Raw genomic sequence first — 1,153,433 nt, 5'->3', positions numbered from 1 at the left:
ACGGGGGGATTGACAGAATGAGGTAAGAGAAGTAGAGAGGGAAGCAGAGACAGTAGTGTTGAAAGAAGGAATCCATGTCTCAGTAATACAAAAGAAGAGAAATAAGTCAAGTACTGAGGAATATTTGTTACATAACGATCTTGTGTTCCAGATACCCATATTGAGAGCAGTAGGATTACCAGTGCAAGCAGGATAGATAAGGTTAGCAAAATACTGAGGAGAACAGCCTAGTAAATCAAGCTGAGAGTATGCAGGAGGCATAGTTCTAGAGTAGGAGTAAAAAACAGATATTGTAGGAAGGAGAAATGGTTGACCAAGCTCAAGAATGACAAGCGTGAAATAAGCAGCAAATGCAGATGCTGGGTGTGCTGTTGTTGGAAGAGAATGGGAGGCCACCAGAAGCTGCATTGGTGAGAGCGGAGGATAGGCACGGTGCAAGATGTAAAAGTTAGTCGCAGGCAGCAAAGTCTGACTTTCCCTGACTTTGCTTGGGCTTTAACCAGGCTGGATGTTATCAGGCAGGAAGAGCCAGTGAGTCTGAGGCTGGAGGAGTGGTTACGTACATTGCCTGGCAACAAGGAATGCTAGTATATGCACCAGAGGAGCCGGCGGGCAATGCAGATTGAAGGCTGTACTCCAGTACAGCAAATGGACGCAAAGTGCTGCACACAGCCTCACAGCCGGGCAAGACGAATTCAGGCTCCCTCAGTCACGTTCAATTCAATGGCAGATGTGAAGAGCCACAGACACCGCAGATAGCGAGGTGTCTGTTGGGTTGGCTTCATAGCATGTTTGGCAGTCTGGCACATGAAAGGAATGCCTTGCAAGGACACAGGGTTAGAATGGCAATAAGTTTCAACTGGCGAGGGTAAGAGGGCAAGGGCACTTTTGTGGAGATGGACGAGCTATGTGCTTGGCTCATGTTGGTTCACATGCAGGACAGTGATCTCAGAGGAAAAAGGGATGTGTTACATTTATTATTTGTTGCAAGCAGCTCCGGGTCAGCGTGACAATGGAGCTGCAGAATTTTCCAGCTGGAGTGGGAACGAGGGTGGGGGCCATGTGCTCCCAGCGACTGCGGCGGGCAAAAGGGAGAGAGGCATTTTGTACTATCGCATTGAGGCCTGGTCACCAAGATGGAGTCGAAAGGGGGTACAAAAAATTGATGCCCCGTGTCCTGCTTGGTGGTCCCATCTACACGAATGTAACCCAAAGTTTGCAAACATTGCATAAGGGCAAGGGGCGTACCCACCACTAGAGGCAGTTGGTCTGAGTTTTGTACTGAGAAGTGATGGTAGAGAGGGGCCCATTGGCCCCTCACTCCCACACATTCTCCCCTTTTGTTACATCTAAAGTAACACATATGTCTACTTTTTCTTCTTTTCACTCTCCCTTCGGTAGTACTCAGCTTCCGCCACAGCCTCATCCCACGCGGGGGTGCCTTTTATAGGCATTGATGCTCTGCATACACTTCTTAGGCTATTTCCCCTTCTGGCATATTCATCTGGTGTACACATTAAGTAAATTCCTCCATCCCCATCTAGATCTACCCATACTTCTTGGTACCATTGCAACTCCCTTTGGTTCTTTTATTGTTCTATGATGCAAATTATCAACTATATCCCCATATTTCCTGTAAATTGCTGTCATCCTGTATTGTGGTGTAATGTATTCCCCTGTTTGCATTTGTGCATCTATCATGGTAGCTACCATTGTCGGTTGGCCTATTGTTACCATCATCATAGCTGAGGTTGGCATGCTTTTCTCACAACACCGTAGTCGCAGTTGGCACACACAAAAGAACAGGAGCACAAAGACGATAATGGGGATCAGTATTTTCATTGCCACATTTACCCATGATGGTATCCAGCTGAACAAATTGTCGAGCCATGTGCTTTCTTCTGCTCCTCCTTCCATTCTCATTCTTTCTCATAGGTTGTGTACTGCTGTTATCACATGTGAGAGTGTCCCGTTATCAGCATCTACTGTCCATTGCCATGAGGAGATCTAGGACATATCTGTTTGCATTGTCATTAGGCGCTGTGTGCGGAGCTCTATTTTTATCACGTTGAACCCCTCTTCAGTGTCGTTAGTCAGTTGAATGAGCTCCCAGCGCAGTATCTGCAACCATTTGGCGTTCGCTCGTGCTTGTAGTCCCGGGACAAGAAGTGAGGCGAATAATGTCTCTGCTGATGAAAAGAGCTTGTATTTCTGCGGGATCTCAGCAAGGAGTTTCGATGATTCGGATGAGATGTAATTGGAGGATCTTTTACTTCGTGTCAATCTTTTCTTTAGTTCATACTCTGACAATAGTTCATACGCTGGAGCTCCTGTCATTATTAGTTGGGGCGCTGTCGATGGTTCAGCCGAGTGCCCTGCTGCTGATATGCCAGCCGATTGCTCTGCTGCCGATATGCCAGCCGATTGCCATGCTGACCCTTGGATGTGGCTCTCTGGTATTACCATCAGGGCTGTGTGGAGGGTGGCTAGAGCAGAAGTTCCTTTCCACGATGCGGGGAGGTGCAGGTAAGCTTGTTTGCCGCAAATCCAGTACATGTCCATCAGTGCAGCGGTGCCTTTCTTCATGTCAGGTATTATGACCGTCTTGTTGCATTTCTTTGTCTCTCCCATGTTCACTCTTCCCTCCCCATGGAAGCACAGCTCATGTTGCACCTCTTTCTGTATTTTGATAGGTTTTTCTAATGCTGTGACCCACGTTAGCTTTGTGATATGTCGCGTCCAGATGGGGTCACATACCTCTTTTATCCATTGGAAAGTGTCATTTGATAGGCCTCGAAGGGCTTCTGCTTTGCATTCAATTGTTTCTTCGTGCCACTTGTTTTCTGGATATCGCGTCCCCTTGATGACAAGAAATAGTTCCTTGAGGCACATTACTCCTTGGCATCTGCTTGTGCACATTTTCTCATACTCCAGTTTTTTCAATGTGACGGTGTGCGCTTGGAACATGCTCTTTATTCTGCATAAAAGCAGATGAATTTAACATTGGGCCTCCAACAAGGGCACTTCCTGCGGTACTAACATTTTCAGTGTTCCTGATGCGTGCGGAATGAGTGAACAGACGTAGCAGCTTTCATTTGTTGCTTGCTTCGCCGTGGCACTCATGTCGAAATACCATTTATTTGATTGATCAGGGTGGCAGGGATCTTCTATTTCGTCTAACCCCAGGTCATGATAGATGTCGTATCTTTTCCCTCCCACCCCTTTTTTTCTCCCCTCTCCTCCCTTCCTGGTTATTGTTTTTCACCCTTTTGTAATGTATTGGAAACATTCCAGCCCAGGTTGTATCATTACTATTCAATATGGCACGTGTATCATCATCAGTAGCAGCAATGTTGTGTGAGGTAGGGTATATGGTTGTCTGTGCATTAATACTAGTGTTAATTAACTCATTTGTCCATTAATAATCTCCATCATATTCATTGTATCCATAAGCATTACTCATATTTACATTGAAACGTAACACTGACACACTTTTTGATCCTACAGTGATGTATTCTGAGGGTTGCATCACATCTGTTTTGTTGACATTAATCTCATGTGACTCTTTCCATATAGTCTTTACCCCAGTCCATATCATTTGCGATCCTTCTCGTATCATGTTAGCCCCGCTTCCTCCCCTTTGCAAGTCATTAACAAAAGATAAAAGGGTATAATACCAAGCTGCGAAAAACAACATTACTGACATCAATATTGCAGGACATTTCAAAACACATTCAACGTTACTCAACCTTTTAGCCCTCATGGCGACCCTATCACTATCTAGCATTAATTGGTTCTCCGCGTTTGTATGTCGTTGGGCCATTTTTCACCAGGAGGGGCGATATAAATTCGTTAAGTCACCACAGTATATACATGTATTTACATTCTTTGTTCAACTTCATGTTTAATCATCATTTTTAGTCATGTTTGTTCTTTTACTCAATTGCACATGTACTGTTGCTATGGAGAAGATGGTAATAAAGCAGTGATGGAAAAAAGCGTGGAACAATAATCGAAATGAAGGTGGGAGATAGAGAGGGAGAGAGAGTTGAGGTGTATGGAGAATATTTCGATCAATCGAAGAGGAGAGGAGGAAAACATAGATAAGTTGTGCAGAACAAAATACATATCATAACTTTTATCTCTGCATATTCTCTTTACTGACAATTTAGTTATCCTTTTTCAACCTCATTTGTGGTACCAGTAGCACCATCTTGCTCCTCCTGGGGGATTGTACTATTGTGTGCCCTCCTCACGTCTGATAAGTGCACCCAATACTTCAATCCTTTTACCTTCACCGCGGTGGGTGTACTATAGATGACCTCACAAGGGCCATGAAACCTGGGTGAATTCCACCTCCTCACAAAGCTGTGGACGTACACATGTGCTCCTGGCATCAGTGGCCCGCTTGAACTGTCTGTGGCCGGTGTGGTAGTATCAGTCGCCACATTTTCAGTAAAAGGCGGTGCTATTTGTCGCGCTATGCTGCGTACTGCACGTGTTAACTGGGTCAGGTATTCCTTGAACTCTTCCCCCAGCACTGTGGCAGCCCTGTGCGCATCCAATGCTCTTCTAATTGGGGATACTGGCGTGTGTATTCGCCTCCCAGTCACAATTTCGTGGGGGCTCAGATGGTAGTCTTTACATGGTTGCGTCCTGAGTTGGAACAGTGCTAGGGGCAAGCAATACACCCAGTTTTTCTTCAATGTGTTACACAGCTTAGATAACTTACTCTTTAATAATCCGTTGATCTTTTCTACCACCCCATTCGCCATCAGATGATAAATTGAGCATAGTTTGTGTTTTACCCCCAAGAGTGATGTCACTTCCTTAAAGAGGTCATTCACAGAGTGCGTACCGTTGTCTGATCTAATCACATCGCATATTCCCCATCGTGAAAACACCTCTCGCACAAGGAACTTGGCTGCACACTTTGCGTCTGGGTGGGGACATGGGCTCGCTTCCACCCATCTTGAAAAGGGGCACACCACCACAATCAAATATCTTGCTCCATTACACCGCTCTCCCATATCAGCATAGTCTATGTGGAGCTCTCTAAATGGTCCTGTTGGTCGGGGCAGGGTACCGCGCAGTGTTCTTAATGTCATTCCTGAATTATATGTTTGGCATGTTATGAATTCTACAATGAATTTCGACAGGTGCTCTTGCAAATTGGGGATGAACCAGTGTTCCTGGATGTCTGCGGCAATGTGTTGCTTTGCTACATGGCTGGGGAAATGCAGCTGTTGGAATGCTATTTCTAGTAACTCTATGGTCATTACAACCTTTCCTGTTGTCTCCTGTGTCCAAATGAGATCTGTGGCTGATAGTTTACATCCCCGTTTGCTCCACAGTTCTTGCTCCTCTTGTGGTGTTCTTCTTTATAATTCTATTATCTGCGCTATTGGGGTATTATTGTATGCTTCTTCTTGTGGATCTCCGGTGGTTGCTTTTACAATGCATTTGAGTGTTGGTGTCACATTGAAATTCGAGGCCTCCTTCGCTGCTGAGTCGGCTGCCACGTTTCCCAATGAAATTGCATCTGTGTTGTTGGTATGGGCTTGGCATTTCACCACTGCCACTACCAATGGTACTGCTAATGCATCTATTAGCTCATTCAACAATGTTGCATGCTGTACTGGAGAACCGTCTGGCCTCCTGAATCCACTTCTACGCCACCGTGACAACCCTGAGTGCAATGTGGTAGTTGCATAGGCTGAGTCTGAGTATATTGTCACCGCACAGACCTTGGCTGTGTGCAGTGCTTCGATCAGGACAGTTAGATTGGCTGCCTGTGCTGAGTAATGGGATGGGAGGCGCTTTTGCACAAATGTCTCATAGTCATCTTCCTCCATGCGCACTACTGCCATTCCGATGTGTTTTTCCACTGTTTCGGGGTTTATTGATGCTGACCCATCTGTGAAATATATTTCTCCCTCCTGTAGGGCATTTTCGCTTGCTTTTGGGATGTCATCACCTTCCCCCTCATATGTGGCACAATCGTGATACTATGTCCCCTGTCGTGCATGGCTCTGTAATGAATGTTGCTGGGTTTACTGTTTTTCACCTCACAACATGTACGTTGGGGCTTGAAATTATTACTTCATATGCTGTTGCTCTTTGGCCCTCATTACGGCCCAAGCGGTAAGTTACCGCCTGGGTCGTACCCTTACCACCATGGTGTAAACTATGTTTACACCATGGTGGATGGCGGATTTACCGCCCCATTCCAAGGTGAGTGGGGCGGTAAATCCCCATTTCCCATTTTACCCTTCCCCATTCCCATTTTTGCCCCATAGGGCATAATGGGAATGGGGAAAGGCGCTAATTACACCACCGTAAATTACGGTGGCGTAATTAGCACCAAGGTCCCTTTGCGGCATGGGTTTTAACGCCTGCAAAAAGCAGGCGTTAAAATCACCATCCCGCAAAGGGACCTTGGAATCAGGCGTTAAGGGTCGGCGCCGTTTACGGCGCCGTAAACCCCTTAACGCCTGGGTCCTAATGAGGGCCTTTGTGTCGTTAGTGTTGATTTTGATCGCTCAAGGATGGCAAACAGGGAATGCTCCGCATATAGCGTTACTGAACATCCCATGGCAATGGTGGCGCTCTTTTCAATCGCGAAGGCCGCAGCTGCGAGAGCCTGTTCGCACGCGAAATGGCCTTGCATTACTGGATCTAGTGTCCCACTGTAATAAGCCAATGGTGTGTGACCTAGTGATGTTTTCTGTGTCAGTACTGCTGTCATCAGTGTTCCATTGCAGTGTGAAAACAAGAATAATTCCCTCTCATAATCTGGGTTCGCGAGGACTGGGGCATCAGCAATTAGGTCTTTTAATTTCAAATACTGTGTTATCATTTCTTGCGTCCATTTTATTGCTGCTCTATTTTTCTGTGCCTGTTTTAACACTTGTAGTAAGGGGCGTGTGTATGCCGCGTAATCAAGGATCCATGCTCGGCAATAGTTACAAATGGCAAGAAACTTTTGCATGTCTTTCACAGTTGTTGGGATTATTATTTTGCGTATAGCAGCTGCTCTGTCGGGGAGTATTTGCTTCCCATCTTTTGATATTAGCTGTCCGAGGTATACAACCTCGGTGAGACAGTACTGCAATTTTCCTTTGTCCACCTTGTACCCCTTGGTAGCTAGCACATTCAGTAGTGCTATCGAGTCTTCTCTGCAATTTTCTTCTGTATGGCTACAGACGAGTAAATCGTCTACGTATTGAATGATGGTGCTCTCTACATCTATGTTTCCAATGTCTTCCCGTAACACCCTGTTAAAAATGCTGGGGCTTTCATAATACCCTTGTGGGAGTCTGCGATGTTCATACCTGTTGTTCCCTAATGTGAACGTTGTCAGGTATTGGGATCCTGGGTCGAGTGGTATGGAGAAGAAAGCATTCTTCAAGTCAATTACAGTGAAACATGTTGATTCTTTTGGCACGCTGCACAATATTGATGCCGGGTTAGGCACTAATGGGAACTCTTTTTGAATTACGTCATTGAGTGGGCGGATATCCTGGATCATCCTCCACACCCCTCCTTTTGCTTTCTTGATCGGGAAAATCTCTGTATTACATGGGGAGTTTCATGGTACTATGATGCTTTGTTTCAGGAGTGCGTTTATGGTCTCCCTAATTCCCTCCTCTGCTTCTCTTAATATGGAATATTGTTTTACCCTCGGCAGTATTGCACCTGACTTGAGTTTTATTTTTATTGGTGTCACCTCATGTAGTAGCCCTACATCGTGGGGCCCTGTGGTCCATATTTCAGGTGCTACTTTTGCCATGTCTTCCTCAAATATAGTCAGTGGGGCCTTAATAGCCATCAGTGGGTTGTGTACCTTTCTGTACTGGACCATAATATCACATGGTATGCTTATTTTCATTATTATTTCTCCATCATTCTCACCATCAGTGAATAATTCCTCGTCTGTTATATCTCGTAGCATTATGTTTGGGTCTATGCATAACACAGTTCTCAACTCGCACCCATGCGCATCCAGTCCTATGACCACAATGCGTTTGCTGGATACTTGAACTGCCTCGATGTCTATGGACATTATCGTGCCTAGCACGACGTCTGTGTGTGCAATTGGGCAGAATATGAAATCTGATGGTGTTCTCCATTCTTTTCTCGTTATCTCTGGCACCGCTCGTGCTAATACCTTGATGCCATAAATAAACATACTTATAACAATGGATATTCCACGCACCTCAACTTTGTTCATAACTGTGCTGATCATCAACATGGCTCGTACTGGGCATACTCCTGGGGTTGAACACACTATTCTTCGTTCTGTAAACAAGATGGTCATATTTAATTTGCTTAGCAAATCTCTCCCCAGCAAATTGATTGGCACGTCTTCGTGGTACAGTAAGGGTGCGCGCACGGTTTTTCCCCCCATCGTTATATCAAGATCTTTAGTGTAAGGAACTTTTAAAATAGCCCCAGAGAACCCCTGTGTCACTAAATTCCTGCCTGAGAGCGGAAACCGCCCTTCCATAAGACATGATTTCTCCGCTCCTGAGTCTACCATAAAGATAAACTGCTTATTTCCTATCCCTGTCCCCACTAGTGGTTCCTCATCTGCACATAGGGTGGTGGATAGGACTGGACATGCAAGTGTTCCCTGTGGGCTGTCCTAATCTGAATGTCTTTCTTGCCCTGACATTGTCTCCAATCACGGTCACGCCACGGTTTGGTGCGGGCGCACCGTTTGCGGATGTTGCATAGCAATTATTGTTTGCGCTTCCTACTTCGTTTTGTCTTGCCATAGGTTGTGGTGGTGGTTGCCCTCCTTGCTGCATCTGAGGTTCGTTATAGCATTGGTCTTGCTGTCTCCCACTTCCCATCGGTAGTCCATAGGGGCTACCTGGGTGTGGGCACCCCCAACCTTGTTAGTTTTCCATGGGCTGTTGCCCCTGGAAATACCCTGAAGTCCGCATTCTACAATCTCTGGAGTAGTGTCCCCATCTCCCACAGTTCCAGCATGACCCTTGTGGTCCGCCTCTCATTCCTTGACCGCCAAATCCTCTATTTCCCATACCTCCAAACCCCCCTCTCTGGCCACGGTACCCACCTCTTCCTCTTGTTGGTCTTTCTTGCCACTGTTGTCCACCGTATTGCTCTTCTCTGTTCCACTGTCCTTGTCCTCCTGTGGCCCGCAGTGCCGCTATTGTTGCTGGTCTGTTTCCCGCTCCTTCGTCCCCCTCATTTTCTCTGTCTGCGGATACGCTGGCGTTAACAGCGGAGACCTTCACTAATTTTTTCTGTACCAGCTTTGCTTCGTCTGCCAGCCTTTTTTGTGCTATCTCCTTTTCTCTCTCTCTTTGATCCTCCTGCAGTGGTGCACAATTATACTCTGTATTTCAGGCCAGCCCTTGGCTTCTATCCCAGCTATTTTGTCCAAGGCCTTCTGCACCTCCTTCGGGAGCCCCTTTTTAATCATAAAATAAAACAAGGCGGTGGACTGGTTCCACGCTGTGCCAGTTTCCCTTCTCCATAAATCCTGCACCCGCAGTATGAATTGCGTAGGATCCTCGTTCTCCTCCATTGTGCACTGCATCACTAAATGTAAATCTGGAATATCTGGAAACGTGCGCCTCAATGCATCCCATACTTGTGCTCGAACGTTATTGAATGCCGACCCATCGTGGCGGTCAAGGCTCATCGTTGCTCCGGGGAATCCAGCCTTTTCCCACACTGCGTCTGCTTGGTCACCAATTGCTGACACTAATAAACTCTTCACATCCCCTATCACTAGCGGCACTCCTGCTGTGTTTTTCTCAAAGGCGTGAATCCATTTCCCAGCCCCTCCCGATAGTGGGGGGAGGACCTTTAGTAAGTTGTTTTTATCCATTTGAGCCCATGGAATGTAGTTTGGCCTACCTGCTCCTTTATGTATCAATGGCATTTGTAACTTGTGTTTCTTTCCTACCTTACTTACCGCACCTTTCTTTATTTTACTTACCATCATAGTTCCCCCTCGTTGTCGTAGTCTACCCTGCCATAGTGGTGGCGATGGTGAAACTGGGTAACTGCGGCTTGGCAGTGGGGACCCGCTCTCGGCAGCTGCCTCTTCATATTCGTCTAAGTCACTCCACACCTCTTCTATTTCTGATTCTTGCTCATTATTCCCTTCACATCCTTCTCCTCTCTCACTTTCTGGGGTGGGTGGGCATATAATCCTCACGGGTTTGTCATTTAGATGGAACAGGAACTCCCCTGACCGCCACTCCTTCTCTTGCCCTTGTGGTATGCGTGTTCCTTGTGATGATACTGATCGCGCTGGCTCTGAGATTGCTTGGGCCACTTTCCCTGCTGTGCTCAATGTTGATGTTAGATCCACTATGGATAATGGTGGCACCTCTCCTCCCCCTGGCAGCATTTGGCCTCTATCGCACAATGCTCTTAGCCGTGTTATTTCCATCTGTGCATGTGCTAGCTGGCGGTCTAATTCTCCAGTGAAGTGTGCCAGATTCACGGGGGGTGCACTTGTTGGGCCATACAAACCTCCTTTATCATAGTGTGGTGGTGCTGTGGCAACAGCTCCGGTTGTGGGTGTAGGGGTGGGACATGCTGGTATGTATAGGGGCTCACTGTATCCTACTGCTGGCCTTGACATTAAAGGATATATTTTGGTTGTATCGCCTTCAACTGTAGTGGTTGTACACTCGCCCTTTGGTGTTCCGCCTACCTCTTCCTGTGTTTTCTGTGTTTCGTTCGTTCTTTCTTTATTTACCTCTGCTGTAGGCGTAACTTCTTCAAACATTCTCCACACGTCTAGTACTTCCCTTCTATTTTGTAGTTGTTTCCCCTTATACCTTGCTAACAAGTGTGTGGATACTAAATCTAATACTCTTTAGTCGAATGACCCACATTCTGGCCAAATTGGCGTCACACTGTCCCCTTTTATCTCCGTCAACCATTGATCGTGGTATTTTTGTATTTTCTCACTGTATAACGGAAGGTGTTGACAGATATGTGCTAGTGGTGTTATTCCCCCATAACGCTTATCTTTTCCTTTTCTCCCTTTGTCTGTACTTGCCCTTTGACTTCTCTTTCCCTTTAATCACTTCTTCACTAGTCTTTCTTTCCTTCTAGCTGGACAATACACCACGAATCTTCTCAGTTACTTGTAATTTATATGCACATATATGTAGCAAGATAAATATATCAATCACTTTTCAACTTTAACCTTATAGTTGTTGCATGTTCAAATTCAACAGTTCATTTTTGCACATTTTGCCACTTTAACCACAAATTAATCATAGTACTTGGATATCCTTGACGAAAAATGGACAGAACACAAAAGCAAGTATAACACTTATCATGCACATGCACTACCTGCGCGTGTTTTCTCCCGGTTTTGTTCTTTTTTACCACCCCTTCCCCGTTTTGCCTACTCTTCTCATTCACTCCCCACCTCTTACACCCTCTTACTCTTTTCCAAGAATCCTTTCGTACCCAGAAAAAGAATGTTCTAAATAACTATTCCGAGTCTACTCAATATACGGGACTCCTACTATTTTCTCTGTATCTTCACTTATTTATTCTGCACTGGACGAGACAATGCTACGCGGCGCCGCCCGTTCGGGCTAGGATACCACTTCTCTTTTTTCTCTTCACTTCTTACAAAAACCTAATGGCCATATGAAGGACAGATCAGAAAAGCCTCATCATCACTCACACAGGCCCTACTCTTCCCTATTACCCGTTGCCACCTGTCCCTCCTATTTCCCCCTTACCTTTCCTTCGTAACCTTCGCAACCGGCACTCACATGTTCAGTCAGGTGACCCGAGGGTCGCCGGTCGCAGTCCGACCCCAGTCAGGCTCGCACCCCAACCAAACCGTGGCCCGCCTCGGCGAGCAGCTTTTCAGTCGTGTATTCGTCAACCAGGAACCCTTGACCCTTCTTCGTAGTGTGCACAGGCTGGTCGGACGTGGAGGCGATGGTTTTGCTGGGGGTGTCCCGGATCTCGCCGCACGCCGCCGGCCTTGAGGCACCTCTCCGATCACGTCGGGGGTCACCAAATGTTTGTGCCCTCCCCGACTCTACGTGAAAAAATGAATAATACAGACACTCCCTGGACAGGAAATGAGGCACAAAAGATCAGGCTGCGAGAGTTCAAGGAAAAGTTTATCTAGATCTCTGAGAGCGCTCTGACCACATCAAGGTTACAACACATTTATATAGTACATTGACATCTTTAACATATGATGCAACGTTGGACCTGGATTGGTCAGCCGGGGTGGTGTCTTAGGTGTGGGCATCATCTCTTCCTCCGGGTTGGTTGCTTGGTTGGCGGGAGGATTGACGTCAGACATCTGTGCTCAGGATGGGTAAAGGTCAGGTGGTTGTGAGATACGGTGGTCACTATCTAAGCTAAGCTAAGAAAATACATTCTGAGTAATGCATGCACTAAATAATGGTTGATCAAAAGACCCTCACTAGTGTATCATGTCATTGTACTAATCACTCAAGAGTTTATATCATCTACAACATTTGGGTTATACAGGTCACAGGTTGACGGGCCTTGACCACTATAATACTGTCATTGAACTATATGGTTAGTCTCACAAGAATCTCAGGTATGTGGCATTTGTTAGTATTCGGCATGATATACTGCAGCAGGGATCTAATGGTAGTTGGGGGTCTGTTGGGTGGGCTTCATAGCATGGTTGGCAGTCTGGCACATGAAAGGAATGCCTTGCAAGGACACAGGGCTAGAATGGCAATACGTTTCAACTGGCGAGGGTAAGAGGGCAAGGACACTTTTGTGGAGATAGACAAGCTATGTGCTTGGCTCATGTTGGTTCACATGCAGGACAGTTATCTCAGAGGAAAAAGGGATGTGTTACATTTATTATTTGTTGCAAGCAGCTCCTGCTTCAGCGTGAGAATGGAGCTGCAGAGTTTTCCAGCTGGAGTGGGAACGAGGGTGGGGGCCATGTGCTCCGAGCTACTGCGGCGGGCAAAAGGGAGAGAGGCATTTTGTACTATCGCAGTGAGGCCTGGTCATCAAGATGGAGCCGAAAGGGGGTACAAAAAATGGATGCCCCGTGTACTGCTCGGTGGTCCCATCTACGCGAATGTAACCCAAAGTTAACATCGCATAAGGGCGAGGGGCGTACCCACCACTAGAGGCAGTTGGTCTGAGTTTTGTACTGAGAAGTGATGGTAGCGAGGGGCCCATTGGCCCCTCGCTCCCACACATTCCCCCCTTTCATTACATCTAAAGTAACAAATATGTCTACTTTTTATTCTTTTCATTCTCCCTTCGGTAGTCCTCAGTTTCCGCCACAGCCTCATCCCACAGCCTCATCACAGGAGGGGTGCCTTTTATAGGCATTGAGGCTCTGCATAAACTTCTTAGGCTATTTCCTCTTCTGGCATATTCATCTGGTGTACACATTAAGTAAATTCCTCCATCCCCATCTAGATCGACCCATACTTCTTGGTACCATTGCAACTCCCTTTGGTTCTTTTATCGTTGTATGATGCAAATTATCAACTATATCCCCATATTTCCTGTAAATTGCTGTCATCCTGTATTGTGGTGTAATGTATTCCCCTGTTTGCATTTGTGCATCTATCATGGTAGCTACCATTGTGGGTTGGCCCATTGTTACCATCATCATAGCTGAGGTTGGCATGCTTTTCTCACAACACCGTAGTCCCAGTTGGCACACACAAAAGAACAGGAGCACAAAGACGATAATGGGGATCAGTATTTTCATTGCCACATTTACCCATGATGGTATCCAGCTGAACAAATTGTCGAGCCATGTGCTTTCTTCTGCTCCTCCTTCCATTCTCATTCTTTCTCATAGGTTGTGTACTGCTGTTATCACATGTGAGAGTGTCCCGTTATCAGCATCTTCAGTTGGCACGAATGTGCAACACGCCCCCCCCCAATTTTTCGGCAAACACCACCGTCCATCGCCGTGAGGAGAACTAGGACATATCTGTTTTGCATTGTCATTAGGCGCGATGTGCAGAGCTCTATTTTTATCACGTTGAACCCCTCTTCAGTGTCGTTAGCCAGTTCAATCAAGCATTTGAATTAATTTGAGCAGAACTCTCAATTATCGTGCATAATTTCTACACAATATTGTAATGTGATTTAACAGTGACTTGCATACCAACAGTATTACAAACGTGTTAGGGCAAAAGGATAGTGCAAGTGACATAGTATATGCATTATTTTGATTGAAAAACAACACAAAGGAGTGACAAATATCTAAAAAGTCGCAAAATGAATTTTGCAAGTAGTACAGGACAGGAGAAGGTGGTGAGTTCCAGCGACAGTCTCCACACACAGGCGACAACAGCCATCCTTCCAGTTTCAGTCACAGAAGCTTCTCTAGGACAACATCCCTTGATGCTGGTACACTGAAATTTTGAGGGAGGGTGACTTGGGACACAAGCTGGTGACAACCAAAGATCTCGGTGCACATGCGGAACGACAAAAGTTTTGGTGAGGTAACCCATGAGATGAGATGGTAAATCCACCGATGGTCCAAGGACACTTCTGAAGGCTCATGACAGCCGTATCCTCGAGAAGATGTAGAGACTAGTTGGTTGCACTAGTCCAGGGCTGAAGCACTGCTTAGGGTGTTTGAAGATCAGGTAGTCCAACAGGGTTTCACAGGGCCAGACGCAGGAAGGATGCCAGGCCTCTACAGAAGTCTTCTTCAGATCTTCAGCCAGCTGCTCTTCTATGAGATATTCTTGGCTCCAATGCTGATCCCAAGAAATGGCTGCAGGAGTCCTATTCTTATACAAAATCCAGCTGGAGGAAAGTCCACACCTGCCAATGGTAAGGATCTGTTGTTCAATCAGGGACAACTACTGGTTTCACTCTTGCCCTACACCCAGACTCCCTGGCACCCAGACAGTCCAACTCCCTTGCTGGCCCATGCACACACAAAGGCATCACTAGCCTGTGAAAGCAGCAGCTTTCACGGGCAAGTCCATGACCTTATGAGGGATTTCCTGACGTGGCAAGACAAGAAGAAGGACAACCAATAATATGGCCAAAGAACAGGCAAATATCTTGAGGGCACGGCCACTTTAGAGCACTTGCTATGTTTAGTAGCCATGCACATTAAATGTGAATGTGCACACTAAAGATTCTGAAAAAAATAGTAAAAATGTATCTGCTGCCACCAGCTTGTATTGTGGCACATATAAAAGTAACCACAAATCTCAAGTGTAAAAATCTAGGGGGATAAGAAAGTATCCCCATTGCACTGCATTATAAGATGATGTGTGCAATGTTAAACAGCCACAAAATGGAAAAGGGGAACATAGTTTCCTAGTAGTGATAGTCTGAGGGACTGATTAGCTGAAGGCTTTACTGCCCTTCAAAAAGTCAGAACAGGTTCAAATGCTGAGCAAAAGGAAAGGGGTCCATAGAAACTATGGAGGGAAAGTTGCAAAAAAAGAATCTTTCCTAACACAAAGAGTGAAAATTACAGAGGATAGTATGACACAATGGGTCACTTTGCAGATCACTTGTCATTGCTTGTGGTCATCTGCTCCTCATTTGGAAACGCTTGCTATAGTTAGTGTGGTAGGAGGGGAACTAGTTGAGCCTGCGCTTCCAGAATTCATGTGAGTAGAGTGGCTAGCTGATCAACACTTTCAAGATTTTCTACGTGGTCAGACATGACAACGTGGCATGGATCACTGTTGTCCGGTGCTCAAATGTAAGAATTCTGAAGGTCAACTATCAAGGGAGTTGTAGGGTACTATGGGAGGGTGGTGGTACCTCATCTGATGGTGTTTCTCTGGCGTCTAAAGTTCTCGATTGTTTTTTGAAGAATTAGTTGGTTTTGGATAATTTGATAGGGGAGCAGTGCATTTTCAGGACAGATAGTCTATTAATGCAGTACTTGATGTATTTCTGTTTTTCCTGTTTTCTCTTATTTCATTATTTTTTATTTTTCTTCTCTGTTTTTCCGATTTATTTTTCACTTGTCAATATGTATGTTAATCTTTGTGTTTCGATTGAAAGGTATTGTTTACTTTCTGTCATTCCTTCATCCTTTCTTCTTTCTTGCTTTTCTGATTTTCCTTATTACCTTGCACTTTCCTGCATACCCTTTCTCATGTTTCCTCTATATCTCTTTGTTGATATTAATTTGTCTATGTGTCTCTATGATCTTTCTTTTCTTGTTTTATTATCATTATGTCCTTTCTTACCCTCTCATTCTCTCTTTTTATATTTCTTCCTTCCCCCCTTTCTCTCTGTCTTTCTTTGCTTACTTATTCTAGCCTTTTTTTCCTTCTTCCTCGATTATCATTGTTTGGATTTACTTCTTGGATGCTTTTGAGTTCTTTTTCATATTATTTTGTCTTTTATATATGTCTTTCTTTAGTTTAAACATTTTCATCACTGTTTATCCCTTTTTCACTTATTTGTTGTTCCTTTTTTCTCTTTTAATTTTGAATTTTCTTTCTTTCATAATATCTTTATTTCATTTGTTCTTTTTCTGTAGATTGCAGTGTGTCATCTAAATTATAACCCTCACTCATTCACTCTCTATTTCTCTATCTCCTCCCTTCTTTCTTATTGTGTTTAGTCTTACGTCTCTTTCTTAATTTCTGTTTATTGTGCTCTTTCTTTTACTCTTACGTCTTTCCACCAAATTGTTTATTTTTTTTCATTTTCCTATTCTTTATTTCCCTTTATTCTTTTTCCTTTACCATCTATCACTCTTGTTATCAAATTCATTTTTTCCGTCTCCTTTTTTTTCTCTTTCCTTATTCTTTCACCCTCTTTTTCTTAGTCTCCCTTTTCCATTATTCACACATATCCTTTCTTCCATTCACTTCAGTTTCAGGGTATTTTAATCTTCCATTTTATTCCCATGTAACCTCCACGTGTTTGACACTTTTATTTTGGATCATGCTTTCTGTTTTTATTATTTCTCTCCTTTTTCCTCATCGTTTTTGTTCCTTTTTCTTCTCCAGTAGCTTTTTTATTTCATTTCTATTTATTTTTTATTTTCTTCTCCCTCAAATCGCGTAGCTCATCTCTGCATTGCTCACGCTCAGCCATGTCTCTCTCTTTCTCTCTCTTACTCCTCATCTCGCTTTCTCTCTCCAGTCCTCTTTAGTTTCTTTAATTTTTTCATTTTATGTCTTCATTTCTCTACATCTGTAATTGTTTAACTTTCGGTTTTCTCGTTTCTCTTAGAATTTTCACTCATTAATTCAGCAATACGTTCTCCATCTCTTGATTTAATGTATGTTTAAATATGTTTTTCTCTTTCTCTTTCTTCTTTCTTTCTTTCTTTCTTTCTTTCTTTCTTTCTTTCTTTCTTTCTACCTTTCTTTCTTTCTTTCTTTCTTCCTTGTTTTATGCAGCATTATATAACAATATAATGTTAAGACAAAAATAAGCAAAACAAAAGCAGGAGAACTGCTGCCAGTTCCCAACCAGTTGTTGTGTTCGTTGGCGATGCAGTACACCTTCTTTTGATGCCATCCTTTTGCCTCGGGCTTTTTTCGGAGCAGCCAGTTTGGTGCAGCGGATGATTTGGCATGCCCATTTTGGCGCAGGAGCCTTTCTGGCGAGGGACGTTTGGATGTGGCTGACATGGCAGCCACTTCTAAACTCCCTTACACCAAATTCAAAAGCATAATTCTTTGCAAATGCAGCACATTGACAGGTACTGTCCCTGTTAACATGTTGCATTTGCAAAGAATGATCCGCCCCGGGACACTTGTCCCATGGAGCGGCAATGTCAGCTGCTAAATGCTAACATTTAGCAGCTGGCCCGAAAAGTGTTGTATGAGGGATTGTAAGATGACCCAAAAGATGCCCTGGCTAGTGTACCAATTATAGCTAACACCTTTTTTCCCCACAACTTCTTCACCCTGGACTGTGTGTACGGTGCTACTACCTCTCCCTGAATGTTTAGTTTTAGTTTAGTTTAGTTTATTATTTGATAATGCGCTCCAAACCCAGGGGTAGCCGGGCGCAGTAGTAGCAAGAATACTTAAGCTTAGGTTACATACATAACAAGGATACATACAGAAGATAGATTATATGTGATATTAACATATATACAATACAAATATACAAATATGCAAGATACAAGATGTGTGTACCTCACTTCTAGTGGGCAGTGAGCTAGTTTGTAGTCCGGTATTGGAGGAGTCAAAGTAGTTAGTTGTCATTGATCCAAAGCCAGCTTTTCACATTACGTCTGAATCCAGAGTAAGGTAGATTAGCTCTCAGTGCAGTAGGGAGAGCATTCCAGGCACAGGCAGCTCTAACAGGGAAGCTTGCTCCACCCTCTTTAGTTAATCTAAATCTGGGAGTTTCGAGTAGAGAGTGGTTAGAGGCTCTAGTGTAGTGAGTAGAGGATTTTTCTGGTCAGTCTAGCCGAGATGTATGGGGGCGCAGTGTTGTTCAGTCCTTTGTGCGTGAGCGATAGCGTTTTAAGGAGAACTCTGTCACTGATTTTGAACCAATGATGGTCTTTCCTGATGTTGGATATGTGTGCTCTACGGGGTATGTCCAAGGCTGCTCTAAGAGCATTGTTCTGTAGTATTTGCAATTTGTTTATGACAGTTTTATTTGCGCCCCCGTATAGGGCATTACAGTAGTCCAATTTGGACATTACTAAGGCATTGGCTAGTGTGATACATTTGGTTTTGGACAAGTACGGTCTGCAGGCCCTGATTAATTTGCAGGTATAGGCTGTGGAGGAAGCCAGGGAATTGACTTGTTTTTTGAAGGATAAAGTGGAATCGAGGTAGAAACCTAGAGTTTTTACCTCGGTTGCCACTTTGATTATATTGCCATCTATACTGAAGGCAAGATAATTAAGGCTGAGTTTTTGAGGTTAGAGTCGGAACCCAAGATCAGTATCTCAGTTTTGTCCTCGTTCAAGCAGAGGCCGTGGGAGGCCTCCAAGCCTGAATGATGAGGTAAATCTTGTTAACCAGAGCTGTGTCTTCAACAAAGTTGCCAGATAGGGGTATGAGGATCTGCGTATCGTCCGCATAATTGATATAGGTTACCCCCAATCTGTCAAGTTTGTCGAAGAGTGGCTTAGTAAAGATGTTGTACATAGTGGTGAAGACACTTGATCCTTGTGGGACGCCACAGGTGATATGTATTGGGTCCGCTGAAGTTAATGGGGAGAACACTCTCATCGTACAGTTGGCTAGGAAGGATTGTACCCAGGCTATAGCTTCACTTGAGAAATGGTCGGCAGACGCTAGATGGTTGCATAACACTGCGTGGTCCACTAGGTCGAAGGCCGCCGATAAGTCAAGGAGGAGGAGCATAGCTGTTTTACCTTTATCCTTCAACTCGTCGATTTGTGTCTTAAGGTCGATTAGGGCCGTTTTAGTACCATGTAGTGGTCTGAAGCCAGATTGGTGTGATCCTAGTAGTTGTTTGTATGTACTCACATGATTTATGGATGCAAATATGGGCATAGGGTTTTCGTCCTGCAATTCAGCTTTCAGGGACAACACAGCAGGGACTGCTAGAAGGCTTTCTTTCTTAAAGGGACACTCTTTTTTTGCCTTTCATGTGGCGGTCCCCTGATTACTGGTGGGGGCTAAGTAGGTGTGACCAGAGGATCATCCCGTTCACATCTTCCACTAGCCTGGGAAGGCACCCGGCTACCTGGACAATCCCACTCGATATCCCCAAAATAAGACAGTGGTATGGTGACCAGATTTCTTTTTTTTAAAAGGGGACACACATAGATAAAGAAGTAGGACTGATGCAAATATATTCCTACTTCTATGTCGCTGGCCTGTTGCAAGGGGGAGGGAGGGGTGTGCTCACAGGCACACTCCTCTCATTGGAGGAGAGTGCCAGGAAGGGGAAGTGGGAGGAAATGGGGTCGTGAAAATCATTTCAGGCCACCATTCACGCAGTAAGAGTCGCGCCGGGACCCGATTTCGGGATTTCGAAATCGGGATCCGGCAAAAAACGGGACCATAGCCACCCAACTATGCAAACACGGGACAAGGTTTCTAAAATAAAAAAACTCCCAGGACCCCGGGACGGAGGGTGATTTCCCCGGACTGTCCTGGGAAAACCGGGATGTCTTGTCACCCTATACAGTGGACTTTTTCACAGATTACATAATAAATCCTCGGGATACATCTACATGATTAGCAGGAGTGCATTTTTTATGTCAGACCGAAGTGATCTGCAACAAACCTAGTAATGATAGGGAGTAAGTAACCGTATGCTGTGTTTATGTATCGAATTCAGGTGGCAAGTGACTTTTAAATGGCTAGCTAGTAGCTTGCAACTTGAATTTTTCTCCACTAGACGATGTCACATCTCTGTAAACTCGCCCATTACACCTTGGAGTAAAAGACTGCCAAGGAGGTTGGTTGAAAAAGTGACCTGCTTTTAGTCATTCTTTTATGCAAGCATGCAGCGTGATGTTATGCATGAATTGAGATTTAATCTGGAGGTCAACAGAACAAATACGTCTTTTACTCGTCAAACAAGAAGTCGTATAGAAATGGAATAGATGGCTTAAAATAGCTTTTTTTAATTTTTATTTAGTTCTTGTTTTCTTGGACTTTCTTTGAGATGCCGATGTGCACACAAACTTGTCTGAAAATAAACAGCAACAAGTTGATGCCTAAATGCAGCAAAGCATGCAGCCTGGCTGAACTCACACTTAATGGTAGAATGCCATCTGCTCTATAGGCTGGCCTTGGGAGGGGCTCTAGAAATGTGACTCCGTCCCCTACTATGCACTCTCGACTTGTGCCCTGGGTAACATGACCAAAACGCTCAGTGAGTCCATTAGGCTGGTCAACAGGAGAATACGAAGATGGTAAGAAAGGGAAAGGACTGAACGGTGCAGCCTACAACTACTCACCTTTTCAAGACGTATGTCATGCTGCAGGCATATAGGCCAAGCTCACTTTTCTGCAGCTTGCTCAGATCACAGTCAACTCGTGCATGGCGTTGCAGTGTCTGCACACAAGACTCACACAGTTGAAGAAGATTTTTATGACTACGTTTTAACTGTCAGCGCACCGTGACAGTGAAGGAGAATTACACAGGGCTACTCTCATTGCATTAAACAGTTATATATGTCAGTATATTTTGGCTCAATAATGTCATTAAAAATTACACGGCCCGGGTTAGCGGGTGTGTAGTTATGGTTAAGTTGCTGAACCCATAGGAAGACGACTTTTTTGGTGGCTTATAACTTCGTTCCCCCTGGAGGAATCGTCACCAAACTTTGCAAAAGAAGTATATGGCCAGCTCTGAATTCTTTCGCCAAGTTGGGTGAGGTTTTGTGTGTTGGGGGGCTGTCATGGCTTCAGCTTCAAGGCTCAGGAGTGGCACGAACCAACCTACCCCTCCAGGGTCTTGGCGCCTGCAAGTTTAGACTTACACAAGCTTCCGCGACCCGGGCGGGGAAAGAGGGTTAGGACCTCGATGGTCGGATAGGTTCAGTAGTTAGGGTAACCGGAGAGAGGATTGGGAGAGGGGAGGTGGTCAGGGAAGGGGACATAGGATAACACAAAGCAATAGTTGGTATTTACACACATTCACAACATGCACATTTCCCCCCCCCCAAACCCCACAACAAGGGTTATAACCAGAAAGGGGCTTATCTCAAGGGGTGAGTGCTGGCCTCCTGCCTGCGCACTCTCAGGTCCGGAATCCGGAGCAGTGTTATGCTGAAAAGAGAGTGGGAATTACCATCTGCGTGTTACATCACACACCGAATGTTTACATTCACTCACTCTTGCACTAGAAGTTCATGCACCCTTCAGTGCTCAAGTAGTTCAGTACATGCAGCTGTTAACGTTCCGCCTTTACGAGCGGATTACAGCCGCGCGTGGCTCCGCGTCCGTTATTGCCCAAACTGTATTGCCCCAAAGGCTTCTGCGTAGCAACAACTTGTGACGTGATCAAGAATGGCTTTTAGTGGGTTAAAACATGCTCGACTATGCGCTGCGTGTTTTTCTATAGTTGCGCGTAGACCGAATTCCAGGCACTATGGCGTTAATATTCAATTCAAGGCTTTCACTTAGCTTGCTGGAGCAGGGGGGGGAACTTAGGGATTTGGGCGGAGCCCCCCTGCGCGTGACCCTGACTGCAGTTGCTGGTGGTATCGTCTGAGTCTCTATGATTCAGCACAGGGCTGCGCGCCTTCCCCCAAGACTGCTTATGCTGCCTGTAGTCTGCAGTACTTATTTGAAAGGCTTGAGGGGCCCGGGTGGAGGTTGAATGGGGCGTGGCCCCTCGTGAGCTTCCCCTTGCTCGGAGCTCCGAAGAACATGTCTTCTCTGGTTGCTGTCCTGAGCACAAGCCCCATGCTCTTGTTAAACGCGTGCGCATGCGCGCGCGTGCCCCGCCCGACGTGGGCTTCAACATGTAGTTCTTGGCCGGGGGTGCTTGGGAGATGTGGTTCGTGAGCTGTTTCTCCTGCAGAAAAGACACAACAATGTTTTGTACAATAGTATTTTGTTTTTAGTGGCTTGCGTCTTCCTGATGCTGATTGTCATTAGTTCCTGAGCCCTTCCCAGCACTGGAATACTATGTTTATCATTGTGGCCCATGACAGGGGCAAAGTCATGGGGGGGGTCCCAACATTTTTTTTCCATAGTCTGAATGGGGAAAAACTTTGTGCACGGCTACAGGCCGAACGGCTGGATCGAGTTTCACCAATTTTGTGGCATGAGCGGGGGCTTTGGCCAGAAAGCATGCTTTTGTGTGTTTGGTGGAAATCAGGCCAGTACTTTGGTTGCAAAGAACTGAAATGTGCATTCCAAAAAATGTGTGATATGCTGGGTCGGCGGACCGAAGTCTCAACGGCCTGCGGTACGCCGTGATGTCGGCGAACATTGGACGTGACCGGTGGTTGGCTGGAGGGAAGCGTGCTGTGCGTCAAAGGTTTTGGGAAACTCTGCCATGGTTATCAGAGGATAGTGTTGTGGTGTGTGTGCCAAGGCTCTAAGCCATTGTGTGCAAGGCTGGGCTTCTTTTATGTAGCAGTGTGCACACTAAAATTAGTCATATCTGGCTCCGCTCCGGAGTGCCATTTCCCTGTTCGCCGCATGGTCAAAATGTTGATTGCAATGCAGAGTGCAGTGTGCAGTGACGGGATGTGTGTCAAAAGTGTTCCATGACGGCGGCATGTTGTATCAGAGGACAATGTGGCGGCAAAAGGGGCTGAAAAACATAGTGTACGGCATCTGGTAGTGGGACGAAGGGATGGAAAGGATGCGGGAGTGAGAAATGCTTCAAGTGATATATCTCATTAGAAGAAGACAGTGGTGTGCCAGCGCTATCTGTGCATGTTCCGCCAATGCGCGGATACCTCAACAGGCACCGATCTTGTGTGGTCATTGCAGGCAGCCTTCAAAGTCTTTCTGTGATGAGTGGTGGCAGGCACATTTGCAGAAGGGGAGTGCATTCCATGAGACATGGGATTTAAACATAGCGTGTACTACGGTGTGCTGTGTGAGGTAAGTCCATAGCCCGCTCGATGCATGGCTGCAGCCCTAGCACAAAAAAGTGTGTCCATTGGTTGAAAACATATGTGCACTGGGTGAAGATAGGTGACACATTGTTGCTTTTTGTGTGTGGTACGGCTGCAGTGCACACAATGTTGGTTGCATGAGTGTGGTGATTGGTAGAACAACCTAAAGTTGTCGGTGTATGGGTGGAGATGCTGCAGTGACCAGTCGTGCAGTGTGTCCAGTGGAATAGTGTATATATATGAAGTGTATATGGAAGAGGTCATGGTGCAACTGGTTCTTATATATGTTTGCATAGAGTGCATTGCGCAGATTAGTAAGTGTTGCAGTGCACTATGCACCATTGGTTCTATGCACGTATTAGAGTGTTGGGAGCATGCCCAATGTTGTGAAGATTGTCTTGTTTGGTTGGCATACTTATAATGCTTTGTGATTGGAAATGGGTAGCAGTGCCAAACACAGCAATTTGTTTCTGCATTACTGTAAGTGGAACATGTGCCCTTGCCTCTCTGCTTTATGGTGCAGCAGTTGAGTGGAAGTGCTGGTGCGTAAGTTTTCTTTGTGATTTCTGACGCATGCCTACATGGTCGCCTGCATGGCTCTGATATGTTGTGTTGAGTGTGGCCAAGGCCTAGGCTGTTGGGTGCATAGCCGAAGGCCGTAGGCCATGCACCCAACAGCCTAGGCCTTCATCACAGCCACCACAACATGATGCAGTGATGCAGTTGTCACTCTGCATGAATTTGATGGTTGCGGAGGACATTGAACAGCAGAAGTGATCTGCAATGCGTACATTAGCATACAGTGTTCATCATTGCCCCTGCTTCACAATAGGGAGCCACATGTCACCTTTTGTGTTTGCAATGGTTAGGCTATTTTAAGACCCTTGCTTGAGAACGTGTTTGACCACATTGCCACATGAAAGGAAGTCATCAGCATCAGAAAGTTGCAATATGGACATTGTACACAGCCACTCACATACCGTTCAGCACAGGCAAAAAAACGGCATGGAGCCATGCATGTAAATATGTGCACAGGGTGAAAGTTGGCAGGCGCAATTGCAGATGGGCAGTGCATTACACATGACATGAGAAGTAAAACATGGATTGTACTAGGGTGTGCTGTGTGTGGTGAGGCCGTAGCGGTCAGTGATGGTAGAGCAATGGCAGAAGGGGAGTACAATGAAGACCACATGAAACTTGAAACGTACACTGCAGTACAGTGTGTTGTGTGTACTAAGCCCATAGCCCCTTCGATGAATGGGCGGCCACCTTTCACCGCCAAATGTGTGCCCTGGGTGAAGTAGGTTTCACATTGTTGCCTTCGGTGTGCAGTTTGTGATCATTGCATAAAATGGTGATTTTATGGTTGTGGGGATTGGTTTCAATTCTTACACTGTGTAGTATGTGCCTGGACCTGATGGAGTGACAACTCCTCCAGTGTGTCCTGTGGGTGCAGTGGTGAAGTAGTGGATGCTTAGAAGTGTCTAGGGGTGTTCTGTACGTACCAGACCACTTGTTCACCTGCATGACTCCGTTATGTTGTGCTGGTTGTGGCCAAAGCCTACACTGTTGGGTGCATGGCAAAAGGCTGTTGGCTGTAGGCCTTATACCGAAGAGCATAGGCCTGCACCATAGCACCCCACCATAAGGCAGACATGCAGTTTTAAGCATGCATGTCTCCGATGGTGGTGATGTTAAAAAAATGGTTCTGCAGGACCTTGTAGATGTGGTAGAACAGCACAAGTGATCTGATATGCGTCCAGTAACATGTGGTGTACATTATGCCACCACCTTGGACATTAGGGAGGCAGATGGTATTGTTTGCATTTGGCATGAGTTGCCCTTTGCACCACCCAACCTATGGTACATTTGTGGTTTGGGGTATGTGGCATATGTTCCCCTTCATGAGGCCATTATGTTGTGCTGAGCGTGGGTAAGGCCTGTATTATTGGGTACATGGCCAAAGGCTGTAGGCCATTGGCCGTGCACCCAAGAGCCTATCCCTTGACGACTGCCAGCACACCATACTGCAGCCATGCAGAGTTGGCTCTGCATCTCTCCGAGGATGATGACCTTTAAATAATGGGTGCAGAGAGCACTTTACACTTGGTGGAACAACCAAATTGAGGTGTGATGGGTTGATGAGCACATGATGTAGGTCATTGCACGTGTTGCACATTAGGGAGCCATATGTTAGCATTTCTGTTTGCTATGGGATGGCCTTTACAAGAGCCTTGTGTGAGGAAGTGTTTTAACATATTGCACCATGAAAGGAAGTCATCAGCACCAGAAAGTTGCAATATGGACAATGCACAGAGACATGCACATACCATAGAGCACAGCCAACCCAAAGCCATGGAGCCATGCATGCAAAGATGTGGCCAGGGTGAAAGGTGGCAGGCACAATTTCAGATGGGGAATGCATTACACATGACATGAGGAGTACAACGTGGGGTGCACTAGGGTATGCTGTGTGTGGTGAGGGCCTAGAGTCTTGGATGCATGACTGGAAGCCTTACACAAACAGCTATGTGGGTTGCTTGCAACGACCACTCAGATGTTTGCATTTTGTGTGTGGTTTGTGAGTTGTGCATGCATTGTTGATTGCATGTGTGTGTTCTTTGTTCGAACATGGTACATTTTCCAGCGCATGGCAGGAGTTTATGGAGTGCACAATTCTTCAGTGTGTCCACTGCGTGCTGTGGTCAGAAAGTGTGTGTGTTACAGTGCATAAGGTTCAACTGCATAGTGTATGTGCTTAAGTAGTGTGCATTGCACAGATTACTAACTACTGTACTGCACTTTGAAGTATTTTATCATTGGAGTTGGTGGAGTGCTGGGAGGAAACAAACTATGGCCACCTGCAGTTCGTGATGCTGGGTGCCGCTCTGGGTGAATGTGGATGCTGAAAGCGTGCATCGGTTTGGAGAGCTGTTACCTGGAGGTGCTTTCAGATGACACAAGACTTATACTGTGAGTGTGTAAAGGTACATCTGCACTGCAGTACAGAAATAATAGTGTTTGATGCAGAGGTCTTGGATGTGAATGCTACATGTGTATGTGACTATTGAATGCTACCTAATGCGGGAGTGTTGCATATACAATAGTGGAAATGGAATAAGGAGTTCCTGTGCTTTACTGGGGTGTGGCCCTCGCTGTAGCTGGGAAGGCACACGTGCTACAATCTGCCCTTTGGAGCATTGTGCCTTTGCAAATGGAACAGTGGGGTTTATCCAATCAGTTGTTGAGGGTGTGGTTCACAGGAAGGGGTAGTGATATGTTTCCCCAAACCTCGATGCAGTGAGGTTGACAGACTCCGAGTGCCCATCGTGGGTGATACCTTTGTGCAAGTTCTGCACCAGTATGCCGTGGAAAGAGGTTTTGATGCTAACTTTCAGTTGGAAGGAGTGGAGGCTTTTTGGGGAACATTGTATGAGTGGATTTTCGGTGCCATGGTTCTCCTCTGTACATGTGTGGCCTCTGTCGGCAGTGTGGATGTTGTGGTCGTGCATTATGGAGCAATACATTTGGGGTACATGTCATGGTCACATTTGCTCCATCACCTCAAGAAGTTGATGACAGCAGCCATGATGCAGATCTTTCCCACTGCCATGGTGATTTTCTCCTCTATACCACCCAGAGGTGCATGGGACCATACTGGTGTAATTTGCCGACAGCCAGAGGTTGGGAGCTGTTTTACAAACAGAAGCATGTGTGACTTTATGTGCAGTGCTGGGATGCTCTGCACCGACTATGACAGCATTAACAATCAAGATTTGCAGTGGTTCTGTTAAACTGTAATGTAATTGCACAGCCCAAATGTCATGTTATGTATATTGGCCGTAAGCAAATTGCATCATGCAACGAACACCGCATACCACGAAGCCTAAATGTGGACAGCTGGAATCCATTTTGTAATTGTCCGCCATTTTCTTTTTCATGGAACGCTTTGAAAACTATATTTTGTGCTTTAGACTCACAGACGGTGCAAGGACATAGCTTGAACTCTGAATCCTGTTTAGACTGGAATGTGAAGCCCTGCAGAAATACATTGTTTTGTTATTCGGTAAAGCCTTGAAGCTGTACAAGAGCCATGGCTAATCAGAGGCCCAGGTGCCAGCTTGTCTTGCAAACGCTGTCGTAGAAGGCGGTTAACTGAGAATTATATGCAACTAGTGGTGCTCTTTCACAAAGGATGGCATTTCTTTGCTTTAGAACTGTCTGACCCTTAGCCCATGAGTGCAGCAGACAGATAACATTGTTGGAATGTCTCCCTGCTAGAACATGATATCCTTCCTTGTGCCAATGCCCCGCACTCCCCAAAGCAGTAAGCTGTCTCTGCAAACCTCAACTAAAAATACCGAATGTTTAGACTGAATGAAGTTACGTGCCTAACTGTCAATTACTGAACCCTAGTTTGCACGTCATGTATATGTGTGGTCCGAATAATGATGTACAATGATGATGTATTATGTATATATATTACTGCTTCATCAACAGCTCGCTCTCTCTCCTCTCACAGAGTTTGTGAGCACGCTTCTTGAGGTGTTGAGACCCGATCAGCCGATCAAGATACTCTGAATAAAACCAGACTTGTTTGGAAAACGAACCTCGCGACTGGCATGTCATTTAGCATATGGGTATGGTGCCTTTATTCCATATATGGTCTAACAGTTCCAAGGAAATGGCATTTATTTTACCTCAATTGGGAATGCTGTTTTTTTTGCCACTCTGCACGCAGCGTTGCAGACAATCCTGTAAAACTATAAGAGAAGCATTGATGTTCAGTCCATACAAAAGAGAGGAGGAGAAGCAAACAGAAACTCATTGAAAGAGATATAAAAAAAAATAATGTATGCAAGCACATATATAAAAAACAGAACAAAAAAATAATATAAAAAATCCTTTTGTTTACTGAGACAGTACTACAGACCCACACCCCTAACCTGTTATACATTTACCCCTTAACCACTGTCAGGCTCCTGTTGTCTGGCGCAGAGGCAGCACAAACACCTGCCTCCCCGTTGGGTCTTAGCACCTGGGATATTAAAACCGCAGGCCACCTTGACCCGCCGGGGAAAGAGGGTTAGGGTCCGTTGGTTTGGATGGGTAGAGGGAGTTCAGGATAACCGGAAAGAGGGTTAGGAGGCTGTTGTGGATAGGTGAGGGTTTTTAGGGAAACATACTCCTCGGCTCCTGTGCGCCACTCCGATGGACGTACTCTGCCCATGCACTCATGTACCTCACCCACACTTGTGTGCTCTTCGGAGGGGAGCCTTTGTACTGGAGCTCCTGAACCAGGACACTATAACCTTGAAGTGCTGACCCTTGCAGCTACCCCGCTACTAACTGCAGCGTCTCAACATAAATTATACCGGCATTTAGTCATGCAACACTTTTGCCCAGATCATGCGCGTGATCACCAACCCCTTTGCATTATTCTCATACAGGGTACAAACATATAACTGCACTTAGCTCTGATTGCTGGCCGGTGCCTCCAATTCTCCTGCTTGTTCATGTGCTCAGCCAAAGCACACTCTGCTTTCACTGCAAAATACCAAAACACACTGTCAGTGCGGGCCAAAACAACCCGTAGTTGACTTCACTGCGAGTTGCCTATGTAATGCCTTCCCCGCTTTCCGTGCGTGGGCAATTAGTCACAGCATTGCCCAAATCATGCAGGGTCTATGCATTGCTTCCCAGTTTACAGGGGACTCATGCGCGATGCTTCTCGTGCCTCAGCCCCGTTGCGGTTCGGTATCTAAACCGAAATCCAAGCCAAAAAGTGCAGCCGACGGGGACTCGTGCGCGATGCTTCTCGTGCCTCGCCCCCGTAGCGGTTCGGTATCTAAACCGAGATCCCAGCCGAAAAGTACAGCCGATTACAAGTACTTCTAGAAGAGGAACTTATCTTTTAGTTGTACGCGGGGCCTGGGGTGTTCAGGCGAGAGCTTGTGCCCCGCGTAGGCGTGCCTGCCGGAGCTCGGATGGAACACGTCTTCTCTCCTCTGCATCCGGAATTGCGAGCGTTGTCCCGATGGCGCGGCTCGCGCATGCGCGTTAGCGCGGGCGTGGCATTTCTTGACAGCAGGCTCGTGCAAGGCACGGCCTGCTGGGAAATGTAGTTCCAAGGCGGTTCTCCATCCCAGGGACTTCTTTCTGCAAAAGGGATGGAGAATCCGCCTTGAGTACTGGGTAGGGCTTTTTGGGGGGACTCTAACCCCTTCTGCAGCCCCCACAGTGGCTGCAATCTGCCTTTTGGCCCCAACCCGTGGTCCAGCCCTGACAGTACTCCCCCCTCCCTCTCGCAGGCCCAGGTTTAGCGGGGTATCTAAGATGGAATTGGCGAAGGAGTCGAGGAGCATGAATGTTTTGCGCTGGTTCCCAGGATTGATCTTCAGGGCCATACCCCTCCCAGTCTATGAGGTACCATAGTTTTCCCAATCGAAAATGTGAATCCAAAATAGCCCTTACTTCGTATTCCGGATAACCATCCACCAACATGGGTGGAGGCCGTTTTGTTTTTACAGAAGCCGGGGCTGGTTTTAATAGGGCCACATGGAATACTGGATGTATTTTCATATGTGGCGGCAATGATAGTCGGACCGCCACTGGATTGATGATTGACGTGATCGGGAACGGGCCAATGAAACGAGGTTGGAATTTGCGAGGCCCTTGTAGGTGGAGGTTTCGAGTCGAAAGCCATACCCGATCTCCTGTCTTGTAGAGTGGGCTTACTCTCCTTTTCTTGTCTGCATAATGTTTATATGATGATTTTGCTGAATTCAAGGTATGTTGTATGGACTGCCAAAGGATTTCAAGCTGTCTTTTTCGTTCCTGCGCAGCTGGCACTTCCGGTACATCAACCTGTGGTAATGGCTGGAAACGTGGATGGTATCCATATGAACCATAGAATGGTGTTACCTTGGTTGATGAGTGGACAGCGTTGTTATACGCTAGCTCCGCCAGCCAAATGACCTCCGCCCAGGTATCATCTTTGCCTTGGATGAGACAACGCAGGTATTGCTCCAGTGTCTGGTTTAAGCGTTCCGTTTGTCCATCCGTCTCTGGATGATAAGCAGTGGACAAACGTATACTCATTCCTACTGTACTACAAAATGCTTGCCAAAAACGCGAAGTGAATTGTGGCCCTCTGTCCGAGATTACATTATATGGGATTCCATGCAGTCGGACTATGTTCTGCAGGAATAGATCAGCCAGTTCACTAGCTGTTGGCGTGCCCTTACAGGGTATGAAGTGAGCCATTTTGGTGAGGTAATCTACGACTACAAGAATGGATGTGAATCCGTGGCTAAGGGGCAACTCCACTATCAAGTCCAAAGAAATGGTATGCCAAGGGGTTGGTGGTGTTGGCAATGGTTGCAAATGCCCCGCTGGTTTCTTATGTTCGGATTTGTTTCTCATACAAGTTTCACAGTTAGAGATGTAATGTTGCACACCCCTCTTCATACCCGGCCACCAGAAGTGCCTCCTTAGTAGCTCCATGGTTTTCGCCGAGCCAGGATGACCTACGAATGGCGAGTCATGACACCACCGGATTGCTTGTCGTTGAAGCGGGGTAGTGGGTATGTATAGGGCCGTTTTGAAAAAAGGCAATCCATCCTTGATTGTCCGATCTGAATTCTGTGCCGTCCATTGCGCTAAGTCTTGTGCAGACATCGCTTTCCGGATATCTTCAAACATGTTGTCTACTACGATGCTTCCTACAATGCAACTTGGTTTTATTATTGGTTTGACTTCTTCCTTTGGTTCTGAGTGTTCAGTATTGGGTTCGGGGTATCGTGACAAAATGTCCGCTTTCCTATTGTCTATCCCCGGACGATATGTCACAATAAAATCAAACTCTGAAAAGTACATGGCCCATCGTAGCTGTCTAGGACTAAGGGCCTTAGCCGACTTCAAGAATTGTAAGTTACGATGGTCAGTAAATATAGTGATGGTGTGTCGGGCCCCCATTAGGTAATGGCGCCATTCCCCAAAGGCTGCTTTGATGGCTAACAGCTCCTTGTCAGCTATTACATAGTTCCGTTCTGCGGGTAACAATGTCCTGGAGTAGTAAGCAACGGGGTGCAACTGTCCGTTGTCATCGCGCTGAGACAGGATGGCGCCGATGGCGTAACTTGATGCGTCAGTCTCTACTATATAAGGTTTGGTTGGATCTGGATGCATGAGAACCGGAGCTGTGATGAATGTGTCTTTCAGGGCTTGGAACCCCGCTTCTGCCTCTGCATCCCACTGGAATGGTATTCCCTTTCGTAAGAGACGGGTAATTGGCTGAACCTTTTTAGCAAATCCCTCTATAAAGCGGCGGTAGAAGTTCGCGAAGCCTAGCACCGTCTGGACGTCCTTTACTGAGGTTGGGGATGGCCAGTCGATGATAGCTTGTACCTTCTTTTGGTCCATATTCACTCCTTGGGGTGATAAAACGAATCCCAGAAATTCTACCGTGGATTGATGGAACTCACATTTTTCTAATTTTGCGTAGAGCTGGTGTTCTCTCAATCTCTGCAACACTGCCCTCACATGGCCCTGGTGTTCTTCCATACCTTGTGAATAGATTAGTATATCGTCGATGTATACCACCGCAAATACATCCAGATATCCTCGCAGAACCTCGTCCAAGAAGTGTTGAAATGCGGCAGGGGCGTTGCAAAGTCCAAAGGGCATAACTTGGTACTCGTATAAACCGAATTTTGTGCGGAAAGCTGTTTTCCACTCATCCCCTTGTCTTACTCTCACGAGGTGATATGCCCCTCGCAAATCAAGTTTCGTATACACCGTCGAACCTCGCACCTGGTCCAATAACACCGGAATCAAAGGAAGAGGGTAGCGGTTTTTGGTGGTAATGCGGTTAACCGCTCTGTAGTCAATGCATGTCCTGAGTTCTCCGGATTTTTTGGGCACGAAAAACAAGGGCGACGAGACTGGGGATGTTGAATGCCTAATAAATCCATTTGCCAAGTTGGTGTCTATGTATTCTTTTAGATGTTCATTTTCTGACTCCGTAAGGGCGTAAATTCTACTGCAGGGGAGGATCGCACCATCCTCGAGATCAATCCTGCAGTCAAACGATCGATGTGGGGGCAAAGTCTCAGCCGCCACTTTACTAAAAACATCCCGGTAATCTTCATATACTTCCGGCAACACTGTCTCCAAGCCTCCTATGAAGTGAGACGAATCCCCCGGCGTTCCGCAGGTCCTACGGCAATGTCTTGACTGGAACAGCAACGTTCCCGCACACCAGTTGACGGTGGGGTTGTGGAGCCTTAACCACGGCAACCCCAAAATGAAGCCGAACTGTGGAGCGGCGATAACATCAAATTGTATTGTCTCTTGATGAGACTTCCCGCAATCCAGGCGTAAGAGATGGGTTTGCTGTGTAATGGGTCCTGAGATTAAGGGTGAGCCATCCACCGATTTAACTTCTTCTTTCAGTGCTTTGTTCCTCAATGGAAGACCCAATCTTAGCGCTACCTGCTCATCCACAAAATTGCCCGTGGCTCCAGAATCTACCATTAAAGACACAGGAATGCGTTTACCTTGCCAACTTAGACTGCCTGCAAGCATGACATGTGCTGCCTGGTTGTGATGAGTGTTTGCCAGTAGTCTCGGGGTGTTTTCAGCTTTGCTCGCCCTTGCCACCCTCATGGGCGAGCTGCGGCGTTTCCCGAACCCCCTTCTTTAGATGGTTTGGCAGAACATTCACGTACGAAATGGCCGGCCTTACCACAGTACAAGCATAATTTTTCTCGTCTTCTTTTATCCTTTTCCTCCTTGGACAGCGGGCCGCGAACCGTCCCGATCTGCATGGGTTCATCTGTAGCCCTTTCCACCGCTCTGTAAGCTCTCTGCTGATCCAATCGTGCCAAAGGTTTAGTGTCCCACTTACGTTTATCCTGCCGGCGTTCACTCTGCCGTTGGTCCAGGCGGAGTGCTAAATCTATCATTGTAGAACATGTTTCGGGCTGCGGGTCCACCTGAGCTATGAGGTCTTTTAGATCTTCCCTGAGGCCTTGATAAAACAGAGCCATTCTTTTGTCCTGTGGCCAATCAGTCTCCATAGCCAATCGGTTGAAGGCTGTCATATAAGACACTAGGTCTCTGCTTCCTTGCCTTAAAGTGAGTAATTCCCTGTCCTTAATCAAGGACGCTGAGCGTCGATTAAATATTTTGCCGAACTCCTCCAGGAACATGTCCCAACTGTATAGCAGGGCGTCATCTTTACGAACCAAGGGTGTGGCCCAAGAAGCAGCATCTCCAGTGAGATAGGAGATTACAAACGCTGTGCGCGCTTGGGCTGTCCTGAACACAGCTGGTTTAGTCAGAAAGTGCAATTGGCACTGCATGATAAATTGGTTGAATTGTTGGGGGTCTCCATGGTACCTCTCAGGAGCAGCTAAGGGTAAGGGTGGCTCCGTGGACACCTGCACCTGCACGGGGGTTGGAGGGGTAGCTCTGGATAAGGGGGTTGCTTTGGCCTGAGTTTGAATCGTCAAAGTGTGTACTTGCCCTGCCAGGTCTTGATAATCCTGTCTAGTTGCGGCTAATTCCGCCTTTAGTTCTTGAAGTAGGGTCACTACGTCAGCCATGGTTGTACTGCCCGGGCGCCTAGTATACTTGGGCTCGCAATTCTGTCAGGCTCCTGTTGTCTGGCGCAGAGGCAGCACAAACACCTGCCTCCCCGTTGGGTCTTAGCACCTGGGATATTAAAACCGCAGGCCACCTTGACCCGCCGGGGAAAGAGGGTTAGGGTCCGTTGGTTTGGATGGGTAGAGGGAGTTCAGGATAACCGGAAAGAGGGTTAGGAGGCTGTTGTGGATAGGTGAGGGTTTTTAGGGAAACATACTCCTCGGCTCCTGTGCGCCACTCCGATGGACGTACTCCGCCCATGCACTCATGTACCTCACCCACACTTGTGTGCTCTTCGGAGGGGAGCCTTTGTACTGGAGCTCCTGAACCAGGACACTATAACCTTGAAGTGCTGACCCTTGCAGCTACCCCGCTACTAACTGCAGCGTCTCAACATAAATTATACCGGCATTTAGTCATGCAACACTTTTGCCCAGATCATGCGCGTGATCACCAACCCCTTTGCATTATTCTCATACAGGGTACAAACATATAACTGCACTTAGCTCTGATTGCTGGCCGGTGCCTCCAATTCTCCTGCTTGTTCATGTGCTCAGCCAAAGCACACTCTGCTTTCACTGCAAAATACCAAAACACACTGTCAGTGCGGGCCAAAACAACCCGTAGTTGACTTCACTGCGAGTTGCCTATGTAATGCCTTCCCCGCTTTCCGTGCGTGGGCAATTAGTCACAGCATTGCCCAAATCATGCAGGGTCTATGCATTGCTTCCCAGTTTACAGGGGACTCATGCGCGATGCTTCTCGTGCCTCAGCCCCGTTGCGGTTCGGTATCTAAACCGAAATCCAAGCCAAAAAGTGCAGCCGACGGGGACTCGTGCGCGATGCTTCTCGTGCCTCGCCCCCGTAGCGGTTCGGTATCTAAACCGAGATCCCAGCCGAAAAGTACAGCCGATTACAAGTACTTCTAGAAGAGGAACTTATCTTTTAGTTGTACGCGGGGCCTGGGGTGTTCAGGCGAGAGCTTGTGCCCCGCGTAGGCGTGCCTGCCGGAGCTCGGATGGAACACGTCTTCTCTCCTCTGCATCCGGAATTGCGAGCGTTGTCCCGATGGCGCGGCTCGCGCATGCGCGTTAGCGCGGGCGTGGCATTTCTTGACAGCAGGCTCGTGCAAGGCACGGCCTGCTGGGAAATGTAGTTCCAAGGCGGTTCTCCATCCCAGGGACTTCTTTCTGCAAAAGGGATGGAGAATCCGCCTTGAGTACTGGGTAGGGCTTTTTGGGGGGACTCTAACCCCTTCTGCAGCCCCCACAGTGGCTGCAATCTGCCTTTTGGCCCCAACCCGTGGTCCAGCCCTGACAACCACCCTGCAACTCCCGCTCCCTCCCTAGCACGATAACTCAGCAGATTACGCTGTACTTTTCCGTTCCAGAGGGTGGAGAGTAGAAGGTGGCAGATTTAAAAAGAGCCTGTTGCAATAGTGCAGCGTAGACAGAAGTACAGCTTTGCAGACAGTGATCTTTTGGAAAGTTGCTTTGCTTGGTACCATAAATTCAATGCTGCTATTGGTGTTATTTTTTTTAATGATTTATGTAGCAGGTGGGTTAGTGGACCAAAACATTTCGTAGCTTTGTCAGAAGGAAAGCAGAGAGTTCCTTTTTCAATATTACACTGTATGATATGGCTAAATGAGAACATTGCAAGCACATATCACTGAAGAGCCACTTCATGGTAGGGGATGGGAAAAAACCCAGTATGCTTTTAAAGAACGTAATGACCGCTCAGTGGCAGATTCTGTGTGCAGAGCAACTTATAACACAGTCATACACATAGTGCAGAAAAAGTTGCCGTACCTCCATTTTGTGGTGATGGGTGTGCAAGTGGATGAATGTGGATGCACAAATTTGCAATCTTTCACTGAACTTTCTACTGGACGTGCTGACCAGTGACAGCACATTAGCAGGATGAATTTGTAACGGTACCTATGAAGTATTGTGCATAACTGACAGTGTTAGATGGTAACGTCTTGGATGGCATTGATGGAACCAGGTGTGCCCTTTTAACTGTACACAATGAGGTCATGCTGGACTAAAGGTAGAGGAAAGGGAAGAAGGACTGCTCCTGCTTTACTGAGGTGCAGCCCTCGTGGTACTTTGGGCACCCAATGTGCCACAATCTGTGCTTACTACCTTGCTGGCCAATGGACATGGGACTTTTGGGATTATCCAAACAGATACTGTGGGTGTGGTTCACAGGAAGGGGCGGTTAAACTGCTGTACATTACACTCTACGTAGTGAGGCTGGCTGACATGGCGAAATGCATTGTGTTGCCTATAGGTGATGCCTTTCTACTATATCAGCAAAAGTATGCCCTGGAAAGAAACTTTGATGACAATTTCGGGTTGGACGGAGTGGTTGCATTGTGGAACGGTGTCTATGAGCGCAGATTCGCCGACAAGCATGTACTTTGCAAAGACCTGGCTGCTTTTGCTAGAGCCGATGTTATCGTCATCCACTACGGCGGCATGCATATGGGTTACGTGTCTTGTTTAGGCTTGTTCCGTCTTCTGAAGAGGTTGCTAAATCTCCTGAAGAGGCTTTTTCCCACTGCCAAGGTTCTTTTCTCATCCATAACACCATGAAGAGTATGGGACATTGGTCCTGGAAGTTGTTCCGAGCCAGAGGCAGGAAGGTGTCTCATCAACAGAAGCATGTATACGTTTTTGTCCGCTGCTGGGATGTTCTTCTGCAACAATTGCCTCATTAGTTGTGGAAATACCGAATTTTTCCAAGCAAATGGCATTTCTTTGTCGCCCATTGGTAATGCTGTTTTGTTTGCCCGTCTACAAGATGCGGTGATGAGTTTACCGTAACAATGTCCACACAAGAAAACACAAAATCAAATAAAAAGTGAAAAAATGTGTTTCTCTAGAAGCATCTAAAAAAAATCTCTTTTCAGAGCCACCTCTTACAACGATCTCCCCCTACCCTGGCTGCAAGTTATTCCCCCATGCTCGCACGCAGCACAAAAGCCACATCTGGGGATTTTCAGGATGGTGGCCATTGAAGTGGGACTGTGGAGCCACAGGGATTGTGCAACAACGTTTCTGAGCGTGGTGTGCGCAGAGGACTGTTGTACAGAATTGATACTATTACATCGAGAGCTCTTCAATGTCATTGGTGGAAGCATATGGAGCTTTTTAACAGTACGCAATGACAGTGTGCTGCAAAGAAGAAACCGGAAAGGGAAGAAGGAATGTTTCTGCTTCCTTGGCACACGGCCCTAGCCATCCTTGGGGAAATGCACGTGTGCATACTCCCCTTTGCCGCTAGCTACCATGAGATTGGGACAATGGGGAATATCACAGCTGCGGATGTGGGTCACAGCAAGTCCTGTTCATAATTTCCTCCATTACTGTACATACATAGCGGACTGACATGGTTGCTATTAGTTGCAGGCGCACTGTAGCACAGCAGATTTGGTGCACCATTACTTACAGGGCAAACCTATGTGGCCTGCTACTCTGTTTTGAAAAGCTGAAGATTGCTCTGGGGTGTGCGCTTTTGTAGGGTTGCTGTGGACAACTTTCACCCGGAAAGCAGGCCTACATTGTCCCAAAACATACATACATGTGCAATGGCACATTGTGGTGTGTTTGTAAGCATGTACTGTCCGAAAAACACTCAGTACATTGTTCAAACCTGCTCTTTGCTGGTGTTCGAGGGTCTGGCTCCTGTCCCCGAAAATAAGGGCCCATGCGCAGCATAGGTGCAGTCGCATGGTGCTGACACCACTGTACGGCTTTGGGCAGAATGTGTTGTGCGTATGTGCATGGGTGTCCTATGCACACCGTTGCTTCTTCTCTACTGATTAAAAGTGTGCCACACATGCAGTGACCATTTTGGGAGAAACTGCCTATTTATAGGGTACAGAAGGTGGGATGTTTATGTGTATAAGCTACCTGTAGGACGTGGGTGGATGCCCCAACTTAATTAACCTTCCTTTGCATATGCTGCACAGTGGCGATGTTACCAGGACACAGAGGAACAGATACACATGCGTGTACTTGCACTATGCACAAACGTCCACCCCCACACGCCTTTATAGGTGTGGACAACATGCAGACATGCAGAGCCTGCTGGCAGCATACAGATGCCTCCATTGTCATTGTGGATAGGCCAGACAGCTGCAGTATCCGTAGGACTGTGTGTCGCTGAGTCAGGACCCCATGTAATGTAAAAAAAATACCACACAAACACTCAGCAATATTTTCATTATTACTGTTTACTTGTACACATGTATGCACCCCATTTTGAAAGGGAAGGGGTAGCAGAAGTAAGTGGATATTTATTGTGGGGAAATGGGGATTTGCACAACTTGGTTGTGAGGGGAGGAAGAGATTGATGTATTGCTGTAACGTCTCCCATGAAACGGGTTTTGAGGGAATGGCGGGCTCCGACATGGGGAAGGAGTACACGTGCAGGTGTGCCAGTGCTGTTTCATTTTGTCCAAAATATATCCTTCTATGCAACCTTTAAAGTGGCACAATTGTTCACCAATTTCTCCACTTTGACTTCCACGCAGTCCATTTCCCTGTGCACAGAGTTTCTTTCCTTTCCTATGCCCGTATGCTGCTGTGGAAGGGTTGCCGCTTGTACTGCCTTTCTTTCCAATATGTTCTCTTACCGAAAAGAGAATGTGTTTGTTGTACATGCAGCAATATATATTACATAATTTACGGTTCGCAGCACTGCGCGTACCAATGGGGTTACTATAGAAAGTAGTTGCCTCATGAGGGTAATCCTGCAACACTTTACATGCTTGCCATTGCTGCGTTACAAAAAGACATGTTCTGCTTCTGTACTATTGCATACTGCAGCACCTGTGCAATTATCAGACAAAGTTTGGGTACTTACTACATTGTACTGACGTTTAGCTCTTAGTATTTTCCAGTCGTTACTCTGGCCATTCGTTCTTTGTTCCCCTTTACAGTAGCAGTGTGGTAAGATTGGTGAAGGCAGACGTCACTTCTGTTGTTGATGCATTCTGTTATGGTGCACTGCCTATGCCTTTGTCCTGTTTGCTTCACACAATTTGCAAACCTACTCTATTTTCCCTGGCAATTCTTGCACATGGTGCTGTTTGTCTATGTTCTTTGCTTTTGGTGATTGGTACCACTATGTAAGAGAGCACCTGCGTTCCTCAGCAGGTTGGTTGCCAAACGAACTCCACAAACAGATGCATAGTCCGCGACTGCTGTCCACATTAACATGGTGCCAGCAGTTGCACCATGTTCACTGATAAAAAACATTGTTAAAGGGACGTTATGTTTAAGTAGCACTTGTAAAAACCTATCCAATTCAATGGACAAATGTTGTTACAGGGATGTTATGGTTACAGGTAAATCCGAAAAATCCCCAAAAAGTTAAGCCACCATAACTCGCACAACCCCTGTGCACTTCAAAGACTAACACCCATGAAAACACAAATGTCATTCATGGCATGACTGATGACATCACATGTGTATATAGTTTTCATAAACACCCTCCACAAGGGATTGTCATTGTAATGTTGGTAGAAAACTTTCAGAAATCATTGGAAGAACTATCCTGAGATACATAGTTCTTCAAGGAATGCATTGCTAAACACACCATTGTATTACAGAGTTCCTTCCAGTACATGCGCCCAGTCATGTACAAATGTTGCAATTGTCTACATCATGCATCATACAGGTGCAATAATTAAAATCTTTGGATGTTGGATCGTACAATGATGAATGCTTTCGTTTGATACCTTTCTGCCATGTGACACATGCAATAAGTAGCGACGAATGCCTCTCTTACTACCTTACTTTTCTACTATACACAACATATAAATAGACCACCACGTATACAAATATGAGCATACAAAAAGTAAGCAAAAAAGTACGAGTAACCCCAGGACGTGTTCATACCCTCACCGCTTATGTTCATGCACAGAACTGATTGCTGTGTTTCAGGCTTGCTTCTTCCCCTATGTATATGTATCTTATGATGTGCCTAAGGAAAGTAGTGTCCGAACATATGAGAAGGGTAAGGTCAACAAATATAGCACCTTTCCCACTTTTAGTTCCCGACTCCCAGTGAAGACAAGCACCCGGTGTCCATAAGTCACTGAACAATAAAAGAGGGAGCCACACATGTGATGTCATCAGTCATGTCATGAATGACATTTGTGAGGTCATCTTTGATGTCATGGGTGTTAGCCCTTGCAGTGCACAGGGGTAGCACGTGTTATGGTTGCTTAGCTTACCAGAAATGGCAAATTTCTGAGGGTTTTCGGTTTTACCTGTAACCATAACGTCCCTTTGAATTGCATAGGTTTTTACTAGTGCAACTTAACCATAATGTCCCTTTAATATATATATAATGACAGTCTTCTCAAAATGCCAGCGCCAATACATCCTGCTGCGACTGACTGCGATGATGGAATGCCTGCAACATTCACTCCACAGCGCCACCCTCTGGCTGCTCAGTGAATGTCCTTGAAAATATTAATGAGCGAACAAGAAGCACAAATGTTCTTCTGCAGAATGCATTACGCTTTTATGAGCAGCCCTAAGTGAGACGCTAAATCTTTCATATTAATGGAGGCAGAATGGTTAAAAGTGCATTAAGAATTCATTGTGTTCGTGCGATAAGGGATACACTGCATCGCTTCAGCATGAAATCCTTGCCATCATGTGAAGATTGAATCTAGCCATCAGCAGTTCACAAGTGATAAAATTAGCTCCTGCATCACAATAAAGGGTGCTGGTGTTACAATAATGTGTGCGTGTGCCTCTCCAATCTGCCGAAGAACAGACTGCAAAAGCTGAGGTGTGAGGAACTCATGAGAAGGCGATGAAGGCTCGACGGGAACAGCTCTGTGCTTTTAACAAAACACCTCGACGTTGCCAAGGTGGGCATTTTCAATCACTCTGAAAGCAAAGACATTGCCCACATCAATGAATCTATTTCCAAAAGGGTAGACAAGTATACCGAAGGTAACGCATTGAGGTTCCCAGTGGCAGGTCTAGAATTAAAAAAAAAAAAAACGTATTCTTTTGATGCAATTTTACATATGGGCAACTTTTGCTCTGATTACAATCTCACGCGACAACTCAGTCAGGGCTTTCTCTTTTTCAAAAGATGGCGACTAGGACGGCAGACATGCGCCCGAGAAATCAAAAGATGCCACATATCCGCAGATTTAAGGGCGCTGGCACTGCCAGGAGGAATTGGCTACTAAGTGCTAGCAAAGCGCGAGAAGAGGGGCAGCAGCAGGCCACTTTGGGCAAGCCCCCACTGTGCTTCCCACGTATGCCCTGTACCTCAGGGCAGGTTATTGGCGCAATAGCAATAAGATCAGGAAAAAGGCACCATACAAGTACCAGACAAGTCTTACTTCCCAGTAGAGAATTCAAGCAGGAGGGCGACACAGTGAAAGGGGTGCCTATGAACTTTAGAAGATGATGCTTGTCTTCAGTCCTGGAAGCTAATTCCAGCATAAATGCACTCATGTTCCTCACAGCCAAGAGGATCGTCCTGTTGTATGTGAGGTGGACGTCGCCTGTCCTCACTAACTTGTGGTTCATCCCTTCGTGTGTGGGGTGGACATCCCCTATCCTCGCCAACTTGGGGATCATTCCTTTGTCAGATGGATTTTCCCTGTTCATGCCTAATTGAGTACTGTCCCTTTGTATGTGGGGTGGATGTCTTCTGTTTTTGCCAACTTGGGGATCGTCCCTTTGCATGTGTGGTGCACATTCCCTGTCCTCGCCAACTAGAGGGTCATCCCTTCGCTTGTGGAGTGGATGTCTTGACGATTGTGGCTTAAAGAGTTGGGTCAGTGGACAATAGGATGGATGAACCTCTGTCCCTCAGAGGTGTTTTCCCTGCAGTATAGTGGGCAATTCCCTCATTCTCGTTGCTTGCTGGTCAGAAACTGCAATATATTTGGTGTACTCGCTCCTATCCTCTCAGGGTGTCAGCTCTGTAGCACAGATGAGTTGGTGCAAGATTAATATTTCATGCTGTGGGCCTAGGCTGTCCCACAGAGCTTGATGGCTCCTCTTTACCGGGGGAGGCGGTGTGATTTTCCTGAGGTGCATGTGTCCCCCTGACTGCCCCGTCACAAGGCGCTGGTCAGTTTTAGTGACCATGTTGTACAAGTGACCGACGTATGATATTATGATATGATATTTTATTTGTATCGCGTCCATACACAAGTGTTTCAGAGCTCGACAAGGCAAGGGAGGGGAAACAAAGGAGGACAAAACAACAATCTTACGAGGCCCAGTGACATTGAAAATGTGCAAGTGCAGGGGAGAGGGAAGGGGGAAAGTGCGAGTGGCAAGGGGGGGGAGTTGAACGTGCTGAACACATGATAGAACAATGACCGGAAGTGCGGCCAGCAGGTGGTAAGTGCGAGAATAAGGTGTAGACAACAGGTTTCTGATAAGTGCTGGAAGAGAACTGTAGGGTTTCAGATACAGACCCAAGTGCAGGGGTTGCCAGGAGGCAGTGTGGATGTGTAGCAGGGAGGGCAGGGATCAGGGCCCTAAATCAGAGGGTAAACAGGGGCCCGGTGCCAAAGCAGAACAGATTAGCAGGGAAGAGTAAGAGCGAAGGCAGAAGCAAAGAGGAAGGTCTTGCGGTGCTCACGGAACTGAAGAAGGTCTGAAGTTTCAGAGAGGCAGGGAGGCTGTCCAAGAGGGAGGCCCCAGCCGAGGAAAGGGATCTACCCCCAACTTGTTGCTTACACAAACAACTCACCCTGAGGGGGTTGGAGGTGAAGGAGTGAAGAGCTCGAGTAGGAATGTATTTACGGAGGGAGAGTTGAAGGTATTTTGGATCCAGGCCCCAGAAATCCTTGTGGACAATGCAAAGGGTCTTGAATTTAATCATTGCAGCCACTGGTAACCAATGAAGAGATTTCAGTGCTGGAGAGATACAATCCCAGGGCTTGAGGCCAAGGACAAGTCTTGCAGTCCTGTTCTGGATGAGCTGCAGAGGACGGAGAGTGGATACAGGCAGATTTAGAAAGAGGCTGTTGCAATAGTCCAGCCTAGAGAGAACCAGGGCTCCGGGAACAGTGAGCCTCTGGGGGAAAGAGAGAAAAGAAGAAATACATCTGAGGAGGTGCAGTTGGTAGTTAGACTTTTTTGAGACATCAGAGAGTGAGGAGAGAAGGAAAGCGTGGAGTCAAAGATGACCCAGAGATTCTTAGCCTCGCAGGTGGGAGCAGGGAGAGGTCCAAGGGAGGCCGGCCAGAGAGTGACAGGAAAGGAAGGTGCAGGTGTGCCGATGAGGAGGATCTCTGTCTTACTGGCATTAAGGCAGAGGTCATTGGTGCCGCACCACTCCTGGATTGCACACAGACAGTCAGAGATGAGAGAGGGAGAAGAGGTGGCAGAGGCATGGGCGTAATTTTAGGAGGGAACGGGGGTGTTTGTCCCCCCCAACTTTCATGGCACACCATTTTGTCCCCATTCATTTGGCTGGGGCACCTTTTCTTCAGATGTCATGTCCCCCCAACATTTTCAGCAAAGTTATTCCACTGGGCAGAGGGGAGCCTGAAAACAAGTTGGGTGTCATTCGCATAGCATTGAAAGTTTGAGCAGAGAGCAGCAGTGCAGTGGGAGAGTGGGGCCAGGTATTGGATGAAGAGCCCAGGAGAGAGGTTAGACCCCTGGGGCACACCGCAGGTAGAAAGTGAGATAGAGGAAAGGAAGAACCTAAGTTGGACCTGGGAGGGTCGGCTGGAGAGGAAGGAGGTCAGCTGGGCCAGAGCCTGATCGGTGTTACCCTGGTTATCACAGAGGTGGTTGAGCAGGTTGACATGGACACGTAGGCATATTGCCTTCTTTAAATTACAGGTACACTGTGTAGTGATCAGGATCAGAAGGCAGGGAAGGCAACCAAACATTGTGAACACCATCTAACCCAGCAGCGATGCACCAATGGACTCATATGGAACATTCACCCAGGCAACACCCACAACATTCCACTCAACTCCATGCAGACTTGCCATGCATTCCAGTTGCACTCATTCACATGATTCAGCACCACCCTCCTTCACACACAAACACACGCACACACATGCGCATACCGCCAGATGCAACACCTCCCTCCTTCGCTCAGCAAAAGGGACAAACATAATGAGAAAAGGCATTTGAATAGAAATTGTAGGAGGGAAAAAGAAGAGTCTACACATACCCTCCATGTCTTTTCTAACATTATTTTAATATTTATTTGAGGTGGCAATAGTGCTTCTAACAGAAACTCTGTGTATACATGGCAAGCAAAGCATTCCTATTTCTGTTTTCTTTTACAATGGCAAAGCAGCAATAGAGTGTGCAATGAGCCAGAAGGTGAAGGAGGTATTTGAGGACAGGACAGACATTGATCTTTATGACAGTGGAGGGACGATGGTCTGATATAGTTTTTGTATTTGTCTTCATTTTGATTTATTATGCCCTTTCACCAAAGCGCTGAACAGGTTAATTAAACGGTCCAATAATAATTAAGGCAGTGAAAACAACACATTCAGACAGCAAGAAAAGATAAGATTATATAGCAATCAGTTATTGGGGAGGGATGAAAGAAGGTAAGCTTGAAGGCCGGTTTGGAAAATGTGTACGGAAGAAGATGATCAGATGGAGAAAGGAAGAGAGTTGCAGTGCTTGGGGGTGAGAAGAAAAAAAGGAATGTACATGTGAGGAAGCACAGGGAGGTTTAGGGACAGAGAGTAGGAGCTGGTTTTGTTAAATGAAAGGCCGAGGAGTGGAGAAAAGGGAGATCCTAAGGGGTGGGGTAGGAATCCAGGAAGAAAGATAAAGAATATACTGATCAGAAATGAGGGGTGGGAAAGGGAAGAATTTGGTGACATAAACAAATAGGTGAAGGATAAGCCAAAGGAATAAATTAGTTTACAGAAAGGGGAGGAATAGAGTATAAAGAGAATTGAGCAAGAACATGCCTTTCGGGAGCTCGCACTGGGGCAGGGGTGGGACTAAGGAGAAGTAATGCCAGGAATCCATTAGATAGAGGCGGAATGATGTGAGAAGTAGGAGGCAAACCAGTAAAGGGCTGTGTAGTGGATGACCCCCTGCTGCAACATTGGGATCATAAACATGATCAAAAGTAACAGGGTTTATTCACTAGTAGAATTACACATCATCTCTCCTGACTGGCATCTCGCCACCTGACTCAGAGAGAACTTTGAGGAGCCAGCCTTCCACCAAAGAACATGCAGGGGAATTAACAGGCTTCTTACCTGGTCAAATTGGGGTAGCAGAGGACATCGCTCCTTCCCCTCTTCTCACATGCACTCCTGGTCACTTCTTGCAGACTGGTGATCGGATCTAGGTGATTATTACGACGGCCGAAAATGCTGACTTTTATTTAAAACTCCTTTACACCACATATATATATATGCGGGGGGAGACCCCAAAAAGCCCCCCCATTTTAATATTATATGCTTTATGTAAGGGGGGTAAAAAAAAATATATTTTTAGCTGGCGTAATTGTGAGGGCATCATTTTGGTACGATTCCACGTCATCCTAGTAGGAGAATTTGTGGGGTACATTTACCCACCCAGCAGAATTCCCCGCCATCACCAATCTGCAGTTACCAGTAGAATGGCTGTGCTGGCTCTGCAGATTGCCATTTCCTTGCATCAAAACTGTGTTTTGCAGCTACAATAATGATGGCTGTGTTGTCTTTGCCAAGCACCTATTGGGCAAGATGGAACATGGAACTCACTGAGATAGGCTGCCAGTGTGTTCCTTATGTGCACCAAAGAAGAGAATTGAAAAGCAGTGCTGGTTTTCTGCTAGCCCAATATTTCCCATTGGAAAAGGAAATATTTTACATTTAAAATGATGGTACCCTGATGCTCTTTTTCATCTGTTCAACAATACACAGTTCTGTTCCAGTGAGACCCGGCTATGCCTAGCCATATTCAGGTTGTGCACCAACAAAACGGGGCGTTTCACATTGAATGACAGGCAAGATCTGTGAAATCACCAAGAACCTTAATCCCAGCCATACAGAAAAATACTTTAATTTGCAACAGAATATCACAGCTGAACTCTTCAACAAGAAGCCCTATTTCTATGTGCTTATGTTAGTGTCAGTGGACCTTTGCCTTGAACAGATTGCTGTGTATGACAAATTGACTAGGGCTGCAAATAATGTTTAGAATCTAGATGGAAGAAAAAACTGCATTGGAAGTGACAGCAAAAGAAAAAATCACCACGTGTAAAAAGGGCTGCTTTTTGCAAATAAGAAAATGTTGGTTTAAAAGCAAATTGTTGAATTATGTCCTGCACTTGCCTGGAAATGTAAGGTTTTTTTTTTGTAAACATATATGGGATATTGTTATTTAAACAGACTTGCTTCTGTTTCAGAAAAAAGAAATAAGTAAATAAATAAGGGCATTTACTGTGCTGAAGCCACAGAACAGGTTTTCTGCCCTGTCTTCAAAGGACATTTTCTTTCTGAGAACAGGATTCACCTTCCCAAAAAGGGCCAGCCCCTTGGAAACTATGAATGGACCAAGAGCAATCATCGCACACACTCGGCAGACTTTGTGGCTGGGCTTTAACCTGGTACAATAGATTTCTGGGACACTTAGGTGTGAAATTACAAGAAAGTACCTCCCCTCAAATTAAACTGGAGAGCTTCAAAGACAAACTCCAAAGCAGCACTGGGCTAAACTGACATGTAGTTGTGGCCTGAATAAAATGACCATATTTGGAAGGCAAAGGCAGGCCCATCTGGCTCAAAAGACTATTTTAATAAACTTTAAGACAGTTATTTCTGCAACCAGAAAACGCAGTAATGTGAAAGTTTTACAGTTTAAATGCAATTTCTGTGGCATTAGATTAAGATGTGGTAGCTGTCACTAGCATGTGGGGGACAGAAATGGCAGAAAATTGTATATTCTGAGGAAAGTGTATACAGTGCCACTTTGAAATTCAATACTAACATGCTTTGTGATAATAGGTATACATGTGTAAAATTATAGAATTTTAGGTATAATATTTCCAACTGAAAATCACGAAAGATTATTAGAAGGGTGAAACAAAGTCATACAAACTTGGGAGTGGGAGTATTATGCTCTGTGTGGAATATATAATTTGTCTATATGATTTGCGAAAGCACCACAACTCTAAAATGTGCAATTTATGTCAAAAATGATTTTAGGGAAAATTAACTGTGGGAGGGCCTGGGCATGGTAAACCCACACCATAAAACTGATGTCATGTCTCTAAAGTGCAACCGGCTGACAGGAAGGCAGTAACAATAAACCCTGACCAATCCAGTTGTTTAGAGACATGTCCAACCAGAGCCAGCCCCCATGGTATATCTTGTGATGTCACCCGCCTTATAAAAGGAGGAAGATCACAGAGACAAAACACACATTCTTTGGAATTTTCCAGGACCTGCGCATCCAGACATTTCATATTCATCCTGCAAGATTCCAGATTACCCTGCCAGGCCAAAGCATAGCTGATCCTATCCAGTCAGAACCACCCTTCAGAACTAGACCCCATAACAAAATCCCACTAACTCAGGGAGAAATGGGGAGAAGCTGTGGTACCCTTTTGTGAGAAGATCCTGTGACCAGACCAGCTTTTTGCTCCACTAACTGCATGCCGCTGTGCCGTGACCAGATCCTTTGAGTCCAGAAACCCGGTTGTCTGTCCCAAATCCCAAACTCAGGTGCTGATTGTGAGCATCTCCCCATCCCATAGCAAACCATAGCCTACCCCAATTTGATACCTTGTTTTGTTCCCACCCTCTAAGTAATCCCATTCATACCCTGTTAACTTGTTTAAGATAGTCTGAATCCTATGTGTAGCCTGCCCTTGATTTTCTAGTGTTAGCGCAATTCTTCAACTCATTTCTATCTTGTGTAAGTCCTTAGTCCTAATTTTGATTAAACTAATTAATTCCCACATAAAGAGCCACCCGGCACGAAGGGGTTACACTTGCAAAGTAACCTGTGTCGCAGGCGGCGTCTCTCCTTTCTAGCCATTAAAATATAGTTTCTGTAAAATTTGTCCTTTCTTTTTTAAACCGATTTTCTCTAACTGCTTTTATTTTTAAAACCAAATTTCCTTTCACTTTCAAAATCTCATCCATCTATTCAGCTAGAGTCACTCTTTCACTATCATATTATCCCTGTGATGTGTATCTATCACCCAGCCTAAAAAACGCTTTCCGATTGTGTCTATTTCACCCGTTTTTCAAACCGGTTTGAGATTTAAACCTGTAAAAAGAAGAAAATGCAATTTTCCAACATGTGATTTGGCTGCACTGTGTTTTCATTTCAAAGTTGATTTTTGAACTGTATGCCCGTACTTAATATCTTGCCTTGTAGTTTGCTAGTGTTCTTACATCTCTGATAATGTTAGAACTCATATATTACTTCATTCATTTAACCGCACATTAAATGATATATTTAGTAATTCCGAGCACTATTTATACAATTGGAAAGGTTCTGAAATTGCCTCTCATTTCGTGGGTGAATGTCAGATTTTAATTACGTTTGCTGCCTAGTATTCCTGACTCCTTGTTGCTCCTTCCTATCACTATTTCTATTTGAGGGAGTATTGCAGGGGGAAATGTTAACTTGTGTGCTATCTACCCGAACAGTAAAATTGCTCCCATTTATCTGTGTTTTGGATATGTTATAGTAGAAGGTCAACCAAGTGTATTTCATAATTTTACCTTACAATTATCACCCCATTGGTGATTGCTGCCCAATATTACATTTGTGTGATTCTTTTGAATTTAAACTAAACAAATATTCTATTAACACCCACCGACCTGGTTCATGGTCCTTTGTGACCCGGGGTATTTGTAAAAGGGTGTGTGAGACGGGTTGGGCGCCAGCTCAATCCTAATTCTAGGATGTAAAGAAAAAGTATTTTAATTGTGCGCTACCTCCTAGGCTAAGGGCAAGAGTCCTGGTCTGGTGTGTGATGCCCGATTAGAATCCTTAACAGGTTCTTTTATCACAACATGGACCTTTCCCAGGGAGCACCAGTCTGTGTAGCACAGCTCAGCAGTAATGTTTCCTATATAACCAATCTGATGACCCAACTAGCATCCGCGGTTGATGTCATGGTAACTTAGATTTCCATCTAGCAAGTGCAGATTTCCCTTGTATATGTCCTTCTCCACTGTTGTGTGCAGGGAGTCAGAGTGCAGAAGAAGGTCAATCTTCTCCCAAGAGAAGTAAACCCAGTCCGTGTGGGCTATATAATCCCCTTCATTCATGAGATTGATTTTCATTGTCATTCCCCAATCTGCGGGAGGGTCTGTCTCCTCAATGAGTGGCCGCCTCAGCTTTTGCTTGGCTCGAGGTACTCTTTTGTTCTATTTCTCTGTCTTAGAGTGGCACACCTTGGCGAAGTGCCCATGGTTGCCACATTTGGCACACGATTTCCTGATTGACGGGCAAATACCATTTGCATTGTGTGTCAATCAAGGATTGACACACTCCCACTTCTCGCCTGAGTGCACTTTCTGAGTGTTGTCATTCATGCAGACTTAGCTATCAGTCACACACCAGATTTTGCAACATCTTTTATAACTTGCACTCTCATCCACTTCCACAGCCCAAACCTTGTTCTCCTCCAAGGTCTTCAACAATGAGACCTGTTCGAGGGAGGGATCGTCAATGTGGGTCATCCACTGTTTCTCTCTTATCTGCTTTTCCTTGGACCTCACCATGAGGTGATCCCTCTTGACTTCATTTACAAATGGAGAAAGCTCACAAGTCATGGATGTTGCCCACAGGACAATGAAACACAGTGGTATCTGATGTAGAACGGGGACATTTCTCACACCACATATATTTTAGGGTCATAATGCATTTCCATTTGGGGCATGGATTTTTCAAATGCACCAATCTGATCTCCGGGTGCCATGTGGACAAGCAGAAAAGTGTGGAATATGTGCTGTCCCTCAGAACACAGTGAATGCAGGAAAGTGTACCTCTTCCAGGAGTCTTTAAAGTCCTTTGCTCCCACCACACACAGATACATCAAAAAGTCTTGTTTCCAAGCAGGCAGGAGTTCCCCTGTTCCCCTGAATTTTGAAAGGGAGAGGGTTCCAGTGTATACACATTTCTTTGTATTCATTTTATTTTATTGTTTTTTTTATACAACGCTTAATACCTCAGTTGGGTTTCTAAGCGCGGATCCGGGATTCGAATCACTGTTGCTCTGTGTAGTCTTGCTTCCAAGACCAGCACGTTGCCCTTATGTGCGCAGTGAGTTTTGAGGAATTGAAACTCAGGCATTGAATGAAGAAAACATACTTGTCACTTCCAGTATTGTAGATTTTAAGTTTTGGTGCTGAGGATGCTGCATTTTGGAAATTTTTGGATGGTGTTTTGGTAATTTTCTAAATCCTTTCTAATTGTTACACAGTGGAGCAGTGTTTGCTGGAGGCACTCGCTGTGTTGGGCTCTGGGATGAGCCCGGATCAGACCCAATGTGTAAAGGACCCATATAGAGTGGTGCTCCATGTCATGTTGTCTGGGGACACCTGTCAAGTGTTAGGCAGCTGCAAGGGCGACACATCAGGAAGCTGACATGTGATGATGTCAGGCGTTGGTTACGGTTTGAGCGGCTGGTGGAGCAAGCCCAGTGGTGACATTGTGAGCTGGAGCCATACATTGGCATTGATGCCCTCATTCCCGGGCACGCAGCATTGCTTCGGCTTCCCCCTTTTAGCCTAATATAAACCATGTTTGCTGAATAGACAAAGCCGTGAGGGAAAGGGGTCCAATTCTTAATAAATAAATAGGGCGACTAGGGGTTTTCCTTTTACCGGATGGATTAAGAACTTCCCACATAAGGTTCTGTCATGAAAACTCCATCTGACACTATGCCACTTGCTCCCTTCGTTTTTTTCTCTTTCTGGCAGAACTTTTATTAAGCCCTCATTTTTCCTCTTGGCTGAAGGAAATGATGGACCGTAAACTGAGCGCGTGTGCAGCAACAAGGGACGACTGCACTCCATCCCCTTTGGTGTTATTGTAGCAAGGATGGGGGTTCATATCTAAGAGACCCGGCCAGCTTCAACTGGTATAAACAGTGGACATCTGCATGATGCCAGAAGCTGTCTAGGGAGTGGTGGTCAGACTCCCATTGGCTGATTTGGTAGCGCCAGAAGGACTTTGCCAGTTGTAATCTCCACCCGCTCATAGACTACTTCTAATCAGAACTGTATCATTTTTACATCTAGTTTAGTCATGGACAGAGACAACCGACACAAAGGTTTATGAATTGCTCTACTATTCTTGGGGCAGTGGGATGAATATACTGGAAAGCCTAGGAGGAAGCTTTCTCGAATCTTCTGGAATCAGGTGACCATGAGGCTGAAAAGATACCAGGCCTGGAAGGTGGATTAGGTTATTTATGTTGGTTTAATTGTGTTGCTACACTGTGTCTTTGACTAGCAAGCCAACAAATAGATCACCTCTGTCTGCCAGCTCCAAAGTAAACAAATTAGACTATTTTCAACCACAAATTGGCACAGCATCTTGGACCAGTAACACATTGGAGACACTCCACTTAGCTTGCAGATGGCCTACTCTCGCTTGACCCATGTGCATGATCAAAAAGAGACAAGCAGTTCAAGTTAAAGCTTAAAGGGGGGGCAGGAAGAGGCAAGTCATAAGTAGATGTTCTTGTGACGGCTGCAGAGGTGAGCTGAGATGTTGCACAATAGCTGAACAAAGATATTGATTTGTTTCAGGGGTATTTGAACATGAGTTGGGAATTTAGGTGGATTCATTGATTCTGCTGTTTGCCCTTGACTTGCTTACTAGCATGATGCTAGGAGTTATATATTTGTTGTGTCCTGACGTAAACCGCCAAAATACCTGTACTTCAAGGATAGTTAGGTTGGTTTGAAAACAGTCATGGCTCTCTACTATATCCTGTTTCTGGTCTGGTAAAGGTTTGCACATCCCAAAGTGTTTCTGGAATTCTGTTTAAGCAATTAGATAGTGAAAGGGTAAATTAAATTAGGGATAGAAGACCTATTAGAATTGCCCCCACTGAGCTCTAAGATCCATCAAGATAGGTTGTTACTAGCCCGGGGCATTGATACTGGACCTGACAGTTTGATATTAGCCCACTTACAATACCTGTAAGGACAGCCATGGGGGTTGTACCTAGATTTACAGGTAGCTTAACGTTGCAAATAGGAGAAAGCACACGCAGGTTAACACATGTGATACAATTAGAGCATTTAAACCTATCATGTTTAGTCTGCTCAGGATGCTCTGAGAAATATGCTGGTAACCCTCCATTGCACTTATAACTGCTTTGGTTAGCGTTTGTAGAACTTGGGTGATATGCAGTAAGACTATAAAATTAACCTGTCTATTGCCCTCAGAGAATCCCATTAGCCTAGTTTCTATGGTAGCCTGCATGTCCCACCTAGAAGATTTTGCTATATCAACTAGTCTTTTGTACTTGGTAGACTTGAGGGTAGTATTTGTGCCCTCCCCGTCTTTATCATGCAGAAGAATAAAACTGACACACCCCAGAAGGGGAATGAGGCAAAGAGAGCAGGCTGCGAGAGTTCAAGGCAAGGTTTATATAAGTAAATGGCATTCAAAGATCTCTGTTGCCTCTGAGAGCGCTCTGACCAAAATTAATGTTACAATACATTTTATAGGGCAAATGACGCAACTAACATAGGATACTACGTTGGTCCCGGATTGGACAGTCCATATGGTGCCCATGGTGTGGGTGGCATCTCTTCCTCCAGGTTGGCTGCTGGTTGGCGGGAGGATGGACGTCAGCCATCTGTGCTCCGAATGGGTGAAGGTCAGGTCGCTGTGAAGCAGGGTGGTCACTAGCTAAGCTAACATAATATATTCTCAAAATGCATGCAATAATTAATACTTGTTCAACGTCTTTGAATAACTAATCATGTCTCTATAAACGTCACACGTGCATCTATACTATCAGTTACATCGGATTATAGAGGCCTTAGGTTAAGGGCCTTGACCACTATAATCCACTGGTTGAAGTGAGGGTCTGTGTTCATAAGAATCTCTGGTATGTGACATTTGTTAGTGGTAGACAACGATATACTGCAGCAGGGGTCTAATGTTAGTTGGGGATCTGTTGGGTGGGCATCATGGCGTGGTCAACGGTCTGGTACATGAAAGGAATACCTTGCAGGGGCACAGGGTCACAATGGCAGTAAGTTTCAACTGGCGAGGGTGCTGGGGCAAGGACACGCTTGTGGAGATGAACGAGCTATGTGCTTGGCTCATGCTGCTTCACATGTAGGACAGTGATCTCAGAGGAAGAGTGATGTGCTACATTTATTATTTGTTACAAGTACCTCCGGCTTCGGCGTGAGAATGGAGCCGCAGAGTTTTCCAGTCAGAGTGGGAAAGATGGTGGGGGCCATGTGCCCTGCACGTCTGGCCGCTGCGAGAAAGGGAAGCGAAGCGTTTTGTACTATCGCAGTGAGGCCTAGTCACCAAGATGGAGTCGAAAGGGGGTACAAAAATGGATGCCCTGTGTCCTGCTCAGTGGTCCCATCTACGCAAATGTTAAGTCGACATCGCATAAGGGCAAGGGGTGAACACACTACTGGAGGCACTTGGTCTGAGTTTTGTACTGAGAAGTAAAGGATGCGAGGGGCCTGCTGGCCCCTCGCTCCCACACAGTAGCATGTCCATAGTGCCTAGAAAAGTCTAAGAAAATAGGTTTTTTTTCTTCCCCACATACTATCGGATCACACACCGATATCAAAGATAAGCTCCATCTGAGCTTAAGGTATGTATAAATGCACCACTTCGGTGGACATCTGCCACAGGCACGGCTATCCACCCACGCACTCTAGAATGCAGCTATGATTATGACAAATTCGGTCTAGCTGGTCACATAACCGTTTCGCACTGAAACTCTAAACTTACCTCAACACCTCTGCTATTAGAATACAGTGACAATCTATGACAAATTCAGTCTAGCTGGGTACATATCAAGTCTAATGCACTAGTGCTGTGTCATTACCTCCCTCAGCGCATGCCCACGTGCCTGACCTCTTGGGTTGCTTACTGGAGCCTAGCCAGCCCTCCTAAATCCTTGATCTTGGCCAAATGCACACACACATCTTAAGCCCCCTCTTAGGACTTTCTCATATCTGAACTTGGGTCCCAGAGGGCGTTCCTACCACAAAGTGTATTGAAGCCATACACATGGGAAAAAGGCGGTATCCAAATGACTACTACAATGCAATACAATACAATAGAAAAGGGTCTACACAGTATGGGAGACTAAGTAATGTCCAAACTAAATAGATAGACCCTTTCAGGACCACTCAGATGAGTCTCTGTAAATCTGGCTCTGTCCTCAGGACCGCACACAAATGGAGTCAAAGTATGAGTGTTACAGGGGCAACTGTTACATGGTGAGTGGAACTAAAGCAAGTGACAGAAAAAGGGCAAGGAACACAGTGAACAGGTGGAAGCCCCACACACGGGCACATCTGCACATTTCATGCATGCCAACTGCGGTAGTGCCACATGTGTTCCTCAAAGCTTGGCACCTGCTAACACAAAGAAACAGGCATATCCAGTTACCAGTAGAGGGTAGCTTTAATTTAGATAAACTGGTAGATTTAAGACACAACCTTGAAACAAAGCAAAGAAAAGCAACTCCAAGGCAGTGAGGCTGTAATCAATGTGGCTTTAGAAAGCAACGGTGAGATGCAAGGCAACAATGTTAGATTTTTAGGGTAAAAAGAGCAGGGAATCATCCTCCCTATTATGCTCCCAGATCTTAGTTGAGATAGTGGATAAGAAAAAAGGTGAAGAATCCGTAGAGGCTATAATTGATGTTTTCACTTGTGTCCACAGAGCAATGCCAGAGAGGCAGGTAGCATCTCAAAATGTCTCACTGCCAGGTGTTGCACAGGCACTGGGGTTGCAGCAAATGTTGGCATCTGTTGCACAACTTCAGCCTGGATGAATCACCTCAAGTGCCCCATAATGTCATTCATACCAACCGCAACTTCCTCGTATATCCTGCCTGGAACGAGGGATAGCACTTCTTTGTTACAAGCACCATTGAGGCAAGTGCCAGGAGGGCTGGCAGCATAAGTGAAACTTATAACAATAGAATTACGCAATCTAACTCCAGTATGAAGGAGCTCTTTATGATCTTAAAAGAATTAGAAAACCCTATAATTTCTCAAGACAATTGTGTCAAAGACAAAACTTGGTGCTCGGACATTCAGAACGCGCTATCCAACAAAGTTTTGAACCTTCAAAATAAAATAGTTTTAAAGAAATCATCACTAAATTCTACCACCACCTCCATCATAAGAGCAACACTAACAACACCCAAAATTGAACCTATCACCCAATTCTGCTTCTCAAAGTCTCTATTATAGAGGTTGAGAAAGTTATACTAGGCTTAAAAACCTCCAATTGTAAGGGAGACCAATGTCCAGCACAATTGATTAAGGACGCCGCTAGGGAACTAGCACTGTTCATCACCAAACTCATCAATGCCTCCTTCACATCTGGCACGATACCGAGTAACCTAAAGGAATCGTGAGTACACCCACTCCTCAAGAAGCAGAAACTAGACTCTTCCATAACGACCAACTACAGGCCCATCACCACGATACCATACCTGCTGAAAATCTTAGATAAGGTTGCATATATTCAAATTCAGAACTTCCTAGAACTCAATCAACTATTCAGCTCCCATCAATCGGGTTTCCGACCATTACATGGCACTGAAACAGCACTCATTGACCTTGAGGCCCAAATAGATAATGGAAAACCTGCATTACTCCTATTACTTGATTTGTTGGCAGCTTTTGACTTAGTGGATCACAATGTCCTATGCAGCCACCTGGATACAGCTGCTCACTTCTCTAGCAAGGCAATAGCGTGGATACAATCATTCCTTAGCGACTGAACCATACGAGTTTTCTCGCCATCTGCTGCCGAGGACCCCATCCCTATCATCTGCGGGGTGCCCCAGGGTTCATGTGTTTCCCCAACACTGTATAATATCTTCACCAAGCCCCCGTTTGATGACTTGGACCGTCTGGGTATCACCCACACTAATTATGCAGACGATACCGAGATCCTCCTACCACTCACAGGGGACTATAGCAAGGACTTAGCATTGGTGAACAGAATTTATAGCATCATTCAGTCATGGATGGCCACTCACGGCCTCTGCCTGACCGATGACAAAACAGAGTTGCTTATCCTGGGAACTACATCTCTCCTCACCAAACTTGGAAAGGAATACTCCTCCTTCATTATTGATGGGAACCTCATTAAGGTTGCCAAAGAAGTTAAAACTTTAGGTTTCTACCTTCACACTACCTTAACATACACCGAACAGGTAAACACTCTAGCCTCCTCTACAGCTTACACATGTAAACTAATCAGAGCTGGCCAACAATTCCTCTCATCCAACAGTTGCATGATCTTAGCCAGAGCCCTCATACTATCCAAATTAGATTACTGTAATTCCCTTTATATCGGAACGACTAAACATATTCTTAACAAAATACAGACACTCCAAAATAATGCCCTTAGAGCGACACTCAGTGGGCCTCATTACGAGCCAGGCGGTAAGGGGTTAATGGCGCCGTAAAAGGTAGCGGCGCCGTTAACCCCTTACCGCCTAATTACGAGGTCCCTTTGCGGGTCCCCACCTTAACGGCTGGTTTTACCAGCCGTTAAGGAAGGAACCCGCAAAGGGACTTTCGAGGTAATTACGGTACCGCAATTTGCAAATTTAGGCAAAATCTGATCTCATGGCTCCTAGAGAATGATGATAAGTGAACTTGTAAAATTGTAAATTACTTATCCTGTAAATAACTACACATTTTCCTGTATATTGATGATCTATATACTCCCTACTACTGTATAGTCGCTACCTTTTGCTCCTGTAGGTATTCTTTGTGAAGTTCCCTAGACCAACTTGTTTTCTATACCCTGTATCCAATGTAACCAATGTATCCTGTGTACTAAGCTGTATGACTTCTCACTTTGCCTGCACCCTGATACCTTTGGGTCTGGTGCGCATAATACATATCAAACAAACAAACAAGTGGGGACCACCAATTACTCACTGGCCATGTTCTATGTGCAATGGTGCAGACGGGCAAAAAAACAGTGGTGCGGAAGGTTGCCCAGAGCAATGCCAGTGGTTCAGATTAATTTGAAACCCTCCACCCATCACTTGTTTGGTTTTCGTGTTCTATGTGCACTGGGAAATGTGCATAATATAGCTAAGGAGTTTCCCAACATTAAAGAGGAGCCATAGTGGTTCATAGAAGAAAGCTTTACTGTGTGGAGCACAAGTGGTGCCAAGTGGTTTTATGGTCTTCCACACTGTGCTTCAGTGTAAACATTGCATTCAACGTGGAACTCGTTCTTTGCAAGTTAACTGTAGTCTGTTCACGATCTCTACCCAAATTGGCAGAGCCACTGGCACCCGGGCTGCTCTGAGTGCTCAAAACCATCAGTGTAGCATGGAGCGTGCGCAGAGCACAAGTGGAGCAAAGTGGTCTATGGTCTTGTGGGCAAGTGCAGCGTGCTGTACTTATTTCATTTCAACTTCACTGACACGGTAAGTAGCACGTGGTGTGCCCTTTGTGTGTAACTACTGCGAAGACAGAGCAGGCACCACTAGGTCCATTCCAAAGTTGCAGAGTGGACGGCTTCTAATAACTGAGAAGGGCTTAGCGGCATCTAAAGAGAGAGAGGTGGGGAAGGCTCTTTCCAAGGCAGAGGTTAGTCTCTTGTCTAGAGGAGTGCAAAACAATCCACATTCAGAGGGAAATGGTCAGGAGGCACATCCGCAAATCTCACAAAATGTCCCCCCCTCTTCTCCCAAGTACTGGCAAGATCGGCTAGAGATACCGGGCCCTTAAGTTTGCCCTTAAGTTTGCCTGATACTCAACTCCCAGAAGAGACAATGACTGTGGCTCTTGGAAATTCTGTGTCCAACTGGCTAAACCACTGTACCACTATATTGGTAGTACTCCACTCTCCTGAGCGTGTACCAAGGATTACTACACAAGGAGGTAGGGGAGCCCATGTCTCACTCGGGCCTGCAGGTCCCTACATCTCCAACTATGAACCGCTCCATGACACTGGACGATTCTTTTGAACAACTTTGTGAGAATCTAGAGAGGATTACCAACAGAGACTATAGATCCCACTCTTTGGGGTCTCAACAAACTGCTCAACTGAAGGATCTTCTCTCAAATCCACCTTCTTCAACTAACATTGCCAATTCCATCCTGAAGTTAATTCTAAAGCAGGCACCAACAGACGACTTCTTCACACCCAGAAATATTGAAATGAGGAGGGATTCAGCGGTGCTGCCAGAGATGGACCATTGGTGCCAGCATCAATTTCAGCAATTCATCTGGTGCTAGAATCCATGCTCAGGCTATATGATAATGTGAAGAACATCAACAAGGGCAATGCAAAGAGGCTGGGCAAATTGAATTCTAAAATAGCAGTGATACTGGAAGAGTTGGAATTGCCACAGTGTGCTTCAATTACTCCAAAATGTGTCTGTATTGACGAGGATGTTTGGGAAGTTCCTGTACCAAGTGCACCGAGACAACTATCATCTTCTCATTTAGATCATAGCCCTCCTCCTCATACTCCAATGGTGCTGGTAGATCTTCACAAACAGGATGTGGCTTTATCACAGGTTTTAGGTGATACTCCAGAGACACTTACTGAGATGGAGCATCAGGATGCTGTGGAGCTGTCTTCATCCAACATCTGTGAGGGCCTTCAACAACAACAGTCAAGGAAGCACCTCGGAAAAAGAATTAAAAATAAACGAGCAACAGAAAAAGAAAAAGAAAAATCGTTCGACTGCAAATTTGAACAAGCGGAAAAAGACTTCCAAGTTCTTACGTTTGCTATCAGGAGAGGATACAGTTAAGGACTTGGCGCTCAAACTGGTGCCACTTTCTCTCACGCCCGGAATACATTGGTGGATGATATTCCTCAATTGCAGAGTCCTAAGAGGACGAAATCTCTAAACAAAGCAAGATGACATTGTTTTTGGGCAATCGTATTTCATACAACCCACCCCAAAACCAGCCAACTAGTACGATTCTAAGTGCCCTGGAACTTATGGTCCCCACATCTCAGGCGAGTGACAACAGCGAGGACTCTACTATGACATCAAATATACTGGCACATCAGATCCAACCAGGGCTGATGACTTCCAGGGGATTATCATGGGGTGGGACTTTGTCTTATAGTCTTATGGCAAACAATCCATTAATAGATCACAAATGCTTAGGGGTTTTGAAGAAATCCTGCCTCTGTGTGTTTTGTGCTTAGATGACATTACGCGCGTGATTTTTCCTAAATCAGGTACCAACAGATCTGTTTGCCATTTTAAATCAAACCAGATTGCACACATAGTGTGGAAGGAATGAGTATCGCTGAAGAATGTAGGCTACGATTCATTCGACCTTCATGATCCAACATCATTGATTGACATCCTGATTCCCCAATCTACTCCCTGTGATCTGAGCAATAAAAAGCAAAAACACAAGCTTACTGTCAAGCGCAACTGTGGCTTTGAAGGACTGCTCTTGGCTGAAGGCCATGGTACAGATGTTTTCAAAGATCAAACAGACTAAAAATATGCTCTAGCATGTGGAATGTAAATTTCTATCATGGAATATTTGTGACCTTGCCAGCTTAACTAAGGGGACCCACACTTGGGTGAAGGAGACAAACCATGGCTATGAGCGTTTCATTCTACAGGGTTTCCATAGTTATTGCAAAAATGCAACCAAGGGTTTTAGGGGCTGCCCGTCTGAGGGGCTTGTTATTGCTATTGATTTGGGGATAAAATGTTGCCACTACGAGGTACCTACTGCTATGGAAGGTCTCTTGGCAGTATACATTACATTCAGGGACTGTCGAATGACTTCCTATTGGTGAATGTATACTGGAATCCCACAAAGTATGCACTCAAGCTCTTCCTACAGGGCCTAGAAAGGCTTCTCGAAAAGGTGGTTGACGAAGGCCAAAGGCACGATAATTTTTCTGGGAGGAGACTTCAATGCACACTGTGTGGAGGGGCGCAGACCCCAGGATCAAGACAGGTGGTCTTTTAATCCCACATTGGAGTTTTCAGATCATTCCCCCATTTGGCTAAATCACCTGTTTAATTGTGGTTTGGACATTTGTTTACCCTCCCTAGCACAGTTGGGTTCTTTTTTCACCTGATCTAGTGGTACCAAAAAATCAAGGATAGACCACTTTTTGTCTCTTCTCCTTTGTTACCCTGCTGTGAATCACTCATTGGGGGCTCACCACTAAGAAGTGAGCATGTTCGCCATCTCTTGTCCTACATTTAAGGCTTAAATCTTTTCCAATTGAGTTGGCCACATCATTCATGTCCCCAGCGTGGCGTGACAGTTAGCCCAAATGTGGCCAACTGCAGGACATTTCACAACATCTTCAATCAAATGTTGACTCTAGAAGGACAGTTGAGGAGCAATCCAGGGGTAGATTTTTTTTAACTCCATAGTACAAATTTGTCTGATCACTTTGGCAGCCAAGGGTACATTTAAGTCTGGGAAAAAGCATGTTCATCAATATGATGCTTGTATTGCTTCTGCAAAGAACCTCAAGAGGAAGGCTTTGCGATCCCTTCGATCGACTTCCACAATGTGTGACTGCCAAGAAGCAAATACAGTCGCTATGACTCTGTGATTATTCACAGCAGAAGACAAGCCCACATTGTAGTCAACCAGGCAATGATTAAACATCTGGCAGGTAACAACCATGCTACCATTTGGTAAACTATAAGGCAATTCTCAAAAGGTGCCATTATTTATAAATGCTGTGATATACCAGAGCATGTATGGGTAGGCCACTTGCATAATACATTCTCTCAACCTAGCAAGGAGCATGAGTGTTTATCCCTTAACTCGGATTGGGGGGTTTGCCCTTGGGATGAGGGAGACGTCTGATGGGCAATTGAGAAGGCTAGGCCATATGCGGCCCTGGGTCCCGATGGCATCCCTCCAATGCACGTCAAACAGGAGATGGAGCTGTGAGCGGGACATCTGTTGATTCTCTTTAAGTGCATATACAGGGGAAGTACTATTCCTAACACCTGGAAGCAGTGCATTATAATTCCTATTCATAAACAGGGCAATATATCTGAGCCAAAGAACTTCAGACCTATCGCCCTATTGGACGCTTCCAGTACATTTTTCGCCTCACTACTCCTTCAAGATTTCTCCCAACATGTTAAAGAACTCAAACGTCTGTCCAACTACCAGGTGGGATTCCGCTTGGACATGGGGACCTCTCTAGTGGTACTATAATCTCTCATCTCTCTGCAGCTGTTATGAAGGGGGTGGTGGGCGCTGTCTGAATGGCTTCTATAGACATGTCCAGCGCCTTCGATACGGTTAGCAGAAAGACCCTCTGGAGTAAGCCCCTGGAGTGGTAGGTCCCACCCAAAATTGTTCAGATTTTGGCAGTGCTGCATAGGGAATCCTCTGTAAGGGTCAGGTTTACGAGGGACGGGGGAACTTCCGCCTCTGTCCTTACCTTTGTGGGGCTTAGGCAGGGTTGTGTGGTTGCTCCAACCCCCTTCAACCTCTATGTTTCAGACATAGCAGCCCTGTGGGAGGCCAGAATTACAAATACAGTAAAGATGGGCAACCTAGTTCTAGACTGGTTGGCCTTTGCCAATGAGATCATTCTTTTTGACAAGACCCTAGTTGGCCTCCACAGGAAATTAACACTATGTTTTCACTATGCTGTGCAAAACAACCTAAAAATCAATGGGCAAAAATCCAAGGTTTTCATCTTCTCCTCTAAGAAACGTTTGAAAACCTATTCCTGGAGGGTGGAAGAACAGCCCTTGAGAAGGGTGTCATCAATGAAGCATCTGGGATTCAATCTTACAAATAACCTCTCTAAAGGGGGCCTGGATTACCCTTTATGGCGAAGGATTTGCTACCTTGTTTGCTAAAATGAAGTAAATATATTCTAAACTATGTTGCTACTCCCTGGTACTCTTTATTAGGTTCTACCTCCGAAATATCGAGGCTGTAGTCCTATATGGCTTGGGTATAGTCCCTTACAATCTGGGGCCATCATTAAACACCCTCCAGGGTCTTCCCTGGAAGAGAAACTTGGCCCTGAACAACTCTGTGCCCAATGTTGTTGTTAGACATGAGTTGGGACTTATTTCTTTAGCGACTAGAGCATTATAGAGAAAGCTAGCAGAGTATGCTAAAATGTTAAATTCCCCAAATAACTCTCTGTACCAACCTTTGGGTGAACTGTCCCAAACACAATCAGCTTCTACTTTGACTCAGTTCAAGTCTAATATGTGCAAGATAATCAGTCAAATTGGTTCCTCTGTGGAGGAGCTGAGGGCAGTGCCTGGGGAAGTGAAGCACAAACTATTCACAGCTGACTGTGCTGAAACCGCTCATTTACTGGGAAACCTCTTGCTCTATAGGGAATATGCCAGATTCAGAAAGAGGCGAGGGGTCAACTTGATGTATGTGGGCCTCATTACACGGTAGGCGGTAAGGGTTTACCGGTACCAGTATTTTACTTTTTGCAGGCGTTAAAAACCAACCCCCAAAGGGACCAGGGAGCTAATTACGGTACCGCAATTTGCAGTGCCGTGATTAGCGCCTTCCCCATTCCCATAGAGCCCTATGGGGCAAAAATGGGAATGGGGAAGGGCAATGGGGGAAGGGGGGATTACCGCCCCACCAACCTTGGAATAGGGCGGTAATTTCCCTTTCCACCAAGGCGGTGCCGGTATTTTACCGGCATGGACCAAGGTGCTAAGAGCACCTTGGTCCACTGCCATCCGTGTAATGAGGCCCTGTGTCTTTATTTCCCTGCCCCAAAATTTGGGGTATATACTTGCAATTCCCCCTGAATCAATTTGCAACTTTGGAAAGAAGGATAAAGTAGGACAACTCATTAACAGATAACAACTGTATATTTTGTAAAACCACCACAGTACAAACCCTTAATCATATTATTCTGACGTGCCCTGGGTTTGATAAACCAGGGTTGCATTACTACGGTGAAGCATCCCTGACTGATATGTTTTGGCCCAGACTCATGTGGGGAAACTCAGTGAAATTGATCCTGGAGTTGTATGCTTTTTCATGTGTTTTTGTGGGGAAAATAGAGTGATAAATAAGTGTACATTTATAGGTTTAGGAATGAACCAGGGTATACCTGTTGTATTACTGATGAAATGTCATATTATGGTTTTAAGCATGATGTTTATCATTTTTTTTATCATTGCAAGTTTGATTTTTTTGTATTTTGTGTCTTTTTCTTTGTGAAAAGCTTACTTTTGTAGGCTAAACACAATAAAAAAGACATCTTTACTGTTATTTCAATGCTGCAACCTGGCATGGACAGATATGAATCCACTTATGAGGATGGTAAGGCCTCTGGAAGCAAAGCAGCCATACCTGAGATATGCCAGACAAAAACAGATTTGATAAAATAGAAAACTGCAAGCAGAATAAAGGGAAATCACCAGCAGATTACTTAGATCGGTTGAAGATGTTGTTCACACAGTATTCAGGTATTACTAAGCCTGATGAAACAGCACAAGAGGTAATAGCTAATTACTTTGTTTCTGGTTTGCAGACTAAAATACAGACACAATTCAAAATGCTCTGTATTGGATAGCAGAATAAGCCACTCTCCGATCTAATTGGAGTTGTGATTCATTGTGTGCCATGCAAGGAACAAAAGAAACAAATATTTTAAATAAATGAATGACATTGCAACTACAGAACCTGCAGGTGTGGGCACAACCAGCTCCCATGGCAAAGGGGAGGGCTTTGGGGACAATTTGTGGTAAAAGGGCCTGGGGGAGAGGAGCCCTGAAACAAGGGGCAACAAGGGCAGCAGGAAATACCAGGGCAACTGTTGCTGCCAGGACAGCTGGTGTATGCAGGACTTCCGGGACACTATATTGACCCTTCAGTATGCAACTATTGCAGGCACACAGGGCACTGGAAAAATGAGTGCTGTTATAGAACCCACTGTAATATGTATCATAATATTCAAGTTTTGGGTTTTAACCAGACCCCCATGCCAAGTGCCCTAGGATGTACCCAACCATTCTGCTACAACACATAACACCTTCCCATATCCTAATACCCAGAACTTTTCCACTTCCAGTCAGTTACAAGTAGCATGGGTGGACTTTGATCCCGTATGACTGGAGATAGCGTATGATCTCATTATTTAATCCTTGATTCCCATAGACCAAGACGCCTTTTATGTACAGTGTGAGTTTGAAGAGAAGATAATATCCTGTTTAGTTGACACCAGTGTTATTACATCTACCCCACACTTTAAATGTTTTTATGAGGTCCTGTTATTTTCTGAAACAGTGAAAGCATTAGGAGGTTTTAACATTGCTGTGATCCATCAAATAACAGAACCTCTCACCTAAACATTGGGTCCTAGAACTGAAATCCGTGCACTTCTCTTTAGTCCCACTGCTTTTTCAGCCTGCTTGGTTGGGATCTGCACGCTCAGATGTACTATTTATTGCATACCCAAAGGTGCATTCTGAAGTGTCCTGGTCCAAAATGCTGAAGCAGTTTTAGCGGTGAACCAAAACAGATGCAGTCCAGACTGCCCAGTTTGGGGAAGAGGGGTAGTCAACAGATTTGAACAATCTTTTGAATACAGCACCGCTGTCTCTATGGTCTGTGCATGATAATGAGGTCAGATACATTCATAATGCTGAACTAGAAAAGATGAGGGTAGATCCTTCAAATATACTGCCTTGCATTTGAGGAAGGCCTTTCCCCAGTCATTGAATCCCTTCTGTCAAAGGAATTATTGTCCCCATTATTTGACCATGCAATACCTTGCATGCTCCTAAAAAGTGTGGGGTGTCCCACTTGCTAACACAGTTCTTTATAAGCACACTGTTACCAGGGGATAGTTGGAGGGGCTGTGGAATATGTGCTATTGCATCTGTATCTTCTCCCCCACCTCTGGTTCCTGTGGTTGGCCCCCTCGATGCAGCTTCACCTGGCAGGATAAAAACTTCAGAGCATTAGTCATGGCAGTCAAATATACATAAAACTCATTGCCCAAAACAGTGTCAGTACTATGGCATCAAATTTACTTTGTGCAAAACAAGGACAACATTAATTTGTCTGCCAGTAACCAGTTTGTGCAGGGTGAGGTGATCAGAACCTGGCTGATTGCATAGGGCAAAAGGCGCCAGAGGCAAACAGTAGAGCAATTTTTTCTGAGAGTGGTGAGCCACTGAGCCACTTAGCAATGTGCTCTTTTAGCAGGCCATTGAGGCATTCAACTATGCCATTCACCTGAGGGTGGTAGACACAACACAATGTATGCCTTATGCCCAATAAAGTGACAATGTCTTTGAACAACTCATGTGCAAAGTGTGTGCAAAGTGCTGGCCATTATCGAATTGTAACAGCTCACATACTCACCAGCAGGGGAACACCTGACATACAATGCATTTGGCTGCTGATTTGACCTGAATGAGCACCCAGACCTGCCTCTATACAGCATGAAAAGGGACAAACCACGAAAATAATTTATCAATACCCATTACATCGGTGTGGCATATCAATGTAATCAATGTGGAGGTGCTGAAATGGCCCAGAAGGGTGAGGTAATGTTGCCTTCACCATTCTCAATATATGCCCCACAGAACAATGCTGACAAACTGCAAAGTTAACAATAACATTTTGAACATGCTCATGCAAATTGGGGATGAACCACTGTTCATACAGTTCCACAGCAACATATTCACTGGATGCATGCGCCGGGGAGTGTAACTGCTCCAATGCCACAGTTAACAATTTTAGTGGCATTACAGGCTTTCACGTAATGTTCTGCTGTCACATCAGGTCAGTAGGGGACAATGAACAGCCCCTTTTAGTCCATAATTCCTGCTCTTCCTGTGTAACGTGTCCTTGTAATTCTGTAAACTGTGTCAGGGGTCATGCATTATATGGTTCCACTATTTTCCTCTGATATGTTTTCTCATTACTTGTTACTAACATTAACTCCAACACATCATCTAGATATGCTGCTTCTTTGGCTGCCAAATCTGGCTCATCATTTCCACGTGTGCCATTAGTGTGGGCACAACACTACACGACCACCACTGACATAGGCAGTGAGAGTGAATCAATCAACTTGGACAATAATGCAGCATGCTGCACTGGCGTGCTGTCTGAACACTGGAACCCTCTTCATTTCCAGTGGGACAATCCTAAAAGTATGGTGGATGTGACATATGCTGAGTCAGAGTAGATCAGCACCTCTATGCCAGTGTACCTTTGTAAGGCTTTTATTAATGCCACTAATTCTACTGTTCATTCTGAGTAGTGTAGAGGCAATCTCCTTCTCACTACTACCTCAAAGGCTCCATCATCACTATGTACAACTGCTGCAGCTGCGTGCCTCAATCCTGTGCTCTGACCGATCATCAATGAACCATCAACAAAGGCAATCTCGGGGATGCCTGCAAAAAGCAAGCAAAATATGGCAGAGATGGGAAGATGCCAGCTAAGTTCCCGACGAGGCAGCACAAGCAATATAGATGGGTTGAGCGAAGCGGGGCTAGTGGGCCCAACACGAACAAACTGTTTCATGAGATCCCTCACCAAAGGCTTGATGGTCCGAGGGGCAAAGGCCCCATTTCCTTTTTTCCCCTTTGATGTTTTTATCCCCTATGCTTCTTTTTCCCTTTCCTGCAATGCAAAGTGTTATTTGTAATGTTTATTCGTGTTTGAAAATCAAATAAAATTTTTGATTAAAAAAAAACAAAGGCAATCTCCCACCTCAAGTTTATTTTCATAAACCTGGGGCATGTAATCAAATATTTCAATATATGTGGAGAAGTCATGGGCATACTCTCCTTTCTCTACAGGTTTGGCGATAAAGGTTCCCCAATTGACAGTGCTGCACTGTACAATTTTAATTGGATTGGATAAAGTCACTTTATAGTCAGATGCTCAATGTGTAGTTAGTGTGCTTTTAGGCTTCTGCAATATTGCAAACTAGGCATGCTCTACATACAGTGTCACTGCACAGCCCATCGTTATTGTCACTGATTTCTCAATAGCGAAGGTTGCTGCAGCCAACGCTGGCTTACATGGGAAATATCCCTTCATCACTGAATCCAATAGTCCACTGTAATTTGCCAGGGGTTTGGACCCGATCAAAGTCTTCTGTGTCAGGACAGTGATTATCACATACCCATTTGAATGAGAAAACAAGAACAATTCCTCTGTATAATTTGGTATTGCGAAAACTGGGACATGGTTAATAGCATTTTTCAATTCACTAAATGTTTTGACCATCGTTCTTTCCAGAAAAGTGCTTTTTGCTCTTTCTGTGCCTCTTTTAATGCTTGCAACAAGAGTCTGATCTAGGTGGTATAATCAAAAACCCAGGATAGGCACTAGTTCCACAAACCTAACAACTGTTGCATTTCTCTCATTGTGGTTGGGCTGGTATTATGGATAGCTTATGCTCTTTCTGGTGTCGCATTCATTCCCTCTGCTGATATTGTTTGTCCTAAATAAATCACCTGTTTCTGACAGTATTGAACCTTTTCTTTGTCAACTTGATATCCCTTGTCTGCCAATAACGTTAGGGGCATCAGTGAATCCTTCCTACATTGCCCTTCCGTGGTGCTACACATCAACATATTGTATCACTCAGTCTATATATTCATCAAATCCATCTGTAACACACTGTTAAACACACTAGAGGATTCACAGTGCCCCTTTGGTAACCTTGTGTGCTGAGTTTATTTCCCTCTATACCTAAATAATGTAAGGTATTGTGAGTCTGAATGCAATAGAATGGAAAAGAAAATATTTTTCAAATCGATCGCTAGAAAAATTGTAGCTCTAGTGGGTATATTACACAAAATTGTGGCCGGATTGCAAACAATTGGAAACTCTGCCTCCACAATGTTATTCAAGGGGCATACATTTTGTAGGAATCGCTATGACTCTCCCTTTGCTTCTTTCACTGGGTACAAAGCAGTGTTACACATGCATTCTGATGGTACTGTTATGCCTGGCTGTAGCAGCGCATCTATTGTCTAATATATGCCTTTGTCTGCTATGTGGTGATACTTTTTTGGGCAACAATATTTTCTGGGGAATATCTATACTCTTCTCTCAAGTAGCATGGAATGCTTATGTGAAAAATAAACACATTGTCATCCTCCTCATCTTGGAACAATTGTTAGTCAGTAATGCCAGTCCATCTCAGCGCTGGATGAATCGCTAAAACTGCATGCAAATCAATATCTTCTTTATTGCATGCAGAATCACTCTGTCCTCCCTCGCCACTGCTGCTTCTATATGCACCATAATATATGCCCCACATTAAGTCTGCATTAAGTGGCAGTCCTCTCATAGGTCTCTGTCCACAAAATGCATGAATTAATGTTTTGGCATGCATGTAATGGATACCTGGTGTAGAAAACACTATGCCCTTCTCGGTAAATGAAATGGTCATACATAATTTGCACATCCAATCTCTACCTAAAATGTTCACTGGTGTGCTCCGTGAATATAGCAAAGATATTGACAATGAATGTCACCCAATTGTAACTGGTAAATCTTCTGTAGAATAAGCCATCATCATAGCCCCAGAAAATCCCTGTGCATCCATAATCATGTCTAACAATGGAAACGTCCCCTCTGTGACGCAGGACCTTGTCTCTACTGTGTCTACTAAGAAAGAGAATGTCCTATTTCCTATCCTCACTCTCACCCTGGGTTCCTCTTCTGGGTCTGGAGTTATCAATAGTACTGTACACATCAGAGCACCCTGTGAGCTGTCCTATCGTGAATACATTCTCATGCTCATGCCTGTATGTAAAAAAGGGATTCCCTCCTGTTACTGAGCCCCCCCCCCCCAAAATGTTGTACAACACTTGCTGGTATCAACCTTTTGTCCCATTGGTGTGTTGTTTGCTATGCTTGTGCTTGCAAAGCATTAGGATACTGTGTGCCCTTCCACTGTGGCCCTAAGGTGCCAATCCATGGGGTGGCATCCTTCATGTCCAACATTGTTCTCCAAAATTCCCATAGCCACCAAACCTAGATCTACCACTGTCAAATCCCCCACCAAGTGCTTGACCAAATCCTACTCTTTTACTCTTTGTGAGGCCCATCTTCCTCTAGATAATACATTTGTTCTCCTCTTCCTCTATTAAGTCCCATTGGTGCTGCCTGAGGTAACCCTGTGGATATTGTTCCACTCCCGTATTTGTGATCATTGTTCCTGCTACTGGTATTCTCAACAATATCTTTGGCACTCATTTTGCTTCCTCATTCACTCTGTCTTGAACTTTCTATAATAATTGCCAATATGCAGTTGTATTTTGGGCCATATTTTCATCTCTATGCCTACTATCTTCCGCAATTGAGTTTGCACGCTGTCAGGAAGGCCTTGGCATACGATGTAATAAAGCGCAGGAATATTTTTGTCCCATCCATCTCTTGTTTCATAACCCAATTTTCCTTCATCTCCTCTATATATGGCACAGTGTCCTCAACTACTTTCATTTTCCACATCATTATGCCCATCATGTCGGATGTGACCAGGTACATCACCTTAATGACTTCTACATGTTTTCTCTACAACTGTTAAATTGTGATCCGTAATGCTAATTATTGTTTGCTGTTACCCCTGCGTATCCTGCCTTTTTCCGCAGCAAGTCTGCCTGATCTCCTACCATTGAAGCAAATAAACCCTTCATATCTCCCATGGCCAAAGTTATTCCTGCCAAACTTTTTTCTAGTTTATGAATTCATACCCCTACCCCTGCTGTAAGGGACAGAAACTTAGCGATTAAGTAATACTTATCTGACTGTGGTCACAGGATGTACTGGGCTAATCCTGTCCAATTCTGTAACAAGGGAAACTGTGTACTCCACTTCATGCACGTGTGTACTTTCTTTGTGATTTTCCCTGTTGCCACTCCTATTCAGCTAGTAGGCATTGAAGCCTATCTCTATATAAAGATTCTCTTCTGACATTTAGTGGGCACGTAGGAAATGGGGGCCCTGGTATCCTTTCTTCCATTTCCTGATTGTCACTTTAGACATTGTCTACCTCATCTTCATCATCCTTCCATTCCTCTACAGTATCCATTTGCGCTAAATCATAATCCATACTGTAGGGGTGTCCCACACTCGCAGGGATCTCTCTAATCCTTTTTTGTTCATTTGCTCTCTCCAACAACTGCAGCCGGGTCCCCCCTCGGCCTCTGTGCATTTACTTCCACTGGCAGTCTCACTTGTGGGTCTGCGACAGCTCTGCTGTCAATCTTCAATATAATTTGTCCTTCTCTCCATTTATTTTGCATTGTCCCTATGCCTTGTCCCTCTCTTCTTGCTTGTCTCTCTCTTTCTGATTCCTCCCTTGATTCTTACACCTGCTCTTCCAAATGTCACAGCGCATCATGTTGTACCTATAACGCAAGAGAGTTTAGTGTGTCCTGTTTTATCTGACCTGTCCTTTTGTTATTGTCTTCGTTGGGGGTATAAACCGGGGATTGTTCTATCCCCTGCCGGCTGTAACAGGAAATGACCAGGCACAGTTGATGCTGGAAAGCATTGCAGAGAAGAAGGAGCAGTTGGCGATATGCAAATTTCATTGTGCTTCATATTACTACAATTGGACTTGCTTTCCTCTCCATCCTCAAACATCTTCCTCACTTCGATAATGCTTAGTCTATTTCTTAACTTCTTTCCCTTATATATGGTGGTCAAATGTATGTACATGTGCTGTAATACTTCCTTCGTGTGTGTTCCCTCCCCGGGCATGGCCTAAACATTTTACCCACGGTTTACTGTACCCATTTTGTATAATACTTCACAATTTTCTCCCGATATTGGGGGAGTGCCTTGCACATGTGTGCCAGGTGGGTGCCCATCATGCACAATAATACACTCTACTTGTCCATTTTATTTGTCAATGATGTTCCAGCAGTGTTCATCACCTAATTCCCTTTTTCCCTTAATCAAATCACCCTTCCACCTTTTATTATATGCCCTGAAAGTTACTAAGACACAATTTGAGTTCACTCACACACTTTCATACACCTCAATACATCATCACAACCCCAATTTTCCACAATAAAAAAATCCTACCCTACGAAAATACAACAATCTATAACTATTGTGACAAATCCTGAGGTATCGTTACTGCTTTAGATGGGGAAGCCCCTTCCCCTGAGGCAAGGGAGGTGAGGCCGCTACCCAACAGTACCCCTGGGGGTGGTACTAAGTTGGAGGATCTCATTGAGAGGCAGTACCGAACAGTGACCACTTGGTATCCCCCTGACCCTCCCACCTTCCGTGAAGACACTTCCCATTTCCCATTACCTATTACTTCCATGTGCTGTAGTAGCATATGCCCAATGAGAAACCCCTGAGATGAGGAATAGGGCACAAGGAATGATGATCACCAGCCAGAACAACTATACACCTTCTAGTTTCCCAGACATTCCTATTGGTATGCTGTCAATTGAAGTAGGAGAGGGAAGAGAACAATGGCGTGTTCAACTTTGGTCCACCACGGGCCAAGAACAAAGCAAGGCCTGCGCAGATCCAGAGAGCAGAGTGGCAAACGGTGTCAGCATGCTTGCAGAAGCGCTTGCAGAAGGCATGCCACGCAAGAGGCAGACCGTAGGGAAAGCAGGACACTCACCGGTACCCGGGGCTGCTGGCGTGCACCAAAGCTGCCAGAGAACTGCAGGGAAGGGATGCAGAAGATCGAGGGAAGTCCTGAGAGGTCAGGAAAGATGCTAAAGCTCCTAGAAGCCCCGTACAAAACCAAAGATTAACACACTGTTAATCGGGACTTCAGATTTTGCCCCCTTTTATCGGCATCCCTTGGTTGGCTTCACTCTTGCTAACTTTACGATGTGGGATTCGCTTCCCTTAGCTTCACAATCAGCTCTCAGTCAAAGACTTTCAAATGTACGGAGGATTTCACTAGCCCCCCGTATGATCACTTTGACCCCCTTCTCGCGCCATACCAAATGCCTTTTGGGAATGGTAGTTTCAACCATAGGGTAATCGGCCAGAGTTTCTCAAGTGAACACCCACGTGGTGTCTACCTCCTCTGTAGCTGGTTTTCCCCTCTCGTATCAAACAAACAGTTTGTGGTAATTACTGTCTTCAATTAGCCGCTTTGCTACTTTTGTTCAAACACAGTTTGGTTTCTTATCGGCTCTCCCCTTGAGTCACCGGCTGTGAAGAACCGCTTGGCTTTTCTTCTCTCTGGAGTCAAGGCCGGTACCATGGAGGCAAGTATCTCCCATCCACTTGGTTATCAGCGGAGGAGGGCCTCATATACCATTGACATCTGCTGGAACACACGCTGGCTATTGTTTGAGATATTCCAATTCCTTCTGTAGAGGCTTAACGGCCCGGCTCAGAAAGGGCAAGGTTGCTTCTCTCCTAGTCACCCTCTCGGTTTGTGCCGGCTTTCTCCTCCTCTTGAACTGCTGTGCTGAGTTAGCTCTCTCGTTGTGCGGTTTGCCTTGCTCGTATTGTGCTCTCGTGCTCCACCTTTATCCCTGTGGGGAAGGGAAAGGGCTGTCACATGTGTGCGATTCTGGTTAATTGCCTGACTTTGCATGACCCTGACATTGGGACATGTTAGGTAGACACTTTGGTGTTTGTCATCTTTTGTGGTGTGCGAAAGTGTTCGTATCAGAAAAGGGGGGGAGGTAAAGTGTCAGAGTATTCTACGGGGTTAGATGGGGAAAAGGTGTTATTAGGGGGGGGGATACCGTGTCTCACCCATCAGTGTCCCACTTCCTCTCCCCGAGAACCTCTCATTGAGGTGATCCTCCATCACTGGTCCATCCCCAGGAACTGGATCCAATAGCTATGGTCATGGTCTGGTCACCTGGATGACAGATCCCCGGGGACTAGTAAGTGAGACACCTTCAAGTTTCTCACAATACTCTCTCGTACAAAGGTGGCGTGAAAAACTCCATGGGCCTCAACTGCGATCCCTGCTGCTGCAGCCCTCTCAGTCAGCCTGGTAGTGACTAGTTTAGCAAATAATTTGCTAACTATGCCCAGAAGAAACATTGGAGGAAAGTATTGCAGAACCGACCCGGTCCAACCAATGAGACTTCCTCCAGCTCTCTGGAATTTTCCCAGTGGCCCATATAGGCTTAAACATGTTGGTTAAAAAGGGGGCCCAAAGACCCAGATTATAAGTAAAGAGAACCACAGGGATCCCATTAGGCCGGGGCTCTTAAGAGCTTCTTTTTACTAATGGCTTCCCTGATTTCTTTCAGTGAAAACTCTGCTGGTGAAACACTCAAGAATTTACCTGCATCACTTAAGTGGTTAACAGTAGATTGCCTACCTAAAACTTCTGCCGACTGTTAATCACTTTTATGATAAGAATTGGCTTTTAACAGTGGCAGCAACACTTATTCACATATTGGGGGTTGTGCACCTTTGTTGTACACACACCTTGACTAAGCAGATCTCTGTGTGTGCAGTGTGTTCTGTCTCTAATCCCCGAGTGACATATGGGACTGTGCCTTTACTTGCTCCCCAATATTTAGCATAGAAAATGGAGCTTTACAACCCTACAGACCCCTTCACCAAAATGGTCTTCAGCAGTATATTCCAAAGTCCAAACTCAAGCCAGCCAAGTGTAGACCTCAGAGTTCCTGTGTAAGTCCCTCGTCTTTAGCAAATTTTGCACTTGGCCGTTAATAGTCTCAGCTCACTGCTCTAATTTTGTAGAGAGTTTTGTTCTTTCAATCCTAATGCTTGATTGTATTTGTCATTGTTAGCACCTGAATGTAATTCATTCTTCCTTTTTTACGTGATACGGATATATCAAATCAAAACCAACTACACCTTTCCCACATACTGGCACATGGTTCTTTAAATGGCACAAAGACCCATCTGCTCTCCTACCAGCCAGTTTCATCATGAAATGGCAGCTGGCAATTACAAAAGTGGTACTTCGCCTTCAGTGGTTGGCATCTTAACCCAAAAATCACCATGGCATTCCAGGGCAGACCGCGTCCATAAATAATAAATTGTGGCTGTATTTTCACAAGTGGTGTTTGCATATAGACTTGTATGAGATACAATCAGCCCCGTCATCACCTGAGCTTTTCCAGTATATTACCCCTTTCAGCTGGTGCACCGTCTCTGCTGCCTTATCTTTGGAATTGGGGGAAGAAGCTTCCATCCCACGTAGGTAAAACCACTCAATTTGAAAGCAGCAGCAAGTCTGCTGGTTAACTCTTGGCTGCTTTGCAGTGACTCAATGTCATGAAAAAGCATGATCTCCCACCAATTATACCTGTGGTGAACAACATGTCTCAGCGGTGATCACGAGCAAAGGTGTGCATCATCACACCAGTCCCCACCTTTGGGTGTCTTGTGCACACTTCCATTAATTTTAGGCAATTCTAGGCATGATTAATGACCTCTGTTTGGGCGAATACATACTTTGCAGCACTCTTGTATGGTGCCCATGCCATGACCACCAGTATTATGGTAGTTTTAGTTAACTTTTCAGGATTGTGTGTGTTCAAATTTTCATTATCTAACTAAGATAACTGATATCTATGCAACTTATTGACTTTGCTTAGTGCTAAAATCGCCCATAATTCTAGAAAAGCATCTGAAAAATACATGGATAGTTCAGACTAAATAAATTTAGTATCCGGCGAGGGACAATGAGATTGTAACACGTGCTCTCATTGGCCCGCGTTGAGTCGTTACCAGCGCGACAAAGCCTTTTGATGCTCAACACATTCTTGAATGGCCGCCATGGAAAGGGAGAAGGGGCTACATGTGGTTCCTTCTCTCATTTCGTGGTGGCCATCTCCTTTGTTTACTTTCTTTTCTCCACATTTGAATGGCCACAATGGAAAGGGAGAACGGACTACGTATCCCATTCCATGGTGGCCATGTTTTTTTTTCTTCAGTTGCTAAACGCCATAGTGTAGTATAGCTCAGTGACAGCGCGCTTATCTTGGAAGCAAGACGATGCAGATAAACACAGGTTTGAATGCTGGGTCTGCGCTTGATATTAAGCATGTTATAAAAAAACTATTATCATTTTATAATTGAAAAAAGACACTATTAGCACCCTGGCCTAATGGGCTGGAGTACTAATAGCAATACGCCCCTCACTGGGTGGGTATTACTGCTTCAGATAATGCTCCTGGGCCTGTGTCAAGGCGCTTGCTTCACTCGGGCCTGTAACTATGGGCCCTGGGGGATTACCTGAAGTGGTAATACCCCCCACCCCAGCTCAGGGCTTATTGGCTAAGATGAATTATATCAGGGAGACGTCAAAGTTAGAACTAGGCCAACATTGAAATTCTAAGAGCAGATAAGGCTATCTAATGTTGGCTCAGAACAAAGTAAAATACTAGAGGTGAGATTAGCAGTAAGAATGAAGAAGGGGAAAGAAAGCTGCAAGGGCAGATGCAATCCTAGCCTGGTATTGCAAACCGCTTAAGGCCTCAATGGACTAAATCTCAGGTTGCATTTTTGATTACATATTGAATATATAAAGACCCCTAAGTCTTGGGAAGAGGTTGGACTAATGCCGATATTGAAACAGGAAACGCACCTTCAGAAGTGTGGATCATATAGACGTATCACAGTGTTAAATGTCGACTTCAAAATCCTTACAATGATCCTTCCTGACAGACTTATAGTGGTCACCCCAGGATTGTTTGGGGGAGACATAATGCAGCAAGCTGACTCAATAACTTGTATAATCAATTTAAGTATCAGTCTTGTCCTTTGTCTAATATGTGTGGATAATGAGAAGTCATCTAATAATGTTGCCTATACTTAGGCACATCTATTACGCAGAAACAATTTATGGAGATCCTCAGGTAACTCTACCAAAATCGTGTAACTAGGGTAATGGTTAATGGTGAACAGATAAAAAGAGTGAACAGGAATAAAGAGTGGAACATGGGATCAGATTCACAATTGTACGCTTAACATTTCCTTATTAGGTAGGCTTAAATAGTGCCTCACCCTACAGAACAATCAAAAGTACTGTTACGAAGACGCTCTGGACACAGGTAAGTCTTCACGGTAAGTATTTATTTAGATAACAGGATATAAAGACCCCCCACAACACTGAGGACCCGTCTTCTCCAACAAGAGCCTTCAATTGACAAACTCAGAACCTTGAGAATAACATAAACACACACACAGGGTCTGTGACATCATCAGAACCTGAACTAGTAAACATTCCACTGCATGGCTTTCCATGCAGCAGTGATCAACATCATAACAAGTACTAAGTGCATGGTTCACATTTAATATCCTACCTTCTTACAGGCATTTCAAATGGCTGGTTCCTGCTTCCTTGTCACATATGGAGATGGCATTACCTACTATTCTACCAATACATAGCATATTCATGTGCTGGGAGTATGCTGGCACCTATTGAGAAGAAGGTGGTCCAATCCCACCCCCATCACCATTCCCACTGTGTCCAAACCACATGTAAGCCAAAGGGGGGAGAGGCCCCCACCACCACGGTACCTGACCAGGTGATGTAACATAGAAATATACTTGTAACACTTAACCTACAATTTACTAACGAAGGCCATTTTGTATTAGAGCAGGCGCTATCTTTTTACTAGGCCCATAAATCATCCCTCTGCAAAATCCAGCTCTCATGGAAGCCCAAACATTTATTGTTGCAATTGTCCTGCATCACTTCCCCAGATTATGCTCTCTGCAGAGCGTGAGATCGTAGCCAGCTTCTACCACAAGTGCCCATCCATCTCCACTGAACAGTCCATGCCCTTTTTAACCCCCACCACACAAGGCCAAGTCCCACCAGTCCCCAGCACCTTACCCCCTTTCATGCTGAGACCCAAAGGACCACCTCACGTTGGCTATTCCAGAGCACCCATCACAGGCCTAATCCTTAAACCACAGTATATTCTCCCAACAGCAACACATGTCTACCTATATCAGAAGAATTTAAGCGAAGCAGGTGGCAGATCAATCCCCCGGGGTGGGCATCAGGGTGCTGGGATAAAAGTATCAAAGAGAACCTATAGTGAAAATGTTGGAAAGCCAATATTTTACCCCATTCGACCTAACCAACTCTATTCATGCAAAGTTTTAAGTGGGTCATTATTTTCTTATCAGTTCCTGTTGTTTAGTTTAGTTAGTATTGAACACCTGACCTAACCGTCACAACATGGAGATGAGCCCAGCAGACCCACATGTGCCAGGAGTGACGGGGAGCAACGACCAATTAGCATCCTGCCTCCCTTATAGGATCAACTTTGCCATAGGCCTCCCTCCAATTTCACGCCAAAATGTATAACTTATATGTAACGTCATAAATGATGCTGTATGTCCTTTTATGTGCTGTCCGTGTATTGTTTGGCAGAGCGCTCTCGGGCAGCAGAGTTCTTTGCTTGCAATTTTTACTTTATATAAAGTTTTGTTTCTCCTTGCAATTCATCTCATAGTCTCATTCCCTAATGGTGAGCGCCCATTATTTTGGTCTATTGGCAATCACGTGTATCTTGAGTGCCTGCCTTCATTTTGTGACCATTTTGCATGATATTCCTCGAGACCCCTGTACTTGCGCGAAATCCAGGGCTTCTCTGGCAAAAAATGTGGATGCAGAAGAAAGAGGTTCTTGTGGGACCTGGCTTTGCCAATACCCCGCTGCTCGCCTGAGCTCGGTGTGGCCCCAAAAGAGAGGCCCAGGAGTTGTGTAAAGACCGCTAACAGAGGCTCTTGGAAGAACACGGGCATGTGAGTATAAATTGCAAGGAATGACTAACGTAGGGGAGCCTGGGGAATTTAGAGCAGAATGATTGAAGGGAACACGCAAGGAAGATGCATGAATGAGAATGTGGATTGGTTGTGGACAAAGTACTTTTCCTTTTTCATGGCCATTAGTTTTTTATACATAGAGAAATAAGGTGAAAATACAGAGGTGATACAGGAACCTAGCCAGTGCAGAGGATAAATAAGGAAGATAAAAAAGTAGGAGCCCCATATAATTAGGGGCCTCGGGAATAAGTAGTAGTTATTGTATCAGTGTGTTCTTTTCAAGTGTTTTTATAATATGTGGAAGTAGGCCCAGAAGGGGCAAAAGTGATGTGAGTGTTTTAGTGAGTGAGATAGTGAATATGCTCTAAAGGAGAAGGGCGGGTCAAAGGATTTGTGGGTATATGTATTTCCATGTATTCGTTTCGTGTGTCCAATATATGTGTTTTTGCCAGTGTTTTTTGTTCGTCTCTGTGGGTTTTAAAAAATGTTCAATGTTTTCTATGTGTAAAGAATATTGCGCATTGTGATTAAGAAGACAGAGGTTTTAGGATATCACTGAATACGTTAGAGAAGAAAAGCATAAGGTAACACAGGGAAGGTGAAGAAAGCCCTTTAAGGGACTAAGGAAGTGTTACCAAAAGACAAGGCAATGGATACCCCACTGTCACATATTTGTAAGCACCTCCGCCTCTATAGTGAATGGATCAAAAATATCACGATCAATTGGTAAAGGAAACAAAGGGGGAGGACTAACTCATGCCTGGCCAGAAGAGGGATCCTTTGATAAGGGGACCCTTATCCACATATTTAACAGTGAAATACAAAGGAAAGAACTCCTAAACAGATGTGAAGTGTTAGATATGTGGAGGATGTTTAGGAAGTGCCAGCCACGGGTAATAGGGAGATGGGACCAGGGTCCCCCAAGGTAATGAAAGGTGAGGAAGGGGAGAAAGCAAAGGGGGAGGAAGAACCCAAAAAGATATATCCTTTGCTCACGAGGCTGGCAGAGGGTTACACAGACCCAGTCTATGTACCTGGAGGTAGTACACCAACAACACCTAGCACTACCCCACCACTGCCTTACGATCCCTTAGCCACCACCCCAGCCTCCACAGGGCCAAGTGCTCAAGGGGCCTCATTGCGATTTTGGCGGTAGCCATGCCACTATTGGCGGCATAGATGCCGCCAAAATTGGGTCTGGATCTGGGTTCCCAGAATGTGGAATTACCGGGCCATTCTGAGTTCGGAGGGCCCGGTAATTCCTTGCTCCAGGAACCCGGGCCCGGACCTTCCCCATTCCCATTTCAGCCCCCATAGAGCTGAATGGGAATGGGGGAGGGAGCAAACAACGGGACGATTATGAGCGGCCCATTGTTTGCTCCCTCTTCCCCTCGCGGGACCCAGTAAGAATGCCTGGTTTGACCAGGCGTTACTTACAGGGTCCCGCGTGGGGAGCTTGTAATGAGGCGGAACGGGTTTAACGGGTCCGCCTCCTTTAGCGGGTCCCGTTAACCCATTCCGCCTCACTTGTAATGAGGCCCAAGATCTTGAAATAGCATTGACGTCCACCCAAACAGAATTAACTCATCTGAGACCAATATGTGAAGCAGCACACACATCAGCCATAGGACAGCCACCTCTAAACAGTTCCTCTCTTCTACCAGAGGATGAATGGAAATCAGAAGACTTCCTTTTCAGAGTACACAGCGCCCCCATAAAAGCAGCCTGAGTGGAGAGGGAGGGAGAAATAGATAGTGTGGGGTATGACACAGTAGCATCATTACAGGATGAAGAATACTGGAGTGATTTCGACAAAGGAGAGGAGAGGGCTGTGGGCGGAATACAGCAAGTGCAATGGACATCTCCAAGAGTGAGCGAGAGGTGAGAAGGAAGGCTGCGTTATAGGATGGGAAGAATAGCCTTAGCAAAAAAGAAAGGAACAAAGGTGAGCAATGGAAAAGTTAAATCAAAACTCCAAATGCCCCTCATTCATAAAGGAGCAGGACAACCCCACTATGTACCTTGGGCACAGATGGATAAATCCTTAAATCCCTTCCCTGCTTACGGTGGGTGTGGGAAAATGGATTTACGCATTTAAAAAGAACACAGCGGCCGTGCCTTTGGCCATTGGTGATATCAAAAGTCCCCTAGTATTTGCAGTGGGTGATGAGGCAGACTCAGTGTGGGGGAAAGCAGAGTTTCCGGGGATGACCACAAGTAATGACACTCATGATGGGGCGTCGTTCAACAATGCAAGAGCACAGGTATTGGATGCCCTGCAGAGAACCTTCCCAGATACCCCTGATTTACATTCTATAAGGCAGTACACTATGGTGGATGAGGAAGATGCTGCGCAGTTCATTCTTCAGCTGCTGGAGATGTCGAAGGCAGAAATGGGCACCACGTGGGACCAGTCTACCTTCCTATTTTACTTTATAATTAAAAGAGTACTTCTAAAGGAAGTACAGAAAGCCCTTGATAAAATATCTGGCATAGAAGCCAAAGGTTGGCCTGAGATTCAAAGCACCATAGTGCACCATTGTAGGAGGATCAAAGAAAGAGAGAAAGAAACAATGCAGAGAAGATTAGATGAAAAAGCGAAACTAGTGCAGACAAAACTGGCAAAGGTTGCTGCGGTAACAACAAAACTGCCCACAGAGCCAACAGGGGAGGAGTGAGGCATATTTGTGGCTACACAAGCTAGAATGCCTGAAATGTGGACAGACAATGGGCAGGAGTAGTGGGGAGGAGAGCAGCAATATATGGGACTTCAATGGCAAGGAAGACCAACAAGAGGACAAGGTAGGTTTCAGGGACAGAGAGCAGCGGGATATGGGGCGCAAGGACCTAGGGGGGGAGGGCCCAGACAGTGTTGGTCATGCGGGAAGTGGGCCACTTCTCAAGGGAATGCCGCAGAAGACAAGGGGGCAATTATCAGTACAATCAGGAATACCATAATCAACTGCAATATGGGGACCCCGACCCGGGTAGCCCATACAGCCTACCCCAAGGACGTTACAAACAAGATGACTAGCCAAACAGTCGACCAATACCAGGTTATAACACCCTCTGACACCCCCCACATCACATGCAGTCACAACCAAATTGCCCTAACCAAATGAACCACCGGCATAACAACCCTTTCGCCACCACCCCAAACAGTGCACCTGCACCATACCAGGGAGCGTGTGTGCTCAGTGAAAAGGTTTCTCCTGCCCTGGCACAGACACCCACCTAGATTTGGACAGCCCACAGAGAGCTCTTGCATGTCCAGTCCTATCCACTACCTTAAGTCCGGAAGAGGAACCTGGTATGTGCCCCCTTAGAGCAATGCTGTTGATACATTCTGTGGCTAATGAACGTAAGCTATGAGGGGTACCAGTAGATCCTGACATGGTTGTATATGGGATCAGGGTTTTGGCCAGGCCCGTACCTGAATGGACTAGACAAGAATGGAGAGTACGCTCAGACTTTGTGTTCTGACCAGTAGCAACACCTGATATCGTTGCCGGTACAATATTATCATTGGACTTAGGCAAGGAGAACACTGGTAATAGGATTGGACATGCATGGATGCGAGGGGTGCACAGTACTATGCATTGATCCAAACATACCATCACGTGAGTTATCTGATGAGGAGCTGTTCACTGACGACGACAATGATGGGGAGATTATTTTGGAAATAAGTATCCCTTGTGAAGTAATGGTACAATACCAGAAGGTGCAGAACCCGCTCATGGCCGTCGTCAGTGCACTACATCCCTACTATGACAAAGACATGCAACAAGTGCCCCCTCACCTCACCTGTGGGCAACAAACTCTCATGATGTGGAATTACTAAGGGAGTTAAAATCTGTGAAGATTACTCTAAAACCAAGAGCCCTTTTACCCAGGGTGAAGCAATACCCATTGATATGATAGCTTATTTATATAGCGCCTATTCAAAATGTGTTTCAAAGAGCTTCATGGCAAGGGAGGAAACAAGGGAAAATACAATCACATTCTTACAGGCCATGAACAACAACAATATGAAATTAACTGTCGTACTCGGCCTGATGACATTTCAGATAGTGCAAGAGCTAAAACACAGATAGGAAGGAAATGAGAAACAGACAGGTGACTACCGTACTAGACCTGACAACATTTCTGGTAGAGCCAAAGATTAACAAGAGGTGAGGGCGGGGTGGGGAAAGGAGGGAGAGGAACAAAACAAGCGAATATCATACTAGGCCTGACGACATTTCAGATAGTTCTGGAGGGAGGAAGGAACAAGTAAAGTGAGGGGGGAAGGAGGCAAACATTTGTTGCTATCATACTAGGTCCAGGGACATTTCTGCCATGGTCTCGAAGGGCAGAGGAAGGGATACAAGAAACAATAAGTGCATTGCTCCAGCAGGGAATAATTGTTCCTTCGACATCTCCATGCAATACAGCAGTGTATCCAATTAAGAAAGCAACAGGGGGTGCGTGGCGTATGGTCCAAGATCTCCGCCCCCTCAATGGCATAGTACAAAACGAGTTCCCTCTTGTCCCTAACCCTGCTTCTATTTTGTGCAGCATTCCAAAACAGCCACCCATTTTACTGTGGTGGACCTCAAGAATGCATTCTTTTTGGTACCACTTGACTCTGACTCACAATATCTCATGGCCTTCACACTGGGTTGGAGGAGATACGAACATCAGCAGTTGCTTCAAGGCTACTGCGAGAGTCCAAGTATATTCAATAGAAAATTGCTTGAAGACTTAGGCAATATTCAAGTCCCAAGCACAATCATACACTACATAGACAACCTCCTCGTCTGCAGTGAGAATGAAGGAAATTGGCAAAGAGACTCTATTGCATTGCTCCGGTTATTTGCTCACAAGGTGTATAAAGTGGACAAAAGGAAGTTACAGTCTGAATTAGGACTTGTACTTGGGCCACTTGATTTCGAAAGATGGTAAACGAATAATACCCGACAGGACGGTAACAGTGCGTGCCTCAGTCAGACTCCTCACAGTTAAGGATATGCAGATGTTCCTTGGAATATGTAATTACAGCACGGCCTGGATATATGACTATGCAGCTTACACAGGGCTCCTTTTGCATGGTCTAAAAGAAGTTCAGAAAGATAAAATATACATCGCATGGACAGCAGAGATGCAACAAGCATTTGAAAGCCTGAAAGAATTGATCAGCACAACCCCCTGTCTTGGCCACACCTGACTATGATTGGGAATTTTACCTGTTCTCACACTCCAACGGCATACTCAAGACAGCAGTGTGAACACAAAAAAACATCTCTGGGACACAAGCCATTGGCATACTACAGTGACATGCTCGATTCAGTAATGCAACGCCATTTTGCATGCAAACAAGCCCTTTCAGCAGCCACCTTTGCTGTTGAAAAAAGCTCAACAATTGTGATGGGATGTTCTGTCACCTTGTTTGTTGAACACTCCCTGTTTGTGATATTAAAAAGGTCAAATTCTACCCTAACGACCCAAAGTGCTTCAGCATATGAAATTATTCTTTCAAGTGCCAATGTCCATGTAGTATGCTGCAAAACAGTGAACTCTGCCACATTCTTAATGGAGCGATGTACTGTTAAAGATATGCAAGAACATGATTGTGCCATGAGGGTGAAGGGGATGACATCCCAAAAGCACGAGAAAATGCATTGGAGGAATTGGAAGTGTACTTTGTAGATGGATCAGCATCCAGATGCCCAGAAACAGGGGAAAGGCATGTGGGGGCAGCATTAGTGAGAGTGGAAGAAGGGGAATATGAGGTATTAGTAAAGAAACGGTTGCCCATACATTATTCTGGCCAACCCACAGAGGTAGTGGCACTGATTGAAGCACTCATGCTGCAAAGGGGTGCGCTGTAACAATATACTCCAATTCTGCATATATAACCACCACAGTACATTCCGGTCTGTCCAGATGGAGACGAAGGGAGTTCAGAAGAGCAGATGGGTCCCCAGTACAACATGCAGAGCTATTGAACAAAGAAATAGAGGCACTGGCAGAACACTCTGTAGTAGCACAAGTGAAGTGCCAAGCACATACCTATAACAATGATAAAATGTCTTTAGGAAACGCAGCAGCAGATGCAGCAGCCAAAGAGGCTGCGTATCTGCCCATCTCAATGGCCACAGAGTGCATAGTGACATTCAAGCAGGAAGAAGATAAACAGGAAGGTTGCAACTCATTACCTTTCACCCAAATAATCGAGCTTCAAAAAAGAGACCCACTGCCAGAGCAAGAGTTGTGGTTTAAATGAGGGTGCACCCAATATCCCACTGATTTGCTGTGCTGACAAAACAACACAGGGAAGGTAGCGATGCCCGTAGAATTATTGGGCGTGGCATTTTATTGTGGTGGTCTGTCCCTTTTCGCAATGGGTGGAAGCAGGGCCCTGTGCCCACCCTGACACTAAGTGCACAGCTAAATTTCTAGTACGAGAGGTGTTCCCACATTGGGGAATATGTGACGTCATAAGATTTGACAACTGAACACACTTTGTAAATTACCTCTTCAAAGAAATAACAGCATTATTAGGCATAAAACATAAAATGTGCTCAATTTACCACCCACAAGCGAACGGATTGGTCGAGAAAATCAACGTCCTTCTGAAGAGTAGATTAACAAAACTGTGCCACTCCCTCAAAAAGAACTTGGTATATTATTTGCTCTTAGCCCTCCTTCAGCTGTGCACCCAACCTAGCAAAGACCACCACCTGTCGCCTCACGAGATAGTGACGTGTCGGTGAATGCAAACACCCATATCACCATTAAGGACAATGTCTGACGCATACAGAACCGCTACAGTACTAGGAGAGGAGTTCAAAGAGTAACTTACCCAGCTCACTAGAGCGGTGCAATGCATTGCCAAACAAATTGCACCTCCATTTACAAGCGAAAACAAAAATGACACAATAACTGCGGTAGCAGACAGCCCTTTTATTTGTAATAGTAAAGGGATTGAGATACTGGGTCCACCTCTCTGACGTTAGAAAGGCCCACAACAGTGTAGCACCAGAAACATCAGAGAGCGGTGACAAAGAGGTGGCAGTTCCGTAAAAAGATCTCTGAGTATGACGGAATAAGAGAGAAAACTGATGCAAATATAGATATGATATCAACATAGATCTATTATAACAAAGTACTGTGTATTTTGAAATGTGAAGTGTTTCCTTCTTTCTTGTTGCCCCCTTCCATGCTTTCCTGCTCTCCTCTTCTCTCATTGCTTATTCCATTTCAAAACTGTATTAATCCGTTATATATCCCTCTCTGTAGGTGCTACAATGGTAGCGACAATGCCACTTGCAACTGAAAATACAGAGTTAGATAGCAGTAGGAATAGAATAAGTACTACTAGAGCATATAGCTATGACTATGGAATTAACTTTGAAGCAATTGTATTTACTATACTAATGTTGGGTCTTGGGATTTACTGGAGTGCATATTTTATCTGGGGTGCCCATCTAAAAGAAGGGGGGTAAAACTGACATGGAATGATAAAATGTTCCCAAACCTCACTAACCTGCACAAGAACGTAACAAGAGCGATCCCAGATTCTGGAGTATTTGCAACTAATAACACTGAGAGTGTATCCAATGTAGAAAATATTGTATGACCATCCCCCATTATGTTTACAGAGACACAAGTTAACTCACACCCTACTATAATACCTACCTCATCATTCAGGAGAATAAACAGTGTGCTCCATGCCCCAGCCTCTAGTATGAATCATGTGCCCCCTTCTACAACCATGTACAGACAAACCGTTGCTGCTAGTACTAATGAAAATGTAAATGATGATATTTTTCCAACTTATACCCAACAGACTATAACAGCTCAAGGACTACTATATACTAATGATGAAATGTATAGAAAATGTACAGAAACACCACAATCTCTTTCGCCTAATAGAAGACAAAAAAGACAGACACGTCAACACCATTATGATGATACCATGGGTTGGGGTTAGAAACGGTTGAAGACCCACATCACCCTGGGCAATCTAACAACTGGTATTCTGACATGAGTGCAACTGGATAAAGAATGAGCAACAGCAGTTACTATGTGTGTCCATTAATACCCCATGCCTCTGGAACAGCAAAAATGTTAGTTCCACAAGAAGCTCCCCTGGTAGAAGCCCAATGTGTCCGTCATCTCGCACTTTGAAGAATAAAAAACTCCTTCCAGGCACGCACAGTGAAATTGAAACTCCTCCCGCCAAATAAAAAACTCTGCAAAGAAGGGTCACAAGGTCTGAACTGTTTTAAGGAACCTTTTCTGGAAATTGAAGGCACACATTTTTCAGAAAATAAACAATTAGAGTCAACCTACATGTGCAAAGCAGAGGCATTACATGGCTTGTCAGATGAAAGACTAGGATGGATGGACAGAACATGTGCTCAAATATGGATGGATCACATCACAAAGCTAGCATGGGTCACAGCCCTCGAGAAACCAATTAAGGCCCGTCAATAATAGAGTTATGAACTGTGTTTTTATGGCAAAAGAAAGGTGCCTATGGGTTCTAACACACACTGCAACAGAATCCTCATCATTCCTGATGTCCGTAAAGGCATGGCTGCCCTCATGCACTATTACTGGGTGTGCGGAAAACAGGTGTACTTACAGCTTCCACCATCATGGAGGAGTTATTGTTCGCTTGCAACACTCCATTCCGCACTGTTGGTGATACCTGAAGAACACATCAAGGGCGGAGAGATTCCCCAAGAACGATCAAAGATACCCCCATCATCAGATATCCCGAAAGAAGCGTGCCTCCAACTATATTTATGAAGACTCGGCTGATCTCCTGGCGCACATACCGGATGAATACAAACTCTTTAGCTCAGGAGAAACATTCTTTGCACCACTTATCCCCAGCATCCAGACAAGAACAAATGCCAAATGGCTTCAAATTGTGCTTTGGGAGCTCATCCAATTGGTGAATGATACTGAAGAGGGGTTCAACATCATCAAAGTGGAACACTGAGCACTCCGACTAATGACGATGAAGAATAGATATGTGCTCGACCTTCTAACTGCTATGGAAGGTGAAGTTTGCAAGATAATAGGGAGTTAATGTTGCATCACCAAGCTGCACTTCAGCTGAACCAGCAAAATGGCTGCGCTGGCTCCTGTGAGCACCATTGCATCAAAACTGGATTTTTCAGTGACAAAAAGATGGCTGTACTGTTTGGCCAAGCACCTTTGGGCGAGATGAAACAGGGAGCACCCAGAGAAAGGCTACTAGGCTGTGTTCTTGTTTGTAGTAAAAAAGTGGAGTGAAAAAGCAGCGCTGTTTTGCTGCCCGCCCAAAGTTCCAATTGAAAAAGGGAATACTTCACCTTTAGAATGATGCCGCTGTGATGCTCTTTTCCTCTGTTCTTCATCACGCTACTTCATCATTAAGGCCCTGTAATGCCCATCCGTATTCACATTGTACTCCATCAGAAAAGAGCATTATTCCTGAATGGCACGCTGTGTCAGTCTAATCTGGGAAAATCAACAAAAGCTTTACTTCAGCTGCACAAAAAAACGCTTGACTTTTGCTACAGAATGTCAAAAATCACTGCTTGAAAAGAAATTCTAGCTCTCTTTGCACATGTCAATTTCAGAAGACCTTTGCCTTGTACAGACTGTTGTGTAAAATCAGTTGGCTACAACTACAGAACAATATTGGGAAGTAGATGGAAGAGAAATCCCAGCCACATATATCATGTGTCAAAATGGGCTTTTGCAAACCAGGAAGAAAATGCCTATTTTAAAAGTACGATGTTGAATAAAAACTGGTCCGTACCTAGCAATGTAAAGAAGTTTGTTGCTGGGAAACATATATGGGATGTTTCATTCAACAGGCTTGTTTTTGATTCCGAACAAAATAAAATAAATTTAAGGAATTAAACTGCATTGGCTGGATTTTGAAAGCTCCAAAACAGCTTCTCAAAAGGGAACCACTATAAACTTCCATGACACTTGGGTGATAATTAATAGGGTGGAAAACTTTGACTGACCAAGACAAAGAAAGTTCACATGCTCATCAGACTTTTGTCTGGGCTGAGGCCTCTTGCAATAGAAATTCTGGGACACGAGTATGTGAAAAAGAAAATCACACCTCCCTGTGACTTCTATAAGAAGCTTCAAAGAAGAACTCCATGACAACCCTGGGCTAAGGGGGGGGTGGCCTGGAAGGGCATGACCATGTTTGGATTATGATGCTGACCATTTGATTTAAACAGCTATTTTATTAAGAAACTATTCAGACTTTTATCTTTGCAACCAGACTTTGCAGGAATGTAAAATGTTAACTGTTTTAATGTCATTTTGTGGGTTATAATTTAAGACGTCATAGCTTCCACTGCCACATGGGGAACAGAAATGGCAGAGAAGTGGATATTCTGAGGAAGTGTACATGATGCCAATGTAAAATTCAATACTGACATGCCTGCTGATAATCCATACACACGTGTAAAGTTATAGAACTTTAGGCCGAATATTTCATACTAAAAATGACTCAAAATTGTTAGAAGGGTGAAACAATGTCTCACAAACTGGAGAGTTGGGAGTGCATGTTCTTCATAAAATATGTAACCTGCTCATGTAATTTGTTAAGATGCTTCAACTGTACCAATGTGCCATTTATGGCAAAAATGGATTTTAGCTAAAGTATCTGTGAGAGGTTCTGGACATTGTAAAACTCACATCGTAAATCTAACATCATGCCCTTGAATCCCAACCAGATGAGAGGAAGGTGGTAACTATCACCCCTGATCAAGCCAATTTTTTAGAGGCGTTCTTAGCTAAGCCTGCCCTACCATATAGTTCTATGATGTCACCATACTCTATAAAAAGGTGGCTTAGGAAGTGCCAGAAACGAGTAATAGGGAGATGGGACCAGGGTCCCCCAAGGTAATGAAAAGGTGAGGAAGGGAAGAAAGCAAAGGGGGAGGAAGAACCCAAAAAGATATATCCTTTTATCACGAGGCTGGCAGAGGGTTACACAGACCCAGTCTATGTACCTGAAGGTAGTACACCAACAACACCTAGCACTGCCCCACTGCTGCCTTACGATCCCTTAGCCACCACCCCAGCCTCCACAGGGTCAAGTACTCAACGGGCCTCATTGCGATTTTGGCAGAAGCCATGCCACTATTGGCGGCATGGCTGCTGCCAAAATTGGGTCCGAATATGGGTTCCCAGAATGGGGAATTACCGGGCCATTCTGAGTTCGGAGGGCCAGGTAATTCCTCCCTCCAGGAACTCGGGCCCGGACCTTCCCCCTTCCCATTTCAGCCCCCAAAGTGCTGATTGGGAATGGGGGAGGGAGCAAACAACGGGACGATTACGAGCGGCCCATTGTTTGCTCCCTCTTCCCCTCGTGGGACCCAGTAAGCACGCCTGGTTTGACCAGGCGTTACTTACTGGGTCCTGCGTGGGGAGCTTGTAATGAGGCGGAATGGGTTTAACGGGTCCGCCTCCTTTAGCCGGTCCCGGTAACCCATTCCGCCTCACTTGTAATGAGGCCCAAGATCTTGAAATAGCATTGACGTCCACCCAAACAGAATTAACTCATCTGAGACCAATATGTGAAGCAACACAAACATCAGCCATAGGGCAGCCACCTCTAAACAGTTCCTCTCTTCTACCAGAGGATGAATGGAAATCAGAGGACTTCCTTTTCAGAGTACACAGCGCCCCCATAAAAGCAGCCTGAGTGGAGAGGGAGGGGGAAATAGATAGTGTGGGGTATGACACAGTAGCATCATTACAGGATGAAGAATACTGGAGTGATTTCGACAAAGGAGAGGAGAGGGCTGTGGGGGGTATACAGCAAGTGCAATGGACATCTCCAAGAGTGATCGAGAGGTGAGAAGGAAGGCTCCGTTATAGGATGGGAAGAATAGCCTTAGCAAAAAAGAAAGGAACAAAGGTGAGCAATGGAAAAGTTAAATCAAAACTCCAAATGCCCCTCATTCATAAAGGAGCAGGACAACCCTACTATGTACCTTGGGCAGAGATGGATAAAAACAATCTCCTTAAATCCCTCCCCTGCTTACGGTGGGTGCGGGAAAATGGATTTACGCATTTGAAAAGAACACAGCGGCCGTGCCTTTGGCCATTGGTGATATCAAAAGTCTCCTAGTATTTGCAGTGGGTGATGAGGCAGACTCAGTGTGGGAGAAAGCAGGGTTTCCGGGGATGACCACAAGTAATGACACTCATGATGGGGCGTCGTTCAACAATGCAAGAGCACAGGTATTGGATGCCCTGCAGAGAACCTTCCCAGATACCCCTGATTTACATTCTATAAGGCAGTACACTATGGTGGATGAGGAAGATGCTGCGCAGTTCATTCTTCAGCTGCAGGAGATGTCGAAGGCAGAAATGGGCACCGCGTGGGACCAGTCTACCTTCCTATTTTACTTTATAATTAAAAGAGTACTTCTAAAGGAAGTACAGAAAGCCCTTGATAAAATATCTGGCATAGAAGCCAAAGGTTGGCCTGAGATTCAAAGCATCATAGTGCACCATTGTAGGAGGATCAAAGAAAGAGAGAAAGAAACAATGCAGAGAAGATTAGATGAAAAAGCGAAACTAATGCAGACAAAACTGGCAAAGGTTGCTGCGGTAACAACAACACTGCCCACAGAGCCAACAGGGGAGGAGTGAGGCATATTTGTGGCTACACAAGCTAGAATGCCTGAAATGTGGACAGACAATGGGCAGGATCAGTGGGGAGGAGAGCAGCAATATATGGGACTTCAATGGCAAGGAAGACCAACAAGAGGACAAGGTAGCTTTCAGGGACAGAGAGCAGCGGGATATGGGGCGCAAGGACCTAGGGGGGAGGGCCCAGACAGTGTTGGTCATGCGGGAAGTGGGCCACTTCTCAAGGGAATGCCGCAGAAGACAAGGGGGCAATTATCAGTACAATTAGGAATACTATAATCAACTGCAATATGGGGACCCCGACCCGGGTAGCCCATACAGCCTACCCCAAGAACATTACAAACAAGATGACTAGCCAAACAGTCGACCAATACCAGGTTATAACACCCTCTGACACCCCCCACATCACATGCAGTCACAACCAAATTGCCCTAACCAAAAGACCCACCGGCATAACAACCCTTTCACCACCACCCCAAACAGTGCACCTGCACCATACCAGGGAGCGCGTGTGCTCAGCGAAAAGGTTTCTCCTGCCCTGGCACAGACACCCACCTAGATTTGGACAGCCCACAGAGAACACTTGCATGTCCAGTCCTATCCACTACCTTAAGTCCAGAAAAGGAACCACTGGTGGGGGCAGAATTAGGAAATAAAAAGTTTATCTTTATGGTGGACTCGGGAGCAGAGAAATCATGTATACCTGAAGGTGATTTTCCGTTATCTGATAAAAATCTTGAAATACAAGGCTTCTCTGTGGCTGTAGTAACAGTTCCTTTTACAGAATATTTGGATGTTAAGATAGGGGAAAAACAGTACGTGCCCCCTTCTTATTTTATGAATGTTCACCTGTCAACCTGCTAGGCCGAGATCTGCTTAGGAAACAAAATATGACAATATCATTTTCTGATACAGGAATTGTTTGTTCAACCCCTGGTATGTGCCCCCTTAGAGCAATGCTGTTGATACATTCTGTGGCTAATGAACGTAAGCTATGAGGGGTACCAGTAGATCCTGACATGTTTATATACGGGATCAGGGTTTTGGCCAGGCCCGTACCTGAATGGACTAGACAAGAATGGAGAGTACGCTCAGACTTTGTGTTCTGACCAGTAGCAACACCTGATATCGTTGCCGGTACAATATTATCATTGGGTTTATAGAGAGTGCAGGTATCTGCAAGGAGAACACTGTGTAACACTCACCTGATTCCCACGGAGGCATCGACCTGTTCTGGACTGCTATGACCTCTTCTAAGGTGATGCGCAGGACTCGGAAGACGGACTGGACCGGACCCCCAAACCTCGCCTGTCTGGCCCGTAGAAGAATCCTTCTGTAGATGGAAAAGGGGATTAACTGTCTGCTGGATAATGTGTCGGATTCCCCCCCTTTCCCCTCTCACACTCCTCGAACCCCCTCCGCAATTCCCCGTAGAATCTCACCTTAGAGTCTGAATGGACGAGCTCTCCATCCTGCTTCCGATGCAGGGGCGCATTGATTTCCAGTTACTTCACTGGATCTCGGGTTTGGTGAGTATTCAACTCCGCTTGACTTTTCCGATATGAGGCCGTAAGTATTCAGTTGCAAAAGTTCAAGCCTTAATTGTCCGTTGTCCTTTTCTCTATTTCAGATGCAGGATGAAGAATCCGCGTTGAGGAATGGATTCGCCGAAGGTAAACTCTGGTGAGTCTTTTTGATGGATGGTTCCCTTAGTGATCTTGCTTTCACCCACTAATGCGTGTGTCTTTTTCCCCTTAGGGGCCGGGGTACGGAAGTGCCAAAGAAGCAGCGCCGACCCGAGGTGAGGAAAGATTGTCCCAACAATAATCAGGTAAGTCTTAAGGTGGAAGAATCAGGCCTTCCTCAATCTGTTCCTTCGCTAACCTTTGTATTGTCTCTTTTTCTCCTTAGGCGCTGAAAGGCGACGGATGGTGCCAATGGTCGCTGAAGAGCCCGAGGGCGCCTCGTGAAGGTGAGTGGAACGAGGCGCTGCAGCGAGCGATGCGATGCGCTTCTAAAAATAATGTCTTTTCTCAGGATCCTCGGAGTGATGGTTCCGGACTCCGGATGGAGGTAGGTAAAGTTCAATTATTCACCTTTCTCTCCTTTCCTTCCTTTTCAGGTGTTCCAGGTTGCAGGCGGGCGTGGCTGGAGCCAGGATGCAGGAGCAGACACGGTGAGCGTCCAGCTACTAGATGCAGAACAACGCGAAGCGTGAGCTGCTGTCTGGGCGGGGTTTAAATAGCCCCCAAAGTAGTTCCAGGTAAGTATTCTTCCTCAGCCACGCCCGAGTGGTAAAATAGTCCCATAGGTAAAATAGTCCCTTTCATACCTCAAGGAGGTCTGGATCCGGCAGCATGGTCTGCATCAGGTAAGTCCATCCAAGCACTCCCATAATGAGCCTGGCGCCTATGGTGCCAGGACTGATGCCTTCTATGAGCCTGGCGCCAAAGGCGCCAGGAAAATGTCCAAAGAGCCCCTATAAGGGGTTGCTGGGTCCCTCCTCCCTGGGGACATAATGTCTGCTTTCGGGACGCTGGTCCTGAACTGGCTTCCCGGTAGTAGGCATCATGACACACTGGTAATAGGATTGGACATGCATGGATGCGAGGAGTGCACAGTACTATGCATTGATCTAAACATACCATCACGTGAGTTATCTGATGAGGAGCTGTTCACTGACGACGACAATGATGGGGAGATTATTTTGGAAATAAGTATCCCTTGTGAAGTAATGGTACAATACCAGAAGGTGCAGAACCCGCTCATGGCCGTCGTCAGTGCACTACATCCCTACTATGACAAAGACATGCAACAAGTGCCCCCTCACCTCACCTGTGGGCAACAAACTCTCATGATGTGGAATTGCTAAGGGAGTTAAAATCTGTGAAGATTACTCTAAAACCAAGAGCACTTTTACCCAGGGTGAAGCAATACCCATTGATATGATAGCTTATTTATATAGCGCCTATTCACAATGTGTTTCAAAGAGCTTCCTGGCAAGGGAGGAAACAAGGGAAAATACAATCACATTCTTACAGGCCATGAACAACAACAATATGAAATTAACTGTCATACTCGGCCTGACGACATTTCAGATAGTGCAAGAGCTAAAACACAGATAGGAAGGAAATGAGAAACAGACAGGTGACTACCGTACTAGACCTGATGACATTTCTGGTAGAGCCAGAGATTAACAAGAGGTGAGGGTGGGGTGGGGAAAGGAGGGAGAGGAACAAAACAAGCGAATATCGTACTAAGCCTGACGACATTTCAGATAGTTCTGGAGGGAGGAAGGAACAAGTAAAGGGAGGGGGGAAGGAGGCAAACATTTGTTGCTATCATACTAGGTCCAGGGACATTTCTGCCATTGTCTCGAAGGGCAGAGGAAGGGATACAAGAAACAATAAATGCATTGCTCCAGCAGGGAATAATTGTTCCTTCGACATCTCCATGCAATACAGCAGTGTATCCAATTAAGAAAGCAACAGGGGGTGCATGGCGTATGGTCCAAGATCTCCGCCCCCTCAATGACATAGTACAAAACGAGTTCCCTCTTGTCCCTAACCCTGCTTCTATTTTGTGCAGCATTCCAAAACAGCCACCCATTTTACTGTGGTGGACCTCAAGAATGCATTCATTTTGGTACCACTTGACTCTGTCTCACAATATCTCACGGCCTTCACACTGGGTTGGAGGAGTTACGAACATCAGCAGTTGCCTCAAGGCTACTGCGAGAGTCCAAGTATATTCAATAGAAAATTGCATGAAGACTTAGGCAATATTCAAGTCCCAAGCACAATCATACACTACATAGACAACCTCCTTGTCTGCAGTGAGAATGAAGGAAATTGGCAAAGAGACTCTATTGCATTGCTCCGGTTATTTGCTCACAAGGTGTATAAAGTGGACAAAAGGAAGTTACAGTCTGAGTTAGGACTTGTACTTGGGCCACTTGATTTCGAAAGATGGTAAACGAATAATACCCGACAAGACGGCAACAGTGCGTGCCTCAGTCAGACTCCTCACAGTTAAGGATATGCAGATGTTCCTCGGAATATGTAATTACAGCACGGCCTGGATATATGACTATGCAGCTTACACTGGGCTCCTTTTGCAAGGTCTAAAAGAAGTTCAGAAAGATAAAATATACATTGCATGGACAGCAGAGATGCAACAAGCATTTGAAAGCCTGAAATAATTGATCAGCACAACCCCCTGTCTTGGCCACACCTGACTATGATTGGGAATTTTACCTGTTCTCACACTCCAACGGCATACTCAAGACAGCAGTTTGAACACAAAAAAACATCTCTGGGACACAAGCCATTGGCATACTACAGTGACATGCTCGATTCAGTAATGCAACGCCATTTTGCATGCAAACAAGCCCTTTCAGCAGCCACCTTTGCTGTTGAAAAAAGCTCAACAATTGTGATGGGATGTTCTGTCACCTTGTTTGTTGAACACTCCCTGTTTGTGATATTAAAAAGGTCAAATTCTACCCTAACGACCCAAAGTGCTTCAGCATATGAAATTATTCTTTCAAGTGCCAATATCCATGTAGTATGCTGCAAAACAGTAAACTCTGCCACATTCTTAATGGAGCGATGTACTGTTAAAGATATGCAAGAACATGATTGTGCCACATATGAGGGTGAAGGGGATGACATCCCAAAAGCACGAGAAAATGCATTGGAGGAATCGGAAGTGTACTTTGTAGATGGATCAGCATCCATATGCCCAGAAACAGGGGAAAGGCATGTGGGGGCAGCATTAGTGAGAGTGGAATAAGGGGAATATGAGGTATTAGTAAAGAAACGGTGCCCATACACAGAGGTAGTGGCACTGATTGAAGCACTCATGCTGCAAAGGGGTGCGCTGTAACAATATACTCCAATTCTGCATATGTAACCACCACAGTACATTCCGGTCTGTCCAGATGGAGATGAAGGGAGTTTAGAAGAGCAGATGGGTCCCCAGTACAACATGCAGAGCTATTGAACAAAGAAATAGAGGCACTGGCAGAACACTCTGTAGTAGCACAAGTGAAGTGCCAAGCACATACCCATAACAATGATAAAATGTCTTTAGGAAACGCAGCAGCAGATGCAGCAGCCAAAGAGGCTGCGTATCTGCCCATCTCAATGGCCACAGAGTGCATAGTGACATTCAAGCAGGAAGAAGATAAACAGGAAGGATGCAACTCATTACCTTTCACCCAAATATTCAAGCTTCAAAAAAGAGCCCCACTGCCAGAGCAAGAGTTGTGGTTTAAATGAGGGTGCACCCAATCTCCCACTGATTTGCTGTGCTGACAAAACAACACAGGGAAGGTAGCGATGCCCGTAGAATTATTGGGCGTGGCATTTTATTGTGGTGGTCTGTCCTTTTTCGCAATGGGTGGAAGCAGGGCCCTGTGCCCACCCTGACATGAAGTGCACAGCTAAATTTCTAGTACGAGAGGTGTTCCCACATTGGGGAATATGGGAAGTCATAAAATTTGACAACTGAACACACTTTGTAAATTACCTCTTCAAAGAAATAACAGCATTATTAGGCATAAAACATAAAATGTGCTCAATTTACCACCCACAAGCGAACGGGTTGGTCGAGAAAATCAACGTCCTTCTGAAGAGTAGATTATCAAAACTGTGCCACTCCCTCAAAAGAACTTTGTATATTATTTGCTCTTAGCCCTCTTTCAGCTGTGCACCCAACCTAGCAAAGACCACCACCTGTCGCCTCACGAGATAGGTGACTTGTCGGTGAATGCAAACACCCATATCACCATTAAGGACAATGTCTGACGCATACAGAACGGCTACAGTACTAGGAGAGGAGTTCAAAGAGTACATTACCCAGCTCACTAGAGCGGTGCAACGCATTGCCAAACAAATTGCACCTCCATTTACAAGCGAAAACAAAAATGACACAATAACTGCGGTAGCAGACAGCCCTTTTATTTGTAAAAGTAAAGGGATTGAGATGCTGGGTCCACCTCTCTGACGTTAGAAAGGCCCACAACAGTGTAGCACCAGAAACATCAGAGAGCGGTGACAAAGAGGTGGCAGTTCCGTAAAAAGATCTCTGAGTATGACGGAATAAGAGAGAAAACTGATGTAAATATAGATATGATATCAACATAGATCTATTATAACAAAGTACTGTGTATTTTGAAATGTGAAGTGTTTCCTTCTTTCTTGTTGCCCCCTTCCATGCTTTCCTGCTCTCCTCTTCTCTCATTGCTTATTCCATTTCAAAACTGTATTAATCCGTTATATCCCTCTCTGTAGGTGCTACAATGGTAGCGACAATGCCACTTGCAACTGAAAATACAGAGTTAGATAGCAGTAGGAATAGAATAAGTACTACTAGAGCATATAGCCATGACTATGGAATTAACTTTGTAGCAATTGTATTTACTATACTAATGTTGGGTCTTGGGATTTACTGGAGTGCATATTTTATCTGGAGTGTCCATATAAAAGAAGGGGGGGTAAAACTGACATGGAATGATAAAATGTTCCCAAACCTCACTAACCTGCACAAGAACTTAACAAGAGCGATCCCAGATTCTGGAGTATTTGCAACTAATAACACTGAGTGTATCCAATGTAGAAAATATTGTATGACCACCCCCCATTATGTTTACAGAGAAACAAGTTACCTCACAACCTACTATAATACCTACCTCATCATTCAGGAGAATAAACAGTGTGCTCCATGCCCCAGCCTCTAGTATGAATCATATGCCCCCTTCTACAACCATGTACAGACAAACCGTTGCTGCTAGTACTAATGAAAATGTAAATGATGATATTTTTCCAACTTATACCCAACAGACTATAACAGCTCAAGGACTACTATATACTAATGATGAAATGTGTAGAAAATTTACAGAAACACCACAATCTCTTTCGCCTAATAGAAGACGAAAGAGACAGACACGTCAACACCGTTATGATGCATACCATGGGTTGGGGTTAGAAACGGTTGAAGACCCACATCACCCTGGGCAATCTAACAACTGGTATTCTGACATGAGTGCAACTGGATAAAGAATGAGCAACAGCAGTTACTATGTATGTCCATTAATACCCCATGCCTCTGGAACAGCAAAAATGTTAGTTCCACAAGAAGCTCCCCTGGTAGAAGCCCAATGTGTCCGTCATCTCGCACTTTGAAGAATAAAAAACTCCTTCCAGGCACGCACAGTGAAATTGAAACTCCTCCCGCCAAATAAAAAACTCTGCAAAGAAGGGTCACAAGGTCCGAACTGTTTTAAGGAACCTTTTCTGGAAATTGAAGGCACATATTTTTCAGAAAATAAACAATTAGAGTCGACCTACATGTGCAAAGCAGAGGCATTACATGGCTTGTCAGATGAAAGACTAGGATGGATGGAAAGAACCTGTGCTCAAATATGGATGGATCACATCACAAAGCTAGCATGGGTCACAGCCCTCGAGAAACCAATTAAGGCCCGTCAATAATAGAGTTATGAACTGTGTTTTTATGGCAAAAGAAAGGTGTCTATGGGTTCTAACACACACTGCAACAGAATCCTCATCATTCCTGATGTCCGTAAAGGTATGGCTGCCCTCATGCACTATTACTGGGTGTGCGGAAAACAGGTGTACTTCCACCTTCCACCATCATGGAGGAGTTATTGTTCACTTGCAACACTCCATTCCACATTGTTGGTGATACCTGAAGAACACATCGAGGGCAGAGAGATTCCCCAAGAACGATCAAAGATACCCCCATCATCAGATAACCCGAAAGAAGCGTGCCTCCAACGATATTTCTGAAGACTCGTCTGATCTCCTGGTGCACATACCGGATGAATACAAATTCTTTAGCTCAGGAGAAACATTCTTTGCATCACTTATCCCCAGCATCCAGACAAGAACAAATGCCAAATGGCTTCAAATTGTGCTCTGGGAGCTCATCCAATTGGTGAATGATACTGAAGAGGGGTTCAACGTCATCAAAGTGGAACACTGAGCACTCCGACTAATGACGATGCAGAATAGATATGTGCTCGACCTTCTAACTGCTATGGAAGGTGGAGTTTGCAAGAAAATAGGGAGTTCATGTTGCATCACCAAGCTGCACTTCAGCTGAACCAGCAAAATGGCTGCGCTGGCTCCTGTGAGCACCATTGCATCAAAACTGGATTTTTCAGTGACAAAAAGATGGCTGTACTGTTTGGCCAAGCTCCTTTGGGCAAGATGAAACAGGGAGCACCCAGAGAAAGGCTACTAGGCTGTGTTCTTGTTTGTAGTAAAAAAGTGGAGTGAAAAAGCAGCGCTGTTTTGCTGCCCGACCAAAGTTCCCATTGAAAAAGGGAATACTTCACCTTTAGAATGATGCCACTCTGATGCTCTTTTCCTCTGTTCTTCATCACGCTACTTCGTCAGTAAGGCCCTGCCATGCCCATCCGTATTCACATTGTGTTCCATCAGAAAATAGCATTATTCCTGAATGGCACGCTGTGTCAGTCTAATCTGGGAAAATCAACAAAAGCTTTACTTCAGCTGCACAAAAAAACACTTGACTTTTGCTACAGAATGTCAAAAATTACTGCTTGAAAAGAAATTCTAGCTCTCTTTGCACATGTCAATTTCAGAAGACCTTTGCCTTGTACAGACTGTTGTGTAAAATCAGTTGGCTACAGCTACAGAACAATATTGGGAAGTAGATGGAAGAGAAATCTCAGCCACATTTACAATGTGTCAAAATGGGCTTTTGCAAACCAGGAAACAAAATGCCTGTTTTAACAGTACAATGTTGAATAAAAACTGGTCCGTACCTAGCAATGTGAAGTGGTTTGTTGCTGGGAAACATATATGGGATGTTTCATTCAACAGGCTTGTTTTTGATTCAGAACAAAATAAAATAAATTTAAGGAATTAAACTGCATTGGCTGGATTTTGAAAGCTCCAAAACAGCTTCTCAAAAGGGAACCACTATAAACTTCCAGGACACTTGGCTGATAATTACTAGGGAGGAAAACATTGACTGACCAAGACAAAGAAAGTTCACATGCTCATCAGACTTTTGTCTGGGCTGAGGCCTCTTGCAATAGAAATTCTGGGACATGAGTATGTGAAAAAGAAAATCACACCTCTCTGTGACTTCTACAAGAAGCTTCAAAGAAGAACTCCATGACAACCCTGGGCTAAGGGGGGGTGGCCTAGAAGGCCATGACCAAGTTTGGATTATGATGCTGACCATTTGGTTTAAACGGCTATTTTATTAAGAAACTATTCAGACTTTTATCTTTGCAACCAGACTTTGCAGGAATGTAAAAAGTTAACTGTTTTAATGTAATTTTGTGGGTTATAATTTAAGACATCATAGATCCCACTGCCACATGGGGAACAGAAATGGCAGAGAAGTGGATATTCTGAGGAAAGTGTACATGATGCCAATGTAAAATTCAATACTGACATGCCCGCTGATAATCCAAACACACGTGTAATGTTATAGAAATTTAGGCCGAATATTTCATACTAAAAATGACAACATTTTTAGAAGGGTGAAACAATGTCTCACAAACTGGAGAGTTGGACGCGCATGTTCTTCATAAAATATGTAACCTGCTCATGTAATTTGTTAAAATGCTTTAACTGTACAAATGTTCCATTTATGGCAAAATGGATTTTAGCTAAAGTATCTGTGAGAGGTTCTGGACATTGTAAAACTCACATCATGAATCTGACATCATGCCCTTGAATCCCAACCAGATGAGAGGAAGGTGATAACTATCACCCCTGATCAAACCAGTTTTTTAGAGGCGTTCCTAGCTAAGCCTGCCCTACCATATAGTCCTATGATGTCACTATGCTCTATAAAAAGGTGGCTTACAGCACTCTAGACAGACTCTTTCCTGAATTTCCTGCACCTGCATTCCTGATTTTCTACATTCATCTTGCCCGATTCCAGATCCCACTGCAAAGCCAAAGCATAGCTAATTCCAGATTCCACTGCAAGGCCAAAGCATAGCTGATCCTATCCCAGCAAGGCCAAAGCATTGCAGACCATCCCAGCAAGGCCTCAATACAGAAAAAAAACAACTAAAATCCCATTCACCAAAGGGAAAAGCTGTGATGTTCTTTTGGGGAGCATCCTAAAACCACACCGGCTTTTTGCCCACTAACTGCATGCCCGCTGCAACTGTGCCATCCAGCTGTGCTGATTATCTGGTGAACAGACGGGCCCAGCTGTTGTTCTGCTAGGAGAGTCCGCCGCTACCTGGTGACCCGAGCCCTGGAGTCTATAACCCGGTTGACTGTGCCTAATCCCAAATTTAAGGGCGGACTTTGAGTATCCCCCACCCCATAACACATAGTCTACCCCCTCTTGACTGTTGTATTTGTTCCACTCTCTACCCAACCCTATCAATACCCTGATAACTTGTATAGACTGTTCTAATTTTCTGTGCACCCTGTTCTTGTTTCCTAGTGTTAGCGCAATTTTTTCCTTCATCTCATCTTGTAACTCATTAGTAATATCTGGAGTAATTCAAATGAATTTCCACATAGATCAGAACCCGGTGGGAAAAGGTTGACATCACAAATCAATCTTTGAACGTACCCTGGCTTTCTTTAACAATGTAGCCTACATAATTTAGTTTAAGTAAAATTTGCCTTTCATTTTTAAAACCAATTTTCTCTTTTGAACTGCTCTATTTTCCTAAAAACGAACCTCAGTCTACCTTCCAAATCTCTCTCAATTTACCAGCTATAGCCCTCCTTTAACTTCTGTATTGTCCCTGTGCAGTGCATCTATCACCCTGTCCAAAAACCGGATTCTGATTCAGTGTTTTTCACCCGTTTGTTTTTTAAAAAAACATGTTTACATTTAAAATTGCAAACTAGAAAAAATGCAACTTTTCCATGTGTGAATTTGGCTGCACTGGTTTTCAATTTCGATCTGTTTTGTGAACCTTTATGCTTTTGTGATACCTTACCTTATGGTTGATAGTTAAATAACATTCCTAATACTGTGATAAAACATATGTATATCATTATTTAAACACACATAATTAATTATTTGTCAAAATGTGAGTGTCATTTTAAGCCTTTGGAAAGGGTTTTTGCCTCTTATTTTATGAATTCTCAGAATTCGATTATTTGTGGTTGAGGGAACATTGATATGATATGATATGGCATTTGTAACGTACCTATACACAAGTGTTTCAAGGCGCGACGAGGCAGGGAGGGGGGAACAAAGGGAAGACAGACAATGATCCTACTAGGCCAGGTGTCATTCAGATCGCGCAAGGGTAGAGGGGAAGGGAAAAGTGCAAGGAGAAAGGGAGAGGGGAAAGTGCAGTACAGGTGTAGAAGAAAAACAAGATAAATAATACGGGCCAGCTGGTGGCAAGTGCAAGGTAAGTGCAGACAAGTGCTGGGAAGGGGGGCTGTAGTGATACAGACACAGTCCCTCAGTCAGTGCAAGGGGAGAGTGGCTGGGCCAAGGACAGAGATCGGTGAGAGTGGCCCAGTTGCAGAATCAGTGCAGTTTCAGTAAGGAATTTAGCAGGGGAGAGGGGGAGAGAAAGCAGAAGCAAAGAGGAAGGTTTTGAGGTGCTTCCGGAACTGGAGATGGTTCTCCTCAAGTTTCAGGGATGCAGGAAGGCTGTTCCAGAGGGAGGCCCCTGCCGCGGAGAGAGATCTACCCCCAAGTTGTTGCTTGGAGAAGCGGCTGACCCTGAGAGATTTGGAGGCGGATGAGCGCAGAGCTCAAGAAGGAAGATATTTAGGAAGAGAGAGTTGAAGGTATTTTGGCCCCAGGCCCCAGAAGGCCTTGTGGACAATGCAGAGAGTTTTGAACTTAATCCTCGCAGCCACTGGGAGCCAGGGTAGAGATTTCAGCCCTGGAGAGATACGGTCCCTAGGCATGAGGCCAAGGACAAGTCTCGCAGTCCTGTTCTGGATGAGTTGCAGAGGACGGAGAGTAGAGGCAGGCAGATTTAGATAGAGGCTGTTACAGTAGTCCAGCTTGGAGAGAACCAGGGCTCTGGAGACAGTGAGCTTCTGGGGGAAGGAGAGGAAAGGAAGAATACCTCTGAGGAGGTGCAGCTGGTAGTTTGACTTCTTAGAGACGTCAGATATGTGAGGAGAGAAGGAGAGTGTGGAGTCTAAGATGACCCTGAGGTTTTTTGCCTTGCAGGTAGGAGCAGGAAGAGGGCCAAGAGAGGCCGGCCAGAGAGCTGTAGGGAAGGAGGGAGTGGGTGTGCCGATGAGTAGAATCTCAGTCTTACTGGCATTAAGGCAGAGGTCTTTGGTGGCACACCATTCCTGGATAGCAGACAGTCCGAGATAAGGGAAGGAGAGGAGGAGGCCGAGGGTAGCCTGAAAATGAGCTGGGTATCATCCACATAGCACTGAAAGTTGGGGCATAGAGTGGCGATGCGATGGACAAGGAGTGCCAGATACTGGTTGAACAGCCAGGGAGAGAGGTTAGATCCCTGGGGGACACCACAGGTGGAGAAAAAGATGTCAGAGAGGAAGGGGGATTCCTTAACTTGGGTGCTATCCATCCTAATTCAAAAAAGTGCTCATATTCAATTGTGCTTTAGAAATTTTCCACCAGAAGGTTAACCAAGTACATGGCTTCCATTTCCATTGTCATTATCACCCCATTGGTGATTGCTGCCCAATATTAAAATTTGCGTGATTTTTGTAAATTTAAAAAATAAATAAATATTGTATTTTCAACAACCGGCCTGGTTCATGGTCTATTGTGACCCGGGGTGTTTGTAAAAGGGGTGTGTGAGATGGGTCGGGCACCGGCTCAATTTGAATTAGTTGAAATTAAAGAAAAAGCATTCCTATTGAGCACCAAATCCCAGGCTAAGACCAAGTGTCCTGGTCCAATGTGTGACGCCCGACTGGAATCCTTAACAAATTGGGGGCTCACGTACGTGATTGAGTTTGTTTATTCACCCATGACAGCCTAACACAGCAGACTAACCTTCAAGGTAGGAATACTTTGTGTGGCTGGAACACTTGTACTTCTTACGTTGTAGAAGTGCCTCCCCAAAACAAAAATCCTAAGTACCAGACCTGTGTATAAAATTAAAGGTAAATCAACCCTAAAAATAGACAAAAAGCAATAGAATATAGATTACCCTTCTATAAATAAATTAATAAAGAAAGAAGACTTTCCAAAATGGTAACTGTAGAGATCAATATAGCTAGGGAGCACCTTCTGCACAAATTATTTGTCAGTGGGGAATGGCCAGAAGAAGATCAAAAAGTCTGGCTAGAAGAAATGATGCAACACGTCACTGCCATAGACATGGATACATAGCAGGACAGTGGCCTATTACACCAAGCTTTGAGCGAGTTATACATGACTCCGAAAATTAAAGAGGAGCAGATCAAAATTGTCAGAATCACGGGCTATGTGTATCTTCATAAGGGAGTGATGCAGAAAAACTATGAGGAAAAAAGAACTCAAATCAATCCAAATGTTTAGCTCAAATTCAGACTGAGCTAAAATTAGCCTAACAAAAATTACAAAAGAGCCAAGATTTGGAGGTAGAATCTGGAAATTACATAAAAAAAATTAAAAGAGGACTTGGCTCTCCAACAGCAGAATAATGTCGACCAAGAGGCCCAATTAGAAGCATTAAAAGTAGACTATCAGGAAAAGGTTGACGGAAGCTGACTCAACAATTAACATATAAGGGGCCTGCTCAGGACAAATAACCATGCTGCAAGATCAGGTCAAAAGGTTGAAAGAGAAAAATAATAAATTAATTATGAGAGACCTCCACTCCCAAGCAGAATTTGATGAAGAGCGCCAGAATTTAGGCACTGCAACACAACAAAGGGATGACCTGGCCGAACAAAGGGACGGCTCTGTATCAGGACAAAGAGCTCCTCCACCAGGAAATGTGTAATTTAAAAACGAATCTGGAGAGAAGGGAGTCAGACCTTCAGGGACTGACTCGTCTAAAAGAAGAATAGGGTAAATTAGTGGGACATAGGAGACAAACGAACTTGAGCTAGAGCAGGCCATATAGGCTCTAAATGTGCAGAAAAGGGAGGCTCACTTCCTACAACAAAAATTGGCTCCGGTGCCCAAACTATACAGGCAACACAAAGAGATAATGCGGCCCTCTGTGAGGAGAATGATGGACTCCACAAACAAGTGGCAGCTCAAGAGTAGGTCATAGAGGCCAGTAAAACCCTGATAGCCGAGCAAAAGGCACAGATGTTTGCCTACTGTCAAGAAATAGAGGCTGAGAAGGAAAAATTAGCAAGGTTGGAGAAAGAGTATTTTAGATCTAATACCAACTAGAGGGACCCCGAGCAGGTGGAGAGGGACAGGGCAACCCCTGATCATAGTATGATGACCTCTGCGCTAAGGGACCCCAACCCATTTAATACAATGAACACTGTTGACTTCCTGTCTACTGGTTCACATGGACCAGAAACCTTGAGGCCGGCGGAATTAAATTGGTTTAGTATGATGGATATTACAGGTCAGTGCCCCCAGAAAATGATGGACAGCGTCCTAGCATAGATAACAAAACATTAAAGTTGATGTTTATGAGCAGGAAGTCTCCTATGAGGGGAAAGTCAGGGAACTAGATCTACAGAAATATTACCTTCCAAGGGACCAATTGGTTCAATTTGTAGAAAAACTGAATGAAATGAGGCCCAAAAAGAGCATTTTGAAGACCTCACCCAATCAGGGCAGTGGGGGGGGGGGATCCTCTGCTAACCCTGGAAGCAGGGAGGAGTCAGAAGACTACTCTCCTGTGCATCACAGGCAAGTAGAAACTAAGCCCCACCATTCTGTGAGCCCCACCCAAGCTCAAAGAATCAGGGAGCGCATAGGGGTCCTCCAACAGTAACACCGCTGAGTCTGAGGGCGAGTGGACTCGGGTGACTAAGCCAAAGAAGGCAAATTAACTAAAGAGAGTTATGGCAAAAGACCCCATTAGGCAGATTAAGGCCATTAGGAGTTTCATAACTCCATACCACAAAAACACAAAATATTCTGTCTGGGAATATTTGGAACTCTAGGAGCAAATGATGGACACTTTTCACCTTAAAGACAACCCGAACTGCATAGAGTATGCTAAGTGGACGTTTTCTCCAGAATACTGCAGCTTCTTTGCTGAACTGGAGGACCAGAACCATTCAAGATGGTCCACCTACAGGGCGGCCATCTTGAAACACTTTTCCGCCCACAGAAACCCCCAGGAGGCACGCAAAGCAGCCTACAATTTGCAGTGCAGGGAAAATCAGGCCCCACGAGAATTTGTGCAGGAGCTCAAATGCGCCTATGCACAAACCACTAGGAAAGTGCGCACAGATATCAGGGAGTTTATAACTACCTTCTTTCATGCGCTCAAAAATTATATTGTGACCCAGCTGGTGAGGGATTTCCACAATAAAAGATCTCTGGACTTGGTAATAGAGCAGGTGACCCGCATTTATGAAGTCCAAAAACCTGCAGAAAATAAAAATCAGACCAAAAACCTCAAACCAGCCAACACCCCTGCTGCTGCTAAGGTAGCGGAGGTGAAGTTGCCCCATTTTAGACCTAGAAATGGTGGAGCCTAGAAATGCACCAATCCCAAACCAGCAAAACCAGAGGCCAGGAAGGCCCTCAGGCCAATCACAAACAGGTGACAATCAGGGAGGTAATCCCACTAATGTGACCCCTAATTCTCCTGAGTATATAAGTCCCAGGTCCATGGGCAACCGGCCTATCTTGGGGTATGTATGGAATCCTCCAGCTCAAGGGTCGGCGTCCTGCCAGGTAAGTACTCCCCCAGGAAACTTCCCACCTAACTTCCCTCAGGAAAGCAGTAATCACCCAAATCCTGGGTTATTTTTATTTCCCCAGTACCCTCAAAACCCCAACCTGCAGGGCAACCCTGATTTCTTTCCCCAGTTTCAGGAGCCCAGACAACACAATCTGGGAGAGGGGAGGCCAAGGGGAGAGGGCTACCAAAATCCACAATATCCAGGGTACGACGGGAGAAGGGATATTTACCCTTTCCGTGAACCCCCACGATATGAACAGAGGCCCCCATACCAGCCGGAACGGGTGTCCCAACTGGAGCGTCAGGTCCAGAACCTTACTCAGGATCTGGGTCGTATGTTGAGGGCTCAACAAAACCCTCAGATGAACATAGCGGCTCAGAACCCCACAAACCAAGGGTTTGGCACCCCAGAACAATGACGGGGAGAGAACCAAGACAATTCACTGGTTCCAGAGGAGGAGGCACGGGGGAGGAGGGTGTAAAGCCCTAGAGGAAGCTTGCTACCTCACCCGTGAAAAGCCACTGGACACCTCGGAACCAGAACAAAAACCTCCTGCCCCTGAAATTCTGCAACCCATGGAACAGAGAGTGGGTAGGAGAAATGAAGACCTCAAAAAGGCCCATTTTGGTGAGGAAGTGAGTGTCCTCCAATTTGAAGGGGTAGAATCCTTAGAGGATTCTGGGAAAACAATCTTTTCCTTCAGGGACGGGGCAATTACTCTCAAAGAAAAATGGGTCGCAAGAGATCTAAATGAAGACTGGGTGGGTGTGGGACTGAGGCAGAGTCACCCCTCCCTGAACCCCAGAATTGTCAGCCTGAGAAGAAAACAGTAATGGAGGGATCCTACCCACAAATTGGTTGTAGTGACTGCCACCCGGTAAGCGGGGGCAGCACAGATAGAAGGGAAACTGGGGATTCCAAAATCTCCACTATTTCAGGATGTCAAATGTTTATTACAGATCCCCAGACTCTGTGTGAAGGAAAAGGGGAGGGATCCTGTTTCGGGGAACAACACCTTCGGGATCGAGCTAAAGTAACAACAAAAGAACAATGAAGGTGATGACCCTGTCTCTTGCAGAAACCACCTGGCGGTGATGTACCTATTACCGGCAGAGGTCAATTAATTGTAGAACAAGATCAACATGTTAATCAATGTTCATAGAAATGCCAAAAAAACTAGAGCAGGTGTAGTTGTTATACCAAAAACAATTTTAAAGCCAGCCTGAAAATGACAGTACAAATGTATTTTATTTAATTCTCAATAAAGCATAAAAACCAAACAATTTTTTTTTTTAAAAAAGATCTTTGACTGAAAAACATTAGACAAAACTGAGAAACAGACTTAAAATCTGATGAAACACGATTAAAAAAGTGGGATTAGTACGTGGGTATTGTGTCTTGTTTGTAATTAATATTCAAAATACAGGCACAAGAGTAGAGCACTGTTGTTAAAAATAAACAGCTCTATCATTGAGAAAGCCTATTAGAACCCTTAGGCTTTTGTTGTGATGGTCGACATATGTTTCGACTAAAGTCGACAGAAGAAATCAGACAATTCTACAATATGTCTGTTGTCGCAAGTGTAGCCGTCTTCAGGACGGGGGAAGGTGTTGTTTCAAGAGATGTTTCTTGTGTTGAGTATTTTTCAATTAACCGTACGTGTTGTAAGTGTGACCCACTGTTTAGATTCTCATGGGCGCAGCGGCTCCTAGGTGGATGATGAGCAGCAGGGTGCTATTCTGTGTCTATAGGTGACGCAGTGTCATTTGTAAAGCAGAGAATGCTTGTTTTGCAATTCTAGAGATCGCATGACTAGCCTTTAAGGGTCTTTTCCGTTCACGCTTTGATCTGTGTGCTGTTAAAGGTGCTGGTGCAGAGTAGGCAAAAACCCTGCATATGAGCTATCAAGATGCCTAGGTTTTCCGAATGAATGCAGAAACATCAGCAAGTGCGCTAGAGAAACTGATTCAAAAGCAGACTCTGACACAGAAAATTGTCTAAAATGCCACCTTGTCAGAATCCAAAATAAAGAAAATTACCACCCAGCATGCCATTAAATGCACATTACCTTTGCCCACTTGAGGAGAAGGGGGGTAGGTTTTATGCCCTGGTACAAGTGCAAGGGCAGTGTAGATTTCCAGCACTGGTGGACACTGGATCCCAAGCCACTCTTCTGTCAAAAAGGGCCTTTGATCAGCTAAAGTCAGGAAGGGGGGAGAGATACCAGATCCCTCTCACCCCTCTTCCTGGACAACTCCAAAACTTCGACGGGAATGAAATGAGGGCAGAGCGGATTTGGAAATAAAAATTGGGTGACACAAAGAGAAACATCCGGTCATAGTCGTGACTCCACAGGGCACACCCTGTCAACTAGGGAATAGCATCCTGTGCAGGATGGTCCTCTGGACTCAGACTAACATGCAAATAAAATTAAAACAGAGTGTCAACCATGTTAGCTTAAATGGCACATGCTACATGGTTGAGCAAAAACCTGATCATATTGAGTTTCATTTCCAGAACAATCAAATACCTGACGTGACAGTAATTGCTGTAGGATAACAAACTGGTAATGGGAACTCCTATCCATTCCTGAAAATCCACCTTCCTTCCAGTTTTAAGTGGTATTCCATACTGATTCCATTCTTGAGACATGAAATAACTCCTGAGAGTCTCTGTCCCCAGGAGAAGAAAGTGGAAGTACTCCTAAAACTTAAAGACCCCACAACTCTGCGTGAGCTAAGAAGTCTCCTTGGACTAACCAAGTACAGTAGGAAGTTCATTGAGGATTACGCAAAGATCACAAGACCCCTGATCCATCTGTTGAAGGGGGGGTCAAGTGGGAGTTGGGTCCAGAACAAGCTGAGCTAGTAAAGCAACTCAAAAGAAGCCTATCTCAAGTGCCTTGACTATCTTACCCTGTCAAAAAACAAGGAGTTCTTATTGGAGACAGGATTCTCGAATACATGCTTGACAGCAGTATTATATCAAAAGCAGGACAAGGTCAATAAAGTAATCTCCCATCCAAGCAAGACTTTATCCTCCGTGGAGGAAAAATTCAACGATTGTGAGAAGGCACTCCTGGCAACGGTTTGGGATTTGAAAAATGACCGCTTGTTCATCCAGGGGGAACACATGATAGTGGAGACTCCACACCAACCGTCTGTCAATGCAAGGCTTTCCTGTGGAGGTCAGATATGGCCAAAACAAGAAGAGTCCCCTCACGCAAGGTCTGGCTGACTTGCATGATTGTGCCAGAGAAAACTGTCTCGAGGACGAAAGTCTTAAAACCCATGACAACTTGGAGGCGTACCTGAATTCCCTGCACAAAGTCTATGAAGAAGACAAGTGCAATTGAATGCCCATAGTTAATGTGGACGGGTGCTCCTACCATGTTGACAACAATGAGGAAAAGGAACTGGTGGCCTGCATTGGGAATACCTGGGTCAATGATGGCCGCAACCCTACGCTGGGTACAAAATCGGTCCCCGCAATAGTTAGGTGGCGGAGTTGATGGCAGTTCACCAGGCCATCCTCACTGCCGTCCAACATCAACTCCACGAACTGGTCCTAATCACCAATTCTGATTATGTCCGGAACGGTTTTGTGGAGCACCTGGTTAATTGGAACACCAGAAGCATGCTATGTGCTAATAACAAACCGCTTAAACATGCCAGCTAATCCAAAATATTGATGATCTGGTCACCTCTAGTGGGATGACCATCTATTGGAAGAAGATCAAGGGTCTTTCCAGAATAGAGGGGCCAGACAAAACTGGAAATGACCTAGCTGATCAGCCGGCCAAAACAAGAACCATCCAGGGGATATCCTTGAGATCGAGTCCCTGTTGGGGGAAATCTAGGTCATTGCTATAACTAGGTCCCAGACAAATGCTCACAATGAACTCTCAACTGCCCAGTGGAGTAAGGAGACCACATATGCTGATTTAATCACGGTGCAAAAAAGGGGTTCTGATTATTGGAAAATGTTATGAACACATTGAGGACCCTGAGAACTTTACCCTGACGGATAACGATTACATTGGGAAAGAAGACCTCAGGGTGTTGATGAAATGTCCAAAAATGTTCCGAATCCAAGGCGGTTTGTTGGTAAGGAGATCCATCTCTGGCTTTGACCAGTGGGTGGTACCTACCTCATTCTGAAGCCTGATGCTTAGTCATGCCCATGATGTAGCCACAGCTGGTCATCAGAGTTTTCACACTACTTTAGAAATCTTGCAGGAGGTTGCATACTGACCACACATGGGGCAGGACCTCGACCAATATTTGAAGCAGTGTCTTGTGTGTGCACAATTTCAGCCAACTTCATTCACACACTAAGCTCCCTCCAGAAGATGGGATGACACTGCCTTGGTCAGATTTAAAAGTAGATTTAATTGGGCCCGTGATTCGCTCCTCCAGGGGGAACAAGTACATATTAACCTTAACCTGCTTGTTTACCAAATGGGTGGAATGTCTCCCAACCCCTAATGGCAGGCCAGAAACAACAGCTCCCCTGATGATCAACCACATCTTCTCGTGTTTTGGCCTACCCCAAAGGATTGAGTCATACCGAGGTAGTCACTTCACCAGCTAAGTGATGACAAAGATGTGGGAGATACTTGGGGTAAAAAGGAAACTTCACATTGCATACTGTCAGTCCTCTAGTGGGTGAGTTGAGAGATACAATAAGATAATTAAGAGAATTCTAACAAAGTTTGTGGCAGATTCTGGGACAAGTTGAGACATCCGATTACAACTTGTCCTGATGGCCATCAGATCTACACCTTATTCTGCGACCAAGATGTCTCTATTTGAGCTGATGACTGGACGAAGGATGGTGCTACCTTAGCATCTGCTCTATAGAACATAAGAGCAGACACTGATAAACGCCTCCACAACTCATGAGTATGTTGAGAATCTAAGAAAACACCTTTAACATGCTTTTGCATATGCTCAGAGGAATCTGGAAAAATCTGCAGAGGGTATGAAGACCCAATATGATTTAAAAACAACCAAAAAGGAATACCAAGTAGGAGACAGGGTCTACTTGTACAATTTCCCAAAAAACAGACCAAAGAGTGGACATTTTTGCCAAGCAGGTGCAGTCCTTTTGAAATTGTAGATATAATTTCACCTGTCGCCTATATTATCCACATCCCGAAAGGAGAACTGACAGCAGAGAAATGGGTCCATATTAATCAGTTAAAGAGTTGTCGCCCTATGCACACTTTGCAGCAAATTGAGGAGCCCAGAGAAAACCAAATAGAGGAGACATCTGAAGCATAAGGACAAGCAACAGAAAAACTAGAAGGGAACAGATGGGTTTATAGGTATAATTATTTAACAGGGAGTATTTTTCTTCATTGTCAGGATGAAAGGGATTCCCAAAACTTCTACCCAAATCCATAGTTATCTGTGTCTTGTTAGTGAGCATTTGTCTTGTTGTCCGAAAACTGTCATTATTGCAATGCATGTGTGTCCCACTGCTGTCAACCTTCCCGGAGGGCAGTCAGTGGGAAAATGGAGGGCAGTCAGTGGGAAAATGTAGTAACCGGTTCTTATCTATTTCAATAGATTCATACTGGTTGCGCCCTTCATAGACCAAGGAGGACCTCCCTCGGGACCTGGAAATGAGAAATCAAAGAAAAAGCTGGGGGTGTCGCTGAACACCATAAAGGAAGACCTTAGGGAAAGCTGTGGTTGTCGCCCCATGCTCCAACGAGAGACAATGGGAGGATCATGTCATACAGTTCCGTGATGGAATAAGGACTCCTACTTGATGAACCCCGCTTTGCCCTATCAATGAATCCCACTTTGCCCTACTCTCTCTCGACATGGAATCTCAGAAAAGTCGGGGGGGGGGAATTTGAGGGATAGGATAAAAGTATCAAAGAGAACCTCGAGTGAAAAGGTTGGAATGCCAATATATTAGTCCATTCAACCTAACCACCTCTATTCATGCAAGATTTTATGTGGGTCATTGTTTTCATATTATCAGTTCCTGTCGCTCAGTTTTGTTAGATAGCTGTACTGCACAACTGACCTGACCATCACACCAGCAGACCCACGTGTGCCAGGATCGACAGGGAGCAACAACCAATTAGCATCCTGCCTCCCTTATAGTATCAACTGTGCCCTGGGCCTCCCCCAAATCCGATGCCAGAGTTTGTATCTTATATGTAACATCATCAATGACGCTGTTCATCCTTTTAATGTGCTGCGCTTGTATTGTTTGGCAGAGCGCTCTGGGGCAGTAGAGTTCTCTGCTTGAAATTTTTACTTTATATAAAGTTTTGTTTCTCCTTGCAATTCATCTCATAGTCTCATTCCCTAATGGGGTGCATCAATTATTTTGATCTATTGGAAATCACGTATGTCTAGGGTGCCCGCCTTCACACCCCAGGGATGCAGTAGTGGCCAGGGAGAATATTAGGATATTACTGCTTCCTCTGCATGCCCATCAGCAAATGGTCTCTGCATGAAACTCTGGGATGGAGGACGCTTCAACGGAGAAGGGTGTTCATTCACTGGGTGGTGTTCCTTCCAATTGACTGACCATTCCAACAGACTGTTGTGGGTGGCATTGTGTTGTTGAAAGCACAGGGTCTGCTTTGCCTGACAAGGGATACAAGAGCAGATCATTGATGTTAGCAGACGACTGGAGAGTAAAGCATTTGTGAAGCAGACTAAACTGGGAGAGTGCTAAAGGAACAGTGGTTTCTTTACCAAACACTTAAAAATCCTATTGAACCAGTGACTGGCTCTTTGGTGTCCTTTGCAATGAGAAAACTGGCTCAATTGTGCATTTTATATTGTTTGTGTTTCTGTCCAATGCCTCAAAATCTAAATCATTGGCAATCATGTCTCCTTATATTTGTGTTTTAACTAGTGTTTTATGAAGTGTGTGTTATTTGTGTAGCAGGCTTGTGTTAGCTGAAAAGTTGTTAAGATTACTATACTTTTCAGCCCTATATTGACAGTCTTTCTCATCATTCAGTCCATGCATAGTAGGATGAATGTCAAATATTCCATGGCCATAATTACCAACCTTATCCATTCATGGTGCCTTCAATGGCAGCACCCTTATTCTGGTTTCAATATATGGTTAACTGGGAATACATGCATGCATGGATGTGATAGTCCAGTTTTATGCATTCCATTGTTCTATACATTGCACAATTTACTTGCATGCCTCGAATGTTGGGTAGATACACCTATCTGTCCTTTTATCTATGACAACGTGATTGTGACAATACGATTTAGAAATCTTGATGATGTCATAATCTCCTAAAAGAAATTAAATGTTGGGAAAGTTACACGCGTGATGAGACATCAAAACCCAGGATTATGAAAGCTCCAATTTCTTAATATTTAGAATGCCCGCTGTATTTGATTTCACAGATTTCGCAGGTGGTCACTTTCTCCAGGGAAGTTATTTTGTAACATCTCACTGCTGCTGCCCTAGATTCTATTTCAGGGACTATTGAGACACACAATGCTTTCACAGTGTGATGCCAGCAGTCTTTAGATACTGATGGATTCTGTGAGTTTTCTAAGGCAGAACAGGTGCTCACAGTTGATTTTTTTAATGTGATGCTCTATTTCGGGTGGCGTGATATCTCGCCTTTTATTTACTATGGGAGGGCTGAGTGGCCTGTAACCCCATTTCTAACTCCCTGCTCAAGAACCAGGCAGCGACTAGTCAGTGAAAGGGTGTTTAGAAGTTGTTCTTTCTGGAGGTCATTATTTGTGATATACGCTGCCTGCTTTACCAAGCTTGGACCATGAACCACACACAAGGTGCAATTTATCAGATTACCTTGAACATGGTTGTTGTGGTCTGGCTATGATGAACCTCACACACTATTGTAGTAAGAAGGTTTCAATCTGCAGATAGCACTATGCACAAATACGGACATTGCGAGGATTCACAAGGTGTCATTGCGTCTCCCCAAGGGGGAGACCTTTTTTCCATGAGGCTGGGGAGGTGCGGCAGCTACCCAATAGTCCACCTTGGGGTGGTTTAATGTGGGAGGAACTCATGGGGATGGACTCCCTCTCTGGGACAAGGATGAACACCTGGGGTAAAGTCCATTGAGTATTGGTACTCCCCAACATTCACTAGCCCTTCCCACTGTTCAGAACCATTTTATTGAAAGTAAACCTATTTATTGTTGTAAAACAGGGGATAAAGTTAAAGCCAAAGGTATTAAGACAAAGAACAGCTCATGAGACGTGGAGGTCATTGACAGTGCTAGAACTGGTACGAGGTGGCCCAAGCAGGCATGAGGATTAAGTTATCAACAGAAACAATGGACTTTTACAATCTGCCAAGGCGGGACTGGCAATAAGCCCACTGACCACTAGAGACAGGTCAGAGACACCAGGACCGGCCTTAGGCTGGTCTGCACCCCAACAGTAAGCATCCATAGCGCCACCCCAATTGACCATTCTCCAAAATGACCTTAAAAAATGTATCATACAATTATTGTAAATATACCTCAGCACACAGTGGGCCTCATTCTGAGTTTGATGGGATTTTGGTGGTATATTCAATGAAATACCACAAAAATAAGTTACCGTTACCATGACTTGGACTCGTGGGTTTACCACAGGATTACAAGTGGTGGTAGGGCAGTGTTAGTCCCCATTTATGGAGCTGGGGAGTTTTGGTGGATTTACCACTGGCGGAATTACCGAGTGGTAATTCCCCCAATGTTTGGAGGAAAAGAGGAGGATTTACATCCTGCACCATGCAAGTAGAAGCTCACTCTAATTCACCTTTACAGTTTGAAATCTGGAAAAGTCCTTCTAGAATTGTAAATATAAGCTGAATATTTTAGCCAACTAGTTGGTATACTGTTTACAATTCCCAAAATATGGAAGACAAACCTATTTCTCTAAGGATCTGCATCTGTGACCAGCTGGCCACACACATGAATGTAGGCTGCAACATATGCCTTAACCCACTGGGATGCCACACCTCTAGCATAGCCACAGTTTGGCTGTATGGATCAGCAACCAGCTTACAAAGACACTAATGAAGATCTGTATTGTTCAACAAGCTTTGACTCCATAGACGCACACTAAACCTTTGTTAAATGTGCACATGATACAGAAATAAACCCTTCCCTGTGTTTTCTGCGGAAGAAATCATAAGGAAGAGGGGGGAGCAGCGGTGGTAGAGTGCACCCACAGTTAACTGAAAGGTCAGGTGGGGCGGTGTGTGTGCTCATGAAACATTAAAATCCGTGATATGGCTGTATATTGTATTACAGTGTGCTTTGATCACACAGGCCAGAGCAGGTCCCCTTCTGTGACGCTCACCTCATTAGGTTATCATGCTCATTTCACTGATCCTTACAATAATGAAATGAATACTTTACAGGAAATATTTTGACTTTGGTGTCTCACCATTTGTCATTCCAAAGCAGCACACGTTGCTTTTCTATTGCTGTCTTTTAATAGCAGGACACAAAGACGTACAAGCTCTATTTTCTTTAAATATATAATGCACCCCCAAAAGGTAAGAACTGCGGGTGGATGTTACAAGTGCATTGGCTTGCTTTTCATACAATGGAATGATATACAGGTCCGAAAGGGCGATGTCGCAAATACAATTTTTTCTGAAATGCAATTTAAAATGCCCTTTCTGGCTCTAGCTGGGTTAGTCTTTCGCTGCAAAGGTGACGGCAGTGCAGAACCATTGACCGTCCATTAATTGCAAATGCTTTAATGATTACTATCTATCAAAACAACGGCAAGTGTAAAGGGATGCTCATGACTGTTCAAACAATGACTGTTCTGTAAAACAGGTGGCTGTTAACAGGGAGCAGATGACTGAGTACTGCCAAGTCAAGATGAGATGGAATCTGGTCTGACCTAGTGCTGTCTGCAGTACAAAGAAGGTAGTCGCCTTGCATGAAAACTATTTTGTGTATCAGGTCCATTTAAATTGACAAACTATGCTTCTTTTTTTAAATGTATTTATAATATTCATGTACAGCAAGTGCTATAACCAATATAATAACGGTGTACACAACTCATAGGGATCATTACGAGTCCGGCGGTAAAACCACTATTATTCCGTAATTAAGTGGCATGCAGCAGAATGACTGCTGTATCACAACCTGTCGGGAACACGCACACACTTTCGATGGTAACGGTAATTAGCACCGAAACAGAGCAACCAAGCTGTCAATTTGCCGATACACAGTGGAATTACTGTTAACACTGGCACCAGCGGAAATAGCATCATCGCTGGAACGGTAAGCATTGCAGCAACCATTTTGAAAAACGCAATCCACCCTGAATCCCCCACTCCCTGTAGCCATCCGGACCCACAAGTCACAGTCAATATGTCCCAAGAGAGGTCCGGAGGGAAAGTGGCCAAACATCGGTTGCACAATCCAAAATTCAGTGAGGAGGAGCTCCAGGTCCTCTCAGATGGGATGGTTGCCCATTGTGAGGAACTTTATGCCACTCACCAGCGGAAAACATCTGGTCAGCGGAAGGCAGCAATCTGGGCATCAATCAGCCAGAAAGTGACTCCAGTAGGCTTGGTGCTCCAGGATGCAGTCGTCTTCCGTAAAAGCACAATGACTCCCATTGAGAGTGCGCAGCCTCCTCTCCTAACACAGACAGGAGGCAATGGCCACAGGAGAAGGCACCACAGAGCTCCTTGCTCTCACCCCGTGGGAGGAGAAGATGAGTACCATCTTCGACATGGAGGAGATAGAGGGAGTCAGTGGAGTGGAGGCTGGTGCCGGCAGCCAAGAGACAGGAAGTGAGTCAGCCCCCTCAATTCACAGTGCAAATGACCAATCAAAGAATGTGTCCCAGACCTCAGATTGGCCCAATGGACAGGCATAGATGCCAGCAGGGCCAGCCTCAGGCCCGGCAGTCTGTGCGACCAGCTGGGATGCCACAGTAGCCCCCCACCGCACCATACCGGGGAGGGAGACCTCCAAGGGCACCCCTGAGCTGGTATGGAGTGTGAAGATGCGGCATGTGCTCTATTGAAATGACATGTGTCACGCTCACCTTTTGGTTCTGGGCATGCCCGCAAGAGTGCAGGATGAAAGTAATAACAATACAGCTTGACTGGCAAACCAGCATGGGGTGGCCTTTGAAATATTGAATTGCCTCAGATGCTGCCAAAGCTAAGTTTGGCTCTGGATGCCTGAACAAGTCCATTAGAATACACCACACAATGCATGTCAATGCCGAGCCAGTTGCAGGCATGGGTGACTCTGCCAGGTGACATCTCTGTGAGAACCTGGGCATCACGGATCAGGCCCTGGCGTGGTTGATCTCCTTCTTCCTGGACAGACTCTCCCAGGTCCAACATGGGTCCTTTCTCTCCACTACCTCTCTCTCCACATGCGGTGTTCCCCAGGGATCTATCCTCTCACCCTGGCTTTTAAATGTCTACTTTGGCCTACCTTATCTCTACCTTTTCCTCTAACTTTTAGTGTTATGCGGCTGACAGTCAGCTCTCCTTCAGGCTCCCCTCAGCCTTCTCTCCTATCTCGCTCATTCCTGGCTGTCTATCCGTGATTCAGGAGTGGTGCGCTTCCAACGATCTGTGCCTTAATGCCAGTAAGACTGAGATCCTTCGCATTGGAACCCCGGTCACGCTTTCCCTCACTCCAGGGACCTAATTTCACCAAAAAGTCAGTAGTTTTGGAAGTGACACCACACAACCCTTGACTTCTGATGGCATCACAGGAAGTGATGTCATTTGATGCCACCCTGAAGTGACATCACGGAAAGCAATGGAACACAACCTTTCACCTCTTAACAAAATAAGAAGTGGTGTCACATAGCATTGTTCCTAAGCACACTACAAAAAAATATGGTTAAGATACCACTATAATGTGATATACATTTCATACAAGAATGGATCACCATTTAAATCGGTTATATCAGTGTGTATACGCCCATATTATCAAATTACTGTGAATGCAAACAGATGTCCAAAGGCAAATGGTGATGTGTTATTATATATGTAACCAAAGGGTTGCCCTATAGTGTTAAGACTGTAGGCAAAACACACTGTTTATAACAAAAAAAGTCTCGTAACACTTAGAATTCCATTAAGCATCAATTTAGCGTATAACTTCATTCATCTGGGTTCTGACTCCCTCAATACCTTCATAAAACAACTTGCTATACATACTTGTTGGTGAAAAACAATTAAATGTTATTGAATGTCCATGTGGGCTCCACTTGTCGGACAAACTACACACCCAGTCAACAAAAGAACTGGTGAACATAGATCTAGAATCAGATGTAAAACACACTCAACTCCCTTTTATCACACTTCCAGGAATTCCAACATGGCCCAGATGAAATACTTTGGTGGGAATTGGACACAGTGAACAGCTATACAAACATAAATAATGCACTACTCTACAATGAAGGTTGGTGGATCCATCGACCTAAGACCTTTACGCATGGATTGCATGAAGCCTTGCCATCACACTTTAAAAGATAAAGAGTAAGCACCATGTTTCCACCATCCACCGCCTGAGCAGGGCCAAGGAAACAACATGGCCACCTACACATGGCCATATATTGTGGCAACCACACCACCACCCAAACATGTCAGCCTAACATGACACACCCTTAGAATAACAGATGTGCCTCCTGCACTCCAAACCATCTCTTGACTGTTGACACTTCCCGGCCCCCAGTAACATGCTACATTCTGCCCCATATGTGATCCATCCCTGTGGCGGAATTAGGGTCCCAACAAAGGTAACCAGACTTGCACCACACATCTGGACTGCAGTTTCCCTCAACTGTCCAGGACCAGCTGTGACTATAGGTGCGCTCGTACACACGAGCACTTCAAGCGACTCACACAGGCCTAACCATATCCCTTTCAATATACTTCAGGTCCTGTTCATCTAGGACCGCACTAGGGAGCGTAGATGTCCACATTAGGAAACAATCTTCTGTCTATTTTAGAACATTGGACATGTGTATGTGGCCCACTATATTGATGACATCATGCTAACCAGTGTTGAGAAAGAACATGTGGAAAAAGCTGCTGAAAAGTTGATCACACACATGCAAAATCGGAGGTGGGCCATAAACCCCAAGAAAGTACAGGGGCCCGCTCAAGAGGTGATATTTTTAGGTGCAATCTGGTTTGGTTCAGTTAAGAAAATTCCTGAACCTGTAATTGATATGGTTCAACAGATGAGTCCACCAGCAAATAAAAAAGAGGCACACAGATTCATTGGGTTAATGGGTTTTTGGAGAAATCACCTCATTTAAGCATGATACTGAAACCCATCTACGAAGTCACCAGAAAGAAATATGATTTTACGTGGGGCCTAGATCAACAGTCTGCTTTCCAGCAGGCTAAGGACGCTTTGCAGAATTACATTACGCTGGGCCCCATGACGAAAACGGATCCTTTTGAACTGGAAATTCTTCTCTACAATGATGTTGCTGTGTGGAGCTTGTGGCAAAAGCAAGGACAGAAATGAGTGCTGCAAGGCTTTTGGTCAAGAAAACCCACAGATCCTATGACAAGATATACTCTGCTTGAAAAACAAGTTGCTGCAGTGTACTGGGCTCTAGTTGAGACTGTAAGAATCATAGGCGAGCAACCAGTGACAATTTGCACACAAATTCTGATCATGGGCTGGGTGCGCGACACTGCTGCGAGTGGAAAGAGTGGCAGGGCGCAAGACGCCATTCATATCAAATGGAAATGGTATTTACAGCAACGTGCGAAAGCTGGCCACACAGGGGTTTCCAGACTGCAAGAACAAATGCTGGAGGCAGTGGATCTGGAAGTGATGCCTGAACCGAGCACCCCAGATGCGTTGCCAGAATCTCCCTTCAAAGTTGCGCCCACGTATGATACCTTGACGGAGGAAGAACAGAAATGTTCATGGTTCACGGTCAGCGCAGCAAAGTATGATTAAGGGCAAAGGCACTGGCAAGCTGTTGCATTCCAGCCCCACTTAGAAACACTGCTGATGAGAGAAGGTGTGGGAGGATCCAGTCAATATGCTGAACTGCAGGCGGTGGCCTCCGTGATTTAGCAGGTGAAAGCGACAGAGACTGCATACATATACACGGACAGTTGGGCCATATATGAAGGCCTGACGCATTGGGCACTGGCATGGAGAAGAGATGGCTGGCAGATCAAAAACACTCCGATCTGGGGAGGGCCGGACATCTGGGAAGAGATGTGGCACAAAGGTGAGAGGTGCAAAATCTGCATTGGGCATGTCGATGCACACATGCCCCCTGACACCTCACTGGCTTCCCTGTTCAACAACGAAGTGGAACAAATGGCAAAGATTCACCCAGTGACAACACCTGAAGAAGCTGAGGTATTGCAAGGAATGGCGGACTGGGCACACCAAAACCTCAGGGCATCTAGGGCAAACATGAACCTATGAATGGGCTAAGAGGAGACAATTGCCCATTACCATGGATCATGCCAAGCAAGCTGCCTCTCAATGTTCAGTGTGCTGCGAAGTGAAGCACTATCCACTGGAGGGCAAGCCTTAAGGCCCTTTGAGAAGAGGTGAAAGAGCTGCTAGCGTATGGCAAGTCGACTACATTGGCCCTTTGCCGCCTGAAAATGGGAAGCATTATGTGTTGACCATGGTAGACACATATTCTGGACTGCTGTTAGCCTATCCAGTCCATGCAGATCAACGGGCTACCTTGCAAGGAATGGAATACCTCATCAGGCACTATGGCATTCCGGATGAAATTCCATCAGATCAAGGCAGCCATTTTGCCGGACATAATGTGCAGAACTGGGCGCTAGAGCAAGGCATCAAATGGACACTGCACATCAGTCGGTATCCTGAAGCTTCTGCTCTGGTAGAGCGCAGCAATGGGCTGCCTAAGCAACAAATTAAGAAACTGACCAAGACTCACACTCTCAAGGAGTGGTAAAAACACCTGGCACAAGCACTGTTTGAACTGAACAATCGTCCGTTGGGAAACCGGCATACACCCTTTGTGGGGCTGACAAGTGAGAAGGTGGAATCCACAAAGACTCTTATTGTGTGAAAAACAGACAAAGAAGCAAAGCTGCCTGTACGAGCCACTGCAGGCAGCATTGGATTTGATTTATCTACCTATGAAGATGATGTTATACCAGCGGGGCAGACCAAATCCATATCGCTGGGTATTGGCATCAAATTGCTGGCTGGCACTTATGGACGCATTGCTGCACGGGCCAGCCTGGCGAAAAAAGGCATGGACATTTTGGGAGGTGTGATTGATCCTGATTATAGAGGGACTGTTTCGGTACTTTTACATAATGCTGGTGCATCTGCAATACCATTAACCAAATATGACCAAATTGCACAATTGATTTGTGAGCAAGCAGTTGTTCCCCAAGTGATTGAAAGTAATCAAGCCCCAGACACCACACTGAGGGGAGAGGGAGGCTTTGGTAGCACATGGAAAAAGGTGTGGGTTCACCATCCAAACAAAAAGCCTGAGTCTGGGGAAGTGTTGAGTCAAGGTGTTGGAAGTATGTATGTTGTACTATTGCAGAAATCTGACATTCCTGTTTATATCCCCGCTACTAGGCTCACACCATGAACGTAGTGCTACATGACAGGGATGGGACTTGCCTTGCTGTGGGTGCTCCTGGCCTGCCAAGCAAACGCTTTCTCTGTAAAGAATGGGTTGATGCAAGACGCTACATGGACTCTGAGAATTGCACGCACTACACCTGATACTCCAGTCCTGCGTGATGATAACAATCGCACCACAACCTGTAGAAAAGAGCTACAAATGAGTATTCCACATGGAACTGCAAAAGAACTGGCTTAGCACATTGTCGGACACCTTTTGTCACTGACTCATATGACTGGTGCTTATGAAATCTTAGGCCCAAATGTTTCAGTGAATGGATCCAACAATTTGTTTCATGTTTCATGTTTTTTCTGTCCAAGAACTGCAGCGAGTGTACTCGCCAAGATTTCGTGGACTATAACTTGACTAAATGCATTTCATACAATTGTGCAACAAAACAGCCACTGCCGGATGGTAGTATGGTGCTTGTGTCTAAAACTAATATTGTATATGGCAGGCATGCCACCTGGAGAATGGTGTTCTTTAAATCACAAAAGTAGAAACTGTGCACATATTAGATTTTTCAGTAGTAAGACAACATTTAAATTGCAGGCCCGTAATGCACGACTCTATTATTATAGAAGTACACTTGGACATAGATTTGTCACGAGGCAATGTTTCATTATTACAACCCAGCTGCTACAAATGGAGTAATTTTTTGTGGTCCATCAACAAATTGCACGTAGCTAGATTCATTGATTGTGGGAGTAGCGGGGGTGGGAAAGGGAGCTTAAATACCCTTTAAGTGCCATGGGTATTTCTCCCCAGTGCCAGAGCCTTTTTTGGTGATTTTGGTATGTGGCCATTCAATGGCTTGTAACTTTTTTTTTACATGAGATATCTCGGCCAAATTTGGCTCCTTTTCTTCCCACATGTAGACGGTCGTAACGCCACCCAGGAATCCCAGGTTTCTGTAGGGGGGTGAGAGAAAATAAGGAAAATGTGCGAAAATGTTGGGTTTTTTCAAAAAATGGCAATAAAATGATGCACAAAGAAGCCTTTGGTTTTTTCCTTGTAAGAGCTAGGAACAAATGGTTTGCTGTGCTGAGTTCCCCAATGTGTTGGCTTTCAGGAACAGGTTGAGTGGAAATGGAAAAAAATTATTTTGATGGGGATATCAACCGTTTTGTGAGAGGTAGGCGATTTTTGCCATTTTTGCCAATTGGACATGCATGGACGGAATGGAAGAAAAGGGCAGGAAAGCCAAATTGGAGGACAGAAAGGCATATATTTCTGAAAAGTAGACAAAATTCCAAGTTTAGGAAGGGGTGATTTGTATAGGTCAGGCAACAACTAGGTAGGGGAAACTGCCATCGAATGGGGGAAAAGCGGGAAAATGACTGAAAAAAAGGTATGTGTTGGACATGGTTGGCTTGGTACGGCAATGGCTTCTATGAATTTTGAGAAAAGCAATGCTCCGCTACATTCCCCCGACTCTTGCAGTTAGGAGAGCATACCATTTTTGTAGTGTTTGTACAAAACAAGCAATACCACAAGCCAAACGCTGAGCCATGGTACACAGGAGTTTTACGCTCACGGCCTGACCAGACGCACTTAGCATGTGTAAATTGGGAAAACCAATCGGGTGAGGAACGGCAGCCATACATTTTTTGAAAGAGCACAGGCAGACCTTTTCAAGGGTAGGTGACTTGTGCAGGTTACAAAAGTGTATGGTGGCTAAAGCAGCGACTAAATGTAGGTCACATTTGGGAAAAGAAAGGGTTGTGAGACAAAGGGCTCCAGCAAATGGGTCGAAATGTTATGAAAACCACACAAACACAACACATGGCCTACCGTCCCGCGTTCCCACAGGTGTCCCGATGAAAAGGGTACCTCACATGTGTGGGTGCACCTACCTGGCCGCCAAGGGGAGAGCCCAAAACACAAGTAACCCCAAGTCTGTTTTCACACCGGAAATGTCACACTCTCCCATCATACAGATATGGGCCTCGGGTGTCCAAGCCACCGAGGAAAACAGGGAACCCCATGCATTTCCGAAAAGAGGACACCCGTGGGAATCCGCAGAGGTATGATATGCCCAAATTTCCCCAGAATTTATTACCCAGACACCCCTGCAAAGTCCGAAATGTGGGGAAAAAAACGCTTTTTCCGCACATTTCGCTCGACGCACCCATCGAAACACGCCCCCAACAACACATGGCCTACCGTCACGCGTTACCACAGGTGTCCCGATGAAAACGGTACCTCACATGTGTGGGTGCACCTACCTGGCCGCCAAGGGGAAAGCCTAAAACACAAGTAACCCCAAGTCTGTTTTCACACCGGAAATGTCACACTCTCACATCATACAGATATGGGCCTCGGGTGTCCAAGCCACCAAGGAAAACAGGGAACCCCATGCATTTCCGGAAAGAGGACACCCGTGGGAATCCGCAGAGGTATCATATGCCCAAATCGCCCCAGAATTTATTACCCAGACAACCCCGCAAAGTCCGAAATGTGGGAAAAAATATGCATTTTCCTCACATTTCGCTCGACTCACCCATCGAAACACGCCCCCAACAACACATGGCCTACCGTCCCGCGTTCCCACAGGTGTCCCGATGAAAACAGTACCTCACATGTGTGGGTGCACCTACCTGGCCGCCAAGGGGAAAGCCTAAAACACAAGTAACCCCAAGTCTGTTTTCAGAGGGAAAACTCAGACATTCTGCCGACCGGCACAATGTACAGATATGGGCCTCGGGTGTCCAAGCCACCGAGGAAAACAGGGAACCCCATGCATTTCCGAAAAGAGGACACCCGTGGGAATCCGCAGAGGTATGATATGCCCAAATTGCCCCAGAATTTATTACCCAGACACCCCTGCAAAGTCCGAAATGTGGGGAAAAAAACGCTTTTTCCGCACATTTTGCTCGACGCACCCATCGAAACACGCCCCCAACAACACATGGCCTATTGTCACGCGTTCCCACAGGTGTCCCGATGAAAACGGTACCTCACATGTGTGGGTGCACCTACCTGGCCGCCAAGGGGAAAGCCTAAAACACAAGTAACCCCAAGTCTGTTTTCACACCGGAAATGTCACACTCTCACATCATACAGATATGGGCCTCGGGTGTCCAAGCCACCAAGGAAAACAGGGAACCCCATGCATTTCCGGAAAGAGGACACCCGTGGGAATCCGCAGAGGTATGATATGCCCAAATCGCCCCAGAATTTATTACCCAGACACCCCCGCAAAGTCCGAAATGTGGGAAAAAATACGCATTTTCCTCACATTTCGCTCGACTCACCCATCGAAACACGCCCCCAACAACACATGGCCTACCGTCCCGCGTTCCCACAGGTGTCCCGATGAAAACGGTACCTCACATGTGTGGGTGCACCTACCTGGCCGCCAAGGGGAAAGCCTAAAACACAAGTAACCCCAAGTCTGTTTTCAGAGGGAAAACTCAGACATTCTGCCGACCGGCACAATGTACAGATATGGGCCTCGGGTGTCCAAGCCACCGAGGAAAACAGGGAACCCCATGCATTTCCGAAAAGAGGACACCCGTGGGAATCCGCAGAGGTATGATATGCCCAAATTGCCTCAGAATTTATTACCCAGACACCCCTGCAAAGTCCGAAATGTGGGGAAAAAAACGCTTTTTCCGCACATTTCGCTCGACACACCCATCGAAACACGCCCCCAACAACACATGGCCTACCGTCACGCGTTCCCACAGGTGTCCCGATGAAAATGGTACCTCACATGTGTGGGTGCACCTACCTGGCCGCCAAGGGGAAAGCCTAAAACACAAGTAACCCCAAGTCTGTTTTCACACCGGAAATGCCACACTCTCACATCATACAGATATGGGCCTCGGGTGTCCAAGCCACCAAGGAAAACAGGGAACCCCATGCATTTCCGGAAAGAGGACACCCGTGGGAATCCGCAGAGGTATGATATGCCCAAATCGCCCCAGAATTTATTACCCAGACACCCCCGCAAAGTCCGAAATGTGGGAAAAAATACGCATTTTCCTCACATTTCGCTCGACTCACCCATCGAAACACGCCCCCAACAACACATGGCCTACCGTCCCGCGTTCCCACAGGTGTCCCGATGAAAACGGTACCTCACATGTGTGGGTGCACCTACCTGGCCGCCAAGGGGAAAGCCTAAAACACAAGTAACTCCAAGTCTGTTTTCAGAGGGAAAACTCAGACATTCTGCCGACCGGCACAATGTACAGATATGGGCCTCGGGTGTCCAAGCCACCGAGGAAAACAGGGAACCCCATGCATTTCCGAAAAGAGGACACCCGTGGGAATCCGCAGAGGTATGATATGCCCAAATTGCCCCAGAATTTATTACCCAGACACCCCTGCAAAGTCCGAAATGTGGGGAAAAAAACGCTTTTTCCGCACATTTCGCTCGACGCACCCATCGAAACACGCCCCCAACAACACATGGCCTACCGTCACGCGTTCCCACAGGTGTCCCGATGAAAACGGTACCTCACATGTGTGGGTGCACCTACCTGGCCGCCAAGGGGAAAGCCTAAAACACAAGTAACCCCAAGTCTGTTTTCACACCGGAAATGTCACACTCTCACATCATACAGATATGGGCCTCGGGTGTCCAAGCCACCAAGGAAAACAGGGAACCCCATGCATTTTCGGAAAGAGGACACCCGTGGGAATCCGCAGAGGTATGATATGCCCAAATCGCCCCAGAATTTATTACCCAGACACCCCCGCAAAGTCCGAAATGTGGGAAAAAATACGCATTTTCCTCACATTTCGCTCGACTCACCCATCGAAACACGCGCCCAACAACACATGGCCTACCGTCCCGCGTTCCCACAGGTGTCCCGATGAAAACGGTACCTCACATGTGTGGGTGCACCTACCTGGCCGCCAAGGGGAAAGCCTAAAACACAAGTAACCCCAAGTCTGTTTTCAGAGGGAAAACTCAGACATTCTGCCGACCGGCACAATGTACAGATATGGGCCTCGGGTGTCCAAGCCACCGAGGAAAACAGGGAACCCCATACATTTCCGAAAAGAGGACACCCGTGGGAATCCGCAGAGGTATGATATGCCCAAATTGCCCCAGAATTTATTACCCAGACACCCCTGCAAAGTCCGAAATGTGGGGAAAAAAAACGCTTTTTCCGCACATTTCGCTCGACGCACCCATCGAAACACGCCCCCAACAACACATGGCCTACCGTCACGCGTTCCCACAGGTGTCCCGATGAAAACGGTACCTCACATGTGTGGGTGCACCTACCTGGCCGCCAAGGGGAAAGCCTAAAACACAAGTAACCCCAAGTCTGTTTTCACACCGGAAATGTCACACTCTCACATCATACAGATATGGGCCTCGGGTGTCCAAGCCACCAAGGAAAACAGGGAACCCCATGCATTTCCGGAAAGAGGACACCCGTGGGAATCCGCAGAGGTATGATATGCCCAAATCGCCCCAGAATTTATTACCCAGACACCCCCGCAAAGTCCGAAATGTGGGAAAAAATACGCATTTTCCTCACATTTCGCTCGACTCACCCATCGAAACACGCCCCCAACAACACATGGCCTACCGTCCCGCGTTCCCACAGGTGTCCCGATGAAAACGGTACCTCACATGTGTGGGTGCACCTACCTGGCCGCCAAGGGGAAAGCCTAAAACACAAGTAACCCCAAGTCTGTTTTCACACCGGAAATGTCACACTCTCACATCATACAGATATGGGCCTCGGGTGTCCAAGCCACCGAGGAAAACAGGGAACCCCATGCATTTTCGAAAAGAGGACACCCGTGGGAATCCGCAGAGGTGTGATTTGCGCCCATCGCCCCAGATTTTTTTACCCAGACAGCCCTGCAAAGTCGGAAATGTGGGGAAAAAAACACTTTTTCCGCACCTTTCGCTCGCCCCACCCATCGAAACACGCCCCCCACAACACATGGCCTACCGTCCCACGTTCCCACAGGTGTCCCGATGAAAACGGTACCTCACATGTGTGGGTGCACCTACCTGGCCGCCAAGGGGAAAGCCTAAAACACAAGTAACCCCAAGTCTGTTGTCAGAGGGAAATCTCAGACATTCTGCCGACCGGCGCAACTTACAGATATGGGCCTCGGGTGTCCAAGCCACCGAGGAAAACAGGGAACCCCATGCATTTTCGAAAAGAGGACACCCGTGGGAATCCGCAGAGGTGTGATTTGCGCCCATCGCCCCAGATTTTTTTACCCAGACAGCCCTGCAAAGTCGGAAATGTGGGGAAAAAACCGCTTTTTCCGCACATTTCGCTCGCCGCATCCATCGAAACACGCCCCCCACAACACATGGCCTACCGTCCCGCGTTCCCACAGGTGTCCCGATGAAAACGGTACCTCACATGTGTGGGTGCACCTACCTGGCCGCCAAGGGGAAAGCCTAAAACACAAGTAACCCCAAGTCTGTTGTCAGAGGGAAATCTCAGACATTCTGCCGACCGGCGCAACTTACAGATATGGGCCTCGGGTGTCCAAGCCACCGAGGAAAACAGGGAACCCCATGCATTTTCGAAAAGAGGACACCCCTGGGAATCCGCAGAGGTGTGATTTGCGCCCATCGCCCCAGATTTTTTTACCCAGACAGCCCTGCAAAGTCGGAAATGTGGGGAAAAAAACGCTTTTTCCGCACATTTCGCTCGCCGCACCCATCGAAACACGCCCCCCACAACACATGGCCTACCGTCCCACGTTCCCACAGGTGTCCCGATGAAAACGGTACCTCACATGTGTGGGTGCACCTACCTGGCCGCCAAGGGGAAAGCCTAAAACACAAGTAACCCCAAGTCTGTTGTCAGAGGGAAATCACAGACATTCTGCCGACCGGCGCAACTTACAGATATGGGCCTCGGGTGTCCAAGCCACCGAGGAAAACAGGGAACCCCATGCATTTTCGAAAAGAGGACACCCGTGGGAATCCGCAGAGGTGTGATTTGCGCCCATCGCCCCAGATTTTTTTACCCAGACAGCCCTGCAAAGTCGGAAATGTGGGGAAAAAACCGCTTTTTCCGCACATTTCGCTCGCCGCATCCATCGAAACACGCCCCCCACAACACATGGCCTACCGTCCCGCATTCCCACAGGTGTCCCGATGAAAACGGTACCTCACATGTGTGGGTGCACCTACCTGGCCGCCAAGGGGAAAGCCTAAAACACAAGTAACCCCAAGTCTGTTGTCAGAGGGAAATCTCAGACATTCTGCCGACCGGCGCAACTTACAGATATGGGCCTCGGGTGTCCAAGCCACCGAGGAAAACAGGGAACCCCATGCATTTTCGAAAAGAGGACACCCCTGGGAATCCGCAGAGGTGTGATTTGCGCCCATCGCCCCAGATTTTTTTACCCAGACAGCCCTGCAAAGTCGGAAATGTGGGGAAAAAAACGCTTTTTCCGCACATTTCACTCGCCGCACCCATCGAAACACGCCCCCCACAACACATGGCCTACCGTCCCACGTTCCCACAGGTGTCCCGATGAAAACGGTACCTCACATGTGTGGGTGCACCTACCTGGCCGCCAAGGGGAAAGCCTAAAACACAAGTAACCCCAAGTCTGTTGTCAGAGGGAAATCACAGACATTCTGCCGACCGGCGCAACTTACAGATATGGGCCTCGGGTGTCCAAGCCACCGAGGAAAACAGGGAACCCCATGCATTTTCGAAAAGAGGACACCCGTGGGAATCCGCAGAGGTGTGATTTGCGCCCATCGCCCCAGATTTTTTTACCCAGACAGCCCTGCAAAGTCGGAAATGTGGGGAAAAAAAACGCTTTTTCCGCACATTTCGCTCGCCGCACCCATCGAAACACACCCCCCACAACACATGGCCTACTGTCCCGCGTTCCCACAGGTGTCCCGATGAAAACGGTACCTCACATGTGTGGGTGCACCTACCTGGCCGCCAAGGGGAAAGCCTAAAACACAAGTAACCCCAAGTCTGTTGTCAGAGGGAAATCTCAGACATTCTGCCGACCGGCGCAACTTACAGATATGGGCCTCGGGTGTCCAAGCCACCGAGGAAAACAGGGAACCCCATGCATTTTCGAAAAGAGGACACCCGTGGGAATCCGCAGAGGTGTGATTTGCGCCCATCGCCCCAGATTTTTTTACCCAGACAGCCCTGCAAAGTCGGAAATGTGGGGAAAAAACCGCTTTTTCCGCACATTTCGCTCGCCGCACCCATCGAAACACGCCCCCCACAACACATGGCCTACCGTCCCGCGTTCCCACAGGTGTCCCGATGAAAACGGTACCTCACATGTGTGGGTGCACCTACCTGGCCGCCAAGGGGAAAGCCTAAAACACAAGTAACCCCAAGTCTGTTGTCAGAGGGAAATCTCAGACATTCTGCCGACCGGCGCAACTTACAGATATGGGCCTCGGGTGTCCAAGCCACCGAGGAAAACAGGGAACCCCATGCATTTTCGAAAAGAGGACACCCGTTGGAATCCGCAGAGGTGTGATTTGCGCCCATCGCCCCAGATTTTTTTACCCAGACAGCCCTGCAACGTCGGAAATGTGGGGAAAAAAACGCTTTTTCCGCACATTTCGCTCGCCGCACCCATCGAAACGCGCCCCCCCACAACACATGGCCTACCGTCCCGCGTTCCCACAGGTGTCCCGATGAAAACGGTACCTCACATGTGTGGGTGCACCTACCTGGCCGCCAAGGGGAAAGCCTAATACACAAGTAACTCCAAGTCTGTTGTCAGAGGGAAATCTCAGACATTCTGCCGACCGGCGCAACTTACAGATATGGGCCTCGGGTGTCAAAGCCACCGAGGAAAACAGGGAACCCCATGCATTTTCGAAAAGAGGACACCTGTGGGAATCCGCAGAGGTGTGATTTGCGCCCATCGCCCCAGATTTTTTTACCCAGACAGCCCTGCAAAGTCGGAAATGTGGGGAAAAAAACGCTTTTTCAGCACATTTCGCTCGCCGCACCCATCGAAACGCGCCCCCCACAACACATGGCCTACTGTCCCGCGTTCCCACAGGTGTCCCGATGAAAACGGTACCTCACATGTGTGGGTGCACCTACCTGGCCGCCAAGGGGAAAGCCTAAAACACAAGTAACCCCAAGTCTGTTGTCAGAGGGAAATCTCAGACATTCTGCCGACCGGCGCAACTTACAGATATGGGCCTCGGGTGTCCAAGCCACCGAGGAAAACAGGGAACCCCATGCATTTTCTAAAAGAGGACACCCGTGGGAATCCGCAGAGGTGTGATTTGCGCCCATCGCCCCAGATTTTTTTACCCAGACAGCCCTGCAAAGTCGGAAATGTGGGGGAAAAAACGCTTTTTCCGCACATTTTGCTCGCCGCACCCATCGAAACACGCCCCCCACAACACATGGCCTACCGTCCCGCGTTCCCACAGGTGTCCCGATGAAAATGGTACCTCACATGTGTGGGTGCACCTACCTGGCCGCCAAGGGGAAAGCCTAAAACACAAGTAACCCCAAGTCTGTTGTCAGAGGGAAATCTCAGACATTCTGCCGACCGGCGCAACTTACAGATATGGGCCTCGGGTGTCCAAGCCACCGAGGAAAACAGGGAACCCCATGCATTTTCGAAAAGAGGACACCCGTGGGAATCCGCAGAGGTGTGATTTGCGCCCATCGCCCCAGATTTTTTTAGCCAGACAGCCCTGCAAAGTCGGAAATGTGGGGAAAAAAACGCTTTTTCCGCACATTTTGCTCGCCGCACCCATCGAAACACGCCCCCCACAACACATGGCCTACTGTCCCGCGTTCCCACCGGTGTCCCGATGAAAACGGTACCTCACATGTGTGGGTGCACCTACCTGGCCGCCAAGGGGAAAGCCTAAAACACAAGTAACCCCAAGTCTGTTGTCAGAGGGAAATCTCCGACATTCTGCCGACCGGCGCAACTTACAGATATGGGCCTCGGGTGTCCAAGCCACCGAGGAAAACAGGGAACCCCATGCATTTTCGAAAAGAGGACACCCGTGGGAATCCGCAGAGGTGTGATTTGCGCCCATCGCCCCAGAGTTTTTTACCCAGACAGCCCTGCAAAGTCGGAAATGTGGGGAAAAAAACGCTTTTTCCGCACATTTCGCTCGCCGCACCCATCGAAACACGCCCCCCACAACACATGGCCTACCGTCCCGCGTTCCCACAGGTGTCCCGATGAAAACGGTACCTCACATGTGTGGGTGCACCTACCTGGCCGCCAAGGGGAAAGCCTAAAACACAAGTAACCCCAAGTCTGTTTTCACACCGGAAATGTCACACTCTCACATCATACAGATATGGGCCTCGGGTGTCCAAGCCACCAAGGAAAACAGGGAACCCCATGCATTTCCGGAAAGAGGACACCCGTGGGAATCCGCAGAGGTATGATATGCCCAAATCGCCCCAGAATTTATTACCCAGACACCCCCCCAAAGTCCGAAATCTGGGAAAAAATACGCATTTTCCTCACATTTCGCTCGACTCACCCATCGAAACACGCCCCCAACAACACATGGCCTACCGTCCCGCGTTCCCACAGGTGTCCCGATGAAAACGGTACCTCACATGTGTGGGTGCACCTACCTGGCCGCCAAGGGGAAAGCCTAAAACACAAGTAACCCCAAGTCTGTTTTCACACCGGAAATGTCACACTCTCACATCATACAGATATGGGCCTCGGGTGTCCAAGCCACCGAGGAAAACGGGGAACCCCATGCATTTTCGAAAAGAGGACACCCGTGGGAATCCGCAGAGGTGTGATTTGCGCCCATCGCCCCAGATTTTTTTACCCAGACAGCCCTGCAAAGTCGGAAATGTGGGGAAAAAAACGCTTTTTCCGCACATTTCGCTCGCCGCACCCATCCAAACACGCCCCCCACAACATATGGCCTACCGTCCCGCGTTCCCACAGGTGTCCCGATGAAAACGGTACCTCACATGTGTGGGTGCACCTACCTGGCCGCCAAGGGGAAAGCCTAAAACACAAGTAACCCCAAGTCTGTTGTCCATTCTGCCGACCGGCGCAACTTACAGATATGGGCCTTGGGTGTCGAAGCCACCGAGGAAAACAGGGAACCCCATGCATTTTCGAAAAGAGGACACCCGTGGGAATCCGCAGAGGTGTGATTTGCGCCCATCGCCCCAGATTTTTTTACCCAGACAGCCCTGCAAAGTCGGAAATGTGGGGAAAAAAACGCTTTTTCCGCACATTTCGCTCACCGCACCCATCGAAACACACCCACCACAACACATAGCCTACCGTCCCGCGTTCCCACAGGTGTCCCGATGAAAACGGTACCTCACATGTGTGGGTGCACCTACCTGGCCGCCAAGGGGAAAGCCTAAAACACAAGTAACCCCAAGTCTGTTGTCAGAGGGAAATCTCAGACATTCTGCCGACCGGCGCAACTTACAGATATGGGCCTCGGGTGTCCAAGCCACCGAGGAAAACAGGGAACCCCATGCATTTTCGAAAAGAGGACACCCGTGGGAATCCGCAGAGGTGTGATTTGCGCCCATCGCCCCAGATTTTTTTACCCAGACAGCCCTGCAAAGTCGGAAATGTGGGGAAAAAAACCGCTTTTTCCGCACATTTCGCTCGCCGCACCCATCGAAACACGCCCCCCACAACACATGGCCTACCGTCCCGCGTTCCCACAGGTGTCCCGATGAAAACGGTACCTCACATGTGTGGGTGCACCTACCTGGCCGCCAAGGGGAAAGCCTAAAACACAAGTAACCCCAAGTCTGTTGTCAGAGGGAAATCTCAGACATTCTGCCGACCGGCGCAACTTACAGATATGGGCCTCGGGTGTCCAAGCCACCGAGGAAAACAGGGAACCCCATGCATTTTCGAAAAGAGGACACCCGTGGGAATCCGCAGAGGTGTGATTTGCGCCCATCGCCCCAGATTTTTTTACCCAGACAGCCCTGCAAAGTCGGAAATGTGGGGAAAAAAACGCTTTTTCCGCACATTTCGCTCGCCGCACCCATCGAAACGCGCCCCCCACAAAACATGGCCTACCGTCCCGCGTTCCCACAGGTGTCCCGATGAAAACGGTACCTCACATGTGTGGGTGCACCTACCTGGCCGCCAAGGGGAAAGCCTAAAACACAAGTTACCCCAAGTCTGTTGTCAGAGGGAAATCTCAGACATTCTGCCGACCGGCGCAACTTACAGATATGGGCCTCGGGTGTCCAAGCCACCGAGGAAAACAGGGAACCCCATGCATTTTCGAAAAGAGGACACCCGTGGGAATCCGCAGAGGTGTGATTTGCGCCCATCGCCCCAGATTTTTTTACCCAGACAGCCCTGCAAAGTCGGAAATGTGGGGAAAAAACCGCTTTTTCCGCACATTTCGCTCGCCGCACCCATCGAAACACGCCCCCCACAACACATGGCCTACCGTCCCGCGTTCCCACAGGTGTCCCGATGAAAACGGTACCTCACATGTGTGGGTGCACCTACCTGGCCGCCAAGGGGAAAGACTAGAACACAAGTAACCCCAAGTCTGTTGTCAGAGGGAAATCTCAGACATTCTGCCGACCGGCGCAACTTACAGATATGGGCCTCGGGTGTCCAAGCCACCGAGGAAAACAGGGAACCCCATGCATTTTCGAAAAGAGGACACCCGTGGGAATCCGCAGAGGTGTGATTTGCGCCCATCGCCCCAGATTTTTTTACCCAGACAGCCCTGCAAAGTCGGAAATGTGGGGAAAAAAACGCTTTTTCCGCACATTTCGCTCGCCGCACCCATCGAAACGCGCCCCCCACAACACATGGCCTACTGTCCCGCGTTCCCACAGGTGTCCCGATGAAAACGGTACCTCACATGTGTGGGTGCACCTACCTGGCCGCCAAGGGGAAAGCCTAAAACACAAGTAACCCCAAGTCTGTTGTCAGAGGGAAATCTCAGACATTCTGCCGACCGGCGCAACTTACAGATATGGGCCTCGGGTGTCCAAGCCACCGAGGAAAACAGGGAACCCCATGCATTTTCGAAAAGAGGACACCCGTGGGAATCCGCAGAGGTGTGATTTGCGCCCATCGCCCCAGATTTTTTTACCCAGACAGCCCTGCAAAGTCGGAAATGTGGGGGAAAAAACGCTTTTTCCCCACATTTCGCTCGCCGCACCCATCGAAACACGCCCCCCACAACACATGGCCTACCGTCCCGCGTTCCCACAGGTGTCCCGATGAAAACGGTACCTCACATGTGTGGGTGCACCTACCTGGCCGCCAAGGGGAAAGCCTAAAACACAAGTAACCCCAAGTCTGTTGTCAGAGGGAAATCTCAGACATTCTGCCGACCGGCGCAACTTACAGATATGGGCCTCGGGTGTCCAAGCCACCGAGGAAAACAGGGAACCCCATGCATTTTCGAAAAGAGGACACCCGTGGGAATCCGCAGAGGTGTGATTTGCGCCCATCGCCCCAGATTTTTTTACCCAGACAGCCCTGCAAAGTCGGAAATGTGGGGAAAAAAACGCTTTTTCCGCACATTTCGCTCGCCGCACCCATCGAAACGCGCCCCCCACAACACATGGCCTACCGTCCCGCGTTCCCACAGGTGTCCCGATGAAAACGGTACCTCACATGTGTGGGTGCACCTACCTGGCCGCCAAGGGGAAAGCCTAAAACACAAGTAACCCCAAGTCTGTTGTCAGAGGGAAATCTCAGACATTCTGCCGACCGGCGCAACTTACAGATATGGGCCTCGGGTGTCCAAGCCACCGAGGAAAACAGGGAACCCCATGCATTTTCGAAAAGAGGACACCCGTGGGAATCCGCAGAGGTGTGATTTGCGCCCATCGCCCCAGATTTTTTTACCCAGACAGCCCTGCAAAGTCGGAAATGTGGGGAAAAAAAACGCTTTTTCCGCACATTTCGCTCGCCGCACCCATCGAAACACACCCCCCACAACACATGGCCTACTGTCCCGCGTTCCCACAGGTGTCCCGATGAAAACGGTACCTCACATGTGTGGGTGCACCTACCTGGCCGCCAAGGGGAAAGCCTAAAACACAAGTAACCCCAAGTCTGTTGTCAGAGGGAAATCTCAGACATTCTGCCGACCGGCGCAACTTACAGATATGGGCCTCGGGTGTCCAAGCCACCGAGGAAAACAGGGAACCCCATGCATTTTCGAAAAGAGGACACCCGTGGGAATCCGCAGAGGTGTGATTTGCGCCCATCGCCCCAGATTCTTTTACCCAGACAGCCCTGCAAAGTCGGAAATGTGGGGAAAAAACCGCTTTTTCCGCACATTTCGCTCGCCGCACCCATCGAAACACGCCCCCCACAACACATGGCCTACCGTCCCGCGTTCCCACAGGTGTCCCGATGAAAACGGTACCTCACATGTGTGGGTGCACCTACCTGGCCGCCAAGGGGAAAGCCTAAAACACAAGTAACCCCAAGTCTGTTGTCAGAGGGAAATCTCAGACATTCTGCCGACCGGCGCAACTTACAGATATGGGCCTCGGGTGTCCAAGCCACCGAGGAAAACAGGGAACCCCATGCATTTTCGAAAAGAGGACACCCGTGGGAATCCGCAGAGGTGTGATTTGCGCCCATCGCCCCAGATTTTTTTACCCAGACAGCCCTGCAAAGTCGGAAATGTGGGGGAAAAAACGCTTTTTCCGCACATTTTGCTCGCCGCACCCATCGAAACACGCCCCCCACAACACATGGCCTACCGTCCCGCGTTCCCACAGGTGTCCCGATGAAAATGGTACCTCACATGTGTGGGTGCACCTACCTGGCCGCCAAGGGGAAAGCCTAAAACACAAGTAACCCCAAGTCTGTTGTCAGAGGGAAATCTCAGACATTCTGCCGACCGGCGCAACTTACAGATATGGGCCTCGGGTGTCCAAGCCACCGAGGAAAACAGGGAACCCCATGCATTTTCGAAAAGAGGACACCCGTGGGAATCCGCAGAGGTGTGATTTGCGCCCATCGCCCCAGATTTTTTTAGCCAGACAGCCCTGCAAAGTCGGAAATGTGGGGAAAAAAACGCTTTTTCCGCACATTTTGCTCGCCGCACCCATCGAAACACGCCCCCCACAACACATGGCCTACTGTCCCGCGTTCCCACAGGTGTCCCGATGAAAACGGTACCTCACATGTGTGGGTGCACCTACCTGGCCGCCAAGGGGAAAGCCTAAAACACAAGTAACCCCAAGTCTGTTGTCAGAGGGAAATCTCCGACATTCTGCCGACCGGCGCAACTTACAGATATGGGCCTCGGGTGTCCAAGCCACCGAGGAAAACAGGGAACCCCATGCATTTTCGAAAAGAGGACACCCGTGGGAATCCGCAGAGGTGTGATTTGCGCCCATCGCCCCAGAGTTTTTTACCCAGACAGCCCTGCAAAGTCGGAAATGTGGGGAAAAAAACGCTTTTTCCGCACATTTCGCTCGCCGCACCCATCGAAACACGCCCCCCACAACACATGGCCTACCGTCCCGCGTTCCCACAGGTGTCCCGATGAAAACGGTACCTCACATGTGTGGGTGCACCTACCTGGCCGCCAAGGGGAAAGCCTAAAACACAAGTAACCCCAAGTCTGTTTTCACACCGGAAATGTCACACTCTCACATCATACAGATATGGGCCTCGGGTGTCCAAGCCACCAAGGAAAACAGGGAACCCCATGCATTTCCGGAAAGAGGACACCCGTGGGAATCCGCAGAGGTATGATATGCCCAAATCGCCCCAGAATTTATTACCCAGACACCCCCCCAAAGTCCGAAATCTGGGAAAAAATACGCATTTTCCTCACATTTCGCTCGACTCACCCATCGAAACACGCCCCCAACAACACATGGCCTACCGTCCCGCGTTCCCACAGGTGTCCCGATGAAAACGGTACCTCACATGTGTGGGTGCACCTACCTGGCCGCCAAGGGGAAAGCCTAAAACACAAGTAACCCCAAGTCTGTTTTCACACCGGAAATGTCACACTCTCACATCATACAGATATGGGCCTCGGGTGTCCAAGCCACCGAGGAAAACGGGGAACCCCATGCATTTTCGAAAAGAGGACACCCGTGGGAATCCGCAGAGGTGTGATTTGCGCCCATCGCCCCAGATTTTTTTACCCAGACAGCCCTGCAAAGTCGGAAATGTGGGGAAAAAAACGCTTTTTCCGCACATTTCGCTCGCCGCACCCATCCAAACACGCCCCCCACAACATATGGCCTACCGTCCCGCGTTCCCACAGGTGTCCCGATGAAAACGGTACCTCACATGTGTGGGTGCACCTACCTGGCCGCCAAGGGGAAAGCCTAAAACACAAGTAACCCCAAGTCTGTTGTCCATTCTGCCGACCGGCGCAACTTACAGATATGGGCCTTGGGTGTCGAAGCCACCGAGGAAAACAGGGAACCCCATGCATTTTCGAAAAGAGGACACCCGTGGGAATCCGCAGAGGTGTGATTTGCACCCATCGCCCCAGATTTTTTTACCCAGACAGCCCTGCAAAGTCGGAAATGTGGGGAAAAAAACGCTTTTTCCGCACATTTCGCTCACCGCACCCATCGAAACACACCCACCACAACACATAGCCTACCGTCCCGCGTTCCCACAAGTGTCCCGATGAAAACGGTACCTCACATGTGTGGGTGCACCTACCTGGCCGCCAAGGGGAAAGCCTAAAACACAAGTAACCCCAAGTCTGTTGTCAGAGGGAAATCTCAGACATTCTGCCGACCGGCGCAACTTACAGATATGGGCCTCGGGTGTCCAAGCCACCGAGGAAAACAGGGAACCCCATGCATTTTCGAAAAGAGGACACCCGTGGGAATCCGCAGAGGTGTGATTTGCGCCCATCGCCCCAGATTTTTTTACCCAGACAGCCCTGCAAAGTCGGAAATGTGGGGAAAAAAACCGCTTTTTCCGCACATTTCGCTCGCCGCACCCATCGAAACACGCCCCCCACAACACATGGCCTACCGTCCCGCGTTCCCACAGGTGTCCCGATGAAAACGGTACCTCACATGTGTGGGTGCACCTACCTGGCCGCCAAGGGGAAAGCCTAAAACACAAGTAACCCCAAGTCTGTTGTCAGAGGGAAATCTCAGACATTCTGCCGACCGGCGCAACTTACAGATATGGGCCTCGGGTGTCCAAGCCACCGAGGAAAACAGGGAACCCCATGCATTTTCGAAAAGAGGACACCCGTGGGAATCCGCAGAGGTGTGATTTGCGCCCATCGCCCCAGATTTTTTTACCCAGACAGCCCTGCAAAGTCGGAAATGTGGGGAAAAAAACGCTTTTTCCGCACATTTCGCTCGCCGCACCCATCGAAACGCGCCCCCCACAACACATGGCCTACCGTCCCGCGTTCCCACAGGTGTCCCGATGAAAACGGTACCTCACATGTGTGGGTGCACCTACCTGGCCGCCAAGGGGAAAGCCTAAAACACAAGTTACCCCAAGTCTGTTGTCAGAGGGAAATCTCAGACATTCTGCCGACCGGCGCAACTTACAGATATGGGCCTCGGGTGTCCAAGCCACCGAGGAAAACAGGGAACCCCATGCATTTTCGAAAAGAGGACACCCGTGGGAATCCGCAGAGGTGTGATTTGCGCCCATCGCCCCAGATTTTTTTACCCAGACAGCCCTGCAAAGTCGGAAATGTGGGGAAAAAACCGCTTTTTCCGCACATTTCGCTCGCCGCACCCATCGAAACACGCCCCCCACAACACATGGCCTACCGTCCCGCGTTCCCACAGGTGTCCCGATGAAAACGGTACCTCACATGTGTGGGTGCACCTACCTGGCCGCCAAGGGGAAAGACTAGAACACAAGTAACCCCAAGTCTGTTGTCAGAGGGAAATCTCAGACATTCTGCCGACCGGCGCAACTTACAGATATGGGCCTCGGGTGTCCAAGCCACCGAGGAAAACAGGGAACCCCATGCATTTTCGAAAAGAGGACACCCGTGGGAATCCGCAGAGGTGTGATTTGCGCCCATCGCCCCAGATTTTTTTACCCAGACAGCCCTGCAAAGTCGGAAATGTGGGGAAAAAAACGCTTTTTCCGCACATTTCGCTCGCCGCACCCATCGAAACGCGCCCCCCACAACACATGGCCTACTGTCCCGCGTTCCCACAGGTGTCCCGATGAAAACGGTACCTCACATGTGTGGGTGCACCTACCTGGCCGCCAAGGGGAAAGCCTAAAACACAAGTAACCCCAAGTCTGTTGTCAGAGGGAAATCTCAGACATTCTGCCGACCGGCGCAACTTACAGATATGGGCCTCGGGTGTCCAAGCCACCGAGGAAAACAGGGAACCCCATGCATTTTCGAAAAGAGGACACCCGTGGGAATCCGCAGAGGTGTGATTTGCGCCCATCGCCCCAGATTTTTTTACCCAGACAGCCCTGCAAAGTCGGAAATGTGGGGGAAAAAACGCTTTTTCCCCACATTTCGCTCGCCGCACCCATCGAAACACGCCCCCCACAACACATGGCCTACCGTCCCGCGTTCCCACAGGTGTCCCGATGAAAACGGTACCTCACATGTGTGGGTGCACCTACCTGGCCGCCAAGGGGAAAGCCTAAAACACAAGTAACCCCAAGTCTGTTGTCAGAGGGAAATCTCAGACATTCTGCCGACCGGCGCAACTTACAGATATGGGCCTCGGGTGTCCAAGCCACCGAGGAAAACAGGGAACCCCATGCATTTTCGAAAAGAGGACACCCGTGGGAATCCGCAGAGGTGTGATTTGCGCCCATCGCCCCAGATTTTTTTACCCAGACAGCCCTGCAAAGTCGGAAATGTGGGGAAAAAAACGCTTTTTCCGCACATTTCGCTCGCCGCACCCATCGAAACGCGCCCCCCACAACACATGGCCTACCGTCCCGCGTTCCCACAGGTGTCCCGATGAAAACGGTACCTCACATGTGTGGGTGCACCTACCTGGCCGCCAAGGGGAAAGCCTAAAACACAAGTTACCCCAAGTCTGTTGTCAGAGGGAAATCTCAGACATTCTGCCGACCGGCGCAACTTACAGATATGGGCCTCGGGTGTCCAAGCCACCGAGGAAAACAGGGAACCCCATGCATTTTCGAAAAGAGGACACCCGTGGGAATCCGCAGAGGTGTGATTTGCGCCCATCGCCCCAGATTTTTTTACCCTTACAGCCCTGCAAAGTCGGAAATGTGGGGAAAAAACCGCTTTTTCCGCACATTTCGCTCGCCGCACCCATCGAAACACGCCCCCCACAACACATGGCCTACCGTCCCGCGTTCCCACAGGTGTCCCGATGAAAACGGTACCTCACATGTGTGGGTGCACCTACCTGGCCGCCAAGGGGAAAGACTAGAACACAAGTAACCCCAAGTCTGTTGTCAGAGGGAAATCTCAGACATTCTGCCGACCGGCACAACTTACAGATATGGGCCTCGGGTGTCCAAGCCACCGAGGAAAACAGGGAACCCCATGCATTTTCGAAAAGAGGACACCCGTGGGAATCCGCAGAGGTGTGATTTGCGCCCATCGCCCCAGATTTTTTTACCCAGACAGCCCTGCAACGTCGGAAATGTGGGGAAAAAAACTCTTTTTCCGCACATTTCGCTCGCCGCACCCATCGAAACGCGCCCCCCCACAACACATGGCCTACCGTCCCGCGTTCCCACAGGTGTCCCGATGAAAACGGTACCTCACATGTGTGGGTGCACCTACCTGGCCGCCAAGGGGAAAGCCTAAAACACAAGTAACTCCAAGTCTGTTGTCAGAGGGAAATCTCAGACATTCTGCCGACCGGCGCAACTTACAGATATGGGCCTCGGGTGTCAAAGCCACCGAGGAAAACAGGGAACCCCATGCATTTTCGAAAAGAGGACACCCGTGGGAATCCGCAGAGGTGTGATTTGCGCCCATCGCCCCAGATTTTTTTACCCAGACAGCCCTGCAAAGTCGGAAATGTGGGGAAAAAAACGCTTTTTCCGCACATTTCGCTCGCCGCACCCATCGAAACGCGCCCCCCACAACACTTGGCCTACTGTCCCGCGTTCCCACAGGTGTCCCGATGAAAACGGTACCTCACATGTGTGGGTGCACCTACCTGGCCGCCAAGGGGAAAGCCTAAAACACAAGTAACCCCAAGTCTGTTGTCAGAGGGAAATCTCAGACATTCTGCCGACCGGCGCAACTTACAGATATGGGCCTCGGGTGTCCAAGCCACCGAGGAAAACAGGGAACCCCATGCATTTTCGAAAAGAGGACACCCGTGGGAATCCGCAGAGGTGTGATTTGCGCCCATCGCCCCAGATTTTTTTACCCAGACAGCCCTGCAAAGTCGGAAATGTGGGGGAAAAACGCTTTTTCCCCACATTTCGCTCGCCGCACCCATCGAAACACGCCCCCCACAACACATGGCCTACCGTCCCGCGTTCCCACAGGTGTCCCGATGAAAACGGTACCTCACATGTGTGGGTGCACCTACCTGGCCGCCAAGGGGAAAGCCTAAAACACAAGTAACCCCAAGTCTGTTGTCAGAGGGAAATCTCAGACATTCTGCCGACCGGCGCAACTTACAGATATGGGCCTCGGGTGTCCAAGCCACCGAGGAAAACAGGGAACCCCATGCATTTTCGAAAAGAGGACACCCGTGGGAATCCGCAGAGGTGTGATTTGCGCCCATCGCCGCAGATTTTTTTACCCAGACAGCCCTGCAAAGTCGGAAATGTGGGGAAAAAAACGCTTTTTCCGCACATTTTGCTCGCCGCACCCATCGAAACACGCCCCCCACAACACATGGCCTACTGTCCCGCGTTCCCACAGGAGTTCCGATGAAAACGGTACCTCACATGTGTGGGTGCACCTACCTGGCCGCCAAGGGGAAAGCCTAAAACACAAGTAACCCCAAGTCTGTTTTCACACCGGAAATGTCACACTCTCACATCATACAGATATGGGCCTCGGGTGTCCAAGCCACCAAGGAAAACAGGGAACCCCATGCATTTCCGGAAAGAGGACACCCGTGGGAATCCGCAGAGGTATGATATGCCCAAATCGCCCCAGAATTTATTACCCAGACACCCCCGCAAAGTCCGAAATCTGGGAAAAAATACGCATTTTCCTCACATTTCGCTCGACTCACCCATCGAAACACGCCCCCAACAACACATGGCCTACCGTCCCGCGTTCCCACAGGTGTCCCGATGAAAACGGTACCTCACATGTGTGGGTGCACCTACCTGGCCGCCAAGGGGAAAGCCTAAAACACAAGTAACCCCAAGTCTGTTTTCACACCGGAAATGTCACACTCTCACATCATACAGATATGGGCCTCGGGTGTCCAAGCCACCGAGGAAAACGGGGAACCCCATGCATTTTCGAAAAGAGGACACCCGTGGGAATCCGCAGAGGTGTGATTTGCGCCCATCGCCCCAGATTTTTTTACCCAGACAGCCCTGCAAAGTCGGAAATGTGGGGAAAAAAACGCTTTTTCCGCACATTTCGCTCGCCGCACCCATCCAAACACACCCCCCACAACATATGGCCTACCGTCCCGCGTTCCCACAGGTGTCCCGATGAAAACGGTACCTCACATGTGTGGGTGCACCTACCTGGCCGCCAAGGGGAAAGCCTAAAACACAAGTAACCCCAAGTCTGTTGTCCATTCTGCCGACCGGCGCAACTTACAGATATGGGCCTTGGGTGTTGAAGCCACCGAGGAAAACAGGGAACCCCATGCATTTTCGAAAAGAGGACACCCGTGGGAATCCGCAGAGGTGTGATTTGCGCCCATCGCCCCAGATTTTTTTACCCAGACAGCCCTGCAAAGTCGGAAATGTGGGGAAAAAAACGCTTTTTCCGCACATTTCGCTCACCGCACCCATCGAAACACACCCACCACAACACATGGCCTACCGTCCCGCGTTCCCACAGGTGTCCCGATGAAAATGGTACCTCACATGTGTGGGTGCACCTACCTGGCCGCCAAGGGGAAAGCCTAAAACACAAGTAACCCCAAGTCTGTTGTCAGAGGGAAATCTCAGACATTCTGCCGACCGGCGCAACTTACAGATATGGGCCTCGGGTGTCCAAGCCACCGAGGGAAACAGGGAACCCCATGCATTTTCGAAAAGAGGACACCCGTGGGAATCCGCAGAGGTGTGATTTGCGCCCATCGCCCCAGATTTTTTTACCCAGACAGCCCTGCAAAGTCGGAAATGTGGGGAAAAAACCGCTTTTTCCGCACATTTCACTCGCCGCACCCATCGAAACACGCCCCCCACAACACATGGCCTACCGTCCCGCGTTCCCACAGGTGTCCCGATGAAAATGGTACCTCACATGTGTGGGTGCACCTACCTGGCCGCCAAGGGGAAAGCCTAAAACACAAGTAACCCCAAGTCTGTTGTCAGAGGGAAATCTCAGACATTCTGCCGACCGGCGCAACATACAGATATGGGCCTCGGGTGTCCAAGCCACCGAGGAAAACAGGGAACCCCATGCATTTTCGAAAAGAGGACACCCGTGGGAATCCGCAGAGGTGTGATTTGCGCCCATCGCCCCAGATTTTTTTACCCAGACAGCCCTGCAAAGTCGGAAATGTGGGGAAAAAAACGCTTTTTCCGCACATTTCGGTCGCCGCACCCATCGAAACACGCCCCCCACAACACATGGCCTACCGTCCCGCGTTCCCACAGGTGTCCCGATGAAAACGGTACCTCACATGTGTGGGTGCACCTACCTGGCCGCCAAGGGGAAAGCCTAAAACACAAGTAACCCCAAGTCTGTTGTCAGAGGGAAATCTCCGACATTCTGCCGACCGGCGCAACTTACAGATATGGGCCTCGGGTGTCCAAGCCACCGAGGAAAACAGGGAACCCCATGCATTTTCGAAAAGAGGACACCCGTGGGAATCCGCAGAGGTGTGATTTGCGCCCATCGCCCCAGATTTTTTTACCCAGACAGCCCTGCAAAGACGGAAATGTGGGGAAAAAAACGCTTTTTCCACACATTTCGCTCGCCGCACCCATCGAAACACGCCCCCCACAACACATGGCCTACCGTCCCGCGTTCCCACAGGTGTCCCGATGAAAACAGTACCTCACATGTGTGGGTGCACCTACCTGGCCGCCAAGGGGAAAGCCTAAAACACAAGTAACCCCAAGTCTGTTGTCCATTCTGCCGACCGGCGCAACTTACAGATATGGGCCTCGGGTGTCCAAGCCACCAAGGAAAACAGGGAACCCCATGCATTTTCGAAAAGAGGACACCCGTGGGAATCCGCAGAGGTGTGATTTGCGCCCATCGCCCCAGATTTTTTTACCCAGATAGCCCTGCAAAGTCGGAAATGTGGGGAAAAAAACGCTTTTTCCGCACATTTCGCTCGCCGCACCCATCGAAACACGCCCCCCACAACACATGGCCTACCGTCCCGCGTTCCCACAGGTGTCCCGATGAAAACGGTACCTCACATGTGTGGGTGCACCTACCTGGCCGCCAAGGGGAAAGCCTAAAACACAAGTAACCCCAAGTCTGTTGTCAGAGGGAAATCTCAGACATTCTGCCGACCGGCGCAACTTACAGATATGGCCTCGGGTGTCCAAGCCACCGAGGAAAACAGGGAACCCCATGCATTTTCGAAAAGAGGACACCCGTGGGAATCCGCAGAGGTGTGATTTGCGCCCATCGCCCCAGATTTTTTTACCCAGACAGCCCTGCAAAGTCGGAAATGTGGGGAAAAAAACGCTTTTTCCGCACATTTCGCTCGCCGCACCCATCGAAACGCGCCCCCCACAACACATGGCCTACCGTCCCGCGTTCCCACAGGTGTCCCGATGAAAACGGTACCTCACATGTGTGGGTGCACCTACCTGGCCGCCAAGGGGAAAGCCTAAAACACAAGTAACCCCAAGTCTGTTGTCAGAGGGAAATCTCAGACATTCTGCCGACCGGCGCAACTTACAGATATGGGCCTCGGGTGTCCAAGCCACCGAGGAAAACAGGGAACCCCATGCATTTTCGAAAAGAGGACACCCGTGGGAATCCGCAGAGGTGTGATTTGCGCCCATCGCCCCAGATTTTTTTACCCAGACAGCCCTGCAAAGTCGGAAATGTGGGGAAAAAAACGCTTTTTCCGCACATTTCGCTCGCCGCACCCATCGAAACACGCCCCCCACAACACATGGCCTACCGTCCCGCGTTCCCACAGGTGTCCCGATGAAAACGGTACCTCACATGTGTGGGTGCACCTACCTGGCCGCCAAGGGGAAAGCCTAAAACACAAGTAACCCCAAGTCTGTTGTCCATTCTGCCGACCGGCGCAACTTACAGATATGGGCCTCGGGTGTCCAAGCCACCGAGGAAAACAGGGAACCCCATGCATTTTCGAAAAGAGGACACCCGTGGGAATCCGCAGAGGTGTGATTTGCGCCCATCGCCCAAGATTTTTTTACCCAGACAGCCCTGCAAAGTCGGAAATGTGGGGAAAAAAACGCTTTTTCCGCACATTTTGCTCGCCGCACCCATCGAAACACGCCCCCCACAACACATGGCCTACCGTCCCACATTCCCACAGGTGTCCCGATGAAAACGGTACCTCACATGTGTGGGTGCACCTACCTGGCCGCCAAGGGGAAAGCCTAAAACACAAGTAACCCCAAGTCTGTTGTCAGAGGGAAATCTCAGACATTCTGCCGACCGGCGCAACTTACAGATATGGGCCTCGGGTGTCCAAGCCACCGAGGAAAACAGGGAACCCCATGCATTTTCGAAAAGAGGACACCCGTGGGAATCCGCAGAGGTGTGATTTGCGCCCATCGCCCCAGATTTTTTTACCCAGACAGCCCTGCAAAGTCGGAAATGTGGGGAAAAAAACGCTTTTTCCGCACATTTCGCTCGCCGCACCCATCGAAACGCGCCCCCCACAACACATGGCCTACCGTCCCGCGTTCCCACAGGTGTCCCGATGAAAACGGTACCTCACATGTGTGGGTGCACCTACCTGGCCGCCAAGGGGAAAGCCTAAAACACAAGTAACCCCAAGTCTGTTGTCAGAGGGAAATCTCAGACATTCTGCCGACCGGCGCAACTTACAGATATGGGCCTCGGGTGTCCAAGCCACCGAGGAAAACAGGGAACCCCATGCATTTTCGAAAAGAGGACACCCGTGGGAATCCGCAGAGGTGTGATTTGCGCCCATCGCCCCAGATTTTTTTACCCAGACAGCCCTGCAAAGTCGGAAATGTGGGGAAAAAAACGCTTTTTCCGCACATTTCGCTCGCCGCACCCATCGAAACACGCCCCCCACAACACATGGCCTACCGTCCCGCGTTCCCACAGGTGTCCCGATGAAAACGGTACCTCACATGTGTGGGTGCACCTACCTGGCCGCCAAGGGGAAAGCCTAAAACACAAGTAACCCCAAGTCTGTTGTCAGAGGGAAATCTCAGACATTCTGCCGACCGGCGCAACTTACAGATATGGGCCTCGGGTGTCCAAGCCACCGAGGAAAACAGGGAACCCCATGCATTTTCGAAAAGAGGACACCCGTGGGAATCCGCAGAGGTGTGATTTGCGCCCATCGCCCCAGATTTTTTTACCCAGACAGCCCTGCAAAGTCGGAAATGTGGGGAAAAAAACGCTTTTTCCGCACATTTCGCTCGCCGCACCCATCGAAACACGCCCCCCACAACACATGGCCTACCGTCCCGCGTTCCCACAGGTGTCCCGATGAAAACGGTACCTCACATGTGTGGGTGCACCTACCTGGCCGCCAAGGGGAAAGCCTAAAACACAAGTAACCCCAAGTCTGTTGTCAGAGGGAAATCTCAGACATTCTGCCGACCGGCGCAACTTACAGATATGGGCCTCGGGTGTCCAAGCCACCGAGGAAGACAGGGAACCCCATGCATTTTCGAAAAGAGGACACCCGTGGGAATCCACAGAGGTGTGATTTGCGCCCATCGCCCCAGATTTTTTTACCCAGACAGCCCTGCAAAGTCAGAAATGTGGGGGAAAAAACGCTTTTTCCGCACATTTCGCTCGCCGCACCCATCGAAACACGCCCCCCACAACACATGGCCTACCGTCCCGCGTTCCCACAGGTGTCCCGATGAAAACGGTACCTCACATGTGTGGGTGCACCTACCTGGCCGCCAAGGGGAAAGCCTAAAACACAAGTAACCCCAAGTCTGTTGTCAGAGGGAAATCTCCGACATTCTGCCGACCGGCGCAACTTACAGATATGGGCCTCGGGTGTCCAAGCCACCGAGGAAAACAGGGAACCCCATGCATTTTCGAAAAGAGGACACCCGTGGGAATCCGCAGAGGTGTGATTTGCGCCCATCGCCCCAGATTTTTTTACCCAGACAGCCCTGCAAAGTCGGAAATGTGGGGAAAAAAACGCTTTTTCCGCACATTTCGCTCGCCGCACCCATCGAAACACGCCCCCCACAACACATGGCCTACCGTCCCGCGTTCCCACAGGTGTCCCGATGAAAACGGTACCTCACATGTGTGGGTGCACCTACCTGGCCGCCAAGGGGAAAGCCTAAAACACAAGTAACCCCAAGTCTGTTGTCAGAGGGAAATCTCAGACATTCTGCCGACCGGCGCAACTTACAGATATGGGCCTCGGGTGTCCAAGCCACCGAGGAAAACAGGGAACCCCATGCATTTTCGAAAAGAGGACACCCGTGGGAATCCGCAGAGGTGTGATTTGCGCCCATCGCCCCAGATTTTTTTACCCAGACAGCCCTGCAAAGTCGGAAATGTGGGGAAAAAAACGCTTTTTCCGCACATTTCGCTCGCCGCACCCATCGAAACACGCCCCCCACAACACATGGCCTACCGTCCCGCGTTCCCACAGGTGTCCCGATGAAAACGGTACCTCACATGTGTGGGTGCACCTACCTGGCCGCCAAGGGGAAAGCCTAAAACACAAGTAACCCCAAGTCTGTTGTCCATTCTGCCGACCGGCGCAACTTACAGATATGGGCCTCGGGTGTCCAAGCCACCGAGGAAAACAGGGAACCCCATGCATTTTCGAAAAGAGGACACCCGTGGGAATCCGCAGAGGTGTGATTTGCGCCCATCGCCCAAGATTTTTTTACCCAGACAGCCCTGCAAAGTCGGAAATGTGGGGAAAAAAACGCTTTTTCCGCACATTTTGCTCGCCGCACCCATCGAAACACGCCCCCCACAACACATGGCCTACCGTCCCACATTCCCACAGGTGTCCCGATGAAAACGGTACCTCACATGTGTGGGTGCACCTACCTGGCCGCCAAGGGGAAAGCCTAAAACACAAGTAACCCCAAGTCTGTTGTCAGAGGGAAATCTCAGACATTCTGCCGACCGGCGCAACTTACAGATATGGGCCTCGGGTGTCCAAGCCACCGAGGAAAACAGGGAACCCCATGCATTTTCGAAAAGAGGACACCCGTGGGAATCCGCAGAGGTGTGATTTGCGCCCATCGCCCCAGATTTTTTTACCCAGACAGCCCTGCAAAGTCGGAAATGTGGGGAAAAAAACGCTTTTTCCGCACATTTCGCTCGCCGCACCCATCGAAACGCGCCCCCCACAACACATGGCCTACCGTCCCGCGTTCCCACAGGTGTCCCGATGAAAACGGTACCTCACATGTGTGGGTGCACCTACCTGGCCGCCAAGGGGAAAGCCTAAAACACAAGTAACCCCAAGTCTGTTGTCAGAGGGAAATCTCAGACATTCTGCCGACCGGCGCAACTTACAGATATGGGCCTCGGGTGTCCAAGCCACCGAGGAAAACAGGGAACCCCATGCATTTTCGAAAAGAGGACACCCGTGGGAATCCGCAGAGGTGTGATTTGCGCCCATCGCCCCAGATTTTTTTACCCAGACAGCCCTGCAAAGTCGGAAATGTGGGGAAAAAAACGCTTTTTCCGCACATTTCGCTCGCCGCACCCATCGAAACACGCCCCCCACAACACATGGCCTACCGTCCCGCGTTCCCACAGGTGTCCCGATGAAAACGGTACCTCACATGTGTGGGTGCACCTACCTGGCCGCCAAGGGGAAAGCCTAAAACACAAGTAACCCCAAGTCTGTTGTCAGAGGGAAATCTCAGACATTCTGCCGACCGGCGCAACTTACAGATATGGGCCTCGGGTGTCCAAGCCACCGAGGAAAACAGGGAACCCCATGCATTTTCGAAAAGAGGACACCCGTGGGAATCCGCAGAGGTGTGATTTGCGCCCATCGCCCCAGATTTTTTTACCCAGACAGCCCTGCAAAGTCGGAAATGTGGGGAAAAAAACGCTTTTTCCGCACATTTCGCTCGCCGCACCCATCGAAACACGCCCCCCACAACACATGGCCTACCGTCCCGCGTTCCCACAGGTGTCCCGATGAAAACGGTACCTCACATGTGTGGGTGCACCTACCTGGCCGCCAAGGGGAAAGCCTAAAACACAAGTAACCCCAAGTCTGTTGTCAGAGGGAAATCTCAGACATTCTGCCGACCGGCGCAACTTACAGATATGGGCCTCGGGTGTCCAAGCCACCGAGGAAGACAGGGAACCCCATGCATTTTCGAAAAGAGGACACCCGTGGGAATCCACAGAGGTGTGATTTGCGCCCATCGCCCCAGATTTTTTTACCCAGACAGCCCTGCAAAGTCAGAAATGTGGGGGAAAAAACGCTTTTTCCGCACATTTCGCTCGCCGCACCCATCGAAACACGCCCCCCACAACACATGGCCTACCGTCCCGCGTTCCCACAGGTGTCCCGATGAAAACGGTACCTCACATGTGTGGGTGCACCTACCTGGCCGCCAAGGGGAAAGCCTAAAACACAAGTAACCCCAAGTCTGTTGTCAGAGGGAAATCTCCGACATTCTGCCGACCGGCGCAACTTACAGATATGGGCCTCGGGTGTCCAAGCCACCGAGGAAAACAGGGAACCCCATGCATTTTCGAAAAGAGGACACCCGTGGGAATCCGCAGAGGTGTGATTTGCGCCCATCGCCCCAGATTTTTTTACCCAGACAGCCCTGCAAAGTCGGAAATGTGGGGAAAAAAACGCTTTTTCCGCACATTTCGCTCGCCGCACCCATCGAAACACGCCCCCCACAACACATGGCCTACCGTCCCGCGTTCCCACAGGTGTCCCGATGAAAACGGTACCTCACATGTGTGGGTGCACCTACCTGGCCGCCAAGGGGAAAGCCTAAAACACAAGTAACCCCAAGTCTGTTGTCAGAGGGAAATCTCAGACATTCTGCCGACCGGCGCAACTTACAGATATGGGCCTCGGGTGTCCAAGCCACCGAGGAAAACAGGGAACCCCATGCATTTTCGAAAAGAGGACACCCGTGGGAATCCGCAGAGGTGTGATTTGCGCCCATCGCCCCAGATTTTTTTACCCAGACAGCCCTGCAAAGTCGGAAATGTGGGGAAAAAAACGCTTTTTCCGCACATTTCGCTCTCCGCACCCATCGAAACACGCCCCCCACAACACATGGCCTACCGTCCCGCGTTCCCACAGGTGTCCCGATGAAAACGGTACCTCACATGTGTGGGTGCCCCTACCTGGCCGCCAAGGGGAAAGCCTAAAACACAAGTAACCCCAAGTCTGTTGTCAGAGGGAAATCTCAGACATTCTGCCGACCGGCGCAACTTACAGATATGGGCCTCGGGTGTCCAAGCCACCGAGGAAAACAGGGAACCCCATGCATTTTCGAAAAGAGGACACCCGTGGGAATCCGCAGAGGTGTGATTTGCGCCCATCGCCCCAGATTTTTTTACCCAGACAGCCCTGCAAAGTCGGAAATGTGGGTAAAAAAACGCTTTTTCCGCACATTTCGCTCGCCGCACCCATCGAAACGCGCCCCCCACAACACATGGCCTACCGTCCCGCGTTCCCACAGGTGTCCCGATGAAAACGGTACCTCACATGTGTGGGTGCACCTACCTGGCCGCCAAGGGGAAAGCCTAAAACACAAGTAACCCCAAGTCTGTTGTCAGAGGGAAATCTCAGACATTCTGCCGACCGGCGCAACTTACAGATATGGGCCTCGGGTGTCCAAGCCACCGAGGAAAACAGGGAACCCCATGCATTTTCGAAAAGAGGACATCCGTGGGAATCCGCAGAGGTGTGATTTGTGCCCATCGCCCCAGATTTTTTTACCCAGACAGCCCTGCAAAGTCGGAAATGTGGGGAAAAAAACGCTTTTTCCGCACATTTCGCTCGCCGCACCCATCGAAACACGCCCCCCACAACACATGGCCTACCGTCCCGCGTTCCCACAGGTGTCCCGATGAAAACGGTACCTCACATGTGTGGGTGCACCTACCTGGCCGCCAAGGGGAAAGCCTAAAACACAAGTAACCCCAAGTCTGTTGTCCATTCTTCCGACCGGCGCAACTTACAGATATGGGCCTCGGGTGTCCAAGCCACCGAGGAAAACAGGGAACCCCATGCATTTTCGAAAAGAGGACACCCGTGGGAATCCGCAGAGGTGTGATTTGCGCCCATCGCCCCAGATTTTTTTACCCAGACAGCCCTGCAAAGTCGGAAATGTGGGGAAAAAAACGCTTTTTCCGCACATTTCGCTCGCCGCACCCATCGAAACACGCCCCCCACAACACATGGCCTACCGTCCCGCGTTCCCACAGGTGTCCCGATGAAAACGGTACCTCACATGTGTGGGTGCACCTACCTGGCCGCCAAGGGGAAAGCCTAAAACACAAGTAACCCCAAGTCTGTTGTCAGAGGGAAATCTCAGACATTCTGCCGACCGGCGCAACTTACAGATATGGGCCTCGGGTGTCCAAGCCACCGATGAAAACAGGGAACCCCATGCATTTTCGAAAAGAGGACACCCGTGGGAATCCGCAGAGGTGTGATTTGCGCCCATCGCCCCAGATTTTTTTACCCAGACAGCCCTGCAAAGTCGGAAATGTGGGGAAAAAAACGCTTTTCCCGCACATTTCGCTCGCCGCACCCATCGAAACACGCCCCCCACAACACATGGCCTACCGTCCCGCGTTCCCACAGGTGTCCCGATGAAAATGGTACCTCACATGTGTGGGTGCACCTACCTGGCCGCCAAGGGGAAAGCCTAAAACACAAGTAACCCCAAGTCTGTTGTCAGAGGGAAATCTCAGACATTCTGCCGACCGGCGCAACTTACAGATATGGGCCTCGGGTGTCCAAGCCACCGAGGAAAACAGGGAACCCCATGCATTTTCGAAAAGAGGACACCCGTGGGAATCCGCAGAGGTGTGATTTGCGCCCATCGCCCCAGATTTTTTTACCCAGACAGCCCTGCAAAGTCAGAAATGTGGGGGAAAAAACGCTTTTTCCGCACATTTCGCTCGCCGCACCCATCGAAACACGCCCCCCACAACACATGGCCTACCGTCCCGCGTTCCCACAGGTGTCCCGATGAAAACGGTACCTCACATGTGTGGGTGCACCTACCTGGCCGCCAAGGGGAAAGCCTAAAACACAAGTAACCCCAAGTCTGTTGTCAGAGGGAAATCTCCGACATTCTGCCGACCGGCGCAACTTACAGATATGGGCCTCGGGTGTCCAAGCCACCGAGGAAAACAGGGAACCCCATGCATTTTCGAAAAGAGGACACCCGTGGGAATCCGCAGAGGTGTGATTTGCGCCCATCGTCCCAGATTTTTTTACCCAGACAGCCCTGCAAAGTCGGAAATGTGGGGAAAAAAACGCTTTTTCCGCACATTTCGCTCCCCGCAACCATCGAAACACGCCCCCCACAACACATGGCCTACCGTCCCACGTTCCCACAGGTGTCCCGATGAAAACGGTACCTCACATGTGTGGGTGCACCTACCTGGCCGCCAAGGGGAAAGCCTAAAACACAAGTAACCCCAAGTCTGTTGTCAGAGGGAAATCTCAGACATTCTGCCGACCGGCGCAACTTACAGATATGGGCCTCGGGTGTCCAAGCCACCGAGGAAAACAGGGAACCCCATGCATTTTCGAAAAGAGGACACCCGTGGGAATCCGCAGAGGTGTGATTTGCTCCCATCGCCCCAGATTTTTTTACCCAGACAGCCCTGAAAAGTCGGAAATGTGGGGAAAAAAACGCTTTTTCCGCACATTTCGCTCGCCGCACCCATCCAAACACACCCCCCACAACACATGGCCTACCGTCCCGTGTTCCCACAGGTGTCCCGATGAAAACGGTACCTCACATGTGTGGGTGCACCTACCTGGCCGCCAAGGGGAAAGCCTAAAATACAAGTAACCCCAAGTCTGTTGTCCATTCTGCCGACCGGCGCAACTTACAGATATGGGCCTCGGGTGTCGAAGCCACCGAGGAAAACAGGGAACCCCATGCATTTTCGAAAAGAGGACACCCGTGGGAATCCGCAGAGGTGTGATTTGCGCCCATCGCCCCAGATTTTTTTACCCAGACAGCCCTGCAAAGTCGGAAATGTGGGGAAAAAAACGCTTTTTCAGCACATTTCGCTCGCCGCACCCATCGAAACACGCCCCCCACAACACATGGCCTACCGTCCCGCGTTCCCACAGGTGTCCTGATGAAAACGGTACCTCACATGTGTGGGTGCACCTACCTGGCCGCCAAGGGGAAAGCCTAAAACACAAGTAACCCCAAGTCTGTTGTCAGAGGGAAATCTCCGACATTCTGCCGACCGGCGCAACTTACAGATATGGGCCTCGGGTGTCCAAGCCACCGAGGAAAACAGGGAACCCCATGCATTTTCGAAAAGAGGACACCCGTGGGAATCCGCAGAGGTGTGATTTGCGCCCATCGCCCCAGATTTTTTTACCCAGACAGCCCTGCAAAGTCGGAAATGTGGGGAAAAAAACGCTTTTTCCGCACATTTCGCTCGCCGCACCCATCGAAACACGCCCCCAGAACATATGGCCTACCGTCCCGCGTTCCCACAGGTGTCCCGATGAAAACGGTACCTCACATGTGTGGGTGCACCTACCTGGCCGCCAAGGGGAAAGCCTAAAACACAAGTAACCCCAAGTCTGTTGTCAGAGGGAAATCTCAGACATTCTGCCGACCGGCGCAACTTACAGATATGGGCCTCGGGTGTCCAAGCCACCGAGGAAAACAGGGAACCCCATGCATTTTCGAAAAGAGGACACCCGTGGGAATCCGCAGAGGTGTGATTTGCGCCCATCGTCCCAGATTTTTTTACCCAGACAGCCCTGCAAAGTCGGAAATGTGGGGAAAAAAACGCTTTTTCCGCACATTTCGCTCGCCGCACCCATCGAAACACGCCCCCCACAACACATGGCCTACCGTCCCGCGTTCCCACAGGTGTCCCGATGAAAACGGTACCTCACATGTGTGGGTGCACCTACCTGGCCGCCAAGGGGAAAGCCTAAAACACAAGTAACCCCAAGTCTGTTGTCAGAGGGAAATCTCAGACATACTGCCGACCGGCGCAACTTACAGATATGGGCCTCGGGTGTCCAAGCCACCGAGGAAAACAGGGAACCCCATGCATTTTCGAAAAGAGGACACCCGTGGGAATCCGCAGAGGTGTGATTTGCGCCCATCGCCCCAGATTTTTTTACCCAGACAGCCCTGCAAAGTCGGAAATGTGGGGAAAAAAACGCTTTTTCCGCACATTTCGCTCGCCGCACCCATCGAAACGCGCCCCCCACAACACATGGCCTACCGTCCCGCGTTCCCACAGGTGTCCCGATGAAAACGGTACCTCACATGTGTGGGTGCACCTACCTGGCCGCCAAGGGGAAAGCCTAAAACACAAGTAACCCCAAGTCTGTTGTCAGAGGGAAATCTCAGACATTCTGCCGACCGGCGCAACTTACAGATATGGGCCTCGGGTGTCCAAGCCACCGAGGAAAACAGGGAACCCCATGCATTTTCGAAAAGAGGACACCCGTGGGAATCCGCAGAGGTGTGATTTGCGCCCATCGCCCCAGATTTTTTTACCCAGACAGCCCTGCAAAGTCGGAAATGTGGGGGAAAAAACGCTTTTTCCGCACATTACGCTCGCCGCACCCATCGAAACACGCCCCCCACAACACATGGCCTACCGTCCCGCGTTCCCACAGGTGTCCCGATGAAAACGGTACCTCACATGTGTGGGTGCACCTACCTGGCCGCCAAGGGGAAAGCCTAAAACACAAGTAACCCCAAGTCTGTTGTCAGAGGGAAATCTCCGACATTCTGCCGACCTGCGCAACTTACAGATATGGGCCTCGGGTGTCCAAGCCACCGAGGAAAACAGGGAACCCCATGCATTTTCGAAAAGAGGACACCCGTGGGAATCCGCAGAGGTGTGATTTGCGCCCATCGTCCCAGATTTTTTTACCCAGACAGCCCTGCAAAGTCGGAAATGTGGGGAAAAAAACGCTTTTTCCGCACATTTCGCTCCCCGCACCCATCGAAACACGCCCCCCACAACACATGGCCTACCGTCCCGCGTTCCCACAGGTGTCCCGATGAAAACCATACCTCACATGTGTGGGTGCACCTACCTGGCCGCCAAGGGGAAAGCCTAAAACACAAGTAACCCCAAGTCTGTTGTCAGAGGGAAATCTCAGACATTCTGCCGACCGGCGCAACTTACAGATATGGGCCTCGGGTGTCCAAGCCACCGAGGAAAACAGGGAACCCCATGCATTTTTGAAAAGAGGACACCCGTGGGAATCCGCAGAGGTGTGATTTGCGCCCATCGCCCCAGATTTTTTTACCCAGACAGCCCTGCAAAGTCGGAAATGTGGGGAAAAAAACGCTTTTTCCGCACATTTCGCTCGCCGCACCCATCCAAACACGCCCCCCACAACACATGGCCTACCGTCCCGCGTTCCCACAGGTGTCCCGATGAAAATGGTACCTCACATGTGTGGGTGCACCTACCTGGCCGCCAAGGGGAAAGCCTAAAACACAAGTAACCCCAAGTCTGTTGTCCATTCTGCCGACCGGCGCAACTTACAGATATGGGCCTCGGGTGTCGAAGCCAACGAGGAAAACAGGGAACCCCATGCATTTTCGAAAAGAGGACACCCGTGGGAATCCGCAGAGGTGTGATTTGCGCCCATCGCCCCAGATTTTTTTACCCAGACAGCCCTGCAAAGTCGGAAATGTGGGGAAAAAAACGCTTTTTCCGCACATTTCGCTCGCCGCACCCATCGAAACACGCCCCCCACAACACATGGCCTACCGTCCCGCGTTCCCACAGGTGTCCCGATGAAAACGGTACCTCACATGTGTGGGTGCACCTACCTGGCCGCCAAGGGGAAAGCCTAAAACACAAGTAACCCCAAGTCTGTTGTCAGAGGGAAATCTCCGACATTCTGCCGACCGGCGCAACTTACAGATATGGGCCTCGGGTGTCCAAGCCACCGAGGAAAACAGGGAACCCCATGCATTTTCGAAAAGAGGACACCCGTGGGAATCCGCAGAGGTGTGATTTGCGCCCATCGCCCCAGATTTTTTTACCCAGACAGCCCTGCAAAGTCGGAAATGTGGGGAAAAAAACGCTTTTTCCGCACATTTCGCTCGCCGCACCCATCGAAACACGCCCCCCAGAACATATGGCCTACCGTCCCGCGTTCCCACAGGTGTCCCGATGAAAACGGTACCTCACAGGTGTGGGTGCACCTACCTGGCCGCCAAGGGGAAAGCCTAAAACACAAGTAACCCCAAGTCTGTTGTCAGAGGGAAATCTCAGACATTCTGCCGACCGGCGCAACTTACAGATATGGGCCTCGGGTGTCCAAGCCACCGAGGAAAACAGGGAACCCCATGCATTTTCGAAAAGAGGACACCCGTGGGAATCCGCAGAGGTGTGATTTGCGCCCATCGTCCCAGATTTTTTTACCCAGACAGCCCTGCAAAGTCGGAAATGTGGGGAAAAAAACGCTTTTTCCGCACATTTCGCTCGCCGCACCCATCGAAACACGCCCCCCACAACACATGGCCTACCGTCCCGCGTTCCCACAGGTGTCCCGATGAAAACGGTACCTCACATGTGTGGGTGCACCTACCTGGCCGCCAAGGGGAAAGCCTAAAACACAAGTAACCCCAAGTCTGTTGTCAGAGGGAAATCTCAGACATTCTGCCGACCGGCGCAACTTACAGATATGGGCCTCGGGTGTCCAAGCCACCGAGGAAAACAGGGAACCCCAGGCATTTTCGAAAAGAGGACACCCGTGGGAATCCGCAGAGGTGTGATTTGCGCCCATCGCCCCAGATTTTTTTACCCAGACAGCCCTGCAAAGTCGGAAATGTGGGGAAAAAAACGCTTTTTCCGCACATTTCGCTCGCCGCACCCATCGAAACGCGCCCCCCACAACACATGGCCTACCGTCCCGCGTTCCCACAGGTGTCCCGATGAAAACGGTACCTCACATGTGTGGGTGCACCTACCTGGCCGCCAAGGGGAAAGCCTAAAACACAAGTAACCCCAAGTCTGTTGTCAGAGGGAAATCTCAGACATTCTGCCGACCGGCGCAACTTACAGATATGGGCCTCGGGTGTCCAAGCCACCGAGGAAAACAGGGAACCCCATGCATTTTCGAAAAGAGGACACCCGTGGGAATCCGCAGAGGTGTGATTTGCGCCCATCGCCCCAGATTTTTTTACCCAGACAGCCCTGCAAAGTCGGAAATGTGGGGAAAAAAACGCTTTTTCCGCACATTTCGCTCGCCGCACCCATCGAAACACGCCCCCCACAACACATGGCCTACCGTCCCGCGTTCCCACAGGTGTCCCGATGAAAACGGTACCTCACATGTGTGGGTGCACCTACCTGGCCGCCAAGGGGAAAGCCTAAAACACAAGTAACCCCAAGTCTGTTGTCAGAGGGAAATCTCAGACATTCTGCCGACCGGCGCAACTTACAGATATGGGCCTCGGGTGTCCAAGCCACCGAGGAAAACAGGGAACCCCATGCATTTTCGAAAAGAGGACACCCGTGGGAATCCGCAGAGGTGTGATTTGCGCCCATCGCCCCAGATTTTTTTACCCAGACAGCCCTGCAAAGTCGGAAATGTGGGGAAAAAAACGCTTTTTCCGCACATTTCGCTCGCCGCACCCATCGAAACACGCCCCCCACAACACATGGCCTACCGTCCCGCGTTCCCACAGGTGTCCCGATGAAAACGGTACCTCACATGTGTGGGTGCACCTACCTGGCCGCCAAGGGGAAAGCCTAAAACACAAGTAACCCCAAGTCTGTTGTCAGAGGGAAATCTCCGACATTCTGCCGACCGGCGCAACTTACAGATATGGGCCTCGGGTGTCCAAGCCACCGAGGAAAACAGGGAACCCCATGCATTTTCGAAAAGAGGACACCCGTGGGAATCCGCAGAGGTGTGATTTGCGCCCATCGCCCCAGATTTTTTTACCCAGACAGCCCTGCAAAGTCGGAAATGTGGGGAAAAAAACGCTTTTTCCGCACATTTCGCTCGCCGCACCCATCGAAACACGCCCCCCACAACACATGGCCTACCGTCCCGCGTTCCCACAGGTGTCCCGATGAAAACGGTACCTCACATGTGTGGGTGCACCTACCTGGCCGCCAAGGGGAAAGCCTAAAACACAAGTAACCCCAAGTCTGTTGTCAGAGGGAAATCTCAGACATTCTGCCGACCGGCGCAACTTACAGATATGGGCCTCGGGTGTCCAAGCCACCGAGGAAAACAGGGAACCCCATGCATTTTCGAAAAGAGGACACCCGTGGGAATCCGCAGAGGTGTGATTTGCGCCCATCGCCCCAGATTTTTTTACCCAGACAGCCCTGCAAAGTCGGAAATGTGGGGAAAAAAACGCTTTTTCCGCACATTTCGCTCTCCGCACCCATCGAAACACGCCCCCCACAACACATGGCCTACCGTCCCGCGTTCCCACAGGTGTCCCGATGAAAACGGTACCTCACATGTGTGGGTGCCCCTACCTGGCCGCCAAGGGGAAAGCCTAAAACACAAGTAACCCCAAGTCTGTTGTCAGAGGGAAATCTCAGACATTCTGCCGACCGGCGCAACTTACAGATATGGGCCTCGGGTGTCCAAGCCACCGAGGAAAACAGGGAACCCCATGCATTTTCGAAAAGAGGACACCCGTGGGAATCCGCAGAGGTGTGATTTGCGCCCATCGCCCCAGATTTTTTTACCCAGACAGCCCTGCAAAGTCGGAAATGTGGGTAAAAAAACGCTTTTTCCGCACATTTCGCTAGCCGCACCCATCGAAACGCGCCCCCCACAACACATGGCCTACCGTCCCGCGTTCCCACAGGTGTCCCGATGAAAACGGTACCTCACATGTGTGGGTGCACCTACCTGGCCGCCAAGGGGAAAGCCTAAAACACAAGTAACCCCAAGTCTGTTGTCAGAGGGAAATCTCAGACATTCTGCCGACCGGCGCAACTTACAGATATGGGCCTCGGGTGTCCAAGCCACCGAGGAAAACAGGGAACCCCATGCATTTTCGAAAAGAGGACATCCTTGGGAATCCGCAGAGGTGTGATTTGTGCCCATCGCCCCAGATTTTTTTACCCAGACAGCCCTGCAAAGTCGGAAATGTGGGGAAAAAAACGCTTTTTCCGCACATTTCGCTCGCCGCACCCATCGAAACACGCCCCCCACAACACATGGCCTACCGTCCCGCGTTCCCACAGGTGTCCCAATGAAAACGGTACCTCACATGTGTGGGTGCACCTACCTGGCCGCCAAGGGGAAAGCCTAAAACACAAGTAATCCCAAGTCTGTTGTCCATTCTTCCGACCGGCGCAACTTACAGATATGGGCCTCGGGTGTCCAAGCCACCGAGGAAAACAGGGAACCCCATGCATTTTCGAAAAGAGGACACCCGTGGGAATCCGCAGAGGTGTGATTTGCGCCCATCGCCCCAGATTTTTTTACCCAGACAGCCCTGCAAAGTCGGAAATGTGGGGAAAAAAACGCTTTTTCCGCACATTTCGCTCGCCGCACCCATCGAAACACGCCCCCCACAACACATGGCCTACCGTCCCGCGTTCCCACAGGTGTCCCGATGAAAACGGTACCTCACATGTGTGGGTGCACCTACCTGGCCGCGAAGGGGAAAGCCTAAAACACAAGTAACCCCAAGTCTGTTGTCAGAGGGAAATCTCAGACATTCTGCCGACCGGCGCAACTTACAGATATGGGCCTCGGGTGTCCAAGCCACCGAGGAAAACAGGGAACCCCATGCATTTTCGAAAAGAGGACACCCGTGGGAATCCGCAGAGGTGTGATTTGCGCCCATCGCCCCAGATTTTTTTACCCAGACAGCCCTGCAAAGTCGGAAATGTGGGGAAAAAAACGCTTTTTCCGCACATTTCGCTCGCCGCACCCATCGAAACACGCCCCCCACAACACATGGCCTACCGTCCCGCGTTCCCACAGGTGTCCCGATGAAAACGGTACCTCACATGTGTGGGTGCACCTACCTGGCCGCCAAGGGGAAAGCCTAAAACACAAGTAACCCCAAGTCTGTTGTCAGAGGGAAATCTCAGACATTCTGCCGACCGGCGCAACTTACAGATATGGGCCTCGGGTGTCCAAGCCACCGAGGAAAACAGGGAACCCCATGCATTTTCGAAAAGAGGACACCCGTGGGAATCCGCAGAGGTGTGATTTGCGCCTATCGCCCCAGATTTTTTTACCCAGACAGCCCTGCAAAGTCGGAAATGTGGGGAAAAAAACGCTTTTTCCGCACATTTCGCTCGCCGCACCCATCGAAACGCGCCCCCCACAACACATGGCCTACCGTCCCGCGTTCCCACAGGTGTCCCGATGAAAACGGTACCTCACATGTGTGGGTGCACCTACCTGGCCGCCAAGGGGAAAGCCTAAAACACAAGTAACCCCAAGTCTGTTGTCAGAGGGAAATCTCAGACATTCTGCCGACCGGCGCAACTTACAGATATGGGCCTCGGGTGTCCAAGCCACCGAGGAAAACAGGGAACCCCATGCATTTTCGAAAAGAGGACACCCGTGGGAATCCGCAGAGGTGTGATTTGCGCCCATCGCCCCAGATTTTTTTACCCAGACAGCCCTGCAAAGTCGGAAATGTGGGGAAAAAAACGCTTTTTCCGCACATTTCGCTCGCCGCACCCATCGAAACACGCCCCCCACAACACATGGCCTACCGTCCCGCGTTCCCACAGGTGTCCCGATGAAAATGGTACCTCACATGTGTGGGTGCACCTACCTGGCCGCCAAGGGGAAAGCCTAAAACACAAGTAACCCCAAGTCTGTTGTCAGAGGGAAATCTCAGACATTCTGCCGACCGGCGCAACTTACAGATATGGGCCTCGGGTGTCCAAGCCACCGAGGAAAACAGGGAACCCCATGCATTTTCGAAAAGAGGACACCCGTGGGAATCCGCAGAGGTGTGATTTGCGCCCATCGCCCCAGATTTTTTTACCCAGACAGCCCTGCAAAGTCAGAAATGTGGGGGAAAAAACGCTTTTTCCGCACATTTCGCTCGCCGCACCCATCGAAACACGCCCCCCACAACACATGGCCTACCGTCCCGCGTTCCCACAGGTTTCCCGATGAAAACGGTACCTCACATGTGTGGGTGCACCTACCTGGCCGCCAAGGGGAAAGCCTAAAACACAAGTAACCCCAAGTCTGTTGTCAGAGGGAAATCTCCGACATTCTGCCGACCGGCGCAACTTACAGATATGGGCCTCGGGTGTCCAAGCCACCGAGGAAAACAGGGAACCCCATGCATTTTCGAAAAGAGGACACCCGTGGGAATCCGCAGAGGTGTGATTTGCACCCATCGTCCCAGATTTTTTTACCCAGACAGCCCTGCAAAGTCGGAAATGTGGGGAAAAAAACGCTTTTTCCGCACATTTCGCTCCCCGCACCCATCGAAACACGCCCCCCACAACACATGGCCTACCGTCCCACGTTCCCACAGGTGTCCCGATGAAAACGGTACCTCACATGTGTGGGTGCACCTACCTGGCCGCCAAGGGGAAAGCCTAAAACACAAGTAACCCCAAGTCTGTTGTCAGAGGGAAATCTCAGACATTCTGCCGACCTGCGCAACTTACAGATATGGGCCTCGGGTGTCCAAGCCACCGAGGAAAACAGGGAACCCCATGCATTTTCGAAAAGAGGACACCCGTGGGAATCCGCAGAGGTGTGATTTGCTCCCATCGCCCCAGATTTTTTTACCCAGACAGCCCTGAAAAGTCGGAAATGTGGGGAAAAAAACGCTTTTTCCGCACATTTCGCTCGCCGCACCCATCCAAACACACCCCCCACAACACATGGCCTACCGTCCCGCGTTCCCACAGGTGTCCCGATGAAAACGGTACCTCACATGTGTGGGTGCACCTACCTGGCCGCCAAGGGGAAAGCCTAAAATACAAGTAACCCCAAGTCTGTTGTCCATTCTGCCGACCGGCGCAACTTACAGATATGGGCCTCGGGTGTCGAAGCCACCGAGGAAAACAGGGAACCCCATGCATTTTCGAAAAGAGGACACCCGTGGGAATCCGCAGAGGTGTGATTTGCGCCCATCGCCCCAGATTTTTTTACCCAGACAGCCCTGCAAAGTCGGAAATGTGGGGAAAAAAACGCTTTTTCCGCACATTTCGCTCGCCGCACCCATCGAAACACGCCCCCCACAACACATGGCCTACCGTCCCGCGTTCCCACAGGTGTCCCGATGAAAACGGTACCTCACATGTGTGGGTGCACCTACCTGGCCGCCAAGGGGAAAGCCTAAAACACAAGTAACCCCAAGTCTGTTGTCAGAGGGAAATCTCAGACATTCTGCCGACCGGCGCAACTTACAGATATGGGCCTCGGGTGTCCAAGCCACCGAGGAAAACAGGGAACCCCAGGCATTTTCGAAAAGAGGACACCCGTGGGAATCCGCAGAGGTGTGATTTGCGCCCATCGCCCCAGATTTTTTTACCCAGACAGCCCTGCAAAGTCGGAAATGTGGGTAAAAAAACGCTTTTTCCGCACATTTCGCTCGCCGCACCCATCGAAACACGCCCCCCACAACACATGGCCTACCGTCCCGCGTTCCCACAGGTGTCCCGATGAAAACGGTACCTCACATGTGTGGGTGCACCTACCTGGCCGCCAAGGGGAAAGCCTAAAACACAAGTAACCCCAAGTCTGTTGTCCATTCTGCCGACCGGCGCAACTTACAGATATGGGCCTCGGGTGTCGAAGCCACCGAGGAAAACAGGGAACCCCATGCATTTTCGAAAAGAGGACACCCGTGGTAATCCGCAGAGGTGTGAATTGCGCCCATCGCCCCAGATTTTTTTACCCAGACAGCCCTGCAAAGTCGGAAATGTGGGGAAAAAAACGCTTTTTCCGCACATTTCGCTCGCCGCACCCATCGAAACACGCCCCCCACAACATATGGCCTACCGTCCCGCGTTCCCACAGGTGTCCCGATGAAAACGGTACCTCACATGTGTGGGTGCACCTACCTGGCCGCCAAGGGGAAAGCTTAAAACACAAGTAACCCCAAGTCTGTTGTCAGAGGGAAATCTCAGACATTCTGCCGACCGGCGTAACTTACAGATATGGGCCTCGGGTGTCCAAGCCACCGAGGAAAACAGGGAACCCCATGCATTTTCGAAAAGAGGACACCCGTGGGAATCCGCAGAGGTGTGATTTGCGCCCATCGCCCCAGATTTTTTTACCCAGACAGCCCTGCAAAGTCGGAAATGTGGGGGAAAAAACGCTTTTTCCGCACATTACGCTCGCCGCACCCATCGAAACACGCCCCCCACAACACATGGCCTACCGTCCCGCGTTCCCACAGGTGTCCCGATGAAAACGGTACCTCACATGTGTGGGTGCACCTACCTGGCCGCCAAGGGGAAAGCCTAAAACACAAGTAACCCCAAGTCTGTTGTCAGAGGGAAATCTCCGACATTCTGCCGACCTGCGCAACTTACAGATATGGGCCTCGGGTGTCCAAGCCACCGAGGAAAACAGGGAACCCCATGCATTTTCGAAAAGAGGACACCCGTGGGAATCCGCAGAGGTGTGATTTGCGCCCATCGTCCCAGATTTTTTTACCCAGACAGCCCTGCAAAGTCGGAAATGTGGGGAAAAAAACGCTTTTTCCGCACATTTCGCTCCCCGCACCCATCGAAACACGCCCCCCACAACACATGGCCTACCGTCCCGCGTTCCCACAGGTGTCCCGATGAAAACCGTACCTCACATGTGTGGGTGCACCTACCTGGCCGCCAAGGGGAAAGCCTAAAACACAAGTAACCCCAAGTCTGTTGTCAGAGGGAAATCTCAGACATTCTGCCGACCGGCGCAACTTACAGATATGGGCCTCGGGTGTCCAAGCCACCGAGGAAAACAGGGAACCCCATGCATTTTTGAAAAGAGGACACCCGTGGGAATCCGCAGAGGTGTGATTTGCGCCCATCGCCCCAGATTTTTTTACCCAGACAGCCCTGCAAAGTCGGAAATGTGGGGAAAAAAACGCTTTTTCCGCACATTTCGCTCGCCGCACCCATCCAAACACGCCCCCCACAACACATGGCCTACCGTCCCGCGTTCCCACAGGTGTCCCGATGAAAATGGTACCTCACATGTGTGGGTGCACCTACCTGGCCGCCAAGGGGAAAGCCTAAAACACAAGTAACCCCAAGTCTGTTGTCCATTCTGCCGACCGGCGCAACTTACAGATATGGGCCTCGGGTGTCGAAGCCAACGAGGAAAACAGGGAACCCCATGCATTTTCGAAAAGAGGACACCCGTGGGAATCCGCAGAGGTGTGATTTGCGCCCATCGCCCCAGATTTTTTTACCCAGACAGCCCTGCAAAGTCGGAAATGTGGGGAAAAAAACGCTTTTTCCGCACATTTCGCTCGCCGCACCCATCGAAACACGCCCCCCACAACACATGGCCTACCGTCCCGCGTTCCCACAGGTGTCCCGATGAAAACGGTACCTCACATGTGTGGGTGCACCTACCTGGCCGCCAAGGGGAAAGCCTAAAACACAAGTAACCCCAAGTCTGTTGTCAGAGGGAAATCTCCGACATTCTGCCGACCGGCGCAACTTACAGATATGGGCCTCGGGTGTCCAAGCCACCGAGGAAAACAGGGAACCCCATGCATTTTCGAAAAGAGGACACCCGTGGGAATCCGCAGAGGTGTGATTTGCGCCCATCGCCCCAGATTTTTTTACCCAGACAGCCCTGCAAAGTCGGAAATGTGGGGAAAAAAACGCTTTTTCCGCACATTTCGCTCGCCGCACCCATCGAAACACGCCCCCCAGAACATATGGCCTACCGTCCCGCGTTCCCACAGGTGTCCCGATGAAAACGGTACCTCACAGGTGTGGGTGCACCTACCTGGCCGCCAAGGGGAAAGCCTAAAACACAAGTAACCCCAAGTCTGTTGTCAGAGGGAAATCTCAGACATTCTGCCGACCGGCGCAACTTACAGATATGGGCCTCGGGTGTCCAAGCCACCGAGGAAAACAGGGAACCCCATGCATTTTCGAAAAGAGGACACCCGTGGGAATCCGCAGAGGTGTGATTTGCGCCCATCGTCCCAGATTTTTTTACCCAGACAGCCCTGCAAAGTCGGAAATGTGGGGAAAAAAACGCTTTTTCCGCACATTTCGCTCGCCGCACCCATCGAAACACGCCCCCCACAACACATGGCCTACCGTCCCGCGTTCCCACAGGTGTCCCGATGAAAACGGTACCTCACATGTGTGGGTGCACCTACCTGGCCGCCAAGGGGAAAGCCTAAAACACAAGTAACCCCAAGTCTGTTGTCAGAGGGAAATCTCAGACATTCTGCCGACCGGCGCAACTTACAGATATGGGCCTCGGGTGTCCAAGCCACCGAGGAAAACAGGGAACCCCAGGCATTTTCGAAAAGAGGACACCCGTGGGAATCCACAGAGGTGTGATTTGCGCCCATCGCCCCAGATTTTTTTACCCAGACAGCCCTGCAAAGTCGGAAATGTGGGGAAAAAAACGCTTTTTCCGCACATTTCGCTCGCCGCACCCATCGAAACGCGCCCCCCACAACACATGGCCTACCGTCCCGCGTTCCCACAGGTGTCCCGATGAAAACGGTACCTCACATGTGTGGGTGCACCTACCTGGCCGCCAAGGGGAAAGCCTAAAACACAAGTAACCCCAAGTCTGTTGTCAGAGGGAAATCTCAGACATTCTGCCGACCGGCGCAACTTACAGATATGGGCCTCGGGTGTCCAAGCCACCGAGGAAAACAGGGAACCCCATGCATTTTCGAAAAGAGGACACCCGTGGGAATCCGCAGAGGTGTGATTTGCGCCCATCGCCCCAGATTTTTTTACCCAGACAGCCCTGCAAAGTCGGAAATGTGGGGAAAAAAACGCTTTTTCCGCACATTTCGCTCGCCGCACCCATCGAAACACGCCCCCCACAACACATGGCCTACCGTCCCGCGTTCCCACAGGTGTCCCGATGAAAACGGTACCTCACATGTGTGGGTGCACCTACCTGGCCGCCAAGGGGAAAGCCTAAAACACAAGTAACCCCAAGTCTGTTGTCAGAGGGAAATCTCAGACATTCTGCCGACCGGCGCAACTTACAGATATGGGCCTCGGGTGTCCAAGCCACCGAGGAAAACAGGGAACCCCATGCATTTTCGAAAAGAGGACACCCGTGGGAATCCGCAGAGGTGTGATTTGCGCCCATCGCCCCAGATTTTTTTACCCAGACAGCCCTGCAAAGTCGGAAATGTGGGGAAAAAAACGCTTTTTCCGCACATTTCGCTCGCCGCACCCATCGAAACACGCCCCCCACAACACATGGCCTACCGTCCCGCGTTCCCACAGGTGTCCCGATGAAAACGGTACCTCACATGTGTGGGTGCACCTACCTGGCCGCCAAGGGGAAAGCCTAAAACACAAGTAACCCCAAGTCTGTTGTCAGAGGGAAATCTCCGACATTCTGCCGACCGGCGCAACTTACAGATATGGGCCTCGGGTGTCCAAGCCACCGAGGAAAACAGGGAACCCCATGCATTTTCGAAAAGAGGACACCCGTGGGAATCCGCAGAGGTGTGATTTGCGCCCATCGCCCCAGATTTTTTTACCCAGACAGCCCTGCAAAGTCGGAAATGTGGGGAAAAAAACGCTTTTTCCGCACATTTCGCTCGCCGCACCCATCGAAACACGCCCCCCACAACACATGGCCTACCGTCCCGCGTTCCCACAGGTGTCCCGATGAAAACGGTACCTCACATGTGTGGGTGCACCTACCTGGCCGCCAAGGGGAAAGCCTAAAACACAAGTAACCCCAAGTCTGTTGTCAGAGGGAAATCTCAGACATTCTGCCGACCGGCGCAACTTACAGATATGGGCCTCGGGTGTCCAAGCCACCGAGGAAAACAGGGAACCCCATGCATTTTCGAAAAGAGGACACCCGTGGGAATCCGCAGAGGTGTGATTTGCGCCCATCACCCCAGATTTTTTTACCCAGACAGCCCTGCAAAGTCGGAAATGTGGGGAAAAAAACGCTTTTTCCGCACATTTCGCTCTCCGCACCCATCGAAACACGCCCCCCACAACACATGGCCTACCGTCCCGCGTTCCCACAGGTGTCCCGATGAAAACGGTACCTCACATGTGTGGGTGCCCCTACCTGGCCGCCAAGGGGAAAGCCTAAAACACAAGTAACCCCAAGTCTGTTGTCAGAGGGAAATCTCAGACATTCTGCCGACCGGCGCAACTTACAGATATGGGCCTCGGGTGTCCAAGCCACCGAGGAAAACAGGGAACCCCATGCATTTTCGAAAAGAGGACACCCGTGGGAATCCGCAGAGGTGTGATTTGCGCCCATCGCCCCAGATTTTTTTACCCAGACAGCCCTGCAAAGTCGGAAATGTGGGTAAAAAAACGCTTTTTCCGCACATTTCGCTAGCCGCACCCATCGAAACGCGCCCCCCACAACACATGGCCTACCGTCCCGCGTTCCCACAGGTGTCCCGATGAAAACGGTACCTCACATGTGTGGGTGCACCTACCTGGCCGCCAAGGGGAAAGCCTAAAACACAAGTAACCCCAAGTCTGTTGTCAGAGGGAAATCTCAGACATTCTGCCGACCGGCGCAACTTACAGATATGGGCCTCGGGTGTCCAAGCCACCGAGGAAAACAGGGAACCCCATGCATTTTCGAAAAGAGGACATCCTTGGGAATCCGCAGAGGTGTGATTTGTGCCCATCGCCCCAGATTTTTTTACCCAGACAGCCCTGCAAAGTCGGAAATGTGGGGAAAAAAACGCTTTTTCCGCACATTTCGCTCGCCGCACCCATCGAAACACGCCCCCCACAACACATGGCCTACCGTCCCGCGTTCCCACAGGTGTCCCAATGAAAACGGTACCTCACATGTGTGGGTGCACCTACCTGGCCGCCAAGGGGAAAGCCTAAAACACAAGTAATCCCAAGTCTGTTGTCCATTCTTCCGACCGGCGCAACTTACAGATATGGGCCTCGGGTGTCCAAGCCACCGAGGAAAACAGGGAACCCCATGCATTTTCGAAAAGAGGACACCCGTGGGAATCCGCAGAGGTGTGATTTGCGCCCATCGCCCCAGATTTTTTTACCCAGACAGCCCTGCAAAGTCGGAAATGTGGGGAAAAAAACGCTTTTTCCGCACATTTCGCTCGCCGCACCCATCGAAACACGCCCCCCACAACACATGGCCTACCGTCCCGCGTTCCCACAGGTGTCCCGATGAAAACGGTACCTCACATGTGTGGGTGCACCTACCTGGCCGCGAAGGGGAAAGCCTAAAACACAAGTAACCCCAAGTCTGTTGTCAGAGGGAAATCTCAGACATTCTGCCGACCGGCGCAACTTACAGATATGGGCCTCGGGTGTCCAAGCCACCGAGGAAAACAGGGAACCCCATGCATTTTCGAAAAGAGGACACCCGTGGGAATCCGCAGAGGTGTGATTTGCGCCCATCGCCCCAGATTTTTTTACCCAGACAGCCCTGCAAAGTCGGAAATGTGGGGAAAAAAACGCTTTTTCCGCACATTTCGCTCGCCGCACCCATCGAAACACGCCCCCCACAACACATGGCCTACCGTCCCGCGTTCCCACAGGTGTCCCGATGAAAACGGTACCTCACATGTGTGGGTGCACCTACCTGGCCGCCAAGGGGAAAGCCTAAAACACAAGTAACCCCAAGTCTGTTGTCAGAGGGAAATCTCAGACATTCTGCCGACCGGCGCAACTTACAGATATGGGCCTCGGGTGTCCAAGCCACCGAGGAAAACAGGGAACCCCATGCATTTTCGAAAAGAGGACACCCGTGGGAATCCGCAGAGGTGTGATTTGCGCCCATCGCCCCAGATTTTTTTACCCAGACAGCCCTGCAAAGTCGGAAATGTGGGGAAAAAAACGCTTTTTCCGCACATTTCGCTCGCCGCACCCATCGAAACGCGCCCCCCACAACACATGGCCTACCGTCCCGCGTTCCCACAGGTGTCCCGATGAAAACGGTACCTCACATGTGTGGGTGCACCTACCTGGCCGCCAAGGGGAAAGCCTAAAACACAAGTAACCCCAAGTCTGTTGTCAGAGGGAAATCTCAGACATTCTGCCGACCGGCGCAACTTACAGATATGGGCCTCGGGTGTCCAAGCCACCGAGGAAAACAGGGAACCCCATGCATTTTCGAAAAGAGGACACCCGTGGGAATCCGCAGAGGTGTGATTTGCGCCCATCGCCCCAGATTTTTTTACCCAGACAGCCCTGCAAAGTCGGAAATGTGGGGAAAAAAACGCTTTTTCCGCACATTTCGCTCGCCGCACCCATCGAAACACGCCCCCCACAACACATGGCCTACCGTCCCGCGTTCCCACAGGTGTCCCGATGAAAATGGTACCTCACATGTGTGGGTGCACCTACCTGGCCGCCAAGGGGAAAGCCTAAAACACAAGTAACCCCAAGTCTGTTGTCAGAGGGAAATCTCAGACATTCTGCCGACCGGCGCAACTTACAGATATGGGCCTCGGGTGTCCAAGCCACCGAGGAAAACAGGGAACCCCATGCATTTTCGAAAAGAGGACACCCGTGGGAATCCGCAGAGGTGTGATTTGCGCCCATCGCCCCAGATTTTTTTACCCAGACAGCCCTGCAAAGTCAGAAATGTGGGGGAAAAAACGCTTTTTCCGCACATTTCGCTCGCCGCACCCATCGAAACACGCCCCCCACAACACATGGCCTACCGTCCCGCGTTCCCACAGGTTTCCCGATGAAAACGGTACCTCACATGTGTGGGTGCACCTACCTGGCCGCCAAGGGGAAAGCCTAAAACACAAGTAACCCCAAGTCTGTTGTCAGAGGGAAATCTCCGACATTCTGCCGACCGGCGCAACTTACAGATATGGGCCTCGGGTGTCCAAGCCACCGAGGAAAACAGGGAACCCCATGCATTTTCGAAAAGAGGACACCCGTGGGAATCCGCAGAGGTGTGATTTGCGCCCATCGTCCCAGATTTTTTTACCCAGACAGCCCTGCAAAGTCGGAAATGTGGGGAAAAAAACGCTTTTTCCGCACATTTCGCTCCCCGCACCCATCGAAACACGCCCCCCACAACACATGGCCTACCGTCCCACGTTCCCACAGGTGTCCCGATGAAAACGGTACCTCACATGTGTGGGTGCACCTACCTGGCCGCCAAGGGGAAAGCCTAAAACACAAGTAACCCCAAGTCTGTTGTCAGAGGGAAATCTCAGACATTCTGCCGACCTGCGCAACTTACAGATATGGGCCTCGGGTGTCCAAGCCACCGAGGAAAACAGGGAACCCCATGCATTTTCGAAAAGAGGACACCCGTGGGAATCCGCAGAGGTGTGATTTGCTCCCATCGCCCCAGATTTTTTTACCCAGACAGCCCTGAAAAGTCGGAAATGTGGGGAAAAAAACGCTTTTTCCGCACATTTCGCTCGCCGCACCCATCCAAACACACCCCCCACAACACATGGCCTACCGTCCCGCGTTCCCACAGGTGTCCCGATGAAAACGGTACCTCACATGTGTGGGTGCACCTACCTGGCCGCCAAGGGGAAAGCCTAAAATACAAGTAACCCCAAGTCTGTTGTCCATTCTGCCGACCGGCGCAACTTACAGATATGGGCCTCGGGTGTCGAAGCCACCGAGGAAAACAGGGAACCCCATGCATTTTCGAAAAGAGGACACCCGTGGGAATCCGCAGAGGTGTGATTTGCGCCCATCGCCCCAGATTTTTTTACCCAGACAGCCCTGCAAAGTCGGAAATGTGGGGAAAAAAACGCTTTTTCCGCACATTTCGCTCGCCGCACCCATCGAAACACGCCCCCCACAACACATGGCCTACCGTCCCGCGTTCCCACAGGTGTCCCGATGAAAACGGTACCTCACATGTGTGGGTGCACCTACCTGGCCGCCAAGGGGAAAGCCTAAAACACAAGTAACCCCAAGTCTGTTGTCAGAGGGAAATCTCAGACATTCTGCCGACCGGCGCAACTTACAGATATGGGCCTCGGGTGTCCAAGCCACCGAGGAAAACAGGGAACCCCAGGCATTTTCGAAAAGAGGACACCCGTGGGAATCCGCAGAGGTGTGATTTGCGCCCATCGCCCCAGATTTTTTTACCCAGACAGCCCTGCAAAGTCGGAAATGTGGGTAAAAAAACGCTTTTTCCGCACATTTCGCTCGCCGCACCCATCGAAACACGCCCCCCACAACACATGGCCTACCGTCCCGCGTTCCCACAGGTGTCCCGATGAAAACGGTACCTCACATGTGTGGGTGCACCTACCTGGCCGCCAAGGGGAAAGCCTAAAACACAAGTAACCCCAAGTCTGTTGTCCATTCTGCCGACCGGCGCAACTTACAGATATGGGCCTCGGGTGTCGAAGCCACCGAGGAAAACAGGGAACCCCATGCATTTTCGAAAAGAGGACACCCGTGGTAATCCGCAGAGGTGTGAATTGCGCCCATCGCCCCAGATTTTTTTACCCAGACAGCCCTGCAAAGTCGGAAATGTGGGGAAAAAAACGCTTTTTCCGCACATTTCGCTCGCCGCACCCATCGAAACACGCCCCCCACAACATATGGCCTACCGTCCCGCGTTCCCACAGGTGTCCCGATGAAAACGGTACCTCACATGTGTGGGTGCACCTACCTGGCCGCCAACGGGAAAGCTTAAAACACAAGTAACCCCAAGTCTGTTGTCAGAGGGAAATCTCAGACATTCTGCCGACCGGCGTAACTTACAGATATGGGCCTCGGGTGTCCAAGCCACCGAGGAAAACAGGGAACCCCATGCATTTTCGAAAAGAGGACACCCGTGGGAATCCCCAGAGGTGTGATTTGCGCCCATCGCCCCAGATTTTTTTACCCAGACAGCCCTGCAAAGTCGGAAATGTGGGGAAAAAAACGCTTTTTCCGCACATTTCGCTCACCGCACCCATTGAAACACGCCCACCACAACACATGGCCTACCGTCCCGCGTTCCCACAGGTGTCCCGATGAAAACGGTACCTCACATGTGTGGGTGCACCTACCTGGCCGCCAAGGGGAAAGCCTAAAACACAAGTAACCCCAAGTCTGTTGTCAGAGGGAAATCTCAGACATTCTGCCGACCGGCGCAACTTACAGATATGGGCCTCGGGTGTCCAAGCCACCGAGGAAAACAGGGAACCCCATGCATTTTCGAAAAGAGGACACCCGTGGGAATCCGCAGAGGTGTGATTTGCGCCCATCGCCCCAGATTTTTTTACCCAGACAGCCCTGCAAAGTCGGAAATGTGGGGAAAAAAACGCTTTTTCCGCACATTTCGCTCGCCGCACCCATCGAAACACGCCCCCCACAACACATGGCCTACCGTCTCGCGTTCCCACAGGTGTCCCGATGAAAACGGTACCTCACATGTGTGGGTGCACCTACCTGACCGCCAAGGGGAAAGCCTAAAACACAAGTAACCCCAAGTCTGTTGTCAGAGGGAAATCTCCGACACTCTGCCGACCGGCGCAACTTACAGATATGGGCCTCGGGTGTCCAAGCCACCGAAGAAAACAGGGAACCCCATGCATTTTCGAAAAGAGGACACCCGTGGGAATCCGCAGAGGTGTGATTTGCACCCATCGCCCCAGATTTTTTTACCCAGACAGCCCTGCAAAGACGGAAATGTGGGGGAAAAAACGCTTTTTCCGCACATTTCGCTCGCCGCACCCATCGAAACACGCCCCCCACAACACATGGCCTACCGTCCCGCGTTCCCACAGGTGTCCCGATGAAAACGGTACCTCACATGTGTGGGTGCACCTACCTGGCCGCCAAGGGGAAAGCCTAAAACACAAGTAACCCCAAGTCTGTTGTCCATTCTGCCGACCGGCGCAACTTACAGATATGGGCCTCGGGTGTCCAAGCCACCGAGGAAAACAGGGAACCCCATGCATTTTCGAAAAGAGGACACCCGTGGGAATCCGCAGAGGTGTGATTTGCGCCCATCGCCCCAGATTTTTTTACCCAGACAGCCCTGCAAAGTCGGAAATGTGGGGGAAAAAAAGCTTTTTCCGCACATTTCGCTCACCGCACCCATTGAAACACGCCCACCACAACACATGACCTACCGTCCCGCGTTCCCACAGGTGTCCCGATGAAAACGGTACCTCACATGTGTGGGTGCACCTACCTGGCCGCCAAGGGGAAAGCCTAAAACACAAGTAACCCCAAGTCTGTTGTCAGAGGGAAATCTCAGACATTCTGCCGACCGGCGCAACTTACAGATATGGGCCTCGGGTGTCCAAGCCACCGAGGAAAACAGGGAACCCCATGCATTTTCGAAAAGAGGACACCCGTGGGAATCCGCAGAGGTGTGATTTGCGCCCATCGTCCCAGATTTTTTTACCCAGACAGCCCTGCAAAGTCGGAAATGTGGGGAAAAAAACGCTTTTTCCGCACATTTCGCTCGCCGCACCCATCGAAACACGCCCCCCACAACACATGGCCTACCGTCCCGCGTTCCCACAGGTGTCCCGATGAAAACGGTACCTCACATGTGTGGGTGCACCTACCTGGCCGCCAAGGGGAAAGCCTAAAACACAAGTAACCCCAAGTCTGTTGTCAGAGGGAAATCTCAGACATACTGCCGACCGGCGCAACTTACAGATATGGGCCTCGGGTGTCCAAGCCACCGAGGAAAACAGGGAACCCCATGCATTTTCGAAAAGAGGACACCCGTGGGAATCCGCAGAGGTGTGATTTGCGCCCATCGCCCCAGATTTTTTTACCCAGACAGCCCTGCAAAGTCGGAAATGTGGGGAAAAAAACGCTTTTTCCGCACATTTCGCTCGCCGCACCCATCGAAACGCGCCCCCCACAACACATGGCCTACCGTCCCGCGTTCCCACAGGTGTCCCGATGAAAACGGTACCTCACATGTGTGGGTGCACCTACCTGGCCGCCAAGGGGAAAGCCTAAAACACAAGTAACCCCAAGTCTGTTGTCAGAGGGAAATCTCAGACATTCTGCCGACCGGCGCAACTTACAGATATGGGCCTCGGGTGTCCAAGCCACCGAGGAAAACAGGGAACCCCATGCATTTTCGAAAAGAGGACACCCGTAGGAATCCGCAGAGGTGTGATTTGCGCCCATCGCCCCAGATTTTTTTACCCAGACAGCCCTGCAAAGTCGGAAATGTGGGGGAAAAAACGCTTTTTCCGCACATTACGCTCGCCGCACCCATCGAAACACGCCCCCCACAACACATGGCCTACCGTCCCGCGTTCCCACAGGTGTCCCGATGAAAACGGTACCTCACATGTGTGGGTGCACCTACCTGGCCGCCAAGGGGAAAGCCTAAAACACAAGTAACCCCAAGTCTGTTGTCAGAGGGAAATCTCAGACATTCTGCCGACCGGCGCAACTTACAGATATGGGCCTCGGGTGTCCAAGCCACCGAGGAAAACAGGGAACCCCATGCATTTTTGAAAAGAGGACACCCGTGGGAATCCGCAGAGGTGTGATTTGCGCCCATCGCCCCAGATTTTTTTACCCAGACAGCCCTGCAAAGTCGGAAATGTGGGGAAAAAAACGCTTTTTCCGCACATTTCGCTCGCCGCACCCATCCAAACACGCCCCCCACAACACATGGCCTACCGTCCCGCGTTCCCACAGGTGTCCCGATGAAAATGGTACCTCACATGTGTGGGTGCACCTACCTGGCCGCCAAGGGGAAAGCCTAAAACACAAGTAACCCCAAGTCTGTTGTCCATTCTGCCGACCGGCGCAACTTACAGATATGGGCCTCGGGTGTCGAAGCCAACGAGGAAAACAGGGAACCCCATGCATTTTCGAAAAGAGGACACCCGTGGGAATCCGCAGAGGTGTGATTTGCGCCCATCGCCCCAGATTTTTTTACCCAGACAGCCCTGCAAAGTCGGAAATGTGGGGAAAAAAACGCTTTTTCCGCACATTTCGCTCGCCGCACCCATCGAAACACGCCCCCCACAACACATGGCCTACCGTCCCGCGTTCCCACAGGTGTCCCGATGAAAACGGTACCTCACATGTGTGGGTGCACCTACCTGGCCGCCAAGGGGAAAGCCTAAAACACAAGTAACCCCAAGTCTGTTGTCAGAGGGAAATCTCCGACATTCTGCCGACCGGCGCAACTTACAGATATGGGCCTCGGGTGTCCAAGCCACCGAGGAAAACAGGGAACCCCATGCATTTTCGAAAAGAGGACACCCGTGGGAATCCGCAGAGGTGTGATTTGCGCCCATCGCCCCAGATTTTTTTACCCAGACAGCCCTGCAAAGTCGGAAATGTGGGGAAAAAAACGCTTTTTCCGCACATTTCGCTCGCCGCACCCATCGAAACACGCCCCCCAGAACATATGGCCTACCGTCCCCCGTTCCCACAGGTGTCCCGATGAAAACGGTACCTCACATGTGTGGGTGCACCTACCTGGCCGCCAAGGGGAAAGCCTAAAACACAAGTAACCCCAAGTCTGTTGTCAGAGGGAAATCTCAGACATTCTGCCGACCGGCGCAACTTACAGATATGGGCCTCGGGTGTCCAAGCCACCGAGGAAAACAGGGAACCCCATGCATTTTCGAAAAGAGGACACCCGTGGGAATCCGCAGAGGTGTGATTTGCGCCCATCGTCCCAGATTTTTTTACCCAGACAGCCCTGCAAAGTCGGAAATGTGGGGAAAAAAACGCTTTTTCCGCACATTTCGCTCGCCGCACCCATCGAAACACACCCCCCACAACACATGGCCTACCGTGCCGCGTTCCCACAGGTGTCCCGATGAAAACGGTACCTCACATGTGTGGGTGCACCTACCTGGCCGCCAAGGGGAAAGCCTAAAACACAAGTAACCCCAAGTCTGTTGTCAGAGGGAAATCTCAGACATTCTGCCGACCGGCGCAACTTACAGATATGGGCCTCGGGTGTCCAAGCCACCGAGGAAAACAGGGAACCCCAGGCATTTTCGAAAAGAGGACACCCGTGGGAATCCGCAGAGGTGTGATTTGCGCCCATCGCCCCAGATTTTTTTACCCAGACAGCCCTGCAAAGTCGGAAATGTGGGGAAAAAAACGCTTTTTCCACACATTTCGCTCGCCGCACCCATCGAAACACGCCCCCCACAACACATGGCCTACCGTCCCGCGTTCCCACAGGTGTCCCGATGAAAACGGTACCTCACATGTGTGGGTGCACCTACCTGGCCGCCAAGGGGAAAGCCTAAAACACAAGTAACCCCAAGTCTGTTGTCCATTCTGCCGACCGGCGCAACTTACAGATATGGGCCTCGGGTGTCGAAGCCACCGAGGAAAACAGGGAACCCCATGCATTTTCGAAAAGAGGACACCCGTGGTAATCCGCAGAGGTGTGATTTGCGCCCATCGCCCCAGATCTTTTTACCCAGACAGCCCTGCAAAGTCGGAAATGTGGGGAAAAAAACGCTTTTTCCGCACATTTCGCTCGCCGCACCCATCGAAACACGCCCCCCACAACATATGGCCTACCGTCCCGCGTTCCCACAGGTGTCCCGATGAAAACGGTACCTCACATGTGTGGGTGCACCTACCTGGCCGCCAAGGGGAAAGCTTAAAACACAAGTAACCCCAAGTCTGTTGTCAGAGGGAAATCTCAGACATTCTGCCGACCGGCGTAACTTACAGATATGGGCCTCGGGTGTCCAAGCCACCGAGGAAAACAGGGAACCCCATGCATTTTCGAAAAGAGGACACCCGTGGGAATCCGCAGAGGTGTGATTTGCGCCCATCGCCCCAGATTTTTTTACCCAGACAGCCCTGCAAAGTCGGAAATGTGGGGAAAAAAACGCTTTTTCCGCACATTTCGCTCACCGCACCCATTGAAACACGCCCACCACAACACATGGCCTACCGTCCCGCGTTCCCACAGGTGTCCCGATGAAAACGGTACCTCACATGTGTGGGTGCACCTACCTGGCCGCCAAGGGGAAAGCCTAAAACACAAGTAACCCCAAGTCTGTTGTCAGAGGGAAATCTCAGACATTCTGCCGACCGGCGCAACTTACAGATATGGGCCTCGGGTGTCCAAGCCACCGAGGAAAACAGGGAACCCCATGCATTTTCGAAAAGAGGACACCCGTGGGAATCCGCAGAGGTGTGATTTGCGCCCATCGCCCCAGATTTTTTTACCCAGACAGCCCTGCAAAGTCGGAAATGTGGGGAAAAAAACGCTTTTTCCGCACATTTCGCTCGCCGCACCCATCGAAACACGCCCCCCACAACACATGGCCTACCGTCTCGCGTTCCCACAGGTGTCCCGATGAAAACGGTACCTCACATGTGTGGGTGCACCTACCTGACCGCCAAGGGGAAAGCCTAAAACACAAGTAACCCCAAGTCTGTTGTCAGAGGGAAATCTCCGACATTCTGCCGACCGGCGCAACTTACAGATATGGGCCTCGGGTGTCCAAGCCACCGAAGAAAACAGGGAACCCCATGCATTTTCGAAAAGAGGACACCCGTGGGAATCCGCAGAGGTGTGATTTGCACCCATCGCCCCAGATTTTTTTACCCAGACAGCCCTGCAAAGACGGAAATGTGGGGAAAAAAACGCTTTTTCCGCACATTTCGCTCGCCGCACCCATCGAAACACGCCCCCCACAACACATGGCCTACCGTCCCGCGTTCCCACAGGTGTCCCGATGAAAACGGTACCTCACATGTGTGGGTGCACCTACCTGGCCGCCAAGGGGAAAGCCTAAAACACAAGTAACCCCAAGTCTGTTGTCCATTCTGCCGACCGGCGCAACTTACAGATATGGGCCTCGGGTGTCCAAGCCACCGAGGAAAACAGGGAACCCCATGCATTTTCGAAAAGAGGACACCCGTGGGAATCCGCAGAGGTGTGATTTGCGCCCATCGCCCCAGATTTTTTTACCCAGACAGCCCTGCAAAGTCGGAAATGTGGGGAAAAAAAAGCTTTTTCCGCACATTTCGCTCACCGCACCCATTGAAACACGCCCACCACAACACATGACCTACCGTCCCGCGTTCCCACAGGTGTCCCGATGAAAACGGTACCTCACATGTGTGGGTGCACCTACCTGGCCGCCAAGGGGAAAGCCTAAAACACAAGTAACCCCAAGTCTGTTGTCAGAGGGAAATCTCAGACATTCTGCCGACCGGCGCAACTTACAGATATGGGCCTCGGGTGTCCAAGCCACCGAGGAAAACAGGGAACCCCATGCATTTTCGAAAAGAGGACACCCGTGGGAATCCGCAGAGGTGTGATTTGCGCCCATCGCCCCAGATTTTTTTACCCAGACAGCCCTGCAAAGACGGAAATGTGGGGAAAAAAACGCTTTTTCCGCACATTTCGCTCGCCGCACCCATCGAAACACGCCCCCCACAACACATGGCCTACCGTCCCGCGTTCCCACAGGTGTCCCGATGAAAACGGTACCTCACATGTGTGGGTGCACCTACCTGGCCGCCAAGGGGAAAGCCTAAAACACAAGTAACCCCAAGTCTGTTGTCAGAGGGAAATCTCAGACATTCTGCCGACCGGCGCAACTTACAGATATGGGCCTCGGGTGTCCAAGCCACCGAGGAAAACAGGGAACCCCATGCATTTTCGAAAAGAGGACACCCGTGGGAATCCGCAGAGGTGTGATTTGCGCCCATCGTCCCAGATTTTTTTACCCAGACAGCCCTGCAAAGTCGGAAATGTGGGGAAAAAAACGCTTTTTCCGCACATTTCGCTCGCCGCACCCATCGAAACACGCCCCCCACAACACATGGCCTACCGTCCCGCGTTCCCACAGGTGTCCCGATGAAAACGGTACCTCACATGTGTGGGTGCACCTACCTGGCCGCCAAGGGGAAAGCCTAAAACACAAGTAACCCCAAGTCTGTTGTCAGAGGGAAATCTCAGACATACTGCCGACCGGCGCAACTTACAGATATGGGCCTCGGGTGTCCAAGCCACCGAGGAAAACAGGGAACCCCATGCATTTTCGAAAAGAGGACACCCGTGGGAATCCGCAGAGGTGTGATTTGCGCCCATCGCCCCAGATTTTTTTACCCAGACAGCCCTGCAAAGTCGGAAATGTGGGGAAAAAAACGCTTTTTCCGCACATTTCGCTCGCCGCACCCATCGAAACGCGCCCCCCACAACACATGGCCTACCGTCCCGCGTTCCCACAGGTGTCCCGATGAAAACGGTACCTCACATGTGTGGGTGCACCTACCTGGCCGCCAAGGGGAAAGCCTAAAACACAAGTAACCCCAAGTCTGTTGTCAGAGGGAAATCTCAGACATTCTGCCGACCGGCGCAACTTACAGATATGGGCCTCGGGTGTCCAAGCCACCGAGGAAAACAGGGAACCCCATGCATTTTCGAAAAGAGGACACCCGTGGGAATCCGCAGAGGTGTGATTTGCGCCCATCGCCCCAGATTTTTTTACCCAGACAGCCCTGCAAAGTCGGAAATGTGGGGGAAAAAACGCTTTTTCCGCACATTACGCTCGTCGCACCCATCGAAACACGCCCCCCACAACACATGGCCTACCGTCCCGCGTTCCCACAGGTGTCCCGATGAAAACGGTACCTCACATGTGTGGGTGCACCTACCTGGCCGCCAAGGGGAAAGCCTAAAACACAAGTAACCCCAAGTCTGTTGTCAGAGGGAAATCTCAGACATTCTGCCGACCGGCGCAACTTACAGATATGGGCCTCGGGTGTCCAAGCCACCGAGGAAAACAGGGAACCCCATGCATTTTTGAAAAGAGGACACCCGTGGGAATCCGCAGAGGTGTGATTTGCGCCCATCGCCCCAGATTTTTTTACCCAGACAGCCCTGCAAAGTCGGAAATGTGGGGAAAAAAACGCTTTTTCCGCACATTTCGCTCGCCGCACCCATCCAAACACGCCCCCCACAACACATGGCCTACCGTCCCGCGTTCCCACAGGTGTCCCGATGAAAATGGTACCTCACATGTGTGGGTGCACCTACCTGGCCGCCAAGGGGAAAGCCTAAAACACAAGTAACCCCAAGTCTGTTGTCCATTCTGCCGACCGGCGCAACTTACAGATATGGGCCTCGGGTGTCGAAGCCAACGAGGAAAACAGGGAACCCCATGCATTTTCGAAAAGAGGACACCCGTGGGAATCCGCAGAGGTGTGATTTGCGCCCATCGCCCCAGATTTTTTTACCCAGACAGCCCTGCAAAGTCGGAAATGTGGGGAAAAAAACGCTTTTTCCGCACATTTCGCTCGCCGCACCCATCGAAACACGCCCCCCACAACACATGGCCTACCGTCCCGCGTTCCCACAGGTGTCCCGATGAAAACGGTACCTCACATGTGTGGGTGCACCTACCTGGCCGCCAAGGGGAAAGCCTAAAACACAAGTAACCCCAAGTCTGTTGTCAGAGGGAAATCTCCGACATTCTGCCGACCGGCGCAACTTACAGATATGGGCCTCGGGTGTCCAAGCCACCGAGGAAAACAGGGAACCCCATGCATTTTCGAAAAGAGGACACCCGTGGGAATCCGCAGAGGTGTGATTTGCGCCCATCGCCCCAGATTTTTTTACCCAGACAGCCCTGCAAAGTCGGAAATGTGGGGAAAAAAACGCTTTTTCCGCACATTTCGCTCGCCGCACCCATCGAAACACGCCCCCCAGAACATATGGCCTACCGTCCCGCGTTCCCACAGGTGTCCCGATGAAAACGGTACCTCACATGTGTGGGTGCACCTACCTGGCCGCCAAGGGGAAAGCCTAAAACACAAGTAACCCCAAGTCTGTTGTCAGAGGGAAATCTCAGACATTCTGCCGACCGGCGCAACTTACAGATATGGGCCTCGGGTGTCCAAGCCACCGAGGAAAACAGGGAACCCCATGCATTTTCGAAAAGAGGACACCCGTGGGAATCCGCAGAGATGTGATTTGCGCCCATCGTCCCAGATTTTTTTACCCAGACAGCCCTGCAAAGTCGGAAATGTGGGGAAAAAAACGCTTTTTCCGCACATTTCGCTCGCCGCACCCATCGAAACACGCCCCCCACAACACATGGCCTACTGTGCCGCGTTCCCACAGGTGTCCCGATGAAAACGGTACCTCACATGTGTGGGTGCACCTACCTGGCCGCCAAGGGGAAAGCCTAAAACACAAGTAACCCCAAGTCTGTTGTCAGAGGGAAATCTCAGACATTCTGCCGACCGGCGCAACTTACAGATATGGGCCTCGGGTGTCCAAGCCACCGAGGAAAACAGGGAACCCCAGGCATTTTCGAAAAGAGGACACCCGTGGGAATCCGCAGAGGTGTGATTTGCGCCCATCGCCCCAGATTTTTTTACCCAGACAGCCCTGCAAAGTCGGAAATGTGGGGAAAAAAACGCTTTTTCCACACATTTCGCTCGCCGCACCCATCGAAACACGCCCCCCACAACACATGGCCTACCGTCCCGCGTTCCCACAGGTGTCCCGATGAAAACGGTACCTCACATGTGTGGGTGCACCTACCTGGCCGCCAAGGGGAAAGCCTAAAACACAAGTAACCCCAAGTCTGTTGTCCATTCTGCCGACCGGCGCAACTTACAGATATGGGCCTCGGGTGTCGAAGCCACCGAGGAAAACAGGGAACCCCATGCATTTTCGAAAAGAGGACACCCGTGGTAATCCGCAGAGGTGTGATTTGCGCCCATCGCCCCAGATTTTTTTACCCAGACAGCCCTGCAAAGTCGGAAATGTGGGGAAAAAAACGCTTTTTCCGCACATTTCGCTCGCCGCACCCATCGAAACACGCCCCCCACAACATATGGCCTACCGTCCCGCGTTCCCACAGGTGTCCCGATGAAAACGGTACCTCACATGTGTGGGTGCACCTACCTGGCCGCCAAGGGGAAAGCTTAAAACACAAGTAACCCCAAGTCTGTTGTCAGAGGGAAATCTCAGACATTCTGCCGACCGGCGTAACTTACAGATATGGGCCTCGGGTGTCCAAGCCACCGAGGAAAACAGGGAACCCCATGCATTTTCGAAAAGAGGACACCCGTGGGAATCCGCAGAGGTGTGATTTGCGCCCATCGCCCCAGATTTTTTTACCCAGACAGCCCTGCAAAGTCGGAAATGTGGGGAAAAAAACGCTTTTTCCGCACATTTCGCTCGCCGCACCCATCGAAACACGCCCCCCACAACACATGGCCTACCGTCCCGCGTTCCCACAGGTGTCCCGATGAAAACGGTACCTCACATGTGTGGGTGCACCTACCTGACCGCCAAGGGGAAAGCCTAAAACACAAGTAACCCCAAGTCTGTTGTCAGAGGGAAATCTCCGACATTCTGCCGACCGGCGCAACTTACAGATATGGGCCTCGGGTGTCCAAGCCACCGAAGAAAACAGGGAACCCCATGCATTTTCGAAAAGAGGACACCCGTGGGAATCCGCAGAGGTGTGATTTGCACCCATCGCCCCAGATTTTTTTACCCAGACAGCCCTGCAAAGACGGAAATGTGGGGAAAAAAACGCTTTTTCCGCACATTTCGCTCGCCGCACCCATCGAAAAAACGCCCCCCACAACACATGGCCTACCGTCCCGCGTTCCCACAGGTGTCCCGATGAAAACGGTACCTCACATGTGTGGGTGCACCTACCTGGCCGCCAAGGGGAAAGCCTAAAACACAAGTAACCCCAAGTCTGTTGTCCATTCTGCCGACCGGCGCAACTTACAGATATGGGCCTCGGGTGTCCAAGCCACCGAGGAAAACAGGGAACCCCATGCATTTTCGAAAAGAGGACACCCGTGGGAATCCGCAGAGGTGTGATTTGCACCCATCGCCCCAGATTTTTTTACCCAGACAGCCCTGCAAAGTCGGAAATGTGGGGAAAAAAAAGCTTTTTCCGCACATTTCGCTCACCGCACCCATTGAAACACGCCCACCACAACACATGACCTACCGTCCCGCGTTCCCACAGGTGTCCCGATGAAAACGGTACCTCACATGTGTGGGTGCACCTACCTGGCCGCCAAGGGGAAAGCCTAAAACACAAGTAACCCCAAGTCTGTTGTCAGAGGGAAATCTCAGACATTCTGCCGACCGGCGCAACTTACAGATATGGGCCTCGGGTGTCCAAGCCACCGAGGAAAACAGGGAACCCCATGCATTTTCGAAAAGAGGACACCCGTGGGAATCCGCAGAGGTGTGATTTGCGCCCATCGCCCCAGATTTTTTTACCCAGACAGCCCTGCAAAGACGGAAATGTGGGGAAAAAAACGCTTTTTCCGCACATTTCGCTCGCCGCACCCATCGAAACACGCCCCCCACAACACATGGCCTACCGTCCCGCGTTCCCACAGGTGTCCCAATGAAAACGGTACCTCACATGTGTGGGTGCACCTACCTGGCCGCCAAGGGGAAAGCCTAAAACACAAGTAACCCCAAGTCTGTTGTCCATTCTGCCGACCGGCGCAACTTACAGATATGGGCCTCGGGTGTCCAAGCCACCGAGGAAAACAGGGAACCCCATGCATTTTCGAAAAGAGGACACCCGTGGGAATCCGCAGAGGTGTGATTTGCGCCCATCGCCCCAGATTTTTTTACCCAGACAGCCCTGCAAAGTCGGAAATGTGGGGAAAAAAACGCTTTTTCCGCACATTTCGCTCGCCGCACCCATCGAAACGCGCCCCCCACAACACATGGCCTACTGTCCCGCGTTCCCACAGGTGTCCCGATGAAAACGGTACCTCACATGTGTGGGTGCACCTACCTGGCCGCCAAGGGGAAAGCCTAAAACACAAGTAACCCCAAGTCTGTTGTCAGAGGGAAATCTCAGACATTCTGCCGACCGGCGCAATTTACAGATATGGGCCTCGGGTGTCCAAGCCACCAAGGAAAACAGGGAACCCCATGCATTTTCGAAAAGAGGACACCCGTGGGAATCCGCAGAGGTGTGATTTGCGGCCATCGCCCCAGATTTTTTTACCCAGACAGCCCTGCAAAGTCGGAAATGTGGGGAAAAAAACGCTTTTTCCGCACATTTCGCTCGCCGCACCCATCGAAACACGCCCCCCACAACACATGGCCTACCGTCCCGCGTTCCCACAGGTGTCCCGATGAAAACGGTACCTCACATGTGTGGGTGCACCTACCTGGCCGCCAAGGGGAAAGCCTAAAACACAAGTAACCCCAAGTCTGTTGTCAGAGGGAAATCTCAGACATTCTGCCGACCGGCGCAACTTACAGATATGGGCCTCGGGTGTCCAAGCCACCGAGGAAAACAGGGAACCCCATGCATTTTCGAAAAGAGGACACCCGTGGGAATCCGCAGAGGTGTGATTTGCGCCCATCGCCCCAGATTTTTTTACCCAGACAGCCCTGCAAAGTCGGAAATGTGGGGAAAAAAACGCTTTTTCCGCACATTTCGCTCGCCGCACCCATCGAAACACGCCCCCCACAACACAAGGCCTACCGTCCCGCGTTCCCACAGGTGTCCCGATGAAAACGTTACCTCACATGTGTGGGTGCACCTACCTGGCCGCCAAGGGGAAAGCCTAAAACACAAGTAACCCCAAGTCTGTTGTCAGAGGGAAATCTCAGACATTCTGCCGACCGGCGCAACTTACAGATATGGGCCTCGGGTGTCCAAGCCACCGAGGAAAACAGGAAACCCCATGCATTTTCGAAAAGAGGACACCCGTGGGAATCCGCAGAGGTGTGATTTGCGCCCATCGCCCCAGATTTTTTTACCCAGACAGCCCTGCAAAGTCGGAAATGTGGGGAAAAAAAGGCTTTTTCCGCACATTTCGCTCACCGCACCCATCGAAACACGCCCCCCACAACACATGGCCTACCGTCCCGCGTTCCCACAGGTGTCCCGATGAAAACGGTACCTCACATGTGTGGGTGCACCTACCTGGCCGCCAAGGTGAAAGCCTAAAACACAAGTAACCCCAAGTCTGTTGTCAGAGGGAAATCTCAGACATTCTGCCGACCGGCGCAACTTACAGATATGGGCCTCGGGTGTCCAAGCCACCGAGGAAAACAGGGAACCCCATGCATTTTCGAAAAGAGGACACCCGTGGGAATCCGCAGAGGTGTGATTTGCGCCCATCGCCCCAGATTTTTTTACCCAGACAGCCCTGCAAAGTCGGAAATGTGGGGAAAAAAACGCTTTTTCCGCACATTTCACTCGCCGCACCCATCGAAACGCGCCCCCCCACAACACATGGCCTACCGTCCCGCGTTCCCACAGGTGTCCCGATGAAAACGGTACCTCACATGTGTGGGTGCACTTACCTGGCCGCCAAGGGGAAAGCCTAAAACACAAGTAACCCCAAGTCTGTTGTCCATTTTGCCGACCGGCGCAACTTACAGATATGGGCCTCGGGTGTCCAAGCCACCGAGGAAAACAGGGAACCCCATGCATTTTCGAAAAGAGGACACCCGTGGGAATCCGCAGAGGTGTGATTTGCGCCCATCGCCCCAGATTTTTTTACCCAGACAGCCCTGCAAAGTCGGAAATGTGGGGAAAAAAACGCTTTTTCCGCACATTTCGCTCGCCGCACCCATCGAAACGCGCCCCCCACAACACATGGCCTACTGTCCCGCGTTCCCACAGGTGTCCCGATGAAAACGGTACCTCACATGTGTGGGTGCACCTACCTGGCCGCCAAGGGGAAAGCCTAAAACACAAGTAACCCCAAGTCTGTTGTCAGAGGGAAATCTCAGACATTCTGCCGACCGGCGCAACTTACAGATATGGGCCTCGGGTGTCCAAGCCACCGAGGAAAACAGGGAACCCCATGCATTTTCGAAAAGAGGACACCCGTGGGAATCCGCAGAGGTGTGATTTGCGCCCATCGCCCCAGATTTTTTTACCCAGACAGCCCTGCAAAGTCGGAAATGTGGGGAAAAAAACGCTTTTTCCGCACATTTCGCTCGCCGCACCCATCGAAACACGCCCCCCACAACACATGGCCTACCGTCCCGCGTTCCCACAGGTGTCCCGATGAAAACGGTACCTCACATGTGTGGGTGCACCTACCTGGCCGCCAAGGGGAAAGCCTAAAACACAAGTAACCCCAAGTATGTTGTCAGAGGGAAATCTCAGACATTCTGCCGACCGGCGCAACTTAAAGATATGGGCCTCGGGTGTCCAAGCCACCGAGGAAAACAGGGAACCCCATGCATTTTCGAAAAGAGGACACCCGTGGGAATCCGCAGAGGTGTGATTTGCGCCCATCGCCCCAGATTTTTTTACCCAGACAGCCCTGCAAAGTCGGAAATGTGGGGAAAAAAACACTTTTTCCGCACCTTTCGCTCGCCCCACCCATCGAAACACGCCCCCCACAACACATGGCCTACCGTCCCGCGTTCCCACAGGTGTCCCGATGAAAACGGTACCTCACATGTGTGGGTGCACCTACCTGGCCGCCAAGGGGAAAGCCTAAAACACAAGTAACCCCAAGTATGTTGTCAGAGGGAAATCTCAGACATTCTGCCGACCGGCGCAACTTAAAGATATGGGCCTCGGGTGTCCAAGCCACCGAGGAAAACAGGGAACCCCATGCATTTTCGAAAAGAGGACACCCGTGGGAATCCGCAGAGGTGTGATTTGCGCCCATCGCCCCAGATTTTTTTACCCAGACAGCCCTGCAAAGTCGGAAATGTGGGTGAAAAAACGCTTTTTCCGCACATTTCGCTCGCCGCACCCATCGAAACACGCCCCCCACAACACATGGCCTACCGTCCCGCGTTCCCACAGGTGTCCCGATGAAAACGGTACCTCACATGTGTGGGTGCACCTACCTGGCCGCCAAGGGGAAAGCCTAAAACACAAGTAACCCCAAGTCTGTTGTCAGAGGGAAATCCCAGACATTCTGCCGACCGGCGCAACTTACAGATATGGGCCTCGGGTGTCCAAGCCACCGAGGAAAACAGGGAACCCCATGCATTTTCGAAAAGAGGACACCCGTGGGAATCCGCAGAGGTGTGATTTGCGCCCATCGCCCCAGATTTTTTTACCCAGACAGCCCTGCAAAGTCGGAAATGTGGGGAAAAAAACGCTTTTTCCGCACATTTCGCTCGCCGCACCCATCGAAACGCGCCCCCCACAACACATGGCCTACCGTCCCGCGTTCCCACAGGTGACCCGATGAAAACGGTACCTCACATGTGTGGGTACACCTACCTGGCCGCCAAGGGGAAAACCTAAAACACAAGTAACCCCAAGTCTGTTGTCAGAGGGAAATCTCAGACATTCTGCCGACCGGCGCAACTTACAGATATGGGCCTCGGGTGTCCAAGCCACCGAGGAAAACAGGGAACCCCATGCATTTTCGAAAAGAGGACACCCGTGGGAATCCGCAGAGGTGTGATTTGCGCCCATCGCCCCAGATTTTTTTACCCAGACAGCCCTGCAAAGTCGGAAATGTGGGGAAAAAAACGCTTTTTCCGCACATTTCGCTCGCCGCACCCATCGAAACACGCCCCCTACAACACATGGCCTACCGTCCCGCGTTCCCACAGGTGTCCCGATGAAAACGGTACTGCACCTACCTGGCCGCCAAGGGGAAAGCCTAAAACACAAGTAACCCCAAGTCTGTTGTCAGAGGGAAATCTCAGACATTCTGCCGACCGGCGCAACTTACAGATATGGGCCTCGGGTGTCCAAGCCACCGAGGAAAACAGGGAACCCCATGCATTTTCGAAAAGAGGACACCCGTGGGAATCCGCAGAGGTGTGATTTGCGCCCATCGCCCCAGATTTTTTTACCCAGACAGCCCTGCAAAGTCGGAAATGTGGGGGAAAAAACGCTTTTTCCGCACATTTCGCTCGCCGCACCCATCCAAACACGCCCCCCACAACACATGGCCTACCGTCCCGCGTTCCCACAGGTGTCCCAATGAAAACGGTACCTCACATGTGTGGGTGCACCTACCTGGCCGCCAAGGGGAAAGCCTAAAATACAAGTAACCCCAAGTCTGTTGTCCATTCTGCCGACCGGCGCAACTTACAGATATGGGCCTCGGGTGTCGAAGCCACCGAGGAAAACAGGGAACCCCATGCATTTTCGAAAAGAGGACACCCGTGGGAATCCGCAGAGGTGTGATTTGCGCCCATCGCCCCAGATTTTTTTACCCAGACAGCCCTGCAAAGTCGGAAATGTGGGGAAAAAAACGCTTTTTCCGCACATTTCGCTCGCCGCACCCATCGAAACACGCCCCCTACAACACATGGCCTACCGTCCCGCGTTCCCACAGGTGTCCCGATGAAAACGGTACTGCACCTACCTGGCCGCCAAGGGGAAAGCCTAAAACACAAGTAACCCCAAGTCTGTTGTCAGAGGGAAATCTCAGACATTCTGCCGACCGGCGCAACTTACAGATATGGGCCTCGGGTGTCCAAGCCACCGAGGGAAACAGGGAACCCCATGCATTTTCGAAAAGAGGACACCCGTGGGAATCCGCAGAGGTGTGATTTGCGCCCATCGCCCCAGATTTTTTTACCCAGACAGCCCTGCAAAGTCGGAAATGTGGGGGAAAAAACGCTTTTTCCGCACATTTCGCTCGCCGCACCCATCGAAACACGCCCCCCACAACACATGGCCTACCGTCCCGCGTTCCCACAGGTGTCCCGATGAAAACGGTACCTCACATGTGTGGGTGCACCTACCTGGCCGCCAAGGGGAAAGCCTAAAACACAAGTAACCCCAAGTCTGTTGTCAGAGGGAAATCTCAGACATTCTGCCGACCGGCGCAACTTACAGATATGGGCCTCGGGTGTCCAAGCCACCGAGGAAAACAGGGAACCCCATGCATTTTCGAAAAGAGGACACCCGTGGGAATCCGCAGAGCTGTGATTTGCGCCCATCGCCCCAGATTTTTTTACCCAGACAGCCCTGCAAAGTCGGAAATGTGGGGAAAAAAACGCTTTTTCCGCACATTTCGCTCGCCGCACCCATCGAAACACGCCCCCCACAACACATGGCCTACCGTCCCGCGTTCCCACAGGTGTCCCGATGAAAACGGTACCTCACATGTGTGGGTGCACCTACCGGGGGCGCAAAAGGAAAAGGGTAACCGACTGGGAACCCCAAGCCATTCGCCACTGCCCATTTTGTTCATGTGGGCAACCTACAGATTTGGGCCTAGGGTGTCGCAGCCAGCAAGGGAAACAGGGAACCCCATGCATTTCCCAAAAGAGGACACCCGTGGGAATCCACAGAGGTCTGCCTTGCGCAAATTGCCCCAGTTTTTATTAGCCACAATCCCCGACAAAGTGTGATATTTGGTGGGGAAAAAACACAATGTTCACTTTGTCTGGGGTTCTGGGTAATAAATTCTGGCCCGCTTCGCGCAAATCAGACCTCTGTGCTTTCCCACGGGTGTCCTCTTTTGGGAAATGCATGGGGTTCCCTGTTTTCCTTGCCGGCTTGGACACCCTAGGCCCAAATCTGTAGGTTGCCCACATGAACAAATTGTGCTGTGGCGAAAGGCTTGGGGTTACCAGCGGGTTACCCTTTTCCTTTTGCGCCCCCGGTAGGTGCACCCACACATGCGAGGTACCTTTTTCGTCGGGACACCTGTGGGAACACAAGAAGGTATGACATCTGCTGTTGGCGACGTGTTTCGGTGAGTGGACACAGGGAAATGTCTCTGAAATTGGCCGGAAATGAAGACAATTCTCAGACATTTCGCTCTGGCCACCCACCGAAACACACCGCCAACAACACGTGGCCTACCTTCCCGTGTCCCCACACGTGTCCCGATGAAAACGGTACCTCACATGTGTGGGTGCACCTACCGGGGGCGCAAAAGGAAAAGGGTAACCGACTGGGAACCCCAAGCCATTCGCCACTGCCCATTTTGTTCATGTGGGCAACCTACAGATTTGGGCCTAGGGTGTCGCAGCCAGCAAGGGAAACAGGGAACCCCATGCATTTCCCAAAAGAGGACACCCGTGGGAATCCACAGAGGTCTGACTTACGCAAATCGGCCCAGAATGTAATTCCCAGAACCACCAGCAAAGACCCACATGGGAGAAGGGTGCCCAAGGCCAGGGATATTACCGCCGACTTTGCTGGAGCCCTGGCTGCCCTGCGTTACAGCTTCTCCCCACCAAGGAGTCTCGGCAGTGTGCCAATACCTCCCCGAAGGGAAAAGCTGTAATGCAGCCCAGCCGCAACTCCAGGACAGTTGGAGGTGATCTGCACAGACGGGCCATTCCCACCCACACCACCAACAATCCAGCCCCAGTCTCACCCACCCCACTGACAGTGGGCCCTAAACATAGAATAATAAAAACAGTACTCACATAACGTTGCAGCTGCTCGGGTAGAAAAAGCTGTAAACAAAACAAAGAACATGTGTTACCTACGGTCACACCAGCAAAATGTAGCCCTCCCCGGGGGCAGATAGGGGGGGGGGGGTTGTCCTGCACTCCTCCCTGGGCTCAGGCATCCGTTCCTAGGAGCAGATATCTGGTCCCAGGAAGGGCTGCATGACTTGGCACCCACTCCATTGCGGGTGGGGGGGGAGAGGGTCAACGCCCCATCCCATTAGAAAATTCCCTGACCCTTTGGGGTGCCCCACCGCCCCCCCTAAAAAGCGTTCCACCATTTTCATTTTTTTCCTTTGGTAACCCAACTCCCCTTGGTCCAGAGGGTCACATTGGTGTGCCAATCTGGCGCCGGGGTGCCCAAACCTTACTGCCCCACCCACTGGGGGGGGCCTGTCCCACCATTTTTGGGGGCCCTCTCCCCCCTCACCCCAAATGGCTGGGGGACACACCTCATGCAGGCCTCCCTGGGCCTCCTCCAAACGGCTGCGTGATGTACACCCCACCTCCATTTGGGGTGAGGGGGGAGAGGGCCACCCCAAAAGGTGGGGCAGGACCCCCAATAGATGGGGCAGTAGGGTTTGGGCACCCTGGGGGCAGATAGCCACACTAATGTGGCCATCTGCACCAAGCAAAGTTGGGTAAACAAAAAAAAATATACAAAACCACAGGCTGCTTTTTAGGGGGGGCTGAGGGCCACCCTAAATTGGCAGCGCATGACGTACCGCAACGGGGGGTGGCCCTCAACCCCCCCCACCCCAAATGGAGGGCCCCACCTCATGCAACCCTCCCTGGGGGCAGATATCTGCTCCTAGGAAGGGGCATCTGACCCCAGGGAGGGATGCATGAGGTGAGGCCCCCCCTATCTGCGCCCAGGGAGGGTTGCATGAGGTGGGGCCCTCCATTTGGGGTGGGGGGGTTGAGGGCCACCCCCCGTTGCGGTACATCATGCGCTGCCAATTCAGGGTGGCCCTCAGCCCCCCCTAAAAAGCAGCCTGTGATTTTGCATATTTTTTTTTGTTTACCCAACTTGGTTGGTGCAGATGGGCCCATTAGTGTGGCTATCTGCCCCCAGGGTGCCCAAACCCTACTGCCCCATCTATTGGGGGTCCTGCCCCACCTTTTGGGGTGCCCCCCCCACCCCACCCCCAATGGCTGGGGGACACACCTCATGCAGGCCTCCCTGGGCCTCCTCCAAACGGCTGCGTGAGGTACACCCCACCTCCATTTGGGGTGAGGGGGGAGAGGGCCACCCCAAAAGGTGGGGCAGGACCCCCAATAGATGGGGCAGTAGGGTTTGGGCACCCTGGGGGCAGATAGCCACACTAATGTGGCCATCTGCACCAAGCAAAGTTGGGTAAACAAAAAAAAATATACAAAACCACAGGCTGCTTTTTAGGGGGGGCTGAGGGCCACCCTAAATTGGCAGCGCATGACGTACCGCAACGGGGGGTGGCCCTCAACCCCCCCCACCCCAAATGGAGGGCCCCACCTCATGCAACCCTCCCTGGGGGCAGATATCTGCTCCTAGGAAGGGGCATCTGACCCCAGGGAGGGATGCATGAGGTGAGGCCCCCCCTATCTGCGCCCAGGGAGGGTTGCATGAGGTGGGGCCCTCCATTTGGGGTGGGGGGGGTTGAGGGCCACCCCCCGTTGCGGTACATCATGCGCTGCCAATTCAGGGTGGCCCTCAGCCCCCCCTAAAAAGCAGCCTGTGATTTTGTATATTTTTTTTTGTTTACCCAACTTGGCTTGGTGCAGATGGGCCCATTAGTGTGGCTATCTGCCCCCAGGGTGCCCAAACCCTACTGCCCCATCTATTGGGGGTCCTGCCCCACCTTTTGGGGTGCCCCCCCCCCACCCCACCCCCAATGGCTGGGGGACACACCTCATGCAGGCCTCCCTGGGCCTCCTCCAAACGGCTGCGTGAGGTACACCCCACCTCCATTTGGGGTGAGGGGGGAGAGGGCCACCCCAAAAGGTAGGGCAGGACCCCCAATAGATGGGGCAGTAGGGTTTGGGCACCCTGGGGGCATATAGCCACACTAATGTGGCCATCTGCACCAAGCAAAGTTGGGTAAACAAAAAAAAATATACAAAACCACAGGCTGCTTTTTAGGGGGGGCTGAGGGCCACCCTAAATTGGCAGCGCATGATGTACCGCAACGGGGGGTGGCCCTCAACCCCCCCACCCCAAATGGAGGGCCCCACCTCATGCAAACCTCCCTGGGGGCAGATATCTGCTCCTAGGAAGGGGCATCTGACCCCAGGGAGGGATGCATGAGGTGAGGCCCCCCCTATCTGCGCCCAGGGAGGGTTGCATGAGGTGGGGCCCTCCATTTGGGGTGGGGGGGGTTGAGGGCCACCCCCCGTTGCGGTACATCATGCGCTGCCAATTTAGGGTGGCCCTCAGCCCCCCCTAAAAAGCAGCCTGTGGTTTTGTATATTTTTTTTTGTTTACCCAACTTTGCTTGGTGCAGATGGCCACATTAGTGTGGCTATCTGCCCCCAGGGTGCCCAAACCTTACTGCCCCATCTATTGGGGGTCCTGCCCCACCTTTTGGGGTGCCCCCTCCCGCCCCACCCCCAATGGCTGGGGGACACACCTCATGCAGGCCTCCCTGGGCCTCCTCCAAACGGCTGCGTGAGGTACACCCCACCTCCATTTTGGGTGAGGGGGAGAGGGCCACTCCAAAAGGTGGGGCAGGACCCCCAATAGATGGGGCAGTAGGGTTTGGGCACCCTGGGGGCAGATAGCCACACTAATGGGCCCATCTGCACCAAGCCAAGTTGGGTAAACAAAAAAAAATATACAAAATCACAGGCTGCTTTTTAGGGGGGGCTGAGGGCCACCCTAAATTGACAGCGCCTGATGTACCGCAACGGGGGGTGGCCCTCAACCCCCCCCCACCCCAAATGGAGGGCCCCACCTCATGCAACCCTCCCTGGGGGCAGATATCTGCTCCTAGGAAGGGGCATCTGACCCCAGGGAGGGATGCATGAGGTGGGGCCCCCCCTATCTGCCCCCAGGGAGGGTTGCATGAGGTGGGGCCCTCCATTTGGGGTGGGGGGGGTTGAGGGTCACCCCCCGTTGCGGTACATCAGGCGCTGCCAATTTAGGGTGGCCCTCAGCCCCCCCTAAAAAGCAGCCTGTGATTTTGTATATTTTTTTTTGTTTACCCAACTTGGCTTGGTGCAGATGGGCCCATTAGTGTGGCTATCTGCCCCCAGGGTGCCCAAACCTTACTGTCCCATCTATTGGGGGTCCTCCCCCACCTTTTGGGGTGCCCCCTCCACCCCACCCCCAATGGCTGGGGGACACACCTCATGCAGGCCTCCCTGGGCCTCCTCCAAACGGCTGCGTGAGATACACCCCACCTCCATTTGGGGTGAGGGGGGAGAGGGCCACCCCAAAAGGTGGGGCAGGACCCCCAATAGATGGGCCAGTAGGGTTTGGGCACCCTGGGGGCAGATAGCCACACTAATGTGGCCATCTGGACCAAGCCAAGTTGGGTAAACAAAAAACAAAATGCAAAATCACAGACTGCTTTTTAGGGGGGGCTGAGGGCCACCCTAAATTGGCAGCGCCTGATGTACCGCAATGGGGGGTGACCCTCAACCCCCCCCCACCCCAAATGGAGGGCCCCACCTCATGCAACCCTCCCTGGGGGCAGATAGGGGGGCCCCACCTCATGCATCCCTCCCTGGGGTCAGATGCCCCTTCCTAGGAGCAGATATCTGCCCCCAGGGAGGGTTACAAGGGGTGCCCCCTTTCTACTTCGGTTGGGGGGGCACCCTCCCATGGGGGGACACCCCCCTTTCATTCAGTAAAAATATCCATGGTGGCTAGTGGCCCCCACCCCTTCCCCCACCCCTGTTTCCCATCATTTCATTTTTTTTTTTTCATTTTACATTCCCTTGGGGCAGATGGTCAGCCATCTGCCCCAGGGTTCACATGCACGTGCCCCCATGCTTTGGGGTCGGGAGGGGGGAGAGGGCTGCTTACTTGAAGCAGCCCCCTTCCCCCCCCCACCTCACAAAGAGATCCATGGTAGTCTAGTGGGTTGCTGGTCACGGATAGAGCGCTCTGCGCCGATCCGTGACCAGCAATGCCTCATATGTGGTGTCCTTGGAAAGGGGAGAAAGTAACCTTTCCAGGGACACCACTTTTTGTTCAATCCCTGGTGGCCCAGTGGGCCCCAGGGCCCAAAACCCGCTCCCACCTCCCCCCATCCCTCAGATTATTATTTTTTTTTTTATATATATTTCCCTGGGGGCAGATGGCCAGCCATCTGCCCCCAGGGTTCATTTTCATGTGTCCCCATGCTTTGGGGGCCGGGGGGGGAGAGGGCTGCTTACCTGAAGCAGCCCTCCTCCCCCCCAACTCACAAACAGATCCATGGTGGTTCAGTGGGTTGCTGGTCACGGATCAGCGCTCTGCGCTGATCCGTGACCAGCAATGCGGCATATGAGTGGTGTCCCTGGAAAGGGGAGAAAGTCCCCTTTCCAGGGACACCACTTTTAGCTCAATCCCTGGTGGCCCAGTGGGCCCCAGGGCCCAAAACCCCCTCCCACCTCCCTCCTTCCCTCGATTTTTTTTTTTTTTTTTTTTTTCCCCCCACCCCTGGGGGCAGTGATCATCTGCCCCCAGGGGTCCCTGGCGCTGTGGCCCCATGCTTTGGGGCCACGGGGGAAGGGGGCCGCTTACCTAGTAAGCAGCCCCCCCTCCCCCACGCGTCACAAAAGGATCGTCTTTGATCCGTGACGTTGCTGCCCGCGGATCGAGGCGCCCTGCGCCCGATCCGCGGGCAGCAAAGCCACACAATGGGTACCGTTGGAAAGGGGAAGATCTCCCCTTTCCAACGATACCCGCCTCGATCTCCGGCTTGAAATACAGCCGGAGATCGAGGCGGAACAAGAAGGGCACTCACCTTCTCTCTCCAACGCAGCAGCCGAAAATGGCTGCTGCGGTGGAATTGCTTTCAGTTTCACGCCGACGTGCGTCACGCACGTCGGCGTGTAACTGAAGGAAATCCAACCCCCGGGCAGTGAGGGGGGACCTCCCCCTCACATAGCCCGGGGGTTGGATTACAGTTTTGAGCGATCCCTGCTTTGCAGGGATCGCTCAAAACAAGGTGCCAAAAAGGACGAGCTATCTCGTCCTTGGCACTGCGTGTGCACTTCCAAGGACGAGATACCTCGTCCTTGGCACTTAAAGGGCTAACGTCAGAGACATAGAAACTGTGCGCAATAAGTTAGCCACCATGGGTTCTGATGCCAGTGCTGCCATAAAACGTCTGGCCCAGTGGGGCCCATTGATAAGCCCTACCCTGCGAAACACTGCTACAAGTATTGGCAACCATTGGAGATGGCAGAATTTTAGTTATGAAGACATCTTTTCTGCCATAGGGCAGGTCAATAAGACTGCAAAAGACACCCGATGCATTTTATGGCAAACCTTGTTAAATCAGCGGGTGTTGGCTTTTCGCTCCGAGTGGGGGCGACGATCCTCAACCCACTGGCACAGAGCTACAGTTACCAGCAAACATATGGATTAAACCGCTTGCTTTTGATTTCATAAATAACACATGCCACACTTTAATGCATGTTAGTAGAACTGCATATGCTTTAGAAATATGGTGCCCTTTCATAGTCTTGCCTATGAAAATAAATGGCTCCTGGTGGGTTCCTCAAATATGAGGGTAATGGTTAGACAGCCAAAACAACACCATCCACAGTCAAACCTGCATGCCCTGGGAACAGGGGTGGGTATGTCCCCAAAATGGGAGGATTCCGGACCCATGCATGCATCCCATAGCAGGGGAGTGCACCTGGATGCAGTACCACATTAATGGGACTGACATTTTTCAGATAGACCAGCACAAGGCCTTTATAGTTACTAATCATTCCTTGCCTATTAATAGTTATAGGTTGCTAGGAAACCCTCAAGTAATCTGCGTAGATCATGTCGTGACTATCTTAGACATTGGTACTCACACCTTATATTCATTGACCCGGTGGTCTCACACCACTCTACATGCCGAGCTCACACATCTGCTTAACTGGACTCTACCGTATGGGGTGATTACTGCCCGGCTTCAAGCTATAAAACAATATGCTCAAACCGCTTGGAAAGATTTCCAAACATTAGCTACCTCGGTTATCTCTGCAGAGTGCAAGATGATGATAGACAGGAATCAATTAATCAAAACTGCTGATCATCTGCAATCAGTTACTACTCACCACTGGTAGGATGTACTCACTGGATGATCACCCTCCTCCAGAAATCTGCTTAATATAATGTTGCATCCCTTGCTGTGGCTGCTGATTTCCCTAATACTAATTGCTATAGTTTTCATCGGGCTCTTGCGCAGAATGACTTTTCTCTATAACAGAATGACTGCGCTAGAAAAACGTTTGATCGGCCTACAGCACACCGTACATGCTTCTAAATCATGGAACTGAATCAGCATTTTCAGGCCTCACTTCGAAAGGGGTGGAATGTTGTGAAAAGCATATAGGCACTTGCAGTAACCTGCACTTGCGTTAACCTACTGAGCTATCTTGCGTGCATTTAGAGCTTATTCGAAGTGTGGAGGAAAATGCTGAACCAGCCAGGCCTCTCGAACTAAGTGAGCCAGCATGCTTGCGAGGGGTTAACTGCGAAGGCCCTTCTTGAGACATAAACATCTAGTTTTGCAAGAAGCCCTGCGCAGCTTCTAGGAGCCAGGCACGCACATTCTGATCTCCGCTCTGCAAGTCAGGTGCACTGATAGCACAGGAATGTAAAAGGCGCGTCCCACAACAATGTACACTGAGCCTGAGAGCCAAGACTGGCAGTAACTTTCCAGTAAAAAATATGTTTTGCTGCATGGAAGGTTTGGCCTAGAAGATTCTCGAATAGCTGGTACGTCATAGTGATTGACGTGCAGCCCCTAATAAGAGATCTCTACCTGGGCCAGTTAGGGAAGGACTCTTCCTGGGCTGTTTAAGAGACACGCGCACGAAGAGAAACAGCGCCTGGACAACCAGCCAGCACTAGAGGGCAGAGGCTCCTGGCATCACATTCCCGCTCGGGTGCAGGCTTTCAGGGGCTAGGCCAGTCCCTGAGCGGTGCTGGGCACTGAGTGGCGTGGGTCCTGGGTGTGATTCTATCGTATCAGCATCAAGATTCCTAGGAGCATAAGAATAATTGCATATTCATCTGTGACTGATAATTTGTATTACTCAGCTTGCACTTTAATTCACATACTATTGGAAACTGCTGCTTGATTCTAATTAGTTTATGTAGTAAATAAATGCAAGCATAAAATCTTCTGAGTGAGTGGCTTTCTTCCAGACTGAGTTCATTGTGTCTCGCATAGTTTCGTATTTGTGAGGGAAGGTGATTAGGAGTTATATTGCACTAAGGGCTGGCCCCAGGGGGGTGTGGTTTCCCCTTTTCACTACATTGAGCCATCTCTAACTCGCGTGAAGAAAACCACATCTAGAATTATTCGACAATGCCCTAGTTTATCTAACCGCGGCATATCCACAACTGCGCATGCGCAAAGAATGAGCGCCCGCTTGTGCCTTCTGACTATGGGCAGCCATTAAAGTAACTATGACAACAATACTAACTTTCCCACATGCAACACTGAGCGATTGAGAAGCCACGTCCTGTCAGGTAAGTACCTAACAGGCAAGGCCGGCATCTGATTCACAGCATACTCGCGCTCCCATTGTCCCTCACCCTTCATTTGTTATCCCCTGCCATGCCCAACACAGTGATCACACACAACTAGCAGACCTTGAAAGGTGACCTGGTCACGAGTCGCAGTCAATGCACCGTGGCAGAGAACCACAGCCTACAAGAGGCGGTGTAAATACCAGGTAATTGACACGAGGCCTTACTACCTCTTTGCAAGTCAATACTTTGACAGTCTCTTTGGTACAAGATCTAATATAATGAACATCATGTGTATATCCGTCCCTTCCTCCTCGCTCTCGATATAGAGCCACATCACCCATCAGATTGGCAGCATAGAAGTCCCCCACCATCGGTCCAGATCACCGCTCAGACATGTCTCATCGCTTGGGTAGGTTGTTCAGGTCAGTGAGTAAGAGGATCATTACGAAGTTCCCCCCTTCTTTAAAGTTTTAACCTTGTAGCACCCTGCCCAAATGGGCCCCCTTTTTAATTCCATTTTTGACTTTGACTTTAAAATACTGTGCCCCAGTGCTACACATCCAGTAATGCTATTCCTGGCTTCTTTCCCTATAACAGGGACTTCCTAACTCATGGTCCTGACGAAGACAGCAAAATACCAGACTGCTGAAACGCCACAGAAGGACAGGACACCAGAACCCCAACTCCTGCCCTTCATTTCTAATTATTGGAGATGTCCACCCAGGATGGGCATACTGACCAGCATAGGAAATAAAAAACTCTGCATGAGATACCCTTGAAATACTAAATACCTATGAACGTAATTGTTATAGTAACTAAGTTTTACCAATGTTGGGAGCATAAGATTCCAATGTATAGACTCTGTTATAATAGGAACACCACTGTATGCCCAACAGTTTGGTTCTGAACATTTAAGTGATGCACAAAACAGAAGAAGGCTTTGTTTGCAAACTGGGAATATGTGCAATGCAATGTTTTGTCTTACTCAACTGCACAAAAATGTCTAAATAGACTAAAACTAGGAGCATGTTACAAGAAGAAATTATAATTATAGTTTCAAGTTCAATTTCATGTTTGTTTATTAACCACATCCACTTTTGAAATTCTGTTCCCCGACCCACACTTTTTTAACTTGTTTGTGTGTAAATTAATTATAGCCCACCACACAAAGGTAAAAGCGACAATACTCATTGATATGGTTAAAAAGAATAGGGCAATCTAAAAAATAAAAGTCACAAAAAATAAGTGTTTGTTTTTCACCAACATGTATGTATAGTAAGTTGTTTTATGAAGGTATTGTAGAATTCAGAACCCAGATGAATGAAGTAATAAGCTAAATTGATGTTTGATGGAATTATAAGTGTTTGGAGACTTTTTTGTTATAAAAAGATGTGTTATTATATAGCACTTACACTTAAGTGCTTTATATGGAACAAATAAACATATAATAATCACCCAACCTGTGTTGGTACTCATTTATCAATCTCAGAAGGATGAAAGACTGAGTTAAGGTGTTTAAGAACAGAAAACATCAGTGACTCACCCCCTGAAGTCGGCCTGAAATCAACCTTTAATGAGTCTCACAATTATTGTATAGAATTCCAGAAAGACAAATTATTTGTTATTCTTATTCTTTCTTATTTAGGGACACTGCTCAAAGTGTTACACTTGTGGAACTCCCTGTTTTTTTAAGAGACCGGAAAACGAAAGCCAGTCACTCCAGAAACAAAACTCCACATGGCACTGGCCACAGCCCAGGAGCTTACATTAAAGCATGCATTATTTTTGTTTTGTTTTGGGGGGGTAGCAAAGGAGACCACAGGGGTAGCAAAGGAGACCACCAAATGACATCCCTGTCTCACTTTGGCCATCCTCCTTGGGCCCTCTTCCTTCGCCTTCCTGTGAGGCTAAAAACCTTGGTGTAATCTTCAACTCTACTCTCTCCTCTCCTTCTCTCCTCATGTCACAGACCTTGCCAAGAAGGCCACTACCAGCTGCACCTCCTTAGAGGTATTTTTCCTTTTCTCACTTTCCCTCAGAAGCTCACTGTCTTCAGATCCCTTGTTCTCTCTAGGCTAGACTACTGCAACAGCCTCTTTCTCAATCTGCCTTCCTATACTCTTCGCTCCCTGCAACTAATCCAGAAAAGGACTGTGAGACTTGTCCTTGGCCTCAAGCCCAGGGACCGTATCTCTCCAGCTCTGAAATCTCTCCACTGGCTCCCAGTGGCTGCAAGTAACAAGTTCAACACCCTCTGTATCAAGGCTTTGTGGGGCAGAGGCCTGCCCTACATCGAACTCTCTCTTCCTAAACACCTTCCTTCTCGAGCATTTCTCTCAGCCACCTCCAACTCTCTGAGGGTCAGATGGTTCTCCAGGCAGAGAGTGGGGGGTAGATCTCTCTCCTCTGCAGGTGACTCCCTCAGGAATTGCCTCCCTGTCCCTCTCAAACTTGATCCGGACCACACCAAGTTCTGGAAGCAGGTCAGGACCTTTCCTTTTGCTTCTGCTTTCTCTCTCTCTCTCTTTCTCTCTCTCTCCCCTGCTTACCAAACTGTCTGCTGAGCTGACTGGTTGCCTGGCTACCCTTAGAGTCTCACTGGTACAAGGCTCCCTCACAACCAGTATCCCCTGCACTGCCTCCAGGCTTACCACATACTTAGGAGCTGTATCTTGAACCCAACAGTTGCCTGCCTCCTTGCACTTCCCGAGAGCTGTACTGCCCTGACTGCGCTTACGCAGAGCAATGCTGCCGTGATTGCACTTCCCCTTCCCTCACCCTGGCACTCCCCCTCTTCCTCTCTCCCTACACCTTTGTGTATTGCATGTGCACGATCTGAATGAACAAGGCCTAGTAAGATGTTTTGTTTTGTCCTCCCTCTGTCTTTCCTCTCTTGTCTTGTTGCACCTAGAAACACTTGTGTACAGGCACGTTATAAATGACTTATCAATTCATATCTCATCATATCACAGCATCTTCCTTGTTTAATCAGTGTGACCCCTTTACAACACATCTTTGTGGAGAAAACGACCTCCTGTGAGTCAGCTATGCTGTGGAAGGTGATGTGTATACTGGTCAGCCGGGTGTAATCTGCCAAATGGCAGGAAAGGATCCTGGATGGGCAGGCCCCCTCTTTGATCTCTTTGTGAGGGCAGGTCACACCCTCTGCCCGAGACAGCCACACAGCAGACAGGTGTTGTGGGCCCTGCCGGAGCACTCCCATTCAAAAGGGGTATCATTACACCAGGTTAGTACAGCTCTAAAGGTATTTGTTCTCATTGGGAAGGGGGTGGGATTATGATAGACAGGAGGGCTCTGGCCATTTGAAGAAGACTTCCACTGTCTTGATTCTCACTGTCCCTCTCTCTCTTTCCTGTCACCTCTACTTACCCTCCAGCAAAGCACTTTGGGTATGTCATTAGGTGGGAAAGGTCTGCTCTGCTTAAGAGCAGAGATTGGAGCACTAAGGTAAGCTAGCTTTATTCCAATAATCTGAGGACGTTGGGGTCTAAAAGAAGAGGTCTTCAGATTCACTCAGATCTTCTTGGACCCTTTAAGTCTGCAGATTCATTCTGAAGATCTCACTGGACTTCCTTTGGGAAAGTTGCACTTTCCAAAGTCTTCAGCATGAGGTGGAGAAGCAATCATCCAAGACAGAAGAAGGATCTGTTCCCTTCCCACTCCCAGGGCATATTGGGACTGACCTCTTCTGTCGATCAGGACCTACCACTGAGCACCAGAATCATCTGAGCTGGGAGAGCTGACCCTGAATGGAACCGTCCTATCCTCGAGTACCCCTTTGTGGATCTCACATCAACCGGAGGACCAGACCAGCCGAATGTCCCTGTTATACTGCACCAAACCGGTCGCTCCATGTTCACCGCACCTGGAACAAGAGAGAAGTTACTGTCGCTGGCTGCTTTGCTTTTCCACCACTTCAACCTTGCTTGCACTTTGAACCAGCTCACCAGAGCATCATGTTCTAGCTAAAGCTTGTCAGCTGCTAGACCTGAAGCGACTGCTCAGTGCAGGCACCCAAACTGAATCACTGGCGTGTCACCCATTGACTCTAACCGGGTGTTACAACCAAGGCACAACACTGCTAGCTCTTGTAATGTTGCCTCGTTGATCAAACACCAACAGACCCAAGATCACCACTTTTACGTCAGTCACCCGCCAACCCGAACCGCTGAAGCGTCACTCATCGATCCCTCCCGGTGGCTAAAGCCTGACTCAGCCTGGCCTTCTGATAACTGTTCTTGGGACTGCCCGGAATTGCATACTTGAGAGCTGCCCCTCTACCGCACAGAGGACCTGCCTTCTCCCCTACTCTGCGTATGCTTGCTGCTTGGCTTGGGCCCACACGATCAAACGTGCCGAATTGGGCTTGATCCGCACAGAAATACGTTCGACCCTGGGTCTGACTGCGTCACCCCACCAAGAACTGAATCCAGCTACTGGGACACTAGGGACTAGTTAGGTCATGATCACTTTTGTTTTCAGCCAAGATATCCTTTTTGTGGCTATCGAATAACCTACCACCCCTGGAACTATGTTCAGAGTGCTACTTTCTCCAGGCTGTCACAGCTTCTCTGTTCTTCTTTTGGGGTGCATTTTTGTATAGTATTTTCTATTCCTTTCGATGTGCAGATGGTGTGTTTGATTAAAGTGTATCTATTTTTATAGAACCTTGATTGAGCATTCCCTTTATTTTGCACTCTGATACTGTTTTATTTGGGTCACTACTGGTTCACCCTCACATCCCCGTGACGAGCATAGCCTTCCATTGGCCCACGTTACCACAAAAGGCAAAGAAGGTATGTGTCTTAACAGTCAATGTTTAACCTTTACGATTGCATTGTGTTTTGGTTTGTAGAAGTGTGAGGGCTGTAAGGAACTCATGGTGGCAAAAGTAAAGACAGACGGAAGTGATCACAGTTCAAGGGTGTTTATTGAACTTTATAATGGGTGAGATTAACACCTAATATAAACCTAAATCTAAGATGAGAGCAAGCTACGACCATCAAATAATAATAACACAGTCCTAGTGGCATCTTGTCAAATAAACGGGCCTATACTAAGAAAAATCTATTGCCAATCCTTACGCTAAATACAAACAATGAGTGTGGGATAATGTTCAAAGGAAAGAAAGAAGTGTTCACAAATAATAAGTCAGGATGCAGTAGTCGGAGTCTCCCTTTTGCACGTTTTGAGCACGGGACGAGGTAGGACTCCAAAGCACAGCACACTCTCGAGCTCTCCCAGCACAAGCTAACAGTTCCACTTTCTACTATCAGGGCCTTCAGTGGTAAAGTTTCTTTTCTACAAAAAAGTCTCTTGCCTCTGAGGATCTAATGTGTTCCAAAAATAATAAACAAAAGTTTATTTTTGCTTGCCTGTAGGGTGATGCCTTTTCACCCCTCTTCCGGGCTCAGATCCCCAGAAAGTTCTTTTCGATATTGGGAACTTCAGTTTTCAATCTCTTGCTTCTGAGGGCCTGATATATATTCGAAGAAGCATAAACAAAAGTTATTTTCCTTGTCTTTAGAGTGTTGGTTCTTCACCCTGGGTCCCCCTCTTCCGGGCTCAGACCCTTCCCGAATGTTAGCCTTCGACACAATCTCATCTGTGTCATTCACAAATCTTAATGTCTTTCAAACAGTTCACTGTGGACATCCCTCTTTTGGGGTCACTCTTGTCAACACACTGTATATTGGGACTTCAGACTTTTCCCCCTGTTCATTGGCATCCTTCGGTCGGGTTCACTCTTGCCAACTTTTGGAGTTCATAAAATGCAGGTTTCACTTCCCTTAGCTTCAACTTCACTTGACGGCCAAAGACTTTCGACTGTACAGAGGATTTTGTAAGACACCCGTATGACCACTTCGACCCAAGTCTCTTGTGCCGTTCCCAAGGCCTTCTTGTAATGGTAGTTTCAACCATAGGGTATTGGCACAGAGTTTCTCAAGTAAGCACCTGAGTGGTGCCTGACTCCCCTGTAGCTGGCTTTCCCCTCTCAAATCAAAATAACAGTTCTTTGTACTTTCTTCAATTAACCATTTTGCTACTTTTGTTCAAACACAGCTTGGTTTCTTATTGGTTCTCCCCTCGACTCTCCGGCTGTGATGAACCCCTCGGCTTTTCTATTCTCTGGTTAAGGTTGGTACCATGATGGAAAGAGTCTCCCCTCGACTTGGTTATCATCGGAGGAGGCCCTGTGTGCCATTGACATCTGCTGCAACATACGCTGACTTTTGTTCACGGTCTTACGTTTCCTTCTGTGGAGATTTCACAGGTCTGGCTTGGAAAGGGTAAGGTTGCTTCTCTCCTTGTCACGCTCTTGGTTCATGCCGTTTTTCCCCTCCTCTTGAACCGCCATGCTGAGTTAGCTCTCTCATTGTGGGGTCCACCATTTTTCCCTGTGGTGAAGGGAAAGGGCCGTCAGGTGTGTGTGATTCTTGTCACTTTTGTCACTCCTGTCTTTCCCTGACCCTTGTGTTGGGACATGTCAGGTCAATGGCTTTGGTGTCTGTCCATCATCTGTTGCGATGGGTGAAAGTGTTTGTGTTGGAAGGGGGGGGGGTAGAGTGTTTGAGTGTCCTACGGGGTAGAATGGGGAAAATGTATAAGAATGGGCATACCAGATCTTACCCGTCAAAGTCACACTTCCACTCCATGAGGACCCTCATCCAGGTGATCCTCCCTCGCTAGTCCACTCCCAGGAACTGGATCCAATACCGATGGACGTGTCCTGGCCACCTGGATGACAGATCCCCAGGAACTAATAAGTGAGACAACTTCAGGTTTCTCACAGGGCTGAGTGGGCCATTTTAACCTTGCTCATCCTTATACTCCTGTGAAGCAGAATACAATTTGTCACATATTGAGATTGTAAACGTTCCACCCCCCCCCAATATGTGGGTCCTGAGGGACATGCTTTGTGGTGTGCATCCCTGATCACTCACTAACCAACACAGGGCAGAGATGACACCATCTGGTCCGCTGTTGAAGATAGACCCATTTGACCTAGAATGTAAGCTGTCATTAAAGGATGTGTTGCAGGACTCTGAGCTATACTTAAGGAGTTTTAGAGAACTCACTTGGAGGCGTAATCAGAACTTGAAACGTGTATGCAGTTGAATCAAAGTACCTGAGTGGTTAGGTAACTGGAAAGAATGTTGGCACATTCATTAATGTATAATCTGCTAGCTACAGAGCAAATATGTAAAACGTTTAAATCAGAGCTGCATCAAAACTCAGTAGACAAGAAACGCATAGACCCCATGGGAGCTTGCAAAATTTTCCAACATGTATGTCAGTACTTAAATAAAATAAAATAAGGTCAAGTGAATACAACAAAATCAAAAGGTAGGATGTCTGACAAGACCAAAGTGAGTAAGGATAAAGGTCTGCATGCTGCTTTCAAGAAATGCCACCAAATACTTGCCAGGAAATCTCAAGCACAGAAATTTCAATTGAAGTAACCCCTAAACATTTGGAGACCACACTTAAAACACCATTCATACGTTCTTTTTGCAGAGTGAGTGGCCTCCCAAAGACAGGGAGATTCGGCTTCTAAGGCAAACCCAATACCAGCTTCAGTCAATGTGGGCTTCCAAGAGGAAAAATTTCCAATAAGGCAAGGAGTGACTGAATGTTTGCTGGTTTCTCTTAGTGGGAACAGGCACAGCTTCTTTAGAGAAGTCGGTAATCCTGGAGAATACAGAAGCATTTATGGAGTATAAATGAGTACAAAGCTCCTCTGTATCATGAAAGCTAAGATCACCACTTTTCTGTGAGATAGTGTACAACCTGTGCAGTACACGAAATGCACTGAATGTGCAGTTGGAAATGTGGACTTACCTAGCACATTCCCAATGGATATGGAGGTGCTTGCTTGGAAAGGATAAAAAAAAACTTCCAAGCACTGCTCAGCTTTTAAAGATTCAATCTTGGTAGGATGCCAACAGAGTAAAGACTTTCCTGATGCAGAAATTGTAGCTGCTCTTTCTAGGGCAAGACCTCTGAGAAATCCAAGCATTATGTTCTTGAGGCAGTTGTCCAAGATGTTCTTCCCGCTGGATGGCTCAAGATAAACAGTCAGACTCGTAGCTCCATGGTGCCAAAGTACAACAAGCTGCTATAGAAGAGGGGTAAGTAATCTCAATGGTGTCTGTTTATGAGGGCGAAGGACCTGAGATGGGATTGGAGATGGTAGCATCACATCTGAATGCACAGCCAGGACTGACTGAGTTGTTCTCAGCTCAAGACCCAAGCCAGCAAGGTGATTTGACTCAAAATATACAAATAAGTATTAGCAATCAAGGAGTAGGAGCCAACCAACCAGGTTGCTTGGATTGTGGGCTGAATCCCATGATCCAAGCAATCTGATAGCTTCTCCCCTACCCTGCTGCGCTCAAGCCTGTAATTTGAGCCCCAGGTCATTACCACCCCATTCGGGTGTTATTTCTTAAATAAGGCGTTGGAGTTTGTGATTATTTATGTAAGCAGTGACAAAGAACAGAATTTATTAAAGCAGTCAAGGGAGTTTAACATTACAATTTGATTTAGTCAATGGAGAGATACAGCATGGAAATAGTATTTTTTGAGGGAGAGGTAGAACATTAAAATAGGATTTCAATGAGTAAGAGGTAGAAAGCTGAAATAGGATAGGCCATATTTGTGTGACTACACGGTGAGGAGAGAATCCCACTGACCACCTTGCATGAGATGTTTCAGGATAGAAAACAGTAAATGCACATAGTGTTCATGACAACTATGTATTCCTATTTACTTACTAAATTGTGTTTTTATCAATTGTCTGAAATGTTGGGCTGCTCGAATATAACATAACATGTTTTCTTAAAATATCTTCCCAGGATACATGTGGACAGAGAAGCCTACTCTCACTTTCTTCTTAGTGACTGAGGCTCCTTTTAACATGAGCACCACCAGTTTGATTGATTTGTCAGGGAAATAGGATCCCGTTACCCTACTGGATATGGCAATCACACTACATCAGATTTCCAAAGTGCCACTCTCAATCTCGTTGACCCATAGATCATGTGACCCATAGCCATTGGATATCACACAGTACAGACAGAGGTGCACTGCAATGTTCACACCCAAAGGGCTACATTTTATGTATTCAAATTCACTAAAGCACATAAACTAGTGTAGAGGAGAAGGTGGACATGTTATCCCTAGTTAACGCCCCCTTGCTCCATCATACTGGAACAGCAGAAGACGTGCCCTATTTGGAACACCAGGTATTATCCCAATACTGCATCAACTATATGAGAGACGATACGCACACAGGCAATGGTATCAAATGTACCCTTGCACCAAGGGGGTGGAAGGATGTCGGCACACACCATTGGACATAATAGAGCTATAAGTGAAATCTGACAAGATCAGAGTGACGTAATAGAGGAGAGATAATGAGACTCACTGAAATGATATTCAAATACTCAAAGTGTAAAGATGCAACTGAAGTAACAAGAGAAACATGTAATCGAATATGAAGAAAAAAATAAGATAAAGTAACCTGCTGATTAATAAATGTATATACACAGAACTCATGGTAGATGAGACATGTAGAATCTTGCTGCAAAGGAAAGCATAACATGTAGGTATGGAGGTAGCCATGCCGTTCTTACCGGCATGGCTACTGCCATACCGGGTACTGGGCACCGGGTTCGGGTTCCTGGAATAGGAATTACTGGGCCATTCCAACCTTGGAGGGCCCACTAATTCCCTTTCCCGGGACCGGGACCCGGTACATCCCCATTCCCATTCGAGCCCCCATAAGGCTCAAAGGGAATGGGGAGGATGCTAACAACGGGCCCATTAATGACCAGTTGTTAGCATCCTGGTCTGCAAGCGAGTCCCGCTAAGGATGCATGGTTTGATCGGACGTCCTTTGCGGGACCCGCTGCAGACCTCGCAATGAGGCGGCCCGTAATGAATGGTGCAGTTCCCTTACCGGCACTGTTCATTACGTGTCCGCACTCATTGTAATGAGGCCCATTCTCTCGGGAGGACAGCTCAAGGGCATTGTGCTTGCCTCAGAAGCAAGTCGCCACGGAGCAACACAGGTTTGATCCCAGGTCTGCATGTAGACACCTCTGGGTATTAAGCGCATTATTAATAACCAATTACAATGGCTAGAGCGGCCATGATGGAAAGTTGGATGTCAGTATTAAAATCATTCAAGAAACCTCAGAGACAGACCGGGGCTGCAGAGTCAGGAAACACTGGAAAAACAGCTTGATGTGTGGAACAAAGAGGAGTATATTGGCTTGGGATCAAGGATGCTCTTTCAAGGAATAATTGCAAGGCACAAGGGGAGTCAAAAGGATAAGCCATGCACGTAAGACATATTTCCCTTAGGTTAATCAAAGGAGAGCCAAATATTAGAGAATTAAAGCTGCAGAAAGAAGCCTATGTAAGATGGAATGAGCAAGTCTTCACAGGCCATGAAGTATAATGACAACCAGCACAATTGAATCAAATAGCAGTAAATAGTAGGTCGAGATGGACAAATTTGTGGTCTCCTCACACATGATTCAGAAGTTGAAAACAAGGGCTATTCATTAAGCTCAAATGTAATAGTGTGCCTACACTCACTTGAATGTCCCAAAATAGAGAGGCGGCTTTGAGGTCGAATACAAAGGAGAAGTCTTGGCTTGGAGCCCGACCGATGAAAATCGATGGACTAATTGAGAAAGTGGGGAATAGTCTAAAGTTGCTTACTGCATCTGAGTTTCATTTTGCTTACGTGCTGCTGACGAGCCGAAAGTCCAAGGTTAGGAAATCATGACAACCAATCAGAGAGTCTATGTATCAACATGCTATACAATGTTGCAGAGACCAACCCGCTTTCATTTAGTCCGCTATAATCAGCATTACACATATTTAGAGGTAGTTTGAGGATTGCCCACCAGATAAGGGGCAGCCCATAAAGTTAGTAACACTTACGTATACTATAGGTACATATGTTCCCCTGACCAACCCCTTCATTCAATAGGTTTATAGTTTGCCACGTAGGATGACATCATAAATGATGCACATATAGGTATAAAACCTTTGTATAATCACATTTGGTTGTGAGTGTGTGGATTACTGCCTGTTCGCCAGTTTGCCCTACTTTATGATATGCTAATAATAAAGTAGCACTATACCAAATTCTTTGAGTCTGTCTGGTTATTTGGGTCCAAGATCATTATTGGTAATTCCATCTAGCACATGAGATGGTTCTTGGTGTTAGAGCACATTTTGGTAGCTGGTGGTTCTGGTCTAATTGACCTAGGCCTAGATCTAGACTCCCTGACCCTTTATTGTTTCAGCCATTAGCCAAAACACCATGGAGCTTGCTGTGGAGATCGGCACACAAATACACACGTGTGAGAAGAATCAGTTGACAGGTGCCCCTTTGACAAAATTCCTGTCTGGTCCCTGCAGGCGCCCCGCGGACTGAAGGCAAACTGGTCGATTGGGTAAGAGTCAATTCCACGGGACTTGAACTGAGCCACGGAAGTAAGTAGAACATCGAAGGTGGCAAAAATAGGGGGACGGACTACATTACAAATTTATGTATACAAGTAACAGGATTTTAGGGCATAAGAAAGAATAGAAATAGATCCCTCTTTTCCCGGTTCCAAGAGGAACGCACTAATACTCCAAATAGGGGTATTAGTTAAGGATTACTGAAGCACGGCAAGGAGAAGAGTGCATAGAAAACTCCAAAATAGAGTAAAAAGTGAGATGAGATACATTTACTAAAGATAGTAAAGAAAGCTGTACGCAGAACATTTTAAAGTGCACATGTGTATGGGGTAATACATATCTCAGTATAAAATGTTTACTGTGTCTAGATTAGGAGATATAAAATGATAGTAAAAAATGAAGGAGAATATCAGATTTTTAAATCAAGATATTGACGTCAATCAGGTGGGTAAAACATCAAAGGAGAATAATAAATAAATGAAGAAGTGACTCTTAAAACATCAATAATAAAAAACTGAAGCAATTAAAATTGAATGAAAGTGTAAATGAAGGAACAAAAAGAATATTATTGCATAGATTTTTTAAGTGGTTAAAAATTGTTTCTTTGGTAATCAGCAGCAATTGATGATGCCTGCTCAAATTTATCAGTGTGCTATACTTGATAAAATAAATAAGAGAATACAAAATATGGTAAGTATTGACAGTCGAGATTGACTTGTCATCATGGGGCACACTCCTATGCAGGACACTGCCAAGATGCATACCCAAGATAAGACAATATCACGTGGAGTGGGTTAGAGGCACGACTAATAAAACACTCATGCTGTGGCCTCACAAAGGTTTGTTGTCAAAAACAGTGCTGCGACATATGACAATATATTTACATGCTACATACAAGGGGAAGAAGTTACAGAAAAGTGTGGCCATTTTTGAATGGAGGAAAATGTACCACAGCGAGAAAGAAGATCGGCCTGAGAAGTAGTGGATGCTTAATCAGCATAAGGAGGAGGATATAATGTCTTGGCCTCCTCTGTCCACTCCTGATAAAACTCCTCTTTCCCCTTTTTAAGACAAGAGCCCAAATACTGAGTAACAAGGATTTGATCCTTTAAAGGGATTGAAATCAGCCCCAGTGTATGTTAATCCGACATACAAGCCTCCCCCCCCCACTTATAACTGTGAGGATAATGCAGAAGAGAGCAAAAGTAGAGAACACAAATCTATATCAACATGCAACAAAAGTAAACAGCGTGATATGAGACAGGCAGGACAGACATGGATATAGAGGAAGAAGCAAGGAGACAAAGGGAAGTGAAAGATAAGGCTAAGGGAGTAAGGATAGTACAGAATGAATGGATGGGAGGACAGATATTACTTAAGTTAGATGATAAAGGCATTGATGGGGTTTGAGAATGGGATGAAATAGAAGAGCGAGAAAAGAAACAAAGAGAACACAAGAGAGCATGCAAAGAAGAGAAGGAAAAGAGAGGAAGCGAAATGAAGAACAAAGAAGGTACAAGGCAAGGAAAGAAAAGGAGAGACTAGAAGAGAGCAAGCGAGAAGAGATAAAAATACGGAGAATGTAAGTACGTAGGTTGGAAAAAGGCAAGAGAAAGAAGAGAAAAGAGAGATGCGAAGAAGGGAATTTGAAATTATCAGAAGTAGGGGACTAAAGGGTGATGAGATTAGAAGCATGATGCCGATCGAAGCACAAGACACAAGAAGACAGACATGAGCTGACGAGCATGACGCAGAAAACATAGGGAAGAGGATTGGGGATTTATATAGGCAAATGAGATATAAAGATGGGATTAAAACCAAAGAGGATGTTGAGGGAAACAGGAGGAGGGTCAGGTGATGCATTAACAGATAAGCATAGAGCACTGTCTTTAAATAGACTAGATCATGATGATGTGGAAAGAGATGAAAGTCAAATAAGCTGGGGCATAATGATGTCAGACGAAGAAAGGGAAGAAAACGAGAAAGCGCAATGAGAGGGCGCATGTAGTTTCTCAAAAGATTTGAGTGTAGAGAAAGGGGTAAAATGGTCAGACTTAGAAGACCCCAAAGAAAAAAGCACTGGAACCGACACCATACATTGAGAATGGTCACACAGTGCAGGGCATGGAACGCTGTATTATTTAAGCAGATTAAGGTTCACTACCAGGATGGAGAGAAATGGGCGAGGCTAGCCCCACATGGAAGACACAAAGTGTAGGCGGGTGGGATTATAGATCAGGGTTTTCACAATTCCATTTATTAGAGAAAGGGGGAGGACGACCACAATATATTCAGTGGCCACAAATGGACAAGTATATTTTGAAATTTAAATATTTTGACTTCAGGTGCGGGAACATGGATTTATAAGTTAGAAAGAATGACATCAGAAATGACGTTAGTTATAGGTGACATAAAAGGCTTGCCTGCAGCCATCATATGGGAGAGGGCTGACATGGAAGCGAGCAGGATATGCAGAAGAAACTGCAAAAAATATGACACATGATTTAGTGTCATTTAATAATTGCAGAGCAGATGTATGGCAAGCGCTGAGAGAACAATATCCTGATACATAAGTTATGGGTGCCATCATGACTCGGAAGATATGTGAGAATGAAGACCCTGTTGCTTTTATTCAAGATATTTTCTTTTTAAATGTTTATTGGTTTCACAAAATTAAAACCTTTTTCATCAACATCAAATCGTCCCAATTTTTTCCCATCGTTCATCCTTTAGCATCCCTAACAATTCATCACATATCTTTAACAATTCCTGTTTCGTATTTATTACTTCATGTTACCTCACAGCATTGATCTTTGCTTCTTAGCACATATTCCACAAGCTTCATCACTGCTATTACCATACTCGCTTGATCCCCAAGTAGGACCCATTCCAACAATTATTCCTCTGACAGTGTTGAAATGTGTCTATTGTGCCCCTCCAGGTATCTTGATCGACTTCTACTAGGGATTTGCATGAGGTTATTAAGTTAAAGAGTGTTTGCACCCTCCCCACAACCCCATAGTATCTACAGTTTGAGTTCACCAGCTCAATTTTGTTCCTCGCCAGTTCAACTTCTCTGGTGGTCAAAATGTTAAGTCTACATCTGAGCAGGAGGTCTCTATACTAGGGTGATGGAAACTTCTCGAGATAAGATGGAAGTTGGTTCAGGCCCTTCCGCACCATGTTCAAAATTGGTCTTAATTTATCGATTCCTCTTGCCTCTAGGATTTTATCCAATCTTATTCCTGAAGATTTTGTTTTCACTTTCATGGGGTTTGAAATTAATTCCTCTGGCTCTATGTTCGAGCCTCTCAGAAGGGCCTCCACATTTAGTCTCCACTGAGTCAGACCTTTTTCTTGCTCACTCTCTTGCATTTGGAGAACTGCAAAGGGGTCTACAGTATCTGCCAACATGCTTTATCTGTATAGTGGGCTAGCAGAGCTTCCTTGGTTAATGAATCCAGGTGGAGTATCATCCAATCCATTTTTTTTCTTCCACACACTCTACCACCTTGATGTCCTCAGTAGTTATCTTAGCACAGGAATAATTATTTATTTATTTACATTTGTAAAGTGCACAGCATCCCTTAGGCATTGTGGCGCTGTTTCAGACAGTTGAGCTTAGTTACATAGTACAGGCATAGGGATATGCAGCAATACATCCTTAGTTACAGAACAGACTTAGTGCAGGAGAGGAGGCAAGAGGTGTGGGGAGCTAGTTGAATAGGGTAGTTTTTAGGGCTTTCCTGAATGCTGAGAGAGAAGGTTTTGCTCTGAGTGCGTTGGGTAATGCGTTCCATAATGTGGGTGCTAGATGGGGGAAGCCAATACCCCTGACTTTGACCCTTTTAATGGAAGGGATATGAAGTTTGTTAGCATGACAGGTTCTTTTTGGGTGTGTGGAGATATTTCTAGTAATAGTGTCGGAGAGGTAGGGTGGAGCATCGAGTGTAAGACACTTGTGTGTGAGTGTGAGGGTCTTAAACGTGATCTGGTCTTTCACCGGGAGCCAATGCACATCACACCTTGCTTGAGTGATATGTTCCCTTTTGGGTATATTGAGGGCAGCTCTAAGGGCATTGTTCTGGATGACCTGGTGGTGGTTTACATTTTTTGCGGAGGTCCCTGCTAGGACGACATTACAGTAGTCTAATTTCGCTCCAGTGATAGCTCTGGCGATAGAGAGGCAGTTTTGTTTGGAGAGATAAGGTTTAACCTTATTGATGAGCTTGGTAGTGTGGGCGGAATCTGAGGCAATGGTGCTAACCTGACGTGGCATGGACCGAGTTGAATCTAGGTGGACACCTAATATCTTGACTGACTTAGAGACAGGGATGATGGAATTGTCTATAGTGAAGTTGCAGTATTATTGGTCTAATTTAGCTAGTGTATCTTTGGTGCCGATAATGATGATCTTGGTTGTGTCACCATTTAGACATAGCCCATTTGTTGCCATCCAGGCTTGGATGATGCTGAAAATTGAATGGAGTGCATCAGCGTCTTTGTCGTAGGAACCAGTGAGAGGCAGGAGTACTTATGTATCATTGACATAGTTCATGTAGGCTATGTTGAATGAGTCCAGTTTGTCAAAAAGTGGTTTGGTGAGCAGGTTATAGAGAGTGGGAGCTGTGCAGGAGTTTGGTGGAGCCCTGCAGTGTATGGTAGTCGGAGCTGCATTTGCCTGGCTCGAGAGTACTTTCATAGCTCTTCCATTTAAGAAGGAGGTGATCCATGTGGATGCCTCATTGGAGAATGAGGATGCGTTGTCAGGATGTTATTGTCTACAAGATCAAAGGCAGCCGAAAGTTCGAGAATTAGGAGAAGACCAGGCTTGCCTTTGTCCATAATGGATGTGATTTGATTTTTAAGATCAAGGAGGGCAGTTTTGGTGCCATGTCCTTAACAGAACCCTGATTGCCTCTTACCAAGGATGACATTGGACTCAAGAAATAGTTGGATTTGGTTATGCGCCGCTTTGTCCAAGATTTTTAAGAGGAATGTGACTGTGGTAATTGGTTGGTAGTTATTAGGCGAGGATGGGTCTAGTGAGATTTTTTTAGAAGAGGCGTACCCATGCTTCTTTGAGGCTGGCTGGGACAGACATAGAGGTGACCGAGGCATTGATGAATGCCTTGAGGAGAGGTGCAAGTTGGTTGGCGCATTCTTTGGGGGCCGATGTCTCCTTTGCACATGGATGGTTTGAGTTGTTTGAGGAGGTCGAGGATATCTTGTTCAGTAACATCATGGAAGGAGAAGAGCTATTTGGGGGGTTGTGGTGCATTTGGTGGGGTAGGGAGGGTTGGTCAAGATTAGGCAAGTCTTTGGATTGTGCTTGGATTTTGTTCTGAAGCAGTTACATTTTATTAGCAGGGCTACTTGAATACTGAAGCACCAGGCTTCATCTTTAACATTCTCATCAGGGCTGGTGGCAGGAGTAATGAGTTCTCTAAAGATGGAGAATAGTTCTTTAAGTTGAGAGTTGGCCTTGGTGATGCTTGAGTTGAAGGAGATAGATTTAGCATGAGTAACTGCTTTTTTTTATATTGTGAGGATATCTGTTTGAAGCTAGCTTTGGTGATGTCATTAGGTTTGGTTTGCCACATGGCAAGGGCTTTGCGCTTGGTGGAGCGTAAGGCTGCAAGTTAATTTGTGAACCAAGCGTTAATGTGTAGTGATTTTTTCTCTTTTTTATTTTGTAACAGGGCAACAGCCTCAATGGTATTGGTCATAGTGTGGGCGGAGATGTTTGCCAGAATGACTGGGTCATTAGAAAAAGGAGGCTTGAGTTCAGGGGTATTCAAGAAAGGAAGGAGGTTTTCCTTGGTCAATTTTTTCGAACTTCTTGCTTGGGCTGGCGGTGCATAAGTAGGAGCTTTGGTCGGTTGGACTGATGGGATGAAGAATTGTATGAAATTGTCATCCGTCCATGGGAGGGCAGAGAAGGCAGTTATATAAGTGTGGCAGTTGTGGTCCATCACCCAGTCAAGGATGCAACCTTTACAGTGAATTGGGCTCGTGACATTCTGTAGGAAACCCATGTTGGTTAGTTCTTTATCTAATAATGCTGCAGTTTTATCTTTGTGAACATTGAAGCCTAGATTGACGTCTCCTAGTAGAATTGTTTTGGTGGATGTTTTCAGATTATTTCCTAATAGATGGAGGAGATGTCCTTGGAACTCTGGGGTAGTAGCAGGCGGCCGATATATAGAATGTATATTTATGGGACAGCTGGGCGATAGTGACAATTTAGTAGAGATTAAGTCTGCATTGCATTCCCATGGGGGATTGCATTGTCTAATGGAAAGCAATATATATTGCAGGAGCTTAATAACATTTCTGAGATGCAGAATTGAAGCATTCAGGCTTGATATAATTCTTTCCAGGTACACTTTTAGATCTTTCTGCAGAGCTTCCTGATCAGAACATTTATGTTTTTTCTCCATTTTTCTTTCATTTTTCCTATTTCCACTGATCCCCTCCGATACATCCTGGTTGTTGCCTGGCTTGAATATCGAAACAATATTTGCCTCCTTCGCTGACCCTTCAGTTGGAGATTCTCTGGTGACCAATACTTCACTAGTTCTAAGTCATCACTGGAAGTGGGTGGGACGTTTGATATCAATTTGGGAGACTTTGATCTAGGTTTTTCAAAGTTCCTTGGCTGCTCCTGTTTCCATTGCATCCTCATCCATTTTCATTCTTCCATGATTGCATTCAGCAGCAGCGCCTTATCAGTGGATTCTCCACTCGCCATATCACAAAGGAGATTCTGCCATCATAGGGAGGTTTCAGCTTCTTTATTCACTCTTTCTTCAACCTCGGCAGCAAAACCTTTCAGGCCGGTCAATTTTGTCTGCAACTTTGCAATTTGGGTGGCCTGGTCTTGTAGTGAGCTATAGATAGATTCATATTGTTTGTTAAAGGGGGTTAGTGAGATGGAGAAGGCCGCCATCAGAGTTTGCTGGATGTAGCTTAGCTCTTCACTTGAGGGCTTCCACTCCCGTTTCCTTTATTCTCGATTGAGATAAGATGAAGTGTGTGAGCTCATCACTGAGGAGGACAAGGGGCTGCAAGCCGAAATACTCTTTTCAAATAGCAAGTCTTCTATCTCTGATAATGACCTAGCAGCATCATTGCTCTTACTTGGCTTGTGGAGTTCCGTCAAGCTTCTCTGCCCACCTATGTTCTCGCTTCTTTTTAGCACCTTTGTTCTAAAGTTGCAGGCATAGGTAGGGCACTAATGTGTTTAGAAGTGGATTTCGATCTGCTAAGGGTTTTTTGATCTTGTACCCACACCATTTGCTGCACACCCCACACTCATGTCTGCATATGTCATCTTCTGATCCAAGGTGGTCAGCCTATCCTTGATAGTGGCTAAACGTTTCCTTTGTTGACATTATTTTTTCCGTCAAATCAGTAAGATCTCTGGCCAGCTGAGCCACTAATACTGAGTGTTTTAGATCTTATCTTTGAGCCGAGTCAGCTTGGATAGGCACTAGCTTTAAGGACTCCAGCTCCCCCTATGCTCACCAGGGCTGCTTAGCTTCATCCACTCAGTGCTTCGGAGACCACATGTCCTATCAAGAATCTTCTTATTCCCCCTCTTCCAAATCAATTGTTTTCTCTTGTTCTTTATTACATCTTGCTGTCATCACAATCTGTCTAGATATTAGGGACGTTTTCTGAAGACTTGCTAGCATGGAGGTATTCATCCCCCGTACCCTCTCAACGAGGTAATGCTCTGCATTAATTAGTTGCTGCGAGGTCAGAGGACCCCCTCCTGGATTGTTCTAGTAGTCATATCACATTCACCGCTCCTATGCGGACTTCTATTTCAGGCTGACACAGAGCAGTCTTTTTTCCAATATAGCCTTTGAGACCCCCTCTGACTCACTACAGCTACTACGGCCCTCCCCATTAGTTTTCCTTGCCATTGTCATCAGGCAATCATGCTCTTGTTCGGAAAGACAATCTGATGGACAGTCAGAGGGACAGCCAGCAGTGGCATTCCGTCTTACATGAAGTCGAGTTTGCGCTCCTGGCTGGCTTTTCATCAGCAACGCCATTCTCCACACATAGGAGTCCTTTTTTTAAAAAAACACGGCTTGGTAACTGCAAATGTTCACTGTCGGGCAAAGGCAAGAGCTCTTCCAGTGATCACTGGTTGCCTCTACTATGCTTCACCACAGAACTTGGAGCTAAGCTTTCCAGGACTCAGTTCCAGTTCCAAAACACCAGAACACCAAAACACCCTGGAACTCTCCGTGCTCTGTGTTAGAGTAAGAGTATTAATAGTCTCATCCTCTCCTCCTTGATGGTAGACAGTAAGGAAAGACTGGATACTAAAATGCAGTTCACTCCTTTGCTATGACGTAAGCCTGCTGCCAAACACCAAAACCCTCTGGCACTCAAGATATTCAAGAGAGATGGTGTCTGTACTGTAGTATTATTTGGCCACATGTTGTGTCAGGGACTGCCTGAGCCAGTGCAAAGGCAGATGAAGAAACAGGTAGGGATGGAAGTGAAGCCATGACCAGATATATAATTTACTGTCGTGCACCATTGCCGATTGTTTCAAGAAAAGAATAAGAAGAAAGCCAAGAGCAGGAATAAGTGAAGTTAATTCAGAAACAAATGCCAAAATAAGCCATAGAAGGAGCGATATTTACAAGTAATGAGGGTATGGTGACACAAGAGATGCGACCAGTGCAGCAAAGTAATGTACTATACCCCATGGATCAGAGTGGGTAAAATTGTGGCCAAGAGTAAGAGGGAATGGACCCAAGGGAGGAGGACAAGGTGGATTTCAGAACCCTCAGTGAAGAGGAGGATTTAGTGGCTGAAAGCCACAACAATGATGTAATTGCCGCATGATGGGACATAGAGAAAGAACCTGTATCAGTAGAGGGGACATTCAGCAAAATTGGCAACCTCCTAGAGGGGTGATGTGCTATGTTCCACAATATAATACAGAACCACAGGAATATTATGCCCAAGATCACACGCAGAATCAGATATGTGTGTCACAACCACATCAAACACAGCAAGATCCACTACAAATGCAATCGCCACAAGGGCCACCACAGCAAGTGCCTATGCAAGCACAACAGATACAGACCCAGCGCACAGACACAAGAGGCGATAGTACCCCAATGGAACACAAATGTAGGAATACTGCAAACACCTGCACCTAAACTAGGGAGTGTGACCGTGGTAGAAGGAAATCCTTTCACAGGTAAAGGGATGAATGTATATCCACTATAGGACAGCCCACAGAGTTTCCTGATGTGTTCAGTACTATCAGTGATACCAGACCCCTAAGAGGAACCAAGGGTCAAGGTAACAATAGGAGGCAAGACATGAATGAACAGGGATTCTCTAGGGCAAAAAGTTTAGTTCCTTTTACAGACAAATTATCAATCTGTGTAGTACATGGCATGTCTATGCCCTTATTATAGTCTTGGCAGACATCAGTTAACATATTAGGATGTGACTTGATGACAAAACGTAACATGACAATGGGCTTCATTACAATAGTGGCGGTCCAGAAACAAGGGTGCTGGTAGGCTTACCGGCACCCTTGTTTACGGACCGCCACATTCCAAATCTGACCCTGCCGGGTGCAGCGGTCACGGTATGCAGACTGATCACAGAAGCACCGGCACCATTAGAAGCGGAGCTGGTGCTTCCGTGTACCCACTTCCATAGAGTCCTCTGGGTATAAACAAAATTATATTATTGGCACCTAAATTTCCAGACGCCGAACATGCAATAGCCCAGTAGCACCGGGAAGTCAGGCGCTGATAATCTTTTACGGGTCCGGCGGCAACCTGCCGGTAGTATCGACAGGGTTACCACCGGACCCATAATGTGGCCCAATATCATATACTGATAAGGGAATAGTTTATTCCATCGCAGGGATACATTTAATGAATGTGAACTAATTTATATTAGCCTTCACAGGCCAGAAAGTCCCTTCAGATCCAGAAGTAATTTTGTATGGAGTGACTGTTTTATTATCAGGGTTACCTAAGTTGGTAGGTAAAATATTGAGATTAACAGAAAAGCTTTTGTGCAGAGTGCAGACCAGAAATATCCATGGATGATGAAGAAGGACAGGTTATCCCTTTAGAGTTAGAAGCAGCAGTGGTCAGAGAGGAACAATGCCTTAATGCACCAATGCCAAAGAACAAGGAACACACTGCATCTTCTGTGCAACCAATCATATTAACATTACACTCTTGTATGTTGATCTTATCTTACCCAGCTCTAATAAGATGACATGTGGACATTTTAACATTTTGTGGCAATCCTAAAAACAACTGCATTATTTTCAGAATTATAGAGGCAATCATTTTGCAGTTCTTGATATAAAAGTTTGAGTCACAAAACACAACACAATTACATTTTTAATTAAATAAAATGGGAAAGTTCCAGAATATCAGAGACTCACAAGAAAGGTGATACATTTTTCGGGAATGGTAATTGTGATTTCATTTTGTCTTATGATTTTTCTTTTCTTCCTTATAATTATGGCATACGGGCACATAATGATTACAAATGCATATACTGCGGGGGGCAATGAAACATCATTTGTAATACCTTACAAAAGCACAAGTAGCATGTCTCCCTAATTTTACTAAACAAATTGCTCGACTTAAAAGAGATGTTGGAGAAAATCATGAAGGAATAAATACATATCTTGACAATTCAGCTCACTTAAAGAATAACCTATGGTACCACCACATGAAGGAAGTGAGAGTGAGAATGTCAGAGGAAAGCTGCTAAGTATGTTCTCCCATTCCCTCCACCATGACGGCAGACAGAACATTTATTGCAAAAGAGATGTCTGCATATGATGCAAAGTGCCTCAGTCATCTGGCATCATGCACAACCAGAGGACAATTCGAAGGAAAAAGGGCAACTCTATGATGGTGATCAAGGATAACATTTCCAAATGAAGATACTTATTTGAAAACACAAAGGATGGAGAAAAGGATGGGTTGGACAAGCAAAAAACATATGTATCAATCTCAGATCGGAGAACAAATAAAGGTTGTCAACATCAAGTGGATGGACTGTTCAGGCATAGTGGAAAGATCAGGAGTACCAAGATGCTGGGAGAGACCTCAGCTATTGGTGTATGGACGAGTGGCTGCCAGCACAGGATGGGAAGAAGGAATGTTATCTTGCCTCACACTCTTATTGAAGAAGGAACCAGTAAGCATAGGGCAGATAGTCAATTATATGTGTTTATAGTCCTGAGCCAAGTACTCTAAGCTACTAAAATGGCTTGACAATTGAACAGGACCTGCATCTGTAATACCACCAACAAATACGACAACATGCTTCAAGAATGAATCCCTGGTCCTGGCTAAAGAAAATAAAGGATGCAATGAGGTGCTCGAAGTGCCAGGAATGAATGGAGGAACTGCCATGTTGATTGATCAATTTTGGGCCTATGGATCCAGAGCTTATATGCATCTGCTGGAAAACTGTGGAGGAGTATGCTCCCTTGTGGTCATACACGTTCCCGCATTAGTGATCCTTCAAAGTGATATCCATATTGGCAAATTTCAGAAAATGAATGAACACCAGAGAAGGAAGAGGTCGCTCAGCGTTCGTTGATTGAAGAGGGAGAACTATTTTTCATCAAAGTCAATAGAAGCTTATAAAGATATTCTAGATGAGCATAAATTATTCAGCAAGACAGTGATGATAATAACATCTATATTAATGCCAGGATTTCAAAGTGCAGTGAATTCCAAGTGGCTGCTGATTACCAGATTGTAGCTGCTGCAAATAAACAATGCCACAATACAAGGATTTAATGTAATCAGAGAAGAACTGAGGACGATCAGGATTATGACCCTCCAGAACAGGTATGTCCTGGACTTAAAAGCAGCAATGGAAGGAGGCTTGTGCGCCAAGGTCGTGTCTTCTTGCTGTACATTCACACCTTCACATGATGGAGAAAGTGGAACCCTCACAGAAGCAATAATTGTGCTGAGAACCCTGCATACAAAGATGGAGGATGAAGCTGATGAGGCAGCAGGAGATGATTGGTTTTCATCTCTTTTTTGTGGATTCTAACCTGGCTTGCAAATTCCTTCAAGCTACTTGGAGCAATACTTGTGTTGGTATTGCTAGGATTCGGACTCAAAAGGATTATTTTGGGACAGTGCAAGAAAACTGTCAAGAAAGCTGTTGGGATGAAGATAATGATTGATGTGAGAGAAGATCATATACCACAGACTGAAGACACCACCCGTGAGAACATCAAGAAGAGTTTGCTGGCACACCCGGGATGAAGTTCTACTACCCAAGGGATCACAAGGAATATGTTGGATGTTCATTTGTTTGTCGATCAACTGGAGAATGCTGTCACATGACCTGCAGTGTGTATAAGCATATAAAGAATGCAGGTGACCTGAGGGGGTGACAAAAATATGGATTCTGAAGAAACGTAGATGGGAAGAGAGGATGAAAAAGATTGAAGAAGAGAAGGTGGTTTAGGACTTGACCAAATGGGGGGATTGTAGAGGAGCAGGATGAAATGTTATCCTCAGCTCCTGCCCCTTCACCCCAGGCATACTGGAACAGTAGAAGTAGATCTATATGTGGAAAACCAGGTATCATCATAATACTACATTGAGTGTTTGAGAGAAAATATGCACTCTGACAACCGTAACAAATGTACCCTCGCACTGACAGGGTTGAAGGATGTCTGAACACACCATTGGACATCATAGAGCTATTACTGAAATCTGACAAGTACATAGTGACATCATAGAGGAGAGATACTGCGACTCACTGAAACGATATGCACATACTGAAAGAGTAAAGATGTAACTGAAGTAACAAGAGAAACATGTACTCAAATATGAAGAAATCGTATATGCAAAGAAGATAAAGTAATCTGCTGATTAATAAATGTATATATGCAGCAGCAACGGAAGGTAGTTGAGGCATATAGAAGCTTTCTGCAGAGGAACGCATAACATGGCTAGAGTGGCCATGATGGAAAGATGGACGTCATACTCGTATTAAAACCATTTAAGCTACCTCAGAGACAGACCAGGGCTGCAGAGTAAGAAGACGCTGGGAAAACAGCTTTGTGTGAGGAACAAAGAGGAGCCTGTTGGCTTGGGATCAAGGATGCTATTTCATGGAATAATTGGAAGGCACAATGGGAGTCAAAAGGATAAACCATGTACATAAGACATATTTATCTTAGATTAAGCAAAGCAGAACACATCTGCAAGAGCCAAATATTAGACAATTAAATATGCTGAAAGCCTATGTAAGATGGAGGGAGCAAGTCTTCAGAGGCCAAGAAGTGTAATGACACCCAGCACAATTGAATCAAATAGAAGTAAATGGAAGGTCGAGACAAATGTGTGGTCTCCTCACACATGATTCAGAAGTTGAAAACGAGGGCTATTCATTAACCTCAAATAAAGATAATAGTGTGCCTACACTCCCTGAATGTCCCAGAACAGAGAGCAGGCTTTGAGGTCAAATACAAAGTAGAAGCCGTGGCTTGGAGCCTTACCGATGAAAGATGATGGACTAATTGGGAAAGTGGGGTGTAGTCTGAAGTCTGAGATCATTATTGGTAATTCCATCTAGCACATGAGACGATTCAAGGTGCTAGAGAACACTGGATACTATATACTTGTTCCCATTAATACATATTAAATGCAGAGCTCCCCAAAGCTACCTTTAAATAAAATAGGGGTATGGGATTTATTTCAAATTCATAGAAACTACTTACTCAAACACTTTATATGAACTTTGGTCTCTCTCTCTCTCTCTCTCTCTCTCTCTCTCTCTCTCTCTCTCTCTTTCTCTCTCTCTTCCTCTCAAATTCAGGCAGTCAGGGATCACCAGCTGGCACGAGGTAATTGTCTCCCTCTTTGAGATATGCTGTTCTGCTATGGGATGATATCTGCAATTAGTCCCTGTGGATAAGGCCTTGGATTCAATCCAGTCAGCTCTCTCCCCAGCAATGTTGTTTGTAATCAATACAGTTTCCTCACTGTTTTTAGTTGATTCCCCTCTTCCCAAAAGGTTTGAGCTTAAATAGCCTGGGAACGCAACCTCAAAGAGACTTTTGGCCTCATTACGACCCTGGCGCTAAGGGATTATCGGTACCGGTAAGGGTACCGGTACCGGTAATCCCTTAGCGCCTGATTATGAGGTCCCTTTGCGCGTTCCCACCTTAACGGCTGGATTTACCAGTCGTTAAGGAATGGACCTGCAAAGGGGCCTTGGTGCTAATTTCGGTACCGCAATTTGCGGTACCGTAATTACCGCCTTCCCCATTCCCATTATGCCCTATGGGGCAAGAATGGGAATGGGGAAGGGCCATGGTGAAATGGGGAAGTACCGCCCCGACAACCTTGGAATGGGGTGGTACTTCCCCATTTCACCATGGCGGACTCGTTACAATACCGGCAGCAACCGTGGTGCTAATAGCGCCATGGTTTAGCGCCGGTGTTGTAATGAGGGTCTTTGACTCACATCTAATTTCTATTGTGTAAGCTATGTGATTCATTGCTCTCCTAGTGATGAAAAGGATAATGAAACATACCCCTTTTGTCATTGGCTGTGGTGGGCAGCTCTCACATTTGAGTTTCAATAACATGTCTGCATATGAATACTCCACTAATTCTTGTAGTATTATCAAGACTTAAAAGGTTATTAAATAATTGTTTTCCCTAGAAATGTGGGTTGTCATTGTCCTAAAAATGTACACATAATATATTCACACGTTGTTTAGTCTGTGTAATTCAATGTAATTTATCTGGGCTTATTAGCACGATAAATGACAGAGATTTGGCTTTTGACAATTTCATAACCTAAGATCAAGTCAAATTTACATTAAATATGTTTAAATCAGGCTACTTTTTTGAACAAGCTGATATCTTTGGTTTTCCTATGTGAGTTTCAGACCAGGAGTGCATTCTGCAGGCAGAATTTGACTTTTTAACAAAGCGGAGAGAAGAATCTAAGAGTGAAGGTGATTTTGCCTTGATTTACTCTTCACACATACACTCAGCTTTGTGATTTTTGACCAGCAACATGTAAGTTGAAGCGTTGGGAGTCCACTCAATGCAATGTCCATGCACTTTAAAATGACTGCCACAGTATACAGGAGCATGATATGGAAAGTCCCTGTCTCCAAAATAACACATATTCAGTGATCATGACAATAATGAAGAGGATCTCGATAGAAATGATGACCCACCTGAGTCCACGCTGAAATGCATGATGCTAGAACAATGTATACTGAGGAGGAGGAAGAGGATGGCAATTCAACAGTTACATAGACAGGAGGGAAATACAAGCTTATTCCATTACCTGCATGTAGTGTCTTTCAAGCTTGGAACATTGGAAAGGGCAAAAGATTGTCTTTCGGTCACACCACCAATGTCGCCAATGCCACTTTTACTGCTAGAAGAGCTTAGTAGTATATGTCTTAGGTCAATGGAAACATATAACTTTTTTTATACCGGCACAAAGAACAAGACCATCAACAACATCTCAGCCCCTGCACCCTCCAAAAATGTGTGTGCTATTGGAAGCCTGGAACCAATGTGGGTACCACATTTTTTGCAGTCCCATGTAATGAGGCACCGTGCACAGGACTAGGATGAACCCATAAGTCCTCAACTGCAGTTCTCCCACCAGCAACCAATCACCACACTATCCCAGCTCACACTGTAACCCCCAGAAGACATTACTTCTGCACCAACATTTTTCCAGACCAATATTCTCAGATATGCTTCCTACATTCATACCACTTTGTGGTAACTCGGTGTGATGGAGGAATTTGAGCGGGTACAAATATATTATAGTTTACCTGAAAAAGTGTGTTTTCTCAATGTTAACCTGGCAGTTATATTGCCTGTAGACCTCTTGATATATTCTTTTGTTGAAGACTGCAGTTTCTCTTTGTTCCTGCATAATCTTAATCACAGCTGGGCAGTCCTGTTTGATAATACGTTAAATATAAGGCTTTCTCGTGTTTGTGATAAAAAGTATGCTTAGAAGTAGGACATGCACTAGAACAGTCTGAGGGCCACTTCACCATGCTCATGTAGACCAATGTTCAGAGCATTGACTACATGGTTGTTTCCTTCCTCTGCCTTCGGAGTGGGTAGTGTGACGAATCCTTGGATGTTGTCACTTCTTCCCGAGGGCTGCCTCTTCTGATGAGGCTAGGGAGGTGAGACAGCTACCCGATTGTTTCCCTGGGGGTCTTACTCAGCTGGTAGATCTGGTGGGGAGGGACTCCCCATGGGACTGGGGATGACTATCCAAGGAGACCGCAGTATACTTCCCATCAATCCCCTTACCTAACCCTCCTTTACCTTGCCATCCCATGCACGTGTCATGTACACAGTAGTAGCAGTACTGAGAAGTGGTAGCGGCAGGTCCACCTTAGAGAGAATTCTTAGAGAAATACTGGGACGACGAGGAGGTGTGGAGGTATGAAGCGCGATCCTTAAAACACTATGGAATAGTCTAGTGTTTCAAAAGTTCTGATTGGCCAAAGACAATACAAAATAGAAAAGGGAAAACCAGGCAGGGAATTAGACCCTCCCAGGAGGATTCATGAGCCTGGAGGAAGTCCAGCATGGAGCAGAGTGGATGCCACTGAAAAGGACACAGGAACGGGAGAGGAGGTGTTCCTACACGGTCTACAGCACCCTGGCTGACCGGAGAGCTGGAAGAGCGGAAGTCTGACGGAGCAGAGCTGTCGTATCGCGTGGTCATGGAGAGACTTGTCACCCACCCAGCACCAAACACTGCAGATCCACTGCAGTAGTCGCGCTAGAAAAGAAAGAGTGTGAGAAGCCGAGCAGAGCAACAGAAGTGATTGCAACCAGAGAACAAGACACAACAGAAACCCAAAAGGTACAAGGGCTGTTGGGGTAACAAAGGAGGACAAGAGATGCATGGAAACCAAGATAAGTACCCATAAATAACTTTAGAGACTGCCTTAAGTAAACTGAGACACAATAGTACCTGTCCGGGTAATGAACCAGTCAATGAGCCGGTCTATCACCAACAAGATATAAAGAGGGGAGAAGGGTCTGGGACCCGCAACAGATGAGAAAGGTCTTCACAATCCCTCTTCCTCATCACAGTACCTGGAAAGGAAGTAAACCAGGTCTGGCAAGATGGGTCTGGGACCTGCACCCAAAATAAGAGAATGAGAAGAGCCTGGGAAGGGAGTCATTCCCCCTGCCTTTGGTGAACTGTGACAAGGAGCCTAAGAAGGGCCTGGGGAAGGGAGTCATTCCCCCAGCCTTTGTTACCTGTGACAAAGAGCCTGAGAATGGCCTGTGGTAGGGAATCATTCCCCCAGCCTTTGTGAACTGTGACAAAGAGTCTGAATAGGGCCTAGGGAAGAGAGGCATTCCACTAGCCTTTGTGAACTGTGGTAAAGAGCCTCAGAAGTTCCTGTAGAATGCCACCCTTCTCCACCTGGCACTGTGAAAGTATTGTGACCAAGATACCTGGAGATGGGAGGCATTCTCCAGGAACCCAATAGAGAAGTAAAATATGGGCACTTTTTGAGTTGAAACTGAGACACAAGCGAGACATTTGTTTTGTATTTTGGAAAGGAACTGAGACCTTGGGAAGGGAGTCATTCTCTCAGGTGAAGATCCCACATGCAATTGGAACTATAGTCCAATGTCCAGAGGAAGGAAGCCACTCTTCTTTACCAATAAGATCCATTACCTCTTTGATAATAGTTACAAGTGTGAGGGACAGAATAAGCATTTTGACACACAATGGTAGACTCTTTTTAATTTATTTGGCTATTCTGGCTAAATACTTACTTCCTTAGTTGAGGCAGTAAAACCCCTCTTAGAGTTAGAGAGATATAGGTTTCCTCTTTATTTTGATGAAATAAAAACGTATGCCATCAATCATGACACCTGTGTGTCAGTCTCCCCATTCAGCACCCTTACATATGGTGACAGCAAAGGGATGCTGATCTAGCTGAAAAGTAGTGGAGGACCCCAAGATACCCTTGATCAAGACACATATAGCCCTCTCTTTCGAGGGAGCCCTATGCTTATAATGATTAATGAGTACAAGGGGAAGAATCCATTTGCAGATTTCTCCACTGGACCAAGTCGCTACCATAAAAAACGTAATTCTAGAAATATTAAAGGTGCCCATTAAACAGCAAGGACTTCTCTACAAGGGAAGGGCCCTAGTCAATGAACTAAGATATTATGATTGTTCCATCAGCTCAAACTCTAGTTTAAACTCAGTAGTGAAACCCAGCGGGAATTACCACCAATAGGCTCCCTCGGCATAAAACATAGGCTAAAAGAAAATTCTGTTACCGTCCTATTGGGAACTACTTGAAACTCTTCTCTTCCTGAGATATCAGTAATATCAAAAAAAGGGAGTTTAGAAGAGTGAAAGATAAAGAGTGAAGAAAAGTAGATGAATCTGAGGTTCTTGTTACCTCTGTAAAAGCTAAACAAACAAACACCAAAGAGACCCTACTAGAACGCTGGGTGGCATTTCAAATACAAGCCGACACTAGGTTCCAAGAGGGAATAGATAGAATAATGGCTAGTCAACTAAGGCCGATCCTCGGGCATGGTATTCTACAACATTATAGGGAGGGAGAAAACTTCGTAAATTGTTTCCTAAATGTTTGAGAGGCTTGCCCAGCAATTTCATTGGAGTGAAGAAATTAAATTGTGTTATCTTGCTCATTTGTGGCTAGGTGAACTTCAGGCCTCATATTAAACTCTAAACTCCCTTGGGACCACTCCCTTTAATGAAATTAAACAGGGTTGCTACATCGAGTGGGACAGATGGAAAGCTTTCACCGGCATAAATTCAGAGAGATCAAGAGGAACGCTAATGAAACACTTTAAGAATTAGGCACTTGGATCCAGAATTCATTGGTTGGGGAAAAAGACCTTGGAGGAGGTAATGGTGGCGTTATCCCTCAAGAAAATGATTAATAGCTTGCCATCCTCCTTATAAAGGGCAGTGTTACAACTAATTAAACCCATTATGAACACCGCCATTGAGACTGCCCAGGCTCATACGAAAGCCTCCAAACAGCTAAGGGCTTTACATAAAAATGAAGAAGGGCATAAAGACTCATAAATAGGCTCCCAAAATACACCTCCGAATGAATCCCAGGGTTATTTTATAGAAGACCTCCCCGAAAATCCCATAAAATAAGTGAGAGCAGAGATGAAAAAAGATAACCTCCCATGAAAGAACAGTGGATAGGGAACCCAAAAGAGGGGAAGTGATGAGAACACCAATATTAACTTGTTTTTCTTGTAGTGAGAAAGGACATCTGCAAAGAACTTCCCACAAAATAAAAAAGAGGAGCCTATGGCGATCGGTTGGCTGGTGGGAGAAGAGTTGGAAAATACAGACCTCCAGGAGGTTCCAGACATTGAAGCAATGGGTAATTGTTTCTGTCTGTCCAGTCCCTTTAGGACACATGTACCTGTCACTGTAAATGTAGTCCAAGCATCAGCTTTAGAAGACTCAGGGAGCAATCAAATGGTGGTGAGGGCAGATCTGATCTATGCTGAAGAAATACCAAGTGGGGAGGCCCGTTAAAATCGCCTTTGTGCATGCGGTCCAGGAGGTTTGTCACGGGACTCCAGAAACCATCAAGATCAGGGGCCAAGAAACCCTCATTATCCCAGCCGTCATCCCCGATGAGATGATTATTGGTACAGATGTCCCTAGATTTGGAGAAGTCATGGAAGAAAAAAATCAAACAGTACAGATATACTCCCCCCTTGACACCAGGGAAGAAGAAGAATTGACTCCTGACCCCCTGGGGTGAAAACATTAAGAATCCCTATGTAATATCAGATGGAGAAGGCAGCAGAATTAGGGGAAGGGTAAGTAACAGATCCTTGGATGTCATCATTTTGACCAGAGGGGGAGAAACTTCCTATGAGGCCAGGGAGGTGAGGCTGATACGTGATAGTCCCCCTGGGGGTGCTACTTAGTGGTTGGATCTCATGAGGAGGGACCCCCATGTGGGACTAGGGAGGAATATCCAGGGAGTAAGCTGTATAATTCACATGAATCCCTCTCACCTAATCCTCCTTTATCTTACCATCACATGTACATGTGTCATGTCGTTGAGAGACAGATGAATGCATCATTCATAGCATCAGCCCCTCCCCTGCCTCTATATCATAGGAATGAAAGTAGTGTATCCCTTAAGACGTTCGGCCCTTCTCTGCTGCCATATCGCAAATATGAAAGGCACTATTCACTAAGGCAACCTTACCAAGCTTATCCTGGATCAATTGAAGAAGAGATGAAAGAGCAGGCTCAAGAAGAAGTGAACATGATGTAACGGAAAGATGGTGAAAACAAAGTAACAGCACCACTAAACTGACACACGTAGACGCATCAGACATGAAGCAGATATGCACTCACCACAAAGATACAGAAATGCTAAGTCAAACTGCATTTAGACATGAAGAATGTTACCTGCATTCAATAGATACTAGAATACATATAATCAATGTATACGCTAAAACTCAAGACACATAAGAATACACATAAAGCTTGCTCAACGCAGAAACTCAACAGTAATGAGTGGCCATTTTGAATAAAATATGCGGCACATCCACGTTCCAATGAATGGGTAGGATCAAATAAACCTCAAGGCTGCAGGGAGGTTTGACTCACCAAATCAGCTGAAAATACAGAACCGAGCATACCAGACAGTAGCTGCACAACTCGTACCAAGGTTACGGTAGAAAAGGGAGGTTTGGACTAGCACCGAAGAGAACAGAAGATAATAATTGCCAAGCATAATGCACATTTCTCTTAGATTAAGAAACAAACAGCCCTTGAAAACCAGGTGCCCATTAATTAAGGCTTAAAGTTGGAACAAAAGTACCTCGAATAAGTCTATAGTGGACAGGAAGGGTAAAGGCACCTGCATTAATAAAGGCACTAGCCGGTCAAGTGGCACAGCAAGTAGAGCGCTCACTCTGACATCCGTGCAGACCCTGCTAACACAGGTTCAAATCCCAGCAGGGCCAAACTCAGCCTTTCATCCTTCCAAGGTCAATAAATGAGCACCACACACCGTGGGTAATAATAAGCAGCGCTCAGATACCTGAGGGTTCGTAGTGCTATATAAGTGCCAAATTATTATTATTAATATAGGCTAAAATCCTAGTAATAGTCGAGCAAATAAATCCAAAATTGGTCTGCTCACAGGTGACTTATAGTTGGAGAACAGTCACTATTCATTAGCTCTAGACACATATAAACTGAGGCCTTCCCTCCCCTCAAATTCTCAGAGCCAGGATACAACACAGAACCAAGATCAAAGCCAAAGGTCCTGGCTTGTGGTCTAGGAAATCAGAAATGGTGTCTTATGATTGGGAAAAGCAGCACCTCGGTGCCGCTCGCCCTACCACTATTGTTGCTCATGTGCTGATGACCTACCATGTAGGCAATGGTTGTGAAACCAACCAATCCCAGTTCTCAAATAATGCTAATTTACAACTGTTGCACTAACCAATCAAGTAGTGTAGAGATGACATGTATTCACCATTATCAATTGATATGATATGGCATTTATAACGCGCCTCTACACAAGTGTTTCAAGGCGCGACGAGGCAAGGGAGGGGCAACAGAGGGAAGACAGAGACAACGATCTTACTAGGCCAGGTGACTTTGAGATTGTGCAAGTGCAGGGGTGGGGGGGTAAGTGCAGGGGGAGGGGGCAGTGCAGTACATAGGATAAACAGTAAAATAAATAAAACAATAAATAAAAAGTGCGGCCAGCTGGTGGCAAGTGCAAGTGTATGTGCAGACATCAGATGTCAAGTGCTGGTAGGGGTCTGTAGGGATACAGAAACAGCCCCCGAGTGCAAGGGTTGCCATGGGGGCAGTGAAGGTGTGCATCTGGTGGGGAGGGGGCTTGGGCCGAGATCAGAGGGTAGCCAGGAAACCAGTGCAGTTTCATTTTCAGCCAGGAGCTCAGCAGGGGAGAGGAGGAGAGAAAGCAGAAACAAAGAGGAAGGTCTTGAGGTGCTTCCCAAACCAGAGATGGTTCTCCTCAAGTTTCAGAGAGTTGGGGAGGCTGTTCCAGATGGAGGCCCCAGCCAAAGAAAAAGATATATCACCAACTTGTTGCTTGGAGAAGCGACTGACCCTGAGAGAGTTGGCGGCGGATGAGTGAAGAGCTCGAGAAGGAAGATATTTAGGAAGAGAGAGTTGAAGGTATTGAGGTGCCAGGCCCCAGAAGGCCTTGTGGACAATGCAGAGGATTTTGAACTTAATACTCGCCGGCACTGGGAGCCAGTGCAGAGATTTCAGTCCTGGAGAGATACAATATCTGGACTTGAGGCCAAGGACAAGTCTTGCAGTCCTGTTTTGGATGAGATGCAGAGGAAAGAGAGTAGAGACAGGCAGATTTAGAAAGAAGCTATTGCAGTAGTCCAACCTAGAGAGAACCAGAGCTCTGGAGACAGTGAGCTTCTGGGAGAAGGAGAGGAAAGGAAGAATACCTCTGATGAGGTGTAGCTGGTAGTGTGACTTTGTAGAGAGGTCAGAGATGTGACGATAGAAGGAGAGTGTGGATTTGAAGATGACCCCAAGGTTTTTAACCTCACAGGTGGGAGCAGGAAGAGGGCCAAGAGAGGCCTACCAGAGAGTGACAGGAAAGGAGGGAGCAGGTGTGTTGATGAGGAGAATCTCAGTCTTACTGGCATTAAGGCAGAGATCATTGGCAGTACACCACTCCTGGATAGCAGACAGACAGTCAGAGATGAGAGAAAGAGAAGATGTGGCAAAAGGGAGCCTAAAAATGAGCTGAGTGTCATCCGCATAGCACTAAAGGTTGGGGCAGGGAGCGGCAATGAGGTGGGCAAAATGTGGCAGGTATTGGTTGAACAGACAGGGAGAGAGATTAGACCCCTGGGGAACACCACAGTTAGAGATAGAGACAGAGGAGAGGAAGGACCCAAGTTGGACCTGAGAGGGTCGATCGGAGAAGAAAGAAGTCAGCCATGCCAGGGCCTGATCGATGATACCCAGGTTATCATCAAGATGGTTGAGCAGGATGGCATGGTTATACATGTCAAAGGCAGAAGAGAGATCAAGTAAGATGAAGACACAGGGGGTGGTGGAATCAAGGTTGGAGAGCAGGTCTGAACGGGTGTTCAGTACAGCAGTTTCCATGCTTTTGGCAGCTCTGAATGCAGACTGATGGTGAGGGAGACAACCAACAGATTCAGTGTGAAGATTAAGCTGGGAGATGGCCAGCTTTTCCAGGTGTTTGCCCAAGAAACGAGTGATGGAGATTGGGTGATAGATAGCGGGGGAGGACGGATCGGCAGAGGATTTCTTAAGAAGAGGGTGCACAAGGGAGTGCTTCAGGGGGGAAAACAAGACTCCAGTGGTGAAGGAGTGGTTGCAGAAGTCCGCCACAGCAGGAGCGAGGGTGTCAATGTGGTCCTTGATGGCTTTGGAGGAACAGGGGTGAACCTGTTTTGACAAGACTTTCATAGATCAGACTTGTCTGGAAACCTTGTCTGGGGAGAACAGGGGAAAGGCATAGAAGGAGAGATGAGAGGTGACCGAATAAGGGCCAGAGGAAGAGCAGGGAGGTAGAGGGAGGAGGGGGAGATGAAGAAAGAGAGGACATGATGTCCTGAGTTTTAGAGATGAAATGTGAAACCAGGGCTGTGCAAAGGGCCTGACAGGGGACAGGAGAGGTAGAGACTGCAACAGGATTGGCCAGCTACTTACAGATTTAAAGAGTTTGGCCGAGTTGTTTAGACAAGGTCTCAGGTGGAGCCACCAGATAAAGCTTAACCAATGAGAGAACAAACCCTTATAGACTCTATATGTAAGCAAATCCATTAACAAATCCCACCTTCCCATAGGTTTTTGTTATCAAGAGTATAATGAGACATCAGCTGTGATGTGTTTCTTGCTTTTAAGCTGTTGTCAAGCTCGAAAATGAAAAGACCGTGGAGACATTTTATCTTTATTGCTGTCCCTATTTTATCTGGATTGTTAATAAAACAGGTCTTTGTCAATTATTTCAACTCTTCTGTTATTAGGCATGGGATTTTCCAGCCTGTCAGTTTCGCTTGTCACTGGGGATTTCCACCCCACCACTGCATATGGTAGTGGCTTGGTTGGTTCAAGTTACAGTCCCTCATATTTTAGATGCCCCCCACTGCAAACCTGAGGACTGCCGAGGTGACTTGTGGAGAACAGTGAATCATGCGTGTATTGAAAATGGTTGACAGGAGCCCCCTTAGATAAAATCCTGCCGGACCCCATGGGTGCTCTGCAGGGCAGGGGCCAGTGGCCAATTGAGAGAGGATCGATACTGAAGGTCTAGGCTGATCCAGGGATGTAAGGATTAGAGCATCAAATTGTCAAACAAAGGTGGGAGTGATTTGTTTGTATAATATTGTGGATGTGTTTTAACCAGGGTTATGGACGATGGTGCCCTAAATCTCGAGACAGGTTATTAAGTTATTAAGAAGTAAAAGAGATTACCTGCGACATGGTCAAATAAGAGGGCACCACACCCCATTGGGGTAGTTTTAAGAGATAAGAGGACACTCTTGTCAGAGTGGAACCGGGAGACTGACGTAGGTATTTTTTTTTGCTGTGTTATTCTGAGGGTACACCGATATGTGTAGTAATTGATTGCACCAGCGGGTGGGTGAGAAGTGGTTTAAATTATAAAAATGAGGCTTTGTGGATAGTGGTTTACATCATAGAGCTTGTGGAGATTTGGTTTGGACTCAAAGGGCGGAGTCCTGAGCATGGGCAGCGTTTGTAGAGTATGCCCAAATAGTTGTTCTTGTAGCTGAGAAGCTGGGAAAGAGACATTGAAAATGTTGGAAATAGAGGAAAGTATTGTTGTCAGGAGATTGTGAAGGATAAGTGAAGAGATAGCAAAGGTTAAAAGGTTTATTGGCAGTCAAGAGCGTGGCTTGCCATTATGGGAGACACTCCTCTTATGCATTTGTTCAAATCCCTTCCGAGGTACAAAACAAACATTTCTAAATATAATGCAGACTGGGTGTGGGGCACAGCAGTCTAAATGTTTATGGCCTGGCCAAAGGAGGGTGCTCTTTCGAAATCAGCACTGCAACACATGATTGCATTTTTACATGCTGCGTATATAGGTAAGAAATTACAAAGAGGTTGGCCATTCTAGAGTTATGGGAGATGTTTGGGGATGAGATGGAGGATATACTGCAGAATGAATGGATGCTTAACCAGCACGAAAGAGAGGACACAGCACCCTTGGCTCCTCCTCCTCCTACTCCCCAGAGAATCGATCCGAAGGACAGGGATTCTACCTATTCTAGTAATGTAGATGCTATAAATGAAGCCAAGTTAAATGATCAAAATATAGTGTTTATGCGCAATGAGTATAATGAGCGCTGCAAACTAGAGTTGAAGTTAACAGAAATTGAAAAAAGGGATGCAAAGACAGAAAAACAGGCAAAATGAACAAGAAAGAGACAGTGATCAATCCGAATGAGTAGGTGGTAGGACAGATATTACTTAAATTGGATGGAAGGAATATGGACAACCCAAAAGAAAGAGAAGGGGAAGTTAAAAAGAGACAGGGAAAAGAGGAAGAAAAGGCATGACATAGATGGAAGTTAGTAGAGGACGAAAGAGAACGGGTTGAAATAATGGAGGAAGTTGTAGACAGGGAAAGAAAACAGAGCAAACAAAGAAAAGGAGAAGAAACGACAGGAAGAAATGAGAAAGGGAACTAGAAGAAAGAGAAATGGAGAAACAGAAAGAAGACATGGAATGAGCGAGAAAACAAAAGGAGGAAAGGGAAAGACCAAAGGAAGCAGAGGAGAATATAGCAGAAGAAAGAAAGAGACAGATAGAGCAAAGATGAGAGAGATGTTGAAAAGAAGTTCTAAGGATCTTTAAGAAACATAAACTTCGGGTGAAACAGAAAACTCAGAAACAGTAATGGGAGGGAGAAAGGAGTTTAGAAAGATGCTTTAGCGAAATGGAGGAGATAATGGAAAATCACACTCTTCCAGATGAAGAGGAACAAGGAGAAATATGGAGAAGGGTTGCAAATCTGTATAGAAGCCGTAGGGACGGCAGTGTTATCCACAAGGAGAAAAGGAGTGTAGTAGGATCTCGGCAGAGAGGAGAACCACATTTATTGGAAAAAGCGGAGTGTACAGGACAAGCACACTAAAACGATTAGATTTTGAGGACAGAGAAGATGAAGGAAGTGACTAAAACTGTGGGACAATGTGTTCATATGAGAAAAGGTATGAAAGTGAAAATGAGAAAGAGGAGGGAGCCACACATGGCCCATTGATGGGCGTGGGCCCTTGGAAAGAGACAGAGGGGTCCAATTTAGGAGAACCACAAGGGCAAAGGCCTAAACCTATATCATACCTCAAATGTCCAAATGGGCGATCCCAGAGTTTAGAAGAGATAACTCCATATGCAAATAGGTTGAGGACGCTACCAGGATGAAAGAAAGCAAGCATGACAGGTGCCTTCACAAGAAGGAAAGGCACAACTGAACTTGAATATAATGCAGAGTTCCCATTATTAGAGAAGGGGCGAGGATGAGCGCAATATATATCATGGCCACAAATGGACAAAGATTATTTGAGATGTAAGTTGCCAACTTTAACATCAGGGGCAGGAAGATGGATTAATGAGCTAGAGAGAATGACATTGGGGATGAAATTAGAAGTAGGTGACATACAAAAGCTTGCTTGCTGCCACCATTGGGGAGAGAGCTGATGACATTTGGAAATGAGCAGGATACCCCGAGGTGACCGCGCAGAACACGTCTCATGACACAGCACATTTTAATGATTGTGGGGCAGATTTATGGAGTGCACTCAGAGTACAATATCCCGATACGTGAGACATGAGTGCAATCATGAAGCGCAAGATGCGTGATGATGAAGACCCTGTTGTTTACATTCAGGAGATTCAATATCATTGGCATCTTGAGACTTAAGAGCTGTTGAATAAAACATTAGCTATTCTTTACCACATATTGTGTCAAGGGTTACTGAAGCCAGTGCAGAGCCAATTAAAGAAACTAGTGGGAATGGAAGTGAAGCCATTACCAGAGATTCAGTTGACTATATTTCACCATTGTCGATTATTGGAAGAGAAGGTCAAAAAGAAGCTTGAGGAAAGAAAGCTAGCAGAAGCAAAGTTAGTTCAGAAAAAGCTGTTGAAATTCACGGTAGAAGGAGCCGTGTTGACAAGTGGAGAGTGAGTGGTTAAACAAGATACACAGCAGCTACAGCCAATGGCTGGAAGCTTTTTTGCAGGAAGGGGAGCATATAATTATTGGCCATGAGTGAGAGGAGGTGCATCGAGAGGAAGAGGTGTTGGATTTCAAGCTCCACAAGGAGGAAGATTTAATGGGAGACAGCCTAGATTTTTAGGACCACCCCTGCATCATTGGACCTGTGGAAAAATGGGTCACACCACTTGAGTATACAGCAGCAGGGGAGGGATTCAAAAGAACTGGCAAGAACCAAAAGGGGATGGCATATCCTCCACCATACAGTTCAGAGTCACCCTAGTACTATACCCAAAATCTCACACAGTATCAGACATATGTGCCGCAAATATAACCTGCACAACAGACGCTGATGCAAGCACAACCACAACTAGTTCAAACACAGAAAGCAGCCATACAGAAACAGCAAACACAGATGAAAATGCAAGCACCAGTACAACAGAATAACATGTCCACTTGGAACACAAGTGCAGGTTCACAGAAACCTACACCTAGAATAGGGAGTGTGACCGTAGTGGGAGGGAACCCTTTCACCAGGACAGGAATCAACCTATACCACAGGCTGAGTGGAGGTGTTCAATACTATCTGTTACACCAGACCCACAAGAGGGACACGGGTCCACGTGACCATAGATGACAAAACATTTACCTTCTTGTAGATACAGGAATGACCAGGTCCTGTGTTAGGAAGGGACAATACCCAATGTCAGGCATTGCCTTTAACACACATGGCTTTTTTGGGGCTACAAATCTGGTTCCTTTTACTGACGACTTGCCCATCACTATAGGAGAACATGACCTTTCCATGCCACTTTTATACTCCCGCCAGACGCCAGTCAAAATAATGGGGAGCGATATGATGAGCAAGCTTATCATGACCATATCATTTACTGAACAGGGGATAGTGTGCTCCACTCCATGATTCATTATATGAATTCACAAGAATTTTTATCATCATTTTGTGGGCAGAAAGTACAGTGGGTGTGCCCATAGATCGCTAATTATTTCAGTATGCGGTACACCTCTTACTAGCATGGCTTCCTGGGATAAGATGCTAAATATTTTTTCTAACTGTAGAATTTATATTCAGGCCACAAGTTCTGATAGATGAGGAGAAAGGACATGTGTTCCTACTAGAATTAGAAGAGGTTATAGTGAGAGAGGAGAGGGTGATTATTCATGGAACCGATGACGATGTGAATGCATGGCGAGCAATTATCGCCCTAGATGTATACAGATAGACTGACTTGACAGATGAAGAGCTGTTCAGAGAAGATGAGTCAGATAATGAGGTGGTATTTTTCATAAGCCTCACGCATTGTGTGACACTGAGAGCAGGAAAGTGCCACAAAAATGGCAATGATAAAAAGACACTGTAATTTTTTCAAATAAAGGTACCAAGTACACTGTGGCAGAAAAAGTAGGTGCAGTTAAAATCAAATTAAAGCCAGGAGCAATTTTGGCACGAGTCAAGCAATATTCTATGTCAAAAGAAGCCCATGAGGGTATTTATGAGACAATTTCTGTGTTAGTGCAACAGGGAATATTAGTGCCATCAGAATCCCCATGTAATACAGAGGTGTACCCAGTGAAAAAATCAACTGGGGGGTCGTGGAGATGTATTGAAGACTTACGCCCCTAAATAATATTGTCAAAGGAGAATTTCCATTGGTTCCAAATCCAGCTTCAATATTGTGTAATATTTAATCCAAAGCTGAATATTTTACAGTGATCGATTTAAAGAATGTGTTCTTTTCAATCCCCCTTCATGAAGATTCGCAAGACCTCACATTATTTTTGGATAGCGATAAAGAGTGGAAATGCACTTGCTTTCCCCAGGGATATTGTGAGTCCCCCTCAATATTCGACAGGGTCCTCCAGATGGACCTGAGGTATTTGCACCTTGACAGCACATTAATTCAGTACATAGTTGACATTCTGGTGTGCAGTGAAACAGAAGAACAGTGCAGAAAAGACTTAATACAGTAGATGACAGTTTTGACAGAAGAAGGATATAAAGTAGACAAGAAAAAATTACAATATTGTCAAGAGGAGGTCTTGTACCTTGGACAGTTGATATCTCAAAAAGTCAGGAAAGTGACCACTGAAAGAGCAGAAGCGATCATGAAAACACCTCAGCCAAAGACAGTGAGGGAGATGTAACAATTTCTGGGCCTTTGCAACTACTGCAGGGCATGGGTCTTCAACTACAGCACATACAGCAGACCCCTTTTAAAAGGACTCAAAGAAGCTCAGAAAGATAACACTGCCATAACCTTGACAGGTGAAATGACAGAAACATTAAATGAATTGAAAGCGGCAATATGCACAGCACCCGTTCTAAGGATCCCTGATTGCAGTGCAGAATGTTTGCTATTCTCTCATTCAAATGGGGTAGTAATGACAGCAGTGTTCACACAGAAGACTACCTTAGGACACAAACCACTAGCATATGACAGCGGAATCCTAGATCCAGTTATGAGAGGTCATTATCCCTGAGAACAATCATTGGCCAAATAGGCCTTTGCAATTGAAAGTCAGCCAATATCATGGAGTACACACTGAATACTATGACGATATACCCCATGTCAGAGAAAATGCTCTTGATGGGGGGGTCCTCTTCATTTATTGTTCCTCATCAATTGATCAGAATTCAGGGGAGAGACTCACTGGGACCGCAGTGGGAACAAATTAAAACAGAACTGCAACTTTGATGTACTGGCGGGTGCAAGATTGCCTTTACATTTTTTAGCACAAGCAGCAGATTAAGTAGCACTAATTGTAGCCCTTGAAATACATGAAGATGAGGAAATCACAGTGTATTCCGATTCCGCCTATGTCATGTCAACCATACACGATGGACTGTCATGTTGGAAAATACAGAGCTTCCTAAGCGCAGACAGTGCGCCAGTGCAGCATGCGCCATTATTGGACAGGCTCATAGACACAGTACAGCTCCCATCAGCCATCACTGTGGTGAGGTGCATAGCCCACACTAGAGGAGGTGATTTTATTTTCTGCTGCAATGAAGTTGCCTACACAGAGGCCAAAAAAGCTGTGTATTTTCCAGAAATATCTGAATTTGGCACAGCACCTAATAAGCACACGTTAGCGCATAGCATGGTAATGAAAGAAGGCTTTAATACCTTGCCCATAGCACAAATATCAGAATTGCAGGGATGTGCACCAACGGACGAGCAAGAGCTTTGGAAACATAGTGGGTGTTCATTGTCCCCCACTGATGCAATGCGGCGACAGGTCAGTACCAGCAAACTGGTTATGCCTCTCGCAATACTTAAGTAGCATTAAACCAACTCCACAATCCCGCACAGACAACACAAGAGAGTCTTGCAGCTTTGATATCGGAAGACTGGTTTGTGCCCAACCTTGCTGAGTATGTTGCTGTTTTCATTGTAAATTGCATGGTTTGCCACATGTTCACAGCAGAGAACACGGTGTGAACAGTGAGAGGATCAATACCCCGTCCTATTGGACCTTTCCAGCACAATCATATCAATCATGTAGACATGCTCCAAAGTTGTAGCGGTTACATATACATGCTGTTATTCGTATGCCCTTTCTCCCGATGAAGCAAAGCAGGTCCATCCACACACCATGGAGCCACATGTGCTGCAAAATTCCTCATACATGAGGTTTTCCCAAGATGGGAAGTGTGCAAAGTCCTACGGTCTGAAAATGGACCACATTTTGTAAATGAATTATTTGAGCACATCACAATCCTAATGGATACTAAGCATACATTTTCCTCTGCTTATCATCCACAGGCAAACCAATTTGTGAGTGTCTTAATGGCCTTCTCAAAGAGAGAATAGCCAAATTAAAAATTACCCTGGAAAAAGGACGGCACATTATGCAATCAGCCTGGCTCAGGCCATCACCTGACTTCTCATGAGCTGGTGAGGGGATGCTGCATGCATATACATTTTGCTCCTCCCAACTAGAGCGCAAACTGATGTCCATAGTGCCACTGTTGTTCTTGGATCTGAAATGCATATGGGTACCTGGCTGCTCTGATGGCAAGTATTGCTTTTATGTCTCAACAGCTTCGAGACCGGCAGGAGGGGCCAAAGAAAAATGATGAAGATGGCTAACAGCTTGATGTTCCAACTCTGCTCAAGTCCACTGCTCTATATGTTGGTGATCACATATTTTGAACATTTGTTACCAGGAAATGGTACAAGCCTAGATTTTAGGGGTCCTACGTTGTGGAGGAAGTTGCCACCACAGCTGTCAAAGTCCAAGGTTGATAGGCCTGTCTCCACATCAGCGACATCAAAACCCCTGCCGTGAGTCCCCAAAGTTGAAGGTGAAGAACAGGTGACATAGATGCAGATATGATTGGTCACAAGAAGCAGACAGCAACCAACAAATGGAAAAAATGAATGAGCTATCCTTTTTACATTAATAAATAATCAGATCGAGTGAACTTTCTCCTTTGCCTGCATAATAAAAATAAAGACATGCACTTTTGAGGGAAGTATACAAATGCTCAATGTTGCCACTTGGAGTAATACTGTATACAATTCTATCTTTCATTGTAGATAGCTACTGTGCTTTTAAGACAAGTAGAGTACCACGTATTTATCTATTGATAAATCCTAAAAAAAAGTTTCTTTTTTAAAGTATTCTTGAAGCTACATTGTTGCAGTTTTTTCTTGTAGGAATTAACGTGAAAGTAGCAAGCAAAAAATTAAATGGATCTTTTTAATTTTGTCAAGTACAAGCTTTTGGCACACAGACTGCTTAACGCATGTGCCCTCTTACAGCATGCGGACACACTAGCAGAATGGATTGTAGTTGCATTTTTCACGTCTGCTGTCTCTATCTCTTTATTCTTCACGCATTATGAGAACTGGCCCTTTACAATGTACCCAAGTCAGTATATACTAATGTGACTGTGAATCCTATGTTAGATGAAGCACTAATCCATCCTTTCTCTATTGCTACTAAACAGACGCAAAGAGTAAGAATAAATGCTGACTATAATTTCCAACACATAAATGCCTACATAGCTGACTCTGCCCAAATAACCAATAATATATGGAATCAGCACATGACCCGGGTGGGGAGAGGGACTTCCGATGAGAGCTGATATGTGTGCTCTCTCATTCCCTATGCTATGAACACTTTTAGGACATTTGTAGCTACAAAGGTACCTGCACATAGTACACACTGCCTAACCCACTTAGCACTCTGCATGATTAAGGGATACTTTGATGGAAGATGGGCGACTTCATGATGGAGGACAGTTACATAAAAACAAAAGCTAGACTTGACATCACTGATTGGATTATTTCCCATAACGTTGCTGCTGGATGATTACATTTCCCTGCATCGACATTGACTTTGGTGGAAAAACTACCATAAAAGTTCACTTTGTTTGTTCTGTGTGCTCTGATCTGACTCTGATCTGACTCTGCCCCTTTCCATTCCAACTCCCCATAAAATCAATGAGCTCCGCGCATCCGCTCGCGAGAACTGCAGAGTGCTTGTTAGGTAGAAGAACGAGAATCAAGAGCATTGTGAGTAATGCAGCACGCCGGGATAATTTAGTATAACTGTTCACTTGCTGATTCTGTTTTAACCTACTTGTACCTTTTGGGTATACTTCAAAAACATCTATCCCGGTTTTAAAAGACGCAGGCAAATCGACAGCGAGAGGGAGATCTCCAATATTAAAACTAAAAACAAATGAGTCTCCACAAGTAAAAAAAGTCATACGAACGCAAAAGCGCACCCATTCATTAACATCAGGCATTAGAGTTTTTTGTAGTGCGAAGAGCTCTCTAAAAAAAAAGTCTCGAAATGTCCTGTAGAAAATGGGGTTCCCCAACCGAGTCTAGCGACCGCCAATGTGCCTAAAGATAATGATTTGAATTCTATCCCTCTAGAAATTTCTGATTGTACTATTGCGGCAGAGGTATTATTCCTTGGAAGAAAAAAATCATGTGGGAGAACAGCAAAAGCACAATCCGCAACTAACATGTGACAAAATTTCAGAAAAAACTGTGTTATCCGAGGCGCCTCAAATACAAGAAAGCTTGCACACAAATCCACACTGCTGCCCAATGCTCATCAGCAACTCTAAAAATTCCACAAAGTGTACATATGGCTGATAATAATAGTGTAGAAACCGAAACTGAAAAACTGACAGAATGTATCTCTAACATGTCTACTGCTGTGTCTATGCCAGTCAGTCTTCCAGGACAACCAAAGATTGACACAATGATTATGCCAGACACACAACTTCATACGCCTCCCCCACCTAATTCATCACACTCACCAATTATGTTTGAAGACTCCTTAAATTCGACATCTTCATCGTCCATTGCCTATGCCAATCCTTTTCCATGCCGGTCTACCTTTCTTAAGCAAGAGTCATTAAGTATAGTTGAAACCACATTAACCACATTAAGCGCAATGAATACCGCACTTATGTCCTTGGCTAAATTTTTCGAAGAACTTGATTTCAAAATGAACACACAAACTGATACATTACAAAGAATAAATAACCAGAGCTAAAAACCCTCAGGCAGGTTCAAGAAAATTCATAAATGCTTTAACAAGACCGTTAAATCAAAGCGTTTGTTCTAGAAATGAAATAACAAAAATAATCTAAGAATAGCAAAGTCAATAAAAGTAAGAACACCATACCAGCCTCTCATATCATCCCTAATGATATCTCCATTGAGGAATATGAGCCCTGAATGATATAATAAAAGAGTCAGAGCATATGAATACTTTACCATCATGCAGTGCCATATGGAATGCAGCTACAACCATGAGTACGGCACCAGAACAAGACACAAACACAGACGTTGAAACACTGTAACTTAAAAGTCATTTAGAATCAACTGAGTTTTTAACACTAGTTGAATTTATTAGTGATCAGGATTTAAGGTCTGTTTGTGGATTCAGTATGTCATTATTATAAATACCATCTGAAAAGCAAGATTAGACATATATCATTTAGATTTTATAATAGAGCAAGTCTCTGTGTCTCAGCATATAAACATTGATAAAGAGACAATTCATAACCACAGGTCCTGTGAGGAGACACCCTCGGATTCTATTGTGAGAGTAACCTGCCTATGAGGCCCATTTGATACAATTCATAGGTTTGAATCTGCGCAGATACCAAGTACACCCTACACAAAAGTATCTAGAACCCAAAACTCATATTAAGGTACATCCTTTAAAAAACAATCCAATTGTGCTGATCAAACAACATAAAAGCTTACCAGTTGGAACACCAGAGGGCTTAAGTGTTTTTTTTACAAAAGGACAACCCTCTGATTGAGTTTGATACCATACTGTTACAAGAGACCTGGTTTGTTGAATCCCCTGTATGGGATGGATATGAGGTCTCATTGTTAGCTGCAAAATGTTCTGAACGGGGCAGACCCTTTGCAGGCTTTTTGGTAGCAGTAAAACAAAATGTAGGCTTCATGTTGAAGCCCTGGGCCATCCCAAACCGATTCACCCAATTTGTTAGAGTAAAAACGTCACAAGGAGATTTAGCCATTCTTAATCTCTACTGGAATGATGCTGGAATTATCGCACATGCCGTCTTGGAAGGCATTCAACAAATGTTGGACTTCATTATTAATGATTCCTATGTCACCTTTGTTATGTTAGCAGGCAACCTTAATATACATTGCCTATCTTCCAAGTCGACACTTACATCGGTTGTAGTTCACAAATGGCATACTATGATGCATGAAAGACAATTTATTTTGCTAAATGGTGCACTTAAGAGAGACATTTCTCCAAAGGCCACATGGAAAAGAGGCCAACAGGCAGCTATCATAGATTACATTTTTGTGCAAAGGAATACTTTTGTCTTTATTGATGACTTTCAGGTGATAGAACAATCACACAGTGATCATGAATTGTTATGTTAAATATGGAACTCAACCTCTCTCCCCATACGAAATATGTATTATGATGGCACACTCATGTTAAATGGAGGGAGGAATACGTTCAGGTGGTCAGAAAAATCTGTAATGGAACTAGAAAGGCACTTCCATTCTAGACCTCCATTCCATAGTACAATACAACTCTTGCGGTGTCTGATAGGCAATACATAGGTGTTATTAGTATCTTCAAGACCCAACCCTCCCTCACTCAAAAATGGTGTTTTAAACACAAACACGCTTATGATTATGAGATAGGGGTAAGAAAGACTTAGTTACAAAGAGACACAAGATCATTAGTCCAGATGCCCCCATTTCAGAAACTATGCCTTACAAGGAAATCAAAATTGCATTATACGAATTGGCTGAAATCTAATCAAGCGATCATGATACAACGAGATGGTGAATTGATGTTGGCCGATATAGCATCAAAGCATAGTGTCCAAATTTGAGCCTCATTAAACGGAGCGAATCATGAAATGCAGATGCTTTTCAGAACAAGAACAAATGTGAGTTCAGTATTTTCGTGAATTGTAGAGTCACCAGAGATCAATCAATACTAGAGTGACAAAAACTCGGAACACAGATGAAACATTGATGTTTGATAGGGATGACTTTCTACATCAAATTACCAAACTTAGTACCTCTAGAGCGCCTGGCCCTGATGGCCTTCCCAACGTCATGCTCAAAGCACATCCAGAAGCCAGGGCCTCAGTGCTATTTACTATTTTCTCCGAAGTTTTGGTCGACAGGCAAATCCCTTCTGCATGGCAGAAATCAATTATAAATCCTATCTTCAAAAAGGAAGATCGGGAAAGAACAGAAAATTACAGGCCAATTGCACTATTAGATATCCCAGGAAAGATTTTTGCACGATTTATACTGAGAGATTATTTATCTTGGGTGAAATCGGAAGAATTGATGAATGGTTAGCAAACAGATTTTGTTCATGGTTTGGGCACATCCATGAATTTGTTAGCATTGTCCATGATAAAAATCCATGCCCAACAAGTAACATGGCATTTGTAGACTTCAAAACTGGGTTAAACTCTGTATCGAGAGATCTATTATTTGATAAAAATGGAAGAGGCAGCCTGTCCTTCTTACTTACAGACCGTCGCTAGACAGCTTTATAAAAACACCTCAATTCAGATTCGCTTATCGTTAGATGAGAGATTATCTCAACCTGTCTCCATCTACAGAGGCCTCAAAGAGGGATGCATTTTATCATCTGCACTCTTTCATTTCTACATAGTGGACATTTGCTAAAATATTTGTAATACAATTTCTGATTCACCAAAGGTTGAAACTTTGTGACTACAATGTGGGAAACCGGGAATGATGGTTCAGTTGTGACTTTTCTTTTTGAGTTGAAACTGTGAGCTTTGCAGCATCACAAGCTGGAACAGTGTTTTGTATTTTGGAAAGGAATTGAGACCTGGGGAAGAGAGTCATTCTCTCAGGCAATGTTTCCACCTGGAATTGGAACTGTAGGCCATTATCCAGAAGAATGAAGCCAATCCGCTGGGCGGAGAGATCCACTAACTTTTTAATATTAGTTACAAGTGTGAAGGACAGAAGTAGGCATTTTGACACACAATGGTGGACTCGTTTTCATTTATTTGGACATTCTGACAGTATCCTTAGTTCCTTAGTTGAGGCAGGGTAAGCCCTCTTAAAGTTAGGGAGATATAGGTTTCCTCTTTATTTTGATTAAATAAAGGTTTATGCCAACAATCATGCAACCTGTGTTTCCGTTTTTTCCTTCTGCACCCTTACAGTACCTAAAACCCAAGTATTTCATGAGGACAGCAGGTGAATGCAGTTCAGGACTACGCCATGTTGTGTATGCAAAGATTTGGTGGAAGAGGCCACAGGAAGGTTAACATCTGGGAGAAAGTGGAGGAGGCAGTGAAAGAGTGGGTACGCCCCTAACACGAACAAATGGACAGAGGCAATGCTGACAATGGGTCTAATTTCCTTGGTGAAATTAAAAGACCATTTGTGTTTCTTACTTTATTCCTTTCTTTCACCTTATGTTGGCACATTTCATTAGCAATTGTCAGCCCGTGAAGGACATGATTTTTGTGGTCCTGAAGATCAGCTCATACTTCAGTCAGGCCCACAGTGCAGAACATATGCTCCACTAGTTACAGGCGCGACATAATGTGCCACAATACGATTTGAAGTTCGTAATTGCCACCACCTGGAATTTTACATTGCCCACATCGAACAAGTTATTTGGACAATGCCATGCTTTCACCAATTAGTGCAACAGCCACAGCCAAGCAGCCTTAAATGGAGCATTCTTTATGCCACAACAGTGGCAGCTATTGGCTGATTTTTATTGTTTGCTGTAGCCTTTTGAGGATGATACCAAGCATGATGCCTGGCACAGTGCATCACTCAATGAGTTGCTGCTACTGGTGTGCTTGCTAGAACTGAACCTGTCCTCTTGAGGCTATTATATGGTTTGGATTTTTTTTATTTTGTTTTTATGGAATATTTGATGGTGCTGGAGGGCAGTATATGGAGGGGTATTTTGTTTTTCCTTCCCAAATGCATCCCAATGGAACTTGTACGATACGGATTTGGCCTTCAATCACTCAAATCCCTTGTAATTTGGAAAATACTTCCATTATGAAGGAAATGTACAATTAATAGGGATAGGGATCTCTCTGTTTGTGCTGGAACTGAAACATCTTGCGCTTTTATGAGTAAACTGAAAACTGAGACTACAATATCTTACGAAATCTAGGGATGTCTGTTTCTATACTGTTAAACAAACCTGAGAAAATAAAAACAATTCTTCAGGGTAATGATTGGCAAAATACACTAAATACAATATCTGATTCGAAATTGTATAATCAGGCTTATTCGTTTTGGAAATTCTTTCCTGTTATGGAGGGTTACTTGATGAAGTATCCAAGTAGGAGGATACGTAATGATTATATGTGTTTTAGGATGAATGTTATGCAGACTAACCAGATCATCAATATTAGATGTAAGTTTCAGGAAGGATGGAAATGGTGTGTATAATGTAAAGTGGAGGGTGTTGAAGAAACACTTCAACACATTTTGCTTATCTGTCCTGCCCTTCTAAGTCAAAGGATTAATTATTTTGTACAATTTGTAAGATAAAGTTGCTCTGTTAGTAGATAATTTATATGGTATAGAATGATGCATGAGAATTCGACATCCTTGATTATACGTGTAACTGTTTTTTTGAAAAATATATGTGATTTGTGTTGAAACATAATTATCTCTTTTAAATTTGGTATGAACTTTTTTATGTTGTTGCAAAACCTCTTTATTCTTATGAGATATATGTGTGAATTGGAAGGTTTGATATACTTGCTATGTAAACTTTTTGTGTTATGAAATCTCAAATTATTTTGTTGTTTTTAAAGTTATGTACATGTGATTTGTTATTGATGAATTTCTTGTTAGAATTTTGTGAGGGTTTGTAATAAACCAAAACAAATAAACAAACAAAAAAAGAACTGAACCTGTCCAATAAGGTAAGGTCTATGACTTGGTTGGTTGGGTGTAATGAGCATGACTGGTGATGGATGCGCTCTCCATTTTATGTGGGTTCAATGAAAGGCCTCAATGATAGATAACATTGAATACTTCAGGGTGTCATTTCTCTAATCATGTTTGAAGATTAAAGATGCTGCTTTGTAGCTGCATGTTGCAGTTGACAACTCTGAGAACCAACATAAATGACACAAAGTCAAAATGTACAAAGATGTGGCAGTTGAAATAAAAGTATGTAAATAACAGGTGGATACCGAAAATGCAACAGCCCCTGTGCTCCCTATACCATCATAGCGGCACGACAATTTTCTTCATCATCAGGAAGGACATTCCTCATGTCATCTACTCCACCTGAGCCATACTAGTACTGGTGCTGATAGGATGAAAATGGACAGTATCACTCAATCAGGAATCCTCCAATTAGATGGATCTGTAACACTATATAACAGACTGTAAATTTAATGAGTCTGGAGAAGGAAATGCAGAAAAACAAATCTATTTTATTCAGGTGTTGCAGAAGCAGTATTCTCCCTGCTGTACTATCATTGATACGGGTGGTTTCTCCTGTGGTGGCTTCCAATATATCTAGTAATCCTAGTGGTAAGTGTCCGTGTTGGGTCCTTCGGTGTCTCACTCCATTGAAGAGTAATACCAAAAAGACACAATGTTTCAGGTGGGTCACTTTTTATCTTGCTGCATATCCCTGGAGAGCAATGACAGACTGTGTAAACCCCTAGAGTGCATGCGTTCCAATATGTTACTCCACCAAATCCCCTCAGGTTCCCACTGAATGAACGCCATTATACCTTGCTATCACCCTGCTTCGGTCCTGTCACTTGTTGAGAACGCTGTGGAAAAAGTAACTAGGTAGAAGCTAGCGGTAAGTGCGAGGTTACGTTCTCCTTAGAAACCGTCTTTTCATTATGGTTGATGGGTCGAATTGCTTGGGAGATAACTGCCATGTCAGTCCCGTTCCACTGTGTCTCGCAAATCCTTCACCGTCCCACAACACACACCTTCTGTTGTATCCGGTGCTCCAGGGCATTCCTGACTTGTGAGGTCAGGCGACACTCTGTCACACAGACATACACTAGCTCTGTTGCATTTCACATGAGTATGTTCATCTATTATAGTACTGGTACTGTGTGTGGTCTGCCTGGCAGCAACATTAGCACCTAGATATCTGTGGGCTTTGTGTGCTGCTATAAATACAAAAATAAATAAAAAATAAAATGGATTCCCTAAGCAGCCACAGCCAGTGAACAGTCTGAGCGAATCTTTAGTGTTGCCAGTGCTATTCTATCTGAATACAGGAGAAGCTTCAGTGAGCAATTCTGAACAATTAACTAACATTTATTAGGATGAACAAGTACTATATTCCGGAAGTCTATGCAGACACCAAGCCATAGCCAACACACCACATCCATTGAAGATGACTTGTTATCAAAACAAGTCACACACATGTAAAAGGACCAGTGTTATTTAGCTTGGTTTATGACTAAAGCACCCTGTTTTCCATTTTTACAGATGTTTTTACCCATAAATACAGATGGAAATGACTCTAACTCTTTTCAGTATTTATTTATAAAACTGGAAAAAATTGAAAAGTAGGCCTCTTGTTTGTCGATGTTTGGTGTTAATCATGTATTGCAAGCCAATGGCTGTGCAACTGAGAGCATGAAAAGTATACCTGAATTAGGTGATTTTATTTTAAATCAGTTTAAATGGCTGCAGAAATTTGTCACAGGTCTGCAATAATGAGAGGATGATCACTTTAAGCAATAGGCCCCGAGCAGAGGGGAATTACCACTTCAGGTAATGCCCGGGGCCCATAGTTACAGCCTATTGCTATTAGTGCCCCGGTTTTAAAAAGAGCAGTTTTTTTTCTGTTCCGAAATGTTCAAAAAAGCCACAAAAATGGCAGCTGATGAAGGAAAAACAGAGTCTGTTTTCCCTTTCCATGGCGGCCATTCAAAATGAATGGAAAAAGGTAAACAAAGGGAATATAAGTAGTCTCTTCTCCCTTTCCATGGTGGCCATTCAAAAAATAGGGAAAATGTAAACAAAGAAAATGGCCACCATCGAAAGAAGAGAAGGGACTATGTGTAGTTCCTTCTTCCTTTCCATGACGGTCTGTCGTGGATGGGAGTGGACGACGCACTGGGGACAGAAGTGTATCCAGTGCGTCCGCTCCCGAAATGGACCAATTTATTGTTTGGATTGTGGGAGGTAAGGGGGAGGGAAACACCTCGATCCCCGGCGGGGGAAGATGGCAGGCTCCAGCTGTGTGGTGACTAGGAGCAGGGATTACACCGTTCTGAGCCTCCTCATTGGTTGAGTGGCTACCACACCCCCCGTCGGGGACAGGAAGGAACGTAATGGGGAGAGGGATTTCCGGTCGGGTAACGCCCCGGCAAGCCAATGAGATTACATGTTACAATTTAATTGTCCCTCTCCAGGTACTAATTTAAAGAAGATTCACAGTTTTTCGAGGTGAAAATGGAGTTTGGTTTGATGCACAGGTTCAATTTGTCTGCCAGTCACTAAATGTGTGGTTTATTTTTAGTAAATAGGTGTGTTGGTGTGTTTGTGTTCGTGTATATGTGTGTGTGTGCTATAGGAGAAGCAAATGGAGATTCATTTGATCTGTTCCAGTCAAGCACTATGAGGGTACTATTTTGCCAGGAAATATGAAACGCTGTCTGTTTGAAAGTGTTGTCATTTGTAGTTAAAGTGTGAATGAAACTTTTGTTTTGATTTTGAGGTGTCTAACTCTATGTATGTATTATTCTATTTAAGCAAATAATTGCATTAAAGAGGAACACAGAACTTGCCTTGATCTGCTTCGGTACCGCTGCTCTATATGTGTCACATAACAGGCATTTTAGCGCTTTGTTAATTTTTAATTTGAACAAATGTGGAAATATACTGGTTGCAACACATTTCTTTACAGTGCTACACATAAATGCAACTAAATACAGCTAAAATGACAAGATAAGAAATATTGATAAACACAGACAGAAATGTAGAAATAGCATAAAACCGGGAGCCCTAGTTATGAAAACATATCTGGTAGTTCCTTTTAATTATGTATTAAAGACTAACATACCTGCAGCATTTTATCTCTGCCTGTGTCTGCAGCCTCCGTCCCCACTTTCCGTCCATCTTGCTGTTCCTCTCTGTCATAAGGCAGGCCATTATTGAAGCAGAAATGTAACCTTGGGTACAAAGGATCTGTCTCTATTATTGTAGCTACATGTTTCAGAGTTAGAACAGGCCTCAGCAGGTAAACAGAAGCACAGGACATAATGAACATTCACCAGCACACCTTCTCTCTCAGCCAGCCTCTCACCAGCCAGCCTCTCACCAAATGTCATACTTGGAACATCCACCAGCACATCGTCTCTCTCAACCAGCGTATCACTGACTGTCATACATGGAACACCCACCAGCACACCTTCTCTCTCAACCAGCCTCTCACCGACTGTCATACATGGAACACCCACCAGCACACCTTCTCTCTTTGCCAGCCTCTCACCGACTGTCATACATGGAACACCCATCAGCACACCGTCTCTCTCAACCAGCGTATCACTGACTGTCATACATGGAACATTCACCAGCACACCTTCTCTCTCAGCCAGCCTCTCACCAGCCAGGCTCTCACCAAATGTCATACATGGAACACCCACCAGCACACCTTCTCTCTTTGCCAGCCTCTTACCGACTGTATACATATAACACCCATCAGCACACCGTCTCTCTCAGCCAGCCTCTCACCAACTGGCATACATGGAACACACAGCAGCACCCTGTCTCTCTCAGCCAGCCTCTCACCAACTGGAATAAATGGAACACACAGCAGCACATCGTCTCTCTCAGCCAGCCTCTCACCGACTGGCATACATGGAACACCCACCAGCACACCTTCTCTCTTTGCCAGCCTCTCACCGACTGTCATACATGGAACACCCATCAGCACACCGTCTCTCTCAACCAGCGTATCACTGACTGTCATACATGGAACATTCACCAGGACACCTTCTCTCTCAGCCAGCCTCTCACCAGCCAGGCTCTCACCAAATGTCATACGTGGAACACCCACCAGCACACCTTCTCTCTTTGCCAGCCTCTCACCGACTGTTATACATGGAACACCCATCAGCACAATGTCTCTCTCAGCCAGCCTCTCACCAACTGGCATACATGGAACAAACAGCAGCTCCCTGTCTCTCTCAGCCAGCCTCTCACCAACTGTCATACATGGAACACACAGCAGCACACCCTCTCTCTCAGACAGCCTCTCACCGACTGTCGTACATGCAACACAAAGCAGCTCACCCTCCTCTCAGCCAGCCTCTCACCGACTGTCATACATGCAACACACAGCAGCTCCCTCACACGGCCTACCACACTCAGAACTATTATTACTTCCTGAATGCAGGCAGGGAAGACAGAGCAGATAGAAAGCACATCCCATTATAACTGTCAAGAAACATATTCTGAAATATTGCAAGAATGATAGCAAACCTGCGGTTGAGGGTTGGTTACATATGCAAGACAGAGTATCGTTTCCAGCTAAAGGAAATATCAGTGAATATGAAAAAATATGGAAAACCTTTAATTAATGATACGGTCACGAGGGTTACCTTCCTTTCCTTCACGCCACCCTTTTTTTGTTATTCTTCTCTCTTAGTGTCGATAAATATAACATAGCACAAGAAGAGATATATATGTTACGATGTCTCGTGTTGCAAATGCGTGTTCTATTATTGTCTTTATTTCATATGTCATGGAAAAGGTAATACATTCGTTTTAAGAAAAAGAAGGTCTATCACAAACCGCTACTTCGCAGCAGACTCAGGTCTGGCGTCCACAATATGCTTCAGGCAAGGATTCGCGAATGTAAACTACTGTAGTGGTGATTCAGTGCAGCACAAAAGTAAAATAGCAACATAACATAGTAGGTCGTGGGGGTGCTGAGGGAAGGTGCTTGACAGAGCGTTTCCTTTACTCTTTTTGCTGATGTGGAGAAAGGTTAAAGGAAAAGGGCATTCAAGCAAACACACAAAGTGGGAGTCACAAAAAAATATATGCAGGAATTTCAAAGAAACGCTTTGTTTTTTTCCATTATTTTTTAAATCTGTTTTCATTCGCAGGCGGAAGGATAATGCATAGGGTTAAACAGGAAATCACAAAGAGTGGCACACAGGTTTTTACCAACAGATTTTCTTTGCTTTTTGGGTGGCAGGACGAAAGGTAATGGAAAGGGATGGAGCAATCACAAAGTGTTTGACAAAGCTCAAAGGGGAGTGTGACAAGACAGCCACAATGAGAAATAACATGCCTCAAACAGGAAATGAAAGGTGACACATACACTGAAAGAAACCTCTGAATTGCTACAGCACAAGACCGTCTGCTCCCTCTTAGTATGGAGCAACTCTGCAGCTCCCTCAAACAGCCCAGTAAACCAGGAAGGGAGTTCGGCCATGTATACGGCCAGAAACCTTTCTACACATTCCAGGGCTCCAGTTCACTCGCCACATCTCTGAGAGAGTGCCGGAGGTTCTGACCAGCCTGCAGAAATTCTCAACTCCCACATGAGTTTGGCGCTTGCTGCCGCATCTTCCGAAATCTCATAAGTCTCACATATAGGATTTGGTTTGATTAGAGAGTTCAGTGGGAGGGAAGTTTGCCCAGGCTTAAAAGGAACTAAGGGAGACAGCACAGTTGAGACCGCCTTCAAACCGGAAGACAATTATTGCAGTTGAGTTAGCTCTAGGAAAGTTCATTACATTATTTGAGGTCAAACCATCTCGTTATGAAATGGCACAAAACCATAAGGAGTGCATGGGCAGTCAAGGGGAACAAGGTCCAGTTCACTGGTAATTGTGGCTTTTCGATTGGTGTTTGGGCAGAACCGGATCTATTATGGCTTCCACACCCCAGCTGGGGGCAGACATGGAGTTTAATGGCTCGCCAGCCTGAGCCTGGGTAGACTTGAGCAAAGCGAGATCCTCAGCTCGGGTTGCGGGCTGTTAAACCCCATGCCAGCCCCTCTGCCGGGGTTTAAAAGCTTTTCGCACCCTGGGATTTACCGGGATGCAGATCGTTTTTTATTTCTTTCATCCGATGGGAGATGAGCTCTGCGCAAGCCAATCTTCTGTCAGAGAAAATAAAAATGCAAAAAAAGGCCGCCATTGAAATGGAAAAGGGACTAGGTCCGATGATGGAGTCCATGGAAAACATGATCCAAAATGTCCACTGTCATCCGAAAAGGTACATAGCCCCTTTACTATTTTGATGGCTATGGCCAGACAAGAGGAGCATTGTAGACGGGAGCGTAAGGGGTGAGGAGAAGGGGAATTGGGATTTGTTAAACATGGGGAGGCAACCCCTATTGCCTCCCCATGTTAGAAAAAAGGAGAAAAAAAGAGCTGTGCAGGGAAGGGCCTCAGGGCCCTTCCCTGCACAGTCACGGTCCCTGCACAATCCCTGCCTGCTGGAACAGCAGGCAGGGATTGTGCATTCTCGCCCAATGTTCCAGCCACCTGATTGGCTGAGCGCCCTTCCGAAGGCTGTGAAATTCCTTTATCCATATCAGAGGAGTGGTGAGCATGAGGGGTGACAAACTAGGTCTTCCTCCTTTGCCTGCTGATAGTGTGTGGACTTTCCGAATGGAAGTCAGTCCGTTGCATTTCGCTTGCTCTCAATCCATCAGGGTCTCAGCTGAAGATGTTGGACTAGCAGTTGAGAGGGCAGTTCTTCAGAAAATAGACGTGTTTTATTCAATAGTGTTCTCCAATCAGTGTTAGCCATCCATAGGCCATTGTTTCATTAACCATTGGATTTGTGACATATTGTCTTCTGCCAGGGGAAAACGCCTGCTTTTAAAAAACATTTTAGCCCTAGCTACCTTGATTTGGCTTGAAAGATCTACAAAACAGTCTCACTTTCATGGTGCACTCTATGACTACAAGCTGGTGTTAGTGGTTCCTGTCTGTGTAGGCCTTCTTTTCTGGGGGTCACTGACATCCATTTAATAGACTCACATGCAAACGTTCTGCTATGCACTTTTAAGTGACAAACCAGCACTTGTAAGATGAGATGCCCAGCTTTCAGAAATAAAGTGACATGCTACAGGAAACATGTGCTCATAAAACAAAGGATTGTAGCTTCCATGTCCTTTCCTTTAAATGTCCGATGGCATTAGGAAATTTAATTCCTTTTACGGAGTTCTCAGTTGTCTCCCATGACCTTACAAAACCTATTAGCTACAAAAAGTATAATATTAATACAGATGATTTCTATACACAAAACCATGCCTATGCCATTGTCATTTTTCTATATCCTGTCATATATGGTGTATATACCACAGGAATATGCTCTGTATATGTGAACATTTTGAAAATTCTGTGTTAGGGATAGAGTTCAAACTTGCCTGTTTTTCATTGGATCAGAGGTAGTGTGTGGTTTGGGAACTCTACCTAATACTTGAAATAATGTATTCCACAGCCCGTTGTCTCAGAACTGAAATGAGCTAGTGTGATAAATTGAAATGTGAAGTTGTTGTTGCTTCTCCACAAGGCAAAGCACTTTCTTGTGAGGCTGGGGAGGTGTGGCCGCAACCCAGTGGTCCTTCTAGTGGTGGTTTCATGTGGGAGGTCCTCTTGGAGAGGGACTCCCCCTCTGGGGACAAAGACGACCATTTAGGGTACAGCCCGTTGAGCATTGTCACTCCCCAAAATTCCCTAGCCCCCTCCACTCAGAGCCATTTCATTGAGAGTAAACCCATGTATTTTTATAGTACGTGGGCTATAGCCAGGATAGAACATTCTGAGACGAGGAAGAACACAAAAAGAATGAAGAATAACCAACTTCTAAGTACTGCAAAAGGCTCGCTACTTGGAGGCATAAGGAATGCCAAAAGTATATTGAGTACAAGGGTGGCTGCTGCTCTGGGGAGGAGTCCTGGGGATAAAAAGGAAAGAGAAGATCGACTAGTGTGTGTCTGATTTCAGGGAAGCCAGTAGCCTGCTGGAGCCGGGGGGAGTTGCAAACTCAGAGTGAGGGCCGGAAGAAAAACTATGCGAAAGACACCGGCGGCAGGCTGTGAGAGTTCATCAAGGTTCTATAGGGGGCAGATCCACCTGCGAGGCCAAGTAGAAGAAGTGGTGGCGCGATTGCAACAAGGTGGACCATCGGTTCCAAGAGACGAAGCAAAGACTGTGAGGAGAAGAGGACTGCAGAGGTTCAACGGGACCGTCAAAGCGGATGAGACGAGCAGAGGAAGCCACTGACAAGAAACCCCATCCCAAGAAGGACTAGTGGCATGCTGCATCCCACAAGAAGGTAAAGGGAGGCACAGGTGACCCAGTAGAGATGCAGGAATGGCAGAGAGTGTGACACAACGTAATGTTTATCACCTCAGTAGCAGCTATAAGTCTATTGGGAAATAGAACTGTATAGTGTGCATCAGGGAGTATCTCCCTCATCCCAGTAGTACCAAAAGACTACTGAATAGCATAAGACCACTGACCATCAGAGACGGGTCGTGACCCTAACAATTGTGAACCAAGCATCCAAGCGGAGATTCCTCATTGCAGTGGCAGCATAAAACCCACTGACCACAGAGAAGGTTCAGGGACTCCAACAAAAGGGAACTGAGCATCCGAGGAGAACGTTTTTGTCGCAAATTGATCTACGTGAAAATATTCATCACTGCGAAATCCCATTTTCATTGTTTTCTTTCTATAATTTTACCATCAAATTAAACTGTGGAAGGAGACCCCCAGAATTCCCCTCAACATCGCCCCACTTTGACTAATACCCCAACCCCACCAACCCCACCACCCATCTATTTTTCGAAGACATGTTCTAAATTTCTATGCAAAATTCCCATTTTATGGGATTTACAGTGATTGCATTTGATGTGTTTGACCTATACCATCGCAATGGCAGCAATAAAGCCACTGACCGCCAGAGAAGGATATGGGAGTAAGTAAATTGGACATCTGAGGAGGACGTCCTCATCAGAGTAGCAAAGGTAAGTCCATTGATCTCTAGAGATGGGCTTGGGACTTTGCTAATTCAGAGAGAGAGTGTCAAAATATACATCAAGTGGGAAGACATGAAAAACAGATTTCTGAACACCGGAAGAAGAGAGTAATTCTCTTGGAGAAGAAACTAAAGCTCTTGGAATATACTCGAGAGATTCCAAGGGAAGGGAGTCATTCCAACGGGCCTTACTGCAAACTGTACCGTTCAATCCCAGGAGAAGTGAGCCATTCTCCTGGCCCAGAACATCGAGTTGTGCAGATTGTGTGGAACCTGCAAGTCAGGGGAAGGGAGTCATTCCCCCTGGCACCCTTTGTGCAAGAGAACATTTCTTTGAACACTACCGGAATATCAGGAGACGGGAGTCAGAGGAATTTCAGTTGGAATATTCTTTATTTGTAGTGTAAGGAATAGAAGTAGGTTGTGACACAGGATGGTGGAGTTTGATTTTGACTGACATTCTGATGGATCCTTTAGATCCTTAGAAGATAGGGATAGTGAGGGTCTTTTTTTCAATAATAAAAGTTTATAACCACCACAATGCCACCTTACCTTTGTGTCAGCTTTCTTCTTCGACATCCTACACTAGCTTGGGTAAAAGATGAGAAGACCTTTATGTCAAACAAAGTGACACATTCACACCACGTAGAGGTGTGATGGGGGACCTCCAATGGTTGAAGTAAACCCATAGGAGACCATCTGAGCCTTATCAGCTGTGAGCGATTTCAAGAAGGAAACTTAAATAGACTGGGAGCTCAGGGACAGGACAACTCTACCATTGAATCAACCAGCATGCCCGGCATCTGCCACACAGCAACTCCATCAGAATTAAGGCTCCCTGTGAATAACTGCAATCATTGGTGGACATTCCATGAGGTGGTTGACCCTTTTTGACCTTAGAGGGGGTTTTGAACTACCCATGGCCTAGTAAGCTTTGCAAATAAATAGGGTCATACAGATCCAGTCAGCTGAAATTTTAAAGATCCAGATACTCCTTACACAGGGGGGAAGACAAGAGAATAAAAAGGGGAGAAAGGACCATTCCTTAACATCCTTGAGGAGCAGAATGATCACTTGCTGGGAGGACCAGGGGACCTGCCTGCTGATTCAGACTAAAGACACCCACCCAGAGAGGGACAGTGTGGATGTGTCTGAGAGCAGAGGAGAGCTTGAGTTCAAGAAGTTCTTGAGAAAGGAACCTCAGCACCCAAAAGGCAAGAAGGACCACATTTGGAGGCTGCTGTTGTCTGGCAGAACCAAAACCCAATATTTGAGCCAGCATTGAGCAGTGGAGCTACTATCAAACCACCATTCCAACCAAAGTGTCCCCTTGCAAAGGACTGCTATTTTGGTCACTGATGTTCAGTTTGCCTCGTAGAACCACCAACTGAGTCAGTTGACTCAATCAATTTGGAGACATTACTGCAGAGACATAGCACATTTGTGCTCACTAACAGACCTTGAGTGCCTGATAAAATGTCCACTGTGACTGAGCGCCATCGAGCCCATCAAACCACTTGTCATGAAGACACTGCTTTGGTGACCAAGTACTGTTAAACTAGTTCTAACCTGCAAACTGCGCCGGAAAGACTGGCTTGATGCTGTTAAATCTACAAAGTCTAAGGTAGAGAACTAAAGTTTGAGTCCCAGGCACACTACGTTCCTTGACCACCAGATCTTACCCTGGGTCTCGGGGAATGGCTATGTCCTCTGTCATGATTACTTCAGTTTCCAATTAAGTGACTTTAATTGATGTCACCTTGAATTGCCATGGTTAGCTATTCAGTTTTCCTGTTGTTAATCATTCTGCCTATACTGCGTCATTCCTTTGCATGAGGGATGCAAGTGTGAATTGTATTCAAGCGTACTATTTTGATATTCACTTGCTAGTCCTTTCATTTAGTATGTACTCTACTGTGATTGTTGGGACACATCCTTTGCTGACTAAACTCTCTGGAGAAGACAGTCGTCCCCTGCTATTGCTAACTAAAGCAGAGGAGGTAAACTACCTAATTGTTTAATGTTTAACATGTATAATGGAAACACCTCTGAGGCAAGTTAAGGTACAACTTTGGACATAGCTCATAGAAGCTTTTTCTCTCCTGCACATTTTCTCGGAAGAAGAGGATTTTGTAACAGACCTTGTTCCAGAGGTGGTTTGGAGGTCATGGGATTAATTGTGGGATTGTTATGCTTCATGAAGGGTTCGGCATGGGCCTAGTTCTCCCCACCTGCAGTGTACCAAGGCCAGCAATCAGGGGAGGACTGGCAACTTTTGGCCTCGGGGACAAGTACAATTTAGTGGCCCATGGTGTAGTGGCTCAAGCTGAAAATGCAGTGGCCCCAACTTCACAAGCAAGTCAACTCAAGACCAACCTCTCCCCCACTCACCCACTCTCAAATAAATAAAGATATATCATAATATTTTATATTTATATGCATATTCAAATCCATAGTCAATACTTTTCATTTATGCAATATATCTTTCAGTTATTTTTGTCATTTTTTAGATACTCTGGCCCCAGGGAACATCCTTCATATGCCAACCTTGACTAGGGAAAGATTAGTTGGTAAAATGGGAACACTGGAATTTGATCCCAGGTTTCCTGGTATCCAATTTGCAGTTTGACAGCATGCTGCACATCTCATGCCTTCCCATCAAATATTTAGGTTTAAACTAATGAAAAAAGGTGAGGAAGCTTGTGACTTCTGTGGTAAAATGGAGCCAGAGGTGAGTCAGAGGTGTAGCTTAGCTCTAAGAACCAAACACAGGCTGATAAAAGACTTATACCTGGGTTCCTGCCTTTACACCCACAACACAAAACCCATCATTTGCACCCTGTATGCTGTGATGCTGGAAATGCATTGGAGGGACAGCGCCTCCCTGTCCTTGTCCTGTAGTCTTTTTTCATTTGTGTTCTGTATTGTTTTCTGCCAGGAGTCAATATGCAGTGCAGCTCTTCCTGTTTTTGGTTTGGTGTACAGACCCATGGGATACCCTTATGGCACCCATGGGTGGGGTGCAACCCTGTGCCCCTAGCGTATGTTTCTGGGCATGTGTGTGTGGCCCATAGAGCAGGGTATGGGCTGGTGGCAGCTCCATGCCGAATTTGACAGGTGCTCTGAGTATCCTCCATTTTGGGATATCCAGGCCCTGCCATTGGAATCAGTTGAGAGGCCTGTGGCCTCTTGCTTTCTATTGCCTGTTACCTTGTTTTCCCAAAGTCCTGGGAAGCCCTGACTCTGTCCCTTTCCCTTTCCCCCTGACTGTCTGTTGGGTGGAAGTTCCATATATAGTGTTGTTGTGAAGTCTGTTGTGAGGCCAGACTGGCTGGAGCCTTCCCAGTGACTGTATGTTGTGGGTACACCCTGTGGGTGGGACCTGGGTGAATGGAGTGTGTGACCAATATGCACTTCTTGTTGTGGATGTCTGGTTTCTGGTGTATGACACAATGACTGAGACAGCCCTGCCCGCAAATGGTATGAATGCAGTGTGTATTGTTGAATGGCTGGGTACTTGTCCCAATACACATTTCTTGTTGTGAGTGTCTGAGAGGGAGGAGTATGGCCTGAATGCACTGTATGCCTGATTGGCTGACTGACTGCATGAATGCCCTTCTGTATGATTGGCTGCTGAGTGTGACCCAGCAGTGTGGATGAGAGACAGAATAGAATATCTGGGGAACTCTCACCACTGGAAATTGGAACTGGTTATCCTTGACGCCCAGCTGGAAGAAGAAGAACTGCTGCTGCATTTGTTTCAACCCATCCGAAAGTTGTTGAGTTCATCAAGGACTAATCCGAGAGAGGACCTGGTTAGGTGCCCTCTTCCTGTGCTCTGAGGGACTATCGAGCACTGCTATCCTTCGCCGAAGCTCCCTTGAAGTCAGACCCTCGAAAGGCTGCCGACCTGAGATGGGGACCGCTGAGGCGAATGAAGTAAAGCACCCGGACATCAACGCCATCGAAGTCCAATGGCGTCAACCAGGGTTTGGAGTATCGCCGTAACCGCTGGAGGCCTGTCAAAGCCGGGTTGCCCAGAAGAGGATACCGCTTTATGCTGTGCCACCGACGACCAGTGCTGCATGCTCCTTTGCTTAAGACTTTTGATTCACGGATGCGCTCGTCCGCACCGCCACCCTCCTTGTCCCGCCAGAGAAGGCCAGGCCATCGACACGCTGAGGAGCATCCGCCGGTGGAATTCCCGCCAACCCGAAGACCACAAAGACTTCGACGACTCGATGCCGTTGTCGGCCCAAAGTTCTTCAGAAACTCTTTGCGGTCCTGAACTATCAAACACCGAGGTGCCCCGCACACCTCATCCTCGCAGGACGTCGCTGATGAGCACCGCCTGAATCGACGCCGTGGTCTCGGCTCCCTCGAACTTTTAATCGAGGCCGTCGACGCCGAGTTCATCTTCTTCGACGCCTCTTGACCACCCGTGGTTCCTGCTATAAAGGGAGTCACTCAAGAAGGATCCATCAACGCCTCATCGAAGAACCCTGCTCTACCAGGTACATTGAGGGGTAGAAACCTTATAGAAGGAAATAAGACTTATAGAACAATATATGGACTGGGCTTGTGATCTATCTTTAATTTACAGGTTGCTCAGGTGGGGGGATCTCCACACAGAACTGTGCTTAATTGTAGAGGCAAGTATTCTGCCCATTGTTCTAACCAACTGCTTTCCTCATATGTCTATTGTTGGTTACCTTTATTCATTTGATTTTTGTGCCATTTAACCAGATTACAGTTCTTGCACTTTAATGAGATCTAGAAATGATTTTGGTACCATGTAGAACTGTGTATATTTGCCATTATAGATTTGCTGAGCACAAAGTGAGTTACTGTGATAGTGTACATAACCTTGAATTTTAATTATATAAAGACTGTGTTTTAACTAATACAGTGTTTAGACATTCCTTTGTGGGGGCTTGCAGACTACACTGTACTTAAGAACCAGCCTGCATCACTTCCTGAGAAGCTAGGCCTTGATTTCTCGACTACGTTACCAATATTAGAGAATCTTGGCTGGGGTCCTCTGTGCCTCTCCTCTACTATATAGAGAGCAGAGGTACAGATACCCCCCTCCAGTCTTTACTCTGGTGGCAGCGGTGGGGTGCTTATGGTTTTAAGAATCAGTGTATAAGCGTGCCACTTGCAAAATATCTGCACTTTGTTAAATTGAGGTTTAGTTTTGTACAAGGTAACTGCATTACAAGCAATGGCGTCTATTGCAAATGGTAAATTGACTAGGATGAGCTTAGATGCTCTCCAAAGTGCTTGTGAAGCCAGGGAGTTAGACTTTTTGGATATGTCTAGGGCTGAGCTGATAGCTGCCCTGGTGGACTACCAGACTGATGGTGAAACTCTTGATGGGGGGGGGGAATGCAACCAATGAGGTCTCCGCCCCTGGGGTTGTCACTGAATCTGATTCTGGGAATGTCACCTTTCCTGCTTCCTCTGTTCCAAACCCCAGCACTGCTCTTCAGAGGGAAGCCCTGAAGATTGAACTTTTAAAATTGGAGCTACAATGGGAACAGTTAGCCTTTCAATACAAAAAAGTTGGCAACAGAAGCTGAGTTGAAGAAAGAGGAGTTGGCACAGCAAGTTTTACTCAAAGATAGGGACACTGAGCACCAAAGAATCCAGCTAGAGAAAGGTAGAGTGGAGACTTCAGCTAAACCAGTTGAGAGTGGCAGGTCCCCAGCCACCAAGTTTATGAAAGATTTGGTTGGTGTGTTTGTGGAGGGTTCTGTATCCTCCAGTGGATTGAAGAATTTGAGATGGCTTGTGCAATTCATGATTTTGGTAAGCGATGTTGGGCTAAGTGTTTGTTAAGCAGAGTGCTTCAGACTGGATATGACTGTATTCTGAAACTGAGTGTGGAAGAAAGGGGTCAGTATGAGCACATGAAGTCTGCTTTGATTGCCAAGTTTGGCAAGACACCTACCCAATACCTTAAAAGGTTCAGCGTTTTTATGAAATGAGAGAATGTGTCTTGGGTTGACTGGGTGAGTGCTGCACACATGAACATGATGGAGTGGATTGATGGTTACAAAGTGAAAATGTTTGTTGAATTGTCCCACCTTTAGTTTGTTTGAGCATTTTTGAGAAGCCTGTTCACCAGATCTGCGTCAGTATGTTGCTGACCAGAACATTTTGGATCCCTTTAAGCTAGCTAGGTTGGCTGACAAGTGGGTCTCCCACCGGGTGTCCCCTAAAGACTCTAGTGGGAAGGACAAGGACAAAGAAAAGGGGACCTCTCAGAAAGCTGAGGAGTCCCAAAAGCAATCACAGTCGAGTAAACCAAAACCTTCCTCTCCTAAGACCCAAAAATCTAGTGGGGATAAGTCATCTATGGGTGGGAATAAGAGTAGTGTTCCACCTGCTGCAAAGCAGGCTCCCAGTGGTTCCACTACCGTACCCTGCATTCCTGGCACTTATTGGGACTGTGGGGCTCTGAATCACAAGAGGGGTGACCCCAAGTGTAAAGGTAAGGCACTTGGATCCAGGCTGTCAGCCTCACCTAACCTTACCCCATGTCTGAGGTGGAGGCCACTGTCCTCCCCTCCTCTACAGGGATCATATTTGGTGCTCCTGTAGAGATTCCCTTAGTGTCCCTTGGGGCCTGGGACCAGTACACAGATGTACAGGCGACTATCCCACAGTACACCCGTAGGTTTTTGAGAAGTTTCCTCTTGAATGGCCAGCCTTCTACTTGTTTGGGAGACACTGGGGTAAGCATGACAGTGGTGGACAGGACCCTGCTCAAGCCAGAGGACTATGTATGTGCTCCTCTGAGAACCACCAGGCTAGCTGGTGGGCCTCCCAAATTATCGCCTGTAGCCTTAGGTACACTCATGATTGGAGACAAGACAGCAAAGCTTCCTGTCCTGGTTCTGTACAATGTCCCTGCTAACATTCTGTTAGGTAATGATCCAGTGGATTTGGGGTTGATCTCGGATGGTGTCCCCCTGACTGCTGCTGCAGTCATTAGGTCACAAGTGACAGAGGGTCTGACTGTGAGACCGGTACCTGAGCCAAAGGCGAGGCCTAAGGCAAGAAGACAGAAGAACAAGAAGTCCACCTCTGTGAAGGGGGCTCCTTCTATTCCTGCTGTTCCTACAGCACCCATTGCGATCCATGCTCCGGATGGGCTGGGTCCAGTGGAAAACCCAAAATCAACTCCTGAGGGAGAAGAGACAGAAGACTCTGCTGTGGGAGAGGTTCTCAACCTGGAGGATCACCCCGACCTTCAATGCCTGTTGGATGAAGGGGGATGCACCCGGGCGGACTTCTGTAAGGGACTGAGAGAGTGCCACTCTCTCGAGGGTCTGAGGAAACAGGCCCTGTCCCAGACACAAGGAGAAGTGCCTATTACATTCTGGATCCATTGGAAGGGTGAGCTCCTTGTTAGTGAACCCACTAAGCCTGAACCTAGTGCCCTCCAGAGGTTGGTGGTACCCCAGGTTTACAGGCCCTTCCTGCTACAGTTGGCACATGAGGTGCCCTTAGATGGTCATCTTGGAACCAAGAATACTAAGCAGAGGCTTTCTGCTCATTTCTACTGTCCTCATATGCTAGTGGAAGTGGAGTCCCACCGCAGGACCTGCCCAACTTGTCAGTTGTCTGGCAAGACTGGAGGCAGTGTCATTGCCCCACTGCAGTCATTGCCAGTGGTTGGCACACCGTTTGAGAGGGTGGTCATCAACATTGTCGGTCCCCTTGACCCTCCCACTTCAGGTGGACATTGCTTCATCCTGGTCTTGGTTGATCATGCCGCCAGGTACCCTGAGGCTATACCCCTTCGGAATGTTACTGCCAAGGTGGTTGCCAGGGCTCTCCTGGTGTCATGATGCCTGCCCCCGGAAGACCAGACCAGGCCCAGCAGCCCCGGAAGCAGGCATCATGCCACTTGGAGCATGCCCAAAAGCCCCAGTTAGGGGCTGTTTGGGTACAGTCCTGGCGCCTATGGCGCCAGGCTCATAAAGATAAAGTCAGTCCTGGCGCCATGGGCGCCAGGCTCATTATTGATAACTTAACTGAAGCAGACCATGCTGCATACTCACCTGAGGCAGACTATGCTGCATGAAGACTCAAGCCAAATGAGGCTTAAGAGGGACTATTTTACTGAAGGGACTATTTTGTTACTTGGGTGGGGCTGTGGAAGAATACTTACCTGGATCTTCTTCCAAGGCTATTTAAACCACGCCCGGACAGCCACACGTGCTTCGCGTTATTCTGCTTGCTGCAGCGTAGACTCACCGTGTTTTCAGCAGCTCCAGTCTTCAGCCACGCCCGCTTCAGTCCTGGGACTCCTGAAACAAGAAGACAAAAAGGATAAAGGTTAGAACAGGAGTTTTAACTTTAATCCTTACCTGAATCCTGATCCATTTCGCCACGGAACTGAAAGACAGAAGTCTTTGAAGCATCGCTTCGCATTCCTACGGCACCGCTCTGAACTCACCTGCTTGGCGGTACTTCAGCATTCCATCACGCTCTCTCCATCTCGTGGCCGCCCTCCGACACCTAAGGAGACAAAGACAGCAAGATGAGCAAGGGGACTCTCTAAGGCCATACAAGCTACCCCCAAGGACTTACCTGATTTACCACGGGAGGTACTCACCTCATTTCGGGTCGGCGCAGTCAACTCTGCTTCATCGCCGTACCCCGGCCCCTAAGGGGAGAAAGCAAGGACAATACCAGTTACCGCCCACAAAACTTACCTGATTTACCACGGGGGTCTCACCTCATCTCGGGTCGGCACAGTCAACTCTGCTTCATCGCCGTACCCCGGCCCCTAAGGGGAAAACCACAATAGACTTACCTGAATCTTACCGAGTGCCATTTGGAGTGGATTAATCGGCAACCTGCAAGGAGTCGGACAGAGTGAAGAGCAGACATTTGAACTCTTATGAACAATTGGACTTTAGAGTCAATACTGGAACTCACCAATTCCTCTACGCCAGTGAAGTAACTGGTCATCAACGCGCCCCTGTGGTTGACGCAGGATGGAGAGCTCATCCTTCCAAACCATCAGGTGAGACTAAGGAGGGGACATCAAGAGTGATCAGTGGGAAGACAACGGGAGTGGGGAAGGTGGGTTGACACTCAATACCACGGGTGGTTAATTCCTCTTCTCCTTTGCAGAAGAATATTCTTGCGAGCCAGACAAACTAGGCTGAGCGGGCCAGTCCAGTCAGTCATCTCGGCGCTACACGTCACGCTGGTGGAAATAACAGCGGCCCAGTTCCGGTCGATGCCCCCGTGGGAACCAGGTGAGCGTAACACCTGGGCATTTTCATCCATGTTGGATTCCCTAAGGAGGTTGTCTCTGACAGAGGATTCAACTTCATGTCTAGTTACATGAAAACCATGTGGAAAGAGTGCGGGGTAACCTACAAGTTCTACACCTCTTACTACCCCCAGACCAATGGTCTGGCTGAGAGATTTAATAAAACTCTCAAGGGCATGCTAGGCGCTTTGGATGAGCCCCTAAGGAGGAAATGGGATCTCCTCCTGCAATCCTTGCTGTTCGCTTACAGAGAGGTACCTCAGAGGGTGTTGGTTTCAGCCCCTTTGAGTTACTCTTTGGACATCCCGTGAGTGGGCCCCTTGCCTTGATCAGAAAAGGTTGGGAGGCCACTCCTCCAGGTCCTGTCAGGCAAGTGGGGGACTATGTGTTAGGCCTCAGACGGAGGATGACACAGATGATGAATCAGGCGACAGTGAATCTCAAGTCCAGGCAGGAATTGAATAAGTACTGGCATGACCTTAAAGCCTTGCAAGTGGATTGGACTCCGGGACAGGAAATCCTTGTGAGGGAGCCTACCAAGCCTAGAGCTTTGGCAGACAAGTAGACTGGACCCTTCAGGATCATCTCCAAGATGGGCAAAGTCAATTATCTGGTTGACATGGGAGCCCCTGGGGTAGTTCCTCAGGTATTCCATGTTAACAGGCTAAAGCCTTTCCACAGGCAAGCTGAAGTCTCATGTCTCTTGCTAGCTTCAGAGCAAGAAAAGGATGAGAGTGAGCCCCTTACTGATTTGCTGCATAGCAACCCTCAGGATGGCTCAGTGGAGGGAGTACATCCCTCTCCCGATCTGATGACAGAGCAGCAGAGGGGCTGCAGGTCTTTGCTCCGGCAGTGTGCCTCTCTTTTTTCACTGACTCCAGGCCTTACACTGTGGTGTAGGCACAAAATTGACACTGGTGACAGTGTGCCTGTCAAAAGCAGGTATTACCGTATGTCAGATACAGTTAAGAACCACATCAAGGCTGAGGTCGCCAAGATGGTGGATCTGGTTGTTATTGAACCATCAACCAGTCCCTGGTCCAGTCCAGTAGTCCTTGTCCCCAAGGCAAGTTCCCAGGCAGGTACCAAGGATTGGAGGTTCTGTGTGGACTACAGAGGAGTCAATGCCGTCACCAAAACTAACGCGCACCCATTGCCCAGGGCTGATGAGCTTGTGGACACCATAGGTGCTGCCAAATTTTTGAGCACCTTTGACCTTACCTCAGGCTATTGGCAAATAGCTCTGACGGACCATGCCAAGGAAAAGACAGCGTTCTCAACACCAGAGGGACTCTACCAGTTTAGGGTCATGCCTTTTGGGATGAAGAATGCCCCTGCCACCTTCCATAGATTGGTCAATCATGCACTCAGTGGGCTGGAGGCCTTTTGTGTGGCCTACTTAGATGACATTGCCGTCTACAGTTCGACCTGGGAAGAGCATTTGACACATCTGGATAAGGTGTTGCAGGCCTTGAAAAGGGCTAACCCCACTATCAAGACCACCAAGTGCCAGATAGCTCAGGGGAAAGTCACGTATCTTGGTCATGAGGTAGGAGGGGTCAAATCCAACCTTTCCCCAGTAAAGTACAGGATGTACATGATTGGGAGACTCCTACTACTCAAACCCAGGTGAGAGCTTTTTTGGGCCTCGCTGGGTATTATCACAATTTCATGGCAGACTATGGGACCATAGCTGCACCACTGACAGCTCTGAGTTCACCCAAACAGCCTAGGAAGGTTAATTGGACTGAAGGCTGTCAGAGGGGCTTCAATGGCTTGAAAGAAAGTTTGTGTAGGGCACCTTTGTTGTGTGCGCCTGACTGCAGCAAACCCTTTATCGTCCAGACGGATGCCTGCAACATCGGAATTGGAGCTGTCTTGTCCCAGTTTCATGACAAAGGGAGGGAACACCAAATCATATTAATCAGTAGACAACTCAAGGGTAGAGAACTTAGGTGGGCTACTGTTGAAAAGGAGTGTTTCAGTATAGATTGGAGCCTTAGGCGTTTTAGGCTCTACCTTACGGGGTCTACCTTCAAGGTCCAAACAGATCATAAGCCCCTAAAGTGGCATATGCAGATGAAGGGTGCGAACCGGAAACTGCTCAGGTGGTCCATTAGCCTGCAAGGGCTAGACTTGTCCATAGAGCATAGACCAGGGAAGTGTCACGATAATGCAGATGGCCTTTCCAGAAGGTATGTTGACCGTCTGGATGAGGGTCTCTATCTCGTGGGAGATTAGGCACCCTAACCTCAGTCTGGGGGGGTGACTGTGATGCTAGAAATGAATTGGAGGGACAGGGCCTCCCTGTCTTTGTACTGTAGTCCTTTTTCATTTGTGTTCTGTATTGTTTTCTGCCCAGGAGTCCATATGGGACTACTGGCAGTGCAGCACTTCCTGTTTTTGGTTTGGCGTACAGATCCATGGATACCCTTATGGCACCCATGGGTGGGGCGCAAGCCTGTGCCCCTACTGTTGTTTTTGGGCACCTGTGTGTGGCCCACAGAGCGGAGTATGGGCTGGTGGCAACTCCATGCTGAATTTGACAGGTGCTCTGAGTATCCTTCATTTTGGTACACCCAGGCCCTGCCATTGGAATCGGTTGATTCCTGATAGGAAACAAGATGGCCCCTGTGGCCTCTTGCTTTCTATTGCCTGTTACCTTGTTTTCCCAAAGTCCTGGGAAGCCCTGACTCTGTCCCTTCCCCCTGACTGGCTGTTGGGTGGAAGTTCCATACATGGTGTTGTTGTGAAGTCCAGGCCAGACTGGCTGGAGCCTTTCCAGTGACTATATGTTGTGGGTACACCCTGTGGGTGGGACCTGGGTGAATGGAGTGTGTGACCAATATGCATTCCTTGTTGTGGATGCTGGTTTCTAGTGTATGACACAATGACTGAGACAGCCCTGCCCGAAACTGGTATGAATGCAGTGTGTCGTGTTGAATGGCTGGGTACTTGTCCCAATACACATTCCTTGTTGTGAGTGTCTGAGAAGGAGGAGTATGGCCTGAATGCACTGTATGCCTGATTGCCTGACTAACAGCATGAATGCCCTTCTGTATGATTGGCTGCTGAGTGTGACCCAGCAATGTGGATGAGAGACAGAATAGTATATCTGGGGACCTCTCACCACTGGAAATTTTTCAGAAGCTGAGTTGACACTTGAAGAGTTACTGGAACTGCTTATCCTTGATGCCCAGCTGGAAGAAGAGGAACTGCTGCTGCATTTGTTTTGACCCAATCCGAAAGCTGTCGAGTTCATCAAGGACTGATCCGAGAGAGGACCTGGTTAGGCGCCCACGTCCCGTGCTCTGAGGGACCATCGAGCACCGCTAACCTTCGCCGAAGCTCCCTGGAAGTCAGACCCTCGAAAGGCTGACGACTGGAGACGGGGAACGCCGTGGCAAACTAAGTAAAGCACCCGGATATCAACGCTGTCGAATTCCATTGCCATCAACCAGGGTTCGGAGTATCGCCGTAACCACTGGAGACCTGTCGAAGCTGGGTTGCGCAGAAGAGGGGACCGCTTGATACCTTGCCACAGACGACCGCTGCCGCACGCTCCTTTGCCTAAGACTTTTAATTCACGGATGCGCTTGTTTGCACCGCCGTCCTCCTTATCCCGCCGGAGGAGGCAAGGCCGTTGACGCACCAAGGAGAATCTGCCGGTGGGTTTCCCGCTACCCGAAGACCACAAAGACTTTGACGACTCGACGCCCTTGTCGGGCCACAGTTCTTCAGAAACTCTTTGCAGTCCTGAACTATCAAACACTGAGGTGCCCCGCACACCTCATCCTCACAGGACATCACCGACGAGCACCGCCTGGATCGATGCTGTGGTCTCGGCACCATCGAACTTTTCATCGACGCTGTCGACGCCAAGTTCACCTTCTTTGACGCCTCTTGACGGTCCGTGGCTCCTGCTTTAAAGGGAGTCACTCAAGAAAGATCCATCGATGCCTCATCGAAGAACGCTGCTCTACCAGGTAAATTGGGGGGGTTGAAACCTTATAGAAGGAAATAAGACTTATAGCACAATATATGAACTGGGCTTGTGATATATTTTTAATTTACAGGTTGCCCAGGTGGGGGGATCTCCACACAGAACTGTGCTTAACGGTAGAGGCCAGTATTCTGCCCATTGTTATAACCAACTGCTTTCCTCCTATGTCTATTGTTGGTTACCTTTCTTAATTTGATTTGTGTGCCATTTAACCAGAGTACAGTTGATGCACTTTAATGAGATCTAGTAATAATTGTGGTACCACGTAGAACTGTGCATATTTGCCATTATAGATTTGCTGAGCACAAAGTGAGTTATTGTGATAGTGTACATAACCTTGAATATTAATTATATAAAGACTGCATTTTAACTAATTCAGTGTATGGATATTCCTTTGTGGGGGCTTGGGGACTACACTGTAAGAACCAGCCTGCATCACCTCCTGAGAAGCTAGGCCTTGATTGCTCGACTACGTTACCAATAATAGAGAATCTTGGCTTGGGTCCTCTGTGCCTCTCCTCTACCATATAGAGAGCAGAAGTACAGACACCCCCCTCCAGTCTTTACATATGCCCACCCCCCACAATGCAATACTCACACTTGATATCCTGCGTCCCTACCAGTGCACATTGTATAAATGGGTTATCAGCTACCCACACTTGAAGAGACAAGGTCTTGGATTGGGCGGCCCTTTGATGAGCGGTAGAATCAAGTAGCCATATTCTTACTTCCTATTCAGGATTGTTTGAAGCTAATATAATGAGCTATGGGTCACTTGTTAGCCATGGCACTAGCATTGTCACATACCAATTTCAGAGTATGCTTCCCTCAGGGGATCATATTATAGTAATGGCATCTGCTTTTTACATATGGAAATTGTTTTTAAAATTGCTTCAGCACAAAAGAATGGAATCTATGGGTTTATTGTTCATGTATTTGCACTGATTTTGTATTGTATTTTGTATTGTATTTTATGAGTTTTAAGGAAGTTTAATTGCATGGTATTTGTAATAAACCAAGATACACAATAGAAAATTAATAAATACATGGATTATAACTATTTATGAAGTAACACTGTACATTGCAACCCTTTGACGATAGCAAGGCAGAGTGAGGTAAAGTGATTTGCTTAGGATCACATAATGTGTGAGGTGTGGAAGGCAAGATAAGAGTCAGGTTCCCTAGTTTTCAATTTAGACAGCACAAGAGACTTCATCTTCTCCTGTTCCATGTTCAGCTTTAGAACAAACAAAACATTTTTGCAGAGTTCTATTCAAAGGCTAAACAAATACATTGTTAATTCAATCTGATTCTCACCAGTTAAAAAATAAATCGGTCTTTCAAGGCACCAATTCATATGATAAAGCAACTTGGTAAAATATAAGATAGATCTTAATAGAAAAATCTGTCCAAAAAGCAAGTATGCATCACTTCACCGGAAAAACAAAGTGGGAGAGACAGCCACACAATCAGATGCTGTGGCATGCATGTGGCATACATGTCAGGCACACATCTCAGGACAAGCTACCTTTGCATGTCTGTCTCTTTTATCCTATTTTCCTTGCCCTTCAGCCTCTGGTGTCCCTTCTTTGCACCTCATATTTAATGCCCCCCTTCCATTGAAATTACATTTTAGAGTTCTGTTCTCCTATTTCTTGCCACTCACCCCCTTCAATCGCCCATCAAACCAAGCCCATTCCTTGCACCTAAATATCTTCTGGGGCCCTGGCTCACATGCTGACAGTACACAATCTTGATTTCCCAGTCAGCCTCAGCAGACATGACAAGGAGCTGTGATCGGGTCTTGCTGGTAATTGTGACACTGGGGTCTGCACAATCTGCACAACACAGAGCAAACGAGACCAAGGGTACTTGGCTTTCATTGGCCGCCCAAGTGGCACTTTCTTGGAAAGTCAGTTGCATACTTCATTTCCTGGAGGCAGCGAGACTGCAAGGGGAGTACCCCTGATAGTTGCTGATAGAGATCGATTAAGGATTGCCTGTATATGTATGGTGTTAAAGTGGTGTGTGTGTGTGTTTGTTTCAGTCTGTGTAACTGTGGTTATGTGTTCAGTGTATTTGTTACTGTTTAAAGTATTTGCAGAATGATGTATCTTTGTGATCATGCAGCTGTGTCTCTATATAGGTGTATGTGCTATTGCTTTGTAATTGTGTCTCTTGTTATTCAACTAATTTTTCTGGACAAGACAATGAAGAATTATCACAGACTCACTTTGTCCTCTTCTCGTAAGTATCACCTGAAATTTACATCATTCTGCACATGTTTGCTAACCATGCCTGAAAGTAACCACCACACACAATCCAACAAACATTACTATAGCCACCACATAGGACATCCATGAGGGTATTCAGGGTGCTATTAAACTCTATTAGTAAAGAACCCACCAGCGATCAAGAAATTCATCACAACATAGGAGAAGCATTCTTACAAATTGAAACTAAGGACAAACTCTGGTAAGATATGGACACGCTATTGATGATTGTAACAGAGCATTGATGTGTGGGCCACAGCAGGACCAACATTACCATTAAGAGTTTGTCAAACAAATGTGTACATGACCTGTGGGTAATATGAACCTGTGGGGGCCCACATGTGAAGGGCAGCCAGGAAAAATTTCCATTGTTGAAATCAACACAAGGGTCTCAGTCCATCTGTACAGCAGACCTCACCACACATTGTTCCTTCCAGGCAGTCAAGAGATGAAAGGAGTTTGTCCTTTAAATGTTCTTTGTTCTTATTGGGAGAAGCAACACTGCCAGCATGAGGGGCGATTGCCCCTTTGTCTCACTTACCAGCACGCCGTTGCCAGTAATCAAAGTATTTACCTTGGGTTTTCCCTCTCCTGAGAGCAAAGGATACACTTGTGGTGCCTGTGTGGGATCTTCAAGGAATCCTGTTTCTTTACAGGAGCCTCAACTTGTGGTTTCTCAGTACTCTCTTTCTCTCGTAGTTTTTTTCAGGTAGTCTTGACTTCAGTTAGGAGAGTAGATGGGTGCTGTTCACATATGACTAGGTTCATGCTTTTCAAGGTTTACCCAGGGTGGGTAATCTTTAGACATATCACAGGGTACATCCCTATGGTTGAGTTAGGTGAAGTGGGTTTTATAGCTTTCAACGTATTAAGCCCGGTGACTGGTTTCCATATAATTCCTGATTGAAGAGTGTCACATATGTAAGGATAACAGATGTCACAGAACCCCACCTCCGAATAATATAGTATTTTTGAATCCTTACCAAAAGTTGCACCACAAAACTAAATATGGTGGAAAGCCTTTTTATTTTAACCAAAACAATAAATACTCCCTTGAGAGAGGTCCTTTGACGACACGCGTTTCGGCAATTAGTGCATTTTTCAAATCTAGGGCATTTGTTGCATGATACTAGTGTTTCCAGTGTTGAATCTCATTTTAGAATGATGTGCATTTTACAGGTTAATCCCATCACTCAAATTATTGAGTCAATCCTAACGTGTCGGCTCTCCAGATTATATAATCTGGAGAGCCGACACGTTAGGATTGACTCAATAACTGCCCTATGAAGTTCACTTGGGTCTTACACCACTGTACCTTCTGAAAGGACAGTTTTGCTCTGGATTTCTGCAACTAGGTTAGAACATAGCGTATTTCGGCTTTATGTTCCTCCATATATGTGACAGAAAACTGTGCAAATTTATTGGGATGTCGCTAACCAGAAAGAATTGCGAGTTAGACTTGATCTAAACATGTGGGAACAAGTATTGCAGGTTGGTGATGCTGAGTGTGTGACAAGTGTTAAATTTTTTTTAGAAAGGATGTAGGAAAAATTAAAGGAATGAGACATCAAATAATACTGAAGAAGGGAAGTATGCCTGTGTCTGCAAAATTACGATTGGTATATTGGTTCTGAGAGAAGGAGTAAACATAGAATTGGAGAAACTGGAAAGAAAGGTATCATTGAAAGGGCAGGAGGAGTGCAGTGGATTTTACCACTAGTAGTGGTAAAAAGGCCCACAGGGGAACTGAGACTGTGTGTGGACTTAATTGAGTTAAACAAATGTGTTGTGGTGGATAGACACTCTTTACCGAATATGAACGAAATGCTAGCAAAGATTGTCAAGGGTAAGGTTTTTTCCAAATTAAACATGGCATCTGTATATCACTGAATTGAGTTAGAAGAAGAAAGCAGACAATTAACGACGTTCATAACTCACGAGGGAGTCTTTCAATTTAGGAGGATGCCATTTGGTCTGGTATCGGCATCATCCGTGTTTCAAAAGGTAATGGATAGATTGTTCAGAGGAATGCAAGACGTTTTTTGTTTTCAACAACATTTTGGTGTGTGGTGAGAATGAAAAGGAGCATGACTCACTGCTAGATCAACTACTGATGATCCTCGAACAAAAAGGGGTATTATTAAGAAAAGAGAAATGTGTGTTTAAGGAAAAGAAGGTGGAATACCTAAGTCATGAAATATGGTGGAAGCTATAAAAAACTGGAAGGCCTAAAAATAAAAGTGAATTTAGACCATTCTTAGGAATGATACAGTTTTACCAAAGGTTTGTGCAAGCTGTTGAAGATGAGAGAGAAATATATATGGATTGAGGTGTGTTAGAAACAATGTCATAATATTAAGGATGAGGTTCACCTTGCAAATGCATTAATGTGTTTTGATACAAGGAGAAAAAGTGTAATAACAGTAGATTCCAGTGACAATGTTGTAGGGGCTGTATTGTCTCAAATCAGGGACAATGGTGCATGCTTCTAGAGTACTAATGGGTTATCAGAAAGAGGCTTTGGCATGTCATTGGGCCGTTGATAAGTTCCACATGTTTGTGTGAGGCATGGAATTTATGATATGAACTGACCGCTAGCCACAAAAATGTATTAGGACTAAGAAGTATCTAGAAGCTGGGTGACGCGATTGAAATGCCATAAATTCAGTTTGGAAGTGATACTTGGACGTGAAAACATTTTGGCTGACTACTTGTCATGTTTGGGAGGCTAAAAAGAGGAGGGAGGTAGAGAAGAGGAAATATCAGAGATGATATATGTGAATTATGATTGCATCATATCTAAAAGAGAGTGGTTGGAGGATGTAGAAAATGATGATCGTTTAAGAAAGGTGAAGAGTTATGTTGAGTTGGGATGGCCACCCAAAGGACAGTTGAACCAGAGTGAAAAATCATTCTGGGAGCTGTGTAATGAGTCGAGTGTAGTGAATGGATTGTCATGCCGTTGGGAGCGAACTGTGGTCCCACTTATGATTCATAAAATACTTAAAGATCTGGCACATGAAGGACATGTGGGTGTGACACGTACCAAGGATGTCTTAAGAGGAGATTGGTGGGCTGGTTTTGATCGGAAGGTAGAGATCAGATAGTTGTGTGGAGTGCAGTAAGGCTGGTAAAGGGGAAGTAGCAAAGCCTCAACTACTAATGGAAACTGATGTGTCAAGCAAAGTGTGGAAAGACTTGGCCATGAATATTTTAGGTCTGGTTGCGATGGGTAGTGGTTGAGGAAAATGTATTATTGTTCTCATTGATTTGCTAACGCGATGGACTGAATACAAGATAGTGAGGAAACCACTGGTGAGAGAATTATTGAGTTCATACAGGAAGTATTTGTGAGAGAGGGGGTGCCGAGTAGCAGACACACTGACAATGGTAAACAATGTGTGGGTGGTTGCTTCCAGGAGTACTTAAAGAGATGTGGAGTATAAATCTGCCTTATATCACCCAAAGGAAATGGGATGGTGGAGAGGACTAATAGATGTATGATGGATGCCATTAGAATGTCTGGTGCTTGTGGTAAGGATAGAAGAGTTGCAGTGCAGGAGAGATTATATGCCCTGTGCATGTCACTGCATGCTGTGACGGAAATGTGTCAGTTTGAACTGATGAGGGGTCAGAGCGCAAACACAAAAGTTCTCCCCCCATGGTTGGGAGGAGCAATAGAATCTGACTGTGTAGTGGACGAGTTGAGAGGAAAAATAAGAGAAAAGAAAGCGAAGTGGGGGAGGAAAGAAAGAACTGGATGTGCAATATGGAGACTGGGTGAGGGGAAGGAAAGGTGTTGTGAAAAAGAAGGGTGACTTATTGTATTCAGAACCCGTGTTAGTAGAAAGTGTGATGAGAGGTGCAGTGAGAGTAAGAGGGGGCTAGGTGTGGAAGAAAAACAGGATTTCAATGGTAAAAAGAACAATATATTGAAGTAGGGAGAGGAGATGTGTTATGATATAATCATCGGCACAGGTGGAACCTGGCATGACGGGGTGGAATGTGTACAGAGGATTGTTGCTCAGAGTTTTGCTAGATTAGTTGAAGGGCCTGAGGTGAAAGAAGAAGGCTGTGTTGGGGGTTGCTGCATGAGGTCTTCAATAAATAAGCACTTTACCTGGTGTGTTGTGTGCTTTATATAACTTTGGTTTAGGGTGCCTAACTTGGCCTTTCCTTTTGTGTGCTGGGGCTATCATTAAACCCCACAGCAGTATGGGTTATTATTGATTGCCGGGTTAAAGAAGGTCTACGATGCATGAGTGTATCCTGCTTTCGAATAGATTGACACAAGATATAGGGGTGAAGATATTATATGCTGGCTGCTCACCAGTAGTCACCCATGCTCCATTTCTTTCATTCTTGCACCAGTTGTATGTTCCTTCTTCCTGCAGAGTCGGTTTCTTAGAATGATCTGTGACTGAGTAGTAAGTAACAGGAGGTGTGCTGGGGTGCCATGGTATTGTAGGTATTTCTGGAAAAAGGCAAGTTTTAAGGCTCAGTTAAGAGTCTTGATTAATTGAGGGATTGAAGACTTTCGGTAGGTAATCAGGACATTAGCAAGTCATTTTCTGTCTCAAATATATCTATTGCCCACCTTGAAAAAGCCACCAACACTTAGAAACGTGTTTAACCCGGTAAGAAGCACTGCACAAAAAAGAGAACAAGTATAGTTAACAATATACTTTGTGGGCAGGAAAGTGCCGAGGCCACACTGCCTTGAGGTACTGACTAATCCTGCTGCAATATGTTGTTTGCAGTTCCATTTTATGGACACACAAGGAGTGTGGGCTCTAGGGGAGTGCAGTACTGTTTTGTCAGTCAGTGGGAAATAATAGGTAACAGGCCATAATTGGCAGAGGCCAATGCAGCATTTAAAGAGAACAAGATATAAGACTATCAAAAAGTGCAAACAAACTTTAGGGCAATTGTTTTAAAATCGGTAATAGGTGGTTGGATATTAGTATTCTAAGGCACTTACATTCTCATTATGGGTATCGGAAGTGGCAGACATCGGTATTCATTAATAGATGGTGTACATATTTGCAGACATTAATCTTCATTAATAAACAACCAGTGAAAGAATCCAGAAAGACTCGAGTAATTCATGAATATAGTCTCTTTATTATGTATATTCGTTTCAAAAACAACCCCTTTGTTGTTGGGGGTTATTCACATACAAACTCACTGTTCACTCTAGTACATAAGTTTACAGAACTTAAACAGAGGATTAAAATGCTGCACAATAGCCCGAGTAGTCTTTGCATCCGGATATGGGATTTTCTGCATACAAGTATGGAAGGGGGGTCCCGCATGACCGGCAGAATTTAGAAGGAAAACATTTACACCACGCTGAGTGTAGTAGTACAGAAATGAAGTAGTCCCATTAAAGCAACCTTACATGATAGTCAGAAGCAAGTATTGCCTCTACAAAGTTTTCGTACCACGACAAAGTAGCCATGACAGGTTTTTCAAAGAAATTATACATTCTATGGTTTGCTGATGCTTTTTAGAACACATGAGAACAGTAAAACTTGACTCACTATAACAATGGCAATAGGAAAGGCATCCATTTTGTCAGTCTGTAACAACAAATATATAATAGTCATTTAGCCTATGGTCCTAATGGATATGTAAGTTTGTTGGCTCTAGGATTGGTCCACAGGTACAGTGGTACAGAATGTATGCTTCTTTTATCCCAAATGAAGACAAGTGTTTTTGCCAGGCATCATGGACTTCCACACAAACAATACAAATGTTAACTCCTACAAAATGGCCTCCTTCATGCACAATCCCTCTGAGAAAATCCAATGTAATTAGCATATCAGTTGGTTGTAGAACACAGAGGTGAGCACACACATTATGTGTACAGGATCATTGATACCACAAGCCTGCTTTGTAATGCTATGGGAGGCACAAAACATCATCACTGCAGTGTTTAATTCAAAATATCAATGTAAGCCACACAGTTCTAGATCTGCACATCTAAACTCGTTAGCTCCAATTTAACGGCACTATCTTCATATGGAATCTGTCAGAGTTACGGTACCATTGCCACATCAGAAAAAGTAAAGGCAGAGAGGATGTATTGGTATTTTCCATGTAGTCAGGCAGAACGCACAAAGGTTCCCTCCATCCCATCCATCATATCAAATATTTAAAGATCAACCCCAGGATCACTTTTGCTAGCCACTTCAACTTTACTTTTTGTGGGTCTTCTTTTTCACTATTACCTTTAAATTCAGGTACAATGGCTTCTGTAGTACATTTTGATCTGTAAAATACTTTGGAAAATCAGACTGACAGGTACGTGTTGTTGTTTTTAACCATTAGCACTAATTGTACTGATGTAAATCTTATCAGTCAGCATGAATGAGAAGGCATGTCATGATTGCTTGGCTGCTGACTTGATTTTCTAAAGGTAATACGTGGAGGTCAATCAACGTCATCAAAGTATTTATCTCTATGGTAAATATTGACTAATTCCATCGTATCAGAAAATAATGATTTTGATGAAAGTGAGTTTGCAACAATCCATCTCACCTGTGGGGATCAGAATCCCGATCCCCCTGGATAGACCTTGCATTTCCTGCATTGAGCCAGAACCCCTGTAATGGAGTTTCATTGTGGGGTGCCTTATATGTGTAGGAAATCTCTTGAGTGATGGGGAGACGCACAGAGTACTGTTTATTTGGGGTTTATCCACATCTCTCTCAATGGGAATGAGCCCCTTAATAGGAAAAAGAAAACCTCTTTGCGGAGGCCCGAGGAAGTACAGGTATAGGGGGCGAAACATGGGCTGGCTCACCTCATGTCGATAAACAGCAGCTCTCTTTTCTTAACTAATGTACCTTTAGATTATCTCATTTAGGGGACACTTGTCACAGTTTACCATTTGAGCAACTGCTGCGCCACTGTTCCATGATCATTACTTTCAAGAGCTAAGAACTGTTTCGCAAGAATGGTTGCATAGCTATTGGTTGGGGGGCGAATGCAGCACCTACTTCTCCTTTCCAAAGCTTACTGCCAGCGGAATCAAGTGGCCGGAGACTATCGGTATCACCAGAAGTACAGTGGTAAAGTGTACTACACGCCAGGGTAATGCTAAAGACATTGCAGAGAAAGCCACAACTGTGAGTCTCTCGACATCTTACAAAAGCAGTGAACAAAATAGGTAGATGGGATACAGGTTAAGGGGATAGTAAGAAAAAAAAGAAAAGGCATGTAGGAGGCTCCTCCCACCATAAAACGCAGGAAAGGCCAAAAGGAAAGCAGGAAAACATTACTAATGCACCGATGCAAACAGCACAAGTTTAAACATTGTAAAATGCCTCTCTTTTTTCAGTACCGAATTTTGCTTGTTTGGATTTTTGAAGTCCGATTGGCTACTTAATAGCTTTTTTTCTGCACCCCCTCCCAGTGACTACTGTATGGGGTGATTATGTCTTTGCATCAGTTTAACTACCACAGCAGCAGAGCGCCTGGCAAAAAGGGATGGGTCACAACTCTTCATATTCAAAGGCGGGTGAAATGTCATGTGCACTAGTGCCACTCTAAATCTAAGACGTCCATATCATCTGGCACTATACCCAGAGGGACATGTTTAAACCCTGCAGCTCGACTTCCCAGGGCTTGCACGCTTCTCAGGCCATCTTTAGCCTTCCCAAAGATATTCCGCGTTGCCACACCAGTCATTTATGATCATGGACCCAGGTTGGAAGGGCATTTTGGCTAGATGCCCTCGAATACTGGAGAATGTGTCTGACCACCAGCCAACCTATTTGTGTTTAATGTTTGGATTCGCTGCTCCCTGTTTATTCTGCATTTTACCATTCATTTTCCCGCCATCATATGTTCCTAATTGTCCGGCTGAATACATTTTAACATCGTGGAGGCTCCCACCCAGCCTTTCACCCATTGATGACATGAGTAGAAGTGATTGGGGGGTTGACTGCCACTGTGTGCTCTGCATAAAGACAGGTGGCAGTGGCAAGTGCACGTCTAGTGAGTGGCAGAGAAGGGGAACTGGAAGAAGGCTTCCAGACTGGTAACAGTAACTGCTGCCAGGCTTCAGGTTAAAACGGGGATAGTTTAAAGATGGGCAGAGGGGCCATTGAGGCCTGCAACAGTGTAAAAAGTAGGCCTAACTACAGAGAGTGAAAGTTGTGGATGCGCAGAGTGGCACAGCACACCCATATCATTGGCATCCCACAATCGCACACTGATACGAAGAGATGAGCGTGTGATGGGAGTAACCATGAAAAGGCCATGCAATTGTGCCATCGCACAAGCCCACGGATTGCAATTATTCCTGCATAGTGCTGACACAGCAGCCACACAATGTGCAATCTGTGGCACAGCTCGGTGGCATCGGCTACAGTGGCGGGAGAGGGCCTTGCTGGGGATTGCAGGATCATTTCAGGTGCTAGAGTTCCCAGGCTGATAGTATCACCAGGTAGGCTTGGTTCTCCGTTTCTGGGACCACATTATGGTCCTCCTTGACAGACTCGTTATAGAAATATAGGCTAGTAATCTGCATGCAAGGCGAGTTGCGGTACAAAACTCTGCCTTCATTCCACATCACGACATGTACAGCGTGGGTATCTGATTCCTATAAACATTTATTCCCTGATGCCCATGTGGGGAAGGTTAATCTTCCTTTCCGTATTGAGAGTGTGCATGGTGCCACCCGCTGACTTGTGCATGCACTGACACAACAGATTGTGTCCTTGATGCAGCCCTGTGCTCTGTAGATGGTTTCAAACCTCAGATTCTGCCCTGATGCAGCCCTGTGATGTTTGCATCCACTGAGACCTCAGACTGAGCCTGGATACAACCCTGTGCTGTGTAAATGCTTTTGACACCTCAGATTGTGCCCTGGATGCATCCCAGTGCTGTGTAGAGGGTTTCAAACCTCATATTGTGTCCTTGATTCAGCCCTGTGCTATGTAGAGGGTTTCAAACCTCAGAGTGTGTCCTTGATGCAGCCCTGCGCTGTGTAGATGGTTTCAAACCTCAAAGTGTGTCCTTGTTGCAGCCCTGTGCTGTGTAGATGGTTTCAAACCTCAGATTGTGTCCTTGATGCAGCCCTGTGCTGTGTAGAGGGTTTCAAATCTCAGATTGTGTCCTTGATGCAGCCCTGTGCTGTGTAGATGGTTTCAAACCTCAGATTGTGCCCCCTATGCAGCCCTGGGATGTTTGCATTCACTGAAACCTCAGGCCGAACTCATGATGCAACCCTGTTGTGTGTACATGCTTTGTAACCACCGATTGTGTCCTTGATGCAGCCCTGTGAAGTGTGCATTCACTGAAACCTCAGACAGATCCAGTATACAACCCTGTGGTGTGTACATGCTTTGTAACCACAGATTGTGCCCCTGGTGCATCCCTGTGACGTTTGCATTCACTGAAACCTCAGGCTGAGCTCATGATGTAGCCCTCTGGTGTGTACATGCTTTGAAACCTCAGATTGTGCTTGATGCAGCCCTGTGATGTGTGCGTACAATGAAATACCAGACGCATGCTGTCCCTAGAGTAGTTATCTCTCTGTCAATGCAGTGGTTTGCCACTGTCTTTCAGAAGCCAGCCAGCGAGAGTTCCATGCATCCTTTTTGCACTGTGGCAATATTTTGCCCTTGTGCTTTTAATATGCCAAACTGTACTTGTCAAGGTGCAATGGTTTTTTAATGTGTCCCAGTGTTTTAAAAAAATGGAACAAACTTTGCCCTAGTGCAAATACTGTGCACACTTTGCACTTGCACCGGTGCAAAGTTTCTGTGATCGGGCCCAAGGTGTTACTGTGTGGAGGTAGCTGGGAACAGATAGAAATATATGGCTATAGGCACGTGTGTGTGCACGCACGTGCGCAGTAGCTCCATTACTGACAGTTGTTATAATATGGGTCGAGAGTAAAACACTAGAATATCTTTTTAACAAATGAGAGAGGAGCGAAGCTGCGGCCGCCGGACGGGTCCCCTGCTTCTAGGCCACCGTTAGTACATATACCGGAAGTCATGACCTTGCACAGACAGGGCGCCTTTCAGCGTGATACTTGCGCAGACATATTTTAGTTATGCTTTTCTGCTGTGATTACACAATAATGACAGGCAACGAAAAACAAATGTACACATACAGGTCAATTTGAGTATGTTGGTGTAGGTTTGTGGACTCTCAGACACGATGATTGCAGATTTTAATAAAAGTGTTCCTATTTCAATGAATTCTTTGAACTTGCGTTTGCTGAGGCATAGGCTATGTGCAACCATGCATGGCAACTTACACTAATAAAGGTTTGCTGTTTGCTGTTATGATCTTGTGTGGGGCGGGGGTCTTTCAAAACAACTCGGCATGTAATGTTCGTTTGTGGTTCAGAGGACTCTTCAGTTCTGTGTTTTCGTTTCTAGGTGTTCTATGAAACATTAAGTGTGATTGGTGGTCTGGTATGTTTCATGATGTTTAATAATTGAACTTTTTAAAAAGAACGTGCATAATTTCTCACTACCCGTTGGAATGCTTTTTCGCCACTGGGTGGCAGTACATGCAGTTGAACGAGGCGTTTAAGCCAGGAAGTCGCACAGAATGTGAGAACAGCGACTCCATTACCGTTAACCCATAAAAAGTAGTAAACATGCCCATTTGAGTGCTGTCAAGGGAATCCTCAACAATGCTTCTTGCGAGAATTTCAATAAACGATACATGACATTAGTCACAGGCTAACCGGTGAGTGGGAACGAATTTAACGGAGAACGCACGATTCTAGTAAGATAGACATTGTAAACAACAAGGGCACCACCAGCTACGTATTTCCATGATGTGAAGCCACAGGCATTGAAGTTGATTCGTGCGTGGCTGATGCGGGGCGGGTTCTGCTCAGGGCCAGCTGAGAGCTCAAGCTGTGTCAGTGCTGGCGGCGACCCATTTCAACATGGTGTTTAGGGGTCCCCTTGCTTTACAACTGGGAAAAACTGACCGAGGCACTCATAGGGAGCTTGAATTAATTTGAATAACTGAAGATTATCTCGGGAGATCCAGCCAACTGGTAGCTGAACACTATGGAAAGCTATGAATGGCTCTTTTCCAGCAGGTTGCTAATGTCGGGATACCAGAGTAAAACGACCAACAGGTGATAAGAGGGAGGTGACTGTCTGAGGGGGCCAGCAAAAGTTAGGCTTTAACGTGCACAGCGCGCACGTTCAATGGGCCTCATTACACGGACGGCGGTAAGGGTTAACGGTCACCGTTAATGGCAACGGTGACCGTTAACCCTTACCGCCGTACTACGAGGTCCCTTTGCGGGTTGGAGGAATTAACGCCTGCTTCTTGCAGGCGTTAAGTACCAACCCGCTAAGGGACCTCGGAGCTAATTACGGCACCGCAAAATTGCGGTGCCGTAATTAGCGCCTTCCCCATTCCCATAGAGCCCTATGGGGCAGAAATGGGAATGGGGAAGGGCAATGGCGGAAGGGGGATTTACCGCCCCTCCAACCTTGGAATGGGGCGGTAAATCCCCTTTCCGCCAAGGCGGTGCCGGTAATTTACCGGCATGGTCCAGGGTGCTAATAGCACCCTGGATTACCGCCTTCCGTGTAATGAGGCCCAATGTCCCGAATTAAAGGACTATGGGGCTCATTACGAGTATGGCGGTGTGGGAAAAAAATTGGCAGTAACGGAATTACTGCCACATTTCCCGCTCCTCCATACTCAAATCCTCCCACTTTCTGCTGAACATCAGCAGAATTGGTGGAATTACCGTGACGGTAATTCCACAATGCTAATTCTACCAAAAACGCCCCAGAGTGGACTCTCAAAAAATGGGGATTAACTCTGCCACCGTCATTTTTAATCCAGCAATAATTCTGCCAGACCAAGTGGTGGTAACACTAATTCCTTTGGGCAGTATTCCGGCAGACTTACCACTAGAATACCAGCCAACTCGTAATGAGGCTCTATGTTTCTGTGTCATAAGGCTGCCAACAAGGGGCAGCCGTTAGGGTGGTTGCAAGGCCCTGACAGCACCCCTGGGTGTGCTAATCCGGTGAGAATGCAAGTGTCCAACCGCAGCAGATCTTTTATTCACTGGCCATCTTTGGGGGTGTACAGAGGACCAGGAGTTGTTGCCCATGACCAACGGTGACTGCCTCCTGATGGCCATTGTAAGGCAATAATGAGCTGCCATTTTCTAATTCTCCCGTTAATGCCCTAAACATGCAACTAGCGCTTGGTTGTAAGAAAAATAGGCGACCTATTAGGCATTCAAACGGTGGAGACATCGATCAGTGCATGTACCATCAGTGCTTGTGTTATCACGAGCGACCAAGCCCCAATGTTTACTTCAAGCTCCATCACCTTGCCCATCAACTGAGAATGGGTTTGTGTCCCTTGATTTCAATGCCCACATTAAAATGGAACAAAATAACTGGTTAATCTCATGAATGAAAGGAGTAGAGGCAGGCCTACATTCACCAAAACCACCCCCGTCCTAGGCAAACTACAATGGCTTCCTCTGCAGGAGAGGATGCTGTTCAAGACTTCATGTACCATCTACAAAGCAGTCACCAGTAGCGCAACAGTTTACCTGGCAATTAAGCTCCACATATCTGGTGGCACACGCCCCACGCTCAGCAAATCCACTATCCAGCTCCCTTCACAACTAGTCTGCAAAGAGAGGCCCCACCAACAATTCTTCTCATTTCACGAAACAACCCTCTGTAATTTAATCCTGTAATCGGCTCTGAATGCCCTCACAATCCTCCAATTTTGCTAATGCTTCGAAACATGGCTTTTTTCAACAGCACCTGACTATTGACTAGTCCCAATGGATGCACAGGCCACCATTCACAGTACTGCGCTACTGTTGAAAGATGCCAGCCCAAACGCTGGCTACCCACACCCTGTACAGCGCTCTGCTGCTCTTGGGCTAGGTCTGTGCTTTAAACAATACAATAAAAGAAACCAGGTCACAGTGAAGTCAATGAAGTAGTGAAAATACTTATGAACAGCTCCTTCCCTGGGCTCTGTAGCCCAACCCTGAGGCACAAGGCACTTGGTCACTCAGAGTTCAGACTGGAGACACTATCCAGAGATTGAGTCATACAATTGGAGGCCTCCACATGTGGAAGCCATCCCATTATTTTGGAAGTCAAAATATTTCCATGCTTAACATTTTCAGGGAAAATGACGTCAGTGAGAAATTAAATGAAAGTCAATAAAGTCAATAGACGAGAGTTTGAATTCTCCTGTACTCGTTTCTAATCAAAACAAAAGACAAAGCAGCAATTGTATATGTGTGCAGAATTCCAGATGTGGCCACAGTAGGTGGTGGGGGGAGTGTTTAGCAATACTTCACAGACTGCCCAAATACAAGTCATATTTTAAACACAATCTATGGAAATCTTTGATTTATTAGCGCCTATATTTGGACTTTTCCTGTCCTTTTCCTGTACTTAAAACCATTCAAAGGAGCAGCGCTCTGAGACCAAAGTGCGTGTAGCGCTATATAAGAAATAGATATTTTTATTATAACTGGAGCACTGCCACCATCACTGTCATTGTCCAGCTCCAGAGGAACTTGAATCTGTCTCCCCAACCTACCCCCCACCCCTTGTTCTGCCACACAGGAACTGTTAAGCCATGTCCAGCTGAGAAAGGGACCTGGCTCTCCCTCCTAGTAGTCCCTCTCAATCCTTCCTCTCCTCTTGTAACCGCGCCATTTCGAAGTGACTTGCAAGCAAGCGTGCTCTGCATTAATTCCAAACAAAGAAATGTGTAAATCTCGTGATGTGCAACTATTGGGTAGACTCTCCATTGGGATGCCGAGGTCAGGCCCAAACACTAGTGATCCTTTCAATAAGATGCAACTCTAATGACAAGTGCAGTGAAGGGTGTTCCTCTCGAATGGATGTAAAGGTAGGCAGGGAAGAGTAGATACTGATCATCAAAGTGATCATAATGTGTGTTGTCATGTATCTAGTTAGAGACGTGATGGGAATACTGCAGCTTCGGGGCGTATGCAGAGCAGGGGTTTCTGCTTTGTTGATGTCAGGTTTAGAAGTAGTTCATAAGAGCTTCTCTTCATAGAATCACCGTCTAGCCCCTACCCTCTGAGGATTTGGCGAAAGTTGACGGATCAGAAGCAAGTAAAAAAAGACTGACGAACAGAGACTGGGCTTCAGATTGAAGGCCACGTGCTGTGTGGGTCTGGAAACGGTGGATGCGTATTTGCTGCCCGCATCCAAGGGTGCATGGCCATTGAACGCGTATACGAATTAGCAAAGGAACAGAATATGATATCGTCAGAAATTCATCGATTGCTACTACAACGATTACGACATCCTAATAAACAGCGTAAACACACGTGTGCACAGTAGAACGGTAAACATGCACATATAGCAAGCACACTGATGTACATTAAAAATAGTTTGTTTCAGAAAAATAAGCATCACTCACAGAACACATTCACACTGAACATCTTACAAGAAAACAGTCACACGATTTCAACACGGATTAGTGTGCACCACTCAGTATGCACCACTCACTATGCACCACTCAAACAAGCATTCTCAGCCGCACATCACCCACTCATGCGAACAGGGGGGTCCCCCCCCCCTTCTTGCCATCTTACTTACACTGACTGGGTCAATACATATTGCACTTAGTGGCCCAAGGTCCCCCAAATTTGAGGTGTTTCAAATAGAAAAATATCGATTTCAGAGTATATTTTCATGCAACATTTAGGACATTTCAGCTCCACGTGCAACACCGGACAGCTACACAGAGTTTAACACACCATCCGAGGCACAACACCACAGCTGATAACATTGACATCATCACAAAGTATAGTCACGTGTTACAGACAATCAATACACACTAGCCTCCTAACTCAAAAATATAGATGTTTCCTTTACATGATGCGTTATGAAGATTTGTAAGGAAAAACTAAACTACAATTCATGCTTTCTGTCTTAAGCAAACCAGGAGCTTTGCCAGTCAGATAGCACAGTGAGCTAAGCACTCACCCCTCATATATGTGTGAAGCATGCTGTGGCAGGTTCGAATCCTGGCAGGGTCAATTTAGTCTTTCATCCTTCTGAGATCGATCAAATGAGTACCACTCTGTGGGATAATAATGTCTTCTGTTATTTGAGTGTTCTGAGACTGATGGGTGTGTAGCGCTATATAAGAAATACATTATTTTTGTTCTTTTTCACAAGCGGCCCAATTTCATTGGCTAGTCACACAAAGTCCCAGAGGGAACCTGGGCTTTGTGGTCCTTTCCACTAGATGAGGCGATGAATTGTGACCCGGAAGCAGTAGGAAAGAGTGGCAGGATGTATGCCAGGATCTTGTTGGAAGGACCACCATATCTGATCAGCCTCTATCTAATATTACTAGGACAGAAAACCTCTTTTCTGAAGAACACAAGCCTTTTGGGGTTTTATCTGGAACTAAGTTCTGAGCATGAACACTGAGATTTGTAGCACAGAAAGCATTTTTTATTCAATGCCAATTGTGACACAACACAAGGCATGGTGTGTGTTCTCTGTTCAGTTCTAAGGTGGATTAAACCAAGGCACCTGTAAGGGCTACTTCAAGTGCCAGCACGAAGATAGCGCGTGGAGACAGCCCAATCCATCAGCCGATTCAATCCTTTGCTGTGGCCATTCAGAAAAACAGAGAAGACTTAGCTGATGGGAGAACTGAGAACAGAAACACCTGTCAGGTGAACAAGAGGCAGGCAGAGTAAAAAAAAGGAAAAACTTTCCTTACAGACTCAGGATGTTTCAATATAAAGGAAAACATTCTGAAATGTAGGAATTATTGTTAGCTACAGAAAAATAACTCACCTGTGAGTATGAACCCATCAGGAGTGACACACTTAAACTCTAATGATGCTTGAATATTGTAAACACTTGACAGGAATCCCACTGGGAATCCAGCTGCGATTGCAAAAAGCGCCCCACAGTTTACCCAGGCTCTGTAAGAAATCTAGCCCCCATGGAAGAGGAATGGGTGGATATAAGCAGTGCGTGCATGCGGTTGGTGAACTCACCAGGTAGGGATGATGAACATTTTTTAACCACGAACAAGTGCTAAACGTGATTTTGCTCACTTAGTCACTACTATACAAGAACCATGCTCAGGAAACAGTGTTTGCAGAGACGTACTTGGCTGAGAGTTCAGGAGCTAACACGAGGCACATGCGGTGCTTGAAAAGACTCAATGCAAACCCTATGAGAGCTGTAATCAACCAATCACATCTTACTCCTGAGTTATCTCTCATTTATGTTTGATTAATCCGATTTCTCTTTCAGGGCGTGTTAACCATCATGCAACAGGGTTCCAGGTAGGACCATTCTAAGAAAGAAGACGCTTAATACCTGACAATCTCAACACTTGTCTCAACATCTGCATGAAGAAGACAGGCAACAGGAAAGCTTTAGTTTAATTAAACATACTAGTTCAAACAGTGCAGCGTTATGGAAAGTTCCCCAAAGTGCTAAAACATCTCTGCCATGAATAGAGACTGATTCGTTACTCCAATTCACCATAACCTGCCAGTTTGAGGTGTCGAAGATATGCCCGGAAGATATAACATGAGTTGCATTCTGGGGGATGTTGCAGACACCCAGAAGAATGAACATGAGCTGCATTCTGGTGGATGTGCAGGCACGCCCTCAAGATGGAACATGAGCTGCATTCTGGGGGATGTTGCAGACACGCCCAGAAGATGGAACATGAGCTGAATTTTGGGGGATTTTGCAGACATCCAACCCCAGATGATGTAAATATGAGCGGCATTCTGGGGGATATTGCAGACACACCCTCAAGATGGAACATGAGCTGCATTCTGGAGGATGTTGCAGACACGCCCGGAAGATGGCACATTAGCTGCATTCTGGGGGATGTAGTAGGCACGCCCTCAAGGTGTAACATGAGCTGCGTTCTGGGGGATGTTGCAGACACGCCCAGAAGATGGAACATGAGCTGAATTTTGGGGGATTTTGCAGACATCCAACCCCAGATGATGGAATATGAGCGGTATTCTGGGAGATATTGCAGACACGCCCTCAAGATGGAACATGAGCTGCATTCTGGGGGATGTTGCAAGCACGCCCTCAAGATGGAACATGAGTTGCATTCTGGGGGATGTTGCAGACTCGCCCAGAAGATGGAACATGAGTTGCATTCTGGGGGCAGTCGCTCAGAAGATGGAACATGAGCTGCATTCTGGAGGAGGTTGCAGACACGCCCAGAAGATGGAGCATGTGCTGCATTCTTGGGGATGCTGCAGACACCCAGCCCTGGAAGATGGAACATGAGCTGCAGTCTGGGGGATGTTGCAGACACCCACCCCTGAAAGATGGAACATGAGCTGCATTCTGGGGGATGTTGCAGACATGCTCAGAAGATGGAACATGAGCTGCATTTTGGGGGAATCTGCAGACACCCAACACCGGAAGATGGAGCATGAGCTGCATTCTGGGGGATGTTGCAGACTCGCACCCACGGAAGATGGAGCATGATCTGCATTCTGGGGGATGTTGCAGACTCGCACCCCCAGAAGATGGAACATGCACAGCATTGTGGGGGATGTTGCAGAAATGCCTGGAAGCTAGAACATGAGCTCCATTCTGGGGGGTTGTTGCAGACACACCCTCAAGATGGAACATGAGCTGAATTCTGAGGGATGTTGCAGACAGGCCCAGAAGATGGGACATTAGATACATTCTGGGGGATGTTGTAGACACGCCCAGAAGATGGAACAGGAGCTGCATTCTGGGGGATGTTGCAGGCACGCCCTCAAGATAGAACATGAGCTGCATTTGGGGGGATTTTGCAGACACCCAACCCTGGAAGATGGAACATGAGCTGCATTCTGGAGGATGTTGTAGACACGCCTGGAAGATGGAGCATGAGCTGTATTCTTGGGGATGTTGCAGACACCCAACCCCGAAAGATGGAACATGAGCTGCATTCGGGGGGATGTTGCAGACACTTACAACTGGAAGATGGAACATGAGCTGCATTCTGGAGGATGTTGCACACATGCCCAGAAGATGAAACATGAGATGCATTCTGGGGGATGTTGCAGACACACCCAGAAGATGAAATATGAGCTGCATTCTGGGGGATTTTGCAGACACTCAACACCGGAAGATGGAACATGGGCTGCATTCTGGGGGATGTTGGACCCCTTCTGGATGTGGTACAGTGATTGGCGGATAAACCTCATCACCAGCAAGACAACTGTCACACTGTATACCAGACTGATCAAGGAGCACCCACACATCAGCCTCAACATGGAGACCATTAAGTGGGAGAGCAGCAGCCGCTGCCTTGTGTGACCCTGGACAACAAATTCAACTTGTCAGTTCAGGGGTACTGGTGATCGTGCTTTATTCGATATCTTTTAAGTAACTTTGCAGAAAAAGTTGGGGGGGACATGACATCTGAAGAAAAGGTGCCCCAGCCAAATGAATGGGGCAAACTGGTGTGCCATGAAAGTTGGGGGGGACAAACACCCTTGTCCCCCCCTAAAATTACGCCCATGGCCTCGGCTAAACATTCATGTCAATGCTCATCATGAATCATTATAAAGCTAGTCTTTATGCACACACATGACGAAATATGTATTCGGAGGAAAAGGTCATCAAAAGACCCAGATGTGCGGTTTTTATTTGTACATCAGAATTTGATGAGAAGGCCGGCTTTAGCCTTGTCGGGAGTGGGCCTCAGTGACAGGGGAGGTCTACGACATGCAGACACCAGTGAACCGGGTGTGCCCACAACTAGCTAAAGGAAATACCTTTCGGAGTACCCTTCTGTTCTGATCACAATGGGTGCCAAACATTGCACTGCCCTTACAATCGACATAAAGAAGGAACTCAATTCTAAGGGCTTCAAGTAGAAATTCAAAACCTGCCTTTCCAAGCTTAACATAGGAAGGGAATATGAAAAGTCAATAGATTCATAAACGGGTAATCTTTAGGTTCCAAAAGAGATTCGATTGCTCTGGCGGCTTGACTGGGAGCCATGCGTCAAATTGGGGTATCCGATGTAAAGGTGGATACAGCAAATGCCATCATTTGGTGGTGCCGAAAAGTGGCAGTAATGTAATCACGGACACTTCACCGCCACTTTGTACTTCATCACCAGACTCGTAGTAAGTCCCAGTGTCTTCAATAGAACTCACCTCTCCAATGGGAGCCAGCGCAGTTCAGATAATCCCCCCATAACATGATATCGCTTGGCAAGCCCTAGAATCAGTTGAAGAGCAGCATTCCTTATCAACGCATTCAGCTTTGTCTTAGTGAACCAAGGGTAGGTGAAGGTTATGTGGCCTATGTGTGAATTAATGAAGGACTCTTAGACTTCAGATGCTTAGATGTGGCCCTAGGACCTAGTTAGGTGTGTTCCCTCAGCTTTGCCATTAATCCGAAGGACATTTGAGGGCCCCTCAAGCTGGCAAACCTTAACATCCAGCTTCTGTAGTAATAGTGATTGCAACATGTTTTAGGATAGCCCTTGTCCCCCGTGTGTTCCAGCACCCTTCCCTGTGCTCTGAGACTGCTGCCAGGTGATGTGCTGTTCACGCTACGATGTAGATATAACACGATATCTGGAAAGAGCATTAATCTGAGGGGTTAAAGGTACAAGACTCTCTGAGATCCTCCCTAGATTTCAGTCTTCGGGGCTAGCGGCAGTGTGATAGAATGGGACCAAGGCGGTATGAAGTGCACATCATTTGGGAGGTCAGAACAAGATAACATGTGTTTTCTTGGCATTGAACGGAGCACCATTGAGTTTGGGTAACAGCCTCTGTTATCTCTCAACAGTGCCTGGATAATCCTCTGGGGCTGAGTGTGCGCCCTACATATATACCTGGGAAGGAATTTGCCTGCAGGAATACCTGAGCGTAGGATTCAATTTGTAAAACAACATCTGAGATCAGACTTAAAGGATAGACATATGTGTATATTATGTGACACAACAGAATACCCATAGCATCCCAGAGATGAAATTGTAGGGCAGAGATGCTAAATTTCCCTTTCTTACTTACTGCCCTTCACCCATTAAAAAAGAGGAGCATTAGAGGGCTTCTCCTGATGTACTGGCTACTTTACAGAGATTCTGGCAGAAGAAAAGGGTGATCCACCATGGCATTGATTATGGCTGGAAGGCTCCCCCACACCGGCGGTGACAGTACTGCAGTCTCTGTCCTATGCCCAGGCCCACACCCAGAATGGTGGTCAGAAGGTTATGAAGTGGTGCCACCATCTTCTTCTCCAGCAACTTACTCAAGATCAACAGATGGTTTTAGAGGAAGGGGCCTGCCATGTGGAAATCCTGTGGGAACTTACCTATCCTCCACAAATGTTGCATTGACAGGGGCAAAAAAACACAAAGAACAACGAGGAAACAGGTTGTAGAAGCCGGGTCCTGATACGCTCAGCGATTATATCTGTAGGTAGAGATGTTATTTACTAAATAGGGCAGAACATATAATAGCTTTTGGCATTTCTACGGGTATCACAGTGGCCTGAGAGAAAACCCTTATATTGTGGATTTTGTTACTGAAGATGGCATTAATGGGATGGTCAGCTTTCTGGCGTCAAAGCAAGGGGGTTGGCAGCCTATTACTGTTCTGTATAACCCATTCAACTAGTTCTGCATGCTTTGAATGTTCTCTGCTAAAATGAGATCTTTAGCAAAGGGGGATTGACAAAATATATGACAAGGGAACTTAAAACACTTTGTAGAGTAACAAAGAAAGTATGCTGTGCTAGTAAACGTGTTAAAATAATTGGGGTAATAGAAAGGTGGTTCCACCGTGATTAAACATTCCTTAGCAAAGTCAGAGCCATTGTAATTCGAATGCAAATTTAAATCTCCTACATCTGACTCCACCATCTGTGCTGCCAAGAGATTTAAAAAAACAGCAGAGGGGCGGAGAGTAGCGAAACAAATCTTCCATTCAGCCACACATCCACAGGATTCTCCATACACCCACACATTCCCAGGATCCCCCATGCACCCACACATCTCAAGAATCCTCTATACACCCACAAATACCCAGGATCCTCCATACACCCACACATCCCAGGAGTCTCTACAAATCAGCAGGATCGCCATACACCCGCCCATCCCAAGAATTCTCTATACATCCACACATTCCGAAAATCCTCTATACACCCCACACATCCCCAGAATCCTCCATACACCCACAATCCCAAGAATCCTCTATACACCCACACATCCCCAGAATCCTCTATACACCCCACACATCCCCAGAATCCTCCATACACCCATAAATCCCAAGAATCCTCTATACACCCACACATCCCCAGAATCCTCTATACACCCCACACATCCCCAGAATCCTCCATACACCCATAAATCCCAAGAATCCTCTATACACCCACACATTCCGAAAATCCTCTATACACCCCACACATCCCCAGAATCCTCCATACACCCGCCCATCCCAAGAATTCTCTATACATCCACACATTCCGAAAATCCTCTATACACCCCACACATCCCCAGAATCCTCCATACACCCACACATCCCAAGAATCCTCTATACACCCACACATCCCCACGGTCCTCTGTACATCACCAGGATCCCCATACACCCACAGATACTCAGGATCTTCCATACACCCACACATCCACAGGATCCTCCAGACACCCACACATCCCTTGGTTCCTGTGGATATCCCCATGATTTTCACTACACCCAGATACCCCCAGGCACTGAATCCCCTATGAAGGGTTTTCCAATCTGCCAAAATCAGCAGGAGTGTACTCTGGTGGCACAGATAACTAGATGCCCATGGCTCTAACTGTGTGCAGCCTCATTCTGCTTTAAGCCTTTGGGAGCAAGGATATTTTATCTGACTTCACTGCCCCACGTCCTCAGCAGGTATGTCGGACTCCACTCCACCCCTGTGCAGGGAACATGGTAAAATTTCACCATCGCCAGTACACCCCAGACTGATATGCCAACCTTGTGTCCTAACTTGCTATTTTTGAATAAGTCACAAAGTTGGCAATCGCCTAAAATCACCTATTCTGATAGCACAGGGCCAGACCCGGCCCTGTGCAGGGCGATTGGGTGAGGTTGGTCAGATTTCACTATCGCCAGTACACCCCAGACTGGTATACCGACCTCTGACCAAAACTTCAGCCCACCAACTATTGTAGGGCTCGAGCCAACAATCGCAAAATCGGCAATCTCCCGAGATCTCCTATACTGATAGCACAGGGCCAGACCCCGCCCTGTGCAGGGCGAATGAGTGGGGTGGGTCAAATTCACTATCGCCAGTACACCCCCAGACTGGTATGTCGACCTTGGGCCAAAATGTCAGCCTACCAACTGTTATGGGGCTGGAGCCAACCCCGAATATACAAACAAACTTTCACAAATATATATAGATATATGTATACAGAGAAAGAATAAAGTATAAGTCTTGTTCAATTACGTGTACAGATCTTTTAGATTTTTCCAAAGTGTTTTCCAGATGGTTTTTCTTTATATTTTCATTACCAATTGCAACCCATGTATGTACATTGGAAGGATGATGAAAGGGTTAAATAAGTCTTGCAAGGACAATAAAACAAAACGAGCCATCTCACGTGCATAGGTGTGTTAAGGTCTACCACATCTCATAAATTAATTCCTTTCTTACATATTAACCACCATGAAACAGCAGCCTTAAGAACCCTGCTTGGATTAAGTGGCCGAGTTGATGGCCTCGTGGCCCAGGGCATGCAGTAAGAGCGACTTTAAGATGTACTACAATAAAGAACTCCCTTTGTAAATCCATGTTTATGTGGACGTTCGACACTTAGCAATTTGCAAAGAAAGGAGCTCCTTCATTTCAGTGTTTTAACTTAAGACTGGGAGAGAAAAAGCCCTTGAATATATCCGTCAGATGGGAGAGCTGCATAACATGCCAAACACGCCAACAGCTTTCAAGTAATATGTTGAGTCCATGTCCAGTCTGGAGGGGAAGATGGCATCCAGAAGATTAAGCTATTGTACATGAAGTAAGTTCACAATGCGTCGCCATTTATCAAAACTAATTAAGCAAAGTTGAGTCGCGTTCTAGCAGTAGAGGGCACACAACCAGGGGCAGAATGCGATGAAAAATCCCAAGAAATAAAGGGTTTACAACACACAACATACATATACATAACATATGCCAACAGATGAAGAGGCCTTAACAAATGTATGAGCACTTTTTTTGCCTAACATTACCACATTGGACCCCCTGAACAATTTAAGGTAATCTATCCGATGATATAAAATAACTGTATTTTCTCCCAATAAATTATTAAACGATATAAATAACAGTGTGTAGACCATTCATAAATACTCATTGGCAATTGCACGCAGCGGAACAGCTCCACTGAGCGATTAACAGCCACAGTTGGGTTGCTGAGGTGGCGGGTTGTCTGTTAGTCTAGTGTTCTGCTTCCCTGTGACCACGGCGGGATCTGTTTCCAAACTTTCCGACATTTTGTCACAGATGATGTCGACAAGCCGCTCGAAGGTCTGCTTGACGTTGATGTTGTCCTTTGCGCTTGTCTCAAAAAATTCAAAACCTAGGAGAAAAAGCAAAACACATTGGTTCTGTGTCCTACCTATGAAACTTCCATGTTATACTAAAGCAGATGCATGAGTAACAGTTAAAGGTTAATCTGGAGGCTGAGGTTAAAGATACTCTGCACTGTGTCGCTTCTTGGTTTCTGACCCCTGCTGTAGAGAGTGGAGTCTCCTGATGCTGTGGAGAGGGAAGCGTCATCTGAGGCAGATGTCAACACCATTATATAAAGCAATGTTGACACAGTTATGGGGAAAGGGAGAACTGATTTGATGTGCTGTGTTTATTTCCTCGTTGTTGGAGACTGGTAGTGAGGTTGTGAAACTGATATGCATTGACTGAAACAAAGGGAGATGCCGTCCCTAACCTCATACTACTTGGAACGTTCCTGCAGGGGGTCTAAGCGTTCTAGGTCGGTGGACCTCTGTAGATCGGCATCAGAATGAAACATTCATTTGCCTGCTTGACAAACCAAATAACAGGAGCTAGGAGCTCATTTCCTTGGCTTATCCTGCATTTTGGGGGCAGGTGTTGCTTGGGCGAAGAGTCCATCCCTTGAGGTCTCTGCCATGAGGTCCCCGCCAGCCTGCGGCTAGGTCTTAGCTACTAGAAATGTTGTGTAAAGAGCATCTCAAAGGAGCCAGGTGGGTACTACCAGCGAGGCAGTCAGTGCAGAGAGAGAAGAGTCTGTGAGGAGACCATCAAATACACACAGGTTGTGAGGAGTACAGGGAAGAGACAGCTGTAATGCACTGGCATGTGAATATGCAGGAATTATTTGAGGGACTGAAGCTTATGAAGTCTGGTTAACGATTCCACAGAGCTATCACTTCATACACAAGAAGTTGTAAAGATAGTTTTAAGTTATTTTATGTTATGTTATTTGATATTTGTGTGTCAAAATAAGAATGACTCTGTAATTATTGCGCCAAAATTTTCACAGTTGATTTGGTTTTATTATGGAACAAATATAAATGTTTTTCAGTTTGCTCCAACTTGGTTCGTTGTAATTATATTGCAAGCCCCAGTGAGACACGTGTTTCGGCCTAAAAAAGCCATTTTCAAATCTGGGCTAATTCCCGGTTGTTTACGAAGTATATATATTCGCTCAATGCGGTTGTTATGAATTCTCTATTGGGTTATATCCCAAACTTTCTTCCTTGAACAGATCCTAGTTTCCCGCATTGCCTCCGAAATCGTTGTGTAGGTCCTAGATTAGCCCTGATTTGAAAAAGGCTTTTTTAAGGCGAAACACGTGTCTCACTGGGGCTTGCAATACAATTACAACGAACCAAGTTGGATCAAACTGAAAAACATTTATATTTGTTCCATAGCAAAACCAAATCAACTGTGAAAATGTTGGCGCAATAATAGGAGGTAGCCATGGCGCTAGTAGCGCCATGGCTGCCTCCAAAACCCTTCCGACTCTGGCCTGGTGAATGGAGTAATTACCGGTCCATTCCGAGGTCGGAGGGACCGGTAATTCCCCATTCACCAGGGCCATTCCCCATTCCCATTTGAGCCCCCATAGGGCTCAATGGGAAGGGGGAAGACGGCAATAACAGTACCACAAATTGAGGTACCGTTATAGACACTGGTGTCCCTTTGCGGGTCCCGTCCTTAACGCCTGCAAAAACCAGGCGTTAAGGAAGGACCCGCAAAGGGAACTCGTAGTAGGGCGGTAAGGGATTACTGACACCGGTGCCCTTACCGGTGCCAGTAATCCCTTACCGCCCACCTCGTAATGAGGCCCAATGTCTTGCTGTTACCACATCGTATATGATGAGAAATTAACAAAGATGATGTTGTGGAAAGTGAACAGAAATGGTCTAAGAGACAGAAAGAACCTTTGATGTAACTCATAACATGATCAGATTGACTCATTCTTCTCATTTGTATTAGTAGTTATGGTTACATGTAATTATAACTAATGAAATAATAACTAATGAAAAAAGAACAAATACAAAATAACTAATTCCAAAATAAAAATAAAAAATGTTTGTTGTTTTTGGGGGGATATACCCAATGCCCCCCTTTTTTAAAAATAATAATACTTTCCCCATGACAAAAACCATTATTCCCTCTCACAACCCCATTTTTTGTTTTTTTTAAAATATGTTATTTTTTCATTTGTTATTTTTTCATTAGTTGTTTTGGATTCGATATAATCACTGCATACCGTATTTATGAGAAGGCCAAGATATCATTTGAAACTGAAATGATAGAGGTTTACCTTTAACAGAGGGAGGAGACAGTCTCAGGGTAGAGTGCATTTACAAGATGCATTGGTAGACTGGATAATGAAGGTTGATATGGGAACATAGACCATGGACAGGGGCAAGGGAAGAACACCTAAATAGTCTGACAATTAGAGCCTCATGTCAGTATTACAATGATTGCAATTCACATTGCATATTCCTATGAGCCAAAAGTGAGAGAGGTGAGTTGGCAGTCAGTGGGATAGGAAGGTGGAGCTGTGTAGGGCCCTCCTTTGATTGCTAGAAGCATGTGGAGTTGGAGCCTTATTGTGAAGAGTTCCACAGATGGAATAGCATTGATGGCTGGTTGGAGAACGCATTCCAGTGGAGTGGGCATGGAGAGAGAAGGAGCACAGGCAGGCGTGGGGCTGAGAGGTTTCAGGGAGACAAGAAGCAGTGTCTGAGTGGAAGAGTACAGGGAGATGCAGTCAGCAAGGTAGTGATGACAAAACCAGAGATGGATTTAATGAGAAGGAACATAAAGAGAGAGTGATTTTGCATAGCGAGTCATTTTTCATAGTGTCTGTAGTTTGAGATGTTTGAGGGCAGCGAAAATATAGAGGGAAAGACAAAGGAGCAGGCTTGCGCAATAGTCCGTCGGTTTGCTGGGCATTAGAGCAAAGTTTTCTTATGTTCGTAAGGTTGCGTGTGGCTGTAAGAACAGTGGCGATGATGAATTGGCAGCGTTTCAGGTCACTAACAAAGAGAACCCCTACGTTGATGGTATAAAGAAATCCAGGTTTGAGGATATGGGACAAGGGAGAGTGTAGTCAGCATTGGCGGCTGGGAGAAAGTTGATGAGTTATGCATGAGGCAGCAAAGAGCCAGCAAATGACGGATAGTGATAAAGCATTTTGTTACACATTCAGCGATAGGACGGGTGAAGGAGGGGAAGTAGAAGATATCCTGGGCATTGTCAACTTAGAGTGCAATAGCACGGGTGAAGGAGGGGAAGTAGAAGATGTTTTAGGTATTGCCAGCTCAGTGTGCTATAGCACCGGTGTTGGAGGGGAAGTAGAAGATGTTCTGGGCATTGTCAGCTCAGAGTGCGATAGCACGGGTGAATGAGGGGAAGTAGAAGATGTTCTGGGGCTTGCCAGCTCAGAGTGCGATAGCATAGGTGAAGGAGGGGAAGTAGATGTTTTAGGCATTGCCAGTTCAGTGTGTTATAGCACAGGTGAAGGAGGGAAAGTAGAAGATGTTCTGGGCATTGTCAGCTCAGAGTGCAATAGCAAGGGTGAAGGAGGGGAAGTAGAAGATGTTTTAGGCATGGCCAGCTCAGTGTGTGATAGCACAGGTGTAGGAGGGGAAGTAGAAGATGTTCTGGGCATTGTCAGCTCAGAGTGCGGAGCACGGGAGAAGGAGGGGAAGTAGAAGATGTTCTGGGCATTGCCAGGTCAGAGTGCAATAGCACGGGTGAAGGAGGGGAAGTAGAAGATGTTCTGGGCATTGTCAGCTCAGAGTGCAATAGCAAGGGTGAAGGAGGGGAAGTAGAAGATGTTCTGGGCATTGTCAGCTCAGTGTGTGATAGCACGGGTGAATGAGGGAAAGTAGAAGATGTTCTGGGCATTGTCAGCTCAGAGTGCGATAGCACGGGTGAATGAGGGAAAGTAGAAGATGTTCTGGGCATTGTCAGCTCAGAGTGCGTAGCACGGGAGAAGGAGGGGAAGTAGAAGATGATCTGGGCATTGTCAGCTCAGAGTGCGATAGCACGGGTGAATGAGGGAAAGTAGAAGATGTTCTGGGCATTGTCAGCTCAGAGTGCGTAGCACGGGAGAAGGAGGGGAAGTAGAAGATGTTCTGGGCATTGTCAGCTCAGAGTGCGATAGCACAGGTGAAGGAGGGAAAGTAGAAGATGTTCTGGGCATTGTCAGCTCAGTTTATTCTAGGGAGGAGGTCCTTGTTAAAGTTCCATGAGATGGCGAAGTCAAAAGAATAGGAGGACACGCAATCAAGTACATAGTCTTTGAAGCTGAGGAAGGAAAGAGTTAAAGGACGGATGACAGTGTCCAGAGGGTTCTAATAGAATGATAATGGAGTAGAAGTGAGTGAGCTGGGCAGTGGTTAGGAATTTGGAGATGTCGGTGAGAGCAGTCTCAGGGTTATGATTATGCAGTTGAAGACAAATATTATAAGGATTATAGAGTAGTGGGGTAGGAGAGAGATAGGTATGTAGAATGAGGGAGTGTTGACATCCGCAGTGTTATGCGTTACCAGTGGTATGGCAGTGGCTGTTTTATAACAGGCTGGGGGTGATGCAGAAGAAAGTCTGAGGTCGATTATGGTGCAGAGGTGAGAGGAGTTGACAGTTGAAGGTTTCCTGACAGTTTGCAAAGGATGAAAAGGAGCACAGGATGGGAAGGCAGATGAAAGGATGGGTAGAAGTTCAGTAAGGGAGGGGGAAGAACTGGCATATTGAATAGAGCATGGGGGAGATGGAAGGAGGCTACAACAAGGGAGGCAGAAGTGTGGAGAAGGTGTCATTTATTTTGTTGATTTTAGTGAGAAGTAAGGATGTCTTGGGAGGGTAGGTCAGGGGCAATGTGCTCGCCTTGGAAGCAAGACGACACGGAGCAACACAGGTTCTATCCCCGGGTCCGCGCTTAGAAACCTCTGGGTATTAAGCGTGTTAGAAATAACCTATCATATCATATCAGAGGTAGGAGGCAAGGTAATCAGCAGAGACAAAGGGGGTTATATAATGCTATTTAGAGTGGGGTTGGAGTTTATCCTGGAGGGCTATACAAGTATGCAAGAGTGCACGCTCAGAGAGGAAATAAAATTTGAGGAATACGATCATTTGGCATAGTCAAATGTGCTGGCCAGGCCCAGCAGAGAGTTTTGTAGGCTGTGATTAGAGTGGGCGATTCATGATTTTCTTCAGCAGGTGGGTGGTGGGGGAAAGCGATGGTTCAGGTTGTAGTGGGAGGAACAGAAGGAGTGGGCAGGACAGTGATCATGAAAGGGAGCTACCAGTTCTGTGTTGAATTTGATTAGAGTTCAAAGAAGGGAGGAAGCGGAAGAGAGAGGGATTGGAGGGAGACTTTGAGCCTCATTACGAGTTTGGGGGTAGCCATGGTGCTATTAGCGCCATGGCTGCCTCCAAACTCGGGCCCGGGTCCCGGTTCCTTGAATGAGGAATTACCGGTTCATTCCAACCTTAGAGGACCCAGTAATTCCTCATTCAAAAAACCCATCCCCATTCCCATTTGAGCCCCAATAGGGCTCAATGGGAATGGGGAGGGAGCTAATAATGGGCCCTGTTAATAACAGGCCCGTTATTAGCTCTGTGGTCCCCTTGCGGGACCTGCAAAGGACGTCTGGTCTGACCAGATGTTCTGAGCGGGTCCCGCAAGGGAACCACATAATAGGGCGGAATGGGTTTACCGGCACCGGCACCATTACCGGCGCGTTTAAACCCATTCCGTCCACCTCGTAATGAGGCCCTTTGACTTGGTCAAGAGAGGGGAACCTTCTAGTTGGCTTACAGTTTGATTTAGTAATAGATGAGGGAGAGAGGATCGAGAGTTGAATGGGAGTAGAGATGCTGAAGCGCATGAGTGAGTGGTTGGAAGGAGGTCAGTAGTGAGAGCAGAGTATGGGTTTGGATAGGAAGGTTATGTAGATTTTCTAATGAGTGGTCAGAGATACTGGAGTTTTAGTTGATGTGCCTAAGTCATATTGAAGATTAAGGTCCCCCATTATAGCGGCAGCCCGGAGCATTTCAAGCAGCTGATTAATATCAGGAACAAATGGTTAAGGGTACGAGGTGGGCAGTAGGGCAGGCAAATAGTATTATTGGGGAATGGAGCAGTCAGATGGGTTCAGGGGACTCAGCACTGTGTCCTTGCTGATCATCAAGATCAACACAACCACTTTTGTTTAAGAGATGAGGGGAGTGAGAGTGTGTGGAGGGAAGCCCCGGTGGCAGTGTTGTGAGGGGATTCAAGCTTGGGAACCACAACAGAGTGGGTGTTGGTAGTCAAAGTGATTAGTGAGAGAGCATTTCTTTTCTTTCTGAGGGGGTGGGCATGTCAGAAGTCCATGGTGAGTACAGAAGGAGACCAGAGGGTGAAGACTTATATACATTGCTATTTGAACGGAGACAATGAAGACTTGCTTGTAGTGTGTGGAGGGGGGAAAGAGGAGCGCCCAGAGTGGCATTTGGGAGGTGAATGATGTATGCGGATGGAATGCCAGATGGAGACAGGGAGGCGGTGGAATGGGAGATGGAAGGCAGAGGCCATGGACTGAGAGAGTGGGAAAGAACAGTGAGCAGGAGTGTGATAGGTAAGAGCATGATGAGCAGAGTGAAGCAGAAAGTAGGTGTGGGCATTTGGTGCCTAAACAAGCACAGCGTGTGGTGTGATTGCCTTGACAGGTAGTTGGAAAGTGCAGTGGGAGTGCAATTTGGATCTTTTGATCCCTAAAAGTCTGAGTGGTATCAGTCTTCTTACATCTGGCCATGCTGTACTATGGATGCGGTATCCAGTAGCACCAAGATAAATATTAATATCCATAACACACGTATCAACCAACAATACAAAATGTAGGCAGCAGGGAGTTAGTGACCAACAAAAGAATGTAGCCAAATGGAAGATAGCAACAATCAATAAGATTTGTAGGCAATATGCCAGCAGTTACCAAGAATTAAAAGACTTTAGGTAGTAACATGGTAGTGACCACCAATATAAAATTAAGGTAATATGCCACTAGTGGCCAACAACTTTGACGTGTAAGCAATAGGTCAGAAGCAACCATTTACAATCAGAATGAGATTTGAGTCCAAATACTGAGGTGCATTTGTGGTGGTGGAGCATGTGGGTTGCACTAGAGGTGAGGGTAGGGCAGGCAAGGAGAGGGACCCCTATGACATTACAGGCTTTAGCATGGCAAAAGAGAACTTGTCCTTAAATATTACACTCATTCCGAGTAGGGCGGTAAGGGATACCGGGCACCGGTAAGGAGACCAGTGCCGGTAATCCCTTACTGCCCTACTACGAGGTCCCTTAGCGGGTCCCTTCCTTAATGCTTGGTCTGACCTGGTGTCATGGACGGGACCCGTTAAGGGACCTGCGCCCAAGGTCTGACTAGACCGGTAAGTCCCCATTGCACCAAACTGGACACGGTACCATTATTGGTGGCAGTCATGGCACAAATAGTGCCATGACTGCCACCAAACTTGGAATGAGGGCCTGTGTGTAGGATGGCAGACGTTAGAATGCCTGGTCGAGAGTCAAGTGGGGGCATTTGACTGCTTCCAGTTTATAGGGAGTGTGCCTGATCACAAGATGGCCACTATAGTGAACGGGAGCCTAGAACATTCCCTTAGATCCTTTATCTATTGCATACTGATATGCACTGCTCTTATACAAAAAGCTCCTGTAGTCGACCCCCAAATAGATGGATGAAATGACAGGGGAGGCCATCTACTTACTGATCAATGTTTTAATTTTAGTCTTGGGTTTTTGTTTAGTTCATGCTTAGAAGGGAGCCACATATTCTTGAACTCAAAGTAATATTCGGAAATGCTGTGCTTGGTGCAGGACTAAAAATGATAATATTAATGGCCTTGCTCCTATCTTATTTTGAATTGAATTACACAAAAATGACAGAAAGGAATGGATCACTGTACATTTCCAAAAGCAGTAGCTTCTGTGTTATTCTTTGTTCCCCAAACTTGCCCGAGTAATCCACACATTTGGACATAGATATATGGGTTTTACAACCTTAATATGTGCTTATGGATACCAAGAGTTGGCATTGCCTGTTAAAGGAATTGCCAGTCAACCCTATCAAAAGCATTCTCCAGTCAATAAAAGCAAGTACCAACTGAGTGGTCAGACCTCTTGCTAAATCCTGCTATGAGCCAATTTTACTTCTGGTACCACACATGCCATTCTTAACTGTTTACATGTACTACAGAAGCCAATCTTCACTGAATTATGAGGATTAAAAACATTCATAGTTTTAGGAATCTTAGCAGATTCTAACTATACACTCCTTCAAATACAAATGTGTCTTTAACTCTAAATCTCAATCATTTTTAATTTTGGCTATTAGGTGGCGCTGAAAGTGCTACCTATAAAGCCAAAAATATTGTCATGAAATTAAGATCTTTAACATGAGAGCTTGAAATAGGGGCTTTGGTTTCTAATTCTTTTCAGTGCAGTTTTACATATGAGGATGGGTATTATGTAGTTCGGGCTATGTATCCCACCCGTTTAATGCCCATCGCTAAGTGCAATCAATAGACGTCTCCACCCCATTTCCACCCATCTACACCCACATCACACCTCTGTTTGCACTCTTTGGCTGAATTTCTACAGTGTGGTGAATTTGTCAGCCATTTTTTACTTCCAAAAGGGTGGCCGGCATGTTTTAATGTTATCAAAAAGTAATTTGACTTGATTGATGCTTTTAAAAATATTTACAGCATTTTTTAAGTTATTTTACATATTTTGATGTATTTGGTTTTCAAATTAAAGACGCTTTGTTAAAGATACATGTTTTGTAAAATGGCTTTCAAATTCTCCATATACTGATTTGTGGGTTGTGTTTCCAGTGTCTCGTGATTGGCTGTGCAGATAATGCTGTCAGGAGGATGCCATTGGTTCTGTGCAGAGGGCAGGCATTCTATTTCAGCATGGAATTCTGAAGAAATGTTCTTTGGAACAGTGGTGTCAGGTCTGCTTATTGTAAGCGACTTTGGGCTTGTTTTAGCCCAGAGTCGCGTATAAACTTTCCAGGTCGCTTGGCGCGGTTTTTATCCGCTTATCTTCTTCTCTGTGTGCTTATAGTTGCGCTTAATTAATGACCGTCAGCGCCGCCAGCCCTACATGGCCATTAAGGGTAATTACACATGAATGGAGAAACCGGAGAAGTCTCATACACCCGCCCTGCAGGTCCGGCGGCAAGTCCGCATTGGAGGAACGGACTTTGCAACGTATTCCATCTCTTCACACATGTTACGCCTGTTGCCCTTATCAGGCAGCTGTGTACTGAGAACTGAAGGGGATTCACGCGCCATTGTCCGTGGCAGGCTTGGCAGTAGTGAGCGGCTTAACAGGGCAAAATAAAGGGGTGTGTGTATGTTTAAATCCTGCTCCATCCCTCGGATGTGTGTCATTGTTGCTGACACCCACCCCCCAACGTGTATGGCAGAGTATTACATCTTTCCCCCCTCCCTGCTTACTAAGCATTTCATGTCTATGCAGCTGGTTTGAAGATCAGCGAGAGAGGCACTGGTAGAAGGTAGGGTCACCTTCCTACACCCTGCCCCCGAGCCCTCACCCACAGTTGTGCTTTTTTTCTTGTGTGTTAGTGAGAGGAGCCATCTGCGGTGGACGTTAGAAAGGTTTTATGTGACTAGACCCCATTTCAAAGGTCTCAAGAGAAAAAGACCGATTAACATTGACCGATTTTCTTTTGTTCAGAAAACTGGCAATGTAAAGCTCTTTTCTCTTGAGACCTTTAAAACGCGGTTTCCCTTTTTCTTTTCATATTCAGGGGTTTTCATCCCCTGAGCCCCCCCCCATTGTTCCTCCGTGCCGACCACCACCTCCAAACCCCCAGTACCCCAAACCAAAGCACATATATATACACACAATAAACGCACCAACCCACACACACCCACAAGCCTCCGTCTCTCAGCCCCAGTCCCCTCCACCAACACCCATCGCCCTTCATTCCCCCAAACCAAAACACATGTATACATACATACACACAACACACACACTCACCCACACACTTACCCGTTCTCCTGGTCCTCTGCTTCTGGGTCCCGCCCTAACTGTCAGCCCCTGCACGCACTTGTGTGCGGCAGGGGCGTGGCAGTTGGATTTAGAAAGACTGATCCATGCGGTCACGGCGCAGTCTTTCTAAATTGGTCTTTAAGTGAAAAGATCTTTTTAAAAAGATCTTTTCACTTAGGACTTCTAGAAAATGCTACTGATTTCTGAATAAGCTTTAAAACGCTTACGATCGCAATGGCCCTCATTAGGACTCCGGCGTTAAACCATGGTGCTATTAGCACCATGGTCCATGCCGGAGTCCGCCATGGAGAAAGGGGGAATTACCACCCCATTCCAAGGTTGGCAGGGCGGTAATTCCCCCTTTCTCCATGGCCCTTCCCCATTCCCATTTTTGCCCCATAGGGCTCAATGGGGATGGGGAAGGCAGCAATTACGGTACCGCAAATTGCGGTACCGTAATTGCCATCAAGGTCCCTTTGCAGGTCCCTACTTTAACGGCTGGTCCAGACCAGCCTTTAAGGTCGGGAGGCGCAAAGGGACCGCGTAGTAAGGCGTTAAGGGGTTAACGGCGCTGCAGCCTTTTACGGCGCCGTTAACCCCTTAATGCCGGGGTCGTAATGACCCCCAATGTGTTATATTCGAATATGGAGTTCCCAACATTTGAAAACTCCTTTCTTTCTCCAACCAACACCTCCGTGAATCACACCACCTGTTACAACAACGACGAAACATGGGCAACAAATGGGGCTGAGGAAGATGTTCCCAACAACCACATTCCCTACCTCAGGTGATACACAGGGACCGGTCCTCTCTTTGTGTAGCTGTTAAGCTTGTCTGCAATGAGGTCGCCCCCGGTGGAAGTTCATTTAGTAATATTATGGATTGAACTCAAGGAAGATGTTCACATTCTCCCCTTAATGCCGCGACTTACCTGCAGAGGTCGACACCTTACTTGCCCACGGCAGGCTTCTTACCTATCCATGTCTTTGGGGACATACTATCCCAGCAGCCTCTGGGTTTACTCAAGCACACTTTTCACACACTATTTTCAATGTATAAACTTGTCTATAGCCGAGGCTTTGACTCCCACACTTGCACCATGAGGTGAAACGGCACGACTTGCACAGTAATGTCGTGACATGTTTATACCTGAACTTGAGGTGCTTAGCATATTGGCCTCATTATAAGTTTGCTGGTCCGGTAACAATGGTACCGGTAAGCTACCAGTACCGTAGTTACCGGTCCGGCAAACTACGAGTTCTGCTTGCGGGTGCCTTCCCGATCTGGCGGGCGTACCGCACCCATGAGCAGAGCATGTCGGATGCACCGGCACCATTTAAAATGGTGCCGGTGCATCCGACCTCCCCATTCCCATTGAGCCCTATGTGGCAATTACCGGGTCAGGCTGGGCCATAATGACCCGGCAATTGCCCATTCCTGGGCACCTGAAAAAAAATGATACCGGAGGCAGCCGTGCCTGTTTTACCGGCACAGCTACTGCCAGTATCGTAATGAGAACCAATGTCTTTCATAATGTTCATGTCATGGGCAAAATAACACTGTTTTGAATGTTTAAATGAACGCTGTTCCTAATGGCATGGTGCCCATACGCACATGCGATAATGCCCAAGCTGCGTGTCTCACGGGGAGCCACCTGCCTGCTGGGTTATCTTGCCATAGGTCTGACTAATGACGTTTAATGCATTTCATATCTGTTTACATTTTGGTAATGCCCGTTTTACCAACACACCACCGCACCCATTGAACATATGTGTTCACCCCGTTTAATCTCTGTGTGTCTGAATAACTAAAGAATGCTGTGTGTTTACTCTTTGCGCGCTTGTAAGCCTCTTTTCCCTGTGGCATCTGGAGCTGGCAGCGGCTTGAGTAGGCAATGAGGAATGCATTCCAAGTGGATTAATGGGGTCACTGAAAGTGTGTTTGAGATTGGTCAGGTGAACAAACACGAGAGACTTGCTGATTGTGTTGTGAGTCAGTGCTCGGATGAGAATGGCCTAAGGTTTTAGTTTTCGCAAGGCAGTTGTGTGACACTGTCTCACTATTTTTGTGAGTCGTTGTGTGAGTCAGGCCTGGTGTTTCATAGAGCAGTTGTGAGAATGGTGGTACCTTAATGAAGCACTGAGGGGTTATCTTGAGGATTGAGCCAGTTTTAGCTTTGGCTGTTGAGTTGCACTAAAGCTCCACTTATAACCTGAAACGATTGCATTGGAGTAAAGCTAGGAGTGAGACGGGATGTGTGGAGGGACACACAGCTTGTGGGGGATTATTTTGTTATTTACCTACCCTATGAATGGCTATGACCAGGCTAATCCCTATGCAGCCATTCAATCCATTCCCTGCCCCCTCGTCGCACAAAACACATCCTCCTAGGATCTCTTTGAACAAGCTTTATCAAGCAGTAACAGCAAACATAGTGCTGCAAGTGCATGACTTTGTTATTCCAAAGCAGTGTTTAGAGTTAATTGCTTAACTGTAGATATAAATGTGCTGCTGGTGTAATAAAATTGACTTAAACAAGTGTGCCTCCAGCCACTTTTATAACTGGTATGCGTGCCCTTTTGACAAAGTCCTATTTAAAACAAACACACACTGTAAAAGACAACAGTTTTAGCTTGTGTTTAGGTATATTAGATAGGCATCTGCCAGGCACTGCAATCCTATGTCCAGGTGCTCCCATCAATTTGCTGTTGTTAATGTAGTACCATTAGGGGAGTGCTCTTCAAATGGCTTTCTCATGCCTACAAACAAAAGCCAAAACTGCTGGCTTTGCCAATGCTTGTTTCATAAAGTGCGTGAGCAAAATTGCGGAGCCAGTCATCATTTTGTTTGACTAAATTACATTTTTAACGGTCTTCATAAATGTGCAATTCTTAATATTGCCTGCTAATGGATTTTCATATGACATACGATCTTCTCTGCTATCCTTTTTACACAGCATGTTTCTGTTTGACTAAATACCTTCATCAGGCTCATGTGGCGCACACTTTGAAGCGATCAATGTGAAAGGTAGAACACATTGATTCTTTCTTCCACATACGGAAAGCACCCCCTTTGCATCTTTTTTTTTAATTAACCACACAGATTTTTTTTTTGTTGTACTGCACTGCGGCGGCCAAACACAATATTCAATTTGTTTTGATTCCACAGGCTGATGCAGTGCCAAACACAATTCTCTTGCGTGCTCTTCTTGTTCCTTCCATGGTTTATGCTGTCGCGAAAGATGAACCACTGAAGGAATCACACTTTAAAATGTTATGATAAGGGCTCAAAACCTTAGCAAAAATGATGGCACGCATGATTAAGAATACGAGGTCTTATTCATATTCAGTTGATCGATCATAAAATGCGATTAGCCTGTTTTTTATTTTCATGCAACCCCCGCCACACCCCGCAACTACTAACCAACAGCTATCCAACTTTGAGATTTGCTCCATTTAGTAATTGGTGTGTAGCTATACAGCTGAGGAAATAAATGAAATGTGCACGCCAAGATGGCATCCTTCATAAAAAAAAAAAAAACTGGCTACATCTCGAGCGAGTTAATGAAAAACATGCACTGTTGCGGAATGTGAAACGCGCAAAAACAAGACATGACGCAGTCGCTTGCTATATCAGCAACAGCACCTAATACAGTTGCACTGAATGCTTAACTACACATTCTTAATTCTTAATTCTTCAGCACCTGTGATCCAGCAACAGTATAAGAACAATGTTTATTTAAGAAAAAACATACCCGAGTTTGCTCAATTAAAAAGATTAGGGCCTGAATTGAAAATGCCCGAGTATGTTTTCAATAAGAAGGCTTTAAACCAAACAAAGGAACTTTCCTATTCTGGCCGTATCTCAGCAGCAGACTCAAATAGTGCCAAGAATTGACTACATCGACAGAGGGAAGCACACGCATTGTGCATACTTTTTGATTACAATTCCACATCTGCATGAAGGAGTTATGGCTGATCTTGGAACAGATGTGATTCCCCTGGATATCCCTTTACGAAGATCCTCAGACTTTAAGGGTTTTGATCTCTGTTTCTAGCACTGACATATAAAGAGAGAGCAGGGATGCAGCGTTTCTGGTTCATCACTAGACCCTCTTTCACCTCGATTTGAAAAAGAGCATATTCTGTTGTTGGCTGGGGATTTAGCTAATAGTATACACGTCTTCTTCAGAGAGGCATTTTTCTGCCACATTTGAAAGAGGCTCAATTTAAAAAGGCACGTTTAGATCCAGACAATCCTACAAATTGCAGGACTATAACCTTCCCCTTTCAGGGTAAAATCAGGGAAGGAGAGGCAACCTTTCAATGATTAAAATGAATCGAAAACAAGGTAATTTGCTGGCTAGCTCTCGGTGTGGCCTTTGCCCTATGCATAGTACAGAAGCGACAGTGCTATTTATTTGGGAAAAGCTTTTAGAGTTCAGAGGTAACCCTGCACCCTTTATCCTTTGTGATTTGTCGGCAGTGTTCGATATGGTGAATCACAGCATCCAATTACAATGTCTAGAATTATGGATAAATATGGCTGGGTCTGCCTTAGCTTGGCTGGGAAGCAGAGTGTCCAGGTAGGAGTCTTCTTCCATTCAGCAGCCATTTTCTATGTGGTGTCCTTCAGGGCCCAGTCCTGTCCTCTCTCGTTTAAATGGTTACTAGGTCTGGAAAAGATCCGGGGCTATGCTAATGTGGGAACTGTCGGGGCTGGGGGATAGCTGGCCTTTTGGTTGTATCCCCTGAGCTTCTATCTGGGGCTTCAACCAAAAGACCCAGGGCTATAGCCCTCTAAACCCCACTCCCAGCAATGCCTCTGCCTTTTGGTACAAGTCCTAGAAAAGGGGCTCTTGAAAGTCAGCTATCTGCTGGTGACTCACACATTTGTGTGGATCCCGTGGGAAATCTAAAGTAAGTAGAGTGGTGGAAGAGTGCCTGGGCATGGTACAGCACTGTGTGCGGGACAACTGCATATGACTTAACAGTGATAAAACAGAAGTATTACTGCTTGGTTCTTCAGTAGAGTCCCCCCTTCCCTTCTCTTGGCATGTTAGTCTTGGAGCAACCCCTCCCCCTGAGGAGGTAGCTAGGAGCGTGGGTGTTTTATTTGATTGTCGACTGTCTTTTACCCCACAGATAGATGTGGTGATAAAACATGCATATTATCATCTGCACAACGTCACACCTACTGGGTACAGAGCATCTTGAAACTTTAGTTCAGGCAGTGGTTATTTCAAGAGTGCAACACTGTCTAGCTTTGTCTCTCCATCAGGGGTGTTGCTAGGTATGGAAAAGATCAGGGGCTAAGCTAATGGCGGGACTTCGGGCTAGGTAGCATTTTGGTTGCAGCACCTGAGCTTCTTTCCAGGGCTGCAACCAAAAGACCCGGGGCTGTAGCCTCCTCAGCCCCCCCTAGCAACGCCTCTGCTCTCCATGAAACTATTATTTACGCTCCATGATGTCCAAAATCGCGTGGTTTGTGTGATTTCTGGACTGCAAACATGTTTTCATATTTGTCAAGCCTGTTCATTGTTAGCCTGGCTGCCAAAAGAATTCAAGCTCAAGGGCCCACACACATCTGGAACAGAGTGAATGGATTTGCGCTCAAATATTGAATATTGTGTGGCAGTGCATTCCAACCAGCTCCAACCAGTATGAAAGATATGTTGGTGGTAGACACATTTAACACACCTCGATACCACGGCGGACCACTGGGCACCTTGGAGAGCAGCCTTTGGGAAAAATTACCAATGTCCATTAGAAGCGCTACACTCCAGGCCTTCAATAAAAGACTTCATCATTATGTATTGTCTTGCAATGTTCCTTGAATCCCAGAGGTGAAAGTGTGTGCATGGGCTTGCCACTGCTCTGTCTATTGCATGTTTAGGTTTTTGGTCTTATTTATTTGAATTGTTATTACTATAATGCTATTTGTATGTATTGTTTTATGTGCAAGGTTAAGCTTCAACGCTTTGAAACTGGTACATGTGTGCTTACGACTTTTTTTACCACTACTAATACTACTACTATTACTGCAACAACTACTAGTTCTATGAAGAGAAAGCTGCACTGATGCCCTCATTACAGGTGGCACAGGTGTTTTCCTCGGATTGCGGCCAATTACCGTTGTTGCCAGTAAGAGGCTCTGCCTGATTACAGGAATAATGCCTGTTCAGCTGTAAATTAAGCGGATGTACTGCAAAACCGCCATTGGTGTTTCAGAAAATCCCCATGCATTAGTTGAAACATTCATTTTTTTAACCCTTTCAAGCCGCATGGGGGTTCTAATACATATGTTTCCCTCCCACAGTGAAGGTAAACCATGCCTGAGTGTTTTGGTGTTTGGCATAGCAGGTAACAGAGTGATTTGCACCTGACTAAAGTCTTTCGGCGCTGTCTATTGGAAAGGAGGAGCCCAGAAGGAGGAGCCTACAAGTACTCTCACTCAAGCAGAGCGTGTGGGGTGCCAGAGTGTTTTGGTGTTTGGGAGAGCATTTAACGAATCATTTGCATCTGACTAAAGTCTTTTGGCTATGTCTATTGGAAAGGAGGAGCCCAAAAGGAGGAGCCTACAAATACTCTCATTCTCGCAGAACATGCACAATGCCAGAGTGCTTTGGTGTTTTGGAGTTCTGGAACAGGAACGGGGTCGTGTTCTGTCCCTCCCTCCTTTTAGAACAGCAGTGAAGTGATTCAAGCTCAGCGGGTCGGAAAATGACATCGCAGATGAGAAGCACGGACAGAGCTCGGACTCGCCTTCAGATAAGACGTTCGCCCTTGAAGACTGTCCCTCAGACTGCCTAACTGTGCAAGATCGAGACTGCCCTGGATCTATGTTGGGGAAGGTCCTCATGAGTAGGAGTGAAAATGAAAGTCAACAAATTATCCACTTGAGGCCCTGACTGAATCCCTGTCTGAATTTGAAGTACTGGCACTGAGGGTTGAAGAAATCAACCCTCGGCAAATCCAAGAGGGGCTGCCTTCTGTGACCCAGCCTCCTCCTAATGCTGAGCCCGCCCCCTTGAGATGGGAGGGGGAAAGTTCGCTGTCATACAAGTATGTCCTTTGGAAATATCCACATGATTGGGACACAGGGTGGACGCTATTAATTGTTTTCATGAGCAGGTTCCTGCATGCTCATGGAGGGGCAGGGGCTCTAATGGATCCTGAAGTTCGGGGCAGGACTAAACTATGATATATAGAATTGAATGAACTTGAGAGGGGAATGAAGGAGCGAGAATCCATCAAGCCAATATCAAGCCAGGCGAACTGCCCGCCAGAAAAAAAATCTTAAAAATTCAGAATTGGCGGCTCAGCTAGCTAAAGGATTGATAGACCTGATGGAGAAAATCTCCTGTCAAAAAAGGAAAAGCCTGGCAACTATCCAGTATTGGCTGACCGCCCTAGAACAGGATATGTCATATGCTGATTTGAGCACCGAGTGTACCTCTTGCTCTACCCTCTCACCCTCCTGCCTTGGTCCTAGGACCTCTTGCTCCTTCTATACTGAAACTAATTAACACACAAACTGGAATTCCTCCTCCTGCTGAGCAGAGGGGTGATAGGAGAAGTGGGAGTGTGGATGGACAGAGATGTGTGTTGGAAGCACATTTTCCAAATAAAATCAATGCAAGATCCACCATTGGAAGGAGACCCTCAGCTAGTAGTTCCTCCTGCTCATCAAAGTCAAGCTCACATTCCTCTTCTTGGCTTATTTATGAAGACAGGAAAGGTGAGTCTAGACCTTCAAAGGAAGACCTAAGCTACATTCAACAGACGATGAAGGCAGCTCTCACAGTCTCTCTTTCCCCCTTCACCAAATTATATGAATCGATCCACAGTACCCTACAAGACCAATCCACCCTAATTGCAATGTTTCAGACCAAAATGAATAGCTTAGAAGGTGGAAGAAAGACTATATAAAGAAGCTGGAGCCTCTTCAGTCAGTGGCAGAGCTGCCTTTGTGACATGGCTAGGAGAGAGTCCACTGACAAAATGCTCCTGATGGATGCAATCTTGGAGGACTCTAAGTGGATGCGGATGCAATGGAAAGGAGAGCTGGCGAGGAATGTTAACAAACAAAAGCTGAAGTCCCCCAATCTCAATCCCTCTGTGCAAGCTAGCCGCACTGAAGAATTGGAGGTGGTGGAAGTGTCAGCTGTCTTAAAGTCCCCAAGCCAAGGCTTAGTAAAAGAGACAAACATGTTCTCCATATTTCAATCAGGCCCCACACAGGAGGTGCGGGTGGTGCTTAGTAGTGCTCAGAAAGCTGCAGGGATACCGAAGAAAAGAACCAAAAATATGTCAACACTATGGAAAAGGATATCAAATGGCTCGAGAGCCTTTCTAAGAAATCTAAAGACTCCTCCGTTCCTTGACATGAGACAATCATCAAAGCGTCAGAGAAAGGAGTTGATACTTCCACTAGAAGCACCACAATGGATAAAGTCTGTCCCAGCTACCATTGACTTGAGAAATAATGGAGTGGATGAGAATAATGAATCCACTACGGAAACATGTCTAAGCGATCTACTAGAAAAAATGGATTGGATCGATAGGAAGAAGAGGATGGAAAGAACAATGTAAGCAGATCTGACTGGGCAGAAATTGAAAGACAGGGCAGCCAAATCTGCCCTAAACAGCAAGGGCAATAGATTAGTAAACCCATTGCTAATGTAAAGCAACCTATTGCCACACAAAATAAGCAGCTGTTTAAAACAATGGAGGAACAAAGACTAGCATTGGAGGAACTGCTAGGGAAGGTAGATCAAACTAATGTATAAAAAGCTGATAACAAGCCCAGTCTGAAATGGTACCAGAAAACACAACAGGGAGTTAGAAAACAGACTACCCTTGAACAGGCTGCGCCAAAAAAAATCTAAAAGTCTACCTGGAGAGAATTATATCGGGCCCTAATGCCCCAATTCTGAATCGCTGGAATGTTATGAAGTTCCTCCAATGCATTCCTGCTCTTAGACACATAACCACCGAAGATATTAGGGTGGTAGAATTCGTGGTACAAAGAAAAATTGATTGGGTGATCCTCCACCTGGATCCGAAAACAACCAAGGAAAACTTGTTAGCCCAGAGTGATAAATTATTACCCCTGGGCTACAAACTTAGTGTTCACCAAAAGAGGATCAAAGTAGGTAATACAAAACCAGCTGAGTAGTGTATTTAGAAAACCAAAAGAAACCCGGCTGATGAGCTAACTCAAAGGAAAAAGCAAGCACTTTTCTCTCCAAAAGATCTGCCTCCCTTGAAATGTACTGTGGAAAATTAAAATGTCAAGCTGAACAGCAATGGCAATCTCAAAAATGCCAAACAGCAAGGCCTTGAGTCATCCAATTGGGACTTGCTAGCCGGGGCACTGGCAATAATAATCAGAAACAGACTGGTTGATATCGAGAAGAACTTGTATTTCTCATAGGATCTTGGAATACGAGAGGGTGTAAGGCATTATTTAGTGAACACACATACTCACTGAGGCAATTTGACATCTTATGCTTCCAAGAGACCTGGCTTAGTTCTAATCCCTCATGTGAAGGCTATGAATCCCATCTAAATCCAGCATGCAAAGGTATTTCTGGAAGACCCTTCTCTGGACTATTAACATTGTTAAAGGTGGATCTGGGGCTTAGAATGATTAGTCAGGACAATCTGAGCCCTTATGTGCAAGTCATGAAGTTCAGTAGGGGCACCCTTTCGGTGGCAACGTAATACCTTCTAGTGAATGCATATTAGAGGGTTAATATGTGCCAGAATGTGAAGTTTATTAAATTGATAATGAATGCCATAGACAAAGTCCTGATTGAATGGGAAGATCCCTGCATTATCATATGCAGGGACCTAAACACTCGTCTGCTGACTGGTGGTGGTTGGCCCCTGAGAAATTGGCAATTGCATGAAAGAGCTCGAGATTGGGTCTCAAAAACATCTGCTAAAGAACTATTCATGCTAATTGCACAAACAGAAGGCGATAGGCCGAGTGCCTGCACATGGGGAAGAGGTTTGCTGAGATCCTGCCTGGATTACTGTTTTGTATCTGGTAATTTGATAGAAAGGATTGGCAGATTTAACATAGTAAAACAACCCTTCAGTGACCAGTGTCTTCTGGCCATCTCTTTGCATGATATCAATCGGGTTCCTCCATGGGCGCAAATGGGTCCGGTCACAGTAACCTGAGTGAAAAATCGGTTAAAGATCAGACAACATAAGGTTACAAATATTTCCCAAAAATGTGAGTTACATATTGGAAAGGATCAGACCAACACAGAATATTTATGGATCCTTAAAGATTATAGTAAGCAATAACAGAGAGAATCCTAACAGAGCCCTGAAACATGCCCATGATCTCATGCTTGTGAAGGCCAGAAAAGAACTGAGAGACGACATCAGGAAACAAAGGAGAGAATTAGATACAGGAAGAAATGACATGATTCCGTACCCGTAAACAGAAATACTGTAATTGGCTACTGGCCACTACATCCCTGAGAATGAAAAGGGATGCTGAGAAAATGTTGCAAACCATCTGTCAAAAAAACACAAGAAATATCTGGGACGTCCTTAATAACGTAGGCCACTTTTGATTGTCCAGCATGATAGCATAAGTACCCGAAGAACAACAGGTAGCCCACTACTTTGTCCTTTTTGCCAACTCTTGATTCTTAAATCAAAGGGAAGACAGGAAAGATTGTAGGAGTTGGTACTTTGCACTGTAGGAGACAGATTTAAGTCTCATGATAGGGAGACTGTTTGTTGGGAGCGGCATTCCTGATGGGCTGTCTAACAAGGTTTAAAAGGGAATCCTGAAGCATGGGGAGGGTTGGCCACATCTATGTTTAATTAGATAATGCAGACTAAGCAAATTCCATCTACATGGCGGGAAGCCATCATAGGCCTCATATTCAAGAAGGGCGATCGAGGTGATCCAAAAAACTATCGCCCGATCGCTCTTGTGGACTCGCTGGGAAAATAGTTTGCATCGGTTTTGCTGTGACACTTAAATGCATGGGCAACAATAACAGATAGATTGAACCCTAGACAAACAGGGTTTGTGAAGGGAGTGGGGACTTCGCTAAATGTATTCCTTATCAATCTCTTGAAGCAGAGAGCTCTAGAGTCGGTAACCTGTGTTTACGTGGGCGTTATGGACCTTGCACAGGCCTTTGACTGTGTAAACAGAGAGTTCCTCTGGAATAAATTAAGGAAATGGAACTGTCCAGTCAGCCTGTTTGAGACCATGCGGGCCCTATACGCAAATCCTCCAATACAGGTTTGAATATCTGCTAATGGCCAGCTCTCAAGGACAATTGACCCCTTTTGCAGGCTGAACCAGGGATGTGTCTTGGCGCCCTAACTATTCAGCCTGTATGTGTCTGATCTTGGGGAATCCCAGAAAACAGTTGAGCCTTTCCACCAAGGATAAACTCGATCAAAGTCCCCTGGATACTATATTCTGATAAAGTGGTCTTTATAGATCACATCCCCATTGGCCTTCAGAGGTGGATAGAGACTTTTAACAAATATCTGAAGGTCATCAATATGAAAATCAATGTGGGAAAATCTAAGATCTTGGCGTTGGCGCATAGAAAATGAAAGGCCGGATTTGTTTGGAGAGTAGAGAGTAATATACTGGAGGTCATTGACACTATAGTATACCTTGGTGTGGTAATTAATAAGAAAATTGATGACAAGAGCCACTACATGTATCTTAGGAGGAAAGCAGAAAATCTATAAGTGCAGGGGGCTGCCCTACACAGAAAGTACGGCAGCTACTCCCTCTTGCCCCTTATTACCTTCTACCGACAAAAAGTCACTCAGATTTTGACATTTGGCTCTGAAGCAATGTTAAGGCAAATTTGGAGAATATTGGATGGAGTCTTCTGGCGAAAGATTTTGAAATTGACTAATTCCCTTCCAATAGCCTCCATTAGATATGAAATGAGACTCCAGTCCTTAGCCTCAACGGCATTGTGGAAATCCATAGCCCTAGTCAGAAAATGTATGCAGGCCGAACTGGTGGCCCTGTTTGCCATTTTACAAAAGCTGGACTGCGAATATGAAATTGGCTTGCTTAGCTGGAGATTAAAAGTGAAGACGATTTTAAGGGACTCAAATATTGAGCTAGAAGAACTAATTGTAAACCCCATGAAAGTAAAAGAAATAGCTCCAGAATCTGGATTGGATAGAAACTATTGAAAGGAAAGGATCGGATAAGTAAAGACCTATCCTGAACTCAGAGAGAAAGGGCCTGAAACAACTGCCAAATTACCTCCAGAAGTTTCCATCGCCATGTTATGGAGACCTTCTGCTTAGATGCAGGTTAAATATTCTGCGCACTAGAGAAGTTGAACTGGCAACAAAGCAAATTGACCAGACAATTCACAAGGTAATGTGGGGTGAAGGGGAGGGTGGAAACTCTCTTTCACTTAATAGCCTCATGGAAAGCCCTAACAGAGGTGCAAGCAAGGTTCTTGGAAGTTTCCTCTAGACTCACGCTATCACTGTCAGCAGAAAAAGTGTGGGAATGGGTCCTACTTGGTGAAAGAACTAGTTTTGTTTTGGCGGTTATCAAACTTGTGGAATATGTGCTAAAAACTGCAACTGAGACAGTTAATAAACACGAGGTATTGAATGGGTACCAACACACTATTCAGCTAATCCTAATGCTCAAGGGGACGCTGCCCGCCTAGACAAAAGTTAATAATTTGAATGGATATTTCGGCCTGATTACCAGTGTGGAATGCTAATTGTGTGAAAATTGTCAACTTTTCTTGTCTTTATATTTTATATTTGACGGAATTGATGATGTTCTTTCTTTCGTGTAATTGTGTGAAACCAATAGAAAAATGTAAAAAATAATCAAATTAAGGAGAGCATCCTTTGCAAACTTCAGTGAACCTTCTGCATTTGTACCTTTAGCTCTAGGATGGGGTTAAACATTGGTGTACCTTATGGGGGTATTCCACCTCTTCATCACTCAGTATTTACTGCTGGGATCACCACTGACGATAAACACCTCCGACCTTGTAATGTGGTAATTGGTTAAACATGCAAGTATCGTGAACACTCTCTGTTTTTACCATTACCCCATACCTGTAGTGAGGGACAAACCGTATATGGGACTTGATTGTCTCTGCATTGATATAAGAAAATATAAGGACAGATATCTATTAAATTACTTGCAGGAATGTGTATGTAAATCAATATAAATCTAGGTCAAAATCTACATACATGTTGTATGTACTTTAATCCATTCCGCCTATAGTGGAGCTGATGGTAGTGGTCATTATCACAGTGGCTCCACTTGGCCTTGGAAAATGATACAACTCCTGGGAATCTGGATTCTGGCTCTTGATGCATTGAACACCTACTTGTTCTTTATTTGACTTCCGCGATCACCTGTCAATCTGATCACACAATGAGATCAAAGATATGGTCCATCTGAGCTTAAGGTATGTATAATGCACCACCTCAGTGGACATCTGCCGCAGGCACGGATATCCATCCACACAAATTTGAATGCAGCTACGACTATGACAAATATGGTCTAGCTGGACACTTACGCCTTCGCCTCCTTACACCAGACTTGCCTCACCACCTCTGCCATTAGAATAATGCAACAACCTGTGACAAATTGGGTCTAGCTGCACATAACAAGTCTCTTGCACTAGCACACTCTTGTGACCTCCTTCAGCACCGATGCATGTGCCAGACCTCTTGGGTTTTCTACTGGAAACCCAAGAGGCCAGCCCACCTAAGTCCTACTCTTAGCCAAATGCACACATGCATTCTAAGCCTTTTCTGAGAATGCTCCGATACCTGGACTTCGGTCCCCAATGGCGTTCACACCACAAGCGCATTGAGGCCATACAAATCGAAAAAGGCGCTATGTAAATGACTACTACTACGGCTAATACTATATGTTAACATATGCTGCACATTTGAAGAATGTATGTAGCTGCCAGACAGCTGGCAGACAGCAACAGGATCTGTTTTAAAAAGCCAGTGTCTTAGGTAAAGCCGGATTGCATTAACACCTTGGTAAATGGAGAAAGCCAAGGATGTGAATTAGGAAAAGCAGTACATTCTATAATATATCGTGAGAAATCGGTTGGTGTCATTGCAAACTAAAACACATTAAAACTGCCAAGTACGTGAATAACAAAGATTGTCTCCTGTGTGCAATTTTACTGACTTAAAAAGTAAAAAAAGCCCAGCAAAATAATGGTTACAATTTTTGAAAAGCATATTTGGTTTATCAAACAGCAAATACATTTTGGCCCCTTTATTTACTATAAAGCTCCATCATAAGCACAGCCACATTAAGATAATGATTGCCCTCCCACCTTAGGTGGGATCACATGCATGACTTGTCCAGGGAGGATAGCTCAGGGGCAAGGCGCTCGCCTTGGAAACAAGACGACAGGGAGCAACACAGGTTCGATCCCTACGTCCACCCCGGGTCCTATCAAAAGTAATTCAGGGCAAATACAGAGTGCAACAAAGAAAGGGACAGGGTTTAGCCGAGGAGTAAACATATCCCTGTTGTGCTCAGGTAGCCAAAAGAGAAGACTACAATAGGGGGTCGGGGCAGCTAGAGAAACCTGACAATATTTGGCCAGGATCTGCTTTGTCCCCTTCCAGTAGCAGAGATGGAGCATTCAATGGAGTTCGCACAAACAGTTTTTGGACTTCCCCCAAAACCCCAGCCTTACATTGACATTGAGGAAGGACCAACAAAGGATGGATGCTTCACAGAAAAAGAGTTGGCAGAGAGCCAACGTCGCAGCATTTGGCAGGTTGTTGATCAACGTGGAGAAAAATCTAATTCATGATACCTGAAAGCTCACTGGGGTATACTCATTTACCTACTCGTCCCAGTGCTCAGATTTAAACAGTGGGCCTGAAATGCCCATTGCAATTAGAGACACATGTGAAACTGATCTGATACATCATTACACATACCCCAGTCAGTAATTGTTGACAAGAGACGTGCATGAGTTGGCCTCTGTAGATCACAAAAGACTTTTAAGGTCTAGTTATAATTATAATTATAGTTCACAAAACAAATTCCATCGTAGCATTGCAAGAGAATTAGTGGTGTTCGGTGTGGAAGTGTGCAGAGAAAGTGTTACATGTTTAAGCCAGTTGCGTGCACTTGATTCTGATGTCCATAACCGCACCGATATAAATAATAAAGTAATATGCCTTTTATTGTTAAGGAATGCATCGTTAGGGGGAAAAACATCCCATATATATGTCCATACAAGTTGGATATGATTTTTACAGATCTGAAACGGCCTCATTTCTTAGCTTCTGCGAGTATCACAAACTTCTAACTCATTGCATTTGAAGCGGGCACAATAAGAACAGTGGTGCTGGGATTTAGGTAAGTGTAAGATGGGTACACATGACTTTATTTGCAAAATGTAAGTTTTAGCGAACATTTAAGGCTTTAATTTCAATGGCATATGTAGGGGTGTTTTCTGGAGGACAAGACTGGAACTATGGAAATTGCGAAAAATATGAATTTTAAAATGCATTTAAGTGAAGTCTCATTCTCGCAGATAATAAAGGCTCTGGGAACATGCACAGTAAATATTCCCTAATGTCTTCAAGCCCAGTCCTTGAGAGCCACATCCACTAAATAATGTGCGTTTATTCAAATAATGATAATGATTGTTTATGTATATAGTGCTTACATCTAAGCATTGCACATAAACACATTTACATACATCATCGTCATCACAACCAAAGTTAGTACTCATTTATCAACCTCGGAAGGATGAAAGGCTTGAGTTGGCCTTGCCGGGATTTGAACCTGCCACCCGCAGATCACACATAGATCGCAGCAGTGAACGCTCAATCTGCTGAGCTATCTTACCAACAAAATAACATACATTTAAATGCAGTGAATGTAAATGTTACTTATTTACATAGTCTGTGATTATATTAAAAACTTAGTGTGGATTGGGCTCTTGAGGAGCAGACTCAAAGATCCCATACCATCTAAATTACAGTGGCCAATAAAAGGATTATTAATTTAAGATACAATGGATTCATTCCAAGTAAGGAAACAACTTGCTTCTTTTGGGTTAATGCCCTAGTTAAGCTTTAATATAATGGGATCAGTACACAACGCTCTAGCGGAAGAAACACCCAATCATTACCCACAAGTATCATTTAAACAATACAGATGGATATATTGTGCCCAGTGGAGAATCCAGCTCCCACCAGTGAAATAACCTTGGTTAGAGAGAGTTAAGGTGATAAGATGAAACTCATCAAAAACCTTGCAATTCAGCCTAGCATTTCAAGCAAGTCCACCTAAACTTTGCACCCCCTGTTGTACAGCTAATGACCACAATGATGACACCACAGATGACATCACTGATCACATCACTACTAACATCACCAATTACATCATACCTGACATCACTGATATTACTGATGGCGTCACTAATGACATCATTGATATCACCGGTTTGATTTATTACATTGTAAAATATGACAACTTTGCATTATTACATACCATATATGTACATATTTTATACTTAAACAGTACAATGATATTATATGGCATTCATAACGCGCCTGTACGCAAGTGATTCAATGTATTCCTAGCTTCCAACAACATGGCTGAATTTGTTAAATTCTGCAGGGAACTAGTCAACCCTTCCGCAGCGTCCTCCTCCCCTCTTCCTTCCCAGGCCCTCTGCAAAGCATTGGCCATGCACTTCAACACATAAACTCTGGACATCCTAAGCACCCTTGCTTCTCCCTCCCCTAACCCCTCTCCCACCCCCTGCCTCCTATGGCCTCTCATCCTCCTTCCATCTCTCTCTCCTCCCTCTCCTATCACACCTGAAGAGGTTACCAGAGCTGTCTGCTCTATGAAAGTCTCCTCCAAACAGGTCTCCCCTTGCTCCTCCAGAACCATCAAGGACAACAGTGGCTCTCTTGCACCCGCTCTTGCTGATTTCTGCAAACATTCTTTTTCTACTGGATCCTTCCTCTTCTCCCTCAAGCACTCCTGTGTGAACCCCTTCCTGAAAAAACCTTCAGCGGATCTTACATATCCAGCTAATTATAACTCCCTTCCTTGGGAAACTCCTGTAGAAGCTGGCCTTCCCCAAATTTACCTCACACACTGAACTTGTTGTCAGTCTCCACGACCATCAATCTGGATTCCGAGCATCCAGAAACATGAAGACTGCTCTTCTGAACACCCTTGAAAAACTGCTCACATCCCTTGACTCCAACTCTCCAGCTCTCCTAATTCTACTTGATCTCTCCTCTGCCTTTGACACCATCAACCACTCCATCCTCATAAAATGACTCCATGATACCCTGGGTATCTCAGAGGGGGCACTAGACTGGCTGACCTCTTTCCTATCTGATCGACTGTCCCAGGTTCTTCTGGGCACCTTTTCTTCACCTACCTCCTTCTCGACTTGCGGTGTCCCCCAGGGCTCCAACATCTCCCCCTGGCTCTTTAAGACTTACCTTGCTCTGCTGGCATGCCTGATTTCCTCCTTCTCCCCCAATTTCCAGCGCTCGGCAGACAACACTCAACTCTTCTTCGAACTTGCTGCTGACTCTCTTGCCCCTTCCATCATCCCGGACTGCCTATCTACCACCCAGTCCTGGTGCACCAGCCTTCTCTTGAATCTACCCTATTCCTTTCTTTGACCACGCCAGCTAAACCAGAATAGGGCAGCAAGAATTATCATTGGACTCAAGGCCAGGGACCGCATCTCTCTTGCCCTAAAAACTCTCCACTGGCTCCCGGTTGCCACACAGATTATATTCAAATCCCTCTACATCATCCACAAGGCTGTCTGTGGTCGGGGACCATGCTATCTGTAACTTGCTATTACTAAATAATCTCCCTCCAGACCTCTAGGCTCCTCTGGAACCAATTCTCTTTGTGTGAAGCGTTTCGCTAAACAGAGGGCTGGAGGCTGATCTCTTGCTTCTGCTGCTTCCCTCTTGTGGACAATAACATTTGTGATGTCATCTTTGATGTCCTGGGTGTTAGTTTTCGCAGTGCACGGTGGTGCCACGAATTATGGTTGCTTAGCTCACCATAACTGGAGAATTTCTGGGGTTTTCCTTTTTTTCTTGTAACCATAATCCCTTTAACAATGTTTTTTCAATTCATTTCATAGGTTTTAATTATTGCAACTTAACCATAACGTCCCTTTACCAAAGTTGTTTCACTATATATATCCAAAAAAGAAAAAGCTTCTCAGTAGCGGGAGGCCGTTGCATTAGATATTCTGAAAACACAGATGCGCTTTCAGTGGCTGGCGATCAGCCTCTTAGTGGGTGGATCTTGGGTGGTGCACAACTAGGTTTGTAGTTTATGGCATCAGATGTCCTTGTGACATGTTATATTTAGGCTCTACAATATGTCTACTCAAATTAGGAATCTTGCAACATTTTCAAGCGATTAAAAATAAAGATGCAAACTACCATCTTGCTGTGCATTTTGAAGATAAGCACAATAGTAATCCTAACCTTCTGAAATTCATTGGTCTTGCCCACATTCCTGGACATAGAAGAAAGGGAAATGGAGAAATTACTCTCAGGCAACTAGAATCTAAACTAATCATCAGATTCGGAACTTTGAAACCAGCAGGTCATAATCCAGATGAACAACTGAGAGCCGAACTGGCAGTCCTTAATATCTCTGTATCAATACACAGTTTAGAATTTGGCCACTGGGGCACAATTCCATACATTCTGAACTATATTTTTACATCTATCGGAAAGAGTAACAACATGAGTTACATAACGCGTGATTGGGGAACATGATTGCCGTTTATTCTCAACATCTTTTTCTCTTTCCTTTCCGTCCTACTCACCCTCCCCTTTCTCTCCCCCCTCATTCATCTTGAGGCAGCAACATCATTGTAGTAGTCTCCACTAGTCCATGAGGTTCACTACCTATTAAATATGTGAATTAACACATCATTTATAACCATATTAAATTTTGTATTTCACTCATCTATGGGCAATATTAGTATGAAATTTACAATGGGATTGAATATTCTTGACCCATGTGTTATTAAAAACGTAGGCACATAGGTTTAAATATATATTTAGAAGGTTTCTTTATGGAACATAGCTGTTCCAAAATGGCCACCACTTGAACAGTGTGGAAGACCACATTTCATTGATCACATGATCTTGATAAAACAATAGAGACTAACAAGATATAGACAATCCCATGTGGCTATGCAAAAGCAAGGCCAACTTTTTGAAACTGATTGCATCTGACAAAGTCCTGGTTTCGGGACAGAATGCTTGGTGAACATGGAGTGCATACTCATGGGGCCTCATTACGACCCAGGCGGAAACCATGGTGCTAATAGCACCATGGTCCATGCCGGTAATTTACCGACTCCGCCATGGAGAAAGGGGGAATTACCACCCCATTACAAGGTTGGCGGGGCAGTAATTCCCACTTCCTCCATGCCCCTTCCCCATTCCCATTTTTGCCCCATAGAGCTCAATGGGAATGGGGAAGGCGCTAAGTACGGTACCGCAAATTGCGGTACCGTACTTAGCACCAAGGTCCCTTTGCGGGTCCCTACTTTAACGGCTGGTGTAGACCAGCCGTTAAGGTCGGGTCCTGCAAAGGGACCTCGTAATCAGGCACTAATGGCTTAACGGCGCCGCAGCCTTTTACGGCGCCGTTAACCCATTAGCGCCAGGGTTGTAATGATGCCCATGGACTGTCTACATCCTCACTAAGACCATGGCCCTCATTACAAATTTGCCGGTCCGGAAACAATGGTGGTGGTAAGCTTACCGCCACCATTGTTTCCGGACTGGCAAAATACAAGTCTGTGGCCTGGTCCCATGCCGCCTCCCATGTCTGCCCTGGCAGGTGGAATGTCACACGGCCGCAGGTGATCATGGTGCCAGTGCGTCCATGGTTTCCTTTCCCACTGTGTCCTTTGGGACTCAAATGTGAATGGGGATTAACATTTGCTGCTGCCTGATTTACCGGACCACTTACGTGATACAAGGCATACCATCACTATTCTGGAGGGGAAGGCTTTTAACTCACAAACACAGATCCTAGTGACTATGGACATTAAATCGCTTTACTCTAGCATTTCGCAAGACACGGCTATAGAATGTGTACGCGAATGGCTTACGAAGAACCCTTTACAACAAAGGGTACCTACCAACTTTATTCTAGAATTAATGTCCATAGCCCTAAGAAAAAACCTCTTTACATTTGATGGCCAAATTTACCTGCAAACTAAGGGGACTGCGATGGGGGCTGCCTTTGCCCCCACATCGCGATATTATATATGGCCAACTTTGAAGAAAAATATGTGTTCTCTTGCCTAAATCAGTGGCACGACCAGGTCAGTTCCTGGTACAGGTATATTGACGATGTCATTTTCATATGGATGGGAAAACTAACTCACCTGCTACAATTTTGGGAGTGGTTGAATACATGCAATCCGGACATTCAGTTCACTAAAGAACACAGCATCAATAAAGTTCCATTCTTGGATCTGATTATTAGACACAAAGATGGAGTCCTGGAATGTGATCGCAAACCCACAGATCGCAATACTTTACAATACCATACTAGCAATCATCCAAATCACACAAAGGCGAATTTACTATATGATAAATTCCTACGGGTGGGGAGGAATTATACTTCCAAAGAAGATTTCAAAAAACATTCTATGGACCTTTCCACCAGAGTAAAGACTAGGGGATACCACAAATCACTACTAGACCGAGAGGCAAAAAGAGACCCCAATACAAACAGGGATATTCTGCTACAACCCCTAGACATAATGAACAATGAAAGTGAAGACCATTTGACATGTGTAATTACCCATGGGACACATACATCGCAGATGAAGAAAGCTATCCTGCACCATTGGCACATAGCCAGGCTCAATTTACCGGATGATCCAGCACCCCGCTTTACGTACAAATGAGGCAAAACATTAAAGAATATCTGGTGCATTCTCTCTTTCAACCAGACTTGAGACATAAGGTACAAAGAACTCTGTGACTGATACAAGGACACTTTCCATGTGGCAACTGTGTGGCATGCAAGTTTACAATAAAACTCAAATCCTTCAAAATAGGCCAACGTGAATGGTTTTCGAAGGACCTCACTAAGTGCCCGTGTGGCCTGAGATATGTCGGCCAGACCTCATGTGCTGTATACCTGAGGATATCAGAACACCGATCTCGGATAAGGTGCAAAACCTTGACAGCACCTTTGGTGGCACACTATTTGGAAGCTAGACATACCCCAAATGATGTGGTATGGTGGGTCTTGGAGAGAGTGAAAGGAGGACCGGATATATCCAAGAGTCTAATACATAGGGAATCCAGATGGATACACCGCTTGGACGCGTACCAACACGGACTCAATGAATTCTTTCAACCCACTATTCATTGACTCGGATGACTATTCAGTGTCTTTATACAGAATGGTTTGAAATTGGTTAAGCTGATTATATGTGCATTTAACAGACCAAGGGGCACTGTCATCTGGTATACTCCTAGTTATGGAGAAAACGGCATATACCAATAAAGCTCTAACCCTGGTTACACACCTGAAGTTAACACTCCATTAACCTATGAGTCCAAACCAAGTCTAAATAAAAAATGTACTTAATCAGCACCGATACCATAGTCTTACCTGGGCGCCGATGTTCCTTCAAGGGCATAGTTAGTGTCTGTATGAAAACATGAAAATGTACAGATCCAGTGATTGAATTACGGATTATGTCAATCAACAATGTGTCTCTACTTCATAGTTAGGTAACACAAAATACAAGCTCGTAATGATTCAGCTTGCACTACCTGTAAAAAGAACAAAAGTACGCCCCTCCGGTTTCGCAGGACCCCCAACATGGAAAAAGTACGGCGAGTGTTGTCGGATCCATAACAACATAAATAGCCAGTAACCGTATAACGGACTGACTACGCCAATCCGCAATGCACCCCTACCCATTTTACAGTGAAATTACATGGTATATTAGTTTGCAATGATTCAGCTTTCATTGTATGTTAATAGAACGGAACTATGCTCTTCTGGGTTTGCAGGACCCGCACCATGGAAAAGGGACAGCTGGTATTTGTCAGGCTCCATGACAACGCACACAGCCAGTAACTGCACTACAGACCGACTATGTCAATCCGCAGCGTTCCTCGGACCCAATAGGCATGAGATATGGGACACGTGTTCTCCATAACTACGCTCTGGCTTCCCGGAAGGAGAACGAATGTAAGCAAGATCGGCCATGGATGGAGGACACGGAACATGCAAGACAACACGCAGCTGTAACTAAGGTGAGTCGATGACGGAGAAATGATGGGAACCAACTAGCCCACACACAGGGACTGTACTAACTCTATATATTAGGGTACGGGTGCAAACCACACACGGCTGAGGGCTCCTAAAGAATTGCTACGTACTCAATCACACTATGGAGAGACGTAGGGCAATAGAGAGTGTGGGATAGAGCCAGCATGTATAAATGTATACACAACACGCAGTATCTGGTGAGAAGCATGGTCCTGCACTTCCCTGGCCCCACGGATTCCCTGCATGCAGTCACACACTAACTTGGTCCTGGCTAGATAAATCCTACACTTTAGACAACTTGAGAAATATAACTCTACTGAGAGTTGGCTTTTTATATATGCTGATATGGACACACGCTAAGGAGACCGAGGAACAGAGGAGGGCTTTCACTTTGGGTACACCCAGTGCAACATCAAAAGGCTATCTGCCAGCCTGGGATATTTGAAGCTAAGGTGAATATAAATCTTTTATAAAATGTGAAATAATTTAAATTGCTCCACATGGAGCATTATTTCTAGAAGTCATTCACACACATGCCAGGAACCTAGAAAATGAATGACATTCTACTTCTTTTTTCTCTGTCCACCCTTATACAGAACCATACAAACAGAACTGCCAGCACCCCACCTGCAGATCTGGTCAGCACACTACGCTGCTCGAATCCTGGCCGTATCTTGCAAAGACCACCGAGCACTTAACTTTTTGTCTTCCCATTCCGGAATGGCCCACGGACCTTGGGATCCAGTTTCCGACTCATGTGAAATATAGCCGGTAACTTGAATCCTAATAATTAGTTACGTATATGCTGAGTTCTTACCAGCATTCTAGTTTGAGAACTACTCACACTACTTTTTCTCTACATTCATAACAGGGTCTATCAACAGGACACCCTGAAGAAGGTGTTTGTAAATTCTTACATAACCCGCCGAAACGTGAGCACACTAAGGGAACTGCTGAGGACAAATCTGAATCAGATGCCAGTTCCCCCACAGTGTGTGACTTTGTCTTTTACATGTAGGCAATACAAAGCTATCTTGTAAATCCAAGACCCAGACTCCATAGATCATATGGGGCCTCATTACGACCCGGGCGGTAAGGGATTACTGGTACCGGTAAGGGCACTGGTGCCGGTAATCCCTTACCACCCAATTCCGAAGTCCCTTTGCGGGTCCTCCCTCAACGGCTGGTTTTATCAGCCGTTAAGGATGGGACCCGCAAAGGGACCTTGGAGGCAATTACGGTACCGCAATTTGCGGTACCGTAATTATCACCTTCCCCATTTCCATTGAGCCCTATGGGGGCAAAAATGGGAATGGGGAAGGGCCAATGGTGAATGGGGAATTACCGCCCCGCCAACCTTGGAATGGGACGGTAATTCTGCCATTCACCATGGCGGAATCGGTAAGGTACTGGCGTCAACCATGGCACTAATAGCGCCATGGTTAATGCCTGGATCGTAATGAGGCCCATGGACTAGGAGGATAGTGTAGACACCCCTGGTAAAAACACAAAGGACTTGTGACTTTGGGCATGTGCGCATTTTAGAAGCATATGTTAGTATGCCAAATGGTTTCTTCCCTTGCTTTCTGAAATAATAAGTCGCACAATGAGTTACAGCTGATATGATTTAGGAGATTTTTTGATCTGAATATCATAAAATGAATGTGATTTTTCGTTTGCATCTCATGTATATGTTATTGTGAATAATTGTTGTACTGTATGTTTTTCTTGATTGATTCTCAATTTTTTTTCTATTTTTCTATTGTCTCATACACGCAAAATATTATAAAAATATATTTGTATGTCTGGTTTAAGCTTGTTTTTTCCGTTTAATGATTTAGGCAATATATTCATAAGAAGCGTGGGAAGTTCTCTTATAGTTCCCTTGTCCTTATATGCCTGACGTCAGAAGCAAGGACAAGGAAGGAACAAGACTGTGCACTCATTGAGTAGTGGAGTGGCACAACTGAGTGATTTACTTTTAAATTGCACAAACACGGATAGGGGACACTTTTTGGTTTTATATATTACAGGACCACCGGGGCTGTAATGCCCCGGCTATTCCAGCAAGTCAGATGATGGTAATTAATTACGGGTCCAGCGGCTACCTGCCGGTTTTGAATAATAATAATAATAATACCAGTTTCCACCTGACTCATAATGAGGGCCCATGTCTATCTGTATGTAGTAACACTATGGGGGTCATTACGAGTTTGGTGGTAGCCATGGTGCTTTTAGCGCCATGGCTGCCTCCATACTCGTGTCCGGGTCCAGGTTGCTTGAATGGGGATTTACCGGGTCATTCCATCCTTGGAGGACCTGGTAAGTCACCATTCAAAATACCCATCCCCATTCCCATTCGAGCCCCCATAGGGTTTAATGGGAATGGGGATGGAGCTAATAACAGGCCCGTTAATAACAGGCCTGTTATTAGCTCCCTGGTCCCTTAGCGGCTCCCGCTAAGGACGGCTGGTTTTACCAGATGCCTTAGTGGGACCCGCTAACGGACCTCGTAATGCGGCAGTAAGGGGTTAACGGCACCGGCATCCTTACCGGCGCTGTTAACCCCTTATGGCCGCACTCGTAATGACCCCTAATGTATGTAACAATGCACTAGTGATTGAATTAAATACACTAGTGTTTTAGTGTAACCGAGTGCCCTGGTTTTTGTTTGTTGTTAAATTCTGCTGGTGTCCTTGTGATAAAGGAAGGCTGATAAGAGTTAAGCAACACGTTTTTATTTAATATCATTGTGGTCAGCTTTCAGGACCACCCAGGATTCACCCACTAAGAGGCTTAGCGCCAGCCACTGAAAGCGTGTGTGTTTTCATATATATATATATATATATATATGTATATATATATATATATATTCAATGAAAAATCTTTGTTAAGGGGACGTTATGGTTAAGTTGCACTAATAAAAACCTTGAAATTCACTGATAAAACGTTGTTAAAGGGACGTTATGCTTAAGTTGCACTAATAAAGACCTATGAAATTCAATGAAAAAACTTTGTTAAAGGGATGTAGGAAAAAAAAGTTGTAAAAAGGACGTTATGGTTATAAGTAAAATCAAAAAACCCCCGCAATTCGCCAGTTATGGTAAGCTAAGCAACCATAACTCGTGCCACCACAATGCACTGCCAAGACTAACTGGTTGTTTAGCTTACCATAACTGGCGAATTTCAGGGGTTTTTCGATTTTACTTGTAACCATAACATCCTTTTAACAACGTTTTTTTTTACTGAATTTCATAGGTTTTTAGTAGCGCAACTTAACCATAACATCCCTTTAACAAAGTTTTTTTCATTGAATTTCATAGGTTTTTATGAGTGCAACTTAACTAGAACGTCCCTTTAACAAAGATTTTACATTGAATTTCATGGGTTTTTACCAGCGCATGCTATTTTCCTACAATTTACTAATAGCATACTTACCCAATATAGCAATATTTGCGTCCAATTTACAAAGTGCCACCTTAAAACTCTGCCATTTCCCACCTTCTAGAATCATGTTTAACCCTTCTATACACTTTTTGCAACTATTTCAACTAGTTTTGCATCCGTGGACGTCTACGAACATCTTCATTGCGGACATTCCCGACAGTGCCACATGACCATATGCTGGCGCCCGGCATGGTGACGTGTCCGAGAACCCGTCCGCACTTCACAATAAGATCCGTGCTTTGAGGACAGTTCGGAACTGCATTTTCTACTAATCTAGAAACTTTCAACTTCAAAATTTCCCTTGCACAGCTCCAAAACCTATTCCTACTCATTATCCATTAAAAATTTAGTAGACAGTACATCATTTTAGCAAAACTGCTATTTATCTTAAAAGGGCATCAGCTGTTGCCATCCCTCCTCCCCAAGAGCCACCACCACTGCTTTAATCATGGAGCATGAGAAACACTGCCCCCTAACTTACGAATAACACACGCTCAACATTTCCCCCTGTCCACCTAGCCCTCCATATTTATTTATTTATTTTTTTTAATTTTTTTTTTATTTGAAATAACTACAGTTTATACACAAGGCACAAACTTTTGTTTAAAAAAAGGTTCATCAAAATCAGCAAAAAAGAGAAAAAAAGAAAAAAAAACAGTGAAGAGTACAGCGAAATGTCCACGCTGAATTTCATGACGTTCAATCATTTTCTCCCTCATTTCTTAGACCAGGAGCATCAATATTCCATCATTTGACCGTTCCATCCAACCGATTTGACAGTGATGTACTGCATTAGACATCTGCTGCCAAAATCATGTCCAGATAATTCACAATTGCACAGACGAGTTTTATGTTGTTCCCAGTGATGCTTCTGGACCACCACTCATCCATGTTGTTGTTGAGGGGGGCAAACTTTCCAAGATGTAAAGAACGTTGTTTTATTGTCTGGGTGCATTCAATCAGCAGATGTTTCGAAGATTCAACACATAATCCACAAAAACGACAAAGATTATCTTTAATAGATTTATCTTTTCTCAACTTTTTTTCTGTTTTTAGAATGTTTATCCAAAACCTCAGGAATTGTTTGCGATGATGGCGAGATGGACAGTGCAGTAGATACCGTGCTTGATTGTTTAATTCTTTTGGATCGCTTCCCAGGAATGTTATTGGGTGCATTATTTGACGCTTTTGTTGATTTGCGATCCAAGCCCAATTGTCACATTTCTTTTTTGCGCATTGCGGCCAATTTAAGATCTCTTGATTATTTATATCAGCTGCAGCCAAAAATGTCAGTAGTTTACAAAACCACAGGTTAAGTAAATTTTGATTGTTAGGTGCATACTCATTGGCAAAGATTTGATAGGCCGGTTCCAGAGACTTTAAGGCCATCTTGCACATTGTCATAATAGAGTTCCAAACAACTCTACTATGTAGCGAATTTAATGATAATTCATTTCGCACTATCATCATTGATGTTGAATGAGGTAGCCTTAACACATGTTGCCAAAAGAGCCCTTCCAGCATTTGCCACATTTGTTCGGATATATTCCATCCTGCCTCGGCCTCGAAAGTTATGACTGGAATAGCTTTTTGGAGGTAGAATCTTAAAACAGGTTCCAGTGAGAACTTTCCATAATTTGGATTGATTTTAGCAGCTTGCCGTGCAAGCATAAGCATTTTTGATTTTAGTTCCTTGTCCCAGTGATGCTCGCAAATAGAGTTGCTGAATTCAATTCCTAAGTATTTTATAGAGTCCACAGAGGCGATGTTAACCTCAGCGATTTTCCATCTGAACGCCTTGTCTCTCTTAGTTTTTAAATTTCAAATTGATACGATTTTTGTTTTTGATGTATTTATTACCAGTTTGTTCGTAGTCATATACTCCTGCAGCCTTACAAGCAGGTGTTGCAGACCTATTTGTGTTCTATCTATGAGTACCAGGTCATCAGCATATATGATGCATTTAATCGGTATCCGGTTGATTGTAGGCAAGAAACAAGGAACCTGCTCAAGATGGAGTGGTAGATCAGCCAAGAAAAGTTTAAATAGCTCTGCGGCAAGAGGACAGCCTTGCTTAACACCTTTGTGAGTTCAGATGGTATTGGTTAACAGGCCGCTGTTGTTTAATCGCACTCTAATAGAGGTTTGATCCTGCAGGGCAATTATTGGTTCAAGAATAGATTTCGGACATCGCCATTTTGCCAGTTTTGCCCACAGCAGGCCACGGTTCACACTGTCGAAAGCCTGTTTCATGTCGATGAAGGCAAAATGAACTTTTCTATTTCCCCTTAAAGATTCCAATTTCAGAATGGTCGAAATTAGCAGATTTACATCCACTCCGACACCTTTCGTGAAGTCGGTTTGGCGTATGTCCGCGATCAGTCCGACTCTGGCCCAATTTGCAAGTTTATGCTTTAGGTTTGACCCAAATATTTTGCCGATCGTATCCAACAGGGCAATTGGGCGATAGATGTTTGGATCATCCCAATTGCCCCTCTTATGGATTGGGACGACTATTGTGGTAGTCCATGAATCAGGCAATTTTTTCAGCACAGCAATTTTAGTGAATAGGTTCTCAATAAAGTGTGCCACTCACTCGGATATTTTTTAAGAGCTACGTTTGAAATTAGATCAGGTCCAGGTGCGCGCAAGTTTTTTAGTGCTTTTATGGATCTTACAATCTCATCGTGCGACATCTCTACGTCCCACTGCGTTTCATCGGCAGTAGTTAGTTGACATATCGCAATATCAGACTTTTGGAATACTTTGGAAAAATGCGTGCCCCATGCATCACCAGAGATTGTGTTAATTAACATTTGGCGTACATCTTGAAAGGTCTGTATTCAGGATCGGCCAAATTTCGCGAGTATGTCTTGTTAGTAGCAGATGTAACAATAATTTGGCATGATCCTGCTCAATGACGATTGCATGTGATTTTGCCCAATTTCTATAGATTGCACGTCTTGATTTTGTCGCGACTTTAGCTTCTGAACTTGGAAGGCTTTTTCTTATTGCTCTTAGGTCTTTGCGCAGTTCTTTTTTTGCTTCATGTAACACTTTACTGTAGCAGTGTTGATGCGACTGCCCATAATGCGTTGACAATTTTACAACAGAGGTAAAGTCAGTTAACAGTGGAATGTAGTTATTTCCTTGAATAGCTACGGTCTCCTTTAGCCTCATTCCAAGCCCTTGGATCTGTTTTCCATTCAGTCGAAGGCGATTGCCTTTGGAATTTGTTTCCATAGCAATCTGGTGTGAAACACTAACTAGGGTTGTTGCCATCATGCAGCTGAGTATCAAAAGGCAGTGGTCGCTGTGGTTCATTTTCATGACTTGGAGGTTTGAGATCTTGGATTCAACATTTCTAGATACCCAGATATAATCTAGTATGCTGTGCATTTGTTCACGATGCCACGTTGATGTTGCAGGGACTTCACCCTTTGTATTGCCATTAAGCATGAACAAATCACGCAACAACATTTCCTTCTGCCATCTCTGCCCTCTGGCTGCAATGTCGACATCAGGTAGTCGCTTATAAATCTGCAAAGCTTGATCGAACTGGAGCCAAGAGCAATTTAAGTCTCCACAGCAGATTATTGACAAGTTATTATGTGCTAACATAGCATCATCTATTAAATCTAAGATAGCACTGATGAAGTTTTTAGTACTGATTTTTGCTGGATTCCAGTAAATGCTTTCTTCCTTGAGAGCTTTTTGCCATTGTATGCATGATTGTTCCTTGCACGTATGGATTTGGGTTTGTCATTACAGGAGTTGACCAAGTTTGTGTTATTCGTACCATTGTAATCAAGCCAGAACTTGGACGTCCTTTGGCATTTTTTATCCACCGGATTTAGCAGGGTGGTAAAACCATCAAACATTGGGGCTTTGCAGAGCTAAGTTTCCTGTAGACATATAACGAACACATGTTTCAGTGGGATGTTAAAGTTATTGAATAAATGTTTAAACCCACGTGTGTTCCAAGATAGGAACTCTTACAGGACCTCGTGTTCTATCAATCATGGCTATTGGGAAGGCCAGTTTCTGCTCAAGTTTGCTTTTTTTGTTGAGGAATTTTTTGCCGGATTTCGTTCAAGTTTTTGGTTTTGACTGGTACTCATAGACTGCCGTAACAATGCTGAGTCAGCCGGTTTTGAGTTGTTTTGGTTTGACTCTGATTCTTTTTTCTGTCGTGAAAAATCTTCATGATCAGGTTCAACCGAAATTTTGAAACCAAAGAACAAGAGATCATCGCTGGCACTTAACAGAGTAGTTCGAACACCTGCTGAAATGATGTGTAGAAGGACCTGGTCCAAAGATTTTTCTGTAGCATATTCAACAATCTTTATGTCGTCTGATTCGATTGTATGCAGAAGTGGAATGCACTTGAACAATTTCAAGATGTTTGTTCGATTTAAATTTACTTCTGTGTCATCACTTTGAATATTTTGTAATCGAAGTTTCCTGCACGTGAATGCCCCTTTATTGTGTTTATTTTCATGAACCCGTGTTTTAAAATGTACACACTGATTGCGTTGATTTGGCATGAATTTTGGGTTCAACAAGTGATCAATGCCCAACGCTTGGTTTGCATTTGCTGCAAAAACTGATTTTGTTGTATGTTGCATTTGTATGGATTTCCTTGCAATAGAAGTTACTTTATGTGCTTTCATCAGGTTGACCTGATTTGTCACTGGTCGATGGCAACTAGAGGATGAAGACACATCATGCTCCTCAGGATTCGAACAGGTAGATAAGTCACATAGATTTATTGAGTCAGATGCACTTGAAGGGCCACTAGACTCAGAGATTATTCTTCGTCTTTTTGATGCTGGTTTTTGTTTGATTTGCATGCAGGAAGCATGAACCCCTTTTTTTGAGGCATTCTCTGATGGTTTGTTTGTTATTCCTTCATCACGTGTAAATAAACTCTGCTTTAACGGAGAAGATAAGTTCCTTATGAATTTCTTGGTTTTTGTGTTGCTGGCCGATTTGCCTTTCTTTGCCAGACTCCGAGCAGCGGCTTTATCGGCTATTTTGTTTTCAGCCACCATAGATGCGGTAGAGGTGGCTTTTGCCGCACCAGTGAAGATTCCAAACAATGAGAAAGGATTTTTGGTCATGTTCTTTTTTGCTTGAGTATCGTTCTGGTAAATTATGTCATGTACGGCATTGTTTCCCTTACCACTGCATGTACTTTTCGAGCCACTAAACGATTTACCCTTGCTGGTTTGAGGTTCCTGCGCAGGCAAGTGAGGAGGCATATCATCCACCAAGATTGTAATGGAGTTTTTCAATATCGGCCGTAGGTCGTTTGTGCATGATTTGCTTAAAGCGACATTGCCGGTCTCGGCCACGAGCACATTCGAATCAACAGTTTCTTGTGGCGTGTTCGAAGCATTCGTATCGTCTCTAAGCAGGTGATCTCCATTTCAAGGCTGGAATTTCTGTATAGGTGTTCATGCATCCACTGAATGGTGTCCATCATACTTTCAAGCAGGAACTCACTTTGGCTGCGCTGTTGAGTGGTGATCTCGTTTTGCCTTTGTTGCCACTCAGCTGTTTGGGTGGCCTCTGCGAGTATTTTTTCTTTCAGGTAAACATTGAACTTTTCAGTTTGTTTCATTTTTTGGTTTAAATTTAGCAACATTGCACTTTGATCGTGAATCCTTTCATTTAATGCTTCGTAGAGTTTCACAAATGGTAAGGGATGGGGCGGCCATAACGTTATTATGAATCTGGATTGCAGCAGCCGATGATAGACTGGCCTTTGCAGGTGTGTGGCCATAATTTTCTGCCCCAGTACTCGTGTTTCTCGATATGTCATCAGTTGACATATGGGCATCCACTGCTTGTACATTATTTTGAATTGACACTGGTCTTTTAGTGTTGTTGCTTTTCCTTGATGATGCCATTGGCGTACTTGTCTTGGACTGTGGATGCTCTAGCACTTGGGAGGGCATTACAGTTCCTAAGGAATTCATTATTTGCACAGCTTTGTTGTTTGGGCTCGCTTTTTCCTGGCCAACTGCGGGAGATTGAAAAGCCACATCCATTCCAGTTGAAGCGGTAAAAGAGGTCCGTGTGCCGGTGCCAAGTGGCAATTTCAGTAATAGATTAGAGGAATCCCGTTTTGAGGGGATAGCATCCGATTGTGGATCAAGAGTTGCAGTACCCACGGAAGTCTGCGTGTGGCGAAGATTCTGCTTTCTAAGCCAGGCATCATCATATGCATTGTTCACACCGCTTTCATCCGGCAGTAATTCCGAGAGGTCTAAGATTTTTCTTATGGACTTATGATGGGTATCACAGGGCATCTCATGGAATCGTAGTGCCTTAGACCCATCAGGCACGAAACCCTCTTCAGTAGCATGTAATTGAATAACATGAGAGTTTTTTACGGAAGCGATTGACACGCCATGTTTGTTCCCACTGCATTCAGGCATAACATCAGGTTTATTTGCTGGATCGCTAGAACCAACATCTTGTAACAGTTCTGATGGGGCTGCATAGGGACTTTCAACTGCCCTGAACCCAGCCAATAAACTTAACTTTTGGCTCGTACATGTATGTGGTGCACAATCTTTTGGACTTTTCATGATGGTTTTTTCCGTATCATTCAGAATAAGTTCATTGTTTTGAACTGCCATCAACTCGGCATCAGTGATGTCAAAAGGCGAATAGAAAAGCTTGGGGTTCCCTGGACTAGGGATGGACTCCCGTAAATCACATATCAATTTGGAAACTGGTTCCAAATTATTTAACGGTAGCATTGAAAATTGTGGGAGCTCTGGTGCGAGCAGCGTTTCTAGCCTAGCTTATTCGCTATGATTTCCGCTGACTCTGTGGGGGCTGCTGTTTAGTGCAGGCGTCGTATCAGGGAGAAATACAGCTTTCGACAGGACAGCCTGTGGGCTAATTTCTACTAAAACAGCCACAACAGGCTCTGTGCTGTCAACAGTGGTTGCAATCATTGTCTCAGGTGAAATGTCAAGCGGTAAGGCAACAATCTGTTTGCTTACCTTGCACTTTCCGGCTGCTGCCTTATTTGCGACGGTCCAGGGATTCAGCATCCGTCGCTGTTGCAAAGTTTTATGTCTGGTCTGTGGGACGGATTTCTTTAGCGGACAGTCAGCCATGGAAGCGTTCTATTGCGGACTACGGCAATGCAGCAAACAGCGAAACAGCAGGGTGCAACAGAATTCGCCCTTTACGAGGCCGGGCTTCACGCCGCAAGGATTTTTGGGTCCTTGTTTTATGCCTGCACTTCCTGGATGGGGCTTCACTCCACGGTGCAGGGGCGGTTCTCTGACTCGCTCAAGCTCTCACACGCTGAGCATGGGAAGCGAGGGGAACACGCCGATAGCCTCTGGAGAAGGAGTTTTTATGAGCTGATCGGCCAAGGAAACTTCTTGAAAACTCCCACAGCACACCAAATCTCTTTTTTGTGTAAGTGTGTAATGTCAATAGGCGTTTCCTCATATCCGGATGTGCTGCTTCTCCATATTAGTGTTTTGTGCCTCTTCCCTCATTTCCTCCCCACATTTCGTTCTTAGCTCTCCTGCCAAAAAAATACATCCAAAAACAACAAAAGAAACACATTTCACAATTAAAAAATAGAACTAAAAAAAAAGTATAGACTCCATCTACTTTATATTTCTCAGTAAAGTACATAGACTCAGTAGGATTTTCCAACATTTCCATTTGCATTTTGTGTTATGCTAATGGAAATATTGTGGCGTTCAACCTCCGGACCAGGGCTGGAATGGTGGATACCGGCCCGGCAGCCCAAGCGAAGCAAGGGTGGATAATGAGGTCTCTGGACCATTATCCCCCCATTCCAGCCCCTGTAATGGGGGATGAAGGCCATTAGCACCCTAGGTTCTCAAAGGGTGCTTTGAAAAGGATTTTTCTTCCTTTCTTCCGGTGTAGGAAGGAAAATCCTTTTCCAAGATATCCACCATCGAAAGGGAAGGCGGGTTCCATACAAGGCCCCTCTTTGCTTTCCATGGAAGTCTGTAGAAGGCGAAAATAGAACCCTATGACCTTATTACCACAAGCACATTTTTTCTTCCCTTTCAAATCTATCCCAATTTCGAATAACTTCACCACAAAGCCAGTCCCAGGTGGACATGGCCACTTTAACCCCATATGTTGTCTCTCGTGGTCATGGCCAGTAGCCAGATTGTCCAGATCATGACCTTATTCCATGACCTGGACAATCTGGCCACTGCCCATGGCCACAGGCTACACCTCAGTCACCAAAGATATATCACTATTTTTTGTACCTACATTATGACACTTGTCAACAAATAAAACACGGGCACATTTGCAAAACCATGCTTTCAGGTCCTTGTCAATGCTCCTTACACAAGTTTGATGGAAATCCAGCCATGTTTTATTTTTTCAAAAGTGTCAAATCTATGCACATACAATCATCATGTAACCTAGCCCCCACTTGACAAAATCCATTCAGACTTTATGAAAACATTTATATCTAGATCTATAATCTTTTTGCAAACCTTAGTATAGATTTGTCAAACGGCATCACATTTATAATCCTTTACAATATTTTGGGACCCCGCCTCTAATTCTGCTCCCTCTTGACATAATCCCACCAAAGTTCACACAAATATTTATATCTATATGTATTATCAGTTTGCTAAATTATCAGGCCGATTCATGGAATAAATGTGCGCCGAAAATCCCGGCGCAGAGGGGCCAATACGTGCGCTGCGCCGAAAATCAGCGCAAAGCGCAGGGAAACCAGCGCACGTCGATTCATGGAAGTCCCTGCGCAAGAAAAGCAGAGGACGTGCGCGGAAAAAACGCGCGGCGCAGGCCAGCGCACAGGTCAACCAACGTCGTGCGCCACGGCCACTGCGCCATCACTCCGAGCGCAGCGCACAGCTCTAAAGTAGGCGGGACACAGGGCGGGACACTCGGAATGGGGAATAAAATGGGGCACAACACTCGGAATGGGGAAGAATGTGGGCGGCACGGGGAAAGTTTAGGAGGCAAGTGCGCGGAACGCCCACACGCTCGCATACAACACGTATTCATGGAATAGAATAGGGCAAAAAAGCGCACGCTCAAAGCAGCGCACAGGCACAAACAGGCACAAACACGACCGCCACAAGAAAGCAGGCGGTAGCGTCTCTGCGCCTGCAAGAAATTTGCGCTAAAAGGTGCGCCAACAAATAGCACCTATATACAGACATGATCAATGTCCAATACTGTGGCCCTCCAGGACAAAAGACGTACAAAGGGGTACCCACAAACACACACACGCGCAGAGAGAAAAAATAAACGTGTGCGTGCATACCGGGGTGCGCGGTAAGTTGCACACGCGATATGGCCGGGTACGTGGATTTCAGGGGTGCGCGGGAAGTTCCACACGCGATATGGCCGGCTACGTGGATTACAGGGGTGCGCGGGAAGTTCCACACGCGATATGGCAGGGTACGTGGATTACAGGGGTGCGAGGGAAGTAGCACACGCGAAAAGGCCGGCTACGTGGATTTCAGGGGTGCGCGGGAAGTTGCACACGCGATATGGCCGGCTACGTGGATTACAGGGGTGCGCGGGAAGTTCCACACGCGATATGGCCGGCTACGTGGATTACAGGGGTGCGCGGGAAGTTCCACACGCGATATGGCAGGGTACGTGGATTACAGGGGTGCGAGGGAAGTAGCACACGCGAAAAGGCCGGCTACGTGGATTTCAGGGGTGCGCGGGAAGTTGCACACGCGATATGGCCGGCTACGTGGATTACAGGGGTGCGCGGGAAGTTCCACACGCGATATGGCAGGGTACGTGGATTACAGGGGTGCGAGGGAAGTAGCACACGCGAAAAGGCCGGCTACGTGGATTTCAGGGGTGCGCGGGAAGTTGCACACGCGATATGGCCGGCTACGTGGATTCCAGGGGTGCGCGGGAAGTTCCACACGCGATATGGCAGGGTACGTGGATTGCAGGGGTGCGCGGGAAGTTGCACACGCGAAAAGGCCGGCTACGTGGATTACAGGGGTGCGCGGGAAGTTCCACACGCGAAATGGCCGGCTACGTGGATTTCAGGGGTGCGCGGGAAGTTGCACACGCGATATGTCCGGCTACGTGGATTCCAGGGGTGCGCGTGAAGTTCCACACGCGATATGGCAGGGTACGTGGATTGCAGGGGTGCGCGGGAAGTTCCACATGCGATATGGCCGGCTACGTGGATTCCAGGGGTGCGCGGGAAGTTCCACACGCGATATGGCCGGCTACGTGGATTCCAGGGGTGCGCGTGAAGTTCCACACGCGATATGGCCGGGTACGTGGATTGCAGGGGTGCGCGTGAAGTTGCACACGCGAAATGGCTGTGTGCTCCCAGGCATTACCTGTACACCCTCCACGGCCCCTGCAGGCAGCACACACCACAGGGAACTACCCTGCACACCTGCTCATGTCTCCCACCACCCCCACCCCCCATCCACCAGGGACACCCTCCACCAGGCCCCCACCCATGTCTCCCACCACCCCCACCCCCAGCACTGTGGGGAACCTGCCAGCAGGCCCCCACCCATGTCCAACCCATGTCTCCCACCACCCCCAACCCCCATCCACCAGGGACACCCTCCACCAGGCCCCCACCCATGTCTCCCACCACCCCCCGCCCCCCATCCACCAGGGACACCCTCCACCAGGCCCCCACCCATGTCTCCCACCACCCCCACCCCCAGCACTGTGGGGAACCTGCCAGCAGGCCCCCACCCATGTCCAACCCATGTCTCCCACCACCCCCAACCCCCATCCACCAGGGACACCCTCCACCAGGCCCCCACCCATGTCTCCCACCACCCCCACCCCCAGCACTGTGGGGAACCTGCCAGCAGGCCCCCACCCATGTCCAACCCATGTCTCCCACCACCCCCAACCCCCATCCACCAGGGACACCCTCCACCAGGCCCCCACCCATGTCTCCCACCACCCCCCACCCCCCATCCACCAGGGACACCCTCCACCAGGCCCCCACCCATGTCTCCCACCACCCCCACCCCCAGCACTGTGGGGAACCTGCCAGCAGGCCCCCACCCATGTCCAACCCATGTCTCCCACCACCCCCAACCCCCCATCCACCAGGGGCACCCTCCACCAGGCCCCCACCCATGTCTCCCACCACCCCCACCCCCAGCACTGTGGGGAACCTGCCAGCAGGCCCCCACCCATGTCTCCCACCACCCCCAACCCCCCATCCACCAGGGACACCCTCCACCAGGCCCCCACCCATGTCTCCCACCACCCCCACCCCCAGCACTGTGGGGAACCTGCCAGCAGGCCCCCACCCATGTCCAACCCATGTCTCCCACCACCCCCACCCCCATCCACCAGGGACACCCTCCACCAGGCCCCCACCCATGTCTCCCACCACCCCCCACCCCCCATCCACCAGGGACACCCTCCACCAGGCCCCCACCCATGTCTCCCACCACCCCCACCCCCAGCACTGTGGGGAACCTGCCAGCAGGCCCCCACCCATGTCCAACCCATGTCTCCCACCACCCCCACCCCCCATCCACCAGGGACACCCTCCACCAGGCCCCCACCCATGTCTCCCACCACCCCCCACCCCCCATCCACCAGGGGCACCCTCCACCAGGCCCCCACCCATGTCCCCCTGGCCCCTGGTCCTGACGATACACAATAATGGCAGTAATGGCCAGCATACCCAGCACAAACACCCAGGCAAGGATTGCATGCACCCACATAGTGAATGCAATCACATGACACAACCCCAAAGGCAAATATGCAAAAGAACACATGTCCGCCACACACACATACACAACGGGTGCAAGTGAATGTCAAAACCCATATCATGACATGTAAGAAACCAAAGAAAAAATGACACAAGTGTAAGATAATATAAAAATGTATTACAAAAAATATCAAGTAAACTAATACAACTATCTGGCAAAGCAAATAAAAGGTCCATGTCCGGGAACAAAAATGAGAAACCAAAAAACAAAGGATAGAAAAATCAATAGATTTTGTCCAAAGTAAACACATGTAGTATGAAATGAAAGAAAAACCATTACGACATGGTGTAAACAATATGAAAGTAAAAAAATGTACCTCCCAAAAAATAACAATATATACAGGATTGTTCAAGGGTCCATGAGCCCAACACCACTAATGAAACCTAATACTAACTAATTAAAAAAATATGTACAAAGAAGTGGCCATTGTCCAAGCGGTCCAAAATAATAAAAAGAAATAAAGGAAACCTAGCACTAACTAACTAAAAAACTATATACAAAGGCAGCGGGCTAGTCCTGCGGCTCACTTGGTGATGCTGGCCAGGGCATCCTCGAACTCCATGTCAATGTCCTGGAGGCGGGACTCAGTCCTGGCCCCGAGGTCTCGCAGGGACAACCCCATGTGCTCACCAAATTCCCTGCGAGCCTCCTCGAGGCACTCAGCCCGCCTCAATGCCTGATGCATGGAGATCTCCGCCCTGGCCATGGCGAGCCGCTCCTCTTCCGCCCGCTGCCGCTCCGCACCTATCCGCTGGCCAAACTCCTCCCACACGGAACACACTGCCATGCCAGGGTTGCCCTGCCCTCCGGCCGATGCCTGCCCCTCCGATCTTGATGGCCCTGAGCCATGATGCCTCCCACGTCGAGCCCGCTGCTGCCTCCGACGCCACTGCCTCTGCCAGCACGACGGCATCCAGGCTGATGGTAACCACCGACGCCGTCGTGCACGTGCCCTGCCCGATGATGCCGGCACATCTTCCATCTGCTGGGGTCCACTTGCTGTGTCGTCCACCCCTGCTGGACCTCCGACTCCCAACTGCGGCAGGGATGGGATCCCCACCGAGCTCGCTGCATTGGTCGGGGCAGGTCCACAGGGGGCCATGGTGGCATCTGGGCCGGAAGACGGCAAGGAGAACGACCGGTGGATAGCCTGCACAGAGGAGGAGAGGGCCGTCAGATTGGCCAACACATGCAGGAACCCCCCGAACATGGCCGATCCCAATTGGGCCACGTCGGCACGGTGCACTTCGTGATGACGTGCGTGCTCCTCCCGGGAAGCACGCACGGCATCACGAATCACAGCCGTGCGCATCGCGACCCCAATCAGGACCTGCTCCACGCGGCCAGGGGTTCCCACGGCCGCAGGTGGAGGGGAGTCAGTTGACATGGACATCCCCTCTACCTGCGGACGGGCCTGGGACGGGGCATCCCTGCTGGTGCATGGTGGTGCACTCACAGGGTCAGGGACAGCGACATGCACAGGCACCTCCACGGTGACCTGTGCTGCCTCCTGCCCCTGGCCCTGGACTGCACCACTTGCACCAGCAGGGATGCTCCCACCAGGCCCCATGTGTGCACCAGTGTCGGCCTCCTCCTCCTCTGTGCAAACCACCAACCTGGATGGCTCCTCACCGTCTCCCGCCGTAGCAGGCCCCTGTGGGGGCTCACCCACCCCTTCCGCTGCAGCCGTGGGGGCATCCCCGCTGCCTTGCTCCACAGCGCCGTCTCCGCCCTCTTCTTCACTAGCCGCTGCGTAGAGGGAGACAAAGGACACAAGCATCAGGCTACTGTACAATGGTCCCCTAGACAGGAAGCAATAGCAGATGAGCACCCCTGTCAAAGTACACTTCCATCATGTCCCTCCACAACACATGGGTCAGTCCAGGCAAAACACACACAGTAACAGGCATGGTGCATGCCATGCACATTTCCATGCATGTCCAATTGACTCTTGAAACATTCAATGATATGTAACTCACATGCATCATGGCTCATGCATATCACATGCACACACTTCACCTCAGTCACATCCATCTGGCCCCAATCACACCGAACACAGGCAAAACAAGGGTAAGTTGGGTGCGTCACTGAATCTGTGCATTGTCACACACATGAGTCATGCATCCATGGCATGCACAAGTCACAGACATGCAGGTCAGGCACACAGACATGGCTACCATATATGTACCTGGCATCAGCACCCATCCTTCACCCCCATCCATGTCCAGGTACAGAGACTGGCATGCTCTCATGTCCCAAATCTGCATAGTGCTCCCCATGCCGCATTTCAACACATGCAACAACCATGTGGGTCACACATCACTGGTCGCACATGCATTACCATGATGTCCCAGCACACATACATGCATACATGGCCCATGGCACACATACAGGCAAGTATCATAGAACCAGCACACCGCAACATGCCCTGTCTCACACAGTGATGCTTGGACACTTACCGCTCAACTCCAGACGGGTCTCCCTCTCAAGGATCTGGGCGTGGAGCGCTGGGCGTACGCGTTCCAGGACCCTCTTCTGGATGGAACTCATGTGGCCCCGGCCCCCCTCCACGAGGCGCCGGGCCTTCACAAGGGTCCTGGACCTCAAGTCCTCCCAGCGCTTCTTGATCTTCAAGACGTTGCGGGTTGCCACCCCCTCCGCGTTGATGGCAACCACACAGTCGGCCCAGATCCTCTCCCGTCCTTCCTTGCTGGCGCGGGACGATCCAAAGAGGGCATCATACTGCCCCAGGACATGCTCCACCAGGACACCAACTTCGGTGGCAGTGAAGCTGGTGCCCCTCTGCCCCTCTGGCCTGGGGTTGCCACTGGTGCCAGATGTAGAGGTGCCCGACATGGCAACCCCAGAGGCAGGTGTGGGTGGGCAACTGGGTCCTGGGGCTGGGCTGTGGAGCGATGTAATCCCAGTTGGGAGTCTTCAGTTCCAGCAGGGGTGGACACAGCAAGTGGACCCCTGCAGATGGCTGATGTGCAGGCACCAAATGGCAGGGCACGGTGGCAGCAGGCAGGCAGGCAGGCAGGCAGCAGCAGATAGCACGTGGGAGGCTGCTCAGGGCACTGGGGGGGCAGTAACTCGGCCTTCGGGGCAGGAGCGTGGTGTTCCGTGTGTTTTCGGGTGGCCAGCTTGATACGGAGTGATTTGGCACGTGAAATTCCTGCACGTCAGCGTGAAATCCGAGGAAAGGCCCTTAGCGCGTAAGTGCGTCAGCACGCATACGCGATTCTATTGGACCAGAGTCCCTCATCGCGTAAGCGCGTCTGACGTGATCCGCACGGGCGTTCCCCACTCAGCACGTGAAGACGGAGCACACGTGGAAATACTGCACGTCAGAGTGTCATCGCGTGTAATTGGCCAAAAGTGCGCGTACACGCCATTGGCCTATGTACGTGTATTTCATCGCGTGTAATTGGCCAAAAGTGCGCGTACACGCCATTGGCCTATGTACGTGTATTTCATCGCGTGTAATTGGCCAAAAGTGCGCGTACACGCCATTGGCCTATGTACGTGTATTTCATCGCGTGTAATTGGCCAAAAGTGCGCGTACGCGCCATTGGCCTAAGTATGTGTATTTCAGGGGCGCGCGGCCACTTACACAAGCAAGTACGTCAGCGCACCTGTATGCCTGCTGCGTGGGAATTTCCACACGCGATTGGAGTGGGAACTCGATTCCAGGGGTGCGAGGCTCACACGCTCGCCTACAACACGCGCAAGGCATTAATTTGCGCACTTTTCAATAAACAAGCCAGATGCCAGGATGAACATACCGTTCCTAGCAGCAGTGGCAGTGGGCTACCAAAGGAGGAGGAGGAGGAGAGTCAGGGCCAGAATATTCACACCCAGAACCAGCCTATTCGGGATGCCTGATGACCAGGTGTATGGGAGGTACAGGTTTCCAGCACACATCATACTGGACCTGGTCAGTGAGTGGGAGGATGACCTCACATCACCCACCCTGTGCTCCCAAGCACTCAGCCCCCTGCAGAAGGTCCTGAATGTACTGCACTTCTTGGCCACTGGATCCTTTCAGCGGACAAGTGCCATAGTGGGTGGTGTGTCACAGGCCACGCAGTCACGCTGCCTACACCAGGTCTTGAACATCATCACTGCACGGCCATCAGTCCGCAGGCACATATATCTCCCCAGGACTCATGCAGAAAGGCGGACGTGCATCCAGGAATTCTATGGTGTGGCTCAATTCCCCAAAGTGCTTGGTGCAATTGACTGCACACATGTGGCTCTACGTCCACCCAGGGCAACAGAGCACATCTATAGAAACCGCAAGCACTGGCATTCCATCAACGTGCAAGTTGTATGCAATGCCAAGGGAATAATCACATCAGTATATGCCAACTATCCAGGGTGCACCCACGACAGCTTCATCTACAGAATGTCTACCCTATGCCGGGACCTAGAGGCTGGCCAGCATGGAGATACATGGCTGCTTGGTGAGCATGAATGCCACTGCACATGCATGCATGTCAGATACTGGGTCATGACACAACACCACTAATGATACCCATCACCACCTCCGCAGGGGACAGTGCCTACCCTATCAGCCCCCACATGATGACCCCAATCCGGAACCCCACCACGCCACCCCAGGTAAGGTACAACACAGCCCACATTGCAACACGGGGCATAGTGGAGCGCACATTCGGAGTGCTGAAGTCACGCTTTCGCTCCCTTGACCGTTCTGGCGGGCAGCTGTTATATGCTCCCCGAATAGTGTGCAGGATCATAGTGGCAGCATGTGTCCTGCACAACGTTGCAACACGCCGGGGCCTGCCCGTGGACATGGTGGTGCCCCCACATCCACAACCACATGCACGCCCGCTGCGCATGGGAGGGGAAAGGGCACGGGGGAGGCAGCCCGTACGCAACTGGTGGCCAACTTCTTCACCTAGGAATCACAGTGCTGGCTAGTGCACACTGCTCTGGCACATACCATCTGACAATCAATGATGACACTACCTGACAATGTCTGAAAATTACTTGACAATAAACAGTCAGATACACATCAGCCTGAGATTGTTAACATGGAAGTGTCAATATGTGTGCACCCCTAGCTACACATACACCAGCAATGCATCACAACGCAAAGACACAACTCCATCAATCTAATATGCATTGCCACAGGCGATTCACTACATGGCAACATTGCCATGTCAACCATTCCCTTCACAGTCCCGCCACTGAGGACACCATGTCATGGTATGTGACAGCAAACAAACTGGCCATCACAACATGACACCAGTGTCACAAATAGCAGTGCCCCAAATGGAACATAGCCGCACTTGAGCAGCTAACCGCCCTGGAGCCACTACTACACACCTGTGTAAGAGTATTTTCAATCAAATTACACACCAACCCACCCTGAAGCCCACCCAAACAAGACACATTGCATGTAATCAATGGTAGTCTCATTACCTGATTCTGCTGGTATGTCCTCACCGTCCAGATGTACAGTGATGGCGCCATGCAAAAGTGTCAGTGCACATCTACCGACATGTAGTCTGACTCCAGAGAGTATGCCCTTGTGAAGATCTGTGTGAAATACCTGCAAAACATGAGCAACATATGTAAGTAGAGGCACATATCAAACCATCATGCATAGTTAGGTGCAACAACAATGAACACTATGAATGTCTACACAGTATTGACTATGGACTGGCCAACAGCTCATGGGAGTCCAATGTCACCGTGTAATTTGCTGTCACTTGGGCACACCCTTTGCAAGCCCATGGAAACGGAAGCAGGAGGGGTGTGGATGTCTGCTACCCAAGCATCGAAACCAAACTCAGGACAAGCCTGCATGTGCCCAGCCACAATACAGTGTATGCCCAGGTACCCACACAAGGTAACACTCTTGCAAAATAAAAATAAAAATGAGAAAAAATGGCCATGAAAGGGCCGGCGGGGGGGGGGGGGCACCTATGAGGTCCGAGGACAGGATGCACGCCACAATCCACCTGTGTGGATCATGGGAAAGGAAAACACCCCATAGGCTCGTGGCCCACACGGCTACTCTGTTGTGGGAGATGAGTCGCTATGGCTCTGGCCAGACCCTGCAGCTGACTCTGGAGGTGGGGGAGCTGCCTCAGAAGATGGTGTGACAATGGGAGGCAGCCCACGCAAAGCACGAGTTTGCTCCTCCATGGCTGCAAGCAGGCGGGTCTGGTAGTTCTGGTTCTGGGTTATAATCATGCGGAGGTCCCCATGCAGTAACTCCCGGGATTACCTGACCTCCGCACGAGTTGCCTGCATCTCGGCCGAGAGCGTCCGTGTCAGACGCTCCAGCTGCTCCTCTGTCCTTCTATGGGATGAAGCCTCAAGCTCTAACAGGGTCGACCTGAGGTGACGGAGTTCTTCCCTCAGGCCTTCCCTGTGGCGCTGGGACTCCATGGAAAGTGATTCCCGCAGAGTCGCCAGTGCCGCCCGCCTGTCCATGTTGGACGCCAACATATCCTCCCTGTGTGCCTGGCAGATGGACTCTGTAGCCTGCTCCAGTCGCTCCATCAGCCTTTCTGGGGGGACAATGGAAGTGGCCACCCTATCCATGGCCTGTGCAATCATCTCGGATGATGCTGCCTGTTGGGTGGCCATACCGTAGATGGATTGCTCCCAAACGGTATTGCCAGGTGGCATACGGCCACCACGTTGACGGGCACCACACCTGCCTGGGGCAAGGCGGACTGCGCCTTGCTGTGCCGGCAAGGCCTCAGGCTGCAGGACTGCATTCCCTCTCTGATCTGCAGCCCCAGGAACAGGATCAGAGATTGGGTGGTGTGGCCCTGCATCCGTAACCACCGGAGGCTGATCTGCCGACACTGACATCCCCATTGAGGGCAATGGCCCGGCTGCAGGTGGGTCGGACAGAGGAGATTCTCTCCCAAGAACACTCACCTGCGACTGCACATAGGTGTCATCCTCCGAGTCTACACCTGAATACTGCTCGGGGGAGGAACCCCCAGAGACACCCCTCGACAGCACGGCCTGCAGCACTTGTGGGTTTTCACCCACAAACACACCACGTCCCTCACTTGTGGTAGGTCGGCCCGGGTTGCCCTCCTGGGACGGCTCCACCACCACATCCCCAGCATCAACAAGTGCTTCGTCCCCTGCAAAGACATGAAAGAGAAAAATGGAAACAGGCATTAGCACCATGGCATGCAACAAGGGCTGATGAACAACAGAGGCAGTAGTTCTACGACACATGTCCAACATGACTGGGAGACCTCCTATGCATTCACCATCACTGGGTCTGTAGGGGAGGCTCAGGGCATACAATGTACAGATTGGAGAGCAACGCCTGCTCACCTTGCTGCCTAGCACTGCCATCACACATTGGCCGGTGATTGCCATGTCAAAGGCACATGCCATCACACACATGGCATGTGACATAGCCACCAAGTGAAGAGGGAGAGGAGGGCTACTTTTTTGGATTTCAACCACTCTGGTCCTGACATTGCATCGTCACATCCATAAGTATACATGTTGTACATGGATCTGCTAGTCCAAATTGGCAACGATGCACAGTGCCTTGTCTACATCAACAAAATGCAGTAAACAATGTGATTCCACCTCCCCATCACCTGTAAAGGATTCATATTGCATTTGTGAAGCACCGGTCAAGTAATGTATGAAGGTACAGCGGAGCACTGAGGGGTGGTGGGGCAGAAGGGGATGCCAGTCAACAATCCTACTGGTGCTGGTGTCATTCATGTCACGCAAGTGCAGGGGTGGGTGGCACAATGAAGTGCAAGGGGAAGTGGCGGCTGGAAGTGCTGTACAAGGTAAGTAGGACTTGACGTCAAGGGCAGATGGTGTTAGGCGCAGACAAGTGCTGGGGGGGGTGGCCTATAGGGGTACAGAGACAATCATGCAGTGCTGTGGGCTCGGAGGGGACAGGGGAGGTACACACTGCTTCTGGCTCGGCAAGGTCCTTTCAGATTTCTATGTGTCCTGCAGAGTTGTCACATGCCGCAGATATGTGCCCTTGGATTGGGGATCTCATCTTGGTGAAAAGGGTGAGGCGCTATTGCCTTTGGAGCATGTGGCAGGCCAGTTTGCCAGAGGATGGCCATGATGCAGGACATTCCCTCTCTGCCACCCGGCACCTGTGGTTTGGGTTCACAAGATCCGAGTCATGCCAGGACTCTGCATTGGCATGGGGCTTCAGACAGGTGGTCATGACCGTGGCAAAGACATCCAGTGTACCTGACATGGAGTGGAGCATGGAGTGGGCCCTGTCAGGATGGGAGTGAGCCTAAGGGGGAGCTGGATGGGGGGGAGATTTTGGCTGCATGAGCCTCGACTGACACACACTTCATGGGTCGGAATACCAAGAAGGTGTGTGACAGTGGTGAGGGTGGCTTTGCCTGTGGGGTGGTGAGGGTGAGCTGGGAGGAGAGGAGAATGTGATCACTCCAGGAGAGAGGAGTGCAGAGATGGACGGAGAGGGGAAAGTCAGATGAGATCAGAGCATCAAGAGTGTGCCCTGCAGAATGAGTAGGGACAGACGGGAGTCTAGAGGGTGAGAGGGAGTTGCTGAGGTCACAGAAAGGTCACGTGGGGGCGTCAACAAGCATGCAGGTGGATGCGTACAGCACCAAGGATGAGGATTTCTGTGTCTGGGGACATGAGTGAGGAGGAGAGGTGAGGACACTCAGAAAGGAAGTAGTACATTTGACCAGTTTTCCCAGACACAGTACGCACTGTTTGAGAATGTCAAGGTGTGGTGGAGAGAGACCTCACACAAGCCATTCCAGAGTGGAGTAGGTCTAAGTAGGAGTGACAGTGGCAGGAATACCCTCAGGGAAGCCAAGGGCACACCCCCCCTGCACAGTAGTGGCGGGCCAAGGAGAGGGTCAAGGATGCAGACAGAGCTGGCCGTCAGACATGTTTCCATGAGACCAAGGATGTCAAGGTGCATAACCTCATGTAAGTGACAGATATCGGAGGAATGCCTGATGCAGCCGCAGTGAAAGGAGTGTAATTGTGGAGGAGGTTGACAGCCTTGTAGGACTTACGGGGAGTGCTAGAGATCAGAGGTGCAGCATGTGTAGGAGTTGGAGTGGGAGGCGGAGAAGGTTCATGGGAGGGTGCAGGGAGGCAGTGCAGGATTGATGAGGAGAGAGGAGGGGGGACAGCAGGAGAGGTAAGGAAGTTGATGAGATGTGGGTAGCATTTCTCAAGGAGATTGAGGATGGCCTAAGGGCCTTGGACTGAGACGCTCCCATTACCATGCACATCAATAGTGGCCTCTGAGGATTGGAAGGAGGCCAGGAGTACACCCCAACGGGTCCCACCAATGATGGTGGAAGAGGAGCAAGGAGAGAGGACAGGGACCATGTGAAGGGTCTATGGGACAGGCAAAGGCATGTATGAGCAGATGTCAGTGAGAGTTAGCTTAGAGTAGGCTCAGATGCACTGGTCAGCAATAGGGTGGGTCGCATTGGAGGGCAGGGTGCCCTCATTTGACTTTTGGCAAGCAGGTGTCGTGAGTAGGGCACGATGGTCTGAACTGTAGGAGTCATGGAAGATAGACCATGAAGAGCAGCATGGAGTGTGAGGGAATGGGGCTCGAAACCAGACGGTACCAAAGCCCACAGGTAGGAGGTGGATGTCAAGGCAACATCCACAGTATGACAGCATGTTGGTTGGCATTTATATACAGAGGACGCATTAGCATGTGGTATCATTGCATGTCAGGCATGTGAAGATGAAACTTTAATGGCTGGGGGAAAGGATAGGAATGGTATGTAAGACATCAGATGAATAGACAGGGGAGTATGAGCAACAATGTAGTGACAAAATGACAATTCAAGGGCAACTTCCATGGTGTCGGCCCATATGTGCACTGTTGCCAGTAGGGATAGTGCTGTGGCCAGATGGTGTTGCACTGAACATACTGGATGAGGCACATGGGTGCCACTATCAACTCTGCCACACACCCCCTTGACAGGCACCCAACATGAATGCTTCACACACACACCATGCACATGGATAATACACACATGCATGTGCACTCACCGGATGATGCCTCGTAATCAGGGAGGTCTCCCACACCTTGGAGTTGTCCCTCGGTGACGTAGGATCCAGCTACAGACTCGTGTGGTGTGAGTTCTATATCCTGTGCTGGGGACCCACCTCCAGTCACCAAGGTTGCGGCATGACTTGAGGCCAGCTTATCCTTTGCCCTGCGCTTAAGGTCATTCCAGCGCTTCTGGCAATCACTAGCTGTGCGCCTCACTACTCCAAGGGCACTTATTCTGTCAGCAATGGTCTGCCAGTGTGCCTGGCGTCTGGCATGTGTGGTCTTGGACCCTGCAACGATGACCATTTCCCCTATCATGATCTGACACATACTGAACAAGTGCATTCAGTTCGGCGTCTGTGAAGCTTGGCTTCCTTGATGGGCCGGACTGTGCAGCCGTGCCTGGGGCATCAGCCTGTGCCGGACGTGCACTCTTCCTCTTGCGCTTGGAAGGGGGTGGGGATCCAGAGTGTCCTACGCCGCTGTGGACACTAGGGGCAGGAGTCGTGGTGGACTCAGTACTGGGTGTGTGGGATTGCCCACTCAGCATGGGAGTAGGTGCAGGCATTGGGGGTAGTGGGATGGGGTCAGGCCTGATCTGAGGTGCATGAACTAGGACCGACACAGTCTTGGCAGGGTGTATGAGAGGTGGGGTGGATGGAGCCACACCCTGGCTACGGGGGCCAGCAGATGACCTATCTGGCATAGATGCGCGTGCCCTGATGACACCAATGTGCACCGGTGCACGTGCAGTGGACCTGCTGACCTGGATGTCAGCGATGGGATCACCCTCGGACAGGTCTGGTGCCACAATGGCCTGGTCCGACAAGGGCTGATCAGGGTTGGTATCAGCCACATGACTCTCAACTGGGGGGGGGGGGGACAGGGGCACCCTGCAAGTCACAACCACGTCCCCTAGTGGATCCTCCACGGCCACCACGTGTGGCTCGGCCACCTTTGCCACCCTTACGGCTTGCACGCCTCCCAACCATGGCACTGATGGTATTGTGCGTATGGGAGTCGGTGTGCACAATTGTCCTGGGCAATTGGGTGTCAAAGGGGTTGGGTACCAGATGGTATTCGTACCCTAGTGCAGTGGCAAGGCTATATGACACCCCTGGGGAAAGATGACGGGTCACGCAACGCACAGGCACCCCAAAAAAGTTAAGGAACGTGCACAATACCCCTCCTAGACCACGTGTGCTGATGGAAAACCCTGCACTACGCTGTGGCATCCAGTAACACAATGAACGTATGCGTGTCACACGCAGCCTAGATTGACCTCTGAAGGGGTAGGCTACACACGGGGCAAGCACAGATGTTAGATACGTGCGTGACTCACCGTCTGCCAGGTAAAAGAGCGTGAAAAATGAGCGCTTTTGGTTGGCAACACCCCCGCCAAAAGAAGATGTGTACGCTGTCTGAGGAGACAGGACAACAGTAGAAGGGGACACTGTTTGAGGGAACAGGCCCAGGTAAACCAGTACAAGAGGAAAAAGAGAAAAAGCTGTCAGAGGTAACAGGGAGTACGAACTGGAAACGCCGTGAAGTAAATCGCGTGTGAAACGACAAGAAGTACAGAATTCACCCACTCGCTCTCCACGAAAAGCACGTACAAGGAAATGGTGTTCAACACTACCTTTTATACAGGCCCACACGTACAGCGTCACTTACGGCGTGTACGTGCTTGGCCCATGTTCACCAATCACACGCTTTGTCACTCCTGCGTGTGGATCCTTTTTCACCAATCACACGCTTTGACACTCCTGCGTGTAGCTCACTTTTCACCAATCACACGCTTTGTCACTCCTGCGTGTAGATCCATTTTCACCAATCACACGCTTTGACACTGCACGTGCAGGTAACTATTGACGCACATATGCTGGTGACGGGTTTTCGCGCGATTCGCTGAGTGTGGGGTTTTCACGTGCAAAATCACTCCCTATCAGGCTGTCCACGCGTTCAAACACGAAAGACCAGGCTCCTGGCCAGGAGGCCAAATTTAAGTCCCCCAGAGCCCTGAGCACGCTCCCACCTGCCATCGGCTGCTGCCTGACTGCCTGCTGGCCACGTGCCCCACAGTGCTGGTGGGTGGGGGTGGTGGGAGACATGGGTGGGGGCCTGGTGGAGGGTGCCCCTGGTGGATGGGGGGTGGGGGTGGGGGGAGACATGGATGGGGGCCTGATGGCAGGTGCCCCTGCACTGCTGGGGGGTGGGGGTGGTGGGAGACATGGGTGGGGGCCTGGTGGAGGGTGCCCCTGGTGGATGGGGGTGCAGGGGGACATGAGCAGGTGTGCAGGGTAGTCCACTGTTTTGTGGGCTGCCTGCAGGGGCTGTGGAGGGTGTACAGGGTACACCTGTGAGGGCCCACCCAGCCTATTCGCATGTGATAATTCCCACGCACCCCTGTGATACACGTACCCTGGCCAATCGCGTGTTGAACTTCCCGCTACCCCTGTAATACACGCACCCTGGCTGTTCGCGTGTGATAATTCCCGCGTACCCCTGTGATACACGTTCCCTGGCCTATCGCGTGTTCTACTTCACGCGTCCCCCTGTAATACACGTTCCCTGGCCAATCGCGTGTTGAACTTCCCGCTACCCCTGTAATACACGCACCCTGGCTGTTCGCGTGTGATAATTCCCGCGTACCCCTGTGATACACGTTCCCTGGCCTATCGCGTGTTCTACTTCACGCGTCCCCCTGTAATACACGTTCCCTGGCCAATCGCGTGTTGAACTTCCCGCTACCCCTGTAATACACGCACCCTGGCTGTTCGCGTGTGATAATTCCCGCGTACCCCTGTGATACACGTTCCCTGGCCTATCGCGTGTTCTACTTCACGCGTCCCCCTGTAATACACGTTCCCTGGCCAATCGCGTGTTGAACTTCCCGCTACCCCTGTAATACACGCACCCTGGCTGTTCGCGTGTGATAATTCCCGCGTACCCCTGTGATACACGTTCCCTGGCCTATCGCGTGTTCTACTTCACGCGTCCCCCTGAAATACACGTTCCCTGGCCAATCGCGTGTTGAACTTCCCGCTACCCCTGTAATACACGCACCCTGGCTGTTTGCGTGTGATAATTCCCGCGTACCCCTGTGATACACGTTCCCTGGCCTATCGCGTGTTCTACTTCACGCGTCCCCCTGTAATACACGTTCCCTGGCCAATCGCGTGTTGAACTTCCCGCTACCCCTGTAATACACGCACCCTGGCTGTTCGCGTGTGATAATTCCCGCGTACCCCTGTAATACACGTTCCCTGGCCTATCGCGTGTTCTACTTCACGCGTACCCCTGTAATACACGTACCCTGGCCAATCGCGTGTTGAACTTCCCGCTACCCCTGTAATACACGCACCCTGGCTGTTCGCGTGTGATGATTCCCGCGTACCCCTGTAATTCACGTTCCCTGCCTAGTCGCGTGTAGTACTTCCCGCGTACTCCTGATTTGAAGATTGCCCGCTTTTCTTTCCTTGTTTGCCTGCCCTGTGAAGTGGTCCAGGGTTAGCGCAGCCCTTAGCGATGATTTAGCGATTTTGATGGCTTTTCCTTGCGCGAGGGCGTTCTTGGGGGCGTTACTGGCGCTGCTGCAGGCTCGCTGCGATTCTCTGCGCCACGGCTGGTTTGGGAGCTTGAAATCCATGAATACGCTGTGCGCGGAAATCTGTTTTAGCGCACGTGCCTGGCGCAGACTATCGCAGGCGCACGCTGTGCGCCAGCCGCGTGCGCTACTTGTGCGCTGGATTCTATGAATTAGCCTCTAAGTGTAGATTCGTCAAATGGCACCTCATTTATAAGCCTTTACATCATTTTGGGATCCCCCTCTAGTTTTGCTCCCTCTTGACAGAATACCACCAAACTTTGGAAACTCATTCGGGATCTGGTCAGGAATATAATTGTAAAATTCCATACATTTTCATTAGGTAGCGCCAAAGTTATAAGCCATCCAAATACTGGCCCCAAACATCTGAAGTGTCCCCTAACTTCTCAGAACTGTTCTCGAACATCCAAACTGTTCGCTGACTTTCGCGGCACAAAACACCTGTTTTTTTGCTTCTGCAGCCATATTCCATCCCATCCTCATCACCCCTTACCTCCCCAGAGATTTTTTGATAAATTTGACAAGTGCAATGTTGTGTTTTTTAATCTGTTTTTACCGCGATGTCCGCGAACACCGGCCGATGTCCGCGAATCCAAGATGGCGGCTGTTTCCAAAAATCTGACGCACCTCACGCTTCACACCAACCAATCAGCAGACACGTTATGTGTCCGCGGACATGACGCAAGTCTATTAGCCAATTGGCGTCCTGTCTGCGGAGCGAACAGGGAAGTGTGTCCACGGAGCGGACATAGATATCACTATTTTTATTGCCTTACGTTTTGGTCATTTAAAAAAAACTACTGGACAGATTTACACCAAATTAACACAGGTCCAAGCCGCCGCTGCCGCCCCAAATTTGGTGAAAATCCGTCCAGCGGTTTGGGCTGTAGGCGTGGGCAAAGTTTTTTCCCATTATGTCAATGGGAAAAAAAGAAATTTTGGGACACTCCCTATAACTTTGCCCCCCTGGACTAAACCTCACAAAACTTTGCAAAGAAATTCAGAGTGGGCCTATACTGTTTTTTGCAAAGTTTGGCGAGGATTCGTCCAGGGGGAGCGAAGCTATAAGCCGCACAAAAAGTGCTCTTTCTATGGGATTAGCAACTTAACCATAACTACATGGCCACTACCACAGGCCATGTAATTTATATACATAATATATATATGCACAGGAAGGAGGAGCTGCCAAAGCGGCAGAAGTGTGCTCTGAGTCAGTGAAAAATGTCAGAACCGCTCCTAAAAGAAAAACTATACTTGAGGTCCAATGACTTACAAGTTTATTAAAATTTAAAACCAAACAGCAACACAAAATGCACGCAGAGGCAGGCCACCATGGGATATGTCCTGTGATGCATGTCGCGCTCTACAAAGGGGACAAGGAAACAATTATGAGCTTAAATACATAATAATAGTCCTTTCATTGTGTCTATTTATCTGCAGGCCTATCCCTATAAACTGATGGCATTTGTGGCAGACATCTTGTAGTGTAGTAACACGAAGAAATAAAGCAAGCAAAACCATGCATGTCATGTCACACAAAATCAGTTAGCAAAATAGACCAGCACTGTCCATAAATAATGTTCAAATAAACAAAGTATATATAAATATATATATATATATATATATATAGGGCTGATTTACTGAGCTAAAAGAAAGCGTAAGTATAACTAAACTTACTAAGCTCAAAAAATAGTGTAAGTAAAAGGTAGGCAATTTTTTGGGCTAAATTTTACTTACGCTATTTTTGAGCTTAGTAAATCATCCCATATGAAATGAATGAGCTAATTAGGTCACACTCCCTAGACATACTCTTTCTAATAGTATCATGGCTCAAACCCCAACACACACATATTGTGGCTAACACATTCCTATACAGTTCATTTAAGGCTCTCTCTCTCATTTGATCCCTTTCTTCACATCTACACATTTCTCCACTTCTTTTACCATCCCATACACAAAATCCCAACTTCCACACAGACTGGACTGACTTTACTACTAACAACCACAGCTCACCCTGCAACAAAATCTACTTTGGCGATTTCTACCCTGTTAGTTCCCATCCAGACAGCAACCCCAACTAAACAGTTACCTCAATCCACTAACCCCATAGGTCCTAACACAACTCATAAACTACCCTAAACACATATCTGGCAACACTCTCGACCTTTTTAATTTCAAGAATAATCACGTCTCTCTGGAAAATAGAATCTGGGCCTCACCACTTTGCCATCCCCTTTACGGTTATTCTACTGCAAGTAACGCCTCACTTGCCCCACATCCCCTCCACCCTCTATCCAGACAAACCAAACACATTACAGACACAGTCTTAGCACCACTCATACCACCCCCTCCTCTCCATGTACATATTCTACATTTCCCTCAACAATTAAACGGCCAGCATAACACAGGCACTTGATAAACCAGACCCCCGAAAATCACAAAAAGCTTGCAACCATCACCGTAAAAGCAAGGTTCAACAGTTACTTCCTCTCTATCAAGCAGGAAGCCAGCTGCCTAAAAAGAGCCTGAATAAAGAAAATAGCCATATGCAATGCCAAAGACACCCAATGCCTCCAAGAACGCCAATCCACAACCTTTCCTACACAAAAATGTTTCAACTTCATCAAGCCCTTCTTCAAACCTGCATCCACACCTTCCACACCCCCTTTCACTTCAGTATTCAACTCCCTAATGGACTACTTCAATTCTAAAATATACAGCATCAGACAATCCCTCCCCGTTGCTATCCCACACACATCCCACACTCCCAAATATTCCAACATACGGGATACTTTCCACCCCATCAACAAAGGCACTGTCACCCTCACTGCCAAAAGAAAACCTGCACACTTCCTGGGTGATGCATGCCTACTTCATGCTGCATCCAATTGCATCCCCACCATCCCTCCACAATGGCGTCACATCAACTCCTGTTTCTCAATGATACGATCCCTCCACATTCCAACCTAGAAAATCTCCCACTTTCTCAGAAAACCATGGCTTGATATAATCTGAAATGCACCAACCCATCACTATCCTGCCATACGCCTCCAGAATCATGACACACTTGCTCAAAACTCAACTCAGACAACACATTCCCACTAACAACCTCTTTGAATGTGGCTTCCCATTTGGACACAGAACCAAGACCACTAAACTTCACATCCTCGAAGACTTTTACAACATCGCTGACAAAGGACACACAGCCCTACTTATGCTCCTCGACCTCTCTGCAGCCTTTGACACAATTGACCACACAGTTCTCCTCAACATCCTATCCCACAGAATGAAACTCACAGGCACCATCCTTGACTGGTTCACCTCCTTTCTCACTGAGAGTACACACTTTGTCTCCATGCCCCTTTATTGATCTGACCCCACCGCATTCACGTAGAGTACCACACAAGATTCCTGCCTGTCTTCACTCCTATTCATCCTATATGTACAATCTCTCAGACAGTCCCTTAGCAAACACAAGGGGCCTCATTACGAGTATGGCCGTAAGTGTTAAAATTGGCAGTAACTGAGTTACCTCCAATTTTACCACTATGCCAAATTATGATTTTTGGCTTCGAGTGCAATATTTACCTCCAGAAAAAGCCTGGAGGTAAATCTTGCCACTGAACGCCCAAAAATTGTGAGAATTGTGGAATTACCACAGTGGTAATTCCACTGCAGTAGTTCCACACAAAAAGCCCCATTGGGTCCAATGGACCCAAAATAAATGAGTATTTACACCACTAACACCACTTGTAATCCCATGGTAAATCCACAGGACCAAGTGGTGGTATTTTGGAGGATTCACCTCTGAAATAATGCCAGACTCGTAATGAGGCAAAATGTCCATTCCCACCAATATGCAGATGACACACCAATATATATTTCAAAATCCTATGCCTTCCACAACTCAACTCCCTCTACAGTTGTATGTCCACCATCACCACTTGGATTGCCACCCACTTCCACAAACATAACCCTTTAAAAATGGAATACTTTCCCATCTGCCCACGTGAAGGTGAGGAACCCAGCCTCAACCCTTGGATCAAAGAACTTTCCACAGACAAGTACGATGAATCAGAGGTGATTATCCCAAAGACCCAGGCCTAGGAAGGATGCCGCTACATGATACTGACCTTAGGGTTGGTGTGCTGCTGGAGGGTCACATAGGGGGACTCGGACCGGGAAGAGAACCCCCTAACTAATTTCCCTAAAGATCCAATAGCCTTATATAGCAGAACATTAGGGACGTCAAGTCCCATAATGCTTTAGATACTGGGATGCGGAAGAGGAACTGTAAACTGCAGCATTGGAAGCAGTAGAAGCAAGCGGGAGAAGACCCTGGTGCCACGGCTGTGTGTTCAGCGTGTCATGGAGCCGAGACGGTCATTAATGCTGGGATGCAGCAGAGATCGTGCAGCAGAAAGCGGTAGCGAGACCAGCTGCCCCATGGGAGAGGAAGACTGTCCTGATTCTGTGGCTCACTCAGGTGACTGGAAGTCACTGGAGCACTTCAGAAGTGAAGCAGGCTTCTCTGGCAGAGAGCGTGAACAACGAGGATACATCCAGAGTTGTTGGATGCCCATACCATGAAGAGATAGAAGTGGAAGTGTCAGCGGGTCAATCGGAGACGCAGAGTTAAACTGGTGAGTTGGCCTCCGTGAGGTAGCCCCAGTGTGCTCCGTATTACACAGTTGATACTAAATAGCGGTTTTGATTACCGAAAGAATTAAGTGAAGCATAATGCTTACTTTGAGAGTGAACACGCAGAGATGCATTGTAACCCCTCTGCTAAAGTTGAGAGGGGATGCAATCATTTTGAATACCAAAACAATGAATTTAAGCAAAATACTTACATTGAGATATATCATGCAGAAACTCATTGTAACCCTAATATTAAAGTGAAGGGGGGATGTCATTATTTTGAATATTGACCTAATGCAGTAGAACAATGTTGGCACAACGATTGTATTGAGAGAGATCGAACGAACAAACGAACGAACGAACGAACGAACGAACGAACGAACGAACGAACGAACGAACGAACGAACGAACGAACAAACATAATAAAACCCAGCATTTCCTAAGCCAGGAAGAGGCAATTATAAATGAGAAGAGATATAACTATCTTAAAGAGGGGAAATTGGGAAAGAAACAATACAAGCAGTTAACTGATGTTGTAGAAGGAATCCAAAGATGGCAGAATAAAGGCCCTCCTTGTAGAGATTTTCAAGGGGAAGCGGAAAATGACATGCAATGCAAATGGAAATGAAATCAGTGCAACATACATCATCAATGTGTATCGTATCATTACGGAGGAAGTTGTGAATCCCAATGTGGTTGTTGAAAGTGTATATTTTTCTTAAGCTTGAAGTGAATCTTATCACAAAGTACGGGTAGTAGTAGTAGAAGTGGGAGATTTATCCTGGAAGGCGAGTACACCAGGAAGGGGATTGATAGCGGTAGTCCTGGCAGTTTAGTGAACCAGGAAGAAGACATTGAAGTATTGCATTGTGGTATAAAGTTGTGTTGAGAGAAAAGTTTCAAAATTGATGCGACATTATGACGAACTGTGGAAAAATCATCCTGACAAACCTTTTATGTTTATGAAGAAGTGTGAAAATAGTTGTTATTTAACAAAGATAAATTACTTTGAATACTGACTGAAAGTATAAAGATAACATTGTTATCAAACAAGAGATGTGGAACTTTGACTATCATTGTGAAAAATACCAGATTCAAGTGCCAAGTGGAAAGCTTGTGGCGCAAGAAGAACATTTGTGTTGTATTGAAAGTAGAACTTATATCCTTGAAATAACTTTCTTGATACAAACCTTTGTGTTGAAAATCCTGACTTATTCCCGGAAAAAGGGATCTGACCCTGGTTGCAAGGATACATGTTTGCAAAGTTTACGTTTGAATGCAACTATTGTTTATTAACTGAAATAAACATACGTCATTTGGGTATAATATGGCTAAGTGTGAGGGAGATAAACTGTTTAGAGTGTTTTCCTTTAGTTTTAGTTAAACAGGCAGGGAAACGCCCATTAGGTTAGGGAAAATGAATCATTTAATAAATGGGTACTTGTGATAAAAACCTTTCTACTTGTCCATCTCACATTTCTAAACACACACATATCTCTCTCCACACTTGTCAAATACCTTGGCTTCCCCATAGAGGCTCATGTATGCTTCACACACCAGATAGCTGCTGTCACCTAAGCATCCAATTCAAAACTACACCTCCTGTGCAAGATAAAACATATCTTTCCCCCTGATGACCTCAACAACACAGTACAAGTAGTGGTTCTGTCCAAGTTGGAATATGATACTGCTCTCCTCACTGGACTCAACACAGCACCGTTGTCCCTCTTCAAGCCATACAAAATGCAACAGCGAGACCCATCTTCCACCTACCCAATCACCCCAGCTCTTGCCCAGCTCCACTGACTCCCCATACCACAATGAAGTGTCTTCAAAGCACTATGCATCGCAATTAAACCAATCCACCTCAAAAACTCATTTTACCTTCATGCCAAATGGAAACCCATCACCCACACTAACACCAGACAAGAAAGCCACCATCTTCTGCACATCCCGCCCTGCAAACTGACAAGCACACAAAAACAAACATTTACCCAGTGGGCACCCAGAGCATGGGACACCCCACTACATCACATTTGTCTCCATCAGCACTTTCCAAAAGAGCCTCACAATATACCTATTTCTCCAAACATAATCCAGCCCCTCCACCTCCCCTGCTACCACCTGTCTATCTTAGTCCTTTTATTCTATAATGAAAACATTTTGTAACTTCTGTTTCACCTCCCACCTTTGGCACTTATGAACCTTGTAAGGCACTCCAAGACCTTCTGGGTAGGGCCAGAGCTGAAATAAAATGCATCTTAAGTAAATAAATAAAACAAGATTTCAATCTGAGTGTCATGTTTTAGGGTGGGTTGATAAAGTGCCCTGAACGGGTTTTGCCCGATTCAAGAAACAATAACACTCTCTGAAGCAGAAAATTGTCAATACCTGCCTGACTTGTAAATCAAACTATTCTGAGTGGGAATGTTAATCTGCAGTTCCACTGAAATATTTCCTAATCATAGATGCTGCACAGGCATTTATGAAATATCTCACCTTAGTGAGAAAGTTATCTGTTGACTCAGGCTAATTAAAGGTGTTTAATTAGCAAATGTTCAAAATTATTTGCACATATAATTACAAGGCAGCATAACAAAGAAAATGAAGCTGTTATCAAATAATGTTGTGTGTAACTATAGATAAATGGAATTGAGGACAACCTACAGTTTGTTTTTTCTTTTGCAAGCCAATGTTCTACTGGTAACCTCAATACCTGGGCACTGAGGAGAACCAAGGTAAGTATCATAGACACTTGTTTACTGGTTACTGGCATCATTGACTCTTTTAAAAACATTATTTTTAGCTTTTTATATGGGCCATTGTGTGTTCGCCTTCCCTATTTGGTATTGAGCATAGTTTGATCGTGGTTGCACATGCCTTTTATGGATCCATACACAATATTATGTAAGTCTACATATTTATGACATAAGGAGGGCATGCATTGAACTGTATTCGTCTCAAGGGAAGAGTAAGGCATTTGCTGTGCCAGTGGTATCTTTGCTCTTACTGTGATCTTCTTCTGTAACATTGAATTATGCTATTCGTTCCCATCATTCTTCCAGTTGCTCATGTTGATGGGGGATGGAGGTGGCAGTGATAGGGCATGTGTAAGCTGTCTGGAGTCCCTGGGTTTTATAAGACTTTGTTCCCTCCTACTTTGCTCGACTGTGAGAGTCTGTGCAAGTATTCTCAAATCGGTGGGGGCTGGATGTGTCTGCTTACACTAGGTTAGTCGTACGTTTCTTTAGGCTATGGGGGTTTGCCCAAGCCTTTACCTGGCCTGGCCACCATCTTGAACTCCACTTCCCTTCCCCCTCCTATTGATATATAGCATTGTTTGGGAATGCGAAAACTACCCTGCTTTCCCAGGTTGTCAACATGCTGCTGGTAATGTCCTTGACTGTTTCTCTGATCATCCTGGATGTGAAAAGAATGTTGGATCTCAGTACTGTGTATTCTCTGTAAACATAAAGACAAAATTGTATCATGCGTGGGCAGTCATAGCACGTGGAGCATCTCTCTAATACTTTCATATAACTTCTTTTTTTACTGAAGGATGTTTTGCAACAGCAGCATTATGAGCATTAAAAGTATTTTGTGGAAAGGCTCCTGTCAATGGATCAACGTTATTGTTTTTGTTCTGACTGTGAAATTTGGATCTGGCTAGAGGGGCCTTGAGGCTGCTCCCTCTGGGCAAGGGCTCTGCGTAAATCTCGCCTGTGCATATCTATTACAACATTGTTTTGATACACCAGGTGTTAGAAAGGATTTCTCTAGAAGCAACATTTCCTCCATAGTCCATGGACCCCCAAACCTTTTGAATTTGTTTTTGTATCCTGACCTGACTTTTTACTGTGTAGTACAGCCTTCAGCTGCACTCCACTGGGCTTTTGCACATTGTTATGGGGAAACTGACACTTCCTTCAGGTTTTCAGTACTGATAAACCTTGTTTCTGTTCGTTTTTGATTTTGTTGCCACTTTTCGGTAACCTTTTTATCATTGTGAAAAGTACCTCTCAGTAGCGAGCAATGGTGTATTTGTATTTTATGGCCCTAGACACCTCTTAGGAAATCCAGACCAACTGGTGGCAGCAGTAGCTTTTTCTTTTATTTGGATAACCATTTATCAAGCCTTACCGTGTTTACCGCATGTGGATCTACACTGTGGCTAGTGTCTATCATGGCCATGACTTGAGGTCTACTATTTGCTCCTTTGGCCATTTTGTCCCTTTACCTTCCCTCTGCCCTTGCAGGGCTGGGATTACTTTTTATTGGACATGCATTTGCCACAAACACCACTTCTTTCCTCGGCCTCTGCAAGTCATGTGTGTAGGCACCAAGGAAGTGGTCTGGGACTGTCTGGTCCCAATCTACACTACTGGTGCCAGGGTGACTGGTGTGCAAAAGAGCATGAGAGCATGAGGACCCCTGTGGTCCCTGATTGGACCACTGCTGGTGTGCATGCATGGTGCAGAACTGCCTTTGTTAGGATGTGTGTGAGCACTCACCTGACTGTGGATAAGAAAAGGGGTCCTGCATTCATTCCAGCAGATCTGAAGAAGGAACCAAGTATCCTGAGGAGCCTAGCAGAACAAAGGACGATCCTGAGACACACTTGAGGAGGCTTGGCCCCTGAAACCCGCTGCTGTTCCGGTGAAGCCCTGCTTTGTGCTTGATCTCAGAAGACCTGTGAAGGTGGTTCAAAGGCTTGGAGTGGTGGGACCAATTACTCTCAATGCCTCCTGGTAATCCCGCAAGTGTGCCTGTTCGGAAGTGTCACCTGGTTCATCCAGTGGGGTGTCCAGCTCAAACCTAAGTTGCCAAGCAGGAGCGTCGCCATTTCAAGTTTCAACCCGAAACTTTGGGGATTCCTAGCTTGTCCAACAAGGCAATCTTTCAACAAATTCCATGATACCAGCACCTTTGGGCTGCAAGATAGAAGCCTGAATCACACCGCAAGAGCTCTAGCCCCCGGTTTCATTGTGCGACAGTGACAGTCACTGAATGTGGCTTTCCTGTGTTGCTTCCAGTCCCCTGAGACCGGTTGCATCCATATTTTCTTTGTTTCTCATCAGAATCAAGAGCAGATGTTCCTGTGCCACCGGACCTGTATACGCACCAGCAGCACCTCTGCATCTGGAAGCCGAATGGAAGGGGGGAAATCGTACCTCTGGTGATCTCCTCTGGATCTGCCAGGTTTGGACCAAAACCTTAATAGGGGTGGTGAGTAGTTAAGTCACTTACTGCTGGCCCTTTGTTCAGCCAAATGCATTAATCCACTGAAAGCCCCTTTTTAGGCCTTCCTGTTGGCTTAGGTTCTACTTGCTACCTAGAGCCCCCCCGAAAGTCAGCAACAGCTTTGTTCATTGTAGCAGTTCCTCACCTGACTCTTTGAGCCAGAATTCTTCTCCTAACCTTTTTCCGCTCCCTAAAAGGTACTTGTGATCTTTACGCACAACCGTGCACTTTACACGCACATTGAACATTGAGCACAAGGCTCCACTCATCTTAGGGCTGGACTCATAAAGTTAGAATCGTCATATCTGAAGTCTGTCCATGCTATAAAAGCTACTCACCTTGTTCCTTTGCAGGTATTGGTGGAGTTATTAACTTTCTGACTCCAGTGGTTGTATTTATATTACACAGTGGGCCTCATCCCGAGGTCGGAGCTAACCTGCCATTGCAAACGGTGGGTTGCCGCAGACCCGGAAACACTGAATTCTCTGCCTGACTTCCAGGTGCCACCGGGATATTACGGTGCGGGAAGTCAGGTGGCAGATTTGGTAACTCACCATTCCAGTGGAGTCCCATAAGACTCCATGGGAGTGGGGAGACAGAAGCACCGACACTGTTGCTAACAGTGTAGTGGTTCCGTGATGACTCTGCCTACCGGTGACAAAGTGCCTGGCAGGGTCAGACCGGCAGGGATCTACAGTCCTTGTAGGCAGACGCGTAGTGTGGCGGTCTGGAAATAAGGGTGCCTGTAACGTTACAGGCACCCTTGTTTCCAGACCGTCACACTCGGAATGAGGCCCAGTGTGTTTTGTGTGGTATTTTACTAAAGCATTTCATTATTCATTGTGTTGTTGTTGGGCCTATAATAAATGGTATATTTGTGTATACTACTGTCTAATTGTAATTCTTGGTGTTTCACTGTGTGTGCTCTTTGGAGACCCCTGATCACTGACACACCTCCTGAGATTTAGCATTGACTGCTCTAAAAGCTACCGTGAATTAGTTTGGCTATTTCCCAGAAGTGTGCTCCGTTCATCTAACAAGGGTGGCTACATAAACAACAGCCAGAGTTTAGAAATCCATTCTAACATCAGGGTAGTAGACAACTCGCCACTGCAAAATAGGCAAACCAATTTGCAGCACGCAGCCATACAGCATCAACATCGGGCAGCATGACACCCATGCAACATGCTAAATTCCCACCAGAATAACCATAAGGACACTCAGCAAGGAACAAACCTACAAGCAATAACTCTAATTGCTTTGGTTTAGCATGCCATTCAAGTGCAGCCCATCTATCATCACTATCGAACGACCTCCACCTACACAACAAGCCAAAATCTCATCAGGAAGAACATGAGTAACAAATAGACAGCAAGAAACAAGCTTGCAGAAAATCTTAGATGAAATTAAATGAAATTATGGCAATTACTCAAATCACGTTGGACTGGCATGCAATACAGGAGCAGCTCATTGAGCTCATCAACGAATACAGCTTCAACGCCACTTAAAAACATAATAAAGTTAAGGAACTTTCATCTGACAACTCCTCTGTTTTCCAAACCATTAAGGATAATCCTAACACATCAAAGTAAACATTGAAACTTTCAGAAACAATTTGACCCACCAACAACCTCACGCTCAACAACCCTCACCCACAAGCTCACCAACTATGCAAACACAAATGGCTAGACAAAATCCTCTACCTCTAACAAAACAATCAAAACACTACGTCTCTCGAATCAACTTGCCAACCTCACCTACCATCCTAAGAATTTTGAACAATCGTAAACATTTGCAGGTTCGTATCTGGAAATAAAAGCCTCAAATATTTTTAATTTCCTCTTTGTCTCCTAACCAATCCCCACACCCACTTTAACATTCAGATTTACGTGCATGCCTGAGATGATGCAAATGGCAGTGGTGCACAGTATTAATCCCAATACCATAACATAGCATAACATGACATGACTGTAAACCAGGGAGGGTAACCAGGGAATCCTCCACATAGCCCATCAACCCCTATCTCAGAGCAGCATCTGAACTCCTGAGTGAACCCCTAGGTTGTTGCCAGAATCAGGCAAAAGACTTTGTTACAGAAAGTAGGAGAAGCTGGAAGGTATTATGGAAGAGGACAGAGGGGAGAGCCAGAGTGTTCTATGGTATTGTTGGGGTGGCCAGGAAAGGTCCCCATAATTACGAGGGTTCATGTTGCATGCGCTGTATTTATAACTGGGGACTACCGGCAAACTGGGCGCGATGTTCCAATTTTTCTATAAAAAAAAAGTGTAGTTAATTATGGATGGGATATGTTCTAGAATTGATACATATTAGTTTGCACATGTGTAGAAAGATAAAATGTTAAATGTGAAAACATACATCAACATTAATAAAAATACATGACAAATTCATGAATCTCTATATAGTGGGCTTTTACAAATTAATCAAACCCATGGTAGTCAGGATTGTTTGCACAGTGAACTTTGACTATTAAGTAACTGATTCTGTGAGGTTTTAGAAGCCAGGGGAGGGGTAATAAGTAACTGGACAACCTTCTCGGTCGGCGCAGCTGCAGACACTGGCCATGAGTTTTATGGTTTGATCAATATCACAGAAGGCAGAAGGCAATCTCCTGATGAAGGGGACCGTGTTAGAAGGGGTTTTCATTATTTGTTTTAGCTACCAGTCAAATGGTTAGGGCCGCAAAGAGGTTGAAAACAGAAAGTGAGAAGGGGATCATTTCCCCAACTGCTATGTTAGCAGATAGATTAAGGGTGGCGGAGCAAGAAAGAGTGAGGCCGGCAGTCACAAGAGTGGATGAAGGGTTGAAAAAGAGAGAGGAAGAAGAGGTTAGGCCTTTTCCTGCGAGGATAGAGGATAGGCTACAAAGAGTGATAGAGACAAAAGAGCGGGACAAATTAAGTATGCGCTAAGGCTAGCATAGGAAGAGGTAGTGCTGCTACAGCAGCAAAGAGATGAAGAGTGGCAGGAAGTGAGAAGGCAGGTAAGGGATGTAGAAGAAAGGTGGAGACATGGACAGGTTTTTGTTACGTTGGACAAATCAGTTATCAGAATGGTTGAGATGGATATGGAGAACAGAGATGCTGCCATAGGTGTAGGGTTTGCTCAGGGAGGACGGGAGACAGCACCCTATGGTAATGCTGATTATGTAGAAGATGAAGAGGGATGGGAATCAGATATCGAGCAGGGTGTAGTCACGTTACCTACCACTCCAGTAGCAGTTATAGAAAGCACACCATGTAGCCATAGGACGTGCCACAGTACTTGGATGGCTGTAGCAAGTAGTAGGGGACAAATGGGGGAAGCCGCAGAAAGGAACAGGTGTAACTCTGTTGCTCCAGAAGGGACTGGGAAGGTCGTATTATGTCCCATGGTCACACATGGACCGGAGTAACTTTATGAATACTCTCCCCTTGCTCACTGTGGGGTTGGGGACGTGGATTAATGCATACAGGACAAGAAGATCTTATTCGCAGCCCTAATGGGGGAGCGGTCAGACACGCTTTGGAAGAGATCGGGTATCTAGGAGTTCAGTTGAAAATAAATACCCATGATGGAGAAGATTTAATGATCTTAGGGCACAAGTATGGGGTGGTCATGTGGATTATGTATTGTGATACTTCTGGTTTAAATTATTTCATAAAATGATGACATTGTATGATGATCCTTACGAGCATGTCCAGTTAATTCAGGAGATGTGAAGGGCAGAAACGGGAGAAGCATGGGACAAGAATGTGGTGATTATTTCCACATACTGAAGCAGGGACATCCCAAAGAAGTCCAGCATGATTTAGATAAAGTGGTAGGGATGGAGGCAAAGGTTTGGCCAGAGATTCAAGCACATATTGGGCATTTTTGCAAAAGAAGATGAGAAAAAGAGAGGGAGATTGTACAGCAGGTATGAAGAGCAGAGGCTAAGCTTGTTCAAAAGAAATTGGCGAAGATTTGTCTAGAAGGGGCAATAATTACAAATTCTATGGAGGGTGTGAGAAACCTGAGGATGTTCCCACAAGTAGTTCCTGGGGATCCGTTGTCTCAGGTGGCCAGGGGAGGGCCATCACTCTTGGATCCCAATCCTGGGGGTCGACAAGCGAGGGAGGATAACCTCGGCAGGGGGTCCTTGGGGACTGCGGGGTGAGAGTCCGAAGGTTAGACATGGTTTTCCCCTGTTCCTTGCCCCAATCCATCCTGTCCACCCTCTTTGTTCATGGAATATTCTAACCCAAGTCCCATCCTGCTCCCAAACCTTCCCTCACCAAAAGGGAAGATAACATTTCCTGGACAGCTAGAGAGAGCAAGCCCTTTTTCAAACTATGGTCGCAGGCTGGCTGAGAGAGACAAATTGCCTGACAGAAGAATAGCTCTCACCTGCCACTCCCAGCAGCTGCTGAGATTCGTGACCAGGGCCTTTATGTGTCCTTCTGGGTCCTGGCCTCCCCCCCGATCACCTTCAGCCTCTGCCACTCCCAGCACATGCATTTGGGCACCCACTGGCCTGTGCTGTCTCATAGGGCTGCATTTATTTTACTGGAAGTTAACCACGCTTACCAAGTGATCTCTGCCAGGCACTTAACAGCTGCTTGTAAACATACTCCCTAGCACTTACCTCAGTAGAACCCCTAGCACTTATCCCCCTCATTCCTTCTCTCTCTCTGCACTTGCACATTCTGAATGCTCACAAGTCCTAGTAGGACCGCATCTTTCTCTCTCTTCATTGTTATTATATTTGCCTTTCATTCCCATGCTCCCTCCCTGTTGCCCTGTGGGCGCTTTGAAATACACTTTACTTGATGTATAAGCACCTTACAAAGGCACAATAAACAAAATACATTAAATACTTTTGCACAACATGAAGATTTACCATTAATTTAAAAATGACAATTATAGTTTAGACATTTTTCCCAGCAACCATAAAGAATACTGCCTTGATATATGTGCCATTGTTTAGATATTTTCCAGGCGTTCTTTTGAAATAAAAATCATCCACATGTGATTTGACATACAAATAGATTTTTCCCAAAATTGACATGAAAACAAAAGGTGATTGCAAAAGGGTATCGCCATATGTCTGCTCAAGACTCCTTAACCAATCCTTAGAGAAAGGCTGGACTTGGGCGTTGAGAGAAGGGTAACTGGCCGATCCTTGTTGCAAGAACTCTTGTAGGGAACTGCCCATTGTTGTAAAATTGATGGTGTCACTGCTGGTATCTAAAGTATATGCACTATGAGTAAAGGGAAGAGCTGCTGAAAATTACCATCTGACAGCTACCATGAAACAAAAGAAGATTGTAGCTTGCTAGGAAGGCATACAGCTGACTGGGTCTTATGGTGGAGAAATTGGGACCATCCTTGAGAGCGGAGTGATCAGACCCCTGCCCTGTCCTTCCAGAGGGTTCTGACATGGAGTCGGCTTTCCCGAACTTTAAACAGAGGTTTTCTGTGTACGTAGAATTGAACCATTTGCAACCAAAAGGTGGGGGAAATCTGCTGGACCTAAATTCTTTACCTTCATAGAGGGTGGGGGAAGGAGCAAAACTGTGTAGATCCTTACCCTTCTTAACTAGCAATATTAATTTAATTAATTCCCATTTAGAAAAACCCCAAGTGGTGAATTTTGTTAACATTCAAAATTAACAACGCTCATTTTCAATGCGCTCTGACAACTGTAGACTGCAATTTTATTGGGTAATCCTATATATCCTATTGACCATGACTTCTTTAGGAAGAGGGTTGTCTTTGCCCCTAAACTAAAAAAATCCCTAAACTGCCAACTTTACCAACACAGGCCTTTAAGTGGCGGGAGGCCTGAAATCTCAAATTCTTAAATCATCCCAATTTAAATGTCCAACGTCCCCAACACAGACCAAAGTAGGGTGACTCTGAAAAACCTGTTGCTAAACCACTTTGTGTTTATTTTGAGCAAAGGTGTGGCTGAAATAGTAATTACCATATGCATTTGTCCACATCTGTAAACCAAACTGCTAGCCTTTTAAGCATGCAGGAAAATCGAAATTGCACAACACTACATTTGTAATTGTTTTTTTTCACTGACCAGTGATATTTACTTCTTGAATTGAAATTGAGATAAAGTATTGTGATTTGTGTTTTTCCCAATTCATTTCTGTGATTTATTTGTGTAACAAGAAGTTAATTATGAGCCACAAAGAAGGTGGTGTGTGTAGTTTAGTGCAATTTATATTACCTATAATTCTAATAAATATATTTCCTGTACACCGGCCTGGTTCTGGGCTCATTAGTAGCTCAGGGGGAGGGATTCAAGTGGCATGATATGGGGCTAAGTTATGGCTGACTAACATCAAACTGTTTATTGTGTGACACCTAGATTGGGGAGGGAAGAAACTCCCTGTGTAGAGGGTGGCCTCTCAGTAAACCGTTACACAGGTCTGCTCTTACTAAAGACAGTGGACGATTTAGGTGACATTCAGTCAGTGTACACACAAAAAGGGTCATTTTATACAAAGTGATCATTGTTTGAGGGGGGCTGCCAAAGTTATTACTTACAAGTTGTTGGGTCCCCACCAAGCTATTTTCATAATGTGAAGTGCAACACCAAAGTGTAAAAACATGCACCCTGTTTGGCTTGTACATATGGAAAACGGCATTTACAATGGTTTCCTATAAAAATCAACCTTTTTTAGAATGTACGAAAAACATCCGGCTTCCATGAGAATACATTGGTTTTATGCCTGCATGGAAATGTCATGCTATAAAACCTGAGGCATTTGAAGGCAGGTGGGGAATGCACAGAGAAAACGTTTCTATTTCCTTCTGCATTACTACTTCACCTCAAAATTATTTCAAAATCCCCTGTGCTATAAAATTATTGTGTCAAGTGATTTGTCTTGGTTTTACACCACACATTAGCATTCTGGGAACTAGATAATGACCCATGCAGTGATTATATATGGATGTGAAATAATGGTCCATAATCACACTTTCCCTAATTCCTACTCAAATTTAGGTGGGCCCTAACTTCCCTCACTGCCCAGGTCTACTCACACAAAGGGAAGTATCTCCGGATTCATTTTTGCATTCTAATGAACCAAGGACGAAGGGGTGAGAAAGATATCCTGTAAACTAAAGGTCATAAAACATAGAGAGTACTTCAATATAAAGCAAAAGAGGTGCTGCTAAAAAGATGTTATGCAAGATTTCTGCCTCTACTTGCTACCACGATGAAAAAGGTGCACCTGCAAGATAAGAATAATGATGTATGCACCCGAGGGACATTTTTCAACAAGTTCAAGAAAGAATCACATACTGTCAGTATGTCTATTCCTTTTAAACACATTGGGCCTCATTACAAGCATTTCCGTCCGGGAACTACCATACCGGTAAGCATGCCGGTACCGTAGTTCCCAGGCCGCCATACTACGAGCTCTGCTCGCGGGTGCCGTCTCACCCGCCAGGTTTTTCCTGGCTGGTGTAACGGCACCCAAGAGCACAGCACGTCGGGTGCACCGGCACAACTCTGAATGTGCTGGTGCATCCAACGTCCCCATCCCCATTCAGCCCTATGGGGTAGAATGGGGATCGGGAGGCCCTTCATTTCGGCACCCGCAAATGGGCAATTACTGGGTCCGCCGAGCTCGGCATGACCCGGTTCTTGTCCATTCGTGGGTGCCGGAAAAAATGCAACTCTGGCGGCAGCCGTGCCGTTTTTAATGGCATGGCTACCACCAGAGTTGTAATGAGGCCCATTGTGTCCATATCATGATTGTCGATGCTCAGAAAAAACAGCAGATGCAGAACTAACTGTACTGAAATAGCAACATGGTTAAATCAAAAAGGTTAAGGCCCACACATTTGGGCAGCAACTATGAGCAAAAGAGCTCAGCCGAAATTCCAGATTCTTTATTTTTAAACTCTGAAGTTTAAAAGAAAATTTCGATTTACCAGCATGCTTTCATAATGCTGATCGTAAAGTGCAGAGAAAATAGATCTGTGATTTTAAAATTATGTTGCCATCTTAACTGGAAATAGTATATGCCTGTACATGCAAACTTGGATTAAGCTTGTAGCAGTGCAGCACCAACCAATCATAAATCATATCATGAGTTTCTTCTCCCAGCAGGATGCACTTGCTTGAAGCCGGTTTAAAACTGTTTACAAAGGAGTGATCACAAGACAGTGTTTACCTCGAATGTAAATCAAAGGTTTAAGCTTGTATTAATCAGTATTATGGAAAAGATCTTATTTTGTGATGTACCAGTGGGGCCTTGTGTGGCCATAAACCATATTATATTCAGGAACTAATTAACAGAAAAATGTATGCTTTGTCAAACAACCAACTCGTTTAATCATTTGCAAATCTATAACTTCATACTGGATGAGTCTAGGAATCCTGAGACAACTTATGATTTGTAGATAACAATTGTGTCTTCAGCAGATACAAAATTCAACTAGTTTATAATGATAACAGTTTTGAAATTAAGAAAAATCAATATTTGCCAAAGTAAATAAAGACTTGACAAGTGTGTCTCTGTGTGCAGGGTAACACATAGAATTCAATGGATTTTGTTGAATTCAAATATATTTTTATAAAGATTTATCAGAAAAAATTCAATTCCCATTTTGCATGAGGAGTGCGTTTTTCCTTGCACCTTTCCAGACATATCACTAGTGATGGACCTTGCCATTCAGAGGACTAGGAGTGAATGGCCCCTATCAATTAGTCACACGATTAGGGGAGGGGTTTGGATTATAAAACACCTTGCTCACAGATAGATGAAAGAAAGAGTATTAACCAAAGGAGATTGTTGGCTGCAGAGGAATGTGGAATGCTGGCAGAGACCATATCAGAGATCTGGTATTTCTATAAAATGCTGCAGAAAGAAGATCCCCATTCTGGAGAAGATGAGCAGTATATATGAGAAACTATCGAGCAGCTAAAAGGGACTTTTGAGACTGAGAAATTCCAAACGGAGACTGTACAGACTGATTCCCAAAAATAAAAAGCAACATTTAAAAGTAAGTAGTTCATCCTCAATGCAAATGTAAATTGCACCATAGTCCTGTCAGGCTAACCCCCTGGAAACTGGGAGGCCTGTAAGCAAAAAGGGATGCTAGTTTTGAAGAGGTACTGGTGCAGTGCATGGATCAAAATTGAGATTTGATGAGTAGGAGCTAAAACAGCTCTTTGGTATTGATCATCACCCCATAGGCACTAGGTACCTCCAGAGAACCTCTGGAGAAACATGAGCGAGTAAACAGTATGCTGCAAATGCAATATTCACATGAGATGCAAACACTAAATTGTCCATGATGTATGTTCCATTATGTTTTCAATGTCCCTTATATGTGTCCTCTAATCGATTTTATTCATATTACCATACATACAGAGTTAATATCACATATGAATATTTGCATGGTGCCAGTTGGCTAGGGGCATCAAAAGTATCTACTGGTAACGTTGGGTTGCAAGCTCACCAGGCTCTCCTAAGGTGGAGGTAGGAGCTTAATATCTCCCAGATCCTCAAGTCCTGTTTTGAGAAGTGTGGTTTAAAACTGACAGCATTTTTTCTGGAACTTAAATGCAGTTTATTTCTCTAGAATGATACCAAATTAAAACCAAATCTATATGTCCTACCTGCATAGTTGTTAATGCAGGCCATGGCACAGTCATGAAACTCCATTGCCTATCAGAATATTATTATTTGTCACCAGTGGGAGACTTAGGGCCTCATTACACGGTAGGCGGTGAACCATGGCGCTATTAGCGCCATGGTTCATGCCGGTAAAATACCGGCACCGCCTTGGTGGAAAGGGGAATTACCGCCCCATTCCAAGGTTGGCGGGGCGGTAATTCCCCCTTCCACCATTGCCCTTCCCCATTCCCATTTTTGCCCCATAGGGCTCTATGGGAATGGGGAAGGCGCTAATTACGTTACCGCAAATTGCGGTACCGTAATTAGCTCCACTGGTCCCTTTGCAGGTTGGTTTTTAACGCCTGCAAAAAGCAGGCGTTAAATTCCCCAACCCGCAAAGGGACCTCGTAGTAAGGCGGTAAGGATTTACCGGTACCGGTAAAATACCGGTACCGGTAAACCCTTACCGCCTACCGTGTCATGCAAAGTGTGGAGGGCAAAAGTTAGCATAGAGGACTTATTTCTCGTCACTGAAAATCGTGCAAAGGTAAAACCCATTCAACCCATTATTCTGAAACACAGAGATGAACTTTTGTAATACGAAAGGGTAGGGACACCTGCATCTATTCAATAACATCAGGAAACATTGCTACATTGGATAGGTAACCAACGTGGTAAATCTCCTAAGAGTCTTGTCTTCTTAATCCAAACATGTAGGATTCATATGCAATTTGTTCTTGCCTACATTTAAATCACCTGCACATAGCGGATGCATTCACAACCCCACACTCATATAGGAGAGTCAAAGTCGAGTGAATATGTATATATAACTGTAATTCGTGTAGGTAATATTGCCATGATACCATACTTGTTTTGATACTGTTGAAAATCAAGTCTTTCTCAAGGATTGTGCAAACGTTGATGAAAATGCTATATAAATACATGTGAACACACTGGCCGATAAGTGGCAGAGTTATCATTGAAGTACATTTTGTTGGTTGGATAGAAACAATTATAGAAGGAGTGACAGTTTGTGTGTTTGCCTGTGTGTGTATTGAAATAAAGAGATTTTGTTTTTCTAGATAAGCTGCCTACGGTTGAGATGTATGCAGGCATGGTAATTTCTTTTTGTTCATAAGTTGTCTGTGTTTGAGTAACATTGTGGCGACTTTCCTGGCATAAAGCTGGAGACGAATTTATTTGTATTGGACTTAAGTTCTTTTAAATGCGTTTGAGGTTTCATTCAACTGTATGTGTATTGTCCCGAATTTTGGGGTGGGACTGTTTTGGCAGTGAACTTGAGATTGGTTATGTTAAACTACTGAGAGCTTATAATTTAAATCAAAACAGTATCTTTAGCTATGTTATATTATTGTGTTTTAAATGATTCAACTGCTTCCATTTACAAGGTCTCTTGGAGCTTTGGAATCTGAAGGTGAATGGGTTGGTTGTGTTTAGTAGGATCAGTGAGAGCAGTGAAAGAGTGTTTTGTTGTGTAGTGATGGAGTAATCGAAGAGCAAATATTTAAGTGAATAAAAATAAAGCAAATCAATTTGCAGGTGGACAGTACCCATGAACCGAATAAAGTTTGCCATGCCCCTATTACATCGCTATCCATTTCTTTTTCTTTAGGAAACCTTTTAAATCTTTGCTGAATCATTTTATCTTTGTCACTGCATGCTTCCCTATGGACTTGCTCGAGCATGCGTTCTGTGAACTGAACTAGAAGATGCAGATCAGCAAGGTGAGTGTGCCAAACATGAAGGCACACTGGAATGGACAATGGGACCACATCATCAGGGTGGCGGTCCAATGCTGCTCAGCGGGAATCAGCAGACCGAAACTCAGCATCTGATTTCATAACCTGAAATGAAGAGTAGTGTAGTATGTTATGGGGATGAATGAGTTCATTGTTATGGCGGGAGATGGGCTAGTGTGCTGGAAGGCCTAGTGATCTTTTTTCAGAGGTTCTTAAGTTTGGATTCATCCAGGTGACCAGTGACCGAGAAAGGTAAGGTGTCTGGAGGATGGGTACAGATAATGCAGTAATTTCCCATTAGGTGTAGGTTGCTGTTTACCTTTGGCTTGCAAGACAATGAACACATATGTCTCAGTTTCTCATCACTCTAAATTGATGCATGAGCCTGGTCTCTGTGACAAAAGATGTATGCAGATATTGGGCATATGGGCGCTGTGTGCTGGGTAAGGCTCTCAGAGTTTTTTGACATGTAGCCTATTGGCTCATTGGCTGGTTGTTCCCTGACATGGATACGCATGTTGTGTAATGTTGTGTATGATGTCTGTTATTATTCGTCTCATTCATTATGGTTGTGTGGGAGGGAATGTGTGCTAGCTTTATTTCTTAAGCAAGGTTTTTTGAAGTGACCCGCATCAGTTCATGCATGTTGGGTATGTCCTTTGAGATCATATAGTTGTTGCATTTGGTGCAGGGTGTTAAGTTGTGCAGTGAGATGTCAGGTTGGTAGAGTAAAAAGGGTTAGCAGGCAGAAGTTTAGGCACCGAACATCAAACAGGAGCAAAGCAAACAGTGCTGTTAGGGGTACAGACATTAACGGGAAGCTGAGTAGCATGGGACAATCATTCCTTCAATCAATGAAAAAAAAACATAATTGGCAGCAATCAAACCAGTAGAATCAGATCTCACTGTGGATATCAGCAGAATTAGACTTTTGGGTGCAGTCTAGCAGATATGTAGACGTCAGAGTGCAGACGAGTAGAAATAGAATTCACAGTGAAAATCAGCAGGAGCAGACCAGCACAATTAAACGAGGGGGTAAGCTTAGGGGGACAGACGTGGGTCCCATGTATGCTGGGCCTAGTGAGTCAAGCTACTCCTCACTGATGAAGCCAAATGAGGCCAACACACGTCTGAGGATGCTTGCTGTCTCGGGCAGAAGGGATGTGACCTTGCAGTTTGAGCTGGACTGCCCCTTTGGAAGTGGGACCAGGCCTGATTTACATATGGTCTTTCCCCTTCTGTATTGGCTGGCATGCGAAGAAGGATGGTTTGGAGGGTTGCCCAGAGTGATGTCGGAGATTAAGATTAATTGTAAACCTTCCAGCCATCACCTCTTTTGTTTTGCCATCGGCATGTGAAATCAGCATAGACTGTTACTGATAAATATCTGGTATTTAGAAATTGCCTCAGAGAACCTTGTATTATCCCATTTGCATCTGGTGCCAGATTACATACATTGCACTTGTTCCAGACAATTTAACAATGTAGCCAGTCAATTTTGCAAACGTATCTGACAAGTTCATAAACGCCATTTTGCACAGATGGGTCAGTTCAAACCTGCCGGTGTCAAAATGCTTTTCTTGAAATTGGTGCAATTTATGCAAACTGACCTCTGATCTGCTCTCCGGATCCATGAAAATGTGGTGTCACTGCAATGAAATCACTGCAATGTAGGAAAGACTGGGTGAAAGAGATCATGCGTCCACAGCCAGGAAAGCACTGCATTGGCTAATGGTGGAGGATTGTATAAAATTTAAGGTGGCATGGTTGGTGTACAAGTGTTATCATGAACTTGCACCACGATACTTAAATACTAGAATCCTTCGCTATCACCCATCCAGAGACCTCCGATAAGGAGATAATCTCCTGTTACGTGTCCCTAGGACAAAATGCATCTTTAAAGGTGACAGGAGGTTCTCTGTGTTTGGGCCCAAGCTATAGAACCAGTTGCCCTTTGGCATCCGCTCATGCACTACTTTGGCAAGGTTTAGAAAAGAACTCAAAACCTTCCTATTTAAATGAATATATCCTTTTAGGGCTACTTCAGGCTCCCACAGAGGTACATCCAATCTCTAGTTAACATCTGCGCCCGAATGCAGCTGTCTGGTGCGCGTAAGAAATTACTCAAGCTCAAACTTCTTTGCCCAATAACCAGGGATTTGTCATTTAAAGAGAGTATTCATGTTTGTATGCTGTTTCATTCAAGGACTCTGGAGGAAGCATGCCCAATGGAGCCTGAATGCTGCATCAACTGTGGCATGCAGCTAAGGGAATAACTGGCTGGGATGCTTGATGTCTATTTCTTTGTGAGTGGCACTCCTTAACCTCTTCATAATTGAGGGCGGCCTGGGACTGACACCTCACATTGATTCTTATTTCTTGTCTGCCGACATTATCCTGTGGGAGCTATCATCAGCAACGTGTCAGGATTCAAAGATGAGCAGGAGGCAGTAAGAACAATTTAAAACATATATGTGCTTGCATATGTAAGTGTTGGTATGGATATGTGTGTATGCGTTAACGTGACGTGCATGTTTTCCTGTGTGTGTGTGTGTGTGTGTGTGGACGCGCTTGCATGAGAGAGAGAATGTGCACACCCTTGAGTATGTCATTGTTCTGTGTGTGTTTGGGGATGGTACTAGTGGAGTGAGGGGAGGTGGGTGGGAATACTAGAATTATTAGGTATAACATGCAAGAGTGTGTTCTTAAAGTGGCAATGTGGCCATTATTAGGCGGTGGGACCCCGAATATGTTTTTCAAATGGCACTTCTGGCATTATCAGGAGCAACCCACACACTTCACTTGTGTTCTTACACTGGGAATATTGCCATGGTTAGCATTAATGGCAACATCCAAGACATGAGTGTTATTAGAGTGGAAATACTGGTATTATTGGACACACAACCTATATGAGTGATCATACAGGGGCCATAATGGCATTTAGTTGTACATATTTCAAAAAATGTAGCAGGCGCTCCTCTCCAGAAAGAACATGGCATGATAACCTGTTCTGAGATGAGAGTTTGCATCACACGCTTTTCGCTCACTGTACTTTCACAGATGGGAAATACCCATTTGCATATCAGTCTTTGTCCCGCCCACATGGGCAGTCCAGCACCGAAATGCTATGGCAATTCCTCTCTGAACAAGAGTACCAACAGCAACCTCATACACGTGTTTCAGCCTTATTGGGCCTCATCAGTGAGGTGAAGCTGCGCCTTTCTGAGCACAGTGAGCAGGGAGTCCACGTTTGGTTGAGAATGGTTGTATAGTTGGATAGAGGAGGATCGATAGAGTGGTGACTTACCGTGGATAGATTTGTGAACCAGGAGAAGAAATTTAAATCTGGCCCTGTTTTACATCGTCAGTTATCCAGTCTGGTGATGGTACGAGGAAGTAGGTGTGAAGTGAGGGAGTACAAAGAGAGTCCTGGTAGCGACGTTAATGATCTTGTTGAGAGGACAGAAAGTGTAGTTGGGGAGACCAAAGAGGATGCTGGCAGAGTAGTCCAGTTTAGAGAAGACAAGAGTGGTTAAGAGATGCTTGGCGGTGTTGAAAGGAAGGAGGTGCCTGATTTCCCCAATATTTAGGAGTTTTATGCAGGCTGCTGTTCTGGTTTTGGAGATGGAAGTAGAGAAGGTGTGATAAGGGTCATAGATGACACAGAGGTTTCTAGCTAAGGAAGAGAAATGGAGAGTGTCAGGTGGGAACTGGATAGGCAGAGGAAGAGATGACAGATAGGATTTGATAGGGAACAAGTGCACCTCTATTCGGGTAAAGTTTAATATCAGAGAGTGTGAAGCCATCCAATATTTAATGGCTGAGAGACAAGTGGAAATTGTGAGAGTTCAGGAAATGAGAAGAAGTTAGGGTGTTGTCCGCAAAGAGTTGGTATCAGAACCCAAAGGATGAGATTAGTGCCCTCAGAGCAGAGATGTAGAGTGTGAAGAGGAGTGGACCCAAGACAGAGCCTTCTGGAACATAAACAGTTAGAGGAGTGAGTTGAAAGGTGTTGTTGCTGCAGGAGACAGCGAACTGGTGAAGGTGTAAGGCAGGATTCAATCCAGGAAAGGACTAGATCGCGAATCCCAAAAAGAAAGAGAGTATTAAGGAGATCTGAATGATTGACAGTGTTGAAGGCAGAAGACAGGTCCAGGAGAATCAGGATAGAGGATAGTTAGGGGTGCTTAGCAGAGGGGATGAAGATGGACGCATTAATTAGAGCAGTTTCTGTGGATGACAGGAGCGGGAACCTGCTTGTAGGGGTCTCTCGAAGGTTGCGGATGTCTAAGAAATTGGTAAGATGGTAGAACACAACCCTTTTGAGAACTTTTGAGTAGTATGGAAGGAGAGACATAGTGCAAAAGGTGTCCGGTAGTTTCAGGTCTTCCTGATGCTTTATTAGGAGAGGGATTACTGTGGCTGTTTTGGAAACAGAGGGAAAGCAAGTAGAGTCGAAGGACAGGTTGAAGAGTGCAGCTAGGTGAGAGGCAACTAAAGGGGCAATAAGCTTCACTACCTGAGGTGAAAGAGGGTCTGATGGGGCGCAAGAGGTGTTAGCCTTCAACAGTAGAGATAGCCCTTCTTCAGTATTAGTGTGACTAAAGTGGGAGATAGAGGCAGAGTATGATGGTAGAGTAGGGAGAATGTGCAATGGAGGATGGAGTGTGAGGAAAGTCAGGAAAGAGTCTCTAATTTTGGAAATATTTGCAGTGAAGTATTCAGCGAGGTCATTAGCTGTGAGAGAGGAATTCATATTCATAGACTTGGGAGGAGTTAGGAGTGAGTTTAGGGTGCCCTGTAGCCAGCGAAGATGGATGGAGTGAGAGTAGAATTCCTTTTTCATTCTATCAATAGTGGACTTGAGAGAGTTTAGGGCTGAGAGGTAGAGTTGCAGGCCACATGTGAGTGGGTACGCCCCCATTTGTGCAGCAGCCGATGCATGTCTGTGCGGCGAGACGTATGAATGGGGTGACCCATGGCTGAGGATGCTTAGCCTTAGGGGTGAAAGTAAGCTGTGGGAAATGAGAGGAGAATGAGTCATATAGTAGGGATTGCAAAACAGAAAAGGCAGTGTTGGTGGAAGAGGTATCAGGTGTGAAGGTGGAGAGTGGGGAGTGTAGGTTGGAGAGAAAGGGGGAATGGCAGAAGGTTTACGTTTCCTTTTAGTAATAGATGAAGCAAGTGGTGAGGAAAGGTCAGAGGGTGGAAAGGAGATGGTGTTGGAAACAATTGAGTCGTCAGATTTGGATGGTGTGACTGTAGTATTAGTGGTTGAGAGAGAGTGTTACCCCCTTTCTGGGCAGGTAAGTCCTGGACAAAGCAGAGAGCGTGGGAACCAAGAAAAGACTGAAGTTCAGATTTCTGAGCAGTGGTTGTAGAGGGAAGGTTAAAGTCACCTAAGAGAATGAGGTTATGTTTAGTGGAAAGAGAATCAAGAAGTTGCCCAAGATCATCAAAGAATGGGCCAGTGGGACCAGTAGGATGATAGATGGAGATGATATGAACCGAGTAAGGCAGAGCAATATAGAGATTGTGAATTTAAAAGAAAGAGTTAGGAGAAGACGTGGCATTGCAGATTTGTAAGGCATTGATGCGAGAAGAATGTATGTGTTCAACTCCTCCACCTCTGCCAGTCAGTCGAGAGGAGTGAATGAAGGATAGCATGTAGTCGTGCAGGGCCACCAAAGTGGCAATGTCTGATGGAGAAATCCAGGTTTCGTAATAGCAAGAAAGTCTAAAGGAGGAAACCTGGAGTGAAAGTAGTCAGTGATGAAGGATGTTTTGTTGCATACAGACTGAGCATTCCAGAGTGCAATGTTCACTTATGAGGTAAGTAAGAGTATAGAGGTTTAGTCTCAGAGGATGAGAGGTAAGGTGGATATGTGTTAGAGGAGGTATGGTTAGATTGTCGCAAATGTGTTGGAAAATGCTCTTTTGTACTTTTGTTAATCTGGCATCTATTGCATTTTCTGCATTTTACTCATCAGATCAAATTTTACGTTGCAAGGCTTCTTACCCAATTTTGTGAAAAATGTCTGTTGGTGCCAGAACCCCCCAAACCACCGTGGCTTGTTGCGTTTCCTCGCTATGCTTGAATAATTGTAATTTTAGTGGGAACTATTTATGAACCTCCATTAACAAACTGCCACTGGTTATTTGCACCATTATGCACCATTTTTAAGAGAGTGGAAATGATGACATTCCACTAGCAGCAACGCAAAAGGTCTTCAGGAAAGAGGCAATTAAGGCTAAACACAATCAGCTTGTTTTTTATTTATTTATTTTATGTATTGCATATTTATAAGGCGCCTATACACAATGTGTTTCCAGGCACCACAAGACAAAAAAAGGAGTTTGGGGGACAAGGAGATAAATACAATAACGATCCTACTATGCCTTGTGACTTTCGGATTGTGCAAGTACAACAGCAAGAAGTGCAGGGGGAGGGTGGTGGAGGATTGGGGTGAAGGAGTGCCCAGGGTTAGGCTGCCAATCACAGCAGACAGACGGGGGCATTAGCAGGGGAGGGTGAGAGGGAATGAAGTAGAGAAAAGCAGGGTATTGAGTAGCTTCCAGAACTGGTGGAGAAAAGGAGATCAGCCTCAAGTCTGAGAGAGGCTGGGAGGCCATTCCAGAGGGAGGCACCTGCCAAAGATAGAGATCTACCCCCCACTCTCTGTTCGGAAAATGTTGGATCTGCAGAGAGTTTGAGCTAGAGGATCAAAGAGCTCTAGCCGGGAGGTATTTAGGGAGATAAAGTTGGATGTAATGAGATCCCAGGTCCCAGAAAGCCTTGTGGATGATGCAGATGGTCTTGAATTTGATCCTTGCAGCAACTGGGAGCCAATGGAGAGATATTAGGGCTGGAGGGATGCAGTCCCTGGATTAGTTGGAGGGGACAAAGAGAGGAAAGAGGCAGATTGAGGAAGAGGCTGTTGCATTAGTCCAGCTTAGAGAGGACCATCTCTGTAGACATTGAGCTTCTGGGGGAAGGTGAGAAAGAGGAGAATGTCTCTGGGTAGGTGAGGCTGAAAGTTGGAATTCTTGGCATGGTCTGTGATGTGGGGAGGAAGAGAGAGAGAAGTGGAATATTACACCAAGGTGTTTTGCCTCACAAGAAGGTGAGGGGAGAGGACTCAAGGGGAGTGGCCAGAGTGGGAGGGAAGCAGGGAGCAGACACTCCAATGAGAAGGATCTCGGTCTCACTGGAAACAAGGCAGAGATCATTAGCTGTGCACCATGCCTGAATAGCAGTTAGGCAGTCAGGTATGAAAGAGGAAGAAGAGGAGGTAGTGCAGGTAATCTTGAAGGAGAGCTATGTGTCATCAGCATAACACTGGAAGTGAGGGGAGAATGTGGTGATCAAGTGGGCCAGAGTGACAAGGTAGAAATTGAAGAACCACAGCGATAGGATAGAGCCCTGAGGGACGCCGCAGGTAGAGTGTGAGGTGGAGAAGAGGAGGGGCCCAGTTGCACCTGGGAAGGTTGGTTAGATCGGAAGGAGGTCAGCCAAGCCAGTGCCAGGTCTGTGATGCCAAGGGTATCACAGAGACAGTTTATGAAGGAGACATGATTGACCTGACCTTGTCAAAGATCGAGGAGGATGATAATGGAGGGAGAGTTGGAATCAAGATTTCAGAGCAGGTTTTAATGGGTGTTCAGGAGATCAGTTTCTATGTCTCTGGATACTCTGAAGCCAGACTAGTAGTCATGGAGAAAGCCAATAGATTCAGTGTGGTGGATCTGTTGGGTTATGAGCAACTTCTCCAGGATTTTTCCCAGGAAAGATGTGATGGAGATAGGGCAGGAAGGATCAGCAGATGGCTCTTTAGGAGAGGTTGCACAAGTGTGTGCTTGAGGTGTAGTGGGAAAGAGCCCGTAACAAAGGAGTGGTTGCAGATGTCGGCCAAGGCAGGGGCGAGAGAGCAGATGTTGTCCTTGATAGTTCTGGAAGAGCAGGTGCGCACCTGTTTAGAGGAGACTTTCGTAGAGCGGACTACTTTAGAGACCTCATCGGTGCAATGGGAGAGAAGGAGGAGCGTAAGGAGGAGGGATAGTGGGGGCCAAGTGCGGCAAGTCAATAATTGTGCTAGAAATGTTGCCGTCAATAATACATGACTTCTTGTCTCAGAGCTGTATTTGTGACATTTAGTGTTCAAAGATATCTACTACGTTTGTGTGATTGATCGACAAACTGTGTAGTCTGCTGTGCCAATGGACAGTGGGCAACACAAACACCAAGCAGACCCACATCCTGCTCTTTTCCTAACCCTCTCATGTCTACACGGAAGCAGACACCCAGCAGCACTGTAAACAAACAACTACTTGCCAAGTTTTTTTTTAAAGCATTCAAATGCAATTGCTTAGTCTTAAATCACACCATTTATGTTAACAAGTGAACGTGCAGTCCATTGAATGTGCAGCAGCATGCTAAGAAGTACTGCTACTTTGCCATTAAATATATAGATGCCCTTTTTAGAATGGCTGGTACAGTGCCAACAAAGGTACAGCATCACTGCCGAGAAGTGCTGGTCTCGCCCATTAATATCATAGCAGACAACTGAGAAATGAATGCACTCTACAGCAGGCCTGTTGGCAAGTGCAAGTTCTGACCATTAAAATATGGCGGGAATGCTAAAGAGATCCCGTGTTCTTGCATTAAAGGTGAAATTGTGATACTGGCCATCAAAAGTAGAGCAGGCCTATTGAGGAGGTCCAGCTTCGAAGTATTAGTAGTTCTTAGGTGCGGACCTGTTGGCTTCCTAAGGTACACTTGCCCATGGAAGCCTATTATCGGTCTGCCCCCGGAGCACCTCCCCATAACCATGGTGATGAATGTGGAGAGGGATTATTTTTCCATTTCTACTCCTGACCCCCTACCTTTTCTAATATTCATACCAAGCAATACACCCTGAGGTGGGTGAGCATTACAGGTCAGGTAATGGCCAGGGGCCTGAGTTGCAGGCTTGAGCAAAGTGAACACCTTAACGGGTGTCATTACCTGACTGGTAACGGCCACATCAAGGGCTGCATGGCTATAAGCACCTCAGAATGGGGTGCTAATAGCTTTTTTATACAGTTGACAAACAGCAAAGTGGCTATTTCTCAGCTTAGGAAAAAACTCCAAAAAAGAATTACTGCTATGACTGGGAGGCATCATGACGTCCCCTCACGGGCATAACATGCAACATAACAGTTCAACTTCAGGCATGCCTTAACCAAAGCAGAATTCTCAAGTCATTATTATGCAGGACACGGATGAGGTATCCTTATTTGGGAGGCACTGGCAGTAGAACAGCAAAGACATTTTGTTATTTGCGAAAAAGCACCTTTGAATCTGCCTGAGAGGTTGGGCAAGTTAGCCAAATTTGCATGACTTCCGTTTCCAATAGATAACCATCGAGGACCATCCGAAGATGAACACTTGTATAGCCTAGTGGGCATGGTCAGGTGCTGGTGTATTTCAATGCAAGGTTATGTAAAGTTGTGACACACACACTGCAACGTCTGCCATTTTGGTGGTTTGTTGACATGTGGATATTAGAGAAAGAGGCAAGAGAGGGCAAGGTTAGTTGGAAGAGGGTAAGGGGCAGGATATATTACTGACGTGTTGAAGTGCACGGATTGCAAAAACATGTTTTCTATGGGCTGGCGTGTTTCTAAGTGGCTCCTGGTTGGTGGGGAGGTGTGTATCTGGAGATCAGCCTGAGGCTTGAGGCCTGTTAATATCCTGCTGCACTCACTATCAGTGAGATCTACAGGAGAGGGTGTCGGTGTGGGGTGTTTGTGTGGTGTAGTGCCCGTGAGGTAGTGGTGGGCACTAGCAGGGTCACAACTGTACTGTGTGTGCCAAGCAATGAGTAGTGTAAGATGGGGAAAATAAGTGTTAGGTGTATTAGTGAGGAAGTGATACCGGAACGGTACTGGTTCATTCATGTGCTGAGGGTGTGGGCATGTTCTGGTTGTCCTTAGCCCAGCCTGGGCCTATGCTCAGTTAAAGGTCCTGAAGTCCCATGTCTGTTCTGAATGGCATGTTAGAGAGAGGGCACGATTTGCAGTGTATGACAAAGTCTTGTAGAGCTACACTGCCTTTGCTGAGCCCACGCGCAGGTAATCTACCTTTGCCATATATGAACTGGTTTAGATGATGTACAAAGCACACAGGGATCATTTTGGACTTGTTGTACATAAGCTTTTCCTTTTCACTCATGACGAATTCCAGAAATTGGTGATTTAATTCCTGTCCTCCTGGTTTATGGGCGGATAACCGTGTTGTACGTGCATCCACATGGTGCGGGCAGCAAACTAATATTGATTGCAATCAGTTCTTAATTTGTAAATACATAAGTGCCAGGGTCTAGCAAGCCTCTGCCACGTAGGTGCCAACTCACTGCAACTTCTGACCCCAGAGTGTCAACATTTTTGAGTGTGCAGATGCAACCTCCGAAAGCCCATTGGCTGTGATGAGTGATGGCAAATTCCAATGAAAATAACCTAACGTAACACAGTAGTTGGGTCTTGAAAAGAGGCACCAGGTGTGTATTAGCTTCTTTTAGTAAAGTGACGGACAAATGCAGACAAAATTATAAGTAATCGGATTACCTTGACTGTTAAACTTTGCAACAATCACTTTTTCTATAGGCATTCACTCAGCACAAGTACTCCTTCCTGGCAGTGAGCTTTTGCCTGGCATTGTCCCTGTAGTGTTGGTTGTTGTCCACTCTGTGAAAAGAGCCCTTGTGCCCAACGAGTGGCACTGGCGTTTGTATAGCACTGATAGGTTGTGTGTTTTTGTGTGTTTAAGACACAGTGGGCCTCATTACAAGTATGGAGGTAGCCATGCCGCTATTAGCGGCATGGCTACCCCCATACTGGGTACCGGGGTTCCCGGAATGGGGAAGTACCGGGCCATTCTGACCTTGGAAGGCCCAGTAATTCCCCTACCCAGGAACCTTATACATCCCCATTCGCATTTGAGCCCCCATAGGGCTCAATAGGAATGGGGAGGATGCAAACAACGGGCTCGTTAATGACAGGCCCGTTGTTTGCATCCTGGTCTGCTCGCGGGACCCGCTAAGGACGCCTGGTTTCACCAGGCGACAGGGGGTTTTATCAGGCGTCTTTAGCGGTTCCCACGAGGAGACCTCGTAATGGGGCGGTAGAGGGATAACGGGGCCGGCATCTCTACCGGCCCATTATCCCTCTACCGCATACCTCATAATGAGGCCCAGTGAGTTGGCATCCTTGTACACTACTGAATACTGGTGCACCCACGCTGGCTGCATACCCGGCACAAAAAAGGAAAGTGACCAGCTTAACAGGGCATTGGATGTACCCACTGAGTGCCCTCCTCCCCTGCAGAGGTGCAGCATAAACATATCCACGCTCACTGATCTAGTGACCTGTACCTGGTACCATGGCTGTGTGGCTTCTGCCTGCACCACACACCAAGTCCCCCAACCTGCTGAAGTTATTTTAGTAGTGGACTAGCTAGAGAAATGTGCTTGCATGACCAGCTCGAGTGCCATGTGCTATCACGTTCGGGCCCATTGTGAAACACTAAACTGGATAACTCACACAATAGTGACCGCAAGGCTCAACCCCTTGTTGCTTGTTCTGTGACTAAGGGCTTAATTCACAGAAGCATGTTAAGTAGTAGAAGGGGGTACCTTTCTGTCCCATGTTAAATGTTGGCAGGTGGCCCACCCCCATTTGCGGTCTTAGCCCCACCCATGTTCCTTATTCCAGCCCCATTAATATAAAGTTGATATATATTTTACATAAATGTGATGACCCCAATATTTTTTTATATCAATTTGATTGAGCCCTGATCATTTTGATGTACATTTGATATCATTTTGGAATGCATTTTGATATAAAGTTTAATATGAATTTTAATATACATTTTTTATGTCAATGTTATATACATGTTAATATAATTTTTAATATCAATTTTTATATAAATGTTATAGCCATTTTATATAAATTCTATGTATCGTATAAATAGATGACATGAGACACCGACCATATATTTAATTGCATCCTGAAGTAACCCTATTTGAGTTCGCTTTATATGCAAAGTGTGTTTCCCATGCCTATACAAAAGCCCAAGCTGTTGACTTTGGCAATGCCTGTTTCTTTTAAATAATTAAAACACCCCATGCCTCGAAGCTTTGCCATGCACATGCCTACACAAAGACCCAAACCGTCACCTTTGGCAACGGGTGTTCCTTAAGGATTGGACCACACCGACTCCTCCTGGGGTGCGGCAGTCCACATCCCCACCCTCACCTCAATAATCCCTTTACTTTAAAATGGAATAGTGCTCTCATGTCTTACCCACAAAACCTCCTGAGTCAGGACCAGACAATCATCACAGCGGTAAATGATTCCAAGCTTCCCAGCTTTTGCACTTAAACATACAGTGTGATCTTGTGCACAAGATCTGTATCTACAGGGGATTGTCATTCTGCCCTCTTTCAATAAACAGCGATTCAAGAAGCAGGCTGTTAATGATCCCTAGGCACTACATTAAGCCGGGGTGGACTCATATACATATGTTTATACACTTCCATGTTGTTTTCTTGGGACCAGCACAGCTCAAGCTCTACTGGCCTTTCCGCAGACAAATACAAAAAAAAAAAGTGAACACCCCTGATAACAGTGTAGAGGAGGTCCAAAATTTGGTCTGCACTCCAGCCACCCATTTTGAGATGCCAGAAACATATGCACCAATATATGTGACGTATAAGGAGCAAATAAACCAACAGAGAGCCACAGTGGGGCCCTGTCCAGTGCCCACCAGAAAGACTTGTATACCTATTGAAGCGCCAATAACCAGACAACCATGGGCTGCAAGGTACCCATTAAGACAACCATACCAGCAGCTGACGCGAAATGAAGACTATTTACAAACTGTCCCGGAAGAGACCCGAAGGGCTCTTATTGGAAGCGAATGCTGACGTCACAATGGTTCGTACAAACTCACAGATGAAAGAAACGACAACTAAAAAGGTGATAAACAAAGACAAAATGTTGCGAATAAGGATGTAATGAACTTTAAAGAAACGTAACCATTAAAGCAGAATGGAAATATGTAAGTGGCTGAATACCTGTAAATAGGGTTGGAACGCAAGAAGCTAAGAAAACGGTACTGCTTGCAATGCTTAGTAGGAAGATAGAGCGGCAAGCGCCAACTATATATCTACCTCAAGCAGCACATTATACAAGTGCAACTCCATTTTACAAAAGCAGAATTAAACCTAGGATGATAGAAAGGCCAGGATTCATAAACCAGCTCAAAGTCAGACAAAAGAGCGGAATCGAAACTCAGCAAGAAGCAGCTCATGGCTAGGAATTCGAGGTCAACCCAAGGAAGGGAGGAGAGCAGCAGCTCCGAAGAATCGAAACTTAAGAGCATAGAAGCCTTCCCTGTGAAGGTCGAGATAAGGAGGCCCAGGCAGGTGGCGAGGCCGAACAAGGGATCTAACACACAAATAGAGGGAAATTGAAGCCGATTCACAGTGAACTGACACGTGACCAGCCTGTCCGGAGAGGTGCCCACATCTGATGTCATCCAAACCCAGAGGATGCCATAACGTTTCCGGATAAGAAACTACAGTTCGAGGCCACTCAGCCAACTAATTGACACATAGGCCTGAAGGCAGTGATTGATGGAAGGGAGGCAGGGTGAATCTTGGCCCATCCCGCACCTGGGCGACCATTCTGCATGCTGCTAATTAAAGTGGAGATTTATGTCTAGGGGTGCAACCAACCCAATCACAATGGACCAAATAATCTAGGGTCCAATAGCGAGTAGAACCAATAAGACGTCGTACTTTAGTGACACCTATCGCGAGTGATGTAGAGGGATGGGCTTAGACGCCCACCTGATAAGAGTTATCCAATCCCCAAACCTTGTTGCCATATACAGATATAGCACCTATGCTTAAGTTACCTTTTCCAACCAATAGGATTGAATGTCAAACTTATGAGTTCTACACGTCAATGATGATGAGAATTTGCTATAAAAGTTACTGTGTGCATGAAGAAGGTGGAAGTTGAAGTGAGACGGGCAATCGTAGCTCTGATGATTTCCATTTGTTTCCCCGTTTTTTGGACTTGTCATTAAACAGACTTCCGTTTGCCAAACCATTGACTTGTCCTTATTGATTGGTGTTGGAGTAAGAGCATTTTGCACCCCATCCTCCTCAAGGTGCAGCTATCTCGACTTAAGGTGCCGGAGGGCGAGCTCTGAATCTCATGGGCCCGTTCAGAGGTTGCTCCGCCCTCCAGTACACTTGGTATCGACAAGGATGTTTTTGACCATCAACTATTGAATTTTGATTATTGATAAGACACCTTTTGACCGTTGACACAAAGTAACTCTAGGTCTTCGGCACTATCACGAGTCCTTTGCCATTTTAGCCGAGTAGACTGTGAAGCTTCCCGTGGACAATGATAGCGTAATACTGTCCAAAAAACTGCAGCGGGTTGAAGGCACCCGTTTAAAAAAAATAAACCCTTCCATTCCTACGGGCAGTGAATCAGACGAAAGACCAAAGAAAAAGGCGGTAACGGAGGTGGTGATCCCGAAGATTCAGAGAAGAACGATGCGAGCGATGAGTGAAATGAAAATTGATGCTATGGCAAATGTCATTAGGCAATAGAACAAGTAAGGAGAAAGATAACGGAGGGAGGTGGAGAAAACAAAATAGTCAGAAGTAGAGAAGACTGTATATATATAAGGGATAATGACTCGAGAATAACTGCATAAAAAGAAAGTATACCGGGAGGACACCTGAGATCAAGAGAGAGGATACCGGGGAGGACACCTGAGATAAAGAGAGAGGATCCCGGGGAGGACACCCGAGGTAAAGGATACGCCTTGTTCCTGCGCTTTAATATAGCAGTCAGAAGAAACGTGAACTCAGAGTCCACATAATAGGGAAAGATTAGGCTACTACGACGATTAAAGATGTCGTAAAAGGAGTTCATTTAAACTCCAAGTCAGGGTATATATTAGAAGGCAGAGATATCTGTGTCCAGCTGGTGTCTGTCTAGTCTGTTTAACGTATGTCATACATGTTCTGTTGATGTGTCACATGTAAGGAAATTTGTCTCCTTGTTGTTTGAAATTGATTAGGGGTTTTACGCGATTCTATAGTTGAGAGGGAATCGCATATAAATTGATGTCCTTAAGTCAATTTGTGATATAAAATTTTGCGGGAAAAGATTAGATTGGAGCTTGCAATATTTGGTGCTCGCTCATATTGTTGGGTGTGGTGAAGTTGCATGAAAGTATTGCTAGAACAGATTTGAGCATGGAAGATATTACTCCGCTAGCACACTTATGTAAACAATTGCCTAAACATGCACCCAATCTTAAGAAATACAGTACAGAGTGGGTTAAGGGTACCGCCCACAAGATGTTTATGCCGTGGCCACAGAACGGGTCCTTATCTAAAGCCGTTTTACAACGTATGATGACTTATTTTGCATGCCACATATACAGGCAAAACACTAGAGAAATGCCTCGCTGTTCTAGAACTTTGGTAAATGTTCGAACAGTCGATAGAGGAAGAGCCACCTGCAGACTGGATATTAAATGTATGCACGGAAGGGGGTGAGACGCCCACCACGCCACCTGCCCTGCCTGAAACAGAAACCAAGGGAAGTAAGTCAGAAAGACTCTACCCATTAAGAGAGCTCAAGGCAGCTACGGGGTACAGCAACCCCGCATATGAGTCACCTACGTACAGTAGTGACGAAATTAAGGGGAAGGATCAGGATAAAAATATTACCTCCGTAGTCCTGAGGGACAAGGAGAGACACGACGATGAGGGGAAGGACCAGGCACAGATTAGTGCATCTCTCGATAAATAGAGTGAGGGAACGAAATGGAAAGGAAGTGAAGACAGAACTGATGAGATAGCATTCGCGAAAGACAAATGGATAGGAGGACAGATATTGTTGAAACTAGATGGAAAAGGAAGTGATGAGGTGAGACCGAGAGAGAAGTCTGATGAGGCACAAAAAAGGGAGAAGGAGAAGGAAAGGGAAATAAGGGATGAAAGGATAAGGACGAAAGATAGGCTAAGGAGAGAACAGCTATATCGCGAAGAGCAAGGAAAGTCGCTCAGTCGCAAGCAGACTGTACCCTATAACCAGTACAGGCAGAACCTGGCAAACTGGATGAAGAGCAGAGAACACATGAAAAAAGGATAAAGAGACGAGAAGATGAGGAAGTTCGAAGGGCAAATTAACGTAGAAACGAAAGGAGAAGGGAATTAGATAAGGTCAGAGAAGAAGTGAGGAAGCGCAAAGAATTTGATGATGTTGAACATAAGCATAGACAGAGGGCACGCGATCTCGAATATCTGGAGAGGGGAGTTAAAAAAACCAATCATGCTGTAGAATGGGAAGACATTGAAGAATTTTCCCCTGCGTACGATTCAGTACCAGACACTAGTGGGGCAAATATTGAAGATGACTTCAACACCAGAAGCATCGGGGAAACGATCAATAAGATATATAATGAAATGGGGTTAGAACCAGTATCCCAAGGGGAAGACGAGCGCTTGGAAAACACTCATCTGTATGGCACTGAGGACGTCACCCGAAGTAGTGGGAGCAGGAGACTGTCCCTGGATAGGCTAGAAATCAGTAAGAACGAAGATGACGCAAGGAGTTCTGTGAATTTGGAACAATCGATGTCCGACTCCAGTGAGGATACGGAGTGGGAGACAATGAAGAAAGGAGACAGCACGAAAAGCGGCTCCCAAGGGACAACTGGGTAAGATGGTCAGACGCTAGCGAGTCCGCACCAAAGGACTCAGAATCTACATCATAGTCTGACCGATACGAAGGAACACCCCATGGTCAGAGGGGGGTGCCGGCCCCGCCTATGCAGGCAGGCTGAGGACATTGCCTGGTAGACGGCAATGCGGGAATATTACCCCAGCGGAAGACAGAAGAGCTATGGGGAAAGAGAAGGGAGTCTGCGCGTTCCAATTTCTGCTTCTAGAAAAGGGGGGAGCAAGACCGCAATATATTCCATGGCCACACATGGATCGAGAGAACTTAAAAAACAAGCTTCCAATGCTGACATCGGGAGCTGGGAAGTGGATACACGAGTTAGGAAAGATGACAGGGGGTGTCACATTAGCTACAGGGGACATTAAAGGTCTCCTGATTGCCATACTCGGTGAGAGAGCAGACAATGAATGGGCATGGGCTGGGTACCCTGGTGTTACCATAATTAACACTGCCCACGGCAGAGCAACATTCAACAATTGAAGAGCAGCAGTATGGAAAGCGCTACGAGTGCTTTACCCAGACACTTCCAATATGGGAGCTATAATGACTCGCAAAATGAAGGAGTCAGAAGATCCATTAATTTATATCCAGAATTTCCAAGATGCATGGGTGCTCAAAACGCATGAATCTTGGATGAAATCTATACCTGTATTTTACCACATTTTATGCCTGGAGTTACCAGAGCTGTACAAAAACAGCTTAAGAAATTGGTAGGAGTTGAGGCTAAACCTTGGGCCGAAATACAGTGACTATTGCACATTACTGTAGATTGCTGCAAGAAATGAATCAAAAAAAGGAGGCAACTCGAAAAGGAGAGGAAGCAAAGCTAGTGCAAAAGAAATTATCCAAGTACGCTGTCGAAGGGACATGCTAACTAGCCCAGCTGAACAGAACGCACAATAGGTGAATATCCCACAACAGAATAACCAAGGTTTCGTAGGATAATATCCAAGGGGAAGAGGATTTAGAGGAAGAGGATGGCAGAGTAATCAGGGTGGGTTTCAAGGGAATCAAGGAGGTTTTCAAAACGTGCAAGTGGGAAACACAGCTATGGCGAATGGACAAACAGCCCGACCCCCGCCGGTGTGTTGGCTGTGTGGAATGCCAGGGCATCTGGCGCGCTCATGCAGAAGCCAAGGGGCGTGCCAAAATAGCCAAGGAATGGGAGCAGGCACAGTGAATACACCTGCAATCTCCCAACAGGGTGGTGCACAGAACCACACAGTAGAGCAGCAAGCACCAGGCATGCAGCAGGGCACCAGGCATGCAGCAGGGTGCACGGCAGGGGGTTCAACCCCTGAGCATGGGGAACTTGCCGCAAGGGCAATTCCAACAGGCACCAACACAATTATCTGAGGGCACAAACTCCGGAAGGAGAGGCAACCCAGGGAATGGAGAAAATCCACAAGTGTACAGTGGTCCAAACTTATACATGAACTAGGACAGCTCACTGGGAACCCTGATGTGCTCTATCCTATCAGTGACACCAGACCCTAATAGGGAACCTAGGGTGAATGTCACCATAGGGGGTAAAGAATATTCCTTCTTAGTTGACACGGGGGCAAAACACTTGTGCATATGAGAAGGTACGTTTTCCTTGTCCGGCGAGGCTATAGCTACTCAGAGTTTCACAGGAGCTCATAGTCGAGTTCCCTTTACAGACGCACTCCCAGTCTCTGTAGGGGAATGCGAAATGAATGTACCTTTGTTGTATTCACGTCAGACCCCAGTAAACATTTTGGGTCGAGATCTAATGACAAAATTGAATATTACCATCTCGTTTACAGAGGAGGGCATACTTTGCTCTACCCCGGGAATACATTATTTGAACGTGTGCGATATGATCAGAGCCTATTCAGGACACTGAGCCATGAGAGCATAGCGCTGGAGCCTGAGGTTTTCGCATATGGCATACGAGTACTTATGGCAGGATTACCAGGCCTTGCAGACAAGGTCAGGAGAACCCGTGACAAATTTCTATTCAGGCCAAGAATACCAATGCATGAAGAGGAGGGACAAATATCTCCCTTGATGATACATGCTGCAGCAGTGCGAGGTTCCTCCAGCATTAATTGAAGGCTACGATGATGAAGGCAGACAATGGTGTGCAATTATCGCCATTGAAGAAGGGTATCCAGTGACTGACGTCACCGATGGTGATCTGTTTGAAGAACAGCTGGATTCAGAAGAGACAAGGGTACAAGTGAGTCTCATATTTTGGGTAAAAATGATCAGAAGAGAAGTGCCCCAGAGAATGATGTTGGCGCTGATATGTCCAGAATATGTTGATGACGACATGGCCCAGGTGCCTGTCTCGGTATGGACCACACGACCTTATGACGTAGGCCTCCTGAAGGGGGTGGGAGAAGTGAAAATTAAGCTGAAACCAGGAGCAATTTTACCAAGAGCATGACAATATCCCATGTCAAGGGAGGTGGATGAAGGAATCGCGAAGACCATTTCCGCCATGATGGACCAGGGCATCTTAGTGACATCAGAGTCACCATGTAATAGAGTGATTTATCCTGTCAAGAAATCAAAGGGAGGGTCTTGGCGTTTAATCCAAGATTCAAGAGCATTAAATGATATTGTTGAAGACGAGTTCCCTCTAGTCCCTAATCCTTTGACAATTTTATGTAATATACCCGTTGAGGCAAAATATTTCATGGTGATTGACTTGAAAAATGTCTTTTTCTCAATCCTGTTGCATCGTGATTCACAAGATCTGACATTGTTCACATTCAGACAAATGCTTCTGAAAAGCACAAGGTTACTACAGGGGTACTGTGAGTCCCCGTCCATCGTTAACAGAGTCCTGCAGATGGACCTGAGCAATATTGCAGTAGAAAGTGTCGTATTGCAGTATGTGGATGACATTCTAATCTGCAGCACAACAGAAGAACAATGCAAGCGCGATTCAGTTCAGCTACTGACTATTCTGGCTGAGATAGGTTATAAGGTTGACAAGGAAAAACTACAATATTGTCAACAGGAGGTGCTCTACATAGGACAGTTAATTTTGCATGAGGAGAAAAAGGTAACTCCAGAAAGGGCTGAAGCTATCATGAACACGGCAAAGCCTCTCTCAGTAAAGCAAATGCAGAGCTTTTTAGGTCTGTGCAATTATGTTAGAGAATGGGTCTTCGTTTACAGCTCATATACCAAGCCCTTGCTCCAGGCCGTGAAAAAGGCAGGATGACAAAGTAAAAGATTGAATGGACTGAGGCAATGGAAAAGGGGTTTACGGAACTCAAGAGAGCAATTTGCACGGCTCCAGTTATCAGGATTCCTAACTATGCAGAGGAATTCTACCTATTCTCGCACATGAATGGCATTGTTATGACAGCAGTGCTCGCTCAAAGAACCTCGTTGGGGTACAAGCCCCTGGTGTATTACAGTGGGAATCTGGGCCCAGTATTGAGAGGCCAATTCCCATGAGAACAAAGCTTAGCTGCCGCATCGTTCGCCATAGAGAAGGCGACAACCATTGCAATGGGATGTTCCATGACGTTATATGTCGAGCACTTATTATTTGCCATTTTAGAGAAACCAAAGGATATGCTGACAGCTCAAAGAGCTTCTGCCTATGAGGTGATTATATCCAACTCATCGATCAAAATAGTTCAATGTAAAACAGTAAACAAAGCAACATTCATAACCGAGCCAGTCACTGAAGGAGAACCGATACATGACTGTGCAAACTATGAAGAATTCGATGATGAAATCCCCAGGGTAAAAGAAAACGCCCTAGCAGGAGGAGAGATCGTTTTCATTGACGGTTCTTCGAGAATCGACCAAGAAGACGGACACAGATACACAGGCGTTGCTGTGATGAAACACATAGTAAACAGAGAATTTCGAGTACTTGTCAGTGCACGAATATCATCTCATTGCTCATAGGCTGCAGAGTTATTGGTGCTGATACTCGCCATTGAGAATCACGCAGACCAGGAAGTAATGGTGTACAGTGACTCTGCCTATGTGACATCCACAGTGCATACAGGCATAGCGCGCAGGAAAAGGAGGGGCTACCTCCGAGCGGATGGCACGCCAGTGCAGCACGCAACCTTATTGGAGGCTGATTAAGGCACTACAGCTCCCAGTGGGCATAGCGGTCGTGAAATGCGCTGCCCATACTCACAGGACAGATTTTGTGTCACACAGAAATCACGCAGCAGACACGAAAGCCAAGCGTATGACATCCAAGAGTGAGACGATCATGGAAGTGGAAGTGGCGTACACTCAGGAACAAATGATGGTAGCACGAACCACGCAAGAAGCCTATATTAATATGGGGCATACACAACTAATGGAGCTCCAAGGGGAGGCACCGCAAGATGAAAAGAACCTTTGGAAATGTCGAGGGTGTTCTTTAAACCTCTCTGATGGATTGTGGTGGCAAGACAGCACTGATAAACCAGTCATGCCTATAGCCCTACTAAAAATAGCATTGGAGCAATTACATTACGCATTACATATGTCAAAAGAGAATCTAGCAGCAACGCTCGCAGAAGACTGGTTTATACCGAATTTAGCTGAGCATGCTGCATTCTTTATGGTGAACTGCATAATCTGCCAGCAATTCACCGCTGGGCACACATTAAAAGTAGTGAGAGTAGTCCTCCCCCGGCCAAATTGGCCTTTTCAGCACTTACATATTGACTACGTCGGCATGATCCAAGTGTGTAAGGGTACAGGTACTTAATTGTAGTGGTGTGTCCATTCTCTAGATGGAAAGAAGCAGGCCCTTGTACACACCCAGACTCAACCTGTGCGGCCAAATTCTTTGTGAGGGAAGTGTTCCCTAGATGGGGGTGTGCGAGGTGATGAGGTCAGACAACGGGGCTCATTTCATTAACTCAGTCTTTGAGCAGATCAGCTTGTTGCTTGGTATAAAGCACAAGTTCCCGTTGGCATATCATCCGGAAGGTAATGGTATTTGTGAGAGGCTCAATGGCTTGTTAAAGGAAAGGATAGCCAAGTTGAAGCTTACTCTAAAGAGGGGATGGTTGCACTGCCTTCCACTGGCATTGTATGCTCTATGGAACCAACCAGGCTCCGACCATCATCTTACGCCACACAAGATAGTCACAGGAAGGAGAATGAATACCCCTCTCACCGCACGAGATAGAGCTAGATGTGATGCCCAGCCAACCCGAGAGGTCCTGGGATCCGAATTGTCAAATTACCTGAACTGTATGACATGCAGCCCTACTGCAATTTCAGACCAGCTGCAGCGGCGATGAAAAGGGTGCAGCACAGCACAAAGCACTGCAGAAGACTCTGCAACAGACCCAGCTCAAGGTCTTTGTGTACCACTCGTTTTCCCTGGAGACGCAGTCCTAGTCAAGAACCACTCAAGGAAAAGGTGGGACGAGCCGAGATTCAATGGTTCCTTCACCGTAGATGACTGCACTCCATCGGCAGTCAAACTGCAGGGCAGGAGAGCATGGATTTTTCTCAATGACATTAAACCCTATATCGGAGAAAGCCCTCAAGCTTCACCCCACCGCGAAGAAACTACAGACAATGGGGAGGAACCTCAGCACGTGCAGACGAGATCCATATCGAGGAAGAAGGACGCATGAGCAGCAAAGCCAAGACAAAGAACCCGGTTGCAAGTTGTGGCTTACTGGACAGTTCCTCTAAGCAAAAAAGGGATGTTCTGTCCTGTTTCCAATTAGTACTGGAGACATATCCGTCACTTGTAGGGAGAGTCACCAGTGTCACAGACTTTGTCCAAGATCCTGCCAACAAGAAAGTAATTTGGCAACTGCTTACTGTCATCGCGGAAGCCTTTGTTCAGTTACCTGAATACAGTGATAAGGAAACAAATGCTTCCACCGCAGACAATTATAGATTAACTCGTCAATACACTCTTCTTTAGCATCATAGAGGAGTACCCAGCTATTGTCGGAAGAACCACAGACACCCTTACATTTATTCGGGATCCTGCAAACTCTGAACATTTGGGTCAACTGTGGACTAAACTAAATTACCTAGTAGCAATCCACGCAGCAGGAAAGTGCAGGGACTGTTCACGTCAAGGGAATGGCCTGTAATCCAGAACCCAGCAAGGTGGACAAATGTCCCTGTCACCCGAGGACAGCCGATTGGCGCACAACGTCCTGTTTTGGCTAGTCACTGACTTTCCAGAAATGGTGGGTAGACCTGCCGAGGTTGATGTCATCACCTTCATCAGAGATCCAGATAATGTTGCGCAGATGGGAACGCTCCTTCATGGCATCATGCTCCAAGTGGAGCTGTCCAACTTTCAAAGAGAGTATTTGAGGAGATTCCAGTGAACTTTCCACCGAGGGACAGATCGAAGGAGCAGAACCAACCTAGTCATCTGTCCGCCGAGGGACAGATCGAAGGAGCAGAACCAACCTAGTTATCTTTCCGCTGAGGGACAGATCGAGAGGACAGAGACAAGAACTCCACCGTTTATTTTTCGATTAACTGTATTTTTCCATTTATTGCATCACATTCAAAAGGTTCCAGCATGTCCTCAGGATTGAAGCAGATTCGGGGGGTGTACTGGGATCTCACCTATATTGAATATGCACAATGAATGTGACTCACCAAAAAGTATTAGTCTAACATATTTTCCATAGTCTAGCAAGGGAACTGTATCCCATATCCAGAGACAATCATCACCCACAAGAGGGGGGACACTTGCAAAGCACCCGACACTTTATGATAAAAACCTTCGAGAGACAATAACGGAGTGAGCGAAAAGAATAAAACAGTGACATTTTGGTATGATTGAAATGGGGGACCAGAACAGTAACCTGGTCATCCCACCAGCAGAGGGGCGCCCCCTTCCCTGGAAGGCAATGCTGCCACCTGTCTTACCGCACAATCATATGTATATGCATGGTGATTATTATTGTCTTCTGTCATTAACAATCAAAACTACTGGAGGCTGGATACAGACAGAATCGCCGTGTGTACATCAGAGAGAGAACATTTAAAATATGAGTACACTAGGCGTACATCTGCTGACACGATTTGCTTCGTTGCATCACCCTCCATTTAGCCACCGTACCATAATCCTTGAAGGGGGCTACTGAGAGCAGTGTCATGTTAACTACAGTCACAACTCCATTGGCGATACGATTCCAGCATACGATCCATCCTTGGCATTTTGCATATTAATGGCTACTTATATAAGCTTCTCGCTTTGTATCTCCTGATGAAGACGTTGTTTACTACACACTCTACGTCGAAACCGGTTGAGTTTATTCTTTTAGGGATGTGATCTACACAACACTTCTCCTCACAGATCCGCCCTTGTGATAGATTGTTTTTAATGAATTCTATTGCTGTTTGTCTAATATATTTGTAAACATTAAAATACTCAAATGGGATGTGATGAATGTTTGTCCCACTCCCAATTGGCAAATAATGTTAATTAATTTAGTTATCTTTTTAGCCATTGTTGGTTGGTTGAATGTCACTATGTATGATGTATGGTTTGGATGCTGCACTATGAATGTTTGTTGAGATGGATGTATTTTAGTCACAGTTATTTGTTCATCTATGTTGTTGTGTTACGTGATTTATTGATGCTCTACAAAGTAGAATGCCATTAATTGACTTGTTTAAATTTTTGTATCATGATAAATAAAATAATTTGATACTTTTGTAAATAATAGTGTTTTGCTCTCTGGATATCTCTTCAGTTTCTCATTAACAATCAGAACTGCATTCTCTATTGGTGCACAAAATGGTCCAATTGCAGTGCATCCACCTGATGATGTACGCATGATTTCTACTAAGGCAACCAGACCCTATATAGTCATTCCAGTCCCAAGAAAATGTGATGGTAAGGTAAATGAACTAAAATTGAATGTATTAGTAGTAATACTCACACACTTGAGGTAACGAGTAAAGAGAAGAGCTGGAGACAGGGTCAGCTCGGAACAAATAAAAACTTTGCACTGACCACTACACGCACCCACACACCAAAAGCACACAAACTAGGGCAAGTGTCAATGGTAGCAGAACCTCAAGAAAAGGCAGCAGAGAGCACAAGACTGCCTATCGAACAATCAGCCCCAAAAAACAATGAGAGAGACCAAAAGAAATCAAGTGAAAGGCCGACTAAATCAGACATAGCAAAAGCCCTGGAGAAGAAAGAAGCGGTTACGAGAGAATTCACTGCAAGGACACAAATGTTGATAAATATTTTATTCCCGTTCATAGCTAGAGCAAAGAAACTTCATGAGGAACTGAAAAATAAACCTACCGAGACTGTATCGAGAAACACACAAGTTACAACCCAAGGGACAAGCATCAGACCTACTATACAGCCATATGCAGGACCAGTGTCAGGCTGGATAACATGGGCACTTGCACGCAGAAAAGAAAAGATGCATGAGGACCAGGAAAGAGCAGACAGAATCATGTCCACTCGAATGCCACAGACGGAAAGGCCTGCACCATGGGTTGAAATGCCTGAGTCCCCCAGCAAGAAAAAGCCATACAAATGCTTTTAGAGACGTAGCCATAGCGAACTACAGGAAGACACTAAGAATCAAGAGACACCTACACGAAGATAACAATGAACTGAACGATTATCTGGACAGCACAGCGCATCTGGGGAATAACATTTGGTACCAGCACATTAACAAAGTTGGAAGACGAAATTCAGAAGGAGAATGCTTTGTGTGTGCACTTCTACCATACAGCATGGGAAAATCCATCCAAGATCTTTGTGGCTGTAGAAATTGATGTCCTGACAGCACACTGTTTGTCACACGTAGCAATGTGCAACACCAGAGGACAGTTTATGGGAAAAGAGGCCTCACTGATATGGGCAACTGAAACAGCATATCCCGATAAAGATGATTATGTCCAGGACATTAAGACAAGAAACAGAGCTCATACCCGGAATCACGTGATCAGGTATGAAAAGCCAAAGTGAAAGGAGCAGGAACAAGATGGGAAATTAACCCGAGACTAAACGTCTGAAGTAGGCCATAATAAGGGTAATAAGTACAAAGGGGACGGCAGTGTAATATAAATAAATATTTTATTTATAATTAATCATTAAGTTATAAGTAGAGATAAGGAGGGAGACAACTTGCAGCATCAAGAGCCGGACGGTTGAGATTCAATTCCGTGCTTCATTCTGGAACTCCGGTGACTTCATTTCTTAATGTTCTGATCTCTCCATGCCATGATGTGGTCAGGCATGTCTCATAGAGATCAGGCAGCCACCATTCGTATGATAGATACTACACATCTCCTTTCCTTTATATTGTTCACAAACTATATACAAGAAACTCATGGAACTAAGTTCACATCTGATTCATGTAAACTCCACATAGTCCTCCATCTTTTTCGGCAAACGATACGATCTGCCAGATCTGGACATGCCTCCACCATGTCTGGAGGTGGTTGGCAAGGAAAATTGAAGTTGCTCAAAATTGTTATCACACTTCTTCTCAACAGCACTATTCTTCACATTACTGTTTAAATTTTTATAAACTTTATCATTTCTGACTATATCCTGATCTACATTTTTCTTATTCTTCTTGTTACACTCATTACTTTCAAACATCCAAATTCTTTCTACATTCCATATCCTTTTGTCCTCTGTCCTGACAGCATGACGAAAAGCCTCTACAACTCTAATAGGATTGGACCATTTGCATGGTCCATTTCTTAGAGCGGGAGGAAGTAACACCTTGACCAACTTACCAACAGCTGTAGACATATCATATTTGTTGCTACGTACTTTCTTATCATAGTTTATTTTGTTTCTCTTTTGTGTTTCCCTAATTTTGTCTTTTACATGGACTAAATTCCTTTCTATTTCCTTATTCTCCTTTGTGAGCCAAATGGGGGCTAACTTGGTGTTTGCTTTTCTTCCCCTACTATACTCAAAGGGAGAAAGACCTGTACTGGTGTGTGGGGTAAAGCGATGGGCAATTACTTTCTCCCTGACCGCATCCTCCCAATCCATCCCATTGGCCCAAGCCATTCTGATGGTTTCTTTCAATATTTTATTAAATCGTTCTACTAATCCATTAGTTTGAGGATGGTAAATAGAACTAGTCTTGTGCTCAATAGCATATTTTTTACAGAATTCTGCCACTTCTTTAGACTTAAATTGAGTACCATTATCGGAAAGAATACTTCCCGGGTATCCTTCCCTCTCACATACCTTTGATAAAAATTCAACTACAGTTTTACCTGTGATACTAGGGGCAATCAAAATCTCTGCCCACCTGGTGAGTAGATCTATGACTACCAGACAATATTTTTGTACACCTTTGCAACATATGGGACCTAAAATGTCCATGCTTATATCCTTCCACACACTACTGGGAATATCAGTAATAACCATTGGTTGCCTAGAACCCACACATCTTTTTTCATCATCGCAACAAAGGATACATTCCCTAATAAATCGCTCAATCTGCAGGTCGCACCCAGGCCACCAATAGTCGTTCCTAATTCTTTGTTTGGTCTTTATCACTCCTTGATGACCCTCATGACCCAGTTCTATAATCTTCAAACGCAGATCCGTCGGAGGGATGACTTTATCTCCTCTCATTACAAAATCACCTTGAACATGCAGTTCATCTGCAACAGGCCAAAAAACACTCAATCCATCCTCTTCAAATTTTGATTTCTTCATAAAACCTTGGCTTTGAATTAATTTTTTCAATTTCTTGATGTTATCATCGTTAGATTCAGCGTAATCCCAAACATCCTTAGAGATGGAAGAGGTTTCTACACAAAAGACAACTTCATTGTCTTCATCTTCGTCAACAATCTCAGAAATGTTAGTCAATCGAGATAAGCAATCAGCAGACACATTCCTAATTCCTGGAACATATATCACAGTGTAGTTGAACTCTTGCAACATCATTACCCATCTTCTCATCCTGTTGGATACTTTATTGAGACCTTTAGACATGAATACTTGAGTTAAAGGCTTATGATCAGTTCGAAACTCAACTTGGTTTCCCCATATAAAGCTTCTAAACTTGTCAGATGCCCACTTAATAGCTAACGCTTCCTTCTCTATAGTGGCATATGAAGTCTCTGCTCCCTTAAGCAATCTTGATGCAAAAGCGATTATTGCTTCCTGACCATCCTTTTCTTGAGACAACACTGCCCCCAAGCCTATGTTACTGGCATCTGTAGTGATGATAATCTTGTCATTGGTACAAAAATTCTTCAATGCAGGAGCAGAATTTATCGCACTTTTTATAAAATTGAATTCACTTTCACATTCCATGTTCCATTCAAATGATTTCCTCTTAAGTGCTTCTCGTAATGGGACAGTGTGGATGGCAAAATCCTTGACAAATTTTGAGTAATATTCAGCCATACCAATGAATGTACGAATCTCATCTTTGTTATTCGGACTCGGCATCCCCACAATGGTATTGACCAATTGTGGTTTTGGAAAAATCCCTTCTGTTGTAATTTTATGTCCCAAATATTCAATTTCTGTGCAATTTATCTTGCATTTGTCTTTGCTTAATGTCATACCTGCATCGTGTAATTTTTTACATACATGTAATAGCCTCTCGTCATGTAGTTGTTGAGTGACAGCATGAATCAATATATCGTCTTGAAAACAAATCACTCCTTCAGTATTCTTGAACATGCTATACATAACCTTCTGGAAAACTGACGCTGCCGACACCAATCCAAAGGGCATTCTTTTAAACTGATACAGCCCATCAGGAGTTATGAAAGCCGTAAGTTTCCTTGAACTTCTGTGCAGTTTAATCTGATGGTAAGCGGAAGATAGATCTAACGTTGAAAATATTTTAGAGGGTCCAATTGTGGAAACAATTTCCTGTATATTAGGTAAGGGATGGCGATCAGGTATGACACATTTGTTCAATTCGCGCAAGTCAACACAAATCCTGAGTTTTCCTGATTTCTTTTTTATAATAACTAGTGGAGAAACCCATTCACTGGCATCAATACTTTCTATAATTCCATCTTTTTCCATCTTCTTATCTCCTTAGTGACTTCTTCTCTTACAGCTAAAGGAATGCTTCTTAATCTTTGAGCTACGGGTTTCTTGTCTGGTTTGAGTAATATCTGATGGGTATATCCTTGGAGACATCCTATTTTATCACGGAAAACCTGTATCAAACCAGCCTTACGTATAACATCACTGTCATTAGTTAATTCAGAATTATCACTACTTATAGACAAAACTGATTCCTCACTGGTGGAATCCACTTTCACTCGTAATTTGCTCTGGTGAGTCCAGCTGAGTAGAGCTGTTTTCCCTTCACTAGTGATATATATCTTGCCTTTGGCATTTCTGTTCTTGAATTTCAATTTTCCGCAATGCCAACCAATGACATTGATCTTCACACCTCCATAAGCTCTAGGATTGATATCCGTTTCATGTAAATACTCATGTTTATTCTTGTTCCACAATTGCCTCGGTAGAAGTGTATATTTTGCGCCGGTGTCAATCATCATACATACTTCATTGCCATCAATGGACACCATAGCCCTGGGACTTTCCAACACCTCTTCATCATCATCATCAGTAATGGTACACACGCAATCCTCTTGATTTTCCTTCTCACTGCAATCACTATCAGAATTGTCTCCTATCCAATTAATGGCATCATCACGTGATCTGCAACATTTAGAGAAGTGACCCTTCCCTTTGCACTTACTGCAAATGATTTTCAATGCTGGACAATCTGGATCATCGGCCCAATGATTCACGTTGCCGCACCTGTAACACCTTCCCTGGCGTTTTTTTTCCAGTTTCCTTAATCGATTCTCTGGACCGTTTTTCTTAGAGACTTCATATGATAAACTTTTTTGATCATTTTTGCTTAATTTTTTATCTGTTCTCCACATATTGCCCTGTTTGGTGACGGGTCTCTTCTTAAAGGCATTATCCTTGATCATGGAAATTGATTCCTCATCAGGTGTATCCTGCATTTTACTATTGCTGTTTCCTATTTTTACTTGTTTCATCTTGTTCTCCAATTCTTTAACACACTCTTCCGTGTGTTCTACTTCTTTTGCCACTCGGAGAACAGTGTCAAGGGAAGGATCACTTTCTGACCACAATCTTTCCCTCACTTTGCTACTGCGACACTCTAACATAAATTGGTCTCTGAGTCTCTCGTCCAGTTGCTCATTGAAATTGCATGACTTTGATAATTTCCTTAATGCAGTGACAAACTTCTCCACACTTTCTCCCTACTCCTGTGTGCGTTTGCCAAACTTGTAACGTTCTAATATTATGCTCACTTTCTTTTCAAAGTGTTTGTCAATTTTTTTTACAGCTCGCTGATATTCATTTAGGTCCACACTCTCCTCAACTGTTAATTCTGGAAGTGTTTCATATTTTTCTTGTCCAACAGGACCTAAACAGTGCAAGAGTAATGACTTTCTCTTTTCTGCACTACAATTGGGACCGCAAATCACTCCTGCATAATGTTCAAAGGACTTTATCCACCTCTTCAAAGGCAAAGCAGGTTCATCAGTGCTAGGCATAAAGAAAGCAGGTGGAGGCACACTGCTGAATGCCATGATAAATTATACTTAATTAATATTGTATATATGTGATCCAATTAAGACTCCTTAAGATGCAGAAATGTGCAAGTTCAAATTCAGCTTGAGTATTGTGATGTCCACGTAGTGTGCAATGCACAGAAAATTTCTGCAGTGTCCGTACCCTTATTACGGCCTACTTCATTGGCGACGAAGGTGGGATGCTGTTAACGGAGCTGCTCCGCTCATGCCCGAGTGTAGTAGCGGCCCCGTCTTCGAGTTCCTGAAGGTGACGCTGACTTTCATAGCATCTTTTAAAAGCTCCGTGTAGTGCTGCACCCAACCTCTCATTGACAAGTGCGACCATGCAGTCGTTTAAGGTGGTCGGGCCGCGCTACACATTGATGAATCTCAGTGCTTAATCCCATCCTCGTCGCCAATGAAGTAGGCCGTAATAAGGGTAATAAGTACAAAGGGGACGGCAGTGTAATATAAATAAATATTTTATTTATAATTAATCATTAAGTTATAAGTAGAGATAAGGAGGGAGACAACTTGCAGCATCAAGAGCCGGACGGTTGAGATTCAATTCCGTGCTTCATTCTGGAACTCCGGTGACTTCATTTCTTAATGTTCTGATCTCTCCATGCCATGATGTGGTCAGGCATGTCTCATAGAGATCAGGCAGCCACCATTCGTATGATAGATACTACAACGTCCAAGGAAAAACTCCAGAAGAAGCCCATATTTGGAAAAACAGAGGCCAAATGCAGATTTGGGGAACAGTGCTTTCACCAGACGGATGGGAAGAAGGAGGAGTGATATGCTGAGCCTGGATGGTCTTTGGAGCCTGCAAGGAAGCAGTAGAAAACTCACAGAATTGTGCAAACCTCTGTGGCCAAAATTGGTAAAGTTACTAACATGGGTCGAAGACAGAGGAGGACCATTGAACATAGTACAACTGGAAAGCCCAAAATTGTGCTTCAGGAACAATGGCACGAGGAAGATGGGGGAGAATCAGAACTGCGGACACATCTTTGAAGCTCCAGGTATGACTCACGGAACCGCAGTAATTATGGACCATTACTGGGGGTGTGGATCCAAAGCATACATAAGGCTGCCAAGAAATTGGGGAGGAATATGCAAAATAGCGAACATCCACATTCCTGCACTAGTGATCCCGAAGAGTGACCTGAACGTTGACAGCTTTACAAAAAGCAGATGCCCACCTGAGAAAAAGGAGATCTGCAGAACTGGCATCCTGAATGAAGAGAGAAAACTACTTTTCTGCCAAATCAGAAGAGGCATTCTATGCAATCCCATATGAACACAGGCTCTTCAGCCTCACCACATCAGTGTTCACAACGATCCTCATGCCATGGATCCAAGTTGGAGTGAATACTAAATGGTTGCAGATAACCAGATGGCAGTTATTGCAGACCATCAACAATACCATAAAAGGATTCAATGCTATTAAGGAAGAACTAAGAGCAATCCGACTGATGACCCTCCAGAACAGATATGTACTTGACATGATCACAGTGATGGATGGAGGTGTTTGCGCAAAAATCGGAGAATCATGTTGCACATTTATGCCCTCGCATGATGAAGAAAATGTAACCCTAACAGAAGCCATAGGTATGCTGACAAACCTACAGAACCAGATGATCGATGAAACTAACAAAATTGATGATGACAGCTGGTTTGGAACACTATTTTCATGGGTCCCACAATGGATGGCAGACATATTCCAGTTTCTGGGAGCCCTGCTACTGATGATACTATTAGGGTTTTGCGTTATCAATATAATCATCACACAATGCCAGAAAAGTGTGAAGAAAACCATTGGGATGAAGAACATGATTGACGTCAAACCAGGATGGAAACCGAGAGCCCTAACAGATGAAGAAATAAGAGACTTTGTGAAGGCCAGCGAATTTGCACCGGAAGGAACAAAATTTGTGTATCCCAGAAGACGTAGACATTATGAAGGAAAATGGATCTATTACAGCCCAAATGGACAATTCCAGTTTATGACTTGGAACAAAGATGAACATGTAAAAAACAGCAGGAAGTTTGAAGGGAGTGATAAAAATATGGACCCCAAAGAAACACCCATTCACACCATCATGTACAAACCCAGAAGACGAAGAATTGGATGCAGAAGAACCAAGCAAGAGTAATCTGAAGGAGGAAGAAGAAGTGGTCCAGACCTGAGGGGGGTGTGTAGAGGAGGTCCCAAATTTGGCCTGCACTCCAGCCACCCATTTTGAGATGCCAGAAGCATACGCGCCAAGATATGTGATGTATAAGGAGCAAATAAACCAATGGGGAGCCACAGTGGGGCCCTGTCCAGCGCCCATCAGAACGACTTGTATACCTATTGAAGCGCCAATAACCAGACAACCATGGGCTGCAAGGTACCCATTAAGACAACCATACCAGCAGCTGGCGCGAAATGAAGACTACTTACAAACTGTCCCGGAAGAAACCCAAAGGGCTCTTATTGGAGGCGAATGCTCACGTCACAATGGTCCGGACAGACTCACAGATGAAAGAAACGCCAACCCAAAAGGTGATAAACAAAGACGAAATGTTGTGAATAAGGATGTAATGAACTTTAAAGAATCGTAACCATTAAAGCAGAATGGAAATATGTAAGTGGCTGAATACTTGCAAATAGGGTTGGAACGCAAGAAGCTAAGAAAACGGTACTGCTTGCAATGCTTAGTAGGAAGAAAGAGCGGCAAGCGCCAACTATATATCTACCTCAAGCAGCACATTATACAACTGCGACTCCATTTCACAAAAGCAGAATTAAACCTAGGATGACAGAAAGGCCAGGATTCATAAACCAGCTCAAAGTCAGACAAAAGAGCGGAATCGAAACTCAGCAAGAAGCAGCTCATGGCTAGGAATTTGAGGTCAACCCAAGGAAAGGAGGAGAGCAGCAGCGCCGAAGAATCGAAATTTAAGAGCATAGAAGCCTGCCCCGTGAAGGTCGAGATAAGGAAGCCCAGGCAGGTGGCGAGGCCGAACAAGGGATCTAACACACAAATAGAGGGAAATTGAAGCCGATTCATGGTGAACTGACACATGACCAGCCTGGCGCAGAGAGGTGCCCACATCTGATGTCATCCAAACCCAGAGGATGCCATAACTTTTTCGGATAAGAAGCTACAGTTTGAGGCCACTCTCAGCCAACTAATTGACACATAGGCCTGAAGGTAGTGATTGATGGAAGGGAGGCAGGGTGAATCTTGGGCGAGCCCACACCTGGGCAACCATTCTGCATGCTGCTAATTAAAGAGGAGTTTATGTCTAGGGCTGTAACCGACCCAATCACAATGGACCAAATAATCTAGGGTCCTATAACGAGCAGAACCAATAAGACGTCGTACTTTAGTGATGCCTATCACGAGTGCTGTAGAGGGATGGGGTTAGACGCCCACCCGATAAGAGTTATCCAATCCCCACACCCTGTTGCCGTATACAGATATAGCACCTATACTTAAGTTACCTTTTCCAACCAATAGGATTGCATGTCAAACTTATGAGCTCTACACGTCAATAATGAGGAGAATTTGCTATAAAAGTTACTATTTGCATGAAGAAGGTGGAAGTTGAAGCGAGACAGGCGATCGCAGCTCTGATGATATCCATTTTTTTCCCTGTTTTTTGTATTTGTCATTAAACGGACATCCCTTTGCCAAACCATTGACTTGTCCTTTTGATTGGTGTTGGAGTAAGAGAATCCTGCACCCCACCCTCCTCAAGTTGCAGCTATCTCGACTTAAGGTGCCGGAGAGCGAGCTCTAAATCTCATGGGCTCGTTCAGAGGTCGCTCCACCCCCCAGTACAACAAGCATGTCCTAAAATGTGTAGAATCCCACTCTCTTGGAGCCCCTCTGACAACACCGAATACAGGCTCCCAGAGATGAATCTCAGATGCTGAAAAAAAAAACAAGAAGTGTTTGCTTTTTCGGCAAAGATTTCAGAAGCATGGTTCTACAGGGGAGGCAGTGATGGGGTGGGGGGCTTTAGCCAAAGCCTGATTTGCTCTGTGATGGTCAGCACTAGCTGTGCAAACAGAGGTGCAGGCCAGAGGGCCTGGCTATGTGTGGCCTCTGACACAATACAGTGACTCATGAAGCCAGATATTTCATAATCTGGGATATAATGTTCATTTTACTGCATCAGCAGCAGGATGCCTGGGATTTGCTGATAAGAAAGGATTGTATATTTTTTAAAAACAGATCAGTAGATTTCACAGGGGGGTCTCTGGATGTGCAGGGGCATGTGTTTCCTGGGAGTACAGCTGCAAACCCAGACATCTGGCACCAGTAGCTAATATCTGTGGGGGTTGTAGGTATGTCCTGCTATTTTTACCTTCTGATACAGTGACTCAGGAAGCCAGCTATTTTATAATCTATGTTGCCACTTGTGAGTAAGAAGCAGGGTGCCATGGGGTTTGCTGATAATTGTACAGGTCAAGTGCTTTCTGGCAGCCCATCACATCTGGACCCCTTCGATAATATCTGTGGGGGTGCCGGTCTTTACCCCTTAGAAGCAGTGGGGCTGCCTGTTACCCATGTAGATTTTGTACCTGGAGCAGGGGCTGCATTTTGGCAATTACAACCGTGGATGACTTTAACATTTGCAAATCCTGAGCTGGCGTCTCCTGCTGTGGTGCTGACAGAGTTAATTGGATCCGTGGAGGGGCTCAACACTCAGACAAAGTGCAGAGGACTACCCCCTGGGAAACTCTGATTGCAAGCCATCATTGTGTTTTAACAGGATTATCTGATGCAAACCTTGCTGGTTGAGATTAAAGTGAGCTGTTTTTTATTTTCAAACTAAACATGTATATGACTTGCAGGCTATTTTAAGAACTCTGTTCTATATGTTTAAAAATGTATAATTTCAAACCCCCTTTATAGATTTGTTGACGGCCATGCTGGCTGCTAGTCTGACATGCAGAAAAAAGACAGTTGTTTCATGTTACTAATTAAATGTTCTCAACATCATGAATAACAAAGAGCTGGATGGTTGTAAAAGATTCTCCATATCTATTGGGGTTTTGCATAATTTAGTTAATGGCTTTTCTTAAGTATTAAAGGTACAGCCAGGGATAAACAGATTTGTCAAGTTTGCATACCCAGGCATTCAGAGGCTTATAGTCTACCATTCAGGATGTGAAAATTAAAACCTCAGTGATGATCTTCTGGCTTAACATGTTGCTATAAGGCTTTGCAGGCTATGTGGATTAGCTAGACAATTGCTTGTATTTTATCAGAAAACTCTAAAAGACAGTGCTATTGTAGGCCTTGAAATCCAAAACATAGATATTAAAGCTTGGAAAGTATGAGGGCAAATTTGCAGAGATGTTAAAATCCCAGCAGCACAGTGTACCCGATATAAGTGTAAACAAAATTGGGTTCTTATTTCAAATAGTGTAATCCTTTTTGTGTGCAAAATTCATGCCTTCCAAGCCTATAACTTTGCACTCCACTTGGTTATAGGGAGACATATATTAACATTTTTAGACACAAACCCATGTAAGCGATATTCAATCAACAATACAGCTAAGTCAATGCCTAGTCTGGGATGCTGAGGAAAACCCTTATTGATGTATTTTCATATCCAGTTCAGTACTCTGGATGACAACCCTTGTATAACACCCCCCTCTTAGAATCCCCCTGACCCCACTGAGCCAAGAAGTAGGTTTGTTTTGCAAATTAAAAGGTTTATTTGAAAACTTAAACAATATATATATATCACACTTTTATAATAAATTAATATCTGATAGTACTTAGACATATGATGATGATCAACAATGGGTAATCTGGCACTAGCACACTTCTTTACAATCAATGAGGAGTTAGTATAGGATGGATAAAGTAGCAAAAATACTTTTATGATTTCAAGGGAAAAGCAATGAGGAATAAAATGCAGTACAGAAATGCTTGATATGATTTTAGCAAAAGATAAGATAATCACTTTTTCTCTGGCAATTCACCCCCCTCCCCTATGCAATGTAAGAAATGGAAGGAGATGGAAAGAGGAGCACACAATTCTCAGGAATGCAATCAAATACAATACGAAATTCAGTTCCCCCCCAGCAAGCTTAGAGGAAACAGATAGGAGTTTGAAACACAGGCCCAAAATGCTTTTTAAATGTGATGGCAATGGATGGGAAAATGTGCCAACTGATTTTAATTCCCTCTAGAGATTCAGGGTGAGTGGGAGATGCGTGTTGGTATTAGTTCAGGCTCACTTTAGCAATGCTCTATGAGTTATTACCAAGTTGCAAACAGATTTTAACAAAAGAAAGAATGGAGCTGCTATTTTGACAAGTGGAGAAATTGAGCCAAAATCGCAAATCGCGGTAAATTTCGCAAGTGCGTGAATCGCGATTGCGGTAAAAGTATAAGGAGTAGGAAGTCGGTTCTAGGCTTGTTGGAAAGCTTAGATTCTAAACCTTGTTCCTAGCCCAAACGGTTCCAGAGATACAGATGATTAAATAAAGGTAGTTTTTCGGATTTAAAGTAAACTCAAAATGACAGGTGACAGCTTGCAGCTGCAGAATTGACAGATGACAGTTGTGCAGCTTTAAAAATGACAGATGACTCGATTTCTAGGAGGCTGTTCTACTTAGGTTAAAATAGTTTGGATTAGATTATTTTAACTAAGAGATTGGTTCTGCACAGTTTTGCTAGGTACTCACAATATCAATTTGAAATAGGCCTTGTCACGGATCTGGTCAACACGTCCGGCTGCGGTTCTGTCTGCTGGGCGGGTCAATCAGGCACCGGTTCTGCTCACAGCAATCTGGGTCAGCTCTGCTCTGCTGGTCTAGCCTCTCTGGATTCTGGATTTAACACTGCTTTCTGGGTACTGCTACAGGTTCTTGCAAAAATTCTCTGCAAAATTCAAACAGCTCGCCCGGCTGTTGAATAGTTTGGTTGGTTTTGAGGCCTGCTGAAGAGGATTCAGCTGGTGGATTCAGGCCTCTCTGCTACAAATTCGGGAGTCAATTTCTGCTACAGGTTCTGGAGATTGATGAATTTGAAGTCTGGATCTCTGGATGTGAAGTCGTCGGTCAGCATGCTCCGCAGCAAATGGAATTGAATCTCTCTACCTGTCCCAGGAGTCTCTTTTTATGTGTTTTGAAAAGTGGGTGTGTGCGTTGGTCATAACTAAACCTGCCCCTCTCACTTATCATTGGACAATTCCTCCTCTCTCCCTTGATTGGGGGAAGGAAATGTGAGTCATAGTGATGCTGTAGGTTTTATGGTCAGAGGAACCTCCCCTTGTCAGATTGCACACAAATATATTTCTGACCCAAATACATATTTATCTATGTACTATTTTTCTAATATTATACGTCCAGTTAACATATTTTCTGTAGCACCAAACCATCCGATCCCTGTCTTTGTACGATGTCGTGTCCACTGATGACAGAATTCTCCCCTTTTCATCCAGATAACAACCTCTAAACCTTTCCAGATTTTACACACATGCGCACCAGGGATATGGCTTACAGATGATAAAGTGTCAGATTTTTAACATGCATACATTTGGAGTAACAACCTTTTTCCGCTACTATCCCCAGGAACATACCACAGGGTCCTAACACCTCTTAAAATGTGCACAGAAAAATCGCAAGAATAATGATATTACTTATATAATTCTGACAAGCCCGTACTATGAATTATCCATCTTTTTTTAATATATGCCCTGGTCAAAAAGGGGTGTGGCTTCCCACATCACATGGTGGAATAACTGGTTTATCCACTTCCCCCAAGCTCAGCTGCTAGCAGAGGCACTGCCCCTCCCAGTTTTCCCAAGAGGAAGCCACTTTACGGCCCCCCCCAATATAACATTTGCCTGAGTCCAGGACAAGGCTTTGTTCAACCTCCTGCAGTCTGCAGGTCCCCTCCCTTAATTCAATCAGGGAGGTGTGAGCTCCTTTTGGCAGGGGCAGCAGAATGCAGCCAGGCCTGGGAAGAGTGGCTGAGCAGGTTTCTCCTGTCGGGGGTAGTTGTCAGGCAGAATTCAGCTAAATGTCACTTTAGTTCCCAGTTTTCTACATTCAAATCAAACTGACAATTTTTACATATACATTAAATAATTACTTCCTTCAAGTCATTTCAGAATATAGTTTTACATAGTATTCACTTCTTAGCAAGTCTTTCCTTGGTCTGGTTTGGGTTCCTCTGTTCAGTTTTACACAAAAGTCTGGTGGTTTTAAAACGGCGGCTTTCTGATAGTGGTGAGTACCAGTATTGCAACCATTTTTGGGATTAAGAAAATGAATTCCCCACAGTTCTGAGTTGCTTTTTGGCAATCAGCATTGCCATTCCCAATGGTTTCAGGCTACTGTATGTGTAGCCCAATGGTGGTTTTAGGCAGTGCGCTCCTGTGCTCACAACATAGGCAAAAATGGGTGGCAGCCTATTCTTCATGTTTTCCCTGTGCACTCTCTGGGGAGTTCTGGCCATCATGATGTTTTCCATGTCAGTACTGCACAGTTTTATGGTAGGGCTTGGATGCATGGGTAAAAACATCCCACACCCACACAGTGTGAGAAACCTGAGGGCATCGTCACACCTACTCCCCTTGGATCTTCTTCTCAGGTGGCCAGGGAAAGGCCATCGCTTTTGGATCCTGACCTTGTGGATGGATATGTGAGGGAGGATCACCTTGGTGGAGGGTTCTTGGGGATTAGGCAGAGGTTGTTGCAGGGGAGACATGGTATCCCCCTATTCATGGTGCTTACCAACCTTACCCTCCCCCTGCCTTTACAGGCTATTGCCAATCCCAGTCTACCATTTACCCCCATTCACACCACTATAGTACTCGGACGAGGAAGAGGCCACTAAGAGCACTACACACTAACATGCCATTTAACCATTCTGGTACTCAGACGAGGAAGAGTACTATGAAACTGCAGTATACTAAGTCAGGCAATTTCCACTAATTGGGGTCAGGCAAAGGACTTACACCTGCAGCTAGTTGACCAGCTTCAGGTGTATATAAGGAGAAAGAAGTCCGAATGAGGCGCAATTCAGCTGGCAGAGAGAGCCCAGGTTGCCGGAATCCTGCTGGGAGAGAGAGCCCAGGTTACTGGAGTCTCGCTTGGAGAGAGAACCCAGCTTGCAGAAGACGTAGTCCCGTGCGGAGAAAGGAGCCTGCTTGGTGTAAAGGACGCCAAGCATTGCAGGAAAAGCAGAGAGACGCCGCAGCCCGACCAGACTGTGAGAGGGGCAGGAGTCCCACAAAATCCCTGGCCACGTTTCATCTGCTGGAGCTGGGGGACACTGAAGACTCCATGGAGCTGCAGCGCATAGCAGGAAGGTTCAGACAAGGTGAGGTGAAATGGAGCAAATGGAGCAAATGAATGCAGAGGAGAAAACCAAAGGCACCTGGAGGAGTTGCACACTGGGGCAATCCAGGGGCTTGGTTTCTGGCATGTGGAGATGCCAATCAGGGAAACGCTAATGCTTATTGGGTCAGGAAGGCAAGGGAGAGTTTTATTAAACCCGAACCATCTGCTAAATATTGCCTGCAATTTTGAATACCTAACTAAAGAAAGGTTATGTGAAACGCATTAAATGAACCGTACGACAATGGACAATATGAGAGTATGAATCCGAGGAAATCCAGCAAAAAGGGCTTTTCAAAGCAAGTGAAAAGCAAAATGGATAACATGCTATTGTGAAGTGTGAAATTAAGCTGGGGACAAGGAAAACATTCCCTGAAGTGAATGGCGAAAGTCACGTTCTGGCAGAGTCAAGGAAACTGCCAAAGGGGAAAAAGGCTGCAAGTTGACAATTGATGCAGGGTCAAAGATGGGAGCCTATGCCTGCAAGGAAGTATAATGTGAAGAAGTAACTGTATCAAGGTGCGAAGGGTTTTCGGTTAGTGTGACCTATAGTGGGTGGACCGTGTGGTTCGACAACTGTGTGTAGACCGAATAACACTACTTGGAGTGCAAAGATGGTTTGGAGAACCTACTGAAAGCCAAGCGAACTGACTATAAATGTGAAGCCAGAAGAACTACTTACTTGGGGAAGGGAGCACCAAGACCTTTGGTGTAGAACTGCGTTGAACTTGAGGAAGGGAACCCCAAGACCATTTTGTGGAACTGTGTGGAACTTGGGGAAGTCCACCCCAAAGCCATTTGGTTGAACTGTCTTGAACTTGGGGAAGGGAGCAAAGAGCAAGCAAAGAGCTGGAAATAGTTCAGAACTTTTAGTTTGAACACTATTTCTGTGATTACTGACATCCCTACACATGATGTATTTTTAGAAGTGAGGGCAAGCTTAGGTCATGGACACAGACGATCCTTAGTGTCTCGCACTTAGTCAGTGGTCTACACCTGGCATCCCCTGAGCCCCCCCCCAGTACTTGTCTAGTCCATGGGCCCTTTCCTTCTTCCCCTCCCCCTCCATTTAAGCCCCCTCCCCTGACCGTTCACTTAGCTCCTGCCCCCACCACTCCCTCCGACGCCCCTACACTTCTCGTTAATGCACTTGCACAATCCGAATGTCACAAGGCCTAGTAGAACAGTTATATTTGTTTATCACCCTGTTTTGCTCCCCCTTTTGTCTTGTGGTGCCTAGAAACAAATTGTTGCTGTATAGTGCACCTTATAAATGATCAATAAATAAAATGAAAACAAAGAAATCTCGACAAGTGGTGTTTTATACACGTTCCACCACTGTGGCTGTAAAACTCTAGATAATGATGATATCAGAGTGGGGGAGAGCTGCTGTATCCGTATCATCTTTAAATGCTATCGGCCTCCATTAGCGAGATACATTCCTTACACAGGCTGTTACGGTGATCCCCTGGGTTTTCAATTTGCTTTGAACAGCAAACACAATAAATAATGACATGGGACCTCATTATGAGTTCAGCGGTAATCCACCGGTGCTACCGGTGGGTTGCCACCAGACTCGTAACACTTTTCTGGCACCTGATATCCCATTACAAATCTCAGCGACCCGGTATGCCAGGGCCGGAATATTTTGTTCCCTATCCGTATAGGACTCCATGGAAGTGGGGGACGGAAGCACCGGCACCGTTGCTAACTGTGCTGCTGCTTCCGTGAAAACTCTGCGGGCGGGTGCTGTTATGCTGGGCAGGTCTGACCTGCTGGGTGTAACAGTCCCCGCCCGCAGAGCTGGAGTGTGGCGTTCTGGAAAGGGTGCCGGTACGTTGCTACCAGCACCCTTATTTCAGGACAACCACAATCATAATGAGAACCCTTGTCTTTAACACTGTCAGTCCCCATTATCGAAATACAGTCCATAAATAGGGTATTAGCGCAACCCCTGGGGTTTTGAAGTTGGTTTGAACAGCAAACACAGCAAATTGTGATAGTCTGCTACAGCTTGGCTCTCCACATGCCCACACACAGGCCCCTGTTTTTCCCAAAGTCCCAGGGAGGCGGGGTCACTCCACAACATCATAACCACATCCTTCAGCAAAACCAGAGATTCATAGTCATTGTCTCCAGAGTTCACCCAGGCACCACGACCAGCGCTTCTCCAGAACCACATCATCGTCATCCCAGAACTCTCTGGTTTCATAGTCAGCCATCCAATTCTGAGCATCTTCCATCCCTTCATACACCGTAAGACAGTCAGGGGCATAACCATTGTCGTGATCCTGAGGACATCTGGGGGATGTTTTCCCGTCGTAACTGTAGCGGCTCATAATCGTCATTTCCTGGATACCATGCCAGATAGCTCCTGGGAAGCAGGAAGAGCGCACATGTTTTACCGGCCTAGGGCAAAAGCTATATAGCTGCATTATAAGCTCCCTCCCTCAACAGCATAAAAGCCTTAGAACTGGCCAGTCCTATTTATAGTTCGCCCAATTTATATACAATTTATATCAAATTGACATAACATGTATATCAAAATTATATAAAATGTATATGAAAATGTATATAAAATGTGAATGAAATGTATATCAAAAGTATCAAGGGTCAAGTTGGTATAAAAAATATTGGGGTTCTTATTAAATGTACATAACACGTATAGCAACTTTATATTACATTAATATCGAAGGGGCAGGAATAAGGGAAAGGGGCCGTGCTAAGGCCTGAAATGGGGGTGGGGCCACCTGTCAAAATGTAACGTGGGACAGAAAGGTACCCCCTTATACTACTGTTTTATAATGTCAAAACCCCATTGGAAAATGGTCTGTGAGTTGGGCCGTAAGACTGAAGAGTGACTGACATTTAAATAAAATGAAATTACCAGAACACCACATTATAAATCAAATGAGCCTGCGACAACAAGTGTTTGTGGTCGGAAATAAGTTCTTGGGCTCAGCCCTGGCAAACGCCCCCACCAGTTGAGCATGATGGCAGGTTTTCTGGAAGCAAATGCACTACTTTTGCAGCATACACATACAGGCGCATTGTGTGATTTCTGGGCACGTCGTCACTGCTCAAATTGGTCCACACAAATGTGCGCTCAGGCCATTCTGAATCAGCACCAAATTATGTAGACAGTCTTTTATTGCATTTTAAATCATGAACTCAGCTGCTGGCAAATCATAGTTGGAGCCTTCGAGCATATTTGAAGCTGCTGAGGCCCAAAGCAGCGGAATGCTTTCAGCGTGCATGTTTCCATCACCTGTAAGACCTTATCAACGCAATGCACATGTCTAAAGGAGCATGCACTCTCAAGTGCGCACGTTATTAAATGCACTGTCTTTCTAAGAGGCCTGTCAAAGTGGGAGAAATCATGGCCCACGCAAGGTTATTTGCATTAATGTAATTATGCCGAGTTTTACCCAGGCTTGAAATTAATATTGCCTAATGACAGCTTTCAAAGGGTTGGACGCTAAGGTCATGCCATTAATATGGGCTCTGAGGTCTGAGACAGCAGATGGAGCGCTGTTCTGCTGACTGCAGCTTGCCAGTCATCAAGTCCTCAGCCCTGCAATTAAATAGCCTCCTTTCTCTGAGCATTAATGTCTTATTTTTCTGACTTTTAGTGCCACTTCCTTTAATGAGGTATTGAACAACGCGGGTGTGCAAAACATAGGTTCGAGGCAAACACGCATGCGCTGTTTAAGCCAAGTATGTCAGTCAATAGCGATGATGCAGAGAATACCTGACAGGAAAGCGGCAACTTAGTGGATGGGTAGCTACACCATGGGAGCCGACTTATGAATTTCCCAAGTGTGCGGGGGGACCAAATACACGAAGTGACATCACTGGCAGTTTTAGGACCGCAAATTTGCATGTAGTCGCCAACTAGCGCAGTGGAAACATTGGCTAGCATGTACTGCATATACTAAAGTCAAGTAAGAAGGAGCTTTCAGCCTTCCAGTTGCATTCCAGTAGGCCAACACTGCCCCTACTCCACCCCTCTATAATCATCCAGGTTGTAGTAGCCCTCAAAAGGCAGAGCAACACAACTAGGATGGGAGAACGAAATGCTGTCCCATCCTTTGAGTGTGTCAAAAGTCAGAGCCAAGCAGTGCCTTAAGTGGCACTACAAATCGAGCCGGGGCTCATTGAGGGGGCGTGGCCTAACAGCGGGGGTCTTGATGGCCCCGGCTCAATGGGCTACTGGCACCCCTGCTGATCTCTACATTTATTTTGTATAGGCTTGCCTGGCAGGGGTCAGTGCCTCGCCTATTCAGCCTTAATGGTGGCGCTGCCCCTCGCCAGCTGGGGAGGGGCAGCGTCACCGTTAAGGCTGAAAGGGTGAGGCCACTGGAAGCAGAGGCCTTTTTCCTAAATACTGAAACTCCCGCGAATCCGCGGGAGCTCCAGTATTTAGAAAGCAAGGCCTCTGCTTCCAGCGGCCTCACGTTTCTCCATAATGGTGGCGCGGGCCGACAGGAATCTTTTGATTAAAGGGATGCCTCGCAGGTGCGGCGCCACCATTATGGCTGAAAGGCATTTTTTTCTCTAGCCTGAAGCTCTCGCACACGAGCGAGAGCTTCAGGCTGTAGAAAAAAATGCCTTTTCGTGTAGTGGCCGGGGCTGTCAGGGGAGATTACTGGGCCCCGGCAGGGCCCCGCCTCAAAACGAAATTTCGGAGACTGCCGGGGCTCAGCCCCGGCAGGCCCCGGCCCACTTAAAGCCCAGGAGCCAAGACTGCGTGTGCCTCCTACCTTGGAGCACAATCTCACTAATTTGGTGCAAATATCGCAAGTGGGAGCATGTGGGAGCATGGGAATCCCCTGCGTGTGTGTGGGCTGCAGACCCCGGATTACATGCTACACAGAGCAGCAGCACCTAATAAATACAAACAGTGACCGCAGGCTATATCATACAGGGCCGATCTATCAAATGGCTGCCATTCAGGCCCATCGATAAACAGATAGACCACACCGCCAGGCATCCAACAAAAGCACATCCATTGGAATAACCCCGTGGTTAGACACAAGGCAAGACGATCACAGGCCTCTGTGACTAAATGCGATTGGTCAGATATTGGCCAATGGGTGGATAGGTGTACCATCAGCACACTTGGCAGGCTTGCAGGGTGCCTTCTTTTTTTGTAATGAGCACATTTCATGATTACATCCGATTAAACCATGACTCAGAACCGTCCAATAAGATACGATCCCCTCGGGAAAAACCGGAGGGACACAGGCTTAGCCTCTTGGAGCTGGGAGGAAAACCCTCACACCACCAAAGTGCCGAATAAAAGTCCAGAGAAAGCACAATTGAGCTGTTTCTAAAGAAGAAAAAAACGACTAGAAAGGTAAATGGAGAAAGAACTATGATATTGCAAATGGAATGACATATAATGAAATAATAGTAGCAAGTAATACACAAGGCATGTCATGTTGGTCCTTACCAAGCTGCTCTGATAAATGCTTCCCCCTCTCGGCGGCGACCACCCTCTCGTCCTCCATGTCACACTTGTTTGCAGCTAATATGACCTGGGCATTATCCCACGAGTAGGTCTTGATCTGAGTAGACCTGAAAAAGAGAGAGGCAGAGTTAGGAGCCTTCCACCTGCGTCCATCCGACCTTCTTAGGCATTCCTGTGCTGCTTTGCTTTTCAACTCCAGTTTCCTGAGAGCTGTGCATCCAACTTCAGTGGGGGATGGGGGAAAGAGGGGTATCTCGCATGTCACAAAGCATTTATAATCAATATTGGTATGTTTTCACTCGGGGTATTTAATGAGTACAACCCCAGCTTGGTGAAGCACCAGGGCATCATTAGGGGCTGCTGGCATCCATTACATGGTTGCAAGGGTCAGATGTCCTGACAGCATAGCATGTATTTAAAGCATGCCATTTGGGGCAGCAGGGAATGGTTTACATGTGCAAGTAGTGGGGAACATGTCAAAATGATGGGTGGGAGATATAGAAGGTGGTGGGCTGTAGAGGGTGGTCGTCAGGAGGGAAACTGGGCGGGGTGGATTCACGGCGCAGTATCTTGCGGGTTCTGAGTAAAGGGATCTGTGAAGAGTAGCGCCTTGAGTTCTATTCTTTACTGCATCAGGGCGGGGGTGAGTCAGATGTTGATGGGTATGAGGACCTACAGGCTGGGTGTGTACACTCAGAATGCGTCTTTCCTGGCCCGTTCTTTTTTGCATTTCGGCTGCCCTGGTCCAGCCTGATCCTGGCCCCTGGTGACGCGCTGTCCACCAGTGATGATCCCTTTGACTGCCAGGCCACTGTATTGTCTTATTCCTTAATTAGCATGACCTTAGACCTTAATTCAAATGACATTAGGTTTGAGAGCCATTGCAATTAATCATTTATATCTTGTCCGCAAAAGATAGCGTACCCACAGGGGTGGCCTGGCCTATAGAGAACTCTGGAAATATCCCAGTAGGCCTCTGCACCCTGGGCCTCTTTTGTGTGCTATATCCAAATTTTCCCATAGGAAAAGAGTTGGGCTTGCTGAAAGTGTGGAATATTGGGCCGATTTGAAAATAATTTCCAGGGCTTCTTTTGGGTCTTAGTCCACCCCTGCGTACCCTGCACCTTCACCAAAAGCTAGCGGGCTGCAACAAAGCCCCTGACGTTCATAAACCATGATGCTCAGGAAACAGACATAACCAGCTGGCATTCAGAAAATGCCACCAGAATATGCCATGCACCTAAGCATGACACACTGGTTAAGGGAACAAGTGTCAACCTCTATTATTCTAAACATCTCGGAAATGCTCTTTATTTACTCATCTGCCCATATTTAATTTGGAAATATTTAAAATAGGTTGTAAAGGTTTCGGAGCTCCCCTAAAAAAATAAAAGAAAACCATAGAGAATATGTAACACATGTATTGTTAAGTAGATATCAATTTTGGGAATAGCAAACGGAGACCGTAGTTCCCTGCTGCAATCACATAGTAGCATTGGCAATAAGAGACGCATTCAAATAGAAAGCAACGCTATTTACGCAAGCACGTCATTATCATCGCGAGGGGCAACAACATGAGGAACAAGATGTTGCGGCGATGGAGATAGGATGGGATGCAGGAATGGCTTGAGCCTAGCTGGAAACTACATGCTGACTGAAGATTAAGGACTGCAAGAGCATTGCCATTTCCAGATTGCCGCGGGATGATGTTCCACTAGGCAGGGACATAGCAAGAGAAAGCCTGTTTCATGTTTTTTTCCTTGCATGCCAGTTTCATCTCAAGCCCCACAATGCCTGGCTCATGCAGGAGTGTGCCCCACCTAGGCTGCAGATGTTTGCAGCTAGCTAGGCAGGTATGCAAGATGTGGTTGATTTATAGGCTGTGCAGGCAGTCTGAAAATGTTTTCTGGCTGGGAAGGTAGGTCAGGGATGCTAGCTTAGGATTGGAGACAAGTGGTCACATGTCTTGTTTCTCAATATGAGTCATGCTTGGCATGCTGGGTGGCCCTAAGTGGGGCAAGTTGTATCACCAAAATGCCAGCAAGGAGGGTGCTTCCCCATTGTTGATTTAGATTACTAGTGCCTGGACTGTGGTTCTGAAGACCCTGGGTGGGACGAAGTGTTTATGTTTCTGGAGGAGGGTTAGCTGGTACCAGGTGGTTCGGTTGATATGTGTCATGAGTGATTGTGCAGATTGGGCTAGGTGAGGTGTAGAGCCATCAAGGTGCACGTGATCTTACCATACTTGAATGCTATCCCACATAGATCAGTGACTGTGTACAACAAATTCTGTCTTCAATTTCCATGTGGTGGCGGCAGAGTTATATGCATATAGTGTGTTTAAGGGTAGAGGTTCAGAATGTTAGTGTGGAGGAAGGTTGCTGGTGGGTGTTAGTGGTGGTTGGGTATGCAGAGGGGCATAGTGTCAATCAGCTTCACACTATTTTCCACTCTCATGCTGCATTGCAATTCTTTGCTGACACTGTTATTTTGCAGTTTAGTACTACTACTGATTCCTGTTACTTATGTGTGTGTTATTAGAGCTTGCCTTTTACTTGCCTATTGATTCCACTGTAGATAATATAATACTCAGGATTCCAATCCATGGCAATACGGTGCTGCAGGATGCAGAGTGTCTTTCATTAGACATTGCATCTTAACTGAAGCAGTAGCTTTGAAGGTGATACTTTGAAATAGTAGGACATGCATGAACATACTGTGTCTGTATGTCAGCTCTAGGATCATGTATCACTTCAGCGTATACGTGACAACTTTTAGCTGTAGCATCTAATGTAAACATTTAATTTTCACTAACAGATCAGTATTTCAAAAGAGGGTAGAATAGGCCAGTTCAGCTAACAAACCACACATGCCACAGCGCCACCTACTAGCCAGTGAAAATACTCCACCTTTTCAGAGCCACAAAGCAATGCATTGTGGGTATGTTTTTAACATATATGGAGTTAGAAATGCAAGCTTTGCAGCTCATGTACATACCCACCATGCACTGCCTTGTGGCTCTGCACTGGTGGCAAACCTCCAGGGATAGCTACTATGTGCTGCTGTGGCATAGATGATTTGAAATGTGAAGTGGCCTATTTTACTCTCAGGTCACAATTGGAAGGGGTTTTCCTTGCATGTGTTAAGCCCACCAGAGCATTGATGGGGTTTGCTTTACAAGAGTGTGTCTTTGCTTCCATGAAGTTCCACAAAGGTGCTGGCAGTGGAAGAGATGTGTCCACAGCATTTCTTAAAGTAGCGTGTGATATTTCTGGCCAAGAGAAAGCAGTATCTAATCCAAACAACATGGCTTTATGGGTATACCGGAAAAGGCCTAAATAGTATCTGGGGCATGTCTGATAATCCTGGTCTAATCAACCCAGAGAAGCAGGCAGCAGTGCAAAAAGTGAGTTTGGCAATCTCGTGGTCATTACAACGTGGAAGCTTCTGGAATTCTCTTACGTGGCAAGTCTACAGTAACAACTGTGGCAAAGCCAATTGGTCTTGTTTTGGAAATGTAGAGGATGCTTGTTTTGTCCTATGCGATGTTACAAAAATGCCTACTCTCTATATTTGCAAATCCATACTTATAAGCTATGCCTTTGCGTATTGAGGGGTGACAGTGCACCAGGTTAGCTATTTTCTATTTGGAGCACTTGTATTCAATGCGTAAACATGTTTCCTGTGTCTTAACACGATACCCAACAATTTGGCTGGGCGGTATTTGCCTTATTTTCCACAATTGCCGGCAATAGAAGTTCTTAATGGCCATTTATCATTGTTTGCAGCCCTCACTTTGTTGATGCCTATAACCCAGGTTGCAGACAGTTAAGTGCTAGGAATGCCCAGAATGTAGACAATACGGCATATTAATGCTATGAATACTGCAAATTAACGCAAGCTCCACGGTAGGCCGGGTGAGCATGCACAATAAAAGACGTCAGAACCGGAAACTCATACAAGCGCTTTTTGGCTTTTTGTTTCATAGTTAAGTAACAATTTGCTGTATTCGGCATTGTTGTATTCCAGATACCCTTGAACAATTGTATCACAAATAAAAGTATGTTAAGTATTTGAAAAAAAATAGTAATGGATTCTCGCAGCTGTAGGCTATTTAGTTCAGGCTCAGCTGAATGTATGAAACTTTTACCAAAAGAGGAGTTGGGGTGCCCTGTAGGGGCCTGGCAGCTAGGCACCAAAAATACTGAATGACAAAAGGCAAATCGCTACAAGAAACGCGGTACTGTTGACCTTAGAAATGTGCTGAATGAGTCAAGTACCTCGCAACGAGGTTACACTGAATCTAATCCCGGAACTCTCATTAAGTGCCTAATTTATGTAAAGAAACAACACATATGCCATAACATTTTGAATTTATAATTATTGTACACTTCAAATTACATAAACGACAATATTAAACAGTAAATGGCTAAATGACCCTCCAATCTCATTTTGAAAAAAGGGGGGAAAGAAAAGAAATTATAGTTAGGAGTGGACAGAAACCCATTGTTTGGGGAGAAAAAATATGTGTATCTAGGTACTGTAAAGAAAAAAAAAGAGAAAATCAATCTTTTTAGTGGAATTAAAGAGAAATTCTAAACAACATAAGACTAATTTGACATTTGCAAAAGACAATTTAGATCTCACTCAGAATTCGATATATGTACACACAGGCTTTAGTCTTAATTCAGGTCTAGATCTTCTTGTACCAGTGTGATATGAGCTCAAGGCTATTTTTCCAATTAGTCAGACATTAGTTTCTGTGGCTTCTACTAATGTGTTTTGTTGAGAAACTCATAGTTCTTGTGTTAAGAGATTCTAAACAATATAGTTTGTGACAGAATACTATCGTGTCTGCTAATAAGTATTCTAGTAATGTTTATTAGAAAAGCTAGATCCTAATTTTTTGGGGTCCATTTAATGGAATACATGAAAATCCCTCATTGGGTCTGCCTACGCGTGCAGGGGGAAAAATATATATAATAACATATCAGTATGCTCCCCGATGTTCCATTAAGTCCAAGCGGATTGCTGTTCTTGTGTCCAGCCTTGGATCCAGAGGCAAACCCCCCTTACTGCTATCCGCCTTTCGGTGGTCTTATGCTGCCACCTTTGTCAGGGCACAGTCAAAATACCCTATGGGGAAAAGGGAAAAAGGAATGAGCTTGAGTCTCAATGTTAGGCATAGTGCCAAGAAGCACGCTTGCAACCATGATAAAAACATGCTTGCTAAAAGATGTCGGGACAGGTTTTGCATGTAGATCTAAGAAAGCCCCTAACATAGGCAGAGAGATTTCTTAAATAGAGGGGTTTGGCAATCTCTAGAAACGTGAGATTGAGGCTGCATACTACCCCCGTGGCTCTGACGTAGCCCTGTGGAAGAATGGCTGGGACACTCAGAGTGAGTAGATCACAGGTTCAAATGTGGTATCTGTGTGGTGGATCAATGGAAATCCTTGTCCTGTATTGAGGTAAATGAAGTATATTGACTGGTTGTGAAACCTCTCATATTGGTCTCCCATCCCCCATGGTTTCCTGTTGTTAAAACGAAACCTAGTCGGAATGAAATGGCGAACCTACTGTTAGAGCCGGCCTCTGTGGCTCTGCGCATGGGGAGACCGGATTAGTGGAAACGCAAGGCCGTGCGGCATCTGTGTCGCAGATCCAGCAGGAGCATATAAATCATGCAGCACACAGTGTTAGGTTGGCCAGGAACTGCCTCCCGTACTCGGGGGCGGGGCTTTTATTAGAGCGCCCTGCGTCACCGCGTAGCGGGATGCAGGCCGGATGTAACATTCCTCCTTTATTTCAAATGAAGTTAACACTAAACACAAACATGCTATAAACTTCAGTTAAAACAACATTACACTGTTATATGTCCCTGGACCCTCCTTACTCACAGTCCACAGGGAGCCGACTACCATACATAGTCTTTGAGCCTGGCGGGCGGTCTTGTGGCAGTTCTCAAGCTATATCGCCCGTCTCTGGTGGTGACCCCCGCTGTCCCACTGGGTGCCTCACCTTCACTGTCTGGCTCACCCATGTCCGGCTCGCTCCACTGCTCCCACGTCCTGTCACCCGCTGCGGCCTCATCCTGGCAGGAAGCGGGCTCTTCTTTGTTGGCCTGGGATGCCTCCTCTTCCTGGTGGCCTTCGCCATCAGTCCACAGGTTGCGTGGCACCGCCTTGAACCACGACGCATTTCGTGTCACCTGGCGGCGCCCTCTCGTTACCGTCACCATGGTCCCTTGCTTGCCACTGACGGTCCATGGGAGCTCTTCATATCTGGTGTCCAGTTTTGACTTTGTCGGATTTCGCAACATGACCACCTGATCACCCACCCGGTGGTCGGACAGTCTCGCCCTTCTCCTCGCACTCATGTGTGTGTTGGCACTCGTCCTCCTTCTCTCCGTACGCTCCATATCGACTTTGTCCGGGGTCCGGCTAGGGTGATGTGAAATCGAGGATTTTATGACGGTGCCATACATGAGGTCAGCTGGCGGGACGCCCGTCGTGTTGTGAGGGGTGACCCGGTAGCTCTGCAAAAATGGTACAGGTCAATTTTCCACGGGCTGGCGTTCACTTTGGATACTTTTAGTACTTTATTCATGGTCCTCATGAAACGTTCTACATCGCCGTTCGCCTGGGGCCATCTCGGCATGATGTGATGGTATTTGATGTTTAGTTCGTGCAAGTACTTTTTGAATTCCACCCCTAGGAAAGGGGCAACATTTTCGCTCTTGATGGTGGTGGGTAAACCATGTGTCGCAAACATCTTCTCCATGGCAGGGATGACCGCCTCCGCTGCTGTGGATTCCACTATTTCGACCTCGGGGTATCGGGAGTGGTCATCAATTTCTACCAGGAGGTAGAGGCCTTCCCGTAGTGTGCAGAAATCGATGCTGATGGCATCCCAGCGGCTACGACCACGTTCCGCTGACTGAATGGGTTCTGGTTCAGGCCAAGCCCCGGTTATCAGGCAGGGTAGGCATGTGCTTACCAGATTTTCAACCTTCTCGTCGATCTGTGGGAACCACACCCGGTGCCTGATCCGAGCTTTTGTCCGTGCCATCCCTTGATCTCCTTCGTGGGCCAGTGCCACTATTCTGTCTTGTATGCTCGGCGGGATGACAATCCGATTCCCCCTGAGCAGCAGTCCGCTCTCCGTGATCGACAGGTCTTGTTTTACGGTGAACATCCCGGAGAGAAAAACCTTCGCTTCCACTGTCCGGTTATGGGTGTTCTTCATGAAGGTCTTTCAGTCGCCTGAAATGATGGCGTCCTTAACTAGGTCGCAACAGGGGTCTTTGTGGGTCTCAGACTCAATGTCCTCAATGCTGACCGCTTTTGGCCTCATGGCTCGCACCACCTGGCATATGTGCTCCTCAGTCTCTTCGGCCACTTGGACTTCTTGTGAGGTTGCTGCTCGAGGGTGCCTTGAGAGGATGTCCGCCGGGTTTCCACTTCCCGGCTGGTAGGCCAGTTCAAAATGTACTGCTGGAGGTGCAGCAACCATTTCGTTGTCCTTGCCGGGGGGTGTGACGACGTGCCCATTAAGATGGGTAGTAGGGGTTTGTGATCTGTGACCGCCGCAAATCTCCGCCCATAGAGGTATAGGTGAAAGTGACGACACCCCCATAGTACGGCAATGGCCTCCTTCTCGATATGGGAGTACCGTTGTTCTGTCATGGTGAGAGCTCTTGATGCATATGCGATAGGCCTCTTCTCCCCCTCTTTGGTGACCTGCATGAGGATGGCCCCTAACCCTACGGGGCTCGCATCCACAAACAATTTCGTCGGGAGCTTGGTGTTATAGTATGCCATTTTTGTGTCAACAGACAGGGACTCCTTAATGTTTTCGAAAGCTTTCTGGCACTCCTACCCCCATTCCCATTTGGCGTTTAGCTTGGTCAGCTCGCGTAGGAGCTCCGAGAGAGTGGCCAGATTCCGGATGAACCTGGCGCAGTAGGTGGCCATGCCCAGGAAACTGCGCACTTCCGTGGGTGTCATTGGCGGGCTTGCGGCTTGAATGTCTGCAACCTTCTGGGGGTCAGGGCAAATGCCTGTGCTGCTGAATTTGTACCCAAAGAACATAATTTCAGATTTGAAAAACGTGCACTTTTCCTTATGTATGGTTAATCCAGCTCACGTTGAGAACGCCAGGTATGTCTCGGATGACCTCTTGAATTGTCTGTTGGAAGAGTTTGGCTGCCGATGATATCCCGAAGCTCAGGTGTTTGTACCTCCGCAACCCCAGATGTGTCGAGAAGGTCGTTATGTAGCGAGAGTTTCTGTGAAGCTTTAACTGGTGGTATCCTGCTTTCAGATCAACTTTGGAGAACACTCGCGACCCTGTGACGTCAGCCACAATTTCGTCGAGCGTGGGTGTGATGTGGCGCTCCCGCTTGATGGCGGTGTTCGGAAGACGCATGTCTATGCAAATCCGGACTTTGCCGGGCTGTTTGGGCTTTCTTGTTACTACCATCGGGGAGACCCATGGTGTGGGCCCAGTCACCTCCTCTATTATTCCGGCTTCTTCCAGTGCTTTAAGTTCTTTCTCCACTTGTTCTCGCATGTGGAACAGTGTTCTCCTGTGTTTTACTGCCTTCGGCTGTACCGACTCGTCAATGTGGAGTCTGATAGTATTGCCTTTCAGACACCCTATCCCCTTTTGCAGGTTGGGATAGTGCTTCAAAATGTTCTCAACTTCTTGCACTTCATCCACTTGGCCGATGAACTTGACTAACCCCAGATCTTCGGCCGCGTCCCCACTCAAGAGGCATTCAATCCCCGCCTTCACGATGTAGATTTTTGACCGCAGTCTGTTTTCGCCGTGGATGAGAGTGGTGCGGAACCTGCCGACGACCGGTAGGGGCTTCCTGCTGCCATACGCAAACAGCAGTGTTACGTGTCCTTCAGATCTGGTTGGGGTTGTAGCATTTGGAACATGTTCGTGGGCATGACATTTACGGAGGCTCCTGTGTCGATGGTCATCCATACTTGCTGGTTTTGAAGGGTGACCAAACATTTGCGCCTTTGGAGATGCTTTGACTGTGTTGTCTGCCTTTGACCCAACGCAGACACCAGGTAGACCTTCCTCCCTTTTCTCCATTGTTCCTTGCCGGCTTCCTGTTGTATGTATGAGATATCATCCCCTTCTTCCTCGGTCGAAGAATTGGCCGTTTCGACTCGCCTTGCGCTGGCCTGCTTCTTCTTCTTGGTCCGGCTCTTTTCTTGAGTGTTCTGCAGGGGCTGTGCCGGGTGCCCACTGACCGGCATACCTTCCCATAGTGGTCCTTTCTGCCACATGCCCCGCATGTTGTTCCTTGCACGGGGCAGTTACGCCGTCCATGTCATGGTCCACCACACCATCCACACTCTGTGGGACCCGGGACACGTGGCTGCCACCTGTTTTGTGTGTAGTTGCCACCAGCCTCGTCCCTCGTGAATTGTCTATTGTTGACATGGGACACCATGGCTGTAGCGATGGCGGGCTGTAGTTTTTGGAGCGTTGCCCCCATGTTGGCAGCCCTGGTGTGTGCCAGTTCTCTTTGTCGACCCAACTCGAGAATCCGTGTAAGGGGGATGCCTTTCTCACCAAGTACCATCCGTCTCAGCTTTTCCGAATGGATGCCATTGATGAGTTGCCTCCGGATTTCTTTTTCGAGGTTGGTAAATTCACAAGACATAGCTAGCTTCCTCAGCCGTGTGTGGTAGGCGTCCAACGTTTCTTCTTCTGCCTGAATGGTGGTGCAGAATATGAAGGTCTCATAGTCCGGGTTTAATTGTGGAAGGAAGTGCGCCGTCAGGGCATCTTTCGCTTGTTGGTATGCGTCCTGGCCATCATCAATGGTTAAAGAGTTAAATATGCGTAGTACCTCGTCCCCCACGTTTAGCAGCAAGTGCGACCTCATTTTCCTGACAGTCGTTATATCCTTGCATTCCATCGTCATTTTGAATTTCTGGATCCATAGCTGCCACCTGGGGCCAACTGATGATGGGTCGGTGAATGGGTCAAAAGGCTGGATCATACCCGGGGAGCTCCCTTGCGGGCGAGCCTGTGGTGATGACATTGATAGGTTTGCTGCCATTCTCGACGGTATGCCAGGTATGGGGGTGGATGTTCCGGTAGCCATGCTGGGGTTCACTTGCCTCACCCTGGATCAGGTCCCTGGGCGATCCCTTGACTGTCCAGATGGGCAGCAGTTGCCAGGTCGTGCTGAATTAGTACCTGTGTATCAGCATTGGGCCTTCATCGACGTTTTCCTGGCGATTCTGGCTCATAGGAGGCAGATGGAGAGTCCTGGCGCCTCCACGTTCTGATGGTCCGCCCTTTGTAGGATGGGTCAGGTTGATGCAGGTGGGGTTTGTTTCCCCCTGGCGTGTTTTTTTTTTTTTTTTTTTTTTTTTCTGGGTGGGGGTTCACATGTGTATCCCCCCGACCGGGTGTCCAAAAATTGAGATTCGATGGCCATCAGCAGCCTGTCGAGCACTGAGCGTGTGTGTCTCGAGTAGTTCACTTCGTCGCCATTGTTAGATCCGGCCTCCGCAGCTCTGCGCGCAGGGAGACCGGATTAGTGGAAACGCAAGGCCGCGCGGCATCTGTGTCGCAGCTCCAGTGGGAGCATATAAATCACGCAGCACACAGTGTTAGGTTGGCCCGGAACTGCCTCCCGTACTCGGGGGCGGGGCTTTTATTAGAGCGCCCTGCGTCACCGCGTAGCGGGACGCAGGGCGGATGTAACACCTACCATGATTTCCTGATTATAAGTGCCTCGAAGTTGCTGACTGATTCTGTCCGTAAAGTAATGTTCCCTTTCAAAACCAGGGTAGCTTGTTTGTTCCTGCTGAATGCCTAAACTTTTTTGTTAATGATATGCGCCAGCGTCTTTGCATGCTTGCAGAGAGACATAAATGGGCATGGTGTCTTTGTTCATAAAGCAGCTTTGCTAAGAGCAGACACTGCAAATTGTATAGGCCATAGATCACGTTTAACTGAAATGTACCAGTAACAGCGATAAATTGTAAACGGTTTGTGTACCCAGAATCACGGGTGCTCTGAGATACTCGCATCCTGGAATGGCGTCATGGACAAAGCCCGGCGTCTGTTGCTTATTGCTAGGCAACTGGGGGTTTGGTCTCCAGAGTCCACGTGATTCGGAAGGAAAGGGTAGGGTATTGGCTCCGTTACGCACTGCCCATAGGTCAAGAGCCAAGGTGTGTGTGTGTGAGTCAGTACTGGCCCCGCTCCTCCTGCGGAATCGGGGAAAGCTGCACGTATCACAAAATTTAATGATGCGGCTAGCCCGAATGCGTGCTGTTGTGTTACATTCACAAATTTGTCTCAGCAGCGCTCAGCGGGCTCTCTCAAGCCGAGCGGTGTGACACACCATTTTAAAGATGAATGGATTATGCGCCCCTAATTTTAAATGGGCAAAAAGCTCTCCGTGTTGCAGCCCTGATCGTGTTGCAGAGGATGCAATTTAAAGTATGTGGTTTATTCAACTAGTGAGTGCCTCTCTCTCAAAAGAAAAACAAGGGAAGCAGAAACTCCTATGTCAGAAAGGTGTGTATACAGTTGAAGGGCGTTAGCTGAAAGTATTAGACATGTTATGTTGGAGTGTAAGAGCCTAAGGGGCCAATTCATGGAATTAAGTGTGTGTAAAATCAGGGTTTGCATGCTATTCTGCATGGAAAACCCTGTTTGTCGATTCATGGACTCAACTGCATAGTAATTTTAAAGGAAAATTGCGTGGATTTTCGCCAGGTTCGGCACGTCTCTCTGAGTGGTCGAGGGCCTTGCGCGAGACACCAAGCAGAGCATGGGGAGGGCTGTGCATAGGGCAGAGTAGGGGGCGGAACTTGGAAAATGAGGAAGAACAAGGGAAAAAGTGGGCGTTACGAGGGACGAGCTGCAGGCAGTCCATAGCACGCCCACAAATGCGCATGGCAAAACATATTAATGGATGTTACCGTGCAACCTCGCACCTGCAAAATGCAGAAGGCAGGCATAAGTTGACTTTCGCATAGCAATCGCATTGCGGAGGTGGGTTTGTATGTCTGATTTAGGGGTGCATGTATGCAGCTGGGGATCCGATTGAACTTAGAGTGTGTGGGTACGTGGTGTGGAGCAGGAATGGTTTACAAGCATATTTTCGGAGTTTTACTGGAGTTACTATGCATCGTACGCATCTTGGTGGGATGCCGGTAACAGTTACAAGGGGCCCCGCGTACGGTCCTCGAGATGCAGGCCCGCTTGCGGGGTACACCACACACTGTTTGTAGAGTGCATTTATTCGCAGCCTGGTGAGCATGGAAAGGTAGCTGCACTGGTTGTTTTTGCTTTGCATGGGGCAGTGTCAGGGGTGTTCCGTCCTCAACATGCGTATGTGGTTACTTTGAGCTGTAAATTCCATGAATACGCACGCTGAGCATTTTTTAATCCTGCATGCAGTCTCACACAGTGTCATTCTCAGGGCACGGCCCTTTCAGGATTAATGCGCTCTTTTCCATGAATCGGCCCCTAAATGTGATGCGTATAAGAGATGTTTTCACACATACTAATCCTGAGATTTGGTGGGGACATAAGGACAATCTCAAGACTCCATTTTATGGGAGTAATCATTTATCTCTGATCTATTATGTTACCAAATGTTGGTGTGTTGTTAGAGAGGTTTTAGATTTGCCTGCCTAATTTTTTGTGATTGACTTTTATAATCTCTTACTTTGGATACATGCAATTATTATATTCTGAAATGTTACTCAGGTATTTCTAAATGAATTTGGTATATTAGATTCAAACTGCATAAAAGCCTTAATTGGCTGAACTGTACTAAATAAATAATCATACAAGTATTTTTACCTTTCCCCTAAGTATATTTCATTGTCTAAATTAATTTGTGCCATGCAGGTGTCAGCATCTAAAGTCGAAGTGAGATGTGCCCCAGAATTCTATAAACAGATTTCACATCAGAATTTCATTTTGCCGCAATACGAACTTGTTGCAAAGCTCTGGTCTCTGCAATATTACACACGAAAGGGAAAATCTGCGCCCACTTTGGAGAAGACGTTCTGAATGGCTGAGCAGAGAACCCAGCAATTCAATGAGTAGGCAGCAGAGAGCGAGCAGTTCCTGGAAGCAATGAACAAAGGGCGCTGCTGCTTCAGAACATGGGGATCCGGAGCGGCGTTGGCTAGGCTGGATCCACCGAAGGGCTGCCAATTCCCCAGCAGCTATTCAGGTCCCTTGCTGATATTCCTATTTATAGCAGGGCGATGAAATCCCAAGGAATATCACAGCATCCACACGGTATCAGAAGAAGTTGCAAGGGTCTTCTTTTACCTTTCAGGATGTGTGGGTGTGGTGCCTCTGATGAGTGGGTGGGCACTCACTGTAATTGTTGCACACATTTCTACTGCTATGGGCAGGGCCTCTGGATGAAACATGACTGATTATTGCATGCCCTCTAGATTGATAGTTTTCATACATGAACAATACATGTACAATGTTGGTATCATTCTGATTAATAGTCTTTACAAATTGCTTGTTTTCCTTGAGAATCTCTAGTGTATATAATGTTTTAGTGTTGGACATTTGAAGAAAGAGCGACTTCCTTAAATTCACTGCGTGTACAAATCATGTTGATTTTTTTTTTTATGGTCAAGCAGATGTTGGCATACTGCCCATCCAATGAGACCCAGGGATAATGGACGATGGGCTGGGGCCCACTTCCCATTTGCTCCAGCTGGCCAGGAACGCAGGCTTTATTAGGCGTGCTACGGCTGCGTTGCATTGATTGCAGCCTCTGACGCCTCACACACTGCTCACCATTTGACTTTGCAGATTGGCCGTGCTGGCAAGCCTTCGAACCTCTCAACCTTCTGCCAAGTGCCCCCTCTCGATTCACCACTCCAGAACCTATTGCCTGACGTCAGTCGCTCTCTTCTCCCTTACTGCTTCCATCATCCACGCACCATGCAAAAAGGGCCTCATCTGTTAGCCACCTTTCCTGTGCCCTGATGGCCATCTTGTTTGTAGTCTTTTTGGGGAATATTCGGCACGTGTAGTCCAGACCAAGCAATATCCCACACAAAAAGATGTTCTGCATGACCAAGGGGTGTGGGATCTTCTCTGGCCTGTAATGGCCGTACGCCCTTGGCAAAGACTCTTGCTTTACTCGAGTCAGTCACCTTAGGCTTGCCAGCAGAGTATTCCCCTCACCCATCGGCCACCAATACTAAATCATAGATGGGCCAAGACTGACAAGAAGAGTGAGCATCATCAGTTAGCCAGAAGGTGAAGGCTCTTCAGTCAGCAACAATCTGTACCTATCAGTAGAGCAGACTTGAAGGCCTCAGATGTGGCAAGGTGTTGACCACACACAAAGACTGCAGGACCATTGCCCTGGCAGGAAAAAGGTGGCCATGGAGAACATCCTTCCGTAGGACGCCATGAGTTTCCTGGCATCTGCAGTAAAGCACATGCCAAGCTTTGAACCTACCTCTAATTGCCTTCTTTTAGGTGAAGCATAGAGGTGTGTCTCATTACCTTCCCTCCATCCTGTTTCTTCAGTAGAAAACGGTGACTGCAGAGTGTAGAAATGGGGCAATAAGCGTAATACCTGGCATAACTGTTGCACTGCAAGTGCCATGAGGAAGAACTAGGTGAGAGTGACATGTGCCATGAGAGTGGCATGTAGCAGAAATGGGCAGCCAGAGTGGCATGAGGCCACACTTGGACAGTGAGACGGATGGGGCAGAACTAAGGAAGGGAGAGTAGCATGTGGTAGAACTGGCATAAAGAGAGTGTTATGGGTCAGAACTGAGCCAATGGGAGTGACATTGGGGCAACACTTGTGGCATAAATAGGGAGGGACACTGGGGCCCCTGGCTTCTGAAGCATTGAATAACCACCAGTGCCATAGCCAGGGTGTTGCCTGAGGAGCAACGCTCCACCTTTTGTCCCCAGCACCCATGTGGCACCCAGCTGACACACCAGTGCCCCTCAATTAACGCTATATGGGTCATGCGTTAAGGCATTTGCTGCACTTTGTAAAACGTGCTTCAAGCATTGAGCAGTTTACAAAGTGCATTTTCATGCAAGCAATTAAGTGACTGCTAATGCTGACTCTGGGAGACCAGGTACGTTGACAGAAGGCGCCAATCAGCATGCAACATTGTCTCAACCGAGCCTGATGCCCACTAAGGTCAGTGTGTGCTCACCTGCCTGTACAGCACCTTAAGGTGGAGATTTGGGATGGGCTACCAGGCAAGTCTCAAAGCTAATTGTCCATCCAATTCTCATTAATTATTTGTCAAGACAAGCACAGCTATCTCATGTATTTGCATTCATGACAGTTTCTAAGGCTACTTCTAATACATAGTTTGTTGGAAAGCATTATGTTCTTCACCAGGATATTCAATGAGCTCTAAACTTTATTCACCTCCATCACTTTTTCTGATACATGATTTTAATTATTCTACATATCTCAATTTTTGTGTAATGTCTGTTTTCCATGCATCGTCACATTCAGGGTGCAAAACCCTTGAATTGTCCAAAATGTGATGTTGCTATGAAGGCAGGATCTTTGCATTACTGCTATCCACTGCTATATTGCAATGAAGGTGGAGCATCACTTTTAGAGTTACTCTACTACCGTAGACTCTCATTGTTGGGATATAGGATCTTAGAGTTCTATCCACTGGTATGTTGTTATGAAGGTGGAACACCACTTCTAGAGCTGGTACCATACTCTCTCATTGTTGGGATATAGGATCTTTGAATTCTATCCGCTGGTATATTGCTATGAAGGTGGAACACCACTTCTAGAGCTGGTACCATACTCTCTCATTGTTGGGATATTAGATCTTAGAATTCTATCCACTGGTATGTTGCTATGAAGGTGGAACACTACTTCTAGAGCTGGTCCCATACTCTCTCATTGTTGGGATATAGGATCTTTGAATTCTATCCACTGGTATATTGCTATGAAGGTGGAACACCACTTTTAGAGCTTGTATCATACTCTCCCATTTTTGGGGTGTAGGATCTATGAATTCTTCACACTGGTCTGCTGCTACAAAGGTGGAACATATTGTTGGTGCTTACAGCTTGACCAGACCTTACCTTGGTCTTAGATTCATTCTAAAAAAACCTTCTTGATTTTACAGTTGTGACCTGTATTATAGGCTTTCAGCAATGTGTTTCTCATTTGTCGTACAGAATGTTTTGCACTGTTAATAGCAGCTCTATAGTGTGGCACATGTCACTGATGGACATACAATTACAAACCCTTACATTCCTGACTATTGGGCTGAGGGCCAGTTGCGTTTACTATAAACATTGATGATTACACGGATATATAGAATCTCATTTTAATGTTGATCAGTTCCTTGTTAGGCAGATGTTTCTGGCCACTCTGAGTCTGTGTACGCCAATATTTAACATATTGCATCTCTCCATCTAGCATAAGCACAGTCAGGTTGAAGGCTGACTCTCTCTGACATCGAATTTCTGCCAGAAATCATGGTTGAGTGCCATTTATTTTAGGATTCTTCATTTGAATTCCATCTGTTGGACATATCCACCCATAGTAAACAGTCGTGCTCTATGGTAGCTGCTTCCTTTCTTGGCTGCCTATAACACTGTTCGTGTGAGTTTATCATTGTCTATTAACTCATATGTTTCTTGTTATAGAACTGCTTGCATGCAATCAGCCGTTGCCCAAATTACACTGTGCCACATTTGTACCCTTTTTGTTACAGCAAAACAGATAGATAATGGGTTTGCATTAGGTATACAGAAGGAGGGGTTGAGGAGGTAGGTGAAGTGGGTGCGGTGGGTCTCCCCCCACATTTTTTGTTAAAAAAGTCAAAAATAGTTAAAAATAAAATGAGCAAAATGTAATTCGGCCCAAAAAGTACAGGAAACCTCATAGATGCCATGAAAATACATGGTGCAATGCAACTTAAAACAACTTGTTCTTTGGGGAACAATGCTAAATACCTTGGTTTCTACACAGAATGACGATGTAATCATGACTGTTTCACAAGCACTAGTGACTTTTCAATGCTGAAAATCAAGATGCACGCGCACACTTTGTTGAATTGTGTCTTTTATCTTAGTTTGCAATAAGAAAAGCTCATACTTTGGCCTGCAAAAGAAAACCCCCCAATGAAACAAAGGTACCTCCCTGAAATTACAACATCTTTCCTTTTCGTATATTGCAAGACTGCCTTATCGTGAAATCCTGGCTATATGAATGACAACTGCTTATACATCCTGTGGCTTTTTGTAAATCTGCACACAGAAATGTAGCGAAGAAATGCACCATTTTGAAAAAATAGTTCCAGAGCTTACGCCAAATCGGGTACAGCATTTATGCCTCCACACTTGAACAAATCACCAGCTGCTTCCTGTCTGTCTTGGCTCACAGTAGCTGTGAGTCCCACTGGAGGGTCTCAGTGACAAGATGAATCCCGTTCTCAGGCTCACAAACATGGGGGAGGATGGCACATACCTGCAGGGTTCCTTCATCAAGCGGAGGTCCTGGGATACAGTGTGGCTGGCGGAGATGCATATCTTGCCCCAGAAGCAATTCACCCCCAATGGTCCCTTGGGATGGTTAGGGGACTGCGCTTGCCTCTGCCTTAGAACACCTGTCTTGCCTTTACCTCACAACTGGAGGACATTGGAAAGGACGGCTCTTGCCCAATGAAATTGGGCAGGGCCCAATGAAATCTTCTTGAATGTTTAATGTCCAGAGATCATTCAAAGAGGGAAACAGCGACCCCTTCACTTAAAGGCAGAAGCCTCCAGGTGACTGGACTAAAGCTATCCTGCTTTATGGGTCCAATCCATGATCTTGGAACAAGTGGACATAGCCTTCTGACATTATACCAAAAGTGCTTTGTGCTACACGAAGTGGAGGCAAGAGGTATGAAAGACAGAGGCACAGAGGAACAAGATGGTGGAGCCTTTCTCCAACTCTAAAGAGCTCCCTCTGCCTACACTAACCCTGCCCCCTTCTCTTCTAAAAAAAAAACCTCATGGGCTCCTTTGGTATGTAAGACCCTGTGTGAGGCTACTCCTTTTTTTTTTAAGGGGATGCCCTTTGATTCCTGTTCCCACCATGACAACTCAATCGCTGTGTCACTGGGGAGGGTGCTACCCACCCTCATAAAGGAGCAAGAACAGGCAACCCCAAGGCTACAATCTTGGTAGCAGCAGCAAGAACAGTCTGGCTCGGGGAATACACATAACCCTTTCACAGCTGAAATGGGCTCACAGGGCTTACGCATGGGTGATAGCAAATTGATGTGGCTTGGATGACTGTGAGAGATCCTGTCCACCATACCCTAAACTCAGGTATGGCATATATTTACAGTTTAGTTTACCACCTTGACAGCATTATCAAAGCTATGTAGCTTTTGGAACAGGGGTGCATATCTGAAATGCAGAAACAGTGCTGTAGTGATTTGACTGTCACTGTAGCTGTCAAGAGGGCAGCTGTGACTTCTGAACCTGCTCTGTGCCACTAAAGAGCAAGTGCTGCAGATCAGTCCACAGATCCAGCAGGGTACAGGTGTACACTATACATTTGGCATACATTGTGCGGAAAGGGGGATGTTATTGGCAGGTCACCCTTTCTAAGATGAAATTACCTGCATCATTTTATTAGTTATTAAAAATAAAAAAGGCCAGGGCTTCTACACCCTTGCCAGATGGCAATTCCTCACACAAACGTTTGTGTGCTTAACCAAAAGTGTCAGAAACATCTCTGCTCTGTGTGAGGTTTTCAACATATGTGGAGGAACTGACCAATTTAATGTTAAATAGTTATTTTAGCATTGGAACAAATCATAAGAAACAACTATTCAATCGATATTTGAATATTACTTGCGTGTAATGTTTACCTTGCTTTCTGGATTCAGACACAATGGCCCTCATTACAAGTCAGGCGTTAAGGGTTTAACGGCGCCGTCGGCGCCGTTAACCCTTAACGCCTGATTAAGAGGTCCCGGGTTTTAACGCCTGCTTTTTGCAGGCGTTAAAACCCATGCCGCAAAGTGACCTTGGTGCTAAGTACGGTGCCACAATTTGCGGCACTGTACTTAGCGCCTTTCCCCATTCCCATTATGCCCTAGGGGGCAAAAATGTGAATGGGGAAGGGCAAATGGTGAATGGGGAATTACCGCCCCACTCACCTTGGAATGGGGCGGTAATTCCGCCATCCACCATGCCGGAGTCCGGCATGGACCATGGTGCTAATAGCACCATGGTTCACCGCCTGACTCGTAATGAGGGCCAATGTGTGTGACAGGATGATGAACACATGCATTTTCTTAATGAAGTCTGTGGTAAATCAGAATCAGGAGATGAACAATAAAGCGTTTTGGGTAAAGGGTGTCTTTAGTTTTAACAACCAAAACCTGGGCTGTCCATATGTGTCTCAGCCCTACTTTAAACTCTAAAGAAAAGAGTATAGTAGAGTGCTTATCAGGACGACCTACAGCATAAATAAAATCCCCCGTCCACAAACCTGTTCTGGTCTGATTTCTGTCCGTACCACTATAAACAGAAAACAAGTCTAACTGTAACAAGGTACAATAAGGACCTTATACTAATGAAAGAATGTTGACTGGTTTCTGACCACACCCTGATGTCTTTGTATCATAAAAAAAGGGGATTTTAGCCCCATTGCACAGTTCAAGTTGTTGCGACCTGTGTTTAGTAGGACTGCTTTTCAGGTGAATGCCTTTATTTATTGAAATAAGACTTATGTGTATAATGAACTGTCTTAGCTATAATGCTATGCTATTGACCTGAAGGAACTAGATAATTTCTATGGTTGCATTACCCTCAAAGCATTAAACAAAATCAGGGATTTGCAAATTATCAAGCCCACAATGTGATTTCTCCCAGTGATTGCTGGAACTACTGAGAGCTGCAAAGCAGCTTTAGAGAAAGCAAGATCACCAGGGGCACATGCCACTGAGATTGCTGAGCTTATCAAATGTCATGATTTCCTCTCCTAGCTCATTTCATGAGTTGGTCCCAGATGATTATTTAATTATAAGGCTGCATTACCTATTTCACATGATGTGCAAGTAGGAAAAATGACCTTTCAAATCTCCCCTAAATCTACCATTCATGTAGTGTTGGCTTATAGACCCCCTGAACCTTGATGCCTTCATCAGTAGTGAGGGGAGTAAATATAAAGAAATGCTCCTAGTTAGTGACTGGAATATCTGGTTAGATGACCAGACAAGACCGGACTCTAAAGAACTATGGGACTTATTGAATATCCATAGCCTCCATTCTTTGGGAGCACAACGCTTGCATATAAAGGGTCATTGTTTGGATGTCATTATAGCAAGAGGTGAATATGCTACTATGAAGGCTATCATGCCAGTTTACTGGTCTGACCACTTTGTGAGGGTTTTTTTCTCACTGAGCTTACCCAATTGGGTTAAATCCAATACCAAGGATAGATTGGCTACACATTCCCGGAAAGCCAACGATTTGGATAAAATCACTGGTAATGAAATCAATGGGGTGCTTGCTTCTATTATATTGATTCAGCATTTTCGTGCAATGATTTTTTCGCAGCAGGAGCATCAACCTGGGGCATTATTTGTAACAAAATGGCTCTGTTAAAACTGAAAACTAAGAAAGCTTCCCAACCGTGGTTTTCACAAAACCTACATTATTTGCGTAAATTGGTTAGTAGGACTAATCAGAATAGGCAACAGAAGCCAACTTTGGAGAACAAAACTTTGGCTAAGAGTGCATTACTAGATTATAACTTAGCTATTGTTTTGGCCAAGAAAGATTTTTTGGGTAAGAAACTTTAAATTGCCAGTAATCAACCAAGGGAACTGTTTTCCATGATATCCAAATTCTGAAACCCAAACTGCAAAACAGCATTGACTGATTCCTCTGTCGTGCAAGCTAATCTATTTAATTATTTTTTTTGTTGATAAAGTGGATCGTATAAGGACCGATATTGAACAGGCGGTTATTACAAACCCACCTGCCTCCTTGTACAACCAATCAGTGGTCAATTTGATTGATCTACGAAGCCCGAAGTGAACGCCTATTTTTGGCTTTCATACGGTTGTTGAAGATGATATGTATCAACTTATGATGACCCTTGAGCCCACTATTGACCCTTTATCTACTTTGCCGGCTGATGCAGCAAAGAGATTGGTGCAGGATCTGACTCCATTTATGAATACTTTAGTTAACAAGTCGTTGATAAGTGGGACTGTTCAGAGAGTTTAAAGCTCTCAATTGTTTCTCCTCTATTAAAAAAGCCATCATTGGATGCAGAGATCCTCCAAAATTACTCTCCCATTGCAAGGCTACCCTGTCTGGCTAACAATCTTGAAAAGGTAGTCACTAATCAGCTGCAGGGATTTGTCGAACATGATTCACTATTGGACAAGCTTCAATCAGCATTTATACAAAAATACAGAACTGAGACTGGTCTCCTGTCATACAGGATGACTTGTTAAGGGCCACGGACCAAGGGAAACCTTCACTTTTGGTAGTGTTGGACTTGCGCATATTATTCGACACAGTGAACAATTGCATCCTTTCGGAATGATTGCAGGAAGTAGGAAGAGTTTCGGATTTGGCATTAGGTTGGTTTAGGTCTTTTTGACCGACCGTCGACAGCGAGTGAGATTGACCGACCGTCGACAGCGAGTGAGATTGGGGGAGTTCCTATCGGATGTCATTAAGCTGAACTGTGAAGTCCCGCAGGGATCCTCCCTATCTCCACTGCTATTCAATTTGTATATTCGGCCCCTTCTGGAAATCTTGAGACGCTATGAGTTGAATTTCCACTCCTCCACGGATTTTACCCAGATTTTTATCAGAGTTGTTAACTTTGGGGTAGCTTTCAGCAGATTAGGACGGTGCTTGGAAGAAGTAAGTGGATGGATGTCAAAAAACCACTTACAACTTAATGCAGCCAAGACTTAATTTATTCTGTTCCGACCCAAGAATCTGCTGAACACAGCTAATAAACTGCCTATCCCCATACTTTTAGGCAGAAGCCTACAATTTGTATATACAATGAAATACCTGAACTGTGTATGGCAAGAGGTCTTTGCTAGTGAAGCTCAGGTGGGTTCAAAGATCCAAGCGGTGCATTTCGCCCTGAGACTCCTACGCCAAGTATTCCCCTACACACCTAAAGTAGACCATGCGTCAGTGGTGGGCACTTTAACCAGCGTCCATCTGGACTACTGCAACAGTAAATTGCTGGGTGTCCCAGCTAAACAACTTCAGAGACTGCAGAAAGCACAGAATGCAGCTGTTAGGATGATATTTAGGCTGAGCAGAACTGCTCACGTGTCTTCATTTCGTTGTGAGCTACATTGGCTTTCAAATGAAGATCGCATCAGGTTTAAGGCAGCCTGTATTGTTTTTGAATGTGTAAATGGTACTGCTCCTTTTTTATTTGAGAGAGCTAATTCAGCCATATCACCGTGTGAGACAATTGCGCTCCAGTGATGGTCACCTTTTGGCTATCCCCCACTCAGTATACAAATCACAGGGCGACAGAAGATTCTCTGTTTTTGGCCCAAAACTGTGGAACTCCCTACCATTAGAGCTAAGGACAATTATTATTTTTATTATTATAATGAGTTCTTTTCTTCAGTTTCGCCGAGCATTAAAGACCTTTCTGTTTAGTTAGAGAGGCCGTTGCATCCAGGAGGTCCTTTATGGATCCAGCTGTGTTCTCAATCAATTGGTGTTGTCATCTGCTCTGTGTGTGTTATAAATAACAAATACAAATGAATACAAGACACCAATTGTCTCTTCATGGTTCCCCTCCTCGGGATGAGTGTAAGTCTTTGGTTTGTCTCGGCTTCTCTGGATTCCCAGAGACTTTGTCTACGCTCGCACTTTCCTCCAGCCTTTGGAACTCCCTGGTTCATAGGTCCACCCCAGGCACTCTACTTGGGCTCCCCACTAAGGGTTCTCGTGGTACTTTCTGCAGTTAGCTACCTCCAAGTCTTTACCCCTCCCTCGGGTCTCAGTTCGCACACCCTGCATTGCGGTTTTGTTTCTCTCACCCCACCTTGGGTGTGGATTTTTCCACCCTACCTTGTGGTCTAGTTTCTCTCACTCCACCTTGGGGTCTTGTTTCTCTCTTTTCGCTCTGGGGTCTGGTTTCTCTCACCCTGCCTTGGGGTTGGGCTTCCCTGATCTTGCCTTGGGGTCTGGCCTTTGTCATTCTATCTTGGGTGTGTCTCCAGGTAGTGTTCTCTTGTTTTTAGGCCTCTGTGGGGTCTCAGGTTTCACACCCGCCTTGGGGGTTCATTGGACCTTTTCACCCTCCTCCTGGTTCCCTGGAGGGACCACATCTCTTTTGTCTCAGTGTGGTGCTCCTCCAATAGGCTGATGCAGCTTGTCTTTTCCGGCTTCCTGCTGGTGATCTGCTTCTGATGGAGCTGGCACACTCTTCCTGTTGTCTTTCTGCTGGGCTACGGCGTTGCCTCCTTGTTGCGCCTTTCGTTTGCTGCTCAGACGCCCTCCAATGCTTGAGACTCTCCTGTGCTGGGCTTCTCTGTGTCTCGGCATGGCTGCCATACATTCCACAGGCTGGTCCGCACCTTGATCCGCGATAATGTATGCTTCCTTGTTCTTACCACACCACCTAGGTCTGCAGCTCTGTGGTGTAGTGATGCCATTCTCTGCTCTTCTCTTATTAGCAGTGGACTGTGCCCTGAAACCATACAGCTATTCGTGCAGAATCTTGTATGTTATTATACAGTTCAACTCCTATATAACCACCAAAACAATGAGGCTGTCTTGAGGCAAGGGAGGATAACACATGTCCCTGTTTAGGGATTGCCTGGCCTCTAAGAGGGAGTCACCCCTAGTGGGATCCCGCTTGCCCAGTCCTCTAGGGGGTATTAATCTTGGTGGTCTCACCCTGGATTCATCACAAGTCCCCCCCACCCCCCAGTTCCGCACATAAATTCCAACATGCTCATCATATTTTCCACCAAATAGAGGTAATGCATGTATGTCACACACTAAAAATCTGACTTTTGTGAAACTTCCCCATGCTCAATAAATCCCCACTAGTGAAACAATTAGCTCATTTGCTGTTAGGTGTGGAAACACCTTCACACCACAGTGAGTGCTAAAAAGAGTGCTGTGAAGCATATCCCCTACAGGATGAACTACGTAAAAACGGCAAGAGCACATACTCGCATATAGTTGCTCCTATGTAATGAAACACTGGGGCTCTGCAAGACCGTCACGAGGGGGCCTGAGGGGGGCAACATGCCCCAGGCCTTGCACTTGCATGAGCTGGGTGTCAGGCAGCACAGTGCCCCTGTGTTCATTGTATACATGGCTGTGCTGCCTGTCTCTCAGGCTGCAGGGGCGTGTGTCTCGCCGCAAACCATTTTTTGTTTTGAGATGAGAGGCAGCAGGGCTCTAAGTGGAGCCATGCCGCCTTGCATGACAGCGTAGACACAGTGATTGACAGGAGAGATCTCTTCTCCTGTCAATCAGCGTGTTCACGTTGCAGAGAGTAGGGCTATCCGGTCCTCTTCCGTAGTGGTGTAGGCACGTGTGGTGGCTGCAAGGCTGCAGGTAAGCTAAATGTAATTTTTTTTTAAAGTGTATGTATGCGTGTATATATGTATGTTAGTGTGTTTGTTTTTATGAATGAGTGTTTACAAGGAAGAGTTGTTTGAATGATGTATGAATGAGTGGATGAAAGTGTTATATGTGAGTGTGTGCGTGCCAGCCCTCACCCCTGCATTGAGAAGTCACACTAAAGGTATGGGTTAGGGCTTCTTATGGTATGATATTCTTTTCTTTGATTTACACTTGATGCTCACTGCTGTTCATCCATGGTCAAGCAAACATACGTGTTATTGAATCACTAGACTGGCCTACATTGATTGTAACACTTATGATGCACAATAACTGCGTAACAATGGTAAAACATGAATGAAAAGTGTTATTACGTGGCTAGACTGTCTAGCCACGTAATAACACTTATCAAGTTTGCCTTACGCTGGATGCACCAGGCAGTGAAAATAGGCCAATTAGATACATTAATCAATGTTAAGCCCCTATACAGACAGACCAATCAGAAAGAAGTGAAAGACAAGGAAAGGGAATAAGGGAATAAGCACTGTAAAAAGACAGGAAGTGAGATAGAAAATGCTGAAGCATGAGGAAAGGAAGCAGCAGAAGCAGGGTTTTAGGCACCACGAACAGGAAAATGGAGAGATAGAGAATGGGGGAGAGAGAGAGAGAGAGAGATACCAGGGGCATTCCAGGAGACCCTGAGACTCATGGGTGGTCTTGTAGGCACAGAGCCAGTGTGCATATTTACTGTTATCGCCTCTTGGTCTGGTGGAATTTACTCTGGATTACAACTGGTGGTATGGCAGTGTTAGTCCCCATTCATCGAGTCCAAAAGACCATTTTCTGGCTTTATGGTGGCAGAATTTAGCTGGAGGTTTTCCTCCACCATACCTCCAAAACCGATAGTTCGGCATTACCACCGTTTTTGGACACACCGCAGATCTCATGATGAGGTCCAATGTGGCGACAGTTTGAAATACCTTCAAATTAGATGTAGATTAAAAAAAATGCATGTTTCCTCCACCGTTCTAACAGCATATTCTTTCAGCACTGGCTTTAGATGTTCAGTTCCCATGTGATGTGTGGTTTCACACGCACACAATGGCAGGGGGTGCTTGGATGCTGGCATCCCGCACCGCACACTGACATGCCTTCATGCTGTCCTACATATTTATGCATATGCTACAATGTAGTCTGGAGTAAACCTTTCTCGAATAAACCTTTCTTCATTAGAGAAACATGACTCTGTTGTAGTTGATTTGCAGTCATAATAATAATAAATCAATTTCGTGTTGCTCCAGACATAAACTCAAGGGGAGATTTCTCCTAGCTCCTGTTTGCGCCAATGCCGCTGGCCCAGTGCAAAAAAGTTGTAAGGGAGCATCAACAAATATTTTGCCCCGGGCCTCGCCACACCTTGTGACAGCCATCTGGCTCTTGCCATGAAAGATGCACGTACGTCAGTAAAATGCAATTAAGTTGATTTATGGATAGACAGCTACAGATCTGAGCCTTTAAATAGCATACAATAGATCAAGACGTATATGAAGTAGTCATTATTTATTTGGCTGCCTCATATTTGATTAGCCCAATTTTTTAGAAGTGACGTCACTTTTTGGAAATTCCAATCGCCCCACCTGTTTCAGAATTTGCTCCTGTCACTTGCCCCTACTCTGTTGCCTGTTGGCGCAGCACAGCTTTTATTTTTTTGCATTTTTAAAGCACTCACAAAGCCTGAGGGCATCGAGGCTCTGTTATAGGAATATGTCTTAGTTGAGTATTTATAACGTGCTTAATACCCAGAGGTTTCCAAGCACAGACCTGTGTTGCTTCGTGTCGTCTTGTTTCCAAGGTAAGCTGAGCTATCCTCCCGGGACAAATGCTTCCCAGGCAGGCTGAGGCCTGGCACTACGCCGGCTAAGGACCTCCGTGTGTCGTGGTAATCATGTGAGCTATGAGACTGTTTCATGCACTAGACGCCCTGCGTCGGTCTCTGCAAAGACCTCTGCGTTCCTAAGCATGTCTGAGCGCTTGCTGGGTCCCTCTGCTTCTGCTTGTCCTTTGCGTGTGTTGTGTGTAGACAGAATCTCTGCAGAATAATGAACTATAATATTAGTACTCTCAAGATGTCCATAATTAAACTGCGACATAGGTTTATGGCTCGTGTGACATTCTCAAACAGCCTGACCTTCAGTGTTGGCTTGAGGGTGACCTATATCCGCTCCTCGTCGTTAGATGGCTTGGGTGCTTAATTGTTCTTTAGGTCCAGCCATGTGCACAACCAGACAGACAACCAGGGGTGGCTTCTGCCGGATGCTGTAAGATGTGGTTTGTGTTCCTGGCATTTGCCTGGTTGCCATGGAGATAAATGAAGCTCAGCTGCAAAACAATATTTATAGTGTGATTATTCCAAATTCCCAAAGGCTATCAGGCCTTGCCTGTTTGTTTTCAATTCACAGCCAAATAATTGTGAACTCCGAGCGCTTTCTGACAATTCAAAGCTTTTGGGCTGAGAATGATGGTGTAGTGTGTGCATAATTGCACCAGTGTGTGTTATCAGCAGGACAGCCATGCATTAATTGAGACAGCATCGCACTTCGCAGCCGTTTTGCTGTGCATTTATCACTACAATACTGTCCCTTGTGGAGAATCTTGGCAAAGGTTTGCGGGGCTCCCTTAGCAGGTGTGATGCACCTGCTATGGTGTGTATACACACAAACACACACACCGCCTGACCTCACCCTCCCGTAGCATGAGGCCGACAGCGCTATGGTCCTATTGGTTTAGCACAGATGGAGTGCATGGAGCAGGCACGCCTTCCTTCTCCGTGAACTCATAATGTGTGAGGAACCGGAAAAGTTGTACATTGAAGCATGTGATGAATAGCAGGCAGGGATAGGTGAGTGATTCCCGAGGGCCGGAATAACCACAGTAGGAAAGGCATCACACATGTACATAATAAGCAGAACCAGTTTCGTGTGGACATCACTAGTGTTTACCTACTCACACCAACAGAACAAATACAGCACGGGAGGCGACAGTGCAAGATTCCCTCACATACAGAAAAGCTTCAGCCTAGGCGGTGGTTGTTCAGCTCCACTCACGCCCAGAACGCACAGGAGGCATCACTGCAAGGTTCCCTCACATACAGAAAGCTGCAGCCTAGGTGGTGGTTTTCCAGCTCCACTCATGCTCTGAACACACAGGAGGCTGGTGTGCAAGGTTCCCTCACATACAGAAAAGCTGCAGCCCAGGCAGTGGTTTTCCTGCTCCACTCATGCCCAGAACGCACAGGAAGCTGCAGTGCAAGGTTCCCTCACATACAGAAAAGCTGCTGCCTAGACAGTGGTTTTCCAGCTCCACTCACGCCCAGACAGGAGGCTGCAGTGCAAGATTCCCTCACATACAGAAAGCTGCAGCCTAGGCAGTGGTTTTCCAGCTCCACTCATGCTCAGAACACACAGAAGGCTGGTGTGCAAGGTTCCCTCACATACAGAAAAGCTGCAGTCTAGGCAGTGGTTTTCCAGCTCCACTCAAACCCAGAACGCACAGGAGACTGCAGTGCAAGATTCCCTCACGTACAGAAAAGCTGCTGCCTAGACAGTGGTTTTCCAGCTCCACTCACGCCCAGACAGGAGGCTGCAGTGCAAGATTCCCTCACATACAGAAAGCTGCAGCCTAGGTGGTGGTTTTCCAGCTCCACTCATGCTCAGAACACACAGAAGGCTGGTGTGCAAGGTTCCCTCACATACAGAAAAGCTGCAGTCTAGGCAGTGGTTTTCCAGCTCCACTCACGCCCAGACAGGAGGCTGCAGTGCAAGATTCTCTCACATACATAAAAGCTGCAGCCTAGGCAGTGGTTTCCAGCTCCACTCACGCCCAGACAGGAGGCTGCAGACTAAGATTCCCTCACATACAGAAAGCTGCAGCCTAGGTGGTGGTTTTCCAGCTCCACTCATGCTCTGAACACACAGGAGGCTGGTGTGCAAGGTTCCCTCACATACAGAAAAGCTGCTGCCTAGACAGTGGTTTTCCAGCTCCACTCACGCCCAGACAGGAGGCTGCAGACTAAGATTCCCTCACATACAGAAAGCTGCAGCCTAGGTGGTGGTTTTCCAGCTCCACTCATGCTCTGAACACACAGGAGGCTGGTGTGCAAGGTTCCCTCACATACAGAAAAGCTGCAGCCCAGGCAGTGGTTTTCCAGCTCCACTCAAACCCAGAACGCACAGGAGACTGCAGTGCAAGATTCCCTCACGTACAGAAAAGCTGCTGCCTAGACAGTGGTTTTCCAGCTCCACTCACGCCCAGACAGGAGGCTGCAGTGCAAGATTCCCTCACATACAGAAAGCTGCAGCCTAGGCAGTGGTTTCCCAGCTCCACTCATGCTCAGAACACAAAGGAGGCTGGTGTGCAAGATTCCCTCACATACAGAAAAGCTGCAGCCTAGGCAGTGGTTTTCCAGCTCCACTCAAACCCAGAACGCACAGGAGACTGCAGTGCAAGATTCCCTCACGTACAGAAAAGCTGCTGCCTAGACAGTGGTTTTCCAGCTCCATTCACGCCCAGACAGGAGGCTGCAGTGCAAGATTCCCTCACATACAGAAAGCTGCAGCCTAGGCAGTGGTTTTCCAGCTCCACTCATGCTCAGAACACACAGGAGGCTGGTGTGCAAGGTTCCCTCACATACAGAAAAGCTGCAGCCTAGGCAGTGGTTTTCCAGCTCCACTCAAACCCAGAACGCACAGGAGACTGCAGTGCAAGATTCCCTCACGTACAGAAAAGCTGCTGCCTAGACAGTGGTTTTCCAGCTCCACTCACGCCCAGACAGGAGGCTGCAGTGCAAGATTCCCTCACATACAGAAAGCTGCAGCCTAGGTGGTGGTTTTCCAGCTCCACTCATGCTCAGAACACACAGGAGGCTGGTGTGCAAGGTTCCCTCACATACAGAAAAGCTGCTGCCTAGACATTGGTTTTCCAGCTCCACTCACGCCCAGACAGGAGGCTGCAGTGCATGATTCCCTCACATACAGAAAGCTGCAGCCTAGGTGGTTGTTTTCCAGCTCCACTCATGCTCAGAACACACAGGAGGCTGGTGTGCAAGGTTCCCTCACATACAGAAAAGCTGCTGCCTAGACAGTGGTTTTCCAGCTCCACTCACGCCCAGACAGGAGGCTGCAGTGCAAGATTCTCTCACATACATAAAAGCTGCAGCCTAGGCAGTGGTTTCCAGCTCCACTCCCGCACAGAACGCACAGGAGGTTGCAATGCAAGATTCCCTCACATACAGAAAGCTGCAGCCTAGGTGGTGGTTTTTCAGCTCCCCTCATGCTCAGAACACACAGGAGGCTGCAGCGCAAGGTTCCCGCACAGCAAGCTGCAGCACAAGGTTCCCTCACATACAGAAAACCTACAGCCTAGGCGGTGGTTGTTCAGCTCCACTCACGCCCAGAACGCACAGGAGGCATCAGTGCAAGGTTCCCTCACATACAGAAAAGCTGTAGCCTAGGCAGTGGTTTTCCTGCTCCACTCATGCCCAGAACGCACAGGAAGCTGCAGTGCAAGGTTCCCTCACATACAGAAAAGCTGCAGCCTCGGCAGTGGTTTTTCAGCTCCACCCACGACCAGAACGGGTCAAACACAAACACGGTTTTCTTCTATCATTATATAGATAGAACTACAATTTCAACAATACAATGAAGAAAAGACCCTCTGTAGTTTATTGACGCATTACACCTGACAACTTGAGAGCTTTTCAGGTAGAACATGGAACGCTAGAGTGCAGAGACACGAATGATGTTTACAAGCACAGGAACATCCTCTTTAACAGACACACACGCGCCTACCTCATAAAGGCAAGCACAGATAGTTACACACACACAGGCCACACCTCTCTCACTGAATAACCGCCAGCACTTAACAGCAGAACTATTTTATTTATTTATTGGTCATTTGTTAGGCACCAGTACAACTGAATTGTGTTTCCAGGTGCCACAAGGCTAAGTGGTGAGGGAACAGGGGAATTAATAACATTGGCCAAACAGTAAATATTCACTCGTGGTTCTACTAGGCCTTAAGGCATTCGGACGTGCAAGTGCAGGAGATAGGGATGGGTGCGTGGTGGGCAAGGAATGTACAAGTGCTGGCCGGGGCTTGGGAGGGAAGTGCCAAGGGGAGACACGGAGGAGGCCTCACGTTAAGCACTAGGGTCGATGAATCCCAAGGGTGGGATGCACAGCCACCAAGCAGGGGCACGCAGGGGGCAGTGCAGTGGGGGGGACGATGCTGGTGTGGGCTGGGTGGAGGGCCTGGTATCCTGTGAGGTTTATAGTCATAATGTCGAAAAAAAAATGTCGACAAACAAAAATGTCGAAAAGAAAATGTAGAAAACAATAATGTCGACATCCTATACATATAAAGTAAAAAGTCATTTTTTAGAAAAAAAAATGTCAACAAAAAAATGTCAATTAGAACTATCAACACCTCACCCAACACCCCCCTGCCACCCCCCCTACACTCCCCCACCACCCTCTCACCCCTCATACTCAACACATTCTAATTATATATTTATTTATTTATTTATTTTTTCAATAAATAAATAAACAAAAAGAGTATCATTTACTATGGGGGGTCCTCCCCAACCCCCCCTCACCCAACACCCCCCTGCCACCCCCCACACCCACCCACCACCCTCTCACCCCTCATTCTCAACACATAGTAATTATATATTTATTTATTTATTCAATAATTAAATAAATAAAAAGAGTATCATTTACTATGGGGGTGTCCCCCCCAACCCCCCTCACCCAACACCCCCTGCCACCCCCCCACACCCCCCACCACCCTCTACCCCTCATACTCAACACATTTTAGTTATATATATATATATTTATTTATTTATACAATAAATAGAACATTTCGAAAAAATATTGAAAAAATGTCGACATTATTGTTTGTCGACATTATTTTTTTCGACATTTATTTTTCAAAATTTTGACTGTCGACATTTTTACTGTCGAAATTATGACTGACCACCATCCTGTGAGATTCATGAGGGCCAGGCCACTGGTCTAAGCGGCAGTGGGGTAGTTAGCAAGGAAGTGAAAGAGAGAAAGAGGAGGAGAAGAGTAGAGTTTTGAGACGTTTCCAGAACCTTAGAAGGACCAGCTCATTTCTGAGAGGAGCATGGAGGCTGTTCCAAAGGGAGGCACTAGCCGAGGAGAGAGACCTGCCCCCCACTCTCTGCTTGGAGAAGTGTTTGACAATAAAAGAGTTGGAATTAGAGGAGCGGGGGGCTCTAGCAGGGGAGTATTTAGGGAGGAAAAGTTGGAGATAGCGTGTTCCCAGGCCCCAGAAAGCCTTGTGGATGATGCAGAGGGTCTTAAATTTGATCCTCATGGCTACAGGGAGCCAGTGGAGAGATTTTAGGGCTGGAGAGATATGGTCCATGGAATTGAGGTAAAGGATACGACTTGCAGCCCTATTCTGGATTAGCTCAAGGGGGCATAGGGAGGAGAGGGGGAGATTGAGGAAGAGGCTGTTGCAATAGTGCAGCCTAGCGAGGACCAGAGTTCTGGCAAATTGAGCTTATGGGGTAAGGTGGGTGGGGAAAGGGAGCATGCCTCTGAGGTGGTATTGGCAAGATCCAAGATGTGAGGGGTGAAGGAGAGAGCAGAGTCAAAGATGACCTCAAGATTTTTAGCCTCACAGGATGGTGAGGCTAGAAGGCCCAATGAGGGCAGCCATGGGGGTAGGAGGAAAACAGGGTGCAGGTGTCCCAATGAGAAGAATCTCCACCTTACTGGCATTAAGACAGAGGTCGTTAGCTGAACACCATGCCTGGATGGCCTTCAGACAATCAGAGATGAGAGACGAGGAGAAATAGGTAGTAGAGGGAAGTTCCAAGGAAAGCTGTGTGTCATCAGCATAGCACTGGAAATGAGGAGAGAAGGAGGACATCAGGTGAGCAAGAGTGTCAAGATAGATATTGAAGAGCTACAATGAGAGGATAGAGCCATTGGGTACGCCGCAGGTCGAGAGTGTGGTGGTGTAGGAAAAAGGGCACAGTTGCTTCTGGGAAGGGTGATTCGTGAGGAAAGAGGTCAGCCATTCCAGTGCCCATTCCGTGATGCCGAGGGTATCATAGAGTCGTTTTATGAGGATAGAACGGTTGACCATGTCCAAGGCAGAGGAGAGATTGAGGAAAATGAGAACATCAGGAGAGTAAGAATCAAGATTTGCGAGTATGTCTTCACGTTTGTTCAGGAGAGCAGTTTTCGTGCCTTTGGATGTCATGGAGGCAACCAACAAGTTCAGTGTGGAGGGTCAGTTGGGGGAGCACCAGCTTCTGAAATAGTTTACCCAGGAATGGGGTAGTGTAGATAGGGTTATAGCTGGGCAAAAGGGGCCAGCAGACAGCTTTTTAGGAGAGGGTGCACTAGGGAGTGCTTGAGGGATAGAGAGAAGGAGCCAGTGGTGAAGGAGTTGTTACAGAAGTTGGCAAGAGCCGGAGAGCAAATATTGTCCTTAATTGTTCTAGAAGAGCAGGGGAGCACCTGTTTGTAGGAGACTTTCATAGAGTTGACAACTTCAGAGACCTCTTCCGGTGCTATGGGCAGGAGAGAGGAGAGTGCGGAGGGTGAAAGGAGGGGAGCCAATGGAGGCAAGGGAGTTGGAGCAGGAGTGGGGATTGTGGAGGGAGAACAGGATGTCCTGAGTTTTATTTGAGAAATCGGAGGCCAATGTGGTGCAGAGAACCTGGGAGGGAAGGTGAGAAGTGGAGACTGCAGTTGGATTGGTGAGTTCCTTGCAGATTTTGAAAAGTTCAGCTGTGTTGTTAGCGACTCCAGAGATGTGGACTTGGATGTGGGCCCTCTTCTTGGAGTGGATAGAGAAACTATATTGCCTTTGGAGCAGGCGGCATGCCAGTTTGTCAGAGGGTAAGCCCCAGTTCTGCCACTTCCGTTCAGCAACTCTCCACTTATGTTTAAGAGATGCTGCATCAGAGCCGTAGAAGCCGTTACTCTTGTGGGCAGGATTTAGGCGGATCCTCATGACAGGGACAAGGATATTGAGAGTGTTCCAGATGGAGCGGAGCAGGTTAGCAAGCACAGAGTCAGAGGGAGAGTCAGAAGCCAGGGTGGGGAGGATGAAGGTGGAAGCAAAAGCTCTGACTGACACTTCATTGGTCGAATGATGGCAAAGGAGGCTGGGAGTGCTGGGGGTGGCTCAGATAGTGGGCCAAGGGTCCCCAAGCGTGTGGAGAGGAGAGAGTGATCAGACCAGGAGATGGGCGTGGTGACTGGATTGTAGATGGGAATATCACCAGAGGTGAGGGTGTCGAGAGAGGGTTGGGCCGAAAGAAGAATAGTAAGGGAGAGGGAGTCACAGGGGACACAGAACTGTGAGATGGCTGGTTCAAGGGAGTCAAGCTGGCTATTGAAATCACCAAGGAGGAGGAGTTTGGAGTAAGAGGTCGAGAGGGAGGAGGTAAGGTCGACCCATTCGGAGAGGATGAGAGAAATAGGGCCAAGGGGCCTGTATATGGTAGCAAGGGTGAGAGTGAGAGAGAGTACATGAGACATTCGAAAGAGGAGTAGGAATAGGGAAATTGAAGGCCACTCCACCTCTGGGCCTGTTGGGTCTGTGGTTGGAAGGGATCTTGTAGCCCTCAGGAAGGAGAGTGTCAAGAACAATTACTGAGCTGGCATTGAACCACGTCTCGGTAAGGACTAGGACGTCAAGGTCAAAGTTTTCAAGAAGGAGAGAGATATCAGAGGAGTGTTTGGTCTGACAGCAGAACAAGCATTCGGAGTAGCTAAGTGAAGCTGATTGCCACTTTTGAAAGTTTTATGAGGGGGGCGGTACAGGGGCGTGGTACTCCCGTCAGTGCTGGTGGAGAGCTCAGAGGAGAGGAGGAAGAAGGGGTAGCAGGAGAAGAGAGGAAGTTAATGAGAGAGGGCAGTCTCTGGTCAAGGAGGAGAAGAGTCAGTTGAGAACATCGGGCCATGACAGTGCCATTGTGGTAGACATTAATGATGCACATAGAGGACGAGTATTGTGCCAAGAGTACTTCCCATCTAATGCTACCATTAATGGGAGAATAGGAAAAGGAGGAGAGAGTGTAGACCAGGTGGGGAGTCCATAGAGCAGGGGAAGGGACAGAAAAGAGGAGGCTGTGATAGTATGCCTTGAAGTACCATTGACTTAAGTGTCGGCAATAGGAAGGTCTGGAATAGAGTCCAGGAGGGCTTTTATAAAGCTTTTTTTTCTCCAGACTTTGTGAAAGAGATAGGATAGGTGATAGAGTAGCAGTTAGAATCGATATGGGAGATGGAGAGGGCCATGTAGTGGGGAGGAGGGGAGGTATAGAGTCAGATGGAGTAGCTACACAGTGCACAAATAACTCATCCGGTGCCCTAGCAGCCAAGAAGGCCTAGAAGAAGGAGATGCTTTAAACAAAATATGCACAGGGTAGCAGAGATTTTTAAACAACCCAAACTGGGTGAGCACTAAAATGCTGCACTAAACATACATTGCACATGTTCAAAGGCACATCACAATTCAGGTTACAGGGGGCTCAGAGACTACAGAGGTGAAAAAGGGAAACAGATGATGGTACCCGAAAGGCAGGGTGAAGTGCCGCAATAATTAAGAACATTAAGATTTGAAAGTTATGCACACATGCAAGAAGGTGTGTGCAGTGGTCAACCATGGGTAGCAGATGGAACTCAATTATAGGCTGCAGTTAAAAGGTGCAACAGTACTTTCCTGCACGTGAGTGGTGTTGAAGTGAAGGAATGCTGGCAGAGGACAGGAACCAGAAGTGATTGGTATAAGTGGCCAGAGGCCAATTGGAGAAAGTGGGGGTGACAGCAGCCAGTCAATGATGCAGCAACCACACAGGGTGAATGATGGGTGGTGCTTACCCACCACTCAGAGTGTAAGTCATTGCAGGAGGGACTTAGCACTGTTGTAAGGAGTACCTCTGCGACCCTCCCAGGCCTGGACAGGGCCAGACAGAAGGCTGTAGTGTGGGCCTTGTGGTGGAGCCGGATCGACTGCCGGCTCCTCAATGGCCCAGAGGTTGATTCAATGCAGCCAATCACGGCTGTCTAGATGCGGGAGCTGCCTCACAAGTGCGGCTCTGGTGGGGAAGACACAATGGTGGTGGCTATCTTATAGATGTAAGCATAGATGGCAATGAATGATAGGAGCCCAAGCGGGCTTACCTGTGGGCATCCGGGGCTCCAATGCTCTGGTGCTTGCTGCAGTGAAACAAACTCCTTCTCCACGGTCGACACGATAGTGCCAACCGAGGTGGCAGTTGAATTCCTTAAATGGAGGGGGAGGGGTAAATGGTTCCCATAAATATGCAGGAGTGACCGAGTATAGTGACAAAGCCCAAACCAACCATTAGAAGTAACAGGAGTTTTCCCTCAAGAACATAATTAAAATAATTGGTTACTATGGTGCATTTTACAGCACACTTTCTATGAGAAAATAAGGTAAAAAGCCAAAAAGGTTGCAATTGGTTTTATAGTGCAACTTGTGAAGAAATCCAATAGATGCAGTCACCAAAAGTGCACAGGAGCTTTTCCAACACATTTTCATGATGCTTTTTCCCCCCACAATCTATGTTAGTATAGAACAATTTCATGCTGGCTATGCCCATATATTTAAATGCTGGCTCCATCACATCAATATATACCAGCAGTCTTATATCAGAAAATAATCATGTTTGCTTTGAGCATGTTGGCAGTAATGACACATAAGAAAGGTTGTCCATGCTGGCTTTGCCAATTTAAACTAGTATTCTGACATAAGGATATATTTTTGCCACTAAAAATGCAAAGCCACACTAGTAAAACATGTCCAGACTAGCTACACCAATCTATGGCCACGTAAGAAAACTCTTAATGTTGGTTTTACCCTTGATTCCGAGTACAAAATGCCATTCCACAGTAAGGAAAAATGTCCGCATTGGCTACACAAATGTAGGCCAATGTAGTCATGTAAGAACACTCATCATACTGGCTTTAACCTTGATACTAGTAACAAATTAAATGCCACAGAAAATATATCCAGACTAGCTGTATGAGTGTAAGCCAATCTAGCAAGGTTTGTGTTTCTCTTGATGGCGATTAAAAAAATGCCATACCTCAGTAAGAAACTATATTTCGCGACTCGCACCACCAACGTAGGCCAGTATTGCCTCATAAAAACAAAACATTTATCATGTTTACTTTTCCCTTCATTCCCAGTAAAACATTCCATAGGACAGTAAGAAAGTATATCGAGAGTCGCACCACCAACAGAGCAGGAAGTCAGGTGGCAGGTTTTGTAAGTCCCTATTCCTATCCATGGGAATGGGGACTTGGAAGCACCGGCACCATTACTAATGGTGCCGGCGCTCCCATGGCAGCCCTGCTTACTGGGGCCGTTTCGCCTGGCAGTGTCAGACCTGTGAGGCGCAGCGGCCCTGGCAGGCAGACTTGTTGTGTGGCGGTCCGCAAACAAGGGTGCCGGAAAGCTTACCGGTCCCCTTGTTTCCGGACTGCCACACCCGTATAGAGGCCCACTCATAGAGATGAGATGATGTACACAAAAAGCTTGCCAGTGATTGCTTTCATTTGCCCAGGTATTCACACTATTAGCCAGGTACTGCTGTCATGTTTCCGACGACTAGCACATTTTGTTGGCTACAGCCATCTTGTGCCCAGACACATGCACCGTTTGCCAGCTGTTGTCATCAAGTGCCAATGTGCTTTCACCATTTCCAAAATAATGTCATAATTTGCTCAGGGGGTCATATACACCAGGTATGTCCATATACTTTCCAAGCACCCCTATAACATGGCATGCAGTACCATCAATAGCCTAGGTAGTTTCACCATTTAAACGGTATTGCCATCCAGTAGTTGGGTGCTACAATTACATGCTATGTATTGCCACAAAAAGGCCAGGATGCATATCATATGGCAGGTATTTACATGCCTAAAGAATCCTGCCCTTAGGTACGTATTGTTTTCACATTGCAGGTAATCCCATCATTTGTCAGGTATTCCATCAACTATCACCTTGCATTCAACCAAGAGTATTGCAGTTTCCTATGACCCTGTGTCTTGCTTAAATCAACCACCCCTCTACAAAAGCAGTGCACCCGGCATTGGGCAGGGCTATTATCCTCCCTGCTTCTTCCTGGCAAGTGGGACAGAAGGACAGCATACCTTCTCTCCACCTGCATCACCTACAACAAAAGGCACAGTGGCTGAGGAGGTGGGCTGGCAGGGTCTAGCGGCATTGGCACCTTTTCCTTCCATGAGGCTGTCACAGACAAGAGGATGAGGCAAAGGGGAAAGGAATTGCACCCCTCCCTATCCTAAAAAAGCTTGCTTTGGGAGTCAATCTTTCTTCTGATGCCCCTGCCCCCTTACATGTGGGCAGCATGAGTGGAGACTTTCACTTAATCATCCCTGTCATGTAATCAGATAACTATGATGCATTCTCAATGGGAAACATATAGAATTCGGTGAAAATTATAAAACATCCAGGCCAGCCCCAGGCAGGCAGCATTGAGCAAGCTGCTCATCACGTGACCAGGTCCTGCCACTCAGTTGCTCCACCCACCACTGGTTTCTGTGCCTTCCAGGCCCCTTCTTATGGACTATAGGCCGGCTCCAGACAGACCGTTTGAGTAGGCTGCTGTTTATGTGGCCAGACCCTGCCACTCAGTTCCTCCACCAACCACCTATTTCACCAGTCCACCTCAAGCTTCCTCGACAAAGGACAGACGAAGACAAGGACCTCACATGTTTGTGGCTGTTTGGGCCTGATAGGGCCAAGGTACAGACCTGCTGTCCTACATTTCACCTACAAAGCTGTTGCTACTACATCTACTCACCAAAAGACATCACCATGTGTCTCATCCATCCACAGCCCATCCCGCTCTCACTAGGGTTCAAATGGCCAAGAGCCCTGGGCAGATCCGCAAAGCTATCCTAGTGAACATCAATATCAATCACCCTTGCCACAATCCAACACTCACGGTTTAACCCATTCTCCCCTCCATGTTTCTGATGTCCTCCTACCCCAAAGCTAATTCATCCAACACGCAGACTGGCCAGGTAGGGCAGGAGAGTGGCAATCGTCCACAGGAGCGAATGACCATGTGCCATCATCTCCATGCACAGAACAAGCTCCTTTGAATCACTCGCCTGCCAGTTCCCTTTATCGCCAAGCAATCCATCACCTTTCACCTCATTTACAGACCTCCTCACAGGAGTGACTCTTTCATTGCCAGCAGCTCCAACTTATGCTCCGCTGCCAAATTAGCACATTCTAATAATGTCTTTATTTGAGATTTTAGCATCCCTGAGTCACAGGCCGACAACCACAATCGAAGCATGCTTTTTGCGCTGACCGCTTACATGGACCGTAAGCGAATTGTGCTCTCCCTCAAGCACAACAAAGGCAAAATTCTAGACTTAGTCTGCACATCATCCCCCTCATCACTTGCACAGACGCCATCCCACTTTCAGTGATGCACTCGACTATGGCACGCGAAGGTCAGGCTAATTTTCCCCTCACTCAATGCTGCTCATTAAAAACCTTCCCAGTCAATGAGCTAGAAGCAAACTTTGCAGACTTTCCCAGCTCAGGGAATGCTTCAGGCCTATCAGAATTATTCAACAACTCTGCTATGAAACTGGTGGACACTCATGCCCCCTAAAAACCAGCTGTGCTATGACCAAGCCACCCGCCCCTTGTTACTCCCCATGCGCACCTCCAACAAATGCACAATCAGAGCCCTAGAGAAACAGTTGCACAAATACGGTAACCCTGGACACGTCACCAACCTAAAATTTCTCTGTGCTAACTGTAGGATTCTGATTACAGAGGCCAAAGCTGCGTACTATTCTGCAACCATTTGTAGTGATACACAAAATTGCAAATTTGCCAATCAGGGCTTTAGATGACAGCATTAGCTGCTGAAAGCCAATAGTTTATTCAAAGTATGTGCAAAAAATGCTGACAGTAGTCTGTTGTAGCACTTCCATTACGCAGTAGTGAGCTACAAGGAATATGCAGGCCTAGTAGGGGTGGTAGGTCACATTATGCATTGTAGATAGACAGGCAGGGCGAAGGCCCCAGCTCTGTAGCTAATAGACATTATTGGAGTGTTTGGAACATTATGGCACCTATATAGCGCTTAGATAGCCAATCGTAAGCGCTATGAACACTAAGCTATGAGTGCATGCCTTTTAGAGCTTGCTCACATGGGGTTAATTCATCTCGGCTTCTCTTAGAATATTCTGCCTTTCTAACGGTAGCCCTGCATGGCTTCGTAAACTAATCTTCTTTCTCTGGGAAGGCACTGATAAGACATTCCTGAGTTTTCGCGCAGATGGGCTCCAAGTAGGGAGGGGCACAGAAAATGAGCACAGTGGAAATTCACAGAGTTGGGTTTTTCCATGAGCAAGCCTATATTTTGCACAGGGAAAGTTCTGGAACTGTGCGTCATGGACTGACAGCACGAGATTATAAAAAATGCATGCCCACATGACTCAGGTGGGAGATCGATCTGTGGACTTGGTTCGAGCAAGATCAAGTGTCCGGAATCTGTGGCTCTGTCGGCACCCAGCAGCGCTGTCCTCTGAGCGGGGCTTGTTACAGCTAGCTTATGAGGGCCAGGGTCTCCCAGTGCTGATTGAAGGGGCGTAAGACTGTGTTTCTTTATGTTTCTCTAAGTTCTATGTTTCTCTATATTTTGCATTTCTCTAAGTTTTGTGCTTTGTAATCTTTTCTAACTTGAATCCCAAAATGTTGCTGAAATTCACTGTTTAGAATAAATACTAAAACTTTTTGAAGGTGTCATTTGTCACTAGCATGAGTTCACTGCTCGGCACAATAGAACCTGTATTTTGGGCTGAATTGGGTAATTTTTGCTCCCAAGGGCTGGTCCCGAGGAAGATTTGCCCAATATCAAGACATTTGGTGGCAGCGGTGGGATTTGTGCAGAGCAGTGCCTTGCTGTGAAATGACAAATTGTGTGAGAGAACACAGTGCAGAGTGAGGAGCAGGCTGTCGCATTTCCTTGGTGGTCTCACTGCAGCTCTGAGACACAAAAGACAGCAACGTTGTGTTGGCTTGCCGTGGCCGATAGCTTGTGTGGTTAAGCATCCCTTCAGTAGATCAGTCGTGGCTGACTTATTTCTTGGGAATGGAGCCAGGGAGCACAAGGCGATAAACAAGCGGGAAATGGCTATGTTTAAAGCGCTCCGATGAATGGTCAAGAAAGATTTATGTTCAATTAGGAAAGAATTTTATCATGCGGTTTCCCCAGTTTAAAGTTGTAATTTGAAATGCAAAGTGAGACGGAGTTCTCAACTCTATTCTGTCATGAGGGCAGGAAAATAGTTGCGAGGATTTGACATGCAAATTGTGAATAGTAATTCAACCATTGATTCAGCCCCAGTGTGCTAGCGAGTGGGGGGCTGTAATGTATGGAGGTGAAGGTTCGCTTTTTTAAATGTATGCTTTTGAAGTGTTGACATTCCTGAAGATAACGTGGGAATGAGCCGTGTTTAGGAGAAAGAGTAACATCTGTGTTGAGAGCCTAAAGGGTTTGTTTTTCTTTTGGCAACTGTAAATTCCATGTGCTGGTGGTGCATTCCGTTTAAAGGAAACATACTAAAATGGCTACATTGCATTTTAGCTGTGCCATGCTTACAATGGGTGAGAGACTCACTTAAAAAAGAAAGTGAGTGAATAGTATTTGGATTTTCGATTTTTGTGTATTGATTTGGAATTGCAGAATCAGTTTGCAATGGTTGGGGGGAAAAGACAATTTATATTTTTCTAAATTGCCCCTGGAGTATTTTTGACTGTTCCCATGCTATGCCATGGATTTGTACTGTTGCGTTATAAGTGATGTATGTTTTGGAAATAGTGACCTGTTGACTGCGGTACATGGTGAAAAATGTTGTTGACACATTAACAGCCCACAAGCAATATAGAGTGTGGGTTGCTCTTGCAGAGGAAAAACGTGCAGGGAGCTGCACTACACATGGCATGTTTTAAATGCACTGAAATAAGTGGTTATATTCTGGCAATGGTACAACAGAATGAAAAATCTGTGTGTGATAAGACAGCACAAAGATTTAGTGGGTTGCGGGTTCTTTTGAAAGATCGCACATTGCATTGGAGTGAGTTTGTGAAGCCAAACTACAAGGTTACGAGGAAAAAAGAAAAAATGTATGCCTTTAAAATGGGACATTGATCAGTTTAAAACAGGCTAAAAGATGCTTTGACATTTTGCAAAATTACATGGAGTAGAATCTGATGACAAGAATATGCCTCTTTTGAAAATAGGAGTCGTGCTGTGCAGAGCTTGTGCCTTGAAGATAACTTGCACTGTCTTGGGCGAGGTGCGCGAAAGAAAAAAACACTGTTGGAGGAAGGCAGAAAAGCAGAATACTGCGCTCCTGTTCAGTGAAATGGTGTTTACAGAAGCTGGCAGATATGGGAGCTTTTCTGAGTTGCTGAAGCAGTGCAGGAAACAGTTAATCTGGATGAACCGTCTGAAACGAGTGCCTTCCATTGAAGCCGCCCCAGTTTAAGAGTTATAGGCAAAGAGATAAGTTTGCTGCATGCTCATGGCGCTGCCATGTGCACATGAAAGATAAACAATGACATTCGTGCATTCCATCCCCTGTGAGAGACACCGTCAGTGTGAGCAAAAACTGAGGAGGGGGGTGCAAAGACAGAATGCTGAAACAGAACTGAAGGCAATAATTGCTGTGAGTGAGAAATTGAAAAAGAGTGCAATCTACCTTACATGCTGATGTACGCATGCTTTCTAACACCGGCATGCAATAACAGAGCTGATCAGAAGTAAAGAATTAGCCCAGTATCAACACTGGAAGGAAAATAAATGCAGAATGGCAGAATGGGCGCATCGCATCTGAACATTTGAGGAACCTGTGCATCTGTGAATGGGCTAAGAAAAGACAGCTGCCCATTTCAAGAGACATTGCCGTGCAAGCTGCATCCCCATGCGCCATGTGATGTGATGTGAAGTGAAGAGACATTGCCGTGCAAGCTGCATCCCAGTACTCCATGTGATGTGAACTGAAGTAAAGCGCTGTGCACTGGAGAAGAAACCTCTAGGCGCTTTGAGAAGTGAAAATACACAGCTGGCAAAAATGCAAGCTACATTGCCAGGGTTGGAGTAACTGACAAATACATTATGGTGTTCCAGATGGAAGCAAAACTGACAAAGGTAGCCGTTTTGCAAGAAACAACATGCAGAGCGGGGCTTTGGAGTATAACATGAACACTGCACATTAGCCATGATCCAGAAGCCTCACGGCTTAGTGCAAGAATGAATGATTTGTTGAAGCAACAAAAGGAACTGATTCAGACTATCGCGCTCAAAGGGGCGGCCCAAGAAATCAGCAGACACCCTTTGGGAAAATGACAAGTGGAAAACCAGAGGCTTGAAAGACACTAGCTGTATGGAGAAAAATAAACAAAGCTACTTGTGCAACTGCAGGCGGTATGGGACTGAAAGACTTTACCTTTGAAAAATTGAGTGATGCCAGCAGGGCAACCTAAATCAAGATCATGAAACATTGGAAGCAAGTTGGCGCCTGGCATTCGTGATCGCTCTGGTGACAAAGAAAAGCATTGATACATTGAGAAGTGCGACCTGGGTACTTATTATATGGCTTTTGTAAAATCATAGATCAGTCTGAAGTACCATTGACCAACTATGATTGCATTGCACAAATGAGTTTGTGATTAGGCAGTTACACCCCGTATGGTTGAGTGCAAATAAGCCCCCAGAAACATGCAGAAGGGTGACAAATAATTGTGGTAGCAATGATAAAGTGTGTAGTTACCCGATGAGACTTCTGAAGGTGGGGGGTGGTGTTAAGGGAAGGGGTGGATAACGCTGATATTGAAGTTTTGATGACATCCTAACGTGAAGAACAATGACATTGTACTTTTGATGAAATCCTAACATTTCTGTTTGTATTTTGCCTAGGCAAAAAACCAAGACAGTTGCGTGCCATGATTGAGGTAGATGTGTGCAATTTGCGGGTGACACTGATCAGTCAAGCAGACGCATTCTCAGAGAAAGCGAGTCACTGCGTGATGATATGTGAACTTTGAACCTGTCCTGCACCACACTCAATGCTGCTAACATGCATGACGTATGAGGACACTTGTTCTGCAACCTGTGAGAAGTGTCCAACAGAGTAATACCTTTTGCTGAACTGGCACGGTGCAGACTTGGCTAGTTATCAAATATTTGATGCTGCACATTCAAATGATTCAGTTGCTGGAAATAACCTGGTTGATATGTTTTGCCTTTCTTGTTTAAAGGACTGTGGACAATGGGTTGTGGACTGCGACATCATGCACCACAAACAGCTGTGTGACACAGCACTTGAATGCTAACACATTGAAAAATGGTTTTTAAATGCACTTTTTGAGATGAATCTGAAAAAACGAAATGTTTTGCTCTTCCAACTTAATTGCTTTAACCAGAGATGCTTTGCTTTTTTGGAAAAAAAAAAAACTTCTACGTTGCACGTAGGCAGGAAAATGATTTATGAATTGTTGGGGCAGCAGGATTATGCAAGCAGGAGAGTAATTTATTTTGAGATAAAATGAGTGTGCACACCAAAGTCAACTGTGCGTAGGTTAAGGTCCTTAATTTGAAGTAATGCTGCCAAGTGCGTGAGCCCTAATTTGAGATGGTAACCTTTGAAACACTGGATACTTTTACAGCCAGCCTTAAGGCGGGTAAATGAAACCATGACTGACTTGATATTTGATTTTATGACACAGTGTGTGACACGGTTTTTGTTAAACCAACCAGTTTCATGTTTCTGTGGGGACGGCTGTCTCCAGCACACTAATGCAAAGAGTCACCTTTTGATTGTAGACATGTAGAATAATTCTTTGGAAAAGCGCTACAAATGAGTATCCACATGGAATCGCTAGCGTACTGGCCTGGCACATTGTCGGGCATCTTTTGTCACTGACTCATATGACTGGTGCCTATGAAATCCTATGCCCAAATGTTTCAGTGAATGGATCCAACAATTTGTTTGTTTTATGTTTTTTCTGGCCAGGAACTGCAGCGAGTGTTCTCGCCAAGATTTTATGGACTATAACTTGACTATATGCATTTCACACAATGGTGTGATGAAACAGCCACTGCCGGATGGTAGTATGGTGTTTGTAGCTAAAACTAATATTGTATATGGTAGGCATCCCACTTGGAGAAGGGTATTCTCCAAGTCACAGAAGGTAGAAACTGTGAACATGTTAGATTTTCCAGTAATAAGGAAACATTTAAATTGTAGGCTGGTAATGCACACCTAATATTATTACAGTGATACACTTAGACATAGATTTATCATGAGGCAATGTTTCCTTAGTACTACCAAGCTGCTACAAATGGAGTCCATTTCTATAGCCCATCACCAGAGTGCTCGTAGCTAGGGAGCTAGATTCATTAATTGCGGGAGCAGCGGGGAGTAACAGGAGCTTTATACGCTTTTGACATAGAAACTGTGCACAATAAGCTAGCCACTATGGGTTCTGAGGCCAGCTCTGCTATAAAACTTCTGGCCTAGTGGGGCCCATTGATACGCCCAACACTGCTACAAGTATTGGCAACCACTGCAGATGGCAAAACTTTAGTTATGAAGACACTTTTTCTGCCATAGGGCAGGTCAACAAGACTGCTAAATACACACGATGCATTTTATGGCAAACATTGTTAAATCAGCAGGTGTTGGCTTTTCGTTCCGAGTGGGGGCGACCATCCTCAACACGCTGGCACACAGAGCTACAGTTACCAGCAAACATATGGATCAAATCGCTTGCTTTTGATTGCATGAATAACACATGCCATGCTTTAATGCAAATTAGTAGAATTGTTTTTATTTTGATAACCTGGTGCCCATGGGTTCACCTTGCTCATGAAATTAAATGGTTTCTGGTTGGGTTCCACATACATGGGGGAAGTGTCTAATCACACAGCCCATAGTCACGTTTGAATGCCCTGGGAACAGGGAGAGGGTAGGCCCTTAGAGTGAAAGGCTGCCAGGTTTAGAATTGGTAACCATACATAAATGCAATAGTGCATTGTAGATTAAACTACACCGGATTGCCTTGACATTCTAACTGCATGCTGCTTTTTAACTGACAATCAGTTATACAATAATTATTTAGATATTTTTGTGTAGGCCAGGTTTTGGCTAGAGTAAATGTCCATGTTCACTTTGTGTAGGTATTTTTGTGTAGGCCAGGTTTTGGCAAGGGTATATGTCACTGTTCACTTTGTGTACATTTTTGTTTAGGTAGTGTTTTTACTAACCTTGCATGCCACGCTGGCTAACCGCTAGAAGATAGTTTGCTTAAACCTCTTGCAAAGCCCCAAGGTCTTTATCACTGCACTACATACTATGTTGATGGGTATTAGTCAGCATTGTCGCACACACTTTGAATAGGGGTGGAGTGTAGTGATACACAAAATTGCAAATTTGCCAATCAGGGCTTTAGATGACAGCATTAGCCGCTGAAAGCCAATAGTTTATTCAAAGTATGTGCCAAAAATGCTGACAGTAGTCTGTTGTAGCACTTCCATTACGCAGTAGTGAGCTACAAGGAATATGCAGGCCTAGTAGGGGTGGTAGGTCACATTATGCATTGTAGATAGACAGGCAGGGCGAAGGCCCCAGCTCTGTAGCTAATAGACATTATTGGAGTGTTTGGAACATTATGGCACCTATATAGCGCTTAGATAGCCAATCTTAAGCGCTATGAACACTAAGCTATGAGTGCATGCCTTTTAGAGCTTGCTCACATGGGGTTAATTCATCTCGGCTTCTCTTAGAATATTCTGCCTTTCTAACGGTAGCCCATCATGGCTTAGTAAACTAATCTTCTTTCTCTGGGAAGGCACTGAGAAGACATTCCTGAGTTTTCGCGCAGATGGGCTCCAAGTAGGGAGGGGCACAGAAAAGGAGCACAGTGGAAATTCACAGAGTTGGGTTTTTCCATGAGCAAGCCTATATTTTGCACAGGGAAAGTTCTGGAACTGTGCGTCATGGACTGACAGCACGAGATTATAAAAATGCATGCCCACATGACTCAGGTGGGAGATCGATCTGTGGACTTGGTTCGAGCAAGATCAAGTGTCCGGAATCTGTGGCTCTGTCGGCACCCTGTAGCGCTGTCCTCTGAGCGGGGCTTGTTACAGCTAGCTTATGAGGGCCAGGGTCTCCCAGTGCTGATTGAAGGGGCGTAAGACTGTGTTTCTCTATGTTTCTCTAAGTTATATGTTTCTCTATATTTTGCATTTCTCTAAGTTTCGTGCTTTGTAATCTTCTCTAACTTAAATCCCAAAATGTTGCTGAAATTCACTGTTTAGAATAAATACTAAAACTTTTTGAAGGTGTCATTTGTCACTAGCATGAGTTCACTGCTCGGCACAATAGAACCTGTATTTTGGGCAGAATTGGGTAATTTTTGCTCCCAAGGGCTGGTCCCGAGGAAGATTTGCCCAATATCAAGACACCATTGCAGCAGCCTCTAACAGGAGCAAAGCCCTCTTGGAAGTAGTAAGCATTGTACCAAACCCCCACTCGACCCCAAGGTACCAGCAACTTAGGACAAATGTAATGGAATCAACATCCAAGAGACCATCAAATCAACCACCACAACATTAGCGCCCCTGCACCCTGGCACACACACTGGCACACACAGTGCCCCTCTGCACAAAATTCTCTCCTCTCTCCCCTCTGGATCTCCTAAAAATGATTGCCTCCTTCAATCCTACTTCTCACTCTGACAATATGATCCCAGCCTTTCATCAATAAACAATTGACGGCCCAGCATTCAATGTGCTCTTCATCATCTTTAATGCCTCCTTCACAGAAAGGTCATTCCCGGACACCCTCCAGACTGATTTCATACAACCTCTTTTAAAAAGCCAACCCTAGATCCAGATGACATGGCCAACTACCGAGCCTCGTGATTATTGGTAAAATCTTGGAAAAAGTAGTTACCAGACAACTACTCGCCAGAAATGAACAACTTCACCTCCTATATGACTATGAGTCAGGGTTCCACCCCAAGTGTAGCATCGAGAGCCACTATACAGGTGGTGGATGATGCCCTCAAAATCATTGATAAGGATGACTCATGCCTCCTCATCCTGCTTGACCGCTCGGGTCGAAGTCAGGACCCATAAATAATCCTTCTCCTGTCACACACCCACCCTCCGAGCTTCGATTCCGGTGTCGGTTCGGAATGCCCCAACAATTCTCTAATTTCGCAAAACTCTCAAAACATAGCTTTTTCAACACCACCTGACCAAGGACTAATTCCAGTGGATGCACATACCGATGCCTGAACTCACAGTACTACCCTACTATTAAAAGATGCCAGACCACATGCTGCCTACCCACACCCTACACAGCGCTCTGCAGCTCTCGAGATCCACACTTTGGACAGTATAATAAAAATAAAAATAAATAGATGAGTAGCAATCACCTGAGGGATGTAATCCGCCGATGAGTTCTGTATGGCCTCTACTAGAGAGTGAGGGTGAGTTGAAACTACCCATGTATGTTGTGCATGGCCACCCTGTGTCCGTCTTGCACCTCCTGCACTGACTCCATGGATCTGCTTTGCAGGTGGGTAGGAAGAATTAGGGGGAGCCACAAATGGCTGTGGCTGGGGTGCTCAGCTTTCTCTGCTTAAAGAGAAAATACCATATTCCTCTGCTATGACACCACAGCAATTCCGTAATCCTTTGCTATGACGTCACGTCAGGAGAACATTACATTGTGAATAGGAGAGAGCTGCTGATATTTTCTAATGGAAGCCACAAACACGACCTAGACTAATGGGTGATCCAGTGTTTCTATGGGAGTTCACAGGGCTGCAGAATGCAGAAGAGCAGCATTTAACAGGTCCTAGTGAAAAAAGATCTTTTCACTTAAAGACTGATTTAGAAAGACTGCTCTGCGACCGCACGGAGCAGCCTTTCTAAATTCAAGTGACACGCCCCTGCCGCACACGACAGGGGTTGACAGGCCGGTCGGGACCTGGCAGGTCAGGACCCAGAACAATGGGGACCTCGGAGGTGAAACCCCATGAATATGTAAAAAACGAAAGGGAAACTGTAGTTTAAATGTCTCTAGAGAGATTTGCAATGCCAGATTTACTATTAAAAGAAAATCGGTCAAAGTAAATGTCTTTTTTCTCTTGAGACCTTTAAAAAAAGGTATTTTCAAAAAGAGCCATTTAATGTAATAAACGCCACATCATATACTGTATAGCACAACCTTTTTCTCCTGTAGCATTAGTCTGAGCACTGTGGGTAGTATGGCAATGTATCTAACTAAAAATAGCCAGGAGAAACCATGCAATATGATTAGGATTCTTAATGCTTTCTGATAAAACATGAATCTGTCTATATATTACGACGCATTTCCGCAGTCTCCATCAATGTTTGGTTCTAAGGACGGGTGCCTTGCGAAAGTGCAAAAGCACTGCTGGTGGAGGCAGACAGTGTGTGCAGAATCCCCTGACCTCTGCAGCTCATCAGCACCAGGACATGGCGCAAGCTGAACAAATCGAGCGTGCCCCCAGCAGGTAAAGTCTTGCCAGAAGGGGTGACAGATTGAGTTGCCATTCTGTGCAGAATAATGTACTTTAGCTTTCTGCGGACAGATTGTGTTGATAAGTGATTTATTAATTATGTGCATGCCTTCTTTCAATATGTATGCGCAGCTGTTCTCTCTTCCTTATTTTAACTTCAATTGCACTTGAGACGATAAAGCAGAAATGTGGGAGCATATTTGAGGACTATTGTTTAAGAATATGTCCAGCACAATACAGACTCTGTTACATGTTAGACACTGGATCCTATGTCTTTCTGACTGATTTTGAAACACTTTTCGAAAATTAGTTATGGGATTTTGTGCCAGTCTGCTGCATCACCCAGGACACTCCATGTGCTCCTGAGATTAACGTTGTGTGCCATCTATGCAGGCACCCCCTCAGGAAATGAGTGGCACGGTACCCTTAGGACATGAGAAGTTGGTGGGAGGTACCTCCAGAGAAGGGAAACAACCATGCCACTAGTTGCTACATCTGTCAGTAGGGTGCTGGTTTTTGACATTTCAACCCCTGGTCTACATTATAGTCCTCTGCCTAGTCTGATCTTACAGTGGACCCTTCTGGCTGCTGTGCAGTACCATGTGAATATGTATGTTGATTCTATGTGACCCAGAATGCAACTAAAACGTATATGTTCATACATGTTGTTTGAATATGCTTACGTACGTATTGTTTGTTTGCGACCCTAAGGTTCAAGCAACAGGGCACTGAACGACAATGGGATACACTAAGAGGATGCAATAACAAGGGTACAATGAGAAGGTTAGTGTATTAAGGCTACAGCTCGAAGGAGATAGTCAGACAGGATCCAGAACGTTTGTAAGCCCCTGGTCTGCAGCAGCAACCCCCACAATGCCTTGTTTTAATGAGGGCTATCTGATTGGCTCTGTAATTGCGAGGCCTAAGATTAGTGTAGCTAAGAAACTATTACCTCTTGATAAGGAAATTGGGCCGAGATACCACCAAACAGTATTTCCATTGCCGCCACTTGGTCCAGCAGTATTACAGATGGATTACAAGTGGTGGTGTCGGTGTTAGTCGCCATTTAATTGGAGTGCATTGGACTCCATGGGGGATTTCCGCTGAGAATTAGTGAATTCTCCAACTTTCCACCAAACTTACACTTGAGCGGTGCAGTGATGCAGTGGTAATGGTATTAGCGCTGCATTTTACCCGCACCGCCCAACTCATAATGAGGCTGGTTGCCTTTATTGAGGCACAATAGTAAACTCTGTCCTCATATACAAGTTATTCACTCGATCTCAGACCTTCAATGCATTGCACTTAAAGAATTAGCAAGAGAGGCAGGCAAAGAAGTCCCCACCTTCAGCACAGCGGGTCGCGTAAACCCTACACGCTAATATTGCTGCTTTATTTATGTCAAGCATGATGTTTTTATGGGTCTCCAGCAGGGTTGCAAGTGATTGCCAATTTACTGTATGAACAAAAGGCTCTGCATTTTAATTTGCTGCCCACGGTGAACCTCGCAGTCAAATGAAATCTTTCAAAGGTTATGCTACGCGGCACGCGGCGTGATGAACCAAAGCGTATGCAAGGGTGCACACAGAATTATCAGTTGCAGACATAATGTGCGTATTGAAATGTTTACGGTTAAGGTCTTATCAGCAGTTTATTTCCCTCTTTTTTTACAGTGTTTTTGCTGCAGTCCCTTTTAATGCTAATATTAAGAAATTCATGCTTAGTACATAGGATGACGTGGACGGTGTACTGCGCGAATACATGGATCCCATTTGCCCACTGTGCCCAGTTGGCAAAAACAATATGATTAGAAGTGTCAAGAGGCAGCACAATATGAAATAGGCATGGCCCTTAGTACGCTTGATAACGAATGCATATATCCTATCTCATTAGAGAAGTGAGTGGACAATCCCAAGGGGTCCTCTGCTGTAAACCCGAAGGCAGCTTGGAACTCGACTGGTTCAGGCTAGACTTGATCTTCTATAGCATGACGTCTCTGAAGCCCCAAACCTCGTCCCTCCACAGCTAAGAGGCTTACCTTTCAGTCTACCGCCACCTTCATTCACACTATCCACACGGATACCCTCACACGCTGTCATGCCCACCACGGTAACACTTTGAGATCACTGCAGAGCCTGTGACATGTCACTGCAGGGCCTGCCACATCTATATTCCTATCACATACCCACCACCCTGAAGACCAGTAGCTCTACTGGTGTCCCGGTGATTTTACCTGATATGTCTTGGGGTTTCCCCTCCAGATAAAACATGTACCTTAGTGTCACTGCCACAAACCACAGAGAACTGTAGTGGTATTTAGGACTCTGATACGTCTGGCCTGCCCTTATCAACATATGGGACTTATATGTGCTTCCCTCATTTGTTCTTCAGATGAATAGGCGACAAGTCCAACAAAATAGGTGAGGGATGCTATATAAAACTATTTTACATAAAAAAATCAGTAAGTGCTCAAGCTACTCATACACATTAATTGTTGGTATCTGAAAAATCAATATTACTCCTCTTCAGAAACAGGAAAGGCGGCTTTGGCTGGGACCTGCAAAGTGACCAAACAGTTCAGCAACAAGCACTTACATTAATGAGCTATTTGAGTGCCTCCATGGTAAATAGATTTCCTATGGTATCTGGCATAGAAGACAGACTACCACCCACTATTGTTATACTGTGTGCATGACAGAACATAGTCTTTCTACTATGTTTGTACACACGTATGTGGTGAACAGAGCTTTGAAATGGCCAGATTCACTGTACAGGGACTGTCATTCACTGCAGAGCATTACCTATTAAAATAATGCTGTGATGATTGTGGTAGTTCCTGTGACCTGTATGTCACTACACGAACTTGGGATCCCGAGCATGAATAACTACATCAATAGCAACTGTAACAGCCATTGGCAAAGCATAGGATAGGCATTTGCCAAGCACTGCCATAATGGTGCTACCTTGCCATAGGTTGGCAACACTGGAAATTAGTGTGAGTACATGGTATATGATGTTACTGCCTTGAAAATGTGTCTGCACAAGACACAACTAATTTCCTTGCCAATGTTTGTTTTTAATATGACCTCAATGCAAGGTGCAGACGCAAGGTCACACATACTGCTTATAAATAAAGTGACTGAAGGCACACTTTGTTAAGACATTTGTATTGCATTAGGAGCTCATTTGCAGTAGTAAACAAGCCATTAACTCTTAGAAGACTGCAAGAAGTGCAATCTCAAAGAGATCCAGAAGAATTGATTTTGAGTGGAGAGGGGCAGATAGTGGGTGGGCATGACCATGGGTGACGAATGTCTGGGTAAATAACCAAACAAAACCTGCTGGCTGTGTGACCCTCTTCACCTTCCATATCACGCCTATCAGTACTTCACTGCAGTCATTTTGATTTGGCAGGAAGGAGCCACCTAATAGCCAACACTAAAACGTGGGTATGTATTAAAAAAAGTGAGAAGATTAGACTGTTGAAGTAAGTGTGGTATGACTTTTCTACAGAAGAACATGTCATTGCCATCTAATAAGGATAATTGGAAAACTGTCCAAATGCTCCGGAAAAACTAAGAAAATAATCTGCAACATAAATTTAATCTGTGTACTTTTTTATTGGAAATATTACAGAAGAAACGTATTATTAAAATGTTCTGCATTGGTTGCTGAGTGTTCTGCACACACACACTGAACTTTGAGACTCCTGAGACTGCTGCAAGTCTCGTTTCTGTTTTCATTGGAAAGAGGAGGAGCCGTTCTACATCTACCCGATTGAGAGTGGAGCGGGTGCAGAGTGTGTTGCTGAGTGTTCTTGTGTTCCTGTGAGAGGAGAGACAAGAGACTGAGAAGCCGGATCCCTGACTCCTACGTTTTCAACATGCCAAGCTCAGGACCTCAGACTCAACAGCAATTTAAACAACTGGAAGCTGCAGCCCCTGTGGTAAAAATTAACGGCGAGGCAACACTGCCCCACCACCCCCAACCCACCTCCTCTTTCTCACATGAGAGGAGCTCTGTTTATGGGCAATGAAACTTTAATGGCAGCAAACACGTCTTTTTCTGACATGCTCTAAATGCTTTTGGGAGCACATTAATGATCAGACAAGGGCAGCAAGAGCGATTGGGAGATGAAATTAATGTTGACGATCAAGATGATTGTCTTGCCCAGAATGAGCATGTAAGTAAATCCAGTACACCCGTTGCATCCGGTGGGGGGGCGGAGAATGAGGCGAGGAGACAGGCCAATGCCGAAGAGCTTGACAATAGAGCTACGAATCAAGCGATAACATCCTCAGCTGAATCATTGGTCAACGAATTGCAAATCCAGCAGAGGAAATCTGCTTCCAGCTCGCCAATATCGGGGTCACCAGAAGAAGAGAAAATGAGAGGAGTCGTCTCCCCTTTGCTCATAAGCCAACGACTATAGATATGTCAGACCCCAGGGGTGACCTCTCAGATGCCGCTAATAGGAAGGTTAAAATGGGATATTGCTGTCCTTAAAAAAAAATAGCCTCTATAAAAAAGACAAGGAAACTCTCCCCAGTAGTGCACCCAGAATACGACCTAATAAGAGGAGAAGACTAACCTCGACTGAGGCAATGAACTATGACCAAAACACGAGAATCCAAAGAACAAGAACTTGGTGTGATCCAAAATTGCTATCTGACGAGCAGGTTTCAGTAATGATAGGGTTGGTACATTGTGTGAGTCAATAAGACCTTATTTCAGAATGTTCAGATCAAGAACTGGAACGAGGAGGCATGCAGGACATTTGATTGTCTACAGCGGAAAGCGACCCAATGGATGTATATGCTTCCTCTGAATCCTCACAGTACTCTGACGACTTGCCTCAAGAGGCTGTTATACCCCATAGAGAACAACCAGTAAAAGCAATTCTCTCATCAGAAGCAATGACTACAGTAGTATAATGGCATCTCTGTCAATTTCTCTAGCCCCATTTTCAAAATTACACGAAGCCCTGAATGAGTCAATTCGAGATCAATCAACTTTAGTAGCAATGATACACTCAAAGATTATCTATTTGAAGACCTTTGCAACTGTGGTTCAAGCAAGATTGAATAAGGAAGCTGAAGTGTCTGCGCTATGGCAATGTAGATTAAGGGCCTCATTACGACCCAGGCAGTAAGGGGTTTACGGCGGCATAAACAGCACCGACCCTTACCGCCTGATTCCGAGGTCCCTTAGCGCCATGGAGGATTTAACACCTGCTTTTAGCAGGTGTTAAAATCCATGGCGCTAAGGGACCTTGTCGTTAATTACGCCACCGTAATTTACGGTGGCGTAATTAACGCCTTCCCCACTCCCATTATGCCCTATGGGGCAAAAATGGGAATGGGGAAGGGTAAATGGGTTAATGGGGACTTACCGCCCCACCAACCTCGGAATGGGGCGGTAAGTCCGCCAACCACCATGGCGTAAATGTAGTTTACGCCATGGTGGTAAAGGTACGACCCAGGCGGTAACTTACCGCCTGGGTCGTAATGAGGCCCTAAGTGACTTAGCCAGTAGTGGAATTTCTGATAAAAACACGATGATGGAAGCTCTCTTGGTAGATTGCAAATGGATCTGCAGGCACATTGGTATGGTATTGGTAATGTTTATTTATATAGCGCCTATACACGGGCAAGTGTTTCAAAGCGCTCAAGGAGGGCAGGAACACAGGGAAAAGCAACAGTCGCCCAGAGCCCTTGAATTTCTGAGACGATAAAGGTCGGCACAGGCAGATAAAGTGAATATGATACATTTAACAATTTAGATACAGCAAATAGGCCTTACAGCATTCTGCAGTTTTTTCCAAGTGCACATTAAGGGGTGAGACAAGGGAGAACAGACAGAACAATATTCAGGCAGGGCTGTATACAGATCGTGCAAGTGCGAGAGGGTAAGGGAGGGGCAGGGGACCAAATGCACCCAGTCAGTAGAAACTGATGAAGTGCGGCAAGAGAAGTTCAAGGTTTTTATTACAAGTGCATTGGGTGCAGGGCCTTGCAGCAAGTGCAGACGGACTGGTAGGGATGCCTGGGACCTGTGAGACTCTGAGATACAACAGGCAGCCAGTCAATAAGCTGTGTGGAAGGAGGGAGGATAGGAAGAGCAGAGAGCTAGGTTAGCAGGGTAGGGTGAGAGAGAAGGAAGAGGATAAGAGGAAGGTCTTGAGGAGTTTCCGGAACTTAAGAATTTCAGGCTCAAGATGGAGGGTGGAACGGAGGCTCTTCTGAGGGAGGCACCTGCTGAGGAATGGGATCTTCCTCTAAATCTCTGCTTGGAGAACCGGCTCACTCGCAGAAGGTTGGAGGTAGATGAGCGGAGGGCTCGAGAGGGACAGTATTTAGGAAGGTAATCTTGAAGGTAAGTAGGGTCCCAGGCACCAGAAAGCCTTGTGGACAATGCACAGGGTCTTCAATTTCATCCTTGTAACCACGGGGAGCCAGTGATTTCAGCGCCAGAGAGATGCGATCCCTGGGCTTGAGGCCAGGGATAAGTCTCACAGTTCTGTTCTGGATGAGTTCAGGAAGGCACATCCAACAATGAAAGAGCAAGATTGAAACAGGGGGAGAAACGGATGACTGACTCCAAATTTGTAGAAACTGCAAAAAATACCAATACTGAGGGATAACCATCACTGTATTCAAACTACTGGTAATGCTTCAGTCAACCATCAACCAAAAGTGATTACTGGAATAGTGGTAGTAGAAGGATCTCAACCTAAAAGGAATAACACACCAGCTGTGGAATGGCCCCCACAAATGACTCAAACCCAAGAAGTGATCCACGAAGAAACTGGCGATGTTAGGCGGATGCTGAGTACCATTGCAGTGGAAACGAGATCTGACAGAGTCAAAGACACAGGGGGAGAGGAGTGTCACTGAATCAACTCATAAAACCTTTTCTGTATTCAATATGAATGAAGATCTGGACTCCAATAAAACTGTGATGAAGAGCTGCAAAATAATAGAAGCCAAAGAAAATGCCCAAGAATTTGCAATCAGCCGTATACCCAAATCCAATAGCTCAAGAGCCTTCTTGTGCAACTTGTCTACTCCACCGAGACCAATAATGGCTGAGGCCACACAACCTATCCCTAAAATAAACAGCTCACAAAAAAGATCTGCCAAGCTAAAAAGAGGTACAAATTGGCAGGTTAAGAGGGGAGACTCAAAAACCAACTGGAAAAGTGTTGGAGGGAGATTTTGACATAGTTGACCTTTTGGAATGCATGAACAATGAGAAAGAAGACTTATCAGATGATGATACATTGAATAATGATGCATTGACCGAAGTGGTTGTAGCCGAAACTCAAATGGAGAGAGGGGAATTATTAAAGTCAAAATCCATCCCAGCCCCATACCGGACCAATGAGGGCACTTCCAGACACTGGAACAAAAAATAAATAAGAGAGAACAGGAGACACAAAGATTGGAGAAAGCAGAAGAGAAGACATTGGAGCAACAGGCAAATATAACAATCAAACAGACACAATATGATCACCAAAGCAAGTTGAAGCCAAACCACTAGGTAACCTTGGAAAGGCTGTTACACGTTAATGATAACTTAATTCTCAATAGACGAAATGTACTCAAATTATTTCACCATTTACTTGAATTTTTGCCACTTGGATTTGACTTAGGGGAGAGGTTCGCTGATGAGAAGGGGTTGTCTAAATCTAGAGATGATGTGAACCCGAGAAAAGTAGTTTACCAACTTAGCCACGACAATTGGCCGGGGAAAATGACATAGTTGTGTTGGAGCTGGGTTCCTATGAACCTTTAAGAGTAAAGGTGGACCACACAACTTTGAAACAGGAGGTGATAGTGCCCTGTAAGCAAAGTCAACTTGAAGTTGCTCCGCGAGAAGATTGGTCATGGCTAGCTGGAGTGCTAGCCACTAAGACTAAAAACGAATGCCAAGCCATGACTCTGAAATACCACATATGGAATTCAAAGGGATTTACACACCTCTTAAATGATAGAAAGACAAAGTTAGGGATCTATGAAATCCTATGTTTACAGGAAGCCTGGATACGATCAGAACCTCAATGTGAAGGCTATACTTGTTACCTGAATCCAGCCTTCTAAGGCGCATTGGGGCACCCTTATTCAGGCTTAGTGACCCTGATAAAATTTGGAATTGGATTAATAGTGATGGCAATCCATGATCCAAACCCTTATATACAGATACTTACTATAATAACGGAGAAGGACTGTATTGTCGTTTTTGACTTATATTGGAATCCCCTAAAAAGTGGAGAACAATCATATATCAATGAAGTAATGGAGATGATTGATGAGATATATTTTGGAATAGACAATCCACACATATTTATATGTGGAGACCTAAATATCTCCTTATTAGATGTCCTTGGCTCCTATATACCTAAGCTAAAGCTCCAAAAACGTACTGCTTTATGGAGGAAGAAGACAGAGGACAGAAATGTGAAGATGCTGAACAGCCAAATTAGGGGAGAAATACCAGCTCAACCTCCATGGAAGAAGGGAGCACAAATAGCAACCTGGATTATAACCAGGTATCACTGAACGTATGGCTTTGGGTCGAACATCTCAAAGTGGTAATAATGCATTCCAGCAACAACAATTTATTGGAAATCAAAGGGACAATTGATGTTGCTTGGGAAAAGTTGAAATCAAAAGATGGTCTGCAAGTTTTGGAAGGAAAAATCGTCTGCGAATTAAACTTCAAGATGTGACAGAGATAACAAAGAATTGTAAATGCCATCTGATGCAAGGCAAGAATGGGCTTGATCATAATTGCCTCCTAACTGCCTTTGAACAACCCAATTCAAAGATCGAAAGAAGAATGTTCAAACCAAAGCACAAGTACAACTTAGAAGTGGTAGAGGCAAGAAAAACCATGTTGGCGGACCTTGCATGCCTGGAAAATGAAGGTATGGTTGCCAATAGAACTAAAATAAATAAACAGAAACAACAATACAAGAATTGTCTGAAGTCATCAAAGGCCATCAGAGCCCAATTCGATACTGAAACCATGCTAAGAATAGAATGTAAAATAATGCAAAGAGCGTATGGGAACTGTTAAATAACAATGGGAATTTTCAATCAGCAATTATGCTCCATCAAGTCACTGAAATGGCATGGGTTGATCACTATTCAACATTGTTCGCACGGATGATATCAGAACAGGTGGAAGACGACTGGATGGGACAGGGGACATGGCATATCAAATGGGACAAAAAAGACATTATTGAATGGATAAGCAAATTGAATTACTCTCGAGCTGCTTGCCCTGGTGAGCTTACAAATTCCATCTTGAAAGAAGCATCAGTAGTATGGGCTGACCTTATGGATATGGTATTTAATCAAATAGTGAGGGCCAGAGATGTACCTGCTTCTTGGATATTGGCATTGATTGTCCTGATATACAAGAAGGGTGATAGGGAGAATCCTAGAAGCTATCATCCCATCCCCATCCTTGATATAGTAGAGAAAATCCTTGCAAAAATGCTTTTGGAAAAACTACAAAAATGGATAAGAGATACGGGGTGCATGGACCCAAGACAGACAGCCTGTGGGAAAAAAAAGTGTGATATGGAACTTTACACCAGATCTCCTTGAATCAATAAAGGAGCTATATTCTGGAACTTCAATCAGAATGTGTCTAACAGACCAGGGTATCTATTCAAGGGACATCCACATGTATAGTTGTTTGAAGCAAGGATGTCCATTAGCTGTGATTTTGTTCAGTCTCTACCTATCAAGACCTGAAGGAATTACAAATTGTGGTGAAAGGTTTTTCCACAAGAATTTAAGGCGTCCACATACCATGGATATTTTACACTGGTGACTTGGTCATTCTTGATCTGACTCCAATAGGATTGCAGCGAAGCATAAATAGATTTTGGGAATACACACAAGAGAACAACTTACATATTAATGTTGAGAAATCCAAAATCGTTTAGTGCCTCACAAAAATGTGGGAAAAAATAATTTAATTGGCATATAGGAAGGATCAAAATTGACAAAGTAAGCATGATGAGTTACCTCAGCGTACTAATGAATGGGAGCATAAACGAGAAACCATGACTGGACTAGAAGGCAAGTTTTGGAAAGGAGTGTTAGGACTTCCAATGTGCCTACCATTTAGTACAGTGAGATATGAGCTTGGACTACAATCAATGAAATCGATAGCACTATGGAAATCACTGCAAATATGTAGGAAATGTGAAACCACAGATTGTGTAACCCCATTTGTGGTTTTGAGGAAAGCAAAAGGTGAGAACACTGAATGGGTGCTGGAAGAGTGGAAAACAAGGTGCAAAGATTGGTTACATAACCTGGATGGATCGTCGAAATGCTAATTATTAACCCGGATAGAATCAAACTGAAGTTGTGGCTTCAAGATTGGATTGATACAAAAAGGCAAGACTTGCCCTGGATCTAACGTATGAGAGAAGGGCAATAGGTGTCCTGCCTGTGTACATCTCCAAATTCCCCTCGTCATACCATTGTAATCTGTTTTTGAGATTAAGACTATATTACCAACAAGGGACGTCTTGGTTTTCTGTAAACAGTTGGGAAAGGATCAAGGCTATTGTAGATATTGTAGTACCAAGAATCAATATGAATCTTTATTCCATTTATTGGTAGAATGTAAGTCCCTAAGAATGGAAAGAACCAATTACTTGAGTGCCCATTTGAAAGATTGTTCTATCCTCTCTGCTAAGGAATGGTGGGGGATGATGATGTTGGGTAATAAAGTAAGCCTCTCGGTAGCAACACCAAAAATGAAGGAAATTCTAACACTGGAATAGGGGATGAGAAACTGAGATCCTGACATTTGATTATGTTTTATTATGTGAGAATATTTTGCTGACATCATGAGGTTGGATTTTAAAGTAATTAATGAAATTGAGATTTGAAAGATGTGATGTATTTTTTATAAATGTTTATACTTAAACCAAAAAAACAAAAATAAATGAATAAAAAATAAAAGTTTCTGAAATAGAAATAAAGATCTTGTCACATACAGTTACATCCATATTGGACCTTTCACATTCTAATTTGACCAAAACTTCTTTATTGAAAATGTTCACAACATCAAGTACTTCCTCCGGATAATGCTTCCGATGTAAGGAAATGGCGGTTTATTACCTACATAAACAATGAGCATGTTAATGTCACATTCAAAATATCCCAGAAAAACACCAGCGCCATTTCCAAGTTCATCTAGAGGTAAAAAGTAATACAACTGGAACACAATGGCTACATCAAAAGTGTCCAGGAAGTAAGGAAAACCACTTAATTATTTTACTGAATATTTTACAACCACCAATCTGAAAGTCACAGTCACAGATGCTTTTGGATTGCACAAGGTAACTTTTTCGCCTTTCACCTTTGCGCTCATCCAAATGAAATAGCCATTAATTGTGGTTTCTGCTACATCACTGACGTCCCCAAAGTATATAGGGAAATGACCACACCCCCTAACCATAAAGAAGTCAATGTGATGGCCTTTTTTAGGCTACATTCATGCCAGGGTGCAGAAGACTCCAGATTTATCTTTTTGGCCATGCCAGTCTACATGCTATCACCTACTCCAAGAGAATTCCCCCTGTAAATGTCTATGGAAAAAGTACCAGTGATGCCATTTTGCTCTTTTAAATGTTCAGAAGATTCGTGTTGCATTTAGAAGACAATACCACCACCAGATGCAACCAATGAGGCACAGCGCGCCTGTTCTGTTGATGCATCAATCCCTCCTGACCTGCATAACAGCCAGTGTAATTGAACAAGAAGCATCAACTCTACACCGCTACTGTGACCCTATGTGTTGCTGCATCGGCTCCATGCAGTGTTGAGAGTTATGCAGTGCAGCAGACTCTTGTCTCATCCTGTACTTGCAATGTCAACCTATTGATCTATGTCTTATCATTGGTGGGACATTGCCAGGAGGATATTCTTCATGACTTTCATCTTATACCAAACACATCCACTGGCATTCCTACTCCTATTTGGTGGCTGGGATCACGTTGCAAGTGTCTATAAGTGCACCGCATTGCCATAGTTTTGCAATCACCCATTTGTCTCCTTTCAGCATTTCTCTGTTGGAATGTGTTGGTACTTTTTGCATATTGTTCCCCTTCACATGCAGAGGGGCATTTGGGGACTAGGCTCATCAGTGGTGTCCCCTTGCGTTTCGTCTACTCGTTGCTTATAGCAAATAGATTTTGATGTATTCCCTTATGTTCGTCCTATGCCAGATGATGGAGGGATTTAACCCTATATTCACGTTCCAGCGTGTCTGTTTCAGTTTTGCATATTTTGGTGGCACAAAGCACCACCATATGTGGCTAACAATTGCTTATGTATGTTAAAAAAAAGAGTGAAGGGGTGTTGGAACACAGGCTATTGGGTGGCATTGCAACTAGTAATGATTGGGCATGCACTGAAAGAAGAACCATGTGTTATTTCATGTGGCTGTGCACCACCTAAGCCAGTGAGCTTGTGATTTACAATAATTGTGGCTACCACGAGTACTGTTTCAAATGGCACGCTCTTTAGTTCATGTGGGGAGACTGCTGCTTCAGCAGACGTGGAGGAAGAGCTCTGTTGTTGGGCCGCCTGGGCCATTTGCAGATTTCTCTAAAAATAAATAAATAAACGGCAACATTAACCATTCTGGAAGGGCTTGCATATGAAAACTTTTGAACCCGGTCGCTGATCTGTCCTCTGTACTACATCACGTTTCATTGTTATTATCGTGAAGAAGTCTTCATTACCAGCACTGGGATTCTGGATTCTTCTAACTCATTCTCAGATATCAAAAGGGTTCATTTTGTGTCACAATCGTGCTTGTATCTAACTCTCGTTCCTGATTATTTTCCAAACCAATGATATTAGGCATGTATGTCTGAGAGATGGATCAGTACACACAATGATACCTTCTAACAGTCCCTCCAAACATACAAGGAATATCTGGCATTTTAGTAGTAACATAAATGACAGTCCATCAAACTGCAGCACCGTTTTCATAATCATTGTCTTACTAAAATAGTCATTGCAACCCATAGAACGACAACGTATGTTGTACAAAAGGTATTTAATGGTTTACAATCTGTTCCTATTTAAATGGTCATTTGATGGGTGTTAAACATGTCTTCACTGCTCCCAATCCGAGGCACCCTGGTTAAAAGCTATAGGTTATATTGTAGTGTTTGGGGCCATCCAGTTCTTTTCTATATGGCTTCGCCCCAGGGCCGCTCCTTGGAACTCCCAATGAGGACTGGAATGTGTTCAGGATTACGAGTGATGAGACGTGGGAGACACTTAAAGGTGGAAGTTTGTAGAATGGGAAACTCATTAGGAGACCTGTAGATTGACATTTCATGGCCATGCACGGCCCTGCCTGAGGATAACCCAGAGGCAACGAGCTTGTATTGGAAGCAAGACAATGCAGGACAACAGAGGTTCGAATCCCGACCCGCACTTAGGTCTCCGGTATTAGGCATGTTATAAAATATTAATGAACACATTAATGCACATTCATATCAAATCTAGATTCAGTTTTGGTAGCCAGGAAAATGGCTGCGTGCAAAAGGAGCATTTTGATTTCGACACGCTCTACTTGGTGTAAACCATATCCCCTGCCCACAATGAAGCAACATTTCCTGCAATTTGGGCGTTAGCCAATTCTTCCATTTTGAAGTCTCTTTCCGTTTCATCGTCTTAGCAATGTAACCTGATATATGTATTTGCAATTTCTTTTGTGAAGAAATTCGCTGCTCGCATGTTATGAAATCTCCTTAAGAGTCGCTTCTCATTCAGCCACAATTGTGTACGAATCTAATGGGGAGAGTGATTTCCAATGCAAATGTGATTGTAATGACAGCATACAATGTGAGTTGTGAAAAAAACACTACCCTGTGACATGATTTTCACAAGAATGTAGTGCTTTTTCCCTCACTAACATAAATCGTTTTGTTTCCTTAACCCCTTAAGGGCTAAGGGTGAGAAAGTGTGTCCTGAATTCCAACAAGGAATCGTCGTAGGCTTTGCCCAGTTCTGCAGTTAACGGACTGGTACTGTATTTTATGACCATTCCTCATCTTTCATAAGCCCAGACATGCATTTAGACTTAGCCAATATGTGATTGTGACTGTTGCCCAACACTTCCTGCAGTGGAGAAGGCTGCACCTTGATATAATGAGACCTGCACAAACGTAGCTCACAGTGAATATTACCATATCGGTTTTATTTTTTGTAATTGGCTTTCATGTTGTTAACCAGGGAGTCAACATGCTGAGGGTTTAACTACGAGTGTGCAACTTATCCCACCAGAAAGAAGGCATTTCAAAGGTTTTGTGTAGGATGAACAGGCCTTAATGCCGTTTGAGATGGTCTACTGTCGTTGTGCATACACTTCCTCATCATACTGCTTAAGCCAACCATCACCTGTCCATTCGCTCATTGTGTATTCTGGCTGGTGTTATACAAAAGTCAGAGATTCTCTTACAGTTAGCTCAGTTCCCACAGATAGCAAAACATCTGTGGCTTTTCTCAAAGTAATCATTGCAATGGCAGCAACCTGGCAGCAATGGCAAATCACAATGGAAAAATGTATAACATAACATGATGGAAGTCGTTTTATTAAGTATGGTCTTTCCTTCATCTGTAACGTCTTTCTAAAATTACAATTGAATAGGTCTGGATAAAGATGTGCTCCAAAAAAAACACTCATAAAACTTATTTCCCTCCACATACAGAAAAGAAAAACTCACTCAGTCTATTTCTGAGAAAAGATTGTTTGTTAATCTTTTTCAATTTTTATAAATTGGTATAAAATGAACATTTCTTTCAATAATATGACATCACAGAATGTCTCAACCAAAAAACGTACAGACTAAAGGATTTACAACACATAGAGCCAATTGTAAACATCAGTAACCACAGGTTTACAAGCCTCCACCAAGGAGGACCACATTGAGATCCTCACTACGCCTAGCAGTTCCTAGAAAATAGTGCCACTAGTGAGTAGGGCTTGCCTACTCCCACCCAACCATATCTGTCTAACAGCTGTCTGTCCCAACACATGCCTGCCTACCTCTACCAAACAGCTGAATATCCCCACCCACACTTGTCTACTCCATCCACCCATTCCTACTTACCCCACTGCCTCCGTACCCCCACCCACTCCTACCTAATGCACTGCCTGTCTACCCCACACACCCCAGTTCGCAGTGCCTACACGTCAACCCTCTCTAGCACAGATGTCAAACAAAAGATAGAGAATCTCAACCTACCAAAGTTGATTTTCAAAAACTACCATATTCTTGATGAATACCTGCAAAAGTTCAACTCAGAACTTAAATATAAGAAACAAAAGCAATTCATCAGAGATGAGAATGATTACAAAAACAAACAGATCTACACTCTTCACAAAAAACATTATCTTAAACCCTCCAGCCACACAGGCAATAGCAGCACTCCGAAACCTACCGTGCCACTACTTGCTGCCTCCATCCCTTCTTCCTCTGTCATAGACTCGGCAAGCAGTAGCGACACAGATCAAAGAACTACCTTTCAGCACAAATATTACATCAACTGACTGTTTTTTTTTAGAGCAACTCAGAAGATACAAAAGGAGCACCAACATTACATATCAACAATCAGACAACCGCAATGAAGGGACACACACCATTGCAGACCCAAATACCTTGAACGCCACAAGACCCACAAGAGAGGAGGAATTAAAAAAACTGCAATGCAGGAAGATCAGGAATGGCAACACGATCCCAACAATACAACAGGGAATGCAACAAATTAACTTTGTCATGAATCTATCCAATTTCCAAATGGATGATGATCTAAAGTCAGCCCTAAACAAAGGACCTTCCTTTTGCCCAAGCAATCAATTTGATTTTTTCAAACACATGTGGACATGTACACATTTTGCAGACAACTAAAAGTAAAGAAATACTTTGAGACAACATCTGTTGGGAATAACCAGGAGGCTCCACCCACTCCACCATCAGAATTGACAGTAGACCTCACAGAAAATATTATACTTTTACTCAATCTTTAAGGATTAGGAGAAGACCACAGCCTACAAAGGTTTTCTAAAGAACAAAACATATTACTCAATCTATCAAAAGAAACAAATTTAAAACCAAGACCATCATTTGTTCCTACTTTCACAGGTGATAATGCTATAGACCTCTTCAATAAAGCGATCACCGAAGATTTAAGGAAAATGTACTTATGCAATTTAAAACCCAAAATCAATCACAAGCTCACATGGAAGGAAAGAACAGAACTCAGGAATTTGGAAAAAAGATGAAAGATTTCTAATAAAATCAGCCGACAGAGGAGGCAAAATTATAATCATGAACAGAATTGACTACATCAAAGAAGCACAACAACAACTCAATGACAAACAATACTACAAAAGACTACCCACCAACCCACACCCAGAATGGAAACACCTCTGAAGATCCATGAGCAAGAATTGCTGTGACAGAGGACTATTAAATGACGATGAATACAACTTCTTGAATACCCAACACCCAATGATGGCAACAATATACTTAATTCCAAAAATCCACAAAACTTTCAGGAAATGTCCACCTTGCAGACCCATTGTGAGTGGCATTGGATCTCTGAAAGAATATCTGCTTATATTGACACCCACCTACAACCGTTAGCCTCAAGCTTGGGTTACTACATAAGAGATACCACCCATATTCTCTATCACTTGCCTCAAGACCTACAGACTTGTGACGTTAGATGTCACATCATTGTACACCAGTATCAAACATCAGAAGGGCATAGAAACCAGCAACTATTTTCTCAAATCAAGATCCATTTCATATTTTGAACAAAAGAAAATGATCACATAAATGTTGAAATTCACACTTATAAACAACATATTCTGTTTTACCTGACAAATATACCAGCAAAACAAGGAACAGCCATGGGGACGAAATACACCCATCCTCATGCCACCCTATTTATGGGCCATTTCAAAATTGAGCATGCCTGGACATACCCAGCCTTCAATGACAACAGCCAAGTCATTTTCTAGAGCCATACATAGATGATATCATAATCATCTTGGATGGAAAGACCGAGAATCCCTTCTCCACTATGTTAAATACCTCAACATTATTGATTATAACAACACATTGACCATGAATGTGAGCTCTGAGAAGATTTATTTCCTGGATCTGGATATCTATGTTAACAAAAACACCCTACAAACCACCCTGTACAAGAAACCAACAGCAGGATACAGCACACTACATGCTTCAAGCAACCATTCAAAACACATTGTTCACAATATACCCTCCGGAGAACTACTGAGAATAAAGAGGAACTGTAGTGAGCCCTCATAATTTGAGCAACACAGACTCAACAGACGAGCTGAAGGGGATACCAGCAACACACTTCTCACCAAAGCAGAAACAAGAGTCAAATTGAAAATAAGATCTGAACTCTTTCAAACTAAGGGTCCTCAAACCAAACCCCCAGCCACAAATTTGAGATCCATCACCACGTGCAGCTCCAATAACTAATTTCTCAGAAAAACACTAGCAAAACACTGGAATATCCTACAATTGTGCAATTACATAAAAAATCACATTGACCCCAAACCATCCATCACATTTTGAAAAGCTAAAACCATCACAAACCAGTTGAGTCCAAGCTATATGAGAACAAAAGTGAAATCCCAAACAGTGGAAGCGTCCAGGAACATACCTGAGGCCACAGGGAACTATAAATGTGGACACTGCAAAATGTGCCCCAACATGATGAACAAACTTAAAACCATCAACTTACCCAATGGCACAGAGACAAACATTAAACAGTTGGTTAACTGTAATAACAACTATGTCATATATGGAATACAATGTCTGTGTACAAAATGGTTCATAGGCAGCACCATACGCAAAATGAAAACTAGACTATTAGAACACTTCAGAAATGTTAGGAATAAAGACATTAGATATTCATTAGCAGCCAATTCTTTAGAAGAACATCCAGAAGGCATCCCAGCACTACTAAAATGTACAGCAGGACTGAAAAATATCAACAACCCACCAAGAGGAGGCAATAAAGAACAACTCCTAGGCCAGAGAGAAGCAAAATGGATACATTCCATGAGCATGCGCTTTTCTGGTCTAAACCAGGACAGTAAACTATACAACTTTCTTTAAACCTTCTAACACATACCTATTCTTAAACCGCCAGTATCATTCTGCACATATCTCTCATTTCATTTTTATAACTTTGTTCTCTCCAACCTAATATATGCCAGAGGTCACATAATATCAGGCAACTACAAATTGCCTGTGATCATCAATTCGATCAATGAATCCTTACCACTCTTCACCAAAACTCAGAAATCTTTTTTTTACTGGACAAATGCCAGTTTCTTATTACCATCCTGCACCTCGTTGTTTTTTATTTTCTTGTCTCTCGTTCTCATCGGAACATTCCTTATGATAAACCATTTGTTTAACATTTTTTCAATAACCTCAGATGCTAGTTTTATTCTTTTCAATTTATTTACCCAATCTCAAGTTTCTCACCTAGTAAATACTCCCCCTCCATATTTTGACATCCACCGCTCAGAATGACATTTTTCCAACATGGCCGAAATCTGCTTACGTCTAGTGACATCATCACGCTCTATCAGTGACATCACAGCGTATGTGGGGTGTGCGTGAGGACGGCAGACGCAGCACAAATATTTGCCAGAATTCTTCACAACGCTGTATCCACGAGGATCAGTGCTTGCTTTACCCACTTGACAGCTGGAACTATCAGGCTTCAAGCTTCTTTCTAGTGGACCCCATTTGGATTAGTTCAGATTTCTAAACATCCATTTTGAAATAAGGCCTTTAATATAGACCTTGTACATCAACGCTGAATCCAAATCAGCAAATGGTTTTTCTTTTTTAGGATTGACCACTTTAGCAGGGGGATCCCACCTCTAATTCTACTTGAATAATCTGCGAACTCCTGTGGGTGAGTTTGGCACTATTTATTTTCTCTTCATCCACTCTACATGTATGCTAACAACATAATGCAGTGTCTCAGATATGCATCAATTCCATTGTTTCAACAGACTTTACAATGGGTAATCATCATTACCTCAACCCATCAGCGTACAAGCCAACAATCACAACCTAAAGAGGCTACACAATCCCTCCTGATGAGCCACTTAACTCGAGTGGTGAAACAAGTGTAGAAGTCGAGAGGTAACCACTGTACTGAAGACCCGAGATGGGAACAATTCAATAAAGACCTAAGAGGACACTAGAAATGTACATATATGGACAATTATATGATCAAATAGAGGAAGTGTAACCCTAATTTGGACAACTTTAAGCAGACGGCAAGTGGTAACCACTTCAATGAAGACCCAAGGGGATACAATTCAATGAAGACCTAAGAGGACAATAGCAATTTCCATGTATGGAAAAATATATGATCAAATAGAGTAAGTCTTACCTTAATGCACTGGCGTAACAGGGGCCCCCGCAGCCCCCGCGGTGCGGGGGGCCCCACCAGCACATGGCTGGGAGGGGGCCCCAGTAAAAAAAAAAATAAAAAATAAAAATATTTTTTTCTAAAAAAAAAAAAGTTTCTTTTGAAATTCACTCTGCATTCATAAAGAACATTTCTGTAACAGAAATAATTTATTTATGAAGGCAGAGTGACTACAAAAAGAAACTTTCTTTTTGAAGTCTGAGGGCCCCCGTACCCCATGACATGGAAGACCCTAGGATGGAGGCCTCCATGTCATGGGGTGGGGGGGGGGGGGTGGGGAAACCTATGCCTTCAAAAAGAAATTGTTTGTTTTTGAAGCCACTCAGCCATCATAAAGAAATTATTTTGATTATGGTTCGGTCCTTAACTGAAATAATTTCTTAATGAAGTTATAGTGACTTAAAAAAGAAACAATGGGGCTCATTCTGACCATGCCGGTCCGGAAACAACAGTGCTGGTAAGCTTACAGGCACTGTTTTTTCCGGACCGGCATATTACAGGTCTGCCTGGTGGGGCTGCCGTGCCCGACAGGTCTGACCCTGCCAGACACAGCAGCCACGGTAGGCAGACCTGTCACGGAAGCACCGGCACCGTTAACAATGGTGCAGGTGCTTCTGTGTCCCCATTCCCGTGGAGTCTGGGGTTTAACGAAATTACCGGCACCTGATTTCCCAGCCGCCGGACTTGAAATAGCACGGTGGCACCGGGAAGTCAGGCCATAGTAATTTTTTATGGGTCTGGCGGCAACCCGCCGGTAGCACCGGCACGGTTACCGCTGGACCCGTAATGAGCCCCAATTTCTTTTTTAAGTAATAGGGCCCCCCCTCAACTCCATGAGGTGTGCGTGTATGAGTCTATGGTGAAAGGGTGCACACTCAAATGTATAGCCGGCTGCCTGTGTGTGTATGGTGAAAGGGTGCACACTTAAATGTATGGGTGGCTGTGGGGGTGTGCCTGCATGGTGAAAGGGTGCACACATAAATGTATAGGTGGCTACCTGTGTGAGTGTATGGTGAAAGGGTGCACACTTAAATGTGTGGATGACTGGGTGTGTATAAGGTGAATGGTGTGTGTGCTTGTGTACAGGGGCACAAGAAAACCTTCATTTCGGGGGGGCTAACCCTTCAAATGTTGGGAGAGGCGCTAACTTCACATGCGTGGGGAGGGGGAAACTTATTTGTGTGGGCGCATCCAAATTATTTACGCATTTTAATGAGACTATTCTAGTGCAGATTCAATGTTACAAGCAGTTAGCTCTCTCCTATAAGTCTCCTGTTCCCTCTCTACCCTTCCAATCACTCCCCTGGCATGCAAGTACTAAACCCACATCAAGATTTCAATTGCCTAAACAATGTGGAATTTGAATGCAGGTACTAACAGTGAAATGCTTTACGTTGGTAATTGCTGGGTTCTTGTTAACAGCAAAAACCAGGTGCCGTTTAAAATCTGTGTCCTGTTCGGTCTGGCAACTGCTCTAAAGGTTAGCCAAGTTGAGTCAATATAGCCCAAAATGTCAGGGGGGGTAGTGCTGAAGCCCAGTCAACTCAATGGTGTTGCGCTACTACTTGTGTTTAATGCCTTGCTTACTCCTAGCCCTATTCTTCCTCCTCCCAGTACTTATATACGAGGCAGTACGTGTGTTCGAGGCACTCTGCCTCATACAAAAGTACTGGGAAGAGGTAGAGGTACATGGAGGTAATGCCTGATTTAGCTACCTGTAATCTTCATCACTCCTAGTCCCACTGTTCCTCATCCCAGTACTTACCTATGAGGCAAGGAGCCTCATACGAAAGCTCTGGGACAAGGAAGAGGGACGCAGAGGTACTTCTGGGCCAAGGAGCTGATTGTGGAGGTTGGGGTGGTGGGTGGGAGGGAGAGTGGATGTGTGGGGGGGCAGGATTGTGTGATAAATCATAATGGTTGTCCATGTCCAGGCTAAGCAGGCATGATATGTGGTATTAGTGGCTAGAGAGGCATTTTGATTTAGCCAGTCTAGTCATTCCTCAGTTTGGTATGACTTTCTTTTAACTGGACATTTCTGATAAAGTAGTCCTGCTAACTTTAATTACCTGGCTAGATTGGCATTTGGGTGCTGCCAGTCTAGCCATTTCTTACTGCGGCATTGTATATTTTTCTGGGCATCTGTGATAAAATGATATGATGTGATTGAAGTCATTTATAATGCGCCTGTACACAAGTGTACACAAGGGAGGGATGATAGAGGGAGGACAAGACAAACAATCTCACTAGGCCTTGTGTCATTGTGAGAACGAGAAGTGCAAGGGAAAAGGGAGAAGGGAAGTGCAAGTGAGAGGGGAGGGGAAAACAGGGCAGCAATGCTCTCAGTAAGTGCAGCCAGGGCAGAGAAGCTATTGGTTGTGCAAGGAGAACAATGGACTGCAGGGTTACAGTTACAGCCCCTAAGTGCATGGTAGGCCCGGAGGCAGTGCAAGGGTGACCAATCAAGAAAGAGCCTGGACTCAGAGAGACTCTGAGGGTAGCCAAGCAGCCAGTCAGTACAGCAGACCTGTAGGTCAGGTAGGTCAGCAGGGGGGGAGAGAGAGCGAAAGCAGCAGAGAAGAGGAAAGCTTTTAGCTGCTTCTGAAACTTCAGGTTGTCCGCCTCAAGTTTGAGAGGGGCAGGGAGGCCATTCCAGTTGGAGGCACCAGCAGAGGAGAGAGGTCTACCACCACTCTCTGCCTGGAGAAATGTCTAAGCCTTAGAGAGTTGGAGGTAGCTGAGTGAAGGGTTAGAGAAAGAAGGTTTTTTGGAAGAGGGCATTGGATTTAGTGTTGGCACTGGCCCCAGAAAGCCTTGTGGGCAATGCAAAGGTTCTTGAACTTGATCCTTGCAGCCAGTGGAGAGATTTCAGGGCTGGAGAAATACAATCCCAGGGCTTGAGGCCAAGGCTAAGTCTTGCAGTCCTGTTCTGGATTATTTGCATATGAATGAGACTAGAGGAAGACAGATTGAGAAAGTGGCTGTTGCAGTAGTCCAGCTTAGAGACAGTGAGCTTCTGCTGGAGAGTGAGAAAGGTAAGAGTCCCTTTGAGGAGGAGCAGCTGGTAGTGGGACTTCTTGGTGATGTCCGAGATGTTAGGAGAGAAAGAGAGTGTGGCGTTGAAGATGACACCAAGGTTTTTTGCCTCGCAGGAAGGCAAAGGAAGGGGGCCCAAGGTGGTCTGCTATAGTGAGAGAGGAAACACAGTGGCAAGGGTCCCAATGAGAAGGATCTCTGTCTTACTGGCATTAAGGCAGAGATTGTTGGAGGTGCACCAATCCTGAATCGTGGATAGACAGTCAGGAATGAGCAAGAGAGGAGAGGAGGATGAGGGGAGCCTGAAGGAAAGCTGAGTCATCCGCACAACACTGAAAGTTAGAGGATAAGGTAGAGATCAGGGAGGCCAAAGTGGCCAAGTAGAGGTTGAAAAACCAGCGTGAGAGGATAGAGCCCTGGGGAATGCCACAGGTAGAGAGAGGTGGCGGAGAGAATGGGACCACGATCGACCTGGGAGCGGAGTGGCGGTCCAAGTGGAAGTAGGTCAGTCACTCTAGGGTCTGATCTGTGATGCCCAGGTTCTCACAGAGTCGATTGATCAGGATGGCGATGTTGACCCTGTCGAAAGCAGAGGAAAGATGAAGGATGAGAATAGAAGGAATTCTGGAATCAAGGTTAGAGAGCAGCACAGGTGTTAAGGAGAGCAGTTTCCATGCCTCTGGCAGCTCTGAAACCAGACTGATGGTCATGGAGACAACCAACAGATTCAGTGTGGAGAGTAAGCTGGGAGATGGCAAGCTTTTCCAAGAGTTTGCTCAGGAAAGGTGGAGATTGAGCGATAGTTTTCCAGCAGGTAGGATCAGCAGACTGCTTCTTGAGGAGTGGGTGCACAAGGGAGTGCTCAAAGGGAGAGGGGAACATTGCAGTGGCGAAAGAGTGATTACAGAAATCGGCCAAGCCTGGAGCGAGGGTGTCAATATGGGCTTTGATGGTTCTGGAGGAGCAGCGGAGATCCTGTTTGGACGACACTTTCATAGATCGGACTTGTCTAGAAACCTCGTCAGGTGTTGTCAGAGAGAAAGAGGAAAAAGGAGGAGGAGAGAAGAGATGGCCAAAATGGGCCGAGAGAGGAAGAGGACATAGAGGACAGGATGTCCTGAGATTTAGCAGAGAAATGAGAGGCCAGAGCTGTACAGAGGCCATGGGAGGGAACAGAAGAGGTATAGACCACAACAGGATTGACCAGTTCCTTGCAGATTTTAAAGAGTTTGGCCGTGTTGTTTGAGGCCATGGAGACACATGCTTTATTGTGTGCTCTCTTCTTGATGAGTGTTATTGCTTTGACTGGCATTTTGCTGAAAACAGTCTAGGTATGTCTAAATGTGGCCTGGCATTCTGTACTATAATGTTATTACGTGTTTACACTGGTCTACATTGTGCAGCCAGTTGGAAGCATTAATGTTCCTGTGCACTGTTGGTGACTTGCATGTATTGGATTGTGTTACCCTACAAAACAATTGCAAACACTCTGGCTTTATAGCCAATTTATCTCAGAAAGTGTGCTGTATATTGCATTAAAACACATATTTATATCTTTTTCCTAGCGCAGTGTGCGGCATACCCCTTCAGCAGCACGTTCATGCGTATTGTGCAAGCGTGACAGTCTAGGCCGGCCCAAAGTGTGGCGCAACCCGTGATTTGTTGCCGAGTTGGGGGGCCCCCTCAGCATGGCTCGCAGGGGGGCCCCCACATTTTGTGTTACGCCACTGCCTTAATGTGTACAACCTTAAGTAACCCACCAATGTGGACAACTACCTATTCCCATCGAGGAAGCATCCATATACTTGGACACAAGCATTTCTGAATGAAGTTAATTCAGACTCAATTTAGTATAAGGTTAACCTGAAAATCCACAATAAATCAATAAGTTACAAAAAAACATTGTTGTAAACAGCAATGTTTTGCTTTTTTATAAACCATAGCCACAAAACCGACGTTTAGATCTATATGTGCTGGCGTAGGATTTCAGGCTTATGATCTTCAGCCTCCCTGGCAAAGCCCTACCTAGACACCCACCATAGCCCAGCCCTCAATACCATCACCCACCGAAGCCCATCACTCACCACCTGAAGCTCTATGCAACCTACATCACCCACCCTAGCTCAATGCTCCCTACCGATACCCACCGAACGTCAACCCACCCTACACCATGCAACATGCCACAACACTCCCTGCTCTCACTGACTCACCCATGCTCAATACTCCCTACCAAACGTAGCCCTCCATTTCCCCGCACATCCTCTATAGCTCACTACCAATATCCCCCACCTTAGCTCATAGCTGGCCACAGTCGTTCATCCCTAAAATTGCCATGCTTATTTAAATAAGCCATACATACAGAGTAAAGTCTTCAAAGGTTCCATGCAATTCTGCATTTAGTTGGTGCTGAAAAGTAACATTTATAATAGACATTATAAAAAGCCCTCCGTACAGGGCAGGGCAAGCAGTATTTTCATTGTGTCTATTCCTAATGTTATGTGTCTGCAGCCATTAACCGGAACACCTTTCCTATTCTGTCATTGCGGAGTATGTAGGGGCAAAGTGTTTACTGCATACTTGCCCAGAAATATAAAATGCAATGAATACATGCAAACACCAAATGTATTGACTTGGCCTTCCGTTTCAGACATTAAGCTTTGTATAGACTGCCTCTGGGCTTTAACATTTAGAAGGCCCTGTTAGATCAGTTGTAGAAAATTGATGCTCTCAATTTCAGATAGTTTAAAATGGAACTCTCCATAGCTTCATTCAGAGCACACACTACGGGCAAGCAATGCCCTAACTCAAATGGGACAAGAGCTCTAAGGCAGAGGTCTGCAAACCATGGTTCTCCATATGTTCTGGACTACATATGATATGCTCTATCATCATTGACTATGCTGGCTAAGGCTGATGGTAGTTTTTGTCCAAAACATATAGAGAACCAAAGTTTAGCACACCCCTGTTCTAGGAGAAACATGGGTCATTCTTGTTGCACTGCAGTGTACTGCAGTGTATGGTGGTCCTCTTACTATGTCTACTACTAACATCACCATCACCATCACATGCTCTGACATTTACGAGTAATTGTGGGATAATACTCTGCAATGGGGTGGCTGTGTGAGAAAGTCTTCCGGCCCTAAAGAAGCCAGGTGAATTTATGCAACAGTGATCAGAGGGTGGGGGCAATCTTTTATAACTCAGATAACGCCCCCCCACTCTATTTACATTCTGAAACGTGTTTGCTGATGCTTTGTTAGCCAAGGGATTTGAAGCAAAGAACTTCTCATACCACCATGTATGATGGACTCTGTAACTGAATTTTCAAGTGAGTTGCCCTGTTGGGTGGGCGCCACCTTCTGATCATTCAGAAGAACTCATATCAATAAGGAGGATCACACAGCTATTACTCTACCGAAAATATATTTTATTAACTGTGCATAGTTTAAAAAAACATCACGTTTTGCAACTGCTTCTAGCTTGCTCGTAGTGATGAACAGCAAAAAAAAGCTCATTGTTAAAAACAATATCTACTCCAATCGGAATACTTTATTCCAAAGAGTTAACAGAACTATGACCCAGAAGGGATCCAACCAGAAGTTAAGCTGGACCCGAACAAGTATATCCGGAAGTGAAACCTTTCAATCATGCAGAATTACAATGTGAGCACCAATAATTGCCTTCATTGGAACACATTACTGCGCTGTTTAATTGGCTCCACATTGTCGCTTATCCCGTTGGCGCCCAATAGTGGGGGCGTTTACATGCTGGTGTTGTCACTGCTATGTGCTGGTCTCTTCTCCACAGTAAAGTCAGCTGATCTCTGTTATATTATATGTATGTGCCCCATAGTTTATGCCTCCATCTTCCAACATGTGTACAGTGACCCGTACTGATTTCCTGAGAATGCACACTGAGAGTGCTGCTTCCAGCGCATCCTTATACATTCCCACTTGTCAACACCAGCATATTTGCCTTTCAGTTTGCTCATTCGTACGTCTGATTACGAAATGCAGATGGTCATGTTAACCATAAAGGCACACACTGTGAGACATTCAATTACACAACTAGGACACACAAGATCTTGGCTTTCCATGTCTGTTAAGCTGTGTGGCAAGGGATGTTGGGTCAAACAAAGACACACACACACACACACACACAAACATAGACACACACAGGCGCGTGATAGTGGGATACTTGGAAAACCATGATTTAGGAGGTGGTCATTTGACGTCAGTGGTATACAGGCACCCTCAATGTAAGATAACATCATCTGGTAGTGTTTCTTCAAAGGCTGCACAGAAAAGCTGAAGCAGTCATTATGGATCCAGGCAAGGTTCTTCCACTTTATATGTTGCATAGAGTAGTAATTGCTTAGTAGGTAGAAACCATTCTAGTAGTGTTCATATGTACAGCATAGTCACATCACATCACTGCCATGGATCCTGGGGACATATGACAATATGATATGCAGTGGCATGCAGGGTTATGTTCGGTGCTGTGCTTTGCCAAGCAGAGACAATTGCCATCTTCTACTGTAGGCTGTCTCACACAAAGCTGGCAGCACCTGTCAATTTTCAGGTTCCCTGGGAATTAAGCATGCAAGCTAATGAGAGTACAGTACATGTAGGGGCATGGATATTGGCAGAGGGCATATAGATACTATTGCACTTTAAATAATACACACACACACACACACAAACTATGCCCTTTAAATAAATGTTAGGGTGCAAAATAGTAGCCAATGGACAGTGCCACCACCCTATCGGTGCAATGTGTTTGCATACTGTTCTCTGTCCTTTCGTATGGCATGGTGGTCCTAGGGGCTGTGGAGCACATTAAATGCACTGTGCACACATGTGATGTTCCTTTCTGACCCATTTTGAGGACAGCTGTAATTCTCAGCCCCTGTGTTAACCTTTTTTTCACTTTAATACATACATGGTACGTTCTTCTTGTTTGTGTGTGGTTGCTACAGTTACCCCACAGATTGCTGCCCATGTCGGCCAGTATGCCACCAACTCCTTCAATCAGGTCCATGTCCACTCACAGTGCACTCAACCACCCTGTGGACTAGCTATTATGTCACTCGGGAAGCAGACGGACGTATGCTATGTTCAGCTCGGCTACAGCTCTGCGACTGGGCAGAAACATTTCACCAGGCGTGGTGCAATGTGACTTTTTACAAGGACTGTTGTGACTTTGTCTGGTGCAGTGTGTCTGCTAAACACCCATTGCTTTAGGTCTGTGTGCTTGCCCTGCACCTGTCATGTGCTTCATTGTTTTTAATACCGGATCCCAGAGGGTGGATGACTGGTTCCTGGGTGAAGGTGTTATTGATAGCATGGGTGGGTCCATTTGCTCTGTCATGCTTCAATTGCATTTGTGAGGATGTGTCAGTCATCCGTGTTACTTTCTTCAAAGGAGGGTGTGGCTTCTTGGCAGGGCTTCGCATCCTCTATCAAAGCACTATTTGGGCACTAAGTCCAGGCCCATGCACGGATGCTCACCCTGAAGTGTATAATGTGATGTTGGTTGCATTATCCCAAAACGTGTTTTGTGTGATCAGTCACAGCGATAGGTACCCTGGCAGCTTCCATGCCCCACTCTTTGCTGTAGAGGCACTACTATCCCGATGGGCATGCATGATGTTGCCTTGATATCAGGGGGCAGGTTCCATGGCACATCCTTGGGTCTGGGCGACATGGAGCCTCACTCTGTGTGGCCGCACCACTGTTGCATGGTACCTTACTGTTTGGTCTCCGATCCCTCCAGTGGAGGCGATGGCTTCTGCCATGAGGAATGGCTAATCATTGCCACATTTGCACTTTGCAGAATAATGCTTGTGGCATCTTGCATAGGGCTTGGTCGGCCAAGACAAAGGAGAGTGTGTACAAAGCTTTGTTCAGAGTTTCAATTAGCGCCTAGGTGTGGCACCAGGATGTGTGTCTCCTTGAGGTCGTGATCTGCATCAATGCCGTCATGTTCTTTTCTGTGGATAGGTGGTCCCATTTTTAAAGCACTTACAGAGGCTTGTTTGAGAGTGTGTCCTTCTCGTGTAATTATTGTTTAACGGCAGGCAAACGTGTCCCTTTTCCGTGATCTCCAGTGTTCGTTCTCATGTCTTGGCTTAGCTGAATGCAAAACAAAAGAGGTGATAGCTGGAAGGTTTGGAATGAATCCTAACCTCTGCTTTTGCTGTGGGCAACCCTCCAGAACATCGTTCCTCGCCTGCCAAGCCATTACAGAAGGGGAAAGACCAGATGCAAATCAGGCATGGTCCCACCCAAAATGCTAGGTCTCATCCCTTCTGTGCGAGGCCACAAGCATCCCCAGACATGTTTCGGCCTCATTAGGCATCATCAGTGAGGAGTATCTTGGGTCTCTAGGCCCAGCAGGCTCGGGACCCACGTCTGGGGAATGAGCATACCCGTCCTACTCGCGGTGACCTATGTAAAATGGCTGAATACCGTGGCATGTGTTTTCCATTTTCTAGGTTTTGACAATGTTCCTTGACAGAGTTCATCAGTCAAATAAACCACACTTTCTGGAGCTTTTAGGTTCAGCCTATAGCAGATGTGTCTTGCAGATCCTTCCCCACAGCCTGTGCCGGGTCCCAGGCCAGATCCTTGCCTTGCCTTAAAGGAAAAGGCACTCTCTAAATCCTCAGCTTATTTCGGTTTAGTGAAATGTACAGCTACCTCCAAAATACTCGACTGAGATCAGCAATTATAATTGAATTGGTTAAGGAACATTGGCAGAGCCAACTTGCACATTTTATCACCTATACATTAACCAAGAAGTGTATCCCCTCGTCATCAATTGTGCTTATTTTTTAAATGCACTTTCTACAATAGTTGCGCCGGATGAAATATCTGAAACAAATATTTAAAACTACTTTTGCTGCATCAGAATAATATTTGCATGCGTGCTCTGTGTGGTTAAAAGCAAATTGTTCTCCTTATCACATTGCTTCAGAAAGATGCTTTGGGGATTGCTGAAACGTAGTAAATAGCATTTCCAGCCTCCGGTGGTAGAGGCTCCATTTTGCTTTCTTCAGCATGATAATCCCCTCGCTTATTTTTGATCAAAAGTCTCATTATTCCACATTGAACTGTACTGAATTGTAATGTTCCTCTGAAATGCCTCTGTGAATGCCTGTAGGTAAACATGTTGCATTGATCTGCTCTGAATGCCAGCGTTGCTAATGGTCGAGAGCTTTTTAGTGGCAAGAAAACATACCATTGTATATCACTCACTTGGAAGAAACCCTGTCTATGATGCACTAAAACTGCCAGGGATCTAAGGCACCGGAGGCAATGCCACCCGCAACTGGGAGCCCGGAGTTCATTGCAGTGGTACACTGGCGTACAGGGAGCTCTGGAGATTTCTGGGAGCGCCTCACACTGGGCCTCATTATAAGTTTGGCGGGCTGGGAACTACGGTACCGGTAAGCATGTCGGTAGCGTATGTCCGGGACTGGCAAACTACAAGTTGTGCTCGCGGCACCCTCGAGCACAGCATGTCAGATGCAACGGCACCATTCTGAATGGTGCCGGTGCATCCGACCTCCCCATTCCCATTGAGCCCTACGAGGTTCATATGGGAATGGGGAGCATTGCATTCCAGCGCCCGCGAATGGGCAATTAACGGGTCTAGCAGGGCCGTAATGACCCGCTCATTTCCCATTCGCGGGTGCCGGAATTTTTCGGGGGTTTGGTGGCAGCCTGCCAGTTCTACCGGCAAGGCTATCGCCAAACTTATAATGAGGCCCACTGTCTGAGACTCTTACCCTCTCTCCCAGTCACCACACCCCTTCATTCCATCTCTCCTCATTCCCCACAGTTCTTCCAAACTAAGAGTGTGTTCTTCAGATGTCAGTATCTTAGTCCTCACTCCCACAGTTTATTTTGTCTGTCAGTTTGTTATGTGTAGAAAATTTTTAATAACTGTATAGGGAAAAGGGACACCTGTTTTAAAATTCCCCATTTAAACCCACATTATTCTGAATATTTTGGGTGAAGAACCCTCCCTCCCCGCCCCTGCTTAGAGGGGCTGGGCTTGTTGACTATCTTCACTCGCACTGTGCAATACGGTGCCCCTTTGATAAACATTTACAGAGGCACTTTTGGTTCTCTGTCCACCCCTGGGTAATTGTACATAAACAAGGATGCAAATTATTGGCCTGGTTTTGATGGTGGTCTCCTGCTCTACAAGTAACACACCCCTTTAGCACATCAGTTCATGCTCTTCATTTATAGCAACGCAGAAAAGAAAAACGGACGCCATTTTCCTCTGATGCCAGTTCCTGATTCAGGGACTGGAAGGAAGTTCACAAAATGGAGAACAAGTACGACAAATGCGGAATTAGCAGACCAACACATAAACTACTTTATTAAAGCAAAAATGCAGGTCCGCTTTTAATTTTTTGAATACGTTGACTTACTTCATGGAGGTCTGCTACGTAAGTCTAGTAAACTGCGGAAGTTAACCAGGTTTACTGTTAAAGAGTGGGGGCTTTCTTTTGGGAATCACTTGTATTACATCTATCTTTCGCAACGCAACATTGATTTTGATCGATCAGACTGGGTAGAATCCTTTCCAGATGTGATGCCAGGTCCATGGTCAGGATCTTCTAGTCCAAATTGAGAAGATAGATGGGTCTATAGTTGCAGCATATCTCAGCATCTCAACCTTTCTTATGGTTAGCCATGTTATGGATGAGTCGAATGTAAAACTAGAATCAGTTACTACTGAAGAAAACTGGGTAGGTTTCTTGAGCAACATCTGTAAAGTCAATAGCAACATGTCTGACAGACTAGGGCAGCAACGAATGTGCCTTTGAATGCATTGGATCCCATACGCAAATTTAAGGCCAATTTAAGTAATACAGAAATCAGCGGGAAGAGCGGTAGTGCAAAAGGTGACTAATCCCATCTGCTCTGGAACTGCCAAAAAATAGGCAAGGACAGGAAGGAGACTGCTAATAGTACAAACTTAGTGGTGGGAAAAGAGGTTTCCCCTTTGTGATTCTTTTCAACAACCTGCACCTTTTGAGATCTGCTGGGGAGGAAAGGTGTTTTTACTTGTACTGCGTCGATCTCCAATACATTATTAACACATTTTTTTTAAACTAGTACCATCTTGGTCAGAATAGTGGTATCCTGGACAGTGTTATCAAAGAATCCAACCAGTGTGAGTGTTACATAATAGTTTGACAACCAGAATTTCAACATGCATGTCTAGCATATTCTTATGAATGTATGGAGTATCTCTCAATTCTTTTTTTCACTTTTACCATAATGAGTGGCATCAGGGTTGACAAGTTCCTGGTGTCGTCAGTTTTGGCCCACAGAAACACTCGATATCGACGTCTTCTATGATCACAGAACACCAGCACAGATATCAGGAACCAAACATCAAGTGGTGCCTTTCGAGGTCCGGCAATGGCAATCTTCAGCACACATGTGCCACTTGTCATTTTCTCAAGCCAATTGGTGTTGGTTTTATGTCCCAGACACATTTTATGATCAAGGTATTCAGGTCATTGACAATTCTTCCAGGAACAGGTAGGATATTCAATGAGAGAACATAATTCACCTTAGGGGTGATGATCATCTTGATGGAATTGATCCTACCCCTCAAGGAAAGCATGATTAGAGACCATAGATCAAGATTCCCCCTCAGCATGTCCATCGGCTTTTGCATGTCTCCTCTTTTGATGCCCGCCATGCCAGCCTATAGCCACCAATACATATTTTCTCTTCTTGGGCAAAACCTAAGGCAAAGTCTGTCGAGCTTGTGTCCCTGGCATCTTGCATGGAGTGGTAGTACTTCTGATTTGAACCATTAGTCCAACAGTCCAATATATAACTGAATGCTATTTTATTGCTGAGATTCTCTGCCCTTCATTATCATATGATGCAGCTTCTTTGATGTCTCATACATTCCAGTTTTTTACAACTCTACACCAGTTATTTTGGCAGATATCGGGACCAGCAATTTACAGTCAGTATTTACTGTGCTGCCTGGCCTGTAGCTATCACAAACCGTAGTCTCTTTATACGTCTTGAGCAAAAGACTATTCATGCAACCCTAAGGGTATCCAGAAGCACTGAGTACAGGTCTGTCACTGCCGACTCTCTGGGATTTAATATAATCTCCTTAGGAACTCATCTGGGCTAAGAGTTTTCCCATTGTACAAAGCAGCGATAGCTGCCTGTGCCTCCTGGCGGCAGAGAGGTTCCTCCATCATTTCAATGGTGGCCTCCTAAAGAGGAGTCACACCACCACCTTTAGGAATTCTCCAAGAACAGATTTCTCAATTGTGATTTCTAAACTATAAAGGTCAGTGTCAAATCTTTTTAACTCAGTGTTTATTCTTTCTGGAATTTAACTGTATACTCGAGAATGTTTGTGTGATGAAGCAGAAAAGAGTTTTGTAGTATCTTAAAAGGATGGACTGTAAAAGTGCCTTCCTGCCAGAAGCACAGCTGCATGAGAAGTAGGCCCTGAAGTTACCCCATTGTTGACATAAGAGAATCTATTATTCATTATGTATCTTCAAAAGACCTCCTCATGATGGTGCTCCCCTCTTCCCATGACAACGAAATTGGGCTTCTGTTGGTTAATGTGATATTTCAATACTATTGCATATTTCTCAGTAATGTTTATGGCCTGACTTAAGGTGACCTCCACTTCTTTCGTAAGGTTCCATAACACATACAGCATCACACGGGATCTACTGATTCAGAGCAAGACTTTAATGCGTTTCTAGACAATGCCCTGAATGGAGCTGATCAGAGAATATGCAGTTTGTGACGTCTAGAGGCTTCAGCACCCTACTGGGAAGGAGTACATGGTCCACTCAGAACCTCATGATGTATACTCAAGATCAGACTTTTCCTTGACATGTATGACGACAATGGTTCCTCTTTATGCGATGAAAAGATTAGAGAACAGATAAAGAATTTGATGACAGAATTCAAAAAGGTCAAAAGAGCCTGCAACATAGGCAATTCCACAGTATGGGAAGCATCTCCATGTTACATGTGTGTGTTCCTGATGGACATCATGAGAAAAAAGTGGAAGCCAGGAAGAGAGAGGGAGAGGTGGAAAGGTTAGAAGAGAAGATTAAACACACCAAAGGCGTGTTAAGAGTGTCAATGACTACTGAATCCAGGCAAGTCGCTGGAGAAGTAGGTGGTCCAGTTAAGCAAAATAATCAGTAAGAATGAAATGTATGCCCTCTTATGGCTGCAAAGAGTGGATGATCACTTGCCTTTACACCGAGATCCCTGGTGAGTGAAAGGAATATGATCTTTAAATTGACTCTGAACAGCACTAAAAGCTATAGTAGTACTTGTGTTAGTGAAGGCAAATAGGCTACAATGCTTCTAAACCGGACATAAGCATAGAAGGCAAAGAGGCCATTGTATATGTTTCCCATGCTGTCATTAGGAGCACGGGTGGTCACCTTGCCGGGTTTGCCATGCAGGTCTATTGCATGCCACAATGGCAGCGCTGGCTCTCAGGTGGGCCTGATTCAGGGGCGGGGTGAGAAATAGGTGGAGGCCGGCAGGGATGGGACAGGAAGGCACAGGCGGGAGTGGAAGTGTTAGGAAGCAAGAGGTGAGAGGTGCAATGCTTAATAAGGAACAGGGGGGATCAGACACTGCCAGAGAGTGGGGTGGGAGGCAGGAGAAACATCAACAGGTAAAAGGAGGACCTCCTTTCAAATCAAGTGGACGCCTGAGAGATTGGGAGCCCCAATGAAGAAAGACGCAGCCCGGTAAAGGACGCATGCCAAAGAGCTGTACTGATGTAGAAATAGACACATATACATTGCATTTCAGTAATCAGGTTAAGAAAACGTGGGTTCCTTGTTGAATTAACTTCTACGGCCAGGATTTAAGAAGTGGTGTCAGATTTCTAAAGATGTACACAGAGATGATAAGGAATATTGGTGGGCACCAAGGGGAGCACAACAAGGAAACTAACTGTTAAATGTGGGCACCTGAGTATCATCAACATAAACCTGAAATGTTCTCACATGCTTTTCGATGAACACAGCTAACAGAAACAAGATAGGATGTGAGGGACGGAGTGGTGGGTTTGCCAACACCTTTTTAACAGTGGCTAATAGGATTTTCGTGGACCTACTGTTGCACCTTTGGCATCTTTGGGGAAGGCACAAAGTCAGATTGACTCTGCCATCTGCAGCATCACCTGGAGATCCACGGGCCAGCAGGTGGAAGACTACCCCATGATCTCATCTGCACTGTATAGACGTTCTTCCTGGATTTCTCGAAGTGATCACTCAGTACTATGGACCGGGAAAAAGCCTGACTGACGAGTATTCAGAAGACTCAACAGACACCTGCAACTAGCAGTAATATGCTGCAGAGCTAATACTGCCTACCTTTCTCTGCTATGTTAGTCAGGCTTTTCAGTAAAGATGTAATGGTGCTGTGTTTGATACTGTTGGATAGTGGCCATCCTTCATGGATTTCCTTAGTTCAGCAAGGATACTGTAGCAAGGAAATACCTAAATAACAACAATTTTTTTTTTTATGTTGTAGTTTCATTGTAAACTTTTTAATTTATGTATAGAGACTTTAGGAGAGTTCCAGAGTAAATGACTCTCAGTGGCTCCACTTGTTAAGTTCGAGAATGCTTTGAAGGAACAGGGCAATTGTGTAAATGTATTTGTTGTTTTGGCCATTCAGTAACGCAGTCCATCTTTCCTCTGTGTCCATTTGTTGTGCTGAAAGTTTGAAGAAGCCACCAAATTGTTCCCGTTGGGTTGAAAGTAGCTGGCATTCCATCATAAGGTGATATAGAGTTTCGGGTGTGCCTTGGACTTAACAGAAGCGGCAGTATTGATCTGCAAAAGGTATCTGTCTAGCAATGGCGAGGTTTGATCTTGTTGGTACGGTGTTTAGTAGTATTCTCAGGAACGTTGTTCTGATATTAGGATCTGGAAAAATTGTGAGATATTTTGGAAGTTTGTGAATTGTTCGAATATCTGTAGCGCAATGGAGATTCTGTTGGTCGGTATTTTTGATTTGAATTGTCTTTATCCAATCATTACGCATAATTTTGTTTTTTGTGTGTTGAGGACGGAGCGTTAAGAGTTCCTCTGATATGTCTTTGTTGGCCATGTCTTGCTGCAGCTTATGTTTCCAATCTTGGAGAACTCTGTTGTTGAATGTGTTCGGATGGCGCCTCAAGATTTGTATGGCTGGAGTTTTTTGGTCAGATAATATCTTATGGAAAATGTCCAGTCGTTTTCAAAGAACAATAGAGTCCAATGATTGAGTTGACAACGCATATCGTATTCTTGGCAGGGGTTACGATGGTGGGAGGTGTAGAATTTTCCACCAGAAGATTGCCTCGTACTTTGTCCATTTTATGTACCTTGCATTGAGCATTGCCTCTGTGCCATAGGTGATAATAGGGATGAATTTTTGTCAGTAGTAAGCAATGATGCACCTGAAGGAGAATTTTCCATATGTATGGTGTATAAAACATCCCTGTATCGCTAGTGTTTGCGATTTCTGTTCGATTTTATCGAGCCATTGGGTTTGGAATACCAAGGTATTTAAAGGTGGTAACAGTTTCTAGTTGTTTTCCATCCAGGATGAAAGTAGCTTGTTTTTCTTTTTTGAATGGGATCTTTGCGAGAGACATTATCAATAGTTTTTGTGATGTTAATAGACAGGTTGTTTATGTTCATGTATCTGCTTCATGAGGTCAGGTTAGTTTGCAGTCCTGATGTGGTCTTGTCAAGAAGGATAATGTCATCTGCATATAGCATGATAGGAACCGGAATGGAATTTATCTTAGGTGGGTTTGTTGCAGTGCTGCATAGGTGTTCTTCGATGTCAGCCGTGAAGAGATTGTATAAGGTTGCAGCAAGTGGGCAGCCTTGTTTTAAGCCATTTGCCGTATCAATGGTTTCTGTGGTTTCACCTGCTTTCGATAGTCTGACCTTGATTGATGTTTTAGAGTACAATAGTTTGATTGGCTCTAAGATGTTTGTTGGACATTTCCATGCCTTCAATTTCATCCAGAGTTTTTCTCTTGATGTGTCATCAAATGCCATGTGTAAGTCAATAAAGGCCGTATGTACGGTGGTATGGTTTTTGATGGCTTTGTGTTTGATTAGATTTATCAGTATCAGATTGATGTTGGTTACGACATTTGGGGTAAATCCAGTTTGTCTGGCAGAGAATCTGCCAGTGTCTGTTGCCCAGGTGGTTAGATGTTTGAGAAGAATTGATGTAAACAATTTACCAAGGGGATCTCAAAGAGCGATGGGGCGAAAATTCGCTGGATCATCCCGGGGTCCCTGCTTGTGTATGGGAATTATTGTAGCAGTCCGCCATGAGTTCAGAATCTGATTTAAGGCGTTGATCAGAAGGAGGAGATTGCACATAAACGTTGACCATGTGGGGGGTCTTCTTTGATGACAGCGTTGGAGGTTCCATCAGGACCAGGGGCTCTTGAAGCGTTGAGCTTTTTGATCATAAGCATGAAGTCATTGTAGTCTGCATTTACTTGCCATTTTGTTTTGTTAAGAGTACTTTTGGCGGGCACATCTGAGGGGCGAGATTTGTAAATGTCTAAGAAGTGAAGAGTCCAGCTTTCTTGGTCTACGTTAGCCATCAGTTTGCGTTGATTCTGGGAGTTATTTACTAAATTCCACAGCTCTCGCGTGTTATGGGTATGTCTTCATGATATTTTCAGCGTCCAACTGTTGTAGGAGGTTCATAGTCATTTTTTCGCAAACAAAAATTTCGAAAGTCATTTTTTCGAGAAATAAAATGTCCAAAAAAAAAAGTCACATTTCTTTTTCAATACTTTTTTTTCGAAATGGGGGAGTTGCCCCCCAACCCCCCTTTTTTCTATTTTTTTTTATTTTACCTTTTTTTTTTTTATACCCGGACCCCAAAATAAATATATAATTTAAAAAAAAAGAATTTGACTTTTTTTTTTATATTTATTTTCGAAAAAATGACTTTCGACATTTTTGTTTTCGAAAAAATGACTGCACACCGTTGTAGGATCCTTTGCTGGTATTTTCTGCAGTTTGAATACATTTGCTTTATTTTCTTTGCCTTTGCAATATTTTCTGGGGTTTTAATCTTACTCTGTTGGCGTAGTGATTTCCTTAAAAGTTTTATTTTTCCGCTGATTCTTCATTATATGCGTGTCGATGTTGTTTCAAGACCTGAGGACAACTCACTTTTTGAAAGGGTATCAGAATCCATTGGTAATTGAGTTTGTGCGAGTCTTTCAGGGCAGAGTTTTAAAAGGCATTTGGAAGTGCAGACACTGCTTGCTGAGGAATTTGTAATCTGGTTGTTGTGCTAGACAGTTCAAGGGGATATTGCAGACTGTTCCTTGGTTGTACGGGTAGGCCACGTCCATGTATGGCTAATCGGTTGTGGTTGTTTTTATCAGAAAGCAACGTTTGTACTTTCGATATTAATGCGTGCAAGTGCACTGATAAGAAGATGTAATCGATTATGGCACTTGAGTTTCCTCTGGACCAGGTTGGGATGATTTTGTTTGACTTGTCAGTGGCATGGTCAAGTAGAATGAGGTTATGGATGGTTAATTCTTTCATCCACCTTCTGGCTTGCATGGAATGTTTCGTCCGATTTAAGAGTGTCCCTTCTAGGGTGTGGAGATGGATGTTTAGATCTCCACATATTACGAATTCAATTGCCTGATGTCTGGCGGTTATTTTCTTATTTTTTTATTTTATTTATTACATTTGTTATTCGCCCAGACCCTAGGGTATCACAGTGAGGTTACAGACAGCTTATAAACATTTCTTATACAGTGTTACGTATTGATGAATAGCAGTGATAGCGAGTCAGATTAGAGGCTATTAAAACAGACATTGTAGGATGCAGAGACATACATATAGATGGTAACAACATCCTTTACAGTTTCAGTTGAACTAGACGAGTGAGTTCTAGTGTCCAGACGTCAGTATTTATTGAACAGCCAGGTTTTTAGGGCTTTTTTGAAACCTAATAAGGGACCCTCCTTTTTGATACTGAGTGGTTAGCCTGTCAATTGATAAGAAGACTCCATCAATAAACGTTTCATTGGCTATAGCCGCTGGGTTCCTGTAGAGATCCAAAAGTGTGATTAATCTTCCGATTTTAGGGGGAGATATCTTATCCTGGTCCGTTGAGAGGATTGCTTTAGTTCTTATTATTGTGATTTGTGTCCAAGGATTAATGTTTTCAGTGTGAGTACAGTCCATTCTGGGTTGATTTTAATCAAAGTAAGGAGGCCAGACACAGGTCTTCCTTGTTTTTTTTTACAATTGCTGGGTTTAGAAAGGTAAGGAATCCCTCGCAGCAAGGTGTTGTATTGAGCCAGGTTTCTTGTAGACAGATTATTTGGTAGTTGTCAAGTTCAGGTGAGGGGTGTGTGAAGAGGTGAGAATTTCCTCTAGTGTTCCACGAACATAGCAACCATGTAACACCTGTTTTGGTTAGTGGTTATGAGTTAGTGATTGAAGAGTTTTCTGAATATGATGATTGGGTGTCATAGTCTCTTCTGAATGGCTGTTGATGTCGAACGGTCCGTTCAGTGTGTTGTGCATGGCTCTGGTTAAGAGATGAGTTTATGGGGGACGTAGAGCTACTGTTGTAATTAAATACTGGTTTTCCTCTTTGGTTTGGTATTGGGGGCCTTTGCTGGGGTGGGGTTTCTGGTCTACATGATCTGTGATTTCGTGTATCAATAGTAGTGTTCTCTGTAGTAGACCAGCAGTTGAAGCCCAGCCTTCTGAGTAGACTTCACATTGATAGTATGAGTTCTAAGTTGTTTGCACTAGGAGCTCTATGCAGATTTTGTCCAGGTGGAGGTCTTCTTCAAACATCACAAGATTTGTGTCTCTTGTGGAGATCTGGACTAACTGTGGTATTGCTTGAAATAGTCATAGGACGTTAGTTCTGTTTAGAATAAGTGGTTCTGATCTGTTAATGATGTTTTCAATCCATATTGTGTGGAGTTGTTTTTGCATTAGGGGACTGACAAAGGAGGAAAAGGTAAGACTAGCATCAGTGTGGCTGCAGGTTGAATGGCCAAGTGTGTCATTTGAGATCTGCTTATAGGTTACGGAACAGGTTAGAGCTGTTGTCACATCTGATGCATCCAATATTTCTTCATAGCTGTCTGCTGCTGAGGATGGAATGCCATTGCAGTATTCATCTATGATTATGAAGCTTGAGGCAGTTTTTGGGTGAAGGGACTGGGGTGTATCTGGTGTTTGTGGATCTGGATGAGTGGTTAAGTTGAGAAGATCTTCAACAGTGGGTGTGCTATCTTCTGGTAGTACAAATGCCGTCTTCTTTGTGGAAATTGATTTCGGTTGGCACTGGGGGTTTTCGTTGGTTTTGTATAGCAAGGGATTTTTGCAACTCATCTTTTACCGTTGCCATGAATTCCTCAGGGCTTTTCACAGTGCATAAGAAGGCTCTTGATCCTGTTTGCTTCTTGTTGCGTTTTTTTGAAGTATCTGTTTTTGTATCAGGTGCTTTCTTCCCATGCGAGAAGATCTGGTACGTGTCTGTGGAGGGCTTGATAACTGGGTTTTTAGTTGTCGGGTGCACAATGGAGAAGTTGGCAATGGATTCTTTTGAAGAGCAGTGTGGAGCAGGTAGTTCTGGTGTTTTGAGTTCTTGGGCTAAATGTGGAATCAGAGGAGCTGGTTTGGGTTGTTCAGTAGGTTGGGAGGAAAGTATTAATGCTTGGTGTTGGTGCGCTTTTAGCAGAGAGATTACTTCAGATGTTAACTGGGATTTTTCTTGCCGGTCGCCTCTTGCAATTTTAGACAGTCTTTGCTGCCAACGGTTGGATTGTTCTGCTTCAGTGTTCAAACGAGTGTCGATGGTGGTGATGAAGTTTTCTGTATGAGTTAGCTTTGAGTGAATCATGGCTAGTAAAGTTGCTTGGTCGCGGATATTGTCTTTCATGTTTTCTTGAAGTTTAAGGAAAGGTATCATTGATTGCAATATTACTGAGATGAGCATATTTTGAAGATCCAACATGGTGGTGGGTATCCTAGGATTGCTGTGATCATCAGAGCAGTAATCTTCAGGTGCTGTGTTTGTATTTTTGTCTTGTAAAGGCTGGAGAGGCGGTAGGAGCTGTAGCTTGCTGATTGGTAGATCTGGGATATGGAAGGATTCATCTGAATCATAGGTGAAGTAGTTTTGCGGTGGTCATGTCGAAAGGCTAGAATTTTGCTGCTCAATTTTGATGTGTGGTGGTAAAAGTTTTTGTTGATTTATTGGATTTATGCAAAGAGTTGAGGTTGAGTTTGGTTGTTGATTGCAAATAGAAGTGCCCAACACTTCCTTTCTTCTTTCCACATTTGTCATGATTGATTCAATTTCTGTAAATCCATGGAGAGTCTAGCAACTTTGGCTGCTTCTCTGGTTGGTTGATCTTCCATAGATTGTGCAGTTTTGAGGGATCTATGAGTTTGTAGCCAGGATAATTTCGCAAGTCTTGATTTTTCTTTCTTTGCTGTAGTAGCAGATGAAGTTGATGGGGGGTGTGAGCTGCTTTTTGAAATGATCAAGTTTTGGTGAGTTACTGAAGGTCTGGTTATTCGATTTACCAGTGTTTGAATTGTTGGTTCATAACAACATTTGCATTATCACTTGCGCATTTCATATAGTAAAAATTTGCAAAGTGATAATCTACATGGATATAGGAAAAGTGGAGGGAAAACTGACGGAGGGACAAAATGTCATTCTCCACCATTTTGATGTGACACTAGGGTCATGAGTGGGGATTAGCTATTGCTCTTCACAGTTGCAACATTTCAAAAGTGGAGACTACTTGTTGCCAGATCTAGTCATATTTCATCTACATACATGTTGTATCCCCCAACGGATGCCCTCGTGTCTGTCTTTCCCACACGGTAATGTTTGCAGGTAGCCTCATGAATCCTTTCAATCGCAGGACCAGGAATTCTCCTGCGAGCGCCACGTATACTACAGCAAGCCGCAGCACATATCAGTTGCTGTATACACAGCGCTTGCTATCACAAAGAAAGCAGGGTTTATTTCCCCCCACATACATTCTAGAAAGGGTGCCCATGTCCTTCTCATCCATTACTGTTGGCAGATGTTTGTTTCCAAAATACTAGAGATGGTTTGTGATGGCGTAGCGCTACTTAAAGAGGAAAATATAAGAGCATACGCCCATGCAGAAGTAAGGGTGGGGAGGCAACGAGGCAATAATGATATGAAGCTTCCGAGAGGCATTTAAAGAGGGTTACATGTGATTTTATCGACGCATAAAACAAAGAATGAATTTTGAACGAACATAAAACATCTATACAAAAAATAAAAAATAAATATATTGTTTGGGTGGGATAACCTCACCAACCCCCACCCCCTTTTTTATTGTTTTTAATACTTTTTCTCCACCCCAAAAATAACTATTCCCATTCCCAACCACATATGTATATATATATATATATTTTTTTTTTAGATGTTTTGAGTTTGTTTAACCATCCATTCATTGTTTTCGATTATATAATATCACTGCATACCTTTGATGTATGCCCCCTCAAGGGATGTGAAATTTTGCCTCAGAAGACTGCTTACAGTGGCTCTCACTGGTAACCCTATCAGGGGTGACCCCGGGAAATTTACCTAGCATTCCCTTTTGGGAGCAGCAGCACCAGTACTGTTTGAGAGCAGTTCATGTTGAGAATAGAGAAAAGAGGGGGCACTCTAATTCGCAGAGGACAACACATTCAAGATGTTTTAAACACCTAGAACTCAGCTCCCTAATGGCACCCTTCAGGATAAGAGCCATGCGTCACTCCTAGGAGCTAAGAGCTCCAGGCAGAGTATGAAAAGCTAGCGAAAAATACTTGCGTAAACGTTTTACGCATGCATTTCACACCAAATTTTCATTTATTTGTATAGCAGGGAGTAGGGGCGGAATACAACTTACATTTCCAGTGCTCCATTCCTCGCTACCATATAAAAAGCAGGTGTACACCATAGGAATCCACTGTAAATTCCCCTGCCATGCGTACATGGCAGGCAGTGTTTACATGAGTTGCACGGCGCAGTGCAAACGCGCGGCGTACAAGCGTGCACATGGCCTTTTTTCACTCCCCTTTTGCACTCCATTGTGCAAATAAGGAAAATATGGTGGCATGGAGCCGGTTAGGTAAAAGTCTACACTTAACAGGTGCCCGCCGACAAATTACGCAGGACTCGAATCTGAGCCCACCGTCCTGAAACACTTTTGTATAGGCGCGTTATAAGAGAGATATGAGGTATACAAACAGGAAATTATTTGGAAAGCTGCTACTTCAAAATAATATTAATTTATACAATTTACACAAATTAATATTTGGAAAATAAATTGCAAACCTTAAGGTCCAAATATAAAGAGAACCATTGTGCCACAATCCAAGACAATAATGAGGCAATTTAGCTACTAAAAATGAAAACAACAATGCCAATGAGGAAGTGTAATTAATCTCACATCTATTCTCCCTGGCAGAGGTGCGCTATAATCTCTACAGGGCAAGGGAACTGAGAAAGCCGATCTGAAAATCAGAGTTTATGAAAGAATACATGCATTTTTTTCCCTCATAATTCTTGACCATCACATGCTCATTTGTTCAACATTCTGCCTGCTGTTGCCTAGTTGCAATGTCTTAGGAACCCGCTGCCGATGCGTCAGTTTTTCCACTCCCTGGATTATTTCAGCATTGCCTCCCATTACTTATGCAAAGAGACCCATCCACAGGTGCGACGGCGGAGAGGTGAGAGCATCTCACAGGAAATGAAACAGATTCTGATTAGGCCGACGCTTTTCGGTGTGGCTGCGATTTCTGAAGGGCTTCATCGGTTGCCTTGGAAACGGCTCTGTATTTTTGGTTGCAGTAGCATATTTCTTGATGTTGGCCTAGTTTACAGTGCAATGATAGATGATTACGCAATGAGCAGAATGTCAAGAAGGGCATACAAGTGCAAAAGTTACAAAATGAGAGAAAAGCTTTTCCTTGACTGCGATTGTCTGATTGCAACATTGAGTCACCTAGATAGAAACAAACCAGCGGCCTGATTACAGAAACTGCACCGGTGCAAGGTCACATTTAGCACTATTAGCACTAGGGCAAAGACTGCCTAGTGCAAAACACATTCTTTCAGGGCATTCATTCACCTGGGGAATGTTTGTCTGTAATATCAAATTCGCTCCATATTAACACTAGGACAACCATTGGACTAGTGCAAATATGCATTTAGAAAGCATGTTTTTGCACTTGTGCAAAATAACCTTCAACACTGCACCTGCACTGGCGTAAAGTTTCTGTAATGCAACCCCATATCGTCCCTGTTTAATTTACAATAGGGCACACTTGCACCTATGTCAGTGATATTGATATAAAGCATTGGATTCATGTGTTGAACCCACATACTGTAGTGTTATATTTGTGATGGGTTTGCTGAGGCATCAAAGTATGTGCCTAAATGTGTCATCAAACCTATGCTCAATATTTCTCCTAAAGAGAGCTTAATATTTTAATTTTTAAACCCTAGAAATCCCTGTTTTCTTGTGTTTTGAAATTTTAAGCTGCTTCGTTTGCACCTTGTCTAAGGGATCTGTGTATAATGAGTAGAGTTCACGTGCTTACTTTGTAAAATAAATGTATGCAGTAGCGGTACTTAGGTATGGCTCCAAACAGCTTGCTTTCTCACCAATCTATTGCATACACATCTCTCAGGTGCTCTGCTGTCAATGGGCAGACTTATAAAGCTTAACATGCTTTTAGTTGGTACGTTGCTGCTTGACTTCTGATTCGATGCTAGGCATTAGTTTTGTATTTATTTATTTATTTAATATGTATAACATGCCTACAAACCAATGGGCAAAGAGGAGCACAAAAAAGACAAACATGTATGAGCACCAACCAAATAACACATGTCAAGCCACAAAGAGTACCAAAGATCATAATCTACATCAAGCAAACCGCCAGACAAGAAGCCACCTCAAGGGAAAAAGTGAGTCTTGAGAGCCTTTTTAAAAAGTAACAATGGGCATATATTTCTCTAAAATCTGGTGGTATGTTATTCCAGAGACAGGGGGCAGTGGAATCAAAAGCCAATCTCCCAGCTACTTTAAGCTTGAGATGTGATTTAACTAGCAAGTTGGTATTGCTGGAACGTAATGTGCGGTGGCAAGATTTAATGATCAGCCAAGCTTTCAAATATGCAGGAGCATTCCCGTCATGCACTTATGGGCAATAGTAATGATCAGGCAAGCAAGGCTCAAATGCACTATTCTGCAGAGTCTGAAATGTAGCTATGTCGCCCTGAGAACTGCCATATACGAGACTGCCACAGCAATCATTTTTCGCTCCAACAATGGCTCATGCAAGATGGGTGCAATTCTCTTTGGACAGAAAAGAGAGAATTCGACACAGCACACAGCAGCCTCTGATAGTACCAGTGGTCGAAGTGAGCGGGAGCGGTCGGGAGCGGTGCTCCTCTACTTTTTTAAATTACGTTTTACAAATCCTATACTTTTATTTTAAAAAGAAACCATTCCAGAATGGTTTCGTTTTAAAATCAAAGTGTAGGAAGACGTTGCAGCTTGCACTTTCAGTGCACTGCACTGAACATTCCCTTAAACAGCTGGTGCTAGTGTTTGGGGGTTTGTATTGTGTGTGGGAGAGGGTGTGGCAATGGGGTTTGTGGGGCGTGGGTGTAGGCCAGCAGGGAACATAGTTCCACTACTTCTTTTCGTGCACTTCGACCACTGGATAGTACGCAATTATGGAGACAACGTAGTTGGTCTGGACTTTCACATTCAGTGTAGCATCAAGATAACCACCTAAGTCTGTAACCTTTGGTTGACACTGGAATTTGTGGGGTAAAATGTAACCCTTGAATGTCAGAAATAAAGATGCCAGGATATATTTAAGAGTGAAGCTGGCTGGTACTGGTACTATCCATTGGAAATTGCAGGCCAGTCCAAAACACTTCTTTTTCTGACTTAACGCCAACTGACATGGAAAGAAATTGGCCTAGTTAAACTCTACTAAATTGGACAAAGGTGCAAGTGGAGAAAGACACTTACTTTTCACAAATTAACTGACATTTTGGAAAGGCCTACTTGGAGCATTGGGATACTCATGTTATTTCAACTGTTATATTAAAGAAAGACATTACACATGGACAGATCAAAAAACTATAGCAGTACACATGGGATGAAAAGAAATAGTTGTGCATTTGGAAGCTAAAAAGGAAGAATGATACCTAACATGTAAGAAATAAGGTGAAGGACAGATTGCATTCATCAGGAAAAAAGAGACATTGATTCCATCATATAAAATGACAGCATGAACAAATAAGGGCCTGTTTCGTTTGGTGTAGATGTTAATCTTTATCCCTTATGTAACTATGGACTCTGTGTGGAGAAAGTGAACTTATTTCTTTTTATACAGTGTGTGGAGAAACATTTTATTTATGAACATAAGGCCTAAATGTAAACTGAAATGCAACATGTTAAACATACAGTGACAATGGGAAATGTAATTCCTTTATGACCCTGCAGGTAATTGGCTCCCGCTGTTTTTCTCCACTGAGCTACTGGGTATCTGGAATTGTGACCACAACCTTTGGGGGCTGGGTTCACCAAGGCAACTGGCCTGCAAGTTCAGCAAAAATATAAAGATATACAAAACTAGAGATCAAATTTGTGGTGAATTGCTGATAACACAACTAACAGACATGACCTTTAAGGTCAGATTCCCCATAAAAGTGCATTTAGCCCTGAACAAAGACCCAATAAAATCTGAACACTGGACCTCTTGGGGCTCGGCTCAACAAGAAGAATGTCTGGTTGTCAATTAGTTACTGATAACATGTCCTGCAGAATTGACCTTAAGGTCCAGATTCCCATTAACTGCACATTAAGCATTGATCAAGGCTTTGACGCCAAGCAGGAGAAAATGTTCGAGAAAACTAGTGAAGTGATAAGAGGTTTACCGCCATGAAATGTCAGGAAAGCAACAGATTTACGAATGTTAAATAGTTGAACATGACAGGAGTAACTAAGACAACTTTCTTCATTATGTGGGCTTCATAATCCATTCTGAATTGACGATACACTAACCCTAGGTCCTGCTCTGCCCACACTCCCAATCAGGCCAAGAACGTTGTGCACGTAGTTTTTGATGAGTGCAGGCTGATGCATGTTACATATATAACCTTACTGGTGTCAGAAATACAACCTGAGGGTTTTCTGTGAATGCAATCATCAATGCCACTCAAAACCTGACACTTCCCCTTGTTCCCCTACTTTTTTTCCCCACAGGTAAAGGAACTCTGAAGCAGAATGCTCTGCCTTGACACCTTACAAAACACGCAGAATAAATAAATAGGTTCATGTCCAACAATATTGAAACAATGTTCACAACTGGTTAGCCCCAGCTCGACACTAGTTTACTAATATATTCTAGCTGACAGCTGAACAAGAACCATAACTCATCCTCGCCACACTGACTTCAACTCACTGAACGGATCCCTGATATTCACATTATTAACACATACACATGTATATGATCAAACAAACGCAGAAGTAAAGTTGACCTAAATAATTCTAGCAGCTGTATTACCTGGCCTAGGAGCTCACAAACTAATGATTTAAACAGACCATGCGTACAAAACTAAACCAACCTCCACTAAAGGCCAGGAAAGTGCAATGGATACATCGGCTGACCCAGTACAACGAAACACGCACCACACCAGAATCCCCACCACAAAGAATGGTACTCTAACCAACAAAGAGATTAATCATCCAAACCATCTTCACAGTAAACAAGTGGGTTCACCACCCAAAGACCAAGGCCAACTGGATGAGTTACACAAGGTCACAATTTCCACTACAGATAGCAGATTAGCCATTCCATATGCTACTAATACTTGTCAGATACCTGTCAAATTATAGAAACATTTGGCATTGATTTCCTAGTTATCACTGATAACGAGACTACAACCAGTCAACTCTAACCTCTCCCTGAAAACAGCATGTGTGTAATCAGCAGAGCAAAAGGAGGTGCATTTGCTATTACCTCCCACTGTACATTTCAAGTTACTTTCACAAGCACACTACCCAAAAAATGCAAATGTCAAATGGGTCAAAACACCAACATAACTATCATTGTTGCATCACGACCAACTGGCAAATAGTCCTACTGGCATGTCAGAGAGGTCAGATATCCTGTAATGTTTCAAAGCATTAGTCAAGATACTCCAGGTCCTTGGGGACATCACCCTTTGGCTGGACTGCACTGAATTCAAACTTTGCAAAGATTTCCATACAAACCATGATAAACATGGGTTTCAATTCCTGGGTAAATTCGCCATTCCTCTCAAAACCGCAAAACATATTATACTGTCATGGAATGAGAACCAGCTATCAAAGGAACGGGAGGTGACTAACTGCAGTCTAAGCAAATATAATGTTGATACAAACTTGAAAATAAATGGAAGACCTCTACATAATGTGAAAAGGCAAAACTCTAAAGAAATCTTCAACATCACTATGGATACAGCCCAACTGTTCGACTTCTTACACACCCTCCCGCTTAACCTCAAAGAGGAAACAGTGAGAGTGATATTTATTATTGCACTAATAAGATCTAAAAAGAGAAAACAATTCCAACAAATGGTTGGCCAATCAATTGGTTCAAAAGAAGGTCGAAAGCTTGGAACAAAAATGGCAGAAAACCAAACTTCCAGCTAGCAAGCCAACTTGCTAACTCTACAACAGAGCATACCAGCAAGAACTCCTCGCCTCACCATAAGGTAAAACAAAACAGGTGTTTAAACTAAGCACCAAGTTAGCTAACCCATAACAAACAAAATACTACCCTAAACCATCCACGGAACTGGCAAACAAACTAGCCTCAGCCCTACTAAGAAAATGTTCTTGAAGTTCATGCGAATATCAAACAAAAAGCAAGGCCTAACCTCTCCCACAATGAGCCCATCTTCCAAAGTATAACTACTGACCATTGAATTACAGTAACTAAACACGCCACCCCTAACGCTAATCAGAGACATTATAACCTCAGATGCACAACCCGTATCAGACCTTAGCAACACATCCCTAATGAAAAGAGAAATTCCCACCTTCCTGAAGATGGAGTCAATCACATATCTTTGGGTTCTGAATAAATGAAATACATTATTATTATGTATTTATTTGTTTAGTTCTACAAGAACTTTACAAAATCCATTAAATAAAACTTCATCAAACCTTAGTTCATCATAAAAACACCTTAATACCATTTTACAAAATCATCTAAAAATACAGTTATAATAACACATTTTTAAAACAATTCTTGCAAGAACTCATACTACAATTCACAAGTATATCTACAAATGCAATTAAAAAAGAATGCAGTTAAAATATGCTCTTTGTTTACAGAGGCCAGGCATCCAACTGCTGACTCGCCACTTAGAGTGGTTGTACTAGGAGATGCCTATACAAATTCAGGACCTACTTTGATTTTGGGCGTGTTTTTGTAATCTCCCAGAGTCAATACAAGGCTAGATGGACACACTGGTTCTCCGTATTCAAACAATATATCCAAAAAGCATTGCTTTTATTATTTTCATAGGAGTGCACAAGGGCGGAACATTCAGTTAAGAGATGTTTGGCAATCTCCATCAAATTGGACAGTATCTATCTTTAAGTGGTATCCCCAACTGTGCACCTGTGCATGCTAAGACTGTTAATTGATTGATACGCAGCCATAGTCTAAAGTGTAGGGCCGATGGGTTAGGCCACAGCTTCAGATAAGTCTGTGGTTGTAAATATTTGTACATGACTCCTGGCAAAAGTGAGGAACTACCTAAAGTGGCCAGGTGGGTGTAATTATTTACAAAATCCGACTCTTTGGCCTTACCTTCAAATATATGCTTAAGAACATCATAGTTAGCTCCCCTTACAAATTCAGGACTCCATCCAATGACCCTATAAAATTCAGCCACTATGGTCTCAAATCCATCCACCCTGCAACCTTGCCGGAGGGAATTACAAGCGGCAATTGCTGCTAGCAATTGGCATTTCAACTTTGAATGCATTTTCAGGTATAATAGAACACATCGTATCCCCTTAAGGGAGAGCAGGCCTAATTCTAAACTGATATATTGCATCGATGTGGAAGAACTAAATCTCAATATCCATTTCCAAAAGGTACCCTCTAGTACATCAAGCCATGCCAAATCTTTTATGACCAAGGTGTCCAGCCCGTATAGTACCATGGGACCAAAACACTGTTTATATAGTATTATGATCCCCTCTAGAGAAAAGCCTGCAGTATTTCTTGCAAAATTAACAATTGACTGGATCAACCATAGAGCTTTAATTATTTTAGCATCAGCTATGTTCATATAGGTTTCCCTGTAGGTCATATCAACGCCCAAGTACGGGTATGTATCCACATAGTCCACTTTGCCCAGTACAGTAATAAAACTGGGGCCTTTCACTTTTCTATTAGTGATCACCATTACTTATGTCTTCCCCAAATTTATTTTAAGGTCATTTTCTACTGCATAAATATTCAAGTTCGAAAACATGGCCTTTGCCCCTATAAAAGTATAATTTAACATAACAAGATCATCTGCGTAGAGCATAAATGGGAAGGGTTGCCCACCTCTCTTTGGACAGCACCCTATATTTGGTGTTAATCTGTCCAGCAGGTCTGCCATATAAATTATAGAGCAACGGTGCTAGTGTGCACCTCCACTTAACCCCATTCCTAATCTTTACAAGGGCTGTAACACCACCATTTTCAGTCAATCAGACCCAGGCCTGAGTGTTTTGGTGTAGGCCTTTCAATATATTAACGATCCATACTGGGCAACTCTATGTTAGGAGCTTATCCTTGGTTGGTTTATTTCGTCAAAGGTGGTAGAAAAGTCTACAAATACCACATACAGTGTCTTGTTACTCTCTCCTTGAGTGTCCTTTATCACTGAATACAGTAGCCTTAAATTATGCAGCATATTGCTACCTGGCCTTAATCCAGTCTGCATAAATGGCAGAATCTCTGCTGCATCGACCAAGTCTGTAGGGCCTTCAAGACCAGGTTCGAGAATAGTTTGCCAGCCACATCTAGGAGTGATAGCACATTGTTTTTGTACACCGGCAACAGGACTGACTGTTGCCAGGACTCGGGTAGGCTATGAGAGGTACACACCGTGTTAAACAATAACTTCAGGATCCTGGCCCACTGGTCCGAGTTTTGTTTTAAAACCACGTTGGCCAACCCATTGGGGCCAGGAGCCCTTGAGCTCTTTAGCTTACGTGTGATAGTGCTGAGGTCTTCATCATTTATATCCTGTGGCCAACCACCAACCAAATAGTCTGTGGTAGGGCCCGAGACATTGGCACTCTAACTGTCCTCTAGGTACCTAACCCATTCTACCTCCTGGATGGGATTTAAGGCCCAGTTTCTCACTTCGCCTTTTACCATTGTCATTTTTACCAATTTTTGACAGAATAGCGCAATCTCCTGAGCCACCCCATATATACTCTCCTTATGCCCCCGATATATGAGGTGGCCACCGCGATATGGTTGCCCTGACCATGTACGGATTGGATTTCCCTACACATTGCTTGCTTGACATCACAAATGGAACTGTCAAATTGGTACCGGACTTTACTACACACTATGTGCATTTCAGTTTTATCACTGCTGGTTATAGTGGTCAAATTGCTGATCCGAGCCTCAATCTCATCTACTGTTTTATTACTCATCTTTGCTATATCAGTATCATGTAATTACATTACTTTCTTGGAGATCCTGTCTAAATGTTTGTCCGTCCATCTCACAGAGTTCCCTGCATGGTTAACTCGTATACCCCTTCAACCTATCAACTGATCGCCCACTGTTTGGACCTTAATAACCAAAGCCAATATGCTATGATTACTAAAGTCTGTTGGTATCATCTTTAGTTCTTCAACCAACAGACAACTTTTGTTGTTGCCAAACATACAGTCCAGAGTGGACACACCATTTTTACCTGTCCAGGTATACGCCCCAGGATTATCTCCCACTGTCCTGCCATTTAACATGCAGAGGTCCCGTTGTTCCATGTAAGCAACCCACTGGGCTCCCTTGATGTTACCCATTCTTTGCAACATTACACTTTTTTGCAATACATTAGGATACTCAGCACTTGGCTTATCATCCACACACCGGGCCTTTAGGTCTCCTCCAAAGACAATTGGATAGCTCTCTGTATTACCCTCAAATGCCAACAGGATATTATCTATGTAGTTTTATACCCTGTCATTTGCTTGTCTTGTACGGGGAGCATAAACATTAATGAACAACATCTTCCAGCCGCAAGGACTATTGTCCTGGCGTACTTCCACAGCAATCACATTATCATCATACGTTTGGCCACCAGCCTGTCTGCAACACAGCTTCTGACTAACACCAACCACAAGACCCCCTTATTGTCTCCCCCATTTGCCCTTATTGGCCTTTACATAAGAGGTTTGAAACCCATCAACATTAAAGGGACAATCAAGCCATGTCTTGTGTAGCATAAATATGTCAAAACCCTTCAAGATTGAGAATGAGCTTTCAGACTGTAATAGATGACGATGCCCCCGGGTATTCCAGGAGGCAACTCTGGACGGTCAATAGGACTGTGATCTCTGCCCTGTATACATGGCTATATCTATAGGTAGTGGCCAAGTAATAGGTTCATGCGTCATGTGGCCTTGTCCAGGGCTCTTTGCTCCTCTTGGGATTATACAGGGATGGCCAACCAATGGAATATTCACCCCTTCCACCTGTGGCATACTCTGATGGCCAATAGATGTTAGGAGTGGCCTACAGGCCATAAGGTTTAGACGTGCATTATGCAATAGGCCAACATTTGCACATAGCAATGCCACTGATGACGGAGGGACAAATCGGATGATTGCCCAATTAACTTCACTACCGCTTTTAGGGAATTTAATCTGTGCAATATTGCTAGAGGTAATAGTGGATAGCCATGGAATGGTGGACCAAAGTCTCAACAATGTCGACCGGTTCAAGAAGGGGCTATCCATGGTATGGATCTCATCCAGTTTCACAGAAAGTCCAAGCCGTGGGTACACCGTCGAAGATTTCTCTTGTTTCCCCTTATGTTCAAATTGATCTGCCTGGGCTGTCATCTTAGCGGTCCGGTCCACAACAGATTCGAAGCCCCCACACCACTGGTGGGGTTGGTTCTGATTAATTAGCGGGCGCTGAGTATGCAGTCTAGAAGCCCATCTCACCCGTCTAGGCATTTGGACCCCTCCTGCTTCATTTTGCATGTGTGCCTTTCCTCAGGCACCCACTCCTGTCTGGTTAGCCTAGGTGGCACATCGTGGTAAGTTGGAGGCTTCCCCATGCCTGGAATACCCTTGTGTAGTTGCTCTGTATAAAATGTGGTGATTTAAATGGTTGCGCATCTACCCACCTGTCAATGGGGCCATGCAAGACCACCTCTCTTATAGATCTGTCCTTCATTGTCCGGATTACTAGTCTAGGTGCCTTGGCAGCTACTTCTCATGGATTGCCTCAGATGGATTTCAATACTACTAGTTGAGAATCCTCAGCTTGCTCTTGTGGTAGTGATTGTTGTGCACCTTGGCCAATTTAACATCCGAGGGTGCCGCCTCCATCAAAGAGATCTTGGCACACAGTGCGTTGATTGCGTCTTCCTCCGACACAGCTGCAATGTTAACAGAGTCTTGTGATCTCCACAATGTGTCGGATTTGTCAAGAACTGCTATTTTCTCTGACCTTTCCTCTCTTCTGTCCAAACGTATGCCCAGAGTGATCAGGCTGCGCGCAGCCTCAGAGATAGGGCCATGGACCGGTGCCCCAATGGGGTTGTTAATGTACACTGTTTTTGCCAGATAGTAGCACTTGGTGGCTGGTAAAGTTTGACACCAGTGTGTGTAGAGTTTGCTGGTCGGCAGCCACCCTGATCAGAAGACCAGTAAAGCATCCATCTTAGCCACCAGTGCTGTAAGTATGTCAGCTGAGTCTACTACCACCTCCCCAATTCTGGAAGCATCCAAATGATCTACCAAACCCTTCATGGGCTGTGTATGTCGGGTACAGGCAGTGGGGGAGATCAAGGCTTCTAGGTTCGGACTCACGAATAAATTGCTGAATTGCGTTGCTTGTATCATCCGCTGAGATCGTGGCCTCAAGGAATTCCTTCTAATATTGTTACAAAGAGCCAGTAGCGAACCGTTATTGTCCAATGACTGGTCAATACCCGATATTTGGCAGTCCAAATCAGCCATACTGGTATCCACCTTCCCTTGTGTTAGACTTGATTGACACCCACAGGTTGGAGAATTATTTGCTGTTTCCGATGTTGTACACAGGGCCAAGGTCCTTTGGCCATGGCCCGAAAAAAAACCCAGAATATTTGGTTGTGTGGATTTAGGGGCTAACGCACCTGAACCCTTGTCTTTTTTGCTCCTCTCCCTTTTGGGGCCTTCTCGTTTAGTTTTTGTTGCTTTCAGAGGACTGTGGACTTGTTTCCCCTTAGTGAAAGCCTAATTTCTCAGCCCAGTATTTCTTGATAGGTTAGGTCTCATGGTGTGCTCTACCACGTGCTACCGCTACAATCAGGGCTTTAAACAGGTAAAAACGGGCAGTACATCACATAATTGTAGCAAGTAATTGTAGTCTATAAGAAAACACGAGTTAGCAGAATGAGTAGACCGAAGGAGGAAACCCCTACCGTACTGCCACGGATCAAGCTCCTCCCACCAGTACGGCTGTGATAAAGTATAGGCAGTAGGAGTGGGCAAATGCTACTCACTGTTGTCCAGTGGCCGTGGACTGCAGGACATATTGCTGGGCACCCCATTGTTAGTTTTTTGCATTTTAGATTATTGTATGACTGCACAATTTTTTCATTTCTGAAGTCAACATTTAACATGTGACTGCCGGTTCCTCCTTTGAGTGATCCCCTTCACTCACTCGGGGTCCCAGTCATTCTGACTGTGAATCAGCGGTAAGGACTGGGTAGACGGTGCTTTTTCCACCTTTTCCTTAAACAAGCACTTTATTATGATGCATTTTATCTTTGTAATATTAGGCTTATATTAAATATGAGCTCATGACGATTTAATATGGTTTTTAGTATTGTTATAAAAATGAAATAAATACAGTTTTTTAAAATTAATTTTCGTTTTGTTTTGGTTTGATCTGTGGTGTGAGCCTTGGGGTTTCTTCTTTTTCATTTTCTCTCAGTGTTGTCTTGTTGATTAAGCATTGTTGTATTCCGCGGACATAAGTCCTGCTTGAATATGGACATATAGCTGGGCGCCACACCGCATCAAACCAGTTGTTCCCCACTACCCACCGAACACCAAACACTCGACGCACTCCGCGTCACTCCGCTCTTCCTGGGTGTTTTATCCTGCAGGTTAGAGGATAGCAAAGAAAGACTCTTCTCTGTGCACAACGTACGTTCAGGACTTTCAGGAACCTGCAATGGACACAATGTTGCACCAAACACTCAACAGACTTAATTTTATTATTATTTTAATGTTCATAGAGTATTTATTAAGCACGAGCTAGCTTCAGAAAGCATAGTAGCAATTTACAACCATAGGGGGAGGAACCTGGTGAGGGAAGCAGATAAACAAGGGAATGGGGAGCTTACAGGAGAGAGCTAGGGAGGGCAATTTGGAAGCAACAGATCTACAATCAACCAGGCGAGGAAACAGTGGAGAGCAGATTGCTCACTCTCAGGTAGAGGGGGGAGTGGAGGGTGTGTGGACCTAGGTGTTAGGGACGAGCCATTCCTTGAAGAGGAGGGTCTTGAGCTCCTTCCTGAACAGTAGAAGCAACAGAGTGAGTAAGATGTTGAGACAGGATTCCAGAGTCCTGGGGTGTAGACAGAGAAGGCATGTCTTCTGGTTCTATTCTTCCTGTACTGGAAAAGTTCAAGTCTGCACATGCCCTTATGTCTGGTGGATCATAGGCCTCCAGAGATGCTGGGTTTCTCACTGAGGTAGTTTGAGGAGTTAATGGTGACAGCCTTGAAGATGATGCAGCAGGATTTGAAGATGATAAGGGCTTGCAGCGAGATCAAGTTTAGTTCAATGAGGGTCCGTGGATGTGGTTGAGTCATGCTGCAGCATGTAGGACCCATCTCAGGGGCAGCAGGGTAATTGCCGGAAGACCTTCTGAAAGAGAATTTACACCATAAAGGTGGGAGAGGACTAAGGCTTGGACAGCAGATTCGAGGTAGATATCTGGGATGCAGAGCTTGATTTCCTGCAGTAAAGAACGTTTTTACCAAGCCATTTGTATTTCCTTCTATGTACTGTTTGACAGAGCGGTGTCTGTTGATGTTGAACCCAAGTGACTTGGCGCACCTGGTCAGCTGGGGTGTGAAGCCCTCGAATATAATTTCAGAGAGCCATGTCTGGATGTCAGGGTGTTTGGTGCTGTTAGCCAGCAGTAGGAATTCAGTCTTGGAGGGGTTGAGCTTCAGATAATCACTGGACCTCAACGAATGGATCCTTGTGAGGCAGGCCTTGAGCCTATGGATGTCTTCAATGGAGGATATCCTGAGGTAGGTCTGCGTGTCATCAATATATTGCTGCATGTGGATGCAGTGTGGAACGATTAGGGTTCCAAGTGGCTCCATGAAAAGATTGAAGATCACAGGGAAAAGGATGGATCCTTGTGGGACTCCACAGAAGATGGGTAAAATTGGTGATCTGGAGGAATCCATTTGCACAAATTGGTAGTGATTAGCACGGTAGGATTTGAAATAGAAATATATGAAAGGCAACAACATACTCCAAAAAGAACCATCACTCTAAAAGAACCACAAAAACCTGCCTCCTCTTTATGAAAATGAATATACCTGAATCTCTAGCTAAGACTAGTTGAGTCACTCTTATACTCCTGGATTTATTAGTTGCCTACAAAACAGTCATCCACTGATTGCAGATACACAGAACCAAATGGGACTGGATGGCAGCCATGAAATGGCTGGCCAACTACCTACAGGAACACAAAATGCAGCTGAAATAAGGAATATCAAATCTGCTGTAATGGACCTAACCTGTGAGTAGCCACAAGGGGCCATTGTTTCATTTTGGTTATTCAGTGTCGATGTGAGACCCCTGGCCAACCTAATCAAATCTTTGGAATCCACATTCGATAATAATGTGGATGATTTGCAATCATCCAAACATTAACAAGATATGCAAACAACAAAACAACACACAACCCCTTTGCTCCAAAAGGTCCAGGACAGGACCACTAATAACGAGCTCTGTTGAGAAGAAACCAAAACAGAGATGGTCTTTTTTGCCCTATTTAGCCTGAACTCCCCACTTTTCATATAGCCCACTTTAATTGGTCCATCCTCAAATCCAATCGAACATGCTAAAATTCTAGAGTCATGGTTGATGAACAACTTAGATCTCAACCGCAAGTTGTCCTACTACCTCAGAAGCCCACTTTTCCACCACACGTCATGAAGAAGAGTGCACCCTGCCTTAAACTGCCCCAAAGGATAGACGTGACCAGGGCCTTCTTCAGGGATATTTTACTGTAGCAGTCTGTACCCCAGTCTTAACACATACCTTATGCATCAACTCCAACTGATGCAGAACAAAGTTGCCAGACTTAGTTTAGGCTTAAGCCACACAATTCCATGACCCTGTATGGAAAGCCCTTCACTGGTTACTATGGGAAGAAAGAACTATTTTCAAGTTACTGAGTATCTTTTACCAATACTCATTGAAAAGTGGTCCTTAAGGCCTAAACACACATCAATACATACAATTGGGATGACAATGACTGTTCTCAACCAGGCCCGGACTGACCTATAGGGCATTAGGCCCATGGCCGAACCAAAAACACAAAATGCTGGTGTGGGCCAGTTTTTTTGGTCAAGGTGGGCCACTTTTTTGGGCAATTTGGGCCAGTTTGATGAGTTAATTCACTCTGTGGCTAGTAGTTTTGACCAGTGTTCCTGAATAAATATTAAATTGCACAATTTGCACCACCCTTAATAAAAAAACGACCCCTTGGTTACTATTCAAACAGTGTCACAAAAGGAATGAATTGCCATTTGCAATTGTGGGGCACTTTTTCATTGGTGCCCGATAGAATTGTATGGCCCAGTCCGACCATGTCGTCAACGAACAATAACTCAGCCATTTATCATCTTCAAAACACTGGGCCTCATTACGAGGTTGGAGGCAGCCATGCCCTTAATAAGGGCATGGCTACCCACAAACTCGGGTCCGGCTCCGGGTCCCACGTAAGTGTAATTACTGGGCCATTCCGACCTTGGAGGGCCCAGTAATTTCCCTTTCGCAGGACCTGGAGACGGTACGTCCCCAATCCCATTTGAGCCCATAGGGCTCAATGCAAATCGGGAGGATGGTAGCAGCGGTACCGTTCATAACGGTACCGTGGCTACCAAAACTCGTAATGTGGCGGCATGGTAACAACGGCGCCGGTAGCACTACCGGTGCCGTTGTTGCCTTACTGCCACAGACGTGAAGAGGCCCACTGTCTAGTACAAAGTGGTGAAATAATCTCTAAAGCGGGTCCCGACCATATCTGAAAGCCTGACTATGTAGGCAAACGTTTGCAACTGAACCTAAAGAAATCTATTTCAGCCCATTGTTTTGGCCTTGCGACGACCTTTCAACCCGGAGGAGCCCAAGGGAGAGTGCAGTGACCCTGAATTCCTCTCCCTTCACTGTGCTACTATCGCCATGCAGGCAGGCATCCGCCCTGGCCACTCTCCCTGCAACCTCATAGGAGGTCTGGGCAGCCAAGACATATATTTTAGCCCAATGCTCACTTCCCAGCAAACTGTCATTTCCAAGTTTGACTGGAACTGCCATAAGGGGCACCATCGCCATTAGCCGAGATGCCTCCACTTGTGAGCAGCTCACATCGTTCTCATGGTGCAGAGCATGTAGTTCTGTAGCTGTATGGTGCACCACTGCTTTGTACAATCTTTAGCATCGAATGTCTCAAAGAACACATGCAAATTATGAACTGGGAAAGAAACCCAGTTGCATTGTAATAACATAGGCCTTAAAGTTAAATGGATGTCACATCTCCTCCATAAGATATACTGTCAACATTATCCTTCACCGAAAAACAATTTTGAAAATCAATATTTACATTTTTCAGCTAACGCAGATGAGAAATAGATTCTTAAAACAACACATTAATTTCAATGTGCAATTCATGTTGCGATAGCAAATCAATTTCAATATTAATGAAGGTTAGAAGAAAGGGCATAGAAAAGGAATGGCCTAAATCTTGCAATTAAAACTGTTCCACAAGCAAATATGTATCATACAACTCAGGCTACAGAATATACTGCAGGAGTGTGGAATTGAATGCCAGCTATGTTTTATATCAGGCAGCAGGAAACGTGCTTTTGTGCAATGTATCCCTAGATATTTGAGGGATGGCATATTGGGACAGTGAGGATATTTAGGAGTTGTATTACATGGGCAGACAAAGGCGAGCGAGTGATCTGTAAAATTGGTTCAGTGAACCTTATTGCCAAGTAAATCATGAGCAAAGATCAGCGCAACCGAGGCTGCTCACAGTGTGTGTGATTAGCCTAGCAGCCAGAAAACTCTCTTGTAACTTCTAAAATGTGCCACCTTCTTGCCACCATTTTGAAAGGTTTGCTGAAGAGGGGATGCAAGTGTCATATGGAATTATGATCCATCAAGCCAACAGCTTTAGGTCACTTCCGGTTTGAAAGAGACGGGTCCATTGACACAGTAACGAGAATTATGTCAAGTTGTTCGCTCATGTGAAGGCTCACCTGACTGCATTGACACGACCTACCTTTTCTAGCGACATACACTGACCCATATAATTCACCTAATAGGCAGTTGTGTTATTTATCCTGTCTAGACTGTATTATGCTAATTTACAAAATGCTGCAGCAAATCAAAGGATTCAATTAAGATGGAGAGAAAACATTATTCCTGTTTTAAGGGACCTTGATTGGCTCCTGGCCTGATCTCGACTTCAATTTAACGTTCTCTGTCTGGCCCACAAAACATTGCATCAACAATGACAAAGATTTCTTCAAGAGAAGATGGTCGCATGCGTGCCTTCTCGCCATCTTTGATGGTCGGCTAATCAGCTTCTTGCTGCCACTCCGAGATGCTTGTATGTCTTAGAACATCTCAACAGTTCATTGTTCCTAAATTACGTTTAAAACTTTTCCATGGGCAACAATCTTCACAACTTCTGGGTGAACCACCAGCTCTTCTGGGCCAAGAGGCCAATTGTTGCAGGTATGAACTAAATCAAAACCAAAACATAACAAACAGCAAACATAGACAAACATCAGAAACGTTAATTTGTGCTTCAGACCAAAAATCTATGTAATGCAGCCAGACAACATTGCTTCATAACCATTTATACAAGCCAAACAACTGGCTACAAAGTAATGTAGTGCATGATCTGCACCAGTGCACATGTGTTATCCTTACCCCAGTTTTCTACGGTTTTTCTGCGGCTTTTAGACCTGCTGTCGAAGACTTACAACAGCCTGCTCCTTCTACATAGAAGGCCCATCTGCCTTTTCTAATGGCCCTCCTGATATAAAGGTTTGCCAACATGGGATAGTTCACAGAAATGAAAGGACAGCATGGAAAGATGTTGGTGGGAAATATGAATTAATCCGGTATCCTATTTCTACTAAAAATAAATTGGTTTCATTTTAAGATCAGACAACATGCCCCCTAAATGTGATGGTCCCACAATGGTGGCACTGCATCCCAAAGCCTTTTTTTGGTAGACAATATCATTGTTTACTTTTGAAGTAATTATTCAGAAAAGCCTTTTCTACATGCTATATTTTCTAGCATGGTCACTTTTAATACCTACAATGTCAATGATGTTAACGTAATGATGTGTAGCTGTCAAATGGTTCCAAGTAAGATGTGACACCTGCACCCAATTTTGGCTTTTCTGCAAATAACACTTGCATTCTGGGATTAAAAATGTAGATGTTCATATAAAAGTATCTTAAGTGTTCTGAACTAAAGTAAAATCCATGGTAGCTGAAGGTGTCATAAATGACTTGGAGTAAGACTTACATTGTGGTCAAGTCAATCCTAAGAGACAGGGGAATGCATTTCCCTTCCTATCATCTACTGTAAGGTAAGGGGGTGGTTTTATGTAGCACCCTTCTGCCAACAATGGTGTACCCACTCACTGTGGATCTGTAAGAGGGAGGTGTATAGGTGGTATCGGGGTAGTGGCGAGGCAGGTACAGAAACAACTGTGAGGTTGATGAATGCAGGTCGAAAGTACCCATTACCTGTGTGACTATGTACTAAGCCTGTGTTTAGAAGATTTCCCATTCCATCCGTTGGTATTGCAAGAATAAAAAGACCAGAGATCTCGATGGAAGGGCTCACTGATTGGAGAGGGTGGAATTTGGAAGAAGCCTGGAGATGTTGGGTTGTGTAAGGACACGGGTGATGGAGAAGATGGAGCTTTCAGAGATGACTAGCCGGTGAAATGCTTGCCAATATCAGAGTCTGAGGGAGGATGCAATAGTAAGGAGGTGGAGAGATGACCACAACATAAGAGCTACTGAGATGCTGAGGCAAGAGAAGGAAACCCACTGAGCTCCAGATGTTCCCAAGAAGGAACTCCCAAATGAGGTTTCAAGATGACGAAGGGAGGAGTCAACCAAGATAGAGACAGAAGACAAGAAGAAGAACGTAGAGAGTAGCCCATGACGGCAACGAGAATAGATGGGATTGGTAAGCTTCGAGAAGTGGAACTAGTGTGAGGAGTAGAAACAGGGAGCCTATTCTGCAATCTCAGCATCCAGGAAAAGCATGAATGGTGTATAGCGAAGAGAGAGGAAGAGCGCAAGAGTGCATCCAGATGGTGCAGAGAAGAGACATTGACGAAAAAATCCAGGAATGGATCCAAAGGCATAAGAAAGACAATGATAAATAGTTGAATTGTGGGAATTGGAGTCAAAGGTTTTCCTCATACATTTAAATGGTTATTTGTACAAGTGACTTCCAACTTCCCAGTATCTTTACAAGCTCAGGCTGCAAAGAACATTGGATTGTGGGATTTTAAGTCCCACAATGCAAAGGGCGTGAAGAATTGCTATGTTATTGGATTGTAGTTCAGCTTACAAATACTGCTGAAGAAAAGATTGTGAAGAGATGTTGCTGTGAGTGAATTGTAGTCCAAAGTCACCAGAACTGTGATGAGAGATTGTGAAAAACACTTGTTACCTGGGATGTGAAATCAACCTTCCCATTCTCTCTGAATTAGAAAAAGTGACTACTGAGCATCCACACAGAGTATGGCCTGGTAGGGACCCTCACATACTGTGTGCTCTCCAACTTCTGTATTTATAATCGACTTTAATTGCCGTGGACAACAAGGAGATGCTTAAATATTTGTCTAAATTGCAGGAATTGTTGTACTGACTCCAGACCATGTAGGGGCCAACAAATATATGTACTATGGTTACTCATTATGCAACCCACTAGAAATGGTGGGCTTCAACTTCCATCAACCCTACCTAGTGTAGCCTATGGCGAAGGAACATGGGAGTTGTAGTCCAGAACATCTGTAGGACCACATCTTGAGTAACCACGAGAGGAGAGTCTATGGATAGTCTAGAGATTAGAGTACTTTTGTGGATTTGCAGATTTGAGGCAGATATACAACCTTTGGAGTAGTACGAATCTGCTCTAGAACCTCACAGAGATTTAGGAAGGACAGCAAAACATTGTTTGTGCTCTGAAATTCTTCCTTGTGCAAGATGTTCAATGCTCAGCTTAAAAAAGACTTAATCAGATGGGGATTGATACCAACACGGAGGGACACTAGACTGGGCGGAGGGTACTGTGCAGCTTTGTTGGTTTGCACAGAAGCACTGCACGAGCCAGGAGAGGTCAGCAGAGCAGTGTTCTTCCATTGGCAGTGGAACATTGGTCTCATTTAGCTAGTTCTTCAATTTGCCCACTGCCTATATGGTGGCAAGGTGAGATTTGGCCTCAGAAAGGTTGGCCAATATGGATAAGATGAGTTTGCTGTGACGCGTGGTTGGACGTTCAAAGGCATTGCCAGGCATTCAGAAGACTCCTATGTGCTGAAACTGAGATCCCGCCGGGTAGAGGGAGTTCCAAGAGCGATGCAAGATGCCTCCCCTAAACATATCCCAGGCAACAGAGGGAGATACTGGACTCAGAGGACCCGTCCAGCAGCTCCAGAACTGGTTCCCAGGCAGCACACAGCGCGCCCTGCTAGTTTCTGCCAACAAGCTTCCTAGGTGGGAAATGCCGGAGAGTATCTGAACTAAGGACAAGGGGATTGCCTGCAAACACTCTCCTGAGCTTTGCGCCGACCACCTTGAAAGGACAAAAGCCTTTCAAAGAAGCTAGGAGGAGTGCCACACAAGCATCATTGAGCATCCATCTTTTAAGGACCTTTTTGTTATGGTCGAGTACTAGAACCGCATCCGGCTGCACCACTGACTGTTGTCATGCCACAGTCACCAGAGCCATCTGAGACGGCTCGACCAGCATTCCAGATCCGCCAACCAGCACAGAGACAATGATTGTTGGCCCCAAGCTACCGTGCCGGACAACCTGCAGATGTCTGTCCAGCCCTGCTTGCCGAACTGCCTGCTGCCTGATACCCGCAGCTGTCTCCCGCCACTAACTGTCTCAAGAACTGTGAAGCACCCTGGAACCGCCTTGATGCTGTCAAGCACCAAGTACTTCTTCAGCACCTGGTATGTTGTGGCTCTGCACCCGGTCCTTCTCAGAAGGCCCTGAGAGACAGTTACAACCCTTTGCCCCCTTGGTGCTGAAACCAAATAATCTTGAACAGTAAGACTAATTACTTTACCAACTACCTTCCTGTCAGTATCCAGAGTGCATCCTTTTCCTTCGTGAAACTGTCTGCCCTCTGTGTTCCTTTACAGGGTGGGTTGTATTTGTAGTGTGCTAGAACTGTCTGTTGTAGTAATAAGAAAGTAGATATGTGTATACAACCTTGACTGGACAGTCCCTTTTATCATTGGGTAATTGTATTTCGCTGTGTTGCAATTAACAAATAATCCATGACCTTGCGGAGATAAGCCTACCATTCCGTCCACATGATCAAAATTGGACAAGGCGACCTTATAATTCACTTGTATTCCAAACTGTTTGGATCCCTTCAAGTGTACTAGAAGTGTGTGGGGTTGATTGATGGTTTAGAAACCGATATTCATCCCTGGACCACTGGTGCCCAGGAAGTTGATTCGTCAGAATGTCTCTATTTGCTTTCATGAAAAGCGCAATCTTGAAACCGAGATTAGTCCAAACATTTAGGGAAACACGCAATCCGACATATAATGAACTGTTGGATTTATCACATACATTGGGTCATTTCCAATGTGGTAGTTGCGTATCGTGCTATACTACCATTACCACCAAGGTCTTGAAATACAGAAAAGTCAAATGGGAACTGAGGTTCCATTCTAACTGTAATTCTAGAAAGGTCATCTATGCCCTGTTTTGCACTTGCAATCTAATTTACAACGGGTACATTACCAGAAAAGTATCTACCCAGCTGAATGAACATAGATCATGCCTCAGAGTAGGCATAGGATCCAACAAAATCATAGACCACTTTAGGGAATGTGGACAGACAGTTGAAGACCTTAAATGGACTGTCATAGAAAAACTAACACAGCCACATAGAAAGGGTGACCTGACAAGGAAACTTAGGGAAAGGGGGATCTATTGGATGGCAGGGACCAACTCAGTAAGGGACGGTCTAAATGAAAGGGATGAGTTAGTCACCACAAGCAATTAATGTAAATGGATCTGTTTCAGATGTATTCCAACAGCAATTGGCAGGCACATTTGTCCAACCCCATCAGCTTCTGTGATTTATCTCACATGACTTTCATGCATTTCATATCTTTTTACATATGTCTCTGTGAACTCAGATAATAACATGCACATAGTGTTTTAGTGACCTAGCTGAGATTAGGTGTCATTAACATGTATTCCTGCGCTTTGCCCCTCTACGTTTGTTACTTTTAAAACTTGTTCACCCCTCCACCACATGCCCATAGGATCCAGGATTCATGGCTAGATATTGAAACAGTACCACGAGCACTACCATCAGCGGCAGTTTTTCACACCTTTCTATGACACCTGTCTATGCTGGGAATCGTGTTTGTTTATGGACGTCATATCGCAGCATACGTTGCAACTCGAGAGCGCAGCAACGGCACTGATATGAATACATGATGTCAGATACTAGGCAATAACTTCGCTACGGAGCATGTCATAGTATTATAAATGCAATATGGAGCGAACATTGAGATGATGAGTAAGCAGTCCACCAGAGATGGGGACGCGGGTCACTCTCGCTAGAGCCAACCAGTAAGTGCCGGATAGTGACATCCCTAAAGCTTTATCATTAGGATGTTTTGAGGCAAAAGTAACATTGTGAGCACAGACTGGTGTAGTCTAACCAGTCACAACCTTTTTTGTGTGTTTCCCTTTTTCGTTTAGAGACCCAAAAATCAAGTTCCATTAATGGATCTTTTTGCAACATACTAACAGGGGACAAATTGCTCCCTCTACTGCAATAAAACTTCTCGGGGAGAACATTACACCTCGAATGGGAGGTAATCAATACACCATAGAGACACTGTGGCAAGAGACAGAAGGTTTTATTTTTCATTCATTTATTTTTATTGTATTAGTTTATTCCAAACTTTTACAACTCTTTCATGATCCAGCAATGTTCCAACCTTTCAGTATTACTCCAAGGTTATTTTAGTGTTTCCACCTAGGAGTCCTTACCAATAAGTTTGAAAATGTCCACACAAAAAATGTGCTAAGGTGAAAAAATGAGTTTTTGGTTAATGGTTACACCATTAATCACGGTGTATGCAGTTGGGTGCCGAGGAACGGGGACGCTGCCACCCGGCTGCCACCCGGCAGCATCCCCGTTCCTCGGCACCCAACTGCATACACCGTGATTAATGGGAATCCGAGAGGTCCTCACTGCCATTGAAGTGGCAAAAGGCAGGGCGATGTTCAAGTATCCACTCTAGTCAGGCTTTAGCAGAGCTACTAACAGCCAGCCAGGCGAGCCCATTCGTGTGGAATCTTGTAACATTTTTCTGTGGGCGATCGATCTGATACCCTCAAACACCATAGTGACCTTGGAGAAAACACACTCGCCCTTGTGAATGGACATTACCCTTCGGGAACAGATAACTTTAAGGCCCTGAAGATGAACTTCTCTAAGTTTGAAACGTGTTGGCACTAATTATAGAAATATCGTCCCAAGTTTTCCTCTGGACATTGAAAAAAACATAAAGGACTATCTTATACATTTGATGAACGATGCACAAGCTCACGTAGAACCCCATGAAGACAATGGGGAGTGGACAGATTGAGAATCACTAGAGTTAACCAGATGGTTCCCCTAGTGTTAGTTTTTGAACTGGACCACACAAGTGTATAAGAAAAATAGTTCTTGAACTTTATGTTGAAATTGAATTATTGTCTATATTTTTTGAACACCTAACTTTTTGCTCTGTTTGAAACTAAGATTACTTTTTTGAGTTAATAGGGACATGCCATGAATGCCTATTGTGATTAACTTGATTAAAGTGACATACGATTGATTTTCTTTGAAATATACACTTATGACTTCTGAGATTTATATCTTCAAGAATGGCAGTAAAAGTGTTTGTTTGAAACGTTTATAGTTTGACATTGACTGTTAGCATTGAAATATTCTAAATTGTGCTTTAAGTCTTAATATTTGAATATTAGAAGTGGTCACCATTTTGACCAGAAAAAAACATACGAAGGGCATTGACCCTACAGGAGTGCAGGAAAGTATCACCCCTTTGCAAATAAGTGGTAATCTTTCGAATCTGACTAATTTGGGGTCTCTCTTGGTCTAGGGACTCTACACTTTCCAGCACCTGAAATTTTCATGTTCACAAGAACCCGAGAACATATTAATGAACACAAGAACACTCGCAGAACTTTCCATTTTATACACAGATGAACAAGTAGTGCCCCTCTAACCTCCTCTTATTTTCTTTTTGACAGCCGTGTAGCCAACCACCCCACAAACCCCTGGCCACAAGGCATTATGCACTGTTCACTGCCCTTAACCCTCGTTATGCTTCACTCAGGCACATATATTAGGCTTCCAGGAATGTTTAAAGATTGGACTACAACCCCTAAGTGTGTAAACTTACTGAAACTAGTGGGGTGTTATAATAGTGTTGGTTATAGAAGATGCGCATTCCCTCAGACAATATCCAGAGCCGAGATCCAACGGGACATGTATTAGACATTCAATTGCCCATTTCTTGCAAATCACCAAATCATGAAGAAGGTCGAGACCATTACGGGGCCGTTCATGCTGGGTTCTTCTGAGTGAGCCCCTGGTAGACCCACCAGGCCGATGAACATTATCCCCTCAGAAGGCCTCACCTTCACTCTACAAATGTGGTGACTTGACTTCTGATGACCTCTTAGCAACAAAGCTCCAGAAACCACCACTCTGACGTCTGCCACAGCCTTTGCCAGGCTGGTGAGTCTTGCCCCTTCCACCGTGATCATGGAAGGTTCCACATTCTCCTTTGACGCTATCCTTATCTCCCCTCTCACTCCAGAGCTGACACGTGCAGGAGCGTTTGCCAGTGATCCCTGCCTCGCGGCATGCTTGATGCTCTGTGCCATAGCCATGCTGCATTGGACCTATACCAGACAGAGAGATTCTTGGTTTATCTGTGTCCTGCGCTATATCCATCCCTTGGGCTGATAGGGAAACCCTCTTTCTTTCATGTGTTGCTGGAATGCACAGCCCAGTGTGTTGGTATGTACTGCCATTGCACTCTCAATGGTCTACCAGTTATGGAGTATTGGATCGTCTGACACTGCAATCATGATCATGTGTGCCTCGTGAAAGACTCATCAGCCAAAATGAAAACATTGAACAAGGTGACCACTCCACAGACAGGGGTGACTATCTTCAGAGCAAGAGCAGACACAATAATGTAGTGTATGCATCTCCAGTCAGTTAATGTGGTCATAGGTGGAGGAACCCACGTATAGCTGGTTCAAATAACATGGCAGAAGTACCCTCTTGTAATGGACATCAAGGGAACCTATGCCAATGACAAAAAAGAGTTCTTAATGAGTAGGATTGCTACAGTGACTCTTGGTAACATGTTAGGTACAGCATGTGTTTACCCTTGAGCACCTATTACCCAGGCTCCTGAATCACAGGGTATGTAAATGATGGTCATAATATCTGCATGGAATGACATTCCATAGCATTGTGATACGCACATCTCATCTCAAGTATCATCATTCATCTGAGGTGTCACCTAAGGATCAGCCCTGTCTCCCTGGCTGGTCAATGCTGACATGTATCTTTGCACCAATATAATGGTGAAATCTACAGAGACCATTCAACTGTATGCATGACGCCATACAAATCATATTTAAACCTCACACATACTTCTGACAGATTACCCACCGCAAGAGTGCAAAAGCCATAGCTTTTGTGTTTTGTATTATAATCAATCAATCAAAATAACTTTCTTCGGCCATCAGGCCATCAAAGTTCATCCTAATACAACACATCCCTAAATTCCCAATACACATCCGATCAATAAACCAGAAGAAGAAAAGGAAATAGCTAAAGGCATACTATATACACTAGGGACAATACATCAAAAAAACTGGATGATCCCTTGTCTACAGGTAGACACAGTACTCAGTGCAAAGCTCCACAGACCCACATCTCAGTTAGTTCAGAGTTGGCCTTGTCCCCAGGGGAGAAAGGTTAGCACCAGAAAGAGCATGTTTTGTTAGTGTCCTACCAGGTGGGCCCCTAGTTACTGGAGAGGGGTTTGGTGATTGTAATTGTAATCGCGCTCTTAGCAGTCTGCCCATAGCACCCAAATCTTCCCCAAACACCATTGGCTCTCTGGTCCCGGAATATCAGTTTTACAGAATTATAGGGGTTGTTATCTTGGGTAGATATTCTGTAGCACCCCTCCAAGGCTTCGCTGGACATAAAAGCACAAACCCTAACAGTGCAAAGCAAATGTAAGAATTGCTGGAGAGAGCGTCCCTTGGTCTTGCTTCTTTGCAGTCAGTTTGGGAACCCCATTGAGGAATTCTGTGGCTCTTCTTAACCCCCCATACTTATTCATGATCACCCTAGAACAGTAGCTGCGTTATCTATGGCCACTTCGGTCCATGGACTTGGGTTCCCATCCGTGGATCACAGGCCTTCTGACCAACATGCTTTCCAAGGGAATTGGGGGACTTGCCAATCATGTTGTGCTGCAGAGACTGCTCGGGCTGGGGCTGCAATTTAGGAGTGAGTACCTTCTCTCCAAGCATCAACAGGCCTAGTGTGGAAAATTTAGTATGGCATTCCAGTGGTGGAAATTGGTACTTTGTGGCAACAGTTGAAGAACTAGATGACTCTGCCTGGGATCCTCCTCCTCCTTCCCTCCCCTGGACCTCTATCGGGACCAATAGCAGATTTTTTAATAGGTGCCAGTTCTAAAAATACTTGTTCACAGTTACACACCCGGGCAGTATGATCTTCCTTGGAAGGTGAGTCAGAAGTGGATCTAGTGCCCTTGTTGATTGTTTTAGAAGCCCTGAGCAGGGTCAATCGAAGAAAAGATCTAGATCCTGAGCACATGGACAGCATGTTGTCACTCCCAGTGCTACTGGTACAATTAGTGAGACTGTGGGAGGACTTGACTTCAACCGCATCATTCATCTCCATGTCCATCAAATCAAGGGTATTTGGAGTGGGTATGAGTAGAACAGAATCTGGGAATGGACCAGGCACAAGCAAGAGGTCAGGGGGGTGAACAGGCTGTAGAGAAGGAGGTAAGTACCCCCACGTCAACCATCTCGCCCACAGCACCTGTATGTTGGATGCCGGAGTGTGAAACACGTGCAATACCAGTGAAAATACTGATACCTTGGAGAATCTGGGAGGCAAGGTTCCCATTGTGGAAACCATACCTGCATACGAGACAATATGATGGTCGTCTTAATGGAAACAGGATGGTTGAATGATTGAAGATGAATGGTGACGTCATCACCATCATTGTCGTACAGAGCAAAGCTGACGTATAAGAAAAGTGATGCAGAGACGAGAGAATGTAGACGATTCTATAAGGCATCAAGAAAGTATTGAAATGAATGACATCTTGGGATCAAGATGAAGAAACTTATGCTGCAGACATAATGAAGAGATCAAGCAATTTCACATGTACATACATGCAAAGAAAAGCAAGCAGATGAAGTATTCTTATAGGCTAGCTTTATAGTGAATAGATTGCGGCTTGCACCAACATAAAAACATAGATGTATATATATATATATATATATATATGTTGGAATCAGTAGAAGATGGATGTTTTCACCATGTACAATAGCAGTAGTGAGCAAAAGAAAGAATGCTGCTTTTCCCAGTTTCCAAATATGGTGCAGTTAGAAAACAAGTGAATTACAGGCAAAAACTCAGAAAGGCGAGGTTGGATGAGCCAAGAAGCCAAGGCCTTATCAGACGGGGGTGAGCTGACATAGAATACAAAATCGTGTGAAAGAACAAAGCTCCTGTTCAGAAGGCATGGACAAAAACAAGAAGACGCCAGAGGTCTATTAAAGAATAATATTTTAATACACTGAAAGCTCAATTGCATGGTCTTTAGTCACGTGGGGAGAAGAAGTTGGATGAACATGATGGGCGCACCTACGCACGAGGGCAGAGGGCAATGAAGGTTGGGAGGGTACTGACGGAGGTTGGAAAGTAACCAATGATAGAGGACCGCGTGTTCAAGGGTCCTTAGTTGTGTAGCCAATTAGACGTTGTATATTTAGTGACATTCATAGTGACATATTTTAAGGGAAGGGCTTAGTTGCCCCACCTGATGTTAAGAGACAAATCATTTTCTTCCACTGCCCTAAACAAGTATGGATCGTATACCTAGATGATCCTTGTAGAACCTATCATACTCACCATTAGGTTTTTGTAGTTTGCCACGTAGGATGACGCTATTACTACGCATGTTAAACATCACCTATGATGATTTCTTACTATAAGAAGGTAATTTTTTTTTTTCATAACAACATTTTATTGGGTTTTACAAGTCAATACAACATTCACAACATTGCATTAATGTTTAGTTACATCACAGTAAAGTGTCTCTCGGTGTGTTTGAAGGGTGGGGGGATTGTCAGTTGTCTTGTTTTCCATTGTCCATGATCCTTTTGTCCGTAGGTGGTTGTGAAGACTCAAGTCCTGTTTCTGGGGTGCTTTGAGTAGGGTTTACTATTTAATAAAGTGGGCTACATTGCAGCCATCTCGTGAGTGGCGGTCTCTTTGTGAGAGCTGGGAATTTAGCAGCGTAGTCCATTAATGGGTCCCATATGTTCAGGGTTCTTTTCAGGGAGCCAGCTCGTATCACCGTAATTTCTTCGGCTACTGCTTTGTCCCAGCATTTGGATCACCATAGTGCTATTGAGGGTCCGTCCTCGTTTTTCCACAGTCGGGCCAGAGTAGGTGAGTGCATAGACGGGGGATTTGACCTGAGATTGGAAATGCACCCTCTCCTGTTTCGCCCAGCAAGATGATTCCCGGGTCCCAAGGGATGAGGAGCCCAGAGATTTCTTTGATGTGTTTTAGGATTTCTCTCCAATATGTCTCCGCCTTTGGGCAGGTCCATACCATGTGGAACAGCGAGCCGGGGACCGGGCAACCCCGCCAGCAGGATCCGGGAATATTTGGGTTGGCCTTATGGATTTGAGCTGGGGTGACGTAGTACCTATAACAGAATTTATATCCCCCTTCCCTGTTCGTGATGCATTGAGAACTTTTGTGTAATCTTATGAAATGCTTTGCGAAGTCTTGAGAGAGATCATAATGAGGGATGTCTGTTGATGTCTGTTGTGCTCCCTGTTTTAGATCATTGATATTAAAACAGTATCTTTTGCCAACCATCTGAGTTGTTTCTATTATTGATGTCTGAGTAAACTCTGCATCCACCTTCCATCTCTAAGGTATTGCTAACCCATCTTAAAGGGCTGGAAGGTGCAGTTCGGGGCAGTCACAGTCATGTTTTTAAGCTGAAAAACACTATCCTTCAGTCTGTGAAGGGAACAGCCGGCCGGCAGGGCTATGGGGTCGACCACTGCTGGTGGCGGTGGATTCTCCATGCCATCTGGATTTGGGAGCATGAAGCTATTTCCACAGGCGAGTACATTGACTTTGGCAATATCTGCACAAACAGGTTTCTCAGCGGTGGTGGACAGACTTTCTTCTGTGACTACTTCACTTTTTTTAACGACAGGGCTTACTTCAGAGCTCGGGGCAGGCAGATTACCCAGGTTACTGGGCAGTTCCCCCCCACAGTGGCCACTGATTGTAGTTGTTGCCCCTACAAGAGAGTCTTGGCTGGTCCCCAGGAAATGTTGAATCTCTTTAATCAGGAAGTAAATCTCCCTGTGAAGTTAAAAGGACACCGGGAACAGTGTCAATTTCAGGGGCACATTCACTGCCATGGCAAACAGTGACTCTTTCCTTCTCATGACCAATATTTTGCACTCAGACTTGACTTCAAAGTAATCTTGCGTGAAATGCTGGGGGGTGGACTGTTTGCAAAAGAGAAGTGGAGGTTAAGGGTAAGTGGGTGAGGGCATGGGAACCAGAACCTCCATTGGGAAAGCACTCAGGCACCCACGATGGCAACCTCTTCAACTCCCCCAGCCCAACTGTAGCTTGCTCTCAGTCAGGGCTTTTCAGAAGTAGACCATTCCTTACAGACCAGCAATCCGATACTTGTGTTCAAACCTTCCATCACACACCCTGTTTACTCGGAACAGTCCTGAGGGGTGAAAAACCCAGCACCCCTGTGACCCCTGTGGGCTTTGTCCCTGGTGGGCCTTGGTAGCAGTTTTGTAGGAGGCAGTGGAAGGGGGTGTGGCCTCATGCTCCATTGACAATGTCCCTCCTGGGACAGATTCAGCAGCACCCTTGCGGCATGAAACATCCTGCTCCCTTGTGACCCCCATGGGCTGTATTACATAAACATAAGTGGACAATTCTGTTTTTGAAAGAGAGGTCTGCTAATCAGATCATCTTTCATAAATGTGCGATGCCAAAATTACAGTGAACATGCATTTGCTAAGACACCTTCCTGGCACCCTTAGCAGCAGCCCCCTCCAGGCACCCTTAGAAGCAGCCCTGCAGTGGCAGGTGGCAGGTTAAAAGATCACAAGTGCATTCCTGACAGCTACGGTGCTCAAAGTACGCAGAGGTGGAGGTGTTTTTTTAATCTCTGCCGCTCTGATTGAAAACATAATAATTGTGTACCCTAGTCAGCCTGTTGGCATGGCCATCTTTAAATGTGGCATGGTGGCTACTAAGGTGACACAACTATATAGACACATCAATGTGATATCATACAAGGGTCAGCATTGTGAGAAGGGCTTCAGCCTATGTATATTAAACACATGGCCTGGCTGTCTCCACAAGTGCCATGTGAAATAATGGTCAGGATTCTGCTTCTTTGATTCACCAGAGTAATAACAACACCTTCCTTCCAGGGAAAAGGAACCCTCCCCAGGAAATCCGGAGTTGTTGCTTCATGGTATGCTCCTAATACCATTATCTGCCAGATCCTTTTCGTAGCTAAACAAATGCCTTACCACCTTTACTTTGATGGAGATCCTGAGATAATAAATTAGCTAATGCAAAAGAAGATTAAACAAGAATGGAATCAGCTTTCCTCCCAGTGTTCACAATATCACTTCTCTTTTGCCCTTTGGCATACTTGGAGTGTCTCTCGGTGAGATCACCAGACCTGTCTCTTCATTCTCTCCTTTGGAACATGAGATATCTAAACATATTCACTTTTCACAATGCAGTAGATGAATCAAAACAAACAATGTCCCTGTCCTTTTATCACATTGGGTTTAATGTGGTATTCTATTTGTCTCAGGCCTGCAGAAACATGTTAGGTGGTCCCGATCACGGTTATCAGGCCACACTCTTATCACTATTGTATTTTGGTTTGCATAATACAAATTGATTCGTGTTCCTGAAATACATTTTTAATCTCATTACAAAAGATGTCATACGTGTGAATTAAGAGTCTGCACAATTATAATTGTTTTTTTTATAACACACTTAATACCGATGAGGTTTCTAAGAGAAGACACAGGATTCAAACCTTTGTTGCTCTGTGTCATCTTGCTTCCAAGTTGAGTGATTTGCCGCTGAGCTATACTACCAACGATAGATACTACTACAATAGATTAAATGACTCAAGAATAACAGTTAGTGACATTGAGTTTACCTGCTAAATAACTGTGCATGAATTAATAAGAGCTCATATTCACCGAACGTGAAATTAATGTTGGTTGAAAGGTTCAAAGGTAATGTCATATATGATTGTCTGACCCTTTAACATCTGAAAATATGTCTTGCATTAACAGTGTCTGTGGTTGCTTCCATTTTAGCAATGCTGCTATTAGCAGACACTTCTGTGTACAGGGACGCCATTTGGGGGTTAGCGGGGTTCGCAACCCCCGAGGTCTCCCTTGCTACCCCTAAAATATATATACATTTATATACAGCAAAGCATTGTGGGTATGCAGTTGAGCTCATTTGCATACCAGCAATGCCTTGCTGTTGTGGCTGAGGACTGGAGGTGAACTTCCAGCAATGGCTACTGGGTGGCGTTGCGGAATCTGTGATTTGCCTCAAATGGACTTTCCTACATATATATGGGATACATAACTTACTGTAATCGTTTTTCTGATGCTTGTATCTACTTAGATACACATGCTATGCATAGGCTGACATCTAGTGGAAGCTGCAGAGTATTACCGTTGTTGTTTTCAAAACTCGAAAAGGGACGTCGACAGGGCATTCCAGTAATATCCCTAGTGTGACGTCCACTGTACCCATGGTCCTTCAGGCGTCGAGGTCCCTCAGATTGTTTTGTTTCTGACATAAGGTATCATGAAATGTAGCGTGAATATAGATGTATCCAAGCAAATATCTATCAGAGAAGCTTGTATAAACATCCATGCACCTTCTTTCCAGGGGAGGAAGGGTGGGCGCATGTGAATCTAAGCAAATACAAGCATTAAAAATATGATTACGGTGAGTAATGTATCCCTTCTGATGCTTGTGGAATCTACTTAGATCACATGCTATGCATATTTTAGCGAGCAGTGTTAGGAGAAGGTGGTGGGTTGGGACCAGCAGCAAAAAGATGTGTTAGAACTGCTTGTCAATGCAGTAGTGCTGAGTGAAAGTGTGTAATGTGCTCCATGTAGCTGCTTTGCAAATGATGTCTAAAGGGACATTTGCGATAAAAGCCAGAGTAGCTCCTGTGACCCTTGTGGAGTGAGCTCTTGGTGTGAAAGGCAGTGTCTTGCTTGATAATGAATAGCATAGTTGTATGCATCCGACTATCCATCTGGAGATGGCAGTATTGGAAATGCAGTCTCCTTCTCTGCCTGGTGCTATGGAGACAAACAGTTGGTCTGTTTTCCTAAGCGGTCTGGTCTTGTTTACATAGTAAAGGAACTCCCTCCTTGCATCTAGTCTATGGAGTTTTTTCTCAAATGAGCTAGTGGGGTTCTGGAAGAAAGCCGGTAGCTCAGTGGATTGGTTTACGTGGAATTTGGAAATGAACTTCGGTGAAAACCTAGGGTGTGTTCGTAAAACCAATTTGTTCTTGTGTATGATAAAGAAAGGATCTTGCACTGACAATGCTTGTAATTCACTAACTCTTCTTATGGAAGTAATAGCCACTAAGGCAGCTTTGTATGTCAGGTGTTTAAGACTTGACTTATGCAATGGCTCAAATGGGGGCCCTATGAGCTTTGCGAGTGCTACATTGATATCCCAGCCTGGCGGTGGGTTTGAAATTGGAGGGTGGAGTCTCTTTACTCCCTCCATGAAAACCTTAATGACTGGAACTTTCCACCATGATACCTTACTATGAGAGGCGGTGTACACTGCTAAAGCCGCCAGGTGGACCTTTATGGAGTTGAATACTATCCCTGAGTCTAATAAGTGGAGCACATAATTTAGAATGTGGGATGGAGTACATTCTATGGGGTTTATTTGTTTAGACTGGTACCAGATTACAAATCTCCTCCACTTGTCAGAATAACAGTGTCTGGTGTTTGGTTTACGTGCCTCCTTGAGGATATCTATACACCTTTGTGGAAGTTTTAGCTGACCTTCGAATGCTTGAAGCGCTTTGAATACTGCTAGGAGTTCCAGCAGGTTTATGTGGTTCTGTGCTGTGATGTGAGTCCACAGACCATGTGCTGTGTGGTGAAGATAATGTGCTCCCCAGTCGGAGAGTGATGCGTCTGTTGGACTGCTGAGTCGTGGATGGGTTTTCCCTTTAACAGATTTTCCTTTGTCCAGCATAGGTTTTCTACTAGTGTTGACGAAACGGCCACTAGATCGTCCACCTGACCGCAAATGTGCGTGTGGGATCAGGTAAATGCACAATGCCATCATGCCTAGTAAACACATTGCTTTGCGTATGTTTATCTGGCGACCGGTTTGATACAGAGGTATTTTCCATAACATGTACTGAACTCTTTCCATTGATGGAAAGACCAAACCTGCTTCTGTGTTTAAGACAGCTCCTAGGAACTGTTTTGTAGTACTTGGCACAAGGCTTGAATTTTTCTCGTTTATTGAGAAGCCCAATTGGAAGAAAAAGTTTATGGTTCTTTGTGTGTTTTGTTTGCAAAGCTGAGGTGATTCCCCTGTAATCAGCCAGTTGTCCAGGTAGGGGTAAACTGGGATCGCCTCCCTGTGCAGTTGCGCTGCCACCACCGCCATTACCTTGGTGAATACCCTTGGGACAGACTCCTTTCCAAAGGGCAGCACCTTGAATTGGTAGTGCTGGTTTGCTATGTTGAAATTCAAGAGATTTCGGTTTGCTGGGAACATTGAAATATGAAAATAGCCCTGAACTGGGGTCTTCCAGCCCTTTAAGATGAGGTAGCAATACCCTTGAGATAGATGGGGATGCAGAAGTTACTCAAACATCAATAATCAAAACGACTCAGGAGTTGGCAAAAGGATAACGGTTTTAATATCAATTATCTAAAACAGGGAGTACAACGGACATCAATGTATGTCTCAGTGTGAGATCTCTCAATGTATCTTAAAAAAAAACATTCCTTTATAGCAAAAAATCGTTATAGGTGACGTCAACATATGAAATTACTAACGTCATCCTATGTGGAAGACTACAAAAACCTAGTGGCAGGTGTGATAGGGTCTAAGAAATCATCTAAGTATACAATCCATACTTGTCTGAAAGGGTGAAGAAACGTGATAGGTTTATTAAAAAACATCAGGTGGGGCAACTAAGCCCTTCCCTAAAACAGGTCACTATGAACATCACTAAATACACAACGTCCCATTGGCTACACAAACTAGAGGACCCTTAATCATGCGGTCCCCTACCATTGGTTGGCACTCTAACCACCATCAGTACTTTTCCACCTACGTTAGCAGCATGCAGACCTGGCTACCAGGTGCTGGTGAGCTACTCTTCAACCATAGCTTCCCGCCAATTAGCATATTCATCCATCATCACCTCAGTGGTCTGCTGTCAATTAGGGCTTTGAACTTGTCCTTGGGAGTGTTCTTTACTCTGGAGAATTCACAGGAGTGAAGGCACACTCTGCACTCATGCGTAGGTGTGACCATCCTGCTCATCCAACTTAATCCCTCCGAGTAACCGAAGACCACAAAATCAAGCCTCTCGTGTATTAAAAAATACTATTTTCTAATAGACCTCTGATGTCTTTGTTGTTTTGTTCATGCCTCCTGAACAGGAGCTTCATTCTTTCACACGATTTGTATCCAATGTCCACTCACCCCAGCCTGATACGGCCTTGACTACTTGGCTCATCCAGTCTTGCCTTTCTGAGGTTCACTTCGTAATTCACTTGTTTCCTAACTGCGACACACTGGAAAAGAGGCCTTCCTTCTTTAGCCCAGTTCTGCTATAACATGTAGTGGAAACATCCATTCTTTACTCACTTATATATATATATATATATATATATATATATATATATATATATATATATATATTGGCGCATGCCGCAATCTAGTCACTACTTAGCTAGCCTCAAGAATACGTTGTCTGCTTGCATTTCTTTGCATATGTACACGTGTAAAACAGCTTGATATCTTCATCGTTTCTCTAGCATAAGTCTCTTCATCTTGATCCCAAGATACCACTTATCTTTGATACTTTCTTGATGCCTTATAGAATATCTGAATTCTCTGGTACCTGCATCTCTTCTATGTAAGTAAGCGTGGCTCTATTTGATGTCACCATTCGTCTTGGCCATTCATTTGCTTTGCTTCTTCCGGGATTTCATTCAAATTGCCATCATACTGTCTCATATGCAGGTATGGTTTTCTCAATGGAAACCTTGCTTCCAGGATTCTCCTTGGTATCAGTATTTTCACTGGTACCGCACGTGTCTCACACTCTGGTTCCCAATATATAGGCAAGATGGGCGAGGTGATTGAGGTGGGGGTACTTAGCTCCTTCTCTACAGGCATCTTTCATATCCAGTGTTGCCATTTAGTCCCCCATTTTAGCAGAGGGATTATTTCCTATAGCGTTGTCATGCAGAATTCTTGTGGCTTTACATAAGGGTTTGCAGGGAGCAGTTTGTCATTGTTTAGGAGGTGTAGCTCCACCTCTGGATGTGGAGGACCTCCCCCTGCCACCAGATTGGCACTGGTCTCTCTGGAATCCCTGCATGGCTTGTCCCTGGTTGTTACCCCAGGAAGAGCCATGACCCTAATCATAACCCGAACCTCTTTGTGAGTTCTGACCACAAAACCGATGAAGATTGCTTCTGTCTCTCTGGCTTAGTGGTTTGTTCGTTAGCTGGTCTTGAGATTATAAGGTATCATACTCTTCCTTAACAGATTTCAATGTGTCTTCCACGGCTTTCCCAAATAAGCCGTTGGGTTCCACCGGCATATTAAGGAGTGTTGCCTGTGTTTTATGTTTGAAGCCAGACTGGCGCAGCCATGCGTGGCGTTTGATGATGGTACCTTCAGCAATGATCCTGCCCACATTGTCTTTGGCATCTAAATTGTTTTCTAAGATGCAGCTGGATACTGCCTTCCCATCTGCTGCTACTAGGGCCAGTTGCGATTTGAGAGGTTCAAGAGCAGAAGCTATTAGTGTTGTCACCTTGTCCCACTTGTGGCAGTTATAGCTTGCAAGTAGTCTTGAGTTATTCAAAATTCTTGTTTGGAAGGCTGCTGAAGTGACCACCTTTCTCCCCATAGTGTAGAGTTTTTTACTCCCCTTATTGGAGGGGCCTCCGGTGAGGCTAAGGAGATCCGGCCCTTTTTCTAGTTGTGGTTACCATAAGCGAGTCTGGGTTTAGCTTGCCCCTGATGTAAAGTGGGTAAGATGGTGCTGGCCGGAAAAGTTTTGCAACATGCGGGTTGACTTCCCGTGTTTGGTTTGGGGTCTCCAGAGAAGGTTGAATCCTTCTTTTGACGGACTGAAGGATAGGAATGAATTGGGTGGCAGCTTTCCTGTCCCCCAATATATCTTCCACAACACCTTTATCCAGCTGTGTCTCCTGGGTTTGGATTCCAAAGTGCTCAGCTGCCTTTATAAGCATATTGTTATAGAGTGGCTGATTGTCAACTGGTTTATCGGCCACTGGTGAGTATTGGTGAATTGGTGAGGCTAGGTTGTATACCTCCTCTTCCTCATCATCATAATAATGGTCTGTCTCTTGTAAGGTTTCATTGTCGTCAGTGTCCGTATGTACATCATACAGATCACTATGGACTGGGTCGAGCTGAGGCAAAATAGGAAGGGTGTTAGGACGTGGCTTTTTAGCTGGGGGCTAGGAGGTCAAAGCCTCAGTTGTTGGTGGCGTGGTCTCAAATGTTGGTATGCCTGTGGTTCTTCTCAAAGAAGTTAGCCATAAAAGTCATCCTTGTCATAACCTGTCTATGTCTTCAGCAGTCCATGTGCCTGAAATTGGAATGACTGCAGGGTACTGAGGAGTAATGGACTGTCCCTGGGGTGCTGGCTGGCCCTGAGGTGTAGACTGGGCCTAAGGTGTAGACTGGGTCTGAGGTGTAGGCTGCCCCTTGTTTTTTAAGGCTTCTGCTAAGGTCCCTTCCTCCTGGGGAACAGAGTGTTTTTTTCCCTGTGAGTTGTGGTAGACTTGTCCTTGCTAGAATTCTCATTTTGAGAGTGACTTTTGGAGGAGTGTTTTTTTTATTTAAGCAGGCTTTCAGGGACATGTTTTTGCACCAAGTGGGCTAATATAGGGCTCTTGGTGCTTACAGCCGTTTTCAATGTGGTGTGTCGACTTTCGGTGGTGGGGCAGACCGAAGCCTCATCTTCCGACATTCAGCGTTTGGTAGAGGGTTTGGACATGGCATCTGGTTTGTCTTTCGATTTACAGGGCCTGTCGTGAGGCAATCGAGTCCTCAAGTGCTCAGAGGACAGGGATTCGGTGGACCTCCCCTTGACGCTGTGTGTGGGCATTTGATCGACGATGGCGTTGATTCCTTCCCTTGGTTATGTGCTTAGTGCTGGGGGTAGTGTGAGTGCTTCTGCCACAGAGCCATCACAGAGCCATCGGCTCTGTCTCTTGAGGTCAGGGGCTTGCACTTGGGAATCTAACAGTTGCCCGTCGCCTTCGCTGTTTGTAAAGACCGCAACACTGACGTCACTGGGGGCTCCCTCCACGTCCACGGCAGCCTCGGCCTGCATGGCATGATAGGCCCAGCATTTTGTCATCCAGTCCCGAAGTGTCTTTGGCTTGAAGGGCTTGCAGGCTCAACAATGCCCCTCGTTGTGATCCCGTGCTAAACACAGATTGCGCACCCAGTGCTTGTTTACCCAGGGCAATTTATTATTACAACTGGGGTAGAACTCAAATGGAGCGTTCTCTATATTTACGCAAAATTGCAGCCAGGCGAGAAAAGAGAGTGTATAGGGGAACATGCTTTCTCCAATACCCATCCCCCACTCTCCCTACTGTTAGGGCTGAGGCCTGGTGCTGCCTTCCAAGGCTGAAAGGGTCAGTCGAATCTGGGGCTTTCGATAGTCGTCCTTTCCACTGCTGTAAAGATGTAGTCGGAGTCGGTTTTGAGAAAGGACAGAAAGCGTATCTAATTTTAATTTTTCAATATTAAATGGCGTCAGCCCGACATGAACTCTGCGATTAAGCGTCCGTCACAATGGCGGAAAAAAAATATCTGAGGGACCTCGATGCGTGAAGGAACATGGGTACAGTGGACGTCACATTAGGGATAGTATTGATGACACGCCCTGTAGACGTCCATTTTCGAGTTTTGAAACCAACACCTGTAATACTCTGCAGCTTCCATTAGATGTCGGCCTATGCATAGCATGTGATCTAAGCAGATTCAACAAGCCTCAGGGAACAAAATATATATATATTTATTTATTTATTAAAATGGAAGCTCCTGGGCTGTGGCCAGTGCCACATGGCTCTTTGTTTCTGGAGTGACTGACTTTCTTGTTTGGGCCTCTTAAAAAAAGAAAACAATGGGTTTGACAAGTGTAACCCTAAATACGAAAGAATTGGAATAACAAATGGTCTTTCTCAAATTCTATACAATAATTGCTAGACTCATTAAAGGTTTATTATAGGCACACTTCAGGGGGTGAGTCGCTGATTTAGTCTGATTTAGCCTGTTCTTAAACACCTCAAATTCACAATGCAGAAAAAAAATATATGTATTCTTCTTTTCATAAGTAGCAGTTATAGCATATTTTTTTCTGCTGTTGTCACTGGTACGATCAAAACAAGACATTCCATCTCGGTGTCCTCGGTCACTTGACAAAATCCTTGTGCTAATACCTTGTGTACAGTGTAGAAATGTTTTACCATACCACATCAAATGGCCCTTGATTTAATTGTGCCACAATTAATGCTTTGATGTAATTTGTTTATCTTTCCTATCTCCCTGGCATGCTGTTCAGGATGTTTGTTTGTATGTATGAGGTAACGAGTGCCCAGAGTACAGGATGCTGTGGGAGTGCACTGCTTTCGCTGCACTACTCTAAATTCTTTAATACACAGTTGGTATCTATTTTGCCAACCTCTGAAGCCTGAAAAGTAGATCCACACAGGCTTGGAATGTGGCCAACTTTGCACCGACCTGCAGATGAACTGGCTGCTGTTAGATCTCAGTTACCAGTTTATTGTTATCAATTACAGAATGTAATTTGCTTTCTGATTTTGAGAACATTCAGACATGTAATTACTCATTTTACTACAGCCGGTAAGAGAGCTATAGCTGGTAAGATAGCTCAGTGGGTTAAGCGCTCGCTGCTGCGATGTGTGTGTGAGCTGCAGATTTCAGGTTCGAATCATAGCAAGGCCAACTCAGCCTTTCATCATTCTGACGTCTATAAATGAGTACCAACACAGGTTGGGTGATATTGTATGAATATTTGTTCTTTATAAAGCACTTAAGTGTAAGTGCTATACAATAACATAATATCATTTGGCCTTGGACATCTGCTTGCATTCACAGTAATTTGGTAATATGGGCCTTTACACACTGATGGTAACGATACAGGTGATTCATTCTTGTATGAAATGTATATCACATTGAAGTGATATCGTAACCATATTTATCATAGTGTACTTAGGGACAATGCTATGTGATGCCACTTCCTGTTTTGTAAAGGGGTGAAAGGTTAAGTTCCATCGCTTCACGTGATGGCACTTCCAGGTGGGGTCAAATGATATCAGTTCCTGTAATGTCATCAGAGCTCAAGGGTCGTGTAATGTCACTTCTGCTACCCCTAGCATTTTGGTAAAATGGCGTCTGTGTGTGTGTAATTCGGTAATTCCCTTTAGGAAATGTGAAAATACCATGGCGCTCAGGCAATGCACGACACTGCTCCTACTCACCTTCCAAGGCACAGGTTCTTCTGTCATTGAAGTAATAGCTGCCATGTGCAAGGAGTACATTGATTTATGCAGGAGAGGCCACGGTGATTGCGTCCTTGTGTTCAACAAGGGATTGCCAAATATATTAGTGTTTGAAAGGCAGCAAGATGGCCATCAATCAAACTGCCCTGGATCTGAGAACACAGGAACATCTATCTGAATCAGTCTTCATTCACTAAAATAACAGCAGAGTCCTTTCAGCTGAGAGCGCCTGCTGTGACGTGAAATGTGACTGGCCCACCTTAAGGGAAGAGTCATTCTAATTGAAGGAGAGTAAGCCAAGGACATAGGGAGGAAGAGGTGGGGCTACAAGAGCCCGGGAACAGAAACCGGAAAGGGAATAAAGGGTGGGTCAATATTCCCTGGCTCTGTGTGTCTCTGTGTATGGTGAGCGGAGTTCAGGGGAGTGGGACCCAGTTGTATAACGGTAACATTAGACACAACAACTGGGGACTAAGATGAAACTGAACCATGTGAGAAAAAGTGGAATTTACACAGAAGCCGATCGCGCGCACTGCCACTACGGACGACAGTCCACCGCAGGAGGAAGACAGAGGAGGTGCACACACAGAACAGAGGCAAACCACGTGCATAGATGGCCATCAGCCACATGAGGAGTTTACTGGCAGTCCGCCCGTAATGAAGGAAAGGTTAGGGAAAGGCAATCCGCCAACATAGACGGCAGTCCGCCACACAGGGAGTATCAGGGCACACCACCCAACATAAAGGAAAGAGAAAGGGTTTCCACCTGGATGTACAGCAGTCCATGGCATGAGGGCAACCCGCCCACAGAAGAGGAGGCAGCCCGGCCGTTAGTTTGCCGACCCCAGCCCCTGAAAGCAAGTGGAACGGGCCATCTGTCTGCCGATTACAGGAATCCACGGGTCCCGCCTGAGGGGGCAGTGACGGCCTGCCCTGACGTACAGCAGTAGACGCAGAAGCTGCATGACCGCTGCCAATAAGAGCAATCCTCCCTCCAAGAATGGAGTGCCTATCCAAGCATCAGAAATAAAGGCTCTCCACCAGCCCACCACTTCGCTGATCCCTGCCCAGTGGATAATTAATTACAGATGGGCGATCTGTTGATCCCAGCACCGGAAGGAGAGCAGAAGAGAAAGGAAAAGGAGGGCAATCGCCCAATCTGGCCACTGATCCAGGATCCGGGAGGAAAGGGCACTCCACCCAAATTACAAGCCAAGGAGTAGTACACTGCTCCGCTGCCAATGCGTGGGCTTCACAACAATGTACTGCCTCCTACCATACGAGCTCCGCTGCCTCACTCTGCAGCCTGCCGCCTAGCCAAAAGAACTTTGGAGAGAGGAGTCAATACGGCGCGACAGCGCCTCAAGGAAATTATCCACAAAGGGAAACTGTGACACCACAGTGGGTGAAGTAACAGTAAAACAAGAAATGACAGGACAAACAAGGTCAGTTGATCGAGGAAATGACCTGCATCAGGCAGTACCTGTAGTGGGACCGAAGAGGAACCTCCAACTACCAAAATCAAAGGGGAATCTGCCCTCGAGATCAAGCAGACACTTCAGACATCCAGGTCAAACATCAAGTAGGCCCGAGACACAGGGGGACGAAATCACAATACAATAGAGGAACAAGAAAGGAGAGGACATTGGAAGTAAGGTGGGGCTGCACAGGACACCACAAGAAACCTACAAGACAGAAGAGAAGTGCATATGCATCCAGAAGACCTCAAAAGAGAACCCACATCAAACTGATAACAACATGAGTGTGCAGGGAGGAGACACCAACAAGGGTGCACAAAGATACACCACCCAAGAAGGGAAAGAAAGGACACGCATGCCTTCCAACAAAGGTGGCAGTCAGCTGGCCTGCTGAGGAAAGGAAGACAGGCAGACCACGCTAATGGTAAAGAGCGTGCAGTCCAAACAAGGCGCAGAAAGACCACCGACACACAGAGGACCAAGCAATTCCTGAAGCAGACTGGGGTGCACTCAAGGGAGAATGAGAAGAGAAGATATGTGAAAAAGAAGGCTCAAGAGTGGATGATACAGACCACTGCACAGGAGTACAAATGCAAAAACACTGGAGATAAAGAGGATAAAACAAGAAGGACGATGACGAGGATACAAGAAGTGGATTAGAAAGGGCACAGAGGGAGGAGGTGGATGGAGTGGGACTCACAAGAGCGGATAAAACAAAGGATGAGCTGAAGACCTCAAGGAAATGGGAATGGATGATGGGGACAGAGATGTCTCACTCCCAGTGGGACACAGGCGGAGGGAAGAAGGCGGGAGAAGAATGGAGAGCAAGAAATAAGGGAAGAGGAGAGAGCAAAAGGACAGATATGAGACCGTTGATGGTTTTGGGGAAACGGCTGCGGGAGGAAGCGATCATATCTGCCAAGGTAGAAGAGGAATACAGCGAGTGGATACAACAGCGTGGAAAGCTAGCAGAGCGGCCACTGAAGGAAGGTCCAGCCTCAGATGGTATCCTTTAGCAAGCACACAGGATCATGAGTGTCTTGGGAGATGGGGAACAGCGAAAGGAAACAAGACCATGACGGTACCGCGAAAACCACCAGGAAACAGGAGAAGAAAGATTTTTTTATTTTTTGTTATTGTTTATTTGTAATACGCCTATACACGTGTGTGTCTCAAGGCGCAGCAAGTCGAGCGAGGTGGCAGGTTGGAGAAACGATCCTACTAGGCCTTGAACATTCATATTTATAACGCGCTTAATACCTGAGGTCGGTTTTAAGCACAGATCTGGGATTCAAACCAGTGTTGCTGAGCATGTTCTTGCTTTCAAGATGATAAGCAGGGGGGACGTGAAATGTGACTGGCCCACCTTAAGGGGAGAACCACCTTAAAGTAAGGAGAGGAAGCCAAGGACACAGGGAAAGAAGGGAGGAAGAGGAGGGGCTACTAGAGCCCGGGAACAGAAACCCAGAAAGGGAATAAAACACTGAAGTGACTGTATGTTTTGAAGCAGTGAGCAATTAGCAGTGGCCAAGGCAGTGCCGGCCTGTGGGCCCCACTACTTTTAGGGGCCTTGCGACCACAGATCAAAATAAAGTGGTGCAGAAAATTAAAACGTATTAGGTGAAAATTTGCGAGGGGGCAACATTTTGACTGCCTATGGGCCTCCACAGGGTTTAATCCGGCACTGGCAATTAGTTAAAAATAAATAGATAAAAGGAGGAAAGGGATCTCAGGATTAAACTTTTTTAAATGATATTTCACACTTATTTCAGGAAGAGTGTACTAAGAGCATTTGCTTAGAGGCCATCCAGAATTGGAATTCACACGTTGGTAGACTCATGATATTCCTCTTCTGGCAGTGTGTGTGAAAAAAGGGCTTCTTTATGGGGGTGATAGCCTTATAGACTTCAAAGATGGGGATCATGCCCTCTCGTGATAATGTCTTGCTTTACCCTATTGCTGGTGGTGAGGTTTCCAGTCTAGGAGCTCTCCAAGACCTGGATGAGGAGTTCTATAAGCGAAGGATGGTGATGCTTACATGCTTGTTATGCCGCACCGTTGCATCCTGATGGATGTGTGGTTATAGGCAGCCAGCTAGAGACATCTGGATTGCCTTATTATGCCAAAGAGGAAAAGGAAATTCGAATGAATTGAGAATGTTTTAGCTGAAGAGCATTCCAATTGTAGCACAAAAACAACACTCCGATTTGCAGGCTCAAATGCTCAGTAAGTGTTGGGGGTGTGTCCTGGCCCCCATGCATGCCCGTGAGCCCCCACACCAGACAGACCACACACTACACACGTCCGTCTAGTTCGGGCTCCCCGGTCGCTCTATCGCGTCCGGGAACGCCCCGTTTATTTAACTTGCATGCGGTGACGTGCAACGTCACGCCGCCGCGTGCGCGTCCCACACGGGGCGGCGCCACACTCCTCCTTTTTCGGGAGGAAACACAATTGCTATTATTAAACACTGCAAACCACACAGCAAATAACATCAACATAATGAGCCCTTGCCCATTTAATGTCAGCCACCCAGATCCCCTCACTCCGGTTGCTCCTCCACATGTCCCAACACGTATTCGCTGAGATAAGCGGGTTTCCCTCGCCCAGCCCTCTGGGGGTACTTCCCGCTTACCTCCCGCACGGGAAGTCCACCAGTCACAGCTCCCCAGACTGGAGAGCTCTGGGCACTCACAGGGATTCCAACGTCCTCAGGCACCTCCGCCATGTCAGGGTCCAGGGGTGGTTCAGTTCGGGAGTCCCCCACCTTCTTAAAGAAGCTGACGTTTCGGGTGACAGCAGATCGTCCATCGCAGGCTGTCACCATAGACCCTTTCACAGCCACCACGTCCAGTGGCTCCGGTTCGTAGGGAAGCGAGAGTTTGCCATGGGGGTGTCTGTTTCGAATGAGCACCTCGTCCCCTGGTTCCAACCGCTGGGGGCGAAGACCCCTTTGCAGGTTCTCCTGGTCAATCCTGGTCCTCCTATCGGCCTCAACCTGCTGAGTGTCGATCACCCCGGGCTCCTTCTCCCGGACCTCAGGCAGTAGACCCCGGGGGCATCGCTTAAACAGGGCCTCCACAGGGGCGACCCCGGTGGAGGTGTGTGGAGTGGTGCGGTACACCCGTAGGAATTGATAAAGGGCGCGTTGGAGGGGCTGCCCTTGTCGCTGAGCAATCCTGAAGGTCTTATTCAGGGTCCGCATCAGCCTTTCAGCGTCTCCATTAGCACGAGGCCACAACGGGGCTATCTTCCTGTGCTTGATTCCGCAGCTCTCCATAAACTCAGAGAACCGCTCACTTTGAAATGGCGACCCATTGTCCGAACACAGAGTCACAGGGAACCCATGGGCCGCAAATATCTTTTCCACCGCTACGACCACATGCTCAAAAGCCACGGACTCCACGAACTCCACCTCCGGGTACCGGGAGTACTCATCAACAATTGCGATGAAGTGGGTTCCCACGGCCGTGGACCCAAAGTCCGCATGGACGACCTCCCACGGGCGGGTCCCCCGGGGCATCGCCTCGATGGTCGGCTCTCGCTGCACGGGGGAAGCCACCTGGCACCACACACACGCCGCCACAAACTCATACACCTTTCTTTCCAAGTCCGGGAACCAGACTTTCCGCCGCAGCCCCGCCTTGGTCTTGGCGGCACCCTGGTGTCCCTGGTGGGCCAGAGTGATTACCTCTTGTACCTTGCACTGGGGGACCACGATACGATCACCCCGGAGCAGCAAACCCGACTCTGAGAAGGACAACTCGTCCTTCACCTTCCACAGCTGCTCGAGTCCAGTCCTGGCCTCCTGGGTCCGCCCCGCCAGAGCCTCCAAGATGGATTTCCAGGAGCCGTGTTGCATCGAGTTCTTTAGGATCTGAAAACACTCATCCACTGCCGCTGCAGCCTCCAGCTCCGACAGGGGCATCGCATTTGGCGTGGCCCCTTCCACCACCATTCGGACATGATCATCGGCCTCCTATGCACAGGTGTCATACTCCTCTCCCCCGCGCACTCCGGGATGTCGGGAGAGGTAGTCCGCTGCATTGTTGGCCCCCGGCCGGTACACCAGGGTGACACCATACTCGAGCAGGGCGAGCATCCATCTCTCAATCCTGGCCGGGGGCTTTGAGGACGACCCAGCCAGAATCGGGAGCAGGGGCTTGTGGTCAGTGACCACGGTCACCGGGCGCCCCAAGACATAGAGTCGAAAATGTCTGCATCCCCAGAGGACCGCCAGGGCCTCCCGCTCAATTTGGGAGTATCTTTGCTCTGTGTCCGAGAGCGCCTTGCTGGCATACGCCACTGGGCGAACGCTCCCATCTCGGTCCACCTGAGTTAGAACAGCCCCCAAGCCAAATGGACACGCGTCCACAATGATCTCCGACGGCAGCGCCGGGTCGAAGAACGCCATGGTGTCTTCCGCTGTTAGTGCACTCATGATGTCCTCAAAGGCCGACTGCTCCAGTGGGCCCCAATGCCATACTGTCTCCTTCTTCGTCAGCGCCCTGAGCGGCTCGGACCTCGAGGCCAGGTTTTGGATGAAGCGCCCGCAGTAGGTCACCATACCGAGGAAGCTTCTCACGTCTGACACCGACTCGGGGGGCTGCGCCTTCTTAATGTCCTGGACCTTCCTTGGATCTGGTGACACCCCCCCTCCTTGAACACAAACCTGAAGAACTCAATGGAGGGGCGCAGGAATTCACACTTGTACCTGTGAAGTGTGAGGCCCAGCGACTGCAGGCTCTCAAAGGTCTTTGCCAGCCTCCTCAGATGGTCCACCTCCGTCTTGGCAAATACCAGAATGTCATCGCTAATGTTGAGGACACCCTCCAGATCAGCGAGGGCGCCCCGTATGATGTTTTGAAATACTTCTGCAGCCGATGACACCCCAAAGCTCAACCTCTTGTACCTGTACAGCCCCTGGTGGGTGGTGAACGTGGTTATGTACCGGGATTCAGGGTGGAGGACAACCTGATGGTATCCTGCTCGCAGATCTAGCTTGGAGAAGAATCGGGCTCCTTGCACCTCGGCGATAATGTCATTGATGGTCGGGGTGAGGTGCCGCTCTCTCTTGATGGCCTTGTAGGGCAGCCTCATGTCCACACAAATACGAACAGAGTCCGGTTGTTTCGGTTTCCTTGCCACAACAATAGGAGATACCCACGGCGTCGGGCCCTCGACTTTCTCAATAATATCCAGATTCACCAGGTTGTCTAGCTCTTTGTCAACCTGCTCCCTCAGATGAAACGGCACCCTCCGGTGCTTTAGGGCAATGGGTTGTACAGACTCGTCGATATGCAGCCTGACCGGGTCACCAGTGATCATCCCGATGCCGTTGAAGAGGGCAGTGTACTTGTCGAGCAGGTCATTGATGTCCTCCAAGTACACCGAGTATGCGAAAGTGACAATCCCCAGGGCCTCTGCAGCGGCACAACTCAGGAGCGTGTTGTTGCTCACCGGGGTGACATAGAACCGAGCCTTGATCGTCGAGCCCTCATGCTCCACCTTCGTCACAAATGCACCGTCCAGCGGTATGGGCTCCAGCCCTCCAAAGGCAAATATGCGGGCTCTCGGTGTGGCCAAGTCTGGTGGCGGGCACATGGTATCGTAGTGTCCCCTCGCCATGACATTGACTGAGGCCCCCGTGTCCACCAGCACCGGAACCGGCGAGTGGTTTCACCTCCACCACACACCCTGGCTGCCTCCTGCTCTTCCCTTTCAGGATCCCCACGCTCGAAACAAAGAAAATGTTCTCTTCCCCGTCTTCCTCTGCCTCATCACAGCTGGGCCTCCTCCTCACCTTGGTTTACCTGGGCCACATTTGGTGGTCGGCTCTGGCGCGGAGTCCACGTCCGGGCCGGCCCCCTCGGTACCAGCACTGGCAGAGCCGCTCTGCACACTCTTGAGAAGTGGTCCGGCAGGCCGCACCGGCCACAAACCTTCCCCGCTGCCGGGCATTCTGTCGGGTGGGGGAGGTCATAGCCACATTTCTGGCACGACTCCCCTGATCTTCCTGCCCTGTCCCGGGGTCCTCCACCAGGTCTTCTTGTTCCTCTGCCACCCCGCCAGACCGCACACACCTCCTCCGACTTCATCGAGCGTGACCCCGCCTCCATCTTATTGGCGCGAGCCTCGGCCACCTCATGACACCGGCCTAGTTCTAATATGCGGGGTAGGGTGAGGCCTGGCTCTCTCAGGACCTGCCTCCTGAGTTTGCCAGAGGAGCATGCCTGGATCAGCATTGTGCGCATCATGTCCTCCGCGTCCCCCCACGCGCATCCTTGGGAGAGGCGGCGCAGGCGGCCATAAAAGGTATCCAGAGTCTCATCGTCCTTTTGCTTGGCCGACAACATGACAAACCTTTCGTAGTCCACATTGGCAAGGGGCAGAAAGTGAGCAAGCAGGACTGCCTTGGCCGCATCATAAGACTGGTCCACCGGGGTGAGTGATTCGAAGATCTCCTGGACCGCAGGCCTCGCCGAATACAACATTGTGGCCACCATGCTGTCATTGTCTGTCACCTGAGCAGCTCTGAAGTACATGTCCAGGCGAGCAACCCACCTCCTGCACCGAGGCCCCATGCTTGAAGGTGGGCCTGATGCATCGAATTCAGGGATGGGCTGCAGGGCAGCTTGGGCAGCCTGGGCTCTAGCCTGAGCCATGACGGGAGGTACTTGAGGAGCACCTAGCTGTGCCCCGGGGAGAACCTGTTGAGGTTGTAGCGCTGGCCGCTGTCCTGGAAGCACTGGAGGCTGTAGGGTCTGCTGAAGCTGTGCCACCTGGTCACCACCCTCCTGATCATCAGAGTCACTCATGGGCCTGAGCGCACAGGCACCCTCACCTTGTGTCCTGGGGGCCGCAACTCAATTGCCCCTCAGCACCACACCAACAGACCTTCTCCCCCTCTCCAGACACAATGGCAGTCCAAACTAGGGGATCTGTGACGATGCACCAGACGAGAAGAAGAGCATCCACTGCAGCCAACCTCGTGATGATGAAGGAGACAAAGAAGAAGCCACAGCGTCCTGATGATGAAGGGAACAAAGAAGAGCCGTGCCTCCACCTTGCTGCAGGCCACAGTGGTGTGGATGTCCCAAAAATTAAGCTGAGATGGTGGAGTGGACTAATTCGGCCCAGCCATATTAGTCCTTCCCCTAGCTTTCACTCGACGTAGGAATCCCAAAACTGGAGTAAAATACACAAATCAGGCATGGGCATGCAGGTTATGCTGCCTGCAATCAGAATATCCAAAAATTGGACCTGGATCGCTTTCACCCTCCAAACCGGAGCCTGGTGAAACTCCACGGCCTCATAAACAAAATGGCCACCAGCCGCGTGTACGGTTCGCAGCCACGGCGTGAAACGAAACATCCACGAATTTTCCGTTATCTTGGAGAAAAATTCGGAATGCCTTTCACCGCCGGGCCCGGGCATCCGTCTGCACTCGTCGCCACTGTTGGGGGTGTGTCCTGGCCCCCATGCGTGCCCGTGAGCCCCCACACCAGACAGACCACACACTACACACGTCCGTCTAGTTCGGGCTCCCCGGTCGCTCAATCGCGTCCGGGAATGCCCCGTTTATTTAACTTGCACGCGGCGACGTGCAACGTCACGCCGCCGCGTGCGCGTCCCACACGGGGCGGCGCCACAGTAAGTAACTTAACCAGAATTCCTTTTTCTGTCTTGCATGATTTATCTGTCACTCTATGCTTACAGGCGTTTTGGTTTTGCTGTTTGTGTTTTCTGTTTCTGCACTAATCTATTAAGTTTCTGAGCTCTAAACTGAGCGCACGTGTCAGGAGCTCATTTTCTCCATAGTGGGGTAGCTTTCATGCTGTTTTACCAATCCAAACATTGTAGCATTTCGCCTGAAATGGAAAACGCTTTTTATATATTTCCAAGCTCGGTGGGGCTAGTCCAGTTTGTTAGAGCCACGTGTGTAGACACGTGGCCCGCTCTAATAAAAGGACTGAGCGGTCTCCCGCTCGCCAGTTCCAGTAACACTACAAGCGGGTGAGTGTGTCTTTACTGCTGTGCTGTGACCAGCACGTGCCATGGACCCATCGGGCCGCCCCACCAAGGGGGACACTACCATAGTACTACCATAATGACTGGGAAAGTAGACCCCAATCCCCCATAACATCTGGTGTTGAGGACCGGCCCCACACGTGTTACCGGTCACCCGAAGAAAAAAAACAACAAATCCAGGAAAAAGAGGAACGGGAATGGCGAAACAGCTGTGTCCAGAAGGGGAAGCTGTGCGCGGCACTCGTCCCACTGGGAGGCCGCTTCTGCTCTGGCCCTCATGGCCGCCATCATTCGCTCCGCATTAGGGGGCGAGTGAGATGCACCTATCCTGCCACATCAGGTCAAGGAGAGTCTACCTGAAGCACCCATACAGCGAGCAAAGGAGTGGCCGCGGCCAAAATAAAATAAAAGCTGACCGCCTGCCTGGAAGTGCAGGTGGACCAGCCTCAGCTGACGTGTAAAGGACCAGCCTCAGCTGACGTGTAAAAGGGAGAGAAGCAGTGAGTAGAGGACCACCGCCAAGCCCTTCAACCTCCCGCCTGTGGGACACAGAGTGGCACGGCCTCAGCTACAGCTGCTATGAAACAAAGAGTGATTTCAGCGAGTGTTGTAACACATGCCATCTTAATTTGTAGTATCATTCGTTTGTCTTTACCCTTGGCATGGGATATTGTGACGTCAACAAGAGCACTGTGGCTCATGCCAAAGTCACATGTAAGGTCCACGTGTGTAGACACGTGACCCGCTCTAATAAAAGGGTCAAGCGGTCTCACGCTGTGCAATTACAGTAAGACTATAAACGGGTGTCTGTGTCTTTACTGCTGGGCTGTGCCCAGTGGCCCCACCGTGAGGGCCACTACCATAATGGCAGGAACCAGTGACCCTGGTCCCACATAACACCCACCTGATTTTTCTCCTCCCCTTTCAGATTTGTGGTACATTACAGTAACGTAAGCCCCTTGGGGAAAATCTGCTTTATTATAATATGTATTTAATGTATTGATTGATTGCTTGCTCAGGTTGGCCCGGAACTGTCAGTTTGAGAGGGGAGTTGCTTATACATGTCGTGTGTATGTAATAAACGGGAAAAAGAGCTTTAGCGTCCAGATAGTCCAGTACTCTCTCACGGCACAAAGCACAAAGTTATAGAATTTCAACGAATATATAATACCATACAAACTGATAGAGATTTGTCTATTTAATTGAGTGTTTTTTGCACAGAAAGGAAACGTCTGGGCTTTTATCGCTGTCTGAAGAATAGGCAATTCCCTACATTTATTTTTGGAAGTTGTCATTCAAGAGAACTGTCTTCCACTGGCGGTCATATCATAACGGCGGTGCCTTATCAGTTGATTGTCACAGTGTGTGCCTTTGGTAAATGCAACCCCATTCATAAACTTCAAAGCCTAGTGGATTTAATGAGTAAATGAATAATTCTTTTTACTGAACATCAACATTCGCCTTATATAAAGGCACAAGACGAGTGGGGAGCTGAGCTACTCTTGGTAATTGTTTAGATGAGAACACCTGTGCTCCTGCGTCAATGCCGCTGCCCTGTGCATGATTGATGATGGCAATGTTAATAGGTGTGCATCGTGTGTACCTTTCTTCCTGTGTGTTCATAGACTGCAGCTGCCTCACTTGAGATCTCTTTCCATGATGTAGTGTATGCATCTCTAGTCAGTTAATGCAGTCATAGATGGAGTAACTCACTTATGGCTGGCTCAAATAAAATGACGGCAATCCACTCTCTTAATGGACATCATACCAACCAATTCGAATGACAAGAAAGATGTTCTTAATGAGTAGAATTACCTCAGTAACTCCTGGCAACATATTAGGTACAGAACGTTTATATCCTGGAGCACCTATTACCCGGGCTACTGAATCACAGGATATGCAGAAAATGTTCCTAAAACCTGCATGAAATGAAATTCCATAGCATTGTGATAATCGAATGTCGTCCCAGGTATTATCATTCAATTGTGGTGTCACCTATGGATTAGCCTATCTTCCTTTATTTTCAAAGCTGTCCTGTATCCTCGCACCAATATAATGGCGAAAACTAAAGAGACCATCCAAATGCATGCCAATGACATACACATCATGTCTAAACTACAAACAGACTTCTGTGACAGATTACCGACTGCAATAGTGCAAACGCCCTAACTTTTATATTTTGATTACATAAAAATAAGTGGGGAATTCTGTTTTTGAAAGAGGGGTCTGCTAATCAGATGTACTTTCATAAAAGTGCCATGCCAAAATTACAGTGCATGTGCATTTGCTGAGACGGCCTCCTGGAACCCTCAGCAGCAGCCCTGAAGTGGGAAGGGGCAGGTTAAATGATCACAACTGCATCCCTGGAAGCTGTTGGATTAAAAAGTAACATCAGACAGATGTAGCTGGTTAATCATCGGCATCTCTGATTGAAAATATAATAATTGTGTACCTTAGTCAGCCTGTTGCCATGTCCATCTTTAAATATAAGGTGTGCCTGGTTGTGGCATGGTGGCTATTAAGGTCACACAACTGTACAGCCACAGAAATGTCATATCATACATGTGTCAGCTTTGTGAGAAGGGATTCAGCTGATGTACATAATGCATCTGACCTGGCTGTCTCAACAAATGCCATGTGGAATAATGGCCAGGATGCTGCCTCTTTCATCCACCAGAGGAATACCAAACACCTTCCTGCCAGGGAACAGGAACCCTCCCAAGGAAATCTAACGTTTGTGCTTTAAAGTCAGCACTGAAATAACAAAGCCATACTCACACCAGGGGGCTGACCATTGGAGGCTTTTTGAAGGCAGCAAACATGTGAAGGGGGCAGAATTACAGCATCCAAAGGATAGAGGAAGGCTGGGAGAGGGGTTCCACGACCTTGGTTTCTGTTACGGTCTCTACCACTTCCTGTTGCTCCCATTTCCAGCAGGACAAGGCAATCTTGGTATGATGACAGAAGGCAAAGGGCAGTTCTTACACCAGCTTGGATTGGACTCCTTACAGAAGGTTTGCTTTGAACAAATCCCATGTGACATTTTGCCTTTGTAATAAAAGGGCACCCCTTCATTATTTTATTCATCTTCGGACTATCAGAACAAGAAGAAGGATTCACTGGACCTCTTTGGGAGTATAATCTACTCAAAAGTAATCTACCAAGGAGGTAAATACAGAAGACAGCCAAGGCAGAGGAGAATTCTGTTCCCTAACCTTCCTCAGGGAACAGTGGTATTGAACTGATTTGGTCCAAGGCCTCTCTGTTAGTTTCACAGGAACCATGATTCTGTTCACTGGAGTTGAAGGAACCATGGAGGTGCCAACAAAAGTACTGGAGTGGAACTGCAGAACTGAAGGACTCACCTTGTCCTGGAGGTCTCCCAGAAACCCAGAATCCCAGTTGCAGTTGAAAGCCTGTTTCTTCGTCACAAGGCATCTTCAATCTGGATTGATCATACTCAGACCCTTTAAGCCACAAAGGACCTGCTGTACTCTTTTTTTTTGTTGCATTCTACGCAGCTTCATACAGGCTAATTGAAACACAAAGTCTCATCTCAATGCGATTTTCGGCACAACATTGTGGGAGCAACTGATTTGAGTACTGGCTGGACTTGCTAAAAGCAATTGAACTCACCCATCTCACACAATCTGGCTCAACCAAGCAGAGCCATTGTCTTGTCACCAACTTTACTACTGACCTATCAATTTGAAGTAATAGTCTCAACTGCCTGGACTGTCAGAACACTAAATTAACGTTCACACTGATTTGACATTGACCACCAATGGAATCGCATTGACTCAAAGGTCTTGACATCAGCTCAATCATAGCAAAAACACCTAAAAGCCCAGCTTGATGCCGTTGAGCACCAAGGAGAAGACCCACATGTACTGTGAGTAAGCCCTGTCCCCTGCTCCACTTTTTGGGACCATAGTGTCTTTTAAGCCCCACTGCTCTACATTTTTCTACTAAAAACATCCTTGAACATTGGCAATAGCTGAAATCTTTACCAAAAACACATGTTTATCAACCAAGAGCACCCTTTTCACACAAGATGCTGCTTTCTCTTAGTTTCTTTAAAAGAGGTAGGTTTTTAGTGTTTTTACCTAGTTTATTTGCATTGCTTGGTTTATTAATGTACATTTATTTTAGCAGTAGAAGGGGTCCCCTTTTTCACAAGTCAAAATGTTGACAGGTGGTCACGCCCCCTGCTTCCGGTCTTATCCCGTCCCCTTTTTAATGTGCTTTGATATAAACTTAAGATAAATTTGTTATCAAAATGATATCAACAATGCTTGATATCAACTTCATATCAAATGAATATTTGATATACATTTTTTCTAATGTATATCAGTTTTGATATACAGTGAATATAATTTTTATATAAAATCTATATATAGATGGGAGCAGCTTGGAGCGGCACTTGACGATGTTGCTCAGTCAAGTGTCGAGAGTGAAGTGAGCTCTGAAGACAGGGACTGTGAATCTAGGATTTCACAGAGTGACACAGTGATGTAGTAAAAGAGGAGTTCTGCCCCATTCTCAATCGTGGAGCATTACGAGGAATTTAGATTGATGAACTTGTACCAGTTGCGCTCTTTGAGGCATGGACTAATGGTCGTAACAGAGGCTGTAGAAACACTGGTTTGACAGATTTTGGGAACCATCTGCCCCAACGAATTTGTCCAAATAATAATGGAGGCGGAGGGTTTAAACAGACCTTTGTTTACAAGATGAGCCCCTCGTAATACTTTATGTGTCTTACAATTTCTGGAGAATTTACAGAACCTCTGTGGAGTAAGACAGAGATCCTATGTTTTGCACCGCTAAGAATCGTGGTGCGAGTTGTCAGACCTCGTTCCTGTGGTGTTTATAAACTTTTAAGCAAAATTCTGCACAGCCACATCATAAGATACAAAGACAGATGGTTGTTAAATTTTGATCACAGGCCCTTAAATCTCTGCCTGGCGTCTTGTCTCATAGGTTTAATCGAGCCACTGAGCATAACAGATGCGATATACGTGCAAAAGCTCTGCAAGTATACAAAGAGCTGAGGGCCCTGACGGACACATCGGTAGGATTTTGACAGCTGTCTAACTTTGCAGAATATTTTGATAGACCCATCAAGATACTCTACTTTAACAAATTGGGTGTGGTGATATTTCCCACTAACAGCTAAAACAGCCAGAAACACTTAGTATATTTTACACCACAATGACCACTTCTACAGTGTAATCAATCGAAAATGTTTCCTGGGGGCTGAACATCTCTGTCAGTACTGCCACAATATTTACACAAACAAACATAGACAGAGTTTGTCAGTATCACTATCAACTGTGTTTAAGACAGGAATGTCAAACGCTTAACGAAGAACCTGTAAAATGTCCCTGGCATCACACGTTGATGAGTTCTCAGGTCTGTCTAGACACACACATTCAGAAAGTGGCGTTGGGGTCAGTCATGTGCAAACTGCGTATTGACTGCCCCGCCTGCAAATCATTTCTCCCGAGAGTCACAACTTTAATGGGGTAATCTGTCGGGTGTGTACATTTTCTGTTGTCAACACGGATGAAACACCTGTGTTACATGTCATCAGGTAGATCTCAAGATAAAACTGAGGACTACATAGTGTATGATATGGAGGCCCGTCAAGAGAATGTAAACCACCAACCAAACTATATCTGTGCCAGATATCTAACAGGTGACAGTTGTTGGGAATTTACAGGTGACTCATGTGTGGCAGCCTATGTCAGCACTTTTATAACAAGCAAATTCATGGGCTACACCTTTCTAGCACCGGAGGAGAGCTCAGCGGCAACATGCGTGCCTTGGAAGCAAGATGACACTAAGCAACACAGGTTAGATCCCCGGGTCTGCGCTTGGAAACCACTGGGTGTTTAAGCACGTTATAAATATGCAACTAAGACCAAAACAAAAAATAACAATTACGCAACTAAAAAACAACCAATTCCTATAACAGCGCCTCGATGCCCGCGGGCTGTGTGAGCACTTTAAAAATGCAAAATAAAAAATTAAAATAAAATTACTAATCCTATGATGGATACTTTGTGTTAGGTCAACTGATTTGGGAAAATATTTGAGTAAAACAGATCACCCAGGTTGCTAAGCTCATGGATGGATGCCTTTGTGGTATCTCTACGGATACGGTTTATTGACTCCTTGAACTTTTTACCCATGAAACTCAGCAAACCCACAAGAGCTTTTGGTTTCCCTGGCTCAATGGGTTTATTTCCCCATCTTTTCAACCCAGTGGTTAACAAGAACTACATTGGCCCAGTTCCACCCACAGACCAATACAGCGCTCAGTACATGATGCCAAGTGAGAAAGATCAATTCATGGCATGGTAAAAGGCGAATTAACACAGCGTGTTTGACTTTCACCAGAGTTAAGGACCTACCGTCAAGAAGATGGAAACATTTTAAGATAAGCTTGTAATTTGTTCAGGGATGGGATAATTCAGATTACTTGTTGTGAAACACCTATAAAGTGAGGGACAGATGTGTCATACATCAATCCTTTTCAAAGCACTATGTTGGCTAGTTGCTGTATGAAAATGTACAGACAAGTATATCTTAAACCTGAAACAATCGCACTGCTCCACCAGGATTCATACCATGGGTGACAGAAACATTACTCCACGGCCTCAGGTCAATGGCTCTTATACATCTCAGAGACCAAAAACATCTTTATACAACACACCCTACCCGACGGCTGTGAGAAACGCTACAGTCAGTATCGGTTGGATGGCTATGCTTTGGTTCAAGTGGTGAAAGCAGCCTATGAATTCAACGGCTGCTTTTATCACGGATGTGCCGATTGTTAACCCGCTGGGGGTTTCAATACTTTGATGGGCACTACTTATGAACAGCTGTATAGATGTACCCGATTGAAACAGACTTTCCTAACCAAACAAGGTGTTTGTGCCATCAGTATCTGGGAGCACGAGTGGTGTGTAATCATGCAGAACAATCTTGATGTGTGTCATTTTCTTAAGGAGAGAGATCTGCCCGACCCTGTAAACCCCTGAGATGCGTTATACAGTGGCCGCACTTTTGCTTTAAAGCTACATCATCGCCTCTCAGAGGATGATCAAATACAATACCTAGATTATGCCAGTCTATACCCCTCTGTGAATAATGACAAACCCTATCCGGTGGGACACCCCGAGATTATCTGTGGACATTTTGGTGATGCAGACCAGTATTTCGGTCTAATCAGGTGCAAGGTCTACCCACCCAAGGTCTTTACATACCTGTGTTACCCTATATATGCGATGGTAAACTAATGTTTCCACTCTGCTGTAAATGCATCGTGACAAAACAGGACGAGTGCGGGCACACGGATGAAGAGCGATAGCTGACAGGAACTTGGTGTACGGCCAAGGTACAGACCGCTTTGAAACAGGGATATCGCCTAGGCTGCATACATGAAATATGGCATTTTAAAACAATCACACTCAATCTCTTCTGTGATTATGTCCGCATGTTCCTACAGCAGAAATAGGAAGCCCCTCGTTTTCCAGTCGGTTGTGTGGACGCTGCCTCTAAACAGGCCTATATAAATTATTATTTTAAAAATCAGGGCATACGCTTGCGTATGGCACACTTTAATGACAACTCAACTCGGCGGTTGCTGCAAAAACTATGCCTTAATTCCTTGTGGGACACGCTTGCACAAAGAGTTAATTTGCCCAACACAACCATCATCACAGACCCTGATGTGCTCCACGCCTATCTATTTGATAATTCTTACAGCGTGACTAGCTGCGTTTTCATGGACAATGATACTGCGTGTCTGTGCTGGCACTACACTGAGGAATATCCAACAATTTCAGACAAGACAAACATTCATAGCCGCGTTCACAAGTTGTCCATGATTAGTTTGAATGAGAAATGTCTGAAGGAGAAAAATACAGAAGTCATTAAAACGAAACATTGTGGAGTTTGTGTCCGCAGGTCCCAAAAATACGCCTGTCGCAAATGTCTGGGGGCTGTCAGTATGAAGGTAAAAGGTGTAACGCTGAATGTTAACAACTCTGTTGTGATACATTTTGACAGTTTGAAAGATCTGGTGCAATCCTTTGTACAGGAAGCCACGTGTAACACCCCATAAGACTATCATCGTTACAGATCTGAGTATAGTGCGGGATAGAAAACAGTGGGAAATTAGCACTGTGACTACAAAAGATGCTCAGTGTTGTGCTTAATAAAAGAACACCGGCACCGGGTGGATTGACGCACACCAATGGCTATTAAATATTTTGAGTGTTATAATCTCTTGCCCAGCCCAAACTATTCCACAGTGCCACTGACATATCTCAACCTCTAACTCATCTATGCCACACACGTGACGCATATGTTCTATCTGAGTGTCTGAGAGTTGGGTATTGTGCATGTTTATGTTTTCCTTTTGTATGGTTATTTATTAAATGTTTCTTTTCATTATGTATAATAACACTGATCACTTGGTTTTTAATTTGTTTTATTTTATTCAGAAGTATAACACTGGGCTGTGTGAGAAACCTGAAGGTGTCTCCCTGACTAGTCTCCGGGGATCTGTCATCCAGGTGGCCAGGACACGTCCATCGCTGTTGGATCCAGTTCCTGGGGGTGGAACAGTGCAAGACTATCACATGGATGGAGGTCCTCGGGGAGTGGAAGTGGGACACTGACGGGTGAGATGTGGTGCCCCCTTTCTTACAGCACCTTTTCCCTGTCCTACCTCGTAGGATACTCAGAAGTTCTACCCCCTCTTTTCCAACACAAACACTTTCCTACACTGAGACAGACAACGTACCAACACCAGGGCTGTTTACCTGACATGGTCCAACACAAGGGTCACGCAGAATCAGGCAATTGAAAATAACTATGCAAACCTGACAGCCCTTTCCCTTCCCCACAAGAATCAAAGGCGAAGCACAAAAGCATACTTTGAGCAAGGCCGAATACGTGAGGGAGCAGCTATCCTGGACCGGCAGTTCAAGCGGAGGAGAAAGGCGGAGAGGCTTGGAGTGATGACGAAGAGGGAATTTTCCTGGCCTTTTGCAACTCAGATCTGCGAAGCCTCTGAAAGGGAAAGCATAAGAGCGGGAAGTCCAGCTGGTGTGTGGTGTGATAGGTGTCAGCAGCTCACTGGTCCCTCCCATGCTGATAGTCAAAGTGGGAGGGCCCCGTGGCTGCCATGGTGCCGTCCTTGACTCCTGAGGCAGGAAACTCCAACAGTTCAGCACAGCTGGTGAGTTGGAGAAATCAGATAGTAAATCCGAACTATGCTGGGCCCAAGGTTGCAGGCGGCAACCTTGTGAATGTAATCGAACTTTAAAGAAACCCTAGTAAAAGGTTCAGAAGCAGAGTGGTCAGGCGTTGTGTGGACACTCATTTGAAGGACTCTGACTGAAGCCTTTTTTGAGTTGTATTGTTTTGTTGAAACTACGAAAACCAACAGGCCTTAGGAGAGACTAGTGTGACATATCAAAGTGGTCCTATGAGGGTCGAGCAAAATCCCTCGTACACTCAAAAGTCTTTGGCACATGGGAGAAAACTGAACTGGGAAACTGGCAAATGAAAGTCCAACAGCGGGATGCCTGTGTGTTGAGGGTAAAACAATGATATACCCGTGAACATTGTGACGACAAGTACGAACCCGGCTAATGGACGTCTACAATGGATAGATGTTTAAAAAGACAATGAGAATTTGAGTGATACATTTATGACTGAAAGGCTGTAGTTAACCCAATTGTGGGAGGCAACGTTGTAAGAAGGATCGGAGTCTGGGTGAGGGGATCCAAAGGGTGAAGAGCAATCGCCCAATGTGAAAGATTACCAAAGGAACTTTTGTTTTTTTATCGTTAATATTGCAGCAGGCCTTCTAAGGCAAGAGACTATGCCGGAAAGAGACTTAGCCCCAAACGGTCCTGGCATCGTTGAAAGGAATTGTAATCTCGTGTTGACGAAGCCCAGGAGTGTGCTGTGCTCAAAGGTCCTACCTTGTCCCATGCTAAAAACGTGGGGAAGGGAGACCAACATCCTGACTTATCATATGTGAACACTTATTTCTTTTCTTGTGAACATTATCCTGCACCCTTTTTTAAATTAGCTGTAAGGATTGGCAATAGTTTTTTTGTTTTTTTTAAGTATAGGCCCTTTTATTTGACAAGACGCCACTAGAACTGTCTTATTATTATTTGATGGCTGTAGCTTGCTCCCGTCTTAGATTTAGGGCCCAACCCATTTATACAGTTTAATAAATACCCTTGAACTGTGATCAATTGTGTCTGCCTTTACTGTTGCCACCATGAGTTCCGTTCATATGGTATCAGTATTGGGATGTGACTCAATTGAAACTAATTGGGGAAGCCTACAATTTCAAAAACTTAGTCAGAGAGCTTCTAACCCTTCCATTAACACCAAGGTATCAATAGGGTTTGATATCTGTAGCAGTAGTGAAGCTATTATCCCCCCTGAGAAAAGAGGAATGATTCCTACTGACTTAGTTTTGATACCCCCTCCTGGTTGCTACATAAGATTGGCCCCAAAATCTGGCCTAGCGTGGGAGTTTGGGACAGACGTCTTAGTAGGCATTATCAATCCCAACTTCCGGGGAGATGTAAAGGTTCTCTTACAGAATCATGGTGAGATCCTTTTGAAGTACGTTGCAGAGATCAAAGTGCCCAAGCAACTTTGGAAAGAGCTCTATTTCCTCAGTTTAAAAAGAATTAACCAGATCAAACAGAAAGGGGTAACCTAGGCTTTGGGGCAGCTGATAAATGTGATTTAAAGTGCTGATTTTGCATAAACAAAACGTGTTTAATACCTTTCTTAGGCAACCAACAATACAATGCAGTGAGTTTCCATACCTTAAAAATGACAAAAAAAGGTGCCAATATTTACTTCTCAGAGACAAGGAAGATGTGCTCCAAGTATAGGGTTCACGTACAGTGTGGAGAAATTAAGCAGCAATGACATACCATTGGATTCAGAACTCTCCAAAGAGGCAACTTCCTACATCAGAATACAAGTGAAGGCAGCACCCAATTATATCTTAAAACATTGTTGACCAATATATAGAGTACCAACAATACTAGTTTACAGATGTAGGCAAATGGATCATTTGTATATATGTGTCCCTACACGAGAAACAACACAGGCAAATTCTCACTGTTGACCATATCCATCACACAACAAAAAATTGTCTAGAACAGGGGTCTTCAACATGTGCCTCGACAGATGTTTGGATGACAAATCCCATAACCACTCAGCATTGACTATGCTGGCTAAGGCAGATGGGAGTTGTACTCCAAGGGGGTAATTCATAGAATTTAGCGCACAAGTGGCGCACGCGGCTGGCGCACAGTGTGCGCGTGCGAATTCCTGCGCCAGCCGCGTGCGCCAAAACCCATTTCCACGCACAGCGTATTCATGGATTCCAGCTACCAAAACCAGCCGTGGCGCACAGTGGCGCAGCGACCCTAAAGCAGCGCCAGTTACGCCCCCAAGAACGCCTCTCGTGCAGGGAAAAGCCATCAAAATCCCTAATCCAGCGCAAAGGGCTGCGCTAACCCTGTACCAGCACGTCAAGCGGGCTACGTGTATCACTGGGGTGCGCGGGAAGTACCTCACGTCATTTCAGCTGGGTACGTGTATTTCAGGGGTGCGCTTGAAGTTCCACACGCGAATGTCCTGGCTACGTGTATTTCGGGGTACGCGGGAAGTTCCACACGCGATATCAGCAGGGTACGTGTATTCCAGGGGTGCGCTGGAAGTTCCACACGCGAATGTCCTGGCTACATGTATCTTGGGGTGCGCGGGAAGTTTCACACGCGATATCAGCAGGGTACATGTATATCAGGGGTGCGCGGGAAGTTCCACACGCGAATGTCTGGCTATGTGTATTTCCGAGTGCGTGGGAAGTTTCACACGCAAATGTCCTGGGTACGTGTATCTTGGGGTGCGCGGGAAGTTTCACACGTGAAATCAGCAGGGTACATGTATATCAGGGGTGCGCGGGAAGTTCCACACGCAATTCCATCAGGGTACGTGTACATCAGGGGTGCGCGGGAATTTTCACACGTGAATTCAGCAGGGTACGTGTATATCAGGGGTGCGCGGGAAGTTCCACACGCGAATGTCCTGGCTACGTGTATCTTGGGGTGCGCGGGAAGTTTCACACGCGATATCAGCAGGGTACATGTATATCAGGGGTGCACGGGAAGTTCCACACGCAAATGTCCTGGCTACGTGTATTTCGGGGTGCGTGGGAAGTTACACACGCGAATGTCCTGGGTACATGTATCTTGGGGTGCGCGGGAAGTTTCACACGCAAAATCAGCAGGGTACACGTATATCAGGGGTGCGCGGGAAGTTCCACACGCGATTCCATCAGGGTAAGTGTACATCAGGGGTGCGCGGGAAGTTCCACACGCGAATGTCCTGGCTATGTGTATTTCGGGGTGCGCGGGAAGTTCCACACGCGATATTAGGAGGGTACGTGTATTCCAGGGGTGCGCTGGAAGTGCCACACGCGAATGTCCTGGCTACGTGTATTTCAGGGTGCGCTGGAAGTTCCACACGCGATATCAGCAGGGAACGTGTATTACAGGGGTGCGCGGGGAGCACCACACGTGAATTGCACGTGTGGGTCCTCCCAGGTGTTCCCTCTACACCCTCCACAGCCCCTGCAGGTGGCCCACACCACAGGGGCCTACCCTGCACATGTCCTGCAGGCACCCCATCCACCATGGCCATGCCCCCCAGCCAACCCACATGTCAACTTGCACTACTGCCCACCAACGCATGTCCCCCTGCACCCCCAGCCAACAGGGGCAGCCTCCACCAGGCCCCCACCCATGTCCAACTTATGTTCCCACGCACCCCCACCCCCCAGCACTGTGGTGCACCTGCCAGCAGGCCCCCACCCATGTCCAACTCATGTTCCCCTGCACCCCCACCCCCCAGCAGTGCAGGGGCAGCCTCCACCAGGCCCTGTTCCTGTCCCCTATCACCCCCACCCCCCAGCACTGTGGGGCACTTGCCAGCAGGCCCCCACCCATGTCCAACTCATGTTCCCCTGCACCCCCACCCCCCAGCAGTGCAGGGGCAGCCTCCACCAGGCCCCCACTCCTGTCCCCTAGCACCCCCACCCCCCAGCACTGTGGGGCACCTGGCAGCAGGCCCCAACCCATGTCCAACTCATGTTCCCCTGCACCCCCACCCCCCAGCAGTGCAGGGGCAGCCTCCACCAGGCCCCCACTCCTGTCCCCTATCACCCCCACCCCCCAGCACTGTGGGGCACCTGCCAGCAGGCCCCCACCCATGTCCAACTCATGTTCCCCTGCACCCCCACCCCCCAGCAGTGCAGGGGCAGCCTCCACCAGGCCCCCACTCCTGTCCCCTATCACCCCCACCCCCCAGCACTGTGGGGCACCTGCCAGCAGGCCCACACCCATGTCCAACTCATGTTCCCCTGCACCCCCACCCCCCAGCACTGTGGGGCACCTGCCAGCAGGCCCCCACCCATGTCCAACTCATGTTCCCCTGCACCCCCATCCCCCAGCACTGTGGGGCACCTGCCAGCAGGCCCCCACCCATGTCCAACTCATGTTCCCCTGCACCCCCACCCCCCAGCACTGTGGGGCACCTGCCAGCAGGCCCCCACTCCTGTCCCCTATCACCCCCACCCCCCAGCACTGTGGGGCACCTGGCAGCAGGCCCCCACCAATGTCCAACTCATGTTCCCCTGCACCCCCACCCCCAGCACTGTGGGGCACCTGCCAGCAGGCCCCCACCCATGTCCAACTCATGTTCCCCTGCACCCCCACCCCCCAGCAGTGCAGGGGCAGCCTCCACCAGGCCCCCACTCCTGTCCCCTATCACCCCCACCCCCCAGCACTGTGGGGCACCTGCCAGCAGGCCCCCACCCATGTCCAACTCATGTTCCTCTGCACCCCCACCCCCCCCAGCAGTGCAGGGGCAGCCTCCACCAGGCCCCCACTCCTGTCCCCTATCACCCCCACCCCCCAGCACTGTGGGGCACCTGCCAGCAGGCCCCCACCCATGTCCAACTCATGTTCCCCTGCACCCCCACCCCCGAGCACTGTGGGGCACCTGCCAGCAGGCCACCACCCATGTCCAACTCATGTTCCCCTGCACCCCCACCCCCCAGCAGTGCAGGGGCAGCCTCCACCAGGCCCCCACTCCTCTCCCCTATCACCCCCACCCCCCAGCACTGTGGGGCACCTGCCAGCAGGTCCCCACCCATGTCCAACTCATGTTCCCCTGCACCCCTACCCCCCAGCAGTGCAGGGGCAGCCTCCACCAGGCCCCCACTCCTGTCCCCTATCACCCCCACCCCCCAGCACTGTGGGGCACCTGCCAGCAGGCCCCCACCCATGTCCAACTCATGTTCCCCTGCACCCCCACCCCCCAGCACTGTGGGGCACCTGCCAGCAGGCCCCCACCCATGTCCAACTCATGTTCCCCTGCACCCCCACCCCCCAGCAGTGCAGGGGCCGCCTCCACCAGGCCCCCACTCCTTTCCCCTATCACCCCCACCCCCCAGCACTGTGGGGCATCTGCCAGCAGGCCCCCACCCATGTCCAACTCATGTTCCCCTGCACCCCCACCCCCAGCAGTGCAGGGGCAGCCTCCACCAGGCCCCCACTCCTGTCCCCTATCACCCCCACCCCCCAGCACTGTGGGGCACCTGCCAGCAGGCCCCCACCCATGTCTAACTCATGTTCCCCAGCCAGCATGTCATCACAATCTAGATCCCTGGTCCCTATGGTCAGCCTCCAAATGCAAAACACCCACCCGAATATTGCATCCACCCACTCAGAAATGGCAATAACATGACAGAACACCAATTGCAAGTTTGGAAACAAACACATGTCCCTCACATACACCCAATGGTTGTCAGTGAATCTCAAAACCCATATCATGATATGCATTAAACCAATGAGATGATACTACACATTGAAGTTCGATCAAAAAATATGTATTAAAGGAAACATAAATTGAATCAAAAATAAAGAAACAGAAATGGGAATGTACAAAAATGAAAAGAAGCATGTCCGTGAAAAAAAGCAAAACCAAAAATCATAATCCAAAGGAATGGTGTCCAAAGTCACAGTCCACAAAAGAAAATCCAATGGAAAATTATAATTGAAAGCCATTGCTCCATGGGTAAATTGAGAAAGAAAAAGAAAATCCAACAGTGAACTATGTACAGACGAACAAGCCAGGGTCCATTATCCCAACAAAAGAAATGAAACCTATCTAACAACACTAACTAATAAAAAAAAACTATATACAAAAAAGTGGCCCATTGTCCAAAAGGTCCAAAATAAATTCAAAAACAAAGGAAACCTAACACTAACTACATAACTATGTACAAGGGCAGCGGGCTAGTCTGACGGCTCACTTTTGGATGTCCCGGGCCAGGGCATCATCAAACTCCTGCTCAATGTCCCGGAGGCAGTCCTCCTCCATGGCCCCGAGGGTCTGCAGGGCCGTCGACATGTCCACCTCCAACCCCCTGCGGATTGCCTCGAGGTACTCAGCCCGCCTCAGGGCCCTCCGCATGGAGTTCTCCGTCCTGACCATTGTGAGCCGTGCCTCTTCCGCCCGCTGCCGCTCTGCATCTATGGCGTGGCCCAACCGCTGCCACACGGAAGACACTCTCTGTCCTGGGTCCTCCTGCCCTCCGGCCGATGCCTGCCCCTCTGATGTTGAAGGCCCCGAGCCTTCATGGCTCCCACCACGTTGCTGCTGTGCCTCTGCCCGTGCACTGCCTCCTGCTGCCTGCACATCCTCCGCCGGCTGGGGTGCAGTCGTTGATGTGGCCACCCCTGCTGGACGTCCGACTCCCGACTGTGGCAGGGATGCTTCCTCCACCAGCCAGGCCGCACCGTCAGAGGCAGCTCCAGAGGCCCACCAAGGTGACTGATTGGTTGGGAAGATGGCACGGAGGACGACTGGCGCATAGAGGAGGGGGTCGTAGCAAGCCCCATCAAACGGAGGAATCCGGCCTTGGTGACCTGTACCAGTAGGCCGACGCGGTCAACGAGCCATTCGAGATGACGTGCAGTCTCCTCATGAAAAACCTGTAGGTCACCTCGCATGGCCCGTTGACGCAACGCCACACCAGTCAGGACAGGCTCAACCCGGACCCGGATAGCCACGTCCGCAGGCAGAGGAAGGCCAGTTGTCGTTAGCTCATCCCCTGCCTGAAAACGGGTCTGGACGTAGGCATCCCTGCTGGTGCAAGATGATGCAGGGACAGGTTCAGGGACAGGATTGCACACAGGCACCTCCGCGGCGGCCTGTGCTGCCTCCTGTCCCTGGTCCTGCACTGCACCACTAGCACCAGTGGGATCCCCACCTCCAGACCCCGTCTCTGTTGCTTGCACGGCCTCCTCCTCCACCAAACCCCCCACCAACCTGGATGACTCCGTGCCATATTCCCCTGTTGGGCCCTGTGGGGTCACAGCTGCCCCTTCTGCTGCCGAGGAGTCCAACTCCAACCTCCGCCTCTTGGACCTCCCCCCGGCAGCTGCGGCCTGGGATGCGGCACCGGACTCCTCACTCCCCGACGAGATGACAACATGGGAGGGGAGCCGGGCCTTGCGTCTCCGGCTGGCGGTGGGATCCCCGCCGCTGTGCTCCACAGCACCTTCTCCGCCCTCTTCATCAGTTGACGCTGCAGACAGGGAGAAATAAAACACAGGCATCAGGGCACTGTACAATGGACACATACACACATGACAGTTGTACATGAGTGGCATTGGCAAACCTCAGACATGCCATCACAATCCCCAACACACATGTCATTTCAACTCGCACACATGAGCCATACCACAGCCATATCGCAACTGCCAGCACCATCCATACACATACAACAGCATGAGCAGGCAAAGCTGAGCCAGACATCACATGCAACACAGGAAGTGCACAACACATGTACACACACCACCAAACTTGCATGCATGTGTACACCTCTGCCAAGTGTCGCAGTGTTGAGATGGGCATCCATGTCACATCTGCCAATCAGGCTTCCACATCCCGCTGTCACATGCATCCATGTTGCATCACTGTTGCACCCTTGTCAAATACACACAAATGCACATTTACACAGTGCTGATACATGCAGCTGAAAACAACATACATGCGTGACATCACGAACATGTCTACTTACATACACATTCATCCAAACATGTGTGCCCACACAACTGCATTTGGCATGCAAGCCTACACACACAAGCACCATCCATGTCTCACACATTACAGCCCTCGCATGTGTTAGCCTCACGGCCCTGTACACCCCCACCCATACTTGACCCCATACAAACAGATGTGCAACCTGCACACTACTGAAACATCACCACACGCACAGCTCACAATCATGATGCATGTACACTTACCGCTCGACTCCAGACGGGTCTGCCTCTCAAGGATCTTCCGACAAGTGGCCCCGGCGCCCCTTAGCATTCGCTGCCTTCAAGAGGCGCCGGGCCTTGTTCAGGGTCCTGGACCTGAAGTCCTCCCAGCGCTTCTTGACATGTTGGAAGTCGCGGACTGCCACCCCCTCCGCGTTGATGGCAGTCACGATGTCAGTCCAGATCTGAGTCCGTCCTTCCTTGTCGGCGCGGGAACTTCCAAAGAGGGCATCATACTGCCTCAGGACTAGCTCCACCAGGACACCAACTTCCCTGGCACTGAAGCTGGTGCCCCTCTGCCTCTCTTGCCGGGGGTTGTCAGTGGTGCCAGATGTTGCAGTGGCCGACATGACAACCCCAGATGCAGGAGTGGGTGGGCAACTGGGTCCTGGGGCTGGGCTGTGGAGCGATGGAATCCCAGTCGGGAGTCTTCGGTTCCAGCAGGGGTGGTCACAGCAACAGCACCCCTGGCTGATGTGCAGGCAGCAAATGGCAGGGCACGTGGGCAGCAGGCAGTCAGGCAGCAGCAGATGGCAGGTGGGAGCGTTGTCGGGGCTCTGGGGGGCAGTAATTCGACCTTCTGGGCAGGAGCGTGGTCTTCCGTGTGCTTACGCATGGCCAGCTTGATACGGAGTGATTTGGCACGTGAAAATTCTGCACGTCAGCGTGTAATTCGAGGAAAGGCCCTTAGCGCGTAAACGCGTCTGCACGCATATGCAATTTCATTGCACAGAAGGCCCCTCAAGCGCAAGCGCCCCTGTGACGTGACGCGCACAGGCGTGCATGGGCATTTCAGCACGCGTGAAAAACTGCACATCCGTGTGTAATACGAGGAAAGGGCCCATGCGCGTAAGTGACGTGACGCGCGCATGCGTTTCCCTCAGCACGGGTTAAAGGTGAGCGGGCCCAGCAGTTCGCTGTACGTGCCTTTTGTGGAGACCGACGTGTGTTGCTGCTTCCTGTTGTTTCGCGCGCCATCACAACTTCACAGCTATCAAGGACGTATCTCTTCTTTTGGCGGGGGTATTGGCTACGCGTGTTTTACTGCATCGCGCTAGTCATACGGTGAGTCGCACACGCTCTTTTTCCCACTGCGGGTGCCCCTGTGTATCGCACCCATTTTCGATGTCATAGTAGCCTGCGTGTCCCACGCGTACGCGTTATTCATGTTACTCGGTGCCACCGCGTACTGCGGGAGGTTGAATCCACGCACGTAGGCTGCAGGGTTGCGTGCACAGTTTTACTGCAGTTTTGTGGTGCCTGAGCGTTGCGTGACCCGTCACTACATCACCGGGGTCACATACAGCCTTGCAGGTGCAGTGGGGCTGTTAACATCTTGCTTCCCACCCCGTTCACCCCAATTGCCCAGGTCAATTGTGGTGTACACCTTCCATTGGCACCACTCCATCTGTGCCGGCACTACTACATCTGTGCCATGGTTGTGAGGCCACCAAAGGTGAGGGGCGCCTCAGCTGGGCGTCCTCCTCGTGGCGGGCGTGGTCGGGGACGTGGCCATGGTGACCAGGGAGTAGGGGGACTCCAGGGTGTCCAGGGCGGCCACAGAGGGGGAAGAGGCAGGGGTGCGCCACTTGAGCACAATGTTGTGCCATGCGTCGGTGCAGTCATGCCACCACCCCCTGTGGTTCTGGACGATGCATCTTCTGCATCTGGCACTGGCGCCCGTGTGACCCGGAAGTCCGTTCCATCGACTGCCACGGGCCCAAGGGTAGTGGTAGCTGCAGGTGCAGCTGTGGACACCGCCACCCAGGCTAGGGGTCTGCCAGCGCAGGCTGCGTTGGCACTTGAGGAGCCCTTGGTAGATCTCCAACAGGCCAGGAGGGAAACCATAGGGGCAGGCCGGGCTGCTCAGGCCAAGACACGTGTCCCTGGGGCAGTCATGTCATCTGCTGCCCCGAACAGCCGGGTGTTGGCAAGTGCAGGGGCAGATGCACCCAACAGCACCCCGGTTGTGAGTCTGCCAACCAGGACCGTTGCGGTCAATGATCCTGCCACAGCGGATGTTGCTGCGCAGGGTCCATTAGTGGGCACCCAGCTGCCACTGACACAAGTCAGGCCTTTGGTCATCCCTCCACCTGCCACTCCCTTGGCTCAATCCACCAAACCCACTGGCCATACTGGTCAGGGCGGCATTAGCCAGCCAGGGTCTGCGCCACAGTCCAAGAGGAGGAAGGTTGCACCTGCAGCACAGGCTGGGACCCCACACACAGCCACGACCTCCTGCACATCGAGGAAGAAGCCTTTCTGTAAGCAGGAACTGGACTTCCTTGTGGACTACGTGCGGGGCCACAGCCGTGACATGCTAGTGGGTGCCAATAGTCAGACTACGGCTGCCCAACGTGACACCCACTGGAAGCATGTTGCGGAACATGTCAGTTCATTCGGCCATGAGGTGCGCACGGCGCAAGAGTGCAAAAAGCGTTGGAATGACATCAAACGCAGCACTAAGGCTAAGCGTGCCTCTAATTACAACTTGACTCTGGTGACTGGCGGTGGGCCTGCACCAGAGGAGGAAGAGCTCACTCCGCATGAGGCACTCGTTGCGGAGTTCATACCACCTGAATTGGTCGAAGGAGTGGGAGAGATGCTGGACTTTGATGCCCAGTCCAGTGAGTGTTGATGCGTGTTTGTTGAGGACGTGTGTGTTTCACTTGTGGGATGTGTTGTGCATGATTGCCGCTACATGTGACGTGTACATGGTTCTGATGTGTAAGTAATGCAATGCTTCCGTCATGCATGTCTCCTCTGCCTGCATGTGGGGACTCCATGTAGGCATGCTCCCTTGCCCCTCCTCCGCCACTCTGCACCCCAGTTCCACCTTTGCACTGGTGTTCTTCAATCTTGCCAATGTGTACTTTCTTGTTCATGCGTCCTGTAACGCTCACCTGATTCTCGCAGAGGCGCCGGTCTTGACTGGGCGACTACCGTATCTTCAAAGGTGATGTGCAGCACCCGATTGGCTCTTTGGGCTGGACCTCTGTGCCCTGTATGCCTGACGTGCAGAGTAAGATGTCTGCAGATAGAAAATACGGGGTTAATGAACTGGGGTTATTGGGGTGTCCCTATCTCTTTCCTCTTCTCCTCTCCTGTAGACCCCCACAGGTTAACGCTCTCACCTTAGGTAAGTGAATGCCGAGCTCTCCATCTGCCTCGGGGCAGGGTGCTGTAGCCAGTTTCTTCACTGGATAGGTAGCGCAGGCCTCTTGACTTCAGAGGACTGCTGTCCGTCGTTTACTGCACGAACGGTAAGTTTCGAGTAACTCAAATGTCTTTAAAGTCTTTAATAATGATGTCTCTTGTTTTGCAGGGTTCCGGCGATGGCGGATGACGGGCTGAAGTGAGTTGAAGATGGAGCCCGTGTGATGAATAGAAGCGCCTGGAAGCACGTAAGTAAGCGCTTGTTGCCAGCTTCACAAAGCGCTCTAACTGTCTTTTTATTTTGCAGGTACAAGTTCGGAGCGGCTGCAGGGTGCCGGGATACCCACTGGGTTAGATGTGGAAAGGAGTAATGGCACGTGAGTATTAAAGTTCCCCAATGTCTTTAAACGCACCTTGTTTTGTCTTTCAGATGCGAGATGCAGCGCCGACGGCCTCCGGAGCGTGCGAAGAGTTGGTAAGCTTTTGTCTTTCAGATGCCGGAATGCAGTGTGAAGACCTCCGGAGCGCACGAAGAGTAGGTAAGCCTTTGCCTTTCAGATGCCGGAATGCTAACCTGTTCTTTCTTGTCTTTATAGGTGTTGCTGAAGACTGGATTCAGGATGGTAAGCCTTTTTCCTTAGGCCCAGGACCGGATGCAGAAGACACGATGAGCGTTCTGCTGCAGAGGGTGCAGAGTAACGCAAAGCAAGATTCATCCACCGGGTGTGGTTTAAATAGCCTCCTGTAGTGCTTAGGTGTCTCCTTCCACAGCCACGCCTAAGTAAGAAAAGAGTTCCTGGTAAAAAAAGAGTTCCTGCCTTCCAGAAGAGTTCCAGTGTTCTGAATCTAGGGAGTGGCTCCAGCCCCACCCAACAGGAAAAGTAGTTCCAAACAGAAGAGGATCAGAGGCTCAACTGGCAGGCAAGTAAGCAGCATGGTCTGCTGCAGGTAAGTCCACCCAAGCATTATGAGCCCGGCGCTTCCAGCGCTGGGACTGGGCATATTTATGAGCCTGGTGCCACTGGCGCCAGGACTGGGTCCAAAAGGTCCCAATTGGGACTGGTTGGCACTCGGAACCTGGGTTATGGATCTGCTTCCAAGGGAGTTGGGAAAACCCTGACCTTTTGGAAGCAGAGATCATGACAGTACCCCCCCTCAAGGCCCCTCCCAAACCGGGCTTCTCCGGGGGTTTTGGCTTGTCAGGAAATGTTCGGTGAAATCTTTTGATTAGGCGAGGAGCGTGGACATATTCAGCAGGTTCCCAGGATCTCTCTTGGGGGCCGTAGCCTTTCCAGTCAATTAGGTAGAATAGTTTAGATTTGGAGATCTTGGAGTCCAGAATGCTTTTGACTTCAAACTCGAGTTCTCCATCAACTAGGATAGGTTTTGGAGATTTGGTTAGTCGGGTTTGAGGTTGCACGGGTTTTAATAGAGAGACGTGGAAGACCGGATGTATCTTCATGTGCGGGGGCAAGTCCAACTTGACCGCTACTGGGTTTACTATGGTAGTGATGGAATAGGGACCAAGGTATCTTGGGTTGAATGTGCATGGCCCTTTTAGAGATAGATATCTGGTGGATAACCAGACTTGATCCCCTACTTGATAGTGAGGGGCTTCCTTCCGATGTTGATCTGCTCCTTTCTTGTATTGTTCTTTAGCCCTTTGAAGGTGAGAAACAGCTTCCTTAAAGGCTTGGGTGATTGTAGAATGCAGGTATTCTACTGCTGGTGTTTCAAGATCTTGGAGGGGATCCAACTCCGAGGTTCGAGGGTGACTGCCGTACAAAAGAAAAAACGGAGTTTTCCCAGTTCCCGAATGGACAGAGTTATTGTAGGCATACTCGGCTATCCAAAGGATATCTTTCCAAGTTTTTTCAGTTTGTTGCAGCATGCAGCGTAAATACTGTTCCAGAGTTTGATTGGTCCTCTCGGTTTGTCCGTCGTTCTGAGGGTGGTGACTGGTCGATAGTCTCACATCAATTTGAGCCGACCGACAGCAACTTCGCCAAAAATGAGAAATAAATTGACTACCTCGATCCGAAATTAGAACCGAAGGAAAACCGTGCAGTCGGACGATGTTTTCGAGAAATTCTCGGGCCAGAGTTGCTGCTGTTGGCAAGCCTTTGAGCGGAATGAAATGCGCCATCTTGGAGAATAAGTCCACGATTACTAGAATCGTATTGTATCCGGAGCATGGAGGTAGATCGGTGATGAAGTCCATAGAAAGCGTATGCCAAGGGCGAGGTGGGATGTCAATAGGGCGTAAGAGGCCTGCTGGTCTTTCCTTTTGACTCTTGTTTTGGGCGCATACTCCACAGGACATTATAAAGTCTCTGATATCTTTTTTCCAAGACAGCCACCAGAAGTAGCGCTTGATCTTTTCTGAGGTCTTGGCTATACCGGGATGACCTTCCATTAAAGAGTCGTGATAACAAGAGATTACTTTTTTCTGTAAATCTGTGCTGGGTAGGTATAATCGTTCTTGGAAATGCAATAAGTTGTCCTTTACTGCAAAGTCCTTTCCCTGCAGATGCCAATTCTGTATGTCTGCTGGAGTTACAAGTTGCCTGGCTTTATCCTTAACTTCCTCTATGGATTCTGTGGTGATTACACCCAGAATTCTTTGTTCGGGAATGATTGGTACAGGTTTAGGGTTGATCAAGTGTTCTTCCACTCCCATCCGAGAAAGGGCATCGGCTTTACCGTTCTTGGTACCAGGTCGATAGGTAATTATGAAGTCAAACTCTGCAAAGAATAATGCCCAACGGAGTTGTCTAGAGGATTGGGCTTTTGCGGTTTTCAAATATTGCAGGTTTCGGTGATCCGTAATCACAGTAACGGTGTGTCGGGCCCCCAGCAGATAATGCCGCCAAGCCTTAAAGGCAGACTTGATAGCCAGAAGTTCCTTGTCAGTAATCGTGTAATTGACTTCAGGAGGCGAGAATTTGCGGGACCAAAATGCCACGGGATGCAACTGATTGGTTACCGGGTCCTTTTGTGATAGAACTGCCCCCATGGCAAGGCTTGAAGCATCAGTTTCCACGATATAGGGGAGTTCGGGGCGAGGGTGTTTTAAGATTGGTGCAGAGATAAATTTAGTCTTCAAATCCTGGAAAGCTTGTTCCGCCTCGGTAGACCATTCAAAACGTTTGTTTTTCTTTAACAAGGCAGTGATGGGCTGGACTATTCGAGAGAACTCGGGGATAAACCTGCGGTAAAAGTTAGCGAAGCCTAACATGCTTTGCACACCTTTTACGGAGGATGGTGATGGCCATTTGAGAACTGCATCGACCTTCTTTGAATCCATACGCACTCCGCCAGGTGATAATATGAATCCCAAGAATTCAACTTCAGTCACGTTGAAAACACATTTTTCCAACTTAGCGAAAAGTTTGTGTTGACGCAATCTTTCGAGGACCATTTTCACGTGTTTCCGATATTCAGATTCCGATGAAGAATAAACGAGAATGTCGTCGATGTAAAAAACAACACACACATCTATGAGCTCTCTGAGGACATCGTTCATAAAATATTGAAAGGCGGCCGGGGCATTGCAAAGTCCGAAGGGCATGACCTGATATTCAAATAGCCCATACTTGGTGCGGAAGGCCGTCTTCCATTCATCGCCCTCTTTTACTTGTACCAAGTGGTAAGCTCCTCTAAGATCCAGCTTTGTATATATGCATGCTTTTCTGACTTGGTCCAGGAGTTCAGGGATCAAAGGTAACGGATATCTATTCTTAACGGTGATCTGGTTCAGGGAGCGATAATCGATACAAGTTCTAAGGTCTCCTTCCTTTTTTGGAACGAAGAACAAAGCTGAAGAGGCAGGGGACTTGGAGGGACGAATAAACCCATTTGCCAGGTATTGATCCAGGTATTGTCGAAGGTGAAGGTTCTCAGGCTCGGTGAGGGCATAATTGCAACTGTTTTCTCCTTTCTCGCTCCCTTTGTGTTAGAGGACCTTTCAGACCCCCTATTTGCATGGGTTCCCCGGAGTCTACTCCTTTGGAAGGAGTTGGCGGTTTGGAAAATACTCGAGCATCAAACTTGGAACGATCGGCCTTCCTGTTCTGCAGTCTATGATCTATTTGAACGACCAAGTCTATATAATCCGAACAGTCTTGTGGGGGATTCACTACTTGGGCTAAAACGTCTTTGAGCTCTCCACGTAGACCTCTATAAAACAGCGTAATCCTTTTGTCCTCAGGCCATTGAGTTTCCACTATTAGTCTATTGAAAGATGCAATATAAGCCAAAAGGTCTTGATTACCCTGTCGAAACGAAAGAAGCTCATTGTCCAAGGCCTGCCCCTGTGCATGTCTTGCGAACAGTTTTTCCATACTAAGCTGAAAGGCTTGAAAATCATGGAGAACCGGATCATCTTGATTAACTAGAGGGATCGACCAGTCTGCCGCATTGCCACTAAGGTACGAAAGTACAAAAGCTACTTTAGCTTGATCAGTTGGAAAGGCTGCTGGGCGGCATAAGAAGTGCAACCGGCACTGATTGATAAATACCGCAAACCTCTTTGGGTCACCAGAAAATCGTTCGGGCGGAGCCAGAGGTACATTCCCAGGTAGGTTGATCTGCACTGGATTCATAGAGGATGTTGAAGGAAGATTTGCCCCTGATGCGGGTAGCGGGGTCTGTCCGGCTTGTGACTGTAGCAATTGTCTAGCAAGATCATCTGTTCTCTCCTTGGAAATAATTAGTTCCCTTCTTAGAGCGTTCGTTTCCTGACGAGCTGCATGCACTTCTGCCCTTAGTTCCCCAAGTAACCGGGCTAGGTGGTCAGTATCCGAGGTTTCCATAGCGCCTGGGCGAGAGTTTTGCAGTAGGCTTTGCGTTCTGTAACGCTCACCTGATTCTCGCAGAGGCGCCGGTCTTGACTGGGCGACTACCGTATCTTCAAAGGTGATGTGCAGCACCCGATTGGCTCTTTGGGCTGGACCTCTGTGCCCTGTATGCCTGACGTGCAGAGTAAGATGTCTGCAGATAGAAAATACGGGGTTAATGAACTGGGGTTATTGGGGTGTCCCTATCTCTTTCCTCTTCTCCTCTCCTGTAGACCCCCACAGGTTAACGCTCTCACCTTAAGTAAGTGAATGCCGAGCGCTCCATCTGCCTCGGGGCAGGGTGCTGTAGCCAGTTTCTTCACTGGATAGGTAGCGCAGGCCTCTTGACTTCAGAGGACTGCTGTCCGTCGTTTACTGCACGAACGGTAAGTTTCGAGTAACTCAAATGTCTTTAAAGTCTTTAATAATGATGTCTCTTGTTTTGCAGGGTTCCGGCGATGGCGGATGACGGGCTGAAGTGAGTTGAAGATGGAGCCTGTGTGATGAATAGAAGCGCCTGGAAGCACGTAAGTAAGCGCTTGTTGCCAGCTTCACAAAGCGCTCTAACTGTCTTTTTATTTTGCAGTTACAAGTTCGGAGCGGCTGCAGGGTGCCGGGATACCCACTGGGTTAGATGTGCAAAGGAGTAATGGCACGTGAGTATTAAAGTACCCCAATGTCTTTAAACGCACCTTGTTTTGTCTTTCAGATGCGAGATGCAGCGCCGACGGCCTCCGGAGCGTGCAAAGAGTTGGTAAGCTTTTGTCTTTCAGATGCCGGAATGCAGTGTGAAGACCTCCGGAGCGCACGAAGAGTAGGTAAGCCTTTGCCTTTCAGATGCCGGAATGCTAACCTGTTCTTTCTTGTCTTTATAGGTGTTGCTGAAGACTGGATTCAGGATGGTAAGCCTTTTTCCTTAGGCCCAGGACCGGATGCAGAAGACACGATGAGCGTTCTGCTGCAGAGGGTGCAGAATAACGCAAAGCAAGATTCATCCACCGGGTGTGGTTTAAATAGCCTCCTGTAGTGCTTAGGTGTCTCCTTCCACAGCCACGCCTAAGTAAGAAAAGAGTTCCTGGTAAAAAAAAGAGTTCCTGCCTTCCAGAAGAGTTCCAGTGTTCTGAATCTAGGGAGTGGCTCCAGCCCCACCCAACAGGAAAAGTAGTTCCAAACAGAAGAGGATCAGAGGCTCAACTGGCAGGCAAGTAAGCAGCATGGTCTGCTGCAGGTAAGTCCACCCAAGCATTATGAGCCCGGCGCTTCCAGCGCTGGGACTGGGCATATTTATGAGCCTGGTGCCAATGGCGCCAGGATTGGGTCCAAAAGGTCCCAATTGGGACTGGTTGGCACTCGGAACCTGGGTTATGGATCTGCTTCCAAGGGAGTTGGGAAAACCCTGACCTTTTGGAAGCAGAGATCATGACAGTACCCCCCCTCAAGGCCCCTCCCAAACCGGGCTTCTCCGGGGGTTTTGGCTTGTCAGGAAATGTTCGGTGAAATCTTTTGATTAGGCGAGGAGCGTGGACATATTCAGCAGGTTCCCAGGATCTCTCTTGGGGGCCGTAGCCTTTCCAGTCAATTAGGTAGAATAGTTTAGATTTGGAGATCTTGGAGTCCAGAATGCTTTTGACTTCAAACTCGAGTTCTCCATCAACTAGGATAGGTTTTGGAGATTTGGTTAGTCGGGTTTGAGGTTGCACGGGTTTTAATAGAGAGACGTGGAAGACCGGATGTATCTTCATGTGCGGGGGCAAGTCCAACTTGACCGCTACTGGGTTTACTATGGTAGTGATGGAATAGGGACCAAGGTATCTTGGGTTGAATGTGCATGGCCCTTTTAGAGATAGATATCTGGTGGATAACCAGACTTGATCCCCTACTTGATAGTGAGGGGCTTCCTTCCGATGTTGATCTGCTCCTTTCTTGTATTGTTCTTTAGCCCTTTGAAGGTGAGAAACAGCTTCCTTAAAGGCTTGGGTGATTGTAGAATGCAGGTATTCTACTGCTGGTGTTTCAAGATCTTGGAGGGGATCCAACTCCGAGGTTCGAGGGTGACTGCCGTACAAAAGAAAAAACAGAGTTTTCCCAGTTCCCAAATGGACAGAGTTATTGTAGGCATACTCGGCTATCCAAAGGATATCTTTCCAAGTTTTTTCAGTTTGTTGCAGCATGCAGCGTAAATACTGTTCCAGAGTTTGATTGGTCCTCTCGGTTTGTCCGTCGGTCTGAGGGTGGTGACTGGTCGATAGTCTCACATCAATTTGAGCCGACCGACAGCAACTTCGCCAAAAATGAGAGTTAAATTGACTACCTCGATCCGAAATTAGAACCGAAGGAAAACCGTGCAGTCGGACGATGTTTTCGAGAAATTCTCGGGCCAGAGTTGCTGCTGTTGGCAAGCCTTTGAGCGGAATGAAATGCGCCATCTTGGAGAATAGGTCCACGATTACTAGAATCGTATTGTATCCGGAGCATGGAGGTAGATCGGTGATGAAGTCCATAGAAAGCGTATGCCAAGGGCGAGGTGGGATGTCAATAGGGCGTAAGAGGCCTGCTGGTCTTTCCTTTTGACTCTTGTTTTGGGCGCATACTCCACAGGACATTATAAAGTCTCTGATATCTTTTTTCCAAGACGGCCACCAGAAGTAGCGCTTGATCTTTTCTGAGGTCTTGGCTATACCGGGATGACCTTCCATTAAAGAGTCGTGATAACAAGAGATTACTTTTTTCTGTAAATCTGTGCTGGGTAGGTATAATCGTTCTTGGAAATACAATAAGTTGTCCTTTACTGCAAAGTCCTTTCCCTGCAGATGCCAATTCTGTATGTCTGCTGGAGTTACAAGTTGCCTGGCTTTATCCTTAACTTCCTCTATGGATTCTGTGGTGATTACACCAGAATTCTTTGTTCGGGAATGATTGGTACAGGTTTAGGGTTGATCAAGTGTTCTTCCACTCCCATCCGAGAAAGGGCATCGGCTTTACCGTTCTTGGTACCAGGTCGATAGGTAATTATGAAGTCAAACTCGGCAAAGAATAATGCCCAACGGAGTTGTCTAGAGGATTGGGCTTTTGCGGTTTTCAAATATTGCAGGTTTCGGTGATCCGTAATCACAGTAACGGTGTGTCGGGCCCCCAGCAGATAATGCCGCCAAGCCTTAAAGGCAGACTTGATAGCCAGAAGTTCCTTGTCAGTAATCGTGTAATTGACTTCAGGAGGCGAGAATTTGCGGGACCAAAATGCCACGGGATGCAACTGATTGGTTACCGGGTCCTTTTGTGATAGAACTGCCCCCATGGCAAGGCTTGAAGCATCAGTTTCCACGATATAGGGGAGTTCGGGGCGAGGGTGTTTTAAGATTGGTGCAGAGATAAATTTAGTCTTCAAATCCTGGAAAGCTTGTTCCGCCTCGGTAGACCATTCAAAACGTTTGTTTTTCTTTAACAAGGCAGTGATGGGCTGGACTATTCGAGAGAACTCGGGGATAAACCTGCGGTAAAAGTTAGCGAAGCCTAACATGCTTTGCACACCTTTTACGGAGGATGGTGATGGCCATTTGAGAACTGCATCGACCTTCTTTGAATCCATACGCACTCCGCCAGGTGATAATATGAATCCCAAGAATTCAACTTCAGTCACGTTGAAAACACATTTTTCCAACTTAGCGAAAAGTTTGTGTTGACGCAATCTTTCGAGGACCATTTTCACGTGTTTCCGATGTTCAGATTCCGATGAAGAATAAACGAGAATGTCGTCGATGTAAACAACAACACACACATCTATGAGCTCTCTGAGGACATCGTTCATAAAATATTGAAAGGCGGCCGGGGCATTGCAAAGTCCGAAGGGCATGACCTGATATTCAAATAGCCCATACTTGGTGCGGAAGGCCGTCTTCCATTCATCGCCCTCTTTTACTTGTACCAAGTGGTAAGCTCCTCTAAGATCCAGCTTTGTATATATGCATGCTTTTCTGACTTGGTCCAGGAGTTCTGGGATCAAAGGTAACGGATATCTATTCTTAACGGTGATCTGGTTCAGGGAGCGATAATCGATACAAGTTCTAAGGTCTCCTTCCTTTTTTGGAACGAAGAACAAAGCTGAAGAGGCAGGGGACTTGGAGGGACGAATAAACCCATTTGCCAGGTATTGATCCAGGTATTGTCGAAGGTGAAGGTTCTCAGGCTCGGTGAGGGCATAATTGCAACTGTTTTCTCCTTTCTCGCTCCCTTTGTGTTAGATGACCTTTCAGACCCCCTATTTGCATGGGTTCCCCGGAGTCTACTCCTTTGGAAGGAGTTGGCGGTTTGGAAAATACTCGAGCATCAAACTTGGAACGATCGGCCTTCCTGTTCTGCAGTCTGTGATCTATTTGAATGACCAGGTCTATATAATCCGAACAGTCTTGTGGGGGATTCACTACTTGGGCTAAAACGTCTTTGAGCTCTCCACGTAGACCTCTATAAAACAGCGTAATCCTTTTGTCCTCAGGCCATTGAGTTTCCACTATTAGTCTATTGAAAGATGCAATATAAGCCAAAAGGTCTTGATTACCCTGTCGCAACGAAAGAAGCTCATTGTCCAAGGCCTGCCCCTGTGCATGTCTTGCGAACAGTTTTTCCATACTAAGCTGAAAGGCTTGAAAATCATGGAGAACCGGATCATCTTGATTAACTAGAGGGATCGACCAGTCTGCCGCATTGCCACTAAGGTACGAAAGTACAAAAGCTACTTTAGCTTGATCAGTTGGAAAGGCTGCTGGCCGGCATAAGAAGTGCAACCGGCACTGATTGATAAATACCGCAAACCTCTTTGGGTCACCAGAAAATCGTTCGGGCGGAGCCAGAGGTACATTCCCAGGTAGGTTGATCTGCACTGGATTCATAGAGGATGTTGAAGGAAGATTTGCCCCTGATGCGGGTAGCGGGGTCTGTCCGGCTTGTGACTGTAGCAATTGTCTAGCAAGATCATCTGTTCTCTCCTTGGAAATAATTAGTTCCCTTCTTAGAGCGTTCGTTTCCTGACGAGCTGCATGCACTTCTGCCCTTAGTTCCCCAAGTAACCGGGCTAGGTGGTCAGTATCCGAGGTTTCCATAGCGCCTGGGCGAGAGTTTTGCAGTAGGCTTTGCCTTCTGTAACGCTCACCTGATTCTCGCAGAGGCTCCGGTCTTGACTGGGCGACTACCGTATCTTCAAAGGTGATGTGCAGCACCCGATTGGCTCTTTGGGCTGGACCTCTGTGCCCTGTATGCCTGACGTGCAGAGTAAGTTTCTGCAGATAGAAAATACGGGGTTAATGAACTGGGGTTATTGGGGTGTCCCTATCTCTTTCCTCTTCTCCTCTCCTGTAGACCCCCACAGGTTAACGCTCTCACCTTAGGTAAGTGAATGCCGAGCTCTCCATCTGCCTCGGGGCAGGGTGCTGTAGCCAGTTTCTTCACTGGATAGGTAGCGCAGGCCTCTTGACTTCAGAGGACTGCTGTCCGTCGTTTACTGCACGAACGGTAAGTTTCGAGTAACTCAAATGTCTTTAAAGTCTTTAATAATGATGTCTCTTGTTTTGCAGGGTTCCGGCGATGGCGGATGACGGGCTGAAGTGAGTTGAAGATGGAGCCCGTGTGATGAATAGAAGCGCCTGGAAGCACATAAGTAAGCGCTTGTTGCCAGCTTCACAAAGCGCTCTAACTGTCTTTTTATTTTGCAGTTACAAGTTCGGAGCGGCTGCAGGGTGCCGGGATACCCACTGGGTTAGATGTGGAAAGGAGTAATGGCACGTGAGTATTAAAGTACCCCAATGTCTTTAAACGCACCTTGTTTTGTCTTTCAGATGCGAGATGCAGCGCCGACGGCCTCCGGAGCGTGCAAAGAGTTGGTAAGCTTTTGTCTTTCAGATGCCGGAATGCAGTGTGAAGACCTCCGGAGCGCACGAAGAGTAGGTAAGCCTTTGCCTTTCAGATGCCGGAATGCTAACCTGTTCTTTCTTGTCTTTATAGGTGTTGCTGAAGACTGGATTCAGGATGGTAAGCCTTTTTCCTTAGGCCCAGGACTGGATGCAGAAGACACGATGAGCGTTCTGCTGCAGAGGGTGCAGGATAACGCAAAGCAAGATTCATCCACCGGGTGTGGTTTAAATAGCCTCCTGTAGTGCTTAGGTATCTCCTTCCACAGCCACGCCTAAGTAAGAAAAGAGTTCCTGGTAAAAAAAAGAGTTCCTGCCTTCCAGAAGAGTTCCAGTGTTCTGAATCTAGGGAGTGGCTCCAGCCCCACCCAACAGGAAAAGTAGTTCCAAACAGAAGAGGATCAGAGGCTCAACTGGCAGGCAAGTAAGCAGCATGGTCTGCTGCAGGTAAGTCCACCCAAGCATTATGAGCCCGGCGCTTCCAGCGCTGGGACTGGGCATATTTATGAGCCTGGTGCCAATGGCGCCAGGACTGGGTCCAAAAGGTCCCAATTGGGACTGGTTGGCACTCGGAACCTGGGTTATGGATCTGCTTCCAAGGGAGTTGGGAAAACCCTGACCTTTTGGAAGCAGAGATCATGACACGTCCTGTGTAGACGCTAACTTCCAGCGTAGAATCTGCCAAACATATGCCGTGTGGTACAGCCTTAGTACTTGATGCAGGGTATCTCACTTGTACTGTGCATAGGTCAGATGTCCCGCAGGGACATGAGTGCCCATTCATGCTCAATGTGCATTGCACGCATGCCCCTACGTGTCCTTGACTGGATGATCACTGTAATACAAGTCCTTGGTTACATACATTGCCTGCCATCTCATCAGCCTTCCCATGTCAACTGTGGCTCAGTCCTGCGTTGCACACATGTTTAGGGTCTGACAATCTGTGTGGCTCACAGGCCTCAGCCTGTTCAATGGCCAATGACTCTGTCCGACTGTTGTTGTGTCTTCTTCACACATGGGCGGAATCCAGAGTTTTCATCATGTGTCTTGCTTACTGTCCCATGCAGTGTTGTCACTTGAATCACATTAAGCTGAGATGCCAGTCAACACTGCCTGTCAATACACAGGTGTATGGTAAGTCTTTTGATACCATGCTAGGCATCCCTGCTTTGGTACTGGGGTGGAGGGGTGCTTGGCTTCTAGATATGGTACACATTGAATGCACAATGCACGTGATGTCTGAATTTGACATTGCACTGCCTTCACATTTCCTGGCACACACCATGGAGTCCTTGTACATGTAGGTAGTGAGTGGCATACACATTTTCTGCACTGCATAGACCCACTTCAATGTAAACTGCCACCTTTCAACAGGTCTGATCACAGAAGCAATTCAAAGTTGACCCAGCATGCATGCCAGGTTATATGTTGTGTGTCACATGTCTGCCTGATGCGTTTGCTGTCGGTGTGTGTGTGTGTTGTGTGCTTCTGACATGTGTAGTGACCTTTTTTCTCTCTATTTTTCAGGTGATGAGGATGGTGTTGTCATGCCAGACACAGGGTTGTTACCACTACATCAACCCGGCACTAGTGGGGGTCGTGGGGTGGTAGGCCACGAAAACCCCAAGTGCTACAGTCCATCTTGTCTCTGGCTGCCTATGAGTCCAGCCTTGATGACGACTCTGACGTCCATGTTGAGTTGGATGAGCATCAAGTCCATGTGTCAGGGGTGAGTGATTCTGATGTGGACACTCCTCTGTCTGCGACCCCTGCACTGAGGGATCAGACAGTCTTGGTTCTTCCGCCCGTGGTGGATCGGGACACAGGGTCACCTTCCACACCAGTCACTGATGTGCGTGGGACATCACGTTGATGGGGGCATGTAGTCGTGCAGCCGCGGCCGGTGCCAACACAGTGAGGACCCCCGGTCCTTGGGTCCCGCAGGGGTCAAGCCCGGCAACACGGTCGCTGCGCGCAACCACAGTATACTGATTGGGAGCAAGACATGACTGCCAATTCAGAACGGTAGGGGGCAGCAATGGAGAACATCGCTGAGAGCATGGAGCGTGTGGCCCGATCTGTGCTCCCCCCTGCTAGGCAGGTGCTTCTCCAGCATCAGGCGGCACGGTCCACGGCCCGCTCGCTCAGGCTGGGCATGGCGGCCTCAGACAGGGCACGCCAGGCTGAAATGTCGTCTCTGCGTCAAGCAATTGCTGCTCACGCAGAGGCGCACATGGATGCCCTGAGGGAGGAGTATGCTTCCCTCAGATCTACTCTGGGTGTCCTTATGATGTCCCAGAGGCAGCAGGCAGAGGAGAGGTTTGCACAGCTTGAGCATACCATCTCGGCTGAGCTACAGGCTTGCCGGGAGGTGCAGCGGTTGTCCAGCCAGGCCTTGCAGGAGGAACTCCGCGTTACACGTGCTACCTTGCAAGAGGAAGCACGTGTATCACATGAGGTTCTGCATGCAGACCTACGTCACATCGCCACACAGAACCAGGCTCACCCGTTCGGCAGACTTGCTGCCGACGAGGGGCACGTCCTCCTTTACAGGATGGGCCAGACTCGGACGACCATCTATCTCCCACATAGGTCGGGCTGTGCAGGCGTTGAGCCCATGGAGTTTTTTTTTTTGGCTCAGCATCATCGCATGTGGATGTTGAGCAGCACCCTGTACCTCCCCCCTCCTGGGTGCCTCCCCTCCCCCCCGGGTCGTATGTGGCCATTTTTGATTCTTCTTTTAGTTTAGTTAGTTAAGTTTCTGTTTGATAGTTAGTTTAATTAGGTAATGTAGGTTTTCCATAGTTAGTGTAATTAGTTGATATAGTTTAAAATTGCTTGTCTATTGTGCTTTCATGTGACAGTGCGGTACTTTGTGGCTTTTGAAGGCATCCACTGTCTGTTCCAGCTCGGCCCTTCAGGCTTGTCTTGTGTATGTGTTTGCTGCTTGGGGTCCTTGACTCACATATGCCACTCCTGCCTCCCTTATCCATGGGCTCGCAAGGATGGTTCGGTGTCACAAACTTTTACACAAGGGCTTTGGACTGTCATATCTGTGGCATGTCTGGTGCTGTGTGACTTGTGTTTACACCCCTAGTGGGGATGATTTTGGTGTTATTGTCCACTGTTCAGCTTTTGCTAGATGGGGTGTTTCATGATTAATGTGTACATTAATTGCTATGCATTGTGTAGTATGTTTCTTATCTTTACTGTACACGTGCTTGTTGCAAATCATGCTGTAGATAGTGTTCCACACTTTGGATGTGAAAGACGGACTGATGGTGTGATTTATGATGTAACTCTCTGACATGGTCAAGTAATGAGATGCCTGAAGAGACACACACAGATGACTTTGAAGCATTAATCATGTGTTTCATGCCCTTTCTGCAGGGGGATGAGCCTCCAGAGCACCTTTGCCAGCAGACATGGCCCATTGTACGACGGAATTCTGGACACGTTTGTTGGTGCCCACATGCACATGTGTGCACAAGCAGAGGCAGAGGGATTGCAGACCTACATCCTAGAACTGCTGACGTGTTCCAAGGAACTCCAGGCAAGGTGAGCAGCACAGGGGGGCCACAACACAGCAAAGCTTGCACCAGGCGAGTTGCACATGCAGGCTTAGTCACAGCACTGAGGGTGAGCTTGGACGAATATTGGTGTTGAAGCACACAATGCACAATGCAGCTCAGATGTGTTGGTGGACTGATGGCTGTTGATTGTGAGGTTGTCTGGAACACCTGCAGGGGCAGTGGCACATACCCTCCGGTACACCAAGGTCCATCGAGGCACTTGTATCAACCATGTAGCCTTCAGAGACATGGAAAGGGGCAGCTCACAGGGACATACAGCAAGGGACATACTCGGGTGCAGTGCATTTCATTTCCATGTACTTTATGATGAATGCACTGCCAACTTTGTTTCGGTCATGGTGGTACGCAACTTGCTCTGAAGTCATGGCTTGCTATATGGGTCTGTCTGCTTACCCAGGGAACATTGCATGCTGTGTGAATTGTGACACATTGGTGTTCCATTTGCCACGCACCCACCGGCGGCTGACTTACTGCATTGACTGTGTATGACCCGTCACAGGGGTAATGTTATTTATGGGTACGAAGCATCTACACCAGATTGTCTGTTTGTAGAGTAGTTTGTTGCTATGGGGCATGTTTGGTGGTGTGTTTTTGTGTAATTGGCACATACAGGTTGTTGACTGTGGCTCTTTTTGCAGCATTGCAGTGCTCCTGTAACCGGACCTGAGAGTGCGCAGGCAGGAGGCCAGCACTCAAAACCAGAGCTAAGTGTCTTGTAGTTTTTCTTTCAAACTGCTCTGCATAGGCTTGCTGGGGGGTGCACTAATGCATGGATTTATGGGTGATTCAATTTGGTATGTTTTTTTCCCCCTAATCACCCAGAATCCTATGCAATTTTGAACCCTGTACCCTCTACCCGGTGTTCCTGCTTCCCGTACCTATCCAAGCAACGTTCCCTAACCCTCTTTCCCCGCTGGGGTTGCGGATGCCTGTGTAAGCCCCGAACTTGCAGGTGCCAAAACCCTAGAGGGGGTGGTTGGTTCGTACCACTCCTAAGCCTGGACTACAGAAGGCCATGACAATGATGTCCAAGTTTGCTTGGATTATGTATGTGTTCATGCAGGTAGTACATTTTCGTGCATTCCCTACTTTCATGTGTCATTCCTCCTCCCCTCTCCTGTCACTCATTCCAGTTATCCAGTGTGCCAACACCTGTCCCGACTGCATATCCCTGAACCTCCTTCCCCACCAGGGTCTCAGGGGCCTGTGTGAGTTTGACCTTGCAGGCACCCGGGACACAGTGGGGGTGATTGTTTCGTGACACTCCCGCGCCTGTACACGGGACCTGTGACAGTACACATCCGTTCATGGTGCATCATCCTATGTTATGTACCACACATGGTTCACATCCTGTTGTGACATTGTTTTACTGTGCTACCTTGGTTGTTGCATCATTGTGGTAGTACTTGGCCTTTGTGAGGTACTGCTACGTGAAGTCTTCTACTGGAGGGTGTGCTGGTTCGTTTTTATGGCTTGGATTTTGTGATTTTGGAAATGAGTGTGGATTCTGAGGGTGCAGGCACCTTTTTACACACAAGGTGGGAGATGGTGACGAAGGGTAAAGGTGATCCTGTGGCCAGGTAGAATTGAGGGTTGAAGGCTCCATGACCTAGGTGCAGTTGTTCAGTGGGTCATGGTCATTTGTGAGGGAGGGGGGGGGGTTGTTGTTGATAGTTGTCTTGCCCTGCAGTGTGATGGGAACCCTGACATTGTAATGGTGGTATCCTATGTACATGTTGTGTTCTGCTGATCAATGCCTGTTCATGTGTTGTGTTTACCTTTCAGGTGCGAGGGGATAGTTATGGTTTGACATGCTGGGGTGTACACATGGTGAATGTTCACATGTGATGTGTAGAGAACACTGATGGTCACTTGATTGCACATGCATATGTTGAGTGCATGTCCTTGCTGACCCACACACTTGCACTCTGATGCACTACATGTACTCCCACACTTGCATATCCACGTGTACACTGTTTGCCTTCTGGTGCCCACTGTGTCCCTGCAGCACATGTTCTGTGACCAATTATGGATCCTGTACATGCCTAATTTGCTTTTTGATGTGGTCTGTTGCTTAGATGTGATGCTCAGGGTGTGCATCACACACAATGGCTGTTCACTGTGCTGTGCGCTGAGCAGTGTGTTGCAGGAGTAGGACACAGCACCCAGAAGCTGCAGTGTTGATTTTGCAATGCACAATGTGCATGTAGACAGGCATTCATTGTTATGTTACGTCTACAACTCTTGTAATGCATTTGGAAATGACTTATTTTGGGTGGGAGGTTGTTGGTCTGTCATTTCATCTGATTCCAGGTCAGGCATCATTGTCTGATGCCACTGTACATTTTGGACATGGCAATGTGTACCTTATTGTTACTGTGTTGGTGTATGGGTATTGCTTGCCATGTCATGTTGTGGTTTGGGAGGGTTTGAGTGACATAACAGTAATGGCCATGGCCTGTTTTGCAGGTGTGTGTGATGCACACCTTGCATGTCAGGGTCATCCGCTTCTCAGAGCAACTAGCTGGGGGTAGATCTCTCTCCGCGGCAGGGCCCTCCCTCTGGAACAGCCTTCCTGCCTCACTGGAACTTGAGGGGAACCATCTCCGGTTCGGGAAGCACCTCAAGACCTTCCTCTTTGCTTCTGCTTTCTCTCTGCCTCTCCATTGCAAAATTCTTCACTGGAACTGCACTGGATCTGCAACTGGGCCACTCTCACCGACCTCGGTCCCTGGCCCAGCCACTCTCCACTTGCACTGCCTCCCTGGCAACCCCTGCACTGCGGTACTGTCTCTCTATCCCTACAGCCCCCCCTTCCCAGCACTTGTCTGCACTTACCTTTGCAGTTGCTACCAGATGGCCTATGTTTTTGTTTTTTGGTCTACTTCCCCTGTACTGCACTCCCCCCCCTCCCCTTCCCCTTGCACTTTTCCCTTCCCCCTACCCCTGCACTTGCACAATCTCAATGACACCTGGCCTAGTAGTACCGTTGTCTGTCTTCCCTTGTTCCCCCCCTCCCTGCCTCATCGCACCTTGAAATACTTGTGTATAGGCCATATCATGTCATGTCATATGTGTGCCTTTTGGTCACACAGGAGAGCTTGTGTTTAAGTAGCTAGGGATGCAGACGATGTGGCACTTCCATGGCAACTATCTCAGGGTGGTAGGGTTGTGACAGTTGACTGTCTCTTTGTCATCATCGATTGTCACCTGGTATGTGCCAGGCCTGTGTGCACTCCGCAGGGGTGGGAGTTTAGGTGAAAAATGGGGCCACAAGCTGGGTCCGGGCTTCCTCGCCACGTGCCCTGTCCCCTCCCATGGGCAGCGCCTGTGCCTGTGGTTGGGGATGTGGGGGCACCACCATGTCCACCGAGACGCCCTGCCGTGTTGCAACATTGTGCAGGACACATGCTGCCACAATGATCCTGCACACTACTGGTGGTGCATAGAGTAGCTGCCCGCCAGAGCGGTCATGGGAGCAGAAACGTGACTTGAGCACTCTGAATGTGCGCTCCACTATGGCCCTGGTTGCAATATGGGCGGCGTTGTATCTTACCTGGGGTGGTGTGGTGGGGTTCCGGATTGGCGTCATCATGTGGTTGCTCAGAGGGTAGGCACTGTCCCATGGGGAGGTGTAAATGGTTGTGATTATTGTGGTTTGTTTATTTGTGTGTGTGTGTGTGTGTGTGACATGCATGCATGTGCAAGGGCATTTGTACTCACCTAGGAGCCATGTGTCGCCATGCTGCCCAGCTTCCAGGGCCCGGCTCAGGGCGGACATTCTGTATATGAAACTGTCATGGGTGGAGCCAGGGTAGTTTGCATAGACAGAGGTGATGATTCCCTTTGCATCGCATACCACCTGTACATTGATGGAATGCCAGTGCTTGCGGTTTCGGTAGATGTGCTCAGTGGCCCTAGGTGGACGTAGGGCCACATGGGTGCAATCTATGGCACCGAGCACTTTGGGGAAGTGTGCCACCCTGAAAAAATCCAGGACAACGGCCTGCCTTTCTGCGGGTGTTCTGGGCATGTATATGTGCCTGCGGACTGAGGGGCGCGCTGTCATGATTGCCAGTACCTGGTGTAGGCAGCGTGACTGCGTGGCCTGGGAGACCCCCCCCACTATGGCAGTAGTCCGCTGAAATGACCCAGTGGCCAAAAAATGCAGGACATTGAGCAGCTTCTCCAAGGGGCTCAATGCTTGGGAGCAAAGGGTGGGGGATGTAAGGTCATCTTCCCACTCCCTGACCAGGTCTAGGATGATGTGGGGTGGAAACCTATACCTGCCATAGACCTGGTCGTCAGGCATCCCAAAAAGGCTTGTCCGTGGTGCGAAAATGCGTGCCCTGGCTATTCTCCTCCTCCTGCGGTGTCCCACGATCAGTGCTGCGACAAATGGGGCATTCATCGTAGCTGTATATACGTGTTTGTTGTATGCGCACACTTTTATACTGTACGCGGGGACGCTTCCGCCTGCCTTCGTGTGGCGGACGCGTTGACGCCTGTGTGCGTCTTTTGCCGTGCGCGGGTTTCCCGTATTCGGATCCATGAATACGGGTTGTTCGCGTGCGTGTGGGCGTTCTGTGTAGTTCCCTGCAGTACTTCCCCAGTTACGCCTTCTTTTTCACGCGTTATTCCCCATTCCGCGTGTTACGCCCACTGTTCCGCCCACTTTGGTTGTGTGCGCCGCGCTATGTGCGCTTTTGCTGTGCGCGTAGCGCACGCCGTATATGCCTGCGTGCGCCATGGCTGGATTGGGCGCACAGACAGCGGGAAACACGCGCAGCGTCTTCCTTGAATTGCACACATGCGCGTGCGCTGCGTTTCTCACGCTTGCGCTACCTTGCGCCTGCTTGCGCATGGATTTTCAGCGCACGTTTGTTCCATGAATCGGCCCCCAAATCACTTGGGGAGTCAAAGGTTGCTAAGCCCTCTTCTAGAAGTACCCCTGAGGAATGGTAAACAACAGAAAAGTGAACTGAAACATGTTAGGTCGAACAGAACAGACAAATGAATGATATGCTTGTAGGAGTGAAACAGGAAATAAATTGACAATAAGTAAAGAGGAATGAACAGCTTGTTTAAATGTACTAGCAGAAGAGCTAGGTGTGTTGTAACAAACGTCTTTCGGCAGACATATTACACAAAATGTATAGAAAAAGGATAATGGGTTTCATTACGAGTTTGCCGATGTAGTAAAAAAGTGGTGGTAATTACACTACCACCACATTTTTGGGCAGTAATGGAATTACTGCCATTTTCAACACACAACCAAATTCTGAGTTTGGAGGAAAAGTGGTGGATTCACCACTTTTCCTGCAAAAATAGGCTATTCATCGCAGCAGAATTATCACTTGCGGGAATTCCACACAAAAAAACCCGGAGTCCTAAGAACTCCAGAAATGGGGACTAACAATGCCCACCACTTAAAAATCCCATGGTAACCATCGGGAATAAGTAGCGGTAACAGTAACCAATTTTGGTGGTAATTAGTCAGAATGAAGCCCAGTGTACTTATGGTGCACATGTAGTTTGGTTATATGTTTAGTATAACTCAAAATGGAAAGCATATGTTTATTGTTTAAACATTTTCTTTAAAGTATTTTCCAAAATAATAAAACATTATTAGCAGAGAAAACACCTATTTAATAATAATTCTGAACAAAAGGACACTAGAGGGGGATGGAATACATGCCGTTTAGAGTTTGCATGTCCCATTGCTGCCAGTCTGGCACAAGCCTGCCCTTGGCTTGAACAGCTGTTCTGTCCTCACTAAATGTATCCATCCTCCTCCTGATAGGTAAGACTTTAATATATGATCCCATTCAGACGACTCTCCGATGAATTGTGGTGCTACAAGAGCCTGGTGTATTGATTTACTATCTTCCAGTGGTTCTATGTACTTAGGACAGTATCATTTCCCATCTTGTTTATTTTCCGTATTCTAGATTTTGAGCTGTCCACTTTTCGTGGCCAGTGTCTGTTTGTAAAATGCATTGCAGCTAATTGTTCAATTAGGCTCTATGCTTCTAATTAACTAGTTCATCTTTTATAACACGCTTCATACCGGAGACCAGTTGCTAATCCTGGGACCATTGTCTTTGCTTCCAAAACAAACACGTTGCACCTGAGCTATCCTCCCGTCCCGGCCTTCTTGGAGGATTTCTCAATAACAAGAACTGTCTTGCTTCTTCTTTAAAAACCTTTACCTCTGTATGTGGATAAATATGCTATGGATACTGTGCTCCTTGTAAATATATTCCTTATTTATTTATAGAATGTAATATCGGTCCCTCTTAAGATGTTACTCTTATAGAACATTGAGATAAATTGCTCAGGAACCTCTTTGTGCAGTACTTGAGAGCATTCTATTGCACACATCCTCTCTTTGCTCTAATTGATTGTGCCATTGTTTAGCTCCCTAAAAATTGCATTATTGGCTTCTCATGTGACCTCTGTAACTACTGACTCAACGTCGAATGTCTCTTAACGAAGGTAGCCATGCATCCCTAACCCTGGCACAGTTGGCTGTTGTTGACATCACGCAAAAAAGCACATCAATCACATATATCATTGGAGAGAAATCACCCAGGACTTCACAAATGGCATCACCCTGCATTATGAATGTAATCTACAATGACATCATTGATTACATCACTTGCATCATGTCTTATGGAGTCACACATAGGTAATGTCAGATCTAACTCCCCTATCAAATACACATTTAAACATTTGAAAAAAATGGCAATTCCCACACGTGGGTGCGTCCTTGAGCAAGGTTAATAGAAAACATGAGAGTCTTCGCACATCCAGCTTCACTCAAGCCCCCTTTTGCCTGCTGTGCTAAGGTTCAGAGTCCCGCCTGCTGTGCCTCCTCACCCTTGTCCTGCTCGGCTCCAAGTGAGATAATCACACCCCGATATAACGCACTACTGACCTTTCCGGGGTGAAGTAAATCCTCTCATCTCCTGTCTGATCCATAGTCCTACCTTTATTCCACATTCCGCCATCCTGCGTCTTGACAGCATTCTTCCTGCATTGGATTATTTTGTGTTGTTCAGTGTGTTCCAGAAATCTCATGTGTGCAATGCCTGAAAGTGGTACCTCAATTCGTTTCCCAAATGTGCCTTTCCCTTCTTTGCACACTTGATTTGTAATGCAACTTGGCTGCCTCATTCTTTCTATGGACTCTGTGTTTCAATTACTCATCGTCTCAACAATCCCACTTTGCCCTTTGCAGCCACCAATGACATACATGCGTGTTGGGTTTGACTCTGCCACATGTCAACTCGTCACCATTGCACATCTATGGTGCCCTATTGTTTTGGTTTTTAGTTGGGGGGTGCATAGAGAGCAGAAGAGGAAGACATAGGGGTGCTATCAGCTGTTGGCAGAATCGGAGCAGCTTGAAATTCATTAGCTAAAGTGAGGCTTGTCAGGAAAGTGTTCTGTGCACACTGAAGCCCTAGGCGGCCTGTTGGTAGACGAATCTGCTCACCCGGGCAGTGAGAAAAGGAGATGAATACATCAGAGCTCAGTGTTTCTTCCGTGCTGCGAAGCAGCAGCACCAACTGGGAACCCTGTAGCCAAGCCGGTGCTGAAGGACTCTCTGCGACTTGCTTCTCTCAGAGACAAGCACGTGTCTTGGAACCTGCATGCCGAGATGTGCGACGCATTCCATGACACTGTCTAATGTGGGCAGTAGCAGGGCAGCTGGGCGCGCTTGAACTGCAGTTGAGATGGTAAGATTGTCCTCCATTTCGCAGTACGCACACTGGAGTTGGAAAGGCCACTCACGTACTATAGGAGTCCTCATGTTAGTGTCACTGTTCCAGGTCCTCCATCATGAGACAGTTGGGAGGCCTTGTAATTGTGGGACATGTTAGTCTAGCGCTTGCACAGGTAGCAGGACAGATATCAGAGTGGGGCTTTCGGTACCAGGTCAGCTGTATCGCTACGTTTGTTGTGAGAATGTGGCTGGGTGTGCTTCATATTAGGAATAAACATGTAGAATGTTAAAGGACCTTATTTCTTTTGCATCGTAAGGTCATTCCGCTGTCAAATAGAGTGCACTGAAGTGGAGTGTTTTGCATTATTTTCTGGCAAGGCGTGGCTCAAATTTTTGTGTCAGTCACTCCACGGCGTCCATTTTGAGAAGCAGATATGATATTTTATTTATTTTTATTTTTCGCACGCCCAAACACAAATGTTTCAAGGTGCGATGGAACTCAAAAGCTTGCCAGAGCTAAGGGCAGAAGAAGATGGGGAAGATAGACTTGATGAATTTGGTAAATGCCCCAAGAAGCTAGAATTGCATTGTCGCCACTGTGATCATTCACCTTATCACATGGGGTGAAACCTGAGTCAGGTATATAGTAAATGCCAGATACAGGTGATGTACAGGGGGTATGATGCCCCAAGAAGCTAGAATTGCATTGTCGCCGCTGTGATCATTCACCTTATCACATGGGGTGAAATCTGAGCCAGGTATATAGTAAATGCCAGATACAGGTGATAGACAGGGGGGTATGATGCCCCAAAAAGCTAGAATTGCATTGTCGCCACTGTGATCATTCACCTTATCACATGGGGTGAAATCTGAGCCAGGTATATACTAAAGGCCAGATACAGGTGATGTACAAGGGGTATGATGCCCCAAGAAGCTAGAATTGCATTGTCGCCACTGTGATCATTCACCTTATCACATGGGGTGAAATCTGAGCCAGGTATATAGTAAATGCCAGATACAGGTGATAGACAGGGGGGTATGATGCCCCAAAAAGCTAGAATTGCATTGTCGCCACTGTGATCATTCACCTTATCACATGGGGTGAAATCTGAGCCAGGTATATAGTGAATGCCAGATACAGGTGATGTACAGGGGGTATGATGCCCCCAGAAGCTAGAATTGCATTGTCGCCACTGTGATCATTCACCTTATCACATGGGGTGAAATCTGAGCCAGGTATATAGTAAATGCCATATACAGGTGATAGACAGGAGGGTATGATGCCCCAAAAAGCTAGATTTGCATTGTCACCACTGTGATCATTCACCTTATTACATGGGGTGAAATCTGAGCCAGGTATATAGTAAATGCCAGATACAGGTGATAGACAGGGGGGTATGATGCCCCAAAAAGCTAGGATTGCATTGTCGCCACTGTGATCATTCACCTTATCACATGGGGTGAAATCTGAGCCAGGTATATAGTAAATGCCAGATACAGGTGATGTACAGGGGGTATGATGCCCCAAGAAGCTAGAATTGCATTGTCGCCACTGTGATCATTCACCTTATCACATGGGGTGAAATCTGAGCCAGGTATATAGTAAATGCCAGATACAGGTGATAGAGAGGGGGGCATGATGCCCCAAAAAGCTAGAATTGCATTGTCGCCACTGTGATCATTCACCTTATCACATGGGGTGAAATCTGAGCCAACTATATAGTAAATGCCAGATACAGGTGATAGACAGGGGGGTATGATGCCCCAAGAAGCTAGAATTGCATTGTCGCCACTGTGATCATTCACCTTATCACATGGGGTGAAACCTGAGCCAGGTATATAGTAAATGCCAGATACAGGTGATAGACCACAGAGCCTCTGCGCATCCAATTTCTCATAGACTTTCTTTGAAGGGCAGCTCTAGTATTGAAAGTGCAGTCATCAACCATTCCACATCCCACATGCCATGGTCTCTCCACTTCAGGTGACACCAGTTGCATATAAATACATCATAAAAAGTAGCCAACACAGTAAAGACAAGATAAAAAAGAAACAGAAAATGTGAAAGCTGCGCCACGGTGGCAGCTCTGTAATATGTCACATTTTGGTAAAATGAGAACAGATGTGATAGATGTTTGCCATATTGTCTCTTCTTAGCTGCTAGGTATCATGAAATGCCACGAGAACTTGCATAACTGTGTCATCATTGTTCTTCAATAGTCAGAAGGGTGCATCTGGATTGTGTGACATAATTTGCTCAGATTTATAGCATATAGATGCACACAGTTACAGCAGCCAGCTTTCATTAAGATCGAGAGAAGAAAGAAACTGCATAAATGTACTTTGAGTAACATGCAATTACATGCCGCCGCCCAAACTTGTCACATACAAGGAAAATGCACACTGCAACACGTAAAACCATTATCACAGAACAGGCATCACAGAGAAAGTACAAACACAAGTAAACAACAACGTTTTCAGGCAGGCCATAGCACTGGAACATGGCACTCAGAAACATCCTGCTTTAGTTAAGATGCAGTGGGCAACTCAATGGCACTCTGTGCATCACAGAGCTCCAGACTTTCATTAATTGGGAGTCTAAGAAATCATATTTTTTTAACACACTGTAATGTAGTACTTAAGGAGAAATCGCACACATTTAAAAGCAGCAACCCGCGATCCTCTTTCCAATGAACACAGGTGCACTACTTTCCACAAATGAGTGACACTGTAGCAGAGGCTTCACTATGATAGACTTGTTCAGCATCACAGACCAGCTGATTGTAAGCAGGGGGCCCCTCTATGTAAGGCAGCAATAGCTCTGAAAGAGACCTAAAACTGTGCCCACCCAGACGTAAAAGCTGCGATGCTCGTCTCCACTAAGTACTGGCTTTCCTATAACGCACATTCGAGAGAGGGAGCGATTGCTATTCACACTCTGGGGTCCCGTCTGGGGTGCACATATATATATATATATATATATATATATACACATATATATATATTTATTATTTTTACTGGAGGCTATTGAATGCACAACCCCAATCTCCAGTGGAAATAAAACAAGATAGAACTATTTGAACTTTTCATGGGACTCCGGGGTGCCAATTGTAAGTGACTTCAATCCAGCAATCCAACTAAGTCAATGCTTAGGATGGGATGCCCAATGGAAGCCCTTATTTATATATTTTTATGTCAAAAGTTCTTAAATCTGGATGATGAACCCTTATATAACGCCCCTCTCTTTGAATCCCCCTGACCTCACTGAGCCAAGAAGTAGGTTTGTTTTGCAAATTAAAAGGGTTTATTTGAAGAATTAAACAATATATATATATCACACTTTTATGAATAAAATAATATTTGAATAGCACACTTATGAACATGGACGGTAATCAACAATGGGTAATATTACAATAGCACAATCTCTTTAATCTGAAAGGAGTCGGAAGAGGAAGGATAAGGTAGCAGAACATACTTTTATGGTTCAAGGAAATGCAAGATGGGAAAGAATGCAGCACAGAAATAAACTTGATATGAATTCAATCAGAAGATAATATAATCACTTTTTCCCCTGTGACTACTCACACCCCCCACTATTCAGTATGAAGAGATGGGAAGGAGGGTACACAGGTTTCAAGAATACAATCAAGAATGCAGTTCAATTCCAGTTGCCCCCAGCAAGCTTAGAGAGACACAGGAATGATTTTAAAACATAGGTCAAAACGCTTTGGAATGTGATTGCAATGGATGGAAAAATATGGTAAAATGATTTCAATTCACTAGGGGATATTCAGAATAAGTGATAGTTACTTTGGATTGGTTCAGGTCAACACTAGCAATGATTCATGAGTGATTACCAAGTTGAAAACGAAATTCAGCAATTGAGAACAAGGAGCAGCTATTTTGACAGAAAATGAAATTGAGCTAAATTGCAATTCGCTGCACTTTTTCAGCGTACGTAAATCGCGATTACGGAAAAATTATAAGGAAGGTTAGTTGGAAAGCTGAGGATCTTAGCTTTAAAATGACAGTTAAATTTCGCTTCTAGGACATACGGTTCAAAAGATACGGACATTTTTGTGAAGGTAGATTTTCAGAAATAAAGTCAAGATTTCAGAAATGACAGAAGGCACTTTACAGATTTGGAATCACAGGATGGACACAAAATTCTAACTGCAGTTCTGGACAGGTTGAAATGGATGGGATAAGATTACTTTAAACTAAGAGATTTGTTCTGTACAGTTCTAGACTAGATACTCACTCCTAGTTTTGGAATGGAATAGAAATGGGCCTCATCACCGATCTGGTCAGGTTTGGACTTCACTCGCCACCGGACGGTCTCAGGCACTGGTTCTGCTCACAGCACAGCCTCTGTTCGGGGTCTGACGGGTTCTGGAAGCAGCGCTGCTTTCTGGGTCTGGACCTCGGTCCTAGCACAGGGTTCTTGGCTAGAATAGAACAGCTCAGCCCGGCTGTTGAATGTGAGAATCAGGTTGCTAAAGTTCTGAGGCCTGCTGAGAAGGATTCAGCTTGTGAATTAGGCTTTTGCTTCAAATTTCTGGATTCTGGATTCTGGAGCTTGGTTCTGGAGTCTGGTCTCTGGATCTATCTGGAGTCTGGATATTGTCGGGATCTGGTCCGGCAGAGTGCTTCGCAGGAATCAGTTGAAGTGGAAAAGTGAATGTGTCCTCGCCTGTCCTAAGCAGTCTCTTTTCATGTGTTTTCAAAGTGGGTGGGAAGGCTGATTCTATATTCCCAACCTCCTAAGGATTTCATAGGTTAGAGAATTCCCTGTGACATGACTGGAGAAAGGATTAGCGTGTCAGAATGAGTAAGAGTGATGCTGTGTTTTACAATCTAGTGATGAAACTCCCCTTTGCTTTTACTTAGAAAATCAAGTTTTCATAAAAAACATATTTCCCAGATACACAAGTTGTTGAGAATGCATGTACACCTCACAGATGAATTAAGGCAGGTCTCTCTTCAAGCCCAATGTTCCTAAGAGCTTGGATTCAGAAATGATCACTTATTTTCATTTTTGGTGAATTTCTCAATATTGGTTCTGCACCAAATTTTACACAGACATACACACACTCTCTGAGCATATTACTGTAAGTTTTCATGTTTCTAACATAAACACTGTATCTACAATATTAATAAATCCGGGGTTTGGTCTCAGAACATCGTACGGCATCCAGCTTAGTCTTGAACTGTGAGTGAATTTTTCATATTAACCGTCTCAAAGTTTGACATTTCGGTCAGCTTGGTACAATATTTTAGAACCATTTTCCTTAAACATATATTTGGTGCAATGTTAAATCCACCTCCCAGTCTGGTCTGCCCCCCAGAAGCTTGGTGAGTCATGATTTTAGCAATTTTTGACAATCCAGAAAAAACGGATTCCCAACCAGCTCTGTGTTGCTTTTGGCAATCAGCATTGCTATTTCCAAGTGGTTTCAGGCTACTTGGTGGATAGCTCAATGGTGGTTTTGGCCAGTGATCTCCTGTGCTCACTAAGATAGGCAAAAGTAGATGGCAGCCTATTTTCCAGGTTTTCACTGCGCATTTTTGGATGATTTCTGTCGAGCAGCATGCTTTCCAGTGGCCATTATGATGTTTCTGCTGGCAGCAATGCCCAGTGATGTTGCAGGGCTTGGATGAGTGGGTTGGAACATCCCACACAATAGTTGTAATTATTTTATTTTTTTACTTGCGATGGACTATGCAGACACATTGTGCGAGTCCACACTACAGTAGGCGACACTGTAAGCGTCAGGGAAGGGGAAGCGAAGACAAGAAAATCTCAAGTACATCTGATTGAGTCCAGCGGACCATGTGGGATGCAACATACAGGGCTCAACAACCACACAACCAGCGGCACCCATAGGAAACCAACTGGTTAAGCTCAAAAAAGAGGGAAGAAAACAGAGGGAGGTAGTGCTTAATTTGTGCCAGTGTTTGCTGGTGGGCAACACCGGCACACTTTTTTGGGCACCGGCACGCCTTGTGATTTATTTAGAAATAATTTAAAATTAAAAGTCATGCTACACTGGTGCTTTTTTTTTTCAGGCGTTGCTGCTCCGATGGCGGCGGCAGTGCTTGCATTATTTTTATTTCTTGTTTTGCGAACTTGCGCCATGGGTCTGGTGAAGTGTCGCCGTGCCTGCTGCCTGAAGTGCCTGACAATGTGCAGCACGCAGATCAGCAGTTCACAGCGGGGTGATGGTCACAGCCGTGAGCGTCATATAACTGACACAGCCTGGCCCGTGCGTGCCAGCCAGGCAGGGGGCACAGGCGCAACCTCAGTGAGTTTGCGACCACACCCTGGAGCTGGCTGGTGTGCACGGGCCGGCAGTGGGCAGCACTGGCAGTCCAGTAATTCTCGTCCTCTTCTTGCTGTCCGTGAACCTGTGGCCCACCATCTGGCATCTCCTCCTCGGATCTAGCTCCAGCACGTTCGCCGACAGCAGGATGCTGCCTGCTGTAAGCCCAGCTGAGCTGTAGGCTGCTTACCTCAACGCAGTATAGAGCGGCCTGCCTGTCAAAAAAATTGAAAAAATCCTGGTTCAGGTAAGGTCCCTCTTCATTGGGTGATGTTTAGTAATATTGTGCACACCTAAGTATTGTGGGATGTGCTGTTTTGTAATTTGGTACTGTAGTCATGTGGCCTGGAAGAGCATGGCCTGAGATTACATGGGAGTCACGCCACTGCATTTGCCTGTGTAAGTCTGGGCACCCTGTTTCTGGTGGGTCTACTGATAGCCTGAAAGTCTTCCAGTTAGTATGGAAAAGTGTCTACAGCATTTGTGATCCCTTCATCACTGGGAGCAATGGCATTGTCTGGGTTGGCATGTGAACATGCTGCGCATGTGGCTTTTTTAACCTCAGGACTTACGTCTGTGGGTATTTGAATCACAGTGGACAAGGGTTTACCTGGCACCCACACCAAGGGAAAACCTGTCTGTCCCTCCTCGTTGGAAAGTTCAACATGGTGTAATCTTGTTTTCTTAAAGGGAGAAAAAACAGCCTGCCTAACTCATAATGGGAGCCTAAATAGAGTCTACACAGTCTTGTGTCAAAGCCAAAACAGAGAAACCTGGTTAGCCTTATTTACCTAAGATCAATAACTATTTAATTTGCACCTCATTTCAAGGGGAACAGCAGCAGCATTTGAAACCGTTCACTGGGACAAAAACTCGCTGATTCTGGAGAATTCTGGAACCAGCAAGCCATTTTGTGTTGGAACATGCAGATTTTAACTCGGTGTGCCCACGGGGGGGGGGGCAGCATCACACTGGTAAAAGGCTTGCTTTTCGGCAGTCAATCATTTCTTCATATTTCATGTACAAACATGTACAAACCCTTCCTATGAAGGAATATAAAATGATATTGGGCACCACCTCACAGTAACCCGGAACGGCTTGGCGTCAGGCAATTATGCAAAGAAATGCCATCTTGTTTGTAGAACTCCTGTTTTATGACAAGAGATGAAGTTAACAACCCGTTTCCGTAGCACCTGATTAATATTCGTCTCATGAGGGGCCCTGGCGGGAACTCGAGAAGTAATGCGCTGGGACTTCGGCAGAATAATTACACATGTGCCTCTTAACTTTGTATCTGGTGAGTTTCCCAGATGAAAGGGGGTATCCCCAACTGTGTGTGTCCGTGTCAAACAGCCTGAGTTAAGATCTGCGTCTCTCAGCATCACTTCTGGTGGGTCTCGGACTAACTTACACATCCATGCCATACGCTGCAGATTACAATATGCAAAGATCTCACGACTTCAGGGACAGTTTCAGACCACAAGCATGAGTACAGTTGGTGAGGGATGGGGTCCCCTGGACTCATACACCAAGCATGGCCATGTCAACAATGCACCCAAATTTGTGAAGGGGTTTTCCCGGCTCCAAACATAGTGTCTGTGTTATTGCCCGATTCTGTACCTCACAATGTGTCACTCAGTCTACGACCCCCCCCACAGAGGGTCTTCACGACAGGCACTGAAAATTACACCCTCAATACGTCGCCTTTCTCCAGATCCAATTTCGAATAATGGTAGCAACCCAGACCAGAGGGCTAGAAATTAGGAGCTCTATCCAACATGTTATTAGCAGGATAGGTGAGGCCAGAAAGCACGCTCTTGCTGGCTGTATGGCACTCTCTAGCATCTAGGTCTAGCACTGAGCCGGCACGGGCCGTCTGGGGGCCAACGGGGCCAAGATTTTTTGGGCCCTGGAACTTATTTTTTTTAAGAATTAAGCACTGGAGGGAGGGTAAGGAGTCCAACGCGAGGAAGTGAATAATACGCAGAACGACATGGCAACACCTCAATTCCCAAAAGCACAGCACCTCCCTCCATGGCAGTGCCAGGCCCAACAAAGGCCCAGGGGCATTTTGACATGGTTGCCATGTACACGCCAGGAGACTCAGAATTTAGGGAGTCTTTGATGACTGGGCGTCATCGATTCACACACCTGAAGCAACCCACAGTGATTTGCCAGAAACAGTGACCTGAAAACATGCGTCACACGGAGGTCAATAACTTTTCCTAAGTGTCATTTCCCCAACCCCAGAGAGCACCCTTATGGCCCTCAGGAGCCCCATCAGCCACCCACTTCCCTACATTCCCCCTGAAGGTCAGGCTGTACTACAAAAGCAGATCAAAATATGTCTTGGGTCGGCAACCCACCCACGTAGAAAAGGAACTTTTTCTTCCTATCGCGAGCAGGTCCTGTCCCTCAGAAAACTAGAGACAATGTTCCCGTGCAACTCCCTCCTGAATTGCCCAAATGGTGAAGTTGCAGGGTTAAGCGGACCCCCTATCGGGGACGAACTACTTCCCTCTTACCTTACCACTGCCAGAGGTGCAGGAATTGGGGGTCACATGATCTACTTTCAGAGGCATGGCCAGCTGACAGATAAATTAAGCTATTAAATCGATATGATTTTTTGCAACTGAGGAAATCACCATATCCTGAGTCATGTGACATATATATTTGAACATAATCATGTAACATTAATCTCTGCCCCCATGCAAGCAGGCTGGCGTATTGCCTCGCTCCTATCAAGTGAGTGCAAGTTATATGTGCGCAGGTGTAGCAATCCAAAGACGCAGCAAGGCATCCTAGTTGGTAGCATGGCCCTTTCGCAGCCATGAGCTGCTGTGTTCGCCTGGAGTGCTGAATGTGAGTGAGCAGAGGTGAGTACACGCATACACCACTGTTTCACATTGTCTCCTCTGTTCTACTCACCAGTCTTGCACTGCGTTGAATGATTCTTCATTTGTGATGTCATACATTAAAATGAAGCCCATGGCGCCACGGTAATATGCTGTGGTAATAGTTCGATATCTTTCTTGTCCAGCGGTATCCTGCAGGAAACATTGTCATCGTTTTAGAAACATGACACAGAGATTGGCAGAAAACAATCCATCAATATGAATCAATATTAGTTTGTGATTGAAAAAGTATTGCTATGAACAAATGCACTTCTACACTTAGGTCTTAATTATAGTTCGTGCTGGTGGTGATTACCACTACTGCCGGGGGTATTCCATATAATCCACCCAATTACAGCTTTACAATGTGTACAGTGGTAGCAATAGTGATAATGCTGAAATACCACTGGTGGTAAACCAGGAATATCACTTTGCATATTTGTTTTTTTTTTCACTCTCTCATTGCACACGATTTTAGCGGTGAAATGGATAGCACACAGTAGTGACCAAGCCCACGACTGTACATTTTTAGTCAAGCACAAATGGGTTCATTCTGACCTTTTATGCATTACGTGGGAAAGGTGGTAAGAGGGTGATCAACACAGATGCACACTTTCAAGTAACTTCCAGTGTCTCCATTTTCAGGGTGTAATAACAACTTGTAATAATGCAGTACTTAACACCAATGAAATTAATTTGGAATACAGCCGGAGGTAAATATGTCCATCATACATTTTGCCTGTTTTTTCGCTACCTACAAGGCTGTGATGAGGCCCTTAGTGCAGTTCCGGTCTGCCACTGGGTCTACGGTTTACCTGCCACCCACAACCACCTAGGGCTAAATAATAGAAACCAGTGCCTCCTGTGGGCATCCTGTGGAAATTGCGCCGTTTTGCTCAGTGGCGATCGAGTATAGCTATTTCAGAAAGGGAAGGAAGAGCCTAAAGAAATGTAGGTTGTCTAAAATAAACGTGCTTGGGTTCTACACTGAGACTTCTGTGGGCTGTCTTAGGATGAGGGGAGCGAGCTGGGAGCCGACGAGAGCATGGTGAGGAAAGAAACTGCCCAGGATCAGTCGAAGACGCTAAAAAGGGAGGAGGCAATGCCTCTATAGATGACATGCTGTGCATGACAAGACTCCGGGAGGGTTAGATGGGTACTAAGCAAATCTGACAGGATACCAGCGAAATGTATTACCGTTACCGCCACTCGGTCCAGCCGAATTACCGCCAGAGTACGAGTGCCAGTATGGGTAGTTACTCCCCAATCCATGGAATCCCATAGCAGTCCATGAGGGAATTTGCTGGTATTACCATCAGCGGTAATACTGGTACCGGTAATACTGTCTATTTTTTCTGGTGGGGTACCGGAATCACCTGCATCTCCTACCTGGAGGTAATTCCAGCCACACCACTGGCAAATTTGGATTTTGCTGCAGTAGAACCGTGCTGGTAAAAGGAATTATTGACATGTTAATTCAGACCGGCAAACTCTGAATGAGGCTCACTTGTCTTTACATTGTTACCTCCACTACACTGCATTGACACCTCAATTTACATTTCACCATAGGACTGGGCCAAAGCTCTCTTAACTCAATCACTGACCCCAGTGCGCGAGTCCGTGATAAATGGCGCAACCACTCGGATTCCTGGACAGGTTCCATCAGGCACACAGGCCAGCGTGACACCTGGGCCTCCTTCCCAGGGATCCCACTCAGAAGAAATGAAGCTCAACAACATTAATTAATATCTAATGGTCCACGCAAACTGCTGATCAATGAATTCTTAATTATATCTGATCTATTTTCCCTCATTGGGTTTCATTGTGCTGTGTAATCAATGGATATTAATGTGGCTGTTTGGTAAGCAGAAAGATTGCTCAAATCTGAGCCTGATGGAGGGGAACATATAGAAAATGCCAACCCTGTTTATTTCCGTGGATGCATAGGATGAAATATCTGGCACTCAATGAGGGGAGTGATGATTTTCCTCACTGTGCTGTGAGGGTATAAACTATGCTTATAACGTGCCAGTTGTATCCATGATGTGTGGACGCTGCTGGAAAACCTCATAACAATATATTATAGTTATTGCCACCAGCATCAGCACAGAAAATACATTGTATCACTGAAAGCATCACAAAAACACATTTGGGCTCGTTTCCGATTATCCACGTAATTAGGCGACGGGAACCTTCTACTTTTACACTTTTGCGTAAACGGGTCCCCGCTGGCCAATTTTCCACATTCCCATGGCGGGGTGCAAATGGGGACTGGAAAATGGTGGCGTACAAGCTTGTGTGCCTCACCTTTGCACTCCATTGTGCAAATGAAGCAAATGCTGCCTCCCACGTCCGCATGGCAGGAGTCATTTACACCGGATTCCTACTGAGTATGCCTGCTTTTTGCTGGTGCAAACATTTGGCAGACACCATAGGAATCACCATCATTTGAGCCAGCTTGAAAATGCATGCTGGTGCAATTGATGAAGCATTTGTATGGCGCAGAGGAAGGGGGATGTGGAATCACGAGTTACGATCCGCCCTCTACTCTGCCATACAAATGAATGAAAATGTGCTGCACCATTAATTTATGGCTCATGGAAAATTTGCTCTCTTCTGTGCATCTTACTTATTTCCTCGGGATGCATGCCTTCTGTCTTCCCCTCTAAGGCAGAGGACTTTGGAATGGACCACACTCCCAAATGAGTTCCAAAAGTGTATGAGTCTTCCTCTTTTGATGGTCCAAGCATGCCCCTCTCATTTTAAAGGCAAAATGACACAGGCGATTGGTCCAAAACAAAGCTCCTGCATGGGATCCATTTCCTGTTGTTATAACAATTCCCCTTTGCCCTAAGATTTAAAAAACAGCATACCATGCCTGCAAGGAATGGAGGGGACAGGAAAAATGAAGAAAGCCCGAATGGAAATGAAGATGGTGAGACCCTTCTCCAGGACTACCTTCCCTCTCCGTCTACTCCTAACTCCACCCCCTATCCATGCCTGCTGGCACCCGTGCATCTGGGAGGCTTTTGGTATCTCAGGTTCTGCCTTTGAAGCACAGGTCCCAATGGTCTGCCTAGTGAAGGTTTTGATGCCCTGGGGCAAGGTGTTACCCTTCCTAAGAGAATAAAAGGCTGGTCACTGTTCCACATAGCTGTAGTCAAGACAAGCACAAATGCACATCAGTCCTGTCATAGCCGGTACTGCACACAATGCTGCCTCTGTGTGACATCGAATTGTGGTGGGTGTATAATTGTGTGATTTTAGCAGTCACCATGCTAAACAGGCATGCCTTATATTTACAGATTTATAGGTCACCAGACTGTCTAGATTTCACAAACATTTCAATTTAGATCAGAGGTGCAGACCGTTAAAATGTCACCGCTGCCTACAGGGACTTTGTGTCACAGAAGCTCTCAGGGATTCACAGGTTACGATTCAATTTGCTATAGGTCACTGCAGAACTGGATCTGTAGTTGTTGGCAGACTGGTTACAGAGGGCACAAATATGCACTATAATTTTGGCAAGAAGCATTCATGAAATGGGGGCCTGCATATCAGTCCCCCTTTCAGCAACAGAATTACTTCATTTTGTTTAATACAAAACTATATAGGGCTTTCATGCTCTACATAACTGCTGCTGCTAGAAATAAGTGATGGTGGGGAGGCCTAAGCTGTCTCAGGCTTCACCCTCTGTTGAGCTGGAGCTTATACCAGATAAGTGATTGGCAACTATAAGAGTCAGCTGTGCCCAACTGGGCACAAGAGGAGCCAGAGCTGGGTGTGATGTGCTTCACATAAAACTGACATGTCTCTGCCCTGCTTTTTGAAGCTCCCCAACATCAGCTGGGCTTCATCCTCAGCTCATCAGGTACAGACTACGCTATAGATGGTCTGTAGTCACTGGTCTCATTCTCCAACTCAGGTAACCGGGCCATTTTCCCTTGCTTTGTGCTCTAGACGCTGTACCGGCCACACCTTTAAGCACCAATCACATTCAAGACATCCTGCATCATGATCACAAAGCAGTCACAACCGAAACACTGCTTAGTCTGGCTGAGGAACTCAGTCTCAAAAGAGCAGCGTACCACAAAATCCCAAAATTGATTTTAATTATTTATTTGCATTTTTAAAGCGCTCACACAGCCCGCAGGGGCATCGAGGTGCTGTTCCAGGAATATGTCTTATTTGCGTATTTATAACATGCTTAATACCCAGAAGTTTCTAAAACGGACCCAGGGATCGGACCTGTGTTGCTTCGTGTCGTCTTGTTTCCAAGGCGAGCACGTTGCCGCTGAGCTATCCTCCCAGGACGACATTGCCAGTCAGGAAACAAAGAACTGCAAAAGGGAAAACCAGCCTTTCCCTGCTACCCACGCTGTCTCTGGAACAAGTTGTCAATGCAGATAAGACTGGATCCCCCATCGTACACTTCAGGAAGTATCTGAAGTCCTACTCATCACGGAGCAACTTGCCCATCACTAATCACTCCACTGAGCCCCAATACTCCCCCTCTTGTGTTCCCTGCTTCCAATATCAAGCTCAGCATCTCTGCTACCCCTGCACCCTACTGGTAACCCCCCACAACCCCGGGTGCCTCCCCTATGTACTAAGCTCTTTGTCTTCCCAACTAGTTTTTCTCTTTATAAATCCCTTTATACATTTATTTCCCCCACGTGTCCCCCATACTGTTATCCTCTGAGTTGTTTCTGCTGTGTTCCTTTTCCCCATGCTCCTTCTATCTGCACCCTTACCCCCTGTGCTGCCTATACAGTGTAGCAAACAGCTATTCAAATGTCAGAACTGATGGCTTAGTCTGTGCTTGTCTTTCTTTCCGCTTGGTTCTGTGCCACAACATACAGAAAATCACTCTCTGAAAAACATCACTTCCATTCAGAAACCTACTCAAAACAAGTGGCTGCTCCTCAACTGGATTTCTTTACGGTTATTTCTATTACTTACACAAAGGACCTTGGATCATGACCTAAAACCTTGACTTTGCTCATCAGACAGTCAGTCCCATAGCCTCCAAGATGGAGATTTTCTATTAAAAGCCTTTGACATTGGCAAACTGTGTGCACACAGTTATGATTCCTTTGAAGAGCAAGCCCATATGCATTTGGTTTCATACAGCTATTGCTCTGAAGAATTATTCAAGACTGAGATCAAAAGGGATGTAATCTTTTTTTCCAAAATCTGATATGTGGCATTAGGTAACCTCTTTCATACCACGATCAGAGCGGGATATGAGTCACCTCTCCTTGATGGCCACCTTCAAAGGTACAAAAGGGAAGGAAAATGCCCTCTTTTAACACAAATCATGAAATGGGACCTGAGCTTCATACTTAATATCTCTTTCACAAAAATCCAGTTCAGAGCCAATAAATAATGGTGTGCTATGAACAGTTATTTTTGGGGGTGTTACATTGGCTTGTTCCGAAGCGCCCACAGATTACTGAATATTGTTATATTGTCAACACCCTCAGATATCCAAATCTACACTGAAGTCCATTTTCAGCACTGCATTTCGAATTTAAGATGGACACAGATATCTACACATTTTCAGAAGTTTGCTTGCATTATCTACTGCCACTAAATGTACCCTGAGGAAGGGGGGTGTAGTGTTATAAAATAATGCATCACTATCTGCATTTCTCTTCAAACCATTTCTGGTCCTGTTGATGGTTTAACAAGCAGATGAGCTGTACAGTATCCGGACACCTTGATCGTTTCCTAGGCATTACCTGCACCAACACCATGGCGCCACTCAGAAGAATAGAAACTGTGAACACAGCGCTCAACAACAGTGTATGGTGAGGGCCAAATAAGTAGTGATGCAGTACCAGGCCCGTTGTTAGCTACCTCCCCATTCCCATTGAGCCCTATGGGGGCTCGAATGGGAATGGGGATGGTCCGGGTCCGGGTTCCCTGAATGGGGAAATACCGTGCACTCCAAAGTCGGAATGGCCCAGTGTTTTCCCATTCGGGGACCTCCGACCCGGACCCGAGTTTGGAGGCAGCCATGCCCTTACTAAGGGCATGGCTGCCTCCAAACTCGTAATGAGGCCCAGTAACTGAACTCTGAACATTCCAGAGGAAGCTGAGGTTCAAATTCTTCTTTAACTCCAGAGGGAACGCAATAAATGAGGACATGACAGGCTCTAGAAATCTATCTACTTCAGTTCCACCTAACGCTGTTATGCAACAGAGGTTGTAATCATTCAATACAAGATGATCTAGTGAGTCTTAAGCAATGAAGCAACCAACCCAGTATATCAGCATAGGAATCTAGCAAGAGAAGAACGTGGGTCTTAAAGGGAAAAGCGGTTATATCAACTGAGAGGTATGATAAAAGTGTCTATCAGATCATCAACAATGAAGAGCATGATGAAATTATCTACTGACAGAAATGAACTACCACATCTTTACTTTATTAATACAGAGCTTGGAAGAGGTTTATGTCACAAATAACTAATATGAATGTCTGAATGCCATAAATTCACACCACTCTGCATTTTATATTCTGCTTTAACTACTCAAGGACAGAGGGAATGGTAGGGATCTCTAATAGTTTAAGGGGTGGATCCATCTTTAAACAAACATCCTAATATATAGAATGGTTCTTGAAACCACTTGCCAAAGAGGCAGGATTCTTTCTTCTGCATTCTCATGATATAATTATTCTAGTGGTTAATGTTGAAGTTGATAGTATCCATGACATATTAGTAACTCTCAAAATAATGGCATTCTACCCGACTATACCACAAGTGGTAATGGCAATAGCAAAGAAATCAAATTAGAGCTTGGTCCTAAACCAAATATCCATTTAATTCATTATAGGACCAAAGACAATGGCTCTGAAGAAACACCATGCCCTCTCTTAGTCCATATTGTATTTGCAAATGAAAGGGACAGACACAGGTGTGTTACTCACACATATCCTATCTAAACCTTTCATGTCTTATCTCGACAAAGAGTGGAACTACGTTAATAATCCTTTTTGAGAGAATATCAACTTGTGGCAATGTAATATAGATGACATTTAATTACCTGGGGGAGGCAACATGTCAGAATTAATGTCCTTTAACAAGCTGCTTAATCAACGTTTTTGCAACTTGACATTCAGCATGATTACCAAGTTTAGAACTACTGATCACTGAGGAATATACCACTTTGAGTAAACACCGTAAATCTCAAAACACAAAAACCCATACGTCAACTCTTAAACTTATGAAGGAATTGTAAAAAGATGGAGAGTTATTTAAGACAGATGGTTGACAGCTAGGCAGGTACCCAGGGGTCCCACCGCTGAGTTGGGGGCCAGTATGACATTATCTAAAAGGAGCCTGCTATACAAACAGGAAATGCCTTCTGGAGCCAAGAAAGAGTGGTACAAGTGAAGACAATATAGAACTAGTGAGTACCATTTTTAGAAATACAAATGCTACATAACGCTACTTGGCTGAGAACCCCAAAATTGCTGTGGGCGAGCAAGAGGAGCCACAACATTAACTGTGTGGAAACAAACAACTATGAGAGGAAATAGAAAATGATAACATGTCGTTTCCTGCATTACACCCTGTGTTTGGAACAGGATGACAAGACAGATATGACTGCCCCCATTCTACATGTCAGGAAAATCTTGAAGAACATTTTGACATTCACTGATCAAGTTCAGTTTCCTGATGTATTAGAACATTTTCATTTGTATACATTATGCTTTATTGTTGTCATAGTTTCAATTCCAAATCAAATGTGTACATTTCAAAGTTATACATTTGATTTGGAAATGGAACTATGACACATTTCAAAGTTACACATTTGATTTGGAAATGGAACTATGACAACAATAAAGCATACTGTATAAAAAATGTAAATTGTCTAATATATCAGGAAACTGAACTTGAAAATAGTTGGCGCACTGCAACAGTGCTCAAAGTAAAGTGAAAAAGTTAATGTATGTTATTGTTACGGTCACAATATATTGAGCTCAAGCGTGCTGACAACTTAAATAAACAACATAAACCAATAAAGGACTCGCCCAGGAACAATGCCTAATACTGGCCGGAAACTTTTCAAATACAACATTCACTGATCACTCCACTTTACCCGTATTCCCCCTCTCTGGAGCCCACCTCCCCTCTGACCTCCACACCCATTGAAGTTCCTCTACTACCCCCGCACCTTTACCTCTAATCCTTTGGGTATGGCCCCTACGCACAGTGATACGTTGCATTCCAGCTGTGTTCCAGCTAGGTTCATGCTTTATAAATCCCATACATGCATGCATGGTATGACAAAATCAATTCAGAAAAATTGGGACATCTTACAACACTTGAAAGCCAACTGAAAAAGCCAATGTTTGACTTTAAGTTGAGGAAAAAAACAACGGGGTGCTATATGCGATCCTGTCCTGAGAGTAAAGCCTTGAGAGATATATTGGTTCAGTCCATATGTAGAAAAGAAACATTTAACAATGCAATCACTGCACAACGGTGGTTACTGCCTATAAAGGTACACTTCCCGTATGGAAGCTGTAGAGGGTGTACCCCTACACAAGTAAAAAACACTCCACTGAACCTCAAGATGTAACGTGGAAGTTAGGACATTTCAAAATGCGTTATACATCTAATTCTAAGCCCCTATAATATGGTGTGTATGAATGTGAACAGGGCCAGTGAATACAGGAATTGGGGGACAATGATTAAGGATTAGGTCCAAGCAGGAACAGTCCCCACCCGTACCCCATTTCCCCGAGGTAGGACTCAGTGAAGATGACCTGAAATGGGTAGTGTCGGAAGCTGCAGCAAGTCATGACAGAGGCAATCAAATCAGCAGATGCGTGTATAGATTATGGCAATAATGCATCCCAAGTGTCAACAGCCAGAGGACGGGTCTAAGTGAGCAGATGGGCTGGAAGAAATTCATGAGGCAATGGCCTCTGTGTTTTAAAGGGATGCAATTCCTTAGTGGTGGACTGCCATCGGCATAAAAATGGCAAACTGTTCTTTCATGTCACAGACACTGGTGAGTGCAGTGGCAATAAACAATTGAGAACATGGTGACAGAATATACAACTACCAAAATAAGCCATCATAAAATGTGTTACTATGTATGGACTCAAAAACCTGTAAATGAAATAATGTCTGAACCCGCTGCACCCCATCATAATAAGCCATCCCATAATGGCTAGAGCTAGAGTTTAGCAGTCTAGCCCTGATGGCCCCCACGTGGGATACCCTTGGGCAGATACAAATGTAAAACCAAAATGCCATCGGTCAGTATTTGCATGCAGTGTGCCATCAATGACTTCCTGTGGAAATTGCGCCGTTTTGCTCAGTGGCGATCGAGTATAGCTATTTCAGAAAGGGAAGGAAGAGCCTAAAGAAATGTAGGTTGTCTAAAATAAACGTGCTTGGGTTCTACACTGAGACTTCTGTGGGCTGTCTTAGGATGAGGGGAGCGAGCTGGGAGCCGACGAGAGCATGGTGAGGAAAGAAACTGCCCAGGATCAGTCGAAGACGCTAAAAAGGGAGGAGGCAATGCCTCTATAGATGACATGCTGTGCATGACAAGACTCCGGGAGGGTTAGATGGGTACTAAGCAAATCTGACAGGATACCAGCGAAATGTATTACCGTTACCGCCACTCGGTCCAGCCGAATTACCGCCAGAGTACGAGTGCCAGTATGGGTAGTTACTCCCCAATCCATGGAATCCCATAGCAGTCCATGAGGGAATTTGCTGGTATTACCATCAGCGGTAATACTGGTACCGGTAATACTGTCTATTTTTTCTGGTGGGGTACCGGAATCACCTGCATCTCCTACCTGGAGGTAATTCCAGCCACACCACTGGCAAATTTGGATTTTGCTGCAGTAGAACCGTGCTGGTAAAAGGAATTATTGACATGTTAATTCAGACCGGCAAACTCTGAATGAGGCTCACTTGTCTTTCCATTGTTACCTCCACTACACTGCATTGACACCTCAATTTACATTTCACCATAGGACTGGGCCAAAGCTCTCTTAACTCAATCACTGACCCCAGTGCGCGAGTCCGTGATAAATGGCGCAACCACTCGGATTCCTGGACAGGTTCCATCAGGCACACAGGCCAGCGTGACACCTGGGCCTCCTTCCCAGGGATCCCACTCAGAAGAAATGAAGCTCAACAACATTAATTAATATCTAATGGTCCACGCAAACTGCTGATCAATGAATTCTTAATTATATCTGATCTATTTTCCCTCATTGGGTTTCATTGTGCTGTGTAATCAATGGATATTAATGTGGCTGTTTGGTAAGCAGAAAGATTGCTCAAATCTGAGCCTGATGGAGGGGAACATATAGAAAATGCCAACCCTGTTTATTTCCGTGGATGCATAGGATGAAATATCTGGCACTCAATGAGGGGAGTGATGATTTTCCTCACTGTGCTGTGAGGGTATAAACTATGCTTATAACGTGCCAGTTGTATCCATGATGTGTGGACGCTGCTGGAAAACCTCATAACAATATATTATAGTTATTGCCACCAGCATCAGCACAGAAAATACATTGTATCACTGAAAGCATCACAAAAACACATTTGGGCTCGTTTCCGATTATCCACGTAATTAGGCGACGGGAACCTTCTACTTTTACACTTTTGCGTAAACGGGTCCCCGCTGGCCAATTTTCCACATTCCCATGGCGGGGTGCAAATGGGGACTGGAAAATGGTGGCGTACAAGCTTGTGTGCCTCACCTTTGCACTCCATTGTGCAAATGAAGCAAATGCTGCCTCCCACGTCCGCATGGCAGGAGTCATTTACACCGGATTCCTACTGAGTATGCCTGCTTTTTGCTGGTGCAAACATTTGGCAGACACCATAGGAATCACCATCATTTGAGCCAGCTTGAAAATGCATGCTGGTGCAATTGATGAAGCATTTGTATGGCGCAGAGGAAGGGGGATGTGGAATCACGAGTTACGATCCGCCCTCTACTCTGCCATACAAATGAATGAAAATGTGCTGCACCATTAATTTATGGCTCATGGAAAATTTGCTCTCTTCTGTGCATCTTACTTATTTCCTCGGGATGCATGCCTTCTGTCTTCCCCTCTAAGGCAGAGGACTTTGGAATGGACCACACTCCCAAATGAGTTCCAAAAGTGTATGAGTCTTCCTCTTTTGATGGTCCAAGCATGCCCCTCTCATTTTAAAGGCAAAATGACACAGGCGATTGGTCCAAAACAAAGCTCCTGCATGGGATCCATTTCCTGTTGTTATAACAATTCCCCTTTGCCCTAAGATTTAAAAAACAGCATACCATGCCTGCAAGGAATGGAGGGGACAGGAAAAATGAAGAAAGCCCGAATGGAAATGAAGATGGTGAGACCCTTCTCCAGGACTACCTTCCCTCTCCGTCTACTCCTAACTCCACCCCCTATCCATGCCTGCTGGCACCCGTGCATCTGGGAGGCTTTTGGTATCTCAGGTTCTGCCTTTGAAGCACAGGTCCCAATGGTCTGCCTAGTGAAGGTTTTGATGCCCTGGGGCAAGGTGTTACCCTTCCTAAGAGAATAAAAGGCTGGTCACTGTTCCACATAGCTGTAGTCAAGACAAGCACAAATGCACATCAGTCCTGTCATAGCCGGTACTGCACACAATGCTGCCTCTGTGTGACATCGAATTGTGGTGGGTGTATAATTGTGTGATTTTAGCAGTCACCATGCTAAACAGGCATGCCTTATATTTACAGATTTATAGGTCACCAGACTGTCTAGATTTCACAAACATTTCAATTTAGATCAGAGGTGCAGACCGTTAAAATGTCACCGCTGCCTACAGGGACTTTGTGTCACAGAAGCTCTCAGGGATTCACAGGTTACGATTCAATTTGCTATAGGTCACTGCAGAACTGGATCTGTAGTTGTTGGCAGACTGGTTACAGAGGGCACAAATATGCACTATAATTTTGGCAAGAAGCATTCATGAAATGGGGGCCTGCATATCAGTCCCCCTTTCAGCAACAGAATTACTTCATTTTGTTTAATACAAAACTATATAGGGCTTTCATGCTCTACATAACTGCTGCTGCTAGAAATAAGTGATGGTGGGGAGGCCTAAGCTGTCTCAGGCTTCACCCTCTGTTGAGCTGGAGCTTATACCAGATAAGTGATTGGCAACTATAAGAGTCAGCTGTGCCCAACTGGGCACAAGAGGAGCCAGAGCTGGGTGTGATGTGCTTCACATAAAACTGACATGTCTCTGCCCTGCTTTTTGAAGCTCCCCAACATCAGCTGGGCTTCATCCTCAGCTCATCAGGTACAGACTACGCTATAGATGGTCTGTAGTCACTGGTCTCATTCTCCAACTCAGGTAACCGGGCCATTTTCCCTTGCTTTGTGCTCTAGACGCTGTACCGGCCACACCTTTAAGCACCAATCACATTCAAGACATCCTGCATCATGATCACAAAGCAGTCACAACCGAAACACTGCTTAGTCTGGCTGAGGAACTCAGTCTCAAAAGAGCAGCGTACCACAAAATCCCAAAATTGATTTTAATTATTTATTTGCATTTTTAAAGCGCTCACACAGCCCGCAGGGGCATCGAGGTGCTGTTCCAGGAATATGTCTTATTTGCGTATTTATAACATGCTTAATACCCAGAAGTTTCTAAAACGGACCCAGGGATCGGACCTGTGTTGCTTCGTGTCGTCTTGTTTCCAAGGCGAGCACGTTGCCGCTGAGCTATCCTCCCAGGACGACATTGCCAGTCAGGAAACAAAGAACTGCAAAAGGGAAAACCAGCCTTTCCCTGCTACCCACGCTGTCTCTGGAACAAGTTGTCAATGCAGATAAGACTGGATCCCCCATCGTACACTTCAGGAAGTATCTGAAGTCCTACTCATCACGGAGCAACTTGCCCATCACTAATCACTCCACTGAGCCCCAATACTCCCCCTCTTGTGTTCCCTGCTTCCAATATCAAGCTCAGCATCTCTGCTACCCCTGCACCCTACTGGTAACCCCCCACAACCCCGGGTGCCTCCCCTATGTACTAAGCTCTTTGTCTTCCCAACTAGTTTTTCTCTTTATAAATCCCTTTATACATTTATTTCCCCCACGTGTCCCCCATACTGTTATCCTCTGAGTTGTTTCTGCTGTGTTCCTTTTCCCCATGCTCCTTCTATCTGCACCCTTACCCCCTGTGCTGCCTATACAGTGTAGCAAACAGCTATTCAAATGTCAGAACTGATGGCTTAGTCTGTGCTTGTCTTTCTTTCCGCTTGGTTCTGTGCCACAACATACAGAAAATCACTCTCTGAAAAACATCACTTCCATTCAGAAACCTACTCAAAACAAGTGGCTGCTCCTCAACTGGATTTCTTTACGGTTATTTCTATTACTTACACAAAGGACCTTGGATCATGACCTAAAACCTTGACTTTGCTCATCAGACAGTCAGTCCCATAGCCTCCAAGATGGAGATTTTCTATTAAAAGCCTTTGACATTGGCAAACTGTGTGCACACAGTTATGATTCCTTTGAAGAGCAAGCCCATATGCATTTGGTTTCATACAGCTATTGCTCTGAAGAATTATTCAAGACTGAGATCAAAAGGGATGTAATCTTTTTTTCCAAAATCTGATATGTGGCATTAGGTAACCTCTTTCATACCACGATCAGAGCGGGATATGAGTCACCTCTCCTTGATGGCCACCTTCAAAGGTACAAAAGGGAAGGAAAATGCCCTCTTTTAACACAAATCATGAAATGGGACCTGAGCTTCATACTTAATATCTCTTTCACAAAAATCCAGTTCAGAGCCAATAAATAATGGTGTGCTATGAACAGTTATTTTTGGGGGTGTTACATTGGCTTGTTCCGAAGCGCCCACAGATTACTGAATATTGTTATATTGTCAACACCCTCAGATATCCAAATCTACACTGAAGTCCATTTTCAGCACTGCATTTCGAATTTAAGATGGACACAGATATCTACACATTTTCAGAAGTTTGCTTGCATTATCTACTGCCACTAAATGTACCCTGAGGAAGGGGGGTGTAGTGTTATAAAATAATGCATCACTATCTGCATTTCTCTTCAAACCATTTCTGGTCCTGTTGATGGTTTAACAAGCAGATGAGCTGTACAGTATCCGGACACCTTGATCGTTTCCTAGGCATTACCTGCACCAACACCATGGCGCCACTCAGAAGAATAGAAACTGTGAACACAGCGCTCAACAACAGTGTATGGTGAGGGCCAAATAAGTAGTGATGCAGTACCAGGCCCGTTGTTAGCTACCTCCCCATTCCCATTGAGCCCTATGGGGGCTCGAATGGGAATGGGGATGGTCCGGGTCCGGGTTCCCTGAATGGGGAAATACCGTGCACTCCAAAGTCGGAATGGCCCAGTGTTTTCCCATTCGGGGACCTCCGACCCGGACCCGAGTTTGGAGGCAGCCATGCCCTTACTAAGGGCATGGCTGCCTCCAAACTCGTAATGAGGCCCAGTAACTGAACTCTGAACATTCCAGAGGAAGCTGAGGTTCAAATTCTTCTTTAACTCCAGAGGGAACGCAATAAATGAGGACATGACAGGCTCTAGAAATCTATCTACTTCAGTTCCACCTAACGCTGTTATGCAACAGAGGTTGTAATCATTCAATACAAGATGATCTAGTGAGTCTTAAGCAATGAAGCAACCAACCCAGTATATCAGCATAGGAATCTAGCAAGAGAAGAACGTGGGTCTTAAAGGGAAAAGCGGTTATATCAACTGAGAGGTATGATAAAAGTGTCTATCAGATCATCAACAATGAAGAGCATGATGAAATTATCTACTGACAGAAATGAACTACCACATCTTTACTTTATTAATACAGAGCTTGGAAGAGGTTTATGTCACAAATAACTAATATGAATGTCTGAATGCCATAAATTCACACCACTCTGCATTTTATATTCTGCTTTAACTACTCAAGGACAGAGGGAATGGTAGGGATCTCTAATAGTTTAAGGGGTGGATCCATCTTTAAACAAACATCCTAATATATAGAATGGTTCTTGAAACCACTTGCCAAAGAGGCAGGATTCTTTCTTCTGCATTCTCATGATATAATTATTCTAGTGGTTAATGTTGAAGTTGATAGTATCCATGACATATTAGTAACTCTCAAAATAATGGCATTCTACCCGACTATACCACAAGTGGTAATGGCAATAGCAAAGAAATCAAATTAGAGCTTGGTCCTAAACCAAATATCCATTTAATTCATTATAGGACCAAAGACAATGGCTCTGAAGAAACACCATGCCCTCTCTTAGTCCATATTGTATTTGCAAATGAAAGGGACAGACACAGGTGTGTTACTCACACATATCCTATCTAAACCTTTCATGTCTTATCTCGACAAAGAGTGGAACTACGTTAATAATCCTTTTTGAGAGAATATCAACTTGTGGCAATGTAATATAGATGACATTTAATTACCTGGGGGAGGCAACATGTCAGAATTAATGTCCTTTAACAAGCTGCTTAATCAACGTTTTTGCAACTTGACATTCAGCATGACTACCATGTTTAGAACTACTGATCACTGAGGAATATACCACTTTGAGTAAACACCGTAAATCTCAAAACACAAAAACCCATACGTCAACTCTTAAATTTATGAAGGAATTGTAAAAAGATGGAGAGTTATTTAAGACAGATGGTTGACAGCTAGGCAGGTACCCAGGGGTCCCACCGCTGAGTTGGGGGCCAGTATGACATTATCTAAAAGGAGCCTGCTATACAAACAGGAAATGCCTTCTGGAGCCAAGAAAGAGTGGTACAAGTGAAGACAATATAGAACTAGTGAGTACCATTTTTAGAAATACAAATGCTACATAACGCTACTTGGTTGAGAACCCCAAAATTGCTGTGGGCGAGCAAGAGGAGCCACAACATTAACTGTGTGGAAACAAACAACTATGAGAGGAAATAGAAAATGATAACATGTCGTTTCCTGCATTACACCCTGTGTTTGGAACAGGATGACAAGACAGATATGACTGCCCCCATTCTACATGTCAGGAAAATCTTGAAGAACATTTTGACATTCACTGATCAAGTTCAGTTTCCTGATGTATTAGAACATTTTCATTTGTATACATTATGCTTTATTGTTGTCATAGTTCCAATTCCAAATCAAATGTGTACATTTCAAAGTTATACATTTGATTTGGAAATGGAACTATGACACATTTCAAAGTTACACATTTGATTTGGAAATTGAACTATGACAACAATAAAGCATACTGTATAAAAAATGTAAATTGTCTAATATATCAGGAAACTGAACTTGAAAATAGTTGGCGCACTGCAACAGTGCTCAAAGTAAAGTGAAAAAGTTAATGTATGTTATTGTTACGGTCACAATATATTGAGCTCAAGCGTGCTGACAACTTAAATAAACAACATAAACCAATAAAGGACTCGCCCAGGAACAATGCCTAATACTGGCCGGAATCTTTTCAAATACAACATTCACTGATCACTCCACTTTACCCGTATTCCCCCTCTCTGGAGCCCACCTCCCCTCTGACCTCCACACCCATTGAAGGTCCTCTACTACCTCTGCACCTTTACCTCTAATCCTTTGGGTATGGCCCCTACACACAGTGATACGTTGCATTCCAGCTGTGTTCCAGCTAGGTTCATGCTTTATAAATCCTATACATGCATGCATGGTATGACAAAATCAATTCAGAAAAATTGGGACATCTTACAACACTTGAAAGCCAACTGAAAAAGCCAATGTTTGACTTTAAGTTGAGGAAAAAAACAACGGGGTGCTATATGCGATCCTGTCCTGAGAGTAAAGCCTTGAGAGATATATTGGTTCAGTCCATATGTAGAAAAGAAACATTTAACAATGCAATCACTGCACAACGGTGGTTACTGCCTATAAAGGTACACTTCCCGTATGGAAGCTGTAGAGGGTGTACCCCTACACAAGTAAAAAACACTCCACTGAACCTCAAGATGTAACGTGGAAGTTAGGACATTTCAAAATGCGTTATACATCTAATTCTAAGCCCCTATAATATGGTGTGTATGAATGTGAACAGGGCCAGTGAATACAGGAATTGGGGGACAATGATTAAGGATTAGGTCCAAGCAGGAACAGTCCCCACCCGTACCCCATTTCCCCGAGGTAGGACTCAGTGAAGATGACCTGAAATGGGTAGTGTCGGAAGCTGCAGCAAGTCATGACAGAGGCAATCAAATCAGCAGATGCGTGTATAGATTATGGCAATAATGCATCCCAAGTGTCAACAGCCAGAGGACGGGTCTAAGTGAGCAGATGGGCTGGAAGAAATTCATGAGGCAATGGCCTCTGTGTTTTAAAGGGGTGCAATTCCTTAGTGGTGGACTGCCATCGGCGTAAAAATGGCAAACTGTTCTTTCATGTCACAGGCACTGGTGAGTGCAGTGGCAATAAACAATTGAGAACATGGTGACAGAATATACAACTACCAAAATAAGCCATCATAAAATGTGTTACTATGTATGGACTCAAAAACCTGTAAATGAAATAATGTCTGAACCCGCTGCACCCCATCATAATAAGCCATCCCATAATGGCTAGAGCTAGAGTTTAGCAGTCTAGCCCTGATGGCCCCCACGTGGGATACCCTTGGGCAGATACAAATGTAAAACCAAAATGCCATCGGTCAGTATTTGCATGCAGTGTGCCATCAATGACTTCTGGGGGGAAAAAGAAGGAGAGAAGCAGATGGGGAAAAGAAAGCAAAAGCAAATTGGTTCAAAAGAGTTTCTCTCCACTTTAGAGTGCTTTGGGGCCACCCAGCATAGGGTGACCACATGGGGGAAGTACAGACTATCCCACTGTAAATCTGCCCGGCCTGAAGATTGAGGTTTAAAACAGATTGGAATTAGTAAAAAACTGGTGAAAAGCAGAAATTAGAATGAAGGAAAAGCAGATTAAATATACATGAGGGATTAAAAGTAGGATATTGTAGTCCTTCACAGGTTCTGCGTGATGCAAGACAAGTAGTGAATGAAACGTGAGTAGAAGAGAGGCAACACACCCTGAAGTTGTTCTGTAAAGCAATGCAACATTTCACGAGTTACGTATATTTTCTTTTCAACACTTGACAATTCAAGTTCCGTACAAAACCAGCAGTAGGATGATATCCCAATTATTTCAGAGTAGCAAGGCCAAAGTGTACACTCATCCCTTCATTATTGCCGCATGGAACTGTGCTCCAGCTACAGTGACAGTGGTAGGTCATTAGTGCTCCCAAGTATCCTTGAGCGAGAGGCCCCAATCACCGCCATGCCACGCAAATATAAGAAGCGATTAATCGCTGTTCATAGTAGAACTAATGACTATACTGACTAGGGTTCAATGAGGCTGATATATGTCAAAATGATGCAATGAATATTAATACTAATAGCCGTCCACGCCATATTAGAGCTTGCTCGCTGAAATGGAACTCAAACAGCGAAGAATAGCAAGAATTAGGAGAAGACGATGGACGGATTTGGTTCCATTTATTTTGTTTGTGTTATTTGTGAACGGTATGTAAATGTTGCCAATATAATTTTTTTGTTATGTTTGTTAATTGATTTTGTAAATTTAAATAGTGTGTATAGGAATGTCTCTGCTCTGTGATTTGTGCACCATCTTCAGGCGTTGAGGTTTTGATCAATCGTTATGAGATGTGAGGTTTAACTTGAAAAGCGAATTCCTTGAAAAGGATATCCCCATGAGTACATATTTGCCAGAAATTAGCCAGGCATATGCTCACTCTATTTGCCTGCAGGGATACATTATGTATCAGAGTCAGAGTTACTGCAAACAACACTTTCCTAAGTGTATTCATATTGTATAGTGTTGAGTAGAAAAAATCACAAAAGGCAACAGAAAGATTTCTTGTCATTTATTTATTTATGTATTGTTTGATTGTTAGGCACTTATACAATAAGAATATACTGTTTCAAAGTGCCCACAGGGCAGGAAGGGAGGGAGGATGGGAAATACAACACATTATTTACAACACAATATTTAAGAGCAGAGGGGCAAGATTGAGAGGGACGAACCTACTATGCCTTGTGAGTATTCAGAATGTGCAAGTGCAGAAAGGAAGAGGGAAGAGGGGGGTAAGTGCTGGGGAGTCCGAGTTTGTGGGTGAGCCATACAGGAAGTGCTAGGAATGTTGAGTGCTACACAGCCTGGGCCGCGGGAGGTGTAAGTGCGCATCTCCAGAGCAGAGGGTGTGCAGATGCAAAGCCCTGTGGATAGACAGGAGCTGGCTGGAACTGGTGTCGGAGGTCAAGGCCCCGAAGATGCATAAGGGCCAAGTACACCGATTCAGCAGCTGTGGAATTAGCAGAGGAGAGAAGGAGGGAAAGAGGAGGAAAAGAGGAAAGTCTTAAGGAGCTTCCAGAATTTGAGAAGATCCTGCTCAAGGCGCAGGGGGAGGGGGAGGCTATTCCAAAGGAGGAAGGCTGCAGAGGAAAGAGAGTGAACCCCTACCCTCTGTTTAGCAAAACGCTTTACACACAAAGAGTTGGTGCCTGAGGAGCAAAGTGGTCTAGAGGGAGAGTATTTAGTGAGATAGAGTTGAAGAAAGTGTGGTCCCCATGCCCAGACAGCCTTGTGGATGATGCAGAGGAATTTGAATTTAATCTGTGCAGCAACCGGGATCCAGTGAAGACGTTTTAGTGCAGGAGAGATGCGGTTCCTGAGCTTAAAGCCAAGGATAAGTCTTGCTGCCCTATTCTGGATAAGCTTAAAGGGTCGCAGAGTGGAAGAAGGCAGATTCAGGAGAAGGCTGTTACAGTAGTCAAGTCTAGAGAGAACGAGGGCTTGAGTCACATTGAGCCTCTGAGGGAAAGTCAGAAAAAGTCAAATTCCTTTGAGAAGGAAGAGCTGATAGTTGGACTTCTTGGCAATGTCCTGAGTGTAAGAGAGGAAGGAGAAAGAGGAGTCAAAGATGACGCCAAGGTTTCTGGCTTCAGTTGAAGGTACAGGGGGAGAGCCCAAGGAGGAAGGCCAGAGAGAGGGGAAGAAGGAGTGAGCACGGTTCCAAAGGGAAGGATCTCAGTTGTACAGGCTTTGAGGCAGAGATCATTGGAGGCGCACCAGCACCGGACGGCAGATAGGCATGACACAGACACGAGAACCACTTTGTGTCTTGTATATTTCAAGCATTTATTTTTGCCAAAGCAATTCCTTAACACACAGTGTAAAACATATAGGAAATACACACATATAATATAGAATACATTTCATGACAAGAAGAGACATATCATATCAAATACCAATCACAACCGGTATTTACAAAAAGAGAGAAAAAAAAGAGGAAGAACAAAACTCATGAATGTATCGAATAATGAATCCCTAATTAAGACTGATGCAGTCGCCTATTAGTTAGACACTGAGGCCTAATTAGCGATTCATTATTCGGTAAATGTATTGTTTTGGGTCCCAGTGATTTGCCATCTCTTCTACAGGGTTTTACACTGTGTGTTAAAGGAATTAGTTTGGCAAAAATAAATACCAGGCACAAGTGGGTTCTTGTGTCTGTATGAATGACAAAAAAATACTTCTGACGCCTTTTTAGAAGGTTGGAGAAAACAGCAGAGGGTGGGAAGTGAGAAAAGTACAAAGAAGAAAGAGAACAAGTTGGAACAAAGGGTAGAAGTGGAACCAGAGGACTACCTGAAGCGAGAGACAGGAGAAAAGATAAAAGAGACGATGAAGGACAGATAGCAAGGAACAGGGCACAACGAATACCTAGAAGACCACCAGAAACAGAAATAGCAGTAGTCCACAAAGATGTTAAGCAGGAGGGAGATGTTGTGGAGCATTTAAGGACAGGCCTCCTTAAACGGAAGACGACCTTAGGAGGGAAAGGAAGGACTGGGCATAGGGAGGAAGAGGAGGAGCTACTAGAGCTTGGGAGGAGGTTGCATGCAGAGGGGAATAAAGGAGGTTACACCTTCAGCTGGCTCTGTTTGGTTTTTGGGTATTCCACCCATGGGCTCCTGGAGAAGTAGCCAGCCTGTCTCTGGGCACCGTGGTCCAGTCTGTGGCCACAACACACACTAATATGATGATATGATATGATAGGTAATTTATAACGCGCTTAATACCCAGAGGTTTCTAAGCGCGCACCCGGGTATCAAACCTGTGTTGCTCTGTGTCATCTTGCTTCCAAGGCGAGCACGTTGCCGCTGAGCTATCCTGCCAAGACACTGGCAATGAACCTGCAAGCAGACATCGCGAGTTTGCTGCACAGACCCCGTGCCACACACAGGCAGTAAACAGAGTCCCTCTGCATGCAGGATGGGGCATAGCAGAAGCATATCTTGGCACCTCACTATATTGGCTCATAGAGTAGACATGAGGGCTAGGCTATGGAGGTTCGGCGAGAAGAATGCCTGTCTGGGGTGATCATAGATCAGCTGTAGGCAGATTCTGTGCCGGTCTCATCCACTGGCAAACAGAACAGCTTCTGAAAACCGCAATGCAATGGAAAGTTTAACGGAGTGCTGTCATGGTTTAGTGCAGTGCTGTGGGGAATCACTACATGTCTTTCATCACATGTGAGCACATTACCAGGCTACTACTGTTATCTTTTCCACCTAAACATGAAGCAGCCAACAGACGAATGAAACCCACCTCTGGGCCTCTTTTGCCATTGAAATCATTACTTCAAAAGATTTGTGGTCAGCTAACAGGCTTGGCTGACAGTACATACATACTCTGCTACGCTTTCAGTATGCATGCCTCTGCTCAACTCTGCTGGCCTCCTACAACCTTGGGATTGTGCTCTGCTTCCTTTACAAAAGCTACTCGCCTTACTACTGCTGCTGGTGGCAGTACCTGATTTTCACTGACTGAATTTCACAGGTGTTTAAGCAATGTTATACGTAGCCAATTAATTACCAGCACCTCAACAATTCAGTCCATGCTTTCTAAAAGCACATACCTGTGTCCAATGTCGTGTTTGCACACAATAACATTCCTAATACACATTGTAAAAAGACGGTCAGTACGCCGAGGTAGGTACACGTGTTTTACTATTTCTGTTAGTAATTATACAGTGTACAAACACTAATTTGCACGCATTCATGAGCGCATAAAATAAAGTACTAGTTAGGCAGTGTTTACTTTAGAAATCATCTTGAACTTAAGTATACCATGCATACCTAGTAAATGGTTTACAGATTTCAAAAGCTGAGAAAGTTATCAAGGTGAATTTACAGGTCGTTTTGAGATGACAGCTGTGAGGATGCTGTCTCTCGAGATCCAGGCCGGCAATTTCTCGCAAGAGTGCGCGGGTGAAGCACACAATCTCAACGCCCGCCAGTTGCAGAGCAGAGCGTGAGACAGAAGGGTGCTCCCAGCACTCCTTCTTATATCGGGCCGGCAGCCTGATCCTTCAATCTAGAGACCATAACTGGCTCTGTAAACTGAAAGCATAAATACATGGCTGTTAATCTAACAGCGGTGGTTGCTACCTAGACTTTTCTAATGAACACTTGCAGTGACGTAATCCCACAGCAGTGGAGCAACTGCAGTGGTGGTCTCAGAGACTCATTAAATACTCTAATGTTCTTGTGTATATATAAACTTGTGTGCCATACAGGTAAATAAAGCCTGCCACACCACCACCCTGTGTCTAGTGCTCCTTTCAGGACACCACAATTGCATCAGCATTTGAAAACACGCTGTAAATGTACCCTCACTTCTTAAATATGCCATAGGTGAACAGTAAACGCCCTTCAAAGCTCATACATCTCTGTACGATATTTTTCTGCACACAAAAGCATTAGTAATAGGCATGGTAACATTAAAGTAGCAATGGTGTAATATACAAATACCAACTTGAAAACACCCTCGACCTTTTCCAAGTATGTACTATGCATGTACGTCATGTGTCAATCACCTGTGTCTGGAATAGGCTCGCTGATCAAGCCGAGCCCAGCAAGGAGTAGCTGATTTACAGCAAGGGAAAAAGAGACTGTGATGGGCGTGGTCTGTGTGGGATGGGAGGCTAGAAAAGGAGGCTACCAATAGACACTGCCATGGGTGTAGAGTGGGTAAGCACATGGTCATTACATTGGCCATGGACATTCAGTGGGCACTTATCGAAAGGATGCCTGCAGGCTGTGCATCACATCTCACATATCATTGCTTCTACGTAAACTCTGGCACATCCTAACCTCTGCAGAGCCTCCTTATTCAATTTATCTTTGTTCTGTTAACATCTTTCACCTGATGTCAGTTTGTGGCAATGGGCAACTGATGGTTGTTTTATGATGGCTGAGGTATGATTGCTTTAGAAAACGGATCTGATGAATTAGTTCATTTTTGGCATTTCACGTTACGACCATAACGTCCCTTTAACAAGATGTTTTGAATGCATCTGTATGCTTTTTAAGGTAGGCTTGATCAAAAGTCTTGATAGCCATTTTTTTATTAATGTTCTATGTTTTTCTAATGATATACTCTATCATAATACCACGGCCTACTGGGCATGGCCCAGAGGAATAGTCCAGTCAGTGAATTTACAAGATGTGGTTTTTGGCCAGGTACCACATTCCCTCTCTGGGGAACTTCAGTGCTGTCTGTAGGTTGGGGACAACCCTAAGAGAAATGTAATTGTCTTCTGTGGGATGTATTGACCCACTCCACTATGCTATGCAGCATCATCCTGCTAGTTATGGTGCAAGGGACTGCAACAGTGGTGGCAAAACTCTTGTGCATGCCAAAAACCTACAAAAAAAACCTATGAAAACTGTGTGTTTCAGCACACAAAAAGAGGGATGCACAACCTGCGACCCATGGTGCATGTGCATTGGAATAGAGCGCACACCCTACAGAAAAAGTGCCAGTGGGCTCCATGACCAGCAAACAGAGTGCAGGGAGAGAAGCAGCACTTAGCAAGCAAGTGAAACCCCAAAATGTGCCTACAAATGACATTTGCTTTGTTGCTAAAAACTCCAAACTGCCTATAACGCAACACTTCTCAACATTCAAAATCTTGCTTAGCGCTAAAATTCATGTAATCTAAGGAAGCATTGTGAACATACAAAGTCCTAATGTGAAGAGCAAAACATTCATCAGACAAACTGGATTGTCTGTAAACTGACAGCCTCTGTCAGAATCTGGGTGCAGTACCCTGGGCCACCTGAATGACAGCTGTCAGATGAGTTACTGATGAAACTTTGAAGTGAGCTAAAACTAAAAAGTCTGCTGGATTAGCAAACATAAAAAGGATTTTTGCTAAAAGGAATACAAATCTTAGTTGTGTTTTGATCCCCCAGATGTAAAGCCAAGAAAGTAATGTATTTATATTTGATGCAACAAGTTTGGGTTTTGCTGGATTTAAGAAGTTAATTAGTCTGGCTGAGTTGCAGGAACTGGAAAAGCATGTTTCTCCCAGGGGGAGGGCCTTCCTCTCAGCAGAAACTCACAGGGAGGTTCTAAATGCGGGTTAGCCCAGACTTTTGTCTATAGAAAGAGAAGGAACAATGACAGGCCCTTCAGCCCAGGAAAAGGAGGTGTGAAGGTGTTCATAAATGGCTCATGGAAGTAACTTCCCCAAGGAGGGGAATGCACCGGACTCCCAGGAGAGACAAAGGGCTGGAGCCAAGCGACCATCTGCTGTTAAGAATGAACAATTAACAATTTTTAAAAGATTCATGACTTGTGATTCAAAGTGGGGAAAAATATAAAAAGGACAGAGTTGTTAAACTAATTTTTGGCTGCACATGTGAAGAGGCGGTAGAACTGTGTTGCATGTTCTGGACAGGAATGGCAATATATGTGGTTTTATGCGAAATTTATTAATGTTAGAATTGTGAACATTTATACGCACATTCCTATTTTAAAAAACACACATTTGGGGAAATTTGCATAAAATTTGGAAATTGTGTTCATAGCGAAAAGGACAAATTTCTGTAAAAAGTTGAAACAAGACCCCACAGCTACAGGATTTTGAGGAACAGATGCTACATAAAATATGGCATCTCTGTGTGTGATTTGTATAAAGATGAAAAATGTGTATTTAGTATAAAATCTGATTTTCAGAGCAGTGGCTAAAGTGCGGTATCTGAGGACTATAAAGCAAACCATAAAATGTGACATCATCCGGCCTTGATCCAATCACTCAAATGCTAGGCGGAGATGAAGTTTTGGTCCAATCCCGCCTCACAGGGGCTAGGATAGCTAAGCCGGCCCATACACCCACTTTCTGATGCCATTTTAAAGCATAAATAGAGACAGCTAACAACACATAGGGACTCACAGATCCACTCGCGTTCCTGATTCCAGCGAAGCACTCTGATCCAGCATTCTACATCCAGCTTTAATATTCTTCCAGATCCAAAAGCCAAGACTCTTGCCAACAATAGAGATCTATTGATTTCTGCAAGGCCTAATCCTCAAACTTATTCCCAAACACCCAGAGAAGTGCTGTGGGATGAGAAGGCCTTGTGAACCAGTATCCTGAAATTCTCTGGCTTGTCACCACTAGGCTTGCCTGAGGAACTCGCTATCCAGCTGATTAAAATACCCACAGACTAGGAGGGCAGATCCTGTGCAAATCTGGCGACCGGCCTAGGTGATCCAGTCCTGTGCCTGATGTGCTTTTCTTCCTAGACCAGATCCAATCCATGACCAGAACTGACAGTCCAATCTAATAACTTATTTTGTAAGTATTAAGAGGAAGAAAAGTGACCCTAATATCTCTGCATAGTCCTATCCCAATCTCAATTCATCTCAATGCATCCTATCTGTAAATTCAGAATAATAGGGCTTCATTACGAGGTGGGCGGTAAGGGATTACCGGTACTGGTAAGGGCACCGGTACTGGTAATCCCTTACCGCCCTATTACGAGTTCCCTTTGCAGGTCCTCCCTTAACGCCTGGTTTTACCAGGCGTTAAGGACGGGACCCGCAAAGGGACTTTGGTGCTAATAACGGTACCACAATTTGTGGTAGTGTTGTTAGAACCTTCCCCATTCCCATTGAGCCCTATGGGGGCTCAAAGGGGAATGGGGAAGGGCCCTGGTGAATGGGGAATTACCGCCCCGCCAACCTTGGAATGGGGCGGTAATAGTTCCATTCAGCAGGGAGGAGTCGGTAAGGATTTGGAGGCAGCCATGGCGCTAGTAGCGCCATGGTTACCTCCAAACTCCTAATGAGGCCCATAGTATTGTCAGTACCTTTCCTGTGCTGATTTTTCTCATTTGTTTTATAAAATCATAAGTCATTAGTGATTTTGAGTAAGACAAGTAAATCCCAGAATGGAAACTGGAGTATCACACGTGAAGGGTTACACTGGCCACGTAACTGTGGAAATTCATGTGTGACATTCTCTTTTTCATAGTCATAATCTAGTGGAATCAAAACCATCTTTCATTTTCAAAGTGCATTTCTGCTTTCCAATCTTGCGCCTATTTTACAAAAACGAGCTTTACTAAAACCTCTATAACTCCCTCAGTTTTTATGATAGAAACGAAATTCCAATCAAATCCTACTTGTATCTGACATCCATAGCTATCCATAGAACCCAAAACCACATTGCAAAACAGTGCAATTCTCCCGTTATTGCGAATACCACGCAAGGAAAAGTTTGCCGCAAATTACAATTCTGTAAGAATTCTACACGTGTGAAATAGCTTTAAATTGTTTCTTACCTGGACTTTGAGATTTCAAATTCTTTCTTTGGACTAAATCATTGTTTGTGACTGTGTGCAACTGTTCAAAGCGGCTCCCATAAGAATTTCTAATAATTTAAGTATTTTTGCCCAGTCAATTCCAAAGATAATGTCAAAGCCACCCTGACAGCTGAAAAGTCAATTCCGTTTTTCTTTTGTATTTGAAGGGGGAAGGTGGGACTGATATTCTGTTTGATTTGTGCTATTCCTGAATTACTGCTCTCTCCTCCCATCTCTTTACATTGCCTATTGGGGGTTGAGGGGTGTTGCAGGGGGAACCCCTAACCATTGTGCCATATGTCCAAACCAACACAAAAGTATTCTTTTCTGTGCTGCATTTGTTTTTGTGCTCATTCCTTGATTCATAGTGTATTAAAGATATTATCCAGTGTTATGTCAGCCCATTGGTGATTGTTGTTGATCGATTAAAATATATTGTGATTACATTTTAAATACATAAATAAATATTTACGTTTGCAAACTAGCCTGATTCCTGGTTCAGTGTGACCAGGGGGATCTCAGGAGAAGGGTGTGATATGAGTGTTATATCGTTCAGAATATTGAATTTATAGATAAAAATGAATAAGGGTTTCAGTTGCGCACTGCATTCTGGGCGAGACGTGGGTGTGTGCCAGATTGAAATCCCTTACACTTCTAACTGATGGCCTACAGACTCCACTCTGGCATGTAGACCGTGTGGCCAAAACAGCCCTTTTCTAAATTTCTGAAGACATATTGTACCCCTCTGGGCCTTCGAAACTTGCTCAGGGCCTTTGGGTGTCCCAGTGGACTTCTATCTACCCCATATAAAACAGGTTGCCCGCATCTATCCAGGATCCCACTGGGAGTTCATGAGCCACAATGGCCACCCTTCACAAAATCCCTGTCATTAGACATCCAATCTGGCTTCACTGTAATGTATGACATGAATATTCCAATCAACTCTCTAAAAATGGGAGATGGAGTGTCAGCGTGAAGTCCACCTGAGATATGAATGGCCACACATTTCACAATAGATCGCCAGATAGATTTACACCAAATCACAAACGGATCATGAGTCAGACAGTTGCATGGGAAAATTCAACTTTTCTGATGGCAAATATAACTTTGAATCACTGCCCCCACCCTTGAAAGACCCCTCTGAACCATTTAAAAAACGTTCAGAACCAGCCCTATATTTTGGAGGATGTTTCCAAATCAGAAGAATGCCAAAACGACTCTCCCTGTGGTTTTTCAACATAATCATAACACAGAGCCACTATTGCTGACCTTATCATACACTAGATAATTATAGATATGGCTATAAATATATTGCACATGTTTGATGCATATTTGAAAATCTGCCATTTGATAATCTGAGAAAGATAGCTCAAGGGCAATGCTGTGATCTTGTAAACAAGGCTACGCTGAGCAGCATGGGTTTGACACCCAGTCCCGATGTACTTGGAGGTTGGAAACTGATTTAATATTCGATGGAGATTGTCATAGGCAGTATAATACCCCTCAATGCAAAGGCCACATTTTGAACCATGACCTCCATGAATATATTCAAACATTTAACAAATTATCATCCATCTGGGAGTTTAGCAACTACCTTCTCTGGATCCACTATCATATGATGTGATATGATATTATATGATATGATATGATATGGCATTTATAACGCGCCTGTACACAAGTGTTTTCGAGGTGCGACAAGGCAAGGATTGACCCGATGGCAGCATATCAAAAGGTAGATGACATTGCGATCCTTACAAGAGAGTTGTAGTTATGCAAAAATAATTCCCTTGACCATTCCCAGGTGTTTAGAATATTGGATAATTCTTTTCATCCCAACCTATGCCTGACCTCTTAGGTAACAAAATAAGCAGCATTAACAGTAAAAGGCTGACCTCAAAAGATGTCTTGTCATCTGGAAAATAATCTCTGGAGGGGAGTAGGAAGGTGTGCAGAGATTCGTATACCTGCAACACTATTTTAACAAAGTGCAATGTCTTTCCCGGTCATCTATCATACTTAGTTGAACATTGTCACTCTAACCTGGTACAAAGCTTTTTTCCCAGAATTCTGAAAAGTATCTAGATTTCAATCCTACTAAAAAAAAGAAAAACATTTGAAACTCAAACTCTTTGTTGAGCTTACCAATTTCTTAATAAGCAGAGATGCTACTTAAAACAAACAACCTCTTTCAACAACTATGCAAAGTGTAATCTGGAAAAAGACACACAATGTGCAATCTCATCAGAATGTCTTGCCTCAAAATGGTGGACTGCCATGAATCCGAATACATGCATGAGAGCAGGTCTTCTGTCTGAAGATGCCCATGGAGACACTCTACTCCCCCTCAGACTGCACGTCAGTGCTCCTGGAGATAAGTAATTTTTAGACCTATGTGTTTGCTTCTAGCACTGTAGCATCTGCTTTGGTTGTGTCTAAAACAATTGTGCTGCACAGATCTTTAATTCTCCCCCACCCATTATGCAGATCCACACACACATCAATCTCCTTCACAAGGGATTCTCTAGACCACAATTTGTGAGTTTTAGCCCTGGCCCTGTTACGAGTAAACAAATGTATTTTATTTGTATGACGCAGAACAAAAGCCCTTGGTCATAGGAGCGCCTAGAAAAAGCATACAAGATACATAACTGAAAACAGAAGCAAGATGGTGCATGGCGAGGTAGACAACTCTACAGTATGACATACTCAATCACACACACTCATTCACTCACACAGCCTGATCTCTGACACAATTACTTGTGTGTGGCTTGATAAGTGAATTTGGTGGTTGCAGCTAAGCTCAGGGAGGGTGTACCATGGCCACTGATTTGAGCATCCTCCCATCCCACAACACCATCGACCAATTGGTCCATTGGAAAGTGAGATGCTGTTTGAAGTATGTAATTTGGAACCCTTGGGCTAGGAGAGCAGTTTAGCGCTATGTTCCTTAAAAGATCCATTTTCAATATTGAAAGCAGGGTACGCTGCGAAGAGGTGGGCATTGTCCTTTCCATTCCATGGTCATCAAAATATAAACACATAGTCAATACTAGGGATACACTATCGCTCCCCAATGTTTACCTACCATTCCACTTCAGTGTAACCAAAACACTGAAAAGCTTTCGCCTGCGGTGGTCACGAATCCGGCCGACTTAAGAAGACCCCTTCCTATGCGTCTGTACAGAACTAAAGACTGAATATTAAGGATAACTATTATTCCACCCTAAACTGCTGCTGCATGGAATACTTCCTTATTTACAAAATGAAGCCATTTGTTTACATACTATAAATCACATGGGTGGCTAACCTGAGTAGATTGTGCGAGTCGTTCATTTGCAAAAAAATGGCAGGAAATGCTTATACAATCTCCACACCTGCTCAAAAAACAGATGCAGGATCAATTCACATATCACAAAAGGGTTCTGTGTGACCCTTGCGTGCATTTGTTCAAGCGCAGCTCATCAGGGGCATGAACCACCACTGTCACACAATTCTTTCTGACCCTGTTTCAGGGGTCGAAATGTATTTCCGCAGTTTTTTTATTCTATATGATGGTCCCACCATGAGGAATTAGACTCAAAGCATGGGAGGGAAAGGTCTGTTGTAATCAGCAAGTCCACGCATTCCAACTCTGAGGATGGAGGGAGCCAAGCACTGCAGCAGTCTCGGGTGCGCATGCGCAGTTTCACGAGGGCGTGGCTGTGCAGCGTCTCTCCACCCTGCAGGGCCCTGCCCGAATGTGCATGTCACATGTGTGAATACGGTGAATTGTGCTTGTAGTAGTATAGAAAGCAAAAAGGCATATCGCTCGCACCTTTTAGAAATTCCTAAAATATGCGTGATTTGGCCCTGTGATTGTGCTGATAATCTCTCAGCAGATGCCCATTTTATTGTGACAATTAATTTACCGAGGATACACAACTCCTCTTTGAAACGGTCCATATAGGGGTGCACTTCACAAGGGCGAGTAATGTCAGGAGACATTATATAACATTTACTGGAGGAGCGAGGACAAAAGATGACCTATTACTCAATGGCACAGTTTCCATGGAAACTATTTTCGCAAAAGAAGAGAGAAAGGGCGCCGTTCAGTGCATGCACATCAAGCTGGTTGGTGTACATCTCTCGCACCTACCAAGTGTCATGATAGGGGTGATTATTTTCACTAATGTATGACGAGTAAAAACTGAAGAGAAAAAAACACGTATTGCAGGGTTTATGCCAGTAAACGTACATGTAAAACGAGGCAGGCATCATGTGTCGCATCATAACATGTAGATTGTTTCAATGCACTTTTGTCATAATGGATATTTTATTGTATACATTGTTTTTGTTATAGAGGGCTCATGCCGCTTCTATACTGCCGCTGAAGGCGTCATGCAAGGTATGTGAGGTTTCAGGCAGATGGCACGTGCCTGGGTACTGTAGCCTTCGAGTGTGCACCCCACCTACAAGGCGAGGCCCCTTCCACGAAGCGCGAGAGCGCCACGTGATCCTTGGGCATTCAGGTGGTATGATCTGCCAGGGCCATATGAAAGAGAGATAGGGCATTGACCCTTACAAAGTGTCAGATTAGCAAGACCCCTTTCTGCCAAATGTGGGGCAGTTAATATGACCCCCAAAACTGAGGAGCCGGCCTGCAATTGAAGGTAATTCTAAGAAATGGCAAAATATCGACCAAGATATGATTCACCAGGAAATGGTGTTTTGGCAGTGATGGCTGACATGCGCTTTTGGTCCAATTGATGCTTAGGCTGTAGATGAAGTGATATGTTGCTAGTCCAATGATGTGTGGCCGATCAAGTACAATAACGGGCCGCAACCTTTCTCTCACACCAGCACTGTGTCTGTAGGCGTCTGTGGGTGTCTATTTATACGTCTTGTGGAGTGGTGGAGTGGTGGAGTTCTTCACGCTGTCTTTAGCATTATCAAAAATGATAATGTGACGAGCCAGACAAATAGCTTCTTGCTATACTAATGTTCTGCGCCCGTGACGTCAGGCATGATGTCAGGGGCAGTTCATGTGGTGCCTGTTTCTCGAGCACTCCACAGCAGAGGGAGCGCAGACCAGCAAGAGATGGAACAAGCTACCCAACATGAGGGGTAGGATGGGAGGACGCTGAGGAATCTTGGAGAAAGACTAATCCATCAAGAAGGACATTACTGAGGGATCACCTGTTCTTTTAACTGATTCCTTCCTCCCATAGATTGTTCATATTGGACAGACGCCCATAGCAGCGCAGCACAGTGCAGGAGGGGGGACAGCAAGAATCACCAACAAGACCTGAAACTCTGCAGCACCCACAAACGCCAACAACAGCCATCCTGACAAAAAAAAGGGCATCCAGGCAGTAGTGCTTGGCAGTCGTGTGCAAGGAAGCCTGCATAGGTGCCTGACAGATGTCCAACTCTAGGCATCTCTCTGCAGGGCAGACACGGCCCTCAGGTCTATGGTGGAGTGAGACCTGAGGCTTTCAGGCACATACTTCCCTGCCAGATCATAGCTCTCCAAAATGTTATCCACCGAGAACGAGTCTCTTTGGTAATGACTCTGCCCGCATACATAGCAGTGTAAACATGGAAAAGCTGGTGCCATCTTTTCTGAGGTCCCTCACCCAAGAGTCATAGAAGCTGAGACCCTACTTGGTATTCAGCTAATGAAACCTCCCCTCTACCCTGGATGGAAGAGGTGGAGGGAAGACAACCTTGAAGATTTATCCGTCTTCTGAGAAGATGCAAATCCTACATAACTTTAGGAAGGAAGGCTGGGTGTGCTCTCAGTCGCTTTATACTTAGAGAAAAACAGGTATAGAGTGGTGCACAAAAAAGCCAGGAGCTACCTGACCTACCTGGCATAAATGATGGAAACCCAGATGATCAATGTAAGCATTCTTAAAGTGCAAGAAGGAAAGGGCTCAAATGGGGCCACCATCAATAAGGGCACATGAAGATTTAAGAGCCATGCCCAAGCCGTGCAAGAGTTGCATAACAGGGGATGGGGGGAGAATGAGCCCTGCTCAGGAAACCTCTTAAAGGCCAAGATATCTATCAAGTGTCCCTTCACAGTGCCAGTCTGCAGTCCCATCCAGTCTAAAGAGAGCATAACAGCCAGAACAGCACAGGTAGACCAGGTCAAGAGGTACCGACTTTTATTCCTGCACCGAGATGAAAACCTATAGCACCTGCAGATATAAACAGACACGGTGGCCAGTCTTCTGGCAGAAAGGAGTATATCCAGGATGTCATATGACAAATACAACTTCCTATGCCTCAAGCTCTCAGTAGCCAATCATGAAGGTTGATACTGTTGATGTTCAGGGGAGGACCCACACCTCTGACTGGCATACTGAAGTGATGTATTGCCTTTTCCTTCCTGCTAAGTACCCGAGTGCTTGCATCATTACATTCTGCATTTCTGTTTTCCTTCACAGGGCTGGGTTTTGGCATTTTCTAGCATCGTTCTGATTGCATATTGATATGTTTAATTGAACTATACATATGTTTTATAGACCTTTGATTGGACATTCCTTTAGTTGGAACAGTTGTACCATTGCTGTTAGGGTTGCTACTGTCTCACATTCACACCTCTCTTAAGAGTAAAGCCTGCCCCGGCCAACGCTACCACAAAAGTCAAAAATGGCATGTTGCTTATCTGTGCCTGTCTCATCTGTATGATTGGGACCACTGTTTTGTAACACTATGAGGGGTGAGTAGGCAGGGTAGCCACTACACATCCCTGTACTCCTCTGGATCAGTGGTCATTTTGTCACATGTCCTCTATGAAAAAACCCCAAAACGAAAGTATGTACTGACTCTGAGATGAAACTTTGAATTATATTTCAATAGCCGCAACTTGACCTCAGATAGCGCTGACATAATCAGCAGCAATACTTGCAGCAACATGATGTTTTTATTTGTTTAAAGCGCTGACGTAGCTCGAGAGCTTGATAATCCGACGCTTCAAGCGAAGTAGGGGAAAAGGTTGATCTTTCCCCGTTTTAATGGCTCAAGCCTGGAATGAACTGCCTAAATGTCTGCGTAAAGATAAAAAACATCTTCCTTCCAGGAAGACTCTTAAAACTAGATTATTTGCTTAGTAAGGCGTTCTGTGAGTTTTTCTCTCTCTCTTTTTTTGTCTCTGTCCTACTGCTTTGTTTCTGTGTAGCGCCCTGATGCCTATTGGCTTTGACGTTCGATAGATAGATAGATAGATAGATAGATAGATAGATAGATAGATAGATAGACAGACCAGCGAAGCGCTATATAAGAGTGAAAGACTAGTTGCAAGCACTTGCACTGGACCTGCTTGGTAAATGAAAGTTTCACTCAGATTACTTTCCCTGCTTGGTTTTGAAAGCACAGATACATATAAATCACACCGTAGCTTGCTTTTATCAAACCTCCCGTATACGGAGGCATTGATAATCTCCTTATCAGACGCCGCCAGCAGGTGCGATGCAGGAGGCGGGAGAAATGACACCACTGCCTCCCAAAGAGAACCATTAGACAGAGGAGATGTTATGGGTCTGCAGCAGGGATAATTGCATTACTTTCAGGTCTGTTTTTTGCAAATCTCCCTCTGCACAAAAAGAAAGGTTTGATAGGAAGTGCTCCTAGCAAATTACACACATCTGTTTCAGCCAGACAAGAGGGGGGCATGCATGTATGCAAGGGAGAAACTAAACAGGGTTCTACCCCTACCTGCACCTCATTGCATGCTGAGTCTGCAGTACACTTTGAAATAATTAAGATATGGTGCCAGGTGAAGCACAGGGAGAGTGTAAGATGGCATTTGGAGATAGGAAGTCATACAAGCCCAAATGTGTGATTTATTCTTGATTTGTTTAATAGAAAGTCTCAATATTTTCATTCTGACAATGTTGGGAGTAAATGGCCTCTGTGCTAGAAAATGGACGCCAGTATTTAGGCAATAAGACAGGTAGAGTTATCTTGCCTTCTTTATTTCCATTTAGTGAAGACAATGGAAGACTCACCCCAAAATGGATCTTGCATGTAAGGCCCATGTCATGTAAAACCATTGAGCCCCCATTCCACCAGTGCACCACATGAAGCCAACGCTTCCCACCGGTGCGCCACATGGAGCCAACGTATCAAGAACCCGCCCCGGAGTATGCCACCTAGCTGCCGTTACTCCAAAGTTATGCCCCTCTGTGAAATATAGTTGAGGCTAATAAATAACCACTCAGCTCAATTGCATTCGTTGGACAACACTACAGGAGCTCTAGAAAAATGCGACTTATGTGCCTTCACTGAAACCTGGTTCAATAATACGCACGCAGCCATCATTGGTGACCTCCTCCCTTTGGCTATGAAACCATTTCCAAGTGCAGCATACACAAGGGTGTGGTGGAGTTGCACTAAGCTACAGCTCAGACCTATCCTGCTTGGAAATACCCTACAGACACTATTCCTCCTTTTGAATGAGATGCCACTTGCTGCACTACCGACTCACAATATAACTTTGTTACAGTGGTGCTTTGCCAATGTTCGAGCCTTGGCATCTTATTCAGGGATAAGTTCCTAAAACTAGTCCCATCCTGAAGAACCTCAGCTGAAAAGAAACTGATACTAGGAGGCTGTAATGTATGGGGTGGGGGGCAGAGGTGACTGTAAGCCTTCTGACACCGTTGGGCACTCACTGGAGTAACTCAAAAAGTGGGTCACACACCTGAACCTGGTGTTCACCCTCAATAAAGACATCTTCATCCTCGGAATACAGCCACAGATCAGGTAAGACCAGGCCCTCAGCAGGTGAACATGATCCATTGCTCTCTCCCCACAATGATTCTGCCACCCCTTATCAGAGGTGTCAAAAGAAACCCTCAGAACTCATCTTACTTATGTGGAGCAAAGATCTTTTCTGCATGCTGCTCCACGGATCTGGAATGCCCTTCCTTTGGACCTTAGATCATGTACTAGTCTGCATCTTTTTAAACACAGGCCGAAAACGTTTTTATTTGAGTAAACCACCGGACTGCTTTAGCCTGATCTATCTCCCATGATTAGTTTCTGATTTATGTTTTTTGTTGTATTGTCTTTCTTGATGCCCCCATGCCTTTGGGCTTTGACTTGCGTGTGGCATAAATAAATAAATAAACAATAAATAAATAAAGCCTGCTGCAAAGCTTCCATCCTACACACAAACTGCTAGTGGCAGGCCAAGGACAATGTCAAACGTACAGATTCTGCTGGAGAACCAATTTCATCGGTGGGTCCCCGGACAAGCTGTGACTCTTGAGACTGAGCCAAACACAATAACAAAAGCTATATCAAACAATGAGTCCCCCTAAACAGAACACGATGCAATATGGAAACCCAAGGGCTATGACCGAGCTCTGAAGCTGATAAAACAACTGCAACATACACAGAAGAGGTTCCCATCAGGCTGTCAAGAAAGCAAGCACGGCCTGTTTCACCAATCCAATCAGGCAGGCTTTGAATCCGTCAAGGGAGGCCTTCAGTATCTCAAAAGAGCGATCCAATCCAGAAGCATTTAGAGGTACCATTAAAACGTTCAACACCACGACCTGCTGCTTTTCTTCCGCACTAAGATTGCAGAAATCCAAAAATATATTCAGAGTAAACAAGTCACATCTCTGTTCCATACCCGAACCCGTCCTTTAAAGTTGGAGCTCACAGCTTGTATCCCCATGGCAATTGAACAGACCCCGAATTTGGCACTAAATACAATAGCATCCAATTTACCACGTGATCCAGGCCAAGCAACCTGCATGACATTTTCTCCCCAGAAGTTGCCTCTGATATTACAGGCCTGATGAATGCCTCTCGTACCAAGGGATGAACACTCTTCAAGCATGTCATTACTGCCCCTCTACACCAGAAACCAACAGAAGACCAAGTAACAATGTCAGTGTAGGCTGGCGCTAGCAAGAGGAGGAGTCAAAGGGGACACAGGACAGTGATGAAGAAGGGCTGGAAACATATGAGTAAGGCTACGGGGCGCATCAGCACCCGGGCTCTTACACAACACACCCAAACCCCCGTGTTTAGGATGAACGCCCAAGTTATGTTCCCGCCAGGAAAAAAACCTTTCCATGACGGCATTGGCATAAAGTCACTTATTCAAGCTGCGCCATGCTTGACAGCTTGTCCTGCCTGGATGCTTCTTCAGTTGCAGGTTGGGTGCACTGTTTGAATTCCCAGGGCCCAGGCTGTCAGTGACCAGCACCTGCCTGGACTATATCCAGTACATTGTTTTAAAGAGGGGCTGGGCTGCTTCCATGTACGAGGCCTGCTTTTCTGTTTGTCCGAGGGAGGCCACTATGTCGACTCCCAATCCCCTGTGACACTCAAGAGACAGATACCACCTCCCAGCGGCACATCAGATGCTGCGAGACCCATAATTACTGCTTATCACTTTCTTTCTTCTAGTAGAGCGTTCACAGTAAGATCAGTTGTTTTGGACAAGACTTTCTCAACGTTTCCGTGTTAAGAACTGCAAAGGTGCCTAAATCTATATACTCCTCCAGGCAAATTAAAATATATCACAACTGTTTTAAACTACATTATTTTCAGATGTTAAAATTTAACACACCAAAAAACGTTTGATGGAAGATGGAATGTAATAATTTCATCACACCACATTTGAAGATTGCATTTGTCAAATGCTGAAACACAAACAGGTAACCTTTTCCCGCATTACATTTTCTTATGAGTCTTTAACTCTTGAACGTGCATTTTCGAAATCCAAAGGCCGTGCTTTGCATTCTGTTGAATTGCATTCTGGTATATGTAGTCTCCCATTCAAGATGGGGGAATAATGCCACAATTGTACACTTTTTGACTACCTTATTTCTATCCGGATTTGTGTTTGTTGAGTACCTTACAATGGTACTTTTCAAGTCATTGTTATAAAACAGAATATTGTTGAAAGCCAAACAGGGGGGTGAGGAGGCGAAATGAAAGAGCAGTGAGTCATGAACATTTGCCACGTATATGTGTCAAGAGAGGTTGCAATGATGACGACTGGAGAGGTTATTTTCCCTGGTTGGGGCCATGTGCTGCTTTTCAGAGCACGGTTAGAGAATACACGTGAGTGGATAAACCCCATTGGGTGTTTTTGATGCTGTCAAAATTGCTCAAGTGTTTATCTACTAGGATTTCACTCTGGTTGTTATGTTTCCAGAGGAGACACTTACCCATAAAACCACATTTCTCGTATTGGGATTTTGTTTTCCAGGGAGTATTTCATTATAGATTGTTGGTTTTAAAAGGTGGGCACCTTTTATATTTTTGCCTGGGTAGTTATTGGCAAATCTCCAGGTTATTTTTCACTGTGATGATGAATTTTGTTTTCTTTTGTGTTGTGCATTTTCTTCTAAGGGGAAAGGTCAATTGAACTACATTTTGTATATTTCACTTTAAGATATGTTCACTTACTGTGCATATATTCATGGGTGCCAGCTTCTGATTTGTGTTATGAGGCCGAAAATTCTCACCCTGAGTGATGTGAGGGATCTCTACCCAGCACCATGTCGAAACACCATATTTTACAGCAAATTTTGCAGAAGGAACAGGAAAAAAGCCATATGATTTACAGAATGGTATGAACATATAACATTTCAGCAACAGTCACCTAACCTGCTGAGTTGCCTTTGCAACATTCTTCTATATGATCCAATGTTTTCCCCTTCTATTCCTGCACCCACCAAACATATTTTGCCTGCTCACCTACGACAATCAAGGCTCAGAGGGTACACTGACGTGGCTCCATTCTCATTTTGAAGTGCGCAGCACTTGATCATTTTGCAAGATGAATGCTAACATGCCAACAAGCCTGAACCCAGTAGGGGAGGAGACAGAAACCCTGTCACACCTAGTCATTTAAAGGAGACCCTAGTCATTTAAAGGAGCACACTGCTCAATTGGGCTTGCTTTATGTTTTTGGTTGCCCCATGTAAATACTTTGCAGAACCTCCAGAGGGGCAAAATGACACTCCTACCCCGGTTGTTCAAGTCGAACAGTTGCAACTGTGCTCTCTTTCTCTAGCGACTCAGCTCCTATGCCTTCATTATTGGGCCCCCCACTTTTTTTAGGACTTGATCTCTGTTAGTTTTCTTAACATTTGGAGACTTGCAAAAGTCCTTACTCTCACTGCCTCAAGACCTCCCAGGTAAATAGGCTTTATTGCACTACAAGGCCATCCTGCAGTATACACAACCTGTCCTGTCTGCCCCCGGCCCAATCCATGCCCTGACATGACATAATTGGAACCTGCTTGGAGTGTATTTCATTTTGCTGTCAAAATAATCCTTATCTGTAGCTTCTGAAAAAAGCATATTCCAAGTTGGAAAATATGGCCTTATATATACACTTATTAAAATAAAACAATTGTGGAACTTACACAAAAACAGAAGTTAACTTCAGTTAGAAAACACAATCAACACATTCTTCAGTGCTGCCTACAGTCAGATGGTGTTTTTAAACCAAGGTTTCACCAATTATATCTGGGGAGAGATGTTTGCAAGTGCCTCAAATGCAGACTGGTCTCAAATACCAGCCATTTACCCTAATGTTGTGCTCCCAGACGAATCCTTTCATTTCACTATGCCTTATGTGCCCAAACTAGAAGTCCCTACAAGGTATTCAGGTCGTACTGTCTGATACTTCAAAAATAGCCTCCTGATATTGGCAAATAGGTCAATATTAACAGTAACAATTCATATACTGGACCTCACAGTTTATTATTGGGGTGGTTTGGGAGCAGGGAGCATAGTTCCACTACTGCTTTCCGTACACTTCCACCACTGACGGCAAGGCTGCTTAGCTTCGCTGCTCACCTAGCGACGCAGCTCTGTTAATGCTCTACGTCACACTGCCTCCTGAGTGGCTGATGGTGCACAGGGATATGAACCCCTTGACTCCGCCCCCAAGACCCTGCATCGGCTACCCCTTGAGGCACGCAGCTACTTTGCCACAATACGGTTTAAACAGCCCGAATATCTTTCAGATACATGTCTATCTCCGGTGGGTTCAGAGAGTTCATTTTTAGCCCGACTGGATATTCCACAGGTGCCAACTAAGCGTTTGCTTGTGTTATTCTGCGAATTTGCAACACCCTTCCTGTGTCTTCGTGTTAAGCGCATTCCCCTTCTGGCCTAAAGACTTTCCTGTTTCAGACATAAATGTCTTTACATCATTTTTGTATCAGAATATATGGCTTGAAATTTGGGACCTCGTCTTTTTGTTTTTTTTGTGTTGTGGTGTGGCATCATTTTATTGTGCAGCATGCTATTTGCCTGGTTGGTCAAATGCCTGTAATAAAATAAAATAAATATTAATTTAGACATGACATCCGAGAGGTCGACTGGGGAAAGGGGTTTGTGTTGGATTGAGACATATTTTAGAAGTATGATAGTGATTGATTGATTGATTGATATTTTATTTCTATCGCGCTCGTACACAAGTGTTTCAGAGCGCGACAAGGCAAGGGAGGGGAACAGGGGAGAACAAAACAGCGATCTTACTAGGCCCAGTGACATTGAGAACGCGCAAGTGCATGGGAGAGGGGGAGGGGAAAAGTGCATGGAAGGGGGAGAGGTGGAAAGTTCGAAGCAGAGGAGAAACAGATAAATAACAATAAATAAATAATAAAGGCAACAAACAGTGGTAGTGCAACCAGCAATTTGCAAGTGCTAGGTTTAAGGCAGCAGACAGGGTAGGTCCGATAAGTGCAGGAAGAAAAAGGTGGGTCTGTATGGGTACAGATACAGACCCCAGTGCAAGGGGTGGCCCGAGGGCAGTGCGGAGGGTGACAGGATGAGCAGGTACCTGGGCCCAAAAGACAGAGGGAGGCCCGGTGCACGGTGCGAAGAGAGAACAGATCAGCAGGGGAGAGGGGCAGCGAAGGCAGAAAAAAAAGAGGAAGGTCTTGAGGTGCTTCCGGAACCAGAGATGGTTCTCCTCAAGTTTTAGAGTGGCAGGGAGGCTGTTCCAGAGGGAGGCCCCAGCTGAAGGCAGAGATCTACCCCCAGCTCGTTTCTTAGAAAAACGACTGACCCTGAGGGAGTTGGAGGTAGAGGAGCGAAGAGCTCGAGAGGGGAGGTATTTGCGGAGGGATAGCTGAAGGTATTTTGTGAACACTTATTAAAGTGAACACTTTAATAAGGGTCACTATGTTTGACACATGCATTATGCGTTCAACAAGTGCATTATGCATTCAGGAAAGGGGTGTGAAGTACTTTTATCCATGTTGTGGCCCAGACTTTGTTTGATTGTTTTGTTTGCTTGCTTGCTTTACTTCATTTCTATAGCGTCTACTCCTAAGCGCTTTACAATAATTAGTGAATTGGTACAATTTAAGAAATAATGAACAATACGCAACAGAGAACAAAGAAAGACAGAGCAAGTCTAAAGAAAACCAATACGGGAAGTACATTCCACGAAGATCCAGATTAAAAGGAGTAGTGAAAGTCTGGCAACCTTGCACGTTGCAGGACAAAAATAAACCCATCCCACTCCCCAACTTCCAAAACACAACATAGGAGGGAGGCACAGTCTAAAGGTCATAGCATTGTAATGCTTGATCGGCCCTAGCCTCTACCTCTTTGATCCCTTTCACTCTTGGATAGTTACCACAATGGTCTATCTCAACTAAACAAGTCCCCTGTCACGTTCCCAAACAATCCGTTTATCTACAGTAGTTGCTAAGCATGTTTTCTTCAATACTCTATGGCCATGGTTCTCAACACTCCTCCTGCCCGCCCTACAAGTCGTTCCTGTGGAGATGAGTAATGTTAAGGTGCCAATATGAAAGCAACAAATAAACTCAAATTCAGCAAGTGCTGGAAGTTACACCACCTTAACACTGAGGCCCATATGGCGTAGCCCGTAAGCACCCAGAAGACATCACAAATGACATCACTAACGATGGCACATATGAAATCAGTTATAACATCACGAGTGTCATCACTGTTACAGCATTTCAAACGTCCAAAAAAGAGAGAGGCAACATTTAAAAGGCCTCTATCTACATATAAGGGTGGCTTCAGGTGCAAAGCTTGGTTATAGTTTGCATTTAGAAATACTGTCCCTGTGATATGGGGAAGTATCTGGGTAACCTTCCTGCACAATTACACTTCCCAGTATGTCGCACTTGTGCATTGTGTCTAACACCATGTGACTTTCACTGGCATGCCACATTTTCATGCACACTCACCCTCACATCTACAAGTGTGTGGATCCCAACCAAGCACTGTAGGTCAAGGTGTGTCTACAATTAACAATACTTGAAAATTGTACAGCCCTTCCACTTAACCATACTTCCTAGCCACTTAAGTCATGTCAGATACCGTGTACATTTTGAGAATTGGGGGTGGTCTGCAATAGCTAGTTACAGTTCTAACTTTTTCGGATTATTTGGGAATACCGGGGAAAGCTCAAGAGATTCCTGTGGCTATAATGGGAGATGCACTCTCAAAAGAAAATGTGTCACACAAATCAAAGGAGGTAATGGGCGTTGGCCAGGGAGTGAAAATGCAGTTGAGGGGAGTGGGTGGGGGGCATGGAAAGAGGAGGGGCCCTTGGTTAGTGCCTGAGAAGACTGTGAAGAGATTTTGATTTTCAAAAGTTTTCGGATTATCAGGGGAATACCGGTGAATCCAGAGGGAATCAAAATAGAGTAAAAAAAGGAAATTTTACATCTACAGAGATCACATCTAATCGGCAGGGGGTAATGGGTATTTGAGCCACTGGTCACGGCTGAAGGCCAGGGCTAGTGGGCCCCAAAGAAACGTATTGGTGCAATATGTACAGTGGCCATGGCTGAAGGCCAGGGCTAGTGGGCTCCAAAGGAACCTGTTGGTGAAGCTGTTAGAACTGATATAATATTGTTTCGTCCTCATTGTATATGTTGGCCTATGCCCAGTCGCTTTGCGAGGAAATTAGTATTACAAGGTCGTGACCTTAAGTGAATCAAGCCTCCATTTTAGGTTAGAGCCGCCATTTTAGTTTATTGTACAAAGTCACCCTGTGGTCTAAAATGGCCGTCTCGTGTGCTCTTGTTCTTGCCTTAACCTCTTCAACCTCTGTAGGAGAGTTAATGTCCAACCTGCCTTCAGGCTACATGTTAGGGTCATGTAGACCTTGTCCTTTGTTGACCTCGGGATCAGGGGATTACTTGAATCAGCGATGTTAACCTACAAGTATACAAGAACAATAACGCTATCCAAATACGAGATGCAAAACATTTGTTTGAATTTTTATAAAAGTAATGTGTAAAGATAAACTTAGAGAATAATAATGTTTGTTAGTAAATGTATTAAAAAGTATACCGCATGCACGAGATATGTAAATTAGGAACGAACCTGGCGTGACCCTAGCCCAGTACATGATTAACTTGAAAGAGGCTGGACATCGTCATAACGAAAATGTATAAATACGCCGATGTCCAGCTAGCAAATCCTGCTCACTGCTCACATTGAACCCTGCTGGTGGTCCCTGTGATGTATTGACGGCCAAATAGCTATTTGTGTACTTTGTTTTGTAACTGTTCAGTTTTGTAATAAAGATTCTGGGAATCTTTACAAGCCCGTGTATTTTCCTTTTGCATGGTGTAAAAGCCTTAATATTGTATTTTTCTGATTCCACAAAGCATGTTCTTTTAAGGTGATTCTGGTATGCACTCGTGGACCCAGAATGGGCACAGCCAGCATGAAAATGTTTTTATACAAGCATATATTGGGGCAAAGACATCATGAAAATGGGCCTCATTACGACCCCGGCGTGCAGCCGTGGCTGCAATACAGGCACGGCTGCCGCCAGAGTTGTTTTTTTCTGGCGTCCTGGAATGGGCAATTAGCGGGGTATTACAACCCTGGCGGACCCGGTAAGGGCCCATTCCAGGGTACCAGAAAAATTCTTCCCCATTCCCATTTGAGCCCCATAGCCCATAGGGCTCAATGGGAATGGGGAAGCCGCATGCACCGGCACCATTCGTGAATGGTGCCGGTGCATGCGGCATGCTGTGCTCGCGGATGCCACTCTGCCCGCCAGGTCCAGGCTGAAAGGCACCCGCGAGCACAACTCGTAGTTTACCGGTCGTTGAAGGTTGGCTCGGCTATCGGACCGGGATCGGACGGTGGCAACAGAAACGGCCACTCTGGACGAGAAGTGAATTCCTCGACAAAACTGCACGATCCAATCCCTGAACGGTGAGCTGCAGCCAGAGACAACATCTTGACGAGGGTCCATATATCGAGGTGGGTAAATTTGCCGAAAATCACCAGACACGTGGGTCCTTAGCATTGTCCTTAGTAACCCGATCGGGCCTCCCAGTCCTTTGGTCAGGTGAATCGTGACCCGATTCTTAATTTAACCCTGACAATTTGAATTTGGCGCATTGTATTCGCGAGCACAATTACTTGACCAGGTAACACCAGAACTTTGATATGCCTGGGAAATTGTCTGCCTGCTTTAGGGCATTATTCCGCAGCGACAGACAATCTTTGGAAGATAGCCGCCCCTCACCACAGGAGGGGTCGCCGGCATGTACTATGTACTGTAAGAAAGGCTTTGGTAGTATAGCATTTAATGACATTTGGCACAGACAGACCAGACATAATTCTAATCTTCGGTGGCCAACCAATGGTAGTTTTGAAATCCCTCGTATAGAGTATCTAGAGTCTGTATTAGTAAAGAAAAAGGCTAGACCTGCAGCATTTGACGCATTGCATAGTTGGAAAACAGAAGCTTTGCAGCAACAAAAGAGTAGAGAGAAGCATATGCGTAGACACATGACAAGTGTCGAAAAGGCACGGTTATATGATCAAAATAAACAATTGGAGTCAGTTAGGAACACGGACAGGGCGTTTCAATTAGGCAGTCAAAAAATGTACCCTTCAAAAGATTTTCATACGTCAGATGACTTGATTAATAAACTTTTGCATGAACGAAGGCCCGATGCCTCCGCGCCACCCCCGTACGTCCCTCCTCCTGGCGTTTTGCTCCTTCCCGTTGTTATTCCCCCTCCTATAATTCCTCCGGTCCTCCCTGCTGTTCTTCCTGTTGTTCTTCCAGCCGTCACTCCTTTGCCTGCCCCTTTGCCTCCACCTATTGATGTTCAGAATGTGCCTACTCTTCCTCTTCCAAGTGATTCTGCATCGCTTGTAGTAGACCAGGGAGCGAGACCAAGGGTTGTGACTCGTAATACTGTGCCCCCAGAAAAAAAGAATGAATTGATCGCTTGGGCTAAACATTGTATGGAGAAGGGTGAACAAGCTGATGTTTTTTCCACACTCGAAAATTTAAAAAGTATTCCAGAGAAAAATGTTTTTATTGAAGGATTAGGGACTCATTTGGGAATAATGTGCAATAGATGAAATGATGTAGATTTCCCACAAGGGGGTTACGCGATTTGAACGCCTTAGCGTTGTCCAGAGATACTGCGGAGAAAGTATACGAGCATGTCGAGAAGATTTTTGAGTATAGGAAGGAGTTGGAAGGGTTACAGAATGAGGAAGCAGATGGTGGTAGTTTAGGTATTATGTACTTACAGAAACGGTTTTCTCCTCGCCGTGAATAAAAAGGTGAGGAAGCGCGGATTTGTACAAAGGATTCGATAAGATGGATTTCGGATATGTCGATAACTCCAGATGAAGTATATGACACATATAGTCAGTATATGTTAGAAATGCAAAAGAAGGTGATACAGGTGATGGTAGAATACCTGCAGAATGAGTGTGTAAAAAGAAAGATTTGTTGTCCCACAGAATTGTTGAGTGTTTATAAGAGAGCCTTTTCGATTGATACTTCTTCGTTGAGATTGCGGCCGATGCTGCGCGAGGAATACTCGCGGTGGACATTCCTGCACATTACGTATCGCAGTTTGTTCACGTCCTGTTTTCAAGACAGGAAGTGAACACTATAAAGCAATCTATTCCCGATGTAAGAAAGAATCCGACAGGGTTCTATAAAGAAATTGAGTCGGTCTTACAGTCGTCGGTATTCACCTTAAGTGATATTGATTTATTATTTCCCGTACTCCTGCCAGTTGATTTATGGTAACAGATTAGGACTGTAGATGATGTACCTGGGTTGGGAGATACATGGGATAACATGGTTAGGCTAGATGGAGAAAGACCAGCTGGCGAGCGACCGCCTCAAGTGATATTAACCTTGCCTGATAGGGTTATTGTAAAACTGAAAACTATAGTTCCTGAAAAAAGAATCATTTGGGACAAGCTCACGGCCTGTGTCCAAGGAAAGTCTGAGGGTGCTACCGATTTTTTCAATCGGTTTGAACAGGTATTTTCAGATTTCAGTGGACAAGACTTAGGCACAGAGTCAGGGAAAAGGCTGTTTGTCGACAAATTTGTACATGGATTGCTGCCTGACATCCAGTTACAGATTATGTCTTCTGAAAGCGCTTAGCAGGTGAAGTCTCAATCAGAAGTACTGCATATGGCTCAGTACTATGAAAATCATGTGAATAATGAAAAGGAAAATCTTGAGGAAAAAAAGGGTGACCTGAAAACAAAAGTCCTATTACAACAGATTGTTAGAAACTCTAGAGGGGGTAATCAATCTAGAGGTCAGTACTTTCCACAGGGAAGTACGCCCCTGGCTCCGGTAACCATTAACCAGTGTGCCTATTGTCGACAGGAAGGCCACTGGCTCGCACAATGTCCGACTTTGCAGCAAAGGTCATTTGGGAACATGGGTAGACGATCCAGAGGTCGCCCAGGTACAGGGGGCCCTGGCAGAGGTCAGTTTGCACCAGAATCACAGCAACCTCCTTCATAAGATAAGCAGGTTTCGAATGTGGATAATAGAAACATTTTGATCACCCTTCTGCCGCGTACCTCTCTGAAGAACTTCCTTTTGATAATATTCTGTTTCGCTAGGATTGCCCGAAGTAGGATTTGGAACCAACGCCTATTCCCGTTCATCAGAAAGGCCCCTACGTTGAGATGGCGGTGGGAAATAGGAAGCATCTATTTTTAGTAGATACGGGAGCACAGAAATGTTCCATTGACCATTCACGGGTTCCAAATATTCCCCTGTCAGGGCAGTCCAACGTTTCCGTAGGGTTTTCAGGCACACCTGTAGTTTGTCCGGTCTCTTTGCCGGTACCGATAACACTGGTTCCCTTTACGGAGCAGTGTCCATTTCTACTTACCACAAACTGTGGGGAGAACTTGCTGGGGTTAAATTTGTTGAAGGCATTGCATGCAGTAATACATTGTTCTCCGGACGGAGTTCGGTTAACAATTTCACCTCAGCAATCACTCACCTCTCAGTTTTTGACTCGACCTTCACCACCAGAATTCAGTAATGTTCCGGAATGCTTATGGGCAATTGATGATAATGATGTGGGCATTCTTCAAATGAACCTGTTAAAATTATTCTGAAACATGGAGTAAAATTGCCTCGCATCTCGCAATATAAGATCTCAGTTGAAGGCGAGCAGGCTTTGAAATGTATAGTTTCTGATTTTGTACATCGTGGAGTAATTGAGGAAATTACGGGTAGCCTATGTAACAGCCCCATTTTGCCAGTATACAAAAAAGGTGATAATGCGATTCCCTTTCGGTTTATAATTGATTTACGCGCTATTAACAAAATTGTGGCTACTCAATGTCCTATTGTATCTGATGTTACAACGATACTAACCATGATTCCGGCTTCTGCCACTCATTTTAGCATTGTAGATCTTAAAAACGCGTTTTTCAGTATTCCTATACACAAGTATAGCAGGTATTTGTTTGCGTTTACCCTAGGTGGACGCTCGTTCACATTCACTCGTGCACCACAAGGGTACACTGAGAGTCCAAGTATTTATAGTAGGGCATTAAAAGAGCAGCTCGATACTCTCGAGTTGCCTACTACTTGCACGTTACTACAGTATGTAGATGATCTCCTCTTGGCTGCTGATTCTGAGAGTGCCTGTAAAGAAGGTACCGTGTTGTTGCTTTGTCATCTAGTGAAACATGGCCACAAAGCTTCACTCATAAAAATTCCAATATTGTTGTCAGGAGGTTGCCTATTTAGGCTATCTCCTGTCAAAGGAGGGAAGACGGTTGACACCTGAACGAATAAAGACTATTTCTGGCATATCTGTCCCAAATACGCAGAAGGAAGTTAGAGCCCTGATAGGTATGGCTTCTTACTGTAGATTGTGGATCCCTAACATTTCGTTAACGATGAAACCAATGCTGGCTTTGAGAAAGAAGGGCATTTCTTTGCCATTGCCATGGACTTTGGAACACCAGACAGCATTTGATTTGCTAAATCCGTGCTGTGTTCAGCGCCGGTTTTAGGAACTCTGAATTATGACAAGGCCTTTGTGTTGTATGTGCATGAACGTGATGGATGTGCTTTGGCTGTGTTAACGCAGGAACATGGAGGGAAGAATAGGCCGTGTGGCTATTTCTCATCCGCCCTTGATCCTGTTGCATGTGCTTTGCCGAGATGTTTGAGAGCTGTTGCTGCTGCGTCTGTAAAACAGAGTGAGGGAATGGTCCTGGGTCATGGGTTAACCCTAATGGGACCTCACTCTGTAGATATTTTATTGAATAGAACTCAAACGCAACACCTCACTTCCACACGATTAACAAGATATGAACTAATCTTGTTTGCCCCCACATTCAAATTCAGAGGTGTTGTGTATTAAATCCGGCTGAACTATTACCTGTCCCGCAAGATACTGTTGAAGGTGATGAAACGTCACACGATTGCCTTTATGCGACAGAACAAGAGACTAAAGGTAGAATCGATCTGAAAGACACGCCTTTGAATAGCCCACAAGGAGAGCTATTTAAACTTTAAACTTTCAAATGGTACATCCATGGCTGCTTATACCGTTAGCACGATTGTGGAAACCAAAAGAATTATGTATAATTCCACGCAGGCCACAGAAATTATAGCGTTAACTCGAGCTTGGGAACTTTCAGAAGGGCTTATAGTAAATATATATACTGATAGTCAGTATGCTTTTGGGGTGGTACACCACTTTGGTAGACTTTGGAAAGAACGAGGTTTCTTGACCTCGCATGGCACGAAAATTCAGCATGGCACTTTAATAGTACGATTACTTTCGGCACTTGCACTCCCTGTTCAGCTAGCTATCATAAAATGTGCAGCACATCAAAAGGTTACAGATGATGTAGGAAAAGGGAATGCTTTCGCTGATCAGATAGCTAAACAAACTGCCACTGATCTTAGTTCAGAAATGTATGCTGTAAGAGAAACTGTAAATATTTGCATTTTGGGTGAAAGTATTGATTCTGTAAAAGACATTCAAGCAGATGCTACTATAGAGGAAACTAAGAGATGGGTCGAGGGTGCAGGAAGACTGGATGATGATGGGTGTTGGGTGGGCAATGTTGAAGGAAAATGGTTACTCCCTGACGCCTATATTACAATGATGGTTATTATGGCTCATGGTACGACACATGTCTGTGCGCGTAAATTGACTAAAATGCTACACAGTGTATGGGCCAATGATAAGATTTTCAAAACTGCGGAGCACTTTGTCCAAGGGTGCATGGTCTGCTTGCAGCATAATGTAGGAAAAGGTACCTCGACTCCTAGAGGAAGTTTCGCTCCACCGTCTGTTCCGTTTGAGGTTATTCACATTGATTTTATTGAAATGGAAGGTTGCAACAATCTTAAATATGTGTTGATTGTCATTTGTACCTTTAGTAAGTGGGTTGAGGCCTTCCCGGTTAGAGATGCAACGGCCATAACCACGGCAAAAAGTCTGTTGAAAGAGTTTTTTCCTAAGTTCGGGCTGCCGAGAGTCATCTGGTCGGATAATGGGCCACACTTTATCGCTGCTGTAATCATACAAATATGCAAAGGATTACAGATTGATAAACGGTTCCATTCGGCCAGACATGCCCAAAGTGCCGGATTAGAGGAAAGGCATAACGGCATTATAAAGAACAAGCTCACTAAGACGTGTGCTGGCACCAAGTTAAAATGGCCGGACGCCTTACCGATCGTGTTGCTGTCGATGAGGACAACCCCTCAAACTAGGACTAGGCTCTCTCCCTTTGAGGTGGTAATGGGGAGACCTGCTAATATTTGGGGTTTGTCAAAAAGCAGTTCGTTGCGGGATATAGAGAATGTACTTCTTTCAGACTACTGTAACCAGTTGACTAAAAATCTGTTTTCAATTTATCACCAGGTGTGAGAGGCATTACCTGTACGATATGAGGGTCCTGGTCACAGTCTACGACCGGGGGACTGGATCCTCACAAATGTTTTTGAGAGGTCGTTTTGCCTTGCACCTCGGTGGAGGGGTCCCTACCAAGTCCTGCTAGTCACCCAGACTGCTGTGCGGGTAGCGGGTCGTAAGAACTGGATCCATGCGACACACACCAAACGGATCCCGCAGCCCATGCCATACGATACAGAAGACACAGAATCCCTTCCCACTGCTGTAACTAACGTGCCTGAAACAGCAACAACCGACAAGAGAGTATCGGAGACCGTTCCAGAATTCACAAGGCCAGACAAAATGGCCATCTTGTCTCCGCACTCTCTAACAGTGGAACTTCCGGATCAATCCTTTTCTGATCCTATTTCCGTTCACTCGCCACCTCCAGTAGGAAGTGACGACACTTTGTTCTCACCAGAAATTGTGAAATATAATTTACGTCCAAGGAAATAGGCGTACAGCACGGTCTGACTGTGCGATTGAGGAAAATCATTTGAGGGCTCGCCTTTTGGCCCGACTGGACGGGAGGATTCTGTTGGCAAAGGGTTGTGGGAAAGACATTAAGAAGACGCACGACTGGAGTCGCCAGCAAATGAACAATTGGTGTTTTTTCGATTGAAGACTACAATGCCTGCACCCGCTGCCGCTCGTACCGAACTTTTAGATAAATATGTGACTAGCAGAGACAATGATCAAGCATGCAATGGGACCCCCAAAGTGTATTCTTGCCTTTTTGTAATAATAACTGGATTTTTAGTAACTGTTGGTTTTGGGTTATGGTATCCGCTAGAGGACTTTTTACCTATTGAAAATGTATCTGTTATCCCCACTCCTTCCGTGCAATTGCATACTTTATCACCTAGAGATTCTTCGCATAGACAGAACTGTCAGAATAATACCCTTTTGTTAATCATGAATGCCACTCATGCAATTTTAAATAGAACCAATTTCTGGATCTGTTCACATCTACCGCAACATGGGGATAAGGGGCTAGGTTGGTATATTCATCCCCTACCTTTGACAACTGCCTGTTAGAGCACTATTCTTTGGCCGATGGAATGACAGCATCTCAGGGAACTTTGATGGTACAAATTTGAATAGTTTTGAAAAACGTGTTTTGATGCCCCTGGGATGCTCGCTGTTTGCAAATAGGAGTAAACCGAACATTGCTTCTGTTAAACCCTCTGATAGATTGTCTCGTCCTTTTCAGTCCTTGATCTCTTTCAAAATGGCTCCTATAGGCAATAAGGATGCCACGCCTCCATTTTATTCTGTTAATCATAGCCCCGATTCAGTATCCTTCTGCATACAGAGGAATGGAACACGGTCAATGAGTAATTTTAGAAAGTGTGTCAACGTTGCGAATTTGACTAGTGAGAACAGACCTCTGTACGTAGGCGAACCTGTCTATTTTGTTTGCGGTAATGTGGCATTTCCATGGTTGCCCAGGGATTGGCAAGGAACCTGTTATTTAGGGATTCTATTACCTGGGGTATTCATTGCCAGTACTGCAGACATTTCGAAAACTTGTCCACGACGAGGTGTGAAAGGGGATACTTCAGCACAAACTCTAGGGGACATCATGAAATCCTTTGTGCCGTTTTTGGGCAAATTATGAATTCAGAAGATATCAGAGGACTAGCGAGAGTATTGTAGAGAACCATCAAGGGGACCACTGACATACTCTATAATATGACGTTATAACAGAAAGCGATAAGATTAGTGGCTCTTCAGAACCGGATGGCATTAGATGTCATTCAGGCTGAGCGTGGAGGAGTATGTAAATTAGTGGGGTCTGCTTGCTGCGTTTACGTACCAGACTCCTCTCCAACGATCTTTAGGGCTATCCATAATCTACATGTTCTTAGTTCAGAAGTGCATGTTCCTGAGGGAAACTGGGAACTTAGTGCATGGTTTTGGGACCTCCTACGGTCGTGGGGATGGAAGTTGTTTTCGGCCGTGCTGATTATCTTTGATAAGTTTTCTATTCCTTTGTTGTTGTATACAGTGTCTCCCTGGTATATGTTCAGTATTAGGGGGGGTGTTGCGCGCAAGCAACAAGTGTATTAGGGCATAAAATATACGCCCCAGATAATGTTTCCAAAGAGTATGTGTTGAAAGAAACTCTGGTGTCTGATCTAATGGCAATAGATATGTCCGACAATGATTCGGGGTGTATAGACATTGAAATGTAGAGTTAATCGCAAAATGATTGAAGGTAGTTTAGCGCTTGGCATAGCCCAAAAGGATGGTTTGTTAGAACAGATATAATATTGTTTCGTCCTCATTGTATATGTTGGCCTATGCCCAGTCGCTTTGCGAGGAAATTCGTATTACAAGGTCGTGACCTTAAGTGAATCAAGCCTCCATTTTAGGTTAGAGCCGCCATTTTAGTTTATTGTACAAAGTCACCCTGTGGTCTAAAATGGCCGTCTCGTGTGCTCTTGTTCTTGCCTTAACCTCTTCAACCTCTGTAGGAGAGTTAATGTCCAACCTGCCTTCAGGCTACATGTTAAGGTCATGTAGTCCTTGTCCTTTGTTGACCTCGGGATCAGGGGATTTCTTGAATCAGCGATGTTAACCTACAAGTATACAAGAACAATAACGCTATCCAAATACGACATGCAAAACATTTGTTTGAATCTGTATAAAAGAAATGTGTAAAGATAAACTTAGAGAATAATAATGTTTGTTAGTAAATGTATTAAAAAGTATACTGCATGCACGAGATATGTAAATTAGGAATGAACCTGGCATGACCCTAGCCCAGTACATGATTAACTTGAAAGAGGCTGGACATCGTCATAACGAAAATGTATAAATACGCCGATGTCCAGCTAGCAAATCCTGCTCACTGCTCACATTGAACCCTGCTGGTGGTCCCTGTGATGTATTGATGGCCAAATAGCTATTTGTGTACTTTGTTTTGTAACTGTTCAGTTTTGTAATAAAGATTCTGGGAATCTTTACAAGCCCGTGTCGGTGTATTTTCCTTTTGCATGGTGTAAAAGCCTTAATATTGTATTTTTCTGATTCCACAAAGCATGTTCTTTTAAGGTGATTCTGGTAAGCACTCGTGCACCCAGAATGGGCACAGCCAGCATGAAAATGTTTTTATACAGGCATATATTGTGGGCAAAGACATCATGAAAATGGGCCTCATTACGACCCCGGCGGCAGCCGTGGCTGCAATACAGGCACGGCTGCTGCCGGAGTCGTTTTTTTCTGGCGTCCTGGAATGGGCCATTACCGGGGTATTACAACCCTGGCGGACCCGGTAATGGCCCATTCCAGGGTACCAGAAAAAATTCTTCCCCATTCCCATTTGAACCCCAAAGCCCATAGGGCTCAATGGAAATGGGGAAGCCGCATGCACCGGCACCATTCGGGAATGGTGCCGGTGCATGCGGCATGCTGTCCTCGCGGGTGCCGCTCTGCCCGCCAGGTCCGGGCTGAAAGGCACCCGCGAGCACAACTCGTAGTTTACCGGTCCGGGAACCACAGTACCGGCAAGCTTACCGGTACCGTATTTCCCGGACCGGCAAACTTGAATGCTCTGTGTGTGGTTGGTGAGTTGCAGCTATTGGATTGTTTAATTTGTTAGCCTACAAAACTAAATGTAAACTAAATGACTTTTGACCCAATTCTTCACAGAAAGTATGCTTGTTAAAAGAGGCAGGACATCCCTAAATTGCAGTGCATTCTATCTGGTCATCAGCAAAAATAACATTAACAAACTCCAGACACTGCAGAACAATGCCTAAAAATCTGCCTTAGCCATCCCTAAATCTCAGCACATCTCCCATGAGAGGCGTGCTATTAACTGGCTCCATATAAATGACAGAATTAAGCTCAAATCACTAAACTTAACACATAAATGCCTTACCAACAAGGCTTCCATATACCTACCTGACTGACAGATTCATCAAATACACGTCAGAACGTCCGATTAGAAAGGCACAATCTAATAGTATTAGAATTCCCAAGTTCAAACTCACCAAAACAGCAGGCACCAGCTTTCCAGTTAGGGCACCCAACTTTGGAATTCTATCCCTGATACCCTAAGGGCGTTACCCTCTTTCTACCCCTTCAAGACCAACGTTAAGAGATGGTTACACTCTGCCGACAATTCACTACCTCCTTCTTAGCCTCCTTGATGCTCCAATACACTATTTATGACTGCATAACTCACAATATGTATGTATATCACTGTATATATATTCCTCTGCAAAACAATTCTCTTTAAGTACATAATGTAATGTAATGTCTCTGTATATATGTATCCAATGTCCTTTATTCCCTGTAACCTAGAATTCTTCATAGCGCCCAGATGCCTTTGGGCCCGGTGCGCTCTATAAATAAATAAACAATAAACAATAAACAAACAATAAACCCCCGTTGGTTGGTTTAGGCTCCCTCGCTATGCTTGGTCCTCATGAATTTTCATGGCAAAAATGTATGCCCCTCCATTTAAAAAAGTCACCAGCCGCCACTGCAAGCAGTCATGCATTATAGATATAACATGAGGTGCATTGCCAGAACCCAATGTGTCTCAGCAAAATTATTCTCTGTACAGATTATTTTCTGAAATGTTACTCGGGTATTAAGGATGTCATATGCAACCTTTATTTCCCCTTAATGTATGAAGTACGTCTTTGCAAATGAATCCGCAGTCACTTCAGTGACGTTCAAGGGGGTTCAGCTTTGCCTGCAAAATAAACTCCAGAAGCAACGGCAAGCTGAGGGGTTTTGTGGAGCCCGCGCAAAGCTGCTGCTGCGCAATCACACCTGAAGCCTCCCCATCGTTGTTAGGCAGTTTTTAAAAAAAGGATTTAACGTGGGCGTTGTTTTGCATCAGAGAACTGTATGCATCAATATTAAATGATACAGGTAAACATACGAATTAGAGAGCACCCTGCGAAGCAGAAAGCACTTAATTATGTATAGACTGAAGCTCTAAAGAGGCTTTTCCTTTCTGGAAACTTCTCGGCGTGTTTACTGCAGCCGACACATCGGTAATTTGCAAGAGTGAAAGGAATGTTTTACTTGGAACTTACGCCTTTTTATTTCTATTTCAACCTGATTTATTCCGTGTTGGTTGAAACAGCATTGGCAATTCAATAACAAAAGAAACGAAGAGGCTGGCTTTCTTTCACAATTGTTTAAGAAGCCACTGCGTGTTCCTATTGCAGGCTGTGTGAAGGAAGGTCTCCTCCTGGTCAGAACGTGATGCGGGACGTGACCGCGGAAGCACCACCATAGGGCAACCCTTGGCACCTGCCTTGGACACCAACTGAAGTGGTACCATTTTATCCATAATAACATAAGATCTGCCCTTGAACAAGGCAAAGGGGTTATCAAAATGGCACTCCCCTACTGCAGCATAAATCCTTGCAGCGGGCCTGGCTACGCACATGAAGCAGTGTCTCTTATCTGTACATTAAGAAAAAATCCTGACAGCATTCTATGCTTTGTGTGCCATCGTCGAAGATTCACCAACCAGGAATCAAATGTGCCAAGCATAGGTCTGTTCGGAATTAAGCTAGGAATGGAAGTCTAAGGGGGTTGCAAAACCTATCTGCAGTGCAGTAAGTAGTGAGTCTGAAGTGACCACCGTTCTTTTATAACGCGCTTACTGTTCTGGACAGCCGACTTCTGGCCCCCGTCATTGGGCCCACTTCCTTTACCCGTCTCATCAGTGAGAAATCTTGGAGTTCGTTTTTCGGCTACCCTGACCATGGGTGAGCAAGTCAGAGCAGTCTGCAAATCAGGTCATTTCAAACTTAGGGTTCTTCGTGAAGTGCTTCCCTTCATCCCCCCTGACAGTCAGGCCCCGGTTGTGGCTGCCTTGGTCCTTAGTGTCCTTGACTACTGCAACTCACTTTACCTGGCGCAACCTGCCTACCTGATTGGCCGGCTGCAGCTGCTTCAAAATGCTTGTCCTATTATCCATCCCCCTTTTGGAGACCACATGACCCCAGTATTGCGACAACTTCATTGGCTCCCTGTTGCTCAACGTATTCTGTTTAAGTCTATGTGCATAGTACATCGGGCGTTTTACGGATTTGGAGCAGAATATCTAAATTTGCTCCTTATCAGCCCTCCCGCACTCTCCGTTCTCTTACCACCCGACGGGTGATTGTACCTTATTTTAAGCTGGCCCGTAAGGGTGGCCGTGCCTTTTCTGTTGCTGCTGCTAAATTGTGGAATGACCTTCCCCTCCCGCTACGCAACACTACTAATCATCTTGCTTTTCGGAGAGGATTAAAAACCCTGATTTTCTAGCTTCATTCCTTTCTGTCTGCCTCCTCAGCGCCAAGATGCCCCCGGGAGTACGTGCACTTTAGAAGTGCTGCTAACATAACATAACATAACAGAGATTGGTTTCCAAGCACAGATCAGGATTTGAATCTGTGTTGCGCTGCATTGTCTTGCTCCCAAGACAACTGCGTTGCCCCCGCACTACCCCCCCTCACCAAAGTGGTTCAGCCCTGGAGCCTGTCAGTTGGAAAAGCCATGGTTGTGGCCAGTTAAAAGGATTGTACTTTTAGGAATCTGTGATGCCAGGAGAACCTTGAGAGTGCAGTTCTGGTCCTGTCTGAAGAGTAGGATGGTGGGGGCCAGTCTTATCTGTGCCTCTTCCAGAGACAGGGTGGTAGCAGGAAAAGGCTTGTTTCCTGCAGTCTTTTCTCTTGCCATTCTATGTTTCTAGTCTAGTTATGCTGCAGCTTCTAGTGATGTGGCGGTCTTCTGAGATGGTGAATTTCGTGGCCGGGTAGAGTGGTGTTTTGATTGTCGATTTGAGAGCTATGGTTGAATGTTCTTAGCTTGTAAAGCTTAGAGATTTTGCACTTGGTGTGAACCATTCTAGCTTCGTGTCAGTAAATCGATCCTTTACTTGGGCATGCTTGGTGGGGTTTCCTAGGTGATGTAATGAAACTAAACTCTTTGGATGCCAGGCCACCAAAACATCACATTTTGGCAGTGTCATGAGGTGTAGTCTCACTAAGAGATTCATCAAGCCAGAGTCCTTCTCAGTGTCCCAATGAAAGCTACTAGATACAGAGCATCTATGAACTTGAAAAAAGCGCTGGTAACATGGGTGCATGAATTCATCAAATGCATTTTTCACACTCTCTTACCTCTTAGGTTTTGTTGTGGATGTGGCATACAATGATTTCCCGTGAGTGGGGTGATTTATTGTGATGTCACCCCACCCAAGCTTTTCTGCCCAGCAGGATTCAGTTCCATTCACCGACAGACTGGGAGGATAGCTCAAGGGAACGTGTTTGCCTTGGAGGCAAGACAACACACAGCAAAACAGGTTTGTATCCTGGTCCCGCTCTTAAACACATCTCTCTGGTATTAAGCATGGTATAAAAGATGAATTAATTTATTAGATAGCAGTAATTCTTCCATAGCCAGTGCCATGGTGTTTGAGAGCCAGGTTGATGCACTCTGTTACCCGTTGTGGAGTCGGATCATGGTCTGGAAGAGATGGTCAGAGTTGGAGGAGTTCACAAATGTTACTGCTGAGGTTGTGGTTTTCTTTGGAGGATATATTAGTTGCAGCATAATCACATAGGACTTGACAAATGTGGGTAAGAAGTGACATTTGTTTTATTCCATGCACCAGACCACAAGTTAAAGTACCCTTTTGTTGTGGCGGAGTGCTTGAGGCTTCTCCTGCTTTCCACAAACCTTAAAAACAACATTCTCCAGCAGTCAAGATGCAGCTGTGGGACATCAAAGGAGATTCACACTAGACTATTTTGTTTTTTAACCAATGATAGCTAATACTGACGTTTGTACACATATTACATTTGCTATAACAATAAACTGTATTTTCACAAGTGGCTTTTGTTCAGTTTAGGAGATATTTCCAACAACACTGTTGTATTGATTGATGCATTGATCGGTCACCATAGTAAAGCGCTAGGGGCAGTGGAGAGCGATGAGAGAGCAACACATGTCTAACAGACTAAGCATGAGACATGCTGCTTTTTGGTGATGCGTGGTGAAATTCCATTCACTCTGGATGTTGCACGCGTTGTAGCTGTGTGTAAAGAGAGTTGTGTGTTACACATAGATGCCTCAACCAGTGCGATTGCTCATCTGCACTGTCCCTCTTCTAAATGACACATACACGCTATTTGCAAATGTACACTTCAGGGATAATTAGGCAATGGGCATGCAGTGGGGGCGGTCTGGCTAACCAGATACCAGTGCACTTTCCTGTTTGTAAGGTCTGAAATATTGAGACGTTGGTGCCGATGATGCTACAACTTTCTTCTTCTAACAATGCATATGAAAAAATGACAAAGTTGTAAAGCTAAGACTTAAGGGATGGGACAAATATGTGTGCTTCTATTGTTGACAATAGAATATGGAATGATATTAGCACTAGGGCACACTTTGTCTTGGTTTAGAAATGCATCGAAAATGTATCTTTTTTGCACCTGCCTGCTCTGCTGCTTATACCATGCCAAACTATACTAATATGTCACAGTGTTTTTAGAAATAGGCCAAACTTTGGCATAGTGATAATACCATGCAGCTTTGCACTTGCGCCGGTGCAAAGTGTCTGTAAGTTGGCCCCTGTTGCTGCTCAAACTGAGCCCATATGCGCTCAGGGTACCCACAAACATGGAGAAGAACAGAGCTCCACCGTCACCAAAAGATTGTCTGTAGGTCAGAGATGTGCAAATCCGACTTTAAGCTGTGGCAGCAAGACACAGATGATGGCTGTTTATTGACCGGAAGTAAGCAGTCAGATTGCAGAGCCAGAGCCTCAGCCTAACCATTGTCAATCCTGGGGCTTTGTGATGCCTCATACAGGGGCCCGGAAGCAACTACCCACAGCAGCATAATTCTGGATAAACATGAGCAAGTGGCATGCGCAGAATTACAAGATACGCTTTAGTGTATTGATTGTTGATAGCAAAGGACTTTGTCCTGCCCTTTCTACCTTTCATGTCATATTATGAAGATGGCCCCCGAGAAGCACAAGCAGGGATCCTCACAAGAATGAACTGACTTCTTTAGACAAGGGAAGTCTCACCCAAAAAGTTCTAATTTCAATGTTAAGTTGACCAGTGTAATGGAAGAGGGAAGGATTCTTGAGGGGTGCGTAGCAAATCCTTGCCTTCCTTGACAGAGTACACACAAATGTGGATATTATGAAAGTTATGTTTATGCTGGCCAATCACTGCCTGGTCTGAAGGGAGAGGCAGGCACACTGGTGGTTCTCGGGATGGCGGCCATGCTGGTGGGTGCACACACCCACACAGCCCAAATGGGCTCCACCGGACTGAAGAGTGCAAAGTACACAAAGTAAAATAAAAAGTGCTGCCTGAATGGATGGTCAAATTAATAGGCAGATGCTAGCATTTGCAGAGCTAGCACACTTTGGGTACTTTTCACCTGATGAGGCTCAGCTGGGCTTGTAGACATTTACACAAACTGATTTAGCTACAGCATTCCTTGCGGGTCCGACTGCCCAGAGGCCTGACACTGTCTCCACCTTATATGCTGTGACGCTAAGATTAAAACCTGGGTTGCTGGTTTGTCTCTTGGCTACCTGGTTATCTGTTTTCACCTTAGAAGGGATTCATGTTAAATTGGTTTTACTGTTCGTGTCCCTCTCCCGCTCCTCCACCCCCATTTCTTCCCTCCACTGCCATTCTGGGGAGTTGGGCATAGATCACAAATAAGTGCATATTGTTTCAGTGACAAGTTTCTCTGGTGCACATTGTGGGGAAGGGGTTTGGCATTGTTTATTCATGTTTTCACGATGATTCTCATTTTATTTCTTGAAAACCAATACAATTATATGTGGTATAGTAAAAATAACAATCCAGATACATTATAACATATGTCGATCACTATAGCTTGGAGGTTTCAAATGCTTGTAAGAAACTAAGAGTGTCAGCAGCATTATGTTCGGTACCATTGGTCAATAAGGTTAAAGAGGACCTGTTGGGGGAAACAATAAAAATGAAAACACTAAGCCAGGGTGGGTTTATGCTATAACCACCTGGACATGTTCAGAAGCACTAAGTAATGGAGCCACTTATCTATGGCTTTGGCCAAGCTTACCCATAGTGAGTGAGTTGTTAAGCTCAATCATGCCCCGTTGGCCTTGCAGTCGGCATGCTGCATGTTCACGACCGCCATTTCAGAAACACAATTATATATATTGTCGCTGTAGTAGCCGCACAGAGTGCGACGTTATCGGCGGATCCGTATTCAAACTAAGTTTGTGACCAGCCTTTAAGGTGTGCAGTGTAACACACACATCTCTACATGGACCTGCTCCTTCTTATTTGCAAGCTAAAATATATATGATCCAGCAAGGTATCTTATATCAATCCCAAAGGAACTACTAATGGTTTCTCCACTATAAGCAAAGAAGAAAACCATCTAAAATTCGACAAACTCTTAAATCCAATTCCAAAAGGATTGTTTTTTTTAATCCATAAACACCCCATCCTCCTGCCCTTAAATGTATCAAACTGTGGATTGTAGGGAGCCGCAAACCGGTTTGATTCATACCTGTGCTATCTGCATTTTCTCATTTCACATCATTATTATTCATTTGGTGACATTTTGGGAATGTTTAGAAGAACCAAAAATGTAAATAGCATAACAATTATTTAGTGCCATCTGATAAAAAATGTGTATGTACGCCAAGATCGAAGTGAGTGGGAACTGTCGGAAGCGGTGTTCCACTACTTTTATTTTTTACTGTTAACAGTTCCACTACTTTTTACAACCATATTCAGCATTCTGGAACTGTATTCTTAAGTTAAAGCATACCTCTCCATTTTAAGGCAGTTGCAGCTAATCCCTCTCCCCCTCCCTACTTAGTGTGAATATTCCACCTCTTCCCTGCTTAGTGACCATATTTCCACTCCTCCCTGCTTATTGGTCATAGTCACAGTCTCTCCCCATATAGTGTCCATTTCCCCCATGCCTCCCCACTTAGTGTTCTTTTTCCCCCATCTCCCTGCTTAGTGGCCATTTAACCCCTCTCCCTCCTCTCTGATTGTCCATTTTCCCCCATCCTTCCGACCTAGTATCCATAACCCCGCTTCCACCCTGCTTATTGGCCATAGTCACAGTCTCTCCCCATATAGTGTCAATTTCCCCCATCCCTCCCCACTTAGTGTTCCTTTTCCCCCATCTCCCTGTTTAGTGGCCATTTAACTCTGCTCCCTCCTCTCTTAGTGTCCATTTTCCCCCATTGTTCCTACCTAGTATCCATAACCCCCTTCCACCCTGCTTATTGTCCATAGTCACAGTCCCTCCCCATATAGTGTCAATTTCCCCATCCCTCCCCATATAGTGTCCATTTTCCCCCACCCTTCCTACCTAGTATCCATAACCCCCCTCCACCCTGCTTAGTGACCATATTCCCCGTCCTCCATGCTGACAGTAAATAAAAAACCCAACACTTGGACACCATTATGTTGGCCAAGTACCTTTGGACAATGTCCCAACCCAAGTTCGGAGGTCAAGAACCTAGGTATTATTCTGGATATTTGTAAGGTAAGATTTCCATAGTAATGATAAATCTTCCTGGCCTGTGTCAACCCCAGAACATTTTGATTTTACTGGTGGGTTCTTTTTCCTTATACCTCTGTGAGTGGGAACCTTTTCCTCACACAGAGCCTTTTATTCTTTTTATGGGCGTCATTTTTAAGAGTCTCCATAGTGTCTTTTTAAAAGTTATCCTCGTTGACAGCTTTTTGGCAATACGTGCCTATTGTTGCTGGGTTTCCCTGGGCACTCCCCTTTTAACTTTCTCCGACTAACTTTGAGAGAACTACAGTTCCCAAGGGTAGAAAGGATCTTTGTATCACTTTTACATTTTATTTGGTGCAACCAGCACCCCCCACCTTATGTGGAGTGCTGGGGAGATACAATGTATCCCCTTCCACACTAAAACTGTAACAATTCTGTTACAGGGACAAGCTTACTTTTAATGGCTGGTTGCAGAGATACCTTTTATTAAGCGGTGCACCTTTACCGCAGGCTGTGTGTGCAGCTCCGGTAAAGGCACCCATAGGTACTCATTTGACCAAAATGATCACTGTCTTATTTTTCTGCCATTTTAGTGTTCCTTTTCCTTTCTTGTTCCTTCCCCTGACATCCAGGGGGGGACGTTCCTTTATGTGATCTTTATCTTCGGCTGGAGTCCTTTGTCCTCAAAGCCCAGGCTCCCTAGTGTCTTTGAATGCAGGTAGCGAGGGAGGAGTCCAAAACTCTGCAGCCCTTTGTCTTGCAGCCAGAGTGCAAGATTCCAGTTCAAACTGGAAGGCTGACTGTCTTGGAAGGATTGTCGACCCCCCAAGTTTGAATGTTACAAGGTTGTTCGATTGGCTTGATTCCTGCATAAAAGTCTAAACCTGGAAGCTGAAGTGGTAGTCGACCACTGGAACCGATACTGAAGAGGAAGATCAAGACATTGCAGCTGAAACAATTTCCAGCAACCAGAGAGCCTGCTGTGTAACCGGAGCCTGCTGTAGCCCTTCCTTCCAATCAACCCGGGCACTACGAAAATGATGACCCTGACCGAGAGCCTGTTGAGACCCACTAGACTCAAGAGGACCTGAATTCTGAGCAATCCCACACCATGCTATGGCCTTGCAGGGCTGCAATACCCCAATACCCTGGGAACTCAAGCCATTGTGCGGTATACAATCTTCCGAATTCCGAATATCACCGAAACTTTGTAGGTATCCTGCTGGATCTCCAAAGGCACAATTTCAGTCCAAAAAGTCACCACACCAGAGTGTTGGACCTTGCAAACGACGAGAATCCAACCAGCAATATTCTGTCTTCTTCTGTGCTCCTGAAAAAGGTGCCACATAGCTGCATCCAGCCACAATGAAAGCCTTGCCTACAGCCTTCCCTGTTGATCCTTGATGCAAAGTCCCTTCCAAGTCTTGTTTTTAGTCAGCACAAAAAGGAATCCAACAACCAGGTTTTGGGCTGCAGATCCTGAAGTCCTCCTGCTCCAAAATCTTCTTCTGTGCTGAGGTACTTTGCTGGCTTGGGTATTTTACCTACCTTAAGCCTTTGTGATTTCTATATAGCTTTAGGGTGTTAACTGTGATTGGGAGGCCTCTCGTCCAGTGCACCCAGGTCCTCCGTGAATCTCCTGGACCCTCAAAGAACTCTAAAGTAAAATAATCACCTGGTTGAACAGTCTCCCTTAGGGAACTCTGACTTTTGCTAGTTAAGAAGCTAACCTGACACTGCCTGTTGGACACCAGACCCTAGTGACACCCCTTCTGCCACTGAGAACACTCATGCTCCAAGAATAAGGGAAGGACTTTTAAATGATTGTGCCTTTTGCTTAGAAAAGAGAATATGTGTTTAAAAGTTAAACGAGTTGGTTGGTAACTGTAACTCTAAGAGTGAACAATTAGAAAAGCTATTACTAACCTTAGAAATGTTCTGCCATTCTGAAAAGTAGAGATAAGGTTATTTTACTCACCTGTGATTTGGTTGTGCCTCTTCGCCAAAAGTAATGCTGTTGGCTTCACTTAACTATTTCTTTTCATAAAAGTAGTGTGTAAGTTTCCCAACTGGGTCTTGCTTCCCCTGACTTGCTGTTTGGTGATTGCCACCCTTTATAAAACCCCATTTAACATAAAATAACATTAATGCGAATGTATAGTTATTTTGGTAAACCGTTCACTTTTTGCATATTCACCTTATCACATACACTGAGCTCCAAAATGTCAGTGTTGCACATCTTCCTCATTGTCACAGCTTAGGTTGTTAAAGTGTAAGTTGATTAGCCGACTGAAATACTCTTGGGAGTTATGTCAATTAATCCTGATGCTAACCCTTATTTGTTAACCAAGTAACTAACTGCTGGAATGCAATTATTATGCTTTTGTGATCAAGATATGTCTCACATATCCGAGGTTTCCCCACAAAGTTATTATTCAACAAGGACCATTGGGGAACAAAACTAAACACAAAAACAAATCCTAGTTCTTAATTTTCTAAATATGTAAAAATCAATTCATCATAATCTAAATTGATTCAAAACAAGTGTACATCAACTGGAATGTAATTTGCCAAAAATGTAAAAGTACAAAAATACAAAGCCATCAAAATGTCCTCCCAATGCCAACAATTATATAAAATATTCATATATAGCTCCCCAATGACGTAACACATGGAAAACACTGGCATAACATAAACAAGACAACATGATAGAACATATCTTGAAAAAGCATGTATAGGTTTACAGGTCAATATAAACTGGACACCCTTACATTTATGTCAATGTGTCCATCCTACTCTAACATGACCAAGCATATATAATTGGCTCTGCGTATTCATGAGCATGTCCTGAGTGCTGCAAAAAGTCAACAAATCTTAGGGTAACTTATCTGACAACTCGAGTTTCGGCTATCAGAGCTTCTCTATTTGTATGCCCAGCCTTACTCAGGGTGGATTTTGTTTGGTCACTTGGGAGCCTTCCCGGTCTCTTTAATATATTTTTATTAGTGCTGGCGCCCTAGTGGGCTGATCAAGAGTCCCCACTTGCACGTGTCATGGAGCCCATCTCGTGCTCATCTTGGACAACAATGATCTCAATACACTTGTTGGTTTCCTACTAAACTTGATGTGACATGGGCATAACACACGCATAGGAACAGATTTTTAGACGTTGTGATCAAGAGAAGCATTTCATCACAAATGATAGGGCTTTGTATTCCTACGGGCTACCTCCAAAGCCATATGTGTCCAATTTGGTCTCCTTGCTATGGTAGGAGAATTAATACATATATCAAAAATGAGTTGGGAGAAAGGACATGCTTATTTGTCCCATTAGAGATCTGAAAGTTTTCTGTTTTTGATCCATTTGTAAATATTTCCACAATATGTACATTGTCAATGTAAATATTTCCACAATCGTTCCATAGTATTGTTCGAGCACATTTCTTTGGAAGGAGATTTTTTAACAGGTAAAATCATGTAACAATGTAATGTAAACATTTGATTGGCTGCATAAAGATTTGATTCATATGGCACTGAAACCTAATAAGGATCAAGGCAGTGTCAAGGAACGATTCACCAAATGGCAGTCCACAAAAACAGGTTCATTATGAGAAGATTATACTCTGCATTCATAACCTACGATGAGCTGCATAATCAGCATTAAGCAGCGGTAAGCCTGACACACAATTAGGTTATGAAGGTACCAGTTTGCCTCAATCAAGCAGCAACCAAAGCAATCATCAGAGGAAGCGACTCCAGACTGGTGTGGCTGGGGATACCGAAATGCACCCCCAGAAAGACTAACCCCCACCATCTAACATTTCAGAAACGAGCTGAAGAACCAAAGACCATCTCACCAATCACTGATCAATACATTCTACCCTAAGTCTCCCCTCTTGTGTCCCCAGACTACCCTGACCACTAGACATCCCTGTTCCTCTGCTACTCACGCACCCTTATTTGTAACCCTCTGATTGTGTCCCCAATGTACAGCATGTTCTTACTTCCCCCGCTAGCTTTGCAGAAACCAAACAGGTTAAAGAAATAGAGTGATCCTAGCTGTGAATTGTTAGCGGTACCCTGAAACAATCACTTCCTCCTCCCGGGCTTGCCTGGACTTGTCTATACAGGAGAGCAGGATCAGGGAACAAGGTGTACAACCACCCCAGCTCCGGGCATGCTTAGGCCAACTGACCACAAAGAGGACAGACATTACTTAAGAGTGAGACTGCAGTCCATAGTTGAGTCTTTTTCAGCCATGGCAGGTTGGAACAGTGCAAGTTATTGCTGGTGAACCGAGGAGAAAGCAATATGCTCCTGTATTGGTGGGCTTCACTGCCACTTTCATTTCATGGCTTGTTCACTTTTTGCACTGTTTGAATGTGAAAATTAGCTTTTTATTTGGTACAGTGTTGATCTGCATTTCAACAGCAGTGCTTCATGTAGCAATCCAGCCAATCTACGAAACTGATAATTGGCTGGCATTGGTGTCAAACATTGAGCTCCCATTTTTCAATCTCTAAACACCTATTAACCGCTCACCTCTATTTTATCAATACAGCTTTCAACTATTCTGTCAGTCCTGTAGGGAGAGGGCAGAAAGGGACCAGATCTCACCAGCCCAGGGAATACAGCCACATCTGTGATAGATATATCACTGGCGGAACGTGGCAGGCCATATTTTATGTTATGTTGTAAAAGGGAGAACGCAAGAGGTTCTCCAGTTTTCCCTCAACATGATAGTGAAGGTTAGAAACTATCTAGGAAAATTTTAGTCCCTCAATGACCTTAGAAAATAAATGTTCCCTTCTAAATGTATCTGGAGAGAGGCAGATAATACAGGAGACATAAAGGGGAAGCAAATCTCAGAGAAATTGGGTAATATATTACCCTCAGTTCATAGTGCATGCCTGGAGGCGGAATCCAAGCTCAATGGACAACAAAAAGGATGGAACAACTGCAATCCTTTGGCAGCTAGAACACAGACAGAAAGCAGATGCTTGTTCATGGCTTGCAAATATGGACCACTAATTAAACTTAATTGCAAAGGCTCACAGACAGGAGGACCAATTCCTTGCAAACCTGCAGGAGGAATGACAACTTGATAAGCACCCATTTCCATTCACCCAGCCTGGCGTCAACATGGTTGACACACAGAGGGGCCACCATAACAAACTAAACAACCTGCAGACAAGGAGGCAGAGGAGACACATGCATGGGGGGAGGTAGGACCAAAGGTGCAAAGCCAATTAGAGCTCAATGGCCTGAGGAAAGACAGACCAGCAAATCAGAGCCTTTTTTGCCCCAATGACCCAATTATCAACAGCATAAATGGAAACAGAAATCGCGTGCCTTGTTGGAAGAAAGGATGGCGTTACAGAGCAGTGGGATTGTGAGAGGAGGAGCAGCAAAAAGAGGAGAAGGATTACAGGGGCTATGGTGGCTAGACCAGCAGGGTCCCTTGAAGCAAATTCAGATATAGGGAAGGAGCTGTATGCGCTGTTAGAGAGACTATGATGGGAATCTAGGCTAGAGCAGGATGCTTGCTGACGACCTGATCAGACACTTGCATGGGCACGACATGTGACACTCGAGGACGCAGTGAGGAGCATTGGTGGACCATATACCATAGAAGTGGTGGAGTGTGCAAGCCACTAAATCCCCATGCCCAGAGCCTAAAACAAGATATCCATACCGGATAAGAAATTACAGGACACAAGTCTCCCTATCCTCTACTGTAATCATGATCTGTAACATTGTAATGCTTTCATTTTGTTTTCTTCCTGTATCCAGTTACACTCTCTTTATGTAACCTTCGCCGTGATACCCATGGGTTTGGGCGTATAACAAATGCAATAAAATAAATAAATAAATAAATAGGTGGAAGCAGGGATGCAGGGTGCAATCAGCCCAATATCGGGAGCCTTGACGTAAGCGCCCAGGTGGGAGGGGGAGAAAATCCTACGTTGAAGTACCTTAATGGTGGAGAAAAACTACCTGCATTGCCCAACGCAGGTAAACCACTCAAGGGAGACCTTAATGCAAGGAGGTGGAATGACAAACCTTGCCTAACTAGGAAACTGGAAAGTCCCTGAGGACACAAGGGGCACAACCACCACCAGCGGCCATCTCACAACCCCGGGGGCAATTCCCAGCTCAGGCACAGACAATGATACAAGGATGAAAGACAAGGAAACAAGAGGAGCAGACCCCGTCCCTAACCACGAATCAGAAAGTGTGCTGGAGCACTACAGCTTCCTTAGGCTGTGGATGCCTTTGAGGGGCAATGTCCTGCGGCTGATCCTTGCTTTCTAGAATAGGGAGCAGTGCTTTGGATTCAGGGCAGTATGTTTTTCTAGAGTAGATGATTCAATGTATTGCTTTGCCAATCCTGACACTTTTGATTATAGGGAGATCTCTGTGTATTTTTGTGCAGGGAAACCGTGCAGTGCTATATGAGTTTGCCTCACCCCTCCTGTCGTTGAAGTCTGTGAGGCAGGTGTAGATGGTGGGGAGACAATGTTTATTGAGACCAGGGTTGCTTCTTGCTGCCTGTTAGCTGGGTCCCCATCACACAGACTGTATGTGCAACCCCGGCAGGAAGAGTGTGGGTAGAAGGGAACCTCTATCTTTTGTGTTGTTCAAAGATCATTGCTGTACTGTTTCGATATTTCCATTTTGTGCAACAACATACATACTGTGTTAACAATACAACGTATGAGAACTACACTTGGCATCAGAGTGATCTCTTCCCACCTCTTCTTTGGCATCGGGGCCAAGGGAGTAGAGCAGTGGTTACTATTGAGCATCTCTGCAAGGCTGGATGTGTTTTATTGTTGCCTGTGTGTGGGAAGCGTGAGTGCATGGTGTGTGATAGGCGTGAGGGTTTTGTAGGGTGTTGTGTTCAGCATGTCCAAGCCGTTGACTGAATGCACGTTAGTCTAGGGTATGGTGAGGTGGCAAGTGTTGGTGATAGAGTTGGGGGCATTAGTGAGCGCTTGATTTGTGTGATGCTTGTTGACTGAATGGAAGGAAAGCAAGTGGAGGATGCCACTTTAGAGTTGAGTGGGCGTTGATAGGGGGGTTAGATCTAGCTGTAAGCAAACACACTATTTTCAAATCTTTCCTAATGCAGCAAAGCTCGTGACTGGTGAGCCATTCACCAGCCTTGGCGCTACTGCGTGTCCTCAGGTCATATCTCATTGCATTGCAGCAGGGTGTGGCATGGTATATCAGAGTGTTGCATGGGATATGGTGGCACACCAAGGGATCCATTACCAAAACCAAGAAATACAAGACCATCAATGAAAATGGTGGCACCGTACAACTGGTACTTGGCCCAGTTTACATAACCTGTAAACTTCGAGAAGCAACGAAGGTGGCGGTGTGCTAGAAAGGAAGGTATGTCTCAACGCATTTCTGACTCTGGCAGTTTTAACAATGCTGAGGAACAGCCATTTTGGTGATGCCATGACACTACAGGCTCTATAATACAAGCTCAAGCTGCCAGCAATCCAGCCACAGCTCTTTGAATAAGGACTGTAGGTCGGATAACAGAAATTATTTGTATGTGCTATTCCCGGATAGGCAATTTTTTTCCAATCCAGGATTCCAGTCTAGTAAAGCAAATGATAAGTGCGGAGTGAACAGCTACGTGCAGTGCATGGCATTGCAAAAAGTGAATACCATGATTTTAAAACAAACCTTTTCAATCGAAAAAATGCGCATGCACTTTTTATCCTGTTTGTATTTCTGAAAGCAGGGGGATTTAAGATAACCGACTGAGAATTGATGAGAGCAGCAGGCTGGCGTTCCAGGAGCCAGCAGACATGACCTGGCATTGACGAATCTCTTTTAAGCGTCTGTCCACGGCTTTATCTCGAAGCATTCATCATTCAAAATTGGAATTGCAAATACGTTTTGTCAGGAGATGTACTTTCCTTTTATTCCGTAGAGGTATTATATATAACTAGTCAGAATCAACCACGGGTGACTTGGCACTTTCTCAAAAGTATGACTTGAGCCCTGGGATTTGGCAAATGCATAAAGCACGGCTCTGCGTGTAGATTACAAATTAACTTCTGCGATTAACACAGAGGGTTGTTTACAGCATGGCGTCATCGCCACTTACAACAAGGGAAGAGCTCACCTCAAAAATGGACAATGATCTTGCAGTTCATTCGAATGTAAGTAGGACATGATTGACTCTGTTGATTCACGAACATGTTTTGATGGCGTAAGTAATTATGGACTTTTCAAAGAGAGCACAAGATTAACCTGGGTCATAAGACCAAAAAGCTGTGGATCAGCACCATACACTGTAAAGTTCCATTTGTACTTGCCTTGATACATTTAGATATTTTTATGTTTTATCCTTCATAGCGCAAACCTACCTCGAAAGCAGCAGATCGGTCTCCAACGTATTGCGCATGGCGTTTTGGGGCAGTGTGTAGCATTGTTGGTGGAAGGGAGGAAAACTTGGATTTAGTCATGCAGGTGGTATTGATGGAAGAGCCAAGTTTTAGTCTTTTGCGGGAAATGGAGAATGGTGGGAGTGTTCCGAACCTGCAGTGGGTAAGAGTTGCAGAGGGTTGGGTATGGCAGGAGTAGGACAGTAGGACAGCTTGTGGGTCTTCTGCGTGGACCACTTTTGACTCCAACCTTCTGAAGGATTTGCTACAGGAGGCCCAAGATGTTGATAAACCCAGAAGAGCAAGGTCTGACAAGGTCACATAATTCCATCAAAACAACAAATCTTAGTTTTGAGTGCCCAAAGTTCTTGAATTGTCTTTGATAAAATCCCTGTTAAAATTGTGATTGTGACTCTGCCTAATATCTTATACCTTTCTTCATTGTTAGCAGGGTTTTTCAGAACCTCTTTTGGTGTAGTTTCCTGGGAAGCCAACCTTAGTTGACCTGCAAGGGTTTACATAAAGTCCAACTAAACTCTCACTGGTAGTGTGTTTGAGCAGAAAGGCATAGCCTAAGGAGATCATTCACTAGGTGTAAAGTGCAGTTAGCATGCAGTTGGCATGTTGGTTGTCAAACAACAGAATGGCCACCCAGGTAGGTTTAAGAAAATAAATATTTATTAAACAACACTGATACAATAATCTAAGGGATTCTCTTAGGCATGTAAACTAAATGAATATTCAGATTACAAAATGTATGTCCACATGGTACATCGCCCACAGTTTAAATCAACAACAGTCATCAAGCAACACACTGTTACATAGGCTAATGTGCAGAGGAAAAATACTAAAATGTACCATATGCCTTACAAAATTGAAAAGCACAAAACTCTTGGTAAAATACCTTAATAGATCCAACCCTGGCCTAGGAATAATTGTTATACAAAGGTTTCAGGTAAGTAACCAATTTTGGGTACTTAAGAGGAATTGATAATCGTTATCTAAGTTCTCATAAAGAATTCCAAGGTGCGTTATGCAATAGTTAAGAGTGGTTAGATAGTAGCCAGAAGCTACAGTTCTTCTGTGAAGGAAGAAGGAAGTTACCGATCCCAAGTGTCTAGGGGACCACAGAGATGATCCCCATAATGTGTTTCCACTACAAAAGGTATAGGTGACCAGGCTATCTGCATGTAGGACTTTTGCACCATATTCCATTCAAACTGGAACAAAGAAGGCAACAAAGAGATATGCAGACCAGCTACTAAAACGCAGATGAAAACCAACAACTCTATGTAAAAGTAATCCATTGGGGATCACTGTTACACCCTTGGAATTGGAATTAGGGTTCGGGGGTCCTGCTGTTAGAGGTGGCTTCAATTGACAACTGGTGCCAGTGAGTCAGCAGTTCAAGTCTGTGTTCACAACCTTGTGGGTCAGGAGACCTCTTGTGGGTCAGGAGACAGGAGACCTCTGCACTGGACATCCGGCTTTAGATGACGAAAGGACTCTGCGTCACCACCCATGATAAAGAAAGACCTCAGCAAAACAGCAGAGGGTGGGAGCAGTCTTAATTTCTCTAGGGCTCTGATTGAGCCTTTGTTGGAGGTGAGGTCTGGGGTGTACCAAGGGCAGATTGTTTGGTCTCATTCCGGCTGGTTTTGAGGGGGGCCCGATTAATAGCAACATTGCTTAATCATTCTAGGAGGACAGAGGCATTCCTTGTGGTGGGGAAATTTGAGAAGTTTATTCTAGCTCAGTGGATGATAAGGTTTTGAATGAGCAGTGCTGAGTCAGGGGGCATTTAGCCTGACCTTTGTGGGCTGTGGTCGAGAGGGTGATCGACAGTGGGATGGTGGCATGGTCAGACCTGCTAAGTGGGGTAGGGTCTGCACAGGTGATGAGGGGGTATGATGTAAAAACGAAGTCTAGGGTGTTGCTTTTTTGTGCATGGGAGAAAGCATAATTTCTTGACATTAAAAGGTCAAAGGATCCGAAACAATGCAATAAGCATGCTTCCAGTGTGGTTATTGACGTGAGACTCAGGGACGTTAAAATCTCGGAGAAAGACATTATTAGTGTGTGCTCATTTGTCAGAGGACAGTAAGTTGGAGATGTCGGCAATGAAAGAGTCTTTCAATGAGGTGTAAGGTGATTCATTCCTTGTGACGTAAAGGAAACTGAGAGTTGAATGATTCGAATAAGCTTGTTCTGGGAGAGGGGATGATGGAGCATGGCCCATCACTCATGGGGATGATGGAGCATGGCCCATCACTCATGCAAATAATTGTCACTCTGCCTCCTGTCCTTCCTGGCTGTTCAATATCTTGAACACAGTAGCCTGGGGGTAGGAGGATATCAGAAACATGGCAAGAGGATGGGGTAAACCATGCTTCAATTATGAGGAAGGCTTTGCGGTTGTTGTCCAAGATAAGGTTGGTGATCTCTGTGGCATGGAACACTGCTGATTGAACAGGTTGAGGAAGTGAGATGAACGGGATGCAAAACCCTTGTCACGCTGCATTGTCTTGCTTCCAAATCAAACATGTTGCCCCTGACCTTTCCTTCCTCCCCAGATATGACTGTCAGGTCTTGGGTTAAAGATTGTTCAGATGGCTTTGGAACGTGGCAGTGGAAGATTGGGGCGTTTGCTTGGTATTATCTGGAGAGGGTGGTTGCTCTAACGAGAGAAGCACAATGAGTGGTATACAATGGGGAATAATGTGGCTGACTAGTGTCAGGTGATTGTTGCACAACATGATCATGTTGAGTAGGCCCTGAAGGGAAATCTTGTCTTCAAAGAGAAGTCCCAGGTCTAAGACAGATGTTCCTTGGAGAGAAGTAGGAAAAACGTCGGCCAGTGAAGAAAGGAGAGATAGGCAACCGGATAGAGCCGGAGAAGGATATCGCTTTTGTCTCTGTTCAATATGAATATGTTGTAGTTCATCCAAGTGTGTGTGTATTTCAAGCAGTCAGAACAATTGAAGGGTGTTGCTTTCTGTTCACCTGAGGTTCCAATGGGAGGTCAGGAAGCTCTTAACACTATGTTGGTGTCATTAGCACACATTCAAAAGTCCATGTTGAAATGATGAATGATACTGCTAAGGGGATTTAAATAAGATTTAATGACGTAAAAGTAACAAAACACAGGGATGCCCTCAGACAATGGCATGCTGCTGGGCGAGGAAGAGGATGATTTAATTTGCTGGGAGTGGTTGGAAAGGAAATATTTGAGCCAGTTGAGGGTGATGCCAGTGATGCTGAAACAGTGTTGCAGTTTTGAAGGAGCATTCTGTACTTGCCAAAACTACTGAAAGGAGAAGCCGAAGAAAGCATTTTGGTGGTTAGGGTGGGAAAAGCCTAGATTTTATGGCAGAGGGGTGGAAGAGGATTTGTGTGAGTAGTGTTGGTTTGGTTGTTGAGTATGAGGTTCATATCCCTAGAGTGATGGAGGTCAGAACTGAGGAGTTGCTAACCTTGTAGCACTTTGATGCTGGCGAGTCCGAGTAGGCCTGGATGAGTTGAAAGTGCTAGTAAATCATCAACATTGTTCTTGGTCAGACGTGGCATCACAGAAATTGGAGTCGTGACGCGCTTTAGAGAACTGAGGATAAGTTATCTGTTAGGTAATAACTGGACGTTAGGCCGAGCTCACTGACCTATCTCAGGAGTCTGACAGCATGAAACTATGCAGCTGATCAACGCAAGGACTGCCTCAGGTGTCATCCAATTTGCATGTGTCGCACCCTCCGGCAGCCAAAACAATTAAAGCGGAAGCTTTACTGGTGACACTTTGGCATACAAACTGCATCCTGATGGTCTTTCCAGCTAATCAGAATGATTGTAGAGATAGGCAGTGGATAGGCTCCTAGAGTACCATCTCTTGTGGAAGGTATTTGCTGGTGTATTGCCTTTGATGTGACTTGGCAAATGGTTGGATTTGTGGATTTGCTGACTGGGAGAGGAAGGTCTTCAGAGGAGGCTTCAGAGACAAAGGCCTGTGTTATTAATAAACATGCCAGTGCCCTCTTAGGGAGATGCATGTCCTGAAGACACCTGTCACGGTGTGATGTCAGCTTAATGTGACCCATAGTGTTGCATCAATGAATTCAAAATGAGCTGGCGGAAGTCAGCACGGCTGGGAAGTCAGTCAACCCCCCCAAAACCCATGTTGTTACAGCACTGCTTGGAATTTCAATTCTAACGCCACTGAATATACTCCCAGACACTTCTGTGCATAGACATGAACATCACAGAGTCTGAACACTTCTCAGATAAAAGTCACCAGTTCCCCAAGACGTATGGGACTGAGGCCCCACCATCCAAGAAGCTCTATTCTGACAAAATGTATTTTAAAAATCTATAGAAAATTTGGGTAATTATTTTAATTGAAAACCATTTGCAAACACCTTCCATTGTAATTTATGGTAAGTAGATCATAATGTGTAAATTACAAACTGGTTAATTTCTGAGGAAAATCTGAAAAGGGGGTGGACACAAATGCCATGGTAGTAGACAGAGCACTATAGGAAACAAGCAGGGTTCTGCAGTAAGCTGAAGCATAGGTTGGTGAGAAAACCTGAGGGGGAACGAGATCCAAAGTTCTCGGAACAGGGGAACGAATGTCTGCCTTGTTCTGCTGATCTGCCAGTAGAGGAGACTGTGCGTCTGTGATTGGTGAAATGAAGGATTTGGAAGGAACTGTAGGGCATGACACAGGACTAGAGTCCTGAAAAAAAAGTGGGGGACTCTGACGCACGCATTTAGAAGTGATGTCACAGGAACTGAACAGATCCAAAAAATGAAATATGCCACTTTTCTTCAACTCGTCTTCCCAACTCTACAGCGACGGATAGGGTAAGGCTCGTGTGGGTGCAGAGCACAGCCATAACTGTACTCCAGTAAAACACCACCACTTTTATTACCTAACATTATACACCTGCCTGCATTCAGCCCACCTTTGTAAACTGGCTGTACTCTGCACCTGACCTATTGGCATGGGTGGCCCTTTCTGTTTGCACTTAGCCTATTTGTTCAGGTTAGCCATGTTTTGCATTTGACCAATTGTATATATTAGCCATATGCTCCTTGCTGTGCCCTAGAATGAACCTTGTTTAACATTTAACAAGCAATCTCACCCACCGCCAGACTTCCATCCTTGTAGTTTACGACCCCCTTGAATGAACCAAAAGTCAGGAAAAGGAACCTTCAAACAATAATTCACCGTCCAGTGTATCCAAGAGGTGGCCTGCCCCAAAATGGTCTGGTGGTCTGTTTCTGGCGGGGATGGCTCGAGCATGGCAATCACCTGACCAGTATCCTCCTACAGCCTCCCATCAAAATGGCAACCAGAATCCCCATTTTCCACATTCACATGTCATTTTCATTGGTCCCTGCTTCAACAATCAGTTGCATGGCTGTACCATGTGACAACACTGGTGCCTCACACAGGAATCTTCAACCTGTAGCTCTTTGCGATGCACGCAATGTCTAAATTAGTTTAACTGAAAACGTACAGCAACCCAATAATAAGCCACTATGATATCAAGTTCCGCTAAGGTAGCTAAAATGAGAAGACATGTTGGAGAACCTAGTCTAAATATTAGTCTCAGGAGAAATGAATAAACAACACAATAATATAAAGTGAATGGAATGAATGCGGAATGATTTGCATCTGCACTGGTCATTAGTTGGGCATTTGCAAGACCCTGCCATCAAATACTCAGTTACACCATTTGCCATGCTCCCATCTCATGGCCAGGTAGTAAAGTAATGGAGGTGACTGGCAAATGCCTATCCCATGCCCACACAGAATCCCACATCCCACACTATTGGTTGCCAGTGCTTAATTTAAACTGGACTCTGCATTCATTTTGGACTCCTCTAGGAGTTAGTGGCCTCAAAACCGATGTATTTCTGCAAACTAACTACCTGGGCCTCAGTCAAGACATACTGCCACATTGTCGTGGGACCTTGATGCCAAGGGCCCTAAATTGTGAGTACCTGAGGCCAGATTAATTTTAACTGTGCATCCTCAGGCCTGACACACACTGTACCCTAGTGGCCACATGTCGTGAGGTATTCTCCACACTCTCGCAAGCTCTAGTCCTCGTTACTGCTGTTCTTTGAAGCAGTACACGAACGGCCCCCCTGACAATTCTATTTAAATCAATACATTAACAACTTTTAGGGGTAGTGAGATAGGTACGACGTCCTTTCATCGCAAAATGTTTTTTCGTGGTTTTTTTTACCGTGAATTCATTTATGAAAAAACACATCGAATCTTTTAGGGGGGGTTAGAAAATTATATATATGGAGTGTGGGTGTTTAGGAATACATAAAACATTAACGGGAATAGAAGGGTTTGGGGGTAACCCCCCCAAAAATAATTTAAAAAAATGTGATGGTTTTTTCGTTAAAAAAATCACAGTAAAAAACCCCGTGAAAAAACATCCCGCGATGAAATGACATGGAACCGTGAGATATATCACTCATTTTCAGACGGTGAAATGAACTTGGGGTCATAACGATGAATCGTGAATCAAACTAGTTATGGGATCCTGAAACATAGTATAATATGGCTTAAACCTGTTTGTAGAAAATATAGCCTTGGCTACTTTACATAAGTACATTACTTCTGTGGAAATGAGCGTGCAGCTGTTTCACGTGTTCAATGGGTCATGACTGGGAAGATTCCCTCCAGCATATGGCCCTGGGAGGGACAACATACTGTGGTGATTGGAGATTCCGTTGTTGTGAAGTCAGGCTTGACTGAGTGGCTACACACACATCATGGTGGCATCCACTGCTTTGAAGGCCTTCTAAATGGCGTCCCCTATAAAGCTTTGTGGGGAGAGGTATTCACTGAGAAAGCCTCTTTCTATTGACTGAAGACATCTGATATTTTGGTTTGGAGACTGTGAACCCAGAGTCTGGCAAAATAATTGGTCATTATTCCTAGCCTTAGGGAGTCAGAATCCAGTTCCTAGTGGGACAGGTGTAGCACTCCTGTATTCCTGCAATTAAGACCTTTTCTTGTGAGGTGAACATGAAGGACTGCCTCCTACATTGGAAGACGGTCACTCTGGAAACTGCCAAAGCTTGAAAATACTGTCTCCCTGCATATCCACTAGACTGGTTGCCAAAGTAGCCAATCCATGTGAGGCCAGCCTGGCTTGCTGTGGAAACCTCTTTCAAAACCAAACTCTTAGAACCTTTGTAAGTTTCAGAGTACAGAGGAAACCAGGAACAGTGAGAAGGCTCTGAGAAGACCCCAGGCCTGGATTATTGTTAGGAAGTGAGTGCACTGCAGGAACTAAAGATTGGCTAACTTGATGATGGTCAAACATGGATTATCGACCCAGCAGGGAGCCCACCCAAGAAAGGTACGACCTTGACAGGCATTTAACATTGATTAGGGTCAGACAGAGCGTTCTTGTACGAGGAGAAGTGCTGACCGGAAGGTTTCAGGAAGGGTATCTGAAGACATGGAGCCCTGGCTGGCTGCCGCTTGCTGTCTGTGACAGCTGAGCCCTGAAAGGCTCCTAAGGACTCGCAGCTGGTGAAATGACCATGGGAAGATTACTGAGGTACCCATCTTCTGAATGCCGACTGCCAGCTGCACCTTCTCCTTTGGCCTTCTGTTTGGACTTGAACGTTTCTTTACAACAGGTGATAAGGTTTGGGTCATGGGGATGATCCACCATACAACCCCTTCCATCCCCTACGGGCCCCCACCCTACACTTTCCCGCCCCAATACCCACTACCCATCCACATACCACTATTTTACCCCCCAAGGAGTAATTGTACCACAAGGTACCTTACCAAAAATTGATTTCTGTTCATGAAACCATGGTACATGCACGGGGATTATACACTGAACCAATCGTCAAACCTTGGGTCTGCTTATTTACCGGGAGGGGCCGGTCATTGTTCCTACTGCCGACCCTCTTGTCACTGAATGCTTGATTAAATGCTTAATTAAACACTACACAAAGGGATATACCTCTGTAGGGTGTAAAGGAAGTCACTCTAATCCAGTGGTCTTCAAACTGTGGGGATGGACCCCATGGGGGGGGCAGAAGGGTGTCCACGGTGGGGGGGGGGTGAGGCTCTTCAAAAAGGGGATACGGTGACTGCTTTTGATAGAAAACATAAGCAGAAATGGCATCTGAAGGGGGTTGGCTGCAATAGTTTTACTCAAGGGGGGCTCGGCAACCATATTATTACTCAAGGGGCGCTCGGCGTAAAAAGGTTTGAATACCACTTGAAAATTCCCTGTAAATGAACACCGCGGCGTGGTCTAGAACAGCACCTAATCAGCATTTTAAGTGTGTTTCCGAATGCACTCAAGTGTGAATACTCGGCAGGATATTTTGCAGCGATTGTTCTTCATTCCCCTTCTGTGCCAGCATAGCTCTTTTTTTTTTTTTAAATAAAGGTTTTTTTCACTCCTAAATGCGAACCGTTTGCGACTGTCCTTGTCAGCTAGCATATGTCGAGCGACATCAATCTTTCTGCACTCGCTGTCATGTGGGAGCGAAAGGCAGTTCAGTTCTGAATACTGCAAACACCAAAAAGGAACTAAGAAAAAACCCGCAGGCCCGTTGAATAATTCATAACCGTGTTGTGAAAACGAAAGTGCCTCCCGCCGCTTGAGTCCAATGAGAACCCTTCTGTGTTTTCACGTTTCAACTTAATTACATTTCACAATGCACGAGCCCCCGCGGCCCCAGGTGGCCTTCCCGCATTAATTGGTAAAATAACATGCACGGTTCTGTGCAATGGAGGCGATGCCTGTGAGGTTCATGCAACACAAACAAGGATTCTAATAGAGTTCAGAGCAGGACGTGTGATCAGAGGCCTGCGGAATATGGGAGGCTTTCTACCAGCAGCCCATGCTTCATGCATGCGGCCTGAGATCATCACGTGGATAGCATTGAAATGATTCTGCACTAGCGGGCCAGCCACCGTAGAAAACATGCAAACAACACGTATCTGTGGAACTACTCATAATGGAGGACCTCGATCCAGATGTCAAAAGTGTAGTGTCCCTCTACTCGTGCAGCAGCTCCATGTACTATGCCTTGTATTCTCTTACTCAGTATGTGATTCTTAACTTTCAATAATGTGCTGTTCACACTTTTACAAGTTGTTTTGTGGATCCTTACAGATTTCTGTTTTGGTTTCCATTGGTGTCAGTCAGTGGCATGTTATTGGTTTGTCATATTAAGAGTCTGCTGGTGCGATGAAATGACTTCTGCGCAGGTGTGTAAGGATGGGGAGTGGCTAAAGTACTCAGCCCCCATGCTATACTTCAACAAACCAACAGTGATCACAGTCATAAAGGTAAAACAGGCACAGCCAATGAATATACCTCCTTTGCATGTTGTGGTAACGTGGGCTAAGGGAAAGATATAGGGTCCTTATGAGGTTGGAGGTAAGGGGTTAACAGCGCCGGTAAAAGTGCTGGTGCCGTTAACCCCTTACCGCCGCATTACGAGGTCCTTTAGCGGGTACCGCTAAGGGCGGCTGGTTTTACCAGGTGCCCTTAGTGGGAGTCGCTAAAGGACCAGCATGCTAACAACGGGTGTGTTATTAACGTGCTCGTTGTTAGCATGGTCCCCATTCCCATTGAGCACTATGGGGGCTCGAATGGGAATGGGGATGGGTTCCCTGAATGGGGAAATACCAGGTCCTCCAAGGTTGGAATGGCCCGGTAATTCCCCATTCAGGGAAACCGGACGCGTTATGTGGCAGGGGGTAGCCATGGCGCTAATAGCGCCATGGCTACCTCCAACCTCGTAATGACCCCCATACTCTCAGAATGGGTGTGAATGCGATCCAGTAGCGACCCAAACAGCAAAGTACCGCAGCCCAAAATAAAAGGAATATCCAATTAATGTTTTATGAAATAGATATACTTTAATTAAGCGCACCCATGTACAAATAACTATAACAATACTATAAAAACCCACCCCTCTAAAGGAAAGACAGAAATGCAGAATGTAGTGGCGCAGCGCTCTGGGTTTTCAGCAGAAAGATGCAAAATGAACTTAGCCAGTCTTTAGGGTCCCAAAATATGGGCCAGAGGGACAGGGTGAATTTAAAGTACCTTAATCCAATGTTTGATGAGTGGAAAACATCAAACCAGGCTACGAGCTGTATTGCAGTGCAGGTTGAACCAGGTTTGGGTCAGGTGTGTCATGCTAGGTCAAGCAGTGAGCTGCTGTCTAGTTGGTTCGAAAAGAGAGTTTGGTGCATTAGAGTGTGGTATTCGAGTAGGGCTCTCTGACTTCAATGCAGTGAACTTGGTGATCCGCCGCAGGGTTTGAAGAGGCTGCGTTTCGAGTTGGTACACAGCAGTGAGCAGTTTGTTCGAAACCAAAAAGGTGACATGCTCCCCTTGGTATGATGCAGTGATATGCTAATTTGACAGATGCAAAGCAGAGGTTGTTTGAAGTTTCAATGAAGTGCCAAAAGCAGCACTGACAGAGTGCTCTAGTTCGAGTACAGTGAACATGGTAAAAATGCAGTTTGACCAGTTCGATGCAGTAGAACAGGCCTCCTGGCTGATCTAAATATCCAGCTGTTGTGAGGCCCACTGCAGGGGTTCTAGGACAGGGTGAGTCCTTTTAGATTGTACTCTCCCAGCCTATTTATTTATATATAGTGAAGAACAATGCTCTTTTGCTCTCAAAAGAACGTACAATAAATACAATATCAGATTTGACGGGAAGCAGTGAGCTTCATACAATGGGGTGACATTCTGACCAGGTTGTGGTGAGGAATAAATGGAACAGTCACTGCGGACAATGCATGGGTGAACCTTTTTCGATTACGGACAATCAATATAAGACATTTTTAAGTGCAGGTAGACAGTGCAGCGAGCTGTGTTAGGGATGTGACCATGATGGATGAAGTGATAGAGTAGACGCAGAGAAACTAACTGAGGGACAGAGGCAGGTTAGAGGCACGGACATTTGGTTTAGCTTTAAGGCAGAAGTGGGTTACGTTAAGAGGATAACTCTGAGGTGAGAAGATAGGCTTTCAATTTGGCTTTGAAAAAATCGGTGTGGACTGTTTCTCATATGCCTAAGGAGGTTTGCTGCAGAGTGGTATGTCCTGGTCCTCAGCAAGAGCTATCCTTATTGTGCCCTGGGAGTGGGTAGGGAGTACAGTGTGCATCTCTATTTGAACACTCCTTCTCCTCATAGGCCGAAGGTTTTGAAAAGATCAATTGTCCCAAAAGAGCTCCAAAATAATTATTCTTTATTTCCTTGATGATCCAAAAGAGAATCAAAGTAGATCATCGTTTTCATAGACCCATTTCTACTACTGATTGGCTGAAAGCACACATTTTTTAAAGGGACCAATTCATGTCCTTGAGATAAGTGGTCTTTGCCTGATTCCATCATACCCAGAGTGCATTGTGCTAAAGGAAGTGGGGGTGGTAGGAGAGGTACAGAGAGAAACAAGAAGATGGAATCTTTCCCCAGCTGTCTTGAGCTGTGTCGGTCTACACTAACCCTGCCCCCTCACAGACCCATAGCATTAAAGGTCCTTTGGTATGCAACACCAGGGTGTGAGGCTAGTCCTTTTGTGTATGGCATGACCTTTGATTCCTGTTCCCCAGAACAGCTCCTGCTGAGGGTTGCTTGCTGCAGAGAGATGTTATGTGACCTCACAAAGGATCAAAATAGAGGTTCCTAGCCTGCTGGGTGCAGCATAGGCAGCCAATCTAGGGAAAATCCACACAGCCTGCCCACGGTTGGCCTGGGCTCAAAGGCAGAAATATGTGATGTGGTTGTTTTGCAAGTTTAAATGCAGCGTCTGTGCTCAAGTGACTTTGCTGTTGCCCCAGTTGTCAAGAGGCAGTTTGTGACCTCTGACCCTGCCGTCTTTGCTCACTGCTACTGGTGTGCTCCTTGGTATGACCTAGCAGGACACACTCAGTTTCAGGGAAGTACAAATACAGACGGCCCTCAGTGGCCCCTCAATTTTTTCTAACCTACCAGTAGTTGATCCACATCAAGTGAATATCACTGCAGATAAACTGCTCAAATTTAAAAAGAATCAGTTCAGCACAGAACAGCATGGACACCTATTAAAAGAATATGGGCAAATATCATCCCAATAGATTTACAAATTCAAACGGAATATGAAATTGGCTATAGCTAAATCATGACCAAATGCTCTAGGGATCTGATACTACATACCAGAGAGACCTGGTTAAGATCCAGCAAGAGCTTGAACTGAGCGAGAGAACCTTTCTGGTCAGCACAACAATTACAGACGCAAAAGATGAACTAGAGGTAGTAAACAAGGAGGTTGAATGTTTCAAAATCTTCAATTTACAAAAGAAATCAGTCAAATTCCAAAGAGACATCAGCCTCTTTGCCAAGGAAAGGTTATACCCTTATCTACTACACAATTACAAACCACCCCCTTTTTTCAACCCCAACTATACAGGCCCTAACAAACCTAAAATTTCAGACCCAAGTAACCACCCATTTATGTAAACTGTCACATGGCATGACACAGTAATCTATCCAGGGAAAAGAAAGATGCTTTCAGGACACTTCCCGCCAATAAAGATCTGGTCATCAAGCCTGCTGATAAGGGCGGTGGCATTTTTCTGATGAATAATAACATGCATTGCAATATGGTCAGAATCCTCATGGAGAATGAGGGGCACTACTCACAGAGGTCAGAGATAGTGGAACTCTGAGAACAAGGAATAGCAGAAGGGTTCATCACCAGAAAGGAAGATTATTTTTCGACTCCTGCTCTCCCCAAAATGCACACATCTACCTCTAACCCGCCAGGGAGACCGATTGTGTCACTTTGAGGCTTCATTCTGGAACCAATCAGCCAAAATATAGATGTCTTCCTGCAACCTCTAACGACAAACACCAGGTCATATCTGCAAGGTTCTATATCTGGTATTAACATTTTTGAAGGAATAGGCTTTGAACATATGACTAATATCCTAGTAACGCTTGATATTGCTGCACTATATACAAACATCCCAGAGAATGAAGCTCTCAGCATTATGAGGAACAGACTAGATGCCAGACCGTTGCCACAAACATGATACTAACAATCTTCATCCTTGCCCTACTTGAGATTGTGCTGTGTAAAAACGTGTTTGTCTTTGACATGACATTGTTTCATCAAAAACAAGGCACTGTGATAGGTGAGTCCTTTGCACAATGCTTGGCCAACATTTTTATGGCAGAATTCAAAAAACCTTTTGTCTTCAATAACAACCCCTACTCAGCCTCCATCACACTATGGCATTGTTACATAGATGACATTTTTCTCATCTGGGAAGGTGATGAAATAGGGCTACTGGATTTCAGGAATTGGCTAAATCGATGTCACCCAGATTTTTCATTCACAAGTAACTACAGCCGGCAATATATACCATTTCTAGACCTTATTCTAAGTCATAGAGAGGGGCTTATGTACGCAAACTCTTCTGGAAACCTACTGATAGAAATGCGCTCCTACTTTATGAGTGTCAGCACCCCATTAATTTACGTGACAGCCTCCCCTATGGGCAACTTTTTAGATTAAGGCGCAATTGCACACATCTGTGTGACTTCAAGGATCAGGCCCAGGATTTAGCAGAGAGACTAGGACAGCAGGGATATAACCCCGCAAAATCATCAAATGTGCTGTGGAAATGGCCCGGTTTACGAACCGAGAGGCTCTTCTGACCCATAAAAAGCCTATTGAAGCAACAGACAGAGTGAGTTGCGTCACTAGTTTCTGGCCCCAGACAAACTAGATATGCAAATTGGTGAAAGAATATTGGTGTCTGGTGATGTCAACAGGATGCAAATCACAGATGCCATTATTTGCACTCAATATCAGGGGTAAACTGGTCCACCCCAGATTTTGATGAGGAGATGGCCCAGCATAAGCTGCACTTAACACGGGTGGACAGATCTCCCACACAAGGGTTGCGGGGCATCACCCCTGTGGCAATTGGGCAGCTTGCGTGTTCACTAAGAAAAGCACTATGTTTGTACACCAACAGCTAAATTGGACACTCCACTGGTTTTTGAACTGTAATTACAAAAATGGAATCTATGTTATCTTATGACCCTGTGATCTGAAATATGTGGGTATGACTACATGGAAGGTCAGTGTTTGGATTGTGGGAACATAGAAGAAGGATTAGAAATAACACTGCTAATTCACCACTGGTGTAACACTTCCATGATCACAATCATGGACCAGACAACATCAGATGGCTAGTGATTGACCATTTGAAACCAAACCAGTTTGGTTTTTCCAAATTCTGCCAAACTGTTGAAATTGGAAAAAACGTGGATTCACTGTTTAAAGACTCATATTAGTGGCCTAAACGATGGAAACATCTGGCCAGTGCTTATCACCCAATGAGGTGGGATTTCAGGGCCTGCCAGCGCGGAATGACACACTGTGAAGCAAGGTTCCACTTACGAATGACCCCCCACTTAATTTTCATTTTCTCCTCGAATGGGACTGCACGACCTGCCGTTAGGGGATGACACACTATGAAGCATGATTACACTTATGAATGGCCTCCAACATTACTGGCCGCTCGGTTGTGGTCTCTTCTGTTCATCATTTATCTCAATTTTATTTTCATTCTATTTCCAACCTTCACTTTTGCACGCCCTCAATGGGTTCCATGCAATTGACTGGGAGCAGTGGAAGGGGCACCACCTTTGTAACAGTTTATTGAGAAACCACTCTCAACATGGGTAGTTCCTTCCCTCCACAATCAAGTTGTTATGCAACAAACTGTTTAACAGATTTTTTTATTCAACCCTACTTCAGACACATATCATGTCAGTTGAATCCCTCCCCATGAGCTACCAATGAGCCAAGAACCAGGCCGGTGTTGTGCAGGAAATATATTTGTATTTATTTAAATTAAATGTAATAGAAATCACACAACTACACACACCACCTTCTTTGTGGCTCACCTTTAACTTCTTGTTACACAAATCAGTTATACAAAGTAATTAAGAAAAAAAAACTCAAATCACAATTCTTTACTTTCTACAAATTTCACTTCAAGTAATAATTAAACTGATCACTAACCAAAACAATTATAAATGTGCTGCTGTGCAATTTGGATTTTCCTGCTGGCTTAAAAGGCTAGCAGTAGGGTTTCAAGATTGGTAGAAATACATAAGGCAATTATGATTTCACCCACACTTTTGGTTTAAAATAAACACAGGGTGATTATGTGGTTTGTTTTTCAGACGCTGCACCCCCAAATATTATGGTATGGGTTGGGGGAGTCTGGCAGAAACATAGGAATAATTTGTGAATTTTGGATTGTAGACCCCCCCTCCACTGAAAGGCCTGTGTTGGGGAACCTGCATGGTAAAAATTGGGATGAGTTGAGAATTTAGGATTTTCAGCCCCCTACCCCCTGCACTTAAAGGCCTGTATTGCTGGAAAGGTGAACAAAAAGGCTGGACTGATTTAAGAACAAAGACACCCCGCTTCCTTAAAGAAGTCTGGGTCAACGGGACAAAAAGAATTACCCAATTACATTATAGGCTCTAGTATTTCAACACAAACTGGGAAGTGAGCTTTGATAATATTGAATTTTAACAAAACTCACTGCGTAGTGTTCCACCAAATGGGGAATTAATTAAATGAATTGTTTTAGTTAAGTAAGCTAAGGATCTACACAGTTTTGCCCCCCAACAACTATAAAGGTGAACAGAATTCACGGTAAGCACATGTTTTAAGTTCAGGACATCCAGCTGCATGTCAGGACCGTTGGAAAAGATAGGTTAGGGGTCGGGTCACTCCACTCTCAAAGATGGCCTCCTGCTCTTCACCATATGACCCAGTCAACTCTTAGGCCTTCATAGAAATAGACAGCTACACCCAGATGCACTCACAGCAATCTCCTCTGGTGTTTCCATGCAGCTGTCAGATGTTAAGTTTCATCAGTGCTCTTCGATGGTAAATTTCAGCAGCTTTGTCCCTTCCTCATAGTACAGTCCCCCTTATGTAGCAGCAATGTCACCACCAATTTTACAATCTTGGGGGAGTACCCTGCAAGAGGATTGGACAGTTACCCTTCTCTCTCCTGCCCACCCTAACCCCACTCTATGGATTGGTTTAAGAGCCTGGAGCAGACATGTGGCAGCTTAATTTGCAAGCACCGTTTGTTCTCATGTCAAATAATTGGCAAAAACTAGTTATGTGGCAAAACTTCATAGTTTTACTAATAACTGCCATAATATACATATGTTCTGATTCAGCTAGTAATGGGGAATTAAATAAGATGACAGCCAGGTGTGCACCATTTTGCACAGCCATGTGGCAATTTTCTGCCATTTCTGCAAAAAGCATAACAGTTATGAATATATAAATCATTACCCTTATTCCAAATGTTTCCCTCCACCCGTTCAGCAACTCTCACATTTGGAAAATGTTCAGATCAGCCAGAAACACATCTTAGATGGCCATTACAGTTCCCTGAGTCACAGGTGGAGGTGGATGAATATTATATCTCAAATATCGCCTGGAAATTACCTAAAAAATGGTACATAAATGAAGAAAATCTGCCTTATACTTGCTGGGGAAAAGGCCTATGTTATAATAGTCCTTTTAAATTAATTGTACATCTTCATCTGGGACAAATCGCAATTCTTCTGCCTCAGGCTGTATGGTCTCACAGGGTCAGTCTGTAACCAGAGTTTTATTAGTCTCTTTGTGTTTGCAGCTTGAGTCTTTAAAGTTGGTTGCCTGTTCAAAGTTGTAGCCCCCAGTCTTCACGCCTTTTAGTCATGTTCCAGCCAAGGGGAACTTGTCTTGCAGTAACTGCCTTCAGAGCCAGCAAGTCCAGGAAACACTGGCATTTCCACACCTTTATTTAGCAGGACACTTTATTAGTTTATTAGCTCGGGGATGGCAGCCTTCCAGTGGGAGAGTTTGTGGTGACATGTCTCCAGCAGCCAGCAAAAGAGTTTGTCTTGGGCTGCCATTTTCCCATGGAAAACAAATGTCACTGGTATTTTGTATGCAAAACATAATATCTATTAATTTTTGTCAACACGCACCATGTCTTTTCCCTGACATTTTTCTGTTAACAATGGTACATTTTCACATTTAAACTGCAAAGCCGTTTTTGTGTCAGTGCTGAAAAATCTGCTTCATGTGAAAGGGACTTCAGTTTAGGGTCTTTGAATCCACCCCACCCCTTCCATTCATTCAACACCACTATAAGATGGCTGTCATTGCAGGCTACCTTTGGGTAGCAGACTGATGCATGCCACGTGATACACAGACCAAGGAGCTGGGTTAACATGGCAACCCTATGACTCCTTCTCGGCCTGCCTGCCAGCCTACCCAAGCCCACCAGTGCCAGACGTCTTTGATACTACAAGCTGCTGCAGCTCAACAACACAGACAGGTTAGTCCTGCAGCATAACCACATGCCTTAGTAATTATGTTTCTTGGGGTCCCCCCACCTTGTGCAGATACATGAGTGCTCACCTTCCTATACCTTCCTTCCTGTAGTTGCAGTGTAACCCATCTAGTTGGCTCAGTGAGGGACACACACGCTGAGAGTGACATGAGTGCTCCCAATCAATGGAAGAGGGGAGAACAGGTTCCATCAAATGTGATGCTTGCCTCATCTGGACCCTACCTCCTTTCCAGTTTGATTGATCTCACCTGCCCCACTACACATTCCAAACCTTGGGCCAACCGACATGGCCAGTGTTTCCCTACCTGGCGCATATCACCCTTTGCCCACGTCATTAGAACCTTTTGTGAATTTCCAACTGTATCTGCAAATAACTTTGTTCACACATTCTGCAGCACAGGATGTCCAATGTGCCTGTACCTGCATCTTTAACTTCCACACACATTTATTTCTTGGAAACAGGTGCTGTTTGCATCACTTGACCAATGGCTCCATTGAACAACAATGGTGGGGCTCACATTTTATAGCAGCCTTGTTTGCCTCTTCACGCTTCCACCATCTTTTTTATAGGTGAGCAGGAGAATCTTAATGGGTAGTCAGGCATTAGCATGCACACCTTTGAACACAGTGGTGCAGGCCTACAGTCCGCTTGCATGACACACATGTCTCATATACATACCCCCATTGGATGAGGTTTGGTTTGGCTCAGTGAGAGGCCACCCCACACATGACACACTCGTCTCACTCACCCCTGTTTTGACCTGGTTTGGTTTGGCTCGATGAGAGACCCCTGATGCACCTTCAGGCACCAGCATGCATGCCTTTGCTACCAGTGGCTAAGACCACTGTCTCTCGCGCATGACACACATGCCTTCTAACCCAGCGGACATGGCTTGGTCTTGTCTGGCTGGCCCCTGGGGCACCTGGTGGAGGACGACTAATGATGGCAGGGACCTGAGAGTGCAGTTTTTGACACATGGGCTTTTGGCTATTTGGCTAACCAGTCCAATTCACTAGAATCACTGAACCTATGTTAGCTTTCAAGCCTCCACACTTTGTGGATACATTTACTTTCTTAGTTTGTTTTTACTTATAATTTTGTTAATCCTTATGACCAACATCAATGCTCTCCTCTTTCCGGGAAGAATAACACTTGTGACCCATGCAGGCACCATCCTTGTGATGGCCGAAATTCGAGTTGGCAGCAGTCAACTAGCCTTGTTCCTACATGATTAGGGTTTCTTTGAGTGCACAAGCATTGTTTCAACTTCTTAGAGACATAGGGTGTGTATTAATTCATAAGCCACATGCTACAGTCATAGTGCAGAGTGTACATGATTAATAGCGCTTGCTGGAATTGTAAACCAGATGAATAGGAGCTGACACGATCTATCCAGTCTGCTATTAACCATTCCTTTTTTGATATTGTGTTGTTTATTCCAATTGTAGTTGTCTTTTCCTTGTCTACTCTATTTGTATGAATGTGAGTATGGATGGGTGATTCTTGGATGGATGAAAATCTCTTGCGAGACCAAATTCTTGATCCTGCGAGGGAAAGGGGCCTGAATAACTACAACAGTCTTAACTAATTGATCAATTGTTTTGCCCCCCTCCCATGAATGGATGCATGTAGGTAATTTGAATACATGTTACCCACTTGATTTCACATCATATTTCATGAAATAAATAAAACAATGTTGTACTAAATTGTGTTCCACAGGCCATTTGCAGAACTATGTACTATATTAAATAACTGAAGACCAACACAGAGAGCCCCCTTTTCTGTGTTGTATTTCTTGGTCTTCTGGACCCCTGTGTATAAATAACAATGATGGTCAGCCCTCAATTCTGTTGTTGCTGTTCAACTGCAGATCAGGAAATTAATGCCATAATGCAGACACGCCGATGGGGCAAATGTTCTCCTGACAGGGATTGCAGCTGCTCACTTGTCTCCCGCAAAAGCAGTCCACCACGCTGCAGCTCGTCCTATTACGGGAGCATGGAAATTTGACCGAATTACCCTCATCCTACGCAACTACATTGGCTTCCACTCCAAGCCAGGATACTGTTTAAGACTGCATGTATCATCTACAAAGCAGTCACGAGTAGCACACCTGTCTACCTGGTAGCTAAGCTCCACATATTTGGTGGCACAAGCTCCTTGCGCAGTTAATCAACCAACTGGCTTGAATCACACTCATGCACAAAGAGAGGACCTGCAAACATTCCTTCTCTTGTCATGCACCCACCCTCTGGAACTTGATTCGGGTGTTGGCTCGGCCTGCCCCCACAATTCTCCAATTTAGCAAATCTCTCAAAACATGGCTCTTTCAACAACACCTGACCAAGGACTAATTCCAATGGATGAACATACCGTGCTACTGTTAAAAGATGCACACCCAAATGCCTGCCACCCACACTCTGCACAGCGATCTGCTGCTCTTGAGCTACAACTGTGCTTTAAACAATACATAAAAAAAAAAGTAATGCAGCTGGGCACAAGTGTACATTATGCTTTTGGCATGGAGTTTGATGAAAGGGGGATCCGGGTAGCAGGCCATCCTTTCTGAGACAGAATTATCCACATCAGTTTATTATCAAGTCAAATCAAAGAAGGCCAGGCCTTCCACACCCTTTCCAGATTGCAATCCTTCACAGTTGGTAATGTCAGAACTAAGCTCAAAATTAGAGGAATTTCTGTTGCTTTTGTATCTACTTTTCAACACTGGATCACACAGCTTCATGGCCAATTAAACGTTGTTTAGTTCACCCGAAGCAGGCATTTTAGGCAAACATTGCACATTTAAGACATTCATGCCATTTGTGAATCTTTGTATGTTTTGTGGGACTTTCTGATTTTGTAGTTTTTGGTGGAGACCACTGTTGGGTAGTGTGGATTTAGTGGCACAAAGTAGCACAAAAAGCTTGTTTGCATTTCTGTTCATTAAGCAATTTTATTGTAGACTAATATAATACAGTTACACCTGCCATCATATCATCAACAATCTACCTAATGTACGGAGCATCAATTACTACACTCGTCACCACACACCGGTATCCATAATAAATATACCCTTTTATTCACACAAAACCCAAATCTCTTGGAATTACCAATGCTTATTCCTTTTAATTCTTCCAAAGTATAATATGAAAGGGAATGCAATAATCAAAATTAAACAATACACTCAATTAAAATCACAACAAAATACCCCTTTCTCCATAGGGGAACTCACTGATAGAGAACCATAACAAAGTCTCATAATAAAGCTCAACAAGTTACATGTAGTCTCTTCACTTAATTTCCTTTTTTGCCATGGTGCCGCTTTTTAAAAACTATACCGTTGATTTAACCAAATGCAATTTTACCTAAGGAGAAGTGACCATATTTATTTGACCGAAAATGGTAGGTAATGTGGTATATGTGTAGTGCATAATAGGCGATTTGGGGTAAGGGTAAAAGTTTGGGTAGGGAGGTATGAGAGGGGCTACGGGGGTCTCCCCCCGCATTAAACAAATAAGTTTCAAAAGTAAAAAGTTAATTTCAATTTTCGGGAAAATAGATTCAGTCACTTCTCCATTAGGTGAAATATTTTCGATCGAATCTACCCCATCCTTTTAAAAGTACATTTGAAAGTCTTCAGCCTGTGATGCTCAGCGATGCAGGACTTTAGTGAGGTCATCGAAAATAGATTCAAGGGATGTAAAACAGAGCCTGGGGTGATAAACATTGAAAGTGATTCTTCACCCACTGGAGACAAAATAAAGAAATATATATGCATATGAAAAGGTACCAGGGTCTCAATTTCCAAGTATTCTCCGATTATTTTAAGGACAAGAAATAGATACAATCAAGCTTTAGCCTAGCCCTTTCAAATTCCAAGCTCTACACTGCCTTTTATTCCAACCTCTTTATGGTAGAAGCTTCTTTTGTTGCTGAAAATATGCCAACTTGCCAAGAGTCTTTGTCGATGGCTTGAGAGCAAAATACGGGGCAGGGCTCCCTATATCGTGGCTGTTCCCTCTTCCTCATTGTTGCAGTTATAAGATAATCAAGCATGTTGCAAGGCATGCCCGCTCCCCACCACCCCAGCCCATGTTTCTCTCTCTCTCTCTGTCAACTCTTAGCTTACACTCTTTCATGGGCCACTCCTCCTTCCTGACTCTGTGTGTGCTCGGTCCAGCTCTAGTGCTCCATGTCACTTTAAATTCAAGGAAAGTGAAGAAGAACCAATGTGCACTGTCCATTATGGAACTGCAGCTCTATGAGCACTTTTTCCTTGGCTGTCCCTACCACTTCACAGTAACACCCATCCTCAGCCGGGTTTTAACAGCATTACTGCCCACCGCTGCAGATAGTATGACCTATCATGTGCTCCCTTAACCTTCGTTATGTGTGATTGCTTCATTATGGCAGAAAAGTTGGCTTCCGGGCACTTAAGAGGCCCTATTGTTCAATGCTTAATTATGGTGAATTGACAGAAATAAGATAAATTAAAGCAGTAGATTATTATTGTTTCTTAATTTGTTTGATCCAATATTCATGAATTCCAATATTTTCCACTCAGATTAATGACAAAATTTAATAGAAGAAAAATAAAATGAACATATCCAGCTGTCAGCAATGCAAATACATGGGTGATTTCAATTTTTTCTGTGTACTTTTTGACTCTGTAACCTCCCTGGTTTCAAAGCTGAGGCTTCACAATGTCAAGACCAGGGACACCAAAATGCCAGGGCTAGCGGAAGTGACATCACATGACCCAGGACCTCTGACCCCCTGACCCCTCTCATGACCCCAGGACCTCTGATGACATCAAAGGAAATGATGTCATTTGACCTCATCCGGAAGTGATATTGCGGGAAGCGATAGAACAAAACCTTCCACCCCTTAACAAGACAGGAAGTGGCATCACATAGTATTGTTCCTATGTACACTATGAAAAATATAGTTATGATATCACTATAATGTGATATACATTTCATACAAGAATGGATCGGCATATGTAACATTAAGATCAATGTGTATAGGCCCATATTACCAAATTACTGTTGTGGGATCTATTGACCCACTCAACAACATTTCCCCACATCACCAAGCTGCAGTTGCGCAGAAACCACAAAATAGTTGCGCTGGCTAATGTGAGCGCCATGGCTAAAAAACATGTTTTGTAACAACAAAAATGGCTGCACCGTCCTGCCAAGTACACATCGGGCAGGATGGAACAAAGGGGGTACATGGAAGGAGATTGCCAGTGTGTTCCGACATAAATAAAAGGAAGTAAGTGGAAAAAGCCGCTTTGCTTTGCTGCAAAAGCCAAAATCCCCATTGAAAAGAAACCCTTTTTCACCTTTAAAAAAATGCGGCTTTGAGGCTAATTCCCTCTGTTCCTTAAAGCCATTTTGATTAATAAAACCTTCCACCACCTGTGTATCTCACGGTGCCTCAGCAAAACCAGGCATGATTCTGAATGGACAAGCCCTGTCAAACCAACATTTAAAAAAATCATCCAGGAACTTTACTTTTACTTAGACAGGAAAACATTAATTTTCTTTGCAAAAGTATCCAAAACTCAGCTGTTCAGAGAGAGACTCTAAGGGCCTCATTCCAAGGTTGGCGGTAAGGAGTTAACGGCACCGGTAATGGTGCCGGTGCCGTTAACCCCTTACCGCCGCATTACGAGGTCCTTAAGCGGGTCCCGCTAAGGGCGGCTGGTTTGTCCAGGCGCCCTTAGTGGGAGCTGCTAAAGGACCAGCATGCTAATAACGGGCCCGTTAATAACGGGCCCGTTATTAGCTTGGTCCCCATTCCCATTGAACCCTATGGGGGCTCAAATGGGAATGGGAAAGTACCGGGTCCAGGTTCCTTGAATGAGGAATTGCCGGGCCCTTCAAGGTTGGAATAGCCCGGTAATTCCCCATTCAGGGAACCCAGACCCGGTATGCGGTAAGGGAGTAGCCATGGTTCTAATAGCACCATGGCTACCTCCAACCTCGGAATGAGGCCCTAACTAGCTGAGCCATGCCTGTTTCAATGTATCTGTTCTTCAGACCAACTCCAGCATTTCAAGAGAATAACGATAGCTGCGAGACAGTGTGTGAATCTGCTGGAGATGAAAAGTTGAATTTAAGAAGGAAGGCCAGCTGCACCACATATAACAAAATGCGCCTTTGCAAATTAAACAAAAACAAATGCTGTGTGTTGGAACAGTACACTGGTGAATGAAAGCCTGCCAGTCTTTAGCAATCTGAAGGGGTTTGTTGCTGGTGAGGCTATATAACATGGGCTATTTTATGCAACATGATTGTTTTGGTTCTGGATCTAAGATCAGAAAATAAAGGTTAAAACTATGGTGGCTGGAGTTGCAAGATGAAAAACAGGTTTTCTGCTTGGAGGGGTGGCACCAAAAGGAGGGCTCTCTCTCAGCAGATACTGACAACCCCCTGATAATTACGGGGTTCAACAGACTTTTGTCTCTGCTTGGACCCTGACAATGAAGCTCCAAGGGAAAGAATTCTGAAGTGTGAAGGGGCAATAAAATGTCAATCAAGGGAGAAACTCCCACTATGCTCTGAAGGAAATGATAGTTGGCAGCAGTTGAAGGAAAGAATAAAAAAGACCCAGGGACAAAGGGACTGCAGTTTGTTCACAAAGACTATTTCAGGAATAAACATTAAAGACTTCTATCTTTGCAGAAAGACTTTGAAAAATTGTAAAACATTTCACAGTTTAAAAGTTATTTTTTTGTGCTTTCTTTTGAGACTAGGTAGAATTCACTGACAGAAAGGGCAAAGTATTGAGGATGAATAGAAAAGTATAATGTTGCAAACATACATTTTTGTACATACATCCCTTGGGATAATTTGCATTTGTGTATAAAGTTTTAGAATTTTAGGCCAAATCTTTCCTGCTCAAAATTACCAAAATGTATCAGAAGGTCGAAACAAGGTCCCACAGACTGGAGGATTGGACTGTTATGTAATGCACAAAATATGTAACCTGTGTATATAATTTGCTAAGAGATTGCAATTGTATAAATGTATGTTTTTGGCAAAATCGTATTTTAAGTAAAGTAATTGTGGGAGTTTTTGGACATTGTAAAACATACCTCATAAATCTGACATCATTTCCTTGGAAATCCAACCAGTTGAGAGCAAGGCGAAGATTAGCACCCTTGTCCAATCCAAGTAGTTTTGAGGTGTGCTTAGTTAACCCTGCCTAGCCTATTCTTTGATGATATCATTATGCATTATAAATAAGGGTCCCTATCAAGACTCTAGACACACACTCTTCCTGATTTCCTTTGCTGTGTTCCTGGTCCAGTCATCTTCCAGATCCAGACTCCAACTACAAGGCCAAGCATTGCTGATCCTACTCCAGGGCCCACTGCAAAACCCAAGCAGTGCTGATCCCATACCGAGCAGGCCTCAAATCTAAAAACCCACTAAATTTCCCATTAACAAGGGGAAAGCTGTGGTACTTGTTGCATCCTGATCCAGCCTGGCTTGCTGCCACTAATTGCATGCTGCTGCCATCCCGCTTTCTTGATGACCTGTAGTGTCAATTGACCAGAATTGCCCATCCAGTCCTTGCCAGCCGGTGACCGGAACCGCACAGCTGTTTGCCAGGTGCCTTGCGGTGTAGTGACCAGACCCGGTTCACTGTCCAAAAAAGTCCAAAACTAAAAAGTGGATTGTGAGTATTTCATCACCCCATAGAAATCCCTAGTATACCTTGTCTTGCATTGTCCTCATCCCACTCTATAAATCATGCTATCCTTATCCTGATAACTTGTCCAACTGTCAGAATTCTCTGTGCATTTTGTCATTAATCTCTAAGCATTCCACCTGCTTTTATTAAAAACCGTTTGGGTAATTTTAGGCGGGAATTGCAAAAGTGTACATTTTAAATGTGTCATTTGACTGCATCTGTTTTAAACTTTCCACTCATTTCTGAACTGTATGCTTTTGGTAATCCATTCTTGGTGATTGTTAGTATCTCTGCATTGCTGCTTTAGTAAGGAATTGTATTTGCTTCAACGTTTTTAACAAACATTCATTATTGATTTATCCATTTCCGAGTGTCATTTCACACATTGCAAGGGGGTTAAAATCTGTTTTCTCTCTTATTTGGGGAGGGAAATTCAGATTTAGATTATGTTTCAGTTTCTTATTCCTGAGTACCTGCTGCTTCTTTGTATCCACTCTGATTTGATTATTGGTGGATTGAGGGAACACTGCAGGGGGAAATTCTAACTTGGGTGCTATCTGTCCTAAATCAAAAAGTGCTCCTATTCTGCTGTGCTGTGTATATGCTCCACTAAAAAGTCAAACCCAGTGCATTGCTCACATTCTCATTGTTACTATCACCCCATTGGTGATTGCTGCCTCATATTAAAAAGTGTGTGATTTTTTATTTACTTTAAATAAATAAATAAATAAATATTGCATTTGACCAACCAGCCTGGTTCATGGTCCATTGTGACCCGGGGTATTTGAAAAGGGGGTGTGATATGAGTAGTGTATCATCTCAAAATTGAATCCACATAAATAAGGAGAAAAGCACCTCAGTTAGGTACTACATACTAGGCCGAGACCAAGGTGTGCGTGTAGCCTGATTGAAATCCTTAACAAACCTGGGAGCTTGTAAACCGGGATTTCGGTTTTGGTTGCCACCCGTGACATACTAACACAGCAGACTAACCTGCAAGATAGTGATACTTTGCGTGGGTGGAATACTGGGTTACACTGTACAAGCGCCTCCCAAAACAAATACTCTAAACACCAGGCCTGTGTCTAAAATTAAAGCTAAATCAACCCCAAAATAGACAGAAAAAGCAATAGAATACAGGTTATCCGTACATAAATAAATACATTATTAAAGAAAGTACATGTCCAAAATGACTGTAGTAGAAATTAATATGGCTAGGGAGCACCTTCTGCACAAGTTATTTGTCAGAGGTGAGTGGCCAGAACAGGATGAAAAAGTCTGGCTACAAGAAATAACACAACAGGTCACCGTCATGAAACTGGATACATTGCATGACGGTGGCCTATTACAACAAGCTCTGAGCGAGCTATATATGACCCCAAAAATTAAAGAGGAGCAAATCAAAATTGCCAGAATCACGGCCTACCTGTATCTCACCTGGGAGTGATGTGGGAAAAGCAGGAGGAAAATGAAACTCTAGCGCAGAATCAATCTGAACTATTAAATACAATCCAGATTGATTTAAATTTAGCAGACCAAACATTACAAAAGAGCCAAGAGTTGGAGGTAGAATCTGCAAACTACATCATAAAACTGAAAGAAGATTTTGCTTGCCAAACAGCAAAATAATGTAGAATAAGAGGCCCAATTAGACACAGTAAGACTAGAGTGCCAGGAAAAGGTTGACGCTCTAGAAGAGAGTCACCAAAAGCTGACTCGACAATTAACCTATAACAGGGCCTCTGCAGGGCAGATAGTTACTCTACAAAATCAGATAGATAAATTGAAAGAGGAAAATAATAAGTTAATCTTGAGAGCCCTCCACTCTCAAAAAGAATTTTATGAAGAGCGCCAGAAATTCAATATCATCAGGCAACAAAGGGATGACCTGGCTGAACAGAGAGGCACCCTAAATCAGGAGAAGGATGCCCTAGGCCAGGAAATCAGCAAATAAAAAATAGAGTTACAGGGGAGTGAGTTAGCCCTCCAGAAACTCAATGAACTGAAAACAGAGTAATGGAATATACTGGCGCACGCCAGACGGGTAGAAGGTGCTCTTGAAGAGAACACCCAGACCAAATATGCTAAAACTCAGGAGGTGAGTCTCCTGCAGCAGAAATTGTCTCATTATTCCCAGACCATACAGGAAGCACAGAAAGACAATAAGGCTCACTGTGAAAAGAATGATGGGCTCAACAAACAAGTGGCAGCGCAAGAGTGGGTCATAGAGGTCAGTAAAGCCTTGATAGCTGAACAAAAAGGCTTAGATCTTTGCTTCTTCTCTAGAAGCAGGGGCTGAAAAGGAGAAACTAGCAAGGTTGGAGAAAGAGTGTGCTAGATTTAATCCTAACTGTTGGGACCCCAAACAGGAAGAGAGGGACAGGGTAACCCCTGATCATAGTATAAGTACCTCTGTGCTAAGGGACTCCAACCCATTTAATACTGCGAACTCTGCCAACTTCATGTCTACCGGTTCACATGAGCCAGAAACCATGAGGCCAGCAGAATTCAATAAACCAAGCGTGATGGAACTGACAGGTCAGCGCCCCACAGAATGTGATGGTCGGGCGTCCCTGTATAGATACCCAAACATTGAGGCTGATGTCTCTGACAAGGAAGGCTCCTATGAGGGGAGGGTCAGGGAATTAGATCAAAAGAAATATTACTTTCCAAGGGACCCATTGGTCCAATTTGATGAAAAACCCAATGAAAGGAGGCCACAAAAGAGCATCCTGAAGCACTCTACCCAATTAGGGCAGTGGGGGGAATACTCTGCCAACCCTGGGAGTAGGGAAGAGTCAGAAGACTACTCTCCTGTGCCCCACAGGAGTGGAGAAACTAGGCCCCACCATTCTGTGAGGCCCTCTCAAGCTCACAGAATCTGGGAGAGCCTAGATGATCATGAGGGGACCTCAACTAGTAGCACCTTGGAGTCTGACGATGAGTGGACTCGGTTGACTAAGCCAAAGAAGGCAAGCAAACTCAAGTGAGTTATGACCAAATACCCCATTAGGCAGATTAAGGCCCTTAGGAGTGTCATAACCCCCTACCATAAAAATGCAAAATATTCTGTCTGGGAACACCTGGAGCGCTATGAGCAGATGATGGACACTTTTCATATGAAAGATGGTCCACCTACAGGGCGGCCATCTTGAAACACTTTTCCACCCACAGACCCCGCCAGGAGGCTCGCAAAGCAGCCTACAATCTGCGGTGCGGGGAATATCAGGCCCCACGAGAGTTTGTGCAGGAGCTCAAACGCACCTTTGCCCAAACAACTAGGAGGGTGTGCACGGATAGCAGGGAGTTTGTAACCACCTTCTTTCAATGCACTCCCAAAGTATATTATGACCCAGCTGGTGAGGGACTTCCACGAGAAAAGATCTGTGGACTGGGTCATAGATCAGGCGACCTGCATTTATGAGGTCCAAAAACCTGCAGAAAATAAAATCTGAACAAAAACCCCAAACCAGCCAACACCCCTGCTGCTGCTAAGGTGGCGTAGGTGAAGGTTGCCCCCATTTTAGACCTAGAGATGGGGGAGCCTAAAAATATACCTGCACAAAGTCAGCAAAATCAAAGACCCAGAAGGCCTTCTGGCCAGTCACAAACAGGTGGCAGCCAGGGAGGTAATCCCACTAATGGGACTCCTAACTCCTCTGATTATATCAGCCCCCGATACAAGGGCAACCGATCAATCCTGGGGTATATATGAACTCCCCTTGCCCAAGAGGGGGATCCGACCAGGTAAATGCTGCCCCGCGAAACTTCCCTTCCAACTTCCCTCAGGAGGGCAGGAATTCCCCAAATGCTGGGTTAAGCTTCTTTCCCCAATACCCACAAAACCCTAACCTGCAGGACAACCCTCCTTTCATCCCCCGCTTTTAGGAACCCAGACAACCGAATCCGGGAGAGGGGAGGCCGAGGGTGGAGGGTTGCCAAAATTCACCATATCCAGGGTAATATGGGAGAAGGGATAGTTACGCTTCCCCTGATCCACCTAGGGTTGACCAGAGAACCCCGTACCAGCCGGAACGGGAGTCCAAACTGCAGCGCCAGGTCCAGAACGTAACCCAAGATCTTGGTCGCATGTTGAGGGCTCAACAGAAACCTCAGGTAAACATGGCGGCTCAGAACCCCACAAACCAAGGATCTGGCACCCCAGAACAATGACGGGGTGAGAACCCTGACAACTCTCTGGTTCCAGAGGAGAAGGCACAGGAGGAATGGGGTTGTAAAGCCCTAGAGGAAGCTTCCTTCCTCACTCGTGAAAAGCCCCTGGAGACCCAGGAACTGGAACCAAAATCTCCTTCCCCTGAAAACCTGCCACCCAAGGAACAGAGGGTGGGTAGGAGAAATAAAGAAAGCATAAAGACCCAGTTTATGGAGGAAGTTAGTGTCCTCCAATTTGAAGGGGAAGAATCCTTAGAGGATTCTGGGAAAAAGATCTTCTCCTTCAGGGAAGGGGGACTCCTCCCAAAGAAAAATGGGTCCCAAGAGATCTAGCTAAAGACTGGGTGAGAGTGGGGACTGATTCTGAATCGCCCATCCTAGAACCCCAGCATGAGCATCAAGAAGACATAATACTTAAAAGAGGATTCTCAAACTTCCCAAAGCAATTCTGGTGACTGTCTCCAAAAAGGAGGGGGCAGCCAGAATCAGAAAAGGAGGAGCCCGAAACTCCTCGAATCTCTGAGTGCAAAATTTTTCTTTCAGATTCCCAAACTCCTACACAGAATTATGCCCAAACTACCCCTGTGACGGAGTTCAAAATAAGGAAATTGACCACCCAGCTCACCCACTTTGCCCCCTTGAGGAGAAGGAGAGAGATTTTGTGCCCCGGTCCAAGTGCAGGGGCAATGTACATTTTTGCCACTGGTGGTGTCAGGTGTCTTGACCCACGTTTGAATTATTAGGCTACAACATTTGGTGCTGTGGGCTTAGAAAATCCAAGATGGCCGAAAAGTCCACATTTGCGCCAGAATCCAGGGAAACCGCGCAGGTTTTGCGCACACCAAAATGGTCGCCTGATCTGCCACCCACTAGTGCGAGCGTGAGGGGCCAAAAGCGCCATGAGTGAAATGTGGTGCCAAAGGAAAAACAGCAGTGCATGTTATCTCAAAAAGCGGTTTGAAATCACCTTTGTTTCACTGAATGAAAGCTCAAAATGCCTATTTCAAACATCGCAAGATATTCAAAAATCTCATGGAACACCAGCAGACGTCTGGTAGAATGAAGTCTTGTTTGCATACCAAATCTGGAAAGATGAAGAGCCTAAAATAATGTTCATAACAAAACTGGCTGAGCTGTGGATGTCAGCAGCTTAAGTGAAATTGGATTTAAAACCACTAAAATCGAAATGCTTAAAATAAATGAGTGACCTACTTTTGAGTGTCACATAGGTTGCAACTGTTTAAATGTCATAGTTTTGAACTTAGAATCAGTGTTCTAGCTGCATGTGTAAAAATTGTAAGTTTGATTTGAATGAAGAAAACTGGAACAAAAGTGACATTTAGCTGAAGCCTGGCTTGAAGAGATTGAATTCTGCCCGCTAACTCCCCCCGACAGGAGTTGAAACTTGCCCAGCAACTGCATTCCCAGGCCTGGCCTGTCTTCTCCTGCCCCCACCAAAAGGAGATTACACCTCTCTGATTGAATTAGGGGAGGGGTACCTGGGGCTGCAGGAAAACAGAACAATGAATTTTCCTTGGCTCAGGCAAATGCTAAATCAGGGGTCATAAATGGCTTCCTCTTGGAAGGAAATGGGAGGGGCACTGCCTCTGGGAGCCACCTGAGCTGGAGGCGGGGACAGACAGACATTCCCCCATGTGCTTTGGAACCTAAACCACACCCATCTGGGCCAGAGCATCATTTTAAAAAGATGGATAATTCATAGTACGGAAGTGTCAAAATTATGTAAATAATATCATTATTCCTGTGATTTTTCTGTGCACATTTTAAGAGGTGTTAGGACTCTGTGGAATGTTCTGGGGAGTAGTAGCGGAAAATAGGGTGTTACTCCAAGTGTCTGTATGTTAAGAATCTGACACTTCATCATCTGATGCCCATATTCCTTGCGTACATTTGTGTAAATTTTGGAAAAATTTAGAGGTTGTGTTCTGGATGAAAAGGGCAGAATTCTGTCAGAGGTGGACACAACATCTTACAAAGACAGGGATCAGATGGTTTGGTGCTACAGAAAATATGTTAACTGGACATATAATATTAGAAAAATTGCACATAGATAAATACGCATTTGGATCAAAAATAGATTTGTGTGCAAAGTGACAAGGGGAGTGTTCTTTCTGTATGCCATAAAAATGACACCGGGTGACTCACAACTCTGTTCTCCAGTGAGAGCACAGAAAATCCACTAACCTATCAGGATCTTCAGAGGGTTGGGCATAGAAAGTCAGCCTTCCCACCCACTTTCAAAAGACATAAAAAAGAGCCACTGAGACCCAAGGAGACATTCACTTTGCAATTCAGACTGATTTCTTGCAAAGCACTTTGCCGGACGACTTCAAATCCAGACAATATCCACAGGCACCAGAACTTAGAAAACCAGACTCCAGATTCCCAGCAGAAAGGCCTAGTCCACAAGCAGAAGCCTTTCCAGAGGCCTCAGAATCCAGCAACCTAACCAAACTATTCAACAGCTGGGCGAGCTGTGTGATTCTGGCTAGAACCCTGTGCCAAGAACTTTTGCCAAAACCAGAGACCAGACCACTGTGCAGTGCCAGAACTTGTGCCAAAACCAGAGACCACACCAGACCACTGTGCAGTGCCAGAACTTTTGCCAGAACCAGAGATCCAGACCAGCAGAGCAGAGAGAACCGCAGCTAAACCTGTTGACCAGATCTGTGACGAGGCCCATTCCTTTGAAAATTAGGAGTGAGTATCCAGCTAGAGCTGTGCAAACCAATCTCTTAGTTTAAAATAATCTAATTCAAACCATTTCCACCTATTTAGAACTGCATAGAAATTGTGTGTCCATTCTGTGATTTCAAACCTATGAAAGTGTCATTTGCCATTTGAAGCTTACTTTATTTCTGAAAATCTACCGCCACAAAATCATCCGTATCTTTTGAACCGCGTGTGCTAGGAACAAGATTTGAAACCTTTCTACTCCTTATAGTTTTTCTGTAATCGCGCTCAACGTACTCGGAAAAAGTGCTGCGAATTGCAATTTGAATCAAATTTCTCCACCTGTCAAAATCGCTGTCTTTTGCTTGCAATTGCTGAAATCTGTTTTCAACCTGATAATCCCTCATGAATCACTGATAGTGTTGACCTGAACCAATCTTAAGTAGCTATCACCTACCCTGAATCTCCTATAGGGAATTAAAATCATTTTTAGCGGTGAGGGCCACCAGGGGGCGCACGGATGGACGCGATCTCTGTGTAGGCTCCGCGCAAGGGTCCCGAAAAGTGGGTTGAGCCCCCACCACGAGACCCTCCCCGGCCGCAACATCGATGGAACCTGGCATCGGAAGTGTCCAGGCGTCACCCGGAGCAAACCCGACGAAAATCGGAGCCCGCTTCGCGGAGATATCTGCTCCTGTGACCTACGCCGAGTGAGCGCAGACGGGGCCTACGAGCTGCCATCGCACGCTGTGCCGAGATACGCGCGGCTTCGTGGAGTGCGTTATAACGTGCACTCTCGTTCTTCCTGGGGACCGCTATACGGTATGTGCACACATGGCCCCATAAACCATACCTCTCGGAGGCGCGGTCCCCAAGGACAAGCTCCCACTCGCAAGCTCGGAAGTGAGCGGCCCAGTCCCCGGCCCCCGCGTATGATCTCTCCCGGACTATGCGGCAATTCTGGCAGTCCACACGCGCCCAGAGGGGGCCCATCCACGGACCACGGCGTAGCTGCCGCATCGGACCCGGACAGCACAGAATCAAGAGCCGGCGGCTACTGCTGACACTTGCACCCAGGTGGCAGTGGAAGGGAGCGATTGGGACCCACCACGACGCCTCGTTGTCTTTTTGCCCGCTCGGCCCAGATAGCTTTCCCTCGGCGAGCCCATGTGAGAGAGAGGCGCCTGAACTTGGTTGGGACAGCTGCATCCTCGCCCCAGGACACCGGGACTGTGCACGTTTTGCAACGCGGAGCCCCTCATCTCGAATCTCTCCCAGGCCATTGTGGGCTGAGGGTTGGGCCCCTGGTACGCAGGGCGTGTGCCCTCCTCGCCCTCCACTACGACCTTAAGGCCTATCGCCTCTACACCAGGCCTGGCCCGGACCTTGAACACGAGGAATTCCTGAGGAGGCCGCGAGCACTCATTGGAGGGGGTTCATGCGCGGGGGTTTCCATCCTCGACCTCTCTTCTGCTCCCCAGTATTGGGCATCCCAGGAAACCAACAGGAAGCCCTAATTCCAGTACTTTGGAGCGTAACAGAGGTTTTCCTAGCTGTTGGATCCCCTCACAACATCTTGCCCTGGTCATGTCTCTCCACTGCTGACGGCAAGGGTAACACGAGAACACACAACCTTTGGACGCCCATGCGGACATCGATCAGGGCTCAGTCCACCGCGTCATTGGGATCCCGTTCCCCATGGACCCTAAGGGCAAACTCGCAAAGTATAAGTTCGCCCCACCTCAGGAAGACCCGAAGTCCCGCATCGAGCAAGCGATGTTGTCCATGGGGTCAGACACCGCTGCAACCAAAGGAGATGTAGCTGATTTACTTACGGAGATGAGAAGCATGAGGGCAGACATAGGAGGCAGGACTGACAAAATCACTCAAAGGATGAACAAAATAGAGGACAGAGTGGAGCAGGTCGAGCACAACCAAACCTCCTTAAATACGCTGGAAGCCCAGATGGATCACCGCATTGCGGAAATTGAACATAGGGAAGAGGAAATATGATTAAAGGAGGACGATCTTGAAAACAGAGAACGCCGTAACAATATACGCGTCCACGGCATCCCCGAAAAGGAAGGCGAAACTGATACGGATCTGAAACAGACTCTCCATAACATCTTAAAGCTCCTCTTCCAGGACGATCTGATAGATGAGCCTAAAATCGACCGCATCCACAGAGCGGGTGGCAGAGCAGGGGGCCCGCGCTCAGTCCTAGCCAGATTTCATAACTATGCGGACAGAGCACGGATCTTGGAAAAAGCCAGACATGCCCCGTTACTCTCCATGGGTGATGCGACCATCTCTCTTTATCAGGACTTATCATCATTCACGCTTGCTATGAGGAGGAAATGCTCACCGATTACGAAGATGCTGAAGGATACAGGAACCAGATACCGGTGGGGCTACCCGTTCTCACTCAACTTTGAATGGCAGGGCTCAACAATAAAGCTGGCCTCGGAAAAGGAAATTGCAGATTGTACAGTTGATCTTTTGGGCGACCAGGCAGAGGGCCCCTCCCATGGAGAGTCGAAAAAGGACGAAGGTGAATGGCATACTAAGGGTCCCCGCCGTAGGTGGATCCAGGGATCCAGGAAGTTTCGAAGAATGAATAACTCACAGGACATGGTGCACTAGCCTGGACACCAGACTGGCATGCTGAAATGCTTGAGGCAATGGACCCTTATATTGAGTGTTAATGCTTGATCAGGCCACCTGGGCATAGCCCGGAGTGGCACGAAGCCAGGCGGATATGTCGGCCGGGATGATGCCTACACGACACACCATTGTTGCTCCTGACTCCCGCGACACATCCCTAGTTTATAATATGTTACTACTCTTGTATGCACGGTGCACTTGGTCACACAGGCACGAGGCGCCCAGAGAAGGATATGAGGTAATATCCACGCTGCGATGACGCCTCTGTGGGGGTCGATATTAAGATTTTGATTTTTGAAATGTTGATGTTGGTATAAGAGCTGTTGGTTGGGGGCTCACTGTTATATATGGCTATATTATGATAGGACCGCTTGTTTCTGCGGTCCCCATTGCTGGTCCGGGATCGACTGGGTGATGTTAACCCAGACGGGTCGGGCGCCGAACAGAGATGGGATGAGGGGGGAGGGGAGGGAGGGATGGCAGGGGAACACATATTTTGTCACAGTTCAGACCGGAGGAGCGGGAAAACAAAATATGGGTATATAAAGGGGCTTTGTAGGGACTGGACGGGTCAGTTTTTGACCCCTACGGGAAGAATCGAGACCCAATGCAAAGAAAACGGACCACATACTCTAACAAGAAACATGATAAGGGCCTTGAAGCAGACGTACTGGATGCGCACACACTTGTCCACAACTTAAGATGGCTCCCACGCTCTGTACAGACACGATACGTATTTGCACACTTAATGTCAAAGGTTTGAACTCCCCCACAAAAAGATCCATGGTGGCTAGAGAATTCAGGAAATCGAAAATAGATATTCTTTTTCTTCAGGAAACGCGATATCGAAAGGGTGAGGAAAGAGGGATCCCGTTGCGGGAAGTTGGGCCCACCTTTTGGAGCTCTGGTGTTTTAAAGAAAGCTGGAGTGGGGATTCTGATACGCAAAAGCCTCCGGATTTCAATTCTGGAGACATGGACAGATAGGGAAGGGAGAGCCCTCATAGTCACCGGAAACATACGAGGCACAATAGTCACCCTTGCCACGCTTTATGCACCTAATCAGGGGCAAAACAGATTTCTTCATAAAATCACTGAGAAAGTCTTTGGGATGGCTAAGGGACACACGGTTCTTGGTGGGGACTTCAATACATGGATGGACAGCTCATTGGACAGGCAAACTAGAGCCGATGCAGCAGACCCGCCCAGTACCAGAAATGAGGCAGACATCAAAATAACTCTTGATCTCTTTGGCCTCACTGACTGCTGGCGCCATTTGCACCCGATGGAAAGAGGCTTCACTTTCCACTCTCTCCCCCATGACACACTCACGCGCATCGATTACATCTTCCTCTCAGAACACCTCTTGCACACGTTGCAGGCAGCCACTATACACCCCCTCTGCATGGACGGATCACGATATGGTGATTTTGGATATATCTTGGAATAATCTGGCCCCCCGTAACACCAAATGGAGATGTAACGACTCCCTATGGGCTGATTCGGTCTTCAGGGAAACCTTCGAAACCGAGATCAAGCAATTCCTTATTACCAATGACACTGTGGAAGTTGGGAAGACAAACGTGTGGGAGGCTGCTAAGGCAACCCTGAGGGGAGTACTTATTAAGGAAGGAGCCGATAAAAAAAGAGAACATGCTCTGATAGAGAAAGGTATCAGGGAGAGGCTCGGGAAGGCTCAAGAAATGGCACAGTCCTCCCAAGTATATCGCTGAGGTCAGGCGTCTCAGGGAAGAGTTGAAAATACTTATTGCGGGCAAAACAGCCCAGACCTTACAGTACCTTAAACAAAAATATTATGAGAAGGGCGACAAGGCTGACGCCCTGTTGGCAGCCCGTCTTCGTGCACAGAAGGCGGAGAGATGGGTTGACTTAATTGAAAGAACGGATGGTACCCTCACGGACACGATAGTCACATCCCCCGAAGACTTACAGGAAGCATTCGCCTATTTTTACGAAGACTTATACATGTGCGATCCCCCCCCACATATAGGAAGTATAGACACATACTTGAAGGAAACACGGCTTCCCACACTCACACTCACAGAGGCAGCGTCCCTAGATACGCCAGTCTCGGAAGAGGAAGTTACGGACGCTATCAAGAGATTGACGGCGGGAAAGGCCCCGGGCGATGACGGATTCACGCCCGGGTTCTACAAGACGTTCTCCCCCCTCATTGCCCCCTTTCTTGCATCCATGTTTAATCGCATCTTTGACACAAGCCAAGCACCTCCGTCCTTCTCACAGGCCCTTCTTGCCGTTATTCCGAAAGAAGGTCGGGATCCCAGGTTCTGTAGCTCCTATCGTCCCATCTCCCTCCTCAACATCGATGCTAAGATATACGCTAGAGTGATTGCGGCTCGCCTTGAAACACACCTCCCTAGGCTGATACACTCCGACCAGGTTGGATTTGTCCTTGGAAGACAGGGCGCGGACACTATGCGGAAAACGCTGCACTTAATCCATGAAGCACAGGAAATGGAGGGGGACCCGTCCCTTCTGTCCTTAGATGCCAAGAAGGCTTTTGACCGGGTCTCATGGGGCTTTCTAGAAAGGGTACTGGTGTCATATGGGCTGGGACCAAAACTTTGCCGTGCCATTAAAGCACTGTACAGTTCCCCCACAACATCAGTGATGGTGAACGGAGGCTATTCTCGTTGGTTTCCTCTGGAAAGGGGGACAAGGCAGGGCTGTCCACTGTCAGCGATCCTATTTGTAATGTCACTTGAGCCACTGGCGCAAAAGCTGAGAAGTGATAATAGGGTAAAGGGTATCACAGTGGGCGATCTAGAATACAAATTGGGTCTATACGCTGACGATATCTTATTACATGTGATCGACCCCCTAGAATCGGTCCCGGCTGCGCTTTGCATAATTGAAGAATATGGCGAGCTGGCGGGTCTGAAAATTAACACAGGGAAATCTGTCCTTCTCCCGATTGGCAGACGTAGAGACTCTGAGGCCGTATGCTTCGCCCCCTTGGGAGTAAAAGTCAGCCTCAACACACTCCGATACCTGGGCATCAACGTCACCCGTGATCTGGGATCCCTATATGAGGCCAACTTCCCTCCATTGTCATTAGCTCTTCAAAAAGATGTCCAAAGGTGGTCCAAGCTTACCATCCCGTGGCTAGGCCATCTAAATGCTATAAAAATGGTCCTTCTCCCCAAGATATTATACTTATTCCAAATGCTCCCCATCAAAATGCCCCCAGAATATTTCACGGATACGAGGAGGCTGTTACTAACCTTCCTATGGCAAAGTCAAAAGCCGAGAATCCCGAGATCCCTCCTCCAACTTCGAAAGGACAACGCTGGGGTGGGTCTCCCAGACATTGAAACATATTATAGAGCGACTCAACTCAGGGTCCTTGTCCCACATTTTAGACAACGGTCGGAGCCACAATGGATAGCGCTCGATAACTACCATCTCTGCCCCTTTATCTTATGTGAATGGCTATGGGTGCCTGGGCCTCAATTACGCAATAGCATTAAATCTCACCCGATCATAGGCACAATATGGTCAATATGGAAACCGGGCAAAAAAATGGTGGGAGTCACGACATGGCCCTCTCCCCTGGGACATCTTTGGTCATCCGGGATTCGCAACGCAATTCCTGAACCGGGAAGCTTTGAAACCTGGTAGCAGGCGGGGCTAGAAAAGGCAGGCCAATTACGCCAAAATGGCTCGTTCATAACCATTCAGGAATTACAAGAGGCCCTTGGCATAGGTACACTCTCAGTCTTTCTGTATCTGAGACTCAAGGGGGTAATGACTAGACCAATATGGAAAGAGCAGTTACAGAGAGATCTTACCCCGTTTGAGAAAATCCTCGACTCATGCACGGGCTCCAGGGGTCTGATAAGTGCTATGTACCTGGCACTGATTGAAATTGATATCAAACCCTCCCTGGCACTCAAAGGCAGATGGGAATCAGACATGGATAGGCAAATTTCATCAAAGCTATGGTTGCAAATATGCAGACGAACAGCCAAATCTTCCTTATCATGCCAGTATAAATTACACGCCATTAAGGTATTATATAGATGGCAATACGACCCAACCCGGCTTGCCAAAATGTATCAGGGAACAAGCCCACATTGTTGGAGGGGATGTGGGAAGCGAGCCGATTACTGGCATATGTGGTGGGGATGTGCATTGGTTCAAACCTATTGGTCAGAGGTCCTCAGCTGGATCAAGGACCTGGATGAAGAAGACAGAGAGAAGCATCCACTGCTCATTTTGTTTGCCCTAACTGAATCAGATGACAAGATTGTGAAGGCGGGCAAGATGGTGCAGGGTCTCCTGATGGCTGCACGGGCATGTCTTACCATGACATGGAAAAGGCCCGCACTCCCCAGTAAAACTGAATGGCTGGCGGTCGCATTGAGCATTTATAGAATGGAATGTATGACTGCAGCCTTACACGGAAATCGTGATATTGTTGAAAACGCCTGGTCTGAGTTTCGATCCACACATGCTGCGTGAAGGAATTGTGTGCAAAACACTGTTGAGTTTCGTGTCAATTTGGTTTATCGCATGACGAGTCTGTGGTACTGGAATTTTGAATCATTGTGCGTCTTCTTTGTCCGAAGTCACGAGTACAATGTCGGTTCACAAGTATTCTTTAATGCTCTCTTCGTTCCCAGGTCTGAGTTTATGTGAGGGGGGTGGTGGGTGGGATATAATGAGAAACATGGAATGGGTTTTGTTGTTCTTACCTGTTATTTATCTGATTTCTAAAAAGACTCTACATACGACAAATGAGAATGTAAATCAATGTAAAGGCTCGCCTTTTTGAATCACGAGATGTAACTTGCATATATTTGATTGTCAGCCTTTTACAAAACCAATAAAATTGAAATTTAAAAAAAAAAATCATTTTTAGCATATTTTCACTTCTTTGCAAATCACATTTAAGTATTTTTGACTGTGTTTTAAAATCATCCCTGTTGCTCTAAGCTTGCTAGGGGGGAACTGAATTGGTATTGCATTTGATTGTATTCCTGAAAATTGTGTGCTCTCCTTCCATCTCTTTATATTGCATAGGGGGGAGTGAATTGTCAAAAGAAAAAGTGATCATATCTCCTGTTGAAACCATATCCGTTTATTCCTGCGCTGCATTCTTTTCCATCATTGCATTTCCTTGAAACCATAAAAGTATTCTAAGCTACCTTATCCTTTCTCTACCAACTCCTAAGTAATTAAAAAAGTGTGCTAGTGTAATATTATCCATTGTTGATCACTGTCATATTCATAAGTGTGCTATCAAATATTAATTTATTTATAAAAGTGTGATATATATATATATATATATTGTTAATTTGTAAAATAAATCTTTTAATTTGTAAAACAAACCTACTTCTTGGCTCAGTGAAGCCAGGGGGATTATACAAGGGTTTATCATCCAGATTCATGAACTTGTCATAAAAATATATAATTAAGGGCTTCCCTTAGGCATCCCAAACTAGGCACTGACTTAGTTGGAGTACTGAATTGAAGTCGCTTAACAGTGGACACTGGATCCCAAGCCACTCTTCTGTCAAAAAGAACCTTTGATCAGATAAACTCAGGATGGGGGGAGAGATGCAATATCCCTCTCACCCCTCTTCCTGGACAACTCCAGAACTTCGATGAGAATGAAATTCCTGTCGAGGGGACTGCGGATTTGGAAATAAAAATTGGGCGACATAAGATGAAGCACCCGGTCATGGTCGTGGCTCTAGTGGGAACCCCCTGTCTATTCGGGAATGACATCCTTCATAGTTGTCTCCCCTAATAGACTGTTTGAACATGATAATCTGGACCCAGATTCACAGACCAATCAAATTAAAACAGATTGTCAACCATGTTAGTCTAAATGACACATGCCACATGGTTGAACAAAAACCAGATCAAATTAAGTTTCATCTTCAAAATAATGAAATACCCAATGTTACAATAATTGCTGTGGGACAACAAACTGGTGATGGGAACTCCTCTCCATTCCTGAAAGTCTACCTTCCTTCCAGTCTCAAGTGGCATTCCACACTGGAAGGAAATACTTTGAAATTTTATACCAATTCACAATCTTTAAATCCCAATTATATAGCCAAAATTGATAGCAAACCAGTACAAAGTGTTGCTGGCATTCAGGAGAAGGGCGAACAGCTCTTCTTCGCAATGAACGGAGTCTGTCCTCGCCTGAGTTGACTTGTATAGCGAAAAAAGCTTCATCCGTGAAGTATTATTCAGGAAGACCAGACCCTACCCGCTGTTGAGTCAGTTTATCAATGGGTATGTGACCTGGAAATTTCCCATTCCAAACATCTTCTGCTTAGCAGTTGGATAATAAAAATGTCTAGAGGTGACAATAGCATAGAACACAATTGTTGGGTCATGCAAGGTGTTCCTTCCGCCTATTACATGGGCAGTCACATCCTCAATCGACTCGAGATTAATTTGGATCCCAGTGATTGCCAAGCCTCGTCCCAACTGGAGAGTAAATCTCAGGGCCCTGGCAGTCCTAAAGAAAGCCTTTCGTCAGCCCCAGTGCTACCGTAGGAAATTGAAGTTAAAGAATGGAGAAGAGGTCACCGTCCCGGGCCCAGCCTACAGAATCCGCATCCCCAAAGGCGAATTGAAAGAAGAGAAATGGGTCCATATTAATCAGCTGAAGAGTTGTCACCCTAGGAACAATTTGCAACAAATTGAGGAGCCCAGAGAGAATCAAACAGAGGAGACATCTGAAACATGAGAATAAGTAAAAGAAGAACCAGAAGGAAATAGATAGAGTTTTTGGCATAATTATGTAGCAGGGAGTAGTTTTCTTCATTATCAATTGTCACTAAAGACCTGCGTATCCCACTGCTGTCAACCCTTTTGTAGGGCAGTTAGTGGGAAATTGTGGTAACCGGTTTGTGTTCTCTTTCATAGATTCGGACTAGTTGCGCATATCTAAAGAACAAGAAGGACCTCCCTGGCAACCTGGAAGGGAGAAACCAAAGGAGTTCCGGGAGTGTCGCTCTACACCATGAAAGGAAGACCCAAGAGAAAGCTGGAGGTGTCATTCCGTGTTCCGACCAGAGACAACGAGAGGAGCAGGATGCACCGCTCTCTGATGGAAGAAGGAATCATACCTGACTGATCCTGCTTTGTCCCATGAATAAATCCCACTTGCCCGATTCTCCCTCGACTTGAAATCTCAGAAGAGTCGGGGAGGATGTGTGGGATATATTGACCCACTCAACAGCATTTCCCCACATCACCGAGCTGCAGTTGCACAGAAACCACAAAATGGTTGTGCTGGCTCCGGTGAGTGCCATGGCTCAAAACTACGTTTTGCAACAACAACAAAAATGGCTGCACCGTCCTGTCAAGCACACATTGGGCAGGATAGGACAAAGGGGCACATGAAAGGAGATTGCCAGTGTGTTCCAACATAAACAAAAGGAAGAAAGTGGAAAAAGCAGCATTGCTTTGCATCAAAAGCCTAAATCCCCATTGAAAAGAAAGCCTTTTTCACCTTTAAATAAAAAAAGCGGCTTTGACGCTAATTCCCTCTGTTCCTTAAAGCCATTGTGATTAATAAGCCCTACCAAGACCTGTGTGTCTCACGGTGCCTCAACAAAACCAGGCATGATTCTGAATGGGCAAGCCCTGTCAAACCAACTCTAAAAAAAATCAATCAGGAATTTTACCTTTACTTACACGGGGAAACACGTTCATTTTCTTTGCAAAAGTATCCAAAACTCAGCTGTTCAGAGAGAGACTCTAACTAGCTGAGCCATGCTGTTTCAATGTATCTGTGGGTCAGACCAACTCCAGCATTTCAAGAGAATAACTATAGCTGCAAGACAGTGTGTGAATCTGCTGCAGATGAAAAGTTGAATTTAAGAAGGAAGGCCAGCTGCACCAGGTGTAAAAAAATATGGGCCTTTGCAAATTAAAGAAAAACAAATGCCGTGTGTTGGAATAGTACACTGGTGAATTAAACCCTGCCAGTCTTTAGCAATCTGAAGGGGTTTGTTGCTGGTGAGACTATATGACATGGGTTATTTTATGCAAAAGGCTTCTTTTAATTCTGGATCTAAGATCAGAAAATAAAGGTTAAAACTATGGTGGCTGGAGTTGCAAGTTGAAAAAGAGGTTTTCTGCTTGGAGGGGTGGCACCAAAAGGAGGGCTCACTCTCAGCAGATACTGACAACCCCCTGATAATTACGGGGTTGAACAAACTTTCGTCTCTGCTGGGAATCTGACAATGAAGCTCCCAGGGAAGGAAGTCTGAAGTGTGAAGGGGCAATACAACTTCAATCAAGGGAGAAACCCCCATCATGCTCTGAAGGAAATGACAGTTGGCAGCTGTTGAAGGAAAGAAAAAAAAATGACCATGGGACAAAGAGACTGCCATTTGTTCCCAAAGACTATTTCAGGAATAAACTATAAAGACTTCTATCTTTGCAGCAAGACTTTGAAACATTGTAAACATTTTGCAGTTTAAAAGTGATTTTTTGTGCTTTCTTTTGAGACATGGTAGAATTCACTGACACCTTGGGGACAGAAAGGGCAAAGTATTGAGGATAAATAGAAAAGTATCAATGTTGCAAACATACATTGTTGTACATACATCCCTTGGAGGAATTTGCATCTGTGTATAAAGTTATAGAATTTTAGGCCGAATCGTTCATGCTCAAAATTACCAAAATGTATCAGAAGGGCGAAACAAGGTCCCACAGACTGGATGATTGGACTGATATGTGCTGCGCAAAATATGTAACCTGTGTATATAATTTGCTAAGAGATTGCAATTGTATAAATGTATGTTTTTACCAAAATCGGATTTTAATTAAAGTAATTGTGAGAGTGTTTGTACATTTTAAAACTCACCTCATAAATCTGACATCATTCCCTTGGAAAAACAACCAGTTGAGAGCTAGGCGGAGACTAGCACCTCTGCCAATCCAAGTAGTTTAGAGGCGTGCTTAGTTAACCCTGCCTAGCTATACTTTGATGATGTCATTATGCATTATAAATAAGGGTCCTTGACAAGACTCTAGACACAAATACTCTCCCTGATTTCCTGTGCTGCGTTCCTGTTCCAATCATCTTCCAGATCCAGACTCCAACTACAAAGCCAAGCATTGCTGATCCTACTCCAGGGCCCACTGAAAAACCCAAGCAGTGCTGATCCCATTCCCAGCAAGGCCTCAAATCTAAAAACCCACTAAATTTCCCATTAACAAGGGGAAAGCTGTTGTACCTGTTGCATCCTGATCCAGCCTGGCTTGCTGCCACTAATTGCATGCTGCTGCCATCCTGCTATCCTGATGACCTGTAGTGTACAGTGACTAGAATTGCTCGTACAGTCCTTGCCAGCTGGTAACCAGAACTGCACAGCTGTTTGCCAGGTGCCCTGCCGTGTAGTGACCAGACCCGTTTGACTGTCCAAATTCACGGGTGGTGTTCCTCTTTTCTTAGTCCTTAAATGTAGTTTAAAGTAAAACTGTTCTTTTCACAAACTGATTTTCTTTCCAATTTCACTTTTCATATTACTCAAAGTGCGCCTCCTTCTATATTGCATAACTCTTTCAATTTACCGGCTAGAGACTTACTTCTTTACCTGTGATATCTACCTATTCCCCACCATAAAAACCGCAAATCAGTGTATTTCACTCGCTTTTATTAAAAAACGTTTGGGTCATTTTAGGTGAGAATTGCGAAAGTGTACATTTTAAACGTGTCATTTGACTGCATCTGTTTTAAACTTTCCACTCATTTCTGAACTGTATGCTTTTGGTAATCCATTCTTGGTGATTGTTAGTATCTCTGCATTTTTGCTTTAGTAAGGATTTGTATTTGCTTCAAGGTTTTTAACACATTCATTATTGATTTATCAATTTCCGAATGTCATTTCACACATTGCAAGGGGTTAAAAATACATTTTCTCTCTTATTTGGGGAGGAAAAGTAAGATTTAGATTGTGTTTCAGTTTCTTATTGCTGAGTACCTGCTGTTTCTTTGTATCCACTCCGATTTGATTATTGGTGGTTTGAGGGAACACTGCAGGGGGAAATTCTAACTTGAGTGAACACTGCAGGGGGAAATTCTAACTTGAGTGCTATCTGTTCTAAATCAAAACGTGCTCCTATTCTGCTGTGCTGTGTATATGCCCCACTAAAAAGTCAAACCCAGTGCATTGCTCACATTCTCATTGTAACTATTACCCCATTGGTGATTGCTGCCCCATATTAAAAAGTGTGTGATTTCTTTTGAATTTTAAATAAATAAATACATATTGCATTTGACCAACCAGCCTGGTTTATGGTCCATTGTGACCCGGGGTATTTGAAAAGGGGTGTGATATGAGTGGTGTATCATCCCAAAATCATCCCAAAATTGAATCCACATAAATAAGGAGAAAAGCACCTTAGTTAGGCACTACTTACTAGGCCGATACCAAGGTGTGCGTGTCGCATGATTGAAATCCTCAACAAACCGTGAATTTAAGCAGACGTCCATGGCCAAATGATAATGATATGTTATTATATAGCACTTACACTTAAGAGCTTCATATAGAAAAAATATACATACAATATCACCCAGCCTGTGTTGGTACTCATTTATCGACCTCAAAGGGATGAAAGGCTGAGTTGAGGTGTTTGCGAACAGAGCAAATCAGTGACTCACACCCTGAAGTGTTCCTGAAATAAACCTTTAATGAGTCTAGCAATTATTGTATAAAATTCCCGAAAGACACATTATTTGGTATTCCTATTCTTTCTTATTTAAGGTCACTGCTGAAAGTGTTAGACTCGTGGAACCCCTGTTCTTTTTTAATTTTTATTTTTTAAGAGGCCTGAACAAGAAAGCCAGCCACTCCAGAAGCAAAGAGGGACATGGTGCTCTCTACAGCCCAGGAGCTTGCATAAAAAACATTTTATTTTTATTTAGGGGTAACACGGGAGAACACAGGGTAGCAAGGGAGACAACTGCGACTCCTGGCGACCCCTAAATAACGTCCCTAGTTAAGAAAATCATGAAGGCATTATTCAGATAGAGTCTAAGCATGATCATCAACCAGGATACCCTTAACATAACCATGCTGGGTTTTTATTACCTACAAAAGATCACAATTTAAACTAAAAAAAAATCTTCAACTCAATGTCACAAAAAGTCCTGTAGCTGACCGTTTTTCGACCCTGCCTAGATCTTTCTCAAAACCAAAAGGAGGTAGAACTGCTACGTTACAGGTTCATACCCAATTTTTGTCAATAAATGAAACAAATATATAATGGGAATTGGGGAACCTGGTATATTGGTACTAATGGATTAAATCCCTAAATTTGTAGCCCATGAAATTGTCCAAAAAGAAAAAAGATTGAAAAAGGAGACTAACCCATGTCAAAGGTTGTGAACATACATGGTTTGTATTAAAACAAAGAACATCAAGAAAACATTTGTAAACAACATACATATGACAAATTGCAATAATCTAGACATCAATAACTAGTGAAATCAGAAATTAAATTCCTCTACAGTACATAGGTGAATTGGAAGTACAGAACATAACCCATCCGGGCTCTTTAGTGCTTGTTAAATGAAAAATATAAAACGTAACCCGTGAAGGGAAGGTACACAAATGATTTTAAGTGTAAAGCATGTTTCATGTGTAACACATGTGGAAGTTATGGGCGTCAACAGAAATTGGCGCTCTTGTGGACCTGTAACCATTTAGGTCCTAGAGTAGCTTATATTCAGGAAAGCATCTCATCTTGCAGGTGCCAACGTGACAGGGGGAACGTGGTCAGATTGTCGATGTCAAGTACTGGCTTAACAATATATGATAAATGGACCCCAAAGGGACTTTTTGATTTTTGCAACCCCCTTGCACATAGTACACGTTTCGGCGGAGGAGTTATCCAACTTGAAAATGTATCAGAGTGATAAATATTTTTCTACAAGAACCGCCTTATTCAGGGCAAGTAGGTGGCCCCACGGAGACCTTGTAGTGAATCTCGCTGTGAGGCAGGCTCCCCGTACAGGCCGGACCAGTCAATCTGCACTATTTGTTGCTTGTTGCGAGAGTGTGTGTGTCAGGCTCAGGTTTACACTCCCCCTTCTCCTCACCTGAGACTTCCGAAGAACTCCCCTTAAATGTAGCTTCCGACCTCTTTGGGTTCTTCTTCTTCTTAGGATTGTCTTCCTTAGGCTTCCCACCTCTTCGGTCGTGTAAGTAAGGTCTGGCCCCCCCAGAGGCCACCGTGGCAGAGTTGAGAACCTGCCCCCGGGGCCCCCCACGGGGCCAGCCTCGCCCCAGGGAAAAAGCCGGAAGGCAGAAAAAACCCTGGATATGGTGATATTCCGATGGATGGATGGTAGTTCCAAAGACCAATAGTCCAATGAGAGTAGCACGATGATTATTGAAAAGACTTATAATTTGCCATCCGGGAATGGCAGAACGGATGGAAAGCTCAATTCAAGACTGAACTGGAGACGGCAAGCCGTGAAGGTGTATAGAAAAGAAAGGATGCAAGAGCGGCACTACAGAGAAAATAAGGAAAAGAAAGGAAAAAAAAGGGAAAGAACGGCTAGTGCCGTGAAAGTAATTACGAAGGTAAAGGCAGGAAACAAGGTAGTATTAGGAAATACGGCCACACCGTACGGAAAAGGAAGGTTAGCAACCTAAGGATAGAGTAGGATTGGAAAATCACAGGCACAGGATACAGCAAAAGGAAAAAGCGGATCACAATTTCTTTAGCAAAGTCACAAAAGTACGAGCGAAGTAACGAGAGGGTATACAGATACAACGCACTGGAGGAAGGGGCGGGGCAGGAAGTTATAGTGCAAGCCGCCATGTTGGATGAGGACTAGAGCGTGACTCTGAGTAGGTTAATGCCTCCAGTAATCCCAAAGCCTCCACCCGCCGATCCTGACAGTATACCCCCGTCTCCTTGGGGGACCCCCAGGTTTGCCCGGGTGATAGTGGTGGAATCTTCTAAGTAATCGGGATGCATGAATGTGGCTCACGGGTTCCCAGGATCTTTCATCCAATGGGTATCCCTTCCAATGAACCAGGTATTGCAATTTACCCCTGCGGTACCGGGAGTCCACCAGGTAGGCTACCTCATATTCTTCTGGAGCCGGGGTTACTTGGGCACGTACTCTGTGGACAGGTCTTTGGAATGGGTCATCCTTGTGTTCCTTAAGCAAGGAAACGTGAAAAACCGGATGCACTCTCTTGAGGTATTCCGGAAGTTTGAGCTTGAAGGCCACTGGGTTTATTTGTTGTACAATGGGGAAAGGCCCCAGGAATCGTGAAGAGAACTTGCCAGAATGGACCCATCGAGGTAAGAATCGGGTGGACAACCAGACCAATTGACCTATCTGCCATGTCGGGTTGGGGCTTCTGCCCTTATCAGCCCACTTCTTTTGTGCTTGTTGGCTGGCCTGGTGTGCTTTCTGAGCTATTTCATGTACTTCATGCAAGTCTTTAAGCACACCATCTACAGCTGGAATCTTGGAGGAAGGGGCACTAAGCCAGGGTAGGTGTTGAGGATCATACCCATAAGTACAAAAGAAAGGACTCATCTGGATAGATGTATGTAATGCATTGTTGTAGGCAAACTCTGCCTGCGGAAGGAAACGATACCAGTTCCCTTGTTGTGGGCTACAAAAACACCTCAGATACTGTTCCAGACTGGCGTTCAACCTTTCGGTTTGTCCATTGCTCTGAGGGTGATAACCTGAAGAGAGAGCCCTGTGAATTCCCAGTGTCAGGCAAAGAGAAGCCCAGAATCTCGAAGTGAATTGTGGTCCCCGATCTGAAACCACAGTCCGAGGCAAACCATGAAGTCTGACAATATCTCGAAGAAATACTGTAGCTGTTTCTGAGGCTGAAGGGACTTGCTTAAACGCGGAGAAATGGGCTAACTTGCTGAAGGAATCTACTGTCACCATGATCACTGTCATGCCATCAGATGGTGGGAGATCCACAATGAAGTCGGTGGATATATGTTCCCAGGGGCGTTCAGGCAAAGTTTGTTGCTGTAGAAGTCCTACCGGTCTTCCAGTTTGATGTTTGTTGGAGGCACAAACCGAACAGGAAGAAACATACCGACTTACATCGTTCCGAAGTGTAGGCCACCAGAATCCCCTACGTAACAGGTTATAAGTCTTTCTAATTCCGGGATGCCCTGTTAAAGGGGTGTTGTGACACCAGGATAAGACTAGAGTTTGCAGCTTTTTAGTGGGAATGAACAGTGCTTTACCGTAATAGTACAGCCCGTCTTCACCATGGATGATGGAGGAAGGAAGGTCTAATCCTGTTTGATACTGTGGTATCAATTCTTGAAGGAAAGAGAGAGTGGATGCTACAATCTTGAGACCTGGGAAAATCAGTTCGTGATCCTTGTAAATTCCAGAACCTTCCCCTTGGCTCCGAGACAAGGCGTCAGCCTTCATGTTTTCGGTACCAGGAATGTAAGTGATGCAAAAATCGAATTGCAGAAAGAAAAAAGCCCACCTGGCGTGACGTGCATTTGTGCATTCCATTTGCTGCAATACCCGCAGATTACGATGGTCTGTTCGAATGGTAAAGCTATGAGCTGCCCCTTGTAAAAGATGACGCCACTCTTGACAAGCCAACTTAATAGCCAAAAGTTCCCTTTCGAGTACCGAGTAGTTACGCTCACTGGAAGTCAGGGTCTTGGAATAATAGGCCACAGGGTGTTCGAACTCATCCTCAGATTTCTGTAGTAGAATGGCCCCGACTGCTCCTAAGGAAGCGTCTGTTTCCAGGATGAAAGGTTTGGTCTGATCCGGCTGGACTAGAATTGGTGCTGTGGTAAAGCAATCCTTGAGGGTGATGAATGCCTTTCTGGGTTCTTCCCCAAAGATAAACCTAATCCCCTTCTTCAGGAGATAAGTGAGCGGAAGCACGGTGTTAGAAAAATTGGGTATGAATCTTCTATAAAAGTTTGCCAACCCCAAAAAACCTTGTAGTTCCTTGACATTGGTAGGTTCCTTCCATTCACGAATTGCCCTTATTTTAATTGGATCCATTGCAATGCCCTCTTTGGACAGTATGAATCCCAGGTAGGATACTGACATAGTTTCAAACTGGCATTTTTCTGGTTTAACCAGCAGTCGATGAGACTTAAGGCGCTGTAAAACCTGCAAGACAAGCTCTCTATGCTTCGCCAGTGTTTTAGAAAATATCAATATGTCGTCGAGGTATACCACCACTGTTATGAACAGCATGTCAGCAAATACCTTATCCATATATCTTTGAAACACCGCCGGAGCATTTACAAGGCCAAACGGCATCACTCTGTATTCATATAGGCCAAAGGGGGTGCGGAAAGCCGTCTTCCATTCATCACCCTGCCTTATACGCAATAGGTGGTAGGCACCTCTTAAGTCCAGCTTCGTGAAGTAAACAGCTCCTTGTACTGCTTCTAGTATATCTCGTATCAAGGGCATAGGATATCTGTCCCGGATGGTGACTTTATTGAGACCACGGTAATCGATACAGGGGCGTAATTCCACAGTATCCTTCTTTGGGATAAAGAACAGAGAAGCCCCACAGGAAGACTTAGATTCTCGAATAAGGCCGTTCTGTAGATTTGCATCCAAATAGTTTCGAAGAGCGTTCCGCTCAGGAAGAGATAGAGGATACATACGGCCAAAAGGAACCACCGCCTCAGGTATTAAGTCGATGCCGCAGTCCTCCATCCTATGCGGAGGCAGCATTTTGGGTAGGGTATCCATGAATACTTCCGCATAGGTCTGATACTGGAGAGGGATAGAAGATATAATCAAGGGATTGTGGACCGACCTTTCTTCTACTGACTTGACATTAGAAAGGGAGGCTGTTGACTGGTTCATGCAGTTGGTTTTACAGAAAAGGGAGTCAAAATTCACCTTGTTATCTGACCAATTAATGTGCGGGTTATGCTTTCGTAACCACGGAATACCTATAACCAAAGGAAAATGGGCTGCCCTAATCAGGTCAAACGTCAAAGTTTCTTCATGAAGGCCCATCTTCAACTTCAGAGGGAATGTCTCTGCGGTGATTGGTCCAGAGGATAGGGGTCTGCCATCCACCCCTTCTACTGGTATGGGAGCGGGCTTGAGGCTGGTAGCCAGCTGATGCTCAGTTGCCCATCCTAAATCCATGAAATTGCCTGCGGCTCCGCAGTCCAACATTGCCAGTACCTCGAGGGGAGCTGATTCTGACAACCAAAGTACAACCTTAAATACCATCAGACTGTTCTCTTCTGTACCTTCTAAGGTTCTTGAGCTGTTGCAAGGATACTTGTCTAGTCCCCCGACTCTTCCCTTGCAGCAGAGCGGGGGCTGAAGTTTTCCTTCCGTCGAGGTGGGACCTGCGGACAGTCTCTGAGTAGATGTTTAGGGGAACCACAATACATACACAATCCGGTCTCACGTCGTCTCCTTCGCTCTTCCGAAGTCAGGGGACCTCGAGCTGCTCCGACTTGCATGGGTTCTTCTACCATGTTAGAAGCTCTTGATTGAGGTGAAGGAGGAGGAAGATTCAAAGCCTGAGGAGTTCCTCTGGGTCTTCTTCTTTCTTGTCTTCGTTCCTGTAGACGGAATTCGATCTGGAGTGACAAAGTAATCAGCTCTCGGAAAGAAGCTGGTCTGGCAACTCTAGCTAGTTCATCTTTAATATCTTCGTGAAGACCTCGTCTGAAAATGGTCTGTTGAGCCGAATCTGGCCAGTCAGCCTTGGCAGCTAGTCTCTGAAAGCGAGAGATGTAAGTTTGGAGATCCGTGCTTCCTTGACAGACGTCTAGAATAGCCTCCAAAGATGAGTACAGCACTTCGGGTCTGTCAAACCTTTCTTTAAACACCTCCAAAAAATGGTCATAGTCGTTCAGAGATGGATCATTGTTCGTTACCAACGGAGTGACCCACGATAAGGCATTTCCTGAGAGGTTAGCTATGATGAAGCCAACCTTTGATCTGGCTGAGTCATAAGCATGGGTTCTGAAGGCAAAGTACACTCTACATGCATCAATAAAGTCTTTAAAGCCTCCTGGGTAACCATTATACTTCCCGAAGGAAAGTGGCATTGTAGGCAAGTCGCCGTATTCATCCCGGCGTAACACTACCTGTTGTCGGAGTGCTATATTCTCTGTTCTCAAGGCTTGAACTTCGACGGTTAGATTCTGCATAGCGGCCACCAATTCCTGATATTGTTCCAAAGAAGCCATAGCGTGAGTCGGGCGTTGTATGCTGTCAGGCTCAGGTTTACACTCCCCCTTCTCCTCACCTGAGACTTCCGAAGAACTCCCCTTAAATGTAGCTTCCGACCTCTTTGGGTTCTTCTTCTTCTTAGGATTGTCTTCCTTAGGCTTCCCACCTCTTCGGTCGTGTAAGTAAGGTCTGGCCCCCCCAGAGGCCACCGTGGCAGAGTTGAGAACCTGCCCCCGGGGGCCCCCACGGGGCCAGCCTCGCCCCAGGGAAAAAGCCGGAAGGCAGAAAAAACCCTGGATATGGTGATATTCCGATGGATGGATGGTAGTTCCAAAGACCAATAGTCCAATGAGAGTAGCACGATGATTATTGAAAAGACTTATAATTTGCCATCCGGGAATGGCAGAACGGATGGAAAGCTCAATTCAAGACTGAACTGGAGACGGCAAGCCGTGAAGGTGTATAGAAAAGAAAGGATGCAAGAGCGGCACTACAGAGAAAATAAGGAAAAGAAAGGAAAAAAAAGGGAAAGAACGGCTAGTGCCGTGAAAGTAATTACGAAGGTAAAGGCAGGAAACAAGGTAGTATTAGGAAATACGGCCACACCGTACGGAAAAGGAAGGTTAGCAACCTAAGGATAGAGTAGGATTGGAAAATCACAGGCACAGGATACAGCAAAAGGAAAAAGCGGATTACAATTTCTTTAGCAAAGTCACAAAAGTACGAGCGAAGTAACGAGAGGGTATACAGATACAACGCACTGGAGGAAGGGGCGGGGCAGGAAGTTATAGTGCAAGCCGCCATGTTGGATGAGGACTAGAGCGTGACTCTGAGTAGGTTAATGCCTCCAGTAATCCCAAAGCCTCCACCCGCCGATCCTGACAGTGTGGCTGGGCCCAGTCTACAAAAATAGGTAGCGCAGGAACCAACCTGCTCTGGGCTACAAGTAGCTGGCTCCCTGGGTGTGGATAGCGCTCATTGGGCGGGGCGAGGCGAGCCTTCACTCGTGCCGTCACCATACCAGGAATGGAGCTCTGGCAGCTGGAGGGCTGGTGTTAGGCTGCTCCTGGGCAGTAGTTCATGTGGTATTTCAGAAGTCGTGCCGTCTGGACGCTAGTTACCAGATTAACTTAGCGTTACTGGTGTGTGCTCTCAGGCGCACGATTGTTTCGGTCTGGCGCAAGGCAAAGTGTTACAGTACTTGTGGGGCGATTGATGAGTCACTTAGAATGACCACTTAGGTACATGGGTTGAACTTGGAAGATCATACATAAGGCGGATTGTCATTCAGTGCAAAGATCAGTCCGAAGTTAACAGTCTAATCAATTATCAAAATGGTGGTCCCATTGACACGTCAGTAAATTTAATGAATGATGGTCAGTCCAATAGTCAGGGTACACACTGTGTAGGACCTGTCCTCATTTAGCCTTTCGGCGTACATGACAATTGGGTGCTGGGACCTTACTTTATGTACCCCACCAGCACAGCTTGAGTCCATGCTCTGGTACCATATCCTATACATAACGAACTGTTTATGATCACTGACACGTCTAGATATAAGTAGTCATATCATTGTAAAACTTCAACAACACATTGAGCATAAAGTAACAGTTGCTGCCCACCCTGGAAGAGGCAATGCCAGTTTGTCACATACCTCAATATCCTCTGCCTGTAAGGAAACACTTGTGGTATAAGCCATCTCCTCCGATGGGCAACTGTGCCTGCATAATGCTGCCCATTTTTTGCACCACAATTGATTTTGTGCATGTAAATAAACTAGAACCTGCACTCCTTGCGAAAAAGATATTGCAGTAAGGAATCTTTTGCACTTGCGCATGCACCATTGGTGGTTCTGTGGCCGGTGCCTTGCAATTCATCAGACACAAAGAGACTGTAATATTGCGCACAGTGTTGTAACAAGGAGTAATGTGCACCTGGTTCAGTTTCCAGCAGCCCCAGCTCAAGTACCTTGAAGTACCATGCACAGTGCTAAATGGTAGAAACTCAATAACAAATCATATAGTCCCTGTTCGTTCTATGCGCAGTGTCTTTCAGAAAACTGTGGGCCTAGAACCACATCCATATATTTCCGTGGATGCTGCGGGGGTGCAGTGTCTGGCTGAGCCATTCGCTGAGATACTGGGAACCGGCGGGCGTTTTTTGCCATTGTAACTCCCATTCAATGTCCCTCCGTGGAGAGTTTTCATTTTAAACCACCCCTGTGAGTTTTCCTCTCGGCTTATCAGCAGGCAGGATGGTGTACTGATTCATTAGCAAAGATACTAGGAGGCAGAGTTCATTTGCATGAGCTGTGCATAGATAAAAAGGAGCCAGTCTTTTTATATGCGGGCACCTTACGTGTACAGAATAACATGAAAAATGAGCGTCCCAGAAAGATTCGGGAAAGAGGCAAGACACATTTTCTTAGGATGGGCGGACTTGGCTCTTCTGAAACATTCAATATGCGGCCAGATCACAAAACGTGCTCCATTTCGGGGCAATGTTGCACTTGTATCAGGCATTACACCTGACATTAGCACAGAGCGGGGCTGATTTACAAAAGCGTTTTACAGGGGCGCAATCCCATTAAAACCCGCTTTGTAAATTAGGGTCACCGACTTGCACAAAATACCTTCTTTGTCCCGGTGAGGACTTTTTTGCACTGGCTGGTCTCTGCAAATTACACTGTTAAATGTACCTTGGCCGCATCAGAATTGCCCAGCATTGGTGCAAGAACGGCCCAGGCTGGGGTAATGGATGTAATTCCCTGATGCCTAGACATAGAACTCTATTGCAGCGTGTTATAAACATTAAAACAAATAACAGCACAAAAGGATCAAAACTCAACGGCATGATTCACAAAGCGTTGTTTAATCCGTGAAGCCCATTGAAAACTCGTTGGGCTTGTAAATAAGGCCCAATGTGACTCAAGCCCAAAGACTTTGAGAAGAAAAACAAAACTGAATATAATTTTGTAGAAGAAGTTTTTATTGGAGACTATGGCCCGATTCATGGATTTATTTGCACGTAAAATCTGGTACTTACGCGTCAAACTGCACGCAAAACACTGCTTGTCGATTGATGGAATCAAATGAGCTGGACTTTTACAGGACTTGTGTTGTGTTCGCGCAGGCACGGCACGTCTCTGCGAGCCATCGAGTGCCTTGCATGAGATACCACCCAGAGCTTGGGCATGGCTTGCGCAGATGGCTGGGAAGGGTGCGGAACACAGAAAATGGGAAAGAACATGTGAAAAAATGGGTGTTCCAAGGGCCGGCCCGCCCACAAATGCACAAAATGACACGTGTTCATGGAACCACCTGCACAGCCTCTCTGCATAGAAACGGCCACACAAACCTGTTTATATCTACGCCACCCGACGGCAGGCATAAAGGCACTTGCGAATAGGAATTTCAGCGCAAAGGTGGGTTTGCATGTCAGATTTAGTGGTGCGTTTATGCAACCGGGCTTCCAATCTAACTAAGGGACGCGCGTCTGCAGTGTAGCAGGGTACAGTAACACTTTACCGGGGTTCGCACGCATATTTTCTGAGTTCAACCCGAGTTATGAATTTTCATGCGCATGTTGTTGGGGTGCTGGCAACAGTTACGGGGGACCCTGCGCAGGGTGTCAGAGATGCAGGCTGTCTTGCAGGGGACCCCACGCTCTATTTGAAGGGTGCGTGTATTCGAACCTGGAGTATACAAAGGTAGCTGTTCTGGCTGTTTATACTTTGCGTGGGGGTGTGACGGGGGCATTCCGGCCACGACTTGCAAATACAGTTAATTTGCGCAGTACATTCCATGAATAGGTGTGGGATGCATTGACCCACTAGCTCTGCCCTGCGACATCACTGTGTGCTGGTGGCACCGGAACCAACAAAATGGCAGCAAAAAGCCCTATGCGCGCTAAACCTCTTAGAATTGTGCAGTGAAACCAGAAAGTTGGCTGCCAATCAACTTTGCCTGTGTCAATGGTGGAACAGGAGACCACACTACTGAAATCTGTCATTGGGCTGCCCACAGAGTGAAAATGGAAACTACATGAAAGGCAGTGCTTCATTGCAAGGAAACCCAAAGGTGCTCTGAAATCCTTTTTCCTTGGTTGCTGAAATTACAAAATAATGGTTCCCAGACATCAGAAAAGATCCAACATCCTTGCTGGGTGTTACACGTCACTTTATTTAAAGAATCCACATAAGCACACAATGTCAGGAGAAGCAGATTTCATCACAAGAATATCCACATTAAAAATGGTGCTTGCCTAGGAAAATATGTCAGATATGGGTGCAGTACCGCTGGCCGCCTGTATAAAAGCTGTCATTCAATTACACTGGAAGCTTAAACTTGTACAGTAAAATCAAATGGTTGAAATGAACGGACTTGCTATCAAAAGCAATATAGGTTGCCATTATTTAATTTCTATGTTTAAAAAGACTGGAATTAGAGATTTGTTTGTCTGTTTTAAAAATTGTAACTTTAATTTAAACAAAGAACAATGTAACAATGTACTTTAACGTAACCTGATTCAGCAAAACTTCAAAGAAGCATCCCCCACTGGGAAACACACCACACATCTGCTTCCTACCAAAAGGACAGGAGCTCACATTCAGGGGTTGATTGAGAGGGGAGGGGCACTGGCTGCTGCTCCTGGGAGTGAGACTAAGGGCTTCCTGGATTGAAAGGGTATGCAAATTCAAGTGTCAAAAGAAACTCCTGCCAGAGGAAAGAGGCAGGGTTTACTCTTGACCCACGGGGCAGACATTTATGGGTATTCTTAAAGCAAAAGAAAGTATATATTTTTAAAGGACAAACAGAGGACTGTACAAAATTGTAAACATTTGTAAAATGACAGTATTGCTAATATAAAAATTCTGGTCACGTTTTAAAACTACTCAGAACTCTGTGCAATGTTCAGGGACATGACTACAGAATCTGTGGTTTTGTAGCAATTGTGGTGATGCCAGAAACATGAAACTTCACATGATTATGCCCACATGTCATGCGCACATATGTGTAAAAATGTGGACAAATCTGACATTCGGTACTGGACCAAAAGTGCGAAAAATTCCCAAATCTAGACCCAAGCTCTCACCATGATGGGGCTCGGATGAATACTTGCACCACCAAATCTGTGATAACAATATGCTGTTGCTAGCAAGTTTGTAAAATTGTAAATATGTCTTGTATGAAAAATAGATTTCATGTGCAGAAACAAAGGGGAGGTACTCCCTGGATTACAAAATACAGCGTCATCATGACAACATGTTTCCTTCTCAAATCAGGGAAGAGGAAAGGCCCTAACCAATAGAATACCAGGGGGTGTGCTTAGTAGAAGTCAGCATACCCACCCTTTTAGAAAATACATAAATAGAGATAACTTAGGACCTAGAGACACAGACACATTCACTCACCATTTGATTGCTGGCCAAGCACTTTGCAAGAGAAATCCATATTCCAGACTCCAGAACTTTGAAAGCAGAAAGGCCCATTTCCAAAGCTGCACCCTTCTCAGCTTGGCCTTTTAAAATCCTGAAACCAGATTTTACTTCAGACCTCCAAGGGGAACAATAAAATGAACAGCCTGGCTGAGCTGTGCTGCTTTCTTGCTAAGAATTCTTGCCAGAATCCAGAGATCTGACCCAGTAGAGCAGTGCTGTGACCAGATAGCTTCGAACCAGAACCAACCCGTCAGATCCAGTCCAATCGCGCCGTGCAGTGTCCAGAGTGCGGTGCTGAGTGTAGAACCAGAGTGCCTTGAGTCCAGTCCGGTGTGCTAGCAGAATTCCAGTCCAGAAAGTGTCCCTGACCAGATCCCTGAAGGGTCCATTCCAAACAGTGGTAGTGAGTATCCATAGCATAGGATTGTCTCTAGCATATGCATTATCCATAAATCATCCCTACCCAAACCCACTCTCTTATATGCAGAACTGCATTGTAGAAAATCTTTTGTCTTACCTGAATCTTTCTCTCATCCCTGTAGTCCTTTGATAACAGTAGTGTTAAAATCATTGTTGCGCTAATATATTTTCTGAAGAAATGCGAGCCTCTTGGCGGGCAAAAACCACCCAGAGGCATCACTGGGTCGGTGGCTGTGCTGTCATGTAGTTTGTGGCTTCATAGTCTCCCTAGTATAAGAAACCTTGTTTGTAATTGTAAAAAGCGCAACCTTGTTTTACAAATTTTGACTCTTTCAGAAAAAAAACGACCTCTACAAAAACCTTCATAACTTCTTCACTGTCAGGTGTGAAACAGCTGTACATTGCATCCGACCTCAGAATTAAGTTTTCAACCTGCTAGTTACTCAATAATCATTGCTAGTGTTTGTCTGATCCCATACAAAGCAGCTCCCACTAGTATTGAAACCATTTTAGCGGATTAAATCCAATTTCAGTGTTTTCACCATTCATTTAAAGCCACATTCAAAACCCTTTTGACAAGTTGCAATAATTCCTGTTTTTCTCTGATTTTGCCGTGGGAAATTGGGATTGATACTGTATTTGTTGAGTGTGTATTCCTGAAACCTGTTTTCTCTCTTTCCATCTCTTTATACTGCATATTGGGGGGATTGAGTAGTGTGCAGGTGGAAAGAGTGATCACATTACATTTTTGATTGAACCCACACAAAGAATTATTCTATACTGCATTATTTTCCTTATTATTACTCCGTGTGATTAAAGAGATTTATTGTGACATCACCCCACTGGTGATCATTGTAGAACCATTAAAGTAGTGTGATATATATATATGCAAAACAACCTGCTTCCTGGTTCAGTGTGACCGGGGGGGGGATTCAAAGAGAGGGGCGTGATATAAGGGTATATCATTCAGAAATAAAAGAACTTATAGACATAAATAAATAATTAAAGGTTCCAGCTGTGCATCACACGCTAGGCATTGACTTAGGTGGAGTGCCAGGTTGAAATCACTTACATAGGCGGGGCGTACATTTTTTATTCTGCGTGCAGGCTCACTCAATGTTGTTCTCGGCGTGCAAAATTGCAGGAGAAATACGCCCTTTTCCATGAATCGGGCTCTATATATAAAATATATGCTAACAATTTGCAATGTGTTGTTCTACTCATTTTTCACCCATTCTGGCATTTAAATTGGAAGCATCAAATTAATGTAATTACTGGATAAAAGTTGATCCTTTTTCATCATGTAAATGCTTACCAGTTGCATTTTTCATTAGACATTGAAAAGAAAGAACAGTTTGCCAAAAAAAGTCTAAGGAAAAGGCCAATATACACGACTGAAACGCTTGTTCAACCCTGGATGATGAGCATACATGTGAAACTCAATGCTACTAAAAGCTATGTTGAACTCCAGGGCAACCCAGAAACACACCGTTGATACTAGTAACACACTTCAACTCTCTGTGGTTCACCATCGTTTGTAGCCTCTCGTTCATACAGCACATCATCAAAAAAATCACAAACAGCTTTGTGTCAGCTGTCTCTCCTACAGGAAATATAAATCTCGTTATAACTCTTTGACTTCAGGACCGTCATCCTATCTAGGGCTGGCCAAAATTGTAAAATGTGGTTCTGCCTGCCGCAGAAGCGAAATCTGAAACGATTTCTATCCATTTCACTGAAAACCACAGTTCCACCACTCCTGCATATCAAAAAGAGTGGCGCCAGGTTTTAAGGGCCATCTCACGACCCGAAACGAGCCCTACAATGTTTCTCCTGCCACTGGGCAGACCTGCCATGAATCAAAAAGAGTGGAACAAAGTTTCCCATGCCGCTGCGTGAACCTAGTGCGAATCGCAAACAGCAGAACAACATTTCTCGTGCCGCTGTGCGTACCTAGTACGAATGAAAAAAAAGCTGCAAAAAGTTTCTTGTTTCTCTGCGCGAACCTAGCCCGAATTGAAAACAGCGGCACAAAGTTTCTCATGCCGCTGCACAATATGAAGTCATAATCTAGAGTGTGAACCTCCAGTGATGGTTACTGGGTGACATGGCTGAAAAGGCTAATTCTACTTCCACATCCTTGGTGGAATATATATACACCACCGAATTTTGGTGATACACGTTGAGAGTGCCGTATTCGTATGGCTTTTAACCATGTATTGCTGTGGCTTTTCCACAAAATGTCAATAAAGGAAGTATATATTGATGAATTAGCATCATAATTATTATGCTGAAATCCCCATGGAGAGTGCCGCTCATCTGACTGGTGAAAAATCAGCAATAAGAAGATATATATTCAAGGAAAAAACTTTAGTTGAAGGGACATTAAGGTGAGAACTTAATGCAACAAAACCCTGGAAATTCAGCTAACGCCACCTTAACTTTGTGCCCTCTGTTGCGCAGACTATGACCACAATGATGACATCACAGATCACATCATTGATGACATCAATAATTACATGTTGTGTGGGAACACTGATGACAATACAAATCCCATCACTGGTGACAACACTAATTGCATTGTGTATAACTGATTACATCAATAATAGATTTAGACATTACATAATTTATAAGTTAGCTAATGAAAACTTTGATTACCCTAATAACAATTTAAGCCGTGGACTAGTTAGTGGTCGTTTAGTGTTCAAAAATACCAACGTGCATGGTTGAAAGCCATACCTAGTAGCCCATCACTGTTTTAAAATATACAGTGGGCAACGTTGAAAGCTGTAGTCAGTGGCCAGGGCTAAAGGGCATAGCTATTGCCCCTAATATGTCAGAATATACAATCAGAACAGTCGTATATTTGTGCAGTGTAAGGGGGAATGTGTGGTGTGAGGATGTGCATGTCATCTCAGAGGGTATGCATGCAATGTGTGTGTGTGTTTGATGTCAGCGTGTGTGTGTACATGGTGTGAAGTTGCTGGTGAGGGATAGTTGCATGCATTTTATAATGTTTCAGTAAATAAATGTGTTTCATGTTTAATACATATTCCAAAATGCAAAGTGCCTGCAGGTTAATGCCAAATGCAACCTCTCGCTCCAAAACACTTGTGCCCGGAGGTAGAAAATGCAAAGTGCCTGCAGGTTCATGCCGCACCAATTGCGACCTCTCATGCCAAAACATCCTTGCACAAGGGGTCCCTGCCCCAACTGGCTGAGTCTAACTAGGCATGCCCAAACAGAACCTGCGGCAAAATGGTCACACCATAATGGCGTGCACCTAACTATCCATGCCAAAATGTCCTGTCCTGTGCTCCAAGCCCCTTGTTTTATGGGCGGTCTCTTGGTGACTGTTGCGATACATTACACAACTCCAACTAACCACATTTAAGCAGCACGGAAACAGGAAAGAAATGCCCGGCTGCAAGAATAACATATGCCCAGGTACTTTCTGCACCCATAGCCAAAATCAAAAGCTGCACCCATGAATATACGCACAGTACTGCTTAGCTTTAAAGTGAGGAAGGGGCCAGCCCCCTCAGGCCATGTTGCTCTAAGTGGTCATGTAACTTTGCCTCATTCATTGGGCACCATGGCATGAGAGGGCTGCCCTTTTTTTCCTTAGTTTGAAGCTACGCAGGCTAAGTCCTGGTTACTGCATGGATGAGAGTCCTGGATCACCAGTGATTTTTCATCCTCAATGTTACTGTAGCTGTAAAAATATCTATTTTTTGTATTATCTATACAACATTGCAGGCTTTGAGTTCTCCCAATGTTTTCAGTTAATGCCCTGTGCGATTAAATGGTTTGCTGAGGATCACACACTTTGGTTAAGCAGCGTGCTACAAGCCCCTTGTTTTATGGCCCGTCTCTTGGTCACTGTTGTGATACATCGCACGACGCCAACTACCCACATTTAAGCAGCACAGAAAAGGGTAAAAAATGATCGGTTGCAGGAATATCATATGCCCATGTACTTTTGCCCACATAGCGAAAATTAAAAGCTGGCACCCCTGAATATACGCACAGGAAGTGTCCACATATTTTAAAGTGAAATATACAAATGTAGTTCAATTGACCTTCTCATTAGAAGAAAGTGCGCAAGTCAAAATAACATTGGACACTTAAAAAAAGTAATGAACACCAGAAAAATAACCTGAAAGAGGAAATCTTCCAATAAATATGCTGCCAAAGTATATAAGGTGCTCATCTTCTAAACCAAGCAATCTGTAGTAAAATATTCCATGGAAAACAAAATCCCAATATGAAACAAGTGCTTGTGGTCTTGTGGGTAAGCGTCTGCACTGGAAACATGACAACCTGAGTAAAATCCTTGTATCCAAATACTTGAGCAAGCTTACCAACCTCAAAAAACCCCAAGGGGTTGCATCCGAAAAAAAAAGTTACGCTGTCCTCCCACATGTGTCCATTACTGGTGCCCTGAAAAGCAACCACAATCAGTGGAAAATAACTGCATCAGTGTCCAAGATTGCAAACTCTCTTGAGACATCGTGGGAAAATACTCATGACTTACCCTCAAATCATTTCCTCTTCTCACCCTATGTCTGTCTTTCAACAATACTCTGCTTTATAAAGCTAACATCAAAAATACACATACCATAGTGTCACTCAAATATATAAATCCTTATAGAACTATGTTAGGCAAAAGTGTACAATTGTGGCATTATTCCCCCCATCTTGACAGTGAGACTACAAATACCAGAATGCAGTTCAGCAAAAGGCAATAAAAATGTCTCTGAGTGCAAAACTTTCAAGGACTGACAGTAGCAAGCTTTAAAAAGAATGAGGATGCTGTGTCTTATGCAATATCTAAAACTTTGAGAACTCACAGTGTTTTTAGGCAATGCACAGTGAGACTAAATTATGTGCCGTGGAGCACAGGCTTTGGTTAGGCAGCGTTCTCCAAGTGGTCCACCCCTTTTTGGCGCCATCATTTTGGCACAGGCTGATTTGACACGCCTATTCCGATGCAGCGCCCATTTCGGCGTGCCCTTTTCAGCGCGAAAGCCATTCCGGTGCTGTTATTTTGGCATGAGGGATGCTTGGACGTGGCTGACATTGCAGCCACGTCTAAATGCTCTCATGCTAAATAAGACCACAGGACAGCACTGCAAAAAACCTTGCCAGCACCCACTTGAGTTGCTTTTCTTTTAATTAAATTAGTTAAATTTAAAAAAAAAAACACTAGGCCACCAGGGATTGGTGCTTCATGGGGCATTCATTTCATACTTACCCTATAATTTGATATGTTCAATGATGAAAGGCTAGGTATGAAACCTGTGAAAATCCATGCAACAACATCATTGTAGCATAATGGCTAAGTGCTGCGTCACAAACTCCTTAAGGCCAGGGTTCTCTGATAGCAGTGTGTAGCATAAATGTAATTTTTTAAATTTAATTTTTTCTGTTTTATAAAAAATAAGGATGCTTTGTGTTATTTATATATTTAAAACAAAGAAAACACACAGCATTCAGGACCATGGACTGTCTGCCATCCATGCAGTAACCGGGAACAACCCTGCTTAGTTGCAAAGCGCAGAAGGAACCAGCCCCCTAAGGCCATGTTTCTCTAAGTGTTATTCTATGGGGGGGCATATATTAGGCCACATAGCCTTTGTGGGCTGACCCCTTCCTCACTTTGATGTAATGCAGTGGTCGTCCCAGTTACTGCACGGATAGGAAATCCACTGTTGCTGTACAAATACATTTTTTTAAAAATGTTCTTATATTCACTGGGAGACTACAAATACCAGAATTCAATTCAGCAAAAGGCAATAAATTGTCTCTGAGTGCAAAACATTAAAGGACTGACAGTAGCATGGTTTAAAAAAGTAAATAACTCAGATGCCCATTCATGCAGTAACCAGGACTGACCCTGCTTAGCTTCAAAACTGGTCTGACCCTGCATAGCTTCAAAGCAAGAAAAGGGCTGGCCCATTGCTCTAAGTGGTCTTGTAAGTTTGGCTCTTTTATCAGGGAAAATGGCCTGAGGAGGCCTGGCCCCTTCTTCACTTTGAAACTAAACAGAGTCTGTCCTGATTATTGCATGAATGGGAGATCTGGATGGCAATTGAGTCACTGGCCATGGCCTGCAGCCACTGCCAGTGATTTTTCACACCCAATGTCACTATAGTTATAAAAAAAATGTGATTGTGGGCACGAATTACACATACCTGCGGTGGTTATATGTAGTCCTTTGTAACCTCAGATGTAGCTGCCAATATCGGCAAAATAGCCACACAAAATAATTGTTTCCCTGCCCCCCAGACCATCACCAAGTGCCCCCTCATCTGTGCCAGCTCCTCCCACTCCACAGATGGCCTCTTCACCTCTCCTGACATCTCCCTTTCACCCCAGAGCACACAATGCTTCAGTTTGCTTTCAGATGTGGGCTATAGCCAAGGCTTCAGAAAGCTTTGTGTTGCAAACTAGGTCCCTGGACCCCCCCTCTAACTCCCAAATTTCACTCAGTGTTTTCTAGCCATCCCCCAACCTCTACCCTGATGGCATTTGTAAGTTTGTTGACCTGCAAATAGCTTTCTACTGCGTTTCATGTTCCAATAACCTCGGCTATAGCTGCAAATATCTCTTGCATCAAGAGAAAAACATGATAGCGGTCGTTTCATTTCTGAAAACCACGATCCTGCAATGCGCCATGGGAGATATAACTACATCTTTGGGGAAGGGGCACTCCCTTCTCTGTCAAATTTTAAAATAACTATGGCCCGAAATAACCCCAAACCATGCATGGATTGCGAGTCAATGCTTCGTGCCCAAGTTGTTTTGGACCTGGTCCAAATCCATTCAGCGGTTTACGCTGTGCGCTTTGGCAAATTTCTTTTTTTTTATGTCTATGCGAAAATGAATGGGAAATAGGCTGCACTTTTGCAGAAAGAAAATTGTTAGACGCTTAATAACCTTTTTTTATTTTTTAACAAATCTTTACAAAACTTTGCAGTCTGGAGGGGCCCTCAGCGTTTTAATCACGTCCGCAATTTCGGCCAAATCTGTTACTCGAATCAAAAGTTATTAACAATAGAATTTGGAGGGGTTCCTATGTGTCTCCGACTCAGCTTAACTATAGGGCAGCGAAAAAAAAAATGTACGTCAACGAAGAGTGTTAATAACATAGTTAATGTATTAACACTCACTGTATACCATTACAAATTTGTTCGGAAAACTCAGTGTACAAACACTATAACCATGCCACTATAATTCCAACCTTAACACTCACTTCAACTATGTTACTAATGTAACCTGCCTAATACTTGAAGTGAGTGTCAAGGTTGGATTTGTAGTGGTATGGAATGAGTGTTTATAGTTCGAGTTTAACACTCTGTGGAAGGGAGTTCACCAACTTTGATAGTTTCCTCAAAAGTTAATGCATTTGTGAAAATATGCACGGATGAAAATGATTGTTATTTATATAGTGCTTTTTCCAAAGCGCTGTACATAGAACCTATTTACATACAATGATCATCGCAACAGAAGTTGGCACTCATTCATCAAACTCAGATTCTGCATTTGATCCTGTAACCTGCCGATCACACATACATCACAGCAGTGAGTGCTGAACCCGCTGAGCTATCTTACCAGCATGTGCTCCTTCTTATATGTGCAAAGAGAACATTTGAAAAGTATTGAAATGCATTTGGTTGAAAGGCGGCATAGCATATTTCCTACATGTTATATTTTAACATAAACACGTTGATCTTCAATTGGACATCTAAGACCCCAAAACTCAAATAAGACTACGATGAGCATTGTCCTACTGTCCACAGGCCTTTTATATACTTTCTTAATTCTCACTAGGTCACACTTACTGCAAGCAGCAAAGCTCCACTCCCCACTCGGGGGAGGGGTGAAGACTGGACAATTGTCTGTCAGGGGGAGAACGATCAGTGGTGTGGCTCTGTAAATGCTCCTGAAAAAGATCACAAGCTGAAAACAATGCCCACAGCACACCATTATGTGTCCTGGGGACCGGCTACTTTATGGGAAGCAATTCCTAGTGTATTTTGAAGGGCTCAGGAAACGCTAAGTATATTCCTTCACCTATACAGATGATGAATTGGGCCCTGCCAGCTTCAGAATACATTTGGATACAGCATAGGTTCTGATTGGCTAAATGCGTAATTCATAGTCCACACCAATTGGAAAATCTATTCCTCTGACGCACATGCCATCTATCAACCATAAGATGGCATGTGCGTCATAAGGTGGGGCACCTTCGGCAGCAAAGAATTTCAAGAAAAAAGCAAAATAATTTCCGAACTTGATAAATGAGCACTTTGTGACCCAGCTGAAGCTTTGTTTGCTTTCTTGCTTATCTATCCCCTGAGAGTGTCAAAGGTCAGTGCTGTAGCAGTGGTGGCAGTGGTAGCAGTGGTGGCAGTGGTGGCTGCCACTTCTTTTCATACCAGACCCTTCTGTTATCAGAGACGCGCGATCAGGGTCCCTAGCTGGAAGGACCTTTTTGTTAGCTTCTTGATGTTCTATTTCTGTGCACACTGGCCAGGAAATGGAAAAGGATAGCTAAGTAACACCAGTCGTCAATTTCTTTCAGAATGTTTTCTTTGCCATAAGCATCTTTACTCTGAGAATTGGCAGCATTGATCGTGAAACTCAGGATAATCACTTAAAAAGCCATGTGTAAAAATGCCCCCCACCGAAGAGAAAGTGCTGACCAGGCGTACCTGGTGGAGCTAAGCTAAGGACGTTACAGGGTCGTCTGACACCTCTACACCAGTGACTGCACCAAGAACGATCTTTGTGCATAAATGGACATGTGAGAGTAACCAAAGCAAGAGTTAACGATACTTGCATTCTGTTTCATCTGTTTCGGCCCCTCGTGCATGAAGAATTTCCAATATGTCAAGACCTCTTCACCACAAGCACACATTCAGTTAATGGATAGGACTACACTGGACAGAAGCTGTGACTAGCGCCCGCTTGTGAGAAATGGGCCCAACTTAACATATGATGTTGAAGGCAACTTACCATAGTGAGGTCCATCTCTACTTTATGTTGACTAGGGCCTTTCCAGGCTGGGTAGGCCAATGAACTTTGTTCCACTAATCACATAGAAAAACATAGACATGTTCAAGGGAACTTTACCACTGCAGTGGAATTGAATGGGTCAAGATTTTTATCTAGGGCCCAAATTCGCACTCTCTCTAAACAAATATATATATATATTACATGGCCATGGTAGTGGTCATGTAGTTATGGTTAAGTTGGTGTTTCCATAGTAAGAGCACTTTTTGGGCGGCTTATAACTTCGCTCTCCCTGGACGGATCCTCAACAAACTTTGCAAAAAAAGTATTTGGGTCACTCTGAATATTTTTGCAGAGTTTGGTGAGGATTCGTCCGGGGGGGCAAAGTTATAGGGAGGTCCCAAAACTTTTTTTTTTCCCATAGACTGAATGGGAAAAAAATGTTGCTCGCGTCTACAGCCCAAACCGCTGAACGGATTTTCACCAAATTTGGACCAGGAGCAGCGGCTTGGTCCTGAAAGCATGCTTTTGCAAATTTGGTGAAAATCCGTCCAGTCGTTTTTTTTAAAATGACCAAAAAGTAGGTAAAGAAAAATTAGTGATATCTGTGTTCGGTCCGTGGACACACTTCCCTGTTCGCTCCGCGGACAGTGTCCTGATTGGCCAATGGGGTTGCATGATGTTCGCGGACATGCAACGTGTTCGCTGATTGGACGGCGTGGAGCGTGAAGCACGTCAGATTTTCGGTAGCGCCCGCCATCTTGGATTCGCGGTCGTCTGCGGACAGCACAGTGAAACTTTGTTCAAAATTTGTATTTAGTAGAGTGTGTTGGTGTGTAGGAGTGTTTGGCAAGGGTGGGAGTGTATGAGATAGGATGAAAGTTGTGTTTTTTATGTGTTAGACATTCCTTTTGTGTTCGATTTGTCTGCGGACATCACAGGTGTTCTGAAATGTTCTAAATAAACTGAATGGGGGGTGTTCTGAGGACTCAATATGTGTCCGTTTTGTTCGCAAGCTAACTTAAACTGTTCTAAGAACACTCGCATTGTCCTGAAATGTTCACAAATAAACAAAATGGGGGTGTCCTGAGGATGCTGTCCGTATTGTTCGTTGTCAATTTGAATGTGTTCTAAGAACACTCGCGGTGTCCTGAAATGTTTGCAAATAAACTAGATGGTGGTGTTCTGAAGACGGTTCTAAGAACACTCGCGGTGTCCGGGGAATGTTCGTAGGGGGTGGCCTGAAGACGCTGTCCATATTGTTCTCTGTCAAGTTGAATGTGTTCTAAGAACACTCGCAGTGTCCTGAAATGTTCACAAATAAACAAAATGGGGGTATTCTGAGGACACTGTCCGTATTGTTCGTTGTCAAGTTGAATGTGTTCTAAGAATACTTGTGGTGTCCTGAAATGTTCGCAAATAAACAAAATGGGGGTGTTCTGAAGACGTTTCTAAGAACGCTCGCGGTGTCCTGGAATGTTCGTAGGGGGTGTCCTGAAGGCATAGTCCGTATTGTTCGCTGGCAAGTTGAATGTGTTCTAAGAACACTCGCAGTGTCCTGAAATGTTCGCAAATAAACAAAATGGGGGTCTGAGGACACTGTCCGTATTGTTCGTTGTCAAGTTGAAAGTGTTCTAAGAACTATTGCGTTGTTCTAAAATGTTCGTAGGGGGTGTCCTGAAAACGCTGTCCGTATTGTTCGCTGGCAAGTTGAAAGTGTTCTAAGAACACTCAGAATGTCCGCGGACATTAAAAGTTTCCATAGACCATAGTTGAAATGTTTGACTCTATGGATGTGATATGCTGCGGTGGTTGTTGCCAGGGCATACCGTCTTGGGTGCATGGCCATTTGGCCATGCACCCAAGACGGTATGCCCTGGCAACAACCACCGCAGCATTTCACATTCATATTTGCTTATAACTTTGGGTGAAAAACAAATGTATAAGGAACAAAGGTATTAGATACTATGGATGTGAAAAATATTATGGATTAATTGAAAATGTACTTTTAAGTTGTTCGGGGACCCGAACAGTGTCCTCATTCAGAACATGCGATCAGCGTGGTCGCGGTCATATGATCCCTTCGTGAACAAGTCCGCAAAGGAAGCGCATGTCCGCAGGACACCAAATGCACGGAGATGGGCTAGCGCATGCGCGTTGATGTTCTACGGACACATTTCGGGTCCTGAACTAATTAAAATTGCGTCACACGTGAAACGAACATTTCAGGACACTGCGTGTGTTCTTAGAACAGTTTACATTTGCTAGCAAACAGTAAAGACAGATATAGTGTTCTTCAGGATACGTTCAATTTTGTTTATGTACGAACATTTCAGGACAGCAATTGTGTTCTTAGAACATTTTCAACTTGCTAGCGAACAGTACGGACAGGTATAGTGTTCTTTAAGACACCTCCATTTTCGTTTAATTACGAACAATTCAGGACACCGCGTGTGTTCTTAGAACAGTTTGAACTTGCTAGCGAACACTACAGACAGATATAGTGCTTTTTAGGACACTTTAATGTTTTTATTTTACGAACATTTCAGGACACCGCGTGTGTTCTTAGAATAGTTTCATCTTGCTAGCGAACAGTACGAACAGGTATAGTGTTCTTCAGGACACCTCCATTTTCATTTATTTACGAACATTTCAGAACACCTGCACTGTCCGCGGACACCTAAATTGTTTTTTTTTTAAAAAAAAAAAAACTATTTACAACACAATATTAAAATTAAACTTTATTTAACATATATTAATAATTTATGACAGAGAAGGTGAGGCAGAAACAGAAACAAAAACAGGAGAATTAGGGGTTTCATCATGATTGTTATTAGATGAAGAAGGGATGGAAGTCTCATCAAAACGTTTTGGTTTATGGAGAGGGTTTGGGGATAATTGACTGGGATATGGTGAGGAGGGACAAGTACATGTGGGGCAATGGTACGAGGTTTTTGGTTTAAAATGATCTTCCACAAAAGTTTTCAAATTATTAAAATTAGTCAACAATAAATCCATTTTTTCTTCTATACTGTGAAAAGTGTTATCCATAACAGGTTTTTCTGAAGTATTTTCTATTTTGGTATGCTCTGTACAAAAAAAATATATATATATGTTAAATGTATACAAAATAATAATAATTAAATGGTTTATATTATAAAGTGTTTACCATTAGTTTCACTATCTTGTGACATTTCTTCATGTGGGAAATGTTCCTCTAGCCATTCCAGAGTACTAGACATTTCTGTGAGAGAAAAAAAAAAAAGATAATATTTTTTTTATCTAATACAGAAAGTTTATAAATATATGAATAAAATTAAGTACACTTACTATTTCAGGTAAGATATTTCCTATGTACTCAGTGGGTCTGCTCTTGTTCTCAGTTCTGTTGTGTTTGTGAGGTAATTATGTTGGAAGCCAATTTATTTTCTTGTGGTATATTCCATTTTAGAACATAGTGCATTTAAATGAATGGTTAGTGTGTTGTATATATGGGTTACATTTCTTATGTATTAGTACATATAATGTGTTTGTGTGCTTTTTTTAAAATTTGTTAAATGTTCCTATGTTATGATATAACAATCAAACATACCCCCCCAGAGTTTTTTAGGTAGTGGTACTGTTCTTCGAACATGTCCGCGAACATTAAATGAGTTTGCGGACATCAAGTACAGTAGAAGAGATTCAGTCAGTTCCATATGATATGTATATAAAGTCAAAGTCATTATTGTTAAGTTGCACTACTACAAACCTACGACATTCAATGAAAAAACTTTGTTAAAGGGACGTTATGGTTAAGTTGCGCTACTAAAAACCTATGAAATTCAGTGAAAAAACTTTGTTAAAGGGACATTATGGTTCCAAGTAAAAGAACCTACTTGAAGGATACGTCTACAAATTAAATAAAATGTTTAGTTTCTGACTGTTACTGAAGAAAACCATGTGGCCTAGATATGTCAGCAAAAGAAAAAAGAGTGAGCCAGACATGTGATGTCATCAGTGATGTCATCAATGACATTTTTGATGTCATCTTTGATGTCCAGGGTGTTAGTCTTAGCAGTGCACGGTGGTGGCGCGAGTTATGGTTGCTTAGCTTACCATAACTGGCGAATTTCAAGGGTTTTTCGGTTTTACTTGGAACCATAATGTCCCTTTAACAAAGTTTTTTCACTGAATTTCATAGGATTTTAGTAGCGCAACTTAACCATAACGTCCCTTTAACAAAGTGTTTTCACTGAATATATATATATATATATATATATATATATATATATATTAAATGCCTTCAGGCTAACGTATGCAGAATCGTACAATCGTACAAAACCCTTCCATTAAAATATATCTGAAAAATTCCAAAGTACAATTTTGAGGTTGCCGCCAATGTAAGGAACATTTCAGAATGAGATAATGTTTTGATCGCATTTTTAACAGCCTTTAGCATGGGGTTTTCTCATATGGAACAAAAATGTTTTTCAGCCCAAATATCTCTAAATTAGTCAATTCGATGTTCAATATGTTTGACTTGCACCCTGATATTTTAATGAATTGGCACAATAGCAAACAAATTGAAAATCGAGCCGGCCAATTTCAAGATATTCACATTTTAATATTTAACTATATATGATGCATGTGCACAATACATGTGCATTGTTTATACCAACTGCACACGTACATTTTGAAGATATACATTTCATACATGTATGCAAATATATACATATGAAAACTCACAAGAAATTTAGGACTGCTTTGATGACAGTTTTTGTTTGTAAATAACATGTACAGAAGATTTAAATTGTACACATGTACGAAATGTACAAGAGCAGAAAGAATGTACATTTTATATATGAACTATATGACTGTACACCTCCATGTTGGAGATGGCCATTTCGAACACATGCACTAACATACGTCTAAAAACGCACATCAAAGTCAAGACTCACTTAGATGTCCATTTTTACTAGTTGTGAATTCCGTACATGTACTAACTATAGAACTGATATATGCCTCTTGCATGTATTGAAAACTCACCTCAAAGTTAGAGCTCACTTTGAGGTGAGTTTTTGTATGTAGAGGCGGCATATAACATGTGACCAGGATGAATGTATATTTGCTATATGAACTGTACACCAACATCTGGAAGATGCCCATGAATGACGTCAGTGTGTTATTTCATACGTATAGGAGGCGTGAATGACTTGTGCATTTCATGACTTTCTATCAAGTAATTTTAGACTACTTATGCAACATACACTAACATGCCAGGCACTTACACAAATAACACTCACATGCCTTACACCACACACTCTTTAGACACACACACTTACAACTTATTCTCTTAAGGCACACATACACCAACCTCTGATCCAAGCTGGCTACTGAAAATGCTACAGAAGGATGAAGGTCCTCTTATTTCGGTCTGCTAAGAAACTCTACCATTCGGGATCATTGCTTTTGATACCCTGCAGTAATGTAGCAGTGAAGGTAGGACAGACAGGGAGCACCAGGATTCCAGATGTTCCCTTCAGATATCCTATCATATTATTTCCAGTGTTTTCATTGGTTACTTACCAAATGTGCATTAACAATGGATTGCTGTTGTGCATTGAATTGTCGGAATTCCATTGGTACGATTTTACTATTTTAGTCATTGCGTCCTTACTCTACTCTCCTGCTACACATGTTATTGAATCACTGCCCCACTGGAAATTGCTTGCTTCCTGATCTCTATATAAATGATGTCCTTAATATTGTTGGATGTCGCCAACCACATTCCCTCATTCTTTTTTCTTTCTTTTGTACATATCTATATTTTTCCAGCATCTTCTTTGGCGATTTGTCGTTCACCTGCATCATAGTAGCGATGTATTGGCCCATCTCTGTCCTGTCTCAGGTATTTTACCACTCCTGAAGATGCGCACGGCACTATCCTTGATTGCACAAGGGTATCGACTTCTATTTCGACATCAAAATTCATTGAAATTCAGACACTGTATCCCAGTTTGCTCTCCCAGTTTTCTGGAGTAATTTCGTCTTCTTTTTTTAAATACGATACGCTTGACAGTCGCAGAATACATCATTATGACGAGGCCACATCAACAGATCACGCTTTCCAGCATTAATCCAAGTGCCAGGCTATTAAGCAAGTCTGTGCTAAAAGGACGAGCCTACTCGTTCTTGCACCTAAGGGGTTAAGAAAACAATACTTATATCAGACCCAAGATGGCCGGGAGGTTACCTGCATGCACCTGCCCCCTGCCTATGGGGCCATCATTGTAGCACAATCATCACTTTCGCATTTCTGAAGTACTTCCTGCTGTGTTCAATCCCTTTAGGATATTGGCCACATTGTGGATCTTGCCATAATCTTTAAATGGATATAATTCACCTTCCATAACATCTGCATGGTCATGTGCAAATGATTTGCATCACACATGTGTACCGATTAGCCAGATTGAATTTAATTAGTTTTTTCATGACAAACTCGACTGTACGTCCAACTGTATTTTTACACATCCACATCCTGTTACTTCCACTGCTTCTTGAAATTCACATTCTTTTTTTAAAAGAAATATTCTTGTTTTTACATCTTAGCCAAAATGTGTATTTTTGGCCATTTTTATCAGCTGTACCAATGAGCTTAACAGGCTTATGTGCCATGGCCGAGAGGATGATGTCCAAATCCCAGGAGGGATCAGAAGCCTTGTGGGGGGCTATAGGCAGTAACACTCCTCAAGATGTCCTTCGTGCTGGTTGAACTAAAGATTTACACATTGTCTGCAGAGACATCCAAGTGAGTCAGGGCGAGATATCCAGGAGCCAGACTGTCAAATAAAATAATAGCGGTGGAACAGTGCAGGATCCTAAACATCAGATGCTGCTACATGGCAGACAGAACGGATGAACGGAGCATAGAGGAACGGGAGGCTAGCTGGCCACAAGGAGTGTGATCAGGATCACTGAGCGTGGATGAGATAAAGAGAAGAGAAAGCATACAGAGAATCCACCCCACTGAGGATATCTCAAGTGAATCCACTAGAGATCCCTGGCCATTGGGCATCCAGGGGGGAAAATTGGGGCATTTGCAATTGTTGCAGATTTTAAACATGTCGATTTGAACCACCAGGAAAATGCAGTGGGCCTCATTACACGGTAGGCAGTAGCCACGGCGCTTTTAGCGCCTTGGCTACCCCCTTACTGCATTCCTGGTCCGTGTTCCCAGAACAGGGACTTACCAGGTTATTCCGACCCTGGAGGACCCGGTAAGTCCCCATTCCGGCAACCATTCCCCATTCCCATTTGAGCTCCCATAGGGCTCAATGGGAATGAGGAAGGAGCTAATAACAGTACCGCAATTTGCGGTACCGTTATCAGCTCTGAAGTCCCTTAGCGGGTCCCTTCCATAACGCCTGGTAAAACCAGGCATTAGGGGAGGGACCCGCTAAGGGACCTCGCAGTAGGGCGGTAAGGGATTACCGGCACCGGTGCCCTTACCAGTGCCGGTAATCCCTTACCGCCTACCGTGTAATGAGGCCCAGTGTCTTTATCCATAGACATCATATAGGTTTCCCGTACATCTAGAAACTGCTTCATTGTGGGAGGCCGATGAACTACAGCTGCCAAAGTCGTCCTCTTTTAATTCAACGGGAGCCCAGATTGAAGAGAGAATCCAATGGTATGGTATGGTAATGTTTATTTGTAAAGTCCCTATACACAAGGCAAGTGTTTCAAAGCGCTCAAGGAGGGGAGGGAACATGGGGAGAAAAGCAACAGTCATTCAGAGCCCTTAACCTTCTGAATGATACCAGTCTGCCCAGGCAGAGTGTGTAAAAGACAATTAATAGTGTAGATAACAGCAAAAAGATCTGACGACGGTGCTGCAGTTTTTCCTAAGAGCACAGAGGCGCCACCATGCAGGAGGGGAGACAGGGAGGAAAAGATAGATATTCACGCAATGGTATGTTCAGATTATGCAAGTGCATAGAGGGTACAGAGGAGGGGTACGGGGGGACAAGTGCAGAGAGGGGGGAATCTAGATGCACCCAGTTAGTCAGAGACTGGATGAGTGCTGAGAGATGCAATTCTCAATGGGCCATTGACCAAGTGCAGTAGCAATGAGACAAGTTCAGGCCCTAAGGCAAGCGCTGGGGTAGTGGAGAGGGTGTCAGGGACCTGTGAGATTCTGAGGTTCACCCGGCGACCAGTCGGCATGCTGTGTGGAGAAGGAGGAGAGAGGGATAGAGCAAAGAGAATTTTAGCAGGGTAGAGGGAGAGAGAAGGAAGAGAAGAGGAATGTCTTGAGGAGTTTCCGGGAACTTAAAAAAGATCAGGTTCAAGACAGAGGGTGGCAGGGAGGCTACTCCAGAGGGAGGCCCCTGCTGAGGATAAAGATCTCCATCCAAATCTCTTCTTAGAGAACCGGCTCACTCGTAGAAGGTTGGAGGTAGAAGAGCGGAGGGCTCAGGAGGGACAGTATTTAGGAAAGCATCAGTGCAGATGAGTGGGTCCCAGGCCCCAGAAAAACTTGCGGACAATGCAGAGGGTCTTGAACTTGACCCTTGCAGCCACAGGGAGTCAGTAGAGGGATTTCAGTTCTGGAGAGATGTAGTCCCTGGGCTTGAGGCCAAGGATAAGTCTTGCAGTTCTGCTCTGGATTAGTTGCAGAGGGCACAAGGTAGAGGCAGGGAGGTTAAGAAAGAGGCTGTTGCAGTAATCAAGCCTTGAGAGAACCAGGGCTCTGGAGACAGTGAGCCTCTGGGGGAAGGTGAGAAAAGGAAAAGTACCTCTGAGGAGGTGCAGCTGGTAGTTGGACTTTTTAGAGATGTCCGAGATGTGAGTGGAGAAGGAGAGAGTGGCATCGAAGATGGCCCCAAGGTTTTTTGCCTCACATGTCGGTGTGGGCGCAGGGCCAAGTGAGGCCTACCAGAGTGAGAGTGGGAAAGCGGCAGCATGAGTCCCAATGCAAATTATCTCAGTCTTACTGGTGTTGAGGCAGAGGCTGTTTGCAGCACACCATGACTGAATGGCGGACACTCAGATATGAGCAAGGTAGAAGATGTGGCTGAGGGTACCCTGAAGGAGAGTTGCGTGTCATCTGCATAACACTGGAAGTTAGAGATGAAACTGGCAATCACATGTGCCAGGGCAGCCATGCAGACGTTAAAGAACCAGGGGATAGGTTAGAACCCTGGGGGATGCCACAGGTTGAAAGAGTGATGGTAGAAAGAAAGGACCCAAGTTCCACCTGAGATGGGCCTTCAGAAAGGAAGGAGGTTAACCACGCCAGAACCTGACTTGTGATTCCCAAGATGTAGCGGAGACGTGCGATCAGGATGTTGTGGTTTACCGTGTCAAAGGCAGAGGAGAGGTCAAGAAGTATGCGGACAGAGGGAGTGTTCGTGTCGGGATTTGAGAGAAGGTCTTCACAGGTGTTCAGAAGAGCAGTTTCCATGCCTATGGATGCTCTAAAGCCAGACTGATGGTCGTGGAGGCAACCAGCAGAATCAGTGTGGAGGGTGAGCTGAGAGATAGCTGGCTTCTTCAGGAGTTTGCCCAGGAAAGTGGTGCTAGAAATGGGGCAGTAGTTTGCTGGAATGAAGCGGTCAGCAGAGGGTTTCTTAAGCAGAGGGTGAACAAGGGCGGGCTTAAGAAAAATTGGTCTCTAGTGAGGAGTGGCAGCACAAAACAACCAGTCAACCAAGAATGGATTGATACAAATACCCCTTACATAGAGGTCGGATAAAACCACAGTTACCATTATGGTTCATTCTGCTGGTATGAATTCATATGAAAAGAATGGATTTAACACTGGATTTGCGTAAAGCAGCAACATGGAGGCCATATCGGGGTATGTATATTTCAGATAAAGCATGCAGATATAGTTCCCCCAGGGTGGTTTGAATGCAACTGCACCAACGTGGTCATCTATAACGTCTACAAGGGAAAGGAGAGGCTAAAGTGTAAGAGGCCAAAAACTGTGCACAGGTAAGCCTGGTTGTTTTTCAGCACCATAAAGAACTTTGACAAGAAAGCAGATATTTTCTCTGAGTGGGTATCCCTCACCACAGAATGCATTTGTAGAGGTTTCCTTACTTAGTGGAGAAGTGTTACTGAACTAATCCAGATGAGAGGTGGACGAGGAGGTGGGGATGGGAGATGAAGAATGCGTAGGTCATATCTGGTCACAGTCAATATCCTAGGGTCCGATGATATGCCCCTCAGGCATCTGTAGCTAAAGAGATTATGCCCCACATCAAGGTTTCTCCTTTGGTTAGAAGGAGGAAAACGAGGAGCCATGGAAGTATAGCTTGCAGGTTGTGTGCTGATTTTGCACAATATCCTAGTGGACCTGTCTGGCCTTATTGTGAGCCTATCCTGAATTATTTGAAAACATCAGAATGTGCAGGAATGAATTATTAGTGCCGGCTTGAAGGGCTAAAGAGACTAAGCAGGCAGCTGGGATAGAGCAATTAGAGACTTGGGTGTCTGAGTTCTTGTCTTCTAGTTACTTAATTGTTAGTGGATGAATTAAACAAACCCACTGCATCATCCACAAGGCTGTCTGGGGCTTGGGACCTCTCTACATCCAGCTTTCCCTCCCTAAATTTCTTCCTGCTAGAGCCCTTCAGTCCTCTGGCTCCAACTCTCTGCAGGTCAAACGTTTCTCGAAGCAGAGAGTGGGAGGTAGATGCCATTCCTCGGCTGGTTCCTCCCTCTGGAACGGCATCCCTGCCCCACTCAGACTTGGGCTGAATCTTCTTAATTTCCAGAAACTCCTCATGACTTTGTTTTTCTCCTCTTCCTTCCCTCCCCACCCTGTGCTGACATTCCCTCTGCTGCTGAGACCTGCTGCTGAGACTGGGGCCTGGTCCCTTCAGAGTCACACAGGGACCAGATCACCCCCCCCCCCACCGCAGTAGTAGTAGTATTGTCACAAGGCCAATATGACGGTTCTGTTGTCCTACTTCTTTCCTATGTCCCACCCCAACTTGTCTTGAGGCACCTGGAAACACCTGGGTGTAGGTGCCATACAGATGTCCAATAAATAAATAAGGACGAGGATCTTCTCTACGATGTCTGTGTTAAACTATGTGGCTGCATCCATAACTGATGCTTGACTTTGATCTGTGGTCATATGCCTCCAGCCACTGTGTTACTGTAATGCACTGGTGACTACAGCCACCTGTCTCTGTATGTCAGCGGTCAGCAATGATTTAAAATCTACTACTTCATTCTAGGGTTTCTTGCTCGAGGCTCTTACAAATGCATCAGAATTGGCCTGAAAGAGATGGTGGGAAGAATTTGGTTAAACGTTTTTTTCTGATGCCAGCAAGTTGGTTGTCCTCCTTTCGTATGCCCGACGATGCTCCGCCGGATAGGTTTGCCTTGGACTAAGGCCCAGCTGTAAAGTGTGGGTGCATACATGAGACTAGGCATACCATTTCGTGTTTCCTTTTTCTTTGCTGTACCAAAGGAAGTGGTGAGTAGCACACCTCCACTTTTCTTCTAACTACTGGGGTGATATGTGTCTTTCACTAAATCCTAAATTCCTCTGCTAGAAAGCATCTTTCTGTCTGGGAATGCAGATACGGCACTCCCAGCATCCCTAGCTGCCAGGATTGCTTGGAGGCACCTGAGGGGAACTCTACACATTTCAAGATACCCCCCACGTGGTCATGGAAACTCTTAGCAGAGGGAGGAATGCCCGCTTGAGAGTTGTCCTTGGACAGGTCATACAAATAGGGGTTGATGCGGATGGAGTCCAAAGGAGGACAGGACAGCATGGCAACATGGAGGGTTGACTTGTGAAGGTGTCAGAATTGGGGCTGGTGCTCAATGCCCTAGTAGAGCTACCAACTCTGATTCCCCATTAGGTTGCGAAGAAGCACCCGACTACATCAGAGGAGCTTCACAATCATAAGGGAGTGAGCCTATCACTTTAACCAAGACACAGGGACTCACGCTTGAGCTGAGGTCACTGGAACAGAATCTGGTGTGCCTATGGCTGAGGGAAACCTCCCCTTATCAGGTCCATAAAGCAAGAGCACACGGACAAAGGGTTCATGAGGCTCTCGAATGTCACCAAAAACCTATCGTCAGAAGACGGTTGGGGTTTCGCGCCTTGAAACACTTGTGTATAGGTGCGTTACAAATGCCATATCATATCATATCATATCAGTTGAGTGAGCAGGGTCCTCACCCAGGAAGCAGTAGATGCAGGCATCCACCATTGGACCTGTGGCCAAAATGGCATGGGTCTCAATAATGCAGAGGCGATGAGGTAGGCAGCGGGCTAAAGGGGAATAGTAGTGAAATGCACCAAGTTGGCGCAAATGGGTCTCTGCTCAATGAAGCATTGGAAGGAGAGTGTCATTCCCGTGTCTCAGCTACCCTGGCTACAGATGTGGTGACTTATGGTGCGTCAGAGGCTGGCAAAAAGGTAGATTATTACCTTTCATTGCTTTCTGCCATTTTAAGAAGATGAATTTGTGTCACTCGGCCAGTGCCTGGAAGTGAATCATTTAGAGAAGTGAATCATTTTTAGGAAGCTTTGTCAGAAGTGCATATGTGCATATTTGATTCTGGTTAGGACCAGCACCTGCATAGGATGTTGTGATGAGACTTTCAGTAATTGGAGTTGAAACTGAGCTGCCTTTATAGTGAATGGATGTGCAAATCAGGTGGAAGTTGTGGTCCACGATCAAGCGAAGGGATATGGCACTGGTGACCAGAGTGTAGGAAAGTAAAAATAATCCCTACTTGTGATCCTAAGAACAGTATTGCACACACATAATATGACAAAAAATAACCAAGTACACATCAGATGGAAAGAAACAGAAGAAATCGAAAAAATACACTTCTCTAACATCGTTGGCGTATTCAGTGCAAAAGTAAGTCTGAAAAATAAAGTGCCCTATTATTGAGGAAGTACCGAGTGTGCATCATATGCAACAATTTGTCTTACTGTCACAGTACTGTTCTTAGCATCACAAATAGGTATTATTCTGACTTTTCTATTGATAGGTATAAGCTACTGGTGACCTAAGGGCCCCGGCAGGCAGGTAAGATTAGATAGCTTGGCAAAAAGTATGGTCAAGTATGACATTTCTCACATAGTAATGCTGTAAATATGTTTTTCTATATTGTTCATAGATGTAGCCATGATGATGGATGGGAAGTCTAATATGCATCGGCTTCTGACTCTGCCACTTCAGTTGTAAAGAAGGCACGGCAAGGGCCATTAAAGAATGTCATCAAGAAGATGAAAGAATATGTCTATATATATCTCACGATATATCTCGCGTTTTCTCATTTTTTCCATTACGTTTGTTTGAGATGCCATAGTATTTACTACAAAGGGAGTAACCCGATCTGATGATGGATATCACCTGTTTAGTTTCACCCTCATAACAGGGCTAACATTCAAAACTGAAAAAAGAGAGAGTAAGAGGATGCTAAAATAAGCAGCAATTACATGTTTTGAGGACTTAATTGAAGGGATGTTGAAAGATCCTTCACTGGAATTCTTTCAGGTAGTCAGATAGAGGGATAAAGTCATGTTCAGCCAGCAGTAGGTTTCAGGTTCAGAGGCAAATCCTTTTCATATGGATGCATGTTATCGCGCTCAGAAACCAAATGGATTAAAAACAGGCACATAATTGTCAATATCGGGGCGTAGACGTAACCCTCAAAGACCCTGCATTTCACAAGCATGGGGGGTGTTGCGTGTTGAAGGATTACTTGTTGCAATTAACATGTTCTTTCTCTTTACCAATCCCAATGTTATCAACAATGTCCAACAATTAGAATCCCATGAAGCCTTTTTTGTTTGATAAAGTCAGGTTGGGTATTGAGACGTATTGTACCATCGTTCACTAAACAGCATCGCTAGATCCTTACACTTGATATCATAGGCCACGGTGGAAGCTTCCCAGAAGCATCAGACACCAGCATGTTCCCTATAAACTAATGCATTAAAGGCTCTTACACAGGTATGAAGATTTAATAATATTGAAAGAGATATTTTGTTAGCGCACTTTGTCCCTAGAAGTTGCTACCCTGTTGAAAATACTCTTCTCATTGTTTTGATTTTTTCTATTGACTGGTTTGGACAGACTAGTATTATCTGATCTTTATTTATAATTTTCCTAAAAATGTGGACTCCTCAGTATCACCAGAAAAAAATGTGTTCTCCAAATGTTCAGCAGATGCTGCTCCTAAGGTTGACTGACCGTATCCAATGTAGGAAATACCACATATTTATGCATAGGTCAGTGTTCACCTCAAATTTAAATGCCTAATTAAAATTCAACATTGAATTAAGAATACATCATTAATAAAATGCCTCCTCTTTGTAGATGTATGTAAGTGCTATTACCCAAAACATGCTGGGCAATTCACATCAAATCATTAAAGTTGTTATATTTGTGGCTAAGAACAATTGGACAATTGCCCAGGTATCTGTGGCAACATTAATTCGACGTGTTTGGGTGCAATATATGGTTTTGAATTTAAAGCCAAAATGTGTTTTATGGTTGCAGTTGCGGGTTCGAGCAATGGGAGTAAGATTTCAATTTCTTTCAATGTCTAACTATTTACTTAGATTAAAAAAATTCCATTTCTGAAAATGCAAAGGGAATTTCTGGCTGGATATGCTGCTGGTCAATCTTAGTGGATCCTTGTGTAGCAGCACCGTGAAGTGTAGGTTTAGGGTGCCTTACAATGCTTTTGCCTCTTTGGTATGTGGTGACAGATTTTAAAAAAATACTTTCCAACTTTCAGACCGAAGATATGATCATCAATGTAAGGCTTTTGATGCCTATTTGACAAGATTCTACATTTAGTTAAAAATAACTGTAGCACAAAAAAAATATTCTTTCAATGTATTTTACACTAGAACAAAGGAATACGACTACAGCAAACACCCATCCGACTGGTGCTCTTCTGGATGATACTCTAAAGCCTCTCATGTTGTACAGCCTGCCTACTGGTACTCTTCTGGATGATACTCTAAAGCCTCTTATGTTGTACAGCCTGCCTACTGGTACTCTTCTGGATGATACTCTAAAGCCTCTTGTGTTGTACCGCCAGCTGACTGGTGCTCTTCAGGATGATACTCTAAAGCCTCTAATGTTGTACCACCATCCGACTGGTGCTCTTCAGGATGATTCTCTAAAGCCTCTCGTGTTGTACAGCCAGCCTACTAGTGCTCTTCTGGATGGTACTCTAAAGTCTCTCATGTTGTACAGCCTGCCTACTGGTACTCTTCTGGATGATACTCTAAAGCCTCTGATGTGGTACCGTCAGCTGACTGGTGCTCTTCAGGATGATTCTCTAAAGCCTCTCGTGTTGTACAGTCAGCCTACTAGTGCTCTTCTGGATGGTACTCTAAAGTCTCTCATGTTGTACCGCCATCCTACTGGTGCTCTTCTGGATGATATTCTAAAGCCTCTCATGTTTTACCACCATCCTACTGGTGCTCTCAAGGATGACACTCTAAAGATTCTACTGCTGTAACGCCCACCTGCTGTTGCTCTTCAGGAAGATACTCTAAAGACACTCATGTGGTATCGCCAGGCAACTGGTGCTCTTCAGTATGATACTCTAATGCCTTTCATGTTGTACCGCCAGCCTGCTGATGCTCTTCAGGATGATACTCTAAAGCCTCTCGTGTTGTACCGCCAGCCGAATGGTGCTCTTCAGGATGATACTCTAAAGCCTCTCATGTTGTACCACCTGCCTACTTTTGCTCTTCTGGATTATACTCTAAAGCCTCTCATGTTGTACTGCCATCCGACTGGTGCTCTTCAGGATGATACTCCAATGCCTCTCATGTTGTACCGCCTGCCTACTGTTGCTCTTCTGGATGATACTCTAAAGCCTCTCATGTTGTACCACCAGCCAACTGGTGCTCTTCTAGATGATACTCTAAAGCCTCTCGTGTTGTACCGCCAGCCTACTGGTGCTCTTCAGGATGATTCTCTAAAGCCTCTTGTGTTGTACAGCCAGCCAACTGGTGCTCTTCTGGATGATACTCTAAAGCCTCTCGTGTTGTACCGCCAGCCTACTGGTGCTCTTCTGGATGGTACTCTAAAGCCTCTCATGTTGTACCGCCAGCCTACTGGTGCTCTTCTGGATGGTACTCTAAAGCCTCTCGTGTTGTACCGCCAGCCTACTGGTGCTCTTCAAGATGATACTCTAAAGCATCTTGTGTTGTATAGCCGGCCTACTGGTGCTCTTCTGGATGATACTCTAAAGCCTCTCGTGTTGTACCGCCAGCCTACTAGTTCTCTTCTGGATGATACTCTAAAGCCTCTCATGTTGTACCACCAGCCAACTGGTGCTCTTCTGGATGATACTCTAAAGCCTCTCATGTTCTACCGCCAGCCTACTGGTGCTCTTCTGGATGGTACTCTAAAGCCTCTCGTGTTGTACTGCCAGCCTACTGGTGCTCTTCAAGATGATACTCTAAAGCATCTCGTGTTGTACCGCCAGCCTACTGGTGCTATTCTGGATGGTACTCTAAAGCCTCTCGTGTTGTACCGCAAGCCTACTGGTGCTCTTCAAGATGATACTCTAAAGCCTCTCGTGTTGTACCGCCAGCCTACTGGTGCTCTTCTGCATGGTACTCTAAAGCCTCTCATGGCTTGAGATAACCTCGAGATGTTTGGAATTGAGAGAACTGGTATACTTTCGGGGGCTCAGGTTTCTCGTTGCCATGATGAAGAAGATACAGTCCAGTTTTGTTCCCTTTGGATTCTGAGGCTTGTAGATTTCTTTTCCCCATGAGCAATGTAGAAAAACTACCAATCCCAGAAGTGTGCACGTCTGTTTACTTGTGGGCAGTACTACAAGAGCTCTACGAAGACTGTTCTGCAAACTGGAAAGTGTGATTTTGGTGAAATCCATTTTGCTGTGTTGTTAGTGTCATTACTATAAAATGGCAAACATTGAAGCGCAAACTTGTTAACGATATATATACACAGGCAGAACAGAAAGTCACCTCGGCACAAGAAGGCACAGCAGCATACTTATAAGGTAGTCCCAGATGGACTGCAAACTCTGCAAGCACCTGCAAGAATGTAGGATCGAAGAGTCACTTTCATAAATAAATCCACGTTAATTAGCATGCCTGTGTTTGCGCTGCAAGTCTCACATTTACAATGTTCCTTTCTTTTAGGAAAAGATGCCGCAGCAACACATTCTGAAAGTGATTCATATGCGCGAGGAAATACATATTCAGCAGCTGTTCTTCTCTCTTTTTAATTACGTGATTGCGCAAAAAGATAAGTGCTAGCACACCAATCACTTGGGATCCTCTTTTGCAGCCGCTACCAGCTCATTGCAAAGTTGCAGAGAGTTGGAAAAGCACATTTAACTTTCAAACCCAAGCTGGCTGTGAAAAAAAAACTGCCTCATTGCAGCCATTAATTACAAATGTCAGGGTTGCCGTGTTTTATGGCAAACATCTTACTATTGCGGGTTTTGCAAGAAATAAACATAGTGAGAATGGAAAAAGGAAAATGCCTACCTGCTTAAACTGATATAGTTATCATCATAGTTGAGTTTATTCCGAAGAATTTCCATAGAACTTACAATGAACGAATTCAACAGAATGTACTTTTCCATTTTACATATAACTACCGTTTGTCTTGATTGTATAAGATAAACCACCAAAATGAATACGTGTAAGTACACATCAAATAATAAAAAGGAGGTTTGTAAGACTCAAACTTATGAAGTCAATACAGTTTCAAAAGCAAAATAGGTTTTGATTTGATCGTTTTCTTTTTTTCTATCATGCAAAATCCACTTAAAGGGCTGAAGGCAATGACACGGTATCTACTCTTATGTGTTCTTGCTTTCCAAGCAAGTATCAATTACTGAGCACAGGAAACGGGAACTCCTGCGTAGTTGGCGGGCAGCAGCAGACAGCGTTCTCGCTTCTTTCAGCCTTAGAATGTGCAATATCTACCAGCACTTCCTCAGTTCCCGCTAAAGAGGGCCACCAGTAAAAAAAACAGCATGACTGAGACATTCCCCCTACAGGCCAATGACTGCGGAGGCGCTGCTTGTGGTCAGTGCGCGATATGACTCGCTAACGCTAGGTTATGTGTATAAAAATCAGAGCCTCTGCTCTCCCAAAAAGTTATCCGGCTCAGGGAGCATTTTGGCCAGTGGTAGAAGTGTATCAAAAAAAGTAGTGTAGCTGTGATCCCAGCAGAGGACAGAGTAGGCAGAAAGGGAGCAATTTGCAACACATTGTTGCAGGTTGACAGCCAATTGAGTTGAAACAGATCAAATTTCAACTGGAACTGCGATTGGGTGTTAAAGTGGAGAAGTCTGCAAAAAGTTGTGGAACAGTAAACAATAAAAGTAGTGGAACGCTGCTACTGCTCACTTCGACCACTGATTTTGGCATTAAAGTATTGTATCGCGATATTGCTTAAGTTAACTTTAGTTGTGTTTCTGTTTTCAGAAGAGGATCTTATTCGCAGCTGGAGTAGGGGTTACATCGCACATGAGGCATTCCTCTGCTCTCCCAGTGTTTGCAACAGCATTTAGAGTGCGTTTTGGGAGATCTCTTACAGCAGTTTTTACGATACTCTTATCTCTAGTAAACGGAGGACTTTAATTGGCTTCAATTAAAACAGATTTGACACCAAGCTCTGCCATCATATATAAGGAAGAACTTTAGAGTGGGTGTCTCATGCACGCATGATAAAAAATGACATTTAGGCAGGCTGAATATTTTTTGAGTTGACTGTGGCCTAAAATGTTACCATCTTATGTTACAGTAGCGACAGTCTTTGCTTCAATTCCTTTCATTGCTGCGGCCCCAAATGTGCAGTTTTATTTCAGAAGTAGATTATCATGGATGAAAGAATGACAGCAAAGTCCCCATGATATGCATGAAGCATCAGCATTGCCACCGTGGTCCGGCAGAGTTTCAGAAGGGACCTTGAACGCCTCTTTGGCTGGTGCCTCTGCCATACCATACTTTGTAGATCCCCACATCCACGGTCATCCCATGCTTTTCTTCGCCCTCGAGACATCGAGTTGTAACACACTGCTATCGGCCACTCGTCTGACTTAGAGGTGCTTACATTTACTGATACTCTCCCTGGTGCCATACTCTAGGTATTTGCTGCTATGTTATATGTGCTAGGAGGCTGGATTGTGTATTATTTACCGCAATTTTCATCCATTTTTTTGTAGGGTCGCGATGGCCGCCTCCCTACACCTACTAATCTAAGTAGAGAGCCCCCACTGGCACCACCATAGGTCATTTTACCCTTTTGTTGTTGCCTAGTTCATTGTTTGAACCTACCCAAGTACACAGTGAGTCATGAACTAAATCTTGGATGTTTATTGTTGTTTTTATCTCTTACAGGTACTATTAGGCTCGAATGAATCTGTGTACCATCATTTCTTGTAAAATAGGCTATACTGTTGAATTGTTACCTCCTGATGAATGTTCCACACTTTGCCCTAAGGAACAGAAACATGTCGAGACACATCTCTGGACTTTAAACAGGGATTATACTATATGACATAATGATCCATATGCGGACGGGTACTATACGAGTACCCACAGTGGTCATATTCCTTTGGTAATATTTTTGTAAAGTTGCCACTTAAGCCTGCAACGTATTTCCTATTTTGTTGTTTGTACATTGAAAGATTTTTTATATGCACTGTCATGGACCAATCTGTTTAATTGGATGTTTTAGACTTGCTGATTTCTTCGTTATTATTAAAATTTGATATTATTTTATTTTTCCAACTGGTCCCCCATATTGTTTTGCTTTAAGTGTTAATGCAAGGCACCTGTAGTACCCAACTTTAAACTTTGTCTCCCTATACTGTGACTATTATCCTCCCGGATATAGACAAAGTATACACTGCTAATTTGGTATTAGTCAGTAGTATTCCGGGTTTCCTCCTTTTATAAGCAGCCGCGCCTCTGCCATACCTCCTGCTACTTCTGGGTATTTTGGACCGCCTTTGTGTGGATCCCGGTTTAAACCTTGGAGCCTGATGCTGGTATTGTTGCCGCTCAATTTCAGGGTCTTTCCTCGTGCTGTGAGGTCTGTCCGGATTGAGTAATTAACGCCTGTATGTTCCACTGGTTTCTGCTGTATCTTCTGCTTAAAAGCACAAGCATGAGGGCTGTGCTTACACTTGTGGCTCCTGCCCTGATCGAGGGGGTCTGCCCCCATGCGCTGCCTGTCTGAGGGGAGTATTTCCACCTGTGTTTCCACCTCTGTTCAGCGATGTCTGCTATATAAACACACAACTGTGAAGCCTTTGTGAATGTTGATGGTGCCTGTCCTCTTCCAGCATGGGCGTAGGACATGGGGGGGGACAGGGGAGACAAATCCCCCCCACAATTTTAAGTGGGGGGATGTAATGTCATTTATCGCTCCCAGAAAATGGGTTTGGTGTGTCGTGCAGGGATCTGTTTTTGAAGTGGGGGGAGGGGCTGCTTACTATGTAACTCGCCCTCTCCCCCCGGGCCCCCAAAGCATGGGGGCAATACCCTGGGGCAGGTGGGTTATCATCTGCCCCCAGGGAAGGGGGGCAAACAAAAAAACTAAAACAAATTTAAACATAGTTTTAGGTGTGGTGGGGTTTGTGCGGGTGGGACCACTAGCCACCAGGAATTTTTTCAAGGGGGGTGGCACTCTCCCCCCACCCTAAGTGGATGGGGGGCACCTTATGTAGCCCTCCCTGGGGGCAGATTTCTGCCCCTAGGAAGGGGTACATGAGATGCCCTCCATCCATTTGGGGTGGGGGGAGAGGCCACTGCAAATATTGGCAGAGCCACCCATCCCAAGCCTGAGGCAGTACGTTTTGACCCTCCCTGGGGGCAGATGGCCACACACATGTGCCCATCTGCCCCTAGGGAAGGGCAAAACAAAAATATATATATCATAACATGTTTTGGGTGAGGGTAGAGGGGGGCCCACTAGACCACCAGGATTTTTTGTGTTTGAATGGGGTGTGACCCCCCCACATTAAGTGGATGGGGGCACCTTATGTAGCCCTCCCTGGGGGCAGATTTCTGCCCCTAGGAAGAGGTACACGAGATGCCCTCCATCCATTTGGGGTAAGGGGAGAGGCCACTGCAAATATTGGCGGAGCTACCCCACCCCCTAAGCCGGGGGCAGTACGTTTTGCCACCCCCCAACCCCTCCGGGGACACACATGTGCCCATCTGCCCCTAGGGAAGGGCAAAACAAAAATACATATATTATAACTTGTTTTGGGTGGGGGTAGGGGGCCCACTAGACCACCAGGATTTATGTGTTTGAAAAGGAAGGTGGCACTCTCCCCCCACCATAAGTGGATGGGGGCACCTTATGTAGCCTTCCCTGGGGGCGGATCTCTGCCCCTAGGAAGGGGTACATGAGATGCCCCCATCCATTTGGGGTGGGGGAGGCCTCTGCAAATATTGGCAGAGCCACCCCCCCAAGCCTGGGGCAGTACCCTTTGCCCCTCTCCCGGGGGCAAATGGCCACACACATGTGTCCATCTGCTCCTAGGAAAGGGGCAAAACTAAAATAGAAGAAATTATAACTTGTTTTGGGTGGGTGTGGGGGGCCACTGAACCACCATGGATGTTTTTAGTGGAAAGGGGGTGGCCCTCTCCCCACTCCAAATGGATGGGGGGCATCTCATGTAGCCCTCCCTGGGGGCAGATTGCTAGCACAATCTGCCCCTAGGAAAGAGGCAAAAAAATGATAACTTGTTTTGGGTGGGTGTGGGGGTCACTAACTCATCATGGATGTTTTTAGTGGAAAGGGGGTGCCAACGGGTGTCTTCTTTTCAGAAATGCATAGGGTTCTCTGTTTTCCTTGGTGGCTTCGACACCCTAGGCCCAAATCTGTAGGTTGTCCACATGAGCAAAATCTGCTTTGCCGAAAGGCTTGGGGTTATCAGTGGGTTACCCTTTTCCTTTTGCGCCCCCGTTAGGTGCACCCACACATGTGAGGTACCGTTTTCGTCGGGACACCTGTGGGAACGCGGGAAGGTAGGACATCTGTTGGCGGCGGCATGTTTCAGTGGGTGACCAGAGTGAAATGTGCGGAAATTGTGGGTTTTATTCTGTCATTTTCCCGATTTCCCCCCAAACTATGGAATCTTTCCCTACTTAGTTGTTGCCTGACCTGCGCAAATCACCCCTTCCTAAACTTGGAATATTGTCTACTTTTCAGAAATGTATGCCTTTCTGGCTTCCCATTCATCTTTCATACCCTTTTCTTCCATTCCGTCCACGCATGTCCTATTGGACAAAAAACGCCAAAATCGCCTACCTAGCTCAAAACGGCTGATTAGCATATCAAAATATGTTATTTTGGTTTCCACTCAATCTGTTCTTGAAAGCCTGGAAAATGGTGAATCCAGCACAGCAAACCATTTGTTCCTAGCTCTTACAAGGAAAACAACACAGGCTTCTTTGTACAACATTTTATTGTCCTTTTCTGAAAAAACCCTAAATGTTCTCCTTTTTGGTCATTTTCTCTCACCCCCCTACAGAAAACTAGGATTCCTGGGTGGCGTTACGACTGCCTACATGTGGGAAAAAGGGGCCAACTTTGGCCGAGATATCTCATGTAACTAAGAAGTTACAAGGGATTGAATGGCGACATACCAAAATCACCAAAAAATGCCTTGGAACTGGGGGGAAATACCCATGGCAGTTAAGGGGTTAAGACGGTAAAGCCCCAGAGGAGATATCATTTGTAAGATAGCTCAGTTAGTTAATGCTCCAAATGCAGATTATGCACAGGAATATGTAACACCTGTGTTCAGCACCTGGCTTAATCTTCTGGTGGGATAATAGACAGAGTGAATGTATTCAGCTTCCTATGCAACACAGAATTTTCCAGGTCAATTGGTTCAGAAAAAGTGATGGAAATACTACTACTGTTGCGTTTTCTAATTGGCCTGATTTTCGTGCATTTTCTGGGTGGAGTTTGGGAGCCGAGTGGACACACCAGGACCCCTGTATTTCCCGCTCCACCAGACAAATGCGGTCTTACTGCCAGCATGGATTCTCATGCTGGAAATAAGGAAAGGGATTCCTCTGGGAACTGCTTGGAAATTAAACCTGGTAAAAGCGGGCAGTGTCCAGAGGAAGACATTGTCAATTCCGCCAGCAATCGCTAATTGCGCAAGGTATTTACACTCTTCCAAAGTGGAAAAGCAATGTGATTTCACCTGCCTTTTACGCTAATATCTTCCATTTTGTGGCGGAAAATTAAAAACGTGTGCCAATGGAAGTGGTCCACTCCATTCAGTTTACTTTGCGCCTTGATGCTTGGGGGGTTTGCATGATGCTACACATGTAATAAATAAATAAATAAATACATTGAACATGACCCCAATAAAAGGCAATTTATGATCAGAATGAGTGAGCATGGCATGTCGCTGGTAAGAGGGTGTCCTGTGCTTCTTGAGTGCGTTGGCAAATGCCCTTAATTGCCATCTTGCGTTAAGTAGGTGCTTAAACCCATCAGTGTTGATTGCGCAATAATAAGTCGACAAAAGTATTTCAAATGACCAATTTCGCTCTTTGGGTGACATTGTCAAAATGGGAGAATGTTGCCCAGCATGTGCCACTTTCTCTGCAGAGTGAATTATGCCCACCCCGTGGAAGAAGTGTGAAAAATCCACAAGGGCACTGTGCCCTGCTCTTTCTGTGTGTGGTTTCCCCACAGAGCGACAGATGCCGGTAAGTATCAGGTGGCAAGCCTGTACCCTAGTTTATGTGGCAAAGGATTCCAGACTTCTGAGGCTGATAACATTAGTAGCATTGAGTTACATGCCACCTGACAGGTATGTGTGATACAGTTGCAAGGCAGAGCTGTTAGTGGGTTAAAGCAGGAGGCAATGTCTGCCCACCCTCAAAGGGTACGTACAACCAAAAGTAATAGGTCCCTCCCCCCATCATGGCTGTAGGGGCCAGGCTCCAAACCAGGGCAAGAATGCCCTCCAATCATCCATGCCCAGGAGTAGGGCACCCCTCATGCTCCATGAACCATGTTGAGCAACCTCTGTGCTTTCCAGGTGATACTAACGTTATTTAAAGCCAGAAGTCTAAAAGGTAATCGCTTAATTGCAGTTGGAAGTTAACTCCTGGCATGATCAAAATGTCTTAACCAAGTGTGACATCATCCCCTTCATTTATAAGCAAATGTGTATTCTTGCATTTCTTCATCCACTGAATTACTGTTAGAAACAAAGGCAAGAGTTGTGTCTATTGTGTAGGCATTAAGAAGGCGGTTGCCAGCCTCTGGCATAATATGCCCATGTTCTTCCAATATTGGCTAGCTGTTGCCCTCTTATGGCCAGGTAGAACCATCATGGAAGTGACTGGCAAATGCCTTTTCCCTGCAGACAGAAAAGCGGAAATAAGAAGCCAATTCAAGACACGGAACAAATAGAAGTTAAGACAGACTGCAGCTGCCATTGCTGTGTTAGGGAGAATATGTTGAGTCTTCAAGCAAGGAGGTATGTATTAAGCAAGCAAGCAAGCAGTGAGACAAGGGAGAGGCAAAGAAAGGCCAGAGGGGCTCTTTGAATAATGTTACAGGGCAGCAGATCCATGCTCTGCCATCCTAGTAACATATGAGAGAATCAAATAGATCAGGCTTTGCAGCAAATGTTAAACGAGAAAGGAACAGAGTCCAGCTCTGCATTCAAAATAATAAAGGTAAAGAAAGGCTCGGCTCTGAAGCCAGCATGAGATGGAATAAGAGGGACCAGACTCATCGTGAGAGGCTGGCCCGGCCCTCGCAGGGGCGCTAGAGGGGCAACCCACATAGCAGGCTGCCCCTCTGGCCAGCCCCATGGGTCCACATACACCCCACCTACTAGGCATCCCCCGGGTCCGACACATCCGGCCGCGGACCTGGGGAGTGCGTATAAGGGGGTGGGCTTGCGATCGCTCATCCTCCTTGTTTGCTGTACCCCCCCCCCGGAGGACAGTCAAAGTAGCAACATCACACACCTGGTCCCTCTACTCCCATAACAGGGCTTACTCAGAGGTACAAACAAGATTTCTTCTTTCTTTGAAACCGCCATCCTTCCATTCCAAGAGACACACACGTCTCCTTGCCCCACACAAAAACGTAGCAACTTGCAGTTGATAGAAAAGGTTTCAACTCCTTTATTTGGCAGGAGTCCACTTACAGGTGATCTGCCTCTTAACGAGCTTGCGTTCTAGCTGTGGCCCACTGGAAGTAATTGTTATTTTCTCTCTCTTACCATGAGCTCATAGTCAGATGAAAAATCCAGAAATGCAACATACAAAGACATGTTCTTTGCTGCTGCATCCTTTAATTTTTAATTTTCTTGTTTTCTTTTCTTCTTTTCTCTTGTTTTATAAGTGATATTTGTAATTTAATACGTACTGCTATTTTAAAAATCTGTTAGCAGTCTGACACGGTTTAAATCTGAAATAGTTCTTTTTTGTGGATGGAATACAATTGAATCGTCTGGGTTGAAAATACAGTATAATCGTTTTTTTAAAACGTGCTTAATACCGACACGTTTTTTAAGCACGGACCTGGGATTCGAACCTGTGTTGTTCTGTATCATCTTGCTTCCAAGACAAATGTGTTGCCACTGAGCTATGCTACCCACGCCAAACGCAATGCAGCTACAAAAACACCCTAACAATTATAACAAAGATATTAAATGATACTAATGATAATGATACTTTCTTGTATTTTACTTGCAAATGCATTTGTTGTTATTTTCTAGTGCTGTGATAAACAGGCTTTCCCATAACCAAATTTAATGGAACTGCTTAGTGTAAAAGAAGACCACCAGAAAAAAAAAAAAATTAAATGAACATAACAGTATGTAGAGTTTCTCATTAAAAAAAATGAATAATATTTCTGCATTAATTCCCTGGTATATTGTTGCTCAAGCTCAGCCTTTAGTGGCTTGGGTGTCTTTGACAGCTGCTGTGTGGCGTATGTAGTCCCCAATGCAATTACCTGTCACAAAACCACATCTCATTCAGAGACAAGAGATTTGCAATAGACAATGGCATACAGTGGACATAATGGTATCTGCTGGATTTTTTGTTTATTTTCCTGTTTCCCATACTCTCGTCTCTCCTCCTTAGGAGCGGTGCTCCTCTACCTATTTTAATTAAGTTTTACCGTTCCTATACTTTTAATTTAAAAAGAAACCGTTCCGGAACGGATACATTTTAAAATAAAAGTGTAGGAACAGGTTGAAACTTGCACTTTCAGTGCACTGCAGAGGACGTTTCCTTAAAGAGCAGGCACATGTTTTTGGGGGGGTTTATTGTGCATGGGAGGGGCGCGGTGATGGGATCTGAGAGGAGCAGTGCAGGCCAGTAGGGAACATAGCTCCACTACTTATTTTCGTACACTTCGACCACTGGCCCCCCCAACCTTTGTGGCACATCATTTTGTCCCACTCATTTGGCAGGACCCCCTTTCATTTAGATGTCATGTCCCCCCCAACATTTCCAGCGAAGTTACTCCACTGCATTCATTAACTACAAAAAAGCAAATTAGCCTTCAGCACCTCCCACGTGAACTACAGACTCCTTCACCACCCTCTTCCCCCATGTAAGGCTTTCCAGTCCCTTGAAACAGTATTAAGCGGACATGTAAGAGCAGGTTGCACCAACCTCTTTACACAGCTCCAGGTGTGACTGCTGTGGCTGGTGATTTGCAAAGCTCTTCCATGCATAAGTGTGACACACTCCCGCATATAATAGTCACAAACGTGTAATTCACTCACAGACAGCTTTTGGGTGATTTAGAAAAGGAGGTATTGGAGTGTGCTTGGGAGGGAGATCCGTAGAGTTCCATAACTTGCACATGGGTAATTACTCCCAGACCTGAATCATTGAGCATTCACACTTGTCTGCTAACTAGGCAACTGTGGGTGTGTTAAGGGGAGGAGTCTGAAAGGGAAAGAGGCACACACATTAAAAAGTGTAACTTGAGGAATATGCCACATCAAACTTGACTTAATAACATATATAAAGGCATGTAGGACTTGATTTACAATGCCTTTTTCAATGGGGGTTCCCATTCAAAAGTGCGTTTGTAACTCAGGTTACACGGTTCTGTGTCATTTCCACGAAATAAATTGCTCTGTTGTAATTTACTTCATGGAAATTACTTCAAATTTTTCCTTTGATTTTTTTTTTATGGGGCGCCCCCCCATCCCTCCCCGCCCTACCCCAAACCTCTCCACACCTACCTTTTACCCCGTAACCCACAATTATATATACATTTCGAAGTAATTTCGAGGTAATTTCCACGAAGGAGACCAGGTTACACACAAACATTCTAGGAATGCGTGTTCTCTTGAGTGTGTGAGGTTTCAACATGAATGGAAGTGTATGCAAATGTGTGTAATGTGTGAAGTAAGCAGTAATGCGTGGTGGAATATTGTGTTGGTACAAGAGGAAAAGCTTGCTTATAAAGTATTCGTTTCACTTTTTTTCCTCTCTGAAATGATGCTCTCAAGTAACGCGCTGTAAGCCCACCCTTTTCAACTTTTTATTTCCAATCATGAATGTAGGGCCACAAGTGCCAGAGTGCAAAGTGTAGTTACCCAAAGGGTCAGGGTGGAAGACTCCTTCCACACTGCACACCGAGCAATGAGGTATCTGTGCAAGGCCTTCTCTGCCTGGCAGCTCGCTGGTACCTGAGGACTGCGGTGGCCGTTCAGATGGTGATGTGCAAAAAGCTCCATGCAGCATTGAAAGGTCAGCCTTTTAGACACCCAGGAAGAGTTACAAAGCATCCCAACCCAACCTCCACTCCCCGGGCCCCTCCCACCGGGGCTGGGCCAACATGGGTAGAACAGTCGAATAATCCACTGTTTTCAGTTTTGAGGGAAGATAAAACCATTCACTTTGTTGGGATGTGACCATATTTTTAATGCGTAATGATCTGTTTTGGCTTTGATCTCCTGGGAAAAATATAGCCCAGATACATCACTAAGGAGTGGTTGTTGGGAGATCCGGGAAGGGATAGAGTGCTTCTTTGGAAGTAGGTAGAAAATATTGCTTCAGAGAAATCACTGGGCCACTACCTTTCAGGAGCAGCCATCACAGCTAAGGTTTAAAGGATTTCCAGATATCCTCAATTAGCAATAATCTGAAATCAGGTGAGGTGCACATTTGCACATCTCAATGTTTCACTTAGCCTTCCTCACATGGAAAAGAAACACCATGGATGAGTTAATGCATAACTGAAGATTGACATCCCAAATGCTGAGGGTGTATTGTTTTAATGCAGTGTCCCTTCTAGAAGCATATTTTATGGGGGTGGTGAGCACAGCTCCTGCTTGAGCCAAAACAGCAGAGTGGGAGCTGCATCCGCTGAGAAGAGCGTTCGCTGGAGCCCCTGCAACAGTACTCTCTGGACGCTAATCTAAAAGGCCCTGGACAGCTGGGACAGATACATCTCATTACAAGACCTATGAGCAATGCCTGCTCACCTGCCCTCGGGCACGCTCCTGCGCTCTGCAGGAGAAGTGTCCCTGAGTCTGACAGCAGCTGCCGTGTGCTACCAGTCATGCAGAACAGTGCCCAGACTGTGCCCGGGGCTTGTCAGCAACTGTTTTCATCAGCTCACCCCGACAGATGCTCTCCACATTAACACACCACCATTCCTGCCCTTAACCTTCACGTTCATTTGAGAAAACATGTATTGAGGAACGAAAAGACCTGGATGCCAACACTTCAATGACGCCAAATTCATGAACATCCACAGAGAAGGGCAAATCCGTACTCCAGTGGAAGCTGGCAAACACCAATCAGCAACAAGAAAATGTGCTCCCACCAGGAATGACTACATATGATATGCAGCTTATTAGCAGAATTCACATCATAATCATGTTCAAAACACTCTCATTGACATACAAATGTATGTCAAACACTGCCGCTACCTGCCTGTCCAGACAAATCTCCAAAGCCCAATCCACCAGACCTACCCAGGCTGCCTACTCGCGCTTACTCGATATTCCCAGATACAGGTGCCAAAAGGCAGGGGGCACCAGCTTTCCTGTGATCGTGACCAAACACTGGAATGCCGTCCATCTAGCCCTAAGATCTGATGACTCCTTCTGGTCCTTCCGCAAAGGCCTCAAAACCTGGCTCTTTTCCCAAGACCTCCAAAAGTAACTGAACCCGCCCAAATCTACAAGCACGTGGCACTGCCACCTCCACCCGGTTCTGAAACGCAGATCTAGGCACCATGTATGTACCATTTTTGCTTGTAACCAGTGCAACCGCTGTTTGTAAACTAATGTGCCACCTATGTTTGTAACCATGTTGTAACTAGGTGTAACCACTGCCCTCATGTAAACCACTGCCCAGATGCCCCCGGGTTTGGTCCGCTTTATAAATATCAAAAATAAATAAATATACCTGGAGGAGGTTATATTTACAGCAAACCTTTTGAAACATATGCCTCACTTTGAGAGAACTACTTATAAATGCAAACACTTCAAAGAACCATTTAGTTCATATATAGATCATTTAATCAGGCAAACGTCATAAATCTGAAAAAAACATAATTTGTACAAATACAATAAACAGAAGCACAGGGAATGCAGCAAGAAGATACAAAATATGAATAAACACAAATCAATCTAGCCCCCATATCATTACAAACCCAATTATAAGCAACAGAGTGCAACTAATCCTATTCTAAGGTGGTCAAATCATGAAGGGTCTACATAAGGACATGCACAGACATATACTACAACCTCATTTCCTCTTAAATCCTCTGGAAAATGTACATTCCATACGTTTCGGTGAATATAAGAATGTCTCCACCTTCATCAGGACCAAACAATGGTTGACCCTGTGATTGATAATGGTCAGAACCCATTAAAAAATACATATTTAAAAATAATACAAATAGGGCCACAGAAACTTTCCACTAACTACGCAAGGAAACTACCCATCACCAGTAAAGCCAACAACCAAAGTGTAAACCAAGTATGCCACTATATGCATAACCAACCAGACATCATACCTAGAGACTGACTCTTGACGTAGTGAGGGTGTCCTCACTATCATTCTTATCTTTATTCTCTATTTTTATTTCTAGTGAACATGCACCATTAAGTGATGTCCACGTATGTCTGAGCATTTCTGTCGCTATAGTATACAAATGAAGTATGGCTCCATAATATTCAGTGATCAAGGTGAATGTATCTCTTGGCCATTTTAACTTCATGATTGTTAGTTCCATACAGGTATATCACAGAGGGATCCAGTTGCTGTCTACATCCAGCACTTAGAGCCATGCCCCAGTCTATGTACACCAAAGGAGAGGCCATTTTCTGAATCTTTCTTCAATATAAGTTAAGATTATCGTTGTGGGTGTCTTGTTATGTTTTGCTACAGCCACAATGCTTGAGCCAGTACCCAGTCAACATAAGGATGCATGAAATTCCCCGTGTGAACTGTTGAGACCATCTTTGGCCAGCATAGGTACTATTTTCATGATATTTTCCATTTGGATTAACGTATCTCTACAGGGCTTAGATGGTATATATAAACCAATAACATTATTTCTGCTCATGTAGTGTACATCTTCAAGGCACAGGTTTATATCCTCTGTGCCTCATACTCTGTATGGCTCTCAGCTAGCATTCATGTGAGGGTAAGATATCTCCCTTAATACAGCATGTTTCTCACATATTAATTACCATCTCCTGTCTTGGTATAAGTATGTAATGAGTCCAAGGATGACATCTGCCAATGCTTATGTGTGGACGTTTTTGAATGAGGTCCGGTGCCGCTCTCTGGTTGGTTGTGCACATCACTGGTATAATTGGTTTACACTTTGGTTGTTGGCTTTGCTGGTCATGGGCAGTTTCCTTGTGTAGTTAGCGGGAATGTTTCTGTGACCCTCTTTGTATTCTTGTTTTTAAATATGTATTTTTTAATGGGTTCTTATGATATGATGTGATATGATATGTCATTCATAACGCGCCTGTAAACAAGTGCTTCGAGGCACAACAAGAGATGTGTAAAGGGTTTTGAACCATGTTGAATCCTTAGACGGGGTAGATGTGGAGATGAGCTGTTGCCGCCCATTATTCTATCCCAGAACAAACTAAATCAATAGACTGGGTGGATGTCGGGATGAGCTGTCACCGCCCACATTCACGCCAGAATCCAGGAGAACTGCACAGTTGGCACAAGACCACTCCAAAGATACAACCTTCTTGTGGGGGGTTCCACATCACCACTCTACTGTAAAGATGCCATCAAAACAATGTTAAGCAAGGGTCCTATACTATCAAGCAAAAGACCACTCTATTGAAATGCAGTAATTCAAGACAACTCAAAAATGGATGCAATACCGGTACTCACCACTATCAGAAAGCCGGCGTTTTAAAACCACCAGACTTTTGTGTAAAACTGAACAGAGGAACCCAAACCAGGCCAAGGAAAGACTTGCTAAGAGGTGGATACAATGTAAAACTATATTCTGAAATGACTTGAAGGAAGTAAATATTTAATGTACATGTAAAAAGTGTAAGTTTGATTTAAACTGGGAACTAAAGTGACATTTAGCTGAATTCTGCCTGACAACTACCCCCGACAGGAGAAACCTGCTCAGCCACTCTTCCCAGGCCTAGCTGCCTCCTGCTTCCCCACCAAAAGGAGATGACACCTCTCTGATTAGATTAGGGGAGGGGCACCTGCAGGAGGTTGAACAAAGCCTTGTCCTGGACTCAGGCAAATGTTATATTGGGGGGGCCGTAAAGTGGCTTCCTCTTGGGAGAAGTGGGAGGAGAAGTGCCTCTGGGAGCCACCCGAGCTGGAGGCAGGGACAGACAGACGCTTCCCCCATGTGCTTTGGAACCTAAACCACACCCATCTGGGCCAGAGCATAATTTTTAAAAAAGATGGATAATTCATAGTACGGACTTGTCAGAATTATATAAGTAATATCATTATTCTGGTGATTTTTCTGTGCACGTTTTAAGAGGTGTTAGGACCCTGTGGTGTTTTCTGGGGGGTTGCTAGCAGAAAATAGGGTCTTACTCCAAATGTCTGCATGTTAAAAATCTGACACTTCATCAATTAATGTCCATACTCCTTGCGCACATGTGTGTAATTTTTGGTAAATGTCCAATATTGGTAAACCAGTCAAAAAGCGCAAAATGTCATTTTTGAATGCAAGCCCCCAGGAAGATCAGAGGCGGACAAGCATGGACCATAAGGAATATATAATGTGTACATGTAATTTCAACAAATTGTGTATCTGGGAAATATGTATTTGAATCAAATATAGATTTGTGGGCAAATTGACCTGGGGAGGATCCTCTGACCCATAAACAGACCTCATCATGATGACAATCCATTTCCTTCCCCCAATCATGGGAGAGGGGAGAATTGGGCCAATGACAAGTAGAGAGGGGCAGGCTCAGTTATGCCACGCACACACCCACTTCCAAAAACACATAAAAAGAGACTGCTGGGACAGGTAGAGACATTCATTTTCCATTTCTGCGGAGCATTTTGACGGCCGACATCCCATCCAGACAGAGACCAGAACCAGAGACCCATAGACTACAGAACTTTGAACCTAGAAGGCCCACTGCAAGCAAAAGTATTATCAGCAGGCCTTCAGAATCCAGCAAACCTAACCAAATTATTCAACAGCAGGGCGAGCTGTCTGAAGTCTTTGCCAAGAACTTTTGCCAGTACCCAGAAAGCAGTGTTACATCCAGAATCCACTTGATCCGGACCAGAAAGCAGAGCAGTATCCAGAACCGGAGGCCGCTGTACCCAGAGAGGCTAGACCAGCAGAGCAGAGCTGACCCAGACGCTGTGAGCAGAACCGCCCGAAGTCCAGTTCAGTTGACCAGATCCGTGACGAGGCCTATTTCAAATTAGGAGTGAGTATCCGCCAGAACTGTGCAGAACCCAATCTCTTAGTTAAAATAATCTAATCCAAACTATTTTAACCTAATTAGAACAGCCTCCTAGAAATCGTGTCATCTGTCATTTTTAAAGCTGCACAACTGTCACCTGTCAATTCTGCAGCTGCAAGCTGTCACCTGTCATTTTGAGTTTTACTTTAAATCTGAAAATCTACCTTTATTAAATCGTCCGTATCTCTTGAACCGTTTGGGCTAGTAACGAAATTTAACTTTAATTTTAAATCTGGGATTCTAGGCTTTCCAACGAACCTAGACTTCCTACTCCCTATACTTTTACCGCAATCGCGATCTACGCACTCGCAAAATTTACAGCGATTTGCGATTTGGCCTGATTTCGTCATCTGTAAAAAGATAGCCGCTTTTGCCTGAACTGCTAAAATTGAACTGATTTAAAGTGTCTACCACTCACCCTGAACCTCCTATAGGGAATTAAAAGCAATTTTAGCATTTTTCACTTCCTTGCCACCACATTACAAAGCGTTCTGCCCGTGTTTTAAAAAGCATACCTGTTGTCTAAGCTTGCTGGGGGGGGAACTGAATTCCGTATTGTATTTGATTGTATTCCTGAAGACTGTGTGTGTTACTTCCATCTCCTTGCATTGCATATAGGGTGGGGGGTGAATTGCCACCAGGGGAAAAGTGAACATATTATCTCTTGTGAAACCATATCAGTTTATTTTCTGTACTGCATTTATTCCACCTTGCATTTCCTTGAAACCATAAAGCATTTCAGCTACCTCATCCTCTATACTACTTCTAAGTAACCAAATCAGTTTACCAGTAGAACATTATCCATTGTTGATCACTGTCATATTTTAAGTGTGATATCCAATATTAATTTATTATAAAAGTGTGATAGATATATATTGTTATATTTCTCAAATAAACCTTTTAGATTTGCAAAACAGACCTACTTCTTGGCTCAGTGGGGTCAGGGGGATTCTAAGAGAGGGGTGTTATATAAGGGTTGTCGTCCAGAGTACATGAACTGGACCTAGAAATATATCAATAAGGGTTTCCCTCAGCATCTCAGACTAGGCATTGACTTAGCTGTAGTGTTGAAGTGAAGCCGCTTAACAGAAGGCATGGGAAACAAATGGAGGACAAAACAACGATCTTACTAGGCATTGTGTCATTCAGTTCACGCAAGTGCAGGGACGAGGGAAGGGGGAGAAGTGCTAGGTGGGAGGGACAGGGAGAAGTGCAGGTAAATCAATAAGTGCAGCCAGCGGGTGGCTCATAAGTGCAGTGAGAAGGGACTGCAGGCTTGCAGGAACAGACCGATAAGTGCTGGGGTAAGCGAGTCATACAGGGCATGGCCAAGCACTACAGCTTCCCATGTTCCATGCCCACCCCTACACAGCACAGGCTCTCTATGCAACAATGGTCCCTCACCAAATCCATCCTTATGACATTTAAATCCATGCATGGACTGCAACCCTTACCTGTCCAAATCTATCTGCCTTTATTACCCTGAATTGCACCCTGCAATCCCGAGCCTTACTTAATGTGATCACTGCCTCCTCGCAGACTTCCATTACTTCACCCTAACTGGGACCCACCCCTAGAAATATCTAGCCCCAAATTAAACACAGACCCTCATCTTCCTTCAAGACTGCTCTCAAAGCATTCATTTACCTCAGGCAAGGGTCACCGGAAGCAAACTTTGGGGGGACTTTTTGTTGACCTCACTCTTCAACCTCTGCGACTAATAATAAGATACCCGAGACCGAGACCAGTGATCTCTCCACCCAGACCACGCTTCCCTACTGCATTGCATGCAAATAACTGTGTACAACAAACAATTCATATCTGTATATATTATCTATATTTAAAGTTCACAAATTGTGTTGTCAGTCCCTGTAGTTGCCCATTTTATTGTTGAATAAACACAACCACAAATAAATACAAACCTGTTTACCCAGACTTTTCTTTATTCTTTCCTTCTTCCTTTGGCAAGCCACTGATCGCTCTACCAGTTTGGGGAATATTTGGTTAATATAGCATATGTTTTCTTTCTTTATTTATTGCAAATTTTTATAGTGCCAATACAGCCATAGGTGTTTTCAGGTGCCACAAGGCAGGGGGTGGGAGGACAGAGGAGAACAAATAATAACGGTCCTACTAGGCCTTGTGACATTCGGATCGTGCAAGTGCAGAATAGAAAGTACAAGGGGAAGAGGCAGGTCAGGAAGGAGGGATGGTTAAGGGAGAGGGGGGGGAGTTCAGGAAGGAAGGGGTCCCAGAGACTGGGCAAGTGCCAAAGGGAGCACAAGAGGGCAATTGTGAGGGTCAACTAGTGTGAGGATGGGGTGGGCCAGACTCAGTAGGCTATTCCTCAAAGGGTGCCTGAGGGCAAGTGCTGGTTATAGGGGTGCTGGGGGAGGCTGGTCGAGGAGGGCTTGGCCCTGTAAGACTCATAAAGGACCAGGGACATAGTGATCACACTGCGTTTTCCCTATTACCTTAGTACTCAGTGTATGTGACATCAGATTGAAGTTTTAAATATATGTACCCCTTTATAATCAGAAAGTTCTTCTATCCAGCTCCAAGAGCGACTCACGTTCTCCTGCCACACCGCAGCGGATCTTGTGTCTTGAAGCTATCTCAGCTGAATTAAGGGCCCTCAAACACTTCATGAATCAACACATGCTATGACACACCATTTGGATCACCCATGTGCCTCATTTGAGCAGCACCGTATGACCACGGGGGAACATGACACAAAAGACCTGTTCTGGTATGATGGCGAAGTCTGAACCAGAAGCCGCTAGCAGGTCTAGCCGGCCGTGAAGACAAGAGCGTACGGCGTCAGCCATTTGGCATTGGAAAGTGCTCTTATTGACACTGAGGCCTACTTGGTTCATGGCAGTCTCATAATCGGAATGATGGCAGTCTCACCGCAGCCACCATTCTGCAGCAATAGGCAATGCACACTTTAGGTATGTGTGCAATTTTCTTGGACGTTGCACTATCAGCAACGCATGCCAGGCAGACCGTATAGTTTGCAACGTGGCCCACTGCCATACGAGTAACATATATGTTTCTCCCACCTGCAAGTTCGATTAATATCGCCTGTATCCCTGGACACAGAGGGTGGTGTTATGTGATCCCTGTGGTCCTTCCTAAAACAGATGTTTTTTGATGGAGCACATCTCTTCTTTACTCTCTGGTTGCTTTGCTATTTTCATGCATCAGCCACCGTGTTCAACAGCATTGGCCACCACGTGGCCTGCTCAATTGAGATGTCCTTGCGCATCTCGAGTCGTCAAAGTGCAGCATTGGCAGATCACTGATTAGTTAATCAGTCATTGTGCCAAACGCACAAGTGCTGTATCCACCGGGGCATTGCAGGAAAACGTTTGATGGACTAGCTACTTGCAATGTGCAACATGAGATGACGCGCTTCCTGAGATGTTATATCCACCGCTGCGGGATGTTATATCCACCGCTGCGGGAGAGCTTGTGTACAGCAGACGCTGCGTGGAGGGCACACATGGGGTCGTGCACAACACGTCCCCACCATGGATGGACAGGGATCCAAAAGAGGCCCTGGAAATAAGTTTCAAAGCGGCCTCATATGACACATATTCAGCAAGTCCAACCCTTTTTCTATGGAAAAATAAGGAAATACCACCCAAAAGAGGCCCAGGGTGCAGTTGCATACCGGGGAGTTCCCTAGAGCCAGTCCACCCTTAATCCCCACTGTGGTGCTTGTAAAGGATGCTAGGCCATGAGTACATGAGCCTTTATTCTACACAGGAAACGCTTTCCGGCATTTCACAATAGTTATAGGTAGCCGTCACCTGAATTGCTGCCGACTCCCCGAGAATGTCCTCTTTCATGTACGCTGTTGATTGTTGCAGGGATCATCATTCAAGATGTTAAAAAATCCGCTAAAGGGGGGGGGGGACAGGTGATTCGGCGCAGGGTAGAATGCAAGAGGAGTGCCTTTTTGTGGGCATTCCTCTGAGTCAGAGGTGCTCTCAGAAATGCACCTTTCACACCATCAGTCACAGTTCTTCACACAAAATGTGCATCCGTAGCCTGTGCCATGCAAAGAGTGATTTCTGCATGTGCAAATGTCCTCGATGAATCACTCCACATGCTACATAATTCAGCACTTGATTTACGCAAGTACTTTGGTGACTCAGACCCTATCTCTTTTTGAAACCAAAGGGCAATTGTTTCATAAAAGCCTATCAGGATGTTGTGTTGGACGTCTGCTTGCATTCACAGTAATATAGTGATATGGGTCTATGGACACTGATATTAACGCTACATATGGTGTTCCATTCTTGTATGAAATGTATGCTGAGGAACAATGCTATGTGATGCCACTTCATGTTTTTTCAAGGGGTGAAATGGTGTGTGTCATCACTTCCTGTGATATCACCAGATGACATCACAGAGGTGAAGGGTCGTGTGATGTCACTTGCGCTACCCCTGGCATTTTGGTGAAATGACATCCCTGGCTCTGAGTGCCCATTGTGTGAAAGTATGTTTTTTTGTGCAGGTTAGCTAGCAGAATGGAATTCATAGGAGATTTTGGTTGACGTGTCTGGCATGGGGTGTTGCTAGGTCTGGAAAAGATCTGGGCTACACTAATTTTGGGACTGTCGGGACTGGGGGCTAGCTAGCCTTTTTGGTTGTTACCCCTCAGTTTCTATCCGGGGCTACAACCAAAAGACCCGGGGCTATAGCCCTCTTAGCCCCCCCCCCCCCTAGCAACGCCTCAGGTGTCTGGTGTTTGTGTAAGTGATGAGTTATAGTTTGTTGCTGTCAAGATGAGCGGACCACACTCATTGGTACGCGGGCCTCACGTAGCAAGACATTCGCAGGCTCAATTACTGTGACACATACACCGTGCTAACAGGGGAACCTTCTTCATTCTCGTCCTTTAGAAACTGAGGAAAAACCCTTCCTCCTTCACTCGTTCCACCCCCTCCCTAACCCAACGTCACTTCCCTTAACAATCCAGCCCAAATATGGGCCCCCCCACATTATGATGTGGGAGAGTGCGGGGCTCGCCTCGTCACAACATGACATCTCCCCCCTGTTTAACGTGCTGGGTCACTTATGATTTCACCCCATTTCTTCAATCAGTCTTTGAGGTTTTATGCGGCATCATTAGGCCTCATGGGGAGGAGTTCCTGAGGGGGTGGCCTTTCAGCTCCATTACTCGCTTCGTCTTCAGACTTCTCGTCATCTGAGAGCGGACCCTTTGGACTGGCATACAATTGTTCCAAATCCGGGGGCATGATGCCCGCAAGTTTCTTGAAGTGGGAGGAATTCCTTGTTATGGAGCGCTGGTGTTCTCCGCTGGCGGTTATCATGGTGCCCTTTTTGTGGTTACTACCAGCCGTTCAGATGTGAATGTCGGGTCTTCCTTTCTTGTTTTTGGTTGGCATACCACCACGTTATCTCCTGGTTCTATTTCACACTCTTTCACTCCTCGTTGTGAGTCTGCTCTCTACTTCATTCTCTCCTTTTGTTCCTGGTCTCAAACCCTGACATGTTGTTCTAGGGGTGCGGTCTGCTGCATTGGAATGGGTGCCTCAGGCAGTCTCATTCTTTCGGTTCGATGAAACATGAGGTTGGATGGGCTGACTCCTGTAGTGCTGTGTGGCGTGTGGCGATATTCAGACCGGAGTTGATACAGTGCCTGCTCGAACGGTTTGTTGACTATGTTGACTGTAGGGTTCTCTTGATGTTAGCCATGAACCGTTCCACAATGCTGTTGGCTTGGGGACAGTGCAGGGTTAACTTTCGGTGTTTAAACCCCATGTAGCGTGCAAAGTTCTCAAAGTCGTGGCATGTGAACGGTGGGCCGTTGTCAGACTTTATTACTTTTGGTATCCCATAGGTCAATAGCATGCGATCTAGTGCTGGGATAATGCATGTAGCTGCTGTGGATTCAATCAGCTGTGCATCCGGGAAGCGCAAGTGTTCATCAATTAGCATTAAAACATATGTTTCATTTGCGTAGTGGTCCGAAGAAATCCACGACAATTCTTCCCAGACACATTCTGGGAGCTGGGACATTTGGAGTGGGTTGGGGTGAGGTGGCTGAGCCACCAGTGAGCAGATGTTGTACCTGCTGACAACCTCCTCTACTAGGGCATCCAATTTGGGGAACTATACCTTTTGACATAAAAGGCGTTTTGTGGAAATAATCCCCCAGTGGCCTTCATGCGCCAGCATGACTGTCTGTTCTCATAGCGATGTTGTGATTATGACCTTGCAGCCCTTCATGACGATATGGTCATCCATCACCGTCAGTTCGTCTTTCACCCGCTCCAGAGACCTTATGTCATCTCTCACGGGTTCCTGCTCCCATCTGGCCTGGTGCTTGATGTGCACCATTTTACCAGTTTTGATGCAGTGGGCCACGATTGCGAGGGCCGGGTCACTTTCCGATTCTTTTCTGAGGGTGGCCCAATCCACTGGTAGAAGTTACAGGTGATGAATGACATAATTGATGTATGCATTGGCAATGGAAAGGCCCGCTTGTGGAGGGCCCGTAGGATGCCTGGATAGGTAGTTGGCGGGATTGCTTTCTTTGCCCGGACAATGCACAATGTCAAACTAATAGTCCTGTAGCCGCAGGCTAGATCAGGCTATTCTTGGGGACATTCTCGCCTTGGGGTCGCCGAATATCATCAGGAGGGCCTGAAGGTCGGTGATGACCGTGAATGTCTTCCCAGACAGGAAGAGGTGAAAGTACTTGCAGGCCTACACCTGAACACGAAAAAAGGAAACGAGAAGCAACAGTGGAGAGGATGCATTTCAGGGTATCCAGTGTGATCCAGCAAAGATTGGAAATGTATATATTGAAGTTCACATATTGTCTAATTGAGAAACTCAGACAATCAAGATTCGTATTGATTGAACACCATATTATGTTAAAGACAGATACTCACCTGTGAAAACAAAAGCAAACTCCCAGCATGAGTTATACTTGCAGATCAAAACCGACAGATGTTCTAAACAAAGCATGAATCACTCCAGATGTTGATGTTGGACCATTAAGGGACATTTAGGACCTGCATTGAAATGTGGATTATTCCTTGTATCTGAACCACCTTCGCCAAGTAGAAAGTGGAGGTATCATGGCTTACCCTACCAAACGAGACAGGTCATAGAGAGGTTGCTATACCTTCCATCCTGAAGAAGGTTGCGGCATTGAGGAACCAGAATAGAGGTCCAGAGACAACCAAAACATGTGTAGACGTTTCAACTCTGTGGGACCAAAATCCACACAGATTGGTTTATTGAGCACTAGATCTAAACACACTAAGCAATTACGACAGTGAAACAGCAGCATCTAACCAAAAAGGGTTAGAGAGAGATTAGATAGAGAGTATGATTCCGATGGAGTATGAAAGTGAATGAATGGTAGTAGGCTGGAAAGGTGAGCTTTGGTGTCTTGTAACCAACCCTGAAATTAGTACAGGATACTGTCAATTAATCTAAAAATGTATTCTTATGTATTTTAAAATGCTTTTGTTATAATTAAATTGAACTCATTGAATAAGTGATAAGAATTGTTGGTTGGTATTTATAAAAAAACAACATAGAGTAATAAAAATCACACCTCTCTTCCACTGGTCCATTGTGTATTGTTTTCCTATGCCCACACCACTGCCGGGCTTTCTTTCTCTGCCTGGTAATATGCCTGTTCAGTGGTCGTGAGGTTCCTGCTCGCATAGGCCACTATAAACCTGACGGTCAGGTCCAAGGGGTCCTGTTGCGTCAGTATGGTGCCGAGGGAGACTGTGCTGGCATCCATGATGACTTCCGTCTTCCTGTCTGCATTAAAATAGGCCATGTGCTCTGCCTTGGAAATGTTGCTTCAGATGGTTTTGAAAGCGAGTTGGCAGACGATTGACCATTCGAAAGGCTGGTCCTTCCGTGTGAGTATGCAGAGGGGGTTGCTGACTGTGGATTAATCTTGCAGGCATCTCAGGCATTAGCTCGCTAGTCCCAGGAATGACCACAGTTTGGACACCTTTTGGGGTTGCTGGGCGGTGTTCAATGCTGCTACCGGGTCGGTGTCCGGTCTCATGCCTTTCTTCAAAAATATGTGTCTGAAAAATCTGAGCAAGCCTTTTCTTAACTCGCATTTAACTCTGTGAGTGTCTGTCCTGCCACCTCAAGTGCTGAGCAGACTTTGTTTAGGACTGCATCATGTTCTTCTTTTGATTTGCCAAAGACAAGCACGTCGTCTGAGTAGTTGGGGCAGTTTGGGACATGGCAGATGACCTTGGGAATTTCCTCTTGGAAGATCTCCGCCGCAGACGAATTGCCGAAACTGACCCGTTTGTAATGGAATAAACCCATGTGGGTGATGAAAGTGGTAATGTATTGTGACTCAGGCGCAATCTCAATCTGGTGGTAGCCTTTTGTGAGGTCCAATTTGAAAAGAACTTGGCGCCATGCAGTAAGTATATCATGTCATTTATTCAGGGTGCCTGGTGCTGTTCTCTCTTGATCACTTCATTCATGCTCCTCATGTTCACGCATAGTCTGATGGAACCATCCAGGGATTTCTTTGGGACGGATACTATGGAGGATATCCATGGGGTGGGCCCTGTCGCAGGCTCAATGACCTGTTGCTTTAAGAATTTGCTGATCTCCTCCACCTGCCTTTGGATATTAATGAGTATGCCCCTGTAGTGCTGAGCAACTGGTTTGACCTGCGGGTTGATGTGGTACCGGACTTTGCGATTTTTCAACTTTCCAAGCCCTTTAAACAGATTTGGAAATGCTGCTTCATTGTCTTTGTGTCTTGCAAAGTACTTGTGAGCCATCAGTTGGTATATGATGTGTACTAAACCCATTTCCACCGCTGTTTTGAAGCTAAGTATACAGCCGCTGTTCACTTTTGTGTTGAGAACATGCAACGGGATCTTTGCTGTGTGAGCCTTATGAGTGCACAAGGCAGAGATGATGCCTTTGCATGGCAGTGGCGTGGTGGAGCCGTATGGGTAGATATTGACAGCGCAAAAAGATTTATACAGTTGCACACCTGGAGGTTCGATGTTTCAATTTTATAGGTGTAGAGAGGTGCACGGGAGTGTATATCGACCCTAACACTAGGTTGTGGTTATATGGAACAAAAGAAAACAGTGTCCACGGTCTGTGGAATATTCGCAACCCATCACACTCAGGGTTTCTGTCCAAAGACAAACGATCTAAATCTCATATGGAAGAAGCAGATTTAGGGCACAATGAAATACCCACACACGTCATATGTAAGCCAAAAAAGGCACTTGCAAACATTGTTTTTTCAATTTTTACTAAAAATGTGTGAATTCTATTGTGTTAATACCAATCCACAATATTAAATTCATATTGTATAATACATTATGTGATAGTACATAGTATAATTATGATTCAGATACGAAAATATCATCGAAACAAACACAATCAAGAATATTTCTAAAAGGGGATTTGTACAAGGGCTCAATGCATTTCGGTATCTGTTATCCTTTCTTCAGTAGAAGGATTTCATGTTAGTCCAATCATCTTTTTCTTAATATGAACACTCTGTTAGATGTAAGCAAACAACAGAAATAATGTCAGTTAGCTGGAATTTTATATTGTGATTATTTCATAATTCAAATTCCCTGCACTAGCGTATTCATACCTGCCATGAATGACGAGATCACTGGGGTTATCACTAGGGTAGTAGTTCTTAAAGAACTTCTCAGGGCATTCCGAATGTCACCCTATTTATAGGAAACCTGGAAAAATGATTGGGTCCCTTTTAATCAACGCATTATATTGATCAAATATGGCATTATGTTGAGATAGTCATGTACAGAAGTAGCGATCATACAAGTCTGTAGGTGGTCAAACTTCAAAACTCTCTGATAGTATCACTTGTTCGCAATACGTGTATTGACATATGATTCAAGGTAACCATAGTCCCCATGTCCATAATGTCCTGTGTGGATAACAATAAATGCACTCAGAAAGGGGGTAATGTTTAACTAATGAATATACTTCCTAAATCTTGTGAGATAGGTCTTTATATGTACTCATACAGTAATAATCCTACCTGGTGATGGGAAAGGTGTAGTTTATCACGTGTGGGTAGCTGGCAAGAAACCTATAAGGCTCTTGATGCTGATCTGAAGCTTCTACCGGGAAAACGGTATTGGGCTGTTGTCTGTACCTAATAGCAGGTAAGAAAATGTATAATCGCTTAGGCATGGTCAGTAACTCAATCTGACACTGTGTCTCACATTAAGTCCTTGCTTACCGCTGAGTAAAGTAGGATCGAAGTCGTTGCGTGTATTGTCCAGCTTCTGTTTGTATGAACGTAGTCCTCAAGCAAGATGAGCCATCAGTGTCGGCCGAGGTTTTATAGCTTCCCTAGTAACCGGTATGTAGGAAGTGTCAGTCGGCGTGGTGATAGTGCATGTAAACATGCGACGTCATCACGCAGAATCTGCGTGATTCATCTGTAATAGTTTCTAATGCATTATTGAGGGATATACGCATCAGCTATAAATTAGCATAGGCATTTAGAGGACCTCTCCGACCACCAAAGATAAAAGGGCATCAACATTGTGTAAAATTATTCGTTGTGTTCAATAATCCATACTTATGGTGAATGAGGTTAAGTGAATCGCTAATCTCATGATATATATGGAGGTGACCAAATGATGTCAGCCGGCACTCACGTTCACAATCTAAATGCATGTGACTGTGAAACATTTCTACGTTACATATCTGTAGCAGTTCTCTTCAAGATGTGAAAAAATACTGGCACATAATTTATCAGTCTCATTTTCTGTCAAAATAAAACATTTATCGATTTCTCATGATTCTAGGCTAAGACTTTCAGCATGTACAGATACATATATGTTGGAATCCACACTTAAAATTGTAACATTACATTTGTAACCTCCTTCCATTCATGTGTAGAGCTCAAAACACTCTGGGCCTCATCACGAGTTGGGCGGTAACGCCGGCGCTAATAGCGCTGGAGCTATTTGCCCTACCGCCAAACCCACCGGCGCTTTTAGCGCCGGATCACAGGTTTGGCAGATTTGGAAATCCCCATTTCCCCATTGAGCCCATTCGGGAATGCCCCATTCCCCATTGGGCTCAATGGGGAAATTTCGCGCTCATACCGCCGGCGGATTTCCCGCCGGCGGTATGAGCGCAAATTTTTGGTGGATTTCCCCCAGCTCAGAGCTGGGGAGAAATCCGCCGAAGCCCTGATTTGGCGGACAATTAAATCCGGCGGTAATAGCGCTACTGCCGGATTTAAAGATTACCGGCAAACTTGTGATGATGCCCTGTATCTATATACATAAAGTAAGTAATCTCCTAGTAATCTTGCACCTTGAAACACTTGTGTATAGGTACATTATAAATGCCATATTGCATCATATCATATCCTGTCATTTCATATTAAGGATGTTCAAACTTGTGTATTTGTTAAGATCCAGTGTATCATTTTGTACAAGTTATGTAAAGGGAACAATGTAGATACATTCAATGGATCATTTCCATCAATTAAGATGCTGTGACTCATATTAGGGATATGATTTCAACAATTTACTCATGGGCCCGGGAAAGAGAGCCCTCATTTAAAGCGATGTATGTTCATATGCATGTGGACCACTAGCCATGACTGATGGAGAAGAGTTACAACCAATATATAATCCTGGTGCGTCATAGAAACGCTCCCAAGTAGAACTCTTCATTCATTCCATGAGGTGTGACAATGTCTAGTTTGTCAATCCAAAATAGTTCTCTTTGTTCCAGTTTCTTTGCATGGTTTCCCCCTCTTGGGGATCTTTGCACTACTTCAAGTATCTGCAATCTAAATTGTGCCACTGTGTGTCTTTTCTCAGAGTAGTGCCTCGCTACTGGTGAGTGATTGTTGTTTGTCTCTATATTACTTTTGTGCTCATTGCACCGTTACTTCATTTTCCTCACAGTTTGCCCCACATATTAGATTCCGCACGGGCAACTTATGGCATAGATTACTGACTTAGTATCACATGTCGCAAAGTCTCTCCGCTTGATTTAGGCTCCTATACTTGGATGTCTAACATAATTCCCTTTTGTCACATTATTACAATTACTGCAATGTAGACATGCAAATGTACCCATTTATTTTTGTCTGTAGTGTCATCTGTTTCTTTTCAATCCCCCTTTCGGCTTTCACCAGATGGTCTCTTATATTCCTGCCTCTTTTGTACGCTATTAATGGTGGTTCCGGGAATAACTTTTGTGGTTGAGGGTCCAACTGTATTATTCTTGAATTCTTCTTAATCTGCCGAGTGATTTGATGACTTTGGCTCGAGTATTTTAGCATATAGAGGAAAGGGATTTCTTTCTTGTGAGTTTTGTGTTTTAAGAGATCCTCACGGGTGGTTAAGGTGGATCTGTTCTTAGCTACCTGGATTACTCTCTCAGGGTATCCCTTTTCTCTATATTTGGAGGACATCTTATCCATTTCAATGGTCAACATGGATTCTTCTGAAATGATGTGCTTCGCACAAAGGAATTGGCTGTAAGGGAGATTATCTCTTAGATGTTTTGGGTGATGGCTCATATAACGCAAGCTGCTATTCACGTATGTCGGTTTATGGAACACATTGGTGATTATTAGGCAGTCTTTCAGCACCAATTCCACATCCAGATAATGTATTTTAGGTGTGCTCACCTCCATAGTGAATGTGTTGCCATTGTTTACAGAGTTTATGTATGTAAGAAAAGAATCCAGTTTTTCTCTTTGTCCTCTCCAAATTGCGAAAACATTGTCAATATATCTCATCCAGATAATTAATCTTGAGCCGCAATGATGATGGTGAGTTATGGATTTTGTTTCAAGATGGTTCATGAGCAAATTTGTATATGCTGGGGCCATGGCCGAGCCCATGGAGGTGCCTGAGGCCTGCTAGTCAAATTGTCATCCAAATCTGAAGAAATTATTCATGAGGATGATCTTGGTTAACTCCATTACAAACTGTTTTCGTGCTATACAGTGTTCTTCCTTCAGCAGTGCCCACTCAAATGTTCTAGTCCTCCTGTGTGGGGAATAGATGTATACAAGCTCTGTACATCAAAAGTAATTAAAAAGTCACTATCTTGGAGATTGTCCAGATGTTTGATTGTATTCAGAAAGTGCGTAGTGTCCCTCAGATATGTGTTTGTTTTCTGTACAATCGGTTGCAGAGCTTGATCTATATAAATGGCCAGGGGGTCAAAGATACTCTCAGTACCAGCTACTATTGGTCTTAGTGGGGGAGTAGGTAGCTGTTTATGTATTTCTGGGAGTCCGTACAACACGAGAATGATAGGATGGACTTCATGTAAGAAACTCCTTGGTTTTTCAATAATCCACTCGTTGCGGAGGGCCCTTTGTAATGTTGTTTCTGTTATAGTCATAATCTTGTGTGTGGGGTCTTCTTCAATGGGGATATAGGTGTCCCTGTCATTGAGTAGTGCAACACATTGGGCACTGTAGAAGGTGGTGTCCATAATAACCATGGCTCCCCCTTTGTCCGCCGGTTTAAGGGTGATGGAAGGATCGTCCGATAGGTCTCTTATGATTTGACTCTGATGTTTTCTTATGTTATGCCTATTGGTTTTGCTGTAGTTAATATTTTTCAATTCCCCAAGCATTTGGGACTCAAAGAGTTTTAAAGCTGTCTTTTACACCTGAGGATCAAATGACTTTTGGGTTTTATCTTGATAAACTCACTCAGCTGTGTCAAAGCGAAGGGTGGTTGAATATCAAAAAAGATCTTAAGTCTAATTTTCTTAATGAGTCTAAATAAGTTCGTTCTTTCCTCGAAATGTGTAGTGTTGTGGGAGGGGGTAAAGGATAGTCCTAAGTTTGATACTTCCAATTGACTGGTTGATAGTTGTTTTGATGACAAAAGTACCACTAGGTGTTTCCTTGCTTGTTCTTGGATCGGAGGTTTCTTGATACCTCTTCTTGTGTTCTTTTGTCTAAAAAAGGAAGAGATAGTAGTGTGGTTGATGTCGAGTCTGGTTGGGAGTTATGAAAGCAAGTAGTGGATGGTTCAGTGTTGTCTTTCCTTGTTTCGGTGTTGTCTACTCCAGTGGGGGGAGTTTCACTACTAACCTCACTGTCGTTGTGTCTAGGAACTTTGGGTTGTGGTCGGTTTGGGCATGTTGGTCTGGTGTTTTGATAAAATTCTTGCCAAGTATATACTATATCCTGGGAATAATCCAAGGTGTCCCTTCTGAATTTGTGAATCTTACGTTGTTCAATGACCTTCTTATAATGGTCAAGTGAATTGTTGATGTCTTCAAGAATCTTCTTTAATTCTTCACTCGTCTTCAGTGCTACCAACTGCTCACTCAATTCTTTTATCTCCTGGTCCAATTTGGATACCGATTTGGATACTTCTTCAATAATCAGTAGGATTAGGTCTAGCGAGCACTTATTGAGTATCTGCTCCCACCGTTTGACGAAGTCTGGCATGTCTTTACACAAGGTCGGTTGTAAATACACTCTCAGCCCTCTAGGAATTCTTTTGGCACGATAATATTGGGCTAACGTGGTGGCATGACATTTTGGGTAAATTTCACTCCTTATCAGTTTTCCTAGTTTTTGAACAATACGTTCTGGGTTGGTAGCTGTCGGTCTAGTGGTTTCAATATCTTTAATCAATTCTAAGATACGAGTGGCTTCCGCTTCATTGAAGGCAAAAGTTGTAGCATGTTTATCAGTGATGCTGTTTATCTTAGAGAATGACATGTTATCATCTAGTTATATGTGGAAAAATAGGGTGCTAGCTGTATATTTGTGTCACACACTCGAAAGAGTGGGTTTACAACATGAAAAAAAGATTTATACAGTTGTGCACCTGGAGGTTCGATGTTTGTAATCGACGGTGGACTTCTTGAGCTTTGGTGTCCTTGTGAGCATGCTGTATGTCTCGTCACTGATTATCGTAACTGTAGCTCCTGTGTCTATTAGGAATTCCAGTTATGTCTTGTTAACTTGGAGCATTAGGACCAGACTAGGTTGGGTTGCAGTGCTATTGTTTAAGGCCCACACGTATCCCTTTTTCTGCTGGTCTTCACTCGATGAGGGTGACTCCCTGCTGGAGGGGGACCTCATTCCAACATAGCGGATGTAGTGTCTGCAGCCACTGCATCTGGAGCCTTCGGATGGCCGGTATTCCTCTCACGTGTATGATTTTCTGTGGTCACGCTCGTCGCGTCGCTGCCATCTTCGTTCGTTGTCCAGTCCGCACTCGTGGGGGCTTTATGGTGCTGTCTCCTTCGTTCCCTGAGAGTTCTCTAGCTGACTGGGTGAGTGGGTGCATTTTTGCACACGGCCCTGAAATGGTTGTCACCACCACATGCGGCACATATTTGACCTAGGGTGGGGCAGTCATCTGTGTGAGGCTATTCGTATCCACATCTGTAGCATGTGGCTTCTGTGCATCTGGTCGACTGGCTTGGTGCGGTGAAGAGTTTGTTGATGGCGTCTGGTTCGGGTGTCTTTGGCTGCAGCGTGACTTTGCCCAGGTTGTCCAGCTGGGATTCAACTGCCACTTCCATGCATGCTAGGGCTAGGATCTCTTCCAGTGACTGATGTTTCTGCAGTAGTTTCTTTAGAAACAAAGAGTCGCAGCCAGTTATGACCTGAGACCTTAGGGCTTCCTGGTTTGATTAGCAATGAAATTCGCAGTGTTTTAGCTTAATTTTCGTTCTGATCACAAAACTGTGTAGGGATTCTCCCTTATCCTGGAGTGTTGTATGAAAGACGTGCCTTTCATAGTTGACGTTGGTATGGGGTGTGAACTATTCTTATAGTTTGGTGTGCAGGTCTTGATAGGATGCAGTGTCAAGGTTGAGTAGTTCACCTGCAATGTCTCTGACCGCCGGTCCCACTGCCATAGACAGCGTATTTTTCAGTCGTGTGTCATCATTGAGCCCTATGGCCCCTACGTAGAACTTGAAATCACGTAGACAAGTTGTCAATCTGGGGCCCGGGTGGCTGGTGTCACATATGTCAAAGGCATGGGGCAGGTGCAGCACTTGTGATCCCCGACCTGAGGGGGGGACATGTCCTGATGGCCCTCCACCTGACGTGGATGTAACGTCTTCCTCAGATATGATATGCGGCCTGGTTGTTCCAGGGAGCACCAGCTGCTGGTTGGACGGTGGGGGCGGGCTTTCCTGTGCTTGACGTCTGATGTGCCGGTTACTGAGCAAGTACCCCATGTTGGTGGGGTGAGTCAGTTTGATCTGTCCCTGTGGCCTTCCCCAGGGCCCTGAGCTGTAGCCCTATTGGCTCCTTTTGGGCCTCACGTGCAAATGTAGGCTTTCTTGTGCACCAGAACGTTCCTCATGCCTTTACAGGCTGCACTATTCCTTGTGCAGGAGGAGGGGTTTGTAAGCTTGTGATCGCTAATGGTGCTGGGACTCCGGTGAGATCCTTCCCCCCCTTTCCCATACCTGGGAGCCCTGTGGAGTTGTGGAGTGCGCTGCAAGCGTGTGGAGGCACGCCGACGCACGTGTCGTGTGCCCGCCGGCAACGCTTTAAAGCAGTGCACTGGTAGGAGCAAAGCCCATACACCTTGACACGTATGTATCGCCTGCAGACCTGCGCTCTCTTGGTGCTGCGCAGTGTGTGATGGGGCATGGATCCTTGTCGGAGCTTTGTGGGCAATGTCAAGATGAGCAGACCACGCTCATCAGGACATGGGCCTCACGTAGCAAGGCATCTGCAGGCTCAATTACTGTGACACACGCACACCGCTGGAAACAGGGGAATCTTCTTTATTCTCGTCCATTACAAACTGAGTAAAAACCCTTTCCCCTTCCCTCGTCCCGCCACCACCCTAACCCAATGTCACTTCCCTTAACCTGCTGGCCCAAACATGGGCCGCCCCACATAACGATGCAGGAGGGTGCAGGGCTTGCCTTGTCACAACTTGAAAGTTGTGATGGTAGGATGGGGTTTTGAGATGAATGGCCTTGTACATGATGCAGAGTCATTTAAAAACAATTCTCTGGCGTCTGGGGGTTCAGAGGTGCTGCAAGAGAGCAGGGGTGATGTGCGAGTGTTTGGGCAGGTTTAGAATTAATCTTGCTCCTGCGTTCTGTATAGCTTGCAGTGGGGGCTAGGGTGTTGTTGGGGAGTCTAGAGAGGATTGCGTTTCTATAATCCACATTGGACAGAATTAGTGCCTGGATAGGGACGAAAGTCATCAAGCGGAGGATGTGTCTTACCTTGCGAAGGAGGTATAGCTGTAGGTTGTATGGTTAGATGTCATTAGCTATGCAGTGTGTGAAGTATAGGTGAGGGACGTTGATGAAGCCTGGAGACTTCACTGGTGTGGAGAAGGATACATGAGGGTAGCCCATTGTGAGTTCTTTCATCCCAAGGGTGAGAATGGGTTGGTGTGTGGGGGATGGGAGGAGCAAATGAGGAGGTACTCCAGGTCAGGTGGGTTTTTAGGAAGTGGGTGGCCATCCAGGCAGTAATGGTGAAGAGACAGTTTTTCAGGGTGTGCAGTCCTGTGATAGAGAAGATTTGGACATATATTTGTGTTTGAGCTATGTATTGGTTAATGTGGATTTTGTGGCCGTTAAGAGGCTGTCTGAGGGATAGACTGAACAGTAGGGTAGATATGTAATGTCCCTTTGGTACCTGTGACTTGGGTCGGAATAGACTGATAGGAGGCTTGGAGATAAAGTGTGCCTTGTCATTGATGAATGAGATAAACCAGTTGTGGCCAGTGCCTCAGAGCTTCATCATGTAGGACAGTATGCTTAAGAGGATGGTGTGGTTGATGGTGTTGAAAGCTGCACAATGGTCGAGGAGTAAAAGAAGGGCTGTGTGTCCTGAATGACCACTACAACATATATCCTTTGTCAGTGATATTGTGGAGCTCATCCATGATGGGAAGTCTCACTGTCTCAGTGCTGTGGATAGGGCTGAACACCTGATTGGAAGGGGTTGAGGAGGTTGCTTGTGTGGATGTGTTATTGGAGGAGTTGGCGTATGACAAAGCAGTCCATGATTCTGGAGAGGTACGGCAGAATCACGAAGGGATGTTAGTCTTAAGGGAGTGTGGGGTCGAGGGATGGTTTCTTGAACAGGGGGAGATTTGTTCTGTTTTGATTGCATGTGGGATTGTGGCAATGTAAGAGGCAGGAGTTGATGATGTGGAGCCAGTGTGGAGCCACAATGGTGATGAAGTTAGATGTGGCACGAGCTAGGCATGCATCATCCAGGAAGCATGCTGGTTTTGATTTGGCTGTGAGGGTGATGAGGTTCTTTTGGGTGATGGGGGTATGTGTTTATATTTTGGGGGTGTTGGTATCGGGAGCAGAAGGGGAACTGTGGATGGGTGGGGTTGTCTGATAGTGTGTATTCTGGAGTTAAAGTTTTCCATGAAGGAGTTGCATACTGTGGTGGATGGGAGTGTGTAAGTGGTGACGGATGGTTTGGTGAGCGCCTTGTGTGCAATGTTTTGGAGCTCTTGGGGGTTGTAGGCAGCTTTGAGGATGTGTATGGCCAACCTTCGATTTGGAGGGGCAGTCTTATATAGCCAATAACACAGGGTTTGCTACACAATCTGTTAAAGGCCACAAAATAAGCCCAAGTCCTGAGAAAGGGTTTGAAAAGGTCTATGGTGCCTTCAACAGCCTGGCAGCTCCCTTCGAATATTAGCATCTTGTTTTATTTTTTCAAGGAGGGAACTCTAGATGTTATGTAAGAGCAATGTGCTCAGAGTACAGGTACATTTTGCTAATTGAGAATAAAATTATTTGGACCATGGAAATGGAAAGGGAAGCTCCTTCACACACGAAGGAAACCTCTTTTTAGTTCCATTGTAGCAGAAGGGACAGAATGGGGGCGCAGAAGCAGGTGCAAAAAGAAGCCCTTTCTTCTATGGTGCAGCTCCCAGGGGCTGATTTCATGTATATGCCTGTTTTGAATGCTGATTTATTGTATTTATGTAGATGTACAGAAGGCGCAGTTGCCCTTGCCTATCCTCACCCATAAATCCCATCCTATAAAGTGATAGGTTAAATATCCAAATTTAGTTCAGGGATAGCTTTCACTCGCCAATTATCATGTTCAAGTTAGAACTGTGCAGTTCTGCCGAAAGAAAGCCCTTATTGCCTCAGTGAGTTATGGGCCTGTTGGCGAGATAAGCAGCGCTCACGAATGAAACAAATAATTCACAAGGTTTGAGAAAGGATGTGAACCGCATGATATTTTAGTGTACAGCTCCAGAAATGCGAATTGTCCATGTCCGCTGCACCCTGAAAAATGAGTACAATAACTTTTGATGTTTTGAGTTTGGGCTATTGGTGTCGCTTGTGTCACCTATAAGCCGAGACTAAGGAATTAGACTACTGATAGGGAGGAATGGCATATGAGCAGGGTCGCACAGTGTGTAGGTGCTGTTTGGTTCTGTGCCCACCCATTCACTGCCCAGCGCGATGATAATCCCTTTGGCCATTCCCACCAATTCCTGCCTCTGCCCGTCTCCAACACCTCCCCATGGGAACTCTTTCAGCTCGCTTACCATTACATTTTGCCTGCCAGTGTTTTTAAAAGCATTCTTCTAAGAGTTAATGAATTGATTGGAGTTGTAAACCTGCTATGGGTGTCATAAAAATGTCTAACCAGGCCTGCCTTCAGTCACTGGATGTATAAGCACTATTTTTGTCCTTTAATTAAGTAATGTTAAAAAAAAGCATTGGCAAAGCCAAGAGTTTTGGCGCGTGCGTAGGTATTAAGCTTTTGCCTGCTACTGCTATTAGATGGCCAGATATTTGCACCATTTTCCACCTGCTACCATCAATGGGCAGTTAATACCACTGTGGCTGTGCCTGGCAAGTGCCTTTCCGATGCCTACACAAAAGCCCAAACCGTTGTCAATGCCAATGCTTGTTTCTTTATGAAGTGGTTCCACCCTCCTCCCTCAAACCCCACACCTATTGTTCCCACTTCCTCTTTTTTATTCCATTGTCCCCTATTTTTTACCACATTTGTTTATGTTCATTTACTTCCCTCTAAATACCTGTTATATATATATATATATATATATATATATACGGTAGTGGCCATGTAGTTATGGTGAAGTTGCTGTTTCCATAGGAAGAGCACTTTTTGGGTGGCTTATAACTTCGCTCTCCCTGGACGGATCCTCACCAAACTTTGCAAACAAAGTAGTTGGGTCACTCACGCCCACCCCCCGCTCATGCCCCGTGTGTCTCTCCCCCTCCCGCCCACCCCCCGCTCATGCCTCGTGTGTCTCTCCCCCTCCCGCCCACCCCCCGCTCATGCCCCGTGTCTGTCTCCTGTACCCCCCGACCCCCGCTCTTGCCCCGTGTGTCTGTCTCCCTCCCGCCCACACCCGCTCTTGCCCCATGTGTCTCTCCCCCTCCCGCCCACCCCCCGCTCATGCCCCGTGTGTCTCTCCCCCTCCCGCCCATCCCCCGCTCATGCCCCGTGTGTCTCTCCCCCCTGCCCACCCCCCGCTCATGCCCCGTGTGTCTCTCCCCCTCCCGCCCACCCCCCGCTCATGCCTCATGTGTCTCTCCCCCTCCCGCCCACCCCCCGCTCATGCCTCGTGTGTCTGTCTCCCTCCCCCCCCCGCTCTTGCCCCGTGTGTCTGTCTCCCTCCCCCACCCCCGCTCTTGCCCCGTGTGTCTTTCCCCCTCCCGCCCACCCCTGCTCTTGCCCCGTGTGTCTTTCCCCCTCCTGCCCACCCCCGCTCTTGCCGCGTGTGTCTTTCCCCCTCCCGCCCACCCCCGCTCTTGCCCCGTGTGTCTTTCCCCCTCTTGCCCACCCCCGCTCTTGCCCCGTGTGTCTTTCCCGCTCTTGCCCCGTGTGTCTTTCCCGCTCTTGCCCCGTGTGTCTTTCCCGCTCTTGCCCCGTGTGTCTTTCCCGCTCTTGCCCCGTGTGTCTTTCCCCCTCCCGCCCGCCCCCGCTCTTGCCCCCTCCCGCTCTTGCCCCATGTGTCTTTCCCCCTCCCGCCCACCCCCGCTCTTGCCCCGTGTGTCTTTCCCCCTCCCGCCCACCCCCGCTCTTGCCCCGTGTGTCTTTCCCCCTCCCGCCCACCCCCGCTTTTGCCCCGTGTGTCTTTCCCCCTCCCGTCCACCCCCACTCTTGCCCCATGTGTCTTTCCCCCTCCCGCCCACCCCCGCTCTTGCCCCGTGTGTCTTTCCCCCTCCCGCCCACCCCCGCTCTTGCCCCGTGTGTCTTTCCCCCTCCCGCCCACACCCGCTCTTGCCCCGTGTGTCTTTCCCCCTCCCGCCCACCCCCCGCTCTTGCCCCATGTCTCTTTCCCCCTACCCCCCACCCCCGCTCTTGCCCCCTCCCGCCCACCCCTGCTCATGCCCTGTGTCTGTCTCCTGTTGCCCCCCACCCCCGCTCCTGCCCCGTGTCTCTCTGTTGTTCCCCCCACCCCCTGCTCATGCCCCGTGTCTTTCTCCTGTTGCCCCCCACCGCCCGCTCATGCCCCGTGTCCGTCTCCTGTTGCCCCCCACCCCTCGCTCATGCCCCGTGTCTGTCTCCTGTTGCCCTCCACCCCCCGCTCCTGCCCCGTGTTTCTCTGTTGTTCCCCTCACCCCCGCTCCTGCCCCGTGTCTGTCTCCTGTTGCCCCCCACCCCCCGCTCCTGCCCCGTGTCTCTCTGTTGTTCCCCCCACCCCCCGCTCATGCCCCGTGTCTGTCTCCTGTTCCCCACACCCCCTGCTCATGCCCTGTGTCTGTCTCCTGTACCCCCCACCGCCCGCTCATGCCCCGTGTCTGTCTCCTGTTGCCCTCCACCCCCCGCTCCTGCCCCGTGTCTCTCTGTTGTTCCCCCCACCCCCCGCTCATGCCCCGTGTCTCTCTCCTGTTGACCCCCACCCCCCGCTCATGCCCCGTGTCTGTCTCCTGTACCCCCCACCGCCCGCTCATGCCCCGTGTCTGTCTCCTGTTGCCCCCCACCCCCTCTCATGCCCCGTGTCTGTCTCCTGTTCTCCCCACCCCCCACTCATGCCCCGTGTCTGTCTCCTGTTGCCCTCACCCCCCGCTCCTTCCCCGTGTCTCTCTCCTGTTGCCCCCCACCCCCCACTCATGCCCCGTGTCTGTCTCTTTTGTTCCCCCCCGCCCCCTGCTCATGCCCCGTGTCTCTCTCCTGTTGCCCCCCACCCCTGCTCATGCCTCGTGTCTGTCTCCTGTACCCCCCCGCTCATGCTCATGTCTGTCTCCTGTACCCCCCACCCCCCGCTCATGCCCCGTGCCTGTCTCCCCCCCTGCTCATGCCCCGTGTCTGTCTCCTGTACCCACCCACCCCCCGCTCATGCCCCGTGTCTGTCTCCTGTACCCCCCATCCCCCCGCTCATGCCCCATGTCTGTCTCCTGTTGCCCCCCCTGCTCATGCCCCGTGTCTGTCTCCTGTTCCCCCACCCGCTCATGTCCCGTGTCTCTCTCCTGTTACCCCACCCCCCGCTCATGCCCAGTGTCTGTCTCCTGTACCCCCCCACCCCCCCTGCTCATGCCCCGTGTCTCTCTTCTGTTGCCCCCCACCCCCTGCTCATGCCCCGTGTCTGTCTCCTGTACCCCCTCCCACCCCCCGCTCATGCCCCATGTCTCTCTCCTGTTGCCCCCCACTACACCGCTCATGCCCCGTGTCTGTCTTCTGTACCCCCCACCCCCGCTCATGCCCCATGTCTGTCTCCTGTTCCCCCCACCCCCCGCTCATGCCCCATGTCTGTCTCCTCTTGCTCCCACCCATGCCCCGTGTCTGTCTCCTGTACCCCCCCACTCCGCGCTCATTCCCGTGTCTGTCTCCTGTTGCCCCCCACACCCTCGCTCATGCCCCGTGTCTGTCTCCTGTTGCCCCCCACCCCCTCGCTCATGCCCCGTGTCTGTCTCCTGTTCTCCCCACCCCCCGCTCATGCCCCGTGTCTGTCTCCTATTCCTCCCACCCCTGCTCATGCCCCGTGTCTGTCTCCTGTTCTCCCCACCCCCCGCTCATGCTCCGTGTCTGTCTCCTGTTCCCCCCAGCCCCCGCTCATGCCCCGTGTCTGTCTCCTGTTGCCCCCCACCCCCCCGCTCATGCCCCGTGTCTGTCTCCTGTTGCCCCCCACCCCCGCTCATGCCCTGTGTCTGTCTCCTGTTACCCCCCACCCCCTGCTCATGCCCCGTGTCTGTCTCTGTTGTTCCCCCCACCCCCGCTCATGCCCCGTGTCTGTCTCCTGTTGCCCCCCACCCCCCGCTCATGCCCCATGTCTCTCTCCTGTTGCCCCCCACCCCCCGCTCATGCCCCGTGTCTGTCTCCTGTACCCCCCGACCCCCGCTCTTGCCCCGTGTGTCTGTCTCCCTACCGCCCACCCCCGCTCTTGCCCCGTGTGTCTGTCTCCCTCCTGCCCACCCCTGCTCTTGCCCCGTGTGTCTGTCTCCCTCCCGCCCACCCCCGCTCTTGCCCCGTGTGTCTGTCTCCCTCCCTCCCACCCCCGCTCTTGCCCCGTGTGTCTGTCTTCGTCCCTCCCACCCCCGCTCTTGCCCCGTGTGTCTGTCTGCCTCCCGCCCACCCACGCTCTTGCCCCGTGTGTCAGTCTAACTCCCGCCCACCCCTGCTCTTGCCCCGTGTGACTGTCTCCCTCCCGCCCACCCCCGCTCTTGCCCCATGTGTCTTTCCCCCTCCCGCCCACCCCCGCTCTTGCCCCGTGTGTCTTTCCCCCTCCCGCCCACCCCCGCTCTTGCCCCGTGTGTCTTTCCCCCTCCCGCCCACCCCCGCTCTTGCCCCGTGTGTCTTTCCCCCTCCCGCCCACCTCCGCTCTTGGCCCATGTGTCTTTCCCCCTCCCGCCCACCCCTGCTCTTGGCCCGTGTCTCTTTCCCCCTCCCGCCCACCCCCGCTCTTGGCCCGTGTCTCTTTCCCCCTCCCGCCCACCCCCGCTCTTGGCCCGTGTCTCTTGCCCCCTCCCGCCCACCCCCGCTCTTGGCCCCGTGTCTCTTGCCCCCTCCCGCCCACCCCCGCTCTTGGCCCCGTGTCTCTTGCCCCCTCCCGCCCACCCCCGCTCTTGGCCCCGTGTCTCTTGCCCCCTCCCGCCCACCCCCGCTCTTGGCCCCGTGTCTCTTGCCCCCTCCCGCCCACCCCCGCTCTTGGCCCCGTGTCTCTTGCCCCCTCCCGCCCACCCCCGCTCTTGGCCCCGTGTCTCTTGCCCCCTCCCGCCCATCCCCGCTCTTGGCTCCGTGTCTCTTGCCCCCTCCCGCCCACCCCCGCTCTTGGCCCCGTGTCTCTTGCCCCCTCCCACCCACCCCTGCTCTTGGCCCCGTGTCTCTTGCCCCCTCCCGCCCACCCCCGCTCTTGGCCCCGTGTCTCTGGCCCCCTCCCGCCCACCCCCGCTCTTGGCCCTGTGTCTCTTGCCCCCGACCGCCCACCACCGCTCTTGGCCCCGTGTCTCTCACCCCCTCCCGCCCACCCCCGCTCTTGGCCCCGTGTCTCTTGCCCCCTCCCGCCCACCCCCGCTCTTGGCCCCGTGTCTCTTGCCCCCTCCCGCCCACCCCCGCTCTTGGCCCCGTGTCTCTTGCCCCCTCCCGCCCACCCCCGCTCTTGGCCCCGTGTCTCTTGCCCCCACCCACCCCCGCTCTTGGTCCAGTGTCTCTTGCCCCCTCCCGCCCACCCCGCTCTTGGCCCCGTGTCTCTTGCCCCCTCCCGCCCACCCCCGCTCTTGGCCCCGTGTCTCTTGCCCCCTCCCGCCCACCCCCGCTCTTGCCCCGTGTGTCTCTCTCCCTCCCGCCCACCGCTCATGCCCCGTGTGTCTCTCTCCCTCCCCCCACCCCCGCTCATGCCCCGTGTGTCTCTCCCCTTCCCCCACCCCCCGCTCATGCCCCGTGTCTGTCTCCTGTTCCCCCCACCCCCCGCTCATGTCCCGTGTCTCTCTCCTGTTGCCCCCCACCCCCCGCTCATGCCCCGTGTCTGTCTCCTGTACCCCCCCACCCCCCGCTCATGCTTGTGTCTGTCTCCTGTACCCTCCCACCCCCCCGCTCATGCCCCATGTCTGTCTCCTGTTGCCCCCCTGCTCATGCCCCATGTCTGTCTCCTGTTCCCCCCACCCGCTCATGTCCCGTGTCTCTCTCCTGTTGCCCCCCACCCCCCGCTCATGCCCTGTGTCTGTCTCCTGTACCCCCCACCCCCCCGCTCATGTCCCGTGTCTCTCTCCTGTTGCCCCCCACCCCCCGCTCATGCCCCATGTCTCTCTCCTGTTGCCCCCCACTACCCCGCTCATGTCCCGTGTCTGTCTTCTGTACCCCCCACCCCCCGCTCATGCCCCGTGTCTGTCTCCTGTTCCCCCCACCCCCCGCTCATGCCCCGTGTCTGTCTCCTCTTGCTCCCACCCATGCCCCGTGTCTGTCTCCTGTTGCCCCCCACCCCCTGCTCATGCCCCGTGTCTGTCTCCTGTTGCCCCCCACCCCTCGCTCATGCCCCGTGTCTCCCTCGTGTTCCCCCCACCCCCGCTCATGCCCCGTGTTTCCCTCATGTTACCCCCGCCCCCCGCTCATGCTCCGTGTCTCCCTCGTGTTCCCCCCACCCCCTGCTCATGCCCCTTGTCTCTCTCCTTTCCTCCCCACCCCCGCTCATGTCCCGTATGTGCCCTGTACCCCCCCGCTCATGCCCTGTGTCTCCCTCGTGTTCCTCCCCACCCCCTGCTCATACCCCGTGTCTCCCTCATGTTCCTCCCCACCCGCTGCTCATGCCCCGTGTCTCTCTCATGTTCCCCCCCACCACCGCTCATGCCCTGTGTTTCCTTCCTTTTCCCCCCCACCCCCTGCTCATGCCCCGTCTGTACCCTGTTCCCTCTCACCCCCCGCTCATGCCCATGTGTCTCCCCTGTGCCCCCCCAACCCCGCTCATGCGCCGGTGTGTTCTTTATACACCCCGCCTTCCCTTTCCATGGTGGCCATCTTGGTAAAAGATTTTCCTTCCTACACCGAGACGCCGCAGGCGTCCCGGCGTAGGAAGGAAAATCTTTTTGTTTTTTTTACCACCCGGCATTCCCACTTTGAGGACATAAGATGTTAGTGGTCTTCATCTATTGAAAAGGATGTTATGGTCACGTTGTACTAATAAAAACCTTGAAAATTTAGTAAAAAAAAAATGTTACAGGGACGTTATGGTTAAGTTGCACTAATAAAAACCTATGAAATTCAATGAAAAAACTTTTCATTTGTGATGTCATCTTTGATGTCCTGGGTGTTAGTCTTAGCAGTGCACGGTGGTGGCGCGAGTTATGGTTGCTTAGCTTTCCATAACTGGCGAATTTCAAGGGTTTTTTGGTTTTACTTGGAACCATAACGTTCCTTTGACAAAGTTTTTTCACTGAATTTCATAGGTTTTTAGTAGCGCAACTTTACCATAACGTCCCTTTAACAAAGTTTTTTCCCTGAATTTCATAGGTTTTTAGTAGCGCAACTTAACCATAACGTCCCTTTAACAAAGTTTTTTCATTGAATATATATATATATATATATATATATATATATATATATATATATATATATATATATATATATATATATATATATTGTCAACATGGGAATTCCTTGGAATGGGATCAGAAAATTAAGTTTCTCATTAGTGTTTTCTCTTTTTTGACTTCAAGGCTACCTTTCATGTCGACGAGTTTAATTTTATAAGGCTAAACTCAAATACAACAATGGACAAAATATGTGTCATTATGAATCTACCAGTGCGTGTCAAATCAGCAAGTATTTGGAATACTGCCCATTTTCACAGTCACCTGATGGCAACCTGGACCCTGTATGCAGTATAGTCTGCGTGCAGAACAAAATACATCTGCATGTGGAATTTCAGTGACACTGCATGCACAATGTTTCATGTAGTGTTTCCATAGGTGGTATTTAATTGTGAGCTGGAAAAAAAACCTGAAAACTGTCAAATACCTCTCCAAAATTGCACTCATGCCAAGGATGGTGATAGTAGTTGCAAGGTGAGGCAAAATGGTAAAAAAGAGCCAACATCCTGGTGTAAAGAAATGGCATACACAAATGCACCTTGGAAAGCCTGAAGCACTTATTTATCATCATCATTAGTATTATCATTATTATTATTATTATTATTATTATTATTATTATTATTATTATATTTAATTAGTGCAGACCTAGCTTCAGGAAGGAACAGGGTGCTTTACAAGTCATAGGGAGAAGTACACACTGAGGGAAGGCGATTGCAAGGGATCAATACAAGGGAGTGGATAGTTGATAACAGGGGAGGGCAGACAATTTAACAAAACAGGATCTACAAGCAATCACAATAGGAAACAGGGGATACAGATTGTGCAGTCTCAGGGTTGGTGGTGTGTGAGAGGGGAGGTTGACCTGGGTTTTAATGCAGGACCAACTCTGTGAAGAGGTTTTTTATCTCCTTCCTGAAATGTAGGAGCAAAGGGGAGAGTCTTCTGTTGATGGTGAAGAGGTGCCAGAGGCCTAGGGTGTAGACAGCGAAGGTGTGTCTTCTGGTTTCCTTCAACACAAGAAATCAACAAAAAACAGTCACAAATTGAGAACACTATGCTACCCCCATATATCGCATAGAAAAAAGTATGTTATACATTGCAAAGATAATGAAGTTATATAGTTAAAGCAACAGGCAACATCTGAAGGCAATGACTGGCAGGTGGGACCACTCCAAGCCTGCATGCATGCAATTACACGATAATTGGGATGAAAGGCCAGAGCCCAGGAAGCATTCCATGGAGTGACATGCATGTGGCTGGTCTCGGCAATAAGCATGTGAAGGAGCATAGCAAGCACCATCTGCATACTGCTGCTACACCCCCTCTATAAAAGCTGATGGCAGTCCTGCAATTCTGTGACATGGGACATTGCAAAACAAAACCGGACAACTGCATGAAATGTTACACCTCGCCTTCTCTGTAGGCCTTCTCTGTAGCACTTAGCCAGGTCCCCATTCCATCTTGCCCCTAGCACACCATGACATCTCAATCCCTACAACACAAAATGACAACAGCAGGTGGTGAACTGCAGTACAGCCCGACATCCTCATTGAATGCTCTGTTGCCCTTTTCAGGTGGAGGAGCATGGGTAGATAGCAAGCTCGGCTGGTTGTGGGGGAGTCCACAGTGGTGGTGATGGAGCTGTTTCCCCTGGGGCTCTGCAGGTGGGGGGGTGGAGCCATGAGTGGGGGTGCCTGCACCACTGGCCATAAGAAGACCTTCTTTATCATCACCTTCTGTTGTGAAGTTGCACTCAGTTTCCTGTTCCCCCAAATAATTCTGGGCACTTATGTCTGCTATTCCTCCATGACAGCCTCTCCAGACTGCAGGTGGCTGAGAACCTCATCAGCGATTGCCAGCCAGGTTGGCAATCAAATAGGTGTTGCAAATGCGGTGGAAGACTGCCATAGACTTAACCCATGCATACTTAGAAAGATTTGTGAACACCAGCCGGATTTTATTCATGACAGTATTTGAAATGTTGCCTTGCACTGCATCCTAACATACTAGTCCATGTTAACAAGTGTCACACCTGGAGGGAGTTGCGGACGCTAGCCTGCGTCGCATCTAGATAGGTTTGTGAATATCGGCATCTGCCTACTTAGATGGAATTAGGAATGTTAGCATACACCACACTTGATAGAACTCTGATAGAAATGATAGAAATGTTATTGTTAGCATGCGCCACACTTAGTTAGAATTCTTAGCTTTGGCCTGTCTCGCATCTAGATAGGATTGTAAATATTAGCATGTGCCACACCTATATTGAACTTGAATGTTAGCATGCGCCACACTTAGAATTGAGAACATTAGCCTGCGCCGCCTCTAAATAGGATTGTAAATATTAGCATATGCCACACCTGGATGGAACTTGAATGTTAGCATGTGCCACACCTAGAATTGAGAACATTAGCCTGCGTCGCATCTAGATAATTATTGTGAAGGTTAGTGAGTGCCACACTTAGATAGAATTATGTAGATCAGCAAGTACTATACTTGGACAGAACTGTGTATGTTAGCATGTTAAATGTCATATAACCCACTAACCAATATAAGCTAAAAACTCTCTGAATACTTATCTCACTTTTTTTTTTTTTAGCTTCAATTAGTTTTCAAGAAAACTTTAAATGTGAATAATTCATTAATTGAAGCAAAAAAAAGGAGAGATGACAAACTAAAAATTACACATCTATATAGGGAGGAAAGTTTGAGACCAGAGAGATTGCGTGTCTAGATTTGAGAGAATGTCTCTCACAAAGTTCAACAGTGGCAAGGTCAAAGATACTTTTCCTCCCCATCTTAAGATAGTCCACCTCTCGTGCGGAGAATTTGTCTCGAAGTTCTTGAAATGATTTCCCAACCATTTTTCTCTGGAGGCCGAGAGTGGAACACAGCTGATTACCAAATGCTGTAAAGTTTCTACCTCCAAACCACAGCATCGGCACAGAGTTAGCCCATCTTCCCTTTTTTTGGACCTTCTCCCCAGCACCTCCCTAGTTGGGAGAAGGTTCAAGCGAAATCTCAGAAAGAGCTGCCTTTCTGAGTAAGACGGGAATTTTTCGAGGTATGGGAGCAATGTACCTCTGCTATAGTGTTCGTTAAGTCCCAAGGTTATAGATGGCAGTAGACTGAGCCTGTCCTGGGTAACAATCCAATCCCAGTCCAACAGTTTGTTCTTTACCCTGGACGGATTTTCCAGTAGCTTGTCTGCATTTTCGGCAATAACTTCCAAGATGCCTGTACATGTATTCTGCCATGTATTTAAAGCTGGTATCTGGTTACCCGACAGTGCTTCTTTTATAGCCATGAAACCACTTCTTTCCGGAGGAACTTATCTCACTAAAAAAAACTCAAACAACCATCTCTCGCACAACAAGCTGCACACACTTCACCACACTGCAACAACACATAAACTGCACCACGCGGACTGACACTGATCCAATACTTGCACCAAAGCTCAGCACCCGGTGACTACTGAGTTGAAGCTGCCAACAGTACACCACTCCTCTCACTTTCCTACTCCATCTTCACCTTACTAACCCATCCCGCCTTCTCGTTTACAGATCCGCCACAGCGCCTGGGGACCAATTCCGTTGGTGATGGTGCGCTATATAATTACCTTTAACATAACATAACATAACATTTATACTGCGCCAAAGAGGTTTCTGACAGAGACAGGGATGGGCAGAACTTAGTCTTAGGAGACACAAGAAGTGGGGATAGTGCGTGTGCGTTTGCTGGAGGTGGGTCCGTGTGTGGGGGGAGGGTTGTAGCCCGAAAGCTTCTCTTTATAGATAAACACTGTCTCCTTTCATAAGCATTTTATTTGTCCCTCTTTTCAATGCTAATAAATACCCTTTGTCGCAGTTTTCACTGTTGTCTGGCTGCCATTCTTTATTGAAATCTCTATGGTAAATTTCACAGATCTTATAAAAGAAAAGAAGAGAAAGGAAATTCAATATTGGTTGAGGGAGTCGGTCCATAAGTGGGACTGCGTGTCTCTGCTTGCCTGCCTCACTTGCTGGGCGGGCCCTAATGAAGTGACATTCCTGCGACAGGTGTTTCCACGGCACAGACTTTCAGCAGAGCGACTGATAATGGGAAAATACAGCGAAAGACACAAGCAGCGATCCCCTGCTATTGCAGAGCCGTCTACTCAAGCAAAGGGCCGAATGCATTTCAGGTGAACGCGTAGTTTGTGTAAAGTCAATGAAAACCAGATAATTCAGTCTTGCCAATAAGGCGTGCATTTACTGCAGAACAATAAAAATGAGTTATATATGTACGAAGTTACGATATCTATGCATGTACCTTTTACCTGCATATGGGAAATTAGCTGTCAAGCAACATGGCTCTGTGCAAAAAGGAGCAATAAGACATCATATGCAGGCTGCAATCAGATAAATCAGATGTTAAGAGTACAGGTGCAGTGTGGTTATATTAAGTTTGGTTCTGCAGACGCCATTTCCCCCATTCCTGACTTGCAGACTACATCAATACTCCAAACGCAGACACTTTTCCGGTGACACCATCAATGTTCACTATACACCAGCAGAGACTGAATTCGGCCGTAAAATGGCTTCCATTGTTTGCTGTGGTCAGAATTAAAACTTGTGTGATACGCTGTCAAGCAATCGACAAGGCGGGGACAGTATACCACACAAAAACGGTCTAGAAGAAAACAATGAGTTATGAAGAAATCAGGGACATTTCTGAAAGCGGTCCGAGCAACGTCATCTTTCTGTGTGCATTAATTAATCAAAGCCACGTGCAGCAAGCGCGAGCGCCTCGTCTAGAAGGTTCCGCTCCATCTGAGAACAGGCCTTCTCCAAGTAGGCCGAATGCTTAGGAGTGTCTGTAGCCCAGAGGAGACCAGGGAAGCATGAAGATGTGATTAATGGTTTTAATATCAAAGGATGAGTTTACAAAAGGCAGAAACAGAGTGTATTAATTAGCACGTACGTCGCTTGCAAACACCACAACTTTCTGCAGTGGTTAAGACATGTACGCCCCGGACTACTACAGAAATAAAGACTACTGGAGGACAAATAATTGTGAAGGTTACGTTTAATCCTTTTTTTAGAACCTTGTGATAAAGCACATGGAGTGGAAATTACTGCTCCTGTGGTGGGGACTTTTTAAAAAATTTGATTCAAAATCCCTAATTGACCCCGCACAGGATGCCGGGAATACGTATGCCATTATTCCCACGTTCTTGAGTGGGAGAAGCCCACTACTGACCATGGGAATTAAGGCTTATTCATGTTGGGATGTTTTCCACCAATGGTGAACAAATGAAATCAAAGGCATGACTTCAAAACATTGCCTTGTGTGCAATGCAATATGCACTTCAAGGTGGGAACCATTGCCTTCTTTCTGCCTGCACACATGTTGTGCATGATGGCGTTTTGATGCTTCAGCAATAGTCACCGAATTTAGGAAGCATGTGGGTCCCTGCTGTTGCTGGTCCAGTCAAACATGCCTCTGGGCTGCTGATAATGAGGTGTTGGGTAAAACAATCGATGCTGTGCAACAGAAACCCACCAAGTAAGGAGGGATCCTCTTTACTGGAACTGGCAGGTGAAGCCCCTTCCTTTTTCAGAGGTCATCCTCATGCTTCACCCAACAGCCAGCCTCGGATGCCTGAAATCTCCGAGATTCCACAGCAATGCCCAGCATTCTTGTGCACTTAGATGTAACATTCATGAAGAAATGTCAGAAGTCAGACTGCACTGAAGGGGTGTAATAAACCTGCACTTCCCTGGGTTCTTCAACATGTTTAATGGCCGAACACCCCAGTGTCCAAGAGAAAGTGGTAATCAGCAGCCTCACTCTTGTGGCATGCACACACATTCACAAACACACACACACACGCTCTACCTCTGGGCATAGCATCCTGGGGATACATTACCCCTGCCCCCCAAACCCTCCGACACACACACAATGATGGAAATGGAAAACATTTACTGGGGGAACTGTCACCTGTTTGGAAGGGCAGAGCTGTGGGAGGGAGGAGGTGGGGCCTAGGGTTGTGGCCTCTGGCCAGGTTGCAACACAGTGGGCCTCATTACGAGTATGGAGGCAGCCATGCCCTTAAGAAGGGCATGGCTGCCTCCATACTGGGCTCCAATACTGGGTTCTGTGAATGAGGAATTACCGGGTCATTCAGACCTTGGAGGACCCGGTAATTCCTCATGCACAGAACCATTCCCCATTCCCATTTGAGCCCCCATAAGGCTCAATGGAAATGGGGATTGAGCTAATAACGGGCCCGTTAATAACGGGCCCGTACCGGCACCGTTCATTACGGGACCGCCAGGGTCATAATGAGGCCCAGTATCTCTTCATAGAATCCAATCCTGGTGATTTGCCTAAAGCAAAGAGCATTATGGGAATATTGTAATGTCCACAATTTTAAATGTTAAACATGTTTTATCGTAATTCAGTAAGAAGCAATATTCACTGTAATGAAGAGATGTCTGTAAATTGCAGGACATATATATCAGTTTGGACAGTTGCAACACTGTATGAGAGGCTTTGGCAATTTCTCTATGCACTGCCTAGTGCTGAGTCTTCTGAAGGCTTGTTGAAGAGCGGGTTACTTGTGCATGTAATAAGTGCGATAATGCAGCTTCAGAAGTGGTTGGTAGATTTTTGTGCGAGCCACTGTGCTCTGTGGCATGCTTCTGCAACCTGCGCTTCTACGAGGAGGCTGTTTTCTCTGAAAGCGTGCTGCTCATTGAGGTGCAGTATCTGTGACAGTCATGTGCTGGTCTGGGGGACGTAACGCTGCGCTGCTCTGTCTTGTTCAGGCCCATTCCTTGCGCTGCTCCCTCCTGCTGAATGAGGGAGTTAGGATGGGTGAGAATGGTGCATTGTCCAGAGGAGTTACGTTCTCTGGCATGCCACAATGGACCCTTAGACCTGCACAATGTTCCTAGTGTCTACTAGTCATGTCCTGTGTAGACAGTGAGGGTAGACTAGTGCTGGGAGAACATCTAGCAAGAGAAGACAGCGAAGACAGGTGGCATCTGACATTGTGCTGCCAGTAAGTGAAGTAGGGCGACCTTTCCTTGATGCCTGCTGGTTGCATTTCCCCTCCACTTCCTCTAAGGGTGTAAGGCCTCCCTGGGATGGGGATGGAAGAGGCGTAAACCTTTGGAAGTGAGAGGACTGAGGAGCCATTAGAGGAGAAAGGTGTTGCTGCTGTTTTTCTGTTCACACCGCCTGTGAAAGGAAGCAAGGAGTTCAGCTCCCAAGGGGTGCAGATGTGGATTCTCTCTTCTCTGCAAATACAGGACCCTGTTTGCTCATTCTAGTGCTCAGGAGGAAGGCTGCCATCCAGCAGGCTCCACGCCAGAGAAAGCTATCCAGTCAGTTTCTCGACCAGACATCTGTTTTTTTTTGTTTAAAAACGTTTTTATTTGACAAATGTAATACAAGGCAATAAACCATAACAGTGGATGTAACAAATGATGCTATAACCTTTGATGCAGATTGATCCAAATATTAGTAATGGGAAATCATGAAGGCCAAGTAGATGTATGAAATTTGATGTGAAACAACAGATTTAAAGATACAATATAACAAGACATACAATAACATAATGAAAAACAGACAAACACATAAGGAACCTTGGGGACAGAAACAGGAAACTATAATCATGTAGTGTGCATTATAAATTAGGAGCAGCGTTAGATACAAAGCTAAGGAACAACTTCCACTTCAATTCATGCTTAAATACAAGAATAGGGGAGGAGGAATTGTATCTTTCTAGCCTTTGAATATTGCATATAAAGTTCCACCAAATTGTATAATTAATGAGATCAAGGTTTTCCCATATAGGCCGATTTAGTTTGAATTGTAACTAGGGTAAAGATGTCAAACACATGTCAAGCATTACTCTCTAAACGTCTCATAACAGTGCACTGCCTAGTATAAGAACTGTAAAACAAAAGTCATGTTGTATCTTGAAAATAAGTTTCATAGTACACCACACACTTTTCCAATATATTTGCACAAATTCACAGCCTATAAACATATGTTTAAATGATCCTTCTGCATGTAAGCAGCTCCAGCATCTTTCGTGTTGTGCTGACTTGCACTTGAGAAGCTTTGAAGGAGTGATGCAAACTCTGTGATGAAAATAAAATAGAGTTAGGAGTAAGCTGACTGATGTAGTAACCTGGGAAATTTTGTTCCAAACAGGGGGCCAACCTTTATATTTATCATTTAGGTTGCATTTGTGTTGCCATGATATCTGTGACTCCCACACAGGATCCAAAGATGTTTTAGCAGATAGGACCTTGTAAAACATGGAGGCACTAAAGTTAGGATTTTGCATGTGCTGTTATCTGTCTTTAAGTGGAGAAGATGAGTTAAATAATAAACATTCAACATTTTCCATTAGTGTGTTAATAACTGTCGCATATTGGGGCACCTAGGAGGCCGGAATAGAGAACTTTTCAGCGAATATATTGAAAGTCAATGGTACTCCATGGAGAACAACTGATTCACATATTTAATCCCCCTAGAGAACCATGTTCTCCAGAATTTACCGCTTACTGGTATCAAAGTATTGAACTAGAGATATTGTGAAAGGAACTGTGATGAAATAAAAATCGAAGGATGCAAATAGGTTCTGACAAACGAGCAGATGAGATAATACCTGTACATTTAATGAATCTATTTTTCACTTTAATGGTATAGCAAAGAAGAAGGAGGGGGGATTGGTGGCATATAAAGAAGGTATACAGTAATTGGGGATATCATCATTTAATGGTCTCAATGAGACCCCAACAGGACAGATAAAGTCGGTTAATTCTTTCACTCTGGATAGTAGTCTAGTACTATTTTGCTTATTTGCTTGATACTATCTTCAATGGATGAAGAATTATGAATGCCTTGATATTTAATCGCCTTTGGACACCCTTTCATGCCAAATGTTTGGATATGATGTTTAGTGCAGTATATGTTAAGAGGTAGTATTTTGGGTTTATCAGTGTTACATTTATAACCAGAGGCTAATGAAAACCATGAAGTAATGTCCAACAAGTCTTGTAAAGTTGTGTCTGGATTATTACTTGCACTCCAACAGCATCAATGCCTTGTATAGTGTTATCAAGTCCAATGGCTTCTAGAAAAGGTTCCATCACCAATATGAAGTGACAGGGGAACAAGTGGCAGCCTTGACACATACCTCTTAATAGGGCAAAGTGCGAGGACATTTGTCCATTTATAAAAATAGCCATTTTAGGATTGAAATATAACACAATAATCATAGAAAGAAAGGGGTCACCCACTCCATGCCACTTGTGAGCCTTGAGCATATAATCCCATTGAACCCTATCAACAGCTTTTTCAGCATCTAGAGCCACAGCTGTTCAAGAATATTTGGACTTACAATATCGAGGAATAATCTTAAATTAGAAGAGGACAATCTACCTTTAATATATCCCACTTGCTTTTAATGAAGTTGGGTAAGAGAGGGAGAAGTCTATTCGCCAGAATCTTAGCAAAGATTTTACAGTCAGTGTTCATCAGCATATTGGTCGGAAGCTTTGGGGAAGTTTGGGATCTTTGTTAGGTTTGGAAAACACAATTGACATGGCTTCTGAGAAAGTACCCTGAGCTTTCTTTTACTGTAATGAAGTGAGAAAAGAGTTTGTCAAGTCTGGGCACTAACATATTATTAAAGTGTGCATAGAAATCAATAGGAAATCCACCTGGGCCTGGAGCTTTACCTTTTTTAAGATCTCTAATGGCTTTAAGAATTTCATCTGAAGAGATGGGGTTATATAATGACTTGAGATCTTCATTAGGATATGCAGAATGGGAAACCTGCCGAAGGAATTTTTGGCAGTGAGGGTTATTAGGCTGTGACGCTGAAGGGTATAATCTTTGGTAGAATATAGAGAAAACATTGATTATTTCTTTGTCTAAATATGTCCTACCACCCATCTGATCCTTGATGAATGTGACTCTTGTTTTCTCCTTTTTTTATTTAAAGATACAATGCAAGTGACTTACTTGTTTTAATGGCAAAAAAATGGTAAATATTTGCCTTGTTTTTAAAAATGCTTGCACTCCAGCATTTTGAAGTGATTTTGTTGAATTGACGTCTTCATCTAATAATGCTGTTATGAATAGAAGGAGTAGTGTATTGAGATTCAAGGGACTTCAGTTGTTTTAAAATTGCATCTAATTCTTGCTTTAATTTTTTCTTTTTCTTAGTAATAAATGATATAATTGACCTCTAAGTACAGCTTTATAACAATCCCAATTGTTAACAAGGGATGTATTTTGACTGTTGTTTTCAGCAAAGAAATTGCTATGTGTTTCAGTTATAAAAGTCGTAAATGACTCATCGTTCAGCAGAGCAGAATTAAAGGTCCATCTATTAAATTTCTGGTGATTTTGTGCGATTGCGAGTTGGATATGAACTGGGGCATGATCTGATAATGATATACAATCTATACTGGCATTAAAAAAGATATTTGACAGGGATTTAGAAAGGACCATATAATCAATTCTAGAAAAGTAGTTGTGGGGGTTGGAGAAAAAAGTGAACTCTAGATCAGAAAGCTGAGTTATGCGTCATGCATCAATGAAGCCTAATGCAGATTTGAATTTCAGAAATTGCTTATATGATCTAGTATTCTTAAAGCACGCACTTGATTTTCTATCAAGAAAGGGGTCAATAACCTCATTACAATCTCCACAAACAATTGCATTTTGAGAGTTAGATTTAATGAGATCTTAATGCCAGACAAAAGGAAGGATCAGGGTAAGAAGGACCATAAACATTGAGGATGGTATATTCAATCGATTCGACGAAAAATGTTCAATAAAACCCTCCTTTCCAAATCATCTTAATAACTTTGCGATTTTTCTTGCCATGCGCCACATTTGAGAAAACCTGACCCACCCAGAAACGCTTAAGTTACGTGGGTTCAACCTGTGAAAGATGCATTGCCTGAATGCATGCAATAATTGTTTTTTTCTATTAAGATAGGACAGAACTTTCTGTCTTTTACGGGGATTATGTAGCCCCTTTACATTCCAGGAAGTTATATTAAGTGCCATGTCATTGACTTAGGTACAAATGAAAACCATAATCCTTAATATTAAAAGTATACAAGGTAATCTTAGATGCTCTTATGACATAAAACATAGAAATGTTGTTGCAAATACGCTTACCATAGATAGGCTCACTATCCTGTGAAAATAAAAACATGAAGGGAAAGACGCACAAGGAAAAGGGAGAGACAAACTGTGTCAACATGAGGATCATCCATAAAGCATAGCAACTTTCAAATATAAGAAATAAAATAGCTAAAAGGAAACAGCCACTCCAATTCATGTTGGCAGTAGTATAGCGGGGATGGAAAGCCTAGTGTGAGAATGCCAGACCTCACCTCCACTCCACCAGAAGTCATAAATAATAACTCCTGAAATTGTTTACCATTATATCCTACAAATCTGATTGGGGAGTAGGTATCGATGTATACATTTCTTCCATCCTATGAGCTTGAAAAAAGTGTCTAAAATCTGTTGAGATCTCACTGGTAGCAATATGACCCTTGAGGATTCCTGGATGAATGATACCATATCTTGCATTTAAATGCCTTAAAGCCGGTCTGAATGTGAATAGTTATTTCCTCCTTTCGGCTGTTGCATTGGAAACATCCTGCATTTCTACCATCCGATAAGAGTTATTTGATTTGTTTCACTTGTTCATTATGAAATGAATATGTGTATAATAAAGAAGGGCGAAGGTAACAGTTCACGAAGAGTTGTTTGTACTATGCACTGAATTGATAGGTCCCACACGATGCACCCCTGAATATTCAATTGCAAAGAAGTGGGAAGATCCAGGAGCTTTGAGAGCATAGTAGTAAGGAACACGATAGGGTTGTCTTTTTCAATCCCATCTGGATGCCCACAATGCACAGATTATTCCTTCTATTTCTATTTTCAAGGTTTTCAGATTGCTCTTGTAAGGATTTGACTATAGTTTCTAACGTTCCCACTCTGCTGGTGACATCTTCAGCGTCACTTATTCATCGTTAGACTTCAACCATTCTTGAATCAAACGTAGACCATTTATCGTCTAACTGTTGTGAAGTGCAAAATGAAAGCATAAAGCTTAATTAATAGCTGCTGGAGCAGAAGCGCAAACTCATGCGACCATCCCGCACGGTGCAAAACCACACCCCCGTAACAGACATGTGCGTATCCAACACGACTGCTTATTTCTTGGTAAGTCCCATTATCCTGACAGTAGAGGGAATTGGGCAATATGTTGTAAATGGACATAGACTCTGCAACTCCTACGCACAGACCAGTTACTTTGTGGGGGAAGGGGAGACCCAAACGGTGGGTGCTCAATTCTCCCAAAGACACAGCCCCTCTTCAGAGGTTTGACATTAACGGGAAGAACAGGAAGCATTAGCAAATGATAAGCATACCAAATGTAGTAAATGCCACGTGATTATATTTTGAAATATCTCATTTTTGTGTTCTCCAATTTTTAACAAGTGGTTCCCTTCAAAGCACAAGATCATCTTTCTGAAATCTTGGTGAAAAGGAGAGCATCTGTGATGCCAGACATCTCCCCTCCTTTCAATGGAGTGCACAGAACGGTCACACATTATTATTTTCTGTATAATTAAGAAATTGTAAAGTAGTATGATACACTGCTGTAAATAATCAATTTCCATCCTTATAACTAGTGTGGAAAAGCACTGACAAAAAAAATAATGCATGTGTCTTTCATTAATATGACACGCTGCATTTCTGGAAAAGTATATTCTTTTTAATCAATGACTTCACATAATTCCAGCAATTACTGAATGCAAAAATACGTTTTCAAAACTCACCAAACTCATAATGAAGTCCTAACACTTTGTTTGCCCCCTGGGGATTTCACAACAGAGTGAAAAGAGTTAAGCTGAGACTGGGGAGGATTCTGTTGGGGACCAGTCTTCCCTTTTATGGGAGTTTCCTTCTGTTCCCGGAGTTATTTTTTCAAACTGCTGTGACAGATTGCCCAGGAAATTATTATTTTATATAACCGGAATATGAGCATATCCTCGTGCCACCAGACCCTTCATTTCACCTTCACATAATGTAAAGCATCCCCCCTTTCATGCTTCAGAATCTATCATTACAGGAGCAGACACCACTACCATCCCAAGAGCGCAAAGAAATCAAGCCTTTGGAAAACTGAGAATTGAACGGGAATGGTAGTGCCTACCTATGTCACGCCTGTAATTATTGGCACCTGACTGCAATGCTTTCCCCCTCTGGTGTAAATATATAGAATTGTAGACAGGTCACTAGTAAAAACGGTAATATATTGCACTGAGGGTTTCGGATTGTCATCTGGTGGACAAGGAGCCCCAAGGTTGAGTTGTCTATGTTGTCACTCAGAGTAAAATGCACCCCACTGTTGATAGGCAACCATCTTTAATTACATGTTTCCTATCTCCCACCCCCAGAATCCCCTTCCCACTCATCTGTGCTTCCCCATGAACAAACAATACCAGAGATGCACAAGGAATGCATGAAGAATGCATAGAGGCCCTATAGGACACCAGAAATACCAGGGATCTGGCCACCCTCCCTCATCTACCTCTATTGCTACCCTCCTTCCATGTCCACACAACCGTGGACTCGGGAAAGCAAAGAAAACGCTGTGGCTTCCATATTCCACAAGTGTAATGGCACAGGAGTAAGACACAACATTTAGAAACCGATTGTACCCCTAATGGATTCCTATGCAAGCCAAGCACAAGAAATAAATACATATATATTATACATATATACAAACAAGAAAGGTGGAGGGGAAACCGCACTCCGAGCGAAATAAATGTCAGTGAGTTAGTCCAAACCAAAACAATAAAAACTCGAGAATCAAATGATTACGAGTTTATTAAATGATTTAAAGCAACAAGAACACAACAGCGGCAGGACACTGTGGGGCAAGTCCTGTTACAACGTGTTTCACGCTCTACATAGCACTTGTTCACATATAGAGGGCAGGGCTTTCAGAGAGTTTAAATAAACAAAGGTAGCCCTAATCCTTTCATTATGTCCACTAGTTGTAGGGCTGAGCATAAGAATATGTGGTGCCCACAGCAGACATCTTGGAGTGTACCAGTATGAAATACAGCAAACAAAAAATACAAGCCTAATTAGAATGCAAAATGAATAAAACACAGCAGTAAACAAAATACGAAGATAAAAGCACAAAATAAAACCCAAAGTGGGTTACAGAAGGTAATAATCCTTGAATAATGTACTGATTAGCTCTAAGTACAGACCTAACATGAAAATCTATCTGTGGTAAAAAAAAAAAAGGCAAAAATACCAAGTGGTCATCACAGCGATCATAACAGGGGTGTACAATCCAGAAGATATGATTATTCACTATTAGGGTACACAGATCTCCACATTAAAATGTTCTAGTGCATAAAAAGCAGCATTTGAAATAAAATGCACATCTGTAGAATAATACACATTCAATACATAGAGCAACTAAGAGCTCTCAAGAAAGGTTGGACAGCTTTGTAATAAAGTGCAAATGCGATAACATACCGTTGACAAGGAGCCATCAAATATAAACGAAACTCAGTGCAAATCTAGCAAAATAAAGTGCAAATGCATAAGGAAGCATAAAGCTGTAAGCTCATCAAGCCTGAGCACCTTCATAATAAATGCAGAACTCGGCTCAAAGCTCTTAAAAGGGTCAAAGGCTTCATAATAAAGTGATAATGCAATAGTCAACTGTTAACATGGAGGCACCAAATGTAGATGAATGTCAGTACAAAGCCAGCAAAATAAAGTGCAATTGCATAATGCAGCAAAAAGCTATAAGCTCTTTCACCATAAGCAACTTTATGATAAAGTGCAAGTGCAAACGAATACTGTGGACATGGGGCCGTCAAATACAGGCGAAACCCAATGCCAAACTCGCATACTAAAGTGCGAATGCATAAAATAATAAATCAATGTAGTGTAAAGAAGGGGCAAAACGTGTCAATAAAGTGCAAATGCAAGAAGCAGCTAAAAACTCATTCAAATTACAAAAAGCTAACCGTAAAAAACAGATGTAAATACACACATATCAGGAGATCTAATAAGTATGAACCCAAATGACAACCCTTAGGGATCACCTAATATAAAATGCAAATATAAGTTCAGCACAAAACAAGGGACATAAGCACCAACAACCCCCATTGTCCTGGACAATAAAACAGCCAGAAATCAAAAATAAAATGTAGATGAGAGTCAACTGGCCAGAAACCAAAAATAAGCACAGCAAAGAGCAATAAGATAAGCACACACATAAAGGTGAAATGCAGTTTAGCCCAGGGACACCAAAGAACAATGAAACAGATATGAGCATATACATATTTACATGACCCAAAAAGTATAAAGCTCCTCGTCCACATTGTGTCTGTTAGGGACTTTAGTGTCAAAGTCAAGAATTCATTTTGTTTCCAGTTGTCGTAATTTCAGGATCTGATCACCCCTTCTTGGATGTTTCGGAACATGAGCTACTGCAAATAACGTTAGTTGAAGTGTTTGGCCATTGGAAATGCAAGATCTGAATTTTGTATGGCTCTTAAGTCTTGGGGAATTCTTAATTTCTATTTGCAGGTGGTACTACCAACATACCACTTTTGGCAAGGGCAAGAAAGAACATAAACTACAAAAGCAGTATCACAAGTGATGAAATGTTTGATCTTGCATTTCAAGGCAGTGATCGATGCATGAATGACTTTTGGACAGTGGCATGGACACAGACCTTACATTTGGAACATTTGGTAAAGCCTAAAGGAGATCCAGGAAGCAGCCAGTTATCCAAAAGAGAGTTCTTGTTAAGCGGGGGTAGGAAGCTGCATACCAATCTGTCCTTTAGGGATGGCACTCGTTTGTAAGTCAACACTGGATGGGTGGACAGTAAAGCATATACATTCTTATCCAAAGTGACGACACGCCAATGCTTTTGAACACTTTTTCCGACAGGCACTATCAAAGGTGACAATAAGACGTGGATCTTTGTTAGAAATTGATTTATCAGGCCCAGTACCATGTAGGAGTCTCTCCCTTGAAAGAGCCTGTGCCCTCATGTAGGCTGTTTCAATGTTTTTTTTTTTTTTTATCATAGCCTTGTGTTAGGAAATCTGCAGCAGCCAAGGCACAACACTAATTGCAAAATGTCAGTGCAATTACGGCAGAAACTAATACATTCGCCATATGGGATGCTCTTCTTACAGCTAGGTGGATGACAACTACTAGCATGTAAGGGAAGGCTAGTGTTGGAAGATTTTTCATACAGAGAAGTATGAATACCCGATGGATCAAGTGTGACAGTAACATCAAGATATACAATTTCCATATAACTATTGCTCCCAGTAAGCCTTAAGTTGGCCAGATTGAAGTTGATACTCCTAACAAATGATAACCAATCATTTTCAATGCCCTTCCAAATTATAAAAACGTCATCGATATACCGCCACCAATAGCCAAACTATGTTAGAAAACTCAAAAGAAGTAAATCAGACAAGAAAGTTGCTTTCCACCACCCCATAGTAAGATTGGCATAAGTTGTAGCGAAGGTACTGCCCATCGCAGTACCCCTGACTTGACGGAAAAAAAACCCTTCGAATAAAAAAACATTGTTGGTCAAACAAAACAACAGCATTTCCAAAATCATAGTGCTGTGTCCCAATATGTTCAGTGATTGAGTGTCCAAAAAATACTTGCAGGCTGTTATTCCACCATTATGATCAATGGAGGTGTATAATGAAACCACATCAAGTGTGGCCAAAATAAGTCCTTCCTCCCAAGGTGTGGCATTGATGTATTGTAAAAAATGCTTGGTGTCCCGCAAATAAGATGGCAGAACTGAAACAAACAAAATTAAACTTTCATCTATGAATTGTGCCAAGTGTTCTAAAAGAGAACCACATAAAGTGACAATGGGTCTACCAGGTGGATGTGACAGAGAAATGTGTTTTCGGCAAAAAAATAAATGGTGGCTATAGTGTAACAAAGGGAGATTTAACAAGATCATCAAGTAAACCTCTCTGCAGTCACTTGTTGCTTAAAGATGTAAGTTCAGACTGTGTTTCAGGAAAAGGATTAGGTGACAACGCAAGATAGCATAAGCGGTCTCGAAATTGTTGATTCACTTCAGCGACATAATTAGCACGATCTTGGATGACAATGTTGGAGACCTTATCGGCTGGCTTAATAACAATACTAGATACGTTTTGTAATTCTGTAATAGTTTGACCTTGTGAGACAGTCAGGTTCTGTTTGGAATTGGTATTAGAGATTATGCGCAATTTTCTTAAATCACAAACACACAAGTCATGGAAGGCCTCAATACATCCACCCGCAGGGATCTGAGGAATAAATCTAGATTTGTTTTTGAGTTTTGTTCGAACATCCCAATTGGAATCAATATCAAAGTCAAGAAGGTCAAACTTAGAAGGATCAAAAGAATCATCATCCAAACAGGCTAGCTCAACCAAAGATGAAACATCTGAAATGTATTGTTCAGTATGGCCAATCTGTGGTGTTGATGGTTTAGTGGTTACTGGCTTGATCACAAAAAACATTTTTAGATTGATCTTGCAGAAAAATTTATCAAAATCAAGACGCAACTGTCATTGTTAAATGTCATGGTAGGGCAGAAATTCAGACCTAAAGAGAGGAGAGCTCGTTGAGGAGTCGTGAGGATGCCAGAGGAGAGATTTATGATCTGGCAAGACTTCATGATGTTAGTCTTTAGTGTTTGGCCCCAGAGCGCATTATATATATAGACTGGTTGTCTACTGCAGCAATCTATTTGTAGTTCTTTAAACAGTGGTTTATTCTATGGTCCCACGTCTAGAATGTGTTTGTTTCCAGGTGATCAGCCCTGTGTCCTACCCCACTTTCCCAGCTTCAGTGACCAAGTACATCTGTACATAACTGGTAATTTAGACATACACCAATGGAGAGTTCTGTCGCTATACACTCACTGGCCCTTTTACATCCGTTTACTACAATTGGATGGAACTAGGTGAGTGTACACTGTGCCACATACTTGCTCAAAGGACAGTAACCAGACTTCATGGGCATCTAATGAAAACAAATGCAGGATTTCTAAAAGGCAAGATGCTACTTGACAAGTGACTGTTCTACCATAAGACTGATTAGTGAAATTAATGCATCCTTTGTAATAAAGGTAATTAATAGAAAGATGTCACACATTATCAAAAAAAAAGATTCACATGCAATTTCATATCTTTGAAAAGACACAAAACTGCCACCAGCAGGCAGCAAGCCTAAAATGTCATAAATTCTAAACAACGTCAGCATTAACTTTTATTAACTTCCTATCAAGCCCGGATCAGAAATGGTAAGTATAGAGGTTGTATCAATAGCCGCTCCGTAGCCAGGGCTATTGTTGGTAGTGAATTAGACTACTGCAATGCCCTCCTCCCTGGCACGTCCACCAAAAACCTCTCCAAACTACAACTGATCCAAAGCAACGCCCTCTGCGCTGTCTGGGGTTTTAAATATACAGACCACATTTCTCAAGTAAGGCGGGATGGCCACTGGCTACCAGTCCAAGCCTGTATTGAGTTCAAGATACTGCAGTTCACACACTGCTGCATCCATAATGTTGCACCCTTCTTCCTTAACTAGCGCATATCCCAAAAAACTAACCGAGCTGCTTCCAATCCTCATCTTATCTGGATCTATTCACACTCAGGTTCAAAAGAAAGGTAACAGGGGGAGAGAGCTTTCCAGTCACTGCAACCACACTGTGGAACACCCTACCACCTTCCATCCATGAAGAACCATCATATTTTCTTTTCGGGAATTGACTGAAACCCTGGCTGTTCAACAAGTACGATGATTAAAACTCTATTGATCTTTGCCAGTACAAGCTCTTCTACCCTTGCTTAGGATGCACATTATCCCTATGCTACCAATTCTGTACTAGCGCTGTGATACCTACGGGTCTGGGCGTTGTAAACAAATAAAATAAATTCATAAATTAGGTGAAACAGCAACTTTGTTGGCTCATTTCCTGCAACAAAATCGCAAAGCAGAAGTATTGTTGTTGACTTGACGGTGTTATTCAAACTGGAGGGTGTATTATTGACAAGATGCTGCTAAAGAAGGGGGAGGAATTGGGTGATATTCATAGTTGACATGGTCGATGGAAACATCCCGTGAGGGAAAAGCATATTGCATATGGAGGATCCATCTGCCCATTTCCACCAAAAGGTGCAGTCAGTGTGAATACTTACTTGCCTTTTAAAATGTATTTGTCTCCCAATTTTGTTGCTACTTGACCCTAAGAATTGCAATGGAAGTAATTGTTTTGTATCTAAATTGCACTGCTTGAGAAATACGGGTAATGAAACATGGTTCCTGGGTAGGCACCCTCAGAGTTAAAAAAATAAGTCAGCAGCCTATTTGATTTGATGATGTCACCACATTACACCCGCAGCACCTCTTAACCTGGTATTGGTCACAGAATACATCAATGCTCCCACGGATGCTTTTAGTAATGGGGTGTTAAGAGTCAGAATATGTCATTTTCAGGTAAGAGTCTAATATTGTTAAGGGAATCGTTACTATAGGAACATTGTTAGTGAAATTACTCTTCCCAGGTGGGCTCTGCATCATGGATGGTAATTAATACCAGGATATGAGGCGGTGTGCTGACATCGTTCTGTGGAAATGTCCTATCCATGGCCGCATGATTTGAGTCCCATTTGGATTAGGAAAGTGTGGGAACTTGAGACGCTCAAGGACTGGTTGCTTAATACCCATTCTATTATTTTTGGAAAGGAAGCTACCGGTAGGAGATCCAGGGTGTACTATCAGTTATAAGTGGACGGCTACTTAACAAGGGAAGCCAGTCTGCAGACTCCAGGTATTGGTTGTTCCCTAGTAGCGGGGCATTTAGGCAATAGTCTATAATGGCAAAGACACATTACTAATTCATGATGTCTTTGGGCATGTCAAATCGCAGGAAGGTTTATGAATGCATTGGATGTTATGTATCAGCAGTTTGGAAAATGATGACACTCTATGTTTCGACTGCCACTAGCTTTATTGTTTTCTATGAATATTGTCATCTCTATGTAAAACTTGGGTTCGGGTTCACCCTGAGGAGGAGCATCATTTATAAGCAACTGAAACATGTGGGAGCTAGAGTGTATTTTCTATTGTAAAGTTACAGCTAGGGGTTGTCAGGCATCCTCGTTAATTGGGCTCTACGTTGAACTAAAAAGTGTGTTAACGTGATTTTGTGTGTAGTAGGTGTCTGGGGGGCTCTATTATTGGTCCCAGTGTGCTCTCCATTGGCGGCAATAAAAACGGAAACACATGACATTTAGTGCAATAGGAATCAGATATGGCAAAGTATCTGTCACTGAGCATGTCTTCTATGGGATTTTGGGCACGTGTTGCTTATCCTGTATTGGCATAAAAAAGCACCATTTGCTTGAGCGGTGTTTCTGTGAAAACACACGTCAAAAGAGGCCAGATGATCAAAAGGATGCAAATGGATGGCTGCCCAAAGCACATGGTTATGAATTTATCAAAGCTTTCCATCCATCACTTTTCTGTGATTTTAAAGTCACAGTTCCCGGAATGTGTGGTGCCAGACATTGATCCTGAGCTTGTTGTCCCGATGGACCCAAACTATACCCCACTGATGATGTGCAATGATGATATCAAAATCTGCCTTGCTGAACATGAACATTACATTCCTGTTAAATGAGCCTGAGCCCATTGTTGCTTACATTATGAAATATAGGGGTATACACACTTAGCATAGGTTCTACATCAAAACTATACAACTACTGTTATCTGGTTTTGGTCCGTTTTCTGCCAGGATTTGTGTGCTACCTGCTGTCGCAGGATTTAATCCCGCCATTGCAATCTCAGGCCTTCACCCTACTGACAAAGTACCCCCGAACTATATAAAAATAATAACACCTGTTTTGAAAGTGCTTAGAAGCAGGTGGAGTGGTGCGTCGAGAGGTGGATGAATATGTCATCCATGGCATCAGCCCCTCCACCACCTCTATATCGTAAAAAGGCAAGATCAGTACGGCAGACATGGCGTCTGCCCTCCACCCGCCTCCATACTGTAAATATGAGAAACAGTATGCATTAAGGCAACAATACTGACTTTGTCCTGGAACAATAGAAGCAGAGATAAATATACAAACTCAAGAAGAAATTAACATGCTTTAAATGAAGATGACAAGAACAAGTGACCTCATTGCCGAACTGACACACAAGAGTAAAATAGACATGAAGCAGATATGCATTCACCATGAAGAAACATGAACACTAGGTCTAATGTGCATTTAGACATGAACAATATTACCTGCACCATATATACATGAAGAACATAACATAATCAATGCATACACTGAAACGCAACACAAACAATATACATATATAGCTTGCTCAATGTAGAAATGCAACCAAAACGAATGGTCATCTTAAATAAAACAGATGGTGAAACTATGTTAGAGCGAATAGAAAGCCTCGAAGTAGCCTCAAAACTGCAGGGAGATTCGACTTGCTGAATTAGCTGAAATACAGATCCGTGCAGGGCAGATAGTGGCTGTGCGGCCCCCTTCCAAGGTTACTTTGGAAAAGGGAGGTCTGCATGGCTCCGAAGATAACAGATGCTAATAATTCTCAAGCGTAAGACATATTTCTCTTGCTGGCTAATTAAGAGCTTAATACTGCATGAGGAATGGATTGTCCAAGTCTCCAGTGGCCAAAGAAAGCAAACACCCAAATTAAAATGAGCTAATATTCTAGTAAAAGCTGAGTGAAATAATTCAAAACGTGGTCTCCTTACACATGACCTATTACTGGAAGACAGTGCTTGTTCAATAATTCAGATACAGACGGGCACCTGCCTTCACTACAAACACATTCTCAGAACAGAGATGTCAGACACGGCTAAATTCAAAGCTAGATTAGAACATTAAAGGATGTTGTCTTATTTAATTGGAAGAAGCAATTTCTTGATGTCGCTATCACTACCACTATGTTTTGCTCATGATCTGATAATCTGCCAAGTGTTCAAGGTTGGTAAACCCAATGCCAACAAATCACAACTCTCAAAATTATGCCTACCTGCAACTGTTCCATCAGCCAATTACCTGTTGCTAAAATGATGTCCATCTTACCTTTATCATTCATGGGGTGGTGCATGGTGGGGCCATCAGATAGCTATATCCAATGAAAACACTAACCCATATACAAACTATTCATAGACAACTGCCCTAACCAATCCCTCAACCCTGCAGGTTTTTGTAGCTAAGGTTGTAATGGGAAATCAATTATGACATAGTTCTCGGTTATATATGGCCTGTATTAATAAAGCAGACTTTGCCATTTACTTTCACTATTTCCGTTATTGGGTGTGGGATTTCCCGGCCAGTCTGTTTCTGCTTGCACTTGAGTCTTTTGGCACCCCATTACAGTAGCATTAAGTGATATATAAAAATGCCATATCATTAATATTGTGTATCTTTCTCCAGGCAGCTTTCTTAATTGTTTCAATGAAAATATATTTTACAGAGAAATAAGTTTAAAAAATAGGGTGGGGTTGTGATTAAAAAACATTTTTGTTGATAAATAGTTGTGTGCTCGCAAAAGGATTTTGGATATTTGGATTAAGAATTTCGACTTAACCTGTGGGGTAGGAGCAGAGTGTTATGCTACAGGTAGAAAATGGAGGCGTGATTACAATGCATTCAGGGGTTAACAATTCCACACTGGTGCAAATCACAGTTACCATGATTGGAGAGTATTATATTGCAAGAACCTCATCTGAGCTCTCGCCCTGGTAGGCTGCCCTTTCACCTTGCGGATTCCAAGCTCACCAAAAAAACAGATATGACTAGTAGTATCTCCCTTGGAGCTACCATTGCCAATGTGTGTTAAACACACCATGCTAGGCAGGGGCGTGTCCAGGGATTGGCCTGAGGCAGCACGCGCGACCTCTGGAATCTGATTGGCCACCCCAGGTGCCACCCCATTATCCTGAACTATGATCACTATGTGTGTGTGCGCTCATACTTCATGCCAACCGTGCAAATGTCAGTGCTGCACTATCCATGCCACTGACGCTAGGACGATGCACAGAGCGGTCCACACAACTAAAGCACAGGCAAGAGTCTCTTGATAACATTTTAAATCCTTTAAAGTCTTTAAAACCAACTAAACATAGATAATTACAGAGACACTACAATTGTACCAAGAACATGCAGCCTAGAGAAAAAAAGGATAGTGTGTACCCAATTGCGGAAAGAACGCAGAGAGTAGCATTTGGGCTGCACACAGTATGCCTTTCTGTAGCAGAGATCAAAGTAATGTATATCTATATTTATTCTCCTTACCTCTGCAATTGTATTACCCACTGATATATAAAGAGATGTGTAATCTCTTGCCCACATAAGGAATTACACATATACATCATAAACCCATGATTGGGGTGTGTGTTAGCTGTCCTCTTCCACCAGCTTGGACCAGGCAGTGATTTCCGTGGCCCCTCCCCTACTGGTGCAGTCGTCAGTTATTGGTTTCCTGAGTGAACTGCCTGCCAAATGGTGTTTATTTATTTTATTTATTTCCATTTATAAAGCGCACAGCTGCCCTAGGGCATTGTGGCGCTATTACATCATATCCACTTGGGTGCAGGCAAAAACAGTGTACAGTTCTTCGTTCAAGGTCATACATATTACATTTCTCATATATAAACATAGGCGATAGACAGTTCCCAGGTTACAGTGGAACAAACAGTTATTTGGATAGTATGGTTTTCAGAGCTTTTCTGAAGGCTAGGACTGATGTTTCCTTCCTGAGGTGTCTTGGGAAGTCCCTGGCCATAGGAACCTCACGAGAAGGAGCAATGATGACAGAAGTGGCCCTTCAAGGAAGGAAGGGCATCTTTTCTGTTTCCCCAGATGGGGGTATGGTGAAAGAGCCTTCACCATCCCCGCGAGAATTTACAGTGAAAGGAGCCATATCGCCATTTCCACTATGAGAACACAAAGCCATGGTGGGTGCGGGCCTACCTGGACATCAGTAAATCACTTTATGCAGGACTTCTGGAGGCCACGGTAGAGAAGCTGCAAGTCATACAAGATGCAGCAGTTAGCATTAGGTCTTCGAAGAAGAGATCATATAATCATATAGGGGCTGGACACTGGTTGGAGCTAATATAGAACCTTTCAAGTACTCTGTCCCATTCCCAAATGTGTATGGGGCTGTGCTCCTGAATGCTTGAGGGAGATATTGTATCAGTACTTGGCCTGCAGCTTGTTCCAAAAGTGTGCAAATCCACTCGAGGTGGGCAGCAATTCTCTGTAGGGGGTCCCTAAACACTGAAACACATTTCGCATTGCCACCAGACAAGAACCCAATCCCAGCATATCATCCTCTAGATGCGAGGAAGGGCCTCTCTTCTCTGGAGTCATGGCAAGTGCTATGAGGTGATTCATTTCACAGCGAGCAGTATTTAAGGAGCCCACTCACTCACTACCACCATAAGATAGTTATGGCTGTGCAATGTCCTTTCCGAAAGCTATTACAACAAGCAGGTGAATTACAAAGGGTAAAGGTGCTGTACATGTTTTAATTTCTTTTCGAACCAATTTTCTAATATTTAAATAATGATTTCCCAGGATGTTAGTGAATTGATAGAATCACTTTCATAGCATTTCAACAACCGGCCTGGGCTGACCTAAGAGTGCATTCAGATTGAATTCCTGCCTCTAAGGCCTCCTAATTAGACCTTCAAGTAGCGTCTGTGATTGGTCGACACACTATTCACTGCCTTACTTACAGAAGCAGTATTCCAAAATATAGACCCAGGTCAGAGCACTGTTGAGGAAACAAAACAATATATTAATCAATTGACCTGTCAGTATAGCTGGGATTCTCAAAGGTCCAGCAGAAATATGTGTGATGTGCCTGTGCATGGATCAAGAAGCTGTACCCAGCGCGGGAGCTTAGGCTGGGAGCTTTACAATTAATGAATATGTCAGATTTGAAAATTACCAAGTTTATGGCTATTGAGATAACTAATACCTTTCAAAAGGGCCAATACATTCTCCAAGTGCCTATTATTTCATCTTCCTATCAAGGAAAGTTATTTGCCAAATGTTTCTATATCATAAAAAATACTGGGCAGATAGGCAAATCATTCCCCATATTGTTCAATTTGGATTTCGAAAATAAATCTGGTTCCACTATCGGGAACTTGCCTTATGGACTTAATAAGCAAGCTAGTGAATGGCATTTCAGATCGTATAGGATAGCCATTCTTAGTTTTCGCTTCTGGGGCACCTTTGCGCCACAGCATACATGCCACAAACGTGCATTGCCGGATGGCTGGGATTGTAAGGAGCAAGCACCAAAAGATGGACTGTTTTGGGTAATATGCCTTTGGCTACAAACAGCCTGTCTTGGTAGCTATGTGGAGTACTTCATATGTGTAACTGGTTTCTAGGGCTCTCCCAGAGGTGCACGTGATTCCTTTAGTCTTAGAGGATGGATGCTGGGCCTGTGCTTAAGAAAGAGCTCTTACACTGGCTTGCTGATGTTCCAGGACAGGTATAGATCAAGATATAGATCAAGTAATACAATCCTTTCACTGCAAAGCTGCGCAGACAGCTAAAAAACATGTTGCCATTTATTAGGCAGTCACACTCAACTCAGGGAGTTCCTTGGTGGCGTTCACCCAAAGCACTTATACATATTCACCTTTAGTGAGGCCTCCAACCTGTCTCGCACCCACCCCAACAAATACCCATGGTCACCCATGTACTAGGAACCAGGGCGGTGTATAGTAAGAATATGTATTTATTTATTTAAGGTTTGCAAAACAGAATATGAACCAACATCAACCACCAATGCTATGGCAACACCCAATATCACAACTCCAAATTACTTTCCGTTATTAAAACAACACAGATAGAATGTTGAAACATGCAATCACAACTTACATCAGATTTAATGGCAAATTAACCAATATAAAACATTCAAAATACAATAGAAAAATCGTTTTGCAACACACATTCAAAGGACAAGCAGTGCATTGAGATTCTGGTTTGGTAGGTAAGGGAATCAATGGGAAATTTCGTTTTGCACCACACATACAATTGAGATGTAATGCTTGGTATTTCTGACTTTGGAATCCACTGGGAATAAATGAGAATTTGTGTTTTGTACCCTCTAATTTCACTTGAATGGTAACGTTTAGGATTACTTCTTTTGGGATTCAGGATCCCCCTTTCTGGACAGTAGTCAGGGGTTTCAGAAGGACAGGCACCCATGTCTTTAATGTCTATGCCGGCTCTAACACACTACACATGAACTTTGTTAGTTTCGAATTCTAACGACACTCATCCCGTGATTTTCTATATCGAAATTAATTTATTTAAATAAAATTGAATGTGCTAAGGATCTACACAGCTTCTTCCCACCCCACAATATAATGGAAAGGATTAAGGCTGTTCTCAAAACAATTCAACTTAAATGGATAAGGTGATTTTTCTATTGAATTGGATTTAATATAATTTGCCAAGGGCCTTCCCAGTAGCACCTCTCTATCTGCTATGCGAGATGGAGATTAAGGCTGCCAGTGCCCCCCCCACGTATTTCAGGGCATTTAGGATATCTCTACTTACATGGGATGCTTTGGTCAGGGAAAAACAGCAAGGCTACTCTGAGGACAGCACAGATCTGGTCAAAGATTTCCAGTCAAAGATGTTCTCCTGCACCCAGTCTCCCTCTGGCTCCTCTGATTGGATCCTCTCTAGCTTCTAGATTTCCCTATCACTAGGCCTCATCACGAGTTGGGCTGTAGCCCTTAAATGGGGTGGTAACGGTATTACCACCGCATTTAAGGGCTGGCCCTATCACGAGTTGGGCTGTTTTACCTCCAGCTTTTTTCTGAAGGTGAAAATCCCTGTTTTCGGCAGTATTACAGCCGGCTGTATTAGCCTGCAGTATTAGCACCAAAAATTCCCCATTGGATCCAATGGACCCAATCAGGAATGGGGATTTACTGTTAAGGCCCAACCCGTGATCTGGTGGTAATACCACCAGGCCGGTCGGTGCTAGGGCTATTACAGTCGGCGGTAATATAGCCGAGACTACAGCCCAACCCATGATGAGGCCCACTGTCTCCAATGCAAGGATTGAGGCCTCTCTGCTAGTTGTTCCTCACAAGAGTCTGACAGCAGGCTATCTCCAGAAATAAGTGAGAAAGCCCTGTTCTGATGCAAAAGTGACCTATTATAGGGCTGATGACACTGCTACATTATCATAATTCCCACGGTAAGGATTGGCTAGCACTCTCCCTTCACCTCCCACCAAGATGTCAACTGGCTGCTGATAGGACCAGAAGTTCGGAGATATGTATGATTTAGGCTGAGGGAGGAGAAAGATTCGTCCTCTCAAAATGACATGTGGCATTTACCTTTTTTGGGTTCTGAAAATCTAACAACATGGCAGCTAAACCAATTTTTCAGATAACTACATAAATCTATATATTTTTGGATTCTACATGTTATGGCGAGTCGGAAAATACTAATTTCATTCTGACACGCCCTTCTGAGGTGGAGCTAAAGTTTTTTCGCGGTTTGCTACTGTGCCAAAATAGTTACAACTCTGACACTACATACTTACATTAATTTCACTGTCTATTAGTCTATCAATATTTCCATTTCCCAAGATGTATGAAAATGCCAGAATCATAATTTTGATCATAACTTAAATTATGTACATCAAAAAACCGTAGTTTTAACATGGTCCCAACTGGCCTTTTATCCCATTTAAAAGGAACCCAGGTGAACCTAATGGGACACACGATGCACTTTCTATTCATGAGAATGTATTCAATGCTTAATCAATGGCATTGTTTAACAGGTTCGCCCAGTTTCAGATGGCCCTCTCCTATTCTTAGGTTTCTATTTCTCGTTAAGCATGTGACCAGTCACCTGATAGGGCCAATGTTTATTCTACCCTCTCCTTCTGAGCTTCAAAGGGTCTTTGGTCAGAGCTAATACACCATTAATTGGGAACCTGACCATAAAGTTCATTTCTGTTGGTTGTGTTATCTGTAAATCACATCATTTCAAACTACTTCTTTGTATAGCTTAGCATTAAAATTGACAACCAGACCTTGTTCTCCTGGGGTCCTTAGCCAAAGGTCTTGAGTTAACATTTTTAAAGTCACAAACCTTCCAGTTTAGTGAGAAAAACACGAGCCAGCCTTCAGAAAATACATGTCATGATTCCTGACCCTCATGTCCCCAGCCCTCCAAGATGTCAGGGTGGAGCCAGGCCACGATCACCTACATGGCCCTCAAGGGCCTCTCCATCCCTCCAAAGACCCACTTGGAGTCAGCCTTGGCGCTTGTGGCACCAGACTCACTCACTCCCATGGGATAACATTGGGGATTGGACTTGTAGTGCATTGATGGGGACAAGATTCGATGCCCCCACATATTTCGGTTCCCAGAACTGCATGTGCAGTCTAGTTTTTTGGGTGTGGTTCAGCCCAGAGACACCTGGGATACCTAGAGACTATTTAAGCCACGCCCAGGCTGAGAAACATGATTTGCGTTTTCTGCACCTGCAGCGTGACACTCACCGTGTTCGGATCGGTCTCCAGTAGGCCTGCATCTTTCTTCTGCGCTCAGCTCCTGCAAGAACAAGAACATCATTAGGAACATCTTTACCTTGCAGCGCATCTGCCCATCATTCATCGCTCCTTCTGTTCTGCGGGCATCTTCGGCGGTGTCATTCCCATCCCGGCACGCCGCTTCCTAAGGAAAAGGGAAAAGAACAGAAAAAAAGGCATTAGTAAGCATTCTGCAAATCTTCACTTATTTTTAAAGACTGTACGAGCTTCAAACGCTTACCTAAATCCCAGCCGCTCTGGGGGAACTCTGTCTCCGGAACTTCTCGTTCATCTGTAAGAGGGAAAAGACACTCCAGGTTAGCGTGGAAACATCTGCCGCATACCGCGCTTACGCATTTGTTCTTCATAACCGTCATCCACGCTGAAAACATTGCGGCACCTAAAAGACACAAAAAGAAGTCAGTTCAATACAAATACGAAAAGGGTGCATCATGCATCGCGCTCTCACTCACCTTCAGCGCTACTCATCTCAGCAGCACGCCGCCATCCCCGGACGCCGGCCATCATCTAAGGAAGGAAAGGAACGAAGTTAGAGAACTGTTCAAAACACTCATTATACTTACCTGTCGGACTCTTGCCAGTGAAGTAACTAGGCAGCAACAAGCCCGCATCGATCAACGCACTCCTGTGCTGAAAGCAGGACGGAGAGCACACTATCCAAGAAAACAAGTTGAGCTGTGGATCAAAGGGAAGGGTTGGACCCTGGGGAAGAAGGGGTTCAAGCACACAGAGACAATAGGGAGTTAAACTCTACCAATCCTGTGTTTCAGGCCCAGTCACCAGTCGAGTAGCCTCCAGGGAAGGGTTCGAGGTCGTAAGAGGTCAGAACAGGCTGAGTGACGTCCCCGTGGATACCAGGTGAGCGTTACAATACAGATTTAAATCGACAAGATATGCTTACATGTAACATTTTAGCATTATATCTAGGCCTGCTGTACATAAATACAATCTTTATTTTCTACTAAATTAGAATAGAGGTAGATTTACCATTAATCTAGTGCCCACAGAAGAACCAGTGTTCATTCATGCAAAAACGAAACAGGCCTTTCCCTATAAATGTTGACATTGTATGTGCTGAAATTCAGTCTCTTTATTCCTCATGAAGGCAATTTGTCATTCGACTTTATTTTTCCAATGTAAGGCATCATTCCCCCTTTTCAGCTTCCAAATGCACAGTAATTCAAATATATCTATTTCCTCCCAGGTGCACTTCACACAAAGTCAGTATCTGCAATGCCACATGCCCTTGGAGTCCATTGGACGCAGTTAGCAATATTCCAGTTCTAAGTCTCACTCTTTTCTGGCTTAAAACCTGTACATTCTAACAAAAGGGAGGGAGGCCATTCTCGCTCATTCAATAGGCCTCATGTTGGAATCACTGTTTTGTACTGGCTTTTATATTTCAGTGGAGCTCCACACTGAGCCAGCTTCACTCTCACAATGGGGCCTAGCATGCCTCTCCATGTCTGTCGCTCTGGGGCTGTCTTTTTACCCCACAAATAAGAATCATCTTATTCATTGAAACCACATAAAAAAGAAACCTTGGCAAATCCAACAGTTGTGGCTTTTGTGTAGGCATAATATCTTCATTTTTCAGGCACTGACATATGGTAATGACGGTCCATAAAATGGCAAAAGTTGGCAAATGGTGTTATTGCCTGGGCATACTATGGTATCATGCAGCAAATGCCTGTCTAATGAGTATACATGAGCTAAATTGTTTTCTTTGCCAATACTTGTTTTTAACAGGACTTCAGTGTAGGGAACAGATGAAGGGACACACATACTGCTTAAATATTAAGTGGCTAAAGGCACTCTTAAGTAATACAATTGAAAGTTAGCAGCAATAAGGCCATTACCTTTCAGAAAACTGCTCCAAAAGCACAGAGCTAGCTAAAAGATATCTGGTGGGGGAAATGAGGGAGGGGTTTTAGGACAGAAAGAGGCAGGTAGTGGGTGGGAAGAGCTGTAGGTACTGGTATTGCCATGGGGAGTCAATGGGTGGGTAAATTACTATCCTCATCATGCCATCTCTCTCCTATCTTCAATTCCTACGTGTGGCTTCTTGGCAGCACTAACAGTTACATCTACCAGCAAAAACGAACAAGCACACGTGTCCTCAACTTAATGAAGCATGGGTTACTTGATTGCATTCTAGTATCAAGCTTAATTTGACAAACAAAAAGCATGGCCTGAAACGACTATCTCCACATGAATGCATACAAGATCCATATTTTCTGTGAGAAAAAAATACATCATAAAACAGTTCCAGTTTACACAAATCATTTTAAACTGACATGCTTGGAAGTATTGCAGATGGGCTGACGTTCCTTGACATGCAGTGGAGCTACTTACTGGTGCTCTTGTTAATAACTGTTGAAGTCACCCAGCGCAAAAGCAGTAATTGCCTCACCTTCAGAAGATGAACGCTAAGTCATCGATGAAGAGGTTCCAACGGGTAGCATACAGGTAGATCACTGCAGCAGGAACATTAACAAATTCACTGAATTCTGGGGGAGTTGTGCACACCGCAACAGGTCACCTTGTGCTCTCACTGGAGACTATTGTTTTTGTGTTTTGTATACCAACCCAATACGAATGTATGTAATTGATGTTTTATTGATTTATGTGAAGTTGGAACATATTAGACAACACAAAACCTTATTTTAACCTCATCACATTCTCCAAGTGGGAGATATGTGAGCAAATAATAAAGAATGTTTTTCGATAAAAGTTTAGAAGAAAAGTGTAATTGTGTAATCCTGTAGTGCGTTTTAACAGTTGACATTTAGTTGACCCGTGTTGTCAGAGAGTGCATGTTCATAGCACTATAAATACAGGAGAAGGAGGAAGTCTGTGACCTTTGTTTTGTTTGTCAGTGCAAAGCCATTTTGTACTGCAAACATGACTATGCACTGACTTTGCACTGCAAAAATACACTTTGCACAGTTCCATGAATAAGGGTTTGTATCGGCACTGCAAAGTCACTTTTCAGCAGTGCATATATTCTATGAATCAGGCCCGATGTGTTTCCAGGTGCAACAAGACACGAGGTCGGGTGGGGGGTAGGGAGGACAAAGTCAAACTGTCTTACTAGGCCTGTGACATTGGGATCATGCAAGTGCAGTAACAAGCAAGCGAGAGAGAAAGGGGAAAGTGCCAGTTAGGATGTGGTGGTGAGCCAGTATGCAGGAGCAGACCTTGAGCACGGTTCAGAGTTTGGTTCATTGAGTGTAGGTTTGGTATGGTGCCTGTGTTAGAGCTTCCAGCACACTCTAGCTGATTGGCTCGGACTCTCCCCAGACCATCAATATGTTTCTTGGGGAGACTCGTGTATACTACCTTGCAACAATCCAGGGCTTTGCACAACTGCCTCTCCCTCCCCAGCCACAATTGTTTGGGAGTACACAAGAATATGCCAGAGCACGGACAGCCAGTAATTGATGCTCTTAACCACAACATTGCTCTGGGGCTCAAAGGAGTGGTCTGAATCATATATGCATGTTTAGCTTTCTTTCAAAAGACCGGGGGCTGGTGGGCAATTTGAGTGGGATTGTTTCTGGCACCCAACACAAGCCTCCCAGGCTTCAATACACTGCCCTGTGTGAGTGAAGCGCTCATCAAGTTGTGACATCGGCTACATGTTTTGGCAGGAATTGCTTCATGAATGAAGATGGGCGCATTTCAACTGGCAGCTTTGATGCAATGCACTTTAGAGCCAGCTTCACCACTTTCATCGCCCTCACTGGGTTCAAGATAGTGGGAATAGTCGGCGGGGGGAGTGGGTGCATCTGGGATGGCACATATGAAGTGGCCTGTCTTGTTCATGTTTGTTTGGAAGATATTTCCAAACTTGCCTTTAAACACAGTACTATGCCTTGGGAGTACATTGGGCTTGTGTCACATTGTGAGCATGTTCATGTCGTGCGGTCAGGACACTTCTTTGAACATGTTAAAGATATCCCTTGACATATCTCATCCCCATGAACCCACCAAGCAGGCCACAGGGAGATGTGGGAGCACTGTATGGGCTGCTTATATAGCGCACAGTGCAAACAGAACTGTTGCTTGTCTCACTCGTACACAATTTTATTATTGCCACATTATAATTGTACTGTTTTCAGCACCCTCGAAAAGTTGGAAGCACAATGACATATGACGAACATTCCCCTGGTCCTACTAGCCCACTATAGGTACCAGGTTTTCATGCTATGTCCCCATTTGATATTATCCTCAGAATGATGAAATGCACGTGATTTACTGCTTTAGCCCTGCTGGTTAGTAATATTGCTCCATTGAATACCACAGTGTAACAATCATATTTCACCCTCAGAATGATGGATGGCTGAGTCATAATCATAGACATATGACAGTTCAGAAGAAATGAGTTGTCGTGGAACATCATCCCAATTTTAATCAAACCCACCTGATTGGTACCTGTGATCACCATCAGATTGATGCAAGTCTGTGTCGGGCACACTTGACATGCAACTGGCTGCCCTAATCTTGATGGCTTTCAGGGGCACCAAGCAGAATTGTCCCATTTGATATCAACATGGGCTTCCTTCCACCATGCCTTCGGGATTGGGGAGGAGGGGAGGTATGATGTTTATGTTGATTTCCTTTTCCACCAGCTGGATAGTTCATGTCATATTACATTGCGGTTTCATTATAATGTTTTGCATTAAATGTCTAATTTTCAAGTGTCTCTGAAGCTGCCATAAGACAGCATGTCTAAAAATGCAAAACAATAGAAAAGAAAGTAGGTATAACAGTAAATCTAATCTGCTAACTAGACCATACACCCCTGTTGTGATGTAACATTCGCAGGATGCCCTCTATCACTGCAGTCCATGGTGAGAAGGCTAGTCAAAGGGCCTGATCACGACTTTGTCGGTAACCCTTAAATCCGGCAGTAGCGCTATTACTGCCGGATTTAAGGGTCCGCCAAATCAGGACTTTGGCGGATTTCGCCACAGCTCTGAGCTGGGGGGAAATCCGCCGAAAATTCGCGCTCTTACTGCTGGCGGGAAATCCGCCGGCGGTAAGAGCGCAAATTTTCCCCATTGAACCCAATGGGGAATGGAGCATTCCCGAATGGGCTCAATGGGGAATGGGGAATTACATTACTGCCGAACTTGTGATCTGGCGCTATTAGCACCGGGGAGTTCGGCGGTAGGGCTAATACCACCGGCGGCTGCCAAAGTCGTGATCAGGCCCAAAGGCTGAATTATGTAAATTAACTCCCATAAGCACCCAGCCTCAGCCTAAGAGTATTACTGCCTCAAAGACCAATGTAACCATTACCTTAAAGGCCCTAGCAGGACTCGGGAACCTCCGGGAAGGCCGGACTGCGCTTATGCACCCAAGGAAGCCACGGTTGAAATCCCACCTCAGTTAAATGTGACCATATTTCCTTCCAGCTTTCCCATCTATAGAACCTGGCCGTTTGTGGCTGTTCGTGACTCAGGGGAGTAAATAGAGGGGCTTTGCACACTGTGTTTTCATTGGCATGGTTTCTACATGCCTTGGCTCACCACAACACTGTGGAAGGCTCAAGGCTAAGCCATAGACTGGCTTGCAGTTCTTAAGCACTTTGTGCACAAGCCTACGGTTTTGGTAACCATGACATAAATAAATGAGGAAACCAAAACATTTTATGTTTATTGCTTATTTTTCAGGGAGCTGTTGCAAAAATACACAACATCGGATTTCTCTCATACAACCCCTAGCTAAATATTTGTGGGGGCATAGAGAAGTAATTAGAAGGGCTTTCACACCTGTGTTTTCTTGGGAATGGCTTCAGCATGCTACAGCTCACCATGTAGTGAGTAAATTCCAGACATAGGGCCTCATTACAACCCTGGCGTAGGACCATGGTGCTATTAGCACCATGGTCCATGCCGAATTCCGCCATGGTGGATGGCGGATTTACCGCCCCATTCCAAGGTTGGCGGGGCGGTAAATCCCCATTCACCATTGCCCCTTCCCCATTCCCATTTTTGCCCCATAGGGCTCAATGGGGAAGGCGCTAATTACGGCACCGTAAATTACGGTGCCGTAATTAGCACCAAGGTCGCTTAGCGCCTTGGACTTTAACGCCTGCAAAAAGCAGGCGTTAAAGTGTGAATCTGGCGTTAAGGGTTTAACGGCGCCGCAGCCTTTTACGACGCCGTTAACCCCTTAACGCCAGGGTTGTAATGAGGCCCATAGCCTCTGGTCTAGAAAATACCTCTTCTCCAGATAGCTCTCCATTTGGTGTTGCACCCCATAGAATACAGTTGAGTCCCATGATAAAGTCGGTTCAATTGCACACACAGCTCTTCCACCTTTACCTTCTCATGCCTTCCTTATCACCTTATCTATCCCTCGCCCTCATCCCAACTATCTACCCGAATTTGCTCTTCCCTCCCTGATAGGCAAAAGCGCTTGAATGCGATGAACTATGGCAATAACCACTATACAAATGCAAGATAATAAAACATAGCTCTCAGAATGATGAAAGCCTAAGCCAGGCCCATCTGCTACATGGCAGAATCGTACCCATCCTTATCAGCATTCAATAACATTTCCCATGTTATAATTATCTAGCTTGGTGGTAATTATTTTGTCACCCTCAGTAGAATAAAAGGAGTAGTCAGACAAAAGTGATGCGAGTGAATAGGCCATCAGACTTGCTGGCCTTTCAGGGTTACTGGTCTGGTCCTTAACCATGCCGACGCATGCTGCTCTAGGAGAGGAGGATGGAAGGCTGAGCCTGGCACATTTGATATGTGCTTGATAATTGGCTAGCCCATTTGATATTACTCATCTACACATTTTATTTGACAATGGAGGGGTCACATAACAAACTGTTTAATGGATTCTCTGTTCTACCCTTTTTCAGACTCATATCATGCCACTTGGATGTACAGAAAATAGATTTATATTTATTTGAATTATAGGTAATGGAGATTCCACTACAACTACACACGCCACCTTCCCTGTGGCTCAAAACTAAAATTCTTTTTACATAAATAAATCATACAAGTTGGTTGGGAGAACATAAATCACAATACCTTATGCAGATTTCACTTTAAGGAATAATCAACACTGGTCAATAAACAAAATCAATTTACATATGCAGTGCTGTGCAATTATGATTTTCCTGCACGCTTAAAAGGGTCAGCATTTTGTTTAACCGATTTGTACAAATGCATATGGCAATTATTATTTCACCCAAAATTTTGATTTGAAAAAACACAGGGTGCTTTTAAATCAAGACATACATGACATGTTCAGTGTTGGATACACAATGTCTCAGTTTTGCAAAGCATTTCTCCTCCCAGCCCCAGAAATCCTAGCATGAATTTCATGCAGCACTCTTCTATTCAAAGGCCACCTCTAGGGAGTGGGGACAGTTTAGAAGTTTGTTTTTCAGACTCCCCCTTTACTTAGAGGCCTGTGTTGGGGAAGTTGGACAGTAAAATGGGGATGATTTAGGAATTTTGTGTTTTCAGACCCTCTTCTCATAAAGGCCTGTGTTGGCAAAGTTGGACAGTAAAAGGGGGATGATTTAGGAATGTGGGGATTTCAGATGCCCTTCACATAAAAGCCCATGTTGGGGGATGCAGACAGTTTAGGGATTTTTACTTTAGGGACAAGAACACCCCTCTTCCTTGAAGAAGTCGAGGGAAACAGGAAAAATAGTATTACCCAATTACATTAAGGGCTATCGTTTTCAGTTTTTAGTATACACTGGGAATGAGCTTTGTTAATTTCAAATATTAACAAAAATGACCCCGTTGTGTTTTCTAAGGGGAAATTAATCAAATTAATATTCAGTCAAATATGCTAAGGACCTACACAGTTTGCCCCCCTCCCCCACCGACTAATGGAAAAGAAACCACCAATGAAAGGGAATGGGTTGATTAAATAGATCCCCATGCTGACCTTTTGTTGGACAATCTACTTACTTTTGGAAATCTCTGGGCTTGGCACTCAGGGACTGAGCAGAACATCCCTTGTAGGAGAAAACAGGATTCTAGCCAGCACTTCAGTCAATTGGATCCCACAGCACTTTTCTCTCTCTGGCTCCAGTGAAGAATCACTGTCTCCAGCAATAGAAATCTTCAACACTCCTCCAATATTTCCTCTAGATTAAATTTCAGTAGATCTCCTTTGGTGATTTTTGCCAGCTGCGCCCCTTTCATTGTGCATGCATTTTATATACCAGTGATGAAACAATCAAGATTTCAATATTGGGCATTGCCCTGCAAGAATTCTCGCACATTTGATTGGACCTTCCCTCATCTCCCCACTCTAGAAGTCCGGCCTCTCTCTAAGGATTAGTTCAGGAGTCTAGAACAGAAATGTTGCAACTCCCGTTTGAAATTCACCTTTTTTTCTCATGTCCACTTTTTGCCTATATGGCAAAACTTTGTAATTTACTAATGAATGCCATGATATATATATATATATATATATAAATATATATATATTCTGCTTCAGCTAATCGCGGGGGATTTAATAAAACAATAGCCGTGTTCCACCATGTTGCACAGGCATGTGGCGATCTTTCACCATTTATACAAAAAGTATAATAGTTATAAACATGCAATTTACTCCCCAGATACCTAATTTTACCGTCCATCAGCTAGCTAATTCTTAAATTCAGACATTTTTAGGGCATCCAGAAACACATTTTAGCTTGCTATTGCAATTCCATATGTCGCATGTGGATAACCTTAATTTCGACAAATCTGCCTTGACATTATCTTTAAAATGACATCTTCTACAAGCCTGTAACTATAACCATTCATTAATTGCTAAATAAAATCACATGTCCAATGTAACTCACAGCTCTCACTTATCTGCAAACATGTGACCAGAGCCTCCAGGGCTCAATGTTTTTGTAATGACGTAGTAAGAGCCATTAGTCTCTTTTCACTTAAACATTGATGGGGTGAGGAGATCCATATCAGGTAACATACTGTTCACCTCTGCCCTGTAATACTATTAGGTAATACTGGCATCTGACCCTTGGTCCAGTTATCTGAAGTTGACCACAAGTTTGATCTCAAAACTATGTATTTATTAGTGTTTTCCCTGTCTGTGTTGATCTGGCCCTGTCATAAATACTAGGAGTGCACTTTTCAGTGTACACAGAATTTCAATATATGGCAGTTTCAGTGAAAATGCTGCATTTATCTCTCAGTCTGCAATGTGATGTGCCTTTCTAATCCCCACTCTGATGGCATTTTGTACAGCTTTCTCTGGATTTCAACTGCAGAAAGACACACACTTTCATTAATCCACCGATCTGTGTGTCATCTTCAGCAGGACACATAGGTACATTCACCAGGCACTTTCACTGTATTACGTTCTTTCTTAGGACCTGTCATTTTCTTTAGTGTGTCTTGACATTAAATGAAATGTCTCTCACATCAGAGGCCTACTTGGCCTTTCAGTTCATGTCATGTGAGGCTGTCATTTAACCCCACACACTTTCAGAAATATTAAAGGCTGAACAATGTGCCCTTGAAATGTGAATAGTTGTACCTCAGGTCTGAACTATCAGTTCAAGGTATTTAAATGTCCAATATAAATACAAGCAGTGCATAGAATGTTGTACTTCATTTCTGGATAAGCACTTTACAAATAAACAATTATAATTACAATAGCTTCATATTGTCTATAGTGTTATGATTTTCATCCTCTATTTCATTGGAAATGCTTTCTTTTTCTCGCAGCATGTAGAGGTGAATGTGTCTGGTATGTCATGCGAAGCCATTCCATAGAAAGTGTCAATACATCTCTACCAGTGGTCGAAGTGGGTGGGACCGCTGCTCAAAGATTGGACCCTGTCTCCTTGACTCTTGTGGTTTGATCTATGTCGCTGCGTCTCTATTTCCCTTCTTTGGTCACTTATATCCAACGGTCTGTTAAAAAGTCCTCAGATTTCAATGTTGCCCAAAATGTCTCTGCATGTCTAGGTACAGCCCTGTTACTCCCTCTCATCTGTCACACCCACCTCCATGTATCTACACACCACACTGCACGTCTGCCACCCTTCTCTCCGCTCCCCATTCTCTCCTTCACTGATTACTCCTCCACTTGTTTCCAACTACCAACATTGTTTGTGTGTATATATGAAAGCAACAATTACTGGCTTTGTCACTGGTTGTATGAACTGGCACAACGGCTATCTGAAACTAAAACTGAGATGTGCTTACACAAACAGTTTAACCACCAAATGTTAGCTACTCAGAACACTATAGGAGTTAGAATGCAGGCATTATGATTCAGAAGTCAGAATGGTGATTCCGAAGTCCAGGCTATGCCGTCTTTTAGATATCATCTTGTTACAGGTTGAGTTTCTGACTCTCCGGTGAATGGCCAACTATTTCGGAGTTAACCTAGTTGACAGTTAGCCATAGAGCTGCATGAGACACTTGGCAGAGTGCAGAGCAACTGTTTGCACGTTTTGGCTTGGGTTATTAGTTGGTGCTTGCACCACCTATAAGCAATAACAATTGCATTAGAGTACAGATAGGGAGAAATGATAGAAGAACAGGGACAAAAAGCTTGTAGGTGTTGTTTGCTTATTTGCTCACCCATCAACTGCCCGTGGCCATGCTTATCCTCATGGACATTACCACCCAGTTCCTGCCACTCCCTGCCCAAATCACCTACTCTTAGAACCCTTTTGTGCTTGCTTTAATCTCGCCTTACCATCAAAGGCATGATTAAATTGTGTTCCCTCTGCACCGCGTCCCCCACTTGGCCACGCATTGGCGACAGAAATTTACGAAGCAAGTGCAATTATCCCCCAATGGAGACACCTTGTTTTCAAGCTCTGCCATGCCGCCTCTCAATACGCCAGCACTGGCGTTGCACATGGAAAGCTCCCTGGCCAGCCACTGGCCTCCTGTTGCACCTGACAAACTACAAAAACTACATCTCCCTAAAGCCTCTGTGCACACGCATGCGCTCCTAAGGCTTAATCCAAATTACTGTTCCAGCCTGCCCACTGCCTCATGGCAAAGAGCATGCTCCTCTAAGGCTGTGACTGCACAACCAGCAGCTACCTCCACAACACGTGCACTGCAGTCCACAACTCTAAGCACTACTTACACAGCACACCACCTCTGGCCAGTCAAGCACACTACTTGCGCCCTTCATTACCCACCCACAACTTCTTACTGCATTGCAACAGCCTTCCGCTTACCTGCAAAACAGAAGCAGCCACGCACACCCCAGGCCCATGACTCACCATTTAAAGCCATCACACCCCAATCATCACTTGACCTTACATAGGAATGAGAGATTGTGCTCTCACATTTGTCACAGCCCCACTTCCACAACACCACAACTTCTGTCAATCAGAAATGTCAGTCTGTGCATGCGCACTCTAGCCCATCGCCAGCAACCCACCCCCCTCACCCACACATTCAACAGAAACACTACTATATCACCATCCACACATGACAATTCACCTTCTCTCTGTATTATACACCACAACCAGCATAACCACATAGTTGCCCACCTCATTACACCCAGTCTACACTCAAGGTCCAGGAAGGGTCTACCCCCACATAAAGACACAACCAGTGCCCCACTCACAGTCATTATGAAGCCTGCTCCTGCTCCTATATCCAACACCAATACAATCACTGCCTCACCAACTCCACACAACAGCCACATCTCTCAACTAGCATCCAGACCCCAACAAGACAATCCCCCACACCAGCAGCTTAACCACAGACATGCTGCAGAAGCATCTGTCCCAGACTTAGCCAACCTACCCCTCCTAAATTGCACCCTCATCAACGCTCACTTCATGCCTGCACATGCTTTGGACATCAATTACCTTATCTGTGAGCACAACCTTGACGCATTAGCCATATCAGAGATATGGATATATGAGGCCTGAGGCCCTGCACTGTCCCTAGCCGTACCACAGGGTTATACCATATTCTGGAGTGATAGAGCCTCTGCCAGAGGAGACGATATTGCCCTAATAGCCAGAGAATCTCTCCCATTCAGAAGCTGCAAGTCCATCCTCGAGGGTCCCTCTGACATCCTCTTACTCAAATACTCGCTCACCCGCTTGCTCTATCACTATCCACCCCTCTCCCGCCTTCTAGGCCCCCCAAGGTTTCAAGCTAAACCTACTTCACTATTGACAGGACAACCTGAAAGCCGCCTCTAGAATTATCCTATTAGGAGACCAAGCTAGGCCTCTACGATCCTAATGACCCACAGGCTTCCTCACTAACTGATGCGCTCAACACCCTTGGATTCTCTCAACGCATGACCTCTCCCACACATTCTAAAGGACGCACACTAGACTAGATCTCTGACCACAACTGCAGTATCACTACCAGTGCCATCACGCCCTGTCTCGGGTCGCCTATAACATCATCTACTTCTCTATCCCGCAGCCTGCCAAAGTCCATTCACCCTACACCCCCCTACACCCGGCAGTTACACGCAGCTCACACAAACTCACCAGAGCCCACATCCTTCCACTGCTCGATACCCCAGAGCCTCAACGGCCATTTGCATCCAACCTCGACATATTGGTGGCTACATTTTCCCCAATCCTCACTAAAGCAGTGAATACCTTAGCTCCTCTAGACCCGCACAAAGCCAAGTTAGTAAAACATGCTAACTCCTGGTTCACATCGGACCTCATGGAACTCCGTACAATAAAACATCAAGTCCAGCTCACCTGGCTAACGGAACCCTCCAACTCTCTGAAAAATGAGTTAAACAAAATATCCAAACAATAGAAGGCAGCCATTATCACAGCCAAATCCAACTCGTTCAACTTAAGAATTAGCACCGCCTCTTCCAACACTAAAGAAATCTTTACCATATACAGGGAATTAGAAAACACCATACCCCACCTTCTGCCATCACCAAAGATACTTCATGGTGTTCTGACATCCAAGCGGCTCTCTTAGGAAAAATCGACACCCTTAATCAAAACAAACTTTCACAGCAAGCCTAACTAAAGAATGACCCAACAGCCACCAACCTCAAATGAATCACTCCCCACTCAGTTCCTTCCACCAAACAATTCACTTTTAGAGGCCCTGACAAAAGTGAAGTCTTAAAGCTAACTCCAAATGCAAAGGCGAAATCTGCCCAGCTCCCCTTGTCAAAGACTGTGCTGATGTTCTAGCCCCAGTCATCACTGCCTTCATCAATGCCTCATTTGTCAACAGTACCGTACCAGCCAGCCTCAAAGAAGCCTGGGCCCTCCCTCTGCTGAGAAAAAGCTCACTTGACCTATCCACCCCTGCTAACTACAGGCCAATTACAACAGTCCCCTTCCTACTCAGAATTCTTCACCGTACAGCCTACCCGCAGGCTCAACAATTCTTGGAAGACAATAAAATCCTAGGGATGCGCCAATCCAGATTCCGTTCAGGCCATGGTAGGGAATCTGCTCTCCTAGACCTCAAGAACCAGCTTGACGAGATCAGGGACAAAGTGAACCGTGCCATGCTCCTCCTCCTCGATCTATCCACAACCTTCGACATGGTCCACCATAAAATACCATGTCAACACCTCCAGACTCACGCCAATTTCTCCCAACAGGCTGTTGCTTGGATTGCGTCATTTCTGGAAGGCATGGTCATGAGAGTCTTCTCAGACACGGCCAATGCCTTACCCTACCCCATCACCTGCGGTGTCCCCCAACGATCATGCATTGCCCCCACACTCTACAACATCTTCACCTGGCCACTTTTAAACATCCTAGAATCCCTCGGTATAGCCTACACCAACTATGCCGACGACACTCATATTCTGATCCCACTCTCAGGCAATTACACAGAAGACTCCAACACTCTCAAGAACAGTTACTCTACTATTCTAGCAAGTATGGCCTAAAAAGTGACAAAACTAAAATCTTAAATTTTGGCGCACCCAATGCTTGCAAGTCGCTTAACATTCAATACACTTCTTTCAAGATCGACCAATGTTTGATTCCAGCCTCAACCACAGTCAAGACACTTTGAGTCTATCTTGACCCCTCAATCACCCTGTCCAGACAAGTTAGTGCCATTGCCTCCTCAACAGCCTATGCAACCAAAGTTCTCAATGCAGCCAGACCCATCCTCACAAAAAACAATTGTCTCACAATTTTCAGAGCCATCATTGGTTCTAAGTTAGACTATTGTAACGTCATATTCCGAGGTAGGAAATATAAAAAAATTACAGTCATACAAAATAACTCCCTAAGAGCAGTCCTAAATATTCTAAAACAGCAGCACATCACCACTGCCAGAAGGGAAGCTCACTGTCTGCCCATCCAGGAACGGATCCATTTTAAAACATTGTCAATTGCCCACAAGTGGATCTCCAACACGGCACCCCCTTACCTCACATAAAGGATCACAAAAGCCCACTCCATGAGACCCACGAGGACCCCCTACTCGGACAGACTCCTTGTGCCTACAGTGAGGAGATATAAAGCTGGAGGCTCCAGCTTCCCCTACTGCGCCGCTAAACTCTGGAATGACCTCCCCCAGCCCTGATAGCTGAGAAATCCTACTGGGTTTTCTGCAAAGCCCTCAAAACCCAGCTCTCCTCTTAACTCCCCCACCACCACCACTACCACCATCAACTCAGCTATTTCTCTAAAGATAAACTGTTCACAAATGACTAGTTTATATGAATTCCCTTTGTCTCCATGTAAACAATGTAAAATGTCATTGTACCTCCTGAGTTGTACCAGCAACAGCGCCTCAATGCCTGCGTGTTGTTTGTGCGCTTTATAAATGAAATAAATAAATAAAACATTGCACTCTCAGTGCCCACCAGTGTTTTTTCAAAGCAGTCTTCTGAGAGTTAATGACTTAATAGGAGCTGCAAACCCGTTGGAATTGCCAGTGCTTGCCAGTGCTTGTTGTATTTAGCAGGTGTCCGCAGAGGAAGCCACCAGACACCGACAAAACTGTAAGTGCTGGCTTGGGTGGGGAGTAGAGCAATTACTCTACTCCAGAAAGCTCCTGCCACTCTCACTTACCTTTCAATGGCCTGCAGTCTAATGTTAACCAGCACCATTGCCCTAGAGAACCACACTGATTAGCCTGCGCCACATCTAGGCAGAAATGTGATTGTTAGCATATGCCACACTTAGATGGCATCTCTAATAGCCTCTCTGTGAAAAGTCAAATTTAGAAATGTGCCCAATAGCCTCTCCGTAAAAGTTGATTTTAGAAGTGTCCTCAATAGCCTCCCTGTGAATTAGAAGTCTCTGAAAGTGCATGAAACCCATCATATCTCACCAACACGCTTACTCTCTCCTTACATCACCACTCAACTAGAACACAGAGATACTATGACACCATTCGGTATAACTGTTCTCATATCAACATTCGCTGCTCACTCCACATCATTCTAAATAATCACTGCTGGCTACACACCCCCCAGCAAGGCGTTCTCCTCAGGCCTAACGCAGCCACATCCGATCTGGATTAATCCTGCCAGAACGAACACATACTCCTGACCTCTCAACCACCACACCTACCGCTAGAAGGCAGCTATTACACTGATACTGCACGAGCTGTACACATACCTGGTGCTCACACGCACCTTTTGACTCTCTCTACTCTCTCTACTGATATGAACAAGGGCGTTCAACCTACCAGCGCCTTCAGACCATACCAATGGTATATAAGGCGCTATATAAATGCAAAATAACAATAACAATAACAATAACAATTTAGCAGTGATTTCTAAGGCCTCGTGTGCATTGGAGGCGTCTTTATAGCAGCTGTGCTTCTTTGCCTTGTGTCACAGTTCATCGTGCTTAAGAAGTAGAAGTCAGCACCCAAAATGCAGTGTAAGCAGATAAGCAAGATAAGAGTCATTTTCAAACCATAAACCTCCTCACTTAAATACTGCTCAAACTCTGACACGACGTTTATGAAAGCGGCAAAACTATTGCCAGAATGTTCTCAACATGTTCTTTTATAATCGAAGTAAGTATTACTGTGCATTTGGTAGTCGCCCTTCGCCCTCATCCATTCCCCTTAATAGGGGACAATTTGCAGTAAAGTAGATTACGTTGGCATAACATTGGGTGAAGTGAGGATAGCTGGCAGGCTTAACTCTGCATGGCCGGGCTTATCTGGGCCGCTAAATCGGCCTTATCGGAAGACGTCTCCCATGCGCGGTAAAAGGAAGACATCCATCACTTTGTGGCATAAAGGCAAAATGTTCTGATTATTAGTCTCATTTTAGAGACACTACTATTATAACGCATGCATGGTTATTACTACAAACACTGAAGCATTAAAGGTAAACACATATGACATTTGATAAACAAACGGCAATACAAAGCTTACAAGGCATGTATTAAATAAATATATTTATGTCTGTACCTTTTCACTTATTTTGGAGCACTGCAACGTAGGGTCGGACTGGAATATAAAATTGGCCAGACACCAAACTAAAAGTGGCCCACAATCCCAAATTGCCATTTGTTACTTTTCGGACACACTAAGTACCACCTAAAGTTGGTCAAATATGTTGAAAATAGTGCTTTTGAAAGCATATTTGGATAGCAACATTGGCTAAAACACGTGCACTATCTTATTCCACTTTGGCCAAAAAGTGACACAATTCGACCTAAAAACTGTCCCATTCTGCAATGTTAGGATGGCCCTTCGGGCATCCACTTTTGCTTCGTGGGTCACTACACCCCTGCTGCCCGCACAGTGTCAGCACTACTATAGAGAGAATGTGTGTAAGAAATTGCAATGGGTGGCAACTACACAGGCTATTTTCCCTGGGAATCAGTGGGGGGGGGGTAGAGCAACAGATAGACAGCTCAGTGGGATGCACCGCCTGGAACTGTACGCACTGAAACATACTCCCAAGTACACTTGCGAAGAAATGACTGCTGCTCTGCAGGAGTAGAAGGATGAGGAGTGGCTAAACTGCCTACTTACCCTTAGACTACTACAAACCAATCATAAAGTTGAAACGGGCACAATCAATGGATATATCTCCTTTGCCATTTGTGGTAACACTTACCAAGGGCAGGCTATACTCTTAAGAGGAGTATGGGCAGATAAAAGTAGCAACCCAAAACAAAGACTACAAAATAAAAGAATGCCCGATCAAGGTAAATATATGGATATATATATATATCAGTGAAAAAACTTTGTTAAAGGGATGTTATGGCCACAAGTAAAATCGAAACCCCCCAGAAATTACACAGTTATGGTAAGCTAAGCAACCATGACTTGCACCACCAACGTGCACTGCTAAGATTAACACCCATGGAGAAAAAATCTGATTCAGCTCCAATCAGCATGCATCTTTGATGTCTGCAGACACCAAGTCACCCCCTGATTGGTCCAGACCTGCCCGCAAACTCTGAATCATGAAATGAGTCAATGGACCAAACCCAGATATCACAAATGTTTTTGTACCCACTTTTTGGCCATTTTGTAAATGCTACTGAACGGATTTACACCAAATTTGCAAAAGCAGGCTTTCAGGACCAAGCTGCCACTCCTCGTGCAAGTTTGGTGAAAATCCATCCAGCGGTTTCGGCTGCAGGCGCAAGCAACTTTTTTCCCATTGTTTCTATGAAGATCTTTAAAAAATATTGGGACCCCGCTATTACTTTGCTCACCCTGGACAAACCCACACCAAAATTCAAAAAAAATATTCTGAGAGGGCCATATACTTTTTCTGCAAAGTTTGGTGAGTTTGGGGCAAAGTTGCAAGCCACCCAATAAGTGCTCTTTCTATGACTCAACTTAACCATAACTACGCAGCCGCTAGATATATGCTTCAATAAAACACTTAAGAATGCAAATTGCTAAATTAAAAACACTAACAGAAACCCAGAGCTGTGGAAAGAAGCCAGAAAATGAAGAACATATATGTGATAGCTCTGTGGGTACTGGAGCAGGGGTGAACAGGCAAGAAATTGCATCAATGTCACTTAAGAACGATATGTTGTATTTGGAGAAAGGTGCAAAAGGGTGGTTTATAAGTCACCATGGACCCAAAAGTGGACCATTGGGTCTCCGTCTCTCAACACTACCTTATTCTGGTTTTGGGTGGTTCAACAACATTGAACTTGCCTTCTAGGTTCTGTCCTTGCAGGTCAAACTTGGTTCTAATGCAGCAAGTTCTGTTGGTTTAACCGGTGAGTCAGCATCGAGTCAGGTTCAAAGCGGAAGTCAGTGAGGTTCGATGTGGTTATCGAGCAGTACAGTTCGATGAGACCACCAGAGTTGGTTAGAGGATCGAGCCCGTTTGAACAAAGGGTACCACTGGGTCGAGTTGGCACATGACTCAATGCCTCCAGCAGTTCAAGTCGAGGTCCACGTCGGATTGATGAGAAGGTTCAAAATCGTCTGCAGCAGTGAGCTGTTGTTGGGGCAAACGCGGCATCGAGCACTGCTGGTGCTGGTGCGATGCAGGATCGAACTGGTTCAAAGGGTTCAAGCAGCGAAGCAGTGGTTTGAATATCAAAAATGATGCCAAAGGCAACACTGTGGGTCCTTGTGGTTCAAAGGCTTTGAACATGGTTAAATCAGTTTGAGAATGGTTAGAAGTGGCAGAAACAGGAGTACAAGATGCTTTGGGTTTCTCGTGGTGCTGTGTGGCCCATTACTGGGGCTCAAGGGCAAGGCGAGTCCTTAACTCTCTTTTCTCATAGTTCTGGGAGCTTGGATGCCACCTGCAGGAATCCCTTCACCCCAAAGGAGGAGCCTGGCATAGTGCAGGACTTAGTCCACAGCAGTTCACGCTCAATGTTCCTAAGCGATGGTTTGGGGATAGAGCTCTCCCCTGCCTTGCGTGCACTTGTCATCCCTTCTATGATAGAAGCCATTGGAATGGACTGAACATCCAACAGGGTTCTAGAGATGTCTGCTTCTTGGTGTTGAGGAAAGAATCAAGGAAGAGGTGGGAGACCATTTCCTATGAAGGTAAAAGGCCACAGAGGATTAGCAAAAGTATGCCTGCTATACAGGGTTCAAACCCTGTCACTGTGGCAAGTGACCTTTGGCTTCTTACATCACATACAGAATGCTTTTTTTCTACAGTAAGTGGAGGTTCCAGGAAGAAAGGAGAGCCCCACAGAAAAGCAGGTTGTCAAAACCTTCTCAGTTCTTTTCTGTTAGCTTTGGCTACTGTAACCCTGTCCCCTTCCCAAGGATGCAGCATCAAAAGTCCCTTGATGTGCAACACCCTGGTGTGTGGCTGGGATTTGGTATGCACATGCTTCTTTGAAGAATAGTTTGCAGGGGATCTTCTGTTGAGAGCTCTAGGGTTTGAGGGGAGTGTTATCCTTTCTCGCAGAGAATCAAATGGGAGAAGCATCCTGCCTTTTCTCTCACTTGCTGAAGTAGAGACAAGCAGGATAGCCCTGAATCCACATAGCCTTCACATAGTTCACCTGGGACCACAGGCTTGAAGCTTGTATGATATCAAATAGTGTGTGGGTTTAATACTTGTGTTCTCTTATAAGTCACCATACCAGAACCAGGTATGGCTAATTCCTAGATTTTACACTGCCACTATAAGGCTGTGGCCACAATTTTTATATGTTGAAATAGAGGTGCAGAAGTTAAATGCAGCTTTTTGTGTGCAGGGATATGGTGCCTCAGCAGCAGCCAAGAAGACGCATGTGACCTCTGAACTTGCCCTCTGCCACTGATGGGCAGGTGCTGCAGATGTCAGGAGACTGATGCAGCAGGGCACACGTGTGCACTATGCTTTTGACATCAAGCTTTATGAAAGATGGATTTAATCAGCAGACCACCATTTCCGAGATGGATTGCCTGCATAACTGTATTTAGTTAAAATCAGAAAAGCTTGAGTTATCTCAGCCTCACCAGATGGCTTTCCATGTTAGTTGTGATTGAGTTGCTCACCCCGTGCCTACCGTGCAGACGGGCATTTTTGCTGCCACCTTCCCTCTCTTAATATTCACTCTTCGAAAATATAATTCTCAGCAAACTTCCGAAAATAATGTAAGTTCATTTCTGATACAATCCATCAAACATCAAAACACAATAAAAAAACATAAAATCGTGCAGTTAACGCATACAAATGAGTATTTAACCATGCCTTAAACTGGTAAATGGCAAAACTTGTTTATTCTCAAAGAATATCCCTTCTCCAACAGTTTCAATCATATATCATAAACCTAAAATCCTAGTGCATAAGGATGACAATTCATGAACTCTACATCTAACTGTACATGATAAATCCCCCAACGAATTAATGATTGTAACACTGCTAAGTATGCAAGTGGCAGGAGTGTCATGTAATAGAACATCTTTAGATGCCCGCCAGGTAATAGTAGCCATGTGACAAGTTCTGAGCCGATCACAATCAGATCCACAATCCCCATCAACCTGAGCAGAAAGAAGCATGCACACAGTCTATGAGTATCACAGGTCATGCCACGAAAGCCTAATTCACCTCATTGTGGTGTTTAGAAACTGCTGCATGACACATGCTACCACCATGCCATGGATCATTTTGAAAAGAAGCATGGCAGTCGCAGTCTTCCTACTTTTTATTGTATACCCAAAGTCCTGCTGAGAAAACTGCACACCGAGAAAAACACAAAAAGGAGCAATCTGCCTTAGTAATTACTCAAATGTTTTGTCTCTCTAAAAACCCTCTTTAATGGAACCTCACTTCTTAGAAAAGAGGTCAGACACAATCCCTTTTTGTATCGTGTTTTATTTTAATGTTTCTTGGTACTTACATACTTTGCTAACTTAGAGTTAAGCAAGCACACATTTTAGGACTGAGTTCGGCGTCATTAGGCCTGTGATTCAACCCAGCATGTACCTTTTATCATTAAATACCTATAAATACTTACCTTACTGAAGATGTGTTTAATGTCTGTATTTTGCTGTGTCAATTTTCTCTTCCAATTTTCTTCCTCACCACTGCCTGGTTTAATGCATTGGCCATTGTATCATGACTATGAAAGGCAGCCAGCAATGAGACTGATCTAGCCATTAATATCACTGCTTCTTGGTAAAGCAAATTTAATGTTCAATGAATCACTGCAAATGCTACTAAATATGCATGCTTGATGTTCTTTTTTTTAAATATGTGTTTACGTCTACTTTTTGGTTTGAAATTAATTTGATAGACTTCATAAAAAGTTCAAATAAATGTTAAAACAACACTACATTATTGTATTGAAACAAATAAACATGAATGCACATACAATATTTAACAATTCTTTCTATGCAGGATAGCTCTTTGGAAACAATCTCACTTGACATAACCATGGCAAAGATCCTGAGGATAGTTCAGGGGCAACGTGCTCTCCTTGGAAGCAACGTGCTCTCCTTGGAAGCAAGATGACACGGGGCACCACAGGTTCGATTCCGGGTCAGCGCTTAGAAACCTCTAGGTATTAAGCGTGTTGTAAATAACCTATCATATCAAATCCTATCATTACAGGAGCCAGAAAAAAGAATTTTCATGGCATCATTGGTTGTGCTTATCTGAATTTCACGTAAATAAACATACAAAATGTCCTTTATGGTACTGTGAAGGTTCGCTGACAAATGCCACTACAGCACAAAAAGTTCTCGAAAAGTTCCATGGAACTCTTTCCTCGACTGACCATGTTTCAAGTACGCCAAATCCTCTCATGCGTTCCCTACACGTAAGCAGAGATCGAAGTGGGCGGAAGCGGTGCTCCTATACTTTTTGTTTTTAAGTTTCACTTATCCTATACTTTTATCTTAAAAAGAAACCGTTCTGGGATGATTTTGTTTTAAAATAAAAGTGTAGGAAGAATTTGAAGATTGAACTTCAGTGCACTGCACTGAACATTCCCGTAAATAACAGGTGTGTTTGTTTGGGGGTTGGATTGTGTGTGGGTGGGGGTGCAGCAATGAGGTTAGTGGAGAACGGGGGAAGGCCAGCAGGAAGCATAGTGCCACTACTTCTTTTTGTGTACTTCGACCACTGCAGGATAGGGTCAATACATCACTTTTATGGAGGATCAAAAACATCCTGAGTGTAAAGCTCCCGATTTCTCAACACGTTTCTTGTTGGTATTAGCCCATTCCTGAAAAGGGACCCCAAAGGGCGAACCTGACCTAGAGGGCTGCTTGGAAAGTGCTTTATACAGAGCTGCCGGAGTAGGCCCTGACTCATCTGTATCTTGCTGCAATAGAAGAAATATGATGGAAAAGCTTGACTTGCCTCGGTTTATAGTGATAATATCGAATACAAAAATGTTGAAAGTCATAATTTCAAAAATAATGTAAAAAAAAAATCGAATTTCTTTTTCACTACATTTTTTATTCGAAAGGGGGGGTTGCCCCCCAACCCCCCTTTTTTATTTTATTTTTTTTACCTCTTTTTTACTTGCAAAACCCCCAAAAAATATATAAATAAAAAAATAAAGAATTCGATTTTTTTTCGACATTATTTTTTCGAAATGATTGTCTTTTGACATTTTCTTTCTCGATATTATGACTGAACACCGCTTGCCTCAGTAGGAAGCAGTCGCCCAACTCTAGGCACAGCTCCTGCTGGGGAAATCCCTTCCACAAGCCAATCGCTTTTAACGAAAAGTGAGCTTGGTTTAACAGGAGGTTTAAACAGCAAGAAGAGGTTTGCATTTCTGCTACAAAAAAAGTATTGATGGAGTAACTTTTCCTCAATAAGCTGTTGAGAGGCAGAGACATCAACTCACCAAGCAAACATCAATATAACTGAATGACTTTATTCCGTTGTTCCCGAACGAGGGGCGGACAACTGTTCTTTGCACTCCAGGACAATCCTATATTCAGTGGGAAATTGCAACTACCTTTGGCCTACATAGCCTGAATGTATATCATTTCTCTTCCCAACCACATGATCCTGGATTTGGCCTCATTATGAAGGCATCTCTTGCAACTCAGAATCCATACAAGCAGTAAGAGCCACTTGCATACCAATAGTTGCCTTGTCCATTAGGGCTTTGTCACCTTTATCTGCATAGGACACAATCTAGAGAGGCAAGTCTAGCAGGGATGGGTGAAGAGTCACACCTTATCTAAGGTCTTACGAAGTCCTGCAATACACACATTGAATCAGGGGAGTATCAAAACACATTGCTCTTTTGGAACTGTAGATGTGTCTTTACTCTCCCAAAGGAGAGGCTAATTGCTCGATCGAAAGCTAACACAAAAAGAGGGCACACTTAAAGTAACTGTAAAGGAATCTCCTGGATGCCTCCAATCAACTCTGAGATTAAAAACAAATACTCTCCTATTTCACTTTTTACCTATCCGTCAACTAAAATGCATTTCAATTTTCTACCTCAACTCTAAATCCTACTTCCAATGTTTAATTTCTCCCACACTTAACTAAATCATTTTCCTATTTCTATTTCAATTTCTCCCTCAACTCCTTCTGCAACCTTTCATCTCTGCCTTTTAAAAACGCAACCAAAATCTAACCATGTATTCTTTATGAAACCCGTGAAGTCAAACTCACTAAACCACTCTACCCGAACCCCAAGGGAAGATGGGGAATGTTCGGATGAGACAAATCTTCTTAACATTTGGGTGCTTCAGGGTTTACCCACATACGTTCACCCAGGACTACCCTTTAGTGGCAAACATCCCCAGTGCTTTAAGAGCTGATAAGTGGGAGCCACCAACCACGATATCCAGTGTCCTTCTTCAAGCAGATGCTCTGACTGACCCTGCCCTACTGCTCCCGAGTCTAAGTTACAACAAAGACTTCTTCAGTGGACAATAAGGATCCGCAGTATGAGCGACTGCAGTGCATATGGAGTGGAACTCCTTCCAGAGCCAGACCACTCAGATACTTTTTTTACTGAATGTGGCGACAGCGGGTTATGTCAGTGCTAGTAAACAATTGACACAACATGTACCGGAATACCCCAATAGTCACATTTACGAATGAGAGAGGAAGTCCCAGGTGGAGGTCAGCACAATGTCAACATGTTGCACGCCCATTGGAGGTGAACATTGCAGGTGGTGAAGATTCATAGTACAAGGGGAGCATTTCCAACCGATGAACACGCAGGAAGCTTATTTTGTGACCCTTTCAGGGTAGTAAACAGGACTGCCTTACTTCTGTCTCGAAATGTATTGTCTTTGGCCCAGGAGATCCAAACTGGGTAAGTCTAAGCCTCCCCGTTGAACCGATGGCACCCCACCTTTTCCCTATGTGTCATGTTATATTGCTGTTACGTCTTCTTCATTTGCAAGACTTTGGGCCTCATTACACGGATGGCGGAGAACCATGGCGCTATTAGCGCCATGGTTCATGCCGGTAAAACACTGGCACCGCCTTGGCGGAAAGGGGAATTACCGCCCCACTCCAAGGTTGGCGGGGCGGTAATTCCCCCTTCCACCATTGCCCTTCCCCATTCCCATTTTTGCCCCATAGGGCATAATGGGAATGGGGAAGGCGCTAATTACGGTACCGCAAATTGCGGTACCGTAATTAGCTCCCTGGGTCCCTTTGCGGGTTGGTTTTTAATGCCTGCAAAAAGCAGGCGTTAAATTCCCCAACCCGCAAAGGGACCTCGTAGTAAGGCGGTAAGGATTTACCGGTACCGGTGCCGGTAAATCCTTACCGCCATCCATGTAATGAGGCCCTTTGACTTTTGAACCTTATGGAAGGAACCCTTGAGTAATTCACGTGCTGCTGCAGGGTGAACTATTCCTCAGAGATTCGCCCTAGGAAAGGGGAGTCCCCAATGCAGGCAGAATATCACCATAGGCTCCCTGCTGGGCGGGAAAACAGCTGCTAATGTCACATTACCTCTAGCCCAGCAACACTTGCCCTCCCATGCCCCATTCAATACCCTCGGTGCACTGCAATGACATCTGTGAGAGCAACTGGGGACCTGGACCAGGCATGGGCTCGCACAGCAAGTCTCCAGCAGCACAGCACATTCTATGGCAGCCTGCTAGCACCAGGACATGCATGCATGTTCAGTGTTTATCATCTGCCTGCCAGGCTCCTGCATGTCTGCAGAGTTCACACATGTTTGTGGCCACAGCTCTGCCAGACCCAATACGCAACATGGAATGCACTTTTTCATGTATTTGTCACCACCTTTGGAATTCAGTGAATGAGGTTGTTAGTGCAATAAGCCTGGCAACAGCTTGTCCCGAAGGATGAGAACCTTGAATATGAATCACTGCTATCCGGGATGAAAACAAACTAGCACCCTGATTCATGGAATTATTTGCGCGTAAAATGCAGATTTGCGCGCCGTTCTGTCCGAAAATTCCCATACCTCAAATAGGGATTTTCTGGCAGAATGGCTCGCAAATCTGCATTTGACGCGCAGATAATTCCATGAATCAGGCTGTCGGTTGCCAGCACACACAGTGAAGTGGCCCCTCCAAAGGTGACCATTCCTACAGGTTTCCAGTGTGTTTGGCTAGCAGACACATGCACTTCAGAGTATGCTTCAAGAGCCAAACTAATAAAACGCAACTATGTCTTGAATGTAAGCTGTTTGTGAGAATGTTTTACTTGCCATTGGTGTGACAGGCTGTGATTACTCCTAATAAGTAGCCCAAATGTTATCCTGCATTTATTTTATTTATTGTGCATTTATTAGGCACCCATACAACAAAATAGTGTTTGCAAGGCAAAATGTGGAAGAAACAAGGGGAGTAAATAATAATGGCAAAAGACAGTAAATATACAATCATGGTCCTACTAGGCCTTGTGACGCTTGGATGTGCAAGTGGAGTCAAGGGACGAGCAGGCGATAGGGGAGGGTGAAAGGTATGGGCAAGTGCTGATGAGATCCTCGGAGGGAAGTTCTGTGGGGTACCAGGGGAGGAGGCCACTGGCTAAATCTAGGGCAGACGAATTCCAATGGTGGGAAGCACAGCTGCTGGGTAGAAGGCCCGCTAGGGCAGTGCTGGGATGGGGAGAGGGTGCTGGTGTCAACTGGGCAAGGAAAGGAAAGAGGTAGAGAAAAGCAGAGTTTTGAGAAGTTTCCGTAAACTTAAGGAGATCAGGCTCAAGTCTCAAGAGAGGCAGGGAGCCTATTAAAAAAAGAGGCTCCAGCCGAAGAGAGAAACCTGCCCCTCACTTTCTGCTTGGAGAAGCGTTTGATGCACAGGGAGTTGGAGTTAGAGGAGTGCAGGGCTCTGGCATGGAAGTATTTAGGGAGAGAGAGTTGGGGATAGCGTGGTCCCAGAACCCAGAAAGCCTTGTGGATGATGCTGGAGGTCTTAAATCTGATCCTTGCGGCCACCGGCAGCCAGTGGAGAGATCTTAGGGCTGGAGGGATACGGTTCTTTGGCTTGAGGCCAAGGATGAGTCTTGCAGCCCTATTCTGGATTAGCATGGGTTGGTCTGCTAGCCTCCCTTCTTAGGGCACAGTGCAAAGGACAGCACAGAAAGGCAATGTTTAAAGAGAATGCTAATTTCCCATCTTCCACAAAGAGGTAGCAGAGGGGTATCCACAAAACATGAATAACACTGCAACCTGTTAGTGACCCATGGTACTGGCTTAATAATGGGTCTTCTTCAGGACACGTCTCACTGCATAATTCCAATATAAGAAGGATCTCCAAGACACTATGATGAGAGACATTTCTGCATGCCTTCCAAATACATTTCTTACCATAATAGTCTGGTAAATAGACCTTTGATGCAATTTGATAAGTGAAATATGTTTTCCTATGCTACATTGCGCTATATTTGGTGTATTTGGCATTCACTTGCATGGTGAAGAATATCTATCCTTACCCATATCGCTCAGTATCACCTTAAGACGAGCTGCCCATAACATATTTCATCTTTTTGTACAAGACCAAAGATACATAAACTAAAGAGTATTTCCTGCCCATATTAAGGTAAACTGCTAGAGTAGTGGGTTCACAGCAAGCCTGTTCTTAGGAGTGAAATCCAGGCTGCTGTAATAATTGCCATCTGCCTTCTGACAGCATAGCCAGATTCCTTGGTCTGCAGGAAATGAGGCTGGCATAAATTGTAGGGAGCCATAAAACCAAGTTGGTGGAAAACCTCTCTCAGCATGCCTCTCTCCTCTAGCTACTCTAATGCTACCCTGTGAATGGACTGTCTGTCTTTGAAGCTCCAGTTCCCAAGGGACCTCCATGGGGGTGTAAGGGTTCATTGAGAAGCCACCCTCAACACTGGGAGTTCCTTCCCTCCCCAATCTAGGTGTCACACAATAAATGGTTTAATGTCAGTTCTTTATTCAGCCCTATTTGTGATTCATATAATACCCCTTGGATCCCTACACGTGAGCTACCAATGAGCCAACAACCAGGCCAGTGTACAGGAAATATATTTGTATTTATTTGGAAATGTATTCTCTCATTGAGGCTACAGACACTCCCGGTCCTGTATAATACGGGGGGCTGGGTGGGTATAATGCATAAAGACTGAATCTGTAGACTCCGTTCTAAATATGTTGAATCAGCCCAATGCGTATTGGCGCAATGCAAAGCACTTGACAGGGTTTATGAGAGAGTTGACAGCAAATTTCGTCTGTCATCAACTGACCAATTTTGGAGCAATATCTTCCGGGCAGAGTCACTGGTTATATCGGCCACCGCCTTCCATGTGTGTAAAATAGTGGCCAGTAGACTTCCCGTATCCACTGAAAGGGTTAATGAAATGTAATATTCAAAATTAAATGATATTCTTTTAATTTGTAATTGTAATATGCAGATTTTGTTCAGGTCTGGCAAACAATTTGTAAAATGTGTTTTAAGATGCATCTTTTGCTGCAGTTTGATTGTTATTGTTTTTCTTGTGTGTAGTTTTAAAGGCTATGATGTAACCAAATGCACTATAAATAAAGAAAAAATAGAAAATCGAACTAAGATGTCACACACCACTTTTTCCGTGGCACAACACAATACACTTCTCTCTACATAAACAACTCACACAGTTTTGTTGGGAAAAAAAAATCACAATATTTTACTTTATACAAATTTCAAAACAAATGAATATCAACACGAGTCCCTCAATTAAGTAACTTTACATTTGCAAGGCTGTGCAATTTCGGCTGTCCTGCGTGCTTAAAAGGCTAGCAGTAATTAAATACAGAGTGATTTAGCAGTGAGGTTTTCAGAACCCCACTCCCCCTACTTTGGTCTGTGTTGGGGAAATCAGGCACACAAATTGGGATGATTTAAGAATTTGGGATTTCAGACCCCCTCCACTTAAAGGCCTGTGTTGGGGGAGCTGATGGTAAACATTTGAATGATTTCATAATTTTGGATTTCAGACCCCCCCCACCCCTCCACTTAAAGGCCTGTGTTGGGTAAGCTGGATGGTAAAAATGTGGATGATTTGAGAATGTTGGATGTCAGACCCCCTCTCCACTGAAAGGCCTGTGTTGTGTGAGCTGGATGGTAAAATTGGGATGATTTGAGAATTTTGGATTTCAGACCCCCTACACTTAAAGGCCTGTGTTGGGGAAGCTGTCAGTTTGGGGTTTAGGGACAAAGACACCCATCATCCTAAAAGATGTTGGGATTAACAGGCAAACTAGGATTACCCAACTACATTACAGTCTACAGTTTTCAGCGCACACTGGAAATGAGCTTTGTTAATTTCGAATTTTAACAAAAATCATCCTGTGGTATTCTGCCAAGGGGAATTCATTTAAAGCCTCTCTTTAATGTTCAGGAAAGCCAGCTTAATTTCAGGATCCTCTGGGAGGACAGGGCAGGGATGGTCACTCCACTCTCGAGGATGGTCCCCAGCTCTTCACCATAGGACCCATTCAGCTTACGCCTTCCCAGCAATAGACCACTCCACCCAGATGCAATTTCAGCAAAATCTCTTTTTGGTGTTTCCTTGCAGCTGCCAGGTGGTATATTTCAGCAGCTCCCTCTGATGGTAATTTTAGCAGCTCTCTCCCTTCCTCATAGTGCATTCACTTTATATACAAGTGATGACACCCTCAAGATGTCAATACTGGGCAAGCCCTGCAAGAATTCTCACAACCAGTATTGGACAGTTACCTTTCTCTCTACCTCCAAGTCCAGCCTTTCTCTATGGATTGGTTTAGGAGTCTGGATAAGGCATATGTCAATTCTCATTTGCAATCCCCTTTTGTTTTCATGTCAAATGTTGGCAAAAATCTAGTTTTATATATATATATATATATATATGAGGAGAAAAAAAGGAGGAGAGGGGCGCACTCCAGTTCCCTGCACAGTACACCTTCTCAGCCACAGGTGTTCTCCTCCGACCGGTTTCTGTGCCAATACACGTCATCAGGGAGGCTGTCTTAACTTGCAGCTCACAGCAAGTGCAGGTGTTAACACTTAGTGAGGATTGTGCTGCAAGGACTTCTGGTAGCTGTAGTCATCAGGTTTGCAGGGAACAGACTCACACCCAATCCTTCAGCTAAACATGGGAAATGTAATAAAACAACAGCCGTGTCCGCACCATGTTGCATGGCCTTTTGGCAATTTTCTGCCATTTTTACAAAAAGCATAATCATTCAGAACATGCAGTTTATTCCTCGCATACCTATTTTAACCCACCACCAGTTTGCCAACCCTTAAATCTGGGACATGCTCATAGCAGCTAGGAACATCTTTTAGCTCGCCAATACAATTCCCTAAGTTGCAGGTGGATGAATTTCGTTTCAACCAAATCACCTGAAAATTACCTAAAAAATAACATATCGATCAAGGAAGTATGACATATGGTTGCTGAGACAAATGCATATATGATAATAGTAATTTTAAATTAATAGGAGATCTTTAGGTTATGCCAATTGGAGCCTACTGTCCCCAGCACCATTTGCCTCTCTGCGTCTGCCTGTGACCAGAGCTTTTTTTATTAGTCTCTTTGTTGTTTGAAGTTGGTAGCTGCCGGTCATAAACACTTGGGAGGCCTTGTCAACACAGAGATCTCCCTCCCCACATTCCAGTCATGTACCAGCTAAAACCCTTTGCTCTGCACAGAAATGAGCTCTCAGAGATGCCAAGTCTGGGGAAAGTCTGTTTTTAACACGTCTTAGTAGCCACACTGTATTGCAGTTGTAAACATCTAGGATGCCAGCCAGACTTTCAGTGGGGGAGTCCTTTGTAAAGATGTTCCCCCACAGCAAGCAAAAGGGACTGCCTCATGACTACAGGAACTTTTTTCACTGAAAAAATTGGGCTTTTCTTTTAAAAAGTTTGCTAGTATTTTGCATGTGGAGCCTAATATACATTTCTTTTTGTCAACAAGCACCATGTCTTTTCCAGAACACCTATATGTTAGCAGGGGGACATATTTCTCATGTATTACTTTAAACTGCAAATACACACGCAAAGACATTTTGGTGTCAATGTTTAAAAATCCTGTTTGTCAAGTGAAAGGGACCTATGAATTTCTTCTGCCTTTGTGAATTAAAATGCTGCTTTACCTTTTGTAATGACATGTAGGCCTTGTCAAATAGTGCATCCTTGTGTTATGTGCAGGTCAGAAGATGGGAGTTGCTACAATCGATCAACGCGACAATAAAAGGAATTAATGTAATCAAGGATGAACTGAGGGCAATCAGGCTCATGACCCTCCAGAACAGGTATGTCTTGGACTTAATTATAGCAACAGAAGAAGGCGTGTGTGCCAAGATTGGGCCTTCTTGCTGCACATTAACACATGCCCATGATGGGGAACATAGAACCCTGACAGAAGCAATATCTATGCTATCAATCCTGCATACAAAGATTGAGGATGTTGTTGATGAGCTGGAAGACAATGATTAGTTTTGATCTCTGTTTTCATGGATTTCAACCATGCTGGCAAATGCTTTCAAATTGCTTGGAGCAGTACTAGTGTTGAGATTGCTAGGATTCTGTCTTATAAGGATCATTATAGGACAATGCAAGAAGACAGCTAAGAAAACTTTTGGGATGGAGATAATGATCAATATAGATGCTGAAACTGGAGAACACATGCATAATGAGGGTAGCACCCGTGAGAACATAACATAAGTCCCCTGGCACTCCCAGGAATGAAGTTCTATTGCCCTAAGGATAACAAGAAACATGTAGATGTTGGGTATTTTGTTGACCATCTGGGGATTGCTGCTAAATGACCTGGAGCATGGATGAACATATAAAGAATACAGTACACCTAAAAGGGGTGACAAAGATATGGATCCCAAAGAAGCCAAAGTGTGAAGAGAAAATAAAGACGATTGAAGAGGAGGAGATGGATAAGGACTCAACCAGAGGTGGACACGTCATCCCTAGCAACTGGGCCTTAATCCCCATCATATCTGAACAGTAGGAGAAGAGCCCTAGGTGGGACAACCGGTATCATCCCACTAGCACATCGAGTGTATGAGAGACGATATTCAATCAGACAACCGTATCAAATGTGCCCCACACTGAAAGAATGGAAGGATGTATGCACACACCATTGGACATTAAAGAGCTATAAGTGAAATCGGACAAGGGCAGAGTGACGTCATTAAAGAAAGACATGAAGATGCACAGAAACGATTTGCAAATACTTAAAGGATAAAGATGAAACTGGAGTAATAAGATTAAAATGAAATTGAATATGAAGAAATCATATGCACCAAAGACATAAGTGAGAAGAGATTAAGTAAATGTATATAGGCAGAAACGCAAGGTAACTGAAACATATAGAAGCTTGCTGCAGAATAAAATATAACGTGGCAAGGGCAGCCATGAGAAAAAGATGGATGTCGGACTTGTGTTGAAATCAATCAAGCTACCTCAGGGCTGCAGATTCAGAAGATGATGGAAAAACAGCTTTGTGTGAGGGATACAGAGGAGTTTATTGGCCTGGGATCAAGGATGCCACTTCAAGGAATAATAGCAACGCAGTGGTACATCCTAAGTCACATGTATGCGCTGTTAAATTCACTAATAGTACTAGTTATATTATATGTTTGATCTCTTATGGTACTGTGGATGCATTTCTTCTGCTCATGCCTGTGCCCTTGCCTTTGCCTTTGTTGCCTGCACTGTGCCTATGCTATTTGTAATGTAATCATTATAGACTATTGCGCCTTTGTAAATCAGTCATTGCAGCCCACTGTGCCCATGCTACTTGAACCTAGTCATTGCAGCCCATTGTGCCTACGCTGAACTTTGCCTACCGTGCCTTGTGTAATTCAGTCATTGTAGGCCACTGTGCCCATGCTACTTGAATCTAGTCATTGCAGCCCATTGTGCCTACGCTGAACTTTGCCTACCGTGCCTTGTGTAAATTTAGTCATTGTAGCCCACTGCGCCTATACTAATTCGAACCTTAGTTACTGTGGCCTATTGTGCCTATGAGAATTCTGCCCATTGTGCCCATTTGAAGTAGCCATTTCCAGCTAACTGTGCCTATTGGAACCTAGCTTCATATCATGAGTAGCACACCCTGCAGCCTGCTAGTGTACTCACTCCTCTTAATTATCACCCACCAGAGAGAGGACTGTAGGTTCCCCATAGCATTCTCTAGAGCCCTAAACAAATAATCCATGACCTCACTAGCTGCCGGTACCACTATGGAATACCAGGATCTGAGTCCCTCATTTTAGTTTCCTAGTAACCCATGTAGTCTACTCCTCAGAAATTCCAGGCTCCGAGCTAGACTCTCAAGACATTATGAGCCTGTGACTAGAACCTTACCTCCCATCAACAAAAGATCTAACATCCAGAAGGCTAATATTGTCCATCTCAATTGCCTAAGGCCTCTCCCCACCCCTACCAAAACAGAACCGTCACATCCAACTGCTTCCCCTCTCAATGGAGGACTAATATATGCCAGATCCCTGACCGCACATGCTATAGACATCTGCAACCTGGTAGTGCTCCATAACTTAGACTTCCTCGCTATCACAGAGTCATGGCTGCATGACGGAGCAGGACCCCTACTCTCCCTAGCAATCCTGGAAGACTATACGATACTCAGGCAAGATAGAACCACTATGCGGTGGCGGCATTGCCATCATTGCAAAGACTAGCTTAGGTATGAGAACCACGCCTACCATAGTATCTGATTCATGCGAAACCTTTACTATCAAACTGCCATTAGCTAGCTACCAAACACTGACTATCCACCTCATCTATAGACCACCTGGAACTATAGGGACATTTGAGGAGGACATCCACAACCTACTTTCTAACAACCTTAAAACTTTCTCCCAACTACTTGTCCTAGGGGACGTCAACTTGGGTTTCAATGACCCTTTAGATAAAAATGCCACCACCATTGCCAATTCTCTTTCCAACCTGGGTATAATGCAAAAAACGCTAGAACCTACTCAAACTAAATGTAGAATCCTTGATGCCTAGCAGACTACAATGCACCGCTAATATCAAAGCCATTGTCTATCAACCCTGGACAGACCACTTCCTCCAGTCATTTGAATTATCTACTTCCAGACCACCCCTGCCACTATCCATCATGGCCCCACCATGCCTAACAAGAAATAAAAAGAGCATCACCAGAGATAAAGTGATCCTGGCGATTCTACGCATCCTTAACCGCTTGGATGATCATTTAGACCCAGAAACATTAGTCAACGAGTATAACAAAATTATGTTAACCACCCTTGACAACATCGCCCCTCTGAAACTCAGACCAAGTAAACCTAAATCCCACCTAAACAAATGGTTTACCCCTGAACTAAAGGATCTGCGACTACTTAAGAGAAGTTGTGAAACAGCATGGAGGCTTACCCCCTCAGAAGACCATAAAATGAAACTAACAGAAATCGCTTCCCAATATAAAAAAGAAATCCATTTGGCCAAGCAGAACAATAAGCGTATATCCAATGCCAACTCAAGTATGAAGGAACTGTTCATCATCCTTAAGGAACTAGAGTCACCCACCCCCACTCCGGATATATGCTCCAAAGACAAAACTTGGTGCTCTGATATTCAACAAGCCTTATCAAATAAAATCTCCTTACTCTAAACGAAAACAAGCAAAAAAAAGCCTCCTTCACACAACCACCCAAAACGTACAACCCAATTATAGACCGTGCTCCTAAGGAACAGGACCCAGCTGCACGATTTATGTTCTCTAAAACCTCTATCCTTGAAGTGGAGAAAGTCATCCTCTCTCTCAAGCCTTCAAATTGTCAGGGCGATACTTGCCCTGCCCAGCTCATAAAAGATGCTGCCAGGGATCTTTCTCCATTTATTGTAAAACTTGTCAACTCCTCATTCACGTCCAGCACTGTGCCGAATAAACTAAAACAATCTTGGGTACTACCACTGCTTAAAAAGCAAACGTTAGACCCACTTATACCCACAAACTACCGTCCCATCATGACAGTTCCCTTTCTGCTTAAAATCCTGGACAAGTTTGCTTATAATAAAATCCAAGGTTTTCTGGAACAACACAAACTCTTAGGAGAGCGACAATCAGGATTCTGTCCCCAGCACGGCACAGAGACTGCCCTCATTGATCTGAAGGCACAGATAGATGAACTAAGAGATAAAGTAAAATGGCTCTCCTCCTGCTGTTGGACCTTTCAGCGGCATTGACCTTGTGGACCATGAGGTACTTTGCAGCCATTTAGACGCAGCCGCACATTTCTCCAGAGAGGCCATAGCTTGGATTGAATCCTTTCTTAGCGACAGGACCATGAGGGTGTTCTCCCCATCGGCAGCGGCTGACCCGATCCTCATCCTGTGTGGAGTTCCTCAGGGCTCTTGTGTCTCCCCAACTCTAAACAACATATTTACTTAGCCCCTTTTTGATGATCTGGACCTTCTCGGTATCACCTACACTAACTATGCAGATGATACCCAGATTCTCCTCCCCCTTTCCGGGGATTATAGTAAGGATTTGGCCTTGGTAAATAGGGTGTATATCATCATCCAGGCATGGATGGTAACCCACGGTCTATGCCTGAATGATGATAAAACAGAGCTTATCATTCTAGGGACTCATGCTAACCTCAAAACACTAAGCCAGGACTACACCTCATTTGAAATCGATGGTAATATCATCAAGGTGTCTAAAAATGTGAAGACACTTGGCTTCTATCTGGATGCCACCCTTTCTTTCGACAAACAGGTGAAGTCTCTGGCATCGGCCACTGCTTACACATGTAAGCTCATTAGAGCGGGCAAACACTTTGTCTCTGACAACAATTGCCTTATCCTTGTGAGAGCATTAATCCTCTCTAGGCATTACTATTGTAATGCCCTCTACATTGGAGCCAATAAATCCATCACCCATCGAATTCAAATTTTACAAAATAACGCTGTGCGAGCTGCCTTCTGTGTTTCTAAAAGATCGCATATTTCAAAGATCAGGCGCCAAAACAACTGGCTTTCCACCCAAAATAAAATCCATTTACAAGTAGCATCCCTTGTTCACAAAGCCTTCAACAATGCCGCACCGAGCTATCTCACAAACAAACTTACAAAAAGTAACCATACACGCCCAGCCAGAACCTCAAATGCCAACAGCCTCATCATACCAAGATTTAGGTTAACTAAGGCGGGGGGAAGTAGCTTCCAGGTTTGAGCGTCCCAACTATGGACCTCTTTGCCCCACCCTCTATGTGAGGAGCAGCCCTTTCAGAAATTTAGATCAAACTACATTAATCTGCTGAGGTCCGCCAATGATTAGTCCACTAGTGCCTACTCATCCCCACAAGACCTTTGTATATACACATCTTGGTCCGGCTTACCTTTCCTCTTTGGACCCCCTCACACTGCCCACCTGGCCGATGAGCTAATATCCATCCAGTGCCTGTACATTTACTGTCCTCTCTGTATCCTGTACTCTTCATGCCGGCTTGTAAACTGCCTTCGCCTTCTACCTGTAACATACCGTATTTTGTATCCTGTATTCTGTATGTAACCTGATGTAACCCTTGACCCTACCCTGTAACCTAAGCTCTGCATTTTTCTGTACTGTTGCGCCTAGCTACCTTTGGGTTTGGTGCACATTTTAAGTGAATAAAACAAACAAACAAACAAACAAACAAAACAAACACAAAGGGGGTCAAGAGGATAGGCCATGTACGTATGACATATTTCTCTTAGATTAAGAAAAGAAGAAAACATCTGCAAGCACCAAGTATTGGACAATCAAATATGCAAAACCATATGCAAGGTGGAGTGATCAAGTCTCCAGAGGCCAAGAGGAGTAATGACACCCAGCTTAATTAAATCAAATAGCAATAAATAAAAGGACTAAATGGACAAAAATCAAATTCTCCTCACACGTGACTCAGAAGTCGAAATCAAGGGCTATTCATTAAGCTCCAGATGAAGATAATGGTGTACCTAGACTCCCTTAAAACTCCCAGAACAGAGAACAGGCTGCAAGGTGAACTATAAAGAAGTAGCCTTTGCTTGGGGCTTGACCGATGAGAGATGATGGACTATTTGGGAAAGTGGGTAGTAGTTTAACGTTGTTCTCTGTACCTGATTTTCGTTTTGCTTACGTGCTGCTAACGAGCTGAAAGTCCAAGGTTGGGACAGATTGCCAACCAATCAGAGGGTCTATGTAGCAACATGCTATAAAGTGTTGCACAGGCCAACCCGCTGCTGTTATTCTGCTATAATCTGTATTATACGTATTTAGAGGTGGTTCAAGGCTTGCCTATTAGATAAGGGGCATCCAGTGATATTATTAATACTTGCATAATATATAGGTACATGTGTTCCCGTAACCAATCCCTCCCTTCAATAGGTTTTTCAGTTTGCCATGTAGGATGATGTCATAAATGACGTTCATCGAGGTATACAACCTTTGTTTAATCAAAATTGAAGTGTGTGGACTACAGTTTGTTGTTCGCCAGATTGCCCTACTTTATTCGAGCTGATAATAAAGTAGTGCTTTCCCATATTCTGGTTATTTGGGCCTGAGATCATTATTGGTAATTCCATCTAGCATGTGAGACGCTTCAAGGTGCTAGAGCACACTTACACACTTTATCACGTTTAAAGTCCTTAAAACCCCCAGGAAAAACAAACAATAGAAATCCATCCAAAAAAAATCAAAAGATATAAGCCCACTGCTAAGTATGTAAACATTCAAAAATGGTGTGAGAAATGGTATTATGTTAGAAATCATGAGAGACAGGCATCCTGTAGAATCTTTAATTGTACAGTAATTGGAATTAGCTGTCTCTGGTAATGGCTGTCTCTTGTAGAGTGGTTTCTATAAAACATGCAGTGCTGGTGATTTATGGGAGACGTGGTATGGGTGTTCCTGAGACCTCTCTGTGTAGGAGAATTCTAAAGAAAGCAGTTTACATAGCTAGCAATGGGCAGGATGAAGGGAAAGTTGAAGCCCCTAGCAACAGAACAAATAAATAGGGGAATCAGGACACTAATCAATCTAATTGAGTAACTGGGAATTGTTCACTGTGACTAGTTTCTTGCAAAATGAGAAAAAAGTCTGCCTCATCATAACACAACACACTCCCTCACTAGCTGTGATATTAATTGTTTCCAGGAAGCCTGGCCAACAGAAGAAATGTCATTGGATTGCCATCAATATGTAGAAGTGAAGGAATCCAAAGCTGCCTGTGGGCGACTGGGGGTGGTGATTGGAGTCAAGAGTCAACAGTCCATTAACAACCTCTCTCATTGTCAAATGCTAGATTGCAAATACCAAGGGTAAGGGTAACTATTCGGACATGCCCTAGAGAGAACTAAATAATTGTAATGAACATTTATGACTCTGCTGGTTCCAGTGAAAGTGGTAAACTAGCAAACTACAAGAATGATCTCTGGCCACAATTTTTGATTGGAGAGTGAAATAATCCAGAGGATCATATGTCCTAGTAGGTGATTCCTGATTTAAATGACAAAGACAGTTGTATGCAGAATGAGAGGGAAGGTCAGCCTACTGCTATCTATTATACTATAATTAAGTATGAGAATGCTGAATGGAAGAGTCTGGGGAAGCATGCCGGTTAGTTATATGAGGATAACAAATAAATCAGTTTTGATTATTGATTACATTTTAAGGTGTACCAAGATGCAAAACATGTTTGTTCCTTGGACATTAAGGCCATTGATATGTGCGATCATTTGGCACGTATATAATGCTTGCAAGAAACTGGCTAAACCTCAACTCGCCACTGAAATTAGAGCAACACAACAGCAAAATAAATGGACACAAAGCTCTGTGTGTAAAGTAATCGTGACGTGAGCAAAGAAAGCATATGGCTCGGATAGAGAATACATTTCCTCATTCAGGTCCAACTGAAATATTTTAAATATAAAAAGAAATTGCTATGCTGGTTACAGAGCAAAAACCTCATTCACTAAAACAGGAAAAATTAAATAGAATGATTTTTTACCTGGAACAATATTGCTTGGTCACTTTGAGAAGATGTTGAGATTTACGTTCTAAGATCGGATCAATAATAAAAGATGTATAATGTTCCATGGCGATTTGTGGGAAGTTGATAATGGAAGTGAAACAAAATAACCTTAATCTGAAAAATATCACCACAAACTATCTAAACATGAAAATGGCAAAGAAAGGCTGTTGATCATTTCATGAATAATCATAAGAACATCTGGCAGTTGGTACAGAGCTGGATAATTATACAGTCCAAATTAACAACATTGCAGAAGATACATTTAGGGGGTAATTCATAGAATTTACGCACAAGTGGCGCATGCGGCTGGCTCAAGTGTGCGCGTGCGAATCTCTGCGCCAGCCGCGTGCGCTAAAATCCATTTCCGCGCACAGCCTATTCATGGATTACAGCTACCAAAACCAGCCGTGGCGCACAGTGGTGCAGCGACCCTGCAGCAGCGCCAGTTACGCCCCCAAGAACGCCCCTCGTACAGGGAAAAGCCATCAAAATCCCCAATCCAGCGCAAAGGGCTGCGCTAACCCTGTACCAGCACGGCAAGCGGGGTACGTGTATTACTGGGGTTCCTGGAAGTTTCACACGCGATTGGCCCTGTGCGAGCGGGGTACGTGTATTTCAGGGGTGCGCAGGAAGTTTCACATGCGATTTCAGCAGGGTACGTGTATTTCAGGGGTGTGCAGGAAGTTTCACACGCGATTTCAGCAGGGTATGTGTATTTCAGGGGTGCGCGGGAAGTTTCACACACGATTTCAGCAGGGTACGTGTATTTCAGGGGTGCGCGGGAAGTTTTACACGCGATTGGCCTGGGTATGTGTATTTCAGGGGTGCGCGTGAAGTGTTACATGTGATTTCAGCAGGGTACGTGTATTTCAGGGGTGCACGGGATGTTTCACACGCAATTTCAGCAGGGTACATGTATTTCAGGGGTGCGCGGGAAGTTTCACACGCAATTTCAGCAGAGTACGTATATTTCAGGGGTGCGCGGGAAGTTTTACATGCGATTGGCCTGGGTAAGTGTATTTCAGGGGTGCGCTTGAAGTGTTACAAGCGATTTCAGCAGGGTACGTGTATTTCAGGGGTGCACGGGAAGTTTAACATGCGATTGGCCTTGGTACGTGTATTTCAGGGGTACGCGTGAAGTGTTACACGCGATTTCAGCAGGGTACCTGTATTTCAGGGGTGCGCAGGAAGTTTCACACGCGATAGGCCCTGTGCGAGTGGGGTACGTGTATAACTGGGGTTCGCGTGAAGTTTCACACACATGTCCCCCTGCGCCCCCACCCCCCAGCAGTGCGGGGCACCTGCCAGCAGGCCCCCACTCATGTCCCACTCATGTCCCCCTGCACCCCCACCACCCAGCAGTGCGGGGCACCTGCCAGCAGGCCCCCACTCATGTCCCACTCATGTTCCCCTGCACCCCCACCCCCCAGCAGTGCGGGGCACCTGCCAGCAGGCCCCCACTCTTGTCCCACTCATATCCCCCTGCACCCCCACCCCCCATCAGTGCGGGGCACCTGCCAGCGGGCCCCCAATCATGTCCCACTCATGTCCCCCTGCACACCCACCCCCCAGCAGTGCAGGGCACCTGCCAGCGGGCCCCCACTCATGTCCCACTCATGTCCCCCTGCGCCCCAACCCCCCAGCAGTGCGGGGCACCTGCCAGAAGGCCCCCACTCATGTCCTACTCATGTCCCCCTGCGCCCCCACCCCCCAGCAGTGCGGGGCACCTGCCAGCAGGCCCCCACTCTTGTCCCACTCATATCCCCCTGCACCCCCACCCCCCAGCAGTGCGGGGCACCTGCCAGCAGGCCCCCACTCATGTCCCCCTGCACCCCCACCCCCCAGCAGTGCGGGGCACCTGCCAGCAGGCCCCCACTCATGTCCCCCTGCACTCCCATCCCCCAGCAGTGCAGGGCACCTGCCAGCAGGCCCCCACTCATGTCCCCTTGCACCTTCACCCTCCGCAGTGCCGGGCAACCCCCCCCCCGCAGTGCCGGGCACCTGCCAGCAGGCCCCCACTCATGTCCCCTTGCACCCCCACCCTCCAGCAGTGCAGGGCACCTGCCAGCAGGCCCCCGCTCATGTCCCCCACAACATGTCATCACGATCCACAATCATGGGCCTAATGGCCACCAAATCCCACCCCACGCCACCCCAGTCGAAACACACAACCAAGTATTACATACACCCGACATTGAAATCCCCATCACATGAAACATTCCAAATGGCAAGTATGCACATCAATACATGTTCATCACACACACACAATGTTTGCAAGTGAATGAGAAAACATGCATCGTGGCATGCAGGAAATCAAGGAAAGCATACCACACAATGAAGTATCAAATAAAAATGTATTAGACACAAAAGCAAGGGAATTAAATGAAATCACACAATAATGTAAATAATAAATAAAAAGCTGCATGTCCAAAATATGAAAAAGAATATGTGTAAAACCAGAATAAAAATCAATCCAAAAGCAAATGGGTCCAAAGAGTCTGTCCGTCAAATCAAATCCAAAGTGAAAAAAAGAAAAATCCATTGATCCATGGTGAAAAAAAATGAGCCCAACCATTGAAAGGAAACCTACAAAAAGCCTACATAATGAACAACTATATACAAAAAGGTGGGGCATTGTCCAAGCGCCCCAAATGAAAAGAAAAACAAAAGGAAACCTAACACTATATAACTATTTACAATGGCAGCGGGCTAGTCCAATGGCTCACTTTCTGATTTCCCGGGCCAGGGCATCATCGAACTCCTGCTCGATGTCCCGGAGGCGTTCCTCTTCCATGGCCCCGAGGATTCGCAGGGACGATGACATCTGGAACTCCAGGTCCTTGCGAATGGCCTCGAGGCACTCGGCCCGCCTCAGGGCCCTATGCATGGAGTTCAACGCCCTGACCATCGTGAGCCTTGCCTCTTCCACCCACTGCCGCTCCGCATCTATAGCATGACCCAACCGCTGCCACACGGAAGACACTTCCCGTCCTGGGTCCTCCTGCCCTCTGGCCAATGCCTGCCCCTCCGATGTTGAAGGCCCCCCGCCATCATGGCTCCCACCTTGTTGCTGCTGCTGCTGTGCCTCTGCCTGTGCCCTGGCTCCTGCTGCCTGCACATCCTCCTCCGGCTGGGGTGCATTTGTTGATGTGGCCACCCCTGCTGGACGTCCGACTCCCGACTGTGGCAGGGATGTGTCCTCCACCAGCCTGGCCGCAGGGTCAGAGGCAGCTCCACAGGGCACCCAGGTGACACATGGGTGGGAAGATGGCACGGAGGACGACTGGCGCATAGGGGGTTCAGTTGAGGAGGGGGTCAGAACAAGGTCCAGAAAGCAGAGGAATCTAGCCCTGGTGAGCTGTCCCAGTGGGTCAACGCGGTCAATGAGACGTGCAGTCTCCTCATGAAAAGACTGCAGGTCAGCTTGCATGGCACGTTGACGCACTGCCACCCCACCCAGGACAGGCTCAACCCGGTGCCGGAAAGCCACATCCACAGGGAGAGGAAGGCCAGTTGTTGTAAGCCGATCCCCTCCCTGAGAACGGGTCTGGACGTGGGCATCTCTGCTGGTGCGGGATGATGCAGTGACAGGATCAGGGACAGGATTACACACAGGCACCTCCGCGGCAGCCTGTGCTGCCTCCTGTCCCTGCCCCTGCACTGCACAACTAGCACCAGTGGAATCCCCACCTCCAGACCCCGTCTCTGTCCCTTGCATGGCCTCCTCCTCCAGCAAACCCCCCACCAACCTTGATAACTCCATGCCATCTTCCTCCGTCAGGCCCTGTGGGGTCTCAGCTGCCGCTTCTGCTGCTGAGGAGTCCAACTCCGACCTCCGTCTCTTGGACCTACCCTCGGCAGCTGCGGCCTGGGACGCGGCACCGGACTCCTCACTCCCTGACGAGATCACAACCTGGGAGGGGAGCCGGGCCTTGCGTCTCCGGCTGGCGGTGTGATCCCTGCCGCTGGGCTCCACAGCACGCTCTCCGCCCTCTTCATCAGTTGATGCTGCAGACAGGGAGAGATAGGAGACAGGCATCAGGGCACTGTACAATGGACTGATACACACATGACAGTTCCACATGAGTGGCAGTGTCAAACTTCAGACATGGCATCACAATCCCCAACACACATGTCATTTGAAATCACACACATGAGCTATTCCCTAGCCATATCCCAATGGCCAGCACCATCCATACACATACAACAGCATGAGCAGCCAAAGCTGAGCCAGACATCACATGAAACACAGGGAGTGCAACATACATGCACACACGCCACCACACTTACATAAATGTGTACACCTCCACCAACTGTCACAGTGATGAGATTGGCATCCATGTCACATCTGGCAATCAGCCTTCTACATATCAGTGTCACATGCATCGATGTTGCATCACTGTTGCACCCTTGTCAAATACACACACATGCACATGTACACGGTGCAGATACATGCAGCTGGAACCAACATCCATGTGTAACACCACTACCATGCCAACTTACATACACAGTCATTCAAACATGTGTGGTCACACATATGCATTTGGCCTGCATGCTTACCCACATATACACCAGCCATGTGTCTCACACATGAGAGGACTCACATGTGTTAGCCTCACGGCCCTGTAGATACACATCCATACATGGCCCTACAAAACCACATGTGCAACCTGCACACTACTGGCACACCACCACATGCACAGCTTCCAATCAGTATGCATGTACACTTACCGCTCGACTCCAGACGGGTCTGCCTCTCAAGGACCTGGACGTGGAGCGCTGGGCATATGTGTTCCAGGACCCTCATCTGGTGTTCCGACAGGTGGCCCCGGTGCCCCTTAGCATCCGCTGACTTCAAGAGGTGCCGGGCCTTGTTGAGGGTCCTGGACCTGAAGTCCACCCAGCGCTTCTTGACATGTTGGAATTTGCAGACTGCCACCCCCTCCGCGTTGATGGCAGTCACGATGTCCGTCCAGATCCTGGTCCGTCCTTCCTTGTTGGCGCGTAAACTTCTGAAGAGAGCATCATACTGCCCCAGGACTTGCTCCACCAGGACACCAACTTCGGTGGCAGTGAAGCTGGTGGCCCTCTGCCTCTCTGGCTGGGGGTTGCCAGTGGTCTCAGATGGTGGTGTGCCCGACATGGCAACCTCAGAGGCAGGTGTGGGTGGGCAACTGGGTCCTGGGGCTGGGCTGTGGAGCGATGGTATCCCAGTCGGGAGTCTTCAGTTCCAGCAGGGGTGGTCACAGCAACTGCACCCCTGGCTGATGTGCAGGCAGCAAATAGCAGGGCACGTGGGCAGCAGGCAGGGAGGCAGCAGCAGGTGGCAGGTGGGAGCGTGTCGGGGCTCTGGGGGGCAGGAAAATGGCCTTCAGGGCAGGAGCATGGTCTTCCGTGTGTTTTCGTGTGGCCAGCCTGATACGGAGTGATTTGGCATGTGAAAATCTTGCACGTCAGCGTGTAATTCGAGGAAAGGCCCTTAGCGCATGAGCACGTTAGCGATTTCATTGGACCAAAGGCCCTTCATGTGTAAGCGCTTCTGTGACGTGATGCCCAGGGGCGAGCGCGGGTGCTTCCCCCGTGACGTGGGCATAGTGGATTAGCACGCACACGAAAAAAATGCACGCCCCCGTGTGAATGCGTGTAATCCGAGGAAAGGGCCTACGCGCGTAAGTGATGTGACATGCGCGGGTGTTTCCCTCAGCATGGGTTAAAGGTGAACGGGGCCAGCAGTTCGCTGTACGTGCCTTTCGTGGAGACCGACGTGTGTTGCTGCTTCGTGTTGTTTTGCGCACCATCACAACTTCACAGCTATCAAGGACGTATCTCTTCTTTTGGCGGGGGTATTGGCTACGCGTGTTTTTCTGCATCGCGCTAGTCAGATGGTGAGTCGCGCACGCTATTTTTCCCACTGCAGGTGCCCCTGTCTATCGCAACGTTTTTGATGTCATAGTAGCCTGCGTGTCCCACGCGTACGCGATTTTCATGTTACTGGGTGCCACCGCGTACTGCAGGAGGTTGATTCCACGCACGTAGGCTGCAGGGTTGCGTGCACGGTTTTCCAGCAGTTTTGGGGTGCCTGAGCGTTGCGTGACCCGTCACTACATTACCGGGGTCACATACAGCCTTGCAGGTGCAGGGGGGCTGTTAACATCTTGCTTCCCACCCCATTCACCCCAATTGCCCAAGTCAATTGTGGTGTACACCTCCCATTGGCACTACTCCATCTGTGCCGGCACTACTACATCTGTGCCATGGTTGGGAGGACACCAAAGGTGAGGGGCGCCTCAGCTGGGCGTACTCCTCGTGGCGGGCGTGGTCAGGGACGTGGCCGGGGTGATCAGGGAGTAGGGGGACTCCAGGGTGTCCAGGGCAGCCGCAGAGGGGGAAGAGGCAGGGGTGCGCCACTTGAGCACAATGTCGTGCCATGAGTCGGTGCAGTCAAGCCACCACCCCCTGTGGTTCCGGGAGATGCAGCTTCTGCATCTGGCACTGGTGCCCGTGTGACCCGGCAGTCCGTTCCATCGACTGCCACAGACCCAAGGGTAGTGGTAGCTGCAGGTGCAGCTGTGGACACCGCCACCCAGGCTCAGGGTCTACCAGCGCAGCCTGCGTTGGCACTGGAGGAGCTCCTGGAAGATTTCCAACAGGCCAGGAGGGAAACCATAGGGGCACGCAGGGCTTCCCTGACCAAGACACGTGTCCCTGGGACAGTTATGTCATCTGCTGCCCCCAACAGCCAGGTGTTGGCAAGTGCAGGGACAGATGCACCCAACAACACCCCGGTTGTGAGTCTGCCAACCAGGACAGTTGCGGTCAATGACCCTGCCACAGCGGATGTTGCTGCGCAGGGTCCATTAGAGGGCACTCAGCTGCCACTGACAGAAGTCAGGCCTTTGGTCGTCCCTCCACCTGCCACTCCCTTGGCTCAATCCACTAAACCCACTGGCCATACTGCTCAGGGCGGCATTAGCCAGCCAGGGTCTGAGCCACAATCCAAGAGGAGGAAGGTTGCACCTGCAGCACAGGCTGGGACCTCACACACAGCCACGACCTCCTGCACGTCGAGGAAGAAGCCTTTCTGCAATCAGGAACTGGACTTCCTCGTGGGCTACTTGCGGGGCCACAGCCGTGACATGCTAGTGGGTGCCAATAGTCAGACTACGGCTGCCCAACGTGATACCCACTGGAAGCATGTTGCGGAAAATGTCAGTGCATTCGGCCATGAGGTGCGCACGGCACAAGAGTGCAAAAAGCGTTGGAATAACATCAAACGCAGCGCTAAGGCTAAGCGTGCCTCAAATTACAACTTGACTCTGGTGACTGGCAGTGGGCCTGCACCAGAGGAGGAAGTCCTCACTCCGCATGAGTCACTTGTTGCGGAGTTCATACCATCTGAATCGGTCGAAGGAGTGGAAGAGATGCCGGACTTTGATGCCCAGTCCAGTGAGTGTTTATGCGTGTTTGTTGAGGATGTGTGTGTTTTACTTGTGGGATGTGTTGTGCATGATTGCCACTACATGTGAGGTGTACATGGTTCGGATGTGCAAGTAATGCAACGCTTCCGTGATGCATGGCTGCTCTGCTGGATGGTGGACATGTGGAGCAGATGGGGACTGCCGGCATCAACACTATTGCACCCTACTCACATGCTGGTTACCAGTATGCCCCTCCGGTCCATGTCCCAGCTCACTGGCCCTTCTGCATGTAGCGTGGGGTGACCTTCCTCTCAGCCCAGGCACGATGTCATAACATGACTGACGTGCATCCGTCCTCTGCCTGCATGCAGGTACTCCATGTAGGCATACTCCCTTGCCCCTCCACCCCCCGCTCTGCACCCCAAATTCCACCTTTGCACTGGTCTGCTTCAATATTGCCGTTGGGTACTTCCCTGTTAATGCGTCCTGTGTACATGCTAACTTCCCGCAACCAATCTGCCATACATATGCTGTGTGGTACAGCCTAAGTTCTTGATGCAGGGTATCTCACTTGTACTGTGCAGAGGTCAGATGCCCCGCAGGGACATGAGTGCCCATTCATGCTCCATGTGCATGGCACGCATGCCCCTATGTGTCCCTGACTGGATGATCACTGTAATACAAGTCCTGGGTGACATACATTGCATGGCATTTCATCAGCCTTCCCATGTCTACTGTGGCTCAGTACTGCGTTGCACACATGTTTAGGATCTGACAATCTGGGTGGGTCACAGGCCTCAGCCTGTTTAATGGCCAATGACTCTGTCCAACTGGTGTAGTGTCCTCTTCACACGTGGGTGGCCTCCAGACGTTTCATCATGTGTCCTGCTTACTGTCCCATCATCATTTGCAGTGTTGCCACTTGACTCACATGAAGCTGTTGATGCTAGTCAACACTGCCTGTCAATGCACAGGTCTATGGTCAGCCTTTTGATAACATGCTGAACATCCATGCTTTTGCACTTGGGTGGGGGGGTGCTTTGCTTGTAGATATGCTACCCATTGAATGCACATTGCACGTGATGCCTGAAGTTGACCTTGCACTGCCTTCACATTTTCTGACACACACCATGAAGTACTTGTACATGTAGGTAGTGAGTAACATACACATTGGCTGCACTGCATATAGCCACTTCAATACAAACTGCCACCTTTCAACAGGTCTGATCACAGAAGCAATTCCAAGTTGACCCAGCATGCATGTCAGGTTCTATTTTGTGTGTCACATGCCTGCCTGATGTTGTCGGTGTGTGTGTGTGTGTTGTGTGCTACTGACATGTGTAGTGACCTTTTTTCTCTCTATTTTTCAGATGATGATGCAATGGAGCCGGAGGATGGTGTTGTCATGCCAGGCACAGGGTTGGTTTCACTACATCAACCCGGCACAAGTGGGGGTCGTAGGGTGGCAGGCCACGAAAACCCCCAAGTGCTACAGGCCATCTTGTCTCTGGCTGCCTATGAGTCCAGCCCTGATGACGACTCTGACGTCCATGTCGAGTTGGATGAGCATCAGGTCCATGTGTCAGGGGTGAGTGATTCTGATGTGGACACTCCTCTGTCCGCGAACCCTGCACTGAGTGGTCAGACAGTCTTGGAACCTCCGCCCGTGGTGGATCGGGACGCAGGGTCACCCTCCACACCAGTCACTGATGTGCCTGGGACATCACGTCGACGGGGGCATGTAGTCGTGCTGCTGCGGGCGGTGCCAACACGACGAGGACAACCAGTCCTTGGGTCCCGCAGGGGTCAAGCCCAGCAACGCGGTCGCCGCGTGCAACCGCTGTATACTGAGTGGGAGCAAGACATGAGTGCCAATTCAGAACGGCAGGGGGCAGCAATGGAGAACATCGCTGAGAGCATGCAGCGTGTGGCCCGATCCATGCTCCCCCCTGCTAGGCAGGTGCTTCTCCAGCAGCAGACAGCACGGTCCACGGCCCGCTCACTCAGGCTGGGCATGGTGGCCTCAGACAGGGCACGCCAGGCTGAAATGTCTCTGCGTCAAGCAATTGCTGCTCACGCAGAGGCACACATGGAGGCCCTGAGGGAGGAGTATGCTTCCCTCAGATCCACTCTGGGTGTCCTTCTGATGTCCCAGAGGGAGCGGTCAGAGGAGAGGTTTGCACAACTTGAGCGTACCTTCTCGGCTGAGCTGAACTCTGTGTTACACGTGCTACCTTGCAAGAGGAAGCGTGTGTATCAAGGGAGGTTCAGCATGCAGACCTACGTGTCATCACCACACAGAACCAGGCTCACCCGTCCAGCAGACTTGCTGCCGACGAGGGGCAAGCTGCGGCTAGGCGTGCCAGGCTACTGTGCCACGTCCTCCTTTCCAGGATGAGCCAGACTCGGACGACCATCTATCTCCCATATAGGTCGGGCTGTGCAGGCGTTGAGCCCATGGAGGTTTTTTTTTTGGCTCATCATCATCGCATGTGGGTGTTGAGCAGCACTCGGTACCTTCCCCCTCCTGGATGCCCCCCCCCCCCCGGGGTCGTATGTGGCCATTTTTTATTTTTATTTTAGTTTAGTTAGTTAAGTTTCTGTTTGATAGTTAGTTTAATTAGGTAGAGTAGGTTTTTCGTAGTTAGTGTAATTAGTTAATATAGTTTAACATTGCTTGTCTATTGTGCTTTCATGTGACAGTGTGGTGCTTTGTGCCTTTTGAAAGCATCCACTGTCTGTTCCAGCTGGGCCCTTCAGGCGTGTCTTGTGTATGTGTTTGCTGCTTGGGGTCCTTGACTCACACATGCCACTCCTGCTTCCCTTATCCATGGGCTCGCAAGGATGGTTCGGTGTAACAGCCTATTACACAAGGGCTTTGGACTGTCATATCTGTGGCATGTCTGCTGCTGTGGAACATGTGTTTACACCCATAGTGGGGATGATTGGGGTGTTATTGACCACTGTTCTGCTTTTGCTAGATGGGGTGTTTCATGATTCATGTGTACATTCATTGCTATGCATTGTGTAGTATGTTTCTTATCTTTACTGTACATGTGCTTGTTGCAATTCATGCTGTAGATAGTGTGTTCCACAATTTGGCTGTGAAAGACGGACTGTGGTGTGATTTCTGATGTACGTCTCTGACATGGTCCAGTGATGTGATGCCTGAAGAGACACACACAGATGAATCTAATGCATTAATCATGTGTTTCATGCCCTTTCTGCAGGGGGATGAGCCTCCAGACCACCTTTGCCAGCAGACATGGGCCATTGGACGTCTGGAATCTGGACACGTTTGGTAGCGTTACGAGACATGGAAAGAAGCAGCTGACAGGAACAGACGGCAAGGGACAGACTCGGGTGCAGTTCATTTCATTTCCATGTAGAATTTGAAACATATACTGGCTACTTTATTTGGGTCATGGTGGAACATGACTTGTTTGGAAGTCATACCTTGCTATATGCGTCTGTCTGCTTACCCAGGGAACATTGATGTTGTGTGATTCGTGACACATTGGTGTTCCATTTGCCAGGCACCCACTGGCGCCTGACTTACTGCATTGACTGTGTATGAACCATCACAGGGGTAAAGTTACGTATGGGTACGAAGCATCCACATCAGATTGTCTGTTTGTAGAGTAGTTTGTTACTTTAGGGCATATTTGGTGGTGTGTTTGTGTGTTATGGGCACGCACAGATTTTTATCTGTGGCTCTCTTTGCAGCATTGAGGTGCTCCTGTTACCGGACCTGAGAGTGCGCAGGCAGGAGGCCAGCACTCACCCCAGAGATAAGTTTCTCTTTGACTTCCATTTCAGTGAATTGCTGCTATGTTTATGATGAACAAGTTTGGTATGATTGTGTATGTGTTAATGTGAGTGCTACATTCTTGGCCATTCCCTACTTTCCTGTGTCAATCCTACTCCCCTCTCCTGCCCCCCATTCCGGTTATCCAGTATGCCAACGCCTGTCCCAACTCCATATACCTGACCCTCCTTCCCCACCAGGGTCTCAGAGGCCTGTGTGAGTTTGACCTTGCAGCCACCCAGACCATGGTGAAGGTGGTTGGTTCGTGCCACTCCTGCACCTGTACACGGGAGCAGTGACAGTACACATCCGTTTGTGGTGCTTCCTTCTATGTTATGTACCACACATGGTACACATCCTGTTGTGACATTGTTTTACTGAGCTACCTTGGTTGTTACGTCATTGTGGTAGTACTTGGTGAGGTACTTCTACTTCAAGTCATCTACTGGAGGCTGTTCCGGTTAGTTTTTCTGCCTGCAGGCTTTTTGCTTGGCTTCTGTGGCCTGCTTTGAGTTCTCTTGGATGTAGTGTTTTTGCAAATGAAGGTGGACTCTGAGGGTGCAGGCAACTTTTTACACACAAGGTGGGAGATGGTGACAAAGGGGAAGGGTGATCCTGTGGCCAGGTGAAATTCAAGGATGTAGGCGCCATAACCCCGGTGCAGTTGTTCAGTGGGTCATGGTGATTTGTGAGGGAGGGGTGGTGCTTGGTTGGTGATAGTTGACTTGCCCTGCAGTGTGATGGGCACCCTGACATTGTAATTGTGGTATCCTATGTACATGATGTGTTCTGCTGATCAATGCCTGTTCATGTGTTGTGTTTACCTTTCAGGTGTGAGGGGATAGTTGTGGTTTGACATGCTGGGGTGTACACATGGTGACTGTTCACATGTGATGTGTAGAGGACACTGATGGTCACTTGATTGCACATGCATATGTTGAGTGCATGTCCCTACTGACCCACACACTCGCACTATAATGCACTACATGTACAACCACCCTTCCATGTCCACGTGTACACTCTGTTTTCCTTTTGATGTGGTTTGTCACTTAGATGTGATGCTCAGGGTGTGCATCACACACAATGGCTGTTAACTGTGCTGTGCACTGAGCAGTGTGTTGCAGGAGGTGGACACGGCACACAGAAGCTGCAGTGTTGATTTTTCAATGCACAATGTGCATGTAGACAGGCATTCATTGTTATGTTACAACTTCGACTTTTGGAATGCATTTGGGTATGACTTATTTTGGGTGGGAGGTTGTTGGTCAGTCATTTCATCTGATTCCATGTCCGGTATCATTGTCTGATGCCAATTTACATTTTTCACATGGCAATGTGTACCTTATTGGTACTGTGTTGGTGTATGGCTATTGCTTGCCATGTCATGTTGTGCTTTGGGAGGGTTTGAGTGACATACCAGTGATAGTCATGGCCTGTTTTGCATGTGTGTGTGATTCACACCTTGCATGTGTGCCTTTTGCTTGTGTTTAAGTAGCTAGGGATGCACACAATGTGGCACTTCCATGGCAACAATCTCAGGGTGGTAAGGTTGTGACAGTTGACTGTCTCTTTGTCATCATCGATTGTCACCTGGTATGTGCTAGGCCTGTTTGCCCTCCGCAGGGGTGGGAGTTTAGGTGAAAAATGTGTCCACAAGCTGGGTTCGGGCATCCTCGCAACGTGCCCTATTCCCACCCATGGGCACTGCCTGTGCCTGTGGTTGGGGATGTGGGGCACCACCATGTCCACCGGTACGCCCTGCCGTGTTGCAACATTGTGCAGGACACATGCTGCCACAATGATCCTGCACACTACTGGGGGTGCATAGAGTAGCTGCCCACCAGAGCGGTCAAGGGAGCGGAAGCGTGACTTGAGCACTCCGAATGTGCGCTCCACTATGGCCCTGGTTGCAATATGGGCCGCTTTGTATCTTACCTGGGGTGGTGTGGTGGGGTTCCGGATTGGCGTCATCATGTGGTTGCTCAGAGGGTAGGCACTGTCCCCTGGAGAGGTGATAATGGTTGTGATTATTGGGGTTTGTGTATTTGTGTGTGACATGCATGCATGTGCAAGGGCATTTGTACTCACCTAGGAGCCATGTGTCGCCATGCTGCCCAGCTTCCAGGGTCCAGTTCAGGGCAGACATTCTGTATATGAAACTGTCATGGGTGGAGCCAGGGTTGTTTGCATAGACAGAGGTGATGATTCCCTTTGCATCGCATACCACCTGTACATTGATGGAATGTCAGTGCTTGCAGTTTCGGTAGATGTGCTCAGTGGCCCTAGGTGGACGTAGGGCCACATGGGTGCAATCTATGGCTCCAAGCACTTTGGGGAAGTGTGCCACCCTGTAAAAGTCCAGGACAACGGCCTGCCTTTCTGCGGGTGTTCTGGGCATGTATATGTGCCTGCGGACTGAGGGGCGTGCTGTCATGATTGCCAAGACCTGGTGTAGGCAGCGTGACTGTGAGGCCTGTGAGACCCCCCCCCACTATGGCAGTAGTCCGCTGAAATGACCCAGTGGCCAAAAAATGAAGGACATTGAGCACCTTCTCCAAGGGGCTCAATGCTTGGGAGCAAAGGGTGGGGGATGTAAGGTCATCTTCCCACTCCCTGACCAGGTCTAGGATGATACGGGGTGGAAACCTATACCTGCCGTAGACCTGGTCGTCAGGCATCCCAAAAAGGCTTGTCCGTGGTGAAAAAACGCGTGCCCTGGCTATTCTCCTCCTCCTGCGGTGTCCCACGATCAGTGCTGCGACAAATGGGGCATTCATCGCAGCTGTATATACGTGTTTGTTGTTTGCGCGCACTTTTATACTGTGCGCGGGGACGCTTCCGCCTGCCTTCGTGTGGCGGACGCATTCACGCCAGTTTGCGTCTTTTGCCGTGCGCTGGTTTCCCGTATTCGTATCCATGAATACGGGTTGTTCGCGTGCGTGTGGGCTTTCCGTGTAGTTCCCTGCAGTACTTCCCCAGTTACGCCTTCTTTTTCACGCGTCATTCCCCATTCTGCGTGTTACGCCCACTGTTACGCCTACTTTTGTTGTGTGCACTGCGCGTGTGACATGCACCGATTTGGCGCACAACCAGTGGGAAACAAGCGCAGCGCCTTCCTTGAATCGCACGCGTGCGCGTGCGCTTGCTTTCTCAAGCTTGCGCCTACTTGCGCTGGGATTTTCGGCGCATGTTTGTTCCATGAATCGGCCCCTTAGTCATTTGACCAAAAGTATGTATGGTTTTGAAACACACCAAAATAAGAATAAAAATGTTCAAGATGGTAGCACAATTTATTTACTTAGGAACAAAATGTGACAGCACATGACATGGACAAATATGTACTTCCAATCTCAAAAATTTAATTAAAAGAAATCTTCCTAGAATTAAATCCTTTTTGAGCTACAGGGCCCAAGTGGGTGTGGATAATGAAGGCTCCCGGTTGTTAACCCCCGTTCCAGCCCTTGGAACAGGGGCTTAATGACATTAGAACCCCGGGTTACCAGTTTGGTAACCCGGGGTGCTAAAAAATAAAAAAGGATTTTCATTCATTGAAAAGGACTCCTTCAGTGTCCTGTTCAATGAATGAAAATCCTTTACCAGAATGGCCACCATGGAAAGAGAAGGTGGGGCTCCATATGGAGCCCTTCTTCTCTTTCAATGGCAGCCTGCCAGAGAAAAGGTGAAGGAGCGGATGTGGTGGCAGCACACACTGCTGTCACTGAAATTAGGTAAGTGGAGGGAGGACAACAACAACTAAAAACAGGGACAGAGGGTGGGGGAAAAATGGTGGCAAGGAAGCCGGCCGTCAGGTGGCATGGAATGCAGGCTTGTACCAGCGGTTCAAGCCCGCATTCCAAGCCATCTGATTGGCTGGCTCGCCCCGCCTGGGTGCTAATGATGAGATGATGTGTGCACATCAAATGCTTGTTATTGTGTACCTATCTGCACAGCTTGTTTGAAATTTTACGGCAGAAGGTGTGTACAGGCATTCTGTCTAGCTAATGCCAAAGAACCATCCACCCAGGACAGGTGGTACCAACACGAGAGGCACGACCGTGCAGACCGCACCAAGGTCATGAACGCGGCTCCTCGCTGGGCAGTGAGACCACCTCCCCTAACGAGTACCGCAACTGCAAAGCAGGTACGTGGCATCATACTAGGAGCGGGCCACAGCAGAGCCCTCACTCGGTTGAGAATCTGCATACCCAACAAGGGGGTGACAGAACTGACAATCACATTCGGGGCGGGGGGTGAGAAAACTGAGCAGTGAAGCAGGGTGTGAAAATCCATAGCCCATGCCAGGCTGAGAATCCAAATATCGTCTGAGGGGGTGAGAAAAGTGACAACCAAAGCAAGACTGAGCAGGCCAGTAGCCCACGGCAGGATGAGAAATCAAATATCCAACGAGGGGGTAAGAGAAAAGACCCAAAACAGAGGCTGAAGAGATGTGAAGCCCAGGCTGGGCCAAGATACAAAATAGCCCACAAGGGTATAAGAATTCATTCTTACAAGTCAAGCAAGGGTGAGCAAAGAAATTACCCAAAATGCTGCAGGATACAAATTACCCCAAGCTCGGATATGAGAGACGTTTTCAGTTTTGTGAATACCAGCCAACCCAGATCAGGAAGGCCGGTTGTCTCCAATGAGGAGAACTCATCCCGGAGACGTGATAGAACAGGAACTGTTTGAACTGCCTAAGGAGGGCCTTCTTGCTAAAAGAAAAACTAGGAGACATTTTGTTTTTGTTTGAACTACAATAATAGGCCTAGGGGTGGGAAAGATATTGAAAACTCTTTGATCAGAAAGCCAGCCACCACTAATCCACCCCAGGGGAAAGTAACCCTATACTAAGCTAAATTCTATGTTCAAGATTTTTTCATGGCATTGAGAAAGATGGTAGGGCAGAGTAGGTTTTTGAACATAGGACAGAAATTCATTGTAAGACTTCCCGACGAGCACCTGTTTATTGTTTTTCAGAATTGAGAACTCATTTTAGAAGTAGGGCTTAGAATGCACATCTTTTCTTTTAATGGCATATCCTTTTGTAAACATGTCCTCTTGTCTGTCTCCTATGTCTGACTTACCACAGCATGCTTTCCTGCATGCTAGCACTCCCTTACACCCTCAACTCGATTAGAATGTGCTGCAAAAAAAGCAACAGAATAACATGTTGTGCTCCCAAATGTAATTTTTAAAGAAACAGAATGTCCTATTCCTTGCTTCAGTATTCTGGAGTGGGGAGTCAGTCATTTATAGCAAAATGGTAGGACCACAAGCACTTCCTCCATGGCCTTGTAGTGCGACATCCAATTTGGGGGAATTTTCCACCCACTCCTAATCAGATGCACACAATTTTCATATATTTAAAAAAGTTCCTTTTATGACCCTGGGACCACCAATCCGAATCCCAATCCTGCACCTTGAAATCACTTGCTGGTATTAAGCACGTTATAATAGAACAATTATAATATAATTAATATGCACATTTGATTTATCCTGAGCAGGCATCCACCATGCATTGAACAGTGTATGAGGACTCGAAATAAAATTGTCATTTTATAGGAACCCAAATTAAATCAGAACATACCTGCATATCAACATCTTTGTATTTATTTGAGAAGGAGTTATCGGATCATCCTGTATACACACCATTAGGCCTACTCTATGAAATTTAGAATTTCAGAAGCACATACGCTTCTGAAATAATTATTAATTTATCAGTATATATAGTCAATGTATCTAACCCAAACTCTCAGTACTTTTATTAATAAAAAAAGGGCTGGGATTTAATCGATTACCCTTTACAGTAGTTTTCACGTCACAACTTTATTTCCCCTTGCCATTATCCTTTATAGGAATTTATTTTGCCTGTCTCCGATTGGTGGGCACCCTCTTAAGGACTGGTTTAATTCTCCCCCTCTGGAACAGGTGAACATCATTCAGCAAGAAGGATGTCAGCATTCATTAGTGAGTGAGCGAGGGAGTGAGTGTGTCTAGAATCTATGGGTCTGAACCTTTATAGAGCAGAAACCACTCCCTTTAGAAGTGTTTATAATTTCTGTAATCTAATTGGTAAATGTATTTGATTGGGCATGGTTCCAAAAGTGACAACACTCTAAACCATCCCATCCAGGCTCATTGGGCATAATAATGAAGAGGGTAGTCTGATGGGGAAACCATCCATACCCAGTTTGATGTGATGTCATCTTGGATAATTATATATTTAACTATTATAGTTTTATGGAACAGCATGCCCCTCATATGTGATCCAGTTATCAATGTATTCGGCAGATTACTCTCACTTATGCACATCAAACAATGCGATTTTCATCTCAGCACGAATTATGGTGGATGAGTTAGATATTGTGGCTTTATACAAACCGGTACTTTTCTACAAAAACTATTCTCCCATCCTAAAGTAACAGTTTGCCAGCATAGACTCTTAGATATATGAATACGTGGTGCATGCTGTTTCAGTGCATAGATTTCAACATTCAACTAATTTACATAATAAACATAACGTCAAATAAATTTCATTTTACTTTCAGCTGATATAGCTTTTCACCAAAAACATTTTGTTTCAATAATTATCTACAACCTTCTATTCAATAGCAAATATATGATTCCATATTTAGATTTCACGTAGCACATTATTTTATATAATGGGATGAATCACAATCTGAAAAGGCATAGCAGTTCCTGGCTGGTACAGCCAAATGTTGCCAGTTGCTTTTGGAGCTGAGGGCTGGAGCATATATGACTCCTGTGAATGCTATTGCCATGTTGCTGTTTCATTGAAGTGATGCTACTGGCAAGGCCATTTATGATTTCAGACCCACCCCCTTGAGTGATCCCAGTATCTGGCTGTAAATGAATACCATTTGTTTTGCTCTGTAGGGCCTGGCTTCCTGAGAATCAACTACAGGCAAAGTCATCAGCTTTTACGGTCAGCTTCAAAGCCAATGTTCACACTTTTCACCTGGGAGAGCCAGCTATACACCCAGTCCTGTTCTTGCTGTAATGGGTTGGTGGAAGGAATATCATTTGGCAGTTTTAGCCTAGCTTGGTCTTATTCATAAAATGCAGCTTTTAAAGTCAAATTTTATTTTCCCATTGCTTTTACATTTCCAAAAAACATGGCAACATTATAACTTTCTCTTGGCAACTAAACTCTTGGCACAACTTTATTTTTGATACATATGTATGTTTCTTTCTATAAAGCAGCTTTTCAGTCTCATAAAGGGAAATAGACACAATGAAAGGCCCAATTCGGTTTTCCTCTCCTATCATTTAAGACTGGACAATTCTTCCATTTTAATAAAAGTTGATAGATTCTTCAATGTAACAATTCCTTTTCTGTGCCATGTCAAATAATGTTGGAAATATACTTCTATTGTAGATGCGCTGCAAACATCACACATTTCCCCCTGTTTAATTTTTTAGCTGCTGTGCGCAGGCTGCAGCTCCATATTTATTTTTCAACTGGCGCTTGTCTTTCTTTGTATCCTTTTCTTTAGCATAGATTTCCCTCCAGCCTGCTGGGAGTAGCCACTGTGTTCAGGGAGGCATTGTTGAGCACACACCATCTGAGATGGAACAAAGAGTGGGGGCCTCGTTGCCCATACCTCACAGAGGAGGAGGCAGCATCATCCTGACTTCTCCCCAGCCATGGTGGGGGTTGGTGAGGGTAGGTAGGATTCGTGCTAACTGGGAATGGTGGTCAGGGTGAGCTGATGCAAGGTGATTGTGGGGTGAAAGGTGAAGGAGGAGTGGATAGAATAGAATGCAGGTGGGAAGGGGACATACATATATTGATATTCAACACTTTTTTCTTTGCTTCTCTTTTGCTCTGCACTGGTTTTAACGAGGGGTCACGAATATGGGAAGTCTGGCTCAATGCCAGCCATTTGTTTAGTGTACTCTTACACCCGCACCCAATGTAGATTGCCCTTCCCCATCACAAATCTGGCCCACCCAGATGAAAATTCCTGGAGCCGGGTCCGGAGTTGCAGGATGAATCCAGCAAGAGAGCTACAGCACATGAAAACATTATAGTATACTTGCTTTGTGACATCACACTCACCATCAAATATAGAGATAACATACAGGATCAATCCACTGTATAACAAAAACGCATTATTGTTCTTTTTATTGTAACACACGCATCCAAGAAGATGTTTACATGTGCAGATCACTCACCTCCGTTCTTACAGTGACCAAAATCAAGCCAATTTACAGAACAAACATTTTTTTCTTGTACCTGGCATATCGCATCTTCGTTTTCCAAAGAAATGTTTCTACCAATGAATAATGCCCACCCGACTACATTTAACATCTCCCACGTATTTATTCAGTTTATCCACATTCAGCTGCCACCCACAGCAAAGCAAATATAGCATCAGAAACCTGAGAGTCTTCCTCGGCGCTCTGTTCTGTTCACAGCTGTTTCATTTAGGCCTTTCTGTGTTTACCTTCTGCAGCCGAAATAGGGTAGGCCATGCAAATGGCACAATGGGAATAAGCAGATGCTAGGCTTCTGTAATACCTCTCCCAGCGTCCATCCATTATGTATTGCTTCACATCCCCTCTCAAATTTTCCACCGTAATATTAATCACACGCACACGGGCTTGCTTGGGTGGAAAACTGCAACAGGTGAAGCCATGGTGCAGGATAGAAACTGCTGTCATATTTTCTTTCTTTTTCACATGGTTTAAACTGTTGGTTTTTAAATACACGTCAGCTTGCTAGTCCAGGGAAGCAGTCCCCAGAGACTTGATGCTATAGCAAATAATATCCAGGAGCCGAGAGACCCCAAACAGCAATTTAAACTGAGAAGAAAAAGGCACCGACAGACACTGTCTCGACCCACATTGAATGGGAACATTTACAAGTTAGCTTCCAGTACACTCTGGCTTTGCAGATACAGCAACAGTAAAATTGAAGAAATAATTATTAATATGGCATTATTTGTGTAAATAAAATTCTAAGGAAAGGTTGACATTTGCTATGAATTATTTGAATACAAAGTAAATCATTGTGAATTGATTAACATTTAAAATTACAACGATTGAACAATATATTAACAAAGAAATAACCTGGTGCCAGTAAAGAGAAGCACGTTGCAGACACCCTTTTAGCGTTTTTATGAAAGGTCTGGAGTGGTTATGCCCGGTAGTATTCCTGCATAATTGAGATGATTGTTCAGGCTGAATGCATAGATCTGGGGGGCGGTACCCTGGGAAAAACAGGTGGGTGAAGAAGCAGTCCCCTTTTATATTGGCATTATATTTTTTGAATTGATGTTAAGCTCTTTATTTTAATGTTGTGATAGTGCTGTTGAAATTGAACCATTGTATTAAAAGATTTAAGTTTCTTGTTATTTTTAGCATTTACATTGATTGTAAATAAACGAATTAACTTTACTTCTTTATGCACGGTTACATTTTAGCCAGTACACCATAAATAAATGCATAATGATAAACACATTTGTTTTCCTTCTTCATTTTTTAGCATAAATCATTAATGCAAAGAAATGCTTATTCAAACAGGGATCTACATTTTTATCAATGGGATCAAATGCGCTAATCCTGTTTTTGCATACAACTTTCTGTAGGGATACGTAAGCACTGAATGTGCATGTCTCGGGAGGATAGCTCAGGGACAACGTGCTCACCTTAGAAGCAAGAAGACACCGAGCAACACAGGTTGGATCCCTGGGTCTGTGCTTTGAAACCTCTGGGTATTAAGCGCATTATAAATAACCAATCATATCATAGTGTAGAGCTAGCTGGGGAGCAAGAGAGCACTGTAGAACGAGTAGGGGGAAATGAGCCCTTTCATCAACAGTAAGTGTTGACAGCTTTCCACGCCCCCTATGACATCATGTCCGGTCCCTAGGGCGTCTGGGCTGGGATATGACATCATAGGCTTTGACCCGGAAGTTATGCCTGGCTAAAATCCCAACCCGGAAGTGATGCAGGTGTGTTTAACAGGAACTTGGTCCCGGTTGTGGTTGTCCCCCAGGGTGTTTCGTTATAGGGTGTGTTTGTCCGGGCCCCCAAAAGCCTGGAGCCTCTAGGGTGCCCCACGTGGTTTCCAGCGGATGTTCCCGTATGTGGGGTGCCCTAACCAGGAAGTTGGTAAGTGTGTTTATCTGAAAAGCCCTGCTTGGTATTTTATGTGAATGGGTGTTTTCCATGAAGATCCGGATGTGCCCTCAGAAAGAGCCGGTAGTGGGGCATAGGGTTTTAGAATGGTGGGGCGGCTGAAGATGATGTATATGGGGTGGGCCCTTTATGGGTGGAGCGTGCCGGGTGCGCATATATATAGCGGGGTTTGGCTTGAAGGTACAAGCCCTTCCTGAAGCCCTGGAAAATCCTGAAACATTAGCGCCCTCTATACCGGGAATTATGACGAGCTACAGCTGCTATTCTAAGAATAAGACCGATGATGAAGCCTTGAAGAACCTTCAAAAATATTACAGCCCTGAAAGTCCGCTGGCACCAGCGCTATCCGTCGACGGGGACCCTGAAGACGCAGCGGCTGTGGATGAACTGTGTGAAAGCCAGGCGGTTATCCCTGTGGAGGCCCTGCCAAAGAATTTTTATACTATCAACCCCACTAACGGTATAAATGATCCCTATACCGATGCCGACTATGTGGATATGGATGAATCTGTTAAGGCTCTTAAGGAGGACCCATATGAGGATCTGAATGTTTTAGAGAGTCTGTTTGCAGAGGACGCAATGACCCCGGCGAGAGAACCAGCGGCTGATGAAGACAAATTCTTTATGGAAATTGCTAGCAGCGCCGAGGGGAATGAAGGTTCTCTAACTTGTACTACGGTAAGAAGTAGATTATGTTGGGGGGGTTGGGGGGGGTGTGTGTGTATGTGTGTGTGTGTGTGTGTGTGTGTGTGTGTGTATGTGTGTGTGTGTGTGTGTGTGTGTGTGAAAACGTATGCTCGAGGTTAAACTTCTTTCTTTTTTGAATTGCAGAAAACACCCGATAAGATTGACGGTTCAGTGGTTTTGACCGACGCATGCAACACCGTTAATATTTATTGCGTGTGCTGTTCAAAAAGGATGGAAAGTTCAGCATATCCGGATGATGCTATGTGTAAGGAATGTGGCATTTTAAAACGTTTTGAAAGGTCTGATGAAGAAGAAGACGAAACTATGACCCTTTTGGAATCTGTGACGGTTCAAGCTTTTGCAGCGTGTGTTGTGAGAACATGCTTAAAGCGGGACTATTACCGATGGTGTGAAGGGCATAAATTGGAAGACCCTCAGCAGGATGGCCATGCATGTTTACTACCGAATTATGAAATTGGAGCAATACGGCATATATGTCAGATGTTGAAGTCGTATAACGTTTTACACATGCTTAAATGTGTTTATAAAACGATGGGTATCCGTGTACATGCTAGTATGGGGGGTCTACTAACAAAAACAATCCTGGAAATATATACGTGTCGCAATCCTCAGAGAAAAATGAAAACTTTACAGATGGCCGGCCCGTGGTTTTTAGAAACCAGGTAGCTCGTTTAATGGAAAGAAGCTTTTCTAGCATGTACAGTGTTAGGAAGAGTCATCCGGAGTGTCCGGTACGCCGAAAGCTTTTTGACAAATAAAAATACAATAAACTTAACCCTTATACGTGTACCGTTGTTTCTAGGTTAGCGTTATTCGAGGATAAGATGGGCGTGAGGAGCGCAACCTGAAGCCCGGAGCTATGTGTGTTGAAAACCTTTTATACGCTATGCTAAAAGCGAGAGTGCATCATTTCACAAACCACACAGAGGTTAAAGCAGCGGTTGTTGAACACACACACACACACACACACAAAAACCAACATAATCTACTTCTTACCGTAGTACACGTTAGAGAACTTTCATTCCCCTCGGCGCTGCTAGCAATTTCCATAAAGAATTTGTCTTCATCAGCCGCTGGTTCTCTCGCCGGGGTCATTGCGTCCTCTGCAAACAGACTCTCTAAAACATTCAGATCCTCATATGGGTCCTCCTTAAGAGCCTTAACAGATTCATCCATATCCACGTAGTCGGCATCGGTATAGGGATCATTTATACCGTTAGTGGGGTTGATAGTATAAAAATTATTTGGCAGGGCCTCCACAGGGATAACCGCCTGGCTTTCACACAGTTCATCCACAGCCGCTGCGTCTTCAGGGTCCCCGTCGACGGATAGCGCAGGTGCCGGCGGACTTTCAGGGCTGTAATATTTTTGAAGGTTCTTCAAGGCTTCGGCATCGGTCTTATTCTTAGAATAGTAGCTGTAGCTCGTCATAATTCCAGGTATAGAGGGCGCTAATGTTTCAGGATTTTCCAGGGCTTCAGGAAGGGCTTGTACCTTCAAGCCAAACCCCGCTATATATATGCGCACCCGGCACGCTCCACCCATAAAGGGCCCACCCCATATACATCATCTTCAGCCGCCCCACCATTCTAAAACCCTACGCCCCACTACCGGCTCTTTCTGAGGGCACATCCGGATCTTCATGGAAAACACCCATTCACATAAAATACCAAGCAGGGCCTTTCAGATAAACACACTTACCAACTTCCTGGTTAGGGCACCCGACATATGGGAACATCCGCTGGAAACCACGTGGGGCACCCTAGAGGCTCCAGGATTTTTGAGGGCCCGGACAAACACACCCTATAACGAAACACCTTGGGGGACAACCACAACCAGGACCAAGTTCCTGTTAAACACACCTGCATCACTTCCGGGTTGGGATTTTAGCCAGGCATAACTTCCGGGTCAAAGCCTATGATGTCATATCCCGGCCCAGACGCCCTAGGGACCGGACATGACGTCATAGGGGGGCGTGGAAAGCTGTCAACACTTACTGTTGATGAAAGGGCTCATTTCCCCCTACTAGAACGGGGTATGGAACCTAGGGGTGCAAGTAGGTTCTGGTAATAGGAGAAGGGCTGGGATGGGTAGGGGTAGCAGAGGGAAGGACAGCTCCAGAGAAGGGGGAAGTAGCGATGTGTTGAGGGATCAGCCTTTGGCGAGTTGTTCTCTACAAAATAAGGTTTTCAGGTATTTCCTGAAGCGTAGGATGGAAGGGACAGACTTATCTGCACTGGTATCTTGTTCCAGAGAAAGGGACGTGTAGCAGGGGAAAAAAGGGATAAGAATACTTCAGTGAATCAGCATGTTGTCTTGATAGGCATAGTAATTACTATTTTGGATGATTTGCATTAGGCAGCATGCAATATTTAGTTCTGTAGCAGAGGGATTCCTATTATTTTGCATTTTTGGTATCAATTTGAAGAGTGAGAAGAAATACAAGAAGCCCTTTACATGACAACGTACTCTGTCCATGATGACACATCCAATGGTTGATCAATCCCATGTCCAGGTGCCTTACAATAGAACATAAGATGCATTTAATAATACAGTGACTGGGTGATGAGCCAAGAGTCACGGTACATAAGGAGGTGAGGTACTGACATACATGAGTACAAATGGACAAAAGCAAAGACTATCATTTGCAGAATGTGGACATAATCCAAAAATGAAGAGTACCGGTCCATGGGTGGCAGGTGAAGCCATGGCAGTCTTGAATCCTGATACTGTGGGGATGGACTTGAGTTCAGTGGATAGGGAGCTGTAGCCATGAGAGGAAGGAGGGCAAGAGATAGAAAGGGTGATGTCATGCAGAGAGAATGGGAAGCAGAGGTCTTCCTGCGATCCCAGAGAGTGAAGGAGTGAGTAGCAGGAGATGGATTAGCCTGGCGGTGGAGGCTTAGCCATGGATTGGTCGAAGACAAGAAGGAATTTAAAGTGTGGGCAAGTGAGCATTGCCAGTCACCCACAGGCAGGTGCTACATGGAGGTGGGATTAAAAGAGTACAGAGGGATTACAAAGAAGAGGTTGGCACAGTAGTCAATCCTATTGAGAACTAGAGTTTAGATTAGAGTCATAGTGGGGTGACGAACTAAAAGGGCAGATCTTTTAGACATTTTGGAGGCCAGACCTTAAAGCTGGTGGGGTTAATGAGATGTTGCAGTGGCAGGCCATTGATAAAGAGCACCCCCAGGTAATGAGCCCTATGGAAGGGGATTAGGGTGGCCCTGGGAAAGGAAATAATGAAGAAAGGAATTATTTGTATTGCTTATAGCACAAACCTAACTTGAGAGCAGCAGAGCTCTTTAGAAGCGGGTGTCAGCATTGACCTTTGTATATTAACCAGTGGCGAAGTATTGTTGGTGAAGGCAGGGGATTGTATTCGTCTCGCAGGGATTGTTCGAAGAGTCACGTGTTTGGTGTTTTGTGCAACGGGACAATGTTGAGGTCCTTTCAAGCCTCTGCCGGGATTGAGTTCCAGATGGATGAGGCATGGCAGGAAAAGAATTGCTTCTGAGTCTTCACTTTACGGGCTTGCTTTGACTCCAACCTGTTGCTACCTGATATCAGAGAGCATCTATAGGTGTGCAGATTAGCCACGTAGTATGTGGGGTTCCATTCGAGACTGCTTTGTAGGTGATGCAAGCAATTTTGAATCCTAGCAGGGAGTGGGAGCCAGTGGAGTTCGAACAGTATTGAAGACACATGCTCAAATTCGTGGGTGCATTTCATGAGGCGGGCTATGGTATGGTGGGCTGCCTTGAGGAGGGACTGATGCGTACCTGGAAGGCCAGTAAGTAGATTGACTCCCCCTTCAATATGTGAGATCACAAGGGCTTGCGTACAAAGAACAGACACTTGAGGCACCCCTGCTGGAAGGGCAATGGGAGAAGATGTAGCGGAATTCCAGGAGATTACGAAGAAGGTGCCAGCTTTGTAAGAGGTAATCCAGGTAAGGGCAGTGCTTTGGAGGCCAAAGTGAGAGGTTAGTGGTTGGTGGTTTCCAAGATGATAAATAGATCAAGTAGGATGAGGGTAGAGGATATATAACACAAGTCCCGGCTTTGTGAGCAGGATATTGTGACACAACTGCTTTATTAATTGTTAAGTCAGTCAACTTTATTAACAATAGAACACTCCGTGCATTACTGCTGAGCCAGTATATACATTTGGCCAGAAAAGTGAACTGAGTTGGGAGAAGCCACATGTCCCTAGGTGGGGACTGTGCCACCCTCATATGCAGCCTCCTGTGGATTACCCTGGACATTGCTGGACACATAAGAAGTTCAGCAATACAAATAAAGGGAAGTGTATTTGTATAAGCGATGGTATGTGGGGGGATATATCCCCTCACTTACCTCAGAATGCCATCCACATCCAACAAAGAAATCAACCTATAGACCTGGTGCAGGGACCTCTAAGGTGCCCTGCCATTCAAGAAGGCATCATCCAGGTTGAGTCGGTAATCTGTCTTTTGACCGAGGGCCTCTGCCCCTAAGAAATAGGCTTGACCCATTGAGCTTGTAGGACAAGATTGATTGATGTGATAGTTGTTTGTGTTATAAGCTATTTGTCTCTAATGAAGGCTGCACAGGAGGGAAACGGGAGGTTATGCCAAAGGGCCCAGAGCAGAGGGCGGTTGTTGGATAGGTTGTTCTGGTCCCTGACCATAGGGTATCAAGATGTGACAGGACTGTGTTTCCTGTCAACAACTGTTTTTTAGAGATGATTAATAAGAGTGTAGGAGCCCCCCCCCCACCCCAATGTGAACGACATAGTTCAAATAACCTGTTCTATGGAATATCTTCCACTAAGTAGGGTCTACAATCACGTTTTAGCTCACTGCACCCTTCACAGAGGAAGGGTAGATATCCATTAGCATAGAAATCTGGACCAACTCACAAGGGCAGTCCAGCACCAACATGCTAGGTAAATCTCCTCTGAACTTATGTGATGGGAGTGGGGGAAGCTGCTGAAATCATTGTGAAATGCTCCTAGAGTTGTCTTGCCATGGGGTGGAGGAAATAAGTAAACTGGTCGTCTAAGGTAGATTTACAAAGAGATCAAGTAATCAAGTTGGATGGTGTTGCTCACGGATAGTGACTATTGTGGTGGAGCTCAGAGTACTAGGAAGGAAGTGATATTAGCAATCTTGCAGCGGTGGCCAAGGCGAGTGAGCCAGACGAACAGTTGAGACCCCCTGCCTAACTGCTCTTGGCCTGGCTGCCTGACCGGATGAACACAAATGCCTGAGCAAAGGAGACCATGGTGCAGTGGCCAGCTATGTAGGCCCTGCATTGCCTGATAGGGCACTCTAATGACTGTTGACTGGAAACATGATGTTGTAGGCAGTTTGGCAGCATAGATCATAGGCCAATATTACTTTCTATTGTAGAATATGTGATTTATTAGAATCGTATTGAAATCAAGGCATTACTGAGTGTCCCAAACGTTCTCATATTTTCTGAGTTGCTTCCTAATATGTTATTGCTCCTAAAAGGTCTGAAATGTACACAAAGTTTACAATGTACTTAATTGAATAAAACCCCAAAATATATTTGTGTAAAATTGCAATGGGTGCTCTCCCACAGTTTGAATGGATATGGCTGATGTGGGAGATCTTGTATAATGATCCTGGATGATGCCGGGTTGCTTAGTTCTGCATGATGGAGGTGCTCCTCAAAACAGCTAGACTGTGCACTCCAACATATTGGCTGATGGGTGTGGGGTACACAATCAATTCATATAGTGGGGGTAACTCAGTAGCTTCTGAAAGGCTGCAGACACAATGCTAGCTCATTCTGAGAACTTCCACACAATGCTGGATGTTGGTCGGTCCCGCAAAGTAATGGCAGATAGGCTGCACAAAACTGGCTGACGCAGGCTCTAGTGTGTTGTGAATTAGGCACTGTGTGTGCACTCACACATTAATTTGTTTGATGTGATCACAGCACGTCACCCAGAGGAACGGCTGTGATCACGTGTGTGTTGCCAATTAAAGAGGCGAGCGGCTTCCCGCTGACCAGTTACTTTACCCTCTATCCGAATCCAGTGAGTCTTCATGTTGGTGGTACTATAGTAGAGCCCGTCTCCCCGGAGCCCTTAACAAAGTGAGTGCTCATTAGTACATGACAGAGGCTCCTGGTCAATAGTAGATCATGTAGAGAGAAGATGTGGCACGTTGCGAGGATGCCCGAACCCAGCTTGTGGACACATTTTTCACCTAAACTCCCACCCCTGCGGAGGGCAAACAGGCCTAGCACATACCAGGTGACAATCGATGATGACAAAGAGACAGTCAACTGTCACAACCTTACCACCCTGAGATTGTTGCCATGGAAGTGCCACATTGTGTGCATCCCTAGCTACTTAAACACAAGCAAAAGGCACACATGCAAGGTGTGAATCACCTGGCCCTTGACAAATTCTATTTCATCTCTGCTGGCTAGTGGAGAAAAGTGTAAACATTTAATTGCCAATTCTCTAGGTCAGGAGGGATTAGTCAGCACTGCATGTTCATGTTTCAGGTTTGATGACAATGAACTCAAATATGTTGATGTCTAGTCTAATCCACTTGAACAGATATTGACGGTGTCATGTCATTGAGCGAGCATTTGCAATTTTACCACCCACACTGTGAAACAAAAGACCATGGGTGGCTTTCCTAGTGATATTAGTGGTGAACATGGTTTAACTACTGTAACAGAAAAGGTGGATCGGCAATGTAAGCCAACACAGAGCAGGAACAATAATAACAGAGAGAGTGAGGAAGCAGCGATTACCAACCCGGAACAGAAACAAATACATCAACAAAACAGCAGGATCTATTTTATTTCATACACATCATGAATAATACAAACCAAGACTATAGAGCGGGGGCAATGCTAGCTTATACCTAGTGTAACCCCCTGCTGGGGGATGAAGTAAACAAAAGAAAGAAACAATGAAGGATCCCCCAACACGAGAGCCACATGGGGGACCCTTCTAAGAAACACAAATGTTATGTACGGTGTGAGCGGAGAGCCGTGGGTTCAGTTCTGCCCAGCTTTCACATTGTTGGGTCGAGCTCGGCGCTCTGCTCCGTGCCAAAAGAAAAAAAGCAGAATACCTGGTTGATCCTGCCTAAAGTGTGGTACCCCAGTGCAGGAAACGCTGTGCTGCCCTTTGTGTCTGCGGTCCTCTAGTGTTAGGAGGGGCATCACCGCTCTCTCACCAATGCAAGTCCATGCGTACCACTAAGGACATGGGGACGGCGAAAGTAACTTATGATATGATATGAAAGTTTATTTATATAGCACCGATACACAATGTGTTTCAAAGCGCTTCAAGGCAAGGGAGGGAACAAGGGAAAATACAACCACATTCTTACAGGCCATGAACAGTAAGGATGTGAAATTAACTATCGTACTCGGCCTGACGACATTTCAGATAGTGCAAGAGCTAAGACATAGATAAGAAAGGGAGGGGGAGAGTGGGAAGGAAATGGAAACAGACAGGCGACTACTGTACTAGGCCTGATGACATTTTTGGTAGAGCCAAAGAAAAACAAAAGGTGAGGGAGAGGGGTGCAGAAAGGGAGGAGAGGAACAAAACAAGCGACTATCATACTAGGCCTGACGACATTTCAGATAGTGCTGGAGTGTTGGTGGGGAGGAAAAAAACAGTAATGGGACGGTGGAGAAAACAGACGAGGTTGCTATCATATTAGGTCCAGGGACAATCCTGATAGAGTAAGTGCATAGATGAAAGTAAGAGGAGGAGATAGGAAAAGGGAAAAGGGAAAGGAGGAGAGAGCAGAGAGTAAGCAGTCAAAAAGAGTCGAGAAGCAAGAGTGGAGAGCGAATACAATTGCAGAAGTCAGTAGTAACACATAATGTTGCAAGCCAGGATACAAGATGAAGATGGGAATAGCATGATTCAGGGCCACCACGAGTACAAGATGAAAAGGAAGTCCAGCATGAGAGTTGAGAAAGAGTGATGCACCGTGAATGAATGAAGTCCATAAAAGTCAAATCCAGCATTGGCCACAAGACGGTGATGGTGAAGGAAGGCACCAGGTGGGCGGGGCTTGCTAAGTGGTGAAAAAGAGCAGCAGGCAGGAAGGCATCAGGCGGGCGGGGCTTATGCCAGGTGACCTAGATCCACTTGCACCTGCTCCCCATCTGCAAAGGAAAAGAAGCTGGAGGGCTCCTTAAGTAGGGAAACAGAGCAGGAAGCAGGAAGGCACCAGGTGGGCGTGGCTCACTAAGTGGTAAAAAAGAGCAGGAAGCAGGAAGGCACCAGGTGGGCGGGGCTTGCAAAGTGATGAAAAAGAGCAGCAGGCAGGAAGGAAGGCACCGGGTGGGTGGGGTTTAGGCCACGTGACCTAGATCCACTTGCACCTGCTCCCCATCTGCAAAGGAAAAGAAGCTGGAGGGCTCCTTAAGTAGGGAAACAAGTGGCAAGCAGGTAGGCACCAGGTGGGTGTGGCTTGCTAAGTGGTGAAAAAGAGCGGGAAGCAGGAAGGCACCAGGTGGGCGGGGCTTGCTAAGTGGTGAAAAAGAGCGGCAAGCAGGAAGGCACCAGTTGGGCGGGGCTTGCTTAGTGATGAAAAAAGCAGCAGGCAGGAAGACACCAGGTGGGCGGGGCTTAGGCAAGGTGACCTAGATCAACTTGCACCTGCTCCCCAAAGTATGACATAGCTGGCCCTTCCCATGAGAGGGGAGCACTGTGTGAAGATTCCTGGGCCCCCCACCTGCTACAATGGGCTCTCAGCGTCTCCCTGGGCCGCTGCTGGCAGAACGGCTCCGGTGGAGAAAAGTAACCGGGGCCCCTGTAATTAACGCCAGGCCGCCCTTGCCATTCACAGCACAGATCAGAGGTTAGACAGGGGCCCCCATGCTGCTAACATGCACCCGGGATATGCACCTCAGTGAGACCCCTCCACACACTGCTGCTACCCTAGCTGCGATTCTGACCACCCAGCAGAACCAGAACACATCACCTGCGGCTGGAAGGACCTTGAGACAACCCAGGTACTACTATTTTATACAGATTTTATAGTGAACTTTATAAGAAATTTTTATATTTTTGAATGACTTTGTATTATATTTGTAAAGGACTCTGTTTTTTAGATTTGACACAGCAGTTTAGGGATAAGTCTAGTGTTATAGTGGCTATGTGATTTCCCCAAAATACACAAAAAATGAGAAATTTCTGGTGTACGGGTTACTTTAGTGATTGATTTGAAGATTGATATCTTGCCTCAGTGCCCCTTTTTTAATTCATAACAAACCCACTATTATATGACAAACACATGAGGCACTATAAACGCTTTCTTCTTGGTCATCCTCGTGTGATTTCCCTCTGAGGGATCTGCACATCAGACAACCCACCCTTAGAGGGCTCAATGGTAGACTCTTACGGTGGAACAGACCCCTACATCCTGCCCGGCACCAGCTGCTGTGGAGAGGATAGGGGGATGGCCCCACTGGCTGATCCACCCCCTAAGAGGCCGTGCATAGGCCGCCACTTCTCATCTCCCTCTCACGGCAGGGTACTACTCCATGACATATGCTATCTATCCCTACCTAGTCGCTTACCCAAACCTATATTCATCCCCATGCCTAACCTCCTTCCCAGCTCTAATCCCCTGCTTAGTTAAGAACATGTGCCACCCTCTAAATAACAGCAAATATAAATAACTATAAACATACATGTCTATCTATACATTACAATACATTCCAATGACAAACACTATATATAATATATCACATAAGGGTGGCTGCTGCACTCAGGCACCCCTTTTCAGTACCTGTCATTTTATTTATTTATTCTTTTATTTACATTTATTATGTTACATTTATCATGTGATGCTGCTGTCTTTGTTGCATAGGGACTGCCCCAATCGAGGCATGTCTTTTGTTGGTGCCCCATCCACTACAATGGGCACCACTTTCCCATGTGTGCTCTGCGCCAAGCAAACGTCTCCACAAGCGGCCCTGTCCACCATGTGGGGTCACCTCTACAGCACCACAGCCCTGCAGCCACCAAGGTCTTCTTTGGTGGTCCCATGACCTGGGGCCTTCAACAACACGCCCTTCTTCCCCTTCTCTCCCCTTCTCTGTCTGTCCATATCGCTGCATGGTTCTCTTATATCGAGTGCATCATAATGGAATTTTGGATAACTGTGAACATGTTTTCCTTGGGGTTGGCATCCCTACTAGCATGAGCAATGCCACTCTTTCATTCCATATGCCCAAATATGTCATGACAATGGTGAATCATGTGCGTTTTAGGCCTCGTAGGATGTTCCAGGTGACTCTGATGCCTGTCTAGCTCTGTAGCAGTATACTCTGGATAGGTTGGGTCACTTTCCATTAAGAAAGGACAATTTTAAGTAATGGTATGCCAGTGTTACATGAAAAAGATGGACATTGATATTCTAGCAACAACCTCCTTGCGATCGATCAATGATGCATCGATGGCTCTTAGATGTATTAAGTCATGTAAATTCTTCATGTTAACGTGGTAGAAACATAACACAATATGTCCAGAGCATGGAGTGTGTTACTCCCCATTTTCTGAACTTGGTAGTAAAGAGATCCTTTTAGGCAGGAAGCGAGTACCCTTTCCCAAAGGGGTGATTGTTTAGCAATATTAAACCTATATTTAACCGTAAAAAGATGCTTCTGTAATCCATACTTCTTTGCACACAGTCATACAAGCAGATTCAAGGATGAATTTTTACCCTAAGGTTCTTCTTCATGTCAGGCAGCAGCAGCATTAGGGGAATTTTATGGGACACTACTCTGCTGCTTCCACTGGTGCGAACCTATAGTTAGAGATGTGTGGCTGAAAGCAAGGGGACAGGCTCCTAGGTGTCAATTGTTTCCTTATTTTTTATTGGGAGTTTTTATTATTCCCTTTTTCCAGTTGGCAGTATCTGGCTGGCGTGCCACTTAATGAAGGGACTGATGCAGAGCAGTAATTTGACGATGTACAGTTCAGACACATTATGTAGTTCTCGATATGAGACTGTGGGTTCTGCCACCTAAAGGGGCAGAACCCCTTCAGGTGGTTCTGCCCCTTTAGGTGACATTGACATTGCAACATGATCATCCTATTATATCAGAAATGAGGGCATGGGTTAATCTGGACCTTTTCAAAGCACCTCATGCATAGTAAGGGTCAGCCGAGGTAGCCATGACGGTTCATATGTGCTGGTAATATGTATGCATCAATCTGAATGTTACATACACAAGAGACTCATCTTCCCAACATCTGTCAAAGGGTTTTCCAACAGAAACACGCCTAGATAGTCCATTATCGCAAAAAAAGAAATTAGTGTTCATTAATATTTCAGTCATTTTGTGAACCACTTTTACTGAGACCTCATTACTGAGGGCAGATTTGAAACTTAAAGGAGTCAGACATCGCCATGCACTGTTCCATCAGAAATGGAGGTCTGTGCTGACAGCGTCAACAGTATTGTATGAAGCTGTATTTTCTTTCTTGTAGTTATCCTTCTCCTTCATAGACTACTGTAAAAAAACTCCTAGAAAATATGTTACACTAGGAGTATCCTTTAAACAACCAGAAATGGAGTTGCTACATGTATGCCCAATATCTCGACTCCTCGGACACACGAGCAAACACCAAATCCTCATTTAAAGAAGTGCCCAAGTTCTGCCCTATGCCATCTGCTTAAACCCGAGGAAAACATAGAAATGGTAATGATTATCAATACCTCTGTGTATGGACTCAAAAGGATGTCTTTATGTGATTAGGCAAAAACAGTATTGTAGAGGGAACCAACAAATCCCTACTTTGCTCAGAATTAACAATAAATGACCACTGCATATGGTCATCCTCCCTGGAAGCACATTAAGAAATGCATTCAGAAGTGGATCAAGCTAGGATTTGATTTCATTTGATTTGAACTGATTTGTCAGCCCTAATGGCCAATCAGGTGTCTGTGTGTTTTGAGACAACCAACCCAAGAAATGCAAAACAGAGGGGATAGTAGATGGAAAAAGAGCCTACTAGAGCGCAAGGAACGAACAACACAAAAAAGATGGCATAATGTAATGAATAGAAGATAAGGGCCTTTAGTTTTCTTCTAAAGCACAGCAATGACCTGGAATTGCGTGTCTCCATTGGCAGAGAGTTCCACAAAGAAGGGGTCAAAATCTGAACAAAACAGCAAAGTGGTTTTTTTATGCCTGTAGCAGGGAAGTGTAGCTTAAAGTTTGTTTGCTGATCATAATGTCAGAACTGCCTCATGCCAGGTGAACCTCTCTTTTAAGTAGATTTGGGCGTAGCGGTGAAGAATTGTATACATTAAAGTAATGGCCTGGATTTTCGCTCAGGCCACCACAGTTTTCTAAGGACAGATAAAATATGCTCCTTCCTGGGCATGTAAGTGACAGCCACGGCTGCAGTAGTAAGTATGACCTGAAGGCGTGAAGGCTCTTCTTAATTGCTGAAGGGAGGAGAACATTACAGTAATCCAATGTTGAGCCAATTATTGCATGAACAGTTCGCCTCTGACAGTAAGTGATGCATTTGTCTCAAAAGAATCCAACGGTGGGATGAACAACTCAAAATGGATTGGCCGGGCAGACTAGTAGACATGGTGGAATCGAAACAGGACACCAAGAGCATGCATTATGTAATTTCTACTATGTATAACTACCATCTGTAAGCATGCGTAACCTGTAAAGTTTAAAGTATCCTTGAACAACGCGCCCGGTTACCCTCGGGTTTGGTGCGCGCTATAAATAATAAACAAACAAACAAACAAAGAGATTTAACTGTGCCTGAAATGTTATTAAATTACGATGAGACTGACATTTTTGAATAGATAGAACATATATTGGGTTTCAGGTGATCAGGATCCAAAAGTAGAAATTATGTTTTATTAGCAACCCGGCAGGGGGCGGGAGGGGGGCAGTCTCCCAGAAAATCATAAAGCTTAGAACGGAATCTTTACCTAATTTACATTTAAATATATACATTTGTAAAGCGCCTTCGATCGGAGGTCTCGTGGTACAGCCCCCGTTCTGAAGTGGGAGGCAACCATCTTCCCTGCCAGGACATCGGGTAAGTGCGTCCCATGGTCCTATTTCCCTCATTCCCCCCAACCCTCAGCACAAATGTCCACATCCCTCTGCCAGCGCAACCACCTTGCCCACTTACCTGGCACTCCCTTGTCCCTCGCCTGTGCCGGGAACAGTAGCTGTTCCTGGCACATATCCTTTGCAGCAATATCCACCATGGTAAGGGAAAAGGGACTATGTGTAGTTCCATTCTCCCTAAACCATGGCGGGCATCTTGGTTTGTAGGTTTCTTTCAAGTTTGAGAAATGACAAACACACCATTTCTCAACTTGAAAAAAAAACTATTAGCGTACTGACAAAAAATGCCAGGATGCTAAAGCCAATAAACCCCTCCAGGCAGGAGGTGGGGGGGGGCTTTACTTGGACAGGTAATGCCAGTCTCACATTAAAGCTTGGGCTTGTAACTGGCCCAGGTATTACCTGACCCGGTAAAACCCTGCCTGTTGGGGTTTATTGCTTAAGAATGATTAAGACTCAGATAACTATCTTCGATCCAGTTTTCAATAAGATTGGGGGTGTTCTGGATGGGCTCTAAGTTTTCCATAGGGGTATCAGCAAGTCTGAACAAGATCTGAATGTCATCAGTGTCATTCTGAAATATTGCTCCTGTACTGATCAGCAGGTCAAGCAGAGTCCTAATGTATGGATGGAATAAAATAGTTGAAAGACACAAGCACTACCAGCTGCACCTCCTCAGAGGTATTCTTCCTTTCCTCTCGTTCCCCCAGAAGCTCACCGTCTTCAGAGCCCTGGTTCTCTCTAAGCTGGACTATTGCAACAGTCTCTATATTAATCTGCCTGCCTCTACTCTCCGCCCTCTGCAACTTATCCAAAACAGGACTGCGGGACTTGTCCTTGGCCTCAAGCCCAGGTATCGTATCTCGCCAGAACTGAAATCTCTGCACTGGCTCCCAGTGGCTGCAAGGATTAAGTTCAAAACCCTCTGCATTGTCCACAAGGCCTTCTGGGGCTTGGGGCCGCAATACATTCAACTCTCTCTTCCCAAATACCTTCCTTGTCGGGCTCTTCGCTCATCTGCCTCCAACTCCCTCAGGGTCAGTTGCTTCTCCAAGCAACGAGTGGGTGGTCAAGCTCTCTCTTCAGCAGGGGTCTCCCTCTGGAACAGCCTTCCTGTCGCCCTGAAACTTGAGGAGAACCATCTCTGGTTCCGGAAACACCTCAAAACCTTCCTCTTTGCTTCTGCTTTCTCTGCCTCTCTCCCCTGCTGAATTTCCTGGCTGAAACTGCACTGGTTACCTGGACACCCTTTCTGATCTTGGGTCCAGGCCATGCCCCACTTTTGCACACCTGCCCTGCCCCCCTGGCAACCCATCGCACCTGGGGACTGTTTTCTGTATCCCTACAGTACCCTACCAACACTTATTCTGCTCTTACCCTGCACTTGCCACCATCTGGCCGCCCTTATTTATCTTATTTATTCTTCTATCCCTTGCAATGCACTTTTCCCCTCTCCCTTCCCCCAAGCACTTGCCCTTTCCCCCTACCCATGCACTTGCATGATCTGAATGACACCTGGCCTAGTAGGATCGTTGTCTGTTTCCCACTGTTTCCCATCCCTTGCCTCATCGCGCCCTGAAACACTTGTGTATGGGCGCGTTATAAATGCCATATCATATCACGGTGGAATGCTGCAATTTAAGTTGGAAGGAAAGTAATCAATAAATCTCAATTTTCTCTGTGGAAGGCTATTTATATAGAAAGAAATAGAACCAATTGTAAGTAATAGAATTCAGCCTCAGATTTAGTGTGGTCTGTCAGCACCGGTCAATTGTATCACAAGTTGGTGACAAATTGAACATCAGTATCCATTAATTTAAGGAGATAGTCCTTCCAAGCAAGGTGAGCTGTTTTCATACTCTGACCAACCTGACGGACAGATTTCCAAAATAATGTTTTCCTCTAGGCCTTCTCTTACCTGAACCAATGCTATTGTGTCTAGAATTTTTAATAAGAAAGAACAATTGGATATTGACCTGAAGTTTGAACACAAGAAAAGGTTTAAATATGGTTTATTCACGTGTGGTGTAATCCATAATCTTTTGAGAGCACTGGCAAAAACAAACTCTTTTAAAGACATATTTACAATGTTGGCTGGGAAAGAAGCCAAGATATCCAGGGGTGATGTAACCATTAAGCGAGGACAAGGATCACCAGGGCCGCCTGTTGGAGTCAGTGAGTTCAAGGATCACCAGGGCCAACTGCTGGAGTCAAAGAGTTCAAGGATCACCCAGGCCGACTGCTGGAGTCAGCGAGTTCAAGGATCACCAGTACCAAATGTAGAAGTCAGCGAGTTCAAGGATCACCAGGGCCGACTGTTGGAGTCAGTGAGTTTAAGGGTCACCAGGGCTGACTATTGGAGTCAGCGAGTTCAAGGATCACCAGGGCCGACTGTTGGAGTAAGCGAGTTCACAGGTGATGCATTCTCACTTGGGGTCACAGGATGAAGCATAAAGCTGGAGGAGGGATGACTAAGTTGTGCACTGGTTCTTTAGTCACATTGTGCTGGGGCTACACGCTGCAATTCCATAGCTTTAGGAATCTCTATGATTTTATTTGTGATGAAATGTTGACATTTGTCACAAGGATATTTAGAAGGCTGTGGCCCCAATAGTGGCACCCTGGCGGTGCTGAGTTTGGAGAACATTTTAAGGAGCATTTTTGATGTATTTGCTCTGGATGCCCACTGTGACTTGCAATAGATTTTATTAGGGGCTAGGACTGATGCCTTATTGGTCCAATGTTTGTTCATATAAGGAATTCTTATTCCATGTTCTCTCTGATGCACACACCTTAGATGTCAGCGATAAGAGTTCTTTGGTGTAACATATCATGTTAGTCCTGATGTTTCTGGATGTTTTAGTGATTTCAGGGGCCACTAAATCTAGAGTTGAAATAATGGAGGTTATATAAGCATGGCCAAGTTGGGAGAGTCCAGCATTGAAATCAAGAGAATGGGCCTCATTACGAATGTGGTGGTAACACAACAACAGCGCCGGTCAGACCAGGTGTGCAGAGCGGCACCGCGTGCAGAACTTGTGATTGCACCGGCACCATTATAAATGGTGCCTGTGCAACCATGCTCCCCACCCCCATTGTGCCCTATTGGCCAGAATGGGGTTCGGGAACCCGACCACTCCGGCACCCAGTAATGGCCCATTTGTGGGTGCCGGCAGCGAGTTTGGCGGTAGCCGTGTCTTTAATAAGGGCATGGCTACCGCCAAACTCGTAATGAGGCCCAATGTATCCTCGCCAAGAGTGTAGCCGCAGCTTTTGGTGAAGACATGTTGCTAAATCTGGGATTGCTGTTATTGATTGCTGATGCTGACATTTTGTATTCAGGGCTTGAGGGTATTATACTAAAGAAAATAAAAAACAATTACTATGTAAGTTAGTAATGAATATGTTTCTTGAAAGGATCCAATCCTCTGTGCACCCTTTAACATGGGCTAGGGAAAGTGACAGTTTGTTTAAAGCCAAGACTGTTGAGAATTGGCGAAAGATCACAAGCAATGCAGTCTGGTTTATCCTCAAAGCCTACATTCAAATCGCCAAAAATGATGGTTTCATTTGAAGCTTTGAATGTAGGTAAAATTAGATGCAATAGTGCTCCTGTGAAGTTATTTTTAGTAGAAGGAGTGTGATGAAGGAGAAGCAGGTTTATGGAGAGGTTGGCATATGTGTTTTGACTCTTGAAATATCACAACCAGGAATGTTAGCACGTGTGAAGGTTTGAACAGTAAATGTCGATTCATATATTAGTGCAATCCATGCTTCTTTGTTGTTGTTATTCTGTCAATGTTGACAAGTGAGTAGCTACTGTAGATTGCTAAAGGTAGCACGCGTCCAGATTTAGGATTTAACCATGGTTCTTTGATGGCCCGAAATTCCAGATTTAGAGCAACTTTGAAATCATGAACTTTCAATGAATGACTGGTTAAGGATTGTACATTAAGAAGAGCAAAACATCAAGAGGGAAGACGTGAGGAAGATAAGGTTTAGTGGTGTAGGGCCGGGTGGGGTGCAGGAACGGTTTACATGCAAAATACGAGAGTGTACTATGGAAGTGAATTGGGCCAGATAGTGCAACCAAGAACCTTGGGGCCCCAGTCAGGCAGGATTGAGTTGTAGTTGAAAGGATGTAGAAAGGTGTTTCATAAGAACTGCGTCATTTTGAGCAGATGTTTTTGCTTGGCTTTGATTGTATGATCTTTTGAAGTCAGTCAATTGGGGGGCAATGCTCGAGCTACATTCTCATGGTTTCATAGATTGAAGTGTGTATGCATTCTCTGGTGTATTGGGGGTAGCCAAGTCTGTATATGCAAGCCAGAGATATTTTGGATGGGCAGAAGAGCCTGCAGTGTCATGTTCCATAGCAGAGGTGAAGTATTTCTCTGCATATGGCCAACAGCACTCATTGAAATGATCTGGAATGAACGCTGCATTGGGATGTCAACAGCCCTTCAGAGTTTCAGGTTATGGCTACAGTTTATGCAGAAGGAAAATGCCAAATGCATCTTAATTTTATTTGGATTACTACTGGGACATTAATCTCATAGGTCTGTGTGAAGAGCTGGATAAAAATAGCTCCATACATAGCATACGATGATCAGAAATCCATGTACAGGGTGAAATGATTAATTAAAAACCAGTATGCATGAGGATTACAAGCCAAGAGGTATAGGGTTAATTCTGTGAACAATAGAGGAAAACTCCCTAATATAATGAAAAAGAAACCGGATGTATCCATGTGGTCCAATGTCTTGTAGCCCCGTGGCTTTCTATGGCTGCTACTTTGAATGATTTCAGAAACCACGCGGTGTAACGCACTTCAAACCGAGTGCCCTGCACGTGTTCTAAAGAAGCTGCGTGCACATGTCTGATATCTGTATGTTTGCATGCATGTCATGCCGCTCCCCTTCGCAGCATTGCTCCCCTGCTTGCGGTGGGCGACGCCCCTGATTCTGAAGCCAGACTTCCTCTATGCCGGGGCTAATAGACAGCACTTGCCTCTCAGTTTTGCAAAGTCCTTGCCTGTTGATATTTGAATACACATTTACATAAATATGAGCACCAATGTCCTTGTCTGTCGTTTGGCCTATACACTGCGGTAGCTTTGCAGCATTGCTATAACTGATGCATGTATTGCTTTACATTGTCAATCACATTTTGACTGTGTGATGATGTAGGGCTATCGTGGCTAAATATGCTTTGTGCAACATTTTGTTTTTTTCCCATCAAGTGTGCTGATTGGTCCTGGCAATGTCAGCTCAGGCATATGTGATGTTTTAATGCACCGTCCTAAAAGGAGGCTCTGCTGTTGACTCCATATTTGACTGACTGTCATGCGGGCAGGGAAAGCAACACTTTATGGGCAGAAAAGAAAAGAGTCTGTTGTATATCGGATGGAGGCTTCCAAAGGTTGTGGCCAGATGTAGACAGATTTTGATTTGAACATGCATTTTAGGTCATGCATCATGCAGTGCCTTCTGCGGGGCAGAGGTAACCGGTGAACAACCTTCTTAAATCAGGCTCATATCAATCAGTAGCTAAGGGAATGTCCAGGTCATTGCCCCATTTTCAATCATGAAAGCTGTGTAGCTGAGTGCGTACATTCTGGTAACACTAGATGCCATGTCGCCCTGGACAGGCATCTTACATGAGATTTGCATCCCGACGTGTAGATACTTCTTAAGCATCAGATCCATACCTGGCAGGCAGCATACTGATAGGTTACTAGATAAGCTACGTTTCTGCCTGACTAATAACATTTTTCTTTTGATGGTAAATACTCTGTCCAAAAAGGGGGAATTGTTATTATTTTCTATCGCATAAATTAAAGTATGTCTAGGGTGGCAGGAAGAGATGCTTAACCAGCGTAGCCAGTTCATAGCCTGCATTATAACCTAGTCTTAACATCTAGGCAACCTTTTGATGATCTGGAGTATGTTCTGCATATGATAAAGGGGTATTAATTAATGTCCTTAGCAATCTTTATGCCAATTTACATCAAGTGCAAGTACCTGTAGAAATAGAATTATTAGGTACCCCACGGAAGATAAATGGCAATATACTCACAAACTGCACCCAGGGTGAGCTCCTTAGAGGAACATGCAACAGCTGTAGAAGATTCCTGAGGGATAAACAATCATTCTCTGGACACTGAGCCAAGGAGTTACCCAAGAAACGTAATGAACCATAGATCTGGGAAAGCGATACCCAAGGCAGGACGCAAGCTATTATAAGCTACGGTGTATCTGATGAGCCCAGGGGAGAGGGTGACTACCAAGTCCAGTCCACATTACATGCAGTAATAGCTACAGCATAGAAGCGGGCAAATTCATAGCCATCACATGTCACCACCATCCTATAAACCTAGACCCAGATTCCAACACACTATATATTGAACCTTAACTCACGCTGCATCCTTGCTTCAGAACGCTCGCTGAAGTAATAGTTGTTTTGTTTGGACTGAGCGTGTACATTAACTTTCATGGTAGCATTACCAACTTCTGTAGACTTTACTTTTTTGTTGCTTTAGAGTGTGGTGGTAGTAACAGTAACATTGGCATTCCATGTTTGTAGACAACAAGTAGGTAAATAAGTCGTTGATCCATGTGCTGGGAATTCACATATGGTTGAATTGTCGTGGTGGCATTGCAACCAGCAGATCTTATGGGGCAAAAATGGGAATGGGGAAGGGCCATGGGGAAATGGGGAAATACCACCCCGCCAACCTTGGAATGGGGCGGGTTTTCCCCATTTCACCATGGCGGACACGTTACGATAACGGCACCAACCATGGTGCTAATAGCGCCATGGTTTAGCGCCGGTATCTTAATGAGGGCCAGTGTGTTGGTACTGCGTTCCTTCAATGCACCCCAAGTCTCATTTACACTTAAATACCACTGCTCTGAGAGGTAAGCCCCCCCCAACCTGTTTACTTTGAAGCCCATGATTCGGACACGAGACAGAGCAAAGTTAAGTGCTGCTACATCAAAATGCGTGCCTGTGTGCTATTGTAAGTACGTGTTCGTTTCGAAACATTGGGCCTCATTACACGGTAGGCGGTGAGCCATGGCGCTATTAGCGCCATGGTTCATGCCGGTAAAATACCGGCACCACCTTGGCGGATAGGGGAATTACCGCCCCATTCCAAGGTTGGCGGGGCGGGAATTCCCCCTTCCACCATTGCCCTTCCCCATTCCCATTTTTGCCCCATAGGGCATAATGGGAATGGGGAAGGCGCTAATTACGGCACCGCAAATTGCGGTACCATAATTAGCTCCCTGGGTCCCTTTGCGGGTTGGTTTTTAACGCCTGCAAAAAGCAGGCGTTAAATCCCCCAACCCGCAAAGGGACCTCGTAGTAAGGCAGTAAGGATTCACTGGTACCGGTATTTTACCGGTACCGGTAAATCCTTACCGCCATCCGTGTAATGAGGCCCATTGTCTATAATTTGCCTTCAGAACACCACCCAATCTTTTCTGCAACTTGATTGAAGCCTTGCTGTGGCATTCTAATATACAGATCTTAGGTCTGTGCCAATTTGCCCCTTTATAGATAGTAAGTTTAACTCTTTGAAACAAAATGTTTTTTATTTCACTGATTATTAAACATATGTAGGAGAATATAGTGCCATGAGATGCCATCTGTGCTTAAAAGTACATTGACAAAGGCGGATTTAATGCTCGTAACGTACACACGCTCTTTATTAGAATGTGTTGACATAAGTAAACTTTTGTACCAAATATAACATAATGCTGCAGGCGAGTGCTGGTAGAGTGGCATGAGAATTACATGTGAGCACCCTTTCATTCGACCCCTTGGCATTGCCTAGATGTCCTGGCTGCCAGAAACTGGGCACTGCAGGTGTGTTCCCTACCTCAAACCCAATGGTGGCAATTCCCCCTCTTACTACTGTCTCTTCTCTATCTGCAAATGTGTCCAGCACGCCATGGAAAGGTCTTCTATTTTAAAGTTTAACCTTTCAAATCAGAAATCTCAACTTTTAAATGTAGGCAACAGAACTTGCTTGATTCGCAAGATGTCATATTTAAAATGAATAATAAGTATTGTGGGGTGATTTATATGCTGACCTTCACATTCTGCGACCAGTCAATATGCACTGATGGACTAATAATTGTGTCGCATTTGGTAGGAGAGAAAGAGGTACCAGCCCCAACCTCTGCAACAATTAATAACCAATTTGAACTCTCCTTCGTACAAATGCGCCAACTCTTGTCATTGGTTAGATCCAGAAATATTGTTTATTTTCAAGTGTATTTCTGAATTGCTCTAATTAGGTTCTTGGTAGGCTGCCCTTTTTTATGGTAACACGTGTTTCGGCACATCTTGAGTGCCTTTCTCAAACCAGCGCTGATTAATTGGTACATATATGATTTTGCCGTCTGTGCTTGCCGTAATAACCGGGTTAGATCCCGTGTGTGCTGGTCTGTTGTGCATCGTCTATCGATAGACGAGGCACAACCAACCAGCACACATGGGATCTAACCCGGCAGTAACCCTTTTTACAAATCCTTAAAGTGGAGCAAATTTGGAAATGCTTACAGCAACTTTGAACCACCCCATGGCTAAAGTGCTAGACCCACCACCTCCAGCACAGTACAAAACTTTGGGTGCATTATGGGCGCAAACCTACCCAATCTCATCACATCAATTCCATGACAAAAAGCTGCTACCAACACATGCCCATTTGCCAACGCATCTTTCCCTACCTGACCTTGCCACACATAGTCTACGCAATCGTTGCGAATGTCCTCTCGTGCTTAGACTATGTATTTGTATTAGTATTTTTATTGTACTTTATAAAGCGCCTTTGTCCAAAGCGCTGCACAGAGTTCAAATGAAGCAGTACAACAATAATGATCAGTTAAATTGGTCCAACATCAATTCTTGTAGCTAACTATCAGGAACACTGGAGAGATGTTTTTTCAAAGGGACATGAAAGAGAGAATAGACAGAGATAGACTGAAGAGTAAGCGGTAGAGTGTTCCAGTGAAAAGGAGCCAGAAGCTGAAAAGAACGAAAACGGGATTAGGCACAAGGAGTGGGTGGGAAAGTTTAACCAGAAAAGGGAGGAAGAACGAAGAGATCGAGAGGGAGTATAGAAACATACAAGTGCAGCAAGATAGTCAGGGACTAGACCATAGAGAGATTTAAAGACTAGACAGAGGAAATGAAAGAGAATGAAAATGAAAATGAAAGGGTAGCCAGCCAAGTGAAACAAGAGGTGCTGTAATAGAATTACGATAGGGGAGGATGCCCTATGCCTGGGGCCCCCCGCATCACAATTAAGGAAACTCCAATGGGTACAAAACACTGCAGTGAGGCTCCTCCTTGCCTAGGCCCTGATGAACACATAACATCCACCGTCTGTGACCTTAACTGGCTGCCAATCGGGCGATTATCCACTTTCAAGGCAATGTGCATCACCCACTGAGCTCTCCAGAACACAGGACGAGAATATCTGCACCATAAACGTACACACTGTAGGCTCACCAGTAACCTGACATGAAGCGTAGCACTCCTCCTCGTCATTCCAGTGACAAAATGAACCAGAATAGAGGGCTCGTCATTCTCAGCCCAAGCACCCACAATCTGGAACTCGATCCGATTTACCATCTGCCGCATTAAGGATTACCTCACCTTCAGAAAGGCCCTCAAAACTCGGCTTTTCCCTTTACCACCCTGATAGACACAGTCAGTCTCCTAGGTGAACTATTACCCTCCCATGACAGGAACGTCGGAGCACCTGATGAGTCGACAAGGTGGAACCTAGACCCCCCACCTCATTCCAATGAGGTATCAACCTTGCTTCACTGGAACGTCCGGCACTCCATTGCCATGGAACATGGCTGTACCACTCCTAGGGCACAATCACCCAGCACTATAAATCTGCAATAAACACTGCTCGACTTCACCCACCCAAACACACATCACTACTTCCAACAGACGGGAGATGAGTCCCCCGAAACAATGTGTTCCAGCTATGCACATAATCAGTCTCCATGTGTCTCCTACTCCCCTGACAGTCTGTCACGGCACCCATTCTCTCATTTGATTTACGTGGGCTGCTATTTGGGACCTAGGCACTTACCTTTGTGCTCTCAAAACATGTACACATGCATTTTAGATTAGGGTCGTAGTCACTCCCTACCTACCTTCAAGCTAGCAAAAAATGAACACAAGACTTTTAGAATCCTTCCTTCACATTTCACACCACGGTCCTCCGAAGGGCGTTCATCCCCACAGCGCTTCGAGTCCATTCCAATGGCAGTAGGCGCTATACAAATGCCACATAACACAACATGCAAATAGGATGTACCATGGTTTGCTCAAGGTCATCTTAGAGATTCTACTGGCAATCAGGTGTCAGGTGTAACAGGTGCAAGTGGATCTAGGCCACCTGGCCTAAGCCCCGCCCACCTGGTGCCTTCCTGCCTGCCGCTCTTTTTCACCACTTAGCAAGCCCCACCCAACTGGTGCCTTCCTGCTTGATGCTCTTCTTCACCACTTAGCAAGCCCCGCCCACCTGGTGCCTTCCTGCTTCCCACTCTTTTTCATCACTTAGCAAGCCACGCCCACCTGGTGCCTTCCTGTTTGCCGCTCTGTTTGCCTACTTAAGGAGCCCTCCAGCTTCTTTTCCTTTGCAGATGGGGAGCAGGTGCAAGTGGATCTAGGTCACCTGGCCTAAGCCTCGCCCACCTGGTGCCTTCCGACCTGCCGCTCTTTTTCACCACTTAGCAAGCCCCGCCCACCTGGTGCCTTCCTACTTCCTGCTCTTTTTCACAATTTAGCAAGCCCCGCCCACCTGGTGCCTTCCTGCCTGACGCTCTTTTTCACCACTTAGCAAGCCCCGCCCACCTGGTGCCTTCCTGCTTGCCGCTCTGTTTCCCTACTTAAGGAGCCCTCCAGCTTCTTTTCCTTTGTAGATGGGGAGCAGGTGCAAGTGGATCTTGGTCGCCTGGCCTAAGCCCCACCCACGTGGTACCTTCCTGCCTGCTGCTCTTTTTCACCACTTAGCAAGCACCGCCCACCTGGTGCCTTCCTTCACCATCACTGTCTTGTGGCCAATGCTGGATTTTACTTTTATGGACTTTATTCATTCACGGTGCATCACTCTTTCTCAACTCTCATGCTGGACTTCCTTTGCATCTTGTACTCATGGTGGCCCTGAATCATGCTGTTCCCATCTTCATCTTGTATCCTGGCTTGCACATTATGTGTTACTACTGACTTCTGCAATTGTATTCGCTTTCCACTCGTGCATCTCCACTCTTTTTGACGGCTTAGTCTCTTTTCTCTCCTCCTTTCCCTTCTCCCTTTTCCTATCTCCTCCCCTTACTTTCTTCTATGCACTTACTCTTAAGTTTTTTTCCTCCCGACCACCCCTCCAGCACTATCTGAAATGTCGTCAGGCCTAGTATGACAGTTGCTTGTTTTGTTCCTCCCCTCTCCCTCACCTTTTGTTTTTCCCCGGCTCTACCAGAAATGTCGTCAGGCCTAGTACGGTAGTCGCCTGTCTGTTTCCATTTCCTTCCCACTCTCCCCCTCCCTTCCTTATCTATGTCTTAGCTCTTGCACTATCTGAAATGTCGTCAGGCCGAGTACGATAGTTAATTTCACATCCTTGAGGAACTATGCATCACATCCTTGAGGTACTATGCACCTCAAACCCTTCCTCTTCTACTTCCCACTCTCACTTGCCTGCATCTCCCCCTCCTCTGGGGACCTTTACACTTCCTCGAGGTCTTCCCTCCTTGCACTTACTCCTATCATCTGTTCCTCGACCGATGATAGTAGCTTTGTCTGTCCCCCCTCTTACCCTTTGTTTTCCATCCCCCTCCCCTGTTTCTAAATTTATCTGATGAATTTGGCTCAGCAGTTGTCTTGTTCCTCCTCTCTCCCTCTATCCCTGCCCTCCCCTCCCTACCCTCCTCTTGGATTCCTCCTGCACTGCGTAAATTGTCAACAGACATAGTAATGTTACTGCTTGCTTTGTTCTCCTTTTCCTTTCCCTCCTACCCTACTTGTTTTTTGGCACTTGCACTATCAGAAATGTCGTCAGGCCTAGTACGGTAGTTATTTTCCACATTCTATATTGCTCAAGGACTTTACTGAATGTACTGTATTTTCCTATGTTCCCTCCCTCCTTGAAGCGCTTTGAAACACTTCTGTGTATAGGCGCTATATAAATAAACAATCATATCAAATCATATCCTTACTGTTCATGGCCTGTAAGAATGTGGTTGTATTTTCCCTTGTTCCCTCCCTTGCCTTGAAGCGCTTTGAAACACATTGTGTATGGGCGCTATATAAATAAACAATCATATCATATGTCAATTCTGAGAGGCTTGCAGGCATCTCTTTATTGACTGTTAGCAGAGCCTAGTGTACCAGGCTCACTGTGTATATGCGCAGAGTGTACAGCTCCTGCGCCGTTAGTGCAAACGCACAAAACCGCAGATGGATCTAACACCCGTTTCCAGTAGAGCCAGCTTTGTCATCCGTGATGGTGTCAGTGAAGACAAAGGCACTGTGGCAGGTTTGCAGCTCAATAGTTCTGCTTCAGTGTTCACATTCACACAGCCCTGAAGTATCATTTATTGACTCACGCTCATGGTTAAACTACGAATTACTACTTTCTTGGTAAATGCACATTTTCAGTTGTCTGTAAACGTTGCTGATCACCTTCTTGAGAATCGTCTAAAAGTGATTTTTGTGTTTATTGATCATTCGTGGCCAAACGCTTGGAGGCAACTGTACAAAAATGCGGGTGTTTTCCATCTGGATACCCACATAGCTGGAACTAGGATTTCATACTGTGCCCAGTACCACTGGGAAGGTCTCGCGGCACCAAGGCTTGCCCCCACTAGGGGGCTCCAGGCTGCCGTCTGTGAAGGATAGGTAAGTGGGCAAAGTGGGGGCCAATAAAGACAACAGCACATGAATTACTGATTGAGGGGCAGGATAAGCGTGAGGATGAGGTGTGCTTGATATAAACTGCGATGTCTGTGCAATAAAGCATCAATTTCATTATTATAACTAGTGATGAAAATTAATATTGCAGAAAATAATGCTTCTTGTGTAAAAGTGAATATTTTACAAAATTGCGTTTTTCAAAAAATATAAGATGGCACTAAGGAATAATGCTGGCTGTCCCATTTGACAAATGCATATCAAGTTATTTTCTCATTGGTGCGGCTTGTTGGTGAAGTGGTAGTCATGTTGTGACAAGAACAGTCAAGAAAGCCTGCAGGGTCTGCCTGCCTGGCCACGTTCTGTGATTTCTGTGAATAACACCAGCACCGACAGTGTCTGCTACAATGTGGTACTATGTCTGACTGGCTATGCAATAGTAAATCCAACACAGCAACTGTGATTTTTACAAAATAGAGGGACATTAAAAAATAAGTTATCCTTGAAAATAAAGGGAGATCTACAAATTGAGTAATGTTTGAAAAGCAGAACGATCATTTGTTTTAATTATGAAAATAATTGTTTTAATTATGAAAATGTAAATACATTTGAAAAATATCATTTTTTTAAATTGCCACGTTAAAAAATCTTATTTAAAAAATATATATTCAAACAGATCACTATTATTCATTATATATGTTGATTAACAACTGCAAGTTGATTTTAATTCATCCAGATACGGAAGAAGGTTGCAAAATGTTGCATCCGGAAGACGTTAATTCAGTAGTAGTACATATTTTTTTAAAAACACACTGACAAGCACGAGCCACGAATAACTGTGGTCTTGGCCTCGGTTTGGCACAGCTAGCTGGGAAATGAGTCCACATGTTTCTTGCAGTACCCATTAAGCAAAGATGCCGAGTAACTACAATCATTTTCTGTTAGCACTGACAAGCAACACAGACAGCAGTGGCCTTCCTAGTTTTCTGAACCGAGAAACAGAAAGCGGGTGTGGAGACCAAGTCTTGCGAGATGTCAGGAGCCCGACTCTCGCGATGGCTGCTGCATGCGCGGCTGCTAAGAGGCGGGACAATGTGGTGAGAACACTGACACCGGCGCTCCTACCTGTTAAGATGTAAAGACCATCATGCCCAGAAAGACTGCACAGCTGATGCCTCAAGGGCTTGTCCACTTGCCTGTACATATGTTATTGCATGCTCAGGCACAGTGAAGTAACTGTGCCATATCTAGCAGCCTGTACAGAGGTTAATAAAGAGTCAACCTCACTTTGGCCCAGTGTACTCATTCAGGCCACAACAAGCATTCCTCACTGGGGTCCTAACATGCATTTTCAGATTAGAACTCCAAACACAGACTCATAGATGCATACATGCATGCCACAGGAGAGCAGCAGATGAGAGTGCTCTCTGCTACTGCACAGGACCTTTTCTTGCTGGCTTTTTCAGGCTGCTGTGTGTTTCTGGAGGAGTGTTTAATAAGTGGCACACAGTGCCACAAGTTCTATTAGTAATGTGCAGAGTGCAGAGCACGGCGCAGGAGAGTGGCGGATGAGAGTGCAATCTGCTATTGCGCGGAACATTCTACGGGCTGTTGTGTGTTTCTGCCGGAGCTTTTTTAGAGCTATACGTATGGGACCCAGTAGGCGGTCCTGCAGAGAGGGCAGCAGAGCAGAGCGGCGGATGAGAGTGCAGTCTGCGGCGGACTGCAGTAAATCTAACGGATTGAATTTCTTGTGTTTCAACTGTACACAGGCCTTAGTAGCATCTGCCTCAAGTCCTGGAAGGCAGGGTTAGTGGAAATAGGGTTTATCCTCCTCAGACAGGTGTCCGACATGTTTAGTTATCCATGTTATGTATAATCTGAGAAGTATATTGCCCCTCTCCAGACGCCACTCATTCTAAAACATTGGCTCAATCAACTCTATTATCCTGAACAGTTGCAGGGGTCGAAAATGAAATTGGCTATGCAGGAGCTAAAATCAGCTCCTAGGTGTCCAGCATGAACAAGTGACCAGGAGCTACCACAGAGGGAATAGGAACTAGTATGTAGTGTTCCGCAAATCTAACTTTCACAAACAATATCCCTTTTTTCCATTATTTATGACCCTTTATGCATATAATGTTGTATAGATGTGTCCTAATGTTCATTTATTGATTGTTGCAAAGACTCAGATTTAAACTCACCTAGGTGTGTTTATTCTGAATCAATTAGCACACGGAGCCAAAAATAACTCCTGGTATCTGTTGGTATCAAGCTAAATAGGCCCTTCTAGGCCACAAGCAGGAGCTAAATAGCTCCCAGCTCCTCTCAGTTTCGCAAACTGAGTTTCAACCTTACCAATGTTCAATGCCACAAATTACTTAATCTTATTAGACTAATGCTCTCAGTAGATGTGACAGAAATTCCTCACTTCTTTCGTAAGGAGACTCAGCATGATTTGATCACCTACCCTACAATCTCGCGGAGATGCCAGCGCTGTGGAAGGGCCAGTAAAATAAGAATGAATTACACGCGAGCGTTCACATAATCTCCCACGACCTGTATCGACCCGTTCTTCAACTCTTACTCACTCAACTAATGAACCACGTGGATATGAATAGTGGCCCGGAAAGGCCTGGATGGCCAAATAAATTAATTTTTATGGAGCCCAGACAGCTGTGCTCATAGTTTTGAAAATATGAACCATTACAGCTGAAATTGCATTTAAACAACTTTATGATAGTACCTGATCGTTGAAAGGGGAGCTAACAATTTGTTTTGGGCTCCTATTTGATTTCAGTGTCACGCACTGTGTTTTGTTAAGTTTTAGCCTGAAGATGCCTTCAGCAGGTTTGCATTTGATTTATCTGCCAGTGACACTCTGCTGGCGAGCGGCCGTCCATTATCATCACAATGCTTTCCTGGCAGCAGTGGCCAGAAGCGATGGGCTTGCAATTACAGATGCCTGTTTCACACTTGGGGAATCTGCTGTATTACCAAACATAAATTGCACTCCTCACTGGGGCGGCCTCTAACTTCAAACTGGAACGTCGAGATTCCACCCATCGACATCTGCACTTCCAAGCATTAGGTAGGTTGATTCCTTGGGTGAATAGGCTTTTATGGTAACCTTTGAAGCATGTTGAGCCTCATCACTGGTTCAATCGCATAATGAGGGGATCTAGACACATCTTTTGTAAATAATGACATGGGCCGTTTTCCTCGAAGATTACAACTGGGTGATACCTTTTTTGTATCCAAGAAGAACAGATTTGTTAACATTGAGTGAACACTAGAGGGGAATGGAGAGTTGTCCAAATTGATTGTTGAGAGATGATGGACAAATAGGGAAAAAGGGTCTGTGTGCCTCCGTGCCGGGGCTCTTCTCCATGGGGACAGTATCTGTGGGACACGTGGGTAATCAGAGTTGGAGCTTTTACAACTCCTTTTATATAGGAATGTTTTAATGCTTTTCCATGACTGACAAATCTGGTGTAATTAGCCATTGATGTGGTAAGATCACTATTTGTTCATATGGGGCATAGGATATCAATGCAAGGGAAATCCTGCAATCAATGTCTGCAACCAAATATTAATAAATAAAGTGTAATGTTGTTGCATATGCTGCATAATTCTCCTTTTGCTTTTTGGGATGTTTTTTGCCCTTCTCCTTTTATCTGGGGTGACAATGCAGGAAACACAGAAAAGGCAGACAGGCTCTGGCCAATTAGTCAACTCACACATATGTGATCAGGAATGGATTCTATATCCTGAGGATGAAAACCACCTTTAATGTGCAGCCGAAACTCGAGTCGATATTTTATTAGTTTAAACTCCAGTTGGATAACAATTTAGACAGTTATACAACGTTTGTGGGAAATTATTGTATCCAAATTATAGAGTGATACATTCCATGATTAGAAATCACTGGTGCATTGATGGCTACAAAAAAAGTATTTTGCACTCAAGGTCTAATGGTGTGACGTCATTTTTTTGAATGAATTGTTCTTATTCCGATTTTTGCACAGTATGTAAGTAGTTGAAACGGGAATGCATTTTTTTGATGTGGATGAGTTAGAATGGTAGATCATTGTATGTGTGTTGACATGATTAAAATGTATTGTTATATCATAAACTGAGCTGTGCATATTCTTTTAAATGATACGAAATTTTGTGCACATTGTTTTTGTATGCTCTTATGTACTTTATGAAATAAAATAAAGAATTGTGACAAATTATCGAAGTTGATCTTTATAAAGAGAGGTTGTTTTTTTGCATAGTAAAACTATAGAATGGAGTGAGAGTTTGTATTTGCCTTGTGGGGATCCACATGTTGTGATGCATATTTCACACTAGTCATTAACGCTGCATTGCCTGGTTAAAATCATTGTTTATCTGCTCCTAGATGGCCCACATGGGCTGAATGGTGCGGCACAAGCGCCCGGCTGTCGCCGCACACGAAACAAGTGCTACTCCTTCACTGTGGGGACCGATGTGCTGACCCGGGCATGGTGCATATTAATAGCAGCAGTTTGGCTTTTAGTGTGATGATAAAAATGAAACCATCGGCATCATCCATGCAGATTGTGTTTAATGTTCAGTCCTGATCATGAGCTAGAGAAATAGTAAAGCAATGTAGGTGCAGTAATGTATAGTAGCGCATTTTGGTTCTACGGCTCCCTGGTGGAGCTTTTTGATATATATGTTTGCCACTCACGTTAAAAACTGTCATGATGATGCTGCACTCGTAGATTCTTACTAGCAAGTGCCATTTTGGTAAAAACTTGTGAGTAAAGCTTGCTCCTTTGGCCAATTAACAACCAACCACTACAAGACCAATTTATTTACCCAAGATTAGCTGAGTGGGACTCGAGACGGGAACACAGTCTGCAAGTTCACAAGGTGTCCCATGTTCTCCCCAGATTTTATGTGTCTTCTACGCCCCTTGGGGTGGCAGTCGACTGCATGGATACCTGAAAGGGGGAGGAGGTTTTGGGTATCATCTGCATAGTTTGTGTAGGATATAATGATGGAATATAGGAGGTCAAAGAGGGGTCTGGTGAAAATGTTGCAGAGGGCTGGGGAAACACATGAGCCTTGTGGGATCCCACAGGGAATCGGTATGGGTGATGCACTGGAGGTTTCGGAGAAGACCCTCATAGATCTTCCTTCTAGGAAGGAGGCTAACCACGTCTTGGCTTTGCGGGAGAAGTTGGCGGCGGTTGTCAGGTGATGGCAAAGTGTATTATGGTCTACCAGGTCAAAGGCAGCCGCAAGGTCAAGAAGGAGGAGGAGGGCAGGCTTGCCTTCATTTGTGAAGGTGTCTGGCTGTTTTTTCAAGTCTAATAGTGCTGTTTCCATGCTGTGGCCTGGTCAGAAGCCGGATTGGCGTGTGCTTAGGATATTGTTGATTTCAAGATAGTGTTGGATTTGGTTATAGGCGGCCCGGTCATTAATCTTTAGCAGGAAAGAGACCATATTGATAGGTTGGTAGTTATTAGATTCAGATGGGTCGAGCATGTTTTTTTTTTTGGAAGAGGTCAGGATCATGATTCCTTTAATCTGCCTGGGACTAGATTTGTGACAAAGGAGGCATTGATGAATTTAGCAATAAAAGGGAATAAGGCATCTGAGCATTCTTCAATGATATTGACTGCGCAGATGTCACTTTTGCAGTTGAATAGTTTGAGTTTTTTGAGGATGTTGGCTGTTTCTGAGATGTCTTTAAAGTGGAAGGGAGTTTCTTGCTTTTTCGAGGTGAAAGGGGGTGGGGGAGGGTAGTAATGACGGCATTTTTCCTCGATATTTTCTCCTGCAAGGAGGTTGTTTTGGCTCGCTTTGCGTTCTGGGTGGTGATTCACCCTGTCTCATCTTTAGCTATTGTGGTGGGTGGGTTTCTTTTTCAAACACGAGCAGCAGCGGCTCGGACGACCAAAGTCGCCAGAACAGAGCAAGGCCCTATGGGAATTACCAACAGCCTCAATACCCAAAACAGCCTTTTTAAGGAGGTGGCTCCATGATGACAGGACCTGGATGGGGCCCCCCCATGGTTCCATCAGTTCACTCCCATGATGCGCAGCAGAGGACGCAGACGACGAACCCGCTAAGTGATTCCATCATTCCTATTTTTAAGTTGGCTGATATTGCCCTTACTGAAGCACAGACAACTGTCTTAAGCAAAGGACTATTGTATGTACCTACTCACAAAACTGATTGGTACCACACTGAACTAGAGATTAGACAATTCTTCCGATCTATACGGTTAAGGGTTTTCTTTGAAGAAGAAGAAGTGACAGAAACTGAGGCAGATTCAGGCCTACATGTCCCCTCTTCTTTTTGCCCTTCAGATAAACAAATGCCACCTGAGATCTTGGCATTTGAAAAATGTATTATGAGCGACCTTCATAAACTAAAGAATAACAAACAATTTCAACAATACAATATGACAAAGGATGAGAACAATGCCCTTTTAGAACTCTCCAAAAACAGAGCACTAGTGATTAAACCAGCAGATAAAGGGGGTGGGAATAGTGCTCCTGACCTCCACACAATATAAAGATATGATACATACTCTTCTATCCGATAATCAAAGCTACAAAAAAATCAAACAGGGCCCAAGCAAGAGCATTTTAGCCGAAATCACGGAAATGGCTGCTTACGCCAGGGACCGAAGATGGATTACTTCTAAAGAATTTGATTTCTTGACGACCAATCATGGACGCATTCCAACAAATTAAGCCCTGCCTAAAATACATACAAATCCAACCCATACCCCTGGACGACCAATTGTCTCGGGATGTGGCTCAGTGCTAGAGCCAGTTTGCAAATTTATAGATTCTTTTCTCAAACCGATGAGTACAAAGACAGATACATATCTACGAGACACAACCCAAACCATTCAAATTTTTGAAGGAATAGACTTTGATGAGAAAATTCACCTTCTAGTGGGACGGCAATGGGGGCAAGTTTTGCGCCCAGCCTAGCCATACTGTTCATGGCAGATTTTGAGGAAACGAACATATTATCAGAAAAAAAACCTTTCAAGAATCATAGAAAAAATTGGAAAAGATACATTGACGGCATTCTCTGTATCTGGGAAGGTTCCAAATTAGATCTGGAAAAATTCATCCAATGGCTCAATAATGTGGACAAAAATATCCAGTTTGTGATGGAATGTAGTGATTCCGAAGTCAACTTTCTGGACCTTAAAATCCAAATAGTCAATAGTTCCTTGAAATGCAACCTGTTTCGCAAACCTAGCGACAGGAACACACTTTTGCACTTCAAAAGTGACCACCCAGACACATAAGAGAAAATCTGCCCTTCGGACAATATCTCAGAATTAGAAGAAATTGCACTGAGTTAAAAGATTTTTATGAACATGCCAATGACCTCGACCAGAGATTGATGGAGAGAGGTTACCCTCACAACGTAATTTCAAGATCACGGAAAAGAGCCAGATTTTTTAATAGAGACGCACTTCTGACGGACAAAAAAGCTACCAACCATGAGAAACCAAGAATCACCTGAGTGATTACACATGGTGCACATACATCACTAATTCGCAAATCTGTAACTAAACATTGGGCCCTGACTAGACTCTGCTTACCCAATGAATCAACACCACGATTTGCATACAAATGGGGCAAAAACCTTAGAGTTCAATTGGTACACTCAAAATTCTCCAGCCCTGCACCAAGATTGGGTTTATGGAATTTGAGATCAACAGTGGGACATTTCCCATGCGGGAATTGTACCTCATGCAAATTTACTAAAAAGATAAAAGACTTTAAGATCAACAACAGCCAGTGGATCTTGAAAAGCCTGACAAATTGTAAAACTAAAAATGCAATTTATATCATTGAATGCCCATGTGGCTTAAGATATGTCGGGCAGACTGAGAGACCCATCCACATTAGGATTTGTGAGCACCGCTCGAGAATAAGATGCAAGAATGCAAGTGCTCCACTGGTGAAACACTATATATGGAAGCCAAACACACAGCCGATGACATTCTATGGTGGATAGTTGACACCATTACATCCTCCACGAATCTCACAATGAGTCTACTACAAAAAGAAGCACAATGGATCTATAGATTAGATTCTTTCCAACATGGCCTCAACGAAGAATACATTTGTCCGACATAACCTTACCTCTCTCCACACGCCTTTTTGTTGGCATCACTTTCACTGTTATGGCCCGCACTAAATTGAGCCTTCACTTCTCTTTAGTCTCTGTGGCATATGTCTTCGAGCATTTTTTGGCCTAACATGTCCGAGGGTCTTTTTGCTGTTTTTTCTGCTTTTTCTGCTTTTCTCGCCTTTCTACCCTCGTTCTCCATACGAACATTTCTGGCACTAGAGTATACCGTCAGTGTCCCACAATGCGGTTACTATACTAACATCCCTTGCCTGCACCGCCAGGTACGTCTGCAAAGTTAGACGCAGGATTGTACCACATGCTCCTGTTGTCCACTCGTTCTTTGCAGTACGTCCCGATCCCCGATCGACACCCCCCTCTTCCATCATCCTGAGATGTCCTTGATCAGGCTTTGCTCCTTCGGCAATTTTTATTGCCTTATTAACTCAACCACACCAGTCGGTAGCACTAATTTCCACACGATCGCAGAATTTCCCTGCGGGCACATCCACTCTAACACCCCTTGGCCCCGTGAATGGTAGAGTCCTAACACACGGCATCATGGGGAGTGTTACATGAAGGGTTTCCTTGACTACCAGACACCCAGGATTCGCTCGCGAACACGGCGATGCGTCTGCCCGGCAACTCGCTCTCCGGTGCTTCCTGAACATTGATTCACTCGTATTAGTGAAACCCCAGTAAGTGTCTTTCTACGCGTTAGATCGCAAATGTTTGCAATGCGAATCTAGTCCGCCTTTTCCAAGGTTTCGTTTCCTTATGCCTGCTTTTTATTTACAGACATTTCGTTGCCCACCGAGGCATTAGCGCCGCATTTCCGTGCATTTTAAACTACGGTCAGCGGGAGTGTGCACCCTATTCTCAGGAGTACACAGCGCCGTCTCCCCTGACACTGAATCAACTCTGTCACCACTTGTGACATCCTGCCCAGCGACCTCCTAATTTAGGGAGCTCACTAGTCGCCAGCAGTTTGGTGTATTTGTCTCCAGGACACCTTCACCTTGGTAAGAAATCCTTTTTTACTATGACACCGCCATTTCCTTGGCCAGGTGCGTTATGGCACTATCCGCCCCCCTTATAAATCCCTAGTTCAGAGTTTAGAACTCGGGAACCGTTAACCCTTCCCGCATGATATCTTGTCTTGCTTTTTTAACCCACCACTTCCCATAATGTACTTTGCGAATGTATTCATTATTTTTTCCGAAAAACAGCTCATCCACTCTTGGATATTCCAGTGATTCGGGTGTAGCACTTAGACACTCATTCCTCGCAGCCCCAGGGGGAGAAGATTTCCGCCACCTGCAAATCGTAAAGTCTGACAAGTCTGCACATCCCTGTGCCATGTACAGGGTGAGTACTTTGCAGTCCCTTCACCTTTGCTTCAGCTAACAGTACTGTTAATCTCCAACAATGTTTTGACCCTAGTAGGAAGTACTGTTGACAAAATGGGTTGACTTCATTTATTGCATTTACTGACCTTCCATATCTGCCTTTCCCCTCCCATTTTTTGTCTTCTTGGACTCTATCCATATCCAATTTGCCCTGAGGAAGGCTCTTCAATCCATGCCAAGAAAGATGGCAATAGCCGAAATGTGCCTTCAGTACTGTGAATATTAAAAAGTGTAAGAACTAGCATTATTGTACGCATTACTACTTACCTTCAGTTGAAACACTGGCACGTAGGCAGCTCCACAAAACATGATCATATTTTGATCATGAATACATACAAAGGATAGAAACCTTTGAATAAAGGCAGTCTTAATATACTGTATAAATACAAAATACTAAGTCTAATACAGATACTTTTCTGTCATTGAATCATTGATTTTTTCCTAATAACTTGTTTTCGTTCTCTCTGTACCTACTCTTTTGTACACATCAGACTACACTTGTCTGTGCAATTTGTATGCTAAATGTGATTTTGGCCATGCTTTAAACAAAGTTTTCTTTGTGTATGTTTTAACCGCTTACCTTTACAATTTTGTTTAATTCACTGTTTATGTGTCTGAATAATCTATGTACAAAAAATCCTTTATTTAATTGTTTGTAACTGTTTTTGTATTGGATTGGATATTTTAACCAATTTTCTTCTTGTTTCATTAAAAATTCAAGGTCAATATCTCTCCAGTTGTTTTTCCTGGTACTTTCCTATTTTCTGACTCTCTAGGAGCAGAATATACATTGGTTTGGAAAATTAAGAATAAATAAGACTTTAATTTCTATGTCAATTTACAGTGTGAGTTATTTTCCCTTTTGTCTCCTTTGTACTTTGCCCCGAACCCACACTGAACACGCTGGGGGCTCCCCTATTTTTTCGTAAAACATATATTTCTGGTGTAACACATGGTTATGGAAGAAATTGTATGAGGTGTTATAGTTTAATGTTTAAAGATGTATTGAGACCATATATGCAAAAATAAATGCCAATACATATATTTAACAAATGTGGAAACATTAAACAGTACATTTTGAAAATATGTTTATAGTAAAAAATAATGATAGTTTTTCAAATTCAAGTAACATCTGACGTTTGGTTATTTTTGTATCTATTGACATGGGGAAAGAGAAAGTGAAATGTCCAGTGGGTGGGAAGTGGCTTAAAGCTTGGCAGGATGCCCCAAGCTGGTGGACGTTGGCACTTTAAGCTGCAGCTGCTGAACAGGTCTGCCAAACGAGTAGACCTGCCCTGTATGGTTGGCGTATGTTTATTGTGCTCAATACCACGGTACAGTAGGTAGATTGGCCTGGACAATCAAGCCCCTTTGCAACTGTGATAGTTCTCAGAAGAAAAAAAATAACGTTATTCGTAGGATTTGATTTAAACTGAAAAATCTGTGAAATCGACTGATTTTTCAGTGGAAAGATGGAGGATTTACTTCCAGCATCATGCTGGATGAAAATCCCCCACTCCAGGGCAAAACTGGTAGTATGGCAGAGCGAGAAAAGTTTGGGTAATTCTGCTACCGCCACTTTTTCCCACACTGTCATACTCATGATGAGGCCCAATGTCTTAATTGCAGCTGGTGCAATTCAACTATCTTCACCAAGTGAGCCTTCAGCCACTTGTTTAGTAACCAATATGTGTGTCCTTGCATCTGCTCCTTGTAGAGCATTTGTCTTTAAAGCAAGCATTGCCAAAGCCAACGGTGTTGGCTCTTATATAGGCTTTAGATAGGCATTTTCCAGGCACTACCAAAATATTTCCAGGTATTAACACCATTATATGGCCAGGTAGTTCCAAAATTGCAGGGCCTCAAACATACGTATCCCATGAGTATATAGAAGCCAAAACTGTTTGCATTGCCAATCATTTCTTCCTGTTCTCTCTGCACTGTTGATAACAAAACCGGTCACTAGTGTCAAGCTGATTAACCTAAATCGTATTTGTCAAGTACGACGGTCCATCATGATTAATATATTTAAAAATTGTGACTTTTTTTCTTTTCCTTGGTATAATCTTCCTTGGGATTTTGCAGTAAGTCTGAATTCATTTTATGCATTTCTTCCTTTTAACTCGGTTGGTCTTCCGAGAAAAGGAGATTTATGGGAATGATCCCTCATTTGTAGGGAGCTGATTGTTTTGATAAGGTGAATAGTGTTTTGCCTTCTGCAATGACTTGCTGCAGGGAAGTGGGGCTGCACTGGGGGAGAGTTTCTGAGGGACAGGAACCTGCATGGCCTGCAAGATTTTAGGACTGCTGTGCTAAGATGGGACACATTCTAACAACATGGATAGCTGCAAATGACAATAAAGACTATCCAGAACCATCACACTGTCACGTATTCATCTCCTCAGGCTATCCGCGCCGCATTAGACTACTTCCACAGCGTTGGCATCTCCGCGAGATTGTAGGATAGGTGATCAAATCATACTGAGTCTCCTTACGAAAGAAGTGAGGAATTTCTGTCACATCTACTGAGAGCATTAGTCTAATAAGATTAAGTAATTTGTGGCATTGATCATCAGTAAGGTTGAAACTCAGTGTGCGAAACTGAGAGGAGCTGGGAGCTATTTAGCTCCTGCTTGTGGCCTAGAAGAGCCTATTTAGCTTGACACCAACAGATAGCAGGAGTTATTTTTGGCTCCGTGTGCTAATTGATTCAGAATAAACACACCTAGGTGAGTTTAAATCTGAGTCTTTGCAACAATCAATAAATGAACATAAGGACACATCTATACAACATTATATGCATAAAGGGTCATAAATAATGGAAAAAAGGGATATTGTATGTGAAAGTTAGATTTGCGGAATGCTACATACTAGTTCATATTCCCTCTGTGGTAGCTCCTGGTCACTGTTCATGCTGGGCACCTCGGAGCTGATTTTAGCTCCTGCATAGCCAATTTCATTTTCGATCCCTGAAACTGTTCAGGATAATAGAGTTGATTGAGCCAATGTTTTAGAATGAGTGGCGTCTGGAGAGAGGCAATGTACTTCTCAGATTATACATAACATGGATAACTAAACAAGTCGCAGATTGCCAAGACACTGATCTACGAACAACCCTACAATTTATTTAGAACAAAGAGATCAGAGGGTGTCTCTCTTCTTCCACCATTTGTTATGTAACACCAGCACCGATCACTCAGGCTTGCTATACTGTGTTCTCCTGTGTGAAGAGCTGATTCAGGGAGGCAATATGCGAATTTGCTAAAATGGAAGCATTTCTCAGCTTTGCTGAAGTCCCTTCACTGTTGCCAGTAAAGGAGAGCGACCCTTAACTGCACCGACCATAAATACGTGCTCAGGCTTGAGCAAGTATATCAATAGGACTGGCTGCTTAATATCCCAGCATTCAGATTTATAATCAATGCCTTGTTACCTATCTATTTGTGGCCAGCTCATTGCAATCCATGGACTTACATCGTTGCCTTTAAAATAACGTAAACAAAAACATTTGACCGCCATGAATGTGGGCTGTATAGAAAATAGTTCTAGTTTGCATTAGCCCTTTAAAAATACGCTGCATTGTCTTTCAGTTAAATGAAATAAATATTCATTTTAAACCTGGAAGTGTTACTGACTGAGAGCTTCTACTCACAAGCTCCCAATCACGCCAGTATCTGCCGGCAAGATGCAAAGCGGCCATATTATCGGGGGACCACAGCGACAGCTCATTACCTCCTGCGTGCGTTCTCGATCTCTGCCTCTTGGGGGGTCAAAGAATATGAACCCAAGGAAATGTACCGAGGAAGGCTTTCAATAAATCAATATAGGAAGAACTTAAGTACGGAATATTCCAGAAATAACTAGCAACCCTCTTGTTCCTCTGTGTGCACCGATTTACCAGCAGATCAAACCCATGGGATGCTTATGTTTTCACAATTCACATATCTTACGTTGCGCCTCTCCCCTTCATCCTGCGTCCTGAGTTGCACCATCAGACAGTGTCAGTACCAACAGGGTGAATTGGCACCTAATATTGCTCATCTCTGGTGCAAGAGGTAATTGACGGTGGAAAATAGTCTAAGGACACAATGGGCCTCATTATGAGTCCGGCGGTAGCCATGCCGGTAACTACCAGCACGGCTGCTACCGGAGTCATACATTTACTGGCTCCCAGCAATGGGCAATTACTGGGGCATTCCAGCCCCAGCAGACCCGGTATTTGCCCATTGCCCATTGCTGGGTGCCGGTATTTATTACTCCCCATGAATGGTGCCGGTGCATCCATCGAGGTCTTCTCGCGGGTGCCGGGACGCCCGCCAGGTCGCACCTGGCGGGTGGGAAGGCACCCACAAGCAGAGCTTGTAGTTTGCCGGTCCAGTAACAACGGCACCGGCAAGCTTACCGGTACCGTTGTTACCGTAACGGCAAGCTTGTAATGAGGCCCAATGATTTTAAAGACTTAATAGTCATTGTAACTTAACCCATACACCATATACGATTATGTTTTCCAAAGCATTGAGATACGAGGGCATAATTTACAAAGCCACCAAAAAAGAAATGATCAAACAATGGAGGTTTAGCAGAACTAATTAAACCCCTCCTGCCCGTTGCGATCGCATTTCTCCGTATTGGGTGAAGGCCTGTATGATCTGGAATGGGCAGCTATTTCCAAAATCTTTATAGGCTCTAGAGCAGGGTTGTCTAACTGCAGTCCTCGACAGCCGGAATCCTGACAGGTTGTCAGGATATCCCTCATTAATATTTATGAGGATAAATGTGCATACATTTAGAATCATTGTATGCCAATTTATCCCATGAATGTTAATGAGGTGTATCCTGAAAATCCGATATGTTTCCAGCCCTCAAGGCTGGAGTTGGACAACCCTGCTCTAGAGGTAGTAATATTGCGGAAGTACTGAAAAAATGGGACCAAAATTTGATTCTGTACCTAAATATCAACCGCATCAGTTTAAACGTGGGTATTGGCATTGCATCAATAATGTTTCCTGCCAATTTCCCCCACCATGTCTGTATTAGGTTCTATGCCATATTATTCTCTGCTAGAGTACAGAAAAACAATACATGATAAATGAATGCATTTATGACCTTCTGCCATATCTAGCCATAATTCTTCTGTAGTCTTTCCTCCCTTTTCATACTAGTTAGTTTCTCTTTTTGAACATAATTGAATCAATACCTAATTGTAAGCTATCTTCACTGTTTTGTGTCTGTTTCTGTTTTGCCAGTGGAATGGATTTGACAAGGGAGTTGGAACAGTTTGCCATTCAGTTGATCACTGGTGGCAATTAGAATGTACAAAACAATGAATCAATAAAGGTTATGGTCCTCACAAAAGGCTCATTTACAGCATTGATGATGAATTCCAATTACTACTTGCTAAGCGGCACCCTTTGGACTCCCATTACACCAGTGGTATTCCAACTTGGGCCCAAAGGATGTCTGGGGGGAGGGGCGGGGGGAGTTGCCAGGCTCTTTAAAAATGGATTAGGGTGGCAGCTTTTAATAGAAAATATAAGCAATAGAAAATCTGATTATATTTTATTTCAAGAACAGTCATCTTCCTCACTTTTTTAAAGAGTTTGGGTCCCCCATGGACATCCTTTGGGACCCCCCTGGGTGGCAGGGGCAACAGCACCCCAGTTTGAAGACCACTGCATTACACTGTTCAAGGCAAAGCTAGCTCATTTTGCCCCCATGTTGGCGCTGTGGTATGCAAGGATCTCTCCCAAACGATAGTAGTGTGTGTTAAATTCATACACTTTTGTAAGGAAATTTGACTGAAAATAACCTCACTTTGTCACATTGTATTTGATATTTAAATAGTCAGTACTTAAACCCAGCCTTCTCCTGTTATATATAAACTAATTGATGTACTCACTGGTCTGTGTGAGAAACCAGAAGATGTATCACCCACTAGTCCCCAGGGATCTGTCATCCAGGTGGCCAGGACACGCCCATTGCTTTTGGATCCAGTTCCTGGGGGTGGATCAGTGCGGGTGGATCGCCAGCGTGAGGTGTCTCCGGGGAGTGAAAGTGGGACACTGGATGGCGAGACGTGGTATCCCCTTCCCTGTAGCACCTTTACCCCATCCTACCAGGTAGGATGTGTAGGAACTCTACCCCTGCCCCCCCTTTTCCTACACAAACACATTCATACGGACACCCACTCTGTGAGAAAACAGACTAACACCTGATCAGTAAATGTGATGTGTCCCAATACAATGGTCAGGCGAGGTCAGGTAATTACTGACCGACATTCACACCTGACTTCCATTAAGCTTCCCCACACGGATAAAAGACACAGCACGGGCAAGCCAAAGCACACAAGGAAACAGCAGTTTCGAGACGTCAGCTGAATAAGAGAAGAAAGATGGCAAAACAGGAGGGGAACGCAAGGAGGGAAGTTACCTTGACCTTTCCGACAGGATACTGTTACTTTCAAGAGCCCTCCAGATTAGAAATCATAAGACTAGGAAACAAGGCTAAACAATCCTGTATTGTGTGTCGGAGATACCTGGGGCCTTCCCACTTCTCTAATCAAGGTGGGGAGAAGCAGCAGCCACCATAGTACCATTCTTGCCTCCAAGAACAAAGCAGCATCAGTGAAATCAACACAGCCGGTGAGTTGGGGAGACCGATACAAGACCAGTCTGTGTTGAAGCCAAGATTGCAAGCAGCAACATTGTATTGCGAGTGCTGGAATGAACATTGTTAAAACATGTGTGATAAAAGACACAAGTAAAGTTGAACTGCTGATGAGTGTTTGAACTTTGAAAAGCAAAATACAATACCTTTGACAGAGTGGTCTGGCACCGCATGGGTGCCCAATCGAAGGTCTCTGTAAGGCATCCAGCTGAGAAGTGTCAGAAGTGAAAGTTAAAAGGTTGTATTAAGAAGAGAACAAAGCATTGTGAATCGAAGTATTCCTGCAATGGATCAATCAAAATCATACACACAGTTTAAAGTCTTCGATTTAGATACAGTAAAGAAAGTTTGGAAAATTAGAAAATTTTGGTCTGAGACTGGCAGAGACCAATTGAAAGTTTTATGTTAAAGAGGGTCTGGGCCCGGCAGAGGGGGACCCGGCGTGAACAGTGAATCACCAGAGAAGTTGTGCATATCAGAATCCTGAGGAGAAAGGAACTTTGAATGTTTGTTTGTCACATCAGGCCCTCTGAAATAAGAGACTTTGAATGGCAAAGAGACTTTGGCACAGAATGTCCTGATACTGAGATTTCAAACTGCATCCTCGTGCTAGAAAAACCAGAGTATGTGCTAAGCTTGAGTGTGCCATCTTGTCCTGTGCTGAAAACGTGGGACAGGTAAGGTAATGGCTCAACTATCCTAAAATATCATTTCTTGAACACTTTTCTTTTGTATAATATTGTTTCTCACACCATTTGTATTTAGAAATAAGGATTGGCGATAGGTTTATTAGCATAGGCCCTTTTATTTTTGGCAAGGCACCACTAGGACTGCGTTATTATTGTTTGTTGGTCATAGCTTGCTCCCATCTTTAGATTTAGGATTAGATAGGTGTTTTTCAAACCCAATTGAAGTTCAATAACCACCCTTGAACTGTGATCACTTGTGTCTGTCTTACTGGTTGACACCATGCTTTCCTTACACCTGGCTGTCAGATCAATCTTCTCAAATCGGAAAGCAGTTTCCACGCTACCAGGCCCCACCCGGTGGAAGAGGTTAACGTCACCAAGAGGTGACTCCCAACAAAAGAAAAGGAACCCAACTTATCTTCAAATACAGATATAGGTTCTTGTGAATCCCATTGGACAGACTACTCATGGAATTGTCCATCAAGTCCTGTTGACTGAACACATTTCTGTATGTTGATCATTGTAGATGAATCAAGTGTTTATCATTACATTTCTTAACACATTCTGGCCTTCTCCTTTCCTCCACCTATGCTTCCCTCCTCTTAAGCCACTTCGCATCGGTATCCCATCTTTTGTACCATCATTATACAGCAACGGCCGCAGCACATTCTTATCCATCGTGAAGGCATCACAGTCTATTTGTTAATCTACTGGCTCTTACCCAAAACAAACACTGCCTGTCTCTTTTTAAGATGTTCCTTGTTTACATGGAAGTGGACTTGCTGAATCTGGGTCTGTTTTATCATTCATTAATATCATACGTTTTCAATAAACTCATTTGAGCCAAAAAAAAAACTGTATTTCTCAGGTGGGAATCCCACCAGTCCCACCAGTCCCTACAGTGGCTGATAAAATGAGTACTGTTAAACTGGGCCATAATCACAACTAATATCACAGTGTTAAGAAGTGGGAGGAATCTGTCATGAATGATTAATTCATGTTTCATATTATTTTATTATCACGTCTACAGATTTCGCTGCCAACTGGGATCTCGGATAGCTTGTACTGTTGCGCATTCATTAGAGTCAGCAACACAGCATGCTTGCGTTATGATATGATAGGTTATTTATAACACGCTTAATACCCAGAGGTTTGTAAGTGTGGAAGCGGGGATCGAACCTGTGTTGCTCTGTGTCTTCTTGCTTCCAAGGCAAGCATGTTGCCCCTGAGCTTACTCTTCTTATGCTCTCAGTTCAGATGGAATGTGCAGGCTGGATCCAGGTTACTAAAGGGTATACTGATGTTTATTTCTTCTTAGTTAACATCTGGCTCTGGTACAGAGTACAGTAATCCAATGTCCCTCCTCACAGCTCATTGTCCCATCCCGACCTGACTTACATGGATCATTCGCAAGGGCCTCTCTCCCAGGATTCCATGCGAGCGAACTGTGACATCAGTCATTCAGGCTCATCCTTCCAACCACCGCATCACGCATCCATGTCCTATGCACACAGTACAATGAGGGAGCAGTTGTCTCCCAAAAGCGGGGTTCTGCAACAGAGGGGGCGATTAGAGGTAAAACGACCAGGTAGAGTACACCTGTGAGACACACTGAGATGCTCTGCAGGGGAAAGCTAGGAGTGTGGAGCTGAAGGGAGCAAGGGGCTGACCTAGCAGACGATCACTCAAAGACCCTCACTCATTTCAGTGCCAACATGCATCCAACGGCAGCACTCACACATACTCTCCGAAATCGAAATGAGATTCATTTGTGAACTTTGAAGGCATAGCACAGCATGAAGCACTAAGTGACAAGCAACACAACTTGTAAATGTCTCTACATGTTCGCCAACTAGGTCTAATGCCCGTTCAAATAATTAACTTTTATTTTGTGAATACAAATTGGTCTGTAAGTGGGACCGTGTTGTGCTAAATACTGTGATTCACACAGTGCGGTCTGGATACAGTTAACTAGAACAATAAGTACGACTGCAGCATTGCCTTGTAGTAGGGCTGCTCAGAGAGTCTAGCTAGTAACATAACAGTGTGAAACTAGGTTCAACACTAGACATGCGCAATTAGTGAATCGCCATCCCCCATTACTAAGCAAAAAATAATTACTTGTTGTATATCTACAGGGGTACGCATGTCTCTGTGAAAGCTGAGGAAATAGGTCATGTGGTTATACTCCTATAGCTGATAAAAGCAGCGCACTTAATAACATAAGGCCTTTGGGACTATGTCGTCAAATGCTGAGTGATAGGTCTAAGCTAGAATGCGAAGGTGGAAAGTCATGAAAGGTTATTTTCATGTAGTCATGCAGGGCAGGAGACAGTAAGATACAGGCCCCATTCATTTCAATCACTGTTGTAAGACGTGCGTCTTGTGGCCCCTCACCCGAGCTGCAAGGAAGTCTACGTCCATTGGCTGCAATCCGAATGCATGGGCACGTTCTTCTCTTATGGGTATGGCATCCCTTCAGGTTTTCTGAGTGTGAGCTGCTCGCACCAACCTTGGAATGAAAAGCATTTAAGAGAAAAAGGCGCCCGTAATCCATGTGTGCGGGGACCCCCACAACTGCCATAAAATCAAGGTTGTTTTTAAATTGGAAGAAGCACACTTGTGTTGCCCTGCCTATGGGTCACCTGCACTGCGGTACACTATACCACCACTGTCCCCACTGCCGATATGGGGCCTCACACTAGTACCAGTAATCCCTGGAGCCATCGAAGATCTAGCACCTCTACACATAGGGTTCACAGTCGTGTACACCTCTGTTCAAACAGATGAGAAGACACTGGAATACGAAATATGGATGAAAATGTCCAATTTTATTTAACATTTTATTCCATACAGCAATTCTGTATGATTGACAGGGACCACTTCATGTCATTGAAGTATAGCGTGCATTACCCGCAAGGACATCTCATAAACTGGAAGCACTTCCCAGGTCCCAGAAACCCTGTAGGTCTAACTGGGACTGGTATTTCTCAGGAAAGTTGTCATGGCTACCCCAGAGGAGCAGCCCAACAAGAGGGAAAACACTCCATGGAGAAAATCCTTTGGATTCCTACTGCTGTGCAGGGATGGAGTGCCCAAGGCTTTCAGGATAGCAGTTGTTACAGAGCACCAGTAGAGGATTGCTGAGAACAGATCTCAGAGGCAGCAGCAAGGCAGTATAAGAAGTGAGTAGGCAAGGAAGGCTCTTGTAAGGTAGCAGAGTAACAGGAAAGAGGTATGCGGGTCAAGGGAAGCAGGCAGAGAAAGAGAAAAGCAATAAGGGAATTAAAGGAGAAACAAAGCGCTGTGCAAAGGGAGAGAAGTAGCGACGCAAGGATTACCTTTGCGGGCGGCATCTTTATGGTTGTTTTAAGTGGAGCGCTGTACGTCAGGGAAGGACATCAATCGGCATATTAGTCATGTCGGCCATGTTGGTGTGGGATGAGCCATAGCGCTGAAGGCGCCAACTTGAGGAGGGAACGGCTCGCTGCCAACGCCCCTCAAGGACCAAGTAGGATGCATCCTGACACAACCAGGGCAAAAGCAGCAGGATTACAAATCATTACATTATGGCACTATGATGTAATCAAACCTATCTGGGTTCCCGTCAATACTGCAACAGGGTGAGGAGCCTGCGGGCCACTCGCACTCCGCCAGCAGTCCTCAGCCCTTGTATCAAGTTAATGCCAATGAACCCCATTGCTTACTACTGGGCCAGCAGCATAACCACCTGGGTGGTAGACCCCTGCCCTCAGTGACAAAATCTGGCGATGCAAAATCTGGTCGACCCATGCTTCGAAACCAAACTAGTGCTTTCCCATTCAGTCCGGCAAAATGTCCCAAATCAGGATGGCAGTTTTCTGAGTACAGCCCAAACAATACGAACATTTTCAAGTAGGGCACGTTACCAGGGGAAAGCCTGCACCTAAATTTACAAGTGGCCAAACAACCTTGCACCAAGAATCCTTACAACTCCCTTATCGTAATACATGCAACTTATGTTTTTCCTGCTGGCGTTTAACTGTGTAGAATACAGCTCGAAAGATGAACCCTCTTCTATGAAACAAGAAACAGCAAACAACCATTGCTGGTTATGAATCTCAAACCATCTGCAGCATTAGGAATTTGAAATGTGCACTCACGAGCTAAATATCATGACCTTGTCCAGGTATGATGTGATATGATAAGTCATTTATAACGTGCCTGTACACAGGTGTTTCTAGTTGGGAAAAAGGCACGATAAAGGCAGAAAAGAAAGTGCTAACAAATTAACTCGAACAGGGCCAGCAGGATTGATAAATACTTTACCAAATGTGAACCTCGAAAATGCAGTTCATTGAAAATTGCTATTGACTTTGCATGCCACCCTCTCCCATTCCAGCAGCATGCTTAAGTCTACAAATGTGCAGACGACCCCTGAGAAATTGTATTGAACCTTATATATTCCAGCTTTCCCAGTCAAACCGAAATTAGGCCGCACCACTGACAAAGAAATGCTTATTTCCCCCAGATCGCTACATTGTTGAACAACCACTCCATGAGACTGAAGCTGGACCTAAGGACAATCCCCTTTACGAACATCCTCGTGTGAATGCGCCCTGCCTGTGGGCCTCTAGAGATGTAAAGTAAATCGATGAAAGTAATGTTTGTCAGTAAATCTCTACCAAAGCTGTGACCATTTAGAGCAGCCTCTCCACTGCCAAAGGATACTGAAAGACTGAATACCCTATATCTCACTGCTGCAATTTGATAATATAAATAGAAAATGAAGCGAAATTACCAACCCAATCAAAATTACTCCACTGGGCATACATTTGCTTCCTAACGACTGAGAAGAAGCGGACCTTTAGGCGTAAACCATTTGAATAGCCGCCAATTGGATAGGAATACTGCATAATGAATGCCAGAGCATAGGAATGCCGCATTTGGTGAATGAATGAGCAGAAAATACTAACCCCATTACAAGTTGGAATCCTATGCTCGAGTTCGGTCCTCCACACAGTCCGAGTAGGGATTAAAGTTTCGGCATAAATCATATGGCCATTGCGCAGTTATCTGCAGCATAGCTTGCTCAATCCCCATGAAACGGGGAGATTGGTATAAAGAAGCTCTAGAGGTGTGATGCATTGGACAGAGGAATCCCTCTGAGCCATTCATGGATTGCAAAGCCACAAATAAGTCAACATGAGACATTTGCTTACATGACGTTTCAATGACATAAATGCTTCAGACCCAAAGTTCTCCATGATCCTCTCCTCCCCACCTCTCCCGCAGGTTCAAAGTTGCACACACAAGGCTCAGCAATGCCCAGGATAGCAATCTAGTCCCAGTTCTGCCAAACAGCTATAACCTTCGTGCCTGCAAAGCACATAACTGTTTCACAATCAGGTACAGAAAGTGAATTCAAACTTGATATGATTAAACTTTCTGCAGTGTTTAAGACAGACACGAGAACAGTAATTATATTCCAAAACATAATTCATGGAAACTCTATGAATGGCACTTTCACCAGGGGTCCATGTCATGGAGAGACGCAATCCCAGCATTCACCCCGGCAATAAGAATGCTCCCAGTGTATAAGAAATGTTATACTTATGCCATGCAGTTCAGTATTATCCACAGAAAGCTATATTAAAGGTACAATATTTCCCAGCTGAAACGGAAAGCATAAGAACAAATGGGCAGCACGGGCATAACCATTCATACAGAGAATGGACACATGTGTTAATACCCTGTGCGACAAAAGGACCTAAATAGTAATGTATTCAAAGATAGACACAGAAGATACTAACTAGAGCCCACTAGCACTGCACCAAAAGAAAATATAAAACATTCCTAATAAACACAGATCTCCCAAAACCAGTCCTTGATCAATCCAGGTACCATAATAAGAGCAGGGTTTGAAATTGCCAGGAGATGGGAACTATTTAGATCCTGGTTATAGCTATGGTGATCCTGCTTAGCTTAAAAGCAGCAGCAACCAGGAGCTACCTTTGACTCCCCAGGCACGTTGGTGCCATAGAAGCCTAGCCATGTGATGTTAATGGTGTAGTTTTAAGTATAAAGGACACATCCAAGGGACATGTAAAGAATATTGTATAATATGTAATAGATAAAAAGTTAAAACTTTGCATCTTGCAGCACATGTTAGAATTGCTGCGTGCTACAGCCTGACTCCTGGCACCCCAGCGTAGCTTCTGCCCAATAGGCGATGCTTGATACCCAGGAGATGCGTTTTGCTCCAGGTCAACAAAATCTTAATTTCGATCCTTGTACGAAGGTGCTACTTTTCAAATGACCTACCGGATGAGATGTGTGAAAATGCTCAGTTGCTGAAAACATCTATCAGCTGATTGTCATTCCGCAATTTTGGGGATATATAATTTCCACACTATTGAGATATGCAGCCACAGATCTGTTATAATTGTGAATCGGTACAGTAATTTTCTAACACGAGTGGACATAACAGGAAGTTTAAGCCTTAGAAGAAGAGCTGTGCTCGAAACATGTGCTCGAAACATGTGTCGGCTGAAACCCATCCACCAATTCTACTCATATAAAAAAGTCTTTGGAGTACATGCGCAGTGTGATTGTATCAATTGTTTAGTGTACTTTGAATTGGCCACAAACAAAAAGTCTCAAACAAAGGACCAACCACTTCGAAGGAAGGAACTGGAAATGTATAACCTTCCACCAAATGTAGATCTCTGAGCAAGGTAGTTTATCAAACACGGCACTGTAGCCCATACCAGCTGGCAAGAATAAACACATGGACACATTCATTATCTTGCCCTCGAGCCATCGCTACACCCAGTAATGCAATGCATCATGCACTGGGATCTGCTGGATATTGGTCTGTCTACTGCACATACAAATACATTTTATGGATCAATTGAATTGATCTATTTTCACTTATTTATTGAAAATGACAGAGTGCTTCACACAGAAGCGCTATCAGATGGGATGAAGGGCACACTGATGCAGTAGCCTTACTGCAGGGCGCCTTTAGGCTGGCTCCGTCACTCCCCTGGGCATGATAGTAGAGAACCTCACTGATATGTTCACCTCTACAGGGTGGAAAGATTAGGCTACATTGTAGATGTCACTAAGTGCAAGTGATTCCTATATAAAACAAGGCAAATTGGGTGATCTAGCATGGGGAACATTTCCAAGCTGCCATCTAACCCAGAATAATATTTCTATGCACTGCACGTGGTGACTCTTCTTGTGCAAACGTTGGGGCTCACTAAGACTACACACTCTACCAATGCAGCACATCCAAAACATTATTCAAGATACATGCCTCTATTAAATATGAATGATTCTTCATTCTAAGGCACTATCAAAAGGGGGCAACAGAAGATCACTGGATTACCCTGATAGTGAAGGCACATTAGGATGTGGAGAAAAACCCCCACAACTAAAAGATAGAACTGCAATGCTATGTTAGCCTAAAAATGGATCCAGCAAATGGGCTAATTACTTTTCCTTCTGTTTAGACTCAAATGGTAAACCTTGCCTGCTCTTGCTTCAAAATGTTCAACCTTGTTATTGCGAATTACCCAATCCAATTCCAAGGGAACATCGCCCATCATTCTCTAACATAACCTTGCAACATCTAACTTTGGAAATGCATTCTGACCTGCTACAACATCTACTAAAGCCACATGTAGCATTGCCACTCCTTAAAGGAGAGCACGTTTAACGAAGGCTTAACGGAGCCCCCTTATTCAATAAAATACAGACTTTGTGCTCTAGAGTTAGTTGGAGAAACATGGGAAACTCCATTTCAGTAAATAAGAAGCAACCCCATTATTCCTCCACTAGAGCAGGCTAAGCATGCAGTATTGTGCAAGGCAGGTGTTTGGTAACAAAGGGGTTGCAGCCCAGGGTGCAAGTACGCTGCGCAGCCATCAACCATCAGCGACCGTACAGTAAGAAAGTTGCGGGCAGGGAGAGCAGCCATCAATGCTCTCTACTAATCTGCTCTGCCCTCGCACATACTTCCACTTAAACGCTAGTCTAAATGTACACTGTCTCCATGGACACATTAGGTTTCCTCTTTCACAGCTGCCTCCCTTTGTGTTCCCTGCTGTTTCCTTTGCGTTTCTTCCTCTAGGTGTGTTGTTCCTGTGCTGTTACTTTTACACTGCTTCTGTTGTGCCTTCTAGGCATTTTTCCCTCTCTAGGTTCCTCCCCCTGTGTTTACTGTTGTTTATTGTTGGTTGTACCTTACATTCTGTTCCTGTTGTGACCCCTAGGCTTTTTCCCTGTCTAGGGACCTACCTCTAAGGTTTATTGTTGGTTGCACCTCACACTCTGCTTCTATTGTCCCCCCCTAGGCCCTTTCCCCTCGCTAGTGTCCACCTGTGTTTACGTCTGGCTACTGTTGGTGCCCACAAGGCCTTCTCCTCCTTCCAGGTGCCTGCTCTTCTGTGCATCCACTTGGGCTACTGTTGGTTGTTGGTCATTTGCCCACCCCCCTCTAGGCCTGCTGCTCCTGGTTGTCTGCCTCCTCTGCCCTTTCCTCTGGTGTTTGTTCACACTGTTGAGTCTACGTGCTTGTGCTTCTCTGTTACATTCCTTACTGTACCTCCCTCTGTGTTGCATCCTCCCACTATGTCCCCACCCAGTGGGTGCAACCTGTTTGGTGTAGTTCTGTGCTGTGCTTCCTCTCCTCTCTCTTCTCCCTCTCAGTTTTCCCTCCTCTTTCTACCTACACCCCTCTATGGTGCTTTTCTAGCACCTATCCTATCCCTCTCACGAAGTCTGGAAGGATGAAGTTCAAGAAGGACTTCATGACCTCCAATCCAGGCCTTCCCATCGCGGACACCTACGCCAGTGCCTCCTTCAGACAGACTCTTACCGGCATCCTCTTCGTCGTTCCCTCTCCTGACCTATGGACCATCTCCTTTCTCTTCATCTCCCATTTATGGTGGCACAAGATGGGAGGTCATCTTGGCCTCCTTCCTGTCCTCCAGAACCATCATTAATGTCTATCTAAATGGGACCGTCATAGTCCAGGGCACTTATCCCAATCTCCTGCTCCTGGAAAGGCATCTTGCATGTCTTATCAACTTCCTCCCTTCTCCTGCTACTCTATCTACCACCTCTCTGACCCCTCAGCCACCTTCCACCTCTACATCTCCAGCTCCTCTGCCACTCCCTTCCACATCTGCTGCCTCCTCTGTGGCTCTCCCCTCTGCCTCCTCTCTGGGCCCTTTGCCACCTAGTGCTACCTCTACCACCTCTCTGGCTCCTCTGCCACCTTCCACTTCTACCGCTCCGGCTCCTCTGCCACTCACCTCCTCGTCCTCTGCCTCTTCCCTGGCACCCTCCTTTCTGAGCCATCTGCCCCCTCCTTCTACCTCTGTCCTCTCTTGGGCCCCTATTCCTCTTCTACTGGGTGTACCTCTCCGTTGAACCCTCTCCTGTACCCCACCACAGAAGTCTTTCAAAAGTGACAATCTGGTCCATGTACAACACCCTTCTGTCAAACCTTCCTCTGACACCTGCCACCTCCTCGAAAACCTAGATCTAGATGTTCTTGCTCTCACTGAGACTTGGTTCACGGCCAGCTCTGTCACCAGTTTTGACACTCTCCTCCTTGAGGGCTACAAGATGCTCTCAGAACCCATGACCAATCGGCCCAGAGGTGGAGTTCCCCTGATCTTTCCTAAGTGGTTCCCTGCCTCTATCATTTCCACCCAGGCTTACTCCTCCTTTGAATGACAGGTGTGCAGGCTCTCTATATCTCCTAGCCTCTCTCTGACTTTGGCCACCATCTACAGGCCACCTGGCCAGGTGGCTCTCTTCCTCTCTGAATGGGCTGATCTCTTCTCCTCTCTCCGTGCCTCTTCCTCTAAGCTTCTCTTCCACTGGGATTCCAACATCCACTTGGACTCCACTGACCACTCTGGGCTTCTACGCAACCTTTTTGACACTCTCTCTCCCTCTCTATTCTTCCGTCTTGTCCGACACACTCAGCAGGACACACCTTGGATGTTCTCATCTCCTCAGACATCCCCTCTCTATCCATATCACTTCTCCACTCTCTTGGACTGACCACTTTCTGTTTTCCTTTCACCTGAAACTGTCTCTCCCCCCTGCCAAAACCTACCCCAGCACTGCCACCTTCCGTTGTGGTCATTTTACCTATGAAGGGGGTGTTTGTTGCTGCTTTTGCCTCTACTTTCTCTTCTCCTCCTACCCCTGTGGCTGACTACCACTCTAAAATAGCCCTCTCCAACCTTCATCTCTCTATCTCCAATGCTCTCGATATCCTTGCCCCTGTCATGAGGATCTGTCTGAAGCTTGCCTCCAAGCCTACTTCCAAGTGCAATTCGGTTCTATGTGATTTTTTTCGCAAACAATTACGGACAGGGATTTTTCAACGAAACCAAAACAGCAGAATTTTGTTTTTTCCTGTTTGGAGGGGAGGTTCCCCCAATACCCCTGTTTGCCTATGAGTGTAAGCCCACCCCAACCCCTTTCCACCCGTTTTATATTCTTAGCCCACCCACCATACATACTTTTTTTTTTAAATCAGTGTTTTTTTCACTGTTTTGGGTTTGTTAATAAATCCCTCTCTTTTTTTTGTTTTGTTATAATCACAGGATATCGTGCAATTCTTGGTATGACACTGACCTGGCTACTCTGAAATGCAAGTGCAGAGTGGCCGAGCGGAAGTGGAGTGCTTCCGGCACATCCTCTGACAAACTGGCCTGCAGCCTTCTCCAAAGGCAATACAGACTCTCTGTCCTCTCCAAGAAGAGGGTCCATATTCACGCCCGAGTCTCTGCGGCCTCTAAAAGCACAGCCAAACTTTTTTAAATCTCCAAGGAGCTGGCCAATCCAACTGCAGTCTCCACCTCTCCTGTTCCTTCCCAGGCCCTCTGTATGGCCCTGGCTTCTCATTTCAGCACTAACATTCAGGACACCCTGTCCACGCTATCGTCCTATCCCCATCTCTCTCCCTCTAACTCTCTCAGGCCTCCTTTGGCCACCTTTCCCTCTTCTCTCCTTCTCTCCTCTCTCTCTCCTATAACACCTGATGATGTTTCTAGACAAGTCCAGTCTATGAAAGTTTCATCCAAACAGGTCCTCCCATGCTCCTCCAGAACCATTAAGGACAACATTGTTTAACTCGATCCAGCCTTGGCTGATTTCTGCACCCGTTCCTTTGCCACTAGGTCATCCCCTCTCTTCTCAAGCACTCCCTTGTGCACCCCCTCCTGAAAAAGCCTTCTGCTGATCCTTCCTGCTCGACCAACAATTGCCCAATCTCTATGACTCCTTTCCTGGGCAAACTCCTTGAGAAACTGTCCATCCATCAACTGAACCTCCATACTGAATCTGCTGGTTATCTCCATGACCATCAGTTTGGCTTCAGATCCGCCAGAGGCACGGAATCAGATCTTGTGAACTCCTTTGAAGATCTGCTCTCAAACCTTGACTCTAGCTCTCACTCTGTCCTCATCCTCCTTGACCTCTCCTCTGCCTTAGATATGGTCAATCATGCCACCCCGATCAACCGTCTCAGTGTGAACCTTAACATCAGTGGTCAGGCTCTGGTGTGGCTGACCTCCTTCCTCTTGGACCGACACTACCAGGTCCAACTTGGGTCCTTGCTCTCCACCACCTCTCTTTCCACATGCAGTGTTCCCCAGGGCTCTATCCTCTGACCCAGGCTCTTCAATGTCTATCTGCCCCCCCGGGCCACCTTATCTCTGCTTTCTCCTGTAACTTTCAGTGTTATGCTGATGACGCACAGCTCTCTTTCAGGCTACCCTCAGCCTCCTCTCCTTCCTCACTCATTCCTGACTGTCTATCCTCTATTCAAGGATGGCTCACTTCTAACAAGCTCTGCCTTAATGCCAGTAAGACATTCTTCTCAGTCGGACCCCTGCTCCTCTCTTCCTCTAGCCACCCTATTTGGGCCCCCTCCCCTGACCCTCTAGTGAGGCAAAAAACCTTGGTGTCATCTTCGACTCCACTCTCTTCTTCTCGCCACACATCACAGACCTAGCCAAGAAGGCCCACTTCCAGCTGAACTCCTCAGAGTTATCCTACCTTTTCTCACCCTCCCCCAGAAGCTCACTGTCTCCAGTGCTCAGGTTCTCTCCAGGCTGAACTACTGCAGCAGCATCTTTCTCAATCTTCCTAACTCTACTCTTCGCTCTCTTCAACTAATCCAGAACAGGACTGCGAGACATATCCTTGGCATCAAGCTCAAGGACTGCATCTCTCCAGCTTCGAGATCTCTACACTGGCTCCCGGTGGCCGCGAGGATCAAGTTCAAGACCGTCTGCATCATCCACACAGCTTTCTGCGGAAGCAGTCCTCATTATATCCAACACTCTCATGCAAAATACCTTCCTTCTAGAGCCCTCTTCTCAGCTACCTCCACCTCTCTGCTGGTCAGATGCTTCCCCAGACAGAGTGTGGGAGGTAGATCCCTTTCCTCTGTAGGTGCCTCCCTCTAGAATGGCCTCCCTGCCCCTCTCAGACTTAGCCAGATCACCTGAAGTTCTAGAAGCCACTCAAGACCTTCCTTGTCTCTTCTTCCTTTGCTCTCCCTTTCCCCTACAGATCTACCTATCTGCTCGTCCTGACTGGTGGGGGTGGTTGCCTTCAGAGACACACAAGGTACCATGCCCCCTCCCCATCCAGTCGCTCTGCACTGCCTTGTGGCCTACCCAGCACCTCCGGTCTGGGACTGCACTGTGTAGTCCTCTGCCGTCCTCACACTTACTCTGAGCCCTGCTGTCCTGACTGCACTTCCCCTCGTACTCCTTCCATGCACTTCTCCCCACAACCTTTCCCCTGCACTTCTCGTGGCACTTGCACGATCTGAATGGCACACACCTAGTAAGATTGTTTGTCTTGTCATCCCCTCCTTTGTCTTGTGGAACGTAGAAACACTTGTGTAAAGGCACGTTATAAATACCAAATCATATCATATCATGTCAAGGCAGTAAAGGATAATGAAAAATAAAACACACACTGACTTGCCAAGAAAATGAATTTAAAAAATAAATAAATAAATAAATAAATAAATAAATAAATAAATAGTGAATTTGTTTGACAGAGTACTCTTCAACCAAACAGAGCATTAATAGACTGGTCAACACAGTCCAAACCATCCTTGCGTCGACCAAAACGGCATTTGTTCAACCCTGCGCACTGACAGGCCTTAAATGAATGCTCCACCTACAAGGCCCAACCTATTCAAAGGAACAGGGAAACAATTAACAAACCCCCCAGCTACTGGAATGAGTGCTTAAAAACAATAGATACCATTTCTGCACACTGGCCTCAAACTCACCACCTTGTTAATGGCAAACCAATGCCAGTATTGCTACACTGATACCTATCCCACATTGCTGAATACGTCATTTACACAACGCGTGATGCTCATCCTTTCAAAGAGGCCAAAGTGGACATTTCTTGAAACTTCAAAAATTGTCACCACCCCTCCAGGACTCCAACACGGGACAAAAAAAGTTCTGCCGACTACCACTGAAAACGAAAAAAAAATCTGCTCAGCTTCCCATGCCGGCGGTTACCTTAGTTTTGCAGAAGAGAAAACAAACGCACACTTTCTTATGTGGACTGCGCAAAAGGCAAATAGCGACGGCAGGACCCAGCCTGGACCTGCAGACTGAACACTCTTAACTCCTACGCTACGCAGGACCTCCCAAACACGGGCGACCTCACAACAGTTGGCTTTGAACTCGAACAACAAAAGCTGATAGACCATTTAACTCGCCCGGCAAAGCAACAGCATACTGCCCTAAATCTCTCAATAAGAAACGCAATCTCAGTGCTTCAGGCAGCCGTGTCTCCGAAAGATATTGGAAACACTGTGCGAGTAAAGCCTGTAGCCATGAATATCAGGGAACATAAACGACATTTCGCACCTCAGCCTTTCCCAAGTAAACTCCCGCTTTCACCCACGCGTGTCGCCCTGAGGAAAAAATCAGTAAATGAAAATGGTTGCTGCCATGTAATTATGGGCAAAAAAACAACATTCTGCTGCGTTAGCAGCATAGACATTAAAGGAAAGACCTGTTTTCTTCCCCACTGCCCGTTTGCAACTTCACGTTTTAGTACCCCCATTCCTGCCACAACGTATATAGTTCAAAACGCAGGAAGAGCGCCCCGAGCCAAAAGGGGGACGGATTAGGAGGTTCCGAGGCAGAGGCTGGCCGAGGAAGGAACCCAGCGTGTAGGACAGGATGGCAAAAACAAAAGGAAAACAGCTCTTGCGGGGCATGGCGAGCCCGGGGAAAGAGGCTGTCATGCCGGGGCCTAATGTCACCTACAGAAACGGCGAATGGACAGCGAAACATATGTGAAGTACATCACAACCTGTCGCAACACGAACCCCAAGGTCAGTGACAGAGGATAATTGATCCACTGATTTTAATCATGATTGTCGTGAAATTGAAGTGTTTTTCAGAACACTGACAAAAAACATCTTTACATTTATTTCTAGAACTTTATTACATCCCCAGATATCCTTACCTAAAGAAGGGTAATTTTGCCCGAAGCGCGCAGTAACTAATAGGAGACGACCGTCAGAGAGACTCCATCTCTTCAAGAATATTAAAACCCGTTCCTATTGAGATATCTATTTTTATTTAAGGACTCATGAACTGAATTGTTTGACATTAGGAAACAATGTAAGGGAATGTTTATTTTATTTTGTTTGAAGACAATTTATTGATCAAGCCTAGCCATCACCAAGAGTGGCGCACGTACTTGGAAACGATAACACAGTGTAAATAACATGCATTTCTATTTTGTAATAATTGTTGCTCACTTGTAAGATATTCCTTACCTATTGAGTTCTCTCCTGCACAAACTAGTACAAAAAAGAATTTCCGTTCTGGAATTTGACTAAGTTGTGGTATGGTGAAAATTGATTGACAATTGCATTGTCAAAAATGTGAGCTGAGTCTTGCCCTTCGATGATTTTGTAGGACCCTTTCTCTACACCTCAACCGTACCTGCCTACCTTCTAAAATGAAAAATCCTGTGATCTATGTCAAGGGAATGCCACGCCCACATTTTCACATATGCTCAGGAGCACCTTAAAGCCACATGCAATAACATGTGTACACGTCACCCCACCCCACAAGATAAAAGATACAATTAGGAAAACACCAATAGGAAAGTAAAATCAAGCTTGGAGAGGACAACCCACACAAGCACACCTGCCACTGCGCTCACCTCCTACACATCATACCATACAAAGAAAGTAGCACAACTAGAGTGAGGAGCGAGCAACACCAATTTCACAGCAGCAACATACGGTCATTAACAATAATGATGGCTCTAGTGTGGCGCTAAAACGCACACCATCAGGAAACAAGCGGCAGGTGCATACACTCAGTACCCTGTGCCATTACTTCACCTTAAGCACAACAAAACAGTAGTTTAATGGAAGTAAAAAAAAAAGTTAACTACACCATTCAAACTATGGAGTAGGGGCTCAAAACCCACATGACATGACTGTAGATCACCATGAAATGGCTCCGTCATGCACAGCACACCTGCTAGCTTGGGTCCGGATTTTCAACTTTTCCACTACAGTTCCATAGTTCTTAGAAAATAAGGATCAAAAAGTGCCTGTTGCCTTGGATCCCCAACTTTAGTGCCAGGATTCATGTGAATGCATTGCCGACCGTTCCTGATTGTGTATTAAACACTTAGGATGAGAGCACGTCCTACCGCCCGTTCCTCTAACTGCTCCATGGATTCAATGATGCGCTGCAGCTGCACGTTCTTTTTCATCAATGGATGGAAAACTCAGAGACTCCACGCTCTTCCCCGGAGACCCAGAAAAGAGCGTAAAAAAACAGAGTCTCCAGGCGAAACCTGGATGTTAGGCAGATATGCCCTCAACCCCTTATATGGTGTATTTCAAATGACCAGATTTACGGCCCAACTGCCCAGAAAGGGGAGTGATTCACGTGACGCTTCGTCCACGCTTGGTGACCCCTATTGGCCATCACCTCCTATGAGTGGCGTCCTGAGTAACTCCTAATACAGGATGAGCTTGTGGCACTACACGAACGCATACAGTACCATCATAAAGAGAATTGAAGCATGTTGCAGCTTCCATAATTGTGCACTGATGTGGAAGTTCTGCAGGACTTAAAGTCAAATTGGGGACTAAATTGAAGGACATTCATCAGTAGCTTAAAGCATGGCTGTATCCCTCACGGCACTACACTAAGTAGTAGCAGCACTCTCCGAGGAGACAGTTTATAGTGCCTCAACATTCCAACCTTTCTGCAGTCATAAGCCCTTCACATACAGCACTATAGTTGGTATGCTGCTTAGAAGACTAATCCAAGACTTTCTATACAGCGCCCCTCCACTGCTATGTCAGACAGACTATAGATTGAAGGGTCTTGGCATCAGCCATTGGCCTGCTGGGGCCCCTGCTTCTTTCAAATTGGCTGTAGATGTCTTCTACTATCTTATCAATCTGTAGTGCAGTCCTCTCCTCATCTAACCGGTAGTCGAAGTGTGCCTCATAGTCCAGCAGTACTGTTGTACCTCTGCTTCCCTGATGTCCAGCACCTATGAGTTCCCAATAACCCAGCAGTAGGAGTTTGCCTCCTCGGCCCCGTGTTTCACCAGCTATAAGAGAGCTCTGCGTCCCAGCAAAAAGGGTCTATCCCACTTCCCCATTGTACAACACCTCAACGAGAGCCCTGCGGTCCAGCAGTAGCATCGCAGCAGTACACTGTATCTTCCACTTGGCCCAGTACCTCTAAGAGTTCACTGTGCTCAACAGCAGTGCAGCAGCTGGGAAAGCAGTTGGCTCTATGGTTCTACCCATATTCGGAGAAGATGGATTTGTTGGACCCATCTTCACTGACTGTGGGTAGCCGAATCCACAGGCCACCGAATGACCTACACAGTGGATTCAGGATGGTTGAAGACATAGTCCATTTTCTATATCCAGTGTCTGATGTACTGAGCCCGGAAGTGGAACGGGGTGTGACAAAGAAATACCGGTAAGAAGCTGGGTGAAACGGTTGGGGGCATGGGGGTTTACAGGGTATTCAGTGGGATTAAGGGGTCTGGGGTGGATAGTGCAGTCAGAGGGCATTGGGTGCGCTAGGTTTCAGGGTGAGGGAATGTGGGAACAGCCCCCCATTCTGTGTACAGACAGGAGGGAGGTGAACTAGGGAGGGGTTTATGGGGGATGAAACCCCCCCATTCACGAAGACAGCAGGAAAGGGAGGACAGTAGGGGGAGGGAAGACAGCGTATTTGAGCTCAGGGGATTCTATAGTGGGACCACAGGAGAGGGTTTCGGAGGGCAGAATTGGGTGGGTGCGTCCAGATATCATTTGGTCAAATCACATAGAGCCGACTTCATAAGTCCATCGCCCTCCTGGGAGCTCGGTGGGCACTTGCTCTCTTCTCCCTTCCTTGTCACACATTGGCTGGCTAGGCAGGTGGAGGTTCACAGCTTTTTAATGTAAGTGATATGTCCAGGAACTCCCAGGGAACGGGGATGTTCTCGCAATAGGTGGAATCTGCGGCACCCTCTCCATCTTGGACGGCGGTTGGATCACAGATCCCTTCGCTACCTCTCCTCGCCCCTTTCCTGTTCACTCACCCACTTAGCTGGACAGGAACAAGCACAGAGGCTCCAGTGGAGGGCTGCAGTGTCCAGGGTGGCCCCAGTGCATGAGAATGGCTCCCTAAAGGGCAGTGGATGCTGTAGTCTGAGCCCGCCTCAGCAGCAGTTCTGACCTCATAGACTGTTATGTGCTCAGACCTGCGGAATTAGCACAATGGAGGAAGGTTACAAACAGGTCGCTTGATGATTATTTGTTCGTATTTACAATCTGGCTGTAGAAAGTATAGGGTACAGTAATCCAGTGGTTATCCTCACTCTCTCATCCCCAAACGACTTACATAGAACTTTCACAGGGGTCACTCTCCCGGGGTTCCTGCATCGCTCATTGGCATCCCTCATTAAGGCTATACACTGAAGCACAGCATGAAAGATCTGTGAGAGATCACCACTCTAATTCTAGGGGAATGGCTTATATGTGCTTGCTTTAAGGTGCTCTAGCGTCTTAGATTCACCGTTGGAGAAGGCAGTCACACTTCCATTGGGTTCTTTCTCCCGCTTAGTGGACAATGCCCTGCTTCTTAAGATCACAGTGCCTGCAGCATATTTCGACAATAAGTATCCCGAAGTCTGATATATAATGTGCTAATGTATTTACTAAAATAAAAGGTTAACAAAAGTGATAATGGAGCTTGTCTCAACTGATTAAAGGCAATGTATCGTTTTCAGGGCCTCGCAAACGAAAACCATCCAGTATAGAGCCTCTGCTGTATCCATGACTAGTCATTTCCCTGACAAGTAAGTGTGGGTTCAGAGTCCCTGAAGAAAGCCTACAATTACCAATGCTGAAACATGTTGGAACCACTGTTAAGTTCAAAATGAAGTACAGGTGACCATGAAAAGTACTGAACAACTAAATAAACTATATGGGATCAGGTCTCTATGTCTTTTGAGAATACCATTCTATATTATCGGCCTCACCTTTGGTGACATTCGTGCACATTTTGCTTTAGTCTTTGCTGAATAACTTTTCAGTCTTTGCTTCCTGATTCTACAAAATTCTTCTGAGGGATTTAAAAGAAATGCCAGGCTTTGCATGTGCACACATGCTCAACATAGGGTGGATGATTAGCCTGAAATTGCCATGCACGTAGTGTTAGCGGATATTTTCTCCTGCCGACAGGCTGCACACACACACACAAGAGTGTTGCCTGATGATGACAGCAGGCAATGTGGCAGTGAGCGGGAAAGGCTGAATAAGTACTGCCAGGACACAATATAAGTGGCAACACCAATGATGGCCGTGTAGACTTCAATAAGTTACCCAATGAAAAGAGCGATTAATCGATAGGCCCGTGATCCTTCAGGGGCTGTGCATCAGTGTGAACCCTGAGAAAATGGGCCTATCAGAAAGGGCGTTCTGGACACCACTGTCACGAAAGACTACTTAACGGAAGTGAAGAAAGGAAAGCAGAGATGGCATCATTGATTAACTGAAATGCCAGTGAAATGATAGGAGAGTGAAAGGGGGAACATGGGCAAGAACTCTCATCTGTCAAAAAAGCTGTTTCAATCTGTGCTAGCGCTCAGAATCTGTGCTGTTGTGCTTTTCTCACACCCATGCAGGGGATATTCTCTGCATTCCTTGTGAACTGTTCACCTTCTCGCGATAATGGCTTAAACGTGACACCTGAACAGTTATCACGTTTACAACATCGACACAAAACTATCGAAGGAAACTGATGAATCACCAGAAATTCCATGAGAGACGTCTGTAAGAATCTGGAAATTAAGCGGAGGCATGATGTCCATCAAATGTGTCCGACGCCTTGTTATTTCCAGCGATTTCCCAAACACACATTCCTTTCCTCCAACTATCGCCACACAACATGCCGTATAGCTGGTCAGATAGCACAGTGAGTCAAGTGGTCGCCCCAGTGGCTGTGCGCAGCCGGATGTGGCAGGTTCGAATCCTGGCAGGGTCCACTCAGTCTTGCATCCTTCTGAGGTCGATAAATTGAGTACCACTCTGTGGGATAATAATGTCGTCTGTGTAGCGCTATACAAAGAAATGCATTAATACCATGTATACCCCGTCCCCACTGATTACATTGTAGGCAACAGCCATGGCAGATCAGCCTTTGTGTTTCATATTTTCTGCTGTTCAAAATGTTTGACATGTGTTCTGCATCTCCACTGATCAGGATATCCTGATTTTGAGACAATCTTGAGCTGGGCGGTGTGGTAATAATGCAGTGGTAAAAGCATTACCGCAAACTATGAGCGGGGCAGAAAGTTGGAGGATTCTCCTCCAGCTTTGAGCTGGAGGTAAATCCACAACCTTTTCTACCCATTTTCGGTGCAATTATCGGTGGCACAATTACCACCACAGTAATTGTGCCAAAAATGCCCCATTGAGTCATATGGACTCCAAAAAATGCTTACTGCCGGACCAATTGGTGGTAACAGCAATTGCATTAGGCGGTATTCTTGCAGATTTACCGCTGGGATATCACCCAACTCAGGATGCGGCCACCCACAATCTTTGCATAATCCTTTGCACAGGTCATTCATTGCTGGGTAGTCTTGCAGCTGCGCCGCTTTGCAATGGCATATGCACATTGATCAAGAGCATTTACTATCACATTCTTTGCTCGTGAATCACTTTGTGCAGTGTCATCTATGTACATTCTGGCTGCTGCAAACCTCTCACTGGACCTTTGTCACGCTCGATTTCACTGTTTGTGTTCTGACGTCTCCTGCTGCATCCCTCCCCTCCGTCAGCGATATACCTATCTAGAATGGCCCCACGCCTCAATTCCTCCAGAGCTACTCTAGCCTGCGCTGGATTTGAAACCATTATTCATTTGCATGGTGGGTCTTGCAGGCTCATGCTTAAAGCGGCAGAAGCACAATGATATATCCCAAATATCAAACATGCAAACTGATGTTGGGTAACGTGCTATGACCCTTTAACGCTGCCAGGGTCGGACTGGGACAAGAAATAGGCCCAGTCACCCAAAGAAAAGTGGCCCACTCATCGCCTCAAAAAAGTGGCCCACCCCTCGCCTCACGACCGTTGACCTCTGATGACATCACCGGACGTGATGTCATTTGACTCCAGCCCAAAGTGACATCCCGGGCAGTGATGAAACACGTTCTTTCACCCCTTGACAAAACAGCAAGTGGCATCAAATAGCATTGGTCCTAAGTACACTAAATTACTGTGAATCCAAGCAGACGTCCAAGGCCAAATCATATGTTATTGTATAGCACTTACGCGTAAGCTCTTTTTTATAGAACCAATATGCATACAATATCAGCCAACCTGTGTTGATACTCATTTATCGACCTAAGAAGGATGAAAGGCTTTTTGTAAAAAAAAGAAATGTGGGAAAAAGAATCGACCCAGGCATGGCCAGAAACTGGCCCCCAGTCCCCAGGGACGATTTTGGCCCGGCCGAGGGGCCAATCCGACCCTGAATGCTGCTTCTCGGGACATGGGGCCAGTTGACGACTCTTGTTTTTGTAACTCTGGAGACCGCCCCTGGATGGTAGCGATGCATGGTATAAGTCAACATAACATAACTCTGACATAGTGTACCAAGAAATTTCAACTGCATATATTAGGTTTTGAAAGGGTCAGTGTGTCATGGAACCTGGCAATTTTACATGAACAAATAAACATATAGTGACAAACTACCAATAAATCATGGCCTCATTCCATTGGCAATATAGTCCAAGCGGCAGTCTGCAAGTAACTATGAGATTTTGCTTCTGAGCTTACCCAGATCTGCAGTTTGATCCTTTTTTCATTCTTGTAAACAGTTTTTACTTTGAAGTCAATTCCAACTGTGCTGACGAAGGCAGACGTAAAGGAGTCGTCGGCGTATCGGAACAAGAAGGAGGTCTTGCCCACGCTGCTGTTCCCGATGATGAGCAATTTGAACATGTAGTCGAAGTTCTGGTCGGACGTGTCCTTCTGTCCGTACCTGGTGTCTTGGGTGGCTGCCATCTGAAAGCGAAGAGCGAGAGGATTAGCAGAGGTCCTTCACCAGGATCCTGTGCACTGACACACTCGGGCGGGGTCTGGAAGCACTAATCAAGATATGTTCATTTTGATTAGTAACAAAAAAACACAGCAAGGATCTAATCTTGTTGTTATTTATTTTAGACCAGATGATGCATTACCATGGAAACCAGAAGAGAGAAGAGCATGGGGTCACTGCTTAATTAGACAAGTGTTATGAGAAAGGTTCTAAAGAGGATTTTATCACAGTGGGATTTAAAAGCAGCTCTTGCAACTGCCAAGAGAATAGCACATATGTGTCTGTTTGTTTGGATGAAAGCAGGAAGCGGGATCTGATTCCACAAGAGTCATCAAGAAAAACCTCCATAATTCTTGGCCGCAGGCCACGGAGATCCAACCACATGCACAACAACAATGCTAAAATGTGAGTGGCCACCTTCATCTCCACAAGTTCCACGCTGCAAATTAGCAACCGAGGCTGCCAGCTGCTGCTTTGCCAAAATTCATTCTGTATATTGCATGAAATTCTTCATAAAGTCATTCCTCGCTCCCCTCAACATTCAAAACATCAGATCGTCAAAAAAACTGGAAAACACCCTGGACACAGACAGCCAACTGGGAAGCAAAAGAGGCCCTGGAAATAATTTTCAAAGTGGCCCCATAATACACATTTTCAGCAAGCCCAACCCTTTTCCTATGGGAAGATTTGAAAATACCACACAAAAGAGGCCCAGGGTGCAGAGGCCCACTGGGAAATCTCCAGAGTTCCCTATGGGCCAGTCCATCCCTGAGCCAATGCGTTGGTATTGATGGAAAAATTATGGCCGGATTCACCACGAAATTTAAAAACCAGGCGCAATGTATGGCTGTGGCAAATAACACAGAATCCCACTTGCTCGCTGAGCACTCACCATATCTCCACAATTGCTCCTGAAACAGCACCGCGTTTTGCAAAGAGTGCATTCTCCAGGAGCTACTTCTTGACAAGGCACTTCCTCATGGAGAAGTGGAGTGTGAAAATATGAAATGAAACATGCAGTGGGAAAAATGGTGTCACATATCGGGCAAGTGAAACATTAACAGGAAAGATTGTTAAATAAAGCAAATATTTCTTTCCGGCTGATTTGCTGCAGTTCGAAAAGTGCCTTAAAACACCCTGCACCAGAGGAAAGACGGAAAAAGGAACCACAGATGTTGTCCATCTTTGTGTAGCACCCGGTTCTAGATGGGCGTACAGGCTTTCCCAGTGGCTGGCAAAGTCTACCCTCCTGCATATCCAAATTGGGGGAAATTGGAGGTCCATCCACTGGAGCCTGCGCGTCCAGTCACACGGGGCGTAATGCTCAGACATTTGCCTCCGTAACCTTTCTTGTGGACCAGGCACACACTGCACGTACACAATCTGCAGACTTTTGGGAGCATACATTCTTCAGCACACAAAGCAACATCTTAGTGACTCAGGGCCAAAGTGCTTAGCCCCGCGGAAAACCAAACCCATCATAAAGGCACATCAGGCAAAGTTTCCAAACAGCACTTGAAATGACCTGATCTAATGGCGCCCCTCTATTATGCTCCCAGAGATAAAAGGGGCCCATCGAGAGCACAGAGGCGTGCATGGGAAACGGAGTTAGGAAATCATTGGGCTTCTTCAAAGCTCTGGTTCTGTCCGAGGTTTCAATTTATCATGGAATGATTGCACGTGTGGACTTTGTACAGTACGCCCTGACTCCCTGAAAGAGTTCTTGCAAAAAACAAATCACCTTGAACGAAATAAGCAATAACTAATGCTCTGAATCATCTACATGTGACGTCACCTACACCAGGGGATTTACTTGACTATACAACAGAAGCCATAGGTCTGAGGAGGGGCGCAGTAGGAAACTATAGAGAATATGTAACTGTCCCGATAGAGAATAACAATGCACACCAGGCAGCATCTACTAGCTGAATTCAGCATCTGTACGGTTGTTTGATGCTCTAAGGGCTAACCTGCTGTAACTAAGAAGGAGAAAGATACTGATTGCAGAGGATGTCAACTTAGCCTTCAACCCACACTTGGACAGGTCAGTTTTAAAGAAAGTAACTAATCACGGGTGATAAGGTAAGTTAATTTCCATGGACTTCATCACTATATCAGTGGCCATAATGTGAGAGATACACATGTCATTGCACATGTTATCCCCACGTGCATCATACTGTTTGTTGGTTTGTTTTACTACTTGTATTGCGCACCAGACACAAGGGTATCAGGACGCACAGCATAAGAACGTTTACAGCTTGGTTACATAACAAAGCGGTACAGTACATAAGATTGGTATAAGATGTAGAAACATAACAAACAGTGCGAATAACAGAGAGTAACTAGTAATTACATACAATACATAAGTGCACATAGTCATAGATGTCAAATACAGTATACAGTAGTGGTCAAAATAGGTGACCAATAATCGCATAATTAGCATAGGTGCATGATGTCGGGAACAGGCCTAGAAGTCTGAGTCTTTGAGCCATTTTATTAAATTTTGGCAGAACTTAGGGTAAGATTGGTCTGCTCTTAATGCAGGGGGCAAGGAGTTCCAGACTTGGGCAGCCTTAACTGGGAAGCTATTGCCCCCGACTCTTGAGAGCTTGAATTTTGTCACTAGGAGACAGTTGGCATTGGATAGTCTGGTGGTTCTGGTCGAGACATTTCTGGTCGAGTCTTTGTGTCAAGTAACAAGGTGCCGCGTTGTTCAGGCATTTGTAAGTAAGTGAGGCAACTTTTAGTTTAATTTTGTCTTGTGTCGAAAGCCAATTATTAGCTCTTCTTGTGTCAGATATATGATATCTCCTCGAAGTACCCAATGCTGCTCTGAGGGCATTGTTGTGGAGGAGTTGGATTTTCTTGATAGTTTGTTTGTTAGCCCCTATGTATAGCATGCTGCAATAGTCTAATTTAGACAAGATGAGTGCCCTAGCCAGGGTAATACAACTGTTATTAGACAGAAAGGGTTTACCTGCTCTAATCAATTTACTTTTATACGCCATGGCCGAGGCCATGGCATTGACCTCCTTGTTGAGGGAGAGGGTGGAGTCCAGGTAGATACCCAGAGTTTTCACCACCTTTGCAACAGTTATAATATTGTTGTCGATGTTAAAGGTGGAGTATTTGGGACTCCGTTTTTTGAGGGATGAGGTTGTGCCTAGGATAATTATCTCAGTCTTATCATTCAGGCATAGTCCGGGGGTAGCCATCCATGCCTGGATGATGAGGTACACCCTATTGACCAAGGCCAAATCCTTGTCATAATCACCAGTACATGGTAGGAGGATCTGAGTATCATCTGCATAGTTAGTGTAGGTGGTTCCAAGATGACCCAGGTCATCAAAAAGGGTCTTTGAGAAGATATTATATAGGGTAGGTGAGACACATGATCCCTGCAGCACTCTACAGGTGATAGGGACAGGGTCTGCAGCTGCAGTAGGAGAGAAGACTCTCATGGTCCGATTACTAAGAAAGGATTGTATCCAGGTTACGGCTTCTTTTGAAAAGTGAGCAGCCGTGTCCAAATGACTGCATAGTACCCCGTGGTCCAAAAGGTTGAATGCACCTGATAGGTCCAGGAGGAAGAGGAGGGCTGATTTCCCTTTATCCCTAAGTTCATCAATCTGGGCCTTAAGATCTATTAAAGCTGTTTCCGTCCCATGCTGGGTTTCTGAAACTAGATTGACATGGTCCTAGTAAGAGGTTAGATTCCAAATGTTTTTGAATTTGTGAGTATGCCATTTTATCAATAATTTTCAAAAGGAAAGGCACTGTAGTAATCGGGCGATAATTTGTAGGTATAGCCGGGTCAAGGGTCTGTTTTTTAAGTAATGGGAGTGCCCAAGATTCTTTGAGGTTGGAAGGGATAATACCTGATGAGAATGAGGCATTAATGAGTTTCGTAATGAAAGGGGCGAGGTCTCTAGCTGCATCCTTTATGAGTTGTGCAGGGCATTGATCACCCTGGCAGTTAGAGGGTTTCAGTAATAGAATCATTTTTTCGGTTTCAATTATGGTAACTTTGGAGAACTTAAAGCGGAGCGAGTCTGCAGTGTTGTTGGGAGGTACGTGATTGATAGTGGTAGTGGAAGTGTTACTTACAGAGGCTTTTTTTGGCAATTTTAGATTGTAAAGTAGTAATTTTATTCGCTAGTGCTTGCTGTATATTATCACACCAGAGTTCATCTTTTATACAGTTGTCCGGCACTGGGATGGGGGCTTCAATCTCTTTCAGAATGACAAAGAGCTCTGTCATGCTAGATTTGGATTGTGAAATTCTAGAATTATAAATTTCACGTTTAGCTAGAAGTATTTAACTTGTGTAGAGGGCCGTTATAGTCTTAAGGTTCATCTTATTTTCCCCAAATGGTAGAGATCTCCAGGTAGTTTCACAGAGTCTTTTTTTAACACGTAATGTTTTCAGCTGTGGTGTGTACCATGAGTTGAGTCTTTGGTTTGCTTTGTCTCAATTTAAATGGTGCTATTGCATCTAGTGATGTGAACATAATTTGGTTATATTCCTTGACCAAAGCGTCTGGCCCTAGGTTTTCAGGGAGTGCATTGAGAGTAAGGAGAATAAGTGGGAGTAAATTGTCGTAGGTAATGTTCTTTTTGTTCCTTGGCAGAATGGATGGGGCTAGAGAAATGGGCATGGACAAAGGTTTATCAGTCTTTAATGAGAAGGATACTAGGTGGTGGTCTGTCCAGATATGAGGAGATATGGATGATATTAAGGCATTGCAGTTGTAATCTGCTAACCAGTCAAGTGTTCTTTCTTTATTGTGCGTAGGAAGAAGCACTCTCTGAGTAAGGTCTAGTTCAGTTAGAGTATTGGCCACTCTAGAGGCAGATGAATCTTTAGGAGCATTGAATCCTAAGTTTACATCGCCGAGGAATAGGACTTGAGAAGTGTTTTTTTAGGTTGTTGTAAAGGATGTTAGATATATCTTCCTCAAATGTTCCGATGTGGCTTGGAGGTCTGTAAATCAGATGGATTGTAAAAGTCTTGGAGTTGTTAATAGTGAGTTTTGCTGTGAGATGCTCACATGATTTAATGTTAAGGGGGGCGCTAGTCTAAAAGGGAGAGTAGATTTAGCAATGAGGGCAATGCCTCCTCCGTGTGCTTCATTTCTGTTGGATCTTAAAATAGTGTATCAATTAGGGATAGCCAGTGAAAGGACTGGGCCTGCAGCGGCATGTAGCCAAGATTCGGTGATCAACAAAAAGTCGAGATGTTCTGTCTGGATAATGTCAGATATCTCTGATGTGTGTGCAACCAGCGAACAAGCGTTTATTAGGGCACCCTTAAGGTTTGGAGTGGGGGCAGCTAAAGTTGGTGAGGCGTTGGTACTTTGGGTCTTAGAAGACGTGTGATTGAATGACGCATAAGCGTGCAAAGATTTGTGTGGGCATTTTTCTTTGTAGTTGGGAGTTTCAGAGTATGAGTTCTTATTCCTTCTGTTTGGGATGGTAAGAGTTCCAGCTGGAGGTTCAAATAGTTTGGTTAACCTTGCGCAGAGTCTTTCATTTCTGGTAGTAGTGTTACAAGGTTGGGATTGGTATCTTAAAGGTTGCTGAAGTACCCAGGAAGATTTATCTGACAATTGACTGTGAGTCAAGTTAATATTATGAGTAAAGGCCATTCTAAAGAAGGGAGTGGTATTGTAGGTGGGAGCTAGGAAGGTTAAGTGTATATAAGCTATAGCAGTTAATATAATACAGGAGAGCAGAAGGCTCCTTAATGTACGCATTTTAGGTCTGGGAACTAGGAGGGTTGTAATCCAAGGGACTCAAAAGTTAGGGCTTACTGTAGCGGAGTTTTGAGTAATACTCAATAACATATTGATTTCATCCTTAGGTGAAAAGGGATCCTAGAGCAGGAGATTCCAGAAATTACATATTAGAGAAATTGCAAGATCTGACCATCTGGCTGTGGGCCAAAAATGGATGTAGGTGACTACGGGGATCAAAAAGGTGACTGGAAATTTATCTCTGTGACTGCAGTAGAATAAACCATCTGAAGGGGAAGAAGTCTGACATTTTATGAAAGGTAATAGTTTGTCTATATTATTCACACTCTTGGGTTCGTATAAAGTGACAATCAAAGGAAAAATAGTTCAAAAACAAAAATAGCATACATGATATCGAAGCAGTGAAAAGAGTCTCAAATTATAAGAACAAACATTTGCAGAAATGCAACTTTAGAGGGATCTAGTGAGAATGCAACAAGCTAAAGGAAAACCAGCTGCAACAATTTATAGTAAGGTGAGAAAAACATTGCTTTGTACTCAACAACATTATGCGGAATACAGAGAGCCAGGATCCAATCTCCAATTCGGATATTAAGACATCTTTTTAGGTTTGCTATGAAAAGTTATATATTGCGCTATATACACAAAGCCTGTTTTTCAAGGAAGAGCTCCCTTTTTGTTGGCTTGTTGCAAGCACAATGAACTTTAGAAGAGAGTGACACCACAGACTTATCAATAAACAGAGAATAGATTGTGCAGGCTATTAGTTCAATAAAGATCGTTAAATCCCTCCATCTCAAAGGGTTCATCACTACAGAATACTTTTCATGGTTTGTTGGTGTTCATGCACCACTTCTTTCAGGTGCAATGATTCTTTCCTGAATGCAATCTGTCCTCATTTCATTGATGCCTAAACCTGTCAAGGATTGTTTGCACAGTGTGAATTGCAGATACATCTCTCTGCTCTGAGTAAATGGTAAAATGTTCGGAAAGAATTTCACCTTCCCTAGGGAGATGGTAATGCATGAGTTACTCTACACCCTCCCAGACGGTTTTATAAAAGGACACAATGGAACCAATAAATGCAACAATTATTAGACTGCTATCAGGATGTAATAGGAAAGAAGAGATCTAAGCAGTTTTGTCCATTTACCTGGAGAAGACATTTCATAGCTATAGTCATAGCTTTATGGAATATACTTTAAAGAGTTTTGGTTTTGGTACAAGGCTTAGGGTGCTAATATACATGTATACATGAGCTTCACTGCCCACTAATTGTATCACATTTAAATGAATTGTCGGTTCTATGTGAAATTACCTTTTTTAAAAGATCGAAAGTGAAAAAGACCAATTTGACCGATTTTCTTTTGATCGGAAAGCCATCATTGTAAAGGTCTTTTTTTCTTGAGACCTTTAAAATTATGTTTTGCCTTTGTAAAAAAAAAATATCCGGGCGGTTTCACTCTCCGAGCAACCCATTGTTCTTCCCCACCACCCACTCCGACCGCTACTGCAGGATTTCTGTGCCAGCCCCCGACCCCCTAAACCAAAACACACACATACAACACACACATCAAATAAACTAAAGAGGAAACGTACCTGGTCCCCCTCAACCTACCAGCACTCATCGCCTCCCCTGTCTCGACCCACCACCTCATTCCCGCAATCACCTCCTTCCCCCACGGCTTCACCCTTCCTGAAACCCCTCTCCCTCGATTTCTCATCAACTGCAACTGAAACTCCTAACCGCCCACAGGCCACCCTCAAATCACCCGATCCAAACCCGATCTTCCTAAAACACGCCGCCACCCAATCCCGCCCAAAGCCCGCCAATTTTTCTGCTCGCCCACTATTCCCATCGAGCATCACCCAGCCTACCCCTCTCCCTCATCAGTCTCCACTCTCCCCGCCACCTCCCCTTCCGCTCCAGCTCCGAGACCAACTTCACCTGCTGATGTGAACTGCATTCTATTTAATGCCCGATCCGTAGCAAAAAACGGACACTCCATCTTTGACCTCATCGCCTCTGACAAACCAGACCTAGTCTTCATCACCGAAACTTGGTTCTCTGACGAATTCGCCCTAATCACTAATGAAGCCTTCCCCCCTGACTACTCCCTCATCTCACTGAACCGTCCCTCCAGAGGAGGGGGAGTAGCATTCGTCTTCAAGTCTCTCTTCCACGCCTTAATCATCGACAACCAACCTTCCATTCCTTCCCGCAAATCTCTCCTTGTTAAACTATCCCTCTCCCCGTCGCTCTCACACAGCTTCCTAATAATCTACAGGCCCCCTGGCTACGATAGAGAATTTGCAAACAACCTCTGCGACACTATTGCCACCCTTCAACTAAACCACCCCAACCTCACACTTCTTGGAGAATTCAACATATGGCTCGACATTCCCTCCAACCCTATGACACACTCTCTGGTTGACGGTTTAGACGCAATTAACCTCCAACCCCACATAAATGGCCCGGCTCACTATAAAGGACACACTCTTGATGCCATCTTCAGCTCCAACACCCAGATTCACTTAAACCCACCCACCCCCATCATCTGGTCTGATCACTTCATTCTCTCGTTCGCCATTAGCTCACCCAACCCCCCTCCCTTACTTGAATCCGAACCTGCGAATCTACGCAAATGCTGGAAAAAACGAATTATCGTCCCGGACCAAGCCGATGCGCTCCTCCAATCTCCACCACCCTCCTGCCAACTCAATAAACAACTAACCCCTGATGCCTTTGACTCATGGCTCAACGCATCTCTTATGCGGCTCACTCCCCCTTGCAAGCCCTCAAAGCGTCGTGGCCTCTTTCCCAAATGGTTCACTCCCGAGTTGAAGACTACTAAACAACTATATAAATACCTAGAACGCAAATGGCAGAAAGACAAAACCCAGGAGAGCAGGGCCACCTTGGCCCGACACCTTTATCAGTACAAGGCCGAAATCCGGAAAGCAAAAAAAGCCCACTACAACTCCCAAATCCTAAACTGCAAAAACCCGAGCAAAGAACTCCACAAAATCATCTCTAAATTCACCAACCCGGCCTGCAACACAACCGTCCCGACCCCCTCACAATCACTATGTGACTCACTCTCCCTCCACTTTTACACCACAGCTCTCTAAAGAACAAATTCTCTAGCCACCAAAGTAGCTCTCCTACACCCACCAGCCAATACTCCCCCCAATCCGACCTGCCGACCAGCTGCAACCACTACACAACCAACGTTTGAATCCTTTAGTCCAATATCACCAGAACAATTTCTCAAACTTCTATCTGCCTGCAAAGCATCTGGCTCTCCCCTAGACCCTTGCCCAGCCACAACCCTGAAAGAAATTTTCACTTCAACCTGCGTAGGAGAACACGCAAGATCCATCATAAATGCCTCCCTTTCCTCCGGTATCTTTCCCGACGCATTCAAAACAGTTAATGTCAAACCTCTAATTAAAAAACCTTCCCTCGACCCTCTCGAGCCCAAAAACTACCGCCCCATCTCAAACACCAGGTTCCATGTCAAACTCATTGACCGAACCGCCTACTCCCAACTAAATGCCTATGTCGAAGCCAACAATTGCCTAGACCTCGCAAACCAGGTTTCATAGCCCGTCACGGAACTGAAACCACCCTAACCTCAATCTGGGACGACTTTAAGATGACAGCAGACTCAGCGGGATGTGCAGCACTAATCTTTCTAGACCTATCCGCCACCTTTGACACAATCAATCACTCAATCCTCCTTGACCGCCTCCACTCCCTAGGAATTTGTGGAACCGCTCTTACATGGATAGCTTCATTCCTCAAAGATAGGCACCAAATAACGATACTCTCCACCTATACCTCCCAAGCCCGACCGATTGACACGGGAATCCCACAAGGAGCATGCCTATCCGCCCTCCTGTTCAATCTCTGCCTGATCACCCTCCCACCAATAATTCGTTCACACAACATCCTGTGTTACAACTACGCGATGACACTCCACTAATTCTAAAACTCCTGAACTCGAAACCCAACTCCCGACCGACCTGGCATCCTGCCTCATTGACAAAGAACTCTGGATGACCCAAAGCCACCTTTTATTAAACCCCTCCAAAACGGAAATCATGGTTTGCGGCAACACCAAACTTCTTCCGCACCCACTACCCTGGCCACCCGCCATGGGCAACTCACCGACCCCCTCCAACTCAGTGAAAAATCTTGGATGCACCCTTGACTCTGACCTAACACTCTCGCGCCAAGTCAACAATGTCTCAAAGTCCTGCCACTACCACCTTAAAACCCTTATGCGCATCTTTCCATATCTCTCATTTCCCAACAGACTCTCCGTGGTCCAATCAATCGTTATATCAAGACTAGACTACGCAAACCCCCTATACCTTGGAATCCACTCCTACCAACTGAATAAACTCCAAAGAGCACAAAAACGCAGCGGCCAAAATGCTACTTGTGCTCGGTCCAAGAGACCACGTCTCCCCAGCCCTTAAAGGCATGGTCTAGTAAAAAATGTTATTGTCCCTACGGGTCGGCCATGTTTTTTTAAGCCTAAGTGGCTCGATTTTAGAAAACTTTCCTATGGACCTTACCCGAGTTTTCGTCCATTAAACGCACGCGAAAACAAGCACCAGGGAGCCGCCATTTTCTGATAATCCTATCTTTTCCCCGATCGCCCTGGCTGACCTGCTTTTGCGGCACTAAATCAATTCCCCCGCCCCTTGACATTATCAAAACATTCATATTCCCCGCCTCTCCCCGTGACGTTACTGTGCTGCATAGGCAAACGCGCCCAGTCGTCTTCTGCGCAACTCCACACAGAACCCGGAAACCAACACAGATCAACTCACAACACAGCGCGCCACAATTCGGAATATGAAACTGTACTTTAAAATGAAACAGCAACACGGTACATTTGGTAAAGTACATTTATTTGACATTAAATGTTTAGAGAATATTCAGCAATTGACATATGAACTCCGGAAGCCATTTATTTTCTTTTATCTGTATCTGCAATAACTGTTCCGTTTTATCTTGAGTCACGCGCTGTTCCTTTATGGTACACAGGGTGTTCATTTTCGTAAAAAGAATCACTTTGGAAGCACGGTGAACCGCAAGGCTGTTCCATCAACTAGGCACTAGTCCAGCCTGAAGGTTGATATGTTGCTTCTAGCCACTAGTACAGCGTAAGGGCACGTGGGCCCTTAGCGATCGTCCCATAATATGGTGATCATGCTCCAGTTGTTGACACGAAGCTGCAGGTGTCTGCTGAAGAATCCATCCGCCGGTGTCTCAAACAGATGGCAGTGGCAGTAAGGGATCAAATACCTGTTATGAAAACAAAAAAAATGATAATTAGTCTCGCTAGCCGAACTTCATTAATATTACTCATTTTATTTATTAAGGCCGTTCAGAAACTATTTGCTTGCAAGGGTAGTTCAATGGAGTATGTTCATCTCTAAAATCAATTCGAAAAGTAACAAGATAAATCGAGGCCAACACACAATGATAAACGACAGTCTACATGCGTGAGGAATGATATGATATATGATATGGCATTTGTAACCCGCCTATACTCAAGTGTTTCTAGGCGTGACGAGGCAGGTGGGGAACAAGGGCAGACAGACAATGATCCTACTAGGCCAGGTGTCTTTCTGATCGCGCATGGGGATGGGCTGTACAAGGTTAGTTGAATACAAATTAAATAATAGGGCCAGCTGGTGGCAAGTGCAAGGTAAATGCCGGGAGAAGGGGCTGAAGGATACAGAGACAGTCCCGTAGTGCAGGGAAAAGTGGCTGGGCCAAGGAGCGAGATCGGTGAGACCAGTGGACCTGCATGCCCATGTGCCCACTACGAACAGTTTTACTTGCTTTTCCTAGCTCTTCATTCATTCATTTATTCATGCATCCATTCATTAAATCTTCATTCCGGTATAAAAGCGTGTAAAGATTTACATTATATTTGAAATTTCCATTGTGTCTCTTCGTAATGCAGTCTGTAAAATGGACCGTGCTCTTGACAATGATTTTTCGTATACTGATCTAAAACTGAAACTCGGTCTAGTTTCTGAATTTTCTGCCTTATCGTCTCTTACGTTATTGCGCACTCCCTTCAAATGTAGTTCTTTCGGCATGGTCCCTGTCTCAAGGTCAAAAAACAATAGACCCTTATACTTCCAGTGCGACTTGTGGGCCTCATCTGGGCGCTGTCCTTCGCATTCTTTATTTGCAACATCACGTAGTATAGGCATCTATGAGAACTTGAAGTTTAGAATCCGTCTATGTAGTGCGCCTCAATGTGCAAATGCGAACTGGCTTCTCTCCCAAATGCCACGGCCCGCTTGGCTGGCGCGTTCTAAGTGCCCCAATTTTGTCCCCGTTGTCTGCGAGCTTTGCAGCCCAAATTGAGACAGTTAATTTTTGGCGGAAGGTCAGGGAAAGTATAAAGTACCACAGGAGTTGAGATAAAAGTGAGATTTATTGTTTGTTTGTTTGTTTTATTATTTGCAATACGCAAGACTCCCCTCCGTTAACAGTGCGCAGCATTTACATTTACATGAGAAAAATATATACATACACATATGTGAGGTGAATAGAGAGAATTCAAAGATGACACCCAGCTTGTTCGCCACCCATGATGGTGAAGGTAGGGGTTAGGTTTACAGGTACACTGTACAATAACATTTATTTACAAAAAGACAATCGTGTTGCAATTATTTAAACCGGGATTTGTACTTCACAATCAGCTGTGCATCGGGTGGGCATGGCACAGTCGCAATGTTCGGTGGCAATGGATCACTGCTCTGCACAGAAACGTCCAAAATTCCATATCTGTGCTTCTCTAACACAGCAACAATAAGGCCTTTCACAAAGTCGAACTGCATTTCATCATAGACTGGTTTGATCACCCATTGCTTACTTCGTTTTGAAAACAGCTTAGTGTAGCGAGGCATCCTTACTTTACCCATAGTCCTAGATTGTTCACGCCCGACATTGCTGTTATGGGCCAAGACCGCTAGTAGAGTGCAATGTTTCATGCCCCGAAAGCTAAAATTCAAGCGCTTTGGCCTGTACTTTAGGCACATATTGTGGAACACCTCCAAATCTCCTCTGTGACAGAATTCTGTCAGTCCTCTCAAATCTCTTGATAGAGTGTTGTCAAAAACAATCTTCTCAATGGCTTTGTGTGTCAGTGAAGATGGAATCAACCACTTCTTCTTCCGTGCCTCATCTGGGGACAAAGGGCCATGTTCACATTGGTGGAAATGTTCATTTGCTGTCCAGCGGTGAACGTTGGTACAGTGGTGCATCAGTGACCGCCATTTTTCAAGTAGTATTTCCACTGACCCCTCACAAGTTTTTGAGCTCCACCAAAGATGGTTGGTGATAGAATTTGACCACTGCAAAATACTTTCAAAACCTTTTTTTTCCCTGCAGCCGAGATTTTCTTATTGATTGATTTAGCAAGATGCCATACGTCAAACTGATGTTTAATATGTGGGAACTGCTCTCTGATTGTCTTGGCAATTGAAACGTGTCTATCCGTGGCTATGAGGTCGATGTGCATTCCCCTCGATTGTAGATATTCCACTGATGTTAGCTGCACGACCACCGAACTCACAATTTTCTTACTATTCATGTCCTGAAAGTGGTAGGTGCAGTACTTGGCAGAAAATCCAGGGCTGTCGCACTGTCCATCGCCGGCTAGCCTGAATCGTTTGCCTTCGAATGTACTTGCTAGAGACAATTGTTCAATTTTCCAAGCATCACTAATGGCCGGAAACAGATAATCACGTTGGTATGTGTAGTACAGCGCTTTAGAAATGAAATGGAGTCCCACAAACTGAAAGAAAGCCTCTAACTTTCTAAAACTGGAGCCACTAAAAAGTGATGCAGCTGCACACAGTAGATTGCCTGCTGGCAGTTTCCCCAGCATTGGTTGTGCAGACCATGAGAACCTATGATTTAATCTACAGGCGGCATTTATTTTGACGTTACTGCCTTTTATTTGATGAGTCACATTAATCAATGGCTTCCCACATACTTTCCCTCTAATGGAATGCACACATTTCAGCATACTTATAATTTCCATCAAACTGTCGAATACAATGTATTTGCTCTCTTTCATTAGACTGTCATCCTGCGTCAACGTTGTTTCGGCCTTTGACGTTGTGGCGATTTCAACACATTGGAAAGTAATATCGCTGATATCAAGTTCTGATGCGTCTATGGATGCTGCGGCTGGTTCATTCACTGTCATTTCAACATCTATTACATCAACATTGATGGGAGAACACAACAATGTCGACAGGTTTTTTGGTGGCAAATTTTTGGCGGGTGTAGATTGTGTAAATTGATCTGCAACTACTTCAGAGCTATCTTCAATACATTCAATAACATCTTCTTGTGGTGGTGCGGTCGCACTGTAGCTATGGTCCAATGCAACTTTGCTGTAGTCTCCAAACACAATTAATTCATGTTCTGGCCATTGGACATGAGCATCTCGAGCCTGAACACGCCTTGCCTCAATTAATAGTTCCTCCATAGTGTACACAGTCTGGCAAGCCACATCTCTCATTCGCTTCACTGTCTGTGTGTGTATAGTTCCGACACCCACGGGTAACTGGAAGAGAGATTGGAAAAGGGATGTTCAGTTTAAACACAAGATGGAGTGTAGTAGAATTGACTGGAAAAAACATAAAATAGTCCCCAGCACGAACATTTTTTTAAAGTTATGAACTGTTTGTAACTAACCTTTTTTTTGTTTTTTTTTCTTTGCAACTTTTTTGACTCGACCTTCAACATCTGCACGCGGTAGCTCCGATTCCTTTGCGCATGTCCTCCCTTCCTCTTGCGCTGCAACGACTATATTTTCTGTATCCGCATAGACAGCACGGAATGAGGCTCCATCGTCTCCCTGAAACATAGTACTTTCATTACTATGTATCAAAACATTGTTAGCATAAAACACACGTGAGGACGAACACACAGGTACATCTCAATAGCCAAATACGATTTAAACATTGTGTGCAACAATCAAACGACAAGTATTCGACCAGTGATGATCTATTTCGATGGAACTGTCAGTATCCATACCTCTGGCTCTGCATGGACTGCCATGAATGGTTGTATTGGAGAGGAGGCATCCGCATCTCCCTGAAACACAGTACTTGCATTAGTATGCTTTTCAATATTGGAAACACAACACACACTTGGGGTCGACGGCACAGGTACATATAAAGAGATAACCGCAAATGATGCATTGTCCAAAAGAATCAAGGAAAATCCAAATATGATCACATTTCATCGACTTATTTCAACGATTCCTTTACATCTGCATCATCTAAATGAGATGTTGTGATTGTGGTGGAAGCTCCGTCGTCTCCCTGAAACACAGTACTTGCGTTAATAGGGAAGAAAGTATAGCAAATGGAATCACGTTATATGATCACGCATGATGGAGCTGTCATTATCCATACCTCGTGCTGCTGAAGAATATCTATGGATGTTGCAAATGTAGTGCGCACTTCCGAAAGCTGTTGCGCCGATTCGTATACTTGAATGTCAGGCTCTGCATCAAGTGCAGGGGTTGACGCTCCATCAACTGCCTGAAACATAGTACTTGCATTAGTGAGGTTTACAATTGTGAAAACATAACCCACACCTGGGGTCGACAGCATAGGTACATATCAACAGCTAACCACGAATGAAACATTGTGTAGAACAATCAAACAACAAGAATTCCAGCTCTGATGATAATGCTCGATGGAGCTGTCAGTATCCATACCTCCTGATGTTGAAAAACATCTAGAAATGTTGTAGATGTGGCGGACGCTTCAGCATCTCCCTGAAAGACAGTACTTGCATTAGTATGGATAACACTAATTATAACTGAAAACAAACACAAGTGGACGATAACTAAGGTGTATATCAATTGGAAAGCAGTAACCAAACCTTCGGTAAAATAATTACACAATAGAATAAAACTATTACGTGACATGCATAAAACAAGTATGTAGCGGATTAGCCTAGTAAGATTACCTGATACGCGCTAGAAGTGGTTGATAACTGCGACCACGTCAAGGATGTAGAATGTTCTTGCTTCAGATTCAAGGGATAGTCAAGAAGTTGTAAAGGTCAATTAATGATTGATAATGAAATGCCAATATTAAAAATAGCCATGTAAGCCGACAGAATACTTGAAAAATGCTCAATACAGCACAGTTCCCTGTCCCCATATATATATACATTGCGTTTGTGGGTTATGAAATCGAAAAAGAACATATTGAGAAATGTCATTATTCAAAAAACTATACACTCATATCAATATCGAAATTATTACAAGGGATAGAACGCCTACAATATCAATTAATCCACTCGGCTACACACTACCGCAAGGCCGAAAGCTAAATCCGGACACTTGACTCACCGGTGGCGGAATGTGGATGAATAGAGTGGGAATAGCGTTTTCACGCAATTTCCGTGTCGTTTGCCGTTTATTCTTCTTTGTTACCCAAGAAGTTGTGTACATGTCAAAGGAAAAGTGCCGGCTGCAGATGCGGTATCGATCACCCCTCTTGTCCTCTAAGACTTGTTGGACTCTACTTTCCAGCTCATCCAGTGGATATCCACAATGTCTGACCCATTCTCTTATTCGATCAACAGTTTTCGGGAATACATGCATTGTAGTTCCTTCAGATTTCGAATGGGTCTTCGAAGGTCAACCGCTAATCGAACAGGCAGGCATTGTTGATAAATCTGAAAAGTAAATATCAACATTATTATACAATCTTCAAGAATAAAGATTTGATACAAAAGTAAATGAATCATACAATGATCAATGCAAGGTTTGTTTCAGTCGCAGGAACTATACCAGTTATGTGCTGCTTAGTATTTGCATAAGTTGCAGAAATGTATAATTGATGTGACGGAAATCTGAACATGTGACTCGTCCCTTGGATGTTCTGTCTTGCACGAGAAGGAAACATGCTTACATTATAGACTGGACCCCCGAAGGATGCAATTCAATGACAATAGACACAGATGAAAATAAATAGATCTATTTATAGCATAGCAATGGAAACTCAAGTCAATACCAATGAGACCAATGAACATAGCACTATTGTGTACTCTACTCGAAAATAGATAGAAATTTAAAAATCTGCGAAATATGACCAGGATACATGGCCTTACCTTGACCAACAAACAGTTGGATTCAACAAGCAGAGCAGTATGTTGCGGGAGAATAGGTGGATGGCCACAGGTAGCGCACTGATGGGTATGCTCGAAGCGGTCGCAGAAGTTCACTGATAGCACGACGACGAGCAGATTAGCATAGATCTCAGTGGTTCCCAGGTAGCACGTTCAGGAGTTGACTTGCAAAGCACAAAGATGTTCTCATGAGACATATCGAGTGGTTTTTAAAGTATTAGAAACTGGGGTGTGTTTGTGAATGAATGACGTATGTATGTCGTGGTATTAGGGGGGCGGCCTGCTTGAAGGGGAGGACTGCCTGGAGACACGGGGTCTGAGGAGGCCATGTGACCGATGGCCCCTTGGCAGGGGACACCTTTTGAAGTGTACATGTAGTTTGGCACCTTGGCCGTTTGCGCCCGTCACAGCCCCCCATGCCAGCGCGAATCCACCGGCGCGAACCGCCTTTGATACAGGTGGGTGGGATGGATGGCCCTGGGGCATGCAGATAAGGCACAGGAAGACTGCTGAATGGAGACACACTTATGTGGATTGCAGGGGGGCGGCCTGCCTCAGGGGAGGCCTGCCTGGAGACACGGGGTCTGAGGAGGCCATGTGAACAATGGCCCCTTGGCGTGGGACACCTTTTGAAGTGTACATGTAGTTTGGCACCTTGGCCGTTTGCGCCCGTCACAGCCCCCCATGCCAGCGCGCATCCACCGGCGCGAACCGCCTTTGATACAGGGGGGTGGGATGGATGGCCCTGGGGCGTGCAGATAAGGCACAGGAAGACTGCTGAATGGAGACACACTTATGTGGATTGCAGGGGGGCGGCCTGCCTCAGGGGAGGCCTGCCTGGAGACACGGGGTCTGAGGAGACCATGTGAACAATGGCCCCTTGGCGTGGGACACCTTTTGAAGTGTACATGTAGTTTGGCACCTTGGCCGTTTGCGCCCGTCACAGCCCCCCATGCCAGCGCGCATCCACCGGCGCGAACCGCCTTTATATCAATATACAGTATATCGCCTTTATATCAATGATAGTATATCGTTGCTTATCAATAACAAATGCCACATACCGGAGAATCTTGTGAGCACAGACCCACACTTCAACCGGTGTATTATAGTGGTCAAGACTGTATAATCGAATGGTAAATGTTTGTATAGATATATGTGTGACTTTTATAGAGACATAACCTACTGAAAGACTTTGAACAAGTGTGTTTTAGTGCATGCATTATCGATAATATGTTATATTAGCTTAGATAGCTAGTGACCACCCTGCTTCACAGCAACCAGACCTTCACCCATTCGGAGCACAGATGTCTGACGTCCATCCTTGAATGGAGACACACTTGATTAATTTAAAAAATCGAGACAAACGTTGTTAAAATATATGTGGTGTTTTATTTTGTATCTTATTTTCATGACACAAAAATACAAGACTTTAAAGATTATACAGGTCAGGTTGCAGCACAGCGAGAGAAAATCCCCTGTACTGACCGCTGTCACTCGGGAACGTTTCTCTAATGGCACGAACGGCACAGGCGGGTATCACTCTTCGAACGCGGTGTCCAAGCCACCATGTAAAGGAACGATAGGCCACCAGCCTGTACCACCTGTGAAAAGGAATGAAACAAACTGTTTTTAAATGACCAAGATAAGTTTAATAAACGTTTGTTGTCAATGACAATTCTTGTAACTAATGGCATTTTACACGGACAAATGCTATCTAGACAATGCACACTATTCAACGACTTACATGCGTTACAATGATATGTAGATGTAATTTTGGATATAGTAGAAGACCATGAAATAGGAGTGGCATGACAAGCAGAGTATACTTACTCGTTACTCGTTCGTGCATAAGCACCATCATTATTCTCAACACGGCCCGTGTGAGGCAGGCTGCCCTGAAGTCTGGCAGCTCGGTGATGCATTGCGGTCGTGGCTCGCCTTCCGAAATGTAGGCCAGGCATCCCGAGTTTTCTCGGCAGCAGCAGTTCTCGTTCTCAGTTGGCATTAGCTCGCACCGATTGCATGTGCACCAGGTGGAGACGCCGTCCATTCGACTAGGCCCAGGCTCTTCATCTGTTGATTCGTCCTGCCAACTGCCGTCCGAATCCCCATCGTTTTCGCGTGCTTCCCTTTCCAGTAGTTCCTCCTTGGTATACTCGGGCTCGTACATGTAGGGCATTATTGTAGCCATTGTGTGTTAAACAAACTAAAATAATGTATAGCGGTGGTACTGGTATCTGTTCACACGGGCTACAAGCGGCGAAGGTAGCTGACCAGAGAACTGAAACAAGTCACAGAATACTCAAAGTAACACAGAGAGAGGAATGGAATCGAAAATCGGCTGCTGTGTGTTGTGAAACGGTCTGTTTATACTTATTGAGGAGAGTGGCGTCCTGCCATTTCCATGGCGACACGTCATTAGCTGAAGCGCAGCAAATGTTGACAGGAGACGTGCTTTGGCGTTGGGAAATGGGCGGTACGAGTCTGCTGATGACAGGCTCAGGGGCGGGGGAATTGATTTAGTGCCGCAAAAGCAGGTCAGCCAGGGCGATCGGGGAAAAGATAGGATTATCAGAAAATGGCGGCTCCCTGGTGCTTGTTTTCACGTGCGTTTAATGGACGAAAACTCGGGTAAGGTCCATAGGAAAGTTTTCTAAAATCGAGCCACTTAGGCTTAAAAAAACATGGCCAACCCGTAGGGACCATAACATTTTTTACTAGACCATGCCTTTAAGACACTGCACTGGCTTCCTGTAGCCCGTAGGGTGGCTTTCAAATCCTTATGCCTCTCCCATCGAGCACTGCATAAAACTGGACCTCAATATCTTCAAGACAAACTAAAACCTTATCATCCCACTCGCACCCTAAGATCAAGCTCAGCCAGTCTCCTAGTGATTCCTAAGACAAACTCAGCCAGGCTAGGTGGATCATCATTCTCAGCCTTGGCCCCAACCCTGTGGAACTTGCTCCCACCCCACATCCGACTAACTTAAGATTTAGCGTCCTTCCGCAAACTACTGAAAACCTGGCTCTTCCCCTAAAACCAACCGGTTTTCCAAACTAACAGCATCACAATGAAACTGACCCAACAAACTACCTGATGCAAGAAATTGACAGCTAATAAACTCGAATGTAAAATAGAAAGACAAACAGAACTAAACGAGTAAGGTTGATCAAAACAGTGAAGTGGATAATATGAATAAATCATTGGGTAAGTAAGGAGATCTAAACTGCTGAAATGGACATAATGAATAAGGGAGAACTAAGTGAATGGCGTGGATGAAATAGTTAGAATGGATGAAACATATAGAACTTCGAACTGATGAATGCACTGAGTGGAAGAGTGCATGAGTGGAAGATGAGTGTGTAGAGTGGTTAGGTGTGTAGAACTGACAAGCGTGTAGAGCCGATGATTGCGTAAATACAGAGAAGCGAATAGAATGCAGGATTGCATAGAACTGATGACAATACAGAACGGACGAACGTTTGGACCGGATGAGTGTGCAGAACGGATGAGTGTGCAGAACGGATGAGTGCGCAGAGCGGATGAGTGCGCAGAGCAGATGAGTGTGCAGAGCGGATGAGGGCGCAGAGCGGATGAGGATGCAGAGCGGATGAGTGTGTAAGCCGATGAGTGTGGAGAGCGGATGAGTGTGGAGAGCAGATTAGTGTGGAGAGTGGATGAGTGTGGAGTGCGGAGGAGTGAGTGGAGCGGATTAGTGTGTGGGAGTGGCTGAATGTGTAGAGCGGATGAGTACATAGAGCGGATGAGTATGTAGAGCAGATGAGTAGCATGTTGACCCGATGAGTGTGAGGACTGGACGACTGTGTAGATTAGGATGAGTGTGTAGATTTGGACGAATATGTAGATTTGGACGAGTGTGTAGAGCGGATGAGTGTGTAGAGCGGATGAGTGTCTAGAGCAGATGAGTGTGTGGAGCGGATGAGTGTGTAGAGCAGATGAGTATGTGGAGCGGATAAATACGTAGAGCGGATGAGTACGTAGAGCGGATGAGTACGTAGAGCGGATGAGTATGTACAGCGGATGAGTAGCATGTTGACCCGATGAGTGTGACGACCGGACGACTGTGTAGATTAGGATGAGTGTGTAGATATGGATGAGTGTGTATATTTGGACAAATATGTAGATTTGGATGAGTGTGGAGAGCGGATGAATATGTGGTGAGGATGAGTATGTGGAGCGGATGAGTATGTGCAACGGATGAGTATGTGGAGCGGATGAGTGTGTAGAGCGGATGAGTATGTGGAGCGTGTGAGTGTGTAAAGCAGGTGAGAGTGTAGAGCGGGTGAGTGTGTAGAGCGGATGAGTGTGTAGAGCGGATGAGTGTGTTGAGCGGATGAGTGTGTAGAGGGGATGAGTGTGTAGAGGGGATGAGTGTGTAGAGCAGATGAGTATGTAGAGCGGATGAGTAGGTAGACCGGAGGAGTACGTAGATCGGATGAGTACGTAGAGCGGATGAGTATGTAGAGCAGATGAGTAGCATGTTGACCCGATGAGTGTGAGGACCGGACGACTGTGTAGATTAGGATGAGTGTGTAGATATGGATGAGTATGTAAATTTGGACGAATATGTAGATTTGGACGAGTGTGTAGAGCGGGTGAGTGTGTAGAGCAGATGAATGTGAAGAGCAGATGAGTGTATAGAGCGGATGAGTGTGTAGAGCGGATGAGTGTGTAGAGGGGATGAGTGTGTAGAGCAGATGAGTGTGTAGAGCGGATGCGTAGGTAGAGCGGATGAGTAGGTAGAGCGCATGAGTGGGTAGAGCGGATGAGTACGTAGACCGGAGGAGTGCGTAGAGCGGATGAGTGCGTAGAGCGGATGAGTACGTAGAGCGGATGAGTACGTGGAGCGGATGAGTACATGGAGCGGATGAGTACGTAGACTGGATGAGTGTATAGACAGGATGAGTGTGTAGACAGGATGGGCGTGTAGACAGGATGGGCATGTAGACTGGATGAGCGTGTAGATTAGATGAGCGTGTAGATTAGATGAGCATGTAGATTGGATGAGCGTGTAGATTGGATGAGCGTGTAGACTGGATGAGCGTGTAGACTGGATGAGCGTGTAGATTGGATGAACATATAGATTGGATGAGCGTGTAGATTGGATGAGTGTGTAGACTGGATGAGCGTACAGAGTGGATGAGTGTACAGAGCGGATGAGTGAAACGTCTGATCTCAAACGCCTCAAAGCTACTACACGAATTCCGTACCAGCTGCACACATACCTGGTGCGCGCACACACTTTTGGACTCTCTACTCTCTCTACTGACACGAACTTCGGTTCCCAAGGGCGTTCAACCTACCTGCGCCTTCAGACCATACCAATGGTATATAAGGCGCTATATGAATGCAAAATAACATAACATCAACACACACGCACGCACACACACTAACCTGTTCTCTTCGCCCTCCACTTTATTGGACAACTGGTCTGGCTTCAAGGGAAGTAGGATGGAGGAATAACCACCAGCTTCTTCATATCTGTGAACTAGGACCTGGCAGACCACCATGGAACCGCCAGAATCAGGCTGCACGGTTCATGGACAGGAATTTCTGAGTAACCCTGTGACTGAGTGGGGAAGGGTGACATGGTATATAGGGATGGGCCCTCCAAGGATATGTCAAGACATCTTTCAGAGAACCCCAATGTGAAGCAGACTGTGGGACCTTGGAATTCTGTGGAGAACTAAAGGCATCCATCAGAGAAGTTTCCCACTGCACAAAAACATCCGGACCCACCACAGAACAGAATTCCCATTCATGAATGATTGCCTCCACCATACTGACAGTGTCCGCTTCCTGATTACAATCCGAAGAAGATGGTTCACCTAAATCAGAAGGTCTTATGTTATGGCAGGCGAGGCTGAGGGGTGAGGGCTCCTGGAGGGGGCAGAAGCATGCGTACGCATACATAGCTACACTAACCAACTAAAATCAAACATGTTTCTCTTTACTGATTTCTGTCAAAAAAAATGCTTCTGGGAATATTTTTGACAATTTAATTTGAGGCAGTGCATGAAATGCATATGGCAAATTGCAATTAATTCGGCACAAGGCCTCAATAAATGTTTTTCAATTAATATTGGAAAGGTTTAATACAATATCGTAGAGGACCGCAAAAGAAGAACAATTGTTCCCTTAACTCTATGGGGCAAAATTAGCAAACTAAAAAATGGACATCCAGCAGAAGTGGCTTTATATGTTAATTGCACTGACATTGCCAACCCTAACATGTAGTGTGGAATAATGTACGACTCCTGTGGGTCGTCCTTTTGGGGCAAAGGGAGAAAGGTGCAAGATGTGCAGATTGATGGTCAAATAACCTGGATATTTAAAAATGAAATAGAAGTTTCTTGCACAGTGTCTGGCAGTCGGCAGTCACACTTGTGATTGGGAGTCTACGCTGCTTTGCTGGCTGTGGACCAGCGTCTTATTTCCTGCTTGGATTGGCTGACACAGAAGTTGACCTGCTGATGAATACGTGCCTTCATATAACGGGTCTGCTCATGAAAAGTGTCTTGCAGTCGCCACCCACACTTGCTATTGGGCTTCTATGCTGCGTTGCTGGCTGTGGACCTACGTCTTATTTCTTGACGGTAATTGGATTGGCCACTAGACCCGCTGACCGGCTGATGAATATGTGCCTTCGCATACTGGGTCCGCGTACCAAGTGTGCGCAAAGTGTCTTGCAACGTGCCTTGTAGTTGGCAGTCTGCGAGTTCAGAAAAGAGGAAAGCATTCAAGACTACATTAAGGTAACACAAGGGTAAGCTGTAACTATAGGCATGTTTCCTGGTATTTTTGGAGGTGCACACCCCTCGGAGCAAAAGCTGCACTGATATTAGAAATATAGTGGAGGTCACTACTGACTCGATCTCCATGAGTGCATTCTTTCATATCCCTAGACCATAGACCAAAGAAAACATCACTGACTATTTTGTGCAACAAGTGTTCTTGGACAGAGGGACTTTGGGGGTGGGGACGGAGGACTCTGTTTTAACCTCCTCAACCTTACCAACTATTGACAATAATTCCCACCTCAACTTCTGTTATAGTCTGCTAAACAATTGTAGCCTCCCAATAATCCTATCCAATGAAGTGGCTAACAGCGATAAGTTGGATGTTATGGACATTAGTGCCTTTCTGAACTTGTTTAACAGATGCCTTGACTCTACTAACGTGACAGTGGCAACCACTGATAGTGTGGCTAACACAAATATGCGTGGCCGGTTGGCCTCAGATCAACTTATCACAGCACTTCACATGCTAATTAAGATCTGTATAGACATCAATGAAGCACAGTCAGATCAGAATAACACACTAGGTAATATAGAGGACCTCCTTTGAGACACAACTCTATGTCTAAACAACTGTAATCTTCATACTCTGCCTGAAGCTCCCTGGTATGACATGAGTATTAACCACAAGGAAAATGGATTGTTTAACTCAAATGTTCCCAGCAGATCATCCAGCTGTGCCTCGAGGACGTTGTCTTCCTCTAACAAAAAAGATCAACCAGTTTTGGATGAGGTATTCAATCAACCAGAAACTGAACATTGAATGCCCTAATTATTACGGAACCTAGGTCGCATGGGCTTAGCCGTATTGGCATTTTGGTTGATACTTTAAATGGTCATGAGTATGAAGAACTTCCCATGAAAAGAAGGATAAAGGTCAAGCATGGTAATAAGAAAGGAAAGAAGACCAAGAGACAAAAGGCGCCTCTGAAAGAGAGGGCCAGGCAAATGGTGCTCCAGGAAACACGCACTGGTATTACGCTCACCGCTGCCCCCTTGGTTGGAAACAAAAAGCTGATGAGAGTGATGTAATTAAGCCCCACGAGGCCAAAAGGATCAGATCTGTTAGTGGATGAAGACACTCTAGTAAGCAACGCTCTGACTGAGAGGAAACCTTGCCTTTAAGTCCAGTAGCATCATGCTAAGACACTCCAATTGTTGGTGGATCGTCCTAGTCTGACGCACGAGCCCCCTTTAAGGACCTCGAGACACAGGGGTTTATTACGAGTTTGGAGGTAGCCATGGTGCTATTAGTGCCATGGCTGCCTCCAAACTCGTGTCCGGGTTCCCTGAATGGGGACTTACTGGGTCATTCCAACCTTGTAGGACCCGGTAAGTCCCCATTCAAAATACCCATCCCCATCCACATTAAAGCCCCTATAGGGCTCAATCGGAATGGGGAGGGAGTTAATAACGGGCGTGTTAATAATGGGCCCGTTATTAGTTCCCTGGTCCCTTAGCGGCTCCAGCTAAGGACGGCTGGTTTTACCAGCCGGCCTTAGTGGGACCCGCTAAGGGACCTCGTAATGCCACGGTAAGGGGTTAACGGCATCGGCATCCTTACCGGTGCCGTTAACCCCTTACCGCCGCACTCGTAATGACCCCCACAGTATTCTATGGTGATACTGCATGCCTGTAGCATCGTAATACAAGAATTTTTTGATTCTAAAGATGCTGGCCCATTTAAAAGATCACATATATTATCGATATTACACATTGACATGAAAGTCAATTACATCTGTAGATGTGTAATGGGTCATTACATCTGTTGATGTGTAATGGGTAGAGCAACTTGAGACTCTACAGTGTTATAGCTCTGTTTTACATTGTGTTTCGCCTTACATTGCCAACTTTATCATACTTTTTGGGAAAGCTTTCTTGAAAATGGGTTATGACTTATTGTGGCATGAGGACAGAATGGTGTGAAATGAAGGAGCATGAGCAATTCTTAATTACGACTAATCACAGGGTTGGAGGTTTCAGCTCAGCAGTGCAAGTACTGAGCCAATTCGTCCACTAAAGACTGGGGTTGGCTGCCTGGGGATCTTCAATCAAAGAGCTTGCGTAGACCCTAACAACATACCTAGGATGCTCTCTATTTGTTCGTCAAAAACTAGGGGGTTTAAAAAATGTATTAACTCTTGTGAAAGCAGACGTGCATTGTTATCCGATGACGTGCTCCTGGTACAAGTGAGGTGGGTCCTAAATGATTTACTGGCTGATGGTCATTAAATATACTCACGAATGGCAAGTAAAGGTTTAAAAGGCAGACCTGTGGGGGTTTGATCATGGGCATACCAACATTTTTAGAGTCTAAGAAGGTGATTATTTCTATGGTTTTACCTCAAATTCTCCCTGTACAGGTGGGTCTGAATGAGACTTAATCAATGGTAATAATTCATGTGTATGGCCCTCCTGGGGGCTGTCAGGCTGTGAGCATTTTAGAGACCCTTGCAGAGATTATTGAGCATTACTCTGTTAGTAACAATGATGTTATAATTCTGGTTGGCAAGGGTCTTACACATGTTGTTGGTGGAATTGATTCTGTTACGAATCCAAATCCAATAAGCGACGGTTTCTGTGCTTGGAACGCGCAACCAGGAAGAATCTTTCCATGCTGAATGACTGGGTCCGCGGGAGATACCTGGTAGAGCTACTTGGGTAATGGGCAAAAGGTAAGCAGCCCTGGATTCATTTTGTATAAATTGGAAGGACTTTAACAGGGTGACTGGTCTGCAGATTCAGCACAACCGTCTTAGCGAGCATGCCCATATAACATTGATATTATTGGTAAATATTAAGATCTTGCCTAACTGTAAGATCTGCCTGGCACACAGGGTAATAGGATTAGATGGATCCCTCGCAAAAGTGGAAGGATTAATGCATTTTTAGATACTATTGACACTACTACCTACTACAAGCTGTCCATCTGTGTCGTGGAGGTCTCGGAGTGGATTTGTGGCCTAACTGCTGCTTTTGGAAAGCTTCTGTCTGCTCGACGGCTTGCAAGTGGAAACAACTGGGTCCCATTTGATGCTGCTATTTCTGATCACAAGAGCAATTTGAGGAAAGATATATGTTGTATATGGGCAAATCCTTGCTTATTATTTGAGGACAAATTGGTCCAAATAAGGGGCCGGAAGAACTCTTATCGAAATTGGCCCTACATTTATCCTCAGTCATAGTCCTCCGCGCGGTGGCAGATTCTGCTTCCCACAATGGTCAATTATGCTTCGAACAATGGCTTGTGGCGATAGTAAGAGCCTTTGGAATTTGGTCAATAGGTTGGGTATACAGTGTGCAAATGGTTGACGAATTCAGTACATCCGGATTCCCGGCGCAAATGTATTAGTGCTACAATGTATGAGAGAGGGCTGGAGCGGGATGTTTCCATATATGACAACCACAGGTTTGGCCTTAGCTGGTATACGGCAGATGTTATGGCTAGTTATGTAAAGAGGCTTAAGAGCTTCAGGGTGCCAGGGCCGGACGGCCTGACCATTGTGGTTCTGAAGAATAACGCAGAAACATGGGCTAAAATTTGCCACTTTCAGAAAATAGTTTGCCATAACTGAATTCCCATGTACTCACAAAACAAGTATTCACAGGCCCCTTCAAAGTAGTACAGTCATTTACATTCCACATGGCAAGGCTAGGCTTCTGGGACTGCCGCTTCCTTTGATCTAATTCAAGAGTCGACTGTTGCACTGTGTTACCTCTGGTCCCGCTTTAGTATGATGAAATGAGGTCAGTGTCCAGTGTCACGGCTGACCCTTACGCTCATCCTGGCTCTGCTGCTGCCTTGGTGTTCATCCTAAAGCAATTCTAGCTCAACCTGAACAAGGCAATTCATGTCTGCCAAAATATGAATTCCAAAGTTCTCATGTGCATGCTTACGCACAACTTAATGCTATTACCAAATATTCAGGATTATTAAATTGACTCCCCTTTCTTCTTACCAAAATCAACGAGAGGTTTAAGGTTTTTTGGATTTGAATAAAATGTGAGCTATTAACCTATTCTGAGCACCCCAGAAATTCAATGACAGCCCATGAGGCAAAACCACAAGACTCATGTGGTTTGTTACAGGTAAACAGGGCTTGGCACAACACTGCTCGCATAGGCCTCCATGCGCCAGTCCACAGCGCCATGAACTAACGTCTCGCCAAGATAGCCAACTGTATCCACATGTCACTGTAAACTCAATGTAAACATTTCTTCTATTTCGGCAACAATGTAGACTGCTTTATGTTCGAAAGAACTGCTGTGCCCTTGGGGGGTCCCACCACACACATCAGTGTAGCCACCATGTGATTCTCTGCTTTGTGTCGAAAGCAACGTAACAATGTAATCTGCTAAAAGCTTCAAGAAGCAATTGAGTTTGCAGTGCAGCACACACACAATAAATAAGCATTTGCACACGCGTCAGGTTTTCATAATAACATTAAGTGCCAGGACCAAGGTGGTGTTGCTGGCGTTTTCGGCCAGGCGTGCTACATCGCAGTCCCTTCTGAGACCCTTCCAGATGGCCCCTGCTGATGAAGTATACATTGTGGACCTGACAGCAAGGCACTCACTGTCCTTGCATTACAGTAAATCATCCTCCCGCTGCTCTGCCTGCAGGCCTCAGGCATAGCTCCATCACAACAGCCCTAGCCCGCTTCCTATTAAACTGCACCTGCTGCCAGTAATGATAAAACACATGCCCCTTTTATCCGAAGTGCCGTCCACCAAAACAGGGAAATAGCTTTCTCCAACATACAGACGAAGCTCTATGAGAAGACTACGACTCTGATGCTTTTGCTTGGTAATACTGTCTTGAAAGATTATGTAAATGATGATATTTTCCTGAATGGTCTGTGGAATAATTTAGGGTGCTTTAATGAACAGTAAGATTTGTCAGGACAGAGACAAATCATAGACTTACACAATTCTAACCTTCCTTCAACATTTACTACAGCTTTTGAAATAGCGACGATTTTTAAATCATGTACACATTTCCCCCACATTTCTTAGACATTGGGTCTATTAGATGCCTTCGATTTAAGAAGGGGCCGGCTTCTTTCATAACAGTGCTCTGTTGGAGTACAGGGAAGTTTGGAGATTTCCAGTGGGGCCTCTCCATAGCGAGCCTCTTTTGTGTGGGTCCTGGTTTTGTGATCCTCTTACCCTCTTTCCCAGTAAATGCACCCCTTCCTCCCAGCTCTCCTCATCACCCTCATCCCTTTGAAGAAAAGAATGTGTTATAAAGCTTCCAGTATGGTTTTCCACACTCTTAAATAATGTTTGAGGTCAGTTTTCTGTTATGTGAAACTATTTTGCAATCCCTATATAGGGGCGAAGGTGCTTGAAGATACGTTTGGGCATATCTTTCCAAATTTGCATACGTGGAAAACCAAAATTCTCTACTTAGATATGCTGGGCTTGCTCACACAGTGTAATAATATAAAGTCACTTTCAAAAACATTTCTAGGGCCACCTTTGGTTCCCAGCCTACTCCTGTTTGGTAACATAAGGCATCCTGACTACTAGCATTCATGGTCACCATTTCAAAATCCAAGTCTTAGTCAAGGTATGGTAAGTTATTTAGCATGAAATCCGACACAGAAAGTCCTTTTGGACAATCGGAAAAAAACAAGCTTAGTTGGCCCACGTAACCTCTCTTCTTCTAAAACGTACATCTAAATTATGTACCTACACATTACAGGCGGCACATGTGAACTTCACGAGCCTGTTCCTCAGATGTCTCCTGTACTTATGTAGTCAAGAGTTTTTACCTGTGGACTTGAGTTCCCAAAGGATATCAAAAAGTGCCTGGCAGGGACTGGAGGCTTCACTGTTCCAACCCATGTACCCAGACTAAACAATGGCTTCCAGTGCTGCTCTACCAGGCAAAGTAAAATATTCCTTGATTTCAACATTCTGAAGATAATCTCGCTAAAGCGCCCATGTAATTGCCATATCGCAAACAATCGGGGAGTGAGCTCCAAATGACTACGTTTGTAAAAGAGGGACAGAAGCTGTATTGAGCTGTATGTGTTTTTTCGGTGTGCTAGGTACGGATCACCTGAGATTTTTGGATTTATGAATTAGTCAGTGACAGAGTGTCAAAGGGGTAGAACGGAGGTAGGTGACAGGCCACATCCCAGATGTTCCTATGAGCTGCGAGAGCTTGTTATCCCGGGTGCTATGATGGATAGGTGGAATGTGTAAAGCACAAAGACTGAGAGAGGGATAGAGAGGGTGCAGAGAGAGAGAGGGAAAAAAAGATGGAGACAAAAAGCCTGGCACCCAGGAGGCTGGAGGTGAGTCACTCCCCCTGGCAAATTGTATTTTAAATAGGCCACCACTCCATCCCCGGTGTGAATGTCCGACAGCCGGGCACTGTGAGTGGGTGCAATGCGTGTGATCTACCACAGTCACCCACAACTGCACGCTTGTACCAGTGCACCAAAGCGACCCCAGGGATTCAGAGTTGTGAGTAGGGCAGCCAATGGACACATGCACGCATCATTGCACACACATCCATGACGGGGGTACAGCAACATCAGGTGGGCGTGTGTGGTACCAACCCCTCCTTACTGACTGTGGCATGCCAGCTGTGCATTTGCATCATATGCATGAAAAGGCTGTCCCAACAATTCCGAAATGTGTCCCCCCCACGTATTATGCCCCAGTAATACCAACATCGTGAATACTAAACAGGTCAGGCCCAAGCATTATAGAAACTGCCCTGCAAGCCTTGAAATGCATTAAATTTATTTGAGGTGGCCTCTCCTCATGCCATACCCTATTTCCCCTACAGGCACGCAGGAATCATCAGAGTGCAATGTGGATGACGAGAAGGCAGGCCCATCCAGACATCTGCCCAGATGCGCCTCAATCACCACCACCACCCCGCAAAGGGCCCGGCAGGATACGCCCAGGCAGAGGACCCACCCCACCGCACTAGGGGCTCACCACCTCTGCACCCACAAGCCACCAGGGGCGCACCACTTCAGCACCCATAAGCCACCATGGGCTCATCATCTTGGCACCTCACCAAGCCCATCCCAAGCCACCGGGGGATCACAGGATGTTGAAGTTTCCAATAAGTGCAACCACCCTGATGAGGGTGCCTCATCCGGTGAAGAGCAGCATGCTGCACCTGTGATCACACCAATACACAGTCCAGTGTAGCAAATGGACTCACCTGAAGGGACCCCTGAGCATGTGGAGACTCCCAGCCACAGTCCACATGTCCGTGCACACCACCGCACACACACACACCATTGGTAGATGAAGACACATTCTCATATGGGTCAACTGCTGGCAGCCCCACCAGACAGCCCAGCACACAAGCAACAGCAGCCCCACCACCCCGCAGAGACCTGCAAGGCACAGCAGCCCCACACGGGATACAGGAATAGTTCCAGCCAATGCAGTCATGGGACGCCTAGATGAGATGGAGGCACGCCAGATGAGGATAAAAGGCAAGGCCACCAAACACAACCGCCCATCAAGGCCCTAAGCAGTTCGATAAAGGGGCTGCCAAAATCATGGCACGCAACAATGCCCGCACAAGGAAGGTTGTAGAGGGATGCACTGCGGCACTTACAGGGTTTGGCCAGTGAGTATGCGAATTATGTGAGGTGCAATCTGCGCATACCGAACAGATGCGTGAGGCAAATAATCTCCTCCGCCAGGAGCTGCAGTTGGCCCCATCAGTGCCATCCACTTCAACCACCCCCAAAGAGGGATCCCTACAGGGATCACCCAGGCATAGGTCACTGCGTCATTCACAGCGACACTCACCCGAAGGTGGAGCACGTGGGAACCGACAACATCCCTGTTAGATGGACAATGCACTGTTGGCCTGAGGGCCGGGCACATGGACTCATATGCACTGTGTTGGGGGAGAGGGGTATGTGTGCTGGAAAGTTGGTGGCAGAAGGGGTGTATGTGTGCTTGGGAGTTGGTGGGGAGTGGAGGATATGTGTATTGGGGAGTTGGGGAAGCAGAGTATGTGTGCTGGGGAGTTGGTGGGGGAGGGGGTTAGTTCCACTTGAATTAAAGCATGTTCAAACATGACAGAAAGCAAGGACATTCATGATTGTGTACAAGTGCGATTTATTGAACAAGTTTTCTTCGTGACATGTGCCTATCCACCAAATCAGAAGAAATTCTCAATCAACGCCTGTCTGGCCAACCTCCCCTACCTCACCCCATCCCTGTGTGCATTAGCCCAAGCAATGGACACATGGTGATCGTCACTCCCATCCCCCGGGTGTTGCGCATCAGCATCAGGGGGTAGTGGCCCATTCCTACAGCAGCAGATGTTTTGCAGCATGGCCCAAGTAAGTACAATCTTACCAACTTTCTCTGGCGCATACATCTGTGCCCCTCCAGTACAGTCCACGCACCGGAACCGTGCCTTCAAAAAAACAAATGTTCTACACAGATGCAGGTCCTACTGTGGGCATTGTATGCCAGCTCTGCCTTAGTTTGTGGATTCCACACAGGGGTCATCAGCCAGGTGAACTGCGGGTATCCTGAATCACGGTATCTGGTCTTTCCATCTAACACCTTTCCATCTAATACCTTTCTATCGAAAATTATACATTTAATTGCCTTTCCATCGAAAAGCATATTCATTGAATCATTTTCAATGGTTAATTTTTATGGAAAGGGTTAGGGTTAGGGTTGGGGGTAGGGTTAGATTTAGGGTTAGAGTAAGGGTAAGATTAGGGGTTAGATTAGAGTTAGGGTTGGGGCTAGTGTTAGGGTTAGTGTTAGGGTTGGGGCTAGGGATAGATTAAGGGTTAGATTAGGGTTAGGGGTTAGGGTTAAGGTTAGTGTTGGGGCTAGGGTTAGATTTAGGGTTAGATTAAGGGTCACATTAAGGGTTAGATTAGGGTTAGTGTTAGGGTTAAGGGTGGGTGTGGGGTTTGGAGAGGCAGCGGGGAGGACCGCCCGATATACAAAAAAACATTAAAACGTTACAAGGAGATGGCCAGAGCCGAAATTTCTGCACTAGACAGCTCCATGTAACATTTTAATGTAGAAAATAAATGCATCGAAATGCTATCTTTTACATTTAAAAGTACATATCCATTTGATGGAAAAGGTTTTGATTGATATGTACTTTTCATTTAAAACATAGAAGCTTGAAGCTTGAAGCTTCGATGCATTGTCATTTCGATGGAATGACCATAAACCCTGAATCACCTGCATGGGATGAAATGTGTACATGAGGCCTAAGTTGCTTCACTGGGTGTGCAAGGAATAGCATCAATACAATATGCACTGTGTTCATCTTAGTGTGCAGTGGGGACATACAATGTGATTGGCTGATTGGTATACACCCATCATCTTTCAGGCCATGCATCATCTGACCCATACAGGCACCCTGTGTGATTGAGTGGTCTGTCCTGTTGCAGATTACATTTGGCTGCAGATGGGATTACTGGACTTGCACCGGTGGACAATGACCTATTGTGTGTGGCACTCATGCTCAACAAGTACCGTCATGTAAACACTTGTCCTTTGAATATGGTGTATTCATGTTCCACAGGTTTGCTTTGCAATTTGCGCCATGCCCCTTGTTGCCCACTTTTTTACATGCACCACTCCCTGGGTTTGATTGGCACAGTGATGCGTCCATACCGTCAGGATGAGGCTCCTGTCATGACTGGCTGTTCAGCGCCAGTGGTGATTTGTAGTTGGGTGTGCCTGTCTCAGTGGATGTTGGAACTTTAGCTACATGGCAACAGTTTTGGTTTTGTTTCACATGCATGTAAATGTGCATTCATGGGTCACTCTCTCAGGGATGTTCATGTTCGATTGATCCTACATGGGTATTGCAGTCCTCTCACTTTGCATTCCCATGTGGTGCCCTGGGTGGGATTACTCTTGTGTATCAGGGTGTAAAGCAGCACTGCAACACAGACAAGGTGCATTTTGGTTGTTATTGTCCCTTGTGTTATGGTGCTTTGACAAGTGTGGGCCATCACCTTGTGTGGGTGCAGGTGTTTTGGCCATGTGCAGGTGACCTTATGTGCCACCCGTATAGGGTACTGGTGCTGTGATGGTACTGGCTGTCGCTCCTGGTGGTCAAGGCTTCCTTTAGCTCTGCCCCCACCCCCTAAATGTGTTGTACTTTGACATGCATTTCAGGCAGGGTTTGTACTCACCCGCTATTCATGTGCATTGGAAATGCTTCTGATTCCTGTAGACTGCCTCATGTTCTTGGGGTGCAACCAATGCAACATGTATGCAATCTAGGCTGCAATGACGTTGGTCACCTTGGCAATCACATAGAACTGTGCATTGAGTTTGTACACCTGTGCTTGGGTGGTGGGCAATCCAATGTGTTCATTCACATGGCGCAGCAGTGCATCCAGCACCTTGCTCAGGACTGCACTGAATGTGGACTGGGCCATGCCATGCATCATGGCAACTGTGTGCAGGAAGCTGCCCGTCCCAAGGTATTGCAGGATTGACTGTTACGCTCACCTGACTCCCACGGAGGCGCTGGCCTGGTTCACGCTGCTGTGACCTCTTCTAAGGTGATGCGCAGGGTTCGGAAGACGGACTGGACCGGGCCCCCAAATCTGGCTTGCCTGGCTCGCAGAAGTATCCTTCTGTAGGCGAAAATAGGGGATTAACTGTCTGCGGGGTAATGCAATCGGCCTCCCACTTTGCTCTCTCACCCTCCTCGAAACCCTTCTGTGATTTCTCGTAGCGTCTCACCTTAGGGTCTGGAAGGACGAGCTCTCCATCCTGCTTCTGATGCAGGGGCGCGTTGGTATCCAGTTACTTCACTGGATTTTCGGATTGGTGAGAACCAAACTTGCTTGGCTTCCAGGTAAGTTTTTTGATAAGAGGTTCCCCTTGTGTCCATGCATTACTGTACTAATGCTAGTGTCTTTTTTCCCATAGGGACCGGGGTACGGAATGCCGGGGAACAGTCACCGACCCGAGATGAGAGGTGAAATCCTTGTAGAAATCAGGTAAGTCTTTAATGAGCGTTTTTTGCTAATGTCTTTTCATTCGCTCATTAACGCTGATGTCTCTTTTTCCCCTTAGGGGCCGGGGTCCAGAAATGCCAGGACGCGGCGCAGACCCAAAATGAAGAGGGAATGAATCAACAGGTAAGTCTTAACATGGAGATTTAGCTTTCCTTATTCCCTTCTCTCTCTCACCTTTTGTTCTGGTCTTTTTCTCCCTAGGCGCTGGGGCGTGATTGCGAATCCGGATGATCGCTGCTGAACATGGAGGCGCCCTGTAAAGGTGAGTGGAATGCGGCGCTGCAGCGATCGACGCGATGAGCTTTTAAATTAAGTCTTCCTTTTCAGGATTGTCGGCGAGATGTCTCCGGGATGCGGATTTAGCAGGTAAGGACTTTTCCTTCTTCTGTTCTCTTCTTCTCTTCCTTTGCAGGTGATCCAGGATGCTGGCAGGCGTGGCAGAAGTCAGGATTCAGGAGCAGACACGGTGAGCGTCCAGCTGCTAGATGCAGAACAACGCGAAGCACGTGTGGCTGTTCGGGTGGGGTTTAAATAGCCTTGGAAGAAGTTCCAGGTATGTTTCCTTCCTCCAATCTGGTATGTATTCTTCCCCGACCACACCCGGATGGTAAATTAGTCCCACAGGTAAAGTAATTCCTTTCAGGCCTCAAGGAGGCCGGGATCCTGCAGCATGGTCTGCATCAGGTAAGTGCACCCAAGCACTCTCAAAATGAGCCTGGCGCCTATGGCGCCAGGACTGATGTCTTTTATGAGCCTGGCGCCATGGGCGCCAGGACACTGTCCAAAGGGCCCCTATATGGGGTTGCTGGGTCCTTCCTTGGGGACTGGATGTCCGCTTTCGGGGACGCAGGGCTTGAACCGGCTCCCCGTGAGCGGGCATCATGACATTGACACCAGCTTCACATGTGGGGGCACAGCAGTGCTGATGGCAATCCTGTTACTAATGTCACCTTGGATTGTGTCCAGCAACTGGGTGATGGTAGCCCTGTCTAGCCTGTACTCAGCTACCAACTGACCATTAGCCAGGGCCCGGGGTGTTGGCCTGACCATGGGGATGGCTGACTGTCTTGCTGGGGCTGGTCTCCTCCTCCTCCTCCTTACAGCTGGTTGTAATAGCGCCCCGTTAGAATAGCGCTGGATGGATTGCAGTAGTGATCCGGCAGAGCGGTATTGGTGGTGCTAATACTGTTAGCGCCAGATTTAAGAGCTACCGCACAACTCCACAACTCGTGATGAGGCTCACTGACTGCCGCTAGATAGGTAGCCACAGACCAGTACCACATACTTGTTACATGTCCCATAGAGCCCAATTCACATAACATTTGCTCATGAAGCAGATGGGATTCCGTTACTGCATCCCCATCACCTATGTGAACAAATGTTGTACTACATTCTCCAAGAGGCTTAGACTGCGAGCATCAAAGATGCACACCCGCAGAAAAATGTTCCCTGCACATAACTGTGCAACTGCACACACCAGGGAGTGGAAATTGTGTTGTCAGGTATTTCTGGAGCACATTCAGATTTATAATTTGGATGTGCTGTGAAAGGCATGAAAAGGTAATGTGTCACGCTGCACCTGTTTGAAACAGGTTCAAGAGGATGTGCAATAAATGAGAGCATAATGTGTACGTCTTCAGTGCATTTATTTTAAAACAGGATAGCCTCAGTCTGTACAGATGCCATCCTGCTTGCATAGTGGCTCACTGCATAGGGATCAGCAAGATCATCCTCAGCTGGTTCAAATCATACTGGCTAATCACTAGTTTGTACAAATGTATTCCTCCAGATCACTAACTCTCCTGTGGAGTCCCACAAGGATCCATACTCTCCCTGGGATCCTCAATCTTTACATGAAACAGCATGGAAGAATCCTCGCTCCTCACAACATCCACATAAACCAATACGCAGGTGACACGCAGCTGTGCCTCAAGACATCCACTACTGAAGATGTCCCCAGGCTTAAGGCCTGCTTCTCATTGATCCAGTGATGGATGTCCAGTGCTTACCGGAAGCTCAACATATCCAAGACTGAATTGCAGCTGCTGATCAACAACACCACACACCAGGACATCCATACCTAGCACTCTGCCATGCACCTCGAGGGACACACACCCCAGCTGATCACCTGCGCCAAGTCCCTTAGGTTGGACATCGACATCGTCAGACACCTCTCCTTCAAACAGCACATAGTATAATATCTTTGCCCTCAAACAGGTGTAAACATGATTTTTCCTTTACAAAAGGTTTGGCAAAAAAGGCCATTCAAGGAACCAACAAAGTGAAATGCGCAACTAACCCAAAAGTGGGTGCTGGAAGCCTATCATAAGGGCCCAACACCCGCCCCTTTATGAATACCTCCATACTAGGTTTATACCCAACACCATGGTATGGGTTTGCAGTGGCCTCATTGGCCCCATGGGGGTGTGCTGTTGAGATCCGTCCCTCCCTTACATTTGGTCAGCAACATTTGCCCATCTCAATAATTCACATGTTTATAACTCTTTTGCGATAGTGCATTTGATAAATAGAATGTATTGTGCCAAACCTGAGCTTTTCCCGTTGGTGCAGGGGAATGTTACCAGTGCTCTAGAGAGAGTGCTGTTTGCAATGCACATTCAGCTGCACCAGGGTTCCAGCAGGGGGGCCTGCCACAAATGGAGACACATCCCTGTCTGATTCAGTGATGCCCTTGCACCTGTGGCCGCCCCCCCCCAACATACACCCGGCCTGCATATTGTGGGCACTGCACCTGAGCAGGCATTAGTACAGGGATATTCACTTTTGTGAAGCGGTTTACCCACAGAGTGGCATCATTTTCTACACTGCCCGGCACCAAAACAGGAGGAGGAAACGTTTTTGTGAATTGGCCCAAGTGCATGAAATCAGATGCCTGTAATGCTAAGTCTGCAAAACAAGAGTTCCTCCATACAAAGATGGCATCCAGGATTAGGCATACAAAGCAGAGGTGCTCCCTGCAGGCAATGGGTAGTAAATGCAGCCCCGCTGACGCGCTAAAGCAAACGAATGGCCTATATGAAGGAACTCGGAGCAGCCTGAAATGTTCCTATTCCAATCTCTCAAGCATCTTTTAAAGGTTTCAGAGGGAAGGAATGGGTGCGTAAACCATACATAAAAATAAATACAAAGAACCAACACCAAACTCTAACACATTAAATGTGCCTACTCCTCTTCCTACCCACAAGTGACATAATAGAACATGCCATAATGAAGCATAACATTACCCCAAGCCTCATCCTAACTGCTCCTCCTAACCCAGCTGTCCAACACTGCCCTGACTGTACAGCCACGCTACCCCCAAATCCCACAACTCACTCTGCCGTCATGCATTGCCCTCTCACTCCGGCCATTCCAAGACACTCCAACAGCGTCCTCGCCGCGACATCTTGGACCAGCAGCAAGTTAGGTAAAGACTGAAGATGTGGCCAGCACTGTACTACTGGCTCCCAAACAATGATGGTTTGCGATTGGCCGCAGTGACGGTACCTCCTAGGAAGGTCCTTTCACCATGGGCAGGCTGAGCTTTAATAAGAGCAACATTTCAGGCCCAACCCTGGTGGGCCATGTCTGCCAGTAAGTGGGTAGGTATGTATATGGTGGGTTTACATCGTGCAAATCTACATATGAAGCAACAGAGCACTGTAAAACAAGAGGCCACAATAAAAAGATGCCACAATATGGATACAACTGAAAGGGGTTCCATGTTACCCCTCTCAGAGATCATCACATGTGCCAAATCATTAAGCGCTTCCTCCCACATGTGTCCACCCTTTCCACACTTATGTTTCCGGCTGATCGCTCCAATGGTGTTGCTGCAGTTCTACCCTGCTTCCCTCGTCCCTGGGAGGAAAGGGCGTTTTCTCTCCTGGACATGCCAGGCATTGAGGTGATTGGGTGCCATGAGGTAGAAGTTTGAACCTCCACAGTCGGCGGTAAGTACATTTCCAGTATGTTCACCCTCACTAGTACCGAGAATACACCAAAGTGGGATTGCAAACACATGCCACCTGGCGTGTCATATAGCAGATGTGCCTAACACTGACCTAAGATGCAATCTTTGTTGAACCCAAACCTTTTAATATGCATTAACTAATGACATCTAGGATTAGTAATTGCTTAAAACATAACAAGCCTACAAGTCCAAACATGGCCAGTACGTGCATTTGAAAAGCATGCATGCATGTCATGGCTATTCTCTGCAAGTCCCAAGGAACGGTCTCGTTTGATATGTGTGATAGGCTGGGAGAATGATACACAAATTCGGTAAAGCGGTACAAAACCATGGATGAGGAGTTGACATTCATAGCCACAGCATCTTAGAATTCTGAGGTACTGTTTTGGTCTGCAGTTCCTAGGTGATGACCATGTCAGGCCTCCCTCTGTGTCAGTGGAAAATGTACCATATGAACTGACGTGAAGTTAGCGTGAACAATGAAAAGCTATGTTGAGCATAATAGACTAATCCCCTCAACAAATGCAAAAGACATACAGCATGATGGTCAGCGACGTGGCATGGAATCCAGATGAGCAGGACTAATTGTCCAATTGCCATGACAGATTGAGATGCCTCCTAATGCCATTGGTGTCAAAGACAATCAGGACTGTCAGATATTAATACCTGCAGGCGTCTACAATCTCATGCGCTGTTTTACGTGTTTCTGTGATTTCTAACGTCGAGATCAGCTCATTGCGAAATGTACCCCTTTATTTGGGACTTTGACTGAGGTCATTACCAGGCTTCGTATTGTGCAGAGCACTCTAAACTTTATCCTGCTTTTGTAGTTGCAGTTGTGCCAAATTCTACCCTCTACACATTACAAAATTAAACATGCCACACAATAACCAGCCAGGCGCAGCTTTTGTTATTCTGTTATTCACTTTATAGATTGTCTGAAGATCATAATAAAAACACACAGAAAGGAACACAATGTGCGATTTTAGGGCACACGTAACATTGGAAACAAACTGAGAAGGAAAAAAAACATATTCCAGTTTATCTGCTAATGTTGTTTTCACAATCTGTCAATGTGATGCAATGGGGTCAAACCATAGCAATGTCAGTACCATTTCCTGGCTTCTCTCACACCAAGCGAAGAGTTCTCCTTCCCACACAGCAAAGAAGGCCTCCTTCTGCAAACTTGCCACAGGACACTTTTTTTATATCAACCTTCAGCTGTTACAGCTTTGGGAGCACAGCAACTCCCTTCTTTTACAAGTGGCTATGTTTCTATAGGAAGAAGAGAGAATCGGAAGCTAATCTGATTGTAAGTGTGTTCACTAGTCGCCCTCCATACGGAGTTGCACGTAAATTACGGATACTTTTAAATCTTCAAAATAATGATCTGAGTCATAAAAGGTCTGTTATAAGTGGTGTGACCACTTTCCAAAATGTATTCCAGAGGCCTTGAAGTATGCCTGACTATTCAGTGCCAAGATCTATCTGTGCCAATGCATTTCGGACATGGTCCATCATCAGGGCTTCAAGGCACTATCTATAATTCATAAAGATCATCATCATCATGTTCATTGATCAATCAGGATCACATTTAGGCAATCAATTCAAGCAAGTAGCCATTAAACCAACAGTGCATAATCAGTCGACATTGTACAGTCATGCAACATGTTTAAAGAAAATTATGTATTCAACATACCGTTAGTCCACAAGTGGAAGGTGTTCTTTGTGAAGAGAAATTAAAAAAGAACAGAATAAACAGAGTAAGCATATGTGCCAAGGCTTCAAGGTGTGCTCCAATACCTAATGTCTCCACATACTTTGAATTTTGAGTAATCACAGCTGTGCCCACACTTAACCTCCTATGTTTGTACACGAAAACACATTTACTCTCCAGTGGATGAAGAACAAAGGGTTTCTTCTGGTGTCTAATTTGACTTTTCACTAATCAATGCAAGTGTATCTAAAAAATCTGAATCTCTCTTCATTTGTCACTTTTAAGCTTACCAAAAGCTTTAGAAAAGCTCTGTCTGCAGGCCGCTCACAGCAACACCCCTTTTAAAGCTCACAAGCTCGTTGTCACCCTTTCTCTGTTCCTGGCAGCTACTGTTCGGTGAAGCACCCCCTCCTTCCTCCTGCAGCACGCAGCACCCTGGCTCAATCTCAGATCGCCTCATACCAACCACCGAACTTCTCAAAGTGCCCTCTTTCTCTCTCAAAACGTTTCCTGATTCTTCCCTCTCTCAACAGAAAAACCAAACGCCCCTCCTTCTCTCTCTCTCCCTTTTTAACCCTTCTCGCTCTACCCTCTTCTATTCCTAAACATCACCTCTTACGTTCCTAAACCTCACTACAGAAGGTATACCACATTCCAGCCCTGGCTGTGATGTAATCCATCAATCAGACATCTCCTCCAGCATAGCCAGGCATTCTTTGTACGTTTCCAGAAGGCTCTCTGTTCCTACCCTGTCACCTTTGTACAGTGTTGAGCAGCATCGCTCTGGATGGATATTTGAAACACTTGCATTCTAGTTTCCTGCGCTGCCCACTCATACACAATGTTCTGTTTCAGGAAGAATGATTCTGCAAATTCATTGTGCAGCGTTCATGTCCACACTGTAAAACAGTTTTACATTTCTGCATTTTATCTTCCAAACCAGCACTGCAGAGTAAAGTGCCTCCAGTCTGTATCCCTAGTTTGCACCCATAGTTTGCATCATTCTAGTCACAAATCATTTTAGTATGTTAGGGATTAAATATTAGTATTTCAGGGATTAGCCATATTGTGTTTGTTAGTTCCTAGCTAAAACTACACTACAATGCTGTGCTATGGTACACTATGCTACGGTATTCGATTCAGTCATTTGAGGCTACACTATGCTTGCACCTTTCTTTGGTTTATATGAATTCTCATCAGTGTCTCACATCAGTGCTAAGCAACACACACCGGCTGCAGGCTACAACACCATCAGACACTTGGACACTGGCATAACCCTTCTGCAGGACTCTGAGTTGTAAATACAATTCCCTCTTTGCTAATATTCAGCCTGGCTATCCCACAGGGCCAATTATATACATTTGCCATCTTCATTTCCAACAATGTCCCCTGCTCCAGAGAGGGTACAAAGACAAGCTCCAGCCAGAACTACGCAATCATATCTGGCATCACGTCACCGTGGACTTCCTACTGCTCCACCTGCACTACTCCATGCATTACAACCCACTTCCATTGCCACATCTGCTAACTCCAACATCAGCACCAGCTCCACCGGACCACTCTTGCTAGTGCTACCATCACTACTGCACCAACTGCTGTCCCCTCCCCACCTCAATAGCACCAGCCATTGCAGGAAGCCAGATTATACATTACATCCACATCTCCTCAAGGAGGCCACCTCCTAAAGGGTGCCGCTGCCACTTTCCCTCCCTTGCCTGCAACCACTCTGAAAAAGTGAAATTTGTGGATTCTCATACCGAGCTCAGACACCTGTAGCCTGGACAGCTTTTGGTAGTGCTTTTGCTGTGAAAAGAAGAAGCAAGTACAGGTGCCCCTCACCATCTAGATAAGATGGACTCTCCTCATTTTAATCTTGTGGGTGATGGCCAGCATACACTAGATCATGGCAGTGGGAATGTTTTTGGAGGTACTACACACCAGCATTTACAGGAGCTGAATTAACCCATCCGAGTGTTGCATGGGACCTTGCTTCTTACTATCAACCTCAGAAAATGTGAATTGCCTAAGAACATCTGGCAAATCCAACAGTGGGGAGATCTATGAGGTCTGAAGTTGGTGGTGACTTTGGAGAATACAGTAGGGGAGTTACATTGGCTGAAGAGTGAAAGGTGAAGGAGAATGTGACAGCTGCAGCAGCTCTATGGAGGATGAGGGAGGTCATGTTATCTATGAATTCTGTTTCCTCCCTTCACTTTGGCATCCTATAGAGGATGTCCCTGGGACAGATAATCCACACCAACTCCCTCTGTCTCAACTACTGAGGTCTCTACCACCACCACCCCCCATCAACACGATACTTCGCAACTACACCGGGGTGGTGAGGATGGGAATGCAGGAATACATATATTTTCCTCATCGGAGAGGGTGGGTGCTTTTGTGTTTTTTTAGAGGGGTAGGCATTGTGTGACTAAGGGAAGAAGGCAGGTGTTATTGGGATTGGGGTTTTAGACAGTATTGCAGAAGTAACTAACTATCTCTTACACATGATGATAATGTACTTAGTGTGTTTATCAAGAATCTGGGTTCTGGCAGTGGCATCATGGAAGACTATTGCCTTTTCATCATGTGTTTCTGTTGGCACATTTTCTTGAAAGAAAAATGTCCACATTGTCCAAATGTTCCTGGTATCATGTTTGCCAGGCGAACCCTCCTCCTTCATATGGTTTCTTCCTGGATCCTACAGCTACAAGGTTGGTATGGGCATCTTGTACATGAGCGCTAATTTTGCAACATGTACGGATGGCAATCTTGTCAAACCTTTTGGAGATGAACCACAGTCCATCACCCGTATGATGCAGGCACCAGGAATGGGTCTTCCTGGGGCCCAAACGTCCCTCTCTAGTGGTCTTAATATGTGCCCAGTTGTAGTTCTCACCATATTGGGTTCTGGAGCCATGGTTGGAAAACCATTGACGAAGCAGGTTATCCAGACTGCTAGTAAGGAAAAATTGAAGCACCAGACATGGGATCTTTCATTAGGGGCATAATGGCTATAGTCAAATTTTTACACCACCTAATGGAGCAGAAGTGTGAGGCAGGATAGATGTGTGGGTATCAGAAGGAGGTGGGTTAAGGGGAGAGGAGGAGGTGTGGAAAAGGGAAAGTGTGTGGAGATGTGAAGGGTGCTGGGGTAAATGGTAGGAATGAGAAGTTATGTGGGGATTTGAATGATGTAGGGTTGAGGGACAGGCTGGATATTTTAATCCAAATGAATTGCTCCTGCCACATAACAGTTAGTTGTGTGACCCCAGCAACCTGTTAAGTGCTGTTCCACAGGCTCATTGGTTGATCACGGAAATGGGCACTGCAGTACATAATGCACAGGGCAGCATCACAGGTGATCTGTACATTGAGAGTGTGCTACTGCTTCTGACACATGTAGGCCATGAGGATAAAGAGACCCTGGTGGAGTACCACAGAGTATGTACGGTATGACATCCCATGCAGGAGTCCGGTGGTCTGTTGGAACGTGCCTGCGGCACAGACATGAGATACGCCAGCAGTTATTGCAGAGTAGGTATGGCAGTCTTTATGTAGATGTTGCAGTTTATGTTTGACTGAAAGAGCAGAAGTATGGAGGTGATAGTCTCACTGTCCAAAGTGTATAATGTCAGGATTTGCTTGATTATCATAGCCCCGTATACCATATACCATTATCACTATCCGCATATGCCAGATGATGAGACCACCCCCATGTATATTCCTCTGCGGTGTGCTTCCTTGTCTTTGGCTATTCATAGCTTTGTATATGTGCTTGTGTGCGCCTGGGTTTTGTATGCTCTCTATGCCAGTCAAAACACTGGCTGTGGGAGTACCTGGGTCCCCCTATATTTTTGGGTATTGAAGGGAACTTCTATTTTTCATTTCAAATGTTGACACATCATACATTTTGGGAATGGTGTTGGCAGTTTTAAAATGCATCTTCACCTGGAAGCCATTTCCACCACCGTTTGGGTGGAGTTACATTTTGGAAATGTTTTGGTGGTTTTCAGCCTGCCTTCCAACTCATAAGGGCTCATTTTGAAGCCCCCCATAATTAGGCAGTGAGGACCTGTTACATTTACACTTTTGTGTAAACAGTTCCCTGGTACCTAATTTTACTCGTTTGCACAGTGGAGTACAAAAAGGGAGTGTGCATGCATGTATGTCACCCTTGTGCTTTCCACCCGGCAAACAGAGAAAGCTCCACCTGCAATGGCTGCAAATAATTAAGACCTAAAAATGTTACAGCTGCCTAAAACGATGTGCTGTCTCTTATCAGACTGATTGATTTTGATACAAACAAAGAGCCTAAGAATTAATTCTGTTTGCTCCCACCAAATATTTTTCTCCTAACTTAGTTTTTGGTTGGGTGACCGCAGGCCCAATTTCAGGACATCGAACCCACATTCCATGTCCAGGGATTCTGTAGAAAGAACTTGGAACCTTTCAGTATTTCATTAATTCTCTCTATTGCCTCTTGTTGGAAGAGTTGATTGTGGTCCAACCGAAGAGACTTAAAACCTGCTGTTTGCCCCAGAGTACCCCCATTTTTAGGATTGGGAAATCACGCATTTCGCAAAAACCAGAGGCTCCTGTTGACTAATCTAGCCGCTTAGTATCAGAAGCAATCAATTCACTGTAAATCTCGAAATTGCTTTAATCTCATCATGTAAATGGTGTGATATTTCACCTGTTATATTGATTGACTTTACAAATAATTGAAATAAAGGTTTGAAGCCACTCTAAGGCAACAAAAAAGAGTATTTTTTCAGAGCAAGCTCAACCCGTCGACTAATAGATATAGAACCACTTTTTGCCATAGGTTTCATCTTAAATTAGAAAGAAAGAATAGCAATTAAGCATGTAACCTGCTTATTAAGTTACACAAGTGTAAAATTGTGCATTTTATAAGGTATGATATGAATGGTCTTTTTACAATAAAATTGAACTGGACAAATAAGATGGAGAGTACTATATAAAAAAGCTGTATTCATTAAGATAGCCACTTCCACAGAAAATGTACGATTTGAAATGGGGATGAGTAGACTAGATTAAAAGACAGAGCGATTGGTACCCAGTTAATGTAAACGATTATTTAATGCTGACACAATCTCTCTAAAAAATACTTTGGGAAAGAATTAATAATTAATAACTAGCTTTGAGACAAAGAAATAAATAGTGTGATTAAGAATGCTGTCTCTGGAATTACTCCACACCCTCACTGGAACCAATACATTAAGGCTGTTATTATGAAGGCTTGGTTTGAGTAAATATATCCACAAACACAGTGTTGTATGAGGGATTTGAGATGGGGTTATATGTGTGTATTAGTACAAGAATTAATTCGATTTTATTTTTATATTTAGGATGGAGAATAATTCTCTACTGGAATATGAAAGGGCTTGGCAAGGTATACCCTATGAATTTGGGAAATGTTATTTTAATAAATAAACAAATATAACCACACACTATTTCATTGGGTGGAATATGATCTCCACCAATGTCTGGAGAGATTGGTGGGTGTGTTACTTGTATTCCTGGCTAGGAGCTTGCAATTTGAATGATTTTTCCTGCAAATGACTGGCAGAGGAAATGTCTCATCTCTGTGTAAGAGCAATCACCATCAAAGCTGTGCTCCCGGGTATTTAGAGGAACATGGCTGATGTGTCACAACAAAAGACCATCATGATTTCTTGCAGACAAAACACTAAAGGTATAACCACAATCTTCTGTTGTGCATTTGCACACAGATGAAATACTTGTCCAACATACACCTTTTGAAAGATCCCCCTGAATAGCCAGTGTTACACACATTTTTCAAGCATTTTTCAAGCATGGCCAACTGTGTTCTTCCTGCGTGGTCCTTTGAGGCCTGCTGGCCTGTGTGAGTTGTGTTAGACACATTGTGACCCATACCTCACATGCTCTTCTTCTCATTCAAACAAATCCCTCCTGCATCTGTCTGTGTCATAGATGTATGCACCATAATGTATCTCGCTTTCGGGGACGCAGGGCTTGAACCGGCTACCTGGGAGCGGGCATCATGACATTGACACCAGCTTCACATGTGGGGGCACAGCAGTGCTGATGGCAATCCTGTTACTAATGTCACCTTGGATTGTGTCCAGCAACTGGGTGATGGTAGCCCTGTCTAGCCTGTACTCAGCTACCAACTGACCATTAGCCAGGGCCCAGGGTGTTGGCCTGACCATGGGGATGGCTGACTGCCTTGCTGGGGTTAGTCTCCTCCTCCTCCTTACAGCTGGTTGTAATAGCGCCCCGTTAGAATAGCGCTGGATGGATTGCAGTAGTGATCCGGCAGAGCGGTATTGGTGGTGCTAATACTGTTAGCGCCATATTTAAGAGCTACCGCACAACTCCACAACTCGTGATGAAGCTCACTGACTGCCGCTAGATAGGTAGCCACAGACCAGTACCACATACTTGTTACATGTCCCATAGAGCCCAATTAACATAACATTTGCTCATGAAGCAGATGGGATTCCGTTACTGCATCCCCATCACCTATGTGAACAAATGTTGCACTACATTCTCCAAGAGGCTTAGACTGCGAGCATCAAAGATGCACACCCGCAGAAAAATGTTCCCTGCACATAACTGTGCAACTGCACACACCAGGGAGTGGAAATTGTGTTTTCAGGCATTTCTGGAGCACATTCAGATCTATAACTTGGATGTGCTGTGAAAGGCATGAAAAGGTAATGTGTCACCCTGCACATGTTTGAACAGGATCAAGAGGATGTGCAATAAATGAGAGCATACCGTGTACATCTTCAGTGCATTTATTTTAAAACAGGATAGCCTCAGTCTGTACAGATGCCATCCTGCTTGCATAGTGGCTCACCGCATAGGGATCAGCAAGATCATCCTCAGCTGGTTCAAATCATACTGGCTAATCACCAGTTTGTACAAATGTATTCCTCCAGATCACTAACTCTCCTGTGGAGTCCCACAAGGATCCATACTCTCCCTGGGATCCTCAATCTTTACATGAAACAGCATGGAAGAATCCTCGCTCCACACAACATCCACATAAACCAATACGCAGGTGACACGCAGCTGTGCCTCAAGACATCCACTACTGAAGATGTCCCCAGGCTTAAGGCCTGCTTCTCATTGATCCAGTGAAGGATGTCCAGTGCTTACCGGAAGTTCAACCTATCCAAGACTGAATTGCAGCTGCTGATCAACAACACCACACACCAGGACATCCATACCTAGCACTCTGCCATGCACCTCGAGGGACACACACCCCAGCTGATCACCTGCGCCAAGTCCCTTAGGTTGGACATCGACATCGTCAGACACTTCTCCTTCAAACAGCACATAGTATAATATCTTTGCCCTCAAACAGGTGTAAACATGATTTTTCCTTTACAAAACGTTTGGCAAAAAAAGGCCATTCAAGGACCCAACAAAGTGAAATGCGCAAATAGCCCAAAAGTGGGTGCTGGAAGCCTATCATAAGGGCCCAACACCCGCCCCTTTATGAATACCTCCGTACTAGGTTTACACCCAATTCAGCCACTGCACCATTGACTCCATTAAAATTCTGGTCTCCGACTCTGTCAAAACTCTGGGAGTCTACCTGGACTCCAGCCTATCCATGGATAGACAAGTCAGCGCAATAGCCTCAGCAGCTGCATATCATGCCAAACTTATCAACGCAGTCAGACCCTTTCTCTCCAAAGAGAACTGCACCAACATAGCCAGAGCCATCACCGGCTCTAGGCTAAACTACTGCAACGTACTTTTTCTAGGAACCTCCAACAAAAACTTAGAGAGACTACAAGTAATACAGAACAATGCTCTCCGGGCAGCCCAAGGCATTGCTAAAAGAGAACACATCTCTGAAGCCAGAAAACTAGCCCACTGGCTCCCAATAAAGGAAAGGATCGTATTCAAAGCCCTAACACTGACCCACAAGTGCATTCACCTCACTGCTCCAGCATACCTCTCTCAAAGGATCCACCCCGTCGCCACTACCAGGCCAACCAGATCACCACACCAACATGCTCTCGGTGCCACTAGTAAAAAGAGTAAAAGCGGGCGGATCCAGCTTCCCCTATCTAGCGCCCACTCACTGGAATGCCCTACCTCGCACTATCCGAGGGGAGGCCTCCCTCACCACCTTCCGCAAAACTCTGAAAACTACCCTCTTCACATAAGACCCGACACACCAGCACGAATACTTATCATATATGTTGTAATATACGTCCCAATGCAATATCTGTAACAACAGTATGATATCTTGTAGTATTCATAATGTGTTATCAATCGCTTTCATGCCTGTACCATGTAACTAAGTTATTGCAAGTAACAGCGACCTCAATGCCCCTGGGCTTCTTGCGCGCTATATAAATATAAATAAATAAAATAAATACCCAACACCCTGGTATGGGTTTGCAGTGGCCTCATTGGCCCCTTGGGGGTGTGCTGTTGAGATCCGTCCCTCCCTTACATGTGGTCAGCAACATTTGCCCATCTCAATAATTCACATGTTTATAACTCTTTTGCGATAGTGCATTTGATAAATAGAATGTATTGTGCCAAACCTGAGCTTTTCCCGTTGGTGCAGGGGAATGTTACCAGTGCTCTAGAGAGAGTGCTGTTTGCAATGCACATTCACCTGCACCAGGGTTCCAGCAGGGGGGCCTGCCACAAATGGAGACACATCCCTGTCTGATTCAGTGATGCCCTTGCACCTGTGGCCGCCCCCCCCCAACATACACCCGGCCTGCATATTGTGGGCACTGCATCTGAGCAGGCATTAGTACAGGCATATTCACTTTTGTGAAGCGGTTTACCCACAGAGTGGCATCGTTTTCTACACTGCCCGGCACCAAAACAGGAGGAGGAAACGTTTTTGTGAATTGGCCCAAGTGCATGAAATCAGATGCCTGTAATGCTAAGTCTGCAAAACAAGAGTTCCTCCATACAAAGATGGCATCCAGGATTAGGCATACAAAGCAGAGGTGCTCCCTGCAGGCAATGGGTAGTAAATGCAGCCCCGCTGACGCGCTAAAGCAAACGAATGGCCTATATGAAGGAACTCGGAGCAGCCTGAAATGTTCCTATTCCAATCTCTCAAGCATCTTTTAAAGGTTTCAGAGGGAAGGAATGGGTGCGTAAACCATACATAAAAATAAATACAAAGAACCAACACCAAACTCTAACACATTAAATGTGCCTACTCCTCTTCCTACCCACAAGTGACATAATAGAACATGCCATAATGAAGCATAACATTACCCCAAGCCTCATCCTAACTGCTCCTCCTAACCCAGCTGTCCAACACTGCCCTGACTGTACAGCCACGCTACCCCCAAATCCCACAACTCACTCTGCCGTCATGCATTGCCCTCTCACTCCGGCCATTCCAAGACACTCCAACAGCGTCCTCGCCGCGACATCTTGGACCAGCAGCAAGTTAGGTAAAGACTGAAGATGTGGCCAACACTGTACTACTGGCTCCCAAACAATGATGGTTTGCGATTGGCCGCAGTGACGGTACCTCCTAGGAAGGTCCTTTCACCATGGGCAGGCTGAGCTTCAATAAGAGCAACATTTCAGGCCCAACCCTGGTGGGTCATGTCGGCCAGTAAGTGGGTAGGTATGTATATGGTGGGTTTACATCGTGCAAATCTACATATGAAGCAACAGAGCACTGTAAAACAAGAGGCCACAATAAAAAGATGCCACAATATGGATACAACTGAAAGGGGTTCCATGTTACCCCTCTCAGAGATCATCACATGTGCCAAATCATTAAGCGCTTCCTCCCACATGTGTCCACCCTTTCCACACTTATGTTTCCGGCTGATCGCTCCAATGGTGTTGCTGCAGTTCTACCCTGCTTCCCTCGTCCCTGGGAGGAAAGGGCGTTTTCTCTCCTGGACATTCCAGGCATTGAGGTGATTGGGTGCCATGAGGTAGAAGTTTGAACCTCCACAGTCGGCGGTAAGTACATTTCCAGTATGTTCACCCTCACTAGTACCGAGAATACACCAAAGTGGGATTGCAAACACATGCCACCTGGCGTGTCATATAGCAGATGTGCCTAACACTGACCTAAGATGCAATCTTTGTTGAACCCAAACCTTTTAATATGCATTAACTAATGACATCTAGGATTAGTAATTGCTTAAAACATAACAAGCCTACAAGTCCAAACATGGCCAGTACGTGCATTTGAAAAGCATGCATGCATGTCATGGCTATTCTCTGCAAGTCCCAAGGAACGGTCTCGTTTGATATGTGTGATAGGCTGGGAGAATGATACACAAATTCGGTAAAGCGGTACAAAACCATGGATGAGGAGTTGACATTCATAGCCACAGCATCTTAGAATTCTGAGGTACTGTTTTGGTCTGCAGTTCCTAGGTGATGACCATGTCAGGCCTCCCTCTGTGTCAGTGGAAAATGTACCATATGAACTGACGTGAAGTTAGCGTGAACAATGAAAAGCTATGTTGAGCATAATAGACTAATCCCCTCAACAAATGCAAAAGACATACAGCATGATGGTCAGCGACTTGGCATGGAATCCAGATGAGCAGGACTAATTGTCCAATTGCCATGACAGATTGAGATGCCTCCTAATGCCATTGGTGTCAAAGACAATCAGGACTGTCAGATATTAATACCTGCAGGCGTCTACAATCTCATGCGCTGTGTAACGTGTTTCTGTGATTTCTAACGTCGAGATCAGCTCATTGCAAAATGTACCCCTTTATTTGGGACTTTGACTGAGGTCATTACCAGGCTTCGTATTGTGCAGAGCACTCTAAACTTTATCCTGCTTTTGTAGTTGCAGTTGTGCCAAATTCTACCCTCTACACATTACAAAAATAAACATGCCACACAATAACCAGCCAGGCGCAGCTTTTGTTATTCTGTTATTCACTTTATAGATTGTCTGAAGATCATAATAAAAACACACAGAAAGGAACACAATGTGCGATTTTAGGGCACACGTAACATTGGAAACAAACTGAGAAGGAAATAAAACATATTCCAGTTTATCTGCTAATGTTGTTTTCACAATCTGTCAATGTGATGCAATGGGGTCAAACCATAGCAATGTCAGTACCATTTCCTGGCTTCTCTCACACCAAGCGAACCACACAGCAAAGAAGGCCTCCTTCTGCAAACTTGCCACAGGACACTTTTTTTATATCAACCTTCAGCTGTTACAGCTTTGGGAGCACAGCAACTCCCTTCTTTTACAAGTGGCTATGTTTCTATAGGAAGAAGAGAGAATCGGAAGCTAATCTCATTGTAAGTGTGTTCACTAGTCGCCCTCCATGGAGTTGCACGTAAATTACGGATACTTTTAAATCTTCAAAATAATGATCTGAGTCATAAAAGGTCTGTTATAAGTGGTGTGACCACTTTCCAAAATGTATTCCAGAGGCATTGAAGTATGCCTGACTATTCAGTGCCAAGATCTATCTGTGCCAATGCATTTCGGACATGGTCCATCATCAGGGCTTCAAGGCACTATCTATAATTCATAAAGATCATCATCATCATGTTCATTGATCAATCAGGATCACATTTAGGCAATCAATTCAAGCAAGTAGCCATTAACCCAACAGTGCATAATCAGTCGACATTGTACAGTCATGCAACATGTTTAAAGAAAATTATGTATTCAACATACCGTTAGTCCACAAGTGGAAGGTGTTCATTGTGAAGAGAAATTAAAAAAGAACAGAATAAACAGAGTAAGCATATGTGCCAAGGCTTCAAGGTGTGCTCCAATACCTAATGTCTCCACATACTTTGAATTTTGAGTAATCACAGCTGTGCCCATACTTAACCTCCTATGTTTGTACAGGAAAACACATTTACTCTCCAGTGGATGAAGAACAAAGGGTTTCTTCTGGTGTCTAATTTGACTTTTCACTAATCAATGCAAGTGTATCTAAAAAATCTGACTCTCTCTTCATTTGTCACTTTTAAGCTTACCAAAAGCTTTAGAAAAGCTCTGTCTGCAGGCCGCTCACAGCAACACCCCTTTTAAAGCTCACAAGCTCGTTGTCACCCTTTCTCTGTTCCTGGCAGCTACTGTTCGGTGAAGCACCCCCTCCTTCCTCCTGCAGCACGCAGCACCCTGGCTCAATCTCAGATCGCCTCATACCAACCACCGAACTTCTCAAAGTGCCCTCTTTCTCTCTCAAAACGTTTCCTGATTCTTCCCTCTCTCAACAGAAAAACCAAACGCCCCTCCTTCTCTCTCTCTCTCCCTTTTTAACCCTTCTCGCTCTACCCTCTTCCATTCCTAAACATCACCTCTTCCGTTCCTAAACCTCACTACAGAAGGTATACCACATTCCAGCCCTGGCTGTGATGTAATCCATCAATCAGACATCTCCTCCAGCATAGCTAGGCATTCTTTGTACGTTTTCAGAAGGCTCTCTGTTCCTACCCTGTCACCTTTGTACAGTGTTGAGCAGCATTGCTCTGGATGGATATTTGAAACACTTGCATTCTAGTTTCCTGCGCTGCCCACTCATACACAATGGTCTGTTTCAGGAAGAATGATTCTGCAAATTCATTGTGCAGCGTTCATGTCCACACTGTAAAACAGTTTTACATTTCTGCATTTTATCTTCCAAACCAGCACTGCAGAGTAAAGTGCCTCCAGTCTGTATCCCTAGTTTGCACCCATAGTTTGCATCATTCTAGACACAAATCATTTTAGTATATTAGGGATTAAATATTAGTATTTCAGGGATTAGCCATATTGTGTTTGTTAGTTCCTAGCTAAAACTACACTACAATGCTGTGCTATGGTACACTATGCTACGGTATTCGATTCAGTCATTTGAGGCTACACTATGCTTGCACCTTTCTTTGGTTTATATGAATTCTCATCAGTGTCTCACATCAGTGCTAAGCAACACACACCGGCTGCAGGCTACAACACCATCAGACACTTGGACACTGGCATAACCCTTCTGCAGGACTCTGAGTTGTAAATACAATTCCCTCTTTGCTAATATTCAGCCTGGCTATCCCACAGGGCCAATTATATACATTTGCCATCTTCATTTCCAACAATGTCCCCTGCTCCAGAGAGGGTACAAAGACAAGCTCCAGCCAGAACTACGCAATCATATCTGGCATCACATCACCGTGGACTTCCTACTGCTCCACCTGCACTACTCCATGCATTACAACCCACTTCCATTGCCACATCTGCTAACTCCAACATCAGCACCAGCTCCACCGGACCACTCTTGCTAGTGCTACCATCACTACTGCACCAACTGCTGTCCCCTCACCACCTCAATAGCACCAGCCATTGCAGGAAGCCAGATTATACATTACATCCACATCTCCTCAAGGAGGCCACCTCCTAAAGGGTGCCGCTGCCACTTTCCCTCCCTTGCCTGCAACCACTCTGAAAAAGTGAAATTTGTGGATTCTCATACCGAGCTCAGACACCTGTAGCCTGGACAGCTTTTGGTAGTGCTTTTGCTGTGAAAAGAAGAAGCAAGTACAGGTGCCCCTCACCATCTAGATAAGATGGACTCTCCTCATTTTAATCTTGTGGGTGATGGCCAGCATACACTAGATCATGGCAGTGGGAATGTTTTTGGAGGTACTACACACCAGCATTTACAGGAGCTGAATTAACCCATCCGAGTGTTGCATGGGACCTTGCTTCTTACTATCAACCTCAGAAAATGTGAATTGCCTAAGAACATCTGGCAAATCCAACAGTGGGGAGATCTATGAGGTCTGAAGTTGGTGGTGACTTTGGAGAATACAGTAGGGGAGTTACATTGGCTGAAGAGTGAAAGGTGAAGGAGAATGTGACAGCTGCAGCAGCTCTATGGAGGATGAGGGAGGTCATGTTATCTATGAATTCTGTTTCCTCCCTTCACTTTGGCATCCTATAGAGGATGTCCCTGGGACAGATAATCCACACCAACTCCCTCTGTCTCAACTACTGAGGTCTCTACCACCACCACCCCCCATCAACAGGATACTTCGCAACTACACCGGGGTGGTGAGGATGGGAATGCAGGAATACATATATTTTCCTCATCGGAGAGGGTGGGTGATTTTGTGTTTTTTTAGAGGGGTAGGCATTGTGTGACTAAGGGAAGAAGGCAGGTGTTATTGGGATTGGGGTTTTAGACAGTATTGCAGAAGTAACTATCTCTTACACATGATGATAATGTACTTAGTGTGTTTATCAAGAATCTGGGTTCTGGCAGTGGCATCATGGAAGACTATTGCCTTTTCATCATGTGTTTCTGTTGGCACATTTTCTTGAAAGAAAAATATCCACATTGTCCAAATGTTCCTGGTATCATGTTTGCCAGGCGAACCCTCCTCCTTCATATGGTTTCTTCCTGGATCCTACAGCTACAAGGTTGGTATGGGCATCTTGTACATGAGCGCTAATTTTGCAACATGTACGGATGGCAATCTTGTCAAACTTTTTGGAGATGAACCACAGTCCATCACCCGTATGATGCAGGCACCAGGAATGGGTCTTCCTGGGCCCCAAACGTCCCTCTCTAGTGGTCTTAATATGTGCCCAGTTGTAGTTCTCACCATAGTGGGTTCTGGAGCCATGGTTGGAAAGCCATGGACGAAGCAGGTTATCCAGACTGCTAGTAAGGAAAAATTGAAGCACCAGACATGGGATCTTTCATTAGGGGCATAATGGCTATAGTCAAATTTTTACACCACCTAATGGAGCAGAAGTGTGAGGCAGGATAGATGTGTGGGTATCAGAAGGAGGTGGGTTAAGGGGAGAGGAGGAGGTGTGGAAAAGGGAAAGTGTGTGGAGATGTGAAGGGTGCTGGGGTAAATGGTAGGAATGAGAAGTTATGTGGGGATTTGAATGATGTAGGGTTGAGGGACAGGCTGGATATTTTAATCCAAATGAATTGCTCCTGCCACATAACAGTTAGTTGTGTGAACCCAGCAACCTGTTAAGTGCTGTTCCACAGGCTCATTGGTTGATCACGGAAATGGGCACGGCAGTACATAATGCAAAGGGCAGCATCACAGGTGATCTGTACATTGAGAGTGTGCTACTGCTTCTGACACATGTAGGGACCCTGGTGGAGTACCACAGAGTATGTACGGTATGACATCCCATGCAGGAGTCCGGGGGTCTGTTGGAACGTGCCTGCGGCACAGACATGAGATACGCCAGCAGTTATTGCAGAGTAGGTATGGCAGTCTTTATGTAGATGTTGCAGTTTATGTTTGACTGAATGAGCAGAAGTATGGAGGTGATAGTCTCACTGTCCAAAGTGTATAATGTCAGGATTTGCTTGATTATCATAGCCCCGTATACCATATACCATTATCACTATCCGCATATGCCAGATGATGAGACCACCCCCATGTATATTCCTCTGCGGTGTGCTTCCTTGTCTTTGGCTATTCATAGCTTTGTACATGTGCTTGTGTGCGCCTGGGTTTTGTATGCTCTCTCTGCCAGTCAATACATTGGCTGTGGGAGTACCTGGGTCCCCCTATATTTTTGGGTATTGAAGGGAACTTCTATTTTTCATTTCAAATTTTGACACATCATACATTTTTGGGAATGGTGTTGGCAGTTTTAAAATGCATCTTCACCTGGAAGCCATTTCCACCACCGTTTGGGTGGAGTTACATCTTGGAAATGTTTTGGTGGTTTTCAGCCTGCTTTCCAACTCATAAGGGCTCATTTTGAAGCCCCCCATAATTAGGCAGTGAGGACCTGTTACATTTACACTTTTGTGTAAACAGTTCCCTGGCACCTAATTTTACACAGTGGAGTACAAAAAGGGAGTGTACATGCATGTATGTCACCCTTGTGCTTTCCACCCGGCAAACAGAGAAAGCTCCACCTGCAATGGCTGCAAATAATTAAGACCTAAAAATGTTACAGCTGCCTAAAACGATGTGCTGTCTCTTATCAGACTGATTGATTTTGATACAAACAAAGAGCCTAAGAATTAATTCTGTTTGCTCCCACCAAATATTTTTCTCCTAACTTAGTTTTTGGTTGGGTGACCGCAGGCCCAATTTCAGGACATGGAACCCACATTCCATGTCCAGGGATTCTGTAGAAAGAACTTGGAACCTTTCGGTATTTCATTAATTCTCTCTATTGCCTCTTGTTGGAAGAGTTGATTGTGGTCCAACCGAAGAGACTTAAAACCTGCTGTTTGCCCCAGAGGCCCCCATTTTTAGGATTGGGAAATCACGCATTTCGCAAAAACCAGAGGCTCCTGTTGACTAATCTAGCCGCTTAGTATCAGAAGCAATTAATTCACTGTAAATCTCGAAATTGCTTTGATCTCATCATGTAAATGGTGTGATATTTCACCTGTTATATTGATTGACTTTACAAATAATTGAAATAAAGGTTTGAAGCCACTCTAAGGCAACAAAAAAGAGTCTTTTTTCAGAGCAAGCTCAACCCGTCGACTAATAGATATAGAACCACTTTTTGCCATAGGTTTCATCTTAAATTAGAAAGAAAGAATAGCAATTAAGCATGTAACCTGCTTATTAAGTTACACAAGTGTAAAATTGTGCATTTTATAAGATATGATATGAATGGTCTTTTTACAATAAAATTGAACTGGACAAATAAGCTGGAGAGTACTATATAAAAAAGCTGTATTCATTAAGATAGCCACTTCCACAGAAAATGTACGATTTGAAATGGGGATGAGTAGACTAGATTAAAAGACAGAGCGATTGGTACCCAGTTAATGTAAACGATTATTTAATGCTGACACAATCTCTCTAAAAAATACTTTGGGAAATAATTAATAATTAATAACTAGCTAGAATTAATTCGATTTTATTTTTATATTTAGGATGGAGAATAATTCTCTACTGGAATATGAAAGGGCTTGGCAAGGTATACCCTATGAATTTGGGAAATGTTATTTTAATAAATAAACAAATATAATCACACACTATTTCATTGGGTGGCTTCAAATATCATTGGGTGGAATTTGATCTCCACCAATGTCTGAAGAGATTGGTGGGTGTGTTACTTGTATTCCTGGCTAGTAGCTTGCAATTTGAATGATTTTTCCTGCAAATGACTGGCAGAGGAAATGTCTCATCTCTGTGTAAGAGCAATCACCATCAAAGCTGTTCTCCCGGGTATTTAGAGGAACATGGCTGATGTGTCACAACAAAAGACCATCATGATTTCTTGCAGACAAAACACTAGAGGTATAACCACAATCTTCTGTTGTGCATTTGCACACAGATGCAATACTTGTCCAACATACACCTTTTGAAAGATCCCCCTGAATAGCCAGTGTTACACACATTTTTCAAGCATGGCCAACTGTGTTCTTCCTGCGTGGTCCTTTGAGGCCTGCTGGCCTGTGTGAGTTGTGTTAGACAAATTGTGACCCATACCTCACATGCTCTTCTTCTAATTCAAACAAATCCCTCCTGCATCTGTCTGTGTCATAGATGTATGCACCATAATGTATCTCATTCACGGTCTCCCAAGTTTTCTGGCTACAGAAAAGGGTCAAAGATGTAGGGCATACGCAGACCCTGCAATCGTTAACCATTCCATCGGTGGAAGTAAAGTTTTAGGCCATTGGTACAACCACAGTTGAAAGACATTCATCGCAGAGTCCCAGCCCTCTGCACTTACGCAGATTCACAGAGGCTCATCAGATCCAAATAGGAGACACCATGACAGATAGAATGTTCATGCTAATGATCATGACCTGTCTTTGACTGATTACAACCTCATGGGCCACCATGCTTTCCACCTGTAATATTCTATCCTTCATCAAGAAAAGAAAAGAGAAGAACAGTTATTCTGCTCCAGCACAGTCTTCTAGAAAGACAGGCTCACCCTCATAATATTTGAAGCACAGGTGCAAATACGCACAAATGGTCTGCCAGAGAGCTATCACAGAACCCTTTTTAAGAAGTTCTTACAGTCTTACAGACTACCTGTTCCCCTGGTGATTTAGATAGCTTTTGATTCAGTCAGCATGTCTACAATGAGAAACCAACAGGCTGTTGCTGCAGTCTAGAAATTACGTATAACTTACCTGACAAAGCCAGCACACTGGCTCTGTCAAGATGGGATGGAATCCCTCGCTGCTGGGGGTGGGAAGCCTACCAGAGAGGCATCCAGAGCCAGTCTTACACCTCGGTTGGACAGTGGCACATGAGAAGGCCCCGATTCCTGCCCCGCTCCTTAGTGCCAGCATGTATCTCAGCAGTACACAATGGTCTCAAGCCATGCCTCCAAGTTGATTGGCAGTGTTTCCCTGTTCCTTCATCATCTGAGCAGGAAACCCAGAAGAAACATCAAAGTGTGGATCCAGATACAGGGCCCTGCAATCATGATAAGAAATCTGAAACACCTTTTTTTCTACTCCACATCAATGGTCAGCCCCGGAGGTAGAGATGACTACAAAGAGAAAGGGTAGCTGCGATGATCATGTGGATGTGCAACAAAGTGTTCTGTGGTTAACAATGGGGAGACAGAGAGCAGAATAGAGAAGCCCTGTCCATCCGTGGCAGACAGGAGGAACTTGTTCTGCTTTGAGGGACATAGGTAAGCCCAGGGTATGCCCGGCGAGCTCCCTAGACCACCAGAGAGTAAGCAGGGAGAAACCCCAGTCCGCTCCCATGGGACTTGCCTGAGGCGCACCCGAAACCAGTCCCTAAAAACACAACAGTTGCCTTCCATGGGACAACATTGCTAATCTGCGGCAGACCCACGTTGAAGAAATGGGTGGGGCTATTTAGAGATTTTCATTTTTTTAACATGCCATTGGCGGGGAAGACAGGGCCAGATTGGCCAGGAAGAGAGAACAAATACCAACAGCGGGAGGGGATATAAGGAAGCAGGCAGAAAGCAGTGTAGGGAGTGAAAACGAAGTGTATGGTATGGGGTGAAAGAAGAGTGGGTGAGTCAGAGTTTGAGGGAGTCGTAGTAGCAGGAAGGGGGATTAGAAGTGTGGAGGAGGGAGTGGTAGTGCAGCAGGAGGATGTATTAATATTAAACATTAGACAAGGGCCTATAAAAAGTTGTAAACATCGGAGGGAAAAAAGATAGGATGGAGGAGAATTTGGTAGAGAGAAAGAAGTGTAAGAGAGGGAAAGGAGAGAATGAGTGTGATAGAAAAGGCACTTAATTTAACAGCATGTCTGTAAGGCACAATTTTCAAGTGCCAGTAGAATACTAAGAACTAGATAGAGTACTGAAGGATGGGAGGTCTTGAGCCAGTGTAGCTAGAGACAGCATATCTGCCTTTCGGTTATCATGTCCCTGATTGGATTAGGAAAGGAGTGCTAAATGAGATGAGAGAGAGAGAGAGAGAGAGAGAGGCCTTAGGGCCAACAGAAATATCGATAAAAACCCTTGAATCGCCCCTGCGAGTGGGGATGATTCTTGTACCATCTGTGACACATAACATTTGCATGAGCTGACTTTTACCTTGACTCCCTTAATTAACTTTATTCCCATAATCACTGGACACGTTGTAAACATTTCTAAATGTTCCAGATCCAGAACAAACAGCAGAGACAAAAGTAGTCTGTCCTTTCTAGTTCCCTTCCTAATTAAAAGCAGGAGCTCATGTTGTTTGAAAATATGTATGCCATTGAAGATTGGTAAAGAACAGAGTAATTTAATTCATTTTTCATGAAACAGGCATTTTCCTGCAAGTGAGTCTATTCTACCCTATCAAAGTTTTTCATGCAACAAAGCCAACCACAACCGGTTATCTTTTGTATCAATTAGACCACTCATCAAATTAAAAAGCAGACTGGGATTTGCTGAACCAACCTTCACTCAATAAGGCCCACTTCAACAAACTTACGTACTCTTGCCATGCATGAACACAAAGCCTTCACAAATAATGTTACCCTAGAGTTAAGACTGAGGTTAATTGATAATTTAGGTGTTGTTCTAGTTTCCCTCATTTTCCACTGAGAATGTTTCTCTGAGGGCTTACCTAAATGTGATACTTGAAACACCCTGTCTTGCCTGCGCACATTACCTAAATGTGATACTTGAAAAACCCTGTCTTGCCTGCGCACATTCACATACGTTTAGAAACTGATTTGCATGTGCCCTGTCAGATGGGCTGTATTGTGACCACTCTGAATTGGATTGGGGATGTACATAACAATTGGTCCACCTATCTCACCAAGTAAAGAGACATTTTATACACTGCATTCAGATATTAGCTTTTTCTTATAAATATTTCAAGAGTAGTCAAATAAATCAGTGCTGAAAGATCCTTACACTTCTACTTAAGAAAACCACAGCTACCCGATAGCTACCCGATAGAGCGAGGAGCTACACCCCAAAGCTACATCCCAAAGGCCAGGATACACTTTTCTGCACAATTCCTCAAATATTTAATCTATAATCAACTCTGGGACCATATGGAAGCTGGGAACGTTTTTCATGAATCACAACTTGAACTCATAACACTGAGGGGAAGATAATCCAAACTCTCTTCCATATGGGGCACACAAAAATACAACACTGATTTAAACTAAGTGCACTTATACAATTGGGACATTTCCATTGCCATCGACACCATCATCCAAAACATGCTGCTCAAAGTGTTATGGACACCTGATTGGGGTAACGGGCTACACTGGAACATTTTCTTTCCTTTTGCACAGGACACGCATGGCTATGTGTATGTCCCTGGTTAGGACTACGCAAAGTATCCAGTTTACCCCCATTAATAAATATTTCACTTCTACATGGAACCTCTCTTGAAACGCATCAACAATTCAGTCCTCACATGTTTCAACTACCTCATGGTACTCATTAATCTATAACACTTCAACCACACATCAACCGGACCTTGGCACTTACATGTCACAGGTATAATCATTGATAATGACTATTTGACTAAAAGTTAACCTGTCCAAAACACAACTCATGATCTGTTGGACTATACCAACTGACCTCAAATCAATGCTGTGGCTGGAAGAAATTAGAACCTGCCTACAACCAAATCAGATGATCAAAAATCGCAGAATCTTCATGGACAGAAACTACACAAGCAAACCTCAAGCCAAAGCCAAGGAAAGAAGCTGCTCCTTTTGATTCCAAATCATACGGTGCATCATAACATACCAGTCTCCCCCACATTGAGCAATGGCAATTTTCATGAGCACCTGTCTGTGGTTCTTAGTTACATTGAACCAGATACCAGACAAGTGAAAGTTACATTAACAACAAAACGGCAGAAGAGAGTCAAAAAATACAGGCAAACTAGTTCAGGTAACAACATAAAGCCAGAGAGGCAGGGAGTCTTCTCCGGGAAGAGGAAGTGATTGGACAGAGAGTGAGCTATTTGAACAGCTCAGTTTTGAGAGATTTGCAGACTGCTAGGTGAGATGTCTCATTTAGAAGGGTTGTGGCGAGGGCGTTCCAATGTTTGGGAAAGTTAAGCTGGTCCCCCTGCTTTGGCCCTTTTAAAGGTGGGAATTTTAAGCTGGTGTGACCTCTTGGGTGTGGAAGATGTAGCTCTAGTGATTTTTTCTGCAAGATAGGGGGGTGCTGCGAATGAGAGGCATTTGTGTGTTATAGATAATGTCTTAAAGGGAATTCGTTCTTTGACCGGAAGCCAATGTACTAGTACTCTCCATGCTCGATTATGCCAACATCCTCCATATGAGCCATCCATAATCTATGTATAACAGCCAACAAAACAAAGCCCAAAACACAGACGATAGACTACTCCTAAGAATACAATGATAGTACCACATCATCCTGGCTTCCCCAACACACTATTGGTTCCTCGTCAAACACAAGTTTCAGTTCAAAACCCTCTGTATCGCCCACTACACTATTGATGGCAAAAGCCCAGAATCCAACACTGTGTCCACTACAAGTCATTTTAAACACTTTGCTCGAGCAATGCAGGCCTATTAGCAGTGCTGCGCTTTAACAAGAATACCAATAGAGGATCCTCCTTCTTTTTTCTATCAGTTATGAAACTCAATGCTGAAGTCAATCTGCATAGGGGAAGACAATTTGTTTTCAGAAAACTCTTAAAACCAGGCTGTTAGAAAGACTGCAACAGACACCGTAGCACAGCATGCTCCAAAGACTGGACTAATCCAATCCTTTCAACCAGCCACACCATGCTGGGACTTAACACTACGGAAAATTCTTACTTTGGATAGGATCATTTCCAAGTCATACCATAGTGTAATTTATTACGTCCAATGCGTGCCCCTCGCGCCAGTCCTGATCCTTTCTTTACTTGCCGTAGTTAGGCGCTATTTTCTGAGATCATTGCATACATGGATCCTTTTCTGCTTGTTTTTGATTGAATCAAATTTAACTCATTTTGGTTTAAAAATGAAAACAAAGCAGTAAACACCTTCCGCGTTGTGGAACGTGGCATGGTCTGTTCCCGCGTTGCAGGTTTCCAGGCCCCCAGCAGCAATCAACTTTTCCATTAACGGCCCACTTACAATAGAGGAGTGGCTGGGAGAGTGCACTTCAGAAACAGAAGAAGGACCAACCACAACACCAGGCTTGCAGTGCAATTTAAATGTCCTATCCATAATCCAAAAATACTGGCAGAAATATTTCTGTGGCAAACACAGACCTAGATCTAATTGAATTAAAAAGATCTGAACAAAACACACAATTTGCCACCAAATGGGCAGGTGACAAGTTTAAGGGCTGGCGTGTGCAGAAAAGATGCTCATGTTCTTTTGAAATACAGTCATTCAATATTCTTGCTTCTTTGCTATGTTCATTTCATGCAGACGTGCGAACTGTAAATGGAGTTGAATACCAGCCACAAAGTCTGATTTCACTACGGTCTGGTTTAAATCGTCATCTAAATAGTCCAATTTATAGCAGAAATGTCAACATAATGCAAAGTGAACAGCTTATTGCAGCAAAAATGTATTCATCAGTATAATAAAAGGCACTATGCTGAAATGGAAGAGACCAGGCACAACACAAGGCACCAATTACCCAAACCGATCTCACCAAACTACGCTCTTGTGGAATTTTCAATGTCACCTTTCCAGATACATTACAGTACAAAGTATGCTTCGACATACAATACACTTTGCAAGATGAGGAGGTGAAGGACTTCGTCTGCTCCCACCTAATGCTTTTGAAGTAGTACCTGATGAAAAAGGCACGCAATACGCCACACTTACCTTCAACAAGTTAACTAAAAACCATTAAAATGTATTGGAGCAACACTGCAGTAACCTGAGAGGGAGGATGTATGCAATTTCCATTGATCCAGACTGTCCTGTGAAATCTCTCCATCTGTACATCTGTGAATTGCCAACAGATGCACCATGTTTTTTCCCAGTGCCTCGTTGCTCCCACCAGAATCAGTGCTGCGATTAACCTATATGGTACAAAAATTGTCCACTTGGGAAAAGCACTCTAGGGGCTTTCATGCAATGAATCATGCAACAAATCAGTCAAGGTGCACATCTAAGTAAAGTGTTCGCCAATCACTGTATACGGGCCACTGCAATCCAACTACTTTCAAATGCTGGCCTGGATACCAGAGAAATGTCTGTCTGTCTAAGAAAGTCCTTCTGTAACAGCGCCATGACGCCCCAGGGCCGCGTGTGCCCTTTATAAATTCAAATAAATAAATAAAATAAAAAAATGTCTGTAACTGAACACCGAAACCCAACATAAATTACCAGTTACTGGCAACCCCAAGCAACACAACATAAAGTTTGGTCTTCAATTCTCCACCAGGTTCTATGCACCACAATATTTACCCCCTGTATCTGAATCTAAACTCTTTTTCAATATTGAAAGACCATGTTCTACATCACCTATTCCATCATCTTCTAATTCATTCTCCACCATTAAGTGGTGGAGAATGAATTGGCCTTAGAGTGGCCATTCCCTTAGCCTTAGAGTGGTCAATAACTCCCAACTAGAGTCAGCTGAGTTACTCTCAGTCAAATTACCTCTCACACCCAATCAAACCATCACCTTACACCTTATCTACAGACCTACCGGCCCAGCACCCTCCTTTGTTGGCGAATTGTCCACTCTACTTTTGGACAAAACTAAAACTAGCTCTCAAATCATCATTTTAGGTGACCTCAATCTAGGACTCGGCGGCCCCAATGACCATACTGCTGTAGACCTAGAGAATGCACTAACTGACTTTGGCTTCACCATGCACATCCAAGAACCCACCCATAACAAAGGAAGGACTCTTGACTGGCTAGCTAGTTCCAACTGCATGATTAAAACACTATCCAACACCCCGTGCATTTGGTCTGATCACCACATCATCACCTTCAATATTGAAGCCGCACCACGCCCGCCTCCGCTTAATTCCCAAGCCCTCCCCACAAGAAACAAATGGGATATTACTAAAGAGAAACTCCTCCCTTTGCTACTCCCTGCTCTCACTGCAATCAATCATTCCAGCACTGATCCAACAACCTTAGCAGACACCTACAATCTCACTATGCTCAAAGCTATAAATTCTATCGCCCCCATCAAACTCAGGAAGTCCCCATCAAACTCAGGAAGTCCAAACCGTGCGCACATCTTAACTCCTGGTATACACCTCAGTTAAAAGTGCTCCGCAAAGCTAAGCGCTGCGCGGAAAATCGCTGGAAAAGTCACCCATCAGACCAGACAGCTTCATCCTTGCCTCCCTCTTCTACAAAGACGCTATTATCACTGCTAAAACAGAGTCGCTAAACAACTGTATCATGCAAGCAGACTCCAATACAAAAGAGCTCTTTAATATCCTTAAAGAACTCGAATTGCCAGCCACCCCTCCTGATACCTGTACCAAAGACAGTAAATGGTGCGCCAACATCCAGTCCGCCCTACTGAATAAAATATCTACGTTACAATCTAAAATCAAAGTCAAACAAAACAGCCTGAACCAAGACAATCGTCCTCCAATACCGCTAGGGTATGCTCCCCCACCTCCCCTTAATACTATACCTTTTACCTTCTCACCTTTAACAATTGCGGAAGTGGAAGACATCATTAAGAGAATGAAACCGTCAAACTGCCAAGGTGACCCCTGTCCGGCTCCCATTATTAAGGATTCTGCCCACGATTTGGCCCCCTTCATCACGGCCATCATTAACGCATCCTTTAGTCCAAACACTGTCCCGGACAACCTTAAGGACGAATGGGTGATCCCATTGCTAAAAGAAAACATCCTTAGACCCTAGCATTCCCACCAATTTCAGACCCATAACCATGGTTCCCTTCTTGCTGAAGATTTTAGATCGCGCAGCATACCTGCAGATCCAAGACTACTTGGAATCTAATAACCTCTTAGGTTTGAGGCAATCTGGTTTCCGTCCTAGACACGGGACCGAAACAGCCCTGATAGCCTAAAAACCCAAATTGAACACGTGAAAGATAATGGCAAACTAGCCATGCTACTTCTATTAGACCTCTCGGCAGCCTTTGATCTGGTCAATCCTCAAATCCTCTGCCAACACCTCCTCTCTGCTGCCCACTTCTCCGATTCAGCCACAACTTGGATTAAATCCTTTCTGAGTAACAGATCTATGAGGGTCTTTTCTCCCTCGGCAGCCGCCAACCCCGCGCCAATTCACTGCGGTGTCCCTCAAGGGTCCGGCGTGTCGCCCACTTTATACAATGTCTTCATGAAACCCCTCTTTGATGTTCTTGACTATCTGGGTGTGTCCTACACCAACTACGCTGATGACACCCAGATACTCATTCCCATCACTGGTGACTACATGGCTGACACGAAGGCCTTGAACGATGTCTACTTGGTCATCCAGGCCTGGATGGCACAACATGAACTATGTCTTAACGACGACAAGACGGAGCTCCTCATCCTAGGCTCTTCGCAATGTCTCAATAAATTAGACCACTCCTACCAATCATTCATCATAGATGGTAACACCATTAAGGTCTCAAAAGACACAAAAACTCTAGGATTCTATCTTGACGCCACCTTGTCATTGACACGACAAACCAATGCAGTCAGATCATCGGCTACTTACACCTGCAAACTGATTGCAGCCTCTAGACCTTTTCTAACCAGCCCTAACAGCATCACCTTAGCGAGAACGCTCGTCATGCCTAAAATTGACTATTGCAGTGCCCTTTACCTAGGAACCAGCCAAGCAAACCTAAACAAACTACAAATCACCCAGAATAATGCCATTAGGGCCACGCTAAACATCCCTAGAAACCACCATATCTCGTAAGCTAGAACCAACTTACACTGGCTACCTGTCAAACAGAGAATTTCACTAAAAACACTTGCCCTGACCCACAAATGTCTGGCAAATAAGGCTCCCCCTTATCTGTGCAGTAGACTCTCCCGCCACTCATCCACTCGGCCTCAAAGATTAGCCCAGACCCACTGCCTATCGGTTCCAAGGTTTAAACTTCAAAAAGCGGGGGGCCTGAGCTTCCCTGTCCTTGCGTCCAAGCTCTGGAACACACTCCCGGTTACCGTCAGATCTGAGGTTTAACTCAATACCTTCAAATTGAAATCGAAATTGTGGCTCCTTGCTCCTAACTAAGACTTCCTATTACGGTCCTACCTCGTAATCGCCTGCCTTACCGTGATTCGCTGTATATACCTGCAAGTATCCTGTCTGTAAATTATTGATGTCTTTGTCCCGTCTGTTGCAACGATCCTATGTAACTTCTCTATGTAACTACTGTATGTAAACATTTCCAAATTTGTGCCCTGATGCCCCCGGGCCCGATGGTGCGTGTTACAAATAAATAAACAAAACTAAACTATGTCCAACATCTCTGAAAATAACTGTAATCCCAAATTTTTCCTTAACTTTCCATGGCAATGTTCAAGTTAATGCAAAATAATGTCATTGTTTTGTGTGTTTTCGTATACACTTATTTTATACCAAATTCCCATCTATTTCAATGTACACACCTTATAATATTGCTTGCCACATGTTTTAGAAATTAATCCAACCAATCAGAACATTATGCTGCTTATGTTTTTTATTATTTCAAAGAACTTGGAACACACACCCTTTGACATCCCTTTTTATTTATTATATAGTGCTGTGATCTAAAGCACTTTACATAGAACATATTTACATACATTACTATTATTACCCAATCGAAAATATGTGGGGTTACATTTATCGTCCTTGGAAGGAGGAAAGGCTGAGTTGGCCTTGCCGGGATTCGACCCTGCCAACTGCTGATAAAACACAGATCACAGCAACAAGCGTTTCACCCGCTGAGCCATGTTACTGGCTTGGCATTACTTGGAATACTGAACGATTACCCAGCATTTAATGGAGTAAATATCATATGATGCTAGAACCTAGCCATTTTATGTCACTGTGCATGTTTGTCAAATATCTAGCAAAGGATGTGAGAACCTCCTATCTCATAGTAGTAGCTGGCATGTGATGTAATTTCCTGGGCATTTGATAGGAATAACCGTTATGCAATCAGAGTGCCTGCAATTGCATGTGGTGCCTGCAATATAATGTGAGAATCTGGACATGTGTGTTTGTCATTTAATGACAAGAGTTAACATGCGATCTGAGTGCCCTCAGTTTCAAGATGATACCTACAATATAATATGATAATGTGGACATTTTACAGCAATGCCTTGCATATAATATCACTTCCTAATCTATACTATGGAACAACGGGCGCCCAAAATGGCGCCCTAATGTTCCATAGTAATGAAGCAGTGCGCGTGTTCTCGTCTTTTTAGAACAAGCGCATACTGCAACTGACGCCTTCATAAACGCACATAGAAATGCCAAAGAAAAAACACATCATCATTAGTATCCCAGGGCTTTCAACCCCGGAATACTAATGGCAATTAGGCCCTCGCCAACTAAGCATGTACACAAATATCCACAATTGTTAATACATATATTAGTCCATAAAATATTGTTCAATACAATACAAATAAATCTATAGACATTCATCTCATTTCTCCTGACATGTTGCATTGTACGTAAAAAAGTAATGACTGAAAACACATGCAATTCTATTAAGTAATTATAATTAATAGGCACGTGCTACCCACTTTTTCTTATACAGCTCTGTTTCCAGGTTAGTAGACTGGGAGTTGGCTTTCTAATCAATTTAGATAAGGAGTAGAAACCCATAAAATGCAAGTGTTTCTGCCTCCCCTTTACTGTTGTGGGACATATGCAGCACCTGTATTATCCTCAACACACTTCCACCTGCTTTTCAAAATACATAGAGAGATCTAATATAATCTGAATTGTGTCAGTATCATCCTGTGTCTCTTCTCTGATATAAGAGTAAGATGTGAAGCAGGCTCATTTGCAGGTGAAAAAGACAGAAATGTTTGCACTATATGTTTCTAAGACATCTGTTCTTCCTGTTCGGTAAATAATTGTTGTGACAACAAGATACTAACTTCTTCTTTGATGTAATCTGGGGTACATGTGTACTGGAGGGCGGAGCGACCTCTAAACGGGCACATGAGATTCAGAGCTCGCCCTCCGGCACCTTAAAACGAGATAGCTGCACCTTGAGGAGGATGGGTGCAGGATTCTCTTACTCCAACACGAATCAATAAGGACAAGTCAATGGTTTGGCAAAGGGAAGTCTGTTTAATGACAAGTACAAAAAATGGGGAAACAATTGGTAATCAAAAGTGATGCGATCGCCGGTCTCGCTTCAACTCCCAAGTTTTTCATGCAAACAGTAACTTTTATAGCAAATTATCATCATCATTGACGTGGACCACTCTAAAGTTTGTCATGCAATTCTATTGGTCGGAAAAGGTAACTTAAGAATAGGTGCTATATCTGTATATGCTAATAGAGCGTGAGGATTGGATAACTCTTATCGGGTGGGCGTCTACGCTCCATCCCTCTACATCACTCGTGATAGGCGTCACTACAAGTACAACGTCTTATTGGTTATACAGCTATAAGACCCTAGATTATTTCGTCCATTGTGATTGGGTGGGTTACACCCCTAGGCATAAATCTCCACTTTAATTAGCAGCAAGCTGAATGGACACCCAGGTGTCTTGTGCCCCAAGATTCACCATGCCTCCCTTCCATCAATCAGTACTTTAGGGCTATGTGTCAATTAGTTGGCTGAGGATGGCCTATAAACTGTAGCTTCTTATCAAGAAAGGTTATGGCATCCTAGGGTTCTAGGTGACATCAGACGTTGGTACCTCTTCGCCCTTGGCTGGTCACGTGTCTGTTCACCGTGAATCTGCTTAATTTTCCTTCCTTTCGTGTATTTGATTCTTCTGTAGCCACCTGCCTGGGGCCTCCTTATCTTGACATTCACTGGCTGGCTGCTATGCTCTGAAGTTTTTCGATTCTTCGAGGTTGCCGCTCTCCCCCCTTCTTGGAGTTGACCTCGAATTCCCAGGCATGAGCTACTTCTTACTGAGTTTCGATTCCACTCTTTCATTTGGCTTCAGCTGGAATATGAATCCTGGCCTTGTTAGCCCCTTGCAGACTGGGCTTAATTCTGCTTTCACAAAATGGAGTCACACTTGTATAGTGTGCTTCATTGAGATAGATATATAATTGGCACTTGCCGCTCTATTCTTCTACTAAGCATTGCAAGCAGTACCGTTTCCTTGGCTTCTTGCAATCCAAGCCTATTTACAGGCATTTTAGTCAGTTACATGTAATCATCGTTCCTTCATGGTTACGTTCTTTGTGCTGCAACGTTGTTTCTTCTTTTAAGCCTGTCGCACCATTCATAACTTTTCGTCTTGTGTGTCATCCTTTAGATGTTGTTTCGTTCATCTGTGACTCTGCCCGGGCCTGTGTGTCGTCACCACTCTCATTCCGTTATGGCTCTATGTGCCTCTTCGGGGACAGTCTGCAAGTAGTCTTCATTTCGTGTTAACTGCTGGTACGGTTGTCTCAGTGCGTACCGGGCTGCCCAAGGTTGTCTAGTTATAGGCACTTCAACAGGTATTGCTCTTCTGATGGGCCCTGGGCAGAATCCCAGAGCTGCTCTCTGTTGGCTCATGTGTTCCTCATATGTCACAAACCTTGGCCAATATGTTCCTGGTATCTTGACCTGGGGGGCTGGGGTGCAGGCCATGTTTGGGACCTCCTCTACACTCCCCCTTCTGGTCGGTTCATCGACCACTTCTACATCCTCCTTTGGGTTTGTCTTACTTGGCTCTTCTGTATCTTGTTCATCGTCTTCTGTGTTTGTACATGATGTTGCGAATGTGTGTTTCTTTGGAGTCCATGTTTTTATTACTTCCTTCAAACTTCCTGCTGTTTTTACATGTTCATCTTTGTTCCAGGTCATTAACTGACATTGTCCATTTGGGCTGCAGTAAATCAATTTTCCTTCATATTTTCTTTGTTTTCTGGGATACACAAACGTTGTTCCCTCTGGCATGATTTCACTAGCCCTCAAACAGTCTATGATTTATTCATCAGTCAGGTCTCTAGGCTTTCATCCTGGTTTGACATTGATCATGATCTTCATTCCAATGGCTTTCTTCGTAGTGTTCTGGCATTGTGTGATGATTATCTTGATAACACAAAATCCTAGTAGTATCATATATAGCAGGGCACCCAAAACCCTGAATTTGTCTGCTATCCATTGTGGGACCCATTAAAATAGTGTTCCAAACCAGCTGTCATCATCAACTTCATCGGTTTCATTGATCATCTGGTTCTGCTGGGTTGACAGCATACTTATGGCTTCTGTTAAGGTTCCATTTTCTTCATCATGCAAAGGTATAAAAGTACAACATGATTCTCCAATTTTTGCGCAAACACCTCCATCCATCGCAGTGATCATGTCAAGTACATATCTGTTCTGGAGTGTCATCAATCGGATTGCTCTTAATTCTTCTTTAATTGCGTTGAATCCTTTTATGGTGGTGTTGATGGTCTGCAATAACTCCCATTTGGTTATCTGTAACCATTTAGTATTTACTCCAACTTGAATGTGTGGCAGGAAAATCGTTGTGATTACTGATGAGGTGAGGCTAAACAGCCTGTATTCATATGGGATTGAATGAAATGTTTCTTCTGATTTGGCAGAAAAGTAGTTCTCTCTCTTCCTTCGAAATACCAGTTCCACCGACCTCCTCTTCCTTAGGTGAGCATCTGCTTTCAGGAAACTGTCAATATTCAGGTCACTTTTTGGGATCACAAGTGCGGGAACGTGGACGTTCACAATTGTGCATATGCCTCCCCATTTTTTTCGGTAGTCTTATGTATGCTTTGGATCCACACGCCCAGTATGATCCATAATCACTGCGGTTCCCTGAGTCATTCCGGGAGCTTCAAAAATGTGTCCTCAGTTCTGATTCTCTCCCATCTTCCTCATGCCATTGCTCCTGAAGCACAAATATGGGCTTTCTAGTGGTACTATCTGCAAGGGTCCCTCTCCGTGTTCGACCCAGGTTAGTAACTTTACCAACTTTGACCATAGAGGTTTGCACAGTTTTTGTGAGTTTTCCACTGCTTTTTTGCAGGCTCCAAGGACCATCCACGCTCGGCATATCACTACTACTTCTTCCCATCCGCTTGGTGAAAGCACTGTTCCCCAAATCTGCATCTGGCCTCTATTCTTCCAAATTTGGCCTTCTTCTGGAGTTTTTCCTTGGACTTTCAGTCTCGGGTTTATCTCCCATCTAGTTCCTGTTCCTTTCACTTCTGGTTTTTCATACCTGATCACGTGATTCCTGGTATGAGCTCTGTTTCTTGTCTTAATGTCCTGGACGTAATCATCTTCATCGGGATATGCTGTTTCGGTTGCCCATATCAGTGAGGCATCTCTACCCATAAACTGTCCTCTGGTGTTGCACATTGCTACGTGTAACAAACAGTGTGCTGTCGGGACATCAATTTCTACAGCCACGAAGATCTTGGATTTTCCCATGCTGTACGGTAGGAGTGCACAGACGTAGCATTCTCCTTCCGCTTTTCTTCTTCCGACCTCTTTCATGTGTTGGTACCAAATGTTATTTCCTAGATGTGCTGTGCTGTGCAGGTAATCATTCAGTTCATTGTTATCTTCATATGGGCTTCTCTTGCTTCTTAGTGTCTTCCTTTAGTTAGCCATAACTACATCTTTGAATGCATCTGCGCGGCTTCTCCTTGATGGAGGACTCTCAGGCATGCTTTTCGGTGAAGCAGGTTTTATTGTATGTATCGCTGTGGTAAGAGGCGGTTTTACATTTCTCTTCCCCTCCTCTTGTATTCTTTCGTAGAGTGCCCTTACCCACAATCCGTTTGACATCAGCCCAATTTAAGGCCGCATCGTGGGCCTGGTATTTGTCATTTTTGTTGGAACTGGAATGCTTATCACTCTAGTCTCTGCAGATTTATTTTTCAGCTCCTCATGTAGTTTCTTTGCTTTAGCAATAACCGGTAATAAGTGATCTATCAGCATTTGTATCTTTGCAGTGAATTCACTTGTAGCCGTTTCTGTCTTCTTGAGGGCTTTTGCTATATCCTCTTTAGTTGGTCTTTCACTTGCTTCTTTTCTGTCACCTTTATCATTTTCAGGGGCTGGGTGTTCGGTAGCCAGTCTCGTGCTTTCTGTTGTCTTTCTTTGAGATTCTGTAGCCATTGGCACTTGCCCCTGTTCGTGTGCATTCAGTGTGTGTGGGCATGTAGTTGTCAGTGCTATATTTTCATTCATTGCGTGCTCACCCTGTCTCCAGCTTTTCTCTTCATTCGTTACCTTAATTGTGTATGAATCACTGCTAATTACATTTAATTTTAGTTTGTTTACCTTACCAGCAGATTTTCTTGGAACCAGAATGACTATATAGGGTCTGGGTGCTTTCGTGGGATTCATGCTAACGTTATCTGGTGGGTGCACTGAAATTGGAGCACTTTGTGCACCAATAAAGAATGCAGTTCTGATAGTTAGTGACATAAAAAAAATAATAATCACTATGCATATACACATAATCGTGCGAAATGTCAATTTGCAGCATTTTCTTCCAGGGAAGTGGGGGCGCCCCTCTGTTGGTGGGAGGACCAGGTAACTGTTCTGGGCCCCCATCTCAATCATGTCAATATCAGTGTTTAATTCTTTTCACTTACTCTGTCATTGTTTCCCGAGAAGTTTGTAACATAAAGTGTCTTGTGCTTCGTAAGTGTCTCCCCCTCTTGCGGGTGGCGATTGTCTCTGGTTACGGGATACAGTACCCTTGATAGACTATGGAAAAAGATTAGACTAACACCTTTGGTGAGGCACGTTCATTATACATATTCAAAATAGGTAAATTCCCAGTCCACCCCCCAAATTTGCTTCGGTCCTGAAGACATTCTGGATCCTGTTTAATGCAAACAGGGAAGTGGGGGCACCCCTCTGTTGGTGGGAGAACCAGTTTATTGTTCTGGGCCCCCATCTCAATCATGTCAATATCAGTGTTTAATTCTTTTCACTTACTCTGTCATTGTTTCTCAAGAAGTTTGTAACATAAAGTGTCTTGTGCTTCGTAAGTGTCCCCCCCTCTTGCGGGTGGCGATTGTCTCTGGTTACGGGATACAGTTCCCTTGATAGACTATGGGAAAAGATTAGACTAACACCTTTGGTGAGGCACGTTCATTATACATATTCAAAATAGGTCAATTCCCAGTCCACCCCCCGAATTTGCTTCAGTCCTGAAGGCATTCTGGATCCTGTTTAATGCAAATGTGGAAAAAAGTGGCAATCAGTCAAACTCAGAGTCAGAAAATAAATTAAAAAATAAGAATACAAAAATAAAACGTTGGAGTTCTTGTCTCCGCTCTCTCGATCTGTCCCTCGGCGGAAGGTTTCACTGGAATCTCCTCATCTCTGAAAGTTAGACAGCTCCACTTGCAGCATTATGCCATGGAGAAGCGTTCCCATATGCACGACATTAGCTGGATCTCTGATGAAGGTGATGATGTCACCCTCGGCAGGTCTCCCCACCATTTCAGGAAAGTCAGTGACTAGACGGAATAGGACATTATGTGCCAGGTGGCTGTCCTCGGGTGACAGGGACATTTGTCCTGCTTTGCTGGGTTCTAGATCACAGGCCTTTCTTTTGACGTGAACAGTCTCTACACTTTCCTGCTGCGTGGATTGCGACCACGTAGTTGAGCTTAATCCACAGCTGGTTCAAATGTTCAGTGTTTCTTTGATCTCTAATGCATGTGAGTGTATCCGTTGTTCTCCCGACGAGTCCTGGGCATTCCTCTATGATGCAAAAGAAAAGTGTGTACGTGAGTTCATCTATGATCATCTGTGGTGGAAGAATTTGTGTCCTTATCACTGTATTTGGGTAACACAGCGAACGCTTCTGTGATGACAGTCAGCAGTTGCCAGATTACCTTCTTGTTGGCAGGGTCTCGAGAAAGTCTGTGACACAAGTTACTCTCCGTACAAGTGACGTATGTGATATTACTACTAACTGAAAGTAGGTGATTACGTCCCTTGTGAGATTTCTGTTGGGTGATACCATAAATTCTGAGAAACAAAGTTTGGCATTGGTTGCTTCAGGACACTGTTTTATGCTCTTAAACGAAAAGCCTTTGCTCACAGTCTATCAGAGTCTTGTTTTCCACCAATGCTTAAGTATGGCTTGATTCAAAGGTTTGTATTATCAATGTGTTGTGGCTTAGATGCGCAATTCCCTTCTTCACCCTGCAACTATGATGCACAGAGTGTCCTTTTTAGCCCCTTAACCTCTTTTCATTTGGTGGAAATGTCCAGTTTTAAGCCACAACTTGCAACAGAGTTCCTTTGTCTTGGCTTTTGCTGCTCATGCGTCCTTCTTCCTCGTCATGGATCTCGTCTGCACGTGCTGAGGTTCTTCCCCGATGTCTGTTATTTCTTCGTGGTGGGGTGCAGCTAGAGGGATTTCTCTGATACAGGGTTTAATGTCATTCAGGAAGACCCATGCTCTCCTGCCCTGCAGTTTAACGGCTGATGGAGTGCAGTCCTCTACGATGAACGGGCCGTTGAATCTTGGCTCGTCCCACCTTTTTCTCGTGTGGTTCTTTACCAACACGGCATCTGCAGGAAAGATGGGAGGCGAACATAGACCTTGAACTGTGTTTGTTTCAGCATCTCCCGCTGTGCCTTGTGCTGTGCTGCACCCTTTTCGTCGTCGCTGTAGTTGGTCTGAAATGACAGAGGCGCTGGATGTCATGCAGTTCAGGTATTCCCGCAGCTCGGTTCCCAAGACCTCTCTGATTGCCTGGGCATCCCATCTAGCTCTACATCGAGGGGCAAGGGGGGTGTTCATCATTCTGCCTGTAACTATCTCATGCGACGTAAGATGATGGTCAGTGCCTGGTTGGTTCCGAAGAGCATACAATGCCAGTGGTAGACAGTGCAGCCATCCCCTCTTTAGAGTAAGCTTCAACTTGGCTATCCTTTCCTTTAGCAAGCCATTGAGCCTCTCACAAATCCCATTACCTTCCGGATGAAACGCCGATGAGAACTTGTGCTTTATACCAAGCAGCTAGCTAATCCGCTCAAAGACAGAGTTTACAAAATGAACCCCATTGTCTGACCTCCTCACCTCACACACCCCCCATCTAGGGATCACTACCCTCACCAGGAATTTGGCAGCACAGGTTTAGTCTGGGTGTTTACAGGGACCTGCTTCTATCCATCTAGAGAATGGACACACCACTGCAATTAAGTACCTGTACCGTTACACACTTGAATCATGTTGACATAGTCGATATGTAAGTGCTGAAAAGGCCCATTTGGCCGAGGGATGACTCTCACTACCTTTAATGTGTGCCCAGCGGTGAATTGCTGGCAGATTATGCAGTTCACCATGATGAATGCAACATGCTCCGCTAAATTCGGTATAAACCAGTTTTCTGCAAGTGTTGCAGCTAGATTCTCTCTTGTCATGTGAAATGGGTAATGCAGCTGTTCCAATGCTATTTTTAGTAAGGCTAAAGGCGTTACTGGTTTACCAGTGCTGTCTTGCCGCCACAATCCGTCAGAGGGGTTTAAGGAACACCCTCAATGCTTCCACAGGTTCTTTTCATCCTGCGGTGCCTCTCCTTGAATCTCCATCAGTATAGCCTGCCCCATATTACTATAGGCCTCTGGTGTGGCTCGAGCTACCATCATTCGTTCATGGGAGCATGTCACTTCTACTTCCATGATCGTTTCACTCTTGGATGCCATACGCTTGGCTTCCGTATCTGCTGCGTGATTTCCGCGTGACACAAAATCTGTCCCGTGAGTATGGGTGGCGCATTTCACAACCGCTATGCCCACTGGGAGCTGTAGTGCTTTATCAGGCTGTCCAATAAGGCTGCGTGCTGCACTGGCATGCCTTCCGCTCGGAGGTAGCCCCTCCTTTTCCAGCGCGCTAAACCTGCGTGTACTGTTGACGTCACATAGGCGAGTCACTGTACACCGTTACTTCCTGATCTGCGTGATTATCAATGGAGAGTTATAACGCCAATAGTTCTGCAGCCTGTGCTGAATAGTGAGATGGTATTCGTGCACTGACGAGTACTCGAAATTCTCTGTTTGCTATGTGTTTCATTACGGCAACGCCTGTATATCTTTGACTGTCTTCTTGGTTGATTCTCGAAGAACCATCATTGAAAACGATCTCACCATCCACCAGGGCATTTTCTTTCACCCTGGGGATTTCGTCACAGAATTCTTCATATTTTGCACAGTCATGTATCAGCTCTCCTTCAGTGACTGGTTCAGCTATGAACGTAGCTAGGTTTACTGTTTTAGATCAAACTATTTTGATTGATGGATTAGATATAATCACTTCATATGCAGAAGCTCTCTGAGATGTCAATGTTCCTTTTGGTTTCTCTAAGATGGCGAATAATGAGTGCTCAAGGTATAACGTCATGGAGCATCCCATTACAATGGCTGTCGCCTTCTCTATGGCAAACGCTGCGGCAGCTAAACTTTTTTCGCATGGGAACGGGCCTTTTATTACTAGGTCCAGATTCCCACTGTAATACGCCAGGGGCTTGTACCCCAACGAGGTTCTTTGGGCAAGCACTGCCGTCATAACTCTGCCATCTGTGTGCGAGAACGGGTAGAATTCCTCTGCATAATTAGGAATCCCGAGAACTGGAGGCGTACAAATCGCTCTCTTGAGTTCTGCAAACCCTTTGTCCATTGCCTCAGTCCATTCAATGTGTTCGTTTGTCGCTTGGGCCTTCTTCAGGGCCAGGAGTAAGGGCTTGGTATACGAGCTGTAGTCGAAGACCCATGCTCTAACATAATTGCACAGGCCTAGGAAGCTCTGCATTTGCTTTATCGTGAGTGGCTTAGCCGTGTTCATAATAGCTTCAGCCCTTTCTGGGGTGACCTTTTTCCCTTCATGTGAAATTAACTGGCCCATGTACAGCACCTCTAGTTGACAGTATTGTAGCTTTTCCTTGTCAACCTTATATCCCTTCTCAGCCAGTGTAGTCAGTAGCTGGATAGAGTCGTTCCTGCATTGTTCTTCAGTGGTGCTTCAGATTAGAATGTCATCCACATACTGCAAGACAACACTGTCTACTGCAATGTTGCTTAGGTCCATTTGCAGGACTCTGTTGAAGATGGACGGAGATTCACAATACCCCTGTGGCAACCTCGTGCTTTTCAGATGCATTTGTCTGAAAGTGAATGACGTTAGATCTTGTGAGTCACGGTGCAGCGGGATTGAGAAAAAAGCATTTTTCAAGTCAATCACTGTGAAATATTTCACCTCAGTCGGTATGTTACATATAATTGTAGCTGGATTAGGGACTAGAGGGAACTCGGCTTCAACAATATTGTTTAATGCTCTTAAATCTTTGATTAAACGCCAATACCCTCCCTTTCATTTCTTGACGGGATAAATCACTGTATTACAGGGTGATTCTGACGTCACTAGGATGCCCTGGTCCGGTCCATCATGGCAGCAATTGTCTTTGCGATCCATTCATCCGCTTCTCTGGACATGGGATACTGTTACGCCTTTGGTAAAATTGCTCCTGGTTTCAGTTTAATTTTCACTTCCCCCGCCCCTTTCAGGATGCCTACGTCATAGGGCCCTGTAGTCTAAACTGAGACAGGCACCTGTGCCATATCGTCATCAAAGTATGCAGGACGGATCAGCGCCATCATTCTCTGTGGCACTTCTCGTTTAATCATTTTGACCCAGAATATGAAACTTACTTCCACCCTCGTCTCTTCTAAGTCCGGGTGTTCTTCGAACAGATCGTCATCAGGGACGTAAGTCATTTGATATCCTTCTTTAATGGCGTTAATTGCCCACCATTTTCTGCCTTCGTCATCGAACCCTTCGACCATTGCTACTTTCCCTCGTACTGCTGCAATATGTATCGTCAAGGGAAATACCTGTCCCCCTTCTTCATGCATAGGTATTCTCGATCGGAATAGAAACTTGTCAGGGGTTCTCATGGTCCTATCTGCAAGTCCTGGCAACTCCACCATAAGCACACCTATGCCATATGCGAAGACTTCTGGTTCTAACGCTATTGCTCTCATGGCTACGTGTCCTGAGTATGCTCTCATCATTTCGCATACATTTCAATAATATATTCCTGGAGTGGAGCATACTATGCCCTCCTCTGTGAACGAGATTGTCATATTTAATTTTGTCATTAAGTCCCGACCCACGATGTTTACTGGGGACTGACGTGAATCCAATAACAGCACATTCATCTCACAGTCTCCTACGGAGATGGGGAGAGTGTCCGTAAAGGGAACTCTACTGTGAGATCCTGTAAAACTCTGAGTATCTATGGCCTGACCGGACAAGGAAAACTTGCCTTCTCGTATGCACGAGCGAGTTGCACCTGTGTCAACTAAGAAGGAATATTCTTTCCCCCCTATAACGACATTCACCCTCGGTTCCCTATTAGAGTCTGGTGTCACTGATAGGATAGAGGACATCAGAGTTCCCAGTGAGCTGTCCTAGTTCATATATAAGTTTGGTCCACTGTATGCTTGTGGATTTTCCCCCTCCCCTTTCGGAGTTTGTGCCCTGAGACATTTGCGTTGGTGCCTGTTGGGATTGTCCTTGTGGCAAGTTCCCCATGTTCGAGGGTTGAACCCCTTGCTGTGCACCTTGCTGCAAGCCTGGTGCTTGCAGCTGCACTGTGTGATTTTGTGCACCGCCCTGTTGTGGGATACCAGTCGGATTCACCATGCCTGCTCCCATTCCTTTTCCAGTTTGCCATGTGCCTTGGCTTCTGCACGAGCACGCCACATGCCCAGTTATACCACACATCCAACATACTGGTGGTGGTCGGATTATCTGTCCGGTTGACATATCTGGACTGCCCATCTGCACATTTTGAAAGCCTCCTTGATTACTCTGGAAACCTCCCAGAATACTTTGAAACCCTCCCTGATTACTCTGCCATCCTCTTCCTCTAAATCCCCTTCCCCTCGGGTATAATCCCGTGTTACCCTGGTTGTTCTGCTGCGAGTTAGTCGCCTGTTGTACGTGCAGTTCAGCTGGGCTTGTCAGCATGGCTCCCTCGAGAGCACACTTTGATAATTTCCTTTGCACCAGCTTTGCTTCCTCACCCTTGCGAGTTGCCTCCTTTTTCCGACTCTTTTCTTGCAACAATCTATAGTAATGTGCAATAGTCAACTGTATTTTGGCTCAGGGTTTAGCTTCTACTGCTACCAATTTCTTGAGCTGTTTCTGCACCAGTTCTGGCAACCCTTGACACAATATATGGTAGAATACAGGAATAGATTCCGTCCAAGATTCATGCGTTTCGAGCACCAACGTGTCTTGGAAATTCTGGATATAAATCAACGGATCTTCTGACTCCTTCATTTTCCGAGTCATTATAGCGCCCATATCGGAAGTATCTGGGTACAGCACTCGTAGTGCTTTCCACACTGCTGCTCTACAGTTATTAAATGGTGCTCTGTCATGGGTAGTGTTAGTTATGGTTACACCAGGGTACCCTGCTTGTTTGAAGAAAAAGTGGCAGAAAAGGCCAGCAGGATACAGCGCATAGAACGGTAACTTATGTGGCTGTGATAGGGCTGCGGCTGAGAGCTTGAGTAGGAGCCTGCCAAATTCCCACTGGTAATTGGAAGTAGAGAAAGAAAGGGTTTGCTCTCAAACTGCGCACACACATAGAATAATAAGCAATTGCAAATTAAATGAGTGGTTTTAATCAGAATTGGTGCAGCCTGACACGTGTTTCGAGCTTCCTGCTCTTCTACTGAGGCTTAATCTTGGCTAGTGTGTATTTTGAATACAAAGGTAGAAGTTGAGTAATCTGACAAAGTTAGGCGTGGGCTCCCATTATTTTGCAGTTGCACGAATGAATTTTCAGTAAATTATTATCTTGCAGTACTTTCACTGCTATGTGGGGAACTGGAGCCAGCAGTGAAAGTACTGCAAGATAATAATTTACTGAAAATTCATTCGTGCAACTGCAAAATAATGGGAGCCCACGCCTAACTTTGTCAGATTACTCAACTTCTACCTTTGTATTCAAAATACACACTAGCCAAGATTAAGCCGGGAAGCTCGAAACACGTGTCAGGCTGCACCAATTCTGATTAAAACCACTCATTTAATTTGCAATTGCTTATTATTCTATGTGTGTGCGCAGTTTGAGAGCAAACCCTTTCTTTCTCTACCCTGCTTGTTTCCACACATCGTCTGCTCTTTCACCAAGTATGGCGATCAAGAGGCCCTTAATGTCCCCTATAGCTAATGTGACACCACCTGTCATTTTTTCTAACTCGTGTATCCACTTTCCAGCTACCGATGTCAGCATTGGAAGCTTGTTTTTCAGATTCTCTCGATCCATGTGAGGCCATGGAATATATTGTGGTCTTACTCCCCCTTTTTCTAGCAGCAGGAATTGGAATGCGCAGTCTTCCTCCTCCTTCCCCATGGCTCTCCTGTCTATCGCTGGGGTAACATTCCTGCATCGCCGTCTGGCTGGCAATATCCTCAATCTGTCTACGTATGCTGGTGCTGACCCCCCCCTCCGACCGTGGGGTGTTCCCACACATCGGTCAGGCTGCACAGCAGACTCTGATGTCCTGGGTGCGGTCTCGCTAGCGTCTGACCACCGTACCCCTTGGTCCCTTGGGAGTCGCTTTTCGCGCCATCTCCCATCTTCATTCGTCTCGTCCTCCGTTTCCCCTGCGGAGTCGGACATTGATTGTTCCGAATTCACACAACTCCTTGCATCTTTGTCGTTCTTACTAATTTCTAGCCTGTCCAGGGACAGTCTCCTGCTCTCACTACTTCGGGTGACATCCTCTGTATCATATAACTGAGTGCTTTCCAAGGCCTCGTCTTCTCTTTCCCTGTGGGATATCAGCTCCAACCCCATTTCATCATATATTTTATCGATTGTTTCCCCGATGCTTGTCGAAGCCATCTTCGGTATTCACCCTACTCGAGCCTGGTACTGAGTCGTGTGCAGGAAAGAATTCTTCGATATCTTCCCATTCTACAACAGGATTAGGTTTTTTAACTTCCCGCTTCAGATATTCAAGATCGAGTGCCCTCTGTCTACGCTTACGTTCTGTATCATCATCAACTTCCTTGCACTTCCTTGCTTCTTCTCTAGTCATATCTTCCCTTCTCCTTTCATTTCTACATTCATTTGCCCTTTTAACTTTCTCATCTTCCCGACTCCTTATTCTCTTTTCACATACTCTATGCTCTCCTTCTAAACTTCCCTGATTCCGTCTGTACTGGTCATAGGCTGCTTTCTGTTTGCGATCGAGCGGTTTTTCTTGCTCTTCGCGATATAGCTGTTCTCGCCTCAGCCTATCTTTCCTTTTTATTCTTTCATCCCTTATTTCCTTTTCTTTCTCCTTTTCCCTTCTCTGTACCTCATCAGACCTCTCTCTCGGTCTCACATCATCATTTCCTTTACCATCAAGTTTCAACAATATCTGCCCTCCCATCTATTCGTCTTTTGCGAATACTGTCCCGTCAGTTCTGTCTACACTTCCTTTCTGTTTCTTTCCCTCTCTCTCTTTATCGAGGGGTGCACTAATCTGTGCCTGATCCTTCCTTTCCTCGTCGCGTCTCTCCTTTTCCCTCGGGATTGTGGAGGTAGGATTACTTTCCTGATCCTTCCCCTTAATTTCATCACTACTGCAAGTAGGTGACTCGTATGTGGGGTTACTATACCCTGTGGCTGCTTTAAGCTCTCTTAGCGAGTAGTGTCCCTCTGACTTACTTCCCTCGATCTATGGCTCAGGCAGGGCTGGTGGCGTGATAGGCGTCTCACCCCCCTCTGTGCATGTGTTTAATATCCAGTCTGCGGGAGGCTCTTCCTCCTTTGGCTGTTCAAACATTTTCCAAAGTTCCAGAACAGCAAGACGTTTCTCTAGTTTCTTGCCTTTATGTGTGACATGCAAATAAGTCATCATATGTTGTAAGACGGCTTTCGATATGGACCCGTTATGTGGCCATGGCATAAACATCTTGTGGGCGGTACCTTTACCCACTTGGTGCTATATTTCATAAGCTTGGTGCATGTTTAGGCAACTGCTTAGTTAAGTGGGCGAGTGGTGTAATTTCCTCCATGCTTGAATTCTATTTCCAACAATATTTTCATACACTTTCGATACTCCCAACAATATGAGCGAGCACCAAATACTGCAAGCTCCAAACCAATCTTTCTCACCAAAATTTTATATCATCAATTTACTCAAGAAAATCAATCCATGTGTGATTCCCTCTTAGTTACAGAATCACTTAAAACCCAAAACTTTGTTTCAACCAATCAATGATACACAATTCTTTACATGTGACATACAACAGAACACGTACAATAGACACTTGACAGACTATACAGACACCAGCTGGACACATACATCTCTGCCTTCTAAGCAATACCCCAAAATGGGGTTTAAACAAGCTCCCTTTATGACGTCTTTAAACGTGGTCGTATCCTAATCGTCCCCTCTTCTTTGGGCTCTGAGTTCACGTTTCTTCTGACAGCTATATTAAAGCGCAGGAACAAGGTGAATCCTCTTACTTTTTTATCTCAGATGTCCTTCCTGGTATCCCCTGTTTTCTCTCGGGTGTCTGTCCCGGTAACCACTGTTTTCTCTCGGGTGTCTATCCCGGTAACCACTATTTTCTCTATTATACTTGAGTCATTATCCCCTTATATATATTCAGTCTTCTCTACTTCTAACTACTTAGCTTTTTTTCTGCCACCCTCCGTTACCTTTTCCCTTACTTGTTCTAATGCCTACAAGGCTTAGGCTTTTGCCAAAGTATTGAATCTTTTCATTCACTCACCGCTCGCATGGTTCCTCTCTGGATCCTCTAGATCACTGCCCCTCCGTTACCGCCTCTCCGGTCTTTCCGTCTGATCGGCTGCCCGTAGGAATGAGAAGGGTTATGCTCTGTAAGGCAGGTTCCTTCAGACCCACTACAGTTTTTATGGACTTACACTACCATTGTCCACGGGAAGCGTCTCAGTCTACTCAGCCGAATGGTGAAGGACTCATCATATTGCCGAAGACCTAGAGTTACTTCGTGTCGTCGGTCAATAGGTGTCTTAACACTAATCCATGTTCATTAATGGATGGTCAAAATCTTCCTCGTCACTACCAAGTGTACTGGAGGGCAGAGCGACCTATGAACAGGCCCATGAGATTCAGAGCTCGCCCTCCGGCACCTTAAAATGAGATAGCTGCACCTTGAGGAGGATGGGTGCAGGATTCTCTTACTCCGACACAAATCAATAAGGACAAGTCAATGGTTTGGCAAAGGGAAGTCTGTTTAATGACAAGTACAAAAAACACGGAAACAATTGGTAATCAACAGTGATGCGATTGCCTGTCTCGCTTCAAGTCCCAAGTTCTTCATGCAAACAGTAACTTTTATAGCAAATTCTCGTCATCATTGACGTGGAACACTCTGGTCAGAAAAGGTAACTTAAGAATAGGTGCTATATCTGTATATGGTAAAAGAGCGTGAGGATTGTATAACTCTTATCGGGTGGGCATCTACGCTCCATCCCTCTACATCACTCGTGATAGGCATGACTACAAGTACAATGTCTTATTGGTTATACAGCTATAGGACCCTAGATTATTTGGTCCATTGTGATTGGGTGGGTTACACCCCTAGAAATAAATCCGCACTTTAATTAGCAGCATTCCGAATATACACCCAGGTGCCTTGTGCCCCAAGATTCACCCTGCCTCCCTTCCATCAATCAGTACCTTAGGGCTATGTGTTAATTAGTTGGCTGAGGATGGCCTCGAAACTGTAGCTTCTTATCAGGAAAAGTTATGGCATCCTCAGGTTCTAGGTGACATCAGACGTTGGTACCTCTTCGCCCTTGGCTGGTCACGTGTCTGTTCACTGTGAATCATCTTCATTTTCCTTCCTTTCGTGTATTTGATTCTTCCATAGCCTCGCCACCTACCCGGGACCTCCTTATCTCGACCTTCACTGGCTGGCTGCTATGCTCTGAAGTTTCGATTCTTTCAGGTTGCCGCTCTCCCCCCTTCTTGGAGTTGACCTCAAATTCCCAGGCATGAGCTACTTCTTACTGAGTTTCGATTCCGCTCTTTCATTTGGCTTCAGCTGGAATATGAATCCTGGCCTTGTTAGCCCCTTGCAGCCTGGGCTTAATTCTGCTTTCACAAAATGGAGTCGCACTTGTATAATGTGCTTCATTGCGGTAGATATATGATTGGCGCCTGCTACTCTATTCTTCTACTAAGCATTGCAAGCAGTACCGTTTCCTTGGCTTCTTGCGTTCCAAGCCTATTTACAGGCATTTTAGTCAGTTACGTGTAATCATCCTTCTTTCATGGTTACGTTCTTTGTGCTGCAACGTTGTTTCTTCTTTTAAGTCTGTCGCACCATTATTCATAACTTTTCATCTGTGAGTCTGTCCAGGCCTGTGTGTCATCACCACTCTCCTTCCGTTATGGCTCTATGTGCTTCTTCGGGGACAGTCTGCAAGTAGTCTTCGTTTCGTGTTAACTGCTGGTTCGCTGGTCTCAGTTGGTACCGGGCTGCTCGAGGTTGTCTAGTTATAGGCACTTAAACAGGTATTGCTCTTCTGCTGGGCCCTGGGAAGAATCCAAGAGCTGCTCTCTGTTGGCTCATTTGTTCTTCATACGTCACAAACCTTGGCGAATATGTTCCTGGTACCTCGACCTGTGTTAGCGGCCCTGTAGTTATAGTTAAATTTCCCAACCCATAGGAAGAGCACTTTTTGGACAGCTTATAACTTGGCCCCCCGCAGACCAATGCTCACGAAACTTTGCAAGAAAAGTATATGGCCCAGTCAGAATTATCCTGCGAGGTTTGGTGAGGTTTCATCAAAGGAGGTTAAAGTTATAGGGGATCCCAAAAAGTCTGTTTTTTCCCATAACGCAATGGAAAAGAATATTTGCTAACGTCTACAGCCCAAACCGCTGAATGGATTTTCACCAGATTTGTGGCAGAAGTGGAGGCTTGGTCCCAGAAACGTATTTCCGTAAATTTGATGTAAATCCATCCAGTAGTTAATTTTTAAATTACCAAAAAATAGGTAAAATAAAATTAATAATATCTGGGTTCAGTCTGGGACTCACTTCCCTATTCGGTCCGCAGACGGGCCTACAATTGGCTCAGAGGCAGCTGTGATGTCTGCGGACATTGGGCGCACTCGCTGATTGCTCAATAAAAAACATGAGGTGCGCAAAATTCTTGGAAACACCCGCCATTTAGGATTCGCGGACAGCGCCAGTTGTCTGCAAACATCGCAGTAAAAAACATATTAAAAAACACAACTTTTCACTTGTCAAACTAATGGAACAATCTCTAGGGAGGTGAGGGGTGATGAGGATGGGATTGGATATGACCTTTAAAAGCCATAAAACCACAGTTTTCTCTGATGTCCGTGACCAATCCGGGGCAGTCCTGTGATGTCCGCGAACTTAGATGTTTGGGGGCATGTATGCTTATTTCTGCATTACAGGGCTGGTGAAAAGCACTTTTTGGCTGGCTTATAACTTTGGTACCACTCCATGAAACCTGCATGAAATTCTGGAATTTCATTTTAGACCTTATTCTCAATGGTTCCGAAAAGTGTGGTGCTGTTTTGTAAAGAGGAAACAAAAGGGGATGTGGTCCCAAAATATTGTAAAGGCTTATAAATGTGGTGCCATTTGACAAATCTGCACAAAGGTTGCAAAAATATTTTAGATCTAGATATAAATGTGTTTGCAAAGTTTGGTGGGATTTTGTCAAGAGGGGGCTAAATTAGAGGGGGGCTCTAAACATTTTTAGATGGTTTATAACTTTGTTGCTGTTTGACAACTGTGGACAATGTTTTCAGAAATATTAGAACCACAACCTTGAATGTTTGTGCAAAGTCTGAATGGAGTTTGTCAAGTGGGGCTACGTTATATGACTATTGTATGTACGTACATTTTGACACTTTTGAAAAAATAAAACATGGGTGGATTTCCAGCAAACTTGTGTATGGATCATTGGCAAGTCCTGAAAGCATGGTATGGAAAATGTGTTTGTGTTTTATTTTTTGACAAGTGTCATAATGTAGGTACAGAAAATAGTGATGTGTTAGGCGATCCTCTGCACACCGATCCACTGCACACCAGAATACTGCTCACATTTCCCCAACACCTCCCTCCAGGGTTCGAGGCTCATGTCATTCGGTTTTCCCAAAGGACCGAAAGCTCCATACCAGGTATGATTTACGGGCTCGATTGCAACCCTTCCTGCACTGGCAGTTGCCATGGAGAACATCCAGCAGCAGGGGCGGCGTTACATCTCCACGCCGATCGGTCACTTGCTCACGTGATCCAGAGTGGCGTTCCTCACGTGACCTTGGTGGACGTCACATGACCCCGGAACGCACAGTATGTAAGACTTGAGACACGGAACAGTCATTGCTTCTCAGCTGTCTTCAGACCCTGTTTGGCGTTACGTTTTGGTTTGCTTTTCTGGTTTACCTTGATCTTGGAACTCTCTCTTTGACTCCTTCGGATTACCCCTTTGTACCTTTGCTTGGAACTGTTTACCTGTTGCTGAATTTCAGACACGAACCTGATTTGCCTTCGGATCATCCCTTGGTACCTTGTTGAACTTCTACGCCATTTCCCTTTTTGGGATTCAAGTCACGCCTTCAGTCTTAAAGGTGGTTTATCCTGCATCCACACTTGTCTGCGGTCCGCATGTTCTAGGGACCGCCTCATCTGAGTCTCGAACCTCCCTCCTAGGTTTCCTGGGTTTTCCAAACACCGGATAGGTAAGGCTATTCAGATTCTTTGGTTATTGTGATTATATACTGTAATTGCCTTGTACTTAACCTCGTTCTTTTTGACAGCAGCATTGGTGTTCCAGAGGTTCCGTGGATCCGGGAAGTAACATCTCCCACCTGTGGCCCCAAAGGTCGCACAGCGGGTTTCTTTTAGTTCCCCTGTGCGTCACTTGAGGACGGAGGTTTCAACAGTCTACACGACAATCAAGTCAGAACAGACTGAGAAGCCATATAGTCGTGTTAGACAATGCAGGGGTCCACGGAAGAACCCATAGCTGCTTTAGTTCAGGCGATTACAGTATTAAGGGCAGATATGGCCGCCGCTAATACGGTGATTCACCAAAGGTTAGATTCCATACAGAGTGTTCAGCATTCTCTCCCTGCAGACCCTGAATTCGGGGATGCTAGCACTTCAACCACACCGCCTCCGTTGGCAAGTACCCCAACTCCAGCTCCGGTGGTCCTCCCAACCCCTTCCCCTTTGGCTGCTCCTGAACGTTATCAAGGTGATCCCAAGAAGTTCAGGACTTTCATCAATCAGTGCAAGTTACATTTCTTGAGTAGACCTCTGGCATTTCCTAATACCACCGCCAAAGCCGCTTTTGCCCTTTCCCATCTGGCCGGGACAGCTGCCGCTTGGGCTAACCCTTTATTGGAGAACAATAGCCCGGTTCTCTATGATTTTAATTTGTTAGTTCTAGAGATGTCTCGAGTCTTTGATACCAGACACAAGGCACAGTCTAGGGATTTGGAGTTGTTAGAACTAACCCAGGGCAGAGGGACTTTGATAGATTACATCACCCGGTTCAACCAATTGGTCGCCGAGACATCATGGCCAGAAAGCAAGCGGGCGGTTATATTTTATATGGGGTTGAATAACGCAATGAAAGATGCCTTAACAGTGATTCCTTCCATGCCCACTCAGTATCAGGAACTAGTGGATCTTGCCCTGCAGGTGGATGCACGACGATTAGAGCGCAGAGCTCAGTTGGGGGTTTCTTCCCACCCTACAGTTGTCAGTACCCCTGCTTCCAGTACTAAAGAACCTATGCAAGTAGGAGGTTTCGTAGCCCTATCACAACATCTGAGAGAGAACGTAGAAGGGTGGATAATGCATGCTTTTATTGTGGCACCACGGGACAATATGTGAAGGAATGTCCTCGACGCCCCAAGAAGAGTCAGGTTTTTCGGATAGCTCGACCTTAGATCCGGAGACCAGGTCGAGTGTTCAGTCTTCATCTCCGGGTACCCCTCTTGCCTTTGCCCGTGTCCAACCCATCTTTGTACAGGCCACTCTTTGTCCCTCTACGGGTATTTCTCATGCAGTCACGATCATCATTGACTCAGGTGCCACTGGGAACTACATAGACATTGCGTTAGCCCATTCCCTCAATCTACCTTTAGTGGCAAAAACCCGACCTGAACCTGTTCAGGCCGTAGATGGCACTGCACTAGTCTCTGGTCCCGTTAGACACCAAACTGCACCTCTATTATTGACCATACAAGACATTCACACAGAGACGTTAAGTTTTGACTTGATCACCACACCTCAATTCGGTATCATATTAGGAATACCATGGTTACGTGAACACAATCCTCTGATTAATTGGCAATCAGGCACGGTGCTTTTCGAGTCTGAGATTTGTCAGAACTATTGCCTCCCAACCCATCAAGCAACAGATACTCCTTCTCGGGCCTTGGGAGCTCTAGCTCAACTCACGCTGAATGATGATGGATCAGAGGTTGTGAATTCCCATACCGTTGGGGGGGTGGTGTCAGGGATTCCCTCTGAGTATAAAGCATTCGAATCAGTTTTCGATCGCGGTTCTTCCGAGGTACTTCCTCCACACAGACCATATGACTGCCCAATTGAATTAATCCCTAATTCCACCATTCCTTCGGGCAGGATTTATTCTTTGTCTCCCTCGGAAGAACAAGCATTGAAACAGTACGTACAGAACGCCCTACGACTAGGACATATCCGCCCCTCTACTTCACCAGCTGCAGGTCCCATATTTTTTGTACCTAAGAAAGAGAGGGACTTACGTCCTTGTGTGGATTATCGGCGTCTTAACGCTATCACGAAAAAGGATAGATATCCAATTCCGTTAATCACACCTCTTCTGGACCACTTATCCCATGCTTCTGTTTTCACCAAGCTGGATCTTCGCGGCGCATACAACCTAGTGCGCGCTCGCGAAGGCGATGGGTGGAAAACTGCCTTTTGCACCCGTTACGGCTTGTATGAATATCTAGTCATGCCCTTCGGTCTATGCAACGCCCCGGCAACATTCCAGCATTTTATGAATGACATATTCAGGGACATTCTGGAGGTATACATGGTTGTGTATTTGGACGACATCTTGATCTTTTCACAGAATCTTGATGACCATGTAAAGCATGTCCGGGAAGTATTATCCCGTCTGAGGGAACATTCCCTATTTGCCAAACCCGAGAAATGTCAGTTCCATAAAACGTCTGTTGAGTTTCTGGGCTTCCACATTACCACTGGGGCATTATCCATGAACGAATCCAAGGTTAAAGCAGTCCTAGATTGGCCAGTTCCTCAAACACTCAAGTCCTTGCAGGCCTTTTTGGGCTTCGCCAACTTTTATAGACGCTTTATTTCCTCCTTTTCCACAATTGTAGCCCCACTCACGGCCCTGACCAGCCCTCAGGTACCCTATCGATGGCAGAAGGAACATCAAGAATCTTTTGAGGCTTTGAAAACCGCTTTCACTACCGCACCGGTGCTCCAGCACCCTAATCCCAATCTTCCATTCATAGTTGAGGCAATGCCTCTTCTTTTTCTCTTGGTGCGGTATTGTCTCAGACATGTCCTACAACAGGCAAGTTGCACCCGGTGGCATACCACTCCCGTAGGTTTTCCAATACTGAGACCCATTATACTGTAACGGAGAAGGAACTCCTGGCTGTCATGGACGCCTTTCGTGTCTGGCGTCATCATCTTCTGGGGGCTAAGCATCCAATCACTGTATACTCAGATCATCGAAATCTACAGGATCTGGCCTCCTTAAAGTGCATCAATAGCAGACAGGTCCGGTGGCATCTTTTCTTTTCCGCTTTTGATTTCCACATTATGCATCGTCCTGGAAACCCACATGGAAAAGCGGACGCCTTGTCACGTTCTCCGGGTGGGGTCGAATTGCCAACCTTCCCTGACACTGTTCTTGGAAAGAGTCATGTGATTTGTCTCTGCACTCCCTCTTTGTCATTGTTAGATTCTGTACGAGCTTGGACGAGCAATCATTCCGACCAACTGCGGGATTGGGACCCCATTTATTCTGATGGTTTGCCTTTCGTGCATGAACGTCTGTTTCTTCCCACACCTGACACTCGTAACTTGGCCCTTGAGTGGTCTCATGATGCTCCCTTTAATGCCCATCCTGGTCAAGAGCGCACTTTGGATCTCCTTAAGCGCTGGTGTTGGTGGCCCTCTATTAAGCGCGACGTGGAATGTTATGTCAATTCATGCACTGTTTGTGCCCAGGCTAAACATCGAAGAGGACGACCAGTTGGGCTGCTGCTTCCGCTTCCGGTACCTCCAAGACCTTGGCATACACTGACAATGGATTTCGTGACCGATCTCCCCAAGATAGGAGGTTTTGACACCATCTGGGTGGTGGTGGACACGTTCACAAAAATGGCTCGTTTTGTTCCTTGTAAGGGTATTCCTTCAGCCCCAGTCTTGGCAGACTTGTTTTTTGAACCTGTGTTCGTCTTATTTGGACTCCCTTCGGTCATTGTATCCGATCGAGGGTCACAATTCACCTCTCGTTTTTGGAGATCATTGACTAAATTACTTGGCATCGATACCAGGTATTCTTCGGCCTATCATCCTGAGACTGATGGGCAGACCGAGAGGACGAATCAATCTATGGAGCAGTATCTTCGTTGTCTTATAGTGCAGCAACAGGCCTCCTGGTTGAGCGCTTTACGGCTTGCTGAGTTTGCATACAATAACGCGGCTCACTCTGCTACAGGTTTTTCTCCTTTCTACGACCTCTATGGCCAATACCCCAAGGTCCTGCCTGTCCCTGATGCTTCTGTCTCTTTGAATCCTGTGGCCACGGCTTGTCTTAGGGATCTGTCTGCTGTTCATGCTAGTACTGTGGTCCGTCTTACTGAAGCAAAGGCATCTATGAAGGCTCGTGTTGACGGCAAGCGCCTGGCTGCTCCTCCCCTGGTGGTGGGTTCTAGGGTGTGGTTGTCTTCACGTCACCTTCGCCTGGTGGGTTGCCGGAAACTTCTGCCTCGTTTCGTTGGCCCGTATGTGGTTTCTCAGGTTGTGAATCCAGTGGCTTTTCTTCTGGTTCTCCCGAGCTCTTGGCGTATCCATCCTGTTTTTCATGTCTCTCTCCTCAAGCCTTGTCCTGATTCTTCCCGCCTCCGGGCCCCTGTAGCTCCGGTGTCCCTGGCCTCTCCTGATGTTTTTGAAGTGTCGGCCATTTTGGGTTCCCGTTGGTTTAGGGGTAGGCTCCAGTATTTAGTGGATTGGAAGGGTTATGGACCGGAGGAGCGTTCTTGGGTTTCCGCTTTGGATCTTGATGCTCCTTGGTTGGTGGCTCGCTTCCATAGGGATCACCCGTCCAGCCCATGGGGTCGTGGGCCGTTGGGGGGGGCTATGTTAGGCGATCCTCTGCACACCGATCCACTGCACACCAGAATACTGCTCACATTTCCCCAACACCTCCCTCCAGGCTTCGAGGCTCATGTGATTCGGTTTTCCCAAAGGACCGAAAGCTCCATACCAGGTATGATTTACGGGCTCGATTGCAACCCTTCCTGCACTGGCAGTTGCCATGGAGAACATACAGCAGAAGGGTCGGCGTTACATCTCCACGCTGATCGGTCACTTGCTCACGTGATCCAGAGTGGCGTTCCTCACGTGACCTTGGTGGACGTCACATGACCCCGAAACGCACAGTATATAAGGCTTGAGACACGGAACACTCATTGCTTCTCAGCTGTCTTCAGACCCTGTTTGGCGTTACGTTTTGGTTTGCTTTTCTGGTTTACCTTGATCTTGGAACTCTCTCTTGGACTCCTTCGGATTACCCCTTTGTACCTTTGCTTGGAACTGTTTACCTGTTGCTGAATTTCGGACACAAACCTGATTTGCCTTCGGATCATCCCTTGGTACCTTGTTGAACTTCTACGCCATTTCCCTTTTTGGGATTCAAGTCAGGCCTTCAGTCTTACAGGTGGTTTATCCTGCATCCACACTTGTCTGTGGTCCGCATGTTCTAGGGACCGCCTCATCTGAGTCTCGAACCTCTCTCCTAGGTTTCCTGGGTTTTCCAAACACCGGACAGGTAAGGCTATTCAGATTCTTTGTTTATTGTGATTATATACTGTAATTGCCTTGTACTTAACCTCGTTCTTTTTGACAGCAGCATTGGTGTTCCAGAGGTTCCGTGGATCCGGGAAGTAACATCTCCCACCTGTGGCCCCAAAGGTCGCACAGCGGGTTTCTTTTAGTTCCCCTGTGCGTCACTTGAGGACGGAGGTTTCAACGGTGTACACGACACTCAAGTCAGAACAGTGATGTACCTTTGGTGGATGAGGTATAGCCTGTGGCCATCCGCAGTGATCAGAGTGTTGGGGTCATGTCATAAGGTCATGACCCAGACAGTCAGGCTACTGGCCATGACCACGAGGGATGACCAACGAAGATAAAATGGCTATGTCCACCAGGGTCCGGCTATGTAGTACCATTTTTCGAAATTAGGATTGGTTTGAAAGGGAAACAAAAATGTGCTTGTGGTAATATGGTCACAGGGTTCTCTCTTCGCCTTCTGCATGCTGCCATGGAAAGGGAAGAGGGGCTCTGTATGGAGCCCTGCCTTCCTTTTCCAAAGTGCCGATCTTGGAAAAGGATTTTCGTTCCTACAGCGGGACGTCTCGCACATCCTGATGTAGCACGAAACATCCTTTTTTTTATTAGCACCCCAGGTTACCGCTTGGAAACCCAGGGAGGTAATGGCCTTCACCTCACATTGGAAAGGCTGGAATGGGGAAAAATGGTCCAAAGCCCTCGTAATCCACCCTCGCTTCACTTGGCCCAATAACTTGGGCTGGCAGGCTGTTATGCCCCATTCCAGTCCTTAGAACGGGGGATGAACGCCACATTATTCCCATTAGCATAACACAAAATGGAAATGTTGGAAAATCTTATTGAGTCTATGGCCTCATTCCGACCCTGGCGTTAACCAAGGCGCTATTAGCGCCTTGGTTGGCGCCGTTATCATTCCGACTCCGCCATGGTGAATGGCGGAATTACCGCCCCATTCCAAGGTTGGCGGGGTCGGTAATTCCCCATTCACCATGGGCCCTTCCCCATTCCCATTTTTGCCCCATAGGGCTCAATGGGAATGGGGAAGGTGCTAATTACAGCACCGTAATTTACGGTGCCGTAATTAGCTCCAAGGTCCCTTTGCGGGGTGGTTTTTTAACGTCTACAAAAAGCAGGTGTTAAGTTCCAACCCGCAAAGGGAACTCGGAATAGGGTGGTAAGGGTTTAACGGCACCGGTCTCGTTACCGGTGACCGTTAACCCTTACCGCCCGACTCGGAATGAGGTATGTACTTAACTGAGAAATGTAAAGAACATGGAGTCTATAAAAGAAATGTGTTCTATTTTCTAACTGTGAAAGGTGGTTCCTAAAGGAACCTTTTTTAGTTGTTTGTTATATATTTTTTTAAAAATGTTTGCAGGAGAGGTTAGAACGTAAGGTGAGGAGTGAAATGAGGGAAGAGGCACCAAGCACTAATATGGAGGGGCGGGTGTACAGGGGAAATATGTTGCACGTGCGTTACATCTAATGTAAGGGCAGTATTTCTCATGCTCCTTGATTACAGCTTCAACAGCACTTTGAAATTGCTCCCCCCTGCAGAGTGGTGTGTTGCAGTATATACGCAGAGGCCTGTTGTCTTTGAAAGATATGGCTCAACAGCCGTCATTATTGCTTGCAAAGTAGCTGGTGGGATTTTGTATCCCACAGAAGTAGGTTCTGCGGTTACAGTATTGGTTGAGGAAGATGAGGTGGAGGAAGACAGCCTGCTACTTGCCAAGAAAGGATCAGCCTTTCTGAGAGCTTTGCAGTGGTTGGATTGGGTGTGGTTTAGCATGGAGGTGGTCCCATAGGAGTACTGTCCAGGTAGTCCGTGACTTTACACTCACTTTTGTAGCTTCAGCCTTTGGTACATTCCCAACGGTGGTAAAGAACTGCCACACCCATGATTTATCTTGGTCCAAGAGGTAGGCATGTCCTCTACCTCATCTTCTGGGTCCTCTTTGGAAGTATTGCACTTTATTTGTTGTGTAGTTCCTCAAGCTTGTGGAGGAGGGATGGCAATAGCTGATGCCATTTTTAAGATAAATAGTAGTTGTGTTAATATTCTTCCAAGTGTGTGCACTGTACTAGATGTACTAGACTGTTAATGGATAATGAGTAAGAATAGGTTTAGGAGCTGTGCAAGGGGAACATGTCATCATGCTGCACGCGCGCATGCGGTCATATGACACTGTCTGAAAAGTCTGCGATGATGTCAGACGTTCCGGCCTTCCACAAATGCAAAAACAGTGGAAAAGTTTCAAAAAATGCATAGAAGTGTTCAAAATGATGCTAGAAGGTGGGAAATGGTAGACCTTTAAGGTTAAACTTTGTAAATTGGACACAAATGTTGCTATATTGGGATAGGTATGATATTAGTAAGTTGTAGAAAATTAGCAAGCACTGGTAAAAACCCATGAAATTCACAGAAGAAATGTTGTTAATGCAAATGAAAACAGTATAACAAATGTCAATTTCAAACAATAAAAAACAATGTTGAACAATAAACGCCAACCAGATGAAGAAATGTAAGCTCTACTAGCTAAAGACACTCCTGAGGGCAGTCAACTTCCCTTACAGGAGCTAAGAACAACTTGGTTTAAACTCATTTGTATCTATTTAAACAATCTGAAGAAGACGTGTTAGTGATGAACAACTCATCATTTATCTAGAAGTCACTGAAGAAACTGAACATGGTTTTAAACATGAAACTTAAACTTGTAGCTGTAAGAATTATACACCTCTCCTCCTGTAAGTAAGTGGTGAAGCTGGATCTGGTAGAACATTCTTAATTAAATTAATCAGCACATTTCTACAAAACCTAACCCACAACAACCTTTCATATGTTGTAAGAACCCCCCACAACTTTACTTCGACTACTTCTCCTCCCAGTAGAACATCAAATCAAATTATAATACTACACATCATCAGCATAAGCTGCTACCGAAGTACACCGAATTCTGGCAGAATTCTGATACAAATGTAAGTGCTCCTGATAGATGAAATAAGCATAGTTTCAAACCTCATGTTGGATTTAATTAATCTCAGAATGGAAAAAGCCCTAAATATTTACTACAAAGAACTATTTGGAGGAAAACACGTTATTGTAACACCAGTAAATGTTCAACCTATTTCAAAACACTAGGACACAAACAATGCCGTAACACACTTGGCAACATTGGAAATGTAAATCTCTGGCAACATTTTTGCTATATTGAACTAACTCAAAACATGGGTCAGCCTGCAGATCTCACATATGCTAACATTTAAAAAAAGCATTAGAACTGGTATGCTTACTAAAGATGCAAAATGCATCTTAAATACTACAGTAATCCATGAGCTCTATTGGCAAAATACATCTGCTCTTGATGTCACGGAACAATTAACTCAACAAAATATAAAATGCATGTCCTTTATGCCAGACCTTGCAAGCTGTAGTCAATTAGACGATACAATGTTTAAAAAATAAATGCAACCCATACTACATATCAGTCCCACAGACAAACTAGAAGTGCACGGCATGACGCTCCCTATGTGTCAACAAGCAACATCACAACTAAATAGCTTAGAAAATTGTATCTCCAACACAGCTGGATTTGAAAAAGTATTAACTCTGTGTCTAAACTGCACAGTAATACTAAAAAGCAACCTAGGCGTATAACAAGGTTTAGACAATGGAGCAATTGGAACAGTTGCTGGCTTCCAAACATATCCACATGACAACATTCAGTTTGTCAACATCCACTTTGACAAACTTGCAGAAGTTAAAAAAAATAGGCTGCACAATAGCACATTTCCTTCTTTTTAAAGACCTGTACCTACGCAGAGAACAATGCTCTCTATCTCTTGCATATGCTGTAACTATTCACAAACGGCAAGGTCTAACCCTAGAACACACATGCATTGAGGTGGGCAGCACAGTCTTTAAAGAAGGAATTAACTGATGCAAGCAAAGGAAATGCTGACATTCCTTGTATCCTAGAATACAACAGGCTATGTGCACTGTACACCCCATCTAGATATGTACCCTGTACCTCAAAAAAGAAAACCTTTAAGTCTAAAATCGACTGCATGTCCATCAGAAAACAAAGAGACAAATGTGTCTTCTCAAAAAACAACTGCAGGCCCATCAAATGTTACAGAAGCACAACTTTCTGGTCCATTTAAATTCAGCAACACAACTGGAATAAATTGCTATGCAAATGTAGGAACCCATTCTTCTCTTCCAATTGCCACCAATTGTTCACAGCGTGTTCTTAAACAGCTCAGACCAGTTGTGTTTGTAAATGCTTGTCCTTCATAGAAATGCCACAAATATTCCTGACAGCACTTACAGTGTCTCAGGTATAAGGAAATAATTGGACTACTGTACAGGAATGGTAGGTTTTACCATAACACATAGAAAGATCCACAAGAATGCTGAGTGTACTTACTATAAATACTGGAAACCAAACACATCCCTATAAATGTCATCTCCAGAGTTCATTCAATTGGAAACATGCATGCACTCTCTGCAACCATGTCTCACAAATGCCCATCCCAAATGAATGGTTTGTGTATGTATCCATACCAAATTCTCAATACATTCTATTTCGCCAGCTTTTGCAGAATTTAAATCATAGCATATTATGCCCTAATTCAGATAATCGTGCCAACATACAAATAAACTCACATGGCCAATATGTGATGCTAATACTTCTAAGGTACAATGCAGATGGTACCAAAAACAACTTGTATCTCTTGGCAAGAACACCTTCACAACAGTGGACATAATCTACCACACTGGAGCTACAACCACTTCAGGCCACTATTTTGCATATGTCAACAACAAAAAAAGAAGTGGTTGGTTTGAATGTAACAACACCTCAGTTACTCCAGAACATACGTTACCAGCAAATCTAACAAATTCCTACTTAATACTCCCTCAACCCAAATGTACAAACTAAACTGTAGCACAATAAACAGCTAGAATACGCCAATGGTATCTAACTACAGCCATAAAACTGCAATCATACTTTTAAAAGTCAAGATAGTTAGAATACGCCAGAAGGTATCTAACTACTTCAAAAGTACTCTTCATTGCAACACACTTCAAATACGCCATCACAGTTCTTGTTACCACAAAACATCTTGTAAAGTCTAATATATTTAGAAAATGTCAACAAGTATCGGACTACTTTAAATATTCCCATGATTACAACACACTTAAAACAAACATACCACCACACTTACACTCAAATACTAATTTATTTTATTATCCTCTATGCATTTGTTTTCCCAATGATCCAATGATTATTTCATTTCACTACAGCAACATTGAAGCACATATGAATGTTGTACCAAACATAGTAAACAGAATGTACTGTTTATGAGTGTTAGAAAAAGTAAATGTATATGTAAAATTGTAAGCAATTAAAGCTTTTAAACTGTCCTGCTTAACAAAGTATACTGTTTTTTCACATTAAAAAACCCAGAGATTCCAGCGTTATTATTGTATGCAACTAAGTAACCTTACCAAGTATAAACAAATACATATTACATAAGCACTATCCTCCATTGTACTGCAATCATAAATACCATATACACTTCAATTATACCATTCCACCATATTACAAATACTGTATACTCCCCCTACATTACCCATAATAACTATACACATAATACTATAGTGTGTGTGGCCAGTGGCCAGATAATCTGGCCAATGGCCACAACCACCACAATAGAATTAAACCATATAACAAGTACGTATAATACACCTTCAAATAACAAAACTCGCCCTGAACCCCATACAATGCAAATGATGACCGTGGACACAAAAAGTGACTTTGGACTCTGCGGCACTTGCACACCTTTCTTTCACCATAAAAACAGCTCCATGTCAACTTGATTGCGCTCCCCCACCCTTTCCATGCCCTCTTTCACCACCAAATAACCCCAAACGTATTTTCCAGATTTTTATCTCACTGCGTTGTCTGTGGTCAGCAGCGATGTTTGTAGACTCAGCGACATCCGCTAACCCTTTTTTCACCTATAAAAACAGCTCCAAATCAATTTTATTGCACTCGTTTAAACTACTGGATGGATTTACACCAAATTTACAAAAGCACGCTTTCGGAAGCAAGCTGCCAGTCCTGGCGCAAATTTGGTGAATATCCATCCAGCAGTTTGGGGCTATGAGGATTTCCACAGCTGGCGGGACCCCCTCTATAACTTTGCCCCCCTGGACAGAACCGCACCAAACTTTTCAGAATTGTTCCGTGGGAGAAAAGGTTGAGATGACTGCTAGCTGTGGTGAAGATTCACCAGATCCTGATCTGGGTCGAATGGAAGATGTTTCCACTTGGTGTACATGGCTCTGATGTCAAGTAATGCCAACTTTGGTTGAAAACACATGTTCCCACAAAACCTCCACCTGCATGGCCTACATATCAGAAGATAATCCTCTGCCACTCTGCGTAACACAGGAAAAGTAGTTTAGGTCTGCCTGTGTTACAGATTCGATGCACGAACTTCGAGAGGATTGTATTGATCCCTTTAAACAGAATGCACTTCCTACAATTTGCTTGGAAATTAATTCACAATGCAGATGTGAACAGATCACAATTGTTCACTATATTTGAAGAGACAAATTCATAGCAAGTTTGTTATTGTGAACTAATCATTGCTGCATTGTCTTTAAAGGATACAATGTTTCTGTCACTGGTATAATCTACAATAACATTTATAGCTGTTCAATAAATTAATTTAGAGACTTTGTCCATCAACTGATTTAATTTATGAAGATTATAATTATATATATATTCTTTTCTATTTGTCTTTGAACATCCTTAATCAGTACTTTTATCTCTGTATACTTTTTTTAAAGATTTACAAAAATTGTATATTTTATATTTCACTTTGTTTAAAAATCTCTTTCTCTAGTTTTCACAGATGGTACAGACTAATTTCCTCTAGAGCCTATATATGGTGGATTCACAGAAGATTGGGGGTCAGAGTCCATAGATTTATACCTGCATATTGTAAGAGCCACGGGGGAGAAATCTCCAAGTTATTACGGTCAAGACACCGGATTTATGCAGATAATGTCAAATCCAACCGCATATAACATATAGTTTTATATATCACTCAATTTTTTGCAAGTAATAGTTTAGAAACGTATTAAATATTTAATAAAATTGTTATGAAAATATTTACATTAAACGATGTATAGTTGCCTGTGATCTAATGATAGCCGGCGCAGATTACCATAAACGGAAGCCTGAGCAGCTCAAAGCAGACCAAGCCCGGCCCCACACCACACATGAGTGCGCACAAGGGATGATAGGCCTAACTTTGATGTTGACCGGAAAACAGAAGATGCCGTAGTGGACAGAAGGTTGTGGTGCAAAGTGTGGGGCATGAAAGGGGAATTCCGGGTTGAAAACCCCTTATTAAAAGAAAATCCTGCCAATGCGGGAGCGCATGGCCATGGGGTGGAATTGGGGGGGAGGAGTTTATGGGTTACATTTCCTACTCGTTGAAGGCCGCACCAAATCATCCTAATAAACCCTCCCTTTTTGGTATGTGGTCTTCAACGTGCAGAGCTCAGCCATAGAGCCCTTTTTTCAATCGTTGATATCCGTCTTTTTCTTTCCAATTAAATCTGTTACTAGGAACCCACATACATTCAATCATGTTGTTTTTTCCACAGTTATCATAAAATTATATTTTACATAAATACATCAAAATATAAACATAAATGTTACATGACAAACTATAACCCCATGCAGCTTGTAAGAGAACTCATTGCTTATTGGCATCTGTATTTATAAAGTGTTTTCATTGCCTAACTTAGGGTATATTGTAAGGGTTTACACTTATGAAAATATTCCGTTTTTCAAATGAGTAAAATGGCATACCATTGAAATATTGTATCGTGTTTGCAAATGAACTAATGTTCTAATCCAAAGATCCATAGCTGATCACAAACATACTGCATATAAGGTAATAAGATGTTCATGTTTATATTTTGTATCATTTAACTATTTTACTTGACGTGTTTTATGGGATAACTATGAGAAAGTGCAGGTAGTCAGTATTGTGTTGCTTACTTATCTTATCATTGTTTATGTTTTAAATATTCTAAATTCCACACACAGTGATTAGCGAAGTATCAGACATACTATACATTTTTGTGTCATGAAAACATTAATGAACATTCGCATTAAAAGGAACAGCCCTTAAACTGATTTCAACATGGGCATGTGCTCCACTGTCTTTATTTTGAGGCCAGGGAATTCATTTCAGTATATGCAGGGACGGTGCACCAGTGCTCCTTTAGTAACCTAGGATGCTACGCAATTCAAAATACTTTCACAGGAGACATTTACCCAGAGGGGTGTATAAAGCTTGTATTTTCTACTCTGTCCCTGCGAATCAACATATTTCACTGGTCCCGCAGCTGGACCTAAAACTTTCCTGTTCATGTCATCCTGAGCCCCCATCCCCTTTCAAGGAAAAGTCTCCCTTTGGCTATGCTCTGACAATGGGTGTAGGTGGACAATCAGTTGAGGATGGCCCTGGTACCGGACATAACGTACAACATGAAGGGATGAAGGGATTTACATCAGATGATAGTGTGACAAATGGGACACAGTGTCTACAGCTTCTGCTTTCAAGTCTCTCTCAAGGCAATCAACATATATCACCGGTCTCGAAGATGGGCCTGGAGAGAAATAAAGGGTAGTCGTCAATGTATAGGCCCCATTTCACATATACACCCCTTATCCCAGTATATAAAAGATCACTTTGAATCCTTAGACAGATCACCTCTGTGCTTTGGACTACTGAAATTATCATGGCACACCAAGTCTTTGTTACAGAATTGCTACTCACATTTTAAAACAACAGGTATTCCATGTCTTCTTTTATCTTGTTTTCTTATTACCATTTTTGAAATTCATGTGTAATATTTTTTATGCAGGTCTCCCTTCCTAATGGAATTTATCTTTAGCTGACTAATTGTTGGGGTTGTCAAGGAGGGTCCCTATTATTATAAGGGATCCATGTTGTTCACACCATACTGACGACGGGGAGATGGCAGCAAACTGGGGCAGTGTTGCAAATCCATATGAATCAAATGGAGTTAATTATATATTACATTTAGTGTTGCAATTGTTTAGAATGTATACACATTATATCTTCACACACATAGAAAGATACAGTATTAAAACTCCAAATGCAACACAAACACAATCCACACAAACGGGTGCCTTTCTCCACGGTTAACTGTTGCATATTCATTCTAAGTAGCAGGGACATTCTTCACGGAAAAGAAGAATTTGTTACCTAGTAAGAAGGTCAGCGAACGAACAGTACAAGGTTTATAGTCCCACAAGGGAACAGATGTTATCTCGCCCTTTGTATTAAAATCTTTAGAAGGGGTTAGTCATTTGTTTGGTGGTAATAAACATGAGGCCCCAGGTCAGGGTCCAAGCAGTTAAGTATTTTTCCAGGTCATCAGAGGCTGCAGGTGGCCACATAAATTAAATTGGTGAAGGATTGGATTCCAATTTGCCTAACAGAAAATAAAACATTTCAGATTACAAGAGTTTTGTGTTGAAATTTTATTTTGAGGTGATTCGAAAAGCAAACTGTGACTGCATAAATTAGAAGGTCTTTTAGAGGCGCCAGGAGTCTGGGGAATTGAGATCGCAATCAGTAGTTCAAAGAAAATCCTGTTCATGCAGACCTTCCTCTATTTTCTAAAATACGTAAGCACACCATGTGCAATCAGACTTAAAGGTAAAGGGCTTAGGATAGATATTTCTAGCAATTAAAAACTTTTTTCAGTACCACTGTATACACATATACTAACATAATGACCTACTATGGATGAATCCCAAGAAGAGGTGTGTTTTGAATATGATCTGAAGATAATAATCAAGATAAGACTGGCCAATGAAAATGGAAGAATTGGGAAAAGATGGGATTTCTTTGAAGAGGTTTTGTGCAATCATATTTGGGGGGTGAATAGTAATACAAAATCTGGGAGTGCTTAAAATTGTTGCAAAATTTATATAAGATGCCAACTGATGTTGTATTGTTTGGTTAGTTTTGTCTTGAAACATCATCTAACCACTCCTCGGAGCTTTGTACAATAAACTTGCTTTATGTACAACCACGTACTCACTTCTTAAGTGGTGAGCTTGTTTTGGGTTAAGGTAATTAAAGGCCCATCCCCACATAATGACCACATTATTTTATATGTTCTGTTTTAACATTCTAATGTATTGTTTTATCAATCAGTCGCATACTTTGAAATTTAATGTAACTTTTTTTTTAACTCTCGTTGTTACGCCTCGGCAGGCCCGCAGGAAGGTTATTGCCCTCCGTAAGGGTATGCGTCATATTGCAAACCCATTCTACGCCCACTGGCAACTGCCTTGGAAAATAGTGGCTTCGGTTCACTCCGCAGCACTCTGCGGCAAGTTCGGACTACAATTCCCAGCTTTCCGCCTCCCGCTGTCAGCTCAGAGGTGATGATGCGTGAGCCTCGGTTTCGTCCGGTTCCGCCTTCTCCTTCCCGATTTAAACCTTGGAACCGCGCGGAACGCTGCTTCTGATTAAAGTTGCATCCCCGTATTTAGAAGTTCCGTCTTCAATCCTACTTACTTACCCGTGTACCAGACCTGTTTCCTCATTCACAGACTGCCTTTGCCTGCCGCTTTTGGAAAACTACTTACCCGTGTACCAGACCTGTTTCCTCATTCACGGACTGCCTTTGCCTGCCGCTTTTGGAAAACTACTTACCCGTGTACCAGACCTGTTTCCTCATTCACGGACTGCCTTTGCCTGTCGCTTTTGAAACCTTGTGATCACGGCATCAGTAAGACTCTTCTTTTCACCACTTGCTAAAAGCACATCTCCTGTCCTCTTTGTACGTTGCCGCTGAACTATATCACCTGCAAAACTCCAACTCAATTGTGTCCTTTATTGTTGCTGTTACCATCCTCTTTCCACAATCAGACTTCTATTGGACATTCTTCAGTAGTGCACAGGGACGCTTTGCGGATAGTGCACCTACCCGAATCTAGTGCGGCCCTTGTTCCACCCGGGTTTAGTTTCCCTAACTAACCTACCCATTTGTTATTTTGCACTTCCGTTTTCATGAACTCTTTGGACATTACAGATTTAACAGCACATCAGTGGTAAGGGTTTTCTTTTTGTATGATTACCCATTCTCCTTATCTAATTGACAACTTTAGTCAGGATAGGTTACATTGTCCTCTCTTACTTGTAGATGGTTCCGGTGGCCTTGAAACAAAACTAGGGGAGGGCATCGTTCAGGTACTACTAGAAAGAAGTATCGAGGGAAAGGGATCTTTCTTAAATTTCCTATTGCTCACCTCTTGTTTTTCCTTTACAGCTGGGTTCTTGGTGGCGTGTCCTCCCCGCCCTTTTGAGCGATCAGTCCCTCTGCCTGGTCCTACCCAGCAGAGAGTCATATCGTTAAAAAGGTCTTGTGCCCTCACAGAGAGGAGGCTAGGTTGGAGGCCCCGACCTAGCTCTTCAATCAATAGTCCAGTCCTGTGCCTTCCGGCCACCGATTTGGTATACTTCCCGTCAGGTGAGTAACAAAATCAGAAGCCATGGAAGAAGCAGATCCGTTGGCCACTCTGGTTCATTTGGTATCCGAACTACGGGCAGACATGACTGCCGCGCATGATGCCTTACACCAGCGGATTGACAACATGAAGCCCTTTCCTGCACCCCAGACTCTGGGGATTGATCCGTCCGGTGCTACTGCCTCAGGCTCTGGAGCCCATTCAGCCTCCGCCTCTGGGTTCACCTCTGGCTCTGTTCTGATGGCCACCCAATTCCCAATGGCCCCTCTGGAACGTTTTACCGGTGACCCAAAGCAGTACCGGACATTTATCAACCAATGCAAATTGCATTTTCTTTGTCGCCCTTCTGCCTTTCCCAATCCCACCACGAAGGCGGCCTTTGTCCTTTCTCACCTTGGAGGGACGGTGGCAGCCTGGGCTAATCCCTTGCTTGAATCCAATAGCTATGTTTTGTACGACTGTGACGCTCTTATCACAGCCATGAATAGGGTGTTTGATACCCGATACAAGACACATGCCACGGACCTAGAATTATTGAATTTACGTCAGGGTACGTCTTCCTTATTTACATACCTCAGTAGGTTCAATCAGTTGGCAGCCGAGACGGATTGGCCAGAAGAGAAGAAATCTGCGGTATTCTACAAAGGATTGTCTGAGGAGTTAAAAGACATCCTGGCTACTGTGCCAGTAATCCCTACCACATTTGGGGAGTTGCTTGATTTGGTGTTACAAATTGACGCTAGACGATCGGAAGGGAGAACGGAAAAATGTGACTCCAGTACCCCTTTCCCTTGATTCCGTTAATCCTCCTTCCTCTGCTTCTTCTGAACCTATGCAGATAGGGGCAGTGCGTGGTCCGTTGTCTCCTGCACAACGTGAACACCGACGATCCAACAATTTATGTATGTACTGTGGTTCGTCTGAGCACCAACTCAAGGATTGTCCAAAAGGACCCGTTAAGAAGGCGGGAAACACCAGAACCCGGCGATAGCAGGAGTCCCTACGCCGGGGGTATTATCTTTGGACTCGAATGTGGCAATTACCATACCTGTTAGTCTGCCAGTGGTATTTACCACTACAACTGACTGTTCTTTTTCTTCTCAGGCTATAATTGATTCCGGTGCTACTGGGAATTATATGGATTATGACTATGCCATGAGCAATAACGTTCCTGTGGTTTCTAAACCACAACCTGAAGCCGTACATGCGGTAGACGGCTCTTCTCTGGTCTCGGGTCTGGTTACTCAAAGCACGTCTCTCGTCCGTATGCAGACGGACGATGGACATACTGAAACACTCACATTTGACCTAATTAAGGCCCCCCAGCTTTGTGTAATTTTGGGCATTCCGTGGTTACAACACCACAATCCTGACATCGACTGGGCCAGGAAGGTGGTACAATTCCCTTCCTCTGTCTGTAATGAAAGGTGTTTTCAGACCAGTAGCATATCCGGTACCTCCTGTCAAGCCCTGGTGGCCTCAATGGCTTTGATAGGTGCCATTACCAACGCCATCGAACCTCGTATCCCTGTGGAATATGCTTCCTTCCGGGACGTCTTCGATAAAGGTGGCGCAGACCAGTTGCCCCCACACAGGCCATATGATTGTCCTATCGACCTGGTACCGGGGGCTAAAATACCTGCTGGCAGGGTTTATTCGCTCACACTGCCAGAAGACAAAGTGCTAAAAGAGTACATTGACAAGGCCTTGGCTACAGGGTTCATCAGACCATCGAGATCACCGGAAGCGTCTCCTCTGTTTTTTGTTCCTAAAAAGGAAGGCGACCTTCGCCCTTGCATTGATTACAGGGCATTAAACGCAATCACAGTTAAGAACCAGTACCCTCTTCCCTTGATCTCTGTACTCTTGGATCAGCTAGGTTCTTTATAATCTTTACCAAACTTGACCTGCGGGGTGCCTACAATCTAGTTCGCATAAGAGAGGGGGACGAGTGGAAAACCGCCTTCAAGACCCGGTACGGGTTATTTGAATACCTTGTGATGCCCTTCGGGTTGTGTAACGCCCCGGCCACCTTTCAGGCCTTCATGAACAATGTCTTTCACGATTGTCTGGACCGGTTTGTTGTGGTCTACCTAGACGATATACTAATTTATTCCTCATCCAAGAGTGAACACACCGAACATGTGAGATTCGTCTTACAAAGGCTGAGAGAGAACCGTCTCTTCACCAAAGCCGAGAAGTGTATCTTCAATTCATCGGAGGTTGAGTTTTTAGGTTATGACCTTACCAATCGGGGCATCCGGATGAGCCAGTCCAAGGTTAAGGCCGTTTTGGAATGGCCTGTTCCTACTACAACCAAAGCCCTACAGTCATTCCTGGGGTTCTCAAACTTTTACAGGCGCTTTATCTTTTCATTTTCTACCATCTCGGCTCCTTTGACAGCTTTAACTAGCTCAAAACTGCCATACCGATGGACACCAGAAGCGCAATCCACCTTCGAGGCCTTAAAGGCGGCTTTTTCTTCAGCTCCAGTGCTGCAACATCCTGATCCGCTCCTACCCTTTTTTGTGGAAGCTGATGCTTCTGGGATGGCCAGCCGGGCTATACTGTCGCAACCCAGTCAGGACTCGGGTGAGATTCATCCGGTTGCGTTCTTTTCGAGAAAACTGACACCGTACGAGCGCAGCTATCCTATCACGGAAAGAGAGTTGCTGGCAGTCAAGGACGCTTTCTCGGAATGGCGTCACCACCTATTGGGGGCCCGTCATCCGGTTACTGTCTTCTCTGACCATCGGAGTCTTTTGGCATTCAAGTCAATGAAGTGTCTCACTGCTCGGCAGGCCCGCTGGCACCTTTTCTTTTCTCAGTTCAATTTCACCATCACGTATCGGCCAGCCCGTCTCAACATTTGTGCAGACGCCTTGTCTCGCCTGCCCTCTCACCCGGAGCAAAGCAAATCCGATTGCCCTCTTCTGCTGCCTTCTAGGGTAGTATGTGCATGTACTCCACGCCCTTTGCTCCGTTCTTTAATCTTGGACTGGGTGAATACACATAAAGAGGAATGTGTAGCCCTAAATCTTGACGTGGACTTCCCTATATTCAGGGCCGCCTGTTTGTGCCCCCGGGGAAAGCTCGTCTCCAGGCCCTTACTTTGTCCCATGACTCCTTGATAGCGGCTCATCCAGGCCAAAAGAAGACTCTGGACTTGCTCCGTCGTTGGGCCTGGTGGCCGTCTATGTCTCAAGACGTGGTTAACTATTTGGCCTCCTGTTCTGTGTGCGCTCAATGTAAGGTCTCCCGGTCTAAACCTGTGGGTTTGTTGCAGTCACTGCCGGTCCCTCACAAGCCATGGTACATGGTCTCTATGGATTTCATTGTGGACCTGCCACCGGTTGACGGTTTTGACACCATCTGGGTGGTAATTGATTATTTCACTAAGATGGCACTTTTCATTCCTTGTGCGGGTTTGCCCTCTGCTCCGACATTGGCCTCATTGTTCCTTAAAAACGTATTTTGTTTCTTTGGTCTGCCTTCTATTGTTGTTTCGGATCGCGGACCGCAGTTTACGTCACGTTTCTGGAGGGCTCTGACAGCATCTCTTGGCATCGATGACAGGTTCAGCTCTGCCTTCCATCCACAAACCAATGGGCAGACTGAACGGCTCAACGCTACTCTCGAGCAATACCTACGCTGCCTCACACTTCGCTTCCAGTCCTCTTGGTTGGCGTTGCTTCCACCCGCTGAATTTGCTTATAATAATTCTCTGCATGCCGCTTCTGGTGTATCTCCCTTTTTTGCACTTTATGGACACCATCCGCGGTCCTTGCCCCTGGATCCTGACCTTCCCATTGACAATCCGGCGGCTCATGCGTGTGTTCGGGCCCTCAAGTCCATTCATGGGGTCGTTCATCAACACCTGCTACATGCTCAAGCAACAGCAAAGAAATTTGCAGACATGCATCGGACACCTGCACCCAACTACCGTGTGGGTATGAAGGTTTGGCTGTCATCACGCAACCTGAAAATACCTGGTAAACGAATGCTCTTACCCAAGTTTGTGGGTCCCTTTCCTGTCACAAAGGTCTTAAATCCAGTTGCTGTGCGTCTTTCATTGCCCTCATCCTGGAAACAGCACCCAGTGTTTCATGTCAGTTTGCTGAAGACTTGCCCAGCCAACATGCGGTTGCCGGTCCGCCCAACCCCGGTGCGGGTGGATGGTAATGATGAGTTCGAGGTGGCTGATATCCTGGAATTTCAACTTCGGAGGGGTCGTCCTTTTTACCTGGTTGACTGGAAGGGATTTGGCCCTGAGGATAGGTCTTGGGAACCTTTATGTAATATCCATGCCCTGGCCCTGCTTCGCCGCTTCCATGCCCGTAGGGGTCTGGTGCCGCCTTTGGGGGTGGATGCTAAGGTAATTAAAGGCCCATCCCCACATAATGACCACATTATTGTATATGTTCTGTTTTAACATTCTAATGTATTGTTTTATCAATCAGTCTCATACTTTGAAATTTAATGTAACTTTTTTTTTAACTCTCGTTGTTACGCCTCGGCAGGCCCGCAGCAAGGTTATTGCCCTCCGTAAGGGTATGCGTCATATTGCAAACCCATTCTACGCCCACTGGCAACTGCCTTGGAAAATAGGGGCTTCGGTTCACTCCGTAGCACTCTGCGGCAAGTTCGGACTACAATTCCCAGCTTTCCGCCTCCCGCTGTCAGCTCAGAGGTGATGATGCGTGAGCCTCGGTTTCGTCCGGTTCCGCCTTCTCCTTCCCGATTTAAACCTTGGAACCGCGCGGAACGCTGCTTCTGATTAAAGTTGCGTCCCGGTATTTAGAAGTTCCGTCTTCAATCCTACTTACTTACCCGTGTACCAGACCTGTTTCCTCATTCACGGACTGCCTTTGCCTGCCGCTTTTGGAAAACTACTTACCCGTGTACCAGACATGTTTCCTCATTCACGGACTGCCTTTGCCTGCCGCTTTTGGAAAACTACTTACCCGTGTACCAGACCTGTTTCCTCATTCACGGACTGCCTTTGCCTGTCGCTTTTGAAACCTTGTGATCACGGCATCAGTAAGACTCTTCTTTTCACCACTTGCTAAAAGCACATCTCCTGTCCTCTTTGTACCTTGCCGCTGAACTATATCACCTGCAAAACTCCAACTCAATTGTGTCCTTTATTGTTGCTGTTACCATCCTCTTTCCACAATCAGACTTCTATTGGACTGTTAGGGAGAATTCTCTGGTTAGGCTGAATTTCCCTACCTAGTGAGTCCCCCAGCAGCTTTGCTGGATTTCTGGGGTTTAATTTTTTTCTCCTGCCAAGAGTGAGACTCTTTTACCCTCACTCTTGGACATGTTGAAGTGTGTTTTCTTGGTTAAACCTTGTGTTGAATGGGCTATGGGGTCTTTTACTCCATAGGGCCTCATGTATTTTTGTGATGTGGGTCACACAGCACCCTCTGTGCCGTGACCCAGGGGTGTCCTAGGGACTCCCCAACATAGACTCCATACCCTGGGACTGACTACTGTCTCCCAGGGCATGTAAAGTCACCAAAGACTTTGCTAGTCTTGAATCCTGAACAGAACCAGTACAAACCATCATATTGTGGACGTACTGGCTGGGGCAATTCGATTGCCCCAGGGTCTGTTAGTCGAGGGGGCACGTCTCCGTCCCCCCTGATCGAGTTTTGGCTGGTGGCAGTGGAAACTACTTTTTATATTCGACCGCGAATATTTCCCTATGGGATTTCCCATTGTTTTAGGCTAACACATTTAATTATTTATTTACGGTAGCCTTAAACATACCACCGGTTTATATATTTATTTTTATAACTCCGGTTGGGACTTTTTGCCAAAACTTGATTCTAAAATGGCGTTGGTGTTCGCCTCTGTAACTCTGACCCAAAGTGGAGCCCTTTGTTCCACTTTTGGCGGGCTTCTCCACAGAAGCCCTCCAAAGTGGTGCCACTCTGTCTGGGGTACTTAGGAGGGGTGGAGGGGGATTTAGGCACCCTGGACTGAGTTACCTTGGTAACTCAAGTCGCACTCCGTCCTGATTGGCCCAAGTGGTGAGCCGCCCGGCTCACCACTTAGCATGTTTGAGTGACAGCTAGGCTGGGTGAATGGGGGTTTGCTGCATAAAAGCAGGGCTTTGGGGACTGGGACTTCAGAAGTCGCCACAGGACCAAGAATCCGACGAGGGAAGAGCTGAGCCGACCTGCTTCGACGACACCACCCGGTGGAGCCCTGCTGAACCGTCTCACCACTTTTTCCCGACGACCGAGGAGAACTCTTAACGGAGTGGCTCCTTCCCTTGACTGGTGGGGACAACCAGTTTTCGCCTTCTTTCCGTCCTTTTGAGGTATCTCGTGGCCGCCTTGCCTGTGCCAAGCACCCCGGCATCCGGAATACCACACTTTACCCCCATACCGCGAAAGTCGGTACCAACCCTTTAACCGGAGGACTCCGCGGCTGGTTTCTTCCCGGGCAGTGCTACGACCTTTCTCTTCTGCTCCTCAGCGAGATATTCTTCTCCCCTGACCGACGTCGAGCCTTGCTGTCGCTGCCTGGAACAACTGCCCCCGCTGGAGGATCCTTTCCGCTTAAGGTACTGTGTTCCGCCTGGCTTCCCTTGCTACCGACTGTACGGGGTAGATTTAGTCCCCGGCTTTCGAACCTGGGAGTGCCTGGGACACTTTGGCTAAACTTTCTGAGCCACTCTAAACTCTTTTTGACTCTTTGCAAGACTTTGAATCTCTAACTAACAGTGTGATCTTGGGCACATTTTCGCTCCGGCTACTCTAAGAGTGGGCCCTGCCTAGTGACTTTTGCTCACCTGTGACTTTATTCTTCTTTAAGCCTATTGCAAGTGTTCTGGACCTTAGAGTGGTGTGTCTAACCTATTTCTGCTTTTTCTCTCCCTTTCTTGGAAACTACTAGAGTGTCATCTAACGTTAAGCACTCACCTCTGTTTTAATTAAGTGGTGTTAACCTAGAGTTGTCTAGATAGGAGAAAGGATTGAATTTACTTTCAGTATAACTGTGTTGAAGTGCTTTTACTATATTTTTGCTAGAGTGTTTTTAACTTATGTGTATTTTAAATAAATAACTATATACTTTTGAAACCAAGCTCTGGTCAGTGTTTGCTTGTGCTATTGTGTTTTGGTACATATTGTGTATACTTTACATACTGCCTAACTCTTCTTGAGAGAAGTCTGACTGCTCAGCCACAGCTACCAGGTAAATCTGGGTGGTACAGACTGCTACCAAAGGGGTTTACTGCTCTACCTGTAGTCTTAAATCTTTTGCAGTGTTCCCCAAGGGAACTGCACAGGTTTCTGCCTAACACTGGTGTACAGCGGTGGGATTTGTATTGAGTATACATTTTATTGTGCTTTAGATACCTTAGTGCAACTAACCACAAAGCTTAGCACTGAAAAAGTAAAACCTCTAACATGTCAGTTATAGAAAGCTATAGTCAAGAGTCCCTTGCAGCCAAAACTGCTGATTGTTTAAGAGTGCTCTGTAAACATAAGGATCTCCTGACTAAGGGCAAGAAAATGGAGCTGATTGAAAGATTGTTAGCTAACCAAAGTCTGGGTGATGGTTCAGAGGAGCCTACCACTCCAGCAACTGTAGATGACAGTATGGAAGTTAACATGGAGCAAAATGTTGATGTTTCTGAGGAAGAGTCAGAAGAGGAGGGTGAGGCTGTTGTAACTGTCCCCCCTAGGCCTCTGCCTGCTCTACCTGCTGTGCCTACTGGACCTTTACCAGGTCCCACATTTAGTCCTCAGTACTTTGAACTGGAGAAAATGAAGCTAGAATTGGAGTATAAGAAACTTAATGCTCAAACTGACAAAGAACTAAGGCTAAGGGAAATGGAGCTCAAGTATGACTTAGAAATGAAGAAATTATCTGTTGAGAATGTTTCTCTCTCTGGCTCCTCTAGAAGTTCCAGTCCTAAAAGACCCCGGATGCCTAAAGAATTGGTTGGTATGTATGAGCCTAAGTTGGATGTGTTGGATTGGTTGTCTCTGTTTGAATATAATCATGGGCTCCAGAACATCACAGGAAATGACTTACTCACCTGGTTGTTCTCTAGGCTTCCCCCTGTTGCAACTGATGTGGTAATGGAGATGGGGGAGGAGGATAGGAAGGACTATGAATGTGTGAAACTAGCTTTGATAGCTAGGTTTGGGAAGACCCCTTCCCAGTATCTTAAGAGGTTTAGGAGCCTCAAAAAGCATGATGGTACCCCTTGGGCTACCTGGGTGAATGAATGTTTGAAAAACTTAGAGGGATGGATTAAGGGTTACAAGGTGAACACTTATGAAGGTATGAAGAATTTGTTTATGTTGGAGACTATTTATGATGCCTGCTCTCCTGAGCTCAGACAACACTTGGCTGATTCCAGGGAATTAGATTCCCGGAAGCTAGCTAAGGCTGCTGACTTGTGGGTTGCCAACAGGGCCACTCACAAGGATTCTGGGGTAACTCAGAAGAAGGATGGGGAAAAACAGTCTAAGAAGGACTCCAAAGAGAATTCTAATACTACAAATTCCAAAGAGGGCCCCAAACAAAACTATAAGGGTAAGCCACAAGGGAAACCAAATCAGGCTAGTGTACCTTCTGGTCCCAGACCAGAAGGAGGTCAGAACAAGCCTCCATTCCAGCGAGCCTTTGGCTCATGCTTTGTTTGTAAGGCTACTGACCATGTGAAAGGAGATCCCAGATGTAAGGGTAAACCTTCAGGGGTCCAGCTTGCCTCCTTAGCCTTCGCTCCAGAAGAGGAAGTACATATGGCAAGTGGAAACTTTCTATTACTAGCTGATGAACCCACTGGAGTCTCAGCTAGTGTTTCTTTAGTCTCTCTGGGGTTGTGGGAGCAACAGAATTTAGATGTCTATAACTCTATCCCAGATAATACTAAAGAGTATTATAAGGACAGTGTCCAGGTGAATGGTCAGGAGACTCCTGCCATTAGGGACACTGGAGCCAGCATAACTGTGGTGGATGAATCATTTTTCAAGGCAGAGGATGTTGCTAAGGCACCCAAATGCCTCACCAAGTTAGCTGGTGGGCCTGTGCAGATGTGTCCCCAGTTACCAGTTCTCATCCAATGTAATGATATGGCTGTAAAAATACCTGTCAGTGTACAATGTGAAGTGCCAGGTAGGGTTCTGTTGGGTAATGACCTCAAAGCTCTTGGAGTTGTATCTCATACCCCCAGACCTCCTAGCAAAAGGTTTCAGGAACTCACAAAACCTGCAAGGGAGAAAACCCTGAGAGGGTTATCTCAGGAGATGATGACAGAAATCACTCCTCTACCACTGGAGCAACTTACTGCAGTAACTACCAGATCAGGAGCAAAGGGGCAACCCAAGACTCCTAGGAAAAAGCCAGCAGCAAGCACTCCAGTGCTTCCAACAAGGACTTCCCCTAGGTTGTCCAAAGTTACACCTGTAACTCCCCCTCCAGCTGAGGCTGAGAGAGAGGTACAACCCTGTGTGGTTGAGCTAGACTCTGAGGAAGAGCTAGAAGGAGGCCCCAACCTTATTGGAGATTTGGACCCTGAGGACCATCCTGAGCTGCAGTCTTTACTGGCAGAAGGTGGGCCTAGCAGGGCAGCTTTTCGTAAGGGGCAAAGAGAATGTCCAACTCTGGAGGGTCTCCGCCACCAGGCAGCTTCTCAAGCTGATGGGCAAGAGCCTGGGAAGTATAGGTTGCACTGGGAAGATGGCCTCTTCTACAGTGAACCCACTGAGTCTGAACCTGGAGACTACAAACGCCTTGTAGTCCCACAAGAAAACAGACAACAGTTCTTACAACTAGCCCATGAGATACCTTTGGCTGGCCACTTGAGTTTCAAGAAGACCAAGGAAAGGCTCTCACTCTACTTTTATTGGCCAAAGATGGGGGCTGAAGTAGATAGATATTGTAAGAGCTGCCATACCTGCCAGACTTCTGGTAAGGTTGGTTCCAAGAATGTGGCACCTTTAGTGCCTCTCCCAGTTGTGGGAGTCCCATTTGAGAGGGTAGGGATTGACATTGTTGGTCCCCTTGATCCTCCAACCTCCTCAGGCAACAGGTTTATCCTTGTTGTAGTAGACCATGCTACTAGATACCCTGAGGCCATTCCTATGAGGACTGTTACAGCTCCGGCTGTGGCTAAGGCCCTCCTTGGTATTTTTACCAGGGTTGGGTTTCCTAAGGAGGTAATCTCTGACAGGGGGTCAAACTTTATGTCCCACTACATGAAGGCCATGTGGAAAACCTGTGGAGTTACCTACAAGTTCTCAACCGCCTACCACCCTCAGACAAACGGGTTGGTTGAAAGGTTTAACAGAACCATGAAGAGCATGATAGGTGCTTTAGAAGAACCCCTTAAGAAAAAGTGGGACCTTCTACTGCCATGCCTTCTCTTTGCTTATAGAGAAGTCCCTCAGGAGGGAGTAGGTTATTCTCCCTTTGAGCTTCTCTATGGCCATCCAGTCAGAGGTCCATTGGCCCTGATTAAGGAGGGGTTGGAAGGTGCTCCTCCCCTCAAGCCAGTCAGAGTGACTGACTATGTGATAGGTCTCCGGAGGAGAATGTCACACATGATGGCAGAAGCAAGTGACAACTTGAAAGCTGGTCAAGCCCTGGTCAAACATTGGCACGACCAGAAGGCTAACATGGTTGAGTTTACTCAAGACCAGCTAGTTCTAGTTATGCTCCCAACAAGGCAGAGGGCCTTGCAAGACAAATGGATGGGACCCTTCAAGGTTGTGGGAAAACTTGGAGAGGTCAACTATCTGGTGGATCTGGGCAGACCCAGGGAAGCTCCTAGAGTCTTCCACACCAACCGACTAAAAGCCTACATCTCCAGACCTGATGTAGGAGCCTTGCTCCTAGCTTCAGCTGCAGAGGAGGAAGAGAGTGAATCTCTCCCTGATCTCCTCAGAGGTGTACCTTTAGATGAAAAAGTTGAAGGAGTCAATCTCTCTTCAGACCTGACACCTGAGCAACAAGAGGAGTGCAAATCTATGTTAAATCAGTTTGCCTCCCTGTTCTCACTGTCACCAGGCTTGACCCCTTGGGGCCAGCATGAGATACTCACTGGTGACTGTCTGCCAGTCAAAAGCAGAGGATACAGAATGTCGGAACATATCAGAGCCCACATCAAAGGAGAGGTCAAGAAGATGCTTGATCTCGGGGTAATAGAGCCCTCTACTAGTCCATGGTCTAGCCCAGTTGTGTTAGTACCAAAGGCAGGATCCAAAGACTTGAGATTCTGTGTGGACTATAGAGCTCTAAATGCAGTCACCAAGACTGATGCCCACCCTTTGCCCAGGACAGATGAGTTGGTGGATAAACTTGGTGCAGCCAAGTACCTCAGCACATTTGACCTGACGTCAGGCTATTGGCAAATAGCCCTGACAGACCATGCCAAGGAGAAAACTGCATTTTCGACCCCAGTTGGCTTGTACCAGTTTAAGGTCATGCCTTTTGGACTAAAAAATGCACCTGCCACATTCCAAAGGATGGTGAACCAGGTTCTGGCTGGGATGGAAGATTTCTGCATGGCATACTTGGATGACATTGCAGTCTTCAGCCACTCCTGGGAAGAACATGTGAACCACCTAGGACATGTGTTGCAGGCTCTGAAACAGGCCCATTTGACAATCAAAGCCAGTAAGTGCCAGATTGGTCAAAGTAAAGTGGTCTACCTTGGACATGAGGTAGGAGGTGGAGAAATAAGGCCTTTGCCCAGCAAGATTGAAGCTGTGCAAAATTGGACAACACCAACTACTCAAACCCAAGTGAGAGCTTTTCTAGGCCTCACTGGGTATTACAGGAATTTCATTGAGAACTATGGGACCATAGCTTCTCCACTGAATGTAATCTCCTCTCCCAAATTCCCTAAGAAGGTAAAATGGAATGAGGAGTGCAATCAGGCCTTTGAAAAACTGAAGAGAGCTCTTTGCCAGGCTCCAGTATTGAGAGCTCCTGACTACCACCAACCTTTCATTGTACAAACTGATGCTTCCAATGTAGGTATAGGTGCAGTTCTAAGCCAACTGGATGAGAAGGGTAGGGAGCACCCCATTTGCTTCATCAGTAGGAAACTGAAGGATCCTGAGACAAGGTGGGCAACTATCGAAAGAGAATGCTTTGCTATTGTGTGGGCACTGAAGAAGTTTAGGCCATACTTGTATGGTTCTACTTTTGTTATTCAGACTGACCACCAACCCTTGAGATGGTTAATGCAAATGAAAGGGGAAAATCCAAAACTATTGAGATGGTCAATCTGCCTGCAAGGGTTTGATTTCACCATTGAGCACAGGTCAGGGTGTCACCATCAAAATGCTGATGGACTCTCTAGGATGTATATCATCGACTAGAGGTATGAGGTTCATCCAGGAGTGGATTAAATCCTCCTGTCCCTTAGTCTGGGGGGGGCGAGTGTTAGGGAGAATTCTCTGGTTAGGCTGAATTTCCCTACCTAGTGAGTCCCCCAGCAGCTTTGCTGGATTTCTGGGGTTTAATTTTTTTCTCCTGCCAAGAGTGAGACTCTTTTACCCTCACTCTTGGACATGTTGAAGTGTGTTTTCTTGGTTAAACCTTGTGTTGAATGGGCTATGGGGTCTTTTACTCCATAGGGCCTCATGTATTTTTGTGATGTGGGTCACACAGCACCCTCTGTGCCGTGACCCAGGGGTGTCCTAGGGACTCCCCAACATAGACTCCATACCCTGGGACTGACTACTGTCTCCCAGGGCATGTAAAGTCACCAAAGACTTTGCTAGTCTTGAATCCTGAACAGAACCAGTACAAACCATCATATTGTGGACGTACTGGCTGGGGCAATTCGATTGCCCCAGGGTCTGTTAGTCGAGGGGGCACGTCTCCGTCCCCCCTGATCGAGTTTTGGCTGGTGGCAGTGGAAACTACTTTTTATATTCGACCGCGAATATTTCCCTATGGGATTTCCCATTGTTTTAGGCTAACACATTTAATTATTTATTTACGGTAGCCTTAAACATACCACCGGTTTATATATTTATTTTTATAACTCCGGTTGGGACTTTTTGCCAAAACTTGATTCTAAAATGGCGTTGGTGTTCGCCTCTGTAACTCTGACCCAAAGTGGAGCCCTTTGTTCCACTTTTGGCGGGCTTCTCCACAGAAGCCCTCCAAAGTGGTGCCACTCTGTCTGGGGTACTTAGGAGGGGTGGAGGGGGATTTAGGCACCCTGGACTGAGTTACCTTGGTAACTCAAGTCGCACTCCGTCCTGATTGGCCCAAGTGGTGAGCCGCCCGGCTCACCACTTAGCATGTTTGAGTGACAGCTAGGCTGGGTGAATGGGGGTTTGCTGCATAAAAGCAGGGCTTTGGGGACTGGGACTTCAGAAGTCGCCACAGGACCAAGAATCCGACGAGGGAAGAGCTGAGCCGACCTGCTTCGACGACACCACCCGGTGGAGCCCTGCTGAACCGTCTCACCACTTTTTCCCGACGACCGAGGAGAACTCTTAACGGAGTGGCTCCTTCCCTTGACTGGTGGGGACAACCAGTTTTCGCCTTCTTTCCGTCCTTTTGAGGTATCTCGTGGCCGCCTTGCCTGTGCCAAGCACCCCGGCATCCGGAATACCACACTTTACCCCCATACCGCGAAAGTCGGTACCAACCCTTTAACCGGAGGACTCCGCGGCTGGTTTCTTCCCGGGCAGTGCTACGACCTTTCTCTTCTGCTCCTCAGCGAGATATTCTTCTCCCCTGACCGACGTCGAGCCTTGCTGTCGCTGCCTGGAACAACTGCCCCCGCTGGAGGATCCTTTCCGCTTAAGGTACTGTGTTCCGCCTGGCTTCCCTTGCTACCGACTGTACGGGGTAGATTTAGTCCCCGGCTTTCGAACCTGGGAGTGCCTGGGACACTTTGGCTAAACTTTCTGAGCCACTCTAAACTCTTTTTGACTCTTTGCAAGACTTTGAATCTCTAACTAACAGTGTGATCTTGGGCACATTTTCGCTCCGGCTACTCTAAGAGTGGGCCCTGCCTAGTGACTTTTGCTCACCTGTGACTTTATTCTTCTTTAAGCCTATTGCAAGTGTTCTGGACCTTAGAGTGGTGTGTCTAACCTATTTCTGCTTTTTCTCTCCCTTTCTTGGAAACTACTAGAGTGTCATCTAACGTTAAGCACTCACCTCTGTTTTAATTAAGTGGTGTTAACCTAGAGTTGTCTAGATAGGAGAAAGGATTGAATTTACTTTCAGTATAACTGTGTTGAAGTGCTTTTACTATATTTTTGCTAGAGTGTTTTTAACTTATGTGTATTTTAAATAAATAACTATATACTTTTGAAACCAAGCTCTGGTCAGTGTTTGCTTGTGCTATTGTGTTTTGGTACATATTGTGTATACTTTACATACTGCCTAACTCTTCTTGAGAGAAGTCTGACTGCTCAGCCACAGCTACCAGGTAAATCTGGGTGGTACAGACTGCTACCAAAGGGGTTTACTGCTCTACCTGTAGTCTTAAATCTTTTGCAGTGTTCCCCAAGGGAACTGCACAGGTTTCTGCCTAACATGGACATTCTTCAGTAGTGCACAGGGACGCTTTGCGGAGAGTGCACCTACCCGAATCTAGTGCAGCCCTCGTTCCGCCCGGGTTTAGTTTCCCTAACTAACCTACCCATTTGTTATTTTTCACTTCCGTTTTCATGAACTCTTTGGACATTACAGATTTAACAGCACATCAGTGGTAAGGGTTTTCTTTTTGTATGATTACCCATTCTCCTTATCTAATTGACAACTTTAGTCAGGATAGGTTACATTTTCCTCTCTTACTTGTAGATGGTTCCGGTGGCCTTGAAACAAAACTAGGGGAGGGCATCGTTCAGGTACTACTAGAAAGAAGTATCGAGGGAAAGAGATCTTTCTTAAATTTCCTATTGCTCACCTCTTGTTTTTCCTTTACAGCTGGGTTCTTGGTGACGTGTCCTCCCCGCCCTTTTGAGCGATCAGTCCCTCTGCCTGGTCCTACTCAGCAGAGAGTCATATCGTTAAAAAGTCTTGTGCCCTCACAGAGAGGAGGCTAGGTTGGAGGCCCCGACCTAGCTCTTCAATCAATAGTCCAGTCCTGTGCCTTCCGGCCACTGATTTGGTATACTTCCCGTCCGGTGAGTGACACTCGTATTTATTAACATTTTCAAGAGGGTTCCAGCAATTAGAAGAATCTCCCATCTCCTCTTATTCAATCATCCACTTGTTGCCCACTTACACCTCCCCTCCATCCCTGCACCCTCAACAATAGATCTAGAGGTCACATAAGTCACAGGAAGCTCACAAAGTCCCCATGCAGGCATCCTTTTCAAATCACTTCCTCCCTGCCACCCGTGTGGGGAGGGGTCCTGTTGATCACCTTCCCCACTCAGGGTTCATTTACGAACCCACCAGTTATTCAATGTCTGGGCAGCCAACCTTATCCTTTAGGGCCAGCTCTGCATATTCCCCCACCATCTCTGGCCCCCTGGCCCCTTTACCCAATCCTGGTAGAGGTTCCCCATGGTGTCATTAACCATCACTGTCAGCTTCTCCATCAGGAATGTCTTCCACAACTTAGCCACCAAGTCAACTTTTGAGGGGGGAACCCCACTTTTCCACTTCTGGGCCACTGCCAACCTCCCTGCCCGTATCATTGCCTCCCACATTCTGGGAAGTGTCCTGATATCCTCATGCTCCTCTGAGATACCCAGTAGAAAAAGCAGTGGATCAAAGGGTAGAGCAACCTCCATCACCTCTTCAATCCAGCTAAGGAGTTCCTTCCCGAATATCAGTATCTTAGAGGACAACCACACATCTCTGGACATTTTCGGCAATCTGAGAGAATCCAAATGACCCCCATGCAGCATCTTAAAATGGTGCTCTATCGTTGAGGTAAAAAGGTTACCTTCAAACATAATGTCATACACCTTTTCGCAAGTGTCTTCTGAAATGTCTGCCCGTATTCGGGTGAACCACACATTCTTAAATTTCTGTCTCCCCTCCATGTTGGTTGTCACCAAAACCTTATACATTTTGGAGATTATCCCACTATCCCCTTTCTAACTGATGCTCCGTTCAACACTTGTTCAAAGAGCGTCAAAGGACGCACCAATTGCCCATCCCCGCAGGAGTCCATGAGCAACCACTTCAAATAGAGGTATTCAAATATGGACATTACCCCCACCCACAGCCTGGCCTGCAGCCCCTCGAAGTGCCTGACAGTCACGTTCTCGAATAGTTGCCGTGCCGCCTCGAGCCCAACATCCGACCACTGTTGTGAATGTCTAAAGTTCCTCTTAGCCAAGTCTAGGGGAGCCCCCCACAGGGAGCTCATTGGAGAGGGCCACGAGGAGAGCCCATCCTTTGCACCCCCTCCTTCCATAGGGACCACAGCACTCCCAATGAAGGGTGTGTTTCACTGCTTCTGGGACCTTATTAGGTGGCGACCACAGGAAATCTCTGACTTTCTTCGGATCAGTGAACACATCCTCTATGTATGACCAATAAGTACCCAAATTGTCGGTCATGTATTCTAATAGCACTCGCAATTGGGCTGCCTTATAATAAAGATGGTAATGAGGAAAACCAAATCCCCCGTGATCTCTTGGTAAGTTCAAGGTGGGCCTCCTAACTAGTGGCTTATTCCCCTGTCAAATAAACTCGGAGACATAGCATTGAACTCCTTAGAGAAGCCCTCTGACAGCTTTGTTGGCACTGCCGTGAACATATACAATAGTCGCGGCAGCACATTCATTTGAACGGAGGTCATTCTACTATACCAGGAAAGATTTAGGCTACGGCTGCCCTGATCGCTGCTTGCAGTAGGGTGAAGTTTATGGACTGGAGATCCCTAGATACATGACACCCAAATACATAATCACTTCCGACTCCACTCACACGCCCCCAATTGTCTTCATCTCCCTTCCCCCACCTTGCCGGATTTCAGGAGCATAACACTAGATTTAACCACATTTACTTTCAGCCCCGAGAAGGAGCCAAACACCTCTATCTGTTTCATCAGGGTCAGGAGGGACTAGTGGACAACTACAAAGTATGCAAGGATGTTGTCTGCAAAAAGGGATAGTTTAAAGGTCACCTCCACACATCAGAATCTCTGGGTTATCCCTGATAGCTATTGCTGGGTGTTCCATAGTCAGTGCATACAGGAAGGGCAAAAGAGGGGTGAAAGAGGGCAATCCTGCCTCGTGCCCCTGGTTAACTGAATCGGCAGAACACACCCTGTTAACCTGCACTCTAGCTGTCAGAGCCCTATACATTGTGGCTGGGCATGATGAACAAGGTCAATTGTTTTGCACATTGTCGGAACCCTGCTGGCCTATAATAAAACCGACCTGATCACCATGCACCAGGGATGGCAACACCCTCTCCAATCTGCTCTCCAGGAGTTTTGCCAGGAACTTTACATTGGAGTTCAACAGGGAAATAAGATGGTAAGAGTGTCAATAGGTGGGTCTTTACCCACCTTGGGAAGCACCACGATAAAAGCTTCTAACATGGAGTCTGGCAATTTCCCCCTCTTCAAGGACAGAATTAAACAATTTTGTCATGAATGGTGCTAATGTTGATCGAAAAAAACTTTAAAAAGCATACAGTAAACCCATCCTCTCCTGGGGAGGTTCCCGCCCTCATCTGTTCAATCATGTAGATCACTTGCAACTCAGAAATTGGGACCTCAAGAGCCGTGCAGGATTCCTGTGATACATCTGGGATGGGCAGTGAACTCAGGAATGAATCCAACCGCAAGTCATCCACCCCATATTCTGAAGTCTAGAGATGCTTATAAAAGACCTGAAACTCTTCTCCTATCTGCACATCATCATAAATCGGGTGCCCCTGTTTGGGTTGCATGGTCTGAACTCTTCTAACTTTCCCTTGCTCCTGCAGCCTCTATGACAGAATGTTATACTTAAGGAACAACAATTTCCTTTCTGTCTGGTGGAGCAAAAGCTCCTTCAATTGGGACTTATACCCTTTCAAACGTTTCATTAGATGTTAGGGATCTCACGGCCCTCCCCTCCGGTTGCAGGGCTCCTATTTTCTCTCTCAGGTCTGCTTCCTGCTTTACCCTTTCCCTCTTTTTCCATGCTCCAATTCTCATGAGCTACCCTCTAATGGTGGCTTTGAATCCCTCCCAAATGCTCGGTAGTCCCACATCTCCATTGTCATTAAGTAGGAAGTAATCCTGTATACTGTGCAAGATTCCCTGGTCCACTTCCTTATCTTTTAAGAGGCTATCGTTACACCGCCACCTGCTAACACACTCCCGTCCCCGCCAGTCCCCTATCATTATTCTGACCACAGAATGGGCTTGGTCCTAGATTCAGAGACCCGTCCCTAAAGCTCTTTGTCTGTTAGAATATAGTCGATCCTCAAGTAGGAATCGAGGACGTGAGCGCAGTAAGTGTACGGTGGGGCCTCCCCCTGTGCCACCATGTAGGAGTCCACCAACCCCAGCTCTTTATTTATCTGTCTGAAGCGATAGGCTTGCGCCGCCAGTGGTTGGGCGGGGGCAGAACCAGGCACGCCTATGCGGTCCGTTACAGGGTTCAAGGCCATGCTGAAGTCTCCCCCCAATACCAGCTATCCCTCCATTAAGAGCCAAAGCGTTTCTTTAACTTGCTCATAAAACTGGGTTTGGGCCTCATCCGGACAGTATATAGACCCTACCGTCAACGCCTGACACCTCACTTTCCCCTTCAAATAGAGGAAATGTCCCTCTGGGTCCTGGAGTTCCCTTTACACCTTAAACCATGATATCCTCCCCCTTCTTTTTCAAAGTGTATGATGCCCTGGAAACCTTGTCTATGGATTTTGCTTTCAATGCCAGCCCCCTCCCTTTAATCCAATGGGTTTCCTGAGTAAGCATCAAGTGTAACTTCAGGCAATTGAACTCCTGTATTGTAAGGGACCATTTGAATGGTGAGTTTAACCCCTCCACATTAAGGGACCCCACCCCTAGGGAGATTGTGGTCTCAATCGTTTGGGCATTTCCAGAATTTCCTGTTTCCCCATCACAAACCAGCCCATCATTCGGATTCTTGCCCTCACACAGTGCACCATTGAAACATGCACCCCCATAACCTTATGGAGCAAAGGACTGCTATGACGTATTGTTGTGTAACCTAACCGTAAAGGAAACCTTGACCACTCCCCCCACTGTCAGTGTCCTGTCTGTTGCCAGTAAACATAGCGCCTTACAGCCAGACCACTAGTCAGCACCCCAGCCCAACTGATAAACAGGAACCATCTTTGTCCCCACAGAATCCCTCAAGAACCTGCTGGGCGCAGGGTATTCACTTTCTTAAGTTTTCATACCCCCAGAACCTTCTTTCTATCCTGCATGCACCCTCTTTCATCCCCTCTCAGTCCCTTGCCCCTGCGCCCTTCTGGGGCGCAGCCAGTGGTCTAAGCTTCTCCTCAAACATCACCTCCCCCGAAACCCTATGGATATCATCCTCTGTGAACAACTTGAGCTTGGCCCCTTCCTATTCGAATGCCAATGAAATGGGAACCCCACCTATATCTCACCCCATCAGAGTTGAGCCTTTTGGTCAGGGGGCCACACTGCCATCTCCTAGCCAAAGAGAACAAAGAGAGGTCTTGGAAGAAGGTAATTCAGGCTGTGTGTAACTCCACTGGGCCCACTTTCCTAGCCTTGTCCAGCACCTTGGATTTTTCTACATAGTCGTGGAATCTGGCCAGGATTGAGTGAGGGCCGCAAGCTCTGCCTCCCGCACGGTGGGCTTGATCAATGATAGGCACTGTGGTAATGTCATCGGTGAAATTATTTTTGATCACCTCGTTGATTGCCCTTATAATGTCTCTTCTGTTTCCCCGTCTCTTTCCGGAAAGCCATAAAACTTTAGGTTATTATAGCTCTCTCGATTTTCAAAGTCAGCCATTTTCAGGGTGATCTCCTCCTCTCTCCTCTCCAATTCAAAGATACGCATGCCCATTTGGGTTTCCAGGATGTCTACCGAGGATTGATTGGCTTCCAGCCCTTCCAGTCTGATGTCCATCGCTTCCACCTTCTTATGGAGGCCATCTATCCTCCGACCAATGTCTATGTGAATTCCCCTAATCTCCTCCATTAAGGCAGCAATTTCCCCTTTGTGGACATCCCGTCCTCCTCTTCCGCCAGACTCAGGGTAGCCACGGGGGGTTCTTCACACTGAGTGGGGCGATGGCCCCCAGCTTGTATTTTTTGCAGCGAGCGCTTCCAGCTAATGCATGCCCGTTGGACTCCTCTTGGTGCCTTAATCCTGGCCACGTTACCCCTGAGTGGACCGTGGGCTGGTATACATTGCTTTCCCCCCCAACACCCACCTCCTTCCGGAAGTCATCCCACACTGAGAGGGCCACAGGCTCCTTACCACCCTCAGAGGGGTGAGGATGAAGACTCAATGTGGCTGACCTTGGGGTTGGTTGAATCCACCTCAACAGAGGGGGGGGTCAGTGGCCGATACCTCTGGTTCAGCTCCGGGTTAAGGCAGAGCCCAGGCCTGCATCGCAGCATTCCCAGCTTAGATTAAGCAACTAGCCTTCTGGGCACAGTGTCACCCAGAGCTGTGGGCAATTTCACGAGGGATCAGGAGGCCCCCCCAAGCAAGGTCCAGGCAGGTGAAGGGAACCCACCAGGGACAGGTTCACGCTCCAATAATGACAATTGCCTCTAGTTTGGATGTCCCTGGGACACGTATTTTAATGCCCTTACCTTTGCTGAGTTGGATTGGGCCAGGGCACCGTGTACATGCCCTGAATCTCGCTGCCTCCAGGACTGGGCGGGCGCTCCACACAACGTTGATGACGCACCTTTATTCTGCCACCGGGCCTGGTCGCAAGTTCTTCTTGTCGCCGCATCCCTCTTCCAGCCTTGCAACTTTAGACTCGGAGCGCTCTCTCGCCAGGTCTGCTGCGCGTTTCACGTGCTGGGTGCCGGAACGCGGGGAGTGAGCTCCACTGTAAACCTCCTTACGGCCCTCGCCCACACGTCTGGCCATGCCTGCCCAGCAGCAGTGTTGGGCCTGTGCACTGCTCCCCACTCGGGAACTCTGCTTAGGCTTTCCACTGTTGCGGGTGATGGTGGGAGACTTCTTCAGCGTCCACCATGCACCGGCTGACTCCTTGTCCTTGTGACGTCCCAGTTAGTTTGTGCACGCATGCGCGAGCCTCGTTTCGGGCCCGCGCATGCGCAGGTTGAAATAAACTGCATAGGACGGCAGTTGCCACCGGGACGCGCAAGCATCAACAGCGTGTTCCGTGTCTGCTTCCCTGTGTGTGCGTGCGTGCATGCGGGGAGTGTGTGTGGGCTCCTGGAGGCCTGGGTGCCCACCGCAACACAACAACTGGCGACGAGGCGGGACACCGCCGTAGTGCTCGCCTCATATACACGGCAGTAAAAAAATCGGCGACGCTACGTCGGATGGAAGCACGGACCCGGCGCGAACATTCTGGCAATGTCGAAAGGCAAGCACACAGCAGTAGCGGCCTGAAAGGGTGCTCGTGCACTGCTCTTTAAGTGCTAACAGAAATTTTTGGAACTTTTGGTCGCCCCAGAGCCCTGAGGACGACTTTATCAACACAGACACCCTGTTAAGGAGTGCTGTAAGACACGACAAGGTGGTGGATTAGCAAGCAGCAATCTGAGGTACGTGTGAAATCAACCGGTCAGGTTTGCGGCCTCTGAGGCATTAAGAGGTGCCTGTGCGACCTGTGACCATGGCAGAAAGCGATGACGAAGGAGGAACTGCAGCAGTAGCGACGAGAGCACAACAAGGGTCATTGCTACCAATGCAAGAATTTGATGTTTCGGGTCCACCGTCAAAATTAGGTCCAAAGTGGTTGCTATGGATCAAGAAACTTGATATGTATTTCACGGCAACGGGGATAACTGATGATGATGAAAAAAGGGCGACCCTGTTGTATTCCGCAGGTCTGGACGTAATTCGCATATATGAATCTCTTAACCTGCAAGTAACCACATATGATGCCGTCAAAGCTGCATTGGAGAATCACTTCATACCACTTTCCAATGTTGATTTCGAAAGATTCCTGTTCTGCGGGGAAAAACAGAAGGAAAAGGAATCGATTTTGTGCTAGATTACGGCTGATGGCCACCACGTGTCGATGGGACAATGGGGATTTGATGATACGTAATCAGGTCACCCAAGGGTGTCGATCCAGGAAACTACGGAGACAAAAACTGAGAGAGCCAGGGTGGGCTCAACAACAAATACTCGACAGTGGCATAACGTATGAGCTGGCGGAGGCGAGAGGTGCCAGGATGGACGCTGAAGTGCGACCGGGCGCATCTGAGGATGCGTTTGCCATCAGCAAGCAGGCTGGATCGAAAGACAAATGGGGTCCGAGAAGGGAAGGGACTCAAACACCACATGGGTCTAACGTGATTTGCCAAGACTGTGGGTATGATTTGCCTCATTCGGAGGAGTGTCCAGCAAAATCAAGATCGTGTGGCAGGTGCAATGGACCCGGACACTATGCGAGAATGTGTCGTGCCCCTGCTCCCGTCCCTGTGCAGAGAGGCCCCGCTAGAGTTCAGGGGAGTGGGTCAAGACGATAACGGAGCATTGCGGCCCTGGAGCAGGAAATGCAGAGACTACAGTTGGCCGAGGAGGAAGAGGAAGAGGAGGACGAAGTGTTCTTCATTTCAAACATTGCCTCTGGAACCAAGAGAAAGAGACAGCCCAAGTGTGTAGTGGACATACAAGGAGTGCCGACACAAGTGCTTATTGACACCGGAGCCTCAGTCTGCGTACTGGCGGAAGAGCACTATCAGAAAATTCCAGGCCCTCCCACACTGGACAGATCAGCGGCGAAAATATTCACGTTCGGCGGGGAAACTCCGCTGCCAATCAAGGGCGTGTTCATAACTCCGGTATCCAAGGGAGGAAAAACAATTAAGGCAAGATTTTTTGTCATGGATGTGAGTCCCCATTCATTACTCAGCTGTGCAGCATCTGAAGCAATGAACCTGGTGCATTTCGCATATGAGGTGTATTTGACGGACATTGAATCACTGCTTGTCAAGTTTGGGGGCATTTTCGAAGGGGTCGGAAAGTTGAAGGCACCCCCTGTGCATCTGCACATTGACGATTCAATTAGGCCAACAGCCCTGAAGCATAGGCGGATCCCTTTCCATCTAAGGGAGAAGGTAGAGGAGGAGCTGCGGTCGCTTGTCAACATGGACATCATTGAGAGGGTGGAGGGGCCTATGCCCTGGGTGTCACCAATAGTGGTGGCGCCCAAGCCGAAACAGCCTGGCGCGGTGAGAATCTGCATAGATATGCGCCTCCCTAACGCCGCAATCAAAAGGGAAAGACACTTGACGCCCACCCTGGATGACATCATAGGGGAGTTACAGGGGGCGAAAGTGTTCTCTAAATTGGATCTGCGGGCTGGCTACCACCAAGCTTGAGCTCCACCCAGACTCAAGATTCATCACCACATTTACGACGCACAAGGGTCTCTACCAGTTCAAACGCCTGAGTTTTGGCATTTCGTCGGCCGCCGAGATGTTCCAAAACACCATCCGGGGAGCTTTGGCAGGCCTAAAAGGTGTGTTGAATATGAGTGACGATATTTTGGTGTTCGCCAACTCTGAAGCTGAACACATGAAAAGGCTTGAGGACACACTAAAAAGACTGCACGATCTGGGTCTCACTTACACCGTCAAAAGTTCAAATTCTTTAAATACCGAATTGGATTTTTCAGATTCATCTTTCACGCTGCCGGCGTGTCGCCTGACTCAGCAAAGATCAGAGACATTAGAGAAGCCGCCGCACCACAGTCTCCCACGGAGGTAAGGAGTTTCCTGGGTATGGTGACGTACTGTGGGCATTTCATTAAGAGTTTGGCCTCGCTGGCGGAACCGCTCAGGGCACTGACACGAAATGATGCGGCATGGAAGTGGGAAGCTCGAGAACAGGAGGCATTTCAGGCTCTCAAAAATGCCCTGTCCGATGAAGACACGATGGCGTACTTCAATCCATCGGTGGAGTCCGAGATTGTAGTGGATGCCAGCCCTGTAGGAGTGGGGGCGGTGTTGCTACAGCCGGACGAAAGGGGGGACATGCGACCGATTGCATACGCGAGTAAAGCCCTTTCCAGCACCGAGATGAGGTACTCGCAAATTGAGAGGGAGGCCCTAGCCATCCTGTGGGGCTGTCGCCACTTCCGCCTCTACATCTTGGGCAAGCCTGTCGTGGTGGTGACAGACCACAAACCGCCATTGCCCATATTGGTGGGAGTTTCGTCAAAACCACCACCAAGAATTGAGAGGTGGATGTTGGCCCTCATGGAATACGGGGTGCGGCTAATATACAGACCGGGAACCAAGAACCCGGCGGACTATCTGTCGCACCATCCCAACAAGGAGAATACGGAAGCAGAGAGCGGTGAAGAGGAGTGCCAAGGTTTGCTCTGTCAGGTGGTGGAAGGGGCACTGCCGATGGCTCTCTCGAGACTGGCAATAGCGACGGAATCCTCCAAGGATGAGGTCTTCGCCATTATCAAAGCCGCGGTGAGGAGCGGAGATTGGAGGGAAGTGCTGCGAAATAACTCACGGCGCCATGAGGAGGCACGGAGGGACCTGCAAGCGCTCTGGCGAGTTAGAGGCGAGCTATCCATCTCTGATGATGGACTCCTCCTCAGAGGGCAACAAATTGTCATACCACAGGCGCTAAGGAAAAGGGTGTTGGAACTGGCGCACATTGGTCATCAAGGGGTCGTCAAGACCAAGGCGAAGTTGAGGACCAAGGTCTGGTTTCCAGAGTTGGAAGGTGAGGTTGAAAACTTTGTGAGAAGATGCCTGTCCTGCCAAGCGGCCACCCCAGGAGACAAGGCCCCGCCAATATGCTCCATGGAGCGCAGCACGAAGCCATGGGGGACGGTGCACGTGGACTTTGGCTCGACGGGTCGAGGCATGTACTTTCTGGTAGCCGTAGACCAGTGGTCGAGGTACCCTGAGGTCGAGGTGGTGGAGTCGACGGCCACGGAGTTCACCACCAGAGCGTTGGACAAAATGTTTGTGACGCATGGCTTCCCGGACATACTGTGTTCTGACAATGGACCCCCATTTACTGGCAGCCAGTTTGCCCAATTCCTCTGAGAAAGGGGGATACATCACCGCCGGGTGTCTCCACTATGGCCACGAGCTAATGGAGAGGCCGAAAGAATGATGCGGACGCTCAACAAGGTACTGAGGATTTCAGCCAGTGGGGGTGAAAATCTGCGGACGAAGCTCGTGGAATTTCTGAGAGAGTATCGAGCAACGCCCCACCAGACCATGGGGGTTGCTCCCGCAGAGGCACTGTTTGGGCGGTGCCCGAGGGGAATGCTGCCGGAAGTGGAGGGCAGAGGGCCCGGGGTCATTGATGACGTGAAAGTTCAGGAGGAACGGGAGTTGCGCAACCAGAAGGAAAGCGAGAGGAGGGGCTTGCGAGAAACGGAAATGCAAGTTGGAGATTCGGTGCTGGTTCGGAATAGGCACCCGGAAGGCAAACTGTCTTTACCTTTTGAACCTCGCCACTGGAAGGTAACGCATGTAAAAGGGACAATGGTGACGGCAGCGTGTGAGCGGGGCACCGTCACCCGCAACCGGTCTTTCTTCAAGAAAGTGGACATGCCGGATGAAGCCCAGACCCCGGGTGAGACTTTAGGTCCGGAAAGGAGCCCCCGAGCACACGAGGACGTGCCATCGAGCGAGAGCACTCCCGCTGGAGAAGGTGACTGCCCCCTGCCGATGGTCCCGCCCCGGTATCCCGTCCGACGGGATCGCAAGCCACCGGTTCGTCTCAAGGACTACGTCCTGGAATCAGGGGACTGAGCCCGTAGCAAGAGAGGCCGCTCCAGTTTGGTGAGACGTGTTCATGTTTACCTGTTCAGGGGAGCCTGTGCAACCCTAGTGTTATACTGTTTCTCGTTAAAGAAAAAAAGGGATGTGACGTCCCAGTTAGTTTGTGCACGCATGCGTGAGCCTTGTTTCGGGCCCGCGCATGCGCAGGTTGAAATAAACTGCGTAGGACGGCAGTTGCCGCCGGGACGCGCAAGCATCAACAGCGCGTTCCGTGTCTCCTTCCCTGTGTGTGCGTGCGTGCATGCGGGGAGTGTGTGTGGACCCCTGGAGGCCTGGGTGCCCGCCGCAACACAACAGTCCTCTGGTACACTCCCCTCCACCCCCGTGGCTGGGCTTGGGGCCCGGGGGGAGTGTTGAGTCCGCTCCTCCTCTCTCCCTCCAATCCCGGAGCTCGGGTCGGACCTGTGTCACTGCTGCACTGCTGTGTCACTGAAAAAGGGACGATGGGTGGTGAGTGAGTCCAGGTCCCCTATTTCTGTGTGTAATCCTGTTTCTTTGCAGCCTGAGAGAGACGTGTTACTGCACTTCTGACTTTTCGCCAGCCCACTCTTCTCAGCACTGAAATTCTGTCTCTAAGTAGCAGTGAAGCCTGGCGGAAAATATGCAATCCTCCAGGGCATTCGTATCATCAGGGTGCATCTCTGACTGTATTAATAAATGTGAAACGTTTTTTTTTTCCTTCTGTTTCTATAGATCTAGTCTGTGTCCCATTCATTAGTCATTGTGAAGCGCCATGTTGATTGTAACATGCCAGTATTCATCAACACATTTGAAACATGAGTGTTTCTTCCCATTCATTTTTGGGTGTAAACCACCATGTTGAATGAGGTCTTAACATGTTGTGCACTTATTGATTCTGTTAGAAGTTTCCAATTATTGAATGCCTGTGCGGGCAACAGGAAAGAAACGAAGTGCTTCTTCTATTTGCATAAAGCTGGTATTGGATCAAATGCCATTTTTGATCGGAATGGCTGAAGAAATAATTACCTTTGGTTCTGTTGAGCTAGCCTCTACTTTTGATCACGGTGTTTACAAACGGCCATTTTGGTGTCCTGCGACTAACAATCAAGTGTGTTCTTAGTAGGTACATTTGTTACAGAGATACTGTTATTATCAGATACAGTTAACTGGCATCTAATTAATAAATTGCCTTTTTTATTGTCCTTATTACATGCTGGGCAATAACCCCAAGATCCTTCCAGTATTCACTACATGTGTTCACATTTCGATCACCTGCTGTAAATCTCAGGATTGATAACACTATGAATATGACACACATCACACCATTCAGCTAAGGCAAAGTATCCTTCTCTAAGAAATGACAATTCTAGAGTGGAGCTGGCTCTTGAAATAATATTAACAACGGTCTATGTTAGATGTTGTTTTATGATAACTAACTTCATGTATATGTTATGTTGTTGTTATTTTTTAATTGTTGTTTATTTCGGGAGGATAGCTCAGGGGCAATGCGCTTGTCTTGGAAGCAAGATGATGCGGAGCAACACAGGTTCAATCCCTAGGTCGGCGATTAGAAACCGGTGGGTATTAAGCGCGTTATAAATAATCCATTACAATTTCCCCCACCTGTACTTGTTTTGACACCTGATTTCCCTAATGTCCTGAGAATATTATATTTGTTTCCAGAAACTGGAACACGATTCGAAATTAACTCTGTTGATCACCCATTAATGTACATCATTTAATTCCATTCCAAACCTTTTTAGATTTATTCATGTAGCTTTGCACTTCATGGACGCACTGTTCAAGCAGCCTGAACATCTGAGTTCACTATTGTTAATGACCAAGTGGTGTAGGGATGCAATCGGTGCATTGGATTTCGAAGTTCACTTTTCTTCACAGTAACACCCCCTCTTTTTTCTAGTTCTATCCAAAAAAGAACTTCAGGACAAGATTGCTTGAAAAAGACAACCTTTAAGGAACTAGCCACATCACACATGTCACAACAAATTCCTAAAATTCAGGCTCCGGTGAGCTCCCAAGTCCAGAGCCGTGAGGGAATGAGCTTCCCAGGTGACCCGCAGCACTATGAGACCATGCCAATAGTGGTTTCATGCTAGGCAAGGACAGGTCACATAAATGACACGTATAAAAACATACACTAACTGAAAAGGACAATATAAAGATTACCGTCAAGGACATTTTTGTAGGTCATGGAATGTTGGAAGCGTCAAACCAAGATATCAGACTCCATTAATGCTTATAGAGCTAGAGAGGGGTCAAGATTGCATCATATTGACCTGCCAAAAAGTTATTCTGTGGGGCGAAGCTAAGGGCTATAAGACGAAGGGTTGATATCCCAAGCAAGCATGACCCTTGCCGAAGTTTCTATGGCTATTATAATAGCATGTGCAGTTGTGCACCTAAAAAAGACAGTGAAGAATTTTAGAGCGTTGCTGGAGTCAGAATGTTTGGAATGAGGTCTCTACCAGAGACTATATACTACATTCTGAGAATTCTTACTGGCTGAGAGAAGGTCTTTGAATAATTAAGAGAGAGCAAAGGCCCCATATAAAATTGACATGTCGATCAGAATTTTTCCATGGGCACATAGCAAGGAAAAAAAGCTCAAATGGCAGAATTCACAAGATACCAAGCATAAGGGGTGGCACTAAGAAATACAAATGCAAGATATGCTAAATCTATTGTTATATAGTCACATTTACTTTGTGCAAAGGTTTATAAAACAATTGGACATAATTTTTGTAAATTAGATAAGCACATAGAAAACTGAATGTAAACCCATATCAGGGCATGCAGGAAACCAACTGTAACAAACACACATGTTTGCCAACTGTAATAAATAAACAAAGCTTATCAACTGTTGTAAATAAACATATCAGACAGTTAGAACAACATCCATAAACATGTTATCTATGCTGCCATGGTCCTGCATGTTTCATTTAACCTGTTGGTAAATGCAAGTCCACGTGTTATGTCGTTTCCAGGGTTACAACGAGAATGTTATAAGATTCCAATGCATTGTGTATATATTTAGCTGTTCAGCTGTGCAGAGTGAGAGTCATCTGAACCAGGAGGGCCTTCATTAATGGAAGTAAACACTTAAGAAAATCTTACCTGGATTCCTGGATGTCCTTTACTTCACCCATGATTTAACTATGATTTATCATCACTGAAATGTGATTATTAACTCTCACAGGGAGTGTCAATTGTGGATGCTATGTGTACTAAATATGCACCATTTACAGCGCGGGTGATAAAGGAAAAATCTAAGCCATGGTATTCCCCCATCCTGGCCTAATTAAGATAGAAATACAAGGCAGTGGAAAGGAAATGGCGGAAGCTTAGTACTCCAGACATGGCTTTGAATGCTAAACGAGCTCTGAAAGACTATAAGGCAGCCCTTCTGAAAGCTAAGTCAGATGTTCTGCACAAAAAGATCGAATCAGCCAATAATCATCCAAGAGAAATGTTCTCAGTTACTGATAATCTTCTTCATCCTAACGGCATTTCCTCTCCTACTGTCCCTTCAATAAATCAAGAGAATGCATTTAATCTGTTCTTTGCGAACAACATTAAAACCATTAGTACAGAACAGGCGGACGGGTCTGAACCTAAACAATATTATTTCTTCCCATGCTGCTATGACCGAAACAGATAATCAAAACCTGTTTGACTTCAAAGCTGCCTGAGACGATACCATCTTGAGCTTGATGCGGACAATTAGAGCCACTAATGGCTTGCAATTTGAACTTCCAGCATGCACAGCACAACGCTTGGTGGCCGGGATTACCCATTTAATGACTTTATTTGTCAATGCATCCCTTTCACAAGCTTCCGTTCCATCCAGGCTCAAATTCTCCATCATAACGCTGCTGCTAAAGAAACCAAACTGGGGCCCAAATAAATTACAGAATTACCACCCAGTGGCAGGTCTTCCTTGTCCAAGAAAAATCCTTTAAAACATAGTTACGGCCCAGCTCCAGGATCATGTAAATAAATTTGCTTTATTGGACCCTCACCGATCTGGGTTTTGGCCAGGATTTGATACAGAAACAGCATTGATAGCGGTGTGGGTGAACTTTTCTAGTCATCAGATGCGGGTGAGATGCCTCTGCGAGTGATGTTGGCCCTTCTGCTGCATTTGATACTGTAGACCATGGTACCCTATTAGAGCAACTAAGGAAGGTTGGGATGGTCTCAAACCATGCTATTCATGTGTGTGGCTCCTTCTTATCTGAACACCAGCAGCAGCTGAAGGTGGAGGGGTATCTTTCGGATTCTCTTCCCCAGGGTTGTGACGTATCCCAAGGTTCATCATTTTCACCTCTGTTGTTCAATTTGTATACGCAACCATTAATGGACATTCTGAGGAAACATGAGGTTGGATTTCAATTGTATGCTGATGAGACCTAGAATTTTGTGAAGATGGGTAATTTTAAGCAGTCATTTCATGCAAATGGACAGTGCTTGGAAGATGTTGGAAAATGGATGTCTCTGAACTGGCTCCAACCTAACCCTAGTAAAACAGAGGTGACCTTGTTTGGGCCGAATCACCTCATTCTAAATGATGAGACACATCCACCCACTCCATGCTTTTGGGGCTGTAGGCTAAATGTTGTCACCAAAATTTAAAACATATGCTGTATATAGCAAGACAATTTAGGATAGGAAAACCAGGTGGTCGTGAAACTTCAATCAGTATTCTACTCACTACGTTTTTGTGGCTTGCCCTCCCATATGTTCAATCTGAAGACCATGCCACTGTTGTGGGGGCCCTTGTCAACTCCCAGCTAAACTATGGTAATGGCCTGATAGCTGGAATCCCACGTAAACATCTTAACCGTCTACTGAAGGCACAAAATGCGGGACCTAGAATGATCTTCAAAGTCCATAAATCATCCCCAATATCAGATCTGTGTCTCTCTCTCCACTGGTTGTCGGAGGGTGATAGAATTGATCTTAAGATCCTCTGTCTGATCTATAAATGTTTCACAAACTTGGCCCCGTTATATCTGGCTGAAAAACAGATGCGATATCAACCGTCCCGAGTGCTGAGCTACGTTGACAAACTTCTGTCGGTTGTCTGGCCCTCCCATTGTGTCTCCAGGGGAGACAGGGGGTTCACAGTATAAGGCCCCAGGGTGTGGAATCGTCTTCCCTGGGAGATTAGGAAGAATACATTGTTTATTCAATTCCGTAAATCCATTAAAAGATACCTTTTGAAGGGCCTTGTTACGAGTTTGATGGTGCAGGAAAAAAGTGGAGGTAATTAAGGTACCTCAATTTTTTCGGAACCACCAAATTACATGTTTCGGCGGAATGACCACCGGTGGAATTACTGAGTGGTAATTCTGCCAATTCTTTGAGGAAAAGTGGAGAATATACCTCCAGCTGATTCTGGAGGTGAATCCTCCACTTTTCCTCCAAAAACTGGTATAATTTCCACTATGTAATTCCACAAGTGGTAATTCCACCAACAATCCCCAATGGAGTCCTATGTACTTGAGAACATGTGGATTTACACCACCTACCAGCACTTGTAATCCCGTGGTAATTCCACGGGACCAAGTGGTGGTAACTGTAAATCAGTTTCGTGTTATCTCAGAGGATTTACCTCTGAAATACCACCAAAATCATAATGAGGCCTTGAGTATCTACTTTAAGATCAGTGGTGGCTGGGATATGCGTTCATGTCTTAAAATGAGCTCTTTTTTCCGAATCATCTGCACCTAGATGTGGTTAATTCTGCCAAGTCCTGAGCGTTTTAAATGCTTCAATTAATCAAGAAAGTATTTTTTTAAAAATGTTATGTGAGTGCTTATTGGTCAAGTTTGACCTTTTGCACTATAAAAAGTATACACAGTTTATAAAATAAAGTTCATAAAAAAGAGCTCAGTGTAATTTTAAATATAGCAAAAAACCACAGTAACATTTCTTAACTACCTATACAGCTAAAAAAAGAGACCAGTTGATCTAACTCGTGTATGTCTAGTCACTGCCCCGGTGCTATCTGTCCATGTGCAGAATCTCTGTTGTCCTTTTCAATTTTTCCCCAGGCCCTTTGCCAGGCATGGAATGCCGCTGCTGTGATCGTGAGTGAGTCTGCCCCATAAATTGCGTTCCAGAGTTGGTCTGCCTGCTGCATCTTAAACTTAGAATACCCCTTCTCATATTCCCTCTTGAGTACTGGGCCATTTGAAAGTATCTGTCTCTGAGGTTCCACTGGACCGGCACACAGGCGACACTGCCTTTCGGCCGATGGGATCTCCTCCCAAGCCCCTGAATTTTCTTTCCTGCCATTTGCAGAGTGATACTCAGCTCAGCAAATGCGTGATGTGGTGTCCTCGCGGAGTCACTGCTGCCTGGCTGTGTCCGATTTAGTGTGAGCAGGAAGGGCGGGGGGTCGGGGGGGGGGGCTAGGGGCGGGGGATGCCTGGGGGAGGCGGCGGCGGATGTGATGGAAGGATTCTCTACAGACTAGGGCGATGCAGCCTTTTCACCACACCATCTTCTCTGCTTCCATCCGGGCAGTTAGCCCTTCCACTGCAATCTAATTTCAACGGGAAAGCACAGGGCAGGGAAAGGATCCCTGCCCAAGCATTCGAGAATCCTTCTTTCAGCTCATAGTCAAGTTAAGATAAAGGTGGCACAAAGAGGTTGTTAATGTATAGGCAAAACACATGACAATACAACTGTATCAAAACATATTTAGTGTATGGAGTTTGCAAGTACATTCGGTAAAAGTGTGTGCCACCTTTGCTGCGACCCTAAGAGGAACTGCACCGGCTTGCCCACTGAAGGGGCGCGGGGGTTGGGTGCATACTCGTGGGCGCAGGTGTATGTGTGATGTATACCACTAACTATCAAGTGCGAGGTGTTGCTCCTGAGATGGGGAAACACCAAAGCCAACCATAACATGTGAAAGGATTGCGTCACTACACTGCCAGTTCCTATGCATATTTACCACATTGTCAAAAGCAGTAATACCATATTGTGGTAATATGTATTTCTGGACTGTATGATATGGAATGTGTATGCTAAGTTATTTACTGTACTTTCATCTCAAGTGGTATAATGTTTCGCCGTACCCATCGCGCCTAAATCCCATGTTAGCATAACATATTCAGCAACATGCGAAAGATCTCACATCATGGCCAGTCCCGCATGTTGGTCATGTGAAGGGCCACGATATGGTCCTATGGAAGGGCCAAGAAATAATCGGAGGCATGCTGATTTTGCGCCCTGATGCCTCCGGGCCTGTTGGTTTGCACGTTATAAATAAATAAATACAAATACAAATGCTGTCACCTGTGCCGCTCTGCTTAAACTGATTATCGATACTTATCAGAAAACAGAATGATCGCGTCGCGTGTATAGGCGAATACACACGATGTAATGGGTCGCGCCACATTAAAGAATATCAAGGGTTATCTCATGGACGTACGCGTTATTCGGCTGCAAGGGTCATTTCCTGGCGCGCCCTAAACGAGATATGATCTCTTCAGAATAACGCTGGGAGTCTGGCAGCAGATATGCGAATGTGAACTACAGTGGGGGGAGGGAGGGTCGATTGACCTTCAAGCCCTCCCCCTAGACTAGGCCACCCACCTGGAAATCCGTGGCTTCCTGGCGATGTGTCAGTGGTGTGCTGAGCATCCGTGTGATGTTTCAACGCTCACATTAAACTCTCCAACGCACGCCAAACCCCGCCGCACAGGATCATCACAAAGGTCATCATGCACACACAACATGCACACACAAGTAACCACGCTTTCCCATGATTGCGCGCGCACGCACGCCACACACCCCACGCCACATAGGATCCCATGTTCAAACCAAACACAGAGCGTACACACACTCTAGGCTCACACAATCAACACCGCGCAACACAAAAAAGTATATGAATAAAAAAAATGTGTTAACGCAGCATATTCAAACAAATAACGTGCGCATGTCATTGCCCAGGGCGTTATATGGGACTTAGGGGCATGTGCGCGTGCTGCATCACCTCCAGCAGAATGGGAACACATCACCGCTGATAGCGTTGGCTGGAAATGACACGACTGATTGGAACTCCGGGTCTGAGCGGTCGCTCCAGGCACCCGCAAGGCGGAGTGGAGCACAGCGCCCGGGGTCGGGTGGCAAGACAATGGGGCTCCTACGGGCACTGCTGTCTCGAGAAGCCACTTGAAAAAAGGCTCCATTATAAGGCGGCAGAGTGGTGGGGGAATATAAATCCTATTTCCCACTCGCCAGTTTTACCACGAACCTTCCCGGGGTACACGCGTTCAACACAGCACTCTCCTTACGCGTTTCGCCCTTGGGTACAGCAGCAAAACACTAGAATATTCCCATATCCCGAGCAGGGCATGCAACGCTCGTGCTCTCGCTCCTTCTCTCCCCGGTGTTCCCAGCTGCCTCGGCACATGCACGGGAGCAACACACAAACCTGCACGGGCGCCTCGTGCCTCATCTTGCCTCCCGAGGCTCTGTGGTGGTCTTCCAGTTATAAGCAGAGGGCCCCTACCAAAGACGCAGCACCCCACTGCTGAACGAGAAGCCCCCACTGGCGCTGGTTGCCGGACCGGCTTTAATATCAGCACTGGAGCTGTCCCTGCCTTGACGTATCCTGCTTCACGCCGGCGAGCTGCCTGTGGGGCTTGTAGTTCTTTCAACCCCATCCGCCTATTGTGTGCCAGAAACCACAAACGACAAATCCCACAATGCACCCGCGCAATTCGGCCTCAGCTGATTGTGCCTATAAATCACCGTGACGAAGTGAGGGTAATGCACAGTATATTTTGGTAGGTTAAATGTCAAGTGCAAATAGTGAGCACACAAATATCGCTCTTCCTCGAAATGTCTGGGTGTCTTTTTTGTGTTCCCTCCTCTATGTGTGTGTGTGTGTTTCTATAAATAACAGTTATGTATGCGTAAGGTAACATAGACAACACACACACAATTGCTACTGTATATCCGGGCATTGTTAATTAAATGAACATGTATATCGTTCTGAACACAGAACATTTGTGTGTCAATACACATTACTGTGAGCGCTGCCCAGCAGCACCCGGGACGGACGAAGTTCCACGAGAACCCAGCGGTTTCGCGTGTATTTCCTTGCAAGCGCAACGGGCAGCTGAAGGGCGAGAGTCTTACCTTCCCATATAGCTCCATTTGCTTTCACCAGCGCCCGGGGAGAAGTGGCGACCAAGGGCAGGGCGAGAAGGAGGACCGAGAGGACCCCACGCGGTGCAAATGAAAGACGGCGCTACGGGGCAGGCAAGTTGCCGCTGCTGTGATGCACACGGGGCCCGGGTGTGCACGGGAGTGTGAAGCAGTGCGTGTGCGTGTGCCCGGCCCCTGGGATGGTGGTAGGCGGAGCAGTGACCGGAGAGGAGCTACCGAGGGAGATCAGTGCAGGCTCGGGAGAAGACAAAGCCTAGACGGGAACAGCTGGAGGCCGCTGTGCACACACGCCCGGGGGCACACGGGGAGGCCGAGCGCGCTCGACCAGCACTTCTCGTGAAAGCGCTAAAGTCCTGTGCCAGGCAGAGGGGGAGCACATGTCAGCCATTTGCAGAACATGGGAGAAGCCCGTCAAACCCAGGGCTCAGAAGGCCGTGCAGGGGGACCCGTCTGCCAGCCGGCAGTGGATGGGCATATGGTGTTGGACGCCACACCCAGACTGCATTATGTTGCATTCATTGTCAGAGCGTGTGTTTTCTCACAAACAAAGCAAAGGTGGACAGACATGTCATGCACCAATCAGTAATTGCAATCGCATACGATATTGTGCAGTTTTTTCGTTCCTCGCTGTTTATTCCAAGCGTTCACCACATCCCCTAAGGCCAATCAACATTAGTCGACGTTCTTTTTGTCACCCCGGCTTTAATAAGCACATATTTGTCTTTGTAAAACATGCTTTTCTCCCCCTGTTGAAGCAGACGTGTATGTGCTTGAATGCACTTTGCTTTTCAGTTACAATCACCAACTCCCCACCACTCCCACTGGTATTTACTCTACAGGCATAATGTAATGTAATGGGTTATTTATAGCGCGCTTAATAACCAGAGGTTACTAAGCGCGGACCCCGGGATCGAACCTGTGTTGCTCAGCATCGTCTTGCTTCCAAGGCGAGAGGTTGCCCCTGAGATATCCTCCCCATAGGGGGCAGTAGTGAGCAAATCCCCATGGCATTGACACTTGCACATCGGGAACCAACTGCGCCTCAGCACGCCTATGTTTTGAGTCATGTTAGGCATGGGTTTTGTGTATTATGAAGCTACCTGTGACACATCTATGCTTTTAGTTGGGATATTTATTGAGCACGCACCTAGCTAGAGAAAGCACGGGTTACTTACATACATTATGGTTGAAGGGGGTTGCAGTCCTTAAATAATGACCATCATGAAATTTAGGGTACAAGGAGTAGGCTCCATTAAGAGAAAACGACTAGGTTGCAATGGTGGTACAGGGGGATGTCAATAGAGGTTGCTAGGAAATAGAGTGGGTGGGCTTTGGGGGCTGCATCTTGTGGGTTGGGAGAGGATGCTCCTTAAATAGAAGGCCTTGATTTCTTTTCTGAACTTCACAATGGCACTAGTGAGCCTGTTGTTGACGGGAACGAGCCTCCACACTCTAGGTGCATACTTTAATACAGCTTGTTTCCTGGTTCTTTCTGTTTTGGATGTCCACTCTCTAACTTGATCTGTTGGTAGAGTATAGAACATATCGTTATCTTTTACTTTTGGTTCTTTCACAACTACTAAGATGTACTTAGGTACATCCCTCTACAAATTATATATTTCAATCTAGCTTGCAAAGCTGACCCCCACTGAAGACCCACAACAAAGACCAGCTCCTGTCTTGGCCTTTCTAGGCATGGAGGTGCCATACCAGTCCTGGCCTACTGGCCAAGATCACCACATCTCGGGCATAGCAGCCTTCTCTGCCTCCTTGCTGCACTGTGCATTACCTCTCCCAGGTAAGCCAACTCACCCCAGCTGCAAAACCCTCTTCACACTCACTTGCGCTGCAATTTGACTCTCCATTTACCCCCAAACCACTACCCTGCCACCTTCCAGATATATGCAATGTATCCATCCCATCCAAAGCACCACCAAATACTGATACCCCCCTCAAGACTCACCCACTTAGCCTCCAGTACCCATGCACCAGATACCCCCTTCTCCTTTCCCCTCCACTTCATGCCAGAAACTCTCAGCTATATCCCTGCACGGGACCCGCTAAACACAGCAACACTGACTGTCACTCTCCCGCGCATACACTGCCAGAGGGCTCCTTCTCGACCCCGACTAACAGAGCAGCCCCCAACACTAGCCTGGCTACCTCCTCACCCCCTCTGCCCTCAATAGCACTTTGATCAACACCCAATCAATCATGGCACATGCGCTCGACATCTATGACATTATCACCACCAAGAACCTTGATATCCTAGCCATTACTGAAAACTTGTTCCACGCTGCCGCTGGACCAGCCTTATCCCTAGCATTATCCACCAGTTAATCCATACACTGCTGCAATAGACTTACTGGTAAAGGCGGTGGGGTAGCAATTATCCATAAAGATGCTATCCCCTTTAGAGCCACCACCACCGACACTCCTCTGAACTATGATCTGCTCTCCAGTAAACTCTCATTCTCACTTACCTCTACCATATCCATTCATCTCCTCCATTGTCCACCTGAACCCACTTGCACTTTCAAAGAGTACATACTTGAGCTTGTCACTACCAGTCTCAAGTTTACCACCAAACCTCTACTACTTTGTGACATGAACCTTGGCTTCAACTATCCTACCAACATCAATGCCACCTCCTTGGCCAACACCCTTCATCACATCGGTGACACACAACTTGTATCGACACCCACCCACATCCTAGGCTGTACTGTAGATTGGCTTGTCTACTTTAACAGCAATATTCAACTTGAATTCAACACTCCCTGCCCTTGGTCGGACCACCACATTATCTCATTCTCCATCCCCACCTCACACCAGCACACACTCTCTCCCTCCTCTCTCCCTCCGACCTTATCACAATGCATTTGTAACCTCACCAAAGAATGCTTCCTTCCTCTATTCACCAATATCACCTACCTAGCCACCACCATCATGGATCCCACCATCCTTGTCAACTCCTAAAATGATAACCCAAGCAGTTGACACTCTTGCTTCCATCAAACTGCGCAAGACCAAACCTACCACCCACAAGACCTTGTGGTTCACCCCAGACTTCGCAGCTATTCGTGCTAAGAAGCGAGCCAGTCAAGTGGTACAGCGTTGCAAACCAAATATCTCTACCAAATCTCCCTTCACCACCATTGCCTGGAAATATAAACTTACAATTACACTGCCAAAGCTTCCAACTTCAACATGAGACTCTCTAACGCGAAATCAAACTCACGCAAACTCTTTACTATCCTGTGAGAACTCGAGAACCCAACTACACCACCATCTACTGTCACCATCAACAACGTTTGGTGCAGTAAAATCCAAAACACACTATCAAACAAATGGCCCTACTTCAAGGTAAAGCAAAACAGGTGATAGCTGGAAGGGTTAGAATCAATCTTAACCTTTGGCATTGCTCTGGGCAACCCTCCAGAATATCGTTTTTCACCTGCCAAGCCATTACAAATGGGGAAAGACCATATGCAGATCCGGCTTGTACCCACCCCACAAGGACCACAAGCATCCACAAACATGTGTTAAACTTGTTGGGCCTCATCAGTGAGGAGTAGCTTGAACTACAGTGAGAGGTTCTCGACCCTCTGCAAGACGGAGGGTATCTAAGCAGTGTCACCAAATATACCAATACAAATAAAACTCAATAACGGAGTAACTCCAAGTGCATGAAGAAACCCAACTTTATTTCGAACACAGACAGCTGCTGGGAGAACATACAAAAGTCAATCTCAAAATGGCATTAGGAACAAAAAGGTTTTATACAAGGAAATCATCATAACTGATGTCATTGTTAGTGATTATCATGAAACCGTCTACTCTCTAATCTGATTTTTTGGTAGAGTATAGAACATATAGGGCCTCATACACGGTAGGCGGTAACCAGGGCGCTATTAGCGACATGGTTGCCGCCGGTATTTTACCGTGTCCGCCTTGGTGGATGGCAGAATTACCGCCCTACTCCAAGGTGAGCGGGGGCGGTAATTCCCCATTCACCAAGGCACTTCCCGATTCCCATTTTTGCCCCCATAGGGCATAATGGTAATGGGGAAGGCGCTAATTACGGTACCGCAAATTGCGGTAACGTAATTAGCACCAAGGTCCCTTTGCGGCACCCTACTTTAACGGCTGGTAAAACCAGCCGTTAAGGTCGTGTCCCGCAAAGGGAACTCATAGTAAGGCGGTAAGGGTTTACCGGTACCGGTGCCCTTACCGGTACTGGTAAACCCTTACCGCCTACCGTGTAATGAGGCCCATAGTTATCTATAAGCGCTTTTTACTAATGGTTCTTTCACAACACTAACTCCTCTTTGGTACATCCTTCTACACATGATACATTTAAATCTAGCTTGCTATTGGTTGGCCCTCCAATACAATACTTGATAGGAGAACATCATTTGATTGGAGAACAGTCATTTGCTCATCTGGCCTTGGACACTTGCACTTTTATGCAGTGCCAAGGTACATGGTAGGAGAAGTGGGCAAACTGCTATGAGCTAGTTAAAGTAATACTCCCATCTCATACCACGCAGGCTTGAGGCTCATCTACCAGCCTGTTCGGGGCCTTGGGCATGTCGTCTTGGTGTCTGGATTTACCTGGAAATTGGGCCTGGAATGAATCACCATTGTTTCGATCACGTGTTGAGGGAGCGATGTCCTAAAATCATTTCGACCATGAATGGGGATTTCCCTTGTTCTATATGTGCATGCTTTCCTTTAATGGCCACTTGGGGTGTGTGTGTTCATTTCTTATGGGAGGAATTGAATTGAATGTATATTTTATTTCTAGCTCGCTCGTACACAAGTGTTTCAGACCGCAACAAGGCAAGGGAGGGGGACAGGGTAGAACAAAACAACGGTCTTACTAGGCCCAGTGACATTGAGAACGTGCAAGTGCATGGGAGAGGGGGAGGGGAAAAGTGCATGGAAGGGGGAGAAGTGGAAAGTGCGGAGCAAAGGAGAAACAGATAAATAATAATAAATACATAAATAATAACAGCAATAAACAGTGGTAGTGCAGCCAGCAAGTGGCAAGTGCTGGGTTTAAGGCAGCAGACAGGATAGGACTGATAAGTGCAGGAAGAAAAATGTGGGGACTGTATCGGTATAGATACAGACCCCAGCGCAAGGGGTGGCCCGGAGGCAGTGCGGGAGGGTGGTAGGGTGAGCAGGTACCTGGGCCTGGAGGACAGAGGGTGGCCAGGTGCACAGTGCCAAGAGAGAACAGATCAGCAGGGAAGAGGGGGAGCGAAGGCAGAAGCAAAGAGCAAGGTCTTGAGATGCTTCCAGAACCGAAGATGGTTCTCCTCAAGTTTTAGAATGGCAGGGAGACTGTTCCAGAGGGAGGCCCCAGATGAAGACAGAGATCTACCCTGAGCTTGTTTCTTTGAAAAAAACGACTGACCCTGAGGGAGTTAGAAGTAGAGGAGCGAAGAGCTCGAAAGGGGAGGTATTTGCAGAGGGATAGCTGAAGGTATTTTGGACCCAGACCCCAGAAAGCCTTGTGGACAATGCAGATAGTTTTGAATTTAATCCTTGCATCCACTGGGAGCCAGTGGAGAGATTTCAGAGCTGGAGAGATACGATCCCAGGGTTTGAAGCCAAGGACAAGTCTTGCAGTCCTGTTCTGGATTAGTTGCATAGGGCGGAGAGTAGAAGCAGGTAGATTTAGAAAGAGGTTGTTACAATAGTCCAAGCTAGAGAGAACCAGAGCTTGGGAGACAGTGAGCTTCTGGGCGAAGGAGAGGAAAGGCAGAGTACCTCTGAGGAGGTGCAGTAGGAAGTTTGACTTTTAAGAGACATCAGAAATGTGGGCGGAGAAGGAAAGTGTGGCATCAAAGATGACCCAAAGGTCACTGTAGCTACCTGCACCTCCTATTTAAAGATGTGTGTATTTCTTACTGCTACCAGCTGAAACTTATTAACCTTGAAATTGTATGTTGCAGGCTCTAAAGAGTCTGGTGAATATGGCAGTGCTTCTCTAATTCTCATCCAGTGAATGGGGTCTGCTTCAAATATCCTGCTGACATCCTGGCCCTAAAGTGGTCCAGCCCAAAGTTTCTGGGGCCGGGAAGTGCGGGTCACAGGCTGTGTTGTGATTTTTAGGAGCCACATTTCTCTCTAGCTGGAGGCCAGGGCGGGCACTCAGTGCAGCAGTGTGGTTGCCCTGGCAGCCCATCGAAGGTTAGGAGGCAGTGAGGAGGCGGCAGGGATCGGGATTATCACCCGATCCCGGGAAGTTGTTGAGTGGGTACGCCTGCACAGCGGGTGTTGGGCAGTGGGTGTCACCTGCTCCAGCAGTGATTTGCAGCAGACTGCGGCCTCGTAGTTGGAGCAGAGTGTGCAAGGGTGACTCAGAGTGGATTTGCCGCAAGGTGGCCTCAGCCTGGGGAAAAGACATTGTGGATTAGCAGAAGACCACGAGGGCTGCAATCTCGGCCCATGCTGGGGCGGGTGAAGTGGCTGCGGGGTCCTGTTGCGGCCAGCCCAGCGTTGAGCGTGGGTACGGCCTGGAGACTTGAGCCTGGGAGGTGGAGTGCCCCAGCAAGGGGGCTACCAGAGAACAGCCCGTCAGGGCCCAACTATGGGTATGGCAAGTACAAACCCTGCCCCATGGGAAGAGGCCGTTGCTGATTTTATTGGATTTTATGCCTGGGACATTTTGCTTTGCTGTGCTGGAAGTGGGACTTGCTTAGTGGGCCCCTCTGAAGTGCACCCACAAGTAGCTGAAGCAGGGGGCATGCTTGTAGGAGGTTCTATATCTGCCACTAACAGAGATGCTGCAGGGGGCACAAGAGTAGGGGAACGGTTCCCCTCCCCACCACAGCGGACTGATTAGGAGGAGGTGGGCAGCTTTGTGGGGCACCCTGTTGGGCCTGCAACTCTGAGCCTGAGGGGAGAGACGCAGAGGAGATGACTGGAATGAGCCTGTGGGAGGAGCCGGCCTGGGGTGCTGTTGCTTCGGTTGACGCCCGTAGGGTGGTCTGGGGTTCGGTGAGGAGGTTGCAATTGGGGCTGCTGACAAGATGATGAAGGGGCAGCAGAAGTTGGAACCCTGTCTAGGTGGTAAGAGCAAGGTGGCTAAAACCAGGATTCAGGGGGCCGAGGATGGATAGGAACAGGCCTCCCCGACGAAGCAGTGCAGATGAACCAGTTGCTAGCAGCCATTCAGGACTCAACAGTGTCACTGGAAGGGAAGATCTAGTCGGTGGCAGTGGATATCACACTAGTCCAAGAGGACTTCAGGAGGACCTCAGGAAGATGGGGGAGAGGGTTGCGGAGGCAGAGAACCAGGTTAGTGAAATGGAACATGTGGTAATGTTGCTGCAAGCGCGGATGGATGCACTGACTGCAGACACAAGAGCTCTGGAGGTGGAGGACGGTGAAGGGCGCTCATGTCAAAACAACATCAGATTCATTGGGATTCTGGAATGGAAGAAAGTCGCCAGTATGGAGTTGTATCTCAAGCACCTATTCCCTGACATCCTAAAGATTAGAGCACTCTCCATGTGGTTCGGCATTGAAAGGGCGCACAGGGCCCTGGGCAGACTGCGTCTAGTTGGTGGCCCTCCATGGGATGTTGTGGCCAAGCTTTCACATTTCAGGGACCAGGATGCAATTTTGCAGGATGCACAGTACATTATATCATATAAAGTGAGCGGTATGAGAATCTTGGTGTTTCCTGACTCCACACAGGAGGTCAAAAAGTAGCGTAAATCTTATGATGCAGCGAGGAGGCGTCTCTGTGACCTGGGCTTCAACCAAATGCTGTTTTTCCAACCTCCGGTGGAAGTGCGGGGACTGGCTGCACATGGACTATGTCTGCCTATGGCCGGGGGAGACTGGGGGCCTCCAGAGCATGGAGGGCGCTTCAGTCCAGTTCATCCGGGGGTGGGTGGATATCTGTAAGGTGTTTGTAGTGACAATTGGCACCTGGCCTCTGGTATGGTTGGAGCAGGGGGAAAGTTTAGTCTTATTTCACTCTTATTTCACTCAACACGGTATAGATGTAGCCATACTGCAGGAGACGCAGTTGGATGCTCAGGGACTCCGGGGGCTGCAAGTGGAAAGGTATGGTGATTGGCACAACATTCTCCACCTACTCAAGCAGAGTATTCGTATAGATACGGGATGCGGCTGCAGTAAAGGTGTCCCAGACCCTGGTGTATGAAGAGTGGTGATATGTGGGGATTGTGGGGAAGATCTTAGGCACTCCGGTGTTCTTGCTGGGAACTAATGGCCATAATGTGGCACAGGCAGAGTTCTTCACTGACATGCAACATATACTGGCACGTGACCAGGACACATGGTCATTGTGGTCTGGTGACTTCAATTCTGATAGAGCATTGGATGAGGCTAGTGCAGTGGCTCAGGAAGTGGGATGGCGACTAAGATCTTGGCTAGGATAGTGAAGGACCTACAGCTGAAAGATGCCTGGAGGCTGCTCCACAGGCAGAAGCATAGCTAGTCTTACTTTTCGTCAGTCCATGGGTCCAACTCACAAATAGATTGTGTCTTTGTGGAGAGGAGAGACAGGCTTGGCTGGCCAGACGATATATCTGGATAGGTCTCTTTCCGACCACTCACCCCTAGTGCTAATGTTGGAAGCGGAGAGACATTCATCCGCCCTTTCCTATGTGGAGGTTTGACACACAGATGCTTGAGGATGGAGGGTTTAGGGCAACACTACAGAATAGAATTTAGCAGTTTCTGTATGAAAATTGGGGGTCAACAATGAGAAGGTCTATGGAGTGGGACACGTTGAAGGTTTCCTTGAGGAGGGGGTGCATGTCAGCTAGGGTTGGGATTATTAGGGTACTCAGCCAGAAAGTTAGGTATCACAAGCCTAAGGTGGCCCAACTAGATCAGGATTGGGCCAGGGGATGGTTTCAGGAAGATGTCTTGTGCGATACGAAGGGGGAGCTTGGGGCAGTGAGGGACCAGCTGGCCGCTCTTGGGAATGCAGGCTATGTGGCCAGGCACCACGCTGAGGGGACGATGCAGGTAGGTTGTCGGCCTGGTTGGGCAGGCTGGAGCGGGGGCCATATGATGTGGGCATTACAGAGATCAGGGGAGGCCTTGTCACGGAGAATGCCAGAATTTGTGATGGGTTGTGGGATTTCTATGCAGCATTATACCAGGGGAGGGCTGGGCTGGATGAGGGGTTGGCGAGGAGATGGCTGAGGGAGGCTGAGCTGCCCTCATTGGACGAGCATATGAGGGAGCAGTTGTGGGGAACATTGACCTGCAGGAGGTTCTCGGGGCCATTAATTCCCTTGTGAGTTGGAAGACTCCCGGTATGGACAGGATATCTATGAAGGTATACACGGATTATAGTGACCTCCTTGCGTCCAAGTTGTTAAAGGTGCTGTTAGAGGCCCGATTATTGGGGTGGGAGGTTGGTCTCCCAGAATCCATGCTAGAGGCATTGATCCTAACTTTGCCTAAGGAAGGTCGGGTTCCAGCGGAATATGAGTCCTATCACCCTCTTTCCCCATTATGCATATGCTGGTTCATCCCGACCAAACAGGATTCATTCTGGGGAGATCAACGATACATAATCTGAGGCGATTGCTCCTGATTACTGACAAGCATAGATGGGCGGTGGATAAGCTGGCGGTAGTCAGTTTAGATTTATAAAAAGCCTTTGACTCTGTAGCATGGGACTTTCCGTGGCTGATACTGGAAAAAATGGGCCTGGGTGACGGTTATAGTCAGTGGGTTAAGATGTAGTATCTCGGTTCATCGTCATGGTCCGAGTGAATGGGGTCGTTTCTTCTGCATGGAGGGTAGGTAGAGGCACATGGCAGGGGTGCCCGCTGTCCCTGATAATATTTGCACTAGTGATAGAACCCCTGGCGAGAGTGTTCAGACTTCGGGACAAGGGTCTGGTTCTGAAGCTTGGGGGGCGGGGACAGGCCCTGCATATCTATGTATGTGGATGATGTCATGCTGTATGTTCGGAAACCCCAGGGTAAACTGGGTCAGGTGATTCCGACGGTGGAGGATTTTGGCTGGCTATCAGGGTCAGTGGTCAATAAGGTTAAATCAGTGGTCTACACATTGCCGGCTGATGCGAGTGGGGACTTGGATCACTTAAGGAAGGATGTGTTGACTGTAGGTTTCAAGTATCTCGGTATTTGGATAAGTGTGGATTGGAACTGGATGTATTCCCAGAATTTTGGGAGGCTGATTAAGGCATTTGAGGGTCTCACAATGTTATGGAACTGGTTTCCCATTTCACTGATGGGTCCCCTGGTCTTGACGCAAATGGTCATGCTATCGATATTGTTATATGTGTTCCAGGCCATGCCTATGGTGTTGGCTATGGCCTGTTTCTGCTCTTTGCATGCTACTCTAAATGGGCTGCGTTGGAAAGGCAGGACACCTGGCTACGTTACAGCTGCCAGTGGGCAAAGGGGGTTTTAGGGCGCCGGACATCAGGGCGTTCTACTGGACATCTGTCCTCCAGCATATGGTGGACTTGTTAACCCAGCCTCATGTGGACCGAGTCACAGACTGGATAGAGAGGGAGATGGCAGAAGGTTCTCTCGCCCGTGTGCTCGATTATTAGGGAATGGTGGAGGGCGATTGCGCACGAAGGACAGCGTTTCCCCTTCCTGTCGCTTCTTCCTCTGGGCTGTAGTAGATTGATGAGTGCAGCGGCTGGAGGAGACTTTGGGAGCCTGGAAAGTGGGGGGGGGTGCTGGCATAAATGTGTGAGAATCAAAATGGATGTAAGTGCTCAATTGCGTCCAGGAAAGGGCATGAAGACTCGATACACAGTTTGGCATGAGATGTGGGATAAGCTGGACCTGAACTCAGACTTGCGCCCCCCCTTGAAGGGTCAGTGGTCTGTTGCTGTGGTAGCCTAAATGGAGGCTTGGGGGAATTGGGGAGGGGTGGGTGAGAAGGATTGTTGTACCGCAGAATTGTTTACCCTGGGGGGATGTCTTCATTGTTGGAAGGGATGATGGGAAGGGGGGGTTCATGAAGAGATATGTGCCTGTATGACAAGTGTCTGTTTATGTTGCCAAATGTTACTAAAAAGAACCTTGTAATTGTATACTTTGTACTCTGGGAAACATTATCTGGTGCGATTTCAGCTTCTCAAGCAAACTTCCCTTTGGCGCACAGACCTTGGTGCCATGCTATTGTCTGAGATTTGTGAGCCCTGAAAACTGTGTGTTAAGCTATTTCATGTCTGGATGCAGTATTTCAGAAATTAGGCCTTGCTTGTTTTGGTCTGCATAATGGGAGCACTTCTGTTCTCTCTCTGTCATGTTAGTGTTCTTTGTGTATGGTGTATGTTCTTCTTGTATATTGCATGTGTACCCTATCTGGGTATTCTGGACCCTCCTACCTCTGTAGGTGTAATGGAGAGGAGCAGGTGGATGCATTTTCGCTAGCTCCCGTCCCCTCAACACTGTCATACTAGAACAGCAAAAGAGCTTTATGTGGTACCCGATGTGTTGTCCCTATACCACATTGAATGTATGAGAGATGATATACCCTCATGCAACCATACCGAATGTACCCTCGTACTGAAAGAGTGGAAGGATGTCAGCACCTACCATTGGACATCATGTAGTAATGAATGAAATCTGACGAGGGCAGAGTGATGTCATGAAGAAGATATTTGAAGACATACAGAAATAATATGAAAATACTTAAGAGTGACAATGTAATGGCAGTAACAAGAGAAACATGTACACAATGATAAATGATATATAAAAAGAAGATAAAGTAACTTGCTGACCAATAAGTGTAAATATGCAATAACGCAAGGTAGATGAGAAGTATAGAATATTGATATAGAGGAAAATATAATGTGGCTAGGACGGCAATGACAGGAAGATGGATGTTGGCTCGTGTTGAGACTCAATCCAGCAACCTCAGAGACCAACCAGGGATTCAGAGTTAGGAGACATTGGGAAAACAGTGCAGCGTGCAAAATATGAGGAGTCTATGTTTGTGTGGGATCAAGGGTGCTATTTCAAGGAATAATTGCAACGCACAAAGGGAGGCAGGCGGATAAGCCATTGTAAAGGAGCAGAAGTACACATCTGCAGGAGATCCGACCCCACTACCTCCCCTGTATTGGAGCCATAAAACCATGCCCTGTCCAACCTCAGCTACTGTACCAATAACACAGCAAGAATAATGAAGACGGTATCAATTAAGACGACTATATCAAATTACCCTTGAGTTGATGACAGCCTACAGGAGGAGCTGTGACATCATAAGAAAGTGTGCATGACGTCCAGAGATACTGAATGAAGATGATGTATGGATCCTAGAGGAGAAAGGACGAAGTAAAGAATCAAGTGAACTCTCAAGTGTAAAAGACAAAGATTACACAGTAAAAAGCTCTGCAGAAATCAGAAGCATGAAAAATGTACAGATTCTGAAACGCAAGATAGATCAAGTCATCGTATAGGCTAGCTCTAAGTAGTAAATAGAATGAAGGCGAAGCCACCATTGTATAGAAAATGGACATTGTTATCATGAAAAAGTAAGCCAAAGTATCATTGAGAAGGAATGAAAAGCTGTGTCGCAGTAGAATAGCAGGGTAATGGAGCTGTGTTGAGTGGCTGTCTGGCCTGAAGTCAAGAACTGAGAAGTCAACAACAGCTATCTATGCTGAAAAGGAACGTGTGTGCATAGGATGAAACCTCTCACGTTAAGGTGCAAGAAAGAACACAAAGGATGCCAAGTCTTCATTCATCTAAAACATTTAAAAGCCTGCAGAATGAGCAGAATCATCGTCTTGTGAGTCGAGAATGGATATAGGGCTTCATGGTCACATGAGGCGAGAATGGAAATAGAGTTTCAACTTGAAGTTCCAGATAGGATAGTGAATGTCCTCACTCCTGTTTCATTCCCAGGATGAGAATACTCTGCAAGGCCAATTACAAAGAGAATTTCATGGCAAAAGGCATGGGTGATGAGAGATGATGGGCTAATTGGGTGGTCTCCTACCTACATGCACCTGGGTCTTGGCTTTGCGTGCTGATAATTGAAACAAATGTTCCAGACATGGCACAAGTGGACCAAACCAATTGTATTAGTCTGTTAAACGAAAGACCTTATAGCTTAAGAAACCCATGAAACACTATAGAAACCCACAGATGTTTTATAAATGAGACTAATGAAGAGGTAGGCATAAGTTGTCCACATGATATCGGACAGTCAATAACAAACCAAGCCCCTACATGATTGTATGTCTAGATGTGTCCCTTAAACAATACCAACCCTTGATAGGTTTTTCACTATTGCCACGTAGTATGACATCACTGTGATGCATAATGAAGTATATAATTGTATTTTCTGTGGAAATCGCGGAGAGAATGGGTGTACGTCGGTTGATGTTCATTGTACACGCCCTCTTTTAGATAATTGTTAATAAAACAGCAACTTGCCATCTTCTTGAGTTTGTCCGGTTATTTGACCTCAGAATTACTCTGGTGTAAAACCCATCCAGCCATAAATTCACATTCCAAGGTCCACAAGCTCATGTGGTAGCAGTGCGGATGGTTAGAGATCTGAACTAGTTTGACTTCAGAGTTTCAGACAATCAGGCAAACTCTGCCATTAGCTGGAAGATCTTGGAGTTTCCTGTGGAGAGCGGCTGAGAGAAATAAACTTTCAAGAAAAATCGAGGCGGTTGTCAGGTCCATCTTTGAAGAAATCCCTGCTCGGTTTCCACGGGTCGCTCCACAGACAGAAGGCAAAGTGGTTGGATTGGAGGAGGAGTCCATGCCGAAGGCCTCAAGTTGATTAAGTGGATGTAAGTATATAAAGGGGCAGGATTGTGATATTTCTGTGTAATGGGAAGTTTTGTGTGGATAGAGGAATGCCCAAGTAATCCTATTTCAAGGGAGATAAAAGAAGACGTCTCAAATTCCAGTTGGAACATTAAGAGAGAGAATAAGCACAGTCAGGACCGTGTAAGGTGACGTCTTAAACTCTGTACAATGTAATACAATCAGAGGCAAGGAAAGAATTTCTCTTACTAAAAATGATTATAGGGAAAAGGGAAGGTGATCACAAACGTTATTAATGTGTATTGTGTTATTATTTTGAGTGTTTTTTGATGCATGAGGTTTTGAGAAGTGACAAACTGTGAAGGTTGGAAGTGACGTTGTGTTGAGTTGAGTGTAGTAAATGATTGTTGCCAATCAAAAGACAGATAAGGCTAGTCAGAAGACAGGTAGGTTGTTGAGACAAAAGATGATTGAGCAGCCATTGATGCTGCTTGCTCATATTTATTCTTTTTAATATTTAAAGTGTTGAGCAATATGCTTTGAGATCAATTGAGGTTTATTAGATATAAATAAGGTAATGACCTGGTAAGTATCGACAGTTAATTGAGACTTTTCATTATGGAGGACATTTCTCTTATGCACCTTTGTAAAACATTACCTTGACATGCGCACAAGCTTAAACATTACAGAGCAGAGTGGGTAATGGGCACAGCTGATAAAATATTCATGGTCACAAGGGGCATCATTGTCAAAGGGAGTATTACAACACATAATCACATATGTGCACGCTGCATACACACGAAAGAAATTAGAGAAAAGACTGGCAGTTTTAGAACTTGAAAATGTATCAAGAGGAGAAAGAGCACCAATCACAGGAAGAGTGGATGCTTAATCAGCATAAAGGAGAGGGCATCGAGCCCTCAGCTCCTCTTACTCTGCAGAAACTAAGAACATAGATGTAGAAGAGATAGGATGTTACCCTTTAAATTAATTAAAAGTAGCAACGTGCTATAGTAACACGACATATGCACCCCACGCTTATAGTAGTGATGAAAGGCTAGATGAGAGCAGAAAGAAGGAAGACACTTGTAGGATTATGCGAGATGAAGAGGAATGGGTGAGATATCGAATATATCAACCGATATAGACAGATAAATTAAGAGATGGAAAGGAGAGAAGGATAGGGCAGATGAGCTAACACTTGTACAGAACAAATGGATGGGAGGACAGATATTACTCAAGTTAGATGGGAAAAGTATCAAGGAAGTTAGGCAGAAGGATGACAAAGACGAGCAAGAAAAGAAGGATAGGGAATGAGAAAAGTGACTGAGGTAGGACGAGCAAGGAAGGAAAAGTAGGGAACAACTGGAACAGATATATAGAGAAGAACAAAAGAAGGACGAAAAGCGGGCAGAGGAACAAAGGAAATATGACAGTCGGAAGAAAGAAATAGAAGAAAGGGATAGGAAAAAAAGCAAGAGAGAGGAAGAAGAGGAACATAAGTGAAGGAAAAATGATTACAGAGAAGGAGAGAAGAAGAAGAATGAAGACAAGAAGTAAGAAGGGAAGAACAAAGACCATAAGAAGAGAGGGCAAGAAAGGATGCGAGAAAACAAAGGGAAGTAGAAGAAGAAATGAAACATAATAGAAGGTGGCGGGAACTTGACGCCAGTCTCATTCTTAAAGAAGGAATAAGACTAAGCAATGAACTACAGGGGCAATGGGAAATGCTAAGTGAAGTTTTCCCAATGAGAGAAATGATTCAGAAAATACCTAAAGTAGAACAAAAATAGGAAAGATATGATGCTGAATGTTTCGGAGAGAGGATCGATAAGATGTATCAGAAGACGAGGCAGAACAGTGAGTATGGGACTCAAGCGAGTGGCAAATGATCGCCAATACCTAAACCATGGGATGAGGAGGAGAACATCTTCAGTGACAAACACAGAGCACTGTCTTTGAGCAGATTACATATAGATAAAGAAGAGGAGGATGATAGTCACACCAGTTGCCGAAGAGCAATGTCAGAAGAAGAAAGGGAGTCAGGTTGTGATATAGAAGGGGAGGGTATGCACGCCCTATTACAAAGTCAAAATGTGGATAAAGAAGTAAGATGGTCAGATCTGGAACATCCTAAGGAAAAAACACAAGATCCTACAACATATTCTGAACTTCCCCAAAGACGATTGTGTAGTGAGAGAGGAGAATTCCACCTTATTTGAGTAGGTTAAGGTCGTTACCAGCACAAAGACGAATAGGGACGATTACTCTTGCATTGGGTAAACAAATAATGGGGTCCAATTATGGGATGGGGTTCTCACAGTTCCCCTTGCTAGAGAAGGGGGTGCAAGATCGCAATATATTCCATGGCCTCAGATGGATAAGGATAACTTAAAATGCAAGTTACCTAGTTTGACTTCGGGGGCTGGGAAGTGGCTATACAAATTAGAGGAAATGACAGGGGGAAATATGTTGGCCATAGGGGACATAAAAGGTCTATTGGCAGCCATTCTTGGAGAGAGAGCTGACGACATTTGGAGACTCGCGGGAATTGCGGGTGTGATAGCACAAAACACAGCTCATGATGGAGCGCCATTTAATAATTGTAGGACAGATGTTTGGATGGCTCTCAGGATACAGTATCCTGATACATCAGATATGGGTGCAATTATGACACATGAAATGAAGAAAGATGAAGACCTTATCGCTTACATTCAGGATATTCAAGAGAAATGGCAGCTTGAGATGAGTGAGCCTTGGTAAAAACAGTGTTCAATCACATCTTGTGTCTGGGATTGCCAGAACAAGTACAGAGACAAATGAAAAAACAAGTAGGAATGGAAGCAAAGCTGTGGGCAGAGATACCGTTGACTATCGTACATCTTGCCAATTATTACAAGAGAAGAATAGAAAGAAAGATGAGAACAGAAAGATTGAAGAAGTTAGTTCAGAAGAAATGATCAACATTTTCTATAGAAGGGGCAGTCTTGACAAGTGGAGAAGGAGGAGGAATGCAAGAAATAACAGGTGCATCACAGGTGAATAATGTACACCCAGAGGATCAAAGTGGGTATGGGTTTTGGGCACGAGGAAGGGGCTCCAGAGGATTTAGAGGAAGAGGAGGTGGATTTCAGAACACCCAAGGTGGATTTCAAAATGCCCATGGGGAAGTCAGAATATTCAAGGAGGATATAATGGATGGTTGGCCAGTGGGCCACCCCCAGTGTGTTTTAATTGTGGGATAACAGGGCATATTGCTCACATATGTAGAAGCTGAGGAAACATGCAACAAAATGGACAACCCTCAAGAGGGGGGACAGTTTAGCCACTGCCATATAGTACGCAAATGCGAGAGGGATTTTCCCAGGATCACACATGTTATCAGACACAGGTGCCACAAGTGCAGCAAATGCAGCAGTAGGGGTCAGTGCAAATGTACCAGCTGAAAGGGGAATCACAACAAGCACCCATGCAAACACAACCAAATGCGAATGTGGGGCAAATACTAACAACTAGGATAGGGGACGGCACTGTGGTAGGAGGGGACCCTTTTGCAGAGACAGAGACGAATTTTGTACCCTCAATAGAACAGCTCACAGGGTGACTTGATTCTTTCAGTACTATCAGTAACACCAGACCCCCAAGAGGAACCAAGGGTCGATGTGATGATAAGAGGCAAATCTTTTTCTTTTCTTGTAGTCACTGGGGTGACTAGCTCTTGTATAAGGGAGGAAAAATACCCAATGCCATGTACTTCCATGAATACTCAAGGGTTCTCTGGAACTACAAATGTAGTTCCTTTTACTGATAAATTACCTGTTTCTATGGCGGAATGTAACATGTCAGTCCCCTTGTTATATTTGCGACAAATGCCCGTTAACATTCTGGGAAGAGTTTTGATAACAAAACTTAAAATCACAATTTCATTCACTGAACAAGGAATAGTATGCTCCACTCCAAGAATACACTATTTAAATATAGGAGAGTTTACACTGGCATTTACAGGTCAAGTGGCGCTAGGAGGAGTTCCTGCAGGTCCATAAGTCTTCATGTATGGGTTGAGCATTTTATTAACATGGCTACCTAGATAAGTAGGGAAAATTTGGAGGATAACTGATGAATTTCTATTTAGACCACAAGTACCTATGGATAAGGAAGAATGGCACACTATTCCTATAGAACTGGAAGCAGCTATAGTACAAGGGGAAATAGCAATGCTTGAAAGAGTGGATGATGAAGGCAGAGCATGGAGAACAGTGATAGCTCTTGAAGAGGGATACAGATTAACTGACATAACAGATGAAGATATGTTCAGAGATGAACGTATGATATGATATGATATGATATGATATGATATGATATGATATGATATGATATGGCATTTATAACGCGCCTATGCACAAGTGCTTCAAAGCGCGACGAGGCAAGGGAGGGGAACAAAGGGAGGATAGACAACGATCCCACTAGGCCAGGTGTCATTCAGATCATGCAAGTGGATGGGAAGAGGGCAGGGACAGTGCAGTGCAAGATGATAACAATAAGTAAGTAACAGCCAACATGTGGCAAGTGCATGGGTAAGTGCGGACATCAGGTGTCAGGGGATGGAAGGGGGACTGTAAGAATACAGAAACAGTCCCCAAGTGCAGGGGTTGCAAGGTGGGCAGTGCCAGTATGAGACACTGGCGAGGTAGGGACCTGGCCCCGAGATCAGAGGGTGTCCAGGTAGCCAGTGCAAATCAGGTTACAGCCAGGAGGTCAGCAGAGGAGAGTTGGAGAACAAGCAGAAGCAAAGAGAAAGGTTTTGAGGTGTTTCCAGAACCACAGATGGTTCTCCTCAAGTTTAAGAGAGGCAGGGAGGCTGTTCTAGAGGGAGGCACCAGCCAAAGAAAGAGATCTACCACCAACTCATTGCTTGGAGAAGTGACTGACCCTGCGGGAGTTGGAGGCGGATGAGTGAAGAGCTCGAGAAGGAAGATATTTAGGAAGAGAAAGTTGAAGGTATTGAGGTCCCAGGCCCCAGAAGGTCTTGTGGACGATGCAGAGGCTTTTTAACTTAATTCTCACAGCCACTGGGAGCCAGTGCAGAGATTTCAGTCCTGGAGAGATACGATCCCTGGGCTTGAGGCCAAGGACAAGTCTTGCAGTGCTGTTCTGGATAAGTTGCAGAGGGCGGAGAGTAGAAACAGGCAGATTTAGAAAGAGGCTGTTACAATAGTCCAGCCTAGAGAGAACCAGAGCTCTGGAGACAGTGAGCTTCTGGGGAAAGGAAAGGAAAGGAAGAATACTTCTGAGGAAGTGCAGCTGGTAGTGTGAATTCTTAGAGATGTTGGAGATGTGAGGAGAGAAGGAGAGTGTGGAGTCAAAGATGACCCCAAGGTTTTTTGCCTTGCAGGTGGGAGCGGGAAGAGGGCCAAGAGAGGCTGGCCAGAGAGCTACAGGGAAGGAGGGAGTGAGTGTGCCAATGAGGAGAATCTCAGTATTACTGGCATTAAGGCAGAGGTCATTGGCGGCACACCACTCCTGGATTGCAGACAGACAGTCAGAGATGTGGGAAGGAGAGAAGGAGCCCGAGGGTAGCCTGAAAATGAGCTAGATGTCATCCGCCCAGCACTGAAAGTTGGGGCAGAGAGCGGCAATGCGGTGGGCAAGGAGTGCCAGGTATTGGTTGAAAAGCCAGACAGAGAGGTTAGACTCCTGGGGGACAACACAGGTAGAGAAAAAGATAGCGGAGAGGAAGGACCCAAGCTGGACCTGGGAGGGTCAGTCAGAGAGGAAAGAAGTCAGCCACGCCAGAGCCTGACGAGTGATACCCAGGTTATCACAGAGACAGTTGAGCAGGATGGCATGGTTGACAGTGTCAAAGGTAGAATAGAGATCAAGCAAGATGAGGACGCAAGGGCTGTTAGAGTCAAGGTTGGAGAGCAGGTCTTCACGGATGTTCAGGAGAGCTGTTTCCATGCTTCTGGCAGCTCTGAAGCCAGACTGATGGTCATGAAGACAACCAACAGATTCAGTGTGGAGACTAAGCTGGGAGATGGCCAGTTTCTCCAGGAGCTTGCCAAGGAAGGGAGTAATGGAGATTGGGCGATAGTTAGCCAGGCAGGAGGGGTCGGCAGAGGGTTTCTTGAAAAGAGGGTGCACAAGGGAGTGCTCCAGGGAGGTTGGGAAGACTCCGGTGGCGAAGGAGTGATTGGAGAAATCAGCCAGGGCAGGAGCCAGGGAGTCGATGTGGTCCTTGGTAGTTTTGGAGGAACAGGGGTGAACCTGTTTTGATGAGACTATAGAAGATGAGGTAGTGTTTTTTTACATACTGGATAAATATTGAGAAAAGGCAAGTCCCACAGTAAATTATACTGCAAAGACCAGCGTTCTTTCAGGAAGACTTAGAAAAGTTGCCAAGTGTCCTTTGGACTACGGGCCCATCTGACATGGGCCTATTGAAGTGTTCAAATAAAACTTAAGCCAGGAGCAATTTAACTCCATGCAAAGCAGTACCCAATGTGTCGAATTAAGAAATCTGAAGGAGGTACGTGAAGATTGATCCAGGATGTGCACACTCTTAATCAGATTGTAGAAGCAGTTTCCATTAGTTCCGAATCCTACAACAATATTGTGTTGCACCCCAGTTGAAGCTAAATTCTTCACGGTGATCGATTTGAAAAATGCGGTTTTCTCGATCCCGTTGCACAAAGACTCACAAGACCTTACTTCCTTTACGTTCAGACAAAAGAGACTAAAACATACATGTTTACCTCATGGGTATTGCGAGTCCCCGTCAATCTTTAATAGGGTCCTGCAGATGGATTTAGGCAACATTGAACTCAAGAGTGCAGTAATTCAGTACATAGATAACATATTATTCTGCAGTGAAACAGAGAATGAATGTAGACAAGATTCCGTTCATTTAATGACTATATTGGCAGACAAGGCATACAAGGTAGATAAAGATTAATTACAGTATTGCCAGGAAGAGGTGTTGTACATAGGTCACATGAAGGAAGAAGGCAACACCTGAAAAAGCTGAGGCTATAATGGAAACAACAAAACCAAATACAGTGAGGAAAGTGCAGCAATTTCTGGATTTATGCAATTATTGCAGGGCCTGTGTGTTTGACTGCAGCACATATACCACAAAACCTCATTTGCAAGCGCTTAAGCATGCACAAAGTGGTAAAGAAAACATAGAATGGACTGAATAAATGGAGGAAGGATTTGAGGAAGTAAAAAGAGCAATCTGTACAACTCCAGTTTTAGGAATTCCCAATTATAACGAAGAATTGTATTTGTTTTCACACACCAATGAGTCAGTAATGACAGCATCCCTAGGGTATAAACATTTACAGGGTAATTCATAGAAATTCGTGAAAAAGTGGCGCATGCGGCTGGCGCACAGCGTCCCTGTGCGATACACTGCGCAGAGTGGCGCAGCGACCCTGCAGCAGCGCCAGTTACGCCCCCAAGAACGCCCTTGCGCAAGGAAAAGCCTTCAAAATTCCAAAATCATCGCAAAGGGCTGTGCAAACCCTGGACCAGTTCACAGGGCTGCCAAACAGCAAACGCCAAGCGGGGAACGTGTATTTCAGTGGTTCTCGGGAAGTTTCACACGTGATTGTCCTGGGTACGTGTACATCAGGGGTGCGCGGGAAGTAACCCACGCGATTCCATCAGGGCACGTGTATTCCAGGGGTGCGCGGGAAGTATCACACGCAAAAACAGCAGGGTACGTGCATTTCAGGGGTGCGCGGGAAGTATCACACGCGATTCCATCAGGGTACGTGTATTCCAGGGGTGCGCGGGAAGTATCACACGCAAAAGCAGCAGGGTACGTGTATTCCAGGGGTGCGCGGGAAGTATCACATGCAAAAGCAGCAGGGTACGTGCATTTCAGGGGTGCGCGGGAAGTATCACACGCGATTCCTTCAGGGTACGTGTATTCTAGGAGTGCGCAGGAAGTATCACACGCAAAAGCAGCAGGGTACAGGTATTCCAGGGGTGCACGGGAAGTATCACACGCAAAAGCAGCAGGGTACGTGTATTTCAGGGGTGCGCGGGAAGTATCACACGCAATTCCATCAGGGTATGTGTATTCCAGGGGTGCGCGGGGATCACTACACGTGAATTGCCCATGTGGATCCCCCCAGGTGTTCCCTCTACACCCTCCACGGCCCCTGCAGGCGGCCCACACCACAGGGGACTACCCTGCACATGTCCCGCAGGCAGCCCATCCACCATGCCCATGCCCCCCAGCCAACCCACATGTCAACTTGCACTACTGCCCACCAACGCATGTCCCCCTGCACCCCCACCCCCCAGCAGTCAGGGGCACCCTCCACCAGGCCCCCACTCATGTCCAACTCATTTCTCCCAGCACCCACACCCCCCAGCAGTCAGGGGCACCCTCCAACAGGCCCCCACTCATGTCCAACCCATGTCTCCCAGCACCCCCACCCCCCCAGCAGTGCAGGGCACCCTCCACCAGGCCCCCACTCATGTCCCCCTGCACCCCTATCCACCAGCAGCGAGGGGCACCCTCCACCAGGACCCCACTCATGTCCCCCTGCACCCCCACCCCCCAGCATCCAGGGGCACCCTCTACCAGGCCCCCACACATGTCCCCCTGCACTCCCACCCCCCAGCAGTGCAGGGCACCCTCCACCAGGCCCCCACTCATGCCCCCCTGCACTCCCACCCCCCAGCAGTGCAGGGCACCCTCCACCAGGCCCCCACTCATGTCCCCCTGCACTCACACCCACCAGCAGTCAGGGGCACCCTCCACTAGGTCCCCACTCATGTCCAACTCACGTCTCCCAGCACCCCCAACCCCCAGCAGTGCAGGGCACCCTCCACCAGGCCCCCACTCATGTCCCCCTGCATTCCCACCCCCCAGCAGCCAGGGGCACCCTCCACCAGGCCCCCACTCATGTCCCCCTGCACCCCCACCCCCCAGCATCCAGGGGCACCCTCCACCAGGCCCCCACTCATGTCCCCCCGCACTCCCACGCCCCAGCAGTGCAGGGCACCGTCCACTAGGCCCCCACTCATGTCCCCCTGCACCCCCACCCACCAGCATCCAGGGGCACCCTCCACCAGGCCCCCACTCAAGTCCACCTGCACTCCCACCCCCCAGCAGCCAGGGCTACCCTCCACCAGGCCCCCACTCATGTCCAACACATGTCTCCCAGCACCCCCACCCCACAGCAGTGCAGGGCACCCTCCACCAGGCCCCCACTCATGTCCAACTCATGTCCCCTGCACCCCCACCCCCCAGCAGTGTAGGGCACCCTCCACCAGGCCCCCACCCATGTCCAACTCATGTCTCCCAGCACCCCCACCCCCCAGCAGTGCAGGGCACCCTCCACCAGGCCCCCATTCATGACCCCTGCACCCCCACCCCCCAGCACTTTAGGGCATCCTCCACCAGGCCCCCACTCATGTCCAACCCATGTCTCCCAGCACCCCCACCCCCCAGCAGTGCAGGGCATCCTCCACCAGGCCCCCACTCATGTCCAACTCATGTCTCCCAGCACCCCCACCCCCCCAGGCAGTGCAAGGCACCCTCCACCAGGCCCCCATTCATGTCCCCCTGCACCCCACCCCCAGCACTGTAGGGCACCCTCCACCAGGGCCCCACTCATGTCCAACCCATGTCTCCCAGCACCCCCACCCCCCAGCAGTGCAGGGCATCCTCCACCAGGCCCCCACTCATGTCCAACTCATGTCTCCCAGCACCCCCACCCCCCAGCAGTGCAGGGCACCCTCCACCAAGCCCCACTCATGTCCAACTCATATCTCCCAGCACCCCCACCGCCAGCAGCGCAGGGCACCCTCCACCAGGCCCCCACTCATGTCCAACTCATGTCCCCCTGCACCCCCACCCCCCAGCAGTGCAGAGCACCCTCCACCAGGCCACCACTCATGTCCAACTCATGTCTCCCAGCACCCCCACCCCCCAGCAGTGCAGGGCACCCTCCACCAGGTCCCCACTCATGTCCAACCCATGTCCACCTGCACCCCCACCCCCCAGCACTGTAGGGCACCCTCCACCAGGCCCCCACTCATGTCCAACTCATGTCCCCCAGCACCCCCACCCCCCAGCAGTGCAGGGCACCCTCCACCAGGCCCCCACTCATGTCCCCCTGCACTCCCACCCCCCAGCAGTGCAGGGCACCCTCCACCAGGCCCCCACTCATGTCCAACTCATGTCTCCCAGCACCCCCACCCCCCAGCAGTGCAGGGAACCCTCCACCAGGCCCCCACTCATGTCCCCCTGCACCCACACCCCCCAGCAGTCAGGGGCACCCTCTACCAGGCCCCCACACATGTCCCACTCATGTCCCCCTGCACTCCCACCCCCCAGCAGTGCAGGGCACCCTCCACCAGGCCCCCACTCATGTCCCCCTGAACCCCCACCCCCCAGCAGTCAGGGGCACCCTCCACCAGGCCCCCACTCATGTCCAACTCATGGCCCCCTCCACCACCACCCCCAAGCAGTGCAGGGCACCCTCCACCAGGCCCCCACCCATGTCCAACTCATGTCTCCCAGCACCCCCACACCCCCAGCAGTGCAGGGCACCCTCCACCAGGTCCCCACGCATGTCCAACTCATGTCCCCCTGCACCCCCACCCCCCAGCAGTGCAGGGCACCCTCCACCAGCCCCCACTCATGTCCAACTCATGTCTCCCAGCACCCCCACCCCCCAGCAGTGCAGGGCACCCTCCACCAGGTCCCCACTCATGTCCAACCCATGTCCCCCTGCACCCCCACCCCCCAGCACTGTAGGGCACCCTCCACCAGGCCCCCACATATGTCCAACTCATGTCTCCCAGCACCCCCACCACCCAGCAGTGCAGGGCACCCTCCACCAGGCCCCCACTCATGTCCAACTCATGTCTCCCAGCACCCCCACCCCCCAGCAGTGCAGGGCACCCTACACCAGGCCCCCACTCATGTCCCCCTGCACTCCCACCCCCCAGCAGTGCAGGGCACCCTCCACCAGGCCCCCACTCATGTCCAACCCATGTCTCTCAGCACCCCTCCCCCCCCAGCAGTACAGGGAACCCTCCACCAGGCCCCCACTCATGTCCCCTGCACCCACACCCCCCAGCAGTCAGGGGCACCCCCCACCAGGCCCCCACTCATGTCCAACTCATGTCCCCCTCCACCCCCACCCCCAAGCAGTGCAGGGCACCCTCCACCAGGCCCCCACTCATGTCCAACTCATGTCTCCCAGCACCCCGACACCCCCAGCAGTGCAGGGCACCCTCCACCAGGTCCCCACTCATGTCCAACTCATGTCCCCCTGCACCCCCACCCCCCAGCACTGTATGGCACCCTCCACCAGGCCCCCACTCATGTCCAACTCATGTCTCCCAGCACCCCCACCCCCCAGCAGTGCAGGGCACCCTCCACCAGGCCTCCACTCATGTCCAACTCATGTCTCCCAGCACCTCCACCCCCCAGCAGTGCAGGGCACCCTCCACCAGGCCCCCACTCATGTCCCCCGGCACTCCCACCCCCCAGCAGTGCAGGGCACCCTCCACCAGGCCCCCACTCATGTCCAACTCATGTCTCCCAGCACCCCCACCCCCCAGCAGTGCAGGGCACCCTCCACCTGGCCCCCACTCATGTCCCCCTGCACCCACACCCCCCAGCAATCAGGGGCACCCTCTACCAGGCCCCCACACATGTCCAACTCATGTCTCCCTGCACCCCCACCCCCCAGCAGTGCAGGGCACCCTCCACCAGGCCCCCACTCATGTCCCCCTGCACCCCAACCCCCCAGCAGCCAGGGGCACCCTCCACCTGGCCCCCACTCATGTCCCCCTGCACCCACACCCCCCAGCAATCAGGGGCACCCTCTACCAGGCCCCCACACATGTCCAACTCATGTCTCCCTGCACCCCCACCCCCCAGCAGTGCAGGGCACCCTCCACCAGGCCCCCACTCATGTCCCCCTGCACCCCCACCCCCCAGCATCCAGGGGCACCCTCCACCAGGCCCCCACGCATGTCCCCCTGTGATCCCACCCCCCAGCAGTCAGGGGCTCCCTCCACCAGGCCCCCACTCATGTCCCCCTGCACTCCCACCCCCAGCACTGTAGGGCACCCTCCACCAGGCCCCCACTCATGTCCAACTCATGGCTCCCAGCACCCCCACCCCCCAGCAGTGCAGGGCACCCTCCACCAGGCCCCCACTCATGTCTCCCAGCACCCCCACCCCTCAGAAGTGCTGGGCACCCTCCACCAGGCCCCCACTCATGTCCCCCTGCACTCCCACCCCCCAGCAGTGCAGGGCACCCTCCACCAGGCCCCCACTCATGTCCCCCTGCACCCCCAGCCCCAGCAGTCAGGGGCACCCTCCACCATGCCCCCACTCATGTCCAACTCATGTCTCCCTGCACCCCCACCCTCCAGCAGTGCAGGGCACCCTCCACCAGGCCCCCACTCATGTCCCCTTGCACCTACATCCCCCAGCAGTCAGGGGCACCCTCCACCAGGCCCCCACTCATGTCCAACTCATGTCTCCCAGCACCCCCACCCCCCAGCAGTGCAGGGCACCCTCCACCAGGCCCCCAGTCATGTCCCCCTGCACTCCCACCCCCCAGCAGTGCAGGGCACCCTCCACCAGGCCCCCACTCATGTCCAACTCATGTCTCCCAGCACCCCCACCCCCCAGCAGTGCAGGGCACCCTCCACCAGGCGCCCACTCATGTCCAACTCATGTCCCCCTGCACCCCCACCCCCCAGCACTGTAGGGCACCCTCCACCAGGCCCCCACTCATGTCCAACTCATGTCTCCCAGCACCCCCACCCCCCAGCAGTGCAGGGCACCCTCCACCAGGCCCCCACGCATGTCCAACTCATGTCTCCCAGCACCCCCACCCCCCAGCAGTGCAGGGCACCTGCCAGCAGGACCCCACACATGTCCCCCAGCCAACATGTCATCACAATCCAGATCCCAGGCTCCTATGCCCACCCAAATCACACCCCACGCCACCTCAGTCCAAACACCCAACCAAGCTTTACATCCATTCAAAATTAAAATACCCATTACATGATAGATAACAAATAAGCAGTATGCGCATGAGTACAAGTCCGTCAGACCCACACAATGGCAACACATGACTGTGAAAACCCACATTGTGGCATGCATGAAACCAATGAGAGAAGTCCACACATTGAAGTAAGAAACAAAAATGTATTACAGTGTAAATGAAGTGAACTGAATTAAAAGAAACAATAATGGCAACAAATATCAAAATGCAGCATGTCCACCAAAATAATAAATAATGAAAATGGGAATCCAAAATAACCGTAATGAAATTGTGTCCAAAGTCACCGTCCAACAAAGCAAATCCAAAGGGAAAGTAAAGTCAAAATCCATTGCTCCATGGTGAAAAAATAATAAAAGATGAAGGAGACAAATCCACTGTCAAACTATGTACAAAGAGCAAATCCAGGGTCCATGATCCCAACGATGTAAATGAAACCTACAATAAAACCTACCTAACTAATAACTATATACAAAAAAGTGGGGCATAGTCCAAGCGCCCCAAATTTAAAAAAAAAATAAAACCTAACACTAATTAACTATATACAATGGCAGCGGGCTAGTCCAACGGCTCACTTCTAGATGTTGCGGGCCACGGTATCATCGAACTCCTGCTCAATGTCCCGGAGGCGGTCCTGGTCCATGGCCCCGAGGGTCCGCAGGGACGAAGACATGTTCTCCTCCAACTCCCTGCGGATTGCCTCGAGGCACTCGGCCCGCCTCAGGGCCCTCCGCATGGAGTTCTCCGCCCTGACCATCGTGAGCCGTGCCTCTTCTGCCCGCTGCCGCTCCGCATCTATGGCGTGGCCCAACCGCTGCCACACGGAAGACACTTCCCGTCCTGGGTCCTCCTGCCCTCCGGCCGATGCCTGACCCTCTGATGTCGAAGGCCCTGAGCCATCGTGGCTACCACCTACAGCCTCCTGCTGCTGCTGCTGTCCATGTGCCCTGTCCGATGGTGCCTGCACATCCTCCTCCAGCTGGGGTGCAGTTGTTGATGTGGCCACCCCTGCTGGACGTCCGACTCCCGACTGTGGCAGGGGTCTGTTGTCCACTAGCCTGGCCGCACGGTCAGAGGCAGCTCCAAAGGGCACCCAGGTGATACATGGGTGGGAAGATGGCATGGAGGACGACTGGGGCATAGGGGGTTCCGTTGAGGAGGGGGTCGGAACAAGGTCCAGGAAACGGAGGAATCCGGCAATGGTGAGCTGTCCCGAGGTTCAACGCGGTCAACGAGCCATGCGAGAAGACGTGCAGTCTCATCATGGAAAGACTGCAGGTCAGCTTGCATGGCCCGTTGACGCAACGCCACCCCACCCTGGACAGGCTCAACCTGTTGCAGGATAGCCACATCCGCAGGGAGAGGAAGGCCAGTTGGTGTAAGCCAATCCCCTCCCTAAGAACGGGTCTGGAGGTAGGCATCCCTGCTGGTGCAAGATGATGCAGTGACAGGAGCAGGGACAGGATTGCACACAGGCACCTCCACGGCGGCCTGTGCTGCCACCTGTCCCTGGTCCTGCACTGCACCACTAGCACCAGTGGAATCCCCACCTCCAGACCCCGCCTCTGTTGCTTGCACGGCCTCCTCCTCCACCAAACCCCCCACCAACCTGGATGACTCCGTGCCATCTTCCTCCGTTGTGCCCTGTGGGGTCCCAGCTGCCCCTTCTGCTGCCGAGGAGTCCAACTCCAACCTCCGCCTCCTGGACCTCCCCCCGGCAGCTGCGGCCTCGGATGCGGCACCAGACTCCTCACTCCCCGACGAGATCACAACCTGGGAGGGGAGCCCGGCCTTGCGTCTCCGGCTGGTGGTGCGACCCCTGCCGCTGTGCTCCACAGCACCTTCTCCGCCCTCTTCATCAGTTGACGCTGCAGACAGGGAGAAATAAAACACAGGCATCAGGGCACTGTATAATGGACTCATAAACACATGACAGTTGTACATGAGTGGCATTGGCAAACCTCAGACATGGCATCACAATCCCCAACACACATGTCATTTCAACTTGCACACATGAGCTATACCACAGCCATATCGCAACAGCCAGCACCATCCATACATATACAACAGCATGAGCAGGCAAAGGTGAGCCAGACATCACATGCGACACAGGGAGTGCACTACACATGCACATACACCACCACACTTGCATGCATGTGTACACCTCCGCCAACTGTCGCAGTGTTCAGATCGGCATCCATGTCACACCTGCCAATCATTCTTCCACATCCTTTGCCATGCAAGCCTACACACACAAGCACCATCCATGTGTCACACATGAGAGCCCTCGCATGTGTCAGCCTCACGGCCCTGTACCCCCCCATACTTGGCCACATAAAACCACATGTGCAACCTGCACACTCCTGCCACACCACCACACGCACAGCTTACAATCAGTATGCATGTACACTTACTGCTCGACTCCAGACGGGTCTGCCTCTCAAGGACCTGGACGTGGAGCGCTGGGGATATGCGTTCCAGGACCCTCATCTGATCTTCCAACAAGTGGCCCCTGCGCCCCTTAGCATCCGCTGCTTTCAGGAGGCACCGGGCCTTCTTGAGGGTCCTGGACCTGAAGTCCTCCCAGCGCTTCTTCACATGATGGAATAGTCGGACTGCCACCCCCTCCGCGTTTATGGCAGTCACGATGTCCGTCCAGATCTGAGTCCGTCCTTCCTTGTCAGCGCGCAACCTTCCAAAGAGGGCATCATACTGCCCCAGGACATGCTCCACCAGGACACCAACTTCGGTGGCAGTGAAGCTGGTGCCCTTCTGCCTCTCTGGCCGGGGGTTGCCACTGGTGCCAGATCTTGCAGTGCCCGACATGGCAACCACAGAGGCAGGAGTGGGTGGGCAACTGGGTCCTGGGGCTGGGCTGTGGAGCGATGGTATCCCAGTCGGGAGTCTTCGGTTCCAGCAGGGTTGGTCACAGCAACAGCACCCCTGGCTGATGTGCAGGCAGCAAATGGCAGGACACATGGGCAGCAGGCAGTCAGGCAGCAGCAGATGGCAGGTGGGAGCGTGCTCAGGGCTCTGGGGGGCAGTAATTAGGCCTTCTGGGCAGGAGCGTGGTCTTCCGTGTGCTTACGCATGGCCAGCTTGATACGGAGTGATTTGGCACGTGAAAATCCAGCACATCTGTGTGTAATTCGAGGAAAGGCCCTTAGCGTGTAAGCGCGTCAACACACGTACGTTAATTCATTGGCCCAAATGCCCCCAGGTGCGTCTATGACGTCACGCGCATGGCCGTTGAGAATGGCGCATGTTAAAAAAAAATACACATCTGAGTGTCAAAGCGTGTAATTGATGGAAATGGCCTCAGCGCGTATGCGCGTCTGTGACGTGTGTATAAAAGGTACGTGTAGAACACCATTTCCTTGTATGTGCTTTTCGTGGAGAGCGAGTGGGTGAAATATCTACTTCTTGTTGGTTCACACGCGATTTACTTCACAGCGTTTCAAGTTCGTACTCCCTGTTACCTCTGACAGCTTTTTCTCTTTTCCTCTTTTTCTTGGGCCTGTTTCCTCAAACAGCGTTCCGTTCTACTGTTGTCCTGTCTCCTCAGACAGCGTACAATTCTTCTTTTGGTGGGGTGCGCACATGCGCATCTTTTTCACGCTTTTTTTCCTGGCAGACGGTGAGTCGCGCATGTATTTAACATCTGTGCTTGCCCTGTGTGTCGCGTACCCCTTCAGATGTCATTCTAGGCTGCGTGTGACACGCATACGTTCATTCTTGTGTTTCTGGGTGCCACAGCGTAGTGCAGGTTTATTTTTCCACACACGTGGTCTAGGAGGGGTTGCGTGCAACTTACTTCCCTTTTTTGCTGTGCCTGTGCGTTGCGTGACCCGTCATCTTTCCCCAGGGTGACATACAGCCTTGCTAGAGCACTAGGGTACGATTACCATCTGGTACCCAACCCCTTTGACCCCCAATTGCCCAGGACAATAGTTCACAGCGACTCCCATACACACAATAACATCAGTGCCATGGCTGGGAGGCGAACAAGCCGTAAGGGTGGCAAAGGTGGCCGAGCCCCAAGTGGTGGCCGTGGTGGATCTGGTAGGGAACATGGCCGTGACTTGCAGGGTGCCCCTAGCCCCCCATGTGTGGAGGACCAGTCAGGGACACCCATGCCCCCCCCCTGGTTGAGAGTAAAGTGGCTGACACCATCCATGCTCAGCCCTTGTTGGACCAGCCCACTGTGGCACCAGACCTGGCACAGGGTGACTCCATGGCTGACTTCCAGGTCAGCAGGTCTAGGCCACGTGCGCCGGTGCACGTTGGTGTCATCAGGCCATGTGGATCAGGGCCAGCTAGGTCATCTGCTGCCCCGAGTAAGCAGGGTGGGGAGGCTGCAGGGGCAGCTGCGGCTCCATCCACCCCACCTCTCACACACCCAGCCAGGACAGTGTCGGTCCAAGTCCATCCTGCTGACATTTCCCCGGACACCATCACACTTGAGCTAATGCCTGCACCAACTCCCATGCTGAGTGTGCAATCACGCACTCCTAGTACAGAGTCCACCGGGGCTCCTGCCCCTAGTGTCCAGAGCGGCGTAGGACACTCAGGATCCCCACTACCTTCCAAGCGGAAGAGGAAGAGTGCTCGTCCAGTAGAGGCTGATGCCCCAGACACTGCTACACAGTCCGGCCCGTCAAGAAAGCCCAGCTTCAATGAGGCCGAACTGAATGCACTTGTAGAGTATGTGTCCGCACATGACCGCGAAATGGTGATTGTTGCAGGATCCAAAACCACACCTGCACAACGTCTGCCACACTGGCAGACCATCGCGGACATCATAAGTGCCCTTGGAATCGTGAGGCGCACAGGTACTGAATGCTACAAGCGCTGGAATGACCTGAAGCGCAGGGCAAAGAATAAGCTGGCCTCAAGTCATGCCGCTACTCTAGTGACTGGAGTTGGGTCTCCAGCAGAGGACATAGAACTCACTCCACATGAGCATGTTGCTGGGACCTACGTCACGGAGGAACAGATCCAAGGCGTGGGAGAACTGGCAGATTACGAGGCATTGTCCGGTGAGTGCACATGCATGTGTGTGTCATCCATGTGCATGGTGTGTGTGTGAGGGCTTCTGTTTGGGTGCCAGGTGAGGGTGTGTGTGCCTGAGTGGTTTGGGTCACCCATGTGCCTCATCCAATACATTCTGTGCCCCAGCATTTGGGTATAGCAGTATCCCTTCTGCCAACAGTAGACATCCAGCCCAACACCACGCCAGTTGCCCTTGAAGTGTAATCTTGCCACAACATTGTTGCTTATTTTTCTCTGTTTATTCAGGCAGATTGTTTGCATTCCACCACTTTTACTAGGCATTTCTCAGTCCTATTGTCACATGTCTGACATGGCTATGGTACAGTGGACTGACTTTGTTTTCTGTATATCATTTGTTTAGACATGTCCCTGTGCTATAAGACCATTCTGGACTGGCAGCTCCAGGTCAAACATTTGAACCATTTCAATTAAAAAAGCAATTTCATGAGCAAACTAGACTGAATGAACAATTGGTGCCCTCCTCTCCCTCTTCACTTTATGGCTAGGGTACATGCCATCTGTGTGATGGCATGTGTATTTGACCTGCCAATCACAGGCCAATGTGTGATGCCACTGCTAGGCAGCATGCAGCAAATGTGTTCATCTTCCATCTTGGTGTCATCAATGTGTGCCATCTGCCTCCCCTTCATACTCAGTGACGGTGCATGCATGGGAGGGTTTTAGTCATGTGGGACATGTGTCAATCAAGTACTGGTTCTGTAGCTTCTCAGCCCTAATTGTGTGCATAGAGCTAATGCCTGTTTCCATTTCTTTTCTTTTATGTCTTTGCAGGGGATGACGCACTTGATACTGCTGGGGTTGTGGAGATGGTGCAGACCCAGGAGGGGTCTCAGTGCCGACCGACCACCAGTGAGGGACGTGGTGTGGTGGTGGGTGAGAACCCACAACTGCTGCAGGTCGTGCTCTCAAGGGGTGTCTCTGGGTGCACCTCCCCAGAGCTGTATTCAGGTGTCGATTCGGATGATGAGACCTATGTGGCGTCGCAGGTGAGTGTTCCTGAGAGGGATTCTGTTCTGTCTGACCCACCTGCACCAGGGGTAGAACCCTCAATGTGGATGTCAGTGTTGGCAGGTATGCCTTTGGTGGTTACGGATGCAGGGTCTGTCACGCTCACCTGATTCCCACGGAGGCGCAGGTCTGGCTTCGAGTGCTGATGCTTCTTCTATGGTGAAGCGCAGGGCTCTGAAGATGGACTCTCTGGCTCGCAGGAATATTCCCCTGTGCGTGAAAAGGGAGTATTACCCACTGACGGAATAATGCTCAAGCCTCCCACTCCCTTCCAACCCTCCACGATACCCTTCCTCGATTCCCTGTGAAGTCTCACCTTAGGGTCTGGAAGGATGAGTTCTCCATCCTGCTTCTGATGCAGGGGCGCGTTGAAACCCAGTTACTTCACTGGATTGAGGTTTGATGGGAGTTCAAATAAGCTTGACTATTCCGGTAAGGCGCTGTAAGAGTTCTGTAGCAAGTTCAAAAGTTCAAGCTTAATAATAATGTTCATTGTCTTATTGCAGCAAGCGCTAACGCTTATGTCTTTTTCCACTTAGGGGCCGGGGTTCGGAATGCCAGAGATATGGCGCCGACCCGAAGTGAAACGTACAGTTCCAGTAAATGACAGGTAAGTTCTGGATGAGCGTTGAGTGGGCTCTGGGAAGTGGCTGCGGATCCGGATGATCGCTGCTGAAGATGGAGGTGCCCAGGAAAGGTGAGTGAAATGCAGCGCTGCAGCGATCGAAGCAAAATGCTTTTAAAATGATGTCTTCCCTTTCAGGATTGTCGGAGTGATGTCTCCGTGATGCAGATTTAGCAGGTAAGGTCTTCTTTCTCTCCAATTCTCTCTTAGCAGGTGACCCAGGATGCTGACAGGCGTGGCTGAAGTCCAGATGCAGGAGCTGACACGGTGAGCGTCCAGCTGCGAGGAGCAGAACACCGCGAAGCGTGAGTTGCTGATCGGGCGTGGTTTAAATAGCTTTGGAAGAAGTTCCAGGTATGTATCCTTCCACCGATCAGGTATGTATCCTTCCCCGACCACACCCAGGGGAAAGTAGTCCGAAAGGGAAAGTAGTTCCATGCAGGCCTCAAGAGGGCCTGGATGTAGCAGCATGGTCTGCATCAGGTAAGTGCACATTAAAACACTTGAACACTTGTCTAGCTTTATGCTTTTAAAATGATGTCTTCCCTTTCAGGATTGTCGGAGTGATGTCTCCGTGATGCAGATTTAGCAGGTAAGGTCTTCTTTCTCTCCAATTCTCTCTTAGCAGGTGACCCAGGATGCTGACAGGCGTGGCTGAAGTCCAGATGCAGGAGCTGACACGGTGAGCGTCCAGCTGCGAGGAGCAGAACACCGCGAAGCGTGAGTTGCTGATCGGGCGTGGTTTAAATAGCTTTGGAAGAAGTTCCAGGTATGTATCCTTCCACCGATCAGGTATGTATCCTTCCCCGACCACACCCAGGGGAAAGTAGTCCGAAAGGGAAAGTAGTTCCATGCAGGCCTCAAGAGGGCCTGGATGTAGCAGCATGGTCTGCATCAGGTAAGTGCACATTAAAACACTTGAACACTTGTCTAGCTTTATGAGCCTGGCGCCTAAGGCGCCAGGACAGGGGTCCAACATGAGCCTGGCGCCTAAGGCGCCAGGACTGTGTCCAAAGGGCCCCAGCTTGGGCCCGCTGGCACTTCCCTGGGGGAATGATGCCTGCCTCTGGGGTTGCTGGGTCGGACCTGGCTCCTTAGAGGTAGGCATCATGACAGTACCCCCCCTCAAGGCCCCTCCTAAGGTTGTTCCCTCCGGGGGTCTTGGCTTGTTCGGAAATCTCCGATGGAACCTTTGTATTAATCGAGGTGCGTGAACATGGTTACTAGGCTCCCACGATCTCTCCTGAGGTCCATATCCCTTCCAGTCAACAAGATAGAAGAGTTTGGACTTTAACACCTTGGAGTCTAAAATGTCTTTAACTTCGAATTCTAATTCCCCATCAATTTGAACTGGGTCTGGAGGCTTGGACAGTCGGGTCCCTGGTTGTACTGGCTTCAAAAGTGATGCATGAAAAACTGGATGAATACGCATGTTAGACGGTAAATCCAGTTTAAAGGCCACGGGATTGATTATAGCCTTGATGGGATAAGGTCCTATGAATCTGGGATTGAAGGTTCGCGGGCCCTTGAGGGGTAAATGTTTCGTTGCTAGCCATACCTGGTCTCCTACTTGGTAAGGAGGAGTTTTACTTTGGTGCAAATCAGCGTTTTCTTTATACTTTTTCTTGGCTTGCTGTAGATGAGTTGCAGCTTCTTTGAAGGCTCGGGTTATTGTGGAATGCAGATGATTTACTGCGGGCATTTCCAGGGTCAGAGGTGGATCTAGATCAGAGGTCAGAGGATGGTAACCATACAAAGTATAAAAAGGAGTTTGTCCGGTTCCAGAATGCACTGAATTGTTGTATGCATAGTCTGCGATCCAAAGGATGTCTTTCCAATTTAACTCGGATTGGTGTAACATGCACCGAAGATATTGCTCGAGAGTCTGATTGGTTCTCTCGGTATGTCCGTCGGTCTGGGGGTGGTGGCTGGTGGATAACCGCACATCTATTTGAGCTAGTTGGCAACACTTCTTCCAAAAATGGGAGATAAATTGACTTCCACGATCCGAGACTAATATGGAAGGGAAACCATGTATGCAAACTATATTCTCCAGAAATTCCTTGGCCAATGTGGAAGCTGAAGGCAAACCTTTTAAAGGGATAAAGTGGGCCATTTTGGAGAATATATCCACAATTACAAGGATAGTGTTGTAACCAGCACAAGGAGGCAGGTCTGTTATAAAGTCCATTGACAAGGTGTGCCATGGTGCCGGTGGAATATCCAAGGGTTGAAGTAGGCCGGCTGGCCTTTTCTTTTGACCCTTGTTTTGGGCGCAAATTCCGCAAGTCAATACAAAAGACTTTATGTCTTTTCTCCAAGAAGGCCACCAGAAGTGGCGTTCGATTTTCTCCTCCGTTTTAGTGATACCAGGGTGTCCTTCCATTAATGATTCATGATGATGGGCAATAACAAGTTCTTGCAATTCTTTACTAGGCAGAAACAACCGCTCCTGGAAGTAGTGTAAGTCATCCTTAATGGTGTAATGAGGACCCTTTTGACTCCATTCCGGTAAGGCTGAAGAGTCTAGAAGTTGTTTTACTTGCGTTTGGATGTCCTCAATAGTTTGCAATGAAGTTAGGCTTAAGATTATTTGTTCAGGTATGATTGGCACAGGTTCTAAACTCGAATTGGGTTCTTCCATGCCAATCCGGGATAAGGCTCCACTTTACCATTCTTGCAGCCAGGGCGATAGGTAATTACAAAATCAAATTCCGCAAAGAATAGAGCCCATCGGAGTTGTCGTGAAGATTGAGCTTTGGCCGTCTTTAAATACTGTAAATTGCTGTGGTCCGTAATTACGGTGATGGTGTGTCTTGCCCCGAGAAGGTAGTGACGCCAAGCCTTGAAAACAGATTTAATAGCCAGTAACTCTTTGTCGGTAATTGCATAGTTGATTTCAGGAGGAGAACATTTCCTGGACCAAAAGGCCACAGGGTGTAGTTGGTTAGTTTCTGGGTCTCTTTGCGACAGGACAGCTCCCATGGCCGAACTGGATGCGTCGGTTTCCACAATGTAAGGGAGATCTGAGTGCGGGTGCTTCAATATAGGTGCAGAGGTGAATTTGATTTTCAGGTCCTGAAAGGCCTGTTCGGCCTCAAGAGTCCATTCAAAGCGTTTGTTTTTCTTTAGGAGAGCTGTGATGGGTTGGACTGTTGGGGAAAATTCCGGGATGAATCTTCGATAGAAATTGGCGAAGCCGAGCATGCTCTGAACTCCCTTCACCGAGCTAGGAGATGGCCATTTGAGGATGGCGTCCACCTTTCGCGAGTCCATTCGGACTCCTTGAGGTGTCAGGATGAATCCGAGAAACTCCACTTCTGTGGTATGAAAAACGCATTTTTCGAGCTTTGCAAATAGTCTGTGCTGGCGCAATTTCTCAAGAACTGCCCTAACATGTTTTCTGTGATCAGATTCTGAAGAAGAGTACACCAGGATGTCGTCAATATAAACAACGACACAGACGTCGATAAGTTCCAGAAGAACATCATTCATAAAGTACTGAAAGGCGGCAGGTGCATTGCACAAACCGAAGGGCATCACCTGATATTCGAAGAGCCCAAATTTGGTGCGGAATGCAGTCTTCCATTCGTCGCCTTCTTTTATACGCACCAGGTGATAAGCTCCTCGGAGATCTAACTTGGTGTACACACAAGCGTCTTTCACCTGGTCGATAAACTCAGGGATCAAGGGCAGAGGATAACGATTCTTAATCGTTATTTGATTTAGGGCGCGATAGTCTATACATGTTCTAAGGTCACCCTCTTTTTTCAGCACGAAGAACAGAGCTGAGGAGACAGGAGACTTGGAAGGGCGAATAAAACCATTGGCTAGGTACTGATCTAAATACTGACGCAAATGTAGGTTCTCAGGTTCCGTAAGAGCATAAATCCTACTACAAGGTAGTTGAGCATTGGGTACCAGATCGATTTGGCAATCATAAGACCGATGGGGAGGTAACGTGTTAGCCTGTTCTTTCTGAAAAACGTCTTGGAATTCTTGGTATTCTGACGGTAGCTGTACAGGGGTGGAAGTTGCTGAGGCTAGACCCATAACTGAATTTCTTGGGTAACAAGTTGGTTCACAATCAGGAAAACTTATCTTCTTTGCTCGTCAGTCAATTCTGGGATTATGTGTTTCTAACCAAGGAATTCCAAGAATTACTTGAAATTGTGGGGCCTTCATCACATCAAACACGATTGCTTCCCGATGTCCATCCTGACCCACCATTGTCATTTCAACAGTGGAATGTGTTACAGGCCCTGAGGCTATTTCGGTTCCATCTACTGTAGTAATGACATCTTGGGTTACTTTCGGGCGGAGAGGGAGCTTAATCCTGGAAGCCAATTCACGGTCTATGTAATTTCCAATAGCTCCACTGTCGATGTATGCTTTTATAGCATGCAACAGCTGAGGCTGTTTTGGGTCCACAAGCACCATTGGCATGACAAAATGCAAGGTCAAAGAGTTTGTTTTCAAGCTCGGCAAGCGGACCCCTACGCTTGTCGGGCTAGGTCGTTTCCCGAATCAGGTGTCAAAAAATCATTATCAGTGGCTCCAACCACATTCTTAGGTGGTTTAACCGGACAATTTCGAAGAAAGTGACCGGAAGTCCCGCAATACAGACAAAGTTGCATTTGCCGCCTTCTCTCTCGTTCCTTCTGCGTTAATGGTCCTTTAACACCGCCGATTTGCATAGGTTCGGATACGTCGGTACTCTTGGAGTTAGCGTGGGTTTTGATCGGTACTTGGGTTTCGTGCTTGAACCGATCTGCTTTTCTATTTTGAAGTCTGTGATCAAGTTGAACCACCAAGTCTATGTAGTCTGCGCAGACCTGGGGTGGATCTACTATCTGAGCTAGAACATCCTTAAGCTCTCCGCGCAGGCCTCGATGAAACAATGTGATCCTTTTGTTTTCCGGCCATCCAGTTTCCACAACCAGTCTATTAAAGGTGGCAACGTAGGACAGGAGATCCTGATTACCTTGTCGTAAGGATAGCAGTTCGTTATCAAGGGCCTGTCCTTGAGAGTGTCGAGCAAACAATCTTTCCATGCTGGCCTGGAAACCCTGAAAATTCTGGAGAATGGGATCATTCTGATTTACCAATGGAATAGACCAATCGGCAGCACTGCCACTGAGGTAAGATAGTATAAAGGCTACCTTGGTCTGGTCGTTAGGGAAGGCCCCGGGTCTGCATAGAAAGTGTAAACGACATTGGTTCATAAAGACGGCATATTTCTTGGGATCCCCCGCAAAACGTTCAGGCGGGGCCAAAGGCATGTGTCCAGGTAGATTGATTTGTACCGGGTTATTCAAACCCATTGATGTGGAAGTACCTCTGGAATTAGGTAAAGGAGTGTGCCCTGCCTGGGCCTGCAATAACCTTTTGGCCAAGTCATCTGTTCTTTCCTTGGATAGAATCAGTTCTCTTTTGAGAGCGTTAGTCTCCTGGCGGGCTGAGTGCACTTCTGCTCGTAATTCCCCAAAAGCTGGGCCAGCTGATCTGTCTCGGAAGTCTCCATAGCGCCCGGGTGGGAAATTGTGGGTAGGCTTCGCGTTCTGTCACGCTCACCTGATTCCCAGGGAGGCGCAGGTCTGGCTTCGAGTGCTGATGCTTCTTCTATGGTGAAGCGCAGGGCTCTGAAGATGGACTCTCTGGCTCGCAGGAATATTCCCCTGTGCGTGAAAAGGGAGTATTACCCACTGACGGAATAATGCTCAAGCCTCCCACTCCCTTCCAACCCTCCACGATACCCTTCCTCGATTCCCTGTGAAGTCTCACCTTAGGGTCTGGAAGGATGAGTTCTCCATCCTGCTTCTGATGCAGGGGCGCGTTGAAACCCAGTTACTTCACTGGATTGAGGTTTGATGGGAGTTCAAATAAGCTTGACTATTCAGGTAAGGCGCTGTAAGAGTTTTGTAGCAAGTTCAAAAGTTCAAGCTTAATAATAATGTTCATTGTCTTATTGCAGCAAGCTCTAATGCTTATGTCTTTTTCCACTTAGGGGCCGGGGTTCGGAATGCCAGAGATATGGCGCCGACCCGAAGTGAAACGTGCAGTTCCAGTAAATGACAGGTAAGTTCTGGATGAGCGTTCGGGTAATGTCTTTGCATTCGCTCATTCAATGTCTTTGTCTTTTTTCCCCATAGGGGCCGGGGTCCGGAATGCCAGGAAGCGGCAGGACCCGAAATGAAATGGGAATGACCCAACAGGTAAGTCTTAGAAGGAAACTGAGCTTTTCCTATTCCCTTCCTTCTCTCACCTTGTGTTCTTGTCTTTTTCTCTCTAGGCTCTGGGAAGTGGCTGCGGATCCGGATGATCGCTGCTGAAGATGGAGGTGCCCAGGAAAGGTGAGTGAAATGCAGCGCTGCAGCGATCGAAGCGAAATGCTTTTAAAATGATGTCTTCCCTTTCAGGATTGTCGGAGTGATGTCTCTGTGATGCAGCTTTAGCAGGTAAGTTCTTCTTTCTCTCCAATTCTCTCTTAGCAGGTGACCCAGGATGCTGACAGGCGTGGCTGAAGTCCAGATGCAGGAGCTGACACGGTGAGCGTCCAGCTGCGAGGAGCAGAACAACGCGAAGCGTGAGTTGCTCATCGGGCGTGGTTTAAATAGCTTTGGAAGAAGTTCCAGGTATGTATCCTTCCACCAATCAGGTATGTATCCTTCCCCGACCACACCCAGGGGAAAGTAGTCCCACAGGTAAAGTAGTTCCATTCCGTCCTCTAGAGGGCCTGGATGTAGCAGCATGGTCTGCATCAGGTAAGTGCACATTAAAACACTTGAACACTTGTCTAGCTTTATGAGCCTGGCGCCTAAGGCGCCAGGACAGGGGTCCAACATGAGCCTGGCACCTAAGGCGCCAGGACTGTGTCCAAAGGGCCCCAGCTTGGGCCCGCTGGCACTTCCCTGGGGGGAATGATGCCTGCCTCTGGGGTTGCTGAGTCGGACCTGGCTCCTTAAAGGTAGGCATCATGACAGGGTCACACTCCACAACATCTGATCCTGTTCCTGGATCAGCAGATCAGAGGGGGAATGCAGTCCTGCAGCCTCAGGCAGTGCCGGCACAGCAAGGCGCAGTTCACCTTGCCCCAGACAGGTGTGGTGCCCGCCGACGTGGTGGCCGTACACCGCCTGGCAATACCGCATGGGAGCAATCCATATACGGTATGGCAACCCAACAGGCAGCATCATCAGAGATGATGGCTCAGGCCATGGATAGGGTGGCCACTTCCATTGTCCCCCCAGAAAGGCTGATGCAGCGACTACAGCAGGCAACAGACTCCATCTGCCAGTCACACAGGGAGGACATATTGGCGTCCAACAGGGACAGGCGGGCGGCACTGGAGACTCTGCGGGAAGCCATTTCTATTGAGTCCCAGGGCCACAGGGAAGCCCTGAGGGTGGAACTCCGTCAGCTCAGGGCAATTCTGGTTGAGCTTGAGGCTTCAGCTAACATGAGGACAGAACAGCAGCTGGAGCGGCTCACACGTACGCTCTCAGCTGAAATGCAGGCAACTAGGGCGGAGGTCCGGACATCCCGTGAGTTGTTGCATGGGGACCTACGCACAATTATCCTCCAGAACCAGACCTTCCACACCCGCATGCTTGCTGCCATGTAGGACCAGACTAGGGATTTGAGTGGGCTGCCTCCCATAGTTCCACCACCTCCTGATGCAGCTGCAGAGGGTGAGGAGAGCGACAGCAGCGATTCTCCCACAATAGGGTAGCCGTGCAGGCCATGAGCCCATGGAGGTGTTTTTTTTTCCGCAAGATCCACACAGCTGGGTTTTGGTGTGCACCCTGTCCTCGGACCTCCGGGGTGGCCTCCCCCAACCCCCCGGTCCCATTAATGGCCATTTTTGATCATTTATTTATTTATTTATTTTAAATTTTTGATTTTTTTGGACAGTGTGTTGCCTTGTGTGGCTCCCGTGGGCATACGTTGTATTGTGGCTGGGCACATGCAGGCTTGTCATGAATTTGGGTCAGATGCTTGGGTTTGTGTGACACACACCCCTCCTGCTTCCCGTTTCCATGGGCTTGCAAAGGGTGTGCCCAAGTGACATTGACGTACACAGTGACGTTGGACTCCCATTTGATGTGTGGGAAGTCTGTAGTCAATACTGTGTATACATTCCTAGTTCATATTGTTGTTGTATTGTACACTGCATGGTGTATTGATATGTGCCTCATCCTCCTAATTTGCAGGTCCATTTCTCATGTCTTCACAAGGCGGTCTACTTTGGAACTGGAGTCCATGTTGTAAGCAGTGCACCTACACTCTTGCGTGGCGCTAAAACTGTATACATGGAAGTGTTTGAAGTGCTGGCATTATCAGGTAGTGAGGCTACCAATTTTTTAAGTCTGTACTGTCATGTTTAAGGTAGGTTGGAGGTTGTGTAGGTGATTGGTATTCTTGGGAAGTATTTGGTAATGTGTGTTGTAGGTCCTGCATTACTGTGAACATTTCATGTGTGGCCAGCTTCCATTAGGGACACTGTAGTTGGTGACACTTAGGGCATGTTGTGGGGATTAATTTGTTTGCTCTCACATTGCATGACATGCCATGGTGTGTTGTGTGGCCGTGCCAGGGAGGGGTTGGGTGACATGGCACTGTTCCCATGTAGTATTTTGCAATTGGGTATTCATTTCTGCTGCATGGAAGTGTGTCTTTTGATGAAACTGCATTGGTGGTGTTTGTGTGGATATAGATGCACACATTGTGACACTTCCACATGAACAATCTCAGGCTGCTATGGTTCTGACAGTTGACTGTCCCTTTGTTCGTCATAATTGTCAGGTCGAGTCATCATTGCTTATCAGATGGTATGTGCCAGGGCTGTGTGCACTCCACAGGGGTGTGATTTCTATGTGAAGTAATTAGCCACCAGCTGCGTACGGGCTGCCTCACCCCGTGCCCTTTCCCCTCCCATGTGCAGCGGGTGTGCATGTGGTTGGGGATGTGGGGGCACCACCATGTCCACAGCCAGGTCCCGGCGTGTTGCAACATTGTGCAGGACACATGCTGACACTATGATCCTGCACACTACTGGGGGCGCATATAACAGCTGCCCGCCAGAACGGTCAAGGGAGCGAAAGCGTGACTTGAGCACTCCGAATGTGCGCTCCACTATGCCCCGGGTTGCAATATGGGCTGTGTTGTATCTTACCTCGGGAGGCATGATGGGGTTCCGAATTGGCGTCATCATGTGGGTGCTCAGAGGGTAGGCACTGTCCCCTGGTGAGGAGGTGATGGGTATCATTAGTGGGGTAGTGACATAACTCTGCATCGGACATGCATGCATGTGCAGTGGCATTCATACTCACCAAGCAGCCATGTATCACCATGCCGCCCAGCTTCTAGGTCCCGGCTTAGGGTAGACATTCGGTAAATGAAGCTGTCGTGGGTGGACCCTGGATAGTTGGCATATACTGAGGTGATGATTCCCTTGGCATTACATACTACCTGCACGTTGATGGAATGCCAGTGCTTGCGGTTCCTATAGATGTGCTCAGATGTCCTGGGGGGACGTAGTGCCACATGGGTGCAGTCAATGGCACCTAGCACTTTGGGGAATTGTGCCACACCGTAGAAATCCAGGGCAGCAGCCTGCCTTTCTGCAGGTGTCCTGGGCAGGTATACGTGCCTGCGGACTGATGGGCGTGCAGTGATGATGTTCAAGACCTGGTGTAGGCAGCGTGACTGTGTGGCCTGTGACACCCCACCCACTATGGCACTTGTCCGCTAAAATGATCCAGTGGCCAAGAAGTGCAGTACATTAAGGACCTTCTCCAGGGGGCTGAGTGCTTGGGAGCACAGGGTGGGTGATGTGAGGTCATCCTCCCACTCACTCACCAGGTCCAGTATTATGTGAGGTGGAAACCTGTACCTCCCATACACCTGGTCATCAGGCATCCCAAAAAGGCTGGTTCTGGGTGTGAAAATTCGGGCCCTCACTATCCTCCTCCTCCTCCTTTGGTAACCCACGGCCACTGCTGCTAGGAACGGTATATTCATCCTGGCGTCTGAGCTTGTTTGTTGTTTGCGCGCACTTTTATGCTGCGCGGGTCGACGTACGCCTGCTTCCTGCTGGCGTACGTGTTTCCGGATTAGCACGTTTTTTTGTGCGCATGCCTTAGCCCCGTTCAATTCCATGGATACGTGTTGTTGGCGAGCGTGTAAAACTTCCTGCGCACCCCTGTAATACACGTACCCAAGCAAATCGCGTGTGAGAATTCCCGCGCACCCCTGTAATACACGTACCCAAGCAATTCGCGTGTGAGAATTCCCGCGCACCCCTGTAATACAAATACCCAAGCAAATCGCATGTGATAATTCCCGCGCACCCCTGCAATACACGTACCCAGGCCAATTGCGGGTACGCGCACTTTCATCCAATTACACGCAATGATACTCTGATGTGCAGTCTTTCCACGTGTGCTCTGTCATCACGTGCTATGAGGGAAACACCCGTACGCGTCACGTCACAGACGCGCTTACGCGCTGAGGGCCTTTGGTCCAATGGAATCGCGTATGCGTGGTGACGCGCTTACGCGCTAAGGCCCTTTCCTCGAATTTCACGTTGACGTGCAGGATTTTGACGTGCCAATTCACTCCGTATCAAGCTGGCCACGCGTAAGCACACGGAA

The 1,153,433-nt window shown here is 46.0% G+C and overlaps 1 protein-coding gene across 3 annotated transcripts; it reads right to left on the bottom strand.

Annotated features, from left to right (window-relative positions):
• Positions 1 to 279,734: 279,734 nt before the first annotated feature.
• On the bottom strand, positions 279,735 to 1,109,701 carry RAB3C (RAB3C, member RAS oncogene family). Of its 3 annotated transcripts, none has more exons than XM_069627320.1 (5): positions 1,109,207 to 1,109,701; positions 969,221 to 969,448; positions 619,542 to 619,660; positions 425,976 to 426,100; positions 279,735 to 298,240 (listed from the first exon to the last, which is right to left on the bottom strand). In XM_069627320.1, exons 1-5 carry the CDS (start codon positions 1,109,222 to 1,109,224, stop codon positions 298,053 to 298,055), a joined length of 678 nt encoding a protein of 225 aa, XP_069483421.1. In that variant the 5' UTR covers positions 1,109,225 to 1,109,701; the 3' UTR covers positions 279,735 to 298,052. The 3 variants fall into 3 exon arrangements, with proteins under 3 accessions (XP_069483421.1, XP_069483420.1, XP_069483422.1); XM_069627319.1 differs by lacking the exon at positions 1,109,207 to 1,109,701 and adding an exon at positions 1,108,497 to 1,108,674; XM_069627321.1 differs by lacking the exon at positions 1,109,207 to 1,109,701 and adding an exon at positions 1,108,357 to 1,108,430.
• Between the last annotated feature and the right edge of the window lie 43,732 nt (positions 1,109,702 to 1,153,433).

This window comes from Ambystoma mexicanum, chromosome 6p (assembly GCF_040938575.1).
Source record: "Ambystoma mexicanum isolate Mex_15411 chromosome 6p, UKY_AmexF1_1, whole genome shotgun sequence".
Classification (NCBI taxonomy): Eukaryota; Metazoa; Chordata; class Amphibia; order Caudata; family Ambystomatidae; genus Ambystoma; species Ambystoma mexicanum.
The sequence above is the reverse complement of the archived record's forward strand: the minus strand, read 5'-3'. Positions and strand labels throughout refer to the sequence as shown.

What these genes read in the sequence shown, in the direction of transcription:
- RAB3C (XM_069627319.1), bottom strand. Translation starts at nt 1,108,520, where the DNA reads ATGAGGCACGAGGCGCCCGTGCAG. An exon ending in GGATCAAACTGCAGATCTGG is followed by an intron (nt 619,661 to 969,220) that starts GTAAGCTCAGAA and finishes TGTTTCCTGCAG; the next exon opens with GATACCGCTGGACAAGAAAG. An exon ending in TTCAACGCAGTGCAAGACTG is followed by an intron (nt 426,101 to 619,541) that starts GTGAGTAGAACA and finishes TCTCTTTTTCAG; the next exon opens with GTCTACTCAGATCAAGACCT.